Source organism: Saccopteryx bilineata, chromosome 5, assembly GCF_036850765.1.
Source record: "Saccopteryx bilineata isolate mSacBil1 chromosome 5, mSacBil1_pri_phased_curated, whole genome shotgun sequence".
Lineage (NCBI taxonomy): Eukaryota > Metazoa > Chordata > Mammalia > Chiroptera > Emballonuridae > Saccopteryx > Saccopteryx bilineata.
In genome coordinates, this window is record NC_089494.1 from 57,575,141 (window position 1) to 58,574,649 (window position 999,509).

General features: G+C 40.0%; 4 protein-coding genes, 2 long non-coding RNA genes, 1 other non-coding gene and 2 pseudogenes across 14 annotated transcripts; 3 read left to right on the forward strand and 6 right to left on the reverse strand.

Moving 5' to 3' along the window:
- Positions 1–31,065: 31,065 nt before the first annotated feature.
- OSBPL6 (oxysterol binding protein like 6) lies at positions 31,066–266,458 on the reverse strand. 6 transcript variants are annotated; one of them, XM_066279261.1, is made up of 25 exons: positions 266,312–266,458; positions 156,251–156,431; positions 126,105–126,320; positions 101,721–101,813; positions 94,201–94,323; positions 90,874–90,927; positions 89,684–89,797; positions 89,397–89,567; positions 86,027–86,159; positions 80,042–80,145; positions 73,806–73,880; positions 68,399–68,564; positions 64,874–65,007; positions 55,788–55,895; positions 53,956–54,093; positions 46,355–46,442; positions 45,597–45,850; positions 44,740–44,877; positions 44,120–44,183; positions 41,662–41,740; positions 39,448–39,592; positions 36,875–37,019; positions 35,555–35,681; positions 33,234–33,356; positions 31,066–32,221 (listed from the first exon to the last, which is right to left on the reverse strand). In XM_066279261.1, the coding sequence occupies exons 3-25, from the start codon at positions 126,204–126,206 to the stop codon at positions 32,113–32,115; spliced, it is 2,787 nt and encodes a 928-aa protein (XP_066135358.1). In that variant the 5' UTR covers positions 126,207–126,320; positions 156,251–156,431; positions 266,312–266,458; the 3' UTR covers positions 31,066–32,112. The 6 variants fall into 6 exon arrangements, with proteins under 6 accessions (XP_066135358.1, XP_066135357.1, XP_066135360.1 ...); XM_066279260.1 differs by lacking the exon at positions 73,806–73,880 and adding an exon at positions 79,374–79,466; XM_066279263.1 differs by lacking the exons at positions 73,806–73,880; positions 90,874–90,927 and adding an exon at positions 79,374–79,466.
- On the forward strand, positions 101,703–112,381 carry LOC136337679 (uncharacterized). The gene is made up of 2 exons (XR_010731869.1): positions 101,703–101,839; positions 111,533–112,381. It is a non-coding gene; the product is annotated as an uncharacterized lncRNA (long non-coding RNA).
- On the reverse strand, positions 259,174–259,286 carry LOC136307240 (small nucleolar RNA SNORA42/SNORA80 family; annotated as a pseudogene).
- On the reverse strand, positions 261,939–262,045 carry LOC136307104 (U6 spliceosomal RNA). Its single transcript, XR_010725794.1, has one exon. It is a non-coding gene; the product is annotated as a U6 spliceosomal RNA (small nuclear RNA).
- A 53,391-nt stretch (positions 266,459–319,849) lies between the features above and the next one.
- Positions 319,850–321,552, reverse strand: LOC136337949 (uncharacterized). Its single transcript, XR_010731898.1, has 3 exons — positions 321,487–321,552; positions 320,107–320,372; positions 319,850–319,981 (listed from the first exon to the last, which is right to left on the reverse strand). It is a non-coding gene; the product is annotated as an uncharacterized lncRNA (long non-coding RNA).
- Positions 321,553–342,446: 20,894 nt separating this feature from the next.
- On the reverse strand, positions 342,447–359,123 carry RBM45 (RNA binding motif protein 45). 2 transcript variants are annotated; one of them, XM_066232437.1, is made up of 9 exons: positions 358,685–359,123; positions 353,778–353,900; positions 351,301–351,427; positions 347,892–348,014; positions 346,961–347,146; positions 345,389–345,518; positions 345,133–345,217; positions 344,769–344,932; positions 342,447–342,647 (listed from the first exon to the last, which is right to left on the reverse strand). In XM_066232437.1, the coding sequence occupies exons 1-9, from the start codon at positions 358,982–358,984 to the stop codon at positions 342,455–342,457; spliced, it is 1,431 nt and encodes a 476-aa protein (XP_066088534.1). In that variant the 5' UTR covers positions 358,985–359,123; the 3' UTR covers positions 342,447–342,454. The 2 variants fall into 2 exon arrangements, with proteins under 2 accessions (XP_066088534.1, XP_066088535.1); XM_066232438.1 differs by having other exon boundaries at positions 346,961–347,140; positions 358,685–359,119.
- A 68,384-nt stretch (positions 359,124–427,507) lies between these two features.
- PDE11A (phosphodiesterase 11A) lies at positions 427,508–895,162 on the forward strand. Of its 2 annotated transcripts, XM_066232547.1 has the most exons (21): positions 427,508–428,505; positions 498,500–498,658; positions 560,400–560,448; positions 584,103–584,194; positions 597,676–597,816; positions 625,346–625,410; positions 653,868–654,000; positions 686,828–686,903; positions 689,612–689,679; positions 690,886–690,978; positions 722,425–722,475; positions 767,663–767,809; positions 768,449–768,556; positions 797,409–797,518; positions 812,966–813,056; positions 817,424–817,524; positions 833,820–833,897; positions 838,291–838,354; positions 844,850–844,924; positions 851,219–851,302; positions 890,041–895,162. In XM_066232547.1, exons 1-21 carry the CDS (start codon positions 427,573–427,575, stop codon positions 890,194–890,196), a joined length of 2,874 nt encoding a protein of 957 aa, XP_066088644.1. In that variant the 5' UTR covers positions 427,508–427,572; the 3' UTR covers positions 890,197–895,162. The 2 variants fall into 2 exon arrangements, with proteins under 2 accessions (XP_066088644.1, XP_066088645.1); XM_066232548.1 differs by lacking the exon at positions 560,400–560,448 and having other exon boundaries at positions 584,105–584,194.
- On the reverse strand, positions 705,131–705,248 carry LOC136307010 (U2 spliceosomal RNA; annotated as a pseudogene).
- An 8,597-nt stretch (positions 895,163–903,759) lies between the features above and the next one.
- LOC136337849 (intraflagellar transport protein 70B-like) lies at positions 903,760–908,536 on the forward strand. The gene is given in 3 exon segments (XM_066279732.1): positions 903,760–904,056; positions 904,058–905,471; positions 905,474–908,536. Coding segments are annotated over 3 exon segments (1,767 nt in total). The 5' UTR covers positions 903,760–904,008; the 3' UTR covers positions 905,779–908,536.
- Positions 908,537–999,509: the final 90,973 nt, after the last annotated feature.

A 999,509-nucleotide genomic window follows, 5' to 3' on the forward strand; every position in this document is an offset into this window, starting at 1 on the left:
TGAAGAGAAATGGCCCTTCAAAACTGTCCCAAAGAATAGTTAAAAATTCTGAGAGTCCATTTTGTAACATGAATTCCAAAAAGTATAAACTCCAAACCTGAAACCTTCTGAATACTAGAACTAAACAGCCATTCTTAGTAAATGGGAAAAAAATGAATTTATTTTGATGCATTAAAGTATAGCTTTACTTGAAAAATTGTAAATTGGTGGATATTATTGAAGATATTGTCTTCTCTAAAGATTTTACTAGCTTGACAACATATTCAAAATTATTCAGAAATAGGCGAGCATGATGGCTTTCTGCCACAAAGCTGATATCAAAAAAGGAAGTTTTGGCCTGACCTGCGGTGGTGCAGTGGATAAAGCGTCGACCTGGAATGCTGAGGTTGCCGGTTCAAAACCCTGGGCTTGCCTGGTCAAGGCACATATAAGAGTTGATGCTTCCTGCTCCTCCCCCTGTTCTCTTTCTCTCTTTCCTCTCTCTCTCTCTCTCTCTCTCTCTCTCTCTCTCTCTCTCTCTCTCCCTCCCCAATAAAAATGGATAAATAAAATCTTTTAAAAAAAAGGAAGTTTTGGCTTGTTGGAAAAAAAGGCAGCAATAAACCAAATTTTGCATTTATTATATTTAAATTACCATTACCTGATTGTTGCACTTCACTTTGTAATTTGCTTTTAGGCCAGAACTTATCAAAAGGACCATCTATAGAGAACATGTGCAGTGAAGATCTGGCAGCTGCTCCACAGTCGGTCTGAACATCCAAGATCAAAGTCAGCGGAACCAAATATATATTTCTTTGCCTATCTGTTTGTTCGGTCTGGGGGAAGAGTGGGATGTCATGGATAAAAGACCGAAAGATGATAGTTTTCCTTCCTTTGCTAATCAGAGTGAGTGGATGACTGCAAAGTGTATACTGCATTTTGTGCTAGTAGATATAACTAAAGTTTGGAAAAGATTCACCTATACCTCAGAAAGAAAGAGGCAAAAGACAGAGGCAAACAAGGAAATGTGTGGGCTTAAATATGTCTTCATTAGACATTTTTATATAAGATAAAAATATTAGAGTTCATTTAGGTGGTAGATTAAGAATTAGATGGTAGGTTAAATGCTGGGTTCTCTTACAAATACTTGCATTCCTGTTCTTGAGCATGTCTTCATTGTGCTGCAATCTCTTTTGTGGCCACAAGGGTGTGTTACTGCATGGTATTTATTGATTCGAAATTCAGAAATTGATAGGAGCACCCATCCGTGCCTCATTGCTTGGATTGTTTTGTCTTCTATTTCTAATTAATAAAGGTAGGTTTTAATGGCAAAAGAAAGCAGAATAAAGATTTAGTATTTTGTTTATACGAATAAACAGGACATAAGACCATTTCCTTACTTAGAAAAGGAGGAATATTCATTTATAATATTCTGAATCTTGTCATCATACTCACAAAGTAATTCTAAAAGGAACCTCTATTATCAACGAAGGGGATTTCCACAGTAGTTTTTCAGAAAGTGTTCAGAAGAATTACTTCCTGGACTGGAATACTAAAGGATAGTATACATATTAGAATTTTGCTACACCTACATGTAAACCCTTAATTTGGATGATACTCAAATATTATTTAATACAACTACTATAGTTAAATTGTCAGGTGATTCCTGGGAGTCAGTTACTGTGTCAAGTGCTTTATGTGAATTATCTCAATACTCACCTATTAACCTAAAGTCAAAAGCTGAAATGAGAAGCAACAAGCGTTTATTTGAAATTTTAAAAAAATGCAATTTGAAGAGCCCAGATTCAGTTATAAACCTGAATAGTGACTAAATTGCAGAGTAAAGGCAAGGGGTTCTTATAAGAAAAGGAAAGGAATAATTACATGAAAAAGAAGAAAAAAATGTCTATTGATGCTGTAAAGCTGGGTTACTCCTTAGCTATACATGCTTACTTACTGATTCATCTTTAGAACAAGACTCCATATTTATCAGTCCCTGTGGTCAAGATGTTCACTGTTCTTCTGGCTTTAGAAATAATTGTTAAAATATAAATAAAAAAGAAAAAATAGGAAAAAATACAACAAATGAACCCAAAGACAGAAAATGCAAAGAAATAAAATGTATAATAAAAAGAGGGAAATAATTCCAGACACAGCAAATTTTAGGCACATAATAAGCCAATATTATGAACAATCATGTACAATAACTTTCGAAACCTAGATGAAATTGACAAACATTAAAAACATATATAAAGCCTGACCTATGGTGGTGCAGTGGATAAAGCGTCAACCTGGAATGCTGAGGTCGTTGGTTCAAAACCCTGGGATTACCTGGTCAAGGTACATATGGGAGTTGATGCTTCCTGTTCCTCCCCTCTTCTCTCTCTCTCTCTCTTTCTCTCCTCCTTCTCTCCTCTCTAAAATGAATAAATAAAGTCTAAAAAACAAAAACATATATTGATATAAAGATGACATCAGAGTAATGAGACAGTGTGAGAATACCCTTGATCTTTCCCCTTGAAACTTCAACAAATCAAACAACTATAACTCAGTGCAGAAACACCAGCTGTGCTCGCAGCTTCCCTGAAAGATCTGTGCACCCAATGAACTAAAGATGGGAAGGGTGGAAACCGGGGATGTGGGTGCGGGTGGGAGATAAAAAGCACTTGCTGTCAGCTCTGGAGAAGGGAAAAACCTGGAGTGACTAGGTCTTCTTCTGCCAGGAGGAGCAGAGAGATTGAGGGAAATTTGGTAAGATACTGAACCAAAGCAGCAGAGTGTGGGGTCACTGCCACTGTTCCCATGGTCATCCACAGCTCACACTCAGACAGAGACACAAAAAAATACAAAGTGCACTCCCCACCCCCCAGCCTCCCAGATATGGCCTCCCTCCCCTTGGTACGGAGAGTGGCAGCAACATACCCCATAGCTGAAGAGCAGACTGCTCTGTGTCTGGCCACCTGCTCTAGTGGGACACAGAGAGGAACACCAGGAGGCCTGAGACTACCATTGCTAAAGCTGTCAAGCCCGCTCAAGTTCCACCCATCAAAGTAACTACAGCCCCACCTCAGCGGCTTCTCAGCAGAGTTCAGCCTGCAATTCTCCAGAGCTAAAATTTGTAATCCAGCCCCACCTACTTGAAAAGGAAAGCAAAACCTCTCAGAAACTATCTTTTAATTTTTTGTTGTTCTTTAGCTTTTGTTGTTGTTTTGTTTGGCTTTTATTCTTTTTATTTTGGGGATTTTTTTGTGCCTTTTCTCTTTAATTTTTAATTCTTTATTTTAATTTAATTTAAATTTTTATTTTTATCTTAATTTTTGTTGGTTTTTTTTCTTGATTTCTTAACAATATCATTTTCAAATGCTCTCAAGGCAGGAAAAAAAGAATGCCATTACTAGCTAAGAAAGAGAAGCAGTCCAGAAAGAAAATAAAAAAATCTCTAGAAAGCAATCTCAGTCACATGGAAACCTTGAAGTTAAATGATAGAGAATTCAAAATTGAGGTTCTAAAAATATTCAAGATACAAAAAAACACTAATAGACAATTTAATGAGTTTAGGAAACAAAATGAATACCTCACCAAGGAAATGGAAACTTTAAACACAGAGATGAAGAACTCAATACATGAATTGAAAAATGAGCTAGTGAGTTTAGCTAATAAAACAGGCCAGGACGTCAGAGTAATGGCCCAGTAGGAAGCAATACCGATAAATCTCCCCCAAAACTCAACAAGATCTTCAACCAGAAACAGAAAAACCTATCCTTGGAGCCTCCAGATGTTTCACAATACACCCGAAGGTATGGTCAAGTGAAAAATTGGCTAAATATATAATCAAACCCAGAAGGAAATAGGGAGTAAGAAATGCTCCGCCTTCTTCACTAACCTAAATAGGGCTGCTTTCACTGGGAACTGAGAATATAGAAACTAAGGCAGGCAAAGGGGGTGAATAGATCCAGGCCGCGGCACAAACGGCTGAACTAGGCTGTGGCACGGAGATCCAAGCCGAGGAAAAACTGTGCCTGTGGCAACCCAGGCAATACAAGCTAATACTTGCACCAAACCCAGACAAAGAAAGACAAGTGGGGCAGCCATTTTCCCAATCTCCTGGTCGGCACGCGCAGATAGTGGGCGAGAGATTCCTTCGAAAGCCCCGGGAGTGGGCGCCGTGTTATCCCACAGAGAGGCAGAGTCAGGGGCCTTTGTGTGGGCCGAAAGTGGAATCTCGGGCCGCCCTAGCGCCCTGAAAAAGCTGCACACAGGGAGGGAGCAAGAGCCAATTCCAACACTGGAACTTTTCCGTGCGGGCGGGGGTTTCACTCAAACTGTGAGGCGGCCAGCTTGATATCCTGGTCTGCCTGCACAGAGAGTGGGCAAGAGATTCCTCCGAGCACCTCAGGAGTGGGCAGCGCCAGTGTTACCCCACAGAGGGGCAGAGTCAGAGGCCTCTGTGTGGGCCAAAAGCGGAATCTCCAGGCCACCCCAGCGCCCTGAAAAAGCCGTGCACAGGGAGGGAGCGAGAGCCAATTCCAATGCTGGAACCTTTCCGTGCGGGCGGGGGTTTCACGCAGAGGGTGAGACTGCTGGCCTGATATCCTGGTCTGCGAGCGCAGATAGGAGTGAGAGATTCCTCCGAGCGCCTCGGCAGTGGGCGCCGATGTTACCCCACAGAGGGGCAGAGTCAGGGGCCCTTGTGTGGGCCAAAAGGAGAATCTCCAGGCCACCCAGCACCCTGAAAAAGCCGTGCATGGGGAGGGAATGAGAGCCAATTCCAACGCTGGAACTTTTCCATGCGGGCGGAGGTTTCACTCAGAGTGTGAGACTGCCGGCCTGATATCCTGGTCTGCGCGCAGATAGTGAGTGAGAGTTTCCTCCAAGCACCCCGGGAGTGGGTGCCCGCCCGTGTTACTGGACAGAGTGGCAGAGCCAGAGGTCTTTGAGTGGGCGGAAGTCCCGCCTGATTATGCTAGCAGCTCTGACTGATTGAGCCTTACCCAGAGCCCTGTGCTGAGTGGGAATAGAGTGGGGAGTTGCCAGCTCTTTGAGCCTCTTACTATCCAGGCAGAGGCAGAGGCAGCAGCAACCCCATAGCTGGATTATCAGGCTACTAATTGAGAAAGGAAAGACTAGGAGAAAGGCTCCAGGAACACGGGCTCTCTCACTGTTGGAGCCTATAAATGCTAATGAGCCCTGACTGCCAACGAGACTGAAGCACAATACATGACATCGCCATAGAGACTTATCAACTGCAAACCTCTATCTGAGCGTGCCAAAGGGGCAGAACTCAGGGTACAGAGTCACCAACCAGGAAGAGGGAGAGAAAAGAAAAAGCAAGAAGATAACCTATCAAAATCAAGAATAATCCCCAGACTTTATAACCTATCCCATTTTATTATATTTGTTTGTTTGTTTCTCTTATCTTCATTTTTTATTTTATTTTTCGTCCTCCAATTTGGTCGTTTAACTTTCTGCCAGTCTTACTCTCTCCTCTCCTTGAACTACACTACCCATAAGTGTTACATCTCCCATTATCTTTTCTTTCCTCTTCCTTTCTCTCTATGAGGGTTGCACTCCAAAATCCTTAACTCTCTCTCTCTCCTCTTTTTTCTTTTTTTTTCTTTTAGTGGTACCCTCTTTTTTTCTCTCTCTCTTTCTTTTCTCCCTCTATATTAGTTTCTTCTTTTCTCCTTTACATCTCCTCTCATTCAAACCTCAATAATGAACAAATTATCTTATCTGGGACTCAAACTTATGTCTGTGGCATTTTGGGGGGGTTTTACTTCACCTTTTTAATGCACTAGCAGTGCTCTCATTCCTGGCTCTCCATTTTATCTAGTTCTTGTTCCACTAAATACAATAGTAATTTTTTAATTTGTCCCCCATTTTCCTGTTTCCCTTTTATTCCTCTCATCATAACTCTTAGTCAACCAACACCTAAAAGCAAATCATTTTATTCTTGACCCAAATTTTTTGCTTATTTGCTTTTTATGGGTCCATACCCCCTTTTCTTTTCTTTTTTTTTTTTTTTTTGCCCCTTTATTACATTTCCCCAATTCAGGCCCTGCATTACAGGCATTGTTTGTTCTATTTAGTACAATATAATTCACAGTTCACCACAAGATTTTATCAAGAAAGAGGGGAGAGGAGAGGGGAGGAAAAAAGGAGGGAGGGAATAATTTTCTTTTTTTTAATTTTAATTTTATTTTATTATTCTTTATTTAATTATTAATTTTAAAAAACAACTCTTTTTGATTTTTTATTTTTTTAACTTTTTATTCTTTATTAAATCTCATTAATACTATCAACAAAACCACCCTCAGATGCCATTAAGGAAGAGAAAATTGAATATCATGGATACAAAAGAAAGAGAGGTAACACAGCTAGATGAGGAAAAATCTATGGAGAAAATATTTAATATATTGGAAACCTTGGAGTTAAACGACAGAGAATTTAAAATAGAAATCCTAAAAATCCTCTGAGATATACAAGAAAACACAGAAAGGCAATTTAGGGAGCTCAGAAAACAACTCAATGAACACAAAGAATATATTTCCAAGGAAAATGAAACTATAAAAACAAATCAAACAGAGATGAAAAACTCAATTCACGAGCTGAAAAATGAGGTAACAAGCTTAGCTAATAGAATAGGTCAGATAGAAGGTAGGATTAGTGAAATAGAAGACAAGCAACTTGAGGCACAACAGAAAGAAGAAAGAGACTCAAAAATTTAAAAAAATGAGATAGACCTACAGGAATTATCTGACTCCATCAAAAAGAATAACATAAGAATAATAGGTATATCAGAGAGAGAAGAGAGAGAAAATGAAATGGAGAACATACTCAAACAAATAATAGATGAGAATTTCCCAAGCCTGTGGAAAGAACTAAAGCCTCAAATTCAAGAAGCAAACAGAACTCTGAGTTTTCTTAACCTCAACAAACCTACTCCAAGGCACATCATAATGAAATTGGCACAAACTAACGGCAAAGAGAAAATTTTCAAGGCAGCCAGGGAAAAGAAGAATACAACATATGAAGGAAGGCCCATTAGATTATTATCAGATTTCTCAACAGAAATTCTACAAGGTAGAAGAGAATGGACTCCAATATTTAAAGTCCTGAAAGAGAGGAACTTTCAGCCACGAATACTATACCCATCAAAGCTATCCTTCAAATATGAAGGAGAAATAAAAACATTCACAGATACAGAAAAGGTGAGGAAATTTATCATCAGAAAGCCCCCACTTCAGGAATTACTAAAGGGGGTTCTCCATTCAGATACAAAGAACAAAAAAAAAAGACAAAAAACAAAGCCACAAGTAAAAGCTCCAAGAAGAACACAATAAAACCAAATTTAAACTGTGACAACAACAAAAAGAAAGGGGGGAGAGGATGAAGATTAACAGTAACAAAGGACGATGGAGTGCAAAAGTACTCACAAAATAGTGCACTACAATGAACAGAGTAGAAACCTTTTTCTTTACTTAAAGGTAACCACCATTGAAAAAACCACCACAGAAGCACATGATTTAAAAAAGATAGCAACAGAGGAAAGATGTATGGAATACAACCAAATAAAAACAAAAGATAGAAAAACAAAAGAGAAGGATCAAACTAGACACAAAACTAACAGAAAGCAATCTATAAAATGGCAATAGGAAACTCACAAGTGTCAATAATTATACTAAATGTAAACGGATTAAACTCACCAATAAAAAGGCACAGAGGAGCAGAATGGATTAAAAAAGAAAATCCAACTGGATGCTGCCTACAAGAAACTCATCTAAGTAACAAGGATAAAAACATATTCAAAGTGAAAGGCTGGAAAACAATACTCCAAGCAAATAACATCCAAAAAAAAGCATGCATAGCAATACTCATATCTGATAATGCTGACTACAAGACAGCAAAAGTACTCAGAGACAAAAATGGCCATTTCATAATGGCTAAGGGGACACTGAATCAAGAAGACATAACAATTCTTAATATATATGCACCAAACCAAGGAGCACCAAAATATATAAGACAGCTACTTATTGATCTTAAAACAAAAACTGACAAAAACACAATCATACTTGGAGACTTCAATACACCGCTGACGGCTCTAGATCGGTCATCCAAACAGAGAATCAATAAAGACATAGTGGCCTTAAACAAAACACTAGAGCACCTGGATATGATAGACATCTACAGGACATTTCATCCCAAAGTGACTGAGTATACATTTTTCTCCAGTGTACATGGATCATTCTCAAGAATTGACCATATGTTGGGCCACAAAAACAACATCAGCAAATTCAGAAAAATTGAAGTTGTACCAAGCATATTTTCTGATCATAAAGCCTTGAAACTAGAATTCAACTGCAAAAAAGAGGAAAAATACCCACAAAAATGTGGAAACTAAACAACATACTTTTAAAAAATGAATGGGTCAAAGAAGAAATAAGTGCAGAGATCAAAAGATATATACAGACAAATGAAAATGACAATATAACATATCAGAATCTATGGGATGCAGCAAAAACAGTGATAAGAGGGAAGTTCATATCACTTCAGGCATATATGAACAAACAAGAGAGAGCCCAAGTGAACCACTTAACTTCACACCTTAAGGAACTAGAAAAAGAAGAACAAAGACAACCCAAAACCAGCCGAAGAAAGGAGATAATAAAAATCAGAGCAGAAATAAATGAAATAGAGAACAGAAAAACTATAGAAAAAATTAATAGAACAAGGAGCTGGTTCTTTGAAAAGATCAACAAAATTGACAAACCCTTGGCAAGACTTACCAAGGAAAAAAGAGAAAGAACTCATATAAACAAAATCCAAAATGAAAGAGGAGAAATCACCACAGACATCATAGGTATACAAAGAATTATTGTAGAATACTATGAAAAACTTTATGCCACTAAATTCAACAACCTAGAAGAAATGGATAAATTCCTAGAACAATACAACCTTCCTAGACTGAGTCAAGAAGAAGCAGAAAGCCTAAACAGAACTATTAGTAGAGAAGAAATAGAAAAAACCATTAAAAACCTCCCCAAAAATGAAAATCCAGGCCCAGATGGCTATACCAGCGAATTTTATCATTCAAAGAAGACTTGGTTCCTATTCTACTGAATGTCTTCCAAAAAATTGAAGAAGAAGCAATACTTCCAAACACATTTTATGAGGCCAACATAACCCTCATACCAAAACCAGGCAACGATGGCACAAAAAAAGAAAACTACAGACCAATATCTCTAATGAATACAGATGCTAAAATACTAAACAAAATACTAGCAAATTGAATACAACAACATATTAAAAAAATAATACATCAGGATCAAGTGGGATTCATCCCAGAATCTCAAGGATGGTTCAACATACGTAAAACGGTTAACGTAATACACCATATCAACAAAACAAAGAACAAAAACCACATGATCTTATCAATAGACGCAGAAAAGGCTTTTGATAAAATACAACACAATTTTATGTTTAAGACTCTCAACAAAATGGGTATAGAAGGAAAATATCTCAACATGATAAAGACCATATATGATAAACCATCAGCTAACATCATATTAAATGGCACAAAACTGAAGGCTTTCCCTTTTAAATCAGGAACAAGACAGGGTTGTCCAAATCTCTCCACTCTTATTTAATGTGGTACTAGAGGTTCTAGCCAGAGAAATCAGACAAGACAAAGAAATAAAAGGCATCCATATCGGAAAAGAAGAAGTAAAGGTATCACTTTTTGCAGATGATATGATCCTATACATCGAAAATCCCAAAGAATCCACAAAAAGACTACTAGGAACAATAAGCCAATACAGCAAGGTCGCAGGATACAAAATTAACATACAGAAGTCAATAGCCTTTCTATATGCCAACAATGAAACATTTGAGAATGAACTCAAAAGAATAATCCCCTTCAAGATTGCAACAAAAAAAATAAAATACTTAGGAATAAACATAACAAAGAATGTAAAGGACTTATATAATGAAAACTATAAACCATTGTTAAGAAAAATCGAAAAAGATATAATGAGATGGAAGAATATTTCTTGTTCTTGGTTAGGAAGAATAAATATAATCAAGATGGCCATATTACCCAAAGCAATATACAAATTTAATGCAATTCCCATCAAAATTCCAATGACATTTTTTAAAGAAATGGAGCAAAAAATCATCAGATTTACATGGAACTATAAAAACCCCCGAATAGCCAAAGCAATCCTAAAGAAAAAGAATGAAGCTGGGGGCATTACAATACCTGACTTCAAACTATATTATAGGGCCACGACAATCAAAACAGCATGGTATTGGCAGAAAAATAGACACTCAGACCAATGGAACAGAATAGAAAACCCAGAAATAAAACCACATATATATAGTCAAATAATTTTTGATAAAGGGGCCAACAACACACAATGGAGAAAAGAAAGCCTCTTCAATAAATGATGCTGGGAAAACTGGAAAGCCACATGCAAAAGAATGAAACTGGACTACAGTTTGTCCCCCTGTACTAAAATTAACTCAAAATGGATCAAAGATCTAAACATAAGACCTGAAACAATAAAGGGCATAGAAGAAGACACAGGTACTAAACTCATGGAGCTGGGTTTTAAAGAGCGTTTTATGAATTTGACTCCAAAGGCAAGAGAAGTGAAGGCAAAAATTAATGAATGGGACTACATCAGACTAAGAAGTTTTTGCTCAGCAAGAGAAACTGATAAGAAAATAAACAGAAAGCCAACTAAATGGGAAATGATATTTTCAAACAACAACTCAGATAAGGGCCTAATATCCAAAATATACAAAGAACTCATAAAACTCAACAACAAACAAACAAACAATCCAATAAAAAAATGGGAAGAGGACATGAACAGACACTTCTCCCAGGAAGAAATACAAATGGCCAACAGATATATGAAAAGATGCTCATCTTCTTTAGCTATTAGAGAAATGTAAATCAAAACTGCAATGAGATACCACCTCACACCTGTTCGATTAGCTATTATTAACAAGACAAGTAATAGCAAATGTTGGAGAGGCTGTGGAGAAAAAGGAACCCTCATACACTGTTGGTGGGAATGTAAAGTAGTAGAACCATTATGGAAGAAAGTATGGTGGTTCCTCAAAAAACTGAAAATAGAACTACCTTATGACCCAGCAATCCCTCTACTGGGTATATATCCCAAAAACTCAGAAACATTGATACGTAAAGACACATGCAGCCCCATGTTTATTGCAGCATTGTTCACAGTGGCCAGGACATGGAAACAACCAAAAAGCCCATCAATAGATGACTGGATAAAGAAGGTGTGGCACATATACACTATGGAATACTACTCAGCCATAAGAAATGATGACATCGGATCATTTATAGCAAAATGGTGGGATCTTAATAACATTATACAAAGTGAAATAAGTAAATCAGAAAAAACCAGAACTGCATTATTTCATACGTAGGTGGGACATAAAAGTGAGACTAAGAGACATTGATAAGAATGTGGTGGTTATGGGGGGAGGGGGGAAGAGGAAAAGGGGGAGGGGGGCACAAAGAAAACTAGATAGAAGGTGACAGAGGACAATCTGACTTTGGGTGATGGGTATGCAACATAATTGAACGACAAGGTAACCTGGACATGTTATCTTTGAATATATGTATCCTGATTTATTGATGTCACCTCATTAAAAAAATAAAATTATTTAAAAAAAAAACAAACCAGGCCAGGTAGAAGAGAGAATCAGTGACATCGAAGACAAGCAACTAGAGATGATACAAAGGGAAGAAGAGAGAAATTCAAGAATTTAAAAAAATATTAGCTCTAGGATAATTGTCTGACTATATCAGAAAGAGCAATATAAGAACACTGGGTATTTCAGAAGAAGAAGAGAGGGAGAAGGGAATGAAGAGCCTATTCAAACAAATAATTGATGAGATTTCCCAACTTCCCAAGCCGGTGGAAGGAGTTAGATCCTTGAATCCAAGAAGTAAACAGAATGCCTAGTTACCTCAACCCAAGCAAGCCTTCTCCAAAACACACTGTAATAAAAATGTCAAAAATCAATGACAAAGAAAGAATCTTCAAGGCAGCTAGAAAAAAGAAAAATTTAACATATTTATATAAAGGAAGGCCCATCAGGTTATTATCAGACTTTTCAGCAGAAACTCTACAAGTCAGAAGAGAGTGAACCCAAATTTTCAAAATACTGAAAGAGAGGACTTACCAGCCAAGAATACTACAATATATCTATCACAGTTATCCTTCAAATATGAAGGAGAAATAAAAACTTTTCCAGACATATAGAAGCTGAGGGAATTTATTACCAGAAAAACCCCACTGGAGGAAATACTCAAGGGGATTATTCTACTGGATACAAAGAACAAAACAGCACAAAACTGCAAGTAAAAGCACCAACAAGGTTACAATATAAACAAGAATAATCTGTGACAACAAAAACATAAAAGGGGAGAAAATAAAAGTCTGAAGTAGCAAAGAAGGATGGAGTACAGAAGAAGCACTCATAAGACAAAGGACTCTTGTGTATATGAAAATTGATTTCTCATTAACCTAACAGTAACCACCCATGATAAAAACAAAACTAAATACATATCTTTAAAAAAGAGGAAATAAGAGGAAAGGAGGATAGAATACCACCAAACAAAAACAACTGACAAAAACACAAAAGAAAAGAACCAAACAAGCCTGACCAGGCGGTGAACTGGATAGAGTGTTGGACTGGGACACGGACAACCCAAGTTTGAAACCCTGAGGTCACCAGCTTGAGTGTGGGCTCATCTGGCTTGAGTGTTGGCTCATCTGCTTGAGCGCAAAGTCATTGGCTTGAGCATGGGATCTCAGACATGACCCCATGGTCACTGGCTTGAGCCCAAAGGTCACTGGCTTGAGGTTCAAAGTTGCTGGCTTGAGTGCAAGGTCGCTGGCTTGAGCAAGGGGTCACTGGCTTGGCTGGAGCCTCCTGGTCAAGGCACATAATGAGAAAGCAGTCAATGACAACAAGGGTGCCACAGTGAAGAATTGATGCTTCTTGTCTCTCACACTTCCCGTATGTCTGTCCCTATCAGTCCCTCTCTCTGTCACAAAAACAAACAAAACAAAACAAAACTGAGACTCGTAGACATAGATAAAAGTGAAATGGTTACCTGAGGGGGGGGACAAAGAGGGACAAATATAGAGTGACAGAAAATGATTTACGGAAATTTAGGGTGATGGCCTCACAATGCAATCAACAGTTCAAATGGTATAGAGATGTTTAACTGAAATCTGTATACTCTTATTGATCAATGGCACCCCACTAAATTTAATTTCAAAATAAGTTTTTTGAGTTAAAAAAGAAACATATAAAACCCCAGAAACCTCAAAAAACTAATAACCATTAAAGAAATTAAACTGAGAATGTAATCTTCCTCACCTCCCCCTACCCGCCCCCTTTCCAAAAAAAGCCTAACCAGGACTGAACAATTGTAGACAAGAGTTCAATCAAAATTTCAAAGAATAAATGATTTTTTTTTTAAATTGGTTGTTCCAGAAAATAGAAAGAATGAAAACTATTCAACTACTAGTTGTGTCAACACTACTATGTAAACTTGAAATCAAACCAGATAAGGACAGTATAAAAAAAAGTTAAAGAAAATTTCCCTTATGAATCCAGTAGAGCTCAATATTTTTAGTAAAAGTCAACTATATGGCTATTATGTTGTTCTGTTTGAACAGGAATTTAAAAACTGTTATAACTCTATGAACACTATTATCAATGAAGACATGCACAGATAGTGGGTCCCCCTGAGAGCCTTCTGACTGTTCAAGAAGTGGTCCAAATTTCATGTTTTTTATTGTAACTGTAGCACCTAGAATAGTTCCTAAAACCTTGTAAACAATACATATTGGTAAAATGGAGAAGTGAATTCCTAAGGCCCACTTTTCAGTTTTGCATATATTTATTCAATAGACCCTTGAACCTCTCTGTGGCAGGCAGAATCACGGCTCCTCAAAGAAGTCCATCCGCCTAACTCTGTGACAATGTTAGGTTACATGGCAAAGGGCAATTAAGGTTGCTAGTCAGAGAACTTTTTTTTTTTTGGATCGGGATCCACCCGGCACGCCCACCAGGGGTGACGCTCTGCCCACCAGGGGGCGATGCTCTGCCCCTCTGGGGCGTCGCTCTGCCGCAACCAGAGCCACTCTAGCGCCTGGGGCAGAGGCCAAGGAGCCATCTCCAGCTCTTGGGCCATCTTTGCTCCAGTGGAGCCTTGGCTGCAGGAGGGGAAGAGACAGAGAGGAAGGAGGGAGGGGGGTGGAGAAGCAAATGGGCGCTTCTCCTGTGTGCCCTGGCCGGGAATCGAACCCGGGTCCTCTGCATGCTAGGCTGACGCTCTACCGCTGAGCCAACCGGCCAGGGCTAGAGAACTTTAAAATAAAAAGATATTGTGGATTATCCAGATGGGACCCATGTAAACACAAGGGTCATTAAAAGATGAGGAGGGAGACCCCTGGCCAGTTGGCTCAGCGGTAGAGCGTCGGCCTAGCGTGCGGAGGACCCGGGTCCCGGCCAGGGCACACAGGAGAAGCGCCCATTTGCTTCTCCACCCCTCCGCCGCGCCTTCCTCTCTGTCTCTCTCTTCCACTCCCGCAGCCGAGGCTCCATTGGAGCAAAGATGGCCCGGGCGCTGGGGATGGCTCTGTGGCCTTTGCCTCAGGCTCTAGAGTGGCTCTGGTCGCAATATGGCGACCCCCAGGATGGGCAGAGCATCCCCCTCTGGTGGGCAGAGCGTTGCCCCCGGTGGGCGTGCCGGGTAGATCCCGGTCGGGCGCATGCGGGAGTCTGTCTGACTGTCTCTCCCTGTTTCCAGCTTCAGAAAAATGAAAAAAAAAAAAAATTAAAAGATGAGGAGGGAGGCAGAAGAGAAAACAGAAGGGAGACAGCAGTGCAAAAGGGACTGGGTTTCATGCCCTTGGCTTTGAAGATGGAGGAAGGGAGCCACGAGCCAAGGAAAGTAGATCATGTCTAGAACCTGGAAATGGAGACTTCCAGAAAGGAATGCACTCACCTTAAGCTTAGCACAATGAGTTCTTTCAGAATTTCTGGTGTACAGAGCTATAACATAATACATTTGTGTTGTTTTAAGCCACTAATTTTGTGGTAATTTGGTATTATGGCAATAGAAAATAAAAACTTTCCTAATAGCCATGGTTTTCATTTTAAATTAGTCTCCTTTTATACCTATAGTTTTTCTTTCTGTTGTAGCCATAGCTGTACATAATATTGAAAATTTTTTATTTTCCTTCACTAATGTTGAATTCTTTTTCTGCTTGTACCTGGTCCCTACTGCCCACTAGTGGGCGTTCCAGCTTTCAAGATGGGTGGTAGTGGAGCAACCAAAGTATAAATAAAAAGACAAGATTTAACTATAGGAAGTTGTTTTATAAAGATTTATTCTGCCAAACTTAGCGAAAATCCGACATAAAGTACTTGGTAAGTAATTATTATTATATGCTTTAACTTGCTGTAACTCTGCTTTATAAATTTTATAAAGTAAAGTTACTTCCCTACTTTATAAATCACCATTACTGTGGAACTGGTGGGCGGTTAGAAAATTTTACTACTAGCAGATATACAAAAGTGGGTGGTAGGTATAAAAAGGTTGACTACCCCTGGATTAGACAATCATATACTTTACAAAGTGTTCCCCCTGATATTTCCAGTACCCACCTGGCACCATGAGATAAAGTTGTAAAGTATCTGGTACAGAGTTTTGGGTTTTGTTTTGTTTTCCACAAATTATTGTTATTGCATAAATATTGAAAGCTCTTAATTGGAGACCACATTTTGTAAGCTGGTAAAGGAAGGAAACCTCCTTCTCATAATTGTGGCAGGCTTAAAATTGGTTTGAAAGAAATTTCAGAGGCCCTGGCTGGTTGGCTCAGTGGTAGAGCGTCGGCCTGGCGTGCAGGAGTCCCGGGTTTGATTCCCGGCCAGGGCACACAGGAGACGTGCTCATCTGCTTCTCCACCCCTCTCCCTCTCTTTCCTCTCTGTCTCTCTCTTCCCCTCCCGCAGCCAAGGCTCCATTGGAGCAAAGTTGGCCCGGGTGCTGAGGATGGGTCTGTGGCCTCTGCCTCAGGTGCTAGAATGGCTCTGGTTGCAACAGAGCAATGCCCCAGATGGGCAGAGCATCGCCCCCTGGTGGGCATGCCGGGTGGATCCCGGTCAGGCGCATGTGGGAGTCTGACTGCCTCCCTGTTTCCAACTTTATAAAAATACAAAAAATAAAAAATAAATACCAGTTAGATACTTAAAAAAAATTCATAATGTTTAATTTTGAACATTAGTATTATGTTATCCAAGAATTAGTTTTTACTTCATCATCAGAGTGTAGATGTTAATTCTTAATTTTTTTTTAAAATTTATTCATTTTAGAGAGGAGAGAGAGAGTGAGAGAGAGAGAGAAAGGGGGAAGGAGCAGGAAGCTTCAACTCCCATATGTGCCTTAGACCAGGCAAGTGCAGGGTATTGAACCGGCAACCTCAGCATTCCAGGTCGATGCTTTATCCACTGCGCCACCACAGGTCAGGCAATTCTTAATTTTTTGATATGTGCTACATGTCCAACTAAGTCAGTTAGGGCTGCTATAACAAAGTACCATACACTGGGAGGCTTGTAAACGATAAAGTTCACCCAGTTATGGAGGCTGGGAAGTCCAAGACCAAGGAGCTGGTAGATTTGCTGTCTGATAAGAGCCTGTCTTCATTGACGATCCTCTTCTTACTGTAACCTCACACAGTAGAAGGAACTCTCTGGTGTCTCCTTTTATAAGGATACTAACTTCATGGAAGCTCTACCCTCATGACCAGAAAGGCCACACCTCCAGATACCACCATATTGGGGATGAGGTTTTCCCATATTAACTTGGCATGGATTAGTGGAAAAAAGCATTCAGTGTATAGCACTACAAGATCACACAAGACAGGTAATCTATTTGTCTATGTTAAGCCACGGTATTGGGCAGTTTGTTTTTTGTTTGTTTGTTGTTTTTTGTTTGAAATGAGAGGAGAGATAGGGAGACAGACTCTTGCATGTGCCCGGACTGGGATCCACCCAGAAAACCCTGTCTAGGGCCAATGCTCAAATCAACTGAGCTATCCTCAGTGCCTGAGGCTGATGTACTTGGACCAACCGAGCTATCCTCAGCACACAAGGTCAATGCTCAAACCAATCGAGCCACTGGCTGTGGGAGGACAAGGGAAAGAAGAGGGAGAGGGAGGGGAAGAGAAGTAGATGGTCACATCTCATGTGTGCCCTGACCAGGGATTGAACCTGGGACGTCCATATACCAGGCTGATATGCTGTCCACTGAGTCACTGGCCAGGGCCGTATTGGGCCTTTTATAGGAATGTTTTTTCATGCTAAGTGGGGAAATTTGTTTCTCCTTTGTATCTTTGCAAAACAACCCCAGTTACTTAGCCTTGAAAGAAGAGATCTTCCCTTAGTCTTCTCTATAACTAGCCCCTGTGATAGTTAGAGCAGTGGTAGTCAACCTGGTCCCTACCACCCACTAGTGGGCATTTCAGCTTTCACTGTGGGCAGTAGCGGAGCAACCAAAGTATAAATAAAAAGATAGATTTAACTATAGTAAGTTGTTTTATAAAGATTTATTCTGCCAAACTTAGCGAAAATCTGACATAAAGTACTTGGTAAGTAATTATTATTATATGCTTTAACTTGCTGTAACTCTGCTTTATAAATTTTATAAAGTAAAGTTACTTCCCTACTTTATAAATCACCATTACTGTGGAACTGGTGGGCGGTTAGAAAATTTTACTACTAGCAGAGATACGAAAGTGGGCGGTAGGTATAAAAAGGTTGACTACCCCTGGTTTAGAGGTAGGCAACAAGGAATATTTCTTCCAGAAACAGTCATTACTGTGGAAAATGTGGGATTTGAATCCTACATGATAAAAGTTTCTAAACACCACTTCCAACCGTTTTCTTAAAAGATTTGTCACTACTCAAATTAAGAGAGTTGAGACAGACTGGCACCCTTAATATTTAGACGTTTTTAGACCCCAGTTATTACTGAGAGTCAGGAGACCAACTTCTCCAAAGGAAGGGGTACATCTTGTGCCTGCATGTGGAGGGGAAAATCTGCCCTGTGATTTGGCTTTGGGCCGAGGTGACTCTTCCAGTTCTGCCCCCACAGTGTGATATTGAGTAATGTACACTGAGAGAATCCGGCCTGTTGGGCGAATGTGGCGTTTGACATGTGGAGGAATTATTGTTGGGAACTCTACTCAATAGGAAGCCATTACCAAGGCTCAGATGCCCACAGGAAAGCTTCTTAATTCAATTTCCCTTGAAAGCTAATAACTTGAAATAATCATTACATGGGTTACTGGGTCCTGCTGGGTCTCAGCTTGTGAACTTCTTTCTGATCAAAGTTACTGTCACAGGCAGTCCTTGTGGTTAAACAGGCTCTTTAATCTTTATCTCCATGAAGTTCTGTTATCCTGGTTCAAGAGATTAAATTGGCAGTCTATTACTTTCTTACATTTTATTTTACACAAAAATGCAATTTTTAAAAGCTTTTTGCTTTGAAATAATTATAGATTCACAGGAAGTTGCAAAGGTAGTTCAGAGGGGTCCCCTATACTTTTTACCTTAAATGATTAGAATTTACATAAATATATAGTATAATATCAAAACAAGAAAATTAATAATTACATACATAGCTATGTTATTATTTTTTATTACTTATTCATTTTAGAGAGGGAGAGAGAGAAAAAGGGGGAGGAGCAGGAAGCATCAACTCCCTTATTGTGCCTTGACCAGGCAAGCCCAGGGTTGTGAACCAGCAACCTTAGCATTCCAGGTTGATGCTTTATCCACTGCACCACCACAGGCCAGGCTAGCTATGGTATTATTTAATTAAGAAATTTTGGCCCTGGCTGGTAGGCTCAGCGGTAGAGCGTCAGCCTGGCGTGCAGGAGTCCTGGGTTTGATTCCTGGCCAGGGCACACAGGAGAAGTGCCCATCTGCTTCTCCATCCCTCCCCCCCTCCTTCCTCTCTGTCTCTCTCTTTCCCTCCCGCAGCCAAGGCTCCATTGGAGCAAAGATGGCCCGGGCGCTGGGGATGACTCTGTGGCCTCTGCCTCAGGTGCTAGAATGGCTCTGGATGCAACAGAGCAACGCCCCAGAGGGGCAGAACATCGCCCCCTGGTGGGTATGCCGGGTGGATCCCAGTCGGGTGCATACGGGAGTCTGTCTGACTGCCTCCCCGTTTCTAGCTTCGGAAAAATGGAAAAAAAATTTTTTTTAATTGTAAAATACATGTAACATAAAATTTACCATTGTGACCATTTATTTCAAATTATAAGAGAAACTTAATATTATTTAAAAGAATAGTTTAAACTTTTTGTGGACAAGTCCTGACGGGGGTGAGGATGACGGAGACACAAAGACCCAACTCCGGGAACCAGGTTCAGTGACGCAGATCCACTTTATTCAGGAAGTAAGCTAGCTTATATACACAGGTTCAGCCTATAGGGTGTTACAGTGTGTCCTTCATAGCCAATGGCTGAAAAGATCAGGGAGCTGCATGGTTGGTGCTAAGTCACTTCCTTATAGCGGGTGAGCTCCCTTCCTGGGTGTGCCCAGGAGGGTTCTGGGAGCTGGAGTATTCTCACAGCATTGCATCAGCCACAGCTGCTAGGAATGTGCTGTGCTCCACCCACATCTCCCCCTTCTCTTTTAATGAAGGCCAATTGGACTTGATGAATGACAGCTTGCTGCTGTTGTAGCTTCTGAATGCTACACATTATGCAACGGAACCCTAGTAGAACTAAAACAACTATAATACCTATTATACTATATGCTAATAGATTAGCTGGATTAAACAATGAGGCAAGCTTCTGTAATGTTTGACTAGTTAGGAAATAGAACGAGGGTCTTAAACGGGATTCCTCCTAGGGGTCGGGATGTCATTTTCCTCCCATTGTGCTACAGAGACCCTCTAGGTGCTATTAAATACAGTTCCATTTTGATTGTAAAAAATGGATGTAGGTCCATGCATGCCCCCTTCCCACAAAGGTCCCAGCATCCAAACATGAAATGGATGGCTTGCCATGGGCTGCGTACTGCATATGGTTGCATTCCATCTCTCAGCCTCCGATGCCAAACTCCGAGGTTGATGGTCTGTGCATCCGGGCCAGAGGCAATGCGGCAGTCTTTCCAGGAAATTCCTTCTCTCTGGAGTGTTCTTAGATGTTCGTCATACAGGAATGGGCAAAGAGGCGACCCTGGGAAGGCAAGGTTAGTGGGGCGGGCCCAGCTGTTGGTAGCTAGGGGAGGAGGGCTTATAGGCCAAGTACTGAGCCTTGGTTGGTAGTACCGTTTTCAGCAAAGTCCCCCATAGTATGATTTTGGAGGAGGACCCACCCTTCTGAGGGGATGGTGTTATTAAACTTAAGTAGCATTGGGTCACTGAGTTTACCCCATATAGTGCCATTCCACTGTTGGGATTCCTGGCCACTATTGTCACAAGGGAAACTAAGGGAGCAGTTACTGGAACATACTGCTGAAAACTGTGGGCTATTAACTTCAACAGGCATAATTATGCCAGGGTGGGGAAAAGCAGCCCAGACATGGGAGTCCGCCCATGCCTGGGAGTCAGCAGTCACTATAGCACACATAAGCAAGAACAGAGCACCAGGGCCTGGGGGCCCATCAGGGGCCATTCTCTGGGCCTGCCCTGCCAAAGCCTCCACATCCCCCAGGTGATGGGGTGTGCACACCAGCCGCGAGGTCTTCTTCTAGAGCACTGAGGACCTCCTCCCCTCAGGTGTAGTCGGTGTGGAGAAGGCCAGGGCTGTGGCTTTGGATGGGTGAAGACTGAACCACTTAGTAGGTGCCCAAGAAACCCTGTCAAGTAGGTTGGGGGGTTCCTGGGATCCAAGTTGGTTGAAAAACACAAGCATAACCTCTCCCTTGTGTTAGAAGAGGGTGTGATCCCCGCCACTGTGCTGTGGCTGGGTCCCTCCAGCATCATTTCAGAGAGAGGGGCAGGGGAGAGAGAAAGTGAGAAATACAGAAAAGTAGACAAGACAGACAGAAAGAAAAAAGACACATAGGGGCGTATAGGCTGGCCCATGGGTCTGCAGCGGGAACACATGTTGGAGAAAATGGTGTCTGAGAGGCTGGGGTGGAGCATTGAGCCCTGGCAGGGAATGCGGAAGTAGTGACTTCCCCTTTTTCCAGAGGCAGAGCTGATGGCGCAGTTAGCAATTCGGTTGGTTTCGTTTCTGTGCACTCAGCTGCAAACTCGGAGGCTAAACTACTTTCCTCCTCAGTGGAGGGGGGCGAATAGGGAGGTAGGGGCTCCCTAGAGAGAGGGGTAGCCTGTAATATCTTTGGCACCAGTGGAGGGTCCCCAGCAGGAGCACTGGTCAGGCAGGCATGTATCGGTAGCAGGGCAGGAATGAGGCCGAGAGGGAAGGTTTGTCCTCCATGTACTTCGGTGGAATGGATGCTCCGGAAACCTCAGGCCCAAGTATCGGGGTCCCAGAGAGACGCGTCTTGGGGCCAAGGACTGAAACCAGAGAGGATCTCCCAGTAAGTACAAAGATCCTTTTCACTAACTTTAACTCACCTACGCTGAATAGGGCGTGCAGGGCTCGAGCCTGCGGGGCTCGAGAGTGGGGGAGAAGGTTTCCCATTGCAGAGGGTCACTCACCGTCCCTTGGATGCTGGTTAGGTCCCTGCCCCACGTTGGGCACCAATTGTGGACAAGTCCTGCTGGGGGTGAGGATAATGGAGACACAAAGACCTGACTCTGGGGACCAGGTTCAGTGACGCAGATCCACTTTATTCAGGAAGTAAGCTAGCTTATATACATGGGTTCAGTCAATAGGGTGTTACAGCGTGTTCTTCATAGCCAATGGCTGAAAAGATCAGGGAGCTGCGTGGTTGATGCTAAGTCACTTCCTTATTGTGGGCGAGCTCCCTTCCTGGGTGTGCCCAGGAGGGTTCTGGGAGCTGTAGTATTCTCACAGCATTGCATCAGCCACAGCTGCTAGGAATGTGCTCTGTGCTCCACCCACAACTTTTAAATTTTGTTCAGTGAAAAAGATATTTTTTGAACTGGTGAAAATACCTAAGAGGAGTATTATGTTATAGCCAAAAAAATTAAAATTAAATTCTTATATGACTCAGCAATTCCACTTTTGGGTGTATACCTGTGTAAGTTTTCTAGGGCTGCCATCACAAAATACTACAGAGTGATGTCTTAGACAATAGAAACTTATTTTCTCATAGTTCTTAGCTAGTTGACACACCAATGAGTGGGATTTACTTCCAGGCTAATCAGCTGCAAGGATTGCCTGTAACCACCAACCACTGATCTTGGGTCGCCATGGAGGACCAGCTGTGCAGGGGCTCACCCCACAGAGCAGGGCTTCCTTTGGCAGGGTTCTGGTGCCTACTGGGTTTGTCCCCTGAGTGTGTTGCTTATCAGGGTGGTTGGGTGGTGCTTCCACATGGTCTGAAGCTGTCCACTGGGCGTACTGGCTCTGGGACCTCCTGGGAGGTTTAGGCAAAGGTCAGCTACTGTCTATATGTTCTGCCCAGGGGCAGCTGGCATGATCTACAAAGTGATCTGCAGATGGCTGCTAATTGTGCTGGGCTTGGAGGTGCCCAGGTGAGGCCAAGTGATGAATCAAGACCGGCTCCTGTTAATGCCAGGCCTGGGGCCATTTAGTAAGAGGCACAATGAGGTCAGATGCTGCTTGTTTGAGAGATTTTATGAAAATCTGAAACTTCAGCCAAGGCAGGCGATTCTTATGGAAAAGCCACTGGAAACTGATTGGGTGAGCCTAAAAGTTGGGTGAGGTGGGGCCTCAGGAAATCAGTGTGGCGGGGTGGGGTGGGGTGGGCAAACGGTGTAAGTCAGGTTGATGGAATCTCAGCTATGGCATCCACCTGCCGGCTCTGTGAGGGGAGGGCTCATCAAGGGAACAATGGCTCTGCCAGCACTTCTGTCTGGGAGGAAACTGCTCCTTAGCTGATGTCAGACAATTCAGTTCTGCCCCATATGTCTCTGGTGCCTTTTGAGCTGCTGCGCTAATGCAGGAGTTCACAGGGAGTGAGTTTGAATTAGACTGTGTGTGGTCCTTTAAAAGGAACTGCCTGGCCCTGGCCGGTTGGCTCAGCGGTAGAGCGTCGGCCTAGCGTGCGGAGGACCCGGGTTCGATTCCTGGCCAGGGCACATAGGAGAAGTGCCCATTTGCTTCTCCACCCCTCCGCCGCGCTTTCCTCTCTGTCTCTCTCTTCCCCTCCCGCAGCCAAGACTCCATTGGAGCAAAGATGGCCCGGGCGCTGGGCATGGCTCTGTGGCCTCTGCCTCAGGCGCTAGAGTGGCTCTGGTCACAATATGGCAACGCCCAGGATGGGCAGAGCATCGCCCTCTGGTGGGCAGAGCGTCGCCCCTGGTGGGCGTGCCGGGTGGATCCCGGTCGGGCGCATGCGGGAGTCTGTCTGACTGTCTCTCCCTGTTTCCAGCTTCAGAAAAATGAAAAAAAAAAATAATAATAATAAAAAAAAAATAAAAGGAACTGCCTGGGACTCTAGCAGCTAAGCCTTAATCCCTGTTGGTTTTACAGTCAGAAGTTATGGGGCTTCACTTCCTGGCATTGGAATCCTGGATGAGGGGCCTGGTGTGGGGCTGGGACCCCTTGCTCCTTATGGGGGACCTCTGCAGCAGAGATGTCCCTCCCAATTTTTATCCACCACACGTGGGTGTGGGACCAGCTCATTCTGAGTCTCTGCCCCTTCTACCAGCCAGCCTTGATGTGGCTTCTTTTTCTCTCTCTCTTTCTTTTTTAAACTAGTGATTATATTTTCTTAATTTTATTTATTTATTTATTCATTTTTTAGAGAGAATGACACAGATATATATATATATATAGAGAGAGAGAGAGAGAGAGAAAGAGAGAGAGAGAGAGAGAGAGAGAGAAAGGGGGAGGAGCAGAAAGTATCAACTCCCATATGTGCCTTGACCAGACAAGTGTCGGGTTTTGAACCAGTGACCTCGGCATTCCAGGTCGACGCTTTATCCACTGCGCCACCGCAGGTCAGGCAATGTGGCTTCTTCTTTAATTCCTTAGTTGTAGGACTCCCAGTCGGCCAGGTTTCAGGTAGTTCTGAATGGTGGTTGTTCTGTAGTTTACTTGTAATTTTGATGTGGTTGTGAGAGGAGGCGAGTCCGGAGTTTACCTGTGCTGCCATCTTGACAAGATCTACATCTTTTAATATAAATAAGTTCAAAGTTCAGGAAAACGTCCTGTGTTCTATTACTTGATTTGAAAACAGTTTCTACATAGTTATTACACACACACAGACACACACACACACACACACAAAGAGCTGGAAATGTTGTCAGGATAAGTACTCAATATTCTTTATTTCATATGCAAAGTCTCTTGCTAGAGATAAAATATTAATTTTGTTAATAGGTCATTGGAATATACTATACACAAAAAAACCCCAAACATCTTTATATAGTTTATTTAAAATTTATTGAGTGTCCTGTGCTCTTACAAATGTAGCAATCTTGTAAACAACATTCACTAAAGAGGCACAATTCTTATTTTGAGGCGGCACAGATGCATAATTTTTTTCTGGGAATAATTTCTCTTTTATTTTAAGAAAATTTAACTACAAGTTATTTTTCTGTAGAAAGTTACTTGAAAGTCCATCCTTAATATAAGATAAAATTTAATTTTTCTATCTCAAAAGGACCATATGCAAACTAAAACTACATAACTGCTGCCTTTGCCTTTGTACATTCAGTTATAAGCAGAGTAATTTCACAGTGGAAGTTTTTCAAACAAAAAATTTAAATAGATATTATTTTCAGGGGAAAACACTGACCCGCAGAAAGAATTTGCTGCTATACCTGGTTCTGAAATCACTAGCCGGGGGACCAAGAGCGTGCCTTGCCACCAGGAGCAGGCATGCACCAGCCAGGAGCCAATCAGCTCATTTGAAAACTCTTAGAGATACAGACCAGGTCTCAGAGCACGAAAGGCAGGGCAGGGGAAGTTGATTGTGACTTGGAAGAGTAGACTTCAGTTATCTGAGCTGGTTAGAATGCCTTCAGGAACACACTTTTATTGTGTCTGGCTTGACACAATCTCATTTTTAGGTTTCAGAATTTTGTCTTCTCTACTCTTCACCTCCACATTATAGCACTGGCATTGGGGCAGAAGTCACAAAACTGACAAGAAGCCATGCATGGCAGAGGGAGTCACCCACCCCTGAGTTCTAGTCAGTTTTCTTGAACTACTAGACTTTCTGACAGAACACTGAATGTCCCTATGAGAAAAAACAGAAGACTGAGGTTGGAGCAGGCACAGGGTATGTGTGGTTAGGCCAGCACACACTCCAGGAAGTCCCCTCATCTGCCTCAAAACTCCCTGGGGGCCCAGGGTGCTTATTAAAATGTAGATTCTTGGTCCACACCTTACATGTAAGGACTTAGAATCTTTGAAGGGAAGCTGAAGACTCAATCTGTCTGTAAACAAACTTCAAAGACAGTAGTGTGGTCCCTCGGATCCATCCACACACAAACAGGAGCATGATCTTTGCTTTGCCCCACTTAGAGAATCTCCTTTTCTTTCTTAGATTTCATTTTTCTTTTATTCATTCTTGCCTTTTCACTAGCACTTAATGTCAATCAAGCTGTATTTGACAGTTTCTGGAAAGTTTTTTTTCTTTTGTTTTAATAAAGTGAGAGGCAAGGGAGCAGAGAATCAGACTCCCACATGTACCCCGACTGGAATCCATCTGTCAAGCCCCCTATGGGGTGGGGCTCTGCTCATCTGGGGCTGCTGTTCCGCTGCTCGGCAACCAAGCTGTTTTAGTGCCTGAGATGAGGCCACAGCAGCCATCTTCAGCGCCTTGGGGGCCAAATTGCTCAAACCATTTGAGCCATGGCTATGGGAGGGGAAAAGGGAGATAAAGAGAGAGAAGGGGAGGGGTGGAGAAGCAGATGGTTGTTTCTCCTGTGTGCCCTGACTGGGAATCGAAACTGGGACTTCTACATGATGGGCTGACACTCGACTGCTGAGCCAACTGGCCAGGGCTGGAGTTTTCTACTTTTGAACTACAGACTTTTTCAAAATTAGGTTTAGTAACTTTGTTTCTAGATAGGAAGTGAGGACACAGAAGAGAAGGAAAAGCAGCTGTTTTGAGCACTGGAAGTTTCAAAGGTTTGTGACACAAAAGTGGGGCTTGGGAGGCAAATAATAATCAACTCAGTTTAGACTACTTCTGTCATCATTGTCATTAAAATAACATCATTTCCAGAGCCTCAGTCAAGGTTCCCACGGCTCTGTCAGGGGTTCTGTCAGCACAGAGAAAAAGGCTTCCCAGGGCTTCCTCAACCTGGCCAGACTTCATTTTCAGCATTATTTTGTACACTCAAAAGAGGGCAAAGAATTCATTAACTTACATGGCCACTTTAATATAAAAAAGGTTATTGTTTTCTAAGTATTTCACTAATTAGATACTCTAACATGTTTACTGGGCTCTCAGAACTAGCACTAAAAACCCTCTTTCTCTTGTAACATGCTAGTAATTGATGGTGGATATCGGGGTATTGGCAAGGGAGCAGTTTGGAGGCACACATCTACCCAAATGCATACAACCTTCTAGAAAAATCCCCTATGCATTAAATATTAAAAGAATGCTGATTTTAAAAAGTTAAAAAGTAGATCGATGATTGCCTTGGAGAAGATGAAGAAAGGGACAGATTATTTGGTAGCGATGGATAGTGCACTATTGTGATTGTGATGTCAAGAGTGTGTCATGTGTCAAACTGTACTGTTCAGATATGAAGCATGTATTTTGTCAGTTACACCTCAATAAAGCTTTTTAAAACAAGCTTGAAATGACTAAAAAAGGTTTCTAGCAACTACATTATTTCCCAAAGATATAACTGGATGAGGGTAATTAAAAGAAGTTGGTACTTAAGATAAAAGAAGTCATATCTTTAGCATTATTCTAATAGTATTAAGTTGTTGCTTACCCTTTTAAAAATAAGAAAAAACAGGTATAACTCCAATAGGATTAAACTTGTTTTCTGATAACTCAATATTCCTCTCTGTGCAACTGCCCTAATTTATACATAGGTATGAAGAAAAGCATGATAGAGAAAAAATTTTGTAAAAAATAAAGACATTCTTAGGTTTTTTCCCCCCCCCCCCCACCCATCTGGAGATACCGAGGGAATTAATATTATGTAATTATGGGGTAATTTTTAAGTCATGAATCATTTGAGTGTTCCATGGGAGGCTAAATGCAGTGGTTCCGATATTGATATACCACCCTGCTTCTGTGCATAATTACTGTACGTGTTATAAACCCTCAATGGCAAAGGGCAAAAGAATAGACCTATGTACACTTGCCCCTCACTAAATTATGACAGAAGAAAGGAGCAAATAAATGGATTTAGATAGTTGCTTGGAAAACAAAAAGATGCATTTGTTTTCCACCTGCCAGTTGCCTTAATCATGGGGCATCATTTGTGTAAGATGTTGACATTCTGATTCATCACAGCAATTTGTAAAGAATTCATTCTTCTTTAGATCTCATTTTGGAAGAATTAAAGCTAAAGCCTGCTTAAATAACTTGCCATTTTCTCTAATAGCAAAGGCTGCAACAAGGTCTTACAATTCAGTTGCAAATGTATGTTCTTAAAATTATATATTCAAGTTAAGCAAAGTTAGGTTTAACAGAATGATTCCTACAATGTACAGTTTAAACCTATCAATTTTACAAAAGAAACTAAATGAAAACTTAGAGGATCTAATCCTAGTTTGATAAGCAGTATTCTAAATGACTGGGAAGCTTTTTGAAATAAACACGGCGGGAGGGGAACTCAACACTTTAATCTTAGCTCCAATAACATTTTTTCCATCTTTCCCCCAAAAGAACATTTCTAAAACATGAAATAGATTCATAATTGTTTAATTAGATACATTTTATATATCCTGAACATAAAGGCTCCCATAGAAATAAACCAATATTTTGTACACAAACTGTTTTTTTACTGTGCCACATTCATAATGTATCAACTTGAGCTAAGTGCAAAACATTTTTACACCCCTGGTGTGTTAGGAGCTCTGCTCCCACTAACATTTCATTTTCTAGGATGACAGAGAACAAGATTAGACAAGATGGGTAAGTAAAATCCACTCGGTAAAAACAAAAACATACAATAGGTTGATTATGAACTCTTCTCCAGCCACAGATGTAACCAGAACTAAGCAAAAAAAGTTTTATCAGTTTCCTCTTTAACCCTGTCCCCCAGTGATTCTAAGGACAGTATCTAATGATTTTTAAAAATTTCTTATTTACTGATTTTAGAGTGAAGGAGAGAGGAAGAGCGAGAGAGAGGGAGAGAAAAAAAACCAACAACATCAATTTACCCTTCCACCCACTGCTTGACTCCTTTGGGTGTCTTGACCGGGGATTGAACCTGCAACCTTGGCCAGGACAGGATCTAACAATGGATGAGTGGAGTCGCTGAAAGGTCAGAATAACAAAGAGCAAAGATTTGAAATATTGACAACTTGGCATCTCTTGTATTGAAAAATCACTTGGTTTCTCTTACCCGGAAAATAATTTGGTAGTTTTATATCACATATAATTGACATGTAATATATATGTAATTGACATGTGTTATATATATATATTGAGAAGCGAGGCAAGGAGGCAGAGAGACAGACTCCTGCATGAGCCCTGACTGGGATCTACCCAGCAAGCCCCCTACGGGGTGATTCTCTGTCTATCTGGGGCCACTGCTCCACTGCTCAGTAACTGAGCTATTTTAGCACCTGAGGTAAGGCCATGGAGCCATCCTCAGTGCCTGGGGCCAACTTGCTCAAACTATTCAAGCCATGGCTGCAGGCGGAGGCGGGGGGAGTAAGGGGGACGGGTGAAGGTGCAGATGGTTGCTTCTCCTGTGTGCCCTGACTGGGAATCGAACCTGAGACTTCTACATGCCGGGCTGACACTCTACTGCTGAGCCAACTGGCCAGGGCTGATGTGTAATATTAAAAGGTATTTCAAATGAGGTTTATTTTTTACAGTTGAATGGAAATTATGGGGAATGTTTAAGTAACCCATAAAAAATAATGACTTAATTAAAAAATGAATAAAATAACAGCAAAATCTAAATCTAAATTGTACCCTTGGTGGCAGCATATGGAAGCAAAATAATTAGTGTCTCTCCGTGTTGCTGTGTGGCATTGATCTGTTCAGTCCAGCCACATCCACAGGACCACTGTCACTTACTACGGCTTTCATAATGACCAGCTCAAAGAGATGAAGGAGCTTATGAACATATCACAGGGGAGGTAGAAAGGTATACTCAATGCTCCTCTATCCTAGATTGTTTTAGGAAAAAACAAATAAGAAAAGTGCCCCTGAAATAGGGGCTTCTATAAAATTCTAAGAAATAAATCAGGTATTATCAAGAGTGATCTAGTAGTCTATCCTTTTGCTTTTTAAACTAGTTTCAAAGGCCCCCAAATTTTTCAGATGAAAATCCCAAACAGAATAAGTCTCACAATTCTATGACCATCTTATAGATCAAAAGTAAAAAAAGAAATGGGGGATAAAGCTATTAGATTAGAAATATTTGATGAGATTTGTGAATCTGGTATTATAGGAGTATGATCTAAAATCTAATTGATCACTTGAATCTTGAATTGGAAGTCTAACCAAGAAGTATGAACTTCAAGAGAGTCTAAATCTGGGATATTATAAAATATGGTGATTTTAATTAATTTGACATTCTTCTCATTATCTTAAAATCCTAATCAATTTTAGGCTAGCTCTGACCAACATTCACTTAACCTGATTTGTAGCTTAAACTTATTATTTAATAAAGGTCCTCTCTACTAGTTATTCTTTTTCTCAATTACAATCTAATATCCATTGATAACTGATGCCTCACCGTCCTACTTACCTACTTGGAACACCTCTACTTTACAAAATTCTTTCCTTATCTTCAGGTGAACGATTTTGAGACTGTTCAGGGAAGTGCTGGTAAGTTCTGACCAGGACCACTTTAGATGGTATTTAAGACTTAACCAGTTGGGAGAGAACAGACTTTTATAAGAAAGTTAATAGAATTCTAATTAAATTCTAATAAAAATTAGAGGGATGTACCTCAAGATGAGGAGAAAAAGGAGTCAAGATGAATAAGAAAAAAAAAGGGGGGGGGGAAAGTTTACTACCATGGAGCAAGCTACCCATAATTTAAAATGGGAATTAAAGGCATGGAGAAATCTAGGGAGGATGCTGCTTAAATGGAACATTTAGGTCTGGTAATGGAATATGGAGAATGAAATTCTAAACCAGTGCATGCTGTTCACATAATGTAGGGCCCCAGATCAAAGGAGGGGTGAGTTTTAGGTTAACTAAAAATTTGCTCCATCTAGTAGAATCCTCAGAGTTTGCCTTATGCTCTCATAAGCAGTTTAGATTTGATAGTGGGTTAGCCATTATTAGGAAAGCTTTGCTGAGAAGTCACACTAAAATCAACACCTTCTAACAAAATGTAAAATGTTAGTCACCTCATTATCAGACTTTAAAATAACACTTAAGATCTCATGGTAAGAATCTAGAATAAAAACCTAACTAAGAATAAAATATATGTAATTTTATAATTACTCTAGAGAGATTTTTTTAAAAAACATACAAGCATTTATATAGTCATCTACATGCAGAAACTCAGGAATACTGATGCCAAGTTTTCTACAAAAGCTTACGGATACTGGAGGAAAAACAAATCCTGAAGTATGCAAAACACATTTCTGCACCCCCCCTCCCTTGTTGGAATGTATAAATTCCTTGATTTATGTTTTTCATCTCTGCCAATAGCAAGGTAAATGCTTAAATAAATGGTCATGTATCATACAGAATCACTTGATGAAAATGTAAAATATGACTTTGCATAGAACTCATTTAAACAATGCAAATAATCTACTAGCATTCTTGCTTTTGTTCCCAGTGGGATTTCCACTGCTGGCACTGGGTTAGGCATAGGATAGTAATGCATATTACACTGTGCTTCACTCAAAAACAGTTACTTTTACGATACTCCTAAGCCCACCCAGAAACCCCCTCTGCTTTTTATTATTTCCTTCCAAGGTTTCAGCACTGTGATGCCAAGTGTTCAAAATCAAATACAGATATTGCCAAATAATAGGGCACACTGTGAGGTTAGGTGAAAGAGGGATGGTTTATTTTCTGGATGCAGGACAGGAACTTGACAAGCAATGTGAATACAGACATCTACCTAGCACACCATTTCCTTCTGGCCCTTTGGATATACAATACAGTAACCAACATATCAAAGTAAAGCACGTGTTGTTTACTTTTTTTAAAAATCCATTTAAGTTAGACTCATAATTGTTCTGATTCCAGAAAGTAAATCATGCCATGAATCAAAAGATCTGTCCTTCACATAAACCTATGAGCACACATTAAAAAATGATTTATTGTACATCTTTGCATTTCTTAAGGCATGAACAATGGCGTACAGATGAAACAGGTTCTGTTGAGCATCATGTCTTCATCGACAAGGCCAGCACGAGGACACCACGTCAAACGGACACACTTGAAGTCTGAGCTGACTGACGGCCATGGCCCAGGAGATCCCGCGATGAGGGGGTGGCGCTTCTGGAAGAAGGACTAAGTGCGCTGTTGATGTCCTGTTGCTTTAAACTCTCTGGATCAGCTTTAAGCACCGGTTACAGCTTGTTTTTCTTTATAAACTCATCAGACTTTGGATTTTATATTCTGCTCCTTTAATTCTGCTTTTCGAGGAGGGTGTGGATGTGTTTTTAAGGAATATGGTTGCAGCAAAACAGAAAGGATCCAAGAGTGGTTAGGGGCCTTGTCTAATGCACTTCTGAGAGTCCATTATAAAGATGAATAGAAAAGCAAATGGCCGGTGTTCAGTCGACCCAGAAACCACGTGGAGCTCTAAGAAACATAATTGTGCATAGTTATTTATTCATTTAGAGCATGATATGTTGGCTAACTCTACACTCCCAGGTTACCAAAGAACAGGGCTGTCCACTTTGCTAAACCCAGGGTCCTTCCGCAGCTCCCAATAGGTGTCGTTAGAAACCCAGGCTTCTCTTTGATTGGCATCAATCACTTTTCTGTGAAAACAAAAAAAAATCGACATTAGGCACAAATTACGTCAAGGTCACCTACCTGATCACTGAACCCTCTCCTGTACGTAAGATGTATAAGCAGTCCTTCGTAAGCCTGTTCGTGTCCTATCCACCCATTGATGACTTGTCTATTTTTAACCAGAACTGAACTCATTTTTGTTGTTAAACATCTGAAATGGAAGTGGGTAGGGTAATGGGGAGAGGGGCTGAGGGCAGGAGAATATTGCCTATAGGCAGAACTAGATGTGAAGTACTCTAAACAAAGTGTGTACAACTATTGTAATGAAGAGCTTCGGGCCCCAGACCTCCAAGGACAGTCTCTGCCTCAACTGTGGGATACAGTATGAACCTCAGCCACTCTAAGAGTCTCTTCAAAGGCCTGTGTCCAAAAAGTGCACTTTCTCTGTGAAGGGCAAGGCTGCACTCCTCCTCAGGGCAGCCGGGAGATGGCAGCTATAAAGGGTATGAAGTTATTGAGCTGATCTGCCCTGGTTCTGGAGGGCAACAGATGGAACCGGAAACTCCCGTTTCACCTCTGTGACGTCTACATAATCTTGCCAATAATACTGGAATAATCAACCACGATCACACCACAGAGGGACCAGATCTGGATGACTAATGAAACCAGCAGGACCTTGTGGGCAGAGAGGTCCCACCTGCTCCCTGAGGGAGGGGATGGGAACAAGTTTCCACCATTTGAAAGAGTGGAGCAGAAGAACAAAGAGCGTCCTGGGCACGACCCTCACTCCTTTTTGCTGCTCATAAAAAGAAAAGAGGTGTTGAAAAGTGTATTTTTAGGCTTACAAAAACTCTTTTCACAACTGCACAATCTGACCCGCTTTCACTGCCAAAACCATTTACTGCAACCAGTTTAATTTTTCCACCTTTCTGTTCCCTGGACACCCAGCGATTTCTTTTTAGCTGGTGTTTCTCACTGCTTTTGGCAACCCCATTCGTATAACAACCATGAACCTGTAATAGGGATGAACTGACTTACTTAAAAAATCTTGGTATATGTTCAAGGTTGTTTTCTTCCATGTATCGTCTTCGAGATCTCTGGAGTTCCTCTACCCTTTGCTTCTCTGCTGCTGCAGCTTCTAGATTTCCTTCTTCCAAAAATCTAAGCAGAAAGCAGTTACTCTTTTTAATATATCACCCTCTTTCCTGATTAAAATGTCATTTTTTTTTTACATAAAATGACATTCTGATAAGTATCCCCTGGCCCCTGCTCCGGGCCACATTATCTCTGCCTGCTATCAATGAACAAACTTTCTATGTATGTGAACTGAAGAATTACTGCACATGGTAACATAACGGTGGGAGGGAAAGGTGAGCGGCTTGTCCTTGGAGACTCTTCTGTGCTGTCTAGGGTTCTGTAACCTGAGATCTGAGGGTTACTGAAGAGCACAGGGGTAGAACAGCACCAAGTCCCGGGCTGCACTCCTTCTCCGTATCATCAAAAAGCACTCATTAAACGCTACAGAATGGCGGGTGGTAACTGGCTGTTCTCCATCTACTTTTTTTAATTTATTTTTTATTTTTTGTATTTTTCTGAAGCTGGAAACGGGGAGAGACAGTCAGACAGACTCCCGCATGCGCCCGACCGGGATCCACCCGGCACGCCCACCAGGGGCAACGCTCTGCCCACCAGGGGCGATGCTCTGCCCCTTCCGGGCGTCGCTCTGCCGCGACCAGAGCCACTCTAGTGCCTGGGGCAGACAAGGAGCCATCCCCAGCGCCCGGGCCATCTTTTGCTCCAATGGAGCCTTGGCTCCGGGAGGGGAAGAGAGAGACAGAGAGGAAGGAGGGGGTGGGGGTGGAGAAGCAAATGGGCCCTTCTCCTATGTGCCCTGGCCAGGAATCGAACCCGGGTCCCCCGCACGCCAGGCCGACGCTCTACCGCTGAGCCAACCGGCCAGGGCCTCCATCTACTTTTAGAACAGATTGAGAGGGAAGGAGTTTTCCTGTTTTACTGGAGAGAGTAAAACTGATGAAAAAAAAAAGGCAGGTAACAGTTGGGAAAAATCACAAAGGGCCACAGAAAGGAAATGAATTGTACATGAAATTCAGAAAGGAAATATGGAAATAAAATTGAGAAAGAAAAAGCAGACCCAATGGTGATTTGCAAATATTTAAACTTCAAAATGAGGGCAAGGGACGCATCATACAGGAAGCTTGTTGACCCGTGTGAATGTCAAACAGTGAGACGACCTGTTCTCGAGAGAGGAGGGAATCTAAGAGAACTGAACAGTAGAACATTCAATACTGGGGACACTTTGGCAGAAGACAGATAAAGTCACAAATACACTGGAAACAGAAAAAGGTCTTGGATGGAATCTGTATGATAAAGGTTTTAGAAAGTAAAATTAATTCTGAAGAAATGGGCAACACAAGTACAGATCTTATGTAAGAATAAAAATAAACATAAGAATCAGAAGGTATTAAAGGTACTGTATTTTGAGTACATCTCACACCGTGGGATCCAAACCATAGTGCGCAAACTCCAGACTCTGACTAAAAGCATTTCTAGGTGTCCCTATATCATATCTTCTTACCTCATTCTTGAGTTTAAAAGATACTCCATGCCTGACCGGGCGGTGGCACAGTGGATAGAGCGTCGGACTGGGATGCGAAGGACCCAGGTTTGAAACTGCAAGGTCACCAGCTTGAGGGTGGGCTCATCTAGTTTGAGCAGAGCTCACCAGCTTGGACCTAAGGTTGCTGGCTCGAGCAAGGGGTTACTCGGTCTGCTGTAGCCCCACAGTCAAGGCACATATGAGAAAGCAATCAATGAACAACTAAGATGTCACAACGAAAAACTAATGATTGATGCTTCTCATCTCTCTCCATTCCTGTCTGTCTGTCCCTATCTATCCCTCTCTCTGACTCTCTCTCCGTCTCTGTAAAAAAAAGATACTTCATGCTTCAGAGTAATAGAAGTAAAAAGGTACAAACACTGGGTGAGGAGTGAGAATTCATGAATTTGCAGACTTTTGGTAAATTTGGGGGTGAGAGGGGAAACTTTTTGTTGAGCTAATCTGTTTTGATCATCTTGTGACCAGTTTAACCAGGGGTAGAAAACTCAAGTATTTCTGAGTAAATAAGGGAATGGAAAAGGATTCAGTAAAGAAAGAAAGAGAAAGAGAGAGGAAGAGAGAGAAAGAGAAAGAGAGAGAGAGGGAAAGGAGGGAAGGAGGGAGGAAGGAAAGGAAGGAAGGAAGGGAGGGAGGGAGGGAGGAAGGAAGGAAGGAAGATAGATGGTGGTAAATAGGTCTCAATGACAGGCTACGCATTTTTAAATACCACCGCTATGCTCACCTCTGATCTGGCCGGAACCGGGCGTCTGTCGGTGGAAGGAGCTCTTTCAGTACAGGATCTAACTCATTGAGCTCAATAGCAAACCTTGTGAAGCCATAGTAGAGCTCGTGGTTGGTGGGCAAGGACCCTGGAATGAGGTCAGTGAACCATCGTGAGCGGCAAAGAGATTTAAGACACGTGCAGAAGCCGACTTAACCCAGGTGTTCAATCACTACACAGACTATTAGTAAATTTGTAGCCATAAACATTTGATAGTCACTTTTTCCAAGTGATTTAAATTGGTTTTAGTTTGCTTGATGGGAAACTTTGTATTAATCAACAGAACTGATAGATTCATATATCTAATACAATTTAGCCTTTAAAATAAAACTCTGTACATATAGGAGTCTTCAATGGCTAAACTATGTCATAATTTTTCTCCTTATATTCAGTTATGTAACTAAATGACAGGGTGATTAGCTACGAACACTAAGATTTCACCAGAAACACTTTACTGCCTTTTAGAAAAGAAAAAGATGCAGATCTAAATTAGTATTTATTGATCCTTTGAAACTAAACTCAAAGGCAGAATCCTGGTACACTTTCCTCATTGATGTATTCCAAGCTCTTCGAGTGAAGCCTGAGGCAGACAGTCCTCCGAAAATAATCACAGAATGAACTAACCACTCTACCGGCAAAAAATTTAAATACACATGAGGTCATTTAGAAAACTAATAACTAATTTTAAAGTTAGGGCTTCACTGACAAAATTCCAATGAAAATAAATGTCACATGGAGAGTTGTTCTATTTATACTTGATATTGAATTATATGCTAGTGTATTACCAGAACTCTCTTGATGTGTTTTATTAAATGTCAACATATTGCAGCTTTTTGCTGCTTAAGTGACAAGATCACTTATTCTCATAAATTATTGCATTTGTGGATTACAGATGTTGACAGGCTTTCCTTTGTTTTATTAAAACAAAATAAATAACATGAATAAGGATCTGAGTTTATAAATTCCAATGAACTTAAACTCTTTAATAAATATACCTAGCATTTGAAATGTAGGCACTGGACTGTAGGCATTTAGAGTAGATTTTACATGAAGCCCTCTTGTCAAATTTGGCCTAAATTTTATAACTCATTATCAAATACTGGGACTTATAAGTCTACATGTTAAGTAGAACTAGAACTACAGTTGCTTTCGCATCTAGGTTTTCAATCTCATTATTAAACAAAAATACAGGGTGGACTACACGGGATGATCTGACATTCCCCACTCCTGTCATCTCACTCAGGGTGGGCTCCTGAGGCAAGACTCTCGTGCACATCTCACCTGGCCGCCAGACACACCTGGCAGAAGGCGCCACGCCGCAGAACAGCCCTTCGTGCCATTTCCCGAAGAGCCGGTGCACCACCTTCCCCTCCTGATCCATCACAACCCCCTGGACTTCATTCACATTAGAATTCCAGTAATTCACCTGGAAGAAACCAAACCCCAATTAAAACACCTGATCTCTCTGATAACACCAATCCCTATAATCTCCATAAGAAAAATTGCTTTAATCTTTAAGGTTTTTTTTCTTTTTTTCTTTTTTGTATTTCTCTGAAATTGGAAACAGGGAGGCAGTCAGACAGACTCCCGCATGCGCCTGACCGGGATCCACCCGGCATGCCCACCAGGGGGTGATGCTCTGCCCATCTGGGGTGTCGCTCTGTTGCAACCAGAGCCATTCTAGTGCCTGAGGCAGAGGCCACGGAGCCATCCTCAGCGCCCGGGCCAACTTTGCTCCAATGGAGCCTTGGTTGCGGGAGGGGAAGAGAGAGACAGAGAGGAAGGAGAGGGGGAGGGGTGGAGAGGCAGATGGGCACTTCTCCTGTGTGCCCTGGCCGGGAATTGAACCTGGGACTCCCACATGCCAGGCCGACACTCCATCACTGAGCCAACTGGCCAGGGCCTAACTTTTAAGTTTTTTATTCAAACCATTTTCAGAACTCTATCTCAAAAGGGTTTGTGTGGCCGGGTGGCCTTCTTCACTTTCAAGAAAGGGATGATCTCTACTCCATGTTGTCGCAGGGTAGTATGCTACAGAAAAGGCTCAGTGTCTCTCTCACCCAAGTATCAATTTATAGGTTAGTAATTTCTGCCTCAGTTACTCCTGTCTTGAATTTTCCTTTTGTTCACAGATTTTATGATTTTCAATTGGCAACGTTAGGGAAGTAGTTTGTGAAATATTTCTCGCAGTCTCCATATATGGCTAAATTGTATCATGAGGACCCTGCTCTGGCTTTCTTCCAGCCATGCTCCTCCCCAAAGGGTGAGAAGTCAGCGAATTTACCTGTCTGGGTCCCTGCCCCCCATTCAGTTTCCCGGCTTGAGTTCCAAAGTGTCCAACCTGGCCTCGCAGGCTTTGTTATAAAATGTATTTATTAGTCAAAGTAAAAAAATACAACATATTTTATTTGACAGGTTGTAGGCTTGATTTACATAGTTCAAATCTTTACACTTTTGGCGTAGGGACTTTTCCTTGAACTCTTTGTGGGAGGAAGAAAGTTTCCCTTGGACTCAGGAGCTCTGCATATATCAGGGCACACCGAAGTCCAAGTTTCTCATGCCTGCAAAACTAAACGCATACATTTACTGTCGCCACTCAGAACAGATTATGATCCTGGCTCTTCAGTGCTGAGCCACCTAGTGAATCTATAAAAAAAGTAAAAAAAAGAAAAATATTTTGAGGTAAAATAAATATATTCAATTAAAACAAATATAACCAGAAGAGAAAAATTTGAGTATTGAGACTGCAACTACGTTACCCGTTTCTACCATATTAGAATGAGAGCAGGACTAGAAGAGATAATGAGGGTGGGTGGAGTTTCTGTACCACGATGAATTCTGTAGCCCCATAAACAAACAGGGAGCTGCTCTGCTTCCCAGCAGAGACTAGGGAAAATGGTGCTCTGTAGGCATTTCTATCCCAGACATCTTTTCTTGTTAATAAAGGTCATTTTTTTTTCTTGAACTTATCTGGATTATAATAGTGGCTGAGCTAGGTGAGCTTACAATGACTGGAAGCTATCATTTTTTGCATCCTCAGAAAAAGATAATTGCAATATAATTATATCCCTAAATAGATTCCTTAAATATGTAATCAAGCAGGAATAGATATAGAAATATAAACCAGAAGATGTGCTATAGGCAATAATTGTTTTCTGGAATTTTACTTAATGAACTACTGATGGGTTGCTAAAAAAATTTTTTTTTTTTTTTTGTATTTTTCTGAAGCTGGAAACGGGGAGAGACAGTCAGACAGACTCCCGCATGCGCCCGACCGGAATCCACCCGGCACGCCCACCAGGGGCGACGCTCTGCCCATCAGGGGGCGATGCTCTGCCCCTTCGGGGGGGGGGGTCGCTCTGCCGCGACCAGAGCCACTCTAGCACCTGGGGCAGAGGCCAAGGAGCCATCCCCAGCGCCCGGGCCATTTTTTGCTCCAATGGAGCCTTGGCTGCGGGAGGGGAAGAGAGAGACAGAGAGGAAGGAGGGGGTGGGGGTGGAGAAGCAAATGGGCGCTTCTCCTATGTGCCCTGGCCGGGAATCGAACCCGGGTCCCCCACACGCCAGGCTGACGTTTTACCGCTGAGCCAACTGGCCAGGGCCTAAAAAATTCTTTGAGAAGAATTATTATTTTCTGCTTTGAGAGGTGCCTGTGTTGACCTCCACACTGTCAGGAGTCTGCATGCTTTGAATAACGCCATCAGCTGGCTCTGCTTTCCTACCTAAAATGTTCTTAAGTATCGATGACAGAGGATAGACCTAGATAAGGCTGTTGAAGGTAACCATTTTATTTCTTCCTTAGAGTAAGCATATTCTGTTATTTTTTTCCCTTACTGTTGTAAGGTATTACTTACCTTGACAAATGTTAGTTTGCAAATGCAAACACTGCTTTTGGTATTTCTAATGGTTACTTCTCCATAATGCTCTATCCATCTTCTGCCACTGAGAATGTTGTGTATGCATGTGGTGACTTTATTCCACACATAGCAATCTCCATACCTAATGAGGAATACACCATTCATTAAAAACAGCAGAAGTTACACATACCTATTACTATTTCTATTAATGAGAATATTCTTTGGCCAAAGTTTCTTTTTCCCTCATTTTCCTCTCATTTCTTTGTTGAAAGATTCTATGTTTTCAAAGACATTTATGACAAGATTCATTCATTTTAGGGAAAAGTCAATGCTTCTTATGCACCAGGTGTTATTGCCACAAAGTTGAATAGGGCCTGTTTCTTGCTCTCCTGGAGCCAGTTGAAAGGGTAGATGGACATGTCAACAAATACAATGAGATTAGAAGGAACCACCACGAGTACAGAAGGGAGAGTCCTCAGTCCTTAGATCTGCCTGACATGTGGGATAAGTGTCAAGAAAGACTCACTAGTGGAGGCTGAGGAAAAGCATGAGAAGCCAAAAGAACCTGACCAGGCAGTGGCACAGTGGATAGAGCATCAGACTAGGACGCAGAGGGCCCAGGTTCGAAACCCTGAGGTCACCGGCTTGAGTGCAGGCTCATCTGGTTTGAACAAAGCTCACCAGCTTGGACCCAAGGTCACTGGCTTGAGCAAGGGGTCACTCAGTCTGCTGTAACCCCCTGGTCAAGGCACATATGAGAAAGCAATCAATGAACAACTAAGATGCCCCAATGAAGAATTGATGCTTCTCATCTCTCTCCCTTCCTGTCTGTCTGTCCCTATTTGTCCCTCTCTCTGTCTCTCTATCTCTGTCAAAGAAAAAATAAAGCAAATACCATGACACACTGGGGGACCTGCTAGTGGTGAGCTACAGGTGGGTGGGTGTGGCCAGAGGCAAGGTATAAAGGAGTGATGGGGCAGAGCAGGGAAGCCCTCAAGACATACCCATGAATTATTTCTGCAGTCTGCAGCCACTGGGCCGTTGTGAAAGAGGCAGATATGGCAGCATGCATTTAAAAAGATTACTCTTAAGTTGTTTCATTTTCTAAATTTTTTTTTTAATTTTATTTATTCATTTTTGGAGAGGAGAGAGAGAGGGAGAGAGAGAAACAGAGAGAGAGAAGGGGGGAGGAGCTGGAAGCATCAACTCCCATATGCGCCCCGACCAGGCAAGCCCAGGGCTTCGAACCGGCGACCTCAGCATTTCCAGGTCGACGCTCCATCCACTGCGCCACCACAGGTCAGGCTCATTTTCTAAATTTAACATCAAATTTGTGAATAATTATTTGGGAAAAGACTGATGTGCATAATTAAGATGGTATATATATAATTCAAAATCCAGGGAGTAGGCTATAGAATTTCTGCCAAGGAACGAGATGGCATAGCTTTAAATCACATTGGCATGTTATGTACATTTTCAAATAAAGTGTTACTTCAAAATAAAAAAATGCTTCTAAATTTCTAAAAAATTATGAATTGATAGGCATTATATACCACTAGGGAAAGTCTTTCTTCCTTATGAGTTTGTAAATATTGAAAGTTTATTTTGTGTCCTGGGAACGCCCCTCTGTCCCCACCTTCCCCCACATCCAATTCATCAGCAAACTTTGTCATTCAAACAGACAAAACCAAACCAAACCAACCCAACCAAATGAAGACAGAAACAAAACCAGCCAAGCCTTTGGCCTCAATGAAACATCAACTTAATTTTAAAAGACTTATAGGCTATATTCTCTATAAAATAGCCTTAAAGGAATTCCATCATCCTTCTATAATAAAATAACTCAGAACTTAAAAATAGTCCTTGGATCTAAGATGAACTCAAAGTGAAATTATAAATTGTGCGTAAGAACAAATGGGTAAAAAAAAATAACCTTTCATATAAAATGCAAGCTAACATGGTGACAGGGTCAGGTAGGTACCTGGTATTGACTGACGAATGGAAGATGTGAAAACATAAATAGTAAGCCTTAATACATATGCTAAGGTTTTCATTTACTTTTGTGGGAGAACATTCCCAAATCTTTGGTAAAGTTAACAGATGCTTGGCCATAGAGGAAAAGAGACCTTCGGTACCTTCTAGTGTTTCAAATACCCATTTCTGATTTTGAAAAGCAGTTAAGAGTCCAGAAGAATGAAGAGAAAAACCTACTTTGGAAGCATAACATTCAGTGTTCCCACAGGCAGGATTTCCATCGACTTCCCCCAGAACTTGTTTTTCCATCTGATATCTAAATGACATAGAGAAAAAGAAACACATACTCAACATCTAACGATTTATAATATAAAAACTTAACTTTTGTATTATACTTTACATTTTACAAAGAACTTTTCTAATTATAATTGAGTCTATATTGTTGATGGTCCAAAATGAAATGATAGTGAACCAAAAAAATCTACTATCTATATTTTTCCATTATCCATGTTCCATACTTGTTTTCAACTAATAAAACTGGGAAAAGCTTGGAATATACGTGCACATACTCATGTACACATATACAGGGGTGGGCAAAAGTAGGTCTACAGTTGTGAGTGTGGGAAACATAGTTGATTGATTCTTGTATTATTATTTCTTTATGAATTATTGTGTTATTTATTTGTATTATCTTCATTTATTTTTGTTATTATTTTGTATATTCATTTAGATTTATTTTTTAGGCAAGATTGGGTGGTATTTTAACCTACTTTTTTTTTTTCCTGAAGTTGGAAATGGGGAGGCAGTCAGACAGACTCCTGCATGCGCCCAACTGGGATCCACCCGGCATGCCCACCAGGGGGCAATGCTCTGCCCATCTGGGGCTGTTGCTCTGTTGCAACCAGAGCCATTCTAGTGCCTGAGGCAGAGGCCACAGAGCTGTCCTCAGTGCCCGGGCCAACTTTGCTCCAATGGAGCCTTGGCTGTGGGAGGGGAAGAGAGAGACAGAGAGGAAGGAGAGGGGGAGGGGTGGAGAAGCAGATGGGCGCCTCTCCTGTGTGCCCTGGCTGGGAATCAAACTCGGGACTCCTGCACGCCAGGCCGACACTCTACCACTGAGCCAACCGGCCAGAGCCTTACCCTACTTTTGCCCACCCTTGAAAGCGTACATGAATATATGTTGTAAGAGCTTTAATTTCTAGATAATGCTGTTAAAAGTTTTAACTAATAGTGGAAATAGTTTATCTATGTAAGTGAGGTATATAGCAAAATAATTGCAGTACGAATTTATATACACATTTATTTGAAGAGTTATACGATTTGGGATAACAGTACAAAAAGAAAATCTCTAAATACAGATAGGTAAGATGATAAGAAAGTGAGATCTGCCCTGGCCGGTTGGCTCAGCGGTAGAGCGTCGGCCTAGCGTGCGGAGGACCCGGGTTCGATTCCTGGCCAGGGCACACAGGAGAAGCGCCCATTTGCTTCTCCACCCCTCTGCCGCGCCTTCCTCTCTGTCTCTCTCTTCCCCTCTCGCAGCCAAGGCTCCACTGGAGCAAAGATGGCCCGGGCGCTGGGGATGGCTCTGTGGCCTCTGCCTCAGGCGCTAGAGTGGCTCTGGTCGCAACATGGCGACGCCCAGGATGGGCAGAGCATCGCCCCCTGGTGGGCAGAGCGTCGCCCCATGGTGGGCGTGCTGGGTGGATCCCGGTCGGGCGCATGTGGGAGTCTGTCTGACTGTCTTTCTCTGTTTCCAGCTTCAAAAAAATGGAAAAAAAAAAAAAAAAGTGAGATCTAATTTAATGAGCACGTTTCTATACTGGTTAAGATATGACTCAGGGCCTAGCACTTCATCTCACATGATGCTTCATGTTTACTTGTGGAAACAGGTTTACCTGGTGCATCTGAACAACCACCTAGTCCTAGATCTAAGATGAACATTTTGATGAACTAAGGGACCTTAGTACTGCCTCCACAAAATTTCTCACTCTTTATTATGACCAAGAAATGACTTATTTTCTTATTTTGCAATAAAGTGCAGTCACAGCACTCTATCATTCTGTGTGTTTTCAGGTTGAGGAAGTATATATGAGAAGCAAATGAAGCACCCTCCCAAGCATAAAGGAACTACTTATACTTAATATTATATATTCTTCCTAAAGGGATTTCCAAACCTTTTATTTCATGCAAGTTTGTAACACTCTGAACAATGGGCATTAATTAAATAGACTTCAATCCAAACCCCTCAGTGAGTTAAAGACCAGAAATCACTACAATATTTACGTATATATTTAATAGACTGTCACCACAGATAATGTGCCATAGAGCCTTCCTTCAGGATTAAGATGTATTTGCACACCCTCAAGAGGCAAGAAGGCAGCAGATGAAATCTCCATGTTACAGATACAGACAATGAAGCACAGCAAGGCAAAGTGATAGCACCGGGCTGCCACAGTCAGCATGGAGCTCTGCTATTTCACGGGGTTTGTTTCCTAAACAATCTCCCCTTCTAGATAACACGGTTTAATATTTAAATTAGAAAGTCTAATTTCTCAAACTGAACTCTGTATCAATTACAAACATTCTCCAAGTTCCAAAGGTAAAAATGAAAACTGAGTACAATGTGCTTTCGGGAACTAGAAACCCTTTCATAGGATAGTCAATTGGATATTTAAGTACTAATTGAAGAACAAACCTTGCCAAAACACAAAATTCTTGGATTCACAGTGACAGGCAGAAATGGGTGGATGATGGCTAACCTGGTAATTAAAAACAAAACAGAAAGCAATGCATCAGTGTTAAAACTTCAATAGACAAAAGAGTTTTTACAACATATATTGACTACCACCAAATAAAAACTATTCAGTTCACCTATCTCTATTAATGAATTATTCTCAAACTGTACAAGTCAATTACTGACTCTTTAACTTTTAAGACTTCATATTTAAACAAAGAGGACTTATATCCAGGTAGTCCTTGGGTTACAAATGAGATAGGTTAAATATTTATATGCACAGTAAGGTAAAAATAAATACTAACATCTGTAAGACAAACATCTGTCTCAGTTACCTTTGATAGGGAAAGGTACCTGTTCCAACTTACAAATTCAACTTAAGAACAAACCTACCGAATCTATCTCATTTGTAACCTGGGGACTGCCTGTATATTTAGAGGGGGCAATTATATAGATGAACTAAGTGAGTTGTCTGTTAACTTGCATCATAACCCACCCCAAGAAGAGCTTTACAAACTATTTGCATCATCAAACTGCCCACCTGCCCACACAGAAACTTCACTGAGTGCGGAGGGACTTACCTGTTCTGAGAAAAAGCGGAATCCCTTGTCCTCTCTAATGCATTCATAAGTCTCCCCGAGGACAGGGTTGAATGGCTTACTTCCTGCTCTGAAATAGGTGGAGCAATATCCTGAAACCGCAAATGCAGCAATAAGAACCTGTTAAAACATTTAAGAAAGGAAAATAATATAGGAGAGACTACTTCCAGGTCTGCTTGTCCCTTAGTCCTCCAGATTTTGCACACCCCTTCTGTGGGTGCTGATGGAATGGCATTTGCATTTCCTATTATTTGCACACTCTCCAGAAACTCCGGGGGGAAGAACATGAAACTGCTCTCATGGGAACTAGCAGGCAATTGAGTCCAAGTATTTTTCATGCATCTGCCACCCAGTTGCCTGAGTATCACAGATTCAAGGTTTCTGAAACCCCGCTTATAGATAATGCCATTTGCACAATCTTAGCACCATGTGCAGGAGGGCTGTGGCTGTTGGTGCTTTTCTGAGGGAAAGTCAAGTTTTTGAAAGTCATGCGGAATAGAGGCCAGGGCAAAGCACCAACTGGAGGTTTCATTCTCAGACTTAAGCTCCTGAACCAACGGGCTCTCTTGGCATTCAGGAAAAGTTAACAAAGCAAGGCCACGCATGGCTTCAACCTATAAGAAGAGTGTTATCTTTAATATCCTAATTTCAGAAACACTCAAAACAAGTGTTAGTCACAAAGTGTGCATCTTCTAGTAAAATTTATGCAAATGGACCAACTCTTACCTACGCAGAGAGAGTGTTATGCAAAAACCAACTGTGCCATCATAATGAATTTTGCCTTAGCCCAGGCCTGGGGTTGAACACTCCTTGCGGAGCACCGCTCTGGAATTCATTACCATGCGCTCGTAGGGATCATCGGTTTCCGCAGCCTTGTCCAGAAGCTCACTGTATTCCATTTCCTCGCAGAGATGCTGCAGGGTGTTGAGTGGCTCATTCAGCTCCACAGGCATGGAGACTTTAGACAGGTCTTTACCAATGTTGTTCCTCAAGATATTCCACAAGTTAATGTTACTGGTGTCAGGACAGGGAGCCGGCAGGCACGTCCGACGTCCATTTCGGAAGGCTCCTCCTGTAAGCTCTCCATTCAAGACTGAAAGTGGGAGAAAGACAAGAACCACAGTGAAAGACACTTTGCTTTTCTGATTCCATAAAACTTGGGAGGGAAATAACCCCTTCAAATAATACTGATTGTGATACATTTTCTAAGCCTTTATTATACTCCCTTAAGACTGAATGGAATTATTTCAATTATCAAGATTGCTAATAAATGCACAAAATATGAGTATATAGTTGTTTAAACAGGGTAATAAATATACTAATATATTCAAGAAAAAACAAGTCCAATTTTAAAAATTGAATACTATATTTAATAAGAAGGACTCAAACTTTTGGTTTAAGAAACTAAACCTTTGCACAACCATTTCCCTAAACAGATTTTTGAACTATTTATTTCAACAGATAATACAAATACAAAATTACTGAACAATCAGCTGCAAAAAGAACAATTAGGCAGGGAAAGTGACTGCTAATTGAAACACCAGTATAGTAATTTGGCATGTAGATCAAACAACCTGGAAGCTCAAAGGATGCATACTTTGCCGAGAAATGTTGTCTGCAACACTGGTGTTGTCTTCAGATATATTATCACTCACGTCACTGATGTAAGACTCATCATCTGAAGCCTAAGGAAGGAAAGACCATAGAAAGGATCAGAATTCTTGTTCGATGTTAAAAGTTCAGAAAAATCCAATGATTAAACACAAGATGTTACTCAAATGAACAACAGAGGTCATAATGGGAAATGCATTTGACATATATGCAATGAACATGTGAGGCTCTTCCATGAGCCAGAATCTCAAATTGCTCAAAATAAGCAGCTCCCTGTCTTAGCTGGGGTGGGAGGCTGGGGAGGCTAGTATAGAACCAGAAATATTTCAGTACCAGTGTAACAAGAACGTACAATAAAGGGAGCCCCGTGATCCCTCCTAGAGGAAACAGAAGAAGCTCCCCAGAGGAAATAACATCTGAACTGGGTGTTGGAAAGTTGTTGGGAGGGAGATAAGCACAGGAAGGAGGAACAGTGTGCAAAGGCAACGGCCATGAGAGAAATGTTTATTCTAGGAATGCTAAGAAGTTGAGTGGCTGTGACAGAAGGTAGGGAGAAGAAAAGGGTCCACCGTGAAGGGCTTTTCATGTCAACATTAAAGGGTTCACATATAAGCTTAAGAGTTATTAAATGCAAGGGAGTGACAGAGTCAGATTTAGGGTTGTTTTTTTTTTTTGCATTTTTCTGAAGCTGGAAACAGGGAGACAGTCAGACAGACTCCTGCATACGCCCGACAGGGATCCACCCGGCATGCCCACCAAGGGCGATGCTCTACCCACCAGGGGGCGATGCTCTGCCCCTCTGGGGGGGTTGCTCTGCCGCGACCAGAGCCACTCTAGCGCCTGGGGCAGAGGCCAAGGAGCCATCCCCAGCGCCCGGGCCATCTTTGCTCCAATGGAGCCTCGGCTGCGGGAGGGGAAGAGAGAGACAGAGAGGAAGGAGGGGGGGGTGGAGAAGCAAGTGGGCGCTTCTCCTATGTGCCCTGGCCGGGAATTGAACCCGGGTCCCCCGCACGCCAGGCTGACGCTCTATCGCTGAGCCAACCGGCCAGGGCCAGATTTAGTTTTAGGAAGATACTTGACAGCATTCCCTAAGGAGACCAGATAACAGAGTCCTGAATAGATGCGGGAAAGAAATACGGACAGCTTAGGGTAAGATGGACACAGTGAGAACCCAGGATAAAGTTGCTCTGACAGTCACATTTGAAGTATAAGATAATGAATAAAATTAGGCAGAGAGATGGGTTGGGGGAGGAAGACTTAGAAACAAGAAGAAATCAAGAATTAAGCCACTTTACATGAGAAAAACATGAAACTAAAATGAAACCAAATTTTGCATGAGAAAAAAATTAAGGGGCAACATGTTCTCAAGGGAATTAGAAATGGAGCAGATAAGAGAACAGAGTACGGTAGAGCCATTCAGAGGAATGGGAAAAGCTGATGCAGGCAAGAAAGCTATCGGTACTTATAGACTTTCTTCAAAATGGAAATAGTGCTGTATTTTTTTCTGCACATAAAAACATTCTTATTGTAAATAATCAGAAATTACATGAGGGTGAACAGATGATATGAAAATCACCCATAATGCTATCACTTAAAAAAAACCACTTTTAACATTTGGTAGAGGTATCAAATTTCAAAATGTCAACACAAACATTGATCTATCTCTAGATACTGAAAAAGGAGTTGTTTTACATATTCTTTTACAGTGCTCTAAGTATATTCCATTCTAATAAATATAGTTCTGCTCTTTTATGTGGCACGACAATGTATTTTATTGGACAGTTATAACACAAGGAATTTAACCAGCATTTACACCTTTTTATTATTATAGACAATATTTGGATGAACATCCTTGTAAATATATATATTTATGTGAATCTGTCTGGCAATTTTGTTAATATTTATTCTAGAAGTGAAATTGCTGGGTGAAATGGGTCACTTTTAGGCTTTAGTCCCATGTTGCCAAATTGTTGTGAAAGAGCATTCATTTGTTCTTACCGGCAGTGTATGAGAGCAGCAATCTCTCCACATCCACTTAAACTGTACACATTATCAACCTTTTTCAGTACCCATCTACATATCACACATAAAAGACCTCTTTTTAAAGCCTAAATTCCATATTTTGTTACTTTTTCTTATATTTCAGAAATTATTCAGTTTGTCATATAGGTTGCATTATTTTTATTAGTTTAATTTATTTTTAATTTAATTTATGCCTCTTTTTTTGTGCCATGTTAAAAAAGTTTTAAATCTGGATGTAGTCAAAATGGTCAGTCTTTGCCTTTAAGGTGTCTGGATTTACTGCTGATATTTTCAAAACCAGAGCTGAGAAACGCTCAAATATTTAGTGAGAACAGAATAATTGCCTGCATAAATGAATAGTGGACATTTGGTTTCTGCATCTTGAACAAGTCTATGAAGACAGCAAATTGAGCATAAAGTCTTTTTCAGATTCATATTTCCCCACTGCCACGGGCTTCCGCTCTGTTCCTACCCACTGCCACAGAGATGAAGGTTTAGCCATCAGCCTCCTGAAATCCACCTTCTTAGGCCTGATAGAAAAGAACTCTCCCGTGTGATTTCTCTAATCACACACAATTATGCTTGAGGAGACAAATGATTGCCTAAACCAAATTCATGTGGCATGCTAGTTTATTTGAATGTTTGTTAAGAAAACACTCAAGTTTATCTTACAAGAAGCTTTAAACATTCTATTCCTCTTCAAGTTCTAATTGCCCCCAAACTAAGAGATGATAGAAATGGTTCATTATCCACATCTTTGTAGAATGGTCCTTGTAGGATGTAAAAGAATTCTGCAGTGCCCTGGCCGGTTGGCTCAGCGGTAGAGCGTCGGCCTGGCATGCGGGGGACCTGGGTTCGATTCCCGGCCAGGGCACACAGGAGAAGCGCCCATTTGCTTCTCCACTCCCACCCCCTCCTTCCTCTCTGTCTCTCTCTTCCCCTCCCGCAGCCAAGGCTGCATTGGAGCAAAGATGGCCCGGGCACTGGGGATGGCTCCTTGGCCTCTGCCCCAGGCGCTAGAGTGGCTCTGGTCGCAGCAGAGCGACGCCCCGGAGGGGCAGAGCATCGCCCCCTGGTGGGCAGAGCATCGCCCCTGGTGGGCGTGCCGGGTGGATCCTGGTCGGGCGCATGCGGGAGTCTGACTGTCTCTCCCCGTTTCCAGCTTCAGAAAAAAAAAAAAAAAAAGAATTCTGCAGTGACAGTGAGCCATGAGATTTACGTTATACGTGTGAGCAGTAACTAAGGCTGGGAGTCTGACCTACTCACGTTATCCTGTACGTATACAGTAGGCTTACAGTTGCGCGTAGGCAAAATAGTTTATTTTTGTATTTATATTATTATTTAATTATTGTATTATTTTCCATATGAAGAACTGTACATCTACTTTTGTCCCACCCCATATAAAGTTAAGGCTTTGCAATTTATAATAAAACAGTCAGCATATACTCTTCTTCCCCATGATTAAGAAGTCCTGGAGCTAAATATTTCTTTAAGGGCTTAGCGACTCAAAAGAATTAAGAAAATATGTTTTTTTCTAAATGCAACCAGACACGTTCCATTGCAAAATTAAGTTTAAAAGCAGAGGCAAGTAATAGATTATTCTGGAAGCAAGAAGAGGGCTTTTTAAAAAAGAAGTCCACCGGTTGGCTCAGCGGTAGAGCGTCGGCCTAGCGTGCGGAGGACCCGGGTTCGATTCCCGGCCAGGGCACACAGGAGAAGCGCCCATTTGCTTCTCCACCCCTCCGCCACGCTTTCCTCTCTGTCTCTCTCTTCCCCTCCCGCAGCCAAGGCTCCATTGGAGCAAAGATGGCCCGGGCGCTGGGGATGGCTCTGTGGCCTCTGCCCCAGGTGCTAGAGTGGCTCTGGTCGCAACATGGCGACGCCCAGGATGGGCAGAGCATCGCCCCCTGGTGGGCAGAGCGTCGCCCCTGGTGGGCGTGCCGGGTGGATCCCGGTCGGGCGCATGCGGGAGTCTGTCTGACTGTCTCTCCCTGTTTCCAGCTTCAGAAAAATGAAAAAAAAAAAAAAAAAAAAAAAAAAAAAAAGAAGTCCAGCATTCATGAAGTGAGGTGCCTTGGTACATATCATCATAGGAAGATGATTTTGCACTCCGTCGTGGAAAATGTCAACGTAAGGCAGCTAATGGCCAGGTGCTCTCAGGCTAATGATGTGTTAGGGCACTAGAAGCATTCCTTCCTCCCTTCAGTTAGCAGATATTTATTGAGCACCTGTTCTGGGCTCACCAGAACTGTTCTAGTTCTGGGGACACAGTGGTGAAATCTCTCTCATGAAACTTATATTCTACTAGGGGAGACACACAGCAAAAGAAATAATGAAACATATACTTTGTTAGTGATTAAGCATTAAGGAAAAAAAGTGAGGTAAGAAGGACAGAAAAGGTCAGGAGAGAGGAAGAAATGGCAGCTCCAGACTGTAGTAAGGGCAGCTAGGAAGTCTCTGAAGGGGACTCCTGAGCAAAGGACGGAACAAGTGAGGGGTTTGAACTTGTGGCTCTCCGGGACAAGTGTCCCAGCCAGCGTGGAGGCAAGTGCAGGGCCCAGTCTCCTTTGGAAGCTGCAGCGCAGAACATGCAGCTTGATCCACCCTGTAGCTGCTGCTAGCATCCCCAAATGTAAGTAAACCAGCAGGTGGCCTTGCCAGGTCTGTTGATGTGGGAAGATCTCACCACAGGGGAACTTAGAGGTTTGGCAGGCGGGCTGACTCAGTAACAATCTCAGCCCAAGGGTAGGGGCAACCCTGAGAACATCATGTCTTCTGCCGCTTGGGTTTATCTCCTGGTTTAGCCTTTTCAAATATTTAAGACTGACTGCTGTGCTGAAGGGGTAAGTTTTAAGTAAAAACAGTTTTATGAAACCCTGTAAGATACAGGCACAGGAAGAGGAGGGGGTTCAGTTTTTTTCCAGTGTGTGTTGGAGGACATGGGGTGTCTTTAGCAGATCAACAACTCCAGCAATCACTCGTTCCGCCACCGGAGGGCTCCAGAGGGACAGAGGTGGCAAGAGGCTCAGCTGAAAGTGATCAGTGTACACGATCATTTTTTTGCCTTTTTTTAAAACTTTAACTTATTGTGTTTACATAGATTTTAGTGTCTCTCCGAATGCATCCCCCCTCGTGTTCCCCACAACATCCCCCTTTTCTCCCTCCCCACAACACCCTCCCCCTTTCCCTCCAAAATTTGCTTTTCTGCTCTCTATCATGCTGTGTTTTGTGTGTCTAATTTCACCAATCTCCCTTTTCTGATCCCTTCCTATCATCCCCTCTCTGTCCGCTTTCCCTCTGGCCTTTTGGCTAAGATCAAGTGTAGTATCAGTAAATGGTCTTTGTATCAGAGCTAAGGAGTTTAGATTGTTATCCTAAGGACACTGGGGAATAGGCACATGATCAGCTTTGCATTTTAGAAAGATTAATCAGGCTGCTCAGTGAAAGATGGATTAGAGGAGGCAAGAAGGGAGGCAGGAAAGCCAATTATAGGGATGGATAGGGTAATCTCAGTGGGGAGATGGAGTATTGAACTATAGTGGCAGTGAGGCTGCAGGAAAATGTACGGCTCGGAGTATTTAGGGGACAGAAGTCACAGAACCTGAGGAGTGAATCAATGTGGGTGGTGGTGTAGTAGGCAGGAGTGAAGGAAATAACCAGGTAGCTGATGTGACACCTGGGTAGAAGTGTACTTAGATAAGCAATATGAGAGGTATGGGTGTGTGTGCCCATGTGTGCGTGCAGGGGTTTGTAAGTGGGTTTGTTGATTAATCAGTTTTTGGACATGCTGAATTAGAGGTTCTGCAGAGCACCCAGGTAGAAAGTCTCATAGGCATCTGTTACATGGATCCTGGGCCGACTCTTCAGATGTGCTCTGAAATCTAATAAAATCTCAGTGACTCAGAGTGAACATATGATCTATCTCCATGCCCTTTTGCTCTCTACTTCCTTGTCCCTCCCTCAGCCATTAGGTTCGCTCCTCCCATGGGGGTGGCACCATCTTTCTGCTTGGACTTGTGCAGTAACCAGTTCATGCCCTCATTTCTGCACTGCCAGGGTCTAGTGCCAGAGGCAACTGAACTCCAAGTTCGGTATGCCCCAGAACTTGGAAACACAAATAAGGTCACGTTGTAAGAGAAACCCTATCGTCATCGGGTGACGGGTCAGAACCCAGATAATGTAGGGGCAAGTCTGACTGTGCTCTGATTGAAGAAGGATGGAGGACTGGTCAGCAATGGGAGCTCAGATAAGGAAGTCAGAAAAGAAAATGCTGGTAGCACGTCTCCAGTGGAGGGCCCTGGGATTGCAGACTGGCTCACAGACACAAATATTTATACAAATGTGGCAGAGTATCCTGATAATGGAAACAAAGGGTTGAAGATATTAGATCCTGGTGCTCCTGGTCTCAAGTTCACTCAACTCACTTCTCCCGCTCCCCTTCTTTCTTCGCTCGCCAAACAACCTCCTGACTACAATTAGGCTTCCCATGCAGATCTGCCGACAGGGAACAGACACTAATCAGCAAGCACGATTATTCTGTCTATCTGATAGCATCAATTATCACTATGAATAATTAAACAAGTACTCTGGCTTGTGAATGGAGTCTGTGAATCTGTTAGTGCATGACTAGGGACCTGAGAGGCAGGTGCATGGCTCGGTGTGGTAACATAGTGCCTGATATAAGAATTCTGTTTACCTCTCTTCCATTACAAAAGTGATATATATGTTCATTATTTCTTTCTCTTTTTTACTTATTTATGATTCTAAAATCACTTGTAACTCCAAACATCCAAAAACAACTACAGAATGTTACCTTCCGCTCTATTTTCCACGCATATAAAAATAACGTTTAGCAACTATTTTGTTTCCTTTTTGTCAAAATGTATTACAGATTTGTAATCTTAAATGACAAAATTCCTAATCAACTGTGTGGGAAGAATTTTGGCTGCTTCTCCCAATTAAAAAAAAATTTTTTACTTGACTAAATTTCAGTAAGAGAATAAATTTCTGCAACCTGACCAAATAAGAGATTCTTTGTTTTCAAGACTTTGCCAAGAATTATGAACATGAAAATCAATCCAATAAAATGTTCATGATAGCCGCTGGTAACATCCAAAAACAATAATTACCCAACAAGAAATGCTAGATATTATCCTTCTAAGTTCAAATTCATATCTCTGGCAAATATATATATATATACACACACACACACACACACACACAAGCATGATTTTCAAATTCTCTCATTCTATCTACATTTATTGGCTAGTCTCCAATAAAATACTCTGTCATCAACTATCTGGTTACCCTGAAATATGAATCGTACATGAAAATCAGAATAAATGCTTGATTCTTTCCTTTCATTCATCAAATTTAAGAGTCGTAAGTTGATGTTCAGGAAAGCTAAGTGACCAGTAAACGGGAACCAACATAGTTTGCATGCTTTTGGCTTCGTTACAATTTGGCTATCTTACTATGACATTAAAGAAAAGTTCCACAGTCTTACTTTCTTTAACCTAAACTCACAGTCAGAATCAGCTGGGGTGGACACACCACGGACCTTACCTCATTCTCTGACGAGCTCGCCGAGAGGAGCACCTCTTGGGCATCAAAGAACTCAGAGACGGACTCTGACATGGATAGGCGGCTCTCATTCACTACTTGCTGTGACAGAGGGAGACTGACATGGATTTGCTCACCAGCCTACAGAAGAGATAAGTATATGGTGGATCATCACTGGTGCAAAGAATAACTATGTATTCAAATTAGACCACAAGGTGCTAGCTAGATTTCTAGAGAATTTCACATCATATGTAAAGAAGTGTTGACCACAATTTTCACTTGCAACTCCATAATGACAAGGGCATAAATTTCCTTCCAATGTGTCCAAAGAACTAAAAGGCAAAACTGACACCCTAATTTGATTTTAAATCTATGCTTTGTTGTTATTAAGTGGAATTTAACAAGCTGGGTCTCTATCAATACCCTGAACTGACTGTAGAGACAAGTTCATTCTCATATACTTGGGCCTGTCATTACTAGCTATATTCTAACTAGTATACACTAAACCTCAAGAAGTATTTGTAGAAACCAGTATAGATATTCTAAGAAAACAATCTATAAAACTAATTTTTGAGACAATATATGAAAGTCATTTTCCAATCTGATCATGAACTTTAGCCTATAAAACATGTCTAGAGTATTAAACCTTATTTCAAACTGTATTTTTTGTTCAGTAAGTGATATAGTTCTCAAGGAAGCTATTTGTTTCAGTAAGAAAAATACGTAAGAGAACTATAATATATATATTCAATATATGTATTCTAGTACATATTTCAGGTTAAAAAAGATGCAAATTGAGACTGTTCACTAATACTGGAATGACAGACAAGTTTTAGAAATATTTCTAGATTCCAGGCAGCTGAGGGAGCATTAGTGTAATCAGAGGCCAGGGGACCCAGGCAAGTGAAGGGACATATGGTGGGCAACTCAAAGCAAAGAGCAGTAGCCTTGAGATGGTATTTCTAAGCAGTTAGATGGCAGAACCACCGCACCTGTAGATTTTCAGTAAAACATGTTTTTAGTGCAAATATGACCTTCATATTAATTAAAACTCTCACCTTGCTATATGTATCACTGCATCTAAAGCTCTAATAGTACTGTTGAAAAGTGTTAATTCTCATGGTGATAAAATAATTATTTTATAAAGGGTTATAAAAAGAATTACACACTTAAGTTTAGCACAAATACTAAATGTTCTCCTATCCTCTTACCATTTCTTCAAAAATTCTTCTGATAAATGGAGTAGGAATGACACCTACCTCAGAGGGTGGCTGGGACTGTCACTGAGGTACCACATGTAAAGGGGTTAGCATAACACCTAGCATATACGCAGTCACTTGACACATGTTAGCTATCAATAACTATCTTCAGCATCAGTAATAGCTGCAGTAGTATAATTAGTATTCTCCTAGAAAGCTCAGATGACTCCTTAGATAGGACTTTTCGACTAAACCTTAAGAAAACTTTTATTTAGCACTTTCTCAGCTAAAAATGGTTTTTAGAAACATATCATGAGCCATTCATAATATGAGCGTTTTAGATGAAGACTGAGACTGACCCAGAGAATTCACAAAATGAAATATACATAAACTAAAAATTCAGAGGCGTCCAGTGAACACAGGAATAGATAAAAAATAGACCCTGATCACCAAGAATAAATGATATCAAGGTCATGTACATGCCTCACTCCAAAGAGCACTGGACTGTCAGCAACACAAATATTTATGCAGGGAATTCTTATTAACAGTGAAAGAACTGTATACAAATAAAAAAAACGCAATAGATTTAGATGCTATAAAATTAAGTATTGTACATCTAGTAAAGTTGAGTCTTACCTCATCAGGGCTAGGAATAATATTTACACTGACAACCTGATCACAAATAATAGATTCTGAATGTATTCTGCTCAACCGACTCCTTAGTTCAGCATTCTGGTTGAGTGCCTTAAAACAACAAAAATTGCACATGTAATTTCAGGTTAGTAAGCAAGCATACAACAGAACAAGCACACAGGTGTATTTTAGACAACAAAAACTATGGTGTTCTTAGCTGTAACTTTTTGGAGTCATCACAAGCCAGATCCTACTCATAAAGAAGGAAAGAAATGGCTCAGAATTAAGGCATTCATTTTTTGTAACATGACTACTACTCAGTAGGTGAGTGGGTGGAAAGAGTTCATGGATTTCATAAAAATGATTCATGGAATTTTCTCTCCCATTATATCCAAACCTCATCTACCACCACACATATATTATATTTACACCCTGGGATAAAAACTATTAATTCTTTTCATTATTTTGTTCTAGTTTCTAAAGTGTGGGAGCTGTTTCCCAGTCAGAGAGTTATCTTAAAAATAATTTGAAAATGGAATGAACTGGCTTTATATTTTATAGAATTATCTTTTAGTTTGGCGAAAGAAAACAGTTGTATTTTCATTTTCCAGGAGTACATAGTTAATACCTAGACAGTGCAGACCAAAAGGAGTCTTCTCTGAAAAGTGCAGACACCGACAAGCATGATGAACAGAACACAGAAAAAATAAACTAACTGTGAGTTATCTGCATCACTTTACTTTCAGCACCAGTAAAACACCACCTGCTAGAATACAGTTTCGTGTGCACAGCAAGGAGAAAGAGCAGCTTCACACAAGCACAGTCCCTACAGGAGCTCGTGGACAAGGCGCATGCATCATCACATCGAGGCATGGCCACATCTTCCACATACATAAGAGGTGTGGCTAACTGGAGCTACTCCATGTTTCAAGGACAAGGCCCAGTGAAAAGTTGGACAGCTCCTTTCCTTCTCATTAAAATCAGCATGAGAAATGGAAGTGAGTGTTTTAGAGAGTGGAAGATAAGTGTCAGGACTTACTGAAGATGACTGTTAGGACATCTGCCCCAGGGAATGAGAATTCTGGTTTTCTTCATATGAAGTCAGTGGTCAGTGAATACAGTAAACCAATACAGCTACAAATGTCATATTACAGTTAGAACTCTGTACCTATTAAAACACCCAGGATAAAGGAAAGTATAGTGGCTAACTTCACAACTCGCATGGTGCAGTGCACAGGCCTCAAGCAGAGCAGAGAATGGTCTCTCCTCTCTCCCTGAAATCCAGCTTCTGCTTTTTGAGAAGAAAATTGTTCACTCATAGCATTTGCCTTTTGTATCAATTCTTTAGATCCAGTTCGTAAAATCTTTGTAAAATATAACACAGTTGGTCTGGTGGGCAGTCAAGTATTGGCAGATTAAAGGTGGATACAGTCATTACATTTGCAGATAGCAGGAAATATGTGTTTAGTTTTGGTAAATAAACCATGTGCTTCAAAGAAAGAATTCTAATATCCTTACATTCTGCAAAAGTGCTCAAGATCATTTTTCTTGGAGTAAAATCTCAAACACTTTGAATTTGAAAAAAAAAACACTGGATTATTCCTATCCTTTGTCACCACTACACATATGCTTACTTGTTCTTTTACCATTTCTCCGTCTAAAGTATATATATATTGAAAGTTCTCTTAGTTATTGAAATTGGAACCAGATGTACTTTGCTGTCTTGGAAGTTGGAGGCTTTGTGGTAGGTTGTCTGATGGTTTTATTGACAGAATCATAGTCTTGACCTCAGAGTTTCATAGAATCCTCCACTGACATTCCTCCAAAGTACCTGCACCCTCTGTTGCCACTGGAACAGAGTTAATGAAACGACCCCACAACAATTCAAGGGCAAATTTAAGTAATGATTTTTCTCAATGGGGGAGTTTTAAACACAGGTTTTCCATTTATAAGGAGAGTTGTAGATTGTTTGCTCTGGGTATTAAAAAAGTTAAATTCTCATTTAAACTCTCATTTTGTCCAATAGTCGTTGAATGTGATCCTGTCCACAGGTGTGTGTGAAGGCGCGCAACGTCATCTCTAGTCATTAATATCCATAAGGAATGAGCTAAAATTTTAAAAGGAATATTTTATTAATAATATATATGCAGTGGTAGAAAAAAGTTGTTACACAGCACAAAAACACACAGCAATACTGTTGCAAGCCTGCACCCCCAGTGGTAGAAAGTGTCAGCATACAACTGAGCATGCAACAGCCCATTTCTGTGCGCCTTCCCCGGTGGCTCCTCCTTTTGCCTCGATCATACGGACGGTTCCTGGAGTTTGCTACAACCAGTGAGCTTTGTGATGTAGAGTCTCAGGTCGTGCTCAGAACCCCACCGATTATTTTTCTCCCTGAAACTCAACTGTTTTCTCTGTAATGATGTCACGGAACCTTGGGAACATTGCGGAATATAAGCATTTTCAGTGACATGCTGTTACTAGTAATAATTAACATAGAAGAGCCCAGGTAATGGGAGAAACAATGTGTGGAATGCATCTAAGGAGCCTGAAGAGTGACGAAACAAGGAAAAAGGAGGCAGATCACCAGCCACCCGCGTCAGCCAATGAACAAAAACAGCTATGGAGACTTGACAGTAAAAACATCGTTCTACTAGTAGCATGTGGGACCAACGCCTAACAGGGAGGCTCAGGGACTCAGCCTGCCTTCTTCGCCAGGCAGGTTCTGTGCTTACTCTAACCACTTGCTTTGGTTAGTGAACTTCGACTGCACTAAAAACTCTCTGCATGCTATGCTCATTTCCCAACATCTCATGTCCCTCATACACATTCAAGTCTAATATATGCAAGAAACACACGATTTCTTCCCAATCTGTAAAAGAAGTTACCATCTTGAAGAGCTGAGCCAGAATCAATTGCCCCAGTCCCCATCTCTCTGGCTATGCGCTATCATTCATCTACCCAGGCAGAAAGTGAATGAGAATTTGCTTTAGATAGGTGAGACTTTGGCATATCTGTTTTTTCTGAATGGAACTGTGGGTTCTGAGAAGGCAACAAGGGAGGGAAGCAGGATTGCTGGAGATGGATATAAAACACAGGGCAAGATGGAATCATTAGAGACTTAGACCCTTTGGGTAAAAGCAAAACTGGTTCCCAGGAGTGAGAAAATGAGTATAGAAACCGTCAGATTTAGAGCTACCAAGAATTAAATTCCCTAAACCTTCAAAATCACCTTGTTTTTTTTTTGTTTCAATTAAAATAAATATATATCATTATATTTGGGAAATGTAGAAAGTAGGAAAATATCTTTTTAAATTATACCTTACTACTCTATCAACCAACCACTGATAGCTTGTTATATATTTTTTTCTATGCATTTTTCACATTATTTAATGGGTACATACTTCACATGCTATGTCTGCCACTTATTCTTCGCACATAAACATTCATTTTATGTTGCAAATTCTTCACAAGTACGATTTTAATAGTTGCATAATAAGCAATTATTTCCTATTATTGGGCACTGAGGCTGTTACTGAATTTTACTATTGATACAAAAAAATGAACCTGCCACGAATATTTAAGGGCATAATGGTTTTTTACACTCAGTATTACTTCCTTAGACTACACATATTAGCCATGAACCAAAAGGTCAAAGGATAAAATCTTTTTAAGATTTTTAATAAATATTGCCAAATTATGTCCAAAATGACATTAATTTGAATTTACTGTATAGTTAACAAAAATATGTAAAAGATTTTATAAAGACTATCTCTGTATAGAACAAATCAGGCCAAGTCTTAGGGAACTGTTGAAATCAGGAACAAATATACATGAAACTTTTATGTCAACACTGAATACTTCTGTGGGGTATGTGAATGCTCTAGCTAAGGGGGATGACAAACACTATGAGTGCGATTTTAATTTTGCTACTCTGTGCCGTTAGCCAAAGTTTTACTTACATTCCCATACACAAATTTCATTAATTTTAAGATAAACATTTCCCCCCACATTTAACACCTCTGAAGCACTGAGTCATTTTATTTATTTTTTATTTTTTTATTTTTATTATTATTATTTTTTTGTATTTTTCTGAAGCTGGAAATGGGAAGAGACAGTCAGACAGACTCCCGCATGCGCTCGACCGGGATCCACCCGGCACGCCCACCAGGGGCAACGCTCTGCCCACCAGGGGGCGATGCTCTGCCCCTCCAAGGCGTTGCTCTGCCGCAACCAGAGCCACTCTAGCGCCTGGGGCAGAGGCCAAGGAGCCATCCCCAGCGCCCGGGCCATCTTTGCTCCAATGGAGCCTTGGCTGCGGGAGGGGAAGAGAAAGACAGAGAGGAAGGGGGGGTGGAGAAGCAAATGGGCGCTTCTCCTATGTGCCCTGGCTGGGAATCGAACCTGGGTCCCCTGCACGCCAGGCCGATGCTCTACCGCTGAGCCAACCGGCCAGGGCCAGCACTGAGTCATTTTAATTGACAGCAGTTTTTTATTAATGCACAGAATGATCATATATCTAACGACTGAAAGCATGGATTTAATGAATAAATCAGTAGTTCTAGATGAAGTACAAGGATCATAGTCTGCTGCTCACATGTGTATGGACCCAACACCTACTGCATTTAGCACAGCTGTGCACAAGTTCCAGGCCCAGAAATCACATTAGTAAGAGTGACAAAGTATAAGGTATTGAAGACAGACTCAAGTTAAGTGGCTTTTTTTTTATTATTACAGTAATCTGGAGTGCTGACTTTAGTAGTAGTAATACTATTTGATTTTGGTGTTCAGGATTTTACATTCAATGAAACATAAAATTACAGTCATTTATAAAGGAATAGATATCACATAAAATTCTCTGTCCTACAGGCTCGAATCCAGCATCTATATACTGTCTGTTAGGTGTGAAAGTTACTTTTAAAGTTTCATGGAGGCAAAGTAACAGAATTATGTATGTCCTGTTTACATACGGATCAGGAAAGAAATATCACTTTAAAAAAAGGGATTCATTATACTGTTCAGCCTTGCAAATTATTACATGCCCAGGGAAGGTAACAATTTATGCTGAACATGTAGTAAAGAATGCTAATTTCATGTATTTTATATGCAAGGTGCCGTGTACAAGGATAATGGAATTTGCTAAGTCTGTATACTTAAAAGCTTTATTGAAAAGCAGCATTTTAATCATTAGACATATACCAAATAGGACTTATATCAAATAAAAAATGTTTTTAAAAACGTTAGAGTAGTATTAAGAGTTAAACACAGTCTCTCTCTCCTTCCATCTCCGGGGGGAGACTTGGCTTGATAACCAACCGATCATAAAATAAATACCTGGGGGTTTAACTGATGGCACTTGAGTATGGATCAAAGATGTCTTTAGGCTATTTAAAATCACACTCTAACGGGAAGGTATATTAATATAAAAACATTCAGAATAATTGTCTAATGTACTCAAGCTATTGATATTTGATATCTTGTTCAAATCTAAGTGCTATATTAAGAGGGACAATGAAAATAGAGCTGGCTGACCAACTGATGGCTCTGCCAGTGAATTGTTCCTTCTTCGATGTCTCCTTATTTGCTTTCAGTCTGTATTATTATTTGCTGCTAACTCAGATTCTGTTAACCATTTCCTTCTTGACACTATCAGAACTCTTTACCCTCAATTTTAATGGTCATTGCTGTCTAGATTCTTCAGCTGCTTTCCCTGAGTCCCCACCAAAGGATCCTCTTTCTTTCAGCCTGTCCTTTAACTATTAATGTTTGCTATGGCAGCACCACTGACCCTTTTATTCTGACTGAAAACACAATTTTCAACATCTATAACTTCAGTGACATACTGGGGTGCCCACACCTTTCTTCTAAGCTCCGAATCTACGTTATCTACTGGTAACTGCCTGTGAGGTGTCCCACGGTCACATCGGTCTCCACAAAAACCACTCACTATTTACCCATGCCAAGTCAGTTTCTCTTGTAGTCCCTCTCTTGTGGAAAGAACTGCCATCTACCCAGTTATCCAACTAGACAACCTAACAAGTGGTCTTGATTCTGTCTCCTTGTCCCCTTCCAACATTGAGTTGATCTCCAAGCCTTGCTGACTCTCCCCTCTCGGGGTCTTTGAAACCCATCTCCTGTTTCTACTAACCTGTTACTTTCTTAGTTCAGACCAGCATCATCTCAAACATCTTAAAGAGTCTCAACTAGTTTTGCCTTAATTCCATCCATCCTCCATAATGTATCAGTAATCTTTCTAATATACGTAAATATGTAGTAATATTTCCAATTCCTGAAATGATCACTTATTAGTTAAAATGAAGGTCTTCCAGTACTGATAAGATAAATCTAAACTCCTTCATCTGGTTCTTTTTTTTTTTTCTGAAGCTGGAAACGGGGAGAGACAATCAGACAGACTCCCGCATGCGCCCGACCGGGATCCACCCGGCATGCCCACCAGGGGGCGATGCTCTGCCCCTCCGGGGCGTCGCTCTGTTGCGACCAGAGCCACTCTAGCGCCTGGGGCAGAGGCCAGGGAGCCATCCCCAGTGCCCGGGCCATCTTTGCTCCAGTGGAGCCTCGCTGTGGGAGGGGAAGAGAGAGACAGAGAGGAAGGAGAGGGGGAGGGGTGGAGAAGCAGATGGGCGCTTCTCCTGTGTGCCCTGGCCGGGAATTGAACCCGGGACTTCTACACGCCAGGCCGACGCTCTACCACTGAGCCAACCGGCCAGGGCTCATCTGGTTCTTGATGAGCTGCTTCCTACCTCCTATACAAATTCTTCCTGTTCACGCTTTGTTTTAGCCATTGTGAATGAACTGTCCTTCTCTAGATAACTCTCCAGTGATCTTCTAAAGAAAAGAGTGATTCTTTAAAGAGTGGACTGACAGTAAACTTAATTGCCTACAGTGAGCTGTAAAAGAAAGACCAGCCTCCGAGGTGATGGGAGTAGATGGTCAATACGGGTAAGACTGGCCCAGTCAAAAGGTACAGACAGACACAAGAGAGTGACCACAGCCAAAATACTGTGATAATACCCAATGGCAAGCACTGAACTTTCTAGTGGATAGTGTATAACTAATTATCTTTCTAATACCAAACTGTGTTTATACCTTTTGAGGATAAAATTGAGATTCTTGGTTAAAAAAATAAATATAACAATCAACCCCAAATCTATTGAGGCTCTAAGTCTAGATGTAAATAAATGTATTTTGACAAGAAAACAATTAACCCAAAGGTGCAAAGTTGATATAATTTTGCTTTCTTTCCCTTTTCACATATTCACATCAGGCCCTGCCCTGTGAGCTGCTGGTCTCCTCAGGCCCGATTCAAGGCTCAGTTCCTCCTGATCTGTGGCTCTGCTCACAGCTCAGAGCTCTTCTGTTCTCTGAATGACCAGAGCCCTGGATTCTGCACCATCCGTGTGCCAACCTGAATGGACTACAGCATAGTCCATTTAACTGTTTCCTGATAAACACTGCTTATCTCGCAAATCAATCATGAGCTTCCTGGGAACATGGCCAGGGCTGCTTCATGCTGCTGTTCCACACCTTGCTCCATACCTCATATACGGACAGTTGAATAAAATATAATGGATAAAGAAATAAACAAATGAGTAACTTCAATTTTCTCTTCATCGTCATTTCTAATCTCATTTGATGTTCCAACCCAGATCTCTATTTATCATTCTGTCTTACCAACAAGTAAATAAAAGCAAGCAAGAAATACATTTTCTTATTTTTCTTAGTACAAGCTTAGATGATTAAGCCTGCAACAATAAATACATCTGAAGACAAACACCGCCACATGTGGCGGTGGGTGCAAGAGCGTATTTTATGTTTACAGGATGACGTTTACATAGTTATCTCACCACGAGTTTGATCTTCTGATTCATGATACTTTCCGAATAATGATTTAGAAGGTCCATTAACACATACATGACATGAAACTAGTCCAGGGAAAACCATTCATGTGCTTATAAATAAAACCCTCTGCCGACTGCCCAACAGTGACTGCTTTTAATGCTCATGCTCCTGAGTCCCTGGTTTTGCAGTAGAAGCAGCATATGCACCTTAACTGATGGTGTTTCTCTTTAACTGAACGCAGAAAGCACGGCCCAGACAACAGCACTCAATAACATGGAACTTCACACTGAAAATAAGCTGGCAGTTTAGATACATAAAACATGGCGAGATGGTTTAAGTCTGATTCCTAGGGACTAAGGGAAAGTGTTCAAGCAGGAGCTGATCCCACAGGAAACCACTTACCCAGGGTTTGCTCGCTCCTTCACTCTGATCCAAGGCACCAGGAAGTGAACAATATTTTATGTAAACACTGAGTTCTCACACAAAATCTCATAACAACACCGAATTCTCAAAGATATCTTTAAAAGCGTATTTACAGACAAAAGAAAATATTTGTTTCAGAGCCAGTATTCAGTGTAAAAGATCATAAAAATAGTTTTAAAGGATTATCAGAAATTTCAACCTTCATATACATAGGGATTTAATTAGTCTCCATAAGATAAATATAGTATATATTGAATACCATATGTGAATATATATTGAATAATTTATACTATACATATAATATATATTGAAATATGAAAGTCTAAATTGAGGGAAAAACAGAAAGAAAATCCTGAGAGTGCCAATTGAAAAAGAAAAGGGTAACAGTAATCAATAATTTTCAACAGACTGAAATGTCTTGTAAGTGGGAAAAATATTTAAGTATGGATGACTTAGTAGATTTTGCTTTAACATTGGATTGACTACATTCTTGACATTTTTAGATGTGTAAATGCATGCTTTTTAAAAAAAAACAACCAGGGACTACATTATTAATGACCATGGGCAGGCAATACAAGTATTCAATCAGCCAAATAACAATTAAATATTTCCAAGTAAGCTTGGTTAATTTTGCTCTTACCTTGACATTTAATGGAAGAAAAGAAATAAAATTTAATAGTGACACTCAGTGTCTGGGAGACTTACAGATAATTTTGTGCTCCCGATGACCAACCACCTCCACCCCCACCTTGGGTCGTAAAGGGTTGGGAATGCAGCATGAGCATGAAACACACACTCTCATTTACCTGAGACAGTGACTGTCGGAGCCGTGCCATCTGAGTGCTGTGGCCTTTATTGTGATCCTGCTCAGACACCATCTGCTTAAGCTTTTCCTTCTCTATAGCTATGCTGTTAAATGCAGACTTCAAAAGAGAATGCACTGGGTGGGGAGAAAAGTTAGAAACAAGGATCAAATACGTCCAGAAAGAATATTCAAAATTATAAACTTTTTAGCACTTTAACTCATGCACAGACGTTTTCTGGAAAGGTTATATTACATTCTAATTAAAAGTCAGCCTTAAAGGGGAAGCTATCATAATATCCATACACAAAAAACTTATGGTAATAGTAATTAATCAGAGTGAAAGTTTTAGCATTTTGTACCAGACAAGCCAACAAAGACTTGGAAGCAGCGTATCAATTCTAAATGTGAATATTTACTCTGCCATAGTTGATGAGAACATTTGAGCAGTTCTGTGTACCATGAAGACACATGCAAATCATTTAGAACTATCTAAAAATTATTTCCCAAATTGTGCACCCAAAAAAGAGCATTTTATGAGTTCTGCCAACCTAACGCAGGCAGCTGATCTAGTAAGTTCTAAGTAGTTCTCTGAGTTAGGAATTGGTTTGATTTTAAGAAAAGTACTTGCTCTGGCCAGTTGGCTCATTGGCAGAGCATTGGCCCAGCAAGTGGATGTCCCAGGTTCGAGTCCTGGTCAGGGTACATAAGAGAAGCAACCATCTACTTCTCCACTCCTTCTCCTACTCTCTTTTTCTTTTTCTCTCTCCCCCCTCCCACATCCATGGCTCAATTGGTTCGAGCACATTGGTCTGGATGCTAAGGATGGCTCCATGGCCTCTGCCTCAGGTGCTAAAAATAGCTTGTTTGCTGAGCAATGGAATAACACCAGATGGGCAAAGCACCACCCAGTAGGAGGCTTGCTGGGTGGATCCTGGTCAGGATCCATGCCAGAGTCTGTCACTCTGCCTCCCCTGCTCTCATTTAATTAAAAAAAAAAGAAGAAGAAAAAAGAAAAGAGTACTTGCATTACTTTCTTAGCCAGGAATACTTTGATGTCAGAGTACTTTGATTTAAAAGTAACAATAAAAATAGTAGCTCCCTCCTCAACTCCTGCATATTTAACAACATACATTGGTAAATTTGAGGCAGTCTTTAATTTTAAGTTACAAAATGTTGAATTTCCAACTCCTAACTTTATAATAACAGAATTTTTGTAATATGCAAGGGCTTCTAAAAGGAAAAACTGCCTTATTTTTAAAAAGGTTATTTTTAAAAGAAGTGGAAAATTTTAGCCTAAAACAAGGGCCCAAATTAAAGAGGAAATGTGGCAGGAACTCAAGGAACTCCCAATCTATTGATTAACTGCCTACATTCTCTCCACCATCAATTGAAAGGCATTCACTCGAGAGCTGGAATACCTTAATTCCACTGGCAGCTCTAAAAGCGGACTCTCAGTCATTTCAAAATCCATGATTCTTTCTAAATAGTTTGCTCAACAGTCACAGGAAAGCCCCTTTTTTTCCTAGCATAGTTGAAAGGAATATGTTGTTCCAACAGAAGCTTTAAAATTCTGTTGAAACTTGGATTTCCTGAAAGCCTCAGGATTGCAACCAAATACACAGAGCTTCCTGGCGCTGCCTTCAGAGACCTTTAAGTAGGTAGCTGCACTGTACTTAACATTTGTTATCTCATTCTACCTGCTCCTATACTCCTCCCTGAATATGAGTAAAAGTTATTGGTTTTACAGGCTGTAAATCTGTTTCATATTTATATAAACAAAATACCATTGCTCTAGTCTGATGACATAATTAGCACCCACCTAAGAAATGTAATAAAATGTACCAGGACTAAAATAGTTGGTGAAAGGGTTGACCTTGCAGAATCTCAACTGAGAACTCCACAGAAGAAAGTGGGGAGATGATTTAGCTTAACTGTCTGGAAATTATGGAATTAAAGAACTGCCCAAAGCACATCTGCACTGGCGGTCTGAGAGCACAACGTCCCGTTGACTTCAGTGTCCCCAGTGGTGTCCCCAGTGTGCTCCCCTTGTCCTCCTGAGCCACCTGGCCGGAGGGCTGGGGGGCTGGCGGAATGCGATGGGGGTGGCTGAGAAGTCTATTTAACACACACTTTTAAGAATATTTTATAACCTATTACCAGCAGACTCAAGGGAAATATATGTGATTAATTTACAGTAGGGTCTTCGTGACTGAAAACCACACAATGTATATCTTTTTCCAAGAGGTTATGCATTACAAAAGCACAATGTCTTGGAAGGTACTAACTTAAGCCAAAGGTGAATTTTAGTGGCAAAATTTTAAACACCATAGCAGTAAGGCGGTGGGGGTAATTTGGGAACTGAGGCTCTTGGTAAACAAGTACAGGACTGCTCAGTCCACCTACACGCTACTGTGGCTGATGACAACAGTTGAACTTATGCCACATGACTTACTGAAGAGGCTCCAAGGTGGGATCTATTTCCCCTCCCCCTCCAATCTGCACTGGTTTGGAAGCTTGGACCAGCAGAGTAGCTGGCCATGAACAGGAGCGCCAGCTTCCATTCCAGTCCACTCCATCGTTTTGGAGCCCAGTGCTGCCATGAAGAGGGAGAGGGACAGGGCTAGGTGCAGCCCTTCGCTGTCTAACCAACATGCCAAGCACATGGGCGAAGCCAACCTGGACCTTTCAGCCCAGCCTCCAGCGGAACAGCACTGAGCGGGCTCAGTCAAAGCCACGGGTACAGAACTGCCTGGCTGAGCAATGCCTGAACTCCTGGCCCACAAACTGGGAAGTAAAATCAATGAGTATTTTTTTTCCTTGCTAAGAATAACCCACAATTATATATTAAATGATAACTAAAAGGACACGGAATTAAAATGTTGAGCAGTGGTATCTGCTGGCCTGCCTGGGATAAAATCCTTCTTTCCTTTCCTCCTTCCCCGCTCCCCACCTGCACTCCTAATGACACTTTCTCTATTCAGGTAAAACAGAAAACCTATGATGTGTGTTGTTCCAAGAAGCAAGCTATCATATCCTACTGCATTCTGCATCTAAAACTCCAACCAGCATAGAAACCATTTAATCTTTCTCCACGGTCACCTACACAAGGATAAAGGAATAAATGGCAACCTCTCACCAAATAGCACTTCTCAAAAGGGCATGTTCCACCCTTGACGGTTAGCTCAGTTGGTTAAAAGTTTTATCCCAAAACAACAAGGTTATGAGTTTGATCCCCAGTCAGGGAACACACAGAAAGCAGCCAATGAATGAACGACTGAGTGGAACAACGAATGCTTTCCTTCCCTCTCCCCACTCTCTTCCTTCCTCTCTCTCTAAAAATCAATAATAATTAAGCCCTGGCCAAACAGCTCAGTTGGTTGGAGCGTCGCCCTGGAGTGTGGAGGTTGCTGGTTTGAATCCCCAGTCCGGGCACATACAGGAGCAGCTTGATGTTCCTGTCTCTCTGTCTCCTTGCCTCTCTCAAAAAATTAAAAATAGAAAAAGGGCAGATTCGATGTACTGTTACCTTTCTGTGCAATTAGACAAAATTCTTCTTGAAGTTTCGTATAATCTGTTGAACTTTCCAGAGGGTCAGTGAGGTGGCTAGGAGGAGTCTGGAATTCAATGTCTGCACATAGGTTGGGGTTGGAGGAGTGCAAGCGGACTGGCGACATGGTGGCACTGAAGGGGACCTGGGAGGGGAAGACACGGGTTATTAACCAACAAGACCGCACTGTGCCACGTCCTCTGACACAGAAGAGATCTCCTCTTCTTCAAAGTAACAGAGTCCTCTGCTGGCACACTCAGAAGCACTCAGTACGCCTTTAGTCTGCAGGTCGCTGGGGTGGGAAGAAGCCCCCTCTCCCACAGGGGACTGAGGACTGCCGAGGGCTCACTGGTTCTTCACTGGACAGGGCGAAAGGACCTCAGGATGACAGGATGAAAAGGAGGTAGAATCCCAGATAAGCTTCAGTTCTGAACCCACAGCTGTAGCTAAAGAATTACTGGCAGAGGACACTAAACTGTGACACGCTGGCCTTCTCTTACGGAGTCTGAGCACTCAGATCAGAGGCTTTTTACGCTCACTTCTTCCTGAGCTTACTGAACAGGTAAACATTGAAGAGGCACAGATACAGGAAAACTCCCTGGTTCCACAGCCATTAGATGAGACATAAATAAGTTTAATAGTAAATGTAATGACTTTAAGAGACCCATAATTAAATCTGACATTGATTTGAAATATGTTTGCAAATATATATCATACAAATCACTGAACTTCACCTTTGTATGTCACACACAACTCTGTTACATATATGAACATGGCTAATTAACTTGCCAAAATGAAAAAGCAATAAATAAAAAAAGTCATATTACTATAGATTTTTCCAAAAGGCTATAGGCACTTCCCTGCCCAGGCTGGATCTGGGCTAGGCTTGTGATGGGTGGAGGCACAGCACCTTGCTCTCTTCTTCTAGAATATTCTACGTGACCATTATAAATGATGTCAGTCAAACTTTCTTGGAAAATGAGAATGCCAATTCCTCTTGTAAATCAGCTTACCAGAAACCTTCCCTAATTCTTACTGCACAGATGTCCATTCAATTCTCTTCAAGAATCAGACTCTTAGACTCCTTCATAAGCTGAATTTTATATACATTGTAGCAAAATACATATCCTCTATCTAACAGGAAATATGCTATAGGAGGACGAAACCAATATCTGGTGTAGATGCAAGTAGGAACCATGTTTTTGGTTTTTTCATTTTTTAAAAATTTGCTTTAAACTTCTTTACAGGAAAAAAAGAGAGAATGAACACAAACCAGTGCACGTGCAGGGTGGACAGAGAGACAAGAGGCGGGGCTGGAGAGAACCAGACACTCGGACCCAAGCTATCATCTGTGGAGCTGGGCAAGGGTCATGGAGACTGGAGAAGGGGACTTCTGGATGGAACTGTGCCATGGTAGGAGTTACAGATCTCCGAAGATACCCAAGGCCTCCTGGGGAAGGAAGTGAGCATGAAGCTCTCTCCCTAAATTCAGCTGTGCTAAGTAGCTAATGCATGTTATCTGAATCAGTCGGTCTCTGGAGTAATCAACGTAACTATCTTGTCCTCCATGGCGACCCTGGCCACACTGGACTGGGAGATGTCAACTGCTTGCTTAGCTTATCAAGCTCAGAATTTAGAATTTCTGGCTGCCCACAGAAAAGAGAGACAGAGAGAGAGAGAGACACACACACACACACACACACACACACAATGACAGATAAGCCATTTAAGCAAATGGAGTCCTTGGGTTTAATACTTTGCTGGAATTGTGTCTAGGTAACTTTGTGAGAACAATGACTGTGTTCCTTTGGGGATGCTCATAAAGAAATGGGATTTATATGGAAGAATATTTAAAGGGAGATAAAGAAAATTCCTGACCTTAGCTAAGGTGATAATAAATCTAGAAAGAGGAGTCAGATCCTAGCCCTCTGGGAGGGACACAGAAAATCCATGGGAAGGGTGGTGAAGATTATTAGGTCATGGGGACAGACTGTACCTTGAGGAAAGAGACAGGTGAGGAAGTTTCCGGTTTAGGGATATAGTTTCCCAGCGCAAAGAACTAGAAGAACAGTAAGAAAAAAGGAGTGTGGGTGTTTGGTGATGGGGAAGGTAATGGGTTGAGGATCAAGAGAAGGGGTTTTATCTGCACTAGGGCACCTTCAACAACACTCCAAGGACTGGTGCGGCATGGGAGGGGGTCTCTTGCTTTTGTGTGTAGGGAGGTGGCGGTGAGAGCGGAGGGAGAGGCCCGTGAGGGGAGGTCATGGTGCAGTGGAGCTCAGAGGGTCAGGAAGAGTGCAGACTTGTCCCTGAGATAACGGCCTCACTGTTAAAATTTGAAACCAGATGCTCAGAAAAAAACCTAAGTTAAAAATTCATATTTTGAACATTATGAAAGTTTAAATTGGCAATTTAACCAGCAAAAATGGGTTTGTATATAACTCACAAAGAAAGAGAAGGGGATACTCCATTCAAACTGAAATCAGATAGGCCCCTGGGATATTGAAAACGAATTTTTATATGATTCCTACTGAAAATGTTTACATTGATATCTTTTTTTGTTGTTAAAAGAAGTATATGGAATGGACCATTTAATAGAAGAATTCATGAAATGAAATTGAGGCTACAAAGCAAGATGTATTAATCTATCTCTAATTGAGTATCTTTCCATTCTGGGGACTTATTCACTATTTTATTTATCAATCTAGGTATTATGAGATTAACAAATTAAAGTGGTAACTAGGTTTTCTGTCTGAGATGGATGGAGTAGGGGTTGTCTACAGCTTGCATTTCCCGCTCTCAATGTTTGCCCGTAAACCTTCAGCACTGGATTTGGCCTTTACACCCCGCTCAAGAAAGCAGCCTAAGGCTTCTGTAAAATCCTGTGCCAGGGAGGAGGCCTGATCCTGGAACATTCTGGTACCAATAAGTACAGTTTGGAATTGAAATATTTAGGAGATGCTTTTAACACCTGTCTAGAAAGAAATTAAAAGACAAATGGATTAACAGTGGAGATACTGGCACTGAGATTTAGCAATTGTAAACATGAAAAAAAAGATAACACAATAGCAGGTCTATGTGTATATGGCTTCCGGAGCCAGGAGCGAAGGTGAAAGGTCTGCTGCTGCTGCTGCTGTTCCGCATATGTGTGCTGGGGTCCTCCTGGGGGGCGCTGATTGCGTTGGGACTCAGCACCATCCCATGCTGAGGGGCAGTGATTCTTTTTCCACCCCCTATTCTGTTGTATTTGGCTGATGTTGCAACTGGACCACTTGGGTGTTGGCGCTAAGTATCAACAAGAAGAAATCTCTGAAACATCTTGGGTGCCTTATTCATCAGGAGCCAATCTCAGCTGCCCCAGGCACCCAAGTGAGCAAAAAAAAAAAAAAAAAAAAAAAAAAAAAAAAAAATGAGTGAGGGTAAAGAAAATGAGTGAGTCGGAGTCATTTGGAAGAATTATAGGTAAAAGGTACTAGCAGGATCGGACGGGCTCAGAATGTGTGCGATAACTTTAGCACTGGGAAGAGGACAGACTGGGAATTGAGGAGAATAACAGCAGTAAAAAAAAGCAGTGCGCTGAGTCACCAGCATCAGGTCACTGAGATGGGGCTGAAGGAGCTGAGGGAGCTTGCTCATGGTCCTGCCAGATGCTGCTATGCTGCGGTGTGCAGTTAAAATGATAAATCCTAGTGCGTTCAGAGTAACTCCCCCCCCGCCCCGGTTATTCCTAAATTCAATGCTAAACTTGCCAATAACTTTTCTCATTAGATGCATCTAAGTTATTCTTAACTTCTATGGTCAAAGCTACTCTGGGAGATAGGCATGAATACTTTCCTCTTTTAAAAGCTTTGTCTCTTCTGTGCTTAATATTTAAACATATAAACCCATTCTATTCAAATAGTTTCTAATCCCAGTTTTATTATATTCACAATATGTATCTGTAATTAAAAATGAACACAGTAGAAACATTCACTTTCCTACATGCCATCTTAGAAGTACATTATTTAAGGAAACATTAGTATTTTACTTTCCACACTGAGATATTATTCTCTAATAATCACTTGATTTCTTAATTTTATAAATGAAAGATTACATTTAAGAATTATTTAACTGATTATTCTTGTATCTATTGTTAGAATCCGTTACCATGTTGGTGTCATATACTTGACTCATCTGCGTTTGATACATACATAAAGTACAAATGAACTGTGAAGTCTATTTCAAAAATTTGTTCTAATATTCAGAAAATGTGAGTTTAAGAGTCAATCCTCTAATAAATCCCAAGTCCCTGGTTCATTTCATAATCAAAAGCAATTGTTTCTCAAACAATCCAGCTAAATGCCTCAATAAAAATGCAAGAGTCAGCTGCCATTCAAAGTAGAAAACCAACAATCCTCGCACCAGTGGCCATCATCTTACAATACAACCAAAACCTCTCCATATTTCCAGCAATTTGAATCTGACAATATACTCCACCACTAGCGAGAGTAAAACTATTATTAATTCAAGAATTATTATCTAATAGCCAAAAAACTAATACCCACTAATGTTATGAACTCGGTATTCTATTTTAAAAAATTGACAGGATGTCAAGATTAAACAAATATTATTATTTACTTTTATCCAGCAAAGGATTCTTGTATTTACATGGTCTACTTTATGTTTCCTATGGACAGTTCATTACTTTAAACACTAATCAATTTTAAATTTGTTATTCCTCTATTCTCTTAATATCCATTCTATTTTCTCTTAAAAAAAACACACCTCAAACAAACCTCTAGATATGAATTAAAGATCATTTAACTTTGGTGGTTTTTCTACATTATATTTTCTGATTTTCAGTTCAATATTCACTCTAGAAAACCATTTTCCTTTACTAAGTGTCACTTTTGTAGCCATTTAGAGATGACATCAAAATTCACCTTTCTTACCCTCGCATTTCTTTATTCTCAACTCTTGTTCAAATAGTCACATTGCTACAAAAAAAAGCACAATTTATGTCTGTAGTAACATGACTTTTCTTAGAAAAGCAGAAATCAGTTAGCAAAGCTTCCAGTACCAGTATTGCAAAACAAAAACAAAAAACAAACAAAAAAACTGTATTGCTTAAGGAAATCCCACACCACAAAGGCAGTGTTCAGTTGCGCAACCTTGAACTGAAATTATTTTTACACAGACAGAAGGAGGGAACCGGATTTTGTAAGTTTTCCATTGCAAATATCGATACCCGTGTCAACTCCTGCCATGCAAAGGTAGCCAGAGAACATGCGAAAGCTATGCCAAGACGCTGTCACACGCAAGTGGCACCATTAGAACAGGGGAGGTGACACTCGTACACAGTTTCTCATTGTTATCAAATGTCCGCTTGAGATTGAAATCCACTCACTGTTGTAGCCACTGCTGCCGCTAGCCTCTGCCGGCGCCGAGTTGTGCTGAACTGGCCCTTCACAGATGGCCCTTCCTGACAGTGAATGAGAGAAGGAGGGAGGAAAAAACACGGGGTGAGGCAGAGAGAGGACAGGACGTGGGAGGACGGAAGATAATCAGATAAGGGACAGGGACCGTTTTTAACTGAAGTTGACTTAACCTAAATCTTAGTATTGACAAGAGCTGTAAGGGGCATTTGGGCTGTGAGAAACGCTGATCCTTCTCACGGCAGAACACCCAAACACAGGAGTCTAACTGCTAAATATAACTCCTACCCCCAAAGGAGATGGAAAGGTATGAACTGACAAATATCTTGCGATTTCAAGGCAAAACACGTTTGCATACTGTTTTACTCATGCAATGTTATGTTATATGAAGTCAAAGGCACTCAATAAATGGAAGAAAATAAAAGAGTAAGTTCAGGAAAAAGTAATTAAATAAATCATGTGCAAAGGTTAAAACGAACGGGTTGAAACGGGAGCTTCCTGTTGGCCAAGCAAAGTTTTTTGTTTTGTTTCTTGATGGGAGGAAAAAAGTAAGGGGAAGGGATAAATAGCAGGAATCTTCAACTCCCCATTTATTTCCTTCCTACGAAGCTCTCTGGGGTTCAATGTTAGGCATGGTATTGGGATTTTCAGGTTGAAGAATTTTCTAAGAAGAGCTCCACTGCTTAAAAAAAAAATCACAATTTTCTCAGTGTGTGGAGACAATGCCTACAAAAATCAACTATGTGGCCGTTTGGCTCAGCGGTAGAGTGTTGGCCTGGCGTGCGGGGGACCCAGGTTCGATTCCCGGCCAGGGCACATAGGAGAAGCGCCCATTTGCTTCTCCACCCCCCCTCCTTCCTCTCTGTCTCTCTCTTCCCCTCCCGCAGCCGAGGCTCCACTGGAGCAAAGATGGCCTGGGCGTTGGGGATGGCTCCTTGGCCTCTGCCCCAGGCGCTAGAGTGGCTCTGGTTGCAGTGGAGCGACGCCCCAGAGGGGCAGAGCATCGCCCCTGGTGGGCGTGCTGGGTGGATCCTGGAAGGGCGCATGCAGGAGTCTGTCTGACTGTCTCTCCCCGTTTCCAGCTTCAGAAAAAAAACAAAAACAAAACAAAACAAAAAAACCCCAAAAAACCCAAAAAACAAAAATCAACTATGAAAACCTGAAAGCCTACGTTTCATTCAGTGACAGGCACCTGTGCATAAACCAGCAAAAGAGTTTCTGAGCTTTCTTTCTTTTCTGCCCTTCCTGGTGGACAGGATTAAGGGACAATGACATTTCCTTATAAGTACTCAACTCTGCCTCCATCTGACAGATCCTGACTCTCCAGGGTTGTGAGCAATAATTTCAATTCCAATAAACTGAGACACACCCAAGAGTCACAGAACAGTCCAGACAGAGAAAAAAAAGCAAGACTGCTTTAGTCTTTTAGAACAGAAAAATATTTTAAATTCTTTCTTTTATTTCCAATACTCTTTATATTTGCCAAATTACTATATATTTCTCTTCATCTTCTGAAATCCTCTGCGTATGTATGTGATGTTTATTGTACACACACATACGTACATCATTTGTTTTCCACCAAAAAACAATTGTACACAAAATCCCTGTATGTTTAATGTAGAAAAAAAGAACTGATTTTAAGCCTGCAGTATAATTTGAGCATCTGTGAGATCTAGGATAGCTACACATGAATGACATCGGGTCATTTATCTGCTGCTCCACAATTCCTACTATTCCTCATTTTCTCCAACAACTAGGGATCTAGTATTTAATTTATGCTATCACAACAATGAAAATTAGCAACTCTCTCTTTCACAACAACTTTTTAAAAATCATTCTGTTGGAAGTTCAGGGTTCGATTCTTATTCAAGGCACACAAGAGAAGTTACCATCTGCTTCTCTACTCAACCCCCTCCTTCTTCTTCTTCTTCTTCTTCTCTCTCTCTCTCTCTCTCTCTCTCTCTCTCTCTCTTTTCCCCTCCTGCAGCCATGGTTCAAACGGTTTGAGCAAAGTTGGCCTGGGGCACTGAGGATGGCTCCATGACTTCACCTCAGGCGCTAAAATAGCATGGTTGCAGAGCAACAGAGCAGTGGCCCAGAGGGACAGAGCATCATCCTTTCGTGGGCTTTCCGGGTGGATCCTGGTGAGGGTGCGTGCAGGCATCTGTCTCTCTGCCTCCCTGCCTCTCACTTAATGTAAAAAAAAAATCAGTCTGTTCTTGTCTTCTTGTACAGCATTTAAATCCCAGCCCAGCTGTTACTGTATAACGATGATATTGAGACTTATTAGAACCAGAAAATTTGAGGTTAGGGATACAGGAAGTTCTTTTTATAAAAGGTAATCTCCACAGAACTTTCTAGAACAGATGTTGCCTTCAATGAATTGCACTATGGATTCCTGAGGCTAGCTTCCCAATGACTTCTTGTAGAAATATGGCCATAACCTTCAAATTCAAACCAATAACACAGTCTAATCTATTTAAGAATACTAGTCAAACACCACTGTAACATGCTCATTTTTACTTTCCTGGGGTCAATTTTTAAAATAATGTGTTTTATAATTATTTCAAAATGAAAATTGCTACAGAATGCTGAATGAAAAATTCAGTGTAAGCACTACCACCATCAACAGCAATAACAGTAAGCACCACTACCACCACCAGACAGTCTAGGTTCATTCACAAATGGCTCATATACTTAAAGCTACAAACAACAGAGGTGACGAAAAATGAGCCATTCACTAAAAAAGCCTCTCAATTTGGCTGCAACAATGGCCATCAAAGAAAGTGATTTAACTACTGAGATGATTATGGGCTCAAAACAAGTACACATGTGGTACCATCAGATGGAAATCTCATCGTCAAGAAACATGTAAAACAAGAAGGAACATCCTGTACATTAGGGTGGGAGAAGGTGGTGGTTAATCCACTACAGTAAAAATAAATGTTACGTCTTTCTGTAGGTAAAATACTAATGAGTAATGGCATTTATATTGGTCATAGTCATTCCTGGCTGATTCTATGGTTCGTTGGCCTAAAGGACCCTGGAAAGCCTGTTTGTTTCAGTAAGCAGAAAAGGTCCAGGCATGGACCAAATACTGCAGCATCCACGCACCACACCTTCTGCTTTACCAGCCAGTCCCTGTGGAAGTGGGGCTTCTCTGGGAATGAGTAACGCCTTACTGCTAGCCCCAACTCTATTTCCATTTGGAGGTGTAACTAAATCTCCTACTTTTGAAAGTGTCAAGTTTTCTTTGAGTGTGGGGATGAGCTGATTTCAATTTCCCTCAAAAATAATCAAACCAGAATCACAAGGGCTATTTTGCTACTCTTTTGGAAAAACAAAAACGAAGTAAAACAGCATCAATAAAAACTTAAAGACAAGCCACCCAAAACTGTTACAGAAGAATGAAGAATATTTTCCTGCTTTTCGAAAAAATCTTCATAAACTTTCTGCACATTGGAAAGCGCAGCCTGTGAATATGTAAGCTATTCAGAATTGCACTCTCTTTCCTTCAGAAAAACAGCGATGGGACTATGGTGGCCTCGTGGCCACAGTAGGGTGGCCAGGCGCATTGCACTCAGACTCGGTGAGAACCACTCTATTCAAGACAACAGCTGTGATTAGAATCTATTCAATGGCAAATCTTATAAAAACAAGACTGAAATAATATCTAATCTCAAATATATACATATATACATATATATACACATGTTTTTTCTTTAATGCTGACCTTTCTCAATAATAATTTTTTTAAAACGGTTCTTTTTTCCTGGCTATAATAACCATAGATACCATGCTTTTTAAAAAACAGCAACAAAACTAGAGAATCGTGTGGTCAAAACAAATGAAACTGCCAAAAGCAATTTTAGGTAATTTTCTTGTGAGGTCATTTGGCACATTTGTCTCTGCGGTATTAATTTTCTGAATTGAGGGGGAAACAGACAAAAACACATCAAACAAAAGAACACAAAACACTGTGTTCATAGAATGTAGACATTAAGAATAAAACATGGATTTTTTAGTGCTTTGAAAACTTATTTTCAAATACATCAGATTAGCAAGAGAATGAATAAAGAGTTTGTTATTTATACATTCAGAATTATGGCACAAAAAATGTTACTGATACAGACAGAATTAAAGAAGAATTTTGTTATTCAGAAGACATTGCAGAAATCTAAAAAGCAGTTCCCTTTACCTTTGTATTAGAACATAAATTGATTTATAGTGCAATAAAAAGAAAAGCAAACTTAAAAGTCTCATTTTGATTGTGCAGGGCAAGAGTCCTTTATAATACATAGCTATCATTGTAGAAGTACAGCTTCTAGTTTGAAAATCTAAAAATGATTTGATTTACAGCATAAGGATTTAGGCATTCATCGTATTTAGTAGCAATGCAATAAAATTACAAAATAGGACCTTATTTAAAATTATTCATTTTGGCCCTGGCTAGTTGGCTCAGTGGTAGAGTGTTGGCCCGGTGTGTGGATGTTCTAGGTTTGATTCCTGGCCAGGGCACACAGGACAAGTGAACATCTGCTTCTCCACTCCTCCCTTCTCCCCCTTCTCTCTCACTCTTCTTTTCCCACAGCCATGGCTTGGTTCAAGAGCATCAGCCCTGGGTGCAGGGGATGGCTCCATGGAGCCTCTACCTCAGGTGCTAAAAATAGCTAGGTTGCAAACATGGCCCCAGATGGGCAGACCATCAGCCCTAAATGAGGATCACCAGGTGGACCAGAGTCTGGGTGCATGCGGGAATTCTGTCTCTCTATCTTCCCTCCTCTCACTTGGAAAATAAAATAAAATAAATAAAATAAAATAACTCATTTCAAACAAATGAATTATTAAAAATAAATTTAAAGTAAATTTATCATGAGCCATTAGACTTTAGTTCAGATTTTAAAAGTGATTGTTGAAGGCCAAATATAATATCTATTTTTGTAGAATCATGAAAGTTTGGAATTGAAAAAGAATTCAGAGATCATTACGTTAACTCATTTACCTTATCTTGGAGCAAACAGAAGCCCAGAAAAAAATGAGAAAAATGCATGAAATTATACCGCCAGGAAATCACAGTGATTAGGCTAGATCCCAGGTTTGCTGATTTCCAATCTATTGCAGCCCTCATTCTTTTACTGACAGATGAAAATTTGGATAAAGCTGGCTCTTTTAAGATCTAGCATATAAAAATTAATGTTCATTGCAAATCATTGGATCTTTAGGTGAAATTTTTAAGGTGATTTTTTGTTTAAAATATAGTTTAATGGTTCTAAGGTCATAACTGAGAATTAAAATGCCACTTTGCAGCCATATTAAATAATCTTTACCCTTTTAAAAATTCTTATTACTTAGATCAGAGTAAAAAGAATAGATTTCCCTTTAGTTATCATAGATAATATATGTAACTTAATCTGAAAAGCACTGGCTTTAAAGCAGTTAAGCTGCTGTAAACTTCTTAACTTCCATGAGCTGATATGTAAACACTATACAAAGTATGTAAAAATATGAATGAATGAAAAGTAAAAAAGTAAAGTCTGTACCTGCAGTTGTATTTTTGTATCTTTGCTGACACTTTTTGTTCTCCATCTTCTTGTGACCCGCTTGTCTTTCTTTGAAATATCTACACAGTTAGCCTACATTGCACAAATAGTTAAAAGCAACAAGGTATTATTAAGTTTATACAAAGTATTATTAAGTTCACACAGGGCATAGACAGAGAGAGCATAGCAAGTTAGTCAAGACTGGTTGTTAGACACCTAAAGCAAACCAGCCAGGAAAGGAAGGGATTATGTGATGCATAGTGGACATTAAAAGCAAAGACAAGAACTTAATCATAAAATATACTTTTTCTGCTATACAAAATGAAAAGAGGATTAGCGATCCTCAGCATTTTTTTTTGCTATATGAAAAGATGTTAATAATTCTGAAAGCATCTAAGTTATATCTTTAAAGCTATCATTTCTAATGTAATACAAATACAGAAGAATGATTCAGATTTTTATTTCTTCTAGTTTGTATTAAATGTAAAACATTACAAATTAGACATCTTAACACAATGGCACCAAGATTAAAAACAATTTTTAAATTAACTCCAGAATAGAAACTAATTTGTATTTTAATTATTTCCCTTTAAATGTTATCTTAAAAAATCCAGTAAAAATTCTGAGTTATTATCTTAAGGTCCTTTTACCAGCAGTAATATGTTTACCTGCATGTCAGTAAAGTTGGGTGCTGACTGAGTTCTCTGAAGTATTTCCAAACTTTGCAGGAGTTTGCTAAGTTCCACAAGGTTTGACTGGCAATGTGCAAGGTCTAATAAAAATCAGAAATAAAAAGAATGTTAGGATCAAGTAGGGAGAGGTGGCAGAGGTAATAACAGGGAGTCAATCCAAACAATGGTAAATATGACTAGGCCGTCCCATGTTTATGTATAATAGTGGTAACAGCAAATGGAAAAAGAAAAAAAAAGACAGAGCTTTCTCTGGTTTAGAACCATAAAACCACTGATTATTATCAGATGACTTCAAAGTGCACTATTGCAAATTAACAGCTATTAGTGCAGAGAGCCATTAAATTCTCAGCCAAATTGTATGTGCTCTCTTTCCTGCTCAGGTGGCCCTTGTCGCATGAAAAGCACACTCAAGGGAACTTCAGCAGTTGAATGGTTTTATAGTTTTTTTGTGGGTTTTTTTAGCAGGTGAGGGGGGGAGAAGGACAGAGAGGGACAGAGAAACAGGAAGAGAGAGAGATGAGAAGTAGCAACCCATAGTTGCAGCACCTTAGTTGTTCATTGATTACTTTCTCATATGTATCTTGACTTAGGGGCTCCTCTGGCTGAGCCAGTGACTTCTTGCTCAAGCCAGCGACCTTGGGCTCAAGCCAGCAACCATGGGGTCATGTCTATGCTCCCACGCCCAGGCCAGCAACCCCACGCTCAACCTGGTGAGTACACAGTCAGGCCAGCAACTTTGGGATTTTGAACCTGGGTCCTCAGCGTCCTGGGCCAACACTTTCCACTGTGCTACTGCCTGGTCAGGCTGGTTTTACTGTTAAGAACCTGTATTCCTGTTCCCAAAATAGTTTATAAGGTGGCTACTTGGAATACAGGTGGAGTCAAAGTCAAATCCAAAAAAATAAGATGAAAGACATTGTCAGATGAACATCTGTATCTCTAATTTAGCTCACTAACAATGTGGCCATGCATGATTTCTTTAAAATCTATTAGAGATGTTACAGTAAGCAAAACCAAAGATTCCCAAAGTGTGTCCGCTGGGCCCATAGCTCAGCATCACCTGGGCATGAAACTCATTCTGTTTGAAATGCTTAGAATGAAGAAATGACTTTTCATTTTATTTTTAATTTCTTGATATATTTAAAAAGAGAGAATTTTTAAAGATCTGCATATTGAAATGTCACAAAACACTGACTTTTAGTATATGAAATTAAATATAGTCAAGAATATTGAGTTATTACTATTATTTACTCAATTCATAAATATTTAGAACATGGCTCCCAGTTATGGGATGGCTTCTGCATGTGCACTCTTTATGAAGAGATGCAACAGGGAATGTGTATAAATCTGTAAAATTGTAAAGTGATTGTTCTTATTTTTGTGGCAGTTGGTGAAAACTTATCTTTGTTTCACATTAAATCTCAAAGCTCTGAATTGTTACAAATACAGGATAGGTAGCAAAACATTGCTGTTAAATATGGCTAAAGATTAGCTGGGTCAAATAACAAATAGTTGTGTTTGGGGATTTTGGACATTTTTGGTGGATTTTTTCGGTGACTATGAAACAAAATAGAGAGGTAACTATGAGAATCTTTACAGAGGACAGACTCTGCACACTTCATGGAGAACAATTCATCTGAGGCCAGGCCACACCTTGGCCCCTCCTTATAAAAGCATCTGCGTCAGGATGAAGCCCGGGGGGCTGATCAAGCGCTGTTCCCGTTCCTCCAGGGAGCTCTAGGTCATCAGGGAGGGGACCACCCAATAGAGGTGGGAGGGAGAATACTGGAAAGGCCAGCGCCCTTGCACCACCTACAGGGAAGGCAGCACCCTTGTATACCCATCTCCTCCCCTTTGTAGAAAACAAGGTGACAGTGGCTTTGAAGGGCAGGAAACACAGAAGATGAAAGGGAAAAAATGAGGAAGAAAAGTAGTGCAAAGAGGGAAGGAGGGGATGAGAGGGAAGAGGAGAAAGAAGATGGCCAGAAGGGACCCATAATTTAACTTGCCTTCTAAATAACAAAATTACATCAAAAGCAAGGTGCTGGAACATTAATGTTGTCTATCTACTGAGCCTTCTAACCAGTAAATATTACATTTATTCTTCTTATAATTGTTCTACACAAATGGTGCATGTAGGTTGCACAGAAATACAGACATGGCTTAAAAAACCCTTTCTAACCGAATGGAAAGGGAACTTTGTGCATGAACTCAATTCAAGGCAAATGACTCGAAACTTTGGGAGTCATAATTCAGTTGATTCAGGAGTCGCCGATTTACTTTACATTTCTTTAGTTTTAGTTTTCTCACCTGTCAAGTGGTGATGCTAATATTTACTTCCTGACTTAGAGTAGCAACTGAGATGGTAGGTGAGAAAATGCTACTAAAACCAGAAATGATCTTTAAGGAGTTAGTTATTTTCTCATCACGCCTTACTTTGTTCCACACAGAAACATGTCATAAAATTGTGGAAAGGTTAAATAAATTATACGAAGTTACCCATTTATTACTTCATTTAGGTGTCACTGGCTGGGTTGGGGAGACACTGTGTGCCCAACAAAGTTCTAAGCACAGGAAATACAGCAGTCAAGTGAGATTCATGGGTTTTATATTCTGGTTAAAAATAATGTACACAGAAAACAATCTGTGTGTTCAAGCTTTAACAATGGCATATAAAAAACACAATGACATATACTGGTATATAAAAATGGCACATAGAATATTACTGTGATACTTTGTTTCTATGGGGGAAAATGCTCTCTAAGAGCCAACTAATTCCCTTAGGCACTTGAGAGGATCTGGATTGCTCTAAGTCCAGATCTCTGAATAGCTAGTCACTTGAAGTATTACAACTACAAACCAGATGTGCTCTGTGTTCAAGAAGATGTTACACAATGAACTTCTGAAATGCAACCAACCTCAGTGTTGGGGGTCCTATGAAATGATCAGCATAGACCATAAAGAAAGTGCTGTGGTAGTTTAAGAAAGGGAGAGTTCCTGTGGTGTGAAATCTCAGAGCAGACTTAAAAGAGAGTGGGATCTTTTAAGAAATGTGTGGAGCCTGACCTGTGGTGGCACAGTGGATAAAGCGTCAACCTGGAAATGCTGAGGTCGCCAGTTTGAAACCCTGGGTTTGCCTGGTCAAGGCACATATGGGAGTTGATGCTTCCAGCTCCTCCCCCCTTCTCTCTCTCTCTCTCTCTCTCTTTCTCTCTCTCCTCTATCTCTCCCTCTCCTCTCTAAAAATGAATAAAAAAAATAAAAAATATTTAAAAAAAAGAAATGTGTGGAGATTAATGGAAATAATTGAACAAAACAGGAAAGTGAAGAAGGGCACAGAAGGCACTGCAGGTTGGCATAATGGAGTTAAGAGGACTAAATGAATTAATGCTTGTAAAACGCCTACAATAGTGTCCGTCACATAGGAAGTGCCCAATACCCGTCAGCGACCATCCCCACCACTGCCACCACCACCACTATCATCGTCATAATAGAGATTTCAGAGTAAATTATGAGCATGCCTGTCAGCTCCAAAGCATAGAGCATAGTTATCAGAATCATGTTGGCCTGGGTTAGCCCTCTAGCTTCTCCAATTACTTGATATGTAACATAGACCAGCTACTTGACCACTTTGAGCTTTGGTTTCCCTGTATATAATAATCCTTATTTGGTACTATTATAAAAATGTACAGAAAACCATATACAGGGGAGGGCAAAAGTAGGCTAATAATAATATAACAAAATAAATAACACAATAATTAATACATAATTATACAAGAATAAACGGTTTCAAAAAAAAAAGAATAAACGGTTTCATGGTCTCACAACTGTAAACCTACTTTTGCCCACCCCTGTATGTAAAGTGTTCAGCTCAGTCCCAGGCCCAAAATAAGCACCCAGTAAAACATAGTTACTATGATTGAAGTAGAAAGCAGAGGACTGAACGTTGATCATCCCGCAACTAAGTCTGGCCAGAGGAGAATCCCAGGGAAGTAGAGGAGGAGCAGTCAGAGAAGAAGAAAATGTCATGATGATGTTGAAGGGAGGAGGCTCATCAGAGCACATCCTGCAGGCCCGGCCCGAGGATGAGGTCTGAGAACACAGCAGAACTCAGAAGGCCTCCTGCTACCAAGAATGCTTCCTTCCACAGAGCAAAAGAGACAGAAGTCCCACTAGGGGAGAGAACACAGAGTCTACGGGCAGAGAGCCGGATGAGCGGAGTGGGAAAAACGGAAGCCGTTCCCAAGAGAGAAGGGAATAACTACGCACTGACTCCTGCAGGAGAACAGAACGCGGGCGGAGGACGCAGGCGGAGCCGTCAGTGGAGCAGGATCACCCGCGAGACTGGAGAGAGGGCGCGGGGACGGGCCACAGCTGCACCCAGGGAAACAAACGCGTCCTTCCACCCACCAGGGCCTGCTCGGCATCAAGGCCAATGTGGGTGCGTTTCAGTCAGAAGAACAGACTTTGTCCCCAGGGAGGGTCTCAAGCTTTCCTGCACTGCAGATGGCCAGGTTAACACCCCAGCGCACGTGAGGCCGCAGAAGTCAGAGGAGAAGCTGCAGTGCCCAGAGCGCTGCTGAGGCGGCCCTGCAGACTTCCCCAACCCAGAGTTAAGAAAAGTGTAATGTGCCTGACCGGGCGGTGGTGCAGTGGATAGAGCATCAGACTGGGAAGCAGAGGACCCAGGTTCGAGACCCCGAGGTTGCTGGCTTGAGCGCAGGCTCATTTGGTTTGAGCAAAAGCCCACCAGCTTGAACCCAAGGTCGCTGGCCCCAGCAAGGGGTTGCTCGGTCTGCTGAAGGCCCGCAGTCAAGGCGCAGTTGAGAGGGCAATGAACAGCTAAGGTGATGCAACATGCAATAAAAAGCTAATGATTGATGCTTCTCATCTCTCCGTTCCTGTCTATCCCTCTCTCTGACTCACTGTCTCTGTAAAAAATAAATAAATAAATAAAAATTAAAAAAAAAAAAGTGTAACGTCTGTGTGTTTGGTGAATATATTCAAGCAAAACTCTGTTTTTAATGGAATGTCAGCTGGACATGCTTTATGAATACAACATCCCTCTTAAAATCATATTTTCACATAAATATTGAATTTTGTCAAAGATTAATAAAAATACTGCAGACTTTGAGTTCCTATATGCATACAGCCAAAAAAAAAAGTTTGTGTTCTTTTTTTTTTTTGTGGAGGGGGCCAACACCGATTGCCAAATTTTAATTGTTCTAAATGAGGACATAAAAAAAAAATCTAACACCTACTTTCACCATAATTTTATAAAAGAAAAAAAGTCATATAAAAAAAGGTTAGGTCCAATACCATCCCAAAATAATTTTTAAAATTGAATCAGTTTACCCTGATTATATGTGATCTGTGTTATCCTTGTTTTTCTCATGTTGAAGGTCCCATGGAAATTGGTGGAACGGACACGGCCTGTGGACCCTGTCTGGACCCGCACGCTCAGGCTAAACGCGGGAAGGAGAAGTCTGTGGAGACTTAGAACTGAGAGATGGCAGAGTGCGGGAACCATGTATCGGCTCCGAGCACTTAATAACTGATCCACCCCGGAGAGCTTCTAACAGGTAATTGTAGCTACAGTATATAGTTTTGCCATTTACTGCAAGCAATGCGGTGCGCAGGGGAGAGGGAGCGATGGGGTGGAGAGTCGAGGAGTGAGGGCGAGGGTGGTCCCAAGGCAGCACTCCCTGCCATGATTGTCCCCCGGGTCCAGGGAGTGGGGAGGCTGACAAAGCCAGAAGGGAACTAACTGGTAAGGAGATGAGGTGAGGAGGCTGAAAAGGGTGAAAGTCAGGATCTGGGGTATAAAAATCAGAAAAAAAAAAAAAAAAGAGTTGAGGCAATTAGGGCGCTGGAGAGGTGAAAGGTGCAACTCGCACAATTCCCTGCTTTGTTTCTGTTTCCTGGCTCAGTCTGAGAAGGCCGCACTGGGCCGGGACTAACCTTCTGCACACCTGTCCATTTCTTCGGAGTCCTGTAACCAGGCTGCCACTTTGCTCGGGCCGGTGGTGCAGGTGGCGGGGAGGCTGCTGCTGCACGGCAAAGGGGGCTGCCAGGGGCAGCTGTTCGGTTGCACCTACAATAAACAAGAAATGAAGTAAGGCAGAAATGGTATATTTAAGTGACTTAAAAAAAATACAAGTTTTCTCAAAGCAACATTAAACAAGAAAGGAAGAAAGGGCACAATGAAAATAGGAAAGACGCCTCTTGGCTGAACGTGACGTGTGCTCAGTGAAGCCAAAATTCATAAACACTCACAACACTCTCATTAAGCTGCCATCTCCAGTATACAACGAAGGAGAGAACATTCAAGTATGTTATATCTCATGCTCACAAGGACCTGCCAACTCAAATTCCCGAGAATTTTAAATTACTCAGTAAACTGGAGTTGATAAAGTGTCCTTACTGCCGGCTCATGATTGAAGCTGTGCCTTACAAAAGCTCTCTAGACCCTTATGATCAGCTCAAGGGTTTTTGGTAGCCACTCATGATTCCTCAATACTGTACATTATCCACCAGCACAGAACCCTGTAAATGCTTTGAATGTGTACTGAAAATTAGTTTATAAAAAAAGCAGTTGTGGCAAGTTATTATTTAAAGTTGATAGACTTTCCACTGAAGGCATTTTATGGAAAATAAATTAAAGTTATATGAACTATGTAGATACTACAGTGGGTACAGTAAATGCTCAATGACAAAAAAACAGCAGAAACTTATTTTCCTAAAAAGCTGAAACAACTTTCAAACTCTATATTTGACTTTAATTTTCAATTACAACTGGCTGTGTCTCTAAATCACTATGAAGTGAAGGATGCAGATACTTAGTGAACCCAGACTTACTTATTACCCACACAGGGCAACAGACCAATTTACAGGAGTCTCATAATTTGATATCTAGAATGCAAGCAAAGTGATCAAAAGCTCTCCTCAGACTTTATTGCACTTTGATAAATGTACTGGGAATTTCTCACTGAGTTAGATTTTGGAGTATGGCATTCATAACCAGAGCAATACATCTGTTATACAAACCAGAGTTGCAGAGCTTTCTTATTCCAAGGCAACCAGTGGGGAGGATTTGGTTTCAGCTCTTCATTCTTGGATATCACCCAAGTTATTCAATAAATAACAAAAGAGATGAAAATAATATATCTTTTATCAACACTCTGTGCCAAAGACTCAGGCAGAAGCTGGCATGATCAGAGGATTAAACATTTATATTTTTAAAAAATCCACATGGGATACATTGCTTGTTTAACTTGGACTAACTCCAGGATTCATGCTATTCTGTGCTAAGAAGGCAGGAGGCCCAGAGAAACTTGGGGACTATCTGAAACACCTTGTGTTGGCTTTTTTTTGTGTGTGTGACAGAGACAGAGAGAGAGATAGAGAGAGGGACAGATAGGGACAGATAGGAAAGGAGAGAGATGAGAAGCATCAATTATTCGTTGCAGCACCTTAGCTGTTCACTGTGCTCAAACCAGATGAGTCTGCGCTCAAGCCGGCGACCTCAGGGTTTCAAACCTGGGTCCTCTGCATCCCAGTCTAATGTGCTATCCACTGGGCCACCACCTGGTCAGGCTGAAACACCTTGTGTTGGGTCATTCAATATGTCCTCTATTTCCTAACCCCCTGATTTCCTGGTTTGTTCCCCTTCATTCAGAACTGGTGAGTATTAGGGTTAACCTAACACCCTGTTCCTAGGACTGATTAAACAGTCCTTGGCAATGTTACAACCACAAAGGTTTGAGAGCCTTATGAAATACAACTAATGGGATTAACAAAAATTACTTGAGTAATTTCCCCTGAAATAACAAAAACTAAATACAGTAGTTACTGCTATAATATATAATATATTGATATAAAAAATAGTTATTCCATGAGGTTTCTCAATGCTTTGCAAAGAAAGCTTGGATACACAAATTATCCTTATATAAAAAAAATAAAGAGGAATCTTCACTGAAATATCCTTGAACCCAACTCCTTATGGCAGCCAATTATTCATAGATGTCTCTGTTCTCAATGTCAGGTGCCAAGTGGGAAGCTGGAGCACCCCTGGGCAGGGCACTCTGACTGTGGTTCGGAAAAGTTAATTATTGAATCAAAGGTAGAAACAGCTGTTTCCTTGCCTGTGATCTTAACCTTGACTTTTAACAGGCAACACGTCTAGTTTTACAGCAACATAGAAAATGAGCTCTAGTCCAAAGAACAACTTCAGTCCCCCCTTAATCTGGTAATCAATCTAATGGAAAGGGCATGGATTTGGAAACAGAGATGAGGATTCAGATCCTGGCTCAGCTGTTTAATGGTTATATAACTTCTGGAAAAACTCTTTCCTGTTAGCTATATTAAAGACTAGAGATGAATACATGTTGAATGCTTAACACACTGCCTCACTAGTGGGCTACTCAAATGGGCTATGGCTCATATTACTGGCACATTCTCTAGCCCATCGGCATTAACTTCATGGGGATATTCACTGGTCTCTCCATAGGTCATGTATATATTACATCTCAAAGCCAAAAAGCAAGTTTCATTTTCAAAACTCTGTAGTCTTCTTATGACCATCTAAGAAGACCTCCATTTCTAGTGCTAATTAACCAAATGTTCACTCTACTTTCCAATATTCTTAAAAAGCCATGCAAAATTAGCATGTAGTCCATTCATAAGAAGGAAAAGCAACTGTTAATTCTCTTGGTGATCCAACATAGCCACCTAATCCATACTGACTAACTTTGATGATAAATGTTGCTACTGTTTTCTGAGGGTTAGTTTACTAAGAAAACCTTATTTTTCTGGTTGGTCAAATGAAACTCAGTTATGTGTCTGCATAATTTTCCAAGCAATTTCTGGGCTGATGATTATTATTTTGTGTGTGTATGTGTAAGAGAAAGAGAAAGAGAGAGAGAGAGAAAAAAAAATAGGGACAGACAGACAGGAAGGGAAAGAAATGAGAAGCATCAATTCTTTATTGTGGTGCCTTAGTTGTTCATTGACTGCTTTCTCTTATGTGTCTTGACTGGGGGGCTACAGCGGAGTGAGTGATCCCTTGCTCAAGCCAGGTACTTTGGGCTCAAACCAGTGACCTTGGGATTCAAGTTGGCAACCGCTGGGCTCAAGCCAGTGACCATGGGGTCATGTGTTTGATCTCATGCTCAAGGCAGTGACCCAGTGCTCAAGCTAGTGAGCCCGCACTCAAGCCAGCAACATCGGGGTTTTGAACCTGGGTCCTCCACATTCTATCTGATGCTCTATCCACTGTGTCACCGCCTGGTCAGGTGATTTCTGGGCTGACTTTTGTATAACAAAGACACACCTTTCCATCCACAACAGAAACAGTAGCAGCTGGTGAGGATTCAGCCGTGGAAGTTGAAGGAAATATGTGAAAACTAGCATCTCTTGGTGACCTGACAATTTCATTCTGCCGATACAGTCGATGATGGCGCAGTCTGGACACCCATGCATCAAACCAGTCCTGAGATTTCACCTAAAGCAAATAACAAGAAGAGAAAATAATGGTGAAACCAGTATTCTATTTCTCATTGATATAGGTAAGTGATTTCCCCTGATAATGGCAGAGAAACTGTTGAAAAGCAACTTTACCTTCAAATGATAGATGTGCTCTTCCGTGTCGAGGTCTATTCTCCGAGCCTTCTTTTTGATGGACATGACCGAGAGACCGACATCGATGCTTCCATGGACTTTCCCTTTTTGAATCTGAAATCAAAAGACTAGTAAATTGCCCGGATGGATATATGATTTGATGTGTTTCTGTACTGAAGTGGGCTGAATGTAATCTTTCACTTATCTACGGGAAATGGAATACCACATTTCCTTTACAAACTGAAAATGGTAAAGGTTCTGAGGTTCAGGTCCTCAACTTGAGAACAGGTGAAGATGCCATGACTTCACACCAGTTTCAGCAAGCAAGACTATTCATCTCTTATTCCTGTTTTTGGCATAACATATCATGTCAATTTTTCACAATTCTAAATTGCATAGCTTATATCCCCCAAACGGTATCTTTAATGGTTCCTAAAATTACGATCAATCTTTGACCTACAACCCAGAACATCCCCGAGCAATCAGCTAGAAGACAGCTGCTGCGCAGAACCGGGCAGCTGGGACCAGAGAGCGCAGAGCAGCCAGCTCTTCCTTCTGGCTGCTCTCTGTGGTCAAGGACACAGGAGTGATTCAGTGGAAGAGGAGAACAAAACTGAACTCTGTTATTTCCCTTACACCTGCTAGGGAGGGCATTTTCCAGTTTTGCATGCAAACAACTCTTTTTTACTTAAAAAAAAAATAAATTGGAATAATTTTAGTCAGCTGGCATTCCCAAGACAAAAGAACATATGATATGAAATGGAAACGAAGTTCATAAGAGGTGTTAAAGGACATAAACAAGAACAACAATGGCTTTAAATCTCAAAAAAGCACATAAAGCACAGTGTATTAGGATGCAGAAAAAAAGCCTATTTGGGGTTTCCCTTCAAAACAGAAAGGGTGATTTTTATTAGTATGTCACTTTCAGGTGTAAGCTTGTTTTGAACAACAGACATCACAACAGCTAAATTAAATCTTCATGCACCAGTCTGAGATTTTATGCTAGCTTGAGCTGAAGCATAAAACACACCTTCCATGCAGCATGGAAGTTTGGGAGACTGTTAAATATTACAGGCACAGAAATGACTGAGGCTGGTAACTACGGCACAAGGCTAGTACAGCTGTGGTGTGGAGTCACTTCAAGCAAAATTCCAAGTCAATCTTTGCAACATGCCTTCTGTGCTACTTACATCAAGTGGTGCTTTTGAATACTTTAACATTCCATTATCCAGGACAAAAAAACGCTGCAAGAACCAAACAACCCCCAGTTACTGTATTTTGAATTATACAAGACATTTGCAAGTGTGGGTTAACGTTGCTTGGCAGTTAGCAATCAATACGTTCATCACTTTCATGTATTTGGATTCAGTGCGCCTGACCACAGTCAGACACCTGAAATGGTCACAAAATCTGAGCTCAAGTTCTGTATTATTTACCCTACTCAGGTTTTACACATGACCCAATGGAGATGAAATCCTCTCACCATGGTTTTTCTTAATGGGGGTGGGGTGTGAGGGGAGTGTGAATATTAGACTGTGCAGCTAAGACTTTCTGAATGAATCAAATGGTATTTGTTTTTTTAATTGACTAGAGAGAGAGAGAGAGAGAAAGAGAGAGAGATCAATTTGCTGTTCCACTTAACTGTACATTCATTGGTTGCTTCTTGTATGTGCCCTGATTGGAGAAGTGGAGATCAAATCCACAGACCAGGCATGTGCGGATGGGGCTCCAACCAACTGAGCTATCTGGCCAGGGCCACATTCTTTTTTTTTAAATTTATTTATTTATTTATTTATTTTTTACAGAGATAGTGAGTCAGAGAGAGGGATAGACAGGGACAGACAGACAGGAACAGAGAGAGATGAGAAGCATCAATCATTAGTTTTTCGTTGCGCGTTGCAACACCTTAGTTGTTCATTGATTGCTTTTTCATATGTGCCTTGACCGCAGGCCTTCAGCAGACTGAGTAAGCCCTTGCTGGAACCAGTGACCTTGGGTTCAAGCTGGTGGGCTTTTTGCTCAAACCAGATGAGCCCGCGCTCAAGCTGGCAACGGGGTCTCGAACCTGGGTCCTCTGCATCCCAGTCCGATGCTTTATCCACTGCGCCACCGCCTGGTCAGGGCCACATTCTTTTTTTAAAAAAGTGGGAAATAAGCATAACCTGAACTAGGTCACAGAGATTTTGTGAGGAGCTTGAAAATTTCTCACCCTGGAGGTAAATGTCTGCATCTCCCTGGATACCATGGATAGTTCCTGAAAATGCTCCTGTCTGTTACAGAAGCCAGTGGACCGGATCTCTGATTAATTATCTGAAAAGTTTAGCAATATGCTTAGCAATATGCTTGCATCTCAACTTAGCAAATGAATTTTTCTATCAGTAAGAGGGAAAGAAATGATTTCTGAACTACATTAAGGTTTTAAAATGAGAGAGAAAAAAAGAGCAAGAGAGAAATATTTTCAGCAATTTTTGGTCTCCTTCAAGATCCTCCTGGGACAGTTCAAATGAATGTAGTTTTGTTCTACAAACATACTCAGGAACTCTCTGCTGTCGGTTTCCTTTCCATGGGCAACTGACAAAAGAACAAACAGCCCCCAGGACCCAATCAGAAAATGGGTCCAGTGCCCTCCTCTAGTCTCTACAGATGCAGAAAGTCTTTCTGTTGCCAGAAAATTATTATGCTAGGAAGTTTTTATGTGATTCAGGAACTCTTAGCTGCTGAGGTAGCAGGAAGTGAGGCTTAGGGACACCCTGCACAGAACTCACAGAAGGCGATTAAGATCCCTTTGTTACAGGTTCTGGGGAGCAAAAAGTAAACACCAGAAGAAAAGAAATTTTTACAGCTAAAAAACCCTTAATTTCTCAATTCCCATAATTGAGGCAATCAAACGGGGTGATGCGTAATACATAGCTGATGGCACTAGAGACCAGAGAAAGGGGAATGCTGGAAGAACCCCCCACTATTTATGCAGCAAAATATTCAAAGACATGGTCCAGAGAGAGTTGCTGTTGAACCACAGCCAGTTTTGTGGAAAAATGGACTGAGAGTGCTAAAGTCTGCAGTTAAAATCAAATTTGCTTCTTTGACTATTTTTTCCCTATTTTTCCATTTCTAATCTATTAAAGAATTTTAGCAGGAATAACTTAAAGGATGGTCACATGGAAAGAGATAGCAAGACCACTGGTTAGAAAAACTGCAAAGTGGTAACGCCAGAACGAAAGGCAAAAAGAGATTCCAGGAAGGAGTATGGCCAGCTGGCCAAAATCCAAGGAAGAACAAGGATGGAGAGAGATGCCTGGCAATGGGGTGATATTCGGGGTTCAGGGGACACTGTCAAGGGTTCTGGCAAGTGAGAAGGAACAGTAGCTGGAAGCCTCTTTGACCTCTATCTATTCCACCCTCAGAGGCAGAGGATTGGGCAACATTCTCATTGATTAATTTTTAAGTCTTTCCCTTAAAGTGCAGAAAAGTATAGTTCCTCAAGGATGTTATATAAACTCCCTGTTTTGGGCTGATGGGCAGCCACCACATGGCCACTTGGGCAATAAATCTGTTTGTCCTGATGAAATCCATTGGCAGATGTGGCAAGATGAACCTGTTCATCCAGTGATTTCAAGAGAAGATGCTGGTGGTCTATCAAAGGGCTGACACTGAAAATGGAGAACATCTTCCTCTCCTCGGTTTACAGAACTTTTGCTGCTCAGGTCAGTGCAACAATGAAGTACAAAATATTTCTCCACAATTAAAACTGGAAGATGGGAAAAATATGTGGAGTAGGTAACAGAAGAATAAAGCACATAGTTTAAAGCGGTGACTAGCCACCCTGATGCTGTATGAAGATTATACAGTGTCTACAGCATCAGGGTGGTTAACTCTTTCGCAGACCTGCATGAGATTTCTGGTGGACAGTCACTGGTTTGCGAGCGGGCTGTTGAAATCCACTGGTTTAAAGAGTAATAACCAGTGGGTCCAGTGTCTTCCTCTCATCCAAGATCAGTAAATTTCCACCTTTAGTTTGCACTGGTAATAATAATTCTAGAAAGTTATCCCAATTAATTAAATAGAAATGCATGTACATCAATGTTCATCACAACACCATGACAGCAGAAAATTAAACATATCCTACATGTTCAGCAATAGGAAATTGGCTCAATAACGGTGGATAATTGGTTCAATTAATCCATCCAGTGGAATACATGCATGTGTTTTTAAAAATCTCATATTCAGAAGAATATTTACTAAGAACATATTCATATTAAGTCAAGTGACAAAAAAAGAGTAGGCTATAAAATGTACAAACTGGATTTTAAACATAAAAATAATTTATTTTAAAAATAAAATCTTCTCCCTGCATACAGAAATTGCAAATCTCAGACTTAAACGGTATAATACATTGCATATAGCCTAAATGGTTAAAATAAGTCTTTGAAAATTAGTTTTACACACACACCAGATGACATCAAATAAGATCCTTTGTTTACAAAGATGATCTAAAGATGAATACAACGAAACATTACCTTGTGCCAGCCTTTTAAAGGCCACTTTCTTTTCTTCAGCATAAAGCCTTCATGTTTGTCTGGTCTCTGGACATTGGTTTGGCCTATTTTCAGGCCTTCTATAATTTCCCAGCTGTCAGCTTCCTGAGAGAAAAGAAGAAAAACCACATGTTTCTTGGTGCTTGAAGACATACCTAAAACAAATTCTTAAGTAGAAGCTGTTTTTGAAGTAGCACAGAACCAACCAGAAATATGAACAACATTCTGGAGCGAATTATAACCACAGAGCCAGCAAAGTATTTGTAACAGGTTCAGGCGAGCTTCCAGGTAGACCTGCATGTCTGTGGGTCCATCAGACACCAGACGGAGGCTGGCAGAATGAAATTTCAATTGCCTGTACTCAGAAGGCTTAAAATGCATTCTTTTCCCAGACAATTACCCTGTGGGCAATGCAGGCACTTTAAACTTTTGAAGTAAGACAGTTTTGACGACAAACGTTCAATTAGTGTGTGTATACCCAGCTTTCTGTGTAGAGACAGAAAGGCTGCAGCGTGTAACTGGCTCGTAACCTATTAAGCTGAAGAGCAGAGCTGTGGGCACCTGTTTCTCCTCAGTAAGGCTGCGTGCATTTCAGAGTGCACATAAAACCGTCTGCTCGCCACACATACACCACATCCATGCTATTGAAAACACACATCCTGAGAGGCACACACCCTTGGGAGTTTGTGGAGAAAGCATGAGGACCGCATGGCCAGATATCTGAGATGCTAGAGTTCATAATATCATCCTCCTCTGTTAAAAAAAAAAATGGACAAGGCCCTGGCCGGTTGGCTCAGCGGTAGAGCGTCGGCCTGGTGTGCGGGGGACCCGGGTTCGATTCCCGGCCAGGGCACATAGGAGAAGCGCCCATTTGCTTCTCCATCCCCCCCTCCTTCCTCTCTGTCTCTCTCTTCCCCTCCCGTAGCCAAGGCTCCATTGGAGCAAAGATGGCCCCGGCGCTGGGGATGGCTCCTTGGCCTCTGCCCCAGGCGCTAGAGTGGCTCTGGTCGCGGCAGAGCGACGCCCCGGGAGGGGCAGAGCATCGCCCCCTGGTGGGCAGAGCTTTGCCCTGGTGGGCGTGCCGGGTGGATCCTGGTCGGGTGCATGTGGGAGTCTGTCTGACTGTCTCTCCCCGTTTTCAGCTTCAGAAAAATACAAAAAAAAAAAAAGAAAAAAAAAAAAAGGACAAAATCATAGTTTCCTCCTTCATAAGACATACAGTGTGTCCGTAAAGTCATGGTGCACTTTTGACTGGTCACAGAAAAGCAACTAAAGATGATAGAAATGTGAAATCTGCACCAAATAAAAGGAAAACTCTCCCAGTTTCATACCTATTCAGTGCAGTTCGATGTGGGCTCACGCACAGATTTCTTAGGGCTCCTTAGGTAGCTATCCCGTATAGCCTCTACAGACTCGTCACTGACTGATGGCCTACCAGAACGGGGTTTCTCCACCAAACTGCCGGTTTCCTTCAACTGCTTATCCCACCGAGTCATGTTATTCCTATGTGGTGGTGGCGCTTCGTTGTAAACGTGCCGATATTCACGTTGCACTTTGGTCACGGATTCGAATTTAGCGAGCCACAGAACACACTGAACTTTCTTCTGTACTGTCCACATCTCGCCTGGCATGGCCGTGGGCTGCTCTGCTGTATACACGGTGTTACGTCATCATCTGTGCATGTGCACATGCTGCCGCATCATCCTACAGAACCTGGGAGGGTTTTCCTTTTATTTGGTGCAGATTTCACATTTCTATTGTCTTTTGTTGCTTTCCTGTGACCGGTCAAAAGTGCACCATGACTTTACGGACACACTGTATTTTGTTTGTCTATCCTATATGGTGTTAGGCTAGCAGACACTCCTGGCTTCTGAAAAGCCCTCTAAAGCCAGCATCATGCTTCTATCTACCTAAGCCCAACACTACAACACACACACACATATCCCCAAACCCCCAGGAAAACTAACCTGAGAACAATGTCATTCTTTCATCTTCTCTGTCATCTGAAAGTGCCTAACGAATGAATTACATACCTGACAGAAACACACCTACCAATTTTTACTTGGCAACATTAAGAACACTTTAAAGGAAATACACATTACTAAAATGGTTTTTTTAAAAAAGAGAAGAATCTGTAAATTTTCCCTTACATAAGAAAACAACTCAAATAGTGATTTTTCTACTTGAAAACAATACTGTCAGAAATGGTGACAGATCTGGCCAACGCTGTTAATTAGACAAAATAATTTTTAAAAGAATGTTTCTGATGAGACCACTTCCAGCAGCATACCATATTTTGTGGACAACTGCAGGTGGCATTATCATCCAAGTACAAAGGGAAGTGCTTTTGCATTCTTACTTTTTAATAGTGAATTTCAATTCAAAAAGTGAATACATTTGTGAATAATGTTAGCATAATAGAAGTCAAAATCAGGTTCTTATACAAAGCACAGTATCTTTGCCTTTCTACTCTCACTGAAAAAATAAATAAAAATAATGGATTTCTATTGATTTCTTTATAAGAGTTTAATATAATCAAGAAACTGAAAGACTGAGTCTCCATATAGGTGTAAATATATTCATTAGCGCTCTCTCTGTTCTTAGAGAGGAATCAGCTGTACTTATGACAGCTCTATTTTCTGTAGCCCCCTCCACAGACAGCATCTCTAAAGAATAGCATTTTTATTATTGGCTAGATCTTTATCTTATTTTCAGGCTAGTGTTCATCTTTGATTTATTGCTTCTGTGTGTGTGTGTATGATAAATACACCAAATTACTTGTCAAAATGGAAAACATTTAATAGCCACAAATGTGTTTTGAATTTTTCTTATAGTTAAACTCAGAATGTAGTAACAGCTGGTCCCTGTAGAGCCATGGCTACTGATTTCTGTCATAGTCATCTTTTTCTTCTTTGGGAGTTTAACTGACGAGGAAACAAAAAGGAGTAAGATAGAAAAGGCAAAAGTTAAACTGTATTTTGTAATTATAAATGAGGCAGCTCTAAACAAATACTTCCATCTGCTCTGATGCAGAATTACTAAACTCAGCCATAGAAACTGAGAAGAATCAGGTAGCGTTCCCACAGGTAAATAAGCTACCAAACTGACACAGAGGCAAAGCTAAAGCCAGAGCATGCCACATTCTCCCTATTTCAACTACAAATGCTGATGATAATGATACAAATAAGGGGTGGAAGACAGGAAACATCCCATATGCTAGGAGACAAGATCTGTCTTTTTTTTTTCTTTTTGAAGTATTTTTTAATCTTATTTTTATTCATTTTAATGCAGTGACATTGATGAATCAGGGTACATATGTTCCGAGAGAACATCTCCAGATTATCTTGACCTTTGATTGTGCTGCATACCCCTCACTCCAAGTCAAATCGTCCTCCGTCACCTTCTATCTGGTTTTCTTTGTGATCTGTCTTAAGAAAGCTAAAATTACTCTCTGAAAATGGATGAATCTTTTTTCATAATTTTCTGTTTATAAGTCTTCAATTATCATAAGTTTACCTATCACAGAAACAGAACCAAAGCCATCATGTGATCATGTCAGTCCTCAACTCTAGTCAGATATATAAAACATTTTTACCGTTATAGAGGTTTTAGCAATACTTTCGATCTAATAATAATAACTAAACACAGGAAGTAACCTAACAACAGCCCAAGTCTGTTCATTTGAAAAAAAAAAAAAAAGACATTTCTTCTTCTAAGGGTATATTCTTGGTGCATGCATGTGTGAGTGGGTGAGTGTGTGGGGAAAATGCTTCAGGAGGTGGAAGTACCAAAGAATGTGAACAAATTCTGAGAAGGGTCAATGAGTCCTTCAAACAATGTTCTTCCACCATCAACCATTGCCCATGAAGCCCGCCGTCTCTTTTTTTTTAAACAGTAATTTATTTATTTATTTTTTTAGAGGTGGGGGAGAGAGTGAGAGAGAGAGAGAAGGGGGAGGAGCAGGAAGCATCAACTCCCATATGTGCCTTGACCAGGCAAGCCAGGGTTTTGAACCGGCAACCTCAGTGTTTCCAGGTTGACGCTTTATCCACTGCACCACCACAGGTCAGGCAAAGCCCGCCGTCTCTTAAAGGAGCTAAGAGACGGTGAAAAACTATGGTATCTGGATTGGATGGGACCATCTGATTTATGGGGACCCCCAAAGATGCAGTATCTATTAACACAAGAGTATTAGTCCTACAGCAAGATCCAAGCAGACAACACATGGAGAAGTAATGGAAAATGGATGCTGTCGATGCCCTACCCAGATCCTGTATCAGGCTGTGGATCCAGGCCTGAGCGGCTGTGGGCACTGGAACTGCTAAGGCTAATGGGGAATTGCTGTTTTCACCACGCTTGGGCCTCACGCCTAGGAAATGATGCTGCAGCATCTCCCTCTCCCATGGCTCCCAATGACTGCAGGACACCAGGGTGCACAGGGCTGGGGAAACAAAGAGCCCTCCTTGCCTCAGGGGTGAGGCAGTTCCGTGGTACAGTCCTGACCCAGAGCTCGCCAGGGATCAGGCTGATGTGGACTCAGGCAGAAAGCCCTTCTGCCCAGCACCCTGCCTGCCCTGACCTCCTCCCGCACCCCCTGCTCCCGAGGGCTCTCCTCAGCAAATCACAAGCACCTGAAGCACAGTGTCAGGATGTCCTTCTAGGGAACCTGACAAGAGAAAGAATGAATGTGAAATGAATGCGGTACCAACAGGATAAGTACACCAGAGGGTCTGTGGCTGAGGGTGGACTGGGTAGGTGATCAGCATTTGAAAAGGGTTCCTCTGAGCCCAATTTGGAAGAGCTGGCATTCCAGGCAGGCCTGTAGGAGAAGCAGACACCCAGCTGTGGAGGAAAGTGCGAGGCCACTGTAGGAATGTGTGCAGGGGAGGCAGCTGGACAGCAGGGGAGGTGCCAAAGAGCCTGGCCACGCAGCTGGAGGAGGAGAGGGGCCAGAGCAGCCCCTGTGCCTGTGTCGCTCCTGCGTGTGGTTTTAACACCAGCACCACTCCTTTCTGTTTTTATGTATCATCTCCCAAGTCTTCCTTTCTTCGAGTATCTTTCACTATCATGGCCTCTGTTCCCCTCTGCTCTGTCACACACTTCCCAGCTGTCTGCAGCTTGCACAACCACCCCAAGTTTGCTTCCTTATATTGATATATAAAACGCAAATATCATCAGTACTCACTTCATTGAGTTGGGGACTGACCACGTGAGAAAATGTATGTCCTTACCCCGTACCTGGCTCAAGGTGCGTGCTCAATAAATGTTAGCTACCCTTTCTGTTACCCCCATATGTATTTATTTTCTTTGCTCTCCTTTGGCTGACTAAAAGAAAAAAACTGATGTTTCAAAGAGATTCCTAGTTATATTTACCAAGTAGACATTCTCTACTTGCCATTGAAATAGAAACCAGGGCATTAAAAATTGTTTTAGCCTGACCGGGCGGTGGCATAGTGGATAGAGCGTCAGACTGGGATGCTGAGGACCCAGGTTCGAGACCCCGAGGTCACCAGCTTGAGCGCGGGCTCATCTGGTTTGAGCAAAAAGCTCACCAGCTTGGACCCAAGGTCCCTGGCTCAAGCGAGGGGTCACTCGGTCTGCTGAAGGCCCACGGTTAAGGCACATATGAGAAAGCAATCAATGAATAAGGTGTCGCAATGCGCAACGAAAAACTAATGATTGATGCTTCTCATCTCTCCGTTCCTGTCTGTTCCTGTCTATCTCTCTCTCTGTCTCTGTAAAAAAAATAAATAAATAATTGTTTTATAGCTTAACAACTCCCTCTTTCCTTAGTTTAGTTTAGCATCTATTCCTGATAGAATAAACTTCATAACTTACAACAGTTTCAAAATATAAAGAGGTGTACACACTCTACAACATGAGGGACGTAGAGTGTTCTTTTTGTCAAGGATTCTGTTTAATAAAGGACAAGGATAGCCTGACCAGGTGGTGGCGCAGTGGATAGAGCGTCGGACTGGGATGCGGAAGGACCCAGGTTCGAGACCCCGAGGTCGCCAGCTTGAGCGCGGGCTCATCTGGCTTGAGCAAAGAGCTCACCAGCTTGGACCCAAGGTCGCTGGCTCCAGCAGGGGGTTACTCGGTCTGCTGAAGGCCCACGGTCAAGGCACATGTGAGAAAGCAATCAATGAACAACTAAGAAGTCGCAAGGCGCAACGAGAAACTGATGATTGATGCTTCTCATCTCTCTCCGTTCCTGTCTGTCTGTCCCTGTCTATCTCTGCCTCTGTAAAAAAAAAAAAAAAAAAAAAAAAAAGGACAAGGATAGATTATTTGTACATATTTGGAAGTTAAACTGTTTTGGAAATAAAGTGCTATTTTTATATTTGATTTAAAAATCCACAGGCATTCTGTTTTCAGAGTTTCAGGCGAGGGGAGCCAGCCTACTGAAAATCTCAGGGAGTCGGGCTAGGGGTGGGGACGAGTAGGAGGATGTCTCCTGGACTTTTCTTACTGATTTTTGCACTTTAGACAAAACTAAATTTAGACATTTTCCTGTCAGTCATAGGCAGAGAAGGCCGAAGGGGTGGGAACAGTGGCTTCCACAAGAAGGAAAAGGCCTTAGTAATTGGCAGGGTTCCCCTCAGCTCACTGCTGGGAAGGCCAGATGTAAGGAGGAGCCGAGGGCCCTGAGGGGCAAAGGCCACACTGGGTGGCTGCTATCACATTGCAGGTGGGGTACCCCTTAGACACGTTCAATCTGATTCCTTGGGCTGCTCCTTAGCAGTTTTGTTTTGTTTGTTTTCCTTTGAGCAAGTTACAAACTCTCAGTCTCCTTATTTGTAAAATGCAATAAATACCTACACTGCATAGGCTGTTCATAGGCTATATTATATACTGCTCACAAAAATTAGGGGATATTTCAAAATGTATATGAAGCGATAAAAAAGTATTTGATATTTTATTAAACAACATCAGAAAAGCAGACAAGTCAAAGAAAATTGTTTGATTATGCAAATGAGATGCAAAACCAACTTTTAGTTCATTGTTGAAAATGCATTATACAAAAAAGGCTGAAAGTACTATCTGTAAGTTCCCTGATTCCCTAATTTTTGTGAGCAGAGTGTAATGAGATAATATATTTCACCACTTAGCATAGTGCCTGGTATGCAGTGCATGGGTAATAATGGTAGGTGCTGTTACTATGATATTATTATTATTATTATTACTGGACCCATTTTTTTCTATTAGTTTGATACAGAAATATTTTCTCATCTCTCCAACAGGGAATGACAATAGTTTCTCTTGCCCTTTTCCCTTAACATAAAGAGAATGCTGGGCTTCTGTATGTAACCCTGAAAAATCTCAGCAAGACATACTCTCGTGTCTTCCCTACATACTGCAGGCAGAAGGAAGTGCAAGAGCAGCCCTACAGGGGGCACCCCAGCTACCCTAAGGGAGCCAGGAGTAAGAGCTGTTTACTGTTCAACTGGCTCAGGGCAGGCATCATGCCATTTGAGAAAGCACCACATTCCATCACTGACCTTGGAGAGGGCGACTGGCTCCGGTTCTAGCAACTGTCGACTTACAGAGGGCTCGGTGCCGGTGGAAGCAGCCCTCTCCAGGATGTGGACACTCTGAAGAAATGAAAATACAATGCAAGGTTAGACAAGCCACTCCTCACGTAGATGGGCATGGGGGTGGGGAGGGGAGACTACACGGATCACAGTGAAGACAGTGAGCTATGTTGCAAACGGTGAGTTCTTTAAGAACAAAGGCAGCAAGAGTCAGAAAAATCTCAGCCAGGATTTTGGTATCTTGCCCCCCTCCCCCTCCGACCAAGATCAACTTGCTGCTGAGCTGCTCCTGCAATGCTGTGGTTTCAGTCCTAGGAGTCAGAGGTCACACAAATTTAAAAAAAAATTATAACTTTGTGAAAATGGTACATTCGGAACATAGACAATTAGCCTTATGTAAGAATACTTGCTCACCTCTCCAATGGCACTATACAAAAAGAAAATTCGAAGTCAAAAAGCTCATATATATAATTATTTTTTTAAAAGCCTACATATAATTATAGTATATTATAATAATTCTTGAGTGTGCAGAGAAGAAAACAATTCTAATACAATAAACAGTAGATGTCCTTTATGAAGATTATAAAGAGTCTTCATTGAGCTGAATATTCATTGATCAGTAAGGTAACATTCCAATAGAAAGAGGCCGAGGACATGAACAGAAAACTCACGCAGAACATTTGGAAAAACACTCACCTCAATCTCAGAAGTATTCAAAGAAATAAAAACCAAAATTATAATGATTTTTTTCTTAACCATTAGATTTGAGAATGGATTGGGGGGAAGGGAATATTAATTGGGTGTAATCTATGTAAAGAGGAATTTTGCAATTTTATTAACAAGTTTTTTTGGGGAAAAAAAGTAGATGCCTCATTAACCCAGCAATCTAATAGCACTGTCTTCACCTTATGGAAATAATCAGATACTTAAGCAAATATGTAAGAACAGATATGTTTACTAAAGCATTATTTATTATAGTAGATAATATCTAATAAATATAATATACAAACTTATAAGGAAATACCATGCAGTGATTAAAAACGGCAATACAGATCCATGTACAATGCTATCCAAAAAATACTTGTGATGTTCTGTTAACTGAAATATCAGGCGATAAAAAGTATATACAGAATATAATAATATGCACAGAATCAAAAGACATTTCAGAATGTTAATTGTAGCTATCAAATGGTGGCAAGATTATAGGTAATTTTCTATTTTTTCTTATTTTTCATGCAGTAAGTAGATATTATGTCTTTGGAAAAACAGGAAGTACTTTCTATGGAGGAATAATTTTGAAAGACTGTGAAAAAATAATTCAATGTAGTTAATTTTCAGATACAGGCTGAAAATGAAATATATATATAATGTTTTTGCTCTAGTTATTTCATTGTTTCAACAGACAGGTTGGTATTTTATTTACTTATTGAGGTCTCTATTTTTGATATGTCAATAAAAAGCTATTACATTAATATTTGCTCTTTCACAAAGAAAATTATACTTTGACCTGAGCCAATTATTTTCATTTCTTTATAAATTTTAAGGCTTTTGGTTATTTCTACTACATTGAAAACAAGGAGTCTGCTCAGATTTTAAAAATCCAACCTGAATAAATTGAGTCATTTATTAAAAAGGAAATAATTGAAATGAAAACATTAGGTATTGCTCCCATTTCTCCAATCTGTGAGAAAATAGAAGACATCAGAACATTTTGGGACTAAATATAAAGTTGGGCAGTGCCCTGACTGATGGTGGAGTGGTGGACTGAGCTGGTTCAAAAACCCAAGGTCACCGGCTAGAGCACAGGTACCTTGGCTTGAGCACAGGGTTGCTGGCTTGAGCAAGGGCTTACCAACTTGAGCGTGGTTGCAATGGGATCATTGACATGATCCTAAGGTCTCTGGCTAGGGCCCAAAGGTCACGGGCTTGAGCAAGGAGTCACTGGCTTGGCTTGATCCCATACCTCTGGTCAAGGCACATATGAGAAGCAATGAATAAACAACTAGAGTGAAGCAACTACAAGTTGATTCTTCTCATCTCTCCTCCCCCTCTTTTTCCCTTCCTGTCTCTCACCAAAATAAACAAACAAACAAAGTTGGGCAGGGATTAGCAAGAATTCCAAACCTGACAGCTACAGTATCCAAGGGCAATTTAAGTAATAACTGGGACTCGGTTCTTCCCATTCCAAGCTTTATTTGAATTAGCAGAGAACAGTAATAAATACGGCTGAATATCCATACCTGTACCAGCACCTTCTAATGAAGAGTCAAAAGCAAAGGCATACTGTGGACTGAAAAACTGAAAGTGTGTGTTCAGACCATTAACAGACAGAATGGGAACAGACCACCTGGAACAGCATTACCTGCTTGTTCACAGTGATACTGTGGATAGATTTCACTTAAAACATATCAGCTAAATTTTAAAGTCAGATTTATTCTGAGATTATACACTTAGAAAAATTTTAAGATTTTTTTATTTATTCTTTTTAGAGAGGAAGGAAAGAGAGAAAGAGAGAAAGAGAGAGAGAGAGAGAGGGAGAGAGAGAGAGAGAGAAGGAAGGGGGGGGGGGGAGGAAGCATCAACTCCCATAAATGCCTTGACCAGGAAAGCCAGGGTTTCAAACTGGTGACCTCAGCATTCCAGGTTGATGCTTTATCCACTGTGCCACCACAGGTCAGGCCACAATTAGAAAATGAAATGAGAATTGTTATTGTTTTTGAAACAAAAATTTTATTACCTTTTCTGGGATGTAATGATCTTTCCTCCCACAACCTTTCATTTTCTTTTTATTTGTGTGTGTGTGTTTTTTAAAGCGACAAAGGGATTGTGCTCATTATAAAACATTCAAATACAACACAGAAATATATGAAAGGAACAGTCAAGTCCACCCCACTGCTATTCACGCTCCCACCCCACTAGCTCCGGAGCAGTGGTCTCAACAGGTGGCCCGAGGCCCTTTCAAGAGGCCGTGAGATGAAAGCTATATTTATATTGATATAATACCAAGATACTATTTGCCATTTTTACTCACATTCTCTCACTGGTATACAGTGGAGTTTTCCAGAGGACATATGTTATATTGAAACATATTAAACAGAAATAGATGTTAAGAATCCAATTTTCTACTAAGCCAGAATTCAAAGAGAGTTGCAAAAAATATAAAACAATACCATTCTTCTCACTAAAACCTATTTTAAAACTACATTGTAAAATAAAATGTTCATTTAGGCTACCATGTGATAATCTATTTTAATTTTAATTTAATTTTATTTTTAAGGAGAGGAGGGGAGATAGACAGACAGACTGCCACATGTGTCTTAGCAGATTCCACCAGGCAACTGCTGTCTGGGGCCAATTCTCGCATCAACCAGCTATCCTCAGCGCCTGGTGCTGACACTTAACTGATCGAGCCACCGGCTGTGATTTATTGCTATTTTTATTTTTTTATATTTTATTTATTGATTTTTAGAGAGAGGAGAGAGGGCGAGGGAGAGGGAGAAGGAGAGAGAAAAAGAGAGGGGAGAAGTGAGAAGCATCAACTCATAGTAGTTGCTTCCTATATGTGCCTTGATCGGGCAAGCCCAGGGTTTCAAACCAGCGGCCTCAGCATTACAGGTCGACACTTTATCCATTGCGCCACTACAGGTCAGGCTTTTAAATAAAACTAAGAAATACTTTTAAATTGTATCCATTTTAATTTCTAACAGTAAATAAAGATAGGCACAGCCTATATAAACAAAAGCTCTTTGAAGTCAATAATTTTTTAAAAAGTGAATGGTTCCTGAAACCAAAAACCTGAGAATCACTGTTCTAGAGCAACTACTATTAGTATTTTCTGTTTATTATTAAAATGGAGAATTCTGACTTGCATATAAGTTATTCTCTTTCTCATAATGCTTCTTTTGAGGAAAAGCATTGCTCATCATCTACCTAATCTAATCACCTGCCTAATCTAGCCATCAACCAAATTATCCACCTAATCAAATGATCTGCCTATTCTAATCACATATCTAATCATTTTAACTATTGATAGTTGTACAGCACTTTATTCCTGAAGTTTTGCATTATCACTTGTCATATATACTTTACTCCTTTTTTATAATAGTTTTCCATTCAAGAGTTAAAAAGATCATTCTAGCTAAGTGGAAACTACCCTACAGGATAGCAAGAGAAAGCGCTAGAAACCAGGTATGTTTGTTAGTTAGTTGTTATCTATCTTATCTCCTCTCTCTCCTTCTCATCTCTCACACAGCTAATCCAATCACCCATCCAGATTAGATTATGGACCAGCGGTCCGTGGGTCTATAATCCCCACACAACAGTAGGGGTGGCTAGCTCTTCACAGACCAGCATAAAATTTCTGGTGGACCACTCCATGGACCAGAGGTTGACACTGGTTTAAAAAAGTAACACATTTTAAAATTTCTTGAAAACAACTTAATCCACCTTAAACTAAATTATATAAATCTATTCATTAATAATCCCAAACTATCCTGACACATTACACAAACCTGTAATAAGAAAACAAACCTTGTTTCATGTTTTTCAAATGCATCTGAGCAAAACTTCTCTAAATGTATCTTCTTCTTTTTGTTTGTTTTAATGAGAGAGGAGAGAGAGGGACAGACAGACAGAAAAGGAGAGATGAGAGGCAGCAAATCATAGTTGCGGCACCTTAGTTGTTTCATTGATTGCTTTCTCATCTGTACCTTGACCTGGCGACCTCCAGCTGAGCCAGCAACTTTGGGTTCAAGCCAGCGACCATGGGGTCATGTCTGTGATCCCACACGTAAGCCAGTGACCCCTTGCTCAAGCTGGTGAGCCTGTGCTTAAGCAGGTTGAGCCTGTGCTCAATCAAGCTAGTGAACTTAGGGTTTCAAACCTGGGTCCTCAGCATCCCAGGCCACTGTACCACTGGTCAGGCTTTAAAATGTATATTCTATGAAACTAAAAAACCATAAAAGTATTTTTCAAATGCATGAGTGGATTTTTCTAAAAAAGAACCATGAGCAGTAAAGATACTCAGGTGTCATTCTACTACAGCGATATAAATGCTCTCACTTTGCCCATCACAGACAAATAACTTCATAATTTGAGATAAATTCTTACAGGAAAAAAAGAAAAAAAAGTTTCCAAGATAGCATTTTTAAAAATCAAGAATTAGAATCATTTAGAAACTACACATTTTTGTAACAGTTCTTCCCTAAGTATTTAATAGACACTATCAACCAAAAATTTCCGTAAAGTAAACATAATAAAGCAGACGACCAGAAATTGCTAGTGAAATGTGTCATACATTCATTCATTCACTCATGCACTAGTTCAATTAATCAACAAATCATTGTTGAGCATCTGAACTGTGCCAGGTGCAGACTACAGCGTGTCAGAGAATAAAATAGACAAAAGCATTCATCCCATGATACTTATATTCCAGAGAGAGGCCTTATTATACAAAAGACCAAGTAAGGCTGAACAAAAATTGTTGGAAACACATGCCTTAATCTCCATGTGGCTACTGCTTTTACTTCAGTTAATCCAGTGAAATATCTTTGGTCTGAGTTTCTCTTTAAGGACCCTACCCTATCCTTGTACTTGTAGGTTACTGGGCAATGAAATACACAAACACTGCCTCCTCCCTCCTCCCCCCTGCCCCCAGCAAATAAACACAATGAGAAAAGCAGAACTTGGAAAGAAACTTGACCTTAGCAACTATGTAAGCAGAAACTAAAGGATTAATTTAGGAATTTAGGCAGAGGAAGGAAACTAAATCCTCTGATTTCCGAATCAAGCCACAAACAGAGAAATCAATTTAGGATATTTAAAGTGTGATTTAAAAAAAAAGGTTTTGTTTCTATAGTTACTGGGGAATACTTAAAATATTGCTAGGATTTTGTGGATCAGAGGGGTTTACAGACCAAACAAACCAGGACAGAATCTATAAATTACCTGTCACAAAGAACATAATATTAGTTTCTTCTCCACCTGATTTTACAAAATAGGTTATGTTATGGAAACAGAGTAAGAGGTTCGTTCATTTCAAACACAGTACAATATACTATACATTCAAGCTGAATGAAAAATACAAATCCCAAATTTTGTTGATTTGCCAAGACACAAGCATCACAAAAAGTTACTAAGAAATAGTAAGTAGATATTATTACCACAGATGTATGTACATATTTTATTGACAAATTAAAGCATAATTCATAAAACTACCAGCTGATACCCATTATTATAAAAGTAAAAATAAGCTTAAAAAATAAGCTATTTCATTTAACCTCCAGAAAGAATAACAAAGAAACCAAATACTCTTACACCAACTTGAGCAGTCTTGTACCGGGTGGGGTAGAAATTGTTTTACTGTTGTGAGTACCCAAAGCAGTTTATTCTTGTACTATTGTTAATTATTGTATTCTTGTCCACACAAAGAACTATAAACCTACTTTACTCGAGCTCTATTTGTATATCACTAGAACCTATCACTGTCCATTCAGTAACAAAGAATTAATCTACTACCTTAATAATTGTCTCCAAACTCATGATTTTTAAAACCAAAAGCATATCTCTGAAGTTCTAGAACCACACACACAACCATTTATTACTTTTAATGAACTATCTAAGCACTTGAATGCTATATATATATATATATATTATTATTATTATTATTATTAACTTTAGAGAGAGAGGAAGAGAGAAAGTGAGAGAAAGACAGGAACATTGATCCATCCTGTATGTGCCCTGACTGGGTATCGAACTGGCAACCCCCGTGCTTCCAGAGGATGCTCTAGCCAACTGAGCTATCCAGCCAGGGCTTGAATGCTATATTTTTAACATCAGCAGATACAAAGAAGACAGTTTTCAAACTCAGCACACTGGTCTTGGACTCCAGTTGGATTGGGTGGCCCTTGAAGGCAGAGGCCAGCTCATCTTCACCTTGGTACCCTACCCCTTTCACTCCCTCAACCCCTCTCATTCGAGCTGAAGATGCTGAACATTGTAGCCAGTAGAATTTTCTAGAAGTTTTCAGTGCTCTCTGATGAATTTGTAGAGAAAAGTCCCTTAGCAATCATTAACACATGATTAGGCATTAAGCTGCCTTTGGGTTCACCCTTGAATTATAAAAATCACTCCAATACCAGCCCTGGCTGGACAGCTTGGTTGGTTAGAGCATCATCCTGAAGTACAGAGGTTACTGGTTTGATCCTTGGTCAGGGCACATATAGGAACACATGTTACTGTCTCTCTTCCACTCTCTCCCTTCTCTCTTTAAAATCTAAAATAAACATTAAAAAAATTTTTTTTTTTTAAATCACAATGCCAAGTCTGACCTATAGTGGCACAGTGGATAGAGTGTTGGCCTGGGATGCTAAGGACCCAGGTTTGAAATCCCAAGGTTGCCAGCTTGAGCGTGGGATCATCCAGCTTGAGAGCAGGCTTGCCTGCTTGAGTGCAGGGTCATTGGCTTGAATGTGGGATCACAGACATGACCACATGGTTGCTGGCTTGAAGCCCAAGATCACTGGCTTGAGCTATTACACCCCCCCACCCCCGCGCCAGGCCAAGGCACACATGAGAAAGCAATCAATAAACAACTCTGAGTTGATACTTCTCATCTCGCCCTTCCTGTCTGTCCTTGTCTGCCCCATCCTCCTCTTTCCCTAACTTAAAAAAAAAAAAAATCACACCAACAGGATAAAACTTTTGAAAACATTTAAAGGACTCAACTTTTAAAATGGAAACATGGAGTGGATTATTGACAGAATTCTTGTTGATTAGGCTTAACGCTATGACTGGTCATTGAGGAACATGTATTTAATTTGGCAACGCCTTCAGTCACAAAAATTAATTCTTTTCATAAGGTTTCCTTTAAGATAATAATTTGTACTATACGTTTTTGTACCTTTTCTTCACAAGCTGGCTAGTTTCATATTCTGTCACAATGACTTGTGAACAGATGCCACATACCTTCAAGGTATTACATGCACTATATAAGCAAGTTAAATAAAGGGTTCCATAAACCTGTTAATTATTCTTTTAAAACCAAGTTTCTCCTAAGATGCTAAAATTACAACTTAAATTCCAGTTCAATATTTTTATTTTTCATTTTTTTAAGACTTTTGTTTTAGAACAGTATTAGCATCACAGCAAAATTGCGGGGAAGATACAGAGATTTCCCACATACCTCCTCACCCTACGCAGACAGAGCCCCATCCGGTATCAGAATCCCAGTATCTCCCACCAAAGTGGTACTTTTGTGACACATGATGGACCTAGCTTCATTCCAGTTCAGTTTTTAAGGAACTAATGAACATTCAGAGAAGGTGGAAGTAGTTCCTCGACCCTTGGTCCCCCTGCTCAGTTGGAGTTGATGAATATTTAGCATAAAACTAGGCATCTAGAACATGTATTTCACTGCAGCTCTTCAATCTGCTAAAAGTTTGTTCTCATTTAGCATTCACTGATCTCAATATCTCCTGGGCAGCAAGTGGAAATCTGCCAACATGACTACATTCTGGTTTACTTGGTATCAAAGCTGTGGGTAAACACACAGACAATGAGACATTTATCATCGCTGAATGGGTGAGTGCAGCTCCCGCAGAGAGGAAGATGACCTGCTGAACTCGTCTCCCAGTTTGCTGAGCTTGTGGTTTCCTTTAATTTTACTTGAATTCAAAGACATAAAGGAACTGCTGGAAATATATTAGACTGTGCATATACATTTCTGTAAAGACTCACTTTCTAAAATTTTTTTTTTAGATTTTTTTTAAAGAAATTTTTTTATTATTTATTCGTTTTAGAAAGGGGAAAGAGCTAGAGAAGGATGGGGGAGGAGCAAGAAGCATCAACTCCCATATGTGCCTTGACCAGGAAAACCCAGGATTTCGAAATGGTGACCTTCAGTATTCCACTTTATCCACTGTACCAACACAGGTCAAGCCCAGACTAATTTTCCATATAAATTTAGAATAGTAATAAGGAGACCTGGGCCACTGCTCTCTGAAAATTAACTGCATTAAAAGTGTTTATTTGATTACTTTATCTAAGCTATTTTTATATTTATGGATTATACAAAATGTCTTTTAGAATATCAATCTGTTCCTGTATGTGCCCTGACTGGGGATCAAACTGGCAACCTCTTGCTTTGAAACAATGCTATAACCAAGTGAACTAACCAGCCAGGGCAAAGTATTTTTTAAATTGAAGTATAGTTGACATGCCATATTAGTTTCAGGTGTACAAACTAGTGATTTACATTTATATACCTTAAGGTGTGATCACCACAATACGTCTAGTAACCATCTGGCACTGTACAAAGATACTATTGATTATATTTCTTATGCTATACATTACATCCTGTGACTTATTTTACAATTCAAAGTTCGTACCTCTTACTCCCCTTCACCTTTTCACACATCCCCCCACCTCTCTCCTCTCTGGCAGCCATCAATTTATTTTCTGTATGCATACATGGGCCTGTTTGTTAATTTTGTTCATTCATTTGTTTTGTTTATAGATTCTACGTATCAGTGAAATTATATAGTATTCGTCTTTCTCTCTCTGACTTAATTCATTAGCATAAGATCCTCTAGATCCACCCTTGTTGTTGCAAATGGCAGCATTTCATTCTTTTTTTACTGACGAATATTCCTGTGCGTGTGTATGTGTGTGTGTTAGAGTAAAAGTAGGTTTACAGGATTTATTTTTGTATTATTATTTACTTACTATTGCATTATTTTCTCTACAAGTAACTGTAAACCTACTTTTGCCCCATCCTGCAGGTACCACATGTTCTTTATCCATTCATCTGTTGATGGACACCTACGCCGCATCCACGTCTTGGCTATTGTAATAATACTGCAATGAGCCTGACCAGGCAGTGGCACAATGAATAGCGTGTCGGACTGGAATGCGGAGCACCGAGGTTCGAAACCCTGAGACCACCGGCTTGAGCACGGGCTCATCTGGTTTGAGCAAAGTTCACCAGCTTGAGCCCAAAGTTGCTGGCTTGAGCAAGGGGTTACTTGGTCTGCTGAAGGCCCACTGTAAAGGCATAATGAGAAAGCAAGCAATGAACAACTAAGGTGCCGCAACGAAGAACTGATGCTTCTCATCTCTCTCCGTTTCTGTCTGTCTGTCCCTATCTATCCCTCTCTCTGATTCTCTCTGTCTCTGTCACAAGAAAATAAATAAATAAAATAAAAGTCTGACCAGGCGGTGGCGCAGTGGATAGAGCGTTGGACTGGGATGTGGAAGGACCCAGGTTCGAGACTCCGAGGTCGCCAGCTTGAGTGTGGGCTCATCTGGCTTGAGCAAAAGCTCACCAGCTTGGACCCAGGGTCGCTGGCTCCAGCAAGGGGTTACTCAGTCTGCTGAAGGCCCACAGTCAAGGCACATATGAGAAATCAATCAATGAACAACTAAGAAGTCACATGCGCAACAAAAAACTAATGATTGATGCTTCTCATCTCTCCATTCCTGTCTGTCTGTCCCTGTCTATCCCTCTGACTCTCTCTCTCTGTCTCTGTAAAAATAAATAAATAAATAAATAAATAAATAAATAAATAAATAAAATAAATAAATAAAATAAAAGCAGCAAAAAAATAAATACTGCAATGAATATAAGGGTACTTTTTGAATTAGTGTTTTGTTTTTTTACTTCGAATAAATAAATACCCAGAAGTGAAAATGCTGGGTTGTATCGTAATTCTAGTTTTATTTTCTTTAAGTTTTCTGGCCAATAGGCTTGTTTCTTTTCTAGTTATATCTAATATTAACCTACCAACACTATTTCAGTGATACTAGTAACCTTCAGACGATAGTACTGATGATGATGATGGTGGTGACAGCAGATAATATTTAGTGCTTTCTACATCCTGTCTCCATGCTTTCTGTGGATTATTTCATTCCATATTCACTCAGAGCCTTTGAATAATGACTATTATATTTATTTTATGTCTGACTGAACAGAGAGGCACAAAGAGGTTAAGTGTTAATGACATAGATTCAGTAAGTGTTGGAGTTGGAATGTAGATCAAGATTTATTGCAGAGCCCTAGCTTTAAAATATTGCTGGCCCTGGCCGGTTGGCTCAGTGGTAGAGCGTTGGCCTGGCATGCAGGAGTCCCGGGTTCGATTCCCGGCCAGGGCACACAGGGGAAGCGCCCATCTGCTTCTCCACCCCTCCCCCTCTCCTTCCTCTCTGTCTCTCTCTTCCCCTCCCGCAGCCAAGGCTCCATTGGAGCAAAGATGGTCCAGGCGCTGAGGATGGCTCTGTGGCCTCTGCCTCAGGCCCTAGAATGGCTCTGGCTGCAACAGAGCAACGCCCCAGATGGGCAGAGCACTGCCCCCTGGTGGGCATGCTGGGTGGATCCCGGTCAGGTGCATGCGGGAGTCTGTCTGACTGCCTCCCCGTTTCCAACTTCAGAAAAATACAAAAAAATAAATAACATATTGCCTTTTACTGAACTTAAATGTTAAGTGGAAAAAAGTACAGCAGTCTCATGTAGCTTATTCCCTCAAGACTAACTGAACACATCAAAAGGCATCCTCTACCACAACCTTCCATGGAAACAAGCAGAAATGAGCAAAACAAAAAAGAAAAAATTGTAGCACTCTTAAATATGGTACAGCCTCAAAGTTCATTTCCAAGTTTCATGAATTAAGAGCAAGCCAGTTAGCTTTTACTTCAGGGATAGTGTCCCAAGCAGAGAAAAGAATAAAAGTGTTGCAGTCATCAAGAGAAGTATTCCAACCTTTCAACTTTTAAGCTGCTACTTACCACATAACTTGGCAAATCATGAGAAACTCTCTCAGACTCAAGTGTTCTCCGTCTGAAAAATGGAGATGGTAATGTCTACCTTAGAAACATGGCGGCCCTGGATGGTTGGCTTATGTGGTAGAGTGTTGACTTGACACATGGAAGTCCCAGGTTCAATTCCTGGTCAGGGCACACAGAAGAAGCAACAATCTGCTTCTCCAACCCCCACTCTCTTCTCCTCCCACAGCCATGGTTCAAATGGCTTGAGCAAGTTGGCCCTGGGCACTAAGGATGGCTCCATGGCCTCACCTGCACTAAAATAGCTCGGTTTGTGAGCAATGGAGCAGCGGCCTCAGATGGGTAGAGCATTGCCAAATAGGGGGCTTGCCAGGTGGATCCCAGTTGGGGCGCATGTGGGAATTTGTCTCTGCCTTCCCATCTTTCACTTAATTAAAAAAAAAAGAAATAGACATGGCAAATCATGAAGTTGGCACCCAGAGTATGCATAGTGCCACCCAGGGGCTGGCACACAGCAGGCAGTCAATAAATGGTGACTAACATGTTGGTGATGACTGCTACAAAATAAATGTTTAGGAATCTTGTGGAGTCTTATTGTCACAGAAAGATATTGCCAAACATCCTGCAGGTGTATGACACCTGAGTACTTTTTGGAAGTGAAGAATGCACAATGAACTGGCCACCATGCTACCTGGTTAACCTAGTAACTACCGTCAGCACCATCTGGTCATCAGAGTATCAGGATGTCCTGGGAAAGCTGAAAAGTGAGTGGGGACAAACGCCCTATCTACCTGCCAGGGAAAAAGCATTAGCAGCAAATGGTAATGCAGATTCTGCATCCTCCTGCATTCCTGCAGCAAAAGACATGCACAGACTTTGCCTGCTGTATTCTTGATAATATTTTTTGAAAAGCATAAAATATTTAAATTACCAAAGCCAGAAGGCCATTTCTGAAGAAGTATTAATTCTACTACTTTCTCCATAGTAACAATTATTTGGCCCTCACTGAAAAATGGCAGAATTGCATTAATAATAAGTCTCCAGTACCACTAAAATTAATGGGAGTAAAAATTTTTAGAAATAGTTGCTAGAAAAAATTCCACACAGCACACTTGGAAATCCCTAAAAGGGGAAAAAAGTCATCAATCACAGTCTTTGACTTTTCCCACACTGAAAGATGAAACTCATTAAGAACCAATAGAGATGGCCCCACATTTAACTTATCTATTGTTGGAAACCTTGCACTGTAAGAAATACTATTTGGCCCTGGCTGGCTGGCCCAGTGTGTGGATGTCCTGGGTTCAATTCCCAATCAGAACACACAGAAGCAGCAACCATCTGCTTCTCTACACCTCTCCCTCCCCCTTCTCTCTCTCTCTCTCTTTCCTCATCCCACAGCCATGGCTTTATTGATTCAAGCAAGTTGGCCCTAGGAGTAGAGGATGGCTCTGTAGTCTCCACCTCAAGTGCTAAAAATAGCTCAGTTACCAAGCAATAAAGAAATGCCTGAGATAGGCTGAGCTTTGCCTCACAGGGGGCTTGCTGGGTGGATCCCGGTCAGGGCGCATGCGGAAGTCTGTCTCTCAGCCTCCCCTGCTTTCACTTAATTATAAAAAAAAATAACATTCAGACCTATCACCTGGTCCTTTTAGAGGCTAAGAGTAGGTCAGTGACTTTGGCTATGAAGTGGTAAAAGGATATGGATAAACAGCTTTTCAAAGTCCATGGTTGCCTTTAAGAACCAGATCTTATTAGTGGTGTGCTCCTTTCTTGTACTCTCAACACTCACAAACATGTAACAAAATCACTGGAAGCCCCAGTAACTGTGATCATGCTCCTTTACAGCAATTATAAATGAATGACAAATAATGAGGACAAATACTAAGCCACTTTGAGAGCAAAGGCTCCAGAACATGTAGAGTTAATTTAAAAGGCAAGAGAACAGTTCCATGTGAATTGAAAAGATCACTAAAGTCAATATGTAATTTTGTACAAGGCTATTAAAATAATCCAGAACAGACAAAGGTTGTCATTCTGATAATCACTCACATAACTTTGCTAACAATACAAGCAAAAAACTCCACCCCAAATCCTATGCATGTGTCTATTTTTTCCAGTCTTTTAAAATTTTTCCATTGGTTTGAGAGAGAGAGAGAGAGACACATCAACTCATTGTTCCACTTAGTTGTTCCATTTAGTTGTGCACTCACTGATTGCTTCTTGTATGTGCCCTGGCCTGGGATTGAATGCAACACACAAACACACACACATACACACACACACACACACACACACACACACTCTTTCTCTCTCTCTCTCTCTCTCTCTCTCTCAAATATATAATTATGTATGTATATTTTAAGCAGAGTTGATTTGTTTGGATATTATAAACTCAAAGCAGATAAGTCTATGATTTTTCCCATATGTATTCATAAATATTTGCTAAATGGGATCTGGCCAATTGGCTCAGTGGTAGAGTGTCACCCTGGTGTGTGGAAGTCCTGGGTTTGTTTCCTGTTCAGGGAACATAGGTGAGGTGACTGTCTGCTCCCTCCCCCTTCTTTTTCTTTCTTCCCTTCCCACAGCCATGGCTCAATTGATTTGAGCACTAGGGCTCCAGGCGCTGAGGATGGCTCTGTGGAGCCCCCACCTCAGATGCTAAAAATAGCTCAGTTAAGACCACTGGCCCTAGATGGGGGTTGCCAGGTGGATCCCGGTTGGGGCACATGCAGGAGTCTGTCTCTGTACCTTCCTCCCTCTCACTTAAAAAAAATTTGCTGAATGAAAAAGTAAATAAGCATTTGTTGTAATACATACAGTGTCTAAGTTCCCACTTTCCCACAAACACACTTAAAATAATTATCATGAGATTAATACTGGTAGTTTAGAGAACAGTGGTCCAGCTCTTGCCTCAGAGCCTCTGAATTGTTCCAAGTTTCCCATGTGACATATCCTTCCTAGTCATTAAATAATAAAGCTTATACCTATGGAGTTAGGGCTTACAATTTTATTATTAAAATAGCTGACAGTTAAATCATATTTACTATATTCCAAATACTGTTTTAAGTCTACATACACATATGTGCGCCCATTAACTCACAAAATATAGACTTCAAAAAATACAGTTTGGCCTACAGGTGGTGGCACAGTGGACAGAGCATCAACCTGGGATGCTGAGGTCCCACGTCTGAAACCCCAAGGGCACCTGCTTGAGCACAGGCTCACAGGCAAGATCGCAGGCTCACCAGCTTGAGCCTGCAATCATCCACATGATCCCATGGTCACTGGCTTGAACCCAAAGGTCGCTGGCTTAAGCAAGAGGTCACTGGGTTGGTTTGAGGCCCCTTGCTCCCCATCCCATCAAGGCATGGATGAGAAGCAATCAGTGAACAACTGAAGTGATGCCACTATGAGTTGATGCTTCTCATTTCTCTCCTTTCCTGTCTATCTCTCCCTTGCTAAAAAAAACAAAAACAAAAAAACAAGACCATTTATTTATACACACACACACAGTTTGTACTAAAAAAAAAGCTACGCACATTCGTTGCAGAAATTTTGGTGGCATCAACACACTTAGCGGTAATACACAAGAGCATCCATTTCTCTGAAACCTCGCTAGCACTGGCTATTATCATTATTACAAAATCGGCTCTTAATTAAAATCTGAGGTCAAGAAGTCTGGCACATTATAGCACACAATATACACAGGGCTCTTCTTTAAGCTTAGGGCAGTATTTTACTTACAGCCTGGGAGAGTTACAGTGGATACTGGACAGAGGGAGAGTAAAATTTTCTATTTGTTCAAGTTGAAAATCAAATAAAGCCATTTTGTAGACGTATGGTCATCCGGGATGAAGTTTTTATAGTCCTAATGAAAGACCTAAAAATGTATTTTGTAAGAGTGATGCTTCCCCAACCTGGGTGAAGCATGTGTAAATGACAGATTCCCAGGCCTCCCCAAAGACCTACTGACTGGGCCCTCTGGTTCACTAAGAGATTGTACTGTGACTCTCTCTGTTTGCTGTTCTGCCTAAGAAACGAGCAGGCAATATTAAATCATACATCCGACAGAGGAGTTTGCTGCTATAAAAATGCTATCCGAAATTAGCCGGCTGAAAATCCTAAGAGATCGCTTCTTCAGTGAGAAACTAAAGCAGGTGTAGAGGACTAAAAGGTTCTGGCAAATATACCAAGGAAAGCAGCAAACAGATTCTCTCTTGCAAGCTCTGAATCACTCAGGGATAATGAGCGTCTGAGAGCCAGGTGGCAAATTTCTTTCCAGTGGTCTCAATTTCAGCACATTTGACATCGGCTGAAGAGGTACCGTAAAATACCAAGCCACGGCGGCAGCTGTCTCCAAATGGCAGGGGCTGCTTACTTCGTTTCATGCAAAAGGCTAATCAGAATTTTCAACAAACAAACATGGCAAAAAATTTTCATTCCGAAGGCAACACACGGAGTGAAAATATAGAAAAGCACAAAGAACATACAATTCATCTGATATAAGTACTTCATGATCATAACTTAATATTTTGGTCTATGTGCCATTTGGTCAATTGTTCCTCAGGCCAATGAGGATAGGAAAGATCACTATTATTCCTGAAGGAAAAAAAAAAGAGGCAATACGTAACTCGAAAATAGCTGACAAATGCTGCGTTACTAAGTTCACTTAGAAAGGTATAGAAAGAAGCCTGGCCTCCTGGAGATGCTGCTTGTCAAGATTTACAACAGAACAAACAGTGAGCGGCCAGCCCTGTCTTAACTGTTCCTTCGCTGTGGCCCAGGCATGTCAGTCACCACGTCAGGCCGAGTTTAGTTATGTGAAAAGGGTGCTGGCAGTTCCAACTTTCCACAATGAGAACTCATGAAATATTAGCTGCTGCTGGTGTTGGTCTATTAATGTGTTCACTAACTTTGCCTAATGTTTAGGTAATTCGGAACACTCTATTTACAAAATGCATTTAAATCACAACAGTTTCTCATAGTGTGGGTTTTTGCAAGCAAATGTTATTTTGCCATGGATACTGATTGGCCCTACGTCTCAAAGGTTAGATCCCATGGGATGGGTAGAGTCCCCAAAATGCTAAATTGGAAGCAGCTGAAGACTTTAAATATACATAGAACCAAAGGCTTTATTCACCAGCATTATTTTAGTAAGGAAACTTAGCAGATTTTCATATCGGGTTAATATTTCTCCCTGAACTTAAAAAGCTGGGTTCCAGCGTCATCCTGCATGTCTCTAATACATTGAATTCTAAATAGAGCTAAGAATTTTCTATTCAGATACTGGCAGATTTCAGGTTATATTCCTCCTCACTGATAAGATTAAAGATTATTTAAATTTGAGGTTAGGCATTAAGAATGCTTGGATTTTTTCTCCCAAAGAATGGAACAATTTTGTTTGAGGTAACACGACTATATTTTTCAAATTTTCAAAGATGAAAATAGTTTTCATATTCAGAAGACAGAAACCCTGTATTTCAAAGCAGTGTTTTGGTTATTTTATTTAACAAAGCTGTTTGATGCTTCAGAGATTCAAGCAGAGAGACATATTCCAATTCAGTGCATGTATATGTCAAGGGAACTTTTTACCAGCCTGCCTGTCTAAGAAGAAAACTTGTTATAAAAACCCTACCCATAAAGTATAGACATGGATGAGGAACATTTTCACTTTCTGGTTTTCTAGGCACAGTCTTCGTGTATAATGAAAGCTGTATGTAGAGCAGAGGATGCTGATGTCAGGGCTGGGTGGTCAGGGCATCAGCCCATGGTTCTCTGAGTCCCAGTGAGCCACGGCTGGGGACAGCCGTCATGTGTCACCAATGGACATGAACTGAATGGATCAAGGTTGGTTTTGAAATGCATTGGTGGCCCTGGCCGGTTGGCTCAGCGGTAGAGCATCGGCCTGGCGTGCGTGCGGGGGATCTGGGTTCGATTCCTGGCCAGGGCACATAGGAGAAGCGCCCATTTGCTTCTCCACCCCCCCCTTCCTCTCTGTCTCTCTCTTCCCCTCCCGCAGCCAAGGCTCCATTGGAGCAAAGATGGCCCAGGCGCTGGGGATGGCTCCTTGGCCTCTGCCCCAGGTACTAGAGTGGCTCTGGTCGCGGCAGAGCAATGCCCCAGAGGGGCAGGGCGTGCCGGGTGGATCCCGGTTGGGCGCATGCGGGAGTCTGTCTGACTGTCTCTCCCCGTTTCCAGCTTCAGAAAAAAAAAAAAAAAAAGAAATGCATTGGTTTTGATAATATATAGAAAACATTTTTAGATCTCTATGTAACTGAAATATTCTATTAGTTGTTAAAGACTGGCTAGGATACTGAATTTATTTTATAAAAACTAGCAGAAGATTAACTACCAGACTCTTATGACTTATTCATAATCTAATTTTTTCTTAAAAATCTCTTACTGTATTATCTCTGAGCTTCAGCAGCATTAAATCATTATGAGGAATGGCTGGTATTTATTTCCTTTGATTTTTCACTAAACAAAAAATAAAGATGAACTCATTTAAGTATAACATCTAATCCAGGAGAGCTATAACAATTCACACTAATAATAATAGACACTATCACCTGGTAATTACGCATTCCAAATCCTAAATTCTTACAGCACTAGTGTCTGATTTTTTTATGACTTGATAATGATGCAAATAAAAAGAATCGATGACTCCAAACAGGGGCATTGCTTTTAAACAATGCAGATCATTGGGCCTGATCCTAGAACTACTGAAACTGTCTCCACAGGATAATCTCAGTCTTGTACACACTGTAAAAGATTATCTAAAATATGTGAATAAATGGGTGAGTTTCAAAACGAACAAAATTCAGTCAGCTGATCATATACTTGGCCTGTTACACCATAAAATAAATTCTACAAGAAATTGGGAAACAGTAACAGGTTTTAAACAAAGAGTTACCTCGCACCCCCACCAAAAGTTTAACATCTGTGCAGGATGTTCCAAATGCCTTGCTTTTGACTGATAGCATTTCCTTCAAAAGCCACAAGTCACTTATTCCATCACACAGGACTGTCAGCAGCTGGCCAAAGCTCAGGGTTGCCCTAACTCTCCCCTGCACCTTTGGACCATTCTTCTTACACTCAAAATCCACTCTTCTTGGGGGACTTGGAACTTCCAACTATACTTCTTCCTCTCCTGTCGTCTCCTCCCAACCTCATGATTATTTTTTCACAACTACAAGGCCTCTGGAATCTGGTTCACAATCTTCCTCTGTGTTCTGGCTCCTCATGCATTTGGCTCAAATCTCTTCTGGGCCATACAGTATGAGGTGCTAGGGATGCATTATTGAACAAAATAAAACCCCGGCTTTCAAGGAGCTTACATTTCGGTGACAGGGAATAGAGGAAGGGGCTACAGATATGAACAGATAAATATGTAACGTATCAGGTGTGCTTAGTGCACTGAAGACAAAGCAAGGACAGTGAATGATAAGGATATGCATGAGAGAGAAGAGAAGACTACTCAAAAGGGTACATTTGGAGAATTAGTCAAGTGTGTGAGCAAACCTGGGAATGGCTGGGTAAAAAAGCAAGCTAGACTCAGATGGCTAAATATGCAAAGGCCCTGAGGTAGGAGCATGCTTAGCTTCTGAGGAAAAGGCTGGAGAGAATGAAGTGAAGCAAACCTGGTAGATGGGACCAGAGAGGTAGGCAGATCCACATTATGAATGACCTTATAGATATAGATGACGATGAGCAATTTAAATATCATCTGGAGGGAGACGGGAAACCACTGGATGGTTTGGAGCGGAGGGGCAGGGCAGCTTGATCTAACGTAGGTTTTGACAGGATCACTCTGACTACTCTGCAAAAATGACCTGTGTGGGGGGTGAGGTGAGACACGGAGCCCAATCTGGGTAGAAATAATGGTGGCTCAGATTAGGGTAGAGGAGAAGAGGTGGTCAGCAGCAGTCACATTTCAGGTACATCCTGAAGGCAGAACCAACAGGGTTTCGAATTGGGGCGTGGGAGGGACTGAAGAGTCAGGAATGACTCCTGGCAAGGTTTCTGGCCTTACCAAATGAAAAAATAAGAGTTCTGTTTATGAGATAAAGAGCACTGGGAAAGCGTTGATTGGAGAGGAATGTTAAGAGTTCAGTTTTGAACATGATAAGTTCTTAACCCTTTGAGTCGTGTGAACTCTTATGTACGTCCTCGTGCCTCCTGACCATCCAGAGCATGACAGATTTATTTTAAAAATGTGTAAGGCAAATGTATGTTCTTCTTGTTTCCATAAATTGGTCATCAAACAAACATGATTTTAAGTTAATAAAACTGTAACTGGAACTAATTTCTTTTCTTTTCTTTTTTTTTAAAAAACAACTCACTCAGCGAGCATGAAAAAAACTCACTACTCAAAGTTTTAACATCCAAATGGAAATCACCCTTAGTCAAGTGGTTGACTTGATATCCAGGATCACAGTTGGCAAGTTCAAATGCTTTCAGGGGCCAGGCAGGAAACATAAATAAGTACTGAAATACAATGAGAGGTAGGTATAGTCAATAATATCATATATAGTCAACGATATTGTAATTACAATGTATAGTGACAGATGGTTACCAGACTTGTTGTGGTACAGTAGTCACTCTGTAAGGTATATAAATGTTGAATTACTATTTTGCACACCTGAAACTATTAAGATATTGTATGTCAACTATAATTAAAAATAAAATAAAATATTGAAATTTACCAAAAAAATAAAGTAAGGAGAGGAAGGGATGTGGCTGATCAGATATTACATGTCACCTCTGAAGGGAAAGCTGCTCCTGAGCCCAGTCAGTGTGGCCATTGGAATCTGGGCCTAGTGTCCCAAGATCTTCCCATTTCTTAAGAAGAAGAATTTAAATTTTTAACATCCGTACCTCAGGGAAATAAATAAGTTCCACAATGCACTAAATTCTAAAAGTGCTAAGTTAAATGAAGTTCTAATGACAGACTTTATTGGCATCCTTATTTTATTAATACACAGTGCAAAAAGAGTCAGTGTTTAGCATTTCTTTATTTCCTTGACCATTGAATCCTTTCTTCCTGCAACAGCTTGAGGGATGAACTTTCCTTCATACACACATGGGAAATGCTTGTTTATGCTTAAGTCCTAGATGTCAGTCAACTTCCCTATTTCCTTTTTGAAAATTTTAGTACATATCTTTCTTACAGCTTATGAGTCATAGTTGAACACACACACAGTCCATTTTGTTAGATGTTCTAACATCTAATATCAGATTTGGTCCAAACGTAAATGGAACATCTACAAAAGTCTTCCAGCTTGTTAAATATACTGAGTGGAGTCCTGACCTTCTCATCGGTGAAGAAAATCTGAGTGAAATCACAGAAACACTGAATACCTTCAGTTCCCTCCTCTGCCTGCAGGCCACATAATTTAGTGACAGGAAGGACAGCCAGTTACTACTCCGTGCTTGGCAGAAGTCCTTTGTTTTACTTATTTATGAGGAAGGAAGAAGGGAGAAGACACATAAATCTGGAATATAAATTTTGTAATAAAAGGACAAGACTAATATTGTTGCTGTTCTTTAAAAATATTTTCTAGGAGATATTAAAATATTTGAGGTGTAAGTTGCCTCTTGAGAATTAGAGTGTATAGTCTGTAAAAGAGCTCACAATACATTTGAAGATATCGGTACATTTAAATATACATATATATATATATATATATATATATATATATAAATGTCACATATTGTCAAAAGGTTCTATGAAAGTTCAGAGGAGGGGAAGGACAATGTGGATTTGAGTGGCCAATGAAAGTGTGACGCGGGCTGGTCCTTGAAGCATAGGTAGGGATCAGGTCAAGAGCAGGGTGATGAGAATTCCATGCAGGAAAGAAAAGGGCAGAGACAGAGCTAAGGCAGCTTAGGAACCAGGAGCAGTTAAGACTGTACTACGTGGCTGGGAAGAAAATGGGACACTGAGGCTAGATCAGATCATGGTGGTTACTGAACACCAAATAAGAAAACATGGCTTTAATGGTTAGGTAACTGAGAGGCTTTGAAGGCTGCTGACATAAATCTGCCCTATTAAGGAACTTCGATCTTATGAAGCCATGGGGAGAAAGTGAGGCAAGAGCATCTGCAGGCTCCCGGGTTGAGGTGATGAGAGCCTGGGCCAGGGAGTGAATGGGGAGAATAGAAAGAAAATATAATACTGTGGAAATAATAATCAGTAGAACTTGTTAACCTACTGAATGTAAGAGAGGCAAAGGAGAAAGAAATGGCTTTGACCCTGGGTCAATAACAGAATGACTATTCCGATACCAATATTGATTTAAGGTGACATTGGTACATCTAAGCAGAAATGCCTAATCAATTAGTCAGTGATCCAGGACCAGAACTGGGAAGGACAAATAACGTGCACTGAGGCACCGCTGTATTCTCAGCTCTGTGCTAGATCGTTCACCTGCATCATCAGTTTAGGAGAGAAACAGGGATGGGCTTTGCAGTTTGGTACCATCTGCATAAATGTCAGTCACATCAGGAGAAACAGTAACATTCAATGAAGACTAATTTAGCACAATATCTCTATGTCCCTTCACTATAAAAACAGTCATCACACAAAAATAGATGCATATAAAAACACTGCATCATAGCACATCACAAGATCACTCAAAATTCTGATTTCCGTAAGTTAATACTGGATTCTAGGAAGTGACAGAGCTAGGAAAAAAACAAAACAAAACAGAACTGTGATAGTTCTTTTTTTCTTCTTTCCCTTGAGAAAGATGAAAAGACAGAAAACAGGAGGCAGGAAGGAGCCAGAAGAGAAAGTATATGGGAGAGTTTCCACTTGCTGAAATAAACAGGAATAAGAGCAAACTCTTTCCTTAAACAATAATAAACATTTGAACACTGCCTTCTAGTTTTTTAGAATTTATTATCAATTTCTGAACGTGTTCCTTGATTCCCATTATACACGAGCCAGCAAGGAATCACACAGTCCACCTTCAAACTCCCTCTGGCAGACCAGAATCTCAGTTTTTTTGTTTTGCTTTTAGACCTGGAGCTCAGGTGCAACAGGTGGAGAGGCAGTGATGATAGATGTTTCCACTGCAGTCACCAGTCTTTTCCATTTGCTACAATTCTCCAGGGTGAGCTGGGTCCATCCCTTCCTTCCCTCAGCTGCCAGAACGGCCATGCTCCTTAAATTTTCTCTCCATTTAAATGCCCAGGGCAAGGGAAAAGTGGAGAAGCCATAACAAGAAAGGACTGAGGAGCAGGGGAAGGGTAGGCTAAAATCGCAAACCTAGAAAGCATCTTCTCAGCATGCAGTAGTTCTTTAATATAAATGTGTTTTCATGCATGGTACTTTCACTCTTTTTCTCTACAAATGCAATAAAATAAACATTACAACTGTGTGTAATCACACATTCAGTTCATAGCATAACTAATCCCAATGAACGAAACGCAGATATCCTCTTGAACTCTATAACGAAGTCAAAAGTTCCCCAAGAACCATTGTAGAAATATCTGCTTAGAATCTGCAAATGATATACACAAAAGAAATCTCTGGTTCTTACAGATTTCCCTGGAACCTCTGGCTAGAAATAGGAGAGGGAGAGCTGGGAGTGTTTGGAGACGGAATGTTCCTTAAGGAACACACCCAAAAGGGCATTCCACCATCTAAAATTATTAATTCACACCTGGGAATGGCTGTCTCAAGACCCAGGTCTATACTATGGATAACTGAATAACTGATATTTGTACCTAAAAACCAGGCAATATATTTTCAACACATAAAATAAGGGGGGAAAACCCTCACACACACAAAAAAGTTTATTAATTGAATATCCCCCCAAAGAAAAGTTTTTATAAAAAGTTGCCTACTGTGAATTTCTATCACAGAAAATATTATAATGGTGAATAGTAATACTGAGACAAATACTGGACAAAACAAGCGCCTATTCTGACAATGAAGACAATTCATCTGACTGATCCTCACACAACCTTGACTGTAGAAGTAGCAACGAATTAACTCTGTAAACAAAAATAATTTACAGAGTTGCCTCAATGGGATAATTAAACAACAATAATTCACCTTCTCTTTTGACTTTAAACATTGTCTGAGTTCTTACTGCCCTTAATTCCTTGATACTCCAATTTTATTTACAATCTAATACTTGAATTTGTTACCAAATCCCATGAAACACCAAACAAAAGTTAATACTTTGCAGACCAGTGAGAGTCTTATTGGAAGAAGACCTTTTCAGGTTCAGATCCCTTTCTCCCCCCAACGAATGAAGAGAGGGGGAGCAAAACAGTCAAGGTCCAGAGCTGGCTCCGCCCCCAGGTACAGACAGTGAGGAGAACACGCCATGGCTTCCAGACACCCTTCCTGTGCTCTGCACTTTCTGAAAGGATCCTAAATAACAGAAGAGCAAGAGTAGGATCCTCATGATATCACCAAGTAGATCTACAGAAATCAATGAGTTTTCCTGTGAAATAAAAATCATCACAACAGAACTTCAGAGTTTATTAGCAATCTCACCATATCCTAAGGGAACTGTATTTGCAGAAAATAACAAAATGCCCTTTATACTCTCCTCTTACCTGTCTACTGTCCCTTTGGGAGGATGCTGAAGAGGAGGCACTTCTATGGGTTGGGGTGGATGTTTTATGTGCAGGGGAGATGCCCTTCTCGTCTGAGCTCATAGCTGCAATTGGAGTCTAGTGGCACGCACTTAAGATCATCTCAATTGTGTCTCAAATTCAGACAAAGAAGTAGATGAATTTTCAGCTTCAGTCCATTTCACCAATCAGATTTGACTGGAAAAGAGAAAGCAAATATTGAGAGTGTCTAAAACATCTAAAACAAAACAAACAATAAAAATCATAAATGATTTAAAAAAACATATTAAAATTATATTTAGGAAAAAATACTAAAATGTTGGTGAAAGGAAGAACTCTTGACACATCAGGAAATATTTCGTCCTCTAGATTTTTAAGGTGGAGACTAAATGTAACAAAAGTCTGGCAACAAGGAAAACAGGGAGACACCATATGCTACAGTCACACTCTTCCCTCATATTTGTTATAAAGCAGATTACAGTGCTATGTTCTGGACTCTCATGGCAAAGTAATTCAGTTTCTTCTTCTGAAATTTCATTTGCCTGCCCAATGGATTATAAGAGCTTAGCCCGTGACTGTCTCCAATTTACTTCAGCTAAGTCATGTAAGTGATGGCTAAATCCAACAAGGGCATCAGTCACAGAAGACAAAAGGACCCACGCCTTTTCTATATCATGTGATTCAGCCTTTAGGAGGGATCGAGGAATACATATATCCATGGCTATCTGCACATCAAGTCTATAGCTCATCTACATATGACTCTCTCAACACAACCACTAACAGGCTCGAAAACATCTAGAGATTGACATTGGGTCCCACCACTGGGGTAATGCCAGTGGTTCATGTAAGAAAAGTCTGCATCGTAGCACTAGGGCTGAAACTTGTGCCTGAGAGTAGCTTATTTAATTTGCAACACGGTTTGCAAAAATAAATAAATAAATAAATAAATAACAATTCTTTTTAAAGTAAGCATGATAGTGGGAAATGAAACATGACCCAAAACACTGACCACTAAATGAAGTTCATTCCCTTCTAAGAAGATGGAAGGCCAAGTTCTAGCCCCCATCTTAATGCTAGTGCTTCTTGAAAGAATCATGGAACACGTGGGTAAGTACTTGGGCACAAGTTGTAAGAGAAAGCTTCCGCTGACAAACAGAAAGCAATCTTTCAGACAAAGAAAACTGAGTCCTGAACTTCAGGCCAGAGGGAGACAATAAAAAAAAAAAAAAAAAAAAAAAAAAAAAAGAAAGAAAGAAAGAAAAAAAGAATGCATGGAGTATTATGAGGACACACGACAAGGGGAGCTAACGGGGTCTGGAGGTCAGAGGTACCTTGAGCGAGTGGGTCTGATCTGAGAATCGAAGGATAAATAAGAGTTAGCCAGATGCCTGGGTATCCGGAGTGGCATGGTTCCAGGAGTTAGTGCTGGCCAACACAATCAAAGCACAGAGAGACAGTGACATGAAGGTCAAAGAAAGGCAGAGGCCAGGCGCTACAAGGCCTGTGGATGTTTAAAAGGATACTTGGGCCCTGGCCGGTTGGCTCAGCGGTAGAGCATCGGCCTAGCGTGCGGAGGACCCGGGTTCGATTCCCGGCCAGGGCACACAGGAGAAGCGCCCATTTGCTTCTCCACCCCTCCGCCTCGCTTTCCTCTCTGTCTCTCTCTTCCCCTCCTGCAGCCAAGGCTCCATTGGAGCAAAGATGGCCCGGGCGCTGGGGATGGCTCTGTGGCCTCTGCCTCAGGCGCTAGAGTGGCTCTGGTCGCAACATGGCGACGCCCCGGAGGGGCAGAGCATCCCCCCTGGTGGGCAGAGCGTCGCCCCCTGGTGGGCGTGCCTGGTAGATCCCGGTCGGGCGCATGCGGGAGTCTGTCTGACTGTCTCTCCCCGTTTCCAGCTTCAGAAAAATGGAAAAGAAAAAAAAAAAAAAAAAAAAAAAAGGATACTTGGGCAGCCTCTAGGCCCACCAAATTAGGGATATAAAGAAGATGTGGGAGGTCCAATCAGGAAGCAAGAGATGATGGACTAGAGAGGTGGTGGGAAATTCAGAGGAGAATGGTTCCTAGGTTCCCCGCATTTGGAGTGAGGGCTGGCCAAGGAATACCCAAAATGTGGTGTCAGGCGTGCAGCCCTGAGTTACAACCGAGGCACTGCAGTGGAGACAAACATGTGAAAGGTAAGTCAAGTTCAGAGAAATTTAGGCTGAGGACAACTGTTTATGAGATTATGTTAATGACACAAATGTACTGAGTGACTTATGTTTAGATCATGTAACTTTGCATCTGCAAATACATTTTATACAGGCCTATATAAAATCTGCAGCATTCCGTCAGTAGACTCTGCGACCTTGAATATGATAAAAAAGATTTTAACGGTTACTAGGTTATAAAGAATATTCCAAAGAACAATTCCTGCCTGACCAGGTAGTGGTGCAGTGGATACAGTGTCGGACTGGGGCGCAGAAGTCCCAGGTTCAAGACCCCAAGGTCACTGGCTTGGGCACAGGCTCATCTGGTTTGAGTGCGGGTTGCTGGCTTGAGCCCAAGGTCACTGGCTTAAAGAAGGGGTCACTCGGTCTGCTGTAGCCCCCCAGTCAAGACACATATGAAAAAGCAAGCAATGAACAAACAAGGTGCTGCAACAATAATTGATGCTTCTCATCTCTCTCCCTTCCTGTCTGTCTGTCCCTATATGTCCCTCTCTATGTCTCTCTCTCTTTCACCAAAAAACAAACAAACAAAAAAACACAATTCCCATAATTAAAAGGCAAATTATTATAAATGAGAAAACCTGGCCAATCTAGTGACTCAAACTTGTTATACCTATACCTTTCTTTTCTTTTCTTCTCTTTTCTTTCTTCCTTTCTTTCTCTCTCTCTCTTTGCTTTCTTTCTTTCTTTCTTTATTCTTTCTCTCTCTCTTTTCTTTCTTTCGTTCTTTCTTTCTCTCTTTCTTTTTCTCTTTTCTTTCTTTTGTTCTTTCTCTCTCCTTCCTCCCTCCCTCCCTCCCTTTCTTTCTATTTTTTAAAATTTATTTATTAAATTTAATGCAGTGACATTGATAAATCAGGGTACATATGTTGAGAGAAAACATCTCTAGATTATTTTGACATTTGATTGTGCTGTATACCCCTCCCCCAAAGTTAAATTGTCCTGTCACCTTCTATCTGGTTTTCTTTGTGCCCCTCCCCTCCCCCAACCCCTCTCTCCTTCTTCACTCCATCCCCCCTCCCCCCAACCCCCACCCCTGTTGCCATCACATTCTTGTTCATGTCTCTGAGTCTCATTTTTATGTCCCTTCTATGTATGGATTCATGTAGTTCTTAGTTTTTTTTCTGATTTACTTATTTCACTCCGTATAATGTTATCAAGGTCCATCCATGTTATTGTAAAGGATCCGATGTCATCATTTCTTATGGCTGAGTAGTACTCCATAGTATATATGTACCAAAGCTTTTTAATCCACTCGTCCTCTGACGGACACTTGGGTTGTTTCCAGATCTTCGCTATTGTGAACAATGCTGCCACAAACATGGGGGTGCATTTCTCCTTTTCGAGCCGTTCTATGGTGTCCTTGGGGTATATTCCTAAAAGTGGGATAGCTGGGTCAAAAGGCAGTTCGATTTTCAGTTTTTTGAGGAATCTCCATACTGTTTTCCACAGAGGCTGCACCAGTCTGCATTCCCACCAGCAGTGCAGGAGGGTTCCCTTTTCTCCACATCCTCGCCAGCACTTATTCTGTGTTGTTTTGTTGATGAGCGCCATTCTGACTGGTGTGAGGTGATATCTCACTGTGGTTTTAATTTGCATTTCTCTAATGATTAGTGATGTTGAGCATTTTTTCATATGCCTGTTGGCCATCTGTATGTCCTCTTTGGAGAAGTGTCTATTCATCTCTTTTGCCCATTTTTGGATTGGATTGTTTGTCTTCCTGGTGTTGAGATTTACGAGTTCTTTATAAATTTTGGTTATTAACCCCTTATCAGACGTATTGTCAAATATGTTCTCCCATTGTGTAGTTTGTCTTTTTATTCTGTTCTTGTTGTCTTTAGCTGTGCAAAAGTTTTTTAGTTTGATATAGTCCCATTTGTTTATCCTGTCTTTTATTTCACTTCCCCATGGAGATAAATCATCAAATATATTGCTCCAAGAGATGTCAGAGAGCTTACTGCCTATGTTTTCTTCTAAGACGCTTATGGTTTCACGGCCTACATTTAAGTCTTTTATCCATTTTGAGTTTATTTTTGTGAGTGGTATAAGCTGGTGATCTAGTTTCATTTTTTTTGCAGGTAGCTGTCCAATTTTCCCAACACCATTTGATAAAGAGGCTGTCTTTACTCCATTGTATTTCCTTGCCTCCTTTGTCAAATATCAGTTGTCCATAGAACTGTGGGTTTATTTCTGGGTTCTCTGTTCTGTTCCATTGATCTATATGCCTGTTCTTCTGCCAGTACCAGGCTGTTTTGAGTACAATGGCCTTGTAGTATAACTTGATATCAGGAAGTGTGATACCTCCCACTTTATTCTTCTTTTTTAAGATTGCTGAGGCTATTCGTGTTCTCTTTTGGTTCCATATAAATTTTTGGAATATGTGTTCTATATCTTTGAAGTATGTCATTGGTATTTTAATTGGTATTGCATTGAATTTATAGATTGCTTTGGGCAATATAGACATTTTAATGATGTTTATTCTTCCTAACCATGAGCACGGTATATGCTTCCACTTGTTTGTATCTTCCTTGATTTCTTTTATCAATGCTTTGTAATTTTCCGAGTACAAGTCTTTAGTCTCCTTGGTTAAGTTTATTCCTAGGTACTTTATTTTTTTGGTTGTAATTGTGAAGGGGATTGTTTCCTTAATTTCTCTTTCTGACTGTTCATTGTTGGTGTATAAAAATGCCTCTGATTTCTGAGTATTGATTTTATATCCTGCCACTTTGCTGAATTCATTTATCAGGTTCAGTAGCTTTTTGACTGAGACTTTAGGGTTTTCTATATACAACATTATATCATCTGCAAATAATGATAGTTTTACTTCTTCTTTTCCCACTTGAATTCCTTTTATTTCTTCTTCTTGTCTGATAGCTGTGGCTAGGACTTCCAGGACCATGTTAAATAAGAGTGGTGAAAGGGGGCACCCCTGCCTTGTCTTTCTTTCTTTCTTTTTAAAGAGAAAAAGAATAAGGGAGAGAGATGAGAAGCATCAACTCGTAGTTGTGGCACTTTAGCTGTTCTTTGATTGCTTCTAATACATGCCTTGATTTGGGGGAGGCTCAAGCTGGGCCAGTGACCCTCTTGTTTTAAGCCAGCAACCTTGGGCTTCAAGCCAGTCACCATGGGGTCATGTTGATGATCCTATTCTCAAGCTGGAGACACTGCACTCAAGCTGGTGACCCTATGCTCAAGCTGGTGAGCCTGTTCTCAAGCCAACAACCTTTGGGCTTCAAACCTGGGACCTCAGCCTTCCAGGTCAAGACTCTGTCCACTGTGCCACCACTGGTCAGGCTCATCATGCTTTCATAAGAATCCAACTTCATTGCCACTTCAGAAAAAATAAAAGCTACTTATTCCAAAAAACTGGGAAGTTCTCTCTTGTTATAACACTAGTTATTGGGCTAATAGAAGTGTAAGAGCTTTGGAGCTTTTCCTCGGCAAAAGATAAGGTTTCATTTAGTACTGGCAAAGGCAGTAATAAGTCTACACTTAAATAATCATCTAATCTTTTTATTTTAAGAAAGTAGTCTAATAAATGTGAGTAAAATATCTCAAGCCAGGCTTTGGTGCCAGTGACAGAAAGCCAAAACCCAGCTCAGATCCTTAATTTGAAGTACTTTGCTTCCTGGTCCAAGATGTTTTACAAGTAGATGATGACCCTTGAGCTAAAAGTACGGAGGTTTGTGATGTGCTCAAGTGTCCCCAAGGGATGAGGCTTAGACATCCAAACTCATTAAACTGTTATCCATTTGGAAGTAAATTTAATCTAAGCTACATCAAGAGCCAACATTTTCTCTGTTGCACTTTTTCTATCCTTAACCACATCTTACTTCACTTTCCTAATTCACACCAATGCTGACATCTTGGTGTTTGTTTTATCTTAAAAACGATATTTGCAGAGTAACTTGACTATGAGGGAAGATAAACATTTTGGTTGAATCACAATTATGAATATCTAGAATGATATCAAGAAGGAAGAAAAGGCAAGTAAGAGAATTTAACCCACTCCAAGGATAGTTTTTGAGGTTCTTACTGTTAATTTTTTATTTTTTTTAACAACAAAGATTTCAAGTACCTAATACAAGGTTAAATGAGATCATTCCAACTTGATTATCAGTCAAGTGTTTGATCATCTGCTCCATTTCAAAATGCATTACAAAAGAATATGAATTCTACTATTAGTTGCACCTATTTATTTTTTATTCCTAGAGTGTAAGAATGGCTGTGACATTTTAGAAAAATACTTATTTCATCTCTATCAAAGCACATTTTGAAAAATTGCCTAAACAAAATTCTACACCAAAAAACCACCCACAGTTTTAAAGTCAACACCAACATAATTTTTATATTCAATGAGAAAAGTATTGTGGCTTGGAAATAACAGCAATATGAAAAACGAACATCTAATTTTCCTGTCTTGTCCCTGTTAGGGCAAAATGTATCTATCCTCAGGGCTCAAAACTGCCCCCTCCCAACCCTTCCTCAGCCAGTACGTGATGAACTGTACTTAACCTTTAAGTTGGCCAAACAGGAGCCCTTTACCAGTAGAGGCGGGAGTCAAAACAGCAGAAGGGGCCCGTTACAAATGGAGAGAAGAACCGAAACAGACCCATTACCAACGAAAGCAAGAACTGAAACAGAAGAGTACCACAAGCCCAGGCCAGAGGCCTGGTAACCAGCACCAACAGAAACTGCCAAGAGGCAGCAGAGTATAAAATTAACCCTCTCAACCCTGCTCAGGACTGACTCCTTTATCAGGCTCAGCCCACCTGCACCCAGGTGTTTGCAATAAACCCTCTTTTCTACACTTTGGGCTCTGCATGGTTGATATGACTCCTGCCAGGTCCTTGATCTTTCAGAGTACTGGTTTCCAAGTACTGTAACATCTGCATTTACGCTGAGTGACATAAAATTCATTCACACTTATGAACTAAAGCAAAAAGTGGCAGGGAGGACTTCCAGAACATGCTATTCATAGAGGCATCATAACATGTATGTGTTCAGAAAAACATCTGAACGGGACTACTTAGCCTGGGCTCAGTTGTGATGTGTTAACACAACCACAAAACTTCATGTTCTTACAAGAAAGCTTTGTTATTTACTCATTTACATGTCCTTTAGTGTAGTGGTTTTTAATCTTTTTACACTTGGGGACCAGTGAAAATAAGAGAATTATTTCAGGGACCACTAAGGCAGAAATCACCCTCACCATAAGTGAATTTGATTAATACCATTGGGTCTATAATCTTCATACAACATCAAAGTGAACTCTTTCACAGACCACCACAAAATTTCTGGCAGATCGATCCATGGACCAAGGGTTGAAAAACACCACTTTAGAGTTCAAGCTGCAGCCCTAGTCTGTATTCTCTTCATCCGGGCTGACGGGCCAACCCCTATGTGAAGGAAGAAAAGACCCATGGCAGAACCATGAGACAGGTAACGCCTTTTTTTTTTTTTTTTTACTTTTCTCCTTTTTCAGAGAGAGAGAGGGATAGACAGGGACAGACAGACAGGAAGGGAGAGAGATGAGAAGCATCAATCATTAGCCCTTCATTGCACGTTGCAACAACCTAGTTGTTCATTGATTGCTTTCTCATATGTGCCTTGACAGCGGGCCTTCAGCAGACTGAGTAACCCCTTGCTGGAGCCAGCTACCCTGGGCTCAAGCTGGTGGGCTTTTTGCTCAAACCAGATGAGCCCGCGCTCAATCCGGTGACCTCAGTCAGGGTCTCGAACCTGGGTCCTCGGCATCCCAGCCCAACGCTCTATCCACTGCGCCACCGCCCGGTCAGGCGAGACAGTTAACACTTTTGCTTGGAGGTAGCACGTGTCATTTTCACTCACATTTTACTGGGCAAAGCAAGTCATATGGCCAAATTGATGTCAATGATGCATGAAAGTATAATCCTCCCACAGGGAGAGGCAGTGAATAGTAGCAAACAATGATAGAATTTACTACATTTATCATAATAAGATTAAAATTGTGGATGAAATATTTAAATTGATTCCAGTTTCATCACCTAGTAATAACAACAGTTAACATTTGGGTTCTGCTTTAACCAAGGCAGAAGAATAATGTCTATACTATCTGAAATACGCTTTCTTCGCTCTGAAATACCCTGGTCTTCCAGTGAACGGAGAAACTTCAGTATCACCACTCTTAATCACTACATATAAGGTCACCATACAGATATACCACAATACATTTAACCATTCTTGTATTGGGACATTTAGGTTCTTTTCAGTGTGCCTGTATTTTGAAACAATGAGATTTATCACGTAAGAATTCATAATAACTCAATATTCACTTTTGATTACGGTAAAAAAAAAAATCACCTTCTTTGTAGATCTCTATACTTTTTTGCTTTCCTGGATATAATCTGCTCTTTCTGTTTGTGAATGATAAATGAAATTTGTCCATCCTTTTACACCAAGACTTTCTGTATCATTTTGTATTGTGTTCCTCTAGTAATGATCACATTGGTTTGTTTTTAAAAAGTCTAATTTTAGTCAAGTTTTTTCCATTTCCATTTTAATGTTATAACTAATAGTAGATCCCTGCAAATCATTTTACACTTTCTACTTTTGGGTTCTTCTCTGTGTCCTTTAATGTTTGATAACATATATATTTCAACCTTTTTACAACTGAGGACTGGTAAAAATAGGAGAATTATTTTGGGGACCGCTATGGCAGAAATAGCCAAGCATAAGCAAATTTGACTAAGATCATTGGGTCTATAGTCTACATACAACATCAGGATGCTTAACTCTTTTGCAGAACAACACAAAATTTCTGGCAGACCAATCTGCAGATAGCTGAAAAACACTGCCTTATAATACTGATTTTTAGATTGTTTTAAATGACCTTATGTTTCCCATTGATTTGAAAGATGCAATCTCCCTTTTAAAGTTCTATTTCTGTTTCCCTTTAAGTTTCTCTAAGTCATGCTGGAACCCTCAGTCCGTAAGTGACTAAGTCAAGAAGAGTAAAATGGTATCTTTTGAGTTTTCCCCCACCCAAATCAAAATATTCTCCTGCTAGTCCTCTTCTCAGTCTGGAGCTGTAGAGAATTACACTTAGAATTCTAGAGCCACGGAGAGGAGCTGATAGCACGTTTTCTGATCAGGGCCAATCAGGATCTCAATGTGTGAGAAGAAACTGTAAGAAAAGGTCAGCCCTTCGCACCCTTTCCCAAGAGCCCCTTCCTGCGCACAGCTGAGGTCTGGCATATGTAAGACCTGGCTAACAAGAGTGTCTTCATTTTGGAATAAAATTAGGGCATAATTCTCCATAGTTTAGAGATTAGGTTTTAAGTTAGTGTTTGAGTTATTTACAGTTTGTCTTTTTCAATATTTGCATGACTATCAACAGAGAATTAGGAGTCACAGTGGATGATCCTAGACCCAAGGCACCTGGGGCAGGGCATTCCTATCAATCAATCATATCAATGTAAATGTCACTGCACTGCTGGATGGAATACATCAATTTTATATCAGGATTGTCATCAAAGCAATGAATGCCTACTGTCATTATATACTGTGGTCTTTAAACTGTCATTACATATTAAAGTTTTTCTTTTTCTTTAAAGATAAAGGGCAGGAAATTTTTTGTGTTTATTTATTTATTTTTTATTTTTATTTTTTCATTTTTTTTCTGAAGCTGGAAACGGGGAGAGACAGTCAGACAGACTCCCGCATGCGCCCGACCGGGATCCACCCAGCACGCCCACCAGGGGCAAAGCTCTGCCCACCAGGGGGCGATGCTCTGCCCATCCTGGGCGTCGCCATGTTGCGACCAGAGCCACTCTAGCGCCTGAGGCAGAGGCCACAGAGCCATCCCCAGCGCCCGGGCCATCCCTGCTCCAATGGAGCCTTGGCTGCGGGAGGGGAAGAGAGAGACAGAGAGGAAAGCGCGGCGGAGGGGTGGAGAAGCAAATGGGCACTTCTCCTGTGTGCCCTGGCCGGGAATCAAACCCGGGTCCTCCGCACGCTAGGCCAACTCTCTACTGCTGAGCCAACCGGCCAGGGCCGTGTTTATTTTTTTTAATTGAGTTTATTGGGGTATAGGTTCAGGTGTGCAACTCAACAAAACATTATCTACACACTACACCATGCACTCATTACCCCAAGCAAAGTCTCTTTTATCCCCATTTTCTTACCCTTTGCCCCTCTACGAGAAGGGGGTGTACTTCCCACCCCCTTGTCCCTCTGGCTATCACGACACTGTTGTCTGTGTCTATGTGTTGTGTGTGTGTGTTTTGCTTAATCCCTTCGCTTTCTATCATGCAGTCCCCCAACCCCTCTCCACTCTGACAGCTCACAGTCTGTTCTGTGTATCCATGTCTCTGTTTCTATTCTGTTTGTCAGTTTAATTTGTTCATTGGATTCCACATATAAATGAGATAATATGGTATCTGTCTTTCTCTGACTGGCTTACTTCACTTAATATAATAATCTCCAGGTTCACCTATGCTGTTGCAAAAGGTAAGATTTCCTTATTTTTCATAGCTACATAGAATTCCATTGTATAAATGTATTATAGCATTTTTGTTTGTTTGTTTCTTGCATTTTTCTGAAGAGAGAAGCAGGGAGGCAAAGAGACAGACTCCTGTATGCGCCCAACCAGGATCCACCTAGCAAGTCCCCTACCAGGCGATATGCTGCCCATCTGGGGCCACTGCTCCACTGCTCTGCAACTGAGCTGTTTTAGGGTCTGAGGTGAATCCATGGAGCCATCCTCAGTACCTGGGGCCAACTTGCTCCAATGAAGCCATGGCTGCAGGAGAGAAGAGAGAGATAGGAAGAGAGAAGGGGGGGCGGGTGGAGAAGCAGATGGTTGCTTTTCCTGTGTTCCCTGACTAGGAGTCGAATTTGGGAAATCCACATGCCAGGTTGACACTATCATTGAGTCAACAATCAGGGCCATGACACCAACATTTAAATGCAGCAATTAAGATGATACTAATGAAGCACAGAATGACTCTGCAGAAAAATCTAGTCATACATAGATTAGAAAAATAACATTGAGGAAATTATCTTGCCAACAGGTAAAAAAGGCAAGGAAAAGTTAACCTTCACACTTTTAGCTCAAGTGTCATAATTTACTTATAAAATAGCGTGTAATTTAAAACTTATGAATTGTTTATATCTTGAATTTCTATTTAATATTTTGGACTGCTGTTGACCACAGGTAACTGATACTAAGTAAAACTGCAGATAAAGTAGGGGCAGGGACACCACTATATATACTTTTAAAAAGAAAACATAAAAAGAAAGATATGAGTTTCATAAACTATTAAGTAGCAACCAACTTTTAAAAATTACAATAAAAAGACAATATTAATCATGTATTTCCACAACTCAAATGATATATGGAAAAATCACTTCTTGCTATACAAATTATACAAAACTATGCCAAAGACGGACTTGACTCAAGAGCAAGAAGAAAAAATTGTTCTTCACTACACTTGAGACATTTTTATTTTGGGGACAAGTAAAACTCTTGTACACCAAATGTTTTCACTTCTTTTAGGTCACATTGCCTCTAATTTTCTTCAATAATTTAAGAATTCATTGTTCACTTACTTATTCATTTATTTGTAACTTTTCATATGGAAGTTTCCCTGAAAGTCAGCTTAAATCAGCCATTTTCAAATATCACACTAATTTCTGTTAAGTTATAATTTGATAATGTCTTTATTTGAAAACTATAATTTGAGCTGATAAATTTTCTAATTAGGACATTAACCCCTGGCTTTAATAATTATATATTCTTGTCAATCTAGTTTTAATTTTTTACTTGGTTTTGTATTTTAGATTCCAGGTATGCAGCCCAATTCTTTCCTCCTGTTTTAAGTCTGTTGGTTCTTGGGCATTATGCATTTAATTGTTTTCAGAATTGAATCTTCAAAAAATTATTGTCAGAAAGAGATTAGGCAACACTTCTTATACTGAACAATCAACCACCACTTATACTGTTTCCTCAAGTAATCCTTCTTCTCTGGACATCTGCTAATTTTATAATTAACAAACCATTAATAGCTTTTCAAAAAATTATAGAGTAACAAAACTGCACATCAAAAATATTACTTGAGCCCTAGCCAGTTGGTTCAGTGGTAGAGCATTGGACCAGCATGTAAAAGTCCTGGTTTCGATTCCCAGTCAGGGCACACAGGAGCAGTGACCATCTGCTTCTTCACCCTTCCCCCTCCTCTCTCTCTCTTTCTCTCTCCTCCTCCTGTATCCATGGCTTGACTGGTTTGAGCTAGTTGGCCCCAAGTCCCCAAGTGCTGAGGATGGCCCGTGCCCTCACCTCAAGTGCTAAAATAGCTCGATTGCCAAGCAACAGAGCAGCAGCCCCAGATGGACAGAGCATCGCCCAGTTGGGGGCTTGCTGGGTGGATACTGGTCAAGGCATATGTGAGAATCTGTTCTCTGCCTCCCTACCTCTCCCAAGACGCCATTACAACCTCCTTCCCAGCAATCTCTCCCATGTCAGGGAAAAATACCAATAAAAAGAGCAGGCTCTTTCTATGCCAGTCCTGGATACCCGGCACTTTCTACCCACTCTCAGCAACTCTCTTGTTAATCAGTGTACAGACAAGGAAAATAGGACTTATTTTATTAAATCTATTTGACATCAAAACCCATGCAACAAATTCTTTCACTACATTTTACCACTGATTTACTAATAAATCAATGTATAAACTATGCAACAAATCAAGTTTTTTAGAGTATAGTACATCATTGAATGTATATAATACTAATTTTTAAAGGTTCTTAACTTGGGATTCATGAATGAAGTTAGCACATTCTAAACCCCAGAAATATGGACAGTGGTAGATGTACATGCATTTTATTTTGCTAGGGAGATAGTCAATAGTTTTCACCACATTATCAAAAGGTATCCTTGTGAGTTTATATTTTTAAAATGACTGTTACCAATATAGATTTTTTAAAAAAATCCATGGGTTTAAAAGCTCCACAAGATATTTAATATAGTGAGATGACAAGACATTTGATTTTGATGGGAGCATGTGCCATGGATTATTGACAAGGCCATTTTGATACCATCACTCAATGATTTTATCAGTGGTGATTTTGTAAGATTTGCCAGTTCACCTTTCCATTCATCACTTTGTTTCTGACCCTAGCTAACATGTTCTGAAAGGATGCTTTGGTAATGTCATAATTCATATTTTAACAGGTGTGATAATACTGGGAAATGTGGTTCCTGTGAATGCTAATAGGTACTGATCGTCAGCAGAGTGTAAAGAGCTTTAGTAACAACATAAAATAACAAAATATTTTGAAAGGAAGTGTGGATGTAGGGGAGGGCAAAGGGGGTGGAAAAAAAAAGACTGTGCCTCTTTTTCGTGACCTTAAATTATAATTCATAAATCCATGTTGAGCGTGTGTAAACTGCCACTGGGTTCACCAAGTGACTTAAGTAGTAACACACATTGAAATAACTGCTTCTGCCTGATCGACAGAGCATCAACCTGGGATGCTAAGGTCCCAAATTCAAACCTTTGAGGTCACAGGTTTGAGCACAGGCTTTTATCAGCTTAAGTGTAGGGTCACTGGCTTGAACGTGAGATTATCAACATAATCTCAAGGTCGCTGGCTTGAGCAGGGAGTCACTGGGTCGGCTTGCCCCAGTCATGGTATGTATGAGAAGCAATCAATGAACAACTAAACTGATACAACTATGATTTAATGTTTCTCATCTCTCTCCCTTCCTCTTTCTCTTCACTTAAAAAACAAACAGACCAACCAAAAAAACCATCTTCTGTACTGAGTTGAGGTGTGCTAAAGAATTGGCTGACACAGACAAAATGGCTTGGGTTAAAATTGTTCCTGAATCACCCTATTAGATTGCTGGTGGGAATGTAAAATGGTGTAACTACTACTACTGAAAATGGTATAAAAGTTTCTCAAGAAATTTAACACAGAATTACCATATGATCCCATAATTCCAATTCTGGGTACTTATCCAAAAGAATTAAATGCAGGGATTTGAACAGATATCTGTATGCCCATATTCACAGCAGCATTACTTATACCAGCTAAAAGGTGAAAGTAACCCAAGGGTCCATCGATGGGTAAACAAAACATGGTACACTCATCCAACGGGACATTACTCAGCCCTAAACAGTATGAAAATTCTGACATATGGTATAACATGGATGAACCATGAAGACATTATGCTAGGTGAAATAAGCCAGACACAAAGGACAATTACTGTATGATTCTACTGATCTGAAGTAATTAGAGTAGTGAAATTTATAGAGACATAAAGTAGAAAGGTGGTTGCCAGGGTCCATGAGGAGGAGGGAATGGAGAGCTAATGTTTCATAGGTAGAGTTTCAGTTTGGAAGATGAAAAAGTTTTAGAGACGGAAGGCGGCTGTCTTAGTCCATTCAGCTGCTATAACCGCAGGCTGGTGGCTATAACCAATAAGTACTTACTTCTCACAGCTCTAGAGGCTGAAAAGTACAGGCATGGCACCACCAGATTCAGTGTCTGGTAAGGACCTGCTTCCTGGTTCATAGATGGCCATCTGGTTGCAATGTCCTCACACTGTGGAAGGGGACAGAAATATCTCCGAAGTCTTTTTTTTTAATAAGGGCACTAATTCCATTCATAACGTCCCCACCCTCATGACCAAATCACCTCCCAAAGGCCATCCCTCCTAATACTATCACCGAGGGGCTTAGGATTTCAAAAGATGAATTTCGGGAGGACACAGACATTCAGATTACAGCGGTGATGGTTACAGAACAAAGTGATTATATTTCATGTTGCTGAACTATACACTTAAAAATGTTTAAAATGGTAAATGTCATGTATATTTTAAAACAAAAAAAAGTCCTCGGCCCTGGCCAGTTGGCTCAGCGGTAGAGCGTCGGCCTGGCGTGCGGGGGATCCGGGTTCGATTCCTGGCCAGGGCACATAGGAGAAGCACCCATCTGCTTCTCCACCTCCCCCCTCCTTCCTCTCTGTCTCTCTCTTCCCCTCCTGCAGCCAAGGCTCCATTGGAGCAAAGATGGCCCGGGCGCTGGGGATGGCTCCTTGGCCGCTGCCCCAGGCGCTAGAGTGGCTCTGGTCGGGCAGAGCGACGCCCCGGAGGGGCAGAGCATCGCCCCCTGGTGGGCAGAGCATCGCCCCTGGTGGGTGTGCCGGGTGGATCCCGGTCGGGCGCATGCGGGAGTCTGTCTGACTGTCTCTTCCCGTTTCCAGCTTCAGAAAGAAAAAAAAAAAACAAACAAAAAACCCCCCAAAAACCTGGGCTTTAACCCCTTGCTCCAGGTTTAAAAAAAAAAAAGTCCTCCTATTATCAGCTATAATGACTTTTATAACATGCAGGCATGAATATTAGACTATTTTGTGCTTAGGTTTCATCTTCTTTATAAAATCTTTCCCATTCTATTAGACGGAATTGTTACTTTAATATGTATTAGTTGAATACCTTATGCACAGATATACTATTGAACAAGCACTACACTATATTTATTCATATTGATTCTGTACAATCTTTGAGGGTGGGCACTTTGAGTGTGTAGTCTAATATCATGGGCCATGAAAACCACTCGTATAGTTTACTGGGCTTATCATTTTAGTTAAGACTTAAGTCCTCCATCATATCCTTTTAGAACAGCTGACTGTGCTCACAGTCTGACTATAGATAACCACCCTCATACCAGTTCTTTGATTTTACTCTATTTGCCCAAAGATAACCCAAATGACTTGCAGATTAAAGTTCCCTATCTGTTCGGGAGTCAGCTGAAGAGAAAGACTGTACAAAGTTCAACATTCCCAAAAGAAAACCTCTTGGTTGTCCTAAATAAAGACACCCCTCCACTCCGCTGTAAATGGTACTCTGGAGGGCGAGGCCATTATTCGGTGCTGTTCTCCCTGATGCCGAGTGGTACATTAGGAATAGGAATAGAGGCAGCAGGCAGCAGTGTTATTCTTTCAAGACACCACTGATGGGTTAGCCTGGCTGCACAGAATTACTGCAATGGCCACCTACCTAATTTACTAGCCATTACCTACCTAATCACAGATATTTCATGGTCAGGAACCTTAAGCAGAATTTTTAAAACTCTCATCCCTCTAGAATAGCAATGTTTATGCAGAGCTTTACAAATAAGGGTGCCCATAATTCCACTGCTTTGGGCATCCGACATGAGTACTGGTTTCAATTATGCTCCTTCATTGTTACAGGAGGGAAGGAACAGTGGACAATAACCGAGGATCTGCTGCCAGGCCCCAGGTTCTTCAGCCTCGTGAATGCTCTGTTGGTGCACTGAATTGAGGTGTGGGAATTAGCACACACTCCCACGGCGAGCTGGCGCCGGCTTGCACCAGCTCCAGAGACAGACCGGTGCATTTCTCCCTAACTCAGCCTTCAGAAACATCCTCTTGGGAACTTTAAAATAACCATGCAAATTAGCACTTTCATTTTTGAGACCCTATTTTTAAACATTTCCCACTACATAGACCCTGGGTGTTTTTTCCTTTACTAAAAAATACATTGCTTGGGTTTGAAGCCTATTCCAGCTTGGTCATTTCCTAGCAATGTAACATTAGGCAATTTACTTAAATTTCTTTGCCTCAATTTCCTCATCTATAAAACGAGGGGTAATAACATCTACCTCATGGAGTCGTGAGAAGTAAATGCAAATAAATCTGTGTAAAATGCATCATATTATTATGCATTTTCTTCTTAGCCTCTCCTCCAAATAACTCGGTGCAGGAAAACAGATTAGAAGATATACTGTGTATCCACGAGAGCACCGCCTTCTTCCACAAGCAGGTTCAGGATACTTCAGTCTCAGGAATACCAATTTGGAGACTGATTCTTTTAAGTTTAATGAGAGAAGGGGAGGCAGAGAGACAGACTCCCACATGCACCCCTGACCAGGATCCACCTGCCAAGCCCCATATGGGGCGATATTCCGCCCATCTGGGGCCACTGCTCTATTGCTTGGCAACCAAGCTATTTTTTTTTAGCACTTGAGATAGAGGCCACAGAATTGTCCTCAGCACCCAGGGCCAACTCACTTGAACCACTGAGCCATGGGTACAGAAGGAAAGACAGAAAGAGAGAGAGAAGGGGAAGGGGTGGAGAAGCAGATGGTGTCTTCTCCTGTGTGCCCTGATCAGGAATTGAACCTGGGACATTTACATGCCAAGCTGATGCTCTATCACTTAGCCAATAGGCCAGGGCCTGGAGACTGATTTTAATTTTTTTTTTCCAGAGACATAGAGAGAGTCAGACAGAGGGATAGATAGCGACAGACAGACAGGAACGGAGAGAGATGAGAAGCATCAATCATCAGTTTTTCGTTGCGACACCTTAGTTGTTCATTGGTTGCTTTCTTTTATGTGCCTTGACCGCGGGCCTTCAGCAGAACGAGTAACCCCTTGCTCAAGCCAGCACCCTTGGGCTCAAACTGGTGAGCCTTTTGCACAAACCAGATGAGCCTGCGCTCAGACTGGTGACCTCGGGGTCTCGAACCTGGGTCCTCCGCATCCCTGTCCTCCGCTCCATCCACTGCGTCACCGCCCGGTCAGGCTGGAGACTGATTTTATCTATGACACTATTTTATTAAAAGTTCCTATGAAAAAAGTTTGCTAATTTTCCATCAAGGAACAAGAGTACTTAGAGAAAAATGCAAAATTTAACAAAAATCCACAAAATAGAAACTAATGTACTGGTTTATGTCTTCAAATGAATTTTGTGGCCTATCCTTATGAAAATATACTATGCCCATAAGTATAGGAGAATCATTAATTAACATACTTATTAAGACGACTTTAGCCCTGGCCGGTTGGCTCAGCGGTAGAGCGTCGGCCTGGCGTGCGGGGGACCCGGGTTCGATTCCCGGCCAGGACACATAGGAGAAGCACCCATTTGCTTCTCCACCCCCCCCCCTTCCTCTCTGTCTCTCTCTTCCCCTCCCGCAGCCAAGGCTCCATTGGAGCAAAGATGGCCCGGGCGCTGGGGATGGCTCCTTGGCCTCTGCCCCAGGCGCTAGAGTGGCTCTGGTCGCAGCAGAGTGACACCCCGGAGGGGCAGAGCATCGCCCCCTGGTGGGCAGAGCATTGCCCCTGGTGGGCGTGCCGGGTGGATCCCGGTCGGGCGCATGCGGGAGTCTGTCTGACTGTCTCTCCCCGTTTCCAGCTTCGGAAAGAAAAAAAAAAAAGACTACTTTAGTGTGAAAAATACTTGTGATATGATATAAAGTGAAGGCATAGGGGTGTTGATGGTTTCACAAATAATGTTTGAGGTCCAGGAAGAACATCGTGAACAAAGTAGACATCAGAAAGCTTGCGCTTGAAGCTGCCTTTGTCAGCAGGTCACATGACTTCGTGTCTCAGGGTCTTCACTTCCTCAATTCAGGGAAGATATGTATGTATCCAACTTAGCTCATGGGATGTTGTGGAAATTAAGAAAGAAAAAATTACTTTAAAATGCACACACATAATGGGATAAAACTGGAAGTGAATATAGAATCTATTTCACTCAAAACATCACTGAAAACAACAGAAAAGGGACTTAAAAAAAAAGCAAACCTCCCTCCCAGCCCCCCCTAAGAGTGGTGAATACAAGAGACTACAGCAACAGAACTTGGTGTTGAAAACCAGACAAGAGCAGTAAAAAGACATCCGGGTCATTAGTGAGTCCTGTCACTAAGACAATAAGTGGAAGTTTAAGTAATTCAAATGCAGGTTTAAAATGTCACTTGATATCGAATTGTAATGAAAAAAGCTACTTTTCCCTAAATCCTAAGCTTGGGGGAAAAAAAGTGCTACTTGTTTGCTATGGAAGTATTGAAAGGTAGGCCAGGATCAACATGTCACCTGGGAACTTATTCCAAGCTGACACTCTTGAACTCATCCCTACCAGTGAATCAGCAGCTCTAAGGGCGGGCCCTGCATGCTGCTAGAACACACCTGGCACTGGGCAGCGGCGGGTGTGCGGGGCTGCCGAGTGGGCCCTGTTCTTTTGTCCGTGACGCCAGTTTCGTGCCAAGCCCGATATGAAAAAGAGTTGATAATTTCCACCTGAATGACAACATCTTAAGTAGTCCAAGAGTATTGTATGAAAATGCATGAATTCAAAAATAAAAAGGAAAAATGTAATTAACTTTACTTGTAAATTTATTTGGGGTACCTCTTCATTGGTTTTTTTTTTCTGTAAATGTTTTATTTTAAAATAATTTTAGCTTTACAGCAAAATTACAAATATATAATTACTATAGAGTTCCCATATACCCTTCATCCAAGATTTCCTCTAGTTTTCAGAAGCTGACAAAATGAGAAATATTAATCTCAGTGTTTACTTATAGTGCCAGTTGAAAAAAAAATTATAGACATTTTGAAAAAAATTCAAATGTCACCTGACCAGGCGGTGGTGCAGTGGATAGAGCATCAGCCTGGGATGCTGAGGACTCAGGTTCAAAATCCTGAGGTCGCGCGCTTGAATGTAGGCTCCAACTTGAGCTAGGGCTTACCAGCTTGAATGCAGGGTCGCTGGCTTGAGCTCAAAGGTCAATGGCTTGAAGCTCAAGGTTGCTGGCTTGAGCAAGGGCACTGGCTTGGCTGGAGCCCCTGGTCAAGGCATATATGAGAAAGCAATCAATGAACATTTTATAACATATAACCCTGGAGAAATATAAGACTTCATAGAGAATATGGAAATAGGTAGTCTCTCCCTTTCTTCTCTCTTTCCTTCCTTCCCTCTCCCTTTCCCTCCTTGCCATCTATCTATTCTTCCTTCATTTTCTCTACACCAGAAAATTACTTTGACTGGGAAGCTGAGTGCTAGCAATGGGTGGGGCGGGGGGGGGAGGGCTGGTCCATTCCTTTTTTTAATCTTTAAATTTTTACCTATCCTCCCAAAATATCTCATTCCCAAATCTCGATAACAATGGAATCCAGTATTTGTGAGTCTTTTTAAAATTCATTTTATACAGGTGGGGAGGGTGTGATGGGGAGAGAAGGGCAGGGGGAGAAGCAGGAAGCATCAACTCCCATACGCACCCTGACCAGGCAAGCCCAGGGTTTCGAACCAGCGCCCTCAGCATTCCAAGTTGATGCTTTATTCACTGCTCCACCACAGGCTGGGCTTGTTTTTTTTTTTTTTTCAGGCCAGGCTTTTAAAAGTATGTTTTCACATATGCAAGGATGCTTAATACAGGGGGTCCTTGGGTTACAACACAGTTCTATTCCTATAACAGTGATGTAACCCCAATTTTGGTGTAAATTGAAACACACCCTAGCCTAAATCACTTACCTAACACAGGTGTAAAATCAGAATCTAGAACAGAAAAACACAACTAAGCCACAGAAAAAGGAAAAGGACATAAATATACTGTGCTGCACACTGTACTGTAGTAACAGAAAAAATGACAAAAAATGAGTGTGAAAAAATTCCTTACTTTTATTCCTGTGGTTGGCTTGTGCACTGGAAGGGGCATTGCAAGTTGGGAGAGAGTGACCTATTGGGAGGAGGAAGCTGGAGAGGCAGAACCTGCAGAAGGTGCTGGAGATACTGGGTCAGGTGGATCAGGATTGCCTAAGGAACATGCAGGAGATGCTGGAGATGATTCTACCTGTACTACAGGTGTTTCATCTCGAGAAGCAGCTGATGTGGAGGGTACAGGATCAGTTGCAGGCCTCTCTACTTTCTTAAAGAATTGTTCCAGACTAGTCTGGAAGGTTGGACTTCTTCTCATCCAAAATCTGCCTATAGCATTGCAAGACATCCATAGCAGCCAGAACACTCATGTCTCAATTTTTTAAAGTTTTAAGGGAGTGAGCGTCATAAACTCAAAGTCATCAGCCATAAAATTAACTTGGAAAAAGCATTATAAACTCCTAATTTTTAAATTTTCATTTCCCTTGAAAAACAATAAGACTGTGCACCCCTAATGCCCAGATTGTAGTTTCTAAATTCTATTTTCTACTCAACCAGAGCTTCTGGAATGGCTGATTCTTAGATTGTATTAAGAAATAAGCAAGAGGAACTTGGGGCATCCTGCTGAATCAAAAAGCAGCGTCAAAGAAACTAATGGGACAGGGATGCTTCTGGAATATTCATTATCTTGACCTGGGTATTAATTAGAAATATTCAGGTCATGAAAATTCATTGCGACCTACTTACAATAGGTTCTCTTTTCTGCATGTATATACAGGAGCCTATTATTATTATTTTTTTTATTTATTCATTTTTAGAGAGGAGAGAGAGAGAGAGAAGCGGGGAGGAGCTGGAAGCATCAACTCCCATATGTGCCTTAACCAGGCAAGCCTAGGGTTTTGAACCGGCGACCTCAGGATTTCCAGGTCGACGCTTTATCCACTGCGCCACCACAGGTCAGGCCTACAGGAGCCTATCTAATAGGGCTTCCAATGGCCAAAGGCTTGATTTATAGCTGTAGGAAAAAAAAACCCACTTCAATTAGTTAAAACATAACAATTATTTTTAAAATCCATGAGTGTATAATAATACTCAAGGAAAAGAGGGACTGTCTCTCTAAAAAAAAAAAAAAAAAGAACACAGAACATCTTTGATCACCCTTTGAAGAAACTGAAGTACCGTCTGTGGAACTGTCTACTCAGAGGGGCGTTCTAAGCACTAACTCTGCCTTTCCTGTAAGAACTGTATTTCGGGGTCAGCAGATATTAGCTGATGAGGCAATGTGCCTTACAAAAGAATTCTAATTAATACATGTAAAAGGAATGATAGGATGGGGTGGGGTAGGGAAATCACCGCTTTCACAATCCCTAATGAAAGAATGGATTAGACAATGATTACTAATGGATAAAATCACTAGTTGAATACGCAAAACGGTTAACGTAATACACCATATATCAACAAAACAAAGAACAAAAACCACATGATCTTATCAATAGATGCAGAAAAGGCTTTTGATAAAATACAACACAATTTTATGTTTAAGACTCTCAACAAAATGGGTATAGAAGGAAAATATCTCAACATGATAAAGGCCATATATGATAAACCATCAGCCAACATCCTATTAAACGGCATAAAACTGAGGACTTTCTACCTTAAATCAGGAACAAGACAGGGTTGTCCACTCTCTCCACTCTTATTCAACGTGGTGCTAGAAGTTCTGGCCAGAGCAATCAGACAAGACAAAGAAATAAAAGGCTTCCATATCGGAAAAGAAGAAGTAAAGCTATCACTTTTTGCTGATGATATGATCCTATACATCGAAAATCCGAAGGACTCCACAAAAAGATTATTAGAAACAATAAACCAATACAGTAAGGTCGCAGGATACAAAATTAACATACAAAAGTCCATAGCCTTTCTATATGCCAACAATGAAATATTAGAAAACGAACTCAAAAAAATAATCCCCTTCACGATTGCAACAAAAAAAATAAAATACCTAGGAATAAACATAACAAAGAACGTAAAGGACCTATATAATGAAAATTACAAAGCATTGTTAAGGGAAATCGAAAAAGATACAATGAGATGGAAAAATATTCCTTGTTCTTGGATAGGAAGAATAAATATAATCAAAATGGCCATATTACCCAAAGCAATATACAAATTTAATGCAATTCCCATCAAAATCCCTATGAGATTTTTTAAAGAAATGGAACAAAAAATCATCAGATTTATATGGAACTATAAAAAACCCCGAATAGCCAAAACAATCCTAAGGAAAAAGAATGAAGCTGGGGGCATTACAATACCTGACTTTAAACTATATTATAGGGCCACGATAATCAAAACAGCATGGTATTGGCAGAAAAATAGACACTCAGACCAATGGAACAGAATAGAAAGCCCAGAAATAAAACCACATATATATGGTTAAATAATCTTTGATAAAGGGGCCAACAACACACAATGGAGAAAAGAAAGCCTCTTCAACAAATGGTGTTGGGAAAACTGGAAAGCCACATGCAAAAGAATGAAACTCGACTACAGCCTGTCCCCGTGTACTAAAATTAATTCAAAATGGATCAAAGACCTAAATATAAGACCTGAAACAATAAAGTACATAGAAGAAGACATAGGTACTAAAATCATGGACCTGGGTTTTAAAGAACATTTTATGAACTTGACTCCAATGGCAAGAGAAGTGAAGGCAAAGATAAATGAATGGGACTACATCAGAATTAAAAGTTTTTGCTCAGCAAGAGAAACTAATATCAAAATAAACAGACAGCCAACTATATGGGAACTGATATTTTCAAACGACAGCTCAGATAAGGGTCTAATATCCAAAATTTACAAAGAACTCATAAAACTCAACAACAAACAAACAAGCAATCCAATAAAAAAATGGGAAGAGGACATGAACAGACACTTCTCCCAGGAAGAGATACAAATGGCCAACAGATATATGAAAAGATGCTCAGCTTCATTAGTTATTAGAGAAATGCAAATCAAAACTACAATGAGATACCACCTCACTCCTGTTAGATTAGCTATTATCAACAAGACGGGTAATAGCAAATGTTGGAGAGGCTGTGGAGAAAAAGGAACCCTCATTCACTGTTGGTGGGACTGTAAAGTAGTACAACCATTATGGAGGAAAGTATGGTGGTTCCTCAAAAAACTGCAAATAGAACTACCTTATGACCCAGCAATTCCTCTACTGGGTATATACCCCAAAACCTCAGAAACATTGATACGTGAAGACACATGTAGCCCCATGTTCATTGCAGCACTGTTCACAGTGGCCAAGACATGGAAACAACCAAAAAGCCCTTCAATAGAAGACTGGATAAAGAAGATGTGGCACATATACACTATGGAATACTACTCAGCCATAAGAAATGATGACATCAGATCATTTACAGCAAAATGGTGGGATCTTGATAACATTATAAGGAGTGAAATAAGTAAATCAGAAAAAAACAAGAACTACATGATTCCATACATTGGTGGAACATAAACATGAGACTAAGAGACATGGACAAGAGTGTGGTGGTTACCAAGGGTGGGGGGGGGGGGAGGGAGGACATGGGAGGGAGGGAGGGAGAGAGTTAGGGGGAGGGGGAGGGGCACAGAGAACTAGATAGAGGGTGACGGAGGACAATCTGACTTTGGGCGAGGGGTTTGCAACATAATTTGATGACAAAATAACCTAGACATGTTTTCTTTGAATATATGTACCCTGATTTATTAATGTCATCCCATTACCATTAATAAAAATTTATTAAAAAAAAAAAATCACTAGTTGAAAAAAAAAAGGATGGGGGAAACTTCCTAATGGATCAGGATATTACTTCCAGAAGCTAGTATTGAATCTTAGCATCACTAAAGTGGGGCAACCAGACAAAACATCCCTCTGAGTTGAAGCTACATGAAGTACACAGCACCATGGAAACAGAACACTTATCAAAAAGTAGAATCTGAATCTAATCAAGCCTCTAAATCTAACTTCTAGTTTCTAATAACCTGGTTGACAGAGAAGAAGGTCAAGTAACAATGGGCAAAACCACCCAGCATGTGGATCTTTCTATTGCCCATGTGGCTTGGTTTCTTCACAAAGTAAATAACTTGAAGAAAGGGGTACTATTCTAGATAAGAAAGACTTAATTAACCTTTTGAGTAGTACAAAGATTCATGTACATCCTCGTGCCTCCTGACCATCCAGAGTATGATCGTAACAAAAATTTTTATTTTAAAAATGTGTAAGGCAACATTTAAAAAAGGCAAATATATGTTCCTCTTGTTTCCACAAATTGGTTGTCAAACAAACATGATTTTAAGTTAATAAAACTGTGACTGGAACTAATTTCATTTCCTGAAAACAAACAAACAAAAAAAAACACTCCCAGGCTAAGCAAACAGGAGAAAAACTCACTTCAAAGGGTTAAGAGGCTCAATAGTCAAAAGAAATGTATGCACTTTGGATCTGATGTAAATAAACCAACTATAAAAAGACAATTTTACCCGACCAGGTGGTGGTGCAGTGGATTCAGTGTTGGCCAGGGACGCTGAGGACCCAGGTTTGAAACCCCAAGGTCCCCAGCTTGAGCACAGGCTCACCGGCTTGAACACAGGATCACTGACATGACCCCAAGGTTGCTGGCTTGAGCTCAAGGTCACTGGCTTGAGCAAGGGGTCACTGGCTTGGTTGCTGGAGCCCCCTGGTCAAGGCACATATGAGAAAACAATCAATGAACAATTAAGATGCTGCAACGAAGAACTGATGCTTCTCATCTCTCTCCCTTCCTGTCTGTCTATCCCTATCTGTCTACCTGTCTTTCTTTCTCACACACAAAAAGATGATTTTGAGAAATATGATAGAGAAATTTGAATATGGAATAAGTAGTAAATGATATAAAAAAGTATTTGTATTGTTAGGTGTGAGAATGAAATAGTTTTGTAGAAAATTTTACATATTGAGATGCATACTGAAGCATGTATGTTGGATATGACATGTCTACCTCTAAGAACTTTTGAATGAAACAGGAAAGGAATAAATGACTCTGGTGTGTGGATATGGGAATTCAGTATACTATTATTTTTTTACAGATTTCTTTTTTTTTTTTTTCATTTTTCTGAAGCTGGAAACAGGGAGAGACAGTCAGACAGACTCCCGCATGAGCCCGACCGGGATCCACCCGGCATGCCCACCAGGGGGCGACGCTCTGCCCACCAGGGGGCGATGCTCTGCCCATCCTGGGCATTGCCATGTTGCGACCAGAGCCACTCTAGCGCCTGGGGCAGAGGCCACAGAGCCATCCCCAGCGCCCGGGCCATCTTTGCTCCAACGGAGCCTTGGCTGCGGGAGGGGAAGAGAGAGACAGAGAGGAAAGCACGGCAGAGGGGTGGAGAAGCAAATGGGCGCTTCTCCTGTATGCCCTGGCCGGGAATCGAACCCGGGTCCTGAGCCAACCGGCCAGGGCAAGAATTGTACAGCTGCCCTGGCCGGTTGGCTCAGTGGTAGAGCGTTGGCCAGGCATGCGGGGGGACCCGGGTTCGATTCCCGGCCAGGGCACATAGGAGAAGCGCCCATTTGCTTCTCCACCCCTCCGCCGCGCTTTCCTCTCTGTCTCTCTCTTCCCCTCCCGCAGCCAAGGCTCCATTGGAGCAAAGATGGCCCGGGCGCTGGGGATGGCTGCCCCAGGCGCTAGAGTGGCTCTGGTCGCGGCAGAGCGACGCCCCGGAGGGGCAGAGCATCGCCCCCTGGTGGGCAGAGCATCGTCCCTGGTGGGCGTGCCGGGTGGATCCCGGTCGGGCGCATGCGGGAGTCTGTCTGACTGTCTCTCCCCATTTCCAGCTTCAGAAAAATACAAAAAAAAAAAAAAAATTGTACAGCTGAAACTTATATAATTTAATTAACCAATGTCACCTCAACAAATTCAATTAAAAATTAAGAAATAAACAAGTATTTGTAAGCAAACATAGAGACAAAAAACTCCCCTTGTCCCTACTACATATATACTATATAAAACCTTCCACATTAATAATATTCTACTTTATTTCACTTAATTACCTCTTCATTTCTGCTTTTACCGGATATGTATTTAATGTACAATTTATTTTTCAAATCTTGTCTCAACTTTCTGAGATTTCGATGACCTACCGGATTGAGAAAGACAACATAGAGGGCAGAGCCGGTCCAGGGCACAGCCTTCATCTCCGGATAGATTCCTTCCTAGTCCCTGCTCCCATTCTTTTCAACTGAGCATGAAGGAAACATCAGTGTATTCTCACTCCTTTCCTGGGAAGAAGAGCTAGCTATGGGCCTGCTACCTCCCTCTTAGCCCTTTCAGCTGTTTAAAATTAGGTGTCTCTTGAACAGAAAAGACTCCCTTCAACCTGGGAGACAGAAAAGAAGGAACAGCCACGGAGGAAGACGGGGCAAGTAAAACGACATCTGGATTGCCAATTCTTGTTGGACATTCTCTCCCTCTCGACAGCCTGAGGGAGACATCTCGTGGTCCTCAAAACAGGAAAAAAGAAACAGAAGCATCCACTGCTTTGCCACGCTGGGATTCAGCACGCTGTCTCCTCTTCAGTTTTTGCAGAATCCTGTTGTATTTGCTGACTGGTGAGCTGGTTTTCTGAATTTACCCTTCTCACCACATTTCGACCTGTTCTCTAGATCAGCAGTGGCTCTCAAGCACTCCCTACTCTGGTTCCATTTTTTCAGTCCTATTTATTCTTTCCTCCGGGAGTTAAGTGAAATAGAATGTGAGGCTGATAACAGGAACTCCAAGAAAGATAAAGGGCTTTCTGAAAGCATTCCTGAATATATACGCATACAAATGAATTCCTATGACAAAGGAATAATAAAAATAAAAACATGTGACCTGTGGTGGTACAGTGGATAAAGTGTCAACCTGGAACGCTGAGGTCACTGGTTCAAGACACCCGGGGCTTGCCAGGTCAAGGAACACACAGGATGAAACTACAATGAGTTGATGATTCCCGCTTCTCCCCCACTTTCTCTCTTTCTCCCTCTCTCTCTCTCTGCTTTCTCAAAAGTCAATTAATAAAATCTAAAAGTAAAATAAAGACATTTTGTTAAGGAAATGAGATACCAAATCACCTGCTTTTTCCCCTTTAAAGAAGAGTTTAATTTCTCATATAGTCAAGTCCCAACCCACCAAACGTGTGGAAACAAAATTCCAGTTACTTTATTTCCATGGACCTAAACCTGATAGCCAAAGGGACTCCCGTACACTTCATCTGTGCGTGGGGTCAAGTATCAAGAGCTCCTAGGCAATACTGACCTTAGAGATTCCAAGAGATAGAGCAAAGTAAAGAGCCAGGAGGACAGTAAAGTACCTGAAATAAACATCCAAGCCTGCTGGCCTTCCTTCTTGTTTGCTTCAACATTAAAAATGAATATCCTGAGGCCTGAAATCTGCTTAAGTAACAGGCACTACCTGTTTGAAGTTAAATATCATGTTGGGAGAAGAACTGCTGTTTTGAGATGGAGGCAGCTTCCCCCCTATTTGTAAACAATGATCAAATAATTAATGTTTGAGTTTAGCTAATGCACACAGAGAAGTGCTGTGCCCATAAGAATCCTGTGATGTGAAATGCTTTCATGACTAAAACTTTGTTATATTATAAAAGTTTGATTCAGTATCAAATTGACAGTAATATTCCTGTAAGTGGTTCAGTTCCCAATAACATATAGCGATCAAAGATGGGCAAGGAGAAATCTTATGATTAACTACGACCCACTGTACTTGAAGGTACATCTGATGGAGAGATTTCTCGATGTCAAAAGGTCCACATGTGAAGATGGCACAGCCTATTGCTTGCTGAATCACTCTGGTGTCCAGTATGAGTAAAGGGTTAGAAAATGGACTCTAAATCACTATAAGTGTCATTCAAAAAGCAGCCAACTCAATGAATCCACTTTACCTCCTGGGACCAAAATAGTCATATCAGGCAATGGAAGCATTAGTCATGACATTTCAGACTCTGAGATGACAACCTCAAGGTCTAGAAAGAATGATTCATACTTTATCATTATAAAATCGTATTTCCAAACTAAGAACAATGGACCATCTGATTTTGGAAGAATCTTCCTTCTTCATAGGCAAGTCTGGCAGGTGTCAGCTTAACTTCACGACGCCAGCATTCTCCAAGTACATACATTTTATACAAAACAATAAAATGCCAAAAGAAAATAAAGACTAGCAGTGTTATGTGTAAAGTGTGTGGGAGAGACTTCACATAAAGAGAAGAAACAGATGCTTAAAGCAAGACTCTTGGCCACAAAAGCATACCGGTGCCAGGCAGGTGACATGAATCTGTAGGGAACAAACCTCAGTCCTTGGAATAGTGACAAGACCAAATTTTTAATCTTCCAAAAGAAGCTAGGTATCTAGTTTTCATATATGAAGTTTCCAGAAGGTCCAACAATGTCAGCAATTAATTCAGTTTAAAAAAACAAAATGTTTACAGGTTAAAAAAATTATAGTCTAAAATTTCCACCAATGTGCAAGTTCTCTAAAATGTAATTTTAAATAATGCAGTTATAAACAGAAAGCTTATGACAATCATTACACTAAATCACTGAGCACTAGTTTCTGGCCTATCAGGAGGGACCAGTCCATGCAAGAAGAGGGTAGGCGTGGTATCGGAATACCTGGGAAGCATTTCCCAAATTATGGATGTCTAAACTAGCACCACCAGCACTACCACCAACATCTGTCCTGTGTCGCAGGGCAAACAGGAGTTTGAGTAGAGGATATATAGCTTGCAAAAGCTCTCTATGAGCTCTAGTGGCACACACCCAGAAAGTTTTGTAAAACTGGGAGGAAAACATCCAAATTTTGAAGAATGAAGTCACCGAGCCTAAGATGTCAAATAGCATGTGTGAAGTGGCTCTGGAAATAATAACTGCAAATAGCAAAGAGGACAAGAAGCCTATAGTACCCATAGCAAGTATTGCTGGTATCATAATAGTTATTTCAGTCTCATCAGCAAAATGAAATCAGCTGCAATTGTCTACCTGTTTACTTTGGAAGATTATAATAAATGAGTGCGTTTTAAGAACGTGTGCATGCGTGCACAAGTGGCCTGTGTGCACGTATGCGTACAATGGAAACGTTCTTAGGCTTTGGTGTGTAGGTTCATTACTCAAGAAGGCAAGAGAGAGTCTATTTCCACACAATGCCAGCCAATAGGTAGAAAAAGGTTAACAAATACTCTGGCACGTTTTTCTCCTTCCTATCCTTAACACAATTACAGCAGAACGTTTTGCTAAGATGGCTAAAGATAGCCATGATTAATATGTCTTTTAGATCTGATATACAAATAAAAGGCATAAAGAAACCTTCCTGGGATTTGGTAACGTCTCACTAATCTGGCTGTTAGGAGCAATGCCTAATCTAACCTCGCTTTTGATTTTAAGCTGCCATTCCCCCTAACTCACCTTGTCACTGGGAGTCCTTCTTCCAGGTCAGCTGTAAGGTAAAAGCTCTTCAAAGTAGTTTATCTTCAGATTCTGCAGCTTTTCCCTGGGCACTCTATTGACCCTGCTGGGCTTATCTGGTAAATTACAGGAGCGGCTCCTTGATTTCTTTCTCTTGCTGTTTCGCAGCAAGGGGCAGAAGCTGAAAAAAGAGAGATTACCGTCATAGAGTGCATCTCCGCAGAACTTCTATGAGCCTTTCAGGGAGACTGCCTACGGCCAATCAGAAGCTTCCTTCCAATTTATCCTCTGATGAAGAAGTTCATGAGGGATGGTGTCTCAGCTTTTTACCTCCTTTGCTCAACCTTACGTAACCACTGCATTCCTCAGCAGTGAGTAACATTCACATTAACATTTTACTCAGTCTGGAGTAAGAAAACTCTCAATTTATATAGCAAATACACTCTAAAAAAAGCAAAGTATATCTTCCAGAAACACATTTAACCCTCCAATTCAATATAAACCTCAGTTTTTAAAAACAGGAAGCATGAAGTGGTTTCATCACATAGGCACAGAAATGTACAATGCGGGTCTTGATGAAGATCCATGAGTAGTCTCTAATTAGGCTTGACAGAGTAGAGCTGCACCAAACTCCCAGAACAGTCCTGTGACAGAAAGAGCTCATCATACTATCAAAGAATAGTGGTCGGCTGTGGTGGCGCAGTGGATAAAGTGTCAACCCTAAACGCTGAGGTCGCCAGTTCAAAACCCCAGGCTTGCCTGGTCAAGGCACATATGGGAGTTGATGCTTCCTGCTTCTCCCTTATCCTCTCTCTCGCTCTCTCTCCCTCTCCCCCCCCAACTCTTTCTCTAAAAACGAATAAATAAATCAATCTAGTGAATAGTTAATTTTAAAAAATAGTGGTCAGTTTGACAGAATTTCTCAGAAAGCAAAGAAAGAAAACAATATTTTATGAGAAGATAAAATATGTTCACTTTAAGGGGAAAAAAAGAAAAAAAAACACACCAAGTAATCCAGAGTAGAAGCTATATTTGTTACTCTCTGGTCTTAAAATTTGACAACAGTTTTTTCTTCAAGCCTCTCTAGCAGGTGCATTTCTTGACAAGGTAGCTTTAAAAATCTCTCCCTAAAAACTGGAAAGCCACATGCAAAAGAATGAAACTGGACCACAATTTGTCCCCCTGTACTAAAATTAACTCAAAATGGATCAAAGATCTAAACATAAGACCTGAAACAATTAAGTACATAGAAGAAGACATAGGTACTCAACTCATGGACCTGGGTTTTAAAGAGCATTTTATGAATTTGACTCCACAGGCAAGAGAAGTGAAGGCAAAAATTAATGAATGGGACTACATCAGACTAAGAAGTTTTTGCTCAGCAAGAGAAACTGGTAACAAAATAAACAGACAGCCAACTAAATGGGAAATGATATTTTCAAACAGCAGCTCAGATAAGGACCTAATATCCAAAATATACAAAGAACTCATAAAACTCAACAACAAACAAACAAACAATCCAATAAAAAAATGGGAAGAGGACATGAACAGACACTTCTCTCAGGAAGAAATACAAATGGCCAACAGATATATGAAAAGATGCTCATCTTCTTTAGTTATTAGAGAAATGCAAATCAAAACTGCAATGAGATACCACTTCACACCTGTTAGATTAGCTATTATTAACAAGACAGGTTAATAGCAAATGTTGGAGAGGCTGTGGAGAAAGAGGAACCCTCATACACTGTTGGTGGGAATGTAAAGTAGTACAACCATTATGGAAGAAAGTATGGTGGTTCCTCAAAAAACTGCAAATAGAACTACCTTATGACCCAGCAATCCCTCTACTGGGTATATACCCCCAAAACTCAGAAACACTGATACGTAAAGACACATGTAGCCCCATGTTCATTGCAGCATTGTTCAAAGTGGCCAGGACATGGAAACAACCAAAAAGCCCTTCAATAGAAGACTGGATAAAGAAGATGTGGCACATATACACTATGGAATACTACTCAGCCATAAGAAATGATGACATTGGATCATTTACAGCAAAATGGTGGAATCTTGGTAACATTATATGAAGTGAAATAAGTAAATCAGAAAAAAACAGGAACTGCATTATTCCATATGTAGGTGGGACATAAAAGTGAGACTAAGAGACATTGATAAGAGTGTGGTGGTTACGGGGGGAAGGGGGAGAGGGAGAGGGGAAGGGGGAGGGGGAGGGGCACAAAGAAAACTAGATAGAAGGTGACAGAGGACAATCTGACTTTGGGTGATGGGTATGAAACATAATTGAACAAAAGATAACCTGGACTTGTTATCTTTGAATATATGTATCCTGATTTATTGATGTCGCCCCATTAAAAAATAAAATTATTTTAAAAAAAATCACTCCCTAGCCTGACCTGTGGTGGTACAGTGAATAAAGTTGACCTGGAATGCTGAGGTCGCAGGTTTGAAGCCCCAGGCTTGCTGGGTCAAGGCACATATGGGAGTAGATGCTTCCTGCTCCTCTCCCCTTCTCTCTCCCCTCTCTCTCTAAAAAAATTGAATAAAATCTAAAAAACATAAAAATAAAAATGACTCCATAAATGTAATTATTTTTCAAGCTTATTCTTTCTGTTTTAGTTTTTCCTTTTACTTATGGAGAAGGAAAAAGGAAACATACATACATATCCTAAAAGATTATATAAAAGTGCAAAAAATTTATATCCACCCAACATCGTATGCTCTGAATGCTCCTTTAAGCACCATTTCTTTCAGAGGGAGAGACAGAGAAAGAAATATTTCTTCTAAACCCCCTCTACCTCTACAGAGAAAAATCTTTTTAATCTTTGCTATAAGACAAGCCCATGCATCCTGTAGGTCCTACATAAAATGTAACTGATGATTATGACGATGACATAGAAGAACTAAGGTTAGGGTCCATCAAGATTATTTTTGTATGCTCAGCATTAGATCTGTTTATTTTCTGCAAACATTACTCAATCTATGCTCTTTAATCCCATACAATTATAGGCAGAACAAAGATGAGTGGCGAGCTACTGAAATTCCCCTACCTACCTTTTTCCTTCCTCTTTCCAAAAATGGACTCTGCCAAGTTTTGGAAAAGGCAGAGAAAACTAAAATAAAGAAAAATAAAAGAAGAATGTGGCTAAGTGCAGTCCTGTTTCCCTACTCCCACCCCATTCCTCTCCCTAGTCTTTTTCTCCATAACTTATTTTTAATCTTTTTTCTTTTCTTTCTTTCTTTCTTTCTTTCTTTCTTTCTTTCTTTCTTTCTTTCTTTCCTCTTTTTTTTTTTTAGCAAGAGAGAGACAGAGACAGACAGGAAGGGAGAGAAATGAGAAGCATGAACTCATAGTTGCAACACCTTAGTTATTCATTCATTGCTTTCTCATATGTGCCTTGACTGTGAGGCTCCAGCTAAGCCAGTGACCCCTTGCTCAAGCCAGTGACCTTGGGCTTCAAGCCAGCGAACATGGGGTCATGTCTATGATCCCATGCTCAAGCCAGCAACCGCATGCTCAAGTCAGATTAGCCCTCACTCAAGCCGATGACCTCAGGGTTTCGAACATGGGTCTTTAGCATCCCAGGCCAACGCTCTATCCACTGTGCCACTGCCTGGTCAGGCAACTTCTTACCGTCCTATAATGGCAAGTGAGAAGGTAAAGGAGAACAGAGGACCACGGGGTAGGCTCAAGGCTTCCTTTCTGACTCCATTTACCCCAGTCCAGCCGCAGAGGCAAGGGAGGAGGCACAGTGAATACAGCTAACCTAAGGAATCCCTCCGTTTCCCCATCACACATGCTGCATGTGACCTGTCTCTAGCCTATGCAAACCAGACATTGGCCCAAGAAGCAATTTCCACTTTAGTCATCCCTTTCCCCATAGTCTCTGCCTACACATCCTTCAAAATCCAGCTCAAAACCACAACTCTTAACTTCTTCCTCCATCTTCCCAGCTAGAAAGAGACAGCTTCTCATGGCACCTGGTATTTTGGTTGGTTCTAGTGGTGTGAGGTGGCCCTATCCGTACATGTTGCTTACACCTCTTATCCCTCCTTTCAGATTAGGTCAACTCTGAGAACCAGGGACCAGACCTTACTTAGTTCCCTGCAAACAATAAGTGTCAGAGTTAAAATATAAAATTTACAAGGCTTCTATTTATACTTACTTTGTAAGACACTAATCTGTTATTGTCCATTTGACACAAAGGTATTTATTTTCACACAGTGTGTATGCAATGCCAAGGAATAAAAAGTTTGGCTTGTTCTGAGATTACAAGTAACATTTACATGGACCTTCAGTGTAACTTTCAAAAAGACAACCACGATAAAGTGGAGTGCTTTCTATAGCCTTCAGAAAGGTTAACTACACTGCATAGAAAATTATCACTCATCAATACATGATTCGATAGAATCAATCATACTTAAGATTCTACTGAAGTCAGAAATATTAGAAATATTCATTTTAATTTAGCTTGAAACACTTGATTAGTGAGGAAAGATTTATATCATTAGATGCAAATTCCAAATTTCCAGGTGACTAATATATTATGTTTTATTTAAAAACTAGGAAGTTGCCTGACCAGGCAGTGGCACAGTGGATAGAGCATCAGACTGGGATGCGGAGGACCCAGGTTCGAGACCCCGAGGTCGCCAGCTTGAGTGCGGGTTCATCTGGTTTGAGCAAAGCTCACCAGCTGGAACCCAAGGTCGCTGGCTTGAGCAAGGAGTTACTTGGTCTGCTGTAGCCCCACGGTCAAGGCATATATGAGAAAGCAATCAATGAACAACTAAAGTGCCACAATGAAAAATTGATGATTCTCATCTCTCTCCCTTCCTGTATATCTGTCTCTATCTATCCTTCTCTCTGACTCTCTCTGTCAAAAATAAAAACAAAACAAAACAAAATAAAAAACCAGGAAGTTAACCAAGTGACAACTAAGCTTTATTTCAGGTAAGAAACTGTACAGGGCCTGTTTACCTTGCATGTAAACTGTGTGCAGGGCAGAAGTCCAAAGGTAGTCAACTTATAACTTTCAAGTCTGATTACACCTTATGACAATACACATTAAAGATAAATTCTTAAAGCGCTCATTAAGAAATAAACTCAGCCTGACCTGTGGTGGCGCAGTGGATAAAGCATTGACCTGGAAATGCTGAGGTTGCCGGTTCGAAACCCTGGGCTTGCCTGGTCAAGGCACATATGGGAGTTGATGCTTCCAGCTCCTCCCCCCTCCCGTCTCTCCCCCCCCCCTCTCTCTGTCTCTCCCTCTCCTCTCTAAAATGAATAAATAAAAAAAAAAAAAAGAAATAAACTCAGAGAAGGGAAGAGGTTGTTTTCTTTTAAACTATACTCAAAATTGATGCTTAAACAAAAATTATAACTGGTTTTTATCAACATACACAAAAACAGTCATGTTCTAATCTAACAATACCTTTTGCAGACCCCCAAAGGCCCCTGACATCCTCTTCTTAAGTTATTAATAAATCAAAAGTTGTAAAGGTTGGAAAGGTTGATTCCAACAAAGTCTCCCAGAACTCTACTAGGAATATCCACAAAATCTCATCGGGAGAGTTTACTGATGTGACAATGGCTCCTTCTGAATGGGTCGTTCAGGAAGCAAATGATGCATTATGTTTGCAACAGAATTTTTCCTGTAAGTTGTGTGACTCATCCTCCCACAGCCTGAATTCTGTCCACTATCCACCATGTTCTTTTCCAGCACAATCCCCACACATTCCACTTGTTTCTTATTCAAGCCTCTCAGAGTGCATGATGTATCTACTAAAGATGAGACTGTCCTGTAGCTATGAAGTTAATGCACAAAATGCAAAATGGAGACAAGATAAAGCAAACCATCTTTCTGCAGGATACTAAAGGAAAGATTTTTAAAATGGAAAAGGCGCCTGACCAGGTGGTGGTGCAGTGGATAGAGCGTCAGACTGGGATGCGGAGGACCCAGGTTCGAGACCCCAAGGTCGCCAGCTTGAGTGCGGGTTCATCTGGTTTGAGCAAAGTTCACCAGCTTGGATCCAAGGGCACTTGCTTGAGCAAGGGGTTACTCAGTCTGCTGAAGGCCCATGGTCAAGGCACATATGAGAAAGCAATCAATGAACAACTAAGGTGTCGCAACAAAAAACTGATGATTGATGCTTCTCATATCTCTCCGTTACTGTCTATCTGTCCCTATCTATCCCTCTCTCTGACTCTCTCTGTCTTTGTAAAACAAATAAAAAAATAAATAAAAAATGGTAAAGGCAATCAGAATAACTAGAAGAGTAGTCTAAAAAGTCAGCAGTTTACATAGCGAAGTCCACTTCACAACAAAAATAAGAGACGAGACACTTTTGACTATTTTCTCTGTTACATGACCCATGACTTTGATTCAATGCTCACTTCATTTCCATGAAGGATTGGTCTTAACTTAGGATAGAACATCCTAAATTGCTTTCCCAGAACACTGTAGCCCAAGACATGGTACAAGATCTTTCTTCACAATCTTGTTTACTTTGTCTGCTGTATCCACTAAATACCTTGCTGAAAAGATCATTATTTTGCCTTTTTTTTGCTGGCAGCAATGTTTAGACAAGAAATTGATTTTTCTCTTTCAACCAGTGATAATCCCGAGTACAATATGAGTTTCTAAATGGTATCTAAATTCTTGGAGAATACAGTTTTAGTACTACCATAAATCAAAGAAGTTAAAACTCATGAGGGAAAACAGCAAAGTTTCAGATCTTCCATTAAGTATTGACTGATCTGCCTGACCAGGCGGTGGCGCAGTGGATAGAACATCGAACTAGGATGTGGAGGACCCAGGTTCGAGACCCCGAGGTCGCCAGCTTAAGCACATGCTCATCTGGTTTGAGCAAAGCTCACCAGCTTTGGACCCAAGGTCACTGGCTTGAGCAAGGTCTGCTGAAGGCCCATAGTCAAGGAACATATGAGAAAGCAATCAATGAACAACTAAGGTGTTGCAACGAAAAACTGATGATTGATGCTTCTCATCTCTCTCTGTCTCTGTCTGTCTGTCCCTATCTATCCCTCTCTCTGACTCTCTGTCTCTCTGTAAAAAAAAAAAAAAAAAAAAAAGTATTCAATGATCTGTCCACTCCTAAAGAAGTCAGTTGTCATATACAAACATTATAACCAGACACTAGATAAGGTATAGAAATATAACAATCAACAAACATAAGATTCTTCCCTTAGTTCACTGTTTGCTGCATTTAGCATTTAGACATAGATAATAGTAAAAGATACAAGACTACTCATTTTAAGTTACAAAAGCAGAATGAACATATAAATTCCAGCTTGAAGTTTGTGAATTGGGTAGGAAGCAGATCAGAGGAAGATGTCAAAAGAGTAGGCATTTGGAAAATGAAGAGATTCAGGAAAGAAATAGAAAAGCAGAAATGGATAATGGAGATTTCAAACCGTGAGGAAAAGTTTATGAAAAGAAGAGACAGGAGCCTGACCTGTGGTGGCACAGTGGCTAAAGCGTCAACCTGGAACGCTGAGGTCACCGGTTCAAAACCCTGAGTTTGCCTGCTCAAGGCACATATGAGAATTGATGCTTCCTGCTCCTCCCCCTCTTCTCTCTCTCTCTCTCTCTCTCTCTCTCTCAAGTGAATAAATAAAATCTTTTTAAAAATATTAAGAGATAGGAAAGGGGATACTATAGTTCCAGTATCTAGAGTCTAGGGTCTAAAACGGAGAGTGGAGGAAAGAAGGGCAGAGCGGGGATTTGGAACAACGTGGAAGATCTTAAATGCTGACGATAGACCAGGTTTCACTGGGTGGGCTGCAGAGAACAAGAGTGTAGTTCTGGGGAGGGAATCGGTGGTTATGCTTCAGGAAGGCAGATCTAGGACAACAAAGTAGGGGGAAGAAAACCTGGAGGCAAGAGGGGACCTCCTAAGACATTAGCAGCACAGAAGGGAGGGTGGAGCAGCTCCCTGGAAGAGTGGGGTCCAGGAGGGACGCGTGAAAGACTGCTATCCGACAGGGCAGAATGGGATCCTGTCCAGCTTCATGTATGTATCTTACCAAAATAATGGTAAATAAAGCCCATTCATCTTTTCAGAAACATGTCTGAAGTAATGTAAAATATGGTCAACATACTAACTAAAATAATTCGCTCAAAATATTTTTCTCAATCTGTTATATTTCTATGATCTAGGCCAATTTTCCCTGATTTATTAATTAAGTTATTTGTATCTGACTTGGTTCAACCTAACACACATTTCTCTGCGGGTAGAGAAGGTGTTTTATTTATCTAAATCCCAAAGGCTGAGCACCAAAAAAGGATGTGATACCTATACCTAGTAAGCATTCAAAGTGATGGATTCAAGGAGACAAGTTTGGGGCAAATTAAAAAGAGAACATAGAGTTTATGATGTCTTAGATCACTGCTAAGACTCCAACATATATTCTATGAGAAAATATGAAAATATGACTCATAAAACTACTCCAGGAAGTATTCCAACTAATGCCAAAAATTCCCATTAATTGGGAGAAGACTTCAAGGAAAGCTTAACCTATTAAATAAAAATGTCTACAGAAATGCATGAATCTTGACAGAATATTCATGTGAAAGAAGGCCAGGGAATTTAGAAATTTATGAAATTTCTTCATGAATGCTGATGATCACACTGTATTTACCTGGTAGAGCGGAGGGGAAAGTAAATAATATTATCATCAAAGCTCACCAATCTATATTTAAATCTATAAAAGAGTTATGACAAAAACTATCTTAATTACATCAGCTTAAGAATGCTACCCTAATTTACCGTTGAAAGCGGTTTACCAGCTCTGTGGCCCTGTGCGAGTTACTTGACCTCTCTGTGCCTCAGGTTCAATGGGGGATACGCAGCTCTTCCTTGCAGGTGGCGGAGGATGAAGCAAGTTAACAGCTGTGAAGCACGCACACCAGTCCCAGCACATGGGAAGCACGCAAATGCATCCCATTGCTGCTGATCCCCTGGGTCTCTTCTCCCAGCCTGCTTTACTGAATACTCCTCCTTTGCCCTTTTAAGCTTTTTTCCTTCTAGGTTTCCCCAGAGTGGCTCTGTTTCACACTCTGAGGGTTTCAACCTGCCATTTGTTAAAGATTGCTAAATCTCTCTCTCCAATTCTGACTTCTTTTTCAAACTACATTTCCAACTATCTACTGGGCATTTCTATTGGAATATATCATGGGCACCTGAAACTCAGCACGTCAAATGGTCAAGCTGGTTACCGCTCTAAACTTGCCTCTTCCCTCTCCAGGCTTGCCTCTCCCTCTTCTTGTCTCCTATTTGAGTTAATGACATCCTTACCTATACTTAAAACAAGCTTGAAACTGCAGTTACTTTTAACCATTCCATGTGCAACGTTCCTATTCAACCCACCAAGTCCTTTCACTTCTACCTCCCAAATCTCTCCCCTAGAAATCGCTCCCTTTTTGCCGTCCCAGCTGTCTCTGGCTTAGATTATTGATATCTGCCTCCTGATTTCTCTGCTTCTCATCATTCTCTTGTCCAAACCATCTTTCATTATTATCAGAATCATCTTTCTTAACACACCTATTTGACTGTGTGTTGGGCAGATAAAATATATTATGCTCACTTTGTTAAAGATGGTGCTGCCCACGAGGAGGCCGTCGCCCAGGTGATATTAATGTGTGTTGGGGTGGGCTAAAGGCAGGCAGAATCCTTGTAGCCTGGGGCTTGGTTTTGGGATTAAGCCTTTCCCACCCTTTTTGATGTGGGGCGGTACAATCCAATCATGCCTCAGAGAAGTGACTTTGTATTAGAGACTTCCCTATTTTGTATATTGGATTAAAGGTTGTGAAGCTACACTATAAAATGGGGGCAGAACGAGAGCTTGCTCTCTCGGTTCCTGGGATTATTAGCATTAGAAGAGGGAGCAGAGCAGAGAGCAGAAAGAGGCCATGTGGCCAGGAGAAGCAGCCAAGATGGCGGAGTATTGAGTGAAGGGCCAGTTTGTGCAGTTTGATGCTGGAGAAGGAAGGAGATGGGGAACAGAGGTGAATAAGTCTGGTGATCTAGAAACCTTTGATTCTAGGAAACTCGGATAAGTCGGTGGCTTTGTGAGCACTGAATGTGAGTGGGTTTTGGAGCCCAGTGTGTGTTTTTACTTGCCCGCCGGGTGCAAGCTAGGATTAAAGACTATGGCCCACCAGTTTTTGGCTCCGTTGTTTCTTTACCGACTGTCTGAATCCAATGCGAACCTGCATGGGCCAGGAGGCTGCTGTGATGGTCACCCTGGCCATGACTTCTGGCTTTACACTGTGTTATTCTCTAGTCTTAATTATTCTCTACTGCTTGTAGGAAAGGGGACTGTGGACCTATCAGTGAACTTCAGAGCCCCAGAAACCCTATGAAAGTGGATACAAAAAAATTGTGTCCATCCATCAAAAAAAAAAGTATCAAGAACACGGGGAGGACAATTTTTAAACTGCCCAACAGGGTACAATCTGCACTCTTCAATTACATCTCAGCCACTCTTGTCTGCCACCCTGTTTCACATATAATGAACATTATATTATCCTCCAAATAAGCACAGTGAATGTCATTTCCCCTCATTGAGCCTTTGCATGTACTGGTTCTTCTAGCCAGACTGCTCTTTTCTGCCTGTCAAACACTTGAGAGTATTTTAAACTCCACCTCAGGTCTCAAAAGTCACCACTGGGAAGGAGGCCTTACCCAAGTGTACAATTATGTGAGGACAAAAAAAGGTGCTGACTAGATTTCTGGTGTCTATATACCAAAACACCAGCTTAAATTTCTTAAATCCAAAGCTATGAAGTATGAAGTGCACAAAATAAATGTCCTTAAATATTCAGATTCATATTGTGTTTACTTAAGTCTGGACATATCCTTATTGGTGTTCCTGAGTTTTAACGAGGTCCACAGTAAAGATCCTGGAGCCTAAATGCCGAGGTGTGAATCCTGGCTCAGCCAATTGCCAGTAATGGGACTCCAGGCAAGTTGCACAGCTTCTCAACACCTCAGTTTCAAGACCTGTAAAGATGGAGATAGGAACAATACTACCTTTCAGGATTATTTTGAAGATTAAATGAGTTTATATGTATAGAACTTAAAACGATGTGCTTGCTATTATAAAATTATTTATTGAAATCAATGGCCAGGGTAGAGGTTCCAAGATATAACACAAAGCCCAAAGCTTTAGATAACTGAATTAATTAGCCAGAAAACACTAACAAAGATGGTTCTTTCCACTAATGTTTTATCAATTTAAAAGTGTTTCAAGCCTATCTGATAAAATTCAGACTGTCTTCCAATTAGCCTCTACTAGCTAAAAATATCAGCTCAGAATACTTCCAAGGCACACTACAGGATGCATTAAAAAATTCTTTTCAATAAAGAAAACACAGATGCCTGGGAGGAAAATCAATGAACCACCTCACTGCCTACTAAGTGTCAACATGGAGCGGAAATGCTAAATAGGAAATTGGGAAGACAAGATAAAAATGCTTAATGACTCAGCTTTCAAACAAACCAGCTTGTTTGCCAGAGAAATAGGGTATTAGGCATTTTAGAACCACCCACCTGGCCAAAAAAAAAAAAAAAAAAAGCTGTGATATATATATCCTAACATCACTGAACCTAGGGAGGCATCAAAGTAAGCGCATGATGTGATTTGACTTTCATCTGAGTGACAGGATTTCATCTGAATGATAGCATTACGCAACATGTTTGGCAAGGATTCTGAAAAATTTGCAGCCAAAGAAACAGCCATTTTGACCCATCCCACAAATACTGCCGTTGTGTAACAGGATTATTTGTTATGCAGCAAGCTGCCAAAAGGATCACTGCACTCTTTATTAATAAAAATCTTTAATAATCAGAACTTAGGTTAATACACTTGAGTTAATATTCAAAATGAAGGAAAGAGAGAAAGAATAAAGCCATAATTCCTTAGCTTAGTAATAAAGGTCTTCCACAATTCCAATTTTGTATTTAATGTTAGGCTTCTTGAAATCTTCAAACAGAACTTCTTAGAATTCTCCCAAATATACCCACTCTGCCTACTCTGTGCTTCCTCTAACTAGAACACTCTTCCTGTTATAACTCCAAAGTCAAAATTCCATCCCCCCCTTTAAGATCCTGTGTGGATGACGTGGCGTCCTTTCCTATGGCTCAGCTAGAAATGATTCCAGGTGCTTAACTTCCATAACCTTCGTTCAGTACATTGTGATCAGAGATTCTGACACATATGTCTTTTATTCCCAAGACTGGACTCTCTTTGAAGGCCATATCCACATCACTTCCATCTCTGTAAGCATGACTGCACCACCACAGGCATAGCTGCACATGGCAGGTCTCATACTTTTCCTAAAATATGCAAGACAGACACTCAAGTGTGCCAAAGCTCACTGTGACTGATCACTGAAACCGAATGGACAGGGACCGTGCACTCAGACAAGCTTTGCTGAAGAAAAGCTTCAGTAAAAAAGACAGTCAACAAGACTTGTTTTCTTGTGAAGCAATGAGAACTTTCATGCTACTTCTGGGGCAAGGAAACCACCACTTACATTTACCATCCAGTGATTTCCCAACAACTGCTAACAGTGGTACATTAAAAGCATCCTTCCCACTCAGATAATTGACAATACACTTCCAAGTTAGAAAAATCGTAAGATTGCCAGCCCCGTGTTTCCCCGACTAGACTCAAAATACGGCTTACCTCCCAAGACCTGTGCATATAGTGATAATTTCAATCGCCATATCTACTATGCCTTAAACTCTAAATACCCAAGGACCAAGAATCAGAGAGTCTGATTTATACCAGAGACCACAGTGCCAAGAGAAAAAAAGATTAATAAGAGGACCCCTAAACCCTGGCATTCCCATACTACTTGGGCACAAGTCCACTCCTCTCAATAGGCCGTTTGAATAGCGCGGGTTGAAATGCGTACTGCACCACAAGGGAGGGGCTGACTTCACCGAGGGGTGAAGCTCCACACTACTGGACAGCTGCCAGGTGTGTTGTCCTGTGTTCACAGATGGCGTTTCCCTTCCTACTCAGCTCACAGTCACAGATATGAGTTTTAATACATGCTCCTAAATATAAGCAATTTTCTTAAGCCCTAAATCTTGAAAGACTAGATGGCCAGCTCCCTAAACTCAGATGAAAGAACACTCTTACAGGAACGTCTTAACTCAGTGTCATGCTGATGGGGAATTTTCTGGTGAGCACTTTACCTGATACGGCTTTTACATCAATGACGACTGGAACATTCAGGCTCCAATATCACATTGCTGGTGTCTCCTGGATTACTGTAAGAGCAAATGAATCCTTGGGGCAGGGAGCAGGACACTCTAAATTAACTTACATTTATGTTCTTTTTTTTTTTTTTTTTGTATTTTTCTGAAGCTTGAAACGAGGAGAGACAGTCAGACAGACTCCCGCATGCGCCCGACCGGGATCCACCCGGCATGCCCACCAGGGGCGAAGCTCTGCCCACCAGGAGGCGATGCTCTGCCCCTCCGGGGCGTCGCTCTGCCAGAACCAGAGCCACTCTAGTGCCTGGGGCAGAGGCCAAGGAGCCATCCCCAGCGCCTGGGCCATCCTTGCTCCAATGGAGCCTTGGCTGCGGGAGGGGAAGAGAGAGACAGAGAGGAAGGAGGGGGGTGGAGAAGCAAATGGGCGCTTCTCCTGTGTGCCCTGGCCGGGAATCGAACCCGGGTCCCCTGCACGCCAGGCCGACGCTCTACCGCTGAGCCAACCGGCCAGGGCCTACATTTATATTCTTTTAAAGTACAAACATGCCTGCCACATGCAAACTGAGCTCAAAACAATGTTAAAAATTTCTTAAATTAGGTAAAAACAGTCAGTGGCATTGCCATAAATTACAGTGTTTTGAAATGATAAAATAGACCCTAAAAATGATAAGATTTGTATCACATGCATATTTTTACATACATGGCTTAACTGAATAACTCTAACCTAATTTCCCTTTGTCAGTCTCTTTTACCTCCTATGCTACTTGGGTGGAATTATTCCAAATTTCCCCACTATTTAGGCCTCTGTGGTATCCATTCAACTAACTTTCTGTTTGGTTTCCACAGTAACTTACTTGTTCATTAGACCACTGAAAATGTTCATGACTAAATCACGCCTGTTAGCAGTCTTATGACTAAAGCTTCCTGTACTTAGATGGTATTGGCAGTAAAATTGGGATAAATATTAAAATGTGGACACAGTGAACAATGCCATCCATTACGTTCAAAATTGTTCTTCTGGAAATTTAATTTGATATCATACACTGGTTAAAAAGTGGATGGGGAAAAGAAGGGTAGACTATGTGATCACATGGGGCAGTTTCCATGAAACTGAGGCCTTCCTGTGCACAAGCGGAGGTCCGCGGTCTCACGGAAAGAGCGTGGGCCTTGGAGCGAAGCAGGCTTGGTTCAAAGCCCAGCGCTGAGGTTTTCTACCTATGAAACTCTGGGCAATTCACTCAGCATAGCTAATCCTCAACTCCCTCATCTGAAAAATGGGGATCTAGGCTAATAAAGCAAGTTCAAGATGCTTTGGCGATTACTCAGTACAGAACATACTACATGACAGATGCTCAGATGGTAATGATGTGTACAAGTTTTTTCTTTTTAAATTTTATTTATTGATTTTTATAGAGAGGAGAGGGGAGAGGGGAGAGGGAACGAGAGAGAGAGAGAGAGAGAGAGAGGTGGAGAGAAGCAGGAAGCATCAACTCATAGGAGTTGCTGCCTGTATGTGCCATGACCAGGCAAGCCCAGGGTTTCGAACCAACGACCTCAGTGTTCCAGGTCAACACTTTATCCACTGCGCCACCACACATCATGTAAAGGTTTTTTAACTCACAAGTTTTCAGACTTCAGCATATACACATAGTGTATATAAACTTACAGACATTACTGAGTAGTATGTTTGGCTGCCAATGTACAGGCTTTCTGATACAGATCAATTCATATTAGGTTAAATTTTTTCTTCCTAAAAACTGAGATTTATGGGTTATTCTAACACCTTCACACATCATACTTGCTTCAAACTATGAATTTGCCATCCCAGGGAGAAATTACATGCAAAAATCATTGAAATGTTTATGTCAAATTGCCAGCTTTTATGAGGTTCATGAAAAGACAACAAATTTAAAAGTTCAAAGCATCAATAACTATATACCTAAAACTGACATAAAATAATACTGAATGTAAACTGTAAATGAAAAATTAAAAAAAAATTTTTAAAGCACTAACTAATAGGCAGTTGCCGTGCTGTGAGTGGCAAAGAGCCCAGTGTCTGGAAATTCCTACTCTGTCACGCTCTTAACTGTGTGACTTGGGAAGAGTTATGTCTTCTCTCTTTCCCTTGGTCTCCTTATCCGAGAAATGTGGCTACTAAAATAACCCACGTCATAGGGTTGTAATGAGAACAAGAGCACTAGGTACTTAGGAGGCCCCCAATGTTAGCTTTTATTACTGTTACAGCAGCTTTGCTCAACAGTCACACTGCACGTATTTCCAGACTCAAATTACTCACAGTCATGCTGTGATTCTCCCTGTTCATCCCTTTCCTCACAAAATGAATAGAAGAGAATTTCTTCATAAAAGAGCTGAGCTGAAGAATTTCTAGGAAAAGTATTCGCTGCCTGTTTCCTGACCTACTTGGTATAGGTAGACCTGACCTAAGCCCACCCTCAATCCTGTTGTGGGGCCCTATTGTAGATTCTGCTTAGGGTGCCGTCCACAATCCTGACCTACTCAGGGAGCAGGATGGTGGAGATGCTTTGGTCACTAACCCATCCCTGGACCAACCACTATATTAATATGGGCATTGTCCGACATCTTAATTCTATTCAGCAGCAAGAGTAAGAGTTCTTGGCATGGAGCAGATTCTCAATAAGGATTGTGGAATGAATGACATCATGAAATTAGCAATGGAGTACGCTGGGAGCCTTGTCTGTGAGGGTCAGAATTCAATAACTGGTTGCCACTATGCTCTGTTCTCATGGTTGACCTCCTTCTCAAACTATAGGCCTATCTCAGGATACTCTCAAACACGGCCTGAATGCCTATGTTGTGCCTGGCCCGGAAGGTTCAGTCTAGAAACATGAGCAATGCTTACATTGAGAAAACACATTCCCTCCTCCCCTTGGTTTTGATGACCAAAGTCTGTACATTTTGAATAAATTTTACTGAAACCTATAAAACCATTTAGAATCCATTTTTAAATTCTCTTACATTGCTGATGGGAAAGTAAATTGGTATAACCACTTTGAAAAAATGTCTGCTAAATGAAATAATATCTGCTAAAGGTAATAATACTCAATGATCCAGTAATTTCAATGCTGGATATATGCTCAAGAGAAATGAGTGCTTATGTCCATCAAAAGACAGATCTGAGGGTGTACCTAGCAGCTTTATTCATAATATCCCCAAACTTGAAATAACCTAAATGTCCATAAAGAACAATACATAGAGCCTGACCAGGCAGTGGCACAGTGGATAGAGCGTCAGACTGGGACGCAGAAGACCCAGGTTTGAAACCCTGAGGTCGCCAGCTTGAGTGTGGGTTCATCTGGATTGAGCAAGGGGTCACTCGGTCTGCTGTAACCCTCCAGTCAAGGCACACATGAGAAAGCAATCAATGAACAACTATGAAGCTGCAACAAAGAACTGATACATCTCATCTCTCTCCCTTCCTGTCTGTCCCTGTTTGTCCCTCTCTCTGTCTCTGTCACACACACACACACACAAAAGAACAATACATAGAAATGAAAAAGAATTAACTACTGATGCATGCAAGAGCAACCACAACATGGATGAATCTCAACACAAGGACCACTGTATAACTGCAATTAAATGAAGTTCAAAATCAGGATGGTGGCCTGACCTGTGGTGGCGCAGTGGATAAAGCATCAACTTGGAAATGCTGAGGTCGCCAGTTCGAAACCCTGGGCTTGCCAGGTCAAGGCACATATGGGAGTTGATGCTTCAAACTCCCCCCCCCTTCTCTCTCTGTCTCTCCCCTCTCTCTCTCTCTCTCTCTCTGTCTCTCCTTCTCCTCTCAAAAAAAAAAAAAGAGTAAAAAAAATTTTTTAATGTAAAAAAAAAATCAGGATGGTGACAGTAGTCAGAATGGTGGTTAATGTTGGCTGATACAAACTGGGAGAGGCATGAGAGAACCTTCCAGTGTGCTAGAAATATTCTATATCTTCATCTGACATGGTTTTGTGCATAAAAATACAGAAAATTAACTGAGCCTACATTTAAGAATATACTTTACTGTATGTTTTATCTTTCTTAACAAACATGCAAAAACACACACATTTACTTTAAAATGATTAGTGTTTCCTACTACCAAATCATTGATTCATTGATCCATTGATTCATTCATTCCAATGACTGCCTACCACTATGCTAACTAAGCATTGCAAGTACGTCATACATGATCTTCATTGCTAAGGAGTTTCAATGCTAGTGGAGAAAACTTCTTCATTGATAGAAATATTCATTTGCCAGTAAAGCATATACCATCATCTGACATTTTATAGGTACTTTTCTTCAACTATTTGACATTTTATGTTTTGCTTAAAGTTACAGCTGGTCTAAGTTAGAATGTAAATTTTACCATTTGGTTGCTCCAAATCTTCCTGTGCACTTAAATGCCTAGTACCGTGTCTTACACGTAGCAAATGCTTGATAATTTGTTGTTTATTAGCTTGTCACACCACAGTACTGCTCTTGGCCTCAGGATTCTTGGCCACTGTCCTTTACTCCAGGTTTCCACTTTTCTCTGCCATCTGTGAAGTCTGCAAGTCAGTAAAACACTTCAGATAGTCCAGAGCTATACTTAAATCCAGCAAAGTAGTAGAGGAGGTCGCTTCTGTTATTCTGTTTTCTTTCATTAACCCTTTCATCCTATAACAGAGCTTAAGAAAAGGGAAGAGGAAAGTTGGGGAAAGTAAAGAGATAACTGACAGCCTGACCAGTCAGGGGCGCAGTGGATAAGAGCATCAAATTGGGATGCAGAGGTCACAGGTTCAAAACCCCAAGGTTGCTGGCTTGAGCACAGGTTCATTCGGCTTGAACGTGGGTCTCTGGCTTGAGCGTGGGATCATAGGAATGACTCATGGTCACTGGCTTAAACCCAAAGGTCGCTGGCTTGAAGCCCAAGGTTGCTGGCTTAAGCTCAAGGTCGCTGGCTTGAGCAAGGGGTCATTGGGTCTGCTATAGCCCCTCAGTCAAGGCACATATGAGAAAGCAATCAATGAACAATTAAGATGACAAACAAAGAATTGATGCTTCTCATCTCTCTCTTTTCATGTCTGTCTGTCCCAATCTGTCTCTTTCTCTGTCTCTGTCATAAAAAAAGAAAAAAGAAAAAAAGATAATTGACAGACTCATGTTATTTAGGAGAAAATGATAAACCTTGCTTTGCTAGCTTGTGATACATTGGCAAAAACCAAAATAGCCACATCTCCCTGGCTTCCCCTTCCTACAGAGCTCAAGGCCCTGCCAATGCCATATGTATCAACATGCCCAGAAAATGCCCTTGAGAGTGCCATGTAGGATGCCATGCATATTCATCTCCTCGGTATCTTCTTTTAAATGTGACTTTTCTAAGGGTCACTAATTTAAAAGCACCAGGAAAATGCATGAGCCCCATAATCAAAGGTAGTTAAGAATAGTTATCATTCTTCTCACAGAAAGGGCAAGAACTGTGAACTGCTGTAGTTTCAAAATTTTCTTTTCTGTGGTCTTGTTATATATAGCAGCTCTCAGGTGATTCTTGAAGCTACCAGCTATTAGCTGAAGTCACAAAATTGCATCTGGAGGTGTCAGTCTCCCTACATGCGCTAAGGCTTCATGTTCACTGTCCTGCTGACCTCCAGCACCCCAGTGAGGGTGTCACCTGCCCCTCACAAGAGCCAGGCCCACTTTAGAGGTAACTCCGCAGCCCTGCAGCCTCCCTGATGAAGCATGCTGACCTAACAGAACCAGTCTCTGTTTGGTCCTCCCACTAGTATTCAAATGGAAAAACCCAAATGCTGCAGGGCTTTACTTTCTGTTGTCTTTCAAGATACTTGGCCACATGAGCTGGACAGTCATCCAGATCCTGGTCCAGGTTGTGCTGGGTCAGTGTTCAAACGCTGAAGCCACACCTCTTAAACCCCATGGATTAGGAGACAGAAGCTTCAGGGAGATAATTAAGGTCAGAGGTCACAAGAGTGAATCCTAATTGATAGAACTGGCGTCCTTAGAAAAGAACACATGGTGCTCAAATATCTATAGAACAAAATGGAGAAGGAAGAAAGAAAGGAAGGAGGGAAAGGGAGCAACAGACAAAGAAAATGAAAGAGGAAGGTTTAAGAATACAGTATATTGTCTGAGCCCATGTAGGCTGCTATAAAAAAATCCTACAGACTAGGGGGCTTCAACAACAAAGATTTTCCTCTCACAGTTTTGGAGCCTATCAAGTCCAAGATCTAGGTGCCAGCAAACCGGGTGTCTAGTGAGACCCCACTTCCTGGTTCGGAGGCGGCTAGCTTCTAGCAGTGCCCTCACAAGGTACAAGGGACAAGGGAGCTATCTGGGATCTCTTTTGTTAGGACACTAATTCCACTCATGAGGGCTCCTAATCACTTCTTAATACCACCATCTTGGGGGTCAGGACTGCAACATCCGAATTTAGGAAGGGACAAACATTCGATCTATAGCATACATGCTTCAGTCTTGTTGGATTTAGGCCAAGGGTACGAGAAGCACGCAGACCCAGCTCATACTCACCACCACAACGGCATGCTTCCAGAGCCAGTCTAAACTTTCCAAGTCAAATTCACCAGAAAAGACCCAATGATCCCTAATATAGGAGGGGACAATTATTCAACCCTGGAACGTGAAAATGGCATGAACTAAATTAGAGTCCTATGCAAACTTTTTGAGCTGTATTTAGTCATTTTATATATATATATATATATATATATATATATATATATATATATACACACACACACACACACACACACACACACACACACACACACAGAGACATTTTTTAATGGAAATATAAATGATTTATAAAACTCTAAAAATGTAAAATATTTTTTAAAAATCCCTGTGTCCCATTGACAATATTTTCTTTGCATTTTTTCATACTCCCCTTTAAGTCGACAACGGCTTCTTCCCCTGAGGCCCAGGGAGCCCTCGGAGCTGGTGCAGCTATTGCTAGGGGCTCACTACTGTGCCTACAGAGCAAGGGCTGCCACAGACTGAATAGATTAACACCCAATTAGTTCCAGGAAACCACAAAATTTCATGTTGAAAGGGGTCCTCATACTTCTAGTAGCTTCAACAAGCACAGGGTTTCCTCAGATAGAGATGCTTACAGGTAAGCACGCAGGAGTAGAGCAGCAACTCTGTACGCTGCTGCGGGCCCAGCTCCTGGGCCTTCCTCCTGCTGCTGGCTGTGACCCTGGTGGAGACAAGGGGGGCTCTTCAGCCTAGGCACACGGTTGGGATTCCAGGTGGGGATAAATGGCAAGGGAAGCGGGAGACAGCAGAAAAACAAAAGGCAGAGGGCAAGAACAAGCTGGTCATTCTGTCCCTGGTGACTGCTCTCAACCTCTCATCATGCAAGGCAGTGGATGCAACTGATGGTAAGAGATGGGTGTTTTTGTTCCCTGTTGTGTTTCTAGTTTTCTTCTGCTCACTCATACAGTTTAGAAATTAGTTATAATCGGTCCTGTTTTCCATGGCACTGATGGAACAGATCCACCCATGAAGTGAGTCCCAACTCATCTGTCTGAACCGAAACTGTTTCCAAGCTCCTTCGGGAACTCAAAGAATATACAAGGTGCCAGTTGGGGGTTGGGGGGATGTGGTCAACACTCGTTCATCAACATCTGTGCCCGGCTATCAGGTCTTTAACGGAAGTGATGCCTTATAAACCGAGTGTTGGTGTGACAATCCATATGAGAGAATGATGTTTCAGACCAAGTAATTTGAAGGGACTTAATAGACTTTTCTTCATGTCTATGGATTTTACTGTTCCCTGCTTAGAAAATTTCCAGAATTCAGGAATAATTGGAAAAAAACACATGAAATATTTTATTGACTAAAGCATTTGGCATTCACTGTGAGTACAGTTAGAACAGCATCAGAACAGTATCCCACACACAGCCCGTTTGTGGGTCGTAATGAAAGGAGGCCCCCACAGGACAGCTCCCCGAGCGTCATGTTAACGTGCCACCGTCCTCTTCTTTATGTTAAATACACGTGGGCTCAGTGTGACTCTAGCCAGCCAAAGGAGTCAAGGGCACTTGCCTAAAGCCTTCAATGTCAAAGATTTCAAGGCTATACTGAAGCCAAGTTTAAATTGCTCATCATCATTTTAGAAGATACTGAGAATTGTTCTGTTATAGTTGAGTATCTCTGCAAGCCCTAGGCTTCTTAACCAAGGTGTGGGAGACATAGTCAGAGAAAGAGGAGTAATCCCCAAGCATCCAATACAGCCAATACCACACTGCCAGAACTGGAAGTCTGGGTGTCCAGTCAGCCAAGCAGCACCTCTGGAGCTTGGTCTCTCTCTCTCTCCTTTTTATTTTTTTTTATTTTTCCAAAGTTAGAAGCAGAGAGGCAGTCAGACAGACTCCCTCATGCGCCCAACTGGGATCCACCCGGCATGCCCACCAGGGGGCGATGCTCTGCCCATCTGGGGCATGGCTCCGCTGCAGCCAGAGCCATTCCAGCGCCTGAAGTAGAGGCCATGGAGCCATCCTCAGCGCCCGGGCCATCTTTGCTCCAATGGAGTATTGGCTGGGGGAGGGGAAGAGAGAGACAGAGAGGAAGGAGAGGAGGAGGGATGGAGAAGCATATGGGCCCTTCTCCTGTGTGCCCTGGCCGGGAATCAAACCTGGGACTTCCACACACCAGGCCGACGCTCTACTGCTGAGCCAACTGGCCAGGGCTTGGTCTCTTTTTTTATAAACCAAGGATGTTAAGCTACCAGATGATCACAAAACTTCTTCCAGTTCTCGTTGTCTACCTACACATCCTCTGACCAGGATCGTGCTTATTACACTTTGGTTTTGAAGAAGCCCATTATGGAAGTAATTCTCATTTCAGAAAAAATAAGGTCCGATTTCCTTAAAAAGTTAAAAAGTATTATATGGAATTTGGCCATACTTCCTCCAACTCAGAATTTCAACTCGTTTGATTCTTCACCTCTATCCTGCATTTTCTCAATGTATTAATTCTAAGAAATAGTGAGTAATATAGAAACTCAAGAATTCCAATTTCTTTCTACCACTTTTTTCTCCCAGAACATTTTAAAGTTAAGACTACTTTTTAGAGCAGTTTTAGGTTCACAGCAAAACTCAAGGGAAGGCACAGAGATCTGCCATACACACCCCGACCCCCTAATCCCTGGTCAGCAAACTGCGGCTCGCGAGCCACATGTGGCTCTTCCACAAAATACCATGTGTGGGCGCTACCTCAATAAGAAATGTACCTACCTATATAGTTTAAGTTTAAAAAATTTGGCTCTCAAAATAAATTTCAATCGTTGTACTGTTGATATTTGGCTCTGTTGACTAATGAGTTTGCCGACCACTGACCTAAATGCACAACCTCTTTGTAATCAAAATCTCCCACTAGAGTGGTATAATTGTTACAATTGATGAACCTACCTTGACACACCATAATCACTCAAAGTCCACAGTTTACATTAGGGTTCCCTGTCGGTGTACATTCTATGTGTTTCAACAAATCTACAATGACATGCATCCGTCATTATGGTGCCATAGAAGGTATTTCCTCTACTCTAAAAATCCTCTGTGCTCTGCTCACTTACCCCTCCTGCTCCCACACCTAAGCTCTGGTAACCACTGATCTATTTACTGTCTCCACAGTTTTGACTTTTCCAGTATGTGCCAAGTTTATTCATACATTCACCTATTGAAGGATGTGTTGGTGGCTTCCAATGTAGGGCAGTTATAAGTAAAACTGCAACACACACCCATGAACAGGTGTTTGTGTGGACATAAGTTTTTTTTTTTTATTTTTTTTATTTTTTTTTTATTTTATTTTTTTTATAATTTTATTTTTTTAATGGGGTGACATCAATAAATCAGGATACATATATTCAAAGATAACAAGTCCAGGTTATCTTGTCGTTCAATTATGTTGCATACCCACCACCCAAAGTCAGATTGTCCTCTGTCACCTTCTATCTTGTTTTCTTTGTGCCCCTCCCACCCCCTATCCCTCTCCCATTCCCCCCTCCCCCCCGTAACCACCACACTCTTATCAATGTCTCTTAGTTTCACTATTATGTCCCACCTACGTATGGAATAATACAGTTCCTGTTTTTTTCTGATTTACTTATTTCGCTTCGTATCATGTTATCAAGATCCCACCATTTTGCTGTAAATGTTCCGATGTCATCATTTCTTATGGCTGAGTAGTATTCCATAGTGTATATGTGCCACATCTTCTTTATCCAGTCATCTATTGATGGGCTTTTTGGTTGTTTCCATGTCCTGGCCACTGTGAACAATGCTGCAATAAACATGGGGCTGCATGTGTCTTTACGTATCAGACATAAGTTTTTGATACCTTTGTGTGAATACTAAGGAGCACAACTGCTGGATAGTATGGTAGGAATGTGTTTATTTTTTCAAGAAATTGCCAACCCGTCTTTTGAAGTAGCTGTACGACTTGATATTCCCACACACAAGGAAAGCAGGTTCCTGTTGCTCCACATCCTCAGCAGCATGTGGTGCTGTCAGTGTGCTGGGTTTGGGCCATTTTAATAGAAGTGCAGTAGTATCTCGCAGTTGTTTTACTTTGCATTTACCTGATGTCATATGCTGTGGAGCATCTTTTCACGTGCTTGCTTGCCATCTGTGTATCTTCTTTAGTGAGGGACCTATTAAGGTCTTTGACTCATTTTTTAATTTGGTTGATTTCTTATTGTTAAATTTTAAGACTTTTCTATATATATTGGATAATAGTCCTTTTCAGGTGTATCTTTTTCAAATATTTTCTCCCAGGCTGTGGCTTGTCTTCTCATTCTCTTGGCATTGTCTCTTGCAGAGAATTTTATTTTTTTATTTTTTTTTTATTTTTTACAGAGACAGAGAGAGAGTCAGACAGAGGGATAGATAGGGACAGAGAGGTGAGAAGCATCAATCATCAGTTTTTCCTTGCAACACCTTAGTTGTTCATTGATTGCTTTCTCATATGTGCCTTGACCACAGGCCTTCAGCAGACCGAGTAACCCCTTGCTCAAGCCAGCAACCTTGGGTCCAAGCTGGTGGGCTTTTTTTTTTGCTCAAGCCAGATGAGCTCGCGCTCAAGCTGGCGACCTCGGAGTCTCGAACCTGGGTCCTTCGCATCCCAGTCCAATGCTCTATCCACTGTGCCACTGCCTGGTCAGGCTGCAGAGAAGTTTTTAACATAAATGAAGGCCAGTCTCTTCCACCCTTAACACACTGGATCACACAGTCCTAGAGAGGAAGGCTACTAAACTATGTTCTCTCTCTCTTTCTCTCTCTCAATGAGAGAAACAGAAAGACAAGGACAGACAGACAGGAATGGAGAGAGATGAGAAACATCAATTCTTCGTTGTAGCACCTTAGTTGTTCACTGATTGCTTTCTCATATGTGCCTTGACCAGGAAGCTCCAGCTGAGCCAGTGATCCCTTGCTCAAGCCAGTGACCTTGGGCTCAAGCCAGAGAACATAGGGTCATGTCCATGACCCTACGCTCAAGCCAGATGAGCCTGCGCTCAAGCCAATGACCTTAGGGCTTTGAACCTGGGTCCTTAGCATTCCAGGTCAAAGCGCTATTCACTGCGCCACTGCCTGGTCAGGTCTAAGCTATTTTCTGTTGAAATATCAAATGGAAATATGTACTTCTAACACTGCATTTCACTGACGTCTATTTCAAAATATTAACATTTCCTCTTTGAAAAGGAACATTACAGCTAAACAAATACAATGACATTTCATTTATGTTTCATAACATGCTCCCCTTGGAGACAGATTCTAAATAATAATAATAAAATAACACTTTGCTCAGTTAATACTAACCTTAAAAGCTCGGAAATTTGCATTTCCCCCCATCAAATACAATCCTCTTTTGCAATATGCATTAAAGAAAACTTGATATTCAAACAGTCGGGGATACTAAACATATTTACTTCATTTATTATAGATATTCAATTTGTAAAGGGGCATACTTTCGAGACTGGCATTTGAAACCTGTATGGGAAGAGTTCTTGCAAAGCCAAAGAAATTATCTCTGCATTTAAGTCAGAATCTCCCTATGGAGTAAGCAAAATAATTCAAGTCTGCACCTCTAATTATGATAACATGCATACATGTATGTGTATCCTTAGATATCAACCATGTGCGTGAGCACATATGCCTCCCAGACTAAGCAGGGGACATGGAAGCCAGGGCCTCTTGCTTCCACCTTGTATAATACTAAACACAAGTAGATGCTGCCTTTCATTAAATAATAACAACAACATTAAAGTTAAGATCAGTAGCAGAAATATGACAAAAGAGCTCTTTAGACCAAAAAGGAATACCAGGAACTCCCATGGGGATGAGGGGCTGGTACGCAGTAAATTCTGTCTTGTTTTCATATACCAACTTTCTCACTTCTAGATATAAAACCCCTTTTCCAAAATAGTTTCAAAGTGAGAAAACAGCTGAAGGTGGGTCAACCCAAGTTGAAATTTGCTAAACACAAGATTCTCCACTTGAACTGCTGTAATCTGTTTCCTGATCTCACCTCCCATAAATCACATCTCAGCTAGGCCTCCAGCCACTTCCTTACTGCTGAAGCCAGTGACTAATGTGTAAGCTTCACCCGCTTCAGTCTCTCCTCTATTCAGGCACCTTCAAAAGCAGCTTTCGTGAATGGGTAGAAGCAGGCAGAGAAACCCACCATCTATTTCACGATCCCGTTACAGTTCTGTTTTTTATGATTTTATAACTATTCTCTTAGCTTCTCCTATTATAGCACCTTACAGTCCTTGGTTATTCGCCCCATGTTTTTTCAACTTATTATCATTTTAGTAACCTTCAATTTAAAATTGAAGTATCAGTGTTAGTATGAACTCAGGGAGCATTTTACTTAAAGGCAAAACTCCGTAACTACATTTTATCTAGTAATATTTGAAGACATTGTTAATCTATTTCTTTCAACAAAAATATATGGTGTATCTATTCTTTTTTCAATAATTTCTGCTTTAAAAAATAGTAAGAGAGGCCCTGGCCGGTTGGCTCAGTGGTAGAGCGTCGGCCTGGCGTGCAGGAGTCCCGGGTTCGATTCCCGGCCAGGGCACACAGGAGAGGCGCCCATCTGCTTCTCCACCCCTCTCCCTCTCCTTCCTCTCTGTCTCTCTCTTCCCCTCCTGCAGCCGAGGCTCCATTGGAGCAAGGTTGGCCCGGGCGCTGAGAATGGCTCTATGGCCTCTGCTTCAGGTGCTAGAGTGGCTCTGGTTGCAGCAGAGCAGCGCCCCAGATGGGCAGAGCATCGCCCCTGGTAGGCGTGCCGGGTGGATCCCAGTCGGGCATGTGCAGGAGTCTGTCTGACTGCCTCTCAGTTTCCAGCTTCAGAAAAATAAAAAAAAAAAAAAAAAAAAAAAAAAAGTAAGAGAACTAATAAGTAAAAAGTGTGGATAACACAAATGCTATTTATATTTGGTTATAAAATACACTATATGATTTATTTTGCATAACTTCCTAATAATGCAAAAATGTAGACCTTTAGAGAAAGTTTGAGTGCCTTGGGCATATATCAACTTGATGATTGAGAAAAGATAACTAAGAGCATACTCCAGAAGGAAGCTAGTTTAGGATTTTAAATGATGTAGATAATTGCCTTGTTTAAAGTTAAGAATCAACTACTATAATTATCCACTAAAATTTGACCATCCAAAATAATGTTTGTGAGTCATATAATCACAACATTAGAGATAAGAAACATAAACTTCTTAATTGATTATATTTAGAAATCAGAAAGCTAGCTTTGAAAAACATTTGCTTCTGTAATATTATGGCACATATATATTCAACTCAAAGAAGCCTAGTAAATATATAGAGCATTCCTTTCTTTTCTTTTCTTTTCTTAAACTTGTCTGTTCAACTAACCCTAGTCAGTTACAACTATCACAAAGCACAACTCACACTGAGAGAGAAAAGAGGTGGGTGGGAGGAGGGAGGGTGGGAGGAAGGAGAGGAGCGAGGGAGAGAGAAAGAGACAGAGAGAGAGAGATGCAGGTGTCGTTCCACTCTAATGTCCCAGTCTAATCTCCCCAAATCAGGGTATACCCTAAAAAGACAAAGGAACTGGCCTGGTGTGCTGTTGCCAGCATAAGTTTCAAAGTAAACAAGCATGCCACCCTGGCCAGATAGCTTGGTTGTCTGGAGTGTTGTCCTGGAGCACAGAGGTTGCTGGTTCGATTCCCCAGTCAGGGCACACACAGGAGCAGCTCGATGTCCCTGTCCCTCTCTCTCTCTCTCTCTCTCTCTCTCTCCCCCCCCCCCCGAATCTCTCAAAACAAAAAACAAAAACAGCCTGACCAGGTGGCGGTGGCGTGGATAGTGTCGGACTGAGATGCAGACGACCCAGGTTCAAGGCCCTGAGGTCCCTGGCTTAAGCACGGGGTCACTGGCTCTGCTGTAGCCCCCTCCCCCCCCGTCAAGGCACATATGTGAAAGCAATCAATGAACTACTAAAGTGCCACAACAAAGAATTGATGCTTCTCATCTTCTCCTTTCCTGTCTGTCTGTCCCCCTCTCCATCTGTCTCTCTGTCTCTGTCATAAAAAACAAAGAAACAAACAAAAAACAAAAACAAGCATGCTGGAATGATGTTTTAAATAAGAACATTCTAGATCAAAAATATACTTGTAAGAAATCATTTGGTACAGAGAACAAACTGATGGTTGCCAGAGGAGAGGGTGGTTGGGGGGGGGGGTGCTAAGTGAAAAGGTGAAGAGATGAAAAAGTACAAACTGGGCCCTGGTCAGTTGGCTTGATGGTAGAGCGTGGGCTTGCCGTGTGGAAGTCCTGGGTTTGATTCCTGGTCAGGGCACACAGGAGAAGCAACCATCTGCTTTTCCATCTCTCCCCCTCCCGTAGCCAGGGCTTGATTGGCTCAAGCAAGTTGGCCTCGGGCACTGAGGATGGTTCCATGGCTAAAAAAATGGCTCCGGATACAATGGAGCAACACCCCAGATGGGTAGAGCATTGCCCCCTAGTGAGCTTGCCAGATAGATCCCAGTCAGGGCGCATGCGGGAGTCTGTCTCTGCCTCCCCTCCTCTCACTAAAATTAAAAAAAAAAAAAAGTACAAACTGGTAGTTACAAAATAGTCACAGGGATGTAAAGTTCAGTATCAGGAATATAGTCAATAATATTGTAAAACTAGGTATGGTGTCAGGTAGGGACCTGAATTAACAAGGGACCACTTTGTAAATTATAATTGTCTAACCCAGGGGTCCCCAAACTTTTTACACAGGGGGCCAGTTCACTGTCCCTCAGACCATTGGAGGGCCGGACTATAAAAAAAACTATGAACAAATTCCTATGCACACTGCACATATCTTATTTTAAAGTAAAAAAACAAAACGGGAACAAATACAATATTTAAAATAAAGAACAAGTAAATTCAAATCAACAAACTGACCAATATTTCAATGGGAACTATGCTCCTCTCACTGACCACCAATGAAAGAGGTGCCCCTTCCAGAAGTGCGGCGGGGGCCGGATAAATGGCCTCAGGGGGCCGCATGTGGCCCGCGGGCCGTAGTTTGGGGACCCCTGGTCTAACCACTATACTGTACACCAGAAACTAATGTAAAATAACAATGAATGTCAACTGTAATTTAAAAATATAATTTTTAAAAATTAATTAGAATCAAAAGGAAGAACAGAAAAAAAAATTATCACTTGGATAAATTCTTTTGCAGTATTCTTACTTATCTTCGAATAATAGGTGTATGCAACAAGTGCCCACTTACAGCATTCCAACACATTCTGAAACCCAGCGTCGGGGAGCACGTGCCTTTCCTTCAGCTGCCCGTCCTGGCCTGTCCGCGCAGCATGAAGTGACCTGTCCATTCCCGGCACACTCTTCCTCAGGCAGCTTCAAACGCCTGTTTTTTTCTGCATGACTTTCCATAAAAAGCCAACCCTGCCAACTGCTAGGTTTTAGGATGGCCCGAGGAAGACCATCTGAACTGCTGTTTATGAAATTACTAAACAAAATATGATTGAAACCGCTCACTTCCCATTCCTTTGTTATGGTAGAGCTGCACACTACCACAATGAAAGAGCTAGTCACTTCAAGAAAAACCAAGGTTTCAAGCTAAAACCCCCATTCCAGCTATCACTGTGGTAGTCAAATTTTCACAACCTAAGTTACATTCTAAGTTTATATTTCCCTGTATAGTCTAATGTTTCCTATCCGTGGAAGGGTTCTTCGTTCTAGGAGGCTATGCTGCTTCCTTCCTCTAAACACCAGCTCTTTGCTTTTTATCCTCTAATACATCACAGAGCCATACGGCTTTTCTGCCAAAAGGAAAGCTTATCATGTCCATGAAAACATGTAATTGCCCACGTGGTCACCAAGTCCGGGAGATGAGCTTTTCAACTGCTTATCTCAGACTCGGAATGCCCTATCTGGTAGCAAAGACAGACATCAAGGTCAAACCACAGGATGATGTGACCATCAAGGCTTGAATGGGTTCCAAGGATTCTGGACCAGAGGATGTCTTCCAAGGTCATTTTTTAAGTCTAAAGTTCCATCATTCAGAAGATATCACTAAAAGGTGGGAGGACAGAGGAATTTGGTGAGAACAGTAAGTTTGAGAGAAAGCTCTACAGAATTTTTGACTGAACCATTCCTCTGTTATCTGCTTTCCCCAAATCAGTTCATTTTATCAAGTCGGTTCCCCCTTTCCTTTAAAGCCAGGCCCTGATGTCACACTGTGATATGAAGGAAGTGAAAGTAAGGGGCTGGGTAACTGGTAAGCAAACCTCAAGACAACCTCTGCAGTATCCAAACACCCGGCCAATGGAGTGAAAGCTTTACTGAGGCCCAGCCAGTGGAGGGCAATGGTGTCAATCAATACCAGAGAGCTACCCGTTTGAAAACGTCTGTCTTGGAGAGCACCATTACAAAAGAGCTGGCCCCCAAGGCTTACACAGTCACTCGAGGAAACTGTTTAGAAATACTAATACCTGAACGCCATCCCAGTCCTACTGGTTCAGACTCTCTGACAAGGGCCTGGAAATTAAAAATTTTAATAAGCTCCCCAGGTGGGTGCTAGGATTTGTAAACTACCATATTCCTCCTGCCACCATAGCTTGCCTTTCTCAAAATTTCATCTTGTGTGCCTCCCAGTAGTGTTGCCAAATAAAATGCAGGACGTCTAGTTAAATATGAATGTCATATAAACAAGGAGTCTTTCTTTTTCCCTTGATTTTTTATTCCACCCCTTGGACATCCACCTCTTGTTCAGTGGGATTCTAAAAAACAAATGACCACCATCTGTGTTTCACCCACCTCATGAACGCTTGTTTGGGGTCTCTTTTCTCAGGGGCTTTTCCTCGCCTTCCCCCAGGTGGGGAGTGCGCCCCCTTCTCAGCACAGCCCTCCACCTAGATGAGCCCCCACCAAGGGCTCGATGGAGCACCTATTATGCTAAACTCTACCCTATTGCCCCCCATCCCCCCCCCCGGCAATCAATCCTAATTTCATGCTTAAATAATGGCATGAAAATACGAAATCATGGCAGTTTTAAACACGTTTATCTCCTTTGTTCCACTGTACTCAACCTCCTTTTGCTCTGCCTTGTAAACTTCTTCCTTCCTATTTCACGTTGCCTTCCAGATCTTGTAACTTCTTTTCTTCCATTTCGACCAAAGAAGAATGAAAGAATGTCAGTGTGCAAGGATACTAGCCACCAAAGACTAGACAGTACAAAATACATCTCAGATGATGCCGGTCTGGTTAGATGAAGACCAAGGACCTGACCCACTCTGTCTACCCTTTGATGTTATGTAATTCACCTTGCTCTCCACCCCACTTTGCCTCTGAATAAAGATGTGTCCCCCAGAGCAGGACAAGCAGAAGGAAATACCCTGAATTAAGGTCAAGTTTCCATCACCAGGAAAAATGAGAGCTCAAAAGGAAAATTAAGGCCCTGTCCGGTGTCTCAGTGGATAGAGCATCAGCCTGGTATATAGACGTCTAAACAAGAAATCTTTTACTATAATTATGTCTCATATTTCATTTAATGTTACACTTTTATTCTGAAAAGATTTTTTAAATCTGAAATCCAAATTTAACTTGACATCCTATATTTTTACTTACTAAATATGAAAACTCAGAGCCTCACCTCCACTACAATGATGGATATAATCAACATGCATATAAAGAACATACATACTATTATATACACTTTGATTTGCTAGTTCTAAATTTTTTTTAATTTATTCATTTTAGAGAGAAGAGAGGGAGTGAGAGAGAGAGAGAGAGAGAGAGAGAAGGGGGAAGAGCAGGAAGCATCAACTCCCAAATGTGCTTTGACCAGGCAAGCCCAGGGTTTCAAATCAGCGACCTCAGCGTTCCAGGTCAATGTTTTATCTACTGTGCCACCACAGGTCAGGCACTAGTTCCAAATAACACTTTAAAATACACAGCATATAAGCCCTGGCCGGTTGGCTCAGCGGTTAGAGCGTTGGCCTGGCGTGCGGGGGACCCGGGTTCGATTCCCGGCCAGGGCACATAGGAGAAGCGCCCATTTGCTTCTCCACCCCCACCCCCTCCTTCCTCTCTGTCTCTCTCTTCCCCTCCAGCAGCCAAGGCTCCATTGGAGCAAAGATGTCCCGGGCACTGGGGATGGCTCCTTGGCCTCTGCCCCAGGCGCTAGAGTGGCTCTGGTCGCGGCAGAGTGATGCCCCGGAGGGGCAGAGCATTGCCCCCTGGTGGGCAGAGCAGCGCCCCTGGTGGGCGTGCCGGGTGGATCCCGGTCGGGCGCATGCGGGAGTCTGTCTGACTGTCTCTCCCTGTTTCCAGCTTCAGAAAAATACAAAAAAAAAAAAAAAATAGACAGCATATAGATAACACAGCAAAATATGAAAATGAATATGGTGATATTATTGGGATAACCTCAATTTTCCCAACTGTGAAAAGGCTGGACAGGATCTAAAATTCCACTGAATTAATATATTAACAAACCTGTACCCACATCAAATTTAATCATGAATGTATGAAATTTTTCTATTTTCTGGAATAAGTTTCCTCACAAAAGGAAGTAACAATTCGACTTTGGGTGATGGGTATGCAACATAATTACATGTCAAAATAACCTGGAGATGTTTTTTCTGAACATATGTACCCTCATTTATTAATGTCACCCCATTAAAATTAATTTTAAAAAAGAAAGTAACCAATCAACTCAATATGACATCCATTTCTGCTTCATCAAAAGCAATTCCTGAAACCTATGGTCTCACAACTTATTAATGGTGACAACTTGTATTGAATACAGTGGTTTGAATGTTATTCAATACTTGTCACCTATCAGAAATTTTCAGGGGTTGCAGAGAAAGTGGTGGTTTCATAAGGATCACACCAGGGGCCATGATCACATGAGGTGACCCCTAATGTACTGCTTAGCTGAAGCTCATACTATTTTAGCAGAAGAGCCAAAATTATTCTAAGACAGAGTTGTGCCATGATCTCAGCAAGCCAGGAATGAAGGGACATCTAATCCACGCTGACCAGAGACAGTCTACAAGTATTAGCATTAATTATAAGGAACGGGGTAGGACTTATGTCTCTCTGCCTTACCTAAATTTGTTTCTATTCAAATGGCCTCATGTAACCAATGTTGTCATCTGTGACTTAGATGGCATCTAACTCAGTTACATTTGTTGAACAAAGACCACTGAGTTCCTCTCTAAAATCTGAAGTGAGGCACTGACAATGTGAATGCAAACGTGTCCCTTTTTTTTTTTTTCTTCCTGCAGCTGGAAACAGGGAGAGACAGTCAGACAGACTCCCGCATGCGCCTGACCGGGATCCACCCGGCACGTCCACCAGGGGCGATGCTCTGCCCACCAGGGGGTGATGCTCTGCCCCTCCGGGGCGTCGCTCTGCAGTGACCAGAGCCACTCTAGCACCTGGGGCAGAGGCCAAGGAGCCATCCCCAGCGCCCGGGCCATCTTTGCTCCAATGGAGCCTTGGCTGCAGGAGGGGAAGAGAGAGACAGAGAGGAAGGAGGGGGGGCGGGTGGAGAAGCAAATGGGCGCTTCTCCTATGTGCCCTGGCCGGGAATCGAACCCGGGTCCCCCGCACGCCAGGCCGACACTCTACCGCTGAGCCAACCAGCCAGGGCCTGTTTGTTTGTTTGTTTTATTTAAATCATCTACCCTGCTTTAAATGTTTTGATTTGGGCTGTTATGCTCATTACATCAGCACAACATGGCCCAGGGGCCAGATCTTGCCCTCAAGTTTTATTGGGAGTACAGTCCTACACCTATTTATGTACTGCCTATGGTTGCTGTCACTACAACAGCAGAGGTGAGTAGCTGGTAACTCACCCTGTGGCTGATGAATTCCTAAATATTTATCTGGCCCTTTAGAGAGAAAGTTTGCCAATGCCTGCTAGAAATTACTTACATTAACACTATATTTAAAAAAGGAGAAATGGACTGCTAACATTCTTGGCTCTATACATTTTTGGCAACAATTAAAAAAAAATGATGGCCAGTTTCCAATATAGTAACTAACAACCAAACAGCTCTGCCCTTGGATCTCCCAGTGCCCAGGGGCCTCTGTGGTGCAGCAGCTCATGTGACCCAGTGTAGTTTCAACAGAACACTGCTCTTTAGCCTCAGACATTCTTAAGAATCCAAAGGGCCTGGCCTGTGGTGGCGCAGTGGATAGAGCACCGACCTGGAATGCTGAGGGCACCAGTTTGAAGTCCTGGGCTTGCCCGGTCAAGGCACATACGACAAGCAATCAATGAACAACTAAACTGAAGCAACTATAAGTTGATACTTCTCACTCCGCTGTCCCTCTCTCTCCTCTCTCATAAAATCAATAAATAAACATCTTAAAAAACAAAAAAAGAATCCAAAGGATAAATGCATAGGCATAGGACTATGAGAAAGCCCATTTCTTTCTGCTCAGAGTCCAGCATTTCAAGGTGAAATCAGACAACAAGCAGCACACTCACAGATGGCAGCTGCCACCATTATTTGTAGTCTGACCCGGACAATGCAGTAGAGCTAGAATACAGAAACTGTCTCCACTCGCACCAGTGCCTATGAGGACACTGTCACTGCTATAGGAATTCAGAATTTAAAACAGAGCTCTGTGGCTTCACCGCCTTGGGCAGGAAGAGTGCATGATCAGAAAGAACAACTATCTTCAAAACTGAAACTAATGTGAGCTTTACAAGATCCCAACCTAGGTGCCTTGGAGGATGAATCAGACTGCCAGAATGACATATTACAGGCTCTGGGGGGGCTTGTGCTGGGTCCTGCCTCCTCTGCAGTGATTAAGCACAAAGGGCCCCTATAATCTCCTTCCTGCTCCCATGAAGAGCCCTTACAAGCAGAAATGGCACACTCACAGTTGATCAAATGTCATGCCATAGAAAATTAAACACAGATATTCCTCCAGTTGGGAGGAGCAGGAATTAAAAACAACAACAACAACAACAAAAAACCCCATAGTAACTGTTGCTGTTTGACTTTACAATATTGACAAAGTAGATGACTTACCAAAATAAATAAATAAATGAAAATTTAAGAACTGGGTCTAATTCAATCCTTGAACCCCTATTAGGGATCACAGTGGGGTGTCCCAGAGAGCCGAAAGGAGAGCAGTGGCTCGTTCTGCCCTCCGCTGAGCCTTTCTCCTCAGTATCATCTTCCCTTCCGCTTCCTGTTTGCCTAATGATGGGTCCTGTGTCTGAAGTCTTTAGGCCTCCGCTGGACAAACCTGGGGACTCAAATACACATCCACACCCCTGGACAGGAGAAAAGGCATCTCAACTCAGCTCAAATCCATGTGAAGCCAGAGTTCAATATTTATCTCTTCTTTTTAATTTAAATATTTGATGAGCGTGGCCTGCGGCAGTGCAATGGATAGAGCAGAGCCATCGACCTGGGATGCTGAGGTTATATATGACAGAAAAGCAACGGACAACTAGGGTAAAGCAATTATGAGTTGATACTTCTCGCTTCCCCCTTCCTCTCTTGGTAAAATCAAGAAATAAAATGTTTATTAAAAAATTAAATAAATAAATAAATATTTGATGAATGTTTACTATGTGCCAGGGATTATGCTTAGGGTTGAGTTCAAGGGTGAACATAATGATACAGTCATAGGGCACACTACTAGTCAAGGTAGATATCAGATAAACAATTCCATAGAGCAGGGGTCCAGAACCTATGGCTCGCGAGCCAGATGATGGCTGCATCTGGCTCACAGACAAATCTTTAATAAAAATAATAATAACGTTAAAAATATAAAACATTCTCATGTATTACAATCCATTCATTTCCTACCGCTCATGTTCATGGTTGTGGATGGCTGGAGCCAATCACAGCTGTCCTTCGGGACAACAGCAAATTTTTATTGGATAATGCGTAACATACACAGGTTGTTGTATGGCTCTCACGAAATTACATTTTAAAATATGTGGCATTCATGGCTCTCTCAGCCAAAAAGGTTCCCGACCCCTGCCATAGAGTCTAGGATTATATCATAAATGAGTCCCAGCTTAAGGTTGTAAGTCTATAAACTGTACAGCACTGTGAAGGTAAAGAGCTGGAGTCTAAAGTAAGGAGGAATCTTCATTCATATTCCCAGGATCTGAGAAGGCTTCTGCTCTAAGTGACAAGACGGACTGTGAGGGTACTATGCTAAGTGAAACAAGCCAGACAGAGAAAGGCAAGTACCCTATGACTTCACTTATATGTGGAATCTAAAGGATAAAGTAAACAAACAAAATTGAAACAGACTCATAGACACATAGAGCAGGAAAAACACCCATGAAAGAAAAATCAGAATAAAACCAAACAACTGTTGAAATTTCTCTGCCTGACCTGTGGTGGCGCAGTGGATAAAGCGTCGACCTGGAAATGCTGAGGTCGCCGGTTCGAAACCCTGGGCTTGCCTGGTCAAGGCACATATGGGAGTTGATGCTTTCAGCTCCTCCCCCCTTCTCTCTCTCTCTCTCTTTCTCTCTCCTCTCCCTCTCTCTCCTTTCTATAAATGAATAAATAAAATAAAATAAATTAAAAAATATTAAAAAAAAAAATTAAAAAAAAAAAAAAAAAAGAAATTTCTCCCCACCAAAAACACCATGAAGCAAAAGAAAACTGCAACACAACACTCCATACTGAATTAAATATCCTCATACAAGCAACTGGCAAATTAAAAAACATCTAGGATCAGAGATATAAAAAAAAACCATAAGAAATGGGCAAAAACAATAAAGGAAGAAATGCAACGAGTCGATTGAATGCAACAAAGAAGACAAAGAAAAATACAAAAGTATTTCTTCTTCCAAACTGAGGAATAAGTTATGAGGTGCCCCAGAAAACATAAATTTAGGTTAAAATTTAATAAGGGGCATAGAAGAAAAGCAGAAAAACAAAAAGTAGTGTCGCACTGACAACAAATTACTCGGAGACCAGATGACAGACTCCGAGGGGCTGAGGGGAGGCAACAGCCCCGGTCCGCAGATCCAAGGACTGCAGCCCCGTCCCAGCCTTCCTCGGGTGTTTATTAGCCAGTACAAATAACTCATAGAAGCAGATAGAAGTTCTCAGCGGATGAAGTAAAAGATAAGAAACATGCTGACTCCTGATCTCTGTTCAAGAGCCTAAACATTTCTGTTACTGGATCTTATCCTGCTGTTTTGCTGTTTCCAGCAAGCACTGTTTCTAGTATGGGTCAGAGAGGTCCCTGGACTCTCATCGGCTCAGGGCTTTCGCCCTAGGATGCTGCTCTGTCTCTAATTCTTCACAGCATATTCCTACAAAGCAGGAAACAGTAAAGAGCTGGAGCATTTGGGAAATGGTGAGAAGTTGAGTGTATAATAGCATGGGACCAAGTCACAGGGAGATAAAGTTGACACGCAAGACTGGAACCACATTCATTCATTCCACAAATATTTTTGAGTGTGTTCTGTGTGCAGGGCACTGTTGCTAGTGATTGTGAGTAGAGCTGGCTCTTGTCCTGCAGGGAAGACAAATGGGAGACAGGGACCTTTAATCAGGAGAGTGATATAATCAGAATAAATTGAGAGGAGGTAACCCTAGAAGCGAAATGAAAGACTTTCTGGAGTGAGGCAAGACAAAGGGAAGCTAATTAGGAGGCTATAATAAATCATTCTGAGATAAACGCATCAAGGTTTCCTGATGACCCCATATAAAGACGACACCAAGGCTTCTATTTTGGGAAACTGGAGAATGATTCCATAGTAGATAGAAAGAATTTCTACTCCCTTTTGGGCATAGTGTGATATGCTATCTAGAGACTGGAGCCTCGGGAGAGTGTGGGAACCGGAGCTCTTAGAGGTGGTCATCTTTTTGGTGGTTCAAGCAGCTACTGGATATGAAAAAATGGCCCATAATTAATTCAGTTTTCATGCCTCAGAGCAACATGAACAACTCTGGGGCTCCCTATTTAAGAGGTAGAGAGGAGGGAGGGCACTGAAGATACCAAGCAGCTGCAGGAATGCAGCCAAAGAGAAGACACCCAGAAGCCGCAGGAGGAGACACTCTGGAATCGGTGGCTGGTCCACAGGGTGACTGGGCAGAGACCAAAGAGAGGAAAGACTGGAAAACGGGAACTCAGACGTCACTGACGGTCTTGCTGATAAGCAATTCCAGGTTGAGGATTGAATGTCATTCATAAAGAAGATTCAGGAAACACTCTCACAGTGAAGGGAACAAGGAAGATAGAGGAAGGAAACAGGCGACCCAGGACACAGAGGGAAGTTGGATCAAGGGTGAAATGCGAGTGGAAACACAGGTGAGAAGCAGTGGTAAGGTCAGAACTGCATAAACGTGGAGAAGAGGATATAACTGATGGAATGCAAAGAAGAAGGGGCCAGGCTCTGGATAGAAGCTCCAGGGCAGCTTTCAGGGTGTCTTCTGACAGTGTGAGAGTGGGGGGTGTAGGGGCTGTGTGTAGGGTGCCACAGGCCAGCCTCCCAGTGTTCACATGAACATCTCTCCTTCCTCTGACTTCCTAGAAGCTGTACTCAGCCTTGGGGCTTCACATGCCAGTTCTGTCGCTTACCACCTATCCCCCGTTAACACATAACTCATCTGAAGATCAGTTTTGTCATCGGTAAATTAAGTCTAATAATACCAGTCACACACATCGCTACCTATTTACTTCATAGGGTTGTTGTGAGGTCTGAAAGCACAGCATATATCTGGAAGCACCTTGACGGCCAAACAGCCCTAGATATAAAGCATAGATCTAACTATTGCACATGCACTTGTTTCTCACTAAAAGCAGTATCTGTTCAGTCTCTGTGCATCCCACACAAGGTCTCACACAGTATTTTGTGCAGGTGCTTACTGCACACTGACTCGGTCTAAGCGCCAGCGTCCCTTTATGAAAGGCATGGGACTGAATTGTTTAAATCAGTGGTCCCCAACCTTTTTTGGGCCACGGACTGGTTTAATGTCAGAAAATATTTTCACGGACCAGCCTTTAGGGTGGGACGGATAAAGGTATCACGTGACCGAGACAAGCGTCAAGAGTGAGTCTTAGATGGATGTAACAGAGGGAATCTGGTCATTTTTTTAAAAATAAAACATCGTTCAGACTTAAATATAAATAAAACGGAAATAATGTAAGTTATTTATTCTTTCTCTGCGGACTGGTACCAAATGGCCCACAGACCGGTACCGGTCCGCGGCCCAGGGGTTGGGGACCACTGGTTTAAATGGTCCACACCAGGACACAATGAGACCATCATATTCAAACCTGTGCTGGGTTCCCAGCCAGATTTTAGTAAGACTCTTAGTAAACAACAGAGTTTGACACTTTGTAACAGCATTTTCTAATTAGCAGAAGTGCAATTATGAAAAGGTTGCCATATGTGAAGAGTCAATGATTTATTTCTAATTGAGAAGAAAACAGTAAGAAAATATGTTGCAAGTGCATTCAGCCATTGGATCTAGAAAAGGCAACAGGAGAAAATCAATTACTATATCTGAGGTAGGAGACAGTACTCCCCATGTAGCTATCACACAGTTGAAACTCACTAGCAGTGGGCGACACACCTGAGTTTCGTGGAATCATCAACTAAGAAGATGCCACAGTCAAACCCATCCTGTCATTTCGCATGCACGTCCCTGTTACCTCTGAAACAGAGCATACTTTGGAAAAGTACAGTTTAATATGCTGCCACAGCCTTACTGACCATTCAGTCAAAATTGTTTTCTTACAGTGTAATACGGCATCTGTAACTTAGCACTTCGGCGGGGAGGGGAATAACACATGTGGAGAAAAAAAAGCTTTTTTTCACTACCAAAGCAGCAAATTACTTTTGCTCCTCTACATGGTACAGTAAAGCTCATACATTTAAAATAACCCAGAGAAGTTCTTTTTTTTTTTCATGTAAGGGAAGTCTCAGGGGTGATTTAAAATTAAATTGTTAACCAAGTGTCGAGAACCATGAAACGAGCCTAACTGGTAGTCTGTGTCTGAACACAAACCTCAAGATATTCAGAATAAAATCATATAGTAGTAGCACCAACTACTGAATGTCTTTAATTGAAGAAAGCTAGGTACTATCTTTAACACTCCAGGGGAAAATGCTAGAAATGCGATATTATTCATATTCTCTTTTTATAAAGATATACTCACTTATTCATTTGTGCAACAGAATGAGCCCTTATTATGTGTCAGATATAGTACTAGGAATTGAGGTTATGGTGTTAAACCAAACAAGCTTGTCCTTATTTTCATGGTCTTATAGTCCAATGAGAAAAAGGAAAAAAAAATTAAATCAATAGTTAAGCATATGATTACATGCTAGAAGGAAAAGAACATGGTATGAGAAAAAAACAAGAAAAGACCTGACGTAACTTGAGAGGAAGAGAAAGCTTCTCAGAGGAATGAGTTTAAGTCAAGACTGAGGCCACAGTGGAGGAGACACTTCAGATAGAGGGGACAGTGGGTGCAAAGGCGACGAGAAGGAGCTGGGCATGGAGCGTGCAAAGGACAGAAGCCATGACGTGAGGCGGTAGTGGCAGGCAGGAGCCAGATCTTTCAGAGACAAATAAAGGATTTCAGTTTTGTCTTAGCTTTCCTTTTCCAAATGCAATGGGAGGTGGTGAAAGACTTAAATAGAGCAGCAACCGGATCAGATTTGTATTTTTAAAGAATGGATGGAGGAGCATAAGAAGTGGGAAAGCTATACAATGGAAATGAGAGAAGAGGATGAGTTGGGATGTATTTTCAAGATGAATGGATTAGGACTGTTCTGTATGGGTCAGGGGTGCAGTGAGGGAGAGGGGCATCCAAGAGGATCTGGGTTTCCGGCTGGAGCAGCAGACTGAAAGGAGAGAGGTATCTCATTCGAAGACAGGAACACAATAGGAGGCACAGGCTTAGTTGGTAGGGAGATCCAATGAGACCTCCAGATGGAAATGTCAAATAAGCGGTAAGATTAAGCAAAACAAATGTATTTACGTGTGCCCTTTCACTTTTAAGATCTAGATTAGTAGCTCAACCTAATAAAGGCTGTTCAGTCTTCTTTGAAGGAGTCGTTGCCAGCCCCTCACTCACCTCCACAGTCTATTCCCATGCAAAGGAGCAGGCCCATGAGATGGGAACTCAGGTCTTAAGAACTGTGAACGGCAATCACTCTCAAGTATAACATTAACTTATACTTGAATGTTAATCACTCTTAATTAACATTCTGAGAAAGCAAAGAAGTCTTTGTAACAAACCAACGACACGGTTACAGATTTTACAAATTTTTATGTTATCAATTTTATATACCTTTATAAATAATGTACTTATAAAAATGTATTAGTAATATATATTATATACAAATATAACCTTAATGGTTTTGTAAATAAAACTTATATAAGAAAATATGGGTAAATTTTTGAAGGTTTTATGTATACATATATATCGTGTATATGGTTTCATAGCTGTGTTGTAAAGCGTCTTAAAATTATAACTTTTTTTTTAGTGAGACAGACAGACAGGAAGGGATAAAGATGAGAAGCACCAACTCATAGTTCATTGATTGATTTCTCATCTGTGCCTTGACGGGGGGGGGGGGGGGGGGGGAGGCGGCTCCAGCAGAGCCAGTGACCCTTTGGCTCAAGCCAGTGACCTTGGTCTTCAAGCCAGCGACCTTTGGGCTCAAGTCAATGACCATGGGATCATGTCTATGATCCTGCGCTCAAGCCAGTGACCTCGGGGTTTCAAACCTGGGTCTTCAGCATTCCAGGCTGACGTTCTATCCCCTGCACCACCAGACAGGCATAATTTTTAATGTTTAAAACAGGACTTAGATCAGTGGTTTTTCAACTGCTGGTCCACGGACTGCTGGTGGTCTGCCAGAAATTTTGTGACAGTCTCAGAAAGATTTAACCAGCTGATACTATATGAAGATTATAGAGCCAACAATCTTAGTTGAATTTGCTTTTGCTTTGGTTGATTGCCACTTATCAGCCGGTATCATCAATAAATATACTAATGAGGTTGTCCTAGATACCTTTGAAAATTACAGGCTCATTCGAACAACGTTTTACACTGTGCAGAACATTTGCAAATCATGCACAATAGACCAAACGCATTCAGACAAACTTATCTTGTATTTGATTCAGCACACATGCGGAGTTCAGAAATCAAGCAGCAGCTTGTACTGTGTTGCTCTATTATGCACAGTATGGTAAAAGTTTATTTGTTCTGTGTTTCTATTTCCAGCTAGCTAGGTCACTGGTCCCCAAGTGTAAATAGGTTGAAAACCACTGGCTTAGATGGTTAAGCAGCAGACTCATCTACTGTTTCTTTAATAAAAAATTAAGGCATAAACTCTATTCACACTGGGGCCAACTGGTAATATTTTGAAAAGCACCACAAAATGGTAAGAAATCATTGACTGAATCAACCATTGATTCATGGTTTCCATTGAAAAGAACTCTGTTTCGGATCCCTGGGTTGAATTTTGTTTTTCTAACTAAATTGCCATGATTCAAAATTCTTAGTTCACTCAAAACTTCCCCTGGTATAAATAAGAGAAAAATTGCAGAAGCAGGCCCACCACGCTTAGTTTCTGGTAGGGTGACATTTAACACCAGCAAGAATGCCAAATAAAGAGATGATGTCACCCATATTTGCTGATTCATGAGGAAAGGGGGAACAGGAGGAGGAGACAGTGCAGCCAAGAGAGATGTGGGAATTGTGATTACCTTTTACCGGAACGTGGCTGCTGAGCTAGACAGCCGCTCAGAAAGGTTACTGCAGCCAGTACAGAAAGGAAGGAAAGGTAGTTTTTTTGTGAATATGATCAAAAGAGTCTGATCATATTGGGTAAGCCCACAAGGAAAAGGCAGAGTTTGGGGCCCTGGCTGAGTGGCTACATGGACAAAGCACTGACCTGGCATGCCAGAGGTCACCGCACATATGAGAAGCCATCAATGAATACACAACTGAATGGACCAACAATGTGAAACGAGTTGATGCTTCTCTCTCTTCCTCCCCTCCTCCTCTCTCTCTCTCCCTCTCTCTCTCTCTCTTTCAAATCAATGAAAAAATAGGGCAGAGTTTTAGCTGTGAAAGACTGAGACCAAGTGTTGCCTGTTCTTCTGAATGTATATTTTCCACATCTAATCCACTTAAAACCATAGCTTCTCAATCACACTTTCTCAGAATATGCTTTTAAATCATCTTAAAGCCACTCTTTCCCAATGCAATCCTATTAATTTGAGACAACTTTATAGGATATTGCTTGAAAAATCACAAAACAAAACGTTTGAAATGGTCAATATACAATACATGGCAACAGAATTTCTCAAATGTGTATCTGTGCTCTCTGTGCTTAACTGCCTGGAAACAGAACGGTGTGCCATCCATACGCATCCATGCAGGGGACCATTAGTGCTATTGCAGTATCAAGTCAAAACGAGTTAAATATTCAATCATAAGTCTTACCATTTCACAGAACTCAATCCCTACAGTGAAGAAAAGCAAAAACTGAATATAATCCATTGTTGTCACAGCATTGATTCAATCATTATTTCTTGACTACCCACTACAGATAACTGTGTGAGACACGAGGGGTAAGAGCCTTGATTACTGAAATCAAAATTAGAACACTGTCTGAGAAGTATAGATGGGTCTGTGGGCACAATTAGGAATGATACTGGTATATAAACAATAATAGCAATGATAAACAAAAAGTTTTATTAAGTGATTATTATGTGACTGGTTCTCAATGAAGCATTTTTAAATTATTTTAAATTATGGTAAGTTACACATCACATAAAATTTACTATCTAAATCATCTCCACATTGCTGTGCAACCACCCACCTCCAGAACTCTTTCATGTTATGTAATTAAAAGTCTGTACCCATGAAACAACTCCCCACTCCCCTTCTCCCCCAAGCCCCTGACAACCATGATTCTACTTAAAAATGATTTCATAAGGATAGCCAACAACATAGTTCTATTTGAATCCACATGTTTGCAGAGTATCTTTTTCAACTAAAATATTAAAATGAAGACTCAAAATAAACTGTACTTACACTGCTGTATAACAAAGTATCAACTCTGGATTTTTTAAAAACTAAGCATATTAAATTATTAATATTTAGGAAAGAATAGGAAGTTTTGACTTAAAAGTTTAAATAGTAATTTAATCTTGGTTAAATTTCTATTTCATATGTACTATAATACTATTGTCCACATATAAAATTTATTAATAAATATCATATTTGGGGTATAATATGCCCCAAAGTTTTTTACTGAAATGGTATAAAATGTTTGGGGAAGCATTGTTATGAAAGACTGTGGTCCCATTAATGGGACCAATGACGAAGGGAAAGTGAGGAGTTTGTTTTTGAATATGCTGAAATAGATGGAGTGTAATGTAGAAGATCAAGTGGAGATATCCAAAAGGCAAAAGGACATGTAAGCCTCGAGTTCAGCTGAGACACGGAATCTATATTTAGAAGTCATCTGCATAGTGGTAAGCAGAAGGGACAGGAGAAGAGATGAGAACCATGAAAGAGCAGACAGCAGAGGCCCACACACAGGGGAGTCCCTATATTTAAAAAGCATAGGAGAAAAGAGATCTAAGGGAAACAGACAGGGAGGTAGGAAGAGACCCATAAGAATACATAAGATGGCCTGACCAGGCGGTGGCGCAGTGGATAGAGCGTCGGACTGGGATGAGGAAGGACCCAGGTTCCAGACCCCAAGGTCACCAGCTTGAGTGCAGGCTCATCTGGTTTGAGCAAAAGCTCACCAGCTTGGACCCAAGGTTGCTGGCTTGAGCAAGGGGTTACTCGGTCTGCTGAAGGCCTACGGTCAAGGCACATATGAGAAAGCAATCAATGAACAACTAAGGTGTAGCAATACGCAACGAAAAACTAATGATTGATGCTTCTCATCTCTCCGTTCCTGTCTGTCTGTCCCTGTCCCTCTCTCTGACTCTCTCTCTGTCTCTGTAAAAAAAAAAAAAAAAAAAAAAAAAAAGAATACATAAGATGGATACTGTAAAATGAAGCCATAGTGTCAAAATTTGCAGAAAATTAAGGAACTGAAAAAAAGGCCACTTACTGGATTTGGCTGCCAGTAAGTCACTTTGGTCCCCCGAATGCATTTTTAGTAATGGGTAGTGTCAGAAACCCGATTCAGGACTGACTGAACGGCGAGGAAGTGGAGATAAGGAGTGTGAGTGGTCCATGGGGGAAGCTGGTGATGATGGGAATGAAAAGTAGGATGGTGATGGATGGAATGGCTTAGTTGTAAGTAGAATTTCTAAGGTAGTTTGTTCCCAATGAGGTCAATTCTACCTCTTGAAAGGCAATTCTTGAAATGAAAAATGGTTGTCACAACTCCAGAATGCCCCTGGAGTCTAGTAAACAAGACCAGTGTTGCTGCTAAACAACTTGCAATCCACAGGAGAGCTTGTACAACAAAGAATTATACAGTGCACAATGACGGCAGTGCCCCAACAGTCAATATTTGAGACACCTTATTCCAGAGCAGGGGTAGTCAACCTTTTTATACCTACTGCCCATTTTTGTATCTGTTAGTAGTAAAATTTTCTAACCACCCACTGGTTCCACAGTAATGGTGATTTGTAAAGTAGGGAAGTAACTTTACTTTATAAAATTTATAAAGCAGAGTTACAGCAAGTTAAAGCATATAATAGTAATTACTTACCAAGTACTTTATGTCAGATTTTTGCTAAGTTTGGCAGAATAAATTTTTATAAAACAACTTAGTATAGTTAAATCTTTTTATTTATACTTTGGTTGCTCCGTTACTGTCCACCATGAAAGCTGGAATGTCCACTAGTGGGCGGTAGGGACCAGGTTGGCTACCACTGTGGATCAGAAAGATCTGAGCATTTTCTTTTTTTGGGGGGGGGAGAGGGAGAGGGAGAAGGAAAGAGATGAAAAGCATCAACTCATAGTTGTGGCACCTTAGTTGTTCATTGATTGCTTTCTCATCTATGCTTTGACAGGGTGGAGGAGTCTCCAGTTCAGCCAGTGACCCCCTTGCTCAAGCCCGCAACCTTGGGCTTAAGCCTGCAACCTTGAGCTTTATGTCACCAACCCTTTGGCTCAAGCCAGCAACATGGGGTTGTCTATGATTCCACGCTCAAGCCGGCAACCCAGGGGTTTTGAATCTGGGTCCTCAGCATCCCAGGCCAATGTTCGATCCACTGCGCCACCACCTGGTCAGGCTGAGCATTTTCATATGATGAGAATTATCAAATTTAAATTACAAAAAGGAAGGATGTAATGGCAAATCAGGGCCTCAAGAGTGGAAAGATGCCTGATTAAGGGTAGAAGTAGGTGGGTGAGTGTTGGAAAAGAAAAGACATATTCGAGTTGTTTAAAGCTGGAGAAATGAAAGTAGAGGCAATAAAAAATGCAGAGAATTAGAGATCAAAAAGAAGCTGAAGGAATAATATCTGATGGCCTTGACCTCCTTAGAAAAGAAAGCAGCAAAAATTCTGCAGAGATGTGGAGGTGAAAGTAGGGTTTTAAGAAAAGAAAATTCTTGGAACAGCTCCTGTGGAGGTGGAATCAGTCAGGTTTTCTCAAGGTCAGGATTGGCCAGATGGATCAGAGGAGGGCAAGAGGTTAAGAAAACCTAGACAATCCTGCTAAATGAGCTTACCTGAGGTCCAGGCTAAGGCAATGAAACCCAAACTGGATGAAGTGTGAAGACAGGAAAGAGGTTGGGGCCACAGGAGGATGCAAACACCAGGCTGGGTAGGAGGGGAAATGAAGGGGAGAAGAAGAGAGAGGAAGCCAAGGTCAAAATGATCATTCTGGGTCTCAAATCTTGCAGGATACATTATTTTGAGTTATGATGAGGCCAAAACAAAGCCATGCCTATAAATGGCTACACACCAGTGATTTTCAACTAGTGTTGAAAGAATAAGAATTTTTAAAAATGCAATACCTGACTATTTAGTCAGGGGCACTGACCTCTTTTCCCTTAGACTGTCAAATAAAAAAATGACAAGAGCCAACACACGAATAGCTGTCTGGTGTGAATGCCCTGTCTTGAACCATAAATACATAGGTCACAAAATAGAGATGCATCTTATTGGTCACATCACATAATAAGGTTGTGTCTGATTGATTAAATCTTGGTACCAGAAATCCTTATATACAAGTATAGGCACCTGGCTTTTTAAAAAAGTCACTTTGAAGTAAAAAGAGTAGGTAATTATATTTTTCTTTTTTTAAATGAATCAAAATTATACCATTTTTTGTCATATCAGCAAATAGTATATTTCTTAGTGTACCACAGAAATTTAGTAATTGGCTCATGTGTGCCATGAGCTAAAAAAGGTTTGATAGTCACTTCTGTAGACTAACTCAGACATCCAACGGGGTAGAGAGAAAGCCCACACTCTGGATTTCACCGTCCTTGATATACTTCCTACCAGCATCAGTTTGGGGAGACCACTTACTGATCAATATGTCTCTGTTTAGGTATGCCAACCACTAGAAGCCCTTGTCTATCCCAGAACACATGTTGGTGACACGGCTATTTAAATTTGGTAGAGACTGTGTCACCAGGGCTAGGTACTCTACATGGAAATCGTCCCTGACATCAAACTCTCCTGAGAGTTGCACATGTAGAAAGATGATATCATAATAGAGTAACATGCAATATTCATTATTATGGGATGGACATCATGACCCACAGCTACTGCTATTCTCTACAGTAGTAATAAGTGAATCCAACTTTACAATCAAAACTTAATTACTTTCCTTTCTTGCCTTCTGAACTCTAAAGATATAAACACAATTTAGCACTATTCCCTAAACCTACCATTTTCTTCCAAGATCAAGATATAAGAAAGTTTTATTTCATCATCAAGTTAGAACAGGCCTGTTCCAACATGCACCACCATCTTAAAGGGACAATTTAATTTTTAAAGAACTGCAGCAGCTAGAAAAGTTGAATAGTGCGAATGACTCGGGAATACATGAAATGAAAATTTAACTGGTTAAAAAAAAATAAGTAGCTTAACTAGTGTAAAAATGATTATAAAATAGAAACATTCTAAAATTCATAGTTTAATAAATGTTCTGATTACATGCCAAAATCTAATAAAATATAGTATCCACATATGAGACTATCATTTTCCAGAGGGCTGGTAAAGACATCTAAGGAATAGTTCTTCATGCTAATAGGAAAATACCTAAAAATTCTAAAAAGAGCAACCACACATTAAATATTAGGTTGTTAATCCACTGAAATACCGATGTTAATCAAGTGCTATGAATTTTTCTCCGAATAGAGATTGTATCGAATTATGTGCAATGAAGGGAAGAAAAGGTACAAACAAGACTGAAAAAGAAACAACTCCAAGATTATCTATATAAATAAACCCCTTCTCCCCAAATATTATATAAGTCAGCAATTTCAAGCACTAGGACCAATGTCTGGCCTTTTAGACAGATAATCTATAAATAATTAAAACAAATGCATCCTATTGGTCCAAAAAAGTAACATCTAACCCAGTGGTAGTCAACCTGGTCCCTACCGCCCACTAGTGGGCATCCCAGCTTTCATGGTGGGCAGTAGCGGAGCAACCAAAGTATAAATAAAAAGATAGATTTAACTATAGTAAGTTGTTTTATAAAGATTTATTCTGCCAAACTTAGCAAAAATCTGACATAAAGTACTTAGTAAGTAATTACTATTACCTATGCTTTAACTTGCTGTAACTCTGCTTTATAAATTTTATAAAGTAAAGGTACTTCCCTACTTTATAAAGCACTATTACTATGGAACTGATGGGTAGTTAGAAAATTTTACTACTAGCAGAGATACAAAAGTGGGTGGTAGGTATAAAAAGGTTGACTACCCCTGATCTAACCAATAACTTACCGTATTTCCCCATATATAAAACACATTTTAATTTTGGGGCCCCAAATTTTTACATAAAGTTATGGAATTCAAAGTTTTATTCATCATAAAATTCATACAATTCCCCATCCGAGCAAAAAAGTGGGAAATGCAAGTAAAACAATTTACAACCACTGTATAAAATACACCCAGTTTTTAAAAAAACCCAGATTATTCAAAAAAGAATGTGTCTTATACATGGAGAAACACGGTATTTATGAAAGCCTTACTGTGCACAGTAGTAGTGTCCAGCAAGGCAGCTCTTCTAGAGTTCATCAGAGAGGCTGTAGAGAAGTTATCCACTCATACTTGATAATACAAAGTGGTAGGAGCGAACTGGATGACTCAGACAAGGTAGAGTAAGAAGAAAAATACTCAAGGCCAATCTCCCTGAATCAGTCAGTGATTCTTTGATTACAGGGAGCTTCTTAAATTAAACAGACTACCAGCCCCCATCCCTGAGTGTTTGATTCAAAATGCTGGAGGTGAGGTACTAGCAAGTGGGTTTTTCACTAAGCACTTCAGATGACTACAAGGCAGGCACTGTGTGGACCAGCTTTTGAGAAGCAGGACACTAGACCATAAGAAGAAAAGAAAGATAAATTACACCGTATCAATAGTAAAAACTACTTCTCTTTCCAAAGACCCCATGAAGAAGATGAAAATATACGTTATAGACTGGAAGAAAACATTTGCACATCTGAATAAACTCTGTGGGTTGTACCAATGTCAATTTCCTTTGACATTTAGCTTTGCACTATAGTTAAGCAAGATACTACCTTTGGGGGAAACTGCATGAATGGTACATGGGATCTCCCTGAACATTTTTTTAGCGAATTCTTGTGGGCCTAGAATGATCTCAAAACAACAAGTTTTCCCCTGGCCAGATGGCTCCAAGGATAAAGTATCAACCCATTGCATCAGAGCTGGTTGGTTCAACCGGTGGTCAGGGCACCTACGAGAAGCAATCAATGAGCACACAACTAAGTGGAATAATGCGTTGATGCTTCTCTGTTTCTCCCCCTTTCTCAACACACAGTCTCTCTCAAATCAGTGGAGAAAATAAAGTTTCAAAAAAATGACTACCTGTCTGTTCAGCTACCTATCACCTTAGTAATAAACCAGTCTATTATACTACAGCCTGAAATATTATTTATTTAAAAGGGCTGAAGTCCAGGAAAAGTTGACTGCACAGCTCATAAAATTCTTAACATCGTTAACCTGAATGGACAGGCATTCTCTCCAACTCCATATTAATTCAGACATAAGTGCAAAAGTCAGTATTACTGTCACTATCACTATTTCACTTTCCAAAGTAGTGTTATGACATATACCATAGAGACTGAGTAAATGATATCATTTGTGACAATTAGAATTAACATTAATGACTATTGTGAAAATATTTCCATATTTCCACTTTCAATGTAATTTTGAGTAAACATTAGTTTTTAAGATGGTACAATTAGTATTATTTAAAAGCTAAGTAATTAATTTATGGAGAAAAGGAAAAAAACTGACACTAAAAAACTACTACTATCTCAATACAGAAAGTATGCCAGCAACAGTATTTTCAGTGTCTCTCAAATTGTGCCTACCGTGAATAATACTAATTAATTGCTAGGACTTGTGAGGGAATTACTATGTACTAGATACTATACATAATACTCACAACAACCTCTGAGGTAGGTTTGTTATGAAAGCTGGGAAAATAAGGAGATTAAATAGCTTGTATGGCCAGATCTCTTATGCCAAAGTTCATGCTACATCTTGAACATCCAGCTGAAACCCCTGTTCTGATTCACCACTCCTGTATGTCGTCACCACCTTACATACGCCAATGAAGATCAGAAAGTGTGAAATACTCAGCAAGGCAAGATCTAGGCTGCAAATAAATCAAACTGTACCCACCTGTTGTGGTAAGATTGTAAACTATCTTTGGTGTACATTTTCCACTTTTTATTTTCAGAAACAGAACTTCCACCACCCCACCTCAACAAGTTTTAGTTTGGCTGATGGTCACCTACCTAGTCTACAATTTCCAGCCTCTCTTACAGCTAGGTAATGACCACTTAGTTCTACTCAAAGGGATCTGAGGAGAAGAATATATGAAGTTTCTGCTCACAGCCCTTAAAAAAAGCAATTGCTTGCCCCCGCTATCCTTCCTCCTCAGTCCTCAACCTTCCTACTGGTAGGATGCATTAGTGGTCAACAGCCAGCTTCTACCTTACAGGTGCTAGAGCAGGGATCTCAAACTCGCGGCCCGCCGAACAATTTTGTGCAGCCCGCAGACTAATCCACGGGCTTACTTAATTTTATCCAAAATATTTTGAATTTCGTGGATTAGTCTGTGGGCCACACAAAATTGTTCAGCGGGCCGCATGCGGCCCACAGGCCCCAAGTTTGAGACCCCTGTGCTAGAGCAACATGGTAGATAGAGCCTCGGTTTCCGAATAACCTCTATTCCAGTGGTTCTCAAACTTCAGAGTGTGCATCAGAATTGTCTGGATGACTTATTAAAACAAGACTGTTGGACACATCTTCAGAGTTTCTGATTCACAATTTGCATTTCTGACAAGTTCTCAGGTGATATCAGAACTGCTGATTGCACAGGGGAGGTCAGGGGAGCGTATCTTGATAACTAATGAAGTAGACCTGCTCTGTCATTAAGGTGGCCACTAACCAGATGTGGTTACCGAGCACTTGAAAGGTGGCTGGTTAGACTGAGGAACTGAATTTTTAATATTATGTAATTTTAATTAACTTAAACACCAATACTTGATTCAGTTAATAGAAAACTTTTAAGTAAGTTTGAAATATCTTGGGTATGTGAAAACTACTTTGAACTGTAAATTTTATGAAATCTAAATACAGACACACATTTTCTGATGAAAATTTAGTATCCAAGTTGAGGTGTTCTGTAAGTGTAAAATACATACCAGACTTCAAAGACCTAGTACGAGAATTAGAATATAAAATATTTTACTAATGATTTTATATTGATTATACAGGCATGGACAAAAGTAGGTTTACAGTTGAAAAAATAATACAATAATCAGTAATCATATAAGAATAGACTTTTATGTACTCACAACTGTAAACCTACTCTTCCCCCTCCTGTGTTAGAATAACTTTTTGACTATATTGAGTTATTTAAAATATATTATTAAAACTAATTCCACTAGTTTCTTTTTCCTTTTTTAATGCAGCCACTAAGAAATTTAATATTTGGTTCACATTACATTTTTACTGAATGGCAATCATCTAAACTATTATGTGAATGATAGAAAGTGGGAAGAGATCTACCTTGTTTGGGCACTTAATTTTGTTTGACGTCTCTTTGTAATAGCAGCCTAGCCTAGTACTCTGTTATACTTTTATGAAAAATGTACAATTTCCAAATTTCTGGTAGTAAATGCATTATTCTACTACTGTTGCCTTTCCGCTCATCTTAACCCTCCTTTCTCATTTTCTTCAACTTCAACTGCAAATAATTGGACTACACACAACCTTTGATATGAGACACGTTCACATCTTTGCCACACATGCTGCCTCATTCACCCCTTCTTTATTTCTAACCCATAAAAAACAACCATGAACTCATCACTTAACACAAAAATTAGATTTTGTCAATAATTTATTTACCCAAATGGCCTCCCAGTCTCATTTTCCCGATGCCCACTACCTGAGGTAAACACAACCCGAATCCTGTACTAAATATTTTACTGTTTTTCTTTCTATACATCAACATCTCATCTATATGTATTCCTATAAGCCAGGTTTATGATTTTAATTGCATTTAAATGTATAGAAAAGGATACCTTATGTAATATGTTTAGAAATTGCAAATTTTATATTGATAAAACTCATCTATGTTGTAGTACTTCCATTATAGTTTATTTTGATTGTGGCTTGTGTCCCACTGGGTGAATGTATTAGTTTACTCATCCTCTCTCTTGCCCACAAACATTGGGAGTTTTCCCAGGTTTTGATGTTGTGTACAGTGCTACTATAAACACTTCTGTATATATTTCCTGATACATATGTGACTGAATTTCTTTTATAAGTATTCTTAGAAGTAAAAAGTTGGAAATGTGACCAGTTAACTCTATGAAATAATGCCAGAATTATTTTTCAAGGTAGTTATGCCAATTTACTAGCAGGGTATGAAATCCTCTGGATCTCCATCTGCCTCAGCACGTGACACTAACTATAGACTTTTCAGTTTTCTCAATTGAATGGATGTGAAATAGCATCGCATTGTGGCCCCAACTTGTGTTTCCCTCCACATCACATATTATGTTGAATGTTCCTAATGTATTTCTTGGCAATATGTGGTTCCTTGTCTGTATCTACAAACCACCCATTTATATCCTTTGCCCATTGTTCTGGTGGGTTGTGTATCTTTTCTTCTTCACCGATAGGGCTATTTAGATAGACTATTAATCTCTCCCGATTTCATGTGCCTAGGATAATGAACCTCATGTACCCATCACCCAATTTCAAAACTGATCAATTCATAACCAATCTTGTTCATCTATATCCCTGTTTTCCTCTATTTCCAAAAATTATATTGAAGAAAATCTCAGGCGTCACATAATTTCAATAAAGCTTCTTTAGATGAACAAATTCTTAATTTATTTTTGTCCTCCGTCACCTTTTATTTGGTTTTCTTTATGCCCCTCCCCAGCCCCCACCCCTTCCCTGTCCTCCCTTCCCCTCCCCTTGGTAACCACTGCACTCTTATTTATGTCCATGAGTCTCAATTTTGTATCCCACCTATGTATCGAATTGTACAGTTCTTAGTTTTTTCTGATTTACTTATTTCACTCAGTATAATGTTATCAAGGTCCATGCATGTTGTTGTAAATGATCCAATGTCATCATTTCTTATGGCTGAGTAGTATTCCATAGTATATATGTACCACATCTTCTTTTTTTTTTTAAGATTTTATTTATTGATTTTTTTTTTTTTTTTTTTTTTTTTTTTTTTTTTTTTTTTTTGTATTTTTCTGAAGCTGGAAACGGGGAGAGACAGTCAGATTCCCGCATGCGCCCGACTGGGATCCACCCGGCACGCCCACCAGGGGGCTACGCTCTGCCCACCAGGGGGGCGATGCTCTGCCCCTCCAGGGCGTCGCTCTGTTGCGACCAGAGCCACTCTAGCGCCTGGGGCAGAGGCCAAGGAGCCATCCCCAGCGCCCAGGCCATCTTTGCTCCAATGGAGCCTCGGCTGCAGGAGGGGAAGAGAGAGACAGAGAGGAAGGAGAGGGGGAGGGGTGGAGAAACAGATGGGCGCTTCTCCTGTGTGCCCTGGCCGGGAATCGAACCCAGGACTTCTGCATGCCAGGCTGACGCTCTCCCACTGAGCCAACCGGCCAGGGCTTGTACCACATCTTCTTTATCCAACCTTCTATTGAAGGGCTTTTTGGTTGTTTCCATGTCTTGGCCACTGTGAACAATGCTGCAATGAACTTGGGGCTGCATGTGTCTCTATGTACCAGTGTGTTTGAGTTTTGGGGGTATATACCTAGTAGAGGGATTGCTGAGTCATATGGTAGTTCTATTCTTAATTTTTTGAGGAACCACCACACTTTCTTCCATAATGGTTGTACTACTTTACACTCCCACCAACAGTGAATGAGTTCCTTTTTCTCCAGTCTCTCTACCACTTGTTATTACCTGCCTTGTTGATAACAGCTAATCTAACAGGTGTGAGTTGGTATCTCATTGTAGTTTTGATTTGCATTTCTCTAATAGCTAATGAAGATGAACATCGTTTCATATATCTGTTGGCCATTTGTATCTCTTCCTGGGAGAATGTCTGTTCATGTCCTCTTCCCACTTTTTTATTGGATTGTATGCTTATTTGTTGTTGAGTTTTGTGAGTTCTTTGTATATTTTGGATATTAGGCCCTTATCTGAGTTGTTTGAAATTATCATTTCCCATTTAGATGGCTGTCTATTTATTTTGTTGTCAGTTTCTCTTGCTGAGCAAAAACTTCTTAGTCTGATGTAGTCTCATTCATTTATCTTTGCCTTCACTTCCCTTGCCTTTGGAGTCAAATTCATAAAATGTTCTTTATGGCCATGGTTCATGAGTTTAGTACCTATGTTTTCTTCTGTGTAATTTATTGTTTCATATCTTATATTTAGGTCTTTGATTTATTTTGAATTAATTTTGGTACAAAGGGACAAACTGTAGTCAAGTTTCATTCTTTTGCACGTGGCTCTCCAGTTTTCCCAGCACCATTTGTTGAAGAGGCTTTCTTTTCTCCATTGTGTGGTTTTGGCTCCTTTATCAAAGATGAAGGTTGACCATATATATGTGGTTTTATTTCTGGGCTCTCTATTCTGTTCTATTGGTGAGTGTCTATTTTTCTGCCAATACCATGCTGTTTTGATTATCATGGCTCTATAATATAATTTGAAGTCAGGTATTGTAATATCCCCAACTTTGTTCTTTTTCCTTAGAATTACTTTGGCTATTTGGGGTTTTTTATAGTTCCATGTAAACCTGATGATTTTTTGTTCCATTTCTTTAAAAACTGACATTGGAATTTTGATGGGAATTACATTAAATTTATATATTGCTTTGGGTGATATGATAATTTTAACTATATTTATTCTTCCTATCCAAGAACAAAGAATATTTTTCCATTTCACTGTATCTTTTTCGATTTCCCCTAACAATGCTTTGTAGTTTCCATTATATAGGTCCTTTACATTCTTTGTTATGTTTATCCCTAGGTATTTTTTGTTGTTGTTGTTACAACGGTTAAAGGGATTACTTTTTTGAGTTCATTTTCTGAAGTTTCATTGTTGACATATAAGAAGGCAATAGACTTCTGTATATTAATTTTATATCCTGCGACCTTACTGTATTGGTTTATTGTTTCTAATAGTCTATTTGTGGAGTCTTTGGAGTTTTCTATGTACAGGATCATATCATCTGCAAAAAGTGAAACCTTTACTTTTTCTTTCCCAATTTGAATGCCTTTTATTTCTTTCTCTTGTCTGACTTCCCTGGCTAGAACTTCCAGCATTACATTAAATAAGAGTGGAGAGAGTAGGCAGCCTTGTCTTATACCTGATTTTAAAGGAAATGTTTTCAGTTTTTTGCCATTTAATATGATATTAGCTAATGGTTTGTCATAAATGGCCTTTATTATGTTGATATTTTCCTTCTATACCCATTTTGTTGAGTGATGTTTTAAACATAAAATGATGTTGTATTTTATCAAATGCTTTCTCTGCATCTATTGATAGGATCATATGGTTTCTCTTCTTTGTTTTGCTAATATGGTGTATTACGTTAATTGTTTTACATATGTTGAACCATCCTTGTGATTCAGGATGAATCCCACTTGATCATGATGTATTATTTTTTTTGATGTGTTGTTTTATTCGATTTGCTAGTATTTTGTTTATGACTTTAGCATCTGTATTCATTAAAGATATTAGTCTACAGTTTTCTTTCTTTGTGTTGTCCTTGCCAGGTTTTGGTATGAGGGTTATGTTGGCCTCATAAAATGTGTTTGGAAGTATTGCTTCTTCTTCAATTTTTTGGAAGACTTTGAGTAGAATAGGAACCAAATCTTCTTTGAATGTTTGATAGAATTCACTAGTATAGCTGTCTGGCCCTGGACTTTTATTTTTTGGGAAGTTTTTCATAGTTGTTTCTACTTCCTTCCTGCTTATGGGTCTGTTTATGCCAGGGGTCGGCAAACTCATTAGTCAACAGAGCCAAATATCAACAGTACAACGATTGAAATTTCTTTTGAGAGCCAAATTTTTTAAACTTAAACTATATAGGTAGGTACATTCCTTACTGAGGTAGCGTCCGCACATGGTATTTTGTGGAAGAGCCACACTCAAGGAACCAAAGAGCCACATGTGGCTTGCGAGCTGCAGTTTGCCGACCAGGGCTTTAGGCTATCAGCTTCTTCGTGACTCAGTCTAGGAAGATTGTATTGTTCTAGGAATTTATTCATTTCTTTGAAATTGTTAAATTTGGTGGCATATAGTTTTTCATAGTATTATGCAATAATTCTTTGTATATCTATAATATCTGTGGTAATTTCTCCCTTTCATTTTGGATTTTGTTTATATGAGTCCTTTATCTTTTTTCATCAGTCAGTCTTGCCAAGGGTTTGTCAATTTTGTTGATCCTTTCAAAGAACCAGCTCCTTGTTTTATTGATTCTTTCTATAGTTTTTCTGTTCTCTATTTCATTTATTTCTGCTCTGATTTTCATTATTTCCTTTCTTCTGCTGGTTTTAGGTTGCCTTTGTTCTTCTTTTTCAAGTTCCATAAGATGTGGTGTTAAGTTGTTTATTTAAGCTTTCTCTTGTTTGTTCATATAAGCCTACAGTGATATGAACTTCCCCCTTATTATTACTTTTGCTGCATCCCAGAGATTCTGATATGTCCTGTTGTCATTTTCATTTGTCTGTACATATCTTTTCATCTCTTTTATTTCTTCTGTGATCTATTCATTTTTTAGAAGTATGTTGTTTAATTTCTACATTTCTGTGGCTTTGTTTATTTCTTTTTTGCAGTTGAATTCTAGTTTGAAATCTTTATGGTCAGAGAATATGCTCGGTATAATTTCAATCTTTCTAAATTTGTTGATGTTAGTTTTGGGGCCCATCATATCGTCAATTCTCGAGAATGTTCCATGTACACTGGAGAAAAATGTATACTCTGACATTTTGGAATGAATGTCCTGTAGATGTCCATCATATCCAATTGTTCTAGTGTTTCGCTTAAGGCCAATATTTCTTTATTGATTTTCTGTTTGGATGAACGATCTAGAGCCGTCAGCGTACATGTACTGAGGTCTCCAAGTATGATTGCATTTTTGTTGGTTTTTATTTTTAGATTAGTTAGTAGATGTCTTATATACTCTGGTGCTCCTTGGTTTGGTGCATATATAATAAGAAGTGTTATATCTTCTTGATTCAATGTCACCTTTATCATTATGAAATGTTCATCTTTGTCTCTGATAACTTTTGCTGTCTTGTAGTCAGCTTGTTAGATATGAGTATGGCTACACCTGCTTTTCTTTGGATATTATATGCTTGGAGAAACATTTTCCAACTTTTCACTTTGAATTTGTTTTTTTCCTTGTAGCTTAGATGTGTTTCTTTAAGGCAGAATATAGTTGGATTTTCTTTTTGACCCACTCTGCTACTCTGTGTCTTTTAATTGGTGAGTTCAACCTATTTACATTTAAAGTAATTATTGACACTTAAGGGTTTCCTACTGCCATTTTATATATTGCTTTCTGATAGCTCTGTTTCTTGTTAGGTTCTTCTCTTTTGTTTTTCTGTCATTTATTTTTGTTTGGTAGTATTCCATGCTTCTTTTTTATGTTTTGTCTTTTTTTAAGCCATGTGTTTCTGTAGTGTTTTTTTCAGGGGTGGTTACCATTAGATAATAAAAAGTATATATATCATATTCATTGTAGTACATTATCTCATGAGTGCTTCTGCACTCCATCCTCCTTTGCTACTGCTAATCTTTGTCCTCTCCCCTTTTTTGTTTTTGTTGACACAGATTATTCTTTTTTTTATAATCTTGTTGGAGCTTTTACTTGTGATTTCATTTTGTTTTGTTCTTTGTATCTGGACTGGATATCCCCCTATAGTATTTCCTGAAGTGGGGGTTTTCTGGTGATAAACTCCATCTTCTTCTCTATATCTGTGAATGTTTTTTATTTCCCCTTCGTACTTGAAGGATAGATTTGACAGATATCAAAAATCTTAATTTTAATACAGTCCCATTGCTCAATCTTTCTTTTATATTATTTTTTTATGTCTTTATAAATCTTCTCTGGAGACTAAAAGTCTTAAGAAACCTTAGAAAACCCTTTCCTACCCTGACCAGGCAGTGGTACAGTGGATACAACATCAGCCTGAGATGCAGAGGACCCAGGTTTAAAGCCCCAACATTGCCAGCTTGAGTGCAAGCTCACCTGGCTTGAGCGCAAGCGTACCCAGTTTGAGCGTGGGCTCACCAGCTTGAGTGCTGGGTTGCTGGCTTGAGTGTAGGGTCATAGGCATGCCCCATGGTTGCTGGCTTAAGCCCAAAGGTCACTGGCCTGGCTGTAGCTTTTCTGATATTTAATACATTTAACCTTCTGATTTTTAAAAATATGACATTATCTGTTTTCATCTTTTTTCCTACAGATAATCATTTATTCTCAGCTCCATTACTGACTAGCCTGTCCTCTTCCTAATGATCTGACATATACCAAAATTCTAACTGTGTGTGTAGGATTGTGTTCTAAACTGACTTGTGTTCTCCCAAACTGCACGTGTTGAAGCCCTAACCCCCAATGAAACTTTACTAAGATATAGGGCCTTTAAGAGGTAACTAAGATACAATGAGGTCATAAAGGTATGGCCCTAATCCCACAGAACTGGTGTTCTCATTAGAAGAGGAAGGAACACCGGGGAGAACACGCAGAGAGAAAAAGCCACATGAAGACTCAGAGAATAGATGACAACTGTACACAACATCTGCAAGCCAAGGACAGAGTCCCCAACAGAAATGAACCCTGACATCACTTTGATCTTGGGCTCCTTAGCCTCCAGAAATGTGAGAAATAAATTTGTGTTTTAAACCACCCAGTCCGTGGTATTCTGTTATGGCAGCCCTAACAAATTAATATGGCATGTTTGGAGGCTTTTTATTATATTCTACTGGTCAACTTATCTGTCCCATGCCAGTACTACACTAAATTTCTATAACTTCATTAAGAGGTCTTGATATACAGTAGGGCAAGACCCTCCTCCTTACTCTGACCATATAAATATGTTTAAGGTAAAACTCTGATAGAACTTATTCTACAATAGAACATCTCTCACCCTCTCTTCTCTGTATCCCTGTTGCATCTGATGGGCACCACCATGCTATCAGTTTTGGATTGCTCCCCATACATGTTCCATGGGCATGGTCTCATACTTAATGTAAGAATCAGCAAACATGATGGCCACAAAGGAAATATTCACTGAAACTGCTACTTTATGGCTAATAATGAGAGCAGAAATGTCTCTACTGTGGCCACTACCAGTGCCTGGGCTTTCATGCGCTGAGATTCATGACTCCTCCTTTCTTTTTCTTTTTTTTTTTTTTAAGGAGGGGGGATAAGGATCAGACAAGGATAGACAAATAGGAGGGAGAGAGATGAGAAGCATCAACTCGTTGTTATGGCACTTCAGCTGTTCATTGATTGCTTTTTCATATGTGCCTTGACTAGGGGGCTCCATCTGAGCCAGTGACCCCTTGCTCAAGCCAGCAACCTTGGGCTTCAAGCCAGTGACCTTTGGGCTCAAGCCAGCAACCATGGGGTCCTGTTAGTGATCCCACACTCAAGCCATTGACCCTGCACTTAAGCTGGTGAGCCCATACTCAAGCTGGCAACCTCAGGGTTTTGAACCTTGGTCTTTGGTGTCCTAGGTCAATGCTCTATCCACTGTGCCACCGCCTGGTCAGGCATGACTCCTCTTTTCTTTTCACTGTAAAATAATAGTGCAGAGGATCCAGCACTGGAGAAAAAGGATTAACTGTTTCATTATGAAAATGCACTATGGAAGTAAAAATCTATCCTGAAAGAGGCTAGGAAACAGTCATTCCATCATTTACAAAAGATGGAAGTTTTACTATAAGACAATCACCAGGCTAGGTGATGTAGAAACCAAGTCAAATAAAAGGAAATCAATCACTGAAAGGACCTGGAGTCTAGAGGGAGAGATACACATGTAAAGAAATAACAGCAACTGCAGAATACACACTACACTCAGTGGAGCACACACATGGGAGTAATCAACTGGGAAAACCGTTAGACTGGTTGGTGTCCCTGTTCTGCTACTCAGCTCCTATAACAGGCATTCTTTTATAAATAACTCCTCTTTCAAACACTTCCAAAGGGTAAGGAGATCTTCAGAGAACAGAACATTTTCACATAGTATTGGTTGTTCTCCACTTGCCCCTCCCTACCCTGGACCCATTATCCAACTTTCTCTGACCTCTCTGAGCTCCAGGAAGCCAACCTCTATAGCCCCTATCACTCAGGATCCCTTACTTTAGCTCCCAGATAGATTTGGCTAACAAGACACCTGCAGGAGTCTGGAGAGTAGAGGAGAAAGGAGCCCCATCTCCTTGCCTGCCCCTGCCTGGGCTCCAGCTGGAGCTACACTGACAGCACCATGGCCAGAGCATTCACTGGGTCCCACGAACATTGCTTCCTCCTTTGTTCCTTCTAACCTAGAGCTGGTCCCACTGTTGCTAGCTCTGCAGTGCTTGGCTATCACCTGGGAGTACCCTGAACTCTGCTCTTGACTCTTTTTTTTTTTTTTTTGTATTTTTCTGAATCTGGAAACGGGGAGAGACAGTCAGACAGACTCCCGCATGCGCCCCACCGGGATCCACCCGGCACGCCCACCAGGGGTGACGCTCTGCCCACCAGGGGGCGATGCTCTGCCCCTCCAGGGCATCGCTCTGCCACAACCAGAGCCACTCTAGCGCCTGGGGCAGAGGCCAAGGAGCCATCCCCAGCGCCCGGGCCATCTTTGCTCCAATGGAGCCCTGGCTGCGGGAGGGGAAGAGAGAGACAGAGAGGAAGGAGTGGGTGGGAGTGGAGAAGCAAATGGGTGCTTCTCCTATGTGCCCTGGCCGGGAATCGAACCTGGGTCCCCCGCATGCCAGGTCGACGCTCTACCACTGAGCCAACCGGCCAGGGCCTGCTCTTGACTCTTTAAATCATTCCTTCATTAAATGCTCCCCAGTTACACCTTAAGTATGTGCCATCCTTTTCTTGACTGAAACCATAATTTTCTGGAACTTCATATTTCTAGAAAATACCTTAGCAAAGCTTACATTTCAATGGGCCTGATATATGGACAATATCATCATTGCCCAGCCTGTATAGAGTGAATACCTTGGACAGCACCCTTTACTAATGCTGGAGGGGCTGGTTTCAACTACAGCAAAATCTGCACTTCTGTACCTGGTTTGAGACCAGCAAAAAATAGAGTCTTAAGAAGAGCTCTGGTTATTTCAGGAGTAAGTTATATACTTTTTAAAAATGTAATAGACAAGTTAAGCACCTGATGGAGAGCTTGGAAGGCAGAGAAGGGTCAGCTCACTGAAATCCCTAGAACGGCTTTAGTCTCAGGGAAACAGTGCCTCTCTGCCCAAGTCTGCACTCTGCTTATGTGAGCAGCTGAAATGCTGCCACCTGTCAAAAGAAACACCCCGCTATAGAGCATTTTAAAAAAAAACAAAAAACAAATAAACAAACAAAACCTGACTTTAACTATACTAATTCAAATCTGTAACAGTTCTGATTTATGTACACCAAGTAAAAGCACATCCTATAATTCTAAGTGGCATCATTCTGGTGGTGGAAAAATCAATCATGATTTAATCAATCTACAATGGAGAGTTCAGAAAAAAATAAAAAGAAAAAACAACAACAACGTTAGTTTCTTAAAGCAGAATTGATCAAACACATTACACGGACAAATCTGTTTCAATGAAAAAAATATTTTTATTGTATTCTTCTTAGAAATCTCCATCATTCTTTTTGCCTCCCCAGATATTCATATACTGACCATGGATTTTTTTCCTAAACATAAATTTTCAGTCTTCCTTCTCTGTGTCTTTCTGCTCACTCTGTGCTACAGTGTTCTCTGAAGCATGAACCATTTGCTCGTGTTTATTATTTTGATTTCTACTGCTGACTTCAGTGCAACCTTCCTTCCCACCTGACCTATCCCCATTCTCGATTCCCTTCTCTTTCATTTTCTTCCTCCCTGAGTTCATGATAAGATCAGGGCATAACCTTTGCTTCCCTCAACATTAGCAGAGTCCTAATCGGCAAATGTACTTCCAATGCCACTCTAACACCACAGTACCTCCCTTCAGCTGTGGCATTCCCACAGGGACTTGGACTATCTTTGGGGCATTTGATTAGAAGCAAGTGAGGTTGCCCGGGCAACCGCTCCAAATTGTCCTAGGATGCCTGGCAAGTGAATTTGATGCAGCCTGCTGTGAAGGTCACACTAGCCAACCCTGTGACAGTGAAAGGCACAGTCTCTGCAGTCAGCTAAGGGCTCAGAGAACATCCATCAAGATGAGCTCAATAACATTTGCATACTCATAAAATTGTCAGACTCCCAAAGCCATTAGGATCCATGTGAACAGACTATTTCAGAGAGCCAAATATACTAACTTTGAAAGGGAATAACAATAGGTAAGTGTGCTAAAATCATTAAAAAGAAAACTCTAAAATCCAACCAGATGGAATCCAATTGCTCAGCTGGTGCAAACACTTCAGCTACATGACTTTCTCAAATGATTTAAAAACAGTTCTACCTACCCTGAGGCAAGGCAATAAACTGAACGGCTTAGAAAGAGTCACTCCATGCCCTTTCTGTCCCGTAATTTCCTTAGATAAGAAGGGTTTAAAACATTATTCTCAAATAGCAAGACCAAAAATTGAAAAACATGACCATCCATATCCACTAAAATACTATTATATTTGACTAAATTTCACTCAAAATTCCAATCTAGTGTGAAAACACCTATAATGCAGAGAAGAAATCCAGTCTCTCAAGTGTGAAGTGCTCTCGCAAAACAATAAACCCAAAGACAAGACTAAGCCTATAGGGGAATGGGAAAAGAACATAAAACTCACCAGTTTACCACAAATTCAAATGGACAACCTAATACAGAGAAACGCTAAGCCTGAAAAAGACACAATTTAAAACAACAAGAAACCACTTTTCACATAACAGATTGATAAAGAATTAGAATAAACTTCTGGGAAACTAATCTCAAAACAAGTCTCCCAAGCCTTCAACATATTTCTGTTTTGATATAATAAATCCTACATTTAAGAGTTTATCTTAAGTATATAATCAGGCAAGTGTCCAATCATGTACACAAAGATGTTCATCACAATATTGCTTACTGTAGCAAGAATTCAATCACAACCTATGTGGTTCAGCAAATCTTTGCAGCCATTCTAAAGGATGACATAAATATATAATCACCAATAAGGAAAAGTGCTTCAAATACTTTCTCTGGTTGGGCCAAGGGGTAAGAAAAGGTTCAGGCTTATAATGTAGCATGGTTCCATTTTATAAAAATAAATGATTTATAGAAATATAAACCTTAGGGAAGAAAACGAAGGTATTTAACACTAAATATTATTTATTTCTGGATAGTGAAATTATGGGTGATTTTGTGTGCCACAAATACTACTTCCCATAACAACATTTTGTATTGAAATGTTAAAAGGAATTGTAATATAATTTTCATCCATGCCAAGATTGTTTTTTTTCCCAGCAAACTTTTGCTTTAGGCCAAGATTATCAAAACTCTGCAAAATCTGAGTCTCTACAAATTAGAGTACAATAAGTCCTTAAACATCTATAGATTTTAGGTGGATTTATAGATGAGAGATTAAAACGGCATCACCAGCATCCGCTCCTGGAAGCAAGGCTGGTTACCTGGGAAAGTGCAGCCTAGGATTGATCCCTGATATAACCTCAGGTTCAGAACTTTCTGGAGTTGGACAGAACGTACTACAAACCATCACTAGTTACAGTCTCTATAAGGGTGATTCCTTTAGCAGATGCCTTCCCTATTTTTCCTCCATTCGCAATGTGTACCATGGAGAAGGAGAGAGAAAAGCCAAGAATGTAACAGAGAACATGGTATCTGAGAGTGTGCATGGAGCTCTATGCTGGTTTACTCCAGTGGGGACAATTTAAATGCTGTGTCTGGGAGCAGTCACTTGACAGTTCTGGTCTGGGCTCAGGAAAGCAAAACCATGCATTTATACCTTTCTGCCAAGTAAAAGTATCTAAAGCTTACTACTTTGTGTATCATAGATTGTGAAAAAGCCCCCCTTCCCACACCAAAAAACATGATTGGTTGTCTGACTCAATTATCCAGTGAGTATCACTCACTAATCAAAGCCACACCTCTGCTAATTCAATCCGCATCTCTATAAAAATGGATTGTATTGACTGATGGACAGTGCTGTTTTATCCTTAAACTGAGGATCAACTAACAGCATTGTGGGGATATTTAAAATGTATTACTTGGGGAAGGTATCTTATAACACATACAACACGTTTAGGATCATATAATCTGTGATTTAACTTACATTTCCCCAAAATCACACTCAATGGTTCATCCACACTTGTATGGTGCTTCCCTTCAGTTTCACTCTCTAATGACATACCCATTTATGAAAGCCTGTGTATTTACTTTACAATGCATTCTTTCAAGTGGTATTGCAAGCTTATCAGGTGTTTCCTAGAGATATTTCCACCCTACACTACCAGAATTGATAACCTACGCCCATCCAAGTTTAACCTATGCCCCCCTCAAATTATTTTAAATCAGGAATGTATTTCTTCTTTCTTTTCTTTTTCATTTCCCTCTCTCTCTTTTTAAGGCATATACTGAGTGAAGCCCAAGTTGTGTACAATCGGGACTTCGAGAGACTGTTTTGCTGTGGTTAGACCTTACAATTTATGAACAGTCAAAATGGCCGAGCCCCAGAATGACAGGGGAAACAAAGAGGTTCTTTACCACAGAGAGACCTTGAGCAGCCTCAGTGGGCTAAAGAGTCAATTACGTCCGAGGTATGCCCAAAACAGAGCCTGGCTTAATGGATACAGTTATCTCATGGGGGCAGTTTTTTTCAGATGCCTTCATTGCCCAGCCACACTCTAGAAACATCCTGTGACTATTTTCCCATGCACTGTGTCAGTAACACGCTAAAAATCCAAAACGACCAGAAAATCCACTTCAGGAAGGGATCCTGATGACAGCAACATAAGCAGGATGACAGCAGGCTGTGGACGCGTCTCAGCTGATGACGCTTCTGCAACATGTCCTACTTCCAAAAGAAAATACATTTTAACTTCTGCACTCTTCTCTATAAAACAGAATAAGGCCATATACCTATGAGAAATATTTTATAAAAAAAGATTTCAAATTCCAATGAGAAATTTGTTCATTTTTCAACTAAAAAAAACATGGTGGAAGATGCATTTCCCATTAATCCAAGGTAGCCAATGAGCACACAAGAACCTGGTTTCTCAAGCCTCAGCCAAACCGGTTTGCAAATCTCAGCATCTGGTTAAGTGTATGCCCAGGTGCCACTGGCACACAGTAGTTACTCCATCGGGACTGCAGGGAAGCGGAGTCCCATGATCAGCTCACAGATCACACTGCACGATTCCTTCCTCTGCCAGTATCTCCAGCCCCTTTCCTAGGCACTCAAAATCTGACAACTTGCAAAATTAATTGTATTGTCACTTTTCAAACCTATAGAATACTAGTAAGAAGAATGTCCTGAATTTGTTGCCTTGAAATGGCATTGCTCAGGTGGCATTGGGGTGATGGTGAAGGTAGTTATTTAAAACTGCCCACCCTGGCCTGACCAGGCAGTGGCACAGTGGAAAGAGCATCAGCCTGGGACACAGACGACCCAGATTCTAAGTTCCAAGGTTGCCAGCTTGAGCACAGGCTCACCAACTTGAGCACAGCATAGCTGGCTTGAGTGTGGAAGCTATGACCCCTGGTCGCTGGCTTGAGCCCAAAGGTTGCTGGCTTGAAGCCCAAGGTTGTCAGCTTGAGCAAGGGGTCACTGGCTCTGCTATAGCCTACCCCTCTCCCCCGTCAAGGCACATATGAGAAAGCAATCAATGAACAATTAAGGTGCTGCAACAGAAAATTGACACTTCTCATCTCTCTCCCTTCCTGTCTGTCTCTCTCTCTTTCTCTCTTGCACACACTAAAAAAACTAAAAAATAATAAATAAATAAATAAAACTACTCATCCTGCTAGAATTTAAGTCCACAGTTCAGCATATTGAAGATGACATATCACAATGTCAATAATTGCTCCTGACATGTGAGGTTTACCACTGAAACCTCTGAATCTGAAATTAGTCTTGGATTTAATAACACCTAATTAGTTCCTGTTACATTCCAAAAGGAGAATTGCGCCAGAAATGGGTCCGATGGGATGGCTTTCAGCAGCAACATGCGCTGATTATAAATAATTACTTGTCAAGAACCAGCCATTCAAATGCTCACATACAATTTAGGTGCCCCCTCTCCACCGCTAGTGTAATAAGCAATAAAAAAGACTTGCTTATGCCTGACCAAGCAGTGGCGCAGTGGATAGAGCATCGGACTGGGATGCCGAGGACCCAGGTTCAAGTGCCTGAGGTTGCCAGCTTGAGCACGGACTCACTGGTTTGAGCAAAAGCTCACCAGCTTGACCCAAGGTCGCTGGCTCGAGCAAGGGGTTACTCGATCTGCTGAAGGCCCGCGGTCAAGACACATATAAGAAAGCAATCAATGAACAACTAAGGTGTCGTAATGCACAACGAAAAACTAATGATTGATGCTTCTCATCTCTCCATTCCTGTCTGTCCCTGTCTATCCCTCTCTCTGTCTCTGTAAAAAAAAAAGACTTACTTATCTCTAGCTTCTCACTGATGCTCATCTAAACATCACCCTTGGCCTTAGGGCACTGTTGGTCAAATAAGTTTGTAAATATAATATATGTTTGCTCACTTATAGTTTGCATTGGGTGTGGGGGACAGGCTGTAAGCAGACAGGGTTGTTATAGCCTAAGGCTTAGTTTTAAGACTAAGCTTTTCCCCACACCCTTGACTGTTGCATGATAGGGGGTGGTGCACTCTCATGAGGAATCCCATTATGCCTCAGATAAGTGACTTTGTATCAGAGACTTCCTTGTTTGTATACTGGATTAAAGGTTTTAATTTCTACACTATAAAATGAGGCAGAGGAGCCCATGCAGGAGAGCAGCGAAAGGCCATGTGAAGGAAAGGAGAAGCAGCCAAGATGGCGGAGTGCTGAAGGAGAAGCCAGTTTGTGCAGAGAGAAGGAGATGGGAGAGAGTTAAATAGGCTGGTGAGGCAGAACCCTTTAATTCTAGAAAACTCGGATAAGTCGGTGGCTTTGGGAACCCTGAATGGAAAGGGAAGTGTTTTCCCACTGTGTGTATTTCTTGCCCACCGAGTACAAGCTAGGATTAAAGCTAATGGCCCACCGGTTCTTGGATCCATTGTTTCATTACCGTCTGTCCAAATCAAATGCAAACCTGCACAGGTCAGGTGGCTATGATGATGGCCGTGGCTACTGGCCATATAGGCACTATCTATAGAACCCAATTATTACGGAACTAATGCCCTTGTGCTCTTTGGCAGGTTTGAAACACTACAAGTTTTGAATTTTTCCTTGGACTCTGAAGCTTGGCTTTGCCACCTACCAACTTTGATTTTAGGTTGTTCAACATCTTTGCTTCACTTTCCAATTCTGAAAATGGGGATAAAAGCACCTACTCTAAAATGCTGTTGTAAAATTAAATGTGAGTACAGATAATGCATCCAATATAATTCTCAGCCTATAGTAAGCATTCAACATATAATAGCTATTAATAAAACTTCGTTAGCAACAGTCTACCACCAAGACTCTAATTCTCTCTTTGAATAAAGGCAAACTGGACATGTAGCTTATCTAGAATCCTTGAGGCTACAGCAAAACGGAAGAAAGTCAAGGAAGCAGGCAGGGAACCAGACTGCAAAGGGGGAGAGGAGAGTCAGGGCAGAGAGGATAAAAAGAAACAAGTAAGGGCCCTGGCTGGTTGGCTCAGTGGTAGAGCGTCGGCCTGGCGTACAGGGGACGGGGTTCGATTCCCGGCCAGGGCACATAGGAGAAGCGCCCATTTGCTTCTCCACCCCCCCTCCTTCCTCTCTGTCTCTCTCTTCCCCTCCCGCAGCCAAGGCTCCATTGGAGCAAAGATGGCCCGGGCGCTGGGGATGACTCCTTGGCCTCTGCCCCAAGCACTAGAGTGGCTCTGGTCGTGGCAGAGCGACGCCCCGGAGGTGCAGAGCATCACCCCCTGGTGGGCAGAGCATAGCCCCTGGTGGGCAGAGCATCGCCCCTGGTGGGCGTGCTGGGTGGATCCCGGCCGGGCGCATGCGGGAGTCTGTCTGACTGTCTCTCCCCGTTTCCAGCTTCAGAAAAATAAAAAAATAAAAAAAGAAAGAAACAAGTAAGGACTATACAAAAGGGAAAACTAAGGTCTGATAAAAGAAGGAGCAAAAACTAAAATAAAAGAGAAAAAAAGTCAGTAAAAGAGGAAGAAGTTGAAAGAGAAGCACGGAAAAGGAGGACATATCAGGTGGGTGTGGATATACTCAAGAAACAAGAGTTAAAAAGAGAAACAGAAGGAAAGGGATTTCCATTCCCAAACCGGATTACATACTAGAAATAACATCATACATCCCTATGCACCACTTGGTCAACAACAGCTTCCATTTTATCAGCATTCTCTCTTTTTAAAAAATAATGTTTACATTATCTCTCAATCTGCCCTAAGAAGGACCCGTCCTACAAGACAGGCCAGGCCGATCCTGTTGCCCTGAATTACATGTGAGGGCAAACAGTCAAGTGGCTGACTTGTCCACAGACACGTTCTACTCTTAAAATCTTTAACCTCACTCAGTCCTCTTCTTTAAAAGCACAGTCTGGTGGGCCTCTTACAGCAGGAACAGTCTATCTTATTCTATCCAAACCAAAGGGAAATTAAAGTTAGTTTAGATTTCAGAAAAGCACGTGCACTTAAAACAAAACAAAACAAAAAAGTTATTTCAATACAATTTAAAACTTACAAGTTGTGGGGAAAACAGCCGTGTTAGGCTTGCTCCTAGGTTTACCAGCCACAAGCCCTTCACGCAGTTAGTGCAAGAGCACCTGACGGCACTATTGTAAGGATAGAAATTCTTCCCCTCTGGGGCATGAGATGAGATCGCCCCCACTAATGAGAGGTTAGTCAGGTTGGTTTCCTGATCCCTTGCCCTCCACTGCAAAGAGCAGGTTTTTCTTTCCCTTTGGGTTTTTTTTTTTTCCTTTTCTTTCTTCTTTTGGCTTGCCTGTCTTTGTGATCCTCCAGTAAATTGGAATGGCCCGCCATCCTCCGACTCCACAGCTCTTTCACCATCTGCCTGGATTCAGTGTGAACCTGCATGGCCAGGGCACCCGGACTTACACAGATAAATTGCCAGAACAGTACAAAGAACGCTCATCTCTCCTTCACCCAAAAACCTCGGAGTTTTGCCCTGGCCGGTTGGCTCAGCGGTAGAGCGTCGGCCTGGCGTGCGGAGGACCCGGGTTCGATTCCTGGCCAGGGCACATAGGAGAAGCGCCCATTTGCTTCTCCACCCCTTCGCCGCGCTTTCCTCTCTGTCTCTCTCTTCCCCTCCCGCAGCCAAGGCTCCACTGGAGCAAAGATGGCCCGGGCGCTGGGGATGGCTCTGTGGCCTCTGCCTCAGGCGCTAGAGTGGCTCTGGTCGCAACATGGCGATGCCCAGGATGGGCAGAGCATCGCCCCCTGGTGGGCAGAGCATCGCCCCTGGTGGGCGTGCCGGGTGGATCCCGGTCGGGCGCATGCGGGAGTCTGTCTGACTGTCTCTCCCTGTTTCCAGCTTCAGAAAAATGAAAAAATAAAATAAAAAAACAAAACTCGGAGTTTTGCCAAATATCTCAATGATTTCTTTTGGAGCAAAAGGATCCAATGCAGATCACTCATTGCATTGGCCATGTCTCTGTCTCCTTCATCCAAAAACAGTTTCAGGTCCTTTCTTGAGTTTCAGAACCTTTAAAAACAGTCTATTTTAAATAATTTCAAGGTTACAAACACATAATAGAAACAGTACAAAGACCTCCTGCTTCCCCTTGGCCTAAATATCTAACTGGTTAGTCTTTAAGTATTTCTCTGAACCATCTGAAAGTAAACTGTGGCCACGAGACCCCTTCACTCCTTTATATTCCAGTCTGGATTTCTCAAAACAAGGCTACTCCCTCGGCTAACCACCGTGACTCTCCTCCCACCAGGAACAGTGCCTCTGTGTTTCCCTGTCTCTCTCATCCTGGAGTTCTAAAGAGTCAAAACCTCTCATTCTCCAGGATGGCCTGGGTCACCCTCAGTTTGGGTCCATCTGACGCATCCTCATGGCCAGACTCAGTCCGTGTTTTCTTGACAAGAAAATCCCAAGAAGTGGTGCCGAGCTCCTCTCACCTGTACAGAGCTGTGACTGCCAGCCTTTACCACAGGGGTCCCCAAACTACGGCCCGGCCCGCGGGCCGCATGCGGCCCCCTGAGGCCATTTATCCGGCCCTCGAAGCACTTCCAGAAGGGGCACCTCTTTCATTGGTGGTCAGTGAGAGGAGCATAGTTCCCATTGAAATACTGGTCAGTTTGTTGGTTTAAATTTACTTGTTCTTTATTTTAAATATTGTATTTGTTCCCGTTTGTTTTTTACTTTAAAATAAGGTATGTGCAGTGTGCATAGGGATTTGTTCATAGTTTTTTTTTTATAGTCCGGCCCTCCAATGGTCTGAGGGACAGTGAACTGGCCCCCTGTGTAAAAAGTTTGGGGACCCCTGCTTTACCATAAAGTCGCCATTTCCTTCTTTGCAGTTAATCAGTACTTTGTGGAAAAATACTATGACACTCTGCCAAGACCCGGTTTTTCATCAAACCTCCACCCACCCATTGACAGCTGTCTTCATCAACAACCATTGTGATGTTTTTCCATTTCCTACCCCCTTCTACATTTATTGGTTGGCATTCTCCTGTAAAAAAGAGCTTTCCTTCCCCATTTCCATTTATTTATTTATCAATATAAATTCATTGAATCTTTTTTATTAGAAATTAATTATTTTTAATTGAACTTATTAGGGTGACACTAGCTAACACAATTAAATTTTTTTTATTTATTCATTTTAGAAAGGAGAGAGGGAGAGGGGGGGGGAGGAGCAGGAAGCATCAACTCCCATATGTGCCTTGACCAGGCAAGCCCAGGGTTTCGAACCGGTGACCTCAGCATTTCCAGGTCGACGCTTTATCCACTGCGCCACCACAGGTCAGGCGCTAAGACAATTATAGACTTCAAGTGCCCTATTCTACAACACATCTCTGTACACTGTATTGTGATCACCCCCCCCCCCCAGTTAAGTCTTTGTCCATCACTACTTTGCCCTCCTATACCCTCCACTACCTCCCCCCACACATAATCAAAACATTGTTGTCCGTGTTTATAGGGGTTTTTTTTTGGGGGGGGTGTCTTTTTTTACTCAGTCCCTCCATCTCCCTCACCCAGGCCCCCGCCTTCCTCCCATAGCTGTCAGCCGGCTCTCTATGAGTCTGTCTCTACTTTGCTTATTAGTTCATTTTCTTCATTATATTCCACATGAGTGAAGTCATGTGGCACTTGTCTTTCTCTGACTGGCTTATTTCACTCAGCATAATGCTCTCCAGGTCCATTCATGCTGTCACAAAAGTGAGATTTTCTTCTTTTTTATCATTGAATCTTATCTAATAGCTTATGAATACCTCACTATCATTATTTATTTTGATCCTCTAATTTTCCCCGATTTGACGGGTGAGAGTCCCTTGTACTTCCCTTTTCAGAAAGTAGATTTAGTGGATACAATTTCATATACCAAGAGGGATATTCAAGGCCAAAGACTGCTTTTTCAATTTGTTCGGGGAATTGTGAAGATAACACACAGAAATAATTTTGAATGTGTTGCTTTTTTTCTTTCAAAATATCTACTAGCTGACATTCATCTTTAATTATAAATAGACCTCCTCTTAGAATCAACTGTCAGTACGTTTCAAAATGGGATACCTATATTATCCTTTATAAAAAGATGGAAGACATAAAAAATAATCTTTAACAATAAGCCTGTTCCCTCAAACTTCTGCTATGATTCAAGACACTCCAGAGCAGAACATATATATACAGGGTGGAAGTCACACAGCATCTCAGATGATGGGAGATAATATGCATAAAACACCAGACCCGGTACAGATGCTCAGTAAGTGACAATTGTTAGCTTGTGTCCTTTCACTTGTCCCAGCCCTAAACATCATCCACTCCCCTCCTCTGGTACCACCCACTTCCATTACTAGTTTTGTCACAGTTCCATCTTTCAAGCAATAAACCTCAGAGTCATCTTCAAATCTCCCCTCTCCCTCCCTCAATTGATACACTCTGTTAGTTCAAGAATCCAGCCTCTTGTTCAGACCCAGCCGTTAACACTCTCTTCTCTCCACCAGATTCCGCTTCCTAAATAATATGGACATGGCACTCCCCAACAGAGAGGACTTCTCTCTCTGCAGAATAAGGCTAAATCCCCAAGCCTGGCGCTCAGGGCACTTCACATTCTGACACCAAACATTAGTCTCACTCTCATTTCATGCTGCAAACCCACTGAAATCCAGGCTCTCAATTATTTGTGTACTTATTAACCTACTTAAATCTACTTCAAGGCCTTGAAATCTAGGGGTGGTACACTGATTCATCTTGTATCTCCATTGTCCAGCTCTGTGCCCAGCAAATGTTTGCTGTTCTCCTAAACAAAAAGGCACCTGTGGAAGATGCAGTTATCCACTTATTAGAAGCACCACACATAAAAGAGCCAATTTCTCTAGAATTTTATTACTGATTATAGTCAGTCACACATTTGTTTTGGATAGTAGAATAATGAGGTTATTTAGCATACTTCAGCAGAATAGGTAAAAACCTCTTTTAAATAGACATTACTTCTGTTAGCTAACAAAAAGCCCACTGAATAAAGTATTTAATTATCATTCTCAATAACAGATATGCCAAGTTTTAGGGTTTGTTTTTTTTTAATGCTTAATTTTGCTTTTAAACTGGTGTTTTGCATCAACTGTTTATTTGATGGTCAACTTTATGTGTTGATTTGGCTACAGGTTAGGGTCTCCAGTTATTCAAACACTAACCTAAGTGTTGCTATGAAGGTATTTTGTAGATGTGATTTAAATCCATAATCAGTTGGGATTATCCTAGATAACCTGGGCAGGCATGATTCAATCTGTTGAAATGCCTGAAGAGGCCCTGGCCGGTTGGCTCAGCGGTAGAGCATCGGCCTGGCGTGCGGGGGACCTGGGTTCGATTCCCGGCCAGGGCACATAGGAGAAGCGCCCATTTGCTTCTCCACCCCCCCCTCCTTCCTCTCTGTCTCTCTCTTCCCCTCCCGCAGCCAAGGCTCCATTGGAGCAAAGATGGCCCAGGCGCTGGGGATGGCTCCTTGGCCTCTGCCCCAGGCGCTAGAGTGGCTCTGGTCGCGGCACAGCGACGCCCCAGAGGGGCAGAGCATCGCCCCCTGGTGGGCAGAGCATCGCCCCTGGTGGGCGTGCCAGGTGGATCCCGGTCGGGCACATGCGGGAGTCTGTCTGACTGTCTCTCCCCGGTTTCCAGCTTCAGAAAAATACAGAAAAAAAAGAAATACCTGAAGAGTGGGGCTGAGGTTTCCCTGAAGAAGTCCCACCTATGAACAGCAGCTTTGCCCTGTGCCCACAAGTTCCAACCTGGGTACCCTTCCTGACTTCCTGCCCTACAGATTTCAGACCAGCCTATCCAACCCCTCCCTCCCCAATTACATTCGCTGATTTCCAGCAATAAATGTTTTCTCTCCTACTGGTTCTGTTTCTCTGATAGAACCCTGACCAGTAGTCTACTTTCAGAATAAAGAGGGGAAGAGCTTGCAACAGCTGAACACTTAACAAGATCTAAAGACGACTTTCACAGTATTGCTTCAGGTGGAGTGGGAAGTATTCAAGTCTTAGAACAGCAGATACCCCACATTCAAACACAAGTACAAATACACATATGCCACGGCTTCTGTCCACCTGTATTCATTATACAGTCATTTGGCAAACAGTTATTAGGAAAGGCACTGGGGAAAGAACAGGCATGATCCCTGCTCTCAGGGAGTTTACAGGATAGCAAGAACATCAGGCATCAGAACAGTAATTATGCAAATGCTGATTTAATTATAATTATGATGACTGCTAGGAAGTACAGGAAGCCTGTTGGCATATCGTAGGGGAATCTAACCAACTGGGAAGGGCTTTTGGAAAATCACTGTGGAATGATACTGAAGCTAAGACTAGAAGGTAAGCAGGCAATCGCCAAGAAGAGCATGAGAAAAAGAACATTTTAGGCCCAGGGAGCCTACTATACAAAGGTTTTACGCAGGGAAGGATCTAGATGAATTCAAGCACCTGAAAGATGGCCAGCAAGTCTGGGCTCCTGTGAATTGGAGATGAAGAGCATACAGGATCAGATGGCCACACTAATGAAAAGCACTGATCTTCAACAGTGGGTTATCATCACATACTTTACAGCAGACAGTGACATGATCAGATTGTGCTTTAAAGTCTTTTCTAGCAGCTGTGTAAAATTTGGGAGGAAGGAGGCAAACTGGATTTGGGGTCAGCAGTTACGAGGCTTTTGCTATAGTATGGGAAGGAGACCACAGAGGCAGGGCCAAGGGCAGTGTGACAGGGATGGAGACGGATGGTTGGGAAAGAACCAATAGGCTGGACTATCTGCCAAGGTGAGGAGCTAGGGCAGGAGAGATCAAGGCAGGAGAGAAGATCAAAGTTCTGTTTGTGGGGATCACGCATTTGCAATTCCTGGAAGACAGCCACGTGGAAATATGTTTCTGGAATTCAGAAGATACCTGGGTCCAGATAAATAAATGTGGGATTTGCAAGTTGAGTCAGAACCTGATGAGGCCAAACAGGGAAGGAACAGACAGTGAGTAAAAGACCGAGCACAGCCCTGGGACTACTGACCTTATAACTAGGTGGAAGTGAGCCGGAAGAGGAACAATCAAGAGGACCCGTGTTCACAGAATGCAAACTCACTTACACAAAATCCTTCTCCATAAGCTAGTTCAGCCTCTAAGCTCAAAAGGGTGCACATTTTCACTAAAAAGGAAATAACTACATGTATGGGTAACAACTTAGGGAAAACCCAATTTGAATAGACACAAATAATTTCCAGCTAGCGTGGTTTATACAATGGATACCACCTCACTGATTATTGTTTGCAATAGTTATTCAGTCTTTCGGTCAAACTGTACTTTCCAAAGTTACTTCTTATTAACACTAATGGCTTGGCCCTTTATGTATAATTAGTTCAAGCAATTAGGTCTAAGGCTCACATTAGAACACATTGCTTTAATCTTTTGAAAATCACTGTGTGTCACATTATTCTAAGAGTGCCTCACTTGAAAGAAAACACTGAACCAGTAGGAAGTACTAATTTAAAAAGCTCTAAGAAGAGTGCCCCAGCCCCCAAACGAATCACACAAATTAGTGCAGGATCAGTGACTAAAAGAATTTAGGCTGCAGGAAAGTACGTGTTTACATTAACATCGCACTTTCTCAGACTAGTAACGCTTCTTGCCTTAATCCCCTCATTAATACAACACAAGGTATGTCAGAGAAAGCTCCACAGTGTGAGGAGGTCAGAGGGCAGTCTGTAAGGTGGCCTTCTCATAGCTTATAAAAACAGGCCCAGCAGAGGCCCACAGATCCAGCAGTCACCACGGCATGATGCACAAGTAGGAGCTTAATGAATATTTGATGATGACATTTTTCCTCCTTTGCAAGTGTTGTTACACGGCAGCCCCCAACTTATCAATGGGACTTGTGCCCAAAAGTTGGTTTTTCAAGACCACTACTTGAAACTTGGAACACATTTTTAATTAAAAATTGTTATAAATGGTGGGGCCCAGGATATGTGCCAAACCGTCATCGAGTTAAACTAGAGTTTCTAATAACCAGTTATAAATGTTCTTGTGAAAAAATACCGAGCATAGTTTTGTATTCCATGATGCAGGCTTCCTCAGCAGCAGTCCAAGAATGGACAAAGATGTCACTCCTCCTAGGAGAAAGAAAAGAACTCTTCTTCTGCCTCCAAGCCAGGAATCTGAACAAAGGGCTAATGGCAAGGCAGCATTGGGAGTCGGGGCCAGAGGCTACCACATGACAGGCCCACATCCCAAGATAAGGATGTGGGGGGCATTTCAGAGTGGGTGAGGCAAAGACTCAAGCCTGGCAGGGCTGTAGAGGTACAGGAAGATTAGGGATTCCCTACCAAAATGACATTAGGCTGTGCTTAGAAAGTCAACAGCAAGAGCTGAAATCAAACATGCTCTGATAGGAACCCTGAAGGGAAAGGTGGGTCTGGGACCAGGGACAACCTAAAACAGGGGTCGGGAACCTTTTTGGCTGAGAGAGCCATGAATGCCACATATTTTAAAATGTAATTCCGTGAGAGCCATAAAATGACCCCTGTACGTTACGCATTATCCAATAAAAATTTGGTGTTGTCCTGGAGGACAGCTGTGATTGGCTCCAGCCACCCGCAATCATGAACATGAGTGGTAGGAAATGAATGGATTGTAATACATAAGAATGTTTTATATTTTTAATGTTATTTTTTTTAATTAAAGATTTATCTGTGAGCCAGATGCAGCCATCAATAGAGCCACATCTGGCTAGCAAGCCATAGGTTCTTGACCCCTAACCTAAAAGGTGAGTCCTGAGCACGGTAAGATACCAATGGAACACTGGAGACTCTTGTGCTTTCAGGACATATTGTTATCCGAAGTCTCTGAAACTATATCAGAAGCAATATAGCTACTCCGCTATTTGTACACAGGTGGTTCCTCTGCCCAACCTTCCCAAGACAGACTAGATGGGTCAGAACCTCCATGACTTCCTATCGTGGTCTATCTATGTGGTCTCAGCCAGTTTGACTTGAGAACTTGGAAGCAGATGAGTGTCTTCACCCAGTTCTTGGCCCTAGCCTCTAATCCATCCCACGAGAGAAAGAGTAGTTATTTCTACATCTAAGGTACATGAGATGTATTGTGTCTGCACCAGTCTTCCACAACTGATATCCAAACTTGAAAAGCCATCAAGCTATAATATTTAAAAGATGTCCATCAGATAATATCCTTAGGCTATTAACTCAACCAATAGTAAAACACTAGTCTGTACTCAATGCAGAAGAAGGTCAATTTAAAAGTTGACTTTTTTATTCTTAAATTTACTTACAGCTTTAATTTTTAATACAGTTTTATTCTTCAGAATACATAAAACAATAATAGAAAAAGGAACAAAAAAATAAAAATGTCTCTAAAAGTCTTTTAAGTTATTTACTAGGTAAGAAAAATGGCAGGCGGGACTATAGCCTTCAGGCAGAAGCTTAGGAGATTGTTCTCCGCGAAATCTGCCCTGACTTCCTGCAAAAACCCAAAAGTGACACTGTGGTAGCCAGGGCAGGCTTCCTCACGGAACTGGTTCTGTCTGGGAAGCCCTCAGTTTAGGACCCCACTTGAGGGCTGGAAGCCTCCAAGTTAGCTCCCTGATGTTCTTAAACTGAAGTAAACACTCAAGGATCACCAACTAACTACCTAAGGAAAAATCTCTAACATTGCAAGACAGACCAAAGGAAACATAAGGGAAGCAACATAGAGGAAACAGGTAGTACAGGGAACAAAAAACATCAATATCCTTAGAAGGTTAAGAGAAAATATTGCACCCATAAAAGAAAAAAGGAATACTTTAAAAAAGGAGCCTGACCAGGTGGTGGCACAGTGGATAGAGCATCGGACTGGGACATGGAGGACCCAGGTCTGAAAACTGGAGGTCACCAGCTTGAGCACAGGCTCATCTGACTTGAGCATGGGATCATAGACATGACCCCAGATCATAAACATATAACCCTATGGTCACTGGCTTGAGCCCAAAGGTCATTGGCTTGAAGCTCAAGGGCGCTGGCTTGAGCAAGGGGTCACTCGCTCTGTTGTAGCCCCCTGGGCACAGCACATATGAGAAAGCAATCAATGAACAACTAAGGTGCCACAACAAAGAACTGATGCTTCTGATCTCTTTCCCTTCCTGCCTGTCTGTCCCTATCTATCCCTCTCTCTGTCTCTCCACTAAAAAATAAATAAATAAATAAAAGAAAAAAGTAAATTCAGATATGAAAAACTCAAGAGAAGGGCTGGAAAATAAGGCTAAAAAAGTCTCCCAGAAAGTAGGGCAAGAAGATGAAAAATGCAGAAATATGAGAAGAGAAAGGAAAATTAGAGAACCAATCCTGGAAACCCAATATTCAAATAAAAAGAGAATAGAGAAGAGAAAAGGGAATATTCAATTATCAAAATGTTGTTTCAGATCTTAAGAACCTGAATTTTCCAGACTGAACTGGCCCATCAAGTACCCAAACAAATTCAATTTTAAAAGAAAAAATACTACTAACTACGAAACAGAATGCAAACTTAGATTAGATTCAAGAATGGGGTTTTAAAATAGGTTTGGTCATCTTAACAGAAACACTTGAGGGTAGGGGACAATGGACTGTGCCTTGAATACTCTGAAGGAAAATTTTTTCCAACCTAGAATTTTATTCCCAGCCAAACTATTTAATCAAGGATAAGACTAGTGTAAAAACATTTATAGACATTTAAGTTCTCAAAAACTTTGCCTCACAGCCTGGCCAGGCAGTGGTGCAGTGGATAGAATGTTGGACTGGGATGCAGAAGACCCAGGTTCGAGACCCCAAGGTCACCAGCTTGAACCCAGGGTCACTGGCTCCAGCAAGGGGTTGCTCAGTCTGCTGAAGGCCCGCGGTCAAGGCACATGTGAGAAAGCAATCAATGAACAACTAAGGTGTTGCAACGTGCAATGAAAAACTAATGATTGATGCTTCTCATCTCTCTCCGTTCCTGTCTGTCTGTCCCTGTCTATCCCTCTCTCTGACTCCTCTCTGTCTCTGTAAAAATAAATAAATAAAAATAAATTAAAAAAAAAACAACTTTGCCTCACAAAGCTAATGAAAGGTGTGATACATTAAAAAGAAATGGAGAAAAGGGAAAATATAATAATAATAATAAAAAACCTGGATTAATGCAAAGGAGGATAGGGTAGAGAGAAAAAAGACATAGTAATTGATTTAATCCCAAATATATCAGTAATCATCTGAAATGTAAATGGAGTAAATATTGAAATTAATAGACAAAGATTTTCAGACAAAAAAAACAACCTAATTTTACACTGCTTACAAGAAACAGAACTTGAAGACAGAAAAATTGAAAGTAAAAGCCTGAATAAAGTATGATGGCTTAGCTAGAGTAAACTCATACAAAATAGACTTTAAGGCAAAATCATTAATAGAGATTTTTTTAGAAGTATTTCAGATTTATAAAGGTGTCTATCCACCAGAAAGATAGGACAATCATAAATTATATGCACCCAGTAATATCACTTTAAAATTTATAAAGCAAATACTGATAGAACTAAAAGGAAAAATTGACTAATCCATAACTATAAGCAGGAGATTTTAATATAACTCTGTTGGAGGTGAAAAACAAGCAGATAAATGTACTAAGAATATGTATCTGCACACTATAATTAAGATATTTGTATGCTTTTAGCACCAGATTTGACTGTCTTCATATTGTTGGAAATAGTTCCTCATATTGTACCTACTAAATCTTTTGGAAGAGAAAAAAGGGGGGAGAAGCAGGGATGTGGGGGGAGAAAAGGGAGGGGGAGAGAGAGAAAGAGAAAGATACAGAGGGGAGCTCCTGAGTAACACTAAAGGAAGAACCAGACAGCAAATATGCCCTGAGCACAGAGAGCAACCCATCCAGAGAGGTAAGATCCAGCACACCTGGGCTCCGCTGAATACTCATGGCATCCAGATGTTCACTGGGCCTCTGCAGGCATCTCTTGATGGCAGGTGTACTTCTAGCCAAAAAAACCAACTGTGACAGGCTGAAAAATGAGCCTTTAAACATATGTTCACTTCCTAATCCCCAGACCTTGTGAATGTTACCTTAGACAACCAAAGAAAGAATATTACCCTATATGGCAAAAAGTATAATGAAGTTAAGATGAAGAAGAGGTGCTTATCCTGAATTATCTGGGTGGGCCCTGAATGCAATGTATCCTTATGAGAGAGAGGCGGAGGGAGTTTTGGACAGAATAGAAGACAGACACAGAGAAAAGGAAGATGTAGGCTGCAAGCCAAGAACCCCAAGAATGCTGGCAGTCTGGATGCTGAAGAAGCACGGAATGGATTCTCCCTTAGGTCATTAGTAGAGTGGCCCTGCCGACCTCACAATTTCAGGCTAATAAAACTGACTCTAGACTTCTGACCTACAGAACTATGAAAGAATAAATTAGTGTTTTAAGCCACCAAGTGTGTGGTAATTTGTTATATCAGCCATAGGGCATACCGCCCCCTATGACAGCGAACACACAGGTGCACAACACAGGGCCACCGATAAGGTAGCAGTATATCACTTTCATTTAAAGAAAAACCAACTCCCATTAGAGAGCTGATAAAGAGGTTACTAAACCTTTGATAACTGAATTAAATTTCTTTATAAGTGGTTCAACATGAATTGAATTTTCTAACTCTCTCTTCACCTTGAAAACCAAAGTAAGAATAGCAAGCCCTGGCCTCATAGCTCAGCTGGTTAGAACATCATCCCGATACACCAAGGTTGAAGGTTCAATCCCTGGTCAGGGCACATATAAGAAGCAATCAATGAATGCATGACTAAGTGGAAAAATAAATCAATGTTTCTCTCTCTCTCTCTCTCTCTCTCTCTCTCCACCTTCCTCTCTATAGAATCAATAATCTAAAAAAAAATAACAATATCACAAAGTATATAAGCTAGATTACGACCAAGGCTTCATGGTTTTGTGCTCTTTTTGTCCCATTGGTCTACTACATATAGAGGAAAACTATCAAGTAGTGACCGATTTGGACATGCCGCTTGTGGACCCAGTCTCTTTGCTAATTTTTACATCATAATCCCTGACCACACAGTATTACATAATGAGTACTCACTTTCCTTTGTGTTAATATAATATACAAAAGCTTTTTACCCATATAAAAATCCAGGAAGGATCCTTTTTTGTCCTTTTCTACTTATTAGAAGACACTTTAATCCTTCAGACATGACATGACTAGATGCTTTCTCAAAATAAGAAAATCCTAATAGCATGGCCATCATAAATCATATTATTAAAAGAATTGTGGAAAAATTAGACACACAATTTCATTAACCAGCATTTTGAACAAGCTTAAATAGTTGCAGGTTACCTGCTGACTCAATTGTGACCAGTTTTAACAGTTTGAAATGTAACTTTAAAAGGTGGCAGAATTGTACTGGCCAGATAGCTCAGTTGGCTATAGCACCATCCTGAAGCACAGAGGTTGCTGGTTCGATCCCCGGTCAGGGTACATGCAGGAACAGATTAATGTTCCTGTCTCTCTTTCTCTCTCTTTCAGTAAAATAAATAAATAAACCTTTTTTAAAAAGTGAAAGAATTAATACTTCTTTTCCCAGCTTTTGATGCTTCTATAGCCAAGAGCCAAATGCTTCTAAAGTGTGACAAATGATTTTTCTAATTAAAACTGATCAAACACTTAGCGTGCTGCTTAGTGGTATAATGCCCGTAAGAGGATTAGACAAACATTCTGGAAATACACAAAGCCATCGTGTTTGTTAATGAATTTCAGATAGAAAGAATAAAACACTTGGGTGTTTAAATAAGTGACTACATGTAATTTCTCGTTTGTTTAGTGACTGACTTTAAGACGACTTGGATCTAAGTATTAGAAGTAACTTCTTGCTTCACTGCTGCCTGTTCTTGCTCTCTGCCAGGGTTTTTTGTTTGTTTGTTTTGTTTTGGGTTTCCTTTTTGTAGATTTTATTTATTGATTTTACAGAGAGAGGAGTGGAGGGAGAGAGAAGTATCAACTCATGGTTGGGTTGCTTCACTTTCGCTGTTCATTGCTTGCTTGTCGTATGTGCCTTGACCAGGCAAGCCTGGGGTTTTGAACTGGAAACCTCAATATCCCAGGCCAACGCTCTATCCACTGCACCACCACAGGCCAGGCACAGCCAGTGTTTTTGATGCAAAGAACTTTAATATTATTTTATCAATGTTTTCCTTTCCTATGAGCACTCCGTCTTGTTTAAAAATCTTTGCTTTTTTTTTTTCAGATCCATAATCAATTTGGAACTGTTATTAGAGATCTAGTACTAATTACAAGATCAGGTAAAATTCTGGGGGCTTCTCTCTCCCACCTCACTTTCACTGTCACCCTCCAGGGCTAACTCCACGCTCCCTTGTTTCTTTAAAGGCCCTCACGGCCCGTGTGGACACCAGAGACCGTAAGACCTCTAAAATGCTTTTTCTTCCCGTTCACCAGCCTTCACCTCTGACTACTTCCTCAGCTGACCGAGCTCATCAGGAGCTGTCATGGCAACCTCTCTCTTTCCAGCACTCTCAATTCCAGACTCACTTAACATAAGGTGACCAATCGTCCTCCTTTAGGGAGGACAGTCCTTCTTTTGTAAGTTCCATCTTCCCTCGAAAAGTGTCCTCCTACATGTCCTCCTTTCTGATATAGGAAGACTAATCTGTAAATGTCCGTATTCGATCGATGCAGTTGCATGTGATGTGACATATTTGTACCTAAACGAGTACTTTTTTCTTACAATAATTATTAAAAATTAATAGACATGTAAGCATAATTACAATATAAAATATTACAAATGTTTGTTTTGTTTTGTATTTTTCCGAAGCTGAAAACGGGGAGGCAGTCAGACAGACTCCCGCATGTGCCCGACCGGGATCCACCCGGCACGTCCACCAGGGGGCGATGCTCTGCCCATCTGGGGCGTCGCTCTGTTGCGACCAGAGCCACTCTAGCGCCTGAGGCAGAGGCCATGGAGCCATCCCCAGCGCCCGGGCCATCTTTGCTCCAATGGAGCCTTGGCTGCGGGAGGGGAAGAGAGAGACAGAGAGGAAGGAGAGGGGGAGGGATGGAGAAGCAGATGGGCACTTCTCCTGTGTGCCCCGGCCGGGAACCGAACCCGAGACTTCCACAAGCCAGGCCGATGCTCTACCACTGAGCCAACCAGCCAGGGCAACAAATGTTTTTTTTGTTTTTTTTTTTTCTGAAGCTGGAAATGGGGAGAGACAGTCAGACAGACTCCCGCATGCGCCCGACCAGGATCCACCCGGCACGCCCACCATGGGGCGACGCTCTGCCCACCAGGGGGTGATAATCTGCCCATCCTGGGCGTCGCCATGTTGCGACCAGAGCCACTCTAGCGCCTGAGGCAGAGGCCACAGAGCCATCCCCAGCGCCCGGGCCATCTTTGCTCCAATGGAGCCTTGGCTGTGGGAGGGGAAGAGAGAGACAGAGAGGAAAGCGCGGCGGAGGGGTGGAGAAGCAAATGGGCGCTTCTCCTGTGTGCCCTGGCCGGGAATCGAACCCGGGTCCTCCGCACGCTAGGCCGACGCTCTACCGCTGAGCCAACCAGCCAGGGCCTACAAATGTTTTTATTATGCTTTTATATTATAGTGTATTATTGTTGCAATGAATAAAATGTTTCTTTTACTTACGATATTGTTTTCTTCAATTTATTTTTGTCCTCCTCTTCATTGTAAAAAAGTTGGTCACCTTACTTAACACAAATCTCAATATTGGCAGGAAGGTAATATGGACCAATTGGTTTTAAAGCTATGGAGAACTGGGTTTGTAACACTATACAATTTACAAGCTGTAGGACTCTGGCAGTTGCTTGACATTTCTATTTCCTCATCCATGCTATTGACAAGGGCGGGGCTAGGAGTGAAGGGAAGATGAGGTAGGGCTGGAAGGCTGTCAGTAACACCTCTGGGCCTATTGTGGGGATGAAAAAGTATGTCAAAACACCAGCTAAAAGAGCCCTGGCCGGTTGGCTCAGCGGTAGGGCGTCGGCCTAGCGTGCGAAGGACCCGGGTTCGATTCCGGCCAGGGCACACAGGAGAAGCGCCCATTTGCTTCTCCACCCCTCCGCCGCGCCTTCCTCTCTGTCTCTCTCTTCCCCTCCCGCAGCCAAGGCTCCATTGGAGCAAAGATGGCCCGGGCGCTGGGGATGGCTCCTTGGCCTCTGCCCCAGGCGCTAGAGTGGCTCTGGTCGCAACATGGCGACGCCCAGGATGGGCAGAGCATCGCTCCCTGGTGGGCAGAGCGTCGCCCCCTGGTGGGCATGCCGGGTGGATCCCGGTCGGGCGCATGCGGGAGTCTGTCTGACTGTCTCTCCTTGTTTCCAGCTTCAGAAAAATGCAAAAAAAAAAAGAAAAAAAAAGAAAAGAAAACACCAGCTAAAAGAAGAACAGATCAATTAAACCACTAGTCAACTCACTCAGTTGCTCTGAACATTACTGGAGAAGCTCTTACCACCTCAGCAGGGCTTTCCTATTCACCACATTGACCATATAAACTTTAACTACAACCCCTCCAGGCCTCTTTTTCACTCCTCTGTCTGCCCCCTCGCTTCGAAGAGCTCTCTGGGGTTATTCCACTTCAGGCCAACATAAATAACAAGCATTGAATTTACCTTCCTATCTGAAATAACCAAAAAGTGGGCAAAACATATGGAGAAATGATTTTCAAGAGATTATCAGGCAACAAAAACAGTGATCTCTCAAAGATAGAAAAGTGAGGTTAAGTCCTATGATTGGACCAGCTCACTTCCTTGAGTTTCCATCCGAGGCACAGGGATGGGGGGCCAGGAAGGAGCCAGCAGATTACTGAGCTCGGAATCCAACACAACCAAGGCGGTTATACTTCGAAGGAAATAAGTGAGCTTCACGCAGAGAGAGTTCTGGAGATGTGTCAAGTTTCTCAAGAATTCAACTGAGTCCTGCTCACAGGCATAAGGAAACTAGAGGCTGGAGAAAGACCTTCAGAAAGGAGTAGAAATTATAGTGCAATACCCTCAATCACACAGAATCCAGAACAGCGCCTGCTACCCCGACAGACTGGAACACCCCTTTATTCCAGGGACACTGGACAGAGTACACAGAAAAACCATGCCCAGTCCTAAGAAGTGAGTAGCCCTAAATTAAATAGTCCCACCTAAAATATAGGTATCTCAAAGCAAAGCCTAAAACAGGGGTCCCCAAACTTTTTACACAGGAGACCAGTTCACTTTCCCTCAGACCGTTGGAGGGCCGCCACATACAGTGCTTCTCTCACTGACCTCCAATGAAAGAGGTGCCCCTTCCGGAAGTGCGGCAGGGGCTGGATAAATGGCCTTAGAGGGCCGCATGTGGCCCGTGGGCCGTAGTTTTGGGACGCCTGGCCTAAAAGACTGTGACAATTTCTAAGTACAATACAGAACAAAGCTCAAGAATATTTATAGGAATTTAAAAACATCCAGCACCCAACAAGGTAAAAGTCACAGTATCTGGCATCTGATAAATTGCCAGGTATACAAAGAAGCAGGAAAATCTGACTCATCATAAGAAGATAAATCAATCAATCCTAACTCAGAGCAGATACAAATATTAGAATTAGCAGACAAGAACATTAAAAGTTAAAGTTGTATTCTGTGTGTTGAAAAAGTTAAAGGGTGATGAAAGATATTTCAAAACACCTAAATACTTCTAGAGATAAAAACTACAAGATCTTAGATGAAAAATACATTGCATAGGATTAATATATTAGACATTGCCAAAGAAAAGATTACTAAATGTGAAGACAGCAATAACTACACATGTTGAAAGAAAAAAAAAGAGAGAGAATTTTAAAAATATGAACAGCATATCAGTGAACTGTAAGACAACCTCAAGGAGTCGAATATACTGGTAAATAGAGTCCCCTAAAAGAAAGAAAAGTGAAGACCGGATGGGGGGGAAATCTTGAGCCTGACCAGGCAGTGGCGCAGTGGATAGTGTCGGACTGGGATCTTGAGGATCCCAGGTTCAAAACCCTGAGGTTGCTGGCTTGAGCGCGGGCTCACCAACTTGAGCATGGGGTCGCTGGTTTGCGCATAGGATCATAGACATGACCCCATGGTCGCAGGCTTGAGCCCAAAGGTCGCTGGCTTTAGCCGAAGATTGCTGGCTTGAGCCAAAGGTCACTGGCTTACGCAAGGGATCACTCACTCTGCTGTAGGACCCTGGTCAAGGCACATATGAGAAAGCAATCAATGAACAACTAAGGTGCCGCAATGAAGAATTGATGCTTCTCATCTCTCCCTTCCTGGTTGTCTGTCTCTATCTGTTCCTTTCTCTGACTCTCTCTCTCTGTCTCTGTCAAAAAAAAAGTCACGCCTGACCAGGCGGTGGCGCAGTGGATAGAGCGTCGGACTGAGATGCAGAGGACCCAGGTTTGAGACCCCAAGGTCGCCAGCTTGAGCGTGGGCTCATCTGGTTTAAGCAAAGCTCACCAGCTTGGACTCAAAGGTCGCTGGCTTGAACAAGGGGTTACTCGGTCTGCTGAAGGCCCATGGTCAGGGCACATATGAGAAAGCAATCAATGGGCCCGGGCCGGTTGGCTCAGTGGTAGAGCATCGGCCTGGCGTGCGGGGGACCCGGGTTCGATTCCCGGCCAGGGCACATAGGAGAAGTGCCCATTTGCTTCTCCAACCCCCCCCCCCACCCTCCTTCCTCTCTGTCTCTCTCTTCCCCTCCCGCAGCCAAGGCTCCATTGGAGCAAAGATGGCCCGGGTGCTGGGGATGGCTCCTTGGCCTCTGCTCCAGGCGCTAGAGTGGCTCTGGTTGCAGCAGAGTGACGCCCCGGAGGGGCAGAGCATCGCCCCTGGTGGGCGTGCCAGGTGGATCCCGGTCGGGCGCATGCGGGAGTCTGTCTGACTGTCTCTCCCTGTTTCCAGCTTCAGAAAAATACAAAAAAAAAAAAAAAAAAAAAAAAAAAGAAAGCAATCAATGAACAACTAAGGTGTTGCAACGAAAAACTAATGATTGATGCTTCTCATCTCTCTCTGTTCTTGCCTGTCTATCCCTCTCTCTGACTCTCTCTCTGTCTCTGTTAAAAAAAAAAAAGTCACACCTAGAAAAATTTCAAACCTTCTTAAAAACTAAAACCTCACAGATCCAAGAAGTTCAATGAACACCAAGCACAAGAAAACCACACGATGGCACATACTAATTAAAGGGGTGCAAGACACAATACATACAAAAATAAGAATGATTTCTCATTGGAAACAATTTAAGTGGAAAGCAGCATCTATAAAACACTAAGAGAAAACAATTTTGTCTACTTAGAAGTTCATACCCACTGAAAATAGCTTTCAAAACTAAAAGCAAAACAAAGATATTTCCAGATACACAACTGCTGAAAGAATTCATCGCCAATGATACCAGATATGTTGGCCCCCAGGACGAGAGTCCAGAGCACAGCAACTCTGAACTGGGCACAGCGCCTGAGTGCCTCACACACACCCGGGCTCAGAGAACAGCTGGGGGCTGTGAATGAAAAGGGGGCTATGCAATATCTGACAAGCTCAAGGGGGTTACAAGACAGGTCTGATAAACTCAGCCAAAAGTAACCGCACAGGACGATCAGATCACAAACTCGTAACTGGGCAGGTTATTGAAGTCATAGTAGGTAATCACGTCCCAGGACTATAGCTACCTTAGCAAAGGTCAATCTGTACCTTATGTGAGCTCTGTCCGTTGTTCTTACGCATCTAGGATAATATACCTTTGAAACATCAGAGTAATTTCCTTTTCCTGCCCCTCAAAGGCACAACCACAGGCACCAGAGCACAAGACCACAGAACACCTCATTGTTCTCGTGTTCCCTGCATACCATCTCTATGTGCTATTAATGTTATTAACTACCCTGTACCCCCAATGTAAAAGTGGTATGTTTCTCCATTTTCTTTTTTATCCAATCATAGATATTTTCCCACTTTGCTTTCTCCCCTAACATCTGCTCCTTTGATTCTAATGTATAAAATAGCTGCAAAGCCCTAGCCAGATGGTTAGACTTGGTTGGTTAGCGCTTCACCCTAAAGTACAGAGGTTGCCAGCTCAATCCCCAGTCAGGGCATATACAGGAACAGATAGATGTTCCTGCCTGTCTCTCTCTTGAAAATGAGTAAACAAAAAAAGAGGGAGGGAAGAAGGAAGGGAGGGAGGGAGGGAGGGAGGGAGGGAGGGAGGGAGGGAGGGAGGAAGGAAGGAAGGAAGGAAGGAAGGAAGGAAGGAAGGAAGGAAGGAAGGAAGGAAGGAAGGACATCACTGGTTCCATCACCATTTTCTTTACATCTGTAGAAATACTGGTGAATCAGCTCTAATGTGTACCATGTATAAAATCATGATAGCTTAGTAGCCAGGCACGCAATGGTCACTACAAGTCTGGCACTGTCTTGAACACCCCATTCAACCCCTCAGAACTTCAGTTTCCTCGTCTCCAAAATGAGGGAGGTAGACCAGATGACTTTTAAGATCTTTTCTGTGATTCAGAGATGCTGAGAAGGCTAATGTGTTTGTTAAGTCTTCAGTTACTACAACACTAAGAATATATAACAACAGATACTGATGACATCTGTTTGTTACAAAATATTCTCAAAGTAATCTGAACCATTATTGTGAAGGATGGCCATTCTTTCTCCCTCATTATCATTCTAATTTAATGAAAATCAGTTGACTACCAACTGCAACTCTTAACACTGCCTACCTATATATATTTTTAATTGAGGTAACACTGGTTTATAGCATTATATATAAGTGTCAGGTGTAACATTATCATTCAACAGCTGGAGACTTTTTTTTTTTTACAGAGAGAGCAAGAGTCAGAGAGAGGGATAGATAGGAACTGACAGACAGGAATGCAGAAAGATGAGAAGCATCAATCATCAGTTTTTCGTTGTGGCACTTTAGTTGTTCATTGATTGCTTTCTCATATGAGCCTTGACCTGGGGCTACAGCAGACCGAGTAACCCCTTGCTCAAGCCAGCGACCTTAGGTCCAAGCTGTTGAGCTTTGCTCAAACCAGATGAGCCCACACTCAAGCTGGTGACCTTGAGGTCTCTAATCTGGGACCTCTGCATCCCAGTCCGATGCTCTATCCACTGTGCAACTGCCCAGTCAGGCAACAGCTGGAGACATTATTACAGCATGCTCACCAGCAAAGGTCATCTGTCACCATACAACTGACCCCCTTTATCCCTTTCACCCTCCCCCACTCCCAATATTTTCTTTAGAGTACTAACCATAATTAGCTATCTTAAAACCAGAAAGATAATTTAAATCTTAATTCTCAATAAACTAATAACATAATTTTAGCATACAATTTTAGGAATATTTCTCTAAAGCTTTCTGGAATTCCTAAAGAAAACCTATCTACTTTAACAAGGAAATTCCAAGAGATTATGAAAAATAGCATAAAATTATCAAGTTATACTTTATCCCCACAACACACAGTAATATATACATTCTGGCGCAAAGCACCTTCAGATACAATATTATCATCCAAGTTGCATATTTAAAACATGGGAGCAGATGTATGATCTAATTTATCAGGGGCAACATTCTACCACCACGTTCAAAAAGAGATTACTAATTTCCTGTTACAAGTATAGTCATCATACCTATGCCAGCAGAGGAGAAAGGAAGTTATCATGATTTGTACACAGTTTTTAAATTATCTGAGAAAAGAGAACCTTGCTTGTATTTAACTCATAAGTTACTGCTCTGCAGAGAAATGTCAAATGGGCTGTTTTAACACTCCCACCCAAAAAAAGCAACTAAGAAGCTCCAGGATCTCCAACTTAAAGAAATGCATTTTAACCTTTTTTTACTTTTTTCCTGGCTTTGAAAAATGTAATTCTTAAACCTCATCATTTCACATTATGTGGCCTTTTCCAAAAGAATAATTAGGCATTCTTCTCAGGGTTTTTCAGAATCTTTCTTACATAGAGAAACAAATAATTGTCAGCTACCCTATAATGGACATTTGAGAATAGAGGAACAGCCTTGCTTTACCAAATGTTTTCCTTTAAGGTTTAAGGGGAAAACGCCCCAAGTTTTTCTTCAGTGCTCTCAAAGATTAGAGTACAAATACAAACTAAAGAAACCTATAATTAGCACTTATAATAGCAAACAATGTACAGTGTAATTTTATATGAATTAACAAAAATTATATATTCAACAACATTTCCTAAATGGCCATTATGTACAAGGTTATGTGATGTGGGAGTTAAAAAAGATGAATAGATAGAGCTTTCTATTGCTATGAAAAGCCCTTTTTAATAGCATTAGTTTTGGGGATTTAACAAGTGAAAATAAAAAACAATCCTTAATGGTTATCAATCCGACTGAGGCTCCAGCCCTCTGAGCAGTCACTCAGAGGCAGCTAAAGGTTGAAGACTCAATATCAGAGCAAGCCATGAAACGACGGCCCCAAACCCAGGCAGCCAAATCAGCCTGTCTTCTAAAAGATGCGGAAAAACACCAAGCAGCGAATACACAAGCATCCTTAGCAGCAAATCAACAGAAATAATAAGTGTATAAAAGGAGTAAAGGTTAGGGTTTGGGGGAGAACAGCAGAGAAGGGGTAAATAATGTTTATCCTTATTTGTTTAAAGCAGAATTTCCACATAAAGCCAAAACTTAAAAGGCTGCCTTTACAAACTGACACATGAAAGCTCTCATTTGATTTTAGAAAACTGGATTTTATGGGTTTTTTTTCTTTTAATCACCATTGGGATTAATAACTTGGTTATATTTACTCTCTGCCAAATAGTATTTACACACTGAGGACAGCAACACCCCAGCATCCAAGCCAAAATCCAAAGTGTCCAATGGACACAGGCTACCTCCACTTTCTCTCAGAAAGTAAAAAAAAAATTCATAAATTATCATTGAGTAATAGTCACTAAATACCAGCAATGTACTAAATATCGGGCGAATTAGACAAAATCAAATCTGAAAAAAAAGTTTTGTATTTAAATATTTATCAAGTTAAAAACTGAGAGCCAATTACATTCTGTATTTTAGTTATCATGTGTTTGATGCTACTACTTCTGTAACAGCAATGATTCCTTTTAATACTGGTGGGCGGTATTGGTTAGTTTTAACTATGGGCCAGAGCAGCACAGAACACTCAACACAACAATCTGAAAGCTAGATTGTAATACCATCCCCTTTATCACAGCGAAGGAAACAACTTTGGCAAGTTACTTAACCTCTGTGTGCTTCAGCTTTCTCATCTCTAAAATGGAGCTAATAAATAGAATTAACCAACTGGATTGGTGGTGAGAACTAAAATGAGTTCATTCAAATAAAGCCCGCCACACAGTACACTGCCCACGCATCAGCTATCACTGTGTCTACGTTTTCACAACTCATAGGCAGTCCTTGTTGCTATGCCTTCCCATGCATTCTTAGTGGGAGTAAAAGATGATTTTTAAAAACTGCTGAAGGGTTAGGCTGATAAAGGATACACAACAAAGGCCTGAAAGTGTTTATACCCCTTAGTTCTTAGTCTAGCCATTCTAGGGAATAATCAGAGCTGTACACAAAGCCATTCATCAGGTTATTGATAATGCCTAAAAAACCACCTATTTAACTAGAATTAAGTAAAATATAGCATGCACATAAAATGAAATCTTTTGCATCTACAGTATTAAAAATTAAATTTAGTTATGGAGACAGTAAAAAAATCAGTGGCTGCCAGAGGCTGGGGAAGGGACAGATGACTAGGGAGAGCACAGAGGATTTTTAGGGCAGTGAATCTACTCTGTATGATACTATAATGGTGGTATATATCACATATTTGTCAAAACCCATGCAATATACAACAACAATAGTGAACCATAACGGATACTATGGAGTAAGCATGAGACAACAGGTCAATGTAGGTTTGTCGATCGTAACAAATGTATGTTACGTATGGAGTATTGATGGTGAAAGCTGGGCTTGTTTGGAGAAGAGAGTATATGAGAAATCTCTGGCCTGACCTGTGGTAGTGCAGTAGATAAAGCTGAGGTCACCAGGTCAAAACCCTGGGCTTGCCTGGTCAAGGCACAAATGGGAGTTGATGATTCCTGCTCCTCCCCTCCTTCTCTATTTCTATCTCTCTCTCTCTAAAATGAATAAAAAAAATTTTTTTAAACAAGTAATCTCTGTCCTTTCCATTCAATTTTGATATGAACCTGAAAATGGTCTAAAAAATAAAGTTTATGTAACAAATAAAATTTAGGAGAATCATCAGTGACACAAGAAATATTCATGATACACTGCTGAGTAAAAGAATGCAATTTGTAAAGAACAAAATATATCCAAACATTAAAATTTAGCTTCTAAAAGCAGTATAAATCATCTTAAGATGCACTTTTTTGGGGTGATAAACACACAATACAATACACAGATGATGTATTATAGAATTGTATACCTCAAACCTACACAATTTATTAACAAATGTCACCTCAATAAAAAAAATAAAATTATATTGTAGCATTAAAAAATGTATGTTTCTGTACTTGTAAATTTTTCTACAGTAAACTTTTATCACTTTCAATACAGGCAAAAGTTTTAGAACTTTCCTTTAAAATGTCACTCAGTTTTCAATTCAGTTATTGAAAAAAATGGCATATTTGTTAAATAGGAAATATCATATTTTTCGCTCCATAAGATACACGTGACCATAAGATACACCTAAGGTTTTAAGGAGGAAAATAAGAAAAAAAAAATTCTGAACCAAACGGTGTCTTAAAGTATTTAATGAAATGTCGTATTTTTTTGCTCCATAAGACGCACGGGCATTTTCCCCTCCTCTTTAGGGGGGAAATAGTGTGTCTTGTGGAGTGAAGAATACGGTGATCGTTAACATGAATGACACTTCTAACATCTCCATAATCCTAAAAAAAAAATTTCACCAATTCCTTAAAATCCTGTATCTTTGATATAATATACATTTATATGCATTTATTCCACAAATATTTACGGATTGCCTGTCCTAGGTCCTTATGCGACAGCAGTCCCTAAGGCAGACCTGAAATGTAGGAGACAATAAAATGTCCACATAAGGAAGAAGAGGCTCTCAGACTAGGATGCATTGGGGGTCGGTGGACATACTTCAGTGGAGGACTGGGAAAGGCTCTCTGACACTTGAGATGACACAGGACAGGTGAGGCAGAGTCCATCAGGTGAAGTAGCAGGAAGAGTATTCTAAAGAAAAAAAGCAACAAGCACCACAGCCGTGCAATGGGAATAACCAGGTTTACCTAGAGAACAGCAAGGAGGCCAGTGTGGCTGGTTATCAGAGAAAGCCGGGTCTGTTCAACTGTGCATTTAAAATGCCTTGAGGTTCCTAAACAACTTTATCTAAAATAACTGGTTAAGAGTCCAGTCTTTAGGATCAGACAGACTGAGTCTGAATCTAGCCTGGTCACTTCCTATAGAATGGATTGCGAGCTGGTCACCTCCTCTCTGGACTATGGCCTCCGCATCTATAAAATACGACTAATAGTATCTACTCCAAGAGCAGTTGCCAGGCTTTAAACGAGAAGATGATCATCTCAAATGTTTAGAAGAATGCTTGGCAGACAAACAAAGCTAAATAAATGGTAGCTAGTCTTGAAAGTGATCTTTAATAATTAAAAAAAAACTCCTAGAAATTTCACTGTTTGAATCATATAAATATAAATAGACTATGTCCTACTTGACCTGATGCTTTTTCAGTTACTTGTCATGTCCAGAAATTCTATTATGTGTTATTTTGTCAAAAAAAAGCCAACGAGGCCCTGGCCGGTTGGCTCAGCGGTAGAGCGTCGGCCTGGCGTGCGGGGGTCCCAGGTTCGATTCCCGGCCAGGGCACATAGGAGAAGCGCCCATTTGCTTCTCCATCCCCTCCCCTCCTTCCTCTCTGTCTCTCTCTTCCCCTCCCGCAGCCAAGGCTCCATTGGAGCCAAGATGGCCCGGGCGCTGGGGATGGCTTCTTGGCCTCTGCCCCAGGCGCTGGAGTGGCTCTGATGCGGCAGAGTGACGCCCCGGAGGGGCAGAGCCTCACCCCTGGTGGGTGTGCCGGGTGGATCTCAGTCGGGCGCATGCGGGAGTCTAACTGTCTCTCCCCGTTTCCAGCTTCGGAGAAATACAAAAAAAAAAAAAAAAAAAAAAAAGACAATGAATCCCCAGCCTAATCTCTCTGGCCCCAAGGAAGATGAGGAGGAATGCTTTTCATTGTCTCTCCTTGATTTTCTACAATATTTGTAAAAAGTAAACACACACACACACATACAATATTTGTGATGAGAGCCCATTCCTCCTCCTAGAAATTCTTTCTTCTCTTGACTAGGGGACATAATACTCTATCTCTTACCTACTTATCTAACAGTTCCTTCTCTACCTCAGATATCTCCTATTCTTCTCGTCTCCTAAAAATTTCATCAGTCCCTAAATTGTTATCCCTGCCCCTCTTACCCACAGACCTACTTAAATGCTTTCCTGCTTCCAGAGTACTCAGAGCACTAAATCACATTCTTTTTTTTTTTTTAGAGAGAAGAGACTGAGAGAGAGGAGGAGGGAGGAGCGGGAAGCATCAACTCCCATATGTGCCTTGACCAGGCAAGCCCAGGGTCTTGAACCCGCCACCGAGGCGTTCCAGGTCCACGCTTTAGCCACTGCGCCACCACAGGTCGGGCTAAATCACATTCTTGTTGTGACACTTAACCTCATTATACTTTGTATTATACTAAATTGTCTTATCTCTCCTACAGGATGGGTAAATTCTTGAGAGCAGGATTGAGAGCTTAATCATCTTTCTTTCTCCCTTAAGACCTAACCAAATCTCTTGAACATAGTCTTTGCTATAAGTAACTAAGTGGATAAGGATATAAAAATACTTTTAATACATTATTAACATTAAAACAGAGTCTTGCAAATACTGTTGAAAATTCTCTTATCTCTCTAAAACTAGCTTTTGATTTGTAACAAAGGCATAAGAGAGCCACTGTATGTATTTACATTTTATGGAAGTTTTCCTATTATGAATATTAACATATTAATTTGCAATTAACATGCTAAAAAATAAAACAGCTAGTACTTATAATGTGCCTGTTCTAATAAGTATACATACATTAATTCACTCTATCCTTCCAAAAACCTTTTGTTTTAGGTACTATTTATAGATTTTTCATCTCACAAATGAGATAACTAAGGCAGAGTAGAGTTAAATGACTTATACGAGGTCACACAGCTGGACAAAACAAAGCAGGATTTGACCCAGGCAGCCATGGCCTCAATTTGTGCTTGTAATCCCAAACCTTATCTAAGTAGTCATTAACTATAAAAATCTAATTCTACATAAGCATTTTAAAAATTATTTAGAACTTTTTGCGTAAACTTTTTTTATTGATTTTTTTTTTAGAGGGAGAGAGGATGAAAGAGAGAAACATTGATTTGCTGTTTCACTTATTTATACATTTATTGGTTGATTTTTTTAATTATTTTTTTTAGTGAGAAAGACAAGAAGGGAGAGAGATGAGAAGCATCAACTTACAGTTGCATCACTTAAGTTGTTCATTATTGCTTCTCATAACTGAAGCCCAAGCCAAGCCACTGACCCCTTGCTCAAGCCAGTGACCCCGGGCTCAAGTCACAAACCTTTAGGTTGCAAGTCAGCCACTTTGGGATATGTCAATGATCCCACGCTGAAGCTGGCAAACCCATGCTCAAGCCAGCAACCTTGGGGTTTCAAATCTGGGACCTCAGCATCCCAGGTAGAGGTTCTATCCACTGAGCTACTACTGGCCAGGCATGGAAACTTTCTATAAGTAATACTTTTTTTCTGTAATATTAACAAAAATATCTATTAACTACATAAGTTCTGGCTAAAGTACACATATACAATTTACTAATGCATATTTCATAATGTCAATTTTGCATTAAATATTACAATATTTTAAGCTACTTTATTCTACTTCTGGATGCTTAAAAGTGTTATATCATAGTAACATGGTCCCTGCACTGGCTGCTCCCTCTGCCAGGAAAGGGTCTGCGCCCAGCTTTTCCCAGCCTGCCCATTCCATCACTCAGGCTCAACTCAGAGTCTCCACCGAGCAAGGCACTGCCTGGCCGGTCCATGCTGTCATGGGTTGAATTGTGTCCCCAAAAAGATACGTTGAATAGCTAGTGAAGACGAGAATCTTTTTATGTATCTGTTGGCCATTTGTATGTCCTCTTGGGAGAAGTGTCTGTTCAGGTCCTCTCCCCATTTCTTAACTGGATTGCTTGCTTGTTTGTTGCTGAGTTTCATGAGTTCTTTATGTATTTTTGATATTAACCCCTCATTAGAACTTAACATCACCTCCCATTTTGTTGGTGTTTGTTTTGTTGTCAGTTTCTTTTGCTATTTGAGAAATGCAAATCAAAATTACAAAGAGATATCACCTGCCCTCGCTGGCTGGCTCAGCGGTAGAGTGTCAGCCAGTGTGTGGAAGTCCCAGGTTCAATTCCTGGCCAGGTCACACAGGAGAAGCACCCATCTGCTTTTCCACCCTTCCCCCTCTCCTTTCTCTCTGTCTCTCTCTTCCCCTCCTGCAGCCAAGGCTCCACTGGAGCAAAGTTGGCCCGGTGCTGAGGATGGCTTTGTGACCTCCGCCTCAGGCACTAGAATGGCTCCAGCTGCAATGGGGCAACACACCAGATGGGCAGAGCATCGCCCCCTGGTGGGCATGCCTGGTGAATCCCAGGTGAGTGCATGCGAGAGTCTGTCTCTCTGCCTCCCTGCTTCTCACTTCAAAAAAATACAAAAAAAGAAAAGAAAAGAAAAAGATAGCACCTCATACCTGTTCAATTGGCTATTATCAACAAGACAGGTAATTAACAAATGTTGGAGAGGCTGTGGAGAAAAAGGAACCCTCATTCACTGCTGGTGGGAATGTAAATTAGTACAACTATTATGGAAAAAAGTATGGTGGTTCCTCAAAAAACTAAGAATAGAATTACTATATGACCCAGAAATCCCTCTACTTCTATCTACCCCCAAAACTCAAAAACATTGGTACGTAAAAACACATGCACCCCCATGTTCATTGCAGCATCATTCACGGTGTCCAAAACGTGGAAATAACCAAAGTGTCCTTCGATAGAGGATTGGATAAAGAAGACATGGTATATATATACAATGGAATACTACTCAGCCATAAGAAATGATGACATAGTGACATTTATGACAACACAGATGGACCCTGAGAACATTATACTGAGTGACATAAGTAAATCAGAGAAAGCTAAGAACTGTATGATTTTACACATAAGTGGGATACAAAACTGAGACTCACGGACATAGATAAGAGTACAGTGGTGGCCTTGGCTGGTTGGCTCAGTGGTAGAGCGTCGGCCTGGCGTGCAGAAGCCCCGGGTTCGATTTCCGGCCAGGGCACACAGGAGAGGCGCCCATCTGCTTCTCCACCCCTCCCCCTCTCCTTTCTCTCTGTCTCTCTCTTCCCCTCCCGCAGCCGAGGCTCCATTGGAGCAAAAGATGGCCCGGGCGCTGGGGATGGCTCCTTGGCCTCTGCCCCAGGCGCTGGAATGGCTCTGGTTGCAGCAGAGCAACGCCCTGGATGGGCAGAGCATCGCCCCCTGGTGGGCGTGCCGGGTGGATCCCAGTTGGGCGCGTGCGGGAGTCTGTCTGATTGCCTCTCCATTTCCAGCTTCAGAAAAATTTTAATTTCTTTTTTTTTATTTTTTTATTTATTCATTTTTAGAGAGGAGAAAAGAGAGAGACAGAGAGAAGAGAGAGACAGAGAGAGAGAAGGGGGAGGAGCTGGAAGCATCAACTCCTATATGTGCCTTGACCAGGCAAGCCCAGGGTTTCGAACCGGCGACCTCAGCATTTCCAGGTCGACGCTTTATCCACTGCGCCACCACAGGTCAAGCTTTAAATTTCTTTTAAAAAATTAATTAAACAAAAAGAGTGCAGTGGTTACAAGAGGGAGGGAGGTGTGAGGGAGGGGAAGGGGCAGGGGGATGATTGAAAATGATTTGACTTTGGGTGATGGATATACAACATAATCAATCGACTATTCAAATGATGTAGTGATATTTACCTAAAGTCTATGTACACTTGTTGATCAGTGTCACCCTGTTAAATTTATTTTTCTCAATTAAAAAAAAAAAGATATGTTGAAGTCCAAACCCCCAAAATCTCAGAATGTGACTTCATTTGGAAATAGAGTTGTTGCAAGGTAATTAGTTAAGATGAGGTCATACTGGAGTAGGGTCAGTCCTTAATTCATTGTGACTATGCCTTTATAAGAGGAAACCCACAGACACTCGAGGAAAAAGGCCACGTGAAGGACACAAAGATTGGGGTTATGTTACCACAAGCCAGGAAATTCCTGGGGCTGCAGATATAGAAGAGGCAAGGAAGGATCCATCTTGATTTTGGATTTCTGGCCTCCGGCGCTTTGAGAAAATACCTTCCTACTGTTTTACGCCACCCAGTTCATGGTGCTTTGCTACGGCAGCCCTAGGAAACTAATAAACTCACCACCAGGACCAACTGCTCTTGCCCTATCAGTCACTTTTACTGCCATCATACTTCTTAATAGTATCCAAAAGAGCAATGTACTTTTGCTGATTCTCTCTGTTCATTAAAATGTCAGTTCTATGGGAGCTGGGTCCTTTCTGACTTCAAAGCACAGAGCCTGACATATAGTACATAGTCAAGAAATAGTTTGTCCAATAAATGAATGATCCTGAGAACAATAATAGGATTAAAGAATATCAGAATGAACATTCATTTCCAATATTGGAAACACCATAAACCCTCCTATAATCTAGTAACAAAGTAATACAAGATTTACCTAACACTGAGTGAGACTTGGTACTATTTTAACTATCCAGCACTCTGGGAAACGAACTTCTGAGCTAAAGAAAAACAGCTTCAACAGCTTCAGCAAAATGAGAGTCAAGAAGCATTCCTTACTCACTACGTACTTCAAAGGTATGGCTGAAATAAAATTACTTTTTAAACCAATGTTTTCTACAGTGTGTCCGTAAAGTCATGGTGCACTTTTGACCAGTCACAGGAAAGCAACAAAAGATGATAGAAATGTGAAATCTGCACCAAATAAAAGGAAAACTCTCCCAGTTTCATGCCTATTCAGTGCAGTCGATGTGGGCTCACGCACAGATTTTTTAGGGCTCCTTAGGTAGCTATCCCGTATAGCCTCTACAGACTCGTCACTGACTGATGGCCTACCAGAATGGGGTTTCTCCACCAAACTGCCGGTTTCCTTCAACTGCTTATCCCACCGAGTAATGTTATTCCTATGTGGTGGCGCTTCGTTATAAACGCGCCGATATTCACGTTGCACTTTGGTCACGGATTCAAATTTAGCGATCCTGAACTTTCCTCTGTACCGTCCACATCTCGACTGCACTTTCTATTACATAGGACTTAATAGCTCTCTACGTGTTAAGTTAGAGAACTCATTTCAATAACCACTGTTTTGCCCTCTGTTAGTAAGTGAGGCTTCCAGTGGTTAGAGGGCAGGCTGCTTAGTAAATGGGGAAGCTGGGGACAGACTTGAGTAGCCATGGTTCCTACTCCAGGGTTCTTCCTGTCAAATATAAACTGCTTCTCTGATAAAAGTATACTGTGATCTAAAGTGCCACAGATAGTAGCTATTTTCACAGAGGTATGTATGGGGGAGGAAAGTTAAATGTGGGGCAAGAAGCAGTTAGTATAACATTGTTATCATGTTTATTTAAAATATGCTACTAAATCTCTTAAATATAGCAAAATGTTCATTCATGTCAGATTAAACCTGCTCCTCAAATTCTACAAAAGTTAGATATACTAGATGCACTAGTTAAGGATCAAAAGCATCCTGAAATTTCAACAGCCCTGGAAAGTTATGGAAACAGTTTTCTAGAAACTTCCACACATATCCGCCCCAAAGCCAAGCTCTCAAAGGTCATTCCAGGGCTGGCTCTTCTGTGATATCTGCGTCTGTGACCTTTCCCCAGCCACCTCTATTAACCTTTGCTCTTCAAATCCCCTCGCTCTGATACCTGAAGTTTCCCGCGGCACGCTACTACAGGGTTGCAGTCTACTCCTCCTAGTTGCCAAATAAAGTTGTTTGGAAAAGAAAACGGCCACTAAAATAACAGAGCTTTCACAGAGGAAAGGACTGCAGAGGATTTTTTTTTATTAATTTATAGGAAACATATTTAACTCTAACTTCACACCTAGAAGTTAAAAGAAAGACAGATGAAACATCTTTCCTTTATACTTTGCTAATGTCGTTTCTTTGTTTTTTAAGACTTTATTTATTGATTTTTAGAGAGAGTAGAGAGAGAAAGAAGCATCAACTAGGAGTTCCTTCACTTTAGTTGTTCAGTGATCGCTTCTCATATGTGCCTTGAGCCGGCAAGCCCAGAGTTTTGAACCAGCGACCTCAGAGTTCCAGGTCAGTGCTCCGTCCACTGTGCTGCCACCTGCCAGGCTGTCAGTGTTATTTCTGATTTAAAACTATCAATTCCAAATGAAAGGCTATGTCTATTAACTTGGCATAAATATGTATTAATGATGATAATTATATTATTTTTACTTCTTAGGAACATTTTGTAGTACAACACCTCTGATCTTCAAGTTTTTCCTTTTCTTCAGCACATCAACAAAAAAATAATTCCTATCAGCAAATAATTCTTTTTCCCAAAGTTATGACCTATCAACCATGACGTTGCTACCCTGGCTTTCTCTAATGTTTAGTACCCCTTCGTGGGCTCTAGAACACAGGCATAATGAAACAATCACTCTCATGAAGGCATGTGTGTAAGAGCAGACCACCATAAAAGGTTTTAAAAGTTACTATAAAGATATTCCAGGGAATGGCTATTTCAAGTGATAAATGGGACTAATCTCATCAGTAAAAGGGGGGTGGAAGAGGTCAGTGATTCCAAGAATGGACTCCCAAACCCAAGGCCACTTTTTAAAAATGCAGATTCCTGGACACTGTATCAAAACTCAGGGGTAGCAGAGGATCTAGCAGGCGTCCCCAAACTGCGGCCCCCTGAGGCCATTTATCCAGCCCCCACTGCACTTCTGGAAGGGGCACCTCTTTCATTGATGGTCAGTGAGAGGACCACTGTATTTGGCAGCCCTCCAATGGTCTGAGGGACAGTGAACTGGCCCCCTGTGTAAAAAGTTTGGAGACCCCTGAAGGCTGTCATCCATAAAATCACATATTCATCTATTTTATCATTGTCAGCTGCACCTAATGGAGTTGGAGTATCAATTTCTTTATCCCCAGTTCTGCGCTCTCTCAGCCTCAGGCTTCTGCCACCAGCTTCTTCAACACCTGTTCTCCTTGAACTCTCATCTCCACCCTGGCGGTTCCTAATCAACGTCCCTAGGATTTCCCTCCCAGTAAGATCAGTTAGCTGGGGGCACAGTGGCGAGGGCAGGGCAAAGCAGAGAGCCAAGGTGGGCTAACTCCAAACCAAAGGGTAACCCCTTCCATTTTCCCTCCTCTTGAACTTCAGCCTGTCAGGGCAGTAGTGGGGGTGAGCCTTTATGCAACTACCAGGGACCTGAAGTCGCAAAGGAATGCTATTTGTTACAAGTACTTAACATTCTTGATCAGTACAAGTAAGACTCAAGAAATTTTTTAATTATCTTGGTTTGAATAGATAAGCTGACATATTTAAAAATTCAAACAGCAGTAAAGAGTGTACTAAGCATGTGTCCTTCCATTCCCCAGCCCAACCACCCAGGCCCCTTCCCCAGAGTCAATCAATCACTGTTACCAGTTTCTTGGGTAACCATCCAGAGAAAGACTTAACAGTTACAGGTATAAACTCATATCTATAAACTCATATATATTAAGCCCCATAGCCACACACTACTCTGCACCTTGACTTGTTCCCTTGTAATATCTTAGAGATCACTCTTTATCAGCAAATATAGAATGATCTCATTCCTTTTAACGGCTACCTGGTTTTGTTTCTGTTTATAATTTATGTAAGTGACCCCATGATGATGGATATTTAGCTCTCCCTAAATCTTTTGTCCTTACAGACAATGCTGCAATGGATGTCTCTGTGCAAATTCATTTTGTGACCTACAAGTATATCTGTAGAAAAACTTCTTAGGTTCCCTGAGATAAGAATGTAGGTAAATTATTAATTTTAGCAACATTTTCCAATTACTACATAGCTGCTGGACCATTGTGTACCCCTACCAAGAATGTATGAGCTTGTCCTCTTTCCCCAAAACCTTGCCACCATAAGGTATTACCAAACATCTAGATCTTTGCCAATTTAATGGACTACATCAGCAATTTTCAACCTTTTTCATCTCATGGCACACATAAAACTAATTACTAAAATTCTGAGGCACACCATATAATACATATTTAGCCCATCGGACAAAAAAAAATAGGTATAATTTCCCCCGACACTGGGTAACCCACTTCAGTGCCTGCAGACTACAGGCCGAGGCCAGACAATGGTTCAAGGCCACAATTTTCTCTATGAGAGACCTAGGTAGATGGGCCTACCATAAGTCCAAAGCCATGACAGATAGTTTTGATTCCTTCATACCAGACAGCTCTTGTTATGTTGGCTGTTGTCATTTTTTAAATTTGATAATCTAAGGGAAAAGAGGGTCAGTGCCCCTGACTAAATAGTTAAGTTTTTCATGTTTTAAAAATTCTTGTGCCCTGGCTGGTTGGCTCAGTGGTAGAGCGTCAGCCTGGCGTGCAGAAGTCCCGGGTTCGATTCCTGGCCAGGGCACACAGGAGAAGCGCCCATTTGCTTCTCCACCCCTCCCCCTCTCCTTCCTCTCTGTCTCTCTCTTCCCCTCCCACAGCTGAGGCTCCACTGGAGCAAAGATGGCCCGGGTGCTGGGGATGGCTCCTTGGCCTCTGCCCCAGGCGCTAGAGTGGCTCTGGTCGCGGCAGAGCCAGAGCGACACCCCGGAGGGGCAGAGCATCACCCCCTGGTGGGCAGAGCATTGCCCCCTGGTGGGCGTGCCGGGTGGATCCCGGTCGGGCCCATGCAGGAGTCTGACTGTCTCTCCCCGTTTCCAGCTTCAGAAAAATACAAAAAAAAAAATTCTTGCAGCACATCTGTTGAAAATCACTGACTTTACAGTTTAAAATTACACTTCTCTCATCCTGAATTGAGTATTTGTAATTCCTCTGCTGTGAACTCTTTGTTCATTGCCTTTGCCCCTTTTTCCATTTGATTAGCAGTCATTTTTGTTATTGATACACAGGAGCTCTTTGGATATTAAAGAGTTAATGCTGGTCTATGGCACATGTTATAAATGGTTTTTTCTTGGGTGGTGATGTTATGTTCCGCCTGTTACATATACTATCTTTTCTGTTTGTTTTTAAGCTTTTATTTATTCATTTCAGAGAGGAAAGAGAGAGAGAGAGAGAAGGGGGTAAGGAGCAGGAAGCATCAACTCCCATATGTGCCTTGACCAGGCAAGCCCAGGGTTTCAAACCAGCGACCTCAGTGTTCCAGGTTGACGATTTATCCACTGCGCCACCACAGGTCAGGCCTACTATCTTTTCTCACATGGAGTTTAATTTATCAACCTTTTATCTTCTCCTTTCTAGATTAAATTTTTCAAAGCTTTTTAAAGTATAGAGACAGACCTCTTTAATATCTGGTCTCCATAAGCCTTCAGATTTATGCTTTCATTTCTTCTGTTAGCACTTTTTTGAAAGGAGGCTGGAAGACAAGCTGCGCTCTATCCACTTACTTCCTGTCCTGACCTTTCTTTTCCATTACCCTGAGTTCTGGTCGATTTTTCTCTCTCCTTCTCCCTTGCTTTCTTCACAGAGTTTCATATGAACACTCACATTTGTGGAGTGTTCATGTTTCGGAGATCACACTCTTTTTACAGTTCTTGCTTCAATTTGAAGTTTACTGAGATCAAAAAGGATTTCATTAATGTTTTCATAAGCAACCTGCCATTCAAACTGTGCTACTTTTTCTATTCCAGGGAAATCATATAACAAAAATAGTTCAGATTGTTGCCTATAGTGTGAGAATATGCAAAAACTTGCCCAGCTGCTCCAGATACACAGAAACCTCAAATGTTATCTTAATTTAAAATAAAATCAGCCCTTAGACTTTATCTCCAGAAATGTTTTTTTTAACAAAAAGTTTTTATTCGTTATATTACATATAAAAAATATCAAGGTTTCTTCTTCCAATTTATGGAAAAATGAAGGACTGGTTGAGGAGATGTAAAATAGAGCCATTGCTGAAAATTAAGGCCAGGTTTATTTTAGGTTCGATTTTTGAAAAAAGATTCTAAAAACATAGTGCTGTTGTTCTCCCTTCTATTTCCACAGTTTTCAAAAGGTGGATGGATCAGTCTTAATGCCAAAGTGAGAACTGCCGTGATAGGGTGCAAGATAAAAGGTGAAAGTTAATGTTCTACTTCCGACTCAATGCCCTCTACACTTTGATTTTCTCTCCTATTAGTATAGAGAAGAGGAATAAAAAGAGACAGAAAAGTAGGTAGCACAAGATAATTTAATTTGTCTGTATCCTTTCCTGTCTATTATAGAGTTAAAAGTCAAAGTTATGGGTATCAAATAGCAAACACCAAAAAAATTTAAATCCTAATATTTGTAGCATTTATGCCTCTCATCATGCCCTCAAACACAAAAGTCTTTCTCTAAAAACCTAAGAAAATTTAAAAATACGTATGATTTCACTTTCTACATCAATTACACAAGAAGGAATAGAAAGGAAGCTTAAAATCCTACTGCCGAGGTTGCAATGGGGTCATTTTCTCATGAACTTACCCATAATTGAGTGAAGAGCTTTATTTCCTATCACCCCCCACAGAAGTCAATTATTTGGCATACTATCTCCTAGCTATACTTGCACGTGGGGGCTAGTGCGTCACTGGAGAAGCCTCTGAGCCTCAGGTTTCCCAATGGAAAATGAGTGAGGCTGGAATAGAAGATTTTTTTAAAACGCCTTTCTGCTAACTTCTTATAAATCTAACATAAAAGGTCATTCAAGTATTAGCACATCAAGCGAATATGAGTATTTCCAACGTTAGAGTATTTTCTTCATATATTTCATAAATTGACATATAAGCTTATCTTAGAGAAGCTTATCTTAGAGAAGCAAAATCCATCATATCTAAAGAAGAAGATAATTTCTGTCTTTTTCTTTTTTGACTTTTTAAAAAAAGAGGGAACAGTTCACAAACTTGCATGTTGTCCTTGAGCAGGGGCCCTGCTAATCTTCTCTGCGTCATTCCAATTTTAGTGTATGTGCTGCAGAAGTAAGCACACTAATTTTTGTCTTAGTCGTGAATTCCTTATACTTGGTCTCATGACACTGGTGAAACATATTCAAATGACAACCTGCCAATATTTACTTACACGTGTTTTACTTTTTAAACTTATGTACTTACTTAAATTTATTTTAAGTTTAAGAGTTAAGTTAAATACTTTTTTTTATGATTTTATTTATTGATGTTTCAAAGGAAGAGTGGGGACAAGAAGTAGTTGCTTCAGTCTAGCTGTTCATTGACTGCTTGTCGTATGTGCCTTGACCGGGCAAGCCCAGGGTTTCGAACCGGGGACCTCAGCATTGCAGATCATCACCCCATCCACAGCGCCACCACAGGTCAGGCGAAATACTTAACACTCTCTCTAATCCAGTTATCCCTCAGATAGTCCTGGATATGAAGCTACTTGGGTTAGCCTCCTTTCTAGGTCTGCCTTTGTCAGCTAACTATATATTTTTTCTGAGATACCGGTAATATCAGAAGGATTTCCTTTTCAGTTTTCTACAAATGGAGAATTCTCTCCTCAAACAACAGCCTCCTAACTAGAGGCCCTGCTCGGATCTCTCTACTCACCCCTAACCCTTCCATATTCGTAAGTTCTCTAGATGGTTTTATGAACCCTTTGAGTGGTTCCCTGTTGGACAGTTTCATATGGCTTCCTCCACATCTGTTCCTATCATTTCCTCTGTCTGAGATGGCCTTCCTCTTCTCAGCAAGGCCTGCTCATCCTCTGCAAGTCTCTACAATGAACTCTTAGCAACTCATGCCTACACACAGGGACTCCTTCCTTATTCCTCAACTGTCACCTGTGGGTCTTTTGGTACAGTACCTGGTCAGCCTTAGGAAGACTCTGCATGGTCCTTATTTCTTTTTCCTTAGAACTTTGAAATTATCACTGATCCATGCATAACCTACCCCCCTTTTTAAAAAATATAATGATTACCAGGAACTTGCCTGACCAGGTGGTGGCACCGTGGATAGAGTGTCAGCCTGGGACACTGAGGACCCAAGTTCGAAACCCTGAGGTTGCCAGATTGAGCATGGAATCACAGACATGACCCCACGGTCACTGGCTTGAGCCTAAAGGTCACTGGCTTGAAGCCCAAGGTCACTGGCTAGGCTGAAGCCTCTCCCACCCCCAGGTCAAGGCACATATGAGAAAACAATCAATGAACTAAAGTGCCACAACTACAAGCTGATGCTTTTCATCACTCTCCTTTCCTGTCTGTCTGTCCCTGTCTGTCCCCGCCCCCTCAATCTCTCACATAAAAAATAAAAAATAATAATGATTACCAAGAACTTACCACCAAACCTGAGTACTATATCATTACCAATAACTTACATTCACCTATGTAGTCCTCCCAAAAGATAAGTATTACTCTAAGTTTTAAGTTCATCATTCTCTTCCTTTAAAAAAAAAAATGTATGTGTATTTCAACACACATATAAATGCTTGATTGTATTTGATGATTTGTGTTTGCTTGTTTCCCTGGCTCATGTAAATTGATGCAACAATTTTGGATAATAATTTGGTAGTACCTGGTAAGTTCAATATTCACATGCCCTACAAATCAAAAATTCTGTACCTAGGAACTTACTCATGAGAAATACTTGCACATGTGACCCAAGAAACATGAATGATCAAAGCAGCACTCTTTGCAATATTTTTAAATGAAACGAAAACAGAAAAAGGTCATTGGCAGGAGAACAGGGAAATATTTTGTTACAGACACATAACGGATGAATCTTAATGATATAATGTAGATGGGGGAAATTTTGAAGAATACAACAGACCGTATAAGACCTTTTTTTAAGATTAAAAACAAGCTTAAAAATTGTAATTATTACTAAACATTTGCAGTAAAAAAAAAGGAAAGAGGGCGGGAGGGAGGGAGGAAGGGAGGGAGGAAAGAGAGAGAGAGAGAGAGAGAGAGAGAGGAAAAGAAAGAAAGAAAGAAAGAAAGGCAGGGAAGGGAGGGAGGGAAGGAAGGAGGGAGGGAAGGGGGGGAGAGAGAGAGAGAGAGAGAGAGAGAGAGAGAGAGAAGGAGAGAGAGAAAAGAAAGATTCTTATTTTGAGAATTCATGCCTTGGCCTCCCAAAGTAGAAGACAAACTCTTGAAGGCAAGGACATTGTTTTATTCTTATCGGTATTTCCCATATGCCTTGAACAAATGGTGCTCAATAAGTAATTATCCGCTGACTGATTTCTGAAGGCTACCTAACCTAGTAATTTTTACAAAATCTAAATCTTCTCCTTATCCAACAGTTTCCTGAATAAAATGGCACAAAACCTTTATTTACTTTCACATTAATCTAACTCTATTTCTGCAGTGGTCATGCAGGTCTCCAACCACAAATATTTCATCCTGGAAGTACTTTACCTTTCTTCTTGTAGTAAAGTTAACATAGAGTAGTTTAGGGACAAGAAAACTTATACTACGCAATCCTGTAAAAGTCCAACAGAATCATACTGTACTATAACCAAGGGACATCCGATAAACCATCATCATTTGAAACTGAGATATCCCAAAAGAAGTGCATCACTGAGTATATAATTGAGTTATCTCATCAAAACTGAAAATATGAGCAAAACCAAGATTTTTAAACTTTCCAAAAGCAAGATTTAAATTTCAAAATATTGTTTCTACTTTGAGAAAAAAATTAGGTTTAGGGGGAAACATGAAATTTGGGGTAAAAGAGTACTAGGAATAATATTCCATCAATCAAGGCCTTCCTTATAACCCAATGAGGGATATGCCTAGTCTCCGTATAAGATTATAGCCGAATTACACTGCAGCTTCCCTTCGACCTTGGGAACTCCGCTCACTCTGAGTTACTGTGAGGTCTTCTGTTTCATTTATTATTAGTCTTTGTATCTGCAGTGCTGTAGCATTCCATGGGAATATCAACACTGAGCTTGCAGTACCTAAAACTGTATTAATGCTTCCAAAAACAATGGGCGTGGGGCTGGGGATTACAGCCAAGAGGAAAACAAAGTTAAGGATATTAAGATGGGATATTTTTCAAATTTACCTTTGAAGAAAGAGCACATATAACTAGTTGTACGATATATTGCCATCTATTAGCATGCCGCTTTTAAATTTAAGAAAAGACGTTCAAGAAAAAAATATTTTATTTGAAAAAAGATCACAACTAAACACGACATACAATGCTAAAACTACTCCAGCGACATTTAAAACGGAAATTTTAATAGAGAAAAAAGCCAATAGGACTTTTGCGCCCGGGAGAAATAATCATCTGGCAACCCAATGGGTTCACTTAGTTTCCTGTCATTTGCTTCATGCCCATTATGTAATGCTCTTCCCAGCTTTAGGTCTCTGTTGAAGCTACCGTTCAGGTATATCACAGAATTGCCACAAAATCTGTATAGGTCATAACTTTAAAAAAAAAAAAAAAGCTCAAAAGGTGTCGTACGGATGTGGCTATACACAAAAGAGGCTTTTAAAAAATCTGCTGCTGTCATTACTTCTTCCCAGCTTCCTCTCCAAGTCTCCAATCCCCCACCCCCACCCCACCCCCCGATACCCGGGCGACACGATCTGCGGGCAGTTGCCGGCTGGTTGCAGGGGAAGCACGTCTTGACTGCAATGTAAACGCTGTCCCAGTCTGAACCAGGGAACGCAGATTGGGCCCTGGCCGGGGTGGACGAAGGCTGCAGGGAAGGCTGCAAGGGCGCCAGCAGCGGGTGGCAGGGGTGCCCCGCGGGGGCAGTCCGCAGTGCACGCGCACAATAAAACCAAATGCACAACTTCCCCGGCCGCTCTTCCCGGCTACCCCGATTCCCTGAAAGGTGCGGCGTAGGCGTTAGCTGGAGCCGGCGCGGGAGCGGGCGCTCTCATCCGCGCGGTGCCGTTCTCCGCTGACAATTACATCAGTCCCTCCGCGGGCTCCAGCTTCATTCCCTAGCAGCCTGCGCGGGGGGCTGCGTGCAGGAGAGCCAGGCGGCCGGAATTCCCCGACAACGAGGGGGAAGGGAGGACGGCGAGTGGGGATCAGGACCCAAACGCCCCCTCCCACCTCGGCCGCCAGGCCGAACTAGCACCGCGACCCCCGACTCCCGACCGCCGGGGTTTACAGTCAGGGGAACCCCCCGAGGACTACGATGCCTCAAGGGCCCGAAGCCGCGCTGCCCACCCGCGCGCCCCTCAGGGTCCTCGGCCCTCCGAACGTGCACAATGTCCCCGGGCCCCTGCGGGTACGGTCATATCCGCTCCAAGGGTACCCTATGCAACTAGGACACCCACCTGGAAGGCGACGCCGCTGATCCTGCAGCGGCAGCAGCGAGAGACCGGAGACCGCCCCGGCGGGCGGGCGGACGGACGGGCGGGCGCGCGGGCCGGCTGAGCAGCGGAGCCGCGGTCTCCAGCACCGACAGCGGCGGTGGCGTCGGTGCTGCGCCTCCAGTGGTCGGTCGCGCCGCAGCCCCTCCTCTCCCACGGGCGGGGCGCGCTGGCGGGGCGGCGCTCCGGGCTCCCCGCCCCCGGCTGGCTAGCTAGCTGGCTGGCCACGCGGGAGTGGAACTGCGGGAAGCCGGCTCTCCCACCGCCGAGCACCCCTTACTGCACTGCTGGGAGAGCCGCGGGTTCGGCGCGCGGACGCGTGGCGCGCCGAGTCCCTATGCCTAGGCTCACGCCTGGTTCGGCCCCATGGGAACCTCGGTTCCAGAGATCACGGCGGTGGAGACCCTGACCCGTCATACCGAGGCCTAAGCGCCATAAAAGCGTCCCCGCCCTCCAAGGCTTGCGGAGCTGGACCGGCCGGGGTTCGCAAGGGTGTCCCGAAATGGCCCCAGCGCTCGCGGCCTGCAGCGTGGCCGCTGCGAGTACCGTGAGGAAAGGGATTCATGTGGGAACTGCAACCTGGCGGCCTCCCGGGAGGCGCTGCCAAGCCCCTGTCCCAGCCGTCGTTCAGCTTGTCAGTAAGCCTACAGGACTATGTACCTGCTCTCCGCCGTCCCTGACACTCTGGAGCTAAAACTTCTCAGGAGGAAATACACTTGGGCTCCTTGATTGAAAGGATCGGTTGCTGGAAGACCCACCTCACTACAACCCTTCCCATCCCCTTAAACTCTCTCACCATTAAACTATTCCCAGCCGTTGTCCAGGGGCAGGTTAACCTGAAGGCAAATTTGCTGGGAAGAATGGGTCAATTTAAATATTTACAAAGACCTTTTTTTTTTTCTGTAAAAAGAACAAGGAAATTTCAGAAGGATCTCAAGACCTTTCCACCATCACCATCTTCAGGGGGAAATATCCAGAAAACACTAACTGTAATAGGAATTGTTAGAGAAACAGCGCTGGGAGTGCTTCGTGGGCTCTTTAGGCGTCAGGGTTGGACGATTTGGGCTGGAAGGGGTATCTTCAAAAACTGAACATATTGCTATCCACTGAAGTAACTGTGATAGCATTTCTCTGGTCTATGTCCTATTAAAATCCTGATTTCCTATGAAACATAGTCAATTGTATGCACTTTTTCTCGCATACAATTTCTTTTTCTTTTTTGACAGAGACAAAGAGGGTCAGACAGGAAGGGAGATGAGAAGTATCAATTCTTCATTGTGGGGCCTTAGTTGTTCATTGACTGCTTTTTCATATGTGCCTTGCCCAGGGGCCTACAGCAGAGCATGTGACCCCTTGCTCTAGCCAGCAACCCTGAGCTCAAGCCAGCAACCTTGGGCTGCAAGCCAGCAACTTTGGGCTCAAGCCAGCGACCATGAGGTCATGTCTATGATCCCATGCTCAAGCCAGCAACCCCTTGTTCAAGCTGGTGAGCCCATGCTCAAGCCGGCGGCCTGGGGTTTCAAACGTGGGTCCTCTGCATCCCAGTCCAATGTTCTACCCACTGCGCCACCACCAGATCAGGCACATAATTTCTCTTGAATCTCCAATCCCACCTTTAGAACTAGTTTCTTCCACTTTCGCTAGCAACATTCTCACATTGTCTTGTCATAAAATAATAGATGATGCACCCTGTGACATATGGCAGTTTTGTCTTAACTCCTTCCCTGTAAAGACAGTTTTCCCAAGCTATCACCCCCTCCCTCCACCCACCGTGCTGCCCTTCATCTGATCATTCCCACCGTTTTACTCCTTCCATCTGGATTCCCTAATAGAAACTCTACTGAAACTGCTTTCTCTAAAAGGAGAAGCCTATCCTATAGAAGAAAACACAAAAGTGTGAAAAGAGATGAGAGAGAGCACACAGAGTCTTTAACCTGAAGAAGCACTTCTAATACTTTTTCATTGAATATTTATTTACTTAGTTTTGAGAGAAGTTGGGAGGGACAGGCAGGAAGGGAGAGAAATGAAAAGCATCCACTAATAGTTGCAATACTTTAGTTGTTCATTGATTGCTTTCTCATATGTGCCTTGACCAGGGGACTCCAGCTGAGCCAATGACCCCTTGCTCAAACCAGAGACTTTGGGCTCAAGTCAGCAGCCTCTGGGCTCAAGCCAGCAACCATGGGTCATATCTATGATCCCACACTCAAGCCGGATGAGCCTATGCTCAAGCCAGCGACCTCAGGGTTTCAAGCCTGACTCTTTAGTGTCCCAGGTCATCCCACTGAGCCACTTCCTGGTCAGGCTTACTGAACGTTTAATAGCAAACAACCATAAACTATTGGGAAGAGGAAAGTAACTATCAAGACCTAAATCTTGTATGTGTTTGCACACTTTTCACTCTCTTTTATATATATTATCTGGTGTGTTTTATTATTTAAAAAATAGGCTTTAGATATTATGAGGGAAAGTCTACTACCTGTCTCATTGATTAATGATCAAATAGGATGTGACAGCATTTGGGGAAATGGATTAAAGAGAGCTGACACTACATATCAAGGCCGTTTCTTTACTCTGTGCATCACAATATTGTGAAAACCCAGACTGGCATAGATATGTAAATATGAATGACAGGCTTTGCACTGCTGTTTGCACTATGACAGTGTTATTGCTGTGAAGTTGCCAGAGAGCAATGCTTTCATTAAGTGTATGTTCTTGCTGAGAGTTTAGGTCACAAGTCACAGGTTGGCTGAAAGGATCTCTGCTTCTCTGTCCATTTATTTATTTATTTATTTATTTATGTATTGTTAATTTTTATTTATTTTGTCTCAGAGAAATACTTGTTCACGGACTCTTTCAGCAAAGGAAGATAAAGATATCCTTAAAATTCTATTCATTCTATAATTTCATAACAAGCAAATGAACTGAGCTTCCCACAAATTATAGGCATTGCTTTTCATAGAACTCTAACACTTCTTTCTCATTGCAGTTTTTCTAATGGTTCAGTTTTAGCTGAGGTTTCTCAGGAACAAAAATATGGTAATGCTCTATTAAAAGATGCAATGGTATTTGCCTTTCTCTGACTGGCTTATTTCACTTAGCATAATACTCTCTAGGTTCATCTATGCTGTTGTAAAAATTAAGATTTCTTTCTTTTTTACCACCAAGTAGTATTTCATTGTGCAAATGTACCATACCATATGATTTTACTTGTATGCGGAATCTAATGAACAAAATAAACTAACAAACAAAATAGAAACAGACTCATAGACACAGAAGAACAGACTGACAGATGTCAGAGGGGAGGGCAGTTGCGAAGGGATTAAGCAAAAAACAAAACAAAACAAAACACCTCATAGGCTCTGACAATAGTATGGTGACTACCAGAGGGGAGAGAAAGGGGATGAGGGAGGTAATGAAAGGGGTAGTTGGGGTAAATGGTAATGAAAGGAGACTTGACTTTGGGTGGTGAACACAAAATGCAATATACAGATGACGTATTATAGAATTGTACACCTGAAACCTATATAATTTTCTTAACCAATGTCACCTGAATAAATTTAATAAAAAAATTTTAAAAGTGAAGGCTATTAAAAAATAAAGAAAGAGAGAAGAAAGAAAGAAAGAAAGAAAGAAAGAAAGAAAGAAAGAAAGAAAGAAAAAAGAAGGTCCAATGCCAGGGCATCCAGATTGAGGAAAAGAGGATGTGAGACAGGAAATGATGTGAAGCAAGTACATGGTGTAAAGTTACCAGCCTGGTCTATGCTTCATAAACCTGAAAAGACAGGGTATGGCCAGTAGTCATGGCCATGGCGGCCATTCATGTGCAGGTTCTCATTGAATTTAGGCAGGCGGTAAAAAAACAGTGGAGCCAAAAAATGGTGAGCCATTCTTTTATTAAAGTCTCACACCAGCGGATGAGCAAATGGGTAGGAAAAACACATCTCTTTCATTCAGAGTTCCCAAAGCTACTAACACAGGGATCAGGAAACTTTTTGGCTGAGAGAGCCATGAATGCCACATATCAATATTTTAAAATGTAATTTCGTGAGAGCCATACAACGACCCATGTACGTTACACATTATCCAATAAAAATTTGGTGTTGTTCTGGAAGACAGCTGTGATTGGCTCCAGCCACCATGAACATGAGCAGTAGGAAATGAATGGATTGTAATACATGAGAATGTTTTATATTTATATTTTTAATGTTATTATTTTTTTTTTTATTAAAGATTTGTCTGCAAGCCAGATGCAGCCATCAAAAGAGCCACATCTGGCGCGTGAGCCATAGGTTCCGACCCCTGCACTAAAACATTATCTGGTTCCACAACTAGGAGAATGCACTAAAACATTATCTGGTTCCACAACTAGGAGAATCTTCTCTGATTCCTCCTGGAATCAAAGGCCCTACCAGTCTTAGAGGAGCTTGCAAAGCCCCTTGGCTCTGGTTCTCCATCTGCACACCTTCTCTCTCTCTGTCAACATGGCTTCTCCTTTAGCACTCTGCATTTTCTCCGCTCCTTCTGCTCCTCTCTGCAAACATGGCTTATTTTTTCCTCTTCCTCTCTCTCTCTCTCGCACCGTCTCTCTCTCTCTCGCACCCTCTCTCTCTCTCTCGTCAAAACTTTCTGGTGCAAAAACCTCTCCTCCTGCAAACATTACCAAAACAATGGCCCTTCCCAAGCAGGAAGGTAATTTGCAATTTCACAGACTATATATATCTGGCACTGCCCAGCCCCCAGTTTGTAACAATAAAAGTGAGTCAACTCAAAAATACAAATTTTACAAAGTCATTTGCCCAACAGACAGTCAATTGCTTGACCATGTGAAGTGATTTTGGACAGGCTCTTTAGAAAACTGAGCCCAGGAACAGTCTATTAAAGCAAGGACCAAAGAAGAAATTTACCTGCGAGCTCCCTTTCATCTCTCATCTCCCACTGGTCAAAATTTACTCCACTGGTGATGAACTCCCCCAGCTTCCAGGATGAATGATCTGACCCCTTTGGCCACTAGAAAAACAAACCCTGTGTTCTGCAGCCATGTTATGGTAATTGTTCTGGATTGTTCTATAGGCAACTCAGTTATGCTGGAAAGTATGTTTTCCAGAATCTCTTTCCTATATGCTTGCAGGTCTATATTTCTTCATATAGACAAAACTGAAGTTACCTGAGATTTTAGTTTCATTTCAACAGAAGCAGCAGCCATTAAACTGTAGAAGTTGTTATTGGTTAGAAGTGGCAAGAGAAAAATGCCCAGATGCAAGAGGAGTCTTGTTTGTTCTGTGTTTTCTTTGCAGAATAACTGCGACCACTGTTGGGCTAACAGACTTCACAGACTCACAGAGATGGTGGTCACAAAGAGTCCACAACCTTCTGCAGACTTCTATACTAACCTCCTATACCAGCTGAACATGCCCAGCTTCCAGATTTCCCCACAAGCCTTGGACTCGTTTGGGTCAGGGCTGTTCTCTGATGCTTTAACACCCCCTTTTCCCCCTTTTCTGATTTCTATAATAAATTTCTTTTTTTGTGTGACAGAGACAGAGAGAGAGAGAGAGAGAGAGAGAGAGAGAGACTGCGAGAGGGACAGATAGGAACAGACAAGCAGGAAGGAAGAGAGATAAAAAGCATCAATTTTTTGTTGTGGCACCTTAGTTGTTCATTGATCACTTTCTCATTTGTGCCTTCATCCGGTGCCGGGGTCCAGCCCCAGGGGGAATGCAGGGGTCCCACAGGAAGAGACGGCATCGGCGAAATCGAGTGAGAGAGCCGAATTCTTTTCTTTCTCTTTATTCTCTGGTTAGCATTTACTGCCAGGCATCTCCGCCAAATGCTGGTCTAGCTTTCTTTTTATGCACACACACTAAGTTACAATCACATGGTATTTTGAATACATCATTGTTTTAGTTTCACTATGGTTACATATTTCTAGATAACAGTTAATTCATATCTATAAGCTACAAGTCAGGTGGTAAGTTATTCAAAGTACAGTTATACAATAACTTGAATAGTAATAACAATATCGGTACAAACTTCTAAAAGATTAGTACTAATTAATAACTCTATTTTACTGTTGTTGTGAGTCAAGGGCGCAGAAAGAGATAGCAGACGAAATCATCAAGGACTAGCAAAGGAACACCGCTTGCTCAGGCAAATAGCCTTGAGTTCATGTAGTGTCCTAATTCTTTTTTCATAAGACTACAAAAGGCTTGCTATTTAAGAAACTAACATAGCATTAAGAGTAACTTTTACTTAAAGATACATAGAGTGCACCTGCAAGATAGCTAGTAGCAACATAATATCAGAAGGCATTAGTTGCTATTGCTACTATGAATCCCACCACACTCCTCTCCTTATTCTTGGAAAATACAAAAATCTCATGAGAATGTTTTACTGAGAAAAGCCCAGCAACTGCCTTCAGTCACAAAACAAGTCTTTTAACAAAACATTCTTTACTTGCCAGCTGCACTCCTATCCAAGGCCATGCAACAGGCCACACTCTACTACACCTTATCTAAGATTCTAATGTCTAGTTAAACTTTATACATTTACTATATTCATACACTAGTTAAGTTCTAACTTTATTCTTTCTAACATGATTAATAAGAAGAAATTCTCCTACAAACTTAACCCTTTATGAGGGATATCATGGCCAGCCTCTTATGTTTATGAGCCCAGTTCAAGGGGCTTACAGGCTTTTCTGTGCAACTTACACCTTCTGTCTCATTTCCAAAGAAATTACTACAAATCTACAGGGAAAGCACGGTACTATTATCCCTGTGCCATAAATAATAGCACACACCCAGAAAAGGGGGGAATATAAGGCCAGATTAATTCAAAACATTAAAGGGGGAAGTATCGTTGTGCCTTTCCTTTGCGGTGACTTTGTCAACCCACAGCTGTTGGTCTTCACTGCGGTGACTCTATCAACCAGTAGCCATCAATCTTCTTTTGCTGTGACTTTGTCATTCAGCAGTTGTGGATCTTCTCCTGCTGTGACCTAGTTAGCTAGCATTAGTGGATCGGCTCCCAACAATCCGGGGGTTACAGCAGAGTGAGTGACCCCTTGCTCAAGCCAGTGATCTTGGGCTCAAGCCAGCGACCTTGGGCTTCAAGCCAGCGACCATAGGATCATGTCTATGATCCCACACCCAAGCTGGTGAGCCCGTGCTCAAGGCAGTGGCCTCAGGGTTTCAAACCTAGGTCCTCTGTGTCCCAGTTCAATGCTGTATCCACTGCACCACCACCTGGTCAGGCTATAATAAATTTCTTATTCAACATACTCATAATGGTTCTGCTTCCCTGATTGAATCCTCTCTGTTAGGGGCTAAAGCTTGTGGCTAATCTGCTTCAGGAGGCCTGTACTGGGCCAGTTACATGGGGACAGTTGAAGCAGGACAAATAGCTCAAAGACCTGGAGAGATGTGAGGCCAAGAGCATCTGAGGAAGTACTCTAGCTGTGCCATAAACATGCAACAAAAATACTCATGCTTTGCTTTGTATTTGTTCATTGAGAGTGTTCAGTTCCGAAACTATTTTTATTTATACTAATTTAACCTATTTTATTGAATTACTCTCATATCATAACAATAGCTTATTTTACCTTTGTTAAGACATCATTTTTGGGTGGGGGCAAGAGGCATCATTTTGGCCCCTCGAATGGAAGACAATAATCAAATCTCAGTTGGACAGTTGTGACTAGTATCTTCCTCTAGCTTAGAAAGCATCCCAAGTCTCCCATTTTGTTACAAATTTGAACTTTAATATAAAGAGAAGTATTTCTTTTGTAATTTACTCCTTCTATATTTTTGTTTCATTTATTTATGTTATTTTATTTTTTGATTTTGGAGAGAGGAGAGAGAAAGAGGAGGAGGAGTGGGAAGCATCAACTCATAGTAGTTAGTTATTGTATGTGCCTTGACCAAGCATTCCGGGGTTTTGAACTAGCAACCTCAGCATTCCAGATCAATGCTCTGTTCACTGCATTACCATAGATCAAGCTATAATTTGCTCTTTTTAAAGTAGTTCATTTTTTCTGTTTTGTTTGTTGGGGTTTTGTTGTTATTGTTTTTTAGAAATTTACCATTTTTACAACCCCAAATTGAAAATCAAAAGGCAGACTCTTTGAAACAATGAGTTTTAGCAGGAAAGGTACAATTTAGCTAGTGCTCTGGAGTAAGAGGTCTTGATCATCACCTGTACTGTCAAAAATTTTCTTACCAAGAACATTGCCCTAAAGAACACCTGGGTAGACATCTGGCCAGCTCAGAAGCTTGATCTCCATGGTCAAAACTCCATTTTGTCTTATATCCTTCGTTCCTACACTGTCGTGATCTGCCCAGAAGATTCAACCCGGAGAATATTGTTATATGCACTTCAGAGTGAACCTTTCGTTCAGTGCCTATCAGAGTACATTCAAGGATCTAGAACTGGGGTTTTGTTGAGCTTATAGGTTGTCGGGGTGGAAGGTTGCATTTTGGTCCCTGTTTCATTTATTTAATTCAGTAAATATTTATCGAGTTTCTGCTATGTGCTAGGCATTATTCTGGGTGCTTGAGATGTGAATAAGCAAAATGTACAGCCAGCCTTCACAGAGCTCTCATTGTAGCATGGGGAGACAGGCAATAAACCCATAGACTTAACAGATAAGTACATTACATAGTGTAGTATAAAGTCATAAGTAATGGCCTGACCTGCGGTGGCGCAGTGGATCAAGCGTCGACCTGGAATGCTGACGTCGCCGGTTCAACACCCTGGGCTTGCCCGGTCAAGGCACATATAGGAGTTGATGCTTCCTGCTCCCCCCCCTCTTCTCTAACATGAATAAATAAATAAAAATAATTTTAAAAAAAACCCAAAACAATAAAGTCATAAGTAATATGGAAAATGTTTACAGTTGAGTACATTAAGATGTAGTTGGGTCACCAAGTTAAAATAATAAATAAAGTGGTCAATCTGGGCCTTCCTGAGAAGATGACATCGAGCAAAGACTTGAAGGAGATGAGAAAGTCAAGCAGATATATGGAAATCCAAGGTTCCCGTGCAGTCACAGAGACCAGGTACTGGAAAGGCCATGGAGAAAGCATGCCTAGCGTGTTTCAGGAAGGGCAAGATTCCAAAGCGCCTGGAATGCAGTGAGTGCAGAGTCGAGTATGAAGATAAAAAGGTAGTAGGTCCAGGTCACATAGGGCCCGTAGCCATTGTGAGGACTTGGAATGTTGTTCTGCGTGAGGTGAGCATCTATCACAGGTCCAAGCAGTGGAATGAAATAATTTGACTTATGTTTTTTAAAAAACTCTTTGGCGTGCGCACGTGCGTGTGTGTGTGTGTATGTGTGTGTGTGTGTGTGTGTGTGTGTGTCAAGAGTAAGTAAACTCTAGGGAAGAAGAGTGTAAGCAGGGAGGAAGTTGTGCTGAGAGATTTAGCTGGTTCCCATACATGCATTTCAAAGGCATTGAATTGCAGAGTGAGAAAGTCTTTTCAACTTTCTCTTTCTCTCTTTTTTTTTTTTTTGGTTCCTCAAGAAGCCTTAGTTTAGTGCCCATATATTTTTAATATCTCTCCTAAAACTTGAAAATCTCCTATTTTATCAAAAAGCAAGTAGACCCAGGCTCAGATCTTGTGAGCCTATTAGTACGTTTCCAGAAGTTAATGACATTTCATGTTTGTTAGGCTCTATTGCATTTCTTTTTAGAGTTAGTTTTTGTTTGTAGCTTCTGATACAGTTGTGATATAAAATTTGTTTTTTAAGGCCCTGGCCGGTTGGCTCAGCGGTAGAGCGTCGGCCTGGCGTGCGGGGGACCTGGATTCGATTCCCGGCCAGGGCACATAGGAGAAGCGCCCATTTGCTTCTCCACCCCCACCCCCTCCTTCCTCTCTGTCTCTCTCTTCCCCTCCCGCAGCCAAGGCTCCACTGGAGCAAAGATGGCCCGGGCGCTGGGGATGGCTCCTTGGCCTCTGCCCCAGGCGCTAGAGAGGCTCTGGTCGCAACAGAGCGACGCCCCGGATGGGCAGAGCATCGCCCCCTGGTGGGCAGAGCGTCCCCCCTGGTGGGCGTGCCAGGTGGATCCCGGTCGGGCGCATGCGGGAGTCTGTCTGACTGTCTCCCCCCCCCCCCCCCCGTTTCCAGCTTAAGGAAAAAAAAAATACAAAAATAAAAATTTGTTTTTTAAGACTTTATTTATTCATTTTAGAGAGAGAGAGAGAAAGAGAGTAGAGGGGAGAGCAGAAAGCATTAACTCCCATATGTGCCTTGACCAGACAAGCCCAGGGTTTTGAACCAGTGACCTCAGCATTCCAGGTCGATGCTTTATCTAATGAGCCACTACAGGTCAGGCCTAAAGTTTGTTTTTAAAATGCATTCATTTAGAAATATATTTTAAAAGGAAGTCTATTCAAAAACATATTAGATAGACAATATTGTAGCTAAATGTTAAAAAATAATAATAATTAAAGCAGCAAGAAAACTGAAAATTGAGACCATGGCCAGGTAGCTCAGTTGGTTGAAGCATCATCCCAATATGATAAGGTTGCAGGTTCGATCCCCATATACAAGTATAACCAAAGACCGCATAAATAAGTGGAACAGCCTGACCAGGCAGTGGCGCAGTGGATAGAGTGTCGAACTGGGATGCGGAAGGACCCAGGTTCGAGACCCCAAGGTTGCCAGCTTGAGCGCAGGCTTATCTGGCTTGAGCAAAAAAAGCTCACCAGCTTGGACCCAAGGTCACTGGCTCGAGCAAGGGGTTACTCAGTCTGCTGAAGGCCCGCAGTCATGGCACATATGAGAAACCAATCAATGAATAACTAAGGTGTCACAATGAAAAACTGATGATTGATGCTTCTTATCTCTCTCCGTTTCTGTCTGTCTGTCCCTATCTATCCCTCTATCTGACTCTCTCTCTGTCCCTGTAAAAAATAAATAATAAATGGAATAGTGACTCAATGTTTTTCTCTCTTGAAAGAAAGAGAGAGAAAGAGAGAGAGAAAAAGAAAGAAAGAAAGAAAGAGAGAGAGAAAGAGAGAAAGAAAGAAGAGGAAAGGAAGAAAGAAAGAAAGAAAAAGAGGAAAGGAAGGAAGGAAGGGAGGGAGGGAGGGTGGGAGGGAGGGAGGGAAGAAGAAAGGAAGGAAGGAAGGAAGGAAGGAAGGAAGGAAGGAAGGAAGGAAGGAAGGAAGGAAGGAATAAGAAAGGAAGAAAGAAAGAAAGAAAGATTTTATGAACCCAAGACAGACATTTTCCAGCTGTTTGACTTTGACCAGGTTTGTGAACCCCTGTCTAAGCCCCAGATTCTTCCTTTATGAGAGAGTTGGGAAAATTTTCCAAAACCTAGTGAGAATCCAATAAAAAAATGGGAAGAGGACATGAACAGACACTTCTCCCAGGAAGAAATACAAATGGCCAACAGATATATGAAAAGATGTTCATCTTCTTTAGTTATTAGAGAAATGCAAATCAAAACTGCAATGAGATACCACCTCACACCTGTTCGATTAGCTATTATTAGCAAGACAGGTAATAGCAAATGTTGGAGAGGCTGTGGAGAAAAAGGAACCCTCATACACTGTTGGTGGGAATGTAAAGTAGTACAACCATTATGGAAGAAAGTATGGTGGTTCCTCAAAAAACTGAAAATAGAACTACCTTATGACCCAGCAATCCCTCTACTGGGTATATACCCCAAAAACTCAGAAACATTGATACGTAAAGACATATGCAGCCCCATGTTCATTGCAGCATTGTTCACAGTGGCCAGGACATGGAAACAACCAAAAAGCCCGTCAATAAATGACTGGATAAAGAAGATGTGTCACATATACACTATGGAATACTACTCAGCCATAAGAAATGATGACATCAGATCATTTACAGCAAAATGGTGGGATCTTGATAACATTATACGAAGTGAAATAAAAAAATCAGAAAAAACCAGAACTGCATTATTCCATACGTAGGTGGGACATAAAAGTGAAAATAAGAGACATTGATAAGAGTGTGGTGGTTACGGGGGGAGGGGGGAGAGGGAGAAGGAAAGGGGGAGGGGGAGGGGCACAAAGAAAACTAGATAGAAGGTGACAGAGGACAATCTGACTTTGGGTGATGGGTATGCAACATAATTGAATACAAGATAATCTGGACTTGTTATCTTTGAATATATGTATCCTGATTTATTGATGTCGCCCCATTAAAAAAATAAAATTATTTAAAAAACAAAACAAAACAAACAAACAAACAAAAAAAACCTAGTGAGATTGTTGGGAGAGTTGTTAGAGTAACATGTAAAGTACCTCTTATATAGAACTCCAGACAAGTGTTAGTTGACTTACTCCTGCCTTCCAAAAGCTTATACTTCCTTGGAAATGAAGCACAAATTTTATGAAACATTTGCTTAATCCTGCCAGGTTTAAATGTGACCATTAATCCCCACAGAACTGCTTCCCATGGTCTTCCTACAGTTCACTGTTCTTATCAGTAGTTTCAGACTTGCCTTGTTCCTTCTGCTTGATTCTAAGTTTCATGAGATCAGCTCTTTGTCTAGAGCCATGTATACCATGGGTGACTAATGCATATTTGAGTAGTAGCAAAATTTAATTAATCATTTATTCAGTGATAAGTTTATGACCAAGACATGTACTTTAAATCCACCTGTCCATGATCAACCACTGGGAGGCTGTGGGCTCATCAGGATATGGCCTGGGAATCTACATACGTAAGTACTGTCCCTAAACAGATCTCTTTTCACATATAACATGACTTGATTATTTATTTTTTAAAATTTTATTTATTCTTTTTTTTTAGATTTTATTTATTCATTTTTTTAGAGAGAGAGGAGAGAGAGAAAAAGAGAGAAAGAGAGAGAGAAAGAGGGAGGAGCAAGAAGCATCAACTCCCATATGTGCCTTGACCAGGCAAGCTCAGGGTTTCGAACCGGTGACATTAGTGTTCCAGATCGATGCTTTACCCATTGTGCCACCACAGGTCAGGGGATATGACCTATGTTTTTCAAAATATATGTAAATAGGCCCTGGCTGGTTGGCTCAGTGGTAGAGCGTCAGCCTGGCGTGCAGGAGTCCTGGGTTTGATTCCCGGCCAGGGCACACAGGAGAAGCGCCCATCTGCTTCTCCACCCCTCCCCCTCTCCTTCCTCTCTGTCTCTCTCTTCCCCTCCAGCAGCCAAGGCTCCATTGGAGCAAAGTTGGCCCGGGCGCTGAGGATGGCTCTATGGCCTCTGCCTCAGGCGCTAGAATGGCTCTGGTTGCGACAGAGCAACGCCCCAGATGGGCAGAGCATCGCCCCCTGGTGGGCATGCCGGGTGGATCCCAGTCGGACGCATGCGGGAGTCTGTCTGACTGCCTCCCCATTTCCAACTTTAGAAAAATACCAAAATAAATAAATAAATAAATAAATAAATAAATAAATAAATAAATAAATGAAAAAATATATATGTAAATGCTGTTGTGATTAATAAGACAAAATTCACTTAATAGTACAACTAAATTTGCAGTAGGTTTTGGTTATGATGTCTTTTCTCAATTGATTCTTTCATGAATGAGTTCACAAAATTTTTGTTTGTTTGCTTTTACTATTATGAGTCTTTGTACAGTAAATGGTTGGGAAATGCTAGATAAAATGACACTCAGAAGAAGCATTATGCTGCCCCTGACTTATACTCTCAAAGCTAGTGTCAATATAGGTTTAGGTTGATAAAACTCCTAAGATTGTACCACAATATCAAAGAAGTTTATGAAATGTAAGTATGTCTTGCCAGACATACACAATAGAAAAAAAGAAGTTATATACTAATGTTAAGTGTATGGGTAAACCATAAGCAGCAGCTGTATGTATCACTACATAAACTACATGTGGCATTATTGGATATAAAATTTTAAGTTCATTTTTTCATATTATCATGTAGCCACTTTGTGAAATACACAGGTAAGATTTTAATTGGATGTAAGAAAAAACGGAGGCACTGAGAGATTGTGACCTGTGCATAGTCACACTGATTAAAGAAACTCCAGAACTCTGTTCTCAGCCTCGAGCACTACACCTTAAGAGACCTGGTCAGGAGTTTGAATGGAGGCCCACACATCATATTCAAAAGTGGTAAGTCAAACAAGTGGTTTAATAAAATATTGTCCTTTCCCCTACCTTGACAACTGTTGCTTTGTAATGGCCTGGAAATTATTCAGAATTTCCAAACTCCCTGTAGTTCTAAGCCAATGACGTGGCACTGCAGGAAGACAGGGCGCTGGTTCCTGCCGATGTCCTGCGCCCCTTCTCCTACGTCCAGCTCTAAACCTCCTAAGAGACTTTTTGTGTTCACATAGGGAGATAACCCAGCTCTCATGTCTAAGCTCTGCCTACACTTTGCTCAAACAGCTGCCCCATGGCAGCAGGATCCTGGTGATCCAGAGTGTGGTATAGAAGAGGGCAAAGGTTCTGGTGGGCATGCCACCAGGGTTCTGTATCTCTTGCCTGAAGATGTAAGCGATGTAAAGCTGGAAGAGGGCCAGAGGCCCAGAGCAATGTCTCGCTCCTCTGACACAAGAGCAGTTCTGGTCTGTACTCACCTTTACTGTTTTAACATTAGCATTCTGTGGGAGGAAAAATCACAAACCACTTACCTCATAAATATAAAACCTCACAATATTCTTAACTTTGTTATTAAACTCCATTTCATCATTACAGAAGTGTAAAAATATTCAAGTCACTCTATATATCTCAAATTCCAAAACAACAACAACAAAAACTATTGCTTTAAATTGACTTGGAGATATTAATAAACAGTGATAGTCAAATTCTTCAACATGAGATACATAGAGGAAATTGCCAAAAGTAATTCATAAAATATAACTTTGTTCTTTTTTTCAAAGCCTAATTCACAAACTAAGCAGATGAAGATCAATTTCCGTCTAGGGAGGTAAGCCTTGGACATCTGAAGAATAAATGAATGTAGATGAGTAAAATAATATATCATACCCTCCAAGCCTTTATTAAAGAAGAAGTCCAGAAATAAGTGTCAGCATAGGAAAGGGTCCTATATCTGTCTCACCTTCCTTAGGTTTTCTCATTTTGATTCCTCTGACCTATTCACATCTGCTCCCAGGCCCAAATGTAAAGTGCTTTTCTTTGGTTCCATTTAACAGACATTTCCAATGACTAAACAGTAAGAAGATCAAAGTGAATTGATATAATTACAGAAAAAATACAAATAACTTAAATACAGCCTTGTTTTCAGAATAAGTTTTTTGGCTCTGAGTAAATGAACTACATTTTAACACCCATAAGTTATAACTGCCCAGGTAGCTCACACAATCTCTTTCGTTAAAGGTGTCCTGCCTCTGTCTTGGCTGTGGGCTTCTGCCTACCACCTCATCTTCGGAATACAATTTACTGTATTTCCCCATGTATAAGACAATCCCATGTATAAGATGCACCTTAATTTGGGGTCCCGAAATTTGAAAAAAATTGTATTACATAAAGTTATTGAACTCAAGTTTTATTCATTATAAAATTCATACAACTCCTCATCACTGTCAAAACTCCCATCCATTATCTTGTCCTCATCTTTATCTGATGACGAATCACTGTCTTCATAGATTGCCTCGTCCTTAGTTCCATCTATGGCATTTGAAATGCCACAACCCCTGTATAAGATGTACCCAGTTTTTAGACCCCAAATTTTTCAGAAAAGAGTGCATCTTATACATAGGGAAATTCAGTAATTATCTCTGGTTCTATCCTGTGAATGCTCATTATATACACAGATTCCCATTCAGGGATTCCTTTTTACCCTTCACAGAAGCCCTATTTCTAAGTTGGAAAGCAAAGTCTTTTATAAAACTAATTGTGAGGATTTTGTTAATTGAGAAATAGATAAACTTCAGTGATCAGTTCTCTCCAAAGTCAGAAGTGATCTTTCTCCCTTCTCCAAATAAAGGGCAATGAACTCACCATTATCAGCTACCTATGAAGATATATTGACCACAGAACAACATGCAGACATCAATGTAACATTTTTATAGATGAGCATTGGCTAAAATAGTTGAAAAAGTAATTCTCTGAATTGCTGTAACCAGGGAGAACATTAATATTGTGAAGAGCACATAATAATCTTTTTTTGACTCATCAGGATCTGCTTTTATAGGGGAATACAATTTAGAACTGCATTTTTCAATACAGTAGCCATCAGTCACATGCTGCTATTTAAATTTTAATTGGCAATATCTAAAATTAAATAAAATTTAAAACTGAGTTCCACAGTTCCACTGGCCACGTTTCAATACTCAACAGCCACCTGGGGCTCACGGGTGCACTATCGGACAGCACGAGATAGACCATTTCCAGCATCACAGCAAGTTCTGTAAGACAGCGCTCATCCAGAGACATTCTTGTCATTAAAAAGGAATAGAATTGAAAACACTTTTCCTGTTACCACAGTCTTGGGAACAACATGAAGCACTCAGTAGCAAGATAAAAATGACCGGGCTCACAGATAGAAAAGGAAGATGTTTTTGTTCAGTATGTCACAAGTTTTAGGATATTTTTTTCAATGGTTTGGAAGGAAGCACCATCTATTTAACAATCAATGGACAGAAAAAAGGTGTCTGCTGAAGGTGAATTTTAAGGTGTATAAATGGAGAGTAAAAATAAATATTCTGCTGTGTGGAGTCCCCAAACAGACCAATTTAGGTGCAACAGAGAAGGGAGAATTGGCAGATCCAGGAAAAAGAGGTGGAGACTGGACCAAAACAGATAGTGTCACAGTAGCCATATCCAGTTAAGAGATTTTGCCAGCTCTTTTGGGAGAAAAATTGTAAAATAATCAGAATCCCAGTACATGCCTTCCTAGTAGGCTACATATGATTTTGCTGAATTATTATACATAGTAAAATTGTATATACTGAAAAAATAGAACAGCTGACCCTGGAACAACATGGGCTTGAACTGTGCAGGTACACTTCTCTGTGGATTGTTTTCAGTAAATACCTGTACCTGTACTGTTTCCACCTAGAGTAGGAAGTCTGTGGATATAGCAGCTTGACTGCATGCATAGGTCTACGCCATTTTATATAGCGGACTTGAGCATCCGTGTTTTTCGGTATCTGTGTGGGGTCCTGAAACCAATCCACCATGGTTACCAAGGGACTACTAAGCAACTTCGGGAGTCAAAATTATACACAGACTTTTACTTAGGGGATCAGCACCCCTTACCCACCAGGTTGTTAGAAGGTCAACTGTATACGAATCAGAGAGTGTTCCAGGGTGGTTAAAAGATGAAAAGTATGTATGGGAACTAAATTATCAATAAAGCAAATAGAAATATAAAGATATTTGGAAAGCAGATAGACTTATATGTAATGTTACCTGGCTCTAAGTCTTTTATTTATTTTAATTTATGTTACCTTTAAATATGTATTCTCTATGTCATATACCTCCAATATATAAGATTTGGTAAATTCATTCATCCTTCCAAAGGTTTCTGTCACTAAGAATATTTCAGTTGCTGCTAACCATGCCTCTCCTGTGTACTTGATAATCTGTTACTGCAGGCCCTGGCCAGTTGGCTCAGCGGTAGAGCGTCGGCCTAGCGTGCGGAGGACCCAGGTTCCATTCCCGGCCAGGGCACACAGGAGAAGCGCCCATTTGCTTCTCCACCCCTCCGCCGCGCTTTCCTCTCTGTCTCTCTCTTCCCCTCCCGCAGCCAAGGCTCCATTGGAGCAAAGATGGCCCGGGCGCTGGGGATGGCTCTGTGGCCTCTGCCTCAGGCGCTAGAGTGGCTCTGGTCGCAACATGGCGACGCCCAGGATGGGCAGAGCATCGCCCCTGGTGGGCGTGCCGGGTGGATCCTGGTCGGGCGCATGCAGGAGTCTGTCTGACTGTCTTTCCCTGTTTCCAGCTTCAGAAAAATGAAAAAAAAGAAAAAAGAAAAGAAAAGAAAAAATCTGTTACTGCAGGATTATGGTCAGACACAAGTCTGCTCCAGAAGTAGATTGCTCCTGATGAAAGACTCAGAACTTGATTTGATGTAAGAAGCAAGGTGGTATATATTTTCTCCCTTTTCTTAAATAAGGAAATAAAGAATTATACACGGACACACACGGACACACACACACACACACAATATCAAGGTTGAAGTCCCTCCTCTCCTATGACATTGCATGTTTTATAACAACATATCTTGAACGTTCATGTATTTTCCAGTCCTCTACCCTCAATTATAGGTTTTACATCAGTCTGGGTGCCATTGGAAGATAAGCAGAGTTTGAATAAAAAAAATATAAATGTGCACCCAACTGGCAGAAGAATGCTTAACCAACAAAGTGAATACAATAGTAATCCACCAATAACATCCACTCCACCATCTCCTCACTATCCATTGTTGCTCCCTGCTCTTCATGTTTTTTTCTGTCCAGTTTATATTTCAGTGTCCACCATTATAATGATCCAATAAAATATCTTCAATTTCTGCATTCCTTTCTCTGATTGGCTGAATTTCAACCAGGTAAGAACCCAACTGTCTCACCTTCCCTTGTCCTGAATCTGAGCAGCTGAACATTGATGGTAAAAATTCCATATTGGCCTTCACTCTATCTTCGGAATCTTAGTCCTCAAAAATGCCTTATACAGTGTGTTCGTATAGTCATGGTGCACTTTTGACCCGTCACAGGAAAGGAACAAAAGACGACAGAAATGTGAAATCTTCACCAAATAAAAGGAAACCCTCCCTCCATTGGGCAGCATGTGCACATGCGCAGATGATGACGTAACACCGTGTATACAGTTATGCCAGTCGAGATGTGGACAGTACAGAGGAAAAAGTTCAGTGTGTTCTGTGGCTTGCTAAATTCGAATCCGTGACCAAAGTACAATGTGAATATCGGCGCGTTTATAATGAAGCGCCACCACATAGGAATAACATTACTCGGTGGGATAAGCAGTTGAAGGAAACCGGCAGTTTGGTGGAGAAACCCCATTCTGGTAGGCCATCAGTCAGTGATGAGTCTGTAGAGGCTATACGGGATAGCTACCTAAGGAGCCCTAAGAAATCTGTGCGTGAGCCCACATCAAACTGCACTGAATAGGTATGAAACTGGGAGAGTTTTCCTTTTATTTGGTGCAGATTTCACATTTCTATCATCTTTTGTTGCTTTCCTGTGACCGGTCAAAAGTGCACCATGGGCCCTGGCCGGTTGGCTCAGCGGTAGAGCTTCGGCCTGGCGTGCGGGGGACCCGGGTTCGATTCCTGGCCAGGGCACATAGGAGAAGTGCCCATTTGCTTCTCCACTCCCACCCCCTCCTTCCTCTCTGTCTCTCTCTTCCCCTCCCGCAGCCAAGGCTCCATTGGAGCAAAGATAGCCCAGGTGCTGGGGATGGCTCCTTGGCCTCTGCCCCAGGCCCTAGAGTGGCTCTGGTCGCGGCAGAGCGACCCCCCAGAGGGGCAGAGCATCGCCCCCTGGTGGGCAGAGCGTCGCCCCCGGTGGGCGTGCCGGGTGGATCCCGGTCGGGCGCATGCGGGAGTCTGTCTGACTGTCTCTCCCCATTTCCAGCTTCAGAAAAATACAAAAAAAAAAAAAAAAATGCACCATGACTTTACGAACACACTGCATACAAGCCATCATACTCTTTTTCCTGAAGCTTTGTTTTTAGCTCTCAAAAATACTATTTAATACTTCTTCTTCATCATCGATCAGCTACTTCACACCACTTAAAAAATCTCAGCTAATAATCTGGTTTAATTCTTTGTTAAGAAAATAGAAGTCATCAAACGGGGACTTCTTGCTTTCCACCTTTATCCATGTACAAACCTGGACTCCCCTCCGTTTCGATGCCTGACACCTGCTCCGGATCCCAGCTGCTCTAGCCACCCAAGGACTTTGCTCCCTGAGCTATCCCCGCTCTCCTGCGTTATTAACCACACCCTCTCTCCGGGATCATTTCCAGTAATATACTAACATGGTCTGGTGATGTCCATTCTGAAAACCCCTCCTTGATCTTATCATCATCTTTGCAGCTACTGTACATTTCTCTGCTTTCATAGCAAAATATCTCTGTCTCCTCACTTCCTATTACTTCTACAGGATTCTTTAACCAGGCCACCCAAACTGCTCTTGTTAAGTACCATAGCTGTTCTCAGTGACCTCCACGTGGCTAAATGTGCACACCTTTCTATCCACATCTTGTTTTACCTTTTAGCTGCATTTGACAAGTTCACTACTTTTTCCTTGAAACAGTTAATTATCTTTCTTTTCTTTTTCTTTTGGTGCCCTAACTGGGGATTGAACTGCATCAGGATAATTCTCCAACCAACTAAGCCATCTGGCCAGGTCTCAATTACTTGCTTGATTTCTGGGAGATCACACCCTCATGATTTTCCTTCTATCTCTCTGACTCACCTCTTCATAGGTCCACATCTACCAACTTCTAAATGTTGGGATGCTGTAGCTTTCATCCGGGGCCCCAGATGCTATTTTATTCTAAGTAATCCCTCTAGTCTAAACCCCTTCTTTGTGCTATAGGCATGTTTTTCAACTTTCTACACAGCATCTCCATTTAAATATTTCACAGGCATTCAAACTTAACACATATAAGACTGAACTCAATGATTTGTGTGGCTTTATTTAATTTTCTTTTCTTTTTTTTGAGAGGAGGGGAGGCAGAGAGTCAGATTCTCACATACACTCCAACCAGGATCCACCTGGCAAGCCCACTAGGGGGTGATGCTCTGCCCACCTGGGGCCATTGCTCTGTTGTTCTGCAATTGAGTCATTTTTTAGCACCTGAGGTGTAGGCCATGGAGCTATCTTCAATGTCTGAGGCCAACTCGCTTGAACCAATTGAGCCACGGCTTTGGGAGGAGAAGAAAGAGAGAGAGAAGGGAAAGGGAGAGGGATGGAGAAGCTGATGACTGCTTCTCCTGTGTGCCCTGACCGGAAATCAAACCCAGGACATCCACATGCTGGGTCAACTCTCTACCACTGAGCCAACTGTCCAGGGCCAATGATTTGTTTTAACTCAATAATTTTTATCTTATCAAACCTCTAGGGTTTATTATCTTGATAAATGATACCGTATTCCACTTAATTGCTCAAGTCATAATTCTCACTTCTCATATGTAATGAATTAAGTACTACTGTTTTTACTTTCAAAATATAGCTAAGATATCAGTGTGAAGTTGCCATGTCTCTCTTCTCTCACTGGAAATCATTAAAAAACAATAAGAAGGCCCTGGCCAGTGGCCTATGGACGTCCTGGGTTTCATTCCCAGTCAGGGAACACAGGAGAAGCAACCATATGCTTCTCCATCTCTCCCCTTTGCTCTTCTCTCTCTGTTCTTCTCCCTCAGCCAGGCTCAACTGGTACAAGCATGGCACTGGGTGCTGAGGATGGCTCAATTAGTAATGAGCATCAGCCTCAGGCACTAAAAGTAGCTCGGTACCTGAGTATTAGCCCTAGACAGGGTTGGTGGGTGGATCCCAGTCGGGGTACATGCAGAGTCTACCTCACTATCTCCCCTCCTTTCACCTAAAAAATAAATAAATAAAAAATAAAATAAATACAATAAGAAGTATAAAAGAAAACAAGGAAGAAAGAAAAAAGAACAGAAAAAAAGAAAAGGAAAAAAATAAAGAGAAAAGGAAGGAAGGAGGGAAGTAAGAAAGGAAGGAAGAGAGGAGGGAAGGAAGAAAGGAAGGAACAAAAGCAGGAGGGAAGTGAGAAAGGAAGGAAGGTTACATATTTTATAAACTAAGGAAAGAGCTAAAATTTCAAACCACAAAACAAGTGGAATGATTCCTTCAAAGCAGGGAAAGCACGCAGAATTGCACTCAGTGAACATGGAGAGAGGGTCCGTGGATATAAATCTTAGAGACAGCAAAGAATGTTTCTTAAATATGAAAAGTCAATCTTTATTTCCAAAATCAAAATCCATTGTTTATAATAGTTGGTACAAGGTACACGTGCTGGCCATGAGAACATCGCTGGATCTGATTTGGTTCTAAGCAGCTGGGTAGGGTAGAAAGGTCTAAATGAGGAAATAGGTAGACAACTATACTGCTCACAGAAATTAGGGAATATTTCAGAATGAATATGAACTGATAAAAAAAAGAAGCATTTGCTTATTTTTATTAAACAAGAACATCGCCTGACCAGGCGGTGGCGCAGTGGATAGAGTGTGGGACTGGGATGCGGAGGACCCAGGTTTGAGACCCCAAGGTCGCCAGCTTGAGCGTAGGCTCATCTGGTTTGAGCAAGGCTCACCAGCTTGGACTCAAGGTCGCTGGCTTGAGCAAGGGGCTACTCGGTCTGCTGAAGGCCCACGATCAAGGCACATATGAGAAAGCAATCAATGAACAACTAAGGTGTCGCAACGAAAAACTAATGATTGATGCTTCTTATCGCTCCGTTCTCGTCTGTCCGTCTAACCCTCTCTCTGACTGTCTGAATCTGTAAAAAAAAAAAAAAAAAGAAAAAAAAGAAAAAAGAACATCAGAAAAGCAAACAAGTCAAAGAAAGTTGTTTGATTATGCAAATGAGATGCAAAACCTACTTTTATTTGATTAGTGAAAATGCACTATACAAAAGACTGAAAGTACTGGAGTTCCCTGATCCCCTAATTTTTGTGAGCAGTGTATATTTACAGAAAGCAGTCTGTCTCTACTGGCAGAGCTAGAAAAAAAACTTCATTGTGAAAATTTCCTTTCTCTTGCCTGATGGATGGTAGCACAGTGAATAAAGTGTCAGCCTGGAATGCTGAGGTTGCCAGTTCAAATCTCTGGGCTTGTCTGTTCAAGTCACATACGGGAAGCAACTGCTATGAGTTGATACTTTATGCTCCAATCCCTCCTAATTTTTTTTCTCTCTCTCCTCTCTCTAAAATCAGTAAACAAAAATATTTTCTAAAACTTCAACACTTAAAATTAACACAAAATAGCCCTGGCCGGTTGGCTCAGTGGTAGAGCGTCGGCCTGATGTGCAGGAGTCCCACGTTCGATTCCCGGCCAGGGCACACAGGAGAAGCACCCATCTGCTTCTCCACCCCTCCCCCTCTCCTTCCTCTCTGTCTCTCTCTTCCCCTCCCGTAGCCGAGGCTCCCTTGGAGCAAAGATGGCCCGGGCACTGAGGATGGCTCTGTGGCCTCTACCTCAGGCGCTAGAGTGGCTCTGGATGCAACAGAGCGATGCCCCAGAGGGGCAGAGCATCGCCCCCTGGTGGGCGTGCCGGGTGGATCCCGGTCGGGCGCATGCGGGAGTCTGTCTGACTGCCTCCCTGTTTCCAGCTTCGGAAAAATGCAAAAAAATAATAATAATAATACAAAATAGTATGAAATGCAAGCTATAATAAAAAAAAAAGAAAAGAACCAGCTAGTCAATAACTGGTCCTAGTCCTTCCAACCCATGAACCTCTTGCAAGTAGTGGTATGGGAAAAATCCAGCTGCTTCAGCGATCAGTAATCAAAAAGGAATGTGCAGATTGATCTGGCGGTGACACAGTGAATAGAGTGATGGCCTGGGATGCTGAGGACCCAGGTTTGAAACCCTGAGGTCATGTAGGGTTGCTGGCTTGAGCCCAGAGGTCACTGGCTTGAGCAATGGGTCACTGGCTAAGGTGGAGCACCCCCCACTTCCTACCCCCGTCAAGGCACATATGAGAAAGCAATCAATGAACAACGAAGAATTGGTGTATCTCATCTCTCTCCCTTCCTGCCTGTCTCTCTCTCATGCACACATGGGCTAAAAAACAGGGGGTGGAGGTGCAATGTGCACAATAGCCATACAAAGATGCTACACAAAGAAAAAGAAGAAGGAACATAGGGTTGATAAAGTACATTGACCGGAAAAGTATTTCCAAAGAGTAGCTGAAAATTATGATCAAACATTCTGTCATGAATCTTAAAATCAGAATGAAAGAATCTTCTCTGTGAGAGAAAAACCTAAAGCAGAGATAGGAGAGGTGGTGGATCATGTGTTAACACAGAAAGCAGAAATGAGATGCGAGCTGAGAGTGCACATGAAAGAGTGGAAGAAAAATAAAACAGTCACAGAAATGAGAGCAAAATGGGAAGGGATATATAGATAAATAGACACTTGGGAAAAAAGTTATATTCCCTGTTTTAACAATAAGGATTGTCTCATTCATGACATTATTCAGATGTGCTATAACTAGGTAAATGCAATTTGCCAAAATGACTCCAGAAGAGACAGAAAGCCCAAATGGACCAATTACCACAGAAGAAATAAAGTAGTGAAAAACCTAATTTTCTTTTTGATAAAAAGCGTCAGGCCCAGAGTTTTCCCAGGGAATTCATAAGGAAACAGATAATTCCAACTGTATTTAAAGTGTCTCAGAGCATATTAAAGGAGGAAACCCCCTACATTATTTTAGTGAAACCCAATGACTGCATTTAAAAAGTGCATAAACTAATTTCAGTTATTACTAAGGGTGCAAATTCCCTTCAAATAATTGCAAATAGATTTTAATAGCACAGTGAGATTATAGCATACAAGATCAAGTAAGGTTTATTTTTCCCTCTATTTATTTATTATAGAGAGAGGCAGGGAGAGAGAGACAGAGAGATAGGAACATCAAGCTGTTCCTGTATGTGCCCTGGCCAGGGATCAAACTGGCAACCTCTGCACTTTGGGACAATGCTCCAACCAATTGAGCTATCTAGCCAGAGATTAATTTTTTACTGATTGATCGACTTTTATTTATTATTATTTTAGTGAGAGAGAGAGATAGAGAGAAAGAGGAAGAGACAGACAGGAAGAGAGAGAGATAAGAAGCATCAATTCTTCATTGCAGCAACTTAGTTGTTTATTGATTACTTCTCATACATGCCTTGGCAGGGTTTGTGGGGGCTCCAGCTGAGCCAGAGACCCCTTGCTCAAGCCAGCGACCTTGGGGTCATGTCTGTTATCTATGGTGGGATTCAAATAATTTAACAACCAGTTCTCTACACTAATGACCGTTTTAAGTATAAAAGATATATATATCTTAAGGTAGTTTATTTCATGCATTTAATACTTAAGAACAATAAAAGAGGTACACAAAACTAGTATATGTCACAAGAAAGAGTTTTAAAATATTAATGAAAAAATATTAAATAATACCTGACAAAAATCAATAAAACTATTATTCAAGATATTTCCATCTTGATTGGCATCCTCACTTGTAATTTTTTTCACCTATGGATAGAATGAATATTATTACTACAAGCACTTAGAATACACTGTTCCACAGATGAACATTAAAAAAGAGTAAGGAATGTAAATTTATGATTTCCACATTGGGCGGCTGCCCAGGCACCCCCCTTCAAGAGAACCCTGATTACAAGTGCCATTTTAACAACCAGTTTGCCGAACTCAACAAAAAGTTAGGTATCGGTTTTGCCAAACCAGCTGAATGCCACACTGTCTGTGATCCCATGCTCTAGATGGCATCCCTGTGCTCAAGCCAGTGACCTCAAGATTACAGACCTGGGCCTTCAGCGTCTCAGGTTGATGCTCTAATCACCGCACCACTACTTGGTCAGGCATATTGCTTGATTTTTAGAGAGACAGAAAGAGGAAGGGAAAGAGAGGGAGGTGTTAAAGAAAGCATTCATTTGTTGTTCCACTCAATCATGCATTCATTGTTTACTTCTCATGTGTGCCCTGATTGGGGATTGAACCTGCAACCTTGTCGTTTCAGGACAAAGCTTTAACCAACTGAGCTGTCAGGGTAAGTAAAGTTTATTTTTAAAATGTAGAGATAATTTAATATTAGGAAATCTAAAATGACTAATTCATTACATTAATAGATCGAAAGAAAAAAATCATTAAATAATTTTAGATATGCCAAAAGGTATTTGATAATTAATAATTAATATCAGTTATTAATTTCAAAAATTAAGCTTTTAACAAAACAGAAATTGAGGGAAATTTTCTTGACATAAGATATAGTTACCTAAGCCCTAGAGCCAGCATTATACTAAATAAATAAATACTAGAAGCATCACATTAAAGTCAAGAAAAACTCAAAGATGTCCTAGAGGTTAACACTGATTATTTTTAAACACTGTTTTAGAGGTATTAGCTAATACAATTAGAAAAAAAGAGATAAAAGGGGGTACAGTTATAATTTGCAGAACGACGATTGTATATTTGGAAAAATCCAAGAAAATTGGAAAATATTATTATTCTATATTTGGAAAATTCAAGAAAATCTTAACAGGCAATAAAAGAATAAAATTGTTACAAAATTAGTAGATAGCATTGAACAAATACTATATCCCTCTCCCTCAACCATACAGAGTGGCAAAGGAATGGAGTTATATGATTTTATGGGCCAGTGGGACCCCCACCTGTAGTTAAGAATGAAGTAAATCCCAGTTAACAGCATGGGATAGTTTCCCCAAAGGAACATCTAAGTGCTATTTGAAATGAGAGGGGGAATGGAAGCTGGAATGACAATAACTAAATGTATACTCAATCAAATAAGAATTAGATATTTTAGTTCCTAACATTAGTATGTGCTGTTAATCTTCTCTCATAAAATGAGACAATAACAATAGAATAGTGGTTGCTAAACAGAAATGTTTGAAGAGCAGCTAGTAAGGGTAAAATTGTGCTGGGTATTTTTTTTTCTAGCAATAGTTAAAATGAAGTAATGGTATCTATCTCAAATCCTGATAAATCATCAAATGCTGTGTTAGCCCTTAGATTTTCCTGCCTTCCTTCTTCTAGTCTTCATTTTCTTTTTTGGCACATAATATCCAAGTGAGTTTTCTAAGAAGGGAACATTAATTCCTCTGGGTATATGTGTATTAAGGGCTTCTGATATATACTGTTATATAAAGAATGCTAAATATCGGTATGCTCAAATCTATGGATGAGGTCAATAACTTTTTTATATGCATCATTGGGTTTATTTATAGATTATGGGATCCTTAATGCCTTATTCATTAAAAAGAGACTCATGTGTTTCAATTACTCTCATTCTCCTCAAATGGTTTCAAGTAGTGTTTTTTTTTAAAGCCTAACTAAGCTATCTTTTATCCCTTTTATCCCAGATGACTTTTACAATAGCAATGATTGTACTATGTATCCATGACTTTTAAATACATAAATTTTATAATTGCCCTTAGAAGTATACTTTGGAGAAGCATTTTCTGAAACAAGTTATTTTGAGTATCTGAGCTATATTGAGAATTGTTCCTTCAGAATGGAGTATATTCTTCGTTAGCGTATGACTCAATAACTGTTTAAATTAGGTTAAAAAAAATAGAACCTTTATAATCCATGACCAACTTGACTGAATTACGGTAATACAATGGAAAGAGATTACAGGTACCATTTGTGTGTGAGAAGAACATGGTAGCAACTTTTGATGCATTTCATTGTGACATTTGTCTCTACCAACTATTAGTGGAGTTGAGATAAACCTTGAAAGTTCTTCCTTTCTCTCTCCCAGCTTTATTAAGATATAATTGATATATAACATTGCCACATGTACAGTGTGACAATTTCTTATGTATCTATTGTGAAGTAATTATCACAATAAGGTTAGTTAGTACATCCATCACCTCACATAATTTGTGTGTGTGTGTGTGTGTAAGAGAGAATTTTTAAGATCTATTTTGAGTAACTTCCAAATATATGACACAGTCTGTTAATTATAATTATCATTTAAAAGTTCTATTAAGCATTTTTAAAGATAAAAGGACTAAAAGAAATCTTGCATTTATAGTAATAAGAAAAATTAAGTAAACAATAAGTGTAGTGAAATATACTGTAACTGCTGTTTGCATTTTAATAATTCAGACTTTAAGTTATAAATATGCAAGTTTCATAAAAACATACCTTTATATATTTATAATGTAGCTAAAGCATATACCAATTTAGTACATTAAAATTAAAATTATTATAATGCTATTTCAAATAAAGAATATAAAAATTATTATACATGACTCAGACTCAAATTAAGCAAAAAATTTAAAAATATTTTTTATTCATTGATTTTAGAAAGAGAGGAAAAAGAAACATCAATTTGTTGTTCTATCCATTGATGCATTCAGTGGATTCTCTCTTTTTTAAAAAAATATTTTTAAAGTGAGAAGCAGGGAGGCTGGGAGGCAGAGAAACAGACTCCCACATGGGCCCTGACTGGGATCCACCTGGCAAACCCCCTGCCAGGTGATGCTCTGCCCATCTGGGGCCGTTGCTCCATTACTCAGCAACCAAGCTATTTTAGCACCTGAGGAGAGACCAAGGAGCCGTCCTCAGTGCCCAGGGCCAACTTGCTCCAACTGAGTCATGGCTGTGGGAGGGGAAGAGAGAGATTTTAGAGAGAAGGGAGCAGGAGAGGGGTAGAGAAGCAGATGGCTGCTTCTCCTGTGTGCCCTGACTAGAAATTGAACCTGGGACATTCACACACTGGGCCAACTCTCTACCACTGAGCCAACTGGCCCGGGTGATTATCTTTTTTTTTAAAACTTTTATGTTTATTGATTTTAGCCAGAGAGGAAGGGGAAGAGAGAGAGAGAGAGAAAAAAAATCAATCTTTTCCTATATGTGCCCTGACCAGGGATTGAACCGGCAACTTCTGTGTTTGGGGACAGTGCTCTAACTGGCCAAGCTATCCATCCAGGGCCAAAACTTTTTTTTTTTTTTTGTATTTTTCTGAAGCTGGAAACGGGGAGAGGCAGTCAGACAGACTCCCGCATGCGCCCGGCCGGGATCCACCCGGCACGCCCAACAGGGGCGATGCTCTGCCCCTCCGGGGCGTCGCTCTGTTGTGACCAGAGCCACTCTAGCACCTGGGGCAGAGGCCAAGGAGCCATCGCCAGCGCCTGGGCCATCTTTGCTCCAATGGAGCCTCGGCTGCGGGAGGGGAAGAGAGAAACAGAGAGGAAGGAGGGGTGGGGGTGGAGAAGCAGATGGGCGCTTCTCCTGTGTGCCCTGGCCGGAATCGAACCCGGGACTTCTGCACGCCAGGCCGACGATCTACCACTGAGCCAACCAGCCAGGACCCAAAACTTTTATTTTTAAATGATATAAAATACTATTTCATCTCACATAACTCTCTCAAATACTACAAAACAAAGAATAGATAATGCAAAATACATTTGGCTTAAACAAAAGTAAAAAAAAAAATTTTTTAAGTAGTTCATTGAAGAAGATTCTATAGGAGGTTGGGAGTTCCAGGCTTGAGAATCTGGGTGAGGATTAATTTTAGAGAGGAGAGATACATTTTCCTTTAAAGATTTTATTTCTTGATTTTATAGAGTGAAGAGGGATTGAGGGACAGAAAGCATCAACTCGTAGTAATTGCTTCTTGTATGTGCCTTGACTGGGCGAGCCTGAGGTTTTGCACCAGTGAGTTCAGCATTCCAGGTTGATGTTCTACCCACTGCACCACCACAGGTTAAACTATAATATATTTATAATTAAATAAATAAGATATTGACTACTGTACTAATTGTTTCTCCCTCTAAGTTTATTATTTATCCTTTATCTGGGAACGCATTATTATATATCTAGTAGTTTAATACATTGTTCATCCAGTCTCTTGCTAATTTTGCCTAATATAATATTTTGAGGTGGTATAATTTCTAATAATACTGTAGCCTAAATGATCTGGAACAGATTGGGAACTTCAAGACAATCTGAGCTTATTCTCCTGTTACATTATGAGGACTTTGTAAGACATTGGAGTAGATTTTTTCTGCACCTCTATTTCTATCAGTTAATTTAGATTAATCATTATCACTGTTTCATGACTTTAAAGGTGTAAGGTCTCAGAATCAGAGGTTAAATAAATTAATATTTAATGTGTAAATAATTTATTTTTAATGTGTAAAAAAAGAATATTAAAGAAATTTATTTCTGCCTGACAAGGCAGTGGCACAGTGGATAGAGCATTGGCCTGGGATGCTGAGGTCCCAGGTTCAAAACCCCAAGGTCACCAGCTTGAGCAAAGGTTCAAGTACAGTCTCACCAACTTGAGCGCAAGGTCACCAGCTTGAGCGTGGGATCATAGACATGACCCCAAAGATCCCTGGCTTGAGCCCAAGGTCACTGGCTTGATAAAGGGGTCACTGGCTCAGCTGGAACCTCCCCCCCCACCCCCGTCAAGATACTTATGAGAAAGCAATCAAAGAACAGCTAAGGTACCTCAACTATGAGCTTCTCATCTCTCTCCCTTCTTGTCTGTCTGTCCCTATCTGTTCCCCTTACCTCTCTCTTGCTTGCTCAAAAAAAGGAAGTTTGTTTCTGATATATAGAAATATTAACATTATTTTTAAAATTATTTTAGTAGTGAATAACTTAAATGGAAATTTATTTGTCCTAAAATTAAATTTGGTTTCATTCCTTTTTAAGGAAGTAAAACATATTAATGTATTAGACTTAAATGTAAATTTTATATGGCTATAGCTGTAGATGAATCACTACTTAGCTATAAACTACAGTATATTATTTGGTTTTCTACTATAACATTTTTAAATCATGATTCTTAAAAAACATAGAGCTTTATTTTCTTGGTTACAAAAAGCTCTGTTCATTAGAAAATGTACTTTCTGCTCACAAAAACAGATGGTATGTAATATTTGACCTTCTCAGAGAAAATAGAATTGAAAAGTACATGAACAAGAATACAAACATATGAATTTTGAAATGTTGCAAGTGAGTACACAATTTCTAGTTAAAAATGGTTTGTGTGTGTGTGTGTGTGTGAGAGAGAGAGAGGCAGGGAGAGAAAGACAGACTAACAGGAATATCAATCTGCTCCTACATGTGCCCTGACCAGGGTCCAACCGGCACGCTCTGCGCTTCCAGATGAAACTCCAGCTGAGCTATCCGAGCAGTGCAAAATCACTCTTAAACTAGAGTACACGTCTTTCAAGTACTAGGCCCTGTCTTTAGACAACTGTTTGAAAGAAGATAGGCAGCTCGGCATGAAGGAAATCACTCATCAGCGTAGTCTACTTCTCTTTTATATTCCTGTGGGAAAGAGGAGAAAATCAAGACAGCAGGGAATGAAGAACTCAAACACTAGCTTTCAATTCTTCAACTGTGTAGTAGACAGAGCTATTAAGATTATTTTGTATAGTAGACACAAACTAGGTTGGCTATCCAGCTCACAGTGATTCTCCAAATGGCCATATATGTCCTACTCAGCCCATCACTAATTTAGGGAAAGTGTTCATTCTTTCCATGGAAGTGCCATTCTAACACTGAGCCACACCCACCTCTCACCAAAATGTGCATATAACTCTAGAAGAGTTCATCATATTATATCCCTGTGGCTGTTGTGATTAGCCCAAGGAATGACTGTATGGTTTAGTCTATTCCAATCAGTGCCTTTCCCTCAGATTTTTCAAGTTGGGGTTAAGAGGGAAATATTTCTATTTGTGTTTGGTTGCTAAATTATGAGGATGAGCTTGGATCCATCAGAAACAATGTTTCTAACCCGAATGATAAAGCTAACAATCAGAAAAAAAAAGCAGATCTAAGATATGAAGAGAAGAAGAGCAAGAGAAACTAAATGATCACTTCACACCCATCAGAATAGCATTACATATATATTTAAAAACCCATAAAATAACAAGTGTATGTGAAGATGTGGAGAAATTGGAACTCCATTGGTGGGAATGTAAAATGGTGCAGCCACTATGGAAAAAAAATATGGCAGTTCCTCAAAAAGATTAAAAATAGAATTACCATATGATTCAGCAATTCCACTTACAGATATACAGTCAAAGGAACTAAAAGCAGGGACGTGAACAGACACTTATACACCACGTTCATAACAGCATTATTTACAATGGCTAAAAGGTTAAAGCAACCCATATGTCCACTGACAGATAAATAAATAAACAAAATGTGGGATATAGAGTTCCTAAAAAAATTAAAAATAAAATTACCATGTGATTCCACTTCTGGAGTGTCCACTGATAGATGAATGGATAAAAAAATGTGACACATATATATGCAATGGAATATTATTCAGCCTGAAATTGGGTGAAAACTCTGACACATGGTAAAACACGTAAAATTCTAGTTCATTATTACAATGAACTAGAAGACATATTAAGTGAACTAAGCCAGGCACAAAAGAACGAATACTATGTTATTCCACATATATGAAGTGTTCAGAGTAGTCAGATTCACAGAAACACAAAGTAGGATGGGTTGCAAAGGGCCAGGGAGGGAAAATGGGGAATTGTGTAATGGCTGTAGTTTCCGTTTTGCAGGATATAAATTCTGAAGATTGGGTGTGGAATGATGTGAATATACTTAAACATGCTGAAGTGTAAACTTAAAAGTGGGTAAGATGTAAATTTTATGTGAGTGTATTTTACCACAATTAGAAAATGAAAAATTACACACATTCTTAATATCAATGGAAGAAAACATGGGTAAAAATTTACCTAACACAAGCACAACATCAAAAGTAAAAGGCATAACAAAAAATGTTTATTCATACAAAGATGTGTTGATACGTGTTATTTGTTGCTCTTGGTGTTATGGTTATTTTTATCATCTTTATTTTTTTAACTTTATATATATATATGGAGAGAGAGAGAAAGAGAGAGAGAGAGAAATAGTGAGATAGAGAGACAGAGAGAGGGAAAGATAGGGTCAGACAGGAAGGGAGAGAGATGAGAAGTATTGATTCTTTGTTGAGTCATCTTAGTTATTCATTGATGGCTTTATTTTTATCATCTTTAAAAATTTTTTTTTGTTCTGGGGAGGCAAGGATGGTACAATATTCATAAATCAATCAATGTGATTCATCACATAAACAAAAGGAAGGAGAAAAACCATATGATAATTTCAATAGATGTAGAAAAAGCATTTGATAAAATCCAGCACCCATTCATGATCAAAACTCTCAGCAAAGTGGGAATACAGGGAACATACCTCAACATGATAAAAGCCATCTATGAGAAACCCACAGCCAACATCATACTCAATGGGCAAAAATTAAAAGCAATCCCCTTAAGATCAGGAACAAGGCAGGGGTGCCCCCTTTCACCACTCTTATTTAACATGGTCCTGGAAGTCCTAGCCACAGCTATCAGACAAGAAGAAGAAATAAAAGGAATTCAAGTGGGAAAAGAAGAAGTAAAACTATCATTATTTGCAGATGATATGATATTGTATATAGAAAACCCTAAAGTCTCAGTCAAAAAGCTACTGAACCTGATAAATGAATTCAGCAAAGTGGCAGGATATAAAATCAATACTCAGAAATCAGAGGCATTTTTATACACCAACAATAAACAGTCAGAAAGAGAAATTAAGGAAACAATCCCCTTCACAATTACAACCAAAAAAATAAAGTACCTAGGAATAAACTTAACCAAGGAGACTAAAGACTTGTACTCGGAAAATTACAAAGCATTGATAAAAGAAATCAAGGAAGATACAAACAAGTGGAAGCATATACCGTGCTCATGGTTAGGAAGAATAAACATCATTAAAATGTCTATATTACCCAAAGCAATCTATAAATTCAATGCAATACCAATTAAAATACCAATGACATACTTCAAAGATATAGAACACATATTCCAAAAATTTATATGGAACCAAAAGAGAACACGAATAGCCTCAGCAATCTTAAAAAAGAAGAATAAAGTGGGAGGTATCACACTTCCTGATATCAAGTTATACTACAAGGCCATTGTACTCAAAACAGCCTGGTACTGGCATAAGAACAGGCATATAGATCAATGGAACAGAACAGAGAACCCAGAAATAAACCCACAGTTCTATGGACAACTGATATTTGACAAAGGAGGCAAGGAAATACAATGGAGTAAAGACAGCCTCTTTAACAAATGGTGTTGGGAAAATTGGACAGCTACCTGCAAAAAAATGAAACTAGATCACCAGCTTACACCACTCACAAAAATAAACTCAAAATGGATAAAAGACTTAAATGTAGGCCGTGAAACCATAAGCATCTTAGAAGAAAACATAGGCAGTAAGCTATCCGACATCTCTCGGAGCAATATATTTGCCGATTTATCTCCATGGGGAAGTGAAATAAAAGACAGGATAAACAAATGGGACTATATCAAACTAAAAAGCTTTTGCACAGCTAAAGACAACAAGAACAGAATAAAAAGACAAACTACACAATAGGAGAACATATTTGACAATACGTCTGAGAAGGGGTTAATAACCAAAATTTATAAAGAACTCGTAAATCTCAACACCAGGAAGACAAACAATCCAATCCAAAAATGGGCAAAAGAAATGAATAGACACTTCTCCAAAGAGGACATACAGATGACCAACAGGCATATGAAAAAATGCTCAACATCACTAATCATTAGAGAAATGCAAATTAAAACCACAATGAGATATCACCTCACACCAGTCAGAATGGCGCTCATCAACAAAACAACACAGAATAATTGCTGGCGAGGATGTGGAGAAAAGGGAACCCTCCTGCACTGCTGGTGGGAATGCAGACTGGTGCAGCCACTGTGGAAAACAGTATGGAGATTCCTCAAAAAACTGAAAATCGAACTGCCTTTTGACCCAGCTATCCCACTTTTAGGAATATACCCCAAGGACACCAAAGAATGGCTCGAAAAGGAGAAATGCACCCCCATGTTTGTGGCAGCATTGTTCACAATAGCGAAGATCTGGAAACAACTCAAGTGTCTGTCAGAGTACGAGTGGATTAAAAAGCTTTGGTACATATATACTATGGAGTACTACTCAGCCATAAGAAATGATGACATCGGATCCTTTACAATAACATGGATGGACCTTGATAACATTATACGGAGTGAAATAAGTAAATCAGAAAAAAAAACTAAGAACTACATGAATCCATACATAGAAGAGACATAAAAATGAGACTCAGAGACATGAACAAGAATGTGATGGCAACAGGGGTAGGAGATGGGGGGAGGGGGGATGGGGTGAAGAAGGAGAGAGGGGTTGGGGGAGGGGAGGGGCACAAAGAAAACCAGATAGAAGGTGACAGAAGACAATTTAACTTTGGGGGAGGGGTATACAGCACAATCAAATGTCAAAATAATCTAGAGATGTTTTATCTCAACATATGTACCCTGATTTATCAATGTCACTGCATTAAATTTAATAAATAAATTTTAAAAAATACAAAAAAAATTTTTTTGTAATGAACATTATTGACTTGTATAATTAGGAAATTTGATAAATAGCTTTTAATTAGGAAAAGTGAGATACTGTTTTTCCCCTCTTTCATTCTGTCATTCACCAAAGATTGTAAAATATTATGAAATTCAATGTTGGTAAGAGAATAAAAATGGGCACTTCTTTTTTTCTGTTTTTAATTTTATTTTTCATTGCAGTTTACATTCAATATTATTTTGTATAAGTTTCAGGTGCACAGCACAGTGGTTAGATAATAATATACTTCGCAAAGTTTTCCTCCCAATATTTCTGGAGCCTCCCCTGGCACCACACATAGTTATTCTAATATTGTTGACTGTATTCCCTATGCTGTACTTTACATCCCTTAATCCCCTCACCATTTCACCGGTTCCCAACCCCCTCTTATCTTTTAAACCTCAATTTGTTCTCTGTATCTATGAGTTTGTTTCTATTTTATTTGTTCATTTATTTTGTTCTTTAGATTCCATATATAATTAAAATCATATGGTTTTTGTCTTTTTTGACTGACTTATATTACTTAGTATAATACCCTCTAGTCCATGAACACTGTCATAAATGGTAAGATTTCATTATTTTTTATGGTCAAGTAACATTCCATTGTATATATGTATATAGGTTTTTTAATCCACTCATGTGTTGATGGCATTTGTCTTGTTTTCAAATCTTGGTTATTGGAAATAATGCTACAATAAGCATAGAGTGTGCATATTCTTTTTAATTAGTGTTTTGGGTTTTTCAAATATAGTATATACCCAGAAGTGGAATTTCTGGATATTAAAGCAGTTTTTAATTTTTTGAGCACCCTCTATACTGTTTTCTATAGTGGCTGTACCAGTCTGCGTTCCACCAACAGTGCACAAGAGTTCCTTTTTCTCCACATTGTTGCCAGCACTTGTTGTTTGTGGATTTATTGATCACAACCATTCTGACAGCTGTGAGGTGGTATTTCATTGTGGTTTTAATTTGCATTCTTCTGACAATTAGTAACATCGAGCATCTTTTCATATGCCTATTGACCATCTGTATGTCCTCTTAGGAAAAGTATCTATTTAGGTCTTCTGCCCTCATTTATTTATTTAGAGCAGGGGTCGGAAAACTTTTTGGCTGAGAGAGCCATGAATGCCACATATTTTAAAATGTAATTCCATGAAAGCCATACAATATGTTTAACGCTAAATACAAATAAATGTGTGCATTTTATGTAAGACCAACACTTTTAAAGTACAATAAGTCTCTGAATTCTTTGTAATAACGTTGTTATGCTGTTGCTAACAAATGATGAATAAAGTACTTCTTACCATTAATGCGACTTCTGGTGCTGCATGGTTTTGCTGATGGCTTTGTAGTCTGGTTGATACGTGGTGAGGTTAAGCTTCATGCAGGCATTGAGACTTCCATCCGTTAAACATGATTGTAAGTTGGTCTTAACGTTCTTTAGATGTGAGAAAGACTGCTCACATGCATACGTAGAGCCAAACATTGTCAGTACAGCAATACTCACATGCTGCAGTGTGCGGTATGTTATGGGAAGTACGTTCCAAGTTTGACAATCAGCTGGTCCATGGGTTGAAGTTTTTTCATTTCTCCCCACTTGTGTTTGCTCGCCAACTCTGCTTGCTGTCCTGCAAGTCTTTCCAAATCTTCGTTCAGTGACTTGAACTTATTCACCCACATATCTGAGGCCTTTAGGTCAGCAGCTTGTAGCTCAAAATCTCTGACAGAGACACTGGGGATTAACTCAGGTTGGCGCTGTCCACTGCATACTCATGTGGATGGGTGATGAACTTAAAAAGATGAGTGTGCTCACAAAATTCTCCAAAGCACGCTTTGAATGCCTGCAGGAGATTAGATGTGAAGCCCTCTAGCTGTTGGAGATCAAGATGTTGAGCAGGGTCACTTGCTGTGCATGCATCTTTAAAGAAGTAGTTTTAAAGTGTAGTAAACGACCTGTTTCATTGTCAGCAACGAAGAGTTCCAGCTTGTTTTCAAATGCAAACGCTGCTTGTTGAAGGGATAAGACTGTATTTCCAATGCCTTGCATTTTCACATTGAGCTGGTTCAGATGTTCAGTTATGTCCACGAGAGAGTAGAACTTCAGGAGCCACTCAGTGTTAGCTAACTCAGGAGCTCGACGTTTTTCTTTTTTTTTCTTTTTTTTGATAAATAAATTTTTATTTTAATGGGGTGACATCAATAAATCAGGGTACATACATTCAAAGAAAACATTTCCAGGTTATCTTGTCATTTAGTTATGTTGCATACCCATCACCCGAAGAGAGATCGTCCTCCGCCACCCTCCATCCAGTTCTCTCTGTACCCCTCCCCCTCCCCCTCTCCCTCCTTCCCTCCCCCCACCCCCCATAGCCACCACACTCCTGTTCATGCCTCTTAGTCTCGCCTTTATGTCCCACCAATGTATGGAATCCTGCAGTTCCTGTTTTTTTCTGATTCGCTTATTTCACCCCGCACAATGCTACCAAGACTCCACCATTCTGCTATAAGTGATCCAATGTCACCATTTCTCCTAGCTGAATAATATACCATGGTGTATATGTGCCCCATCTTCTTCATCTAGTCCTCTATTTTTTTTTACAGTGATTAAGAGCCTTTAAGCAAACTCTTGGCGAATACAGCAAGAATCCATAAATGAGTAGTGTCCTTAACATGTTCCCCAAGTCCAAGTTGACCACATCACCATGCCAAATCCCTGAAAAATGCAACCCAACCACAGTTCAGTCTGTTAGGAGCTGTCACAGGGAGCAGGAGTCCAGGAAAGTTCCCCACAGGAAAAGTCCACATGGCACTGGAATTGTTGTCACCATTCTATACTTTGCAGCTCATGTCCAAGTCCCAATGACTGCTGCTTCTAGCTGGTAATGATTCAGGTAGACTGGAAAAAGCCATTTGCAGCATGCGTGGATATGGAGCTCCTGTTCTCCTCTGCCTGAAGAGTTGAGACCAGGTTGCTTTTCCCTGGAGCTCTGTGACTGTGGCCTGGTAAAGAGAACCTTGGGATACACTAAGCTGGGTGGCAAAGGTAAATTCATAATACAAATTGGCAAAAGGAGGAAAGAGAGCTCTAAATTAAGAGTAGGTCCCAGCCTGAAATGTGAGTGGGGCATTGAGGTAGGAGGGATAAAGAAACACTATATATTAAGCAAAGCAGCAGAAAATAGGACTATCAACACCCACAACAGAGATCTTTGAGGGAAGAATAAAAAACATGACTATTCAGGCAAGACATAGTTAAGTGGCCCTTGTGCGAATGAGATCAGTTTACCTGCTTCTTGGAAGAAATACCCTAGGCTCGTCCACAGTGTTGTAGATGGGGCCGATGGCCCTGGGCACCTTCAGCCTTCAGTGGCAAACCCCAGCTTTCTGGGCAAGGTTAGGTCATAGGTGGCTGGAGCAGGGCTGGAAGAGACTGAACCCTCCCTTAGAGGAGCGAGGGGGAAGCCCACCTTCCAGTGTCCCTGTTTCCTCACAGCAGAGGCGTGTAAGCCTGGCAGGCTTTAGCTCAATGACCTTCCTTTCCACTATTGAAGCAGGACCCAGATGGCATCCTATGAGACCCCTTTGGGGTGTTGGAGCCTTTAAGGGTGTATCCTAAAAGCTGGTAGTTCCCCCTGATCTCTATTGGGCTTTTTCTGCTTCTAGGTATCTTAAGAGCCATTCTCAGAAGATCTCGCTGAGGGGTTTGAGGATCCCCATCCGCCTGTATAAATCTTTTCCATATATCTGGAGCTATTTGGAAAAAAGACAGAACAGTGTTATTAGCTAGATCTAATAAAGAAGGTAGTAGTTTGCAGGCGAAAAAGATTTGGTGTCTCCTGTTCATCAGCATTCAAAAGAAATGTAATTTTTTTTTTTTTAAATTAAAAAGCATGATATGGTAGACCCGTCGGAGTCATTGGCCTGGTGTGCAGGATTCCCGGTTCGATTCCCGGCCAGAGCACACAGGAGAAGCGCCCATCTACCTCTCCACTCCCTCCCCTCTCCTTCCTCCCGGCCCCCCTCCTCCCGCCTGCAGCCAAGGCTCCATCGGAGCAAATCCACCCTGGGCACTAAGGATGGCCCCATGGTCCCCGCCCCAGTCGCTAGAATGGTTCCGGTCGTAACAGAGCAACATCCCAGATGGGCAGAGCATTCCTCCTGGTAGGCATGCCAGGTGGATCCCAGTCAGGCGCATGCAGGAGTCTGTCTGACTGCCTCCCCATCCCCATCCTCAGAAATATACAAAAAATAAATAAATAAAAGAAAAAATACTAAAAAAAAAAACACAAAAAAGGGGGGGGCATTCCCTTGTGCTAAAGCTCCAGGGAGCATGGGTGAGCTTGAGTATGTCCTATGAAACATAGAGCTCTATGTTTACTTATAAGTCTTTGAAGAAGGAGGAACTGCTGAAATAGTTTATCAGCATTTGTCCCTAAGACAGCAGTCTTTATAGTGGAAACACCATACGTAAATATTTGCTGTCTGTAGATTAAGGGGGAAATATGGCAAATGCTGAAAAGCCATGATCTTTGTGCCCCTCCCCTCCCCCAACATCCTCCCTCTCCTCCCCCCACCTGTAACCCCAACACTGTTGTTCATGTCTCTGAGTCTCATCTTTATGTCCCACCTATGTATGGAAACATATAGTTCTTAGTTTTTTTCTGATTTACTTCTTTCACTCAGTATAATGTTATCAAGGCCCATCCATGTTGTTGTAAAAGATCCTATGTCATCATTTCTTATGGCTGAGTAGTATTCCATAGTATATATATACCAAAGCTTTTTAAGCCATTCGTCCTCTGATGGACACTTGGGCTGTTTCCAAATCTTTGCTATTGTGAACAATGCTGCCATAAACATGGGGGTGCATTTATTCTTTTCAAATAGTGCTATGGTGTTCTTGGGGTATATTCCTAACGGTGGGATAGCTGGGTCAAAAGGCAGTTCGATTTTTAATTTCTTGAGGAATCTCCATACTGTTTTCCACAGTGGCTGCACCAGTCTGCATTCCCACCAGCAGTGCAGGAGGGTTCCCTTTTCTCCACATCCTCGCCAGCACTTATTCTGTGTTGTTTTATTGATGAGAGCCATTCTGACTGGTGTGAGGTGATATCTCATTGTGGTTTTAATTTGCATTTCTCTAATCATTAGTGATGTTGAACATTTTTTCATATGCCTATTGGCCATCTGTGTGTCCTCTTTGGAGAAGTGTCTATTCATTTCTTTTGCCCATTTTTGGATTGGATTGTTTGTCTTCCTGGTATTAAGTTTTACAAGTTCTTTATAAATTTTAGTTATTAGCCCCTTATCAGACGCTATGTCAAATATATTCTCCCATTGTGTAGTTTGTCTTTTTATTCTGTTCTTATTGTCTTTAGCTGTGCAGAAGCTTTTTAGTTTGATAAAGTCCCATTTGTTTATTCTGTCTTTTATTTCACTTGCCTGTGGAGACAAATCAGCAAATATGTTGCTGCGAGAGATGTCAGAGAGCTTACTGCCTATGTTTTCTTCTAAGATGCTTATGGTTTCACGGCTTACCTTCAAGTCTTTTATCCATTTTGAGTTTATTTTTGTCAGTGGTGTAAGTTGGTGGTCTAGTTTCATTTTTTTGCAGGTAGCTGTCCAGTTTTCCCAACACCATTTGTTGAAGAGGCTGTCTTTACTCCACTGTATTGTCTTACCTCCTTTGTCAAATATCAGTTGTCCGTAGAGCTGTGGGTTTATTTCTGAGTTCTCTGTTCTGTTCCATTGATCTATGTGCCTGTTCTTATGCCAGTACCATGCTGTTTTGAGTACAATGGCCTTATAATATAACTTGATATCTGGAAGTGTGATACCTCCCGCTTTTTTCTTTCTTTTCAGGATTGCTGAGGCTATTCGTGTTCTTTTTTGGTTCCATATAAATTTATGGAATATGTGTTCTATATCTTTGAAGTAAGTCATTGGTATTTTCATTGGTATTGCATTGAATTTATAAATTGCTTTGGGTAATATAGACATTTTAATGATGTTTATTCTTCCTAACCATGAGCACGGTATATGCCTCCACTTATTTGTATCTTCCCTGATTTCTTTTATCAATGTTTTATAATTTTTCGAGTACAAGTCTTTAATCTCCTTGGTTAGATTTATTCCTAGATACTTTATTTTTTTGGTTGCAATGGTAAAGGGGATAGATTCCCTGATTTCTCTTTCTGACAGTTCATTATTAGTGTATAAAAATGCCTCTGATTTCTGAGTATTGATTTTATATCCTGCCACCTTGCCAAATTCTTTTATCAAGTCTAGTAGTTTTTTGACTGAGACTTTAGGGTTTTCTATATACAATATCATGTCATCTGCAAATAATGATAGTTTTACTTCTTCTTTTCCAATTTGGATGCCTTTTATTTCTTTTTCTTGTCTGATTGCTGTGGCGAGGACTTCCAGAACTATGTTGAATAAGAGTGGTGAAAGGGGGCACCCCTGCCTTGTTCCTGATCTTAAGGGGATTGCTTTTAATTTTTGCCCATTGAGTATGATGTTGGCTGTGGGTTTCTCATAGATGGCCTTTATCATGTTGAGGTATGTTCCCTGTATTCCCACTTTGCTGAGAGTTTTGATCATGAATGGGTGCTGGATTTTATCAAATGCTTTTTCTGCATCTATTGAAATTATCATATGGTTTTTCTCCTTTCTTTTGTTTATGTGATGAATCACATTGATTGATTTGCGAATATTGTACCAGCCTTGCCTCCCAAGAATAAATCCTACTTGATCATGGTGTATGATTTTTTCCATATATTGCTGGATCCGGTTTGCTAATATTTTATTGAGGATTTTTGCATCTAAGTTCATCAGGGATATTGGCCTATAATTTTCTTTTTTTGTGTTGTCTTTGCCTGGTTTTGGAATCAGAATTATGCTTGCCTCATAAAAGGAGTTTGGAAGTCTTCCTTCCTCTTGAATTTTTTGAAATAGCTTGAGAAGGATAGGAGTTAGTTCTTCTTTGAATATTTGGTAGAATTCACTTGTGAAGCCATCAGGCCCAGGACTTTTCTTTTTTGGGAGTTTTTTGATAGCTGTTTCAATCTCATTTGTTGTAATTGGTCTGTTTAGGTTTTCTGATTCTTCCAGATTGATTTTTGGAAGATTATATGATTCAAGGAATTTGTCCATTTCATCTAGGTTGTCTATTTTTGGCGTACAGTTCTTCATAGTATTTTCTTACAATATTTTGTATTTCTGTTGTGTCAGTTGTTATTTCTCCACTCTCGTTTCTAATTTTATTTATTTGAGTCCTCTCTCTTTTTTTCTTGGTGAGTCTTGTTAAAGGTTCATCGATCTTGTTTACCTTTTCAAAGAACCAGCTCCTGGTTTCATTGATCCTCTGTATTGTTTCTTTAGCCTCTATGTCATTTATTTCTGCTCTAATCTTTATTATTTCCTTCCTTCTACTAGCTCTGGGCTTTACTTGTTGTTCTTTTTCTAGTTCTTTTAGATGCAGGGTTAAGTTGTTTATTTGAGCTTTTTCTAGCTTCTTGAGGTATGCCTGTAATGCTATAAACTTCCCTCTCAGGACTGCTTTTGCTGTGTCCCATAAATTTTGAGTTCATGTATGCTCATTATCGTTTATTTCTAAAAATTTTTTAATTTCTTCTTTGATCTCAATGTTAACCCATTCATTGTTTAATAACATGCTATTTAGTTTCCAAGTGTTTGAATGTTTTTCAATTTTTCTATTGTGGTTGATTTCTAGTTTAATGGCATTGTGATCAGAGAAAATGCTCGATATGATTTCAATCTTCTTAAATTTGTTGAGCCCGCTTTTGTGCCCTAACATGTGGTCTATTCTAGAGAATGTACCATGAGCACTTGAAAAGAATGTATATTCTGCTGTTTTAGGGTGAAAGGTTCTGAAGATATCTATTAAATCAAGTTCATCTAATATGTCCTTTAAGTCTGCTGTTTCTTTGTTAATTTTCTTTCTTGAGGATCTATCTAATGATGTTAATGGGGTATTGAAATCTCCTACTATTATAGTATTGCTCTTGATCTCGCCCTTTAAGTCTATCAAAGTCTGCTTTATATATTTAGGTGCTCCTATATTAGGTGCGTAGATATTTATAATGGTTATATCTTCCTTTTGGATTGCTCCCTTTATCATTATGTAGTGACCTTCTTTATCTCTAACTATAGTCTTTGTTCTAAAGTCCATTTTGTCTGATATAAGTATTGCTACCCCAGCTTTTTTTTCATTTCCATTTGCGTGAAATATTTTTTTCCATCCTTTTATCTTCAGTCTGTGTGCATCTTTTGATTTAAGGTGTGTCTCTTGTAGACAGCATATGTATGGGTCCTGTTTTCTTATCCATGCAGCTACCCTATGTCTCTTGATCGGATCATTTAATCCATTAACATTTAAGGTTATTACTGATATGTAATTGTTTCTTGCCATTTTTTTCTTTAAAACTGTTTTTCTCTTTTGCTATATTCTTTTTTTCCTTTGATCTGTTTACCACAGGTCCCTTAGCATTTCTTGCAGCCTTGGTTTGGTTGCAGTGAAATCCTTGAGTTTTTTTTTGTCTGTAAAGCTTTTTATTTCTCCTTCAATTTTAAATGATAGCCTTGCTGGATAAAGTAGTCTTGGTTGTAGGTTCTTCTTCTGCATTACTTTGAATATTTCTTGCCATTCCCTTCTGGCCTCAAGTGTTTCTGTTGAGAAGTCAGAAGTCATCCTTATGGGGGCTCCTTTGTAGGTGATAGTCTTTTTTTCTCTAGCAGCTTTTAATATTTTCTCTTTATCATTTAGCTTTGGTAATTTAATTATGATGTGTTTTGGTGTTGGTTTCTTTGGGTTTCTCCTTAATGGAGTTCTCTGTGCTTCCTGAACATGTGAAATGTTTTCCTGCCTTAATTGGGGGAAGTTTTCCGTTATAATATGTTTGAACAAAGTCTCTATCCCTTGTTCTTTCTCTTCTTCTTCAGGAACCCCTATGATGCGGATGTTATTTCTCTTCATGTTGTCACAGAGCTCTCTTAGAGTTTCCTCAGACTTTTTGAGTCTCTTTTCTTTTTTCTGCTCTGCTTCTGTGCCTTTATTTATTGTGTCCTCTAACTCACTGATTCGATTCTCTGCTTCATCCATCCTGCTTTTAATTCCTTCCATTGTATTCTTTATTTCAGATATTGTATTTGTCATTTCTGTCTGATTCTTTTTTATTATTTCAATGTCCTTTTTTATATTTGTTATCTCTTTATTTAGGTTTTCGTAATGGCCATCTATGGTGGTTCTAATATCTTTGAGCATCCTAACAATCGTTATTTTAAACTGTGCATCTGGTAATTTGGTTATATCTGATTCACTTAGGTCCTTTTCTGGGGATTTCTCTTGGTTTATTTGTGTTGTATTTCTCTGCCTCCGCATTTTCTCTTCACGAGAGTGGCTGTGATCAAGTGCTCGGGTGCACAAGGGTTGGTGGCTTTGGCCTTTGCCCCGCCCCCGTGTGTGACGTTATGCTCGGTCCTGAGGGCACTGGTGAGCACCTTTGCTCAGCTGCAAGTCTCCGCCTGTTTCCAAGCTTTCGCCCTGCCTTTGCAGGATGATCCCACTCAAGGAACAGCTGCTAGCCTTGGCTCTACCGCCAGGCAGGGCTGCGTGCCCAAGCTCAGCTTCGTAGCGCAACTCCGCCTCTTCTGGGCTTTTGGCTCCACCCTCGCGGGAGGAGCCGGCTACCAAGTCAGACCGCAAGCCTGGGTTGCACGGGTGGGGCAGGGATGTGCTCCTCTGCCCTTGCCCCGGGGCTGGTTTCTACCCTTTCTGGGTTTCCCGCCCTTCTCCCGGAGGCTGGATTACAGGCTGCCGGCAGCTGAGCTTGACCGCTTTTGCACGCCCCCTTCTCCCTAGCCGGGCAAGATTGAGCTCACACCTGAGCCCACTGGTGGCCAGCTGGCTTCCGCCCCTGCCAGCAGAACCGCGCTTTTGTCTCCCGCTGCCGCCCGCTCTCCGGTGCGCCCTCAGCTGCGTGGGTGGGAGCGTTGCAGCTCGGACCCTAAGACTCACTATTGTAGACCCGAAAGCTCCCTCCTTCTATGCGACTCTGCTCTGAATGCCGCGGGGGAGCTTGTTTGGCTGCTCTCCTGCTTCCCTTTGCTGGTATTGCTGTTTCCGGGGGAAATATTCACTTCAGCTTTGGGGAGTGCCTCGTCTCAGGGGTTAGGGTGGCTATCTCTCAAAATGTTTCTCCCTATGCCTCCTAGATTGCACTCTCTTCCTGTTACTGTGGTTTTCTCCTCTCTCCTCCTGTCCCCAGGAGCCCCGGGTGAGTGTTTGTGAGAGAGATGTTCTGTGTGGTCCCTTTAAGAAGGATCCTGGGTCTGAGAAATCAGACTCTCTCACAAACAGTATCCTGACTTGTTTCCAGCTAAATACTGTCCTTACGCTTCTTCTGGGCTCTGGGGCGGCAGGCTGGGGCTTTGTTCCTGGGGCTCAGGACCCTTTCCCCTCTGCTAAACTCACTTCCCGCCACGCGAGTCTCTCCCTGCTGCCCTTCGCTCCGAGAAGCTGGGCAGCCCTCTCCGCGTTTCCGCTTTTCCTACCAGTCTCTGGGTGGCTTCTTCTGCGTTCCTGGGTTGAAGAGTCCTTTTAGTTTAGTCCAAAGTTGGTTTTTCCAGCTGATAGTTCATAAAATTAGTTTGTAATCCACATTGGTTCTGGGAGGTAGATGCTGGTGCATCTGCTTACTCCAGCGCCATCTTGTCTGTCACGACGTTTTTCATTTCAAGAAAAGTCTGAATTTCACTCAGACAAGCTGAGAAAGGGCTGAGCACCTTCCCTCTTGACAACCAACGCACATTGCTGTGCAGAAGCAGACCAGGATAATTATTCCTAACTTCATCCAGCAGTGTTTTAAATTGGCGATCATTTAAAGCTTGGGCAAAAATAAAGTTGACCACCCGAATGACCAGCGATATCACTTCACCAAGCCGCTTGCCACACATCTGAGCACAAAGCGCCTCCTGATATAAGATGCAGTGAAAACTTAGGATGGGTCTCTTTTCATGTTCACAAAAAAGCGCTACAAATCCTCTGTTTTTCCCCACTATGCACGGAGCACCATCAGTACACACCAAAATAAGTTTATCCATCGGTAGATTTTTTTCTTTAGTGAACTCAGTGAAAGACTTGAATAAATCCTCCCCTCTTGTCTCTTTCATAGGCAAAACAGCAAGACTTTCCTCACACAGTATGTCACCGACAGCATACCTTGCAATCACGCTGAACTGGGATAAATGGCTTACGTCTAGGAGAGAGAAAAGAAGCATCACCTCATAGTTGCTTCACTTTAGTTGTTCATTGATTGCTTCTCACATGCGCCTTGATGGGGGAGGGGGGAGCTTAAGCCCAACCACTGATCCCTTGCTCAAGCCAGCAACTTTGGGCTTCAAGCCAGCAACCTTGGGATCATATTGATGATCTCCCGCTCAAGCTGATAACCCTGTATTCAAGCCAGCGACCACGATGCTCTATCCATTGTACCACCAGCCAGGCATTCTAGTTTTTTTGTGTGTGTGACAGAGACAGAGAGAGAGAGAGAAACAGAGAGAGGGACAGACAGGTGAAGGGAGAGAGATGAGATGAGAAGCATCAATTCTTTGTTGTGGCTCCTTGGTCCTTGTTCATTGATTGCTTTCTCATATGTGCCTTGACTGGGGGGTTACAGCAGAGTGAGTGACCCCTTGTTCAAGCCAGTGACCTTGGGCTTCCAGCCAGCAACCTTTGGGCTCAAGCCAGAGACTTTTGGGCTCAAGTCAGCAAGCACGGGGTCATGTCTATGATCCTATGCTCAAGCCAGTGACCTGCACTCCAGACAGATGAGCTCGTGCTCAAGCCGGTGACCTCAGAGTTTCCAACCTGGGTCCTCTGCTTCTCAATCCGATGCTCTATCTTCTGCACCACTGCCTGGTCAGGCCTATTTTTTAATAGGATTGTTTGCTTTTTTGGTGTTGAATTGTATGAGTTTTTTAAAAGATTTTTATTTATTGATTGATTTTAGAGAGAGGAGAGAGAGGAGAAAGAGAGAAGTGGGGAGGAGCAGGAAGCATCATCTCCCATATGTACCTTGACCAGGCGAGCCCAGGATTTCAAACCAGCAGCCACAGCATTCCAGGTCAATGCTGTATCCACAGTGCCACCACAGGTCAGGCAAATTGTATGAGTTTTAAAATAAATTTTAGATATTATCCTCTTATCAGATGTATCATTAGCAAACATCTTCTTCCACTTAGTATATTGTCTTTTTGGGAAACAGAATACTGCTTATGAGAGTATTATTTGGTACATTTCTGAAATTCAGTTTAGTCAAATATATAAAAAAACTGAAAAATTTGATGCAGAAATTCTACATCTGAGAATTTATCTTACAAAAATAGATGTGTAACCTGAATTTTAGCCTAACCATACTGTTGATGTCAGCATGGTTCATAAGAGTAAGACATAGAAAACAAACTAAAGGTTTAATAACAGGAAAATAATTTTTAAATAACTTACAGACATATTAATAATAGGACACTTTGTAGTAATTTAAAATTACATTGCAGAAGAATAAGAAGCAACATTGTAGGTCCTGGCTAGTTAGTTGATAGAGCATCATCATGAAACCCCAAGGTTGTGGGTTTGATCCCTGGCCAGGGCATATATGGGAAGAAATCAATGAATGCACAACCAAGTGGAACAACAAATGAATGCTTCTCTCTCAATCTCTCTCTCTCTCTCTCTTCCTTCTTCTTTCTGTCTCTCTAAATCAATGAATAGTAAGAACTGAAAAAAAAAGAAACAACAGGGTATAATTTTCATGCTAAATAGTTAAAATTAAAAAGTAGGTTTCAAAATTGTTTGACTGGTATGATATTACTTGTATAAAAATGCATATCATAAATAAGCCCGGGGGGGGGGAAAGAAAGGCATGCACTAAAATGTTAACTGTGCTTTTTTTTCTAATGGATTATAGATGATTTTTGATTACATGGGATTAAAAAGAAGATCTGGCCCTGGCCAGTTGGCTCAGCAGGAGAGCGTTGGCTGGCATGTGGAAGTCCCAGGTTTGATTCTTGGTCAGGGCACACAAGAAAAGCGAGCATCTGCTTCTCCACCCCTCCCTTTCCCCTTCTCTCTCTCTCTCTCTCTCTCTCCTCCCTTCCTACAACCATGGCTTGAATGGTTCAAGAATTTGGCCCCGGGTGCTGAGGATGGCTCCATGGCCTCACCAGGTGCTGAAATAGCTTGGTTACCCAGCACCAGGTGGGTCCTTGTCAAAGTGCATGTAGGAGATGGTCTCTCTGTCTCCTTGCCTCCCTACCTCTTACTTAATATAAAAATTTAAAAACCTATAACTAAAATTTAATTTGCTAATTTATACAATATGCTCAAAAAATGACCCCCCCCCCAATTATTTTTCTCTGGTGTTCTTCTCAAGACACACACACTGGTATATGAAAGTAATAAAAAAAAATGAAACCATCTTATCACCTGGTAAAGCAAAATGACTTACTTTAATGACATTTCTATTAATGAAAATCAATTTAGATGTGACTCTCATGTTCTCCACTAGTGAATAGAAACACGAAATGATTATAAAGTTATCTGAAAGCAAACTTCTTTTCCATTCTATTTCAATAAACACTCCATTTCCATAATCATCACTTTATTGTACTAACTCCCTTCTTAATCCTCACTTGAATTCTAATTCTTTCTGTATGGACGCTTTTCATGCATATATCACATCCAGTGATGCACATTTCTCTACCCTGCAATCTCCTGAAAATCCTCTTTTTAAAAGTGACTCATCTGGATAATGAGAACTAGTTACTACAGATTAATTTTGTGCTGTACCTGTGATTCTAATACGAGTAGATGAAAATTCTTTGGGGAAACAGTTTTGACCTTCAAATTAATGGGAACACTACATGCATAAATCATAACAGAGGAGAAAAAAGTTATGTTGGTCTTTAGTTGGTTTCTTTAGAATTGTCCTAGAATATAAAAATCAATCAGATACCTGCCTGACCAGGCAGTAGCACAGTGGATAAAGTGTCGGCCTGGGAGGCAGAGGACTCAGGTTCGAAACCCCAAGGTCACCAGCTTGAGTGTGGGGTTGCTGGCTTGAGCATGGGATTATAGACATGACCCCCATGGGTGCTGTCTTGAGCCCAAGGTCATTGGCTTGAGCAAGAGGTCACTGGCTCAGCTGGAGCCCTCTGGTCAAGACACATATGAGAAAGCAATCAATGAACAACTAAGGTGCTGCTACGAGCAATTGATGATTCTCATCTCTCTTCCTTCCTGTCTGTCTGTCCCTCTCTCTCTCTCTAGCAATAAAAACAAAAAAATCAATCAGATATCAGAGATTGCATAGAATTGAAATATCACAGATGAAAAAGATTCAAATGACTGGAAAAAAATGACCAATAAAGGGCAATTTTAAAAACAGAAAAGAGGCCTGACCAGGCGGTGGCGCAGTGGATAGAGCGTTGGACTGGGATGCAGAGGACCCAGGTTCGAGACTCCGAGGTTGCCAACTTGAGCGCGGGCTCATCTGGTTTGAGCAAAAAGCCTACCAGCTTGAACCCAGGGTCGCTGGCTCCAGCAAGGGGTTGCTCGGTCTGCTGAAGGCCCGCGGTCAAGGCACATATGAGAAAGCAATCAATGAACAACTAAGGTGTTGCAATGCGCAATGAAAAACTGATGATTGATGCTTCTCATCTCTCTCCGTTCCTGTCTGTCTGTACCTGTCTATCCCTCTCTCTAACTCACTCTCTGTCTCTGTAAAAAATAAATTAATTAAAAAAAAAAAAAAACAGAAAAGAGATAGGCAAACATAAACCAACAAGCTTAATATCTCGGTTTAGATAAGACCTTGAAACACTAAGTTGCAACAATAAAACATTTTATTGCAGTAAATAAAAAAATGGAAATAAAGGTATTTGTTTTGTAAAACAAATAGCATATCATGTTTATATAACCTGAACAGTTTAAAGAATATTTCGTGATCTCCAACACTACCTAATTTGTCAAAATTCTAAATTTCAGAGTCCTAAAGGTAGATAATTGTTTTCTTTACCTAAACATTGACTTGTATCGCCCATGTGTGCTAAAAGTAGATGTTAATAAATGAAATGGAGCTAATTTATGTCACTGAGAACTAAACCTCATTCTATTCCTACAAAAAAAAGTTTAATCTGCTAATGCTTGGAACAAAAGATTTATAGCAATTTTTCAAATAGGAGTAGTTCCAAAAACCAGTTTCCTAAGCTATTTTCTAAGGCTTATTATAAGAGAAATTCAATCAATGCGTAAATGGGAAGGGAATTGCCTTCATTGATGGTCTAGTAGGGTACCAAAATCATCCATCTTACTAATGTCAACAGATTCATTACCATCCTTCCGCCATTCTGTGGGAGTCCTCTGAGCTAGAGTAAGCCTCAAAACACCAGTAAACTTGGCCCTGGCCGGTTGGCTCAGCAGTAGAGCATCAGCCTGGCATGTAGAAGTCCCGGGCTTGATTCCTGGCCAGGGCACACAGGAGAAGCACCCATCTACTTCTCCACCTTGTGAAAAAAGAGTACAAAAAACTTTTGTTACTACTTCCTAGCACAAGATGATGTTCCAGGATTAGTTTTATCTCCTTTGCCTGAGCACTGAAATCAGCAATTTCTCGGAAGCCTCTATTTGAGGCCACCTCTCCCCTAGTGCACTGTAACCATCACAAGGATGTAAAAGAAATGCTAAAGAGGAGTTCATGAAAGTTATATAATGGGGTGTTTCTTGTTCTTTGAATTCTTAAGATCCAACACTCTGAGCTGGAAATACTAAGCTCCAAAGGTAAACAGATTTCATAACAGTTTATCCCAGTATCTTCACTGTATAGATATGTACCTTTAGGATATCTTGGAATTATGTATTTGATAAAACTTTGCATAACATTGTTTACAGTTATGTAACCAAGGCCCTGTAAAAGGTGATTAAAACCTATATAAAACTGCACTGTGGTAAGATCTGTGCTGTCAATTCAGCAGCATCGTGGGTGAACTTTAAGCAGATAACATGGGCTGTGTATCTGTGGAATTATTTAGTGTGAAACTAATCTCAACCTCATTAGGGTATTATAAATATTAAATGAGATAGCTCCGACAAAATTGTCATGTAAACTATAAAGAGCTATTTTAATATCAACTGTTATTTAGAAATGTTAAGAATCAATTAACTGTTAAAACCTGTAAAAATGAACTCCTTGATTTTCTCAAGAAAAGAAAACAAAACAGCGTGGCAGAAATCGTTAACACTATTTGCCACTCAAAAATGCAAGATTGCTTTTTATGCCTTATTATTCTTTTATTTTCTTTTTTTAAGTGAGAGGAGGGAAGATAGTCAGGCTTCACGATGCTCCCCAACCAGGATCCACCTGGTAACTCTGTCTGGGATCTATGCTCTGCCCACCTGGGGCCACTCCCATCCGAGCTAGCACCTGAGGTGGAAGCCCAGTGGAGCCATCCTCAGCACCCGAGTCGAAGTGCTCAGATCAGAGCCATGGCTGCTTAAGGGGAAAAGAGAGAGAGAAAGGAAGGGGAGGAGGGGAGAAGCAGATGGTCACCTACCCTATGTGACCTGACCAGGAATCGAATCCAGGGCTTCTGCATTCTAGGTCAACACTCTACTACTGAGCCAACCACCCGGGGTTTACTTTATTTTTCACATAGGACCAGTGGTGGGATTTAGCCAGTTCACACCAATTCAGCAGCACTAATACTTAATATTTTGTTGAGTTTGGCAAACTGGTTGTTAAAATGGCATGTGGAATCAGGGTTCTAAGGTGGGTGCCTGGGCAGCCGCCCAATATGGAAATCACAAATTTACATTCCTTACTCTTTTTTAATCTTCATCTACACAATGGTGAATTCTAAGCACCCATAGTAATTTCATTCCGTTATAGGTGAAAAAAAATTGATGAAACTGCTTGTAATATTTATTCATTTCATAAAATTCATTATACCTTTGATGAAGTACTACATTTTAATTCCCTCACATTTGTTTTTTAAGTAGGAAGTGAGGACACCAATCAAGAAGCAATATGGAAATGTTTTAAATAACAGTTTTATTATTTTTTGGTCAGGTATTATTTAATATTTTTCTTTAATATTTTAAAACTCTTTGTTATGACATTCTAGTTTTGTGCACCTCTTTTATTGTTCTTATTTAAGTATTAAATGCATGAAATAATAAACTACCTTTTGGTATATTGTTTTTTTCATACTTAAAATGGTCATTAGAGCAGAGAACTAGTTGTTAAATTATTTGAATCCCACCACTGCATAGGACCTTTAATATATCTCAAACTGCAATTTTGCTAAAATCTCTCTGATGAATGTGCTATTGTTGCTTATTAACTTTCTCACATACTTTGTTAATTTCAGAATAGTTATCCTTGGGGTTGTTCACAGATAACGGATTTTTTAAGCTGTTGAAATTCCTAAGGAGAAAATATCAATGAAAATGAAGAAAAACCTGCAGCTCCTTTAAAGGTGAGAAAATGGTTTGTTAGATTACGGCTGGGCCTGAATGATGAGTTAGGAAGAAAAAGAAGTGCCAAAGCATTTCCCACTTGTTATTCACTGGGAGTTTTGTAGAAGAGACAAAACTAATAAATTTCTGGTGTGTATGTGTGTAATAGTAGTATTGTTACTGGACTACAACCGGTCCAGGGTTCAAGTCCCCCATTGCTGCAATAGCCAATAAGCAAAGACTGGGTCCGAGAGGGTAACAGGCACCTTTAATCAAGACTGCCAGCAACGTGAGAAGACAGGAGGCATATCCTAGCCCAGGGGTCTGGAAACTTTTTGGCTGAGAGAGCCATGAACGCCACACATTTTAAAATGTAATTCCGTGAGAGCCATACAACGACCTGTGTACGTTACACATTATCCAATAAAAATTTGGTGTTGCCCCAAAGGACAGCTGTGATTGGCTCCAGCCACCCGCAACCATGAACATGAGCGGTAGGAAATAAATGGATTGTAATACATAAAAATGTTTTATATTTTTAACATTATTATTTTTCTTTATTAAAGATTTGTCTGGCCCTGGCCGGTTGGCTCAGCGGTAGAGCGTCGGCCTGGCGTGCGGGGGACCCAGGTTCGATTCCCGGCCAGGGCACATAGGAGAAGCGCCCATTTGCTTCTCCACCCCCCCCCCCTTCCTCTCTGTCTCTCTCTTCCCCTCCCGCAGCCAAGGCTCCATTGGAGCAAAAAGATGGCCCGGGCACTGGGGATGGCTCCTTGGCCTCTGCCCCAGGTGCTAGAGTGGCTCTGGTCACGGCACAGCGACACTCCGAAGGGGCAGAGCATCGCCCCCTGGTGGGCATAGCGTTGCCCCTGGTGGGCGTGCCGGGTGGATCCTGGTCAGGCGCATGCGGGAGTCTGTCTGTCTCTTCCCGTTTCCAGCTTCAGAAAAGAAAGGAAAAAAAAAAAGAAAAAGATTTGTCTGCGAGCCAGATGCAGCCATCAAAAGAGCCACATCTGGCTCGCAAGCCATAGGTTCCCGACCCCTGTCCTAGCCCAAAGCCTACCTTATAATCTCAGTTGCGAGGTCTGATTATATACTTTTTCAGGTGAGGTTAGTAAAATGAGGGGCATGTAGGATAGCTGGTTCCTAGCATTGTAAGAGTCATCAAGCCAGATGGCTGGTTCCCAGGATTGCAATTTCTTCTCCATGGCCTTTTGATCTGATCATGGTCTTGACTGCTTCTTGATGCCGGTCATCTCCTCAGGGGTATAGGAGTGTCTGGCCTCAGTAGCTCTCCTGCATTCCTGGGTGGGGGGTGCTAAAGAAAATCTAGGAAACAGGTTACATATGGTGCACTAGCAATCCTAATATATATGTATATTATTGATTGTATACTATATCAATACCCTATAATTCCCCACTGTTAGTTTTTAACAATTTTATATCTATAAGCTTAGTTTTACATGGAAGTAATTTATTTTGCTGCTTTTCTGGGCCTGGAGCTGAAATGCAACTGAGGCTTAGATGTCCCTGGGGGTTAATGCTTAAGTGCTATTTTCTGACCCCCCTTCCTCACTACCATTTATTCCCCTGCTGAGGACTTTAACCTGCCTGCCCAGCAGTATGCTAGTGGAGGAAAGGTTACCAGGGGCGAGGTTTTGTTTTCCTCGTTTTGCCCATTACTAGGTATATTCTGAGCTCTCCTCCCTGGTGGCTTTGGGAACTTGGCTCTTGTCCTCACTCTGTTCATCTGTCTGTCTACTACATTCTCCCTCAAGGATCCTGGCTCTGAATTTTTTTCAGGGAAAAGGGGTGCAGGGTCTCTTCCGTAGCCGCTTCCCGCTGAAGAGGGGTGACATTTTCCTTCAGAGCCAAGAGATCCTTGCTCCCTGTCAGAGGGATGACGAGGCCTGGGCATGGAAGGAGGTGGTGTTCCCTGAGAACGAACCAGTAGGGTTTGAAACCTGGTGGAGAAACTGGGTTACAAATGTATTATTGGGGCAAATGCTGGACTGACTGTGAAACAATGTTTAGTTCTTAATAATTTCAAGTCAAAGAATAGAAGAGAAACAAAGTAATAGTTCAGAGGGTTGTAGCCAGAACATTTAAGAAAATCAGAAAAGTTCAGGATCCAGTCTAGTTTCTGATATTCATAACTGTGTATTAATACATTTTACTAAAATATAATTTTTCTCCCTAAAATTACTCTTATTTCTATTAAGGAGCCAAACTAAGATTAACCTAGTTACAGTATTAAATCTAGTTTTAACTTGGTCTGGTAATTTGCATAAACACAACCAGAATAGCAATTGATCACATTGGCTTTTTACAATCTGCTTTGCCAGAACTTGATAAGGAATTTTCAGATTGAGTTTTGATTAGCCTCTCAGGACACACACAAAAGCCAAGCTATACAGTTGCCATTGGACTCTGCCTACAATACCTGTAAATTTGAGTGAATTCCTCAAGCTTCTGAGGTCCCCAAGAATGCCCATGGTTCCTTTTGGCTATCTCCTAGGAAAGCAACCTTCGTCCCTTACCTGGAAATGCTATGAACCATGAACAAGCAAGATACCAGGCTGTTTCTTTATTGGCTTTTATCAGCTCCAAAGTCAATCTCAATTCCTTAAAGCTCTCTAGTGACATCCACAATCCAGGATGTCCTTTTGAGACATGACATTCCAGTCAAAGTCTTTGAAACTGGTTCTCTATCTTATAAAGAGAGCAGATTCTTGTTGGATTTATGCAAATAGATACATTGCTATTACAATAATACTTACTCATTAAGAGTTGCCAGATCTGGAGAGATTAGGTAGGGAGAAAAATATAAATGCCTTAACATCATTCATAAAGATATACTTTGTTAAACTACTTTAAGAAAAAAACAAGGTTTCTTATATCTGGAAAACAAAATGATTTCTTTCTTTTTTTTAATTTTTAAAATTTTTTTAATTAAGTTTTAGAGAGGAGAGAGAGTGAGAGAGAGAGAACGGGGAGAGAGGAGCAGGAAGCATCAACTCCCATATGTGCCTTGACCAGGCAAGCCCAGGGTTTTGAACCGGCGACCTCAGCGTTCCAGGACAAAATGATTTTGAAATCAACAATACTTTGAACAAAGTAAGAAAAATAATAATCAATTCCTATTTATCCTGGTCACTTGCCAGTACTTCCATGGATCCAATCATTTTTCACAGCTCTACAAATCCTTATCCAGTTCAAAGGAATAATCTTGACCATTTATTTTCAGAAAACTATATTCCAGAATAAATTTCTTTTTTATGGACCATCCTGAAGATGTAATACATTTGTAAATTTATCAGACTAAAATAGTGGCTGTTTCTAAACAATAAAAAAAATCAAAATATGGACTAATAAGTATTTCCAACCTTTCTTCCCAGGCATTTGCATGAAGTCTATTTGCCTGTCCTCAAAAGGATATTGCCCAGCAGATTGTCATCCTTTTCCTATTTGCGTGGTCCCGTCTTATGGTTGTTTTTCTGACAGAGCATGTATGCAGCAGTTATATGTCATAGTGCCTTGGAGATTCCTGGTCTAGTGACTATGGCCTGACATATTCTGTTAGTGCATCTCTCCCATAATGAGTGGCCTCCTGTAGATATTTTATAACTGGCCTAACAAGTTTTTTTTTTCTGGGAGTAGTACTATTTTTCTTATTCTTCACCTATTTCCAGTTGGGGGGGTTTCATCCTAAAAACCCCATTCCTCCTCTTTTCTGATACCATATTCCATTTATTCAGAGGAGAACTGAGATAAGTCTACAGTAGGTGCTACATGCCATAAAACAAGTGCCCGAGCTGCCTCCTTGGCAGCTGGTCAGCTAGATTATTCCCTCTAGTAAGCTCAGAGTCAGTTTTCTGATGACCTAGGAAGTGCATTACTGCCACTTGTACTGGTTTCTGAAAAGCCTCTAACAACCTTAATATTTCAACAACGTGTTTAAGTAAAAAGTCTCCTTCCCTTCCAGATAGAGCCATGAGCATGCAAAATCAGAAAAGTATACCTTGAATCTATGTAAACACTTACTTTTATTTATTGTAATAATTCAAGAGCACGATCAATTCCGTCGTCTGGGCTGAAGTGCCAGTTGCTAATGCCTGGGCTTCAACCATCTCTGAAGTGTTATGACCTCATAAACCAGCTTTCTGGTTCCTTCTGTTTACATAATTGTTCCCGTCTACATACAACGTCCAGTCAGCCCCTTCTAATGCTTGATCCTGCAAGTCAATCCTGCTGGTGTAAACCTCATCAATGGTCTCAACACAATTATGTTGTGGGAGTTCTGAATCTGCACCTGCTTCTGAATTTCAGCTGGCTAACTCTCGTCCATGGCGTTAGTAGTTTCCCAAGGTTTCATTACCAGTTGCCAAGCAAGCTCTGGTGGAACCGGTAGGTGTAACTGCTGTTTTTCAGGAACAAAAGTTACTTGAGCTCTGAATTTAGCTAGCAGATCTTGTCCAAGCAAGGGTATCAGGCATTCAGGAAGGTAAAGACATTTGTGGCTTAGCATAGAGTCCCCAGTTAGGCATTCAAGAGGTTCTAGAAAGATTGATTTTCGGGCCTCTCAGGGGCCCTAGTCACAATTACAGTTTGCTGAGATGTCCTTACTAAAGGACTATTGATCACCAAAATTGTAGATCCTGTCTCTATTTAAAAATCTATACGGACACGCCCACCGTTAGTTGTACCTGAGGTTCCTGGGCGGTTACTTTGATAGGTCACTGAAACAAAAGGACCTCTGGGTCTCATCATTCGTTGGAATCTTTAATCTTCCAGAGACAAATTTGAACTTCTCTGGGACCAGATTTAAATTTCCCTTTCTGAGCTTTCTTTCTTCCAGTGCCCTTCTGTTTACAATATGCACGTTGATTCTTGTCATAATCTGGCCTTGGGTTTCCTTTCATCTTCAGGCCTTTTCCTTTCTCACCTTTGTTCACTTTCTCAGTTCCTTCTCTTTGTTTCTTCCCTCTGCACAAACCTTCTGTAACTTTTACAAAGCTTCTTACCTATTCAGAAATAACGAGTTTTCAGACCAATTTACTTCCTTCCATTTTCTTTAAAAGTACCTCCGTACCATACACCTTTTATCATCAGAACTATACAATTTCTTTCCAATCAATCAGAACTCTCAGTTTCTAAAAACCTTAACTTGCAGTGAGGACTAAGTTAGTAATTAGTAATCTTAGATTGATACTTTCATAAACATGTTTCATGACCTTTAGAAACAGGTTCTTTTTTTTCTTTTTTTTTTTTGTGTGTATTTTTCTGAAGCTGGAAACGGGGAGAGACAGACAGACTCCCGCATGCGCCCGATCCACCTGGCACGCCCACCAGGGGCAACGCTCTGCCCACCAGGGAGCGATGCTCTGCCCCTCCGGGGCTTCGCTCTGCCGCGACCGGAGCCACTCTAGCGCCTGGGGCAGAGGCCAAGGAGCCATCCCCAGCGCCCGGGCCATCTTTGCTCCAATGGAGCCTTGGCTGCGGGAGGGGAAGAGAGAGACAGAGAGGAAGGAGGGGGGGGGTGGAGAAGCAAATGGGCGCCTCTCCTATGTGCCCTGGTCGGGAATCGAACCCGGGTCCCCCGCACGCCAGGCCAACGCTCTACCGCTGAGCCAACTGGCCAGGGTCTAGAAACAGGTTCTTTCATTGGCAAACAAACATATTTTCAAAAGCTATAACAGAGATAACAGAAACCTTTTGTAAAACCAGGCAAAACAAACATATCTTCTGTTAAGAACTTTAAAAGACATTAATTAAATTAAACTACTAGTAATATCATATGCTTTTCTGGACCACCTGGTTAAAAACAAACACATTGGGAATAGTTTTATATCTTACATTATGATTACTAGTTGCAGAGAAGGCAAGACTCTATTTGTCCTCGGCAGCCTTCCAGGATGAAGAGAAAAAAGGGGATGGGCTACTTACCTGCTTGGATTTTAAAAGTGCCCTTTTTTCCCCTTTACACTGAGGTAGTGGCATGACTCTTCCAATTTTAACAGCCTGCACAGGGTCCAGAGAGTTGTTAATTCTCCTATTCTCAGGATTACAGTAATGCCTAGGTCTCCAGGAGAAGATTTTAAGATATTTAAATGACGTGGGTTTTATTCCCCCCCCCCTTTTTTCTAAGTTTTACTGTCTGGAAAGGGGAGTGAGACATTTTCTCTACTTAGAATTATTATTTTTTTCTCAGTAAAATGTTTAATATAAACAGCATGAAAGCTGGTGCAGAACATATAACTAAATTCTAAGTCAAGACAATGTTCAAGCAAAAGGTATTCATAAACCAAATCCTTTAGAAGGAGGGACTGAGACACCAGTCTTTAAACCTTATTTCATGTAAACCAGTACTGTAAATGACCTTTACAAGGTGACAAAACCCAAGTGGTAGACCCAGAGGATTTCTAGTACACATAGAATAGTAGAGATTTCAGACATACAGACAGACAGAGAGATGAGACAGCCAAGCAGTCTCAAACTGAAACTGACTCCTGCTATTTCACAGACCTGAGAACAATCTGATATAAAAGCAAGACAATTACAGCACAGAGACATGGGTATGACATATAAACAAAACCTGATTCAACCTAATAGCAGAGTTGTTATTTGGCCCTTAACTCCGGAGACAATGAATACAGAGCACAGCAATTAGTATGGCAAGATCTTATACAGTAAAAAAACAAATTTAGGACCAAAAATTCCACTCTATTTAAGTTTAAATGAGCATTTTTTTTTTTTTTTGTATTTTTCTGAAGCTGGAAACGGGGAGAGACAGTCAGACAGACTCCTGCATGTGCCCGACCGGGATCCACCCGGCACGCCCACCAGGGGCTACGCTCTGCCCACCAGGGGGCGATGCTCTGCCCCTCCGAGGCGTCGCTCTGCCGCGATCAGAGCCACTCCAGCACCTGGGGCAGAGGCCAAGGAGCCATCCCCAGCGCCCGGGCCATCTTTGCTCCAATGGAGCCTTGGCTGCGGGAGGGGAAGAGAGACAGAGAGGAAAGTGGGGGGTGGAGAAGCAAATGAGCGCTTCTCCTATGTGCCCTGGCCGGGAATCGAACCCGGGTCCCCCGCATGCCAGGCCGATGCTCTACCGCTGAGCCAACCGGCCAGGGCCTAAATGAGCAATCTTTATATGCTCCAATTTTAAAGCAACAATGCCAGAGCATTAAATACAGGAATGAAACTTTAGTCCAATACTAGAGCCGGCATTTCCAATTTTGCATGCAAGAACTTTAGACTTCAAAAGAGCCACATCTTGGCTATCCTAAGTTGGTATCATTTCATAGATTTATAAATATAGGTTGAGCAACCAGTAAGAATTACCCCAAAGGACTTTAATCAGGAATGAAGGCAGTGCCATCCATTCTACCAGACCAGACAGAGCTCCTTAACCAGAAACCAGGAAACCAGGTTACCAGATATCCAGAAACTGACAGAACCAGAGAGGTACCTCTAGCAGTTTTTTTATGTGAACAAACACACAATATACTATTTCAAATAAGCACACAACCAGGCCAGAAAGATGCCTACCCAATCTCAGTCCGGGCGTTTAGAGATGGGGTGCTGGAGGATGAAATCAGCAGAACTTCCCCGAGTAAATCACACTTGGCAGCTGCTTGGGAAGTACTGTAGTCAGATCCTCCAGGGTCCCCTAGTCTGGGCCACTGACAGGACCCCCACCAGGGACATTCCACAGAATCCCTGGGACTTACCAGAATCCCACATAGGGTCTCATCTAGGTCGCCAGAAATATGTTACCTGACTACAACTGGTCTGGCATTTGGGTCACCCATTGCTGCAATAACCAATAAGCAGAGACTGGGTCTGAGAGGGTAACAGGCATCTTTAATCAAGATGGCCGGCATATCCTAGCCCAAAGCCTGCTGAGATTGAAAATCTTAGTTGTGAGGGCTAATTATATACTTTTTCAGGTGAGGTTAGTATAATGGGGGGGGCATACAGTTAGTCATAAAGTAGGATAGCTGGTTCCCAGCATCTTGCAATCATGTATGTGTGAGTGTGTGTATAAAATTGATTGCATACTAGATTGATACCCTACCAGTATTGTCTTATCTTTTAGAACACATAGTGAAAATTTTTTTCTTGTTTTATTTAGAAATTAAATTTAATGGCATGACATTGGTCCATAGGAATATATAGGTTTCAGGTATATATATCTCTATAGCATTTGAACTATTTATTGCATTGTATACTCATCACCCATACTGAAATATTTTTAAATGAAATATGAAAAATATTTTTGCTGAGAGGAGAGGGTGAGAGTATAGTTCAGAGGTCAGCAACATTTTTGTTGTAAATTCTAAATAATAAATATTTTAGGCTTTGCAGGCCATATAATCTCTGTTGTAACTTCTCAACTCTGCCATTGAGGCATGAAAGCAGGCATCAATAACATGTAAACAAAAGAGTTTGGCTATGTTCCGGTGAAGATTTATTAACAGAAACAGGCAGGAGGCTGGATTTGGTCTGTGGGTCACAGTTTCCCAGGCCCTGCTACAAATGAAACAAGATTTACCATGATCAGTAATTATGAAATGTAGTCATATGTACATTGAGCTCATTATACTAGTTTGTGTATATTACATATTTCAATTTTTCCATAATAAATTTTATGCAATGAAAAGTAAAAAAAAGAACAAGAAGGAGAAGAAGAGGAAGAGGAAAAGGAGGAGGAGGAGGAGAAAATGAAAGAAGATAAAATCTGGAAAATATAGTGTAGAGAAGAAAATGGAGAATCGGATAAGAAGGCTGTTATAAATATATTAATATTTAATATACACAGAAGTAGTTTAATGATCAGATTTACTGGCAAGAATAAAGACTATTTTTATTTTCCTTTTATATAATTTGCTTAATCATTTAAAAAAATGTACTGAATCTTAATATTTAAGCCTATTCTTCAAGAAATGGTTATTTTGCCTGACCAGGTGGTGGCACAGTGGATAGAGCATCAAACTGGGACGTGGAGGACCCAGGTTCGAAACCCTGAGGTCGCCAGCTTGAGCGTGGGCTTATCCAGTTTGAGTAAGGCTCATCAGCTTGAGCCCAAGGTCGCTGGCTTGAGCCCAAGGTCGCTGGCTTGAGCAAGGGGTCACTCGGTCTGTGGTAACCCCCCATCAGGGCATATATGAGAAAACAATCAATGAACTAAGTGCCACAATGAAGATTTGATGCATCTCATCTCTTTCCCTTCCTGTCTGTCTTTCCCTATCTGTCCCTCTCTTTGTCTCTGTCACATACACACAAAAAAGGTTATTTTTGTAATGTACTAAATTTAGGCATGCGTCATGCATAACTGCCAAGAAATATTAAAGATATTTTACTTTTAAAAATCATCACACACAAAAAAATAATGACGAGAACTTTCATTTAGGATTCTAGGACTTTGAGTGGCAATGCTGTTCAAAGTTCATGGTTTTAGGTATCCCCTATTCTGAATCCATGGCTGTGATACATAATATATGAAAGAAATAAATACACAAAAAGACAACTCTGTCCAATATGATAAGCATTTCTGTGAGGCAGGAACAGAAAGTAACTATAGTAAAAAAAATAGGAACTGGAGCCATGACCCTGCTGGACCTTGGGTCAAGAGGCAGGTAGAAGCAATGGAGAGTCCACATCCTTTTGGGGAATGAGATGGAGTGCTGAGAGGCTCACTACACCTGGGTGCTGGGTTGGTGATCTTTGCTTACCCCCACCTCACAAGGAAGCTTTAAAAAGCTGCTGCTCATTACTGTGTGGCACTACAGCTTTGTGGGAAGCTGCATGCTTCCTGAGGCAGGACAGAAGTTCAGCCTGGCAACCAAATTTTCACATATTGCCATGGGGGGGGGTCATTACACTATTCTCTGTTATATATTTGAAATTTCTAGAATAAAAGGTAAAAAAAAAGTCATGGAGGATGTAATAAATTAATGGCCTAAATTCTCTTTCCCTCCCTGTACCCATGTCCTATCCTATATCATTATGACTCTGAAATTCTTTCCACAAAAGATAGTAAATTTTTTGACCCTCTGACTTTGAATTCAGTTGTGGGACTTGCTTTGGCCAATAGGATGTTAAAAGATGTGATAAAAGTTACTCATCATTCTGAATGTGCTTTAGCTTTCTTTCTACAAAACAGAAATGATAGTACTTACTTCATAAATTGTGAGATGTATATAAAGCATTTAGCCCAGTGTCTCGTAAATAATAAGGGCTCAGTAAATTTTGCTATTTTCTAAGAAGCAGTTTTAGATATTTTAATTGCCTCACCAATATCTATTCTATGCCTCTCCCATTATATAGTAGTCATGTATATTAAGTAAATCAGGCTAATCCCACCCCTCCAGCTAGTCTCTTTCAAGTAAACCATGCTTAATCTGCAGTCTACAATATTTGCATTACAAAAATGGACTAGTACCAATTGGGCAAATAAGAGCTCATTATTGTCCTATTAAGATATGTATTATGTTTTTTCTTAATGTAAACAGCTCTTTCATCAACGGATAAACCCTACTTTACAACGCATTGCTCTTTGGACATATTCTCTATACTTTCTAATACACTATTTAGATTTGTCTGCACCTATATTCATGGGAGAAAAATCTATAGCTTTCATTTTTCCCTTGAAGTTTTGGTGTCAGGGTAATGTCAATTATCCAAAACGAATGCGTATATTCACTTTTCCATCTGTAGGAAAAAAATGTTTACCGCAGGAATAACAAGTCTGGAAGAATGCAGTCAACCAGGGATCTTCTGAGGTGACACAATTCGCTGACTGCTACTTGAACTTTTTCTTTGGTTATTGACTTGCTCAGGCTTTCTAATTCTTTAGTGCATTTTCTAAACTTGTGTATTGAACATTTTAACACATTTATAATTAAGAAAAACTTGAATTAAGATTTGGTTCATGACCTTATTTGATTTTAATTAAAAAATATATTTGCCAAGAGGTCACCTTTTTAAACTTTTCAAATTTATTTCTAATCAATCATATCTTCATTACTTTTGTTTCTAGTGTTGCAGCATGTTTCATTTTTTCCTCATTACGCAACAATGGCTATCAATTTGTCTTTCAGCATGGCTTTAAACACATTATTCTCTACTTTTTGTTGACGAAATAGTTTAGAAGAGGGTTTTAAGCCCTGGCCAGGTAGCCTCAGTTGGTCAAAACATCCTCTGTGCAAAGGTTGCGGGTTCAATCCTGGATCAGGGCACATATAGGAATCAGTGTATGGGTGGGTGGCACAGTAAGTCAGTTTCTCTCTCTCTAAAGTATCACTCAATTAATACAATTTTAGAAGAGGGTTTTAAAATTATTTTCTAGGTAATTGTACTCTTATCCTTTCCTAGTTTTAATACCGGTGGTCAAAGAAAAGAATGTGTACAACTTTGCCCCTTTAAAATGCACTTCAGGGGTTTGTCAGGTTCCCAGGATTGCTTGCAGCTTTCACACCCCACTCAGATGCTGATGAATGTTCAGCATGTGGGTACTAAATGCGGACCCACTTCACTCCTCCTGGAAATCCAGAGGGCCAAATATTTAGGCTTAGGGTAGAAAGAGGGTGATCTCCTTGCCATTTTTCTTTAGGACGAAAAGTGAGTTTGTCCTAAAGTTTGTCTGGAAAGAGTAAGTTTGAGGGTTTTTGTTTTAATACTATTGTAAATATTCCAAATTTGCTGATGTGCTGAACAGATTTCTGAGTCCTCTATGCTGCCTTTGTCACCCAATATTGCCATCTGATTTGTAAACTATTCCAAAAGTTTTATCTTCTTTTTCACACAGATTTTCTTTTAGGGTTATTTCTTGCTTTTGTGTTTAGTCCACAGAACATGTGTTAAGACCTCCACCACACTCTCTATACCACTCAAAAAGCCTTTGTACGCATAATTTTAATTCCTTATTATCCTAAACATAAATTGTTAGGGTTTGTAGTCTTCACTAATGATTGTAATTTTATTACAGGATGTGCATATATATACCTTCTCACTTGAATAATATTCTGAGATACCTATTGTGTTAGGTGTGGATGATAGATTTTGATTTAAAGGTCTCTTGGAAGAAGCAAATCATTCCATTTTGGTTTTAGAATTTAAACAGTTTTGGTCTTAAGTGCTTTTCTTTTGTCAAAGTATTTCATTGGTCTTCAAGGATTTGGACAGGAGACATTGTTATTAATTTTATTAACCATCTTAACAAATGTCAAGATTCTTAAACTTACATTTAAATTTTCAAAGTAAAAACAAGTTTGAGTTTTTCTTCACAAAGGGATTTTACCCCTCATTGCACTTCCTTCTAAGCAGCTTCACTGGTTTCAATACTCACCGACTGGCCTTTCTTCCCTTTCTTTTATCCTTAACTGATTCATTTTGGTAGTATAGTGTTTATATCCAAATATTTTTTACTTTATTTTTATAAAGAGCAAACGAGTAGTAGGTTACATTTCACAGAATGTTTTTTTTTTGTTACCTTCACATCTGGGTAAGCAGAGAAACCCTGAACTGCAGAATGCCGTGGACACTGCTCCATTCCAGGGGCATTTAATGTGAAGAGAATCTTTAGACTTGAGTCTGTTTTAGACTGAGGTTTCTTCTGTTAAAACTATTTATTGTTTGTTTTGTCGTCTTGTTTGGGCACACCTATTATTCAAAGGAGAATCTTTGTAATCACTTTCAAATCTATACCTTTTCCCTTAAGCTATGTCCATCAGAGGGTGCTTTTTCACTTTTACTCTGGCATTTCTGGTTTATTATAATTTAAGCTGCAGAATCCCATAATGGAAAGCTTATTAAGAACAATAAATAACACTGACAAAGGCAGCTCTGATCTGGTTCCTGAAAGCCCTTCCCTCTCAATGCCTCAGGATATCGCTCTTCTCACACTGCAGAATTGTGTCCTTACACTGATTTTGTTTAACTTATTAAGAAGCAAAACATTAATTTAAGTACTATAAGATAAATACAACAAAAATGCATAAACCATAAAACATACAGTTCAAAATGTTACAGTTATCACCATGTTGGTCAATAAAGATTACTGGCACACCATAAGCTCCTTTTGTGACCCCTCCCCACTCCATTCAGCCTAAAGTTATGTTTTCTTTCCTTGGCTGGTTTCTTTTGTCAACATCACATTTATGAGATTCATCCAAATTGTTACATGTAGCAAGAGTTTACTTATTTTCCTGTTATACAGGTATTTCCTGTATCTCATATGCATTCTGTTGAGTTTTTTCCCCAGTTTGAGGCTATTATGAATAATGCTAAGAACATTCTTGTACATATATTTTTGGGTATACATGTTCTTCTCTCTGTTGATATTTGCTTAGAAGTGAAAGCATTAACATCAATGTTAGTAGACACTTGTCAAACATTCCAAAGTGTTTGAAACACCTCCACCAGCAGTTTGAGTTCCTGTTGTTCCACTCTCACCAACTCTCAGTATCGGCAGGATTTTTATTTTTGCTGCTCTTACCAGTGTTTAACAATATTTCACTAGAGTTGTAATATTTTCTTGATGACTAATGTGACTAAATATTTAAAAGATTTAAAAAAGACTCTTAACTGTCAAAGTAACAAAGAGGTTTTAATTTCTTACAAAGTAACAAAGGTTTTAATTTCTTACAAAAGATAAAAAATTTACCCAAACCTCCCTTCCTCTGAGCAGCGTCCCCCCTAAAAAACCCACCTGTGATCTCTTCTCGTCTTTGTGACGTGCTGGTTCAGATTTCTTGTCCATTTAGTCACTCACTGCTCACTGAGAACAGATGTAGCTAGGCCAGCTGCAAACTGGCAGACTCTGAGGACTACTTTGAGCTCTTTAGCAGTCCATTCAAGTGCTGATATAATTATCTAGCATATGGTCAGAAATGTTAGGCTCATTTCATTCTTTCAGGAAACTCAAGGAGGTCCCTCAGATCTAGGCTTAGGGTAGTCGAGTATAAGGCATTTCCTTGCAATAAGACCAAAGTTCTTAGAAGGCTGAAAAAAAACACTTAAAACTTAAAAATATTCCTGCTCTAAGTATTCTCAATCTGCCAATGGGCAGAAGCTAAGAGATCTTCTGGGTCATTTACTCTGCTTTTCTCGTTCAGCATTAATCTTCTGGTCAAAGATGGGACCTCTTTTATGACCCATCTGCCCAGGTGAATCCCTACTGTGGTTCTTTTGGTTAAAGAAAACCTCCAAGATGGTGCAGCTTCAGTGCCACCAGTTAGAAAATGCAGAATGAAGCCTCTTCTGATGCGACTCTCAATGACTGTCTAAGGAATTAGAAGACAGTAAGCTAAGGTATTACCTTGTTTTACTAACAGGTTGGTTCTCTGTGAAGTGTGAGTCAACAATTTAAAAAAATCGTCCCTGACCAGTTTGCTCAGTGGCAGAGTGTTGGCCCAGTGTGTGGAAGTTCCATGTTCGATTCCTGGTCGGAGCACAGGTCAAAGCACACAGAAGTGACCATCAGCTTCTCCACCCCTCCCCCGCCTCTATCTCTTTCTCTTCCCTTCTGGCAGTCATGGCTCCAATGGTTTGAGCAAAGTGGCCATGGGCACTGATAATGGCTCCATGACCTCACCTCAGGTGCTAAAATAGCTTGGTTGCTGAGCAACGAGCAGTGACCCCAGACAGGCATAATATTGCCTGGTAGGGGGATTGCCAGGTGGATCCCAATTGGGGCACATGTCTCTTCTCTGCCTCCTTACCTCTTACTTAAAATAAAAAACCTACCTATTACTGTTTTATTTAGTAAAAATTCCTCCTAGTTTCCACTATTATCTAAGTTTCTATGAATGATATTTATTTGAATGTTTTCATGGATATTTTTGCAGAAAATGGGGATTGCAGATATTTGTATTTATACTGCTTTTATTATCTTTTATTTCCTATATGAGAAACTGGTCCAAAAAGGCAATGTTGGTTATCATATATAAAATTTGTTCTTGGAGAAGCTGAAGGCTGATCTTATCAAGATCTGGAAGACACGATACATTTCTTATATCACAAGTAACTGAAAGTCATTGGAAGCTGGGCATTCCAGGCACATTGCTAATCTTTAGGGATAACAAAGGAGATCCACTTCCATCTTTTTTTGTAAAATTACACTGAGTTACTGCGATGAAAAAACTATGGGAAAGATGGGACTACACTAGTGTGTCTACAAATCCCAGATTTAAGAGTTAAACTGGCCTGAACTGTGGCGGCACAGTGGATAAAGCGTCAACCTGGAAACCCTGAGGTTGCCGGTTCAAAACCCTGGGCTTGCCTGGTCGAGGCACATATGGGAGTTGATGCTTCCTGCTCCTCCCCCCTTCTCTCTCTCTCTCTCTCTCCCCTCTCTATAATGAATAAATAAAATCTAAAAAAAAGAAAAGAGTTAAACTGGTAGGAAATAAACCCTGTTGAGAGTTTCTAGTGAAAGGACTGAGACAAGATGACACCTCGGTAAGAGTTTGTGATGATAAAGCAAAGATGATGCTATTTCTCCAACTATGCTCTTTTTTGTTGTTGTTATTGCCATCATTGGTCCAATTTTGACATTGCAAAAGCAAGTCAGCCAGTCCCAGTTGTCAGTAACTACTGTAGATTCTTCAGTCAGGCCTACAACTAACCAACTGTGATCCCCTCCTCTACCTTCTGCCAAATGTCACATTGGCACTTAAATTTACTAAGTTACTAATGTGGTAGAGAAAGAAAGCCTTTTGTGCCAGTGGATCAGTCATATAAGGATGCAAAAAATATCTTCAGAATCCAATACAACACACTTTTTTGTTGTATCAAATCTTTCAGTAAATTAGATGACTTTAGATTACTTTTAAGTAGACGACTTTAATTCTAAATTAAAAATTTAATTCTAAATGCTAAAAGCATTAAAAAACAAAAAATAACAAAATAAACAAAACCCCTACAAAGTCTGTGCTAAAGAATGCTGTGACCTATGTATTATTAATGCTGGAAAATGGTAATAATGTATGAGCAAGCAAACTAGTGGCAACATCATTTACCTCCAAAATCAGAAATGGAAATATAGGCAGGAATATTCAAAGTGTAGATTCATAAGAGTATTTCTGAGTAAGCCCTTTGGTTATCCTGCTATGTTCAACATTTTCCCCAATTTCTGTGGAAAACAGTAGTTGCCTTTTTAGTTTGGTCTTTCTATCTCAAACACAAATATTTTTCCTAAAACAGTCTTTTAAGGCTTCCTTCCAGCACTTCTGCTGCTTATGGTCAGAAAGGCAGTTCTAGGCTGCCACAGTGTCAATCTGCATATTCGCCAGCTCACATGGACCTTGACATTTGGATATTGGCTGTAATTCACATGACAGTCACAGGACTTCCTTTTCTTTTAATAATCACTCAAACGGATTTTCATAGTGCCTAGTAACTCTCTCGAAGTATAGTGAGACCTGTATATTCTCTTGAGGACAAGTCTTTTTATTCTTAAAGTCAAAGCATCATGACAGTAATGAATGAACTGCCAACTTCATATTCTAACTAAATATTTCCATTTGATCCCCTAGCAATACCATACCTTCAGTTCCCAGGATCCATGTGTTCTTGAGTTACTGTTTCTAGAAAAGGAAATAATGCAATCTATTTATTAGAATTCAGATATTAAAATGGAACTTCTTATCTAATAAGGACAACCTTTGTATTTTCTCTTCACTGAAATCATATGTAAAAATAATTGATATGATTTTTAACAGCTTACCATCCCCATATGGAAGAAATAAAACTCGCATGCAGTTTTATCTCAGTGTGAAAAGGCTATATAAAATCTTTCTTTTATTCTTGCCTTCACTGATTTTTAGTTTTATAAATAAATTACTACAAGTTAAAGTGCACCCATAATCAACAGGTTTTTGGGTACACTCAAAAAGCATTCATTTATAAGAGGATTCACTTTAAGTGCAAGAATACTCATACACATATACATATATTTCTGTACCCTTGTGATTATTCTATTTCAGTTTTTTAGACACTGATTAGATAATTACGTGTGAATTCATACTTCTTTGACACACACCTATGTACTTTTTTAGAGCCAAAATCTTTGGTAATTAAGATAATTCACTTCAAAATAAGTGTAAATAAAAAATAAAATTAGGTAGAAGCTTTGAATGGCATAAAGCAAATAATTAGTATCCTTTATAAACATAAAAAATATTTGCTAACATTAAAAAGGTGGCCTGACATTTTGCTATTTGTGAGACTGCTTGTGTTTTACAATTTCTTACTGCAATTCATATTTACTGATATTAAATTGAGGGGAAACATGCTTAATTCTAAAAATGCCCAAAGTAAAAAGACTTGGAAAAGTCTGTCTTACTTTTACAACAGTCTAACCTAAGGTCTATAGAATCTCTTTAGGCCAATCTACTGCAGAGTCAGTGCTATTGACTACCCTACCAGAATCACCTAGAGCTTGTTAGAAACCCACCTCAAACCAGCAGAATCAGAGTACTTGAGTTTTAAACTAATATAAGAGGTAATTCTTGTGGACATCAAAGTTTAAGAACCACTACTCTTCGGTTTTTGAGTAGCAATGGTTATTACAACTGATAAAATCTCTATTTTCTTTTGGTTCATTAATGTTTAGTAGGTTCCCAATGAAAAAAAGAATAAAAATCAAGAGATAGCTAAAATCTTATCATAATAATTTCCTTAGTATTTTGTACTAACTTTTTATCAAGGGTGGGATAAAAAAGTTTAAAATATAAATTTGTAAATAAAACCACACCATACTATATGAATCAAAACAGTATATATTCTAGAAAAGTATTTTCTAATTTCACAGTGCATAAAGCAAACTATCAAAATAAAGCCTGTGGTTCTCTTTTGGGGAGCACAGTGATGGTGTTCAACAGTATATGAAAGGCTCTGAGAAATTTCATGGTCAAAAACCTGTGAAACTAACTGAACATTTTCTAAATATATTTGACCATGAACAGTTCTTTCCTAAATAACACTCACTGCCTGACCAGGCAGCCAGCGGCACAGTGGATAGAGCATCAGACTGGGACACCTGACCAGGCAGGCAGCGGCACGGTGGATAGAGCGTCAGTCTGGGACACCGAGGACCAGGTTTGAAACCCCGAAGTCACTGGTTTGAGCGCGAGCTCATCTGGCTTGAGCATGGGCTCACCAGCATGAGCGTGGGGTCACCGGCTTGAGCGTGGATCATATATATGACCCCATGGTCACTGGGGGGAGCCCAAAGGTCGCTGGCTTAAAGCCCAAGGTCACTGGCTTGAGCAAGGGGTCACTTGCTCTGCTGTAGCCACCCCCCGCCCCCATCAAGGCACATATGAGAAAAAGTAATCAATGAACAACTAAGGAGCTGCAATGAAGAACTGATGCTTCTCATCTCTCTCCCTTCCTGTCTGTCTGTCCCTATCTGTCCTTCTATTTGACTCCCTGTCCCTGTCAAAAAAAGAAAAAAAGAAAAAAAGAACACTACTGACTTCTCTCAAGACACTGGTATTTATTTCAAGGAACAGAGTTTGTGACATTATGTTTTAGAAGCAACAAATTTGATAGCTGTTTTCAGCATCTATAAACTACCATAATAGACCTGACTTAATGCACTGATGGGAGAGTATTAATCAGGATTTATTTAAAACATCATTTATTATTTGAATCACATATTAAAAGAGAAATTTATTAACCTGTATTGTTCAGCTATTTTTTTCTAAATTGAAGACATATCTAGCAAAACCCCTGCTACGTTAGCAATTTTAGTAACTGACATACACAGAGAATCTAAATATCTACATACTATGTCCTCATATCCAAAGTGCATTTGAGAAGAAAACACTACACTCACAACATAAGCACTAGATTATTAAATGCTATTTCTTAGATTCTAGAATTTCATTTAATAAAAAAGTGACACTCTGGCTTTTAAAATTAAAGTTTTAGGGATCAACTGTAAGAAAGCAGGAGTAAGGCTAAATAATTGAAGAGGATTAAGATTAAATGCATAGCAAAGCCAAAGTAAGCACTATTCACTGAGACATGCAACTGACGGGAGAGAAAACTCAGCAGAAAGTTGAACTGTGAGAGCAAAGGGTATTTTGTAAGCAGAGAGCTATTATTACAAATCTCTTTAGAATTTATATGAAGGACTCAAGGAAACAAACCTAGATGAGACACCTCAAGGAAACCAAAATCTTTTCCTGGAACTGGCTACCTGATTTTAAATGCAGGATGGAGAAACTGGGATTATTTAATCTGAACAAAAAATGTGGGTGGCAGAGGGCGTGACAGCTGCCACGAGAAAGAGTCAATGTCTCTACATGGCTCAGTGAAAAACATAAAAAACAAAAATTATAGGGAATTGAAATTTACGTCAAATTTGAGGATTAAACAAATATGCAGTGGGGGGGGGTAGGGAGCTCCCTACTTCTACACTGTTTAGATTAACCACCTGACAGGAATATTTTGGGTGGGGGTGGAATTCAAACATTACTTGAATGGTAAAGCCAGATAACCTATAGTGCACAATTCAATTTCATATTATACAAAAATGAAAATATGTATGCAGTGAATGAGGACAGGATGAAAAATGAATATATGTAATTAATCCTCAACTCTCTTCACTTAGGTGTTTCAATTATAAAGAGAGTATTTGCTTTCTTTTTAAAATATGCCCTTTGGCTCACAGAAAGACACTGGGTTCAATTCTCATACAGTTAATCTTGCCTGGGAAGATAAGACTGTAAATTTTCTTATCTAAATTTACTAAAATTACTGATTCAAAAAGAGAATTTTAATTTTTCAATGGAGAAATGGCCAAGTATGAAACACTCCATTACGCTCAGTGAATTTAATCTTCCACTAGTTTTAGTGTAATTGAGGAAGTTAGAAGCATAATGAGGTAATTAAATGATGTTTTAACAACTGCATACCATTTATAATGTGTTTTTAAAAGATGTCAATTTCTTGACTTTGATATACTTTATTCTTGATACATGACATTCACCATAAAAATTGATAAGAATTATTTTAGGGGTATTTTCAAAATACAAGCAGAGTAGGTTACTAATTTTTAATTTTCTGAAATGACTATTCTTTTATCATAGTCTGTTCTGAAAATTGCTTACAAGTCAGACTTTTAGAGTGGCCATTATATTTCTGTGTTTATAAAGGGAAAATGTCCAAAATCAGTGATATTTAAATTATAAAAAAAAAACCCAAAAACCAAAACCCCAAAAATAAAAAAACCCCACTATCAACAATTTTTTCTTTATCACCGTTGCTCTATAATATTAAAAGATCTTTATAAATTACCAATAAATTTTGGTTTAATGATAAAAATACAATTTTAAAATACTTCTAATAACATTTGCTTGAATCTTGCCTTAGAGTAAATGTAAGCAGCCAATCTCCATGTGTAGACTGAGTAACAATTCCCATATTTTATTGAATCTAAGATGCAACTGATCGAAAGAAGATCTTTATTTTATGTTCCACTATGAAAAAAAGGTGTCAATTACACTATTGTGCACAATCAATAAGACGGTTCCAATTTCTGTAGTAAAATGTGCATCTCAAAACCAATAAAATACATCTTTCAGTCAAATCCTAAACACTATTCAAATTTTCATTCTCACCTTTCACATAAATAAGGCATGATTTAGTTAAGCAAAGAAAACTTTATTTCTGCTACACATAACAACATATTGCTCTAAGAAACAACTACTGTATTAGTTTTAGCATCAATGTGTGAATTCAAAAATACATGTCAACAATCCCTGCTCCCCAGACAAAACAATGTTGTGCACAGACTATCAGATATATTAAAAAAAAAAAAAAGCTGTCAACTGTCCACAGGGAGTGCGTCCAGTCACATTTTCAGTCAGTCAGCTGAGGATTATGTCATTATTTAGTCTTTGTTCTGTAGAAAGAACACAATACAAGTATGAAAATCATCATCTGAAAGGAAACAGCTTTATGTATATATGTATACAATGTTCCATAAATGTTAGGTATCGTTCCTTTATTTCAATATAGCCAACGCTATCTGTCTACTCTACCACAGATACCCCCAAATAAGCAAAACCAAACTTACCTGAAAGGATGATGCTAGTACATACTGAATTTCTGGAGAGAAAATGCTAGAAATAAACACAAAACCAGAATGCTCTGATGCTAAACTTTCTACTTTCCTCACATATAAATAAAATATATTTTGTACATCAGCCTCATCTCAAAACAGCACTCAACTACCTTTAAAGTTATTCTTGGACCAATTTGTTCTCCTATTCCCTAGGTGTGGCTCCCTTAAACCTAGGCTTATTCTATAGAGACAAAAGGAACTAGCCTTCTTGAGCAGTGAGTGACTCTTGAATTTCATTATTCTGACCTTCCTTATCTTTGCCCTAAGTATGTATAATAAATAGTTCAGTAAGGGAAAAATGATAAATGTATATTTCATGACCAGTCATGCTGAAAATTATGCACTTTCTCTAATGTAGAAAATTGGATGAATGTACATCACTATTCCAGGAGAACATGTTATTATAAACTTTTGTTCTCAGATCACCAGCTGACCACAAGGTAGTTTTGAATAATTAAACATTTAGTTTCTGATCATTTGAAGATGACATCTCAAAGGTTTCACTTAAGTCACAATACAAAAGTTTTGGCTCATATTAAAAAGCACTGTTAAAATTTTTATAAGAAATTTTGCTGACTCATTTTCTCTCAATAACTTCACGAGAAAAACTGAGCCCCAAAAAGGCGAAGATCTGCCTGACCAAGTGGTGGCACAGTGGATAGAGTGTCGGACTGGGACGCTGAGGACCCAAGTTCGAAACCCTGAGGTCACCAGCTTGAGCACGGGCTCATCTGGTTTGAGCAAAGCTCACCAGCTTGGACCCAAGGTCGCTGGCTTGAGCAAGGGGTCACTCGGTCTGCTGTAGGTCCCTGGTCAAGGCACATATGAGAAAGCAACGAGTGAACTAAGGTACCTATAGATTGAATAGTCACAGACAAGAACAAACATATTTTCATGCTATTTTAGAAGATAGCTTGTTGAAGCAGAATTCAGCTTTTAACATTTTATTTGTAAACACAAGAAACCACTTTATTGTAAAACTTACTAACTCTTTTCCACTGGCAATTTAATATTTATACATTGTAGAGCAATGGTCGGCAAACTCATTAGTCAACAAAACCAAATATCAACAGCACAAGGACTGAAATTTCTTTTGAGAGCCAAATTTTTTAAACTTAAACTATATAGGTAGGTACATTGTTATTAACTTAATTAGGGTACTCCTAAGCTGGCCAAAGAGCCGCACTCAAGGAGCCAAAGAACTGCATGTGGCGTGAGCTGCGGTTTGCCGACCACTGGTATAGAGTAATGGGAGTGATTCTGTAATTAAATAGAATATTTAAAAAATTTTCTAAATTAGGATTACTCACAATGGGCCCAATGGACACCTCCTATGGCCAGTTACCTTCTAGGATGGAAGAACTAATCACTTAACTTGCTCTACTAGACAAAGGGTCATCGGCAGTAAGGCTTGAGACAACTCATCCTGATACTTGCTAGTTCTCACAACTGGTCAAAAGAAAACATGAAGTGAAAAAAACTGCATGTAAGCCAGTAACTTCAAGCTGCATCTGAGATGCTTGCTGACTGCTAATGTTTGACCAGCAGTGGACTTGGGAAGTTGGTGTGTGTGGAAAGAGGAAAATGCCAGCTTCCCCTGGAACTCAGAATTCATTCATAGAATAAGTATGTGAGTGCTGAACATTTCTTTTTTTTCTTTTTAAAGATTTTATTTATTCATTATAGGGAGGGGAGAGAGGGGGGGGAGGAGCAGGAAGCATCAACTCCCATATGTGCCTTGACCAGGTAAGCCCAGGGTTTTGAACTGGCAACTTCAGCGTTTCCAGGTTGACGCTTTATCCACTGCGCCACCACAGGTCAGGCACATTTCTTAATTTATAAGAATCTTTCCCCAAACCATGAAGATATGAAGTGACTGTCATAGAAGAAGAAATTTAAGTTTAAAGTTTATGAAAACATATAGTAAAAAGTCCAATTCTTAATATCTAAGACATTCATTAATCAAAAATAATTAATATTCCAAATTAAAATCTGATTTTATTTTATAGAAGGGCAAAAATATTTTGCCAGTGAACGTCAAAACCATTTTAAGTTTATAAAGTTCAAGTTTAAAAAATATTTTATAAAATAAACCAGAGCTGTAGTTTGTTTTATCAGTGAAGTTTTATGTCATAGTGCTTTTAACTTAGAATGTCTAAATCACTAAAAAGACACTCCTAATTAAAGTACGTATTATATATATACTTCTTGCTATACTATTTAGCCAGTATGTTTTAAAATTTAGGTTAAAAAGGGCTTACCTCAAGAATCAGTAAGTTCTTTGTCGTTTATTGGATTCTTCCCTTGGGGAATCCGCCAGCATAACTTTAAGTCTGACTCCATTTAGGATCTTTCCATGTAAAGTATTAATTGCATCATTAGCACTTATTCTATCTGCATACTTGGCATACCCCACATTTTTTCCTGACACAAGGTAAACTTCAATCAGGTTACCAAAACGACTGAAACAAAGTTACACAAAACAAAACAAACTGATGTTAAAAATACTGCGGCTCAGGTCTAAAAGTTGGGGTCCATTCTGGACTCCTTTTTCACCCTTCTCCCTATGTCCTATCGCCCATTCAGTCTCACTTCTTAAAAATCATTGTCAGCTTCTCTTCATTCTCACTTAGGGTTCTCTCTTTATGAAGACCACCATTATCTTTTCCTTAGATTACTCGAATACCTTCCAAACTAGTTTCCCTGACCCCTGGGTTTGTGCCTCTCCAATCCATTACCTAGTCTTTCTTCTGAGTGGTCTTTCTAAAACATAAGTATAATTTCCTCTCTAAAAAAATCCCTTCAGCCTGACCAGGTGGTGGCGCAATGGACAGAGTGTAGGCCTGGAATGCTGAGGACCCAGGTACAAAACCCTAAAGTCATTGGCTTGAGTATGGGTTCACAGACATGACCCCATGGTCGCTGGCTTGAGCCCAAAGGTTGCTGGCTTGAGCAAGGGGTCATTGGCTTGGCTGGAGTCCCCCCCCCCCCCCCCCCCCGGCACATCCAAGAAAGCAATCAATGACCAACTAAGTTGCAGCACCTACAAGCTGATGCTTCTCATCTCTCTCCCTTCCTGTCCATCCCCTTCCCTCTAAAAAGCAATCCCTTCAGCAGCTCCTCAACGCCTCCAGGGTAAGACAGACTCCCTAAGATACCTTGTGAGCCTTTCTTGACAGGGTTCTTGTCCTCTCCAGCTTTAGCTTCCCTCGCAGTCTCAAATTCCATACACAGTGACCCCCTTTCACGTTCTTTCTGGCAGGAGAAACCAAGCCCCACACTCTCAGCTTTCTTCCCAGTTTAAATTACTTTTGTCCTTCAGCTCTTTACAACATCTGTTTCTTCCAAGGAGTTTTCTAAGGTAGTTGCCACTCTTACGTATTTCATTCCCTGGTCCATTCCTTTCATAGCACTCATTTGACTGTAATTTCCTACTTACTTACTTGTCTCCTCAATACATTATCTCTAAGATGACAATGATTATTATGTCTTGTTTACATAATATAATATTTTGCTTATACAAAGCCTCTAGCATTTAACACAATACCTGCCTAGAAGAAGAGAACAGATTCAAGAAATAGACTTAAATAAATCAGTTAAATAAGTTAAAATATTTGAACCACATATCTGACATTTTGTGTAGGTCTTTAATAAGCTTCCTATCTGTTTTTATAATTCGCTAACATTGTTGTAAGGCAAGTGAAAAAAAGAAAAAGTTAAGGAAGGAGTCTTGTTAAAAACAGAAATAAGAGCCTTCATCATTTTTACGCTATCATCTACTCTTCTGTACAATCAAGCAATTGTTGACTCAATGAAGTAATTATAAAATCCTTAAGGATCCAACTAGGTGCTGACAAAACATAAGATGCTTAGTAAACACTGTTCCTTTAAATAAAAACTACAACGGAAAAGCTACATGAACATCAGAATTCTAGAGGATAGATGTGTCTTCAATCTAGAAATAAATGATTTGTCCATTCTATGCATGCAAATTTTCAAAACAATCCTATGGGTTTTATACCTCCAAAACAAAATAACAGAAAATTAATTCTGTGTGGGAACACAGGATGTCTAAATGATAGATAAGGAAGAGATCATATATTTCATTTTTGGAGAGAAAGAGAGAGAGAGAGAGAGACAGGAAGGGAGAGAGATGAGAACATCAACTCGTATTGCATCACTTAGTTGTACATTGATTGCTTCTCATACGTAACTTGAGGGGGAGAATTCAAGCCAGAGACCTTAGGCTCAAGCCAGTGACTATGATCATGGGATCATGTCTATGATCCTACTCTCAAACTGGAGACCCTGCACTTAAGCTGGATGAGACTACGCTCATGCCAGTGACTTCGGGGTTTTGAACCTGGGTCCTCAGCAACCCAGGATGACGCTCCATCCACTGTGCCACCACCTGGTCAGGCATATTTTAGAAGGTGACATCAATGAAGACTTTTTTAAACCATGAAACAATTATCTCTATTTGATAGCTATTGAATTTAAAAAGTTTCAAGATTGTGAGAGTGCTTACATTACTGGTTTAAATAAGTGATATAAAATGTAACTTTGTGGAATTGAAATCTTACCAGAATATATCCTCTAATACATCTAAAGGTAAAGGATGAGGATTAAACACGATAAAAAGTCTTTCTTTCACAAGAGTTTCAGGAGGGGCTTTTTTTTTGCATGATGGAAGTACAACATCTGTCTGGATTTGAGGCAACTGTGATCCAGTACTTCCTCCAAATTGCTGTTGAAGAATTACGTAGATACAAAATGAGAAAAGAAAAACCACACTTTAGGGATCTTAAAACAGACAAGTGCTAAAGACATGACTATCATGGCACCTATGTGGTCTTCTACTACAGCTCTGAACATTTCTTACATAGGTAAACATTTATTTTTTAATCTAAAGGATGAATTGTGAAGATTAAGTTCTTACCTACTTACCAGAAATTGCTGCTGACTTGGGTTATTCCACACCATTGATGCAAGCTGTGCAGCTACCATTTGTGTTGCCATTTTTCTAAGAAGACTGGAGATAATAACTGACAATTTACAAAAAACTAAAAATACTCTCTTAACAGTAACTTGTTTTGTGTAGCCTCTTCACCTGAGAGGACAACTGTTTTCTAATTTTATTTTGCAAATTCATGATCACATAACCCCAAAGCTTGGCTTTATGCACTCCTGGGATGGTACTTACTCTGTTGCATTATTCCCATCATCAATGAAGGAAACACCTATCCGATTCCCAGGAGGGTACTGAAATCCATGTAACTTGTATTTTGCATAAATAGCTGATGCTACATTAAAATACTGAACCACTCCATGTCCTAAAACAAAGGTAGATAATATACAAGAATTAAAAATACAGCTGATTGAATATCTAAAGTCTATGTCTACGGTACAATGCAGAAACACTGCAATGTCATTCAGCCAGTAGATACAGAAACAAAGGTGTCAGGAAACAAAGTTCTTTTACACATGTGTGTAACAGAGGTGTTCCTACAAAGCAAAATAAAAGCCAGATTTTGGTAAAAATATATACATGGCATTTTAAGGATAATACCACTATTTAAATGCCTCTCTTTATACAAAAGCCTTTAAAAATCGAAAGGCTTAAAAAATACAACGATGGATTAAACCAGTGATAGTCAACCTGGTCCCTACCGCCCACTAGTGGGCGTTCTAGCTTTCATGGTGGGCGGTAGCGGAGCAACCAAAGTATAAATAAAAAGATAGATTTAACCATAATAAGTTGTTTTATAAAGATTTATTCTGCCAAACTTAGCAAAAATCCAACATAAAGTACTTGGTAAGTAATTATTATTATATGCTTAACTTGCAGTAACTCTGCTTTATAAATTTTATAAAGTAAAGTTACTTCCCTACTTTATAAATCACCGTTACTGTGGAACTAGTGGGCAGTGAGAAAATTTTACTACTAACAGAGATACAAAAGTGGGTGGTGGTATAAAAAGGGCAACTACCCTGGATTAAACAAACATGAGATAATAGGTTTAATCAATTAATTAGTTAAAAGTTCAAATGCTGATATTAGAGCCTTGCTTCTATTAAGAGCACCCTCCGGGAGCATGCCTGCGCCTTTCCCTTTCCTCTCCCCCCTTCCCATCTTCTTCGCCCACAGGTGTGCCAAATTCTAAGGGTCCTCATGAAACTTGTACCTGGGGAGCAGTGGGAAGCGGCAGCTCATACCAGGCTAATAACCCTCTGACCACCTTTTCTCTGACTTCCCAGTGAGCCAAAGCAGCCCGCCCAGGCTCTCTTGCTGCTGCTTCTAGTCTAGGTCCTTCTTCGTTTCAATGCCCCCAGCTTTAATAAACGTACCCTCAAAAAAATAAAGTGGGAAAAGGTAGAAATAAATAGGTATTTCAAATGAAGGAAAGGAATTTCATTTCGAGGTATTAAGTTTAAGAAAAGGAGACTTAGGGATGAAGAAGAAACTTTAAGGGTTTCATAACTGCACCTAGCATTAATGAAGAGTACAGAAAGAGACCCTATCGTGAGGTATTTCTGTTGTACAGCTGGAAACAGAAAATCCTCTATTGTGTGAGAATTAAAACATTTAAAAAATATAGAAGACTCAGTATAAAGATATATTCCCAAGGGTTATTAAGGTATCACTGTATTAAAACGTTTAAAGCAGAAAAAAGGAAAAACTGTCACATAAACAGTATTTAACATATAGTGTCATTAAAGAAAAGCCATTTTAACAACACACACATATTTAAAAATAACATAGATATTATTTTACCATAATTTGAATAAGGATCTCGTTGAACTTCACAATATTCCAATCCTGGTACTATATCAAAAATGCTGAAAAGCTGCTCTTCAGTGAAAGGTACTCTTGATACAACTGACAGGCGCTTGGAGATAGCTTCCTGGCCTCTGTTGTCATTCTTGTCAAAACTTGCAAATTCAGGTTGTTGCTCTCCAACAATATAGAGAAAAGCAAATCATTACATTTCTGTACATTCCAGAATTCATTTAACATTTTAGGTACTAGAAAATAAAATGAACTTTCATTGAGTCCATTGCACTGAACAAAGGCATTGTATTTTGTAGAATGCTCTTGATCATCCGCATTATCAAAAGGGACCAATGACAAGAAAACAGACAACTCTTCCCCACTCACAGCCTCCAACAGAGAAATATAAGCAGGAACGTGTAGTCCAGCTAAGCAGAATATGTTTGGGATGCAAAACTGCAAAATATGGCCAGCATTTCACCTGAAAGAACATTTATGCCAAAGAACATTCACAGCCCTTAGTTTCATCACTCATTTGCCCCTTTTGCTAGCTTCTGCTTGTCATTTCTCTTTCTCTAGCTCTAATTTTAAAGCAACAGCAGTTGCTTTTAGGCATATAAATTTAGGATTCATACTGAGGAGATATCTGTATATGTCCTTCATACTTTTTTTGGTTAGCTGTGTAAAGGAGAAGCTTACCCCCAAAAAGTGGCAGTGACATAAAAAGTACAACTATAGAGAACTATAATTGGAAACAAGTGTTAAATATTAAAAACTTGAGAAGTCAAGACAAACAAAAAAATAAAACCCATTACAATATGACTTTTATGCACTGATATTTGCAGACTGTTAATTAAAAAATATTTTTTTAAAACTCAATTCAGATTGCATATACTGCTATACTTGTACTATTAGGTAAACATAACCCACTTACCAAATGGAAACATATTTACTCTAGGTTCATGTCCCAATGTCTCCTGCCTCATATTACTATAATAATCTTGTTCTGAGGATTCAGATGCTTTATTTTTGGGTTCAGCCAAGATTGCCCTAAAACCTGAAAAGAGTATCTATGAATTTCAAACTTCGTAGCAAATTTAACATATGTGCAAATATACTTGAATTGCTAGTGCTTTGCTTAGCTTTACAAATATAATTGTTTAAAACAAAATCCACACAATGGCCATATCCACCAGACCTACTTCTATACCTTTTGGAAAACAGAAAAGGTCAAGTAAGAAATAGCAAGAATCCCAAATTATGGGTCAATATAGACATGAGAGATCAGTTCTATGCTATTCTTTCCAAACTCCCCCAAATACAGACGACATCATCATTCATTCTCCTAACATCAAAATCTCTAGGGCTTCTTCACATTCAACCTATCATCAAAATTCTTCCCTTGAAATACACTTAGAATATGTTATGTTTCACTCTAAATTCCCTGCCTCTATTTTAAATTCAGATTCTCTTCAACTAAATTATAATCCTTGAACTGGTCTCTTTGTCTATAGATCCAGGATTTTAAATAGGGGTCCAAAAATGAGCTTCAAAAGGTGGGAAGGTCCCATGCACCCTCTGAAACTTTAAACAAAATGCTTATGCACGTATGTGCACATGGGCAGGTTTCAAAGAAGAAGGTACATAGTTTCCATTGTGTTATCTGGTGGCTCCAAAAAGGATAAAAGTAGCTAGTTTGAATTCTTTCCCTGGAAATCCATGCTTGATATCGTGGTTAGATCAACTGTATTAAAATAGTTTTTATTATTTTTCTTCTTTTAAAACCTTCTACAAGGGAATCCAAATGTGGTCCAAGCTTGAACTCTTTGTAACTTCCCATACATGGTTCCAGTGTACCTACAGAAATATTATGCGTTACCCCGACTGCTGCCTTTCACAGTATTAAGCAAAGCCAGGTTTATACCTAGCTCTGTGCCTTTGCTAACACTACTTTCACCTTCTGCCTTGACTACTCTACACCAGATGCAAATTCTGTCTTCAATGCATGTCTGTGTTCATTTAGTGCACTTGTTCTTCACTACTGATAGACTATACCTCACACTTTCGAACATTTTCTTCATTTAGTAAATTTTTATTGATGCTACTATCAATAGCAGTATTTCTGATTAAGTTCTTTTTTATTAAGTGAGAGGGTGAGAGGTAGGAAGGCAGAAAGACAGACTCCCACATGCTCCCCAACTGGGATCTATCCCGCAAGCCCCCTACTGGGTGATTCTTTGCCCATCTGAGGCTAGTGCTCTATTGCTTGGCAACTGAGCTATTTTAGCGCCTGAGGTAAAGGCCAGGGAGCCATCCTCAGCACCTGGGGCCAACTTGCTTGAACAATTTGAGCCATGGCTGTGGGAGAAGACAGGGAGAGAGGAAGAAAGAGGGCGAGAGAGAAAGGAAGAGAGAAATAGAGAGAGCAAGAGAAGGAGGAGGAGTGGAGAAGTAGATAGTAGCTTCTCCTGTGTGCTATGACTGGGAATTGGACCTGGGACCTCCACATGCCAGGCCGACACTACCGTGAGCCAACCAGCCAGGGCATGATTAAATTCTCAGTAAATATTTATTGAAGGTTTATTATTGTACTAGGTACTTGGGGTGACAGAAACAGACAAAAAAGACATACTCCTTGCTTTCAAAGAGCCTTATAAAATTTTTATTATTCTTTATTTTTTGCCTACTAGATCTTGGCTACTGTAACTATAAATGGCAAGACTGCTTTATATTCTACTTGCATGCCTCTTCTTAACCTATTGATGAGTATACCATGGGTACACAATTAATGCTGACTGAGAAGTTTAGATGTTTCTGAGAAAATCCTGGAGTGTACTTTAGGATTATCTAAGAATTCTACTAATTAATAATAATTCTTTCCAGCATGTATAGATTTTTATAATTTCCTGAAATTCATAATTTAATTACTGCATATCTCATTTTTAAAGTCAATGTATCTATAAGTATGACAATAAAAAAAATTCTTCTTGGCTTCTTTAAAATTCTTATTCTCCATGATGTATACCAGCAACAGCAGATCTAATTAATGTCACTCTACCTTAAAATTAACCCAATGTGTATTTATTCACCTAACCTTATAAATCCTATCCTTAACCTATATGCTTGTTAATATACTAAATTCTATTTAGGGTTTAGGTCAAACACAAACAAATATTAAAGAAAACCTGTTGAGTTGTTTCTTTAATATAATGAATATTAAAAAAAAACCATGAAAGCACAGGACAATTTCTTAATAGTTAATATTCTAAAATATGTACTTAAAACCGCCCAAAACCAAAGGCCCTGGCTGGATAGCTCAGTTGGTTAGAGCATCATCCGAATACACTAAGGTTGAGGGTTCAATACTCGGTCAGGACACATCAACCAATAAATGCATAAATAAGTGGAACAACAAATTGATGTTTCTCTCTCTCTCTTCCTCTCTCTTTAAAATCAATAAATTAAAAAAAAAGGCCTGACCTGTGGTGGCGCAGTGGATAAAGCGTCGACCTGGAAATGCTGAGGTCGCCAGTTCGAAACCCTGGGCTTGCCTGGTCAAGGCACATATGGGAGTTGATGCTTCCAGCTCCTCCCCCCCTTCTCTCTCTCTGTCTCTCCTCTCTCTCTCTCTCTCTTTCTCTCTCTCTGTCTCTCCCTCTCCTCTCTAAAATGATTAAAAAAAAAAAAAAAGCCAAAGCTGCCCTGGCTGGTTGGCTCAGTGGTAGAGCGTCGGCCTGGCGTGCAGAAGTCCTGGGTTCGATTTCCGCCAGGGCACACAGGAGAGGCGCCCATCTGCTTCTCCACCCCTCCCCCTCCGGCAGCGAGGCTCCATTGGAGCAAAGATGGCCCAGGCGCTGGGGATGGCTCCTTGGCCTCTGCCCCAGGCACTGGAGTGGCTCTGGTTGCAGCAGAGCAATGCCCCAGAGGGGCAGAGCATCGCCCCCTGGTGGGCAGAGCATCGCCCCGTGGTGGGCATGCCGGGTGGATCCTGGTCGGGCGCATGCGGGAGTCTGTCTGACTGTCTCTCCCCATTTCCAGCTTCAGAAAAATACAAAAAAAAAAAAAAAAAAAGCCAAAGCTGTAGAAATAATAACCAAAATATGGCAACAATACTTTCACCTACTAAGTAAGTTAACATAGTTGCTCATATTTCTTTCCGAGATGGTGCCTCAATGAAAGCTTAATCATAGCCCAAAATAATTTTCATCTGAGGACTATATATAAATTCCCATTGCTCAGATTAAATTAGAAGTTATGGTTATGAACAAAAATCAGTATTATATTTATTGAGAATAATTAGAATTTTTAAAGTTTTTAACAATGTGAAACAAATCCATACTTACTTCGATCGCAGTTTTCTATTGCTTGGGCAGCTTGCGATGGTTTTAAGTATCGAACATAGCCTAAGCCTTTACTTTCCCCAGTGACTTTATTCTTAATAATGCTGCAATACTCGATATCTCCATACACCTATGAGAGTTAAAATAAATGATCTCAGAGGACTCAAAATTAGTAACTGAACAGATTATTTCAGAACTAACTCAAAGTTTATTTATTTGCCAAAAAATTAAAATTTACAGCCATTTTTAATAATAGAATCACAATGTCACAAACTAGTGAGGCACTAGAAAAAGAGCCATAATAATGGCATTACCAAATAACATAACCAAAATAATGAAAACGTTTATTTAGTGCACATCTGCCTTACATATACTATCTTAATATTACAACAATCCTTCAAGGATATATAATAAATACATTACAGTACATCAAAGAGATATCAAATAACGTGCCTAAGTTATGAAGGGGGAGTATGAATCTGCACACATTCTGAAGTGCTCCAAAGTTTTGCTCATTAGTGGTGAACAGCAGAGGAGCTGAACCTTCTACATCCAAATCTTGCTTGGCTCAGCCACTTATTCACTGGGTGGTTTAGTCATCCTCTCTGTGCCTGTCTCTTTATCTGTTACATGGGACTAATAGTTGTACCTACCTCATAGGCTTAATTTAAGGTTAAATGAACTAATACACCTAAGGTACCTGGACAACGTCTGCGACATACTCAACAGTCATAAACATTAGCTCTAATTATTTGTCTACCTTCTAACAGAAGCATATATGGCTGTATAATCTTTTGAAGGAGAGACCCCCCCAAAGTATATCTCTAAAACATACTGGTTGACTTAGAAAGTTAATACCTTGTGTAAGAAATATGTGATGTTTATTTTTTAAATGTTGGAAGAAATATGGGATATAAATTCTTAGTGTTATTTATTTTATAAAATTCTCATGTAACCAATTTGCAACTTAATTACTATTTAGGAAAAAATCGTACTTGTTTACCCAGAAAAAGAATTTATAAATATGTAAGTAAAAACTTTCCCTTATTATTGAAGGAAGTGTGGAATATATATTTCTGGTATTTGTCATGTCAGAAATATTTTTTTTTATCTGAAGTATTTTATTTAACTTTCAATTGCAGCAGGACAGAAGAAGTTTGAAATTATTTCTTACTCCTTGTTTTTCTATCTGCTTATTGCCCACCCACTTCATATCACTGCATATAAAAGTCAATAGCTAAAAGATTTAATATTATTATTATTATATAATATTTTCTTTAGTGAAAGAGAGAGAGAGGGACAGACAGGAACAGAGAGACAGGAAGGGAGAGAGATGAGAAGCATCAACTCCTACTTGTGGCACCTTAGTTACTCACTGATTATTTTCTCATCTGTCCCTTGACAGGGGGCTCCAGCTGAGCCAGTGAGCCCTTGCTCAAGCCAGTGACCTTGGGCTTCAAGCCAGCAACCTTTGGGCTCAAGCTAGTGACCATGGGGTCATGTCTATGATCTCATGCTCAGGCTGATGACCCTGCACGCAAGCCAGATGAGTCCAGCGACCTCGGGTAGATAAGCGACCCAGGTTGCTGGGCAATAAGCCAGCAACCTTAAGTTTTGAACCTGGGTCCTCTGTGTCCCAGGCCGTCACACTCTCCACTGTGCCCCTGCCTGGTAAGGCTTAAAATAATCGTTAAATTCCATTTATTATAATCTTCAAAACTGTAATTAGTTTTTTTAAAAAAATTTAAATTTTATTTTATTGATTTTAGAGAAGAGAGAAGAGGGGAGAGAGAGACAGGAACATCAATCTGTTCCTGTATGTGCCCTGACTCAGGATTGAACCGGCAACCTCTGCTTTTCCAGACGATGCTCCAACCAACTGAGCCCAAGGACACTATTTTCTTTAAATGTAACTCCTCCATAGGCCTATGTTTAGGACAAAAACTCTATAAAGAATAAGCCTTTCTGGGAATAAGTAGCATGTTAACATACCATAGGCCTATGAGAAATGAGATAGTACAATTCACACATTCAGGCTTGCCTTACTTACTCACCTCTACATGAGAGGCAATGAGAGACGTAGTAAGAGGGTGCTTTAAAATTTTAAAGACCAAGAACATGCTCTGGCTTCTGACAGCCTGGGTTTAAGTCTTGGCTCTACCACCAATATTTGCATAACCTTACTTAAAACTCTGACCTTTAGCCTTTATATTTTTGAATCTGCATTTTCATTATAAAGTCTGTGGGAAAAACATCACCATTTATATTTTCCAGTTTTTATTATTCTTTAACTAAAAATTAATTTATTCTAGGTTTAATACTTAAACACCAGACTAAAAAAGATAACTTAAAAAGTTATATTTAATTCCCCATCACCAATAAATGATCTAACTCATACAACAGTTCAGCTTTGGTGACTGCCCAACTGATTTAGGACTATGAGTTATCACAGACGCTAGCTGATTAGAAAACCTAAGTACCTTAAATTTTTCCCGCAGATCTTCTTCTGTGTAGGACTTTGGTATCATAACAAAGATTCTTGTAAGTTCTTCATCTTCAACATCTCGGTGACTTCCAGATGATCTGGACTGAGCAATAAAAACCTAAGAAACAAACAAAACCCACAAAATATTGTAAAAAAAATCAGTTGTTTTCCTATTCCTTAAGTATACTTAATTCATTGTTAGTGTTAGGTTAAATGAAATATAAAAAGGTCATATAAAAATTTTAAGCAATCTGGGGCCCTGGCCGGTTGGCTCAGTGGTAGAGTGTCGGCCTGGCGTGCAGAAGTCCCGGGTTCGATTCCCGGCCAGGGCACACAGGAGAAGTGCCCATCTGCTTCTCCACCCCTCCCCCTCTCCTTCCTCTCTGCTTCTCTCTTCCCCTCCCGCAGCGAGGTTCCATTGGAGCAGAGATGGCCTGGGCGCTGGGGATGGCTCCTTGGCCTCTGCCCCAGGTGCTACAGTGGCTCTGGTCGTGACAGAGCGACGCCCCGGAGGGCGTGCCGGGTGGATCCTGGTCAGGCGCATGCGGGAGTCTTTCTGTCTCTCCCATTTCCAGCTTCAGAAAAATAGAAAGAAAAAAATATTTTTTAAGCAATCTTTATTGCAATCATTTTTACATAAGCTACTACCAATCACTGTATTATGTTTTTTCCAAATGTATTTTTACTTTTGAATTTTGTTTTACCAAAAGCAATAGTACTCTGCAGTTGTTGGGTAGTGTTCAAAAAAATGTCAATTTATAGTTGATTAATAGTATTATTAAAATGTTATATATCTGATTTTGTCTACTTGTACTATCGGCTACTAAGAGAAGAGTATACAAAAATCTGATATGAATTTATCTCCTTTTAGTTCTATCAATAATGCTTCATTTATTTTGGAGCTCTATTACTGACTACATAAATAGGGATTGTTATATACTTTTTGGATGATTTTTTAAAATCTGTTAATACTCCTCTTCTGTTGGACACCATTTTGTCTGATACCACAGCAGCTGCTTCTATCCTTTTACTTTTAAACACTTTGTATTTTTACACTTGTCTCTTATACTATAAATAGCATTCAGCTCACTCATTTTTTTTTTTGAGAGAGCAAGAACTAGTAGTTGCTTCACTTTAGTTGTACACTGACTGCTTCTCGGCTTGAATCTCAGGTTCAAGCCGAGCCAGCAACCTGTTGGTCAAGCCAGCGATCTTGGGGTTTCAAACTGGCAACCTCACTGTCCCAACTGTCCCAGGTTGACACTCTATTCACAGTAACACCACTGGTTAGGCAGTTGATCCTCTTGTTAATCCTGATAATCTGACTTTTAATTTAGTTTAGTGCATTTGTTTAATGTGATATCTGACATAGTTGGATTTAATTCTAGATGATCATATTTTAATTTTTTTCTATTCTTAATCTCTAAAAAATAAGGTAATACAACAATACTCTGGGGATCATCTCAGTGACCATCCAAATGATGTATGCAAGCAAAAAATACACAGAATGACTTGAGGCTCTATTTTTCCTCCTACTGGCAATTTAGGTTTATTGAAACATCATCATCCATGACATTAGATCATTACTTGGAATTTAATTTTGTACAGCTTTAACTTAATTTGTAAAATTGTTTTAGTTTTTTATTCCAGAGGAATGTTAAAATCTCAAAATATAACTGTGGATTTGTTTACAGAGCGATAAGCATAAGAATTTTAATGGCTAGTTTTACTTTTTATAACTTGAAGAAATGTAGTAAGATTAATATAAATTACCACACAAGGGCCTTTGAGAGTTCTTTCTTCTTTAAAGACGAGCCTGTATGTCATTCAAGAATGACAAAACCTGGATCCACGGAATTCTAGAGTAAGAGGCAACAACTAAAAGAACCCAGAACTTATAAAGCTATGAGATTTTTAGGAATATTCTAAAAGGATGATGTTTGCTTGTAAAACAGCTGTCACAGAGGTGTAGAAACTTGCTTATAGACATAGCCAAACATACATCCCCGGGTAGAGTCTCCTTCTAGTTTCAATAATATCTATACTGTATGTTCACTATGTCAAATACTGTATGAGATATTAGTTTCATTGAAAATAGCCCACTATAAAGTCTACGGCAGTGTTTTTCAATTCAGACTATAATCTTCATACAACATCAGACTAGTTAACTCTTTTGTGGACTGACAGAAAATTTCTGGTAGACCTATAATCTTCACACAACAGGGTGATTAACTCTTTCTCAGACCAGCACAAACTTTCTGTCAGATGCGTGGTCTAGAGCAGGCGTTGTCAAACTTTTTATAAAAACTGCCCACTCTTGCAGGGCTGGTCAACCTGGTCCCTCCCACCCACTAGTGGGCGTTTCAGCTTTCATGGTGGGCAGTAGCGGAGCAACCAAAGTATATATAAATAAAAAGATAGATTTAACTATAAATAAGTTTTATAAAGATTTATTCTGCCAAACTTTGCAAAAATATGACATAAAGTACTTGGTAGGTAATTATTATTATATGCTTTAACTGCTGTAACTCTGCTTTATAAATTTTATAAAGTAAAGTTACTTCCCTACTTTATAAATCACCATTACTCTGGAACTGGTGAGTGGTTAGAAAATTTTACTACTAACAGAGACACAAAAGTGGGCGGTAGGTATAAAAAGGTTGACTACCCCTGACCTAATGGATGATTTCTTCTGAGAATTTATGTTCACAGACTATGGGCTCTTTCTCTTCTATTTTCTAGGTTTACCTCTTTGCTACAGATAATGTAGCTGGTGACAAAATGACTTTTACTTGGACAATATTTTCTGGCTGTAGGCATGGTGCTGTAATTTTCTAATTTGTTTTGTAGATGGATCTTTTGTAACTTAGCAAAAAACCCAAAGTGCATGAGAAAAATTAAAGCTGAATTAATTCAACTGGGAATACTAGGGGAAAAAGAACAAAATTATATTCCAGTGGAAGATCGCTCAAGCTGTAGCTGCTGAAGAATGAACCTAGACTGTCTAGCTAGGCACTGGATGAAAATGAGTGTACAAAAATGTGAAAAACAGAATTTAAACTTTAATTATCTTTGGGAATAATTTAATTTCTCTGTGACTGAAGGGGAAGGTACATTTCAGAATAGGAAATTTTACTTTCCTTAATTTAATGATGGAAAGGGGGGAGGTCTATCAGTTTCAAATTTGGAACATGTTTTGGGGTGCGATCTCTGTGGTTGGTAATGTTACACCCAAAAGTATAAAAACCCTCTTTGCCAAGATCATAATTGGAAAGAAATGAAAATTATTAATCTAGTACAGGAGTCAGCAAACTACAGCTTTCTGTTTTTCTACAGCCTGTGACCTAGAACTGTCTTTACATTTTAAAAAAGCGTTTATCGATTTTTAGAGAGAAGAAAGGAGAGAGACAGGAACACCTGTTCCTGTATGTTCCCTGACAGGGGATCAAACTGGCAACCTCAGCACTTCTGGATGATGCTCCAACCAACTGAGCCATCTGGCCAGGGCTGTTTTTATATTTTTAAAGGCTGTTAAAAACAAACAAAGAGTATGTGACAAAGACTGCATGTGGTTCACAACACCTAAAATATTTACTATCTGACCCTTTATAAAACAAGTTGCAAACTTCCGGTCATATGCTGTGGTCTCACAATTAATTTTGTTGACTAGCTGTTGTCACCCATTTAAAAGGGCTGGGGAGGTGGGAGGAGAATGAATGTCTACTGTCTACTGTGTGTTGATGTAGTCCCAGGCTTCTTCTCATTTTATTAGAGTCTGAGAGATATTTGAGTCTTTCATTTATATAAGTCCATATTTAAGATATTCTCAGTTTTTTGCAGGAAATGGGAAAAAAAAATAAAAAAATTTGAGGGAAAGAGAATTTTGTGGAACGGCCCCCAAAAATTACATACACAGGAACTATTTCTGCAGGACAGGTGAAGGAACAGTTTGAGCAACGGCCGGATTTTTAGGATTAGGCCATGAATTTGAGTTGAAAGCAAGTAAGGAATAACATCTTGGCTACTACTGTCAAACAGTAAGGATACAGTGAGGGCTTACCTTGTACCAGGCACTGTGCTAAAAGCCTAGATTAAGTCACATAACCCTCGGCGTGTGTCAGCTATCTTCATTTTCCAGAAAAGTGCAGAAACTTAATACAAATACCACCAGGGTGAACTAAGTCTACAAAGAAGCCTTTACTACAACTACACTACCATCGCAATGATTTGTCTCTTCTTAGGGCAGGTCACTTTGATCTGCTTTCAAAGAAAAAAGTCTCAGTGAAAAAGAGCATATGCTATCAATACCTTCTTCACAAATAGGGCCTATTTAAAAATGGTTTTTAAAAATCACAAAAGCGTGACGAATATGTAACAGTAGCACGCCCAACACCAGAGGGCCACAGTTCAGTGTATTTTTATCAAGTTGTCAACCCCCCTTCCTAACTGCGGGAAAGCCGAGCGATCCGTTTTTACAGCGCGAAGCCAGGGTCATTCTGAGAGGGGGGGTCAGAGAACCCCAGAGGGAGCCGGGCCCGGAGCCGGGTCCCCCGCCACAGTTCCGGCCGGGCATTCCGATGGTCAGCGTGGTGGTGTGGGCGGGGGCGGCGCTTCCACGGCAGCTCTAAGCCCCGTCGCCACAGTGGCCCGGCCTGACCCGGGGCGGATATTCCGTCCGCCCCCTCCGCACCCTGCGCCCCAGGGCCCAGACGGCCTCTTCCCCACGCCATCCTCCCCCGGCCTCGCCTCCCGAGTGCCAGCTGCTGCCTGGTCCGCTCCGCTCCCGCTCCCGGCAGCAGACACACGACGGCCCGAACCTGACACGGCCGCGGGGAAGGAGGCCCGAGGCCACCCCGCCCCCGGGCACCGTCCCCGCGGGCACCGGGACCCGGGCATCCGCACCTTGATAGGCTTGGTGTCGTTGGGGCCGAGGCAGCGGCCGTGCATCTCCTCCATGGCCCTGCAGGCCTGCGAGCTGCGCGCGAACTTGACGAAAGCGATGCCCTTGGACTCCTTGGTGTGCTTGTCCCGCACCACCCAGATGTCCTGGATCTCGCCGAACGGGGAGAAGCGCTCCCGGAGGACCGACTCGGGCGTGTACTTGCTGATTACCAAAAAGATGCGGCTGTTGGGCGGCTCGTCCAGGCTGTCCACGCCCGGGCGGAAGCCCCCGCCGCTCGCACAGCTGCCCGCTTCGTCCATGGTGCTCCACCCCGCCGCGGAAGCCAGGCCCGGCCCCCCGCAGCCCGCCGGGCTTCCGCTGCGTCCGCTGCAGCGGTCGCGCACCTAGCCGTTGCCGGACGGCGCTCCGCTTCCGGACGGGAGAGTCTGGCGCGGTCCGGCCTTGCCCGCTACCGGCTTCTGGGGAATTGCCTGCAGCGCCACCTGGCGACTAGGGGGAGCCTGACCCAGTCCGGGTCTTAAATCCCAGGGAGCCGAGACCCAAACGTCAGGTGTGCAACCCGCCTGCCTGTGGCCGGAACAGGCTTTTCCAACTCTGGCTTCGCCCGATCCTTAGAGGACAAGGATTCTTCCTCCAAACTTGTCTATTTGGTCATAAACTTAACAGAACACCACCATAAGGCAGGATTAAAATGGAAAAACTTTAGAAAGGAGCCTTGGAGCTCCTCCAATTCCAGCCTCATTTGAAAGAAGAAAAGTCGTGCTAATTAAGAAAAAAGAAAATTGTGATAAGGAAATTGAGGCCTGTGGAATAACAAATGGTAATAGAGGTACAAGTAACAAAGGGAAAAACGGAAGCAACCAGTTGTGTTCATTTGCGTAATCCCACAAACAAGCCTAGGGGTTTGAGAGGAGAGCTGTGAGACTAGGAGAAATCCCAAAGTGCAAAGTGGGAAGTTACTGACTGCTGAGCAGTGCTGAGATTCAGTCGGTTGGCACCAGTTCCCTCAAACTAATACTTAATTTTTTGTTGAGTTTGGCAAATTGGTTGTTAAAATGGCACTTGTAATCAGGATTCTCTCTAAAGTGGGCGCCCAGTGTGGAAATCACAAATTTACATTCCTTACTGTTTTCTAACGTTCATCTGTGCAACAGTGTATTCTAAATGCCAGTAGTAATGTTCATTCTATCCATAGGTGAAAAAAGTTGCAAGTGAGGATGCCAATCAAGAAGCAATATGGAAATATCTTAACACTTTTATTGGTTTTTGTCAGGTATTATTTAGTATTTTTCATTAATATTTTAAAAGTCTTATGATCCAGTTTTGTGTATATCTTTTATTGTTCTTATTTAAGTATTAAATGCATGAAATAATAACCTACCTTTTGGTATATCATTTTTTATACTTAAAATGGTTATTAGGGTAGAGAACTAGTTATTAAATTATTTGAACCTCACTGCTGCTTCTGAGGAGCCAGACATAAAATGTGGAGCAAGAAGAACATGATTCCTGCACTGAGAACTTTTTTTCTATTGTGCAAATCTTATACATAAATATATTGTAAGGCCAGGAGCCACGACCACCATCACAGCTGCCTGGCCCACGCAGGTTCGCATTGGATTCAGACAGACGGTAATGAAACAACAGAGCCACGAACTGGTGGGCCATTATCTAAGTCCACCCCACATCAAAAGGGGCAGGAAAGGTTTAGTCCTAAAACCAAACCCCAGGCTACAAGGATCCTGCCTGCCCACAGCCCGCCCCCAACACACATTAATATTATTACGCCCATTCCAAGCATAAGGGCAACTAATGCCATCACCTGGGAGATGGGCTTCCACGTGGGCAGCGCCATCTTTAACAAAGTGAACATAATATATTTTATCTGCCCAACACATATAATGCAAAGTAATGTCAGATTGTGTTCAACAATTTTGCCTCTGAATTGTGTGAATTTGGACAAGTTACTTTATATTTCCAACTTCAGTTTCCTCAACTGTAAAGTAGAAATATTACCAATTATATAGGGTATTTGTCAAGCTTAATTAATTAATTCATCCATTTATCTAAAACAAATGTTTTGACTGTCTACTATGTGTCGGGCCCTGCACTATACTGAAGTGATATAGTATTAAAACGGTCACTCTGCTTCCCTCATGCAGTTAATAGTTTAGGTTTGTTTAGTTAGGATTATATGAGATAATATACAATATATGAATCTAATAGCTCAGAGATCAAATGAGATAATATATGTACAGTGGCACAATGGAGATTAATTTTCTTGCTCCCTTTGACTGTGGTACTCACTCCTCAAGTCTGGGTATCCTATCATTGTGTGATGGCAACTACTATAAAAGTCAGTGATTCTAGGTTCTCACCCTGAATTTTAGCACAAGATTGTGAGAGTTTCTCCTAGCTTTACATTCCACATTTGTAGAAGGAGGGCTCTGTTTACCCTGGAGCTTAGCAAATAAAGGAAGTGTTTTATCTTAGCTTTCCACTTTTCTTTATCTTATCCAGACCAATTAAGGTGAAAGGAAACAATGTGGTAAGGTAACAACAGTTTTACTGATGTGAGGAAGTGAAAAGATTCTAGTAATACTGTTTGCACACCAGTGCCACCTAGTGGAAAATATATAATTTTCCTTAACCACTTAACTGTGCAGTTTCTGCTCTGTGAAACAAGATTATTGGTTAGTATCCTGAAAATATTGGGCTGTTATTTAGAGAAGCTACTTTTTTTTTCTTAGAGAAAGAATTAAATGTTGCATAAAGCAAGGCCAGGGACAGAAATACTGTAAAATTCTAAGAAAGAAACATTTCTTTCCCACTCAGTCATGCGAAATACCACATCTTCAAGGAAAACAAAAAATATATTTATAAATTACTAAAATACAGTCAATACTGTTTGATTCATTGGCATCAATTTATTTTAAATACAGCCTTATTGAGATATAATTCATATATCATACAATTCACCTATTTGACATGTTCAATTAAATAGTTTTTAGTATGTTCAGAGTTGTGCAACCATTACCACAATCAGTTTAAGACATTTTCATTACTCAGTAATGACAGTTGTCATGTTTCAAATATATAAAATCATATTTGACCATAATTACTTATAATTAAGACAGCTGAAATTCTAAGGTTTGAAAGAAGAATTATTACTTGGTCTTAAATTAGAGAAAATGTGCTAGGTATTTGCAGATTAAATTGTTTCAAGTCATTAAGGCAGTGGTTCTCAAACTTTCTGAAGTGGAGGTGCATTTAAAATCTTACAGATAACACTGGGGAACAAATTTTTGTTGCATCCACAAAAACACTTGTTCTTACCTAATTCCAGTGTGCTGATCTCAAATCTGACATTAGTTTTTCTCCATAAGCTACAGTTTTTTGAGATTCGATTTTAGGTTTTCATCTTATTGTAAAATTTTCAACATTTTGTTTAACATAATGAAGTAGAATGTCTTCTTGGGCATCATCTTTGTGAAAATATAATTTATATAGTGCAGTAAATATACTAATACACTAAAAGATATGACTGCATCAGAATTTGTCTACAATTTTGAAATAGAACATATTAAAAAACTTATTTTAATCAAAAAATTGTGCAATACTTATTTAAGTTCTATTCAGGCAAAAATTTGCATCTTGCGTTTGTGTACTTGTTGCGGACAATATCGTTTGATGCTCCAGCAGTAGTCTGATCATCACTGACAGCTCCAAGATTTTCGGGAAACTTATCAAGGTGACTGTTCAGGAAGTGAATCTTAACGCTCATGTTACATCCAATGTCGCGGAGAGCCAACAACATCTTTGAACCAGAAGTTCATAATTTTCTGCCTTTTTTTTTTTTGCCAAGGAAGTTCTTTGTAACTGCCACAAAAGGCTGCCATGCTGCTTTCTCCTCCTTATTCATCTTCCTGGCAAATTCTTTGTCACATATGAGGGTTCAAATTTGAGGTCCATCAAATACACCTGCTTTTATCTTCTCAAAAGACAAGGCAGAAAAAAACAGAAATAATATGTTGAAAGCATTCACTTTTTCTATTCAAAGCCTGAACAAACTTCATTAAGCCAAGTTTGATGTGAAGTGGGGGAAAAATGATCCTGTCTCGATTAACTATAAGTTCATTCACAATATTTTGCATCCCTACTTACAGAGCTTCACATTTTAGCCACTCCTCTGTGTCCAGTGTTTCTCCCAAGTTCGGCTGTCCCACAAACACAGAAAGCAAGGATACTTCGTGAAACCTCTCTGTTGTCATAGCAGGAAATTTACCATTTTAAGATCCACACAAATGATCCAGTTATGCTCCTCATACTTCAGAAAGTTGAGGACAATTTTAATGTCATTCTTACTAAATCATTCAATTCAGGTTGGCTAAACTGCTGAGGGGTTAATGACTGCTTGGCATCAGAAGAAGACCCTTCAGATTCTACAACCGTTTCCTCATGCATCTTATCAAAATACACTTTATCACCATGTTCACTTTCTTCATCCTTAGAATAAATAAAACCATTGAAAACTTGAACCAAGAGTGTCTCAGAGTGTGGGATAGGTCGTATTGCTGAAGGAATATTAGGATATGCGATCATACGCCGTTTATTTTCTTGCCGATGCCCTTTGTATGGATCAGACAGAAAGAACAGTCACTGCTGTGGCCCTTAGGTTTATGCCAAACCATGGGAATACCAAAAGGCATTCCTTTGCGTTTTCCTTTTGCCTAATCATGAAGCATTTCCTCACAATTATGACACACAATATGAGGTATCCAATTCTTGTTTTGATCACCAAGGGGAACTTGAAAATGGGCAATATATACACGTGTCACAAATGATGATGTATTGTGCCTTTGATGTTGAAGTATGTAACAGCCACATATATAACAGAAGGTGTCAGGACTTTTCTTATATTTATGCCTACTTGAAGAAGCCATAATTCAATCTTAAAACAAAATAAGAGGGTGTTTTTATTAGATAATATTTTTTTACATTTAAAAACAACTATAATTATGTAAAAATGATGTTTGTAAAATATTAATTGCCTTGTGGTTATGTTCAATCCAAGAGTCGTTGCCCTTTAACTCCAACTTAAAAACCAATGCATGCCATTAACTGCAACAAAAAGAAATTAAAATTGCATATAAACTAGAGCATGCACCAAAAACCAGATTTCAGATTTGGAATCAGCGATGCAGAAATATATAGAATCAGTTCTAAAACCTCATGCAATAGAAAAAGAAAAAAAAATTGTGCCCCAGTGTAATTGTAGGTGCACTATCTACAAATATCTGAAAAATATGTTATAATAATTAAGTCAAATATTAAAGAAAAATAAAGTCAAAGCATGCTTTTATGGTAATTAAATGAAATAAATATGACAAAATTAAATTTATTCTGACATTAAAAAACATTTTTATGTTACATTTTTAGTTATGCCTTTTAGAATTTGTAAAAAAAAAAAAAAATGACAACTCAGTGGTAGAGCGTCGGCCTGGCGTGCAGAGGTCCCAGGTTCGATTCCCAGCCAGGGCACACAGGAGAAGCACCCATCTGCTTCTCCACCCCTCCCCCTCTCCTTCCTCTCTGTCTCTCTCTTCCCCTCCCGCAGCCAAGGCTCCATTGGAGCAAAGATGGCCCAGGCACTGGGGATGGCTCCTTGGCCTCTGCTCCAGGTGCTGGAGTGGCTCTGGTCACAACAGAGCGACGCCCCGGAGGGGCAAAGCATCGCTCCTTGGTGGGCAGAGCGTCGCCCCTGGTGGGCGTGCTGGGTGGATCCCAGTCGGGCGCATGCGGGAGTCTGTCTGACTGTCTCTCCCCGTTTCCAGCTTCAGAAAAATACAAAAAAAAATGACAAAAAGTTATCTTTTTATATATATAGATACATTCTTAGTAAGATTTAATAAATTCAGCAGGTCTCAGTGAGAATGTGTTAAGTTTTTTCATTCTTGTGTTTATGAGAAACATGAGCCTGATGTATCCTACTGATTTCTTTAATGTTTGGGCATATATTTGAAAGGCAAACTCACTTCCTCATCAATACATTGAAGAATTCTTCTCTTTTTACTCTTAATTGTATTGAGTGCAGAAACCCCCACCATACAGATCATCTTAACACCAAAGAAAGGATAGAAGAAACTTGTCTCCAGTGTTTCCAGGGAACATGGGGAGTAGTGTAAACAATTCAGCACCACAGCTTAATAGCCTTTTGCAACCTAATCAGGCAAGTGAGGTGGGCGTTGGGCAGACTGTTAGCTTACAGCCAATTCCCCATACTTCTGTCCCCCAAAAATCTAAACTCAAAAAACCCTGTTGGTTTTTCTGTCCCCAACAGGCACATATTTCTCTGGAATACCATAGGGCACACCTGGAAATCTTCTAGGGCGCACCAGTGCACCCTGGCACATACTTTGAGAACCACTGCATTAAGGCATTAGAATATAATGCATAATTATTAGAATGATCAACACATTTATTTCACATGAAATTCAGATTTCCTTTGAAAGTTTTCCTCCAAAATTTTTATGAAAAAAAAATTCTTTTTAAATAAGAGAACCCCGGCCTGTTGGCTCAGTGCATCTGCCTAGCAGGTAGATGTCCCAGGTTTAATTCCTGGTCAAAGCATACAGGAGAAGCGACCATCTGATTTTCCAACCCTCCAGCTACCTCTTATCTCTCCTTCTCTCTCTCTTCTCCTCCCACAGCCATGGCTCAATTGGCTCGAGTGCATAAGCCCTGGGCACTGAGGATGGCTCGCTGGAGCCTCTGCCTCAAGTGCTAAAAAATAGCTTGGTTGAAAGCATGGCCCCAGAGGGGTAAAGCATTGGCCCCAGACAGGGGTTGCTGGGTGGATACCAGTCAGAGCACATGTGGGAGTCTTTCTATCTCCCCTCCTCTCATTTAGAAAAAGAAGAAGAAAGAGATGATATTGAAATAAGAGGTGACTTATTTTTGAACTGCAAGTAAAAATATAGTACATTTTTGTTTTTGTAATTTTCTTGAATTATGATGTAATTGCAGTAAAGCTTACTGTTTATCAGTGTTAGTCTAATAACATTATATTTTATTAAGTAAATATATTTTGCCTTATTTGCCACTTTTTAGTAGATTTTACCACTGATCAGTGGTCAGTGAGAAACTTTCATATTGTTCCGTATGAATAATGTCCAGAGTCTTCATTTCCCATTTGTAAGGCTACTGGCTATTGAAAATGGCAGTCTCTGTTTTCTTACATATGCATGTTTTTGTTTGAGTTTGAGAATAATATTTAACTCTTGATTTTTCTCCTCCAATAGACTTGGTACTTTTGAATCAATTTGAAGACATATTTTAAATATGTAGATCACAGGACAGAACTTAGGTGCCACTTAGAATAGTTTCACTCAACCATTGGCTATTGTGATTATTTCAATTAAATTTAAAGTAATAAAAGCTAACTAAAATTAAAATAACTAAAAATTCACTTAGTCACATTAGCCACATCTTATGTGCTCAAAAGCTACTTCTGGCCAGTAACATGTACATGAAGAATATTTCTATTATGGCAGTAAGGTATTTGGGCTGAGCTCTAAAAAAAAGAATATTAGGTAAACCGTCCACTCACCTAATTTACAGAATTTTCACTCTCACTTTCTCAAGTTCCTGGATTGTTAAACAATTTAAAATATTTTATTTATTTATTTATTTATTTATTTATTTATTTATAGCAAGAAAGACAGAGAGATGGACAGATAGGGACAGACAGGAAGGAACAGAGATGAGAAACATCAATTCTTTGTTGTGGCTCCTTAGTTGTTCCTTGATTGCTTTCTCATATGTGCCTTGACCGGGGACTCCAGCTGAGCCAGTGACCCCTTGCTCAAGTCAGTGACCTTGGGCTTCAAGCCAGCAATCATGAAGTCATATCTATGATCCCATGCTCAAGGTGCAGACCCCGTGCTCAAGCTGGTGACCATGGGGTTTTGAACCTGAGTCCTCTGCATTTCAGGTCAATGCTCTATCCACTGTGCCAACAGCCAGTCAGGCACAATTAAAAATATTTTAATGTTACTATTTCTGTCACATGTAGAGAGCCACTGTATCTGAATGCGTCTGGCCTACATGCAGCTGAGAGCAGAGGAAGGGCCCTGCTTGGCCTTGAGTGACCTGGGAAGGCAAGGTCACTAAAACAACTTGAAGGCTATTTGTGGTATTGACACCAAAAGCAAGGCGGCAAGCACACAGTGCTACCACAGGCTCAGGACATCCTGATATACTTAACATAGAGCGTTACCTAGTTATCACCTCCACCCCCCAACACAATACTGTCTTGTTTAAGCATATAAAATAAACAGGTTTTCCAGGCTCAGGATCATTGTGCCTCCATCACAGCATGGTGTCCCAACTGGCCCAAACTTTATGTCTCTGTGTTTTCTTTTCCTTTTTTGTATTTTTCTGAAGTTGGAAATGGGGGGGCAGTCATACAGACTCCTGCATGAGCCTGACTGGGATCCACTCGGCATGACCACCAGGGGGCGATGCTCTGCCCATCTGAGGCGTTGTTCTGTTGCAACCAGAGCCATTCTAGCGCCTGAGGCGGAGGCCATGGAACCATCCTCAGCGCCTGGGCCAACTTTACTCCAATGGAGCCCGGGCTGCGGGAGGGGAAGAGAGAGATAGAGAGGAAGGAGAGGGGCAGGGGTGGAGAAGCAGATGGGCGCCTCACCTGTGTGCCCTGGCCAGGAATCGAACCTGGGACTCCCGCACGCCAGGCCGATGCTCTACCACTGAGCAAACAGGCCAGGGCTGTCTCTGTGTTTTCCTTCATGCTCTGTTGCCCCCACTCTTCACTTCCCCGTGCAGGCTGCGGCAGTCACAGCCTTACCACTCATGTCTCACTGAGCAATTGTGAAACCACGGGTAAGCTTCTTTTTCTTCTCATGTTTTCTTAAACACAACTTGATTTTCTCACCTGTCTGCCTTCAATACATTCATCCTGTAGCTTTCTCAGTCCTTCCCTCCATATTTCTTTCCTTTGATCCTTCAGGACTGATTTTCTGTTTCTATTCATACTCTATTCCTCTTTTGGCAATTAGCAGGCAGATTGCAAACTCGCTGTCAGTTCTTGTACTACTCTATTTTTGTGTGGCTCATTTATAATGATTTAACTTTTAATATATTTAAATCTTACCCCAACTGAATTGAATTCATAGAAAATTGGGACTTTGGTTTCGTGTTGCTTGCCACAATGCCTGCCATAGTGAGATCTTATTTTGTTCATGTGATTTGATGTGCGATCAAATGTTAACGAACCATTCATAAAATGTTGAGTTTCATCTTAAGTAACAACTGATTCTTATTGTGACTCTGTACAGATGATTTAACTCTCTGGTTAGGTAAAACGTAAACAAAAGGAAAAAAAGCCTGGCTTGGGACAGTGATGCACAAAAGACATTTACTTTGTTACCCTTATACTCAACCATTTAACTGCACAGCAAGTGCAAAGCTTTAATTCCTTGCTGGAGTAGCAGTCTTGCGGGATCTGGGGGCCAATCAGCAGCAAGGGTAGAGCCCAGCCTGCCATTGGCTGGTGTCCACTGGAAGCATCTGTCTGGGTGGGCCTGCCTTGCAGCTCTTTGAAGCGCTGCTATGCGGGACTGATAACCTCCAAACTGGAGCAAAGGCCCTGGCCCTAGAGCTGCCCAAGTGACAGCTAAGAGTTCCCTGGAGAGACAGAGGGCAGAGCTGCTGGCCTTGTGGTAAGTGTGGGACAGGCTAGGAGTGAGGGTGCCAACCAGTACGAGATCTGAACAGTGGTTATGGGAAAATGCAATTTGGGCCTGGTGTCAACCTAAAGAAGAGTATCCAACTGGCCTACTCATTGTGCTCATAAAGGCTTGCCCTGACCTCAGCCCCAGCCTGGTGGGATCCAGGGGTCTCTAAGTGCAAAAGAAGACCTTCTAGAGAGCATTTCAGATTTCTGTGTGGAACCAATTCTGAGTAGAGCCTTCTGCCCACAGTTGGCAGAAGTTAGCCTTGACATGGAGGTGAGGGTATAGAGGAGTGCAGATTGGGAGTATGGAAAGCTGGATTCTTGTTTCAGCTCAGAGGTTGGAAGGGGAAGGACTGTAGACACCTGCTGGGGGGCAGGAAGGTCCGTAGACATGAAATGATTCACCCAGGATCATATCATTGTGAAGCACCCCACCTCAGTACTTTTTCCACTACAATATACAGAATTCTGCTTAAAATATTCTAGTCAACTCCCCCTCCCTCTTTCATCACTTCAGTTTTGAGGGTTTTGTATGTTTGGACAGCTTTATTGGTGCCTTGATTGTTTATGGGGCACATTCCTTTGTTTACAGGGAATATAACAAATGATAATAGTGTGTACCAATATTAAAAAATATTTGACTTGCTCTTTAAGCACCTTCATTCAGTTGAGCACCTGTGGTGTGTCAGACATGATGTTCAACACCGGGTTGCCTAACTCAATCTTAAAAGGAAGTTGTTAAAATTCTAGGATTATCGATTTAATAGTGCTCTTCCTCTCACCTGTCACCATCTCTCTTTGCTTCTCATCAACCTGTAACTTTAAACAAGTGTGTCTCATTTTCCTTATCTGTAATAATAGAGATATTAATAATATCTATTTCACAGGGTCAGTATTATGATTAATCGCATTAATAATACAGGATATGGCAAAAGTGGGCTTACAATTGTGAGTACACGAAACACAAGGTTTATTATTGTATTATTATTTATTAACTATTGTATTTTCATATGAACAATTGTAAGCCTACTTTTGCTCCACCCTGTAATGGAAGAGTTCAGACTATGTCTGGCACACTGTAAGCATGTATAAATGTTTGCTGCTCTTATCCTGTCTATTTAGCATTAGAATTACTTTATTCCTTGGTGAGTTAACATTCTCATACCAGATGTCACATATTTGCCTGTTTCAGTGAGATATTTCTTCTTAATTAGTAAACACTAGTAGAGTGCCAAATGGTTACAGGGCAAAATGAACTCCCTTGGTATTTTTCCTGTTCCTCCTGTCCCTTTCCATACTTCCATTGCTAAATCTATTGTCTTTAATGCACTTTGATGCAAGGGCCATAGGTACCTGCACAGCAGTGATTAAAGATGGCAGCAGTGAATGTTTTAATTGTGATCAACACTGGTAGTTTGAATAGTGATAATGGAAAATTTCTTATAAGTGACCTGTATGTGAAATCTAAATGAGTAAAGAAAGCTTTAGTTTTTAAATTTTTTAAAAAAAGTCTAGTTTCCTGAATTACCAGTAACATTTAATTGGTATAAAAATCAATCCAGGCCCTGGACAGTTGGCTCAGTGGTAGAGCATCTGCCCTGCATGTGGAAGTCCTGGGTTCAATTCCTGGCCAGGGCACACAGGAAAAGTACCCATCTGCTCCACCCCTCCCCCTCTCCTTCCTCTCTATCTCTCTCTTCCCCTCCAGCAGCCAAGGCTCCAGTGGAGCAAAACTGGCACGGGCGCTGAGGATGGCTCCATGGCCTTCGCCTCAGACGATAGAATGGCTCCGGTTGCAACGGAGCAACATACCAGATAGGCAGAGCATCACCCCCTAGGGGGCTTGCCGGGTGGATCCTGGTCAGGCACATGCAGGAGTCTGTCTGTCTGCCTCCCTGCTTCTCACTTCAGAAAAATACAAAAAATAAAATTAAAAAAATCAATCCATTCTTTCTGCTTTATATAAATATTTGAAATAAAGATTCTTTAGGTAGTACTGAGATAATATTTTGTTTTTCTGTGATACAAACTTATGGTTATAGTGAATGTATATATATTTTTTAATTTTAGTGAGAGGAGGGGAGGCAGAGAGACAGATTCCCACATGCACCCGGACTGGGATCCACCCAGCAAGCCCACTAGGGGGTGATGCTCTGCCCATCTGGGGCCATTGCTCTTTTGCAATAAAGCCTTTTTTTTTTAGCACCTAAAATGGAGTCCATTGAGCCATCCTCAGTTCCCAAGGCCAACTTGCTGAACCAATTGAGCTATGGCTGCAGGAGGGGGGGGGACTGTGGGGGGTGGAGGGGTGGAGAAGCAGATGGTCACTTCTCCTGTGTGCCCTGACTGGAAATTGAACCTGGGACATCCACATGCCAGGTGGACACTCTACCATTGAGCCAGCCTGCCAGGGCTAGTGAATGTATTTTACTAAAAGACCATAAATTTGTTTTTGTGACTATTTTTTCTGTTATGGCTCTTGTTCAAAAGTTCAATGAATTCTCTACCTAGGCAGAGAACTCATATTATCAAGTGAATTTGACTTGAAGGAACTACTGAGTGAAAGCCAGCCCAGAACTCATATTAGAAATAGAATGCAGTGTTTTGAGTGAAGTTTTTTTTTTTTTTTTGACAGAGATAAAAAGAGTCAGAGAGGGAAAAACAGGAAGGGAGAGAGATGAGAAGCATCAGTTCTTCTTTGAGGCATTTTAGTTGTTCATTGATTGCTTTCTCATATGTGCTTTGACTGGGGGACTACAGTGAGTGACCTCTTGCTCAATCCAGTGACCTTGGGCTCAAGCCAGTGACCTTGGGTTTCAAGCTAGTGACCTTTGGGCTCAAGCCAGCAACCATGGGGTCATGTCTATAATCCCACACTCAAGCCGGTGACCTCAGGGTTTTTAACTTGGGTCCTCTGCATCCCAGTCCCATGCTCTATGCTCTGCGCCACCGCCTTGTCAGGCAGTTTGGCATTTTTAAAGTCAGCTTCTCTCTTGGATAAAGTAAATTTTCTTACTCTGCTTTTTATCAGATCTAAAATATTGATTAACACTTTAGTTATTTTGGATACTACCAAAGAGAAAACATCTATATTCCCTGTAGGTGAATTATTAACATTGTTTTGGGTTCCCACATAGATTTAAAGAAATTGGGAACATATAATATTAACTTTGCATATTACTATTATGAAATATTATGCTCTGGTTTCTCTTCAGATTGTATATATCTTTTTCCTTTTACTATTATGAAATATTAGCCTCTCTGTGAGTAATAACTAACTTTAGTTAATCAATACTGTATTTTCAATATTGTCAGAATAACATAAACATTTTCTATTCCAAGTAATTATGAAGGTAAAAATATGTTCAGAGCTGTACTATCAAAAAGTTAGTCTATTTTGATGATTTCTAGAATACTAACTCTTGTTGAAATCCATCACCACTCTTCCCAGGCACCCATTCTTCAAAGAACACAAAGAGCAGACAAAACAAATGCAGGTACTGCATTCATTAACATTTTAAATTACATTTTCCTCAAGAAGTTGAAATTATTTTAATTTTCATATGAGTTTAGGTGGTGAAGGCATATACTTAGTTGTGTAACAGAATTCTTGACAGTCTTAACCAAAATATCTTTGTACAAAATTTATTGAGTACAGCTATCACCATATAATAAAATTTTCCTTATTTAGAACATATATTTCCCACCATGGTATTATTAAATGGATAGTTTTATTAATAATAACTGAACTTCATAATGTTATTTGATTGATTTTAGTTACTGCTTGATCAAATCAGATAGATTTGTTTATAGCAGAGAATATAAATAAGTGAGAAATTATATGTTACATATATCTTTCTGTGGCCTCATTCTTTTCTGAATAATTTTTTTTTCTTTTTTGTGGCAGAGACAGAGAGAGTCAGAGAGAGGAACAGATAGGGATAGACAGACAGGAAAGCAGAGAGATGAGAAACATCAATTCTTTGTTGCAGTTCCTTAGTTGTTCATTGATTGATTTCTCATATGTGCCTTGACCGGTGAACTACAGCAGACCGAGTGACCCTTGCTTGAGCTAGCGACCTTGGGCTCAAGTTGGTGAGCCTTGCTCAAACCAAATGAGCCCGCACTCAAGCTGGCGATCTCGGGGTCTTGAACCTGGGTCCTCCACATCCCAGTCCAATGCTCTATCCACTGCGCCACCGCCTGGTCAGACTCTGAATAATTTTTAATTTTACAGTTCTTTATATTATTACAGGCATAAAGTACACATAATAAGTATATTTAAGCACATTTTGATTTTGTTCTATCCTTATTTATTTATTTAGTGAGAGAGAGAGAGAGAGAGAGAGAGAGAGGAAGAGAAACGAGAAGCATCAACTCATAATTGCAGCAACTTAGTTGTTCATTGATTGCTTCTCATACGTGCCTTGACCGGGGGCTCAAGACAAGCCAGTGACCCTGTGCTCAAGCCAGCGATCTTGGGCTCAAGCCAGGGACCATGGGATAATGTCAATGATCTCACATTCAAGTTAGTGGCCCTGCACTCAAACTGGTGAACCTGTGTTCAAGCCGGCAACCTTGAGGTTTCCAAAATGGAACCTCAGCATTCCAGGTTGATGCTCTACCCACTGTGCCACCACCAGTCAGGCACATTGTATCCTTATTTTTAAGTAAGGGGATATCAAATTAGACTTTAGGCTTTACATGATATTTTGCACATGAACTTTCAGGGAGTGAAAAGAAAATACTGAATGCAACTGACCTAGATCAATTATGAGAATTGTTTTAACACTGAAGTAAAACCAGGGTTATAGCATAGCAGTTTTGGAAGGAGCTATAGTTAGAAATTTAAGATAAGTATGATAAATGATATTATTAAATATTTATAAAATTGGATGCTATTATATATTTGTGTTTTTGAGCATTCAAACTTTAAAGCAAGCATGTTTTAGATCAGTGGTAGTCAACCTGGTCCCTACCGCCCACTAGTGGGTGTTCCAGCTTTCGTGGTGGGCGGTAGCAGAGCAAACAAAGTATAAATAAAAAGATAGATTTAACCATAGTAAGTTGTTTTATAAAGATTTATTCTGCCAAACTTAGTGAAAATCCGACATAAAGTACTTGGTAAGTAATTATTATTATATGCTTTAACTTGCTGTAACTCTGCTTTATAAATTTTATAAAATAAAGTTACTTCCCTACTTTATAAATCACCATTACTGTGGAACCAGTGGGCGGTTAAAAAATTTTACTACTAACAGAGATACAAAAGTGGGTGGTAGGTATAAAAATGTTGACTACCCCTGCTTTAGATTATTATTTTTGTTTAATACCATTATATTCATTTCAAAGTGATGGAATTCCTTCTTTTGCACCTTGAAAATATGATTTTTCTTAAGTCTGTGACTTCATGTTTCATTGCCAAACAAATTGGGAGATGCTGAGGCAGGCAAGAAGATCTTTATTTAAAAATGTACTCAGTGCAAAAAAAAAAAAATGTGCTCAGTGCCACACAGTGGAAAAAGGTGGAAAATACAAGACTGGCCCAAATCTCTGAGGCCTCTTTAGCTGAAAAGGACAAGCACCAGAATTTTGTTATTCTGATGCAAACAAAAGCAAAGGTAAAACCTAGGCAGCCATAGGAGAGAACCAGAAACTTTGAAGCAAAAAAGAAAGCACATAATTTGTTTTAATAATTTCCTAATTTGCAGCATTAGAAATGAAACATCTGCCCTGGCCGGTTGGCTCAGCGGTAGAGCGTCGGCCTAGCGTGCGGAGGACCCGGGTTCGATTCCTGGCCAGGGCACATAGGAGAAGCGCCCATTTGCTTCTCCACCCCTCCGCCGCGCCTTCCTCTCTGTCTCTCTCTTCCCCTCCCGCAGCCAAGGCTCCATTGGAGCAAAGATGGCCCGGGCGCTGGGGATGGCTCTGTGGCCTCTGCCCCAGGCGCTAGAGTGGCTCTGGTCACAACATGGTGACACCCAGGAGGGTCGCAACATGGCGACGCCCAGGATGGGCAGAGCATCGCCCCCTGGTGGGCAGAGCGTCGCCCCCTGGTGGGCGTGCCGGGTGGATCCCAGTCGGGCACATGCGGGAGTCTGTCTGACTGTCTCTCCCTGTTTCCGGCTTCAGAAAATTAAAAAAAAAAAAAAAAAAAAAAAAAAAAAAAAAAAAAAATGAAACATCTATGTTTATATTACCAAAATATTGATATATATCATAAGATCTGCATTTGGATACCTGGTTATCTCCTTTCTTTCTTTCTTTCTTTCTTTCTTTCTTTCTTTCTTTCTTTCTTTCTGTGAGAGGAGGAGAGATAGTGAGATAGACTCCCACATGCACCTTACCATTGGCCCTTCTGGGGCCAATGCTTGAATCAACTGAGCTATTTTTAGCATCTGAGGTTGACCTGCTCAGACCAAATGAGTCATCCTTAGTGTCCAGGGCCATACTCTAACCAATCGAGCCACCAGCTCAGGAGGGGCAGAGGGAGAGAAGAGGGAGAGGGAAGGGAGAAAAGCAGATGGTCACTTCTCTTGTGTCCCCTTACTGGGAATTGAACCCAGGATGTCCATACCCCAGGCTGTTACTCTATCCACTGAACCAACCAGTCAGGGAGAGCCTTCATGGTTATCTTGATCAGAGAAATTAGCAATCCTTTGTAGCATAGATTTTTGCATATACAAGATCTTTTCTTTTATGTAGGACACTAATTTTGAAAAAAGACAAGCTAAATTAAAAACAATCAAACCATATTTTAATGTTGTTACAATAGTATTTTTATATTTGTAGTAGTGATTCTTAGCAGGGTGAAAGGAATTTTATATTGTTTTAAAAAATATACTTTATGATTTCTTTGTTGGTAGAAAGTAGGTGAGATGGCTCTTAAGTGAAAAAACATTTTAGGGTTGAAATTAAAAATGGTTGGACGAGGCCCTGGCCAGTTGGCTCAGCAGTAGAGCGTTGGCCTGGCGTGCGGGGGACCCGGGTTCGATTCCCGGCCAGGGCACATAGGAGAAGTGCCCATTTGCTTCTCCACCCCCCCTCCTTCCTCTCTGTCTCTCTCTTCCCCTCCCACAGCCAAGGCTCCATTGGAGTAAAGATGGCCCCGGGCACTGGGGATGGCTCCTTGGCCTCTGCCCCAGGCGCTAGAGTGGCTCTGGTCACGGCAGAGCGACGCCCCGGAGGGGCAGAGCATCGCCCCCCTGGTGGGCAGAGCGTCGCCCCTGGTGGGCGTGCCAGGTGGATCTCGGTCAGGCGCATGCGGGAGTCTGTCTGACTGTCTCTCTCCGTTTCCAGCTTCAGAAAAAAAAAAAAAAAAGGTTGGACGAAGAGAAAATGATGATGCAATAGGCAGATGTTATAACTTCCACCTCCTAGAACCAAAGTGGATTACAACTTAACTTAAGAACAATCATCTTGGCCCTGGCCGGTTGGCTCAGCGGTAGAGCATCGGCTTGGCGTGCGGGGGACCCAAGTTCGATTCCCGGCCAGGGCACATAGGAGAAGCGCCCATTTGCTTCTCCACCCCCACCCCCCTCCTTCCTCTCTGTCTCTCTCTTCCCCTCCCGCAGCAAAGGCTCCATTGGAACAAAGATGGCCCGGGTGCTGGGGATGGCTCCTTGGCCTCTGCCCCAGGCGCTAGAGTGGCTCTGGTCGCAGCAGAGCGATGCCCCGGAGGGGCAGAGCATCGCCTCCTGGTGGGCAGAGCGTCGTCCCTGGTGGGCGTGCTGGGTGGATCCCGGTCGGGTTCATGCAGGAGTCTGTCTGACTGTCTCTCCCCATTTCCAGCTTCAGAAAAAAAAAAAAAAAAGAAAAAAGAACAATCATCTTGAAAAACCAACTTTGGACTAAACTAAGAGGAATCTATAACCAAGCATCTCTGAAGAAACCACACTGAGACTGGTAGGAAGGGTGGAGATACGGAAAGGGCTGCCCCTCTCCCAGGAGCAAGAGGCAGCCTGGAGGGTCTCTCACGGTGGGCTGGGTTGCCCAGAGAGTTGTGGGTCCTCAGGCCCAGAACTGGAACCCCAGCCTGGAGCCCCAGAGACTAGAAGAGGTGTACGGACAGTATTTATCTGAAAGAAGAGCCAGGTTACTATTTGTAAGAGGGAGACAGAACTCTCAGACCCAGGCTCTGTCTTAAAGGAACCACACAGAAAACCTCATTCACAGCCACTTACCCAGGGCTCCGGGAGCAACGAGTGCTGAGAGGACCAGAGTTGCAAAAGGAGAGTGTCATCTTGGGGGCACAGGGAGAGACTGTGGGGGATAGCCACCCTGACCCTTGGCTGGGCCACTCCCCAAACCTAGTGGCCATTTTTCCTGAAAGACCAAACGCCAGCAAAGGGAAGCAATTACCTCACCCACAGAGACTCTCCTGCTCCAGTCAGTGCAAAGAGATGCTTAGAAGCAGGGGACACATCAGGGACACAGGTTTTGAGTGCTGAAGTCAGGGCTACACCCCTCCCCCCCAACTGCTGAGTATCCTCTGAAGGGCAGGAGGGCCCAGCTGCAGTGGCACCCTGTTGCTGGCAGTGGGGGATAGAGCTAAGCAAGGCAGCCCATGCAGCTGAAAGGGGGTGGAGCCCGGTGGCGTGAGGCATCCCATGTGCCTACGGGGGGCGGAGCCCAGCGAGGAGTCCCCCACACCTGTGGGAGGCAGAGTCCAGAGGCCCACATGGCGGTGGCAAGGAGCAGAGCTGGGAAAGGTGGCCTGTGCGCCCACAGGGGGCAGGGCCTGGAGAGGCTTCCCATGCACCCGTGAAGAGCAGAGCCAACAAGGCATCCCACATGCCCACACGGCAGCCCCAGTTGTGGCCCATGAACCCAAATGCCTGGGAATGCCAGTGCCCAAGTGCCTGAGAAGGTGGCAGTGGCAGGGGCCGGTGGAAAGACCACATCTCAGAAATAGGCCACAAACACTGGCCTAGAGTAGATAAAAGCCAGCCTAGGAGTGCAGCCGATATTTACAATGGAATAAATGCCCAGCAGAGGCAACCACAAATTCTGGATCACCTGTAGCTCCAAGAAGGTTGCTAAAGGCCAGTCATAAGCAGTGATGCCCACTGGTCTGCACCAGGTTCTGGCCAGAGAGGTCCAGGGCTGGGACATCTAGTGGCCAGATACAAAGAACATCAGCTCAGAACCTAACAACCCTACAAAGATTGGTATCTTAAGGAAGGGCTCCTTACACTTGACCCAGCTAAGGCATAGAAAATGCTGACACAAATAGCAAAAAGATCAGTAGCAGCAGACAAGAATCCCACAGCTGATTACAAACAATAGCTGAGGCCAACACAAGAGATCTAGAAACAACACAACTGAAAGCTGGAGGCAGACAACACCAACCCTAGACTCAGCTAGCTACACAAACAGTATATCCAAAGGATCAGCCTATACAGAGACAAAATGGGAAGACAGAGAAATGCAATTCAAATAAACAACAGAAATCCCTAGAAAAAGAACTGAATGAGATGGAAATAACCAAGATACTGGATGCAGAATTTAGAATAATGATTGTTAGGATGCTCAAGGATCTTAGAGCAACAATAGATGGACATAATGAGCACCTAAAAAAAGAGATAGCAAGCATCAAAAAGGACATTGAAATCATAAAAAAGAATCAGACAGAAATGACAAACACAATATATGAAGACTACACTAGAAGGAATCAAAAGCAGGCTGGATGAAGCAGAGAATCAAATCAGCAATTTAGAGACAATATAAGCAAAATCACAGAAGCAGAGCAGCAAAAAGAAAAGAGGATCAGTAAGTCTGAGGAAACTCTAAGAGAGCTCTGTGACAACATGAAAAGAAACAACATCTGCATAATAGGGGTTCCTGAAGGAGAAGAGAAAGAACAAGAGATACAGAACCTGATTGAAGAAATCATAGCTAAAACTTCCCTAAATTGATGAAGGAAAAAGTCACACAATTTCAAGAAGCACAGAGAATCCCATTAAAAAGGAACCCAAAGAGACCTACAACAAGATACATCATAATTAAAATACCAAAGCTAAGAAATAAAGAAAAAGTACTAAAAGCTGCGAGAGAAAAGCAGTCAATCACCTACAAAGGAGCCCCCATAAAGATGACATCTAGTTTTTTAACAGAAACACTTGAAGGGAATGTCAAGAAATATTCAAAGTAATGCAAAACAAGAGCCTATAACCAAGATTTATTTATCCAGCAAGGCTATCATTTAAAACTGAAGGAGAAATAAAAAGCTTCCAAGACAACCCCCCCCAAAAAACCCAAAGCCCCAAAACTCAAGGAATTCATTACAACCAAACCAATGCTGCAAGAAATGTCAAGGGGCCTGTTATAAACAGAACAAAGGGAAAAAAATATAGAAAAATAAAAATGTAGATTTAAAGAATAAAATGGCAATAAACAACTACATATCAATAATAACTTTAAATGTAAATGGATTAAATGCTCCAATCAAAAGACATATGGTTGCTGCATGGATAAGAAAACAGGACCCATACATATGCTGTCTACAAGAGACCCACCTCAAAACAAAAGATACACATAGTCTAAAAGTAAAGGGATGGAAAAAATATTTCATGCAAATGGAAATGAAAAAAAAAAAAAAGCTGTGGTAGCAATACTTATATCTGACAAAATAAACTTTAAAACAAAGGCTATAGTAAGTGATAAAGAAGGTCACTACATAATAATAAAAGGAGCAATACAACAGGAGGTTATAACCATGGTAAATATTTATGTACCTAATATAGTAGCACCCAAATATATAAAGCAGATTTTGATGGACATAAAGGTCGATATCAATAGCCATACTATAATAGTAGGGGATTTCAATACCCCACTAACATCACTAGATAGATCCTCAAGAAAGAAAATTAACAAAGAAACAGCAGCCTTAAAGGACACACTAGGTCAACTAGATTTAATAGATATCTTCAGAACCTTTCACTCTAAAGTAGCAGAATATATATTCTTTTCAAGTGCTCATGGTACATTCTTTAGGATAGACCACATGTTAGGACACAAAACAAGTCTCAATAAATTTAAGAAGATTGAAATCATGTCAAGCATCTTCTCTGATCACAATGGCATGAAACTAGAAATCAACTACAATAGAAAAACTGAAAAACATTCAAACACTTGGAAACTAAATAGCATGCTATTAAATAATGAATGGGTTAACAATGAGATCAAGAAAGAAATAAAAAATTTCCTCAAAACAAATGGAAATGAACATACAACAACTCAAAATTTATGGGACACAGCAAAAGCAGTCCTGAGAAGAAAGTATTACACAGCATTACAGTCATACCTTAAGAAGCAAGAAAAATCTCAAATAAACAACTTAACCCTGCATCTAAAAGAACTAGAAAAATAACAGCAAGTAAAGCCCAGAGGAAGTAGTTGGAAGAAAATAATAAAGATTAGAGCAAAAGTAAATGACATAGAGGCTAAAAAAAAAAACCCAATATAGAATATTGATGAAACCAAGAGATCGTTCTTTGAAAAGGTAAATAAGATTGCTGAACCTTTAATCAGACTCACCAAGAAAAAAAAAGAGAGAACTCAAATAAAAAAATTAAAAATGAGAGTGGAGAAGTAACAACTGACACAACAGAAATACAAAGGATTATAATAATATACTATGAAGAATTGTATGCAAAAATTAGACAACCTAGATGAAATGCACAAATTCTTTGAAACATATAATCTTCTAAAAATCATTCTGAGTCAGAAAACCCAAATAGACAGATTACAACAAATGAGATCGAAACAGTTATCAAAAACTCCCAACAGGCCTGACCTGTGGTGGCACAGTGGATAAAGCATCAACCTGAAAATGCTGAGGTCACCGGTTCGAAACCCTGGGCTTGCCTGGTCAAGGCACATATGGGAGTTGATGCTTCCTGATCCTCCCCCCTTCTCTCTCTTTCTCCTCTCTCTCTCTCTCTCCCTCCCTCTCTCTCTCCTTTCTAAAATGAATAAATAAAATAAAAATAAAATAGTTTAAAATATGTTTAAAAAAAAACCCCAAACTCCCAACAAAGAAAAGTCCTGGGCCGGATGGCTTCACAAGTGAATTCTACCAAATATTGAAAGAATTAACACTGATCCTTCTCAAGCTATTTCAAAAAATTCAAGAAGAGGAAAGACTTTCAAACTCCTTTGATGAGGTGAGCATAATCCTTATTCCAAAACTAGGCAAAGACAGTACAAAGAAAGAAAACTATGCACCAATATCCCTGATGAATTTAGATGCTAAAATTCTCAACAAAATATTAGCAACCTGGATCCAGCAACATATGAAAAAAATCATACATCATGATCAAGTGGGATTTATTCTTGGGAGGCAAAGCTGGTACAATATTTGCAAATCAATCAAAGTGATTCATCATATAAAAAAGAGGAAGGAGAAAAATCACATGATAATAGCAGTAGATGCAGAAAAAGCATTTGATAAAACACAGCACCAATTTATGATCAAAACTCTCAGCAAAGTGGAAATACAGGGAACATACCTCAACATGATAAAGGCCATCTATGACAAATCCACAGCCAACATTATACTCAATGGGAAAAAATTAAAAGCAATCCCTTTACGATTTATAATGAGGCAGAGATGCCCCCTTTCACCACTCTTATTCAACATAGTTCTGGAAGTCTTAGCCACAGCAATCAGACAAGAAGAAATAAAAGACATCCAAATTGAAAAAGAAGAAGTATAACTATCATTATTTGCTGATGACATGATACTGTACATAGAAAACATTAAAGTCTCAGTCAAAAAACTACTAGACCTGATAAAGGAATTCAGTAAGGTGCAGGATATAAAATTAATATTCAGAAATCAGAGGCATTTTTATACACCTACAATAAACTGTCTGAAAGAGAAATTAAGAAAAACAATCCCCTTCACTATTGCAACAAAACAAAGTACCTAGGAGTAAATTTAACCAAAGAGGTTAAAGACTTGTACTCGGAAAATTATAGAACATAGATAAAAGAAACAAGGAAGATACAAATAAGTGGAAGCATATACCATGTTCATGGATAAAAAGAATATACATCATTAAAATGTCTACATTACCCAAAGCAATTTATAAATTCAATACAATTTCTATTAAAATACCAATGATATACTTTGAAGATATAGAACAAATATTCCAAAAATTTATATGGACCCCAAAAACAACATGAATAGCCTTAGTAATCTTGAAAAAGAAGAATAAAGTGGGTGGTACCACACTTCCTGATATCAAGTTATACTATAAGGCCATTGTACTCAAACAGTTTGATACTGGCATAAGAACAGGCATATAGATCAATAGAACAAAACAGAGAACCCAGAAATAAACCCACACCTTTATAGACAATTGATATTTGACAAAGGAAGTATTAGCATACAATGGAGTAAAGACAGCCTCTTCAACAAATGGTGTTAGGAAAATTGGACAGCTAGCTGTAAAAGAAAAACAAAACTAAATCACCAACTTATACCATTCACAAAAATAAACTCAAAATGGATAAAAAGCCTTAAATGTAAGGCATGAAACCATAAGCATCTTAGAAGAAAACATAGGCAGTAAGCTCACCGACATCTCTCGCAGCAATATATTTGCTGATTTATCTCCACGGGCAAGTGAAATAAAGGACAGGATGAACAAATCGGACTATATAAAACTAAAAAGCTTTTGCACAGCTAAAGACAATAAGAACAAAATAAAAAGACAAACCACTCAATGGAAAAACATATTCGACAATACATCTGATAAGGGGTTAAGAACCAAAATTTATAAAGAACTTGTAGAACTCAACACCAGGAAGACAAACAATCCAATCAAAATTGGGCAAAAGAAATGAATAGACATTTCTCCAAAGAGGACATGCAGATGGCCAATAGGCAGATGAAAAAATGTTCAACATCACTAATAATAAGAGAAATGCAAATTAAAACCACAATGAGATACAACCTCACACCAGTCAGAGTGGCACTAATTAACAAAACAACACATAATAAGTGCTGACAAGGATGTGGAGAAAAGGGAACCCTCCTGCCCTGCTAGTGGGAATGCAGACTGGTGCAGCCACTATAGAAAACAGTATGCAGATTCCTCAAAAAATTAAAAATCGAACTGCCTTTTGACCCAGCCATTACACTTTTAGGAATATATACTAAGAATACCAAATCACTGATTCAAAATAAGAAATGCACCCCCATGTTTATTGCAGAATTGTTTACAATAGCCAAGATCTGTTAACAGCCTAAGTGTCTGTCAGTGGACGAGTGGATTAAAAAGCAGTGGTACATATACACAATGGAATATTATGCGGCCATGAAAAAGAAGGAAATCTTACCTTTTGTAACAAAATGGATGGACCTGGAAACTATCATGCTAAGTGAAATAAGCCAGGCTGAGAAAGAAAAATATAATTTGACCTCACTCATTTGAGGAATCTAGTGAACAATGTGAACTGAGGAGTGGAATAGAGGCTGAGGACGGATCAAAGGGACCAAATGGAAAGTGGACAGAGGGAAAGGGGATGAGAGGATGGGATCAGAGAAGGGAAAGTGATTGGTGAAATTATATACACATAACACATAAGTGTTATAGAGAGTAGGAGGGCAAATACTGGAAAGAGGAGGGGAGGTCATTGGGGAGGGGGATAAAAGGGATGTTGAGGGGAACATGGGGGTGGAGGGGGATGTATTTGGTGGAACACTTGAATCTATGTAAACACAATAAATTAAAATCAATAAAAATTAAAAAAGAAGCAATATGGAAATAACTTAAATAATAGTTTTATTGTTTTTTGTCAGATATTTATATTTTTTCATTAATATTTTAAAACTTTCTTATAGTTAAGTTTTGTGTACCTCTTTCATTGTTCTTATTTAAGTATTAAATGCATGAAATAAAAAAATGGTTGGAAAAGACTATAATATCTTTGCAAAGCTATTTATTACTCTTGGTTATGCATATATATATATACACACACACATAAATACATACATATATGTCATTGGAATTTACTTCAAAAAGAGAATACAACTCTAAAATAGAGTGCAACTGTATTTTGATTTGTTTTGGGGGGTCTAGCATTTTTCACAGTCCCAGATTTTAGATCACTACTACAATACTATTGAAAGGTTTTTACTTTATTTTATTTTTTAATTCTTTTTTTTAGGTGAAATTTACATAACATACAATTAGCCATTTTAAAGTTATACAATTTAGTAGCATTTGGGTGCTTTTATGGTGTTGTACAATTCTCACCTCTCTGTAGGTTCAAAACTTTTTTATTGCCCTAGAATCCTGGTCAGCAAACTGTGGCTCGCGAGCCACACGCGACTCTTTGGCCCCTCGAGTGTGGCTCTTCCACAGAATACCACGTGCGGGCACTACCTTGATAAGGAATGTACCTACCTATATAGTTTAAGTTTAAAAAATTTGGCTCTCAGAAGAAATTTCAATCGTTGTACTGTTGATATTTGGCTCTGTTGACTAATGAGTTTGCCGACCACTGCCCTAGAAGAACCCCTGTACCCAATAAGTAATCACTTCCCATGTCCTCCTACCTCTAGCCTTTGAAAACCACCAATCTTTCTATCTTTTTGGATTTGCCTATTCTATATATGTCATCTAAAAAGGGCTTTTTATGAAGAAAGTTGGAATCTTGTGCACTGTTTTATTTTGAGTGCACATATAGTATCTTTCACTTTGTCAAAAGAGGTATTTGGTTTATTTTAAACTGTACTAATGTTTCTAGTAAGATCGTGTTTTAGTGATGCTATCAACTAAAAATGCCCGGGACACTCACTTGGGTTGGTACCACCTGTGCTGAGCCCCCACAGACATTTCCTCTAAGGATGCCAAAGTTGTGGCTGGACTTGCATTTGTGGTTCTTATGATGAAAATCACAACTCAGCCACAACCATCAAGGAACTTTGAAAAGATAGTGTTAATTATTCACAAGTACTGAAAGGAATATGGATTGCCTGGGACCAGACAGTGAGGTCACTTGTTGGGAGGGGAAGCAGAGAGTGGGAGAGAGTGTCCACTCCAGCGAGCAAGCACAGACCTGAGGTTCTGCTTTTATTGGGGCCAAGGGCGGAGTGCCTAGGATTTCATTGGTTCACGTTTTAATGGTGAATTTAAAACATAAGAGCAGGAAAGAAAGCATAGGAAGGGAAAAGGAAATGGTCAGCCATAGAGTCAGTGTGCTCTACCAGAGCTTTCTAAACAAAACAACAAAAAGGGAACTTTATGGTGGGACTGCCTGGCTCATCTAGCCCTGTAGCTGGCAGTGTGTTTATGCCAGCTGGATGTCTGAATTACATGCTTCCCAGTCAAAAGCTTGATTTCAGGCACTTCCATTATAATCAGAAAAGCTAATTGTCAGCCACTCACACTACAGATAGGTAAAATATAATGAATTTTTGTTATCTGATATTTTGGGGAAATGGGCCTTGTGGGGAGTTAAATGGTTTGGTGAAAACAAAATTAGCACATGTAGAGGTTGTTAGATTTTTTTGTGTGTATGTGAAAATAACATACTTTTCATTGTCTTGAAGTCTTAAAATTGATACAAGCAAGACAGGATGTGATGGTATAGGGAATATATAGTAAGAATAATTGCTTTAGAGTGCCACTAATAGGTCCCAGTATTGAAAGATTATATTAGTTTCCTAGCTTTTCTATAGCAATGTACCATAAACTGGATAGTTTAAAATTGCAGAAATTTAGTTTGAGAGTTCTCATGCCAATGAGATGATTTGTATTGTCTTCAAGATAGTTTCAGAATGAGGCCTGCCTAAGCCAGAAAGACCAACCATGTGATTAGAGAATTAGGGCCTTGGGCTAGGTCAGGGGTTGAGAAACTTTTTGGCTGAGAGAGCCGTGAATGCCACATATTTTAAAGTGTAATTCTGTGAGAGCCATACAACGACCTGTGTACGTTTCGCATTATCCAATAAAAATTTGGTGTTGTCCCGGAGGACAGCTGTGATTGGGTCCAGCCACCCACAACTATGAACATGAGCGGTAGGAAATGAATGTATTGTAATACATGAGAATGTTTTATATTTTTAACATTATTTTTTTTTATTAAAGATTTGTCTGTGAGCCAGATGCAGCCATCAAAAGAGCCACATCTGGCTCGTGAGCCATAGGTTCCCGAACCCTGGGCTAGGTGATATCAGTCAGAACTCCAGAGGTAGGAAATAGGAGATGGAGATTGAATTTAGTCACATGGCTAATGATTCAATCAATCACATCTAGAAAGAGATCTTCATTTGGCTGGTTCTGATTTATATCCTTTATAATAACACCATAATTGAAATATAGTGCTTTCCTGAGTTCTATGAATCATTTTTGCATACATTAAATTTGAGGGGATCCTGGAAACCTTCACATTTATAACAAGTAGGTCAGATGTTTGGGTGGCCTGGGGACCCTGAACTTGCAGCTGGTGTCTGAAGTGAGAGCAGTATTATTGGGGACAATGGAGTCTGCTAATTCCAGGCAGACAGTGTCACTATTGAATTGCATTTCTTGCAATAGGATTTTCAGTTGAGAAAATGCTGAATGAATCAGTTTTAAACCTGATTTATTTATTTTAAACCTGTTGTATTTATTGTTTGCATTTATATTGCTCTTTAATTTTCAAAGTATTATTTTCCCTGGTAGTGTCATTTTATTATTTTATTGTCTTATTACAGGAGCAGTCATCTTTTGAAGTCCTAATTTGTAGACTAATTATAACCTAATAATATTTGTTCCTCTAGAAGCTAATATTTTGTTCCTCTAGAACAGGGGTCGGGAACCTATGGCTCACGAACCAGATGTGGCTCTTTTGATGGCTGCATCTGGCTTGCAGACAAATCTTTAATAAAAAAAATAATAACATTAAAAATATAAAACATTCTCATGTATTACAATCCATTCATTTCCTACCACTCATATTCATGATTGTAGGTGGCTGGAGTCAATCACAGCTGTCCTCTGGGACAACACCAAATTTTTATTGGATAATGCATAATGTACATGGGTCATTGTATGGCTCTCACGGAATTACATTTTAAAATATGTGGTGTTCATGGCTCTCTCATCCAAAAAGCTTCCCGACCCCTGCTCTAGAAGCTAATATTTTGAGGATTTTATTACTTATTAGCATTTATTTGAAATCATATTAAAACTTATTACAAATATATATTCTATTGTATTATAGGTTCTTGTCAAAGATTAAAAGCTGTGTAGAAGACTTGACTTTAACATTATTTAAGAATTAGCAATAAAATTTCCCAAAGTCAGAATGTTTAAGTAACATTTGTGACTTATTTAGGAATATAATATTATTATTTGTTAGTTCACCTGATGAAGGAAGAATAATATATAGCAGGATGAAACTGGGCCCCTATCTCACACCATTCACAAAAACTTCAAGTGGATTAGAGACTTAAACATAAAACCTGAAACTAAAACTCTTAGAAGAAAACATAGGGAAAAACTCCTTGACATTGGTCTTGGCAATGATTTTCTGGATAAGACACCAAAAGCCCAAACAATAAGAGCAAAAACAATAAGTGGGATTACATCAAACTAAAAAGCTTCTGGAAAAAAAAAAAAAGCTTCTGTACAGCAAAAGAAATAGTCAACAAAATAGAAAGGTAACCTATAGAATGGGAGAAAATATCTGCAAATCATATCTTTATAAGAATTTAAGATCCAAATTATATAAAAACCTACAACTAATTAGTGAAAAAACAAACAACCTGATTAAAAGTGGGCAAAGAAATTGAATAGACATTTTCCGCAAAATATACAAATGGCCAACAGGTAGATGAAAAGGTGTTCACATCATTAATCATCAAAGAAATGCAAATTAAAACCACAATGAGATATCACTTCACAACTGCATGTATCTATAAATTTATATGTATATAGATATAAATATGAATATTATACAGCATGTGAGAGAAGGAAATCTTGCCATTTGCAACACTTTGGATGACTCTTGAAGTCAATGTACTAGTGAAATAAGTTTGCCAGAAAAAGACAAATACTATATATTATCACATATATGGAATATAAAAAAGCTGAGCTCAAACACAGGGTAGAGTTATCAGGGTCTGGGGCGTGAGGTAATGGAGAGATATTGGTCAAAGCAGACAAACATAGTTATCAGATTAATAAGTTCTGGGTATCTAATGTGCAGCACAGTGATTATGGCTTAAAAATTGCTAAGGAGTACACCTTAAATTCTCTCAATACAAAAAAGAAATGGTAATTATGTGATTGGGTAATGGTTTTGGCTAATGCTAAGGTGGTAATCATTTTTCTAATATACAAGTATATTAAATCAACATGTACACCTTAAACTTATACAAAATTATATGTCAATTATATCTCACTAAAACTGGATAAAAAGAATAATATAAGTATCTTGCTATGGTAATAAAGCTAGGGTTTTAATTAGGATATTTAGAATAAAACAAGTATTTAAAAAATACTTTAGCATAACTTAATCAAGAACAGACTTGAATAATTAAGAACCAGGAATTAAATAGTTTAGTTTTAATACAAACAGTGGAAAACTGTCAACCACATATTATTTTCTATGTATGAAAATAATGGGAAATAATTACACATATTAGTTTTAGTTAAAACTAATTAGTTTTAACTAAAACTAAAACCATTTTAGTTTTCAAAAGAATAAGAAAATAATAATTTTAAACAAGATTCTTTATATGACTTGCTTAGGGTATAGTTTTATAAATTTCGTGATTAAAATTTAATTGGTTTTTATTCTTTCCCCCCTAAGTTCAGTAAAATTCTTATTAAAATTTGGTAACTTGCTATGCTGGAAGTATTTTTTTTGCTTGCTTGCTTGCACATGTGCATGAGAGAGAGAGAGAGAAACAGACTGGAACAGACACACAGGAAGGGAGAGAGATGAGAAGTATCAACTTGTTATTGCAGCACTTTAGTTGTTCATTGACTGCTTTCTCATATATACCTTGATTGGAGAGCTCCAACTGAGCCAGTGACGCCTCATTCAAGTCAGCAACCTTGGGGTCAAGCCAACGACCTTGGGCTTCAAAGCAGTAACCCTGTGCTCAAGCCTGTGAGCCTGCACTCAAACTGGCAACCTTGGGGTTTCGAACCTGGGTCCTCAGCGTTCCAGGTCCACGCTCTATCCACCGCACTACTACCTGATCAGGATAAGCTGCAAGTCTCTCTCTCTTTTTTTAAAACATTTTTAAAATTTTATTTATTCATTTTAGAGAGAAAAGAGAAAGAGAGAAGGAGAGAAAGAGAGTGAAGGAGGGAGGAGCAGGAAGCATCAATTCCCATATGTGCCTTGACCAAGCAAGCCAGGGTTTCAAACCTGTGAGCTCAGCATTCCAGGTCAAAGCTTTATCCACTGCGCCACCACAGGCCAGGCTAGGCTGCAAGTCTTGATTGATCTGTTTCAGATTCTTTTTTTTTTTTAATTAATTTTGCTAAGGTGACATCAATAAATCAGGGTACATATGTTCAAAGAAAACATGTCCAGGTTACCTTGTCAATCAATTATGTTGCATACCCATCACCCAAAGTCAGATTGTCCTCCGTCACCTTCTATCTAGTTTTCTTTGTGCCCCTCCCCCTCCCCCTTTTCCTCTCCCCCCCCCCAACCACCACACTCTTTTCAATGTCTCTTAGTCTCATTTTTATGTCCCACCTACGTATGGAATAATGCATTTCTTGTTTTTTTCTGATTTACTTATTTCACTTCATATAATGTTATCAAGATCCCACCATTTTGTTGTAAATGATCCACTGTGAACAATGCTGCAATGAACATGGGGCTGCATGTGTCTTTATGTATCAATGTTTCTGAGTTTTGGGGTTATATACCTAGTAGAGGGATTGCTGGGTCATAAGGTAGTTCTATTTTCAGTTGTTTTTTTTTATATGTGCCACATCTTCTTTATCTAGTCTTTTATTTATTTTTTTTTACAGTGATTAAAGCCTTTAAGCAAACTCTTGGCCAATACAGCAAGAATTCATAAAAGAGTAGTGTCCTTAACATGTTCACCAAGTCCAAGTTGGCCCCAACACCATGCCAAATCCCTGAAAAATGCAACCCAACTCCAGTTCAGTCTGTTAGGAGCTGTCACAAGGAAGAGGAGTCCAGGAAAAGCCCACATCCAGGAAAAGTCCGCATGGCACTGAAATTGTTGTCACAATTCTATACTTTGCAGCTCACGTCCAAGTCCCAATGACCGCTGCTTCTAGCTGATAATGATTCAGGTAGATATTTTCAGTTTTTTGAGGAACCACCATACTTTCTTCCATAATGGTTGTACTACTTTACATTCCCACCAACAGTGAATGAGGATTCCTTTTTCTCCACAACCTCTCCAACATTTGCTATTACCTGTCTTGTTAATAATAGCTAATCTAACAGGTGTAAGGTGGTATCTCATTGCAGTTTTATTTGCATTTCTCTAATAACTAATGAAGATGAGCGTCTTTTCATATATCTGTTGGCCATTTGTATTTCTTCCTGAGAGAATTATCTGTTCATGTCCTCTTCCCATTTTTTTATTGGATTTTTTGTTTGTTTGTTGTTGAGTTTTATGAGTTCTTTGTATATTTTGGATATTAGGCCCTTATCTGAGCTGTTATTTGAAAATATCATTTCTCATTTAGTTGACTGTCTGTTTATTTTGTTGTCAGTTTCTCTTGCTGAGCAAAAACTTCTTAGTCTGATGTAGTCCCATTCATTAATTTTTTCCTTCATTTCCCTTGCCTTTGGAGTCAAATTCATAAAATGCTCTTTAAAACCAAGGTCCATGAGTTTAGAACCTATGTCTTCTTCTATGTACTTTATTGTTTCAGGTCCTATATTTAGGTTTTTGATCCATTTTGAATTAATTTTAGTACAAGGGGACAAACTGTAGTTGAGTTTCATTCTTTTGCATGTGGCTTTCCAGTTTTCCCAGCACCATTTATTGAAGAGGCTTTCTTTTCTCCATTGTGTGTTGTTGGCCCCTTTATCAAAAATTATTTGACCATATATATGTGGTTTTATTTCTGGACTTTCTATTCTGTTCCATTGTTCTGAGTGTCTATTTTTCTGCCAATACCATGCTGTTTTGATTGTCGTGGCCCTATAATATAGTTTGAAGTCAGGTATTGTAATGCCCCCAGCTTCATTCTTTTTCTTTAGGATTGCTTTGGCTATTTGGGGTTTTTTATAGTTCCATATAAATCTGATGATTTTTTTGTTCCATTTCTTTAAAAATGTCATTGGCATTTTGATGGGAATTGCATTAAATTTGTATATTGCTTTGGGTAATATGGCCATCTTGATTATATTTATTCTTTCTATCCAAGAGCAAGGAATATTCTTCCATCTCATTGTATCTTTTTTGATTTCTCTTAACAATGCTTTGTAGTTTTCATTATATAAGTCCTTTACATTCTTTGTTATGTTTATTGCTAGGTATTTTATTTTTTCTGTTGCAACCGTGAAGGGGATTATTTTTTTGAGTTTGTTCTCAAAAGTTTCATTGTTGGCATATAGAAAGACTATTGACTTCTGTATGTTAATTTTGTATCCTGCGACCTTACTGTATTGGCTTATTGTTTCTAGTAGTCTTTTTGTAGATTCTTTGGGGTTTTCAATGTATAGGATCATATCATCTGCAAAAAGTGATACCTTTACTTCTTTTCTGATATGGATGCCTTTTATTTCTTTGTCTTGTCTGATTGCTCTGGCTAGAACCTCTAGCACCACATTAAATAAGAGTGGAGAGAGTGGACAACCCTGTCTTGTTCCTGATTTAAGGGGGAAAGCCTTCAGTTTTATACCATTTAATATGATGTTAGTTGATGGTTTATTATATATGGCCTTTATCATGTTGAGATATTTTCCTTCTATACCCATTTTGTTGAGAGTCTTAAACATAAAATTGTGTTGTATCTTATCGAATGCCTTTTCTGCATCTATTGATAAGATCATGTGGTTTTTGTTCTTTGTTTTGTTGATATGGTGTATTATGTTAACCGTTTTACGTATGTTGAACCATCCTTGAGATTCTGGGATGAATCCCACTTGATCATGATGTATTATTTTTTTAATATGTTGTTATATTTGATTTGCTAGTATTTCATTTAGTATTTTAGCATCTGTATTCATTAGAGATATTGGTCTGTAGTTTTCTTTTTTTGTGCCATCCTTGCCTGGTTTTGGTATAAGGGTTATGTTGGCCTCATAAAATGTGTTTGGAAGTATTGCTTCTTCTTCAATTTTTTGGAAGACTGAGTAGAGTAGGAACCAAGTCTTCTTTGAATGTTTGATAGAATTCGCTAGTATAACCATCAGGGCCTGGACTTTTATTTTTGGGGAGGTTTTTAATGTTTTTTTCTATTTCTTCCCTACTAATTGGTCTGTTTAGGCTTTCTGCTTCTTCTTGACTCAGTCTAGGAAGGTTGTATTGTTCTAGGAATTTATCTATTTCTTCTAGATTGTTGAATTTAGTGGCATAAAGTTTTTCATAGTATTCTACAATAATTCTTTGTATATCTATGATGTCCGTGGTGATTTCTCCTCTTTCATTTTGGATTTTGTTTATATGAGTTCTTTCTTTTTTTTCCTTGGTGAGTCTTGCCAAGGGTTTGTCAATTTTGTTGATCTTTTCAAAGAACCAGCTCTTTGTTCTATTAATTTTTTCTATAGTTTTTCTGTTCTCTATTTCGTTTATTTCTGCTCTGATTTTTATTATCTCCTTTATTTGGCTGGTTTTGGGTTGTCTTTGTTCTTCTTTTTTCAGTTCCTTAAGGTGTGAAGTTAAGTGGTTCACTTGGGCTCTCTCTTGTTTGTTCATATCGGCCTGAAGTGATATGAACTTCCCTCTTATCACTGCTTTTGCTGTATCCCATAGATTCTGATATGTCGTATTGTGGGCGACAAGATGGCACTGGAGTAGGCAGACGCACCAGCATCTACCTCCCAGAACCAATGTGGATTACAAACTAATTTTATGAACTATCAGCTGGAAAAAACAACTTTGGACTAAACTAAAAGGACTCTTCAACCCAGGAACGCAGAAGAAGCCACCCAGAGACTGGTAGGAAGAGCGGAAACGCGGAGAGGGCTGCCCAGCTTCTCGGAGCGAAGGGCAGCAGGGAGAGACTCGCGTGGCGGGAAGTGAGTTTAGCAGAGGGGAAAGGGTCCTGAGCCCCAGGAACAAAGCCCCAGCCTGCCGCCCCAGAGCCCAGAAGAAGCGTAAGGACAGTATTTAGCTGGAAACAAGTCAGGATACTGTTTGTGAGAGAGTCTGATTTCTCAGACCCAGGATCCTTCTTAAAGGGACCACGCAGAACATCTCTCTCACAAACACTCACCTGGGGCTCCTGGGGACGGGAGGAGAGAGGAGAAAACCACAGTAACAGGAAGAGAGTGCAATCTAGGAGGCATAGGGAGAAACATTTTGAGAGATAGCCACCCTAACCCCTGGGACAAGGCACTCCCCAAAGCTGAAGTGAATATTTCCCCCGGAAACAGCAATACCAGCAAAGGGAAGCAGGAGAGCAGCCAAACAAGCTCCCCCGCAGCATTCAGAGCAGAGTCGCATAGAAGGAGGGAGCTTTCGGGTCTACAGTAGTGAGTCTTAGGGTCCGAGCTGCAATGCCCCCACCCACGCAGCTGAGGGCGCACTGGAGAGTGGGCGGCAGTGGGAGACAAAAGCGCGGTTCTGCTGGCAGGGGTGGAAGCCGGCTGGCCACCAGTGGGCTCAGGTGTGAGCTCAATTTTGCCTGGCTAGGGAGAAGGGGGCGTGCAAAAGCGGCCAAGCTCAGCTGCCGGCAGCCTGTAATCCAGCCTCCGGGAGAAGGGCGGGAAACCCAGAAAGGGTAGAAACCAGCCCCGGGGCAAGGGCAGAGGAGCACATCCCTGCCCCACCCGTGCAACCCAGGCTTGCGGTCTGACTTGGTAGCCAGCTCCTCCCGCGAGGGTGGAGCCAAAAGCCCAGAAGAGGCGGAGTTGCACTACGAAGCTGAGCTTGGGCACGCAGCCCTGCCTGGCGGTAGAGCCAAGGCTAGCAGCTGTTCCTTGAGTGGGATCATCCTGCAAAGGCAGGGCGAAAGCTCGGAAACAGGCGGAGACCCGCAGCTGAGCAAAGGTGCTCGCCAGTGCCCTCAGGACCGAGCATAACGTCACACACGGGGGCGGGGCAAAGGCCAAAGCCACCAACCCTTGTACACCCGAGCACGTGATCACAGCCACTCTCGTGAAGAGAAAATGCGGAGGCAGAGAAATACAACACAAATAAACCAAGAGAAATCCCCAGAAAAGGACCTAAGTGAATCAGATATAACCAAATTACCAGATGCAGAGTTTAAAATAACGATTGTTAGGATGCTCAAAGATATTAGAACCACCATAGATGGCCATTACGAAAACCTAAATAAAGAGATAACAAATATAAAAAAGGACATTGAAATAATAAAAAAGAATCAGACAGAAATGACAAATACAATATCTGAAATAAAGAATACAATGGAAGGAATTAAAAGCAGGATGGATGAAGCAGAGAATCGAATCAGTGAGTTAGAGGACACAATAAATAAAGGCACAGAAGCAGAGCAGAAAAAAGAAAAGAGACTCAAAAAGTCTGAGGAAACTCTAAGAGAGCTCTGTGACAACATGAAGAGAAATAACATCCGCATCATAGGGGTTCCTGAAGAAGAGAAAGAACAAGGGATAGAGACTTTGTTCAAACATATTATAATGGAAAACTTCCCCCAATTAAGGCAGGAAAACATTTCACATGTTCAGGAAGCATAGAGAACTCCATTAAGGAGAAACCCAAAGAAACCAACACCAAGACACATCATAATTAAATTACCAAAGCTAAATGATAAAGAGAAAATATTAAAAGCTGCTAGAGAAAAAAAGACTATCACCTACAAAGGAGCCCCCATAAGGATGACTTCTGACTTCTCAACAGAAACACTTGAGGCCAGAAGGGAATGGCAAGAAATATTCAAAATAATGCAGAAGAAGAACCTACAACCAAGACTACTTTATCCAGCAAGGCTATCATTTAAAATTGAAGGAGAAGTAAAAAGCTTTACAGACAAAAAAAAACTCAAGGATTTCACTGCAACCAAACCAAGGCTGCAAGAAATGCTAAGGGACCTGTGGTAAACAGATCAAAGGAAAAAAAGAATATAGCAAAAGAGAAAAACAGTTTTAAAGAAAAAAAATGGCAATAAACAATTACATATCAGTAATAACCTTAAATGTTAATGGATTAAATGATCCGATCAAGAGACATAAGGTAGCTGCATGGATAAGAAAACAGGACCCATACATATGCTGTCTACAAGAGACACACCTTAAATCAAAAGATGCACACAGACTGAAGATAAAAGGATGGAAAAAAAATATTTCACGCAAATGGAAATGATATGTCGTATTGTCATTTTCATTTGTCTGTATATATCTTTTGATCTCTGTGCTTATTTCTTCTTTGACCCATTCATTTTTTAAAAGTATGTTGTTTAGTTTCCACATTTTTGTGGGGTTTTTTTCCTCTTTTTTGCAGTTGAATTTTAATTTCAAGGCTTTATGATCAGAAAATATGCTTGGTACAACTTCGATTTTTCTGTATTTGCTGATGTTGTTTTTGTGGCCCAACATATGGTCAATTCTTGAGAATGATCCATGTACACTGGAGAAAAATGTATACTCTGTCACTTTGGGATGAAATGTCCTGTAGATGTCTATCATATCCAGGTGCTTTAGAGGTTTGTTTAATGCCAATATATCTTTATTGATTCTCTGTTTGGATGACCAATCTAGAGCCGTCAGCAGTGTATTAAAGTCTCCAAGTGTGATTGTATTTTTGTCAGTTTTTGTTTTAAGGTCAATAAGTAGCTGTCTTATATATTTTGGTGCTCCTTGGTTTGGTGCATATATATTAAGAATTGTTATATCTTCTTGATTCAGCATTCCCTTAATCATTATGAAATGACCATTTTTGTCTCTGAGTACTTTTGTTGTCTTGTAGTCAGTATTATCAGATATGAGTATTGTTATGCCTGCTTTTTTTTGGATGTTATTTGCTTGGAGTATTGTTTTCCAACCTTTCACTTTGAATTTGTTTTTATCCTTGTTGCTTAGATGAGTTTCTTGTAGGCAGCATACAATTGGATTTTCTTTTTTAATCCATTCTGCTACTCTGTCCCTTTTTACTAGTGAGTTTAATCCATTTACATTTAGAGTAATTATTGACACTTGTGAGTTCCCTATTGCCATTTTATACATTGCTTTCTGTTAGTTTTGTGTCTTGTTCGATTCTCCTCTTTTGTTTTTCTATCTTTTGTTTTTGTTTGGTTGTATTCCATACATCTTTCCTCTGTTGCTATCTTTTTTAAATCATGTGCTTCTGTGGTGATTTTTTCAATGGTGGTTACCATTAAGTAATGAAAAGGGTTCCTACCCTGTTCATTGTAGTGCACTATCTTGTGAGTACTTTTGTACTCCATCGTCCTTTGCTACTGTTAATCTCCGTCCTCTCCCCCCCCTTTTTTTTGTTGTTGTCACAGTTTAAATTTGGTTTTATAGTGTTCTTGGTGGAGCTTTTACTTGTTGTTTTGTTCTTTTTATCTGGTTGGAAAACCCGCTTTAGTAATTCCTGGAATAGGGGTTTTCTGATGATAAATTCCCTCATCTTTTCTGTATCTGTAAATGTTTTTATTTCTCCTTCATATTTGAAGGATAGCTTTGATGGGTATAGTATTCATGGCTGAAAGTTCCTCTCTTCCAGGACTTTAAATATTGGGGTCTACTCTCTTCTAGCTTGTAGAGTTTCTGCTGAGAAATCTGATGATAATCTAATAGGCCTTCCTTTATATGTTGTATGCTTCTTTTCCCTGGCTGCCTTGAGAATTTTTTCTTTGTCATTGGTTTGTGCCAATTTCATTATGATGTGCCTCGGAGTAGGTTTGTTGGGGTTAAGAGAATTCAGAGTTCTGTTTGCTTTTTGAATTTAAGGCTTTAGTTCTTTCCACAGGCTTGGGAAGTTCTCATCTATTATTTGTTTGAGTATGTTCTCCATTCCATTTTCTCTCTCTTCTCCCTCTGATATACCTATTATTCTTATGTTATTCTTTTTGATGGAGTCAGACAATTCCTGTAGGGCTTTCTCATTTTTTAAAATTTTTGAGTCTCTTTCTTCTTCTCTCTGTTGTGCCTCAAGTTGCTTGTCTTCTGTTTCACAAATCCTACCTTCTATCTGGCCTGTTCTATTAGCTAAGCTTGTTATCTCGTTTTTCAGCTCGTGAATTCAGTTTTTCATCTCTGTTTGATTTGTTTTTATAGTTTCAATTTTCTTGGTAATATATTTTGTGTTCATTGAGTTGTTTTCTGAGCTCCCTAAATAGTCTTTCTGTGTTTTCTTGTATATTTATGAGTATTTTTAGGATTTTTTTTTAAATTCTTTGTCATTTAGCTCCAAGGTTTCCAATATATTTAGTTTTTTCTCCATAGATTTTCTTTCTCTATCTGTGTTACCTCTCTGTCTTTTGTATCCATGATATTTGATTTCCTTTTCTTTAATGGCATCTGAGGGTGGTTTTGTTGATAGTATTAATGAGAATTAATAAAGAATAAAAAGTTAAAAAAATAAAAAATAAAAAAGAATAAAAAATTATTATTCTCCCCCCCTTCTTTTCCCCTCCTTCATGAGAAAATCTTGTGGTGAACTGTGAATTATATTGTGCTAAATAGAACAAAAACTGCCTATAATGGAGGGCCTGAGTTGGGGAGAAGTGATAAAGGGGGAAAAAAAGAGTGTATGGACCCACAAAATGCAAAAAAAGAAAAAATTTTGGTCAAGAATAAAGTGATTTGCTTTTAGGTGATGGTTGACTAAGAGATATGGTGAGAGGAATAAGAGGGAAACAGGAAAAAGGGGGAAACATTAAAAAGTTACTATTGTATTTAGTGGAGCAAGAACTAGATAAAATGGAGAGCCAGGGTTGGGAGCACTGCTAGTGAGTTAAAAAAGCGAAGTAAAAAACCCCCAAAGCGCTACAAAGAAAAATTTGAGTCCCAGATAAAATAATTTTTCGTGATTGAGAATTGAATGAGAGGAAAAGTAAAGGAGAAAAGAAGAAACTAATATAGAGGGAGAGAAAAAAAAAAGAAAGAGGAAAACACAAAAAGAAGAAAAAAGAATAAAAGGAGAGAGAGAAAGAGAGTTAAGGGTTTTGGAGTGCAACCCTCATAGAGAGAAAGGAAGAGGAAAGAAAAGATAATGGGAGATGTAATACTTATGGGTAGTGTAGTTCAAGGAGAGGAGAGAGTAAGACTGGCAGAGAATTAAATGACCAAATTGGAAGAGGAAGAAAATAATCAAGAGAAGAAGATATGAGAAACAAATAAACAAATGTAATAAAATGGGATAGGTTATAAAGTCTGTGGATTATTCTTGATTTTGAGAGGTTATCTTCTTGCTTTTTCTTTTCTCTCCCTCTTCCTGGTTGGTGACTCTGTACCCCGGGTTCTGCCCCTGTGGCACGCTTAGGTAGAGGTTTGCAGTGGATAAGTCTCTATGGCGATGTCATATATTGGGCTTTAGTCTCGTTGGCAGTCGAGGATCATTAGCATTTGCAGGCTCCACCAATGAGAGAATCCATGTTCCTGGAGTCTCTCTCCTAGTCTTTTCTTCCTGAATTAGTAGCCTGATGATCCAGCTATTAGGTTGCTGCTGCCTCTGCCTGGAGAGTAAGAGGCTCAAAGAGCTGGCAAATCCCCACTCTATCCCACTCAGCACAGGGCTCTGGGTAAGGCTCAATCAGTCAGAACCCCTAGCATAATCAGGTGGGGCTTCAGCCCACACAAAGACCTCTGACTCTGCCCCTTTGTCTGGGAACATGGGTGCCCACTCCCTGGGGAATCTCTTGCCCAGTATCTGCGATCGCTGACCAGGATATCCGGCCAGCCACCTCTCCCTCCCAGTGAGGTGCCCTGCCTTCACGGAAAAGTTCCAGCGTAGGGAATTTCGCTCCCACTCACTCCCCGTGTGCTCCTTTTTGGGGCACAGGGGTGACCTCAAGACTCCGGTTTTGGCCCACAGAAAGGCCTCTGATTCTGCCCCTCTGTCCGGTAACATGGGCGCCCACTCCTGGGGGAATCTCTCGCCCACTATCTGCATGCGCCGACCAGGAGATCGGGGTGAATGGCTGTCCCATGCCTTTCTTTGTCTGGATTTGGAGCGAGCCTTAGCTTGTGTTGACTGGGTTGCCACAAGCACAGTTTTTCCTTGGCTTGGATGTCTGTGCCACAGCCTGGTTCAGACATTTGTGCCACAGCCTGGATCTATTCACACCCTATGCCTATCTTAGTTCCTATACTCTCAGTTCCTAGTGAAAGCAGCCCTTATTTAGGTTAGTGAGGAAGGCTGAGTGTTTCTTCCTCCTTATTTCCTTCGGGGTTGATTATATATTTAGCCAATTTTTCACTCGATCATACCTTCACATTTAGTGTGGAACTTCTGGAGGCTCCAAAGATAGATTTTTCTGTCTCTGGTTGAAGATCTTGTTCAATTTTGGGGGAGATTTATCGGTATCACTCCTTACGGTGTCATTTCTCTGATGTCACTCTCAGATTCTTGTAAAACATGTACTCTTCCAATTGGTAGATATAGGATGTTTATTTCTGAAAGTTTTGTTAAATTATGTTTTAATAAATTTTTTCTATTTTATTTGTTTTTAAAAACTCTTACTAGGGCTACAAAAATTGGATCTTCTTTGTCCAAATACCTTTCATATCTGTCATTTTTCTCTTTGGTCATTTTAAACTTATTATTCTTTCTATTTTGTTTTTCTTAGCCTGACCTGTGGTGGCGCAGTGGATAAAGCGTCAACCTGAAAATGCTGAGGTCGCCGGTTCAAAACCCTGGGCTTGCCTGGTCAAGGCACATATGGGAGTTGATGCTTCCAGCTCCTCCCCCCTTCTCTCTCTCTCTGTCTCTCCCTCTCCTCTCTAAAATGAATAAAAAAAAAAAAACACAAAGCATGTGTTTTTCTTAATATTTTCAACCTTGATTATATTATCAGCAACATTTCTTCTTTTTGCTGTCATTCATGTCTTCCTGTTTTTAGCATCTCATCCTTGAGCTTTTTTAGCTCTACTGTAAGCTCTTGTTTCATAAAGACCTTTTTGAATCTATAGAAATTTGGTCTTGATTTTCATCTGCTTATTGTATATAATTTCTGATGTGTATAATTTATTTAACGTTTTTATATTCCCTTTTGCTGTGTGCATATCTGTGTTGTGTGTGTGTGCGTGTGTGTGTTTAGTGCTTTTTAATGATGATTCCTTTTTGATTATTACTCATTATTCTTGGATGGTTATTTGAAGGACAGTAAAAGTGAGAATCTTAGTGTTCCAGTTAGTTATGAGGTCTTCCTTATCCACAGGTACGTGTTAGAGATATGTGTATGCATTTTAGTGTGTATGTGCGTAAGTTCGGTAGGTTGTTATTTTATTTACTTATTTATTATTATTAAGTGAGAGGAGGGGAAGCAGAAAAATGGACTCCCTCATGCACCCTAACTGGAACTCACCTGGAAAGCTCCCTAAGGGCCATGTTCTACCCATCTGGGGCATTGCTCCATTGATAAGCAACCAAACTATTTTTAGTGCCTGAGGCAGGCCACAGAGTCATTCTCAGTGCCTGGGGCCAACTCTTTTGAACCATCAAGCCATGGCTGCTGGAGGAAAAGAGGAGGGAAGCGTAGGGAAGCAGGTGGTAACCTCCCCTGTCTGCCCTGACCAGGAATTGAACATAGGACATCCACACACCAAGCTAATGCTCTACCAATAAGCCAACTGGCCAGGCTTGTGGGTTGTTATTTGGCTCTTAATTTCAGCTGACAAAGACTGCCAGTTGTAGGGTTATTCAACATTTTCAGTTTTTCTTCTATAATATGGCTTAATGCTTCCTTTAAACATGGCATGTCTGGGTTTTGGTTTTTAATCCTGGCTTTCTTGGCCCTTCATGGTCTCTGAAATTTAGGGAGACTTTTACAGCTAGTCAATACACACTCTGCTTTTTGAGCCAGAGAATGATGACTTTGTCCCTCAGGATTTGCCACCTACTTTAGAGGACCTTCTTTTTTCAAGATCATTAATGACTGTGTCCTCTCATTCCGGTTCAAATTTTATGTTTTTGGTAGTCTTCTAATTATATCACATTTGAAGTTATAGGTTTTTCCTAAATTTTTTTTTATCAACAGTGCAGTTAGCATTTCTGTTTCTTCTTATCCATGTTCTTTTCTAGTGGTTTTAGAAAGAAAACAAAGTAGAGGCAACCTTTCCCTCTCATTATAAAACTGAATCCTGAAATCATAAGTTTCTGTAGAGATCTAGCAGAGACAGTTTGATATGATAGGGAAAAAAAGCAACGTGGAAATGTGAGTTAGTAGTCACAGATTCTTGACTCTAAGTAGACTTGTCATCTTAGGGAAAGTTAGTCCCTTCTCTGAGGGTCATCATTTACTCATCTTCAAAAGGAAGGACTGATCTCTAAGATCTTTTCTAGAAGGAACTTTCTGTGATTCTAGGAGGATGGAGTAGTGCTTAGACATAACATGTCTGGGTTGGTAGTTCATTGGTGTACCTTGGATAATCTTATTTTTTAAATTTTTATTTATTTATTTATATTTATTCATTTCAGAGAGGAAGAAGAGAGAGAGAGAGAGAGAAGGTGGGAAGGAGCAGGAAGCATCAACTCCCATATGTGCCCTGACCAGGCAAGCCGAGGGTTTCAAACCGGTGACCTCAGTGTTCCAGGTTGAGGCTTTAATCCACTGCGCCACCACAGGTCAGGCACCTTGGATAATCTTAAATAGTATGTGAATACTGGATTTCCAGAGGGAAACCAAAGAGTAGAACACCAAGAAGGCTAATTTTGGAATTTTCTTGTAGCTCCGAATCTGTATTATCAAGCTTTCCTATTGAATCCAAGAGTACTCTTTTGTTCCTGTATGTGGGTCACATCAGAAAGTAAACCTTACAAATATAACTATACAAACTTAAAACTTATTTTCACCCTTATGGGTGTTATCTGGGGAGAGGAAACTCTGATGGAATATTTGAAGAAACCAAAGAAATATATCCCTAGAACTAAAATGGTCTTTGCTGGACTTAAACAGAAGAGAGAGAGATCTTATTCAATATTTGAAACAGGCAACATCATAAAATGCTCTTGCAACTTAAAAAAATATTAATATTAAGCTAAAATTTTCCAATTTCAAATATTGCATGCTTACGGAAGTCACATTTGATCTTTTTTGATCAGTCTGTAGTAAGTTTACACTTAAAAACAAAAGTTGATATTTTTGATTGTGTGCAATCTGATCAAATACCCTTCAGAATCTGAACTTATTTCTCTTTGCTCACTAAGGATGTGGATAAGGTCAGGATGGGGGAGGAGAGAGAAGGAAACTAAAATCTATTATGCTTCAGTGGTCTCTACATGTGCAAAATATTTCATAAGCCTAGCAACTGCTGTTGATGATGGAAATAGCTTCCACATACTTATTTCTCTGTAATTTAAATGTAAATATAGCAGACATTAGCTTTAGTTTTTATTATGCTGTGTTTGCCTTTTATTATAAATAACACTTAAGAAAAAAGTAGGGAAAATGAAGTCAAATATTTAATTTTACCTTAGGAAAACTATTAATAAAAGAGCAAATTGTTGACCATGGATGACATAAAACCTAGAGAGACAGAGAATGTATGTTACCTGTTAATCAACATTTATATCACATGATAATCTTTTTGCATTAATCCTTTTATGATACCTTTCTGATCCAGAGTAATCTAAAGCTGGACTGCAGGGAGGGATAACAGAGACCATGAGAGAGAAGGAGAACAAAAAACCAGAAGCCTCGCCCTTAGGATGGCCACCTCACAGTAAGTGAGAGTGAGGCGTGGTGGAATAGGTCCACGATAGGGCCTGTGTGGTGTAAAGCAGCCCTTGAAGTGACTCTAAAATCCTATGACTGCTCTGTCACCCAAGTGATATGGACAATGCAAGAAAGAAGCTGTTTCTCCACCAAAGAGAGAAGTGGGTAATAAACTAGTCAGGGGTCATTATGGGTGAGGATGGGACATCCATTATTACATTTCCACTTTACAATAAATATCCACGTAAGGAGGATTTTTATCTTCTATATATTGAGACAGGGAAATCTCCTACCAAAGCCAACTTGAGTGTATTCTAATTCCTGGTGACTTTCATTATGTCATAGAGATGATATGTTTCGGTGAACTAATTAACAAGTACCATTACTGAAAAGATATTTTAACAGAAAGTTCCAAAAGTGGGAGGAATGTGGTTGGAAAAGCTTTGATTTCCAGAAGGTTCTATTACATCAGCTAAGTGTCAAACTCAATTTTAGTGCTTCTGGCAAGTGGGAGAGAATATACTGCTCATGGAGCCTTGTGTCCATATTGAATAAGAGTGTGTGTTCCAGTGGCGGGGGTGGAGGGCAAGGAAGACTTCAGGCAAAGCTGAGCTTTTTCCTCTTTCCCTGGAGGAATTCTTTGGTGAGGGCAGAGATATCTGTAGGGGCACCAAAAGAGCATTAGAGATGTTGCCAGTCTCAGAGCTAAGTTGAGTTTGTAAGGATGTAGAATTAGGTGACATATGTCATATCCTAATTTACCTGAGACAACTCTTGTGAGAAGAAACTTGAACTTAACTTATATTCATAGTTATAGTTCAGATTTATACAACACTGATAGATGAACTTGGTGGCTTTGACCATTGCAGGGAGGAGCAAGAAAGCCTTATATTTGGAGTTTAAATACTTCCAATCTAGAAGTAGAAAGAAGATAATATGAGGACACCCGAGATGATAAAAGGCAGTTAGGTAGAAATGGAGAAGTATTTTTTTTTTTTTTTGTATTTTTCTGAAGCTGGAAACGGGGAGAGACAGTCAGACAGACTCCTGCATGCGCCCGACCGGGATCCACCCGGCAAGCCCACCAGGGTCGACGCTCTGCCCACCAGGGGGCGATGCTCTGCCCCTCTGGGGGGCGTGGGGGGGGCTTCTCTACCCCGACCAGAGCCACTCCAGCGCCTGGGGCAGAGGCCAAGGAGCCATCCCCAGCGCCCGGGCCATCTTTGCTCCAATGGAGCCTTGGCTGCGGGAGGGGAAGAGAGAGACAGAGAGGAAGGGGGGGTGTGTGGAGAAGCAAATGGGCGCTTCTCCTATGTGCCCTGGCCGGGAATCGAACCGGGGTCCCCCGCACGCCAGGCCGACGCTCTACCGCTGAGCCAACCGGCCAGGGCCGAAATGGAGAAGTATTAAGTAAATTTCATTTTAAAAATTGTTCAGTTAGTCATAAGATGTTGAATGTTGCTTTGCATTTGTGTTTATTCCATTAAGAGCAAAGTATATACCTTTTGGCTGGTAGTGATGTTCTTGGTATTAAGTAAAAAAAATATTTGGAGGAAAAAATTGCAAATAAATGCAGTAATTAAAATTCTATACTATGACAGGTTTTCTTATTGAATGAATATATGTCATCTCTGAGAGGCTTAAATCCATTTCAAATTAATGTACAATAAATAAAAGGACTTCTGGACACTGTGGTAATTTTATCCTCTGCCAATTTAGCTAAGCTGGAAGTGTGCTTACCAGAATTCTCTTTTCTGTATGGTTCCTAGTTAAGGCTGGGCACATGAGAAATCAGACTGAGATTTGGGAAGCAGCAGAGTTAGGCAGAATTTTAATTACTCCCTTTACATTTGCCAAATTAACAACTCATACTTGTCACTAATCTGTTGACAGGGGCCTTCACATGGTGGGGTAGGAGTGAGACACTCAGCTTCTTTAACTTCTTTCAACCTCTCTGAGTCCTGAGCCAGTGAAATGTGCAGCTTTAAGGTCATCTGGCTTCTTCAGGTCATCTATATAATCAAGGTTTGACATGGTGAGAAACAGACAACATCAGTACCAGTTTGTCCTCACAGGCTGTCCTTGCTCCCCCTACTTCGCTCCTGGCTCTTCTTGACTACCCGCCCTGCTAATCTACAGCAGCTTTAGGCCCACCACCAGAGGCGGAGCCAACCACCTTCTGTAGTCTTTATCAGCTTTTCTCTATGGTCTTAGGGACTTTGATCCTTCAGCTGTCTCCTTCTGGACCTTTATTGACTCAGCTTCTCTCCAAATTATGTAAGGTCTGATCCCTTGAATAACTCCTTTTTTCATGTCACTCATAGTGGTCTTGCTTCCCCGTCAAACCATAACTGATACAGGCACCATATCCATGCAACATACCTCCTTGCAAATGAATTACAGGAACCTCAAAGGGGATTGTTCTCTGAATGCTCCCCAACCTAAATTTAGTACACCTTGACACAGTAAAGAAAAGATGAATGAACTTTACAACCACCTAAAATTGTTAAGTTATTGAAGTCTGCCAATGTCTCCTAAACTTTAATTAAAGATTCTGTAGAAAAAAGATTCAGCTTAATTAGAGAACAGTTTCCTATGATTATGAAATCTGAAAGAAAAAGTAAGTATCCTTGTTTTATTAGAACTATTAACAGGAACCAGGAGACTTCACTGGCTAGAAAACATTATGCTAATTGCATATCAACAAAAATATGTTTGCAAAGTATTGTAGATAGTTGGATGATTACAGTCAATGTACATTTATTACTCTTACTACTGACAATTCTAATATATATTTTAAGGATCTGGAAGAATAAACTATTGTTTCATTTAATTAAAGTAAAAATGTGAGATCAGTTAACTTGGCAATTATTCATGTGTTTTAGAAGGAAAAGACAGAACTCTTCAGAAAGCAGTAAACATTGTTAGTTCCTGTGTTGTTAAATTTTTTCACACTAGCAAGGGAAGCACTTCCCAGGTATAAATCTCTAGTTTGTGGTTATTGTGGAAAAAAACATATTTATTTTTCAAAAAGAATAATTTTTTTTTGAGTTGAACCTTGTGTCCCTCACGATGTTGTGTATAATATAGCATGATTTTAGAGTATTTCATCTGCTTATTTACCCTCATCATCACATTCTTCTAAAATAGAACATGGGTAGGAATTTCAAGTCAAATTTTCTTCTCTGTATTTTTTACACATTCATCATTACCATCATTTTGTGAGTTTGAAGTCACAATTTCACGCAGTTGTTCATTTTGGATTGCTCAGTCCCTGCAAAGTGGGACCTCATTTAAGCACAAAATACTATGGTAGTAGGGACAGCTGGGAGTAGAGCTCTGCTGTAGGGGTGAGTGTTGCATGAGAACACGAGAGCTCATGACAGGCATTAAGAAGGAGGAGGGAAGGGTGCAAAAAGGACAATATCTCCTTGTCAATAAAATGTGGAGACTTGAACTAGATCTCTCATTTTCAAATATATTTTATTTTCAGAACCATTTGTTTAAGTGCAACCTTCTTCCAAAGAAGACACAGTTTTTAAAACAATCACTCTGATTGAAGAAGGGTAGAATACGCTACCTACTTCCTTACATCCTTCCTTTCTACCTCCTCTGAGTTTAAAAGTGCTTTTGAATAAAGGATATAGAAGCTAGAAAAGTGATGATTCCCATACTCATATTTTATAGTTGAGAAAACTGAAGTTCAGAGACCTTTCCAAAACAAAACACCTAATTAATGTTAAACCTCAAAACTGGAACTAGAATCTGGGTCTTGATTTCCAAATATCTGATTTCTTACTTTTTAAGTGGGGTTCTGGCTAAATTCTTACATTTTAAATTCATGTTGTCCATTTACTTACTTCCTCATGTTTAACTTTCTTTTGTAAAAGCTGCAACAATCTTGGAATAAAAATCTTTTAAATAAAATCTTTCTGTAGTAATCCTGTCAAAAGGTCTATTTTTGGTTCATTTTCCTTTTTTGGTATGGTTTTTGGAATATTATGTGAAAATCATGGCTATATAAATACTATTTGATAATAAAAATAGGGTGATAATTTTAAACCATTGTGTGCCTACCTCTAGCACAATAAGAATGTGGTCTGCCACAGTAATTAATTAATCATTAATTAATTTATATAATAAGTTTCTATTGTGCATTATGATAGTTGGCTTCCATAGATGGCCCTTAATAAGACATGCATTCAGGTATTTATGCCTTTGTGTAGTCCCCACTAACATAGAATCTGGGCTGATCTTGATTCACTTTAACCAGTAGAATGTGGTAGAAGTGATGTTATTCTAGCTCTGGTCCTAAGCCTTAAGGAGAACTGGCAGCTTCCAGTTCTTCCAGAATCCCGCTGAGTCCAGCCTTCCAACCATCTCTGCTGGGGGCCAGACTGAGTGGGCCATCTAGTTCAGTCAAGCTCCCAAATGTCTGCAGACCAAAGATTGTTTTTATATGTTTAACAATCACAGGCTGTTTTGAAACCGTGGGTGGTGGTGCTTTTGATAGTACAGCTATCTCCAAACATCTCTAATTTTTATTGCTTTTGTCAGTGGTACTTTGTGCTAACCATTGGAGTCATATTTGTGCTTTGATGAAGTCATATTCTTTTTTCTGAGTCAATTTTTGCTTCAAGACTCAGTCTTATTTAGCCTTTGTTGCATAGAGTATTTTTAAATTTCATCTGAAGTTGAGATGAGAAACAGTTGTAGCTCTAAGGGTGGTAACTTCTAGGATTTCTGGATTCTCTACCTTCCTTTGCCTCCCACTTGTAGATAGGTGAGTTATTTTCCTGAGCTTGCCTCTTTTATAGAAGCTTCTTAGATACAGCTAGTAATGACTAAAGTACATTAGTAACATTTTGCTTTGCATTCTCTTCACCCAAACGCATAACTTCTTAAAGTTTAGTTCTTGTTCAAGTTCTTTCAGGTGACAGTTCACCAAATATATGTTATAGAGGTGACCCTCTAGAACATGGGTCACCTTTCTTTTTTTAGCTCCAAATAACAGTTTTCATGCTACCTGCTATCTAGTGCTGAAGATAGGGCCATGAAGCAGCAACCCACTTCCAGGTACCAATTTCTATCTTAGTCAACTTGTCTATAATTATACAATCTAAGGGTTTGCAATAACAAAATGCCATATATATTTATTTATCTCACAATTTTAAAATCCGTTCATCTATCAATGGGCACAGGTTGTTTCCAAATCTTGGCTATTGTGAATAATGCTGCAGTGAACAAGGGAATGCAGCTATCTCTTTGAGTTAGTGTTTTTGTTTTCTTTGGATAAATACCCACAATTAAAATTCCTGGATCATATGGTAGTTCTGTTTTTAAGTTTTTAGAAAATTTCATACTGTTCTCCATAGTGGCTATACCAATTTACATTCCCACAAATATTGTACAGAGTTCTCCTTGCTCCATATCTTCATCAACAGTTGTTATTTGTCTTTTTTTTTGTATTTTTCTGAAGTGAGAAGGGGGGTGAGGGAGAGGGAGACAGACAGACAGACTCCCACATGCACCCAAGCGGGATCCACCCAGCATGCCCACCAGGGAGCAATGCTTGGCCCATCTGGGCTGTTGCTCTGCTGCAACTGGAGCCATTCTAGCACCTGAAGTGGAGGCCGTGGAGCCATCCTCAGCGCCTGGGCCAACTTTGCTCCAATGGAGTCTGGCTGTGGGAAGGGAAGAGAGAAATAGAGAAAAAGGAGAGTGAGAAAGGTGGAGAAGCAGATGGGCAATTCTCCTGTGTGCCCTGGCTGGTAATTGAACCTAGGACTTATACACGTCGGGCCGATGCTCTACTGCTATTTCTTGTCTTTTTGATAATAGCCATTCTAACAGGTGTGAAGTGAAATCTCATTGTGGTTTTGATTTGCATTTCCCTGATGATTAATGATGTTGAATGTCTTTTTTTTTGTGTGTGAGTGAGACAGAGACAGAGAGAAATACAGAGAAAAAGACAGATAGGGAGAGATAGGCAGGAAGGGAGAGAGATGATAAGCATCAATTCTTTGTTGAGGCACCTTAGTTGTTCATTGATTGCTTTTTCATCTGTGCCTTGACCAGGGGGCTTCAGCCAAACCAGTGACCCCTTGCTCAAGCCAGTGACCTTTGGGCTCAAGCCAGCAACTATGGGGTCATTTCTATGATTCCATGCTAAATCCAGCAATCTGAAGTCAAGCTGGTGAGCTAGTACTCAAATCAAATGAGCCCACACTCAAGCTAGTGACCTTGGGGTTTTGAATCTGGGTCCTCTGTGTCCCAGGCCAATGCTCTATCCTCTGTGCCACTGCCTGGTCAGGTGGAAAACTTTTTTCTTTTTTGATTCTATTTATTCATTTTAGAGAGGAGAGAGAGAGAAAGAGAGAGAGAGAGAGAGAGAGAGAGAGAGAGAGAGAAGGAGGGGAGGAGCAGGAAGGATCAACTTTCATATGTATCTTGACTGGGCAAGCCCAGGGTTTTGAACCAGTAATCTCAGTGTTCCAGGTTGACGCTTTATCCACTGCACCACACAGGTCAAGCTTGAGCACCTTTTCATACACCTGTTGGCCATTTCTGTTTTCCTTAGAAAGATGTCTATTAAGCTCCTCTGCTTATTTTTAAATTAGATTGTTTGTGGGGATATATTGCTGTTGAATTGTATGAGTTTTTGTATATTTTTTATATTAATCCTTTATCAGATAAATAGTTTGCTGTTATTTTATTCCATTCAGTAGGTTGTCTTTTCATTTTGTTAGTGATTCCCTTCGCTGTGAATTATCTCTGGTTTCTATACTTGTTTGTAATCTGCCATCTCCTATTTCAGACTTGCTCCTGACTTATGATATCATCGCTTTATTCTAACTATCCTTGGTCTCCTATCACTTCTCTGATTCTGATATGTGACAAAAAGATAAAGCCTTTGAAAATGTCAGTTTTAGATTAATTATAGAGTAATAATGATCAAAGTATTGTGCAATTTTACTTGAAGCATGACAAATTAGTTAACTGAAATTCTTTGATAATTAGGACTAGGAGATTCTATTTCACTATCATATCTAAGAGACTTGATGAACTACTCAAGAAGGTAACTTATCATTAGAGGATAAATTCTGATTGAAATGAGAAAGTTGTTTCTCTTATAATTCTGGATAGAATAAACGTGGTCTTTCTTCTTGGAATGTTAATTTTACTTGAAGATAAAAACCTTTTTTTTGAAGTTTGACAGTTTAATTTGTAGTGATGTGGAAGGAGGTCTATAATTCTTCGTTAACTAAAGAAAGCAAATTTCAGATCAATATTATAGAGTAGTTTAATTTTATATATAGCTTTGTTCTACACACATACAAAAATATGTGTATATGTATATAATGAAGGTATCTATATAACTATTTGTCTGTTGATACACTGACAGGTATGCATTTCTGGGGATTGGAAATGGAAGGTTTTTATTTTTCCTTTATATATAATCATATTCTATTTAAAATTTTACAACCATATGTTATCCTTATAAAAAATTAAAAATATCTCAAAAGTCACTATTTTTACAAATGCAAAAGCAAAATTAGCGATCCCCTTTTCTCTGTCAGTAAATCTCATATTATTTTATGAAAATCCAGGAAGAAGAATATTTTCATGCATAGTAACCTAATGGAAAACGAATTTTGCATGTATTTGGGAATGTGGTGCTGTTAGTGGTTCAGCCTGTCCGAAGGAAAGGTGGTTACTGTATCAGGGAGAGGCAATGCCGAAGCTTCCTGAGGGGGCTGGTCATGTTGATCTGTAAGACTACCCTGAATACGGGCTTCTTGGCCAGTCAGTGGAAACCAGCACAGCCAGTTCTCTTGAAAAGCAATTGTGTCATATTTGTAAGCAATGTTTTATTTCATTTATTTGACTCCTTTCATTTGGTTGAATTTCCTGCCATAATTGTACTCCTTCAATTAAATTTACCTTTCTCTACAGTATTTTTCTTTTTCTTTTTCTTTCTTTTTTTGTGTGGCAGAGACAGAGAGAGTCAGAGAGAGGGACAGACAGACAGGAAGGGAGAGTGATGAGAAACATCAATTCTTTGTTGCAGTTCCTTAGTTGTTCATTGATTGATTTCTCATATGTGCCTCTTGACCTGGGGGCTACAGCAGACCGAGTGACCCCTTGCTTGAGCCAGCAACCTTGGGCTCAAGCTGGTGAGCCTTGCTCAAACCAGATGTGCCCATGCTCAAGCTAGCAACCTCAGAGTCTCGAGCCTGGGTCCTTCACATCCCAGTCCGACGCTCTATCCACTGCGCCATGCCTGGTCAGGCAGCAGTGATTTTTCAGTTACCCCTAAATAGCAAAAATTATGGTTTTTAAAGATTTTATTTATTTATTTTAGAAAGAGGAGAGAGAGAGAGAGAGAAAGAAAGGCAGGGGATAGGGATGAGGAGTAGGAAGCCTCAACTCGGTGCTTCTTGTATGCGCCTTGACTGGGCAAGCCTGGGGTCTCAAACTGTTTTATCTACTGTGCCACCACAAGTCAGGCCAGAAATTATGGTTTTAAAAATAATTATTCAGCCTGACCAAGTGGTAGCCAGTGGGCATCGAACTGGGATACAGAGAATCCAGGTTCAAAAGCCTGAGTTCACTAGCTTGAGCATGAGCTCATCTGGCTTGAGCACGGGCTCACCAGCTTGAGCGTGGGGTCACTGGGTTGAGCGTGGGATCATAGACATGACTCCATGGTCGCTGCTTGTGCCCAAAGGTCACTGGCTTGAGCAAGGGGTCACTCACTCTGCTGTAGCCCCCCGGTCAAGTCACATATGATAAAGCAATCAATGAACAGTGAAGGAGTTGCTACAAAGGATTGATGCTTCTCATCTCTCTCCTTTCCTGTTTCTATCTGTCCTTCTCTCTGTCTCTATCTCTGTCTCTGTCTCTCTCACACACACACATTAATAATTATTATTCATATCAGCATTTACTTTCCTTAAAAAATAGCATAGGTATTTTAATTTTTTTTTTTTTGTATTTTTCCGAAGTTAGAAGTGAGAGGCAGTCAGACAGACTCCTGCATGGACCCAACCCAGCACCAGGGAGCAATGTTCTGCCCATCTGGGGTGTTGCTCCGCTGTGACTGGAGCCATTCTAGCACCTGAGGCGGAGGCCATGGAGCCATCCTCAGTGCCCAGGCCAACTTTGTTCCAATGGAGCCTTGGCTGCAGGAGGGAAAGAGAGAGATAGAGAGGAAGGAGAGGGGGAAGGGTGGAGAAGCAGATGGGCGCTTCTCTTGTGTGCCCTGACCAAAAACCTAACCTGGAACTTCCACACTCCAGGCCAATGCTCTACCAGTGAGCAAACTGGCCAAAGCCTAAAATTATATTTCTTTAAGGAATATGGATTGGTGATTAAAATAATAACTACAGTACTAGAATAGCTAACATTTACTGAGAGCTTACTATGTGTCAGATACTGTTCTGTTTTGTTTTGCAAGAAAGATTGAGAGAGAGAGAGAGAGAGAGAGAGAGAGGCAGAAATGGAGAGAGGTGAGAAGCATCAACTCATAGTTGTGTCACTTTAGTTATTCATTGATGGCTGCTCATACATGCCTTGACTCAGGGGGCTCCAGCTGAGCCAGTGACCGCCTCCCTGCTCAAGCTAGTGACTTTGGGCTTTAAGCCAGTGACCTTTGGGCTCAAGCTGGTGACCTTGTGCACAAGCCGGATGAGCCTGCACTCAAGCCAGTGACCTTAGGGTTTCAAACCTGGGACTTCAGACTCTCAAGTCAGTGCTGTATCTGCCACACCACTACCAGTCAGGCACAGATACTGTTTTAATTGTTGTACATATATAACACTCATTTAATCCTCACAATAACCCTATTTAGGAAATGATTCATATTTTACAGATATAGATACTTAGGCATAGAGAAATTAAGTAACTTGTCCTACCATAGCTTGACACTATTGAAAATATACAAAACAAAGAAATTCAGATCAACCCCAAATCTTTAAGGGTAGTAACAGAGATAGCCTTCGTCTCAGGCTTCCCACAGTGACCTTCATTCTACCATGATGATGACAGATAGCATTACTCCCACTTCTTTAGGGAATCTACTGAGGAGAAGAGCCAACATATAAAGTATTGAGTAAATATTTGCTACATATTTAAAACATGAGCTTTCAATTTAAGAAAGAAAAGACTGAGTTAGAAGCAATGTAATGAAGTCACTACCACTAACAAACAAAAAATGCTTAAAACTCCCTCCAGGGTTAGTGTCAAAATATCCAGGGAGGGTGAAACTCTTTTAATAGGGAAAATTTGGTGAAACCCAGGCTGAAGCAATGGATGAAAGAGTTCAACAAGTAGAGGCAGCCAGGCTGAGAAAGATGCCTGATTTTAAGGTGACTAACTTTTTTATAATGAAAAGGAGGACAAAAATAAATTGAAGAAAACAATATAGTAAATTAAAGAAACATTTTACTCATTGCAACAATAATACACTATAATATGATAAATGCACAATAATACATTTGTAATATTTTATATTGTAATTATGCTTACATGCCTATTAATTTTTAATAATAATTGTAAGAAAAAAGTACTCATTTAGATACAAACATGTCACATCACACACAATGTATCAACTCTGCAGCGATCGAATACGGACATTTACAGATTAGTCTTCCAATATCAAAAAGGAGGACATGTAGGAGGACACTTTTCGAGGGAGGACTGAACTTACAAAAGAAGGACAGTCCTCCCTAAAGAAGGATGATTGGTCACCTTACTGATTTGGACATTGTTAACAAATGATACCTTTAACCCTTGAACTGTGCTCAAAGGAGTATTTGAGTGAGAGACGGGAATGAACCACATTTTTTATTTTATTGTATTATGGCATGAATTTAATAATTTGACCAATTATTTTTATCTGGGGTTTTTTCTTTACTATAGTTATAAAGTTGATACCTGGAAGGACATTTAAATTGGTCTTTTTTTTGTTGGTAAAATAACTGGTAAAATTTTCGGTACATACAAGGGTCTCATTCAGAAATAGATTTTACTTAAAATATATATGTGTGTGTGTGTGTGTGTGTGTGTGTGTGTATGTGAACATCATTTGGAGGATAGATTTCGGGAGAAATATCCAGCATCACGTTTCATCTTGTACTGACTGGCTGTACAATGCACAGGGATCTATTCATTATCTGTTCTTATATAGCACCAGTGCTAATGGGATTAGCTTCCAGAATGATAATTAATTATGTTAGCTACTATTTTACATTATAATCCTATACTAATAAGATTAATTTGGCAAGAGATTTATAGTTTTTCAGAGTTCAACTTGTCTTTAATTTTGATCTATATATTTTGGAAAGTTAAATTCTGAGATTAAAATATTATAAATATTTTATGACCAATGTATAGTATATATTAAAAATGTTTATTTGAAACTTATAGCTGTTTGGCTTTAGACTAATCTCCCATTTATCATGATCACTGAAAAAATAAAATAAATAGTTGAAAGGTGACATTTATTTTTTATATTAGTTGCAGTTAAAGTTAGTCTTGGGAGTAATATTTCTTCTTTGAATCAAATCATAAAGAACAGATGAGAAATATGGAGGCTGTCTTTTAAATGATAAGGCATTTTCATTCTATTTTTATAGTATTTTTCCTATAAAATATATAGAGCAGTGCCTGGGATGATTATTTATTTCTGATTTAGTGAATGAAGGCATAACAATTAAGAAGAAATGACCAGCATTTATTATTTATTTTTACCTTTCTTCTTATATATTAGTTCCCTAAATGAAAACAAACTATGTATTATTGAATTACCCTCCATTTTTCCTTCTTTTGTTCTGATCACCAGTCTTCACTTTCAATATTAATGCTAATTATGGATTATTACTGAATATAAACAAAATCATATGGCATTTAAGGATATTTTTATTTCTTTTATAAATTTTCTTGTCTGTCACACCCTATCAGTGGTATCTTGTATTGTCAATTTGTACTTTAATGTAATTAGCCTATCTCCTCTAATCTAGACTATAAATATTCTTTGAGGAATGGGATGACCCTTACATTATTTTATATCCTCAATGTCTAACTTAATACTTGGTTATTTAAAATATTTTTAGTAAAGTTACTTTTATAATGTTTCAAAAATTTTTTTAATATTGAATTTGCCCATATTTTTCTAAGTTTGAGTCTCCAAACATAAAGAAAACATTTTGAAACCATTAAAAGCCTATCAATTTGCCTGACCTGTGGTGGCGCAATGGTTAAAGTGTCAACCTGGAATGCTGAAGCTGCCAGTTCGGAGCCCTGGGCTTGCCCGGTCAAGACAAAAAAGAGAAGCAACTGTGAGTTGATGCTTCCCCGTCCCCCTCCCCCACAACTGCCTTTCTCTCTCTTGCTCCCCTCTCTAAAATCAATAAATAAAATAATTTTTAAAAAGCTTATCAATTTATGTAATCAACAAATCATTCTTTAGTAAGATACTTTGATTATTGCTGACTTTTCTTCTGAGATATAATACTCTTGATTTTAAGAAAAAAGCAGAATGTCTAAAACATTTGTGGCATGGTATCCATTCTGTACCTTCACGGGGCATTCCCATTTACCTAGGTATCTTTGAAATTTAAAAAATTTATCTTCTGGGTACTTATATTCTTTAATGCAATTATAAATGCAGGTAGGCTTCTTGGGTTGAATAAATACCAATTATTAAACGATTTATAGCAGATACCTGACCAAAATGTGTGGAAGCAGGAGGACAGATCACACAGGAGATAAAACACATCTTCTTACTATTGAAATGTCTTATTATGTCATACAGGATGTGACCTTACAAATAACTTTTTTTTTTTTGTATTTTTCTGAAGCTGGAAACGGGGAGAGACAGTCTGACAGACTCCCGCATGCGCCCAACTGGGATCCACCTGGCACGCCTACCAGGGGGTGATGCTCTGCCCCTTGGGACGTCGCTCTGTTGCGACCAGAGCCACTCTAGCGCCTGGGGCAGAGGCCAAGAAGCCATCCCCAGTGCTTGGGCCATCTTTGCTCCAATGGAGCCTCACTGCGGGAGGGGAAGAGAGAGACAGAGAGGAAGGAGAGGGGGAGGGGTGGAGAAGCAGATGGGCGCTTCTCCTGTGTGCCCTGGCCGGGAATTGAACCCGGGACTTCTACACGCCAGGCCGACGCTCTACCACTGAGCCAACCGGCCAGGGCTTACAAATAACTCTTAACAGAAAAGTCGTTTGAAAGGTTCATTGATTAAGGATAGTATGTTAGTTTCCCAGGGTCACTGTAAGAAATGACCACAAACCTCGTGCCTTACAATAACAGAAATTTGTTCTCTCATAGCTCTGGAGGCCAGGATGCTAAAATCAAGATGTTGGAAAGGTTGATTTTTTTTCTTTTTCTGGAGGCTCTAAAGGAGGATCTGTTCCATGCCTCTCTCCTAGTCTGTGGTGGCTGCCAGCAGTCCTTGATGTTCCTTGGCTTGAAATTGCACCACTCCAATCTCTACTTCTGTCTTCACATCACCCTCTTTTCTGTGTGTCTCCTTCTCTTCTGTATCTTATAAAAAAAAGTGACATTAGATTTAGAGTTCGCCTTAAGTGCAGCCACAGGTTCTGGGAGGACATATGTTTTGGGAACCTACTGTTGAACACACTAGATGTTTTTTACAAGGACTTAATCCTATAAATAAGAGAGTTTAGAAGCAATGAAGTATCATTATTCACTTGTTATTGTGGAAGACAATACTGTTTGGTAGAGAATGGACAGATAATGAAGGCTTGAATTAAGGCAGTGGGTTTGGAGAAGAAAAGCTAGATTCAAAGAGAAATATCTGGGATAAAGTATATAGCACTGAGTGATTTAAGGTAGGGAAGAATGAGAATGATCTCGGAAATAATAGAGTTGAGATGTCCGTGAGACACTTAGGATCAAAGGTCTTGTACCAGTTGGAAATGTGGGTTGGCGATTCAGAAGAAAGCTTGTGTAGTTGACTGTTAAATGAGAGTCTCTCAGTAAGGCATACTTATGAGTGTTCACATCTTTGTCCCTCTTCTAAATGGCTCTGTGCTTGGCTATCTGATTAATTTTAGTCAATGAGACATTAATAAGTATGATGAAAGCTTGGTAAGCTTTTGCATGTTGGATTTATCCTCTTGAAACACCTCATTTTGGGGAAAATATCTCAACATAATAAAGGCCATATATGATAAACCATCAGTTAACATCATATTAAATGGCACGAAACTAAAGGCTTTCCCCTTTAAATCAGGAACAAGACAGGGTTGTTCACTCTCTCCACTCTTATTTAATGTGGTACTAGAGGTTCTAGCCAGAGCAATCAGACAAGACAAAGAAATAAAAGGCATCCATATCGGAAAAGAAGAAGTAAAGGTATCACTTTTTGCAGATGATATGATCCTATACATCGAAAACCCCAAAGAATCCACAAAAAGACTACTAGAAACAATAAGCCAATACAGTAAGGTCGCAGGATACAAAATTAACATATAGAAGTCAATAGCCTTTCTATATGCCAACAATGAAACATTTGAGAACAAACTCAAAAGAATAATCCCCTTCGTGATTGCAACAACAAAAAAAACACCTAGGAATAAACATAACAAAGAATGTAAAGGACTTATATAATGAAAACTATAAACCATTGTTAAGGGAAATCGGAAAAGATATAATGAGATGGAAGAATATTCCTTGTTCTTGGTTAGGAAGAATAAATATAATCAAGATGGCCATATTACCCAAAGCAATATACAAATTTAATGCAATTCCCATCAAAATGCCAATGACATTTTTTAAAGAAATGGAACAAAAAACCATCAGATTTATATGGAACTATAAAAAAACCCGAATAGCCAAAGCAATCCTAAAGAAAAAGAATGAAGCTGGGGGCATTACAATACCTGACTTCAAACTATATTATAGGGCCACGACAATCAAAACAGCATGGTATTGGCAGAAAAATAGACACTCAGACCAATGGAACAGAATAGAAAACCCAGAAATAAAACCACATATATATAGTCAAATAATTTTTGATAAAGGGGCCAACAACACACAATGGAGAAAAGAAAGCCTCTTCAATAAATGGTGCTGGGAAAACTGGAAAGCCACATGCAAAAGAATGAAACTGGACTACAGTTTGTCCCCCTGTACTAAAATTAACTCAAAATGGATCAAAGATCTAAACAGAAGACCTGAAACAATTAAGTACATAGAAGAAGACATAGGTACTAAACTCATGGTCCTGAGTTTTAAAGAGCATTTTATGAATTTGACTCCAAAGGCAAGGGAAGTGAAGGCAAAAATTAATGAATGGGACTACATCAGACTAAGAAGTTTTTGCTTAGCAAGAGAAACTGATAACAAAATAAACAGACAGCCAACTAGATGGGAAATGATATTTTCAAACAGCAGCTCAGATAAGGGCCTAATATCCAAAATATACAAAGAACTCATAAAACTCAACAACAAACAAACAAACAATCCAATAAAAAAATGGGAAGAGGACATGAACAGACACTTCTCCCAGGAAGAAATACAAATGGCCAACAGATATATGAAAAGATGCTCATCTTCTTTAGTTATTAGAGAAATGCAAATCAAAACTGCAATGAGATACCACCTCACGCCTGTTAGATTAGCTATTATTAACAAGACAGGTAATAGCAAATATTGGAGAGGCTGTGGAGAAAAAGGAACCCTCATACACTGTTGGTGGGAATGTAAAGTAGTACAACCATTATGGAAGAAAGTATGGTGGTTCCTCAAAAAACTGAAAATAGAACTACCTTATGACCCAGCAATCCCTCTACTGGGTATATACCCCCAAAACTCAGAAACATTGATACGTAAAGACACATGCAGCCCCATGTTCATTGCAGCATTGTTCACAGTGGCCAGGACATGGAAACAACCAAAAAGTCCGTCAATAGATTACTGGATAAAGAAGATGTGGCACATATACACTATGGAATACTACTCAGCCATAAGAAATGATGACATCGGATCATTTATAGCAAAATGGTGGGATCTTGATAACATTATACGAAGTGAAATAAGTAAATCAGAAAAAAACAGGAATTGCATTATTCCATATGTAGGTGGGACATAAAAGTGAAACTAAGAGACATTGATAAGAGTGTGGTGGTTACAGGAGGAGGGGGGAAAGGGAGAGGGAAAGGGGGAGGGGGAGCACAAAGAAAACTAGATAGAAAGTGACAGAGGACAATCTGACTTTGGGTGATGGGGATGCAACATAACTGAACGACAAGATAACCTGGACATGTTATCTTTGAATATATGTATCCTGATTTACTGATGTCGCCCCATTAAAAGAATAAAATTATAATTAAAAAAAAAAAAGAAACACCTCATTTTGGAACCCAGCTGCCACACTGTAAAGAAGGACAAGATGTCCTACTACAGAGAAAAGCTTTATGAAGAAGACCTAGAAAATGAGCCCTGTATGGAAAGAAGCCTCCTAGAGGAGAACTGAGTGACCCCAACATTGAAGCCCTAGGTATGCACAAGAGGCCTTCTTGGGCTTCCTGGTACAGCCTAGCTGCCCACTGAATGCAGCCAGGTGAGGGACTCCTGCTAGTACCAAGTGGAACAAAAGAAACATTGGTCAACCTACAGAACTGTGACAATTCAAAAAAAAAGTCTTTGTTTTAAAGCAACTAAGTTTTGAGGTTGTTTGTTATCATCTGTTCCAGACTCAATATTTGCATCACCTCAACATTTATTTGTTGAAGCCCTTATTTCGAATTTGATGGAATTTGGGGATGGGGCCTTTGAGAGGTAATTAAGGTTAGATGAGGTCATGAGGGCAGGGACTCAGTCTGATGAAATGAAATTGGTACTTTAATAAGAAGAGTCAGCAGAGTTTGCTCTCTCTCTCTCTCTCTCTGCCATGTGAGGACACAATGAAAAGTCATCTGCAAGCCAGGAAGTGAGGTCTTACCAGAACTCAACCATGTTAGCATGCTGATTTCAGGCTTTCATCCTCCAAAAATGTGAGAAAATAAATTTCTGTTTTAGATACTTAGTCTATGATGCTTTGTTATGGCGGCCCAGATAAGATAACACCCATCCACAGAAAACTGAATCACCTTGGAACATAATATATGAACTGGGGAGTACAAAAAAAAGGAGATGATAATTGAAGTTGTGGGAATGGACCTTAAATAAGTAATTGCAACAATTAAGGAAGGCCATAGGAGGTGAAAACATTAGTGAGATAGATAGGAACAATGACTAGTCATTGTTTTGATAAAATGTAATATAGATTCATTTAAATAATAAAGAATCAAGAAGTGGCACTCTTGAGAAAAAATTTCAAGAACAGAGGACTATCATGAAACTAGTATGAGGATTAAAATGGGCTATTGGATTTGGCATTTGGAAGACCATTGATGACAACAGTGAATAAGTACAAAACCTTCGGGCTACAAATAATCTTAGAGCAGCACTCTCAAATACAACATTTTAAGGCAGGGGTCCCCAAACTTTTTACACAGGGGGCCAGTTCACTGTCCCTCAGACTACTGGAGGGCCGGACTATAAAAAAACTATGAACAAATTTCTATGCACATTGCACATATTTTATTTTAAAGTAATAAAACAAAACGGGAACAAATACAATATTTAAAATAAAGAACAAGTAAATTTAAATCAACAAACTGACCAGTATTTCAATGGGAACTATGCTCCTCTTATTGACCACCAATGAAAGAGGTGCCCCTTCCGGAAGTGCAGTGGGGGCCGGATAAATGGCCTCAGGGGGCCGCATGCGGCCCGTGGGCCGTAGTTTGGGGGCCCCTGTTTTAAGGTGATGGGAACATTCTGTTATCTACATAGTCCATTACGGTAGCCACTAGCTCTGTATATGGCTATTGTGCACTTAAAATGTGACTAGTATTCCAAAGGAAATGAGATGATAATTTTAATTAATTAAAACAAAAATTTAATTACCTACTTGTGGCTGTTGGATACCATACTGGAAAGCACAGCATTGGAAACACCAAATATAAGGAAACTGAGGTCCCTAAGGTTAAGTAGGAAAGCTGTATTTTGCTCAAAGATAATTTGGGGAATGATAGCTCAAAAATGTTAATAATGAGGGGAAAAAAAAGACAATTTAAATGAAGTACACAAGAAAAATCAATTTCTTAAATATTTAAAACAATAATTGTATAATTTCAATTTACTGTGCAGAATATTGCCAAGAGCCTAAGAATTATTGAAAGCAATTTGTTAATTTATTTAATGATAAAGGAATTTAGTCAATTATACTTTGTAACACAGCTAAATTTGTCCAAGTAGCATGTAAATACATCCTTCAGAATTTACATGTACATTTTTTTTTCTCCTGCACTGGAAGAAACACACTTCATTCTCAAATGCCCAGCTAATGTAATTCATCTTACCTGGAATATGCTAATCACAGGAAACTGTTCTCTAATTAACCTGAATCTTTTTTCTACAGAATCTTTAATTAAAGTTTATGAGACATTGGCAGACTTCAATAACAACAATTTTAGATGGTTGTCGAGTTCATTCATCTTTCCTTTGCTCAGTCAAGGTGCACTAAATTTAGGTTGGAGAGTGTCAGAGAACAATTCCCTTCGAGGTTCCTGTAATTCATTCACAAGGAGGTATGTTGCATAGACATGGTGCCTGTATCAGGTAGGGTTTGACCAGGGAAGCAAGACCATTATGACTGTGTCTGTAAAGGTGTTATGGATGAGATTAGTATATGAAATAGCTTGCTCTCCCCGGTGTAGTTGGGCATCATCTGTTCTATTGAAGGCCTGAATAGCAAAAGGCGGAGGAAGAAGGGATTCACCTTTTTTTTTTCTACCTTACTGCTTGAGCTGGGCCATCTCATCTCATCTCTTCCTGCCCTTGGACTATTATAGCACCTCAAGTTTGGGGTTTGGCACAGACTATGACCACTTTTGATAATAAATTCCTATAAAGAAAAAGATTTCTGTGGAACTTCTAGTTCAGAGATTTTATTTCTTTCAAATTGAAATAACCCATCTTTTTTTTTTTTTTTTTATTCATTTAAGAAAGGAGAGGGGGGGAAGAGAGAGAGAGAGAGAGAGAGAGAGAGAGAGAGAAAGGAGAGAGGAGCAGGAAGCATCAACTCCCATATGTGCCTTGACCAGGCAAGCCCAGGGTTTTGAACCGGCGACCTCAGCATTTCCAGGTCGACGCTTTATCCACTGCGCCACCACAGGTCAGGCTGAAATAACCCATCTTTTGTTTAATCATGTGGACCCCTATTTTCTAAAATAGTAATATTCCAGCTATAATTTTTTGAAGTAAAATTTTATTTTGAAAATTGCATCAACCTTTCTTTTTTATATATTTTTAAAAGATTTTTATTTATTCATTTGAGGGGGGGAGAGAGCAAAAGAAAGAGAGAGATAGAGAGAGAGAGAGAGAGAGAGAGAGAAGACACAAGGGGAGAGGAACAGGAAGCATCAACTCCATATGTGCCGGGCAAGCCCAGGTTCCAAACCAGAGACCTCTGCTTTCCAGGTTGACGCTTTATCCACTGCAACACCACAGGTCAGACTGCATAAACCTTTCTGATGATACTTATTGGTTACACAGTGAAAGTCTGTTTTAAAATACAAAATGATTAGGAGAGAAGCTTAGGAGACAGAAGTTCATTGGGCTTCAAAAGATTGGTATCAAGTTTTGAGGTGGAACCAGGAGCAGATCAGAACTTGTGCTTGGCAGGTGACTTTAGAGGAGATATGTGTCCACCGTAGATCTCAGTTTCTACATGTGCAAAATGAAAGTGGAGTATTAGAGAATCCTAAAGTTCCCTCCAGTTCTAAAATTAAAAGGGTCCTCTTTGGAATAACAAAAGTTATCTTGCATGCAACATAGTGCTTTTGCACACTGAGTGCTCAATACATGCTAATGACAATGGCATTAAAAATGTAATGAATACTTGGATCAAAAAGGACATGCTTATTTTTGAAAACAACAAATAAGAATCCCCTTTATGTTCTCCAGTGAGAGGCTACTTGGTCAATATTTATAATTTGGTGAAGAGATGAAAGAGTGGATGAGGAGAGAGTCTGCAGAGCTGCTTCCTTGAACTATCTTCACAATAGCATGCATTTTCAGGGTTAGTGCCCTTAAAAAGTTCTGCTGACTGAAAATGACACTGTGAATTATAGCCAGTTTTGATGGAATTAGGTGAGCAAGAAGAGGGCAGAATTACACAGAAAATTCTTTGGCGCTATAGTGTCCATTATTTGTTGAGAGGCCTCGTCAAGTTTCCATACTGGGCCAAGTATTTTTCATTTTCTCTCCACATCTTTCTCTGTCCTCCCGTACTGTCTGCCCAGAGGGGAAAACCTTTATGGGTTCCATCAACAAGCTCCAGTATCCTGTAGCATCTAGCTGAGTCTGGTCAATATAGGAGGTAGGGAGGAGACTGAGATCAAGGTATTTATTTCTTATATTTCTTCTTTGAGGTCAACGTGAGCTGCCAATGTCCTTTGAAAGGCGGGGACTGGTCCTCTCAAGGCAGCTGTCACTACACAAGCCTCTCTCCTTCTGTGTCCTGTTAACCTTTTTCTTCCTTCTCTGTCAGGTCCAGGGGTAGTGAGTTCTCTGCTGCTCTGAATCCCAAGTTTCTTCACTATCCCTGTGGTTTACTTATACTCCACTTTATAATTAGTCTCTTTGCAAGTTAATCCTCTTGGAATTAGTTTGAGTGTACCTGTTTCCTGTTGAGACCATGACTAATACACATCATTCTGCAAGTTGAGAATAAAGAGGAAATAGTAATTGGGGCCATATCACCACACATCTTATTATGCAGACATCTACCACAGCCCTCTGGACTCTATTTTTTTTTTTTCTAATTCAGTGAGAGGAGGAAAGTCAGAGAGACAGTCTCCCACAAGCACCTGGACCAGGAACCACCCAGCAAGCCCACTGAGGGGTGATGCTTTGCCCATCTGGGGCATTGCTCCATTGCACAGCAACTGAGCACTTCTTAGTGCCCAAAGTGAAGGCTATGGAGCCATCATCAGCGTCTGGGGCCAACTTGCTCTAATTGAGCCATGCTGCGGGGGGGGGGGAGAAAAAGAGAGAGAAGCAAGAGAGGGAGGGGTAGAGAAGCAGATGGGCACTTTTCCTGTGTGCCCTGACTGGGGATTGAACCCAGGGCATCCACACACTGGACCAAAGCTCTACCACTGAGCCAACCAGCCAAGGCCCCTTTGGACTATCTTATGAGTGCTCTGTCACTTTCTCATTTTTTTCCCTTCTTTTCCAAATGAGAGGAAGGGAGATAGAGAAACAGACTCTTGCATGTGCCCAGACTGGTACCCCCACCCCCAGCAAGCCCACTAGGGGGCGATGCTCTGCCTATCTGGGGCCATGCTCACAACTGAGCTGTTTTTTAGTGCCTGAGGCAGAGGCTCCATGGAGCCATTGAGTGATGTGTTAAAACTGATAGATCAAACCAGTCGAGCTATGGCTGTGTGAGGGGAAGAGAGAGAGAGAGAGATAAAGAGAGACAGAGAAGGGGGAGTGGTGAAGAAACACATAGGCTCTTCTCCTGTGTGCCCTGACCAGGAATTGAACTTGGAACATCCACAGGCCGAGCCAACGCTCTACCACTGAGAAAACCGGCCAGGGTCCACTCTCATTTTCTTCCCCAACCATCAACGTCTTGTGACCTCATGAACCAATCAAGAAACAAGGCTATAGCTAGTTCAAAACGAAGCCAGAAATGCTTAATTCATTTTCTCACCCTTCCAGTAATTGTCTCTACTTCCACTTTTGGTGCTATAGAGTCTATGAGATCCCCAGTCAAAGGCAGAGAGTTTGTCTTAGACTTCTGTTGTCCCCCGAGCCTGGAACACAATAAATGCTAAAACAAACAAACAAACAAACAAACAAATGAAAATGCTTGTATAATAGTACATGAAAGATGGAATGAAGAAAATGTGTATTTGTTAAGCTTCTGTGTCCAGGCAGCCCAGGGCTGTTCTACTTCTCTCCGGTGCTTGAGGATGCTCTGTGCTCTTCTTGCCTCCAGGTACACCACTGCTGCTGGGTTCTGACCAGTTGTACGCTGGCAGATGGTTTTCTTTGTTATTTTATAACAGTTTTATTGAACTGTAATTCACCTATTTAATGTGTAAAATTCAATGGTTTTAATGTTCAAAAAATTGTGCGATTATCACAAACAAATTTAGAATATTTTCATTACCCTAAAAAGAAACTCGATGCACATTAGTGGTCACCCCCTTTCTCTCCATCTCCCCATTCCTCCATCTCTTGACAATCACTAGTCTACTTTCTGAATCTATGGATTTGCCTGTTCTAGATATTTCATATATATGAAATCATATAATAGGTATTTTTTGTGACTGACTTCTTCCACTTTGCTTACTGTTTTTAAGTTTCATCCAAGTCTCAGCATGCATCAGTACTTCATTCCTTCTTGTTATGGCCAAATAATAGTCTAATATATCACACGCTATGCTTTATTTATCTATTTATCATTTGGTAGACAATTGAGGCTTTTTTTCACTGAGTGCTGGTAAATGTTCAACAATGAGCAATACTGAAAAAAATTTGGATTCATACCATTTGTTGATTTCTATGTCATAAAGACTCACATCATGGCCGATTGCAGGCTACATAATGTCAGTGAACAGGGAGTTGGAAAGAGATGCTAAAATCTACTCTTGTGAGTCCCTACAAGCCAGGTCCAGCACACCGATCTAACCATCTTTACTGATGGGTCACTCAAGTTACCAGAGATGTGGCCACATGCAGTGAGGTTTCTACTTACTCTTAATTTAAGGTAATAATATTAGTAACAAAAGTAATACAGTTGGCTCCAAACTACCAATATTCCATGTTTGGTTCGCTTTTAGCTGATCTCCCTGTTCCCTCTTAAACAGCCCAAACATGTTACACGTTAGCACTTGCTTTCTCTACCTGGTGCCCTCTTTCCTCCAGATGTCAGCATGGCTCATTCCCTCATTCCCACCAGATCTCTGCTCTGGCATCCCCTCTTCAGAAAGGTCTTTCTACCACCTCATCCCTTTATTTAATCCTTTGCCAAGTTTTGTTTCTTATTCTATGTTTTTATTTTCTTATTTGTTTATTGACTGTCTCCTCACCATAGTGTAGGCTCTGTGAAGGCAGAGTCTTCGTTCACAGTTGCATCCCCAGTGCAAAGGCCATGCCGTTAATCATTTTGAACAAGTGCCTCTCTCCCTTTTCTCTGCTCCTTCTGCTACTGTCAGAAGAATGCTTAGAAAACATTATTCCCCAGTCCCTGCATCTCTGTTACTGGCCCAATTCCTGGCACCAACAGGACTCAGTTGACACAGGTGGGAGATAATCCAGTGATGTGGCCAAACTAAATGTATCAGACCCCAGCTCTGGCACCAACCGACTGTGCATCTCGGGAAGGTTACTCAACTCAGAGTTTCCCCATTGTTAAAATAGGAAGAGTCCCTACTTCATAAATCTGTTGCGATGATTAAATTAACATGTTGATTTAAAGTTATCAATACATAGCAAGTGTTCTATATACCTTGTCTGAGGGCATCTCCCAGGAGTAAGCTTTATTCACTGTGTCAGTCACCTCTGTGCACCTGCCACATGGATGCCTGTAACAGTTGCTGTCTGCCCTTCTGCAGCTCTTCTGTATTGCCCTCCTTGCTGACCCCCTGTAAGATGACTTTTAGGTTGTCTTGCTGTTCCAGGGAGCCGGATGGTTCTCCAACTGCTTTTGTTTCTCACAATAGAGGAGACACTTGGGCTTCCGGAAAGTGTTATCTGCCTGCTCTTCTTAACTCACAAATCACCTATACTTAACCACTAGGCTTGGAAAGGGTCCAAGGGAAACCTAATGTTATTCTCAGCCCAACTAGCTGAGACTAGCCAGATTGGAGCATCTCTAGAGCAGGAGAAAGAAAAGCCTTCCACAGAAGAGAAATCTCACCCACAAGCCCTAGGTCACTGAGAGTAAAGGACGCATTGGTGTCCTAAACAGGTTGAGTGGAGAAAGGAGAAGAGAAAAGCATGCAAGACTGGCTTGGAAGGAAGCTTTGAGGCCCTCAAGTCCACTTTGCTAAGTGTCCCTGCCAGACAGGGTTCCAAATCCACACACTGTAACTATCTTTTACATTCTCATTCCATGTACATTACATTCTCATTCTTCTTCCCTCCAATCCCAAGTCCATGAATTTGGTTCAAGTACGAGTTGTTTAGATAGGGGAACTTCATTTACTAATTTCTGGTAAATCCAATTCCATTAATATTTACTGAACACCCATAAGGCACTGGGTAGTGTTAGTTGGCAGTCCCAGGCACCCTAGGAACCAGCCATCCAGAGTCATATCCCAGAAAAATAGCTCTGCCTGTCCCTGAGCATTCTCATTTCCTCGGAGTCAGGTTCTGGTCTGATTCCTGCGAAACATCAACACTTCCCTGAACTTGGGGCTTCCACTTGGGCCCCCGTGGTGCCTCCTGGAAACGCTGGAAGATTAAAGGGCGGAGAAGGAGAAGGGTTGAGGAGAGAAGGAAGTAAGGAAGGGAGAAGAAACAAGGTGCGTTTATCCAATTAGTGTTCCCATCAGAAGTCGGCTGTGTTCCCAGGCGCGGATTCCTGCCATCCAGATACTTCCAGGAACCGCCTAGCATCCTGGGCGGTGGACTTGGGCTGGTTCGGAGCCCGCGTCTCACTCCTCCCACCTCTCCCCTCCCTCCGGCTCCGTTCCTCACTCAGGGGCGTGTCCTGCCCTACCTCCTTTTCACCGTGGTCCACTCCTCCGGTGACAGCGGCGGCGGCGGCAGCCAGACAGAGAGCAGCAGCGAGAGCTCCGGGTTTCAAGGACAGAAGCTGTGGCCGCGGCAGCAGCTCGGTGGGGGCACCTGTGCGGAGCAGGACGAGGGCGTGGGATCTGTGCCAGCCACTCTCTGAGCCCGCAGGAAGGGGCCCCTCCCAGCCACTTAGCGATCCACTGCCGTGCAGCTTCTCCGCACAGAGCTGGGAGTACTGGTGGGGTAGACATGTGCAGGACCAGCTAGAGGGCTGAGAAAGGTAAACATCTGGTCCAAGTGCAGAAAGGAAATGACAGCTGTGCCTGGGGCCATGACAACTTCGTCCCTGGACTTTGGAGAGGTGGAAACTTTCCTGGACAGGCACCCAGAGTTGTTTGAAGATTACTTGATGCGGAAGGGGAAGCAGGAGATGGTGGAGAAGTGGATGCAGAAGCACAGCCAGAGTCAGGGGGCTTTAGGTCCAAGGCCTGCACCGTCTGGCACCGGCAGCTTAGCTGACAGCGGTGGCAGAGGCAGCAACACTGTTGGTGGTGGCACTGGACCAAATGGCTCTGGCAACAGCCAGCCCACTCCAGGTGGCAGCGACTGTGGTGGGACGACCCTGAATCCCAGCTGGGCCAGTGACAGTCGGGGTGATGGGAGCATGCAGAGGAGAGCTTCTCAGAAAGAGCTAAGGAAGAGCTTTGCACGCTCCAAGGCCATTCACGTGAACAGGACCTATGATGAACAGGTGACCTCCCGGGCCCAGGAGCCGCTGAGCAGTGTGAGGCGAAGGGCACTCCTCCGGAAGGCCAGCTCCCTGCCGCCCACCACAGCCCATATTCTCAGTGCGCTGCTGGAATCCAGGGTGAATCTGCCTCAATATCCCCCTACGGCCTTGGACTACAAGTGCCACCTCAAAAAGCATAATGAGCGTCAGTTCTTTCTGGAACTGGTCAAGGATATCTCCAATGACCTTGACCTGACCAGCCTGAGCTACAAGATCCTCATCTTTGTCTGTCTCATGGTGGACGCTGACCGCTGCTCACTTTTCCTGGTGGAAAGGGTGGCTGCTGGCAAGAAAAGTTTGGTCTCCAAATTGTTTGATGTGCACGCAGGAACCCCACTGCTGCCCTGCAGCAGCACAGAGAACTCAAATGAGGTGCAGGTCCCCTGGGGCAAAGGCATCATTGGCTATGTCGGGGAGCACGGAGAAACTGTCAACATTCCCGATGCCTACCAGGTAGGACTTCGTATTGCTCCCTTCCCGAGCCCCATTATTGGCTTGGGAACCAAGCCTTCAATGACCCTTTGGCATCCAGGAACACAGTGATTCAGACTCTTTACAACATGAATCTTGCTATTTACATTCCTTCTGAGTTTAAACTCGTTAGAATGTTTCTACACCATCTTTGATATGATGGTCTTTTCCTAACACACAGTGGATTGTGGAAAATTCATATAGCACAAGGGTTCCATTTTGCATCCAATAATACCACATGTTCTCTGTTGAGACACTTTGTCTTTAAGAATAGCAGTGTATGGTTTTAGAATGCATCTGTGGGTGATAGAAAAAGATGTCTTCTCCAGAATTCTAGACTTAGTCTGAAGAAAATGGGCATGTTGGTGTCTTTGATGTCTTTTTGGGATCATAATTCATTTCATCCCATTCATGGTTGGAAAGGGAACAGAGTGCCTAACTGCTTTCCTATCCCCTTCTCTAACTTGCAGTTGTATGTGTTCCACGGTAGGAAGAAGAGGGAGAGAGGGAATGTCAGGGGAAGAATGGGCCTCTGACCTGTTTTGCCTTTTTGGCATCTATTTTGACTGTTTCCTTGTTGAGTTTACAGAGGTTGGACAAGTGAAGGGGTTATTTGTCTTTAGGCTGGGATTCAGCATTATTTGCAGTCATGTTCTGACAGGAATGAGCAGTAGGTTTTTAGTTTGTGAAACAAACAAAAAATGGATAATTTTCTAGCAGCTCTGAAGGCAATGAACAGGGTAAACATGCTAGTTTCTGGTGGAAAGGGAAACCCAACATGCTGTCATCTGGTATTCCTAAGCCTTTCATTTTCACAATGGCTTACACTTGATATTAGATCCTGGATCTGAAAGCCAGTCATTTCTAATTTCTTCGGTATATATTCACTGAAGATAATGAAACTGGATGCCACTTTCTATGAGACTTCTGCAAGTGGTTCATAAGAATTGATAGATGAGCACTTCTTCCAGCTGTCTAATAGAGCGGCATGTCTTTCTAGAGTTTGGTTGCTATTGATCAGAATGACAAAAGCGGTGGGAAGGACACTAAAGCTAAAATTTTATACTTCATCTGAACATTAACTTTTTTATAGAAAATTGACTAGCTTGTACTAAAACCAAGTTTCATGTCTTTGTGGAGTGTCAGTATAACCCTTTAATGTTAAGGAATGCCTATCAAAGTGTCATTTTTGTTAAACTTTTGTTATTGATTAGGTGCGTTATTATATGCTTCTTGAAGACTAGTAGGTTTAGGTCAAGCAATTAATGAATAATCTTTAACAAGTGCCTAGTTTCCTATAATCCTAGAAAACCAAGAAATAAAAGCACTTAATAACTGATAAGTTGAAGATTCTGTAAAAAGTTGAACAATCATAAACTCTTTTCTTTCCTAGCATTTCCATAGCCTTATTGTGTGCTTGGGCTAAAAAGTCCCTTCCTAGTTAGATGATACTTGAAATTGCCTGGATTTTTCTCTTTCTTGCTTTTACTTTTATTTTTCACCAACTGATTTTCTCCTCTTTATATAGCTTTAATTTCTTACTTCCTCCTTCAGCTCCTAACTTTTATTTAATATTGTTCAGGTACTGTCTTTTCTTCAACAGCATAATTCTCAGGTTCCTCACCAGTTAACTTGTCTTCCTACTGACTAGAACTGTGGCTAGAGGTATTATCACAGGCATAGAAAAATCAGATTTTCAGCAGCTGATGTTTCTTCTGGGCTCCATTCTTTCTTTGTAGACAGAGTGTAAAGCAAAGGTTCCTTTTAATATTTGAAAACTGACATTGGGAAAGCAAGTATATTGTTTTTTTTTTTCTCCCATGGTAGTAAGATGGCTATAAGACTAGGTTGTTGGGTAGACAGGCAAAGGCAGAGAAAATAAGGGTGTTATTTAGGTTGAGAGTTTAAAATCTTAGTTCATGCCTTACAGTCATTTCAATATGCTTAGAAAGTTTCTCCTTTCTTTCCTCATTGGCTTCCACTACATATATTTTTCATTTAACTTATGCTACTCTTTGATGAAACTACTTCTTTTATTTATTATGATACATCACAGTCACCATTAGTGTGACCTGGGGAGAGTTTCTTGGTCTCTGAGTCTCAACTTTCTCACCTGCAAAATGGGAATAACACCTACATGGCAAAGAATATTGTTTTGAAAATAAAAATGAGATATTGTATTAAATTCCTTAAAACAGTACCTGGCACACTGCAGTTACTTAGGAAATGATGACTATGATGATACCTAGTTTGCTGTATTTATTTTCTTTATTGCATTTTCATTTTAAAATTTCTTATCTGGGACTGGGATGTGAACTGAGCACATTTTGACCAATGTATGCTTTCTCTGAGCTATGCCCCACCTTGAATTAAAATTTTTGAACCAGCTTTCCATTTAAGGAATAGAGAAATGTCTACCCTTCCACCCTCTATTTAAGAATTCTCTAAATCTGATTGATAATATTTGACCATAGCCTGTCCTATCAAACTTCTATACTTTGTTCCTGTTAGTAACTCATACAATATAAACTTTTTATAGAGTTGTATTGATGTTGCATTCTTCCCAAGTTCTAGTATTTCCCCTTTATATTTGTTGCCATTACAGATTTCTCTAGATGAAAACTGACAACCTTTCAAATGCATGTTTTTTTAATCACAATGTTATTGCAATTCTGATCATATATTGTAAATATATTGAAGTTTCTATGTAAACATATAACCATTCTCCCTGATTCTTTATTAACTACTATATTTTGAAGGTGTTTCTCAGATATAACTAGTAAGACTTTTTCTTCTTCAGGAGATAAAATTATCATATGGAGTTACAAAATTTAATCATTTGATAATTAGGTTGATGATCCTCTTGAAGTTCAGAATATGGGTGAGAGATAGACATTGAAGACACTTATGAGATTATGGTAATAAGCATGTCATTCTGGAGTCAAGGATAGATGATTTAATGAAATACTAAAGTTGAATAAAAGTTTTGACAGCAAAAATACTCCTTAGTTTATTTCATTATTTTTTGTTACTTTCCTCAATTAGTTCTAAAAAAGACTTAAAATTTGGAGACAAATAAAGACTTGCAAGTAGAAAAAGCTTTTCCTTTTAGATACACAGTATAGATCATAGTGGCTGCAATGTACTTTTTCCCACTGATGGTTATAAGTTATTAAACAGCCTTCTTTAATTTAGTAATGAAAAAATTGCCCTCAAGAGGTTGAAAATAAGAGTACTCAAGTAACAGGTGTTCCCTTTGAGATTATTCTAAGCATACGGAACATAGCACTTTAAACTTTAATAAAAAGTGTGAGATGATATTTTTGTTAGTGTTGAGAATAATGAGATAGGTGTTTGATGGGCTTTGGGTTTGAAAAGCAGCCAGGATGTTTTGTTAGGTGAACTGAGAAAAGAAAAGAGAATGAAGCAGAAGGAGTACAGGTGTGCCAGGCTTTCAGAAAACCTGATCTATTTACACAACAGATTCATTGATTCATTGTTTCCAACAACAGACACTGGATGTCCATTATACCTGAGGCTTAGGTTGAGGGCCTATGGGCATACAAAGGTGAGAGGGCATGCTTTCTGCCTTCCAAGTTCTTACAGTCAAGGGGCAGGTGCTATTCACAAATAACTAATGCTAAGCTGTATTTAGTGTCACAAACTAAATAACAGTAGCATTAGGGGAAAATAAAGTCACATTGTGATGAGGCTCATGATGGAAGACTTCATGGAGGAGGTGCCATTTGATCTAGGGAAGGGGTTAGATTTTACCATTGGAGATGGTTGTAGTATCAGGAAAGTGATCAAGGTATAGCTGAATGGCTTCAGTAGAGATGTGATGAAAGACAAGCCCAAAAGATGTATAGGGAACAGTGAGTGGTTTAATTTCGTCAATGTATTGCATATAGTACTATAGAATTAATATTCAAAAGTAAAATGAGAGCAAAAGAAGAGGGAACTTTGACTACCTGACTACAGAATTTGAGCTTCATTAATTGTAGGCCAGAAGAAGCCCTAAACACAGTCTAGCATGATTGGAGGGATGGTTTGCGTTACCTGGCGGCAGTGGTTGAATGGATTGAACAAGGGGAGGCTCAAAGCTATGAAATAATTAGGAGTCTCTAACAGTGGTCTGGTAGAGCCATGATAAACAACTGAACTGAAGCAGAAACAGTGAGGATGGTTAGCAGGGGACATATGGGAGAGGTCCTGCAGGTGTGGATTTGGGCTAGGACAGAGAGAAGTCAGTGATGACTCCGAGTTCTAAACCTGGGTGATATGGAGAAAGGTAATGCTATCAACAAAACAGGAAGAGAAGATGGGTAAATAAAGGTTTCAAGTAGAGCCACCTATATAATTTTTGGAATTCAGTGCAAAATGATAAATAAAGCAGGAGCCTGGCTGGTGGTAGAGAACTCTTGGCTTTCCCTTCTTAAGGGTCCGCTGCCCCAACCCACAGCAAATGTGTGACCCTCAAATGATTTCAACTTCCATGCTGAGAAATTCTTGGTCCCTGGATTGGAGGTGGGTGAGAGGCTTCTGCTGAGTTGCCTGCTGAATTCACCAGAGTGCTGCCTGTTCTGGGTTGGGATGACTACAGCCTTGCTCCTCCCCTTGATGGCATGGGTGTGTACCTGACCCTTCCCACACTCCCACGCTGACCCCAACCCAGAGTAGAGAGCAATGGCCAACATGGCATGTGGGCCTCTCCCCCAACTGATGTGAACTGGCTGTGGCTCCTGATCTCAGGGCAGGGTTGGCAAATGGGTAGTCTGGGTGGGGCTCAGGACACAAGAGAGCAGGAACCAGTAGTCAAGAACCAGTTTTGAGCAAACAGTGGGAGGGGAGACCAAGTGTGAGCTGACGCTTCAAGCTCCAAGCTCATATGCCATTAACCATTGGACTACAAAGCACAGATTCAAAGATAAGCTTAAATCTCAAGCAGGGGATCTCCTGCAACTGCACTGGTCACATGTCCATGAAGCTGGCCCTGATTATGAGTCATACTGAGTCTTAGATGGACAGGTTTAATTTTATTCCAGTCTAGTATCTACTGCTTTTGCATGACCTCAGACCCACCTTAATTAATTTATGTACCATTTTCAGTGCTGGGATAGTCCTTTTATATTTCTGTGTTTTCCATCCCTTCTGCCAGGACTACTTTTTCTTCTACTTGCTCATTCATGTCTTGCTCAGCTTTCTCATGATATAAGAAAGAAGAGCTGATTGCTTATCCTTGAAGAGAGGAGATGGGGAAAAAACCTACAAAAATTATATACATAAAGTTGTATTTAATGATGAATTGTACTATACTGATATATATTAAATAATAATATAAATAGTAATAGTTAATAATTCCATTTTCCCTGAATTTTATTTTAAAATAATCTTCATTGAAATAACTACATTTAAAAGTGTTTGGCTTTAGAAAGGATTAATTTCTTTTTTTTTTTCTTTTTATTGAACTTATTGGAGTAACATTGGTTAACAAAATTATACAGGTTTCAGGTGCACAATTCCACAACACAACATTTGTACACAGTATTATGTGTTCACCACCCCCAACAAATCAAGTCTCCTTCCAACACCATTTATTAATCTCATGTAGCTAGAAAATCAATGACGAAAATGTTTCATTCCCTGATGAACCAGTACTGACAGATATGTGTTTACAGTTTTGTGATTAAGTTGCTAAGATTTGCTTAAAAGGCAGCTGTTGATCCCACTCTATCACTAGTATTATAAAAGAGTTTCATGAATTCTTATTTCAGCTTTGCACATAGTATTTGCAAAATTCCCCAAACCCATGAATGTGTTCACTAGCCCAGAAGCAGAATTGATTTTGTGCTGGAAGCAGAAAGTGTTTGCTGTTTCAGCCCCTCTCTCTGACAGACACATGATCAGGATACACAGTGACAAATTGCATTTGCTGCTTTGTCCATGAGGATAGGTTACAGAAAAATACAGTTCCTACAGAATGATGGGGAGGTAATTTAAGGTTAGCTTAATTTTTTTTCCCAACCCAGAAGCTAAATGTTTACTAATCTGACCGATTTATTTTGGTTCCTGAGGTTTGGGTCACCTGTTTATTTACAAGGCTGGCTTAATTTGGAAGTTAGTGTTTCATGTTTAATATAGTGTTGAAGAGTCAGACGAAGCTTTCCTCTGAAATAGCTTTGGGTTGTTCTATAGGAAAGTCAACAAGATCCTTGAGGTCCTCCACTTGCTACTTTAGTCATTTATTTTGAGGGTGGTGTTTTGCAATATAACCACATTTTTTTTTTTTGGGAAGTAGAATTTGAATCATAAGAGAAGCAGTTTAGTTGTAAAATAGTGGGTTGAAGTCTTAATATTTTAGGAGAAACTTTGGTTCCTGGTCATTTATAGGTATTTAGGCTAAATGATTTATTTATTTTTAGAAATAAAATAGGTAAGAAGGTTTCCTGGCATAAAAACGTGTATTTTCTACATTTCCAAGAGTTTCTTATTAATTGGTTGGTTTCAACTACTGAACAGTGGTTTCACACACCAATGATACATTGTTTCCAATCATAAGCTACATCACTAGGCTATGACAACTTGAGAAAAAGAAATCTTTTTCAACTGAATGAAAAAATGAGGAACCCTTGAGATACCTCTTTAGGGTGTCAATTTTTAAAAAATGTAAACATAGTGATAGTCAGAAGGGGAACTGAAGCTGCACTGTTGATTAACAATAACTCCATTTAGGGAGCGCTAAACTATGAGACAGCAGGCATCAGCTCATTAGCTAGAATTGCCTCTTTTAATCCCCTCAACAATCCCTGGAGGTACCTATTACCACCCACGTTTTACGGAAGGAGAAACTGAGGCTTGGAGAAGTTAAGTAACTTGCTGAAAGATGTGATGTTGAAAGAGCTGGGATTCAAACAGATCTCCGGATTCCATAAATTTCATTCCTGGACACTCCCTTTGTGGCCTCTACAGATGATTAACTATTATATGCACACTCAATCAGTCCCTTTGCCTTCTTTCCTCTGCCAGTTTAAATGCTTTCACTCCTCAAAACCTATTTCATGAAACTCTTGGTAATCCCTGTTCCATCCCACCCAAACTGGACATGATCTCTCCCTCCTTTGAAATGCTGTAATGCTTTAATGTACTCCTTTCTATTTTCTTAGTATTAAAAGTATATGGGTACTTAAATGACCTCATGACTGTGAACTCAAGATCAAGATCATAATTGTTTCTCACTCACTATAGTGGATTGTATAGGGCATAATGCAAGGTTTTCTATTCAATTGAGTAATTACCACTGATACCTCCTTTATATGGTCAGTTCAACCACCTCCAAGCAGAAAATTCCACCTAGTCAGGAAGTATAAACTGTTAAACTAGGAAATTCATTCTCTGACCACATCTTTGAACTCATTGGACCTTTATTTGTAGATTTTTAAAAAATAGTGCTTATACAAAGCCCTGGCCGGGTAGCTCAGTTGGTTGGAGCATTGTCACGATATGCCAAGGTTGCAGGTTTGATCTGGTTAGGGCACATTAAAGAATCAACCAATGAATGTATAAATAAATGGAACAACAAATCGATGTTTCTCTCTCTCTTTCTCAAATTAACAAATACAATTGAAAAAATATGGCTTTTGAAACCCATTGGTGATGATCTGAATTGCTTTCTGCATTGATAAAATCTTCATGTTAATTGCTAGCCTACTATTTCCCCACCTCCTCCCTTCCTTGTTTTTCCCTTGAACTTCTTTCTGTGTGGAGACCATGTTGTAGAGAAAGGAGACTTCCACTGACCAAATAGTAACAACGAGCAACAGCCCAGTGCCCACTTCAAGGCAGAAGCATAGGGCATGACTGTTTTGGATAACTGCATGTTCTACTTTTCTCAAGATGACCCCATTATATACTAAAATTTATTGAAGGGAAATAGCCCTTTCAGGTTTAGGTCTTATAGATGTGAGCATTTTTTCCTTTGAAAATCCTTTGAGATATGGGAGATTATATTGATCAACCTTATAACTATTTATAATAGGGCTTATGAAGCATTAGTATTATGTTGACCAATGTTATAATTATTTACTTTTCAGGAAGATTTCTCTTTCAAGTTTATTGATTATTATCTTAATTTCACATACTCTCAAAAGGTCTCATTTATATCCTACTCTTTCCAAGATGTATTTATTAGATGTTCTTGGGGCATGTTCAAGTGAGAGCCATCTCTTTCCCTTCTGTCCCTTACAGTGATCACCAATAAATTGGGTAGTTGCTGCTCCTCCTCATCCTGCCTCCCAGATGAAATAATAATATTTGAGGGAAAACAGTACAGCCGACTCTTGTTATGTAGAAATTAACTGCCACTCTTAGATCTGAGGAGGAGGGCACAACTACCAGAACCCCGAGAGAGTTGCAGTCGGGGAGAGCCAGAGTGGGGTGGCTGGGGGAGAGGAGCTTAGCCACTGGCAAACCGTGACCCTGGACGAGAGGGAAGCACCACCCTCCTCACACCCTCGGTCTCCAGCAGTGCCGCTCAGTATTGAACCAGCCTTGGTGAGGCCCAGACAGCAAAGGAAGTCCTGGTGCGGTGGCTTGCAGGAATCAGCCTCCAGGTGCTGACAGGGTGGGGAAAGGTGGCGAGTGCACCTGGAAAGCCAAATGGCTACCCAGAGTCACCAGGGATATTAGTGTACTCACCAGGGATGTAAGTGTATTCAGAGACCAAGTCAGGTACGAATGTCCTTCTCTGATTGGAACACTTATTTTCAGCAGTATACAGAGCATAATGATTGACAGCTGTTGAAAATAAGCTCAGAAATGCCATAATGATATTTGGCTGTTTTATTCTCTTCAAGTAATTCTGTTTATTTCTGAGACTTTATTTCCCAGAGGAAACTCTAGGGGAGGTAACTTGAGCCGAACACACGTACAGGGAAGAGATGACTCTGGTCTAGTTATAAAACCTTTCTTTGTACTACCTGATTAAGACCGTTTGCCTGAGAATTAAATTCTTAAATTACTAAACACTGTGAAACTGTATAACATCAGACCGTTACAGAACGTTCTCTGAACTGGAAAAGAGGAATCTTGCATTTTCAGTTCTGCCTCAGTTTTTTCAGCTATAACATAAGGATAATATGTCCAGACATTTCTACCCCATATGCTATTTTGTAAGGATATAAACACTAAATTTAATCATTAGATTCTAATAAGATCATAGGAAAGCATATTCAAAAGGATAAAGTAAGAAATGTAAGGCTTGGCCCTGGCCAGTTGGCTCAGCGGTAGAGCGTCGGCCTGGCGTGCGGGGGACCCGGGTTCGATTCCCAGCCAGGGCACACAGGAGAAGTGCCCATTTGCCTCTCCACACCCCCCCTCCTCCTTCCTCTCTGTCTCTCTCTTCCCCTCCTGCAGCCAAGGCTCCATTGGAGCAAAGATGGCCCGGGCGCTGGGGTTGGCTCCTTGGCCTCTGCCCCAGGCGCTAGAGTGGCTCTGGTTGCGGCAGAGCCACGCCCCGGAGGGGCAGAGCATCGCCCCCTGGTGGGCAGAGCATTGCCCCTGGTGGGCGTGCCGGGTGGATCCCGGTGGGGCGCATGCGGGAGTCCGTCTGACTGTCTCTCCCCGTTTCCAGCTTCAGAAAAATACAAAAAAAAGAAAAAAAAAAGAAATGTAAGGCTTTATTAATATTTATAAATGCACATTTCAGCAGGCTTTATTCACAGGGCCTGGTCCTAGGGAGGATCTCGCTCGTAAAAGGAGAACTTTGATTTCAGATGTGGTAGTACCTATATTGACTATATTTTCTGTATTCTTGATATTCTGGCATGTGGAGCCTTGACCCTGGAGAGACTGCCCATCCCAGGGCCAACTAATAATCGGAGATAGCGTATTACTTTCCTGTAAGTGTGCCTTTGATATATAAACCAACCTATCCAGAGCCTGCATCTCCAACTGTCTCCTTCATCAAACTCTCACACACCATGCCACTATTTCCCCCACCCTAAGTCACCCTAGAACCAGGTACTGGACAACTAGGGATCGCCTCTATCTCCCAGAGCCTATCAAAATTATTCAGACTGTCTAATCCTCAGGGAACTCAGCCTGTCTTACTCGCTCCTTTTGGAAAGATCCCTCATGAAGGCTCTGGGTTATATCTCCCACTTCCCTCCTGCCTCCTGACGAGCCTGTCCTGTCCCCATGTGGCCCTGCATGGCATGCCATGCCTCCTTTTCTAAAGAGCTGTGGTTATGGCCTTAATCCTTCATGACAATCATTCTCATATCTGCGTGTCATCATACCTGATTAAAACTAATCCCTAGTACACTGTAACACAATACTACACATACATGATGCTTTATATTGATTACTTTAAATGTAATCAAATGCTTTATTATTTTAAATTTTACTTAGAAAATTAACTTTAACAGGATGACATTGATCAATAAGAATACATAGGTTTCAGGTGAATATTTCTATAGCATTTGAACTGTTGATTATGTTGTATACCCATCACCTAATGTCAAATCATTTTCTGCCACCTTATATTTGTCCCTCCTTAGACCCTTCTCCCCACCCCATTCATTCAAGTTCCCTTCACCCTCACCCACGTTCCCTTCCCCCCGGTAACCACTTCACTTTTTATCTATGTCCGTAAGTCTCAGTTTTATATCCCTCCTATGTGTGAAATCATACAGTTCTTAGCTTTTTCTGATTTACTTGCTTCACTCAGTATAATGTTCTCAAGGTCCATCCATGTTGTTGTAAATGTCACTATGTCATCATTTCTTATGGCTGAGTAGTATTATATCGTATATATGTACCACATCTTCTTTATCCAATCCTCTATCAAGGAACACTTTGGTTGTTTCCGTGTCTTGGCCACTGTGAATAATGCTGTGATGAACATGGGGGTGCATGTGTCTTTACAAACCAATGTTTACAAGTTTTTTGGGTAGGTACCCATATAGAGGGATTGCTGGGTCATATGGTAATTCTACTCTTAAGTTTCTGAGGAACCACCATACTTTCTTCCATAATGGTTGTACTACTTTGTTTTCCTATCAACAGTTAATGAGGGTTCCTTTTTCTCTGCAGCCTCTCCAACACTTGTTATTATCTGTCTTGTTGATAATAGCTAATCTAACTGGTATGAGGTGGTATCACATTGTAGTTTTGATTTGCATTTCTCAAATAGCTAGTGAAGATGAGCATCTTTTCATATATCTGTTGGCCATTTATATGTCTTCTTGGGAGAAATGTCTGTTCAGGTCCTCTCCCCATTTTTTTTTTTTTTGTATTTTTCCAAAGTGGGAGGCAGACAGACAGACTCCCACATGTGCCCAACTGGGATCCACCCAGCAAACCCACTAGGAGGTGATGCTCTGCCCATCTGGGTAGCTACTTTGTTGCAACCGGAGCCATTCTAGTGCCTGAGGAGGAGGAGGCCATGGAGCCATCCTCAGAGAGCCCAGGCCAACTTTTGCTCCAATGGAGCCTTGGCTGTGGGAGAGGAAGAGAGAGATTGAGAGAAAGGAGAGGGGAAAGGGTGGAGAAGCAGATGGGTGCTTCTCCTGTGTGCCCTGAGTGGGAATCAAACCTGGGACTTCCACATGCCATGCCAATGCTCTACCGTTGAGCCAACTGTCCAGGGCTTCCCCATTTTTAACTGGATTGTTTGTTGCTGAGTTTTTGAGTTCTTTATATATTTTGGATATTAACCCCTTATAGGATTTGTTGTTTGCAAATATCATTTCCCATTTAGTTGGCTGCCTATTTGTTTTGTTGTCAGTTTCTTTTGCTGTGCAGAAGCTTTTTAGTTTGATATAGTCCCATTCATTTATCTTTGCCTTTACTTCCTTTGCCTTTGGAGTCAAATTCATAAATTGTTCTCTACAGCCAAGGTCCATGAGCTTAGTACCTGTGTTTTCTTCTATATAATTTTTAGTTTTAGGTCTTATATTTGTGTCTTTGATCCATTTTGAATTAATTTTTGGGCAGGGGGACAAATTGTAGTCAAGTTTCATTCTTTTGCGTGTGGTTTTTCCATTTTCCCAGCACCATTTATTAAAGGGGCTTTCTTTTCTCCATTGTGTGTTTTTGGCTCCTTTGTTGAATATGATTTGTCCATATATATGTGGTTTTATTTCTGGGCTTTCAATTCTAGTCCATTGGTCTGTATGTCTGTTTTTCTGCCCCAATACTATGCTGTTTTGATTATTGTGGCTCTATAGTATAATTTGAAGTCAGGTACTGTGATACCTTTGGCTTCATTCTTTTTCTTCAGGATTGCTTTGGATATTCAGGGTTTTTAATAGTTTTATACAAACCTGATACTTTTTTGTTCTATTTTCTAACTATGTTGATTCTTCCAATCCATGAACATGGAATATTTTTCCATTTCATTGTGTTGTTTTCAATTTCTTTCAATAATGTTTTGTAGTTTTCAGTATATAAGTCCTCCACATCCTTTGTTAAATTTATTCGTAGGTACTTTTTTTTGTTGTTATTGCAATTGTAAAAGGAATTGATTTATTTTTTTAGTTCATTTTTTGAAGTTTCATTGTTGGCATATAGAAAACCAGTAGACTTTTGTATATTGACTTTGTATCCTGAAACTTTACTGTATTGGTTTATTGTTTCTAATAGTTTTTGGTTTTCATTTAGGTTTTCCATTTCTTTGTGGCTTAGTCTAGGAATATTGTTGTTGGAGTTTTCTATAAACAGGATCATGCCATCTGCAAAAAGTGATACCTTTACTTCTTTCCCGATATAAATGTTTTTTTATTTCTTTCTCTTGCCTGATCACTCTGGCTAAAACATCCAGAACTTTGTTGAATAACACTGGAGAGAGTGGACACCCTTGCCTCATTCTTGATTTTAGAGGAAAAGCCTTCATTTTTTCACCATTTAGTATGATATTAGCTGTTGCTTTGTCATATATGGCCTTTATTATGTTGAGGTACTTTCCTTCTATTCTCATTTTATTGAGTGTTTTAAACATAAAAGGATGCTGTATTTTATTTTATTTTATTTATTTATTTTTTTTTTTTCATTTTAGAGAGAGAGAAGGGGGGAAGGAGCTGGAAGCATTAACTCCCATATGTGCCTTGACCAGGCAAGCCCAGGATTTCGAACCGGCAACCTCAGCATTTCCAGGTCGACGCTTTATCCACTGCGCCACCATAGGTCAGGCGATGCTGTATTTTATTGAATGCCTTTTCTGCATCTATTGATAAGATCATATAATTTTTCTTCTTTGTCTTGTTGATGTGGTGTATTACGTTGATCAATTTTCATATGTTGAACCATCCTTGTGCTCCTGGAATGAATCCCACATAATTGTGATGTATTATTTTTTTTAATGTGTTGTTGTATTAAATCTGCCAATATTTTGTTTAGGATTTTTGCATCTGCATTCATTAGAGATAGTGGTCTGTAGTTTTCTTTTTTTGTGTTGTCCTTGCCAGGTATGAGTGTTATGTTGGCCTCATAAAATTTGTTTAGTAGTATTGCTTTTTCCTCAAGGTTTTGGAAGACTTTGAGAAGGATAGGTACCAAATATTTGAATGTGTGGTAGAATTCACTAAGGTAACTACCTTGCCCTGGACTTTATTTTGGGGGAGGTTTTTGATAATTGTTTCTATTTCCACCTTCCTTATAGGGCTATTTAGGTTTTCCATTTCTTTGTGGCTTAGTCTAGGAATATTGTATAGTTGTAGGAATTTATCCATTTTCTTTAGGTTGTTGAATTTGGTGGCATATAATCTTTCACAATATTCTTCTATGATCTTTTGTATATCTATGTCAGTGGTAATTTCTCCTTTTTCATTTTGTATTTTGTTATTTTGAGTCCTTCCTCTATTTTTCTTAGTGAGTCTAACCAGTGGTTTATCGATTTTATTGATCTTTTAAAAGAACCAGATCTTTGTTATATTAACTTTTTCTCTCTCTCTATTTTTTTGTTCTCTATTTCATTTAGTTCTGCTCTAATTTTTACTACAGTATTTCCTTTCTTCTGCTGACTTTGGGTTGCCTTTGTTCTTCTTTTTCTTGCTCCTTAATGTGTGATGTTAGGTTGTTTACATGGGATCTCTCTTGTTTCTTGATATATGCCTGTAATAATATAAAATTTCTTTTTATTACTGCTTTCATTGCATCCCAGAAATTTTGATTTGTCATGTTGTCATATTCGTTTGACTGCTTTTATTTCTTCTTTGACCCAGTCATTTTTTAGAAGTATGTTATTTAATTTTCACATTTTTGAGAGTTTATTTACTTCCTTTTTACAGTTGAATTCTAATTTCAAAGCCTTATGATCAGAAAATATAATTTGGTATAATTTCAATTTTCCTAAATTTGTTTATGTAGTTTTGTAGCCCAAAATATGGTCTATCCTTGAGAATGTTCCATATACACTAGAGACGAATGTATAATCTGACGATATGGGCTGAAATGTCCTGTAAATGTCTATTATGTCCATTTGGTCTAGAGTGTCATTTAAGGCCAATATTTCTTTATTGATTTTTTTGAATAATCTATCAAAAGCTGTGAATGGTGTATTGAAATTTTTAAGTATGATTGTGTTTTTGTCTGCTTCTATTTTTAGATCAGTTAGTGGATGTCTCATATATTTTGGTGCTCCTTGGTTTGGTGCATATATATTAAGAAGTGTTATGTCTTCTTAATACAATGTGTCCTTTATCATTATGATATGTTTATATTTGTCTTTGGTTGCCTTTGTTGTCTTGAAGTCTATATTGTCAGATATGAGTATGGCTACACTTACTTTTCTTTGGATATTATTTACTTGGAGAATTGTTTTCCAACCTTTCACTTTGAATCTACTTTTGTCCTTGCAGCTTAGATATATCTCTTGGAGGCAGCATATGGTTGGATTTAGCTCTTTGACCCAATCTGTTACTCTGTGTCTCTTTATTGGTGACTACAGTCTATTTACATTTAGGGTAATTATTGACACTTGAGGATTTCCAAAAGCCATTTTATGTTTGGTTTACTGATAGCTTTGTGTCTTGTTTGGTTCTTCTTTTTTTGGTTTCTGTCAGTTGTTTTTGTTTGCTGATATTCTGTACTTCTTTCATCAGTTTCTTCTTTTTTCATCTGTGTTTTTTAGTAGTGGCTTTTTTCTGGGTGGTTACCATTAGATTATTAAGAGAAAAATGTTCATATGTATAAGAGTTTTTTGTTATATGAGTGCTTCTGCACTCCATCCTCCTTTGCTGCTGCAGATCTTTATCCTCTCCTTTTTATGTTACTGTTGTCACAGATAATCCTTGTTTTTATTATGACCTTGATGGAGCTTTTACTGTAGTTTTGATTTGTTTTGTTCTTTGCATCTGGTCAAATAACCCCCTTGAGTATTTCCTGCAGCAGGCATTTTCTGGTGATAAATTCCTTCAGATTCTGTATGTCTATAAAAGTTTTTATTTCTCCTTTATATTTGAAGGATAACTTTGATGGATATTGTATTCTTGGCTGGTAATTCCACTCCTTCAGTGTTTTTAATGTTTGAGTCCACTCTCTTCTGGCTTGTAGAGTTTCTGCTGAGAAGTCTGATGATAACCTAATGGGCTTTTCTTTGTATGTTGTGTTCCTTTTTTTCCTAGCTGCCTTGAGGATTCTTTCTTTGTTATTGATTTTTAACAATTTTATTATGATGTGCCTTAGAATAGGTCTCTTTGGGTTGTGGTAACTCGGCATTCTGTTTGCTTCTTGGATTCAAGGCTCTAACTCTTTCCATAGGCTTGGGAAATTCTCATCAATTCTTTGTTTGAATAAGCTCTCCATTCCTTTCTTCCTCTCTTCTTCTTCTGATATACCTATTATTCTGATATTGATCTTTCTGATGAAGTCAGACAATTCTTATAGAGCTCTCTCAGTTTTTTCAATTCATGAGTCTCCCTCCTCTTCTCTCTGTAGCATCTCTAGTTGCCTATTTTTGTTGCCACTGATTCTTTACTCTATCTGACTTGTTCTATTAGCTAAGCTTGCTACCTCAGGTTTTAATTCACATATTGAGTTCTTTATCTCTGTTTTTAAAGTTTCAATTTCCTTGGTGAGGTATTCTTTTTGTTCATTAATTTGTTTTCTGAACTTATTAAGTTGCCTACTGATGTCTTCTTGCATCTCAATGAATATTTTCAGAACTTCAATTTTGAATTCTCTACCATTTATCTCCAAGGCTTTACTGTGATTGAGATTTTTTTCTGGAGATTTTTTATTTTCCTTCTGAACTACATCTCTGTCTTGTGTAGCCATGGTATTCAATTTCTTTCTCTCTTTCTCTTTTTTTGTGTGTGACAGAGACAGAGAGAAATAGAGGGACAGATAGGGACAGACAGACAGGAAGGGAGAGAGATGAGAAGCATCAATTCTTAGTTGCGGTACCTTAGTTGTTTATTAATTGCTTTTTCATATGTGCCTTAACTAGGGGGCTACAGCAGAGTGAGTGACCCCTTGCTGAAGCCAGCAACCTTGGGCTCAAGCTGGTGAGCCTTGCACAAGCCAGATGAGCCTGCACTCAAGCTGGTGACCTCAGGGTTTTGAACTTGGGTCCTTCGTGTCCCAGTTTGATGCTCTATCCACTGTGCCACCAGTTGGTCAGGTAGATTTCTTCTTTCTTGATGGCATTTGAGAGTGGTATTGTTAAGAATCCTAACAAAAAACAACTAAAAAATTTAAAATATATACAATAAAAATATAAAAATTAAAAAAAAATTATGACCAGTAAAGAAGAAAAACCATAAGAAAGAAGACTGAAAACAAAGAAAAAGATAAAAAACAAATCATGCACAAAAAGAATATAAATATAAAAATTTTTAAAAATGAAATTCAAAATGAAAAAAATAAAAAGTACTAAGAAGAAAAAAAGAGAAAAATGGTAAGAAAGAGGAAGAAAAAGGAAAATAAATTTTAGTTTTGAGAGGTTTCTTCCCATAGGTGTCACTGTATTATAACTTTTAGCTCCATGAAGTTCCTGAGCTGTCCACTGAGATGTTGTTGTGGCAATGATGTAGGCAGGGCTGCAGTCACATTGATGAGTAGGGCATGTTGTGAGGGCATTATGGCTCTAACAATGGCAATCTCAGGCTTCTGGGCATTCCTGCATACATCTCAACAGACCTGGTGACCAGACATGGGACACCATGTTCTTCAGGGGAGAGAGTGGCTCTGGAGAGCTAGCTGTGTGGTTTGTCTCTGCTACTCTCAATACTGTGAGGTGAGGGAAGTGGGATCTGGGAGGTTGGAAGCCACACTTTAGTTTTCTCTGTCTCTGCTGAGTGCAAGCTGCAGGCTGACTGTGGGAACACTGGCCGTGACTCTGCACTCTGGCTGCTTAGGCTTATCTCCCCTTCTGTCCCTCGATCTCACCGCTTTTCCTGGCAGAAGGAGACCCAGTCACTCCCGGTTTCCCCCACCATATCCCTCAGACAAAATCCAGAGAGCCTTAGCTTCCCACCTCCTCATAGTCCAGAACCCTCCCCCCATCATTCCAGGTTTGTCTCCTCTCCTCTCCAAAGCCCACTATGAATGCATTTCATCTTCTGTTCCCCTTTTCACCCTATTCTACCTTTAGTCTATTCAGTGTGTGGATCTTTCAGGCACACCTGCAAGTCCAGCTGGGGTTCCTTTGATGTATTATAGATGTTCAATTTCAAGGGGAGCAATCAGGAATATCTCTCATGCTGCCATTACTCTGACATCATGGGTTCCATAATCAAATGTTTTATCAGTGGTAGTCAACCTGGTCCCTACTGCCCACTAGTGGGTGTTCCAGCTTTCATGGTGGGCAGTAGCAGAGCAACCAAAGTATAAATAAAAAGATAGATTTAACTATAGTAAGTTGTTTTATAAAGATTTATTCTGCCAAACTTAGCGAAAATACTAAATAAAGTACTTGGTAAGTAATATTATTATATGCTTTAACTTGCTATAATTCTGCTTTATAAATTTTATAAAGGAAAGTTACTTCCCTACTTTATAAATCACCATTACTGTGAAACTGGTGGGTGGTTAGAAAATTTTACTACTAACAGAGATACGAAAGTGGGCGGTAGGTATAAAAAGGTTGACTACCCCTGCTTTAAATGAAGATTAGGCTGACAGGATTTACATATTCTGCACTGAGAAGCATAAAGTTATGTTTATTTCTTTTTTACAATTGATCAATATGTCTATTTTTCATGTATAATATGTCATCTCAAGAAGTTTCTCTGGTATAAAATTCTTATGTGATATATCCAGATTTACCATTTATAGTTTTATTCTCAAAATCCTAGAGATTTAAAAAAGTGACGAAATCTGGATCACGTACTTGTAAACTAAATAAATTCTAGAAAATGACTTAAAAGGGTAAATGAACACTAAATCTCAGTGCTTGTAATTAAGCTCTACTAATTTATTAGGCAAGGTGGAAACTATGACACTATTTTATTCTAAATATGTTCACTGTTTGTTAAAAAGATAGGCTTTTTTATTTCATGCTTTTCTGTTTGGACATGATGTTAATTTTATACTATGCATTATACTTTTTTTACTTATGCTGCCTATCATACTTTATCAGATTATTAGAATGTTTTAACCTTTCCTTTTTTCATTTAAAAAAATTAGATGGTACTCCTTTTTCATTTTAATGGCTATGGAAGTTTAATGAGCTAATAGTTTTTGTGGGCATTTGGTAACTTGATGTGCATGGTTACATATTTAAAGTTTTAATAATGGCTGTAACGGAATTAAGAACTGTAGGCTTGGGATATTGTGGAAATGATTATCCAAGGGTTGCTAAGGAAACCAGCCTAGATTTTTATTCTTTTGTGCGTAAGGTCTCCTGGAAAAGTGAAGCTGATGTCTTTAGTAGCCTCCTCTATGGAGTACTCATGTTTCCCCCTTGTTTATTTCTCCTTTGGCTTTCAGAGGACCACTAAGTGATGGGTTGCATGTGCCGTGCAGTTGTTAAGGCTGGCTTCTTTCTTTTCTGTCTTAAAGAGGTATGTGAGACTGGGGTCAGGTTCTTTTCTCACTTTCTCTTGAGCATTGTCTTTGAAAGCCCAGGACAGCCATTATACCCCCTTTTTATCACAGCCTGGACAGTATCATGCAGAGAAGCAAGGAGAGGAGCCAGTGGCAGTGAATGTGCCAGGCACTGACCAAGCAGGCAGAGGAGCATGGGATCTGTAGAGAAGGGGCTGAGAGCATAGCTGGAGCCGAGACCCCTCTACCCTTGCTCCTTTTCCACACGTTGCTCACTGGAAGAAACAAGAGGAACAGCTTCTCAGTAGGTCCTTTAAAAATTTTTATTTATTTATTTATTAATTATTACCATGCCTGCTGTGAGTCCCACACAATAGCTACAAAGGAATTTGCATCAGTGAGATCCTACTAATTTAAAATAGAAAGGGGAGGAGAACATTTCTTTCACCTTTGAATTAACCAAATTGAGGTGATTTGCTATGTTAAATGAAAGAGCAGAGAGGTCAACTGGGAAAAGAGGAATGAATCACTGTCAAGGTAAGGAAGCTTTATACCTAAGACCTGGAGTTTTTGTTAAAAAACAACAACAACAAAAACCAATTTTATTCTGTAGTGATAGCCTTGAATTAATCAAGTATTTATGTATGTAGCAGAATAACAATATTAATCATTTCTTGTAGCAACCTTAGGGAACCTGTATAATTTATGCTGAATTATATGGAAATCATTTAATGGAAAATGATATGGAAAGATATGAGTTATAAAATTATATAATTATGCTTTCTGTCTACCAACTACAGCCAAAATTTACTTCTAAGCCTTCTCTTTACTCTTGGATGTTGCTTTGACCCTACTCCTTCACGGCTAACTTAGCACCTGGCCCTGTAGCTGGTATGGAGTAGGTCCTTGGTAAATCATTTTTGAATGAATGGAAGAGCCCTTACTATAGCTTTTTATTTCATCTCGGGAGTAACATGCCCTGTTGGGACCATTAGGTAGGCTTGAATGTCTCAATAGCAGCACTACTGACATTTTGGACTAGATAATTCTTTGTTGGGGTAAATGCTAACCTGTGCATAGTAGGATGCTTATCAGCATCCCTGGCCTCTACCTACTAGATGCTTGTCCAGTCATAACAATTAATAATGTCTCTAGACATTGTCTAATGACCCCTGAGGGCAAAATACCCCTCTTTGGAAACCACTGATGTAGGACAACTTGGCAATAATCATGTACTGCCTTAAGAATATTCATAACTTCTAATGTAGCAATTCCTGATTGCCATGAGGAAATTTTTATGGGTATGTACAAAGATTGGTCTATATGAATACTCATTGCAATGTTATTTAAAATAGTGTAAAGTTATCAACCTAAATATCCAACTAGAGGGTTGCATAAATAGATTATGATACCTTATAAAACAGAATATTTAATCAGAGGAAATTTCTCACAAAATATTTAGAAAAGCATTTAGAAAATAATAGCATCCTAGTTTTCTAAACAATAACAACAAAAGCATGAGGGGAAGTGTTTGGATCGGAATCTGAGACTGGGTTTGGTTCCCAGTTCCACCATCTAAGAGTTGTCTAGGCCTTACCTGTGGTGGCATGGTGGATAAAGTGTCGACATGGAATGCTGAGGTTGCTGGTTCGAAACCCCGGGCTTGCCTGGTCAAGGCACATATGGGAGTTGGTGTTTCCTGATCCTCCCTTCTTCTCCCTCCTCTCTCTCTCTCTCTCTCTCTCTCTCTCTCTCTCTCTCTCTCTCCTCTCTAAAATGAATAAATAAATAAAAATAAGAGTTGTTTAAGATTTTACCTCTTTAGTTGTTAATTTCAGCAGTCCTCAATGGGATGATAATACCTATCTTAAAAGGTTGTCAGAATTAAATAAAGGTTTATGAAACTTGCTTAGCATGCTGTTTGATACATAATGAAGACCCAATAAAAAAATAATAGAATAGTACCTTACGAGAGGCTGGTCGATGAGATGTCAGAACATTAATAGAGGTGATCTCAGAGTGGTGGGTTGACTTTTTTCTCTTCACTTTTTTCTTTTATTTTATGTATTTTTCCAAAATGTCCACATATCTTTTAATAAGAGTAGTTGTAGTTGCTTTAAGAGACACGCCTCACCTCCTAAGCTCAGTGGCACACAGTGGTAACACACAGAAATTGACCCATCTGGGTGATGGGTAGCTATCCTCCAACAATGGTTTTTTTTTCTTTCTGGGCCTCTGAAACTTCAGTGTGGGACTTCCAAGAATTCTGTGAGCATCAACACCTAGTTAACCGATGAGGGGAAAAAAGAAATGGACAAATAAAGTGGGAAATTTGTCTTCAAACTTTTTATAAAAACCACCCACTTTTGCAGTGCTGGTCAACCTGGTCCCTACCGTGCAACCAAACAGCGCTGCGATTGGCCCACCATGAAGGCTAGACCGCCCACTAGTGGGCGGTAGGGACCAGGTTGACCAGCACTGCAAAAGTGGGCGGTTTTTATAAAAAGTTTGACGACCCCTGCATGGCCACACCCGACTGTAGGGAGTCTGACAAATGCAATTTAACTCTGCCCCAAAGTGAATCCCAGCCCCGAGTTTCATCCATCCACTATATGCAGCCAAAGGACAGGACCGTCAAGCCATGAGCCATCTTCTCAAGCAGGTACACCTGCTTTTCACCGTCTGCAGCTCATGTACATGATTGATTCCCCATAAGATTTGAGGGGAAAATCAGCTGAGCTTTGGAAAAAAAAGATTTGAAAGACAAGGGGAGAAGATTCTTGCTATTTTATTTTCATTGTTCATAATGAATTGAGGACTAGGACTCTGAAAGGAGGAAATTTACTATGGAGATGGTTGCCTCTAAGCTCAAAGGTCTGAGGGGTGGGTGAGTGCAGATCTAGCTACATAATTTGTGGGACCCACTGAAAAATCATAAATAGGGTTTGACCAGAGATCAGGGAAGCCAATACCCCTATGCCAGCAATCCTGACCCATGACATATGGGTAACCCCAAAGGACTGAAATCTGAGACAGAACATGTCCTGTACCTGGATTGGGGTGGGTGAGAGGCACCAGCGAGCTGCTTACTAAACATGCCATGGTGCTGTTACCCTGGAATGGGGACAGCCAGTGTCTTCCCCACTCTGAGAGACCACAGGGCCCTTGACTCTCCCCATTCCCATGCCTGTGACCTCACTGGGAATGGAAGGCAGCAACAGAATGTGGGCACCCTCCCTTTTCATACCCCATTAACCTGACCCTTGCAACTCTGGGTAAAAAGAGGCAGAGGTCATGAGGCTTGAGAAGGAGAAGGAAGCTGAGAACCATTAGGAGGCTGCACTGTGTGTGAGCCTTGGGCATGCTCTAACAGATTTCATGTACAAATCACAAATTCTTGTAACTTGGTGGTGATTGGGGTGGGGAAGTTTCTTACTATAGGGTCCTGTGTGACTGCTCTGGTTGCATACCCATAAAGCAATATTATAACTTTAACTATAAGAATAAGTAGTTGTGCGGGACTGGTGGTGGCACAATGGATAGAGAATTGACCCAGAAAGTTGAGGTCCCCTTTGAAACTCTGAAGTCACTGGCTTGAGCTCGACTTGCCAGCTTGAGCATAGGGTCACTGGCTTGAGTGTGGGATCATCAATGTAATCCCAAGGTCTCTGGCTTGAGCCCAAAGGTCACTGGCTTGAAACCTAAGGTTGCTGGCTTGAACCCAAGGTCGCCGGCTTGAGCAAGGGGTCACTGGCTTAGCATGAGCACCCCCTGCCTCTAGTCAAGGCACATATGAGAAGCAATAAATGAACAACTAAAGTGAAGTGACTACAAATTGATGCTTCTTATCTCTCTCTTCCTTCTCTCTCCCTTCCTGTCTCTCTCTCTCTTTCAATATAAATAAATAAGTAAACAAATGGGATGTCAAACTCCCCATGGAAGTTCATTATTTTTCTACTTACTTCTATAACACTTTTGCTCATATGACTCTTGCTATCTATTCCATTTTGATCATTTTATTTTGATTCACTTGTTTTTCCATTTTAGATTGTGAACTCCTTGAGCCCAGAGATTAGATTGTAAACTCCTTAATGACTTTCTCAGCTTTGTAACACTCTGTGGTCAATAAATATTTGTTATATGAATAAGTAAGAAATAGGGCAAGTGGCCTAGGTACTACTACAGGTAACAAGGTCAGACAAAGACCAAGAGTTAGCTAATAATACTGACCTGGGCCATTTATAGGCTGAGAGTATTTTCACTTCCTTATACATAAGGATGGGTTGGGTTCCCAGGTCAAGTGGACAGGCACAGGGCTGTAATGTTCCAGGCTGTGAGTGTGGAGAAATAAAGGCGTAGGGAACCAAGCAATTCATTTACTACCAGTAGGGAAGAGACTGTAAAAGAGTTGGAAAGATAAAAGCAAGAGAAAAAAGATTCAGTTAAGACTAATATAATAGACTTGGGGCTTTTGGAAAATAGTGATTATGTAGTTAATAATGGCAACTTTGGAGCAAAGGAGTTGTATTCTGCTTTTCATATTTACTTCACTAGCAGTAGTGATGTCTTTTAGGCATGGCCGAATGGTTTGCTAGGGAGAGTATCAAAGGTCAGACTGGGAGCTCTCTGATTGGGGTGGGGGTGCAATTTAAACCAAATTAATGTGTATAGAGAACCCAGCACCAAGCCTTTAAAGAAAGCAAATGAAATTGCAGCAGCACCACCTCCATTTCCACACAAAGAACCCAAAATATTTATGTTTCTTTAGTCTGTACTTGTTTCTGGGAAGCATCCTTCAAAATCATTAGATTCCTTTTTTGACTCTAGATATTTTTATTTGTATTATCTACCATTACTGTAGAAAATATTCAATTCTTTGAGAAACATATAATTTTTCTAAAGTCACCTGTGACCAACTGGGTTAAATAGTTAAATGACATTCCTAAAGACAGCAATCACAATTGTTATTGCTCCAAAGGTCACGGAAAAGTAGTGTCAGCAAACACATTCGTTTAACGTATTTCAGAAACCTCTGAACCAGTCGTTTGCTTCAACCTCTTTCTTTTTCCACTGTCTTCCTGTATTTCCTTTTCTCTCTTCATTTCTTTGTCTTGTGCTTTCCATTCTCTTTCTTTTCATTGCTTTCCCTGTCTCTCCCAACTTTCCCTCTTTTTCTTCCCCCTTTCCCATCCTCTCTCCCATCTCCTATCCTTCACCTTGCTTCTCTCTTTCTTTATTCTTTCTTCTCTTCTTTGCCCTGTTGTCTTCTCGACCTCTCTGACATTAATGACCCTTAACATAAAATGGGCACAACATAAAAATAAGTGTTTGTTCTCAGTTTTTCCTTTTTTTTTTTAAGTGAAAGGAAGGGAGATAGAGACACAGACTCCCACATGTGCCCCAACCGGGATCCACCCAGCAACCCTCGTCTGGGGCGGATGCTTAAATCAACTGAACTATCCTCAGCGCCCAGGGCTGATGCTCGAACCAATTGAGCCACTGGCTGAGGGAAGGGAAGAGAGAGAGAAGGGAGAGAGGAAAAGAGAGAGAAGCCAATGGTCACTTGTCACGTGTGCCCTGACTGGGGATTAAACCAGAACATCTGCATGCCAGGCCAGTGCTCTATCCACTGAGCAAACTGGCCAGGGCTGTTCCCAGTTTTTAATTTCAAGTCAAATTTTAAAATCTCAGAGGCTCCCCTTAGAAAACAGTCAAGGTATTTTTGTTTTGTTTTGTTTTTTAACTTCCATATGGCCTTAATTATTTTTCTCTTTCTTTCTTTCTTTCTTTCTTTCTTTCTTTCTTTCTTTCTTTCCTTCTTTCTTTCTTTCTCTTCCTTCTTTCCTTCCCTCCTTTCTTCCTCCCTCCCTCCCTCCCTCCCTCCCTCCCTCCCTCCCTCCCTCCCTCCCTCCCTCCCTCCCTTCCTTCCCTCATTCCTTCCTTCCTTCCTCCCATGTTTATTTTACTGATTTTAGAGAGAGAGGAAGGGAGAGAGAGAGAAAGAAGAACAGAAATGTTGATCTATCCCTGTATGTGTGCTGATGGGGGATTGAACTGATGACCTCTGTGATTTGGGACAATGCTCTAACCGAGCTATCCAGCCAGGGTGACTGTATCTTTCTTTCTAATTTTAAAATCAGGTACATAAAATATTTTTCTTTTAAAACACACAGATTTTGATTACATTTCAAACTGTTACTCTATGTGGCTCTTGTCTGTAATTTATTTCCTGTGGGTCAGTGGCTTGCAATATAAAAAAGGCCTTGCCCCTCAAGTACATTCTAAGTAGAACAAATGTTGGGAAATTAGTATTTAAAACTTGTTATAATAACATTCAAACTTTTATTAAAATGAGAACAGTGATACATATTATTTCTTATATGTCTCCTAGCCTAGTATCTACCGGGAATTCTTAGCAATAGCAGTGCAGTACTTACCATGCTAACGATTCTCAGGCCGATGGATTGAGGTCTTGTTTCAGTTAACCTGAAGTGCTTGATGGTGAGTGTCCCCTGGAGGCTTCTGTTTTTTTTCTTTCGTACACAGAAAAGAAATATTTTCCATTCACCTGAATCCACCAGACAACATGTGAGATTTAATCACCTATGTTATTATATTGTTTTCCCTCGACATATTAACACTTTGAGATTTGCTTAGTCATTTGTAAAATTCAGCCACAAGACTTGCTGCCTTTCTGACAACCCATCAAAGGGATTTTCCCTAGAGCTGATATTTTCTCTTCACTAAAAACTAAATCAAACCTTAACATCTCTATCTTGCTTCATTATTTCTAGCAGAATGTACTGCCTGTCTTGTATATGGAAGATTTTTTTCTTTTTTCTTTCTTTTTTTATCACTCCAGCATTATGAAAGATAATTTTTTCCTTCCTTGATAGAGGAATCCATTTATTATGAATGCATTTCTAATTCTCAAATTTTCTGTAAATCTACAAAGCTAAAGAATAAGTAAATTTTTTAACATTTGAAATAGGAAAACTTCAATAAATGAAAATTAGACTACTTTTTTCCCTGCATGGCTGTCACCTTTGATAAACCACTATTTGCCTAAGAAGACATGTTATTAAATATCTATAATAACTATTATTACATAGAAATATTGGTCCATTTCTGTGTTCTCTGCAGAAATTCAATCTTTAAGTTCCTTAGTGCTTTCAGAACTAAAAGTAAAGTTTCCTATATTTGAATATTAATTTGAGCCTGGAACTTTACAGAACTATTTTATGTGATATTTGTAATAATCTGGTAAGAAATATGGAGTTGGTATTATCACCCCCCTTTTATAGATTAGGAAGCAAGCATTTAGGCCTCTCTCTGAGACCACAGGGCCACATGTGTTAGAATTAGGACTCTGTATTCCTCCATCACCGTTTCTCCCACTCTGGGGCTCTGAGAAGACGCTATGAATAATATATCTCTTCTTTGCCCTGATTTGACTAAGATGAGAAATAGGACAAAAGAGAAAACAAGACATTAAAATAGCACATTTATAACTTATTAAGCAGGTGCTGGAGTGTAGGCTTATATTTATGGGCTTATACTTCCAGAATTAGGTAGAGCTACCCTCCCTGATAATGACAATACTGGATACCTAAAATCCTCTCCACACAAGGGGCCTACACCTCTGAAATTTACAGTATTGAGGAACATGGCACAGCTATGTTTCCTGTGGGCAGGCTGACTCCAGAAGATAAAAGGCTTGGCTATGTGTGCCCCGTTAGTCTCCCTAGCACTCTAATGATATTACCCTACTTCCAAAGGATAGAGAGGTTAAGAGAAATATCTCCTTATGGAATCCAGAGAATGAGGGAAGACTCATTCCTCCTCTCACATATGCCATGCCACCTCTCAAATAAATCGCTATATCTAAAACACTGAGAGAACTTTTTCTTTCACCACCCTCCCTCACAACATTCTCCTGGCCCTGTCTTATCTTCCTTATCCTCAGTTACCTGCGCCAGAAACCTAGGCATCACTTTTGATTCCTTCCTTTTATTCACCCACTATCTGATCGCTTGAAATCAGAATGTTCTTTTGATTCATTCTTTAAAACAGATCTCAAGTCTGTCTATTTTTCTCCATCTCAACTGATGTAACTCCAGACCAGATAGATCACCATTATCTTTCACCTAGCTGATTGAATCTACCTACTAATGGGTTTCAATTTGCTCTGAACTGTTTCCCACACAGAATGTCTATGAAGAGGTAGGGTCAAATTATTCAAGGAATTTGTTATTTTAGTCACATTCTCATTGAAAACAAAGAACCATGGAGGACCCATGGGCAGGAAAGGGATACAGATCGGAACTTCCCTGCATTTGTCATCTTTGGGACCTTGGACAGATGACCTGCTCTCTGTGGACTTCAGAATCTTCATATGTAACGTAAGAAGGCTATAAAAATGATCTCTAAGTCTCTTCCAGCTCTTTAATTTCATCTTAATTATGGAAACACAGAGCAGAAACCTTACAAAACAATTCTGCTCATGTTGTAAAATTAGTAGTTTTGTAGCAAAGTATGTTTAGTATTAAATGAGCTTCATGTCTGAGCTGCTCACAGTGTTACCCGTGGCTGATCTAGAATGTTATAGGAGGGACTCAGTGCTGTCATATGGCTAGAAGTGTAGACTAAGGGACTTGTAATAAGCCCTACTTGTGTAATAAAACATTGTCTTTATATATATTTGGGAAGGCTAGAGACAAGCCTCATTACTTGGTATTTCCATTGGGTGATATCTTTAAGAAAGAAATGATTTTGGTTCAGATTTGCTTCTGGGTCTTCTCATCAACTGCAGTAAAGGTTATAGTCAACTATTATGTCACTGGTTCTCAAAGTGTGTGCCAGGGCGCACTGGTGCACCCTAGAAGATTCTAGGCGCACTCTATGGTATTCCAGAGAAATATGTGCCTTTTGGGGACCAAAAAACCAACAGGGATTTTGGAGTTTAGATTTTTGGGGGACAGAGGTGTGGGGAATTGGCTGTAAGCTGAGAGTCTGCCCAATCCCCCACCTCACTTGCCTGATTAGGTTGCAAAAGGCTGTTAAGCTGTGATGCTGGAGCTGGATTGTTTACACTACCCCCATGTTTCTTGGAAAGACTGGAGGCACGTTTCTTCTATCCTTTGTTTGGTGTAAAGTTAAGATTTGCTAATGGCCTCATTTTGCCCTATAAATAAAGCAAGATGTGGTTTTGGGGCACGCTTTGTTCTTGCCAGCAGCAATTACAGGGCCCCTCCCAACCCCATATTTTCTTAATTCTGCACCGTTCCCACTCAGTATCTGGAATTACTAGCTATGCTGGTTCATGGTATGTGCCCAGTTATAAAAATAAATATAGTTACTCTATTATACTATTTCATTACGGAAATACCACTCTTTTTGTTAACACATCATTATTATATTTATTATTAACACATCATTATATTATTTTTAGATAAATACACCCAAATAAAATGGATAGATTTTTCAAAAAGAAGCGTGATATTGAAGAATCCGATTCTGGAAGTGAGCAAAAGTTAAGTGCAAGTAAGAAAGCAAAATTGTGGCCTACTCACAAATATAATGAAAGTTATTTAAGCTTTTGTTTCACTTGGACCAGAAATAATGATCATGTTTAGGATGTGGATGTAAAATGGTAAATGAATCATTGCTTTCTAGTAAATTGAATAAACATTTTAAAACTATACACTCTAATTTACAAGATAAATCTGTAGGTTTGTTTCAAGAGATTGTCTGAACAGCAAACAAAAGTGGCAAATTCTTTTAAAAGTATAATGACTATTTCTGATAAAGCTCAAATCTCTTCTTATCAAGTCTCAGAACCAACAGCAAAAAATATGAAAGCTCATACTTTAGGTGAGTCACTTATTTTGCCTGCATGCAAAAAAATGGTCATGACAATGCTGGGAAATGAAGCAGCAATGAAAATAAGCAAGATTCCTCTATCCAACGATACAGTTCACAGGCATATTATAGAAATGTCTTCTTATATTGAGAAAAATGTATGCAGTAATAAGCTTCAGTATTCAAATTTTGCATTGCAAATTGATGAGTCAACAGACATTACCAACACGGTGCAACTCTTAGCATTCGTCTGTTTTATTAATGAAGATCAAGTAGTAAATCAGTTTCTTTTTTGCAAAGAATTTTGTGTGTCTACAAAAGGTGAAGACGTTTTTAACATTTTGAACAACTATCTTGATTAATGGCAGTTAACATGGAAGTCGTGTATGGTATAGCCTACCATGAAAGTCGTGTCCATTTGTACAGATGGACCCCTTTCATGGTAGGCTGTGTTAAGATTCTTACATCTTTCGTAAAAAAACAAAATGAGAATGTTATCATAACTCACTGCTTTCTTCATAGTAAAGCCTTGATGGCAAAAACATTGGGAAAAAAATTAAGAGTTTTAGATCAAGTTGTTCAGATGATAAACTTTATTAAAACAAGACCTGTCAATTTTTTATGTTCCACCAATGTATGGAATCATGTAGTTCTTGTTTTTTTCTGATTTGCTTATTTCACTCCTTATAATGTTATCAAGATCCCACCATTTTGCTGTAAATGATCTGATGTCATCATTTCTTATGGCTGAGTAGTATTCCATAGTGTATATGTGCCACATCTTCTTTATCCAGTAAGAGTGTGGTGGTTACCAAGGGTGGGGGGGGAGGGAGGACATGGGAGGGAGGGAGGGAGAGAGTTAGGGGGAGGGGGAGGGGCACAGAGAACTAGATAGAGGGTGACGGAGGACAATCTGACTTTGGGCGAGGGGTTTGCAACATAATTTGATGACAAAATAACCTAGACATGTTTTCTTTGAATATATGTACCCTGATTTATTAATGTCATCCCATTACCATTAATAAAAATTTATTAAAAAAGAAAAAAGAAAAAAAAATAATAGCAGGACTGAGAGAAATGAATAATAATAAAAACTCAATCAAGTAAAAAAAAAAACACAAAAAACAAAAAACAAGACCTGTCAAATAGTGTTTATTCAAAAAGCTTTGTATAGATATGGATTCACAACACAGACGGCTGCTTTTACACACGGAGATGAGATGGTTGTCAAGGGGAAAAGTACTTATATGTGTACACAAGCTACAACAAGAGCTTCTTGCATTTTTTGAAGAGATGAAACAGTTACATTTTTGCTTTTACACACTGAGATGAAGTGGTTGTCAAGGGGAAAAGTACATACCTGTGTACACAAGCTACAACAAGAACTTCTTGCATTTTTTGAAGAGATGAAACAGTTACATTCTTGTAATCTCCTTCAGTGAGAATATTGGATTGCCAGGTTACAGTATTTGGCTGCTATATTTCAGCAGCTCAATATTTTGAATACTAGCATGCAAGGGAAAGAAGAAAATATTCTCACATCCACTGACAAAATGAAAGTGTTTCAGAGAAAACTACAGATTTGGAAAAGAAAAGCTGTTGAAGGTAATTTGGAAATATTTCCATTGGTATATAACATTTGCATAAATGAAACACTTCCAATAATAGTTGAACAAGTTTAGAAGAAAAATTGGGTTCTTATTTTCCATCACTTAACATTGAACAATACAATTGGATTAGAAATCCATTCATGAAAGCTTCAAGTGATTTTGATTTAACATTAACAAAAGAACAGGCAGCTATATCCACTGATTGTGGATTGATGATTAAACATAAGGAATTGTCTCTTGAAGCCTTTTGGATTTCTATAAAAGAAGAATATGTGGCAATATCTAAGAAAGCTTTGAACATTTTACTACAATTTTTAACATCCTATTTATGTGAATTAGGATTTTTTCTACCTTCAACACAATTAAGAGTAAAAAGACAGTAATTCTTCAATGTATTGATGAGGAAATGAGAGTTTGCCTTTGAAATATATATCCAAACATTGAAGAAATCACTAGGACACATTAGGCTCATATTTCTCATAAACACAAGAATGAAAAAGCTTAACACATTCACACTGGGACCGGCCAACTTACTAAATCTTACTAAGAATGTATCTATCTATATATATAAAGATAACATTTTTGTCCTTTTAAAAAATTTTTTTACCCCTCTTTTTTATGAATTCTAAAAAGCATAACTTAAAAATGTAACATAAAAATGCTTTTTAATGTCAGAATAAATTTAGTTTTGTCATATTTATTTTAATTACCATAAAAGCACGCTTGAACTTTATATTTTTTCTTTAATATTTGACTTAATTATTATAACATGTTTCTCAGAAATTTGTGTATAATGCACCTACAATTATTTATAGGATTTTAATGCTCCTTGACTTCAAAAAGTTTGAGAACCACTGGGCTAGGCTGTAGCTTGCCAGTCAAGGCGCATATGAGAAAGCAATAATTGAACAACTAAGGTGCTGCAATAAAGAATTGATGCTTCTCATCTCTCTCCCTTTCTATCTGTTCGTCCCACTCTCTGTCTCTTTCACTAAAAAAAAAGAATAGTGGTCAAAAGATTTTCAGCAATGAATGGTCTCTGCCCCAAACTGACAACTGCACAACTTATAGGTCTACTATTATAGCTAAAGTCTCCTCACTATTTCTGGCCGTTCCAGCTGTAAGAATCTCCAAACGTCTCTGAAAACCCATCAGCAATTAACCACTAACAAAAGTAAACTGATCACTTGGTAAGAACAATAATGGAACGAGGATAGATTCAAAACACGAGAATAGTAAAGGAAAGCCACAGGGTAAGCAAAGATGAACTGACTAGCTTAGCTTTGCCAAAGGCGAACCATGTCTGCCTGAGTTTTTCATGGAGCAATCAACAGCCTTCTTCAACTACATATCCCAGTGATTCTCAAACCTTTTGAAGTCGGGGATTCAAAAGCCTACAAATAATTGTAGGCACACTATACACAAATTTCTGAGAAATATGTTATAATAATTAAGTCAAATAATAAGAAAAAAATAAAGCCTAAGCGTGCTTTTATAGTAATTAAATGAAATAAATACAACAAAATTAAATTTATCCTGACATTAAAAAACATTTTTATGTTACATTTTTTTGAGTTATGCTTTTTAGAATTCATAAAAAAGAGGGGTAAAAAATAAAAAAAGGACAATAAAGTTATCTTTTTATATATATAGATACATTCTTAGTAAGATTCAGTAATTATCTTTAATAATAATTCAGGATAACTCAGTAATTATCCTGGCATGAATGTGTTAAGGTTTTTCATTCTTGTGTTTATGAGAAACATGAGCCTGATGTGTCCTAGTGATTTCTTCAATGTTTGGACATATATTTCAAAGGCAAACTCTCATTTCCTCATCAATACATTGAAGAATTCCTCTCTTTTTACTCTTAATTGTGTTGAGGGTAGAAAATTCTAATTCACATAAATAGGATGTTGAAAATTGTAGTAAAATGTTCAAAGCTTTTTATATATTGCTACATATTCTTCTTTTATAAAAATCCAAAAGGCTTCAAGAGACAATTCCTTATGTTTAATCATCAACCCACAATCAGTGGATATAGCTGCCTGTTCTTCTTCTTTTGTTAATGTTAAACCAAAATCACTTGAAGCTTCCATGAATGGGTTTCTAATCAAATCATACTGTTCAGTGTTAAGTGATGGAAAATGCTACAAATTAAGTTCTGCCCGTCAGCCTTCAAGTCCTATTTTATTTACACTTAACTTTTGCTCACTTCCAGAATTGGATTCTTCAATATCACGCTTCTTTTTGAGAAATCTATCCATTTTATTTGGGTGTATTTATCTAAAAATAATATAATGATGTGTTAATAATAAATATAATAATGATGTGTTAACACAAAGAGCAATATTTCTGTAATGAAATGGTATAACTATATTTATTTTTATATCTGGGCACATGCCGTGAACCAGAGCAGCTAGTAACTCCAGGTCCTGAGTGGAAATGGTGTGGAATTAAAAAAATTGCAGAATTAAGAAAATATGGGGTCAGGAGGGCCCTGTAATTGCTGCTGGCAAGAACAAAGTGCGCCCAAAAACCACATCTTGCTTTATTTATAGGCCAAAGTGGGCTATTAACAAATCAATGAGATCTTTGATCATGTTTCCAAGGCAACCTAAGAATTTTACCAAGTGCAGAAAACCCCCACCATACATACCATCTTAACTTTACACCAAACAAAGGATAGAAGAAACTTGCGTCCAGTCTTTTCAGGGAACATTGGGGTAGTGTAAATAATCCAGCACCACAGTTTAACAGCCTTTTGCAACCTAATCAGCCAAGTGAGGTGGGATTGGGCAGACTGTCAGTTTACAGCCAGTTCCTCACACCTCTGTCCCCCTAAAATCTAAACTCCAAAATCCCTGTTGATTTTTTGGTCCCCAACAGGCACATGTTTCTCTGGAATACCATAGGGCGCAACTGGAAATCTTCTAGGGTGCACCAGTGCACCCTGGCATACACTTTGAGAACCACTGACATATTCTAACTCTATGATTTTTATCATCCTGAAGATCTGATACCAATTTTTAAATTATAAAAATAAACAAAAATTAAGTAGAAAGGAAATGATTCTATTACAGAGTTCAACCACTTTCTTATAATAGTGTGTATTTCTATACATCTCTTAGATAACTACTCTAGGATTGTTTTATATTGTAAAGTTTATAATGAAATCTTTCAAAAATGCATCTTCAAGTGAACTAAGCCAACATTATAATGGCACAAGAAAATATTTCTGCTAGTAAAATTTTATCCTTATATTTCATATGCCTTAAAGTATCAACTGCTAATAATTTTTTTTCAATGAATGCAGGCAAAACATTGTATCAACTGGACTAACCAGAGAAAAATTAATAGCAATAATTAACATTTATGAAGTGTATGTTATGTGCTAGGCACTGTGCTAATTTAGGTATCTCATTTAATCCTCACAGAGCTCTAAAGATAGATATTATTGCTTTCCACATTTTGCATATAAAGAAATTGGACTTTGAGAGGTTTAGCAACCTAAAGTTACAGAGCTAGTAAGTAGCAGAGCCAGACTGCTATCCTGGTTGACTTCCAGGCGTCCCCAAACTACGGCCCGCGGGCCGCATGCAGCCCCCTGAGGCCATTTATCCGGCCCCCACCACACTTCCGGAAGGGCCACCTCTTTCATTGGTGGTCAGTGAGAGGAGCACTGTATGTGGCGGCCCTCCAACGGTCTGAGGGACAGTGAACTGGCCCTCTGTGTAAAAAGTTTGGGGACCCCTAGTACTTCTGCTACTATGGGTGATATATTTGTGTTCTACTCATATAATCAATGTCCTGTTAGTCCTGTCTATGAAAGGTGGCTCTTTGACAGAATACAAAGTTCAGAAATCTGTTAGAACGCCTTTCAAAAGCTGTGTTAGCAATTCACATCCATTGACATCAGGTGGTATCATTTATTTACATGCAGAGATCTTAGCAGCTGTATCATGCTTGGAGAGATTGGATCGAGACACCTCAGGAAATACCTGTGAAGGCAAAAAATAATAGTAGTAATAGCTATCATTCATAAGGAGCTTACTAGGTATCAGGCATTAACTTTAATACTTATATATAGTGACTCATTTATTTCACACAAGAATTATATAATGTGGGTCTATTATCAATCCATTGTACAATTGAGGAAACCAAGATACAGAGAGGTTAAGTAATTACTCCAGGATCACACAGCTAATACATTGGAGAGCCAGGGTTTAAATCCAGATTGTTTGGAGTCACAATTTGTGTTTTTAAGTACCACAACCTAGTGTCTTCATTGTGGTGTATAAACAATGAGTAATGAGCTATTCAGCATCTTTTTCACAATACCCTTTACCAAAGTTATAAGACAACTTTGATGTAGACTACACAGTTGACATTTCTGGAAGCTGGGTTATGAGTGTGCAACATGGATAGTTTCTTTATAAATGAAAATATTTCATTTTTTGTAACAACTGATCAGTTCCAAAACTTGCTGAGAAGATTTGTTGATATCATTAGGAATTAACTGGAAGAAATTGTTGACAGATTTCCCATTTCCCATGATATTTAGAGATATTGATAATTTTCAAGGCAGAGCCAGACTTATTCTCTGCAGATCTTATAATTGCCTATATTCATTGTAAAGTAAGAGTTGTACCATTGTATCTGAGGAAAGACCTGGAGCTCTGGAGTATTATGAGCAAGCAAATTATCCTAGAATAAATCACACATTTCTCTTTACTCTGAAACTTTTTGGAAACTATTGGTAAACTGCAAGTAGGGTATCAAAGTTATAGTCATAACAGTGATTTTATTATATCAAACATATATACTTTTTATTTTACTTCATTTTATTTTATTTTTAAAAATTTTATTTAGAGAATTAATTTTAACAGGGTGACATTGGTCAACTAGAGTACATAGATTTAGACAAAACATCTCCACATCATTTTGACATTCAGTTATGTTGTATACCCATCACCCAAAGTCAAATCATCCTTTGTCACCTTTTATTTGGTTTTCTTTATGCCCCCTCCCTCACCCCCATTCCTCTCCTCCCTTCCCCTCCTTTTGGTAACCACTGCACTCTTATCTATGTCCATGAGTCTCAATTTTGAGTCCCACCTATGTATGGAATCATACAGTTCTTAGTTTTTTCTGATTTACTTATTTCATTCAGTATAATGTTCTCAGGGTCCATCCATATTGTCATAAATGATACTATGTTATCATTTCTTATGGCTGACTAGTATTCCGTAGTATATATGTACCACATCTTCTTTATCCAATCCTCTATTGAAGGGCTTTTTGATTGTTTCCATGTCTTGGCCACCGTGAACAATGCTGCGATTAACATGGGGCTGCATGTGTCTTTACATACCAATGTTTTCGAGTTTTGAGGGTATACACCCAGTAGAGGGATTGCTGGGTCATATGGTAGTTCTATTCTTAAGTTTTTGAGGAACCATCATACTTTCTTCCGTAATGGTTGTACTACTTTACATTCCCACCAACAGTGAATGGAGGTTCCTTTTTCGGTCCAACAGGTCTTTGCTATTTGCTGGAGGGGAAGTCCTTTGGGGACACTTGTTACTTTAGTCATGGATTGGTTTGATTGCTGAAAACAGACACTCACTGAAGCAATAAAAAATAGTAAGTGGAGTAAGAGATAATATCCCAGAAATAACATCTAGGGGAAATCTCACATACTCAAGACAGGAAGTAAATCAAACCTTTCGGAGATAGGATTTGGGAAATTAAGAGTTCCTAATGTTTCTAATCTGATTCCTGTTTTGTATGCTGAATGTGGTGGTGAATTTGTGTAGCACTAGTCTGATTCCTGTTCTGTATGCTGAATGTGGTGGTGAGTTTGTGTAGCACTAGTCTGATTCCTGTTCTGTATGCTGAATGTGGTGGTGAGTTTGTGTAGCACTAGTCTGATTCCTGTTCTGTATGCTGAATGTGGTGGTGAGTTTGTGTAGCACTAGTCTGATTCCTGTTCTGTATGCTGAATGTGGTGGTGAGTTTGTGTAGCACTAGTCTGATTCCTGTTCTGTATGCTGAATGTGGTGGTGAATTTGTGTAGCACTAGTCTGATTCCTGTTCTGTATGCTGAATGTGGTGGTGAATTTGTGTAGCACTTTACGATATATAAAATCATTCAGCCTGTACTCAATTCATCTTACTGTTTTGAAAGGTAGGAATCATTATTCCCCCTTTTAAAAGGTGAAACTGAGGCTTAGAGAAGTTAAATGGCCTAGAATTTTAGAGCTAAACAGTAGGAGAGCTGGGACAGGGAATTTAGGATTTTGGGTATCACAACCAGTGTTTTTTCCTATATGACCATGAACTTTCCTATTTGACCCTGGTCATGACAGGTTTAATTCAAAGAAATATCTTAGGAAATTATACATCAACTTTCTGATTTTGGAAAGTAAATTAAAATTAGGATTCTAGTTTTACTTTCTTTGATCATTTCATCATTTCTATGAAATGAGCTTCATTTGAGAAAAGATATTAGCTATTCATGATGTGTCTATTCTTCATTAAGCAAGAGCTTCAAGCTTTTGGTGGCATACTTTTTTTTTTTTGTATTTTCTTTCTGCAGAAGTCAACCTTTGCATTTAACCATAGACTGGAAAAAAAGTGACTATGGTGTTGAACTGGTCAACAAAAATGTTAAACAGTGTTAACTTCTGACTCTGTTCTAGAACATGCAATTGAACATAAACTGTTTATTCTGATGGACAGATCTCTTTATGGTTTTGGAGCTGCATTTAACAACATGGCAGTGATATGGAGCACAAATAGCTAATTCTTCAAAGTAGCATAGTATGGTGAAAAGAGCCCAAGCTTTTGACTCAAGCATCTCTGAGTTAGCACTTTAGCTCAGTTATTGGTAAATTACTTACATTATGTGAGTTACTTTTTAGCTTCAGGTTCCTCATGTATAAAATGGCACCAATCATACTCACTTTGCTTGGCTGTTGTGAATATTATATGTATGCAAAACACCTGACACAGATATGAACTCCATGGTGGGTCCTTGGTAAGTGATAGCTATGTTTTCTATTATCTGAAGAAGCAATCAGTTTCAAAATCACCTCAGTTCCCTTACAATTTAAACAGATCACAAGCCTCATTTAGTAACTCTGTTAAAGGTAACTTACCACATGCAATGCTGGGGTAATTGTTATGACGTTATCTGCTTATTACTAATCTACTGGCTTGGGAGAAAAAGATTGAAAGTTAAAGCCAGGAACTGTATGCTGTTAGAAAGCCAGGTTGTGTTGCTTCTCTCTCTTTGAGGCAAGTTTTAGTGTAAGTAGAATTCTGACTTGTCTTTTCTGGGTATATCTGTATCTATGTCTATGTTAATATTGATGTCGATGTTGATATTCATATCTATAGAGTTGGCTAATATCTTGAATTTAGTGTGAAGGGAAGGCTCAGTGGAGAAATTTACAAAGGAATTTATACCATTTGTAAGGCATCAGTGTGAATCATCTGCTCATGACAAATACTGTCTGTGAGGAAAATGGCATTGTTTCTTATAAAAAGAGCATACCATTCTTTAAATTCCATTTCACAAATGCACACTGAGTGCTTAATATCAGCCGGTATGGTTGTATTGTATAAGGCCACATGGTAATCACAACCAGAAATTGTCTTTATGACAATATTGGCTAGAATCTACGTCTAAATCTTTTCTTTATACTGTAAAAGAAAAAAAAATAAACTATGATATTTTCCTTTCCAGTTTCTTAGATGGGTCCCTCACTACCTACATACAAGGGGGACGGTAGCTCCTAATTTCGGGAGATTGTTTCAGGGTTTGCGTCCACTGTTCTTTGCCTCCCACCAGATGCTCTGAACTTCCCAGTCTTCTTTGAGATACTAAACCCAGATCATTTCTCTCTTGCTTGCCCCTCTGACTGTCTACTTTGTACATCTTCTTCTTGGTTTTCTGATTTGGTTTTCTCTTCAAATGCTAAATTTAGAAAAACAAATCAGTAAACAAGAAGAAAAATTTTTATTCCAACTGAAAGACTTTGCTAGTTTCTGTTGATCTGGACTAAATTTGTTTCAGGTTCTTATAATTCAGGTTCAGACCATGTGGCATATAAAATCTGAGTGTGTTGTGGAGATAAGAAAAATCAAGCAGTCCTCTATTTATATCCAGGCTCAGTAACTTATTGTCCGTGGCCTTGGCTGCATTGCTTAACTGCTCATTGCCTGAGTTTCTGTACATGTAAAATTCCTGGATGACAAGAGCAGAACCTTTAGAGGCATACAGTCTTCTGTCAGTGGCATTTTGGATGTATTTTCTTAGTATCATGAACCACAAATAGAGGAAGCCTAAGTCCTTTGTTACCTGCTTTGTTTTAGGACTTCTGACTTCCTGATCTGTAAGGGAATAAATTTATGTTTTAAGCTATTGCATTTGTGATAATTTGTTACAGCAGCAATAGGAAACTAATATACTCTTGTAAGAGTTTCTTTGGGATATATATGTAGTAGGATTACTGGGTTATTGCCATCAAAGTTCACTTGTAATTAAACCCACAAAATACATCCTTAATAATGGAAAGGCAGGATCAAAAAAGGTAACTCATTCCTGGCTAAAATACTATGTCAGTTAAGAGGGAGATGGGTAATATGACTGCTTGGAAGCTTTGGGCTTCAATGTTGGTGAGTTGTTGAGATTTTTTTCCTGTAGTTGCTTATTACAATGATTTAGTACTAGGTGGATACAGAGCAGTTTTCAGCAAGAAGAAATGTCTTGGTTATAGACCTCTTGCCCCTAACTGTTGTTTTTAATAATTTATATTCAACATAATAATAATTTAAGAGACTTCATGGTAGGATAGCTTATACTATATACTTTCAGGATTTTAAAACCAATTTTATCATTCTGAATGTTACTTAACAAAATCACATACTGAGACCCATTGTGGAAAAAATGGAAAGTATATCATATAAAACTGATTATCAATGCTTTCATATTTTCCAACATGCATTTAAAATTATTAATTTTGATTAGCTATCTACCTTTATATCTACTATAGTAAAAGTTCTGCTAGCTCTTTTATAATATAAAAAATATATAAAATGTATAACTAGTATGATTTTATTTACTTATATGTATCTTTAGAATTATTGTATATTTTTGCAGTTTGTGAAGCCAGCTGTGCCTATACAGTTACCACATTTACTATTGTCCTCTTTGATAGCACAAGAAAGCATGCTCATCACTGGACCCCTATTAAAACAGAAAGAAAGGGTGGTAATATTTATACTGTTTATTTTAAATTTTTGCAAAGAAAACCACTTTTTATGTGGGAAAATTATATTTGTGTGATCATGTAAAATTTTTGTTACATAATAAATATGAGTCTTATGAGAAACTTATGTTTTAATGGAGTCCTTTAATTTCTAAGCAAGTTCAGGTGATTGTATTGTAACATCTAGGAGGATAATGCTTGAGTTACTATTTTTTCTTGGGGAGAAGGGTACAGGACAGGTATGAAACAGAACAGATGGCAGTTCAGAGGAGGAATTAAATGCTTTGGCAACCTGACGTCATCTGTCAGACAAAATATTATGGAGAATTACTGTTGCATGGACTAAAAATAAATGTTGGGCTTTGCCAATTATGAAACAAAATATTATTTAGTGTGAAAATAGCTCATTGTAAGTTTTACCCAATCAATAGCCAAAACTTCTTTGGATAAATAACATAGTTAAAAAAAAAAGTGGGCCCAATACAGTTACAAGGCTCCTTATTATTAATAGGGAGGCAGGAGGGTCAGACTTAGAGAGACTGAAAGAAGCTGCACTGCTTTGAAGTATGTTGGAGGGGTGGGCCATGACCCAAGGACAGCTGATGGCCTACAGAAGCTAGAAAAGGCAAGGGAATTTTTCTCCCTTAGAATTTCCATTGAAATTGCACAGAGCTTGGTTTTTAGGACTTGTGGCTTCTTGAACTATAAGGGGATGAATTTGTGTTGTTTTAAGCCACTAAAAATGTGGTCATTTGTTACAGCAGCAGAAGGGAACTAATATACTCATGTAAGAGTTTCTTTGGAGTATATACGTAGGAGTAGGTTTATTGGGCCATTGTTTATGCACATGTCAAATTTACTATTAATGACAAACTGTTTCCTAGAATAGAGCTGCATCAAGAACCTTCCTTCTAGCAATGTTGTTGGTTCTGTTGCTCCATATTCTTTTTAACACTTGATATCGTCCGACTTTTTCGTTTTTGCCACTCTGGTGTGTTGCAAATTGTATCTCAGTATGGTTTAAATTTATATTTTTTGGTCTTTAAACAGGTCAACCAATCCCCCATTTTTTTCAGCATGGTTTACCCAAATTATAGGAGCAATACTTAAAATCATACATATTATTTGACCATTTCATAAAACATTTTTCAAAATTATGTAAATTTTTAAGTGTTAAATAACTCTTTAAAAATGCATGTTAATATTAAACTTCAAAATCAACTTTAGAAAATTATTTTCTAATTTCAGCTTTATTATTGTTATCATTATTTAATTATTTTTATTAAATTTTTAAATTTATTATGTTAACATAGATTCAACTGCCTCACTCAATATAACACCCTCACTCCCCACCTCCGTGCCCCCCCGATACTCCCTTTGCTCCCTTCCCCCTGACTCTCTCCCCTTCTTCCCTCTGGGATTTACTGTCCTGTTGTCTGTATCTCTGTGTTATGTATATATAATTTTACTAATCCCTTCACCTTCTCTGATCCCATCACCTCATCCCCCTTCCCTCTGACAGCTGTTCCTCTATTCTCTGTGATCCCGCCTCTGCCTCTATTCCATTCCTCAGTTCACCGTATTCATTGAAGTCCACATATAAGTGAGATCATATATATTTTTCTTTCTCTGCCTGGCTTATTTCATTTAGCATAACAGTCTCCAGGTCCATCCATGTCATTGCAAATGGTAAGAATTCCTTCTTTTTCATGGCTGCATAGTATTCCATTGTGTATATATATCACTGTTTTTTTACCCATTTGTCCACTGATGAACACTTGGGCTGTTTCCAGACCTTGGCTATTGTAAACAATGCTACAATAAATATGGAAGTGCATATCTTCTTTTGAGTCAGTATTTTGGAAATCTTAGGATATATTCCTAAAAGTGGGATAACTGGGTCAAAAGGCAGTTCCATTTTTAATTTTTGAGGAAACACCATACTGTTTTCCACAGTGGCTGCACAAGTCTGCATTCCCACGAACAGTGCAGAAGGATTCCCTTTTTTCCACATGCTCATTGATTGTTAATGAGAGCCATTTTGAGAGGTGTGAGGTGGTATCTCACTGTGATTTTATTTTGCATTTCTCTGATGATTAGTGATATTAAACATTTTTTCATATGCCTATTGGCTACCTGTATGTCCTCTTTGGAGAAGTGTCTAATCAGGTTCTTTGCCCATTTTTTATTGAATTGTTAACCTTCCTGATGTTGAGTTTTAGAAGTTCTTTATAAATTTTTGTTATTAACCCTTTATCAGACATGTCAGCAAATGTGTTCTCCCATTATGTGGGTTGTCTTTTTATTTTGTTAATGATATCTTCTGTGCAAAAGCTTTTTAGTTTGATATAGTTTCATTTGTTTATTTTGTCCTTTATTTCACTTGCCTGTGGAGATATGTTGGCAAAAATATTGCTAGAAGAAATATCAGAGAGTTTACTGTCTATGTTTCTTCCAAGAATTTTATGGATTTGTGACGTACATTTAAGTCTTTTATCCATTTTGAGTTTATTTTTGTGAATGGTGTAAGTTGGTGGTCTAGTTTCCCTTTTTTTGCATGTACTTGTCCAATTTTCCCAACACCATTTATTAAAAAGACTATCTTCACTCCATTGTATGCTCTTGCCTCCTTTGTCAAATATTAATTGATCATAAAAGTGTGGGTTTATTTTTGGGTTCTCTATTCTGTTCCATTGATCTGTATGCCTGTTCTTATGCCAGTACCAAGCTGTTTTGATTATAATGGCCTTGTGGTATAACTTGATATTAGGAAGTGTGATACCTCCCACTTTGTTCTTCATTTTCAAAATTATTGAGGCTGTGTTCTTTTTTAGTTCCATATAAATTTTTGGAATATTTGTTCTAGATCTGTGAAGTATACCATTGGTATTTTAATAGGAATTGCATTGAATCTATAAATTGCTTTGGGTAGTATAGACATTTTAATAATGTTTATTCTTCCTGTATATGAACACAGTATATGCTTCCACTTGTTTGTATCTTCCTTGATTTCTTTTTTTAATGTCTTATAATTTTCCTAGTACAAGTTTTTTTACCTCCTTGGTTAAATTTATTTCTAGGTACTTTATTTTTTGTTGTTGCAATAGTGAAGGGGATTTTTTTCCTTAATTTCTCTTTCTGACAGTTTATTTTTGGTATATAAAAATGCCACTGATTTCTGAATATTAATTTTATTTACTTTATTTTATTTTTTTGACAGAGACAGAGAGAATCAGAGAGAGGGACAGATAGGGACAGACAGACAGAAAGGGAGAGAGATGTGAAGCATCAATTCTTTGTTGTGGCTCGTTAGTCTCCTTAGTTGTTCATTGATTGCTTTCTCATATGTGCCTTGACTGGGGGTTCCAGCAGAGTGAGTAGAGTAACCCCTTGCTCAAGCTGGCGACCTTGGGTTCATGCCAGTGACCTTGGGCTTCAAGTCAGTGATCTTTGGGCTCAGGCCAGCAACCATGGCATTATGTCTATGATCCCATGCTCAAGCCAGCGACCCCACACTCAAGCTGGTGAGCCTGTGCTCAAGCCAGATGAGCACATGCTCAAGCCAGTGACCTCAGAGTTTTGATCCTGGGTTCTCAGCATTCCAGTCCAATGCTGTATCCACTGCACCACTGCCTTGTCAGGCTGAATATTAATTTTGTATCCTGCCACTGCCTTGTCAGGCTGAATATTAATTTTGTATCCTGCCACCTTGCTGAGTTCATTTATCAGGTCTAGTAGTTTTATGACTGAGACTTTAGGGTTTTCTATGTACAGTATCATGTCATCAGCAAATAATAATAGTTTCACTTCTTTTGTAATTTGGATGCCTTTTATTTCTCTTTCTTGTCTGATTGCTGTGGCTAGGACTTCCAGAACTATGTTGAATAAGAGTGGTGAAAGGAGGAATCCCTGCCTTGTTCCTGATCTTAAGGGGATTGCTCTCAATTTTTGCCCATTGACTATGATATTGGCTGTTGGTTTGTCATATATGGCCTTTATTATGATGAGGTATGTTCACTGTATTCCCACTTTGCTCAGAGTTTTGATCATAAATGGATGCTGGATTATATCAAATGCTTTTCTGTATCTATTGATATAATCATATGATTTTTAGCTTTCATTTTGTTTATGTCAGCGGTTCTCAACCTGTGGGTCGCAACCCCAGCGGGGTCACCTAAAGCCATCGGAAAATACATAATGCATATCAGGTATTTACATTCTGAATCATAACTGTAGCAAAATTACAGTTATGAAGTAGCCACCAAAATTATTTTTTGGTTTGGGGTCACCGCAACATGAAGAACTGTATTGCGGGGTCATGGCATTAGAAAGGTTGAGAATCACTGGTTTATGTGATAAATCACATTTATTGATTCAAGAATATTGTACCAGCCTTGTCTACCCAGAATGAATCCCACTTGACCATGATATATGATCTTTTTAATGTATTAATGCTTGCTAATATTATGTTGAGAATTTTAGCATCTACGTTCATCAGGGATATTGGCCTATTGTTTTCTTTCTTTGTAGCATTTTTACCTGGTTTTGGAATAAGGATAATGCTTGCCTCATAAAATAAATTTGGAAGTCTCCTCTTCTTGAATTTTTTATTTTTATTTTTTGTATTTTTCTGAAGCTGGAAACGGGGAGAGACAGTCAGACAGACTCCCGCATGCACCCGACCGGGATCCACCCAGCACGCCCACCAGGGGCAACGCTCTGCCCACCAGGGGGCGATGCTCTGCCCCTTTGGGGCATCACTCTGCCGCAACCAGAGCCACTCTAGCGCCTGGGGCAGAGGCCAAGGAGCCATCCCCAGCACCCGGGCCATCTTTGCTCCAATGGAGCCTTGGCTGCGGGAGGGGAAGAGAGAGATAGAGAGGAAGGAGGGGGTCAGGGGTGGAGAAGCAAATGGGCGCTTCTCCTGTGTGCCCTGGCCGGGAATCAAACCCGGGTCCCCCGCACGCCAGGCCGACGCTCTACCCCTGAGCCAACCGTCTTCTTGAATTTTTAAAAATAGCTTAAGAAGGATAGGTGTTAGTTCTTCTTTGAATGTTTGGTAGAATTTGCTTTTGAAGCCATCTGGTCCAGGACTTTTATTTGCTGGGAGTTTTTTTGATAACTTTTCAATTTCTTTTGTTATAATCGGTCTGTTTAAGTTTTCTTAATCTTCTAGATCAAGTTTTGGAAGATTGTATGTTTCTAGGAATGTATCCATTTTGCCTAGATGGTCAATTTTTTAGTATGTAGATCTTCATAGTATTTTTTTTTTTTACAATCCTTTGTATTTCTCTAGTATCAGTTGTTATTTCTCCAGTTTCATTTCTAATTTCATTTGGGTCCTCTCTTTTTTTCTTGATGAGCCTGGTTAAAGGTTCATCAATCTTGTTTACCTTTTCAAAGAACCAGCTCTTTGTTTCATAGATCTTTTGTATAGTTTTTTTTAGCTTCTATGTCACTTATTTCCATTCTGATCTTTATTATTTCCTTCCTTCTACTTCATTTAAGCTTCATTTTAGGTGAAGAGTTAGTTTGTTTATTTGAGCTTTTTTCTTGCTTCTTATGCTATGCTTGTAATGCTATGAAATTTCCTCACAGGACTGCTTGTGCTGTGTCCCATAGATTTTGGGTTGTATGTTTATTTTCATTTCTTTTAAGGAAATTTTTTATTTCTCCCTTGATATTATTGTTAACCCATTTATTTTTAATTACATGCTATTTAGCCTCGGGTGTTTGAATGTTTTTCAGTTTTTCTATTGTAGTTGATTTCTAGTTTCATGCCATTGTGATCAGAGAAGATGCTTGATATGATTTCAATGTTCTTAAATTTATTGAGACTTGTTTTGTGTCCTAACATGTGGTCGATTCTAAAGAATGTACCATGAGCACTTGAAAAAAATGTATATTCTACTGCTTTGGAGTGAAAGGTTCTGAATATATCAATTAACTGCAGTTGATCTAGTGTGTCATTTAAGGCCACTGTTTCTTTGTTAATTTTCTGTCTGTAAGATCTATCCATTAATGTTAGTAGAGTATTAAAATCCTCTACTATTGTAGTATTGCTGTTGATCTCACCCTTTATATCCATCAAAATCTGCTTTATATATTTAGATGTTCCTATGTTAGGTGCACAATGATTTACCATGGTTATATCCTTCTGTTGGATTGCACCCTTTATCATTATGTAGTGATGACCTTCTTTATCCCTTACTATAGCCTTTGTTTTAAAGGCTATTTTTTCAGATATAAGTATTGCTACCCCAGCTTTTTTTTCATTTCCATTTGCATGAAATACTTTTTTCTATCCCTTCACTTTTAGTCTATGTGTATTTTTCTTCTGAGGTGGATCTTTTGTAGACAGCATATGTATGGGTCTTGTTTTCTTATTCATGCAGCTACCCTATGTCTTTTGATTAAAGCATTTACATTTAAGGTTATTTTTGATATGTAGTTGTTTATTGCCATTTTATTCTTTAAATCTACAATCCTCTTTCTCTAGATTTCTTTTTTCTTTGCTCTTTTTGTAGTATGCCCCTTAACATTTCTCACAGTACTGGTTTGGTTGTAATGAATTCCTTGAATCTTTTTTTTTGAGGGGGAGGGAAGCTTTTTATTTCTCCATCAGTTTTAAATGACAGCCTTGCTGCATAAAGTAGTCTTGGTTGTAGGTTCTTGTTTTGCATCCCTTTGAATATTTCTTGCCAATCCCTTCTGGCCTCAAGTGTTTCTGTTCAAAAGTCAGATGTCATCCTTATGGGGGCTCCTCTGTAGGTAATTAGCTGCTTTTTTCTTGCACCTTTTAGTTTTCTTTCTTTTTCTATTAAGTTTGTCATTTTAATTATGATGTGTTTTGGTGTAGGCCTTCTTGGGTTCATTTCTAATGGGAATCTGTGTTTCTTGAACTTGTGTGACTTTTTCCTTCATCAATTTAGAAAATTTTTTAGCTATGATTTCTTTAACCAGTTCTCTAAAGCTTGTTTGTTCTCTTCTCCTTCAGGAACCCCTATGTTGTGAATGTTGTTTCTCTTCATGTTGTCACAGAGGTTTCTTTCAGTTTCCTCAGTCTTTTTGAGCCTCTTTTCTTTTTGCTTCTCTGCTTCTGTGCTTTTGTTTATGTTGTCCTCTAAATTGCTGATTCAGTCCTCTGCTTCATCTAACCTGCTGTTGATTCCTTCTAGTGCAGTCTTCATTTCTGATATTGTATTTGTCATTTCTGACTGGTTCTTTTTTATAATTTCAATGTCTTTTTTGATGCTTCCTATCTCTTTGTGTAAGTTCTCATTGTGACCATCCATCATTGCTCTAAGATTCTTAAGCATCCTAAAAATCATTATTTTATTTTCTTCTTTTTTTTTTTTTTTCATTTTTCTGAAGCTGGAAACAGGGAGAGACAGTCAGACTCCCGCATGCGCCCGACCGGGATCCACCCGGCATGCCCACCATGGGGCAACGCTCTGCCCACCAGGGGGCGATGCTCTGCCCATCCTGGGTGTCGCCATGCTGCGACCAGAGCCACTCTAGCGCCTGAGGCAGAGGCCACAGAGCCATCCCCAGTGCCCGGGCCATCTTTGCTCCAATGGAGCCTTGGCTGCGGGAGGGGAAGAGAGAGACAGAGAGGAAAGCACGGCGGAGGGGTGGAGAAGCAAATGGGCGCTTCTCCTGTGTGCCCTGGCCGGGGAATCGAACCCGGGTCCTCCGCACGCTAGGCCAATGCTCTACCGCTGAGCCAACCGGCCAGGGCCTAAAAATCATTATTTTAAATTCTGCATCTGGTAGTTTGGTTACTTCCTTTTCATTTAGTTCCTTTTCTGAGTATTCCTCTTGTTGATTCATATGGGTCATATTTTTTTGTCTTCCCATTTTGTCTTAGCTCTGCTTTAATTTTGAAATTTGTTGTGGTGTCTTTATGAGGAAGATGGGCTCAGTGGTATTGATCTCTAGTCCACCTGATTTCCTTACTCTAGGAATGCTTCCTGAAGGTAGTTTTACCCTCCTGTTGTATGTGAGTAATAAATGCAGTTGGTCCTTTTGTGGGTTCAGCTATCCCTTCAGGCTGGCTGGCTCTATGGGTCAACCTTGATTATGTGTATTAGACACTGTGCTGTGTGTGTCCTGTTGGGTGTATTTATTCACCACAATGTCTGGTGCCTGCTGGACTCTTCCTTTGGGCATGCTGTTTGTGTAGTTAGCTAGTCTAGGGTTGGTGCTGTCTGCCACCCCGTACTGGTTGTGTTGGTTCTAGATCTTCTCGGGTTGGTATCAGCTATTGTTTGTAATCTGCTGTGGGCTACCTGTCTTGAGGTACTGCTCTGTTCTCTGTTTGTGTCTACATTTTCTGTGCCTCGGTAATGTATGAGGGGCCAACCTGTGTATAAGGATCAGCTTCTTTTTGCTTAGAGATGATCATAGCTCTGTAAAAGCTCCAAGCTCCATAAGATTTGCCTCCACTTTTCAGTTGCCTTACCTCCTCTTGTAGCTGCATGGTATTCCCACAGAGTCTTCTGTAGAAAGACTGGTGTGGGTTCAGATCGACCTCACCTCATCAACCCCTCTACAGGTTGCAAGCTTGATGGGTTAGGGCAGCAAAGTTGGGAATTCAACATTAGTGGGACCCCCTACTTCAGCTGTCTCTTGATCAGGAGCTCAGTATGGGGAATATGGCCCCTACTTCAGAGCCTAATCTCTCAGACATTGCTGGATACTACAATTCTATTTCTCCCTAGCAAGGTGAGCAGTAGGCGCAGATTGGGTAGGGCTGATAGTCTCCTCTGCAGAAGTTCTTACAGCTGGTGAGACCCTAGTCTCAGGGAGGAAGACTGAGAGAGTCCTTCCCTGGGGCTGATTTTGCCCCCCTCCCCAGAAAGTGGGTTAGCCCTTCTACTGGACCCAACTATAGGCTCACAGGGGCCTAAACTTTAAGTATCTGTTCTGCAAGCCTCTCTCCCTTCCCCATATGGAACCTAGCCCAGCAAGGCAGGATATCTAACACCCAGGCTGGTTGACTATGAAGTTTCACCTAGAGGCCAATTAAGTTCAGTTGAGGCCCTGGGCACAGAAGAAAATATTGGCCCCTTTCAAAAAAGAGAAACAAAACAAAACAAATATTATGTACTATTAATGTTAAAATTGCACATATGAAACCAAACTTAGTGTCATTAGAAAAAAGTGTAAAGTTGGGGTTTTGTGGTGCCCTTCAGAAGTCAGGGCCCAGGATGTACACCCAGTGCACCCACTGTTAAATCCAGCTCTGGTTCCATCCTGTCCAATGCACACGAACTGCTCTGCCAGTGTTGACCACAAAGAGTGGAACTTGCCTCAGCAGGGCCTGGTGTCTGTAGAGCCCTCCCTTAGGGCACGCTGCCAGCAAGGGTTGTTAGGTCTGGAACTGATGCTCTCTCCGCAGCTGGCCCCTAGATGTGCCAGCCCTGAGCATCCCTGGAGGGAACTCAGTGTAGACCAGTGAGGACACTGCCCATAACTGGCCCTTAGCAACCTTCTTGGAGCTACAAGTAATCCAGAGTTTGCGGCTACCTTTCTGGGCCCTGAGGTACATGCCAATACCAAACCACATACCTAAACTGGCTTTTACCTACTCTGGGCCTGGGGGAAGGTTTGCAAAAGGCCAAGGTTCCCTGAGCTCCGCTTCCTGTAACCTCTGTCTACTGGCTGCTTGTAGGGTTGGGCCACTGAAAAACTCCTCTGGTAGAGTCTAGAGCCTGTGACAATTCAGGAATTAGGAAGGGTGGTGGGTATGGCTCCTGCCCCTGAACCCCTGGTGTCATTCTGTCCAGACTTTTTTCACAGGCCTCAGTAGGGTGTAGCTCCAGGAGTCTGGTGGATGTGGCCTCTGAGACCCAGAGATCTGGTCTTTTCATAGTTCGGATGGTTTCTACTGAGCCTCTCATGAGGTGGAAGCACCAGTGATAGACTCAGGAGAGTGCAGGGGTGGAGGGGGAGGAGAGGTGGAAGCTCTGTCCTCAATGCCAGAAAAGTGAGCCACTGATGCTCACTTCTTGGCTTACTTCTCAGAATGGACCGGTGTTGGTCAAATAAGTTTGTAAATATGATATATATGTTTGCTCGCTTATAGTTTGCATTGGGTGTGGGGGACAGGCTGTAAGCAGGCAGGGTCATTATACCCTAAGGCTTAGTTTTAAGACTAAACCTTTCCCACTCTAAGTGACTTTGTATCAGAGACATCCTTGTTTGTATATTGGATTAAAGGTTTTGATTTCTACCCTATAAAATAGGGCAGACCAGGAGCTTTCTCTCTCTCAGTTCCTGAGATTTAACATTAGAGAGAAGAGCAGAGAAAGGCCATTTGGAGGAGAGGAGAAGCAGCCAAGATGGTGGAGTGCTGAAGAAGAAGCCAGTTTGTGCAGAGAGAAGGAGGTGGGGAACAGAGGTAAATAAGGCTGGTGAGATAGAAACCTTTGATTCTAGGAAACTCGGATAAGTCAGTGGCTTTGGGAGCCCTGAATGGAAAGGGAAGTGTTTTCCCACTGTGTGTATTTCTTGCCCGCTGGGTGCAAGCTAGGATTAAAGCTAATGGCCCATCAGTTCTTGGCTCTGTTGTTTCATTACCTCTGTCCAAATCAAATGCAAACTTGCACTGGCCAGGTGGCTGTGATGGTGGCTGCAGCTACTGGCTTTACAACCAGTCTCCACAGGGTGGAGCAGGACGGATTCCCGAGGTCAGGGCAGTTGCTAATGCCACCTGAAGGGAACTGCTCCACCAAAGAAAGATGGCAACTAAAGTACTGGAGAATGACTCAGCACAGGAATTCTGATGGCCTTCCCCATGGTGTCTCTCCCTGGGCCACTAACTTCATACTATCCTCATGCAACTCTTGTTCTCTCAGCTTTTCCCCACTGAAGCCCTAAATAAGTGGTTGTGAATGAGATTTTCTGTGCTGGCCTTTTAAGATGGAGCCTGCATCTTTGAAAGGTTCCATCTCTTTCTTGCAGACAGAAACTTCGACTCTTTTTCAGTGCCAAGTGCTATGTGGGTGCCTGTTCTAGGCTTTGGGGCTCTAGGCTGGGGCACCCTCCTGGGGCTTAGAACCTGCACCTCTCAGGGGGAATCATCCCACAGTAAGAATCCTTCTGCCCCCCTCCCTCACTCTTGGGATTGAGGCAGCCCTTTCTGCATCTCTGCCCTTCATACCCATCTCTATGTGGCTTTCTCTGTGATCCTTGGTTATAGACTCCTCTTCGTTTAGTCCAAAGATGGTTTTTCAAGAAGATTGTTCTGAAATTAAGTTGTAATCCATTGGTCCTGGGAGATGGCAGTCGGAAAGTCTGCTACTCTGTTGCCATCTTGGAATCCCCCATTATTATTATTATTATTATTATTATTGTTATTAAACCTGTTTTAAAAATATGGTCGAGAGTGTGTTGGAAGAGGTAGAGAAAGAAATTTCTAGTTGATGGAGTCAAAATATTTTAAAATACAGAAGTAACATAAATAAAACCTTAAAAAGCAAGAATATATTATAAATCTATTTATATTTCAGCAATATGAACAGATGAACAGGTCTTGTATCAATTTCTCGTATGGGAGGGAGGTGTTTCTGAAAAATACTTGTTTACAAAATCTCCTGTTAGCTATCTCTGATGCGTTCTAACTTGTCCTAAAACAATATTATAAGAGTCCAGGTACTTTTCTGAAAGTTTATCCATTCTGTTATTTAGATACCCAGTTCTCTGAATGTGTTCAACATTGGCTATTCCATCTGCCATATATTTTTCTTTTCTTATATAATCCTTGTTTAGTTTTGAAATCAAGCTATATTGCAAATAAATCTTTTTCCTTTGTATGGAGAAGATTGTATAAGATTAGAATTGCCCAATATTCAAATGTTTAATAGAATTTCCTAGAATTCTATCTTGAGAGAGACAGAGAGTGAGTGAGTGTGTGTGTGTGTGTGTGTGTGTGTGTAATGGAACTTTTTAAAACTACTGATTCAATTTCTTTAAAGCTTATAGGACTTTTCATGTTCTCTACTTTTTAAAAAAGTTGGTTTTTGTTAACCTGTATGTATTTATTTTATCTGTTTTCAAATTTATAGTCACAAAGTTATTCATAATATCTTACCTATTTCATCTCTGCAGCAATTATAGCTTTGCCCCCTTTTAAACTTGATTAAAAATTTTTTTTAATACCTCTCTTTTTCCCCTTTGGTTATTCTCTCTAGAGCCTTGTATATTGTATTACTTTTCTGACATGTATTTATCCCCTTCATTATATGCTTGTTCTCTTTCTTATTAAATTCTGCTCTTATTTTTCTTATCTTTTGTCATCTTGGTTTATTTTGTTGTTCTTTTTCTCTTAATTCTTTATGGTTGTGTGATTGCTTCATTAAGTTAAGCTTTTCTTTCTTTTTTTGTTTGTTTTCTTAATGTAAGCATTTAAAACTAAACCTTTAAGAACCTTTTTATATAACTGTGTCTTACAGTTTTGGCACATAATATTTTTCTAATTTACCTGGTATTTTTCTAAATTTCTATTTTGAATTTTTATTGATAAGTTGTTTAGAAATATATTTAAAATTTTCAAATATTATGTTTCTCTAGTTATATATTTTTTATTGTTTCTAACAGAAGTACATTTAGATGAAATGATATGTTCTGCATAATACCAATTATTTGACATGGTTATTTCAAATTGGCTAACTTGATGACCAAGCTTTTAGTCAATTTTCATAAATGTTCTATGTCAACTTGATTAATAATAGGAAGTGTCATGTTGTTGGGTATAGTGTGTAAACAGATATATCAGACGTACTTGTATATGATTGATGGGTGGGTTATGGTTTGGGGAGACAGTACCTAGTGATGCCTATGAAATAATCTTTTTTTTTTTAAGTAAAGCAGACAGACTAAGAAACCATGAAGTTTTTTTTTTTTAATAATTTTATTTTTTTAATGGGGTGACATCAATAAATCAGGATACATATATTCAAAGATAACAAGTCCAGGTTATCTTGTCGTTCAATTATGTTGCATACCCATCACCCAAAGTCAGATTGTCCTCTGTCACCTTCTATCTTGTTTTCTTTATGCCCCTCCCCCTCCCCCTTTCCCTCTCCCATCCCCCCCCCCCCGTAACCACCACACTCTTATCAATGTCTCTTAGTTTCACTTTTATGTCCCACCTACGTATGGAATAATGCAGTTCCTGGTTTTTTCTGATTTACTTATTTCGCTTCGTATCATGTTATCAAGATCCCACCATTTTGCTGTAAATGTTCCGATGTCATCATTTCTTATGGCTGAGTAGTATTCCATAGTGTATATGTGCCACATCTTCTTTATCCAATCATCTATTGACGGGCTTTTTGGTTGAAACCATGAAGTTTTAAAGATGGAGTTTACATAGATGTTGAAAGTCTATTATTCTCTCTGAAAGAACATGTAAGAGTCTTAAAGATTTGAGCAGTCCAGTATTTGTTGTGGTTTCTCCTTCTGTTGTTTCATCCTATGCAGATTCTAAATCATGGAAGGATTATAGTTGGGTAAACTAATTGCTCTTTTGTTTGAAACATTTTAGAAGTGAAATCAAATTTAGAATGGTTCTTGACCCTGTTGCTTTTATGAGAATAAGTGCTAGCCGATATGTTCAATATTTCTAACCCAGCAGCAACCAGACATTAAAAATAAGATGAATGGAGCCCTGGCCAGTTGGTTTAGTGGTAGATCATCGGCCGGCATGTGGATGTCCTGGGTTCAATTTCTGGTTATCAGGGCATACAGGAGAGGTGGCCATCTGCTTCTTCACCCCCTTCTCTCTTTTTCTCTTCCCCTCCTGCAGTCATGGCTCGATTGGAGCAAACTGGCCCTGAGTGCTGAGGATGGCTCCGTGGCCTCTGCCTCAGGCACTAGGAAGAGCTTGGTTGCTGAGCAATGGAACAGTGTTTCAGATAGGCAAAGCCTTACCCTCTAGTAAGCTTGCCATGTGGATCCTGGTTGGGGCGCATGCGGGAGTCTGTCTCTGCCTCTCCTCCTCTCACTGAATAAAAAACAAACAAACATAGGATGAATGGTGTAATTGGCTGGCTCAGCCAAGGGCTTGATCTAGTTTATAAAAAGGCTACTGCAGCATTCTACCAGCTGGCCAAGGAAATATCTGGCATAAGCTAGCAAGCAGGAGACCAGTGTTGGGCGGGGGCATCTAACCAACCTTATCCAAGTTGGAATAACTTAGACAAGGCTGCCAAAATTCAGGCTGACTCAGCTCTTCAGTGTTAACATTAAAATTTGTCAAACAGAAATAGAAACTTACATATATAACAATAAAATATATAATTAAAATATAGTAGATACACTGTGAAACTAGAAATTATATTTCCTCTAAATGTAGGAAAGGTCAGCACTATCCATAATAGAAATAGTTGCTTACAAATCAGTTGCATTTTGGGGGCCACTTTTCAGGTTGTCCCAATTGGCCACAGTGGGAAGAGTACAAAAGGTTTTCCATGGGAGGTGGTCCTTGTTAGGTATAACAAATGGATGAGACAAGTCTCTAGTGTGGCACTGCAACATCCATGCCCCGATCCAGACCTGGCCTTCCATACATCACTATCTTGACCTTGGTCTTTTCTGTATTTTCTGGTTCCTGACAGTTTGGCATCTGAACCACAACTCCCTGCTGACCATATCCTGTCCATATTCGCAGACTTCTTGGCCTTCCTGGTTCTACCATACAGTCTTGCCTCCCTGAATAACTGCAGTTCTTAGATGGCCCCACTGTGACAGGAAGAGAGGTGCCTCTGGCTAGCTGGCTTCTTCCCCTGCTATCTCTTGTGTACTAGCCTTTTCTCAGATATTTGAACTACACAAAATAAAGCTTATAGAGCATTTTAACTTCACTTGCCTTGCTTCTGCACTCTTATAATGGATCTGTAATAGATATCTATGTTAGCTATTAAAGAAGGTTAAGAATTTACCTTTTTTTTTTTTTTTTGTACCACCTCACCTGCAACTTTGGTTTCAGTTGTGTTGTGGTTCTTCCTTCTTTCTGTGTCTTTTGCCTTGAGGTGTATTTGTATTTATCAGAAAAAAAGATAAATAGTAATAGATGCCAACAATAAGACAGGACCAAAGACAAGTGCCAACTAAGAAAGGAAAAACAAAGAAATAAGATCAGCAAACATCATAACTAAACATCAACAGCATAACTAAAGAATGGAAAATCTCCTAAGCAACTTGGTAATAGCAATGGCTATTTTGAAACTTTGTATTAAATTCTCTTACCATGTCTTTAATCATTAATTCAGTTTGAAAGACTTAAATTAGTGTATGCCCATTAAACATTTATCAAATAAAGCTGACCTGTATGTATTAACAATCTGCTCCACCACCTGCAAGTATTTTGTGAAAGAAATCAGAGACAAGATTTTTGATTAATGTAGGACAATGACATTCTCTTTTTTATAGGCCTTTCAAATTTAATAATAGTAAAAAAGAACAATGACATTCTGCGAATATATATTAAGAACAACAATAAAATTTTTCAGTTTTTCTCAGCAAGTATTAAGTTAGGAGGCCCAGAACATTAGCTATCTATTTACCATATTCCATGTCCTTGTTTTTTATGTAATATAATCTTAAGCCTTCCATCAATGCAGAACAATTAGTTGTCCTTTTTTTGTATGGAGAAAAGCAGAAGAGTACATTTCAAATCATTAAAGACTAACAAAAAATTTTAAGAGCTTAGCCTTCCAAGCAGTTTCTGGAAAATAAGTGTTGTTTATGATAAATCATAAATGTAAGGAGATACTTTTATAAATTGGAACTAAATGAGTGTTACTAATTGATGTACCAATCGAAGCAATCTTCTTTTAAGTTTCAGACAGCTTGACAGTCTATCAGTTCAAGTTTCAGGGGCTTATTCATTTTATACTTTGCTTCCACTAGCTTCTCGACATTGCAACTCCATAGGGCATTTGAAAGAGGCTGTAGCTGAAATGTGGTACTGAACTTGGTCTGAAAGCCTTCCTTTGTAGGGTTGAGCTGGTAAGGTGCTGGGGAACACAGGTATGCTGGCCCAGTACCTTAAGCTTTTGGGGAAAATGGATAGGAAACATTACAAAACAAGACAAAAGCTAGAAAATAGACTTATGATAGCTCTAAAACAGTAGTTTACAATCTGTTTACCTCAGACTCTCCGAGGCCTTGAATTTGTTAAGGCATCTCTAATTTAATGTTTCTTAACCCTGATCATTAGCCAGAAGTTAGATGTCCAGCACAGCCCTCCTCATACTAATTATTTTATAGGTCGGGATGGGGCTCTGACATCAGTATTTATCTAAGCTCCCCAAGTGACTCAAGTGTTACAAGGGTTGCCTACCACTACTGTATTCCTATGAATACCTAACGGTGTCTGTGGATGTAAGAAATACCATATATACATACGTATCTTTTATCACCTTTCCTTTATAACTTTTGGACACAATAGCTCAGATAAAAATTTATAAATATTTTATGTAATCAATAGGGGCTCTTTGCATTTACATGTTTTCTCATTCATATGTTTTAAAGACATAATTATCATTACGGATGTTCTTCGACTTGAAGAGTTTGAATCTCTTGGCTATAAAGGACCCAAGGTGGAGTTGAGATTGTGGTTAAAACAAACACTCATCCAGGTTAAATGGTGCTCAAGACTAGTTCTTGGCTTAATCATGACCACTGGAAAATTTCACTATAAAATGCTGGGGACAGAAGGCTTAAATACAGAAGGGATAAAGTAGATCTCATGTGACCCATCCTTACCACGAGTCTGAGACCTGGATAAGATTTGTGGCTCTGCTCCTACCTTGAGGAGCCTTGAGTGGCTTCCCTGATAAAGTGTAAAAGAGAAAGGATGGATTCACTTTTGCTTTCAGGCGTCTTCCGTGCCTCTGACATATGACTCTTTGGGGCTGGCTGGGATTGTTGAGTGCAATGAACAAATAACTATATTCTTAAGGAACTGAAAGCTCAGACTGCAGAAGTTGGTTCTTTCTACAACTTTAATGGACCTTGCAGTTGGGACCTGTTTTCTGGATGTGCTCTGTGGCATCACATTCAACTCAGGAACTTAGAGAAGAGGCTGCAAGTCAGATCCTAGGTCAGGCATGTATGCAATTACTGTTCTCTATGTAGCAGGCACAGTTCCATTGCTATAAAGTAAAAATTATCTTTGGTTCTATGTCTCTGTTTTTTAAATATTAAAAATTATAGCTGAGCATCACATGTAAAAAGTAGGTCTGCACAAAAGGCATTGAGAAGATCCCTGCACTTCTCAAGGGCAGTTGTACTTAAAATATCTGAGATCGGAGAACATTATGACATGAACATGCTAGAAGCTAGCAGAGTCTACCACAAATATAAGAACCTCATTTCAGATTTTAACAACCTTATTAAAGAAGCCCTTACTTTAATTTATTAGAAAACTCTCCTGTTGTAGATCATTTCTTGTTCTTTTGTCCTAAGGGAGAGGAATAAAAATTGGACACCATCTGCATGTGATATTTTATTATAAACCTGGAGGCATTTGTTAGTTTCCTTTTCAAGTTTTCATTTTCAGCAATAAATAGGCTCAGTGTTTCTACATTCTTAAAGGCCCTGTTCCCTCCTTACCTGGATTCTCTGAAGCCTTGCTGGTGAGTGTGGCACACTCCTTGAAGACCGCAGGTGGAAAGTTACTGGGCAGAGTCCCTTATCTCTACCTAAATAGTCTCTACTTTCCATTTCAACTCCTTTTCCTAAAATTAAAATATATATATATGTATACCTATATTTATATAACATATAATATTTAAAGTATATTAATTTATTTATATATCTCAAACTACTTTGGGGGCAATACCCCCATGTAGATGGCCACAGTCCACTAAACCTCAGAACATCCACAAGGAAACTTACGTTCCCAGTCAGAATGCGTCCCTCCCTGCATTCCTCACTCAGTAGTCACTCCACCTCTCATCCAGGAACCTGTACCAGAGATATGGAGTCATTTTTGACTTCTCTAACTTGAACAACCTTTCATCAAATGAACTGGAAAATCCTACCGATTCTACCTCCTAATAAATGTCTTTGAACCGAGCCCATCTGCTGTCACCCCTACCACCACTAACCATCACCCCAGTCCAGAGGTGGTTTCTCTCTCATCTTGATAGGTTTCCTGTCCACTCTACACATAAGCCAGAGTGGCTTTTCCAGAATGGAGAATAAGTCATATTACTCCCACCTACCTTTTAAAATTCTTTATGACCCGCCTTCCTCTACAATAGATTTTCAGTTCTAAGCCTGGTCAATAGGCACCCCTTCATCAGCTTCCAGCTGGTCTCTCCTCCCACATCTCTGACTCTTCCATTGAAAGCCATTTTCACCTTCTTTTTAATTCTGCAAATTTACCAGCTTTCTATCACCAGTGTTGTGATTGCTTACTCTTGCTGGGACCCTGATCCTTTGGATATCAGCTTAAATATTTCACTTTTTTTTAGACTTTATTTATTGATATTTAGAAAGAGGGGGGGGAGAGGAAAAGAGGAAGAGGAAGAGAGGGGTAGAAGCTGGAAGAATCAATTAATAGTAGTTGCTTCCCATATGTGACTTGAGTACATAAGTCCAGGGTTTCTAACCAGTGACCTCACCATTCCAGGTCGGCGCTTTATCCACTGCGCCACCGCAGGTCAGGCAACATTCTACTTTCTTTGGAAGATTTTTTTCTGACCTCAGACTAGATGTAGTTAGTCCCTGGCTGTGCGTTCTACAATGCCTTGTTTCCCTACTGTTATACCCATTTGTGTTCATTGCTTGGCTAGCAAATCCTTTTTTTTTTTTTTTTTTTGCTATCTTTTGTTTTTGAACTTTTATTTTCTATATAGTATTAGAGTAATATGTCTCTTCATCTAATTATCTTCCTAGGTTTCTTCATTTTCTGTAATTTATATCTCAATTTTGACCTCAGTTTTCTTTATTTTTTAACATTGGAAAATTAATCTACAGATTAATACACATTATGAAAGTGTGCTATAGTGTCAGCTCTTTAGACCTCCCATTAGATGGATTATATCAAGTTTTGAGTTAATTCACGAGAATTATCCCGTAAGTAGTATAATGGAGACATGGACAAACCATGTTTTAAGATGTTTATTTTTAAGACAATCTTTCTTCTCAGGTTTTAAATGGGAAGGTTAACACTTATCATACATATTAACATAGTTATTTCTTTTCTCCTCAAATTATAAGTTTATCAGGTGGGTATAGAGAGTTGAAGAGATGGTGGAAAGGGTTTATAACATTTTGGTGTTCTTTTATCATGCTGAATTCTGTTGTTCTTATGTGGATTTGGATTTTGGTGAAGAATACCCCACAGTCCTGGTGGTTAGTTTATTCAGAGTTGGACTTTGGTGAATGAAACCCTTCTCCAGAAATGCAGATTATCGCATAGGTAAGAACAGAAAGGCCATGCCTGCTCCAGAGTAGATTTTCAACCCTGGTCTAACATAGTCCACACCACTGATACGCAATCGCCAAAATTCACACCATAAAAATAGGTCCCTCAGATGACGTATCTCTCCTGGCACCTTGATCTTTTCCCCAGTATAACCACATATATGATTATACATTCATATGTTGTATGCCTCCCCTACTAGACTGCAAGTTCCATGAAGGTAGGAATGATTCTTCTTTTGTTTTCTGCTGTATTTCCTAGCCTGCAGCCTGATGCATAATGGTTCCTCAGTGAATTTTTTTTTAAATAATAATTTTGGGATTTTTCTGAAAGTTTGGTTGCAGGTTCATTTTGAGAAAGAGATTTGGTTTTGTTTGGGTTTATGATTTACCTCTTTTCTTCAGGGTTCTCTCTTCCCTGGCTAAGGGTGTAGGATGGCCACCACAGATCCCCAGATAAGAACCAGGTACTATATGGAGTTTAAGGGCCCTGACCTTATAATATTGGGATACACAGACCTCATCAGAAGGCCAGTGTTTGGTCTTGAGGCTTGTCCACAACCAACCCCTCTAGGTCTTTAGATAAAATTCATAGCTCTACATGGTGGTAGACAACAGGGCTTTGATTTTGTTTTTTAAGTTTCTTTTGACAAGAGAGTGTCTAGGCACTGGTAGAAGACTCACTTGAGCCCTGGTTTGAAGAAGGAGCATCAATTCCATTTCTTACCTTCTCTGGAACATTTTTAGAAGCTGTTATCCCTTCAGGAGACAGTATTTTCTCAGTCCCTTACTCCTCTCACTTTCTCCTTCCTCTCTCTCCCTCCTTCCCCCCTCCCTCCCTACCTCCTCCCCTCCTCCCCTCCTTCCCTCCCTCCCTGACTTTTCTCTTTCTTAACATTTGAAAATAAGTGGAAGGTATTATAACATTTCACCTCAAAATACTTTAACATGTATGTCCTAAAAATAAAAACGTTTTCTTACATAATTTCAACACCACTATCACAGTCAAGAAAGTTTATATTGATACATTGATATTACCTAACAAAAAGTCCATGTTCAACTTTCTCGAATGATTCCCTCCAAAAATTGCATAACAATTTCCAATGAAGAATCACACATTTTATTTAGATTACAAGTCTCTTAAGTCTTCTTTAAACCAGAACAGCTTCCTTAGCTTTGTTTTATTATTTTCTAATTTTTTTTTCCTTTTATGATATTGACATTTTTGAATAATCAAGGTCAGGCTTCTTTCTAACTGACCAAAAATCTGCACTTTACTTACTTTTATTTTTCTTAATATTCTTTTTTTTTTTTTTTTTAATAAATTTTTATTAATGGTAATGGGATGACATTAATAAATCAGGGTACATATATTCAAAGAAAACATGTCTAGGTTATTTTGTCATCAAATTATGTTGCAAACCCCTCGCCCAAAGTCAGATTGTCCTCCGTCACCCTCTATCTAGTTCTCTGTGCCCCTCCCCCTCCCCCTAACTCTCTCCCTCCCTCCCTCCCATGTCCTCCCTCTCCCCCCACCCTTGGTAACCACCACACTCTTGTCCATGTCTCTTAGTCTCATTTTTATGTTCCACCAATGTATGGAATCATGTAGTTCTTGTTTTTTTCTAATTTGCTTATTTCACTCCTTATAATGTTATCAAGATCCCACCATTTTGCTGTAAATGATCTGATGTCATCATTTCTTATGGCTGAGTAGTATTCCATAGTGTATATGTGCCACATCTTCTTTATCCAGTCTTCTATTGAAGGGCTTTTTGGTTGTTTCCATGTCTTGGCCACTGTGAACAGTGCTGCAATGAACATGGGGCTACATGTGTCTTCACGTATCAATGTTTCTGAGTTTTTGGGGTATATACCCAGTAGAGGGATTGCTGGGTCATAAGGTAGTTCTATTTGCAGTTTTTTGAGGAACCACCATACTTTCCTCCATAATGGTTGTACTACTTTACAGTCCCACCAACAGTGAATGAGGGTTCCTTTTTCTCCACAGCCTCTCCAACATTTGCTATTACCCGTCTTGTTGATAATAGCTAATCTAACAGGAGTGAGGTGGTATCTCATTGTAGTTTTGATTTGCATTTCTCTAATAAGTAATGAAGCTGAGCATCTTTTCATATATCTGTTGGCCATTTGTATCTCTTCCTGGGAGAAGTGTCTGTTTATGTCCTCTTCCCATTTTTTTATTGGATTGTTTGTTTGTTTGTTGTTGAGTTTTATGAGTTCTTTGTAAATTTTGGATATTAGGCCCTTATCTGAGCTGTCGTTTGAAAATATCAGTTCCCATTTAGTTGGCTGTCTGTTTATTTTGATATCAGTTTCTCTTGCTGAGCAAAAACTTTTAATTCTGATGTAGTCCCATTCATTTATCTTTGCCTTCACTTCTCTTGCCATTGGAGTCAAGTTCATAAAATGTTCTTTAAAACCCAGGTCCATGATTTTAGTACCTATGTCTTCTTCTATGTACTTAATTGTTTCAGGTCTTATATTTAGGTCTTTGATCCATTTTGAATTAATTTTAGTACACGGGGACAGGCTGTAGTCGAGTTTCATTCTTTTGCATGTGGCTTTCCAGTTTTCCCAACACCATTTGTTGAAGAGGCTTTCTTTTCTCCATTGTGTGTTGTTGGCCCCTTTATCAAAGATTATTTGACTATATATGTGGTTTTATTTCTGGGCTTTCTATTCTGTTCCATTGGTCTGAGTGTCTATTTTTCTGCCAATACCATGCTGTTTTGATTATCGTGGCCCTATAATATAGTTTAAAGTCAGGTATTGTAATGCCCCCAGCTTCATTCTTTTTCCTTAGGATTGTTTTGGCTATTCGGGGTTTTTTATAGTTCCATATAAATCTGATGATTTTTTGTTCCATTTCTTTAAAAAATCTCATAGGGATTTTGATGGGAATTGCATTAAATTTGTATATTGCTTTGGGTAATATGGCCATTTTGATTATATTTATTCTTCCTATCCAAGAACAAGGAATATTTTTCCATCTCATTGTATCTTTTTCGATTTCCCTTAACAATGCTTTGTAATTTTCATTATATAGGTCCTTTACGTTCTTTGTTATGTTTATTCCTAGGTATTTTATTTTTTTTGTTGCAATCGTGAAGGGGATTATTTTTTTGAGTTCGTTTTCTAATATTTCATTGTTGGCATATAGAAAGGCTATGGACTTTTGTATGTTAATTTTGTATCCTGCGACCTTACTGTATTGGTTTATTGTTTCTAATAATCTTTTTGTGGAGTCCTTCGGGTTTTCGATGTATAGGATCATATCATCAGCAAAAAGTGATAGCTTTACTTCTTCTTTTCCGATATGGATGCCTTTTATTTCTTTGTCTTGTCTGATTGCTCTGGCCAGAACTTCTAGCACCACGTTGAATAAGAGTGGAGAGAGTGGACAACCCTGTCTTGTTCCTGATTTAAGGTAGAAAGTCCTCAGTTTTATACCGTTTAATAGGATGTTGGCTGATGGTTTATCATATATGGCCTTTATCATGTTGAGATATTTTCCTTCTATACCCATTTTGTTGAGAGTCTTAAACATAAAATTGTGTTGTATTTTATCAAAAGCCTTTTCTGCATCTATTGATAAGATCATGTGGTTTTTGTTCTTTGTTTTGTTGATATGGTGTATTACGTTAACAGTTTTGCGTATGTTGAACCATCCTTGAGATTCTGGGATGAATCCCACTGGATCATGATGTATTATTTTTTTAATATGTTGTTGTATTCGGTTTGCCAGTATTTTGTTTAGTATTTTAGCGTCTGTATTCATTAGAGATATTGGTCTGTAGTTTTCTTTCTTTGTGCCATCCTTGCCAGGTTTTGGTATGAGGGTTATGTTGGCCTCATAAAATGTGTTTGGAAGTATTGCTTCTTCTTCAATTTTTTGGAAGACTTTGAGTAGAATAGGAACCAAGTCTTCTTTGAATGTTTGATAGAATTCACTAGTATAACCGTCTGGGCCTGGACTTTTATTTTTGGGGAGATTTTTAATAGTTTTTTTCTATTTCCTCCCTGCTGATTGGTCTGTTTAGGCTTTCTGCTTCTTCATGACTCAGTCTAGGAAGGTTGTATTGTTCTAGGAATTTATCCATTTCTTCTAGATTGTTGTATTTGGTGGCATATAATTTTTCATAGTATTCTACAATAATTCTTTGTATTTCTATGATGTCTGTGGTGATCTCTCCTCTTTCATTTTGGATTTTATTTATTTGAGTCCTGTGTCTTTTTTCCTTGGTGAGTCTTGCCAAGGGTTTGTCAATTTTGTTGATCTTTTCAAAGAACCAGCTCCTTGTTTTATTGATTTTTTCTATAGTTTTTCTGTTCTCTATTTCATTTATTTCTGCTCTGATTTTTATTATCTCCTTTCTTCGGCTGGTTTTGGGTTGTCTTTGTTCTTCTTTTTCTAGTTCCTTAAGGTGTGAAGTTAAGTGGTTTACTTGGGCTCTCTCTTGTTTGTTCATATAGGCCTGAAGTGATATGAACTTTCCTCTTATTACTGCTTTTGCTGCATCCCAGAGATTCTGATATGTCGTATTTTCATTTTCATTTGTCTGTATATATCTTTTGATTTCTGCGCTTATTTCTTCTTTGACCCATTCATTTTTTAGAAGTATGTTGTTTAGTTTCCACATTTTTGTGGGTTTTTCCCCCTCTTTTTTGCAGTTGAATTCTAGTTTCAAGGCTTTATGATCAGAAAATATGCTTGGTACAATTTCAATTTTTCTAAATTTGCTGATATTGTCTTTGTGGCCCAACATATGGTCAATTCTTGGAATGTTCCATGTACACTAGAGAAAAATGTATACTCTGGCACTTTGGGATGAAGTGTCCTGTAGATGTCTATCATATCCAGGTGTTCTAGTATTTTGTTTAAGGCCACTATATCTTTATTGATTCTCTGTTTGGATGACCGATCTAGAGCCGTCAGCGGTGTATTGAGGTCTCCAAGTATGATTGTATTTTTGTTAGTTTTTGTTTTAAGGTCAATAAGTAGCTGTCTTATATATTTTGGTGCTCCTTGGTTTGGTGCATATATATTAAGGATTGTTATGTCTTCTTGATTCAACTTCCCCTTAATCATTATGAAATGACCATTTTTGTCTCTGAGTACTTTTTCTGTCTTGTAGTCAGCATTATTAGATATGAGTATTGCTACACCTGCTTTTTTTTGGGTGTTGTTTGCTTGGAGTATTGTTTTACAGCCTTTCACTTTGAAGTTGTTTTTATCCTTGTTGCTTAGATGTGTTTCTTGTAGGCAGCATATAGTTGGATTTTTTTTTTAATCCATTCTGCTACTCTGTGTCTTTTTATTGGTAAGTTTAATCCATTTACATTTAGTGTAATTATTGACACTTGTGGGTTCCCTACTGCCATTTTATAAATTGCTTTCTGTTAGTTTTGTATCTAGTTTGATTCTTCTCTTTTGTTTTTCTATCATTTGTTTTTGTTTGTTTGTGTTCCATACTTCTTTCCTCTGTTGCTCCCTTTTTTAAGTCAAGTGTTTTTGTGGTGGTTTTTTTAAGGGTGGTTACCATTAAGTAATGAAAAGGGTACCTACCATATTCATTGTAGTACCCTATCTTATAAGTATTTCTGCACTTCATCATCCTTTGCTACTGTTAATCTCCATCCTCTCCCCCCTTTTTTCCCTTTGTTGTCACAGTTTAAGTTTGGTTTTATTGTGTTCTTGGTGGAGCTGTTACTTGTGGTGTTGTTTTCTTTTGTTCTTTGAATCTGGTTGGAAAACCCCCTTTAGTATTTCCTGGAGTGGGGGCTTTCTGTTGATAAATTCTCTCATCTTTTCTGTATTTGTGAATGTTTTTATATCTCCTTCATACTTGAAGGATAGCTTTGATGGGTATAGTATTCTTGGCTGAAAGTTCCTCTCTTTCAGGGCTTTAAATATTGGGGTCCACTCTCTTCTAGCTTGTAGAGTTTCTGCTGAGAAATCTGATGATAATCTAATAGGCCTTCCTTTATATGTTGTACTCTTCTTTTCCCTGGCTGCCTTGAGAATTTTTTCTTTGTCATTGGTTTGTGTCATCTTTATTATGATGTGCCTTGGAGTGGGTTTGTTAGGGTTAAGAAAACTTGGTGTTCTGTTTGCTTCTTGAATTTGAGGCTTTAGTTCCTTCCACAGGCTTGGGAAGTTCTTGTCTATTATTTGTTTGAGTATATTCTCCATTCCATTTTCTTTCTCTTCTCCCTCTGATATACCTATTATTCTTATGTTATTCTTTCTGATGGAGTCAGACAATTCCTGTAGGGCTTTCTCATTTTTTATTATTTTTGAGTCTCTTTCTTCTCTCTGTTGTGCCTCAAGTTGTTTGTCTTTTATTTCACTAATCCTATCTTCAATCTGGGCTGTTCTGTTAGCTAAGCTTGTTACCTCGTTTTTCAGCTCGTGAATTGAGTTTTTCATTTCTGTTTGATTTGTTTTTATAGTTTCAATTTCCTTGGTAATATATTCTTTGTGTTCATTGAGTTGTTTTCTGATCTCCCTATATTGCCTTTCTGTGTTTTCTTGTATATCTCTGAGTATTTTTAAGATTTCTATTTTAAATTCTCTGTCATTTAGCTCCAAGGCTTCCAATATGTTAAGTCTTTTCTCCATAGATTTTTCCACATCTATTTGTGTTACCTCTCTTTCTTTTGTATCCATAATATTCGATTTCCTCTTTCTTATCGGCATCTGAGGGTGGTCTTATTGATAGCACTAATTAGAATTAATAAAGAGTAAAAAGTAAAAAAAAAAAAAAGGTAAAACACCCCACAAAAAAAAACAGTAATAATTTATTATTTCCCCCTTTTTTTTCTCTCTTCTCTTTCCCTCCTCTCCCCTCCTCAGGGAAATATCGTGCCTATAATGGAGGGCCTGATTTGGGGTGAAGAGTTCAAGGGGCAAAAAAAAAGGGAGTAGGGACCTACTAAATGCAAAAAAAAAAAAAAAAAGGAAGAAAATCTTAGACAAGCATAAGATGATTTGCTTGTAAGTGATGGTCAACTAAGAGATATAATGGGAGGGATAAGAGGGAACCAGAAAAAAGGACCAAAAAAGAATAATAAAGATGAAAAAATAAAAATAATAAGTAAAAATCTGTTGTATTAAGTGGAGCGAAGACTAAATACAATGGAGACCTTGGGTTGGGAGGACCCAAAATGCCACAAAAATAAACAAACAAGAAAAAAAAACAAAACAAAAGCAAAAAAGAGAAATAAAGCCAAAAAAAAAGCCTTGAGTCCCAAATTAACTAATTTGTTCGTGATTGAGGATTATATGGGAGGAAAGTAAAATGAGAAAAGAAAAAACGTATAGAAAGGAAAAAATTAGAAAAAGAGAAAAACGAAGGAAGAAATAAAATAGGAAGAGAAAAAAACAAAATAAAGCAAGACAAAAAAAAAAAACCAAAAGAGGAGAGAGTGAGAGTTAAGTGTTTTGGAGTATAACCTTAAAGGAGGGTGAGGATGAAGAAGAAAAATAAAATGCAACACTCATGGGTAGTGTAGTTCAAGAAAGGGGAAGCATAAGATGGGCAGAGAATAGAAGGACCGAGGTGGAGGAAATAAAGGCAAAAAGATAGAAGAAACAAACAACAACAACAACAACAAAAAAAAATTAGTGGATCAAGTTGTAAAGTCTGTGGGTTTTTCTTGATTTTGAGAGGTTAACTTCTTCCTTTTTCTTTTCTCTCCCTCTTCCTGGTTGGTGACTCTGTACCCCAGGCTCTGCCCCTGTGTCACTCTTAGGTAGGGATTTGCAGTTGATGGGATTCTATGGCAATGTCATATAATTGGCTTTAGTCTTGCTGGAAGTAAAGGCTTGTTGGCGTTTGCAGGGTCCAACGATGAGAGAGTTTGCTTTCCTGGATTCTCTCTCCTAGTCCCCCCTTTCTGAATTAGCAGCCTGGTGATCCAGCTATAAGGCTGCAACTGCTTCTGCCTGGGGAGTAAGAGGCTCAAAGAGCTGGGAAATCCCCACTCTATCCCCACTCAGTGCAAGGCTTTGGGAAAGGCTCTGAGAGTCAAGGCCTCCAGTGTAATCAGGCGGGGGTGGGAGTCAATTGTTGTCAAGGTGACTGTTCAGCGCCTATCATTTAGTTGGACCTCTCAACCCAGGCTTTCCACACTTTGTAGCCTGTTTTTGCAGGGAAGAAGAGGCACTAGTCTCTGCTTACGACTAGTGTAGTATAGACCTTATTATCTGCCAAGTCCTTCTTGTTAGCATTTATCCCTGAATATGGAGGCTCTATCAATCAGAAGTTGCCCCCGCCCCTTTAGCGAGAGGCACTAAAAAATATCACGCCTCTTGTCTTGGATCGCTGAACTGAGAGAGATCTTATCAATTAGAACCGAGGGTGCACAGATTTCATGGGTTAAGCTAATTTCAGTGATTGGGACGCAGCTGTGCTTCCGAAGGTATTTTAGGCTGCCTGCACGCGCCCCTCCCCCAACGCTTGATTGTTAGCTTGAATGGCTGGGTGAGGTGCCCCGCCCACGGAGAAAATCTCCCAAGCCTCTCCCGCTCGCCCTGCCGCTGGCGGCTGGACCGCACCAGGCATAGGATAATGGAGCCCCCTGGGTGTGCGGGCCAGCAGGGCGCCCTGGGCGCGTGGAATGCCCAAGGCACGCGTGCGAATTGGGCGCTCCGGGCACCGGTGGTCAGCGACCCCCACTCGCAGTGTGCGGGCCGCTGGGAACGTCAGCGGTGCTCAACCGGACCGGGCGCGCGCGGCTGCTCGCGGCGGCTCGCAGCGGTGGCTCGCGGCGGCGGGGGCTCGTGGCGGCGGCTCGCGGCGGCCGCTCGCGGTTCCCAAGTATATGGGCTGACTCACCACAGGCGCACTTCCTTGCGCTTTGAAAGAACGTCCCTGTGGTCGATTCCTCCACACTCTCGTCTCTCAGATTCAAGTGATAACAGTCCTTTCGCTATCAGTTTGTGTGGAACTCCGGAATGCTCCGAGGATAAATTTTTCTGTTTCTAGTTGATAAATTTGTTGTGATTTAGGGGAGAGCTGTCGGACGCGCTGCTCACGGCGCCATTTCAGTGACGTCACCACCAATATTCTTGGTAATGTTGTGTCCTTCTTATTGCATCATGTCAGGAGGCACATTATCTTATTTCATCTCATTAATGATGATGTTATGTTACATGTTTACAATGGTGTCTATCAGATCTCTTCATGATAAAGATATCTTTTCTCTTTGAACTTAATAAGAAAATTTGGGGGTATCATGTTGAGATCATGTGAATGTCTTGTTTAAAAACAACCTTTCACCCAATGGTGTTAGCTTTTAATAATGATCCTTGCTTTTATCATATTTATTATATGGTAGTTCTGAAATAGATGTTATAAAATGTCATTTCCTCCACATTTTAAAACTGACATTCTATAAAGAAGCTTTTTATCTCCTCCCTCCCCACCATACTTTTAAAGAATTATTATTTTAAAAATATAACTATGATGCCTGGCTGGTTGTGGCACAGTGGATAGTGTTGATCTGGGATGCTGAGATCTCAGGTTTGAAACCCTAGCTTGCCAGCTTGAGTACAGACTCATCTGGTTGAGCACTAGGTTACTGGCTTGAGCATGGAATCACTGATGTGATCTCAAGATTGCTGGCTTGAGCCTAAAAGTTTGAAACCCAAGGTTGCTGGCTTGAGCAAGGGGTCACTGGCTCTGCTTGAGCTCCCTAGTCAAGGCATGTATAAGAACAATCAATGAGCAACTAAAGTGAAACAACTATGAGTTTGTGTCTCATCTCTCTCCCTTCTTATTTCTCTCTTCCTCTCTCTCTCTTAAAAGATATATCACTATGGGCTCATTAGTTCATTTTTTACAGAATCATTTGACTGAAAATAAAATAGTTCTTTTATGAATGTTTTTTCATAGTGCTTAATATATATTTATTATGTATACTGCTTACAAAAATTAGGGGATATTTCAAAATGAATATGAAGCGATAAAATATTCCTTAATTTTTGTGAGCAGTGTATTTTAAAAGGCGAAAGATTTATACCATCTGAAGAGAAACCAGACCATGAGTAGTGTATTTTATATGATACTTTATAGTCAGTTGTCTACATTTTAATAAATAGCATAGTGTGGAGTTCCATTAAAAACACTTGCCTGGCCCTGGCCAGTTGGCTCAGTGGTAGAACATCAGCCCGGCACGTGGAAGTCTTGGGTTTGATTCCTGGCCAGAGCACACTGGAGAAATGCCCATCTCCTTCTCCAAACTTTCCTTCTCCCTTCTCTCTATCTTTCTCTTTCTTCTTCTCCTGTGGCCAAGGTTTCATTGGGGCAAAGTTGGCCCAGGTGCTGAGGATGGCTCCATGGCTTCTGCCTCAGACACTAGAATGATTCCAGTTGTAATGTAGCAACAGCCCAGATGGGCATGCTGGGTGGATCCCATTTGGGTACATGCAGGAATCTGTCTATCTGCCTCCCTGTTTCACTTCAAAAAAATACAAAAAACAACAACAAAAAACAAAAAAAAAACCCAAAACCAAAAAAACCCCACTTGCCCCTTCTCTAATTTTGATATGTTGTTGTAGTCAGGTGTAAAGTTTCTCTCTTGGCTACCAACTATGGTGGTATTTATTTTTATTGATATTTTTTGGTTGAACTCAACATGAAATCAAATCTGTTATTGAAAATTTGTGGGGTAAAGTTGTCATTGATAAGATACCATATACAGAAATAGTACAATTCTCTCTCCTCCCTAACAATGTACATGCAGTCACTATTCTCTCTGTCTTATTTTTAGGATCGAAGATTTAATGATGAAATTGACAAGTTAACTGGATACAAGACGAAATCACTATTGTGCATGCCTATTCGAAGCAGTGATGGTGAGATTATCGGTGTGGCTCAAGCAATAAATAAAACTCCTGAAGGTGTTCCGTTTACTGAAGATGATGAAAAAGTAAGAGTTCATGCCTTTTGTGACTTGTACTCTCCTTCTTGATCATTGGTTGCTATTCTCCCTGAAAGGACGAGAGTTATGTGAATAGCTGTTGAATTAACCCATTCCTAAACCAAAGAGATTTTCTTGTGTTATGTAAAATGTAATGGGAGTTTTAAAATATTTTATGAATGTGGTATAATTGAAAACAGTCTTTTTTCTGAGCTTGCTTTTCATTACAAGCCTCAGTAGTATTCTTATTATTCCCTGGTCTTTATCTTCCTTATAAATGAACTTTTTAATCACACCCCCAGCACACATGGCCCAAGGGAAAATAGGGTAGATAGAAAGAAGACTGTTTCAGAAACTCAGCACTTTCTCTTGTGTTTTTATAACTATGACAAGAATTGTTTTCTCAGTTCTTACATAAAAATCTCAGTAAAATTAATGTTACTTGTTATTCCAAATTGCTAATAAAAAGAGCATTACTTTTATCTCTGAAGAGCAGTTGACCTTGGTAGAAGTGATGTACTTTTTGCTCAGAAATTTTAAGTTTTTTCACCAGTAAGTTATTCACCACCTCATATTAAAAAAGAGACTTTTCAAAGAGCTAAAGTTCTGGCTTTGAAGCTCTTCCCTTTATATTAAATATAATCTAGTGAAGTATTTGTAAAGTTTGTGGTAAAAGCAAATCTCAAGTTTGTTTGTTTAAGTTTGATGACTGCCATAATCCTATTTGATTAATGTAAACTTCTGGATGTGAGATTGTGGTTTGCCAGTGCTAATTATCAATGCATTGAATTAATGCAAATGTTCCAGTACAAAAGGTCTACATAATATATGATAATAAGGAAACAAGATTTTTAAGTGAAGAGAGTTCTTCATTGAGGTCATTTCTATCATTGAGTATGAACAGCCCAAATCCAGGGAAAGGGTTATAAACCCTCAGAGCATGATAGGACCTCAGACAATTTCTTACCATTTCAATAGACAATAACAATGTGCAGGGCATGTGTGTTGGTGTCAGAGGAAGCACAAATAGAAACCTCTCAAATGTGTATGTCATCCCGGAGCTGCACAAAGCAAAAGGCAAGAGGAACAATACGATGTTCTAGGACATACTATCAGTGCTTAGGAAAGGGAGTGTTCATCTCAGTCAAAGAATCCAAAGAGAATTCTTGGAAAAGATGGTGTTTGATCTGAATTCTGAAAAGAGCATAGGCCTTTACGAGACAGAGTCAGGTGAGAAGATGAGGAGTTTAGAAACTTATAAAATGTAGGTCATTATGCAAATGTTTTAATGGAATGTTCAGATAAAGCAAAAATTTCACTTTGTGCATTTTGTACCAAAGATGACAGAGTCCTACAATAATGTGCCTCTTACAAGGATTTAGATAGAAAGATGTGAGTTGTGTGTCTTTCCAAACACAACTATACAACCATGACATCTCCCAAACGTTTTGTTTATACACAGATGTAGTCCTGCCTTCCCTCTTCCTTTTTAGTTTAATAAGGTCCCATTGCATATTTAATGCTAATTTCTGATTCCATTTATGTTAGATTTGTTTTCTAGCATTTTCTCAGTGGATTAATAGTTATGAGCTAGGGCTTCATGAGCTCTGAATGGTTTGCACAAGGCTTTGTACCTGTCGTGAACAGCATCAATGTTTAGCTCTACTGAGAACAAGGGCTGGGATCCAAGTCATGCTTGGTTAAGGACAAGCAGCCTGCTTTGGGTGAGTCACTTAATCTCTGACTCTCAGTTCCATCATCTGTTAATTAAACTATCCACCATTCTGCAGCAAGAGAATTAACTAAGATCATGAATACAAATACTTTGAAAAATATAAGAAACGAGGCAAGTGTAAAACATAAATTTTTATTTTTAAGGTCCATTTTCCCAAAGTTTTTAAATGTTCTTTTATTTTTGTTACTCATCCTCAGGCAAATTATTTCTTATTCTATTTCATTTGAGTATTTCCTTGCTCCAAATGCTGTATTTTTCTCTTCTACGATTATCCCATATTCCCACAGTAAAATCTTATTTCCCAACCTTTCCAATCCCCTCTCCTGATTTAAAAACCCTACTCTATTCTCACTTCTTAGAAGAAGGCTCACTAGTTAGGGCAGGTAGACTGTGTTCATGCAGGTGATGCTGGAAGGAGAGAATTTTATATCAAATCCTGAATCTGTTTATCATTTTTCCTTCAGGGATTCTATACATTATAAACCGAACAGGAGCGTGAGTAAGAAAAGCATATAATCTAGAAATGATTAGTGGGGAAAGAACAAGATCAAGATACTTCTTCCAAATAAGAGAAGACATTCTGGCATAATGGCTGTACTCATGCCATATAATGTGTCTACCTGGGTTGAGATTCCATCTCTGCCATAACCTGTGTAGCCTTGGGCAAGTTATTTAGTTTCTCTGTGCTCCAATGCCACCTCTTAGAAGAGATATTAAAATAATAATACTTATTTCATAAAGTTGTAAGGGGTTAAATCAATACAGGGAAAGGACTTGGAAGAGCACTCAGCACAGAATAAGTCCTCATAAAAGAGCAGCTTTTACAGACAGCACATTAATACATGAGAGATACAATCAGGTCTTATAGTAGCCCACTGGGAACTACCAGTGTTGTTGGAAGAAACCTACTCAAGACACAAACATATGTCAAGATGAAGAGGGGGAGGCTTGCCAAGGGAGGCAAAGAAGACCTCCTGAATTTTCTTCTCCCTCAGCTTTTATTGATCAGGAGCAGAACAGGGTGAACAGGATTACAAGGGAGGGAGTTCAGGCCATAAGGGGAAAGAATGACTAATGGCCATTTTGCTGACATGGAGAAAGGGCAAATTTGGTCAGTACTTTTTCTTTTGCTAATTAACAAAGGAAGGGACAATCTAGAACCTCTAGGCTAATTTTCTAAAGCCCTTTCACATGCATTCCTTTGTGTCTGCACAAAGGTCATTCACTCAAGGCTTTTTTTTTATTTTTTATTTTTTTACAATGACAGAGAGAGAGTCAGAGAGAGGGATAGACAGACAGGAACGGAGAGAGATGAGAAGCATCAATTATTAGTTTTTCGTTGTGACAACTTAGTTGTTCATTGATTGCTTGCTCATATGTGCCTTGACCATGGGGCTGCAGCAGACTGAGTAACCCCTTGCTTGAGCCTGCAACCTTGGGTCCAAGCTGGTGAGCTTTGCTCAAACCAGATGAGCCTGCGCTCAAGCTGTCAACCTAGGGGTCTCGAACCTGGGTCCTCTACATCCCAGTCCGACACTCTATCCACTATGCCACTGCCCAGTTAGGCTCATTCAGGGCTTTTAACTAAAGTTCCCCAATCCAAGTCATAGAAGGGTGAGGGTTAGATGGGTGATTCCCTACAAGGTCTCAGTTTAAAAAACTACCTCTGTATGATTTAAGTCTATGAGTTTTTATTAAGCATAATCTATATGCCAGTTCCACTGTTGGAATTTCAATAATGAAATGAAGGATATACTTCTTTATAAATCCACAATGCTCTTGTGTGATTGTTAACTCACATATTGTTTTACTTGATTGTATAAGATTATGCTTCCCCTAATTTGTATTCTACCTTTAATGCTAATTTATTTCTTATGACTATGACTACATGTGAATGTAGTCTACATTGCCATCTTTAGGGATTAAAGTTTTTTTTTTCCTTTTTATTTCTTTTCATAGCCTGGGTTGCTTAGTCACTGTCTGATTACTGGAAATTTGGGTTGTTTCCAGTTTTTCAGTAATACAAATAGCTCCTGAATGAACACCTGGAACACATTACCTTTTTCTTTTGCGTTGTTTCCTTGGGGTATATTCCAAAGATTGAAATTACTGAGTTGAAGGGTAAGAAAAGTTTTATAGCTCCCATTCCAAGTTACCAAATAGCTTTCAGAAATACTGAAGCCATTTGCAATGATAGCAGCATTCATAGACCTCTTTTTGCAAAGTGCTGCCAACTTCATTTAATTCACATTTTAACTCAAATTACTTTTCCTTAGTCAGCCAGGCAGACATCAGACAACCTCCTCCCATGTTCACCAGGATAAATTCCAGCAGCGGAAATTTCAGTGTTATCTACAAATAAGGAAACAAGGAAGGAGAATGGAAGCCTGGCGCTTAGTGTTAGGTAGTGGGGGGTGAGGGTGGGGCTCCAGATCAGAGCCTTCCTGGCAGGCTCAGGTCTTTGCCTTGCTATTTGTTAGCTGAGCAACCCTGAGCAAGTGGCTCAGTCCCTCTGTACCTCTGAACTTTCATAATAGGGTTGTTGTGAGGAGTAAAATAGATAATAGATGTATAAAGTCCTGAGGGTAGCACTAACATATCATTAAATGAGCTTTGTGAAATCTCACCATCTATTTCAGTCAAATGAAAATAATTTGAACCCTATTTTTTATTTTACTCTATACACATAACTGCTGTGTCATCGTTCAATGTGGCTAGTGATGAATTTATTGCAGTTATCAAAATATTATTTCTATGTTCTGATATTTAAAATACCAACTTCTGGAGACAATATGATGTAGGCAAAAACATTTTGCAGTATAAGAATCAGTAAATTATTTGCCCAAGATGAATTAAAAGTTAAATGTGGTATATTTATTTCTGGGCTATTTATGTATCCATATTGTGTTTCTTAAAAATTCTATGGTTTTGGCTCAGTGGCTGTGCTATACATATAATAACAGATGGAAGAGCCTAGAAAGGTCAAGTTCATTTTCCACCAACCTGTCCCTCATCTAGTGCAGGAATCTTTACCTGACAAATGGCCGTCCAATCTCTGCCTAAAAACTTACCTTTTAATGACATTAACATCATTATGCTCTTTGAAGTTTTTGCATAACTAGCAATAATTTAATCAGCAGTTATTAGAGTTTTGTGTGAAATATAGTCTACCATATGCACATATCAATAATGTAAATTACATACTGACAAACTATAAGTTTGGTAATTCATGTTAGAAATGCACACAAAGGCAGATCAACCAGAAGAGATGATCAGAATTTTCTGTTTTACTTCATGGGCTTCCAGCAAATATTCTTGTTTATCAGTGATATGTGCCAGCTAGCTGATTTAGGTGGTATGACATCCAATTAATTTATCACTTCATTATTCCTGGGTGAGTAAAGGGAGGTATGCTTTTGCAGGATAAAATAATGAGACCTGGATGGGAGCAGACATTTGTTATCTATCAAGACGTATGGGCACTCCAGATGAAACCTGGTATCTGGAGATGAGCACAGGCTCTTATCTGCCCTTGCCAGGTGTCCTCTACCTGCACCCTGAGGAGCTGTTTCTTACTGCTGTGTTGCGTGGAGAATATATATATATTGCAGTTACTGTCCAACAGCTGACAGAAGAAGCTGTGGCTTGAAGTTGTTCTTTGGCTAATCTCTATAGGGTTTCCTTAGTGTGTGGTCACCTCTCTCCAGCTCATTATTTGGAGTGTTAAACTACCCTGCAGGCTTCTTTGTGCCAACATGTTTAGACACCCTGCAGAGCTGGGATGCAGCCAACTGAGCCTGGCTGCCTCAGGACTGGCCGCATCCCAGGAACTTGCTATGGGTGACGCTGCCCTGCCAGTTGGCACTGAGGATGGTGCATGGATGGTGCTAATTAGTCTCACAGAAGCTGGGGTTTTGTTGTTTGCCGCAGGCCTGAGACTCACAGCCAGATAATGGGGAAATTTTATAAGCTCCTGGCTGTATGTTTTTAAGCTTTCTCTGACTATGCAAAGGCTAACGTTTAGGATCCTGGTGAGATGTCAAGGCTACAAAAGGTATTAAAGTTCACTTTAGTGAGGGGGACAGGTGTTGACTACATCATGCTGATAGGAGTGACAAATTGGTGGTCCCAGAAGACTGAATGCAACTCATAGATGTGTGACTTGCATGGAATTTAACTCGCATAGGATTGATCCTTTTTTAAAACCCTTTAGACATGGCTGCAAGCTCTAGTTCTGCCATAATAACCAATACCTAAACAACTAATCACTTTAATAAAAGCAACATGATGGGAACAAAGATAAACAGGTTTCTTCTGTCATCTTATAAACAGTTAGTTTGTACACAAAGATAGTTTCCAAAAAGTTATTTTAAAAAAACTTGTGGTAGCCTGACCAGTGGTGGCGCAGTGGGTAGAGTATCGTCTTAGGATGCTGAGGTCCAGGTTTGAAACCCCAAGGTTATCAGCTTGAATGTGGGCTCATCATCCAGCTTGAGTGCAGGCTCACCAGCTTGAGTGCAGGGTCCTCAGCTTGAGTGCAGGATCATCAAAACGATCCTGTGGTTGCTGGCTTGAGCAATGGGTCACTGGCTCGATCTGAGCCCCAAGTCAAGGCATATATGAGAAGCAATCAATGAACAATTAAAGTGATGCAACTATAAGTTGATGCTTTTCATCTCTCTCCCTTCTTCTATCTCTCTTTCTCATGTGCATGCATTAAATAAAATAAAATAAATTAATTAAAAAACATTATATACATGACTAGGGGGATTACAACAACTCTGTCAAGCAACTTTGTGTGTTTTTCTATTAATATTCAATTATCTTTTAGATATTTAAATACTCCATGAGCAGTGAATTAACTAATTATAAGCAGTGGCCTTTGTGTTCTTATCTCATTTTCCCCCTTTTCTGCCTATATTTCAGTTAACTTAGATTTTCAAACCTGTTGCAATAAAATTATAATTAATAATCAATGTTTAGTAAAAAAGTTTTTAGAGTCTTCACAGGTAACTCATGATTGCAAGTTATATTTGATCAATAAGATTTCAGTCCTGGAATCCTGGAAAAATTTGGATCGAATCTCTTAACTTGTTAATTGCAACACTTTATCTACATTTAAACTGTTTAGTCACTTTACTCTTTGCCTTTTAACAGCTGTAACCCAGGTGCCATATAATCCCTGTGAAACTACAAGAGCATCAGAGACCCAATTTGTTCATGCTCTATGTGTTCACTAGATTATCTCTGACCAAAAGATTCAAAAACAAGCAAGTTTACAAGAAAACCACCACCAACACTGTATTTGTCAGAACTCAGGTAAAATTTAAGGGAATTTTCTATTGGAAAAATATTATTGTGGACTTTTAATTTAATTTTTATTTTATTTATTCATTTTAGAAAGGAGAGAGAGAGATAGAGAGAGAAGGGGGGAGGAGCAGGAAGCATAAACTCCCATATGTGCCTTGACCAGGCAAGCCCAGGGTTTCAAACTGGCGACCTCAGCATTTCCAGGTCAACACTTTATCCACTGTGCCACCACAGGTCTATTGTGAACTTTTAGGTCTGTTCTCTGCCTCTTCCTTAGGCAGAGTCTAACTTCTGGGTAAGAAGGCAAGCCTGTCTGCCAGGACCCAACTTACGGGTTAACACTTAACAAAAACTGATCACACTGCCCCTGTTCTGGTCTTTGCTTCCCACACCCATACTTTCACTTATATTCTTATCTAACTACAAAAAAGTCTTCCTCTTCTTCACCCTCTTTCAAGGCTAAAATAGAATTCTGTCATTTCAGACTCAAATTGACACTATTCCAAAAATAATTATTGTTTGTTGTTAATAGTATTTCTAAATATTTTATAGCTCAACCTTTTTTTCAGACATCCCCAGAGATTGCAGTTAGAGTTTGACTAGCCATTTACTGAGAAAATTTATAATGACCAAATAGTCAGGAAGTAATAATCAATAATACAACAACTGACAAAATGAAGGGCGATATCTATATAGTGTATTCTGTATTTCAGATGCAAATAATATGTGGTACGGCTGCAGATTTACAGGCCCCTTCCAAAAATTCTGATGTCCTTAGGGGGCTGATATGTTCATATTTGTAATTTCCTGCTTTCTTAGCTTCTCTTTTTATATTTCTCAGTGTTACCAAGGAAATAAGTGTTTAGGTACAGTATCCATCCTTCTTTCTATTTCTTTTCATATACTTTACAGAACATTGTCAGATAGTTTGCATTTAGCAAGATCATGAACTAGCAGGACCATGAACTATGAACTGAATTAGTTACAGGAGTATAACTGTTACAATGTAGAAAGAGGAAAATTTTGAGTGAACCTTGATCCAAACATCATTTTGAATGGCTGAAGAGTGTTCATTCCTTCACTGCTTATTTATATAATTTATATAATTTCTACTTAGTAGGCACTACTGTGTTTGAGATACTGTTCTAAGAACTAGGGTTAAATTGATGAATAAGACAGACAAAAATTACTGCCTTCTCAAAGTTTACATTCTTGTGGTTAAGACAGACAATAAACAAAGTAAATATATAAGTAAATAACATAACTTCAAGCAGTGATTAGATATATAATTTTTTTAATTTAGATAATCCAGCAATTGTTTTCCTGTAGCTTTTATTCATGTGATTATGCTTAATTAAGCCTAGCTTATATCAAAATGTCTCAAAGTAAAATAGGATTTCACTAGAGAGCAAGACTTAACCAAAGCTCTCTCTCAAATAACTATGATAAACTGATGAACTCTTCAACTGAATCTCTTTTTCCTGCAAACTCCAGGTGTTCACATAAAGTGTGTGTCCCTCTAGGCCAGTGGTCGGCAAACTCATTAGTCAACAGAGCCAAATATCAATAGTGCGATTAAAATTTCTTTTGAGAGCCAATTTTTTTAAACTTAAACTATCTAGGTAGGTACATTCCTTACTGAGGTAGTGCCCGCCTGTGGTGTTTTGTGGAAGAGCCACATTCAAGGGACCAAAAAGCTGCATGTGGCTTGTGAGCTGCAGTTTGCCACAGTAGACTCTAGGCTATCTTAAGCACTAAATGTTAAGTACAAAAAAGTGTTATCTTTTTATTATGTCCACCTCAAATATCTTTGTGCTAAATCATCTAATGGGTATCAAGCCATGATCACAATATCAGTTCACCTTCATCTGAACCAGGGAGGTAAGGACCTCCAGACTGTGCATGTATGGGGTTGGACAGACAGGACTCTGGGTATCTGGGAGGGAAAGTCAGGGGCTGAAAGGAATCTGGTGCATTCTGATATTCAGAGGCAGGTACATCCACAACTTTTCATTGTTAGCAGGATGTGAAATAAACTTCTAGTCAAGTCATTTCTAAAAATGCAGGAATAACAACAACAACAAAAAACTGTTTTATAAGCTCTGTCTGATTTATACAGGGCTTGGACAAAGAAAAATGATCTGCAATCATAGATTTGAAATAAATAAGCATTTAGCACAAAGAATTATTATAGAAGAACTAGAACAGGTTGTTATGGATTCTTGTTTATTGGAGATTTCAGCTTAAGACTGAGAACCATCTTCTTTGATTAACTACTTGAGTGTTGCTTCTTTTTACCTTAGAATGTTGAAATACTTGAATTGGAATTTTGAAAACAAATCAAATTATTTTTTATTAAAAGTAAAATTTAATAGAATTTTAAATATATTTTGCTATCTTGAGTTGGGTATCTCTGTCTTTCTTGGTTTATTTTCTTTTCCTTTATGATAATATTATTTTCATTAAAATTTTTTCTAACAATTTTATTTAGAAAATTAAATTTAAATTTAACAGAGTGACATTGATCAAAAAGAGTACATAGGTTTCAGGTAAACATTTCTATAGTATTTGAACTGTTGATTATGTTGTATATCCAGCACCAAAGTCAAATCATTTTCCGTCAACTTATATTTGTCCTTCTTTATACCTTTCCTTCTACCCCTCCCTCACACACCTCACAAACCTCCCCCATGTCTCCCTCCCCCTGGTAACCACTTCACTTTTTTCTATGTACATGAGTCTCAGTTTTATATCCCACCTATGTGTGAAATCATACAGTTCTTAGCTTTTTCTGCTTTACTTATTTCACTCAGTATAATGTTCTCAAGGTCCATCCATGTTGTTGTAAATGGCAATATGTCATCATTTCTTATGGCTCAGTAATATTCATATATATATATATACACATACATACATATGTGTATATATATCACATCTCCTTTATCCAATCCTCTATCGAGAGACACTTTGATTGTTTCCATGCCTTGGTCACTGTGAATAATGCTGCAATGAACATGGGGGTTCATGTGTCCTTATGTACCAATGTTTTTGAGTTTTGGAGGTAGATATAAGTAGAGGGTCTGCTGGGTCATATGGTAGTTCTATTCTTAGTTTTTTTAGGAACCACCATATTTTCTTCCATAATGGTTGTACTAATTTACATTCCCACCTGCAGTGAATGAAGGTTCCTTTTTCTCCACAGCCTCTCCAAAACTTGTTACTGTATTACCTTTTTTTTGTTGATAATAGCCAATCTAACAGGTGTGAAGTGGTATCTCATTGTAGTTTGATTTGCATTTTTCGAATAGCTAGTTAAGATGAGCATCTTTTCATATATCTGTTGGACATTTGTATGTCCTCTTGGGAGAAGAGTCTGTTCATGTCCTCTCCCCATTTTTTAACTGGATTGTTTGCTTGTTTGTTGCTGAGCTTTGTGAGTTCTTTATATATTTTGGATATTAACTCCTTATTGGAGCTGTTGTTTGCCAATATCATCTCCCATTTCATTGGCTACCTATTTGTTTTGTTTTTAATATTTTTGCTGTGCAGAAGCTTTTTATTTTTTTATTATTTTTTTTATTTTATTTATTCAATTTTTAGAGAGAGAGAGAAAGGGGAGGAGCAAGAAGCATCAACTCCCATATGTGCCTTGACAAGGCAAACCCAGGGTATCGAACAGGCAACCTCAGCGTCCCAGGTCAACGCTTTATCCCACTGCGCCACCACAGGTCAGGCATCTTTTTAGTTTGATATAGTACCATTCACTTATCTTTGCCTTTACTTCCCTTGCCTTTGGAGTCAAATTCATAAATTGTTCTCTACAGCCAAGTTCCATGAGCTTAGTACCTAAGTTTTCTTCTATATAATTTTTAGTTTTAGGTCTTATATTTATGTCTTTGATCCATTTTGAATTAATTTTTGTGCAGGGGGACAAACTATTGTCAAGTTTCATTCTTTTGCGTGTGTTTTTCCAGTTTTCCCAGCACCATTTATTAAAGAGATTTTCTCTTCTCCATTGTGTTTTTGGCTCCTTTGTTGAAGATGATTTGTCTGTATACATGTGATTTTATTTCTGGGCTCTCGATTCTGTCCTATTAGTCTGTATGTCTGTTTTTCTGCCAATATAATGCTGTTTTGATTATTGTGATTCTGTAATATAATTTGAAGCCAAGAAAAAAGGAGGACAAAAAGGAAAAACAAATTTCGGTTTTGAGAGGTTTCTTCCAGTAAATGTCACTGTATTACAAGTTTTAGCTCTGTGAAGTTCCTGGGATGTCCTCAGCTGAGATGTTGCTGTGGCAATGATGTAGGCAGAGCCACAGTCGTGTTGGTGGGTGGGGTGTGTTGTGAGGGTTTTCTGACTTCCACCCTATGGCTTTGGCTTTATGGCTTTAGCTTTCAGGTTTTATGACTCTAGCAATGGTGATCTCAGGCTTCCGGATGCTACTTCCCACATTTCAACAAATCTGGGGACTGGATGTGGAGCCCCTCTGTTCTTCATTGGAGAGAAGAGCTCTGGAGAGCTAGCTGTGGGGATTGTCTCTGCCACTCTTGGTACTACAAAGTGAAGGAAGTGGTATCTGGGAGGCTGGGGGGCCACACTTTAGCTTTCTCTGTCTCTGCCAAATGCAGGCTGCAGGTAGACCATGGGACCACTGGCCGTGACCTCATACTCTGGCCGCTTTGGTTTATCTCCTCTTCTGCCCTTCTGTCTCACCACTACTCCCTGAAGCAGTAGACCCAGTCACTTTAAGTTTTCCTCTCCATACCCCTCAGACAAAATCTAGAAATCCTGAGCTTCTTTCCTCCCCATAGTCCAGCAGAGAAAAAAACTCCCAGTCACTCCAGGTTTGTCTTCTCTCCTCTCCAAGGTCCACCATGAATGCATTTTATCTTTTAACCCCCTTTCCACCCTATCCCACATTTAGTTCAGTGTATGAATCTTTCAGCACATCTGCAAGCACAGCTGGGGTTCCTTCACTGCATTATAGTTGTTCAATTTGTTGAAATTTCAAGGGGAGAGATCAGGGGTGTCTCTCATGTCGCTATTACTCTGACATTATTTCTAGATTTCTCCTGTTTTTGTTTCAGATAACCTAAACACCTCTCGCAATAACTCAGAAGCAGAATCTCTCTGTTCCTGTGGTGGACAGCAGGCAACCATAATTTTTTACCTTATGGTAGGATTGGAAAGCCTCAGGTTCCATTCCTAAGATATAAATTTGAAATGTGCTAGATTTTTATATTTTACTAATACAAGGTTTGAGGGAATGTTTCTAGAATATTATTGCTGATACACTTATCTTGAATACCACTAATTTTAGTAATTACACTCCATATCTAATATCTCTTTCACAAGCTACTGATTTTACCTTTGAAAGTGCATTTCTAACATTGGCAAAGCTTCATGTTATTGATGGCAGCTAAAGATCTGTGCAGCACTTATGATAGTGACATTTGGAGAAGGGCTTTCTGACCCCTCTGGAGGGTAATTTCTTTTTATTTTTCTACCAGTGATCCCTTGCTCAAGCCAGTGACCTTGGGCTTCAAGCCAGAGACCTTTGGGGTCAACTCAGAGATGAGGTCACATCTATGATCCTATGCTCTAGCTGGTGACCCTGTGCTCAAACTGGTGAGCACATGCTCAAGCTAGCAACCTCAGACTTTCATATCTGGATCCTGAGCATCCCAGGCCAAGGCTCTATTCACCGCATCACCACCTGGTCAGGCTGGAGGGTAATTTATCTATTTTTTTATTTGTATTTTTTATTAAGTGAGAGGTGGGGAGGCAGAGACAGACTCCTGCATGCACACCAACTGGGATCTACCTGGCAAGCCCCCTACCAGGTTATGCTTTGCCTATCTGGGGCTACTGCTCTGTTGGTTGGAAACCAGGCCACTTTAGCACCTGAAGTGAGGCTATGGAGACATCCTCAGCACCCAAGCCAAGTTGCTCAAACCATTTGAGCCATAGCTCAAGGAGGGGAAGAGGGGGGGGAGTGAGAGGGGGAGGGATGGAAAAGCATATAATGGCTTCTTTTGTGTGCCCTGACCAGGAATCAAACCTGGGACTTCCACACACTGGGTTGAGGTTCTACTGCTAAGCCAACCAGCCAGGGCCTGAGGGTAATTTCTTAATAGAGTAACTGTCTGCTCCTCAATGACATATTAAACCTGTCCCCCTCCATATTCACATAAAATTTCACAGAATTTTTGCTAATTGATTTAAAGCAAATTAAGAATGTCAAAATAGCATGAAATATCTTTCAATGTTTGTTTTTCTTCTTAAATAAGAAACCATTTGTATACATACAACTATGAAGTTAGATAATTTAATATTTTTCTTATTCCATTTTTATATTTTCACTGTCAAAGAAAAGAAGAACATTTTATTTTTTTATTAATTTTTTTAAAATTTATTAACTTTAGCCAGTGAAGAAGAGAGAAAGAGAGACAGGAACATCAATCTGTTCCTGTATGTGTCCTGACTGGGAATCAAACCCTGGCAACCTCTGCAGTTCAGGCAAATGCTCCACCCAACAGCTATCCGGCCAGGGTACAAACCATATTTATGATTTTTAATGCATTTTTCCCTCCTGAGGATGAAAAGGAGGTGAGACTCAGTCTAAGTATAACTTTATTTTGTTTTAAAAAGTTGCATTTCAGGTCATATTTGCAAATAATGTTCAATTTCACTGAGCAGAGAAGTGAGGTAGTCCAGTATAAATTACCCTGCAGCCTAATTTAGAGCATTTTATTCTCTGTTTAGCAATATTATGAAATGTACTGTTTAAATTAAGCTACATTATATTCCTTGTTGGAGTATTTCAAAACAAGCATAAGATGTCTTTGTAGCATACTTTGTAAAGGTAGGGAGCTCATTCAACTGTTTTTAACAGTGCATTGATTTTTAAAATATACTTGGATATTTTTTTTCTTCCTGTTCTTCTTTTCTGTGTTGGAGTTGGAAATGAAATCATATCTTTTTGTCATCTTCCATTATTTCCTTTTATGTCTCCCACATGCACCCTGGGTAATATCCTGGCTAGATATGATTGTAGGCTATTTTCACTGGCAGATTCTGATTTCATTGCCAATCAACAATGTTAAGGAGCATTGCCCCCACCCCCTTCATAGTCTGCACACTCCATTTGGAAATGAGAAAAAGTCTCAAAGGTAGCCACAACTATATTACCAAGGCAGGCAGTCAAGTACCCCCAGGGAGGCCCTAAGCTGGAGTGAGTGCATGTAAGAGGAAGAGAAAGTAATGAGCAGTTTTGAAAAATGAGGTTACATAAGTTAGAGCTGTCCAGAGATGCTCTGAAGGTCTATTAGACACAGTTCTTGAAAAGGGGTATAAATGAAACTAAAATGCAATAACGAAACTCTCCCACCAGAGAGAATTTAAAATGATTCCTCGCTGGAATTAATTGACATCATGAGAAGGGCGGAACACGCTTTGTCTGTTTGAAAAGCATATTCAGTGTTTTTGAAGAATTTCTGTTCGTAGCATATAATAAATGACTGGGAAATCGATACCTTTATTTAAAAAGATGCCGCCCGGTGTTTGATCGCACTGAGTGGTCATGGCCACCATCGCATCGGGGCATCTATGTGCATCTATGTGCATCTATGTGCATCTATGGGCATCTATGTGCATCTTCGGTGCTTGTTTAGTTGGTACACTTCATTTCCAAAACCTATCTATCTCTGTTTGTTTCTCACTTAAAAAATGTTTCTGATTAATTTTTCAGATCCTTTAATACTGACATTAATTGTGTTTGTCATGATTTCTCAATGGTACTTGTGGTTTATTTTTTTTATTTTTTATTTTTTGTACTTCTCCGAAGCTGGAAACGGGGAGAGACAGCCAGACAGACTCCCGCATGCGCCCAACCGGGATCCACCCGGCACGCCCACCAGGGGCGACACTCTGCCCACCAGGGGGCGATGCTCCGCCCCCCCCCTCCCCCGGGGCGTAGCTCCGCTGTGACCAGAGCCACTCCAGCACCCGGGGCAGAGGCCAAGGAGCCACCCCCAGCGCCCGGGCCATCCCCGCTCCAATGGAGCCTTGGCTGCGGGAGGGGAAGAGAGAGACAGAGAGGAAGGAGGGGGGCGTGGAGAAGCAAATGGGCGCCCCTCCCACTTGCCCTGGCCGGGAATTGAACCCGGGTCCCCCGCAAACCAGGCCGACGCTCCACCGCTGAGCCAACCGGCCAGGGCCACTTGTGGTTTAATGTAACTGAAATTTGTTCTTCCAGGTATTTTATCTAACTTTGTTTTAAAACCCAGGAGGAAGCTTCAAATGAAACCATGAATTCCCTTGTAATGAAGACAGAGAATCACAATCTTTGGATGAACTTTTATGTATCCATTGTACCTTTTCAGTGTTTGACTCTAAATTTATTTTTAAATCTCAGTTTAGCTGTTTGACATGACACTTTCATGTTTGGAACAGTCATGGAACCTGATGAAAGTTTGGTTTTTCTTATTCTTTTACACTCTGAGACAGTGTGATGGGAATTATTGTCTTTCTGAGACTGAAAGTAAATTAATTTTACTCTGGATCCAGAAGGTTCATTGTTTTAAGAGATTTGATCCTGCTGCTTGTGGCTTCTTGCCATGGGTGTTTTTATTGCTTTATGCTTTAAAGAACACATCCCATTAAAAACAACAAAATTATACAACTTATGGAAAACTTCTGGCCTACGGCACAGGTTTCTTAAGTAAAAGAAAACTAGAAACCAAACTGCTTCTTCCTTTCTTGTCTTCAAATTGTTTCTAGGGGGAAGATTATGCATAGGTCATTGGATTAAGCAAGAGCATTGTTCCCCCAGCCATGCACAGAGTAATAAGTCATTCTCCTTCTTGAAATTACATCTTCTCTAGGACCAGCATATAAACACAGTTCTATCTGTACTAGGAGTACGGGGTCATAGCTATTCACCTGGAAGATGATCCTTCATAATTATTCCCAGAAAGATACTTTGGAAAAATACTCTCTGCTCTTCATGGTTCAATGATGTAAAATGTTTGTACTGCATTTGTTATGGGCATTAAAGGCAGGGAGCTCATTCAACTGATAGACCAGTGGGTCTGGTGTTATATTTAGAAAAACAGTCAATTGGAAGATGGTAGAATACATGCCAGTTATACAGTTTGTTACATTTAATATCTTTGAAGCTATTGGAAGCATCAATCATTATAATAGCATCAAAATGTACATTGGTAGAGCCTTTAATCTTCACATATATATAAATTAATGCATATGAATCTCTCAGTAGTCTTATGAGATATGTAAGACAGTTGTTCTTTTTTTTTTATTTAAATAGATGAGGTAACTGTGGTCTGTCTTGTCTAGCAGGAAGTTAAGAATGGAACTGGGAGGTCAATATTCTTTTCTCTCTGTCTGCTTGGCTTGTCCTTTTTTGTAAAAGTGTATTGACTGTTCTTATTCCTTAGAAGAGAGCTCAACACAAAAAGTATTTGCTGAGTTAATTGTAGAAATGATGTCACTTAATATTCTGGAATGTATAGCTAACCAGTCAGGAAAACAATGGAAGGTCATAATAATGAAATCACGGTTCTTCATAATTCATGCACAATAAGCTTATTAAAGAGATAAAGGTGACATAAGAATCTCATTTTCCAAATCCTCATGGAAAATTGTTAAGAACTATCTGCTCTGAATGTATGAAAATCATAGAAAGCAAGGCTATATCAGAAATTGTTTTATTTAAACTTTCTTTTTAAAGCAAGAAAAATAGGTTCTGAGATTTTAAATGATTCCTAGGTTACACAATTAGAAAACAACAGAGATAGGAGTTGGATCTGTGTCTTTAAACTCTACTGTTCCTGGGCCCTACTCTTTATTATCTAGATGTTTGGATGCCCAGTTGTGGTCCCATTGAACTTCGCGCTTCTTTGGTGTGCAGCACCACATGGGTATCCCATTTCATGGGTGGGAAAATCCTGGTTGAGGAGGGTCTCCAGAAGCAATTAGTATGTCAGTGATATCAATATAATGTAAATCTCCCAAGCATTTTCTTGCTGGTCTGCTCACAGATGTAGGAGCCTACAGTGTTTTTGCTTCCACAATAAAAAGAACTTATGAAGAATCAACTATATATTTTAACCACAAGAGTTAAGAATAAAAGAAAAAGATTTTTTAAAAAGAATTTCTGTTCTCTAGCCATCATTGAAGTAAAGTACATATTGCCATGTTCTATTACAATTTCATTTATGCTGGAACCATATCAAAATGCTAAAGTGAGATTCTAAGCTGGCATAATTCTGGCTCAAGATGATATTTGGATAGATCAAGGCTATATGAAGTCAAAAATTGTTATGTAAGTAAGTAGTTTGCTTGGCTCAAGAACCCTAAAAGAGTGCTACAACTACATATAAAACTATTGACTGATGATCATTGATTTCTGGTTAAATAGTTAATACAATGTATTTAAGAATAAAAGGAACCGTTGAAATGAAACTCTATATGGAATGTACTCTGAAGGACCATAGAAATAGAGAAATAGAAATGTTGGTGAAACTAGGTTAAAAGTAAGTAGAAAGCAGATGTTTATTAGTGAAGCAGGTAGTAGGAATGGTAGAAATATTTAGTCACTTCTCTTTATCAGCTATTGACATAAATATTTTAATTCAAATGTTTTTGGTGCAGGTGTTTTAAAGCCAACAGATAAAGCCCACAGACACCCTAGGAGCTTCTTTCAGCTTTTACCCCTCCTAATTCTGGGAAATGTTTACTTTCCACTTTATTAATTTATATACTGTTTGGAAACATTTTAACTTTGGGTTTGTATCGCTTTTGTTTCTGGCATGAATTCTGTTTGGTAGTAGATCATTGTTTTGATATATTGCTAGGTTCAGTTAGCACTTGATAAATGAAATGGATCTATAGCTTTTTACATGCTATTTTAACTTTATTATATTTTATTAACATTATATTAGGCATATTATTTTAGAATTAGGGAAAAAAAGCAGTACAATATTGTTTAGTCTGTTATCTTTGGGAGGCCTTTAATGGGTTATTGTTACTCCCCCAAAACCATTATTATAAGTGAATTCCACTATAAGTGTAAATGTTATTTAGAGAAGAGTTAGAAATTTTATTAGGGCCTCCTGCTCAATCTGAAGCTCAGAACAGATTTTACTGTATGGCCAGTAGTTGCCACATCGCGGCCATTCACATGCAGGTTCTCATTGGATTCGGGCAGATGGTAAAGAAACAGTGGAGCCAAAAAATTATGGGCCATTCCTTTACTCAACACTTGCACCGGCTGGTGATCAAACACACAGGAAAAAAACACTTCCCTCATTGTTCAGTCAGAGCTCACAAACCACTGACACATTCTCTGGTTCCAAAACCAGGAGAATCTTCTCCAGTTTCTCCTAGAATCAAAGGCCTCCACCAGTCTCAGAGGAGCTCACAAACCTCTTCAGCTCTGTTCCCCATCTCCTTCTCCCTCTTTCCCTGCCATCTTGGCTTCTTTCTCTTTAGCACTCTGCCTTCTCTTTGCTCTCACTCTGCAAAAACATGGCTTCTCTCTCCTCCAGCACATATTAGCAAGACAATGGCCCTTCCCAAGCAGGAAGGTAATTTGCAATTTCACAGACCACATATCTGGCACTGCCCAGTGGCATTTTTAACAATAAAAGTGAACAAACTCAAAAATCATATTTTACAAACTCATTTGCCCAATGCAGCCCAAATACCTCCCATACATACCCAATTAAAAAAGAAACTCAGGAAACATAGGAAGAAGATAATGTTCTTCTTGCAGATAGATTTTTGCAGCATTTAAAAACTCACACCTTCACGAGAATCTGTAACAACCCTGCCTTAAATAGTCAAATAGAGATTTTCTGCAGGTTGTTTTATGAAAATCAGTTTATCATATATTTTCATTTCCAAGTATAAAACTATATTATATTTATATTTTACATGTTTTTTTCAAACTATACCTTCAGGAACTTGTAACTCCGAAAATGTACTGCTGTAAAATTTTAGCTTGGAAACCATAACTTCTGATATTGATCAACCACATTATTTAAAAGTCAAAAGACAGTGAGTGTTGCTGTTGTGCCATTCAAGGTGGAATTGCAATCTGAGATGCAGAATATTCAAAGCAGATGTGAATTTTTATTGACTAAGCAGTTATTTGATTAGAATAATGTTTGTTTCCTTTTGAGATAAGTGTATGCTTACTAACCACATGTAGTTTGTATTAGGTTGACCCTTACTCCATTCCCATCCCTACCTATATCTAGTGGTGTTGGGGTGAAGCTCACCAGAGAGAGAAGTCAGGTTTGCTTATTGTTTTATATATATATGTATTTATATGAAACTAGTAGTGTGTGGTTAAGGTTGTATCAAAATGTCACTCAATCAATTCTTTCTCCCTAGCCCTGGCCGGTTGGCTCAGCGGTAGAGCATAGGCCTGGTGTGCGGGGGACCTGGGTTCGATTCCCGGCCAGGGCACATAGGAGAAGCGCCCATTTGCTTCTCCACCCCCCACCCTCTCCTTCCTCTCTGTCTCTCTCTTCCCCTCCCGCAGCCAAGGCTCCATTGGAGCAAAGATGGCCCGGGTGCTGGGGATGGCTCCTTGGCCTCTTCCCCAGGTGCTAGAGTGGCTCTGGTCGCGGCAGAGCGACACCCCGGAGGGGCAGAGCATCGCCCCCTGGTGGGCAGAGCTTCGCCCCTGGTGGGCGTGCTGGGTGGATCCCGGTCGGGCGCATGTGGGAGTCTATCTGACTGTCTCTCTCCGTTTCCAGCTTCAGAAAAAAAAAAAAATTCTTTCTCACTCTCTCTCCTTTCCACCTTTCTCTCTCCCTCTCCATCTTGTTCCTTAGAGGAGCTGAGACAGCTGAAGGGAAATATGGGATTATGAATAAAAGTCTCATGGCCAGACGATGTAGACTTCAGGTTACTAGGATATGATATACTAATCTCTGACTATATTCAGTCTTCACCAGACTGTGTCGTCAATCTACCCTGTCTTTCCAAGCACTCCTGGTATTTAGGTAGATGCTCCTAAGTGTCAGATGGAAGGAATTTTGAATGAAGGGCAGTGACTCACTGAGAATGCACTGGATGAATAACACCATTTAAAGAGACAAAAGTTTTTAGCTTGCCAACCATGGAAACTGTTCTCTCTCAAGGTGAGGAAATTCATCAACTATAATGAAGAACCTTGCCGATCCATACATAAAACTCTTGGGATTTGGGGTGCAGTATATCAGTTAGTGGATCCATTTTCCCACTGTGTGAACTGCATAAATCCCTAATTTGCGCATAAAGGAATTCACGAAAAACAATGTCCTCTATTTGACACAGGAAATGAGCCTTCATTTCCTTTCCTATTTGTAGCTTGCTTAGGGGTGTGATAGGATGATTTAGCTCTGGGCAGAGTATTCCTCTGTACTTCATTCATTTTGTTCTATGACTAATAACTTCCCCTCGTAACCACATCAAGGATTGATATTGCTTTAAGAAACAGCATTCTACATCTCTAGTGAGTTGCTTATCCTTCTTGAAGCAGAGTGAATTGCTCATGTTGTCATCCTCACATATTTTCTGACGTAACAGAGGCACGCAGGCTACCAATTGCTTTGGGCTCTATGAGGGGTACTGGGGACCACTTAACGGGATGCTGTGCAAAACAACTGAATCAGACTCTGAGTTCACCAAGTTCAGCAGGCAGGCCTACTTGGCTGTCCCCTCTGAGCGATCATACTGAGATTTTGTTAACAGAAGTGAAATATTTCAATGTACGGCTAGTCCACTACATCCTTGGTGCATCTGGATGGCTCCAGTTAGTTTTAAACAAGGAAAAACTAGTGGAGCTGCAGAAGACCCCCAGAAGGTTTTAGAGGTACTAATTTCGATGTATAGCTCTTGTCACCCATACACTTACTGTAGGAACAGCCTTTCCACAGCTGTGGACCTGGCTCAGCTTGTCTTTTTGACTTCTGGCATTAATTCTTGCTTTAACCCCAGAACCACAGATAGTGAAGGGAAAATGGACTTACACATGTGAAAAAATTTAGACAATTTAGACTTTGTGGCAGTTCTGGCTACATAAGTCATAGGGTCCAATCAAAAATGAAAATGCTGGGTCCGTTGTTAAAAAATTATTCAGAATTTTAAGTCTGTGATAATAGAGCATTAAACCAAGCTCAGCACTCTTGGAAACACTGGACCCCGCATAGTGTGTGACGGCATAGGTTGCTGGCCCAGAAAGCAGGCCTGGCTCTTCAATCAGGACATATAAAGTTAGAGAGGGATTTGCTTTAAGTATACAGAGTTTAGAAAGCAGTAATAGAATGGATGAATATTGTTTATAGACTCAGAATATTAAATTTAAGAAAACCACCGAAGTTCTAAGATGAATGACAATAGCATGCACTCTTTTGTATAGTAGAAGCCAACTCCTTCTTTGAGAAGTTTCAGAGTAGATCCAAGAGTTTCTTATTTGTGCTGGCTACTGGGCTGGGCAAAGTGCGAAAGCATTGAGAGGCAACTCCTGAAGACTCAGTCTGGGTGAAATTCTCAAATTCCTGGGATAATTAGAGAAGGCTGAAGGTGAATATTTTGCTTTTGGTTCCAGGACTGGTTTGCTTTCATTAGAGCTTCAAATGAAGATTTTCAGAAAACCTAGAAGAGACATGAAAACATTGTTTCACAAGACTTGGTGTGTGGTGGTGGTGATACTCAGTGACTTTTCATGTGTAACTCACCAGAACTTATGTTTGCAGTTGTTCTTCTGCCTGACTTTAATTTACATAGCTGGTCATAGCTTTTAGTGGATGAACTACGACAGTGGAGGAGAAGGCATTGACTTAATGTAAGGCCAGGGGCCGCCGCCATCATGGCCATTCCCATGCAGGTTCTCATTAGATTCGGGTAGATGGTAAAGAAACAGTGGAGGCAAAAAATTGTGAGCCATTCCTTTATTAAAGTGTCGCACCAGCCAATGAGAAACACACAGGGAAAAACACTTCCCTCTTCATTCATTCAGAGCTCACAAAGCTACTGACACATTATCTGGTTCCACAACTAGGAGAATCTCTGGTTCCTCCTGGAATCAAAGGCCTCACCAGTCCCAAAGCCTCTCCCCTCTGGTTCCCCCATCTGCCAACATGGCTTCTTACTCTACAAAACTGGCATTTCTCTCCTCCAGCACACATTAGCAAGCCAATGGCTCTTCCCAAGCAGGAAGGTAATTTGCAATTTCACGGATCACATACCTGGCACTGCCCAGCGCCATTTTTTAACACTAAAAGTGAGCAAACTCAAAAAATACAAATTTTATAAACTCATTTGCCCAACTCTTAAGAAAAAATCTTCTGAGAAAATGTTTTAGAGCCATGTAAAAACTAGTAAAAGAATACTGCTTGGTTATTTTTGCCACATCATAAAGTATTAAGCAAAAAATAAAAACCTATAATAAGTGATAAAAATTAAACAGCAATTTTTCTAAAGTTTTATAAAAAGGGAGTAGATTCCATCCTTTTAATGCAATGGTTGCACATTGAGTAGTTGTTTTCAAACAGATTAATTCTACAGAGTACAATCTATTTTCTATTCACCTAGCAGTTCATTAAAATATTTATTTCTAATGTAGAAAAAGTATTTCTGTAGTGATGTGAAACTAACATTTATGGAGTGGCTTAATGTATTAGACACCTTTGCATATAGCATCTTTATTTTAAACTGAGACTACTCAGGTTAGTATGTATCATTGTACGCATTTTAGAGATAATGAAAAGGTAAACATTTCACTAATGATGCACCTTAGAATAGTGAATCTGTAAGTTGTTCCATGATAGTCAAATGCTTGGGAAAATACTTGATTTTATCAAGCATTAAGGAAAATGGGAGTGTTGGAGTATGTAGATTTTATCAAGCATTAGAGAAAATGGAAACCTTGGAGTATGTAATTGACATTCTGAGGTTCTTTGTTCATTGCCTTTTTTTCCCTTTTCCCTCCATAAGGATTAGACCGTCCCCTGGCTCTCAATTCTGACTATAGGAAGAGCTGTTCTCAGAAAGCAATAAAGAAAATAGTATCAATGATAGCACTGTAGACATCTGCATGCTAGTGGGGGGTATATTTAGAGAACAGAGAGTCTTTATGGAATCTCTAAAATTTTACTGTGTAGACAGACATCAGTGGGAGAATCTGCCTGTGTTTGCAAAAATACCCAGAGAGATGTGGTTTCAGGGAAAAAACCCTGAACCCCCCCAAAAACCAAAAATTGGACACTAAGTATTGTATTCAGTTTTCAAAGTTAACATTTTAATTTTCAAGATTTGAATCAGTTATCCAACTACAGTTCTTTGAGTAAAATAAATGTTATTTTAAAGTTGTGTACTCTGTAAAACCTGAAAGAGTTGACATATTAGGCTAGGTCGAATAAAGGGTCACAAATGTAGAAGAAGTCTTCTTCTCTGATAGGACTGGAACTGGTAATTAGTTAGTTAAGCCCCAAATTAATTAAAATTGTGAACTATTTCAAAATAACACATATACATTTTAAACATTTTGTTTTAATTTAAAATATTAACATAGGATTTATTGGACAATTTTTTCTTGTTGGGTAAGTGTTATTTTTATTGCAGATCCACTGACTAGAGAATCACTTTATTTTTGTATGTAAACCATAGCGTTTTACATTATCTATGACTGATAATTTACTTTGATTTAAAATGGAGCTCGAGTTAAAAGGTGCTTATAAAGCAATCAGAAGAAATCCAGAGTCCTAGGCTTTTCTGATTTCTCTCTAATTCTTTACAATTGTTTTAGTTATATCAAATATGAGAGCCTTCTCTCTCTCTCTTTTTTTGATGACACAATTTTTTTTTAACTCTCTGGATTTCAACTTAATTTTCCTAGAAAAATATAAAACAGTTCTCTTTTTTCACATTTTTTTTTTAGTTTATGTAGTTAAAAAAACATCTGAACTTACACTGACAAGGCAACTGACATAAACAGATTTGGGAACAAATGCAGTTGACACTTGGTAAGCAAACACACTCAACTAGTGGGGCACATACATGCAGAACTGGTTTCCTAACCACAGCCTTTCAGCACGCCATGGATACGTCAGTATTTTTTGGAGAAGCCATTCATTTATGTTGTATGTTGCGGAAGTAGAAGTCATTAAGAGAGCTCCTATTCTAGTAACAAATCATGCTTCTACCTTTGATACTGTGGTGTCTCAATCCCTTTAAGCTCTTTGTCTTCTGGGAAGCCTGGGGTAATGTTTGCCATGTGCTCATAAACAAGTCTTTTTATTTTCCTTAAACATTCTAAATCTCATGAAGGTGATGCCCATTCGATGGCTATAACTAGGTTGCTTCCTACAGGGCACGCCATCATGGCTGGGACCACCATTACCCTGGGAGTGAAGAATTTCATTCCCTACGTATAACCGGCTTTTGCAAACTTTACTCATAGATGTATTTTTTATATTTAGGAATCAAACATGAGTGTATGGAGGCCAGGTCAGTTCCAATTCTGAATGCTAACAAACAGGATATCCTATGGATGACCCTCTTCTCTCTGACAGTTGAGGCTTGCCACAGGGCTGAGTTTATAGGTCTATCCTTCTTCCCTTAAGAAGTTATTTCCCTGGACCTCCTCTGTGTCTCATGAAAATGGACTGTTGGCAAATCCAGGCTGCCAGACATTGTTCAGACAAGTCTTCATATTATATCCAACCTCCATGTTTTTCTTCAATATTAGCTGCAACTGTGGTAACAATGGTAGCATAATCTAGTGAGGTATTATAATCCCATTTTTTAAGAAGAGGAAACCAAGGCCAGAGAGTAAGATATAACGTGTAAGCAGTAGAGTTAGATCTAGAACCAGATTCTTAATCCTTAAACTGTGTTTAAGAGAGAACAGAATGATGCCCCATTCGTGAAACACGGGATGTAGTAGGCAGAGCAAGCCCGGAGCAGTTGTGAAAGACTACAATCAAGCATCACCTTTCCAGATGCCAGAGATGCTTCTGCTGGTCCTCTGCTTGGTCCAGGTCTGTGGCCCTTCCAGGCTGATGCTGCAGTGGCAGGGAAAGACATCGCTGAGAAAGAGGGTCAGTGGTGTAGTAGCCTGATGGTGGGAGCTTACCTCACTTTCCTGAATGTCTCAATGTGAAAGAGGATAAGAGATGCATTCTCACCCCAGGGTCATAATAGTTCAGCTCTCATTTGTTTATTCCTTTTAATGTCTATAGGTGCATGCAACAATGTGGAATTTATCTTACCCTACTTTTGGACCAAAGTAACAAAAAGACTATGACACAGGTTCCTTTTTTTTTGTTATATTTTCTTTGCTACTTGAAATCGTCTGGCAGTCTCTTGTTTGAGAAAACGTGTTGTAGATTAAAGGGTTTTTGTCAAAGATCACTCACTTTGGCTCATGTTTTTTAGGTAACTCCTCCATTCTCCAACATAAAATCTAAACCTTAAAAATCAAATACAGGTATCAGAGCATTGCTCTGGCTCTTCATGTAGCATTTTATAAAACTCCTGAGATCCTACCTGGGTAAATATTTTTGTTTTTGTTCTGTACCAATTCTTCAAATTGTAAAGTTTGAAAACAGAAATCTTCTTGTTTTACAGAACAGGAAACTAAAGCAGATAGGAGGAGTAATTTGTGCAGGGAGACAAAATTTATTAGTAGCAGACTTCTCTCTACTACACTGCATTTCCTCTTATGCCACTGATTAATGGATTAATGAATTTCTCTAAATATGGTGGCTGAAGTGCTTTTGAAACTAAAAGAGAATATTATTCCTTACTGATTGTTTTGATTGTTTAGGTTTATATGAATCACCAGCAAATGATAGAAACTTCTATTATGCTACCTCTATTACGCTTCTGCGTTCCCTGCCTTATGTAATTTTAGCTCAAATCACAGATTACCCAATACTCCCAGAAGGCTATGGATATTTGGTAAATGAAGCCAATACATAAGGTAAGTGAAATGAAAGTAAGGGTAATCCTGTCATAAGGTTTAGTAATGTTAAAATTCAGTACTCTAAGTTATCATTTCCCCCAAAAGGTTTATTGTTCATCTACAGTCTTCATTTCAATTGCTAACCCTGCTTTGTATATTGACAATTTAGTGGATTTGTTGAAGAAAAATAAGCACTATTTTGACTACAATATCCTGGAATGCTAATAGTCATAACAGAGTGTCACCTATCAGAAGCCCTTGAGGACCACTACTAAAAATCAAATATGCATCTTCTTTTAATTATATCAAATACCAGTTGATTTGTTAGTCTGTTAAAGTGCCTAGAGTATGTTTTACAAAGAGGTTTCTTTGCAGTTTGGAGATACCTGAGAGAAGTTGGAAGCTTCTTAGTAAGAGTTTAGAATTTCTACTTTATGAAAGGCTGGGTGATTTAATAACAACTAAATTACAGAATGCCTAAGTAATGTGCCAAGTCTATAAAGCCAGTCAACTCCAGAGCCAGATAGACCTGAGACAATGTGCCATTGACCTTCATGCCTCTACTCTGCTCTACAAGCAAGCCAGGGGCTTTGGGATGAATTATTCTCAGATTGAAAACTTGGCCCTGCTACTCAGGAGTTGTGTAAACTTGGCAAATCAACTTATACCTTTGTTTTTATTAACAGAAAGAACATTAGTACTACTCTCATGGGGTTTTTGACAAGATTTATGTGAAATGATATCTACTTATCATAATACCTAGCAGCCAATAAAAAAATGGTAGCCTTTATTATATTAATATAATTATTATGACTGTGAGGACTTAAAAATTAGAAGATACATTACTGAATCCAAGGAGCTTTGATTTAATTGGGTAGTGAAATAAATAAGTAGGTGCAAATTAATATGGAGTCAAGAATAAAAGTCCTTATTTGCAAATGCTTGAAGGAGTCACTGGTAAAATCTGTATTTATTTTCTCTCTGGGTTTGCTTTGACTCAATTATATGTGTACCAATAAGATACACAAATATCAAATCATGTTTTATGCCTGAAACTAATATCATGTTATATGTCAAGTTTATCTAATTTTTTAAAAAAGTATACATGTACCATTCATACATACCTTCAGCAATATTCTATTGATTTAATGAGAAAATTATTCCTTCTAGATTTTTATATATGAACTAACTTTTCATTTGCTTTGCAATTACAATCTGTTCAAATGAGCAAACAATTTCATGCATCTTTGCTAGGCATCATTTTTAGCTCTTCCTTTCAGCATCGATCTAAAATTAATGTAGTATTAAGACACTCTGAAATTGTAGATCTTTTCCAGTAATTGGCATATTTCAAATTTTTATATAAACCATTTTTCCCCCAAGCCCTCCAACAACTGCACAGCAAAAGATTTTGGCATTGATTGGTAGCTGCTAAGTAGAAATGAGCATTTCATAGAAGGAAATATGAGTACTAGTACTTTAAGAAAATATATATATATGTTGCTAACCAGTTTTTATTAATTGGTGCTACTTTGGGAGTTGGCTTTGTCATCCACTTCTGATAAGAGCCTCTTATCAGCTTGAGAGTTATCTGGAAGGTCACTTTCTAAGCTGTCAATGTCAGTTGCTTTGCTTAATTGACTGAAACAATCAAATTTCACAAAGTTGATGACTAAATTTGTTTACGTTATGGCCATAACAAGTAAACTAATAATTTATTAGTTTCTGTCTGTCTTGAGATTCAACTATAAATTCACTGGTGCCATGTATTTCAAACTAAAAATGATTAGGAAATGCCAAACATATGAAAAAGTTTCTGTTAGTCCATCTAATAACAAAACTCTCATGAATTCATATTGCATTTTCAAGTAACTAATAAAAAATTATAGGAGTCTTTAAAGTGGCTTCTAACAAGTGGTAGAGGACTGTAATTACAAATAATGATTATGGCAGTTTTCTTTCCACTTATGTAATTTTTTGTCATCTCCATTCTATATTACAGTCTCAGAGTTTATCAGTTTTCTTTAGAGCCACTTAGACTGGATCAATTTATAGTATAGATGCTGATTAAAATAAACTCCAATAGCCCACTGCTTACAGTGCCACCTTGCGGCCTTAATCTATACTGCTGTTCGTTAGCAATGGCTGCAGGCCCTCAATTGGCGCCAAGTCTGAAATTAGCAATTTCTTTAAGAAATGTGTCCCTAACGTGTAATTACTTATCTTCAGGTCGCTAACAACTTGATAAAACTAAGGTAAAGAGAAAAATATTGATAAAATGAGAAATTATTACTATTGAAGAAATATTAAAAATTAAATCATCTCAAATATTTAATGAAACCAAAGGGAAAAAGTGATTTCTTCTATGAAGTCTCAATTTATACACACACACACACACACACACACACATACACAGTATTTTAAAATTAATTTTAATTTATTGTGTTTACATGGATTCAAGTAATTTGCTGTCCTGTTATCTATATCTCTGTGTTGTGTATGTATAGTTTCACTAATGCCTTTCCCTTCTCTGATCCCATCCCCTATCTCGCTCCCTCTGACTGCTGTCCCTCTGGTCCCTGTGACTCAGCCTCTGCCTCTATTCCATTCCTTAGTTCACAGTGTTCATTAGATTCCACATATAAGTGAGATCATATGATCACTTCTATGGTATAAGGAAAGGTAGGTCGATGCTCTGATTTATTTTATTTTTTTTAACTATCAAGAAATTACATTTTGCTAGCTAGCACTTTTCAGGGGACAAAAATTTGGTTCCTGAAATTTTTATCTTGTTAAATTGTAAAATACTTAACTCATTTCTCTACTCTGTTTGCATTCTTGTCCTCCCCTTACATTGGCATATGAACCTTTTATGTCCCTACTACACGGTTCTGTTAGATGACTTCACTGATGCATTTGAATGCATGTAGATCAATCCGGCCCTGAATAAAAAATAGAGGTGTTGTGTGCCCTACTGGTTGGCATTTTGTCCTCAAATATTCCTATTTTTATTTCTTATGTTAACTAATTTGAAGACTTTGTTAGGTGTCCCCAGGATGCCCATGTTAGGAGATCACACCTTTGTTTCCATTTTGGACAAAACCTCTGTCATTTTCTAAAGCATATGAAGAAGTAGAAACGAATGTGTGTGAGTGTTGGGGTATTATTTTGCATGATGAAAGTGAGGTTAGAATCAGGGTCATGGCAGAGATGACTGGACAACAAAAAGAAAACGTCTGTATTACTCATTAAAACATTTAAGGAGAACAAAATGGTTGAAAAGAATTCAGTTTGATTAATATGTATGTAATTTATATTCATTTAAAGTCCATTTGAAGAGCTATTCTCTTCCGATTGTGATGAGCTCAACTGAGATTGTTACATGAGCAGCACAGTTCGAGTAGAAGTGCATGCTGGTTTCCTGTGATACAACCTTTGCAGGCCTGGCTGCGTGGGCCTGTGCTGATTTTTCCTTCTTCAAGACCAGAAAACTGTGGCTGATGATGTCAACACCCGGCTGTTTCAGATGCAGCTAAGTAGGAAAATTTCTAAGTTTATATCATAAAGTCATTTCATGGAAAAGACCAAGTATTCCTTCCTTTACAAGGAAAAAGAAACAGAATGAACTACTAGAGAAGGATATTCAGCAATTTTAAAGTGCTTTATTTACTAACTTATCTTTTGCAAAATATCTCTTGCAAGATAGTTTAGTAAAGAATAATTATGGTTGAATTGTGTTTCCCTCAAAAAGGTAAGGTTGAATCCCAACCCCCAGTATCTTGGATGTGACCTGATTTGGAAATAGGGTTTTTGCAGAAGTAATTGATTCAAAATGAGGTCACTAGGCTGGGCCCTAATACAATATGGTGTCCTTGTTGTAAGAATGAGACAGCACTCCTTCACCAGGTGTGCAGGTTTTATTAGAGGAGAAAGACCTGCCGGGGCACTCCTCCAGGAGAAGTACACTGGGTTATAGACTATGGGCGAGTTATATAGAGCCTGAGGGGATACTGAGGCAAAAGTCCTGGTATGTCCAGAATGCTCCTCCTTGGGAGATTTTGAGCATGTGGGTGTTGAATCAAAAGTCCTGGTATGACCGCTGATGGCTCTAGATCAGTCATCCAAACAGAGAATCAACAAAGATATAGTGGCCTTAAACAAAACACTAGAGCACCTGGATATGATAGACATCTACAGGACATTTCATCCCAAAGTGACTGAGTATACTTCTTTCTCCAGTGTACATAGATCATTCTCAAGAATTGACCATATGTTGGGCCACAAAAACAACATCAGCAAATTCAGAAAAATTGAAGTTGTACCAAGCATATTTTCTGATCATAAAGCCTTGAAACTAGAATTCAACTGCAAAAAAGAGGGAAAAAATCCCACAAAAATGTGGAAACTAAACATACTTTTAAAAAATGAATGGGTCAAAGAAGAAATAAGTGCAGAGATCAAAAGATATATACAGACTAATGAAAATGACAATACGACATATCAGAATCTATGGGATGCAGCAAAAGCAGTGATAAGAGGGAAGTTCATATCACTTCAGGCATATATGAACAAACAAGAGAGAGCCCAAGTGAACCACTTAACTTCACACCTTAAGGAACTAGAAAACCCAAAACCAGCCGAAGAAAGGAGATAATAAAAATCAGAGCAGAAATAAATGAAATAGAGAACAGAAAAACTATAGAAAAAATTAATAGAACAAGGAGCTGGTTCTTTGAAAAGATCAACAAAATTGACAAACCCTTGGCAAGATTTACCGAGGAAAAAAGAGAAAGAACTCATATAAACAAAATCCAAAATGAAAGAGGAGAAATCACCACGGACACTGTAGATATACAAAGAATTATTGTAGAATACTATGAAAAACTTTATGCCACTAAATTCAACAACCTAGAAGAAATGGATAAATTCCTAGAACAATACAACCTTCCTAGACTGAGTCAAGAAGAAGCAGAAAGCCTAAACAGACCTATTAGTAGAGAAGAAATAGAAAAAACCATTAAAAACCTCCCCCAAAATAAAAGTCCAGGCCCTCACGGTTATACCAGCGAATTCTATCAAACATTCAAAGAAGACTTGGTTCCTATTCTACTCAAAGTCTTCCAAAAAATTGAAGAAGAAGCAATATTTCCAAACACGTTTTATGAGGCCAACATAACCCTCATACCAAAACCTGGCAAGGATGGCACAAAGAAAGAAAACTACAGACCAATATCTCTAATGAATACAGATGCTAAAATACTAAACAAAATACTGGCAAACCGAATACAACAACATATTAAAAAAATAATACATCATGATCAAGTGGGATTCATCCCAGAATCTCAAGGATGGTTCAACATACGCAAAACGGTTAACGTAATACACCATATCAACAAAACAAAGAACAAAAACCACATGATCTTATCAATAGATGCAGAAAAGGCTTTTGATAAAATACAACACAATTTTATGTTTAAGACTCTCAACAAAATGGGTATAGAAGGAAAATATCTCAACATGATAAAGGCCATATATGATAAACCATCAGCTAACATCATATTAAATGGCACAAAACTGAAGGCTTTCCCCCTTAAATCAGGAACAAGACAGGGTTGTCCACTCTCTCCACTCTTATTTAATGTGGTACTAGAGGTTCTAGCCAGAGCAATCAGACAAGACAAAGAAATAAAAGGCATCCATATCAGAAAAGAAGAAGTAAAGGCATCACTTTTTGCAGATGATATGATCCTATACATCGAAAACCCCAAAGAATCCACAAAAAGACTACTAGAAACAATAAGCCAATACAGTAAGGTCGCAGGATACAAAATTAACATAAGAAGTCAATAGCCTTTCTATATGCCAACAATGAAACAATTAAGAACGAACTCAAAAGAATAATCCCCTTCACGATTGCAACAAAAACAATAAAATACTTAGGAATAAACATAACAAAGAATGTAAAGGACTTATATAATGAAAACTATAAACCATTGTTAAGGGAAATCGAAAAAGATATAATGAGATGGAAGAATATACCATGTTCTTGGTTAGGAAGAGTAAATATAATCAAGATGGCCATATTACCCAAAGCAATATACAAATTTAATGCAATTCCCATCAAAATTCCAATGACATTATTTTAAAGAAATAGAGCAAAAAATCATCAGATTTATATGGAACTATAAAAACCCCAAATAGCCAAAGCAATCCTAAAGAAAAAGAATGAAGCTGGGGGCATTATAATACCTGACTTCAAACTATATTATAGGGCCACGACAATCAAAACAGCATGGTATTGGCAGAAAAATAGACACTCAGAACAATGGAACAGAATAGAAAGTCCAGAAATAAAACCACATATATATAGTCAAATAATTTTTGATAAAGGGGCCAACAACACACAATGGAGAAAAGAAAGCCTCTTCAATAAATGGTGCTGGGAAAATTGGAAAGCCACATGCAAAAGAATGAAACTGGACTACAGTTTGTCCCCCTGTACTAAAATTAACTCAAAATGGATCAAAGATCTAAACATAAGACCTGAAACAATTAAGTACATAGAAGAAGACATAGGTACTCTACTCATGGACCTTGGTTTTAAAGAGCATTTTATGAATTTGACTCCAATGGCAAGAGAAGTGAAGGCAAAAATTAATGAATGGGACTACATCAGACTAAGAAGTTTTTGCTCAGCAAGAGAAACTGATAACAAAATAAACAGACAGCCAACTAAATGGGAAATGATATTTTCAAACAACAGCTCAGATAAGGGCCTAATATCCAAAATATACAAAGAACTCATAAAACTCAACAACAAACAAACAATCCAATAAAAAAATGGGAAGAGGACATGAACAGACACTTCTCTCAGAAAGAAATACAAATGGCCAACAGATATATGAAAAGATGCTCATCTTCTTTAGCTATTAGAGAAATGCAAATCAAAACTGCAATGAGATACCACCTCACACCTGTTAGATTAGCTATTATTAACAAGACAGGTAATAGCAAATGTTGGAGAGGCTGTGGAGAAAAAGGAACCCTCATACACTGTTGGTGGGAATGTAAAGTAGTACAACCATTATGGAAGAAAGTATGGTGGTTCCTCAAAAAACAGAAAATAGAACTACCTTATGACCCAGCAATCCCTCTACTGGGTATATACCCCCAAAACTCAGAAACATTGATACGTAAAGACACATGCAGCCCCATGTTCATTGCAGCATTGTTCACAGTGGCCAGGACATGGAAACAACCAAAAAGCCCGTCAATAGATGACTGGATAAAGAAGATGTGGCACATATACAATATGGAATACTACTCAGCCATAAGAAATGATGACATCGGATCATTTACAGCAAAATGGTGGGATCTTGATAACATTATATGAAGTGAAATAAGTAAATCAGAAAAAAACAGGAACCGCATTATTCCATACGTAGGTGGGACATAAAAGTGAGACTAAGAGACATTGATAAGAGTGTGGTGGTTACGGGGGAAGGGGGGAGAAGGAGAGGGAAAGGGGGAGGGGGAGGGGCACAAAGAAAACTAGATAGAAGGTGACAGAGGACAATCTGACTTCGGGTGATGGGTATGCAACATAATTGAACGACAAGATAACCTGGAGTTGTTATCTTTAAATATATGTATCCTGATTTATTGATGTCGCCCCATTAAAAAAATAAAATTATTTAAAAAAAAAAGTCCTGGTATGTCCGGAACCCCTCCTTGGGGCAGCTTGTCAGCTTTTTGGAATTTCCTCTGTCTCAGGGGCGATAATAGTCCAGTAAGGGTGAGGTCTGACAGATAGGCGGAACATCAAGAGGGCAGTTTGGAATACACATATCTATCACTTGTAAAAAGGAGAAATTTGGACACAGAGATAGACCTGCCCGGAGGAAAGACTATGGAAAGGACACAAGGAGGACACCATTGGAAAGAGGAGTTATGCTTTCGTAAGCCAAGGAGTACTGGGGGCCCCCTGAAGCTGGCAGAGGAAAGAGCTTTCCCCTGCGGTTTTCAGAGGGATCATGGCCCTTCAGACACCTTGCTTTGAGACTTTTAGCCTCCAGAACTGAGACAATACATAGCTGTTGTTCTAAGCCACCCAGTTTGGGGTACTTGGTTATAGCAGCCCTAAGAAACTAACACAATTATGATATTGAACTAGTATTTACTGCATTGCCCTTAGAGCACTTTATAAGAATAGTCTTTTTTACACTTAATAACAAACTTGAGACATCTACTATGATCTTCCCAAGAAACTAGCAGATGAGAATACTATGAGGATACTAACTTACTGAGGTTAAATGATTTGCCCAGGATCACAGTAAGTGTGTGAGCTAGGATTTGAACCCAGGTCAGTTTAATTCTGGATTCTGGTGTGTGTGTGTGTGTGTGTGTAAGAGAGGACAGGGATAGAGAGAGAGAAAGAGAAAGAGAGAGAGAGTGTGTGTGTGTGTTTGTTGGAATCTGGTTTTATTTCCAGGATTGTTTAGGGTTGCAACACCCTCGTGTCTCATCCAGAGCCTCTCACCTCCATTTGAAGGAGAATTATGTTGGCACTCACTGGCAACCTCATCCTCCGTTTGCAAACGCATTTCTCTGACAAAAAAGGGTAGATAATATTCTTTTGTCTTTTTGTAATTTGAAATTTATAACCTTATTGGCCTCTTCCCTAGACCTCTCCATTCATTCTGCCTCTTTCTAGCACCTAAAGCAGTGAGTTTAATATGTGTAATGGATTGAAAAATCTATATTGAGTCAATTTTCTGCTTCAAAAAGGTTTCCTTTAATAAAATCTAACTAGTCTTTGTCAAATACTAAATAAATCTGCATTGAACTGTGTAGCAATCAGATGATGAAAACTGGGCTAAAATAACACTCAAAATCCCAATTTTAACAATGAAAACTAAGCCTACAATTCTGAGAACAGAATTGTTTTCCTAAATGTTATAAGTGCCTTCTTTTTATTATTTTTTATTCCTATATTAACAGTCTACCAGTCATAGGATCTAAAATAAAAACTATCGGAGTGCACTGCACATAGTAAGGGTAAGCATTGTTTTGTGACTATTTCAGTTATATACACAAATGTGTGCTGGGTTGCTGATAACCAGTTAATGAAGGATGCTCCTACCTGATATTCTTCAGCTCAGGACAGATGTGTGTTTTAGTCATGTGGTTTAGTTTTAATTTCATTTTATTTATACCAGGATTGAAACCCAGGGCTTTGTGAAAGCTTCCTAAAACAAAAAAAGATCAGTAGGGGACAGGGTCATTGTGAGTGAGCTTTCCTAGCCTCACCAGTACAGCCATTAACCGGCTGTGGGGCCTTGAGCAAGTCACTTAGCCTCTCTGAGTTCTAATCTCCAAGTATGTAAAACTACTGACACAGATAAACAGTGTGTTCAAGAAAAGAAAGAACAATTTGAAGAGAAACAATAAAAGGAAATATACTGTTGAGGGTTGCTGACTATTTTTGTATTGTTATAAGACAGCCAGCTCAATATTCAGCATGCATAGCTGCTGTTTGGAGTTGCCTAAGGCTTCGCTAATGGATGGTTTGTGTATATAGCACTGTCTGTTGGAATAAGGAACACCTACTAAGCAGTAGAGTTTTCTTGCTATTACACTTCTTGATCTTACAGAATCCAGTGACTTTTATCTCTCTGACAACTGTTTTACTTATGCACAACTGGATTTTCTCTAGATGACCATTTGACCCAACAACAATAAAAACATTTGCTTCAATAAATAGTGATCCCCTGGGTATCAGGTATTCTTAGTCATTCTTTTAATCTCCCTGAAGCAGCTGAGAGTACCTCCCATCCCTCCTGCTTCACATTCATCCCCTGGCCACTGTCACTCCATGCTGCCCTGCTCCGGCGCCCCACTCACCTCAGTGCCACTTATTGTACCTCCTCTGCTTTATTTCCTTCACCTGCTCTTGTGGTGGTGGCATCTCCAAAGGTGCAATCTTCTGCTCTCTCTTCTGTTCTCCACTCGTGCCTTTGGAGTCTTATTAATGCCTATGATGCCAGCTTTCTCGTTCTGAATGTAGGTCACTGGGCTTATTTCATTTCTGAAGCTTCAGGTTCCATACGTCATTTTCCATCTGCTGCTGGCTCCTCAACTACGACATATCCCAAACCAAACTCGTGACCTTCCAGCCCTGGTTCCCTAAGTGTGCTCTTCCTCTTGAGTTTTCTGTGTTACTCAGTGGTGTCATCATTTTTTTAGCTACTTGACTACAGACTTTACCATCATCCCTGATTTTATTCCTCACTGTCATCTCAAATCCAAAATCTAATTGATTGTCAAATTCTATCAATTTTACTAACTTTAAAGACTTTCCATCTAAAATCTTTACAAGGGACAGTTTATATCTCCACATTCTTGATACTTGTGCTCTCTCTGGAATACTGTTGCTTGCGTTTACTTTTACAGTCCTCATGTGACCATGTCACTCACTTCAAGCCTTTGACAGCTTTCTATGGCTTCCAGCATAAATTGCAGAGTCTTTAGGATGGCACTGAAACCATTTCAGGTTTGAGTCTCAATTACATCTTGAGTCTCGTTTCTAGACACATTGCCCTTCATTGTTCACATTTAAGTCACTTTGCAATTCTTGGCATTTACAGGACCCAAAATGCATCTTCCCAACTCCTGATATTTTCTTATTCAATTCCTTCAGCCCAGAATTCAGTTAAAGTCACTAACAGTTAATAAAAATCCACTATAATGCCACTCAATAAATGCTTGTCGGATAGACATACAATGATTAGTTTTTCTCCTGAATAGAAAAACGTGAAAACAGAGATCAAATCTTTTTAATCTTTGTGTTTCCAGCAATTAGCAGAGTGCTAGATATATAGTATACACTCAAGAAATAAAAGCCAAAGAATTACTAGTCTGCATGGTTATATGTACCTTTAATATTTATATTTTCCCTGGGAGACACAAAGTAGTAAAATAACCAGTTAAAAAAATACCATCAGCATTCTTTACTAACCACCGACATGAATTGTTATTTACTGGGGGAAAATATCTATTTATATAGGATTGGTATGGACATAAATAGTTGCACACTGCTCTTTTAGTCCCTAAGATCAGGTTGTTGATAATAATAAATGTTTGTAGTAATGAGCTTGCTTATAACTTTTCTCCACATGAGATTTAGTACATATATAGGACCCCCAATTTCAGTATCACATATTTCAGGTAACATAACTGTTCCCTGCTTCCTGGAAGCAAAGTCCCCAATATGATGCACATGAAACACTGGGTGTTTAAATCTGTATTTTAATTAACAATGAAATTATGGCTATCATGCCAACACTAGTGAGTCTTTAAGATAGCTGATGCCCTGGCTGGGTAGCTCAGTTGGTTGGCATGTCATCCTGATGTGCCAGGGTTGCAGGTTCAATCCCCACTCAGGGCACATATAGAGGCAATTAGTCAACGCACAATTTGGTAGAACAGCAAATTGAAGTTTCTCTCTCTCTCTCTCTCTCTTTTCCTCTTTGACTCTCTAAAATCAACAAATAAAAAAATTAAAAATAAAATATCTGAAAAGTTGGTTCATCCTACAGGAATTTAATTGACTGTGTATAAATAAAGAATTTTCACTTGAGTAGTTTGTTTTTGAAAGAGCTATATCCCTAAGCTTCAGTTTATTTCCCTTTGTATATAGTAATTCTTTTTACCTTCTTTTTTAAAATTTTATTTAGAAAATTAAATTTAATAGGCACAATTGATCAATAACAATATATAGGTTTCAGGTAAACATTTCTATAGCATTTGAACTATTGATTATGTTGCATACCCATCACCCAAAGTCAGATCGCATTGATTTGGAAAGCACTAGAGTTTTAAATTTCTTTTAGTTTGCTATAGAAAAAATTATTTTCTTCTTATGATGATTCTATAATATAGATTAAATTGGAGTAAAAGAAAATCCACCAAATCAGAGAAAAACTTGTCTTCTTGTTTGCTTGAGTAAAATATTTGATTAATTTGACAACCATAGGGAGAATTCATTGATTTAGGCATAAAAGTAAGCGTACATTGATAGGCCTTGATTTTTTAGAAGACAAAATCCTCTCTTATAGGTAAGGTTTAGAACAAATATGTCTCTCTATTTTTTTAGTCTGGTGATATCAAATCTATGTTGGATGAACCAAAATTAGCACTGTCTCTGACTAAATCACCACGCTGCTATTAAGAAGGTGTGGGACAGTGGTTAAGACTGAGGACATTGGCCTCAGTCAGACCGTGGCTTGGATTCTGGCTTCAGCATTGGTCAACTGTGGTCTCATTTAGCCTCAATTTCCTCATTCATAAGATAGGTATTCATTCTTTCATCTAATTATTCAGCAAGTATTTATTTAATAGTTGCTATGTGCCAACTTCTTTTCTAACTAACAGAAAGTGAGAATGAACACAAAAGGCAAAAGCCTTGGCCTTATTTCTAGTAAGGTAGTAATAACAGTACTTCCTCACTTATGGGAATTAGCTGAAATGATACTGGTAAACTGCTTAGCACAAAGCCCAGCACTTAGTATGTACAGTAAGCTAGGAGAAGTAACTGGTCTAGTTTAATAGGCATATAGAAGAGGTACTGGGGAGGCCCTGCCTGTGGCCTGGTGAAAGGGTAGGTTGACATCAGGATAGGTTGGTATCAGGTTATAGAGTGTGAGATAAATTTAGCACTTGCTATTTGTCAAACCATGTACTAGGTGTCTTAAACTTACCCTATGAGGTGGATACCAGGAATGAGTTTATTCATTTATTTATTCAAAAAGCCTTTATTGAGGATCTTCTTATATATCATACATTATGCTGGGCAACGGAAATAAAAAGATAAGTAAGACTCACTCAGGGTCCTCCTTCTAGAAGACACTCACTAACAATGATAGCTCAGTGGAGAAAAGTCCATGGTAAAACATGGAGTACTTCCCCAGCATCTAATTCAACCTGAAGGGGAGGGCCAGATGATGGAGGTCTTTGGAAACATCTCAAACTTGAGTTACAGAGTGGCTCCAGTCCCCAACCAGCCACATTGCCCTATTCTAAAGTTATATTTGTGGCTGGTTATATGCTCTCTTAAAATTTTCCCTATACTTGTGCTTTAAGGTAAGAGCTATTTTAGAGAGCATACTTCTTTTTTTTTAAATAATTTTATTTTTTTAATGGGGCGACATCAATAAATCAGGATACATATATTCAAAGATAACATGTCCAGGTTATCTTGTCATTCAATTATGTTGCATACCTATCACCCGAAGTCAGATTGTCCTCTGTCACCCTCTATCTAGTTTTCTTTGTGCTCCTCCGTCTCCCCCTTACTCTCTCCCTTTCCCCCCTGCCCCCGTAACCACCACACTCTTATCAATGTCTCTTAGTCTCACTTTTATGTCCCACCTACGTATGGAATAATGCAGTTCCTGGTTTTTTCTGATTTACTTATTTCACTTCGTATAATGTTATCAAGATCCCACCATTTTGCTGTAAATGATCAGATGTCATCATTCTTTATGACTGAGTAGTATTCCATATTGTATATGTGCCACATCTTCTTTATCCAGTCATCTATTGACGGGCTTTTTGGTTGTTTCCATGTCCTGGCCACTGTGAACAATGCTGCAATAAACATGGGGCTGCATGTGTCTTTATGGAGAACATACTTCTGAAAACAGATTTTGAGAGAGGAGCAGAGGACAGGGCCAGAATGAATAGGTTATTTCTATGAACCAGTGGAGAAGGACACCGGGGTTGCTGGACTGGGGCCTGAGTGGGCCTAGTAACTTCATGTGACTTGAGCTCATTTTTCAAAGTTGATAAAACTACTTCCTTTTACAGGAGGTCATTTTTCATATTTGAAGGAGTTGTACCAGAGGATTTTCAATATCTTTTCCTGCTGACATTTCTTTTCTTTTTTTCTTTTAGCAAGAGAGAGAGACAGACAAACAGTGACAGACAAGAAGGGAGAGAAATGAAAAGTATCAACTTATAGATGTGGTACCTTAGTTATTTATTGACTCCTTTCTCTTAAGTACCTTGACTAAGGGACTCCAGCGGAGTTAGTGACCCCCTTGCTCAAGCCAGCGACTTTGGGCTTTAAGCCAGTGACCTTTGGGCTCAAGCCAGTGACCATGGGGTCATGTCTTTGATCCCATGCTCATGACTGAGACACCATGCTCAAGTGGGTGAGCTCTCGCTCAAGTCGGTGACTTCTGGGTTTTGAACTTGGGTTCCAGCATCCCAGGCCGATGGTCTATCCACTGCGCCACTGCCTAGTCAGGCTTCTGTTGACATCTCATGATTCTTCATGTCGGAGGGTAGATCACGGTACAGTGATACATATTTGTGGGTATGGGGAATGCAAGGTTACATCAACACATGTTCATGCATGGCTCTTGTTGAGGTTCTCTGAGAATCCATATAAAGCTCATACCAAAGATGCAGAAATAGCCTGACCAGGCAGTGGTGCAGTGGATAGAGCATCGGCCTGGGATGCTGAGAACCCAGGTTCAAAACCCTGAGGTCACTGGCTTGAGCATGGGCTCACCAGCTTGAGCACGGAGTTGCAGGCTTGAGCATGGGATCACAAACATGACCCAATGGCTGCTGGCTTGAGCTCGAAAGTCGCTGGCTTGAGCAAGGGATCACTAGCTCCTTTGGAGCCCCCCTAGTCAAGACACATGTGAAAAAGCAATCAATAAACAACTAAGGCGCTACAATGAAGAATTGATGCTTCTAATCTCTCTCCCTTCTTATCTGTCTGTCCCCTCCACCCCCTCTTACTAAAAACAAGAAAAGATGCAGAAATCCTGGTGTGGCCAGTGAATAACTTATAAAATTGAGCAAGAACCCTTATAAATGTAACAGAAGTTATTCTATAATTTCAAAGCAGATTTAATTTACTTATTCTTCTGTGTTTGAGATAAAGGACATAGATGTTCAAAGTTTATTGACTGTTAAATTTTGTTTAATTTTCTAATACAAGGCATAAGGAGCTGGGATAATTCCCACCATCCTAAAATTTTTTATATATTTTGTTTAGAAATTCTTGTAGGCAATTTTTAAAAAATAAAACTTTGAGCTTTTGGGAAGTGACAGTTCAAAACTTAAAAACATGGATACAATATAAACTAAATATTTATTTCAAATATAAAAACTTCTTGGATTTTTGCTTTTTAGCCTTCATCTACCCTTGCATTTATGTATGTTCATTTTTATAATAAAGCACACCTTAATATAGCTAATAAATATGTTCTTAAAATAGGAATCAAGCTATATTTAAAATATGTAATGAGCCTGACCTGTGGTGGCTCAGTGGATAAAGCATCGACCTGGAAACACTGAGGTTGCCAGTTCGAATCCCTGGGCTTGCCTGGTCAAGGCACATATGGGAGTTGATGCTTCCTGCTCCTCCCCCCTCCTGTCTCTTTCTCTCTCTCTCTCTCTCCTCTCTTTAATGAATAAATAAAAAAATATTAAAAAATAAAATATGTAATGATTGCTGTTTAAATGACTTCCATTTTAAATTTATCATGCAATGTAAGTTATTTGACCCTATTTATCTTTAATGTATGCTTGGATTTCAATCTATTAGATTTGACTATATCAAGGCACATAAATCAGCCATTCTTGTTTATTACTCTCATAAAATCTAAAGTTATCACTTAAAATTTCAAAACCCAGAATCTACTATAGATAGCATTTAATTACTAGTAACAACAATGTAGAGTTTTTCTTTATTCACAATGTGTTTTTATATCCAAGATAGTATACTACATATATAAGTTGAGTATATAATTAAATGGCCTCATTAAGTTTAACTGAAGGATTGAGTATCTTCATTTTATTGATTGTAAATGCTGTCTACAAACTATGACTAGGGGATATTGATATATTTGTGGTCATTTATTCAGTGAAAAACTATTTAATGCCTACCATGTATCAGGGACTAGGCAAAACATTGGGGAATGTAAAATATATAACACATTATCTCTTTTAAGAACTTACAATTTATTAGGGGAAAGAGATATAAACACATAAAAAGTTACCTGATATAAAACAAATTACAATATCTGATTACATAAAGTAGCATTTCCCAAATTTTAGATAGTAGATATAGACAATATATTTTTTTATATTTCAATGTTTATATTTTTATCAAATATAATTTTATAATTACCTTTAATTTATGTGAAGTATTATTGGCTTTTCATTATAGTTATTATCTAAAATGAAAACAACAGAGAGTATGTAGATATGGAAAAAATAGTGAGATTTGGGAGACTGATGAAAGAAATGCCTACAGTGATTTTGTAACAAGGCATATTCCCAGCAATGTAGCCTATGTGACAGAAAAGCAATTTTCAACTGGAGTGCCACAAAAAATTTAAAACATGCAATACCTGCTTTCGCCGAGTAGCTCAGTTGGTTAGAGCATCATCCGGATATGCCAAGGTTGTACATTATACAAGTATCAACCAATAGATGTATAAATGAAACAACAAATCTATGTTTCTCTCTCTCTCTATCTACTTCTCTCTGTAAAACTAATCAATGAAAGAAACAAAAACATGCACCACTTGACTATTTAGTTAAAGGCACTGACCTCTTTTCCCTTAGATTGTGAAATAAGTAAAATGACAACAGCCAACACAACAATACAACACAACAATAGTTCCCTAGTGTGAATGCCCTGTCTTGAACCATAAGTCCATAGATCATATAATAGAGTTACATTCTATCACTCATGTCACATAATAAGTTTGCATCTAATTGGTGAATTCTTAGTAGCAGAAATCCCTGTATACAAGCATAGACACCTAATTTTTTTAAAAGTCACATTGGAGTAAAAGGGCTGGGTAATTGCTGTTATTTATTTATTTTTGTAAATCAATCAAAATTGTACTTATTTTTTGGTGTACTGCAGAATTTTAATAATTAGTTTATGTGTGCCATGAGATGCCAAAGGTTGAAAATTGCTACGCTAGGGGAAGCGAAGCTGGAAGGTGGGTCAGGCTCCGTAGAGAAGAGAGAACTTACGACTGAGTAGAAAGGAGGAAGGACTTGAAGGGTGAGGTTCTCACAGTGATAAAAGAACCCAGAGGCCAGAATTCACATTATAATTCATTTTATGTTAAGGGATAGGGAAAGGGTTTAGAGATGATAGGAGGAGAGACTAAATAATGTAGGCCAGAAGAAGGAAGATGGTACAGGGCATTGAGTTATACTGAGAAATCTGATCTCTTTCTTTGTTTATAAGAGAAAGCATTTTACTCCACTTGGGTCCACCTTCTAGGAGGAAATATCAGGAAGGTTCTGCAAAGCCTTCTGGATGTTTCCCAGCATGAGATTCTCAGGATTTGCTATCTAGAATGAGCACATCCTTTACCACTAACTATGGCTCTATTGCAATAAGTAGCTTGAAAGGCCAACTAGTCAGAAGGCAACATTAGAATATGGACTCATTTAAACGGAGAACATGCAGGGCATAAAAATATGGGATGCCAGGCAGCCCAAGGTAGTTTCAATAGTTTTGCTTAGGGAGTTGCCATACCATGTTATTAGATTTGTCATAATGTGTTTTTCTTCTAGATTTGGTGCTTTTCTGTTTTAGACAATTATACATGACTATGGTAGGTATCAAGTTCCCTTCTACATAATTTGCTTTAATTCTCTTATATAATTTTACTCTGGGGAAGCGGGGAGTTCATTTTAAACAATCTGGGAGTTCTCTGAAGTTTTTTCCTAAAATATGTTTACATGAAAATTTGGCTTTATAAAAATAAACATAAAATGACTCTAATATTATATAATAAAATTCAGTTTGGAAAAATTATTTGCAAATAATGAAAAACATGACTAATTTTACTATTCAGTAGTTGAAATTTCTTCATTCCAAGTGAGTCCCAAAATGGTACCTTTAGCTTCTTGATAACATAATGGTGTCAAAGTAAAACTATTTTCAAATTGTTTTCTGCCCTCTCTGGTGGGTGAGAAGGAGAACTTTGGTCCCCAGTCTCTTAACTACAACAAATCTGCTTTAATTTATTTTTTATATTTGTCTCTAGTACTTTGAAACTCTAAAATAAAGATGAAAAAGATGATGAAAAATCTAAGCCATGGGGTACTTTCCCAAGTGATCCAGAGATCAAAGCACTTATGATAGTGACTGCTCATCACCCCTGCCAGAAAATGCTAGGATAAATACTAAACCTTTTGTGATGTATAGATAAACAAGACCATTGCTGTTTGGCTGGGATCAAAACTTGGCTATTTAGAAAAAGAAGAGCATGTTTTTACTTAATTACTCTATGAAAATTATGTTACAATAGTTTAATCACAAACATCAACCAGTAATCGTAATACCTAAAAATTTAAAGGTATTATAACTAAAGTAAATAGTAGAGAAATAAAATAGATAGCTAACCTTCTCACTAATACTTGATAAACTTGTATACCCACTCCTATCTACCTAAGTCCAACTATCTATTTGATTTTATTTTTGGATATCTAAGTGATATATGAAGTTTAATACGACTAAAAACAAAATTTTTTTGCAACTTATTTCTCTCCAAGTTTTCCCTATTTCAATAAATTACCCTACCATCTACCAAATTATTCAACCTGCAATCTTTTTTCTCACTGTTCAAATGTAATCAATCCATAGGCAAGTCCTGTTGGCTCAAAATATATTTCAGTCTCTCCTTTCTCTTCATCTTTACAGCTACCATCCTTGTCATCATCTATTCTATACCAATACCTGGGCCATGAAGATAGCTTCCTCCTGGGTCCTCCTGATTCCATTAATTATCCATAGGATCTATTTTTCATATAGTAACCAAAGAGATCTTTGAAAAATGTTTATCAGATGATGGAACCCTTCTGGTTAAAACCTACCCCTGCCTTCTCACTTTATCCAAATTCCCAGCCCTGGTTTACAAGGTCCTGCACAATCTGGGCACAGTCTTCCTTTGATACTCTTCTCCTTCTGTTTCCTTCTATATTCAGTCTTCTCCAGACACTGGGATTTCTCTGTTCCTGGCACATTCCAACCTCTTTCCAGTCTTAGGGCTGTTACACCTCTTCATTTCTCTTCTTGGAACTCTTGGTCCAAAGATCAGCTTCTTGTTACTCAAATGCCCTTTCCATGAGGAGACTTTTTCTAAATTAGTCCCTCTACCTTCAAATCCCTCATTTTTTATAGCAGGAGAATTAGTTCATTTATTTTCTTGTTTGTTTTTGCCTGTCTCTCCATGCCCTGCCCTGAAATGTAAGCTATATGAGAACAGCAAGCTTGTCTTTGTGGCAACTGCTCATTTCCAACAATTAGCACAGTGCTTGGAACATGATAGGGGCTCTAACTTTTGTTCGACTAGCCAGTTTATTAATTCAGTATTTCCTGTCTCCTTTTAGTCAATGAATTTAAGGAGAGAAATTTTTAGCTCTTTCTCTCAGATTCTATTTATCTTTATTATTCTATCAATTTCTATTTAATTCTAAGTGAAATTATATGGAAAGACAGGAAAAATATATAGCACTTTCTCAAAATCCAGCTCTGAGAGTTGCTCAGTTCAGGGAATTATGTCCTTTTCTCATGGCTTGATTCTGTTGAAATTCACCAGAGGTTTAGCATTTCTCTTTTGATAGCTGTTCTTTCCACTTTGCTCATAAGGCAGAAACCAAAAGAGGGTGATTAATTATTCCCAGTGTGTGCAAGAATGATATTCCATAATTACATCTTTTAAATTACCAGGGGCTAATTTACCCATCAACATTATCTTATTTCCCTTTGTAGATATAAATTTGTTAGTCTGAATTTTTTCTCCACATACAAAATACAATATAGTTATCCAACCATTCAGTAAAGTTGCACAGAAATTTGAAGTAGATAGAAATATAGTTTTACAAAGGGTTTGTGTTGAATTTGGCAAGTGCTGGGTTGTGTGAAAGCCATTTAACCAAACCCAGTTATGTCTCTGGATGTGTTGCAGGGGAAAAAGAAAAGCACAGTGCTCTATGTGCTATAAGGTTCTAATTATATTTAGAATGCATTAAAAAAATAAAAAACAGAGGAAGGGAAATATATATAGGTCCTCAATAAATAGTTTAGCAATGGTAGATTTTTTGTTTTGTTTATATCTTTTAAAATAATAATGTCCTGACCAGGCAGTGGCACAGTGGACTGGGATGTACAGGACTCCGCTTCAAAACCCTGAGGTCACTGGGTTGAGCGTGGGGTCGCCCACTTGAGCGCGGGATCATAGACATGACCATGGTTTCTGGCTTGAGCCCAAAGATCACTGGCTTGAAGCCCAAGGTCATTTGAGCCCAAGGTTGCTGCTGGCTTGAGCCTAAGGTCGCTGGCTTGAGAAAGGGGTCATTGACTCAGCTGGAGCACCCCCCACCCATCAAGGAACATATGAGAAAGCAATCAATGAACAGCTATGAAGTTGCGACCAAGAACTGATGCTTCTCATCTCTCTCCCTTCCTGTCTGTTCCTCTCTGTCCCTTTCTCTGTCTCTCTCACTAAAAATAAATAAATAAAAATAATGTATTACTTTATTACTCTTACAATTAGACAAAAGAACACTTTTTAAGAGAGAGAATTCTTGGAACTATAATTTCAGCACCTTTTTGTGTGACTTGCAGAGTTTCTGAGGCTTGTTCTCTAATAACCTCAAAGATCATGTAGCTCAGTGGGCTCTGTGTTATTTTCTGGTTCAGAAAAACTGGTTTCAGGTTCATAACAGGTCTCAAGTATAATTCTTTTCCAGACAAAACTGGTTTAAAAGTCACAGTGTACAAAATAATAAAATTTTATATCTTCCTGAGTAACATCACCCAGGGGAAGTTTTGTGTTTTGTTGTTTTTAGGATTAAAACCTTTACTTCCATTGAATTAATGGTTTTGGGTTCTATGAAAAGAAACACTATGGAGTTTAATAGTTCTAACAAGTGAAGTTTCGACACCATTGACAATTAAAAAAAAAGTTTGCCATCCTCTTTATCCATTTTTGCTGGGAGAAATAGCGTATGGTATATACAATAATGGATTTTCAAGAATAATGGAAGTATTTGTACATTTATACCCTTAGGTACTAGGAAAAGCCAGTAAGGTTGATGATGTACTTCTAAAGACCTTGCTACTTCAAATATGGTGTATGAAGCAGCGGCTTGATAGAAATGCAGACTCTCAGGCCCACTGCAGATCTCCTGAATCAGAATCTGCCATTAACAGTTCCCCAGGCAATTCTCTTACACATGAATTGAGAAGCATCCTCTTAGTAAACTTCCAGGTTCTATTGCTTCATGTACTGCTCTTCCTTCTTTTCCTTTCCTTTAGCCCCTGACCAGTAACCCATGGAGAAATCTTTAACCTAGGAGTTCTTAAGCTGGGGTCTGTGGGCTCTTAGGGAATTGTATGTGGAAAACCCACTGAAATTCTGCATAAAATGATGTGTGCATATGTATACTCAGCTTTCATTAAATTCTCTTGAAGCCAAAATAAAAAGAAAAATTCATACAGACTACAAAAGTGTAGATACCATGTTCTACCTTGAAAGACGGAAAGACAGAATAGGATAACTCTTGTAATTACAGAATTATTATCCGTGCCTGGGAAAAATCGAGGAGCAGATGCCAATAAACCTTTCCTATTGTTTTACTAAAAAGAATTTATATTAGACTGATCAGAGAGCTGATCACAGAGATGAGGAATTGTTGGGAGCAGCTTTCTAGTTCCCCCAAATTGAATTCTGCTCCACTGGTCCCGATGTGTTCAGGGTAGGAGAAAATTGCCTGTTTAGTTCCCCTAGGTCCTGCCTGCTTTAGGATAATTAAAGAAGATAATGCTTCCCCATAATACAAGTTTTGTGCCTTCACCATGATCTTTTGATTTTTAATTCCCTATCACAGTACTTGCCAACCCTGTTTGCATATTAAAATCTCCCCATGCCAGACCAACTGCATCAGAGTCTCAGAATCTCAGGTGAGGGTCAAGCTTGCTGGATTTTGTTTTGTTTTCCTTTTGGTTAGTTTTAATTCTCCTTTGGCGATTTTAAAGTGTAGCCAGGTTAAGAGCCATTTGTACTCAGCAATCTGTTCGATAAATTTCAGGGTAGCTTTCTTGGGAAATCGTGTCTCTGTCATTATCTAAGGGACATTGATTCTGTTCTTTCTGGACAATGAAGTCCTTTTTGTTCTATTGGGTTGTCATTATATACAAGCCCCACTGTGCTCTCTTCCTTCATCGTGTCAACCATTTCAGATATGGAACTGTTACCAAGAACTACTGAATTTTCCAGTTTCTTATCTGCTGCTCTAATCACCACCAGTTCATCTCAGGAAAGGTCCCTGATTTTTATATTATGAGTGATGTTTTCAAATATAAATCTGAAAGGGACTGCTCTCCAGGGCTGCTTTATGGAGGGTACTTTATATGCTATAAGAAATGATGAAAATGAGTAATTGTGCTATAATGAAATAATTTAACTGTAAGAAATTTGTCCCCCTCCATACACGTTTGGCTGATACTGTAGTTATGAAGCAAATAGTCTCTGACATTCTGCAAACCTCAGAACACAGAAGAACCTGTAGGATACAGGATTTCAAAGAGAACAAGGAAAGAGTGTAGAGAATAGAGGCACTTTACAGTTACTACTAGTGTGTCTTCAACCAAATAAAAGAAGAGAACTCCTATAAGAAAGTTCCCACTGCCTGACCAGGTAGGGGTACAGTAGATAGAGTGCCGGTCTGAGATGCTGAGGACCCGGGTTCAGAACTCTGAGGTCTCCAGCTTAAGTGCAGGCTCATCCGGCTTGAGCTCAGGCTCACCAGCTTGAGCACTGGGTCACTGGCTTGAGCATGGGATCATAGACATGACCTCATTCATGGTTGCTAGCTTGAAGCCTAAGGTTTCTGGCTTGAGCAAAGAGTCACTAGCTCAGCTGTAGCCACCCCACCCCAATCAAAGGACATATGAGAAAGCAATCAATGAACAACTAATGTGCTACACTGAAGAATTGATGCTTCTCATCTCCCTTCCTGTCTGTCTGTCCCTATTTGTCCCTCTCTCTGTCTCTGTCTCACACTAAAAAAATAAAATAAAATAAAGTTTCCATTTATAAGGGTTTCCCCTAAGACACATTCACAAATTGAAGAGAAATTACATATTTACATTTTTCAATTTTGTACATCAAGGATTTTAAGCATTATTGGATTTTGTAGCCAGTCCTTTGAAAAATAATCTAAGATTTTATTGTGTATTTCCCTATTCTACAGAAGATTTCTGGAATCCGAGCACTCATCTCCTCACTCTTTGGGGAATTTTCATGTGAATTAGTAGGATTTATGCTTACCTCTGTCTACCTCTGGATTGATTCACCAAGGATTCATATAATCAGCATTTTTTTCTAAGATCATGAGAATGCATTCCTGAGAATGATAAATTAGATTTAATGTTATTTTGGAGGCTGAAAAATGGGGAATGGAATTATAGAATAATTCACATGTGATGAAGATTTTTTGAAGTAACAGCTTGTACTCAACATTAATGAAAAAATTTGGAACTGATTATTTTCCTAGTATTAATGCTTCAGTCTTCTTATCAGGGAGAGAATAAAAATATTCAGAAAGATCTAATGTAATTTGTCTGATATTAACTTTTCTTTTTTAAAATTTATTTATGATCTTAATTTATTGTTTTTACATAGATTCAAGTGTCCCACAGAATATATCTCCCCCTACCTCTGTGTTCCCCTCACCCCCCCTTGCCACCTCCTTCCAATGCCATACCTCCTTCCCTCCAGGATTTGCTGTCCTGTTCTCTATAATGCTGTGTTATGTATATATAATTTCACTAATCTCTTTCCTTTCTCTGATCCCATCTTCTCTTCCACTTTCCCTCTGAATGCTTTCCCTTTCTAGTCCCTTTGATCCTGCCTCTGCCTCTGTTCCGCTCCTCAGTTCACATTGTCCATTAGATTCCTCAAATGAGTGAGGTCATATGATATTTTTCTTTCTCTGCCTGGCTTATTTCACTTAGCATAATAGTTTCCAGGTCCATCAATGTTATCGCAAAAGGTATGATTTCCTTCTTCCTCATAGCCGTGTAGTATTCTATTGTGTATATGTCCCACTGCTCTTTATTTATTTATTTATATATTTTTTCCTTTATTAATTCTAATGGGGTGACATTGATAATTCAGGGTACATATGTTCAGAGAAAACATCTCCAGATTATTTTGACATTTGATTATGTTGCAGACCCCTCACCCAAAGTCAAATTGTCTTCCGTCACCTTCTATTTGGTTTTCTTTGCGCCCTTTTCCTCCCCCCACCCCCTCTCTCTGCTTCCTCCCCCCCACCCCCACCGGGTTACCATCACATTCTTGTCCTTGTCTCTGAGTCTCATTTTTATGTCCCATCTATGTATGGATTCATATAGTTCTTACTTTTTTTTATTTACTTATTTCACTCAGTATAATGTTATCAAGGTCCATCCATGTTGCTGTAAATGATCCGATGTCATCATTTTTTATGGCTGAGTAGTATTCCATAGTATATATGTACCAAAGCTTTTTAATCCACTCATCCACTGACAGATACTTGGGCTGTTTCCAGATCTTCACTATTGTGAACAATGCTGCCATAAACATAGGGGTGCATTTCACCTTTTGGAACAGTACTATGGTGTTTTTAGGGTATATTCCTAAAAGTGGGATAGCCAGGTCAAAAGGCAGTTCGATTTTTAATTTTTTGAGGAATCTCCATACTGTTTTCCATAGTGGCTGCACCAGTCTGCATTCCCACCAGCAGTGCAGGAGGGTTCCCTTTTCTCCACATCCTCGCCAGCACTTATTCTGTGTTGTTTTGTTGATGAGCGCCATTCTGACTGGTGTGAGATGATATCTCATTGTGGTTTTAATTTGCATTACTCTAATGATTAGTGATGTTGAGCATTTTTTCATATGCCTATTGGCCATCTGTATGTCTTCTTTGGAGAAGTGTCTATTCATTTCTTTTGCTCATTTTTTGATTGGATTTTTTGTCTTCCTGGTGTTGAGTTTTATAAATTCTTTATAAATTTTGGTTATTAACCCCTTATCAGACATATTGTCAAATATGTTCTCTCTTTTTTGGTTTCATATAAATTTTTGGAATATGTGTTCTATATCTTTGAAGTATGTCATTGATATTTTAATTGGTATTGCATTGAATTTATAAATTGCTTTGGGTAATATAGACATTTTAATGATGTTTATTCTTCCTAACCATGAGCACGGTATATGCTTTCACTTGTTTGTATCTTCCCTGATTTCTTTTATCAATGTTTTATAATTTTCCGAGACAAGTCTTTAATCTCCTTGGTTAAATTTACTCCTAGGTACTTTATTTTTTTTGATGCAATAGTGAAGGGGATTGTTTCTTTAATTTCTCTTTCTGACTGTTCATTGTTGGTGTATAAAAATGCCTCTGATTTCTGAGTATTAATTTTATATCCTGCCTCCTTGCTGAATTCATTTATCAGGTCCAATAGTTTTTTGACTGAGACTTTAGGGTTTTCTATATACAATATCATATCATCTGCAAATAATGATATTTTGCATCTTCTTTTCCAATTTGGATGCCTTTTATTTCTTCTTCTTGTCTGATTGCTGTGGCTAGGTCTTCCAGGACTATGTTGAATAAGACTGGTGAAAGGGGGCACCCCTGCCTTGTTCCTGATCTTAAGGGAATTGCTTTTAATATTTGCCCATTGAGTATGATGTTGGCTGTGGGTTTGTCATAGATGGCCTTTATCATGTTGAGGTATGTTTCCTGTATTCCCACTTTGCTGAGAGTTTTGATCATGAATGGGTGCTGGATTTTATCAAATGCTTTTTCTGCATCTATTGAAATTATCATGTGGTTTTTCTCCTTTCTTTTGTTTATGTGATGAATCACATTGATTGATTTGCAAATACTGTACCAGCCTTGCCTCCCCAGAATAAATCCCACTTGATCATAGTGTATGATTTTTTTCATATATTGTTGGATCCGGTTTGCTAATATTTTGTTGAGAATTTTAGCATCTAGATTCATCAGAGATATTGACCTATAATTTTCTTTCTTTGTGTTGTCTTTCCCTGGTTTTGGAATCAGAATTATGCTCGACTCATAAAAAGAACTTGGAAGTCTTCCTTCCTCTTGAATTTTTTGAAATAGCTTGAGAAGGATAGGAGTTAGTTCTTTGAATATTTGGTAGAATTCATTTATGAAGCCATCAGGCCCAGAACTTTTCTTTGTTGGAAGTTTTTTGATAACTGTTTCAATCTCATTTGTTGTAATCGGTCTGTTTAGGTTTTCTGATTCTTCCAGATTGATTTTTGGAAGATTGTATGTTTCAAGGAATTTGTCCATTTCATCTAGGTTGTCTAGTTTTTTGGCATACAGTTCTTCATAGTATTTTCTTACAATATTTTGTATTTCTATTGTGACAGTTATTTCTCCACTTTCATTTCTAATTTTATTTATTTGAGTCCTCTCTCTTTTTTTCTTGGTGAGTCTGGAGTCTAGTTAAAGTTTCATCGATCTTGTTTACCTTTTCAAAGAACCAGCTCCTGGTTTCATTGATCATCTGTATGGTTTCTTTAGTCTCTATGTCATTTATTTCCACTCTGATCTTTATTATTTCCTTCTTTCTACTACATCTGGGCTTTACTTGCTGTTCTTTTTCTAGTTCTTTTTGATGCAGGATTGTTTATTTGAGTTTTTTCTAACTTCTTAAAGTATGCCTGTAGGGCTATGAACTTCTTTCTCAGTACTGCTTTTGCTGTGTCCCATAAATTTTGGGTTGTTGTATGCTCATTATCATTCGTTTCTAGAAATTTTTTCTTCTTCTTTGATCTCATTCTTAATCCATTTGTTATTTAACAACCTGCTATTTAGTTTTCATGTGTTTGAATATTTTTGAGTTTTTCTGTTGTGGTTGATTTCTAGTTTTATGCCATTGTGATCAGAGAAAATACTTGATATGATTTCAATCTTCTTAAATTTGTTGAGACCACTTTTGTGCCCTAACATGTAGTCTATACTAGAGAATGTACCATGAGCACTTGAAAAGAATTTATATTCTGCTGCTTTAGGGTGAAAAGTTCTGAAGATATCTATTAAATCGGTTTGATCTAGTGTGTCCTTTAAGTCTGCTGTTTCTTTGTTAATTTTCTTTCTTGAGTATCTATCTAGTGATGTTAGTGGGATATTGAAATCCTCTACTATTATAGTGTTGCTGTTGATCTCGCCCTTTATATCCATCAAAGTCTACTCTATATATTTTGGTGCTTTTATATTAGGTGCGTAGATATTTATAATGGTTATATCTTCCTGTTGCATTGCTCCCTTTATCATTATGTAGTGGCTTTCTTTATCTCTTACTATAGCCTTTGTTTTACAGTTCAATTTGTCTGATATAAGTATTGCTACCCCAGCTTTTCTTTCATTTTTATTTGCATGAAATATCTTTTTTCCAACCTTTTACCTTTAATCTATGTGCATCTTTTGTTTTAAGGTGTGTCTCTTGTAGACAGCATATGTATGGGTCCTGTTTTCTTATCTATGCAGCTACCCTATGTATTTTGTTTGGATCATTTAATCCATTTACTTTTAAGGTTATTATTGATATGTACTTGTTTATTGCCATTTTATTCTTTAAAATTGTATTACTCTTTTGCTATATTCTTTTCCACTTTGATCTGTTTACAACAGGCCCCTTAACATTTCCTGCAGCATTGGTTGGGTTGTAATGATTTTCTTGAGTTTTTTTTTGTCTGTAAAGCTTTTTATTTCTCCTCAATTTTAAATGATAGCCTTGCTGGATAAATTAGTCTTGGTTGTAGTTTTTTGTTCTGCATTACTTTGAATATTTCTTGCCATTCCCTTCTGAACTCAAGTGTTTCTGTTGAGAAGTTGGATGTCATCTTTATGGGGGCTCCTTTGTAGGTGGTAGCCTTTTTTTCTCTAGCAGCTTTTAATATTTTCTCTTTATCACTTAGCTTTGATATTTTAATTATGATGTGTCTTGGTGTAGATTTCTTTGGGTTTCTCTTTAATGGAGTTCTCTGTGCTTCTTGAACTTGTGAGATTTTTTCCTGCATTAATTTAGGGAAGTTTTCAGCTATGATGTGATTGAACAAGGCCTCTATCGCTTGTTCTTTCTCTTCTTCTTCAGGAACCCCTATGATGCGGATGTTATTTCTCTTCATGTTCTCACAGAGCTCTCTAAGAGTTTCCTCAGACTTTTTGAGTATCTTTTCTTTTTTCTGCTCTGTTTCCATGCCTTCATTCAACTTGTCTTCCAACTCGCTGATTCGATCCTCAGCTTCATCCATCCTGTTTTTAATTCCTTCCACTGTGTTCTTTATTTCTGATATTTTATTTGTCATCTCTGACTGATTCTTTTTTAATATTTCAATATCCTTTTTTTATACTTGCTATTTCTTTATTTAGGTATTCATAATGACCATCCATTGTTATTCTAAAATCCCTAAGCATCCTTACAATCATTATTTTAAACTCTGTATCTGGAATTTTGGTTATTTCCATATCACTCAGTTCATTTCCTGGAGGTTTCTCTTGTAGTTTCATTTGGATTGCACTTCTCTGTCTTCTCATTATGTCTGTGTGTTTGGGTGTATTTTTTGTAGAGCTGGTTGAGTCTAGGCTTGGTGTTGTCTGCCTCCAGTTTTCAGTTGTGTTATTTCTAGTTCTTCTTGTGTTGGCATCAGCTGTTATTTGTAATCCACTTTCAGATTTGGCTTTTCTAGTAGAGCCACTTTGAAGTCTTGATTTGTTTGTGATATTAACTTTTCTTAACCTCTTTCTAGCTAAGGGGTTTCTTAGTTGTATTCTAGTAAATATATATAAATAAAGTAATTTTCTGTTTAAAATGGAAAATACATGTATACTTATGCTTTTAATCTTTACATAGGATTATTAAACTGTACAAATTTTAACAAGAGGCTCTGTGATAAAGTTGTTCTTTTTTCAGATCAGAATGTTTTTTCCTGGCAGAAGCTACAATTTGTGACAGCTCCGACCCTTTTCTGGTATTTTCCTCTTTTTTTTGTGTGTGCAAAGTAGTTTCTAACTCTGAGTTCGTGAGGAGAGAGAGAAGAGAAAATGAGTAACTGTAGTCTAAGGTTATGAACACAATGTACAGAGTAGGTGGGGCCACAGAGAGATGGTAGAAATCCCTGAAAGAGTTGGAAAGGGCTCCGTGAAGGAGACATGTCAGTTATCAACACTATCTGTTAAGTTATATGCAACAAAATCAAATTCAGGATAACAAGCCAAAAGAAAAATAAATAAAAACAGATAAATTTACTGGGAGGAGTTGGGTTTTTGATAGAAGGAAAGGAGAGAGAAAGAGAAGAAATGGGAACCCTTGTACACTGCTGGTAGAATTGTAAAATGGTGCAACCACTATGGAAGACGTTATGGTGGTTCCCCCCAAAATTAAAGACAAAAAAAATCCAGCATTTCTACATCTGGGTGTGTGTGTGTGTGTTTGTGTATGTGTGTGTGTGTGCATGACAGAGACAGAAAGAAGGACAGATAGGGACAGATAGACAGGAAGGGCTAGAGATCAGAAGCATCAATTCTTCATTGTGGTTCCTTATTTGTTCATTAAATTATTGCTATCTTGTATGTGCCTTGATTGGGGGACTACAATAGGGCAAGTGACCCCTTGCTCAAGCCAGTGACCTTGGGCTCAAGCCAGAGACCTTGGGCTTCAAGCCAGTGACCTTTGGGTTCCAGCCAGTGACCATGGGGTCATGTCTATGATCCCACTGTCAAGCCAGAGACCCCATGCTCAAGCTGGGGATCCCAGGCTCAAGCCAGATGAGTCTGTGCTCAAGCCAGCAACCTTGGGGTTTTGAACCTGGGTACTCTGCATCCCAGTTTAACACTATTCACTGCACTACTACATGGTCAGGCTAGCCAAAAGAACTGAAAGCAGTTTTGAGGAAATATTTGCATTCCCATGATTATAGCAGTATTATTCACAATGGCCAAGAGGTGGAAGCAACCCAAATGTCCACCAACAGATGAATGGAAAAAATAAAATGTGATCTATACATGCAATGGCATATTAATTATCCTTAAAAAAGAAGGAGACCTGGCTAGTTGTTCAGTGGTAGAGTATCAGACTAGTGTGTAGATGTCTTGGGTTTAATTCCCTGTCAGGACACACAGGGGAATCACCCATCTGCTTCTCCACCCCTCCCCCCTTACTTTTCTCTCTCCTCCTTCTCGTATAGCTATGGCTTGATTGGAGCAAGTTGGCTGTGGGTGCTGAGGAAGATTCCATGGCCTCCACCTCAGGCACTAAACAATGGCTCATGTTGCAATGAAGCAATGGCCCCAGATAGGCAGAGCATTGTGCCCTAGTGAGCTTGTTGGGGGAATCCCAGTTGGGGCATATGCAGGAGTCTGTCTCTGCCTCCTCTCCTCTCACTGAATAAATAAATAAAAAATTTTAAAAAAAGGAAGGAAATCTTAACACAGGTTACAACATAGATGACATTTGAAGACATTAAACTAATTGAAATAAGCCAGTTACAAAAAAGACAAACACTGCATGATTCTATGTCTATGCAGTACCTGGAATAGTCAAATTCATACAAATAAAGTATAATGATAGTTGAAAGGAGCTGAGGGGAGAGAGAGAAGAGAAATTGTTTAATATGGAATTTCAGTTCTGGAGATCTATTTCACAACAAAGTGAGTGTACCTAATACTACTGAATTGTACACTTAAAAATGTTTATGATGGTAAATTTTATGTTGTATGTGTACTTTAAGGTGCTTTTAAAATTATCATGGTCTGGTGTGGTAATCAGAACATGAGTTAGATCACTCAGTGTTTGGGGGGAAATACCTGAATCTCTATACCTGAAACATTCGGGACAAAATTGCACTGCTGCTATAAAACACTCGCATCAAGAAAATAGGGATTTGGGGGATTTAAGGATTTATCTGGTGGGAGAATCCTCAGATAGGTGAGTTAGAAGAAGGCATGGGGTTGGATCTGGTAGAATCTTAGCTTTGCCACTTACTGGGGGGAAAGTTTAGGGCAAGCTTCTTGGTATCTTCAAGGCATAGTTCCTAATCTGCAAAATGAGTTAGTGATACCTACCCTGGCTGGATAGCTCAGTTGGTTGGAGTGTCATCCTTCTATGCCAAGGTTGCAGGCTTGATCCCTGTTGAAAACACATACAAGAATCAACCAAGGAATGCATAAATAAGTGGAACAATAAAGCAATATTTCTCTCTTTCTCTAAAAAAAAATCAATAAATAAATTTAAAAATAATTAAAAGAATGAGTTACTGATACTCAAATCAGAGAGTTGTTGTGAGGACTAAATGAGATAATCTGTTCAAAATAGCACACTATCAGACATCGGAAAAGTCTAACAGGAAAGGTGAGAAAAAGGCTCTCATTACCTGGAGCTCAGCCTGGGGACTTACAAAGAAATTAAGAACTTCTTGACTGTGCTCATTTTGACTCCATACTCCCCTTCAAAACTCTGACCAGTTGGTCTAGTCTTACATGTGGTCACTTCAAGCTAGCTTTTACTCTGATTAGTTAAGAAATACATGAACTTGGAAATAAGTCACTGTGCGCCAGGAAACAACAGCCCCTTTAAGACCTGCAGGATAAAGACTTAACTTCTTAGAGAGTCACAGCGCATCCTCCCCTGTGCAAGATATGAAAGGTAGTTCCCAGCATTCTGTATAACTCAATGGTTCCTAAATTTATTTGACAGAACACTTTTTAATATCATGTAGAACACATTTGGGGATGATTCCTTGATGACTGTTATTTGCAAAGAAAATTGTTCATATGTAAAGAGAATAATTTTTAATATTGTACCAGAATGTTTGTTTTCTAAATAAAATTTATATGGTATTAGCTAGGAGCACAGCTGGCTAATAGAAAGGCATCCTTTATGAATAGGACTTGTATCCTTCATTCAAGCAGCTGCTGAAATCTCACCTCCTTTATTAAACTTTTCTGGAACTAATAAAATAGCATACATTCCCAGGATCCCATTCCATCCTGGCTATTTTCTCATGTACTTTTTCAAATATAATTCCAATGCAATTGAGGCTGCCTTTTGGTCCACCTGCCTTTGAAGAAAGTGCCCAACAACATATACGTGACTTCAGATGATTCAGATTACTTATTCAGTCTCTGAAGAAAACACTACATTGGAGGGCATATCCTTAACTCTCTGAGTAGTACAAATGTTCATGTATGTCCCTGTGCCTTGTACGATTTATTTAAAAAATGTGTAAGACAACATTTTAAAAAGGCAAATGTACTTTTTGTTTCCATAAATTGGATATCAAACAAACATGATTTTAAGTTAATAAAACTGGAACTGGAAATAATTTCATTTTTTGAAAAAAAACTTACTCCTGGGGGTCAGCGAGCGTGAAAAAGAACTCACTACGCAAAGGGTTAGTACATAGAAAAAAATATTCAAAAGAAAATAAAATCTCTAACCCCTTTCTCTGTTTCCTGGAAGCACCGTTTGTACAGCTTCCTGTCTGGCCTGTACAGCTCTTTTCCCCACTTTGGGGGCTCAAGGAAAGTGAAAGCATTTCTGCTCATCGCATGGCAGCTTTCAGAAAGAAAAGATAGCAGCGCAGATCATTTTCATAAGTGGCTTTCACAAGACAAGAGCCAGAGCTTCTTGTCAATTTCACTCTATTATTAAACTTATGTTTAATCAATTGTTTGTTTTTCATGTTGCTCTCAGAATTGACTTATATAACTAAGTATATTAGAGGTAGCATGACCATATAGTTTCTCATCTAAATCAGAATACTTGTGCAAATGAGAGAAAATGGGTCAGCAGGCACAGGCCAGATTTCCTAAGCAAACTGTCATATATGGTCACTCCAGTTAGAGTGCTGTGCACACATCCACAACTTTCCTCTGCAGAAACATAAAGAGATGCTTCACAAATATGTTAGGGACACGCCAATTAGCCTTAACAATCCTCCTAGAAACCCAAACTCTCGGAAAATTGCAGCTCCCAGGAATATGTGAGTGGTGTTTATAATATAAAACAATTTAATAAAAGTGTTCCTTAATTTTTAAAACCCCGGGGATAAATAAATACATTTTCTACCCCAGGCACTTTTCAAATATTTACCTACGCATGGTGGAGTACCAGAGATGAAGCACCTTCAGTAACCTGTCCTTCTCAGCATGTTTTCACAATAGAGAAGATCTGTGAGCACTGAAGTGATTAAGGAATGAGTTACAAGATGCTTTGTTTAAATTGCATCAAGGGCACAAAGATGGCTTTTTGTCCATGGCTTCAAATCATGGAAGAAGAGTGACAATACCTTTTTATAAACTGAATGAAAAATAGATCTGAGTGTCACTAACACAATGTGAAATGACAGGCTGGGACTCTGACATTGTCACACAAATGCCAAAATACAGCCAAGCTTAAAATAGACCAGGCACAGAAAACACTAGGAGAGCAAGGGGGAAAGTGATAACTGAATGTTCTTTGTTATAGCTTGAGACTCAGTGATAATTGTTAAGCTTTACTCTGCTCAGTAAAATGCGCACGCACCTTTTTCCTGTCAATACTTCACACTCCTCAAATGACATCCCACTCATCTATTTCTATGATTCCCTATAAATTCATAGATGTCTACAGAAGAATCTGAATTTCTCAAAGAGTGCCAGGAGAAAATAAAGCAAAATTATATAAAAGTGAGGCAAAGTATGTTTGAAAAGTGATTATGTGTTCCGAGACATCAAACAGAGAAAGTTAATAGCTGATGAGGTGTTTCGGTTTTTCGGACATCTGCTTGAGAAACATTGGAGCTGAGATCCTTATTACTCCTTTTCACTGATATTAGTTGTCTTAACTCAATGCACATTTCTGGTAGGTGTTAAGATCGTGGCCAGGACTCAAAACACTTATGTTCCGGTTCCAACTCTCAAGCTCATTCCATCAGCATACTCCTGAGCTGCCAGCCATGAAAAATTTGCCTCTGGTTGCCCTTCCCCCAGTGATGCCAGGATGCGTCCTCAAGCTGGTAGGGATGAGGCAGAGCCCCCTGTCTTGAGTGTGGAAGGAGTGCAGGAGCAGTCAGTTCATGCAGTCTGTTAGGCACTGCCTGTGACTGGTTGTGCTACGACGCTGAACAAACCCTGCATTTGCCGCGGGCTTAGATGTGATTTTGAAATGATCACTCGTCACACCCAAAGCAAACATACTACCTTGAAAATTTCATACTTAGATTAACATAGTAAAATGATGCCTCACAGTGATACTCACTACAGCGAAACTACTCTGGTTTTCTGGACCTAAGCAAATCTGTAGTTATTTTAGCCCAGTGATTCCCAAGAGAGAGACTCCTGACCCCTCACAGTCTGAGAAGGCAGAAGTGGTGTAAGAGCTAGGATGTTAAAAAAATAAGTGTTCGGTAAGAGGTGGGATATGTTATTAATTTAAATAATTCAAAAAATACTAACAGAGACAACACTCTTACCCAAGACTAATCTACACAGCTGAAAGAAAGCAAGGTTTTAAAATTATTTTTGTGGAAATTTTATCAATCTTCTTATCAGAAGGCCTGATTGGAATTTATATATGTCTCTGATGAATAAAAAATGAGAAACAAATGATTATTTAATAGTAGTAAATGTAGAAAACATGAAGGTTTTAAAAGAGGAAAAAATAATAAAAGGTGTTTCTGATGATGAAAAGTGTGGGATGACTGAGCACCAGTCCAAGAGGAGCTGCGCATGGCTGAGAGGCTGAGAGCAGAACTGATGTGAAATTTCTATGGGCCCTGGCTGGTTGGCTCAGCGGTAGAGCGTCGGCCTGGCATGCCGGGGACCCGGGTTCGATTTCCGGCCAGGGCACATAGGAGAAGCGCCCATTTGCTTCCCCCCCCCCCCCCCCCCCCCCCCCCCCCCCCCCCCGTCCTTCCTCTCTGTCTCTCTCTTCTCCTCCCGCAGCCAAGGCTCCATTGGAGCAAGGATGGCCCGGGCGCTGGGGATGGCTCCTTGGCCTCTGCCCCAGGCGCTAGAGTGGCTCTGGTCGCGGCAGAGTGACGCCCCTGAGGGGCAGAGCGTCGCCCCCTGGTGGGCGTGCCGGGTGGATCCCGGTCGGGCGCATGCGGGAGTCTGTCTGACTGTCTCTCCCCGTTTCCAGCTTCAGAAAAAAGACAAAGAAGGAAAAAAAAAAGAAACTTCTATGGCTTTTCCAGGTAAGGTTCAGAGACCAGTTCTGACTCTAAGCTCTCCACAATCCTCTGTGAATCCTTACAAGGTCCCAGTTGCTTCATGGATCCTCTTCGGGATTCAAGTCAAACGATCAGAGGAACCACATTTTTGTATCATTCAGGGCTGTCAAAATGACCCCAGACCCTAGTTGATCTGCGTGTAGCAGCTTCCGTATGAATACTTGTTGGATGGGCTTTCCTACCCTTCCGATTTTCCTTTCCATGGCACTTCCAGGTGAGGGAAGGGTTGGGCCCCAGGACTTAGTAGTTATTTAGTATTCTATTTTTAACTTTGATGGTTGCTTTTGCCTTTTACCTGAGCTTCCCCAAGTAGATACTGGGACTCATACCCAAACTATATTTTTCTGTCTTTACTAATCTGGTTTTAGTTCTTTGACTACTTACCCAGGTATTGGCTATGGCTATTGATTTCCTGCATGTTAGGCATTGCTAATACACACTATCTTGCCTGCTTGAATGCAGGCCTTTCACTCTATAATCATGTATGGGCTGAGAAACGTATTTAAAGAATAAATTTGCTTTTAATACATCTCAAATTTATCAGAAAAAAATGGCTTCAGAAACACAGATCATTTTAAGACTAGCAGTACAAATATACAATAATATTGTAAGATAGCTGTTAAATAGCACTTAATTAATTGATCAATTTAGACCTTTAAGAATAAGCTTCAAATTAAGCGAAGAGAAATCTGTAGTATTAACTGTCAAATTACTTACCTATACTGGCAAAATGAACAGCATACCTTTATTCTATCAAACTTGTAAATGATGATTCATTCTTGTTTCTTGTCATGAAGTGTTTTTTATTCATTACCAAATTTATCTTGGAACTTTGGTCTGTTAAATAAATAAGTTGTACAATATAGTCCAAATAGCAGTTATTTATTTGCATATCTATCACTGACTTTAGATTGCCTCATAGAAGCAGACTGGAAGAAAAGTAACACTGTGCCTTGTGATTTCTGTGCTGGGAATTTGATGTCAGATTGCAGGGTGGAAAGCTTTATAAAAATTTAAACGTAATTTATTCAACTACAAAATTACTAGCTCTCCCTCTCTACACTTCACATTCACTCACACACAACCTCCGAAAGAAATTTAATTGTGATCAAGTATAAAATGAACCTAAGGAAATGTCAAACATACAGATATTAAAGAGAAAGCAAACCACAGAGGCTATTTCATAGGAATTATGAACTGAAACAAGGGTCTTGTCCTCATACAGAGGAAGCTCCAAGTTTATGCCAGCAGGCTTTAACACACTGAGACAGTCTTTAAAATACAATTTGAAAATAAGGGTTTTAAAAGTATAGTAGCCTTCATTTCTCAAGGTTAGTGCAGTTAACTAAATCCTCATTTAGTTTTGACCTAACTGACCTCTAGCAGTGTAGCTGACCATTTTACCCAGCAAATCAAGACTCAGTAAATTAAAGAACGCTTCCCCTCAATGTGGTCTCCAAACCAGAGAGTCTTGTGTTTGGTTTCTTTTATCTTTATTAACCTTGTCAATTGATATAGATCCAGAGAAAATTGTTGCTCCTTCCCTATTCTTTCTCAAAGCAAGGACAGTTGATATAATTTACAAGTTGGTTCTTTGTCTCCTAAGCTCTCCCTCCTAAGCTTCGGGCTGCTGTGTGTGCATGAGAAGACTGGCACTATGACCTGTCATGGTAAAGGGTTGTGCCTAAAAAAGCTTAACAGCATTTAGAACATGAAGATACGTATTAAAATTAAGCCATAAAACCACATACATGCAAGAATTATTTTTTGAGAAAATTTTGTGTCAGGTATTGTGTCCAGTTTTAGAGGGACAGGGAGATATTCACTGTGGCATCAAGGACTTCATTCTCCATCCCGGATTTGACATTGGATCTTATAAATTCCTTAAACTGACAGCCATGTCTAATTCTCTTTCATGGTCAATGGATGAGTGTTAGAGCAGTCATGAAATCAATCTCACTTGGGAGACTAAGTCTGCCAGAGATAGTAGTAAGGAAAATTTCTTCCCTCTGAGAACAAAATGAATAGCTTTATTGCTGTTAGTTCAGGCAGAACTCTATTTGGTAGTTAGCATTTCTGTAGTGTGAGCTTAAGTAAGCTCTGATTTGATTATTGTCATGGATGATGTAATATATAGATGTAAGTTCAAAATACAATTGTGGTTCATACATGATCATATTACAGTTGATTTTAGTAAGTGAGGACAAGAATTTTAAGCAATGGCCCATATTCTAAACTTTCTTTTAAAGGAAAAGGAAAAGGAAAGGGGGAAAATTTATAGTTTGTTTGTTTTAAGCAAACACAAGTTGCGTCCCTCTTGGTCATTTGCTAACTAATGAACTGCACTATAAGATAAAGCAGATATCTGTATTACTTGTCCTGGTTAATGTATATATTTGTGAATGACATTTTCCATACATTCTTTTAGATATTTTATAGACTATATTGTTTATTATCATTATTTTATTTACTTAATATTTATAGTTTGAGCAGCCACTATATGGCAGGTATATTGGATATTAAAAAACATCACCTAATGCTCTTAAGAACTCAGTAATGTTTTTAAGGTTAGATTCAGATTTCATAAAATTTTCAATAAGTGAGGTAATGATAATTCTGTCTGAAAGGAAGGCTAATAATAATTTTCCACAAAAATTTTCTAAAATACTTATGCATACTTAACAGTTTGGGAACTTAGCATCTTGGTAATAGGGCCCTGATTTTTTTCTATATATATCACTACCTTAACCTCCATTTGTAATCTCTGTTTCTACCCCAACTCAACGATAGCCATATTGTTGAGTATTGCTTAGTATTGGCCTATATGATTGGTTTTCTTTGCCCTCAAGGATCGGTTTAGTGATAACCAGATAACCCAATTTGGGCCATCGAGGGCTAGAGTCAACTAGCCCTCAATTTTTGTCAATTTTTGGATAAGCAGTCAGGGAAAAGATACTTCCTCTACATGCCTGAAGTCTTACCTTGAATAGCAGTCTAGAAATAATGTGGTACTTGAGAATAAAGCTCATATGGAGGAAAGCTCAGATAAGAGGTGAGTAAGGATAACATTTTATGATCTCATTCAAGCTCTAATCCAGTACCTGCTGGAGCTAGTTCTATCCCCCCTGTTATTATGTAGACAAATGTTTTTCTTTTTTTCTGCTTATGTCAGATCCAGTTGGGATCTTGTTCATTTGTGACAGAAAGGGTCTTGAAAATAAGCTGTGGAAACATACTGTGTCTTAGGCCCTGTGCCAAGAGGCAGAAAGACATGAAAATGAGTAAGACCATTGTCTGTGACCTTAAACAATTCACAATCCATTGAGGTTATAGATATTGATAAAAAAATGAACCACAAGAGGTATATACAAAGAGCTATGAAAAAGCATGGTGATGTCCAGTTACTCGTTTGATGGAGTGGAGAGAGTGGCAGAGAAAAAAATGGTAGATCCAGAAAGATTTCATTGAGATGAAATTTGATCTGGGATTTGTAAAATAAGTAAGGTTTGATAGATGAACAAAATAGGCATGAACATTCTAGAGTGAGGGAATAATAATGAACAAAGACAAAAGGTATAAAACTTTATTACGCATGGAAATGAATAATGGACTGTGATTAGGATATGAGGAATGTGAAAGGAGAAAAGTTCTGGAAGGTGAGTCTAGAAAAGTATGTGGGAAACAGATTGTGCAAGGTTTCTAATGCCTCATCCTTTGGGTAGTAGGAAGCCATGCAAGAGCCGTGAGGGTAGCTTGGATAGAGGTGGAGGTGAGGGAGTGGGAAATGATGAAGGCAAGCGGACAATGTTGAGAGGTAACTAATCAGTAAAACTGACAGAGTGTGGTGATGTGTTGGGCATGGGGCATGGCTCCTAAGCTTTTGAATTCAGCTCTTGTTTGAAAGGTGGTGCTGACCTTGGCCAGTTGGCTCAGTACATAGAACATTCACCTGGCATATGGACATCCCAAGGTTTGATTCCTGATCAGGGCACACAAGAGAAGCGACCATCTGCTTCTCCCCACCTCCCTCTCCCCTTTCTCTCCTTCTTCCCCTCCTGTGGCCAGTGGGTTGATTGGTTTGAATGTTGGCTCCAGGAACTGAGGATAGCTCGGCTGATTCAAACACTGGCTCCAGATAGGGGTTGCCAGGTAGCTCCTGGTTGGAGTGCATGTTGGAATCTATCTCACTATCTCCCATCCTGTCACTTAAAAAAAAAGGTGGTGCCTTCACTAAGATATGACATTTTTCTTGGAAGAGAAGTAAGTTGTTGAGGGCAGTCAATTGTGAGTTCTATCATGGCTAAGGTATTTGAGTTGCTTTTGAGGCATCTAAGTGAAAATCTAGGGCTCAGAATTCTGGGTAAGAAGTATACATTTTGGGATCATAAGCGTGTAGATAATTATTTAATCCAGTGTTGCAGATAAAATTTCCTCGGATGAGAAGATAGTGAATAGGAAGTCTCAGGATCAAGCTTGAGGAATTCTATTTTTTATTTTTTTTATTTTTCCGAAGCTGGAAACGGGGAGGCAGTCAGACAGACTCCGGCATGCGCCTGACCGGGATCCACCCGGCATGCCCACCAGGGGGCGTCACTCTGCCTCAATCAGAGCCATTCTAGCGCCTGAGGCAGAGGCCACAGAGTCATCCTCAGTGCCCGGGCAAACTGCTCCAGTGGAGCCTTGGCTGCGGGAGAAGAAGAGAGAGACAGAGAAGAAGGAGAGGGGGAGGGGTGGAGAAGCAGATGAGCGCTTCTCCTGTGTGCCCTGGCTGGGAATCGAACCCGGGACTCCTGCACACCAGGCCGACGCTCTATCACTGAGCCAACTGGCCAGGGCCTAAGCTTGAGAAATTCTAATGAGTAACAGTCCAATGGAAAAAAAAATTCTGCAAAAGAAGATGAGAAGGAGCAAAGTTTTGTAAGAGTAGCAAATATAAGATATTTCAATGGTATTCACTTGGAACAGCTCTCTTTTTCCCTTCTAACTTCCTGTTTGCTGTGTTTTTCCATTTGCCAAGGGTTGCTGGGGGACCCATAGACATTTTGGGGACCTAGTGAGGGGAGAAATCAAGTTGGGGATGCATTTAGTTGAATTTAGTAAGGAATGTTTATAAGGCTTTTCTATACCTTCTGTGTGGACTTAAGTTGTTGTGCTCATGCTGTAAGGATGGCTTCTCTAAATACTCTCACACAGTGTCCCAGCTCACTCAGCATCCTGAGATGAATTCAAGCCAGAGGCCACAGTGCAACACAAAGGTGTTCTACAGTATGTATACTTGGAAGTATGCACAGTGAAAGAGAAACAAAGTTTAAAATTCATGGAGCCAGAAGCTGGTCAATGGCAAATTCTTCCAAGCATCAGTTGTGTAAGATGGGGTTTTTATTGCTGCCTGATCACAGCACAAAATCTTTCCTGTCAGGAGCATACTCAGTAATATAGCATATATACAATGATAAACACATTTTTCTTTATTACTGTTAAATGGAATAATGCAAAATATAATTTATCAGAATTTCTGCATTTGTGGGGCATGAACCTGTAGTACTACAAATAGGAAATATATCACTGTGCATCCCAACCATTAATAATATTAAACAACTTTGATTGACTATGCAAAAAAAAAAACTGGATTATTTTCCTGTAGGCATACAGAAAAATAATATGAAAACTGCTATCATATCAAAAAGCAAAAATTTAGGAAAATTAATATAAACATGCCATTTTTTCTGGATGTTGTAATGTTTGTGGTATTTGTTAACCTTTTAAAATTTGAAATACATAATGATTTCTTTTCTTATTCCATATGGATATTCATTATTATAACTGATTTTTAAAAATATATATTTTTAAAGAGCTCCCTTCCTGAATGCATAAGTTTTAGGCCTTATAATTTGCCCCCAGTAAGACATGAGAACTTTTGAATAAACCTGTGTGATTATTTCCTTAAAATAAATTTCTAAAAAATGAATTTTAAGGACAAAAAGCCTGTACTTTTTTAAGGCATTTGATATTTTTTGCAAAACTCTTCATCTGAAATGCTGCACCAATTACTCTCTCTCAAGAAATGCCTGTTTCCCCTCATTATTTTGAGCCCTAGGTATTATTTTTTTTTTTTTTTTTTTTTTTTACACAAAAGATGGGTACAGACTGAGAGCCCATATCTCTGCAGCCTCATCATATTTATTGGTCTCTTTGTTCATCAAGCAAATTAGCAGAGCCTGAGTTCAGGTGCAGAGAAGGGTAATTAATACCTTTCAGATATGTAGGGAAAAGGCCATAGAGATTAGCCGTTTCCTTTTTTTTTTTTTTTTTTAATAAATTTTTATTAATGGTAATGGGATGACATTAATAAATCAGGGTACATATATTCAAAGAAAACATGTCTAGGTTATTTTGTCATCAAATTATGTTGCAAACCCCTCGCCCAAAGTCAGATTGTCCTCCGTCACCCTCCATCTAGTTCTCTGTGCCCCTCCCCCTCCCCCTAACTCTCTCCCTCCCTCCCTCCCATGTCCTCCCTCCCCCCCCACCCTTGGTAACCACCACACTCTTGTCCATGTCTCTTAGTCTCATTTTTATGTTCCACCAATGTATGGAATCATGTAGTTCTTGTTTTTTTCTGATTTGCTTATTTCACTCCTTATAATGTTATCAAGATCCCACCATTTTGCTGTAAATGATCTGATGTCATCATTTCTTATGGCTGAGTAGTATTCCATAGTGTATATGTGCCACATCTTCTTTATCCAGTCTTCTATTGAAGGGCTTTTTGGTTGTTTCCATGTCTTGGCCACTGTGAACAGTGCTGCAATGAACATGGGGCTACATGTGTCTTCACGTATCAATGTTTCTGAGGTTTTGGGGTATATACCCAGTAGAGGGATTGCTGGGTCATAAGGTAGTTCTATTTGCAGTTTTTTGAGGAACCACCATACTTTCCTCCATAATGGTTGTACTACTTTACAGTCCCACCAACAGTGAATGAGGGTTCCTTTTTCTCCACAGCCTCTCCAACATTTGCTATTACCCGTCTTGTTGATAATAGCTAATCTAACAGGAGTGAGGTGGTATCTCATTGTAGTTTTGATTTGCATTTCTCTAATAACTAATGAAGCTGAGCATCTTTTCATATATCTGTTGGCCATTTGTATCTCTTCCTGGGAGAAGTGTCTGTTCATGTCCTCTTCCCATTTTTTTATTGGATTGTTTGTTTGTTTGTTGTTGAGTTTTATGAGTTCTTTGTAAATTTTGGATATTAGGCCCTTATCTGAGCTGTCGTTTGAAAATATCAGTTCCCATATAGTTGGCTGTCTGTTTATTTTGATATCAGTTTCTCTTGCTGAGCAAAAACTTTTAATTCTGATGTAGTCCCATTCATTTATCTTTGCCTTCACTTCTCTTGCCATTGGAGTCAAGTTCATAAAATGTTCTTTAAAACCCAGGTCCATGATTTTAGTACCTATGTCTTCTTCTATGTACTTTATTGTTTCAGGTCTTATATTTAGGTCTTTGATCCATTTTGAATTAATTTTAGTACACGGGGACAGGCTGTAGTCGAGTTTCATTCTTTTGCATGTGGCTTTCCAGTTTTCCCAACACCATTTGTTGAAGAGGCTTTCTTTTCTCCATTGTGTGTTGTTGGCCCCTTTATCAAAGATTATTTGACCATATATATGTGGTTTTATTTCTGGGCTTTCTATTCTGTTCCATTGGTCTGAGTGTCTATTTTTTTGCCAATACCATGCTGTTTTGATTATCGTGGCCCTATAATATAGTTTGAAGTCAGGTATTGTAATGCCCCCAGCTTCATTCTTTTTCCTTAGGATTGTTTTGGCTATTCGGGGTTTTTTATAGTTCCATATGAATCTGATGATTTTTTGTTCCATTTCTTTAAAAAATCTCATAGGGATTTTGATGGGAATTGCATTAAATTTGTATATTGCTTTGGGTAATATGGCCATTTTGATTATATTTATTCTTCCTATCCAGGAACAAGGAATATTTTTCCATCTCATTGTATCTTTTTCGATTTCCCTTAACAATGCTTTGTAATTTTCATTATATAGGTCCTTTACGTTCTTTGTTATGTTTATTCCTAGGTATTTTATTTTTTTTGTTGCAATCGTGAAGGGGATTATTTTTTTGAGTTCGTTTTCTAATATTTCATTGTTGGCATATAGAAAGGCTATGGACTTTTGTATGTTAATTTTGTATCCTGCGACCTTACTGTATTGGTTTATTGTTTCTAATAATCTTTTTGTGGAGTCCTTCGGGTTTTCGATGTATAGGATCATATCATCAGCAAAAAGTGATAGCTTTACTTCTTCTTTTCCGATATGGATGCCTTTAATTTCTTTCTCTTGTCTGATTGCTCTGGCCAGAACTTCTAGCACCACGTTGAATAAGAGTGGAGAGAGTGGACAACCCTGTCTTGTTCCTGATTTAAGGTAGAAAGTCCTCAGTTTTATGCCGTTTAATAGGATGTTGGCTGATGGTTTATCATATATGGCCTTTATCATGTTGAGATATTTTCCTTCTATACCCATTTTGTTGAGAGTCTTAAACATAAAATTGTGTTGTATTTTATCAAAAGCCTTTTCTGCATCTATTGATAAGATCATGTGGTTTTTGTTCTTTGTTTTGTTGATATGGTGTATTACGTTAACCGTTTTGCGTATGTTGAACCATCCTTGAGATTCTGGGATGAATCCCACTTGATCATGATGTATTATTTTTTTAATATGTTGTTGTATTCGGTTTGCCAGTATTTTGTTTAGTATTTTAGCGTCTGTATTCATTAGAGATATTGGTCTGTAGTTTTCTTTCTTTGTGCCATCCTTGCCAGGTTTTGGTACGAGGGTTATGTTGGCCTCATAAAATGTGTTTGGAAGTATTGCTTCTTCTTCAATTTTTTGGAAGACTTTGAGTAGAATAGGAACCAAGTCTTCTTTGAATGTTTGATAGAATTCACTAGTATAACCGTCTGGGCCTGGACTTTTAATTTTGGGGAGATTTTTAATAGTTTTTTCTATTTCCTCCCTGCTGATTGGTCTGTTTAGGCTTTCTGCTTCTTCATGACTCAGTCTAGGAAGGTTGTATTGTTCTAGGAATTTATCCATTTCTTCTAGATTGTTGTATTTGGTGGCATATAATTTTTCATAGTATTCTACAATAATTCTTTGTATTTCTATGATGTCTGTGGTGATCTCTCCTCTTTCATTTTGGATTTTATTTATTTGAGTCCTGTGTCTTTTTTCCTTGGTGAGTCTTGCCAAGGGTTTGTCAATTTTGTTGATCTTTTCAAAGAACCAGCTCCTTGTTTTATTGATTTTTTCTATAGTTTTTCTGTTCTCTATTTCATTTATTTCTGCTCTGATTTTTATTATCTCCTTTCTTCGGCTGGTTTTGGGTTGTCTTTGTTCTTCTTTTTCTAGTTCCTTAAGGTGTGAAGTTAAGTGGTTTACTTCGGCTCTCTCTTGTTTGTTCATATAGGCCTGAAGTGATATGAACTTTCCTCTTATTACTGCTTTTGCTGCATCCCAGAGATTCTGATATGTCGTATTTTCATTTTCATTTGTCTGTATATATCTTTTGATTTCTGCACTTATTTCTTCTTTGACCCATTCATTTTTTAGAAGTATGTTGTTTAGTTTCCACATTTTTGTGGGTTTTTCCCCCTCTTTTTTGCAGTTGAATTCTAGTTTCAAGGCTTTATGATCAGAAAATATGCTTGGTACAATTTCAATTTTTCTAAATTTGCTGATATTATCTTCGTGGCCCAACATATGGTCAATTCTTGAGAATGTTCCATGTACACTAGAGAAAAATGTATACTCTGTCGCTTTGGGATGAAGTGTCCTGTAGATGTCTATCATATCCAGGTGTTCTAGTATTTCGTTTAAGGCCACTATATCTTTATTGATTCTCTGTTTGGATGACCGATCTAGAGCCGTCAGCGGTGTATTGAGGTCTCCAAGTATAATTGTATTTTTGTTAGTTTTTGTTTTAAGGTCAATAAGTAGCTGTCTTATATATTTTGGTGCTCCTTGGTTTGGTGCATATATATTAAGGATTGTTATGTCTTCTTGATTCAACTTCCCCTTAATCATTATGAAATGACCATTTTTGTCTCTGAGTACTTTTTCTGTCTTGTAGTCAGCATTATTAGATATGAGTATTGCTACACCTGCTTTTTTTTGGGTGTTGTTTGCTTGGAGTATTGTTTTCCAGCCTTTCACTTTGAATTTGTTTTTATCCTTGTTGCTTAGATGTGTTTCTTGTAGGCAGCATATAGTTGGATTTTCTTTTTTAATCCATTCTGCTACTCTGTGTCTTTTTATTGGTAAGTTTAATCCATTTACATTTAGTGTAATTATTGACACTTGTGGGTTCCCTACTGCCATTTTATAAATTGCTTTCTGTTAGTTTTGTATCTAGTTTGATTCTTCTCTTTTGTTTTTCTATCATTTGTTTTTGTTTGTTTGTGTTCCATACTTCTTTCCTCTGTTGCTACCTTTTTTAAGTCAAGTGTTTTTGTGGTGGTTTTTTTGAGAGTGGTTACCATTAAGTAATGAAAAGGGTACCTACCATATTCATTGTAGTACCCTATCTTATAAGTATTTCTGCACTTCATCATCCTTTGCTACTGTTAATCTCCATCCTCTCCCCCCTTTTTTTCCTTTGTTGACACAGTTTAAGTTTGGTTTTATTGTGTTCTTGGTGGAGCTGTTACTTGTGGTGTTGTTTTCTTTTGTTCTTTGAATCTGGTTGGAAAACCCCCCTTAGTATTTCCTGGAGTGGGGGCTTTCTGTTGATAAATTCTCTCATCTTTTCTGTATTTGTGAATGTTTTTATATCTCCTTCATACTTGAAGGATAGCTTTGATGGGTATAGTATTCTTGGCTGAAAGTTCCTCTCTTTCAGGGCTTTAAATATTGGGGTCCACTCTCTTCTAGCTTGTAGAGTTTCTGCTGAGAAATCTGATGATAATCTAATAGGCCTTCCTTTATATGTTGTACTCTTCTTTTCCCTGGCTGCCTTGAGAATTTTTTCTTTGTCATTGGTTTGTGTCATCTTTATTATGATGTGCCTTGGAGTGGGTTTGTTGGGGTTAAGAAAACTTGGTGTTCTGTTTGCTTCTTGAATTTGAGGCTTTAGTTCCTTCCACAGGCTTGGGAAGTTCTCGTCTATTATTTGTTTGAGTATATTCTCCATTCCATTTTCTTTCTCTTCTCCCTCTGATATACCTATTATTCTTATGTTATTCTTTCTGATGGAGTCAGACAATTCCTGTAGGGCTTTCTCGTTTTTTATTATTTTTGAGTCTCTTTCTTCTTCTCTCTGTTGTGCCTCAAGTTGTTTGTCTTCTATTTCACTAATCCTATCTTCAATCTGGGCTGTTCTGTTAGCTAAGCTTGTTACCTCGTTTTTCAGCTCGTGAATTGAGTTTTTCATTTCTGTTTGATTTGTTTTTATAGTTTCAATTTCCTTGGTAATATATTCTTTGTGTTCATTGAGTTGTTTTCTGATCTCCCTATATTGCCTTTCTGTGTTTTCTTGTATATCTCTGAGTATTTTTAAGATTTCTATTTTAAAATCTCTGTCATTTAGCTCCAAGGCTTCCAATATGTTAAGTCTTTTCTCCATAGATTTTTCCACATCTATTTGTGTTACCTCTCTTTCTTTTGTATCCATAATATTCGATTTCCTCTTTCTTATCGGCATCTGAGGGTGGTCTTATTGATAGCACTAATTAGAATTAATAAAGAGTAAAAAGGAAAAAAAAAAAAGGGTAAAACACCCCACAAAAAAAAACAGTAATAATTTATTATTTCCCCCTTTTTTTCTCTCTTCTCTTTCCCTCCTCTCCCCTCCTCAGGGAAATATTGTGCCTATAATGGAGGGCGTGATTTGGGGTGAAGAGTTCAAGGGGCAAAAAAAGGGAGTAGGGACCTACTAAATGCAAAAAAAAAAAAAAAAAAGGAAGAAAATCTTAGACAAGCATAAGATGATTTGCTTGTAAGTGATGGTCAACTAAGAGATATAATGAGAGGGATAAGAGGGAACCAGAAAAAAGGACCAAAAAAGAATAATAAAGAAGAAAAAATAAAAATAATAAGTAAAAATCTGTTGTATTAAGTGGAGCGAAGACTAAATACAATGGAGACCTTGGGTTGGGAGGACCCAAAATGCCACAAAAATAAACAAACAAGAGAAAAAAAAAATAAAAACAAAAGCAAAAAAGAGAAATAAAGCCAAAAAAAAGCCTTGAGTCCCAAATTAACTAATTTGTTTGTGATTGAGGATTATATGGGAGGAAAGTAAAATGAGAAAAGAAAAAACGTATAGAAAGGAAAAAATAAGAAAAAGAGAAAAACGAAGGAAGAAATAAAATAGGAGGAGAAAAAAACAAAATAAAGCGATACAAAAAAAAAACAAAAGAGGAGAGAGTGAGAGTTAAGTGTTTTGGAGTATAACCTTAAAGGAGGGTGAGGATGAAGAAGAAAAATAAAATGCAACACTCATGGGTAGTGTAGTTCAAGAAAGGGGAAGCATAAGATGGGCAGAGAATAGAAGGACCGAGGTGGAGGAAATAAAGGCAAAAAGATAGAAGAAACAAACAACAACAAAAGAAAATTAGTGGATCAAGTTGTAAAGTCTGTGGGTTTTTCTTGATTTTGAGAGGTTAACTTCTTCCTTTTTCTTTTCTCTCCCTCTTCCTGGTCGGTGACTCTGTACCCCAGGCTCTGCCCCTGTGTCACTCTTAGGTAGGGATTTGCAGTTGATGGGATTCTATGGCAATGTCATATAATTGGCTTTAGTCTTGCTGGAAGTAAAGGCTTGTTGGCGTTTGCAGGGTCCAACGATGAGAGAGTTTGCTTTCCTGGATTCTCTCTCCTAGTCCCCCCTTTCTGAATTAGCAGCCTGGTGATCCAGCTATAAGGCTGCAACTGCTTCTGCCTGGGGAGTAAGAGGCTCAAAGAGCTGGGAAATCCCCACTCTATCCCCACTCAGTGCAAGGCTTTGGGAAAGGCTCTGAGAGTCAGGGCCTCCAGTGTAATCAGGCGGGGGTGGGAGTCAATTGTTGTCAAGGTGACTGTTCAGCGCCTATCATTTAGTTGGACCTCTCAACCCAGGCTTTCCACACTTTGTAGCCTGTTTTTGCAGGGAAGAAGAGGCACTAGTCTCTGCTTACGACTAGTGTAGTATAGACCTTATTATCTGCCAAGTCCTTCTTGTTAACGTTTATCCCTGAATATGGAGGCTCTATCAACCAGAAGTTGCCCCCGCCCCTTTAGCGAGAGGCACTAAAAAATATCACGCCTCTTGTCTTGGATCGCTGAACTGAGAGAGATCTTATCAATTAGAACCGAGGGTGCGGAGATTTTATGGGTTAAGCTAATTTCAGTGATTGGGTCGCAGCTGTGTTTCGAAGGTATTTTAGGCTGCCTGCGCGCGCCCCTCCCCCAACGCTTGATTGTTAGCTTGAATGGCTGGGTGAGGTGCCCCGCCCACGGAGAGAATCTCCCAAGCCTCTCCCGCTCGCCCCGCCGCTGGCGGCTGGACCGCACCAGGCGCAGGATAATGGAGCCCCCTGGGTGTGCGGGCCAGTAGGGAGCCCTGGGCGCGTGGAATGCCCAAGGCACGCGCGCAAATGGGGCGCTCCGGGCACCGGTGGCCGGCGACCCCCACTCGCAGTGTGCGGGCCGCCGGGAACATCAGCGGTGCTCAACCGGACCGGGTGCGTGCGCAGCGGCTCGTGGCGGCTCGTGGCGGCCGCTCGCGGTGGCGGTTCGCGGGGGCTCGCGGCAGCTCGCGGTGGCGGTTCGCGGGGGTTCGCGGCGGCTCGCGATCGACTCGCGGTTCCCAAGTATATGGGCTGACTCACCGCAGGCGCACTCCCTGGCGGCTTGAATGAGCGTCGCTGCGGTAGCTTCCTCCACACCCTCGTCTCTCAGATTCAAGTGATAACAGTCCTTTTGCTTTCAGTTTGTGTGGAACTCCGGAATGCTCCGAGGATAAATTTTTCTGTTTCTAGTTGATAAATTTGTTGTGATTTAGGGGAGAGCTGTCGGACGCGCTTCTCACGGCATCATTTCCGTGACGTCACTCCTAGGTATTAGTTTTAATTATAATATTTGTCAATATATCAGGAGACATGAGTAACATATTGTTATTTTATTTTAGTTTTCATTGTTATTTTAATTTATCTTTCTTTTATAATTAGTTTACTGAATTAATTTAAAAATTTTTAGATATGTTTGTTTTTGTGTGTGTGTGTGTGAATTGCTGGTTTATATCTTTTGATCCTTTCTATGAAGATTTTTATCTGATTGATTTGAGAGCATTCTTTCCTTATTTAGTTTACTCACACTTACTACTATAATACCACAAATCATTTTTCTCATTTTGTTTTGCCTTTTAATATTATTTTATATCTTGAGATATAAATGCTTTCAATTTCAGATGAGATCAGGCACGTTCAGGGTGGTATGGCCGTAGACAAATGCTTTCAATTTCAAATGTATTCGAAGTCTTTTATATAATTTCCACATTTAGTGTCAGAGTTTGAAAGGATTTTTACAATCAAGGACCATAAAAATATTTACATTTCCCTAATAACCTTGTTAGTTTTATTTTATTTTTTAAAAATCTAACTTTATTCTTTCTTAAATTTTTAAAAAAGATTTTCTAATTTTTAGAATCCCCTCCAAAATGATTTGTTAACTAAACCATTCTTTCCTTTTGATTTGAAATTCCACCTCTCTCTTACTTGTTATATAGACTGGTTCTGGTATCTGTTTTATAATGTTGTTTGATTATTGTGTCCCCAGTACTGCCATATTTTGGTCATCATAGCCTTGTTTATTTCTTTTTTTTATCTCCTTCCTTCCTTCCTTCCTTCCTTCCTTCCTTCCTTCCTTCCTTCCTTCTCTCTCTCTCTCTCTCTCTCTCTTCCTCTTTCCCTCCTTCCTTCCCTCCCTTCCTCCCTCTTTCTTTCTTTCTTTCTCTTCCTTCCTTCCTCCCTCCCTCCCTCCCTCCCTCCTTTCTTTCTTTCTTTCTTTCTTTCTTTCTTTCTTTCTTTCTTTCTTTCTTTCCTCTTTTTTTCTTTCTTTCAAGAAAGAGGAGGGGAAGATAGTGAGATAAACTCCTGCATGTGCCCTGACCGGAATCCCCCTGGTAACCCCTATCTTGCGCCGATTCTTGAATCAACCGAGTTATACTCAGTGCCTGGGGCCATGCTTGACCTAGTCGTGCTACTGCTGCAAGAGAAGAGGGGGAGGGAGAGGAAGACAAGCAAACAGTTGCTTCTCTTATGTGCCCTGACCAGGGATTGAACCCAGGACATCCGCACACTGGGCAAATGCTCTATTCACTGAGCAAACTGACCAGGGCCTCTTGTTTCTTTTAATGTTGATTATTATTGCATAATTTTCATTCCATATGAACTTTAAAATTCCTTTTATTTTTCAAATTCCAAACGTATCTTTCCAATTTTCACTAGAATAAAACTTATAAATTAATTTTTTTAACTTTATTTTTGATTACAGAAATATTTTTATTATGAGCTTTTTTAAAATTTAGACAATTTTAATGGGGTAACATTGATTAATTAGGGTACACAGATTCAGGGAAAACATCTCCAGGTCATTTTGACATTTGATTATGTTGTATACCCATCACCCAAAGTCAAATTGTCTTCCATCACCTTCTATTTGGTTTTCTTTGTGCCCCTCCCCTCCCCCCACTCTTCCCTCTCATCGCTTCCCCACCCCTAGTAACCACCACACTCTTGTTTATGTCCATGAGTCTCATTTTTGTGTCCCACCTATGTATGGAATCATACAGTTCTTAGTTTTTTCTGATTTACTTATTTCACTCAATATACTGTTATCAAGGTCCATCCATGTAGTTGTAAATGAACCTATGTCATCATTTTTTATGGCTGAGTAGTATTCCATAGTATATATGTACCACATCTTCTTTATCCAATCATCTATTGAAGGGCTTTTTGGTTATTTCCATGTCTTGGCCACTGTGAACAATGCTGCAATGAACATGGGGCTGCATGTGTCTTTATGTAACCAATATTTTTTAGTTTTGGGAGTATATACCCAGTAGAGGGATTGCTGGGTCATAAGGTAGTTCTATTCTTAATTTTTTGAGGAATCATCATACTTTCTTCCATAATGGTTGTACTACTTTACATTCCCACCAACAGTGAATGAGGGTTTCTTTTTCTCCACAGCCTCTCCAATACTTGTTATGACCTGTCTTGTTGATAATAGCTAATCTAACAGGTATGAAGTGGTATCTCATTGTAGTTTTGATTTGCATTTCTCTAATAGCTAATGAAGATGAGCATCTTTTCATATATCTGTTGGCCATTTGTATCTCTTTCTGGGAGAAGTGATATGAACTTCCCTCTTATTACTGCTTTTGTTACACCCCAGAGATTCTGATATGTCGTAATGTCATTTTTGTTTGTATGAAGGAGAGCAACAAAACTTTTTGACTTTAAAGATAGCTTTCTAGCTTGTTAGCTAGATTGTTCTGAGATACAGAATAAGAAACCTTACTGAACTATGATGAACCACATAGAAAGCTTTCTTTTGCCTCTTTGGACTGATGATACTCTATTCTGGTAGTAATGACTAACCCTTCACAAAGCTCTGTTTGTTATTCAGCCAAACCTTAACCCCATTCTGTCTTCAAGGTTGTCCATTAAGAATGTGCTGAAATGACTAGATACCAATTCTGTGCTTTAGTTCCAGAGACACAACATATGGATTTTATCTAGACTTTTATATTTATAATATTCACTTTAGGGTCCTATTATATTAGTTAAATATTAATGCTCTAAGCATGCTTTTCATAGCCTTCTCTGTTTCTTCTACACTGGTGAATATTCCTAGAAATTAAAAATACTATGTTTTATTATCCATGTCATTGCTGTTGCATTTTGATGATAAATTATTTTTAGAAAATGAAATATATATATATGAATCCTCTCAGGGTCTTGTGTGTTTCTCTGAATAGCAATTTTATATTTCCTCACTATTTTTCCTGAGATTATTACATATCTTCCATAAGTATCTATAAAATACCAAGCTATAGTCTTAAATATTGGACATACTTTCTGATGAGTTCTTAATGAGATTTTAAACAATACTGTATGTGGTAGAAAAATGCTCACACAAAAGTAGTTTGGAAAAACCTAGTTTTTAATATGTGTACAGAATTTATATTATTTCTTACATTCTTTAATTGTGACAAGACACATTGGGATGGCTAGCCAGTGTGTTTAAATTTATGACTTTCCTAGATGGAATACCAAAGGTTAATGAATTCTTGGTACATTTCAAAAATGAGAAGATCTCAGTTACTATGACAATAATCATAGATAGTGAGGGATGGTAGTGCTGAGTCAGAGAAACTCAAGAGTATGGGCATGGAGACTTCAAAAGCTGCCTAACTGCTGACTTGCTTATATCTAAATACAAATAACTATAAAAGGTGACTTCAACAGCTTAGAACTGGGTGATTATAACTTTAATGGTTCATCTGGCACAGATAGGGCATTTTGGAGGAGGAAGCTCTTTCTTCAGGAGGAGAGGGGGACTGAGAGGACAAACTTAGTTTTGCAGACTGAGTTTAAGGTAGTACAGTAGTCCCTGTGAAAGGTCCAGGACCTGGCAAGAGTCACATCAACCATGCAGAGGCCAAAGTGTGGAAGAGAAGATTTATTGCAAATACCTGGGTGCAGGTGGGCTGAGTCTGATAAGGGAGTCAGCCCTGAACAGGTGTGAGAGGATTGGTTTTATACTCCTCTGCCTCTTTCTGGCAGTTTCTGTTGATGCTGGTTATCAGGCTTCTGGCCTGGCCTTTTGGTATTCTTCTGTTTCCATTTTAGCTTTTATTGGTAATGGGTCTGTTTTAGTTCCTGTCTCCATTGGTAATGGGCTCCTTCTGCTGTTTGCCTCCTGCCTCCATTGGTAACGGGCTCCTGCTTTGTCAACTTAAAGGTTAAGTACAGTTCTTCACATACTGGCTGAGGAAGGTTTGGAAGGGAGTGGTTTTGAGCCCTGAGGATACATTTTGCCTTAACACCCCTTATCTGTGGTTTTGCCTTCCATGGTTTCAGTTACCCACTGTCAAACATGGTCTAAAAACATTAAATGAAAAATTTTAGAAATAAACAATTCATAAGTTTGAAATTGTACGTTGTTCTGCTTAGCATGATGAAATCTTGCCTCATCTCACTCTGTCCTGGGATGTGAATCATCCCTTTGTCAGCATGTCCATGCTGTATACACTTCTCACTCATTAGTCACTTGACAACCATCTTGATAATCAGACTAACTCTTGTGATACTTCAGTTCTTGTGTTCAGGTAACCTCTACTGTAGCTTAATGCTATGTTACAATGTCTACATCATTCTCCTGACTTCATCTTGTCACGTAGGCATTGTATTATTTCACATCACCAGAAGAAGGTTAAGTACAGTACAATAAGATATTCTGAGAGAGAGAAAGACCACATTCACATAATTTTTATTATAGGATATTGTTATAATTGTTCTATTTTATTATTAGTTATTATTGTTAATCTATTACTGTACTTAATTTATATATTAAACTTTATTATAGGTATGGATAAGAAAAAAACACAGTATATATAGGGTTTGGTACTATCCGTGGTTTTAGTTATCCACTGGGGGTTGTAGAACATATCACCTGAGGGTATGGTAGGACTGCTATAATCTCATTGCCACCACAAGCCCAGGAAACCACTCACCTACTTATCTATTTTATTTCAATATAAATTTTCTTTTTCTGGACTATTCCATGAGATATTTTGCATATATAGAAATTAGTCATAACAAGTGATAGCTAGTTATAAAAAATGAAGAAAAGTAGATAACAAAATATTAATATAGGATTAGCTTATTTGAATTTATATGGAGGGAGAGAGAGGAAAACTGGAATGGTAATCTCCAAAATGTTAATAGGAGTTACCCCTGAGGAGGAGAAATATGACTACTTTTTTGTTGTTGAAATCGATGATGAGAAAAAAGAAATACAAATTATCTTAGAACATGGCTCCTCAAATGGGCTCTTTTAAGGTTTTCCCTTCAGTGGAGTATCTGAATAAGGAAACTAAATTTACAATTGCCTCTGGACAGAGAGGGTTATTTTTCTGAAGCCTCAGGAGTTGGACACAGGACCAAATAGAAATAAAGTTATTGGTTGATATGACTGGTCCCTGTATGATTTAAGTGCTCAGCAGAGTAAAGCCTCTAAAAAGTCACAGAGAGTATTGATGCTTCAAGACTACTTGTTATTTGCAAGACTACTTACTCAGCCTTTCTACTTTTGAGTAAGCTTGGACTCTTGGAGATATTTAGCCAATATTAGCTTCAAGGAGAGAGGTGAGAATAGTGGAAGGGTGTTCATTCCGTTTCTTCTGTGGTCCCAACTTTAATACCCGGGGTGGGGGCAGAAGCAGAAACGAATGCCTATATCCTCTTTAAGAAGGGAAAGTGATAGATGAGTGATCTTCTCCTTTATTTGCCTTCTTGCTCTCCTGCATCTTTTGTAAATGAAATCTCCCATTCTCTTTAGGGTGTTAATTCTTAAAGTGGGCAATTTAAAAAAAGTATGTAATCATATCATTTATTGCATGCCAATGTGTTGTTAAAAACAAATTTGGTACTTTTATGTCACTGTAGTTTTTGGAAACTATTTTCTTCAAAAGGGCACAGCACTGTTAGAATCAGGCATACATTAGCCAGGAGCATAAACTTTGGGGTAAGCTGATAAGATTATTTTATGCTACTGATTCTTGAAATAGAACCTGATCTATTTATTGTTGTTATTGACTTTGCATAGGAATAAAATTGCAATGATCCAAACTGTACCTCTGGAAGCAGGAATTTCATCTGGAGTCTGGAAAACTTTAAACCCATTTTTCTTTGTCTTTCTTTCACTATTTATAATAGTCTATTTCTGAAAGATGTGGGAAATGTTTCACTATGTGAGGATAATATGACTGCTTCCACATTTTAACACCTTATTTTCTAAATTACTCTACTTAAAGAGTTTATTTAGTGTGTTTGAATTACAACTCTCTTAAAACATCACTAATTTAAAATCAGTGGGGCCCCAGTCAGTTAAGCTTTGCCTAATAGTTAATGCCTGAGGGCAGAAAGCACTAAGAGCCAAATCTCAGGCTTTGCACAGAAGATGTTGCATAATGGTGGAAAAACTTTCTCTCACCCATTAATTTGGCTGACAGTGATATGGCTCAGCAAGCTGCTTTGCCTTCAGGAAGTCCATAAAGGGGATGACCCCAGGTCCCTCACTGAGAATCCCTAGTGTTGACCCTCAGTGTTCTTTAATGATATTATAACGGGATCAGTCCAGATCCTGGGGCTTTAATAGCCTTCTCTGTGGTGTGTATGTTTGCAAAGGCTTGGTAGCTACTGTCTCTCTTTAGGACATTGATGAAGAGTTTCAGTGCTCACATTTTATGCTTATTAGTGATACTTTTCATGAGTTTCCAGGGTTAAAGTGACTTTCTCACACTGTTTAATGATTTTCAGTTTAACTCCCTTTCTGAGTGGATGTTGTAAAGATTAATTAGCCAATGTTCATAAAGTGCTTTCAAGCTGAAAAGTGCTGCACAAGGGTGTACAGACTCATTAGCTCCTTAGTCATCAAGGTTTTTCAGACCTTTTGGTATTCAGAACTAGATGGTACAGGCCAAATTTGTATTTCTTCATGGAAGAGGGAGGGCTTCAGAAAGACCAGAATTGAGCAGCAGGTCTTTTATTTTATTTTATTTTTAAAAAGACATCTGTTGCACTGAGATTAGATAAAAGATATTAAAATATTTTGTTTATCAACTATGTCTCTATTGCTTCAATTTCTTCTTACTCCTTTTTTTCAAAATGTATTTGCCTATTTATCCTGCTTATTTATTTATTTATTTATTTATTTATTTTGTGACAGAGACAGAGAGAGAGACAGAAAGAGGGACAGATAGGGACAGACAGGCAGGAAGAGAGAGAGATGAGAAGCATCAATTCCTCATTGTGGCTTCTTAGTCTCCTTAGTTGTTCATTGATTGTTTTCTCATATGTGCCTTGACTAGGGGTTCTACAGCAGAGCGAGTGACCCCTTGCTCAAGCCAGTGACATTGGGCTCAAGCCAGCGACCATGGGATCATATCTATCATCCCACGCTCGAGCCAGCGACCCCTGTGCTTAAGATGGTGAGCCCGCACTCAAGCCGGATTAGCCTGCGCTCAAGCTGGCAACCTAAGAGTTTCAAACCTGGGTCCTCCGCATCCCAGTTTGATGCTCAATCCACTGTGCCACAGCCTGGTCAGAGCATCTTGCACATTTACTTAGAAATTTTATTGATTATATTGTCATATGGATTTTCATAATGGAGGAAAGGTGGAAAGCTTAATTAAATAACCCATGTCTCCTCCTATCCATCTCCATCATGATCAGCATCTCCACTGTAGAGAAAACAAAGAAAAAAACAAACAGAAAACTACCAGGAAAATGTTGTCTGTTTGTATAGGTGATGTTGAACATGGTCCCAATCTGTCAAAAGCAGAAAAATTCTGGCAGAATATCTCTCAGCTTTATGTCAACAGCTTTATAATGGCTCATTGACATACTCCTTAAGGCTTGAGGGATGACAAATATAACATCTTGTTCTAGAAGGCAACACGTTGTAGTGTTATCGGAACAAGCTGGGGTTCAAGCTGTCCATTGCCGGCAACCAATCGCAGAGGTTAGAATCAAGTGGTATAAGAGTGTCTTTTAATCAAATTGCCAGCAACCTGAGAAGGCAGGGAGTTTACAGTGCATCCAAATCCTTCTTTAACCCTCTTGGCTGACTGGCCAGTTTATATACTTTTGAGGAAGTTCAGTGATTTATTAAAGAGCATGCAGTAAGTCATGTAGCAGCATGCAGGAGGTGATAGTCCACTTTACACGAATTTTCCTTGGCACATTTTTCTGATGATAGCACAGGTCCAATTTGCATAGATCCATTGCTGGTCCCTTTGTCATCCTTGGTGTTATTTACAGGAGAGCTGGAGTCAGGCATCTCTGAGGAATGGCTGGGCCTGGCGCCTCTGGGAGCCATCTGTGTCTCTGGGAACCATCTGCAGAAGAGATTTCCTGCTCTCGTTGGGAAACAGAGTAAAGATTTAAGATTTATGAACTAAGTTCCTAGTTATTTATAAGGCTTTAACTCATTACAGGAAATATTATGACTAAACCCTTATAAGAAACTATTGTGATTTAACCCCTTTCCTAATCTTTGGGATCCTCAGAGATGTTTGCTTCTAAAGAGGTTTCCCTGCATTTCACAGGGGAAGGCCAGAGAGCCATGAAGAAAAATAGCAAGCAAATTAACTCTTTTTAACCCTATTGATTTCAACTAAAGTTGCTACTACTGAAAATCAATTTTCTATCTTTTGGGTTCCCCTATCAGGATAAACAATCATCAGTTGTAAAATTAGACGAACCTATGTTTCTGTGTGACTCTGAGCAAATTACTCAGTTTTCCAATCTGTAAAAGCACATAATGTTCCTCCCTGAGGAATTGATGTGCAATTCAAATAAAGAAATGAAGTTAAAGTGTTTGCATATAGCAGTTCCTCATTAAATATTAGTTTACTTTGAATCAAATTCAGTAGAGAAATTTATTCTGAAAAAAAAAATCTAAAAATGAAACCATTGCTTCTATACCTCTACTTAATACCAATTCTACTGTTTTTCCTTCTTCTTCACAACTGAGGTCAGAGCATTAGCTTCTACAACATTCTGAGATATTTTGAGGGACTCAAGGTCAGAGCTGAGTTTGCCCACATAGCCAAAGCAAGAATTTAATAGAAAAGAGATGGTAAGGAATGTGAATTGCCCTTCATCTTTTGTTCACCTCAAGCCCTCTGCCAAATCACTTTCCACTCCAGGTAATTCTGTTCTGGTCCTAGTCCTAGGGGTGTCTCATGAGTGAGTGTGTGCCCCTGGTCAGATCTGTCCCTGCAGATCTCATCCCTCTCCCAACAGTGAGCACTGCACTGCCCTCTTCTGAGCAGGGAAGAAACTGCCCCGTATATCTTCAGGACATTATAGTGGTGTGTGTGTGTGTGTGTGTGTGTGCGCATGTGTGTGTGTGTGTGTGTGTGTGAGAGAGAGAGAGAGAGAGAGAGAGAGAAAACATGCCTTTATTCTTCTGCTTTAGAGAAGTCCCAAAGATATGTCACTAGTCACAATGTCCTACATTATGAAAAGTTTAGGAAAATAATGCTCTAGGTTTTTACTTGGGGCATTCTCTCTTCCTCTCGAATTAGAGCTTATTTAATTGAACTTGAGTGACCCCTTGTGATGGGATAGTCTTTGTGAGGATCAGGCCCATCACACCTGTTTCTCCCCATAAGAGGAGCTTTTTTCAAACAGACTTCTGTAGGACCATCTCACCAATTTACATTCATGTCCACTTATTTCAGCAGAGTAGTGGACACAATTTGAACTCTTTGTCTGAGGCTACAAGGTAATCTGGCCTCTAGGTTCCTACTGGGCCCATAGTCACAGGCATACTGATATCTGAAGCTGACAGAGTTCTATGATCAAGCTGAGATCCCCGCTACACTTATATATGTACAAAGGCATTGACTGATATCCTGCCTACCTCTAAATTTGAGTGTGGGCATTTGCCTTAAGTTCTATATTTATCAGAGTTTATTCATTTGTTTTTTATTGTTCAAAGAAGGAATTCAAAGATGACTTAAACACAGTTTCTGTGTCTGTATCTTCATAATCTGTTGCTTCACTTTATGTCTTCATAGAAGTACCTGTCTTCACTTAGTGCTTGATTGAGACCATCTTATAGTTAACTCTGAAAAATATCCCTTCTGAAGTTAAGCTGCTAGTATTAACTCCATACTCAATCTCTATGGTGGAAAAGAATTATAATCAGGTGTATGTGGGAATGTGGGATTTGGTTCAGTGATGCTTCAATGTTCTTAACACTCTTTTTGCCCCCAGGTTATGCAGATGTATCTTCCATTTTGTGGAATCTCCATATCTAATGCTCAGCTCTTTGCTGCCTCAAGGAAAGAATATGAAAGAAGCAGGGTGAGTAGAAAGAGACAAGGCTGAAAAACCTTAAAGCTCTCTCTTTCAAGAGTCTGTGAGTCATTTTGTCTTTTTAAAAACCAAAGATGACCTTTGAATAGTCCAGGAGTCTTTTTGATTTGTATAATCCTTCAAGTCTATGGTTGAAGATCCCTTTAACTAATGAGCCCAAATAGAAATGGATACAAATTCTCTTGTGCTGTTTGGAGGAAATAATACCAGTTTCTTTTAAAAACAAAATTAATTTCACTTCTGTACTATAAGGCAACAGATATATTCTTGTCTACTTACAGCTTTGAAACAATAAAACAATTTAGTGATATTTTAAAAATTTAATTTCTTTAAAGAGCAAGGTATATTGCAAATGATTTTACAGCTTCATATTTATATTGAAATATTCCCTAATTTTTGTCAGCAGTTATATATATCCAAAGGAAATGACATCACTTTCTGGAAGAGCTATCTGTATCCCAATGTTTATTGCAGCATTATTCACAGTAACTTAGATGTAAAAACAACTTAAGTAACCATTGATGGATGAGTGCATTAAGAAATGATGGTATATATACACAATAGGATATCATTCAGCCATAGAAAGAAGAAAGTTCTGCCATTTGTTACAACAGGGATGGACCAGGAGGGTACTGTGCTAAGGAAGATAAGTCAGGCAAGGACAAACACTGTATGGTCTCACTTGTGTATTGGATCAATGAGAAACAGAACTCATGGAAACAGACAGTAGAATGGGGGTTGCCAGGGCTGGGGAGTGGGGCAAATTGAGAGATTCTAGTCAAAGGGTATTAACTTTGAATCATAAGATGAATAAATTGAGAGGTGATGTCAGAGAAATGTGCCATGAAGAGGGCTCCTGATACCTCTCCCCAAAATTTCAACAAGTTTGACAACTAGAGATAGAAAAATCATCCAAGGAACTTCTGTAAGACACACACACTGAACAAAGGTATAATTGGGTGAAAAGGTGGCTAAATGTGTATATAATGGACCCTGAATGAAATAAGACGGAGAACGGAACATTCCACCTTCCTCACTGACCTGAGCAAGGGCTGCTTTCACTTGGAACTGAGAGAAAGTGGGGGTTGGGGGCGTGGAAAGAGCTGGGCTGGGGCAGAGACGTTCAAGCCGAAGAAAGAGTATGCCCTCAGCGGCTCAGCCCACGCGAGCTAACGCTGCGTCAGACCCCAGCAGAGGTGGGCAAGCAGTTGCCTTCATTACTCCCAATATCCTGGTCGGTGAGCGTGGACAGTGTGTGAATGGTTCCTCCTAGCACCCCAGGCATGGGAGCCCACGTTCCCGGACAGAGGGGTGGGGTCGGAGACTGTCAGCAGTTGCCTTCTGCATGGGCTGCAACCAGAGTCTCAATCCCTGCTCCCCAAACAGCACGCAAGGAGTGCGTGAAAGCTGACTTCCCTATGCCCAGACCTCTCGGGCAGGCAGGGCACCTCCGCCAGCCATACAGGCTAACTAAACACACTCCCGGGGAAGAAAAAATATGGAAGTGCTAGGGGGAGGGGCATGCAGGCAGCTTGCAGACAGTCTCTGGAGCAGATCCGCAGATCCAATTGCTGAAATTAGCTTAACACACAGTCTGCTCACTATCCAGCTGGCTTACGTGGGCAGTGGCTCTGGCTGACAAGGTCTTCTTTCTCAGATCAGTGATCTAAGAGAACTCAATGGAGAGATGTGATATTTTTTAAGATGTGATATTCTTGCTCTGCTCGCAGTAACTGGGGCAACTTTCTGCCAGCCAATACAGGGTGAAAAACACATTCCTATGGAACAGACCTCAAAGAATACTGCAGAAGTTAGGCAGGCTAGGCTGTAGGCTTTTTAACAAGGGAGAAGCCTGCAGAGAGCAATCCCACAGAAGGCTAAGGCAAATTTAACTAGACATACCCAGGGAACCTTAGAAAGGAGCCTGAACAGAAGTTAACATCCTCCCCCCACCACCTGCTTAAGCTGGTGGCTCTGATTGGCAGAGCTTTCATACTCAGGGCTGTGCACTAAAAGGAGGGACTTGGCAGCTTTTAAGACCTCCTGTTCTGCAGGCAGTGACTAGGGCATCTTCCTGCCAGCCAATACAGGTCACAAAGTGCAAAAAGCCTGGGGAGAGTGGTCCCACAGGGTGCTGAGGCATATTAGACATGCCTGGAGGCTAGTAGAAAGTCACCTTGAGAGCAATTGGCTCCCAGCCTTGCCTGATTATGCTGGCAGCTCTGACTGGCAGAGCCTTACCAAGAGCCCTGTGCTGAGTGGGGATAGAGTGGGGATTTGCCAACTCTTAGGGCCTCTTACTCTCCAGGCAGTGGCAGGGGCAACTTCATAGCTGGATCACCAGGCTGCCAGTTCAGAAAGGAAAGACTTGGAGAGAGGCTCTGGGAAAACGAACTCTCCCATTGTTGGAGCCTACAAACACTAACAAGCCCCGACTACCAATGAGACTGAGGCCTAGTATATGTCATTGCCATAGCGACACATCAACTGCAAATCTTTACCTAAGCGTGACACAGGGGCAGAGCCTGGGGTACAGTGCCACTGACCAGGAAGAGGGAGAAGAAAGAAAAAGGAAAAAGATAACCTCTCAAAATCAAGAATAATCCACAGTCTTCATAACTTTTTCCACTTTTTTTTTTGTTTCTTTCATTTTCTTATCTTTATTTTTTTTCTTCCACATTGGTCCTTTTATCCTCTTCTTATCTTATTCTTTTCTCTTCATCTTGAACTACATTACACATAGGTGTTACATTTCCCATTTTCTTTCTTTCTTTTTTCTTTCTCTCTATGAGGGTTACACTCCAAAAACCTTAACTCTCTCCCCCTTTGTTTTTCTTCTTCTTCTTCTTCTTCTTCTTCTTCTTCTTCTTCTTCTTCTTCTTCTTCTTCTTCTTCTTTATTCTCCCTCTCTTTTAGTTTCTTCTTCTCTCTTTCACTTTTCCTCTCATTCGATCCTCACTCACAAATTATTTTATTTTGGTTTCAATTTTTTTTGTGGCATTTTGTGTGCTTTTTACTTCACTTTTTAACTCATTAGCATTCCGCCCAACCCTGGCTCTCCATTCTATGTAGTTTTTGTACCACTTAATACAATAGTATTATTTATCTCTTCTTGTTTTTAATCTCTTTCATTATATCTCTCATTCGACTGTCATTTACAAGCAAATTATTTTATTCTTGTTCCAAATTTTTTCTTTTATTGCATTTTGTGGGTCCTTACCTCGTTTTTTGCACCTTTGTCACTTCTCTGTAACTCAGGCCCTCTCCGTCTAGTTAGTTTTTGTTCCATTTAGCACAATATAATTCTCAGTTTTTCATGATATTTTCTCAAAAAAAGAAATAATAATAATTTTTAAATTATTTATTTATTTTAACTTTGTATTCTTTATTAATTCTCATTAGTGTTGTTAACAAAACCACCCTCAGATGCCATTAAGGAAAAGGAAATCAAATATCATGGATACAAAAGACAGAGATGTAACACAGATAGAAGAGAAAAAAATCTATAGAAAAAATTTTAATAGATTGTAAACCTTGGAGTTAAATGACAGAATTTAAAATAGAAATCCTAAAAATACTCAGAGATATACAAGAAAACACAGAAAGGCAATTTAGGGAGCTCAAAAAACAACTCAATAAACAGAAAGAATATATTATCAAGAAAATTGAAACTATGAAAACGAATCAAACAGAGATGAAAAACTTAATTCATGAACAGAAAAACAAAGTAACAAGCTTAGCTAATAGAACAGGCCAGATAGAAGAGAGGATTACTGACATAGAAGACAGGTAACTTGAGGCACAACAGAGAGAAGAGGAGAGAGACTTATGAATTTAAAAAAATGAGAAGGTCCTACAGGAATTGTCTGACTCCATCAAAAAGAGCAACATAAGAATAATAGGTATATAAGAAGGAGAAGAGAAAGAAAATGAAATGGAGAACATATTCAAACAAATAATAGATGTGAACTTCCTAAGTCTATGGAAAGAACTAAAGCCTCAAATTCAAAAAGCAAACAAAAAACTGAGTTATCTTAACCCCAACAAACCTACTCCAAGGCACATCATAATGAAATTGGCACAAACCAACGGCAAAGAAAAAATTCTCAAGGCAGCCAGGGAAAAAAATATATAACATATAAAGGAAGGCCTATTAGATTATCATCAGATTTCTCAGCAGAAACTCTAAAGCTAGAAGAGAGTGGACCCCAATATTTAAAGTTCTGAAAGAGAGGAACTTCCAGCCAAGAATACTATACCTATCAAAGCTTTCCTTCAAATACAAAGGAGAAATAAAAACATTCACAGACACAGAAAAGATGAGGGAATTTATCATCAGAAAACCCCACTTCAAGAAATACAAAAGGGGTTTATCTGACCAGATACAAAGAACAAAACAAAACAAAACCACAAGTAAAAGCTCCACCAAGAACACAATAAAATTAAATTTAAACTTTGACAACAAAAACAAAAAAGGGGAGAGGACGAAGATTAACAGTAGCAAAGGAGGATGGAGTGCAGAAGCACTCATAAGATAGTGTACTATAATGAACATGGTAGGTACCCTTTCCATTACTTAATGGTAACCACCCCTGAAAAACCACCACAGAAGCACATGACTTGAAAAAAGAAGTAACAGAAGAAAGAAGTATGGATTACAACCAAACAAAAACAAATGATAGAAAAACAAAAGAGAAGGATCAAACAAGATACAAAACTAACAGAAAGCAATATATAAAATGGCAATAGGAAACCATCAAGTGTCAATAATTACACTAAATGTAAATGGATTGAACTCACCAATAAAAAGACACAGAGTAGCAGAATGGATTGAAAAAGAAAATCCAATTGTATGCTGCCTACAAGAAACACATCTAAACAATGAGGATAAAACCAAATTAAAAGTGAAAGGCTGGAAAACAATACTCTAAGCAAATAACATCCAAAAAGAGCAGGTGTAGCAATACTCTAACAATGCTGACTACAGGACAGCAAAAGTAATCAGAGACAAAAAAATGGTCATTGTTAGCCCTGGCTGGTTGGCTCAGTGGTAGAGCGTCGGCCTGGTGTGCAGAAGTCCCAGGTTCGATTCCCAGCCAGGGCACACAGGAGAGGCGCCCATCTACTTCTCCACTCCTCCCCCTCTCCTTCCTCTCTGTCTCTCTCTTCCCCTCCCGCAGCCGAGGCTCCATTGGAGCAAGACATGGCCTGGGCGCTGGGGATGGCTCCTTGGCCTCTGCCCCAGGTGCTAGAGTGGCTCTGGTCGCAACAGAGCAGAGCGACACCCCAGATGGGCAGAGCATCGCCCCCTGGTGGGCATGCCGGGTGGATCCCGGTCGGGTACATGCGGGAGTTTGTCTGACTGCCTCCCCATTTCCAGCTTCAGAAAAATACAAAAAAAAAAAATGGTCATTGTCATTTCATAATGATTAAGGGGACACTGAATCAAGAAGACATAACAATTCTTAATATATATGCACCAAACCAAGGAGCACCAAAATATATAAGACAGCTACTGATTGACCTAAAAACATAAACTGACAAAAATACAATCATACTTGGAGACCTCAATACACCACTGACGGCTCTAGATTGTTCATCCAAACAGAAAATCAATAAAGAAATATTGGCCTTAAATGAAACACTAGAATAGTTGGATATGATTGACATCTACAGGACATTTCATTCCAAAGTGCCAGAGTATACATTTTTCTCTAGTGTACATGGAACATTCTCAAGAATTGACCATATGTTGGGCCACAAAAATAACATCAGCAATTTCAGAAAAATTGAAATTATACCAAGCATATTTTCTGATCATAAAGCCTTGAAACTAGAATTCAACTGCAAAAAAAGAGGTAAAAAACCCACAAAAATGTGGAAACTAAACAATATACTTCTAAAAAATGAGTGGATTGAAGAAGAAATAGTGCAGAGATCAAAAACTACATACAGACAAATGGAAATGACATCAGAATCTCTGGGATGCAGCAAAAGCAGTAATAAGAGGGAAGTTCATATTACTACAGGCCTATATAAATGAACAAGAGAGAGCTCAAGTAAACCACTTAACTTTACATCTTAAGGAACTAGAAAAAGAAGAACAAAGACAACCCAAAACCAGCAGAAGAAAGGAAATAATAAAAATCAGAGCAGAAATAAATGAAATAGGAAAAGAAAAACTATAGAAAAAATTAATAACACAAGGAGCTGATTCTTTGAAAAGATCAACAAAATTGACAGACTCTTGACAAGAGTCACCAAGGAAAAAAGAGAAAGAACTCATATAAACAAAATTCAAAATGAAAGAAAAGAAATCACCATAGATATTGTTGATATACAAAGAATTATTGTAGAATACTATGAAAAACAATATGCCACCAAATTCAACAATCTGGAAGAAATGAATAAATTCCTAGAACAATACAATCTTACTAGACTGAGTCATGAAGAAGCAGAAAGCCTAAACAGACAGACCCACAAGCAGGGAGGAAATAGAAAAAACTATTAAAAACCTCCCCCAAAATAAAAGTCCAGGGTCAGATGGCTATTCTTGAATTCTATCAAACATTCAAAGAAGACTTGGTTTCTATTCTACTCAGTCTTCCAAAAAATTGAATAAGAAACAATACTTCCAAACACATTTTATGAGGCCAACATAACCCTTATACCGAAACCTGGCAAGGACGGCACAAAAAAAGAAAACTACAGACCAATATCTCTAATGAATACAGATGCTAAAATACTAAACAAAATACTAGCAAATTGAATACAACAACATATTAAAAAAATAATACATCATGATCAAGTGGAATTCATTCCAGAATCTCAAGGATGGTTCAACATACGTAAAACAGTTAACGTAATACACCGTATCAACAAAACAAAGAACAAAAACCACATGATCTTATCAATAGACGCAGAAAAGGCATTTGATAAAATACAACAAAATTTTATGTTTAAAACACTCAACAAAATGGGTATAGAAGGAAAATATCTCAACATGATAAAGGTCATTTATGATAAACCATCAGCTAACATCATATTAAATGGCATAAAACTGAGAACTTTTCCCCTTAAATCAGGAACAAAACAGGGTTGTCCACTCTCTCCACTCTTATTTAATGTGGTGCTAGAAGTTCTAGCTAGAGTAATCAGACAAGATAAAGAAATAAAAGGCATTGATATTGGAAAAGAAGAAGTAAAGGTTTCACTTTTTGCAGATGATATGATCCTATACATCGAAAACCCCAAAATCTCCACAAAAAGACTATTAGAAACAATAAACCAATAAAATAAGGTCACAGGATACAAAATTAATATACAAAAGTCCATTGCCTTCCTATATGCCAACAACGAAACATCAGAAAACGAACTAAAAAAAAAAATCCCCTTCATGGTTGCAACAACAACAAAAAATACCTAGGAATAAATATAACAAAGAATATAAAGGACCTGTATAATGAAAATTACAAAGCATTGTTAAGGGAAATCGAAAAAAGATACAATGAGATGGAAAAATATTTCTTGTTCTTGGATAGGAAGAATAAATATAATCAAAATGACCATATTACCCAAAACAATATACAAAATTAATGCAATTTCCATCAAAATTCTGACATTTTTTAAAGAAATGGAACAAAAAACCATTGGATTTATATGGAACTATAAAAAACCTCGAGTAGCCAAAGAAATCCTAAGGAAAAAGAACAAAGCTGGGGGCATTACAATACCTGACTTCAAATTATATTATAAATCCACGACAATCAAAACAGCATGATAATGGCAGAAAAATAGACACTCAGACCAATGGAACAGAATAGAAAACCCAGAAATAAAACACATATATATGGTCAAATAATTTTTGATAAAGGGGCCAACAACACACAATGGAGAAAAGAAAGCCTCTTCAACAAATGGTGCTGGGAAAACTGGAAAGCTACATGCAAAAGAATGAAACTCGACTACAGTTTGTCCCCTTGTACTAAAATTAATTCAAAATGGATCAAAGACCTAAATATAAGACCTGAAACAATAAAGTACATAGAAGAAAACATAGTTACTAAACTCATGGACCTTGGTTATAAAGAGCATTTTATGAATTTGACTGCAAAGGCAAGGGAAGTGAAGGCAAAGATAAATGAATGGGACCACATCAGACTAAGAAGTTTTTGCTCAGCAAGAGAAACTGACAATAAAACAGGCAGCCAACTAAATGGGAGATGATATTTTCAAACAACAGCTCAGATAAGGGCCTAATATCCAAAATATACAAAGACCTCATAAAACTCAATAACAAACAAACAAACAATCCAATAATAAAATAAGAATCGGACATGAACAGACACTTACTTCTCCCAGGAAGAAATACAAATGACCAACAGATATATGAAAAGATGCTCATCTTCATTAGTTATTAGAGAAATGCAGATCAAAACTACAATGAGATACCACCTCACCCCTGTTAGATTAGCTATTATCAACAAGACAGGTCATAACAAGTATTGGAGAGGCTGTGGAGAAAAAGGAACCCTCATACACTGTTGGTTGGAATGTAAAGTAATACAGCCATTATGGAAGAAAGTATGGTGGTACCTCAAAAACTAAAAATAGAACTACTATATGACCCAGCAATCCCTCTACTGGTTATATACCCCTAAAACTCAGAAACATTGATACGTAAAGACACATGCAGCCCCATGTTCATTGCAGCATTGTTCACAGTGGTCAAGACATGGAAACAACCAAAAAGCCCTTCAATAGATGACTGGATAAAGAAGATGTGGTACATATATACTATGGAGTACTACTCAGCCATAAAAAATGATGACATTGGATCATTTACAACAACATGGATGGATCTTGATAACATTATATGAAGTGAAATAAGTAAATCAGAAAAAACTAAGAAGTGCATGATTCCATACATAGGTGGGGCAAAAAGCGAGACTAAGAGACATGGACAAGTGTGATGGTTATGGGGGGGATGAAAGAGAAGGAGGGAGAAGGAGGAGGTGAGGGACACAAAACCAGATAGAAGGTGACAGAAGACAATTTGACTTTGACTTTGGATATGCAACGTAATTAAATGTCAAAATAACCTGGAAAAAAAATACTATAGCAGACAATAACAAGCCATGTAATTGACATTATAATCAGCCAAATTTACAGAAAAGGAGATAGACAGATGTTAAATAAACTGCTGAAAATTAAAAAAATAATAATAAGATGAATAAATTCTGGGGATTTAATATTCAGTGCGGTAACTCAACTTATATACCAGAAAGTTGCTAAGAGAGTAAATCTTAATATTCTCACCACAAAAAATGTAATTATGTGAGTTGATGCATAATGGTAACTAACCATATTTTTCAATATAATATACATATATCAAATCATCACGGTATATACCTTAAACATATACAAAGTTATATGTCAGTTGTATCTCAATAAAGCTAGGGAAAAAATAATGTGGCTAGGGGTAGAACACTGAGAAGTGAGTGCTTTTCTTCCAAATTAGCAGTGAAATATACAAGGTTTGCCAACATGGGAAAGGAGTGCTAATGACTTTGGCTTGTATAGCTGGCTAGTAAACAGTCGAGTAAAGTAATACTGGTGGGAATGCAGACTGGTGCAGCCACTGTGGAAAACAGTATGGAGATTCCTCAAAAAATTAAAAATCAAACTGCCTTTTGACCCAGGTATCCCACTTTTAGGAATATACCCTAAGAATACTATAGAACTGTTCCAAAAGGAGAAATGCACCCCCACGTTTATGGCAGCATTCATTGTTCACAATAGCGAAGATCTGGAAACAGTCCAAGTGTTCGTCAGTGCACGAGTGGATTAAAAAGCTTTGGTACATATATACTATGGAATACTACTCAGCCATAAGAAATGATGACATCGGATCATTTATTAATACAATAACATGGATGAACCTTGATAACATTATACTGAGTGAAATAAGTAAATCAGAAAAGATTAAGAACTATATGAATCCATACATAGAGGGTACATAAAAATGAGACTCAGAGACATGGACAAGAATGTGATGGTAACAGGGAGTGGGGTGGAGGGGTGGGGAAGGGGTGAGGAAGGAGAGGGAGGGAGTGGGGGGAGGATAGGGGCACAAAGAAAACCAGATAGAAGGTGACGGAGGACGATTTGACTTTGAGTGAGGGGTATGCAGCATAATCAAAGGTCAAAATAATCTGGAGATGTTTTCTCTGAACATATGTACCCTGATTTATCAATGTCACATTAAAATTAATAAAAAAAGAAAAAAGAAAAAAAAAAGCTTTGGTACATATATACTATGGAATACTACTCAGCCATAAGAAATGATGACATCAGATCATTTACAATAACATGGATGGACCTTGATAACATTATACTGAGTGAAATAAGTAAATCAGAAAAGATTAAGAACTATATGAACCCATACATAGAGGGTACATAAAAATGAGACTCAGAGACATGGACAAGAATGTAATGGTAACAGGGTGTGGGGAGAGTGGGATAGGAATGAGAGGGAGGGGGTGGGAGGAGGGGAGGGGCACAAAGAAAACCAGATAGAAGGGGACAGAAGACAATTTGATTTTGGGTGAGGGGTATGCAGCATAATCAAATGTCAAAATAATCTGGAGATGTTTTCTCTGAACATATTTACCCTGATTTATCAATGTCACATTAAAATTAATGAAAAAAAAGTTTTTGGAAAATCAGGTTTCAAGATCAATTTTTAAGAATCATTGGTATATAGATGGTATTTAAAACTATGGTATGGGGGGTAATCTGGAGGAGAATATGTAGATAAGAGAAAGGAAGAGATCCAAGAATGAGGCCTGGAGCAAAAGAAAGGCACTAGAAAGAGGAGGGGAAAAGGCATGTGAAGTCAGGAAGCAGGGAATGTTCAACTGTGTGAAAGTTTCTGATTTCTGTTGAATTACATATCATCCCAGATTTTCTTCTCTTTCTTTCTTATTCTGGAGGTAGACCGAGTTACTATTTGTAAAACATTTTTTGTGTGTGTTTTTCTGAAGTGAGAAGCAGGGAAGCAGAGAGACAGAGTCCCGCGTGTACCCGACTGGGATCCACCCGGCCTGCTCATTAGGGAATGATGCTCTGCCCATCTGGGACTGCTGCTCCATTGCAACTGGAGCCATTCTAGCTCTGAGGCAGAGGCCATGGAGCCATCCTCAGCACCTGGGCCAACTTTGCTCCAATGGAACCTTGGCTGTGGGAGGGGAAGAGAGAGAGAGGAAGGAGAGGGGGAAGGGTGGAGAAGCAGATGGGCGCTTCTCCTGTGTGCCCTAGCCAGGAATCGAACCTGGGACTTCCACACGCCCAGCCGATGCTCTACCACTGAGCCAGCTTGTCAGGGCTATTTTTAAAACTTTTATCACTTGTTAGTACAGCAGGAATTTTTAATTAGAAATAGTAAAGTTACTGTAATGTGCAAGACTCAAGGCAGAATGAGTTTTTCCTCTAAGATAAATATTCTTGTGGATGGGTCCCAAAGGCCCTATCCATGCAGTCACAACAAATTAAAATGTTAAATAATTGTTCAGTTAATATGATCCATATGAAGAAATAGTCTGGGTGATTAAAGAAATAATGTTTCCCCCTTAATAACAGGGAATTGTGTTGGTAATTACTTAGAAAATTGCCTCATCTTTAATGTTTTATTTGAATATGAAATTCTTGCACATTGACCTCTGTGGTAATTTGCTGTCCAAATACCAGATTGTCAGGATGCACTTAAAACTTTTTTGCCTCCTGAGGTTTCTCTTTGCTTTGGGATCACAAAGCAATCCTTAGCCATTTTCATAAGCTCTCTTTAGAGAAAATACTACCCAGGATATTTGACCCTCTTTTAGATGGTCAGTGAACTAGACTCATTTCATGGATCCATTAACTCATTTAAATGCTTTTCTACCTGAATAGACTCAGAAAATAAATTTTCAAAAGGTTTCAGGACAAATTAAATTTATTACCAAAGTTAAAAATTATCCATATCCCTTAAATGATGATGATCAACACCATCTCCCTGAACAGACATGAATTTGAAAACCCATGAAATGCTTTGTGAGAGGTCAGACTTCAGAAGGCACATCTGATCAAATTCTGTTGAATAAATCACCCTCTGGCCAATTCACTGGCTGTGTAATTTTCTGATTGCTTTTGATGGTAGCATAACATCTACCACCTGTACACAGCCCACTATTCTTAAGTCTCTGGAAACATCCATGTAATGTAAAAGTCCAAATAAATATTTCAATGCAGAAATTGCAAATTAACTTAGCTGGATAAAATAACAGGTTATTACAACTTGTTTTTCAAATAAATACATAGTTTTTAAGTTATAACTTTAAATTATTTCTTTTTATTCTGCTGTTTTAAAAGAAATTTTAATGGTGTTTTCTTCTCTGAGATACATAATAGTATTTAAATGTTTTTCTGGACAGACTGAAATGAAGCAATACTTCTTACGCAGAAAGACTAATGAGGGTTTTATATAATTTTTGGAAGACTCTGGAACTTAATTAGCACTCACTGCTGTAATTCTTTCAGACTGCTGCAAGAGATATGTATTAGTGAAAATAAGTCTGGACCACAAAGCTGCTTCTTCCTGATGGTGAGGAAGAGCTGTTTTGTGATTTTCTGAAATAAATGTGCTCTTGAGAAAATCAGGTATTTTTAATTATAAAATATTGCATTTATACCTTGTCACATTGCAGAACTGTGGGTGGGCCTATAATTAATGACTATATGGGTCACATAGTCATTAGCTATATGGGATATAATCATATATATTTATATATATGTGGGATTTATATAGGATTATATGAACTAAAACTATTCTCAAGTTGTATTTTGCATCTCAAGACTCTGTTATAAAACAAAATTATGGCTTGACCAGGTGGTGGCACAGTGGGTAGAGCATCAATCTAGGATGCTGAGGACTCGGTTTCGAAACCCTGAGGTCACTGGCTTGAGCGTGGGCTCACCAGCTTGAGTATGGCGTTGCTGGCTTGAGCGTGGGATCATAGACATGACCCCATGGTCACCGGCTTGAGCCCAAAGGTCTCTGGTTTGAAGCCAAGGTTGCTGGCTTGAGCAAGGGGTCTCTGGGTCAGCTGGAACCCCCCCGGTCAAGGCACATATAGAAAAGCAATCAATGAACAACTAAAATGTCGCAACAAGTTGACACTTCTTGTTTCTCTCTCTTCCTCTCTGTTCCTGCCTGTCCCTCCCCCTCTCTCTCTCCCCCTCTCTCACTAAAAATAAATAAATAAATAAATTATGGAAATATGTCAGAATAGTCATAAATGCTTTAAAAAGCAGCCATAAAAAATACTTGTACTTATTTATCGCATAGATTAAATGGGAGTTTGAGAGAAAAAATCCCAACACTTTTATTCAGTTCCATATCCACCTAAATACATCCATTTCATCTTTCCTAGGCTTTGCTAGAGGTGGTTAATGACCTGTTTGAAGAACAAACTGACCTGGAGAAGATTGTCAAGAAAATAATGCATCGGGCCCAAACTCTGCTGAAGTGTGAGCGCTGTTCCGTTTTACTCCTAGAGGACATTGAGTCACCAGTAAGTCATCCTTTTTCTGTCCTGTAGACTTAGAAACGGTGTTATTGGAATAAAGTTTAGTTTAGTTGTAATTAAGTGTGTGAAATTGTGATTTGAATTGCTCTTTTTATGACTCTTCTAATCATGGGTGACTTTTTATACAATTAAAGTTAAGAAACATTTTTTAACACATATTTTCAGTTTTGTTTTGCTGTCACCTTAGAAACACAGACTCTTATGCTGATAGGGACCTTAGTGGTCTATCTCAGTCCCATGTATTTACAGATGAGGGAACTAAGGGATTAAATGGTGGCCCAATGTCACAGACCTGAGTAGAAGATAAAATCAGGTGCCAGTCCCCCAGCCTATCCCCCAGCAAGGCCCTCAGCGTTTATGGACATGGATTGCAGTCCTCTTACTGGGCAGAGGGATAAGACCAAGGCTGGGGAAGTAGTACCCATAGTTCTTGGAGCTGCACAAATTGTACTTGAGTTGAGTGGAATGACCAGCCCCCACTGGGCGGGGCTGTGCAGCAGAGATTTGTCCTGCTGTTTCTGACGTGCAGTTGCCAGGTTCTTTCAGTGCTGCCTTGGACCTGTGGACACTTGCACAGCGCATCCAGTCAGATGGAGGAGGCTCATTTCTTCTTCACTGCAGGGGTTCCTGTTAGCCCAACGGCAAGCATCAAGCTAGTTCAAGGACTCAGACCTGCGTACCTCAGCTTTCAGCTTTTGTCAAGCCCTTTTTCTCTTTGGGGGAAGTCTGCTGGCTAAATACACAACAATATTGAAAATAATGATCATCATCAATCTACCTTCCTGAAAGTTAAATGTCTAGCCCCTCAGCAGCAACTTAATACATATGTTTGCTGTGAACTCTCTTCAAAGGCCAAGAACTGTCTAGCAATTAAGTGCTGTTTTAATACCTCAGAGAAAGATAGTTTATTGTAACCTGGAAAAGGTTATTGTCTTTTCCTTCCACTTTGTGTTTCTCAATGAATAAAAACCTTAGGGCAAATTTTGGAGATTTAATAAGTACTATAAAACTTACAACAGTACATTTAAAAAAGTCTATGTATATTTGAAATGTCTAGGAGTGTTTCCCTATATTTTAGCAGAGCTTGGATTTCTGTTTATTTCAGCGGTGTGGTTTAAAGCAACAATAGCTTTGCAAGTATCCTGTGATTGTGTAAAACCCAATGGAACCTTGGCAGAACACACACACAGACACACACACCCACACACACCCACACACCAGCCCATATTTATGGAGTGCTTCTGGTTGCTTTGTGAAGCACCTGAGTTCATATAATTCTCACTGCATCATTATAAGAAGGTATTGTTATTATCTACATTGTATAGATGAGGATACGAGGTTCAGAAAGTTGAATGACTTGCTAGAGTCTCCCCTCATCACCGGACTCTGACACATCCAAAAGAAATGAGAAGCGGCGTGGTGCTTTGTGGTGCCTGGCAGCCTGTGAACTCTCAGGCAAAGTCTGGAAGGGCCGTTGTCAGGATTCCATGAGTCACTTTTAGGGCCCTGGGAGAACAGGTGGCTGGGGGGCCAGGTAAAATCTGAGCAAGGACAGCTCTTTGTTTGCTAGCTCAGTTATAAACAGACATGAAAGTAAACCAGCTTACCATGGTCATTCTTGTCAGTCTTAGAATGTGGATTAGTTATTATACTGTGGTCTTACTCTTTGGCAAATTAAATGAAAAAGTGCAGAGGACAGAAGTCAACATGGAAGGTGCAAGCAGAGCTGGAGTCAATAGTCGTGACAGGTATAGCTTGTGCTATAAAGTGTGGAGGAGCTCAGAAAACATTAGATTAGATAGTGTAAGCAATAAAGGTGTTGCTATATTACTGACTGTAAAAGTGCTTTTCTTACTCCCATAGTTGAATATTCTGACTGCAATTTTAGGGTCAGAGCAGAAATTCAGGGCCACCCTCCATCATTTCTTCTCTTTGCCCATCCCTCCTCCTCAGCATGAGAGTGAACTCTTCTAATGCAGAGGGTCCGGGGCTGGGGGTAAAAGTGAACTACTGTAGGTACAAAAGGAGGAGACAGATCTGCTCAGTTCCTTTAGGAGCTGTGGCGATATTTGCCAAGGCTGCCTCCCGGGGAGGTGGCAGGAGAGTGGAGGGCGGTACGGATAGCTGGCATCACTGTGCACAAAATACATCAATGTTGTGATTTCCGTTAACAAACTTCCCACCAAGGTTTTCTCAAGATTTCAGATGGAAGGGGCTGCTGTTCTCTGTACTACCGTAGTTGTTAGGGAGAAGTTATAGCAAGAAGACCAGGCACAATCATATCATATACAGAAGGTGAAGTCAGACTCAGCAGGGCACCAGATGTCAAATCTGGCACTGGCACAGTAGTTACAATAAATCCTGCAGAGACAGAGTTTTCTGGCTTGACTTCCCTTCCCATCTCAGCATGCTGCGTGGATGGACTGTATTAGAAAACTTTGTCATCTGGATCTAATGAAGGGTTTGAGTGATTATTAGATCAGAGAGGGGACCCAGGCAACACTTGTAAACACTCTTCAGTTTTGTTTTTTGGCAAAGATAGATTTCTATCCCAAGATGAGAAAACAAAGGTGAAACTTGACCACATAAATAGGCATGTATAAGTAGCCATAAAAATTGTTAAAAGGGCAACAAAGATGAAAAATAAGCAGGTCTTTGCCTGTGAAACGGTTAAAATGTATTATAAAACTGGAAGCTCTCTCCTTGTAAAAAACAAACAAATAGCTGAACAGAATAGAGTCCCAAAACCCCAATACATGTGAGAATTTAAGTAAAGTCTTACATTTCGAGTTTAGAAAATTGTTGCTAAAAAAAAAAAGTGTGTTGGAGAATTAGAGTTTCAGACTTGAAAATGGTAAACTTTGTTTTACTGCAAGTATTTCAACAATAAAAATGTTGTTATAATTATAAAGGAATACATATACATATCAGCCTTATCAAGCAAATGCAGAATTCATTTATACTTTTCCTTTATTACTTATCTTTTTTTCCTTATTATTATCAGCAGACCTGTAACAGGCAGGATGCTTCTTAGACAGTCCTGATCATTTCTGATGGTCCTGGTATTTATGGGAAACAGGAGAGAGCTTTTCCTTATGCACTGTGCTTCTCCCAGTTTTAGATGTGTTGTAACTCTGTAATCCACAAAAGAAGAAACATAACGCTATGCTCTCAATCTTCACCTTACCCACACCCCACATAATGTGGGGAGAGCTGCTAAATGCATTGAAAATTGTGTGAATGAAGTAAAAGTTTGAGTGAGGTTGCCTGCATTCAGCCAGCTTGGGCAAAGTACAGTGCTCAGCAAGGCTTGCACACTTGCGTGGAGTGTGAAGGGCAGTTGGCTGGGCAGGCTCAGAGATGTTTTTTGAGTCCTCCTTGCTATCATAGAGTGGCAGGAGGGCCGGGGAGGAACAAGAAAACTTGCAGACAATCTATCTTGGAACGAGGCTGTCAATGTGTCAAAATAACTGGCAATGTGAATGGCACCCTGCAGCAACTAATCTTGGTCAGCTGAAGAGAATTAAAGGATTTCATTACCCCCAAATATCTGTCATTTGTGGTTTTACAGTGCAAGGGACACTCCTGGTAGGCAGGAGCTCACATTGTTGCCCAGAAGAGAGAGCTGGCGAAATATGCCCAAAGACAACAGGCTGAAAATCAAGCACAGTCATCCTAAAACACTCCCCTGTTATCCCCTGCCCGCATTATTCATTTAAAGACGAGCAAGCAACAAAAAGCCACCAGCAAGGGCTTATGCAAAGAAAAGGTAAGAAAAGAGGAGGACAAGAATGTAAAGACAAAACCAGATAAAGAACACACACCGGAAAAATTGTCAACAGTTTTCCATACAATGAAATGAAAGATAATATGATCTCTCTGAAAAAATAAAAGTGTCCAAAGAAGAGATACAAGAACTCAAGGAATAAATGATGAGCAGTAAAGAGACAAAAAGAAAAAGAGTGGGAGGAGCTTGGAAAGAAGTAGAAGAAAACTGACCCTACAGAAAGTAGTATATAAAAATATTTTTAAAAAGGAAAGAAAAAAGTACCTCTAAAGTACTTTCAGGCATATAAAGAAAAAAATTTAATATAGAATGGATACTACAATATAAAAAGTTAAAAGAGAATGATAAGGCCCTGGCCAGTTGGCTCAGCGGTGGAGCGTTGGCCTGGCGTGCCGGGGCCCCGGGTTCGATTCCCAGCCAGGGCACACAGGAGAGGCGCCCATTTGCTTCTTCACCGCCCCCCACTCCTTCCTCTCTGTCTTTCTCTTCCCCTCCCGCAGCCAAGGCTCCATTGGAGCAAAGATGGCCCGGGCGCTGGGGATGGCTCCTTGGCCTCTGCCCCAGGCGCTGGAGTGGCTCTGGTCGCGGCAGAGCGATGCCCCGGAGGGGCAGAGCATTGCCCCCTGGTGGGCAGAGCATCACCCCTGGTGGGCGTGCCGGGTGGATCCCGGTTGGGCACATGCGGGAGTCTGTCTGGCTGTCTCTCCCCGTTTCCAGCTTCGGAGAAATACAAAAAAAAAAAAAAAAAAAAAAAAAAGAATGATAAAAATGGAGTCAGAATAAAGAAAGTTCAAAATAAGGATAATTGGTGTCTGAAGGAACATGACAAATGAAACAGGAAAAACACTCAAAATGATAGCACAATGACATTTTACTGAAATAAAGGCAAATTTGAATTTACAGATTGAAAGCACACATCATTTCTGAAACAGCTGATACTGACTGCTCCGCATTGAAACACATTCAATATTAAAGGACTTCAACAATAATTGAAGTATTCTATAGGCATCCAGACAAAAGAATCAAGTCACCTATCGGGAGGTATTTATTCTGGTGATACTTCTTTGTAGCATTCTCCAGCGCTAGGAGAAAATGTAGCAATAGCTACAAAGTCCTCAGGGAAAAGAAAATGTGACCCCCTAAATTTTAAATCCAAATTTACATTCAATTATATAAGACACAGATAAAGTTCAGGAAATAAAGTTCCAAACTGTCCTTCCTGAAAAATATTAGAGAATAAATTCCAGCCAAATAAGTGATAAATAAGACATAATAAATAAGACTGGCATTGATGTATTTAAATGCAAAACTAAAGCTAAAAATGGTGTGTCATTTCTTTGTAGAAACACATGTAAACCTTCCATGATAAACCATTACAACTATGTCCCCCAACCCGTCCCCAAAGTGCTGTAGGAACAACATATGCCCAACATGCAGTGGGTTGCATTTCAGAAGAGAAACATTGTGCTTGGAGAATCCAGCCCTTTTCCACTGAGGGGTATCAAACCTGCTGTTTGGAGAGAGATGTGACCTCATCTCTCAAGTTTGCTCACTGAAGACACGGTCCCATGAAAGGAACCGGATAGAGAGCAGAGCAGGGCCGTGCGGGCAGCACAGCAAGGACCGTGCACTCGGGGCTTGTGTGGCTTGCCTCTCCCAACAGGTATCTTGGTTACGTAGAATATTTGAATTTTAACGTGTTACATTTATCAATCTTCCTTTTTGATTTGTGCTTTATGGGCTTTTTAAAAATTAAAAACAGCTTTACCTCCATGTTAGAATGACTTTCTCTTATATTTTCTTTAACCTATCTGGCATTGATTGTCTTTTATATTTATCTAGAATTTATTTTTTGTATAGTATAAAGCTGTGCATATAAAACCATTGTCTCAGAACTGTTTTCCCCTCTTTGTAATGTTGCTTTTATAGTATATCAAGTTTCCATATATACCTCAGTCTGTTTCTTCGCTCACCATTTTATCCCACTGGTCTGTTTCTGCACCAGCATCATACTGTCTAAATTTTTATAATTTTATAATACTCTTGGTGTCTGATAGCACTGTCTAAGTTCCTATAATTTTATAATACTCTTGGTGTCTGATAGGGCAAGTCCTCAATGTTGTTCTTTAAAATCGGCTTGTCTATCTTTGGCTTGTTGCTCTTCCATATTGATTTTAAGAGCAACTTATCAATTTCCACGGAAAACTCTGTAGAGATTTTGACTGAAAGTGCTCTAATTTATTGATCAATTTGGGGGATTTGTGCAAGAAATAGAATATACAAGAGAAAATGATTTGCACAGTAAGATTTGTACCTTATATCCCAAGAAGTCTGCAGGAGGCGGTGCTAGGAAATGGGAGTGGCCAGATGACGTTATTAAGAACCTGGGCTCTGCCCACTTTCCTGTATTTGTCTCAGTGGTCAGCCTTGACCAGTTGGCTTTACCCTCATGATCCAGGAGACTAGTGCAGCTCCAGGAACATGTCATCGGATAACATTGTATCATAAGAAGAAAAAAGGGAAACTTCTTTTCACATATCTTTCTTTTTCTCAGTGTTTTCCAAAAAGGGCTTTTCACTTTGACTTTCTATGACACATTAGTCAGGAACAAAATGATGCTGTTCAAATCATTTACATTCTTAACATTTTTGTTTTTCATCTCTCCTTCTTTGATGGAGGTGTCTTCCATCATCAGCCTGAGATTATTATTTTTTTTTTGGTATTTTTCTGAAGTTAGAAGCGGGGTGGGTGGGGGTGGGAGACAGACACACAGACAGACAGGCTCCCGCATGCACCCAACTGGGATGCATCCAGCATACCCACCAGGGAGCGATGCTCTGCCCATCTGGGGCGTTGCTCCATTGCAGCCGGAGCCATTCTAGTGCCTGAGGCAGAGGCCATGGAGCCATCCTCAGCACTCAGTCCAATTTTGCTCCAATGGAGTCTTGGCTGTGGGAGGGGAAGAGGGAGATAGAGAAAGGAGAGGAGGAAGGGTGGAGAAGCAGATGGGCACTTCTCCTGAGTACCCTGACTGGGAATCACACCCAGGACTTCCACACATCGGGCCGACCCACCAGGGCCAATCAGCCTGAGATTTATCGATATGATCCTGTCCAATTCTATAGGTTGTTGATTTAATTATCTATATTAACATTAACTGTGTATCTGTTTTTTAATTTGGGATTGTGGCTTATTTTTGTGGGACAGTGTTTTTGTTCATTTGTTTTTTCCATTGTTTTCTTTCATTCTTTCTTGCACTCTTCCCTTGTGGTCTAATAGTTTGCACAGTTACTTGGCCCCTAGTTAACCAGGCCCAATATGGATGGTTTGGGTCTCCTGCTATATAATAATATTTCACTAAACCAGAGGCAGCTTGGTTGGGTCATTTCCTGGAGGTAAAGGTGAACCATCTGTCTCAAAGGAACACTTTTAGACCCTAGCCCCAGTAGGAGCTGCAATTCCAGCCATTGTTGCCTGCCTTTTTCTTGACTTGAAGCACAGCAGCCTTCTGTCTCCAGGCTAGAGCTTAGAGATCTGTTTTTCCCCTCCTTTCTCATTTCCTCCTCTCCCTTTCTCTTTTCTCTTCCTTTTAATCTCTAGATGTCTTTCTGGTTCTCTTTTATATTTTATTAATCTTTGCTTTTTTGGGGGGAGACAACAGATGTGCCCAAACATGAATTTACAGCACATCTTTACTGGCATTACATACATTACTTTTTACAATCAGGAAAAAAATATAATATCAGGGAAAAAAATATGCTGAAACTTTTCTTTCTCCAAAAATAACTTGTGTTTTTTTTCTATTTTATTAGATTCATTTCAGTAAACAAAAACTTCTAATTACTTTTTTGTGATTTGAACATTTAAAAAAACTGGTTATTGCAGATGTATAATATTTTTTGACCTCTCTATATTTGAGGGGAAAAAGGAGAAAATAATTTAAATCTAGTTATAAAAGCTTGGTTCATCACACTTTAAAACCAGTGTTTAGGGATTGTATTCATAGTCTTTAAACTGGTCAGTTAGGTGTAAACTGATCAGTTTACTCAGTGGATGCCAAAGATACAAATGAGAAATGCCTTTCTAACCCTCTTTCCTGCCAAAATTAATATTTTATCCTCTTTTGTGTCTCTTAAGTGTTTCAGTCAATCAATTTTAAGTGACTTTGTCAATGGTCACTATTTTCCACTAGACTGAAAAAAAATAAAAAGATTGTTCCATAGCTGGCTGCTGTCAACATTAGGAAATATTTAGTCCTTTGCACTGAATATTTCCTGCTAATATTATTCTATTCCATGAATCTGTCTAAGCAATTTCTATCTCTTCTCTTAGTTGCTTTCTAGCTGATGTATTTACTATTATCCTTATTTCTTTCTGTGGTTAGTCAAGGAAAGCAAATGTAGCCATTTTAATCTTATGTCCTAGGGCCCTGTCTCAGCACCAGTGCCAAGTGTTCTTCTTCTACAGATTATTCTGATGGCTGGCAGCTATTTCATTGTCAGAACTCTATGAAATACTTTCTAGCGGAGCTTATAAGTGGGAGGACTGTTCCTGGGGTTCATAAAATACAAACTACACCTGTTTTCTAATATATTCCTAAACTTCTTGTTTCTTAGGAAATATACACACACAATTATGCCATTGAACTAGATGATCTCCCTGAGTCCAACACTCCAGAGGAAGAAATGGGGTCATCATCACTTGATTGTTCTGGAATAGCCTATAATTCAATCCCCTCCATCATTGTTGGATGGTAGATTGCTCCAGGCTTTCTTTTCTATTTCCCTTTCTTTCCATTTCTTCATTTTTTTTCTCTAACTTTCCTTCCCCTCTAAGAAATATGACTTAAGCTCTGTTTCATTTTTGTTCCAAGTGCTTTTCCTAGAGTGCAAAATGGAAGATGTCCAAAAATATCTCTGATGATTATTTAATGAGTGTATACATAGGCATATACTCATCATTAGTAATAAATATATCATATATTTGTATATATTAATAAACTTAATAATTATATGTCAGTATATTAACTCAACTGAGGTCATTAATCATGTGTTAAATATATATGATATATATTCAACATATATACATGATTAATGAGGTAAGTTAATATAGTATTGACATATAATCATATAATTTTTTTAAATGACAATTTCCCCTTTCTTTTTTTATATAAATTTTTTATTTATTCATTTTTTAGAGAGAAAGGGGAGAGAGAGAGAGAATGAGAAGGGGGGAGGAGCAGAAAGCATCAACTCCCATATGTGCCTTGACCAGGGAAGCCCAAGGTTTTAACACCAGCGACCTTAGCATTCAAGGTTGACGCTTTCTCCACTGTGCCACCAAAGGTCAGGCTAATCATATAATTGATGATATATATTAAACATAAAGACATAATTAATGTTGTGAGTTGAATATGAGGACATTAAATGATATATATTAAATATATGTATATGTATACATTTCACATACATATATGATACATTACATGTTAAATCTATGTATAGATATACACATTACATATATGTTAAATCTATGTATATACATAAATTATATATAAAGGTATATAATAATGTGTATAGATGAAATCTCCAATTACTGAACTTCAATCCTCACTGCTTATCCCTACACCATCATCATGTAGTAAGTAACCAGCTACAAACCAGAGTAGTTTTTTTTTTTTTTAGAGAGAGACAGACAGACAGGAAGAGAAATAGATGAGAAGCATCAACTCATAGTTGCGGCATCTTATCGTGGCACCTTAGTTTTTCATTGATTGCTTTCTTATATGTGCTTTGACTGGAAGGCTCCTGTGGACAAGTCCTGCTAGGGGTGAGGATGACAGAGACAAAAAGACCGGACTCCAGGGACCAGGTTCAGTGATGCAGATCCACTTTATTCAGGAAGTAAGTTAGCTTATATACACAGGTTCAGCTAGGGTGTTACAGCGTGTCCTTCATAGCCAATGGCTGAAAAGGTCAGGGAGCTAGGTGGTTAGTGCTAAGTCACTTCCTTAAAGGGGGCGAGCTCCCTTCCTAGGTATGCCCAGGAGGCTTCTGGGAACTGGAGTATTCTCACAGCCTTGCATTAGCCACAGCTGCTAGGAATGTGCTCTGCACTCCACCCATAGTCTCCAGCTGAGCCAGTGACCCCTTGCTCAAGCCAGTGACCTTTGGGTTCAAGCAGGTTAGCCTGCGCTCAAGCGGGCAACCCCTTGCTCAAGCCGGTGACCTTAAGGTTTCAAACCTGGATCCTTGGTGTCCCAGGCCAATGTTCTATCTACTGCACTACTCCCTGGTCGGGCTCAAAGTCTTCCTTATCTACATTCAGTTGTCACTAGATTCTATTGTTTTTATGCTGAAACATCATTGCTAGGCCCACCTTCCCATCCCTTCTACCACTGTCTCCATTCTGCTTTTACTAATCTCTGACTCTGATATTTTCCTAACTCCTTTCCTTGCTCACAGAGTACTCTTCCTTTCCATCAATTCTTAATAGTGTTTTTAGTTTTCTTTCTAAACCATGCATTGACTTTCATGCTTCAAAACATTTGGTAACTGTCCGTTGCCTACACAAACATTCAACATCCATCACCTCTGCTGTCAACTTAACTTTTGGTTGTCCTCTCTGTCCTCAGCCTCGCTCTCTCCCTTTCTTCCTCCTGTACCCCTCCTCTGCATGGTTAGCTTATGCAGGTATTTGCTTCTGCATCTTTGTACATATAGTTCTTATGAAAGACAAAATGCACCAGACAATTAAGGAAATAATTTCATCTAGGCTATTGTAATAAGGAGAACATTCATTAATAAGGAACATCTCAAAAAAAGGGAAAGTGTCTGGGGTTTTACAGAAGCATAAAGGCAGGGGTGTTTCTGCATCATTTTTGTGCAACTTGGGGGAGTCATAAGGAAGGACAGAGATATGTCTTATTTTGAAATATGCTAAGGCAGGTGGTCCTTTGAGGTTAGCCAATTCTAGAAGACAAATTACTCATCAAGATAAGCAAGAAATTTATCAAGAAGGATGATAGTAGATCACTTAATTCATTCTTTTGCCCTTATAGAGTAGTCCTCTTAAGGAAAAAAAAATGAGGATTAAGAAAACTCTAACAAAAAAAGGTGGCAATTACTTAGTAGATCATTTCTGTTTTCTTTTTGTTGGCAGGAATATCTATTTGAGTATAATTTTTGTTTTTTAAGATTTAAAAAAAATTCTTTTAAATGAAGAGAAACCAGACCAACTAGTGCTTGATAAATATCAAATCAAAAAGAACTTCTGTCCATAGAGCTTTTTCAAAGAACCGGCAGAGACCCTGGGGATATCTGTTTACTTCTCTGGGGCATGTGGCCTGCCTTCCTCAGGGTGCAATAGCACGTGGACCACAGGCCAGAGAAGCTGGGTCCTCTTATTCAGTGTCATAGACTATGAACAACTTCTGATATTTCTTGTACAAGGTTCTATTTTTGCCTAGTGTGTATAAGTGTATATTTAATCTAAATTCATTTAGTACATCTATAATAAAAAATAAAATCAGAATTGGATTTAAAGAATACGTTTTTTAAAAATTAATGAAACTGAGAACCGTACAATTGGTCCAAGTCAAGAATAAAGTATGAACTTTATTCTTTTTCATTTATATTTGCATCTCTTTTTATTAGTCATAGTGACATTATATATCCCAGTAAATTTTATCTGAATAGTTTAACTGTGTTTGCTGTTTTGTTTTTGTAGCCTAGGTATCTGACTATCAAAAATTTTCTACTTGAATGCATTGAATGAAAAAGTTGGCTGGTCCAGAGATAGTTCTACAGTGGGAATCAGTCAACTTTTTCTATAAAGACCAGCTAGTAAATATTTTAGGCTTTGTGACCCATATGCTATCAGCTATAATTATTTAATTCTACTGTTATAGCAGAAAGCAGCCATAGACAATATTTAAATTAATAAGTTGGTTTGTTAAAATAAAACTTTATTTATAAAAATAGGTGGTGGTCCAGATGTGGCCCACATACTACCCTTTGCTCACCCCTGCTCAGGAGGATTGGGAGGAAGGCAGATCAGTCTACATCTCTAGAATCATATTATTTCTCTGGTATTCATCTTGCTGTTCTCAACATGAACCAAGGCCCATGTTTATGTTGCCTTAAGGGCCCAATATTCTGCTGATATAGAGTATTAATTTGGTTGTGAGCCTAATCTCTGATTGCCCTGAATTCAGAGAATCTGTAACATGTTTCCATCACTTTACCTGAGTTCCTGAATAAATCGTTCAGAGTAGCATTGCTGTGATGATCTTAGATCCATTTTAGAATGAACTGAAGCCCTTCATATTCAGATGGCTTGGAACCATACTAACTTTATATACCTTATGGAACTAAGGCTGGTGTTTTGCCACTTTCTTTATCTTACCTGGCTAACAGTCAGCAGTGGGTTAATCCTCACAGTTTCATTGCTCTGCTTATATTTTACCACTCTCTTGATGGAACTCAAGCCTGCTCTTCTTTTATTCTGGTATTGTTTGCTATTAGCTGTAGGTCCTGAAATGTATTTCTCTTTTTTTATTTTATTTTATTATTATTATTTTTTTTTTGTATTTTTCTGAAGCTGGAAACGGGGAGAGACAGTCAGACAGACTCCCACATGCGCCCAACCGGGATCCACCCGGCACGCCCACCAGGGGCGATGCTCTGCCCACCAGGGGGCGATGCTCTGCCCATCCTGGGCATCGCTATGTTGCGACCAGAGCCACTCTAGCACCTGAGGCAGAGGCCACAGAGCCATCCCCAGCGCCCGGGCCATCTTTGCTCCAATGGAGCCTCAGCTGCGGGAGGGGAAGAGACAGAGAGGAAGGAGAGGGGGAGGGGTGGAGAAGCAGATGAGCACCTCTCCTGTGTGCCCTGGTCCGGAATCGAACCCGGGACTTCTGCACTCTAGGCCGACGCTCTACCACTGAGCCAACTGGCCAGGGCCTGAAATGTATTTCTCTTGCCTACCTTTCCAGATCCCCTCTAAAAAGTCCTCTTCTTCACAATTTAATGGCCCATAATAGCTTTGCTCAACTGTAATTAGTTTTACATAAGCACATTTATATTATTTCCTGTGTAAAAACATTTTTATACAGTTTTCAAGTATGTATGTACTTCATTTACTCTTTGTTTACACTTTTACTTAATTACTGAAAACATAAAAGTACAAAATTCATAGTGAACAAATATTATTTGAGTGCTTATGATGTGCCAGGCACATAATAGAATAAAAAGCAAAATTTCAAATAAAAGCAAAAACAGCTCATGTACATGTTATAAGCAAAACCAAACTAAATCAACAAACTTAAAATCAAATTATGCTGCAAAAAGATAAAACTTTGAACCTAAAGCTCTTCCTGGGGTTCCCTAAAGCCAAGGTAAAAGAAAATAATTAATAGATATTATAATTCCTTTAGTTTAGTAAAAGGAATCACATGAACTTGTCAGGAAACTTTTCCTGACCCTTAAATGTAAATGTTTTCCCCATCAAAATATTAATTCTATTTATTATTTTTTTGGTAACTTATCTATAATATTTAGTACTTGGTATACATTGGATAATCAATATTTAATCAAAGACCAGTCAACATTAATATTATCTTCATGTGTTTTGTAAAGACATAGGAACCTAAGAATTACGCAAGGAGTGAGGTTAGGGAACATAGTCTACAATACTTCCCTAGTTTATGCCACCAGTTACAAATTTGGGGGTTCCCAGTACCACACTCAACCTCAATAATTTGTTAAAAGGGCTCACAGAACTCATTGAAAGCTGCACTCATGGTTATAGTTGATTATAGGAAAGGATACAGATTAAAATCAGCCTAAGGAGAGACTTATGGGCAGAATTCAGGAGAGTTTCAAAAGTGGAGCTTCCAATTGTCTTCTCTTCCTGGGGTTATGGATAGCATTAACTTCTCCCAGCAACAATGTGTCACAACATGTATTAGGTACAGCCAAACAAGGAGGCTCACCTGAGCCTTGGCATACAGGTTCTTCACTGGGGCTTGATTCCCAGAACCTAGCTGGTCACCCACATAATTGACTTGAGTCTCCATCTCCTCCAGAGGTTAACTGATACCAAGTGATCCAAAGAACCCCATCACATTGTTGGTGTGCCTCAGAGCACCCACTCTAAATTATATTTTTACTATCTGACCAGCCAAGGCATCTGGGTAAACAATGACACTTTTATCAAGGCTGGACATTTCAAGGACTTAGAGGTCACCTCTCAGGAGCCAAAGGCGATGGCCAGACATTTCTCTGGGTAAGGTTAACTCTATTACACGCAAGGTCAACTGTGTGGTTCATGAATCCAGTGTCTAACTTTGATCAGCACACTGTGGGCTGATTTACTGTAGGGGAAACTAGTCTTCTCATTACATGGAGTGCTGAAGTTGAAAGGTGCATAATCCTTGACTACTTTTATTGAGTAATATGAATTTAGAAAATAAAACAAATAAATTAAACAGGAGATGACGTCAGAGTAATGGCGGAGTAGGAAGCGATACCGATAAATCTCCCCCAAAACTCAACAAGATCTTCAACCAGAAACAGAAAAACCTATACTTGGAGCTTCCAGATGCTTCGCAATACACCCAAAGGTATGATTGAGTGAAAAATTGGCTAAATATATAACCAAACCCCGAAGGAAATAGGGAGTAAGAAATGCTCCGCCTTCCTCACTAACCTAAACAGGGCGGCTTTCTCTGGTAACTGTGAATATAGAAACTGAGGCGGGCAAAGGGGGTGAATAGATCCAGGCCGCCGCAGCAAAAACGGCCGAACCAGGCTGTGGCTCAGAGATCCAAGCCGAGGAAAATCTGATCCTGTGGCAACCCGGGCAATACAAGCTAACACTCGCGCCAAACCCAAACAAAGAAAGACAAGCGGAGCGGCCATTTTACCCGGTCTCCTGGTCGGTGCGCAGTTAGTGGAAGAGAGATTTCTTCCTAAGCCGCGGAAGTGGGTGCCCGTGTTGCCCCATGGAGAGGCAGGGTCAGAGGCCTTTCTGTGGGCTGAGGGCAGAGTCTCTGGGCAGCCCCAGCGCCCTGGGAAAGCCACGCACGGGAGGGAGTGAGAACTACTTCCAACGGTGGAGATTTTCCGTGCTGGAGGCTGTTTCACTCAGAGGGAACCGCGGCCGGCCTCATATCCTGGTGTGCGTGCGCAGATAAGGAGTGAGCGATTCCTCCGAGTGCCTCGGCAGTGCGCGCCCGTGTTATCGCACAGAGGGGCAGAGTCAGGGGCCTTTGTGTGGGCCAAAGCGGAATCTCGGGCCGCCCCAGCGCCTTGCAAAAGCCACACACGGGGACGGAGCGAGACTCAATTCCAACGCTGCAACTTTTCCCTGCGGTTGGGGGTTTCACTCAGAGCGTGAGACTGCTGGCCGGATATCCTGGTTCCAGACAGTGAGTGAGAGTTTCCTCCAAGCGCCCCGGAAGTGGGCGCCCGCTTGTGTTACCGGACAGAGTGGCAGAGCCAGTGGTCTTTGAGTGGGCGGAAAGCCCACCTGATTATGCTAGCAGCTCTGACTGACTGAGCCTTACCCAGAGCCCTGTGCTGAGTGGAAATAGAGTGGGGAGTTGCCAGCAATTTGAGCCTCTTACTATCCAGGCAGAGGCAGCAGCAACCCCATACCTGGACTATCAGGCTACTAATTGAGGAAGGAAAGACTAGGAGAAAGGCTCCAGGAACACGGACTCTCTCACTGTCGGAGCCTATAAATGCTAATGAGCCTCAACTCCCAACGAGAATAAAGCACAATACATGACATTGCCATAGAGACTTATCAACTGCAAACCTCTACCTGAGCGTGCCAAAGGGGCAGAACCCGGGGTACAGAGTCACCGACCAGGAAGAGGGAGAGAAAAGAAAAAGCAAGAAGATAACCTCTCAAAATCAAGAATAATCTACAGACTTTATAACCTATCCCATTTTATTATATTTGTTCGTTTGTTTCTCTTATCTTCATTCTTGAGACTTTTTTTTCCTCCTCCAATTTGGCCGATTAACTCTCTACCGGTCTTACTCTCTCCTCTCCTTGAACTACACTACCCATAACTGTTACATCTCCCATTATCATTTCTCTTCTCTTCCTTTCTCTCTATGAGGGTTGCACTCCAAAACCCTTAACTCTCTCTCTCTCTCTCCTTTCTTTTTTCTTCTTTTAGTGGTTCCCTCTTTTTTTCTCTCTCTCTCTTTCTTTTCTCCCTCTATATTAGTTTCTTCCTTTCTCCTTTACATCTCCTCTCATTCAAACCTCAATAACAAACAAATTATCTTATCTGGGACTCAAACCTATGTTTGTGGCATTTTGGGGGGTTTTACTTCACCTTTTTAACTCACTAGCAGTGCTCCCATCCCTGGCTCTCCATATTATCTAGTTCTTGTTCCACTAAATACAATAGTAAGTTTTTAATTTGTCCCCCCATTTTTCCATTTTCCTCTTATTCCTCTCATCATAACTCTTAGAAAACCAACACCTAAAAGCAAATCATTTTATTCTTGACCCAAATTTTTTCCTTATTTGCTTTTTGTGGGTCCATACGCTCTTTTTTTTTTCTTTTTTCTTTTTTTTTTTTCCTTTTTTTTTTTTTTTTTCTTTCTCTCTTTTTTGCCCCTTTATTACTTTTCCCCAATTCAGGCCCTCCATCACAGGCATTGTTTGTTATAACTCACAGTCCACCACAAGATTTTCTCAAGAAAGAGGGGAGAGGAGAGGAGAGGAAAAAAAAGAGGGGGGGAATAATTTTCTTTTTTTTAAAAATTTTTATTTTATTTTATTTTTCTTTATTTCATTATTAATTTTTTTAAAAAAAACAACTCTTTTCGATTTGTTATTTTTTTATTTTTTTTAACTTTTTATTCTTTATTAAATCTCATTAATACTATCAACAAAACCACCCTCAGATGCCATTAAGGAAGAGAAAATCGAATATCATGGATACAAAAGAAAGAGAGGTAACACAGCTAGATGAGGAAAAATCTATGGAGAAAAAATTTAATATATTGGAAACCTTGGAGCTAAATGACAGAGAATTCAAGATAGAAATCCTAAAAATCCTCCGAGATATACAAGAAAACACAGAAAGGCAATATAGGGAGCTCAGAAAACAACTCCATGAACACAAAGAATATATGTCCAAGGAAATTGAAACTATAAAAACAAATCAAACAGAGATGAAAAACTCAATTCACGAGCTGAAAAACGAAGTAACAAGCTTAGCTAATAGAACAGGTCAGATAGAAGAGAGGATTAGTGAAATAGAAGACAAGCAACTTGAGGCACAACAGAGAGAAGAAGAAAGAGACTCAAAAATTAAAAAAAATGAGATAGCCCTACAAGAATTATCTGACTCCATCAAAAAGAATAACATAAGAATAATAGGTATATCAGAGGGAGAAGAGAGAGAAAATGGAATGGAGAACATACTTAAACAAATAATTGATGAGAACTTCCCAAGCCTGTGGAAAGAACTAAAGCCTCAAGTTCAAGAAGCAAACAGAACTCCAAGTTTTCTTAACCCCAACAAACCTACTCCAAGGCATATCATAATGAAATTGACACAAACCAACAGCAAAGAAAAAATTCTCAAGGCAGCCAGGGAAAAGAAGAATACAACATATAAAGGAAGGCCCATTAGATTATCATCAGATTTCTCAGCAGAAACTCTACAAGCTAGAAGAGAGTGGACACCAATATTTAAAGTCCTGAAAGAGATGAACTTTCAGCCACGAATACTATACCCATCAAAGCTATCCTTCAAATACGAAGGAGAAATAAAAACATTCACAGATACAGAAAAGATGAGGGAATTTATCATCAGAAAACCCCCACTCCAGGAATTACTAAAGGGGGTTCTCCAATCAGATACAAAAAACAAAAAAAAACAGAGCCACAAGTAAAAGCTCCAAGAAGAACACAATAAAACCAAATTTAAACTGTGACAACAACAAAAAGAAAGAGGGGGAGAAGACGGAGATTAACAGTAGCAAAGGACGATGGAGTGCAAAAGTACTCACAAAATAGTTCGCTACAATGAACAGGGTAGGGACCCTTTTCATTACTCAAAGGTAACCACCATTGAAAAAACCACCACAGAAGCACATGAGATAAAAAAGATAGCAACAGAGGAAAGATGTATGGAATACAACCAAATAAAAACAAAAGATACAAAAACGAAAGAGAAGGATCAAACAAGACACAAAACTAACAGAAAGCAAGATATAAAATGGCAATAGGGAACTCACAAGTATCAATAATTACACTAAATGTAAATGGATTAAACTCACCAATAAAAAGGCACAGAGTAGCAGAATGGATTAAAAAAGAAAATCCAACTGTATGCTGCCTACAGGAAACTCATCTAAGTAACAAGGATAAAAACAAATTCAAATTGAAAGGCTGGAAAACAATACTCCAAGCAAATAACATCCAAAAAAAAGCAGGTGTAGCAATACTCATATCGGATAATGCTGACTACAAGACAGGAAAAGTACTTAGAGACAAAAATGGCCATTTCATAATGGCTAAGGGGACACTGAATCAAGAAGACATAACAATTCTTAATATATATGCACCAAACCAAGGAGCACCAAAATATATAAGACAGCTACTTATTGATCTTAAAACAAAAACTGACAAAAATACAATCATACTTGGAGACCTCAATACACCGCTGACGGCTCTAGATCGGTCATCCAAACAGAGAATCAACAAAGACATAGTGGCCTTAAACAAAACACTAGAGCACCTGGATATGATAGACATCTACAGGACATTTCATCCCAAAGTGACTGAGTATACATTTTTCTCCAGTGTACATGGATCATTCTCAAGAATTGACCATATGTTGGGCCACAAAAACAATATCCGCAAATTCAGAAAAATTGAAGTTGTACCAAGCATATTTTCTGATCATAAAGCCTTGAAACTAGAATTCAACTGCAAAAAAGAGGAAAAAAATCCCACAAAAATGTGGAAACTAAACAACATACTTTTAAAAAATGAATGGGTCAAAGAAGAAATAAGTGCAGAGATCAAAAGATATATACAGACTAATGAAAATGACAATACGACATATCAGAATCTATGGGATGCAGCAAAAGCAGTGATAAGAGGGAAGTTCATATCGCTTCAGGCATATATGAACAAACAAGAGAGAGCCCAAGTGAACCACTTAACTTCCCACCTTAAGGAACTAGAAAAAGAAGAACAAAGACAACCCAAAACCAGCCGAAGAAAGGAGATAATAAAAATCAGAGCAGAAATAAATGAATTAGAGAACAGAAAAACTATAGAAAAAATTAATAGAACAAGGAGCTGGTTCTTTGAAAAGATCAACAAAATTGACAAACCCTTGGCAAGACTTACCAAGGAAAAAAGAGAAAGAACTCATATAAACAAAATCCAAAATGAAAGAGGAGAAATCACCATGGACACCGTAGATATACAAAGAATTATTGTAGAATACTATGAAAAACTTTATGCCACTAAATTCAACAACCTAGAAGAAATGGATAAATTCCTAGAAAAATACAACCTTCCTAGACTGAGTCAAGAAGAAGCAGAAAGCCTAAACAGACCTATCAGTAGAGAAGAAATAGAAAAAACCATTAAAAACCTCCCCAAAAATAAAAGTCCAGGCCCTGACGGCTATACCAGCGAATTTTATCAAACATTCAAAGAAGACTTGGTTCCTATTCTACTCAAAGTCTTCCAAAAAATTGAAGAAGAAGCAATACTTCCAAACACATTTTATGAGGCCAACATAACCCTCATACCAAAACCAGGCAAGGATGGCACAAAAAAAGAAAACTACAGACCAATATCTCTAATGAATACAGAAGCTAAAATACTAAACAAAATACTAGCAAATCGAATACAACAACATATTAAAAAAATAATACATCATAATCAAGTGGGATTCATCCCAGAATCTCAAGGATGGTTCAACATACGTAAAACGGTTAATGTAATACACCATATCAACAAAACAAAGAAAAAAAACCCACATGATCTTATCAATAGACGCAGAAAAGGCTTTCGATAAAATACAACACAATTTTATGTTTAAGACTCTCAACAAAATGGGTATAGAAGGAAAATATCTCAACATGATAAAGGCCATATATGATAAACCATCAGCTAACATCATATTAAATGGCACTAAACTGAAGGCTTTCCCCCTTAAATCAGGAACAAGACAGGGTTGTCCACTCTCTCCACTCTTATTTAATGTGGTACTAGAGGTTCTAGCCAGAGCAATCAGACAAGACAAAGAAATAAAAGGCATCCATATTGGAAAAGAAGAAGTAAAGGTATCACTTTTTGCAGATGATATGATCCTATACATCGAAAACCCCAAAGAATCCACAAAAAGACTACTAGAAACAATAAGCCAATACAGTAAGGTCGCAGGATACAAAATTAACATACAGAAGTCAATAGCCTTTCTATATGCCAACAATGAAACAACTGAGAAGGAACTCAAAAGAATAATCCCCTTCACGATTGCAACAAAAAAAATAAAATACTTAGGAATAAACATAACAAAGAATGTAAAGGACTTATATAATGAAAACTATAAACCATTGTTAAGGGAAATCGAAAAAGATATAATGAGATGGAAGAATATACCTTGTTCTTGGCTAGGAAGAATAAATATAATCAAGATGGCTATATTACCCAAAGCAATATACAAATTTAATGCAATTCCCATCAAAATTCCAATGACATTTTTTAAAGAAATAGAGCAAAAAATCATCAGATTTATATGGAACTATAAAAAACCCCGAATAGCCAAAGCAATCCTAAAGAAAAAGAATGAAGCTGGGGGCATAACAATACCTGACTTCAAACTCTATTATAGGGCCACGACAATCAAAACAGCATGGTATTGGCAGAAAAATAGACACTCAGACCAATGGAACAGAATAGAAAGTCCAGAAATAAAACCACATACATATAGTCAAATAATTTTTGATAAAGGGGCCAACAACACACAATGGAGAAAAGAAAGCCTCTTCAATAAATGGTGCTGGGAAAACTGGAAAGCCACATGCAAAAGAATGAAACTGGACTACAGTCTCTCCCCCTGTACAAAAATTAACTCAAAATGGATCAAAGATCTAAACATAAGACCTGAAACAATTAAGTACATAGAAGAAGACATAGGTACTCAACTCATGGACCTGGGTTTTAAAGAGCATTTTATGAATTTGACTCCAATGGCAAGAGAAGTGAAGGCAAAAATTAATGAATGGGACTACATCAGACTAAGAAGTTTTTGCTCAGCAAGGGAAACTGATAACAAAATAAACAGAAAGCCAACTAAATGGGAAATGATATTTTCAAACAACAGCTCAGATAAGGGCCTAATATCCAAAATATACAAAGAACTCATAAAACTCAACAACAAACAAACAAACAATCCAATAAAAAAATGGGAAGAGGATATGAATAGACACTTCTCCCAGGAAGAAATACAAATGGCCAACAGATATATGAAAAGATGCTCATCTTCTTTAGCTATTAGAGAAATGCAAATCAAAACGGCAATGAGATACCACCTCACACCTGTTCGATTAGCTGTTATTAGCAAGTCAGGTAATAGCAAATGTTGGAGAGGCTGTGGAGAAAAAGGAACCCTCATACACTGTTGGTGGGAATGTAAAGTAGTACAACCATTATGGAAGAAAGTATGGTGGTTCCTCAAAAAACTGAAAATAGAACTACCTTATGACCCAGCAATCCCTCTACTGGGTATATATCCCCAAAACTCAGAAACATTGATACGTAAAGACACATGCAGCCCCATGTTTATTGCAGCATTGTTCACAGTGGCCAGGACATGGAAACAACCAAAAAGCCCATCAATAGATGACTGGATAAAGAAGATGTGGCACATATACACTATGGAATACTACTCAGCCATAAGAAATGATGACATCGGAACATTTACAGCAAAATGGTGGGATCTTGATAACATGATACGAAGCGAAATAAGTAAATCAGAAAAAAACAGGAACTGTATTATTCCATACGTAGGTGGGACATAATAGTGAAACTAAGAGACATTGATAAGAGTGTGGTGGTTACGGGGGGGGAGGGGGGAATGGGAGAGGGATAGGGGGTGGGAGGGGCACAAAGAAAACAAGATAGAAGGTGACAGAGGACAATCTGACTTTGGGTGGTGGGTATGCAACATAATTGAACGACAAGATAACCTGGACTTGTTATCTTTGAATATATGTATCCTGATTTATTGATGTCACCCCATTAAAAAAATAAAATTATAAAAAAAAAAAAAAAAAAAAAAAATTAAACAAAATGTTAGGCCCTGGGTTTTTTTTTCCCAGAATGTGATTTATGTTGGATTTATAAGTTTTAACATTTTAGAAAAACATGTTTCTTCCTTTTGGTAGTTTTAAAAGTTCTTTCATATTTCAAGTTTACATGTTCTGACATTTTATAGAGAGGAACTTTTTAATCTTACATTTTCTTTATGGTTCTAGATCTATAAGGTTTATAGCTTTAAAATTTTAAGATTTTCTATTCTACCTTTTGTCTTCTTGTAAGCCACTATTCCTCAGCAACTTTAAATATATATATATTATATATATAATATAGAAAATAAATATATAAAAATAAATATATAATATATATTTATATATGTTATTATTATAAATATATAAATATATGTTTTTATATATTTAAATATATTAATATGAAATGTTATATATAAAATATATTTTATATATAATTATATATAAGTTATATAATTTTAAATATAAGTTTAAAATGTATAAAATATATAAAAATATATTTATATATTATATATATATTTAAAAGGTTTTTATTCTCTTTTTATCTTTGCTATTCCCACATTTGCTTTCTTAAGGTGCACAAAGCAGTTCACTAAACTATTCCTGAGAGCACTGCTCTTGGGGAGCCAGGGTAAATGGAGCTTCCTACCACCAAATAAGCTTCATGCATGCAGAGACTTTTTTTTCTCACGTTCTCATGTGTAATTCCGGCACCTATTGCTCTACTTGTCACGTACAGACTATATTTATTTGCTGTGTCAAATAACTGTTTTCAAAAAGTTAAAAACCTCCACCTTGCACAAATCTAAAGCAAGCCCGTATTAAAGGTTTGTTCAATTCCTTAATGAGAGAAACGAGCAAGATGGTAGAGTCAGTTCTAAGCTGGGCGCTGAAAGAAGGCTGGCATAAGATTGCTAAATTCCATTAAAAAAAAAATGGTTGCTATCATCTAGGACAGGAAAATTATTACAATGGGCTTATCAGTTCTATTGCACAGAGATCATTTGCATTTCTCCTCAGATAAATTCCATTTGCATAGCTGTAAGACCAAAAATCAACTGTGTAACATCAAGCTATAAGAACAGCTTACTGTTGTCTCAGTGGGTCTGAGTGCCAGCAGTTGCCCTTCTTGCTTTGAACTTTTACCTAGTTATTGCCCATTCTAGGTCCTCATCTTCCATGTGTGTGTTCAAATGATAGTCCTCATGATGACTTTCCCAATTTACCCCTTCTCTCCTTTCTATTTGACTGGCTACCTTAAAATTACCCAATGATAATGTTTTCCAAGAACCACATGCTACCTTACCCATGACTCTCAATAATGCCACTTACTGCATGGGTCCTTGCTCTGTAATTTTCCTTCCTGCAATGACCAAAATCTAGGTTTTGGGTACTTTATGTGATTCTCTGGGCATGTCAAGGTCCCTTCTCTAGGACCTGTGAATATAATAATTTTTTAAAAGGTTTTTAAAAATTTAATTTAATTAACTTATTTATTTTGTGACAGAGATAGAGTCAGAGAGAGGGATAGACAGGAAGGGAGAGAGATGAGAAGCATCATTCTTCGTTGCGGCATCTTAGTTGTTCATTGATTGCTTTCTCGTATGTGCCTTAACTGTTGGGCTACAGCAGACTGGGTGACCCCTTGCTCAAGTCAGCGACCTTGAGCTCAAGCTGGTGAGCTTTGCTCAAACCAGATGAGCCCGCGCTCAAGCTGGCAACCTTGGAGTCTTGAACCTGGATCCTCCACATCCCAGTCCAACACTCTATCCAAGCTGCGCACTGCCCAGTCAGGCTATGATAATTTTTTTTTAATTTTATGTCTTTCTGAGTATAATTTCTTTTTAAAATTTATTTATTTATGGAGAGAGAAAAAAAAAAGAGAGGGGAAAGAGGAAGAGGAGAGAGAGAGAAACATCAATTTGTTGTTCCACTTATTTATGTATTCATTGGTTGATTCTTATATGTGCTCTGACCTGGGATTGAACCTGCAATCTTGGCCTAACAGAACAATGCTCTAACCAACTGAGCTACCTGACCAGGGCTCTGAGTATAACTTCTGTGGCTGTGTTAGAGTGATCTTCAAAGACCCCACAAGGGGAACTTACAACCCAATTTGCATTCCTATCAGTTTTTCAGAAATTAACATTTATCCTTTCAGAGCTGTAAAATATTCTAAACAATAGTAAAAAGTAAGACCAATGGTGTAGTCTCAGTAATACTGGAGAGTTTAATCTGTATCTCTCAAATCAGGAAATGAGAAGATGTAGCCTTCTTGATTTCCAAATGCAGAAACAATAGTTTATTGGTAATGTGATTCGTTTTCTATCAAGCCAAGTGTTTTATTTCAAGCTACTCTTAGTCCTTGTTTATTTAAATTACAGCATATAGTAGGTACTCATTAAATATTTGTAGAATTAATAAATAATAGCAGAGTTTATCTAACTTCTGCTGTGAAGGAGTCATGTCCCAATAATTTGCTGTTGCAATACACCTTGCTCACGCTATGAGAGCAGTCAGTAGTGGGGTAACTGGGACTGTGGAATCAGGTTGGCATAGTTCACATCCTAATTCTGCAATGTATTGGTTGTATGGTTTTCAGGAAACCACTGAACCCCTCTAGCTTTAATTTCCCTTCAATAACATAGGGAAAATAATACATACCTTGCTGGGATATTGTAATCGATATATAATATATGTAAAATATTGGTCATAATGTGTTCAGAATGCCTCACACAGATTTGCAATATAATGTAGGATAGTTGTCTTAGTTTAGACTGCTATAACAAATTATCATAGACTGGGTGGCTTAAACAAACATGTATTTCTCACAGTTCTGAAGGCTGGGAAGTGCAGGATGAAGGCACTGGGGGACCTAGTCATCTGGTGAGGGCGCTCTTCCTGGTTTGCTGATTGACATCTTCTCATTGTATTCTCACATAGCAGAGAAGAGAGGAGAAGAAGCCAACTCTCTCTGTCTCTTTAGCAAAGCATTCATTTCCTTATGAGGCTTCACCCTCATGACTTTTAAAGCTCCCAAAGGCCCCTTCTCCAAATACCATCACCTTGGGGATGAGGGTTTCAATATGTGAATTTAGCGGGGGGGGGGGTACAAACATTCAGTTCATAGCAACAACCTAAAACATATTAAAAAGAAGAGGAATTTACTGTCACCTAACAACATAATGGAAAGAAATCAGAAATGATGAGAGATCAAAGTGGAGACATAGGACTGACTCCTTTTTTTAAAATCTGTGAAGTTCCTCATTCTGCAAACATGACATGCTTCTACTTTGTATCCTATTATTGTTTTAACATTAAGAATTATTTAGGGTATAGTTTGAGGGATTCTCTATTTGGTGGTAACAAATCGTCTCTTTGTGGCTTCCTGGCCTCGTAAGATGCAAGAATATTGCAGCTGGATCAAGATTTCTAAATGATTGGTTTCTCCTTAAAGTCCTCAAAATTAGTGTTCCAGGTACTTTTGCTGTGTAACAAACCCAAAATTTAGAGGCTTAAACCAACCAGGTTATACACGCAGAAATCCTTTGGATCAGGAATTTGGAAAAGGTATAGAAAAAAATGACATGCCTATTTCTAGGATTTCTGGGGCCACAATTGTAAAAATATGGAGATCAGGGTTCATGTAATGGCTGGGAACTGAAATCATCTGAATGATTCCATTGTCATCACTCCTATGTTTGGTGCCTGGAATGGGGTGGCTTAAACATGGGAGCTCTGAGCAAAGCCTCTACATCTGGCCTCTCTGTATGATTTGGCTCTCTTTTTCACATAGCAGCCTCTGGGTAGTTGGACTTCTTACACAGTGAATCCGGGCTCCAGGCACAAGTATTCCACCAGATGAGGCAGAAACTGCATTGTCTTTTATGACAACTTCAAAAGGCACATAGAATCTCTTTTCATATACTCTGTTGGTCAAAGTGGTCAGAACCCACCTAGATTCAAGGAGAGAGAACATAGACTTACCACTTGCTAGGAGGGTGGCAGGGTCATGTTGCAGAAAGGAATGTGGGATAGCAGATAGTATTGTGCCATATTTGGAAAATAAAATTTGCCACAATGCTTCTGTAAAGGCTTAGTTCACATTAAAATATGAAATGAAATATATGATCTATTGTTGTCAAGATTATTTCCTTGCAGTTGAGCTATCGCCACTGCTCTGCATTCAGCTAGTCACACACAATTTTCTTTGTGATTGGGTTTTCTTTTATCTTTTTCCTAATGTTGCATTTTCTTAGTCTGGGTTCACTACCTCACTGATAAAGCTTTTAAAATATTTAATCTATTCCCAGTTTTCAAATTATTTTCTCAGGTGCCCATCAATTCTTTGTAAGTGGTTCATTTAAAAGGCTTTTGAAGCATGACTACATCTGGCAAAGGCAGATAGAAATGCCAACCTTGGAAGCGACCAGTGACATTCAGACAACTCCTTTCAGTATAAGAAACTTGCTTTTATGTCACGTAACATATCTTGTCAAAAGAGGGCCAGAAATGATGCCTTTCCCACTCCACATCTCCTGTGTTGCTGAAAGAGCTGGTTGCTTTAATACTGGTTTCCCCACTTAGTTGTGAAAAACTGAGCAAGTTTGTTTTTTTGTTTGATTATGGGTTAGTTTTCTCATCTATATTTTGAAGATAAAAATTGCTACTTTACAGAGTTGTAAAAAAGGAAATTAAATAGTCTGATATAAAGGCTGTCTTATAGTAAGAACTCAATAATAACCAATAATAAGAAAAACTACCATTACATTTTCTATCATCATAGATTTTCTTTTAGTGCAGTAAATCTTGATCATGCTCTTTCATTGGGTGTGCTGGTTTCACTGGACAGGTCAGGGAACAAGTGTCCACACTGGGGATGATCTTTGAAGGAAGTGGCCTCCTCTTCTTACCCTTTAGTGCTTTGGGCATTGGCAGCAGATGTTCACTTGAGAGCCATGATAAGCCAGGGAAGGTAACTTCAGGAGCCCGGGGGTGATGGGGACATCCTTTGTGAAGGGTAATTTGTCTCCATGGATGGTGACTTGGTTGTTAAAGGACAGTAAAAAGTGTACTCAAATGAGATGTCCCTTTGCCTGACCACCACAGAATAGTGCATATCTGATTGTAAAAACATCAATATATACATATTTAGTAAGCTGTGATAAAACCTTAAAATGTATGTTATATAAGAAGAAAATACAAAATGTAGGACAGAATTTTCCCCTGTTCCTTGGGATTTCTTCATTTAAAACCCCTCTTTAATCTCCAATTACTGTAATAGCCATTATAAAGATGAAAACTGTTTATTACATTGTTTTCAACTGTGAGAAAGCCTTAATTGACTTGAATTCATTGTATTTCTATGTGGCAGGTGGTGAAATTTACCAAGTCCTTTGAATTGATGTCCCCAAAGTGCAGTGCGGATGCTGAGAACAGGTAGGCTTTGTGAGTTTCAGGTTTGTCTTTTGATCCTTGTCTTCTGTCCTTGGTGTTGGCAGGATTGTGTATATTCTTTGAGGATAGGAGTTTTCTTTCTTTAGACCAGAGAGTACTGCAAAATGTCATCACTGTTCTGCATTTCAGGGCTTAAACAAAAAAACTATAATTTAAAAATATATGTATGTACATTAAAACTGCCAATAAATAAAGCCAATTATTAGATATTTCCCAACTATGCAGACAGACTAATTTTCTGCTTTATTCTGGCCCTTCATGTCCCTTCCTCCCATTTGTGTCCCTATATTTGGGCAAAAGCATCCTGGAGGGAAAAGAGTAAGAGTTTCCAGCAATTCACTTTTTGTCCCCATTAGTATCTTTGAGGCCATAACAGGGTAAAAGTGAGGGTTAGGAACAATCAGTGGATTTCTGTTAGCTTTGCACTGTGTTGAATAATAGCTGGGTTGCTGGGGAAAAAAATGGATTTTCTTTACTTTTGTCACCTCTAGAGAAAAGGCTAAAATAGTGAAATTGACTAAAATGCAGAAATATGGAGAAAGACAAGTAAAGTGATCAGGACAGCATGATAATGATAATGATATTGATACCAAAGTTAGCAAGAGGAACGGCTTCCATTCTTTGAGGATGGGTGTGGCAGGTACTATTCTAAATGTTTCATTTGAATCTAATCCCCAAATAATCCTATGAGGTAGGCATTTCACCCTTGCATGACAGAGGAAAAAACCAGGGTTCAGTGACTAGCTATTGGGTTAATTTCCCCCAAATCTTGCTCATCAATCAGAATCCAGCTTGGAGAACTTGGTAAAAACTAAATTCTCAGGACAAACTGAGATATTTTGATTCAATATACTGCAAATAAAGTCCTAAAGACCTATATATTCCAAAGGCATCTGGGGTAATACCTGTTTCAAAAGTAATTTTATTTTATATATCATTGCCTCTAACTTCAGAAAATAGAAATTAAAACAGACACTTTAGCTACTTTAATAGATGCATCAAGTTCATGGAGTTTAAAAGAGGCCTTTGCTCATGCTGTATACATAATGCCATTTAGAGAGCATTCCTGAAAAGGCAGGTAGGGTTAAAAAAGGCAAAACGATAAGAACAGAGAACAGTTCCATGGTTGTTAGGAGCTGGAGACAGAGTGGGGGCTCACTGCAAAGGGGTACAGGGCGATTTGGGGTTGTGAGGACACTATCTGTATTTTGCTCATGGTGGTGTTTATAGAACTACATGTGCCAAACTCGCAGCATTGTACCTTTAAAAGGGTTAATTTTACTGTCTGTAAGTTATACTTTAACATGGGATAAAAGAGACCTTTCATAAGAGTTTTTTGTTTTTAGAAAAATGTATTCATGTCTATATCTATATCTAATGTTAGTTGATCTATACCTAAAAAAAATGTTTAGACAGATAAAATTACTGCTGGCATACTCAGCAATTTTCTTTAAAATGTCATGTAAAATTACATGAAATATATTAGAAAAAAAATTTATTCAGGCTTATTCCTTTAGCTAGCCATGGTCTCAAATAAGTTATTTCTGTTGTATATGTGAGGGAGAAGCTTTATGGAATTATTAAAACACAACCTTTGAGATCCTAATGCTTCAATATTGTTTTTATCTATGCTGCTGAATGTGTCCTCATAGTCACTGCAGAGTTAAATATTTCTGGTCTTTTGATTAATTTTAATGCCAAAAGGACTTCCATGTCAAAATGAAATGACCCAAGGCCCAGACTGCCCTCGGCAAACTTTCTAATAATGAAGAAAGGTCATATTTTCTTTAAAGAAGCATTTGAAAAGTGCCTTTGAACTTTGACATTATGAGATAGTCCTCTTCGTCATTCTATTTATGGCCTTTAAATTAATGTAGACTATTCTTTTATCTCAGAAGACCTTTCCTACATTGTCTAGTAATTTTCCTCTTGTTGATGTGGGATCCTTTGGTCATTTATTGGAAGTTAAAGGGAAAAAGACAAGTGGCTCTCACATTTATTTCACCAATGACCATGGAAGAGACATTGAAACATTGAGACACTGAGACATTGAGACAGTCTACAAATCACAGCCTGCTCTCAACACCTTGTAAATCTTTCCTTTAACCTTTCAGCACTTAACATCTTCACTATAGATAATGTCCACTGGATACCTTAGCTTTCTGGACATCATTCAGAGTGATAATAGGATAGCTTTTGAAAGTAATGCCGGTGGCTTCATGCAACAATGTTTTAAGGTTCTGTTTCAATTCTGATGAACTCTGGTATAAAGCTTGCTGAGTTGTATACAGTCCGTGTAGACTTTTCTAAAAACCAATTTTGTTGCTAACTAATCATTTCTGTTTCCTATCTTTTGTGGCTAATTCCTTTGTCGTGTCCCTTCTCCTCTTGGTGTCCATGAAATTAATACCAAATCCTTGACAACTCTTGCAGTGATAAGATTATCATGATGTCGTGATGTGCTTCTTCCATTAATAGGGAATTCTGTGTTATAAAGGCATTTGAATTACATTCCTGTAACTTCCACCTGTTAGTTCTCAACTTGTCCATTGGAGATAAGTATTCTCTGATTAAATTTATTTCTTCATTCAACAGCCATATATTCAGTACTTACTCTGTGCTGGGTACTCTGATAGGTAATTGGGTGAGAGAAACTTTTTTAAAAAAAAGTCAGTAGCCTTAGAGCTCAAGGATCTCAAGGACAATTTACAGGGTAAGAGTAGCTTAAAAATAGAAGCATAACCAGACTTAGCCAGGTCTCCAGACCATGGCTATAAATAGAGTCCCATTAACAGTGGTAATTCACACTGCTGCTTGGTCAGTTTTCCCTTGTAGTTTAAGACCCACAGCCTCTTGCAAAAACCACTCTTGAAGTAGTTCTGAGAAACTTTAAGGTTAAAAAAAGCACTAAAAAAACAGAAAACACTAATTTTATTGATAACTCATTTCTTCTGAGTACTCACCTTTAAAAATTATTTTATTATTTTTATTTTAAATATTTTATTTATTGATTTTACAGAAAGAGGTGGAGGGGAAAGTATAACAAGAAACAGTTCCTTCACTCTAGCTGTTCGTTGATTGCTCATTACTGGGCAAGCCCAGGGTTTCAAACCGGTGACCTCAATGGTCCAGGTAGGCATTCTAGCCACTGTGCCACCACAGGCCAATTCTAAGTGCTCACCTTTAAGTCCTCTCCCTCTAGACATGGCAGAACAATGTTTGCTGGGCAGAGGCTTTTTTGCCCACTCAAGAATTCCTGTGGGCACCACTGGACCCCTCACCAGTACTGTGCCACAGCTCCCCCAGCACTCAGATACACTGATGACCTTTCTAAACCTGAGCAACGCTGTGCAATTTGTGCAAAAGCAGGAAGAAGCTCACTCCCCCTACTGTATGTTACAGTTTGCTGCATGGCCACTGCACAGCCCTCTTATTGAGGATCACTTGTACATGACAAATGGCATCTCACCTGTTGCTTTCAAGGTTTTCTGTTTGTAACTGGCTTTCAAATAGTTTGAACGGGATGTGTTTATGTAGGGGTCCCTTTGAGTTTATCCTACTTGGAGTATGTTGAGCTTTTTGAGTATATGGATTAATATTTATTTTAATCAAATATGCAAAGTTTTCAGCTATTATTTATTCTAATAGTCTTTCTGCCTCTTTACCACTCTCCTCTCCTTCTGAGACTCCCATCATGCATATGTTCATATGCTTGACGGTGTTTCACGTGTCTTTGAGACTCTTCAGTTTTCTTTCTTTTCTTCTGTCCTAGAACTGGATATTTTCAATTATCCTATCTTCAAGTTTGGTGATTCTTTTTTCTGACTTCTCAAACACGATGTTGAATCCTTTTAGTGAATTTTTCATTTCAGTGATTATAATTTTTTTGGTTTTTTTTATTTTATTTATTCATTTTAGAGAGGAGAGAGAAAGGGAGAGAGAGAGAGAGACAGAGAGGGAGAGAGAGAGGAGAGAGAGACAGAGAGAGAAGGTGGGGAGGAGCTGGAAGCATCAACTCCCATGTGTGCCTTGACCAGGCAAGCCCAGGGTTTCGAACCGAGTGATTATACTTTTTGATTCCAAATCTATTATTTGGTTTTTGTTTTATCATTTCCATGTTTTATTGATATTCTATATTTGGTGAGACATTGTTTTTTTTTTAGTTCTTTCAATATGGTTCTCTTTAGTATTTTTAACATTTATAATGGCTAATTTAAAGTATGCGTCTAATAAGTTTATCTGGGTTTCAGTGACACTTTCTATTGACTGCTTTTTACCCTGTGTGTGGAGAGGAGGTGGTGGATTGACTGATTTCTTTTCCTATTTCTTTGTACATCTCATTATTTTTTGTTGAAATTGACTATTTTAAATAATATAATGTGGACACTCGGGGAATTAAATTTGCTCCTCACTCTATCTAGGGCTTATTGCTATTTATATTGTTTGCTATCATTGCTGTTGCTGCTGTTTATTGTTAATGACATCCCTGAACTATTATTTCTGTGGTGTGGCAACTGAATTCTCATCTTGGTTAGCTTAATTCCCAGCTAATGACTCAACAGAGATTTTCTTGAAAGCTTTGAGTCAATAAGTCTACCAGCCTTGCTGGGGGGACCTGGGTGCATCTGGGGAATACTTTCATATCTTTGACAGGAAGAACTTCAAGATCAGCTAGAATTGAGAGATTAGGACCTTCTCAGGCCTTTTCTGGATATAGATTCAACTCTACAGCTGTACACACCCTACTTGATTTCCAAGAATGTGTCAAAGCTTTTCAAAGTTCCCTCCAAATATATCATTCCCTTGCTTCTCCTTTTAAGTTTTCTTGTCAGCTTCTGGTTAGTTGCAACCCTTATGCTTGCCAAAGGCACTTGCAATGCTACACAATTGCTGCTGAGGGTTTTCCCCCCTCAAAGGCTCCAGGGGTAAACTCTGTTCTCAGCGGGCAAACTCCAGGCAAGGTTGAGTAAAGACAAGCTCTGTGAGTGGAGATCTCCATGGAGTGGGCAAATAGGTCAAATAATGTCAGTGATCTGGGGACAGACTTGTGGAGAGGTCCAGAACAATTCTTTCTGTGCCAGTGGCTGCCAGCTGTGGTTTTTCACAGCTAATATGGTTATGAGATTGTTTTCACAGCTACTCTGGAGCTGGGAAGGGGGAGATGAGAATAAGTAAGTTAAAAGCCACAAAACATGTTGTCCTTACAAAGATTCAACTGTTTTTCTTGAATAAACATACCTTGGAATTTTGCAAGCTTTTCCTTAATTTACAGAGTTCTCAAAACATTACTTTTGAAATTTTTTGCTAGTGTTCCCACTGGTTTTATGGAAGAACAAATTTTCAGTGGTCCTTACTCTATCAATTGTGAAGTTTTCTTCTCCTCTTTTTACCTTCTTTTTAATTTCCGTATTATCTGGCATAACAGAGAATGTTAAACAAACACACATACTAGGACGGAATATTTCCACAGCATATTATAAATGTATCCTTTTTCTCCTACTTTCTTCTTCATGCATCTTTATTGTACTGTGCTAGGAAACATGAGTTGGGTATTTTGCATAAATAAAAATGTGATAGCTCTTCTAATTGGAAGGAAATGAAGAAAATCTTTAAAACATTAAAAATTAAAATAGCACCATCACTACTGCCACCAGTCATTTTGGAACATAATATGCTACTATGTAACTTTAAACAAGAACCTTAGGACATTTTTTTTAACAGTTCATTGTCTATCAAATTCAGGACTGCTGAACCTTATTATGCCAATATTTAATGTTGCTAATGAAGAACAGAGAACCAGGTGGCTCTCCAGGCTCATTTCTACCCCCCTTTTCAGTTGTTTAACAAAGAAGTGGCAAAGCAGGTCTGAGTTAGCTGTATGGCAGACAAGAGTGGTGCCAGAGACTAAGCTCTGAGGCCGCTACTTTACCAGGAAGCTGCTCTGTTACAGAGTCACCTGCATACTTTCTGCCTGCTGTCCCTAAATATACAGAGTGCTTTCAGTTTGTGATGTTTCCCCTGCAACACTTCCTATCTAAGCAAAACACACCTCAGGAAATCATGGCACCATACTTCTGGGCTTGCGTGTTCCCCCTTCCCCAGAAACCTCCTTTTCTAAGTACCCTCCATGACAGTAGTGGTGTAGTGTCCATGCCCCATTTGAATAATGCTAATTGTAAAAACTAAACATCAGTGAAGGAGAAGAAATAGTTTAATGAAGTTATGTCCCTTCCAAACTCTTAAACTCAAGAACCTATATTTCCCAGGCATCTAACGTTTACCTCTTAAATATATGTAATTTCCTTCTTTTCTTTTTCCTGCCTTTGAACATAAAAATTCAAATGAAAGACAAGGCTTTTCATTACTCCTATTCATTTCAGACTAGTGGGCTTGTCATTCTAGTAAAACTGTCATAGAGGAGAATGAAAACTATAAAAACATTCCATGAACAACAAGACACATGAATAAGTGCTGAGATCAAATGTAATAAAGTAGACCAGGTAGGTCAGCTGTGCCTTAGATTGATGCTATGCAGTAAATAGAATTAAGGCAACTCAGATGCCTTAACAATTGGTTTTCATGTTTGACTGTCTTACTCTTGCTGGCATCTAATTTAACATGCTCTTGTGACTGTGGACAAGCAAACAGGCAGGGAAAACCTCTTCTCACAGCAGCAGGTGAACGAACAGCAAAAAATGACCCCTTACAGACATAAAAATGAGACTCAGAGACATGGACAAGAATGTGGGGGTTATGGGGAGGGGGGGCAGGAGAGGGAGGGGGTTGGGGGAGGGAAGAGGCATGAAGAAAACCAGTTAGAAGGGGATGGAAGACAATTGGACTTTGGGTGATGGCAATGCAGCATAATCAAATGTCAAAATAACCTAGAGATATTTTCTCTGAACATATGTACCCTGATTTATCAAAATCACCCCATTAAAATTAATTTTTAAAAAATGACCCCTTACAGTGGCAGGCAGGCAGTCCACAATCCACAAGCCACCATCTGCACTGAGGGCAAGCACCAGTACTCTTACATAGACGTGAGGTGCTGCCACATGCTCACCCACTAATCAGGCAAAGTACAAGCAAGCAAGCCTATCACAGCTGTTTTCTTGACATTCCACCTCTTTAGAGTTGGCTTGCTTCACAATCCACATGACAGGTATCTTCTGCGATGGTCCCTGTGTAAGGAATGAGGTATATAACATAAACAGAAACAGTACAGACTACAGCAACCAAATTACAAAGGCACACACTATACCAAAAATGACAGTAATTACAAAGGTGCTCTTCACAATGTCTCCCTGGGCAGAGTGCTGGAGGTCCCCTATAGCCCCCTACCCCATGATAGGTGGGAGGGCCTGTATAGTCCAGGGCCATGTCCATTGAATAAAGTGTCCTTGGTGCATCTCTGCACTGGGTGAGAGCAGCTGTGTGGTGCAGGAGGGCCTCCACAGGTGCCACGCCCCCCATAAGGGTCTCTTATACTGTCCATAAATGGCATGTCCATCTAACAAGGGGGCCAGTGCCCCCTCTTGTCACAGTCCAAGAATCCATTATACCCCTCAATGATCAGTCCATGACAGACAGCCCAGCTGTCTGTGCAAATTATCCAAGGTAAAAAGTCCATTACAGGCAACTAGCCATACAGCTCTTTATTAACAGACCTCAGCCCTTTTCCATAAGTGCTCTGTCATTGCCACAAGCCCCATCTAAACCCCTCAGCAAGTTTATAGGGCTTGGCGGGGTCAAACACACTCAATGCCTGTGCCGCCTTGACAGTTTTCTTAGTTACTTCTGCTGCTGCAGCAGCAAAAACAAGCACCTATTATCTTCTAATACCAACAACTGCTACACATTAGAAAGGGACCAGTGCATTGTCAATTTCACATGGGACCTCTGGGCCCCACCTGTTTCTGTTAGGTCTCTCGGCCTTCCCACTATTAAAACTGGAAAAATGGGTCTTAGGGATCCTTCTCTCCCTCAGCTGTCTCCAACAGTAATCCTGTAACCATGCAACCCAAACACCAGCCATTTTCTAGGCAGCTACTGGGGCCACCCACTTCCCCTGCTTTTCAGCACCTGGAACCTCTGTTCTGGTTTAAACTGCTGCCAAAGCTCTAACAGAATTTTATTAGACCTGCTATCCAATTTCTCTCTATCTGCCCCAGCTGCGATCAGATCTACCTACATCTGTGTTTGGGTACCTTTACAGACTTATATCTCTTGTTAGTTGTCAGAGCCAGCATGGGCAGCAGCCTGCACAGCCTTATAATCCCATGCTGCATCCAGTTTGCCCTAATCTGCTACCATCTGTGTAACCATGTTGATGGGCTGCCCCACAGAAAGGCTCAAGATAACCACTAGTGACCCAAAAAGGGCTGATGGGGCACTACGGAGAATAAAGGCCCTCATTCCTGCCATAAACACTTCCTCATCTGGCTGACAGGACCTCAGGTTGAAAGCAGCATTCTTCAAACCTAGTTCCTAGAGGACCTGCTGCAGCTCCATATATGGCTGCCACCAACGCACTGCCTCTGGCAAGTCTCCAGCATCCTGCCAGACTGTACGAATGGCAGCCATCACCCATTCTATTAGGGTATGGCTTCCTTGGTTGTCATGGAAGTTCTGAAGATGTTGCCTTAAGGAGGAATGCATGGTAATGGAGGCCAATTCCTCCATCTCTGTTCCAGAGACCATGATGCCATTCACCCGCTATGTCCCACAACTGCAGCGACCAAGCTTCCAAGGGCTTGATGGATTTCTGCCTGAGTGTTGCCCATAACCCCATCAACTCTGCTTGGATGTAGGGCCAGATCACAGAGTGCTCAACTACCTGCAGAGGGGGTTGTGCTGGCCTCTAAGGCACTCTTGGCTGATGGGTTTTTACCTTCTGGGTGACCACAGGCTGGGCTCTGAGTCTATGGATAGCAGTTTTGGCCCAACCTCCTCCTCAGAAGAGGAGGAGTTAGAAATGCCTGCTCCCGCTGACTCAAAGCCACTCCACTGGCATGGATACATCCTTTCTTCAGTGTCCACTTCTGCTCTTGCTGCTGCAAGCACTTGGCCTGAATCTGAGACTTGAGCTCTTGAACCTGCAGTTGTTTCTCTAACAATTGTCATTGCCAATGTTCAACTTATTGGGCAAATTACAGCTCGCAAACTTTTAATTCTTTCTCCAGAGACCATTCCAGTTTCAGGTGCCATTGGTGTTCTGCCTGTATCTCACACAGTAGTTCTCAAGAGCAGTCAGCTTCTTCTGGTGCTTGTTACAGTTCAAGCTGGTTCTCAGCCTGTAGCCTGCCCTACAGTTATCAAATCTGCAACTCTTTCTCCAGTGACTATTCCAGCTCATGCTGGAGTTGTTGGCGATCAGTCAGTAGCTCATCCTGGAGCATTTGACCTTGAGTAGCCTCTCACACAGAGCTGTCAGTTTCTTCTTGAAGGGTTATAGAAAACACCCAGCCCACGACCCCAAAAGGACAGCCACAGGGAATCATATGCTGGAGAATGATGACCACTCCTCTATCCCACCCTTCAAGGGTGTTGGTGGCTTTATACCAATCTGATCTGAATCCTGCCCACTATGCCTGATGTAATGCCAATGGTTGAGGCCAGATAGGTCCAAATTGGATTTGGGCAGATGGTAGAGGAACTGCAGAGTTAGAAAGCATTGGGCCATTCCCATTTAATAGAGTCTCACGACAGGAGATGAGCAAACAGGCAGAGGAAAACTTCTTGTCACAGCAGGAGGTGAATGAACAGCAAAAAATGATCCCTCACAGGGGTGGGCAGGCAATTCGCAATACACCCTGAGAACAAGCACTCGTAGCCGTATATACACTATACACACATGGCTCTGCCACATGTTCAGGCACTAAGCAGGCAAAGTACAAGTGAGCAAACTTAACACAGCTGTTTTCCAAAAAAAGCCCACCCCCAAGAATTGCTTGACTGTGAAAACCAGTTGTTGCTATATGATGAAAAATTGTAAACAGCAACCACTTAAACCAAGGCTGTCTGACACCCATCTGAGAGTAACAACACACTTCTTCAAACTGACACCAACTCCATTGGCTGACAAATCTTATTATTCTAATTGTACAACTTGAGGAAGTGAAGGCTAGAGTATGTGTTCTTTAGTCCCCATGTCTTAATTTCTGATAACACAGAATGCTTAAAATGAAAGAAATGAGTGTGATGAAGTGTCCTCAGGCAAGACCTTAAAAGCAAATTTATTAACAGGTCATGATAAGTATTAGGAACTTCTGCAACTTAGAGCATCTTTCTCTACTACCACAGTATAAGAACTGACAGGCTGGTTTTGCTTGCTAATTCCACTTTCATTACTTTTTAAGACTAAAAGACTTGTTTGGTAACCTTCAAAGATATACTGAAACCAGTGGGAGATTATTAATGTCCTAGTTCTGGGAGTTTGAGATTTCCTGCTGAGGTCCTAGCTTTGAGTCCCACTGGTTTTGAATTAGTCTCTTAATCTCTTAATTGAAAGACAACTTCAAATAATGTTGCATAGCTCAATGCTTCCAGAAGGGCCCAGGAATAGACAGGCTTATCTGAGAAGGAAACATAAGGAATGGACTTTCTTTCTGTGAACAAAAATTCAGATTGACTTCTAGTTGATGAAGCAAAATGGCAAATAGTACCAGGCACAACCTATAGATCAAAAACAAGTTTTTGTTTGCAAACCATAAAATAGAAATATCTGTCCTAAAGAGTTTTTGGAGTTCCTGACTTTTCATCTCTCTGAATCCTACTCCCACTGGATAATACTCAAGCTGTCAGAGGGAAATTGATGATCATTACTTGACAATGAGAAATAGATTGTGTCTATGTTGAAACTAATGTTCCTTAACCAATGATCTATTTTTAGTTCATGCTAACAATTTTTAATATGTGTTAGCACATTAAGGAAAGTGTATTAATTTAGTCTTGAAAATGTTAAATTTGAGCTGCCTGGGGATGATCAGGAGGAAGTATCCAGAAAGTGCTTATATATATATATATATATATATATATATATATATATATATATATGAAACTGTATTAACCTATATAGAAAGAGGTATAAGTAAAAGCTAAAGGACCCATAGCTTCAGTAAGCTCACAACAATGACAATAGATTATGATCAATATCCTAATGAAAGGAGGTACAGGATATTATGGGAACAGAGAAAAGAAGGGTCAACCCTGTTTGGGTCAGAAATAGTATTTGGGAATAGTATTTTCATATATATATGAAACTTAGAACTCAAAGACCTGCTGATAGGGATGTGAGAACCATCAGCATATTTGTGGTTGTAGATTCAGTATACATAGATAGGACTATGCAATGTATTGGTTGGCCACTTCCATTGTAGCCTTATCGAGCACTGCCACTAGGAGTCCTGAGTTCTAGCTCTACTGTTTATTTTATTAATACAGAAAACTCATACTTCTAAAGCTTTACTCATGCTGTGGTTTTGTCCAAATTGTTTTTTACTTTCTCTACCAAGTGAACTCCTACTAATTCTACAAATACCAGCTTAGACCAACTTCTTTTGTGAAAAGGCTTCCCAAATACTATTTCTGACCCAAACAGGGTTGACCCTTCTTTTCTCTGTTCCCATAATATCCTGTACCTCCTTTCATTAGGATATTGATCATAATCTATTGTCATTGTTGTGAGCTTACTGAAGCTATGGGTCCTTTAGCTTTTACTTATACCTCTTTCTATATAGGTTAATACAGGACTGAGCTGAATATCCATATATAGATAGGTTCCTGTATGCCAACTCCTTTCAGCGAAAAGTCAAAGACTCTTATTGGTCGCTCATGCAACATTTATCCTACTACTACTGTCTAGCGCTTAATAGGGGTCCTACCAATAGTCATTTTTGAAAGAGTAGAGTATTGGGAATCTATAGTGAAGACCATAGTAAACTCTAGTGTTGAGAACAAACACACCAATACAGACATAGTCTAATAATTAACATCATTTTATTCAGATACTTTGACTTGTAATTTGGAGACTCATTCTGAGAATTAATTCTAAAATATAATTTTAAGGTTTTTTTCATGCAGTTCTCTCTGAACTTTTAGCTAAGATAGGTTTTTCAGACAATTGAAAATGATGAAGCCTGGCCAGGTGGTGGCACAGTGGATAGGGCACCAGGCTAGGACACAGAGGACCCAGGTTCAAAACCCTGAGGTTGCTGGCTTGAGTACGGGGTGGCTGCCTTGAGCATGGAATCATGGAAATGGCCCCATGGTAACTGGCTTGAGCCCAAAGGTCACCAGCTTGAAGTGCAAGGTCACTGGCTTGAGCAGGGGTCATGCATATGCTGGAACCTCCAGTCAAGGCACATATGAGAAAGCAATCAATGAACAACTAAGGTGCCATAATGAAGAATTGATGCTTCTCATCTCTCTCCTTCCTGCCTGTCTGTCCCTATCCGTCCTTTTCTCTGTCTCTGTTGGGGAAAAAAAGGCAGTGAAGTTGGTCTGGGGTATTTTATTTTGTCTTGTTTTGCTTTATTTGTATTGATTTTTCTTCTACACAACTCTGCAACATGTCAACCCTCACTTCAGGAGCAGCCACCTTTTCTGTAATAGGGTAATTCTCTTTTATCTCTCCACAGTCAATATATTTGAGCTCATGAAGTTCTGTTTGAAGTCAGTCTGAGTCTCACACTTGGAAGCAAGAGGACACTGAAAGAGAATTTAAAATGCAGCCCTTTCCAGTAAACTCATTTAAAAACCTACATTTTCCTATGCACCTGGTTCTAGTAAAAAAACAAGTTAAAGGATTTATTTACAACTTTTTTTATTATTATTAAGAGGCAGGGAGACAGACAGACTTCCACATGAGCCCTGACCGACAAACCCTGACGGGGCAATGTTCTGCCCATATGGGGCCACTGCTCCATTGCTCAAGCAACTGAGATCTTATAGCCCCTGAGGCAAGGCCATGGAGCCATCCTCCATGCCCAGGGCCAACTTGCTTGAACCATTAAAGCCATGTCTGTAGGAGGAGGAGAGAGAGAAGGATGAGGGGGAGGAGGAGGGGTGAAGTAGATGGTTGCTTCTCCTGTGTGCCCTGACCTGGAATTGAACCTGGCTCTTCCACATGCTGTGCCAATGCTCTGTCACTGAGCAACCAGCCAGGGCCAAAGGATTTATTTACAATTCACTTGTTATTATAAATGAATCTTAGAGTTAAAATAAACTAGTGGTTAATTTTTACTTTTTAAGGAAGTGCCACTGAAGTTTAGGTGACGATTATATTTATTTACTTTTTTCAGACTCTTATTTCAAGGATTTTTTAGTTTTGCTACTGTGCTTTTGTTTTTTTGTCTTTTGTTTTGTTTTTAGTGAAAGAGACAGAGGGACAGACAGACAAGAAGAGAGATGAGGAGATCAATTCTTCGTTATGGCACTTAAATTCTTCATTGACTGCTTCCTCATATGTGCCTTAACTGGGGGGCTCCAGCTGAGCCAGTGACACCCTGCTCAAACTAGTGACCTTGGGCTTCAAGCTGGTGAGCCTTGGTTGCTCAAGCTGGCAACTTGGGGTTTGGAACCTGCATCCTCTGTGTCCCAGGCCAATGCTCTATTTACTGTGCCAGGTTACTGTGTGTGTGTGTGTGTGTGTGTGTGTGTGTGTGTGTGTTATGTCAGATTTTTAAGAAACATCCTCACTCCAGATGTTGGAGTAGCATTATGTCTTGCATGTGAGAAGCTATTAACATTGACATATTAAAATAGACAAACTTTGAAAATATTTTACTGATTTCTCAACTAACTTTTGGTTTTCATCAACAAATGGATGTTGTCAAGAATTATAGGCCACTTTTTCCCTCTCTCTATAGGGCACTGGTGTGCAGTAAATATCTTGGCAACATACATGAATACCCACCAACACTCACACCAGACATCCACATGCATGACATGATTGATAAGCACATTGTTTTTCGTAGAAGAAGGAGTGGGCACATAGGAACCCATCCATAAATGGGTGATCAGCTCATCACTACCTCCTACGTATACAGAGAGAGGTATGGGCAGAAGGTACAGGGGCTGTTTAATGAGGAAACTAGTGACAATGTAGACATAAGCATTATAGCCTTAGGAACTAGGGGTCAAAGTACTTTGCAGAGTTTTGTCCCTTAGCTCAGAAAGTCTTGGCACTCTGGGAGACAGTGTCTGGCCTCCCTCAAGAGGATTCCAAGCAGTGGGTGTCTCAAGTGAAAGAGTGCTTCCCTAGAGACAGGGCGGGGAGAGTTGTCTGTGGTCTTGCAGTTACTCATTTGGCAGCTGAAACCCACTGAGTGACGTGATCTCATTTGTACCCACAAACTGCACAGTAATCAAATGGTTGATGTGTTTCCAAACAGTGGTGACTCTCTTTATCTGGCCCAAACTGAAAACCTAAGTATTGGATTTGTTGGTCTTTGTTACCTCTGGTCAGATTGGGGGGGAGGGGGGTCTACAAAGTTGGTTAATTCAATTTTGCATATTAGTTTAAGCGTCCAAAAGCCTATCAAAAAAATAAAACCTATTGGGAACGATTAATCTTTACTATTTTGATTGGGAAGAAACCACACAGAATAAAAGAACCCTCCCAGGTCTAAAGGAACTGACTGACAGGACCTTTAGGGAAGAACTGATCCTTTACACTAGGTGTGTCCCTCAAGAGGCAGAAGTACTTGGGGCCCTTTCCTTTGTGATTAAATTCACAACACCACATTGCTGAAATGTACAAAGGGGAACAGCCCGCTGCAAAATTTACTTTAGAAGTTTTTAAACAGTTGAGACTTTAAATAAATGTTTACTAAGAGCTAAATAATGTGCAAAAAACACTTGCATAAATTCTTACTTGAGTCTGTACAGTACCTTAGTAGTAAGTAGTATTATCCCTGTTTCATAGGTGAAATGTAAGTAACTTGTCTGAGATCATTTTGCTAAGAAATGACAAAATAGACATTTGACTCAGTTATATCTGACTCTTCAACTCAGGCTTTTAATCATAAAACAAAATCACTTTTCTAAAGAAAAACAAGGTTTTGAAAGCTCTAACCCAGTGACATGATTCTGCATTACAGAATTGTGTTGAACTGGTGCTAAAGCCAGAGCATGATATAAATACTACAAGTGACAAATCAACCTTCCTGACTGTCTCTGAGTCCTCAGTGACACTGGGAGTTAGTTTACGTCCCTATGCAACATGAGACTGAAGAAATGGAGAGGTGGTTTTCAGAAAATCTGTTTGCACGGTTCCAGCTATAGGTCAGCTCCTCCCTCACCTCCTTTCTGAAACCTTAGCTGGATTACAACACCGGAAGTGGTTCCCCGCTCCCTGGATTTCTTCCACATTCATGATTGGTTCAGTTGAGTTGGCAGCTAGTCGTCAACACAGCCATGTGATGTATTTTTCATTTAAAATTATGAGTTGTTTAAATGTCAGTGTGTTTATTTCTCACCTCCCCATCTGAGTGGCAGTCTCTAGGAGAGTGGAGGCTATGGCTTATACTTCATAGAAACCTTCTCAACAGAGCCTGGGCGCAGTGCCTGGCACACGGTCAAGTTTGCTGTCTACGACACTTTTCAACAGTTTCATAATGATTTCAACAGATGTGCAGCCTGAGCTAAACCAGGTTCTGAGCATGTTTTACATTGAGAATTAATCTTTCGGGAGTCCCCACTCAATGAGTATTGCCATCACCATCTTCTCTGGGAACTCTGTAAGTAGGGACACTGGATACCAAGTCCAAAGTTACCTCCTGCCTCTTCCTTTGGCTGCACTTTCAGTCTGTTTCTTATCTGCAGCGTCTTCCTGAAACTCTCTGTGCTGGTGACTGGCCTGCCTTTATTTATTTATTTTTAAATTTTTTCCATTGACTTGAGAGAGAGGGAGAGGAAAAGAGAGAAAGAAAGGGAGAGAGAGAGAGAGAGAGAGAGAGAGAGGCATCAGCTCATTGTTCTATTTAATTGTTCCATTTAGTTGTACACGCATTGGTTGCTTCTCCTGCGTGCCCTGGTGGTTAGGGGCCAAAACCAGGTCAACCCTTCATTCACTGAGCCACCAGGCCAGGGCCGGCCCTTCTTTCCTTTAGGTGGGAACCTAGTATTCTGGCCCTACTCTTACACATTCGCTTCTCTGAGAAGCAACGGGATAGACAGAACAATCTGGGACTTTGGAGTCCCATGTAGCTGAAAATTCTATCTCCACTTTGGAAAATTATTTAGCATTTCTGAGCCTCCGCTTTTTGATCTGTAAAATGTAGAGAACTGTACCCACCTCACAGGATTTACGTGAAGACAAAACATACTTATTGGGTAAAGAATCCTGCTTGGCCCTTGGCCCACCATGAGTGATGATGAATTTGTCCCCCTCTTCTGCTTTTTAAAATTTCTTCTCTTTATCCCCTTACCCTTTATAGCTGCCTTTCTTCTCCTTCCTTATACAAATATAGATGTCCTTATATATTCTCTTTCTTTTTTTTTTTTTTATATTTTATAATTTTATTTTTTAATGGGGTGACATCAATAAATCAGGATACATATATTCAAAGATAACAAGTCCAGGTTATCTTGTCGTTCAATTATGTTGCATACCCACCACCCAAAGTCAGATTGTCCTCTGTCACCTTCTATCTTGTTTTCTTTGTGCCCCTCCCACCCCCTATCCCTCTCCCATTCCCCCCCTCCCCCCCCGTAACCACCACACTCTTATCAATGTCTCTTAGTTTCACTATTATGTCCCACCTACGTATGGAATAATACAGTTCCTGTTTTTTTCTGATTTACTTATTTCGCTTCGTATCATGTTATCAAGATCCCACCATTTTGCTGTAAATGTTCCGATGTCATCATTTCTTATGGCTGAGTAGTATTCCATAGTGTATATGTGCCACATCTTCTTTATCCAGTCATCTATTGATGGGCTTTTTGGTTGTTTCCATGTCCTGGCCACTGTGAACAATGCTGCAATAAACATGGGGCTGCATGTGTCTTTACGTATCAATGTTTCTGAGTTTTGGGGATATATACCCAGTAGAGGGATTGCTGGGTCATAAGGTAGTTCTATTTTCAGTTTTTTGAGGAACCACCATACTTTCTTCCATAATGGTTGTACTACTTTACATTCCCACCAACAGTGTATGAGGGTTCCTTTTTCTCCACAGCCTCTCCAACATTTGCTATTACCTGACTTGCTAATAACAGCTAATCGAACAGGTGTGAGGTGGTATCTCATTGCCGTTTTGATTTGCATTTCTCTAATAGCTAAAGAAGATGAGCATCTTTTCATATATCTGTTGGCCATTTGTATTTCTTCCTGGGAGAAGTGTCTATTCATATCCTCTTCCCATTTTTTTATTGGATTGTTTGTTTGTTTGTTGTTGAGTTTTATGAGTTCTTTGTATATTTTGGATATTAGGCCCTTATCTGAGCTGTTGTTTGAAAATATCATTTCCCATTTAGTTGGCTTTCTGTTTATTTTGTTATCAGTTTCCCTTGCTGAGCAAAAACTTCTTAGTCTGATGTAGTCCCATTCATTAATTTTTGCCTTCACTTCTCTTGCCATTGGAGTCAAATTCATAAAATGCTCTTTAAAACCCAGGTCCATGAGTTGAGTACCTATGTCTTCTTCTATGTACTTAATTGTTTCAGGTCTTATGTTTAGATCTTTGATCCATTTTGAGTTAATTTTTGTACAGGGGGAGAGACTGTAGTCCAGTTTCATTCTTTTGCATGTGGCTTTCCAGTTTTCCCAGCACCATTTATTGAAGAGGCTTTCTTTTCTCCATTGTGTGTTGTTGGCCCCTTTATCAAAAATTATTTGACTATATATATGTGGTTTTATTTCTGGACTTTCTATTCTGTTCCATTGGTCTGAGTGTCTATTTTTCTGCCAATACCATGCTGTTTTGATTGTCGTGGCCCTATAATAGAGTTTGAAGTCAGGTATTGTTATGCCCCCAGCTTCATTCTTTTTCTTTAGAATTGCTTTGGCTATTCGGGGTTTTTTATAGTTCCATATAAATCTGATGATTTTTTGCTCTATTTCTTTAAAAAATGTCATTGGAATTTTGATGGGAATTGCATTAAATTTGTATATTGCTTTGGGTAATATAGCCATCTTGATTATATTTATTCTTCCTAGCCAAGAACAAGGTATATTCTTCCATCTCATTATATCTTTTTCGATTTCCCTTAACAATGGTTTATAGTTTTCATTATATAAGTCCTTTACATTCTTTGTTATGTTTATTCCTAAGTATTTTATTTTTTTTGTTGCAATCGTGAAGGGGATTATTCTTTTGAGTTCGTTCTCAGTTGTTTCATTGTTGGCATATAGAAAGGCTATTGACTTCTGTATGTTAATTTTGTATCCTGCGACCTTACTGTATTGGCTTATTGTTTCTAGTAGTCTTTTTGTGGATTCTTTGGGGTTTTCGATGTATAGGATCATATCATCTGCAAAAAGTGATACCTTTACTTCTTCTTTTCCGATATGGATGCCTTTTATTTTTTTGTCTTGTCTGATTGCTCTGGCTAGAACCTCTAGTACCACATTAAATAAGAGTGGAGAGAGTGGACAACCCTGTCTTGTTCCTGATTTAAGGGGGAAAGCCTTCAGTTTAGTGCCATTTAATATGATGTTAGCTGATGGTTTATCATATATGGCCTTTATCATGTTGAGATATTTTCCTTCTATACCCATTTTGTTGAGAGTCTTAAACATAAAATTGTGTTGTATTTTATCGAAAGCCTTTTCTGCGTCTATTGATAAGATCATGTGGTTTTTGTTCTTTGTTTTGTTGATATGGTGTATTACATTAACCGTTTTACGTATGTTGAACCATCCTTGAGATTCTGGGATGAATCCCACTTGATCATGATGTATTATTTTTTTAATATGTTGTTGTATTCGATTTGCTAGTATTTTGTTTAGTATTTTAGCATCTGTATTCATTAGAGATATTGGTCTGTAGTTTTCTTTTTTTGTGCCATCCTTGCCTGGTTTTGGTATGAGGGTTATGTTGGCCTCATAAAATGTGTTTGGAAGTATTGCTTCTTCTTCAATTTTTTGGAAGACTTTGAGTAGAATAGGAACCAAGTCTTCTTTGAATGTTTGATAAAATTCGCTGGTATAGCCGTCAGGGCCTGGACTTTTATTTTTGGGGAGGTTTTTAATGGTTTTTTCTATTTCTTCTCTACTGATAGGTCTGTTTAGGCTTTCTGCTTCTTCTTGACTCAGTCTAGGAAGGTTGTATTGTTCTAGGAATTTATCCATTTCTTCTAGGTTGTTGAATTTAGTGGCATAAAGTTTTTCATAGTATTCTACAAAAATTCTTTGTATATCTACGGTGTCAGTGGTGATTTCTCCTCTTTCATTTTGGATTTTGTTTATATGAGTTCTTTCTCTTTTTTTTTGCTTGGTAAGTCTTGCCAAGGGTTTGTCAATTTTGTTGATCTTTTCAAAGAACCAGCTCCTTGTTCTATTAATTTTTTCTATAGTTTTTCTGTTCTCTAATTCATTTATTTCTGCACTGATTTTTATTATCTCCTTTCTTCGGCTGGTTTTGGGTTGTCTTTGTTCTTCTTTTTCTAGTTCCTTAAGGTGTGAAGTTAAGTGGTTCACTTGGGCTCTCTCTTGTTTGTTCATATATGCCTGAAGCGATATGAACTTCCCTCTTATCACTGCTTTTGCTGCATCCCATAGATTCTGATATGTCGTATTGTCATTTTCATTTGTCTGTATATATCTTTTGATCTCTGCACTTATTTCTTCTTTGACCCATTCATTTTTTAAAAGTATGTTGTTTAGTTTCCACATTTTTGTGGGATTTTTTTCCTCTTTTTTGCAGTTGAATTCTAGTTTCAAGGCTTTATGATCAGAAAATATGCTTGGTACAACTTCAATTTTTCTGAATTTGCGGATATTGTTTTTGTGGCCCAACATATGGTCAATTCTTGAGAATGATCCATGTACACTGGAGAAAAATGTATACTCAGTCACTTTGGGATGAAATGTCCTGTAGATGTCTATCATATCCAGGTGCTCTAGTGTTTTGTTTAAGGCCACTATGTCTTTGTTGATTCTCTGTTTGGATGACCGATCTAGAGCTGTCAGCGGTGTATTGAGGTCTCCAAGTATAATTGTATTTTTTGTCAGTTTTTGTTTTAAGATCAATAAGTAGCTGTCTTATATATTTTGGTGCTCCTTGGTTTGGTGCATATATATTAAGAATTGTTATGTCTTCTTGATTCAGTGTCCCCTTAGCCATTATGAAATGGCCATTTTTGTCTCTGAGTACTTTTCCTGTCTTGTAGTCAGCATTATCCGATATGAGTATTGCTACACCTGCTTTTTTTTGGATGTTATTTGCTTGGAGTATTGTTTTCCAGCCTTTCACTTTGAATTTGTTTTTATCCTTGTTACTTAGATGAGTTTCCTGTAGGCAGCATACAGTTGGATTTTCTTTTTTAATCCATTCTGCTACTCTGTGCCTTTTTATTGGTGAGTTTAATCCGTTTACATTTAGTGTAATTATTGATACTTGTGAGTTCCCTATTGCCATTTTATATCTTGCTTTCTGTTAGTTTTGTGTCTTGTTTGATCCTTCTCTTTCGTTTTTCTATCTTTTGTTTTTATTTGGTTGTATTCCATACATCTTTCCTCTGTTGCTATCTTTTTTATCTCATGTGCTTCTGTGGTGGTTTTTTCAATGGTGGTTACCTTTGAGTAATGAAAAGGGTCCCTACCCTGTTCATTGTAGCGAACTATTTTGTGAGTACTTTTGCACTCCATCGTCCTTTGCTACTGTTAATCTCCGTCTTCTCCCCCTCTTTCTTTTTGTTGTTGTCACGGTTTAAATTTGGTTTTATTGTGTTCTTCTTGGAGCTTTTACTTGTGGCTCTGTTTTTTTTTGTTCTTTGTATCTGATTGGAGAACCCCCTTTAGTAATTCCTGGAGTGGGGGTTTTCTGATGATAAATTCCCTCATCTTTTCTGTATCTGTGAATGTTTTTATTTCTCCTTCGTATTTGAAGGATAGCTTTGATGGGTATAGTATTCGTGGCTGAAAGTTCCTCTCTTTCAGGACTTTATATATTGGGGTCCACTCTCTTCTAGCTTGTAGAGTTTCTGCTGAGAAATCTGATGATAATCTAATGGGCCTTCCTTTATATGTTGTATTCTTCTTTTCCCTGGCTGCCTTGAGAATTTTTTCTTTGCTGTTGGTTTGTGTCAATTTCATTATGATATGCCTTGGAGTAGGTTTGTTGGGGTTAAGAAAACTTGGAGTTCTGTTTGCTTCTTGAACTTGAGGCTTTAGTTCTTTCCACAGGCTTGGGAAGTTCTCATCAATTATTTGTTTAAGTATGTTCTCCATTCCATTTTCTCTCTCTTCTCCCTCTGATATACCTATTATTCTTATGTTATTCTTTTTAATGGAGTCAGATAATTCTTGTAGGGCTATCTCATTTTTTTTAATTTTTGAGTCTCTTTCTTCTTCTCTCTGTTGTGCCTCAAGTTGCTTGTCTTCTATTTCACTAATCCTCTCTTCTATCTGACCTGTTCTATTAGCTAAGCTTGTTACTTCGTTTTTCAGCTCGTGAATTGAGTTTTCATCTCTGTTTGATTTGTTTTTATAGTTTCAATTTCCTTGGACATATATTCTTTGTGTTCATGGAGTTGTTTTCTGAGCTCCCTATATTGCCTTTCTGTGTTTTCTTGTATATCTCGGAGGATTTTTAGGATTTCTATCTTGAATTCTCTGTCATTTAGCTCCAAGGTTTTCAATATATTAAATTTTTTCTCCATAGATTTTTCCTCATCTAGCTGTGTTACCTCTCTTCTTTTGTATCCATGATATTCGATTTTCTCTTCCTTAATGGCATCTGAGGGTGGTTTTGTTGATAGTATTAATGAGATTTAATAAAGAATAAAAAGTTAAAAAAAATAAAAATATAACAAATCGAAAAGAGTTGTTTTTTTAAAAAAAAAATTAATAATGAAATAAAGAAAAATAAAATAAAATAAAAATTTTTAAAAAAAGGAAATTATTCCCCCCCTCTTTTTTTCCTCTCCTCTCCTCTCCCCTCTTTCTTGAGAAAATCTTGTGGTGGACTGTGAGTTATAACAAACAATGCCTGTGATGGAGGGCCTGAATTGGGGAAAAGTAATAAAGGGGCAAAAAAGAGAGAAAGAAAAAAAAAAAGAAAAAAAAAAAAGGAAAAAAAAAAAAAAAGAAAAAAGAAAAAAAAAAGAGCGTATGGACCCACAAAAAGCAAATAAGGAAAAAATTTGGGTCAAGAATAAAATGATTTGCTTTTAGGTGTTGGTTTTCTAAGAGTTATGATGAGAGGAATAAGAGGAAAATGGAAAAATGGGGGGACAAATTAAAAACTTACTATTGTATTTAGTGGAACAAGAACTAGATAATATGGAGAGCCAGGGATGGGAGCACTGCTGGTGAGTTAAAAAGGTGAAGTAAAAACCCCCCAAAATGCCACAAACATAGGTTTGAGTCCCAGATAAGATAATTTGTTTGTTATTGAGGTTTGAATGAGAGGAGATGTAAAGGAGAAAGGAAGAAACTAATATAGAGGGAGAAAAGAAAGAGAGAGAGAGAAAAAAAGAGGGAACCACTAAAAGAAGAAAAAAGAAAGGAGAGAGAGAGAGAGAGTTAAGGGTTTTGGAGTGCAACCCTCATAGAGAGAAAGGAAGAGAAGAGAAATGATAATGGGAGATGTAACACTTATGGGTAGTGTAGTTCAAGGAGAGGAGAGAGTAAGACCGGTAGAGAGTTAATCGGCCAAATTGGAGGAGGAAAAAAAAGTCTCAAGAATGAAGATAAGAGAAACAAACGAACAAATATAATAAAATGGGATAGGTTATAAAGTCTGCAGATTATTCTTGATTTTGAGAGGTTATCTTCTTGCTTTTTCTTTTCTCTCCCTCTTCCTGGTCGGTGACTCTGTACCCCGGGTTCTGCCCCTTTGGCACGCTCAGGTAGAGGTTTGCAGTTGATAAGTCTCTATGGCAATGTCATGTATTGTGCTTTATTCTCTTTGGGAGTCGAGGCTCATTAGCATTTATAGGCTCCGACAGTGAGAGAGTCCGTGTTCCTGGAGCCTTTCTCCTAGTCTTTCCTTCCTCAATTAGTAGCCTGATAATCCAGCTATGGGGTTGCTGCTGCCTCTGCCTGGATAGTAAGAGGCTCAAAGAGCTGGCAACTCCCCACTCTATTTCCACTCAGCACAGGGCTCTGGGTAAGGCTCAGTCAGTCAGAGCTGCTAGCATAATCAGGCGGGCTTTCCGCCCACTCGAAGACCTCTGGCTCTGCCACTCTATCCGGTAACACAAGCGGGCGCCCACTTCCGGGGCGCTTGGAGGAAACTCTCACTCACTGTCTGGAACCAGGATATCCGGCCAGCAGTCTCACGCTCTGAGTGAAACCCCCAACCGCAGGGAAAAGTTGCAGCGTTGGAATTGAGTCTCGCTCCGTCCCCGTGTGCGGCTTTTGCAAGGCGCTGGGGGCGGCCCGAGATTCCGCTTTGGCCCACACAAAGGCCCCTGACTCTGCCCCTCTGTGCGATAACACGGGCGCGCACTGCCGAGGCACTCGGAGGAATCGCTCACTCCTTATCTGCACGCGCAAACCAGGATATGAGGCCGGCCGCGGTTCCCTCTGAGTGAAACAGCCTCCAGCACGGAAAATCTCCACCGTTGGGATTAGTTCTCACTCCCTCCCATGCGTGGCTTTCCCAGGGCGCTGGGGCTGCCCAGAGACTCTGCCCTCAGCCCACAGAAAGGCCTCTGACCCTGCCTCTCCGTGGGGCAACACGGGCACCCACTTCCGCGGCTTAGGAAGAAATCTCTCTTCCACTAACTGCGCACCGACCAGGAGACCGGGTAAAAATGGCCGCTCCGCTTGTCTTTCTTTGTTTGGGTTTGGCGCGAGTGTTAGCTTGTATTGCCCGGGTTGCCACAGGATCAGATTTTCCTCGGCTTGGATCTCCGAGCGACAGCCTGGTTCGGCCGTTTTTGCTGCGGCGGCCTGGATCTATTCACCCCCTTTGCCCGCCTCAGTTTCTATATTCACAGTTACCAGAGAAAGCCGCCCTGTTTAGGTTAGTGAGGAAGGCGGAGCATTTCTTACTCCCTATTTCCTTCGGGGTTTGGTTATATATTTAGCCAATTTTTCACTCAATCATACCTTTGGGTGTATTGCGAAGAATCTGGAAGCTCCAAGTATAGGTTTTTCTGTTTCTGGTTGAAGATCTTGTTGAGTTTTGGGGGAGATTTATCGGTATCACTTCCTACCCCGCCATTACTCTGACGTCATCTCCATATATTCTCTTTCTGAGCAGTCTTATCCATTTTATTCTCCCCAGAGATAATCCAACTCTGAATAAGCATATCGAGCCCTAAAGATTTGATAGAGGTTCTGGTCCTGGATTTTCAACAATGAATAACGTGTTCTAGGATCACAGAAGGTCTTTTATCTTTTCTCATCTCTGCACTCCTCAAAACTACTCACTTCTAATCGTTCCACAGGCAACACAGTAAGTCACTGCTGTCTGCCCACCAGCCCTGTGGAATCCTCTGCTGGGTCTCTTGGGTGGGCAGCATCACCACCTCCCACCTGCACAGCCTCAATTTTGTACAAGGACCTCTTCCACCTTCAATCTCTGTGAGCCAATTCTTTTTGCTTTTTGTCCCCAGATTAAGCTTCTTAAAATCATAACTCAACTCGTATTACTTCCCTGGTCAATACTCTTGAATGGCTCCTCATTGCCTAACATTAAAGTCTCATCTCCTTGGTCAAAGCCTTCACCTTTAAGCTCAGAACTCCTTTTCAGTCTCATTGCCCCACAATATGCATCCTGTGCTCCCATCGAAGGGGATTAATAATGTTCCAAGAACACATTCTTGTACTTGCTGCTGCTGCTGCCTTCATGCCTTTTGTTCCTGCTGTTTCCTCTTCTTTCCTCTTCTCTCCTGCTTTCCTCCTTGCTCTCTCCAATCCCTCCTTACTGAACTCTTGCCCCTCCTGAAAAACCCAGTTTAAAGATTGTTGACACCTGCTGATAAAACTGGCTCCTTCCCTGGCTCCGTTCACTACCACTGCCTCCCCCTACCCAGCCCCTTTCCCTCTGGCTCTGCCCTGCCTCACCCCCAGGGTCCTGCTGCCTCCCCTACCCAGCCCCTTTCCCTCTGGCTCTGCCCAGCCTCACCCCCAGGGTCCTGCTGCCTCCCCTACCCAGCCCCTTTCCCTCTGACTCTGCCCTGCCTCACCCCAGGGTCCTGCTGCCTCCCCTACCCAGCCCCTTTCCCTCTGGCTCTGCCCAGCCTCACCCCCAAGGTCCTGCTGCCTCCCCTACCCAGCCCCTTTCCCTCTGGCTCTGCCCAGCCTCACCCCCAGGGTCCTGCTGCCTCCCCTACCCAGCCCCTTTCCCTCTGACTCTGCTCTGCCTCACCCCCAGGGTCCTGCTGCCTCCCCTACCCAGCCCCTTTCTCTCTGGCTCTGCCCTGCCTCACCCCCAGGGTCCTGCTGCCTCCCCTACCCAGCCCCTTTCCCTCTGGCTCTGCCCTGCCTCACCCCCAGGGTCCTGCTGCCTCCCCTACCCAGCCCCTTTCCCTCTGGCTCTGCCCTGCCTCACCCCCAGGGTCCTGCTGCCTCCCCTACCCAGCCCCTTTCCCTCTGGCTCTGCCCTGCCTCACCCCCAGGGTCCTGCTGCCTCCCCCTACCCAGCCCCTTTCCCTCTGGCTCTGCCCTGCCTCACCCCAGGGTCCTGCTGCCTCCCCTACCCAGCCCCTTTCCCTCTGGCTCTGCCCTGCCTGCCTCACCCCCAGGGTCCTGCTGCCTCCCCTACCCAGCCCCTTTCCCTCTGGCTCTGCCCTGCCTCACCCCAGGGTCCTGCTGCCTCCCCTACCCAGCCCCTTTCTCTCTAGCTCTGCCCTGCCTCACCCCCAGGGTCCTGCTGCCTCCCCTACCCAGCCCCTTTCTCTCTGACTCTGCCCTGCCTCACCCCAGGGTCCTGCTGCCTCCCCTACCCAGCCCCTTTCCCTCTAGCTCTGCCCTGCCTCACCCCCAGGGTCCTGCTGCCTCCCCTACCCAGCCCCTTTCTCTCTGGCTCTGCCCTGCCTCACCCCCAGGGTCCTGCTGCCTCCCCTACCCAGCCCCTTTCTCTCTGGCTCTGCCCTGCCTCACCCCAGGGTCCTGCTGCCTCCCCTACCCAGCCCCTTTCTCTGGGCTCTGCCCTGCCTGCCTCACCCCAGGGTCCTGCTGCGGCTCTTCTCCTTCTCCCACCACACAGTAGGTCAGCACTCTCCACACTGTTTTCTCACAGAACACTTTTAAAAAACCATAGTATAGAATACAATACACAGACAGCACAGAGTGAATGAACAGACCAACTAGTCACTGCAAGAAATTAACAACATTCAAGCACACCCTTTTATAAACTTGGAAACGACTCGGTGAGGTTGGCTCATCAGACCGGGTGGTTTATCACGTTTCTTCCTTTTTGTTGCTTTCATTGCAGTACAGCGTAAAATGCAACAAAGACAAAATGAAATATGGACTTTCCTGTTGTTTCTTTTTTGCTTTTTTTAGAAGGTAAAACTTCACCTTATCTTTGAAGTCCTCAGTCTTTTTACGTCTTTGATTTAGGCACCATTTAGAAAATACAAGACTCAGCTTTTGGTTAAAACTTCCATTTTCCAGGCAGGGATCCACAAGTTTATGTACTAGTAATGTTTATATGCAATAAGAGATTAATAACACCCACAAGAATATGTTGACTTCATCAGCTACAGACCAGCAATTACAGGTGAAATACATTAATGACGGCCAGTCACGCCTATGCTTCCCACTCATTTCCGCATCCGGTGGCTTCTCCGTGCCGGTTCCCGGCATTCTCAATAGGGCAGATTCCACACAGGCACACTGCACAAGGACTATGTACAGTGTTTAGTGTTTTGGTTACATATAATGCAGTTTAGATTAAAAAGTCAGTAGAGTTGTTATTATTTTTACTGTAGTGCACTCGTTAACATCCGTTGAAATCCAGAGAATGTAGTTTGGAAAACATTGCTCTAGCACGTTTGCTTTAATTTTCAGTTTTAGTTATCCCTGCGAAGCCCCAAACCTGAAAGTCCCCCGTGAAAGCTTACCTGGCTGATCTGAACAGTCCTGAAATGGGCATTTCCACAGCTCCTGGCTGTCTCTGCTCAGTCTGCATCCAGGGAAGAAAGGATGGAGGGAGTGGGAATCTTAGAATTCTTACAGCACTTCTGTCAATTCGGTGTGTGTCGTGAAAGTGATACAGGGCAAATTCACAAAACCATTAGCATAAAAATCCTAGTTCAAATCAAATACGAATATGATCTGAATTACTAATATTAAGGGTCAATAGAGTTAAAACAGGTTTTTTAGTGAAATTTTTTAAGTAAGAAATGCGCTTTTGTTAAGAAACATACTCTGAGACTACAAAACTAGTTACGTACTCTTTTGCTACATTTAAAATTTGCTAAATTGTCAATTTATTTTTTTATTTTTCCCCATTCTTAGATTGTGTGTGTGTGTGTGTTTGTGTGTGTGAATCTAGTCTGCTCACTTACGTGGTGGAGGGCGGGGCAGGTTAGTAGAATCTGTTATGTCACTGTGTTGTCATCCTAGCTTCAATTTTGGCCATTATCTGATTATCTACTTTATGTCTGCCTGCTTTGGGGCCTAAATACAAATCTAGAGTTGTTCTCTGGATTGTAGAGACTCTACCATTTCTGCCCATGCATTTGATTATTTTACATTGTAGCAGGTAAGTCTTTTAAAAGTAGATCCTAATAATTACCTATTGTTCTGTGACTAATGTCACTTATCCCTTCTTAACGAGGATAGAGAGTCCTATTTTATTTATTTATTTATTATTATTTTTTTTTTTTTGTATTTTTTCTGAAGCTAGAAACAGGGAGAGACAGTCAGACAGACTCCCGCATGCGCCCCACCGGGATCCACCCGGCACGCCCACCAGGGGGCGACGCTCTGCCCACCAGGGGGCGATGCTCTGCCCCTCCAGGGCATCGCTCTGTTGCGACCAGAGCCACTCTAGCGCCTGGGGCAGAGGCCAAGGAGCCATCCCCAGCGCCCGGGGCCATCTTTGCTCCAATGGAGCCTTGGCTGCGGGAGGGGAAGAGAGAGACAGAGAGGAAGGGGGGGTGGGGTGGAGAAGCAGATGGGCACTTCTCCTGTGTGCCTGGCCGGGAATCGAACCCAGGACTTCTGCACGCCAGGCCGACGCTCTACCACTGAGCCAACCGGCCAGGGCTAGAGAGTCCTATTTTAAGTTTAGTTTTATCTGGTTTGCTTTCAAGCAAACTAATGTTTTTCTCTTTTCCTACTGCCTGCCTTGGTGTTCTGACAGTTTCAAAGAAAGCATGGAGAAGTCCTCGTACTCTGACTGGCTGATAAACAACAGCGTGGCCGAGCTCGTGGCCTCCACAGGCCTCCCAGTGAACATCAGCGATGCCTACCAGGACCCGCGCTTCGATGCCGAGGTAGGAGGAGTCCGCTCTTTAGGGGTCTCAAGGTTTAGCTGTTACTGTGTTGACAGTTTTCTGTTGGAAGGAAAAAAAGGGGGGGGACGTTAGACAGATTGACAGCAACCCCCAAGTTTACTGGCAATTTTTTTGCATCTTTCCCCTCTGATCTGATTGTTTGCATTGCCTACTGTTAACTGACAGAAAAGTTTCCTGTCTCTACCCTGCTTGTGGCAAAGTGGCTCCCTACTGATGTAGTAGTCTGATGGTCTTTTATGATTGGGTACCTTTTTATATTAAATGTACATGTATACATATGCTTTAAATGTACCCATGTATATTTTATATTAATCATAGTTTCTATTAAACTCTGAAATAGCTAATAAAAATATGGGTATAACATAGTTATTTCCCAGTAGATGCTAGAACAACTACAGTATTTTTTAAAAATTGCTCCCATAAAACAGTATCTTGGCTTGTTATTATAAAATTTTAATCATTGTGTGGACATATAGAATACATAAAAATAATGTAGATTCTGATACACAGAAGTTTGAATTCTAAGATACTTTCGAGTATCATACAGATAAATTTGCACAAACTTATACAATGTCTCTACAGTGTCTGTGGGTGGGGAGTTGGACAACTGAGAGGAGTTGGTGTGGTTGTAGGTGTGGCCAGAAAGCGAAACCGAGGACTAGTCACCTAAGAGACTGGAGTGTTTATCTCAGGCAGTGGAGAACGAGTAGCTGAGTCACAATGGGGGAGAAGCAGGAGTTGTGTTTGAGAAAGACCACGCAGGCTACAAAACAGAGGGTAGATTAGTAATAATAACTGAGCATTTCTTCTGTGCAACCCTGAGAGGTAGATGTCATCAGCCCTGTTTTACAGACAATGGGAGCTGGTCTGTGACTCTGGAGACAGACAAGGATTCAATCCTAGTCTCAGACTCTGGATCCTACCCCGTGCTGTCTTCATTGTGTGGAGTGGAACACGAGGATGGCAGGGCGGCTACAAGCTAAACCTAATCTGTCATTTCATTCAGATCGTCTTTGCAGACCTCTGCAGGGAATTTTTAAATTCTCAGAAGTCACCACCTTTCTATAGTTGCCTGGAACTCTCTTTCTCCTCCATGTATTTTCTATTCATAACCGAGCATCACTTCCTTTCATGAACTCCCATTCTGCGTTGGGCGTCTCTCCAGTGTGCTCTTTTAGCTGGCCCAATGCTGACCAGCCTCCAGCTCTCTTCGGTTGTTTCATTAAGTCTGAATTTTGCATTACCTTCTTTGGGAAAGTGCTCCTTCTATAAGGAAGAACACCACCCCGCTGCCCTTGGTTCTGTGACTGGCAGAGTGGAAATGATTATAGATGTCCGTATTTGCACTCATTAGCATTGTGACTGGGCTTGGACCGATTTTATAAAGCCTGTCCTTTTGCTGTATTTCTTTCTTCCTTAATTTTAGAAAATAGTGAAGAACAGATTTCTAAACACACAGTTTTATCAAGTGTTCTCAGTCTTTCATTATTAATGTCAGTAATAGTTGAGCAAACTGAAAAGCTTGCTATGCAGAAACATCATGCATTGCCAATTCATTGTTACAAAGTCATATTACTAGATTAGAGGTCAAGAGACAATGGTTGATTGCTATCCACATTTATAGCACTAAATTTGGTATGGATTGCTCGTAGCTCTGGACCATAAAGTCAAATATTGGAGAAAAGAAAAGAAGCAACAAATTATACCATTTAAAAAAGTTGGTTCATAAGACATGTGCAAATGTATAACAAAATATGATGCAGTAAACAGCCACTATCCAGTTTAACAAAAAGAATATGATCATTACTTTTGAATCCTTAACCACATCTTCTTTATTTCCCCCACAAAGTAACCATGGTCCTAATTTTAATCTAACATTCCTTTGCTTTTCCAGATAGTTTCATCATATAAGTTTGAACCCTTGCCAAATATATATATTGTTATATTTTGCATGTCTCTAAAGTTTATATAAATTGAATTGTATGTATCAATATTTTTCCATGGCTTGCTTTTTTCTTGAGCCCCATGAATTTATAACTCATTCATTTATTTTCTCTGCTCCAAAATATAGTATTGAATGACTATGCCTCACTTTATTTATTTACTATAGTGTTGATGGACATTTAGATTGAGTGTTTTTTCTGTTACATATATGAACACCAAGGACATTGTTGTACATGTCTCTAAGTATGCAGGTGCAAGAGTATTTTTAGCATCTGTACCTAGGATAATAACATGTTGGTTATAGGCATAAACATCTTCACATTTATAGGAAATGGAAGAGTCTTGTCCAATCATTGTTCTGTTTTATTTTCTCATAAAAAACAGCTGTGTAGCAAGGACAATTAATATCTCAAGAATACTTTTTGGTAACACAATGTACTGAGCTTGAATATACCACATCCTTATGTCTACAGGCAGACACTTACCATGCCTCTTCCGGATTAGTAATGCAGCCATTTTACATTTTCTTCACACTTAACAATCCATTCCAATAAGCCTGCCCTGATGACCCATAAAAAGAGCAATGTAGACTGTCAAGCAAAAATGCAACAGTTATTTCCTTGGAATTGAGCATAAAAATTTCATGCCCTGACCCAGTAGTTAGAAGCAATAATGTCTGAAGACAATAAACTGTGGTAAGTTAAGCAGTCATGTTCTATTCTATAGTAAAATATATATTGAACCATCGTTACTTCTTGGACTTTCCACATAAGTGCTGTCAATCTGTCACACAACTAATAAGGGTATTTATTATTTAAATTTTTTCCTTTTTATCAAATTTATTTAGGTGACACTGGTTAACAAAATTATACAGATTTCAGGTACACAGTTCCATAATACATCTCCTGTACACTGAATAGTCAAGTCTCCATCTCTCACTATTTTTCCTCTCTATGAGTTCCTCTACTTCCCCTCAGCCCCTTCCCTCTGGCAATCACCACACTGTTATCCAGGTCCACGAGTTCTCTCTCTTTCTCTTTTTTTTTCCTCAGTCCCTCCATCCCCTCTAGGCCCCTTCAACAGCTGTCAGCCTGCTTTCTTTCTGTGAGTCTGTCTCTGTTTTACTTGTTAGTTTATTTTGTTCCTTAGGTTCCACATGTGACTGAAATCATATGATACTATCTTTCTCTGACTGGCTTATTTCACTCAGCATAATGATCTCCAGGTCCATCTATGCTGTTGCAAAGGGTAAAATTTCCTTCTTTTTTATGACCGAGTAGTATTCCATTGTGTAAATGTATTACAGCTTTTTTATCCACTCATCTATTGATAGGCATTTGGGCTGCTTCCAGATCTTGGCTATTGTAAATAATACTGCAATGAAAGTTCTGGATTTTAAATGCAAATTTTAAGGTGCATGCCATGATTTTTGCACGTTGTTTTTGCATGGTACTAAAATTTAAAGTTATTTTATGTTTCCCTTCTTATGCTGAGAGGAAAAAGTTGGAAAGGAATTAATTAATATAAATGAATATGAGAGGAGAGAGATCTAGAGATCTGCCTAAATATAGTCATTTAGTAGATTGTCCTACAAATGTGTGTGTATGTGTCACACAGCAAAAAGCAAAATTATTTACCTGCTTACGCTACCTCTCGTCTCAAGTATATTTTGCCTCAGTAACAAATGTCACCCATTCATGTTAATAATGAATCAAACAGACTTCAGATTGAGCCTGAGCCACAGTACTCCCCCAAGAGGTTAAGAAATGGAAAACTTCCCAAAAACCTGATGTAAGATGTTGTAGATCATAAAGTAAAGACAACCATTTCAGATATTTTTTCATTAATGTTATTTCACTTAAGATAGAAAAATACCACAACAAAATGGAATTAATTCATTCTTTCACTAAAAGTAATTCTAGTATCATCCTAGAGACAGAAGCCTGCCTTCAGAACTATGTTATCTTCCTGCAAAGGTTTGAGCTCTCTCTTCTAGCGTCTGGTACATGGATTCATATTCTTCCAGAAATCATAACAGAGTCATTATTTATCAGCGGGAGAATATAAAGGAACAGTTTGTTTTTAATCCAGGATTAATGACTAATTATTCTCTCTGCTGGAAAAAGTGCTTGCTATTTGTTCTCTGCACTCATGGACTTCCCTGAATAGTGTGAGGTTGGTTAACAAGAATGATGATTTGCGGAGAGGTAGCACTGGGAATCCTTTTCAGAGCACTTATTTTCCTTACAGACTTTCTCAACACAGAGCTACATAATGCCAGAAACACAATTACCCTGAATACTGAGATCTATGCTAAGTTTCTTCGTGCCTCAATGGCTAGTGCTGGCAATCTGGATTTCCTTTACTGAGCAGGAGAAGAACTCCAGGTCATCGGATAATGTAGTGACCTAGGATAGAACCTAGGTCAAAAGATAGAACCAAAAGTGTATTGGTCTTATTCTGACGTTTAATACTAAAGATACATCAACTTTCAGTTAATAGGAATATTAGAGATTTCTTTAATTTACAGGTGAGAAAACAGAGGCTTGGAGAGCGGAAGTGACTTGCCTAAGGCCACATAGCATCCTTGAGGCAGGGGCACAGAAAGGACTGTAGGCCTCCAGAGTCCAATTTAATTTAATTAGGAATTTAATTAAATTTCTAATTTAATTCCCTTTCCCTGGGTGGCCTCTTGGGGGGGGACCCTCTACCGAGGGTTGCCTGGACAACAGAGTGACCACCCCTTCCTTCCTCTCTCCATACAGGCTTAAGGACTTAGAGCTGGCTGACCTACCTTTCTGTTCTGTCTGCTCCACTTACCAGCTAAGTAGTCTTGGGCATACTGCTTGCACACATACTATCACATGTACAATTTTCTATAAATATGTCATAAACCATAGAGTCCTGTACAAATATCAGGTGAAGATATTGGTTTGACTAAGGGCTAGTTTTTTAGTTCCAGGGAGATGCTAGAAACAGACCCCTTTCGCTACATGAGGGGCCTTTACACGGAGCTGCAGACTAGCATACTTTGGATCATGGACAAGCCAACTGCAATGTCCCCTTCCTCCAGAGACACAGGGGAAGGAAGAGAAAAGTCTCTGCACCAAGAGAGGAGTTAAAGGTGATGGTTGACAGTAGAAAAGGGATGGTGGCAATAATCGTACAACCCTTATGTCTTCAGAAAAGCCAGGCCTTTCCTTTCTGGTCTGAGGAGGAGCAAGAACAGGTGGCAGCAGGCAGTGAAGGCTGGCCTGTGGCTTTGAGCTGCCTTGGGGAGATGGTTACCAGACCCTCCCTTCTAGTGGCAAGCAATACGCAACCTGGCTCTTCACCAGAGTGGTCAGGCATCCAGAGACCAGGTTACCTAGGTGTATCAGGAGAGATCAAATTTCAGGGGCTAACTGCACTGCCCAGGCTCTGCCAACCCACCAGACTTAAAACATATAACTAAAAGCCAGTCACATTGGTATATTTTAAACACAACTTATTAAACTATTGTATCCGTTAAGGCAATCAACTCCAAAATCTCTGTGACTTAATACACTACAAGTTTAGTTTTTGCTCACGTTAAACCCAAATGGATGATCCTCATCAGTGATAGTGGGTAGTGTGTTCCCTTCTCCATGAATGTAATTGTCCGATGGCAACTATTAATAACGGCTTGTGGATTCTTCAGATCTCTGACTGCAGGTGCTGACCTTACTACATGCTTCTGTACACATTTGGTTGTTTCTTCTCCAATTTTGACTAACATGCTAAGCTTGTCAGTTTGGGGGGGTCATGATGCCAGTAGCTATTTTCTGTTAAAAAGACAGAATTTATCCTATCCAGTTTTGCTTTAGTGGTACAGTTAAAGTGTAAAGTAATTTCCAATTTCTGTGAATTTTCTGCTTTCTAATAACTTTTGGGAAGTCCTCTGAAACTCTGACAAAAAAATATGCAGCAAGGGAATGATCTTTATTTTGAAATCTCAGTTTTGAAACTGTTGGTCTTTTGATAAAAGCTACAAAGGGATGTTTTTAATGTGAGATAAAGCTCATCCCAGGTGTAGTCAGGTGCTTGCTGTGAGGGCTATGGGACAAGTAATCATAGTAGTCCACCTGCTGGGTGTTCTCATTGTGATTGTGTTAAATATTTAATGGGGTTCCCTCCTTGCGGTGAACAGAGCGACTTGGAGGTCGAGCCATGGTGATTATGTGCCTCTGTCTGCCTGTTCAACTTGACTCTTAGCAGTGGTGCCTGCTGGGTTTCATAACATACATGGTTTTATGGCCCAACTCCTTGGTTTAGGGGTGGAAAATGATGACAAAATGGTTATATAAGATAGTCACAGAGCCAGAACTAAATTTCTGAGCTTTAAATTTTGCAAACTTAAGATCGGGATATATTTATTCTGTTATAGGACTCTGTGATTCTTAAAAAGCATAGAAGATGGTAATGACCAACTAAATATACCCGATTAAATTTATTTATAGTGACTTAAGAAATATATGTTCATGGGTTATAGTGACTTAAGAAATATATGTTCATGGGTTTCTATTGCCCTTGCCAGCATGGAGTGCTGCTTGGATTTTATTTTGTAGTTTTATCAGGCATTTGCTCCTTGGGAAGGGGGCACCCATACTTTTACATTTTAAGTCACATCATATCACAACTCAGCTCATAAACTCTTTAAAGTCTCCCAATTTCACTATAGTAAAAGCTAAATTTACAGTTTTTTCAGAGGCTTCCAGTGCCCTACACAATCTGGCATCTCATTATCCCCACCCAGACTTTACTCATACTTCTCCATCCACACTGGTCACCTTGTAATGTCTGAAATATGCTGTTCACACACATACCTCAGGGCCTTTGCACTGGCTACTCCCTCAGCTGAAACATTCTTTCACCAATTGCTGCATGACTCACATCCTAACCTCTTTAACATCATTGTTCAGATGTTAGCTGTTAGTAAGGTCTGGCACCCTTGGTATTTTTAATCCCTTTTATCCTGCTCTATTTTTACTTCTAATTCCAAATATCTTCTAACATACAATTTATGTATTTGTTTTTGGTATTGTTTACCAACTGTCTTCCTTTACTAGAATATAAGCTCAATGAACATGAGAATTTTGTCAATTTTGTTCATTGATGTTTCCCCAACAACTAGAACAATGTTCAGTACACAATAGACATTATTGTTGAATATTGCCCACAATTGTCAAATACATTAATCTGTGTTATTTACAAATATGTTAAATATAGTATATAAATTGATGTGTGAACATATTCTAATTTATAGGAAAAAAACTGTTAATAGTTGTCATCTCTAGAGATGGCAAGATCAGAGCTTTAGATTTTATTTTTTCTTGACAGTTTTGCAAGTGTTTTCTTTTTTTTTTGTAATCAGACAAAATTATAAAGATATTTAAGTTATCTAGACTTGTTTTAGTTTATATTTTACTAGGTTACTGTGAGCCCTCTAAAAACTGTAAACTGTTACTCAAATCCAGAATTGAAATCATGTAAGAGCTAAGTAAATTGATTTGCCTTGCGATATCTTTGGGGACGTCAGATTGATTATTTTCTATTGCCCTTGCCAGCATGGAGTGCTGCTTGGATTTTATTCAAGATCCTCATCTGAAACTGTCCCAACAGCATGTACATAAAGGGCTTTTGCAGATGGCATACCTCTGCAGCAGGTGGCTTCTTGAAGCACATACTCTATTTATAAATATCTTCACCACAGAACAATTATTCTGGCTTTGTTTTCATTGGCATTGTGCCTAAGAATTCAATTTCCAATAATCAGCTGCACTCTAAAACATCATCCTGTGAAGCTCTCTGCTCTTCTTTTCATACTAGATTCAAAAGATCACCTTAAAACAAAACACTAATGCCCAGCAAGCCATTATTAAGCCAACATAAGGAACGATATTTTATTCCTTAGTTTAATATTTCCTTCCATTAGTATCATGATGGAGAGAATTTCAGAGCCATTACATGAAGGTTTTGTTATCTGGCTGCAATAGGAACAAACAATTGGACTCAACATTTAAATAGGAAAGGTTCAGCAAGAGGAATGGCAAAAAATAACTAAAAAGTAGGGCAGGTTTTATGTCTGGATGTTTTGGTGGTCTATGTATTTGTTACCAATTCAGGAGCAGTGGGAAACCCATCAGCACGCTGTTCTCTGCCATGCTGGCTAAAGCCCTGAATTACACAGTTAAATCTAAGGTCTGTCCTTCTTCAGTCCCGCATATAGAACTGAAGTTCTTTCTGTAGTTCTTTCTCTCTTTTTCCTTTACTAAAGCCTGCTGTAGACAACTCAATAGTTCTCACCCTTGTCATGAGTACTTAAGGATAATGAGGCTCCAGTCTCTGAGATTATTTGATGTAGAGTATTAAAGCCCAGTTCACTGGTCAGAGCTTAATAACAAAGCACACCCACAACCTGGAATGCTGAGTGCTAGCCTGGTAGGACAGTTCTGTGTCTATTCACTACAATGCCTCCATAATGCCTCTGGGTTATTGCTTGTGTTTCTGTTACAAAGGGAAAAGTACAAAATTGTAACCATAAAGAGTTAGATTGTGTATCTGCTGAAATGCATTTACTACTAATAATTTCCTAGTTGCTGATACTTAAGATAGGCTAGTTTGAGACTCTGTCTGGAGGGTAGGGTTTGGTAGAGAAGATTGGACAATGGATATAAGATTTCTTGATGACCAGGAGGGTAAGGAAACAGAGGAGGATTACTAAGACGTAAATAAAATATAGAATGGGGTAGCTGTGGGTAATGATGACAAATTGGAGTCCCATTGATCTAAGGGTCAAATAGACTTTGCTTCATAGGTTGTGGTGACAGTGCCTCCATTCTAAGCCCAAAAGTCAGAGATATATATATATATATATATATATATATATATATATATTTTCAGGAGTGCTTTTGTTAAGACTTAAGGAATCATTTGTTAACATTGTTCTAGGAGCGTTAGAACTGATCCCATGTGCCAGGTAAGGGAGGTGAAAAGAAATTGCCTCTTTGTTGTTTCTAGGAAATCAAATGACTGGATGGAAACATCTCTCTCAGCTTGTCCTAGTACATAATTTCTCTCTGGCAGATTGGTGTTCGGGGGGATAAAGTTTTGTTTGAGATTATTGTTAAAACTGTACATATCTTTCTAGGGAAAGGAAAGACATTGCACATTAATAAATTATCATCACATTATCATCCATTAATTTCACATTTTCTCTGACCACCTTGGAGGGCCTGGAAAATTTGACAAGTATGTTTTGATGGCTTCTAGAGATAAACCATGTTTAATTAGATCTGTTAACTGGAAAGACCCTTTGAGAGTAGAGGCTGGGCAAAATTTTTTAGTAAACACATCTTTAATTGGAAAGAACCAAGCACTTCCAGATAATATATTTATTTATTATTTTAACTGTAGCCTTCAAGAAAAGCTACTCAGTCTCAGATAGTCTAATGTTTAGAATTATAATGATATAAATTTTATTTATTTAATTGATTTATTTTTTTGATTTTTATGAGAGAGAGAAAAAAGAGAGAAACAGACAGACAGGGATAGACAGACAGGAAGGGGGAGAGATGAGAACCCTCAACTCATAGTTGTGGTGCCTTAGTTGTTTATTGATTGCTACTCAATCATGCCTTGACTGGAGAGCTCCAGCTGAGCCAGTGACCCCTTTCTCAAACCAGCGACCTTAGGCTCAAGCCAGAGACCTTGGGCTTCAAGCCAATGACCTTGGGCTTCAAGCCAGTGACCTTGGGCTTCAAGCCGGTGACCATGGGGTTATGTCTATGATTTCACACCCTGCACTCAAGGTGGTGAGCCCGTGCTCAAGCTGTTGACCTTGGGATTTTGAACCTGGTCCTCAGTGTCCCTCAGCTGATGCTTTATCCACTGTGCCACTTCCTGGTTGTGCTCATGGTGTAAATTTTAACCCTTTGAGTAGTACAAATGTTGATGTACGTCCCATGCCTCCTGATCACCCAGAGTATAATCGTAACAAAAATTTTTATTTTAAAAATGTGTAAGGCAACATTAAAAAATGGCAAATGTATGTTCTTGTTGTTTCCATAAACTGGTTATCAAACAAACATGATTTTAAGTTAATAAAACTGTAACTGTAACTAATTTCATTTTTTGAGAAAAAACTCACTCCTAGGGGTCAGCGAGCATGAAAAAAAAAAAAAACTCACTACTGAAAATGATTGGCAGGGACCCTGTGGAACAATGGGGCAGATACTTTGGGGCTGGTATTCCTTTCAATGTTAGTAATATTTTTTTTTTCATTTTTCTGAAGCTGGAAACAGGGAGAGACAGTCAGACAGACTCCCGCATGCACCCGACCGGGATCCACCCGGCACGCCCACCAGGGGCGACACTCTGCCCACCAGGGGGCGATGCTCTGCCCATCCTGGGCGTCGCCATGTTGCAACCAGAGCCACTCTAGCACCTGAGGCAGAGGCCACAGAGCCATCCCCAGTGCCTGGGCCATCTTTGCTCCAATGGAGCCTTGGCTGTGGGAGGGGAAGAGAGAGACAGAGAGGAAAGTGCGGCGGAGGGGTGGAGAAGCAAATGGGAGCTTCTCCTGTGTGCCCTGGTCTGGAATTGAACTTGGGTTCTCCGCATGCTAGGCAGACGCACTACCGCTGAGCCAACCGACCAGGGCTTCAATGTTAGTAATATTTAAAATTTTAAAACACCTTACAAATTTTGAAACTCTTACATACACATATACTTATAAAACAACTTGGAAAATAAGAAAAAGCAAAAGAAGCAAAGATAATGCCAGAATCTGGAGATAACCAATGTTAACACTTTGTTATGCAGGAGATAAATATTGAAGACAAAATGGAGGCATAAGGACTTTGGTGACTTGATTGAGGTCAAGAAGCTGATAGATATTTTTGAGTTCCATTGACTGATAACAATCTGGAGACTTGAGGTTAGCTAATGAACAGAAACAATTCTTTTCTTCACACTTTCTTATTCCTCTTTATCCCTGTTCCTTTAAGATGAGCTTTCTCTCTCTTCTCCTTCAACCTCATGCTCCTGGGCCTTGCCATTTAGACGAACCTGGATTAATTTAACTTTTCAGAAATAACAGCCATTGCCACAGATAGACAACCAGGACATTACCTTAATAATCTTAAAATGGGAAAATTTACACTCATCATACTCTGCCATCCTTCCTTCTCCCCCTCTCCCATCTTACGGCACTCCTTAAGCATGCTAATACCACCACCCCCTTTCCCTGCTCTCCCAGCAAGTTAATGCTGGCTTCACTTCCATCCTTCAGCCAGTCGGAACGATTTAAAAATGCTCTCAGCATTCTCTGTTGCCTGTCCTCTCCTCCTGTGTTCAGCTCACTTGAGACGAGCTCTGTTTTGAGGCAGCTCGGCTCTTGGTGTGGCCCTGTCTGCTGCAGGGCTTATCACTTACCTTCAGTTCCTGACCCCTGATCTTCTTCCCTGACTATCTTTGCTTTAATTATCCTTCTGTGTTATTAAATTCAATAGCTCATTTTTCAGTGCTTATACTATTTGATAACTGCAACATTTCACACTGCTGTTCCCAGGAAGTTCTATTTAGAAAAGAGCTTTTCTCATCGTGTACAAGTAATTCATTATCTACGTTAGAAAATAGAAACGGTAATTTAAAATTTTCCATAGGAAGAGTTATTTTACAGTACATACATATATCAAATCATCACGTTGTACACTTTAAATATATTATACATCTTGTCAATTATACTTGATTAAAGCTGGGGGGAAATGTATCACTGCTTGCCAGAGAGGAGCAGGGATAGAGGCGTAAGTGGAGCACAGGGCATTTTTAGGACAGTGAAACTACTCTGTATGATACTGCGGTGTTGAACACATGTCATTATGCAGTTGTCAAAACCCATAGAATATACAGCATCAAGATTGAACCCTAATGTAAACTATGGACTCTGGATAATAATGATGTGTCAGTGTGGGTACATCAATTGTAGCAAATGTACCATTCTGGCGAGTGATGTTGCCAACCTAAAATTGTTCTAACAATCAAAATCCTATTTAAAAAGTAAAGAAACAAAAACTCCATAAGCAAAGAATTTCAAAGGAACTATTATGATTATAATTTTTTCAGGATTTTCCAATGTATATAATATGTTTATACACCCAAAGAGACCCAGACTATCACTTAATACTAAAAATTTTCTATGTTAATAAATATTCTTAGCCCTGGCTGGATAGCTCAGTTGGTTAGAGCATCGTCCTGCAGCACAGAGGTTGCTGGTTCGATTCCCAGTCAGGGTACAGACAGAAACATGTGAATATTTCTGTCTCGCTCTCTTCCTTCCTCTCTTACTAAAGTCAACAAATAATTTTAATTAGGTGAATAATATTCCATTGTATGGATGTGCTATGATTTATTTATGAATTACAGCTCCCTTTAGTTGAACATTCAAGTTATTCCAACATACTTTTATAAATAATGCTATGGTTCACACCATTATATGCAAACCTTTGTGCAAGGTTATGATAATTGCCATAGATAAATCGCTAGACCTAAAATTGCGAAGTAAAAGGATATGTACAATTGTTAGACTCTGGAAACATGTCAATAAATTTATCTCCAGGTTGTTGTAATGTGTTCACACATTAGAAATGCTGTAAAGCCTTGAAGTTAAGAGTACAAGCTTTAGAGTTCTTTTCCATTGCTGTGACTGACCCAGTGATGGGATTCAAATAAATTAACAACCAGTTCTCTGCCCTAATGACCGTTTTAAGTATAAAAGATATATATATCTTAAGGTAGTTTGTTATTTCATGCATTTAATACTTAAATAAGAACAATAAAAGAGGTACACAAAACTAGATTATGTTATAAGAAAGAGTTTGAAAATATTAATGAAAAAATATTAAATAATGTTTATAATATCTTGGGAGAATTTTGGGTGTAACACAAAGCTGAAACAAATGACAGCTTGTCACCACCTGGTTGTTTGGCACTTTTTACGTTTTTGCTTATTTACTGAAGTAACAAACACAAGGGAATTAAAATGTAGTATTGCATCAAAGGTATAATGAATTTTATGAAATGAATAAATAAATATTACAAGCATAGTCCTGTCAAATTCTTTTCACCTATGGATGAAATGAACATTACTACGGGTGCTTAGAATATGCTGTTGTGCAAATAAACGTTAAAAAATAATAAGAAGTGTTCATTTGTGATTTCCACATTGGGCGGCTGCCCAGGTGCCCACCTTAGAGAGAACCCTGATTACAGGTATCATTTTAAGAACCGGTTCGCTGAACTCAACAAAAAATTAGGTATCGGTTCTCCTGAACTGGTGCAGATTGCCTGAATCCCACCACTGAACTGGCCCTACCTTCTTCTGGCCCTAACTATGTGTTACCTTGGTTTCACTTTTTGATCCTTGGTTGTCTTTTTCTTGGACATGTCCTCCCTTGGTGATTTTACCCACTCAGTTAACACAGAGGCTGAGGACTGCAGGATCTGCCTCCAGCTCTTCTTTCTCTCCAGTTGCCCTCTCGTTTGCAACATGCACCAATGTGACCTCATTTATTTTCCCTCACACTTCCCGTGTTCCCCACTTCAAGGGACTCGGCCACCTTAACTCAAACCAGAGCCCCAGCGTCATCCTTTGTGGGGTGGAGGAACACAAAGAACACAAACTCCCACCTTCCCAGAATTAAACATTTGTTTGGGAAACTGCAATGATTTGGGATTAAAAAAAAAAAAAAATCTCTTTCATTTCACCGCCAAATAGCCTAAACTTTGTTTTTTCTCCTACCAGCCTCTCAGGCTATCTCTGTCCTTGCTTCTCTCAGTCACTGCATGTTCCTTTTTTTCTCGTTCTGTGGCTTATATCCCCAGCTGCTCCAGATTTTCTGGGGGAGGTTCGACAGAGCCTGTGGCTGTCCCAGCATTGGCAGAGGCAACGGTTCCTAGTGCTCAGTGCCAGTTCTAGACCACCGCCAATTGTGGTCTAGAAACAGCAAAAGAAAACAGACCCAAACAAGTCTGCAGATCACCTTCCAGACCTCTGTAACACTGGCTTCCTTCCATTCGTGCTCACTAGCATTGCTGTAATATAGATACCGTCCTTAGGGAGAGGAAGAAAACCGCTTAGTTCTTGTGGAAGATAAAGTTGATAGATGTGTTTGTTATTGTCTGGCTTCCTTTGAGCCAGCCAGTCTCTACTTTCAAGGTGGTTAATCTCTCTAAGTCTTTTCTGATAAGGGAGGATGTTAACAGAACTGACCTCAGAGAGTGTTTTAATAAGTACATGAGATAATGCATGCGGAAGCCCTGAACAGGGTGCCAGACATGGACTGGACATCCAGTAAATGTTAGTTTATCACTGCCATCCTTGTCTTTGACGACCCACTTTTAAGGATCTAAAGCTTCTCCTAGTTTCTCTAACCACAGTCAGTTGCTGGTTTTTCTATAATGTTTTGAACATTCTTTACTTGAACACTTATTTTATTTTAACTATTTCTATCTTTACTAGGCTGTGAGCTAATCAAGGGTAATAACTGTCTCAATTCAATTTCATATCTTTGACACCCAGCAATGTGTCTGGTACTGAGGAACTGGTAAATAAACATTATATATGTTGAAAGACTGCACTGGGTCAATGATTTATGTGCATGTTTTCAGTTTTATTTTGAACTGAATCAATCAATATAATTCACCTTGTTAACAAATTTTTCAAAAATCACATGCTCTGAAATCATATGATTAAAAGGCATAGAATTTAAGAGTAAGATGACATGATAATGTACCTAGAAAATCCAAAATACTACAGATAATATACTTAGCAATTGAATATAGCAAAATTTATAAATGCAAGTTCAATACACAAAAACCTATTAAATTTTTATATAGCGATAAAAAGCATTAGAAAATAAATTACAAACACCAATTATAATAACATAAACATTTTTTAAAATTTTACTTAGAAAATTAAATTTAACAGGGTGACATTGATCAATGAGAGTACATAGGTTTCAGGTAAACATTTCTATAGCATTTGAACTGTTGATTATGTTATATCACCCAATGTCAAATCATTTTCTGTCACTTTATATTTGTCCTTCTTTATATCATTTCCCCTATCCCTTCCCCCATATCCCCCATCCCCAGTAACCACTTCAGTTTAATCTATGTCCATAGAGTCCCAGTTTTATATCCCACTTATGTGTGAAATCATACAACTCTTAGGTTTTTCTGATTTACTTATTACACTCAGTATAATGTCCTCAAATTCCATTGATGTTGTCGGAAATTGTACTGTGTCACTATGTCATCATTTCTTATGGCTAAGTGGTAGTATTTCATTGTATATACATAGCACACTTTCTTTTTTATTCAATCCTCTATTGGGGGACACTTTGATTGTTTCCTTGTCTTAGCCACTGTGAATAATGCTGTGATGAACATGGAGGTCCATTTGTCTTTACATACCAATGTTTTCCAATTTTGGAGGTAGATAACTACTAGAGGGATTGCTGGGTCACATGATAGTTTTATTCTTAGTGTTTTTTTTTTGTTGTTCTTTTGTTTGTTTTGTTTTTTTACAAGAGAAACAGAGAGAGAGAAACAGATAGGGACAGACAGACAGAAACAGAGAGATGAGAAGCATCAATTCTTCGTTGTGGCATCTTAATTGTTCATTGATTGCTTTCTCATATGTGCCTTGACCAGGGGGCTCCAACCACGCCAGTGACCCCGGGCTCAAGCCAGTGACCCCATGCTCAAGCTGGTGAACCTGCACTCAAACCTGATGAGCCCACACACAAACCAGCGACCTCAGGTTTTCTAACCTGGGTCTTCTGTGTCCCAGGCCTACATGCTATCCACTGTGCCACCATCTGGTAGGCTAGTTTTAGTTTTTTGAGGAACCACCATACTTTCTTCCATAATGGTGTACTAATTTGCATTCCCGGTGGCAGTGAATGAAGGTTCATTTTTTGGCCCTGGCCGGTTGGCTCAGTGGTAGAGCATCGGCCTGGCGTCAGGAGTCCCGGGTTCGATTCCAGGCCAGGGCACACAGAAGAAGTGCCCATCTGCTTCTCCACCCCTCCCCCTCTCCTTCCTCTCTGTCTCTCTCTTCCCCTCCCGCAGCCGAGGCTCCATTGGAGCAAGGATGGCCTGGGCGCTGAGGGTGGCTCTGTGACCTCTGCTTCAGGCGCTGGGATGGCTCTGGATAGGACAGAGCGACACCCCAGATGGGCAGAGCATCGCCCCCTGGTGGGCATGCTGGGTGGATCCCAGTCGGGCGCATGCAGGAGTGTGCTGACTGCCTCCCCGTTTCCAGCTTTGGAAAAAGAAAAAAAAAAAAAGAAGGTTCCTTTTTCTCCACAGCCTCTCCCACACTTGTTATTATCTGTCTTATTAATAATAGCCAATCTAATAGGTGTGAGGTGGTATCTCACTATAGTTTTGATTTGTGTTTCTCAAATAACTAGTGAAGATGAGCATCTTTTCATATATCTATTGGCCATTTGTATGTCCTGTTGGGAGAAGTATCTGTTCAAGTCCTTTCCTCATTTTTAATTGGATTGTTTGTTTGTTGCTGAGCTTTGTAAGTTCTTTATATATTTTGCTATATTTTGGAGCTGTTGTTTGTAAAGATCATCTTCTATTTAGTTGGCTGTCTATTTGTTTTGTTGTCAGTTTCTTTAGCTGTGTAAAAGCTTTTTGGTTTGATGTAGTCCCATTCATTTATTTTTGCCTTTACTTCCCTTGCCTTTGGGTCAAATTCATAAATTGTTCTCTATGGCCAAGGTCCATGAGTTTAGTACCTATGTTTTCTTTTATGTAATTTATTGTTTCTGATCTCATATTTAGATGTTTGATCTATTTTGAATTAATTTTTGTGCAGGGATACAAACTAGTCAAGTTTCATTCTTTTGCATGTGGCTTTCCAATTTTCCCAGCACCATTTATTAAAGAGGCTTTTTTTTTCTCCATTGTGTGTTCTTTCCTCTTTGTCAAAGATGATTTGTCCATATATATGTGGTTTTATTTATTTATTTTCATTTTTAAAAAGTGATAAGCAGGGAGGCAGAGAGACAGACTCACACATGCACCCCAATTGAGATACATCCAGCAAGCTTCCTAATGGACAGGGCTCTGCTCATCTATGTTGCTCCATTGCTTGGCAGCTGAGCTATTTTAGCACCTGAGGCAAAACCATGAAGCCATCCTCAGTTCCTGGGGCCAAGTTGCTCCAACCAAGTCATGGCTGTGGGGACGGAAAAGAGAGAGAGAGAGAGAGAGAAGGGGGTGTGTGAAGAAGCAGATGGTCACTTCTCCTGTGTGCCCTGACCGGGAATCGAACCTAGAATGTCAGTACACCAGGCTGATGTTCTACCACTGGACCAACTGGTCAGGGCCTGTGGTTTTATTTCTGGGGTCTCGATTCTGTTGCATTGGTCTGTATGTTTGTTTTTCTGCCAATACAATGCTGTTTTGATTACTGTGGCTCTATACTGTAATTTGAAGCCAGCTAGTGTGACACCTTCAGCTCAGGGTTCTTTATGATTCCATACAAATCTGGTGATTTTTTGTTCCATTTCTTTAAAAAATGGCATTGGGATTTTGAGGGAGATTGCATTAAATGTGTATATTGCTTTTGATAATATGACCATTTGAACTATGTTGATCCTTTCTATCCATGAACATGGAATATTTTTCCATTTCATTGTCATTTTCAATTTCTTTAAATAACATTTTGTAGTTTTCAGTTTATAGGTCCTTCACATTCTTTGTTAAATTTATTCCTAGGTATTTTATTTTATTTTTGTTGCAATAGTAAAAAGAATTATTTGTTTGTATTAGTTCATTTTCCAAAGTTTTGTCATTGGCATAGACTTTTGTCTACTGATTTTGTATCCTTTGACTTTCTTGTGTTGGTTTATTGTTTTTAATAGTTTTCTGGTGAGTCTTTGGAGGTTTCTATATACAGGATCATGTCATCTGCAAAAAGTGATACCTTTACCTCTTTCCTGGTATGGATGCCTTTTATTTCTTTCTCTTGCCTGATCACTCTGGCTAAAACTCCCAGAACTATGCTTAATAAGAGTGGAAAGAGTGAACAGCCTCTTCTTATTCTTGATTTTAGAGGAAAAGCCTTTATTTTTTCACCATTTAGTACAATATTAGCTAGTAGTTTGTCATATATGGCCTTTATTATGTTAAGATACTTTTTCTATTCCAATTTTATTGAGTGTTTTAAACATAAAGCGATGTTGTATCTTATAGAATGCCTTTTCTGCATCTACTGATAGGATCATATAATATTTTTTATTATTATTTTTCCTTAAGTGAGAAGCAGGAAGGCAGAGAAGCAGACTCCCACATGTGCCCTGGCTGGGATCTATCCGGCAAGCACCTGTACCAAGTGATGCTCTGCCCATCCAGGGCCGTTGCTCTGTTGCTCAGCAACAGAGCTCTTTTAGTGCCTGAAGCAAGGCCGTGGAGCCATACTTAGCAGCCGAAGCCAACTTGCTCCAACCAAGCCGTGGCTGAGGGAGGGGAAGAGGGAGAAAGAGAGAGAAGAGAGAGGGGTAGGGGTGGAGAAGCAGATGGCCGCTTCTCTTGTGTGCCCTGACCGAGTATCAAGCCTAGGGCATACACACACCAGGCTGATGCTCTACCACTGAGCCAATCAGCCAGAACCAGGATCATGTGATTCTTAGTCCTTGTTTTGTTAATGTGGTGTGTTATGTTGATTGATTTCCATAAGTTGAACCATCCTTGTGCTCCTAAAATAAATCCCACTTGATCATGATGTATTATTTTTTTTAATGTGTTGTATTCGACCTGCTAGTATTTTGTTTAGGATTTTTGCATCTGTATTCATTAGAGATATTGGTCTGTAGTTTTCTTTTTTTGTGTTGTCTGGGCCAGGTTTCAGTATAAGGGTTATATTGGCCTCATAAAATGTGTTAGAAAGTATTGTTTTTTCTTCTATATTTTGGAAGACTTTGAGAAGGATAAATACCAAATCTTCTCTGAACATTTAGTGGAATTCACTAGTGTAGCCATCAGATCCTGGACTTTTGTTTCTTGGGAAGTTTTTGATAGTTGTTTCTATTTTCTCCTTGATTGTGGGTCTATTAATATTTAGATTTTCCATTTCTTCATGAGTCAGTCTAGAAAGATTGTATAGTTCTAGGAATTTATCCATTTCCTCTAGGTTGTTGGATTCGATGACATAATCTTTCATAATATTCTACTATGATCCTTTGTATATCCATGATGTCTGTGGTAATTTCTCCTCATTCATTTCCAATTTTGTTTATATGAATCTTTCCTCTCTTTTCCTTAGTGAGTTTAGCCAGTGGTTTGTCGATATTATTGATCTTTTCAAAGGATAAGTTCTTTGTTGTATTAATTTGTTCTCTATTTCATTTAGAGAACTTTACTGTTTCTTTAACTTTTACTATTTTGTTACTCTGCTGACTTTGGGTTGCCTTTGTTCTTTTTCTAGTTTCTTAAGATATACTACTCACAAAAATTAGGGAATGTTTCAAAATAAATATGAAGCATTGAAACATCCCCTAATTTTTGTGAGCAGTATATATATTGTTTACTTGGGATCTCTCTTGAGATATAAGCCTATAATAATATGAACTTCCCTCTTATTACTGCTTTTGCTGCATCCCAGAAATTTTGATATGTCATGCTGTCATTTTCATTTGTCTGTATATATATTTTGTTCTCTGCTTTTATTTCTTCTCTGACCCAGTCATTTTTTTAAAGTATTTTGTTTAATTTCCACATATCTGTGGGTTTCTTTACTTCTTTTTATGTGAAATTATTAATTTTTATTTAGAAAATTAATCTTAACAGGGTGACATTGATCAAAAAGAGTACATAGGTTTTAGGTAAATATTTCTATAGTATTTGAACTGTTGATTTTGTTGTATACCCATTGCCCAAAGTCAAATCATTTTATGTCACCATATATTTGTCCTTCTTTACACCATTACTTTTTTGCAGTTGAATTTGAATTTTAAAGCTTTATGATCAGAAAATATGCTTGGTATAATTTCAGTTTTCCTGAATTTGTTGATATTAGTTTTGTGGCCCAACATATGGTCTATCCTTGAGAATGTTCTATGCACATGAGAAAATAATGTATATGCTGAAGTTCTTGGATCAAATGTACTGTAAATGTCTAATTCTATTTGGCCCAGAGTGTCATTTAAAGCCAATATTTCTTTATTGATTTTTTATTTGAATTATCTATCTAGAGCTGTCAACAGTGCATTAAAATCTCCAAGTATGATTGTGTTTTTGTCTGCTTCTATTTTTAGGTCAGTTAGTAGGTATCTTATATATTTTGGTGCTCCCTGGTTAGGTGTATATATATTAAGAAGTGTTATGTCTTCTTGATACAATGTCCCCTTTATTATTATGAAATGTCCATCTTTGTCTCTGGTTACTTTTATTGTCTTGAAGTCAACATTGTCAGATATGAGTATGGTTACACTTGCTTTGAACATTATTTGCTTGAAGAATCATTTTCTAACCTTTCACTTTGAATCTACTTTTGCCCTTACAGCTTAGATGTGTCTTTTGAAGGTAGCATAGTTAGGTTTTGATTTTTGATCCAATCTGCTACTCTGTGTCTCTTTATTGATGAGTTCAGTCTATTTACATTAAAGAGAATTATTGGCACTTGAGTATTTCTTATAACCATTTTATGTTTTGTTTTCTGGTAACTGTGTCTTGTATGGTTCTTTTCTTTTTGTTTCTGTCAGTTTTTTTTCTTTTCTTTTTTTTTTGTGGTATTCCATACCTCTTTCACCAGTTTCTTCTTTTTTAAGCAGTGTATTTCAGGAGTGGCTTTTTTGTAGGTGGTTACCATTAGGTTATTAAGAGAAAAATGTTTATATGTACAAGAGTCCTTTGTCTTATGAGTGCTTCTGCACTCCATCATACTTTGATGCTGCAGATCTTTATCCTCTCCCCTTTATGTTATTGTTGTCACAGATTATCCTTGTTTTTATTGTGACCTTTTATGTGTAGTTTTGATTTATTTTGCTATTTGTATCTGATTGAATAACCCCCTTGAATATTTCCTGCAGTGAGGGTTTTTGGTGATAAATTCTCTCAGCTTCTGCATGTCTGAAAAGTTTTTATTTCTCTTTCATATTTGAAGAATAATTTTGATGTATATAATATTCTTGAATGGTAACTCCTCTCTTTCAGTACCTTGAATGTTTGGGTCCACTCTCTTCTGGCTTGTAGAGAAGTCTGATAATAACTTAATAGGCTATCCTTTTTATGTTATGTCTTCGATGTCACTAATTCTTTCCTCTCTCTGGCTTGTTCTATTAACTAAACATGCTATCTCAGTTTCAGTTCATATATTGAGTTTTTCAACTGTTTTTAATGTTTCAATCTCCTTGGTGAGGTGTTTGTTTAGTTTTCTGAACTCATGAATTTTCATCTCACATTTAACTTCAAGGTTTCCATGTGATTGACTTACTTTTCTGAAGAGTTTTTATTTTCTTTCTGAATCACGTCTCTGTCCTGTATAGTCATGGTATGTGATTTCTTCTTCTTTGATGGCATTCTAGAATGGTATTAAGAACCCTAACAAAAATAACTTAAAAATTAAAATTAAAAGAAGTAAAATAAAAAAATATTTAAAAATTTTAAATTGGGACGTCATGGAAATGGCGCCGTGAGCAGCGCGTCTGACAGATCTCCCCTAAATCACAACAAATTTATCAACTAGAAACAGAAAAATTTATCCTCGGAGCATTCCGGAGTTCCACACAAACTGAAAGCGAAAGGACTGTTATCACTTGAATCTGAGAGACGAGGGTGTGGAGGAAGCTACCGCAGGGACGTTCATTCAAGCCGCCAGAAAGTGCGCCTGTGGTGAGTCAGACCACACTCGGGAGCCGTGAGCAGCCGCGGGCGCGCGCCCGGTCCGGTTGCAGAGCGAGCACCGCCCACACTCGGGAGCCGCTAGCAGCCGCCGGCGCACCCCCGGTCCGGTTGCAGAGCGAGCACCGCTAACGTTCCCAGCGGCCCGCGCACTGTGAATGAGAGTCGCCAGCCACCGGTGCCCGGAGCACCCCATTCGCGCGCGTACCCTGGGCATTCCACACGCCCAGAGCGCCCTACTGGCCCACACACCCAGGGTGCCCCATTATCCTGCGCCTGGTGCAATCCAGCCGCCAGCGGCAGGGCGAGCGGGAGAGGCACCAGGGTAGTCTTCTACTTGGGAGATTCTCTCCGTGGTCGGGGCACCTCACCCAGCCATTCAAGCTAACAATCAAGCGTTGGGGGAGGGGCGCACGCAGGCAGCCTAAAATACCTTCGGGAGCACAGCTGCGACCCAATCACTGAAATTAGCTTAACCCATGAAATCTGCGCACCCTCGGTTCTAATTGATAAGATCTCTCTCAGTTCAGCGACCCAAGACGAGGCGTGATATTTTTTAGTGCCTCTCGCTAAAGGGGCGGGGGCAACTTCTGATTGATAAAGCCTCCATATTCAGGGATAAACGCTAACAAGGAGGACTTGGCAGATAATAAGATCTATACTACACTAGTCGCAAGCAGAGACTAGTGCCTCTTCTTCCCAGCAAAAACAGGCTACAAAGTGTGGAAAGCCTGGGTTGAGAGGTCCAACTGAATGCTAGGCGCTGAACAGTCACCTTGACAATTGACTCCCACCCCCGCCTGATTACACTGGAGGCCCTGACTGCCAGAGCCTTTCCCAAAGCCTTGCACTGAGTGGGGATAGAGTGGGGATTTCCCAGCTCTTTGAGCCTCTTACTCCCCAGGCAGAAGCAGTTTCAGCCTTATAGCTGGATCACCAGGCTGCTAATTCAGGAAGGGGGGACTAGGACACAGAATCCAGGAAAGCAAACTCTCTCATCGTTGGACCCTGCAAACACCAACAAGCCTTGACTACCAGCAAGACTAAAGCCAATTATATGACATTGCCATAGAATCCCATCAACTGCAAATCCCTACCTAAGTGTGACACAGGGGCAGAGCCTGGGGTACAGAGTCACCGACCAGGAAGAGGGAGAGAAAAGAAAAAGGAAGAAGTTAACCTCTCAAAATCAAGAAAAATCCACAGACTTTACAACTTGTTCCACTAATTTTTTTGTTGTTGTTGTTTGTTTCTTCTATCTTATTGCCTTTATTTCCTCCACCTCGGTCCTTCTATTCTCTGCCCATCTTATGCTTCCCTTTTCTTGAACTACACTACCCATAACTGTTACATTTTATTTCTCTTCTTCATCCTCACCCTCCTTTAAGGTTATACTCCAAAACACTTAACTTTCACTCTCTCCTCTTTTGTTTGTTTTTTTTTTTATTTGCTTTATTTTGTTTTTTCTCTTCCTTTTTTATTTCTTCCTTTGTTTTTCTCTTTTTCTTATTTTTTCCTTTCTATTCGTTTTTTCTTTTCTCGTTTTACTTTCCTCCCATTAAATCCTCAATCACGAACAAATTAGTTAATTTGGGACTCAAGGCTTTTTTTGGCTTTATTTTTCTTTTTTGCTTTTGTTTTTGTTTTTTTCTTGTTTGTTTATTTTTGTGGCATTTTGGGTCCTCCCAACCCAAGGTCTCCATTGTATTTAGTCTTCGCTCCACTTAATACAACAGATTTTTACTTATTATTTTTATTTTTTTCTTCTTTATTATTCTTTTTTTGGTCCTTTTTTCTGGTTCCCTCTTATCCCTCTCATTATATCTCTTAGTTGACCATCACTTACAAGCAAATCATCTTATGCTTGTCTAAAATTTTCTTCCTTTTTTTTTTTTTTTTTGCATTTAGTAGGTCCCTACTCCCTTTTTTTGCCCCTTGAACTCTTCACCCCAAATCAGGCCCTCCATTATAGGCACGATATTTCCCTGAGGAGGGGAGAGGAGGGAAAGAGAAGAAAGAAAAAAAGGGGGAAATAATAAATTATTACTGTTTTTTTTTGTGGGGTGTTTTACCCTTTTTTTTTTTTTACTTTTTACTCTTTATTAATTCTAATTAGTGCTATCAACAAGACCACCCTCAGATGCCAATAAGAAAGAGGAAATCGAATATTATGGATACAAAAGAAAGAGAGGTAACACAAATAGATGTGGAAAAATCTATGGAGAAAAGACTTAACATATTTAAAGCCTTGGAGCTAAATGACAGAGAATTTAAAATAGAAATCTTAAAAATACTCAGAGATATACAAGAAAACACAGAAAAGCAATATAGGGAGATCAGAAAACAACTCAATGAACACAAAGAATATATTACCAAGGAAATTGAAACTATTAAAACAAATCAAACAGAAATGAAAAACTCAATTCACGAGCTGAAAAATGAGGTAACAAGCTTAGCTAACAGAACAGCCCAGATTGAGGATAGGATTAGTGAATTAGAAAACAAACAACTTGAGGCACAACAGAGAGAAGAAGAAAGAGACTCAAAAATAATAAAAAATGAGAAAGCCCTATAGGAATTGTCTGACTCCATCAGAAAGAATAACATAAGAATAATAGGTATATCAGAGGGAGAAGAGAAAGAAAATGGAATGGAGAATATACTCAAACAAATAATAGACGAGAACTTCCCAAGCCTGTGGAAAGAACTAAAGCCTCAAATTCAAGAAGCAAATAGAACACTGAGTTTTCTTAACCCCAACAAACCCACTCCAAGGCACATCATAATAAAGATGACAAAAACCAATGACAAAGAAAAAATTCTCAAGGCAGCCAGGGAAAAGAAGAGTACAACATATAAAGGAAGGCCTATTAGATTGTCATCAGACTTCTCAGCAGAAATTCTACAAGCTAGAAGAGAGTGGACCCCAATATTTAAAGCCCTGAAAGAGAGGAACTTTCAGCCAAGAATACTATACCCATCAAAGCTATCCTTCAAGTATGAAGGAGATATAAAAACATTCACAAATACAGAAAAGATGATAGAATTTATCAACAGAAAGCCCCCACTCCAGGAAATACTAAAGGGGGTTTTCCAACCAGATTCAAAGAACAAAAGAAAACAACACCACAAGTAACAGCTCCACCAAGAACACAATAAAACCAAACTTAAACTGTGACAACAAAGGAAAAAAAGGGGGGAGAGGATGGAGATTAACAGTAGCAAAGGACGATGAAGTGCAGAAATACTTATAAGATAGGGTACTACAATGAATATGGTAGGTACCCTTTTCATTACTTAATGGTAACCACCCTTGAAAAAACCACCACAAAAACACTTGACTTAAAAAAGGTAGCAATAGAGGAAAGAAGTATGGAACACAAACAAACAAAAACAAATGATAGAAAAACAAAAGAGAAGAATCAAACTAGATACAAAACTAACAGAAAGCAATTTATAAAATGGCAGTAGGGAACCCACAAGTGTCAATAATTACACTAAATGTAAATGGATTAAACTTACCAATAAAAAGACACAGAGTAGCAGAATGGATTAAAAAAGAAAATCCAACTATATGCTGCCTACAAGAAACACATCTAAGCAACAAGGATAAAAACAAATTCAAAGTGAAAGGCTGGAAAACAATACTCCAAGCAAACAACATCCAAAAAAAAGCAGGCGTAGCAATACTCATATCTAATAATGCTGACTACAAGACAGAAAAAGTACTCAGAGACAAAAATGGTCATTTCATAATGATTAAGGGGAAGTTGAATCAAGAAGACATAACAATCCTTAATATATATGCACCAAACCAAGGAGCACCAAAATATATAAGACAGCTACTTATTGACCTTAAAACAAAAACTAACAAAAATACAATCATAATTGGAGACCTCAATACACCGCTGACGGCTCTAGATCGGTCATCCAAACAGAGAATCAATAAAGATATAGTGGCCTTAAACAAAATACTAGAACACCTGGATATGATAGACATCTACAGGACACTTCATCCCAAAGCGACAGAGTATACATTTTTCTCTAGTGTACATGGAACATTCTCAAGAATTGACCATATGTTGGGCCACAAAGACAATATCAGCAAATTTAGAAAAATTGAAATTGTACCAAGCATATTTTCTGATCATAAAGCCTTGAAACTAGAATTCAACTGCAAAAAAGAGGGGGAAAAAACCCACAAAAATGTGGAAACTAAACAACATACTTCTAAAAAATGAATGGGTCAAAGCAGAAATAAGCGCAGAGATCAAAAGATATATACAGACAAATGAAAATGAAAATACGACATATCAGAATCTCTGGGATGCAGCAAAAGCAGTAATAAGAGGAAAGTTCATATCACTTCAGGCCTATATGAACAAACAAGAGAGAGCCGAAGTAAACCACTTAACTTCACACCTTAAGGAACTAGAAAAAGAAGAACAAAGACAACCCAAAACCAGCCGAAGAAAGGAGATAATAAAAATCAGAGCAGAAATAAATGAAATAGAGAACAGAAAAACTATAGAAAAAATCAATAAAACAAGGAGCTGGTTCTTTGAAAAGATCAACAAAATTGACAAACCCTTGGCAAGACTCACCAAGGAAAAAAGGCACAGGACTCAAATAAATAAAATCCAAAATGAAAGAGGAGAGATCACCACAGACACCATAGATATACAAAGAATTATTGTAGAATACTATGAAAAATTATATGCCACCAAATACAACAATCTAGAAGAAATGGATAAATTCCTAGAATAATACAACCTTCCTAGACTGAGTCATGAAGAAGCAGAAAGCCTAAACAGACCAATCAGCAGGGAGGAAATAGAAAAAACTATTAAAAACCTCCCCAAAAATAAAAGTCCAGGCCCTCACGGTTATACTAGTGAATTCTATCAAACATTCAAAGAAGACTTGGTTCCTATTCTACTCAAAGTCTTCCAAAAAATTGAAGAAGAAGCAATACTTCCAAACACATTTTATGAGGCCAACATAACCCTCATACCAAAACCTGGCAAGGATGGCACAAAGAAAGAAAACTACAGACCAATATCTCTAATGAATACAGATGCTAAAATACTAAACAAAATACTGGGAAACCAAATACAACAACATATTAAAAAAATAATACATCATGATCAAGTGGGATTCATCCCAGAATCTCAAGGATGGTTCAACATACGCAAAACGGTTAACGTAATACACCATATCAACAAAACAAAGAACAAAAACCACATGATCTTATCAATAAATGCAGAAAAGGCTTTTGATAAAATACAACACAATTTTATGTTTAAGACTCTCAACAAAATGGGTATAGAAGGAAAATATCTCAACATGATAAAGGCCATATATGATAAACCATCAGCCAACATCCTATTAAACGGCATAAAACTGAGGACTTTCTACCTTAAATCAGGAACAAGACAGGGTTGTCCACTCTCTCCACTCTTATTTAACATGGTGCTAGAAGTTCTGGCCAGAGCAATCAGACAAGACAAAGAAATAAAAGGCATCCATATCGGAACAGAAGAAGTAAAGGTATCACTTTTTGCTGATGATATGATCCTATACATCGAAAACCCGAAGGACTCCACAAAAAGATTATTAGAAACAATAAACCAATACAGTAAGGTCGCAGGATACAAAATTAACATACAAAAGTCCATAGCCTTTCTATATGCCAACAATGAAATATTAGAAAACAAACTCAAAAAAATAATCCCCTTCACGATTGCAACAAAAAAAATAAAATACCTAGGAATAAACATAACAAAGAATGTAAAGGACCTATATAATGAAAATTACAAAGCATTGTTAAGGGAAATCGAAAAAGATACAATGAGATGGAAAAATATTCCTTGTTCTTGGATAGGAAGAATAAATATAATCAAAATGGCCATATTACCCAAAGCAATATACAAATTTAATGCAATTCCCATCAAAATCCCTATGAGATTTTTAAAGAAATGGAACAAAAAATCATCAGATTTATATGGAACTATAAAAAACCCCGAATAGCCAAAACAATCCTAAGGAAAAAGAATGAAGCTGGGGGCATTACAATACCTGACTTTAAACTATATTATAGGGCCACGATAATCAAAACAGCATGGTATTGGCAGAAAAATAGACACTCAGACCAATGGAACAGAATAGAAAGCCCAGAAATAAAACCACATATATATGGTCAAATAATCTTTGATAAAGGGGCCAACAACACACAATGGAGAAAAGAAAGCCTCTTCAACAAATGGTGTTGGGAAACCTGGAAAGTTACATGCAAAAGAATGAAACTCGACTACAACCTGTCCCCGTGTACTAAAATTAATTCAAAATGGATCAAAGACCTAAATATAAGACCTGAAACAATAAAGTACATAGAAGAAGACATAGGTACTAAAATCATGGACCTGGGTTTTAAAGAACATTTTATGAACTTGACTCCAATGGCAAGAGAAGTGAAGGCAAAGATAAATGAATGGGACTACATCAGAATAAAAAGTTTTTGCTCAGCAAGAGAAACTGATATAAAAATAAACAGACAGCCAACTAAATGGGCAATGATATTTTCAAACAACAGCTCAGATAAGGGCCTAATATCCAAAATTTACAAAGAACTCATAAAACTCAACAACAAACAAACAAACAATCCCATAAAAAAATGGGAAGAGGACATGAACAGACACTTCTCCCAGGAAGAGATACAAATGGCCAACAGATATATGAAAAGATGCTCAGCTTCATTAGTTATTAGAGAAATGCAAATCAAAACTACAATGAGATACCACCTCACCCCTGTTAGATTAGCTATTATCTACAAGACGGGTAATAGCAAATGTTGGAGAGGCTGTGGAGAAAAAGGAACCCTCATTCACTGTTGGTGGGACTGTAAAGTAGTACAACCATTATGGAGGAAAGTATGGTGGTTCCTCAAAAAACTGCAAATAGAACTACCTTATGACCCAGCAATCCCTCTACTGGGTATATACCCCAAAACCTCAGAAACATTGATACGTGAAGACACATGTAGCCCCATGTTCATTGCAGCACTGTTCACAGTGGCCAAGACATGGAAACAACCAAAAAGCCCTTCAATAGAAGACTGGATAAAGAAGATGTGGCACATATACACTATGGAATACTACTCAGCCATAAGAAATGATGACATCAGATCATTTACAGCAAAATGGTGGGATCTTAATAACATTATAAGGAGTGAAATAAGTAAATCAGAAAAAAACAAGAACTACATGATTCCATACATTGGTGGAACATAAAAATGAGACTAAGAGACATGGACAAGAGTGTGGTGGTTACCAGGGGTGGGGGGAGGGAGGACATGGGAGGGAGGGAGGGAGAGAGTTAGGGGGAGGGGGAGGGGCACAGAGAACTAGATAGAGGGTGGCAGAGGACAGTCTGACTTTGGGCGAGGGGTACGCAACATAATTTAATGACAAAATAACCTAGACATGTTTTCTTTGAATATATGTACCCTGATTTATTAATGTCATCCCATTACCATTAATAAAAATTTATTTAAAAAAAAATTTAAATTATGACAGGTAAAAATGAAAAACCACAGAAAACAAATATCAAAAACAAAAAATCAAAAACAAACAAAACACCCACACAAAACTAAGAATAGAAAATATAAAAATTAAAGAAAATGATATTCAAATGAGAAAAAGAGAAAAGAAGAAGAAAAAAGGGAAAAAAAGAAAAATATATTTTGTTTCTTAGAAGTTTCTTTCAGTAGATGTTGCTGTATTATAAGTTTCAGATCTTTGAAATTCTTGGGTTTTCCTCAGCTGAGATGTTGCTGTCACAAAGTGGTAGGTAGGGCCACAGTTACACTGGTGGGTGGGGATTTTGTGAGGGTTTTATGTTTTTGGCTTTATGGCTGTCGCAGTGGTGGTCTCATGCTTCTAAGAGCTCCTCCCTACATCTCAACAGTCCTGGGAACCAGACACAGAGCACCTCTGTTCTTCAGGGGAGAGAGTGGCTCTAGAGAGTTAGCTGTGGGGGTTGTCTTTGCCACTCTCTGTATCTGCGAGATGAAGGAGGCAGGATTTGGGGAGTGAGGGATTGCAGTTTAGTTTTCTTTGTCTCTGCTAAGTGTGGGCTGCAGGCAGACAACAGGACACCGGCCCTGATCCCGAACTCTGGCTGCTTTGGTTTAGTATCTCCCCTTCTGCTCCTCTCTCTCCCAGCAGAAGGAGACCCAGTCACTCTGGGTTTCTCTCTCTGTACACCTCAGACAAAACCCAAACAGCTTGAGCTTACCTCATCCCCATAGTCTAGCAGAGAAAAAAATAACCAGTCATTCTGGTTTGTCTTTTCTCCAAAGCCTACGGCAAATGTGTTTTAACTTCCACCACCCCCCCTTTTCAATCCATCCCACCTTTATTCCATTCTATGTGTGGATCTTTCAGGCATACCTGCTAGCCCAGCTAAGGTTCCTTCACTGTGTTTTATTTGTTCAATTTGTTGAAATTTGTCAGGAATATCTCTGACAATAATCACAGGCATTATTCTGACATCAACCTAACATGAACTTTTAAAACACAGGTACAACTATAACAAATTATATATAAGACTTCAGAGAAATCTATAAAACTTTGCTGAAAGAAATTAAGAACCCTAAAAAGAGTGATACTTCTGGATTTGAAGATTCAATTTTGTAAAGATGTCAATTCTTTCCCAAACTAACTGATAGACTCAATATAATCCTAATTTTAAAAATCTCTGTTGTGTATGTGTGCAAACTTTAACTTGATTCTAAAATTAATATAGAGATGTCCAGGGCCAAAATGACCAAATAGTCTTAAAGAAGGAGAAAGTTGGTGAATTTATTCTACCAGATACCAAGACTTATTATAAAGCTTTGTCATTTAAAGCAGTATGGTATTGGCACAGGGATAGACACATAGGTCAGCAAAATAGAATAGAGAGCCCAGAAGCAGATCCAAACATACATAAACACTTGGTTAATGAAAAACTGGTACTGCAAAGTGGTAGAGAGAGGTACCATATTTCCCTATGTATAAGACAATCCCATGTATAAGACACACCTTAATTTTGGGGCCTGAAATTTGTAAAAGAAAAAATGTATTACATAAAGTTATTGAACTCAAGTTTTATTCATCATAAAATTTATACAACTCCTCATCACTGTCAAAACTCCCATCCATTAGCTTGTCTCATCTGTGTCTGATGACGAATCACTGTCTTCAATAATGAGCACAAAAACAAGCACAAAAAAGCGGGAAATGCAAGTAAAAAAATATACAACCACTGTATAAGATGCACACAGGTTTTAGACCCCAAACTTTTCAAAAAAAGTTGCATCTTATACATGGGCAATACGGTATGTTTTCCTTCAAAATGGTGCTGAGTCAGTTAGATATCTACTTAAAAAAAAAGTCTTGACTTTTAGCTCACACTACACCCAAAATTTATTTTCAGATAGATTGTAAATTTAAATGGAAAAGTTAAAACAATAAAGATTCTAAGGAAAGAATAGGAGAATATCTTCATGAGCTAGGTAGGAACAGGGAAAGATTACTTGAACAGAATCAAACACGTACAAAGAAAGAAAAAAAGAAAGAAGGAAGGAAGGAAGGAAGGAAGGAAGGAAGGAAGGAAGGGAGGGAGGGGGAGGAGAGAGAGAAAGAAAGAAAGAAAGAAAGAAAGAAAGAAAGAAAGAAAGAAAGAAAGAAAGAAAGAAAGAGGAAGGAAGGAAGGAAGGAAGGAAGGAAGGAAGGAAGGAAGGAAGGAAGGAAGGAAGGAAGGAAGGAAGGAAGGGGGAGAGAGAGAAAGAAAGAAAGAAAGAAAGAAAGAAAGAAAGAAAGAAAGAAAGAAAGAAAGAAAGGAGGAAGGGAGGGAGGGAGGGAGGGAGGGAGGGAGAGAGAGAGAGAGAGAGAAAGAAAGGGAAACAAATGCATTGTTATCAAGAAAAGAAGACATCTGGAAAATTAATTTCTCAGAGAAACACCAAAAACTTGAAATATAAAATTTAAGTATATAAATTAACTTTCAATTTCAACATTTTTAATATGTAAATTTTAACTTATAGAATGAGTTTTTTAAAATATAAAAATATCTTTTTATCCCAATTATCATGATTCAACCCTTGATATGTTTTTTCCTATAATAGTGGTATGGCAGATGGACCTTTTCCATTAGAAATCAAGGTCATCTGAACTAACTGGCACCATTTCAGTCTTTAGTAGCTCTTATCTAACAGTTCAAATACAGACCACTGGTTTTACTATTGGGGCACTTGTTACTGAACACTGTTTGATGCTGAAAATGACACCATATTTTAAATATTTTATTTCCTGATATTCTGTTTAGGTATAGAAAAAACTTTGAATTTCTATGTTTATCTTATCTTTTGCAACTTCAATTTTTTTGTATATGATTTTACAACATACACAGTAAATTAATACTATAATGTTAAATATGGAGTATTTAAAGTAAATTACATATGGCAGCATTATAGCCTCAAACATTTTTACTAACAGATGTGTCCAAAGAAAAATATTGACTCTGGTTTAATTAAAATGGTTTAAGTACTCAGAAACTATTGCCTGAATTTTTGACTGGTGATGTGGTCCTGATCAAGAAGAGTGTTACATCCAGCGTACTGTGGATTCAGGGATTGGGCAATATTGGACAATATTGGTGCTGGTGAGGGATGTTCTGGTTGATTCATTCTTAGTTAGGGCTCGATTTCCATGGGATGTTCACTGTGAGGTTTTAAATTAAAAGAGGTGAGTGTCTACATTAAAAATTAATGTATAATGTGTCTTTTTAAACATTATTGAAAATATTTGTTACAGAGACTTATAAAAGAGAAGTGGGTAAATCATATTTAATTTCAATTAACTACTTTCTTATATCCTAGGCTGACCAGATATCTGGTTTTCATATAAGATCCGTTCTCTGCGTACCTATTTGGAATAGCAACCACCAAATAATTGGTAAGACATTATCTAAATGTTCAAACATCTTTTTCTTTCTTTCTTTTTTTTTTAAAGTAAGAGGAGAGGAGATAGTGAGACTCCTACATGTGCCTGGACTGGGATCCACCCAGCATTCCCTGTCTGGGGCTGATACTCAATCAACTGAGCTATCTTCAGCTCCCAGAGCCAACTCTCGAACCAATCAAACCACTGGCTTCTGGAGGGGAAGGTGGAGAGAAGTGGGGGATGGAGGGAAAAAGAAGCAGATGGTCGCTTCTCATGTATTCCCTGACCAGGAATCGAACCTGGGATATCCATATGCGAGGCAAACTATCCACTGTGCAAACTGGCCAGTGTCAAACATCTCCTTTAAAGAAATGTAAATTTATTTTAAAATACACCCATATCTTTTTTTGTGTTTCCCCTTTTTATGTCCAGGACTCATCAACCTGTGTCTCATATTCTTATATAATCTCATAAGTGCAGACTCCTGATGAATCAACATTAATCAGATGAATGAACAAATATGTATTCCTTTATATAAGAACCAATAATGTGAAAGTTAGAGGAGATCTCAGAAAGTAACCAATAGGACTCTCTTACCTTACCCTCAGTGGAAACTGAGGCAGAGAGTGTGGGGGAGCCCAAAGATGAATAAAGTCACAGATTAAGTTGGTAGCAGGGTCAGAACTAAAACTCAGGCTTCCTAATGCCTAGTACAAACTTTCCTACTACATCTACATATTTACCTGTTTACATCTATCTATGCATTTGCACATGGATTAAATGCAAACAAAGAAAGAACATGAATTATTAGACATATACTGAACGTACATCCTTCTGCTTGGATGATTCTGACAAAGCTACAGTTTCCTAAGAATAAGAGAATTGTGGACCAAAGCAGCTTCCGATTTTTCTCTCCCTTCTTGCTTCTTTCTCTCCCCTTAAAAACTCAACCAGGAAAAATATTAAACCGAAGAAAAAAGTCTAGGCAAGAAGAGCTCAGTGGTTAAAGTAAAGAAGTCGTGAAGGATGTAAGCATTAGTTAAAATCACTGAAATGCAATGAAAATGTAATCTTTTCCTAAGAGACATAAGGTAACTGATGCATTTGGTAACCAAAGCATCTATTTTCCTCTCTGCTTCCCCAGAGTTTGCCTCCTAAATTCTAAGACTTAAACTGCTACTTACCAATTTACAACTCTGGAAATGTAATCAGGGCTTGAATTCTAAGAATTTTTTTCATCAGTTTGTTTAATTTGTATAAAAACATTGGTACATTATTGAACATAAAGAATATTCTAAGATTTGGGAATTTGAGCCTCTAGTACAAGGCATTGAATTACATCATGTATAGAATTTAAATATATCTAAGTCAGTGGTTCTCAACCTTTCTAATGCCGTGACCCCGCAATACAGTTCCTCATGTTGCAGTGACCCCAAACCAAAAAATAATTTTGGTGGCTACTTCATAACTGTAATTTTGTTACAGTTATGATTCAGAATGTAAATACCTGATATGCATTATGTATTTTCCGATGGCTTTAGGCGACCCCGCCAGGGTCGCAACCCACAGGTTGAGAACCGCTGATCTAAGTGGAAAGAGAAGAGAAAGTCCACTAGAAACACCATGTGTTGTTATCTGTTAATAGCCAATGACAATCTCAGATATAGCCCTTCACTTAATTCCTAACAGTAAACATGTTATTCTTTCAAAATTAAGATCGTAGTTTGCCTGTTACATGCTAAAAGATTTGTATTTGATTATATATGCCTTTTAGCATATGATGACTTACCTTCCTGGTGGGAAGTTAGGTGTTTTTAAAAAAAACAGAAGTATGCTTTAGAATTATAGCTATTTTTTTGTTTGTGCTACATGGGGACACAGGGGAGTGGTTTTGAAGATTAATGAGTTTCTTGGTTAAAATTGTGGGCTTGATAATCATGCCCCAAAACATCTGGTATAAGGAAATGAACTTTGGAAAGAGGAAGCACATGTAAATTAAGTTTGTTAGAACTCTCTGTACACCCCTGGGAGTAGGCAACAGCACTAGCCTTGCTTTGTAGGTTAACTGTATCATCATTCCTAACATTTCTGGAATATTTATTCTGTATGGAGTAATACACTTTACAAATATTCAGATGTTATCTTCAATATTCATAACCCTCTGAGATACTTGACATTCTATTCCCCATTTTACAGATGAGGAAATTTAGTGCTAATGAAGTTAGGTAACTTGCACAAGGCAACACCCAGAGATGGTAGAGTTGGACTTTGAACCAAGACAGCCTAACTGCAGAGCCGATGGTCTTAATCATTGTCATACTGCCTCACTCAAACATTGTGCCTCAGGGAACTGAAAAAAATAAAAAATCATGTGTGAGTCTATATATTCAGTTCTCTATATATGTGTGTGTAAGTATATGTGTGCTAGATCTGTCAGAGTTATTGTGCATGGTCATCTTGAAAACTATCATCAGGAAATCTGATTGATGCCTGGTAGAGCTCCAAGCTTCACTGAAACCTGGTCTGGGCTTCACAGCATGGACTGCGTTTCAGACATCTTTGATCTGCTGCCATAGAGAGGACAGGTAGTGAGAGACCAGAGGTTAAACTGGGTGTCTCAGGTACTTAAAAGTAGCATAGAGTCAGCTGGGGCTTACTATAATGTAGTGACACAGTGTCTGGTGCTGCAAATGACCACATATCCCAACCTCTTCTCACAGGAGTGGCTCAAGTGTTAAATAGACTTGATGGAAAACCTTTTGATGATGCAGATCAACGACTTTTTGAGGTAAGAAAACACATCAAGGGATACTCGTCTCCTGTTTGCAGCTTGCCCAAAGTTGTAAGGCTAACTAATTACTAATTATCATTATACTCAAACAGCGTGACAGATTTTAAAGGAAGATTTAAAAAATATATTGATGTCTATGTAATATTTGAGTCTAGTTTTTTCACTAAGAGATTCTTTTTATCCAAATTTTATGACAGAACTGAATTATCCACTTTTCTCTCCAAAGTGTTCATTGTGTTAACCTTTTGTTGCATGGGTGTGTTCAGTGTTGTGAGACTTCTAGCCAGCCCTGCCAAGGGTATTGCCACCACCTTTCTTATGTTTACAAGCTTCCTTTGACACCAGTCTGTCATTTAGCTGAATAGATTGGCCTTGAACAGGCTTCTTTATGGACTTTGTACTAGGACCAACATGAAAACTTCACAATTATTTTTCTTTATCAGGAAATACCTCACAGCTTCTTTATTAACTGGTTCTAAATCAATCCTCCTTCTTCTTAACATTGAACTACTGGTCTACTTAGTTGGTTTCCTTTTTTTTTAAAGAGACAGCGAGAGTCAGAGAGAGGGATAGATAGGAACGGAGAGAGATGAGAAGCATCGATCATTAGTTTTTCATTGCGACACCTTAGTTGTTCATTGATTGCTTTCTCACATGTGCCTTGACTGGGGGGCTACAGCAGACCAAGTAACCCCTTGCTCGAGCCAGCGACCTTGGGTCCAAGCTGGTGAGCTTTGCTCAAACCAGATGAGCCTGCGCTCAAGCTGGCGACCTCAGGGTCTTGGACCTGGGTCCTCTGCATCCCAGTTCGATGCTCTATCCACTGCGCCACCACCTGGTCAAGCCTTCGTTGGTTTCTTTACCAAAATATTTTATAGGCTAGATGCTCAAAGAGGTTGCTTCTGGTTAACAACCTAAATAAAGAACACATTGAAACAGACTATAAGTATGTTTTAAAAAATATAAAGTCACCATTTCACAATGACAGTAAATTAATATTTTTTTTCTGATATACAATGTGAGTTATAAAGCTGTTATGTGACAATAGTAATTAAGAGCTTTAATGTGCATATTTCCCCAAGGCCTGCCTCTGAGTATTATAAAATTATATTTCATGCCCATTGTTGATGATTGCCTGTCTTTATATTAGATTATTCCAATGAGTTATTGCAATTTTTAATTAGTGGACTTTCTCTTTCTTAGGCTTTTGTCATCTTTTGTGGCCTGGGCATCAATAACACAATTATGTATGATCAAGTGAAGAAGTCCTGGGCCAAGCAGTCTGTGGCTCTTGATGTAAGTACAGTATTTACGTCAGAATTGTATGCTAAAAAGCCCTAATTTTTTTAGGGAAAAAATCCTTGTCATGATGTTTAATTTCTCAGTTTTTAATGAACTATTCACTGGGTCTAAATCATTTTAGAATCATGGGTTTAAATTTGATTAGAGCTAAAGACACTCTTGAGAAGAATGCACATGTGCATGCAATTTTACACATCATTTTAGGGAGTTCACAGATTCCTTGGAGCCCATGCCTATATGTTGTATGTATGATTAAATATAGATTTTAAGTATTAGGCTGATTAAAAGTGATGGTCCAAAAATACTCTTAGGGTTTTAAGGGTATTATGAACTTACTTTGACTATGTAGATACTCTGGAAATTCACTTTTCTTACCATAAGAGGAAACTTCCCGGTGAAGATATATGACCCAGATAAAGGAAGCTGCTCCTTTCATTATCCAACTTTCCCCGGGCCCCTGACACACATGCCACTAAGAATTCCAACCTGTTTTCCAGCCCTGCCCCAAATCTCTTCTCTAAATTCTAAAAAAACAATCATTTATAATTTTTTATTGATTGATTTTAGTGAGAGAAGAAGGGAAAGAGAGAGTCAAGAACATCAATCTTAAATTTAAAAGAACAATTCTTATCTCCCCTGAATTCCAGCTTGTTTTTGACCTGAGACCTATTTTTTTTTTACTGCTCTATAGCTATTATCAAAGAATTTGTTTGTATCTAAGAAATACTTATTAAGTAGGGCATATAAAATGTCAGTGTTGAGATAACACTGTATAGAGCAATATAATATAATACATATCCAATCTTCAAAATATTCTGTGTGCCAAGTGAGATGTTGGTAGAAAGAGAAAGCCAAGGGAAAAGGTAAGTAGGCGAGTCAGTGGTACCTGCAATACTATGATTTGAGGTTTACAAGACATAAAATTATAGTTGTCAATCTACATACTTTTTTCCTCTTATCTAGACTGTGAACCCTAGAAGCACAGAGATTTTAATCTTTTTTGCAGTCTTATTCCCAGAGCCTAGAAGGTTGCTTAGCACAGAAAAAGTATTTATTGAATGTTTTATTTTAATTTTTGTTTTTATTCAATGGTTTTTGGATAGAGAGAAGGAAGGAAAGAAAAAGGGAAGGTAGGTACTCTTTGCTCTTTCTCTGAGATAGTTCTGCTTTGTTATATGTAACATCTTTACAATAAGGAGCAAAAACAGTATCTATAGATTAAATTAATGCATAGGTGAACTGTAAACATGCAACCAACTGATAAGAATCACTAATTGAGTGATAAGGTGTGTGTACAGAACTATTTTCAAATCCTAGCTCTGTCACCTATCTCAATTGTGAGAATTCAATGAGTTGATCCATATTAAATGAGTTGATCCATGTGAAAATTAATAATCAATAAAATTATATCAATAACAATAACACTGCATTATCACTCAGTATTTACTACTGAAAAATCACCATGGATTGGGAGAAAGAGCAAAGGACAAGAATTTGGAACAACAAATATTGAGTCATTTCTCCATTACCATCATCAAATTCTGATTGCCACAAAGTTGCCTCACCCATTGTTTCTTAGTTTCTGCAACTCTAAAAAGAAGAATGTACTATATACTAGCTCCACCTAAAACCTGCCTCATATTGCCATAATTCACATACACATACACAGAACCACTGAACATCTCATATCTCCCCATATTCTTACTCTTTACCTCTGTTGTAGTGAAATTTCCTCCTGTTGAGAAGGGGCTGAAATAACTGGGCTGAAGTATGAATAGTCCTTTACCAATCAAAGTCAGCATTCCACTAACACCACTTCTTAATCCCCTCCCGCCCTGCCAAAGGAGGTACAGATCCCATTACCTAGTGCTAATATAGTTACAGTGTACTCACCCATGAATTGCTCATTTGGGTTCATAGTGAATACCCTTGCTTATGTAACTCAGATTCCTTCTGTCTTCAGACACAAAGTATTACTGACACTCCCAAATTTCCACCACAACTCTGAGCCTTGTGTCTATCTCACTGTTTTAGAAGTTGACTTATATATATATTTGGATTTGAATATTCTGTGTGCATTCTTTTGTGCCCGCGTCAAAAGTGGCATTCCCAGTCAGAATTCTGATGTTTCCATCCTGGTTTTGTTTCTCCCACTTCGACTCAACCGTTAGCTCACCAAATACCAAATTCTTGACTCTATTAATCAGGTGGCATTTGCCCCCACTTCTAGTCCTGGAATCCATATGCAAGAATATCTGGAAGGATCTCTTATCTCAAGACTTTGTGAAGACAAACATCATTTGTTGAGAGCTAATAAACCCAAAGTCTGGAACAAGATCTATAGACACGATAGTATATATTGACTTCTGAATGAATATATATTTTAAAAATATATGTATTTATACATATTATACATGAATATTAGTAATGAGATGTTAATGTAACTATTTCTATTTATGTTATTTATATCTATGTATTGATAACCATCCCAGTCCAGTAAGGTACTTAAGCTGCTTTATAAAAATATAAATGGTCTAGCAAAATTTTTAAAAGTAAAATAATAAGAACAACAACAGAGCCGAGAGCGAGAGAGAAAAAGAGTGCACACTCCCAAGCCAGGGGGGACAGAACCACACTCAGTGCTATCCTCATATTATCTCCTTTCCTCCTCCTAAGACCCTCCACTAACCCTCTTCCCCTTTCTCCACTGTAGCTAAGGGAAGATTCCCCACTTGGGTCTGGCCAGGTTCTTCTTGTATGTCTCATTTTTGTTTATTTTTTCAGTTTTTATCCTACTTGCTCTTGCCCAAGAAGATCTGCATCTAAATGTAGCTTTTTCATTCCTGAAGTATTTTCTAATTAGCAACAAGAGTGAAGGGAAATAATCCCACCCAAGGCCCCCAGGGACCATAACCATCCTAGAAGCCCTCATGCCCTCATGGTCTAGAGAGGTAATATGACTACAACTTCTTGCATGTTCATGAGACTCTTGAGAAACAGTACAACATTCTCTTTTGTGTATTAAAACTTCTTTTCCCTAGGAATTTTAAATAAAATATCCCCTTGGTGCATCCTCTGGAAGAAAATATTCTTCATTTAAGTTCTCTGGGAAGGCTAATAATCCTCACAAATTGCTCACCAAAATGTTCGGCGCTCACTGGATGTACATGTTTACTGCAGGCCTTGCTTGGCATCAGTATCCCCCACAGAAGAAAGAGGCTGCTGGCTGAATCCAAGCAAAGAGCAGCATAAGGAACAAGATCTAAAGCAGGGGTCGGGAACCTATGGCTTGTGAGCCAGATGTGGCTCTTTTGATGGCTGCATCTGGCTCGCAGACAAATCTTTAATAAAAAAATAATAATAACGTTAAAAATATAAAACATTCTCATGTATTACAATCCATTCATTTCCTACCACTCATGTTCATGGTTGCGGGTGGCTGGAGCCAATCACAGCTGTCCTCTGGGACAACACTAAATTTTTATTGGATAATATGTAATGTACACGGGTCATTGTATGGCTCTCATGGAATTACATTTTAAAATATGTGGCATTCATGGCTCTCTCAGCCAAAAAGGTTCCCGACCCCTAATCTAAAGCCTTGTCTTTGACATTGTTCTGATAAATCTAGTTAGGACTGAATCCTGGTTCAGTGCTGTTGATCTTGGTCATGTAACTTAACCACTCAATCTTAGTTTTTTTATATGTGAAATGGGTATTTTAGTTAACAGGTAAATAAAATAATGCAGGCTAAGTGTTTAGAGCAAGTGTTTAGTTATAGTTAGCACCTAGCAAAAGTCAGCTGTCCTACCAACCAGAGCACTTGTGGACCTTTATTTGCACTGAATTCTGTCTGCTCAGCCCAAAATTTGCTGTAAAACTGCGCTGATTGAGAGGCTGGGGAGAACATGGGATATTTTGCCCCTTTTATCTGGAAGATCATTTTCTGCTTGACACTTGAGCTGAAAACAGATCTTCATTTCCTAATTCCTTGACACACACTGTTTTACACCAGAGCATCCAGCAGCTTTGCGACCACAGCTGCCATGCTCCAGCACACTGCTGCTCAGTACTGCTCAGGGCTGCTCAGGGCTGCTCAGTACTGCCCACTGCTGCTCACCGCTGCTCACTGCTGTTCAGTACCACTCAATGCAAGCCCATTATCTGTGGCCCATGTTACCCTATGGGTTTCTCAGAAAAGTCCAAGGCATGGGACAAAATTTCCCATGTCAAAAAATAGCCGTGCAGGTCTTCTAATGCTATGTACATCTCCAATGGCAACTGGCCTTCCAGAAAACACTTGCCGAGCTTAAGAGTCCCTTCCCCGTTGCCACCTACACTTCACCTCATTTTAGCCTCATCTTCAATGATGAGAAATAAAAATACAAACATACAAAATAATGTCTACTCTTCTGGCCTTTAAAAAATGAAATGACAAATATATTATCTGGATTTTGTTTAACAATCAAATTATAAACAATTATTTTGATGCTTTTTAAATTTTTCACAATTTAGTTATGTAATTCAGTCCTTTTTTTTCTAACTTTATAAAATTAATACTACAAGGCTCTTAGAGAGTAGACATGCTCTTAAAGCTGAATAGAGGACTGAGGTCGCCGGTACAATACCCTGCACTTGCCTGGTCTAAGGCACATATGGGAGTTGAAGCTTCCTGCTCCTCCCCCCTTTCTCTCTCTCTCTCTCTCTCTCTCTCTCACTCTCTCTCCTCTCTAAAATGAATAAATAAAAAAAATAAAAAAAGAACTTTCTAAAAAAAGGCTGAATAGAGGAAACAAGGAGGAATTTACTATCATTTTTAATAACTTTAATTTTATGATCCTGATTTCCATTCCACATGAGCAATGAAGAGCTTCAATAAGAAATATACTAATATATGTTCACATTTTCTAACAGTGAGGATTGAAGATAAAAGAGGGAGAACCTTACCTCTGAGTCCAGAGTACAGAGAAAATACAGTATGAGTATAGATGTAGAATATTAGTTATTCATTTTGAACATCAATAATTATTCTTTGGGGTGTCTTTCATATTTAATAGATATTACAAATGAAATCTTACCTAATTCTAATGAGAAATTTTCCAGGATAGACAAGGCAGTGTATTAATAGACACCTTATCCACCTTTATGATCAGAAGAGGAGAGGAATGAGGGTCAAACGGAGGGTGTGGAAAGGACATATGCCATCAAGAGCCAAGGCCCATTGATTCTACCTCCCCAAGCTGCTTTCTCCATTTTCTCCTTTCCAATGGCCACAGCAGCTGTCCTGCATAAGGGCTTCATTACCTCTTGACTGAGCAATTTTAATAGCCTTCTATTTGTTCTTCCTAAACTGTAATTTAGGTTGCATCATTCACCAACTCGTGGACCTTAAATTACTACCCTATTACCTATCTAACTATAAACTTCCTGGCCTCTGGGACCCTTAGAAATCTCATACGAAACTATCTTCTTATCCCTGGTTTTCATTTCTCTTCTCAGAATACTCTACGCTGCTTACAAACTCACACATTTTAGTCTACAAATCGTCCACCTTCGTCTCCGTCATCTGATCATCACTCTAAGGCTCTCTTCACTTTAGCTATTCTCTATTTCAATTATAGCATCTTCCCTCAAAATTATCACCAAAGCTTGATTTAAATGTCACCTTTTCTCCAAGATTTTTAATCTCATGGTTATATGTTCCTCTCTGCCTTATATTGTAGTTAATTGTGAACCTGTATGTTTTCTTTTGCTGCAACATATGCTTATTAAAGTATGTGATCTTATTTTTTATTTCTTTCAGTGATTTAAATATCATGATGTTCAGTAAAAGGGCACTGAATAAATGAATGCATGCAGCCATATTTGGTCTGCTGTGTCAATATTCCAACAGGGGAAACCTTGGACTGTTATAGAAGAGCTGGAAGACACTTTAAATTGCTTTTATTTATTTATTTTTAATTATTTTTTGGGTGGGAGGGACCTCTTCCCGGATACCATGTTTCATGGGATACCTTGAATGGCAGTTAAGGGACCAACCTGGCTTTCTAGTGGTAAGCAAGAAGGAGAGAAGGGAGAAGGATGCTTCTCCCCCAGAGAATCTCCTAAACTCCAAGGAAGGATTCTCTTCCGAGTGGATGACTGAGAGAGCCTGATTCAGGATGCCAACCGAATGCCACTTCATTCTTTCTCACTCCTCTTTCTTTGACTTACTCTGTTGAATCATTCTTCCCCACTCTGCAGTTTCGCTTTTCAGTTTCACGGTTTCAGTTACCGGCGGTCAACCACAATCTAAATATTAAATGGAAAGTTCCATAAATAAATAATTCATAAGTTTTAAATCGCATGCTGTTCTGGGTAGTCTGATGGAATCTCATGCTCATCTTCTCTGTCTCACCTGGGAGGTGAATCATCCCTTGATCCACTGTATCCACGCTGTAAGCACTTACCCTTCATTTGTCACTCAGTAGCCACCTCAGTTATCAGATCGACTGTCACAGTATCCCAGTGCTGTGTTAAAGTCACCCTTGTTTTACTTACTAATGGCCCCAAAGTGCAAGAGTAGTGATGCTGGCATTTTGGATAAGCCAACAAGAAGTTGTCAAATCTTCTTTAAGTGAAAAGGTGTAAGTTCTTAATAAAAAAAATTGTGCTGAGGTTGTTAAGATCTACAATAAGAACAATCTTCTATACATGAAATTGTGAAGAAGGCAAAAGAAGTTTGTGTAAGTTGCTAAGAGAGTGAGATCACATTCATATAACATTTATTTTTATTGGCAAGACAGAGTGGGGGGGGAGAGAGAGATGAGAAGCATCAACTTGTACTTGCATCACTTTAGTTGTTCATTGTTTGCTTTTCATACATACCTTTACAGGGGGTGGGGGTGGGGACTCCAGCTGAGCCAGTGACCCTTTGCTCAAGCCAGTGACCTTGGGCTCAAGCTCAGCGACATGGAATAACATTAATGATCCAACACTCAAGTCAGCAACCCTGCGCTCGAGCTGGGTGAGCCTGTGCTCAAGCCAGATGAACTGGCGCTCAAAACAGTGACCTCAGGGTTCCAAACCTGGCACCTCAGCGTCCCAGGTCAACTCTCTATCCAGTGTACCACCAATGGTCAGGCACACATTCATGTAACTTTTATTAGAGTATATTGTTACAAATTGTTTTACTGTATTACTAGTTATTGTTGTTCATCCCTTATTGTGCCCAGTTTATAAATTAAACTTTATCATAGCTATATAGGTATAGGAAAAAACATAGTACATATAGGGTTTGGTTCTATTCATGGTTTCAGGGGGTTTCTATTCATCCACTGGGGGTTTTAAACATATTCCCCATGGACAAGAGGAGGGCTACTACAAGTAGAATCATAGTATTTGTCCTCATGTGACTTGTATGTCTTTTTGTGGCTTATTTCACTGAGCATATGTCTTCAAGATTCATCCATGTTATACAGTTTGTCTGTAAAGTCATGGTGCACTTTTGACTGGTCACAGGAAAGCAACAAGAGACGATAGAAATGTGAAATCTGCACCAAATAAAAGGAAAACTCTCCCAGTTTCATAGCTATTTAGTGCAGTTCGATGTGGGCTCACGCACAGATTTTTTAGGGCTCCTTAGGTAGCTATCCCGTATAACCTCTACAGACTCGTCACTGACTGATGGCTTACCAGAACGGGGTTTCTCCACCAAATTGCCGGTTTCCTTCAACTGCTTATCCCACCGAGTAATGTTATTCCTATGTGGTGGCAATTCGTTATAAACGCGAGGATATTCACATTGCACTTTGGTCACGGATTCGAATTTAGCAAGCCACAGAACACACTGAACTTTCCTCTGTACCATCCACATCTTGACTGGCATGGCTGTGGGCTGCTCCACTGTATACACGGTGTTACGTCATCATCTGCGCATGCGCACATGCTGCCACATCATCCTATAGAAACTGGAAGGGTTTTCCTTTTATTTGGTGCAGATTTCACATTTCTATCGTCTTTTGTTGCTTTCCTGTGACTGGTCAAAAGTGCACCATGATTTGACGGACACAGGATTTTCTTTCTTTGAACAGCTGAATTATATTCCATGTAAGTATTTACTACATTTTGTTTATTCATTTATCTGTTGATAGATACTGGTGTTGCTTTTATGGTCAAGTCATTTTAAGCCTGGATATCTTTCACGGGTTCATTTGCCTCATGGAAAAATTCACAGGTCTCCAACCGTTAGATTATACAAATGCAGGTCCTCCTCAAAGCAGCTTTCTTTTCTGTGCACTAACTTTTAGAATATTTAGGCATGAATCAGGTACTATTACCTACACTGTACTCTGCGGAAATACATACTAGGTTCTACAAGTGAGTTGTCTGGGAGGAACCCTGAAGAATTCCTAAGAAATTCGCAGTATATGCTCTTTCATGAAGTCTTACCTTTTTTTTTTTTTTTTTTTTTTTTTACTCAGTGCAAAGCTGCGCTTCAGGCACCTTAATTTGGAGGTGGCAGGGCTGGTTTGGGGCGTCTTCCTTCCAGGTCTTGCATATCAGGCCTGCATGGCCTAGCATCCCTGTTCAGATTACAGTGCCTGTGGTCGCAACTATAAAGGCAGACCATTTAAATATCCTGCCTACCAAAATAATTTTTTCAGACCAAGTTACTGTCAGATCATGATCTAGTGATTATCTAAATGATAAATATCAGCCCTCAGAAGACCAATGTTTAATCACAGGTACAAAGAATACAGATTATTAATTACAAAGCCGAGTATAACACACCAGCACTCCCACGTGTCAATTTTTCTTTACTGAAAACATGTTGAATTATCTAAACATTTCGTCTTTTACAAAGAGAAAAGAAAACCCAAAGGAATTACTTTCATGAAATGGTTATGTGGGAATTCGTTCTCCATTGTGGCTACTAGTACATCCTAAGTTACTTTAAAAAAACAAAAACATGTTGAGAGCTGATCCTTTGTGAAAATTTCAGGTGCTCATTGAACTGGCTTATAAATTATTATCTAATTGTGGCCGTTAAAAAGACCCTATGAGAATAATCATGCCACCTCTCTTGGACTTCTTTGGATAGCACAGTAAAGACAAACTAAATAGATAGTATAGGCTTCAATTTTTCACTTGCTGGTTTTTTTGTTCCCTAAAGAAAGTTCTAACAATGACATGCTGATTGGCCTTTGTTCTAATACAGACCACACATTAGAATCAAAGGGGAAGTTTTTAAAAAATATTAATGCAAGGACCCTTCTCTAAACTAATTGAATTAGTATATCTGGAAGTAGGAACTGAGCATATATTTTTATTAAAAAGTTCTCCTGGTGATTCTGATGCACAGTGCAAAGTGAGGACCATTTGTAAGAGCATCCATTCCTGAGATCATTTCTTCAAGCCTTTCTTTCGCTAAAGGCAAACACAGTATTGGAGAATAGTATATTTACTGTGTAAATATTTGTTCAATTAGGTTGAAGAGAGTAGATAAAATGAGGTTGAGCTAAAGGATGCTATCTTTTTCTTCCTTTGTATACCCATTCATTCTTTGAACCCCTTCATAGCTACTATTCTCACCTCTCTTTTGAGGAGGCATCTAGGTTATCCATAACACCTGTGCTCAGTCCTCATTCTTCATCCTTAACCCCTCTTATCTGTTCATGCTGTTGACCTTCCTCCTTTCACAGAACAGAAAATAATCAGTCTACTATGGTAATTAGCCTGTAAATAACTAATTTCATGGCCAAAACAAAACTGGCTGAACCTAAAAACCAGGCACAGGGCCACAGTTTCAGTATTACACCACTCATCATGTAATTTACTAGAATTTTACAACTGTCTATAATTTATTCTGTTTTCTTTAGTAAAAAGAGAAACAGTTTCTATTCCACTGCTTAGAATACTACCTGACACATAGTAGGTACTCAATAAATATTTATTTATTAATGTTGTTTATTCATTTATTTATTAATGAATGATTAAACCTAATTTCATACCTAATTAAATACCTAATTGGTCACTGTGACTTGCTAACAGCTACTGTAAGCACCATTTTTACAAATTAGGACATAGTCTTGTGAAATAGCATTGAAAACTGTGATTGCCAGTTTATAATTTTTTAAATGAATTCTATAAATTCCAGGCAACTGGCTATATGGGGGCATTTCTACTACAGCCTTCCTTGGCTTCAATGACCCCATACCTAAGTGGCCCTTCTGTGATCATTCATTCTTTTTTTTTTTTTCAATTCAGTGAGAGCAGGGGAGGCAGAGACAGACTCCCACATGCTCCCCTACTGGGATCCACCTGGCAAGCCCACTGTGGGGGCGATGCTCTGCCCATCTGGGGTGTTGCTCTTTTGCTTAACAACTGAGCTCTTCTTAGCACCTGAGGCAGAGGCCATGGAGCCATCCTCAGGACCTGCGGCCAACTCACTCCTATTGAACCCGGTTGCAGAAGGGGAAGAGAGAAAGAGAGAAGTGAGAGGGAGGGGTGAATAAGCAGATGGCACTTCTCCTCTGTGCTCTGACTGGGAGTTGGACCCAGGACATCCACATGCCAGCCGACACTCTACCATTGAGCCAACTGGCCAAGGTCTGATCTTTTTTTCTTTTTTTTTGTATTTTTCTGAAGTGAGAAGCAGGGAGACAGAGAGACAGACTCCTGCATGCGCCAGACTGGAGTCCATCCAGCAAGCGCATTAGGGGGCGATGCTCTGCCCATCTGAGGTGTTGTTCCATTGCAATCGGAGCCATTCTAGCACCTGAGGTGGAGGCCATAGAGCCATCCTCAGCACCCAGACCAACCTTGCTCCAATAGAGCCTTGGCTGTGGGTGGGGAAGAGAGAGAGAGGAAGAAAGAGATAGAAAAGAGAGAGGGAAGGGTGGAAAAGAAGATGGGCTCCTTTCCTGTGGGTCCTGACTGGGAATCAAACCCAGGACTTCCACATGCCAGGCTGATGCTCTATCACTGATCTAACTAGCCAGGGCCTGATTATTCATTCTTAATCTACTCTACTAACCCCTCTTCTAAATATTCTTCAAGGTCACCTGGTCTATTTGCTTTTATTGTCTTTCCATACACTTTTCCCCTGAGCAATTTCAGCTATTTAACCAGTGATCCCCAGTATGTATTCCTAGTTGACTCTCTCTTTTTGAAGCTTCATATTTTTATGAATATTTTACAAACACTAGTAAAAGCATAGTACTAATCCTTTATAGATCTGAAAATTTGGATAAAGATTAGTCAAATTGTTTTCTTATTATTTTTTATATTTAATATGACCCAAATATGACATTATTTGGGGTTTAAAATGTTTTTAAGTTATAAAAGCTAAGTATTATTATTATAGAAGATGTAAAAAAGTATTTAGAATAAAAAAATCAGTGGTAACTTACTGCTTGGGGCTAACCAGCTTATAATTTGGGTTGATATATATATATATATTTTTAAGTCATTTCAGCCCTCTTAAGATGTCACTGTCTCTGACTTCCACTGTTACTAATGAAATATCTGCCATCATTCTTGTCATTTCCCTAAATGTAGTGTGTATTTATCTTTTTAATGTTTTTTTATCTTTGTTTGTAGTCATTTGACTATGAAGTTCCTGGATGTGTATTTTTTCCTATTCCTTCTGCTTGAAGCTTATTGAGTTTCTTTGATCAAAGGGTTGATAACTTTCATTAATTTCAGAAAATATTTGGTTAATATCTCTTCAAATAAATATTTTTTCCGTCTCCCTCTCTCTTTCTGGACCTAGTTTTCTTTTTCTTTGTGCTTCAATTTAGAGATTTTCTTTTGAATTTTCTGATTTATTTCTTCTGTCTAGTCATCTATAAGTTCCATTTATCTCTGATATTTAATTGTATTATGTTGTATTAATAGTGTATGTAGGAGTTGTAGATAGTTTTACTTGTTTTCTTTTTTTAATGAGCTTTCATACCTCTCCTGAAACTTCCCAACTGTTAACTTTTTTTTTCTCAAAAGTTGTAGCATACAATTCTTCACAAGTTATTTTGTATCCCCAGTCTTTAATTCTAACATTAGGTGCATTAATGAGTGTGCCTGTATTGATTGCTTTCTCTCTTGACTAAGGGTCATATTTTTCTGTTCTTTGCATGTCTTCATAAATATTTATTGCATACTAAACATCTGATATAGAAGAAAAAAACAGATAAAAGTTTTATTAGATACTGTTTGGGTTAAATAATATTTTCTGTTGTGTCCTTTTTTTCATAGAGATGATACATGGGTTTTTGTTTTTTTTTATAAGAGGCAGCTAGAAGAAGGGTCTGATCATTTGAATTCAACCATTTGTAGTACTTAGCTAGCAATCAGCTGGAGCTTTCATTATTTCAGTTCATTTATAGTTTTAAAGAGATTATAAATATCTCCCTTTGCCCTTCATCCCAACCCTAAACACTCAAGCTACACTGAGTGTCTGGAAGGAGTTTGAGTTGCAACTTCAGTTCATTTCAGTTTATTTTTGGATTCTATTCTCGCAAAGCCTAAAACCTAACTAATGTGTAAGAACATAAGGTTTCTATTTTCCAGCCCTGTACTCACTACCACTTTGATAGCAAACTTCCCATAGAGTAGAAAATTTTAAGCCAAGAGAGTTACTTTCGCATGTGGCTCTTCCAGATATCAGTTTGTCATGACAGCCCACACTGCTGTTAAAAACTGGCCTGGTTTTCTTCCTTTCAGTGGTCACTCTGCTGATAGGCTCATCTTACATCTGTAAGCCTTTGGTCCTGGTATGAAGCAGTCACTGCTCTTTATTCATCTGCAAAGGACTTCTCCTGACTGGAATTTAGTTCACTTGGATTTCTTGGTATTCACCACTTATACTTTGACAGCTTTAAAATGAAGTATGGAGTTTATTTTGTCTCTTTTTGGTTGTTATGAAGATAGTAACAATCTTTTAAGATTGTATTCTATCTGAAGTGGAAACCTCTGGCCAATTCTTTTTACTTTCCACACTGATTGATATAAATTCATTAGCATTAGTTTTTTTTTCTTATAATTACATGGTATTTTATCAGTAAGGGATTTGAACATAGTGATAGTCTGTTATAATCAATTTCTCTCCTTGAATAGTTAATATTTCTTGCTTTATACCTTTTTGATTCCATATTATTTGCAGAAACAGGTTTACTACTGAAAGTTGTTTTTTTACAAATTTAAAAATACTTTTTTAAATTTGATGGCTTTTTACTTTGAAATCTTCTTAGTTTGAAATATTTGCTTGATTTTATTTTACTCCAGTGAAATGTAAGTTATTTAACATGCTTATTTTCTTTTACAAAAGCATTCTTTAATCAATATTTTTCTAATTAATAAAGACTAAAATGAACTAGTATCATTTAACTCCTGGCTCTGTAAGAAAATTAATTGAGTATGTGCTTATCTGTAGTTTGCTAGTTTTTGTTCATATATTATAGGATTTTAATTACATTATCATTAGTAAAGTGTTATTTCACACATGCAGTTACTTTTTCAAGAAGAACTATTTATATTTTTCTGTATTAATAAATTTATATTTCTAATACTGATTTAGATATAGATTCTTGCTTATCAAATCACCTCAAAGCTTATTAGCTTAAAATTATATTTCTCAACAAGAACTATATCTTGCTATATCATCACCTGGCAAGTTCCCCCATGCCTCTTCCCAGAGGAACCCTCCAGCACCCCAAAGACAACTACTGTTCTGATTTTTCCACCATAAATTAGTTTTACTTATTTATAATTTCACATAAATTGAATTATATATTATATACCCTTTTTTATAAGACTTCTTTTAACCAGCACAATACATTTGAGATCTATCTATGTTGGCTATGTAAGTTTTTTCTTTTTAATTGCCAAACAGTATTCCACTGTGGGAATCTACCACACTCTTGTTTATTCATCCTCTTATTGATCAACACATTGTTGTTTCCACTTTGGAGCTATCTGAATAAAGCTGCTGTGAACATTTTTGTACAATTATTTTTGTGAATATATGCTTTTATTTCTCTTGAATTAATACCCAGTATTAGAATTACTGGGTCTCAAGGTCAATGTATATTTAGTTTCACAGGAAACTGCCAGATATTGTTTATTTGTTTGTTTTCCAATGTGATCATATCATAGCACTTTCCTACCAAGTAGCTATTAAAGATTTAGTTACTCCACAGTCTCATCAATATCTGGTGTGGTCATTGTTTTTAAACCGATAAGAAGAGTTACTATACTTGATCTTAGCCAAAAGGCTGAAAAGCAATCATTATTGTTTTTAATTTTAGCCATTTTGGTAGGTTGTTAATGATATTTTATTGTGGTTTTAATTTTCATTTCCCTGATGACTAATAATGTTACATACTTTTTCATGTACTTATTTACCATTCCTATATCTTCTTTTATGAACTGTCCAGATTCTTGCCACTTTAATTGGATTGCTTGCCTTTATATTATCGAGTAGTAGGAACTCTTCACATATCCTGGATACCAGTGTTTGGTCAGATATGTGTATTATCAATATTTTCTCCAAATCTGGTTGGATCTTGCTCATTCATTTTCTTACCAGTATCTTTTGATGAATAGATGTTTTTAGTTTTGATGAAGTCTAATTTATTATTTAAAAATTTTTAAGGTTATTGCTTTCTGTGATCTAAGAAACTTTGGCTGCCCACAACTAAAGAATATTTTTTTCTATCTTTTCCTCTACAAGCTTTATGGTTTTAACTTTTACATTTCACTCTATGATCCATCTCATTCATTTTTGTATATAGTAGCAGTTGAGGTTTATTTTTTAAATTTATATCATTTACTAAAAAATATCAGTTTTCTTCATTAGATAACTTTGGCACTTTGTTGAAAAACAAATGACTCTATAAGTGTCACCCCATTTTGGGCCTGTCTATTCTTTTCCATTGATTTGCTGATCCTGAGTGCTTGCATTAAAAAAATAATCTTTATTAACTCCAGTGTCAATTTAAATTCTGCTGTTAAAATTTGGGTTTCCTTGAAATTTTTTCATATGTTAATCTATCTCCATTTGCATGTTTTGTCTGTATATTCAATCATTGAATAAATAGTTGTGAATATTTTGTAGTAAATGCTGTTCTAGATACTGTGGATTGAGTAGTGAACAAAGAAATAATATCCCTATTCTCATCGACCTCATGTTCTAGTGGGAAAGACAGGCAGTAAGAAGTCAACGAATGTGTTATACAGGAAACAAAGCAGGATGTTTTACTAAAGAGTGATTATAAACAGGGGCTACTACAGGTACATCCTAGAGCAGGGGTCCCCAAACTACGGCCCGCGGGCTGCATGCGGCCCCCTGAGGCCATTTATCTGGCCCCGGCTGCACTTCCGGAAGGGGCACCTCTTTCATTGGTGGTCAGTGAGAGGAGCATAAGATGCATCCGCATCCTGTGCTCCTGGAGTACTGTATGTGGCAGTGCTGCAAAACGTGGCGTCACTCACATACAGTACTGCTTCCGGTGATGTGGGACGCATGCATCACGGCTCCAGAAGCGCGTCATATCACTTGTTACGGCTAGCAGTGACAAATACAGAACTGGACATTGACCATCTCATTAGCCAAAAGCAGGTCCATAGTTCCCATTGAAATACTGGTCAGTTTGTTGATTTAAATTTACTTGTTCTTTATTTTAAATATTGTATTTGTTCCCATTTTGGTTTTTTTACTTTAAAATAAGATATGTGCAGTGTGCATAGGGATTTGTTCATAGTTTTTTTTTATAGCCCGGCCCTCCAACGGTCTGAGGGACAGTGAACTGGCCCCCTGTGTAAAAAGTTTGGGGACCCCTGTCCTAGAGAGCCCTCCTGAAAAAGTGAGGCTTGAGCTTTGGTATGTCCCTCTTCCATTTGTTTCTTTTAAAATTTCATCTTAACTTATTTTACTGTGTGGTTTTCTGCTTCATTTTCAGTGAGGCTCTTCCTTCATGTAGCTTATTAAAGACATGAAGGTAATGACCCTCACCTAAAATTATTATCAGAGATATATTCTCTGACTTTCCAGGATGGTGCCCCCTTCCCCTTGAACTTCAGTGTGTTCTGACTGGCAAGACTTTGTGAGTGGCCCTGAGCCTCTCTGGCTATCTATGTAGGTACTACAGAATCCCCTTTCTTAGATAAACAAAATGGGAGCGAACCGATGCTAGTTCTTAGGCTAATTCTCATCTAGTGTGTAGGTATGGATCTAGTGTGATTCTCTTAGGCTGAAATGGTACAGTCTTTCCCAAGCCAGTGGACTGGATCCCTTATGTGTAAGAATGTGTCTGTGTGTCTGGTTCACCACTGTGTGTCCAGTACCTGCATAAGGGCAGACACAGAGTAGACATGCATAAAAAATTTGTTGAGTGAATCAAATACAATAAAGTACAAATAAAGATCACAGTTAATGAACAATAAGAATCTCAGGTCTCAGCATATATTGCTACTAAGGTGGGTTTCTTTTCTTAAGAAGTACAGTGAAATGGTTAAAAGTGTGATCTTTAAAATTAAATTGTTAGGATTTTATTTTTAAATTTATATTTTTTACTTCTTGATTTTTAAATTTTTTTGTATTTTTTTATTGAATTTATTGGGGTGACATTGGTTTACAAAACCATGCAGGTTTCAAGTGTACAACTCAATGAAATATCAACAGTTAGGATTTTAATTCTAGATCTGCCACGTTTTATCTGTGTATCTCTTGGCAAGTCAGTTAATTTCTCTGTTTCCACTTCCCAACCCTGTGGAATTGTTATGAGGATGACATGAAATAAGGCTACTAGTCTGTAACACAGTGCTCATAAATTGCCAGTAGTAATTGTTACTTGTATTATAACATCCTCCATCATTCAATGCTTTATTTGCAGTGACTCTATCCCCCAAGATGAAGGCTAATATTTCAAAAACAGCTGCCATTCAGTAAAAGGTCAACTGATTAATTTTCTGGTTGGGACAGATCATGAGTCTCTCAGTGAGAGCCCTGACAGTGAGAAGGGAACAATACCTTCCTGCCCGTCTTCTTTCGGGCCAGGGGACTGCATTGCGGACACTGCCCTGTCTTCTTTCATTCCAAGGGAACTGCTTTATTTCAGAGTGGGAAACATGGTTAAGCTGCCAGTTATTTTTCTCCATCTAGCTGCATCTGCCTTAAAATTGGTGAAAATTCTTCCCAGAATCTAGTAGTCGGTTATCAGTTTTAGTGATAATTTCCAGGTTTTTATTTAGGGTGTTTGTGAGAAGTGGCAGAATTTACACTACAAATCAGTCAGATACATTTTTTTAAATACACTTTGTTTTTTTTAGGGCCAGTATGAGATTTGCAGAAGAATTAGGAAGCTAGTACAGAGTTCCCCATGTACCCTACATGAGTTTCCCTAATTATTAACATATTACATTAGTTTGTATATTTGTTATAATTCATAAATTAACATTGCTCCATTATTATTAAAGTCTATATTCTCTTCAGATTCCTTAATGTTTACCTAATATGATTTTTCTGTTACAGAATCTCATCCAGAATACCCTACTACATTTAGTCATCACGTTTCCTAGGCTCCTCTTGTCTGTGACAGTTTTTCAGACTTTCTTTTTTCTTTTTTTGATAACCTTAATAGGTCAGATATTTTGTAAAAATGTTCCTCTAGGGATTTGGTTGATGTTTTTCTCAGGATTAGACTGTGAGTACGGGGTTTTGAGAAGACCACAGAGGGAAAGTGCCATCTTCATCACATCATTTCAAGGGTACACAGTTTCAGCATGACTCACCATTGCTGATGCTGACCCTGAACGCCTGGCCAAGGTCGTGTTTGTCGGGTCTCCCCACTGTAAACCTACTCTTCACCTCCACTTTCCACACTGTACTTCTTGGGAGGAAGTATCTGGGCACAGTCATACTTAAGGAGTGAAGAGTTGTACTCAACCTTTTAGGGAAGTAGCCATATATATATATATATATATATATATATATATATATCTCCTAGAATTACTCTATATAAGATACTTGTCTTTTCTATAATTTATTTATTTTTTCAATTATTGATCTCAGCAGGGACTGATGGATATTTATTTTATACTACTTCATTAATCAGATATTGTTTTATACTGGTAAGGTAATTGATATGAACAAGTGGTGTTTTCTTACAGAAATAGTCAACAATGGAGCCTACACATGTATTCTAGTAATACTAACATTGTTTAAATATTTATGAAATAATCTAATGGAAACTGTGAGATTTGTAAGAAATAATCATAATGTAAAAAGTGGATAACCTGCTATGTACTAAGAACTTACTCAATCCTCACCAAAACAACATGGAGTAGACAATATGTCTACTTCACAAGCCATTGTGCCTGACTTTCAGTAATTTTTGTCTAGTTGAGGATAGAGATAAATGAAATTGTGGTTCCATCAGGGTTCACAAGTTCCAAGAGACAGGCCAGTATAAAGTTGGAAAGCATGGAGGAGGGTCATCTATATTGGAGAGTTCAGTCAGTACTGCTTTGTGGAGAAAATAACATCTTAGTGACGAGTGGCAAAGGTCTCTACAGTTTTGAAAGACAAATAGCAGGAGTACTCTAGGCAGAAGGGAAGTGGTAGGCAGAAGCAGGGCTGAGGTACCATGCTGTTCAGGGCAGTCCTGGCATCTAAGTACAGCTAGAGCAAAAAGGCACACCGGGCAGAGGCTGGGCACAAGGCAGCAGGGGCCAGACCACCAAGGTCACTTGTGCTAAACTTGATTCTAAAGGCAGCAGAGAATCATTGAAGAGTTTTCAGCAGGAAAGAAACAAGATCAGCTTGACATTTTAGAGCAATCATTCTGGCAGTTACAGAGAGAAAATTAATTTCACTACCACATAGTCATACTTTGTTTTTTAATAAAAAATTGACATTTAATACAGTGTTTTTATTTTATTTTCTATTAAATGATATTTGGTGGTTTTCCAAAATCAAACCCACTCTCGAATGATTTGCCACCAGTGCCACTCTAAGGAATGTGTGTTGGGATCCTGGGCGAGAATTTTCAAACCAAGCAGGATGTTTGGAGTAACAGCATAGTTTCCATGGTAACTTGTTCTGGCTTAGTTGTTGAAAAATATTTTTAATTAATCTACATTCTTATGGTTTCTTTTCCTGTTGCTGTTATTCTTTGATACTTTTAAAATGCTACATGTATTAAATGTTTATCATGTATCAGGCACTATGTTAAATTATATATATATATATAATAATAGGGAAGTAGCTACATGTATATATATTACCTAGAATTACTCTATATAAGATACTTGTCTTTTCTATAATTTATTTATTTTTTTCAATTATTGATCTCAGCAGGGACTGATGGATATTTATTTTATACTACTTTATTTATCAGATATTGTTTAATACCAGTAAGGTAATTGATATGAACAAGTGATATATATATCTCACTTAACCTTCACCTAAACAGATTAGTGTAGACAATATTATTTCCATTTGACAAGTGAGCAACATGGGGCTCAGAAAGATTTAGAAACTTTGTGAGAGAGTTTTTGAGCTTGCATTGCACAGCTAGGAGCAGAACTAGGGTTTCAGCTCAGGTCTGTCTGTTTCAAGGGACCCTGTTGTACAAATGGTGCTGCAAGGTATGTTTTGGGAAATGTCCTATCAATTGCAAGACTTCATTTACCACTGAAGCCATTGGTTGGCCATGTTGAAAGTAGGCAGAGAGCCAAAGTAAAGGGCCTATTTTCTACCCCAGGAGAGCATGCTGTCATTCATGGGACAGGGATGACCATGACTAGGGACACTTCATGAAGATGAGCAAATCAATCCAGAAGCTCAAGCTGAATAAAACCCTCTTGGAAATGTGTTGTCCTCTTTCCTCTTCTTTAGTGTCACTGAAAATTAATAACTTATGAGTAAGGAAGCAGTTCATTTTGGACCTCATGCCTTTGGTTCTACAATACAGATTCTGGAGTAACAGAACGTATTTATATTTAGTTCCAGCAACTCAATCTTTAATTCAGTCCCGTTGGAAATACATGCTGAACCTAAGTCAGTTGGCTCCCGTGGATACTCCCCAGTGTGAGAAGGAGAACAGCGTTCTACAATGCAGTCTACAATGCAGTGGCTGTGCCTGGGCCTTCCTACTTCTCCGGTAAAACACTGGCCTGGGAAACCCAGGTTTAGAGTTGATTAAGTAATAAAATAGCCTTCACTCAGTATCTTCCTCAGTGTCTGGATGCTGAGGACCTCGGTGGTACAGGAAGAGGATGCTGCTTTCAGTAGGTGGTAAATCACAGCCAGGATCCAACCTAGTTGAAACTAAGTCTAGAAGGAGATTAGAAGAGATCGGAGCTGCCTGCTTTCATTCCCCTGACTCTCCTACCCTTCTGTGCACTGTGGTTGGTTTGCACACATGTGAACTTCTCAGCCTGCACATTCCTGAGTCTGTCCATAGCCTCACAAACACCCCCACCCAGAAGTACACCCAGAGGAGGCCAAATCTGGGGAAGAAGCCCATTCATATTCCGGTAGTGAGTTTGGGGCATGTGGAGTCCCTGGGGAAATTCTGGGGAACTTGGAGCTCTGTCTGGGTGATCCCAGGTTCCTGGAACATAGTTGTGGTGGATGTGTTTCCAGGGACTCATCAGCTTTCTTCTCTAGAGAGTGGGCCGCAACCCAAGATGGCCCGAGTGAAGCCCTGCACAGGCAGGGCCCCTGCCCAGGACTTGGGTTGAAAGGTCTCTAGCAATAACGTCTGAATATCACAAAAATGAAGACAAAGCCTGAGCACTGCATGGTTCTGCTACAGAAAATAATTTGGATATAGTTGCAGAGGACCTGTTAAATTATAGGACTTAGATAATGCAGGGTATGTTGCCTCAAGCAAGAGCACAGGTACCAATATATAGCACCTGTGGGCAAAGGGTGAAAGATAGTCTGGGTAGCAGAGGTGGATTTAACAGTGGGTGCACCAGGCATGCACCCTGGGCCCGACTTTTGAAAGGCCCCACAAAACCCCAACTTGACACTTTTTTTCTAATGTAAGGGGCCCAATATTTTCTTCTGTGCCCAGGGCCTCAACCGACATTCATCACCTCTGTTGGGTAGCTACCAAATGAATGTCATTGTTGTCACTATAGCCTAGCTAATGTGTAGTACTTGTAATTATCAAAGTATATTAAGGGTTTGCTTTTCAAAATTAGATTGAAATTTAGAATATAATAGCAATATTCACATTTTAATCAGGTAACAATATAGAATGATTCAGTTAAATTTTTGCTTTGGGTGAATAAGTGATGTATGCTTTCTTCATCCTAAATTGAGCACTCTCTCAAACCACTGAAGAGGCTAACTCCACAGCTTTAAAAGAAACAATTTGAAAAAAATAGATATGCAACAATGGCATATCTATTCTGTCCAGATTAATTCAAGAGAATCCAGCCAAGATGGGAAGATTTTACATTGACCTAAAAGTCTAAGTTTCCTCTGTGGAGACACTGTCAAGGTAGATTTCAGTACACACATCCCCCTGAACATAATTTGGTAGATGGTATTTCTCCTTCTTCTTGTTCTCCTCCTCCTTATCCCCTCCTACTCCTTCTTTTAGAGAGAAAGAGGAAGTAGGGGGAGGGAGACAGAGATAGAGACATTTATCTGTTGTTCCATTCATTTATACACTCATTGGTTGATTCTTGTATGTGCCCTGATTGGAGATCAAACCCACAACCTTGGCACATTGGGACCATGTTCTTACCAACTGAGCTACCTGGCAAGGGCTAATTTTTTCTTATTTTCATCTAAACGGGGATCTTGCTTTTTTAAAACCAAACAATTTTCTTAAGTGCCAATAAAATGGACTCAGTAAGAACTTGGTACTGTCTTGTAATTTACAATCTCTTATACTGTCTATTAACTTGTCCTACTGGTCAAGTAGAGGACTTTTAACTTCTTACCTGAGAAGGTCACTGTTTCTTATGTCACAGAGGGCCAGAGGCTGGCTACGGATTAATAGATTTTGTACCAGTATAAATGTCACCTAGTTTACACCTATGTTTTAAGTATATCCCTAATCCATTAAATTTAGACATCTATGATTTTCTCAGAATACATCCTTGCATATCTTTCATCAATAGAGTCCTGGACTGAATAGTTTGATCCAAAGGGCCGTTTATTATTTTCCAGTGATCTCAATGCACAGACACATACCACCACTGTTTCCAGCCAGTGCCTGTGGAAGACATTGCTGATCAGTCACAAAACCTTTTTGCTGAGCTTATCCTTAAGCCTCAACAATCATTTTCAGCACAGTGTTTCATATAACTCTTAACAATCAAAGAAAATTGAGGCCCTAAATAAAGTTTATTTGCCAGATGAGAAAAAGAAACCAAAATGTCTATCACGATGGCTTACACATAGTAGGTGCCCTGTAAATGTATGTTGGTATGAACTACAAAGGTGGTCCTTCTTTCCTGTACGTAACAGTTAAAAATCAGCTAATCTTTTTTTTTTAACAGAGACAGAGAGAGAGTCAGAGATAGGGATAGACAGGAATGGAGAGAGATGAGAAGCATCAATCATCAGTTTTTTGTTGTGGCACTTTAGTTTTCATTGATTGCTTTCTCATATGTGCCTTGACCGTGGGCCTTCAGCAGACCAAGTAACCCCTTGCTCGAGCCAGTGACCTTGGGTTCAAGCTGGTGAACCTTGCTCAAACTAGATGGGCCCGTGCTCAAACTGGCGACCTTGGGGTCTTGAACCTGGGTCCTTCCGCATCCCAGTCCAATGCTCTATCCACTGCACCACCACCTGGTCAGGCAAAAAAGCAGCTAATCTTAAAGTCACTGGCAATTGATTATTTTATTTATTACCCCAGATTGGTAGGTACTTTTTATTTTACTTTAAATTTTAAATTTTTAAGTCTTTCTTAGATTTTTAAAAATATGTTTATGACATATATTTTGAAGGTCATGATAACAGATCATACAGCAGACACAGTTATCTGAAGTACCTTTTGGAACATTTCATTCCATTAGACAGTAGGTTTTTTCTTAAATATTTGACAGAGAAACATGATTTCTTAGTTTCTGCACATTCATCCAGTCACCATATCTTTGAAGCCTGTCATCCTCTTGTTAAGAAATCCAGGAGTGTGTTTCTTTATTCAGTTAGATGGCACTTCTGTCAGGTCATTTCAAGTAAATTGACTTTTCATTCCTTGTGGCTTGTCACCATTCCTGGCTGCAGTTCTGCTGCTGATAACAAAGCTTCTTCATTTCATTGGAGCTCATCAATGTAAATTATTTGGTATTTGACTCTAGATCAGTTTAAATTAACTCTCATATCAGTTTAGTTTCCAAGTGTCACTTTGCCACTAGAGCCATAAACATATCACTAAATATTCATGTAGTCCTTTTCTGTCCTAGACAGCCACTAGTCTGGGTCCTCAGAGAGGTCCTCCCTATTAAGTGGTTCTTTACCTTTGTGCTGCTCTCGGCCGGTATATGGAGTGGTCCATTTCTCATTTCAGGAGCAATCGCTGCTCGGATCCCAAATAAATGAACATGGAAAACTCTTGCTATGAGAGATTTTATTCAAGGATAGTTCTTAGGGTTGCAAGGCAAGCATTGGGCTCTGGTCTTGAACTGCATGTGGCAAAGGGCGAAGCTTGACCCAGCAGTTCGATTTCAAAGCTCTGCTGATTGCTTTTCTTTTGAAATATAGCTCATCTTTTGTCTTTTCCTGCTGAGGAAATTCAACTCTCCTCTGTTGTTCCTGGGTCTGATAAGTGCTTTATCTGGCTTTTTTGTTTTTTATTTAATTTGTTAGGGGCAAATTCAATTTAAAATTTAATTGAGGTTGGTAAGGTTTTGTAATCAGTGATTTATTTTTGTAACTATAAATATTTCTTAAGTTAGAGCTCACCAAAAATACTGAGTCACTAGTTTTGACATTAAAATATTTTCTAAATTAATACAAACAAAAGTTATATCTGGGATAGAAATTTTCTGTGAAAGTTTAATGTTTGTCAAATGTTCTGTGGGTCACCTGTTTATTATGTAAGCTTTATACAAATTTTATTTAGTTGTCAAAAAATTAACAAGTGTGTGCCTGACCAGTGGTGGCACAGTGGATTAAGTATCAGCATGGGATGCTGAGGGCCCCAGTTTGACACCCCAAGGTAGCTGGCTAAAGCACGAGCTCATCCAGCTTGAGTGTGGGCATGCCGGCTTGAGAGTGGAGTTGCTGGCTTGAGTGCAGAATTATCAACATGATCCCAAATTCACTGGCTTGAGCCCAAGGTCGGTTGCTAGTTTGAACCTTCTGGTCAGCTTGAGCCTTCTGGTCAAGGCATGTATTAGAAGCAATCAACTAACAACTAAAGTAAAGCTATTACCAGTTGATGCTTCCCATCTATCTCCTCGACCCCCTCTGTCTCCCTTCCTCTCTAAAAAAAAAAATTAATTAATTACATAATTAACAAGTGTGTTTGTATGGCTAAACTCATAACCCTACAATCTTGTTTCTCATAGAAAAACATCTTTATATAATTAAGATTTACAAATGCTTCTTTCTTCAAAACTATTATGATACATTCAATTAAAGCTTTTTTACTCAATCTCATATATTATTGCAAAACAGATAGTATACCTAAGTCCTTGATATGAAATGTATAGCTTAGGGAATTCCTATAAAATTAATAGAGTTGGAATTGTAGAGAAAGGTTTAATTTATCTAAGAGGGTTGACAAAATTAAAAATATATAATTCTTTAAATTTTATTATCAACTATAGAACTTTGCCTGATTTTAGTCATTAACTGTGCCATATAGTCATATAGTATATGTATATAACTGTAATAATTCTCTTTTGAATATTGGCTATGCTGAAAGTAATCAGGAATTACTTTTGTTGTATTTCCTTCAATGGATTTGTCAGAGATCTTAGATTTATGAGGTTACTTGGCATTGCTGAAAATATTTCACACTCAAGGAATTTGGTAGGTTTGCCAGATAAAATACTGTGGCGAAAAAGTCACCGGGAAGTGTTGTGGGCTGACAGTAGGGAAAAGAACATGAAGATTTAGGGAGGTGGCTTGGGGTTTTTCACATTAGTTTCCAACCTTTCTTATTTGGCACAAGTAGAAGTAGGGTTTTTAGGAAAAAACACAAGACACACATTAAATTTGAATTTCAAATCAATAATAAATAATATTTTTATTGAGACATACTTATATTCTTAATACACTGTGTCCGTAAAGTCATGGTGCACTTTTGACCGGTCACAGGAAAGCAACAAAAGGCGATAGAAATGTGAAATCTGCACCAAATGAAAGGAAAACTCTCCCAGTTTCATAGCTATTCAGTGCAGTTCGATGTGGGCTCATGCACAGATTTTTTAGGGCTCCTTAGGTAGCTATCCCATATAGCCTCTACAGACTCGTCACTGACTGATGGCCTACCAGAACAGGGTTTCTCCACCAAACTGCCAGTTTCCTTCAACTGCTTATCCCACCGAATAATGTTATTCCTATGTGGTGGTGCTTCGTTATAAACGCGCCGATATGCACGTTGCACTTTGGTCACGGATTCGAATTTAGCAAGCCACAGAACACACTGAACTTTCCTCTGTACTGTCCACATCTCGACTGGCATGGCCGTGGGATGCTCCGCTGTATACACGGTGTTACGTCATCATCTGTGCATGTGCACATGCTGCCACATCATCCTACAGAAACTGGGAGGGTTTTCCTTTTATTTGGTGCAGGTTTCACATTTCTATCGTCTTTTGTTGCTTTCCTGTGACCGGTCAAAAGTGCACCATGACTTTATGGACACACTGTATATTCTTACAAATATTGCAAATATTAATTCTGGATCTGAAATTCAAATTTCATTGAGTCTTGTATCTTTATTTGCTAAATCTGGCAACACTACCTACACTGTTTAGTTTATGCTCTAAGAGGTATGATTCATCGAGGAAAAGCATCAATTAAGGGCACTAATAATATGGGAAATGGAAAGATTCTTTATTTTTAAGATTATTTTTTTATTATTCCTTGATACACCAAATATTTATTGAGTGCCAAATAAGTATCAGGTACACTCTTAGGGACAACTTAGTGAACAAAACCAGATCTTATCTTTGCCTTCATGGTGTTTACAGGTTAGTAGGAGGAGGCAGGTGATAAACTAACAATTCCAACTGTGATATCTAGTGTGAATGAAATAGCCTATTAACTCAGAATAATGGGGAGTAAGGTGGATTCTTGAAGTAGTAGTAGAAGACCACAATGAAGAGTTGACATTTAACCTAATTTCAGAAGGATGAAAATAGCAATCAGGTGATGAGGGTGGGGAAGACTCTAAGGTAGAAAAGGGCGTGGTATATAGAAGAACCAAAGCAGGTGAATGTGGCTGCAGTATATGGAAGAGAGAGTGCACAGTATGAAGTGCAGTTTGAGAGGCACCAAGGGCCAGGTTGTGCAGGACCTGTTGAGTCACTGTTGAGATCTAGGCATTATTCTAAGTGTAATAGGAAGCCACTGATGAGTTTTCAGCTGGAGGATGGCAAGATCTGTTTTGTTTTTTTGTTTTTTTGTTTGTTTTTTGTATTTTTCTGAAGCTGGAAACGGAGAGAGACAGTCAGACAGACTCCCGCATGCGCCCGACTGGGATCCACCCGGCACGCCCACCAGGGATGACGCTCTGCCCACCAGGGGGCGATGCTCTGCCCCTCTGGGGCGTCGCTCTGTTGTGACCAGAGCCACTCCAGCGCCTGGGGCAGAAGCCAAGGAGCCATCCCCAGCACCTGGGCCATCTTTGCTCCAATGGAGCCTCGCTGCGGGAGGGGAAGAGAGAGACAGAGAGGAAGGAGAGGGGGAGGGGTGGAGAAGCAGATGGGCGCTTCTCCTGTGTGCCCTGGCCGGGAATCGAACCCAGGACTTCTGCACGCCAGGCCGACACTCTACCACTGAGCCAACCGGCCAGGGTGCAAGATCTGTTTTATACTTAACTATCACTCTGGCTGATGTATGTCAAAGAGATTGGAGGAGACCATGGTAGAAATTGAGAAATTATTGTCAGAGTCTAGGTGGAGAGGCAGCTGCACTGGACCTGGGTAGTGATGACAGATGTGGAAAGAGTCAAAATATAGGAGTGGAAATGACATGCTTTTCTGATGGATTCAAAGTAAGGGACAGCAGATAGAGGCAAATCAAGGATAAATCTCAGATTTCTGGTTTAAACAGTTGATTGGATAGAGTTCATTTGTGGAGCTGAGGAAGACAAGGAGAACAGACTTGTGACATTAGTTTTCGGTGGCTTTTGTAACAAATTACCATAAACTTAATGGATTAACTCTTTGAGTAGTATGAACGTTCATGTACGTCCTCATGCCTCCTGACCATCCAGAGTACAACTGATTTATTTTAAAAATGTGTAAGGCAACATTAAAAAAGGAAAATGTATGTTCTTCTTGTTTCCATGAATTGGTTATCAAACAAATATGATTTTAAGTTAATAAAACTGTAACTGGAACTAATTTCATTTTTTGAAAAAAAAATCACACCTGGGGGTCAAAGAGCATAAAAAAAACTCAATACTCAAAGGGTTAAATCAACACACATTAATTAACTTAAAATTCTTGAGGTCATAAGTCTGAAACGGATCTCTTTGGGAAAAAATCAAAGCATCAGAAGAGTTGTGTGCCTTCTAGAGGAGGCTGTGGGGACAGTCTATTTCTTGAACTTTCCAGTTTCTGGAGGCTACTTTCATTCTCAGCTCACAGCAATGGCAGAGACCACTATGACTCCAACTACCCCACCTTCCTCTTTGACTTATAAGGACCCCTGTGGTGACATTAAGCCCACATGATATCCAAGATGATCTTCCCATCTCATCTGATTAGCAACCTTAATTCCATTAATAAGTTTAATTCCTCCTTGCCATGTTACATGAACATATGCATAGATTCCAGGGATTGGAATGTGGACATCTTGGGAAGGGGAGAATATTCTTCCTACTATGTATAAGAAAATCAACGCATTTGTTTGGAGACATTAAGTTTGAGATGCCAGTGAGTTGACGAAGTAGGAAGTTAGAGGTGTACGCAGTTGGATGGTGAGTTTGGAGCTCAAGGAGAGGTTAGGGCTAAATTTGGAATTTGTCAACACAGAGGTGGTATATAAAGCCATGGAGTGTATGACATCGCTGGAGGAGAGACTGAGCCCAGAAAAGTTCTATATTTAATACTGCTGCAAAAGGCAGTGGTAGATTTGTGTGTGGATTTGGCAGCAAGAAATTGGAAATCTTGAGACAAGCTGTTTCTGTGGAGTCATGGGGGCAGAAGCAAAAGTGATGCAAGTTGAGGAGTAAATGAGACATTATCAGTGACCACAGGTGATGAGGAAAAGTCCTGCATGACCTCACAGCATTTGTCAATGCTTGATCACCTCACTACTCTTAACAAGGAGTAAGCAAAATCACTGTTGTATTGTGTTTATCTCTAGTCAGAATGCACGACAGCTGTGTTGATAGTGTACATAAAAGGGATACATATTGCTGGGTTTTCATTGCTGTAGTCCTGCTGCAGGGTCTTCTTTTCTTGAGAAATCTGCTCCTCTGGCTGGTCAGCCCTTCCGGGGGTTCTTAAAGGGCACAATGCTATGTCCTCCCAGACCAGGATTTACCAAAGGGCCTACTCCTGCAGGAATGAGGTCTTCATATTAGCTGATGAGTCCTCCCTGCACACCCACAAGGGACTGTGCTCTTTGAGGAGAAAGTGGTTGAAAAAGATTCTTGTGTGAGGCCATTCCTCTGCTCCTTTACTGGTTCTCAGAGTCCTACAAAAGGGAATAGGAACTCTCAGAACAAAAAGATTCAAAAGGTAAAACCAAAAGCTTCATTACTATTTATTAACTTGGTTAAATATAGATAGAATAAAACAGTCTATGCACTAAATAGATTAGCCAGCAGAGAGGCTAAAATCACATTTAATCTCCTAAGAACTGTCCGAAGTAGAGGAAGAAGAGGGTCACACCACAGAATATTTTCCAGTAAAAAAAAAATCTCTTTGTTTCTGATTGCTAAACCTCACAGAGTATATTTATCTCTCAAAATAACATTTTATGCCTTCGTTTATACTGGGAAAATTATGTTTATAGCCCCAAAACTCTGTATAATGTTTATAACAAAATGTAGTATGGGAAAGTTTTGATTTACATTCCAAATTAAATTGGTTTAAATAATGTCCTAATCATGTGTAGACATTTTGAGAAGCAATGGAGGTATGCATCTCAGTTGTTTCTGGCTCTAAGAAAGGCAGCTTATGTGAATGTGTCACTACCCAGTCTTTAATATATATTTAGCTCTTGCTTTTACTTAGTACTTGACAATCAGTCTCCTCTCAAAGATGAAAAAGTGTCAAGGTAACTATGGGAAAAGAAGTGAGTGATTACAGTGTTTATAATGGAAGAGAAGATACTATTGACTATAAAGAAACTCTTTGCAAAGAACAATATTGGTTAGGAGCAGAGTCAGCCTTTGAATTTAAGTAACACTTACAGCAGTTTCTATCCAAACATCATTTTTTGTTCACACGTACATATGAATTTACTTTTTTTTTCATTAAATTTTAGGAAGTTGTTGCATGTCTTACAATACATTATAATTTTTTGCAATTCAAAAGAATAGAAAACAGTCTCCCTCTTGGTGTTTTTGGGTAGAATCTCTGATTTTCAAGATGTTACTGATATTAAGCAGGAGATGCCTGTATAGTATTATTATAATACCATTTTATAAATGAGGCCCATTTTAAAAGGCTTTTTATAAAAGAGATTAAAATACTTGCCCAAAGTCCAATAGCGGAGAAGTGGCAGTCTGGTGTAAGAGACTGTGTTCTGACCACCGTGAGACGCTGCCTCCATGGTGGCCCTGCTCCCGTCACACAGATGTTACATGTCTTGGGTCAGCATTTTTCCAAGTTCTTGGCCAATAGGTTAGTAGGTGGGAATGTTACTAGATTAATATTTCACCTGAAAGGGAGTTCTGTGGCTAATTCGATTTGGGAAATGCTGAGTTTAACCAAATAAAACCTTTACTTTTCAAAGCCAAATGTACGCTACGATTCTCAAAGGTTGGTAGTTGAAGAGGCATTTAGAAGTTCTCAGAATTAATGTTTGAAATGTGTATAATTTAAGTATGGGATAAGAAAAAAATGGAATTGGTAGCACAAAATGTATAATACATATACATTATGTGTGTGTATGGTGGTGTATATAGCATACTTTATAACACGCCAGTACTGCAAATGTGTGTGTTTGTCCTACATAACAAGAAGGCTGAGGCAAGGTCGTCCAGAGCCAAGCTCATTTCTCTCTCCCTTTCTGCTGTACTATCCATAACAAGCTGTCATTCACACTCACAGTTGTCATCTTATAGACACAAGATTTTGCTGCACCTCCAGGCCTTACAGCTGTTTTCCAGGGAGAAAGAGAAAGAAGAAAAAAAAAAGCAATCCCAACACTCCCACTTATATATCATTGAGCAGAGCATTGTCACCTGGCCACTCCGCATGACCACCCGTAGCTCTAGGCAGCCTTCAAACTGGGTTATGATGGGGTGATAAACCACAAAGATTGGTTTAGTGCTCACGTGACATGTCATCAGCTGCAGTCTGGCTGCAGCTCTGCTCAATATGTCATTTTGGGTGAATGAGCAGCTCATCTTGGGGCCGTGCACTTCTGGTTGAGGGAAAATGAAGATGGCAGAACCATGTGGGCTATTAAAGACTCTGCTCAAATGTAGCATCTGTCACCTTCCTCTACATTCCATTGGCAAAAGCAAGTCATATACTAAGGCTGATGTCAGTAGGACAGGGAAATGTAATCCTTTTATAAAAAGCACTGGAAAAAGAATAGACATTGCAGATGGTTAGGTATAACAGTATAATCTTTCCTGTATTATAAACACAGGCAATTGAGAGTAGGCAAGAGATAGAAGTTGAATCAGCAATCTACACAGTCACACACACACACACAACACACACACACACACACACACACACACACACACACACACACACCTCCTTTTTATTTATGTTCCAGAGCATTTCACAGGATAAGTATTCACATCTTTTGGAAACTACGCTTTTGAGCCACATCATGCTCCTTTGATAAAATAACTACCTATAAAAACATCCTGGTATAAAATACTTTGCTTGCAATGTGAGCTGTAGTTCCATTCAGCATTTTAACAGATTCCACTGTAATTGCATGGATGACATGACAGTCTGTGTCACAGACTGTTATTGTATCAATAAAATTCTTGACATACATTAAAATCCACAATTTTGTCAAGGTGCTATTCATGAACAACATTTTTTTAAGCTAAGAGAATTTCAGAAAATAGAGTTGTGTTAGTTATTAAAGTTTTTTTTCCTTTCCTTCTGAATCAGGTGCTGTCATACCATGCGACATGTTCAAAAGCTGAAGTTGACAAGTTTAAGGTAAGGAAGCAAATGGTGCCCTATTAGGGCATAAAGGTAAGCTTTACATGACTCTCTGACTCTTCATGACTTGCTTCTGTAGAATTAGTTCTGCCCATTGAGTGTTAGGGGAACAGAGCGGGGCAAAAGTGCCTTTGGATATCTCAGTTTTAGAGGGCGAGAGGAACCTATATCACTGAGTAGCCCGTCATGATCATTGAAATGATTCCGTATTTCTTTCTTTCTATTTGTTAAGGAAGCAGAATATCAGAAAAATATCTGTGTAATATGGTGAGAATCAGGATGCCTGGTTTGGGCATTGGTTTTACCTCTAACTTTCTGTACACTTAAAATCTTAGGTTCTGTATCTTCATCTGTAAAGTGAAGATATTAGGATACTAATTGATTACCAAGTGTTTACTATGGACTAGGCACAATACAAGCATTCCACTTGTATTAGTTGATTTGAGTCTCATAATCCTGTGAAGTAGGTACTATTTTTCAGCTGAGTAAACTGAGCCATAGAGGTATTGAATAAAAAGACCAAGGTCAAACAATTGTAAGAAGTATTAGCCAGGCTGTCTGGTCCCAGAACTGGAGTTCTTAACCACCAGGCTCCACAGCATTTCAGCATGACTCCCCTTCCATCTCTGATGTCCTCTGAGTCTGTGAATGAGTCTCAGATATTCCTTTTTACCTTATTATCCACATTCCCTTAAAGGCAGAATTCTTCTCTCCTTGTAATTCTAACAGGTCATGGTCAAAACATGGGTATATGGAGAAACTGATTTTTTTCCCTTTTGAAAGTTTTTTTTGAGGGAGGAGGAGGTTTAGTCATTTGCTATCAAAAAAGCTACTACTACCATAAGAAAGATAATGTTTTGTATTGTGACATTTGTATTTAATAATACTTGGTGAATGTCTATTCTTCTAAGAGTTTCATTTGCATGTAGATGTATTCATCCTCCCAGGAAAAACAGCACAGAGACCTTTGGGTCTGATAATTAAATCAGGTCATTAGAGTTGTCACACTAATAACAAAAGGAAACCAGGAGGACCCCAAACTCATAGTGGGGATGAGAGAACTATTTGGAAGGGTAGGAAGCATATAGTGGGCCTAAGGTGAGCTGCTTGAGCTTCAACCGGGAATATGGACCAGACCTGCAATGGTAACCCAGATCAAAAAGGAAGAGAGGAAGAGAGAGAGGGTAAGATGAAATCTGGAATCAGAGTTATCTATGAGATTTCATGAGTTAAAGGCTGGTTGAGTCTCTGTATTGGATTATGCCAGCTCAGACCAAGCTACTAATCAGTGATTCCTAGAGTTTGGGAGGAACATAATTTTATCTAGTGCCAAACATTATCTAGTGCCAAAAAGGATCTGGAGGTCAAATACATGCATACACAGGTCAGACTCAAGTTGCGGTTGAAACTGTACCACATTTGAGATTCAGACATGTCTAGAAAACTGGTGAGACGTGGTCTGTTTTTTGTTTTTGTTTTTTTTTTTTGAGGTTTTTTCAGATGTGGTCTGTTTTACATGGGAAACTAAGAGATCTTCTAAGTCAATAACTCATCCTACTGGAATTTGAGGCCACAGACCTCAGTGTCTAGATGATTCCAAGTTCAACACGGGGTTTGTCTTAGATTTGTCCCTTACCCCAGCCTCCCATGGATTCACATTCTCTGCTAAGAGCATGAGTGGATGCAAAAGGCATAGACTTTCTATCATTTTAGTGCATTAAATGCCCCTGAGAGCACAGGGTTCCAGAGTATCAATAGCACATGACAGAAAGCAGCAACAGCCCAAAGGAAGGAAGCATCACTGTGGACCAGAGCCAAGGCACCTTCCTACCAATCTGACCAGCAGAGCTTGAAGGAATCAATGCAGGCCGAGTAGTCACATTTTAAGGACAAATAAGGTATACTCTGAGAACTTCCAAAATTAAGTAAGAGAGATAAAAATCCCATAATATTGGAGAGTGTGATACATACCATTACTTTCAACTAATTATCGTTTATACTCCTAGATGGTGTGATTTAAAGGAACATACACTTCATATACAATAAACCTGTAGTGAATCTTTAATCATCGTTAATGATAGGCTGATACCACCTTACCTTTTTTTTGTATCTTGTCTTCCTATCTCATACAGCTCTATGTTTGAGGGTTTCTTTTCCTATTTTAAAATGCCAAAGAAGAGGGGGAGGGTGTTTTTGTACTTGTTTTGTTCTGTTAACCCCATTTCTCCTGCTGGGAAAAACCTCCCTGCAAGGCATGTGGTGGTGGGTGGTTACATGGTGGTCAGAGTGTGAAAACCTTTCTAGACATGTCCCTGGATTGTCGAGCCAGAACAAATAGATGAAACAACATATAATTGCTCACCCAAAACTCTCAGGATTTAAGCTTGTTTTTTGTGGCTCTGATGTATCATTTATACTCTAGAGACATCCTTCTGTGGGACTAAGATCACAGAACTTTCTGCAAGTAATGACTTAATTTTCTAAAAGTCTGATTCTAGTTATAATGTTAATAATTTATTCTTTATGGGTTGGTTGCCCTGTGCACTAAATGAGGAAATCAGGATCTGAAGAATGATTTTTGTCTTCATTAACATTTACTGCTCTTCCTTGAACTTGAAATAAGAAAGTTGTGCAGATTTTTGTGCCTGTTTATATCTCTTCTGCACTGTGCCAACAGGAATAATCTATAATGACCATTGACAGTTAGAGCTCTTTGAGGAGGACTGGTTTAAAGGCTTTTTAATAACCTGAAGACTCCAGCTGTGATGACATGAGCAAGTGAGTTTAGTCCACCAGTTATATGCTCCTGTAATTTTATGCACTTTCCTAAGATTCCAGTGCGGTGGACAGACGGAACAGTTATCACCACATTTGCCAGTTTACCAACTAAAATCAACTCATGGACAGTCTCGTATTTTACTGGCACCTTTTACCATCCCTTTTTTCGATTTTAGACTGCATGGGTTATGACTGCAATAAGAAAGAAACTCGTTTACACAACTGTTTAACTGCCTCGGTAATTGTGTTCTGTTTTGTTTTTAATTATATGTATTGGGGTGACATTGGCTAATAAGATTATATAGGTTTCAAGTGTACATTTCTATGATACACAATCTGTGTATTGCTTTGTGTGCTCACCACACAAAGTCAACTCATCTTCTGACACCATTGGATTTTTTGCCTTTATTTCTTTTTTTTTTCTTTCAATTCTATTTTGTAATAGTTTCAGTTGTATAGCTTAGTAGTTAGACAGTCAATACTTATACTTTACCTAGTGTTCTTCTTGATATTTCCAGTACCCCAACTAGCATTTTACATAGTTGTTACAGGATGGAACAGCCTATGTTCCCTATGTTTTACTTACATCCCTCTGACTAGTTTATAATTACCAATTTGTACTTCTCAATCCCTTCACCTCTATCACCCAGTCCAACATTTTTTTTTAATTTTTACTGAGCTTATTGATGTTACATTGGTTAATAAAATTATGTAGGTTTCAGGTGTACAATTCTATAAAATATTATCTATATGTATTGTATTGTGTGTTCACCACCCCAACTCAAGTCTCCTTCCATCACCATTTATCTTCCCTTTACCCTCTCCCCCCCCCCTCCCCGTTCCCTCCGGTAATCACCACACTGTTGTCTGTGTCTGTGAGGGGTTTTGTTTGTTTGTTTGTTTTGCTTACTCCCTTCACCTTTTCCACCCAGCCTCCCAACCCCAATCCCCTCTGACTGTTGTCAGTCTGTTCTCTATACCTATGAGTCCGTTTTTATTTTATTTATTATGTTTATTTTATTTTGTTTATTTTGTCCATGAGATTCTACTACTGCCTCAGTAATTAAATGCCAATAACTCCGGTTGAGTGAGTTTCAACTAACTTTTGCATATTTTAAGTTTCCAATGTTAGTGCTTAGGACACTGATTAATACACTGGTAAAGAAAACAAAGCACCATAGAGTAGATACTCCCCGTGACCTTTCTGTACCATAATAAGAATAGCTACATCAAAAATAGGATCTTCCGACCTCTTCTGAGAGAGGGTTGGCAGGGGACAGCTGAGCAACGGGATGTGATATCCTAGGCTTGAGTAGACATGTTTGATCCGTGAATTATTCAAATGCTCTAATAAGAAGCTTCTGCCCTCACAACCGCCCTGGTTGTTAAGCTGGCAGATGTGTCTGTCAGAGAGGCCCTACAGAAGGTGATGTGGAACCTGCCCAGGAGAGAAGAGGTAGGGTGGCTGATGGGGCAGAGACTCGTTGTAAGCTCGAGTTCCCCACCCCAGTCAGTAGGGTGTACCTGTCCGCTCCTCTCCTGCAGCGGACACTTCCTCAGAGCCCCCCCCCCCAGCTGAGGGTGGGGAGCCCAGGACGACAGGGAGGAGAGAACTTCTATTATTTCTCTAGTCTCAGCCCTCACAGCCTTCCTACAGCACTACCTTTGGACTTCTCAATGACTAGCAACTTCCCAGTTCACCTCAGCTTCTTTCTAAGGTTGTTAAAAAGCGTACCCAAACAGACTTTGAGTACCTTCTCACACCTACCCTATTCTGCCTTTTCTCTAGGCCCTGCCTCTTGAATTGGGATGGTTTTGACTTTAAATAGTATTTATGTTGAGATTAATAGCCAAGATTTTTTTTTATTTTTTATCATCAGGGAATTTATTGAACCTTTGGCAGGGGAAACAGCTGAGTCAGCATCTGAAAGGGCACCTTCTGGTCCAGAGGCAGTGGCATGAGCCAGCAGCCTGCCCCCCTTGGGACATATCCATAAACACATGCAATGATTTGTGGTCACAGGTCTGCATGTCCTGTGGGGTTCTCTTTATGAATTGTGTCTTAATCACGTGCCATATAAGAAAAAGGATGGTTGCACTTTGTCACTCCTGAGTATTGAACATGCAACCACAGCTACAACTCCAGGGGGCCTTCCCCGACCGAGGGCTGAACCTAGCAGCTGTACTCCAAGGATCCACTTGGCCAAAATGCATCCTGTAGGGACCCTGACTCCTCTCAGGTCAACCTAAATAGCCACTATTTGCCACTCTTTCCTCTTGAAATCAAAACAGGGGCCCTGTTTCCTGAAGTTCGCTAAGAATGTCTCCTTTCCTTGGGAGAAAGAGTGGGCCTGGACAGCTTCCTCCAGCCTCCTTAATTCTGCACATTGGCACAGCTGGTTCACCGCGTTCCTTGCATGTCACACTGGCAGGTCCAAGGGTTTGAGCCTGAGGGAATGAAGTAGAAGTTTCAGAGCAATGATGAGATGAGTCCTGAAGGTCCAGAGAGGACAGGAGCAGAGGACAATAGTATGGCCCAGTTAGAGCCCTAGCCAAAGGGCAGAAACTTCCAGAACACCAGGGCATCTGGTATCACTCTCCCTTCTCTCTGGCTTCCCTCTAGTTAGAGCCATCTATGAGTATAGGTATGGAACTAGGAAACAGAGAACTGAGAGCCCCTCCCCTCAGTGGTGTGGGCGTGGCTTGGTGAACACAATAGTGGTTTTTTTCAGTGCTCTCCCTTCGGTACACACAGAACCTACAAACTCCTGACTGTTACGCTTTGCCCACCCTCCTCTCCAGATGCACACTTCGGATAAAACTGTACAGCCCTCTTTGAGGCCTCACACTTCCTCACTCCCACACACTGTCCCCTCCACTCTGACTCCAGAACGTCTCATGCTTCCATCAGCATCATAGTCATCGCTTATTCAGTTTCTCGTTGCCTCCCTGCAGACAGGTTATGCAGGGCCCTGCAGACGCCCTCCCTGCCTCTCTCCCAGTGCATCCTGAACGCAGTGGCCAGCTGAGCAATACTCTTCTGTTGGTGCCAGTTTCCGTCCCACAAAGCTTAACATCTTCTACAAGCCCCTAGATTTCAGCATGTCAAATTCTTTCACTGAACTAATTAGAAGTGCTCTGAACAGTAACCTCCAGTTCACTTTTCCATCCTGTCCCCCTGCATTCCCACCCCTCACACACGTTCCATTTCATAGTTTCTGTTCATCCTCGTCCCTTCCCTGTCTTGGGTCCTATCCCTAATCCTATCTCTGCATATTGAAAAATCTTAATAATCCCATCTGATCCTGCTCAGTAGCCCCCCTCTTCATAAAGTTGTTTTAATTGTCCTTCAGGCACATGTGATCTGCTCACTTGCCATTCTTTTATTGTACTTATTAGTTTCTACCCTGCGATATAAATCTTTGGGCATCTATATGATTGCCTGGTTAAATTTGGGGGGGACAATCATCATCTAACTTGCTTTTGTAACTTTTTTTTTATTTTAATTTTATTTATTCATTTTAGAGAAGAGAGAGAGGGGGAGAGAGAGAGACAGAGAGAGACAGGGGGGAGGAGCTGGAAGCATCAACTCCCATATGTGCCTTGACCAGGCAAGCCCAGGGTTTCGAACCGGCGACCTCAGCATTTCCAGGTCGACGCTTTATCCACTGCGCCACCACAGGTCAGGCAACTTTTTATACCAACTAAAACCATGGCTTGCACCTGGGTGCTGAAGAAATTTCTACCAACTGACCAAATGTATTGAACTATTTGCAATCTTGACAGCAGAGGAAGTTACCACATATGGATAGAATTTGAAACAGGGATCTGTGATAATATCAGTGTCTGTAAATTCTGTATCAACCTGTTTTAAGTTCTTGATTGTTAGTTCCTGGGTTTCTAATAAATTTGAAACTATTTGAAAATAAAGGAATTCTTTTTTCTTTTTAAGTTAGAATCTTCCCCCTGGAATGTTCACTGTGATAATATCTGTTCTTCCCAACTATGAACAAAGGCCCTGTGTCTATCATTTTTAGTTGACTCAATAACTTCCTCAATATTAAATTTGACTAAATATTTTTAAAACTCCATTTATTTTCTTGAATCTCAGGATACCTTTCTAATTCCTTTTATTTGTGTGGTCCTGTATTCTGCCCCTTCTATTTATTTTTGAAAATAGGTACTGCTTTGATAGTTCTGATATTTTCTCCCAGTTGACAATGGATCCATCCAAAAATCTGAGAAACGTGCATGAGTCATGATTCTGTTGATTCCAAGGCATCATGTGATACACAAGGTTGAGAAGATGTCTGATTGAGGGTTTTCTGTAGTCTTGGTAACCAGAGCTTCCCCTTCTTAAGCAGTCTTTACAAGACCACATATACATACAGTCAGATAGGAGAGAGCAAACATGTAAATACACAAAGCAGCCACCAGACCTCTGGGTTCATTCAACATTTCCAGACCTCAGGTTTCCTCATCTGCAAAACACAACCATTATAAAATGCTCTAATGCAACGCTATAATTTTATGAGCCTATAAATCTGTCTCTAGGAAGGAAGAGGAAAATAAAACACAAAAGCAACATAAAGTTAACAAAACATCATAAGGTCCTTAAAGTTTTTGAATACTAATTCTTTCAATTTAAGCTCTGTTTTAAAAGTTGAGTATTTGATGGAAAAGTTGGCTTCACTTGATTTAATTTCATATTGTGATTTCCAAAGCCCACCATGGCTATATTATATTTGAAGGATAATATAATACAATAATACCTGTGAGGAAGATGAGTAATTATTTTAATTAAGACAAGAGTCTCAATCTCACTAGCATAAAACTATACCCTAATGCTTTCTATAAATGTTTAAATAATAAAATGTCTCAATATTACTTAGCAGTGTATGAAAGCCTTTTTATACCCATTATCTCATTGAGTCCCACAACCCCTTGGTGAGAGCTGGGTTATTATGGCTTTGTTTTACATGAGGCAACCAAGAACCAAAGAACTAGCAAGAAAATTTGGTTTTGGTTTTCCCTCTCCATTGTTCTGTTTGGACCTTGGAGACGATGTTTCTCTTCAAGTGGCTAAATAGGAGAACGTAAGCAACACCATGGAATTTTATCCTAACATCGTTTCTTTTGATTTAGCCATTATTCTTGGAATCTTAGTGACATTTTAACAGTTTAAAGCTAAATAAATATGAATGGTAATGATGATTGTCTGACAAAAACAGAATTTTTGGCTGAACTTAACAGACATTTTAAAAGAGACTTTTCCTGGTATTCTTTGGGTAATCAGCATATAATCCTATTTTATTAGAAAGTTCTCTTAGTACTGTGGTTATGACATCTATGCAACTTCTTGCCCTGGGGTTTCAGACTGCTTAGAAACCTAGGGAATTTGGAAATAGCAAAATTAGGAAGATATTGCATCATTCTTAGCAAGAGAGTATATGATCCATTATTCTGACATCTTGCTTGCTTACAGCCTGGTTGGCTATCTAGCTGTATAGAAACCTCTCAACATCTGGAAAGCTCAAAGGAAAAAGACCAGTCCCACTTTATTATCCCATGTTCTCCAGGACTGCCAAGTACCTTGTAGGAAAGATAAGAAGCATATGCGATTGTGAACATCAGTTTAGTAATAAAGTGCTTTATCAGGGGATAAAGTCTTACCTTTAAGGCATGAGAACTCATAAGTAGAGACTATTGGGGTAGGACATTAAGAAAGTGAGACTAGGTTAATATCTGTATTTCCTATAGTGATGCTGATGTTAGGGACATGTGGATACTAATCTGCGTATGTGAAATATGATGATTATCTCAGGTAAATTTTTGAGAATTTTAAAAAGTAATTCTGAGTAATTTAATTGTATACGGCTTCGGGATGGTGTGTGTGCGTGCCCATGCTTTAGTTTAAAGAGATAATCAAGTGATTTGGAGTTTCAGTTCTGGCTTTAAGAAAAGACTTTGTACCAGGCAATTTCATTGTCTCCACAGAGACAAGCAAATCTGTGAGAAAACAAGATCTGAGATGAAACACTTTGGCCACTGGGTGCCATCCTTGCTCCATGTAAGGATTTGCTGAGCCTCATTTCTAGGAAAACTGGTTAAAACCTGAAAGACAGTCATTTCAAGATATAATAATGTTTGTGTGTGTGCATGACCTGGAATGTGTTAACGACACCGGCAGCTTATTCATTTGCCCAGGCATGAGGCGGAGGACTGGGGAGAGATCATTCCTCTGGTCAGCCTTATCAGCAGAGCCTGGGTGAAGCCTGCTTGCTTGCTGTTTCCCAGTGAGCCAGCCAGTGGGTGGCAGGACAGGCACCATGGAGGGGCTGGCAGTTGTTGATGAGGTGGTGTGTTCAGTGTCTGGAGGTTAGCAAGGCAGAGGCTCTGTTACCTATTTTTATTTTTGCATATATTGCATCATGCATGTCACAAGACTTGAGCCCAGACATTTCTGTGGCTGTGCTGGGCGCCTTTAAATGCATTCCTTTATTTATCAGAGCAGGTGGAGCTATTAAGTACTCTTCTTATTCCTGGGAAATCTGCGTGTTGGTGGAATAGTAACTCTGTTTCAGGTGCTTTTTATTTCCCTAGAGGCAATTCATGGAGTTTACAAAGGCACCGCTACAGCCGGGCATCAGCACATTCATAGACAATGACACAGCATCTGCGCAGGATTTTGCTCTTTAGATTTGATACTTATATGCATAAAACCAAAAAATTAAACTCAGCATTATGAACATGAATTACCACGGAGAATATTCTAAGACTGTCATGTAACACAGGCTGATGTCTCTTTTCAGAGCCCAGCGGGGGCAGGGGAGGGGTGGCTAAAAAGAATTAGGATGTAAACAAATAAGAATTTTAATAAAAATTGAAAATTTGTTACTGTCACTCTGTAACAGAAAGCTCGAGATTCCTTTATAGAGGACCACACTGTAGAAGGGACCCAAGCTCAAACAGATTGACCTGATCCTCCCACGTTGGGGGCCCTGCAGCTGGCCTCACAATTGGCCCGAGGAGGTGGCCTAGAGCAGTCGTCCAAGTACTGCTTTAGACTCACTGTGATCAAATCCACATACCCATGAACAGGGAAAGTGTGAGAAGGTGAGAACTTAACGAAAATGCAGGCTTTTCTTTAACCTATCCAGGGATAAAAGACTTACATACTACTCTGCTCTTAATCATCTACAGGTGGGTGGACTTTAAAACACATTTCTGGGCTTACTGTGGGATGGCATGATACCAATTATTATATATTTTAAATATATTCACTAGGAGTGGTGTTCTTACAGCCATAGCATTCTTGCTGACTCAAAGCGCTTTCATAACTCTTAGTACATTGATGGTTAACAGAAGCCTTTGAAGGAGGAATCTGCGGCTACATCCCATGTGTGGTTGCGGGCAGCTGAGGGAGACAGCACGCTGCCCGCTTGGAAGCCTCACTTCTGATTGGAGATCCTTTCCTCAGATTCTCCCACCCAGTATGTATGCTCGGACCACTGGGTGTGAGGGTCACCTGGAAAATAAGAAACATTTAATGAATGTGTACCCTGTGCCAGGTCTGTTTTCAGCACCTTACTTGTATTAATTCATTTCATCCTCAAAAAAACACCCTACTATTATTTTTCTTATTTTATGTATGATGACACTGAAGTACAAAGAACTGCTCGATTATAGTGTGCTAGTCAAGAAATTGTGATGTGTGATCATGAGCCCTTCTGTAATCATGGGTGAGTTCCTAAATAGATGAGTTCAGATGTCAATAGACTCTGCTAAGGGTGTTTCTGTTTGCTTGTTTGTTTTTAAGCTCACATACTTTGTCGTCAAGCCCTACTGTTTAACAGGTGTGCTTTCTCAGCCTTCGGTATTCTGGAATATCAACTTCAAAGGGTAGGTTCATGGGATCTAAAAGCAGTTTTTCTATCCAAACGGTAAATCCCAAACAATTCTTGTGCTGAATGATCCCATTCCTCTCTGTACTGGGTTAATTTTCCAAACATCTATTATTCATCTCAGGCCTTCCCGGAGACAGAAGGAGCCCTGTGAAAACCAAGCTTTGTGATGGTTTCTGCAGAAACAGATGGCCGTCCTCAGCACAGGGCTTAAATGTGTCAGACAAGCCCATGAAACACTGAAGCTGGATCTTAAGGACTGACACTGTGTATTCTTCCCCTCTGCACAGGAAAGCCCGAGAATTCCGGAAAGATACAGAGATAGAGAGTTGTTCTTTGACGGCATTGCTCTAACATGAAAAATCATTGGCATCACCTTCCCTTTAAAACCATCAAGCATCAAACCATCAGCGACCTCCTTGAAAACAGCTTTCCTCTGTTTCTCTGAGGAGTTATGTGCAAGAGCCAAATAAACCCCTTAAAAACCAAAGGTCCAAGTATTCTATTGTTAGGAATGTCCTCATCTGCACTGGGCTGTGACCAAGCGTCTCTCTCCACATGAGCTCTTTCTCCTGCTGCATACGTCACTCACGAGGAGGTGGGACTGAGTAGGGTGCAAGGTTCCAGATGTAAAATCTTCTTCTATATAATATACATAAGCCCAAAATTCCTCCCAGGAAGGGCTACAAACAGGAGTACACTGAGTACCAAAAGGAAAACCTGTCCCATGGAATGTGCTCCTGCGAAGCCAGCTGCTCAGGCAGAGCCCCCCACCCCTCCCAGTGCTGGCTGCAGCAGACTCCCAGGTGGTCCCTTGAGCCAGATGTGCAAAGCCATATCATTACAGCATTGAGCTCCCAGGTGTGCTCACTGCAGCCTGGCTTTTCTTACACTGGGGTAAACACTGCCTTGGTCAGGGCCCAAGTTTCTTCTCTCTTAGCAACCCCCTCTAAAAAGAACTATTATTTAGTTCCACTTTGAAGAATCTCAGAGAAGTTTTCTGATTGGTCCAGTTTGGGTCAAGTGCCGATCCCTGGACCAACCAGCTGTGACAGGGGTGTGGTCATAGAATATGTCTGCTCTCAGGTGGAACATGTGGCTGGAGTAAAGAAAGACCAGGTTTCCTAGGAAGAAGACCATACTCGGTGGATGGTGTCATAGCTGTCCTTCACAAGTGAGGTGTACATGCCTGCAGTTTTCAGATAATGACTTTCAGTCCCTATCCAACCTGCCCATGGCCTTTCTTGTGGAAAGCACACATTTTCTTCAGCACAGATGCAATTGTCATAACAGCCCCTTTATAATTCATAATTTGTAGACTCTGGATGATGCCCACTGGTCATCTATCTGCTAAAGACTTTGTTTAAATTGCATTGTTGAAAAGAATATTCTTTTACGTCCTTAAAGTATTTCTATTTCCACAGCTAATCCCCCTGACGGTCACCCTGATTTGGCTCCCAGACTCACCCAAATGCTACAAGGCAAATGAATAACTTCCAGGGTGTGCCCATTAAATTAGCCCAAGGATTGCTGCTTCACAACTGTCTCATTTGGTCATATATTGATAGCAGAAGCATCTTCCTATTGTGTTTGAGCACTAAAGGCTCTGGTTGTATAACCAGCAAAGCCCACCTCAACTGGATCAACCCAAAATCTACCCATTCCCTCTGGAGTAGTAATTTCTTTGTGAATTAATTAGAACCTACTAGAAAATTATGCAGATCAAATAGGCTAAACATCCCTATAGCTGGTATTTGAAACTCACAGTAAAATAGCTCATTGCTAATCTACTTCCAGGCCTCGTTAGAATTCAGTTAGTAAAAGGACATTCTTTCCTAGAGAAATCTCTTTGGCAGATTTGTGTCTGAACAGTTAACCCGGTGTTAGCAAAAGCAGTTATTTGTATCCAAACAGCTCTTGCTGGCTGCAGAGAGAATCCCAAAGCTGTTTAGACAAGACTTTGCTTATCCTTCCACTAGGATGCAAATATTTGAAGTGGACAGAGTGAGATAAAAGGCAGTCAGTGCTGGCCCCAATACTGACCACACCCTGCGGCTGCTGGAGTTTGGGATTGAAGGTCAGGGGAGGAAGGTGAAGAAGAGGACGCTGGAGGCAAAGACACAAAAATGTAGAAGATCTTGCCATTGTTTAAAATTATTTCCCTGCATTAACACATTTAGACTTTAAATCTGTATCAACACCACACTAGAAAAGGTATGTGGAAGTGCATATAAATCTCCAGGACAAACGGAACTGCTAATCAAATCATGAAAAGCAGAGTATGACAACCTTGAGTTGGTTTTTCTTTCTTTCTTTTCTTTTTCTAAAGTATTCCCATAACTGTTCTTCAGATGCCTAAATGTAAACTCAGGGAGATTTATGTTTCTTCTGCCAGGATATGTTATAGTTGTCACTCAGCCTTGAAATAGTTTTCCTCTCCAGTGGAACATCAGGCCAGTAATATATTTGCATAGCTATTCCCACCTGTCACTCTTCTGCCAGCCCCGTGCGTCAGCATTGCACAGAACACCCAACCAGCCAATGGCAGGTTTTTAAGCTGCTGCATTTATGGGGCATGTTATCAAAATATTCAGTCACCCAGCAACAGGAAAAAGCATTTCATTGGCTCTCTGGCTGCCAGCTAGAAAGGAGGACAATCCGGATGGACTTCAGCTGTGAAGATCAAGATGAGGCATTGGGAAGGGGTGGGGAGAGACCAAATGCTTGAACGTAAGAGCCTCTCAGTGGCAAATGTGGGATTTCATATGTGTCATATAAAGCACTGTTTTCATCCCCCCAGATAAGAATCACATGTTAAAGAACAGCATGGAACAGAGCAGGAGTCTTTTGCTGCAGTGTCATGGCATGCATACAAAATCAGTCTTCACCCCCAATCTTGTCTTCCTGATCAAAGGACATGCTGCTGACTGTGGAAATAATGAAGGCCCTGCACCCCCGCTAGAGGGCAGACGCCATATACAGTGGATATTCTAAATGCAAAAACAAATCCCATAGTTCACTTTATCCATATCTGACCTTGTGGATTCTCTTACCCTTAAAAATTGCTACCTAGCTCTTCAGGCCGACTTTCCCCGCAGAAGAAATCCAAGGGGAGAGCTGAGGAGCAAGTCACGGCTACAGCGCCGCCTCGTCTCCTCCGAGTCTCCCTTCAGGAGGCTGCACGCAGTTCATGCAGGGGGAAAAGGCTTTCCCTTTCTGTTTCTGCTCCTCTTTGTTACAAGAGCACAGAAAATTAATATTGACTGGGTACATATGTGAAATCTAAACAATTAGGGAATGCTCTGTAAAGAATCTGCTGCAGGCCCTGGCTGGTTGGCTCAGCGGTAGAGCGTCGGCCTGGCATGCGGGGCACCTGTGTTCGATTCCCAGCCAGGGCACATAGGAGAAGCGCCCATTTGCTTCTCCATCCCCCCCCCCCTCCTCTCTGTCTCTCTCTTCCCCTCCCGCAGCCAAGGCTCCATTGGAGCAAAGATGGCCCGGGCGCTGGGGATGGCTCCTTGGCCTCTGCCTCAGGCGCTAGAGTGGCTCTGGTCGCAATAGAGCAATGCCCCGGAGGGGCAGAGCATCGCCCCCTGGTGGGCAGAGCGTCGCCCCTGGTGGGCGTGCTGGGTGGATCCCGGTCGGGCGTATGCGGGAGTCTGTCTGACTGTCTCTCCCCCGTTTCCAGCTTCAGAAAAATACAAAAAAAAAAAAAGAATCTGCTGCAAACTAGACAAGGAAAAAAAATCTTAAATTGATGACACTCAGTCCTTGCTAAGGCCCCAGCCTCTCATTGCGTCAGGATGGTGATGGAAAGATGTACACTCTCAATAATTAAAAGCTTTTAAACTATAAAGGTTTAAATGCCACGAGCACATACATACCTTGCCGTTGGTTAAGGACTAGTGCAGAGCAGGCAGAGCTCACTCAGGGTAAACTACCCTGCGATTCACCGGCTTCCAGCAGCAAAATGGAGGAAGAGGTTGTCTGCTTTTCCAGAGAATTAGTCAGATTGGAAGCTAACTATAATTATTAGAAATTATAATTAACAGCGGGCACCATATTAGCTATAGACCCAAGTACTGTTTTATGCATGGTAATTAAACTGACGTTATAGTAAATTAGTAAGTGAATGTCATTTCTGTGCATCACTAATGGGTACAAAATGATACAGTCAGATTTGTCCTAACTGGACTGTAAGCTACTTGAAAAATCGCTGTCTCTCCAGTGCCTCACACAATGGGTGGCATAGGGTAGGTGCTCAATAAAGATTTCTTGTGGGACTAAAGCAATACATTGATGACTGAATTGAGGAATTCATAAATGACACAAAACTGATGAATCTGCCTGAGTTTCACAAATGACAGGCCTTGGAAAGTTGTGAAACATTTCTATCTTATTTTCAGTGTCTGGGTGTATGAGTCTAATGAAAATTGAACTCAGGAGACTGGAGTTGTTCAGTCACAAGTCTGTGATATAGATATTATTATTATCTTATTTCATGGATGAAGAGACTGAGGACTAAGAAGTAAAGTAACTCACCCAGGGTCACAGAATTGATAAGTCACAAGTGTAAGATTTAAACACAGGTCTAATCCAAAGCTCACGTTGCTACCGTATCTGAGTCTACCTGCACACTTATTTTTTAAGTCTTAATATATCTCTTGTTTCAAAGCACAGAGTAGAGCATTGAGGACAAAATACCTATGAGATTCAGATACACTTTGGAGATGATACAAAGTAAACTGAGAGTCAAGATGGCAGAAAGATGAAAACCCTGGAACTTCCTGAGCTCTAAATAGGTATTCAAGCTCAGACTGGAGTCCTAGCCTGTTTCTTGTGGTGGCTCTTCAAAGGCTAGGAAACAGCTTCTCTGGGTTCTATTTTGCCATCAGCATCATCGGACTTGGGCTCAAGTCCCAGCTCTGCCATACACTCCCACTGGAACCATGGACAGTGCCTTATCTCCTTGGACCTTCCATTTCCACAGTCAGAAAACTGGGATAATAGGAACTACCCCAAAGGGCTGTGGAAGGATCAAATGAGATGATAATATAGAAGGAACTGCTGTTATGTCAGCACATTAAAGATGCTCAATAAATATTTACACTAAACACCGCTCTTTCTCCTATACCCTTAAGTAAAAAGGATGAAGAATTATATTTGCTTAGCAGATTATAAAAGGAGTCAAAATTATACAGGTTTTCTTTCTGGTCTTGTTTAATCAGCAAGTGTTGTTTCCTTATTTAAGGGGGAAGAGAATGCATTTTCTATTCCAGTGACACTCTAGAAAAGCTCAGAGACAATGTGCAATTTTGAGCTAGAAATTTGCATTAGAATATAGGCTTTCCAAAGTTCCAGGCTACTGGCCATTGCCAGGCCTCCTTTCCCAGGTAACTGCACTGATGACAGACATTTCAGGAGCCCCATCAGCTACTAGCTCGAGTAGGAGATAAAACGCTGGGAAGGTTTACCTACAGCGGACTTTCTCACCACTTTTTGAGCAATTCCTCACTTGTCTAAGGTCATGACATTAGCAGGTATGGGTTTTCAGCAAAGGTCAGCAGTTCTCAACCTGTGGGTCGCCACCCCAGCGGGGTCGCCTAAAGCCATTGGAAAATACATAATACATATCAGGTATTTACATTCTGAATCATAACTGTAGCAAAATTACAGTTATGAAGTAGCCACCAAAATTATTTTTTGGTTTGGGGTCACCGCAACATGAGGAACTGTATTGTGGGGTCACAGCATTAGAAAGGTTGAGAACCACTGTTCTGGGTGAAGCAAGTAGCCTGTCTGCCCCCACCAAAAATGGTGACAACCGAGGAGAAGGTGGCCTGATAGGGAATGGGCCTGGGAAACCAGCACACCATCATGTCGGCCAAAACATCAGGATCCCTTGGTGACCCAGATCTTACCCCAGAGAAAACTTCTCTCTCTGACACAGAGCTATGGAGATTTTTCTTCTCTCACTCACTGTGGCTCTGCATACTGAGAAGGGAGATCATTGGGATGCATAAGTGTCATTAGTGGCAGACCTATGTCAGAGGTTCTCAGCCGTGGTTAGACATTAGAGTCATCTAAGAAAGGGAGCCTTTAAAAGCAATACTGATACCTGGGCGTCACTCTAGATTGAAAAGAAGTGGGGCAGTGGGCTGGCATTGGTCTGCTTTCTGAAGTGCCCAGGAGGTTCTGCTATGGAGCTAGGAATGAAAAGCACAGATCCAACTAATGTTTTCCAAACTGGTCTCATAGAAAACAACATTCTAGCCTGACCAGGAGGTGGCGCAGTGGATAGAGCATCAGTGTGCAATGCAGAGGACTGTGGTTCAAAACTCCAAGGTCACTGGCTTGAGCACGGGCTCATCCGGCTTGGGTGCAGGCTCACCAGCTTGAGTGTGGGCTTGAGCCCAAAGGTTGCTGGATTGAAGCCCAAGGTCACGGGCTTGAGCAGGGGTCACTTGCTCTGCTGTAGCCCCCCCCCCAATCAAGGCACATATGAGAAAGCAATCAATGAACAAAGCAATCAACGAACAACTAAGATGCCACAACAAAGAATTGATGTTTCTCATCACTCTCCCTTCTTGTCTGTCTATCCCTATCTGTCCCTATCTGTTCCTCTCTCTGATTCTCTCTGCCTCTATCAAAAAAAAGAAAGAAAACAACATTCCACAGAATATTAATAGCTGTGCACACACCCGCAAATGGGGTTATGGTAAACACTCGATTAAATAAATTTAAAATAGGAGACTACTAAACAACTTTGCCCAGTCATTTTTGTCCACATCTTTTTCAAAGCCCAACAGGGAACACCAGTCTGAATACACTGACTTGAGTCCACACGTTGTCATGGGAAAGGGACAATGAGTCCTGGGAAGAATGAGTAGTGGCCACAGTCTATAACCTGAAATGCCACAGGACAGCCAGACCCTGGCATTAATAGTCTTCTGAGAATGAGCTTTTAATTATTGTGCTCATCATTAAATAATGGTTCTGATAAAGACTTATCTGAGAAAGTTCCAAAAAGCAAGTCTCTTCAATTACAGTAATGTGCATTTCAAAGCTGCTTTATTTATATTGTCAGTATGTCTACCCTGAAAAGAAAATGTGTTGCTGTTTTTAGTTGTAAACTGCATCAGGTAAAAGGAGCTGCTCAAGAGTCCTACTTCCTTAGACTATCCAGAAACTCTCAGAGCATGGGTCTTTACCTCCAACCAAGGAGCTCGGAAAGGAGATGGAAATAAAACGGAACTGACAATGATGTTGAGCTTGAGTAAGCGCAAGAATTAATGAGGTACTAACTATCTAACTGCCTAAAATAAAAATGGGTAATCAGTGATTTGTATTCTACTGGGCTGAGGTGGCAAGGCTTCTTACGTACGACTTAGACTAGGTACTGTTGTAAATGAAATCTGAACTACAGTTTTCAGGATCTGAGAAGGTCACCTTCTGAGCTAGCATCTTCCCTTCTGCCCAGGATGTTCTCTGATTATCTGACCTATTCCTTTTGCCAGCGACCTCATCATTTTTCAATTTGTAGTTGGTAGTGCAGCAATCAACAATTTCTAAGTGACAGTGAAATAGTGATATAGTCCATGCCCAATATCCAAAGGCCTCAGAAGTTACTCAAGTTGGGTGTAATGAAAATAAGAGTAATAACATTATTATTATTGTTATCATTTGTTGAGTACCTACTATGTGTCAGGCACCTTACATGTGTCAATCTTAATCACCAAAACAACTCCCTGAGGTCAGTGATTTGGGCCTTCTTGACCTGATGGAGAGCTACAGCTCAGAGAGGTAAAAATAACTTGCTCAAGTCACTATCACAGGCAGGACTGGAACTACTGTCCACAAATGTTCTTTGCAGAAATCCTGCTCTTAAATGTGTGCTATACCTTGTTCCCTCAGTTAAGGAAAATAATAGTTAATATAGAGGAGAGAATGATACATATCCATAACTTTGAATGTGAACCATTTAAATATATTGATATTTGAATCTCTAAATATAAATATTTGCACAGCATTTTTCAATTTTAGAAGAATATTTGGCATCATATAATAATAAACCTTGTTTGCAAAATGATTTATGGGCTTAAAATAGAAGATTAGTGGACATGTATATCTTTGCATAGATATAGATACACACATGTATGACCATTTCTATTTTGTCTAATGAGCATCCTTTGATGTCTTCATTATGAGAAGATGACTTTCCAGACTCATTAACTCCTAGTTGTTTGGGTAACTGTGGTATTGGATTTACTTTTTCTGGTCATATTCCCTTTCATGACACATTTATTGGTAAGGAAGTTGACCAGAGTGAGGGCCACTCTCTGTAGCCATAAAAAAAATAAAGCTAATTAGCTTCTTAATTCTCTACCTAAAAAGAGAAGAAGAATTTTTTAACATATGTACCTCATTTGGTTGAAATATGGCTTTAATGTTTGGTGACCTCTAAGAAAGAAGTATAAAAAAGAACAATAACAACAAAAAGGCAATAAAAGATGAACTCTTTTATCTTCTGCAAAAATAATGGCAGATGGTTACAAAAATGTTTTGTCTGATGGGAACATAGTCCACTCTGGTTTATACCTGCAATGGCATACTCTGTATTTGATTCAAAGAGAATAGCTTTTGGCATTTATCCACATTATTTTTCAAGACCTATTTCAAAAGTAGAAAAGTTCTAGTTCTGACAAAAAGCTATTTCAATATTTTATTTTTATTCCCCAGAAAACAGCTTCCAATGCCAAAGAATAATTTTATCAATATAAATAATCTACCTTTGGGTGTTTTATATCATACTCAATGATGCTGCAGGAAATGTAACATTTTTTGCTTTGACAGCTCATGAAATCCATCATCTATTTTCATAGATCTTTCATTCAGAAAAGATTTGAATTTTAAGGATTTATGATCCAATCAGAAATATTTGAATAAAATATTTGCAGCTTTTAAAATCAATATCAGGATTTACTAGTAAAAACCTAGTCAGTTGGAGAAATGTTGTTATCATTTATCCTTAGTAATCTTTAGAAGAATAAAAAAAACCCTCTGCTGTCTCATGCCCTTAGTTCATATCCAGCAACACTAACAAGGGCAAGAAGCCTTACTCCTTCACCTTGCAGCTCATGACTCTTCAAGAATTACCCTATACTGTTGCTAGGAGGCAGGCATTGCATGATCTCAGTATTTAATAAGACATGAATATAGGTAAGACAGGAAAAGGGCTTTATTCACCTTGTGTGTCTTTATAAGAGGAACTGGAATAATGAGAAATATGCCTTGATTCACTTTCTGAATATAAATTTACAATCTGTCTACTCTCTTTCTTAGATGGGTTAGTGTGCTGTTCTCCTATATTTCAACCTAAAATTTCCATTTAACTGGATAATTATCATAAAGGGAAACTATTTTCTTTCAATGGTAATTATAATTTTAAGATATCTTCTCTTGGATAAGCTTTATTATTTATCATTTATTAGATTAAAAATGTTTTCATGTGCTGGAATTTTCTTGGTATAGAAGTATAAATATGATTATTATGTTAAATGCATCATCTGAAATGTCTCATACTCAAGGCAGAGCTACAGAATGCTACTAATTACAGTCAGATCTCAGAGAGAGATTGAGCATAGTGCCAGAATGTTGATAAATTCTGCCTCAACCTGAGAGGGGGCCTTGAGAGGGAAGCAGGGTCTGGTAGAGGGCCCTGGGCCTGGAATCAGGAGGGTCTGATCCTGGCTTGGGCACCAGCAGGTGCTCTCACCTTGGGTGAGTTTTCGACCTCTGGCATTAGATCAAAAGACACCAACCGGCTATCATTTTCAGACCTTTTGAGTGATTTCCAGAGGCCCATCCATATTCTCCTTTGTTCCTATTGAGCTGAGTGAGGGTGAGACAAAGGTCTCTCAAATGCTTTCCTGAAATCCCTGAATGTTGCAGATAATCCAGTGAAAGGCAGGCTGCAAGTTGTCTGAGAACTTGAAGTTTCAAACTGGAACTCAGAATTAGAAAGAACCTGGGTAGGATGAGGGTGGGGTGGGAAAGAAGAAAGGTGAATAGAATCATTCCAGCATCCCTAAGGATCTACAGTGGTCCAAGAGGGCTATCTGGATGCCTAGAACACCTCCACTCTTTCCTTCAATAGTTCAGAGATCCAAAGCCATCTTGGGCTTGGCCCCACCTCTCCTTAGCAAACTTCCCTTGTTGCCCTCAGCCCCTCTAGCAGCGAGGTGTGGTGACTTTGGTGAAAGGAGGACTGCAGCCCAGCCTGCTGGGAGCTCAAGACCCAAAGCAAGCCATTACAAAGTGGAGCACTGAACAAAAGTCAGAGCAGCGTCATTTTGGGGAGGAACTGGGGATCTAAAAATGGGAGCTAAACTGTCAGAACAGAGCAAAGTCAAGGGAACATAGGCTATGATTTCAGAAGCAGTAGAACAGATCCCTGACAAAATCATTGGTGCTTTCCAAGCTGCTCCTTCTTCTCCACTGGTGGGAATTCTACCCCCAGAGTAAGTTTCTGTTGCTTGGAGGCACCAAGTCAACTTTCCCCACTGCTTCTTCCGCCATCACCTCAGCAAGACTTTAGAACATTCCTACTCTCCACTTCTCATCAGCTGAGATCACGGATGTCATCCTTCCCCATCCCCCCGTACCCACCTACCTCATATTTCCCCCTCCAACCCCCTGTTTTGCTTGTCATAGTTTCTTCTAGATGGTTCTCAGGTTTCCCCTGGCCTTCAGTATCTACCTTATTTTAGTAATTCTTATTTGACATACATAGATGATCTCAGTCAATCTTTTAATTACCTTCCCCTTAGAGTTAGCTCTCTATATGACAAGTTTCATCACTCACCACTTTTCCCCCCTTCCTTGTCTTTCACACCTGAGTCTCTGTCCAGGCTCACTCATTTTATTCAAAGCCTGGGATACTTACTGAGTCACAATGCCTGTCTCACACCGGCGGTGAAGCCCGTTTTTGCTGGGCATGGGAATCTCGGGTCCCAGTTCTTTTGTCTCCTGTGTACATAGATGTTATTTTTTTGCTTTTAAGGTTGCGTTAAGACATCAAATACCATTTGGATTCTTTTCCATTTATAAGTTACTCTTTGTTCCTGTTTGTCAATTGGTAGATTTTTTCCTTCAACCTTAGATGTCAGGAATTTTATCACATATGCCTGCATGTGGGGCCTTTGTCATCATCTCTAAATACTCTGGTCTTTCTTCAATGTAGGGAATTGGCCTCTTTTGGTTGTTTAATTACTTCCTTTCCTCAGTAGGCTCCTTGTTTCCCTTCTGGAATTCCTGGTATTTGCTCATTTTCCTCTAGAATCTACCCTCCAAGTTTTTAGTCTTTTCCCTCTAGATTTCCTTATTTTCAAATTTTATATTTTTCCTTATGCTTTGATATATTTCTTTCACTTGATCTTCCAACTCACTACTTTGGCTCTCAACAGACACCATCTTCTTCAATTTACCTCCTGATCTTTTTGTTTTAGAAAGTCCTGTTTTTGGTCCTAGTTTTCTGCTGTAATCCTTAGATACAAGGGTGGTGTGCAATGTGTCTTCTCTTCTCTATAATGTAGAACCATCCCTCACCACATCGCAGTTTGCTTTTTGCAGTGTCACTGTATCACAGATTTTTAAATTGTATATGTCTAATTTTGTATCACAGATTTTTCACTGTATGGCAGGATTTTGCGGTAAATAGGTATTTTATATATTTATTATTTTAATTATTTTTGCAGTTAAATAAGCAAAATAAGTGTGGGAAAGGTTTATAACAGTGCAGAAGATTTATAAAGCCTTAAAATATATATAAATAATAAAATAAATATACGGTTGCTACTTTGCGGATTTTTGCCTATCACAGGGAGTTCTGAAACCTAAACCCTGCGATAGACAAGAGATCACTGTAATAGTTCTACTTCTTTGTGGCTTTTGGGTCCCTCTCTGTGCATTGTTATTTTCCTTTGTTCACTGGGGGTCAAGTCCACCTTCGGGGAGACTTCAGTGGCAACAGTCCAAGGAGCATGGAAGGTACAAAGGCCCTGTTGGTAAGCTATGAGCCAACAGGCAGGTTGCCAACCTCTACAGAAACCTAAGGAGAAATCCTCTTGGCTTTCTGGTCCTCTCAACTGGCTGCAAAGTGTGCTACCATCCCTGTCTTCCAGAGGTGGAGGAGGGCTCAGCCTACCTATTGTACTAAGCTTAGTAGGTGAGAGGGTGAAGAGGGGCTGAGGAAAACAGATATACTCACTTGTGCCATTGCTGCTCCCCCTCAAAGAAGGACCACTGGGGACTGATTGTTCTCAGATTCCTAGAGCTCTCCTGCTCCTGGCCAGTGCTTTCATCTGGCCCAGAGAGGCCAGCATCTAACACCAGCCTTCTAAGCAGGGCCCTGGCAGAGCCTGGGTTTCTCTGCTGCTCCCCTAAGGCCTTGAAAGCCTTCCAGTGGAAGGGGCTGGTGATGACTGCCTACCCTGCCATCTCACCAGCATCACTTGGAGAATGTTAAGAAAATAAGGACTCCAGTGCTCCCATCAGAGACTTACTGACTATGGACTTACAAGCTGCTCAGATGAATCCGGAACAGAACTGATTATCAAAACAACTGTGGTCTCTTGTCTATCACAGGGCTTAAGGGTCCAGAACTCTTTCTTCCCCTGCCCCAGTATCTTGGTCTTTTTCTATTTCTAGACTTTAAGGTTCCTGCCTCCCTCTGTTTCCTGGGCTAGAGTCCCCTTTTGTCTTAGAAATTTTTAAGTCACCAGCCCAGCTATTCCTGTCTAATTTAGTTTCATGCTGAGCAGAGAGAGAGAAGGAGGGGAAGGAAGGAAAACCCCAAGGTGGTCTGGATACCAGGTGGCCCCTACTTTATTTATTTTTTAATAATCCCAATACCTAAAAAGCACAAACTATCCCATTTAACCAAGGCTGACATAGATTTTAGGCTCCCTTGCTCATGTAGTCTCTCATCTCCAACTTGAATTTCATGTACAGGCCTACTCACCGATCCCTCCCTGATTCCTGGGCTTTAGAGTTACAAAACTGACCAAATCTTTACTCTACCACACGGGTCCCCAAACTTTTTACACAGGGGGCCAGTTCACTGTCCCTCAGACCATTGGAGGGATGGACTATAAAAAATACTATGAACAAATCCCTATGCACACTACACATATCTTATTTTAAAGTAAAAAAACAAAACGGGAATAAATACAATATTTAAAATAAAGGACAAGTAAATTTAAATCGACAAAATGACCAGTATTTCAATAGGAACTATGCTCCTCTCACTGACCACCAATGAAAGAGGTGCCCCTTCCAGAAGTGCGGTGGGGGCCGGATAAATGGCCTCAGGTGGCCGCATGCAGCCCGCGGGCCGTAGTTTGGGGACCCCTGCTCTACCACCTTCTTCCTTTTCCCTTCAGATTTCTCATATCTTCTTAACTTCTTCAAGTTTCTCACCAGCAAGTTGGGTAGCCTTTCTGGGCTTCACAGCCATGTGACTCTTCAATGAGACACCAACTGCAGGTGGCAGCCATTCAGGAAAGGCTAGTTCTCTTCCTTGCTATTTCTCTTGAAGGAATCTGAGTGAACTATTATTTCTTGGCCATCCTACATCAGATGAGGCTAATTTTGGAGGCATTTGTATACTGTGCCCTCTTACCTGGTGCTAGTACAGTTAAAAGCACATAGTAGGTGCTCAGTGGGCACTTGATGACCCAGTTTCTCTCCCTCATCCCACAATGCCCTGCGCCTCACCTTGTAAGTTTCATGCCCTCTAAATACGTCCTGTGCTCATTCCTTTTCTCCACAGCCAACACCAGGAGAGCAGCAATGAACATTTCACTCTTGTACTGGCTAACAATGGTCCTCAAGATTGTAGACTATGAGTTTTTAACAGAAAATAATGAAAGCATTGAAATACCATTATTTGAAACTTAAGTTTTACTTCTGGTGTCTATAATCAGCATCTCTCTTAGCTTTGATTCTTCTATCCCTCTCTTTGTCCCAAAAAGACCTAAAGAAAAAGTATTATAAATGGCTTTATCAAATGACTCTTCACATTATTAAATCACTGCTGTTTATTTAGAAGGGACATGAATTCAGAAACACATTATCCACAAACCACCAGGCTAAGGAACTGCCTGGTCATCCCCGATGATGAGGTTGGTCTGTAGCACTCCCTTCATGCTGGTTCTGCCACATCACCTCTTACCTCTGCTGCCTCTTAGAAATGGGGCTTTTCTTCAAACCTCACGATGCTGCTTCTTGTCACTTTCCTAACCACTTCTTCCAAGGAAAGTGTTCTCAGAGAAAGTACCCTTTTACACCTGCCCATTGAATTTAGTTCACGTTCACAGAAAACCTACCGAGTGGCAGGTCCTCTGAGTGGTACAGAGTGAAGCTGACACAATTTTTGTTCTGTCCTGTCCTTTGGAAAGCCTCCGTCTAGGAGGATGAATGGATGGCTACCCAGCACTTTGTAGAGTACCTGGCACATAGTAAGCCCTCATTAAGTATTTGTTGAATGGCTGAGTGAAAGAATGACTACACAGTAACTTGAACTAAGAGCAGACTGTGGTAAATGCTGTAGGAGAGAAAAGGACAGAATATACAGGGAGAATTAATGCCAGTGGCTAGAGGCACCGGGGATGGCTTCATAAGGGGAGACAGGTAAGAGCAGAGCCCTGCCGGCAGAGGAGTTCCACTGAGCCTGGTGGGTGAGGCAGCCTGAGGTTGGCTAGGGTTCCCCAGGAATGAGAAATCGTTCCTGTGCCTTTTCTTGACAGCAGAGCCACACAGTAATTTTCTAAATAAGGGAAGGACGACAATAGAAATGCGGGGATGGTGAGGGCTCATTTAACAAGATATTAGGCTGGTGAATGGCTTGGTTACCAGCTCCTCACAAGGGGATCACCTTCCCTGGTAGAACAGAAAACCTGATTTCATATTCAAGAAGTTCACAGTCACCCCCCCCCATCCTTATTTTTTGAGGTGTTCAACCTGAGCTTGATGATCACGTTTTCTCCCAGTATATCTTGGATATTGCAGCACTGAACATATTTCTTTTCAAAGTGCGCAGTGTGCTAGGGAGAGAAAGCCTTTCTAAATGCCTTCTCTGAGGAACCAGGAGAGGAAGGACTAGAATTTTCACCAGGGTGCTTTTGAAAGGGACCACTATTCTTAAGTCTAATATACACCATTTATATTTAATTTCAGAATGTTTGATATTCAGTTATTCTACAATAATGATACTCATCTGTAATGGATGGAATTGTGTCCCCACAAAATTCATATATTGAGACTCAACCCTAATACCTTTAGAATATGACTGTATTAAGGCTAAATGAGATCATAAGAGAGGGGCCCAGATTGTCCTTATACAAAAAGCAAGAGACACCAGGGATGCCCACACACAGAGGAAAAGCCATGTGAGGACACAGCAAGTAAGCAGCCAACTGCAAGCCAAGAGAAGAGGCACAGGCAACACCAAACATGCCGGCATCTTGATCTTAAACTTCCGCCTCCAGAACTGTGAGAAAATAAATTTCTGTTGTTTAAGCCACACAGTCTGTGAAATTTTATTATGGAAGTTCCAGCAAACTAATGTACTATCATTGTACATTGAGGGCCTACTAGGAGCCTGGCACTGTGCTAAGTATTTTATGTCACTTAATGTTTTTAATGACTATGGTAAATAGTTATTGTGATATTCCTTTGTCAGAAGAGAGGATAGATGGCCAAAGCCACAACTCTAGCAAGTGGCAAAACTCAGATCCAAAGGCATCTGCTTGGCTCCAGACATTATGCACTTAGCATACCACCACCCCACATTGATTAAGTGCTAGCCCTGAGAGACGTATTAGGCTATAATAATTGCTGACATTAGAGAATCTAAATCCTTTCCTTATGGAACTTATACATGATGAGAGACATATTTATAAAGATAAGTAAGTAAATAAATACTGCGTGGGCAAGAACGTCTGGATTCAGTAATGCCATGGCAAAGCCACAGTGAATCTAAGCTAAGAGAAAATTCAAACGATTGTGAAGACAATATAGGGCAGAGGTTATGAACATAAGGGGCAGGCCAGAGTCAGCAGTTTGCTGGTTACATGAACTGGGGCAAGTTACTTATGTTCCTAACCTCAGTTCTCTCATCTAGGCTAAAGGGACTAAATTGGTACTAATAATGGAACATTACCCATTGGGTTGTTAAATGTTTAAATGGGATACATCTCAACAAATGTACAACAGTGGAAAATAGTGTTCTTCTAATGTGTAGTCTACTAAGCACCAACAAAAAGAGCCAATCTAAACATGGTTGACTTATTGTTTAAATGAAAATTATTAATGTTAAATATTAATAATTAATAAGGGTAAGCTTTCGCTAACTCTTCTATTAGGGTTTCTAAATTTATAATTCTATTTCCAAAAATATGGTTTCTAATATAGCACATTCAATTTAAGTCAAATACCAACATACACGACCAACAACAGAGTCAGAACAAAAATGAAAATGTTTGTCAATGTCGAAGACAGTCTGATAGAAAGACAAGACAGAAAGGACTAATAAGATATCTGATAAGAATTCAAAAAGCGGCCCTGGCCGGTTGGCTCAGCGGTAGAGCATTGGCCTGGCGTGCGGAGGACCCGGGTTCGATTCCCGGCCAGGGCACATAGGAGAAGCGCCCATTTGCTTCTCCACCTCCCCCCTCCTTCCTCTCTGTCTCTCTCTTCCCCTCCCGCAGCCAAGGCTCCATTGGAGCAAAGATGGCCCGGGCGCTGGGGATGGCTCCTTGGCCTCTGCCCCAGGCGCTAGAGTGGCTCTGGTCGCGGCAGAGCGACGCCCTGGAGGGGCAGAACATCGCCCCCTGGTGGGCAGAGCATTGCCCCTGGTGGGCGTGCCAGGTGGATCCCGGTCGGGCGCATGAGGGAGTCTGTCTGACTGTCTCTCCCCGTTTCCAGCTTCAGAAAAATACAAAAAAAAAAAAAAAAAAAGAATTCAAAAAGTATATTAAAAATGAAGTTGTGAATGTGTGTGTGTGCTCATGACATTGTGTGCACAGATGTATGTGTGGTGTGTTTTTAGGAGTACCTCCATCCACGAGAATAAGTCCAGGTACAATTCAAACAGGGAATTGTGGTTGAGGAGTCGGCCCTGCACCCCTCTGCCTCACTTGATAGATTGCTTCTTCACGGAAGGTGATTGTTTTATTCAGCCCTAAGAGTAGAAACTTTTCTATAATGCTTCATATGCTTTTATGGCATAAACCAATATAAATATTTAAGTATTTTTTCTTATTTATCTTGCTACAGAGAGAAACCATATGGAAAGTTGAGCCTATTTTCCTCCAAGCGGACAGAAGGGGGAATGGTTTCTATTGAATGTATAAATATTAAAATATTTCTTCTCACTAACTCACTGGAAAGTGATGACTGTCTGGCCAGCCATGTATGTCCATGGTAACAGGTTGCACTCCTAACTCCCAACAAGCAGGACAAAAAGATGGCGTTCAAGGTACAGAACTGGGGAGAGAGCCTGAGATCTGGCCAGCAACATGAATGAGAAACCCAAACAAAATCATGTGCTTTGTACCATCTTCTTCATCCCCAGCGTGGCCCACTGTTATCATTAGCTAATTCTAATCCCAATGTTCAGGTTTCTCCACTCCCTGGCTCTGCTCCTGTGATGGGGTGTGGAACTTTGTAACAGTGCATTGGGATCCATCATCATAGCACACACAGGGCAAGGTCAGATGGACTCTTATCAAAACCATTAAAAAAAGGAAGTTGAGCTTCAAGTTTCCTTTGATACCCAACACTGTCCTTCTCTACCATCTCACAGACCTCCAGGCTCCTTGCCCTTTGCTGGCCCCTGTGCCTTAGGCATCATGGCTTAGTACTAGTGAATGCCTGTCCCTGTGAATTCTTGCTAGTGGCAATTCTTTCATAAACCTGTAATATCACAGTACAGAAACAAGGGACTATGACGTTCCTTAGTCTTTAGTTGTTTGCTAATCAAGTGCAGGACCAGCTCACTGGTTTTCAAACCCTGACCCATCACTAGGGGCTGATGTCCTAAACAGCCTCACCTGTTGCTGATGCAAAAGTTCTCCCACCTTCTTTCTCCTTTTGTCTTTTTCTGTCTAGTTGTTAAAACAATTGTTAAATTGCTGTCTCATTCCTTAAGGAATGATTTTCATCTTCTGCTCTGCTTTGCGTACCTTTCCTTCTGCCCCTTGCATCAAAGTGTTTCCATTTTAATAGGGAAGAATTCTCGGGTCTATACTGATGGACCACTACTGGTGGTATTTCAGCAGGCTGGAAAGAGAGCTCACTTGGAATTGTAGACTCCCCCCACAGCCTGGCACATCCATTCAATCCATGTTGAGATCATGTTTATATAGCAAGTTGCATTTTTTTCTTTGTATCACTTCCACCAAGAGTTGGGAATTTCTGACAGCTTTTTGCAAGTTTCTGTTTATGAAATTAATATCTAAGCCTACTCCTTAAACCCAGACCTTTGGGAAAATTGCAGCATGACAAGGATAATAGCAAAAAAGTTAAGAGTGTTGGACTAGGTTATTTTATTTGTTTTCTAAAATCCTAAGTGAAACGCTGGTGCCCGAGGTGAGGCAGGTCCACATTGGATTCAAGCAGACAGTAGAGAAACTGCGAAGCCAGAAGTGTTGGGCCATTCCCATTCAGTAGAGCCTCGCAAGGGCGGATGAGCAAACAGGCAGGGGGAAAACCGCTTCTCGTGGCAGCAGACGAGCAAACAACCAAAACAGATCTTCACAATTGTGGCCAGGCAGTCTGTAATCTGCCATCCACCCTGAGGGGAGCACTCACAGCCTTACACAGACTATACACACATGGCGCTGTCATGTGCACTAATCAGGCAGAGTACAAGAAGCAAGCCTAACACAGCTGTTTTCCCAACACTAAATTATGTTAAAGCTAACATAGAGTGGCTGTTGGCTGGTGAAAATGGTATTTAAATTATAAGAAACTGATATTTAAAGAGGTTTTTTTCCTTTTAAATGGAAACAATGTGATTAAATCTATTTATTTATTATAGAATCTGTATTATTTCTTAAACGGTGACCTAGGTTATCTTCTATAAATCTCCTTTGTAATATTTACTTTCCTATTCTTTCAGTGCTCTTTAGGTGGATTTAATGCTCTTTAGGTACTTAGATAAACTGCCAGTGAGTGTACAGTTTATCCTCATCTATCACCCAGTTTCGGAGCCCTTGCTGTGTGCCCTGTCAGCTCCCATCACTGTGGGGCATGGGAGCAGCATCAGCGCTGTGCCTTCCTCTCCCAGGTGAGGCTGCCGCGCAGGGGGCAGCAAGGGCACAAGGAAAACCCACAGTGTCTCAACTTGAGGTCGAGGGCGGCAGGAAGCTACTAAGGTTCAACCTAGTACGTGAGTCAGAGAAGGAGTGTACCAAGGAGATGCTGGTTGTGGCAACACCAAAACTAAAGGTGGCAATTTTCTGGGCTGGAAAGGTTCAGCACCCAGGCTGGCTGGGCAGCACTTGCTTTAGGGTATTCCTATCTCTAACCTTAAACTCTAATGCAATCAACATGGCCTTAGCTGCCTGCAAATATCCACCATCCTCCCACTATGAAGGCCTGGGCAGAAGAGCGCCATGAGAAGTTCATGATAACCTCATGGGGCCATCACAATGCACTCTCGCATCCACACTGCAAGGGCGCCTCTCTGTCTTGGGGTGGCGAAGCAGACTATCTTACCACTCAGTCACACAGCTGGTGAGCTCAGACTGGACCACAAGGTCAGGGCCCCTCTATGTGTCTCCTACTACAAATAGCTCCAGTAATAACAAATAGTAATCATAAATAAATAGTGCATTAGGTTCATGTAAAGTTAAAAGGTTTCTTGACTCACTTATATTACCTGATCGTGTGTGTGTGTGTGTGTGTGTGTGCGTGTGTGTGTGTGTGTGTAGAAATGTGAAGTATTCACAGGAGTGTTTGGCAAAAAGTCCCACAACCCCAAACCTCCAGACTAGGATATGGTGGCATGGTTTGGGGAGTACTAGTAAAATAACTTATCATTTCTTAATAAGTAAATTTTGTAATAAGTAAAATAAGTTATTCATCCAATAAAAATCTCAAGAGTTTCTTTCATGTGCTAGGTGAAGACTATGCTGAGCATTTAGAACACAATAAACAAGGCAGACACATCCCTACCTCCCTCTATCAAGCCTTTAACAAATCATTGCACAAGGTAATACTGATGGAGCAGGGGTGTGATTATCCACTGCCCCAGCTCTCAGGGGGTCTTGAGCTGGTTCCCTTCAGCACCCCACTCTAGTTTTCATGCACAGGGCCCTCTTTCTCTGTTTGTTGGTGTCCTTAGTATTATATCTTTGCAGACTGAGCAGAAGTGTATTGCCCAGAGATGTGTCACTGCCACTGGGTGTTCAGTAGGTGAATAGCTAGACACATAGGCTAAAGTCTTCACCATTCTCCCATGAAAGGCTTAGCTGTGGAGCCCCCAAGTGCAAATGTTAGGGACTATCCCCTTGAGCAAAGGCAAGACAGTCCATGGGTCCTGCTTCCACTACCAAGAGGATCATGGGAGCTCAGTCAATGCCTCTATGGTGGTCCCTGGCTAGGTGAGCTGCTGCCTCAGCATGGCCACTGGATAAGCTGCTATCCTCCAAGGGGCTCTCTCCTTCCTCTCTTACCCTCTTCCCTGACTCTGTGATGTGGGGGCAGCCTTCCCTCCCCTTCTCTTAAATTCCACAGGGGCACACCCTCTTCTCCTCTGGCTCTGTCAGAATAATCCTGATCGCCCACACTCTCACAGCCCCACTCAACCCCAAAACAGTTCCTTTTCCTGGGGGACACAGAGGGCTGCTTGATCTTCAGATTATCCCCAAAGGGCTTGCTGCCAAGTGCAGCAAGGAAAGGGAAAAGGGATGAAGACAACTGCTTTTCTTTTCCATACAAAGAATCCCTCCATCTTGTCACCTGCCACACCAAAACTGTGAGCAGCCTTGGAAGGGGAGATTCTGGGAGTTTTGACCACAAGTACAGCGTCTGATTTCTGCTAGGGGAGAAAGGCTGGCACAAACAGTGGTGGGAGGTCAGCTTTGGGATCACAGGCAAGGCGAATCCTGAGCTGCGTGCGGTTCAAGGCCACTGAGGAGCTCGGAGAAGCTGATGCCTCACAGGCTGTGAGGCCTATTGGGGCAAGTCCTGAATCGGGCAGATTTTGATCAACTCTGGGGCCCTGTAAGTCTGCGCCTCATGCTATGCTTCGATCTTCAGGTGAGATTGGAACTCTACTCTACCCATGCTGTTCTCCTTGCCTGGAATGGTCCAGGATTCCTTAATTCCTTATTCTCCTGGTGAAAGTGTGTTCATCCTGCAGTGCCCACATCAGATGATCCTCCTCTGCTCTCTCTTGGCCTTCTATATGCTCCCTCCTCTTGCTGCATCTGAACTTTATGTTCTTTTTTTTTTTTACTTATTGTTCTGTTTACTTTCTTTCTCCTAGGACCATGAGCATCTCTGGAATGTAGTCAGCATCTTTTCATAGGTTTCGGTACAAGCTCTATGATCTTGGAAATCTTTGATCATAATATTTCTTTTTTAAATTACTCTAAATATACTTTATAAAGCCGACATCTAATGATGATTTAGAATTAAGGCAGGGACACTAAGCTAGGGACATTTCATCAAACTCTCCCCGGGTGCCTACAGTGCCCTACAGTTCCCCGTCATGGCACTAACCACGCTGCGTTGTAATTGCCTATTCGCTTCTGTTCCCCAACAGACTGTGAACACAGTTACCACACAGAAATCATGAATGTATCCACAGTGCAGTGAAGTGCCTATTGTACAGTTAAGCATGTGACACATATGTGTTGGATTAAGATTAGAGGTCTGCTAAGGGAGTAGGTCGAGTTGATTCCTCAGGGTCCAGTCACTGAAATCTTCCATGTTCATCTTTGAGACTGAGATCAGTATGAAAATAACAAGTGTGATAACAACAACATGCCAACAACAACCATAATTATAAGTCATTATATTTTAATGTTTTCTATTTACGAGCACTGTGCTAGACTCTTCACGTGTATGGTCTCATTTACTCCTAATAACAACTGTGCAGTGCAGTTTTATTATGGTCTACGCAGTGGTCCCCAACCTTTTTTGGGCCACGAACCGGTTTAATGTCAGAAAATATTTTCACGGACCAGCCTTTAGGGTGGGACGGATAAATGTATTACGTGACCAAGACAAGCGTCAAGAGTGAGTCTTAGACGGATGTAACAGAGGGAATCTGGTCATTTTTTAAAAATAAAACATTGTTCAGATTTAAATATAAATAAAACAGAAATAATGTAAGTTATTTATTCTTTCTCTGTGGACCGGTACCAAATGGCCCACGGATCGGTACCGGTCCGTGGCCCGGGGGTTGGGGACCACTGGTCTACAGGAAGAGCACTCACTCCAAGGCTTACTGTAGTCTTGCTCTCATCAACTTAGCAAATAAGTATCAGAGGTAGGATTAGAGCCCATATTTGTTATGAAAAGTGTTCTAGGCAACTAACTACAAGTTTAACTTAATAAATATCTTTAAAAGAAAACAATTACTAAAAGAATTTAGACCCTGCTTTTAGTAATATCATTGTACAAATTGTTGATAAATTCAAACCTTTTTCTTGGAGGATAGTATTATTAGTTTGATGTTTCATCACCTGTTGGCAGTGGATTATTTTTTTCCAATGTTTTATTATGAAAAATTTCAAACATAAAACAATCAAAAAAATCGCACAGTGATCCCTCGCCAGTCAGTGTTTTTCCACTTCCTTGGAGAATCCTTTATAGTTTATACTTTGCCTTCCATCCCTCAGATTGCATACCACTCAAAGCCACCCCAGTTCTGAGTAATTCACTACTGTGCTGATTTTGGGGATAACATTTAGAACATTGGTTATCACAGTTGAGTGGGCATCAGAATTACCTGGAGGGCTTGCTAAACACAGGTAGAGTCTCTGGTTCAGAACTGGCATTTCTACATTTCTAACAAGCTCCCCCATGATGTCGTTGTAGCTGGTCTAGAGTCCACACTTTGAGAATCACTGGCTTTGAGAATTTTCCCCTGAAAAAAAACACAAGAGAAATTTCTCTCTATACTCAGACATAGCATAGCTGTGTCTGTATGGCTTTCTTTAGACCCTGTTTTGTTTTGTTTTTGTTTTGTTTTAATCTTATGGACACCATAAATCTTCTAACACATCAGATTCTCTCCATAGTGGTTTCTAGGAAGCGTATTGACCAATTTCGGGCTATTCTTACAAACGTGTTGATGCTCTGGCATGATTTTGTAACTTAACTTTTGATCATGTTTTACATTCCTATCCTGAGCTTCCCTTTGATTTTCTGTTGTGATCTATTTTTACTTTGTTTTATTCTCTGCTTTTGCAGGGATCTTTGAAATGCACAATAAACATTTTGGGGAACAAAGCAGATTATGCATATACTACTACCATCACCAACAACAAAATCACGCTTTGATATACCATATTGATTTAACTTTAATAAGAAAGAAAGAAACTTGTATAAAAAAACATTTTAAAAGATAGAAAATTGCTCAGAGAGCCCACCTCACTTAGTGACCACAGGCCTGATGAACAGTGACTTTAAAGATTCAGCACATTGAGGCCCTGGCCGGTTGGCTCAGCGGTAGAGCGTCAGCCTGGCGTGCGGGAGACCCGGGTTCGATTCCCAGCCAGGGCACATAGGAGAGGCGCCCATCTGCTTCTCCACCCCCCCCCTTCCTCTCTGTCTCTCTCTTCCCCTTCCGCAGCCAAGGCTCCATTGGAGCAAAGATGGCCCGGGCACTAGGGATGGCTCCTTAGCCTCTGCCCCAGGCACTAGAGTGGCTCTGGTCGCAACAGAGCGACGCCCCGGAGGGGCAGAGCATCGCCCCCTGGTGGGCAGAGCGTCGCCCCTGGTGGGCAGAGCGTTGCCCCTGGTGGGCGTGCCGGGTGGATCCCGGTCGGGCGCATGCGGGAGTCTGTCTGACTGTCTCTCCCCATTTCCAGCTTCAGAAAAAAATACAAAAAAAAAAAAAAGATTCAGCACATTGTCATCTCTTAGTGCTGGTTTTGCTTCCCCTGAAGATCATTGTAATATATATAGGGCAAGATGGATTCATCTCACAATCTTATATACTTTTAAACCATCTTCTTCAATAAAGAAACTACAGAAAACATGGAATACATAAACAGATATTACATCAACCAACATGTGATATATGTATGTATTGAAGAAGAAACACTTGATATTTTTCTTTAAAAAACTTATACTGAATTGTTTTTAATTCAATTTTAAGTGGTACATTTTGGGGGAGGGGAGGATCTCTTTTAAAATGACTTGTTTATGTTGAAATGCGGGATTTAAATTTTTAGTGCTGCTAAGGAGAATGGTTTCATTGATTAGTATAAGCAATGAGGACACCTTAGAAATTCCAAAGAGCCGGGTTTGAAAGGACAGTCACCCAGGAGACGGTTTCTCTGTTTCAAAGGGGATAGTCACTTCTTTTTTTTGGCTCTCTCCATGACAAGAAAAATACATGGGAACCTTGCTTTCCCCTGAGGTTTATGATGCTGCATGAAAGATGACAAAGGCAGGTTCTGAGATTGCTAAGAAACAGCTGTGGACAAGACTGTTGCACTAGAATAGCTCAAACAGAACTAAAAGAAAGGTTATAAGATATTTTAACTTCTGCTGACATTTCTGAAAATCACATGTGAAGAGATTGTAGAAGTTTCATTCTCCTATTAAGAGACTCAAAGTAATAGGTTTACTGCAGTCTAGAAAATCAAAGTGAATTAAGCAATAATTGAGAATTAACAGTCAGTAAGGGGGGGCATGTTGTACTTAGAAGTCTTTTCTTAACTGTGCTTTCTTTTTAAACATAGTATTTATTGACTCCTAATCTTCCTTGCTTTTTTCTTTTTTTCCAAAGTTAGAAGTGGGGAGGCAGTCAGACAGACTCCCACATGAGCCCCAGCGGCATGCCCACCAGGGGGAGATGCTCTGCCCATCTAGGGTGTTGCTCTGCTGTGGCCAGAACCATTCTAGTGCCTGAGGTGGAGGCCATGGAGCCGTCCTCAGCACCTGGGCCAACTTTGCTCCAGTGGAACCTTGTCTGTGGGAGGGAAAGAGAGAGATAGAGAGGAAGGAGAGGGGGAGGGGTGGAGAAGGAGATGGGCGCTTCTCCTGTGTGTCCTGACTGGGGATCAAACCTGGGACTTTCACATGCCAGGCCAACACTCTACTGCTGAGCCAACCAGCCAGGACCTAATCTTCCTTGTTTTTATCCACATAAACAAGACAGATATATAAAATTCCCTTTGACTTGGTTAGTCATGTAATGGAAAGCTTTGCACTGTCTAGGTGAAACTTAGATGTTCATGGATACCAAGATTCTAGGAGCAAACAGCCTGTGGGGAAGTTCCTCTCAAACTTGGGCGTATATAGGAATCACCTAGGGATTTTGTCAAGCTATAGAACTCGTGTTAAACTCTAGAGGAGTTCGAAGACAGCTGTGGCCCCTCCCCCAGAATCACACATAAAGACGTTCAAGCCAATCTGCATACATGATTCAGGGACCTAATTTCTGCTCTAATGGGTATGCTTGAAAATCATACAGTATAGTGATTGTAACTGTTAGTAGGTATTTATACAACTGCAAAGAAGGGAAAGGTCACGTAGGATAAAATAGGCATGAAAGAATGGGAACAAACTTGTAAACAAGATGGGGTTTTAATTTCTATTGGCACAGAGTAAGAAAGAATTCAAACCCAATGGTTTGGGGCAGGGGTAGAATAATCTGAAGCCATAGAGGGAAAGACAAGAATAAAAATAAAAAATTGCTCAGCCCGACACTTCTAAAGAAGACTAGAAAATAATAACATTGGATGGGCAATGTGAAGCCAGTTTATGAAGAGACTTAAATGCCAAGCTGAGGAATTTCACTTTATTCTACAGGCCACACTGAGTCCTTAAAGGCATTTAATGATGGAGTGATATAATAAAAATGGTATGGACTGGGTTAAAGAAGTCTATGTTTTAACATATAATCATAGTATATAAATATGTTTAATATATAAACATAGTATATGTTTATTATATACATTAATATGAGAGAATAAGGCCTCTTCTTTCTAAAATATTTTTTGGCAATTCTTGGACATTTATATTCATTCTTAATGTTCCCTTTTTTGTGCCAGTGTGAGGGACAAATAGAGACATACAGACAGGAAGGGAGAGAGATGAGAAGTATCAATTCTTTGTTGCAGCTCCTTAGTTCATTGATTGCTTTGTCATCTGTATCTTGACCGGGGACTACAGCAGAGCAAGTAACCCCTTACGCAAGCCAGCAACCTTGGGCTCAAGCCAGCAACTATGGGTCATGTCTATGATCCCACGCTCAAGCCAGCAACCCCATGCTCAAGCCGGTGAGCCCCCGTTCAAGCCAGATGAGCCTGTGCTCAAGCTGGCGACCCTCAAGCTGACGACTTTGCAGTTTCAAACCTGGGTCCTCTGCATCCGAGTCCGACACTTTATCCACTGCACCACTGCCTGGTCAAGCCACTCTTAATGTTCTAAACTTTACTATTTCTGTATATAAATTAGCTCATGTGCTGTAGAGTTTAATCATCTCGTTGTATGCCTGACCACAGGAACACGACTGCAACAAGCTAGTTCTCCTTTGAATTGCTAGGGCCGAACCACCACCCACTTTGTTGTTTCTTTTTATTTTCTGAGCATCACAAAATGTACTGTTTATGTGTCAAAGGATCCAGGATTGTTTATTAATATTTTACAGCCTCTTTGTGAAGCTACCTTTTCAATTTTAGAAGAGGCAGTTTTATGACTCCCTTTGATAACCACTTAACTATTAAGACCCAAACAAAGAGGAGGAGTGGTCAGAAGATATTAGGTACTCCCAAGCAGCCAGAGTCCTACTTCTCAAACATTATTCAAATTAGCCCCCAGACTCATAATTCTGTGTTTTCATTTATTGCTGCAGTAAAATAAATGGTTCTTTTATCCAAATGTTATTTCCTGGCTCTTAATTCAGTGGTTATTTTGGATTGTAGCACTTCTCTTTGATTTAGGGATATGGTACCTTATAAATATTTAAAAGTCAAAGACTGACACTTGGAGAAATTGACTTTGATTTGTTTTGTTAATATCCTATGGCTAGAGTAATTATAGGTTTGGAAGATACGGTCCCATTCTCTGCTTATCAGAAGAGATAGGGAGCTTATGTATCCGTAACAAGGAAATTTGGCAACAAAGGCTCTTCCCAAATCTTTTACAGTCTAGACCTTCGAGTACACCTCTTCTAAACATGCACTACTCTTTATTTTTCATAGTTTTCTCCAGAAACTGTTCTTGAACTTAGGGATGTGAATGCAACCTATCCATACATTTCAAAATTGCTGGAAATGGTCATTTTTTAAAGGTTTGGGACTTTCTCTGCATCTATAAGTGCCAGCAAGTGTTTATGACAGGGCTAAGGGTGATCTATAGACTGGTATGATTTAATCATAGATCAATCAACCTATTAGGGGGAAAAAGACAAGGTCAATAAGGACAGGTCTTGGTGAACCAGAGGTCATCCTATATTTTTCAACCTAATGTTCCTATTTCTTTTCCATTAATATTTCATAATGAAAAAATGCTGTAAAGCCAGTAGCTGCAGCCACCATCACAGCCACCTGGCCTGTGTAGGTTCACATTTGATTCAGACAGACGGTAATGAAACAATGGAGTCAAGAACTGGTGGGCCATTACCTTTAATCCTAGCTCACACCCAGTGGGCAAGAAAATACACACTAGGCTCCAAAACCCACTCATTCAGCACTCACAAAGCTACTGACTTATCCAAGTTTCTTAGAATCAAAGGCCCCACCAGCCTTTTCAACTCTGTTCCCCATCTCCTTCTTCAAATTTTCTGCACAAACTGGCTTCTCCTTAAGCACTCCGCCATCTTTGATGCCTCTCCTCTGCAATGCTGATGACAAGATCTGAGAGAGAGAGCCCCCGTCTGCCTTATTTTATAGTGTAGAAATTAAGCCTTTAAGCCAGTATACAAATAAGGAAGTCTCTGATACAAAGCCACTTATCTGAGGCATAAATGGGATTCTTCATAAGAATGCATCACCCCACATCATGCAACAGTCAAGAGCAGCGGTCCCCAAACTATAGCCTGCAGGCCGCATGCAGCCCCCTGAGGCCATTTTTCCAGCCCCTGCCGTACTTCCAGAAGGGGCATCTCTTTCATTGGTGGTCAGTAAGAGGAGCACACTGACCATCTCATTAGCCAAAAGCAGGCCCATAGTTCCCATTGAAATACTGGTCAGTTTGTTGATTTAAATTTACTTATTCCTCTGACCTGTGGTGGCGCAGTGGATAAAGCGTTGACCTGGAAATGCTGAGGTCGCCGGTTCAAAACCCTGGGCTTGCCTGGTCAAGGCACATATGGGAGTTGATGCTTCCAGCTCCTCCCTACCTTCTCTCTCTGTCTCTCTCTCCCTCTCTGTCTCTGTCTCTCCCTTTCTCTCTCCTCTCTAAAATGAATAAAAAAAAAAAAAAAAAAAAAAGAAATCTTAAAAAAAAAAAAAAAAGTTAAATTTACTTATTCTTTATTTTAAATATTATATTTGTTCCCGTTTTGTTTTTTTACTTTAAAATAAGATATATGCAGTGTGCATAGGGATTTGTTCGTAGTTTTTTTTATAGTCTGGCCCTCCAATGGTCTGAGGAACAGTGAACTGGCCCCTTGTGTAAAAAGTTTGGGGACCCCTGGTCAAGAGTGTAGGGAAAAGCTTAGTGTTGAGAAGATCTTAGTATTAAAAGAGTGGGAAAGGCTTGGTCTTAAAACTAAGCCTTAGGCTATAAGGACCCTGCCTGCTTACAGCCTGTCTCCCACACAGAATGCAAACTATAAGTGAGCAAACATATACATCATATTTGCAAACTTATTTGACCCACAAATGCCTATATTCTTTAATTTTTAAGATAATTAAATAAATTTAGTGCCTTTGAAGGGTGGAGGATTTATAATGGCGTCAGGTAGTGCATTATTAATAATCTACAAGTCAGGGCCACCTGGAGAGCAGCAATGCAGTCCCCATCGCTGTTTCTGCTCCTTGATGACAGAGAGCTACACCTCCTTTGCCAGCTCTGCTGAGACCAGAAGGACTTGTGTCTTTTGAGGCAGGGCTTTTACCCTCTTGAAAAATGGTTTTCCAGTTGTATCTGAGTTTGAATTTAAACAAATTAAAACAAATGCAGATCCATTCTAAGTACATGACATTTCCTGTATGCAAAAGTCCTGAAACATGATAAAAATAGAAAGTAATTCTGGAGCTTTCCTAAGGGAAAGAAATATGGCCTCTGACATTAGGATTGTTACAGGCTAATACTTGAGGTCAGAACTGACGCAAAACACCCAGGGGTACCAACCCGGAAAAAAAGGTCTACAATGGTTACAGCCAGGCCCGTTCACATAGAAAGGGAGGGATTAAGACCAAAGGCTGGTTTATCTCTGAGTTCTCCAAGCTGGTTATATAAGGCATTTAGTAAAAATAATTCCCACGAGTTTTAGACAAAGATGGTAAACCACTCGTTTTATTTTGTTACTTAGTCAACCACACTAAACCAACAATAAGGATACTTTTAAAGCATCAATTCTCAAAGACAAAGAAATGGATAAATACTAGGCAATTTAATAGACAAATATTAAGTAACTTAGCAAAACCAAGAAAGCCAATATAAGCTAGCAACAGGAAAAGCTGAGAGGCAAACAGATTTATAGCGCAGACCTCTATCCCAAAATAGCTCAGGAATTGGCCAATTAAGTACCTTTGGAAGTGGGGATAGAGGTGAGGCTATAAACAGGAAAACAGAAAATCTAGGAAGCAGTTAGATCTCTGGATCCTTTGTCTTACTCTTTCACTCCATATGACTGGAGGCTCATGGTCTAAAGGTCTAAAGAGGATGTAACAGTGGGTCTTTCAGTTGGAGTACACCAGTGCAGAGCTTGAAGGTGGGAGTACAGGGGATGGAATGAAGAGTTATCGGCCAGTGCTGAGGTTTCTCCTCCACTCCCCTCTCCACCAGCTCCAGCCAGAAGATTCTTCTCTGAGGAATCTGAATAGCCAAAGAGCCAAGATCTAAAGATACCAACATTGGGTGGATTCCCCAAAGACACAGTCAATAAGAATCCTGTACAAGAGCCCCAGAAGTGCTAATGGAAGCTTTTAAAGCCCTACTTTTAAACAGGAGCAGAAAACCCAAGATCATCACACAGCCAGGGAAAACCTCTCATACCTCTAAAGCCTCTGCTATCTTAAAAATTATTTTATTAAAAGATAAGCTGATTAAGGAAGTGACCAAACCATCAACAAGTGAATGGATAAAGAAATGTAGTGTATACATACAATGGAATATTATTAAGCCTTATAAAAGAAAAAAATACGTCATATGGTACAATATGGATAAACATTGAAGACATTATATTGAGTAAAATAAACCAATCACAAAAAATAAATAAATACTGCACGGTGCGCTTATATGAGGTATGTAAAGTAGTCAATATCATAGAAACAAAAAAGTAGAATGGTGATTTCTAAGGCCTGGGGAAGAAGAGCAAATGAGTAATCGTTCACTGAATAGAGTTTCACTCATGCAAAATGAAAAGTTCTAGATATCTATTGTGCAACAATGCACATATAGTTAACGATACTGCTCTGTACACTTAAAAATTGTTAAGAGGATAAATTTATGTTCTGTGGTTTTTGCCAAATAAAAAAAGAGATTAATACAAAGAGAAGAACATGAAGTAAAGTATGAAAGGGAAGAAAATATCAATTAGAATTATTATTAACACTCTCAGAGAGAGATAAGAGAAGGTATTAATCCATGAAACAAAATTAGGATGCTATTTTTAAAAAATTAAAAAGAAATATCCAGACAAGAAAAGAAGTGCCTTTAGAAACAAAAACTATGATATTAAATATTAATGATAAGGACATAGGATATGTCCCAGGAAAGAGAACAAAAAGAAAGCGAAATAAAATATAGGAGGACAAAGAAAAGAGAAAAACCAGGCCAAATATCAAAAGGAATTCCAGAAAAATAAAAGAAAAGATTTCATTGATTTCATCAAAGACAGTATTTAAAAATTTTTTTATTTTAGAGTTAAAAGACTTGATTTTTCAGAATGAAGTACTCAAAAATATCTAGAAGTATAGATGAAAGTAAACTCACAGCTAGGCAGGTTTTCATATTTCAGAACTCTGGAAGCAAAAAAAAAAAAAGATTCTACAAAAATACTCCAGGAGAGGGAGTCATTTTCAAAAGATTAGGACTCTGAATAGCTTCTGACTTCTCAAAAGTAATATCTAAAGTTAAAAAAAGAGCAATGCCGGCCCTGGCCGGTTGGCTCAGTGGTAGAGCGTTGGCCTGGCGTGCAGGGGTCCCGGGTTCGATTCCCGGCCAGGGCACACAGGAGAGGCGCCCATCTGCTTCTCCACCCCTCCCCCTCTCCTTCCTCTCTGTCTCTCTCTTCCCCTCCTGCAGCGAGGCTCTATTGGAGCAAAGATGGCCTGGGCGCTGGGGATGGCTCCTTGGCCTCTGCCCCAGGCGCTGGAGTGGCTCTGGTCGTAACAGAGCGACGCCCCGGAGGGGCAGAGCATCGTCCCCTGGTGGGCGTGCCGGGTGGATCCTGGTCGGGCGCATGCGGGAGTCCGTCTGTCCTTCCCCGTTTCCAGCTTCAGAAAAATACAAAAAAAAAAAAAAAAAAAAAAAAAAAGCAATGCCTTCTAAATTCTAATGGGATTATTTCCAACCTAGAAATCTGTATCTAGACAAATTATCAATCAAATGTAATCAAATATGAAAACAATTCACACATGCACATTTTCCTACCACACACTTTATTTTGGGAAGCAATTGGAGGATGTGTCTTAACATAATGAGGAAAGAAACGAGGAAGAGAGAAAGATGTGGAATGCAGAAATAAAGAGAGATGAAGACAGCCATAGAAGTATGGTGAAGGAACATCTAGGATGAAAGTTATGTATCAGACGTAGAGGACTACCAGTCCAGATCACAGAAGCTCTGACTTATACAGGGAGAAGAAACTGTCATGTAGAATTATTACTAACATCATCAGAGAGGTAAAAGAAGATATTGCATCTATGAAACAAAATTAGGATTAAAATTTTTCTTCAGTTGAGATTTAGATAATTGGTGGAAAGTTTAAGGGTTGAATTAGTGTAAGTACATAGAAAACTAAGCACACATTTAAAAAAGATAATTATTATTTCTTCAAAATACAAAATGCTGCCAATGAAAGGAAAATAATGATACTAGATGTAATGACTTATCTATGAATATCTTTTACATAGCCATGATAATATGACCCTGAATATTTCTCTAAACAAAGTTATTTTTATATTGGGAAATGAGAACGATTAGTGTATAAGGTGACAGAGGTTGACAGATAAAGTATAAGACGTCTTAATCTTCAATCTTCAATGTTGGGATGTTAATAAAAAATAATTAAAACAATATAATCAAAAAATAAAATCATAAGCATCTTATTTCTTTGCCAAATAAAAAAAAATGTATCTAGATGATTTGAAAATGGTCACCTTCAGGTAAGAAAAAGTTTTGGCACCAGTGGAGCTCTGTGTGTATGTATGTGTTTTGCAGACCTAATTCACTCTTAAAATTACATGCATGTATATAACTTTGATTTTAAAATATTTTAAAAATAAAAACATAATATTGAAGTGCTTAGCATAAGGCCAGGAATTTCGAATAAGGACATAACACAAAGACTATTTCTACCACCACCATGCTTGAATTTCACAAGCCTTACCTTTTTAATTCCAAGGAACTAGATTCCACAAACATGTTAATATATTACAATGATTCACTGAAGGATAAGCTGATTAATTTTAATGAAAATAACCAACCTGCAGAATGTAACTTGTCTTGTAATTTATATGTTTGTTCATTGTTCTCCTATGTTGTTTTTGGATTTTAGCCTAGAGATGTAAACTGTGGAAGAAGGAAGAGGTGGAAAGAAAGGATTAATTAATGGTTTGAGGGATGCTTAGAGTCACTAAAGTTGGACTCCATTGCTCAGCCAAAGTAGTCCCAGGGCATAGATTACTCCCTGGGTAAATTATACCCAGGAAATAGACTAGGAATATGAAAACAGACCAGTCCCCGATAATCTGAAAACACAGAAATAATGTCCTTACCAAGACTGGCCTAAAGAATATGGTAAACCCAATGAAATCAGCAAAAACTTATTCCCAAAGATTTTTTTCTCACCTTTAAGTTTGTGTGGGACAATTGGTTGACAGCTGCTTAACATGAATGTTTTGAAAACACTGAATACAGCTGGCCCTTCATATCCAGGGATTTCATATCTAAGGATTAAACCAAGGGCAGATGGAAAATATTGACATAAAGTGTTGCATTATTGCTGGCATGTACTATTAAGTTAGGCCTATGATGATTGCATCTGTACTTAACATGTACACTTTTTTCTTGTAATTATTCCCTAAATAATACAATAACTATTTACATACCATTTATATTGTATTAGGTATTATAAATAATCTAGACATGCTTTAAAGTATATGGAGGATGTATTTAGATTATATGCAAATACTCCACCATTTTATGTAAGGGACTTGAGCATCTGTGGATTTTGGTATCCATGGGGGTCCTGGAACAAATTACCAATGAATACAAAGGAACGACTTTCTCAATGACCAGCATTGTAATCATGTTAAAATCATCAAATGGTTTCTAGAGAATGAAGGTAAACAATATTGCAGATTTATTCCTTCAGTGAAGCATGAGCTTACACTAACCCTAGAATATGTCTTTTATTAAGAGATGCACTATCTGATCTTTTCCGTCATTATGAATACACAAAACATGTGTAACAAAGAGCATGTGCACAGCTACAGGATCTACGGATACAAGGCAAAGTGTATTCCCATGTCCTTCTCCTGAATAGAAGCAATTAAAATTCACAGCTGCTGGCTGCCCAGATGTTTCTTGCATTTAGTGCTTTGTAATATGCATCAGAATATGACTGTGGTTTCAGTAAACTAGACAGCTTTGTATTCTAAATGCTGCAGACTGGATCCAGTGTGTATATTTTTTCTTCAGATTAGCTTCTTTCTCCCTTCCCCCCTTCATATGCTTGGGGCATTTGCAGTTCAGAAACAAAAGACATATCCAGCTGAGAGTTTAGCTGTATGTGAGTGTAAGTGTAGGTCAGGTCTGATTTATGTGGCATGTCTGATAAGCAGGAGAGGACAGCAAGATGAGGGGTTTGGAAAAGCTGGTGAACTTGGCTTGACTCACGCCTTTTGCCTTTGTAGGCCGCCAACATCCCGCTGGTGTCAGAACTTGCCATCGATGACATACATTTTGATGACTTTTCTCTCGATGTCGATGCCATGATCACAGCTGCTCTTCGGATGTTCATGGAGCTGGGCATGGTACAGAAATTTAAAATTGACTATGAGGTAAGATGTTCTGTCTTGGGCGATTCCAGGCGTGCACTGCGACAACATGGTAGCCCCTTTAAGCCTCAGGTTTCCAAGATACAGATTAGGGGTGCTGATATGTTCTCTGCACACCGCAGGAGATTACTGTGAAGATGACTTGAGATGTTTGTGCAGGGACTTTGAATCATTGAGGATTACTCCAACACAAGGCCTCATTTTTGTTTTTGTTTTTGTATTTTTCCGAAGCCAGAAACGGGAGGCAGTCAGACAGACTCCCACATGCGTGGGACCGGGATCCACCCAGCACGCCCACCAGGGGGCTCTGCCCATCTTGGGGCATTGCTCAGTTGCAACCAGAGCCACTCCAGCGCCTGAGGCAGAGGCCACAGAGCCATCCTCAGCGCCCGGGCAAATTTCGCTCCAATGGAGCCTTGGCTGCGGGAGGGGAAGAGAGAGACAGAGAGGAAGGAGAGGGGGAGGGGTGCAGAAGCAGATGGGCACTTCTCCTGTGTGCCCTGACTGGGAATTGAACCCGGGACTCCTGCACGCCAGGCCGACGCTCTACCCCTCAGCCAACCGGCCAGGGCCAAGGTCTCGTTTTGATAATGTATGGACACATATACAACTGCCTGACATGACCTTTCCTTCCCATTTCAGACACTGTGTAGGTGGCTTTTAACAGTGAGGAAAAATTATCGAATGGTTCTATACCACAACTGGAGACACGCCTTCAACGTGTGCCAGCTGATGTTTGCGATGTTAACTGTAAGTGTGTTTTAGTGACGGTGCAAGGTCATCTGTCATTTGTGTGGGCACACAGGCCATCTCCTTCATATTTCCATGTCCGTGACAAATTGACATGTGATTTGTTTTACATCGGAACATACTCACTCTGGTTCTGGGAGTACATATTTCACAACAATGATGAGCTTAAAAGCTGTAGCATTGCTGACACCTTGAAACAGGTGTATGTAGTCTTGGAATGATTATTTGAGTCTCTTTTCAATGTTTTATTCTGGAAAATGGGTTCTTTTTATGAAGGAAATGCTTGGGTTTTGAAAGTAATCTTTTTGCAGAGGATATGGGAATGAGTAACTAAACAAAGAGATCACCAGATAAGACTGGCTGGTGGAAAGCCAAAGCAGGGGCGTCTGTACGTTCCCCACAGAAACACAGAAAGCCTGAGGAAATGCTTGTCTGGGACTCTCCAGGGAAGCCAAAGGGAGGAAGGAGGCGGGGTGAAAGTTCTCAGGGTTTAGGGGTACACCAGGTTTAACATCTCTGCTCCAGCGGCTGTAACCTAGTGGTGATGGCAGTCTTTTTTCATGGAGATAGCTAGGGCAGCTTACCAGAGATGACTCTTGGAATTTAATCTAAAAACAAATGTTGGTGGCAAGGATTAAAACAAAACTGTCTAGCCCTGGCGAGTTGGCTCAGTGGTAGAGCACCGGCCCAGTGTGTAGAAGACCCACGTTCGATTCCTGGTCAGGGCACACAGGAGAAGTGACCATCTGCTTCTCCACCCCTCCCTCTTCTCTCTTTCTCTCTTGCTTTCTGTCTATCTCTATCTTTCTCACTCTCTCCCTCCTGCAGCCATCCTGCAGCCGTACCTCGAATGGTTTGAGCAAGTTGGCCCTGGGCACTGAGGATAGCTCAGTGCCTTGCCTCATGGCCTTGTTTCAGGCACTAAAATAACTCGGTTGCTGAGCAACAGAGCAGCAGCCCCAGATGGGCAGAGCATAGCCAGGTCGAAGGCTTGCTGAGTGGATCCCCGTCAGTCGGGGTGCATGCGAAGGCCTGTCTACCTCCCCACCTCTCAATAAAAATATTGTCTATTTATCTCCATTTGCTGGCAAGAAATAAGGCTTGTTTTGGCCTAATTTTCCACTTAGACCAGGGGTAGTCAACCTTTTTATACCTACCGCCCACTTTTGTATCTCTGTTAGTAGCGAAATTTTCTAACTGCCCACCGGTTCCACAGTAATGGTGATTTATAAAGTAGGAAAATAACTTTACTTTGTAAAATTTATAAAGCAGAGTTACAGCGAGTTAAAGCATATAATAATAATTACCAAGTACTTTATGTCAGATTTTCGCTAAGTTTGGCAGAATAAATGTTTATAAAACAACTTAGTATAGTCAAATCTATCTTTTTATTTATACTTTGGTTGCTCTGCTACTGCCCACCATGAAAGCTGGAACGCCCACTAGTGGGCGGTAGAGACCAGGTTGACTACTACTGACTTAGACTGTTAAGCTATCATCTAATAAAATGTTTCCTGACTTAAATTGATTGATTTCTTTAATCTCACAGTTATAGATCATACATATGTATAAATACATATGTGTATATATGTGTAAATATATTTACTATACAAAAGAAAAAGAGGATACAAGTTTGGGATTCATTTAACAGAAATCTAAATACCTTACATCTCTGCACCTAAATTAAAACTTAAATACAAAGTAGGGAACTCCAAATGACATTTACCTTTCGTCCAAATGCACAGAGATTATTCTGTTTCTTCCTCATGAAATTCTCTGCCCCATTTTCTGCCTATTAATATTTTACTCATCCTTGAAGGCATTGATCTAATGCCAGTTCTCCATGGAGTCTTTCCTTTTCTCCCCAAGCATTCAACAACAATTACTTATCTCTGAACTATGTCTGGTATAACACGTCTTTCCACCATGTATTTGAAGTTGTAGTCTCTTGTTCTCCTATAGAGTAGGCTTCTTGAGGCTGAAGAGATAATTCTTTGTTCTTTCAATAACTTTCATTTATTGGCTCAACATCTATTTATTGAGTGCCTCACCAGCACCCTGTATTTTTGTCGTGCACATGATAGGTTTTCAATAGATGCGTGTCAGATTGACTTGAAGTCAAATGTGCATATAGCACAAGAAGATGGGATCAAAATGTCTTCACTTTTACACTCAAGGACTTGTTTTTGGATTTTTAATTGCTTGAAGAAGAAGCAGAATAGCCTGGAAAAACTGGACTGTCCCCGTCCTTCTCTAACACACTCCATGAAAGCAGTCAGCCAGTTGAGTGAGGAAGAAAGGTGCTTTGAACTATGAGCCTTAATTCTCAAATGCCAATGTTAATTTAAAAAAAAAAAAAAAAAAAACAAAACCACTTATCTTGCTTTTCCATATCAGATCTCAGTAGACAAGGAATAATTTTGTATGCAGAGTTCACAGAGGACATTCAATAAAGAAATTATTAACCTATTATTCTGGAGAACTTGTGGAATTATAGTGTATTGCCAAAATAAGTAAATAGGAAGGTTTTTCAATGAAGGATAAGTAATGACCATGACATTGTGAGTTATAAGATGTCAATTCCCGGTCGGGCGCATGTGGGAGTCTGTCTGACTGTCTCCCTGTTTCTGGCTTCGGAAAAATACAAAAAAAAAAAAAAAAAAAGATGTCAAAGACAGAAACGGTTTTATGACACACCTTAAAGTAATTGGGAAGGGGGGTGTTGGCAAGAGTGGAAGGATTGAGGTGGACACTTAGGAGTAAAAGGAAATGCATATCCAGTTGTCTTGAGTAAATAAATATTCCCTTAAAATAGATGATCTTGATCCTTTTCAAGAAATTGAAGAAAGTAGAGCTCTCAAACTATGTTACCACATAGGGCGTACTCACACTGCCAGAATATTCAAGGGTATAGTTATTTTTTGCAAGTCGGACCAGCAACCTTGAGGAGTATCACTGTTTGAGAAGATTTGGGTTTTGTTTTGTATTAATGCTAACACAAAACGAGGAGAATTTGTTATTAAGGTTCTCTTGTGGTGGGGGGGGGCAGAAATTGCAAAAATAAAAACATGACTTTGGAAAGAATATTGGTCAATGTTATTTTTTTCCTCCCTCCCATTGATTTGAGCAGCCACATCTGGAAAAAAATATTACTTTCTGCTCATTAAAATTTTTTGAACTTGGCTAAGGGTTGCAATAGGTTGAAGATACCAACTTGGGTTTGTCCCTAACACCAGCACTCTTCTCCAACTTGACCACGGACAATCTAATTAATCAGGATTGTTTTTTTAACTAAGAAAATATAGAGTTAAAAATTTTACTTGATCAATGAAGAGAAAAATAAGTTTAATTTACTCATCAATTCTAATTTCTGGAATATGACCTCAGCCTACTTTTTCCCATAAACGGGCACTCCTGAAGATATTAGGGTCTTTTACTGTTTTGTTCTCATAAGTTATTCTATTTACATTCTAGTTACATCATATTCTATTTCCATGTATTGAGATAGAGCCAAAAATCTCTATTAATCTGAAAAAAAAAAATCGCCATAGATCAACCACTGAGTCACAAAGCCAAGAAAGCATGGCGCATGTATGCTGAATTTTCCTCTAGATGGCGCTCCAAGGCAAAGTTTCCCAGACAGTTGCCAGGAAAGTGATGGGGGGAACTTTATCAACCTTCCCTGAAAGCGCTTCTTTTCTTCTAGGAGGAGATACTAAGGCACATTCTCTCACACTCTTTTCTTAAAAGAAACACCAACAAAGCCAGTGTACAAAAAGGGCCCCTCCTATGACAAGAAACCTGTACTGACTGCCTCCTTTCTCCCTAAGCTGTCAGTATGAATAACAAGGCACTCTCTACATTAGTTTACATATATGCATATGCTGCTTTTTTTTTTTAAGCCTGTTGTTGCTGGCAATGGAAAAAAGCAGAGTTTTGTGTCATTACTGAGCAAATTATGGCACTGTGTACAACAGGACAAGCAAATTATAAATATATGACTAGCTTTCTAATCTTTAACCCTAAAATCGTTTTAAACACAGAAAATTAACTTACCAACTGGGAATTATGTTCTCCAAAAGTATTCAATCTTATGTCTAGGTAACAAGGTGGTTTTGTTCCTTTAGAAATTAAAAAAAAGAAGAAGAAGAAGAAGGAAAGAAAAACAAAATGCTTTGTAGTATAGGCAATTTTATTTAAAATGGTGAAAATTCAATTCACTGGGAATCCAGTTAATGACTTATTTCTTCCATGCTGCTGGCTTGAAATTTGAGATTTTTTGAAATGAATGCTTCAACATTAATTTTTGCTTCTAAGGATATATTTAGTAGCTAAAATTTACCAAATATTTTTAATTCTTTGGATAGAGTATATATACATAGTACCAGTTACTATTTGTGGTTAAAACAAGGAATAAAAGCCTGCAGATCAAGAATAATTATGCAAATTCTTTTTTATTTATGGAAGCTTGTAGAGCAAATATTCCATCAAGCACATACATGCGTAAAGAAAAATGATAAACACATTTCTTATAGTCACATTGTAGACCAGATAAAGGAAACAACTATGCTTTTGTTTGTGTTCTGTAAAATAAAAGGCATGTAGTGGTACCAAGGTTGCAGAGATAGTTTTTGGTTTTATAAATGATGTATGAGCACTGACAGATTTTCCAGAGGGGGGGGATAAAAGGTTTCCTTAAGAGTCAGTATTCTTTACTATCCCATAAATGTACTCATTAGCACCTTGGGTTGTGCCCTACATCCTGGAGGGCTCAATAAAGATTCATTGAATGAGTGGATTTAGTTTAGGGTAATATTATTCAAGGAACCATGTTGCTCAGTGTCCGTTTGAAGAAAAAAAAAACCTATAAAATGATGAACAACTATCACTGCTAGAAATCTTGTTCTTCTTCATAGCACACTAAGGTTCAGCTAGGGTTCATACAGAATATTATGATCTTGCAGAATTCACTGAATATGAAAAGAGAAGAGCACATGATCACATTAAAATTTATAGTGGTACTGGCTGCATGGTGCTGGTAGGGGAATGGCAGTTAAACACTAATAATAACCAAGTATCCCAGCAAACACATTGACACCCCATGACATTTACTGGGGGCTTCTTAAATCTTAAACGTGGAGATAACATATTTCAGTTCATATATGTGTTGTCAACAAGGTTATTTTCACAGATAAGCCAAGTCACTTTATTAATAATTCAAACTAGATAGCAGAAGAGATATTTGGGGGGGGGGGGGTCTTACCCACCAGCCTGAGGATAATGCGCTATCTGCAGTTGGCTGTTTTCAGGGAAGTCCTTGATTTCTTCTGAAAGACCTTCGGAGCACAATAGGAACTCTTGCTCTCCCAGCCCAAGAAGAGCAGAACCAGTTGAACTTTAAAATAAAATATATTTGATCAATAACCAGAATCCTAATTTCAACAGAAATATAATTTCTTTGCAGATTGTAACATGGGAAGGTACAAAGAGAGCTACACGTTTTGTTCTGCAGCTGACTATAATAAAGTAACAACCAGTCATCATCTTCACAGTCATAAAACATCATTTTACATTGCAGTTCCTTATCAATGTAAATAGCAACTAGTTATATATACTTTTAAATAAATGGCAGCATTATTATAATAATACAATAAAATCTGTATGTTAAAGAAACAAATTCTTTAATCGTCATGTAGAAAAAATTGATTTCTGGGATAAGTTCAAAAATTGGAAAATTTTTAACTTAGGGAAGGAGCAATTTTTAATGTTTTTACATAATATCAGCACAGGACACTATAAATTAACTATGGAGCTAATCAGTTTGAGTACAGTGTTTAAATTATATTTAAGACTCTTGCCTTTTAATCTTTTAAGAAGATTTCTATTTTTATTCACTCTGGCCATGTCTCAGAGCCCCAATTAAGCACTCCATGCTTCTGGCTGACATTCCTTTTTTCACATTTATTTTATAAAAAGAAAAAGGCAAAGCCAAACATAATTAAGAACCTGGTGTACTAATAACCAAACATCCAGTTGGGCAGAAGGATAAGCCAATCCATTTCCTCGTATAGGAGGGTAACCTCCATAACTCACTTTAAGCGCTGCCATTCATGAGTTATGGGTCATTCCCTTTCTAGTGAAAATAAATTCTCCCGCACCATCAGCCAGAGCCGAGTATTTTTCTTAGGACATGTAAATTGTAAAACTCGATGAACATAATCATGTCTGGCATTTTGGGGAAAGTCGAAGCTCTTGCTCATGGACACAGGTTTGTAAGGAAAGGTATGGGGTTTCAGGACTGGGGCTGCCTAGTGACAACATACGGTTTTTTTAAGTGAATTTATTCTGGAGATTTTTATGGTGTTAGTAAACTGCTTAATCTGTCGCTTTGTGTTTTATGACGCCAGCTGAATCCACCAGGTCAGGGAGACCCAGCGGCAGCGCCACGGCCCACGGCCGTTTATCACAGCCTCTGTTTTCCACGGTTTATGACTTAGTAGTGGCACTTTCTTGGGGCTGAAACTTGGCATCTAAAGGTGTCAAGCTGGGAACTTTAAAAAGTTTCCATTTTTCATGGGTCTCATTTTAATTTTGGCTGAAGGATGGCTAGTAGAAATTCGGGTAAGTTTTGAAGAGGCCTCATATTCTTGAACTTCAACCTGGCCTCTCGCAGACTTGGAGAGGGTTGTGTCTCGGAAATTCATGCTAACCAAGCTTCATTTTCAGTCTTACCAACCACATGTTATATTATATTTGCAATTCACAAGTCATTTATTATAAAATATACACTATGTTTCTAAACATAAACAAAACATGTCATCTTTGTCCTCAGAAAAATCCTAAACCACACATATTCTCAGTGTTGAAAGCTAAGTCCTTAGAATTTTCTGACGCCTCGTCTTTTGTTCATTTTTGGAGTGCTATAGGTGTGCCACATACATGGAGCTATGTTTATTGTATTATCTAAATTGAAGTAGAAACCTTATTTTTTATGTCACATTAAGATATTTACCCTGAAATTTTTCTTATACCATTTGTATATCTTTTTGTACACTTTATTCAAAATATGAGAGGAGAGGTATATTGAACGGTTTTTATTTTACCTCATCAGGACTTCTTGAGAATGAAATAAAGCATATCGGCAGATGCCAGAAGTTTGCTGTGAAATGCTCCAGCAAACAAACAAACAGAACAATGCATGTAAAAATATAGATGAAACAAGTCTGATGAAACATGGACCCCTATTGAAGTTAGCTAATGAATACATGAAGGGTCATTATAGTTTTCTATTTTGTGTATGCTTTTGACTTTCCAGAATAAATAATTTTTTAAAATAATAATAACTAGTAAGTTAAAAAATTAAGCCATGGAAATAGTTAAAAATAATGAAATAAAACTGATTAAAATAAATCCAATTTTTTTTATTCATGCATCCTCATTCATACTCCACACATATAATTGTACCAGACACGCCATAAGTTTTGCTGCCTTGCCATTCTGAGACTTACCAGGGCAAGCATTTGCAATATTATTTGAGTTTGAGAGACAAGGTATATCCAAAATGTGACTTAGGTTTTATGATTTGGTAATAAGCGCCCTGAGAAGCTTCTGTAAAAGAAAGTACTGAAGTATGGACCGTAAGGTCTTTCCAACTCTGAGCTTGGTCAGGAAAGGATCAAAACTACCCTACTCTCGTGGATAATTAGACAAAGTACAACTGCCGCGTATGGTATGGTGTGCCTCAGGGAAGAAGGCACAAAAAACATGGTGCTGGATGGTGGTCCCCTAACAGCTGGAAAAATTCTGGTCTTTGGACCACAAAATGGGACTGAAGTGCCTCTTTTTCAGCCTAGCAGACCCAAATATTGGCAGACAAATATTACTATAAACACCAAAGAGGTATGACCATTAAATCTAGATGCTGTGGTTTGTACAGAAGGTTTGCTTCAGAGTGGAGGATTGTGAACACCTGTTCTTCTCTCCCTCGTGCGTTCACCACATGCCATCTCTGGTTGGCAAAGACGGGACCCTTTTTTGAAGAGAAGATAAACTATAACATCAAGTAGTATCAATTTATTTGCAAGCACACTTGGCAAGCAACTGAAATCTACTTCCACCTTAAACTTGATCAAGTCCTCTGCCTAATATCATTGCTTTGGAGTATATTGAATAGATTGACACCCACCAGCCTGCCCTTAGTATTTACTGTTGAGAGGTGGCCATTCCATCTTGAAGCAAACAAAATAGAGTCCCACAGAGAAGCATGCTGGGCTTGCTGTAAATGCCTGTGGAGCCCAAACATGTGCCCTAACAATGCTCTCACCACTCTGACCCACTCACAACTGGGATATGTGCTGAATTGGGGAGATGATTGAAGGCACTCTTCTCACAGAGCTTTCAGCTTTTGTTAGCAGATATGTTTTACAGATAGACAACTCATATGAAGGATGGTCTAGCAGAGCTGGGCCAGCCACCTACATTGTAATGTGGGCATTTTTTAGAGGGCACAAGCACCTTGTATGTAGTATTTAGCACAAAATCCTCAAAGAGCACTTTTAGGCTAAAGTAAATTTGATTTTAATAATATACCAAACAAAGGCCCCAGACAATGATCCTGCAATATTGCATATGAGAAATACCAGGCATTAAATGTTTCCTCTATAAATGCTGTCTTTCAGCCTCCAGCTCACTCCACTTTCAGGTTGAAGTCATCTACATATCGGTTGAGACACAATGACAGATTAGGGTTACAGTGTGTGGATCCGCCCATAGGAGGGATTTTCTTGAGAAACCATATTCTTCAAAACCTTTCAGAATGATCTGAGCTATACTCTTTGCTCTTCTTATCCAGAAGAAAAAGAAAGATGAAGGGGAGAAGAAAGACTCTACAAAAACCTATCCTGTTCTCCGCCAGGCCACCAAGGGCTCCCTGCGGTGCTGGCCGTCACATTCATGGAAGAACATTCAGAGCCAAAGACCTTCTTTGGTTTGGGATTTCTGGGACCACTTGGAACTTCCAGTACATCACAGGATTCCCTTCTTTTTAGTCTGCCATCTGCCAGATCTCTGAATCAACAGGATGAAATCAAGGAATTCATCATTCAGTACCTCCAACAGCCTTGCTCAAAAAGAAATGTGAAGGCAGAATTTCTGGCATCACTTTTTCGAATTCCCATGCCATAGCTGCGTGCATGACAAAGGGGTGTAGTCCACGATGCGCCTTCTTGGGAACAGAACAGAAGTGGCTAAACACTTCCACCCTGCCTTTCTTCCACAAGTTGCAACCCATGTTGTGACAGCATCTCACTAGAAAAGAGTGCTCTGTGGCACTGTTCTGATTGGTTTGAAGTGTGGCAATGTGTGTCACAGGGCTGGACATGCCTGTCTTGCTTAGTGCTTTGTCCCAAGTGCCTGAGGGGAATAAATGCTTAATAAGTACTTGCTCAGTGAATAAATAACTGAAGGAACTTTTTTCAGGATATCACAGTTTTATTACAAGCTAGGGTAGTTTGATTGAATATGGGTTTATTACAGTGGTGGGATTCAACCGGTTCGTGCCGGTTCAGCAGAACCGATACCTAATTTTTTGTTGAGTCTGGTGAACCCGTTGTTAAAATGGAACTTGTAATCAGGGTTGTCTCTAAGGTGGGTGCTTTGGCAGCCGCCCAATGTGGAAATCACAAATTTACATTCCTTACTCCTTTTTAATGTTCATCTGTGCAACAGCATATCTAAGCATCCGTAGTAATGTTCATTCCATCCGTAGGTGAAAAAAATTTGACAGAACTATGCTTGTAATATTTATTTATTCATTTCATAAAACTCATTATACATTTGATGAAATACTACATTTTAATTCCCTCACATTTGTTACTTCAGTAAACAAACATATAACATAAAGTGAAAAAGTGCCAAACAACCAGAGGGTGACAAGCTGTCGTTGAAAATATTGTAAATAATAGTTTTATTGATTTTTGTCAGGTATTAATATTTTTTCATTAATATTTTGAAACTCTTTTTTATAACATAATCTAGTTTTGTGTACCTCTTTCATTGTTCTTATTTAAGTATTAAATGCATGAAATAATAAAGTACCTTTCGGTATATCTTTTTTTTATACTTAAAACAGTTTTTAGGGCAGAGAACCAGTTGTTAAATTATTTGAATCCCACCGCTGGTTTATTCTTTAAAAAGAATTTACACACACAGTATGTATATTCTAATGAATAAATGTCCTTTATGGAAATTTTGGACTCAAAGAAAACATTTTTTTAATTTTTTTTTTAATAATTTTATTTTTTTTAATGGGGTGACATCAATAAATCAGGATACATATATTCAAAGATAACAAGTCCAGGTTATCTTGTCGTTCAATTATGTTGCATACCCACCACCCAAAGTCAGATTGTCCTCTGTCACCTTCTATCTTGTTTTCTTTGTGCCCCTCCCCACCCCCTATCCCTCTCCCATTCCCCCCTCCCCCCGTAACCACCACACTCTTATCAGTATCTCTTAGTTTCACTATTATGTCCCACCTACGTATGGGACATAATAATACAGTTCCTGGTTTTTTCTGATTTACTTATTTCGCTTCGTATCATGTTATCAAGATCCCACCATTTTGCTGTAAATGTTCCGATGTCATCATTTCTTATGGCTGAGTAGTATTCCATAGTGTATATGTGCCACATCTTCTTTATCCAGTCATCTATTGATGGGCTTTTTGGTTGTTTCCATGTCCTGGCCACTGTGAACAATGCTGCAATAAACATGGGGCTGCATGTGTCTTTACGTATCAATGTTTCTGAGTTTTGGGGATATATACCCAGTAGAGGGATTGCTGGGTCATAAGGTAGTTCTATTTTCAGTTTTTTGAGGAACCACCATACTTTCTTCCATAATGGTTATACTACTTTACATTCCCACCAACAGTGGATGAGGGTTCCTTTTTCTCCACAGCCTCTCCAACATTTGCTATTACCTGTCTTGTTAATAACAGCTAATCGAACAGGTGTGAGGTGGTATCTCATTGCCGTTTTGATTTGCATTTCTCTAATAGCTAAAGAAGATGAGCATCTTTTCATATATCTGTTGGCCATTTGTATTTCTTCCTGGGAGAAGTGTCTATTCATATCCTCTTCCCATTTTTTTATTGGATTGTTTGTTTGTTTGTTGTTGAGTTTTATGAGTTCTTTGTATATTTTGGATATTAGGCCCTTATCTGAGCTGTTGTTTGAAAATATCGTTTCCCATTTAGTTGGCTTTCTGTTTATTTTGTTATCAGTTTCTCTTGCTGAGCAAAAACTTCTTAGTCTGATGTAGTCCCATTCATTAATTTTTGCCTTCACTTCTCTTGCCATTGGAGTCAAATTCATAAAATGCTCAAAGAAAACATTTTTAAGTCACCTGTGATCCCATTATTGGTAACATTTTGATGTACAACCTGACAGTCTTTTACATTCACATACTGAGACGTTTTAAGGTTGGGATGTTACATACATATCATTATATTTTTCTTTTCTCTCCATCTCATTTGTACAGCACCGTTAATTATCAGTTACATATTGATGCACCAGAGCCATTTTTAGACTCAAAACATCCAGTGGCTCTGCAGTATCAACTGCTTACTATTCAAGAATAACATCCTTCATGGAATAAAGCACACACCAAGTGATTCTATAATGTAACAATCTATCATTACAAGAGTATTTAAAAGCTGCACAACTGCACCTCCATTTTCACCTCAGTAGCTGAATAGTATAGTGGGTAAGAACACAGACTCAGGAGCCGGGTTGTGTTACATTCTAACAGTGTACTCTAGTGCCTCATGTATAAAATTGAGTGTTGTCCTCAGAGGACTCTAAGGATTAAATGACTTAATGTTTTTGAGTATTTAGAACAGTGCCTGACATATAGTAAGTGCTATAGAAATATTAACTATTATCAGTATTATCCTAGCCTCTTTTTTCAGGTTTAACGATTGCTTGATATGTAATAAACACCTGATAATATTTTTGTTTAATAAACAAAGCTTGTATTGCACCATCTAATGTTAACGTTATGGCAGTTGGCTTTTACACCTTTTTAAGGATTCTACAGAGTTTCGAAGCAACAGTTATTTTTCTCTGGCCATGATATTTCTCTGTTCACTAGTATAGTACAGGATCAACTTTGAGATAGGAGCACTTCCTAGCTGGTTCAAATTTTATGTTGACTAAATGTTAGGAAAGTGCTGGGTGGTCTAGGGGACCCTGTGAAGCAATCTTACTGTTTGGATCCTTTGGAATTCCAGTAATTATATGCTGTAGTAGCTGAAGGTAAAATGATCCCAGCATACTGTATGTCTTAGCCCATCAAAGAACTGTTTGAGGCCTTCTCAGAGGGTACTCACAGATTTCTCTCTCTCTCTCTCTCTCTCTCTCTCTCTCTCTCCCTCTTATAAAGTGAGAGGCAGGGAGGCAGAGAGACATACTCTTGCATGTGCTCCAACCTGGGATCCACCTCACAAGCCCCCTACCAGGCACTGCTCTGCCCATCTGAGGCTGCTACTCTGTTGCTTGGCAACTGAGCTATTTTAGTCCCTGAGACAAGCCGTGTAGCCATTCTCAGTGCCCTGGGGTAACTTGTTTTAACCAATTGAGCCATGGCTGCAGGAGGAGAAGAGAGAGAGAGAAAGTGAGAGAGAAGGGGTGGAAAAGCAGATGGTCACTTCTCCTGTGTGCCTTGACTGGGAATTGAATCAAGACTTCCACACACTGGGCAGATGCTCTACCACTGAGCCAACTGGCCAGGGCCCAGATTTCTCTAGAGAGGGTGACATGGGAATTAGGTCTATATGCTTGACTCTTTTTTTACTTAGATATATTTTATTCACTGCTTTACATTTCTGATAATGGGCCATGATGGAATAACAAGTAAGAAGGTAGATTAAAATAAATAATTATTGGATCAGGAACAGAAAAAAATATAATTTTATTTGAAAATAAAATAATAAAATAGAGTCAAATATAGAATAAATGCATTAAAATATGCTTACTGTTGCCCTTCAGTTCTCCAATTCACCCACTGTGGATTTTATCCAGTATATATTTTTTAAATTTTTAAATTTTTTGGTACTGTGGCATTGAATATTATATTAGCTTCAGGTGTACAGCATAGTGGTTTGACATTTATATAACTTTCAGAGTGATTCCCCAATAAGTGTAGTATCCACCTGGTACCATACATAATTATTACAATATTATTGACTATATTCCCTACACTTTACATCTCCATAACTATTTTGTAACTGCCCGTTTGTACTTATTAATTCCTTCAGCTTCTTCACCTACCCACCCCCACCCCACCCCCAGCCCTCTTCCTGTCTGGCAACCATGGGTTTGTTCTTTGTATCTATGAGTCTATTTCTATTTTGTTCATTCATTCATTCATTTGTTTGTTTGTTTATTTATTTATATTCCACTCTGTTCTCTTTTGAATGTATATTGTCTTCAGCAGGCAGTTGACTTTTCCTCCTCAATATGAGTGTAGGTCAGAAGGGATAGGATGGAAAGAAGATGGATGAGGGTGGGGGAGGAGCAAATGGACACTTAGTGGCAGGTGGACCCTTTTCAGGCCTGATGACTCTCAGAAACCATTTACCAGGCAGCATTAAATCATAGTCAAGAGATAGGTGCTGCTTCAGTAACTCAGGTGTCATGGTCAAGAAGGGTGAATATGTGACTGGGTGTGTGCTGCACTTCAGGGTTTCTTCATTCTGAGGATCCAGAGCTGGGCTCCATGATCTTCAAACACTATAAAACCATGGAATAATTTCTAGGAAGGGGGTCATGGCTTTCATCAACTTCCCCAAAGTACTCATGCTACAAATAGTTTAACAATGAGATGCTGGATTTTAGGAAGTGGCAAGGGTGAGAAGGAAGATGGCTGCTTAGAACATTATAATAAAATATGAGTCCATCATATTATCTAATGGATGATAACTGAGAACTTAAAAATAATTCAGGATTTTGATTTTGAGTCTGTTAGATGAGATTCAGTGTTAACTTTTCATAAATTTCTAGTCAAATTACCTTAGTTTAACGTAATCCCATCCCCATACTTACTGTTTTAATTCATCAGCTAGTTCTAATCAATAGTATTTCAAAGGCAAAATCTAAATTACTGTGCTGTTTTATTTTCGTTTACAGCATTGGCTTTCATAGTATTGTGAATAATTATTTCATACCTGGTAGACTTTCAAGATTTACTTAGTATTAGCAAGATCCAAACCCAACAAAACTGACTTGGAGTTTTAAGATACAGAGATGGCATTTAAAGACATTTAGATACCCTTTGCCTTTCAAAAATCACCCACAAATAACAGGGAATGGACACAATTTCTATGTCATAGATGAAGGCAGAAAATGGAGGGAAGATGGTGCATAGCTTAGCTGAGAAAAGGAAGGTCCAACCCCAGTGACTTCAAAGTGAGTGAATAAAGGAAAAGATACACATGAGAAACAATGGAAACAATGAACAATGTCCCCCAGAAGTTACCCTGGCTCAGGAAAGGGAGGCATCAGACCACAGAAATAGGATGAGGTGAGGGGAGAGGGAGATGAAAACTCTGAGTCCTCAGGTCACCATGTAGTCAGAGGGCCACTCTTCCCCTGGAGAAACTGAACCTCACACTTGGGGACACCAGCAAAAGAAAAGTTAGCGTGAGATACACCCTAAAAATAAGAGAATTAAGTGAAAGTCTGGATCCTCACTCAATGCTGAGAGGCTACATTCTCTTCTCTCAGAATGCCAAAACCTGTATTTAATGTCATTTCCAAACATAAGATTGAAAAGTCCAAAAGAAATGAATTCAGGTACTGACACATGGGAATCTCTAGCAAAACTGCCCATCTGCTCACCCTGTGGTAAGGGCCTGCCAGTCTGTAGACACCACCCTGTGCACTGTGTGTAAACACTCTAATGCTTTACTCATGTGAGGAGCTACCGGAAACTTGAGAAAACCACTGGACATAGAGAAAGAGAAGGAACAGAGAGAATTTCAGAGGAATTTTAATTAATATCCCCCCAAAATAGGAGACAAGAATACAACCATGAGAAAACAGCATGTTATTAGAAAAGGAACAGCAGACAAGAAAATGCTTATCAATGCAAAGTATTATTATTCCTAGAAAGAGAGAAAATGTCAATATAGGAGGCAATGGGAAAGAAATGACAAAACAAGGAAATCAACATAAGATTTCCAAAGTCCAACCAACTGGAGTTCCAGGCAAATAAGACAAAAGAAACAGTGAAGAGAAAATTATTAAAAACATTATAAACAAGAATGTTGTACCAACAAAAAGGTAAATCAGCAAAATGTTGGGGAATATGTCTTAAACCCAAACCTATCTTTGTGAAATTGCCAAACCCTAGAGACAGAGGATTCCATAAAAGGGGGAAAATAAAGTAACACTCAAAGTAATAGGAAGAAGATCAACATTCGTTTCTCTAAAGTAACTTCAGAAGAAGGAAAATAATGGAGCAGCCCTTAGTGAAAACGTTGCAACCTAGAATTATTGGGCAAGTAAACAACTGAATAGGAGAATAAAGACATTTTTAGTCATACAAATGTCAAAAAAATTAACTCCCTAGTGTTAAAAAATTAACACCTTTTCTCATGAAGCTTCTGGCAGATGTGTTCCCACAAACTGAGGGGATAAATGAAGAAAGAGAGGTGTGGGGTGCAGGAGAGAGATCAACCCAAAGAGAGGAAAACTGGCTACAGACAGAGAATCCAGTCCAAAGAAAAGGATCAGGCAAAGGCAGGGAGTCCCCAGGACAGAAAGGAACCTAACAAAAGATGTGACTCTTTGGAGAGTTGTGTGGTGAGCTGTGAGAAGACTTAGATGTTCAAAGAACTTTTAACTCCAAGAAATGAAAACATTTGCATAAGAAACAATTACCAGAAACTAGTTAGCTTTGCAGTGACTATTTATAGAGTGGTAATGCAATGAATATTTACACAGTGTGTGAGACCTTGGACACATAGCATCTCTGTGCCCGTTTCCTCAACTGTACCTGGGGAAAATAATAGTTCCCATCTCATGTTCTTGTCAATGTAAAAAACTTCTGTTGGGCAAACAAGTATGTTAGACTTACTCATTTGTACTTTGCCTGATTGATGCATGAGCATGGGGTAGCACATATGTGTATAGCTTATGTAAGGTTGAAGGTGCTTGCCCTCAGGTCAGAAGATTGTAGATTGCAAATTGCCTGTCACCATTGGGAGGAGTCATTTTTTGCTATTGTTTGCCAGAGAAGGGATATTTCCCCCGGCCTGTTTGCTTGTCAGCCTGGAGAGAGAAAAGTGGTTTTCCCTGTTTGCTTGCTCATCTGCAATTCTGAGACTCTAATAAATGGAATGGCCCACCATTTTCCAGCTCCACAGTTCCTTTACCATCTACCCGAATTCAATGCAAATCTGCATGGCCACAACCACCAGCCTTACATCTGGCGAAGTCAGCAGGATTCAGATCAGCTTGGTATGGAGCCACCAACACACTTGAAGGATGGAATAGAGGAGTGGCTGTTCCCAGTGGCTCTCATGTTGGGGGCACTGGGCTGGGTATTTTTTACAGCCCAGCAAGAAGAAACCAAGAGCTCTGTGCAAGAGGCTGCCTGAGGTCAAGAGCTCCAGTATAAGCTGCAGACCGAGCGGCAACAATGGCATGAGCTGGAATGGTCACTGGAGACAGAGCTGTAGGTCTGAGAAATGCAGGCCAGGCTACAGGCTAAGAACCAATGACAGCATGAACTGGCATGAGTGCTGGAGAAGAAGGCCGGCCACTCTCAAAAGCTGCAGTGTGAGATGCAGGCTGAACACCAACAGTGCTTGGAACTGGAGCAGTCTCTGAAGAGTTACAGGTTTGTGAGTTCCAGTTTACTCTGGAAGTGGAACACTGGCACCAACAGTTGGTGGAGAAACAACTGTGAGTTCAAGAGCTGGAATCTCAACTTCAGGCCAAGAGCTGGCAGCCACAGGAACTGAAGCAAGTGCTGAAGACAGAGCTGCATTCGAGCCAGCGGGAGCAGATGCTTCCGACTCTTTGGAGGAGGAGGAGTTTCGGGCTGAATTTGCCATCCACAGACTCAGAGCCTGGCCAGTGGTCACTTAGAAGGTAAAAACCCAGCAGCCAAGAATCCCTTGGGGGCAGGCACAACCTCCTCCACAGGTGGTAGAGTACTCTGTGGTCCAGCCCTAAACCCAGGCAGAGCTGATGGAGTTGGGGGCACAATTCAGGCAGAAACTCACTGAGCCCCTAGTAGCCTGGTTGCTGTAGTTATGAGACATAGGGGTGGATAGTGTCATGCTCTCTGGAACAAAGAGAAATTGGCCACCATTACCACACACTCCTCCTTAAGGCAGCATCTTCAGAACTGCCATGACAACTCAGGAAACTATACCGTATTAGAATGGGTTGTGACCACCATTCATACAGTCTGGCAGAATGCTGGAGACTTGCCAGGAGCAGTGAGTAGGTGGCAGTGCTACAGTGAGCTAACCAAGGCCCTTCGGGAACTAGGTATAAAGAATGCTGCTTTCAATCTGAGGTCCCATGGGCCAGATAAGAAAGAGTTTATGGCAGGGATGAGGGACCTCATTCTCTGCAGCTCCCCATCAGCCCTTTTTAGGTCACTAGTGGCTATCTTGGTCCCCTGTGTCTGGCAGCCCATCAACATGGCTATGCAGATGATAGCAGATTTGGGGAGCTGGAGACAGCATGGGATCATAAAGCAGTAAGGGCTCTGCCCGTGCTGACCCCCCCCCCCCCAACTAACAAGGAAATGAACCTATAAAGGTTACCCAAACACAGATATGGGTAGATTTGATGGCAGCTGGGGCAGATAGGGAGAAATTAAATGGCAGGTCTAATAAAGTTTTTTAAAGCTTTGGCAACAACTTGAGCCGGAACAGAAGTTCCAGCCACTGAAAAAGTGGGTGGCCCTGGCAACTGTCAAGAAAATGGCTAGTCTTCAGGTTGCATGGTTGCAGGATTACTTGTTGGAGACAGAGGTGGGAAAGGAGGATCCTCCCCAAGACCCACTGTTCCAGTTTGAATAGGAGGAAGGCTGAGAGACCCACCTAGCAGTGATCGGCAGGGAGGCCTGGAACCCCATGTGAAGTTGACAATCCATTAACCACCTTCGAATGTACAGCAGGTGTTGGCATTAGACGATAATAGGTGCTTTTTTCTGCAGCAGCAGCAACAACAGATAAAAGAACTATCAAGATATCACAGGCATTGGATGTGTTTGACCCCACCAGACCCTGTAAGCTTGCTGAGGGGTTTGGATGGGGCTTGTGTAATGAACAGAGTACTTATGGAAAGGCGCTGAGGTATGTTAATAAAGAGTTGTATGCCTAGTTGCCTGTAATGGACTTTTTACCTTGGTGATTTGCACAGACAGCAAGGCTATCTATCGTGGACTGATCATTGAGCAGTGTAATGCACTCTTGGGCTGCAACCAGAGGGGGGAATCAGCTCCCTTATTGGATGGACATGCTACTTTTGGACAGTATGAGACCTTGATGGCGGGGGGGGGGGTGTCCAGTGGAACCCCTCCTGCACCTTGAAGCTGCTCCCATCCAGTTGCAGAGAGGCACTATTGAGCAGATAGTTATTTTTTCTTGCCCTTATTGTTAAAGACGGCACTGCCCACGTGGATGGCTGTCGCCTAGGTGATACATTAAGTGCCCTTGCTTGGAAGGTGATTATGCTCATGTGTGTTGGGAGAGGGCTTTTGTGCCAAAATGTATTAAAAGGAGGAGCTAGGAGGCCATTGGGAGAGAGATCATGCTCTTCCAGGGGAGAGTGATTATGTGCTTGTAGAGACAAAGAGCCTATGGATGCTGGACAGGGAAGCCACATGGAGGAGGCAGCCAGAATGGCGGATTAAGAGAAGGAGAAATCAGTTTGTGGAGAAAAAGGAAATGGGGAATAGAGGTGAATAAGACTAGCGAGGTGTTAGCCTTTGATTCTAGGAGAACTCAGATGAGTCAGTGGCTTTGAGAGCCCTGAATGAAAAGGGAAGTATTTCCTGCTCTGTGTATTTCTCACCCACTGGGTGCGAGCTAGAATAAAGGAAGATGGACTGCCAGTTTTCAGCTCAATTGTTTCTCTAAGATCTGTCCGAATCAAACCTGAACCTGTGTTGGCCAGGCAGCTTTGATGGCAGCCACGGATACTTGCTATACACACACCAAAGACACTTCATGATTTCCATGGACACAGACCTGGACTATTACAGGCCTTCCCACCTACCGTGGGGTAGGGGGCTGGAGATGGGCCTCTAGTCAGCACCTTGGGCAGAGTGCTCAGGGAGACATTATGAAGGGCACCTTTGTAATTGTTGTAATTGTATAATTTGTGCTGTAGTCTGTTTGTTTATGTAATGTAGCTCACTCCTCACACAGCGATCATCGCAGAAGATACCTGTCATGTAGATCGCGAAGCGAGCAACCCTAAAGGGGTGGAATGTTGGGCAAACAAGTGTGTTAGGCTTGCTCACTTGTACTTTGCCTGATTGATGCAGAGAACAGGGCAGTATCTCATGTGTACAGTCTATGTAAGGCTGCAGGTACTTGCCCTCAGGGCAGCAGATTGTAGATTGCAGATTGCCTGCTACCATTGGGAGGGGACATTTTTTGTTGTTTGTCAGAAAAGAGTTTTTCCCCCCAGCCTGTTTGCTCCTTAGCCCAGAGAGAGGACAGGGGTTTTCCCTGCCTGTTGGCTCATCTGCCATTTCAAGACTCTAATAAACAGAATAGCCTACCTTTTTCTGGCTCCACAGTTTCTTTACCATCTGCCCAAATTCAGTGCAAATCTACATGTCCACAACCACCAGTTTTACTACTTCCAAATCTGTAAGAATTTTTAGTGAGTTTATTTGACCCAAACTATCGACAGTTACCAGGGAAACAAAGTCTGAATGGATTGAGAAAGTGCTCCGGACACTGGCAGTTTCACCACTTATTTTTACATCAGAATCAAAGGGGAAGACATGAAATTGATTGGTGGTAGATTAGGGAGGTGGGAGAAAGCAAAGTGGAGAAATCTCTGGGATTGAATAAAAAGTAAAAATGTGTATACTGAAAACTCTTTTTGCATAGGCAGGCATAGGGTACTTAACACAATTCACATGTTAATAATAACAGTGAAGGTGTCTGTTGGTCCCTGTTCTGGTGGGATGCCTGCCCTGAGCAGGAAGAGATTACCCACCTTATCAGGTAACTTTGTTGTAGATGCAAAAGACAACAGACAGGCTAGGTTAAGGTAAACATCGACCTTTGTTAGAGAAAAATACCTCCCTAGGACCTGCCTACCCACCACGAACTGCTTTTAGTTAGAGCTTCAGACCGCCCTGTGCGGTTACTGTAGTTTGCAAGGCCACCATGCAGGCTTTCCCTGAGCTTGTCAGGTTCAGTTCGTGGACCCGTCTCCCCCCCCCCCATCCATAGTCTGTTATGAGGATTAAATAAGTTAAAGTTAAACAGTTGCAAAGCTCATAGGACTGTGTAAGTACTTGATAAATAAATAAGCGTTATCAACGTATGAATACTATGTAGAAATGCGGTATACAGGAGATGAGGTGCAGCGGAAAAGGCAGCAAGGCTGTGGACTTGAGGTGCGAGGCTCCTGGGCAGAGGCCACATTTCACGGGTAGTGCAGTGCAGAGCTCAGATAAATAGACTACAGAGCTCAGAGAAAACCCAGACAGAAGCCAAGAAAACCCAAGAGAGGAGGGTGGTGAGCCTACTAGGAGAAAAGCCTCCACTTCCCTGGAGTGAAGAAAATCACTTTCCCTGGCTTTTTGAAGATGGCAGCGGAGTAGGCAGACACACAGACGCCCAGCTCTCAACACCAAACTGGAATACAAATCAATTTAGGAAAAATCAGCATGAAAAACCAACACTGAACTGCAAGAACAGCTCTCAAAAACCAAGGAGCAAAGAGGAAACCACAATAAACCTGGTAAGGAGTGCCTGAATCTCCTCTGCTTACAGGAACAGCTGGGGGGGGGGGGGTGAGGCTGAGAGCCCAGAGAGGATTTCACAGAGGAAAAAGAGCAGAAACTACTGCTCACAGCCACTTACCTGGCGACCAGGGTGCAAGGTGGGTTGAAAAGACCAGCTTATCTCCCAAGTGGAAAGGACAAGGAGAGGGACAGACTGTGAGGGGCTAAGGTATGCAAGAAACGAAATAAAAAAGCTGACTCATTCGTGCTGGAGGCGGCCATAGCTGGGGGAGGGACTGAACCTTTCACAAAACAGAGCTGAAGTGCTTCCGGATCAGAGATCTCCAGACATCTATCCAGCTCTAATCAGCACAACAAGACACAGCTGAAAACAAGAAGTGGGGAGGAGGGGCAGTAACTCAGGTCTCTATGGAGATCTGAGATACACCTCCCCCTACTGAAGCTGAGAAAAAAACCTGACCCCAGTGAGATTAGTTGGTGGAACAGACCTTCAGCGTCTCAGGTTACACCCACAGCATTCCTGGTTACAGTCTCAAGGAAGCCCCCTGCTGAGATCAGTTAACAAGACTATCACCTGTTAAGAAAACAAACAAATCAAGACTTCAAAGCTGCCCAAATCCGAAAGTGGATTACAAATAATAGCTGATACCAATCCAAGAAGACCTAGAAATAACACAACTGAAAACAGGAGGCAGAAAACACCAAGCCTAGACTCAAGCAACTCTACAAATAAAACACCATTATGAGAAGACAAAGGAGTGCAACCCAAATGAAACCACAAGAGACACCCTTGAGAGATGAGCTGAGTGATATGGAAATAATCAAACTTCCAGATGCGGAGTTCAAAATAATGATTGTAAGGATGCTTAGGGATCTTAGAACAACAATGGAGGGGCAGTTTGAAAACCTAAATAAAGAAATAGCAAGTATAAAAAAGGATACTGAAATATTAAAAAAGAATCAGTCAGAGATGACAAATACAATATCAGAAATGAAGACCACAATGGAAGGAATTAAAAACAGGATGGATACAGCAGAGGATCGAATCAGTGAGTTGGAGGACAACTGGAATGAAGGCATGAAAGCAGAGAAGAAAAGAAAAAAGAGACTCAAAAAGTCAGAGGAAACACTTAGAGAGCTCTGTGACAACATGAAGAGAAATAACATCCGCATCATAGGGGTTCCTGAAGAAGAAGAAAAAGAACAAGGGATAGAGACTTTGTTCAATCATATCATAACTGAAAACTTCCCTAAATTAATGCAAGAGAAACTCTTACAAGTCCAAAAAGCACAGAGAACTCCATTAAAGAGAAACCCAAAGAAACCTACACCAAGACACATCATAATTAAAATACCAAAGCTAAGTGATAAAGAGAAAATATTAAAAGCTGCAAGAGAAAAAAAAGTTATCACCTACAAAGGAGCCCCCATTAGGATGACATCCGACTTCTCAACAGAAACACTTGAGGCCAGAAGGGAATGGCAAGAAATATTCAAAGTAATGCAGAACAAGAACCTACAACCAAGACTACTTTATCGAGCAAGGCTGTCGTTTAAAATCGAAGGAGAAATAAAAAGCTTCCCAGACAAAAAACAACTCAAGGAATTCATTACAACCAAACCAATGCTGCAGGAAATGTTAAGGGGCCTGTTGTAAACAGATCAAAGTTGGAAAAGAATATAGCAAAAAAAGGAATACACCTTTAAAGAAGAAAATGGCAATAAACAACTACATATCAATAATAACCTTAAATGTAAATGGATTAAATGATCCAATCAAAAGACATAGGGTAGCTGCGTGGATAAGAAAACAGGACCCATACATATGCTGTCTACAAGAGATACACCTTAGGCCCTGGCCGGTTGGCTCAGCGGTAGAGCGTCGGCCTAGCGTGCGGAGGACCCGGGTTCGATTCCCGGCCAGGGCACATAGGAGAAGCGCCCATTTGCTTCTCCACCCCTCCGCCACGCTTTCCTCTCTGTCTCTCTCTTCCCCTCCCGCAGCCAAGGCTCCATTGGAGCAAAAATGGCCCGGGCGCTGGGGATGGCTCTGTGGCCTCTGCCTCAGGCGCTAGAGTGGCTCTGGTCGCAATATGGCGACGCCCAGGATGGGCAGAGCATCGCCCCCTGGGGGGCAGAGCACCACCCCTGGTGGGCGTGCCGGGTGGATCCCAGTTGGGCGCATGCGGGAGTCTGTCTGACTGTCTCTTCCTGTTTCCAGCTTCAGAAAAATGAAAAAAAAAAAAAAGAGATACACCTTAGAACAAAAGATACACATAGATTAAAGGTCAAAGGATGGAAAAAAACATTTCATGCAAACAGAAATGAAAAAAAAGCTGGGGTAGCAATACTTATATCAGACAAATTGGACTTTAAAACAAAGGATATAGTAAGAGATAAAGAAGGCCACTACATAATGATAAAGGGAGTAATCCAACAGGAAGATATAACTATTATAAATATCTATGCACCTAAATATATAAAACAGACTTTGATGGATTTAAAGGGCGAGATCAACAGCAATACTATAATAGTAGGGGATTTCAATACCCCACTAACATCACTAGATAGATCCTCAAGAAAGAAAATTAACAAAGAAACAGCAGACTTATTGGAAACAATAGATCAACTCGATTTAATAGATATCTTCAGATCCTTTCACCCTAAAGCAGCAGAATATACATTCTTTTCAAGCGCTCATGGTACATTCTCTAGGATAGACCACATGTTAGGGCACAAAAGTGCTCTCAACAAACTTAAGAAGACTCAAATCATATCAAGCACCTTCTCCGATCACAACGGCATGAAACTAGAAATGAATCACAGCAGAAAAGCTCAGAAATTCTCAAACACATGGAAACTAAATAGCAGGGTGCTAAATAATGAATAAATTAAGAATGAGATCAAAGAAGAAATAAAAAAAATTCCTAGAAACGAATGACAATGAGCATACAACAACTCAAAATTTATGGGACACAGCGAAAGCAGTGCTGAGAGGGAAGTTCATAGCACTACAGGCACACTTTCAGAAGCTAGAAAAAGCTCAAATAAACAACTTAACCCTGCATCTAAAAGAATTAGAAAAAGAACAGCAAGTAAAGCCCAAATGTAGTAGAAGGAAGGAAATAATAAAGATCATAGCAGAAATAAATGACATAGAGGCTAAAGAAACAATACAGAGGATCAATGAAACTAGGAGCTGGTTCTTTGAAAAGGTAAACAAGATTAATGAACCTTTAAGTAGACTCACCAAGAAAAAGAGAGAGAGGACTCAAATAAATAAAATTAGAAATGAGAGAGGAGAAATAACAACTGACACAACAGAAATACAAAATATTATAAGAAAATACTATGAAGAACTGTATGCCAAAAAACTAGACAACCTAGATGAAATGGACAAATTCCTTGAAACATACAATCTTCCAAAAATCAATCTGGAAGAATCAGAAAACCTAAACAGACCGATTACACCAAATGAGATCGAAACAGTTATCAAAAAACTCCCAACAAAGAAAAGTCCGGGGCCCGATGGCTTCACAACGGAATTCTACCAAATATTCAAAGAAGAACTAACTCCTATCCTTCTCAAACTATTTCAAAAAATTCAAGAGGAAGGAAGACTTCCAAGCTCCTTTTATGAGGCGAGCATAATTCTGATTCCAAAACCAGGCAAAGACAACACAAAGAAAGAAAATTATAGGCCAATATCTCTGATGAATATAGATGCTAAAATCCTCAACAAAATATTAGCAAACCGGATCCAACAATATATGGAAAAATCATACACCATGATCAAGTGGGATTTATTCTGGGGAGGCAAGGCTGGTACAATATTCGTAAATCAATCAATGTGATTCATCACATAAACAAAAAGAAGGAGAAAAACCATATGATAATTTCAATAGATGCAGAAAAAGCATTTGATAAAATCCAGCACCCATTCATGATCAAAACTCTCAGCAAAGTGGGAATACAGGGAACATACCTCAACATGATAAAAGCCATCTATGAGAAACCCACAGCCAACATCATACTCAATGGGCAAAAATTAAAAGCAATACCCTTAAGATCAGGAACAAGGCAGGGGCGCCCCCTTTCACCACTCTTATTTAACATAGTCCTGGAAGTCCTAGCCACAGCAATCAGACAAGAAGAAGAAATAAAAGGCATTCAAGTTGGAAAAGAAGTAAAACTATCATTATTTGCAGATGATATGATATTGTATATAGAAAACCCTAAAGTCTCAGTCAAAAAACGACTGGACCTGATAAATAAATTCAGCAAAGTGGCAGGATATAAAATCAATACTCAGAAATCAGAGGCATTTTTATACACCAACAATGAACAGTCAGAAAGAGAAATTAAGGAAACAATCCCCTTCACAATTACAACCAAAAAAATAAAGTACCTAGGAGTAAACTTAACCAAGGAGACTAAAGACTTGTACTCGGAAAATTACAAAGCATTGATAAAAGAAATCAAGGAAGATACAAACAAGTGGAAGCATATACCGTGCTCATGGTTAGGAAGAATAAACATCATTAAAATGTCTATATTACCCAAAGCAATCTATAAATTTAATGCAATACCAATTAAAATACCAATGACATACTTCAAAGATATAGAACACATATTCCAAAAATTTATATGGAACCAAAAGAGGATACGAATAGCCTCAGCAATCTTAAAAAAGAAGAATAAAGTGGGAGGTATCACACTTCCTGATATCAAGTTATACTACAAGGCCATTGTACTCAAAACAGCCTGGTACTGGCATAAGAACAGGCATATAGATCAATGGAACAGAACAGAGAACCCAGAAGTAAACCCACAGTTCTATGGACAACTGATATTTGACAAAGGAGGTAAGGAAATACAATGGAGTAAAGACAGCCACTTTAACAAATGGTGTTGGGAAAATTGGACAGCTACCTGCAAAAAAATGAAACTAGATCACCAGCTTACACCACTCACAAAAATAAACTCAAAATGGATAAAAGACTTAAATGTAGGCCGTGAAACCATAAGCATCTTAGAAGAAAACATAGGCAGTAAGCTCTCCGACATCTCTCAGAGCAATATATTTGCTGATTTATCTCCACGGGGAAGTGAAATAAAAGACAGGATAAACAAATGGGACTATATCAAACTAAAAAGCTTTTGCACAGCTAAAGACAACAAGAACAGAATAAAAAGACAAACTACACAATGGGAGAATATATTTGACAATACGTCTGATAAGGGGTTAATAACCAAAATTTATAAAGAACTTGTAAAACTCAACACCAGGAAGACAAACATCCCAATCCAAAAATGGGCAAAAGAGATGAATAGACACTTCTCCAAAGAGGACATACACATGGTCAATAGGCATATGAAAAAATGCTCAACATCACTAATCATTAGAGAAATGCATATTAAAACCACAATGAGATATCACCTCACACCAGTCAGAATGGCGCTTATCAACAAAACAACACAGAATAAGTGCTGGCGAGGATGTGGAGAAAAGGGAACCCTCCTGCACTGCTGGTGGGAATGCAGACTGGTGCAGCCACTGTGGAAAACAGTATGGAGATTCCTCAAAAATCTGAAAATCGTACTGCCTTTTGACCCAGCTATCCCACTTTTAGGAATATACCCCAAGGACACCATAGAACGGCTCGAAAAGGAAAAATGCACCCGCATGTTTGTGGCAGCATTGTTCACAATAGCGAAGATCTGGAAACAGCCCAAGTGTCCGTCAGAGGACGAGTGGATTAAAAAGCTTTGGTACATATATACTATGGAATACTACTCAGCCATAAGAAATGATGACATGGGATCATTTACAATAACATGGATGGACCTTGACAACATTATACAGAGTGAAATAAGTAAATCAGGAAAAAAAAAAAAAACTAAGATGAATCCATACATAGAAGGGACATAAAAATGAGACTCAGAGACATGAACAAGAATGTGATGGCAACAGGGGCGAGAGGTTGGGGGAGGGGGGAGAGGGTGAAGAAGGAGAGAGGGGTTAGGGGAGGGGAGGGGCACAAAGAAAACCAGATAGAAGATGACAGAAGACAATTTATCTTTGGGGGAGGGGTATACAGCACAATCAAATGTCAAAATAATCTAGAGATATTTTCTCTCAACATATGTACCCTGATTTATCAATGTCACTGCATTAAATTTAATTTAAAAAAAACTGAAAAAAAAAAAAAGAAATGCGGTATACAATACCTATCAAATTAGATAAAAGAAAAAGGAAAATGGTTGCCCTTGGGAGTCAGATACGGAGAAGGATGAGAAACTACTGTTTCTGATTCTAAGTCTGTACGGCCGGTGGCCACCACCATCGTGGCCATGCAGGTTCTCACTGGATTCAGGCGGATGGTAAAGAAACAGTGGAGCCAAAAAATGGTGGACTATTCTGTGGGAGACTGCAAGCTAACAGAGTCCTTGCAGTTTAGATCTGTGGGGACAGAGGAGCGGGGGACTGGCAGTGAGTTGACAGGGTCCTTGCAGTTTAGATCTGTGGGGACAGGGGTGCGGGGGCCTGGCAGTGAGCTGACAGGGTCCTTGCAGTTTAGATCTGTGGGGACAGGGGTGCGGGGGCCTGGCAGTGAGCTGACAGGGTCCTTGCAGTTTAGATCTGTGGGGACAGGGGTGCGGGGGCCTGGCAGTGAGCTGACAGGGTCCTTGCAGTTTAGATCTGTGGGGGACAGAGGTGTGTGGGATTGGCAGTGAGCTGACAGGGTCCTTGCAGTTTAGATCTGTGGGGACAAGGGTGCGGGGGCCTGGCAGTGAGCTGACAGGGTCCTTGCAGTTTAGATCTGTGGGGGACAGAGGTGTGTGGGATTGGCAGTGAGCTGACAGGGTCCTTGCAGTTTAGATCTGTGGGGGACAGAGGTGTGTGGGATTGGCAGTGAGCTGACAGGGTCCTTGCAGTTTAGATCTGTGGGGGACAGGGGTGCAGGGGACTGGCAGTGAGCTGACAGGGTCCTTGCTGCCCATCCCCCCACCTCACTTCCTTGATTAAGTTGGTAATGGCTAAGCTCTTCCTCATAACCTCTGATTGTTTGATTAAGTTGGTAAAGACACACTAACTCCCCAAAGAAATCTCAGCACACCTATGCACTGCACAAGCAAGCTACTGGAGAATAATAAAACAAAGAATCCAGGGATACTCCACCTGATCCTCAATCTAGGTTACCTAATCTTCTGCCACATTCCAGTTTTCAAGCCACACACTGCCTTATTATCTGTATAAATTCAGTCTGTCCTCCAAGCTGAGATGAAAGAAGGAATTTACAACATAGCTTCTAGAACATTAGCATGTGACCATCATTTCAGTACTTCCAGGTTGCTTCTTTTAATATTGTGAGGGGTGGGGGTGTTTTCTTTGGCAGGCTTCCGGTTAAGTGGTATGTGGTAGATACAACATTCAGTTCTGCATTCACAGTCTCCATTCACCCACCACTAGATGCCCATCATTGAAATGTAGAATCACAAATCGCATTTGGCTCTGGGCCTTTGTCAAACTGTCACTATATCTGGATAGTTCAGCCTCTTCTCTAAAAAGGGAACAAAATAGCCTGAACTTTGTTCCGGCAGACCAGTGTGGGCCACTGCGACAGGGAGCTAATTCATCATTACAGGGACCTTAGACTGTGCAAGTGGCCACCCAAGTCACTGTCATTGAAGCAGGTGGCAGTTAATCATTTCCGTAAATGATGTGGGTATGAAAACAGAGCTGATTATTGATTGCTCTTGCTCGGTAGACGAACCTTACCCATCCTCCCTGCCCTGAGCAGTGACTGTTGCCATTTTCTCTTCTTCCCAGACTGCCGGCTTTCAAGAGATTCTGACCGAGGTGGAAATTTTAGCGGTGATTGTGGGATGCCTGTGTCATGACCTCGACCACAGAGGAACCAACAATGCCTTCCAAGCTAAGTAAGTGTACTAATTGTTGTTATTTTAATGCATTCGCCTTTCTGTTCAGAGCCAAAGGTGACCGGTGCTAAAGAGTAAAGCATTAATTCCTGGCATCTGAGGCCAAGGCCACGCAGGCTTGGGCTTGTGTGTCATGAGGCCCATCCATCTTTATAATTCCCTATTCTTCTTTTAATTGCAAATTTGCCCTTCATGTCATGCTTGTTGATTTGGTCTGTCTCTGTTGACCTCAGTCAGATAACAAAGCACAGATTTTAAAGAGCTTGTTTCTTTTTCTCCTAGAAAGCTGCTTTCATGGCATTAATAAGATTTTTGGACTTGCTGCTCTAAAATCAGGGCTTGAGATTATTAAAAGAAAACTGGTCTTAGGAGATTTAAATTTTTATGAGGCAAAATATCTCTTTCTTCCACGATAGAATCTCTTCCAGGCTCTTTTAATGTAGGATATCATTTAAACAGCAGTGAGGAAAATCACACATGAGGAATATGGCCTCTGCTCCTCCCACAGAAAGGTGGGAAGCAAACAAAGGAATTCATCATACTGAGGATGTGTAGGCCCATCATGTGCATGGACAACATGATCTGTCCCTAAGCAAGTTGGACTGGTCAAAATAGTCATTGCTCTGTGGTTCGCACTATGGCCAAGGCCAAAAACAAGCATGCTAGAAATAAGACCAAAACCCAGATCTCCTGAGTATTATACTGAGGGTCCAGTTTTATTATTTCTACTACCTGTCTGCAAACAAAATTATATGTGAGTTAATGGGCTGGAGGGAAAAGTTAGGGGATGGAGACATCGAAGAAGGCTATGACAAAATAGTAAGATTATCTTTCAATTGACCAATTTCAAAGGCCCCCATAACAGGCGTGCCTCCATAACCTGAAACATTGTCAGGCCACCTCTATCAGGCCATCACTCTTATCCATCCTGGATGATAGCGCCGATCACTTCAAACCTCCCTTTTCAGTATCCTGTCATGTTGGACTCTTAACTTTCTGTGACATTACCGTGCAAAAACTCAGCTCCAATTCAATTTCACAATTATATTTCATGCTACTCTGTCTAGACCCTTAAAAGTTCAGGAGAAAATATCACAGTTGTGTGAGTTTGAGGTATACCAAATGTATTTTCTCCCAAATGAGCTGGATATTTGGTACTGCCCACACTGTGTGTCTCTAGCCAGCTCCATCTCATTGCTCTCAGCAGTTCTATATACCAGACATTCTCCCTTCCTAAACCACCTCCTGTCCACCACCTCCCACTCCACTCAGCAGATCACCTTGCCTCCTCTTTCACTGAGAAAATTGGGACCATCAATCGAGAACTCCTTCAATTTCCTCCCCTGCCATGTACAAACTTATCTACTGGCCCCATCCTTTCCTCCTAGCCCCCTATCTCAGTAAAAAGGCTGTCCTTCCTCTTCTCTGACACTAATTCCTCCACCTTGGCTTTGGAACCCTTCACCGCCCCTTCCTCCGAGACCTTGTTCCATTAATCTTCCTCTCTCTCTGCCCTGTGTCTCCCTTCTCCTTTCTACTAGCTCTCAGCATCCTATTAACATAAACACTTCTCCCCCTTCTTAAAAAATCCCACCTCAGTCCCCGCTTCCCCCTCTTGCTGCTGTTCTATTTTTCTTCCTTCTTTCCCAGTCAGTCTGCATTGAAAGTTCATTGTCTTTGCTTCCCCAACCCTGCCCTTCCACATGGCTTCCAGTTCCACCTCACCAGGGGAATTGCTCTCAGTAATGCCACCAACAACCCCTATTTCTAGAGCTGTGGGACATTCTTATGATCCTTCTATCTTGAACCTTCTTGCCATGAGATCCATTTTCTACCCCCTTCTTCCTAGAGTTCTCTCTTCCTTTGTCTCCCAGACAAAGTATTGCACCCACTTTTCTAGCCTTTCTTCTCATTGTGCTTCAAGGCCTCTCTCCTCCTGCCCCAGCATTCCTGACGTTCTCTCCTGTCTTCTCCTCTCTGCACAATCCCCCATGCAGGGTCTTCCTCCACCCATTTGCTGATTGGCCCCAAACCCGATCTTGGATCAATACTTCTCTGCTTCTCTCCACTTATCCCAACTGCTTGAGGAGCACCTCCTATTGAAATCTCACAGTCACCTTCATCTCAGTCTTTCTTTTTATATTGGTCCATTTTTCTCTTATTCTCTATCTCAGGAATAGCACCACCAGAAGTCCACAAGTCACCTAGCTTCCTTCTTTGCTCCCCTAAAATTCACATCTCTGTGTTCTTTGTCACTACTGCTTGTTTTGCATCTCTTCTGGATTGCTACCACAAACATCCCAGCTCTCCTCCTCCAATCTCTCTGCCTTGGCACTCTAGAATAATCTCTGTAATTCACAATGCTCATCAGCTCACTCTCCAGCTCAAAAGCCATTCACCAGCCTTTTGGCTTTCAGGATAATGTTCAAATTCCTTAAGTTAGCTCTTTAAGACCCTTTCTAATCAGGCTCCTGCCCATTTCTTTGGCCTAGCACCCACTCCTTCCACCCTCACCCACCAATGCATCTATGTTCCAGACACAAGGGTCCACTTGAAGTGCTCAACGGGGTCCAACTAGTTCACTTCTCTCTGCTTCCCAGTATTGTTGCCCCTGCCTGGAATGCCCATCTTCTCCTTCTTTCCCCTGCAAGCACCCCCCCCAGGGTTCTATTCCTCCTGAGTAATCCCCTTGTCAATTTTCTCTGACCACATAATGCCCAGGCTCTGCTTTTCTAAAAGTGTGCATCTCATTCTAATTGCTAATTTTAATTGCAGATGAGTCTCCCCTTCTTCTTGAGTTTCCAGGATGTAAAACAAGTACCAGGAGCATAATAAACATACAATGAATGTTTACTGAGTGAGTCAATGAATGAATGAATGAATTAATGAGGTTTTAACTATTTTGCTAAAGCTTTTTAATAAAATTTTCTGATTTCTTAAATAAGTATGATCTTTTTTTTAGGTTATCATAAAACTGTTTTTATAATCTTAAATTTGATATTGCCTTTATTTCCCCAACCCATGGGGCCTACAGAAGTGTAAACTAGATATAATTTTATTACAGGGTCTTACAAGTCTTTATGTTTGAGTTCCTGTACCTGAATTTTATTATATTTTTTAGGATGTCTTTCTCTATTAGAACAATGACATTATTGTACCTTCCTCTAGCCCCCTTTCTCCAGACCCCTACCATTTTCCCACTTATGCATAAAGAGATAAATATGTTAGAATTGTCTCCAGAAAACAAGACCAAGCACCTTGTGGGTTCTTTTAAAAGTCAAGTGCGGAATATGTGTATTCTGACACCAATGGTCTTCTCCTAGAGAGAGCCTGTCACAGACAGAGGCAGCCCTCCTTGTTAGTTGACCTCTCGGGTCTTTAGATCAAGAGCACACAACTAATCAAAATCCACTTAATCACATTTTATGCCTCAGAAATTTGCAGTTGGATTACCATGATATCAACTCAGTTAGCTGTTGACATCCACGCTGCAGATTTGAGAGCTGAGGGTGCCACAAGCTATCATGACCACATGCCAAGTGGAAAAGAAAAATGTGGAGAGAGAGAAAAATAAAGGATATATTCAGAGAGAAACAGAAATAAGAGGTTGTATAAACAGAGAAAGCAGATTTGATTCCTGGCTATACACATCTCTACTCCTATTTTGAGGAGACCCAACCATACTTGGCTCCCTCAGACTTTCTGGTATCATTTAATCAAACCCTTTTATTTCTTTTCTTTCTTTCTTTCTTTTTTTTTTTACTGAAGCTGGTTCTAATTTATTTCTGTTCTTTGCAACTAACAGTCTCTGTTAGTTGACAATGAGAAGAACTTCAATTCACTCCTGTTGACTCTCTCAAGCACTCTCCCATATCCCTGTTAGGGTAGGTATTTTTGTATCCATTTTATGGGAGGAGCTGAGCCTCAGGAAACTCAGTAACTTGAACAAATTCACACATCCCAGATGTAGCAGAGGGGTATTTACACCTGGCCTATCTGATTCCAAAAGCTATTCCTTAACCACTGCATCATACGCTTTTTCATGACTCAGTGACATTTATTTTTGGTCTATGAGCTTCCAGTTTCTTGGCTGACTTGCCACGTATATATAAGTTCTGGAAAAATAAAATGTTATTTGACACCCAGAGAATCAAGACATGGAGCTATAAACATCATAGAATCAAACTAGAACTTAGTTATATTTTTCAACACCTTAATTTTACAAAAATGGAAATGGAGATACCAAATTTTAGGTTATTTGCATAAGGTTAAGCAGTTTTCAGACATATTAGATAGGTACTAAGTCACTGGTACTAGAACTCACTTTTATTTTTTTATTTATTTTTGCATCCTCATACCATATGATCAAACCTGCTTGTTCCAAGGTGATTTGATGTGTTTCCTCAAAATGATTAAGATGGGATTTCCATCAGCCTTTCTCATATAGAGTCACCTTTGAACTTAGGACACTGAATGCCACCACCACAACCTCAGCTAAAATTTCCTAGACAATGAATGCTGATAGAGAGCTTTTATAACACAGTGAAGGAACCATGTTTTTATTGATTAAAATAAGATTTATTCATTAAGTGTACCATATTTAGAAAATCCCTAGGAAGAAATCTTCATTCTTATTTTTTTTTTAATTCCCCAGCAATTGAGTGCTTCCTATGTGCAAGGCACTGTGCTAGGCATTGTGGGAGAAATAAAGAAGTATAACAAACAGTCCTTTCCCTTAAAGTATTCACAGTCTAATTTCAACCTTTCAAGTGATTTGGATATGGAATTTAAATGTACCCATTATTATGTAAAGCAAAGCATATGCTACCTTTTATATATACATATATATAATGGCTATAAAAACAGGAGGCATTTAGCAAGGGACAAATTACTATATAAAATGCAAAATGCCTCTACAATAAAAAGTTGTGACTTTAGTTATAACAGAGTATGATTTATTCTCTTAGCCTTTCTGATAAGTGAACCTTTGCATTTTCATATTTTATTCTTAATTTTTAAGTATTGGAGTACGTGCCATGAATGATCAATAGGGAGAGAGGGCAGTGTTACCACAGTGGTTTGAAATTGCTCTGTTAACACCTCTCTCCTGTTTTCTCCAGGGACAGCGTTCCCCTCTCATCCCTCTCTCTCTTACAGCTGCCCCTGATGATTAAATATCAGTACCGTGCAGCTTTGTAGTATATTCTCCTAGGAGACTTCTTCTATTCATTTCTAGCATAATCTCTTATACTCATTTCTTGGGAATGAAAAGCCATCTTGTCGCTTTCGGCCAGGTCCCAGAAGTGAAATACAGGGGCACATTAATCTGCTGTGACAGGCTAATCCCATTCCTCGCCACCTCCCAACAATGCTCAATTTCCTAATTACCTTTCATAGTTTCCTTTTTTAAAGTTTCCTGTAGGCTGTAGCTGCATACTTCTGTTAAGTCTCTTTCTCAAGGCATGTGCTTACCTAGGGAAGTTATGAAAGGACCCTTCTTTTTACATGCTTATTTTTGGTGCTATAGGGACAGAATTTTTCACTTTGACTTTTCCTTTTAATAAATTTTTCCTAAGTGTGTTGCCCGTCCAAAAAGGAAAACATTTGGTATGTTGGGATGACCTGTTCAATAATGAGCTACATGAATAATCACATGTATAATCCTGTGCTTATGGAATTTGGAGACTTCCTCTCTCCTTCTCTCCTCCTCTCTCCACACACCCTACATAAATATATATATAAGTATAATTAATATTTTCACTATTAACATGTGTGCCTCAAAGCTACTTGTATAATAGATATACATACCATAGACGATTAAAATAAGGTGAGTGAGGTGTTGAAGTCAATTTTTTCCATATGTGATTGATTTCATCTGGGTTTCTTTTTCATATTTGATATGAAAAAGTTGAAATATACCCTTACAGAAAATGTATTACATGAAAGACATGGCCTCTTTTAAAAATGATTTTATGATCAAGTAAGATTGGTTCATATCACAGTGTATGTTCCCCTCCTGCAGAATCACAATGCATGTTTTCACATACTGCGAATCCTACAATGAAGAAACAGGTTAACTTTTTAAATCCAGCATTTCCTGAATTTGACCACGGGTTTTGTTTTGTTTTGTTTTTTTCATCTCTGCCCATAAAATGCCATTTAACATTGCAAATAACTTGTATTGTGTAGAATACTTTTTGATGTTTATCCTAACAGATACATTTTTTTTTTTGCCACTTATATCAAGTTTTATGACTGTGCACCTCACCCTCACTATTCTGCAAGGTCCACAGCATATAGTCGTAATGCTAAGATGGCACTCTGCTTGCAGAAAGATGAGCATTTTTAGTGCGAGCCTGGGCTGAGAAAGTCTCCCATACTATTGTAAGGGGCTGTGAGCTCCTTAAGGTAAGAGCCGTGTTTTCCTCATTTTTGTATTTCACACGTTTGCAGCCTGGCATCATAATAATCATCCCTACGTGTTGGTGTGACTGAATGATAAATGAATAAATGAACAAATGAATCACAGTGTCTTCATAGCATTTTCATGGCATTGGTCTGGTTCAATTGCAAAACCTACACATTATCGTGACTAACTCAGTACTGTGTGAGTGTGAGGAGAATATAAGATGAAATTGTACAAGGGAACAAAGAGGGTGTCTGAAGATGAAGATGCTCAAACCATAGCCTGTGAGATGGCTGCACTTGTACAAGCACACTGAGTCCTACTGATTGAACACAGCCATTCAGTAGCCACACGGGCCTGGGGGAGAGGGAGAGACACAGCATGGGAGGCACCAGTGTATTTGTTACAAGCCATACCCTGGTTAAAGGAAAAAATATCCTACTTAATACTGAAAAAAGAACATATAAAATGAGACCTGCTAAACCAACGTGATAAGGGGAGAGATAGTATTTTGCATCTTGACCCTACTTTATATCAATGACTCTGTTATCAGGATTCACACTGGTAAAGGCACATCTGGGCATGGCTAATTAGTAGAAACAAATTGTAGAAATCTGAGCTTGTGGTTAGTAATTAGACTAGTAGAATTTTGAATTAAACTTTGCAATTTTTTTATTGATGACAACTAGGTTGGTAACAAATTGAGAATCGAATATCAGAAATGTGTAAGTTACAATGAGTTTTTTCATTATGTAATGAGAAGTAGCTTAAAAACTTGAAATTCAATACAGAACTTGGGCTTACTAGCTCTGCGACCTTGGAAAAGAAGTGTATAACTTCTCTGTAAAATGAAAAGGAAATACTATTTCATGGTTATTGTCAGGACTAGATGAAATAATGTATTAAGTTGTTAATCTGTTGCCCAGTGCATGGTATATACTTACTCATGATAGCTATTATTGTTAATAACATTTTTATAAAATATGTTAACACACCTATTACTGTCAACCTTTCAGTTTTAAGCATGCTCTCTAGACATACCACTGCAAGCTTATTAGGCAAGCATTCAGATGTGATATGCACATAAACTTTATATGCATATCACATGTAAATTTGAAGTATCTTAGAATTTCCAAGGCCAGGACAAATATAGCCAAGACACAATACATTATGCTTTTTGAAAAATGTATTTTCATAAAAATAAACTATGTTAAAAAAAGATAATACCTAACATTAAATATTAATTACTGATTACTAAGATTAGCCTAACAAATGTTCACTTATTAAATGATATTGATTAAGGCAAGATTTAAAGAAATAACACATACCTGATTAAAATCTAGTACCCTCTTTACTAAATCTATTCATAATAATCCCTACAGAACTTGACTCTGCTTGTTACCTCAACATGTGGTCAGCGCTGGGTCTTTCCAAGGGCCCTCGAGCTGCCCATGATCTTCGACTGCCTCACACTGGAGATGGAAGGCAGTGCAAGACTGAAATCCTTCACGTTGTATACTTAGATGCAGTCTTTGCTCCTTTCACTAGCAGGGCAAGACTGTGAGCATCAATCTCCAGTGTTTCCAAGTTAAGGCCACATTGCCTTTTCAATGTCTAAACTCCTTATGAGCAACAAAGAACAACACAAGGACCTGGACAGGTCCTCAACTGAATGTGATGACTAAGCTTTAAACCTTAGGATTCTCTGGATCTCTCCTGACTCTTAAAATGCTCTGAATCCTACATCAAAAGTACTGGAAATGAACATACTTGAACATTTATTTTATCTAATTTTATTAATTTTTTTAGTGAAGGGGGAGAGAGAGAGAGAGAGAAAGAAAGACAGATAGACAAGAGAGAGATGAGAAGCATTAACTTGTAGTTGTGGCACTTTAGTTGTTCATTGATTGCTTTCTCATATGTGTCTTGACCAGGGGGCTCCAGCCAAGCCAGTGACCCCTTGCTCAAGCTAGCAACCTTGGGCTCAAGTCAGCAACCATAGAGTCATGTCTGTGATACCACGCTCAAGCAGGGAACGCCATGCTTAAGCCGTGACCTCAGAGTTTCAAACCTGGGCCCTCAGCATCCCAGGTTGACACTCGATCCACTGCACCTTTACCTGGTCAGGCCACCCTTGAACATTTAAATGAACACTTGACCAGACTGAAACTGTTGAGGAATGGGTTGTTCTACATAAGCAAAATGTAAAGATAATTCAAAATGATTCTTTCAATTATCAAGTAATATGTTATTTCTTTAATAAAAATATTATTGTGTTTTTATTATTAATTAATAATAAACCTACTACATGCCAGGTACTAATAGGCACTTTGAAGTATTTAATTGTATTCTCATAAATAACAGGTGAAGTAGATAGTATTATCATAATTTTAGAGACAAACTGAGTCTTTTTTAATTAATTAATTTATTTGTGTTTACATAGATTCTAGTGTCTCCCCAAATGCATCCCTCCTCCCCTGTATTCCCCTCAACATCTCCTTTACCCCCTCCCAACAGCTCCCTGCCCCCTTCCCTTCAGGTTTAATTCCATTCCTCAGTTCACATTGTTCATTGGATTCCTCAAATGAGTGAGGTCATATGATATTTTTCTTTCTCTGCCTGGCTTATTTCATTCAACATAATAGTTTCCAGGTCTATCCATGTTGTGGCAAAAGGTAATATTTCCTTCTTTTTCATGGCCCCATAGTATTCCATTGTATATATGTACCACTGCTTTTTAATCTACTCGTCCACTGATGGACAGTTGGGCTGTTTCCAGATCTTCGCTATTGTGAACAATGCTGCCATAAACATGGGGGTTCATTTCTTTTTATGAGTCAGTGATATGGTGTCCTTAGGCTATATTCCTATAAGTGGAATGGCTGGGTCAAAAGGTCGTTCCATTTTTAATTTTTTGAGGAATTTCCATACTGTTTTCCACAGTGGCTGCACCAGTCTGCATTCTCACCAGCAGTGCAGAAGGGTTCCCCTTTCTCCACATCCTCACCAGCACCCATCGTGTATTGTTTTGTTGATGAGCACCATTCTGACTGGTGTAAGGTGGTACCTCATTGTGATTTTAATTTGCATTTCTCTAATGATTAGTGTAAGGTATTTTTCCCCACCAAGAAGGAAGGAAGAGGGCTCGGAGCCGCAAAGTGTGGAATAAGTAAACGGCTTTATTGAGTACAGAGCGCACATCCCGCCCGGCAAGGTTCCCTGGTCCCGAGGAAAGAAACATGATATTTAAAGGGTCCCTCTAGGGAAGTGGAGCTACTATGACGTGGTGAAATTTCACTGGCTGGCAGATGATCACTTCTTTCCAAATGGTTCCTGGGATGCTTCCTTTGGCGGGCTTGATTGTGGGCAGTCCTAGCCAAAGTGGGCGGGTCTGAGTTCCTACGTGACCATGCCTCTATCCACCGACCTTACAATTAGTGATGTTGAACATTTTTTCATCTGTCTATTGGCCATCAGAATGTCCTCTTTGGAGAAGTGTCTATTCATTTCTCTTGCCCATTTTTTGATTGGATTGTTTGTCTTCCTGGTGTTGAGTTTTACAAGTTCTTTATAAATTTTGGTTATTAACCCCTTATCAGATGTATTGTCAAATATGTTCTCCCATTGTGTGGTCTTTTTATTCTATTCATATTATCTTTAGCTGTGCAAAAACTTTTTAGTTTGATATAGTCTCATTTGTTTATCCTGTCTTTTATTTCACTTGCCCATGGAGATAAATCAGCAAATATGTTGCTGCAATAGATGTCAGTGAGCTTACTGCCAATGTTTTCTTCTAAAATGCTTATGGTTTCACGACTTACATTTAAGTCCTTTATCCATTTTGAGTTTATTTTTGTGAATGGTATAAGTTGGTGGTCTGTTTCATTTTTTTGAAGGTAGATGTCCAATTTTCCCAACACCATTTGTTAAAGAGGCTGTCTTTACTCCATTGTATACTCTTACCTCCTTTGTCAAATATCAATTGTCCATAAAGGTGTGCGTTTATTTCTGGGTTCTCTGTTCTGTTCCATTGATCTATATGCCTGTTCTTATGCCAGTACCAAGCTGTTTTGAGTACAATGGCCTTGTAGTATAACTTGATATCAGGAAGTATGATACCTCCCACCTATTCTTCTTTTTCAAGATTGCTGAAGCTATTCGTGTTCCTTTTTGGTTCCATATAAATTTTTGGGATATGTGTTCTATATCTTTGAAGTATGTCATTGGTATTTTAATTGGTATTGCATTGAATTTATAAATTGCTTTGGATAATATAGACATTTTAATGATGTTTATTCTTCCTAACCATGAACACGGTATATGCTTCCACTTGTTTGTGTCTTTCTTGATTTCTTTTATCAATGTTTTATAATTTTCTGAGTACAAGTCTTTAACCTCCTTGGTTAAATTTACTCCTAGGTACTTTACTTATTTATTTTTTTGCTGCAATAATGAAGGGGATTGTTTCCTTAATTTCTCTTTCTGACATTTCATAGTTGATGTATAAAAATGCCTCTGATTTCTGAGTATTAATTTCATATCCTGCCACTTTGCTGAATTCATTTATCAGGTCCAGAAGTTTTTTGGCTGAGACTTTAGGGTTTTCTATATACAGTATCATATCATCTGCAGATAATGATAGTTTTACTTCTTCTTTTCCAATTTGGATGCCTTTTATTTCTTCTTCTTGTCTGATTGCTGTAGCCAGGACTTCCAGTACTATGTTGAATAAGAGTGGTGAATGGGGCACCCCTGCCTTGTTCCTGATCTTAAGGGGATTGCTTTCAATTTTTGACCATTAATTATGATGTTGGCTGTGGGTTTGTCATAGATGGCCTTTATCATGTTGAGGTATGTTCCCTGTATTCCCACTTTGCTGAGAGTTTTGATCATGAATGGGTGCTGGATTTTATCAAATGTTTTGTCTGCAGCTATTGAAATTATTATGTTGTTTTTCTCGTTCCTTTTGTTTATGTGGTGAATCACATTGATTGATTTACGAATGTTGTACCATCCTTGCCTCCCCAGAATAAATCCCACTTGATCATGATGTATGATTTTTTTTATGTATTGCTAGATCTGGTTTGCTAATATTTTGTTGAGGAATTTAGCATCTAAATTCATCAGGGATATAGGCCTATAATTTTCTTTCTTTGTGTTGTCTTTGCCTGGTTTCGGAATCAGAATTATGCTCGCCTCATAAAAATAACTTGGAAGGGTTCCTTTCTCTTGAATTTTTTGAAATAGCTTGAGAAGAACAGGAGTTAGTTCTTCTTTGAATATTTGGAAGAATTCTCCAGTGAAGCCATTGGGCCCTGGGTTTTTGTTTTGGGGGAGTATTTTGATGACTGTCTCGATCTCATTTGTTGTAATCTGTCTGTTTAGGTTTTCTGATTCTTCCAGATTGATTTTTGAAAGATTATATGTTTCAAGGAATTTGTCCATTTCACCTAGATTGTTTAATTTTTTGGCGTACAGTTCTTCATAGTATTTTCTTACAATATTTTGTATTTCTGTTGTGTCAGTTGTTATTTCTCCACTCTCATTTCTAATTTTATTTATTTGAGTCCTCTCTCTTTTTTTCTTGGTGAGTCTCATTAAAGGTTCATCAATCTTGTTTACCCTTTCAAAGAACCAGCTCTTGGTTTCACTGATTCTCTGTATTGTTTCTTTAGCCTCTATGTCATTTATTTCTGCTCTGATCTTTATTATTTCCTTCCTTCTACTACCTCTGGGCTTTACTTGCTGTTCTTTTTCTAGTTTGTTTAGATGCTAGGTTAGGTTGTTTATTTAAACTTTTTCTAGCTTCTTAAGGAATGCCTGTAGGGCTATGAACTTCCCTCTCAGTACTGCTTTTGCTGTGTCCCATAAATTTTGAGTTGTTGTTCGGTCATTATCATTCATTTCTAGAAATTTTTTTATTTCTTCTTTGATTTTGTTGTTAACCCATTAGTTATTTAATAACATGCTATTTAGTTTCCATGTGTTTGAGTATATTTTAGTTTTTCTGTTGTGGTTGATTTCTAGTTTCATGCCATTGTGATCAGAGAAAATGCTTGATATGATTTCAATCTTATTAAATTCCTTGAGACCGCTTTTGTGCCCTAACATGTGGTCTAACCTAGAGAATGCACTTGAAAAGACTGTATATTCTGCTGCTTTAGGGTGAAAGGTTCTGAAGGTATCTATTAAGTCAAGTTGATTTAGTGTGTCCTTTAAGTCTGCTGTTTCTTTGTTAATTTCCTTTCTTGAGGATTTATCTAGTGATGTTAGTGGGGTATTGAAATCCCCTACTATTATAGTATTGCTGTTGATCTCGCCCTTTAAATTCATCAAAGTCTGCTTTATATATTTAGGTGCTCCTAAATATTAGGTGCATAGATATTTGTAATGGTTATATCCTCCTGTTGGATTGCTCCCTTTATCATTATGTAGTGACCTTCTTTATTTCTTACTATAGCCTTTGATTTAAAGTCCATTTTGTCTGATATAAGTATTGCTACCCCAGCTTTTTATTCATTTCCATTTGCATGAAATATTTTTTTTCCATCCTTTTACCTTTAGTCTATGTGTATCTTTTGTTTTGAAGTGTGTTTCTTGTAGACAGCATATGTATGGGTCCTGTTTTCTTATCCACGCAACTACTCTATGTCTTTTGATTGGATCATTTAATCCATTTACATCAGGGGTCTGGAAACTTTTTGGCTGAGATAGCCATGAACGTCACATATTTTAAAATGTAATTCCATGAGAGCCATACAATGACCTGTGTATGTTCCTCATTATCCAATAAAAATTTGGTGTTGTCCCAGAAGATAGCTGTGATTGGCTCCAGCCACCTTCAACCATGAACATGAGCAGTAGGATATGAATGGTTTGTAATACACGAGAATGTTTTATATTTTAACGTTATTATTTTTTTTATTAAAGATTTGTCTGCGAGCCAGATGCAGCCATCAAAAAAGCCACATCTGGCTCGCAAGCCATAAGTTCCCGATCCCTGATTTACATTTAAGGTTATTATTGGTATGTAATTGTTTATTGCCATTTTATTCTTTAAAGCTATCTTCCTCTTTTGCTATATTCTCTTCCCCCTTTGTTCTGTTTATAATAGGCCCCTTAACATTTCTGGTAGCATTGGTTTGGTTCTAATGAATTCCTTGAGTTTTTTTTTGTTGGGAAGTTTTTTATTTCTCCTTCAATTTTAAATGATAGCCTTGCTGGATAAAGTAGTCTTGGTTGTAGGCTCTTGTTCTGCATTACTTTGAATATTTCTTGCCATTCTCTTCTGGCCTCAAGTGTTTCTGTTGAGAAGTCAGATGTCATCCTTATGGGGGCTCCTTTGTAGGTGATAACCTTTTTCTCTCTAGCAGTTTTTAATATTTTCTCTTTATCTCTTAGCTTTGTTATTTTAATTATGATGTGGCTTGGTGTGGATTTCTTTGGGTTCTCTTTAATGGAGTTCTTGTGCTTCTTGAACTTGTATGACTTTTTTCTGCATTAATTTAGGGAAGTTTTCAGCTATGATTTGATTGAACAAGGTCTCTATCCCTTGTTCTTTCTCTTCTTCTTCAGCAACTCCTATGATGTGGATGTTGTTTCTCTTTAGGTTGTCACAGAGTTCTCTTAGAGTTTTCTCAGATTTTTTTATTCTCTTTTCTTTTTGCTGCTCTGCTTCCATGTTTTTGTTTATCTTGTCTTCTAAATCGCTGATTTGATTCTCTGCTTCATCCATCCTGCTTTTAATTGCTTCTAGTGTAGTCTTCATTTCAGATATTGTATTTGTCATTTCTGACTGGTTCTTCTTTATTATTTCAATGTCCTGTCTAATATTTATTATTTCTTTATTTATATGCTCACTGTGACCATCCATTGTTGCTCTAAGATCTTTCAGTATTCTAATAATCATTATTTTAAACTCTGCATTTGGTAGTTTGCTTATATCCATCTCACTCAGCTCATTTTCTGGGTGTTCCTCTTGTTGGTTCATTTGGATTGCTCTTCTCTGTCTTCCCATTTTGTCTGTGTTGCCCTGGACTTCCCTGGCTGGGGCCTGGGGCAGATCAGTGGGGTCACTGCCTGTGACTGGTTCTTATCCACCTTTTGGGGGCTATAGGTGATCCAGATCTTGTGGCTGCCTCTGCTGGGTCCAGGTGCCATAGTAAATATCAGCTGCACTCCTAGGCTTGCTTTTATCTACTCTTGGCCTGGAGAGGTTACTTTAAAGTTCAAGTTACCCTAAAATCTGCTTTCTGTTGTCTTTTATTGCTGGCTACTTATTGGGCTCAGTACTGTAATTCAGTGATTAGGTACGGTTTTAGATGTGGCCTACTTCTTAGCCTCAGGTGTCATTCTATCCAGACATTTTAGCCCCTGTTAAACAAATTGAGTCTTAATGTGACCAAGTAACTGTCTAAAACTATTATCAAGAGCTAAATTCTGACACCAAATCCAGGAAACTTTTCTGAATTGTACATTGAAATATCACAACATGACTGTAATCTGGAAAACCATAGTATAAGCTTGTCAACCTAACATGTAAAGTAGACTAAAAGCAAAATACTCACCAGGTCTTTTCCCATGAAGAGTCAAGTACATTTGGTATAAGACAATGGTTCTGTGTAAGATTCCATTCATGAAGTCTACCCTCATCCCCAGAACCAGAGATTATGCCTCTTGTTCTCAGATCATCCAAAGCACTTTGACTGAATCTGGGACACTTTCTGTGGCATTTCTGTTGTGTTTTATGTTCCTTATTTTCCCTATGACCATCTTATCTCCTTTAACAGTTTGTAAATTTTTAGAGCTATGGACTGAGTCTTATTCACTGTTGAATCATTCACAGCATCAAGACTAACATATAGGAGGTTCCAGAAATGTTTACTTGATAGACTAGTGAACTACACAAGCAGTTACCTGTGAATATATCTGTTTATAGTCCTTTTCCAAAGCAGGAAAAGCAGTTTGATCCCAAAAGCTGGTGTAGGGTAATTGTTGACAGGTAAAGGGCCCTGGTCACTGAAACTTCTGTCCTCTTTCAGGAGCGGCTCTGCCCTAGCCCAACTCTATGGAACCTCGGCTACCTTAGAGCACCATCATTTTAACCATGCTGTGATGATCCTTCAAAGTGAGGTACTTCTCCCCTCAACAAAAAACCAACAGCACGATGTTTCTGACTTCTTTGTATAGAGCTACAGGTAGCCACAGAGTGGAACAAGTTTTTCAAGCCAAACTATTAGACTCTTTTTGTGGCTGCTTTTTATTCATTTAGATGCCTGGCCAAGAACCTTGTTCAACTTCCTCCTGGGCTGACTCGTTTGGGTTTCATTATTAGTTTGGCATTTTCTCGGATTTCCCTCTCAGAGGAGATGGCCATGCATTGTCCCACTTTCCTTAGGGGGACAGATGCTCTAACACAGTGAAGTGAGCCAAGTCATGAGTGGCCACACCTTCCCATTTTGTAAAACCCAAAGCAGCTTTAAAATATGGTAGTAACAGAAACAGAGTGAGAAAGTTACCCTTTATTTGCACAACTGAGACATCTATAAAAAAATAGAAATTTAAAATTACTGATGGGACCAGTTTGAAAGTGAGAACTGCAACTAAATTTGAGACCCAGGGCTGAGGCCACATGCCTCATTTTGCTGCATGTGCCATTACAGGACTTGGAAGGACTTTTATACTTTTAGCTCCCCATGAAGAAAGGGAAGAACCACTCACTGGCTCTGGCTGACGTGTGTGTGAGTTTGAAATTGCCAGGAAAATATCTGTTTAATTTTCTGCAGGCATAAAGACTTTTTTTTTCCAGGCCAGGAAGGGGTCATCTGTTTCCCATTATTTGTCAGTTCTCTAGCTGTGCCATTAATTATTATTATTATTATCATCATTAAGGTTCTGCTTCGCTGGAATAGCGTCATTAAATACGGAGGGTTTGTTTCCCCTCCAGCCTATCTTGAGAAAGCATGTCTTTTGCAATATCATGCGGGCTGTCTTCGACCCCCCACTGCATAAAGGAGAGTCAGCATGGCATCTGTGGAAGGGCGAACTCACCGGGGGAGAGTATTTTTAGCTGGGAGAGAAACATCAAGAGTGAAGCTCTCAGTAACACTGATAGAAACCAGCAGCCTGGCATCTGTGGCTCAGGAAAGTGAAAGCCATGTCCATGGCTGAGTACCGTGGAAAAGGAGTGTAGGGATAGGAAGGACTGGGGTTCACGCTATCTTTTGTGCACTAAGAGTAGAATAGCTTTCTACCTCAAAACCCAGGATCTACCGTCTTTGTAATAACAGGGATTGTAAACAGGATGTCAATATTTTCTCAAAAGGTCATTTGTTTGTTTGGGAAAACAAACTTTACTAACTCAGCATTTGTTTTCATACAAATAAAATACCTTGGCTGCCCTTCACTCCCCAGTTCTCTATGAAGAATGCATAATAATAATGACATTGTTATCATGCAGTGAGCAAATGTGAGCAGGTTCTCCCCCGGGGCTTTCCCACATTCCCTCCTGTCCTGTTAGAGGGCAGAAATGCAGATGTCATTATCGCCCGCTTTCCAGATGATGCCAGAGCGGTCCGTCCGTTGGCCTGACAAACCTTACCACAAACCCTTCTTCCTCCACTGGGTGCTGTTTCTATCAATCCCCACCTCCTCTCTAAACAGATAAAAGCAGTGTTTCAGGGAGACACATCTATTTTAGGGACTGGAAAAAGCCAATTCATATATAAACAATACACTGATTGCAAATTAACATTTTTTATTAGTATTAAAGTTGGTCTGGCTAGCTTTGTCAGTCTGTTAGCTGTATTAGTTACTATATGTCCTTTCTAAGTAGTAAAATGCACTCTTACAAAATAATTAAGATCTTCCAATTCAGACCGGCTTTCCCCTAGACTTCACATTAGCTTTACTGTAACTTGCTCCAGACAGCTAGACAGGCGTAACTCAGAGATATCATGGGCTCAGTCCCAGGCCACCGCGGTAAAGCGAGGCATAATATTGTTCCTGGTGGAGGGTCTTGCCTTCAGTCAGACGAACAAAATAGAAACAGAGGCATGGACACATGGAACAGATGGACAGGTGTCAGAGGAGAGGGGGTGACAGGACTGCATGGAAGAAGGTGAAGGGATTAGCTAAAAAACATAGATATATAACATGTAGATACAGACAGCAGGTGGCAATAGCCAGAGGAGAAGGGGGAGTGGAGGTAGGGGAGGAGAGCAAGGAAGGGAAAGTGGGGACGGAAAGAGACTGCTTGGGGCAGGGGGTGCACGGTGCGGTCTGGAGAGAAGGTTATATTGAGTTGTATACTTGAAATTTGTATGCTTCAGCATGCCATGTTATCCCAATAAATTAAAAATAAAATTTTTAAAAGAATAAAAATAAATGACTTGAAAAGACAAAAAAAATGCAACATCTATGAAGCACAGTGAAGCAAAGCGCAATAAAACGAGGTGTGCCTGTTTCACTGGGAGATGCTGGTTGTGTGTCTGGATCCTGGGGCTACTTTGCCATAGTTTCCGACCTCTTTTTCCCAAGCTCCAGAACACAAGCCCATAATGAATTTGGGGGACAAGTCTCAGGCAAAGAAACTTGGGCAGAATTATAATGCGGCATTCCTTTAGTTATCTGTCTTCTTCCTAATGGCTGAATTAAGGATCTGGAAGAGTTCATTTAAAAATTATTAATATTGGACCTGGTCCCATATGGAACCAATATGCTCTTTTCTTTAGGAGTGGCAGGTTCACCCAATGAGATAAATTAACTCAGGGGAGCAGATTATCATCTAGTGCCTAGTAGGCGGTAATTTACTAATTGATATTCCGGTTTCCTGAAAGAATTAATTTACTTCTCGATGAAGAATAGTTTAGTCTCAGGTAGTCACTCCTCCCCCTTCCTTCCACACCATCTTCTGGCTCTCACACTAGGTTCAAAACAAGTCCGGGTCCTGGGTCTCATGTTTATAAATCGTATTTCATGGTAAGAAAACCTGATAAATGAGAAGTCCTGACTTTCAAAGCAAATTAAGTGAATTGTCAGTCACTTTACTAAAGGATTTTTCACTTCACTTAGAACACGGTAGAGCTGCCAGTGGAGCTAAAGTACGTTCAGATGGAATGTGCTTTTCAAAGCTATGGAGGTACCGGTGCATGTGCAAGTTTTCCTAGGTAAAGTCACCATCACAGTCCCAAGAACCATGCCAAGAATGATATCGTATGCATTGTAGCTACTCAGGAATTATGTACTGAACTTAATCTGCCACACGCTTCATCCTGATGGACCTTCACAGTTTAACACAGGGTTTCTCAACTTAAGCCATTCTGACATGATGGGCCAGGCCGGTTTATCTTTGTTGTTCCAGCAGTCCTATACATTGTAAGATGTTTGTTTGTTTATTTATTTTAATTCATTTTTGGAGAGAGAGAGAGAGAGAGAGAGAGAGAGAGAGAGAGAGAGAGAGAAGGGAGGGAGCCAGGGGTTTTGAACTGGCAACCTCAGTGCTCCAGGTCAATGCTTTATCCACTGCACGACCACAGGTCAGGCACATTGTAGGATGTTTAATAGCATCTCTGGACTCTACCTACTTGATGCCAGGAGCACCCCCCACCAATGTGACAATCAATAATGTCTAAACATTGCCAGACATTTCTATAGCTCAACCCCCCCCCCAGTTAAGAATCACTAGTCTAATATTTTTTCCCCTCCTTGAAATTATTTGGTGCCATAGCAAGTACTTCCAAAATGCCAACATAAGTCTTAATTAATGAAATTAGTATTTATTTTAGGGTCATAAATGTTACCAAATGTTTTGTTAACTTCTAAATTTAGTAATTCCACAGGAAATAGGTATTCAAATGGAGTTGTTGGCACAGACATACTCATAGTAAGACAAGTTCAAACATTTTTTCAGAGTTTTCTCTTTAAGACTTGACATAATAAAGTGACCCTTAGTAGTTCTTCTCAAAAATGATTGCACTTTCTGGCTTTGCTATGTTTGCCAAAGAATCTTTGTATTTGTGCAAAATTTCAATAAGCTTTTTAAAAAATGATTGTATTACATTCATGTATATATACAAGGGTCCTCAGGTTATGATGGTCTCAACATAAGATGTTTCAAGTTTACAATGCTCACTCTCATAAGAACTTTAAAAATTTGAGACGTAAGTGTTTCGGCTTACTAATGTTTTGTCATTTTTTCCTGTTACTATAGTACAGTGTACAGTGCAGTATATTTATGTCCTTTTCCTGTTTCTGTGGCCTAGTTGTGTTTTTATATTCTAGATTATGATTTTATAACTGTGTTAGGATAAGTAAGTGATTTAGGCTAGGGTGTGTCGACTTATACCCAAATCCAGGTTACGTCACTGTCATAGGAACATAACTGTTTCATAACCCAAGGAACCCCCTGTATTCATCTGTAATTATATGTGAAAAACATGTAATCAACAACTCAGATTTAATGGTTTTCTTCTGTGTGGCTTTTTTCTTTTTCATTACAGGGTCACAACATCTTTGCTAATTTATCCTCCAAGGAATATAGTGACCTTATGCAGCTTTTGAAGCAGTCAATATTGGCAACAGACCTCACGCTATACTTTGAGTAGGTATTGGCATTTGACCAATTTGACAAATGGATATCTAAAGTTTCATTCTGTAATTAACTTTTCGGTCTATTTTAGGGGCTGCCTGTTGTTCTAGCACTGATATCAATGTGTAAATGAGCTAAACTTTTTGCTATTGTTTTTCCCTTATCTAAATGTACTTTATTAAGGTAATGACTGGAAGACAAGGAAATCAGGGCTACAATCACAAGATTTATAGCTTTATTCTGTTTTATTATGATCCTTGTTTGGGACTCTTGACGCTGAAACAAAATGACAGCCATTTCTATTTTAGAGACTAAGATGGCTATTATAGACTTATTTCTTGTCAGATCTAGGATGGCATTGATGGTGCTAATGAAAAAGATTTGCTGCTGAAAGGTTGATGAGATAGTCACACCTCATTCCCTGCTTCTTCTCTACCTCTCTTTTGCAGACCTCCCTTTCTTTTTTGTTCAATTTTAGCCCTCCATCTGAGCTGGGAGTTACATCTCTCTCATTTCTTCTTATACATGCTCCATCAGGTACCACCTCTTCCAGAAGCCAGAAAATCTCTTCCTTTGCTGATGCAGTTTTCTCTTAAAGGCCAAACAACTTCCATTCCTTAAAAAAATCTTGTACTTGGCCCCATGGAGATCTTTAATTGCTTTTCAATTTACCTTTCTTTTACTACCTACCTTTTCAAATAAATGGAGAACATTAGTACGTTTGTTTTCCTAACACCCATTTTCTCCTTAAAGAGCAGTGTCCAACTTCACATGTCTATTAAAATTATACGTTCGGAAATCACCAGCCTTCCTTGTCCCCAAATTCATTGTCTTTCACTCATTTCTGATATTTATAGCTTCTCTGAGAAATATGAAGATTTATTGACTTCTCATTGTCAAGTTCTGCTCCCTTTCTTTTTCTCCAACCTCCAGTTGCTTTCTCTCTCTTTTTCTAGATCCTTTCTAGGTTTTCTTTCTCCTTGCTCCTTTGTATGAGTTCTTGAGTCCATGTTTTTCTGCTCTATTTAGATTCAGTATGCTGGTTTTATGTCTATAATACCTTTATACTATGGAAGACTCTGAAATTCTTCACTCTAACCCTTCTTCACATTCTGGACACCTATCTCCAACTTTTATCTCAATAGCCTTTAAGGGTTTCATTGCTTTCGAAGCAACATTTAAAATTGGTTTGAGTTTTAAGGTCTTCTTTATTTTGCCTTTAAGCTTTTTTATTCTTACCTTCCACATCTCTCCTACATGATTTGCTTACTCCAACCAGACTGGTCTACATGTTAGTCTTTGAAAACACTTTGTACAGTGCCCCTTGAGCCTCAATCATACTACTGTTCCTACATGGAATCTTATCCCTCACCTTCCCCATCTGGCTGAATAGTCTTTAAGGTTCATCTCTTCTACCACCCTTTCCAGGAATCCTATGTCACTCCTTTTGAAATCTTACTGAATTTTGGCATTATATCAGTTAGAATTATATTCAATTATAGGGGACAAAAAACCCCAAAGTAACAGTAGCTTACTTCTCTGTCACATAGAAGAAGTCTGGAAATAAGCTATCGGCAGTTGGTAGAATGACTAATCAGAGAGCCAGGTTACTTTTCTCTTTTGGTGTCACACCTTCAACACATGGTTTCACCTTTGTCCAAGTTAGCTACTCAGTGTCCACCACATCCCAGCTAGCAGACAGTAGGAAGGGACAAAAAAAAAACAAAAGAAAAAAAAAAGAAAACCCAGGGGCTAAAGGTGATACAAGTTATCTTCTAAGAGGTTTTCTAGAAACTCCACAAACACTTCCACTCACATTTCTTTGGTCAAAATTTAGTCATCTGACCATACCTAGGCTGAAGAAAGGTTGGGAAAGGAAACCTTTATTCTGGTATGGTCATGTGCTGCATAATGACATTTTTTTGCATGTGTATGTGTGTGACAGAGACAGAGAGAGGGACAGATAGGGATAGACAGACAGGAAGGGAGAGAGATGAGAACCATCAATTCTTCATTGCAGTACCTTAGTTGTTCATTGATTGATTTCTCATATGTGCCTTGACCAGAGGGCTATAGCAGTCTGAGTGACCCCATGCTTAAGCCAGCAACCTTGGGCTCAAGCTGGTGAGCCTTGCTCAAACCAGATGAGCCCAGGCTTAAGCTGGCAACATCAGGGTTTCGAACCTGGTTTCTCCAAGTCCCAGTCCGACACTCTGTCCACTGCATCACTGCCTGGTCAGGCCATAATGACATTTTGGTCAACGAAGGAGAGCATATGCAACTGTGGTATACCATGTAGTCTAGGTGTGTTGTAGGTTACACCATCTAGGTTTGGGTAAATGAATTCTATGATATTCACACAATAATGCAATCGCTTAACACCACATTTCTCAGAATGGATCTCTGTTGTTAAGCAGTGCATGAGTGTAATTATTGCCCCACTGAAAACTAGGGGCTCTATTACAAAGGAAGAGAGGAGATACATTGGAGTAGACAACTGGCAGTTTATACCACACAGTTATTATTGGCTGCTGCTGAATATTATTACGTGACAATAGTGGGAGGAGCAAAGGCTTTGGAATTACTGATCTGAATTTAAATTTCATTCTGGCATTAATTAAACCTGGTGTATTGAGCCCAAGTGTCTATGTCTTCTCCCTCCTGAAACTTCACTGAAGTGGCAAATTAATTTAAAAGGAAATAAAGGGATAAGTGTGCAAGGACAAGAGAGAGGGGGCATACAACTGATAAGAGAAGTCAATACATTTGTGGAAATAGAAGGCCAACTGACAAATAATAACTGACCTAGCAAAGTAGAATTGAAAAGTAGAGCCCATGGAGGAGGACAGCTCTGAAAAGCAAGTCAGTTCGCCCTGCAGAACCTTTCTTGGGGCTAGGACACAAAATGTGCCATGAAAAGTAGATTTGACACTCAAAGCTTCGGACAAGGCAATTACTAGAAAGTCAGTTTATAGAGCACCAGATGACTCCTTTTCCCCCACTTGGAAAAGGTCAGAGGTTTACTCTCTGAAGAAATGAAAGAAAGAGCTCTGTACTGGGAAAAGTACAACGTACAAATGAGATGCAAAGCTCAGAAAAGAGGATGAAATAAAAGGAAAGAGTCTATGCATTAAAAACCCTTAGCTCTTAGTCCAGTCACCCAGAATCTAGAGATCGATCAGCTGCACACTCAGGGTGGTCAGATTTAGCAAATAGAAATACAAGAAGTACAGTTAAATTTGCATTTCAGATAAACAATAAATAATTTTTAGTTTAAATATGTACCATGTTTTGTACATGTAGGACACACACGTACAACTCCAGCTTACCTTTTAATGTCCTTCTATTACACACAAATGAATAACATTGATGAAAGTCTCTCATGTGAAAAACAGAGGTTAACAAAACAAACAAAAAACTAGAATCAGAGAATATAAGGAGAGGAACAAAACAAACCAAAACAAAACAAAAACTATTGTTAATATCCTTAGGGAGCTAAAAGATAATACATCCATGAAACAAGAACAGCATATTTTTTAAAAAAACAAAAACAGGCCCTGGCTGGTCGGCTCAGTGGTAGAGTGTGGAAGTCCTAGGTTCAATTCCCAGTTAGGGCACACAGGAGAAGCAACTATATGCTTCTCCACCCCTTCCTGTTCTCTCTCTCTTTCTCTCTTCCCCTTCTGTAGCCATGGCTTGATTCAAGTGAGTTGGCCCCAGGCACTGAGGATGGCTCCATGGCCTCACCTCAGGTGCTAAAATAGCTCAATTGCTGAGCAACAGAGCAGCAGCCCCAGCTGGGCAGAGCATCTCCCGGTAGGGGGCTTGCCTGGTGGATCTCAGTCAGGGCACATGCAGGAGTCTTGTCTCACTGCCTCCCTGCCTCTCACTTAAAAAAAAATAGGAATGACCCTGTCCAGGCCACTCAGTGGATAGAGCATCATCCCAGCATGCCAAGGTCGCAGGCTCAATCCTTGGTCAGGGCACATGAGAGAAGCAATCAATGAGTGCACAACTAAGTGGAACAATAAGTTGATACTCCTCTCTCTCTCTCTCTCTCTCTCTCTCACCCCCCTCCGTTCTCTCCATCTTTTCTCTCTGTCTTTCTCTCAAATCAGTGGAAAATGTAAAGGAAAAAATACAATAGGAAAAACCATAGAAGAAAAAAGAGCTCTTGGAAATTAAAAACATAATGCCCAAAATAAAAAATCAAATGAAAGCATTAAAAAAAAAACAGTCAAAGGATAATAAAGCAGCAATATTGAAAACACTGCTTTATATTATTATACGGTTGACCCTTGAATGACAGGCTTGAATTGCACAAATTCACCTAATACAGATTATTTTTCAATAAATACAGTTAGCCCTTTACATATGTGAATTTTATATCCCCAGATTCAACCAACTGTGGATCTAAAATGGTATTTTCAGTCCTCCATTGGGACTCCATGGTACAGAGAGCCAACTGTATACATTGTTCTACACATTTTATATAAGGGACTTGAGTATCTGCTGATTTTGGTATCTGCAGGGAGTCCTGGAACCAATACCCCAAGGAGCAATAGAAGGTTTTGGACTCAAACATTATACTCAGATTTTCGACTGTGTGGGGTTTTCACCCCTATCCTTCACCCCATTATTCAAGTTTCAACTGTATGCTTTTTAGTGCTGTTTGTTTTTTTAACTATGTGCACGTATTACTTTGATAAATACAAATTTTAACTAATTTTTAAAATATATTTGAAAAATTAAAATCCCAGTTTTGCCACTACTAGCAGTGTGTCATCAGACAAACTAGATACTCTCTGAGCTTTTTCTTCATGTGTAAAATGGAGATAATGCTTATGTTATCTGTCTTATATATTCTAATTGTCTTATAAGCGACTACATCTACAACTTCCTTTGCTTTATAGCTTACTTATTTTTCATGTGTTGTGGTTTTTGTGTTTGACTTAGCTATCATGATCTTCCCTCTTTTTCTGAATGGATGCTCTTTGATTTGGGATTTATGGAAGCCCGTATCTCTTCAATGTTTTTATTTCCTATCTCTGGCACTTGCAAGATTTGGTGTTATTTTTCTCAAAGTAGAAGCATTTTCCTAAGTCAAGTTTCCAAGTAACTTCTAAGAGAGAGAAAAAAAAATCTCAACAGTTGGAGTCCATTTATCAAGCCCCGTTAGCGATGTGCCGAATCACTGAGTGACCGCTGGAATGCAGTCAAGGAAGCTGGTCGCAACTCGTTTTCTCATTACTCTGTTCTTATCTTAATGCTACAGCCCCTGCTAATGTTTGCTGACTCCCAAAGAAGCTGGCTGGTTCTCTTTATGTCAGCGCTATTGTTTTTTGAAGTTCTGAATAGCTGTTCATTCTCTAATCTAGACCTTCACAAGGCTGATTCACTTGCTGTCTAAAGTTGCATTAAGGTGTTGCCATATTTTTTAGCCAAAACACTCCCTGGGGTTAATGAAGGGGAAGCAACTACTACAGTCATCCAGATGCTTTTATTTCAAATATATAGTGTGGAATTGGAAAGGATATTGGAAATGAGGTCATCTAAGTCATCTTTTTTTTTTTAGATCACATACTGAGCTCAAAAAGGTTAAATATGTAGTATAGTTTAGGTCACATATAATTAGTGGCTAAACTGGAACCCACACTGAGAAAAATAACACAAAATCTTGCAAATGTCAGAGACAAGAAAAAGCCTCCTCTTTGGGGGCTTTTCCCACAATCACTATATTCCTTCTCCAATGGAAAAAGCATGAAATAGTTGTCATGTAAATTGGGGCTAAATTACATGGCAATATTGACCTTCCCAGCTGTACAGTAATTGGTTTAATATAAAAACCAGCATGAGTTCTGTGTGCCCTCTCCCAAAGCAGAGCTGGAGACAAAGGCTTGCAGGCAGGTAATTTAGTTTTAGAGGCGACATCAAGAATAGGACTGGGAACTGAGACAGTGGAACAGCAAGTAGGAAAGCTATGGTAAGGACACAGACCCTTGATGGTCCCCACTGTGGAACTGTCTGAAAAATCTCATTTGCTGCACCTCAAAATTATTTACCTGCCTCTCTCTGAATGTTACTCCCACATGCTTCCTGGATATCCATGCCCCAAGGCTTGGGATTCCTGCAGCATCCAGTCCCACACAGGTTCAGTGCAGCGATGGGGCAGGAAGTAGGCAAGACAGAGCCAGCGAGGCAGGAGCTGTGTCACTGGCGGGCCGAAGCAGCAATGGCTGGAGAAAGGTGGGCCACTGGGATGTGAGACAGCCCCATATGAAGTCTGGATTAGCACTGGTTCTGCCCTGACTACTCAAATCAAAAGTCATGACACACAGTAGAGGTCAACCAGAGACGAATCTCACTGATTTCCTCCCCTAGGAAGGGGAAAGCTGTCTAGAAAGGTGCAGGGCTGTCAGGAAGAAGGCCCAGGCCTTTTGGAGAGGGGTTTATGACTCATTCATAGAGCAGGATCTCCTGCGATGTACCAACAGGGAAAAAATGTAAGATTCCTGGAAACATGGAACCTTTTAAAAAATAACCACAAAAACTTGTAACTTTAATTTCAAGTGGTTTTAGGTGTCCCTTGAGATTCTCTCCTAAAAATGACAGATAAAAGAAGAATTCACAGGTTTCAAAAACAAAACAAAAATCTCAGTATGAATTTCTAGGTTTCCAAACTTAAGTGTGGGAGCTAATTCTTCAGTATGATTTTCCAGCTCACTGAAAACATTCTCCAGTTTCTGCTGAATGACTTTCTAAAATGGATTTCTGTGCCTATATCTAAGTCCCTGCAGGGAACAAGGCTTTGGTAATTAAATAATCTCAAGCAGGAATTAGACATACCTTATCGGTAACCAGCCATGTGACTTTGAGAGAGTCGCTCACTTAATCTCCCTTTGCCTTGGTTTCCTTGTCAGCCATGGGGGACAGGCACATGACCCACCCCAGTCCCCTAGGGCCCTCTGGGAGTCAAAGAGTACCTATTTGAAAGATGATTTGGTAATTAAAATAAGACTTAAATACTCTAAATAATTTAAATTTGATAACTTTGATAATTTGAAATACTTCTTAAAGAAAAGAATCATTGAACCAGAAATCAAAATAAAATTTATATGATAAAAGATAAAACTTGTTGGAGTCTGCAGAGAGAGAGAGAGATCCAATATTACTAGAGTTACAACTTCAAAAGGAAATCACAAATGCCCTGTACTATTTGTCTGCGTGACAGTCAACAATAATTCAAATTTTATAAATTAAATGGGTGCTTCCTGCATTTTTTGGTTGGCTTCTAATTAATCAGAATATTCTTCAAATTGAATTTTTTTCATTTCCCTTTGTGCTCTACAAACATTCATCAGCAATTATGGAAAATGCTTGGTCTAATGGTTTCTTTGTCTTTCCAAAGGGATGCAATAAGTAGCATTTCTCAAAAGCCTCTAATAATGAGAGTAAAATGTACTAAATTAGCTAAGATTATTAGGAGTCATCACTTTACCATCTTTTAAAAATTAGATCAATATCTTGAAATTTTTATTTAAAAAAAATACAATAGAAACTCCACAAGTGTTTCAACTCCTGTGTAGACAGGAATAGTCATTCGTTCAACAAATGTTTAAGAGCCCATGATGTTCAGTGTTTTCAATCTCCTCAGTTGCTTGCTCTCAATTAGCCACCATATTGGAAAGGAAGAGGATAGAATATTGTATTATAAGGTGTGATGACTCATAGGGATTGATTCATTTCTCTTTCCCAAACATTCTTATATTTTAATAGAATCTGATAAATTAACCTATGGAAATTATTCACAGGCCTTGTAGCAGGTGGATGGAAGAAATATTTTGGTACTTCTTGATGCATTTCAAAGCATTTATATATATAGTCAACCCCATATCCCCATCCACCTGATATTGCAAATGCATTTAAAAATAAGAAATTCATCCACTAACACTTATTATGCCTACTTTATGCCAGGTTTTGTGCTAGTTGCTGGGCACACAGAGGTAGATAAGGTAAGACATGTTTCTTACCTTCAGGCACTCAGAGCCCCGTGGGGAAGAGAGAAAAACAGCAATACAACGTGTATCAAGTGCTGCAGCCAAAGTAAACCTAGGGCCTCTCGGGCATGTGCCATGTAGCAACCCCCTTAAATCACTTCTACCTGGTCACTATGGGTTAGCTGAACTGATGGTTAGGTCCTCATGTTGTCTAATCTTCTGCCATTTTCAATATTAAAAGTCACTCTAGCCTCTCCATTTCCTGCATTTTGCCAATTTTATTTGTGCTGTTAACATCAGCATAGCCTCATACAGGCCATTTTTTTCTTTGCTAGTCCTAGTGTTTCAGACTACTAAAGCAGGGAGATAATTCATTGTCTAAATTAAATATATAACTTTTGTTTCTTTAGTCATAATTACTGAAGTTAACGTCCCCAAAGTAATTTTTTATTCTTCTCTGGTGCTTTTGACCCGAAGTCCAGAATCTCTCCAGAATTTGCATTTAGCAATCAATTGCAGATGGATGATTTGCCTGTTGAATGCGCCATGAGAATACTGACAGAACAAATCTTCAGCTGTTTCCCTGTACCCCCTCTGGCTCATCCACACACTCTTGCCACCCCTGCCTAACAATTCTGGAGTTGAAATCGCAAGAGAATCACAATCATGATTTGTCATCTCAGTAGTAAAACCTTCCCAACCTTCATAGACTTATAGTAGATTCAGAACAGTTAAATAAATAAAGACTATATATGCATTGATAAATAAATTTACAAAAAAAAAAAATCCCTGGTTTAAAATATTCACAGGAATGATAATCTCTTGCTTTACAAATGAGAGGAAGTTACCTTGCAGATAAATTACAAACCACAGAGATTTCCGATGTATTTGTGGATGACTGGTAACCAGACTTTAGAATTATTTGGATGTAATTTTAGCTGTTCTGTTTAACTGATGCTTTTGTAAAGACTGCTATTTTTCTGAGTGGAGCATATGTCAAGAAAACAGAATAAAGGCCTAATAAAAACATACCTGATTACAAATGAGATTTTCCAGTAACTTGCTATTTACTAGCTGAGGTATTTGACATTGTTTTTGAACACCTGAGTTCCCAATGATCTGCTTGAGAAAGGAATGATATAGTTCCTCATGTTGGAGGAGTCCAGGTCTAGAAAGTATTATATAATTTTGTGGATTTTCAAATGTTTGTTTTATCAGTCCCATGTTTATAAAAGTGCTCTTATTTTTAACATATTCACATATGCTTATGCTGTCGACTATGTATAATCTATGTACACACACATATATAGATGCTAAAAGGTTGTGTGTGCAAATTCATCTTTTAAATACACAGTGAATTTCACATTGTTGTTTTATAATTATTGTCACTAAGGAGGATGTCAAAAATAAACCACCTGGAGCCATGGATGACCAACCTGACCTGGGCCATCTGCAGCTCTTCTTTGGAGCATCCTCTTGTTGATAACAGAAAGACCTCTGTCTGGTGCCTACCATGACCCTGGGCACTGGTACAGCAGCCTTTAATGCCATGACATCTCATGAAGGTGTTCAGCCACTGCTGGCCATATTCTTATAACATACAAGGCTATCCAGCCCCCAAAGTTCATGCTACATACAGTTTAGAAAAATGGTCCCAGAGACCAGGACTGTGAGACTGGGGACATGGAATTTACTTAGATTTTCCCAGAACTGCCCTGGGACCCTGGGCAACTCAACCTCATTTTTCTTCACCTTGAGTTTCCCTACCTATAAAATGACAGAATTACAGCAAAATTTTCTCGAAGGTTTCATATGAGGTCAGACAAAAGTATATTTACAGTTGTTCGTATAGGAAATAATACAATAATTAGTAAATAATAATACAAAAATAAACTGTGTTTCAGGTACTTCTAACTGTAAATATACTTTTGCCCCACTCTGTACACCTCTAACAGTCTGCAATTATAATGAAAACACAAGTTAAACATAGAAAATAAATCATTCTATGACCTAACAATTTTACATATACATAATAAGTACCTAGAGAGAGAGAAAGGCAGAGATAAGAAAATTCACACCAGTTCACAAAGAGACCTCTACAAGGAAGTCATAGCAGCATTGTATATAATAGCAAAAAAACAAAAACAAACAAAGAAAAAAAACCTTGGAAAAAAATCTGTTTTCATCACCAGGAAATGGGTGAATAAACAGGGATCCACTGATGCATGGAACACCACACAGCAGTGAAAGCAAATGGCCCAGAACTACACATAGCAACATAAATGATGCTCAGAAACACTGAGTGGGAAAAATCAAGTTGCCAAAGAATACATACCAGTTGTCTGATGTACATCAGCATCCCCAAACTGCGGCCCATGGGCCGCATGCGGTCCCCTGAGGCCGTTTATCCGGCCCCACCGCACTTCTGGAAGGGGTACCTCTTTCACTGGTGGTCAGTGAGAGGAGCAGAGGATGCAGATGCAAAGCGCAGCACAGCTCATGTACGGTACTACTTCCGGTGACGCAGGACAGACACATGAGTCACGGCTCCAGAAGCATGTTAGGGCTAGCAGTGAAAAATATGCAACAGGCCTGACCAGGCGGTGCAGTCGATAGAGCATCAGACTGGGATGCGGAAGACCAGGGTTCGAGACCCCGAGGTCGCCAGCTTGAGCTCAGGCTCATCTGGTTTAAGCAAAAGCTCACCGGCTTGGATCCAAGGTCGCTGGCTGGAGCAAGGGGTTACTCGGTCTGCTGAAGGCCCGTGGTCAAGGCACATATGAGAAAGCAATCAATGAACAACTAAAGTGTAGCAACGCGCAACGAGAAACTAATGATTGATGCTTTTCATCTCTCCGTTCCTGTCTGTCTGTCCCTGTCTATCCCTCTCTCTGTCTCTGGAAGAAAGGAAAAAAAAAAAAGAAAAATTATGGAACCGGACATTGACCATCTCATTAGCCAAAAACAGGCCCATAGTTCCCATTGAAATATTGGTCAGTTTGTTGACTTAAATTTACTTGTTCTTTATTTTAAATATTGTATTTGTTCACGTTTTGTTTTTCTACTTTAAAATAAGATATGTACAGTGTGCATAGGGATTTGTTCATAGTTTTTTTTATAGTCTGGCCCTCCAACAGTCTGAGGGACAGTGAACTGGCCCCCTCTGTAAAAAGTTTGGGGACCCCTGATGTACATGGTTCCACCAGTGACTAAATCTTTCCCACGCTGTTTATTTTTATAAAACTATGATGTGCAGGAAGTTTCCTATTACCTTCTGAGGTCATAGCCAAACCTTGGGATGCCAGAATAAATAGATCCTACTAAGAAATTGCATAGTTTTGTCAGTGAGTAGAAAATAAAATTATTGTACCACATTTTTCTGTGTGCTATGAAAAAAATTTTTCCTGCCCTCCTCTATCCACCACCTCCTAGGGATGGTGGACAGCCTTTTCATCTTGAAACAATAAAACCTAGGATTGTTATAATGTGATGGGAAGCTTATAGACTGAGTTGGGGTTCAGTTGATTTAAGACTTTCATACCAGCAACATTAGCTATTAAACTTTCCATCGCTAGGGAATTTACTCTTATGGTGCTATTTGGTTGGCATATCACAGATTTGTGTTTTTTAAAAATATGTATAGGCCTGACCTGTGGTGGCGCAGTGGATAAAGCGTCGACCTGGAAATGCTGAGGTCGCCAGTTCAAAACCCTGGACTTGCCTGGTCAAGGCACATATGGGAGTTGATGCTTCCAGCTCCTCCCCCCTTCTCTCTCTGTCTCTCCTCTCTCTCTCTCTCTCTCTCTCTCTCTCTCTCTCTCTCTCTCTGTCTCTCCCTCTCCTCTCTAAAATGAATAAATAAAAAAAATTTAAAAAAAATAAAAAATAAAAATATGTATTTCCTGCCTTGAGTTAGCCACCTAAGTAATATGCCTCCATTTTGCATCAAAAATGTTATGTCTCATATATCTAATATATCCTCAGGAGATAAACAATAGTCAGTGGGAGAAAGGTCAGACAATGGTGTTCTTAAATCTCCCATAATTTGTTATGTTGTCCATTTGGTTCAAGTTAGAATCTAGTCTTCAGGAATCTGACAGGGCTTTTCTTGGATAGATTTTATGTTGTTTTCTTATCTTAATCTCTCCAAATGGTAACTGTGAAGGCCCCAGAACAATTAGAATCTAGGTGAAACCAGTAGTTGAAGAATTTTTTTAATAAATAATCTTGTGAGAATATATTTTTTATTCATTCATCAATTCAACTAATATTTCATGTTAGGCACTGTTGTAGGCACTGGGGACCCAGGAGTGAATGAAAATGGACCAGGCCCTTGTCCTCATGGAGCTAGCATTCTAGTGATTTTTTTAAGAGTAACTCACAGGATTGAAATGATACCCAGGTGCATATGATGACAAGGATGATGACTGACAAGCCCTTTCAGAAAGCTTTCCATGATCTTTGATGATTTTCCAAACTAAGCTAAGTGCTTTCCTCTGTGCTCCCGGGACACCCAAGGCATATCTGAGCTGCTTGGGGCAGCTGTTATTCCAACAGGTTGTGTTTGTAGCCCAGCTCTGCCATTCACCAGCTGCAGAACACTGGGCCAGTTAACTCAACCTTTCTGATCTTAATAACTGGTTAATCCTTACTGAGCACCTACTGTGTGCTAGATACTCTGTGAAGTGTTTTACATTTCATTTAATCTTCCCACCAACCCTAACAGTGTAGATCCTATTAATATAACTTTTTACTGAGAAGAAAACTGAAGCCCAGCAAGGTTAAATAACCTACCCAAGGTTGGTAATCTGGATAGTAACTAACAGAACCTAGAAAGTCTGCCTGGGATATACAGAGTAAGGATCCCAATAAATATTAGCCTCATCAGGGAAGGGACTAGGGGAAGGCAAGTGAGGTGAACCATGCAAGTGCAATGTTAGGTCCTATTTTTATTTAAAATTTTGATATATTGTTCATGGATATTTTTGTGCTTATGTTGATTTTTTTTAAATATTGGATTAAGCCCTGGCTGGTTGGCTCAGCAGTAGAGCGTTGGCCTAGCATGCGGAGGACCCGGGTTCGATTCCCGGCCAGGGCACACAGGAGAAGCAGCCATTTGCTTCTCCACCCCTCCGCCGCGCTTTCCTCTCTGTCTCTCTCTTCCCCTCCCGCAGCCAAGGCTCCATTGGAGCAAAGATGGCCCGGGCGCTGGGGATGGCTCTGTGGCTTCTGCCTCAGGCGCTAGAGTGGCTCTGGTCGCAACATGGCGACGCCCAGGATGGGCAGAGCATCGCCCCCTGGTGGGCAGAGCGTCGCCCCTGGTGGGCATGCAGGGTGGATCCCAGTCGGGCGCATGCGGGAGTCTGTCTGACTGTCTCTCCCTGTTTCCAGCTTCAGAAAAATGAAAATATATATATATAAGAAAAATAAATAAATAAATATTGGATTAAAATATTATTTGTCTTGATTACTGAGTTTTGGGCACCCACTTAACTTTTGTGCCCAAGGCAAGTGCTTTCCACAGCTCAATCTGGTCCCTATTATCATTAGCATTACATTTGAAGGGGTATTAACTTTTTATTTGTTGATGACCCCTGCTAAACTCAAGAGATGTTTCAAGATTGCACCCATGTTTTGTGTCCATAAAGGCTAGTAAAGAGTTGGCAGAGTCTGACCTGTGGTCACACAGTGTATAAAGCATTGACCTGGAATGCTGAGGTCACTGGTTCAAAACCCCAGGCTTGTCTGGTCAAGGCACATATGGGAGTTGATGCTTCCTGCTCCTTCCCCTTTTTCTCTCTCTCCCCCTCTCTTTCTAAAAGTGAATAAATAAAATCTAAAAGAAATACTTATTTCTTTAAAAAAGAAGAGTTGGCAGAGTTTAATGTTTGTTGAACCAAACTTTCTTCTCCACAATTATTCAAAAGAAGACTAATAGCCATTTAAGAAGAAAGAACTAGGTGAATTTTCCATCTCTATGTAGTCCAATCAGTCCATTGTATATTTTTGTTGGTAGGAATACTACTAATAGTACTTACAATAGTATTTACACATTAATGATTGCAGTCAGGTATGGAGAATCTACCAGTGCCAACTCTTAATGCACCTCATTTCAAATGCTCACCACAAAGCTGGGAACTAAGGCTCAGTAATGTGGAATCACTTGCCCAGGACCATAGAGTGAATTGAGTGGCAGACAGCATTAAGCCCAGGTCACTGTGGGGCCACCACTTTCTTTTCTATTTCAGTTCACAGTCATGGTACTGATGTGAACAAGTCATGGCTGTGGTCATAAAAAAGAAAATGGACAATTGAAAACAATGGTAAAATTACAAGAAGAAAAGTTATGTACACACCTGCAGACCAAAGGTAACACCGAAGTTACCTTCCATGTAACTATGCAATGCCATCTCTGTCCATTACTATGAGATTGTTGTAGAGATGATCCCATACTGTAGTATGGCCTTGACCTGTATCCACTTTAAGGGATTAATCCAGGATGTACCTTTGTGTCTTCAATAAGGAAGTGAGCCAAGTATTTGTCTTCCTGAACTTCCCCCTTAAGGGTAACTTGCATAGTCAGTCTGACCAGGTGACAAGAAGTCCATATAGTTGGTTCAGCTGATGAGGGACACCACAGACCAGAAACAGGAGAGACAATTGCGCTCAGCATCTTGTCTTTTGTTCCCCAAAATACAATTGGTCAGTACTCAGTGTCTAAGACCTTACTGTGATTTCTGATGGGGCAGTATTCCAATGTGCATTCCTTAAAACATCACTACTATTGAAGTCTGGTTAAGTAAGCTGAAGTAGGCCTTTCTATTTATTTCTTAGAGACTCCAAAAGGTTAATGTGAGTGGTGACTCTCCAAGAAAAGTATATTACAGGCAGCATTTCTCAAACCCACTTGGCCAGAGGATACCTTTATATGGAGTACTTCCTAAAACTAGTATTTTGTGGATGCACTTTGAGAAACAGTATGTCAGGATCTTTTAAATAGTTTCCCATTAGTAAGTGCCAAGAAGGTGAAGACATGGGAAATAATTCTTGAATAATTAAAATGGTAATGCTATAATTTTTTTTGCTTTTTCACTATAAAAATTAAAGTCATGTAACTAGATTAAAGTTTTGAAAATATACTGCTCACAAAAATTAGAGGATATTTTATTACTTCATATTCATTTTGAAATATCCCCTTATATGATTCCATATATAGGTGGGACATAAAAATGAGACTCAGGGACATGGACAAGAGTGTGATGGTTATGGGGGGGGTGGAGAGGAAAGAAAGAGAGGGAGGGGCACAAAGAAAACCAGATAGAGGTGATGAAAGACAATTTGACTTTGGATGATGGATATGCAACATAATCAAATGTCAAAATAACCTGGAGATATTTTCTCTAAACCTATGTACCCTGATTGAGCAATGTCACCCCATTAAAATTAATAAATAAAAATATATATATATAAAATAAACTTAGAAAAAAAGAAATATCTCCTAATTTTTGTGATCAGTATATAAATACCCTTGTTTTCACAACTTTAGAATACTCCCTCTTGTCTTCTGCCTATCTATACAATTCCAAATGTGTATCTATATCAGTGTGCATATCCAGCACTTAAAATGTGCACACGCTATGCTAAATGCTTTGCATGTGTCATCTCATGTGATCCTCATGAGAACTCTGTGAGTTAGCAAATCTAATCTCCATGTTAGTGGTTGGGAAATTGAGACTCAGAGGGTTTAAGTGACTTCCCAAAGGTGCACAGCAAGTAGGTGACTGACCCATTGGTTAAACAGTTATTTTGACTCCAAAGCTTATATGTTTAAACACTGAAATGCTGAAATTGTTATTTTCTCATCTAGAATAAAAGCGTTTTTTCTGAATTTACTACCAGGGAGTTTATCTTTTCTTGGATCATCCTACAGCTCAGTTTTATGTTGAATGAACTTTCCAAAATTGTCCCACTTTTTATTCGTCCTTGTCTTTCTTCTCTGATTTAGTGTCGTCACGCTTCTAGCAAGTAATCTTAAATGCAGGACCACATTGTTTTCTGTTTTATGATTCAATACTTTTCTCTGTTATAAATACATTCAGGAGTGATTGTGGCATTTTCTTGAAGCCTCAACATTTTTTTAAAAAGTGATTTATTTTGATAGTGCTCTAGCCTTATGATTTTAAATATTAAGTTACTTGGTTCAGGTGGTCTTATATTTTCTCATAAATGTGTTTATGTCACCCTGCAGACTGACAAATTTTATTCCAGGTTTTGTTGGGTTATTTTCTTTCTTCATTTGATTTTGTACAGGAGGAGAACTGAGTTCTTTGAACTTGTCAGTAAAGAAGAATATGATTGGAACATCAAAAACCATCGTGATATATTTCGGTAAGAAAAAGTTCTTGTGTTTCTTCATTATGTGAATATTTAGCCTTGCTTTTCTGACAGTGAAAAGGGCACATGAGTGATTTTTAAAGTAATAAGTCTTAGCCTACACCTAAAGAGTTGGAGATTATTTGAATAATTAAAGAAAAGATAGACAATGTCTTTCTGTCTCCTAATGTATTATATTTTCACCTCCTCTCCATGAATTTGCATTCAAAATTAGAAAACGGTATTCAAATTGGTTCAGTTTCAACAAACCATGGCTTTCTCTTTTTCCATAGAAGGTGAGTATACAAATTGGTGGGTGAGGGGGATTTTTGAACCTTAGAAAACAAAGTTACAGAGAATAAATGAAAGCAGAGAATTGATTTTTTGTTTTCCTTTAGAGATAACAGGTATTGTAGATGGAAAACCAATCAGAACCATTTTGGTAGTGGAAGTAAGAAGTCTGTTCTAGACTTTTCCACAGACTTCTTCCTAGTTGTTTAGAAAAGACAGCTATGAACCGCCATTTTTATGTGACACGTTTTAACCACCCCAGTGCAGTCAATCTAACTGGTGAAGCCTATTTCTCTTTCTGTTATGCCCTGGCCTTCCATTGTCCCCACCTCACCTATCCTCAGACCTTTTGCTGTCTTATTCCTGTTCCAACACTTTTGAGTGTTTCCTGGAAAGTTTGTGTGGCCTGGACGATGGGATCACTGTGTCTGCTCTACAACCAGACAATTGCTGGAATAACCACCCTGAGTAAGACCCCTAGCAGACTTCCTCTTTCCCATATGTGCTCCTTAAAACCTCTGTCTCCATCATTGGAACACAGAGCTCTGCCTGTTTGTTCCTCTGAAGCTGACCCCAAGAATACCCGGGTATAGAGTCAGCCCCTTGTACAGGTGGTCATGGTACACACTTTCAGAAGTTACTGTATTTTTCATTCCATAAGATGCACTTTTTTCCCCAAAAAATAAAGGGTAAAATATCTGTGCATCCTATGGAGCAAAAAAATACAATATTTTACTAAATGTTTTAACACACCATTTGGTTCAGAATATTTTTTTTCCTATTTTCCTCCTTAAAACCCTAGGTGTATTTTATGGTCAGGTGCATCTTATGGAGCAAAAAATATGGTAGTTCCTGGCCCTGGCTGGTTTGCTCAGTGTTGGCCTGGCATGTAGATGTCCTGGGATTGATTCCTGGTCAGGGCACATGGGAGAAGCAACCATCTGCTTCCCCACCCTTCACCCTGTCTCTTCTCTCTCACTCTCTCTTCCCCTCCCACAGCCATGGCTCTATTAGTTCAAGCATCAGCCCTGGGCACTGAGGATGGCTCCATGGAGCCTCTGCCTTAGGTGCTAAAAATAGCTCAGTTGTGAGTATGGCCATAGATGGGTAAAGCATTGGCCCAAGTCGGGTTGCTGGGTGGATCCCAGTCGTGGTGCATGTCACTCTATCTCCCTTCCTCTCACCTGGAAAATAAGAAAGAAAGAAAAAAGAGTTAGTTCTTATTGGTTCAGAACCTTCTGCACTGGCCCCGGGTGTCCTTGGTGTCTCCAGCCTTTGAGAATGTCACAGTCCTGCTTTAAAACAGTATATTCAAGAATAAACAATGATAGCATGATTGTTGGTAACGATGAAAAAAACATAACTTGAGTACTTTAATTCTGTCATTTTTTATGATCATTTGGGGGTTTTAATTATGTTTATAATTTAAAACAGTGAAACAGAGTACAAACTGGGAGGTGGAATATTTTTGTTTGGTAGGTATAAAATTCAGTTCATGTGTGAACTCTTTTGCTGAATTTGAATAATCTTTAAAATTAAGAGTTATTCCTTTTAGCTTGCTAATTGTTTTAAAACTAGAGAACAAATCAAGAAAGATCCTTATGAGCTACTTTCAGCATATAGAGGAGAGGGATGATAAAAATGATCTGCTGTGAGTGTCAGGTATCTTCGTGTAGCATCCATCTTCACCCAGCCACTGAGGATAGAGGCCTGCCCTCCTTATTCCTGACCATTCATTTGTCCAATTGCACTGAGCAGGTTGGCACCACTTAACTGTAAATTGGACTATAATTGTGTGGACCTCAAGACTAAAACAGTTGGTGCAAACTCCCTTCTTGCTCTCTTTCTTTACAAAAGACTTCATACAGAGGCTTGACCTACAGAAAAATAAGATAAAACTGCTCATTTGCCTCCTTCAGTTCTTCCTGTGGAAATCTCCCACGCTATCCAGGCCTTTCTGTTCTCCCGGTTCTTCTTCATCAAAGGCCCTCATCAGCTGATGCTTGTCAACTGCTTTCCCTGCTTCAGTTCTCTTCTTATTCAAACTATTTGCATACCTACCACCTAAAGTCTTTTCTTTGAGGGTCTAGACAGGTTCCTCCCGAGCTCCCACCCTAATTGACTCCCCAGTGCCGATCAGATAGTGCTCAGACACTCTACCACCCTTGTTTCCAGCCCTTTTCTGTCTTCCTTCTCTGTAGAGACTTTTTGCTTCACTGTCAAGTATTCATTGAAAATAGAGACTCTTTTGTCAGACTATGGATTCCATTCTTAGTTTTGATACTTTTTAGCTGTGTAACTTTGGGCAAGCTACCTAACCTTTCTGATCAAGGAAGGTAAAACACTATTTGCTTTATAAAATAGAGATAATAATAGTATCCTTACCTGTAGGCTTGCTCAATAGATGGTAACTATTAGAGTTATCATCATCAGAGCAGTTAGCAGATACCAAATAAGCTTATTTATTAATTGATTAATGGTAATACGAATATGAATTTGAGAAGTAAGCTTCAAATAATCAAACAGATGGGACCTAAGTAATTATCCAAGTTATGGTACAAATAAGCAAGCTTAGAGAGATTATTTCCTGTCCAGGAGAGAGACCGCAGAATCCAATACATTGATTACAGTTTTATTCCCCTCTGGGACCAGCAGAACCTAAAATGAGAAGCCTCCAGGTCTAGCAAGAGGAGGTCTGCTAGCTTTGTGATAAGCACAGAACCCTGAATCCTTGACTCACTTTGGCAAAGTGACTTCACACCTCCATGTTTCCATTTAGCTCTCTGTAAAATAGTAGAACTCAGAGTGCTTATCTCGGAAGGTTGTGCTGAGGATTCATTCAGTCAGGAGTCATTTGGTAAAGCACCTGGTGCAGAAGCAGGCAAGCTGAGAGCACTGCAGATGTGCTTGTTACAGAAGACCAAGTCTAAGGAATAGGCTCATGTGTCTGTACAGTGCTTCCTTAACACGGGGGTTGTTTGAGATTAGATGCTGCCTGACTCCAAAAGGGCTAATGCTGGTGCGCCTGGTTTTGCTCTGAAGACCTGCTGTTATCTGCCGCTCTGCCTTGTTCCCTGGAGAGGTTTCCTAGAGAAGTTGCACAACCCCCACCACCGTCTATATGGATATGATCTGCCATCTGGGAAGCAGACATGTTTCCATGGCATTGGAATCCGGCGGGGTATGGAATGTTAACACCTGACATCAGGACAGCCCTCTGACCTGTAACAACACACCCTTTCTTCTAAAACGAGCTAGCCAAGTCACACTTTGCCAGCTCAGATCTGTCATTACTTTTCATCACCTGCTGCTGTTCTTAGTACAGCGAAGCATATTTGGGACAAAGAATGTATTTTATTTTTTCCCTTTCCTGCCACATCAAATTATAAGCACCAGAACTCTCTTCAGTTTGAATTGTTCTCCATGTTTTATCCACAGTTCTGTGTGAATTATACTTAAACCCAATAGGAATCTGCTCCCCTACAATCTGATTCAGATTTTTCCTGTGCTTTCTTACATGTGCAATGAAGGAAAGTTGTAGCTGAATATGTTTCTTCTAATCCTTATAAAACATGGTTGTAGCCAGGTAGTAAACTGGGATGAAGCAGAAGCTCTTACCCATAAATCTCAGCTCCATAGAGGAGAGGAAAAGCAGTTTCTAACGTGGCATGTGCCTTACCTCTGTGGTTTAGGTTTTCTTCCGTTCTCATCAGTCAGTGATAAGCTGATGATTAGAGTCATCACCTATGTATGTACGTAGTATTATATACTGATCCGCTTGTTGATAGTTAAAAATATAAAGCGTTCCCCATTACAAGTTATTTTAGGCGGAGCGTGCTCAGCTCAGGTGTAAAGAAAGCTGTGCTTTGCTTTCCTCCATTTGCTGCAGAAAAAACAGAAGGGCAGCCACGGGTGTGTGCAAGCTTTGTCTTCCTCAGCAGCGTTGCCACAGGATGGAGACACCAAGCACAGACCGCAAACAGTGCTTCCCTTGTTGAGGAAAAGAAGATGTGAGCTTGCCTCCATCCCATTTTATTTATTAATGTTTCTAGGATGGGTTTGTTTAGCAATGCAACAAAAGATTATTCAGGTTGTTTTGTTTGGTTCTGTTTTTCAGATCAATGTTAATGACAGCCTGTGACCTTGGAGCCGTGACCAAACCATGGGAGATCTCGAGACAGGCAAGTAGTGATTAATGGCACAGTTCAGCAGAGGAGGGACTTGGGGGAGGATATTCCCAGAGCCCCGACTACCAGGCACTGAAAAGCTAGTCAATTTGCATCAGTATTAACATGGTGTAAAAAATAGCAGGAGGCTTAGGCTCCACATAGTTTATTGCCTGGAATGTCCTTATTGTGCTCCCACTGACTAATAGTATTTCTGACTCTGGAAGATTTTTGTTTTAACACACTGAATTGAAATAACAGTTTGACCCTTTCGTAAGGCAGAGTTTTAAAAATAGTGTTTTTTGACTAGGTAATCATACTTTAGCACAGGGCTCAGTTTTTTACATCTGAAACAAATAAACCAACAAAAACCAAAGAGGTAAAAAGGAAATGATGTTTTTCCTTTTATAGACTATTTAGAGATCAGAAGGCTCTTTGGTCATGGTGTGCAGTGTCCAAATTGATTTGTACTCAAAAGTCATGCACTTACCATCTGGTTTTACTGCCAAAAACTGTTCTAAGCAAGACTAGTTTTGATGCCATAACTACACAGTTTAAGATCTTTGATTATTGAAAGTATTTGAAGTTAATATCTCTTTAAGATTTATGAGGCACCGACTGTGTGAACTATAGGGATCTAAAATAGTGATTTGGTATCTTTTTTTTTAATTCAGTGACAGGAAGGGAAGCAGAGAGACAGACTCTCGCATGTGCCCCAACCAGGATCCACCCCACAAGCCCACTAGGCGATGCTCTGCCCATCTAGGGCTTTACTCCATTGCTCAGCAATGGAGCTTTTCTTTAGCACCTGAGGTGGAGGCCATGGAGCCATTCTCAGAGCCTGGGCCACCTCACTGCAATCGAGCAATGGCTGCAAGAGTGGAAGAGCAGGGGAAGGGGGGGAAGAAACAGATGGGTGCCTCTGCTGTGTGTCCTGTCTGGGAATTGAACCTGGGACTTCTAGATGCCAGGCCAACACTCTACCACTAAGCCAACTGGCCAGGGCCATGATTTGGTATCTTAAGACTTGACATTTTAAGGAAATAAGATACATTCATATAACTAATATTTATTGATTAAGTAAATAACTAATATTAAATGACTGTTATATATTATTATTCCATAAATCTTCAAAACCCTCTTTAAGGTAGGTATATATGCTGATAATGGCAACCCAAAGATAAAAGCTCCTAATCCCTGGGAGCTATATACATTACCATAAAAGGAAAAAGGGTCTTTGCAGATATGATTAGATTGAAGAACATCATTATTATTAGCATTATCATCATCATTATCCTGGATTTTTCAGATAGGTCCTAAATCCAATTGCAAGTGTCATTATAAGAGAGGGGCACAAGTGATTATACATTTAGAAGAGAAGACAATGCAAAGATAAGGCAAAGATTGGAGTGATGCAGCCACAAACAAAAGAATGCTGGCAGCCATCAGCAAGTGAAAGAGGCAAAGAACAGATTCCTCCCTAGAGCTTTCTGAGGAAAGATGGCCCTGCCAACACCTTGATTTCTGTCCAGTGAACTAATATTAAACTGGAGACCTGGCATCCAGAACTCTGAGAGAATAAATGTGTTGTCTTAAGCCACCAAGTGTGTAGTAATTTATCGCAGCCCCGGTAAACTAATACAGTGAGCATGTCTGTTTCACAAATGGGGAAAATAAGGCTATTAAGTGGTAGTGCTAGATAGTGAAGTCCTAACATATTAGGTTCCAAAGCCTTCATTCTTCACAGTGGCTTACGCTTTCTTACACAGGATGCATCAATCAGCAGCTTTAAATGATGTGTGTCAGCAGAATAGGCAATTTTATCACTAAACCCACAATCTTATTGGTTTAAACCAACAAATCACTCCTAATTGCTCGCCTTCAGAATGGGATAGCACCTCTTTGTCCTCATTCTGGGCTGGGATAAAGGAATAGCCACCTTCTGGATCATTACAGTAGGTTCCCTGGTAGGTCTTGCATGGGCAATTAAATACCGACCCCCACCCACAACAAGTAGTTGACCAGAACTTGTCACAAAACCCTAGCCAACCAGGATATATGTGTCCAGAAGTCAAAATGCCAGAAATGGTTATTGAAAAGACAACTATCACAATTTGCTCTTTTAATCACCAAAAATATGATTCCCTCTCCTCCTGCAGGCAAAATATGCTCTCTCTCTCCCCAGGGAAGATGACCAAATGTCCCATCAGTCATGGTCTCAAGCTCAAAATCCAGGATCTCTGGGTGATATTTGCTAGTCTGTACATCAGGCCTGGATGCACATTAAAGACCTACACATACCCAAAATACATCATCTAATGTACACTTAAACCACAAAATACCCGTCATCACACTACTATTCAGAAAAGGAATAGGTGGCAACATTTGGCAGCTAAGGATCTACAGCAATTTTGAAATCCTCTTGGGCATTTACTGTGAGGGTCCTCACATCTGTGCTGGACCCTGATTCTCTGGGGGATGCTTGTGGCTTCACTATTTTTCGTGGCCTTTAGCTCCACCCAGGAAAATTATTCCTTTTCCATTATCCTCTTTGATGACAGCCAATAATTCTCAGCCTGCTTCCCACCTAAAGAAGGGTAAGGCCCAAGGTTTATTTTAAGTAGTCACATGCTTGTGGTTAATTTTGGTACAGAAACTCTCTTAAACATTTAGTCAGCTTCTTGTGTCTATGATTCTAGTTATCTCCATTTGCCTATAACCACATCCATAGTTCTATTCCTTACAAACTTTTTAGACCTGCTATATTTCTTTGCTTCTTTATATTCAGGAACAAAGAACTACACGCACACATCTATCTACATATATTTATCTTTCTTTCTCTCTCATGAGTTAATTCCTACTACTTTGGACCTAATGGGCACCGGTGAGAGAACCTTGTAGTTAAATCATTCCTCTGGGCCATTTTGGTGCAATTGAAAGGATCAAGTGTGTACCACCTGATTCACTGAGATTTTAACTCTGAGTGTACGGCCATAACTTTGACTTGATTCTTGTAAGAATCTTTGTCTTCCCCTAAAGCTGTAAGCTCCTTTGTTATATTATTTGCCTTATTTCAGTGATAATTGTACTAAATGTGTTGCCATTGTGTAACGTGAATCATCATCCCTATATAGCAGGGGTCGGAAACCTATAGCTCGCGAGCCAGATGTGGCTCTTTTGATGGCTGCATCTGGCTCGCAGACAAATCTTTAATAAAAAAATAATAACGTTAAAAATATAAAACATTCTCATGTATTACAATCCATTCATTTCCTACCGCTCATGTTCATGGTTGCGGTGGCTAAAGCCAATCACAGCTGTCCTCCGGGACAACACCAAATTTTTATTGAATAATGCGTAACATACACAGGTCATTGTATAGCTCTCATGGAATTACATTTTAAAATATGTGGTGTTCACGGCTCTCTCAGCCAAAAAGTTTCCCGACCCCTGCTATATAGCCTTTCATCATTCTTCATATTTTTTACCTGGCCCCCAAGCTAATACCACATATCTAAGGATCTTTTCCTCTCTTTCTTTTCTTTATTTTTTCCCTCCTGTTCTTTTCCTTTCACTCTCTGCCCTTTCTTTCTTCTTACCTACCTTCTCTCCCCTTTTCTTTCTTTCTAACAGCAGCTCCTCACTTTCATACCAATGTTTATGTTAGTCAAGGTAAGGCCAGGCTTTGCTGCAGTAACAAACACATTTTCAAATTTTGGCTTAAAAGAATAAAAGTTAATTTTTTTGCTCACATCACAGTCCAATGAGGATTGAGCAGTTTTCCTATTGAACTCTACTCCAATCAATTGCTCTCTTCCAATTGAGTTTTGTTCTTCATTTTATTGAGACATATTTGAAGTTACATAAAGCAGGATGATTGTGAAGAATTCGTGTGGTTGAGTAAATTATTTCTATATTTCTACCCACTCTTCATTTCCCCAGTGTGGGAAGGCCTCTCTTGCAGACAAGTCAGAGAATAAACTGAGGAGAAGAGGTAGGTGGCTCTTGCAGGAATTGCGGGAAAGTATAAACCAGGGGTGGCCACTATGATAGCGATGGAAGGGAAGTGGAAGAGTGGAGAGTGGGAGAAATTTAGGGGGGCTAGGGGGAAATAGAAAAGATGGGAAAGGGAGTGGCCCAAAGGATGATATGCCAGAGCCTTCAGAAACCTCAGCAAAGTCCATGTCAAGGGAGAACTACAGGAGAAACTGCCCATGTTGGGGCAGGAAAGTGACAGGACAAAGTACTTGGAGGAAGAATAAGTAAAGTTTCTGCTTGACATTTCACATCAATGAGGCCAACGGCCATTGATAGATGGTCTTCTTTGTCACTGTTGTAAATATTATTTTATGTTCAGGATGTGAACTTTTGCTGATAAGAGCAGAAATTCAAGAGTTGAAGGAAATAAAGCTCAAAGCCATGTTTTTCAAAATGTTTTCATTAGAAGTCTTGTCACACCTCTAAACTAGAGATCTTGTTTGTGTTTATCTCTAAATTAAATAGGTCAAGGTATTTTAACAAACATAATCGTAGCCATGATTTCAGGAAACATTTGGACAAAAACAATGAAACCTTATTTTAAAAATATACATATATTTCTAATTTCCTAGAAGTTAATTTTTGTTTTAAATTCCCTTTCAATTTTTTATTTTTTTACTGGTGTCTATTCCACTTTTCCTTCCTCACAGACATGACTGTAAGTATGACTGTAATCACTGGTTTCCCCAGTGATTCTCCAGGCCTAATTAGCATGTCAATTTCCTTCTTTAATAAAAAATTCAATCAGGAGCCACTTAACATTCCTGATTGGGTTTTTAAGTACAAACAAAACAGTGGTACAAATTGAGCTGTGAAAAGGGGCATAGGGGAGATATCCAGGACCACTTTAGAAAGATCCAGGGTGAGATTTTGTTCTAATTTCTTTGCTTTCCTGGAGCTACAGACCTACACAGGACTTCCATCTTGGAGTGACCCGGTTGTACATTTGCTTTCTTTAGCACAAAAGACCCACCTCAGAGCAACTGAGGAAGCACTCTGGAAACTGAGGAAATAAGGCCAGGCCCTTAGGGGACCATTTATTCCCTAAAAAAAAGGCCAAAGACAGAAGAGATGGACTTGGCTTACTGAAGTGCCAGAGAGTGGCAGAACCCGGAGAGCAGAGAAGTGAATCAAGTCCTAGAAAAACTGAGTCAGTCTCAACTAGTTTTATGCTGTTGAGTTTTTTAAATGTTTAAAATCTAAACTGAAAAGATATTCTGTTTATAACCGGACTATATACTTGCTGTCAAATTTGTGTGTGAGAGAGAGATGTTCTTATGTTTTATCAATGTTACAATTTATGATTGACAAAAGCTCTCGAAAGACATGTAGGTAAATTATCTTGATTTTATACATTTGACCAAAATGAAGCCATTCTAGTCTCTGCCAGACTTAAGACCCTCTTCTCTAGAAGAGCCTAGAATAGGGAAAAATTTGTCTGGGTATCCAGATCTTCTTGCTATCAGATCGTCTAGAGGCTTTTGTTGTTGTTGTTATTCTAATATTTTGTAAATCCAGCTAGTTCATTTCAGAGATTTCCTAGATGCATGCCACAGTGTTGTTGCAAATACCTGTTCAACATTTATCTTTTGTATCAATTTGCTTCCCATAAAGCTATCCTTAGAAGCACAAGGTTTGGAAAAGAAGAGTCTATGATCAATGGCTTTTGATCCTCCACACTAATAATGAAAAGTGGAAAAATACAGGCCCTTACTTTGGAAAAATATCTCCAGTTTGGGGTACAATTCCATTCTATTGTGCCTGTGCCAATTACCATAAATGAACACTTTTAGGAAATGGATTCAGACAGTCTGAAGAACAAATCACGCTATTCAAACAATACTATGACATGCTGTAATAGTCTGGTCTGAACAGTGAATCTAGCATTAGTCCCACCCCTTGACCAAGTGCTCCAGTAGGAAGCAGAGGTGTGCCCTAGGGTTCCTCCTTCCAGAGTGCTCACAGATATTGCTAGGGCCAGGCAGTCATGGAGTTTTTGTGATGGCAAGTTTAAACCAGGTTAAGATAAAAGTATGCAACAACATAAAGAATCTACATAAAAACAACCAAAAGTGGGCTAAATTATTATTACAAATGCATTTTAATATTATATTGTAACAACAAATTATTATGAGTTCATTACTTGCTTCATTTTTCTGGATAAGACCATTTCCTACTTTGAAGGTGGCAACCCAGGTGCTTTATCTCGAATATGCAAGCGTCTGTGCTGTTGGAAATTGTCTGTTGGCACGGGTCTAAAAACACACCGCACAAGTTCTGATTAAAAAGAAACTCGTTTCATTGATTAGATTCTGTAATACCTTCAAATACAAAAGGTTAATGTACTTTCTCACAAGATTTTTAAATGATTGTTCATGTTGAAAATAATTGCCATACACATAGCCAGAAATAACTTCCAAGTCTTGTGATAAATCACACATAGCCATAAATTAAAATATTTATATGTTTCAGGTGGCTGAACTTGTAACCAGTGAGTTCTTTGAACAAGGAGATCGGGAGAGATCAGAACTCAAACTCACTCCTTCAGTAAGTTAATCTTTTCATTATGACGAATCTACCCTTCTGAGTGACATTATTAAAAAAGAAGCCTGACCAGGCAAAGGCATAGTGGATAGAGCATCAGACTGGGACACAGAGGACCCAGGTTCGAAACCCTGAGGTCGCCGGCTTGAGCACAGGCTCATCCAGCTTGAGCGTGGGGTCGCTGGCTTGAGCTTGGGATCATAGACATGACCCCATGGTCGCTGGTTTGAAGCCCAAAGTCGCGAGCTTGAGCCGAAGGTCGCTGGCTTGAGCAAGGAGTCACTGGCTCTGCTGTAGCTCCTCAGTTAAGGCACATAGGAGAAAGCAATCAATGAACAACTAAGGAGCTGCAACAAAGAATTTATGCTTCTCATCTCTCTTTCTTCCTGTCTGTCTGTTTCTATTTCTCTCTCTCTCTCTCTCTGTCTCTGTCACACACAAAAAAAGTGACTCTAAATCACAATTTGGAAAAGGGAAAAATTAAGAATAGATTTAAGAAAGCACTCCTGAAAGTTTAAAACTTTAATTAAACTTAGGTTCTAAACACTTATTCCCAAGTTTCTGATTAAGAGTGGTGAGCTACCTAAGAATTCCCGAGCACCCACCAGGTGACAAGTAGGCACAGGGAGGATGTGCTGAGTAACTCATCAGAGTTACTCAGAGCCCCGTGCTGGTATTTCAGATGTAGTCAATGGCTACTTTGGAATAGAAATACAGAAAAAAAAAATGGAGACAAGCTGTCCAGCCTTGAGGAACTAGAACAGAGAGCCACAGTAAATAATGGATACTCGAGATTTTATTTTCCAATTTTGAACATTTTAAATTCCCAAAAGCAAATCATTTCAAGTCTGTTTTTTTTTCTTTTTTTGCAAAATGAGAAGTTTCACCTGGGGATTTAGGTTCTGATGATTGAAATGCTATTTATATTGGATTCATCCAATCAAATATTGTTTGAGAATGCTTTCTGTAGGTTCAGGATGGTGCTGTTTTTACTCATCAGGATACAAAAGATATAAATGCCTTGGCCACCACCCTCAAGGAAGGGGGTGATCTCCTTATTCTTAATGAATAAATAAAATTCCAGTGACTCTAAGAATAGTGCAAAGTATTTTAATGTCTGATATAGCACAGCAGATTCAATGGAGCTCAAGAATTGTGTCAGTCATCAAGAATGTCTATTTATGAGGATTCATATCAACTGAGTTTTGAATATTTTAAGGCCCTTTTTTTAGCTGACATTTAAAAGCAAGGAAAGGCAGCAGAACTAGCTCCTACCTTAAACATTTTTACCTATTTAAAGTTGGAACTAACAGTCTTACTAATTTTGGCTGTTCTTTATTTGTTGCTTACCTATGAAAGGTCATAAGACTAGCAGCAATATTCATTATAGCCAAATAGTGAAAATAACCCAAATGCCCATCAAGTGATGACTAAATAAATAATATATGGTATACCTATAAAATGGAATATTATCTGGCAATATAAATGAATGAAGTAGTAATGTATTTTAGAGAAATAAACTTTGAAATCACGCTAAGTGAAAGAAGCCGGTCACAAAAGACCACATAGTATATAATTCCATTTATATGAAGTATGCAGAATAAGTTAAAACACCCACCAATTATTTTAGTTTTCAAAGCAACATACATTTATGCCATTTTAAAGTGTGCCTTTATTTTTATAACCAAATTTGGTGACACTAAATTTGTTTTCAAAATGAAGATACTAAATTGGAATACATAGCTAATGTGTAAAACCTAGTACCACCCAAATTTCTCTTGGCTACATATCTATTTATTTCAAATAAAAGCTTTTCCTTTATTTAAAAAAACAAACATGGCCTGACCTCTGGTGGCGCAGTGGATAAAGCGTCAACCTGGGAACACTGAGGTTGCCGGTTCAAAACCCTGCACTTGTCTGGTCAAGGCACATATGGGAGTTGATGCTTCCTGCTCCTCCCTCCTTTCTCTCTCTCTCTCTCTCTCTCTCTCTCTCTCTCTCTCTCTCCCTCTTCTCTAAAAAATGAATAAATAAAAAAAAAATAAAATTAAAAAAAAAAAAAAACAAACACAGTTTCAGAGGCATCCTTTGAAGGGTTTACAATGCAGCAATGCCACAGTTCATTTAATTTAAAAGAAAATGTGAGTCCAAGCCAGCACTGGTGAGCCGGCAGGTGCCGTGGCCCTGCCCTAAGGAGCCTTTGTCTGCAGGCTCAGGTACAGAGCCTTCTGAAGACATAAATGAGATCGATTTCATGGTGGAAAGATAGCTCTAAATGCTGTTCTCTCCTCACAAAAGGCTACTTAACGCAGCTGATCACTAGCTCTTGGCTGCTGTGGCAGAGGTATCCCTTGTCCAGAGTCGTCTAGAAATGCATACACCCAGAAGCGAAACCTGTATGTTCACTATTCCCTGACAGTTAAGGAAGAAAGTTGTCCGGGAGCCACCTTCAGGTGTCATGGTCCTAAAGGTTGTCGAAGTAACTTCATAGAGATGAAGGCTGATCATGATACCAGCCAGAGAGTTGATAGTAGAGTCAGTGAGTTGGTTAACAGAACACACTTGAGCACCTCCAGGTATCAAGCATGAAGCTGGGCACTGTGCATCCAGTCATAAGCGAAGCATCATCTTTCCTGCCTTCAGAAAGCTTGTTGATTGGTGGGAAATATAGACATTGGGTAACCACTAACAATCAGTTGCAAGATGTGAAATGCTATAAAGGAAAGGCACAGGACAGTGCACTATCTCACTTCCAGTCATCAAACGTTTATAAAGAAGTGACTAGTCCAGAAATGAACCTTAGTTACAGTTATGGCCAACTGGTTTTTGATAAGGGTGTCAAGACAATGCAATGGAGGGAAAATAGTCTCTTCACTAAATGGTGAAGGGAAAAAGAGAATTCACAGGCAAATGAAGTTGGATCCCTATCTCCTACCATACCCTGAAATAATCTCAAAATGGATCATGGACTTAAATGTTGAAATAAAACAATAAACCTTTTAGAGGAATACAAGGGATAAATACTAGAGACAAAAGGATAATATAGATAAATTGGCTTTCCTTACAATTAAGTTTGTAAGTCAAAGGACACTATCAAGAAACTATAAAGATAACCCACAGAATGGGAGAAATTATTTGCAAATCATACATTTGATATGAGCCTAGTCTCTAGAATAAAGAATGATTATGACAACAGTAGAAAGACAAATAACCCAGTTTTTAAAATGGACAAAGGATCTAAATAGCCATTTCTTCAAAGAATATATATATTAATCATCAGAGGAAATACAAATTAAAACTATAGTGAGATATCACTGTACACCCACTAAGATGGCTATAATCACAAAGGCAGACAATAGCAAAAGATGACAAGGATGTGGAGATATTGAAAGTTTATACATTGCTGGTGGAAATGTAAAATGATGCAGCTCCTTTGGAAAACAGCTTGGCAAATCCTCTAAACATTAAATATTAGAGCACTGTATGGCCCAGCAATCCTCCTCTAGGCATATCCCAAAGAGAAATGAAAACATACATCCAAACAAAAACAGAACATAGATCAGTGGCTGCCTACATCCGGGAGTTTGCAGGAGAATGAGGAGCAACTGCTAATTAGTATGGGATTTCTTTGGGGATGATAAAAAATGTTCTAAAATTGACTGTGTTAATGGTTACACAACTAATTTGAATATACTAAAGATCATTGAATTTTTAAAAAGTAACTATATTCTACACATCAGAAACAGAGTTATTAAATAAATAAGAAAATAGCAGATAATAATGAGCGCTATAAAGAAGATAAAACAGCCTGACCAGGCAGTGGCACAGTGAGTAGAGCGTTGGACTGGGATGCGGAGGACCCAGGTTCAAGACCCCAAGGTCACCAGCTTGAGCGCGAGCTCATCTGGTTTGAGCAAAGCTCACCAGCTTGGACCCAAGGTTGCTGGCTTAAGCAAGGGGTCACTCGGTCTGCTGTAGCCCCACGGTCAAGACACATATGAGAAAGCAATCAATGAACAACTAAAGTGCCACAACGAAAAACTGATGATTGATGCTTCTCATCTCTCTGCGTTCCTGCCTGTCTGTCCCTATCTATCCCTCTCTCTGACTCTCGCACTGTCTCTGTAAAAAATAAATAAATAAATAAAAATAAGATTAAAGAAGATAAAACAGAATAATTTTTTTAAAGGAACATTTTGGACCATGACTCATACAGCTCCCAAGGACCATCCCTTTCTCTAACACATTTGTCTTCTCCAAATTCTTGCCCTCTTCCCTGATATTTGACATTTCACATTGCAAGACCAAGAGGAGCAGAACCTGAGGGAGCCAGTGACCTTCTCCTTAATTTGGAGACATTTCCTTCAGCAGTGGCCTTCTATCTTGCGAGCCTCAGCAGCCAGTGATTTCTGCCCCACTGACACCCTCCCTCGTTCATAAGTCCACCAAATGCAGGATTTTTTAATATCTCTGGACCAAAGGGATGCCTTTTTTTATTTATTAAAGTTATTGGGATGACTTTGGTTAATAACATTATATAGGTTTCAAATGTACAATTCTGTAAAACATCGTCTGTATATTGTAATGTGTGTCCACCACCCGAAGTCCTGTCACCATATGTTTGACCTGCTTTGCCCTCTTCTACCTCCCCCCACACCCTTTCTCTCTAGTAATCACCACACTGTTATCTGTGTCTATAAGTTTTTGTTTGTTTGTCTTGTTTGTTCATTTTTTGCTTTCTGTTTTATATCCCATATGTGAGTGAAATCATACGGTTCTTGACTTTTTCCATCTGATTTATTTTGTGTAGCATGATATTCTACATATGTTGTTGCAAATGGCAGTATTTCATCTTTTCTTATGGCTGAATAGAATTCCATTATATATATGTACCACATCTTCTTTTTCTCATCATCTATCAAAGGACACTTCAATTGTTTCCATGTCTTGGCCACCATGAATAATGCTGCAATGAACATAGGGTTACATATATCTTTACAAATAAATGTTTTCAATTTTTTAAGGTAGAAACCCAGAAGAGGGGTTCCTGGTCATATGGTAACTCTATTCTTAATTTTTTAAGGAATCTCCATACTGTTTTCCATAGTGGCTACACCAATTTACATTTCCAAGGGGATGTCTTAAATCTGCCATCATGACCTATATGAATGCCAAAATGACATGGATGGCACATTTTATCTAGAGGAAAGACAGGCAGGCAGTGCAAGGTCAGTTGTTTCTTAGGCTCTGGTGCTAGTCCTTAAGAACAAAGGGAGGAACATTCTCACTGGTATAGAACAGCAGTGTTTATTCAAGAAATCCATTTAACCCCTCCAATTTCAACTGATTCCTTCCCTTTTTATGTCTGCCAAATAGATATATGTCACTTCTTTTCTCAAAAATATAGCTAACTTTTCTAAACATTATACTATTACAAAGTTTAAAGGTTGGGCATGTGGAGAGAACCAGTACCTCCTACCATCATCCATCCAAAGATAGATAGAAAATTAGGAATTTATTTTAGTTTTTAATATTTATTTGTTTTAAAATAATTGGAGTGACATTGGTTAATAAAATTATATAGGTTTCAGGTGTACAATTCTATCTCTAGTGTATTGTTTACTTACCAACCCATGAGTTAAATCTCCTTCCATCACCATTTATCCACCTTTTACCCTCTTCTGCCCCCCAAATTAGGAATTCATTAGTGACTGACAGAACTTTATTGAAGAACACACAGAATTACCAAACCAACACCCCACCCTGAAAAATACCGTATTTTTTGCTCCATAAGACTCATTTTTCTTCCCCTAAAAGTGGAGGGGAAAATGTCCATGCATCTCATGGAGCGAAAAATACGGTAAATTCAAATCGTTTCTATTTAAAGTGAAATTGCTTTTAAGGATATATTCCAATCTATCCTACCCTCCTTCTCTATAAAAATAAAAGCCCACATTATTTTGCAGCAATGAAACCTATCCCCTCCCCCTTGACTTATACCCAATTCCCTGTGACCTGATGGCTTGATTTAGTGGCAGTTACCTATATCTGAAGACAGATCTTGGCCCCAAGGAGTTGCGTGCTATAAAGTTCAAATAAATTTGCTTACAAATCTCTTAAAAAGAGGTGAAATACTTTATTTCTCATTATAGATAAAGGAAAAGAAAGTACGTATAAAGGTAGACTGTGGTTTGTGAAGTGTTCAGTTGGTACAAATAGGATCATCATGGCAAAGCGTTTGACAAAGCATCTGTAAAATTTTCCGATGTAACAAAGCAAGGTTCTTCCTCATTTTAGGCTATTTTTGATCGGAACCGGAAAGATGAACTGCCTCGGTTGCAACTGGAGTGGATTGATAGCATCTGCATGCCTCTGTATCAGGTACTCGCGATTCGGGAGGGCCTGTGTGTCCTGGCTGCGCCAGATGAATGTATGTACGGTGCATTCAACTTCAGTCTTAGGAGGCTTTGGGGGAATGCATGTTTCTAAGAACTAGTTACAGCTTACCTTTTCTCAGATTTCTGATCACCCTAAGAAAAGTTGGCACTAAAGGGCCAGAGAGTTGAGGACATAATCTTCATGGGCCTCAACTCGCTCATTTATAAATCAGAGATAATATTTTTCTCAGAACTTCTCAAACTGTGCCCTACAGATCACAAGTATCTAGCCATAACCTAATAGATATCTCTTTAGAGAAAGCTCTTTGGCCCAATAACAACTCAGGAAGCTTCCCAGCACATTGAAAATCGGAAGGCTTGGAAAAGTCCTTCAGGAAAGAAAAGCCGTCTGGGCCAGGGAGTTTTGTGAAATGTGCTTCTAAATACTTGTGGGCACAGTCCATCTTAAAATCTCTCTCTCTGACACGCTTGTGACAAACGCCAACCGCTGAATTCTGCGCACGATGTACTAATGGTTTCTAGCTCTGCTGCCTGGTGTTCGAAACCCGGCTCCTGGCAGGGAGACAAGTGCATTCAGCTTTGAAAGTTCACACTCCCCTTTCTGAATGGATTAGAGCTGGCATCAGTTAACATTAACAGTTTAGTGTACATTGATTGGCTTTTAATTCTACTTCTAAGTATTTCGCTTTCATGTGTAAAACCTGGTGAGTTCTTTTTACCCCCAACCTAGCTCTATCAAACTGAACTTCTAACTTCAAATGAGAAACACATGCAGGGAAAGCATAACTGCTTTACTTTCTCACTCTGTAACTCCATTAAAAACCCAGTATTGTTTTTTAAGGATCTCACAATCATTAAGTTTCAGGCTTATCTACCACATCGTTTTCAGCACTTTTAGTAACTGCTGAGCCCTGTCACATTAAGCTAAAAAAAAAGAAAGAAAGAAAGAAAACCATCTTAGAATACTGTCTTGAAGATGTAAATGTAATTTTTTTTTTTTCATTTTTCTGAAGCTGGAAACAGGGAGAGACAGTCAGACAGACACCCGCATGCGCCCCACCGGGATCCACCCGGCACGCCCACCATGGGGCGGGGCTCTGCCCACCAGGGGGCGATGCTCTGCCCATCCTGGGCGTCGCCATGTTGCGACCAGAGCCACTCTAGCGCCTGAGGCAGAGGCCACAGAGCCATCCCCAGCGCCCGGGCCATCTTTGCTCCAATGGAGCCTTGGCTGCGGGAGGGGACGAGAGAGACAGAGAGGAAAGCGCGGCGGAGGGGTGGAGAAGCAAATGGGCACTTCTCCTGTGTGCCCTGGCCGGGAATCGAACCCGGGTCCTCCACACGCTAGGCCGACGCTCTACCGCTGAGCCAACCGGCCAGGGCTAAATGTAATTTTTTAACAATTATAAATAACAAAAGTAAATTTATTTTTTGTTTTGTGATCCATTCAGTACATGATCGTATAAAGTCAGACAAAGTTTAAAATAATCTACAATAGATTATTTTAGTTACAATTGAAAAATAATGTTCTTTTTTTTAATAATGAAAGATGATGAAAAATCAAGAATGATGTGCCATTTATTATAAGATCTTCAACTCTTTTCTTTCTGTCTATTCCTCCCATCCTTGATCCTGGTATTTCTGAATAAGCCAGGCAGCTCTTGAGTCAGGTAGATTTTTCTTGACAGCACAGGTTGAATTGTTTTTTGTGTTATTCAGTTTTGGGGGCATATTTGCAATAAATGGGATGAATAAATTATTCTTGCAATTAAATTCTTTTTACGTGGCTAGAGCTTAGGAGAATGAAGACATGTATTTGTGGAGCTGATAAACTTGTGGTACTGGTTTGCAAAGCTGCTTAGGAATGAACCCAAAGTAACACCCTTCCCATGTGATTAGTTATAGTAAATGCTGCAAAGGACTCTCAGGTGCTTTTCCACATTAGTTTAATTGTTTCACCCTAACACTTCTTATTAAATACATTGAAACCTTCAGATTAAAAAGGAAGTTACTTGAGTTTAAACTGAAAATGGCAATTTCCAGAATTTAGAGAGTAATATTACACATCACATTATTTTATTATTCCTGTTTTGCTTTCCTACTTATCTATAGTTAGACACACCTGCTATTTGTATCCTCAGGAAATTAACATATAGAAATGTTAGTAACACTATCACTAAATTAAAGTTGTGTCCTGCTCACCCTGGGCATTTGGTTTTGGTGTGATGACCTTTCTACTTCCACTGGATGGTTCTTCTACTGTCTTTTCTTATTAAACTAAATGAGGAGAGTCATGGCATTCTGAAGAGGAAGGAGCTGTGTATAAAAGTTCATGTTTAGACCCTGCCTGGTGACTCAGTGGATAGAGTGTCAGCCTGGCCTATAGACATCGTGGGTTTGATTCTAGTCAGGGAACACAGGAGAAGCAACTAACTGCCTCTCTACCCTTTCTCTCCCACTTCCCCTCCCACAGCCAGTGGCTTGATTGGTTTGAGCATGGCCCCAGGCACTGAGGATAGCTCGATTGGAGTGCTTCAGACTCAGGCATTAAAAATAGCTCAGTAAGCAAGCATCAGCCCCAGATCAGGGTTTGCCAGGTGGATCCCAGTTGTAGTGCATGTGGGAGTTTGCCTTACTATCTCAAACAAACAATAAAAAATACAAGTTCATGTTTATACCTGCTGCTGTATATTCTCTGTCAACAAAGCATGAAAATCATATTTTTGAATTTCTTATCATCACTAATTTTTTTAATAATCTCATAGATTTCATTTGTAAATTTTTTCCAAGGTTTTGAAACCAACATTTCAAAGAGCCTGCAAACTGAAACTTTGCAGAGTGATTTTAAGTATACTCTTTGCAGGGCCCTATTCTGTTTCAGCTCACCCAGCGGATTGCTCATCGTTGAACTGGATAATCATACATGAACTGTTGGGGCTTCAAAACTAAAATGGAATCAGTCAGTAGGAAGGAATAACCGTCAGGGCAAGGACACAGATTCTTTTGGAAATGACTCACCAAGCCAGGGAAGTCACTGATGTGACATTAATTACTGAGGCAAAATGTCTGCAGGAACTCAGGTTGTTACTGAAAAGCCGGTTTGGGGGTTTGACCGTCAAAGTGCAATAATAAGGAGTCTGAGAGGATAGAAGGCAAATGGGAAGGTATGGAAGTGACAGGGATCCCAAATGTGATTGATCTGAAATGACACAGTCTGAATTCCAGAGCCTAAGAATCCACTGTGGCCTTACTAAGTCAGCATGGCAGAAGGCGGAAGGATACAGACTACTACATACAAGACAAGAAATGTCCCTTTTATTTCTTTTAATGGCCAGGGCCCCGACCCCAAGATGGGGCAGCTGGAGTGGCAAGAAGGCTCACAGAGCCTGGGTACATTACATAGAGACCTGGAATCCCCGCAGGTGGAGCAGCGTGGAGAGGTGCTGTCTGGGGAGCCCTCCGTCGGGCGGCTGCTGGTACTGCTTGCAGTAGGAGAGAACCCAGAGTCCGGTGGGGTGGGTGGAGATGCAGCTAGCAGTAGATACAAATAACAGTTTTAATGCAGCTTTTGACTTCGTTGACTTTCACCAGATGATTCGATTTAACTTCATGATTCTGAAAGGGTTGTGCTCGTGAAATAACATAATAGACCATGCGCTCTGCTTGCATTCCACTTTGCGGAGTTCCGTCTCTCCTCCAAGCACAGGGTAAAGAAGAGGGCTACTTACTTGTGTGCAAAGGTAGGCACTCACAAAAAGTACACCGGTCCATTTTGAATATCCATTACATTTAAAATTGCAACTCTTATCTCTGGCCTGACCTGTGGTGGCGCAGTGGATAAAGCATCAACCTGGAACGCTGAGGGTGGCCGGATGGAAACCCTGGGCTTGCCTGGTCAAGGCACATGTGGGAGTTGATGTGTCCTACTCCTCCCCCCTTCTCTCTCTCTCTCTCTTCTCTCTAAAATGAATTTTTAAAAATCTTAAAAAAGAAAGAAGGAAAGGAAGGAAGGAAGGAAGGAAGGAAGGAAGGAAGGAAGGAAGGAAGGAAGGAAAGAAGGGAGGGAGGGAGGGAGGGAGGGAGAGAAGAGAAGAAACTCTTATTTCTGAAACAACTTTTATTTCCAGTCGACCTGTGACAATGCTGAGTTGAAACAGTGAGAATTCCCTTCTCCCCTCCACATCCCCACCAAATCGTTTCCTTGGGAAGTTAATACTCTAGAGGTTGGTTGAAAGTGGCTGACAGAAAATGAATTAAAATATAGAAATAAAGTGGCGGGAAAGAAAGAAAACTTTACAGAACAGTCCCTGATCTACAGATAGTTATATAATAGAGAGATACGACATAGTTTATAGGTGAGTATATGATTCTGCATAACTTGTTCATCTTTTTTATCTTAATGATTCCAAACTTTTCTTTAAAAAAAAAAAAAATAGAAAATGGCCCTAACAGGCAGAATTCATGATTTATCTGTGACAGCATTTTAATCAGGGAGCTTAGGGAGCCAAGAGTGGGCAGGGAAGCAGCAAAGCGTGTTCCGGGAGAGAGGGCTGAAGCCCTGGTTAGTAAGCTCCGTCCTAGTAGGGTATCCTGGAGGAATACAGAGGAATACATTGACATCTGATTTCCGCGCTTTCTGCTGTCTTTGCGTCCTGCTGGGGATCCATTAGCCTGCTGCTCAACATCTTGGGGGAGAGGAAAAAAGAAAAAGAAGAAAAGACACCATCAAACTTTGAAGTCATTGCCGCTGCAGCCTGAGGGATAAACAGAAACCTGATGTGGAAGTGTCACACTGCGCTTCTCTGTGCAGTGGCAAGCTAAGTTTTTGCCCTTTATTTTCTTTCTCGACTTAATCAGACCTCAGCATACCTAGAATTTCAATGATGCACAGAGGCATTAGAAATCTGTTAAGGATTGGGGGGTTTAGTTTTTCTATGAACATCATCAGATTTTCAGCTCATCCTAAACTGGCTCTTGATTTTGGAGTGGATTTTATTTCCACAGATGATGCAAAAGGTCTCGACCTGGACAGGATATAGCCAGAGTAACTCTCTCTCCACTGAAAGGAGGAAAAGTTTGGTAAGAATATAGGGTCTTTATAAAAATGTCACGGGGCTCCCGCAACCGGCAGTGCTTCTGCTGTGACGATTATAGTAACTTTTGACTTTTTTTCTGCCTTCAGTTTTAATGGTCATTTTGAAAAATAGGTTCTACTTGATGCCACTATAAATATGGTCGCTGGAAAGAAGGGAGAAAAAAATCTTTATACTGTAGTTGAAATTGTAGAGACTGGGAATTAGAATTGATAACCTGAAAGAGAGAATGGAAGGTGCTACTCCAAGACCATTTTTCTGGAAGCCAATAAAAGCACCTTAAAAACAACTCAGTGCTCCCCCAGATGGTTCATGCCTCGTGTCCATTTGTTTTTTAAAGAATAAGTTATGAGCTACTGGGTGACTAGTTAGAACATAAGATCATCTCCTCTTAAAAGCCTGTAAGGAATGCAATATGGGTAGGGAGAACAATTTTGTTAAATGCTTTTAAAAAATAGGAACTATCCACATGTTTCATATACATGTTTTCTCTGCAACTTTTATTATTCTTATGAAAGAGAGGAAGACTACTTGGGGCTGATTTCTTGCTTGTCCTTACAAAGGGGGGACATATATGGAATGACATCGTATATAACTCAAAAACCTCAAGAAGGGAAGAAGGGTGGGAAGGAAGGAAGGAAAGAAGGGAGGGAGGGAGGGAGGGAGGGAGGGAGGGAGGAAGGAAGGAAGGAAGGAAGGAAGGAAGGAAGGAAGGAAGGAAGGAAGGAAGGGGGAAATAACTTTCGATATTCTCTATAATTTATCTATTTGGCTTTACCTTTTCTTGGTGACAAGGGTGGCATTCAGGAACTGGTACTTAAACTTGACAAATAAAGGATCTCAATTTCTCTTGGTTAAAACAAGTCTTTGGAAATACTAAAATGTGACTCGTTCCCAATCAGAGCTATTTCTTTTCCCCAATTGACATCTAGGTGCCAGAGGAGGTCACTTATCCTTGTAACCATTCTGTAACCAAGGGGAGGAAGGACCCAGGTTCATATGCTGCCTGTTGGGTTTTACTGATTTCAATGAGAGATGACTGATCAGTATCACTATGACTCTGGGTGTGATGCCATGCTGACCTCTGTGTGACTGTGAGTGTAGGTGTGATGAGAACTTTGTTCAGGTCCTGGCCACTAGCTCTGGCTGCTGAATTCCATAGTCTCCATTGTAGTGGTCTCTTAGGGCAAGCCCCACCAGCTTCCTGGGCAGTTCTAGTCAGCTGGTCCTCTTACCATTTTCTCAGCCCTTGTGGGACATGAATGAACTCCCAGCTATTTTCTCTTTGCCCTAATGTCCACACGACTTCCTCGGTCCTTTGGAATATACTGCCTGGGTTATGCTAACTTGTTTTAGGAAAACTCTGTCATTTTCCAGTACTAGGCTCAGAGGGTTAAGGTACAAAATCTCCTCCCACTCCAGGCTTTGACCCTAAGGAACTTGGAGCTTAAAGAACATGGAGCCTAGACACTCTTCTGATCTCATTCTCCCTCTCCGTCATACCTCCCTTCTGTCTCTCCTTCCTCTTTCTCTTCTCTCTCCCTTCTCCTTCTCCCTTCCCCCTCTCTTCCCTAACTGCCACAGTGGAAAGTTTTAAAACTTCTTTATCTTTATTGGATGGGAACTACCCTTATATGGTTTCCTCTGTGCTCTCCATCCAGAACATTGTAATAAAACTTGATGATCTGACTTAACCAGGCTTGGTTCTTAATAAGTAAAGGAGAGTTCTGGAATTTAGAAAGCCCCTTACTCACCCCACAAAGCTACAACTAAGGGTTATTCTCTCTGAAAGCTGAATGAAGACAGCTTGTTGTTTCTAGCTGAGAGCCACCATTTGCCAAAAGGAGGGAAGTCTACTAAATTAATGAATGGGGAGCCACAGGCATCACCATTCGAGTCAAATGAAAATATATTGGTTTAATATTTTCAAAATATTGTCCCTGTTACACATACTATACCCAAATCTGAGAGCTGCTAGTAAAAACTGTTTACTTCAAAAATTTCCATGTACTAGCAGTCAAATATGAATGGAAGAGTAATATAAATATTCAAAAATGTCAGTTTTATGTAGTTTATAGGCCCCTCAACTATAATCGGTCTCCTATGCTTTTACCAAAATGACTTTAAAAAAAAAATTGGATCATGGCAATCTCCTGCTTAAACACCTCAGATGATTACCACCATCTATAAAATACCTTTTAGACCCCTTGGTTAAGCATTCCAGAGCCCCTTGCGTGAAGCCCCTGTCACCCTGCCCACTCCTCACTCCTGCACCCTTTGCCCCAAAGCATAGGACTCACTCACCTTATTGTCCATCTTTCCTTGCCTTTGTTTTGCTTACACTTCCCTCCCTCTTCTCTCTTCCTGGAAGACTGGAGCCCAAACTATCATCTCTACTGTTAAACCTTTTTTCCCCCCACAACGCTCTATGGCATTTAATCCATCTCTTTATAGTCACACATAGCCCTCTGCACTGAGATGATCTTTCCATCTGTCCAAATCTTTTATCATTTAGGTTACTTTCTTTTTTTTTTTTTTTTTTTAAATAATTTTATTTTTTTAATGGGGTGACATCAATAAATCAGGATACATATATTCAAAGATAACAAGACCAGGGTATCTTGTTGTTCAATTATGATGCATACCCGTCACCCAAAGTCAGATTGTCCTCTGTCACCTTCTATCTTGTTTTCTTTGTGCCCCTCCCCCTACCCCTTTCCCTCTCCCATTCCCCCCTCCCCCCCGTAACCACCACACTCTTATCAATGTCTCTTAGTTTCGCTTTTATGTCCCACCTATGTATGGGATAATGCAGTTCCTGGTTTTTTCTGATTTACTTATTTCGCTTCGTATCATGTTATCTAGATCCCACCATTTTGCTGTAAATGTTCCGATGTCATCATTTCTTATGGCTGAGTAGTATTCCATAGTGTATATGTGCCACATCTTCTTATCCAGTCATCTATTGACGGGCTTTTTGGTTGTTTCCATGTCCTGGCCACTGTGAACAATGCTGCAATAAACATGGGGCTGCATGTGTCTTTACGTATCAATGTTTCTGAGTTTTGGGGGTATATACCCAGTAGAGGGATTGCTGGGTCATAAGGTAGTTCTATTTTCAGTTTTTTGAGGAACCACCATACTTTCTTCCATAATGGTTGTACTACTTTACATTCCCACCAACAGTGTATGAGGGTTCCTTTTTCTCCACAGCCTCTCCAACATTTGCTATTACCTGTCTTGCTAATAATAGCTAATCGAACAGGTGTGAGGTGGTATCTCATTGCTGTTTTGATTTGCATTTCTCTAATAGCTAAAGAAGATGAGCATCTTTTCATATATCTGTTGGCCATTTGTATTTCTTCCTGGGAAGTGTCCGTTCATATCCTCTTCCCATTTTTTTATGGGATTGTTTGTTTGTTTGTTGTTGAGTTTTATGAGTTCTTTGTATATTTTGGATATTAGGCCCTTATCTGAGCTGTTGTTTGAAAATATCATTTCCCATTTAGTTGGCTTTCTGTTTATTTTGTTATCAGTTTCTCTTGCTGAGCAAAAACTTCTTAGTCTGATGTAGTCCCATTCATTAATTTTTGCCTTCACTTCTCTTGCCATTGGAGTCAGATTCATAAAATGCTCTTTAAAACCCAGGTCCATGAGTTGAGTACCTATGTCTTCTTCTATGTACTTAATTGTTTCAGGTCTTATGTTTAGATCTTTAATCCATTTTGAGTTAATTTTAGTACAGGGGGACAAACTGTAGTCCAGTTTCATTCTTTTGCATGTGGCTTTCCAGTTTTCCCAGCACCATTTATTGAAGAGGCTTTCTTTTCTCCATTGTGTGTTCTTGGCCCCTTTATCAAAAATTATTTGACTATATATATGTGGTTTTATTTCTGGACTTTCTATTCTGTTCCACTGGTCTGAGTGTCTATTTTTCTGCCAACACCATGCTGTTTTGATTGTCGTGGCCCTATAATAGAGTTTGAAGTCAGGTATTGTAATGCCCCCAGCTTCATTCTTTTTCTTTAGGATTGCTTTGCCTATTCAGGGTTTTTTATAGTTCCTTATAAATCTGATGATTTTTTGCTCTATTTCTTTAAAAAACGTCATTGGAAGTTTGATGGGAATTGCATTGAATTTGTATATTGCTTTGGGTAATATAGCCATCTTGATTATATTTATTCTTCCTAGCCAAGAACAAGGTATATTCTTCCATCTCATTATATCTTTTTCAATTTCCCTTAACAATGGTTTATAGTTTTCATTATATAAGTCCTTTACGTTCTTTGTTATGTTTATTCCTAAGTATTTTATTTTTTTTGTTGCAATCGTGAAGGGGATTATTCTTTTGAGTTCCTTCTCAGTTGTTTCATTGTTGGCATATAGAAAGGCTATTGACTTCTGAATGTTAATTTTGTATCCTGCGACCTTACTGTATTGGCTTATTGTTTCTAGTAGTCTTTTTGTGGATTCTTTGGGGTTTTCGATGTATAGGATCATATCATCTGCAAAAAGTGATACCTTTATTTCTTCTTTTCCGATATGGATGCCTTTTATTTCTTTGTCTTGTCTGATTGCTGTGGCGAGAACCTCTAGTACCACATTAAATAAGAGTGGAGAGAGTGGACAACCCTATCTTGTTCCTGATTTAAGGGGGAAAGCCTTCAGTTTAGTGCCATTTAATATGATGTTAGCTGATGGTTTATCATATATGGCCTTTATCATGTTGAGATATTTTCCTTCTATACCCATTTTGTTGAGAGTCTTAAACATAAAATTGTGTTGTATTTTATCGAAAGCCTTTTCTGCATCTATTGATAAGATCATGTGGTTTTTGTTCTTTGTTTTGTTGATATGGTGTATTACGTTAACCGTTTTACGTATGTTGAACCATCCTTGAGATTCTGGGATGAATCCCACTTGATCATGATGTATTATTTTTTTAATATGTTGTTGTATTCGATTTGCTAGTATTTTGTTTAGTATTTTAGCATCTGTATTCATTAGAAATATTGGTCTGTAGTTTTCTTTTTTTGTGCCATCCTTGCCTGGTTTTGGGATGAGGGTTATGTTGGCCTCATAAAATGTGTTTGGAAGTATTGCTTCTTCTTCAATTTTTCGGAAGACTTTGAGTAGAATAGGAACCAAGTCTTCTTTGAATGTTTGATAAAATTCGCTGGTATAGCCGTCAGGGCCTGGACTTTTATTTTTGGGGAGGTTTTTAATGGTTTTTTTCTATTTCTTCTCTACTGATAGGTCTGTTTAGGCTTTCTGCTTCTTCTTGACTCAGTCTAGGAAGGTTGTATTGTTCTAGGAATTTATCCATTTCTTCTAGGTTGTTGAATTTAGTGGCATAAAGTTTTTCATAGTATTCTTCAATAATTCTTTGTATATCTACAGTGTCCGTGGTGATTTCTCCTCTTTCATTTTGGATTTTGTTTATATGAGTTCTTTCTCTTTTTTCCTTGGTAAGTCTTGCCAAGGGTTTGTCAATTTTGTTGATCTTTTCAAAGAACCAGCTCCTTGTTCTATTAATTTTTTCTATAGTTTTTCTGTTCTCTAATTCATTTATTTCTGCTCTGATTTTTATTATCTCCTTTCTTCGGCTGGTTTTGGGTTGTCTTTGTTCTTCTTTTTCTAGTTCCTTAAGGTGGGAAGTTAAGTGGTTCACTTGGGCTCTCTCTTGTTTGTTCATATATGCCTGAAGTGATATGAACTTCCCTCTTATCACTGCTTTTGCTGCATCCCATAGATTCTGATATGTCGTATTGTCATTTTCATTAGTCTGTATAAATCTTTTGATCTCTGCACTTATTTCTTCTTTGACCCATTCATTTTTTAAAAGTATGTTGTTTAGTTTCCACATTTTTGTGGGATTTTTTTCCTCTTTTTTGCAGTTGAATTCTAGTTTCAAGGCTTTATGATCAGAAAATATGCTTGGTACAACTTCAATTTTTCTGAATTTGCTGATGTTGTTTTTGTGGCCCAACATATGGTCAATTCTTGAGAATGATCCATGTACACTGGAGAAAAATGTATACTCAGTCACTTTGGGATGAAATGTCCTGTAGATGTCTATCATATCCAGGTGCTCTAGTGTTTTGTTTAAGGCCACTATGTCTTTGTTGATTCTCTGTTTGGATGACCGATCTAGAGCCGTCAGCGATGTATTGAGGTCTCCAAGTATGATTGTATTTTTGTCAGTTTTTGTTTTAAGGTCAATAAGTAGCTGTCTTATATATTTTGGTGCTCCTTGGTTTGGTGCATATATATTAAGAATTGTTATGTCTTCTTGATTCAGTGTCCCCTTAGACATTATGAAATGGCCATTTTTATCTCTGAATACTTTTCCTGTCTTGTAGTCAGCATTATCCGATATGAGTATTGCTACACCTGCTTTTTTTTGGATGTTATTTGCTTGGAGTATTGTTTTCCAGCCTTTCACTTTGAATTTGTTTTTATCCTTGTTACTTAGATGAGTTTCCTGTAGGCAGCATATAGTTGGATTTTCTTTTTTAATCCATTCTGCTACTCTGTGCCTTTTTATTGGTGAGTTTAATCCGTTTACATTTAGTGTAATTATTGATACTTGTGAGTTCCCTATTGCCATTTTATATCTTGCTTTCTGTTAGTTTTGTGTCTTGTTTGATCCTTCTCTTTCGTTTTTCTATCTTTCGTTTTTATTTGGTTGTATTCCATACATCTTTCCTCTGTTGCTATCTTTTTTATCTCATGTGCTTCTGTGGTGGTTTTTTCAATGGTGGTTACCTTTGAGTAATGAAAAGGGTCCCTACCCTGTTCATTGTAGCAAACTATTTTGTGAGTACTTTTGCACTCCATCGTCCTTTGCTACTGTTAATCTCCATCTTCTCCCTCTCTTTCTTTTTGTTGTTGTCACAGTTTAAATTTGGTTTTATTGTGTTCTTCTTGGAGCTTTTACTTGTGGCTCTGTTTTTTTTTTTTTGTTCTTTGTATCTGATTGGAGAACCCCCTTTAGTAATTCCTGGAGTGGGGGTTTTCTGATGATAAATTCCCTCATCTTTTCTGTATCTGTGAATGTTTTTATTTCTCCTTCATATTTGAAGGATAGCTTTGATGGGTATAGTATTCGTGGCTGAAAGTTTCTCTCTTTCAGGACTTTAAATATTGGGGTCCACTCTCTTCTAGCTTGTAGAGTTTCTGCTGAGAAATCTGATGATAATCTAATGGGCCTTCCTTTATATGTTGTATTCTTCTTTTCCCTGGCTGCCTTGAGAATTTTTTCTTTGCTGTTGGTTTGTGTCAATTTCATTATGATATGCCTTGGAGTAGGTTTGTTGAAGTTAAGAAAACTCGGTGTTCTGTTTGCTTCTTGAATTTGAGGCTTTAGTTCTTTCCACAGGCTTGGGAAGTTCTCATCTATTATTTGTTTGAGTATGTTCTCCATTCCATTTTCTCTCTCTTCTCCCTCTGATATACCTATTATTCTTATGTTATTCTTTTTGATGGAGTCAGATAATTCTTGAAGGGCTATCTCATTTTTTTTAATTTTTGAGTCTCTTTCTTCTTCTCTCTGTTGTGCCTCAAGTTGCTTGTCTTCTATTTCACTAATCCTCTCTTCTATCTGACCTGTTCTATTAGCTAAGCTTGTTACTTCGTTTTTCAGCTCGTGAATTGAGTTTTTCATCTCTGTTTGATTTGTTTTTATAGTTTCAATTTCTTTGGACATATATTCTTTGTGTTCATTGAGTTGTTTTCTGAGCTCCCTAAATTGCCTTTCTGTGTTTTCTTGTATATCTCGGAGGATTTTTAGGATTTCTATCTTGAATTCTCTGTCATTTAGCTCCAAGGTTTCCAATATATTAAATTTTTTCTCCATAGATTTTTCCTCATCTAGCTGTGTTACCTCTCTTTCTTTTGTATCCATAATATTCGATTTTCTCTTCCTTAATGGCATCTGAGGGTGGTTTTGTTGATAGTATTAATGAGATTTAATAAAGAATAATAAGTTAAAAAAATAAAAAATCAAAAAGAGTTGTTTTTTTTTTAAAAAAATTAATAATGAAATAAAGAAAAATAAAATAATAATTTTTAAAAAAAGGAAATTATTCCCCCCCTCCTTTTTTCCTCTCCTCTCCCCTTTTTCTTGAGAAAATCTTGTGGTGAACTGTGAATTTTAACAAACAATGCCTGTGATGGAGGTCCTGAATTGGGGAAAAGTAATAAAGGGGCAAAAAAAAAAAAAAGAAAAGGGGGGGGCGGTATGGACCCACAAAAAGCAAATAAGGAAAAAATTTGGGTCAAGAATAAAATGATTTGCTTTTAGGTGTTGGTGTTGTCTAAGAGTTATGATGAGAGGAATAAGAGAACAGAAAAATGGGGGGGACAAATTAAAAAAATACTATTGTATTTAGTGGAACAAGAACTAGATAGAATGGAGAGCCAGGGATGGGAGCACTGCTAGTGAGTTAAAAAGGTGAAGTAAAAACCCCCAAAATGCCACAAACATAAGTTTGAGTCCCAGATAAGATCATTTGTTTGTTATTGAGGTTTGAATGAGAGGAGATGTAAAGGAGAAAGGAAGAAACTAATATAGAGGGAGAAAAGAAAGAGAGAGAGAGAAAAAAAGAGGGAACCAGTAAAAGAAGAAAAAAGAAAGGAGAGAGAGAGAGTTAAGGGTTTTGGAGTGCAACCCTCATAGAGAGAAAGGAAGAGGAGAAAAAAGATAATGGGAGATGTAACACTTATGGGTAGTGTAGTTCAAGGAGAGGAGAGAGTAAGACCGGCAGAGAGTTAATCGGCCAAATTGGAGGAGGAAAAAAAGTATCAAGAATGAAGATAAGAGAAACAAACGAACAAATATAATAAAATGGGATAGGTTATAAAGTCTGCAGATTATTCTTGATTTTGAGAGGTTATCTTCTTGTTTTTTCTTTTCTCTCCCTCTTCCTGGTCGGTGACTCTGTACCCCAGGTTCTGCCCCTTTGGACGCTCAGGTAGAGGTTTGCAGTTGATAAGTCTCTATGGCAATGTCATGTATTGTGCTTTAGTCTCGTTGGCAGTCAAGGCTCATTAGCTTTCATAGGCTCCGACAGTGAGAGAGTCCGTGTTCCTGGAGCCTTTCTCCTAGTCTTTCCTTCCTCAATTAGTAGCCTGATAATCCAGCTATGGGGTTGTTGCTGCCTCTGCCTGGATAGTAAGAGGTTCAAAGAGCTGGCAACTCCCCACTCTATTCCCACTCAGCACAGGGCTCTGGGTAAGGCTCAGTCAGTCAGAGCTGCTAGCATAATCAGGCGGGCTTTCCGCCCACTCAAAGACCTCTGGCTCTGCCACTCTGTCCGGTAACACAGGGGGGCACCCACTTCCGGGGTGCTTGGAGGAAACTCTCATTCACTATCTGCGCGCGCAGACCAGGATATCCGGCCAGTAGTCTCACGCTCTGAGTGAAACCCCCAACCGCATGGAAATTTGCAGCGCTGGAATTCGCTCTCGCTCCGTCCCCGTGCGCGGCTTTTGCAAGGCGCTGGGGCGGCCCGAGATTCCGCTTTTGCCCACACAAAGGCCCCTGACTCTGCCCCTCTGTGCGATAACACGGGCGCGCACTGCCGAGGCACTCGGAGGAATCGCTCACTACCTATCTGCGCGCGCACACCAGGATATGAGGCCGGCTGTGTTTCCCTCTGAGTGAAACCCTCACCAGCACGGAAAATTTCCACCGTTGGAATTAGTTCTCGCTCCCTCCCGTGCGCGGCTTTCCCAGGGCGCTGGGGCTGCCCAGAGATTCTGCTTTCGGCCCACAGAAAGGCCTCTGACCCTGCCTCTCTGTGGGGCAACACGGACACCCACTTCTGGGGCTTAGGAAGAGATCTCTCGCCCACTAACTGCGCACCAACCAGGAGAACGGGTAAAATGGCTGCCCCGCTTGTCTTTCTTTGTTTGGGTTTGGCGCGAGTGTTAGCTTGTATTGCCCGGCTTGCCACAGGAACAGTTTTTCCTCCGCTAGGATCTCCGTGCCACAGCCTGGTTCGGCCTTTTGTGCGCAGCCTGGATGTATTCACCCCCTTTGCCCGCCTCAGTTTCTATATTCACAGTTACCAGAGAAAGCCGCCCTGTTTAGGTTAGTGAGGAAGGCGGAGCATTTCTTACTCCCTATTTCCTTCAGGATTTGGTTATATATTTAGCCAATTTTTCACTCGACCATACCTTCGGGTGTATTGTGAAGCATCTGGAGGCTCCAAGTATAGGTTTTTCTGTTTCTGGTTGAAGATCTTGTTGAGTTTTGGGGGAGATTTATCGGTATCGCTTCCTACTCCGCCATTACTCTGACGTCATCCCCAATGCCCTAGGTTACTTTCTTGAGGCCATCATATTCCTAGTATCCAACATAGCGCCTAGCATATTCAAACTGCTCAGTCAGTGTTTGTTGAACAAATAAATTAAGGAACAGAGGAGTAAGTGATGGGATGCAGTACCACAGAATGAATTATAAGCGGTGGAATAAATGTACAAAGTTGGGTTATAATGCCATTTTAAATTATCACTTATAAATATATAAAACCTTTCATCAGAGTCTGTGCTGTTATATGCCTGCCCATAACCTGAAGTATATGGCCTATGATATCTTTTTAGAAAATGGTTTAGTTCTCATCATGGTTGAATTGGCCCTTAATTCTAACATAAAAGACCAGTTTATAGCCATGAATTTTTCAAGGCTTTGACTTTTTCAACTAGGAAATACATGAAATTTTCTTTTATACATTATTGCCAGAACATGTAGTCTTCTAGTTATTTTAATATTTGAGTTAATAGAGGGAACTAGCATAGATACATCAATTTCAAGAAATTATATATTGTAAACATGATTTCAAGAAATTATAATACAATAAAGCATACTAACTTTATTGTGATTAAGATGAATCTTCCTTTGACTTAAGACTTTTCACATCCTATAGCCCCTAACAGTTATCAATACAGACATCAAGTAATTATGTGCGATGTAGGATGAAGTGCTGAATAGTAAAGGGCTCATTAACAGAAGAGCATTGAAGTTCATGTCACTTCTTGCATCACACATGATAGGTGGCTAGTGAAGGCACCTCACATCCTTGTCTGTATCTCAAAGTTCTTCCTGAGTACCTGACATGCCAGGATGTTTAATTTTTGTAATGTTCCACCTCTAAAAAAAATAAATTTTACTTGATAAAGCAACCAGCATTATGTACATTTTTATAAGTAAAATAGATTTCCATTGATTTTATTGTATGCAACTAAAAAAATACTTCTTAATATGGTAGCATTTAATCCATTCTTATTCATATTCATTTTATGAGCTCTAAACTGTCATCATGAATCCATATTAAAATGCTGGAATCTGATGAAAAAAATGATAATATACTCCCTAATAAGGCTTTTGAAGGTAGAATTTAAGATAAGATCTATTTCTCCTTAGCCAGTTGTCCAGCATAAATAATTCTTTTAAAAAGAGTTTCTACTTTGGAATCATGAAGCTAGAAATCATTTAACCCCAAGTCCATACAAGGTTTGGAATGTTGTCTTTACTTCAGTTACCCTCCAGTTCCTCTATAAAGCACATTTTTAAAAGATAATTTACCTCTTCTTTGTGGCACTCTCTTCTTTGACTCCCTTCAGAAGAAAAAGGGAGGTAGGGAGGGAGGAAAGGAGGGAGAAAAGAAGGAGGGGAGATAGAGAAAGTCACCTCTTTTAAACCAGGATATAAATCATGATTTCTTTTAAAGATTGTTTTTTTTGCACTGCAAGTGCCCCTTCAAACTTTCTGTACTTTAATGTTCATTTGGAAGGTCAGCATAGTTTGAGTCATTGGGAAGTGAGGCATGAGATAAACAGAGCATTCTTATTATGCTACTGCCAAACAATCTTCAGTACTATTCTAAACGTGTTCTAAGAGAATTCAAGGTGGCACTATTTGAATCCTCAGCTATCACCACTCATATTAAACAAAAAATGCAAGTCAGATTGCCTCCTGTTATCAAGCAAATGCTCTATGGTGATGTGATCAAGGAAGAGCCAACCTCTCCACCTCCTGCAGCACCTAATATGGCAGCCCAACAGTTGAGTCTGCTAGCCAGAGTCTCAAATAAAGTTAGAGACTTCTGTCAGACTGAGGTTTTGAAAAAGAAGTTTACTCTCAGACTCCTACAGATACAAAAGTATTATTATGCATACTTAGGAAGACTATATTTGCTTACATTTTAAGGCTTAAAAGGTGCTTTTTACATACACAATTAAATTGAATCCTAACTCTGTAAAGAAAGAAATACTTCATTATGAATCCTATAATGTCTAATGGTCTAAGTTTTACATACGAGGAAATTAAAACCTAAAGGAACTAATGGATTTAGAGTGAAGTCGTTCATATATAGCAGAGCCAGAAATTCAAAGTCAAGTTCTCTCAGTCTTACTCCACAGCTTTTTCCACTATATAGTCCTGAGGAAGTAAAAGACGATTCTATCTAGCAGTGCTCTACCTTGGTGAACCTCCCATATACAAGGTAAAAATCAAAATGTTTTAGGAGAAAGGACATAGGGACTTGAGTAGAGTTCCAGGAAGAGAGCAATTCCTAGAGGACTGAATGGGCTAATACAGTGGTAGTCAACCTGGTCCCTACCACCCACTAGTGGGCATTCCAGCTTTCATGGTGGACGGTAGCGGAGCAACCAAAGTATAAATAAAAAGACAGATTTAACTATAGTAAGTTGTTTTATAAAGATTTATTCTGCCAAACTTAGCAAAAATCTGACATAAAGTACTTGGTAATTAATTATTATTATATGCTTTAACTTGCTGTAATTCTGCTTTATAAATTTTATAAAGTAAAGTTACTTCCCTACTTTATAAATCACCATTACTGTGGAACCGGTGGGCAGTTAGAAAATTTTACTACTAACAGAGATACAAAAGTGGGCGGTAGCTATAAAATGGTTGACTACCCCTGGGTTAATAGATTCTGTTTAGCTGGTTACTATAGAAAACTTTCCCAGAAATATTTTATATTGTCTTCCCTGATCTAAAACTTTCACTTGTCAAATGGGGTAATGTTGCCAATTAAACAAGGTGGATGGACCTCACTAGTTTATCTCTTCATTTTCCTGAGAATTTCATTAATATAATAATAAAGGGATTTTAAAACAGATCAAACTTTCTTGGGCAATGAGAAAAGGCTGGGTGAATTTTGAAAAGCATGACCGAAAAAGCCTATAAAGCCTGGAATAGAATGTTAGTAGAAGTAAGGAATGTTAACTCTGCTAGTAAGGGCTCAGGGGAAATGAGGAACGCAGCAGGGAAAGTAGATAACGTCTTAGAGAACTCCTGAACCATTGGAGAGCAGACTGTTAGAACAGGGACCCCACATGCTCTTAATCCAGTGATGCCCCTTTATGCTATTATCCACCTGCAAACACATTTTTACCAGGTACACTAGGGTATTTTTTTGTCACTTACATAAGATCAATAACATGTTTCCACATTCAAAATATAATTTTCATATTATCTTTTGAAATGACAGCCTTGTATTCCAATCAATTGACTTGTCATCATTCGCTACTTATTTTTTTTTTTTGCTAATAGAGATAATTCTGAAATGAACACCTTTGTTCAATATTTATTGACTTAATACTATTTATTGTGATTAAAAATACTAAAGTATTCTTAAAAAAAAAAACAGTTATCAACTCTCAAGGACAGCAGAATGTGAGAGGGGATAAGATATCCTCAAGTGCCAGAAGGTATAAAGGAAGTAACATCCCAGAATGTGTACAGAAAGGGACACCACTGGAAAGTGAGCTGATCTGTCTTTCAGAAGGAACTCCTGAGATGCTCAAGGCTCAAAGGGGTCAAGTACAGCCAAGAGGGGGTGCATTCGTTTCCTAGGGGTGCTTATCAAAATATGGAGTACTTTAAAACAACAACAATCTATTCTCTCACAGTTCTGGAAGCTAACAGTATGAAATGAAGATACAGAAGGGTTGGTTCCTTCTGAAGGCCGTGAGGAGGGCATCACTACTTCTGTCTTCCTGTGTCCCTGAGTCTTCACATGGCCTTCTTGTAAGAACACTAGCCACTGGATTTAAAGCACAGTCTAATCCAATATGACTTCATCTTAACTTGATTGTATTTGTGAAGACCTTATTTCCAAATAAGGTCACATTCTCAGGTACCAGGTGTTAGGACTTCAACCTATCTTCTGTTATGGAGCTCTCTCTGTAGCATGGGGGTTGAGGCATAAGCCTGGAGGCAAGAGGAAAGGTTGGATACCGTAAATGGCATTTCAGGAATCTCCCAGCCAGGTAAACAGCCTCTGCACCACTGCCAAGTTAAGAGACCAGAGAATGGCCCTGGCCGGTTGGCTCAGTGGTAGAGCATCAGCCTGGCGTGCAGAAGTCCCGGGTTCGATTCCCGGCCAGGGCACACAGGAGAAGTGCCCATCTGCTTCTCCACCCCTCCCCCTCTCCTTCCTCTCTGTCTCTCTCTTCCTCTCCCGCAGCCAAGGCTCCATTGGAGCAAAGATGGCCCGGGCGCTGGGGATGGCTCCTTGGCCTCTGCCCCAGGCGCTAGAGTGGCTCTGGTCACAACAGAGTGAAGCCCCAGAAGGGCAGAGCATTGCCCCCTGGTGGGCAGAGCGTCGCCCCCTGGTGGGCGTGCCAGGTGGATCCCGGTGGGGTGCATGCGGGAGTCTGTCTGACTGTCTCTCCCCATTTCCAGCTTCAGAAAATTACAAAAAAAAAAAGAAAAAGAAAAAAAGAGAACAGAGAGCTCTTCTCTCGGAACACTCACTAGGAAAACTCATGGCTGAAGTTAGGTTTGTGGGCTGACTCAACCCCCAAATACCCTTCTGCTCTGTTCCCACAACGCCAACAGCCAGATATCCCCACAAGCAGAAAAGTGAGGTTTCTCACTAGAAAAACAGAACAGCCTCAGAGAAAAGATCTGCATAGACTTGCACTTGAGACTCTCTCAAAGGAAGAGTCAACTCCCTGCACACCGTATGCCTTTAAAATGAAGTCCAGTCAATCACAGCTTCTCCCACTTTCCCTCCCCACTTTACACACTGCCTTGAATAAGTCTTTTGGTGCCTTGCACTTAAACATCTGCAAACAGGTAAGGGCCTCAGTATGTCAACAGAAAGTCTATAGTATGAAGAAATGAAAGCAAGTCAAAAAAATATGAAAGAGCCTGACCAGGCGGTGGCGCAGTGGGTAAAGCGTCGGACTGGGATGCGGAAGACCCAGGTTCGAGACCCCGAGGTTGCCAGCTTGAGGTCACCAGCTTGAGGTCGCCAGCTTGAGTGTGGGCTCATCTAGTTTGAGCAAAAAGCTCACCAGCTTGAGCCTAAGGTCTCTGGCTCAAGCAAGGGGTTACTCGGTCTGCTGAAGGCCCGAGGTCAAGGCACATATGAAAAAGCAATCAATGAACAACTAAGGTGTTGCAACGAAAAACTGATGATTGATGCTTCTCATCTCTCCATTCCTGTCTGTCTGTCCCTGTCTATCCCTCTCTCTGACTCTCTCTCTCTCTCTCTCTGTAAAAGGAAAAATAAAAATAAAAAAATAAAAAAAATATGAAAAAGAAAGGAATTCAGAGCACACAGTAAAGGCAAAAACAAACAAACAAAAAAACCAAAAGACAACTTAAAAAAACCTGTGATATCAACAAGACAAAAAATGTTGCAAAACAAGACCAAATGCCTGTTTTTCTTTCCTATTTTTGAGTTATCATATAAAGGGTTTTTTTCCTTCCTCCGGGTCCCCTGTGGCTCTCCTGCTCTGTCCCCGCAGCTCAGCGGCCCGGCCCGTTCACCCCTCATTCCCATCGTCTGTTAACACTAGCAAAAGCAATCTAACTATGGGTCCTTTGGACCTCCCTCCCTATTACTAGAAGGAAAAATATCAACCTTCCCATGCTCACGTCCTCTTCATCCTTCCTTTGTACCCTCTGCTCTTGTCATAACTGGCCACTCGCCATTTCCCAAATTGCTGCCCCACTAAATGTTACCCCCTCATGTCTTTACTCACAAGGCCTCTTCCCACCCCTACCTGTCCCTCTTCTTCCCCAGCAAATCCTACTCTTACTTTAGGAATCTGCTCAGAAGTCAAGCTGCTGTAAAAGCTCTCTTTGCCCCCAGGAGGTAGATAGTTCTGCCTCTGGGACCCTTCGCATTTTCCCTTGTTAGCTGGCGGCCACACTAATACCACAACTTCCATCCTCATCCAAGCTGGAGCAGCCGTGTGTAAGCTGTTGCCCAGCTGCTGGGAGACCCCACGAGACTCCCTCCGCAACACAGCCAGTGTGTGTGTGACAATGACAGAAGCAGGAAGACATCGGTTATCACATTGCTACTAGGAAAATCTTGTGTCTCCTCGGCATCCATCAGTGCGCCCTAAAATAAACTACCATTTCTGAGTTACCCTGTAGTGGGCGTAAGCATTTTTGTCTTTATCTCATGGTTGAGAAACCGAGGGGGTTATACTTGCTGCTCAGAATTGCCCTGGTGAGTCAGGGAGAGTTTCAGTATGTGAGCCAATGCCTCCTACAAGCAAAGGGAGGGCTAAACTACAGAACCATAAAATAAGAGCAAAGCACAATTATTCTCCAAGCTCTTAACTTAATGTGTCATCTGTGATCTCAGTGCTATAGATGGTCTAAACAGCTGAAAATTTTAAATAGGAAAGGATAAAGAAAGAAACAGAGACAGAGAGGAAGAGACAGGAGAAAAAAGAGACCTAAGATATGGCAGTAAGCTGAGTGCTTTTACAATCATCCTCTTTCAAATCTTCCCTCCACACTCATAAAACCTAAAGTTCATTATCATCAGCTTTCTTCCTATGGTGATCACCACTGGTTTGTAGGTTTGACTAAAAGTAACTCTATTCTGCTTTTTTTTTTTAAGGTCTTTGGCCTTAGAAAGTGACTCTCTTCTTTGGGCAAATGGAATTGATGATAGTTAATATCAACCTTTCCAAGAGTCTGAATGAAGGGGAATGAAATATGTGGAAATGCTTTAACATTATGTGTTAAAGCTGTCCATACACGTGAGTCATTATTATTGTTATCATCATTAATATGCTAATTTTCAGTAGCCTCTGTTATAAACTTGGATAAAAATAGCCGAACTGCCTCTCTCACTAAGTTGTAATGAGTCTACAACTTCAAGATTTCTGGAGCACTTACTATGTGCCAGACACCAGACTGACTTACCAGCACAATCTGATTTAATCATCTTAGCAATATCAATTTATATACTATTCTTATCCTCCTTATCAGTTGTGAAAACTGAGGCTACAGAGTTTCTGTAACTTGCCCAAGAATATACAGATATTAGGTGACACAAGTTCAATTCTTTCTGCTTTCACGTCTGGGCTTCTCACTAGGATGACAACCTGAGTGAGATATGTGGACAGGCATAAGCATTATATAAATCTCACGTTCTTATTGGGTCACCTTAACAGAAGCAACGTGCTGTTGTAATACTAAGATGTTTCACTGAAAGCAAACTTGCAGGTCATCTGTAGGTGAAGAAAGCAAAACCCTGAAAGGTCACTGGTAACTGACTTGTTAGTGACTAAGCTAGGTTTAGAATCAAGGCTTTTTTGACTTTTATTTTCAGGTTTGCTCCAATACACCCAGCCATCTATGCATAAAATTTGAAACATATAATATTATCTCCAAGTTTTCAAAGCTATCCAGAAGGGACAATATTTTAAAAAGAAATCTACATTAGTGGTGATGTGGATTGCAAACCAGCAGGAAGCAGATGGAGCCAGGGATTCTGCTTAGAAGGACAGCACCGTGAACCCAGACACCTCTGAGAAAGGGGAAATGGAATGAAAAGTCAGCAAACAAGGTAGAAAAGACAGCCCTGAAAGGGTCTGAGAAACTGAACAGAAACTCTGAAGGAAGATAAATGGATAATTTAAAAGCCATTCAGTTTTTAAGAAAGACAAAGAATAAGCTACATTGCATCAGAAAAGGCCTAGAAATGATGATGGATGGGGCCCTTCAAATGAGTGGTGAGCACAACAGAGCCACAGTTGCCTGCACAATTCCCAGCTGAGGGCAAATTTGAGAAACTAAATAAGGATATGAGACTGATACGGATTGAAGAGTTTTTCAAAATCCATTTAATGGCCAGGCAGGGGACATTGATCGCTTTTCAGAGGAAATGCTTAGGATCAATGAGGTAGTCGGCCTTTATTTGGGAGGGGGATTGGTGACTGGGGTGGGGGAGGGGTTTCCACACAATTGCAACAAAAATTAAGGTACTAAGATAATTTTTGAGTGATGGTGGTAAAGCACTATATTATTTTGCTCCTTATGAAATAAGTCATTTCTCTTTTTTATCCTTGTACTTGTAAGCCTTCTTTAACTATTAACAATCAGATCACTTGTTATTTAATCATTCTAACACATCAAAGATTGCTAGTTCCTTTATCAAAAAGTTTACGTTAATCTTTGAAATAAAATGTTTTATTGTTAAATAGTGTACATGTAAGGCCAGGGGCTGCTGCCATCGTGGCCATGCACATGAAGGTTCCCATTAGATTCGGGCTGACGGTAAAGAAACAGTGGAGCCAAATAATAGTGGGCCATTCCTCTATTCAAGTCTCCTACCAGCCGAAGAGCACACTCACAGGGAAAACACTTGCCTTTCACTCAGAGCTCACAAAGCTACTGACACATTCTCCAGTTCCACAACCAGGAAGAGTCTTCTCCAGTTTTTCCTAGAATCAAAGGCCTCACCAGTCGCAGAGCCCCTCACCTCTGGTTCCCCAGCTTCTCCTTAAGCACTCTGCCTTCTCTCTCTTTCCCTGCCATCTTGGTTTCTCCCCCTGCCAAACTGGCTTCTCTCTCAGCACTCTGCATCCTCTCTGCTCTCACTCTGCAAAAATGGCTTCCTCCTCCTCCAGCACACGTTAGCAAAACAATGGCCGTTCCCAAGCAGGAAGGTAATTTACAATTTCACAAATCACATACCTGGCGCTGCCCAGCACCATTTTTTTTTTAATTTTTTATTCATTTTAGAGAGCAGAGAGAAAGGGAGAGAGAGAGAGACAGAGAGGGAGAGAGAGAGGAGAGAGACAGAGAGAGAAGGTGGGGAGGAGCTGGAAGCATCAACTCCCATATGTGCCTTGACCAGGCAAGCCCAGGGTTTCGAACCGGCGACCTCAGCATTTCCAGGTTGACATTTTATCCACTGTGCCACCACAGGTCAGGCCCAGCACCATTTTTAATAATAAAAGTGAGCAAACTGAAATAATACAAATTTTACAAACTAATTTGCCCAACAGTACACGTACCCAGTAAACATAATTCAAAAGATACAAAAGGCACAGAAGCATTAGAGAAAAATGTCCCCCAAGCACTTAGTTCCTGTCCTTGGGGACAACCACTGGTAAGCAATTACTTATGCATGTTTCTAAAAACAGTCTATATAAAAGCATAAATATAGTGTATTTTTACACTGTTTTAATACATAACATTTACACACTGTTTTAGAGAATGTATGTATGTATTTATACACACACTGTGCTCATATGTATATACATGGATATGTGTACATATATAGATATGTATGTATACATATATGAGCACAGTGTATACCTCACTTTATACCTTGCTTTTTAACACTATATATTTTTGAGATATCCAGTGTCCATAGCAGCTGTCTCATTCTTTTTGATAGTATTAGATTTTATAGATGAATAAATTAACCAACAATTAATTATTTAAAGACACCAATGATGTTTCTAATACTCTGCTATCATGAACAATGTGCAATAAATATCATTGCAAATGCATCATCTTTGTACTTTATTTATAAAGTAAATACCCAGAGTAAAATTATTGGGCATTTGTGGGATAGATACCCCAAAACAGAATTACTGGGCATTTGGTATATGGGCATTTGAAATTTTGATAGATATTGCCAACTTTTCTATATGGAGTTTAAACAAATTTATATTCCCACCAGCAGTGTCTGAGCTGCCCATTTCTCTACATTCTTACTAATACAGTATATTATTAAACTTCTTGAATATATCAAGTAGAGTAGGTGAAAAATATTTCTCATTGGTTTCATTTGTATTTTCCATGTCATAAGTGAGTCAGATCACATTATTGGTACAGATTTATTTCCTGAGGAGCCATTTGTATTTTTTCTGAAACTCTTCACATTTTTTCCCATTTTCTCTTGATCTGGTGGTCTTTTCTTACTGATTTTTAAGTGATCGCTATATATTAAGAAGTAGACCTTAATCTCTAACAAAAGTGGCAAATGTTTTTCCCAAGTTGTCATTTACCTTTTTACTTTGTTTATGTTATACATAAATATATTGATTTTATGTAGTCAAATTCATGAATCCCTTTAATGGCTTCTGGATTTTACATCATACTTAAAATGACTTTCCCATTCCAAAAATTATAAAATTTTAAAAATTCTTTCAGTATTTTGTGACTTAATTTTTATATTTATATCTGTGGTTCATTTGGCTTTATTTTGTTGGATGTAAAGTGTGAAGTCATAATTCAATTTTAGTTTTTTAGATTGCTGCCCAATTTTCCCATCAGTTTTTGACTAATCCTTTCCCTTATGAATTAAAAGGTCACCTTTATCATATACTAAATTTTCTTAAATTTAACTCCATTTTTATTCTTTCTATTCTGTTCTGTTCTATTGATATGCCTGACTTGTTATACTATTTTAATTAATATTGCTTCATAATATATATATTTTAATGATAAGCCTAGCTTCACCTTTCCCCTTACTCCTTCTGTATTTTTTGTATAGTCTTGTTTATTTTTCCATATAAACTTTAGAACTTAGTTTAAAAACAAATCTAGTGTATCTTTTTTATTGGGATGATTATTTCATTTTAAATGGTCAGTGTTTGACATTTAATGTAAAACTTCACAACATTGATTAGATAGAAAATGTTGCCAATTAAGAAGTTTTGTTCATAAAATTCTAATGTTCCCTTCCTTTAAACTGTACTTCACAAATGTAATAAAAAATATTTAGTATTGGTCCTGCTGTCCCTACACATACAAACCTTTCCCATATCTTCGCCTTTTGGGGAGTTAGCAATGTAGAGAAGAGCCATGAGGACAAACCCTCAACCAGGTCTTCAGGTGGACAGATCATCCCTACCTGTGGACACAGAGAAGACCATCTAATGACACAGGCTCCCCATACACCCAGTGGTATATGTAGATATTTCTTTCTTATCTTTTTTTTTTCTCTCCAAAATTTTACTTTTTAAATTATATTGTAAAGTTAAGAAAAAGAAAGTTCTCTTACCATTTGGAAAGAAAACACCAAAAAAGTAGAAGATGTTTGTCCTCAAGGATCTTGCCCTAAAGACAGAGCATTTCTCATGGTCTTCTGTAGATCTGTCACTTGAGGATGCTCGGCTTTGGTGGCTTCCCCCTTTCGTAAATCTGAACACCGCTTGGTGCTGGGCACGAGGACCATTTTTAAACTTTCACAAGAGATACTGAATGATCATTGGATTTGCATGGTACTAACTATGCAGTTCATTAGTACAAATAATTAGGCTTTAGACTTTGGGGGGATTTTCAAATGCAGCTAGCTTCCCATATCCATGGGGTCCACATTTGCATATTCAACCAACTGGGGTTGGAAAATATTCAGAAAAAATATTATGCTGTTGCTGATGTGTACTATATATGTAGTTAGGCCTATGATGTTTGCATCTGTGCTGAACATAAACAGACTTCTTTTTTCTTGTCATTATTCCCTAAATAATACAGTATAGCAACTATTCACATAACACCTGCATTGTATTAGGTATTATAATTAGTCTATAGATGATTTAAAGTATATGAGAGTTATCTGCCAATACTATATAGGGGAGTTGAGCATCTGCAGGTTTTGATATCCAAGAGGATTCCGAGAACCAATTCCCTATAGATGCTGAGTGATGACAGTTTAAGCTAAAAAAAAAAAAAAAAAAAAAAAAGAGCAAATTCTAATAGAGTATTCTAGAATCTATTTTAGAGGTCCCATAGTTCCTCACTCAGAACACCATGCTCCCTAAGGACATAGAATTGCAATTCCTTATTTGTACAACCCTCTTCACACAGGCACCCTATCCATTTTGTTTGGAAAATCCTAGGATTCTAAGCATGTAAGAAGTATTCAAAAAAAATTCTAGTAAACAACTCTGCGCACCTCAGCAAACTAAATTTTAAATATGGTCCTTTTCACACATTTCACTTGGCAAAAATAATAGATTTTATCTATTTCTACAAAATTTCAGGTGCAGAGTTTCACCAGAAAGCATTATGGTATGTGGAGAGGTAGATTGTTACAATGTGGCGGTGTTTTAGTTACATGTCCCAACCACCTCTTACATGAAGCCCATTCATCAAAGACTGTGGCTTCTGGGTCAGCAGCCATTCCTTCCAAGTCAAATGTTGCCTACACAGTGAGCATGATTGATTATCTACCAATCAGCTCTGAAAACACAACCAACAGGATAACCTGTGACGGTATACTAGCAGGGCTCATTATAACAGAAGAAACCGTTCTCTTGGTCTCTATTCATACTAGCTGTCTTTAGGCTTGCCTGTTATTTCCTAATTAAATCCCTGATTTTATTTTCCTAAGGCAGGATTGAGTAGATGAGTCACAAATAAAAGATACACTGTCTACACCTAATGTTTGGGATGTAGTGCTTCTTCATTAATCAGTGAGGTCACCTCCCTCCTGTGAATTTGTCTTGAAGCAGTGTCACCGACATTAGAACAAAAGAGTTGCCCCACTATCTGAACACTGCAGCTAAGTGTGAGACACCTGTCATTATCAACTTCCCGGTTGAGATCTCTCATGGGAAAATACTATGGTCTTTGCACTCAGACAGGCCTGGACTGACATTCCAGCTCTGCTGGACACTTAACCATGTAAACGTTGTTTTTTTAAAAAAAAAACTTAATTTTCCCAATCTCAGGTCTCTTCATCTGTCAAAACTGAACCAACAAGACCTTTCTCACGGCGTGTTGTAAGGTTAATCAGCTCACATGTGGAGAGGTCCCAGTATGGCGCCTGGAACACAGGACACAGTCAATACTCTAGTTAGTTCATTTTGGCAAGATGTGTTTTACTGTCTATAACAGTAAGCAAGCAGTGGCCCACAGAATAGATTCAGCCCGTAGACTTATTTTATTCAGTTGAGTGCTGTTGTTAAAATTGTCAAATATCCAGTTTGCCATAGGCCCTACCACTCCCAAGTGTGTCATGCAGCCTATTTCATTCATTAACTTTACTGGCCGAGCCCTGTAGACATTTGAGACTCTTGCCCTATTTTATAGAATTAACAATGCTATTAATCCAGAGACTAAAATCCCTGTCTCATAAATTCAGAATGTTAACGTCATTTCTAAATATCATTTCCCACGAAGGAATCCCTTAAGTGTATAAATAAAATAAGTTAAACAAGCAACCTGAGAAGTCAGGATGGAAATGGAAAAGGAAAGAAAAGGAGAGAAAATTACTATAGTGCTTTGCTGCATTTTCACTTTTACAGGCACTACCAGCCTGCTTCAAACCTTAGAAGGAAACTTATCTCTTTCTAAGTGATTACTAGTACTGTAATTAGCTTTCAGGATATTAGACATTGATGCTATAAGCATCAGTGTTATAAATTGGCTGGATTATGCCTTTAGGATTCCGATTACAGATCTGAATCACTCTTGTGGTGGATTCTAATGAGCTTGCTTGCCTCATACTAAGCATTGCCTCTATAGCTTTATCATCTTTACTACTATAGGGGTAACTGTCTCACATTATTTAAGTTTTAAGATCTCAAATATCACTAACAAAACAAAGTTCTCACAATACTTTTTTGGCAATGCAAAAATCTGACATAGCCAATCTGTTACTGCTGAACAGTAACAGATCCACAGAGTAACTATCATAGGTAGAAAAATAGTTTTCCCTAGTGGAAAATAATCTCACCCAATATGATAAACAGGGAATAATGTTGAACTCCCACTAAGGAGGAAATAACATCTAGCTGCTGTTCTTGCTTTCTGTGCAAGTTCACTTGGTCCACAGAGAAAAACCAGGCTAAATGGATGCTGCCACCCAGTTCCTTTGAGTCCTCCTTTTTTTTTTTTTGTATTTTTCTGAAGCTGGAAACGGGGAGAGACAGTCAGACAGACTCCCGCATGCCCAACCGGGATCCACCCGGCACGCCCACCAGGGGCCACGCTCTGCCCACCAGGGGGCGATGCTCTGCCCCTCCGGGGCGTCGCTCTGTCGCGACCAGAGCCACTCTAGCGCCTGGGGCAGAGGCCAAGGAGCCATCCCCAGCGCCCCGGCCATCTTTGCTCCAATGGAGCCTTGACTGCGGGAGGGGAAGAGAGAGACAGAGAGGAAGGAGGGGGGGGTGGAGAAGCAAATGGGCGCTTCTCCCATGTGCCCTGGCCGGGAATCGAACCCGGGTCCCCCACACGCCAGGCGGATGCTCTACCGCTGAGCCAACCGGCCAGGGCCTTGAGTCCTCCTTTCTTGAAAGCCAAAATCCTGTAGGCTTACTGACTTTGCCACCAGAAGGAATTGGCATCTTCTGTATCTTCTAAGTCACCATAACATGGCAGGCTAAGAATGAGCAACTGTTAAAAAAAAACTTTTTAATTTTATTTATTAATTTTAGTGAGAGAGGAGTGGTGAGAGAGATAGGAACATCAGTCTGCTCCTGTATATGTCCTGATCAGGGATTGAACCCTCAACTTCTGTGCCTCGAGATGATGCTCCAACCAACTGAGCCATTCAGTCAGGACTAAAAATGTTTTAAAGGTTTTGGCAGACTCTGGGGATTCAAGGAGAAGGGAGATAAATCCTAGCTGGTGCCTGACTCTCAGCAAGCATTAGCAGCAGCTTTCCACGAAAGCTGCTGAACTTGAGACTCTGCATGCCGGCCACCAGGTCAAAGTCTGGTAGGGGTTTCAATCTCAACTGATTCCTGTGGATGACAGAACAGTAAGTGACAACAGCACAGGCCCATTATCTGGAACTTGGAAACTTTTAGTTTGAACGGAAATGGAATTTTTTTAGCTCAAGTAACTGGGGAGTTTAGAGGTACAGCTAGCTGGTAGCTTTCAACTTAATCCAGAGGATTCAAAGGCCATCATAAGACATGTGTCCCCTTGTCCCTGTCTCCTAGTTATGCTTTGGCTTAACCCAATCAGGCCTTTCTTCACATGTCTTGGCAGCTGTAAGGTCACATGTTTATTATAGGAATTATTCACACACACACACACACACACACACACACACGCGCGCGCGAAAGAAGAAAGAGAAGAAAAAGAATATCTCGTTTTTCATAGTCCCAGGTAAAGCTAAAGAGAGCCCTGGTTGCCTTAGCATGGCGCCCATCCCCATCCCCACACCAATCCTGGGGCACTCCTGTTTGTCAGGCTGAGTTAGGTGCCTATTCAGAGCACAGGAAATGCATTCTGTTGTAGCTTCTGCTGCTTACTACAGTTCACTTATCACCCATTGCCAAAACAGGTTCATTTGTAACTCCCCAATGCACAGAATTTGTTCCAGTATCAAAATACCTAGAATCATCTGACATTTGCACAGGCAGACAGACAATAGAAGCCTATAATACAGCATCGATTCTCTCATTAGAAATTGCATAATTGCATCCAGTTCTTAGTGACAGAGATCTGAAATCACAAAAGCTTAAAGAAAAGAGAAATTTATTTTTTCTCTGTGATAAAAATAATCCAGATAAATGAATTTGACACTACTATGATATGGCAGATCCATAGTTGTCAGGGTCCTAGTCCCTATGTATACTCAAGGGTGCCTCGTAATCACAAGATGGTCACTGTCCCTCCAGCCATTATATTAATATTCCAGCAGCAAGAAAGAAATAGAGGCAAGGGCAAAAAGATGCACCTTCCAGCTGAATAAACTCCCATTTAAAAGTTTTCTCAGAAGCCCCTTCTTATGAACTCTGCTTACACCTCCCTGGCCATTCCTATACTCGAGGAAGACCAAAATGCATCCTGGGAAGGCGTACTAGCAATCTCTGTTTGAGATACCGCAGTCCTGGCTGAGTAAATGACTCTGTCCCCAAATGAAACAGAAGTCATAAGGCTATCGCTTTAAACTCCACTGCATTCTAGCCTGGGGAGAACCCAGGAAGTACACAGTGCCTGGCACAGTTATTATGTATGTAACATATGTAAATGATTTTTAATTTTCTGACTTTAGCAATTACATACTCAAGATTCATTCTAAAGCTGCTTTCTTTAATGTGAATGTTTCAAAATATTTATCCAAAGACGACTTGGCTTGTTTCTGTGTTCACCATTAGTGTTTATTTGTTTTTCAAAGCAAGTTTTAAAAACCGCTGGAAGCCTCCTACGGTAGTTAATACATTATCTTAAGCAATTTAATGCAAATTAATTTTTACACAACCTTGAGTTTCAAAGGCCATTGAACTAGGAAGGGAAGGAGTGAGCTTTTAGGAGGAATCTGTTTGCTGCTCTCCATCTGGACCCCCCAGACAGCTCCATCTGCTCTCACACGTAGTAACTAACACTTTGGCTCCGCCCCTCCAAACACACCAGGTGGAGTTTAGCTTATTTCTTTTTAATCAAGAAAATGTTAAAATGTATAGAAAGATGTGTGTTTCAAGTTTTCTAGAAAATGTGATGGGATTATTTTTGACATTTCAAAACTCTGTTTTTGTTTTTGTTTTTGAGGGGGGGGTTTTGTACCATCATCCAAGTTTCCATCAGATTTTATGGATTGTTTTTTCTTCCTCTTTTGTTTCTAGATTTCATTTTCTTTGAATACTACAATTCTCCTTTTTTGGTAAGGTCTCATAGCACATTTGTTTCAAATCAGGGACACTGAAAGGGTCAGGGTAGAGTGTGTGGCAAGCTCAGACTGTGATTCTGGTGACTGCTTGAGGTGGCTACAGTGTGGAGAGTGCACTGGGCGCAGCAAGGGGCAGGCAGGCCCCCAGCTGAGGAGATGAGGGTGGTCTGAACTAAGATTGTAGAAATGGCAATAGACTGATGCACCAAGGCACTTTGCAAGTGGGAGTGACAAAACTGGTGATAGTTTGCAGGTGGGGAGAAAGGGAGATGTCATGGATGGCTTAAGGATTTCTGGGTTGGGCAGGTGGGTGGAGCCGATAATGCTTAGTTCCCTGAGAGAGTAACCCTGACAGCAGAGGAAGGTCTAGAGCAGGAGTCCCCAAACTTTTTACACAGGAGGTCAGTTCACTGTCCCTCAGACCGTTGGAGGGCCGCCACATACAGTGCTCCTCTCACTGACCACCAATGAAAGAGGTGCCCCTTCCGGAAGTGCAGCGGGGGGGGGGGGGGCGGATAAATGGCCTCAGGGGGCCACATGCGGCCCGTGGGCCATAGTTTGGGGATGCCTGGGAGGAAGGTGATGAGTTCAGCCCTGGGTAGTCAGCTCACTGCCTGGCCTTTACAACCCAGCGGAAGAGTAAAAGGTTGGCAAGTCAAAGGTGATTTTAGTCAACTGCACCTTGCAGCCTGGCACATAAAATTCAGGAATATGCCTAATTAAATCATGAATGATCTTAACCTTTGGGAACCAAGAAGGATTAACAATTTAACAGCTCACTAATTTAAGTTTGGATTTGCTCCCAGAATTGGACACTTCTCTCTGGAGTCAGGAGCCTGAAACAGAAGCTTCCTTTGTTTCTCAGAGATGTCCTTTGTACATGTGACCGGCCAGTCCTGTGAGTTCAGGAGAATTTCGGGGCCCACCACTGTTTGCATGCTCTCTTGTCCTCCAGTTGAAGGTCTGAACAGAGATGACACCGGCTGGTCATATCAACAATGATTTTCCATTTCAAAATACCAGCTTCTAAGTGGGCTTTTTGACATTTTCACTTAGAAAGTAAATAATCCAGTAGTAAAGTGATCATATCTGTATAACAAGAATATAGTGTCAAACCAATGAGATGAGCTCCAAATTTATTTTTATACTTATCAAAAAATAGATATTTTTGAAAATTACTTTAAATTCTTTCTTCTCTACCATACATTGTATCTCTTAGTTTCTGATTATTTCTCTTGGGTAAAGTAGGAATAGGGCAGAAAATACTAAGTCTTATTGTCAACACTCTGGAAATATGCAATTAAACAACAAGACGTAAAAACCATCTTTGTTCTTTGGGCTTGAAATAAGTAAATAAATAAACAGCTATCTCAGTTGATTTCCTCAATATTTTTAAAATATTAATGACATAGTTGGACGTGATCAGGTTCAAAGACAAATCTGGCTTTAATTTGGTGGGGTTCCTGTATGCCCCCTTCCGACAGCAGAGTGGAGGAGTACTAACTGGCTCTGAGAGCATGGCTCTCCCTTCGCTCCTTCCCTGTCGGTACCTGCCCCATCTTCCCAGCACTGAGTTCCAAGGAGTAACTGTGTGTGCTAATAAGCACGCACTGGGCCAGATGAAAGCACACAAGGATCATGACGGCAGAGACAAAGCAAGGCCAGAATCTGACTCATAACAGCTTGCTGAACTGATAAAGAACCGGGTCTCAGGAATAATGGTAATAAGAAAGAATACTATGCTCATTTCCCAAAGGAGTCATTCTGGGTTTGTTTTTACAGCAGGATTTTGTAGCAGGTCAGAACATCCTGACCCTGCTCTCCACCACCGGCAACTGTCCTAGCCTTCCTCCTCCTCCTTGACACCACACTGTGGTGGGTTAGAGGAGGGGCTGTTGTTCCCCGGAGTCACTGTACGAGGAGCTAGAGATACAAAAAAGAAAGGACTTGTTTCCGCTCTCCCTGGGAACTCGGATAGTATCCAGCAGAATTGTTTAGAACAATGACGAGGAATTCCACTGTGAGAGGAACAACTGAAGTGAGCCCTAAAACTGCCCCAGCTAACTATCTGGAGAGAGTTTTCAGGCCACGGCACACTGAAGGGAACCCAGGCAGAGCCCAGTGGACTCACTGAGTTGGGGAGGCAGAGCCAGGGGTCCGGGAAGCCCAGGAGGTGAGCGATCCTAGGCAAGGGCACCACCAGCAGAGAAGCTGCACAGAGCGAGCTGAGACCTGCCGAGGGCCCCTGCGTCCTCAGTGCTGTTCACCACCTGCATGTGAAGAAACCACTGAGGCCGAGGAAAGGACCGGCAAAAAGCAGCAAACAGAACATGCTCAGAGCTCACACAGGCTGGGGAATAGTCCATGTTCCCACCCGACAGAAGATTAAGGAAAAACCTTGAAATATATGAGGTCCTTGGGTACAGTTCTCAGAAATTTATTGTCTCAGTAATGGGGCCCAAATTAGCCCTAGATCAAAAGCTGCTCTGGACCTACCAAGCAAAGCTTAAAAGCAGGCCTGACGGCCTGACCTGTGGTGGTGCAGTGGATAAAGCGTCGACTTGGAAATGCTGAGGTCGCCGGTTCAAAACCCTGGGCTTGCCTGGTCAAGGCACATATGGGAGTTGATGCTTCCTGCTCCTTCCCCTCTTCTCTCTCTTCTCTCTCTCTCTCTCTCTCTCTCTCTCTCTCTCTCCCCCCCCCTCTCCTTTCTAAAATGAATAAATAAATAAAAAAAAATTAAAAAAAAAAAGCAGGCCTGAAAAAGATTAAATTATTTCCAATAACCTAACTGCATTCCAGAACAAAACTGAAAAATGTTTAAAGAAATACAAAAAATAAATAAATAAATCCAGCACCCCAACAACATAAAGTTCCCAATGTCTGATATCCAATCAAAAATCACCAGGCATGCAAAGCAGCAAGAAAATGAGACCCATAATAATGAGAAAAATTAACCAATTACAGACTGAGGAATGATATAGATCATAAAATTGGTAGGATATTGAGACCTTTTTTATATTTTATATGTTAAAGTGGGTAGAGGATGGATTAAGCACAACAAACAGAGTCATGGAAGGTTTTCTAAAAAAAACCCAAGTCAAACTTTAATAAATGAAAACTACAGCTCCTGCGAGGAAAGCCACAGTAGAAGGGATTCACAGCGGATGATGTCAGTGCCATAGCAACAGCAACCTGGCACTTGGCCCCTCTCCTCTCTATGTCGTCCAGATGCTAATTACCACACAGAACTTTATTCTCACTCAAGCATCAAAATAATGTTGTTCCACAAGGCTTTGATTCACTCCCTCTCTGAAAGAAACAACCAGAATGATGAGGGAATCAACTTTATCCATTATCCATAGATAATGTATTACACATATACATTATGTACATCACATATACAATATGTATATATTGGCGTCACATACATGACCTTTAGCGTCCCTCTGGGTATATATGGAAAGCAAGCAGACCAGGAAGAAGTATTCCTTTTCTCTTTCACTAAATGAACAGCAAGTCAAATAAGACATATTAGAGGTATTCACACAGAACTCCTCAAATGTCACTGCTGATGAGACATTTTTAGGAATACCCACACCTTCTAAATCTTCCTGGTAGCACCTTGCACATAATCCCCATAAACCTTCGAATTTAGATTTGTACAGAATCCCTTACTTTCCTAATATTCTAATAATTCCATACATCAGTTAACTGCGTTGATGTAATGAATTTGTAGCATGTATAGTATTTCTTTAGGATTAAAGTTTTGCTACCTTTGCCTAGAACCAGCACCTGCCAGGGAAAACGATATTTTAGTATGTCAGCTTTATATTTAAGGAGAATATAAAATAAAAGGAGGAATTCTGAGAAATATGTACCTACCCCCACCCTCAAAAAAAATTGTTTTCAACACACAAGCAAGAGGGAGAACAAAGAGCTAGATGACGAAAAGAAACCTCTGTGGGGATTAAGCCAAATAAACTTAAATGGTTTAAGAAATAAATTGGTGGAGTAATTCGAATCATGGGCAGGTGCTATGAACATAATTTAGTAAAATGCTCGGGAACCTGCCAAAGAAGAGAAAAATGTGTTGCTTTTGAGATCATTTCCCAGCAGCTTCATAAAAGAAACTGATTACAGGAATTTAATAAGTAAAACAGAGCCAGAAATACAGTAATCAAATGAGTTTTTAATTACATTTCAGACAGGGGAAAAAAATCCAATTTGTGTTTCTGAGATTAAAAAAAAATAAGTTCTAGAGAAATGCTTTTTGTAGCAGGAAAATAATATAAACACTAATTTCCATAGGAATTGTAACAGTCAGTTTAATTAAAAGGCTTGAGCAGAGTGAGGAGGAGCCAGTGCCAAACTATCCCAAATGAAACCATGGCATTCATTGCTACCTCATACTATTGCCTAAATAAAAGCACTGTGCATTGGGCAGAAAACTGGCACCTGCATTTTTCTTATGGAAATAGATGGGATTTTGATCACTGCCTGAGTATTTATGTTGCTATGTTTTATTTTTTGTAAGGAATCACTGATACATCTGATTTAAAATTTGATGTTGTTGCTCTTTTCTTGGGATGATAAATATCACTTTGAAGGGAAAGGATACACTCTGTTTAAGGGACATGGATGCGAAGGGACATCATCTCAGCCAGGTTGGGGAGCTCACTGCCCAGGTGAGCATAGATACCAGGTTATTTCTGGGCTTTTCAACCCCCACTTACCTACCTTACATCCAGTTACATTTTACCTGCAGTCCTGTAACTCCCTGGAGTGAGAGGTTGGGATAAACAGGTGGTTCACAGACGTGCTTATGAAAGAACAGCCCCACTGGAAGAGCTGTTCCTCCTGCCGGAGCACTTGGCTTCTGGCCACCTCTTCGCCACAGGTCATGTTTGGAGAAAGCTTTCAAGGAGTGTGCTGAAATCGCAGCGGTTTTGTTTCCCTTGTGATGAATGGGACACACCTGAGTAGTGTCTACATGGGAGCAGGGGTCTAATCTGAGCCCACAGAACACTGACCCAAGCCATAAAGTGGACACATGAAGTGTCACCTTTCTATGGGCAAACACCCCCCATACCCCACCATCCTTGTTTTATTTATTGCTTTGTCCCACTACTGGGGCAATCCAAGTTTTGTGAGGCCAAAAATTTATATCATTGGGGACTAGGTAGCTTTTTTTTAAATATACAAAATTAAGTAAAAAGAAAACATTAGAGGGGTCTCCTGCAAGACCCTAAATCCTGAGCTTCATTGGCCTCATGGTCAGTCAGCTTCTGAAAACACCCTACAATTCTTCTTCCTTCGTCTCTCCTGCACCCCTCTATTCCTCTCTTCCACACTACTTTTCTTTTCTCTTTAAATGGTTTTTTTAATCAATTTTTAGAGAGAAAGGAAGGGAGAAAGAGAGAGAGAGAGAGAAACATCAATTTGTTTCATGCCATCATTGGTTGATTCTTGTAGGTGCCAAGGCCAGGGATCAAACCCACAACCTCAGCATATCAGGACAATGTCCTTACCAACTGAGCTACCTGGCCAGGGCCTCTCTTTTCTCTTGTGTCTATTTCTGTACATGTGCTCATGGTAATCTGTATTTTTGGTACAGTTCCCAGATCCTTAGCTTTAAAAATGAGCACCTCCTCTGTTTTAAGATTTTATCTAGCCTTTCTTATTCCGTTAAGTCCACCTGGAGACATCTACAGTGGCTCAAATAGTAGGTTTATTTTTGTAAAGTTTGAGTTCATGTTCTTTGCAATCTGAAGGCCTCCATGGCAGACAAACATAGACATATTAGTAGGCATGTGCAAGCTAGATATTTTAGTTCCTGTCTTGTACGCTGCGGATCTAAAACAGGGTCATGATCTAACTGGCTGGCATCCTGAAGTAATTAATACATAGCCACCTGTCTTATTTTTACATTTTCTGCAGAGGTTCTATTAATATAAAACAATGGTACTAAATACGTACAGGGGATCCTCGAGTTATGACACAGTTCCATTCCTATGATAGCGATGTGACCCGAATTTTAGTGTAAGTTGAAACACACCCTAGCCTAAGTCACTTACCTATCCTAAAAATTGTAAAAACATAACTAAGCCACAGAAAAAAGAAAAAGACATAAATATACTGTACTGTACACCTGTATTATAGTAACAGGAAAAATTAGTGTAAAAATAAATTCCTTACCTTTATTCCTGTGGTTGGCTTGCACACTGGAAGGGGCATTGCAAGGTGCGAGAGAGTGACCTATTGGGAGGAGGAAGTTGGAGAGGCAGGAGAACCTGCAGAAGGTGCTGGAGATACTGGGTCAGGTGAATCAGGATTGCCTAAGGAACATGCAGGAGATGCTGGAGATGATTCTACCTGTACTACAGGTGTTTCATCTCGAGAAGCACCTGATGTAGAGGGAACAGGATCTGTGCAGGCCTCTCTACCTTCTTAAAGAATTGTTCCAGACTCTTCTGGAAGGTTGAGGACTTCTCTTCCAAAATCCACCTTAACACTCATGTCTCAATTTTTTAAAGTTTTTATGGGAGTGAGCATCGTAAACTCAAAACATCATATGTTGAGACTGTCATAACCCGAGAACTCCCTGTATTTACTTCTTATAAATGGCTCATACTTACCAAATAATCATCACTTTCATTTCTGACAGCCAGTTCCCATTCTCACAAGTGAAGCTGGGAAATCGTGTCAGTGACTCAGGTTCCTCTCTCCCCCACCTTTTCACTGTTTCATTTTAGGCATTGGTGAAGGTCAATGTGAAACTGAAGCCGATGCTGGATTCGGTGGCTGCAAACAGGGCTAAGTGGGAAGAGTTGCACCAAAAAAGGCTGCTGGTCTCTGCTGCCTCGTCCTCCTCTGCGGACCTCACAGTGGCCAACGCAAACAGTAATTGACCCTTGGGACCACTGCTGCTGCACAATGACCGGATTGTGAAGGGCCAGCTTTGGTCCAGCCACACCATCCTTTTGTTCCGGTAAGCTCAGACAGACACCCAGTCTGGAGGATGTGTTGGGAAGCACACCAGGGCTTTCGTCTCAAAGAGCGGTCAGCAGGGGAAAGCACGACTGAGGAAGGACAGAGGAGGAGGTGGAGCAGGGAGCACGCCCCAGGACCCTCAACTTCCCCTGATGGACAGACACGGGTTGAGACTGCGCTAGGCGCCTGGCAGAGGACCGCTGTGGATCCAGGGCCTGAGGGGAGCCGGCCTTGTCCATTCGGGACCCAGGGAACACGGAACAGTGCAGGCATCCATAGTGCTGCTTCATTTTGTATGTGACTCTTATTTGTTACAAGCCAAATAACGCCTGCCTTTGCATCCTCTCCCGAGCGCCCTTTTGTGCCAGACTGTCCCCAAAATCCCAATTTGTGTTCTGTAGAGATATTTTGTTTTTATCCTGAAGCTTCTTAATGGTTGCTCAGAGCCTGTAGACGTGCCTACCTAAAAGATAAACTATATTATCCTTGCAAATACTAACCACCCCCACTTTCCCCCTAAAAATAATCCATAGTAGAAGTATATCAAGTGTGTTTGTCTGATTGGTGTTTACAATAACATTCATAACACTGCACTGGGATTTAGTAGTCCCCTCTTTCAGCTTTTTAATTCAACCTTCATTGTAGACCAAGTCTGCTCCCAGAAGCAATAGATTAATAGGCTTTAATTAAAGTAAGGATGAAAGAAAATCCATAGTTGGATTTACCATAAGTGACATACAAACATTTAGGAACTATTTCCAATAGCGAGACATTTCACAGACACAGCGGCACTGTGAAGGGTGATCACTGACTACCTTGAGTTCTCCTAGTGATGGTTTTTGTAGAAAATTCAAGTGTATTATCAGTACCAACCTACAGCCAAATGCAGGAGTCCTCAATTTTGGATTTTTCCTTAAGAATAAGAAATAGTGCTTGAAAGGTTAAATTTTAATGATCTAGGAAGAAAACAAACATCTTATTGAAAGCCAGATTTATACTGGGTAAGAATAAATTTTATTAAATGGATACAATGTCTGGAAAACTACTTTGTTCCCATTTTACCTGAGATTGAGGACACGGTATGCCTTATCCTAAACTAGGCTGGAAGCTAGACTTTGGCCCTACTGACTGGATGGTTTTAGACAATTCACCTAACTCCCCCCAGTCTGTTCCCTCATTGGTCAAATGAGACTACACTGGGAAATGATTTTCAAACATGTTTCAACCTTCAAACTCTTGGTTCACATAAATCTTACAGGGAATTCCCAAGATATGAAACATCTAAAAGCCCAAGTCCTTCCCTTGAAGCTCTGGGGAATCCAGAGCCCCTGCGAATCCTTACATCTTGGATGATATACATGATGGTCCATGAAAGGGCTCTGAGGAGCTTGAAAATCCCTGCACCAGGTGAACCTTGAAGTCCATTCCAGCTTTGAAAACTCTAAAATTTACAAACCATTTTTTGTTCTTATTGCCACTGGCCAGTATCAGTTATTCACTTGTGACTCAAATACTAAGGAAATGAGGGCCACGTTCCACAAAGAACACTGTCTCCCTGGCACAGAGCAGGCGTTCGGGAAATGTTTAAAGAATGGGTAAATTAAAGTACCGAAGTGGGAGTGAGGGAAGAGCAGATATTCAGAGGGAAGAAGTAAGGTTCCAGGTGGCAATAAATAAAGTAAAATTATAAACCAGGCAAAGAGAGGTAAAAGGAGGAGGAGGAGATAGAGGAAGAGAAGGAGAGGGGGAAGAGTGGAAGGGGAGGAGGAGAACCAAACGGAGTTTCATCAGTAAAGAAAAGCTAGGAATCCGGTCAGGCAGTAAGAGAACTGCCCCCCCAAAAGGTGAAAGTCAATCCACACAAAGAAAATGGCACTTCTAACAAAAAAAATTGAGGGTGCATAATCTTGTCATTAATGCTTAGAAAAGAGAGGTACTTGAGTAGGGAAGGGTTTGACAAAAGAAAGAAGGAAGGAGTGGGAGTCCTAAATAACGATGTTCCTAGCTCCCCTTTGCAGCTGCCTCTGCAGGGCGGACCGGAGAGACGAGAGGAGAAAATGAGTGCAGGAAAAACGGCCTCTGCAGAGCAAGTAAGAGGAGGTTGTTCAGATTTATGGATTTTATTAAGCCATTTTTCTGAATCATTCTGCTATAAAGGAAAATAGCTTCTGCAGGGCTGTCTCTCCTCCTCCTCAGGTAAGGAACAAAGGGTGGGTGGAGCTAAGGACAGACCCTGGGCATGGGTTTGCAGCTCAGAAGCACTGCAGGTGTTTCTGGCTATTGTGCCACATCGTGTTTATATCACAAAGAGGAATAGAAAATCAGTCCGGGTGAGACAGAGATAAACCCACATCTGCTCTCCTGCTCAACAATAAATAAATTAGTAGCAGCCCAGACAGACAATGCCAGTCTATCTACAGCAAAATTTTAAAGCATGTGCTTGATGATAAAATTAGCCCCAGGGTCCGACGGAGACGGCAGGCAGCTACAAGCGCCATAGCTATCCTGAACATTGATGCTGCATATTGCTAAGGGGAACATAATTTATAGCACAAACCCTACGGCTTCCACTAAGGTTGAGTTTTCCTCTCATTTCCTTGCCTTTTTATTGGCTTCACTGCAGGGTTGCCAATAGCAACATCCACTGGTAGCAAAGGGAGTTCAACCCCATTGCAATCTGCCATACAGTGGAGCCCTGACAATGTCAACCATCAATCAAGTAGCTGTTTGTAATTGCCTCCATCTATTTCTCCTGTCTTGAAGTATCTTTCCTATTGTGGGTCAGAATTCAGAAACTGCTGACTAATGTCACAGGTCTGTTCTTCCATGGCCATGAAGCGGTGGAAAAGGAGGGTGGCAGCCTTCTGGTGCCAACAACCCATAGGGTCAGAGCTTGAACTCTTGGGATTTAAGGTATTTTAAATTCCTTTTCTAAATAATGTATAATTTTCCAAGAATGTGAGGTATATGTAGTTATCCATATATTCTGCTTTTCCAAGTCAGAGAAAGAGATTTTTTTCCCCCAATCCTTATTATTGTTTACTTCTTACTGGAGGAAGACATTTATAATGTGAGCCTTCTTATAAAACCACCAGCTAACCCGATGTTTGCTTCCTTGGGTCTTTTGGCATCCATGTCTGAAATTACTTCATCCTACTTTTTCCACAAGATGCATCTTTTTCTTCAGAGATGTTATTTATTCTCTTATTAGTCAGTGTATAGATAATCCATGCACAGCTGCAATGTATCTGGCAATCCTGGCCAGTAGGGCCAGCTTGAAAAACTGGAAAGGGAGCCACCCAGTGCACAGTAGGACCAGCGCTTCATCCTGGGCTCCACCCTGGCTTGGCCACTGGCTGGATCTGTTATCCTGGGACTTCCCAAGTCTCGGAGTTTCCATCTATAAAATAGAAGCACTGATTTCATTTCCACAAAATGATCAAGCCGTATTCAACTTTTACAAAATTTTCCAGAGATCTGTCTTGTTTACTGTTCTCAAATAAAACAAAGAATAAACCTAAAGAAATCATCTTCTCATTAAACATGAAATAAAAAGTTACATATATGGTCTAGACATAAAAACAACCTTACCACAGATATGTCTGAGCCTGCCTCTAGTGATCATGAAAAATATTATCATCAGTACAATTTTTAAAAAATATACACTTTTATTGCATAAAGGACAACTTTAGATGATCCCATATCATAGATATCTATAAATGGTAGTCAACTTAATTAGAAGTAAATTTATAAAGTGAGTCAAATGAAGTAAATATTGCATGTGAGTTTTCTGTTTCTAAAATCTGAGATGTCTATACATTTCCAAGTATTTTATATTTACATACACATTGGGTTGGAAATAACCTTTACATTTTTGTTAGTATAATAACAATATAATCATGATAGGAATTCAGTTGCTTATTTTGAGTATCAGAATTTTTCATACTTTTCCAACTTACGTAGGTCATTAAACAGAGTCTGCTCATTTTACTTTGCGGTATGATTATTTTAAAATCCATTTCTCCTGCTGACTCTTCTTGAATTGCAGACAGATACAGTTTTATGCCCAGTACTAGTGTGAAACAATTCCCTTCAACTGGGACCAATATCCAAACAGATTAGGGGAAGATTTAAATCTAAAGAAAAATGTTTGGACTGCAAAGAAAAAAATCAGGAAGGAGTCAAAGCAACAGAAGAACAGCTGACCTGGGAATGTAAGAACCCGTCAGAGCCATGATAGTGAAGTATGATTATCTGTTGTTCTGTCATGTGCTGCAAAGAACTCCCAAAACTCAAATGTATCTGGAGAATTTCACAATGAGCCCTTGGATTTAGTAATGACTGGTGTCCTCTTTACATTGTGTACCTTTTCCTCAACTAGTAATGTGGGTTGTACATCTTTTCTAATTTAATTTTGAATGTTCTTGCATATTTGGTATATTTCTCAACATTCATTGCTAAAGATAAGTTGTTTTTCTGTGCATCAAGTCTATACCAATGCTGCTGAATGTATACACTAGTACAGAAATGTTTGTTTTTTAAGTAAATTAAGTATTTTCTGTGGGGGAAAAAAAATGTTACTCGAGGCCATCATTTATCTTTGTGTTCATCTTCTGTGTGGATTTATCAGTGTTAGAATCCCATTTTTTTCCTTCAGATTTGATTGTCATTTTTAGACAAAATTTTTTAAAAAGAAAGAAAGAAACAGCATGGTGTAGAAATAGGAGGCTAGGGTTTTTTGAGTCTCATTCCGTTGAGGGAAAATTGCTTTTGCCATTGTATTTTGACTACAATAATCTAAAAAAGATCCCCTACTGATTTGCTTCCTAATTATTGTTTTAACAAAAGAAGGGAAATGTGTTTTCAACTGAGTTGTCTGAACTCACTCCCTTTCTTTGTGTAGATTTCCCAAGCTGATATTTGATTGTAAGAATTCTACATTATGGATGGCTTGGCCATTTCACAAGCAACAAATTCATGATTTTGAAATAGTCTGCTCCTTTAAGACACCTAAATATCTTTGTTTTTAATAAAATGCTTAAAGTTTAACTAAAGCTTTGGAATAAGCTTTCATTTGAGAAGGGTGATTTAAGGGCTGAAAGAGGCAAGCATGCATCTGAATACCAACGATTTAAATTTTTACTGTCACGTTTAGCCCATTAACCTTGTCTCAATCTGTGATGTTTGCCTGCGTGAGAGGGCTACGGGGACTGCCCTGTCCGTGGAGCATCTTAAAGATGACAAAATAATTCAAATTATTGGAGTTTTTCTAGAGGGAGAAGAGTCTGCATCCAAACGCAGGTTTCTGCAACCTTACAGATTGCTCAAATTTGCATGGGCAATTACACAGGGGGATTGCATCAGTGCAGGGCCGCCAGCCACACTGAAGCCATACAATTACACAACGGCTTCGGTGCTTAAACTTTAAAATTCTTACACCATTGTGCCTGTTCTATTAGAACAAACTGCAGCAAATGATCCAAAGCCAATTCAAATGACTGAAGAGGAGGTGCCTGGGGATGAGAAGGAAGAGGTGCAGCGTGGCCCCTAGTGGCCAGTTTAAGCAATCACCAGTCCTCGAGTGCTGGCTGCGGCAACTACCGGCTTCTTTGTGCTTTGTAGTTCGTGCTTTTCAAATGGGGCCAACCATAAGAATTACCAAATTCACAGAAGAGCTGTAAAGATGAATGAGGGAAATTAGGCAAAGCAAGACCTGGTCCTGGTGCAGAAAGTACCCTTTATAAACACAAGGGCTAGATTAGCTCTTTGTTTAGATGATGGGCTGATTATTTTTAAATGCCAGCGTCCACAGTTGTGCCTTCCCTAATTCCTTTTATAAACCATATGCTGCTGTGACCTCCGTGTTAAGTTAATTTAGAGTGAACACTGTAAGGCCCCAAATATGAACTACTTGACAAAAAACAAGGCATGTCTAAGAAGAAAATTTGATTAAAATATTAATAAAGCTGAAACTACCAGTGAAAAAAGTTTATAATGAGGTTAAATGTCTCAGTGAGTATAAATGTTCCCAAGCATTGATTTGGAATACAATCTTTCCAAAAGTCTTAAAAGATTGAAGAGATGCTCCTAAAAGTCAGTCAACTACATTATCAGTTTGGCACTACTTTATTCTTTTCTTTCCTGCTTATGGTGAAAGATGGAAGAACAAGATAACTGAGCCCGTCCAAACTGGCCATCTTGCAGAAAATGGCCTGGAAGAAAAGGGGGAAAGAAATAACAACTGGACAGTGGTTTCACAGAAGGTCTTCCTCTATTAAGGAAGATGTCTGACTATAGCTGTGGTTATTGAGATGTTCACCAATTACCAATGTTTACCGATAGAAAGTGGTCACGTTTACAGACAAATAAGAAAAAATACCTTCCAACTAGTTTGAAAAGAGAATGATAAATAAATTAAGCATACAAATAGAATTTGATTATCTCCCATTTGGCAGGCAGAAATATAAGCATGTTAAAAAGCAAACATCAGCCTGACCAGGCGGTGGCGCAGTGGATGGAGCATTGGACTGGGATGTTGAAGGACCCAGGTTCGAGATCCCGAGGTCGCCAGCTTGAGCATGGGCTCATCTGGCTTGAGCAAAAACTCACCAGCTTGGACCCAGGGTCGCTGGCTCCAGCAAGGGGTTACTCGGTCTGCTGAAGGCCCGCAGTCAAGGCACGTATGAGAAAGCAATCAATGAACCACTAAGAAATCGCAACGCGCAACAAAAAACTAATGATTGATGCTTCTCATCTGTCTCCATTCCTGTCTGTTTGTCCCTGTCTATCCCTCTGACTCTCTCTCTGTCTCTGTAAAAATAAAAAATAAAAAAAATAAAAATAAAAAAAAAAGCAAACATCAGGCCCTGGCTGGCTCAGTAGTAGAGCACCAGCCTGGCATGTGGAAGTCCTGGGTTCAATTCCCTGTCTGGGCACACAGGAGAAGCAACCATCTGCTTCTCCACCTCTCCCTCTTCAACTTCTCTCTCTCCCTCTCTTCCCCTCCCAAACCATTAGCCAAGACACTAATAATTCGAATGGTTTGAGCAAGTTGGCCCCAGGTGCTGAGGATGGCTCCATGGCCTGCCTCAGGTGTTAAAATAGCTTGGTGTGGAGCAACGGAGTAACAGCCCTAAATGGGCAGATCATTGCCCGGTAGGGAACTTGCTGGGTGGATCCTGGTTGAGGCACAAGTGGGAGTCTGTCTCTCTGCCTCCCTGCTTCTCACTTAATAATAATAATAATAATAATAAGAAGAAGAAGAAGAAGAAGAAGAAGAAGAAGAAGAAGAAAATATCATGCTTTTGGTTTCTATATATCTATATTTTGCCTGAATGGAATTCTGCTACATGGTAAACATGCCTCCCTTATGCAGCAAAACCCAACACCATTTTCCCAAAGTCTAATTCCTTTCAATTAGGTACTAAGTCATTTTATTGCAACCACTAAATGCTTTCCTATTGCTAGGAATGGCAAGATACAGTTACTTTTTGATATATGCTCCAGATTTTCAAGATTCTGTTGGAAACAAAATGATCCTTATGACATTTTATAATATCCCACCCCATATATTGCTTTCCAGAATGGCTATCACTAATTAAAGGGCCTTATTTAACCATCTCCTTCCTCCCCTGCCAAAAATCCCAAATGTATTCCCCAACTGCCTATCAGAGACTAAATAAAAGTCGGTCTATCACAGCAGCAGTGATGGTCATGCCAATTTCACAGTGTGATTTGTGCACTCATTTCATTTTGAAAATGACCCTGCCCTCCATCTGTCTAAGCAGAATGTCCTGCTTTTGTCAAGCTATCACATGAAATAAAAAAGAAGACACAGACAGCTTCCCTCCTTTCCCCTCAACTGCCACACTCACAGATAGGTACCAACACAAAGAGGGGAAGCCCAACTGAAGTCTGTAGGGATCATAGAAATTTGTAGCAGAGAAGACAGTCCTTCTAGTTGTCATACATTTCCAAGAAGCCATTTGAAGGTGAATGCTTTCATGATGCAACTGAGAAACAGAAAGACAGACTAAAGATATAAAAGGCAATATCCTATTTCCATGTTCTATCACCTTACCTTAATTTAATAGCACCTTAGCCAAAGTGACAGTCCATACATAAGTATTTTAAAGTACTGAGCCTGAGTTTCCAAAGGACAAGGGTAGTCAGGCAGCCATAGAGGTCAAGATCCTCCCCCACTCACTCTCGATGATTGAGCAGCACCAGCCAGCATCCCTCAATCCATGTACCACCCTGGGTTAAAGTCCCTTAAATGGTGCCTCCAAAGACTGGGTAGAAAGAAGCCTGAGTAGCAACTGCTTTCTGTGGAGAACTTAGGTGGCCCAGAGCCCCACTCAACCCCACTGAAATGGGTGTAGTTTATCCCTTTTTTGGTATTCATGCAGTGGAAGCTTCCTTGCCTAATTCCACCCATAAGAACGTAGATCTGCCAGTTTCTCAGCCACAGAAAAGACTGAATGAATACAAAAAGTCAGTTGTTTTATGATAGGAGCAACCACATGTCTGCTTAAGTCCCTTCCTAACTGTTCCAGGTAACTAGGCACTGTACCACCCCCACTAGTTACTTCCTAACATATGCTCACAGCTGCAATTCAGGTGTGGAAGCTCAAATTTCTACTAAGCTGCAGTTCAGGTGTGGAAGCTCAAATTTCTACTAAGCTGCAATTCAGGTGTGGAAGCTCAAACCAACATGATTGGGGGGGTTTTAATGTAGAAAAAAAGGCATTAATCTACCATCTACAACTTAGCACCAAACACTGGGTGTAAGGCAGTGGTCCCCAACCTTTTTTGGGCCACGGACCAGTTTAATGTCAGAAAATATTTTAATGGACCAGCCTTTAGGGTGGGATGGATAAATGTATCACGTGACCAAGACAAGCGTCAAGAGTGAGTCTTAGATGGATTTAACAGAGAAAATCTGGTCATTTTTTTAAAATAAAACATCGTTCAGACTTAAATATAAATAAAACGGAAATAATGTAAGTTATTTATTCTTTCTCTGAGGACTGATACCAAATGGCCCACGGGCCGGTACCGGTCCATGGCCCAGGGTTGGGGACCACTGGTGTAAGGTATTTTCCCTGCCAAGAAAAAAGGAAGGGCGTGGCCAACAAGTGTGGAACAGCAAAAGCTTTATTTAGTGCAGCGCTTCTCAGACGAGGTTCTCTGGCCTGGGGGACAGAGACCAGAGAAGTCGCCTGGAGGAAACCACGTGGGGGAAATTTAAAGGGTCCTTTAGGGTGGTCGAGGTAATAGGACGTGGCAAAATTTCTCTGGCTGACAGACGGTCGCTCTTTTCCAAAGGACTCCTGGGAAGTTTCTTTTGGGATGCATGGGTGTGGGAGGTTCCAGCTGAAGCTCCTGGGTCTGGTTCCTCACGTGACCTTCCCCCATTGCCCACCGACCTCACGTTCCAACCTTTTATGTTAGGTAGGGGTGCTGCTGTTTGTCTGGCTACTTCCTGCTGGTTAGGGGCATTGTGGGGAGGGGAGGTCGGAAGGTGGTGGCTCTGAGGGAAGTCGCGTATATGGGTGTATGAACCTCTGTTTGACCATGACTCGAGAAACTTCGTGGATGCGGTCCTGTAAGAATTTTTTTAAAAAGTAAACATGAGTAATATGTCGACAATCAGAAGAGGACCCAGGATAGGGGCAGCCCAGGTGAGAATGGGTGACTGCCATCAGGAGTCAAGTGGGCTGCAGAAGGAGAGATCCTTGTGCAGTCTCTCCTGCAGACGGTGGAGGACCCCGATGCTTTCTTCCACTGGGCCAGTCTCATTGAACAGCATGGCTCTCTGCTTTAGCTCAGTCTGGCGGCAGGTTCCTGGTGGGAGGGACAGGAGCAACAGGGGGATCTGCAGGGCCCAACCTTTTGGTGAGCCAGAGACGGGTAGGGCCCAGTGGTTCCGACTGCCAGCAGTCCTGTATGGGGCAAGCTTGAGGCAAGAGACATGTTTAGAAATAAGGGTAGTATTGATTATAGGGGAGCCCTTGGTAGTGAGGATGATGTTGTCAGCTGGATAGTGGCTTCGAGACTTTGTAGAATGTCCCAACTCAGGAGGGGTACAGGGCATGATGGCATAACTAAGAAGGAGTGCGAAAAGGGGATTCCGTCCAAACTGCATGTCAGGGGTGGCATGTGAAGTGGAAAAGAAGGGGTGTCATTCACTCCCATCACCGAGACCCATGAGGGAACTAGAGGTCCAGAGTGTGATGGCAAAACAGAGAAGGTAGCCCCTGTGTCCACAAGAAATGAGATGGACTTACCTGCTACCTTCAGTATTACCCTGGGCTCAGCAAGGGTGATGGGGGTCTTCGAGTTCGGGCCGCGTCAGTCGTCCATGAGGCCTAGGAGTCCGACTGGTAGGCCTGCCTGGCTGGCTCGGCCTCTCATTTGGGTGGCTTGTCCTCCACATAGAGGTGCTGAGGATGAACCTATTGCCCAAAGGGGGCAATTGCTCCGCCAGTATTGGCCTGCTTGCAGTCAGGGCAGGGTTTAGTGGGCAGCCTCAGGCAGGGGCACTGCCAGGCCCAGTAACCCTCCTTGCCACATTTAAAGCAAGCTCCTGGTGAGGTTCCTCTCTGCGGCCCAGACTTGAGTCGGGCACCTTCTGTGCCTTGCCCTGTTGCTCTTCTGGCCTCAGGGCTGCCACAAGAGCCTGGGTTTGAAGCATTACCTTCTGCTGCATGCAGGCCTGGCGAACAGCCTCAGCCTTTTCCTACTTTCCGCAACCATTAAAAACTTTAAACGCCATGTTCACAGGTTGGATAGGGGATTGGGGGTCTGAGAATATGAGGAGGGGGCTCCTGGGGAGCCGGGCACCCAGATCCAGCCAGAAACACTGGAGCCAGAGGCAGGACAGGGCCAGGCCTTCTTGCAAGAAGACTGGGGTTGGGCTGTAGGGTCATGAGCCCTGCAAACTGGCATGAAGGCCAATGCCAGGTGGAGGTTGGCTTGATGGCGGAAGAGCTTAAGAACACAGTGGAGAAGGGAGGGGCCCCTGGCCAGCAGGGGAGGAGAAAGAGGGACTGGTATTTGCAGGTGAATGAGAAACAGGATCCAGCAAAGGGAAAGGAGGAGGCTTCCTGGAGGGAAGAGACCCTAGCAAAAGAGGTCCGCAGAGGGACCAGAGAGGGGTCCCGAGAGAGGGGTGCCCCCCCGGGGGGGGTCTGGCAGGAGGGGGAGGGAGTTGGGGGTTGGCAAAGGAAGAAAGATCAGGAGTGGAGGTTTTTCTGGCCAAAAAGGGTCTGCGCCATAGAACAGGCAGCACAGAGATTAGGGTGAGAGCACAAATACTAGAAGCCCTGAATGTAAGGGATCTCCAACCAGTTCCCAGTTCTTTTGGTGATAAATTGGTGAGGATATTAAAATCGAAAGTCCTTTCAGGAGGCCACCTGGTTCGATTATCCAGTGGGTTCTGTGGCCTGGCCACAGTGGAGAAGAAGAACAGTTTCTTCTTCTTTAGCGAGGGAGAGATTTTGGATAAGGCATTCCAGGAGTGTTTTTGAATCAGGTTTAGATTCCTGTGCCCCCACAGCCACCCTCAGTTCTCAGAGTGGTCAGAGATGAGAATTGGCATCCCACAACTCAATCTCTGGCCACTGGACGGTTAGGTAGAGTGAGAGTGACTGGGACGTCTCCACAGGCACACGCACTCGGAACAGATAAGAGGTCTCTGATGCAGCTGCGATTACGGATGGGGAGTCTCAGCGGAAAGAACTGAGGGGAGGCTGAAAGCAGGGGACTTACTGCACCGTGTGCTGAAGTGGGTGGAAAGTCGAAGGTCCTCGTTCTTTCTCCGAAGGGAAGAGGAGAGGAGCAGCCCCAGCAGACTTCAACTTCTCCCAGCTTTTGGCACCAAATGTAAGGTATTTTCCCCACTGAGGAAAAAGGAAGGGTGTATCCACCAAGTGTGGAACAGCAAAAGCTTTATTTAGTACAGCGCTTCTCGGACGAGGTTCTCTGGCCTGGGGGACAGAGGCCAGAGAAGTCACATGAAGGAAATTTAAAGGGTCCTTTAGGTTGGTCAAAGTAATATGATGTGGCGAAATTTTACTGGCTGACAGATGGTTGCTCTTTTCCAAAGGACTCCTGGGAGGTTTCTTTTGGCACACATGGGTGTGGGCAGTTCCAGCTAAAGTTCCTGGGTCTGGTTCCTCACGTGACCTTCCCCCATTGCCCACTGACCTCACACTGGGCCCTTAAAAACTTATCTATAGAAGGTATATGGAATGGATTATTCATCAGTCACTATTTCTTGCTGAAACTAGCTGTCGGATATCATGGCACAGCCATTGACTACTAACTGTGCAGTCTTAAACAAATTACTTGAAACTTTCTAGTAAACAGCCTCTTCATCTGTAATATATAGAATACAGGTGAACATAAAGATTAACATTAATGTATGTAAATAGTCTAATAGAGTGCCATATAATATACTTGCTGTTGGCTCTGAAATGTGTACAAAGAAGAGTTGTAGGTGGCAGCAAAACTATAGGGAAGCAGATAAAGGACTTTCATTGAAGTCTTTAAGTATGTAGCAAAAACGCTTTTATTCAAACATCATTTATCTTGGGTACTAAACAAACCAATGCAGACCATGGAAAATCAGTGGAGATGTAGGGAGACTGGGTTCTTAATTGTAGTGAAATTTGGAGAACTAGAGCAGTGAACACGGCCAAGTTTAAACGCCAACTATCTATCTGCTCAGTAATACTTGTTTACTAAAAGGGGAAAGGAGAGACACTTGATTCTAAAATTTAAGGTCTCCCATTACAGATAAGATTCACACAACCATTTCCTATAGTTAACCTGTGGAAACGGCAAAAATAAGAACTCTTGGTCTCTGTATATAATGTCTTAGAGAATGTGTCCTCAAGACAGCTTAAAATCAGAACCTACTCTAATTTTAGGGGAATTCCAAGGATATATTCCACCTTTTCCATACCTTTAATTTACAAAAACAAAATGCAAAATGACACCATTTGTATGCAGCACATAGTCCATAAGGCTAATTAACGCAACAGACATAGGACCTTAAACCTTCCACGTCAGAGACCTAGGTGACACAACAGGCAGCCAGCAACCCTTATCTACAGTGGAACAGATGGCCAGTGAAACCCCATCTGTCAGAGGGTGGCTAGGTCAGGCAGAAACTACACCTCCCAGAAAGCACCGCTAGCACGTCCAAAGAGGCGTGGGTGCCTTTGACGCGTGAGCGCGGAAAGGTAGAGTTTCTGTCTTGGAACTACCAGGAAGGGCTTCCTCTCTCTTCCCTATTCATGACCTGTGCAATCTGTCTGCAAGGACCGAATCAATAATTGAGAGACTCACGTCAGTGATTTTTTTTTTATTACCAACGTTGTTCTGTTGCAAAGAAATACTCGGACAAGGAGCTTTCCGTTACCGGTGGGCGGCGCGACTGGGCTGGTGCATGCCGGGAAGAAGAGTTTAGGTCTCTGAATTACCTGGAGGCGCTTCCTCTGCTCTCACAGACTGACGACTCTAACACTTGAATTCTTCGGAGGTCAGACCAGATATGGAGACACTCACATTAGTGATTTCTGTCTAATCCTAGTCTGCTCCTTCCGCTAAAAGTAATTTAGGGAACACGCAAAAAAAAACAACGAACAAACCTTCTTTAACGTCCGCCGTGGCCGGTTGGCCTGTTGCCTTGGTAACTAGGACGCACAACCTCTGTGGCGGTGATGGCGGGGCTGGGCGGTACGCAGATCTCCGACGGGGAGTTCACTGCGGTCGGTCGTGTACCGGCTCATCCGCGATTCCCGCTACGCCGAGGCGGTGCAGCTGCTGAGCGGAGAAACCCAGCGGATCCCGAGGAGCCGCGCGGGCCTGTCGCTGCTGGGCTACTGCTACTACCGCCTGGAGGAGTTCACGATGGCGGCCGAGTGCTATGAGCAGCTGAGCCAGCTGCACCCAGAGCTGGAGCAGTACCGCCTGCACCAGGCCCAGGCCCTGTACAAGGCCGGCCTTTATCCCGAGGCCACGCGGGTCAGCTTCCTCCTCGTGGACAACCCCACCTATCACAGCCAGGTCCTCCGTCTGCAAGCTGCTATCAAGTACAGCGAGGGCGATCTTCCCGGGACCAGGAGTCTGCTGGAGCAGCTACTGAGCGGGGAAGGGGGAGAAGAGAGTGAGGCTGAGAACGAATCAGATGCCCAGGTCAACCTGGGTTGTGTGCTGTACAAAGAAGGACAGTATGAGGCTGCATGTTGCAAGTTCTTTGCAGCCCTGTAGACCTCAGGCTACCGGCCTGACCTTTCCTACAACCTGGCTGTGGCCTATTACAGCAGCCGGCAGTATGCCCCAGCTCTGAGGCTTGTGGCTGATATTGTTGAGCATGGCATCCGCCAGCACCCAGAGCTAGGTGTGGGCATGACAACCGAGGGCATTGATTTTCGCAGTGTTGGCAACACTTTAGTCTTTCACCAGACTGCATTGGTGGAAGCCTTCAACCTCAAGGCAGCCATAGAATACCAGCTGAGAAACTATGAGGCAGCACAGGAAGCCCTCACTGACATGCCACCTAGGGCAGAGGAAGAGTTGGATCCTGTGACCCTGCACAACCAGGCGCTAATGAACATGGCTGCCAGGCCTACGGAAGGGTTTGAAAAGCTACAGTTTCTGCTCCAACAGAACCCCTTTCCCCCAGAGACCTTTGGCAACCTGTTGCTGCTCTACTGTAAGTATGAGTATTTCTACCTGGCAGCAGATGTCCTGGCAGAAAATGCGCACTTGACTTATAAGTTCCTCACACCCTATCTCTATGACTTCTTGGATGCTGTGATCACTTGCCAGACAGCTCCGGAGGAGGCTTTCATTAAGCTTGATGGGCTTGCAGGGATGCTGACTGAGCAGCTTCGGAAACACACTGTACAAGTACAGGAAGCAAGATACAGTTGAGATGATGAAGCTGCCAAAAAGGCCGTGGATGAATATGATGACATCCTGGAGAAGTATATTCCAGTGTTGATGGCCCAGGGAAAAATCTACTGGAATCTTGAAAAGTATTCAGTGATGGAAAAGATCTTTCACAAATCTGCGGACCTCTGCAATAACCATGATGTGTGGAAGCTGAATGTGGCTCATGTTCTGTTCGTGCAAGAAAACAAATACAAAGAAGCCATTGGTTTTTATGAGCCCATAGTCAAGAGCATTATGACAACATCCTCAGTGTCAGTGCTATTGTACTGGCTAACCTCTGTGTTTCTTATATTATGACAAGTCAAAATGAAAAAGCCAAGGAGTTGATGAGAAAGATTGAAAAGGAGGAAGAGCAGCTCTCCTATGATGACCCAGATAAGAAAACCTATCATCTCTGCATTGTGAATTTGGTGATAGGCACACTTTACTGTGCCAAAGGAAATTATGACTTTGGGATTTCTCGAGTTATCAAAAGCTTGGAACCTTATAATAAAAAACTGGGTGTCGGGAGCCGACCCACAACTGCTGGCTGACAAGGTCACAGCAGGAGAAGACCCACAACTGCTGGCTGACAAGGTCACAGCAGAAGAAGATCAAAAACTGCTGATTGACAAAGTCATAGCAGAGAAGACCAATGGCTGCGGGTTGACGAAGTCACCCAAAGGAGAGACACAAGGATACTTCCCCCTTTGACTTTTTGAATTAATCTGGCCTTATATCCCCCCTTTTCTGGGTGTGTGCTATTATTTATGGCACAGGGATAATAGTACCGTGCTTTCCCTGTAGATTCGTAGTGATTTCTTTGGAAATAAGACAGAGGATGTGAGTTCCGCAGAAAAGCCTGTAAGCCCCTCGAACTGGGCTCATAGACATAAGAGGCTGGCTATGATATCCCTCATAAAGGGTTAAGTTTGTAGGAGAATTCCTTTTTAATCATGTTAGAAAGAATAGATTGTGACTTGTGAATGGGAAGGAGGCAGTGGCTGTGCACAGAGCACCTTTCGGCCTTCACTTAATTCAACATTTTTCCTCCCTAGCCTTTTCATGTGATAGAGTAAAGAAACATTCCTTTCTTCTTGCTTATTTGATCTGCAGATAGTGGTACACTCTGAGAAGAATAGTCAGAACTTAACTAGTGTTTAAATATAATAAATAAGTAATATTTGACTAGACAATAGTATCTTAGGTAAGGTATAGTAGAATGGCCCATTGTGTGGCCCAGGATGAGAGCGCAGTCAGCAAGAAAAGAATGTTTTACTAAGAGAATTGTCTTTTGACTAAAGGCAATTGCTAGGCTTTCTCAATGAGATGTTCTCATGAGATTTATATGCTTTCCAAGATTCTTTGATAATGAGAAAAATGTAGGGGAATCCATAGAAGTAATAACAGTTAATGTCTTATGTTGCTACTAGGCTATCTTGCAAGTACACTCTGTATATCTTTGGGTGAAAGCTACTCTTAATGTTATGTCAATTTCTTTATAGGCAAGCCTTTTAGAATCTTGTGAGAAAAAATAGGACACTGCATAAACTCAAAGCCATTTACCTGAGCAAGCGGTGGTCCATTGTTAGTCCTTAATGATTTCGTCTGCTAATCTCTCTCTGCCCCTTACTTAACTCACAACAGCAGTAAAGTTAGTTAACTATTAGTACTAATACTTTAAAAGCTTTTACCGATGTTGTTATCGCTATTCAAGTTATTTTGTACTTTGAATGATTTGCTACCTGGTTTGTAATTTATAGATATAAATTAACTGTTATCCGGAAACATGTAAACATAGTGAAACATAAGCAATGATTAACACCATGTAATTGTAACTCAGTGTGTGTGTATAAAAAGGGAGCTATACTAGCATTTGGCAGAGATGCCTGGCAGTAAATGCTAACCAGAGAATAAAGAGAAAGAAAAGAATTCAGCTCTCTCACTCGATTTCACCGACGCCGTCTCCTCCTGTGGGACCCCTGGATCCCCCCCGGGGCTGGACCCCGGCAACTGGGAACCAATACCTGGTATTATGCAAAGTGATGCTTCTTGTCTTTATTAGAAAACATGTCAAAACAGTCATGCTTCCTGACACTTATTCAAGAATGCATCCAGTTTCTAGAACACTGAAGCTTATGGCTGGAAGATACCTGCAATTATTGAACAACCACTGGAAAAAGAAAGAATTCATATTGGAAAGAATACAGTCACATATGAATCGAGGCAGTTAAAATCATTGATTTATGAGGTTACAGGATGGAATATGTAGTCATCCCTGATAATGAGCATTTATCATATGGCTCTGTTACCTATATTTAGTATTGTCTTTTATCTGTATTTATCCATTGTGTTACATTTGTTGACAACTTTACCCTTTAAAAGTTAATTTAGTTGTAGCTTTCTTTTGAGAAATCTCACAAAATATAATAAAAGAAACTTGAACCCAAGGGTTATGAAAAAAATGAAAAATGAATGAAAATGTTGTGTTTAATAGTATTTGTGCCTCTGTTCCCTCTCTTTTGTATATTTGTGCTTTCCTGGATCCTGAGAGCACCCTGCATGACAAGATTACATCATCCAGGGACTAGGCACTATCAGGTCCAGGACCCAGTTAATGTGTAGGACATCTGGATATTAATAATCATTTCAGGCACTGGCCGGTTGGCTCAGTGGTAGAGCGTCGGCCTGGCGTGCGGAAGTCCCGGGTTCGATTCCCAGCCAGGGCACACAGGAGAAGCGCCCATCTGCTTCTCCACCCCTCCCCCTCTCCTTCCTCTCTGTCTCTCTCTTCCCCTCCGGCAGCCGAGGCTCCATTGGAGCAAAGATGGCCGGGGCGCTGAGGATGGCTCCATGGCTTCTGCCTCAGGTGCTAGACTGGCTCAGGTTGCAACAGAGCGATGCCTCGGATGGGCAGAGCATCACTCCCTGGTGGGCGTGCCGGGTGGATCCTGGTCGGGCGCATGCGGGAGTCTGTCTGACTGCCTCCCTGTTTCCAGCTTCAGAAAAATACAAAAAAGAAAAAAAAGAAAAAGAAAAAAATAATCATTTCAACAATATTGTGCTGCACTCCATCATTAACCCCTGAAAGTACATTAGTTTATAATGCGTATATTTAACATAGATTTTAGTATGTCTTGACAGATATATGGGTATAATGTTTTATATAACAAAAATTCCTTATGTTCTAGGTGGAATTTTATTGTTGATGTTTTCTGTTTGTTTTTCATGTGCAAGACTCAGGGGGAAATGTTGTGCCATAACAAAATTGTGGTGCTTTATTGTGTGGAGACAATAAATGCTTGAAAAATATCCATGATTTTCTTTTGCTTCATTTGTTAATAATTTGAATTTATGAACATAGATATGCCATTTTCATAATTGACTTTTATTAGTGATTAATAACAAGTAACTATAGGTTCAGTTCTTAATTCTTACTCTTGTACTTCTATTCAGGACACATTAATGCTGGAGTTTGATTCTATGTTGTAGCCTCTTGGAAATCGAAAAAAAAAAAAACATATTCCAATGATCCTATCAACCTCTCCTATTCATACAACAAACGGAATGGTCTATCAATGGATTCTGAAATCATTTCTGGTAGTGTCATATTCAGAGCCTCTCAACGGTATTCTGTTGGAGTTCTCACTATGAACCCCACTTGTTCTTCTCGGGCATTTAATTTTTTACAGGCAACAAGAGCTTTACTATTTGTTTCACCTGTACCTTAACTCTGCTCTTTAAAACTGTACCTGTCACCCCAGCTCAACCTGGCTTAGAAAGAAAAAGTATTAGGTTGAATCATAAAATTTCTGATTTCAAAAGTTTTTAAAGGTTTCTATGATTTTTTTTTCCTTTTGAGGAAACAGCTACATAAGTACTGAGATGTATGCTCAGAATAATTCCTCTGTAGCATGATTTATGGGCTGAAATTCTATATAGCTGTTCAAGAATTTTGTTCATTGCAAATACTAATGCATGGTACCCAACTTATGTTGCTTTTAACCTGTATTATCCAAGTTACTCCTGTTTATCTAATTGATGGTGATCATCCCATATTGTGAGAACAATCTAAAGGGACCTTTGAATATGAGTTTATATGCTGTATATTGAAAGACACATTCCATTTATTTAAGAAGTACAGGAGACCCTGGCCGGTGACTCTGATAGAGTGCTGGCCTGGTGTATGAACATCCCAGGTTCAATTCTGGTCAGGGTACACAGAAGAAGTGGCCATCTGCTTCTCTCCCCTGCTCCCTCTCCTTTTTTTCTCCCTCTTCTTCTCCCGCAGCCAGTGGTTAGGTTCAAACATGGCCCCGGTGCTAAGGACAGCTTGTTCAAGCCTGTCAGCCACAGGTGCTAGAAACAGCTCAGATGAGGTTGCTGGGTAGATCCCAGTCAGGCACATGCGGGAGTCTGCCTCACTATCTCCCCTCCTTTACCTTAAAAAACAACAAAGAAGTAAAACAGGAAACATACATAGTCCTTGGTCAGGTGATTCCTTTCTAATCCTAGCCAGTTCTAATACAGATTCACTTAGGGAACATGTAAAAAAGAAAAAATACTTTGCCAATCTTCTTTTTAGGTTGGCTTTTTGTGTCAGTAAATAGGACGAATGAGCATCTTGGCTATTATGTGTGAAGTTGCTGGGCCGGCCTGTCGCTGCTGGGCTACTGCTACTACCACTGCAGGAGTTCACAATGGCGGCCGAGTGCTATGAGCAGCTGAGCCAGCTGCACCCAGAGCTGGAGCAGTACCGCCTGCACCAGGCCCAGGCCCTGTACAAGGCCGGCGAGGCCACGTGGGTCAGCTTCCTCCTCGTGGACAACCCCACCTACCACAGCCAGGTCCTCCGTCTGCAGGCTGCTATCAAGTACAGCGAGGGCGATCTTCCCGGGACCAGGAGTCTGCTGGAGCAGCTCCTGAGCGGGGAAGGGGGAAAGACATTATGATAATGGTTTTTGGCTTTGTTATTACTTATATTTCGCACCCTTTTAAAATCTTGATTTATTCTTGGCAGCTTCATATCTGTTATATATTGAACTTTGTAGAATAGTAATAAATACTCAATTTAAAGAAGTTTGTCATTTAAGAAGAGTAGGGAGCACGTACTATGAACTAAATCAGTTTGCCTTCCCTCTGCAAGTATCAGTCACCATGTCTTGTCCTCATGCAACAACTGCTAGATTGACATATTTATATAAGCAAGTAACCCTTAATAGCAATATATATCTACTTTAGTCTTTCAAAATAGGGTGTGAAGGAGCCAGTGAACTTTCAGAGTGACTGTGTTTGTGTTCCTCTGATTGCTAGGCCATGCTGGCCCATTTCTCAGTCAACAAAGACAGGTTCATTGTGCCATTTCAAGATGGACTGTGCTTCCAATAAGACCAAATCTGACCTTAGTTATACGCTTCCACTCCATTTTTCCCCTTTACCAAAAACCCTGGCCCAAGCTCTTTGAGAAGTACAGGTATTAAATGGATGATAATTCTTTTCTTGGTCTATCCAGGTTATGAGGTTTAGTCCATGACTTAATTTTTTGGATGATTGGTTGATCTTAACTTTTATAATCAACATTTCCCTTCATTTTCCATATTTGATATAACAGGATTGACTGTGTCTCCTGTGAATAATGACAAATATCAAGTGTGGAAACTTTCTAATACGTTCAGTGTAGGTGAAAAATAAACACTAAACTGACAATGGAAAGACCACAGTATGGGTTCCAGACATTCCACAAATTTTAGGTCTTAAGATACTATTTACTTTTGAGGTCTCAATCATTTGAATTATTAGATACTCTTAACAGTTACTCCTGGACATAACATCTTATTCTGCATAAGCCATGTAGAAAAAAGTTGCCTTCTTTTATTTTTTTTTTGTTATATGAGAGATAGGCAGAGACAAACTTCTTCATGAGCCCCCCACCCTCCCCACCCTGACTAGGATCCATCTGGCAAGCCACTACCAAGTGAGGCTCTGCCCATCTGGGGTTGCTACTCCATTGCTCCACAACGGAGCTATTTTAGTGCCTGAGGCAAGGTCATGGAGCCATCCTCAGCAACCGGAGCAACTTGTTCAAACCAATTGAGCTATGGCTGTGGGCGGGGGGGGGGGGGGGGGGGGGGGAGGGGGGGGGAGAAAGAGAGATAGAGAAGCAGATGGTCGCCTCCCCTGTGTGCCCTGACTGGGACTGAAACCTGGGACATCCACATGTCAGGCCAACACTCTACCACTAAGTCAACTGCCAGGGCCGAAAGTTGCATTCTTTCATGACCTGGATATATAAACAAGTCATCAAGAAATGAAATATATAATTGTATTACAAATAAATGTTTTTCTGGTATTTTGGCTTACAGTAAATGTTAATTCCTAAGGTGAACATTTGTTTTTATCTTATTGTTGGATGCTATAAAATATTGATTATTGTTGGGCAAATAAAATATATTATGCTCACTTTGTTAAACATGGCTCTGCCCATGTGGAAGCTGTCGCCCAGGTGATATTAATGTGCGTTGGGCCAGGCTGTGGGAAGGCAGGATCCTTGTAGCCTGGGGCTTGGTTTTAGGACTAAGCGTTTCCCACCCTTTTTGATGTGGGGTGGTGCAATCCCATCATGCCCCAGATAAATGACTTTGTATTAGAGACTTTCCTATTTTGTATATTGAATTAAAGGTTTTGATTTCTACACTATAAAATGGGGCAGAACAAGAGCTTGCTCTCTCAGTTCCTGTGATTAGCAGTAGAGGAGAGAGCAGAGAAAGGACACGTGGAGGAGGCCAGGAGAAGCAGTCAAGATGGCGGAGTACTAAAGGAGAAGTTAGGTAGTGCAGAGTTTGTGCAGAGAGAAGGAAGGAGATGAGGAATAGAGGTGAGTAAGTCTGGTGAGCTAGAAACCTTTGATTCTAGGAAACTCGGATAAGTCAGTAGCTTTGTGAGCACTAAATGAGTGGGTTTTGGAGCCCAGTGTGTATTTTTCCTTGCCCGCCAGGTACAAGCTAGGATTAAAGATGATGGCTCATCAGTTTTTGGCTCCATTGTTTCTTTACTGACTGTCCGAATCCAATGGGAACCTGCATGTGAATGGCCAAGATGGTGGCTCCTGACCTTACAATTATTAACTAGGAAGTTTGGATTTTGGGGGTTTTTTATACTTGGAGGTTTTCCTTTTGTTGGGCGGATAAAATGTATTATGCTCACTTTGTTAAAGATGGTGCTGCCCACGTGGAGGCCGTTGCCCAGGTGATATTAATGTGTGTCTCTGTGGGCTGTGGGCAGGCAGGATTCTTGTAGCCTGGAGCTTGGTTTTAGGATTAAGCCTTTCCCACCCATTTTGATGTGGGGTGGTATAATCCCATCATGCCCCAGATAAGTGACTTTGTATTAGAAACTTCCCTATTTTGTATATTGGATTAAAGGTTATGAATCTACACTATAAAATGAGGACAGAACAGGAGCTTGCTCTCTTGGTTCCTGAGATTAGCATTAGAGAGCAGAGAGCAGAGGAAGGCCACATGGAAGAGACCAGGAGAAGCAGCCAAGATGGTGGAGTGTTGAGTGAGAAGCCAGTTTGTGCAGAGTTTGTGCAGGGAGAAGGAAGGAGATGAGGAATAGAGGTGAATAAGTCTGGTGAGCTAGAAACCTTTGATTCTAGGAAACTCAGATAAGTCAGTAGCTTTGTGAGCACTGAATGTGAGTGGGTTTTGGAGCCCAGTGTGTGTTTTTCCTTGCCCGCCAGGTGCAAGCTAGGATTAAAAATGATGGCTCATCAGTTTTTGGCTCCATTGTTTCTTTACCGACTGTCCGAATCCAATGTGAACCTGCATGGGCCAGGCTGCTGTGATAGTGGCCCTGGCTACTGGCTTTACACCTTACAATTCAGCCTATGAATACATATAAGGTAGTCCTCGTTCTCTGCTGTGGTGTGCATAAGCTTAAAATTTTGTAAATATGTAGAAATTATTTAATTTTCTTAACTTTTCCTTTTAGTTTATATACTAATGTATATAAGGTGGAGATATTCGCTTTTAATTCTTTCAAAAAATGATATGTATCCAGGCTCTTATAATATGCATTTTAAATGACTTATTCTTGAAATAATTAGACCCTTTCCTGCCCCTGAGGTGATGACCTCCAGCTGCCAGTCTGCCTGAAATCTGGGAACAGAGGAACCAATGAGGTAGAGATGAAACAGAGAGTTGGCTGGGATTTACTCCACAACCCACCTTGGATCCCCTTCAGTTCTAAATCTCAGTAGTTAATCAAATGTCTGCTGCCATTAATGGAACAGAAGTAATGAATAAGAAGAGTGGGAGTAACAGATGTCCCAGCCACTTCTGTAACTAACTCACCAAATCAAATAATCAGTCCTTATACCCTTGTTTTCTCTCATACAAGGAGAGGAGGTCATGCAGACTTTCCAAAAGGACAAAGCCACAAGGAACAAGAAGACAGTTCCTAGTTTATAAAGCTTTCTCTCTGTTTCCTTTTTCTGACTTCAAAGGATCTAGTTAAGAGATAGTAGTGTTTACTGCAGCAGAATGTATCACAAGATAAGACAGGAAAAATCTACCTGCCTTACCACCCCCTTTACTTTCCCATTTAGATTTTTTTTTCACTTTCTCCCTTTTGTCAACTATAGGAACACTTCTTTGACAGCTGGCAGTTGAAACCACAAGCAGGTATAGAAACTGTATATAAACCTTTTAGCAATAAGTGTCTGGTAAGATAGCACTCTGACTATGAAAGTAACTTTAGAAACCACTTAAATGCATTTTTGCAACTCAAGATAACATTTATCAGTTCCAGAAAAATTTTAAAGTACTCACGAAAAGCACTGGAGCTATACAATTTATGGAATACAACTAGCTTTGTTTGTATATTTATAACTTTTTTCTGTTAAACTCTTTGACCTCAGTAGAAAAACAGTGACTGAAATTTTAAAGATGTGCAATATTTTTATTAAATTGTTCTGTGATGTTGAGTGTGAAGCCAGTAGCCACGGCCACCATCACGGCTGCCTGGCCCATGCAGGTTCACATTGAATTCGAATAGATGGTAAAGAAGCAGTGGAGTCAAGAATTTGTGGGACATCAGTTTTAATCCTAGCTTGCACCCGGCGGGCAAGTAAAAACACACACTGGGCTCCAAAACCTACTCATTCAGTGCTCACAAAGCTACTGACTTTATTCGAGTTTCCTAGAATCAAAGGTTTCTAGCTCACTAGCCATATTCAACTCTGTTCCCCATCTCCTTCTCCTGCACAAACTCTGCACAAACTGGCTTCTCCTTTAGCACTCCACCATCTTGCCTGCCTCTCCTGGCCTCCTCCACGTGGCCTTTCTCTGCTCTCCTCTAATGCTAATCTCAGGAACCGAGAGAGAGCAAGCTCCCGGTCTGCCCCACTTTATAGTGCAGAAATCAAAACCTTTAATCCATGGGTAGTCAACCTTTTTTATACATACTACTGCCCACTTTTGTATCTCTGTTAGTAGTAAAACCGCCCACCGGTTCCACAGTAATGGTGATTTATAAAGTAGAGAAGTAACTTTACTTTATAAAATTTATAAAGCAGAGTTACAGCAAGTTAAAGCATACAATAATAATTACTTACCAAGTACTTTATGTCGGATTTTTGCTAAGTTTGGAAGAATAAATCTTTATAAAACAACTTACTATAGTTAAATCTATCTTTTTATTTATACTTTGGTTGCTTCGCTACAGCCCACCATGAAAGCTGGAATGCCCACTAGTGGGCAGTAGGGACCAGGTTGACTACCACTGCTTTAATCCAATATACAAGCAAGGAAGTCTCTGATACAAAGTCACTTATCTGAAGCATAATGGGATTATTCATGAGAGTGTACCACCCAACAGCAAAAAGGATGGAAAAGGCTTAGTCTTAAAACTAAGCCTTAGGCTATAAGGATCCTGCCTGCTTACAGCCTGTCCCCCACATCCAATGCAAACTATAAGCGAGCAAACATATATATCGTATTTACAAACTTATTTGACCAACACTGGGAATTAAGTATACTGTTAATTCTAGAGAACGCTTGTTTTTCTGTATCTATAATCATTTAATATTGAAAAGTAGAACCAGGCATTAGCCAGACAGTAATTAATTAATTAGTCATAGGTATACTATATTGTGATATTGTTTTAATCATCTCCTGGTCGGGGGCGTAGGGAGTTACAAGGCAATTACTTTCTACTAGAACTCACAGTTTAATTGAGGACCTTTAGGTTGCTTTAATTAAATCATCTCCCTTGGATTTGGGTCAAGATGGATCCATCACATACTGAAATCCTGTTTACCACATCATAATGTGTAGAAACATTATTAGAAAATAGAGAGCTCTATGTATATTTCTAGTAGGAAAGATATGCATTTGTTAAAGTTGAACTGCCAGTAACTTGATTGTGAATATTATTATGTGAATATGTAAACTGAGTCCCAAATCTCTTGTTCAAAAATGAAATTTGTACATGTTTATGAAATTAAAACTTTTTCTTTTTTTTTTAGTGAGAGAGTCACAGAGAGAGAGGGACAGACAGGAAAGAGATAAGAAGCATCAACTCATAGTTGTGGCACTTTAGTTGTTCATTGATTACTTTCTCATATATGTCTTGACTGGGGAACTCCAACCAAGCCTGTGACCCCTTGCTCAAGCCAGCGACCTTTGGGCTCAAGCAAGCGATCACAGGGTCATGTATATGATCCCACACTCAAGCCAGTGACCCCACACTCAAGCTGGCGATGTCAGGTCAGGGTTTCGAACCTGGGTCTTCAGCGTCTCAGGTGGAAACTCTATCTACTGTGCCATCCCCTGGTCAGGCTAAACACATTATGAATAATAATTGGATACCTAACAAATGACTAAACTTGTATTCTGCAAACAGGACCCCAGTAAGGTGTGTGAAAAAGGCATTGATTGCTATTATTATCTTGTTTCCAATTATTTTAGTACAGACCCAAATACTTAAAAGAAACATGACTAAAGCTTTCACCAGCACTCATGACAACTGCTGTAAAAAGTATGTCTACAGAATGTCCACATACTTGAACAGCTTGTCAAGACTCCCAGGAAATAACTGGCTGGGTAGTTTTTCTGTCTCTGCTACATAAGGTCAGAAGCTATTCTGTGACTCAACCTCTTGGTACCAGTTGTTTCAAATTTGCCAAAGCCATCTCATATAGTTTCTTTACTTCATATATGGAAAGAAGATTATCTCCTGTGGGGACAATAGGATGTTTAGTCCTTCTTTAAGTCAGAAAATATTGATACTAAGTTTATAGCAATAGATGGTCACACCCTGACATTGTAAAGCAAAAGAAAGCTTCAGGAATGAAATCATAACAGAAACACTTGGCTAAAAGATTCTGTTACAATGCAATACACCTACCCACATATGCTAAGGAGTGCTATCAGTTTTGTATGTTTATAAGAAAAGGAAAAACTTGTCCTGTAGTTAATATGACATTTTTGTTTCCAGGTCTTGTTCTTGTACCAATTCATTACCTTTAATGAGTGTTCCGGCAAAATGCCCAAGAACAGAGGTGAGCTATACATGATTTAACCAAGATGCTGAAAGCATTTATTAGACCCTTTCAGAAAGTAAGGAGACTATTTTTCTGATAATGTATATATAAGATTTATGGTGAAATGATTAGCAAATTATGGAATTATTCTAGAAATAATCATGTGGAATATAAAAATGGAAAAAACTTACATTCTTTCTTCTACAATATTTGTAGATATGACTTAAATAGATTTTTTTAAAGTTACAAATTGGGCCTGACTAGGTGGTGGCGCAGTGGATAGAGCGTCGGACTGGGATGCAGAAGGACCCAGGTTCGAGACCCCGAGGTCGCCAGCTTGAGCGCGGGCTCATCGGGCTTGAGCAAAGAGCTCACCAGCTTAGACCCAAGGTCGCTGGCTCCAGCAGGGGGTTACTCGGTCTGCTAAAGGCCCGCGGTCAAGGCACATGTGAGAAAGCAATCAATGAACAACTAGGAAGTCGCAACGCAAAACGAGAAACTGATGATTGATACTTCTCATCTCTCTTCATTCCTGTCTGTCTGTCCCTGTCTATCTCTGCCTCTGTAAAAAAAAAAAAAAAGTTACAAACTGGGCATTATGATAAACATTGGCAATGTACCTGCAACAATGAGCCCAGGGCATGGACTAGCTCATCTCTTAAATCATGAAACTGAGACCCAAAGAAATTAATATGACTTGCCAGGAGTGGCAAAGACAAGATCAGAATCCAGGGTTTCACTATTTCTGTTGCTGATGATTATATCATTTATAGGTTAATAAGCTTTTCACAAAAACACCTAGTGAGCACATTCCTGGGCTGGCCTAAATTATACTATAGTTTTCCAAAGTGTGCTGGAGGGGACTTGAGTAACCGCCACATATTATTTGCAACAGGCACAGATGTAGTTGTGGTACAATCTGAGCTGGACACAAAGATCATTGACCCACCTATTGTTTCATCACCTCTTTTTTTTTTTTTAATCACATTTTATGATTCTTCTTCAAGTTAGTGATTTTTTTTTTCTCTCAACTACAGTCTTTTGTCACCAACCACAGTAAAAACAGCTTCTTTGCAACTCCAGTGCAAAAGGGTACCCAGAAATCCCAGCAGAGGGCCAGCCACTTCCATAAGGGTTTACAATGCTACCAGAGTCTTTTGAAACTTCATAAACCTTTACCTTTACTTGCAAAATCCATTTGAGCCAAGACATTAAACGCTTATACTCTTCCACATGATTGCTCAGTTTAGCTTAGATTTGGGGGAGAAAAAAATTAAAAGCAAGCTAAGAACAAGAGAACAGACTGAGACCCTACTAGCTACCTTCTTTTTTCCCTCTGTACTTATAACACTCAATACTCACTCTACATCAGAATCAGCTGGTCAAGTTCTCAAAAATAAAGATGCATAGGCCCTAACCTTAAAGCTTCTTTTTAATTTATGGGGATGGGAGTGAAAGAGAGGGATTCGTTTTTAAAAAGTTCTCCCAGATCATTGCTATGTGTAGCTGTAGCATCCACCAGGTACGAGAATAAACATCGGAGACTTTCAGGAGTTTAGATGTTACTTTATTGGCCAGTTTAACCTGCGCAGGGGCGAACTCCCGAGATGTCCAGAGACACCGTGCTCACAAGGAGCTGCAAATGGGAGCCGCGCCTGGAGCTTACAGCCAGGCCCTTATATATCCTAAGTGAGCAAGCATAGTACAGAAGCAGATGTGGCAGTTTAGTTATTGGCTAGGGAGGTCACACGCGGCATAGCAACAGGGGCTGGCATAGCAACAGGGGCCGGTTTTAGCTTAGTGGCAAATTTCAAACCTAAACTTCTGATAAGGGTCTCTGACCTTCTTTGTTCCCAGCCTCATAGGAGCCATATCAACACTTACTGTTCCTTCAATAGTTACACTCTTTGCAGCACTCCCTGTTCCTTCAATAGTTACACTCTTTGGCAGCCCCAGTATTCCCTGAATCTAACATAGCCAAGGTTAAAAACAACTGTTGTATACAAACAATAACAGTGACCACAGGAAGGATGCATGTGGGATGTGGGAGGTGGGGAGCTCTCTGTTTGAGAATGAAAGGATCCTGAGATTCAACCTAAAGAAATTATAAAAAATGAGTAAGTAGAAAAACCAGGGCATCTGAATTATTTTAAGGCAGTTCAGAGTAGTATTCTGGTTTGTTCATAAGCAGTTTTTTAACCAGTGAAGCCTCTTATTCAGTGAGAGGAGGGGAGGCAGAGAGACAGACTCCCACATGTGCCCTGACTGGGATCCACCCAGCAAGCCCACTAAGGGGCGATGCTCTGCCCATCTGGGACATTGCTCCATTGCTCAGCAACCTTGCTCAGTCTTTACCAAGGCATGTGAAGCCTTCTTTGAAGGGCTAATAAGAAAACTTTCTTCACTTCTTAAAAAATGTATATACTGTATACACACACACACCCCTATATATGAAGGACTCTTTCTTCTTCTGGGCATTGTTGATCTGAATCTGCTGCAATCATCTTACGACCAGGACAGAAATCTATGTAAGGGTAAAGGTGACTTTAAAAATATCAAAGAAAAAAGAAAGAACTTGAGTCTTTGATGACATCTGTGAGCCACTATAACTACCCTAAGGCCTGGCCTACCTCTGGGTCTCCTGTAGAATGGAGAAAATCAATTCTCTATTGCTTAAATGTATTTGAGCCAGATTTTTCTGTTACTTGTGTCTAAAAGAACCCAGACCACACTCACCCTACTAAGGTCATACATTCTGAGTGTTTTCAAGGAGGTGATGGATTCTTTTGTTGTTTTTTTTTCTGAAGTTGGAAACGGGGAGGCAGTCCTACAGACTCCTGCATGCGCCCGACCGAGATCCACCCGGTACGCCCACCAAGGGGCGATGCTCTGCCCATCTTGGGGCATTGCTCTGCCGCAATCAGAGCCATTCTAGTGCTCCTGAGGCAGAGGCCACAGAGCCATCCTCAGCGCCCGGGTCAACTTTGCTCTAATGGAGCCTTGGCTGTGGGAGGGGAAGAGAGAGACAGAGAGGAAGGAGAGGGGGAGGGGTGGAGAAGCAGATGGGCGCTTCTCCTGTGTGCCCTGGCCAGGAATCGAACCCAGGACTCCCACACACCAAGCTGACACTCTACCACTGAGCCAACCGGTCAGGCTGACGCTCTACCACTGAGCCAACCAGTCAGGGCCGAATTCTTATGCTTATTCCTAGCACTTTAGTCATCTAGCCTTCCTAAGGAGAGCCAGCATTTCTCCTTAGGTTCTAGCAAATAAGACAAAATTAGATGATCTTTGTAAAGACATTGTTTGAAACCTTGACTTCATTAGTATTAACTATTCATCCAGTCTTTTGAAATTGCAACAGCTACTCATAAAATTGGGTGTGCCTTCATATTCTTCAGTGAGCATTCACTTATGTAGAGCAAAAGAATTAAACTGCTCTACCCAAATGAACTGCCCTAAATCTCAGGCTTGCTGACTGCTTCTAGGCAAAACCACAAGATAAACACCAACACATATAGTGACTCTTACAGAAAATATACTTCTCCATTTTAGAATTTCCTTCACATGCATGTAAGGCTGTTTCAGTAAAAAAGCTCAATGATAATAGAAGAAGAAAAACAAAAATGAAAACAGTGACAGCATTTATTCATGTATAGTAAACCTACGTGTAAAAGTGAGGCAACCTAATCTCTCCAGTGAGGAATGTGAACCTATGTACTGCACTATCTCACCATTGGCCCTTTCCAGTCATAAACCTGGCTATAGAAAAAGCTTCACAAAAAAACACTTCAGTTCTTGATAATCCCCACAGCACTGAAGTTCACCTATCAGACCCAGCTTATTCGGAGGTGTTGGCTTTCATTGGTTATCTAGAAAAGAAGACAAAAGAAATTCCAATTCAAACCGGCTGGTCCGTATCACGTTGGGGAACTGGGACAGTTGATTTATTCATATAATCTCTTTAAACATCTACCAGGAGAGGTTCTAAAACAGAATTTATTGCCTCCTTCTGCCATCTTTGGGCCTACAAAAAGCAAAGCAAAATCCTTCTGTGAAATCCGAAACTCCAGTCATTGATTTCCTGACTTGATGTCATTTCAAAGGCATGGTGTAGCCCTGTGATAGTTGCAGCGGAAATCTGCCTCTCTCTGGGGTTTCCATCTGTTTGTCATCAGAAAGATCCTCTTTGGAGAGCCACAGTAAATGCAGGGCACCCATTCCTCCCATGGGTCCTGGAGTCTTTTAAAATTTTTAAAGATCAACTGTTGTTAGAATTGAGTTTGCTTACATTTTCCCAGAATAGTAAGGTGTATAGAATTGCATTGCTGTAACTTTAGTTTTCATTTATGTTTGGCTTTATCATAGGCCATTTTGTAGAAATTTTCCATATAATTTTGAAACTACTATGCAAATGTTGCCAAAATGAGCATTCACTCACCGAACTACTTTCCTTTTGAAAAAGTTTTCTAAATTTATGAAACGCGGTTCTTATTATGAAACAGCTTGCATTTGAAGCAACTCTTTCTGAGCTCTTCAGATCTAAAGTTGCTAAAACATAAATGTTTTCTATCGAAAACTATTTATTCAGTTCTCATTAAGAGTCAACAGAGATGATATAATAAATTAAAAATAAAGCCAGAAAAAAAAAAGATTATAATGACAGGAGGTTTTAAAACTGACCTTTTACAGATCAGCTTCAATACCAATAATCAACTGTGCAGAACGGAAGGGTTCACAGTGGCACCAAGTTATAACCAGTTGGGAATTGAATGTATTCACCTGGCAATAAATGCATAATGGTTGCCTTTATTTCTGAAGAAATAAAGCCTGAATTAATTCCACAGGAATGTTTAATAAGGGAAAATATTTCATGAACATCATCAGCCTTCTTCTCATCTCCATTCTCCCTACAGGTATCACAACTTTCACCGAGCCTGAACAAAAACAGACTCCCCATTATATTCCTCAAGGAATAATTTAGTAAATGTGATTTTATAAATTGGACTTTCTGTGTTTATGTGCCATTTCCTCAGAGAAGCTGACTAGAAGGATGAAATAGAAATAACATCACTTTTCAATATTTTTCAAGCCCCAATCCCTAGAAGACAAGAATACAAAAGTCTTTTTATTCGTTCTGTCACATACCAGTTGATTTCAATATGGTTTCCTGGAGTTCAATATCAAATGAGGCAAGGTCCCCAGTGAGCAATAGAGAAAGTTTTCCTCACCTAACTGGAGGAAAAGAAATATCCAAACTGAACTAAAAGACTGTGAAAAGATAGACAGGGATGAAGAAAAACATCAAGACAGAGAGTAGGACTCCAGGCGAAGAAAAGCAATAAACAACTCACCTTTAATGGAAAAATGAAATTGTGGCTACTATATTTGCATGATTTACACATGAGATATAGTTACTTCAGTATTTTCTAAAGCATGGAGAGCACATCAAATAATTAAGTGAGATAAATTTAGTTGGCACAAAGAACTTCTTTTTTAAGTAAGTTTTTCTTTTTCTTTTTCTTTTTTTTTTTTTTTAGACTTTACTTATTCATTTTTAGAGACAGAGGAGAGAGAGAATGAGAGAGAGAGGAGAGAAGGGGGGAAGAACAGGAAGCAACAACTCCCATATGTGACTTGACCAGGCAAGCCTAGGGTTTCGAACCCGCGACCTCAACATTCCGGGTCGCCACCACAGGTCAGGCACAAAGAACATTTTTAAATAATTGTGTATTTATTTTACTGAGTGTTTGGACCCACACACAAACAAACGTATTACATACACATGAGACATCAAACCTAAAATTTCATGGATTCTATTGCATGGGATGAGACTAAAATAAAAAATGACTAGATTGAAAGAAAAATAAGAGAAGACAGAGTACTTGGCTATGGTAAGAAACTTATCCATGATACTTAAGTGACAGAGTTTAAGAAACCATGGTTTGGGAAAATGGAACATAAAATTTTACCTGAGTGAGAGAACCCTGCTTTTTCCTGAGAAAAAAACTGGCTTACCTGTTATTGATTCAGTATTTGTCTAGGTCCTTCTATTTTCGGAAAGCTAACCACATTTTAATGGCGACTAGATTTTTGTTTGTTTGTTTGTGTTTGTTTTTGTTTTTGCCACCTAGTATGAAAATTTTCCCAAGAGAATGTTGCCTAACAAATTTATAAGAAGATAAGTTTCAATGCCATAGATCTCTGCTACCTTGTCTGAAACATTGAAATTTTAGATATATCTTCATGTTTCCTTACAATGTGAACCTGTTCTGATCCTGTTTGAATTCTTTCTCATTTCCTACAAACCTAACAAGTCCCGACTTTTTAGTGAATGAGGAATCCTACCAGTAGAGGGGGCCTCACTCTGCTTGAAAAGTGTTCTGAAAGGCTAACTCTCTGGTCACTGCCCTCAGAAATAGGATTGTCAGTCCATTTGTTTGCTTAACACCCTATTGTTTTTCTCTGAGTTAGAAACTGTAAGGGAGCCGGCTAGCCTATGGATCAGTTCAGCACTGGATGTGCAGGCACAGCTCAGTCTGAGATCCAGGCTGAAGCTTCTCTAAGGATAGGGTGAGCCACTGTATGACACAGGGAATGTTCTGATGTTTTGTTTTGTTTGTTTGTTTGTTTGTTTGTTTGTTTTATTCATTTTTAGAGAGAGAGAGAAAAAGGGAGGAGCAACAAGAAGCATCAACTCCCATATGTGCCTTGACCAGGCAAGCCCAGGGTTTCGAGCCAGCGATCTGAACATTCCAGGTTGACACTTGAACCACTCCGCTACCACCAGTCAGGCCAAAACAGTGAACGTTCTAACCATTAGTACATTTTTCATTATGTGTGTAGTAGTTCTGAGCTGACTAGGTAGTGGTCCAGTTTTATTCATTTTGAGTTGGAGTCAAAGTTTTAGAGTTGAAGAGATTTTAAGAAAATCTATTCCAACTCCCATATCACAAATGAAAGATAGATACTCAGCTTATGATACTAGTTTGGAAATAGAAACTATTCAGCTTATGTAAAATAAAATTTAAAAAAAGTCATTTGCTGCCTGCTTAGTCCTACCTCTAGGCACTTCATGGCAGGTCATTTAACCTTGGGCCTCAGTTTCCTTTTTAAAAAAAAATAATGGCACAAAACCAGGCAATAAGATCACTTCAGCTCTATCTTCTTAGTCTCTCTGCCTTTAAATGATTATTGCTTTGGCTTTCATTTGAAGGCATTCTAAGACTTCTTGTTTGCTTTTTTTGTTCATCCATCTTCTTTAAGCTTGTAAGTGCTTTTTACCTTCATGAGTATAGAGGAATTGAAATCCAACTATAGAACACAAAATTATAACTCCATTATGAATGCAACAATTAAAAATATAATCCAGGACAATAAGAGAATGTAGAAATGAAAAACAGCTGGAGTATTAAGGTTGTAAAATTATGAATGATTTGTCTTTTTCTAAAATATATATATATATATATATATATAATTGTTGTGTAATAAATATAATTCAAGGGGATGAAAAAGTCTATCTAAAAGGCAAAGTGGAGGTCCTGGCCGGTTGGCTCAGCGGTAGAGCGTCGGCCTAGCGTGTGGAGGACCCGGGTTCGATTCCGGTCAGGGCACACAGGAGAAGCGCCCATTTGCTTCTCCACCCCTCCGCCGCGCTTTCCCTCTCTGTCTCTCTCTTCCCCTCCCGCAGCCAAGGCTCCGTTGGAGCAAAGATGGCCCGGGCGCTGGGGATGGCTCTGTGGCCTCTGCCCCAGGCGCTAGAATGGCTCTGGTCGCAACATGGCGACGCCCAGGATGGGCAGAGCATCGCCCCCTGGTGGGCAGAGCGTCGCCCCTGGTGGGCGTGCCAGGTGGATCCCGGTCCGGCGCATGCGGGAGTCTGTCTGGCTGTCTCTCCCTGTTTCCAGCTTCAGAAAAATGAAAAAAATAAAATAAAATAAAAATAAAAATAAATAAATAAATAAAAGGCAAAGTGGAGGTTAAAAAGCATCAGACCGTGTCCAGCCAGGGATTTTAGGAGGTGAAATGAAAAGTAATCAGCAGACCCCAGTGCGCAGCCCAGCTCCCCACTGCTGGTGTACTGCAGCCTTGCCATTAAGCTTCCCATTTTTCAGGATATTAAATTTGAGTTCAGGGAAAGCCAGACATCACGTAATCACAGTTTGAAATTACAGTATTTATCTAATAAAAGCCCCTAGAACTTGTCCCCAAAATACACAGAATCTGTTAAAGAGCTATGTGTTTGCTAAGAAAGACGGAAGTGGGTAAGAAATCACATGTAAGGGAAACCTTTTCAAAGAGGCAGGGCAACTCCAGACCAGGCAGATACTGGCAGACAGCTTGAAATGAGGACTCCCCAAGCCCCCGTCCTGCCTCGAAGGAAAGGAAGGAAGAGGCACAGGAAATCAGTCTCCATTGCCAAGTGAAGACACCTTTGTTCAGACCGGACCTTAGGGAGGCCCACCTACCCCTCCTCCTGCTGGCATTGCTGCTCTTCCGAGAGGGCTAAGTTTTTTCTTTGAGTGCTATGTAAAATGAATGCAGAAGAGAGTTCTGGTGATGTATCCTACACATTTGGATTAATTCTATTGGAGACACATGATCAACTTCATGGGGGGTGGTGCAGTCATATGGAGATCTGCACACAGAAGGGCCCCAGCCTTAGCTTAATCCTGCTGTCACTGTTTTGAAATCCTTAATAATTTATGAACAAGGGACCCCACATTTTCATTTTGCTCTGGGTTTTAAAAATGATGTAGCCTGCCTGACCAGGTGGTGGCGCAGTGGATAGAGCGTTGGACTGGGATGTGGAAGGACCCAGATTCGAGACCCCGAGGTTGCCAGCTTGAGCGCGGGCTCATCTGGCTTGGGCAAAAGCTCACCAGCTTGGACCCAGGGTCGCTGGCTCCAGCAAGGGGTTACTCAGTCTGCTGAAGGCCCGCAGTCAAGGCACATATGAGAAAGCAATCAATGAACAACTAAGAAGTCGCAACGCACAATGAAAAAGCTAATGATTGATGCTTCTCATCTGTCTCCATTCCTGTCTGTCTGTCCCTGTCTATCCCTCTGACTCTCTCTCTGTCTCTGTAAAAAAATAAAAAAATAATAAAAAAATTAAAAAATGATGTAGCTGGTTTTAGGTTGGCATTTTTGTGAGGCTATTCACATTATTACATATATTTCTTTTACTTTTTCTTTTTCTTTGTGACAGAGACAGAGAGAGACAGAGAAAGGGACAGATAGGGACAAACAGACAGGAAGGAGATGAGAAGCATCAATTCTTCATTGTGGCTCCTTCGTTGTTTGTTGATTGCTTTTTCATATGGCCTTGAACTGGGAAGGTGGGCTAAGCAGAGTGAGTGAACCCTTGCTTAAGCCAGTGACCTTGGGCTTCAATCCAGCGACCTTTGGGCTCAAGCCAGCAACCATAAGGTCATGTCTATGATCCCACGCTCAAGCCAGTGACCCCGCACTCAAGCTGGTGAACCTGTGCTCAAGCCAGATGAGCCTGCACTCAAGCTGGGGACCTTCAAGTTTCAAACCCGGGTCCTCCGCATCCCAGTCCAATGCTCTATCCACTGCACCACCACCTGGTCAGGCTACTGCATATATTTCTTATATGGCTGCTCCATGGTCAATATTTTGAGTATGCTTAGCCGTGGCCTACTGTGCATCAGGAGCTGTGTCTTCCTATGTGTTCCGTACTGCAGCCTGCGGCTTTCCTTCCAGGAAGATTAGTCCTTTCTCCCTTCCAACCTCCAGGTCAAAACCCAAGTCCTGTCATATACTGTCCAGCTTGCCTTTTGTCTCTTCGCCAATTTCCATAGTCCCATGATCTCTATGTGTGGGTGCTCTCAGAATGTGCTACCCTTTAAGAACTGACATTAAAAGCAGTTGAGTCTTTCTTAAATCTTTGCCTAGAACAAAAATTTCTGTAAACTGCTATCCCAGGCACCCCATGTTGACCATAATCGGCCCTAGGTGTGGCGAACAACAGAAGCCCCTGTCTTTTACTGCATCTTGCCCAAACCTCTGTGGCCCCTTAACATGTGTTTTCTGCAGGGTTTGCTTTAAGGCTGAAAGTGTTTCTTTCAAGTGGCTAAAATACTGCAATTTAATTCAATTCTGGATTATTTCTGCAGCCAAAAACTTACGGGCTATTGCAAGAACTGGCAACCTTCCCAACCCATGCTCACACACCAAAGGACCAAGGAGGATGAGAATGGGTAATGAAGTTCTTTTAATATTCCAGCAATCTTCTCCTTCCCGCCCCTCACCCCCACCCAAACCCAAAGCAGAGCAGAAAAGAAACCAAACACTGTTCTGCACAAAAAAAATAGGGATCATTGCTTCAAGGGAGAAAGGAGAAGAGAAACAAAAGTAGGAGAAAAGAGGAAAGGAATCTTGCAAATTTGGGAAATACTTCTCAATATCAATTCAGACTGTATCGACCCTGAAAATTAATGTGGCCATTGGTGAGACTGGCAGACACAACATAAGACATAAAGTAATGAGCATGCTTGTAGCTCACCCTGGTAGAAATAATAAAAATTTAACCTGGCCAGTAGACTTTAGATCTACTATTCCTCACCACACAGCAAGGAGCCATCCTCCCTGACTGTTTTCTGAAGTTTAAACAGCAAGGGGGCATCACTCACCATTTGACTGAAGTCCCAGATGGTTTCTGCAGACAGAATGACTGAAATAGGAGTGGAGTTTTTGCAAAGGTGTGCACCTGAAGGCTGAAAAGCTATTTGGGATCCAGGTTGGAGTGGGAATTAACTGGGGGTCTTCTTCCTGTGAGAAGGCCTATATCTTCAAAGCGTATCTCCTTTGAAGTTAAGGGCAAAATCTAAATTAGCCAAGGTCCTGACTTTTCCTCTGCTATTGAAAGGGCAGAAACATTTTTTCCTTCCTCCATTCCAGGTTCTTTGTCTGCTCTAATAGTTAAACTGACATAAGACATTAACCAAAGAAAAACAATTTTAATTTTGTACATACAGGAGCCCCTTAAAAATATGAGGCTCAAAGGCAAGTCACCAGTTAAGGCTCATATGCCATCCTGAGCTGAACATGATAGGGGTCTGGGGGTTCAAAAGAGAGGAGGGTCATTCTCAGAAAGGTAACAAGAGCAAACATTTGGTAATTAGATATTTGCCCTGCCATGCAGATAAGTCTTTTAGAGAAAAGAGGGGAAAAAGTTATCACTGGAAATTGCTCTCTTTTTGGTACAGGTCTCCTGTCTAAATTCTTTTAGGCAGTTAAGGGAGAGGTAAAATTTTTCCCGAGTCTGCAAGGTCTTCAGCGTTGCCTTCAGCTCAAAATAATCCACATGCTAAAGTGGCACAATTGGGGGTGGCATATTCTGCTCCCCTTGACTATGTAATTATTTCCAAAATCATGGAGCCTTAGCTGGACTCAAGGACTCAATCGCTGGTCCAGGAGAGGGACATCACCTTATCATGTGAACAAGGACTCAGAGGCTGAAGACAAAAAGCAAAATGAGGCTCTCTCCTACCTCGGTCAGTGAGAGCTCTGCCTGCTGACAGAGGGAACACGTGGGTAACCACAGACCCTGGGCCACAGTCACAGCAGAGGGAAACTGCATTGGTTCTGTTCACCTTCCAAAGAAACCCTCTGACAAGAACATTCTGTATCAAATTGCCATCTAATTTCTAAACCCCTGTGACCAAGGTGGCCTTGATACTTCCCTCAGCGCTACCAGACGATGGATAGGCTTCTTCCTGACTATCTAGGCTCTGACCTCCCTTTTCCCGAAGCATTTTCTCTAGAAAACTTGTCATTCTTTTTCTGCCTCTTTGAGACAGATGTAAAAAAATTTTTTAGTCTCTTGCCAGTTTCACAATCCAAGAGTGTCTTTTTCGAGTACCTGGGAGCAGTCTCTTTGAAATGTAAACATCAAAGGAGATGATACGCAATCTCCCAGTTCTTGTGGGAGAATAAGAGCCTAACTTCTGCAGGCACCTTGCTCCAAGTTATAAAACTACTTCTTGTTGTAAAGATATGAGAAATTTACTTTCCCCTGGGCCAACCCAATTAGCAAACACAGATAGCCGGTGATCATTTTCTCACCCCACTGCTTAAAAACATCACCCCCCCTGTTTCAGCAAAGTTGAGTTCAGACCACTCTCCCCTATTGCAAGAGCTCTGAATAAAGTCTTGCTTGCATGTTTAACTCTGCCTGGTGCAATTTTTGCTTTGACACCAATCATGTAAATACAGTTAAACAAAATGTGTTGTGTTCCCGCAAGTCCTGATTGCTTTGCAGCACGAAAAGATCGGTGACTAAAATGCATGAGGCAGTGTCTCTTGTTTTGTGCATCTCCCTGGAGGATCCTGGGAAGGTGCATCTGGGTAAAAAAGCTGGCATGTGAAGGAGGGATGTCACCAACCATTCTCAGTAACTGGGACCTCATTGGGAGCAGGAAGGAGTTGACTGGAGCTGGGTTGCTGCTCCCTGAAGTATACAGCCTTACTGCATTTAGCAAAGACTAATAGTGCAATCACCTCACACCAGGCACTGCTCTAAGCACTTTACAAACAATGATCATTTAATTCTTACACTAACTCCATGAAATAGATTTTATTAATAGCCCTGCATTTTCAGGTAAGGCACACCTTAACTTGCTCAAGCTCACACTGCTAGTAAGCATAAACTGGCATTTTGGTTCCAATGGCTGTGCTTTAAAGCCAGATTCTGCAACCAGCACCAAAAAGAAGGAAATCCCCAGGTGTGTTGGAAAGCCCTGTGAGACCCAGGAAACTAGGTACATGTTTGAGAAGCCTCCAAATCTCTACCAGAAAGCAGCTCCCTATTTCAGAACTAGAGCAGCCCGTGCAGACAGCTTCCACAGCATCCGCCCACGATGTCCTCTGTCCCAGTAATCAAGAGGAAAACTATGGAACAGGTATCTTAATGGTGGTCACCTTTGCTTCTGGCAAAAGACCAGCAGCACACATTCAAAATATCAGTAAAACCAGTGCCTTGTTTTTACATATTGAAAGCTGGTAAGAAATTCTGTTTGTATTGTCTGAATACAATGGGATTGAGATCAAAGATATAACAGGTGATGTTTTCCCAATACTTAACCCATTTCTTTGTAAGAGTGTAATCTTCTCATCACAGGCAGTGGTGGGATTCAAATAATTTAACAACCAGTTCTCTGCCCTAATGACCGTTTTAAGTACACTGCTCACAAAAATTAGGGGATCAGGGAACATGCAGATACTCCAGTACTTTCAGCCTTTTGTACAGTGCATTTTCACCAATGAAATAAAAGTTGGTTTTGTATCTCATTTGCATAATCAAACAACTTTCTTTGGTTTGTCATTTGCTTTTCTGATGTTCTTGCTTAATAAAAAAATATCAAATGCTTCTTTTTTATCGCTTCATATTCATTTTGAAATATCCCCTAATTTTTGTGAGCAGTATATAAAAAAGCAATATACCGAAAGGTAGTTTATTATTTCATGCATTTAATGTTAAATAAGAACAATAAAAGAGCTACACAAAACTAGATTGTTATGAGTTTTAAAATATTAATGAAAAAATATTAAATAATACCTGACAAAAAACTATAAAACTGTTATTTAAGATATTTCCATATTGCTTCTTGATTGGTGTCCTCCCTTGCAATTTTTTTCACCTGTGGATGGAATGAACATTACTATGGGTGCTTAGAATACACTGTTGGACAGGTGAACATTAAAAAAGAGTAAGGCATGTCAATTTGTGATTTCCACACTGGGCAGCTGCCCAGGCACCCACCATAGAGAGAAAGAACGCTGATTACAAGTGCCATTTTAACAACCAGTTCACCAAACTCAATAAAAAATTAGGTATTAGTTCTGCCCATCCAGTGCAAACCAGCTGAATCCCACCACTGATCACAGGTAACTAAGCTCTACTAAATCTTCTGTGACAAACCTACTCAAGTACGTAACATTCCTTATTTCCTTATTTTTTAGTGGAACCTACATTTTGCAATCTTCTGTCCCACAGTTGTTAAAACGTCGTGGCTTTCTCCTTTTGTCTACTGAGATTTCAGGTGGTTAACTGTGGCATTTCCTTCCAACCTAAAATACACCAGCATCCCACCAGTCCCTGTGGTTACAGAGGATGAATTCCTACATAAAAGGCACTGCAGATCTTCTCTGGGCTGTTTCAGAAGCGAAGTGTGTTTTCCTACAAAGGGCTGTACAGAGGCAGCAGTGTCTGAGAAAACGATCGAGTAATATCTAAGTTCTTTCCTCCCCGCAGTTCTGAAGCCCAGAGTGATCTTGGCTGATCTCTGATCTATGCTTTAAATGAGATGGCGGCTGTGACTGCCGCCAAAGGCAAACCCAATCCACATTGTGTGGACGGAGTAGCTTTTCTCCTCGCCCCTTATTCCCTTCTGACAAACTTGCCTCCCTTGCTGCTCCCAAAAGTGCGGGAGATGTTGGCTGAGGGAGCCGATGTTTGCACAAAGGAGAGAAAGTGCAGTTTGCATTTCAACTACACGAACACAGTGGATACCTTCACTGGGTCGCGGTGGTCCTTCTGAGGAGCCCAAGAGGTGTCTGCTCGGCCAGCTCTGGGCTAGGCGGGAGGAGACCCCAGCTGTAGCGCCCAGCTTGCCATCATTTTATGAACCCTTCTTTCCCTCTGTGAAAATGAATCACAGTACCTGAGCTTCCTACTCTCTAGGGCTGTTATGAGGCTCAAATGAGATCATGTATGTGAAGCGCTTTGTAAACTGTAAAATGCTCTACAAATGTAAGGGATTATGATAAACCACAATACAGCTATGTTTTATGCTTTTATAAAACTACTGGCTGGAACTGCAGGAAGGAGAATCCCTCTGGTGATTTTTATTTTGGAAACAGGAGGGCTTGGGTTTGCCTCCTGGCCAGGAATCGGATTCCTGGCAGCAGCTGTTTATTCCATTTCTCTGGGCGCCGCACATATGGCCGCGCCGCGCCGCCTGCCGAGCTGACAATATGTACTACTTTGTCTGAGCACGTCAAGGAGAAGCGTCTCCTCGCTTCCCTCGCTCTTCCAATTTGCCAAGTCTAACACCTAAGCGAAGTTGTACTTTGCCACCGCAGCATTTATTTTTTCAGATGCGATATTTTTTCCTCCTTAGCAACCAGAAATTTACAGCCAGACTCTTACCATAAAAATAATAATAATAAATAAATAAAACTGAAAAAGCCTTCCCTTAGCAGATTTTAAAAAGTCGGATGCTGCTTTGCTTTTTATAAAGCTTGGCCGTGGTTAAAATGAACCCGATCTGGATATTTGTCCTGGGGCTGGGTTTGGACCAGCTGAAAAGGATTACGCTAGGAACAGGCTCTCACTCCTTCCCGTGACTCTGCGGCGCACGCACGGGAGGGGCGCGCGGGGTGACGGGGCAGGCGGGGTGACCCGGGTGCGTGAGGTGACAGGGGCGCGGCGTGACCGGGGCGCGATGGAGCAGAGCACCCGGTGGCTCTGCGCAAATGCCTGCCCCCTCGCCTCGTTGCAAGTAGCCGCTCACTGCAGCCTGAGGTGTTTTGAGATCACTCTATGTCCAAGAACTACCACTTGCTTGTAAATGTCAAGAGGAATTATGAACCTTTGTAGAAAAGTAACTGTTCGACTAATTTCCGGTTCTGTGGAGCAAATACACTACCCTGTGTATTTCGAGTCTCGTGCTGACAGCCAGGCTGTGGCAAGCTTCAAGGTTATAGGATCATAAATGGGATTAGATAACCCAGACAATGTGGCTCAGACTCTAGCACTTTAAAAATATTATTAAAACCCCAGAAAAAGGCAAACAGTTTTGAAGGGAAAGATAAAACAGACCCCAACAAAGAGAGAAAGGAATCAGGGAAATGGTATTAGCGACTTGGATACATGTTAGAATAAATAAATATTTCAGAACATAAAACAAAGAAACAAGTGGTGATTTATAGCTCAGACGATTTTTCTATTAGATTTGAGGCATGGCAAAAATAAATAAATAGAAAGAAAGGATGAGGAAAAACTTATTTAGAAAAACTGAATTGACAGTAATAATTTGCAATTCCAGATAGCAGAATACAGTGCACCACCTGGAAGCGTTTGCATTTTAAATGATCTGTTTCTTTTTAATTGACTAGATTAATTAGTTCCACCTTGCCACTTGGCAGGTAGGTCACTGTTCCTTTTCACAGCATTAATGAACCCATTCACTTTTTCTCTATGTAATTAAGACTGTGAGTTACAGATCACATTCTTAAATTGGCTTAGTGTACAGCCAACTCAGTCTTTATGAAACAAAATATATGACATCAGTTATTTCTCATTGAAAAAGTGTTGAGTTTCTACTGAGTTTTCCTCCAGTTGTTGTGAGAGTGGTGACTTTGTTCCTTTTATTTTTTGGAAAAGAAATACAGACCTATAAAGATGATAACATCCAGGGTGGTGTTTCATTCTTAAATGTAAAGTCTGGAGACTTAAAGGGCAGCTGATAGATTCATGTTCAAATATTTCTATTGCCACCAAATTTTGACCAAGGTCTTTCATGAGCTGTTTAAAAAGAAATAATTTGGGGTATGCAGTTAAAGTTAGTTAAGTAAAATATATTGCTCTCTTCTGTTAGTTTTATTTCTAGTCTATTTAGGAAACATTAGGAACATTAAGAATTACTCAGTGCATTGAATACAGTAGCAGAACACAGTAGAGAAAGCTTTGTCTACAGCCCTCAAGAGAACAAGCTTTAAGCCAACCCAAGCTGTCTCCCAAAGCATTTGGTTTCATTCAGGATTTCTGGATCTCAACTTCCTTCCCAAAAGAACTAAATTTAGAACTAAGTGTTTTAATCTTTCCAAGATCTGAATGGGATTTGCTACATGCAAATGAGTCTGGTGGAGCCCCTAATCAAGAGGAAAACTGTGAGACGGGTATCTTAATGGTGGTCATTTGTGCAGCTGGCAAAAGACCAGCACCACACATTCACCGGATTGTTTTCACATATTGAAAGCTTGTAAGAAATTCTGTCTAAATTGTCTGAATATAATGGGATTGAGATAAAAGAGCAAGTGATCTTTTCCCAATTCGTAATCCATTTTTTTTGTGAGAATGTAAACTTCTCATCACAGATAACGACTAAGCTCTACTATCGTTCTGCGACAACATACTCAAGTATGTAACATACCTTATCTCCTAATTTTTTTTTATTTATTTATTTTTATTTTTTGTATTTTTCTGAAGCTGGAAACAGGGAGAGACAATCAGACAGACTCCCGCATGCGCCCCACCGGGATCCACCTGGCACGCCCACCAGGGGCGATGCTCTGCCCACCAGGGGGCGATGCTCTGCCCCTCCGGGGCGTCGCTCTGCCGTGACCAGAGCCACTCTAGCGCCTGGGGCAGAGGCCAAGGAGCCATCCCCAGCGCCCGGGCCATCTTTGCTCCAATGGAGCCTTGGCTGCAGGAGGGGAAGAGAGAGACAGAGAGGAAGGAGGGGGGGTGGAGAAGCAAATGGGCGCTTCTCCTATGTGCCCTGGCGGGAATCGAACCCAGGTCCCCCGCACGCCAGGCCGACGCTCTACCGCTGAGCCAACCGGCCAGGGCCTCCTATTTTTTTTTTAATGGAACCTACATTTTGCCATCTTCTGTCCCACAGTTGTAAAACTTTATGGCATTCTCCTTTTGTCTACTGAGATTTCAGGTGGTTAACTGCTGCATTTCCTTCCAAACTAAAATGCAAGTGCAGTAATGATATCCATGTGCTTTGATAAAGGCACGTTGGCCTGTAGTTATGTTTTAAATAAGTGCTTTAGCACACCTACTCACACAGTCAGAGTCAGCTGGAATGGCATTTCATCTTGGTCTCACATATGGCAGACTGTGGTCGTGACAAAAAACATACAAAGCTAGTTGTTGCATGGCTTAGTGTAGCTCTGTCTTTTGCACTGATAGGGATGGCTTCAATGCCTTTTTTTTTTTATCATTGTCGGGATGGCTGGAAACAGCATGCAGTCTTGATATGAACAGGGTATTTCAAATTCATGTCATAGGCATGTGTAGGAATAGAGGTAATGGGAAGAGAAAAATACCGATTTCAGGAAATGGAGTGGAGTCCTCTTTGGGGCCTGTGCCTAAATTGTTTTGTGCTGGATAAAGCTGAAGGTTGGGCTCCTAGAAGCACAATATTTAAAGGGAAACCTGCTCAGAGAAATGAGGCTTTCAACTTCCAGATAGCTAACCAAACTGGAGAACCACCTCAATGCATTACAGCTCCTGGCTGAACAATTTCACCATGCGAACCAAGTTATTTTACATAAGGGCAAATCCATCCCTCTGCTCTCCCCTTCAGGAATAGCCTGCCAAAAAGCAACAATATCTGCACTGGGGAAATCTTCAGGCATAGTAAAAGTTCCCCGCTCTCCCTTCTATCAGATTTTACTTCCATGACAGCACAAGAGGGCTGCCAGACACAGAACTTAGGGAACGTGCATATTACAAAGGCCAGCTCAGCGGCTCTCTTTATCAGCATCTCCTTTCTTGCCTCCCTCTCTCCTCTTCCCATAATTAGCTTATCTCATCACAAGCTGGAGTCTGGATCAGGAGCCTTGGGCACTGAAAGGTCCTGAGAGCTTATCCCTCTGGATAAAATACAGTACTGGATAATACCATTTAAAAAATAATTCCCATGAGAGATCTATCCAGTGACTGCAATATGGGTTTTTAGTTTTCTGATCTTTGGTATATCATGCTATTTTATGTTCAGAAATACTGATATTTCTATTGGATTAATAATGTTATTTCATCTGTTAATTTGGCTCTGTCTCCGATTCCAACTCTCCTTGGCCCTTACCTATCTCCCACCCCTATCACTGATACCCTCACCAAAAGTCCTACCAGCCCCTCTTAACCATTCAGCTTTCGTAACTCCCTATTCCCTTCTTCCTACCCAAAATCCTATGGTTTAGCTGGACATGGTGGGAGGAGCCAGATCTCTCTGCCAGGGAAGGAGCTGGGTAGACCCCAAGTGGGCTCATCCCTCCTAGTAATTGGGAGAGAAATCACACTGCTACAACTGAAAATTACTGGCCAAAGAGAGGGTGAGGTGCAGTTATGGTGGTCCTGAGAGCTCCACTCAAGTAAGCCTAATGTGGCAGGAAGGACTGAAGTCTCTCCGGACCAGTGACCTCAAAGGAAGCAGCTCCAGAGAAAATGCAGGACCCAGGATCGGGGTGGCAACTGAACGGAACGCAAACAGAGCAGGGAGCAGATTACATTTTTTATCAGAATGATAATGTATATCTGTCATTTATGAATTAATGTTTTGACTTTATATTTTTTAATAAGTTAATAAATTTTTACATGCGAAATATATTAAATGTTTACTTTCACTAAATTTTAAAATGTTCTTATTAATTCTGAATACTTTTAATAAAATTATTTCTAGGGCCTGATCTGTGGTGGCACAGTGGATAAAGCATCGACCTGGAACACTGAGGTCGCTGGTTCAAAAAACCCTGGGCTTGCCTGGTCAAGGCACATATGGGAGTTGATGCTTCCTGCTCTTCCCCCCTCCCTTTCTCTCTAGCTCTCTCTCTTCCTCTCCCCTCTCTAAATAAATAAATAAAATCTTAAAAATAAATAAATGATAACTTCCAGGAAGCTGTTCACACAAAATAAATACCCCACCCTCCAAACTGTTGTTTTGCTTCAGAATTCTTAATTATCAATATTTTAGGAAGACCTCTCCTCGTCCCTGAGCCCAAGGCTTTCTACATCAGAAATAGTGCATATGCTACCAAATCAGAGAAAGCGATTTGATTTTCAACAAAAACTCAAGAATTAACAATAAATCCACTCACTCTCACCCTGCCAGTCCACTTGTAAGCAGCCCCAGACTTCAGAGCATGCACGGTAAGCCAAGAAGTGTATCAAGAACCCAACATGTATTTCTGTTCTTTATGAGATCTCATGAGGTAGATACGGGTAAGGAACCTGCATCCCAGAGAAGTTAGGAACTTGTTCAAGGTCACAGAGCTAGTAAACTCAGAGTCTAGGTGTAAAGGCAAACCTGCCTTCTGCTGCTCCTCCCAGCTTCTCCTGCCACGGGCTCCTGTGGCTTCCTGTGTACTGGAACGAATGGCTGTATGGTTTAGATCGTGACCTGGGGTTTTTATTGTTATTGTACAAAGTTCTTTTTGTTTTGTTTTGTTTTTAAAACAACTCATTGAATTACTCTGCAGGAGTGTAATGCCAGGAGCCAAGGCCAGGCAGGTTCACATTGGATTCGGGCTGATGGTAGGGAAACAGTGGAGCCAGAAAGCATTGAGCCATTCTTGTTTAATAGATTCTCTCAACCGCAGACAAACAAATAGGCATGGGAAATCCCTTCTCATGGCAGCAGGTGAATGAACAGCAGAACGGCCCCTCGCGGTGGCGGACAAGCAATCCGCAATCTGCCCTGAGCCAACCCACCCACAGCCTTACATAGGCTTTGCACACATGGCATTGCCACGTGCTCATGCACTAATCATGCAAACTGGGAGTGAACGAGCAAGCCTAACACAGCTGTTTTACCAACAAGTAGTATGTGTTGGATTCTCTTTTAGACTGGCTTCAGCATTGTATGATTTAGAATAAGTAACTTAAAATTATATAAATTTTGAACTGTATTTTATAAAAAAGGCAAAGTCATTTGGTGAGGAAATATAATTCTGTCGCAGAGGGGAGCAGCAAATATTTTGAACAATATTACAATTTACCATAGGTCAAATATCAAACAAATATATGAAATGAAAAGTCTGAATATTAATGAAAAATTTTAAAGAAAATTATAGTGAATGAAAAGACAAGACATTGGTCAAACTTGAGTAGCTGAAGAGAATTTGATAGTCTAATTGTAACAAAGGCTGAGCAAAGGTCCAGGCCTCATGACTTACTTGGGATGTTATAGAAATAACTGTACAGGATCTGGCATGATTGACCACCTACAACCTAGAGCCACGGCGCTCTGGAGAGGTGTAATTCAAATAAAGTAGTTCCAGCAATGTGGTGGTAGAATAAGGAAGGTTAAAATCATTTGTGAGTTGGGGGGGGGGGGGAGCTTGAAATTTCTTGACAAACACAATTCATCTACATGGTTTCCTCAATGGCACATATAGGACCATGCAATAGTGCTCATTAGTTTTGTTATTTTGTTATTGTTGTTGTTGTTGTTTTATTGATTGATTTTCAGAGAGAGGAGAGAGAAAGAATGAGAAAGAGGGAAGCATCTACTTGTATGTGCCTTGACTGGGTAAGCCCAGGGATTCAAACCAGTGACCTCAGTATTCTAGGTTGATGCTTTATCCACTGCGCCACCACAGGTCAGGGGGTGCTCATCAGTTTGGTGGTGAATGCAACTTGGCCCAGAAAAGAGAGTGCAGCCTGGAAAGAAGACACATTACATTTCTAATGGGCCCAGTTCCAATGGGTAGGCAGCTCTGAGAGCTAGGATGTCTTTGACCCTCACCTTCTGTTGATTACATAATTGGCATCGTTGTACACAGCTGGCAGCCTGGCACAGGAATCCCCCTTCAAGATCAAATGAAAAGGAATGAAGGATCCCTGCCCATTTACTTGATCCTCACTCAGCTAGCTAACAGCTCTGAATGGGCTGCATCTCCTCTGTCTACTTCCATCCTCGCCCCTCTGCTGGTTGCTAAGGGAGAACCCTGGCTCATAAGGCAGATATGTCCACACCTGCTTCCACATCTGGACTGCAGTTGGTGCAATCAGTTCAGGAGCCAGCCTGATTGTTTGCCTCTTGCTCTAAGGTTTTGGCTTTGCCTAGACACGAATCTGTGCTCCAGTAAAAGCCTAGGGAGGCCCAACTTCAGGCTGCTGCACAGACCCAGTGATCCCTGGAAGACAACCTGAGTGAGCGGCAGAGGGGTACAGCACTTCTCAGTTATGACCCTTTGAACTCTCATACCCAAAACCACTTAACGCTGCATGCTCCCTGGGGTAGGAGCCTGATTGCAGGCTGCTCCCATAACAGCACCTGCCACTACCTGGAAACAGTGTAGCCTATGTTGACACGCCATCGGTGACTCTTTGCCCTCTCTCCATCTGAGACATGATGATGATTGATTGAAAACCTCCCTTTTAGGCCCTGGCCGGTTGGCTCAGTGGTAGAGCGTCGGCCTGGCGTGCAGAAGTCCCGGGTATGATTCCCGGCCAGGGCACACAGGAGAGGCGCCCATCTGCTTCTCCACCCCTCCCCCTCTCCTTCCTCTCTGTCTCTCTCTTCCCCTCCCGCAGCCGAGGCTCCATTGGAGCAAAGATGGCCCGGGCACTGGGGGATAGCTCCTTGGCCTCTGCCCCAGGCACTAGAGTGGCTCTGGTCGCAACAGAACGATGCCCCGGAGAGGCAGAGCATCGCCCCCTGGTGGGCAGAGCGTCGCCCCCTGGTGGGCGTACCGGGTGGATCCCGGTCGGGCGCATGCGGGAGTCTGTCTGACTGTCTCTCCCTGTTTCCAGCTTCAGAAAAATACAAAAAATACAAAAAAAAAAAAAAAAGATGTGGAAAACCTCCCTATTAGAAACCCACCATTTTGCAGTGCCTGATTATTCCTTTGCACACTTTAATCCCACCTCCCCATATCGCAGATCCTTATAGGACCGACTAGTTTTTTTTGTTTTTGTTTTTTGTTTGTTTGTTTTTTGTATTTTTCTGAAGTTGGAAACAGGGAGGCAGTCAGATTCCCGCATGCGCCCGACCGGGATCCACCCGGCATGCCCACCAGGGGGCGATGCTCTGCCCATCCGGGGCGTCGCTCTGTTGCAACCAGAGCCATTCTAGCACCTGAGACAGAGGCCACAGAGCCATCCTCAGTGCCCGGACCAACTTTGCTCCAGTGGAGCCTTGGCTGCGGGAGGGGAAGAGAGAGACAGAGAGGAAGGAGAGGGGGAGGGGTGGAGAAGCAGATAGGCGCTTCTCCTGTGTGCCCTGGCCGGGAATTGAACCGACTAGTTTTGAGGAGGAAGTCTAAGGCTTTGCCCTAGGCAAAAATAAAGCTTACTGAGATACATGGGTATGAAATAACTGAATCACATACCAGCCCAGAAGAATGGTTCCAATGTGAAAAGCCTCTCAGACTAACTGAAGGACTGAGTCCCATCAGCACAAGGGGGTACACAGTGGTGAATACACAGCTACTGTTATGTAGGGGAAAGCCATAGTGATTCACTATTTTAATTTTTAAAATATTTATCTACTTAGTAACCTTCTCCCAAAACACACCCCATGTTCTGGATGGTGTTCAACTCCACTGACCACAGGAATGGGAACATGTGACACATTTTGGTTCAATCATAGTACCTCTTACACTTGTTTAAAAAAGTTGAGTTGATAATCCAACCAGGACTAAACAGAATCCTTCCCTGAGATTTTTAAATAACTTGCCTCCTGCATCAGTGAACTAGGTCTCCACCTGAGAGCAGTTCATGTGCTCTTGTCCCTGGCAAGACATTGAGTGACACTAATAGCCACTGAACTTAAGTGTAGCTGATTCACCTGGGTTTGAAGAATGTTCTGGAACCTGTGTTTATGACAACAAACTTTGCCATTTCCATCCAGTTATGAAACATACTTTATGACTTCTTATCCTGACCCATGTTCCTGTAGTCTACCACTCTTCTTCAGAACCACTGGCACTTCTTGGCCCTGACTAGTCACCATTCAATAAGCAAGGGCCATAGGAATTCCAGCTCAGGCTCATCTATCTGAAATCTCCCTCAGTCATTTCTATCTTTGGCATCAGGTAGGAAGTGGGGCCATGCCTCTCATGAGTCTCCTGAGAGGTATGCAGTCTTCCCTAAGTGGGACCGGCCCTTGCCTTCCCTGGGAAAACAACATTGGAAAGTCTGCAGAGAAAGAAGGTGGATTTCCAAGATGGAAAAACATGAGAAATACCATTGTTGTTATTCCAGCAAAAACTCAACAATCTTAAATGACTCTCCTCATATTTTATTCATTCAATAAATATTTAATGAGGAGGTAAAGACACAGTTCTTGCCTACAATACAAGTACAGTCTTATGGAAAGGCTAATGAGTATCCACTAACTATAATGAACTCAACTCCCATAACACTGGATTACACATTCTCAATTGTATGTCTGTCCTTAAAAGATGAGGTCACCTTTGGCCAGGCAGTACCTACTATATATACTAACACAATGGTGTTGGTAAAAAAAAAAAAAAAAAAAAAAAAATCCATGGTAGAGCATCAGCCTGGCGTGCAGGAGTCCCAGGTTCAATTCCCCGCCAGGACACACAGGAGAAGTGCCTATCTGCTTCTCCACCCCTCCCCCTCTCCTTCCACTCTGTCTCTCTCTTCCCCTCCTGCAGCCGAGGCTCCATTGGAGCAAAGTTGGCCCAGGTGCTGAGGATGGCTCTGTGGCCTCTGCCTCAGGCGCTAGAGTGGCTCTGGTGACAACAGAGCGACAACCCGAATGGGCAGAGCATCGCCCCCTGGTGGGTGTGCTGGGTGGATCCCGGTCGGGCACATGCGGGAGTCTGTCTGACTGTCTCCCCATTTCTGGCTTCGGAAAAATACAAAATTAAAAAATAGAAAAAAATCAGTTGAATAGATGAATCAATAAATGAATGAAACGATAGTGCTATAAGAGTATATGCATAGGGCATTCTATGAATACACAGAAGGGTTCCCTGTTTTCACTGGTTTCATAGGACGGAGTCAAGGAGAACTCCAGAGAACATGGTACGTATGCTGAGCCTTGCTGTTGATCAGGTGTTGAGAAGTGGAAAAGGCACACTCTCTACAGTCACGCTGTCATGGGAACGATCCACTGCTTCCCAGTAACTGCATATAGAATTGGCAAATTGCAACAGTGCTGGAATGCATGTTGGGACATACAACTTGTGATTGGGCAAGACTTAGACTATGTAGGGTCTTGTGTCTATACATGCATCCTCTAATATGATAGATTTTCACTTCATGAGGAGAAAAATTTCATCTCTTTGCTCACCATCGGGTACCTTGTTCTTCAGTCACTTCTTCCCATCATTTCAGCTCGTAGTTTCAGTCAGCCATGGTTCCATCTACCCTCAGTTCAGTATTACAGCTTATGATCCTGGACTGCCTCCATCTCTTCACACTTCCCAATTCAAATTTTTAGGGGCACAGGTCAGAGTGACACAGCTCATTTTTTACCACCTGGCCATCTTATGGGTCAGCCTATCAGATGGCTTTTCTGGGTGCTAGCCCAGGTCCAATCAGTCTGGGTGTTGAGGTCCAATCAGTCTGGGTCACATGGTACATTTGCCCACCTTGACAGGAGGGCTGTGATTACGGTATTTCCTTTGGAGATTCGAGGGTGAATCAGGGAAGCAGGCACAGGACTGATATATCCAGCACAGGCCTACAGAGAGAAAGAAAAGAGCAAGGAACACATCTATTCTTACATCCATCCCCAATATGTATACAGAGCTTCATATATGTTTCATGATGAATAAATGATTGAGTGAACATATGAAGGAATAAATGAAACTAGTGAAGCCGAAGCAGGTAATACTCAGACAACAATTACTCTAACACCAGGACAACAAGGAATCTGGACACCACTCAGCAGCCCTCCTGAACCAGAGCTGCTCTTGGCACACTCTTGTGTTCCTAAACCCCAGATCTGCCCCTCATAAGACACCCTCTTGGAGAGTGAGCAAGAAAAAACCCTGTCTGCCAGGTGTTTCATCCAGAACCTCCCTCTAGTTGTGAAAACTGCCCCCGTACCAATGACAGGAGCTTGACCCAAGAAGGCTCTAGAATAAGAGAGGACTTTAGTTGCACTGCCTAATTAATCTCAGGTTTGGCAAGAGTGACTAAGAGTGTCAAAAATCTCTAGTCAAACAGATGCTTCTCGTGAGCTTTAAACAAGTTATCAATGATGTTGAGGAACAAGAAGCCATAATATTATTTGAGTCCAATATGCTTGTTTGAGAGACATAAAAGGGAAAATACTGAGCTTGGACCAAAAGGGATGAGTTTGAGTTTGAGTCTGAGTTTGAACAAGTCACTTGACACTAAGGCTCTAACTTTCCTTTAAAATAAAAATAATCATTTCTGTTCTCCCCGTACCTCATTAGGTTGTAGTGACAACCAATTTAGACATTTGTAAAAAGAGTTTATTAACAGTGAAAGGCTGTAAGGATATGAGAGACTGTTACTAGTGTCAATAAGCAATTAGAAAGCAAATGGATTAGTAGTAGGAAAATCTGGAGTAAAAACGTTGTCAGCTATAAGCAATGCTAACTTGAACCAAGGCAGAAGCAGTAGGAATGGAGAAAAGGGACAGGGACCCTCTCTTAATTTTCTGGCCCTTATGAAGCACTTAAGTTGTTTAATAAGTAAATGAATGGGTTATAATCAACAATTCTTTATAAAGAAATCATCTTATCAAAACATTACCTGTTAGGCCCTGGCTGGTTGACTCAGCAGTAGAGCATCTGCCCAGCGTGTAGAAGTCCAGGGTTCAATTCCTGGCCAGGGAACACAGGAGAAGCGCCCATCTGCTTCTCCACCCTTCCCCTCTCCTTTCTCCTTATCTCTCTCTCCCATCCAGCAGCCAAGGCTCCACTGGAGCAAAGTTGGCCCAGGTGCTGAGGATGGCTCCATGGCCTCTGCCTCAGGCACTAGAGTGGCTCCAGTTGCACAAAGCAGCACCCCGGATGGGCAGAGCATCGCCCCCTGGTGGGCATGACAGGTGGGTCCCGGTTGGGTGCATGCAGGAATCTGTCTCTCTGCCTCCCCGCTTCTCAACTCAGAAAAATACAAAACAAAAACAAACAAAAAAAATTACCTGTTACAGTAATTTCTGAATTCTGAATTCCACTCCTGTTTTTGTAATACCAGTGAACTTAGCACATATTTTATTATTGTGTTTATCATCCCAGTTTAATGTATTTGCTAAAATTTTCACCTCTAATTTACACTTGAATCCCTGCAGTACAAGAGCTGTGTTTTATTAATGATTGAAACCTCTTTTGTTGCCCAGCACACTGCTTACTGCATAATAAACATATTATATTCGATGGATAAATGATATATCACCATGGATTAATCTTTTTCCTCAAATCTTCAAAATAATCTTGCAAGGCAGATATTTTCATTCCCATTTATATATGAAGAAACTAAGATGCAGAGAGGTTAACTAAACAAGTCACCTAAGGTCCCATAGAATTCAAATGGCCTGCTTCAGAGGCCATGGTGCCTCTGCCCATTTCTTCAGTGCCCAGCAAATAAAAACAGTTCTGGATGGATGTGTCCTTGTGATGTCACATTTGTCTTCAAGTTGCTGATCTCCCATCTAACAATGTGCTTGTCCTGATTGGACACACATTTCACTTCCGGGGAGACGCGGAAGGGCCTCTGGGAGTCAGGCAGTATGGTAAAGACCATGGGAGGGATTGCACATATAAGACCTCTTCTGAAAATGATCGGCTTCTGCTCTTCTCAGGTACTCCGGGATGAAGTTTGATACAAACTTTTAAACAAAACTAAAGGAACTAAACATGGCACTGAGCCTGAAGAAACCTGGTATGTCCCACCTTGTCCTGTGAGGTCTTTATCATTTCAGGACAAGGACAGCATAGAAAGAGTGGCAAGGGACTTCTATCTGTCAAGCTAGGAAGACAGCTGGCAAAGATTGTCCAGGGAGGAAAGGAGGCCTTTAGCACCACTAGCAGCCCAGAATGTAAAGTATTTGAAGGCTGCTTGTTATTGATAAGGAAAACCAAACTGTTATTCTGTGATGTCCCTGTTTTGTTTTGTTTTGTTGTTTTTTTTTTAATTTTTTTACAGGGACAGAGAGAGAGTCAGAGAGAGAGAGAGAGATAGGGACAGACAGACAGGAACGGAGAAAGATGAGAAGCATCAATCATCCGTTTTTCGTTGCGACACCGTAGTTGTTCATTGATTGCTTTCTCATATGTGCCATGACCACGGGCCTTCAGCAGAGCGAATAACCCCCCGCTCGAGCCAGTGACCTTGAGTCCATGCTAGTAAGCTTTTTTGCTCAAGCTCAAGCCAGATGAACCCACACTCAAGCTGGCTATCCTGGGGTCTCGAACCTGGGTCCTTTCGCATCCCAGTCTGATGCTCTATCCACTGCGCCACCGCCCGGTCAGGCTTGTTTTGTTTTTTCACATATCATAAGAACATCCAAGCTGCCTGGTCCAGCTAATGCACTCATGCTCAAAATAACAATAAGGTGTTCATATTATAGATACTCTTTTGTACTTTGGTATATCCACAAAATAAATGCTATAAATAATATAAACTATTATTAAATGGTTTTGAATGAAATAAGAAATGAATTATGAATAAATAAATAAATAAATAAATAAGATATACTATATGCCTTGATATGTCCCTGAAATGATCATCTGGCTGTAAACTGTCCATGGGCCCTGCCATTATTTCCCAATCAGTCCCATCATCTGGTTTTCTAAAGGCTCCTGTCAATTGTCAGTCAAGTGGGGACATTTGTGAGCACCCCATCCTTCAGAAATCCCAACCAAATAGGCCTGGGAAAGAGAGAAGAAGCAAGTTTGCTTTTTCTTTGACAACCTAAGTACACACCTCTAAAGTCTAATTTATTCAAAATGAGCCTGATTACAGGATAAGTCTAAACATAGCATCTCACTGAGACTAAAGAACATTTTTCTCCAATAAATTTTGCCAAGCCTCACCTTAATTAAGGAAAAGTCAAGAGTCATATGCTGTTTATTCAGTCCCTTGCATATCAACTACAGATATTCTAAAGCCCTTATATCAGATTTCTTTTAATTACCTTAGCAAACACTTTCTGGGCAACTGGAACAAAGACCAGCTTCATTCCAAAGAGCTCACTGCTAGGGAATGAGGTTTGACCACATTCTTGACTGGGGCCAGGAGCTCTTGGGGCCTACTGACCCCCCAGATGGCTACTCCACTCCCAGTCCCTCCATCCCAGTTCTAGGGGAGCAAGAAGGGGGAGAGGGGGAAGCTGGAGGGAGTGTTCATCTAGGGAGGGTGCTGACCTGCAACTGATCCCTACCGAGTACAAAGAGTCATGGGAAATACCTAGAATCTCCACCTGCCTCTGGGACTTCGGAGTGGGAAGCCCAACCTAGAGCTGACTCCACGGTCCTCTTATCCTGGCTCTTCCCACAGGTGAACTCCTGACTCCTCTGTGGCTCCCCCTACGGTCCCTACACCTACAACGATACCTCACTGACTGAAAAACTGGACATGCAGGTTCTTTCTCAGCCGGAGTGCCTTCTGCACCATCCATTCCAGAGACTTCCCCAAGATGCCCATCTCCACTACCCCATACCGCACAGAGAAGAGGATTTTAACCAATTCAACGGCCCTCTGAGGAGAGCAGAACTGGTATACAGATGGCTCTTCCCCACCCAGCTGAGACCTGTGGGAATGCTGATTATAGAGCCGCTTACCTTTCCTCTAAGAAGGAGTCAGACACACAGCAGTTCAGAGCCCGACTTCCTTACTCAATAGACTTAACTGCTAATAAGGTTACTTGACTTCTCTGAGCCTCATTTTGCAATCAACATAATGGGCAGGACAATATCTACTTTACAGGATTGTTGTGAGAACTAAACTAAACATAACATAATAGTTCCCAATGACTGTTAGTAGTATTTTTTTTAAATGTATTTATTGATGTTAGAGGGAGGAGAAGGGAGAGGAAGAGAGAGAAGGAACATCAATCTGTTCCTGTATATGCCCTGACTGGGGGCCTAACCGGCAACCTTTACACTTCAGGACGATGCTCTATTCAACCAACCTACCCAGCCAGAGCATACTCACATTAGTTTTTATATTTTTGTTTTCATCTTCAGAATGGAGCTCACACCTACATTAACAAAATCTCTCACCACTGATAAAAATCACTCATAATGTTCATGCTTCAAGTAAGTGGAAGATATACTATCTGTACTCTAATTGAGAGCAGGTTGGGTTTCTCCTTGTATAAAATACTTGACAAGGTTTGTTGTGGTTTTGTTTGGTTTTTGTCTTGTGCAGGCATCCTTAAGCAGCACTGTCTAGAATAGCAGGGGTTGGGAATGCTCACGCGTTAAGTGATGTGATACTTGACCGAGCCATGCCTTGAATTTTAAAACTCATAAAGAGCCCTAAAGTGACCCCTGAAAGCCCCTGAGTTTGACTGAACCAACAAGTTCATCAATCATTGGACACTTTTTGAGGCATGAGATCAAAGGAGAGTCTGTCCCTAACCTCCCTTGTAAATGGAGAGACACCCACATACCTACAAGGAAAGCTGACCATTCAGTGAAGTGTGTAAGTGCCCCAGAGTGGTACAGGCAATACTCTGATGGTAGAAAACATCTTACTATAGAACATGAGGGATTCAAAATCAGCCCTTCCCTATCGCAACTTCTGTGTCCTGAGCTGAGCTTTTAGACCTTGAGATCAGTTATTTATGGCATTGTCTTTGTACCCCACTAGAAACACAACCAAGTCCCCTGAGGGCTTTCTTGATGGCACCAGGCACAATGCTTGGAACATAGCAGGTGCTCAATAAGTAATAAAGTCAATTCACACTTAAAGCTCTCAGTTGTCTGGTATTTTAGATCAGGTATGCACAGGGGAGAGACAGTGGGTGTGCCTGCTCAGGACAATGTTTATGTTATTGTTATTACTGCCCTTGATATTTCTTTGTGGAAACAGAAGACACAAATATCTGTGCATTAATGTTCTTTGGCAGCTGATATTTGGAGGTAGGATGGGGAGGCAGAACAAAGTGGGGGCCTCTTTGTTTAAAGGAAGCTCAAAGGATTATAGAGAGAGACAGAAGTGAGTCCTGGTCCAACTACCAACAGATGTTCTGCCACTGTTCCTGGCTGCTGGAGACACTGCACTCAGAGGTGCCCCATTGGCTGCAGACCTGCCTGAAGGGGACCAGGAGGGCCATTCATTAGAGCCCCAACCCATTGCCAGAGGCCAGTTCTAGGGTTCCAGGCTGGGTTTGCTTTTCTGGGCACACTACCTGGACCGTGAGGCCTGGAAGATTATTTTGATGGTCACATCCATTTGGCAGAAATGTAAAGGCACTGAGATGTCAGGCAAGCTGCTGTAAGTGGCCTTGTTTGTGATCTTCTGGCACTGGCAGCCCAGGCTGGCTGGCTCTCCAGCTTGCCCTGGCACAAAGGCTTGGCATTTCAGAAAGTTCTGGCAGCAGAATCTGTACAGTAGTATCTTTAAAAAAAAAAAAAAGTGGAGAAAGCTCATGTCGCATTGGCAAAGCTCAATGGGGCCTCTTCCATCTGCCATCTCCTCTTTTTATGGCTCTCCATTTTCACTTCCTCTTTAGTGGTCAGAACCTCTATTGCCCTTTCCATGCCCTTGTTGAGGAGAGGACTGTGGGTGGTCTTCCATGGCCCACTGCTTTATGACGCCCTTCTCCTTACAGTTAGACAACTGGGCAAGACAGCTGCAGCAATTCCTGTGAGGGTTGTCAGCTAAGACTGCGGTAGAGGGAGCATGGTTTAGACGCGCAGTGTGCATATCTAACTCCCTGCCACAAATGGGCATGGGGGCCTCTGCAGAGCATGAGATGGTCATGATGGTCATAATGGGGCAGCAGGAATGGTCTCAGGTCTCCCTCTGCAGCCCAAGGCCAGCTGAACAAAGACAGTTGTGGGACATAGAGCCTCTCCCACTACCCTCTGGGCATAAGTTGGGGTTTCTTAGTTGCAAGCAATAGATAGCAAGTCTGTTAAGTTTTAAAAAAGGAATTTGTTGTCGCCTGACCTGTGGTGGCGCACTGGGTGAAGCATTGACCTGGAATGCTGAGGTTGCTGGTTTGAAACCCCAGGTTTGCCTGGTCAAGGCACATATGGGAGTTGATGCTTCCTGCTCCTCCCTCTGTTCTCTCTCTCTCTCTCCTCTCTCTCTAATAAAAATGAATAAATAAATAAAAATAAAATCAAATATTAAAAAAGGAATTTGTTGAAAAGACAAGGTAGCTCATAAAATCAAAGAAAGGCTGAATACCTTAGCTTTAGAAAGGGCGCAGGAGGAAGGGAAGATCTTGGGATCAAGGCAACAGGACATAAATACATATCAATCCCTTCAGAACATTTGTTTGGTCTCAGTATTAAGCTGTTCAAGATTCTTGGCGAATATGATTGGCTATGCTTGGTAAAATGGCCCAAGCAAAGCCAATCAGATGGCCTTAATTAGATTGACAGACCCTCCAAGAACTTCACAGAGCACAGTGGAAGGTTCTGCCAGAGGAGAACCAGGACTCTACCAGGAGAGAGTTGGACAACAACTGGGGGAGGGGGAGCAACAGCTGTCCACAACCTAAAACCCACAGAATCCCCTTCTCTTCACTCCAATGTTTGCTCTAATTTGCCAACAACTGGACTTTATCATGAGAAAATGGTGGAACATTTTAAGAAGTCAAGAATAGGAGGGAGGCGCCCTGGCCGGTTGGCTCAGTGGTAGAGCGTCGGCCTGGCGTGCAAGGGGTCCCGGATTTGATTCCCGGCCAGGGCACACAGGAGAAGCGCCCATCCGCTTCTCCACCCCTCCCCCTCTCCTTCCTCTCTGTCTCTCTCTTCCCCTCCCGCAGCCAAGGCTCCATTGGAGCAAGGATGGCCCGGGCGCTGGGGATGGCTCCTTGGCCTCTGCCCCAGGCGCTAGAGTGGCTCTGGTCGCGGCAGAGCGACGCCCCGGAGGGGCAGAGCATCGCCCCCTGGTGGGCAGAGCGTCGCCCCCTGGTGGGCGTGCCGGGTGGATCCCGGTCGGGCGCATGCCGGAGTCTGTCTGACTGTCTCTCCCCGTTTCCAGCTTCGGAAAAATACAAAAAAAAAAAAAAAAAAAAAAGAATAGGAGGGAGCCTGATGATTGGAGGCAAGTCAAACAGAGCTTGAGAGGGGAGTCCTAAAGCTGCTTCCACTTCCTAGAAAACCCGAGCTGAGAGACAGCATTCACCCAAGACAAAAAGCTGGGAGTCACCCAGATGCCTCCATTTCCTTTCCTCTTTCCCCCAAATCACATTGGGCACCAATTTCTTTTACTTTATCCCCTGAACATTTCTCATCTTTACACAACCCTTCAGACCTCCAGCTTGTCACCTGCCCGGGCCAGAGCCTCCTAACCAGTCTCCTTGCCACCAGGCTGTCCCCTCTCGGACTCTCCCACACTGCAGCCAGGGGGTCTCCTGCAAACCCAAGTCTGCTCACACCTCTCCCACTCAGGGGCTTCCGCTGCATCTGGGAAACCCTTGGCACACATATATGGCCCTGTGATTAGTCTCTGGTTGACTTCTTCAGACCTCTTACAAGTTTCTCCTTTCTTCACAACTTTCACACAAAACTTTTTGAAGCACTATTAGTGCCTGTTAACAGTTGGCATTGAGAGGTGGGTAAAAGAACTATCTTCCCAACTGCCTGTATTTGGGATGCTATGGACTGAACTGTGTCCTTTAAAATTCATACGTGGAAGTCTTAAATCCCCGTGTGATTATATTTGGAGAAAGGACTATAAGGAGATTGGACCCTAATATAACAGGATTGTTGTCCTTATAAGATGAAGAAAAACCAAAACTCTCTCTGTGTCATGTGAGGACACAGCAAGAAGGCAGCCTTCTGCATGCCAGATAGAGAGCCCTCCCTAGAAATTGATACTGCCAGACCTTGATTTGGTACTCTTAGCCTCCAGAATTATGAGAAGTTTCTGTATTAAAGCCACTGAGTCTATGGTGTTTTCTTATGGCTGCCTGACTGACTAGGACAAAGTACATGCCGTTTACAGTCCGCATAAACCTTGGCATCTCTTTGAAGTTGTTTGTTTTAGAATGTTTTATTTTTGCATTCTGCCTTATAATAGTCTTATTTGCTTTGATACAAATATATTGTTTAAAATCACATACCTGGTGAACCAGCCATTTTGTTCTGACTTATAATGTTCCCAGCTCTCTACACCCCACCCCGCCACACCAAAAGGGTTGAGAACCCAGTTTCAAAGACCACATCAGGTGTCTTACACTTTATTTTCTCTGCTGAAACATCCTCTCCCTGGTTTTCTTTCTTCACTTGGTGAGCCCTTTAAAGCAAAAATTCAGATATCACGCCCTCTTTTAAGATGCTCCTGGCCTCACACCTCAGAGTGGAACTGACAGCCTTCTTTGTGCACTCACTCTGCCTTTGCTGATGCACAGCCCTTAAAAATTGGCACACAGGCCCTGGCCGGTTGACTCAGTGGTAGGGCGTTGGCCTGGCGTGCAGGAGTCCCGGGTTCGACTCCCGGCCAGGGCACACAGGAGAAGTGCCCATCTGCTTCTCCACCCCGCCCCCTCTCCTTCCTCTCTGTCTCTCTCTTCCCCTCCCGCAGCCAAGGCTCCATTGGAGCAAAGTTGGCCCGGGCGCTGAGGATGGCTCCTTGGCCTCTGCCTCAGGCGCTAGAGTGGCTCTGGTTGCAACAGAGCAACGCTCCAGATGGGCAGAGCATCGCTCCCTGGTGGGCATGCTGGGTGGATCCTGGTTGGGCGCATGCGGGAGTCTGTCTGACTGCCTCCCTGTTTCCAACTTCAGAAAAATACAAAAAAATAAAAAATAATTGGCACACAGATTTAAATGTTCGATCTCTACTGAATCGTACACTCCTCAAGGGCAGACGTGAGGTCTGATTTATCAGCAAATCCCCAGGATCCAGCAAAAGTCTGAGCACAAAATACATGGTTGGTAATTGTTGAAAAATAAATGAATGAATGAATGATTTCACAAATCAGCTTAAATTAAAGCAGGAGTCATTTCTATGAGATACACTGGGGGGTGGTAATAAAATGTAAACTGACCCACATGAACTGGAAGTGAAATTTCCACAGCTAAAGGGTGGCAGCAGCAAGACAAGGAGAGGTCTGCCCCAGAAGGCACTTCCTGTTTCAGAGAGGAAGGAGGACGGTGAGAGGGTCTGTCAACATTTCTGCCGCTTGTGTGGGTGCGCCTGTTCCCTAAAACCCTCCCTGCCTCTCACACAGACCCCCCTTTCCAAGCTGTCTCTAATGTAGTTGAGCTTCTTCATATCTTGTGTTTAGATTACCACACTTATTTCTTAATTAAGACATCTAAAAGCAATCCTCTGTTCAGTCACTCTGATTATCACCTACAAGGTGTATTCACCCCACCCCAATCTTCCACTTATCTGGAGCACATGCTCTAAGGAGTTTAAGCTCTGCCAGTTTCTAGCCTCGCTTTGCCTCAAAACCCTAGTCAACAAAATAATTTGGCAACACCGGCTCTAAGTATTCACAGCAGGGAAATCAAAGGACAGAACTCTCAGCCCGTAGGGAGCTCACCTTCTATCCTTCCAGTCTTGTCTATCCCACCCCCTTCACTATCTTTTCCCACCTGCTCCCATCACCTGCACACATCTCCTCATTCCCAATTCCTTGCCTTTGTTCCTGCTGTTCCCTGGCCTGGAATGTCCTCTCTACCTGAGCTGCACTTACCTGAATCTGTGAAGTTTCTCCCTCTCTGAAGTCTTTTCTAAATACCTCAGTCCGTAGCCATCTCTCTTGTCTTCCTTTGAACTTGTGAGGCCCTTACTCAGTCACCACCCCCTTGCTATTTATGTTACATTGGCTTGGTTTCTATGCACATATGTATGTGGCTTTGTGTGGAGAGGCATGTGTACACTCTACCACTGGCTATGTATGCATTTTCTACCACTAGAATGTAAACTACCTGAAGAAGAGATGGGCATCTCTCTGTTTCCTTCTGGGTCTTGCTCAGTGCATTGCACATGCAACTCAATGAGTCCTAACAGAGGTAGAGTTACTTGGTAGCAGACAGCTCTGTGGGACCCTCTCTGACCTTGTTGGCTTCCTTTCCCACTTCCCAGATGCCCACTTCTCTCTGTCACTCAACTGGCCCCATCAGCTGAGGCACCATGCAACTCTGTCAGTTTAGGATGACACCCGGCACCAGGATGCTAGGAATGGGAGAAGGACTCAAGTTTTGAAGGGGTCATGGGCAGACATTTCCTTGAAGCTTGATAGAACTGGCCAGGTCCTTCTTCCTCTCTTGATTTATCCAGAACAGAAACTATACATATATGCTGAGACTTACTCTAACCAGTGGGGATTCTCTTATTTTTGTGAATGAAGATGTTAGAGCAGACGAGAAAAATAAGGCAGCAAGAGAACCCCCAAAGAGCTGGGGTGTTCTCTCTGAAACTCCATTACACACACATGTACACGTGTGTATGCACACACATGTACAGCAGCACCCAGCCCAGAGAGCCCACAGCTTGCACCACCGCTGGAATGGAATCCAACATAGTTTTCAGCAGCAGCAGCATGTCCAGATAGTTGCCCTGGCAACAATCACAGTAAGACAGAGCCTATTCAAAACATGCAGCTTGTCCATTCATAGTCTCTTTTTCACAGCAGAATCCATGGCCACCCCCATTTCCCACTGTCTAAGACCATTCCTACTACAATTTGCCAAAAAAGTGGAAGCAAATCACAGACATCATTGCCACTAGCTCAGCAACATGGAATCTTCCTCTAAAGTGGCTTTCTTGTCTGCTAAATATGGCAGCCATGACAGCTTCTGGGCCGGGATCAAATCAAAGAAGAGAGGGATTTAAGAAAAAATTAAAATCCTCCTAGACAGTAAGACCCACAATGTTCTGGGGCCACATCTAATTATCTTACAACCTCCAATGTCAACAGCTTCCAAGACCGGCATGGTGCATTCACAAACACATTCCAGGAGAGTCAACACGATCTGGTGTTGACACAGGCCTATAACTGTCAGAGGCAGTAGTTTTCAATTTATGGATGCTGTAAAGCTTTGGCAATATGATTGCTACAATGTGTGGTGTGTTTTTGACAATAAGCAGGAGGTGGGGGGTTAAGGAGTTATGGCTTCACATTTGGTCATGGACTTGGGCTCATGAGGGCAAACCTACAGTGACTTCTGCTACTGCAAAGCAGCTGCAATAGTGCCTCCAAACAATGAACCACAGAATGTTATATGGTTCTTTACTAGCAAGCTCTAGACTTCTATATCAGACCAGAGGTAAATTATTAATTCAATAAACATTGTTGCTGCCTACCATGTGCCAGGTACACATTACAGAATCAGCTTAGTGGTAGCACAAGAAATGGGGGTGGAGGTAAGTTTATTACCAGGAGACTCAATAAGTATAAGGTTTCCTTTAAAGAAGAATGATGGGGGGGGGGGAGGAAACAGTGGTGAACACAGCTCCTATCATCTCTGGAGGTCAGTGTCCATAGATGCAGGTGTGGAACCTGTTGACGTGGGCTGCAATACAAACAGTGACTTTTTCAATGTCTAAAATCCACAGATAATACTTGGCCTGATTATTGATCAAAATAAAATATCACCAAAACTATTCTTTATGTATGACTTATAGACCAAAGCCAAGATTAGAAGTACTCTGAGTCTAGGGTTCAAAAGCCTGGGCAACATGGTCCCAAGCTATACAGAAGAATGCCCGTGGCTTTTTTGCGCATATGTATGGGCATGTGAGAGCATATGCCCATGTGCTAGTCTGACTCTCCAAATGGTTCTCAAAAGCAGAGGCTGCCATGTCATCGAGAGCCATGCAACCAGCAAATATTTTCTAAACACCTACATATGCCAAGCATGCTGCTGAAACAGAAGAGCTAAAGAGCAAATTGTGTGGCTGTCAGAAGATAGTGTACATCTCAAGAATAAAGAGGAGATAATCTATTTAAACTGATAGTCACACACTCATTTTCAGGCAATTCTAAATAAGAAAGGTTTTTATCTTTAACGAGAGAGAGAGAGAGAGAGATTACCACTACTTATGAGAATGGCTAAAATCCAAAACACTCACAACAGTAAGTGCTAACTAACAGAGACTTAGAACATCAGGAACTCTCATCATTGCTGGTGGAAATGCAAAATGGTACTACCACGTTGGAAGACAGGTTGGCAATTTCTTATAAAACCAAACATTTCAACAATTATGCTCCTTGGTATTTACCCAAAAAGTTGAAAACTTATGGCCACACAAAAACTTGCACAAAGACGTTTAAGGCAGCTTTCCTCATATTTTGCCAAAACTTGGAAGCAACCATGATGTCCTTTAGTAGATGAATGGGTACATCCAAACAATAGACTATTATCAAGTGCTAAAAAGAAATGAGCTATCAAGCCATAAAAAGACATGGTGGAACTTTAAATGCATATTACCAAGTGAAAGAAACCAATCTGAAAAGGCTCCATACTGTGTGATACCAACTATGTGACACTGTAGGCAAAACTGTAGCAGAAAGGTCAGTGGTTTCCAGGGGTTTAGGAGAGGGAGGAATAAATATGTGAAGCACAAGGGATTTCTAGGGCAGTGGAATTATTCTGGGTGATATGATACTCTAATGATGATACATATCATTATATATTTATAACAACTCAAAAGGTGCAACACCAGGAGAGAATTCTAACATGTACTATGGGCTTTTGTTGATAATGATATGTCAATGTTGGTTCATGAACTGCACTATATGTACCATTCTGTTGGAAGACATTAATGGGGGTGGGTGGACACTTGTGTGTTGAGGGTGATATATGGGAGCTCTCTATACCTTCTGCTCAATTTCTGTGAACCTAAAACTACTCCTTAAAGTCTAAATAAATAAATAAGAAAAAAATGACATTCCAAGCTGTGAACACTTGAAGAAAGACATGAGTAGATCTGATGCTTAAGTTTCTCAGCTAGGGCCTGAACAAATTTCTTGGGTTCTTTCTGACATGAAAATGTTATTTTACACTATTATGTTAACATTATTATTTCTGTGAGTATATAACCATGTTTAGAACTTCGACAGTGGTTTCAATGAGCCTATCTATACCTAGTCCCAGTAGTCGGACCATTGCGTCCAACCCAAGAGCCAGACAAGATCCGTACAGAAGCTCTCAATAATGCTGAAGAGTGAGAATGCTTGACCAAGCATTGCAATGTGGTTGTAATATATTAAGTAAAGAAAGTACTTTGCAAAAGGGCATAAATAGATTGGTCCTAATTCTGTTTGATCTTAGATAAAAGACATATGAGTTATTAACAGCAGTTGTCTCGGGATGGCAGCTTAATGTATGACTTCTTTATGTTCTGTTTTGTACATCTCTATGTTCTAAATTTTCTACAATAGATATGTTATTTTTTAATCAAAGACAAGAGAGAAAATATGAGAGAGGATGATCATCTATCAGCAGAGTTGCCATTGAGGGTGTGAATTTATCAAAATAAAAAATGGCCAGCAGAAAAAACTTCTTTCATCTGATCTACAGCAAGCTTTTGAAGGATTGGGGTATACTTGGGTTAAAATGAAAACTGTGTACATGAGAACATAAACACATACATTTGTTTTAATCAACTATTTTTTCATAGCAGTAAGGATCCACCCAGTTCATGTCCACTCCCAGAAGAGGGTCGAAATAGTGCCAAGTATTTGAACATGGCATGTTTTCCCATCAACGCCCAACCTCTTCATGTGGAAAGAAAAGGCTCCCTCTGAAGCTATAAAGGGCAAGAATGGCAGTGTCTGTAGCTCCAAAACAGATTATAAAAGGGATTACTGGAGTTATGGGCCCAAGTGAGAGTAGGGAGATGAGGGGAGGAGAGAGAAATAAAATAGACTTGAACCATAGCAAGAGATTGAAACCTAACACCTCCCACTTAATGTGATGGCTCTTCCAGGAGCCTGTTAACACCTCATAACTTAACTGACACCCACAAAAGAAGCCATTCCACAGGGGAAACACATAACAATTCACACACCCAAAAGTGATCATAGTCTCTGTGGCAGAACAGTCAGTTCTTTCCAAAAGACTCAGAAGTGAAGATGTAAGAAAAAATGGGGGCTTTTCTTTAATGTCCCTCAACATTTCAGGTGTGGTTTGTCCATTCAAATCCTCAGTGTCCTGGGAATACACAGTTTTGTATTTCAGCCAAAGGCTTTTGTTTGACATGTGAGGTAGTAGGTCTACCTGGAGGGCTAAATGAGAACTTAAGGATGGGCTGTGAGTTCCTACCACGAGCTGCTGGATCCAGTAACATGGTGAGAAACATTCTGAGTCAAGGTCACTACTGAGGTGAAGGTCAGATTGTGGGAGGTCAAGCAGGTATCATTCCCATTCTGAGCCTGTAGTTTTTTTGTTGTCATTGTTTGTTTGTTTTTTAATGACCAGAGCTGAAAAATTCTCAGAAGTTGTCTATATTGGCAGATATCTCATCAAGGGTTAGAGAAATAGGGTTAGGGTTAAGTGTGTGTTTAAAAGTGGCCATTCTAGATTTTTAAGATGTATGAATAATGTTGATATTTACATCTCCTTTATCCTTCACAGCAAAGCTATAGGTAAGTAATATTGTCACTCCAGTTTGTAAAAGAAGAAACTGAGCCTCAGGGAAAATGACTTGCCCAAGATGGTAAACTAGTGACAGAGCTGGGATTTGAACCACGCTCTTCTAACTCAGCACGCTGTCCATGCTGCCTGCACCAGGGCAACCGGCACAGTGCTAAGATCTTCTAGCTACAAAGGAACTTCCAAGCAAGACTTGAAATGGGAGCCTGGAGAGTCTGAGTCTTTTCAGGACCGGGAGCATGTCTTGTTTACTTTTGTCTTAGGATTTGGCTTGTGGAAGACTCTCATCACATATGATGAATAAAGGAGGAGGCGGGGTCAAGAAGACCTGAGGCATCCAGTGGGATACAGTCTCAACACGCAGACTGATGTCCTTCCCACGATGGGCTCCATTAGAAGATACAGCAATGAAACTTCTTGGTGTACCTTTCAAGAGCAAATGTGGCCTGGTGACTGTGGCAGTAGTCATACATGAACCTCCGTCCCCACCACTTGGAGACTTTCAGAAACAACCTCCAGCCACTTGTAAGGTCAGGGCATTGAAGATTGAGGCAGGTGATATTTAAATTACTTTGTATATTAATATACAAAGATAAGGTCATATCCATTTTTAAGATATCAATCTATAGTGGGCATCTTTCTAAAGCAGTAAATATATAGATCTATATCATCATGGTTATTACTTGTATTGTTCTCCTTGTTCTCCATAATATACAAGAATACAGTAATTTATTTTACTGACACCCTATTGATGGTCATTTATATTGCCTCCCTCTCCCCCCTTTTTTTGCTGTTATAATCATGCTGCTATAAACTTCCCTGAAAAGATCATTTCTGAATCTAATAAAGAGGATTAGACAGTCAGAAGAGACTCAGCTTGGAGAGGAGGATCAGGGCAGGCTTCAGGGCCCACGTGAAATTTGAGCTGGACTTGATGGTTAGGTAGAGAATAGAAAATACAAAATGAAGATGAAGAAAAAGGCAATTGAAGTAGATGACTGACCTAAAGCAAATGTACAGAGGTGGGAAAGCATGGGGTGTGTGGGGGGAAAGAGAAAAATGTGTAATGAGATTAAAGCACAGAGTAGATGAAGCAGAAGGGCTGGAAATAGATTCACAAGGAAGTTTGTACAAAACTGAGAAGGGCTTTGATTGCCAGGCAAAGGGACCTATAACTGTAGATCCAGTGGTGGGATTCAAATAATTTAACAACCGGTTCTCTGCCCTAATGACTGTTTTAAGTATATAAAATGATATACTGAAAGTAGTTTATTATTTCATGCATTTAATACCTAATTAAGAACAATAAAGGAGCTACACAAAACTAGATTATGTTATAAAATTTTAAAATATTAATGAAAAAAGGTTAAATAATACCTGACAAAAAACAATAACACTGTTATTTAAGATATTCCTATATTGCTTCTTGATTGGCATTCTCACTTGCAAGTTTTTTCACTTACAGACAAAATAAGCATTACTACAGGTGCTCAGAATATGCTGTTGGGCAGATGAACATTAAAAAAGAGCAAAGAATGTAAATTTGTGATTTCCACATTGGGCAGCTGCCCACATTAGATAGAGCCCTGATTACAAGGCCATTTTAACAACTGTTTTGCCAAACTCAACAAAAAATTAGATATCAGTTCTGCCAAACCACTGCGAACCAACTGAATCCCACCACTTAGATCATCAAGACGGTTTCGTGGTAACTTGCTCATCTTAGCCATCATCCATCCAGGCTTCAGTGCTCTACGGGTAACTCCAAGTCAAATGTCCTGTCACTGGTTGTAAAGGAAAAAGAATGCCCTTGATTCTGGATCGCAAGATTTGGAAAGAAAATTCACAAACTCAGAAGTTCAGTAATGTATGTGTGAAAAACCTATGCGTGAACTTGTCACACAGTAACTGTTCAGTAAAGCTAACTGTTGGTATGAACAACCAGAACAAAGGGTCATTTTTAAATTGTGGGACTCTACAGTTAAAAACTTAGCTTTTTTCATGACTTTGCTGTGCCTGCATTTGTGTCTTTAGCTTCTAATAAAGTTGCATGGAGAGAACACAAATTTGCTTCAAGGAAAGAGAAGGAGACACCACATCCATCCAGGCAGCTATGGGAGTTAGTTTTCAGATCGTTTTATCTCCTTAGTATTCAAACCCTCACCATCTGATCATCAAATTCACTTCTGTCCAAACTGTCCTTTTTTTTTCTTCTGTGTTTGGAGTTTATATTAGAAATAGGATTTACTGCATTTGCAGACCATTTTTCACCTTTTTATAAAAAAAAAAAAATGGAGGCAATAGAGACTGCTTGTCCAACATGTTGCTTTAAGCATGATGGGCCAGTGGAGAGTGGCGTTTATTTATCACCACACGCTTGCTAGAGTGCTGGGACCGGGAACTGCTCACTCCGCCAACACACAGGAATGAGCAGGGCACCGAGGCGGGGTTTTACAGCCGCTCTGTGAGCTTGAATTATGAAAGGGTTAGACAGGGTTTGAGAGAAAGGAGGCTCTGTTGTTTTTCTTCCCTCTTTTGTGAAGATGTGAGGGTTTGAAAAGGCCTAGAATAAAGGCCATAAAAAACTCTGCCAGATGATGCTCCCTGAAAAATGGGTGGGAGATTTTGGATTTATTCTGTCTGGTTATTTGCCAAATCAGAAATCAGGATGCAAACAACAGCTTCTCTCTCTGGAGTGAGGAATTCATTACTGTCGGACCCAAAGCAATGGGCCCTGAAGCACTGCTTTCACCACCAGCCTGAAGGGCCACACAGTAGTCTGTTCCCCTGAATTTGAGAGTTGAACCCATGACTGCTTAATAATGTGTGATAGCCCTGGCCGGTTGGCTCAGTGGTAGAGTGTCGGCCTGGCGTGCAGAAGTCCCGGGTTCGATGCCCGGCCAGGGCACACAGGAGAGGCGCCCATCTGCTTCTCCACCCCTCCCCCTCTCCTTCCTCTCTGTCTCTCTCTTCCCCTCCCGCAGCCGAGGCTCCATTGGAGCAAAGATGGCCCGGGCGCTGGGGATGGCTCCTTGGCCTCTGCCCCAGGCACTAGAGTGGCTCTGGTCGCAACAGAGCGACGCCCGGGAGGGGCAGAGCATCGCCCCCTGGTGGGCAGAGTGTCGCCCCTGGTGGGCGTGCCGGGTGGATCCCAGTCGGGCGCATGCGGGAATCTGTCTGACTCTCTCTCCCTGTTTCCAGCTTCAGAAAAATACAAATAATAATAATAATAATAATAATAATAATAATAAGTGGAAATGAACTACATTTTTTGGAGCTGTTTATCTTTTCTTTTTGTTGCTAAATCCAACTGATTTGCAAGCTGACAGCATTTGAATATCTCTTTCGTTAAAGAAGCTATTGCTACTTCTAGTACCATTTTCTTCTGGCCAACCTCCTCTCTCTGCCTGCCTAACCTTTGGACCATGCCCTCAGGTTCCTCTCTGTTGCCCTCTCATCCTCAGGGGCCACGGAAAGGCATGTGCCTGACAGAAGCCATCTTCCCAGCAGCCTTATTCAAGGGGCCATAGTGTAAGGTGAGGTGAGACTCTCCCTGCAGATCCGACCTCAACTGAACTCACCACCCTCATTGGCAGCCACCAAGCTCCTGGAAGAGGCCATGTTCTGATTTCTGGATTTTGCAAAGGTTGGTACTTTGGAAAGAAATACCAGTCTGTCTCAGTCAGCAAGAACTGTCATAACAAAGTACCATAGATTGGGTGGCTTAAACAACAGAATTTATTTCTCACAGTTCTGGAAGTTGGAAGTGCGAGATAAGAATGCAAGCATGGTTCTCGTGAGGATTCTCTTCTTGGCCTGCAGATAGTGACCTTTTCCCTGTGGCCTCACAATGTGAAGAGAGAAAAACCCTCGCTCTTCTCCATTTTATAAGGCTATGGGCCCCATCGTGAGGGCCCACCTCTATGACCTCACCTAACCTCACAAAGGCTCCTTCGCCAAATACCATCACATTGAGGGTTAGGGCTTCTACTTATGTATTTTGTGGGATACAAACATTCCATTCATAACACCATTCTGCCATCTAATAGGCTTTGTTTCAGATCTTGACTTTAATGCTACCTCTGCTGGGAGTGTCTCCCAAAATGCTCAAGGCTATTTTCTCTCATAGCATCCCATGTTTATCTGCTACTTATACGATATTCAACTGTTGGTGCGCCTATATGTCTTCTCCTATCAGGCTCAGCTCTTTGAGGGCAGCAACTGTATGTTATTTACTCATGGATCTCTACTACCCAATCTAATACCATGCATACAGTGAGCATTTAAATGCCTATTGCCTCACTGCATTAGTAAGGGTGATATTGTTTCAACAACAAATAAAACAAAATGTAAGACATAAAAGTTCATTTCCTCGTACATGTAACAGTCCACTGCAGTTGTTCCACATGGTGATTGAGGGACTCAGGTTCCTTCTATCTTGTGACTCCACCAAGCCCCAGGGTTTTCAAGTCCTATCCAGTCAGCAGGTGGATAAGACAGGATGGAAACAACACACCTACTGCCTAATCACTTCTGCTTGGAAGTGCCATGCTCCTCTTTCAATCATATCCCACTGGTAAGAACTGGCCCCAGCTAGATACAAGAGGTGAGGCAGCAGGAAAGGAAGGGAAAGGCTGAGAAATACGATCCCAAATAGGCAGCTGCTTCCAAACAACCACTCCTTACAATGAAATGAATGAAATCAGACACAGAACAGTGGAAAGAACACAGGAATATTGGGACCAAGAGGGAAACTATATTAAATCAGACATCACCCCAATTAGACAGGAGAAGAAAGAGGACCAGGGCAGGTAAATGGCCCCCAAATCACACTAGTAGAAGACCTGGGTTTCAAATCAGATGACCTTAGTTCTTGCCCTAGCTTATTCAATGGAAAAGTCACCCCCACACACACACACACACACCTCCCCAAACCTCAGTTCTGTCACCCATAAAATGAGAGTTTTGTGCCAAATGCTTCCTAAGATCCAACCCACAAAGGAGCCACAACCAAAACCCTGGAGGTTTGTTTCTGAGAATGGCACAATTCAGGTCCCTGGAATTACATGTAACAATAAGAAATGAACATTTATATATTAGTCAGTCATTTTATCTGCACATCGCCTGTTGACCAGAAATCATCCTTCAGTGAAGTGAACCACATTGTGAATGTGTTTCGAGTCAGGTGCCCGCATTCATTTATCCATCCAGAATGGGCCTGGGTTTGCACCTGAGGTGAGTGAGCATGACTGAATACATGCGTCATTCCTCAGGCAGGTCTTAGAGCATCACACAGAATGAGAGTGAGACTGTTTCTCAGTTATTTGACATAAGAACTTGATATCCGATGGCATCCTAATTGTCAATATCAACCCTGCTCTTTCTCTTTAAACAGTTCGAACCAGGCATTTTATATTATTCAGATGTGTTTTGAATCTCAAATTTTAAAGCAACTGGGTAGAAAAGATTTTAAAAAGGGCTGACTAGCATGCTGACTTCATCAGGAGCCTATTTTAGGAAATAAAAAATAATAAACTTGAACAACAGGCATTTTCAAAAATGAATTTCAAATAAAGATAAACTTAACTAGTCATTTTTCAGAAGTTACTGAGGAACTTCAAATGTTTTGGGTCCCAAGACTTTCTTTTAACTATAATGACTTTCTAGACTCTCATATAACTAAAGGACTGAGGCTTATAAATCCTCAAATTGTGAATCAGTAAGAATGTGTCCTATAAATCTTACAAGTTTTTATTCTCAATGATACCACTGCATTTCCTCAGGAGAAAATGAAAGGGATCCCCTACGTTCTGAACGCTGTGTGTTCTCATGCATATAATTCAATAAACAATCATAATGACCTCCTTTACACCCCCTCCCAAACTCCAAGTCCTTTCTCTGTGCACTCCTGCTCTGATTTATGTGCCTTACCTCCTTGTCCTGTACTCTTTTTTCCCTCCATATCCCTTGGGAGTAACGGCTACCTCCTGAGGGTGGCCAAAGAGTGGCACAGCAATGGCTGCTTTGGAAGTTACTGCAAAGCACCCTCTAGGTTCACCTTGGCAAGAGAGGCCTCCACGCTCTCCCCCACCCCCACCACTGACATTTCACACAGTTTCCCTTCCACCTCCAAGCTGGAGCACCAGTCTATAAAGAAAAAAGGGAAAAGCATGCTGTCTAAAGAGTTTCAATTCTTCTTCATGGAAAAAGAGCAACATGTTACTGTGGCTTTTGACCTCCAGGGGTTGGAATAGATGATTTTCCACATGGTTTCTTGTGGAAGGTTTTATTGCACATTCACCTCACAGATCCCCCAACAATTTAATTGCCATAAATATTGCTAACATATGTGGCAGGTTTAAAAAACATCCACTCGCCAAATGGGTTTGCTTCTTGGTGAGGCCACCCGAAGCTGGCGGTTTTTCCGCCACACACCTGCCTCAGGTTCAAAGTGACAGGTTAGAGTTACCCTGACGAGCTGCACTGAATGTGGCTCCCAGGAGAGAAAGGACACACTCTCTGCTTCTGTGACCCTCACAGGCATGTCTTCGTTGACATTTTTCTTTTTCTACACCAGTGGGAGTTTACTTCTGTGCTTGTTTTTCTTCTTGGGGAGGTGAGTTTTTAAAGACATTTGTTCTGATATGTAACCACCCATATTAGTAACCTATCTGCTAAAAACAGAGGAGAGAAATCTCTGATAATGCACAATGCAATGCAAAGCAACGCAATCGCTCCTTGCCAGGAAGTAATCGTCTTTACATCCCATTAGCTAATAATAACAATAAAACAATAATCATGTATGGGTGCCCTTCTGAAGCTGCCTACTGAGAAATCCTTTGAGGTCTATTTAATTAATGTCTCCTCTGTAGATCCAATAACCAGGTGTAATTTTTTTCCCTTTTACCTCTGTTTGTCATTTGTTATGATATACCCTAGCTAGGAGGGACCCAAAAGGCAGCATTAGAGGTGTCTGAGAACCAGCCTGTTTATAGCAGTACTCCATCCTTTTTCAGCAGTGTTTCCTCCTCCAGCTGCCTACAATGCATTCTGAAGAGGATACTGTCCATCAGAAAGGATGCTATTATTTGTTCTAAGTATCAGGAAGATTTACAGTGCTTCAGAGACCAGAAGACAGCTGGGAAAGGTCAGGGAAGGCCTCCGTCTGTCCCCTCAGAGCCTTGTCACGTGGCTTGGGAGTCTCCACCTGGACCCAGTGAAACTCTCTTGGGCAGCTTCATTAGCTTTTGATCTTCACTCCTTTTCCTCGGTGGCTCAAAATTAATTCCAAGGACCATGGTGGGACCTGCCATTCTTCATCCTCTTAATTCAGTTGGCTTTTTTATTTATTTATTTAGCAAGAGAGAGAGAGACAGAAAGGAAGGGAGAGAAATGAGAAGCATCAACTTGTCATTGTGGTACTTTGGTTGGTCATTGATTGCTTTCTCATATGTGCCTTGACTGGGAGGCTCCAGCTGAGCCAGTGACACCCTTGCTCAAGCCAGTGACCTTGGGCTTCAAGCCAGTGACCTTTGGGCTCAAGCCAGTGATCATGAGGACATGTTTGTGATTCCACGCTCAAGCTGGTAACCTCAGAGTTTCAAACCTGGGTCCTCAGCATTCAAGGTCGATGCTCTATCTACTGCACCACCACCTGGTCAACCTCAATTGGCATTTTTGATTCTCATCTCTCCCCCTTTTACATACAGCAATAGGGAGGAAAGTATTGTTTCTGGAGCTGGTAGCAATATTCATCTGATGAAGACCTGACTTTTGTTTACAAAAACATTTTGAGGTCCTGGCCGGTTGGCTCAGCGGTAGAGCGTCGTCCTGGCGTGTGGAAGTCCCGGGTTTGATTCCCAGTCAGGGCACACAGAAGTGCCCATCTGCTTCTCCTCCCTTCCCCCTCTCCTTTCTCTCTATCTCTCTCTTCCCCTCCTGCAGCCAAGGCTCCATTGGAGCAAAGTTGGCCCGGGCACTGAGGATGGCTCCATGGCCTCTGCCTCAGGCGCTAGAATGGCTCCAGTTGCAACAGAACAACTGCCCTAATGGGCAGAGCATCGCCCCCTAGTGGGCATGCAAGGTGATCCCGATTGGACACATGCAGTAGTCTGTCTCTCTGCTTCCCTGCTTCTCAATTCAGAAAAATATAAAACAATAAAATGAAACAAAACAAAACAAAAACACATTTTGATAAGCTACTTTGGCTGTAGCAAGATGGTCCGTAAGGCATGGGTTGGATGAGACAGGTTTATTAGTTGAGAAAAAAAAAAATTGAGTTTCTAGGAGCAGTGCCAGAGGAAGAGGAAGCCTGAGAAAGGGCATCAACTACAAGAGATGAGAAGAGGTGATGAGATTGAATGGCCTACTAAGAGAATGGAGAGTCCCTGACTCAAGGAGAAGAGAAAGAGAGTGAGAAATTCCCAGTGTAGAATATGATAGATGGACTTTTTAGAGTAGTAATAGCTAGTCTTTTCAGTATAAAAGTTGGTTACTATGCAATGGACACCATGGACATCTTATACTAAAAAGAGCTGAACTAAATTAATTCAGAAAAACAAACTATAGGTTTAAAATAATGAATATTATTATCAATTAATGAATATAATTTTAATTAGTTCAATATATTAAAATATAGTGCCTGCTTAGGCACCTAAATGAACTGAAGTTCTTTTTTCACACACAGCTACATATTGTACCTGGGATAAGAGATGCAGTTTTATTGCTTCTTTAATGTGATTATTCTCACTATACCTCCCTCCCCAATGTTACTCTTACTCAGTACCTGGTGGAGATGGTGTTTGGGAAGAGTAAGGAAAATGAGTGTCTTCCATATTTGTATAGCTATAAGACCTAAAGAGCAGATATGCAACAAGAAGTAATATACAAGAAAAATAAAAAAATTCAAGGGAAGGTTAAAAATCTGAGCATGAAATATTTATTTGTGTTGCCAGTTAAAATATAGACTACCCAATTAATTTTGAATTTCAAATAAATAACTTTTTAATATAATTTTTAAACTTTTTAATATAATATAATTGGGACATACAATAATATGTCCCAAATATACTTCTCCTGTACCAGATGTCTTGTAGTTTTACTTGCAAAAGCTGGCAAACCTAGAATGGAGGAATTATGAAATATGTCAGCAGTAAAAAAACATTTTACATGTTATAAAAGAGTATGATTTGGGTACAGTGAATGTCTGGGTTAAATCATATTGTACATTTTTCAGAGGTACTGAATTTATAATCAGGCTCAAGACCCTTCTACATTTATATTACATTAGTTACATTACATTTCAGACTATGAAACACACATTCTGAATATACTCTTCCAACATCAACACTGTGAGACACTGTCTTACTGATTGTCTTTAAAAATATAGCTATTCTAAACTTATAGGGAATCTTTAAACTTACAGAGAAACTTATGACTAAAGAGACAAGCAAATAGCTTACGCTTTGACTCTCTATCTCTAGAATCAATAGAATATAGTGTCTCCTGAGAACCCTTACTTAACAAAGAGTATAATTCTCAGTAGGTCAGCTTAGTCACCATATAATCAAATTGGGGCCTTTCCCTACTCTCCTACTACCTGGTTTTATCAGGCAACAATAGTCATGCTCTTAAAATGTCCAAATTTTGTTTTACAAAAGATCTAAGCCATCCACAGAAGCATAGTGAAACAATAGGAAAAACTTTTCAATTAAAATAAAAGTTGTTACAAATGTGCTTAATGAAATACAAGGTAAATGTACTTAAAATTCCAGCTTAAAGTGAAATGTGGGAACCTGTTTCATTTTATTAAAGCTGGATTTATTGCTTTGGTTTATTGGTTTATGTTCTCAGAACTTAATTTAGTCTCTAGATGACTTGCCCAAAGGAAAGCAGATAGGTCAGCTGAATGTTGGACTATATCAGCCAAGGGGGTGTGTGGGTATGAACTAACCTTGGCCTGCACTAGCAACCTCAAAAAAAAAAAAAAAAAAAAAAACATTAAAAAAAATCTTTCTAAGTTACTCCCAAGTTTTTCAGGATGAACCTTCTACAAACATCTTGTGATTTTTTTTTACCTTTGTACTGAAATTTTACCTCTCTCTCTGTCTCTCTCTATCTCAGATCTGCTAGCTTAAATGCTACCCATTAATTAAATCATCTCACTCCTTTAGCCTGTCAGGACTCACACTGACAGGTACACTACATTTAAAGAAGTCAGGCCCCCTACCCCTTGTCCTTGAGGAGGAACCAACAAGAATGCAAGGGAAAGGAGCCTGCAGGGGTAACTGAGTCAACCAGTCATAGATTAACAACTTGCTATAGTTCTCTGAAAGGGTACTTGGGGCCACTTGCTACACAAAGCAAGGAATATAGAACTTATCTGAAAACCCTTTCCTCTTTTCTTAAAAGCTTTTAAAAAACAATGTTTACATACTTTAATTTAAAAATTCCAACACTTATTCTCTGACTCTACCTAAACTCACCCTCCCATCCTGAAGTCATGAGAGTGATGTATACCTCTAGACAAAGGGATCATGAGCCCCTTGCATGAAAATCTGTATTCTGTAAAGAGTATATAACCTGTAAGAAAATCAACTTTGGAGAGCAAGTGTTTTTGGATCTACTAGTCCTGTGTGCTCCACCAGCTTTTAATAAATTTATTTTCCTCTAATAAAGTTATCTGAGTATCTATCCTCCATTGGGTTGCTTCCTGCTACACTCTAAAGAGGCATTCTGAATTTTGTGGGGACATTTTTCTGGTGTTGTCATGACCTGGCACACATATATATTAAACTACATAGTATTATACTATAAAGCATTTTTCTTTCTTTTTTTTCATTTTTTCTGAAGCTGGAAACGGGGAGGCAGTCAGACAGACTCCCGCATGCGCCCGACCGGGATCCACCCGGCATGCCCACCAGGGGGCGATGCTCTGCCCCTCTGGGGTGTCGCTCTGTTGCATCCAGAGCCATTCTAGCGCCTGAGGCAGAGGCCACAGGGCCATCCCCAGCGCCCGGGCCATCTTTGCTCCAATGGAGCCTTGGCTGCGGGAGGGGAAGAGAGAGACAGAGAGGAAGGAGAGGGGGAGGGGTGGAGAAGCAGATGGGCGCTTCTCCTGTGTGCCATGGCTGGGAATCGAACCCAGGACTCCTGCACGCCAGGCCGATGCTCTACCACTGAGCCAACTGGCCAGGGCCAGCATTTTTCTTTATTTCTTCTTTATAGTACAGAAGAGGCATTATGTTAATTTTTTAAAATTAAGTATGTAAGGAAACATAAAGAGCCAAGAATAGTCATGACACTTCACTTCTGAAAAAGAAAAGTACAGAGGTGCTACTTGCCCAATTATATTTCGCTTTATAATGGAGCTATGTATATTAAGATAATATTGTATTGGTCCAAAACTTTATAAACTCCAATGAATTAGAACTGAGAGCCCAGAAACAACCCTATGCATATATAAAACTTTGTATATTACAAAGGAGGCATACACAATCGACATGGACTGAGAGACTTTAATAAATAAAGCTGAGGACCTGATTAGTGACAGCAATCTTGAGAGAAAAGGACAAAATTGGACCTATCACAACACCTGATGTCTGTTGCATCGCAACAGCGAGAAACACGTTTTGCCACACCGATTAAGTAGCCAAATAAAGGAGTCTTTATTTTAATGCCAGCGACTGCATGGAGACCTCAGTCTTCAAATCATGAGTTCCTGAACACAGTTTGGGGCCAGCTTTTAAAGACAAAATCACATACTGGTTGGGGTGGGATGGAGGTGGAGCATGGTACAAAAGTCATTAATTTCACTAACAAGCTCATTGAATTTTACTGTCTTGCTACAACGTTTATCTATAGAATCCATTAAAAGGAAAATACATTTCTACACACTAAGACCATAAGATGATAACACAGTAGCAATAAATGTTTCACATATCTAGCAAAAACATTCTGAAACATTCTAGAATTTACAACCTATCCCTGACACCACAGTAGGAAATGTTTAAGATAAGGAGAGAAGCTAAATGAAGTTACTTTTGCTAAGAGCCTTTAAATTACCTATTTGCTAAAAAAAACTTTCTTTTCTATATTTTAATATCAAACTATACTATAAGGCTATTGTAATCAAAACAGCATGGTATAAAAAAAAGACACACAGATAGAGAAAGATGGCGACAGAGTAGGCAGATGTTCCAACTGCCACCTCCCAGGCCCAAATTGGATTACAACTTAATTTAAGAAGAATCATCTTGAAAAACCAACTTTGGACTAAACTAAGAGGAATCTATAACCAAGGATCACCAAAGAAGCCACACCAAGACTGGTAGGAAGGGCAGAGATACAGAAAGGACTACCCTGCTCCCAGGAGCAAGCAGCAGCCCAGTGGGACTCTCACAGTGGGGTGGGTTGCCCTGAGAAGTGTGGGGCCTCAGCCCCAAGACCTCAGGCCTACCCTAGAGCCCCAGAGCCTAGAAGCAGTACCCAGACAGTATTTAGCTGTGAAAGAGCTGGGTTTCTATCTGCGAGAAAGAGACACACCTCTTGGATGCAGATTCCGTTTTAAAGGGCCCATGCAGAAAACCTCATTCACGGCGACATACCAAGGGCTGTGGTGGGAGAGAGCTGAGAGGACTGGAGTTGCAGGAGGAGAGTGTAAAGTTGGAGGCCCAGGGAGAGACACTGTGGGGGAAGGAAACCAGAACCCCTGTGCTGAGTCATACTCCAGTACTGCAGACAACAACTTTCTTGGGTGAATCAATCCCCTCTGAGTGGCATCAGCTCAGGAAAAGCAGCTGCTTTGCCCTTGGGAGACTTTCCTACCCCAGGGATGGCGACAGATCATTCTGACAGGCCAGGAAGCAGGGGGTGTGTCGGTGACTCAGTTTTCTGGTGTTGAGACGGGAGCTCCCACACACACACTCTCCTGAGTCTATGACTGATAGTTCCACCTCACCAGAGACTCAGTTGAGTCTGTCCAGAGAACAGGCAGACCACACCTCTGAGTCTCAGAGGCCACACCCACTAGACCCCTGTGACCCCATCCTACTGAAGTCTGTGAAAAAAATCTGGAAAAACTGACACCTGGGGCCTAGGAGCGGAGCCACACCCATCACGCTTCCTAATCTCTGAATTGCTGCAGGCTCTAGAATCTAGCTGAGGCTTTTTCAGCGGCTAAGCACAACAAGCAGACAGAGGCACCAAGAGGCGGGACTCAAGGAAATGGCCATTTGAGCAGGCTTTCCCCAAGGACCAGAGTGGGTAAAAGTCAGCCTAGGAGTGCAGCTAGGTATTACCATGTACACCTGGGCCTAACAGAGGCAGCCACAAACTCTTAATTGCTTGTAGCTCCAAGAAGGTTGCTGAGGGCCAGTCACAGGGAGTGTATCCCACTGGTCTGTGCTGGGCTCCTGCTAGGGAGGCCCAGAGCTGGCACATCCAGGGGCCAGCTGTGGAAAGCATTGGTTCAGGACCTAACAACCCTTACTAGAGTGGTATCCTAAGGAAAAGCTCCTCACACTGGGCCCAGCTGAGGCGAGTTTCACTCTCTGTGATCAGCACCAGCACAGTGGCTCATGTGCATTGGATAGGGAGGAGCTTCACAGCCAGCCAGCCTGGGCACTGGATATTCTGTCCAGCTAGGCTAGATTCCACAGGGGGAGGAGGAGAGGCTTGGAGCATGGGTATTTAAAGTGTGGGTCCCTGTGAGTCTATTGTTGGATCTAGTCAAGGGGCTTAGCCACCTTCAGGAGGGGCACAGTCAGCCCCAGGAGAGGACTCTCTCAGTCTTCTTCTCTGAGACTGGAGTCTCAACAACAGAAAGAACTTCTGCAGAGGGGACTGTCAGCCACACTTGGTCTGAACCTACTACTCACCTTGTAGGAGAGAAATAAAATTTGAGTATCCAGCAGTGGCTGAGGTATTAAGCTCTGGCATAGGGGCCACATTCCCTGTACTGAGCTCCTGACCAAGAGCCTACTGAAGTAGGGGGTCCCACAAACATTGTTTTCACAACCTCAGCTGCCCTAACATACCAAGTGTGCAATCTGTAGAGGGGCTGGTTGGGTGAGGCCAGTCTGAGCTCACTCTACAGTCTTTCTACAGAAGACTCTGCAGGAAGACCATGCAGCTGCAAGAGGAGGAGGAGAAGCTGAAAAGTGGAACAAATCTTACAGAGCTTGGGGCTTTGATGAAGCTGCTGTCATCTCTAAGCAGGAGGAAGCTGATCCTTATACATAAGTTGGCCCCTTTCACAGTATTCAGACACAGAAAATGCAGACACAAACAGTGAAAAGTGCAGTAGCTGCTGACAGGTAGCCCACAGTGGGTTACAAACAACAGCTGACAGCAACCCAAGAAGAACTAGAGCCAACACTACTAGAAGTGGGTGGCAGACAGCACCAACCTTAGACTCAACTACCTACACAAGCAACACACCCAAAGGTAGAGTCTATCAGGCACCAGACACTGTGGAGAATAAATACGCCCACATGACAGACATTGCACAGTGTATAATACACATAATCAGAGTTGACCCTTAGAGCCAGCCAGTCTGAAGGCATAAACGTACCCATGAAAAGACCAACTGCATCTAATACTCACATACAAAAAGAGGGAAAATAGTACCCTCAAGAAGCATTCCTAGAACAAGGAAAACAAGTAGCCTGAAGGATAGTACCACCGAGCCCATCTTCTTCATAAAGACCACACAAAAATTTCAAAGACAGCACTACCTAGTACACAAACAAAATGAGCAGGCAGAGAAATGAGACCCAAATGAATCAACAAGAGAAATCCCCAGAAAAAGAACTGAATGAGATGGAATAACCAAAATACCAGATGCAGAGTTTAAAACAATGATTTTTAGGATGCTCAAGAATCTTAGAGCAACAATGGATGGACATAATGAGCAAGCATCAAAAAAGACATTGAAATCATAAAAAAGATATAGCAAGCATCAAAAAGACATTGAAATCATAAAAAAGAACCAGTCAGAAATGACAAATACAATATCAGAAATGAAGATTGCACTAGAAGGAATTATTAACAGGCTGGATGAAATCAGCGATTTAGAGGACAAGATAAACGAAAGCACGGAAGCAGAGCAGCAAAAAGAAAAGAGGTTCAAAAAGTCTGAGAAAACTCTAAGAGAGCTCTGTGACAACATGAAGAGAAACAACATCTGCATCATAGGGGTTCCTGAAGGAGAAGAAAACAAACAAGGAATAGAGAACCTGTTTGAAGAAATCATAGCTGAAACTTTCCCTAAACTGATGAAGGAAAAAGTGACACAAGTTCAAGAAGCACAGAGAGTTCCATTAAAGAGGAACCCAAGGAGGCCTACAGCAAGACACATCATAATTAAAGTGTCAAAGTTCAGAGACAAAGAAAGAATACTAAAAGCTGCAAGAGAAAAAAAGTTAATTACCTACAGAGGAGCCCCCATAAGGATAACATCTGACTTCTCAACAGAAACACTTGAGGCCAGAAGGGATTGGCAAGAAATATTCAAAGTGATGCAAAGCAAAAACCTACAATCAAGACTTCTTTATCCAGCAAGGCTATTGTTTAAAATTGAATGAGAAATAAAAAGCTTCCCAGACAAAAACAAAACTCAAGGAATTCATTACAACCAAACCATGACTGCAAGAAATGTTAAGGAGCCTGCTGTAAAAAGAGCAAAGGAAAAAATTGAGAAAAAGAGGATTGCAAATTTAAAGAATAAAATGGCAATAAACAACTACATATCAATAATAACCTTAAATGTAAATAGATTAAATGATCAATCAAAAGACATAGGTTAGCTGCATGGATAAGAAAATAGTTCCTGTACATATGCTGTCTACAAGAGACCCACCTCAGAACAAAAGATACACATAGACTAAAAGTGAAGGGATGGAAAAAAGTATCTCATGCAAATAGAAAAGAAAAAAAAACCTGGGGTAGCAATACTTATATCTGACAAAATAGACTTTAAAACAAAGGCTATAGTAAGGTACAAAAAAAGGTCACTACATAATGATAAAGGAAGCAATCCAACAGGAGGATATAACCATTGCAAATATCTATGTGCCTTGTATAGGAGCACCTAAATATATAAAGCAGATTTTGATGAACATAAAGGGTGAGAACAATAGCAATACTATAATAATAGGAGATTTTAATACCCCACTAACATCAATGGATAGATCCTCCAGACAGAAAATTAACAAAGAAATAGCAGCCTTAAATGACACACCAGATCAACTGGATTTAATAGATACCTTCAGAACCTTTCACCCCAAAGCAGCAGAATATACATTCTTTTCAAGTGGTCATGGTATATTCTCTAGTATAGACCACATATTAGGACACAAAACAAGTCTCAATAAATTTAGGAAGATTGAAATCATATCAAGCATCTTCTCTAATCACAATGGCATGAAACTAGAAATCAACTACAATAGAAAAACTGAGCCCTGGCCGGTTAGCTCAGTGGTAGAGCGTCAGCCTGGCATGCACAAGTCCCAGGTTCAATTCCTTACCAGGGCACACAGGAGAAGCACCCATCTGCTTCTCCATCCCTTCCCCTCTCCTTCCTCTCTCTCTCTCTCTTCCCTTCCTGCAGCCAAGGCTCCATTGGAGCAAAGTTGGCCTGGGCACTGAGGATGGCTCCATGGCCTCTGCCTCAGGTGCAAGAATGGCTCTGTTTGCAACAGAGCAATGCCCCAGATGGGCAGAGCATTGCCCCCTGGTGGGCATGCCGGGTGGATCCTGGTCGGGCCCATGCGGAGTCTGTCTGACTGCCTCCCCATTTCCAACCTCAGAAAAATACAAAAAAAAAAAAGGAAAAAAAAATTTTTTTAAAGAAAAACTGAAACACATTCAAATACTTGGAGTCTAAATAGCATGTTATTAAATAATGAATGGGTTAACACGAGATCAAGGAAGAAATAAAAAATTTCCTTGAAACAAATGAAAATAAACATACAACAACTCAAAATATATGGGACACAGCAAAAGCAGTCCTGAGAGGGAAGTTTATAGCATTAAAGGCATACCTAAAGAAGCAAGAAGAAGCTCAAATAAACAACATAACCCTGCATCTAAAAGAACTAGAAAAAGAACAGCAAGTAAAACCCAGAGGAAGTAGACGTAAGGAAATAATAAAGATCAGAGCAGAAATAAGTGACATAGAGGCTAAAAAAAAAAATACAGAAGATCAATGAAATTAAGAGCCGGTTCTTTGAAAAGGTAAACAAGATTGATGAACCTTTAACCAGATTCATCAAGAAAAAAGAAAGAGGACTCAAATAAATAAAATTAGAAATGGAAGTGGAGAAGTAACAACTGACACCACAGAAATACAAAGTATTGTAAGAAAATACTATGAAGATCTGTATATGACAAAAAATTGGACAACTTAGATGAAATGGATAAATTCCTAGAAACATATAATCTTCCAAAACTCAATCTGGAAGAATCAGAAAGCCTAAACAAAACTGATTACAACAAATGAAATCAAAACAATTATCAAAAAACTCCCAGCAAACAAAAGTCTTAGACCAGATGGCTTCACAGGCAAATTTTACCAAATAATCAAAGAAGAACCAACACTCATCCTTCTCAAGCTATTTCAAAAAATCCAAGAGGAAAGACTTCCAAGCTCCTTTTATGAGGTATGCATAATCCTCATTCCAAAACCAGGTAAAGACACTATAAAGAAAGAAAACTATAGGCCAATATCTTTGATGAACTTAGATGCTAAAATTCTCAACAAAATATTAGCAAACCGGATCCAGCAATACATGAAAAAAATGGTAAATCATGATCAAGTGGGATTTATTCTGAGGAGGCAAAACTGGTACAATGTTTGCAAATCAATCAATGTGATTTATCACATAAATAAAAGGAAAAAGAAAAATCACATGATAATATCAATAGAGGTAGAAAAAACATTTGATAAAATCCAGCACCCATTTATGATCAAAACTCTCAGCAAAGTGGGGATACAGGGAATATACATAAACATAATAAAGGTCATCTATGACAAACCCACAGCCAACATCATACTCAATGGGTAAAAATTAAAAGCAATCCCCTTAAGATCAGAAACAAGGCAGGGGTGTCCACTTTTACCACTCTTATTCAACATAGTTCTGGAAGTCCTAGCCACTAAATCAGACAAGAAGAAGAAATAAAAGGCATCCAAATTGGAAAAGAATAACTAAAACTATCATTATTTGCTGATGACATAATACTGTAAACAGAAAACCCTCAGTCAAAAAAAACTACTAGACCTGATAAATGAATTCAGCAAGGGGCAGGATATAAAATTAATATTCAGAAATCAGTGGCATTTTTATACACCAACAATAAACTGTCCGAAAGAGAAATTAAGGAAACAATTCCCTTCACTATTGCAACAAAAAATAAATAAAGTATCTAGGAGTAAATTTAACCAAGGAGATAAAGAACTTGTACTTGAAAAACTATAAAACATTGATAAAAGAAATCAAGGAAAATACACACAAGTAGAAACATATACCATGTTCATGGATAGGAAGAATAAACATCATTAAAATGTCTATATTACCCAAAGCAACCTATAAATTCAATGCAATTCCTATTAAAATACCAATGGTATCCTTCAAAGATATAGAACAAATATTCCAAAAATTTATATGGGACCAAAAAAGAACACAAATAGCCTCAACAATCTTGAAAAAGAAGGATAAAGTGGGAGGTATCACACTTCCTGATATCAAGTTATACTACAAGGCCATTGTACTCAAAACAGCTTGGTACTGGCATAAGAACAGGCATATAGATCAATGAAACAGAACAGAGAACCCAGAAATAAACCCACGCCTTTATGGTCAATTGATATTTGACAAAGGAGGTAAGAGTATACAATGGAGTAAAGATAGTCTCCTTAATAAATAGTGTTGGGAAAATTGAACAGGTACATGCAAAAAAATAAAACTAGACCATCAACTTACACCATTCACAAAAATAAACTCAAAATGAATAAAAGACTTAAACGTAAGTAGTGAAACAATAAACATCTTGGAAGAAAACATAGGCAGTAAACTCTCAGATATCTCTTGTAGCAATATTTTTGCCAATTTATCTCCATGGGCAAGTGAATTAAAGAACAAGATGAACAAATGGGACTATATCAAAATAAAAAGTTTTTGCACAGCAAAGGACACCATGAACAAAATAAAAAGACAACCCACACAATGGAAGAACATATTCACTAATATGTCTGATAAGAGATAATAACCAAAATTTATAAAGAACTTCTAAAACTCAACATCAGGAAGGTAAACAATCCAATAAAAATATGGAAAAAAGAAATGAATAGACACTTCTCCAAAGAGGACATACAAATGGTCAATAGGCATATGAAAAAATATTCAACGTCACTAATCATCAGAGAAATGCAAATTAAAACCACAATGAGATACCACCTCACACCTGTCAGAATGGCTCTCATTAACAAAACAACACACAATAAGGGCTGGCCAGGGTGTGGAGAAAAGGGAAGCCTTCTGCATTGCTGATGGGAATGCAGACTTGTGCAGCCAGTGTGGAGAACTGTATGGGATTTCCTCAAAAAATTAAAAATGGAACTGCCTTTTGACACAGCTATCCTAATTTTAGGAATATATCCTAAGAATACCAAATCACTGATTCAAAAGAAGATATGCACTGCCATGTTTACTGCAGCATTGTTTACAATAGTCAAGATCTGGAAGCCCAAGTTTCTGTCAATGGACCAGTGGATTAAAAAGCTGTGGTATATATACACAATGGGATACTACCTGGCTGTGGAAAAAAGGAAATCTTACCTTTTGTGATAGCATGGATTGACCTGGAGATTATTATATTAAGTGAAATAAGCCAGGCAGAGAAAGAAAAATATCATATGATCTCAAATACAGTGTGTCCGTAAAGTCATGGTGCACTTTTGACCGGTCACAAGAAAGCAACAAAAGACGATAGAAATGTGAAATCTGCACCAAATAAAAGGAAAACCCTCCCAGTTTCTGGAGAATGATGTGGCAGCATGTGTGCATGTGCAGATGATGACGCAACACCATGTATACAGTGGAGCAGCCCACGGCCATGCCAGTCGAGATGTGGACGGTACAGAGGAAAGTTCAGTGTGTTCTGTGGCTCGCTAAATTCGAATCCGTGACCAAAGTGCAACATGAATATCGGTGCATTTATAACGGAGCACCACCACATAGGAATAACATTACTCAGTGGGATAAGCAGTTGAAGGAAACCAGCAGTTTGGTGGAGAAACCCCATTCTAGTAGGCCATCAGTCAGTGACGAGTCTGTAGAGGCTATATGGGATAGCTACCTAAGGAGCCCTAAAAATCTGTGCGTGAGCCCAAACCGAACTGCACTGAATAGATATGAAATTGGGAGAGTTTTCTTTTTATTTCGTGCAGATTTCACATTTCTATCGTCTTTTGTTGCTTTCCTGTGACTGGTCAAAAGTGCACCATGACTTTACAGACACACTATATACGTGGAATCTAATGAACAAAGTGAACTGAGGGATGGAATAGAGGCTGAGATGAGGTCACAGGGACCAGAGGCACAGTCAGAAGGAAGGAGATGAGGGGATGGGATCAAAGAAGGTAAAGGGATAGTGAAACTATATACACATAACACAGAGATATAGATAACAGGACAGCAAATCCTAGAGGGAAGGGGGGAGAAAGGGGAGAGGAGGGTAAAGGGGTATAAAAAGGGATACAGGGGTGGGGGCTGAAGGAGTTATATTCAGTGGGACACTTGAATCCATGTAAACACAATAAATTAAAAATTAATAAATATTTAAAAAAATAAAAAGTTAAAAAAAAAAAGACACCTAGATCAACAGAACAGAAAAGAGAGCCCAAAAATAAATCCACATCTATATGGCCAATCTATCTATGACAAAGGAGGCAAGAATGTACAGTGGAGTAAAGACAATTTCTTCTATAAATGGTGCTGGGAAAATTGGACAGATACATATAAAAATGAAACTAGACCACCTTTTTACACCATATACAAGAAAAAGCTTAAAATGGATTAAAAACTTAAATGTAAGATGAAACCATAAAACTCCTAGAATAAACATAGGCAGTAAACTCTCTGATATTATTCTACTAAGATAATAATGTTTTTTGGATATATCTCCTCAAGCATGGGAAACAAAAGAAAAAAAACAAACAAATGGGATTATATCAAACTAAAAAGTTTCTTCACACCAAAGGAAACAATCAATAAAATTAAAAGACAACCTAAACCATTACCAGCTAGAAACAGAGGTCACTGGGACTTGGACATGAGCTGCAAAGTATAGAATGGTGACAACAATTCCAGTGCCATGCGGACTTTTCCTGGATGTGGACTTTTCCTGGACTCCTGCTCCCTGTGACAGATCCTAACAGACTGAACTGTGGTTGGGTTGCATTTTTCAGGGATTTGACATGGTGATGGGGCCAACTTGGACTTGGTGAACATGTTAAGGACACTACTCTTTTATGGATTCTTGCTGTATGGGCCAAGAGTTTGCTTAAAGGCTTTTAATCACTGTAAAAAAAAATAGAAGGCGGATAAAGAAGATGGGGCACATATACACCATGGTATACTAGTCAGCTAGAAGAAATGATGACATCGGATCACCTACAGCAGATTGTGAAATCTTGATAACATTATGCAGAGTGAAATAAGCGAATCAGAAAAAAACAAGAACTGCAGGATTCCATACATTGGTGAGACATAAAAGTGAGACTAAGAGACATGGACAGGAGTGTAGTGGTTACGGGGGGTGGGGGGAGGGACCGAGGGAGGGGGGGAGGGGGAGAGGTACAAAGAAAACTGGATAGAGGGTGACGGAGGACGATCTCTCTTTGGGTGATGGGTATGCAACAGAACTAAATGACAAAATAACCTGGAAATGTTTTCTTTGAATATATGTACCCTGATTTATTGATGTCACCCCATTTAAATAAAAATTTATTTATTAAAAAAAAAGACAACCTAAAGAATGGAAGAAGATATTTGCCAATGAAACATCTAATAAGGGGTCAATATCCAAAATACATAATGGACTCATACAACTTAACACCAAAAGAAAAACCACAGTCCAATTAAAAAATGGACAGAAAACCTAAATAGACATTGCTCCAAAGAGGACATGCAGATGGCCAGTAGACACATGAAAAGATGCTCAACATCGCTAATCATCAGAAAAATGCAAATTAAAACCACAGGGAGATATCACCTCACACCTGTCAGAATGGCTATGACAGGCAAAAGTCTTGGCAAAAGTGTGGTTTGGAGAAAAGGGCACCCTCATGCACTGTTGGTGGGATTGCAAATTGGTGCAGCCACTATGGAAAATAGTATGGAGGTTCCTCAAAAAATTAAAAATAGGACTATCTTATGACCCAGCAATAGCACTTTTGGGTATTTATCCAAAACACTAATTCAAAAGAATATATGCATCTCTAAGTTTATTGTAGCATTATTTATAATAACTAAGTGTCCATCAATAGATGATTGAATAAAGAAGTAGTACATATAAGCAATGGAATATTAACAGGCCATAAAAAGGAATTAAATCTTACCATTTGCTAAAACATGGATGAACCTAGAGGGTATTAAAGCAGAGCAAGAAAAATACCATGATTGAACTTATATGTGGAATCTAAAGAACAAAATAAACCAACAAAGCAGAAACAGGCTCATAGATATAGAGAACAAACTGGTTGCTAAATGGAAAGGGAGTTGGGGGACTGGGTGAAAAAGGTGAAGGGATTTACGATGTACAAATTACAGTTGCAAAATAGTCATGGGGATGTAAAGTACAGCATAGGAAATAGAGTCAATAATAGTGTAATAACTATGTTTGTTGCCAGTTGGGTACTAGACTTATCAGAGGGATTACTTCATAAATTATATAAATATCCAACAACTATACTGTATACCTGAGATTAATATAATATTGAATTTCAACTATAATTATTTTTTTAATTTAATTAAAATAAAAAACTGTTGAAAACCCACAAAAACTAAATGAAGCAAATGGTTATCCATTTAGAAAATAAACAGAATATCTACATCACATCAACTCCAGAAAGATTAAAATTTTTAATGCAGAAACAAAACTTTAAAATATATATGTGAATATATCTAAATATGGACTAAAAAATGTTTTTAAATTAAGACATAACAAACACTTACTATAAAAGAAAAGATGAATAAATATGACAAACACCTGGCTAGACTCACTAAGAAAAAGATAAAACAGTCACATGAACAAAATCAGAAATGAAAGAAAACTTATTGCAGATATCACAGATATACAAAGGATTATATTAGGATACTATGAAAGACAATATGTCACCAAATTAAATAACCTAGAAGAAATGGATAAGTTCTTAGAGATATATAACCTTCCTAGACTGAATCATGAAGAATTGGAAATCTAAAAACTGAGGAAATTAAAAACAACCATCAAAAACCTTCCCCCCACATAAAAGTGAAACTAAGAGATATTGAAAAGAGTGTGGTGGTTAGGGGGGGGGGAGGGAAAGGGAAAGGGGGAGGAGCACAAAGAAAACTAGATAGAAGGTGACAGAGGACAATCTGACTTTGGGTAATGGGTATGCAACATAATTGAACGACAAGATAACCTGGACTTGTTATCTTTGAATATATGTATACTGATTTATTGATGTCTCCCCATTAAAAAAATAAAATTATAAAAAAATAATAACCCATTCTGAGAAAATAGTATGATATAAAAAAATAAAAAAAACCTTCCCCCCAAAATTAAAAACAGTGAGGAAATTGAAACAACCATTAAAAGCCTCTTCAAAAATAAAAGTCCAGGACCAGGTGAATTCTACCAAACATTCAAAGAAGATTTGATAGCTACCCTTCTCAAAATTTTCCAAAAATTGAAGAAGCAATACTTCCTAATACATTTTATGAGCTCAGCATAACCCTGATACCAAAACCTAGCAAGTATAACACAAAAAACAAAAAATACAGACAAATCTGATGAATACAAATGCAAAAATCCTGAACAAAATACTAGCAAATCAGATACAACAATACATTTTAAAAATTATACATCATAATCAAGTGGGGTTCATTCCAGAATCATAAGGATGATTCAACATATATAAATGGATGAATGTTATAAACCACATTAACAAAGCAAAGGTTAAATATAATATGATCTTACTAATAGATGCAGAAAAAGCATTTGATAAAATACAATATTCATTTATGATTAAAACACTCAATAAAATGGGTGTAGAAGGAAAGTACCACAACATAAAAAAGCCATATATGACAAACCCCAGCTAATATTATACTCAATAGTGAAAAACTGAAAGCTTTTCCTCTAAAATCAGGAACAAGACAAGGATGCCCACTCTTTCCACTCTTATCCAACATACTTCTGGAAGTCCCAACCAGAGCAATTAGGCAACAGAAAGAAATAAAAGTCATCTAAATTGTGAAGAAAGAAGTAAAAGTGTCACTCTTTACAATGACATGATTCTGCATATACAAACCCTAAAGACCACCAAAAAATGATTAGAAACAATAAACAAATACAGTAAAAGTAGCAGGATATAAAATCAATGTACAAAACCCACTGCTTCCCTATATACTAAAAATAGAACTTTAGAAAAAGAAGTGAAAAAAAACCAATTCCTTTTGCAATAGCAACAAAAAGAATAAAATACCTAGAAATAAGCTTTTTTTTTTTTTGGCAAGAGAGACACAGAGAGAGGGACAGACAGACACTTCTCAGAGATGAGAAGTATCAATTCTTTGTTGCAGCAACTTAGTCCTTCATTGATTGCTTTCTCGTCTGTGCCTTGACTGGGGGGAGGGGGGAGGGGTTCCAGTTGAGCCAGTGATCCCTTGCTCAAACCAGCAACCTTGGGCTCAAGCCAGCAACCCTGGGCTTCAAGCCAGTGAGCCCATGTTCAAGCCAGCGACCTTGGGCTTAAGCCAGCAACCTTAGGCTTCAAGCCAACAACCAGCAACCATGGGGTCATGTCTATGATCCTGCGCTCAAGCCGGTGAGTCTGCACTCAAGCCAGAGACCCTGGGGTTTTGAACCTAGGTCTTCTGTGTCCCGGGCGAATACTGTATCCACTGTGCCACCGCCTGATCAGGCCCTAGGCATAAACTTAACAAAGGATGCAAAAACTACAAAATATTATTAAAAGAGATTGAAAAAAAGACAAAATAAAATGCAAAGATATTCTGCATTTATGGAGTGGAAGGATCAACATAATTAAAATGGCCATATTACCCAAAGCAATATACAGATTTAATACAATCCCCATCAAAATCCCGTCCCTGGCTGGTTGGCTCAGTGGTAGAGCGTCAGCCTGGCGTGCAGGAGTCCCGGGTTCGATTCCCGGCCAGGGCACACAGAAGAAGTGCCCATCTGCTTCTCCACCCCTCCCCCTCTCCCTCCTCTCTGTCTCTCTCTTCCCCTCCTGCAGCCAAGGCTCCATTGGAGCAAAGTTGGCCCGGACGCTGAGGATGGCTCTATGGCCTCTGCCTTAGCGCTAGAATGGCTCTGGATGCAACAGAGCAGCACCCTAAATGGGCAGAGCATCGCCCCCTGGTGGGCACATGTGGGAGTCTGTCTGACTGCCTCCCCGTTTCCAACTTCAGAAAAATATAAAAAAAAAAATCCCAATGGCATTTTGTTTTAAGAAATAGAACAAAAAAATCATCAGATTTGTGTAGAACTACAAAATATCCTGAATAGCCAAAGCAATTTTGAAAGAAAAGAACAAAGCTAAAGGTAGCCCAGTACCTTACTTCAAATTATACTACAGAGCTATGATAATCAAACATGGAACGGGTAGAAAAACAGACACAGAGACCAATGAAGTAGAACTGAGAGCCCAGAAGCAAGCAAAACCATGTAATGGGCAAATAATCTTTGACAAAGGAGCCAAAATGCACTATGGAGGGAAAGAAGCCTCTTCAATAAGTGGTACTGGGAATATTAGAAAGCCATAAACAAAGGAATGAAACTAGATTACAGTTTGTCCTGATGTACAAAAATTAACTGAAAACAGATCAAAGACCTAATATAAAATCTGAAAAAATAACTTACATAGAAGAAAACAGGTGTTAAACTTATGAACCTTGGTCTTAGACAACATTTTATGAATTTGACCCCAGAGGCAAGGGAAATAAAGGCAAAAATAAATGAATGGGCCTATACCAAACTAAAAAGCTTCTGCACAGCAAAAGAAACTACCAAAAAAACAAAAAGACAACCAACTAAATGGAAGATGATATTTGCAAACAACAAGTCTAACAAGGGGTTAATATCCAAAATATATAAAGAACTCATACAATTCAACATCAATAAAGCATTTTAATTAAAAAATGGGAAGAGGACCAGAATAGATACCTCTCTCAAGAAAACATATAGTCTGGCGTAGTGGATAAAGCATCAACCTGAAATGCTGAGGTCGCCAGTTCAAAATCCTTGGCTTGCCTCATCAAGCCACATATGGGAATTGATGCCTCCTGCTTCTCCCCCCTCTTTCTCCCTCTCTCTCTAAAAATGAATAAATTTAAAAATCTAATAAAATGATACTTTAAAAAAAGAAAAAGAGGCCCTGGCTTGTTGGATGAGTAGTAGAGTGTCAGCCTGGAGTGTGGAAAGTCCCGGGTTTGATTCCCAGTCAGGGCACACAGGAGAAGCAACCATCTGCTTCTCCACCCTTCCCCCGTCTCCTTTCTCTTTATCTCTCTCTTCCCTTCCAACAACCAAGGCTCCACTGGAGCAAAATTGGCCCGGGCACTGAGGATGGCTCCACGGCCTCCATCTCAGGTGCTAGAATGGCTCTGGCCACAACAGAGCAACACCCCCTGGTGGGTATGCCGGGTAGATCTTGGTCAGGCGCATGCGGGAGTCTGTCAGACTGCCTCCTTGCTTCTAACTTCAGGAAAATACAAAAAAATACAATAATAAAATAAATAGAAAAGGAAGAAGAAGACATGCAAACAGTAAACAGATATATAAAATGATGTTCATCTTCACTAGCTATTAGGGAAATGCAAATCAAAACTACAATGAGATACCTGTTAGAATGGCTATTATCAACAAGATAGGTAATACTAAGTGTTGAAGAGGTTGTAAAGAAAAAAGAACCCTCATTCACTGCTGGTGAGAATGTAAACTGGTACAGCCACTATGGAAAACAGTATGGTGAATTCTCAAAACATTAAGAATAGAATTACCATATTACCCAGCAACCCCTCTTCTGGGTATCTACCTGAAAAACCAGAAAACACTTATTCACAAAGACGTATGCACCCCTATGTACACTGCAGCATCATTCATGATGGCCAAGACATGGAGACAACCAAAGTGTTCTTCGATAGAGGGTTGGATAAAGAAGATGTGGTACATATATACTATGGAGTACTACTTAGCCATAACAAAAGATGAAAACTGTCATTTGCAACAACATGGATGGACTTTGAGAATATTATGCTAATCAAGATAAGTCAGTCAGAAAAAGATAAGAACCATATGATTTCACTCATATGGGAGTATATAAAACTGAAAGTCATAGACACAGACAACAGTGTGGTGGTTACCAGAGGGAAGGGGATGGGGGAGTTATAAAGGTTGTAAAGGGGGCCAAATACATAGTGATGAAAGATGACTAGACTTTGTGTGATGGACACACAATCCAATATACAGATCATGTATCATTGAAACCTGTATGATCTTATTAATCAATGTTATCCCAATAAAATTTTATTTTAGAAAAGGATGAAAACATTTTTTTAAATGTATTGGGTCTAAAATAATTAAAATTAAAAATTGTCAAAAAACCCACAAAAAAATTTAAAAAGCCAAGGGAAAATGGTTATCATTTGAGAAAAAAAATTAAACTAAAGATCTACGTCACATCATATACACAGATGAACTCCAGATAAATTAAAACTTTTTTTTTAATTTTTTTTAATAATTTTATTTTTTTAATGGGGTGACATCAATAAATCAGGATACATATATTCAAAGATAACAAGTCCAGGTTATCTTGTCGTTCAATTATGTTGCATACCCACCACCCAAAGTCAGATTGTCCTCTGTCACCTTCTATCTTGTTTTCTTTGTGCCCCTCCCCACCCCCTATCCCTCTCCCATTCCCCCCTCCCCCCCCCCGTAACCACCACACTCTTATCAATGTCTCTTAGTTTCACTATTATGTCCCACCTACGTATGGAATAATACAGTTCCTGTTTTTTTCTGATTTACTTATTTCGCTTCGTATCATGTTATCAAGATCCCACCATTTTGCTGTAAATGTTCCGATGTCATCATTTCTTATGGCTGAGTAGTATTCCATAGTGTATATGTGCCACATCTTCTTTATCCAGTCATCTATTGATGGGCTTTTTGGTTGTTTCCATGTCCTGGCCACTGTGAACAATGCTGCAATAAACATGGGGCTGCATGTGTCTTTACGTATCAATGTTTCTGAGTTTTGGGGATATATACCCAGTAGAGGGATTGCTGGGTCATAAGGTAGTTCTATTTTCAGTTTTTTGAGGAACCACCATACTTTCTTCCATAATGGTTGTACTACTTTACATTCCCACCAACAGTGTATGAGGGTTCCTTTTTCTCCACAGCCTCTCCAACATTTGCTATTACCTGACTTGCTAATAACAGCTAATCGAACAGGTGTGAGTGGTATCTCATTGCCATTTTGATTTGCATTTCTCTAATAGCTAAAGAAGATGAGCATCTTTTCATATATCTGTTGGCCATTTGTATTTCTTCCTGGGAGAAGTGTCTATTCATATCCTCTTCCCATTTTTTTATTGGATTGTTTGTTTGTTTGTTGTTGAGTTTTATGAGTTCTTTGTATATTTTGGATATTAGGCCCTTATCTGAGCTGTTGTTTGAAAATATCATTTCCCATTTAGTTGGCTTTCTGTTTATTTTGTTATCAGTTTCTCTTGCTGAGCAAAAACTTCTTAGTCTGATGTAGTCCCATTCATTAATTTTTGCCTTCACTTCTCTTGCCATTGGAGTCAAATTCATAAAATGCTCTTTAAAACCCAGGTCCATGAGTTGAGTACCTATGTCTTCTTCTATGTACTTAATTGTTTCAGGTCTTATGTTTAGATCTTTGATCCATTTTGAGTTAATTTTTGTACAGGGGGAGAGACTGTAGTCCAGTTTCATTCTTTTGCATGTGGCTTTCCAGTTTTCCCAGCACCATTTATTGAAGAGGCTTTCTTTTCTCCATTGTGTGTTGTTGGCCCCTTTATCAAAAATTATTTGACTATATATATGTGGTTTTATTTCTGGACTTTCTATTCTGTTCCATTGGTCTGAGTGTCTATTTTTCTGCCAATACCATGCTGTTTTGATTGTCGTGGCCCTATAATAGAGTTTGAAGTCAGGTATTGTTATGCCCCCAGCTTCATTCTTTTTCTTTAGGATTGCTTTGGCTATTCGGGGTTTTTTATAGTTCCATATAAATCTGATGATTTTTTGCTCTATTTCTTTAAAAAATGTCATTGGAAGTTTGATGGGAATTGCATTAAATTTGTATATTGCTTTGGGTAATATAGCCATCTTGATTATATTTATTCTTCCTAGCCAAGAACAAGGTATATTCTTCCATCTCATTATATCTTTTTCGATTTCCCTTAACAATGGTTTATAGTTTTCATTATATAAGTCCTTTACATTCTTTGTTATGTTTATTCCTAAGTATTTTATTTTTTTTTGTTGCAATCGTGAAGGGGATTATTCTTTTGAGTTCCTTCTCAGTTGTTTCATTGTTGGCATATAGAAAGGCTATTGACTTCTGTATGTTAATTTTGTATCCTGCGACCTTACTGTATTGGCTTATTGTTTCTAGTAGTCTTTTTGTGGATTCTTTGGGGTTTTTGATGTATAGGATCATATCATCTGCAAAAAGTGATACCTTTACTTCTTCTTTTCCGATATGGATGCCTTTTATTTCTTTGTCTTGTCTGATTGCTCTGGCTAGAACCTCTAGTACCACATTAAATAAGAGTGGAGAGAGTGGACAACCTGTCTTGTTCCTGATTTAAGGGGGAAAGCCTTCAGTTTAGTGCCATTTAATATGATGTTAGCTGATGGTTTATCATATATGGCCTTTATCATGTTGAGATATTTTCCTTCTATACCCATTTTGTTGAGAGTCTTAAACATAAAATTGTGTTGTATTTTATCTGCGTCTATTGATAAGATCATGTGGTTTTTGTTCTTTGTTTTGTTGATATGGTGTATTACATTAACCGTTTTACGTATGTTGAACCATCCTTGAGATTCTGGGATGAATCCCACTTGATCATGATGTATTATTTTTTTAATATGTTGTTGTATTCGATTTGCTAGTATTTTGTTTAGTATTTTAGCATCTGTATTCATTAGAGATATTGGTCTGTAGTTTTCTTTTTTTGTGCCATCCTTGCCTGGTTTTGGTATGAGGGTTATGTTGGCCTCATAAAATGTGTTTGGAAGTATTGCTTCTTCTTCAATTTTTTGGAAGACTTTGAGTAGAATAGGAACCAAGTCTTCTTTGAATGTTTGATAAAATTCGCTGGTATAGCCGTCAGGGCCTGGACTTTTATTTTTGGGGAGGTTTTTAATGGTTTTTTCTTTTTCTTCTCTACTGATAGGTCTGTTTAGGCTTTCTGCTTCTTCTTGACTCAGTCTAGGAAGGTTGTATTGTTCTAGGAATTTATCCATTTCTTCTAGGTTGTTGAATTTAGTGGCATAAAGTTTTTCATAGTATTCTACAATAATTCTTTGTATATCTACGGTGTCCGTGGTGATTTCTCCTCTTTCATTTTGGATTTTGTTTATATGAGTTCTTTCTCTTTTTTTCCTTGGTAAGTCTTGCCAAGGGTTTGTCAATTTTGTTGATCTTTTCAAAGAACCAGCTCCTTGTCCTATTAATTTTTTCTATAGTTTTTCTGTTCTCTAATTCATTTATTTCTGCTCTTATTTTTATTATCTCCTTTCTTCAGCTGGTTTTGGGTTGTCTTTGTTCTTCTTTTTCTAGTTCCTTAAGGTGGGAAGTTAAGTGGTTCACTTGGGCTCTCTCTTGTTTGTTCATATATGCCTGAAGCGATATGAACTTCCCTCTTATCACTACTTTTGCTGCATCCCATAGATTCTGATATGTTGTATTGTCATTTTCATTAGTCTGTATATATCTTTTGATCTCTGCATTTATTTCTTCTTTGACCCATTCATTTTTTAAAAGTATGTTGTTTAGTTTCCACATTTTTGTGGGATTTTTTTCCTCTTTTTTGCAGTTGAATTCTAGTTTCAAGGCTTTATGATCAGAAAATATGCTTGGTACAACTTCAATTTTTCTGAATTTGCTGATGTTGTTTTTGTGGCCCAACATATGGTCAATTCTTGAGAATGATCCATGTACACTGGAGAAAAATGTATACTCAGTCACTTTGGGATGAAATGTCCTGTAGATGTCTATCATATCCAGGTGCTCTAGTGTTTTGTTTAAGGCCACTATGTCTTTGTTGATTCTCTGTTTGGATGACTGATCTAGAGCCGTCAGCGGTGTATTGAGGTCTCCAAGTATGATTGTATTTTTGTCAGTTTTTGTTTTAAGATCGATAAGTAGCTGTCTTATATATTTTGGTGCTCCTTGGTTTGGTGCATATATATTAAGAATTGTTATGTCTTCTTGATTCAGTGTCCCCTTAGCCATTATGAAATGGCCATTTTTGTCTCTGAGTACTTTTCCTGTCTTGTAGTCAGCATTATCCGATATGAGTATTGCTACACCTGCTTTTTTTTGGATGTTATATGCTTGGAGTATTGTTTTCCAGCCTTTCACTTTGAATTTGTTTTTATCCTTGTTACTTAGATAAGTTTCCTGTAGGCAGCATACAGTTGGATTTTCTTTTTTAATCCATTCTGCTACTCTGTGCCTTTTTATTGGTGAGTTTAATCCGTTTACATTTAGTGTAATTATTGATACTTGTACTTGTGAGTTCCCTATTGCCATTTTATATCTTGCTTTCTGTTAGTTTTGTGTCTTGTTTGATCCTTCTCTTTCGTTTTTCTATCTTTTGTTTTTATTTGGTTGTATTCCATACATCTTTCCTCTGTTGCTATCTTTTTTATCTCATGTGCCTCTGTGGTGGTTTTTTCAATGGTGGTTACCTTTGAGTAATGAAAAGGGTCCCTACCCTGTTCATTGTAGCGAACTATTTTGTGAGTACTTTTGCACTCCATCATCCTTTGCTACTGTTAATCTCCATCTTCTCCCCCTCTTTCTTTTTGTTGTTGTTACAGTTTAAATTTGGTTTTATTGTGTTTTTCTTGGAGCTTTTACTTGTGGCTCTGTTTTTTTTTGTTCTTTGTATCTGATTGGAGAACCCCCTTTAGTAATTCCTGGAGTGTGGGATTTCTGATGATAAATTCCCTCATCTTTCCTATATCTGTGAATGTTTTTATTTCTCCTTCATATTTGAAGGATAGCTTTGATGGGTATAGTATTCATGGCTGAAAGTTCCTCTCTTTCAGGACTTTAAATATTGGGGTCCACTCTCTTCTAGCTTGTAGAGTTTCTGCTGAGAAATCTGATGATAATCTAATGGGCCTTCCTTTATATGTTGTATTCTTCTTTTCCCTGGCTGCCTTGAGAATTTTTTCTTTGCTGTTGGTTTGTGTCAATTTCATTATGATATGCCTTGGAGTAGGTTTGTTGGGGTTAAGAAAACTTGGAGTTCTGTTTGCTTCTTGAACTTGAGGCTTTAGTTCTTTCCACAGGCTTGGGAAGTTCTCATTTATTATTTGTTTGAGTATGTTCTCCATTCCATTTTCTCTCTCTTCTCCCTCTGATATACCTATTATTCTTATGTTATTCTTTTTGATGGAGTCAGATAATTCTTGTAGGGCTATCTCATTTTTTTTAATTTTTGAGTCTCTTTCTTCTTCTCTCTGTTGTGCCTCAAGTTGCTTGTCTTCTATTTCACTAATCCTCTCTTCTATCTGACCTGTTCTATTAGCTAAGCTTGTTACTTTGTTTTTCAGCTCGTTAATTGAGTTTTTCATCTCTGTTTGATTTGTTTTTATAGTTTCAATTTCCTTGGATATATATTCTTTGTGTTCATTGAGTTGTTTTCTGAGCTCCCTAAATTGCCTTTCTGTGTTTTCTTGTATATCTCTGAGGATTTTTAGGATTTCTATCTTGAATTCTCTGTCATTTAGCTCCAAGGTTTCCAATATATTAAATTTTTTCTCCATAGATTTTTCCTCATCTAGCTGTTACCTCTCTTTCTTTTGTATCCATGATATTCGATTTTCTCTTCCTTAATGGCATCTGAGGGTGGTTTTGTTGATAGTGTTAATGAGATTTAATAAAGAATAAAAAGTTAAAAAAATAATAATAAAAAATAAAAAATTGAAAAGAGTTGTTTTTTTTTAAAAAAAATTAATAATGAAATAAAGAAAAATAAAATAAAATAAAAATTTTTAAAAAAAGGAAATTATTCCCCCCCTCCTTTTTTCCTCTCCTCTCCTCTCCCCTCTTTCTTGAGAAAATCTTGTGGTGGACTGTGAATTATAACAAACAATGCCTGTGATGGAGGGCCTGAATTGGGGAAAAGTAATAAAGGGGCAAAAAAAAAAAAAAAGAGCGTATGGACCCACAAAAAGCAAATAAGGAAAAAATTTGGGTCAAGAATAAAATGATTTGCTTTTAGGTGTTGGTTTTCTAAGAGTTATGATGAGAGGAATAAGAGGAAAATGGAAAAATGGGGGGACAAATTAAAAAATTACTATTGTATTTAGTGGAACAAGAACTAGATAATATGGAGAGCCAGGAATGGGAGCACTGCTAGTGAGTTAAAAAGGTGAAGTAAAAATTCTTCAAAATGCCACAAACATAAGTTTGAGTCCCAGATAAGATAATTTGTTTGTTATTGAGGTTTGAATGAGAGGAGATGTAAAGGAGAAAGGAAGAAACTAATATAGAGGGAGAAAAGAAAGAGAGAGAGAGAAAAAAAGAGGGAACCACTAAAAGAAGAAAAAAGAAAGGAGAGAGAGAGAGAGACAGTTAAGGGTTTTAGAGTGCAACCCTCATAGAGAGAAAGGAAGAGAAGAGAAAAGATAATGGGAGATGTAACACTTATGGGTAGTGTAGTTCAAGGAGAGGAGAGAGTAAGACCGGTAGAGAGTTAATCGGCCAAATTGGAGGAGGAAAAAAAAGTATCAAGAATGAAGATAAGAGAAACAAACGAACAAATATAATAAAATGGGATAGGTTATAAAGTCTGCAGATTATTCTTGATTTTGAGAGGTTATCTTCTTGCTTTTTTTTTTCTCTCCCTCTTCCTGGTCGGTGACTCTGTACCCCGGGTTCTACCCCTTTGGCACGCTCAGGTAGAAGTTTGCAGTTGATAAGTCTCTATGGCAATGTCATGTATTGTGCTTTAGTCTCATTGGCAGTCGAAGCTCATTGGCATTTATAGGCTCCGACAGTGAGAGAGTTCATGTTCCTGGAGCCTTTCTCCTAGTCTTTCCTTCCTCAATTAGTAGCCTGATAATCCAGCTATGGGGTTGCTGCTGCCTCTGCCTGGATAGTAAGAGGCTCAAAGAGCTGGCAACTCCCCACTCTATTTCCACTCAGCACAGGGCTCTGGGTAAGGCTCAGTCAGTCAGAGCTGCTAGCATAATCAGGCGGGCTTTCCACCCACTCAAAGACCTCTGGCTCTGCCACTCTGTCCGGTAACACAAGCGGGCGCCCACTTCCGGGGTGCTTGGAGGAAACTCTCATTCACTGTCTGCGACCAGGATATCCGGCCAGCAGACTCACACTCTGAGTGAAACCCCCAACCACAGGGAAAAGTTGCAGCGTTGGAATTAAGTCTCGCTCCGTCCCTGTGCGCGGCTTTTGCAAGGTGCTGGGGCGGCCCGAGATTCCGCTTTGGCCCACACAAAGGCCCCTGACTCTGCCCCTCTGTGCGATAACACGGGCGCGCACTGCCGAGGCACTCGGAGGAATCGCTCACTCCTTATCTGCGTGAGCAAACCAGGATATGAGGCCGGCTGCGTTTCCCTCTGAGTGAAACACCCTCCAGCATGGAAAATCTCCACCGTTGGAATTAGTTCTCACTCCCTCCCGTGCGTGGCTTTCCCAGGGCGCTGGGGCTGCCCAGAGACTCTGCCCTCGGCCCACAGAAAGGCCTCTGACCCTGCCTCTCCGTGGGGCAACACGGGCACCCACTCTCGGGGCCTAGGAAGAAATTCTCGCCCACTAACTGCGCACCGACCAGGAGACCGGGTAAAATGGCCGCTCCGCTTGTCTTTCTTTGTTTGGGTTTGGTGCGAGTGTTAGCTTGTATTGCCCGGGTTGCCACAGGATCAGATTTTCCTCGGCTTGGATCTCCGTGCCACAGCCTGGTTCAGCCGTTTGTGTCGCGGCCTGGATCTATTCACCCCCTTTGCCCGCCTCAGTTTCTATATTCACAGTTACCAGAGAAAGCCGCCCTGTTTAGGTTAGTGAGGAAGGCGGAGCATTTCTTACTCCCTATTTCCTTCGGGGTTTGGTTATATATTTAGCCAATTTTTCACTCAATCATACCTTTGGGTGTATTGCGAAGCATCTGGAAGCTCCAAGTATAGGTTTTTCTGTTTCTGGTTGAAGATCTTGTTGAGTTTTGGGGGAGATTTATCGGTATCGCTTCCTACCCCGCCATTACTCTGACGTCCAATTAAAACTTTTAATGCAGAGACAAAACTTTAAAAAATATATGTGAATATATCTAGTCATGGAATAAAAAGTGTTTTAAATATAAGACATAAGAAATAATGACTGTTGAAGATTAATAAATTTGACTACATTATACTTAAGACTATCTTAAAGAAAGTAAAAAGTTACAAATTAGAAGGAGATGCTTGCAATAACTGCAAAAGGATTAGTATAGGACTATATAAAGAACTACTAAAACTCAATAAAAAAAAACTAACAAACAACCTAATATAAAAATGCATAAAGGACAGAATCAGGCTTTTTAAAAAAGAGAAACTATACATGGCCAGTAAACATGAATTCTGACATACAAAGTATAGAGATAATGTGAATTTATAGAATCTCTTATACACTGTTGATGGGACTATAAATTAGAGCGACCATTATGGAAAACAGTTTGGCTTTATGTACTAAGGTTAAACATTCAAATACTTTAATGACACAATTCCACTTCTAGGTGGACATGTACTCTAAAAGCACGTACAAAAATGTCCAGCCTGACCAGATGGTGGTACAGTGGATAGAGCACTGACCTGAGATACGGAGGACCCAGGTTCAAAACCCCAAGGTCGCTGGCTTGAGTGTAGGCTCTCCAGCTTGAACACAGGGTCATCAGCTTGAGCATGGGATCATAGACATGACCCCATGGTCACTGGCTTGAGCCCAAAGGTCGCTGGCTTGAAGCCTACGGTTGCTGGCTTGAGCCCAAAGTCACTGGTTTGAGTAAGTGGTCACTGGCTCACCTGGAGCTGCCCCCCGCCCCGTTAAGGTACATGTGAGAAAGCAATTAATGAACATCTAAAGTGCCACAACTGTGAGGCTGGTTGGCAATGGGGGAAAGTCACATGAGGAACCAAACCCAGGAACTTTGGCTGGAACTGCCCACACCCATACGCGCCAAAAGAAACTTCCCAGAAATCCTTTGGAAAAGAACGACCATCTGTCAGCCAATGAAATTTCTCCATGTCATATCAACTTGCCTTCACCCTGATGACCTTATAAATTACCCCCACATGGATCCCCCCTCCCCCCATGTAACTTCTCTGGCCCCTGTCTCCCGGACCAGAGAACATCATCCGTGAAACGCTCTGAATAAAGCTTTCATTAGTCCACATTTCATGGCTATGCCCTTCCTTCTTCCTCAGTGGGGAAAATACCTTACATTTAGTGCCGAAAGCGGGAGGAGTTTGAAGCCTGCTGGGGCTGCTCCTCTCCCCTTCCCTTGCGAGAAAGAACCAGGATCTCTGACCTCCCACCCACTTCAGCACACAGTGAGGTAAGTCCCCTGCCTCCAGCCTCCCCTCAGTTCTTTCCACCAAGATTCCCTGTCCGTAATCGCAGCTGCATCAGGGACCTCTTATCTGTTCTGAGTGCGTGTGTGCCCGTGGAGACGTCCTAGACACATCCACTCTACCTAATGGTCTGGTGGCCAGAACTTGAGTTGTGGAACGCCAATTCTCATCTCTGATCACTCCAAGCACTGAGAGCGGCCATAGAGGCACAGGAATCTAACCCTGATCCAAAAGCACTCCTGGAGTGCCTTATCCGAAATCTCTTCCTCCCTAAAGAAGAAGAAATGGTTCGTCTTCTCCACTGTGACCAGGCCACAGAACCCACAGAATAATCAAACCAGGTGGCCTCCTGAAGGGACTTTCGGTTTTAACACTCACCAATTTAACTATCGCAAAAAAAACCTGGGAACTGGTTGGAGATCCCTTACATTCAGAGCTTCTAGTATTTGCGCTCCCGTCCTAATCTCTGTGCCACCTGTTCTACGGCGCAGGCCCTTTTTGGCCAGAGAAACCTCACCTAAACCCTCCACTTCTGATCTTTCCTCCTTTGCTGACCTCCAACTCTCTTCCTCTCCTGCATGGCTCGCTCCATCCTGTTAGGCTCCTCCCCTTCTTCCCTGATCCTGTTTCTGATTCACTTGCAAATACCAGTCCCTCTTTCCCCTCTCCTGCTGGCCAGGAGCCCCTCCCTTCTCCACTGTGTTCTTAAGCCCCTCCCCCATCAGTCCACCCTCTGCCAGCCATTGGCCCTCACGCCAGTTTGCAGGGCTCTTGACCCCACGGCCCAACCCTGATCTTCTTGCAGGAAGACCTGGCCCTGTCCTGCCTCTGGCTCCGGAGTTTCCGCCCGGATCTGGGTGCCGGGCTCCCCAGGAGCCCCCCTCCTCTTATTCTCAACCCCCAAACCCCTATCTGAGACCTGATGAACATGGCATTTAAGGTTTTCAATGGTCGGGAGGAAAAGGCCGAGGCTATTCGCCAGGCTCGCATGCAGCAGAAGGTGACACTCCAAACCCAGGCTCTGTGGCAGCCCAGAGGCCGGCAGAGCAACAGGGGCAAGGCATAGGAGGTGCCCAACCCAAGTCCAGGCCACAAAGAGGAACTGGTTGCAACAGAGCTACGCCCCAGATGGGCAGAGCATCGCCCCCTGGTGGGTGTGCAGGTGGATCCCAGTAGGGAGCAGCAGTGCCCCTGCCTGAGGCTACCAACTGAGCCCTGCCCTAACTGCAAGCAGCCCGGTCACTGGCGGAGCAATTTCCCCCTTCAGGTAACAGGCTCTTCCTTGCGCCTCTACGTGGAGGACAAGCCACTCAAATGGGAGGCCAAGCCAGACAGGTGGGCCCACCTCTCGAACTCCTAGACCTCATGGACGATTGACGTGGCCCGGACTCGAAGATCCCCATCACCCTTGCCGAGCCCAGGGTAATACTGCAGGTAGTGGGTAAGTCCATCTCATTTCTTTTGGACACGGGGGCTACCTCCTCTGTTTTGCCATCACACTCTGGACCTTTAGTTCTCTCACAGGTCTTGGTTATGGGAATGGATGGAACCCCTTCTTTTCCCCTTCACATGCTACCTCTGACATGCAGTTTGGACAGAATCCCTTTTTCACACTAGTTCTTAGTTATGCCCTCATGCCCTGTACCCCTCCTGGGTCGGAACATTCTACAAAGTCTCAGAGCCACTATCCAGCTGACAACATCTTTCTCACTACCAAGGGCTCCCCCATAATCAATACTACCCTCAAGCTTGCCCCCATGCAAGATTGCTGGCAGTCAGAACCATTAAGCCCTACCCGTCTCTGGCTCACTACAAGGTTGGGCCCTGCAGATCCCCCTGTTGCTCCTGTCCCTCCCACCAGGAACCTGCCGCCAGACTGACCTAAAGCAGAGAGCCATGCTGTCAATGAGACTGGCCCAGTGGAAGAAAGCATCGGGGTCCTCCACTGTCTGCAGGAGAGACTGCACAGGAACCTCTCTTGCTACAACCCACTTAACTCCTGGTGGCATCCACTCATCCTCACCTGGGCTGCCCCTATCCTAGATCCTCTTCTAATTATCAGCATATTACTCATATTTGCTCCTCTTTTTTTTTAATCCTTACATGACCACATCGTGAAGTTTCTCGAGTCACGATCGAACAGACGTTCCTATACCCCTATACGCGACTCCCCTCAAAGTCAGCACTTTCCCACCTCCCCTCCCCACAGCACCCCTAACCAGCAGGAAGTAGCCAGACGAGCAGCAGCACCCCTATCTAACATAAAAGGTTGGAATGTGAGGTTGGTGGGCAATGGGGGAAGGTCACATGAGGAACCAGACCCAGGAACTTCGGCTGGAACCGCCCACACCCATGCGCACCAAAAGAAACTTCCCAGGAGTCCTTTGGAAAAGAACAACCATCTGTCAGCCAATGAAATTTTGCCACGTCATATCAACTCACCTTCACCCTGACAATCCTATAAATTACCCCCACACAGATCCCCCCATGCAACTTCTCTGGCCCCTGGCCCCTGGACCAGAGAACATTGTCTGGGAAGTGCTCTGAATAAAGCTTTTATTTATTATTTTTAATTAATTTATTTTTTTTTGTATTTTTCTGAAGTTGGAAACAGGGAGGCAGTCTGACAGACTCCCGCATGCGCCCGACCGGGATCCACCCACATGCTCACCAGGGGGCGATGCTCTGCCCATCTGGGTGTCGCTCTGTTGCAACCAGAGCCATTCTAGCGCCCGAGGCAGAGGCCCCAGAGCCATCCTCAGTGCCAGGGCCAACTTTGCTCCAATGGAGCGTTGGCTGTGGGAGGGCAAGAGAGAGACAGAGAGGAAGGAGAGGGGGAGGAGTGGAGAAGCAGATGGGCGCTTCTCCTGTGTGCCCTGGCTGGGAATCGAACCCGGGACTCCTGCATGCCAGGCCGACACTCTACCACTGAGCCAATCATCCAGGGCAATAAAGCTTTTATTATTCTACACTTCGCGGCTATGCCCTTCCTTCTTCCTCGGTGGGAAAATACCTTACAACAACCATGAATTGATGCTTCTCATCTCTTTCCCTTTCTGTTTGTCTGTTTCTCTCTTTCTCTTTCTCTCCCTCTCACAAAAAAGAAAAAAATGTCTATAGCAGCACTGTTAAAAATAGAAAAAAATGTCTATACCAACAGAGTAACACACTCACACAAAAAAGGGAGATAAAAGTGCTTTGGAATCTTTGGAAGTGTCCAGGAAGTGTGAGGGTAAGCATTTAGGAAAATTAATGCAGGTCCAGGAGAGACAGGTTGGTGACAGAGACCAGAAGAGCAACAGCAGAAATTGGAGAGAAATATACAAAGTTGAAATATTTCTGAGGCAGGATTGTCAGAACTGAATTCATTGGATGTGGGAGTATGGGAGCAGGAGGCTTAAAGGACAGGTTTGGTTTCTGAGTTGATCCCTTCGTCCACTGGTACAGGCTCTGGGAGTGCGTCATAACTCTACAAAGTTAAGAGAAAAGATTTAAAACTAATACAGAACTTTTCAGACAACTGGATGGCTGGTCATCAAAGCTTTCATGGGCCACTCTCTGGTGGAAAAAAGTTGGAGGTTTTGCAAGCCAAACAATGTATTCAGAGACTGATGACATCTTTCTTTAAGAAATATAATCTTGGCCTGACCTGTGGTGGCGCAGTGGATAAAGCATCGACCTGGAATGCTGAGGTTGCCGGTTCAAAACCCTGGGCCTGCCCAGTCAAAGCACATATGGAAGTTGATGCTTCCTGCTCCTCTCCCCCTTTTCTCTCTCTCTCTCTCTCTCTTTCTCTCTCTCTCTCTCTCTTCTCTAAAATTAATAAATAAAAATTAAAAAAAAAGAAATATAATCTTGTTTGACCAGGCGGTGGCACAGTGGATACAGCGTCAGACTGGGACACGGAGAACTCAGGTTTGAAACCTTGAGGTCACTGCCTTAAACCTGGGCTCATCTGGCTTGAGCACAGGCTCATCAGCATGAGCTTAGGGGTTGCTGGCTTGAGCATGGGATCATAGACATGACCCCATGGTTGCTGGCTTGAGCCCGAAGGTTACTGACTTGAAGCCCAAGATCTTTGGCTTGAGCAAGGGGTCAAGGCACATATGAGAAAGCTATCAATGAACAACTAAGGTGCTGCAACAAAGAACTGATGCTTCTAATCTCTCTCCCTTCCTGTCTGTTTGTCCCTAACTATCCCTCTGTCTCTGTCTCTGCCACAAACAAACAAACAAACAAACAAAAAACAGAAATACAATCTTCTGACTGTGGACTTCAAAGACCTTTCCCAAACAATTTATTCATTTCATGGCCATATTACAGAAATGAAAACAAGCATAGACAGGATATATCTGACCATGAAAGGTACCACTCTTGGAAGAAAGAAGTCATATTATGCCCGGCCAGGGCACACAGGAGAAGCTCCCATCTGCTTCTCCACACCTCCCCCTCTCCTTCCTCTCTGTCTCTCTCTTCCCCTCCCGCAGCCAAGGCTCCATTGGAGCAAAGTTGGCCCAGGCGCTGAGGATGGCTCTGTGGCCTCTGTCTCAGGCGCTAGAGTGGCTCTGGTTGCAACAAAGCGATGCCCCAGATGGGCAGAGCACCGCCCCCTGGTGGGCGTGCCGGGTGGATCCCGGTCGGCACATGCAGGAGTCTGTCTGACTGCCTCCCCGTTTCCAACTTCAGAAAAATACAAAAAAAAAAAATAATAATAATAATAATAAATAAAAAAATAAGTCATATTATGAATCATGTCTTACCTCTTGGAATGAAAGCAATGAAAAATGCTCAAATGAAGTGATTTGGGTAACAACCCTAACAGTGTATTTGACAGCATACTCCAACTGCAGGGAATAAATTTTTCAATGGCAGTGCCCACAATTGTGTCTTCTTTGCCAATTACTTTTTCTAAACCATAATGTTATTGTAATCTAATAAATTAGTTTTGATAAAGTTTGAAATAAAAACTATTTGACCCTGGATGGTTGGGTCAGTGGTAGAGTGTCAGCCCGGTGTGTGGAAGTCTCGGGTTCGATTCCTGGTCAGGACACACAGGAGAAGCGACCATCTGCTTCTCCACTCTTCCCCCTCTTCTTTCTCTCTATCTCTCTCTACCGCTCCTGCAGCCAAGGCTCTATTGGAGCAATGTTGGCCTCAGGCACT

What these genes read in the sequence shown, in the direction of transcription:
- OSBPL6 (XM_066279266.1), bottom strand. Translation starts at nt 126,206, where the DNA reads ATGAGCTCAGACGAGAAGGGCATCTCCCCTGCACATAAAACATCCACC. An exon ending in CGGCAGCAGTGGCTACAACA is followed by an intron (nt 68,565 to 73,805) that starts GTGAGTGGATTT and finishes TTCCCCTCCCAG; the next exon opens with GTCCCCTTCAGTGCCACCAT. An exon ending in TCCGCTTTTTCTCAGAACAG is followed by an intron (nt 44,184 to 44,739) that starts GTAAGTCCCTCC and finishes TTTAATTACCAG; the next exon opens with GTTAGCCATCATCCACCCAT.
- RBM45 (XM_066232437.1), bottom strand. Translation starts at nt 358,984, where the DNA reads ATGGACGAAGCGGGCAGCTGTGCGAGCGGCGGGGGCTTCCGCCCGGGC. An exon ending in AGTAAATATGTTTCCATTTG is followed by an intron (nt 347,147 to 347,891) that starts GTAAGTGGGTTA and finishes TTCTCTATATTG; the next exon opens with TTGGAGAGCAACAACCTGAA. An exon ending in AGATCCTTATTCAAATTATG is followed by an intron (nt 345,519 to 346,960) that starts GTAAAATAATAT and finishes CCTTTGTTTTAG; the next exon opens with GACATGGAGTGGTTCAGTAT.
- PDE11A (XM_066232547.1), top strand. Translation starts at nt 427,573, where the DNA reads ATGACAGCTGTGCCTGGGGCCATGACAACTTCGTCCCTGGACTTTGGA. An exon ending in TAGCAACCACCAAATAATTG is followed by an intron (nt 686,904 to 689,611) that starts GTAAGACATTAT and finishes CTCTTCTCACAG; the next exon opens with GAGTGGCTCAAGTGTTAAAT. An exon ending in AATTTAAAATTGACTATGAG is followed by an intron (nt 767,810 to 768,448) that starts GTAAGATGTTCT and finishes TTCCCATTTCAG; the next exon opens with ACACTGTGTAGGTGGCTTTT.